Source organism: Sorex araneus, chromosome 4 (genome assembly GCF_027595985.1).
Source record: "Sorex araneus isolate mSorAra2 chromosome 4, mSorAra2.pri, whole genome shotgun sequence".
NCBI classification, from domain to species: Eukaryota; Metazoa; Chordata; class Mammalia; order Eulipotyphla; family Soricidae; genus Sorex; species Sorex araneus.
The window spans coordinates 86,075,969-87,212,789 of record NC_073305.1 but is presented as its reverse complement, the minus strand read 5'-3'; the positions used below and the strand labels follow the sequence as shown (position 1 = coordinate 87,212,789).

Here is a 1,136,821-nt window from a genome sequence, read left to right as displayed (position 1 = left end):
TGTTTGTCACAGCAAATGCCCCGCTGGGTTTCACTAAAGGCTGTGAAATTCAGGGTCCCAGGACATGAATCTACTAGCACTCAGGGTAGATTCTACTAGGGGTGCCTAAAGCAGTGATTGGTTGCTATCTTTAAAACAAAATAATGCATAGACAATCTTGATGATGAAATCTTTAAAAGTTATCTCTCATTGAATTGTATCTTAGCAACTAGAATGAGCCACTGGCAGAATATGTCAAAATGGTAAATTCAACCTTAGAAAGGAAGTTTATTCCACCTTGTGAATACTGTGTACCCAGAATCACTTGTTTACTCTTCCTAATGACATCACACTCACCCAGGACCCCGCCTTTCCCTCTTTCTTAAGATAAATTCCATAAACATTAGGACACACTTCCAAGATCCCTTCTTTACTAAACTTGGGGCAATATTTTCTATGTTGGGGAAGAAAGGAGCCTTGGGGACTGGAAAGGGTGAGTCATACCTAAGCCTATTGTCAGTTGTGACATCTGTTTCTATTTGAGGAGTGCTCTCTGCTCAAATGCCTTTCTGAGAAGACCATGGTAGTTTAAAGCCTAGCATAGTGTATTTTAACTACTCTCAGTCCTTAGAAACACACGGTGAAATTTTCTTCACTTCTGAGGAGGTGAAGTTGGTATGAAGTTTTGTAAAAATGTCATCAACATCTACACAATGAAATACTATGCAGCTGTTAGGAAAGATGAAGTTATAAATGGATGGTCATGGGAGAGTATCATGCTAAGTGAAATGAGTCAGAAAGAGAGGGACAGACATAGAATGACTCCACTCACTTGTGGAATATAAAATCATATAATAGAAGACTGACACCCGAGGATAGTAGAGACAAGGGCCAGGAATATTGCCCCATAGTCGGAAGCCTGCCTCATGAGCTGGGGGAGAAGGCAGCTGGGATAGAGAAGGGATCACTAAGTCAATGATGGTCGGAGGAATCGTTTGGGATGTGAAATGCATGTTGAAAGTAGATAAAGAACCAAACGTGATAGCCTCTCAGTATCTAGATTGCAAACCATAATGCCCAAAAGAGAGAGAATGGAGGAAATTGTCTGCCATGGAGGCAGGGGGAGAGCTTAAGAGGGGGGTATGCTGGGAACATTGGTGATGGAGAATGTGCACTCGTGGAGGGATGGGTGTTCAATCATTGTATGACTGAAACTCAAACATGAAAGCTTTGTAACTGTATCTCACAGTGATTCGATTAAAAACAAAAATGCCGTCAGCTCTGAGAAGGGAGAGCCAGAGTGGGTGTACGTGCGTTGGGGGGAGGGGTGTAGGTCGTTGGCAAAACTACTAGATCCAGAGAATCTTGAGTACAACTAAGAATTGGGGACAAAGGAGATGATGGCTTGAAGAACTGGAGCACGTGCTTTGTGCACAGGAGCCCTGGGTTCAATCCTAATACAACGTGGTCCTTCAAGCAGTGCCTGCTACAAACTAAGCGCTAAGCTGGGGCATAGCCCCTGTGCACCACCAGGTGTGGCTCACGTGGCAGAAAGAGGAAGAGAGTTCATGTCCCATTTTCCCAAACACTACGGCTCAGCATGGATTACACTTCTGTCTGCACTTTACAGGGCAGTTCCCTGACAATTCCTGACCACCAAAACAGAAAGATTCTGTAATAGTCTACAGAGACATTGTATGACTTTATCAGGCACTTCAGTGGTCGTGGGATGTTTGTGGTGGTGGTGGGGAAGTTGGGCCCCACATTGGGCCCTTAGGTTGGATGTTGTCTCTCAAGGACTCCAGATAGGAGAAGTCAGACTGGCACTGACCCTAAGTAGTGACCTAAAGCAAAATGAAACAATTTTTTCTTTTTAGGGTCTGGAGCGGCGGATAAGGCATATGCCTTGCACATGGCCGACCCAGATTCAATTCCTCCATCCCTCTCAGAGAACCCGGCAAGCTACCGAGAGTATCCTGCCTGCACGTCAAAGTCTGGCAAGCTACCCGTGGTGTATTCGATATGGCAAAAACAGTAACAAGTCTCACAACGGAGATGTTACCGGTGCCCGCTTGAGCAACTCAATGAGCAACGGGATGAAAGTAACAGTGACAGTGATGATGTTATCTAGTACAAATAAAATGCTGGCAGATGGGGGGGTGGGAGGGGGCAAAGAAAAGAGAGAGAGAGACAGAGACAGAGACAGAGAGGGACAGAGAGACAGAGAGAGGAGAGACAAACAAAGAGACAGAGACAGAGACAGAGAAGGAAAGAGAGAGAGATGCAAAGCCTGAAAATTTCAGTGATGTTCTGCTTCCCTCTAGTGGTGATACCCGGGGATAACATGGCTTCTGAAAAAATTAAGTCTGTCCTTTTCGCAAAGTGTGTGGCTTTGTGGTTTGTGTGTGAAGACCAGGATTAGACTCTATCAGAAGTATTTCTCAGTTAGAGCGCTCTCTAGCATTCATTTTCAACGCTCCTTGGTCTCTGGAGTTGTTAGGAGCAACTAGCCAATCACTTTGATTTTTGCAAAGTGAAGGGAAAGGAAAGAGAAGCACCATGATGATTTCCAGGCAGGTACTAGACAGATTTAGGACCCACAGAAAATTTCAATTGGATACAATTTCATCCAAATTGGTTTTTAGATTACTTAAAGGGGTGATAATGAAAAAAAATAATTGTTTCTGCTTTTTCCTTCAGGCCAACCCAATATAACTTTATCTGATTGTAATTTGCTTCCTTCTTTTAAAAAATAGCCTGTAAAAGATAGGCAGAGAGTTTTCAGAGGACACAAACTGCACACTGGTCACTTAGTTGTTTTGTTTAATGTCTTGTCTTTGTTCCCATTTCATTTGTTGGCACTTTATAAATGTTCAACACATGGTTGTGATAAGACTGACCAAGTCAGTGAGTAAATGATGAGTCGAAAACAATCAGTATTTTTCCAAACTCACGATGGATCCTGTTCACAGGTCTTAAAATCAGTTTAATGGATTGTGACAACTCGATTTGGGGAGGGGAGGTGGCACACCTGGCAGTGCACAGGGCTTAGTCCTGGCTCTGTGCTCAGGTGTTACTCCTGGCAGGGCCAGGGACTGAACCTGGATCAGCCTCATGCAAGGCAATTTTTCTTTTTTCTTTTTAATAATTTATTTATTTTTAATTAGTGTCTCAATGTGAGGGTACAGTTACAGATTTATACATTTTTGTGCTCATGTTTCCCCCATACAAAGTTCGAGAACCCATCCCTTCACCAGTGCCCATTCTCTACCACCAGTAAACCCAGCATCCCTCCCACCCTCCCCAGTCCTGTCTCCCCCCCACCCCACACTGCCACTATGGCAGGGTATTCCCTTTTCTCTCTCTCTGATTAGGTGTTGTGGTTTGCAATAAAGGTGTTGCGTGGCCATTGTGTTCAGTCTCTAGTCTACATTCGGCACACATCACCCTTCCTCCGCATGACCTCCAACCACATTTTACTTGGTGTTCCCTTCTCTGAGTTGCCCAGAATGAGAGACCAGCCTCCAAGCCATGGAGACAACCTCCTGGTACTTATTTCTACTATTCTTGGGCGTTAGTCTTATAGTCTATTATTCTAAATTCCACAGATGAGTGCAATCTTTCTATGTCTGTCTCTCTCTTTCTGACTCATTTCACTTAGCATGATACTTTCCATGTTGATCCACTTATATGCAAACTTCATGACCTCATTTTTTCTAACAGCTGCATAGTATTCCATTGTATACATGTACCAGAGTTTCTTCAACCAGTCATCTGTTCTAGGGCACTCGGGTTTTTTCCAGATTCTGGCTATTGTAAACAGTGCTGCGGTGAACATATAAGTGCATATGTCACTTCGACTATACTTTTTGGCTTTTCTGGGATATATTCCCAGCAGTGGTATTGCTGGGTCAAATGGGAGCTCAACCTCTAGTTTTTTGAGAATCGTCCATACTGTTTTCCAAAAGGGCTGAACTAGCCGGCATTCCCACCAGCAGTGTAGAAGGGTCCCTTTCTCCCCACATCCTCTCCAACAGCGGTTGCTTTTGTTCTTTTGGATGTGTGCTAGTCTCTGTGGTGTGAGGTGGTATCTCATGGTTGTTTTGATCTGCATCTCTCTGACGATTAGTGATGTAGAGCATTTTTTCATGTGCCTTTTGGCCATTTGTATCTCTTCCTTGGTAAAGTTTCTGTTCATTTCTTCGCCCCATTTTTTGATGGGGTTGGATGTTTTCTTCTTGTAGAGTTCAACCAGTGCTTTATATACCTTTGATATCAACCCCTTATCTGATGGGTATTGTGTAAATATCCTTTCCCATTCTGTAGATAGTCTTTGTATTTTTGGTCGCTGTATCTTTTGCGGTGCAGAAGCTTTTTAGTTTAATGTAGTCCCATTTGTTGATCTCTGTTTCCACTTGGTTAGCCAGTTGCGTGTCATTTTTGAAGATACCTTTATCTTCAATATCGTGGAGGGTTTTGCTGACCTTGTCTTCAATGTATCTTATGGTTTGTGGTCTGATGTTGAGGTCTTTAATCCATTCTGATCTGACTTTTGTACATGGTGTCAGGTCGAGGTCTAAGCCCATTTTTTTTGCATGTGGTTGTCTAGTTGTGGCAAGGCAATTTTTCAGTTGAATATTTTGCTTAGAATTGGATCCATGTCAACCCATTGTACATCACTCTGGCCCAACAAGCAGATTTTTATTTTTTTACTTTTTGGGTCACACCCATCGATGCCAGGGGTTACTCCTGGCTCTGCACTCAGGAAATACCCCTGGCACTGCTCAAGGGACCATAGAGGATGCTGGGAATTGAACCTGGGTCAGATGCATGCATGGCAAACGCCCTACTGGCTGTGCTATTGCTCCAGCCCCAACCAGATTTTTTTTTTTTTTGCTTTTTGGGTCACACCCGGCAATGCACAGGGGTTACTCCTGGCTCTGCACTCAGGAATTACCCCTGGCAGTGCTCAGGGGACCATATGGGATGATGGGGATCGAACCCGGGTCGGCCGCATGCAAGGCAAACGCCCTCCCCACTGTGCTATCGCTCTAGCCCAATCAGATTTTTTTTTAATTAAGTGAAGTAAAAATGATTAGGATAGAACCCATGGTGTGTAGGAAAAGATAATTTAGTGTGGGGAAGCAAGACATATACATACACACTAAGATTGTGGACATTTCTTATGTAGTCTTGGCGGGGGGAAAGACTCAGAAAGTGATTAACACCACACATTTTGCCGACAAGAAATCCCCAGACCAAAAATGAGACTGATGGTTCCCAATTGAGTATTTATTATACTCCACCTCAGTCTTCTCACAGCTGGGAAAAATACTCCTCATTCAGCATATGAGGGTCATTGATTTTCCGGCATCCTGCTTGTGAGACGTGCCTGGCTGATAAAGCTCTGAGGAGCTGAAGCTTTCACTGTTCTGTACAAAAAGAAACAGTATTACTGCCAGGGTAATGACAATATTGATTACAAATGTGGACAGGAAGTGAATTCATTAATTAAGGTCAGTGGAAATCCTGATCCATGGGGAATTACTTTCTATATTTCCTCTCCTACCACACATCCCATCTGACTCTCCCTTTGACAGATGCAGCACGGAACAGAAAGTGGAACTTCCTTTTGGGGGCCTTAAGAGCCAATTTGTGCCTTTACTGTGTTGTGAATATTTGTGTGAGCTTGATAACTTACCTATCTTTATCTCTTTTTTTTAATTCCCCCCCTCTAAAAATGGATAACTCACTATTTGGCAATTTGAGATCATTCTGAAAACTTAGTAAAAACCATACATTCTGTCTCTCCAGAATAAACATGTTCATATCTAGAGATTTTACTTACACTTTTATAGAGATAATAAATGAGCTACAATGGGTCTAGGGGTTAGTAGCCCAATGGTTTCTGTTCCTTGAATCCTTAAGTAATGAGAAGCTCATATCATAGTTTTCCAGAGGCAGCATAGAGATGGTTGGGGGGGATGGCCTGTAGAAAGCTCTTGGGGACAAATGGTCCTTTTGGGTGATGTGAATTTCAAGGGAGGATAGAATAACATGGACAGGAGAACCTCAACAGAAAGAAACAAGTCAATCAAATCCAATGTGTGGGCCTAACTGGGATCTTTTGGTGTTGATACATGGCAATGCTCAGGGGCTACAACTGCCTTTGTACTCAAGAATTAATCCCGGGGGCTGGAGTGATAGCACAGCGGGTAGGGTGTTTGCCTTGCACATGGCCGACCTGGGTTCAATTCCCAGCATCCCATATGGTCCCCCGAGCACCGCCAGGAGTAATTCCTGAGTGTAGAGCCAGCAGTAACCCCTGAGCATTACTGGGTGTGGCCCAAAAAGCAAAAAAAAAAAAAAAAAAAAAAGAATCAATCCTAGTGGTGCTTAGGTGACTATATGGAATGCAGGGGATCAAGGTTGATTGCGTGCAAGAAAGTGCCCTACCCACTGGACTATCTCTCCAGTCCCCTAACTGAGATCTTGATTCAAACAAGATAACATCACTTAAAAAGTGATGGGGGAATGGTGAGAGGGAAAACAAAAAGTGATGGCATTGATGAAATCCATAGGAATTTTTAATATTTGATAATGAATACTTGACATTTGATATCACTGAATATTTGATAATGTTAAGGAATCATTCTTCAGGTTTTTAGCATATTAGTAGTCTTTTGTGAAAAAAGTATTCATGTTTTAAAGAGATATACTAATGTATTTATTAAAGAAAAAATGAGAAAAACACCTGGGATCTGCTTCAAAGTAACCTGTGCAGGAGCCAGTGAATGGAGGGAGGAAACTAGTGGCCCTGAGTTAATCCTCGTTGGAGCCACGACGTGGGAGTTCACTATGTGACACTATTTTTCGTATACGCAAAGTTTTTTCATGATCAAGTTAAAAGAACGGATTCTGGAACCAGATGGCCTAGGTACAAATCCTGATTCCTGATGGCGAGCTCTGTGAATCTGGTGGGAGAAATGGCAGCTACTCTGAGCTCTATAAAAGGACACAAATGACTTCAGCAGATGACATTGCTGGGAGCACTCCATGTGTTCCTAGAGTTTGCCGTGGTATCTGGCACCAGCAAACACTCGGTGGCTGCTGGCTCTGATGTTCCTATGATGGTCTGTGGTGGGTAGACGAATGTCAAAGGAAAGCAGGAAATTCCCCCTCCCCCCCCCACTGCTTCCCTGGGAGAATGGAACCAATTTTAACCTATGAAGGGGAAAGAGAAATCTCTGTCCTGGACAGAGAGCTGACAGACTGATGACAAACTTCTGGGAGATTCATAGACTGGGGCTGACATGTTTGTGAGTGAAGTGAACAAAAACCTGTGAAGAGGTTTGTCTTCTTTTTGGTTTTTGGGTTTGTAGGCCACAGTTGTGCTCAGGGATCACTCCTGGCGATGCTCAAGGAAGATCATATGTGGTGCAAGGGATAGAACCCAGGATTGCCACAAGCAAGGCAAGCGCCTTCCTCACTGCACTACCTCCAGACCCTTCTTTTCTAAAAATGTTTGATTGTGGATCTCCGAGATGCTTGATGAAGTTCTGTGGCCACTCCCCGTGGTGCCCAGTGACCAGGGGTGCTGGGGATCAAACTCAGGGCTTTACACATACAAAGCTCTATCTCCCGGGATCGGAGTTAGTACTTTGACACATCAACATAACTATCTGTTGAGAAATTATTGAACCTGTTGCGTACAGTGCAAATAATTAGATAAAAAAAGAATAGTACCTGAATTCACTTTCATGAGTAGTAGGATCAGTTTAATAGATGCTGAAAAATTGAAGAAAATTTGAAGTAAAAAAAGATTGAAGAAAAAAATTGTTTCACTGCATTTCTTCCCAAAGGATTAGTCAATTATTAACTGATGTTATTAGAACAAAGAAACCAAAGTTTTTGGAGAAGCAGAGGCAGACACTTAAACAAAGTTCCCCAAAAATAATTCTGTGAGCAAGTGCCTGTGTTACACACAGAAAAAGAAGTTGAAAAAAATAAAGAATAAAAATTCACTAGAAACATCTAGGAAGGCCCAGAGAGATAGTACAGTGGGTAAGGCACTTGCCTTGTATGTGGCCAATCAGGATTTGATTGATGGCTGGCATATGGTCCCCTGAGCACAGAATCAGGGTTTCATAAAGCCAGATAGCCTCTGAGGCAAACCTCTCTTAAGTTCCTCCTGAATTTCAGCCCAGAGTGTGTTTATTAGTCACATCACTGGTACAGCAACAGCATAAAGACTAAAGTGCACCTTTAGATTTATGCATTCAGCTGGAAGAAATCCTTTAATACTCTGTGGGCTCCTGGGAATATATCCCTGAGAGGCAAAAAGGTATAGTAGAAATGACATCTGCATTTGTATGTCCATTGCAGCACTGTTTACAATAGCCAGAATCTGGAAAAAACCGGAGTGCCCCCAGATGACTGGTTAAAGAAACTTTGGTACATCTACACAATGGAATACTATGCAGCTGTCAGAAAAGATGAAGTCATGAAAGTTGCATATAAGTGGATCAACATGGAAAGTATAATGAGTATACAAGTATAACAAGTTAAGTGAAATGAGTCAGAAAGAGAGAGACAGACATAGAAAGATTACACTCATTTGTGGAATATAAAATAATAGAGTGGGAGACTGACAGCCAAGAGTAGTAGAGATAAGGACCAGGAGGTCTGCCCCACAGCTTGGAAACTGGCCTCACATGCTGGGGGAAAAGGCAGCAGAGACAGAGAAGGGAACACCAAGAAGAGGATGTTGGGAGGAGCCATTGGGTTGGAAGATGCGAACTGAAAGTAGACTATAGACCGAACATGGGTGGGGGGGCACTCAATACCTCTATTGCAAACTACAACACCCAAAAGGAGAGAGAACAAAAGGGAATGCCCTGCCACAGAGGCAGGGTGGGGTGGTGGGGGATGGGGTGGGGGTGGTCAGAGGGATACTGGGATCATTGGTGGAGGTGAATGGGCACTGGTGGAGGGATGGGTAAATGATCACTGTATGAGTGAAATGCAAACACAAAAGTTCATAAGTTTGTAACTGTACATCACAATGATTCTCTAATAAAAAATTAAAATTAAAAAAATACTCTGTGGGAATTGGTTGTGATTTGGGCCATTAGCTCGGGGACTAATTCAGACTCTCAGCTCAGGAATGACCCCAGCCAGTGCTCAGGGGATGGTGCGCAGCACTTTCTGTATTATCTCTCTGTGCCTTCCCACGTCCTTTAGTGCTGTCTCCTTTCTAGTTCACACCGTTGGCAGTGAGGAACTTAAAAGACCGGTCTACTTAAAAGAATCACTTCACTTTGCTGGTTGAGGATATGAACTCTGGATTCAAAGGCCTGAGTTTCTGTGAGATTCCATTGCTTACTGAATATGCAGGTAGTCTTGGGCAAATATATCTAATCTGTTTGTTTGGTTTTGGTTTTGAGCCAAACCCATCGATGCTCGGGGGTTACTCCTGATTCTGCACTCAGAAATTACTCTTGGCAGTGCTCCGAGGATCATATGGGATGCCAGGGATTGAACCCAAGGCGGACACATACAAAGAAACGCACTACCAGCTGTACTATACTGTCTCTCTGGCCCAAATCTATCTAACCTATCTGTCCATTTCTGTCCTTGTAAAATTGGAGCAATAACATAGCCTACCCCACATACAGTTGTGTAAGGGTTAAATGAAATCATCTTAGGCAATGCTTTGGCTAAGGACTAAGCCTCTGGTGGGCACTAGGGAATGTAAACTTAGTGTTACTCCTAGTTTACAAACTGCTCTCCAGGCTTCACTGCATTTCTTCCCAGAGGATTAGTTAGATTATTAACCAGTGTTATTAGAACAAAGAAACCAAAGTTTGTCTGAGAAGCAGAGGCAGACACTTCCATAAAGGTCCCAAAAAAGAATTGTGTTAGCAAGTGCCTGTGTCCACAAAACAGACTCCTCAGGCCAAGCCCACACATAGAATAGCTGAATGATGGTCTGGCTTTGTGGTCCTTGCAGGGAGTAGAATTTTCTCAGTTTTCTGTCAGCATGGTTGTATGCAGCTGGTGAGTCATCCCTCTAAACCACTACCCTGGACATCCTAGGAATTCCCCAGAATGCCTCTTTCTGAAGCGAATACATCCCCATCCTTATAAGGCTCCGCGCTCTGAATCATCTCTTCCTCCTCTGCCCCTCTGTTCACATGGGCCTCCTGCTAGCTCTGCCGTTCATGCTCCCAGCACTCCTTTCTTTTTTTCTCTTTTCCTTTTCCTTTTTTTTTTTTTTTTTTTTTTGCTTTTTTGGTCATACCTGGTGATGCTCAGGGGTTACTCCTGGCTCTGCATTCAGGAATTACTCCTGGCGGTGCTCAGGGAGACCATATGGGATGCTGGGAATCGAACCTGGGTGGGCCGCATGCAAGGCAAATGCCCTACCCGCTGTGCTATCACTCCAGCCCCTCCCTGCACTCCTTTCTTTCCTTGCGCAGCAGCAGGTGCTGGCTTACCTCATTCTCCAGTTTCCCCTGATGTGTTCGAAGCAGTGCTCTCCTCAGCCCTCGGGCTCCCCCTTTGCATGCTACACTCTGTAGATATTTGTCTTGCTCTCCCTTCATGTTGTACAAACTCACTAAGATCTGTGCACACTGTTCACTTTCTATCCCTGGGTCTGGAAACTGGAGTTTTGTTTTTTTTTAAATAATGTAGGAGTACTGCTATTTGTTCAGCCATTGATTTAGCTGATTGAATTGGTCATGAACTCCACGTTACTTTTGTTTTTAATTGTATCACCGTGAGATAGAGTTACAAAGCTTTCATGTTTGAGATTCAGCCATACAATGATGGAACACCCATCCCTCCACCAGTGCAAATTTTCCACCACCCACATCCCAGTCCTCACCCTGCCTCTATGGAGGACAATTTCCCCAATACTCTCTTTCTAATTTTGGGCATTATGTTTTGCTCAGGGCTGGAGCGATAGCACAGCGGTTGGGCGTTTGCCTTTCACATGGCCAACCTGTGTTCGTTTCCTCCGTCCCTCTCGGAGAGCCCGGCAAGCTACTGAGAGTATGAAGCCCACACGGCAGAGCCTGGCAAGCTACCCATGCGTATTGGATATGCCAAAAACAGTAACAATAAGTCTCTCAATGAGAGACGTTACTGGTGCCTGCTCAAACAAATCGATGAGCAATGGGATGACAGTGACAGTGAGTTTTGCTCAAAATTTCCCACCACCATTCAAGCCTACCTGCCAGGGGCAGATGCTAAGTAATTTATTTTCCATTGTTCATTTTGAGTATCATGAGAGCTTGCGCGGCCGCAATTGTAAATGTAAATTTCTAGGTTGTAAATTGTTGGGTTTCAGAGACATCTCTGTATGGCACTAATCCATTTTGGGATTCAATTGGGAGTCTCTGGGCCAGGCTTTTGGTTCACTAAAATGGAGTCCAGAGGCAAATTGTGGGCATGGCAGTCAGTCTGCTGGATGGGAGGGGGGCCAGGGAGGGGCAGCCCAGGTCCTCTGCCACCCTGTGGCCTAGAGATTCAGTCCTGGAACCCACATAACTGAGCCTTGCTTGTGGAAGCTCCTGGGCACCGGGATTCCATCTGGAGTAGGTGGGGAGATTGCACCTGTTCCATCTGGGGTGCCCGGTGAAATTGGCCAGTTATGGGGCCCGGAGAGATCTCCAGCGCTGTAGAAACTGGAGGATTTAGTGTTAACCAATACTCACCTGTTCCACAGGCTCGGCCATGCTTGCCACAAGGGTCTTTTTAGTAGGATGTTCTCTGAGAGCTTGCTTGAGGAGAGGCTTTTCACAGACTTCTTTCAACTCAAGATAATGTATCAACGGCTTTGTTCATGCGTCAGTATCTCTGCGCCTAGTCTCATCCAATTACCGACATCATGTAATGCCAAAAGGGAGTGTAATGGAACCTTCCAACTTGGCATCCCTGGAAACTGAGCCAGAGTGCTGATTTTGTACTCTGGAGAAAGTAGTAAGTTGCCAAAAATTTCTAGTTCCCAATTTCTGTATTTTTTTTCCAGGAAACTTTATATGATGCTATCTTTCCTATCATTGATAACATGTTGACATAGCCTTTCTCCCCTTAAACTTATTTTAGTAATGAGCCCATGGATTATCTCTCCCCCCGCTTTTTTGCATTGCCTTGAATAAGCACAATAGATCTTGAATGTGAGTAGTGATCAGTAACTTTTCATGGCGTTCTATTGAGATCAGAGTAACTACGATGGCAGAGAAACACCTTTTAAAAAACAATCCCATATTTATATCTTATCGCTCATCAAAAATCCCTGGTTGTCAATAGAAGAGATGGTGAATAGGAAGAAATGACAGTTCCCATGCAAGATGGGGGCAGAACTTGTAACAGCTTGTCAAGATGATCAATATGAGGTGAGTGTCTTATCCCAGGTTTTCAAAGGCATTGCAACGGCCTTGACTGGAGAAGGGTTTGGCCTTCTGATCTCAATCACTGAGGAACGGCCTGGGACTATGCCTCCTGAGATTCTGAGGAAACTGAGGCAGAAAAAAATGTCTTTTTTTTTGTTTGTTTTTGCTTATCAGTAGGGCATTCGCCTTTCACGCGGCCGACCTGTGTTTGATTCCTCTGCCCCTCTCGGAGAGCCCCGCAAGTTACCGAGAGTATTGCGCCCGCACGGCAGAGCCTGGCAAGCTACCCGTGGTGTATTTGATATGCCCAAAACAGTAACAATAAGTCTCTCAATGAGAGACGTTACTGGTGCCCGCTCGAACAAATTGATGAGCAACGGGATGATAGTGACAGTGACAGTGCTTTATGGGTCACACCCACCATTGCACAGTGGTTATTCCTGGCTCATGCACTCAGGAATTACTCCTGGTGGTGCTCAGGGGACCATATGGGATGCTGGGAATCAAACCCGGGTCAGCTGCGTGCAAGGCAAATGCCCTACCTGCTGTGCTATCACTCCAGCCCCCCCAAATGCCTTTTTTTGAGATCCAAGGACAGGATGTAAAGTTTTGTTCACCCAAAAGTGTTTTGTTTTGTTGGGAGGAGTGACAAATCCAATGGTCCTCAGGGCTCACTGCTGGCTTTGTGCTCAGTGGGGTTTGGGGGGACATAGATGGTGCCGGAGATGGAAGCCAGGTCAGTCGCATGCAAGGCAAGTGCCCTACCCACTGTGCTATCTCTCCCACCCATTGTACTATCTGTCCTACCCACTGCACTATCTCTCCAGCTCATGTTGACCCAAACAATGATGCAACCAGGCTATTAGTGAGAAGTTTAGGATCAAAAGTAAAAATGAGATTAACCTGAATTATGCACACTGTGTAAAGGCACTTTGCATATTATAAAGAGTTCTCCAAATATTTGGCGTTGATGTTTTTGATTTGTCGACCCAGAATTTATCTGAAAGGAAAAATAAGTTCAAATTTGAACATTAGAGCTAAGTGTGTGACTTTGAACCAGCCGCTTCATTTCCTTATTGTGTTTTCCAGTTTAATGGACACCTTTTGGGCCTTGCCCCCATGACTTCAAAACTCAGATGGATGCAGAAATGTTTCCGAAAGCATGTAGCATGATAAAAATCTCCAGGTACTATTCTGTAGCCTTGGAGTTGGTTAAGCCTTCCTGACATCTAAAATACAATGTATGGGGGCTGGAGCGATAGCACAGCAGGTAGGACATTTGCCTTGCACACGACTGACCCGGGTTCGATTCCCAGTATCCCATATGGTGCCCTGAGCACCGCCAGGAGTAATTCCTGAGTGCATGAGCCATGAGTAACCCCTGTGCATCACCGGGTATGACCCAAAAAGCAATAAATAAATAAATTAAAATAAAACAAAATAAAATACAGTGTATGGCTCTTTCTGGGAGACTCCTATGAGGCAAGAAATGCTTCTCTTTTGTTCCCCATTTTTATCTATTTTATTTTTTATTTTTCCTTTTAAGAAATGCTTCTGAAGTTAGTATTTAAATGAATTTGGAGGTGGGGGTGGGGGTGGGGCCACACCAGGTGGTCCTCAGGCCTTATTCCTGGCTGGTATCAAGGGACCATATAGGGAATGAACCCAGGTCAGCCTTGTGTAAGGCAAGCACCACACTGTACTGTTTCTGGCCCCAAATTAATGATTTTAATGCAGTAATTATTTTAATTTCTTCTATATTATTTTCATAAAAAATTTCATGGGCTAAGTTGGTTATTATTATTACTGTTTTTCAAGGAGGTAACCAGCCGGCAACCTACCGTTTCCAATTTAATAAATCTGAGCTTAGCTTGGGACACTAAATCTTTTTTCCTGACTACAGATGCCTGGGAAGTCTAACCTCCCTGTGGACTAGAGGCTTCATCTCTGTGTCTTGATGTGTCTTGATACTCAAGACTGGGGCCTGAGCGACAGTACAGTGGGGAGGGTGTTTGCCTTGCAGATGGCCCACTCCCGTTCAATCCCCAGCATCCCATATGTCTCCCACCCCCACCCCTGAGCACCGCCAGGAGTGATTCCTGAATGCAGAGCCAGGAGCAACCCCATAGCATCGCTGGGTGAAACCGCAAAAAACAAAAAACAACAAAAAATATACTCAAGAATGAATAAAAACCACAAGAGAGTAGTGAGGACTTCGTGCCAGGCTATTTTCACTCAGGGCGTCCCAGAGGGGGACGGGTGAGAACCCTCCCTGTCCCCAAGGGACTCAGCTCTGGCAGCCGACCTCCACTCCCCAATCACTGCCACGCTCCAGGCCACTTTCTGGACCGCGCTTCTGCTTCATGGCCGCTTGACACATTATAAGACACTTCCTACCCATTTTCCATAATTATCACACCGTATTTGATGGAGTTCAGACATACCTTTCAGAGAGCCCAGCAAGCTACCGAGAGTATCCCACCTGCACAGGCAGAACTGGCAAGCTATTCGTGGCGTATTCGATATGCCAAAATCAGTAATGATAGGTCTCATTCCCCTCACCCTGAAAGAGCCTCCAATGGTTGGGAAAGATGAGTAAGGAGAGTCTGCTAAAATCTCAGGGCTGGGAGGACTAGAGATGTTAATGGTGCCCACTCGAGTATATCGATGAACAACGGGATGACAGTGACAGACAGTGGCAGAGTGGTGAGGAAGTCTGGAGAAGGAAGGTTGAAATGGCCACTCAGGAGAGCATTTCTGAGGGGGGAGATATTTCCATGCTCTTGGAAAAGGGAGAGCTCGGTCCTCTCTTTGCATGGAATCTAGACTCCTTAGAGTTCGGTAGTTGACCTTCAGCCTATGACTAGAGCAATCTCCGGAGTGGGGATGCTCCTTTCCTGAGGACAGGTGTTGGTCCTCACCGAGCAAACTGCCAATGCTCCACACCCATTCCCCATGTTTTTCTCACCGTGGCATCTCCAGATCCAGTGTGGTGCCTGTCACCAATATATACTTGCTAAGTCAAGAACTGAAGCCTGCTTTATGGGTTAGCAGTAACACAGAAGTACTTACAAACTGCCCAGGGTCTCTTGCAAATGTGTTTGGGCAATGGGAATATCCATAATTCTATTAGCAGAGTCCTCTATCCTACATAAATGCTGTTTATTTTACTTCTATTGTGATAGTAGTATCCAGTGATTTTCTGAGGACTAGTGAGCAGATGACTGCAGGCTCCCAAAGGTTGGTAAACTACTGCCTACGGTGTCCTAGAGAATCATCTTTATTACAGCTGTTTAAATCTAAAAAGCTGTAAAATCCTTTGGAAGATGTCATATTCTATTACAAACTTATTCTCATCCCAGTCGTAGTAAAAAGAATTCATTTTCAGATTTTAAAAAGTATTAGTTTACTGATTCAAAAGCTCAAAATCATGACCAGTATTGCCCATAGAATTAGCATATTGATTCAGCTGAATGGAAACCTCCAAAGAAATCAACTCTAAAACTTTGTGGTCGGGGTGAGGGGGCACTTGTGATCTACTCACAAGTAAGGATTTGGGGAGGTGTATTTTAAAGATTTGGGTAAAGGGTGTGTGTGTGTGTGTGTGTGTGTGTGTGTTTGGTTTTGGGGCCACACCCAGTGGTTTCAGAGTTGGGACGTGAGGGAGCTTTGCTTACCTCAGAGCTGGGAGGACAAGGCCCCTGGTGGCAGTGCTGGGGTGCTAACCCAGGGCTCTGGTCTTGATGAGTGGAGATGTGTTAACTTTCCTACTGAAAGTTGGAAAGATTCTTCCCCTCAGTAAAAAATAAACTTGGGTTTGTTTACTGAGCACTCAGTGAGCATGAAGGACACTGCTTGACCCTTCTAGCACATTCACTCTGGGAATCAGGAGGACCGAAGGCTGATGAAAAATGGGCACCGCCCGGGTCCACTTAACAGGCAGCGTCTCAGGGCAACAGGCCGCCCGTTCTGCCTCATGCCAGTGCGGGCCACTGCAAGGCCTTCCTGACTGAAGAGAAGGTACAAGGATTTGACAAGCAGCACTCACACTAGATTTGGCCCAGGAACCAAACTGGAAGGATAAAAGAACCCCCCACACAATGAAGGCTCTGTGTGTGTGGGGGGAGGGGGGGTGTCTTATCTGCCCTACAATTGGCTCTTTTACCCCAGGGTAGCCACTTCTGTCCTGTCCTCAAGAACGGCCCTGGAGTCTTCTGCTGGTTCCCACTGTCTTCCACAGGTGGTGCACAGATGTCTCCCTTTCTGAGAGGAATGCCGGAAAGAGGCTCTCACTGCTCCCTCTTCTGTCCTGACCTCCTTTTTTGGGCAATGTTCTTCATCTACCTCAAACCTTTCTTCTGAGAGGGGACTTGTCAAAGGAGCCCTGGGCAGGCTCTTTTCTGAGAAACAAGAACACTGTGGCCAGCACAACAGTCCATATACAAAATCTGTTTAATGGTCATTCATGTAAGTAGATTTATATAAACAGACAGAAAACAGTTCCATTTCTTCTTTACCAGGCAATCATATCAAGCAAAACATGAGAAACAACACAATTAGTGGGCTGATGCCTTGGGGACGATGGCCGAGATCTCTGAAAAAAATGTGAGTGCCCTTTAGGAGGGTCCATCTGGAACTACGGCAGCAATACAGAACCTAAGGTTTCTAAGCATTACGGTACCACTGGGAAACAGGGGCCCAGCAGAGGAAGGAATGAATGACTCGCACCCCAAGGCCTCAGCTATTATTCCAAGCTTTCAGTAGAAGGCTGAGAATATTGTTATAGAGTGAGCTACTTGCAGCAGAGTGAACCCATAACATCTGAGTATTATTAGCGTTAGCTCATAAGTTAACACAAGGCAGGAAGTTCTAGCTGAGTAAAACAGGCAAACACATCCCCAGTCTGAAGTCTGGCTGTCTCTCCTTACCCTGAGGATGGTCTCACATAAATCCATCAGAATTTTTATTCACAGCGCATAAATAACTGACAGTTTTGTTATTTCCAAGACATCTGCATTCTAATGGGTTGAAAGACTCCATGGAAATAAACAGTTGAGTAGAGAGAGAAAAGAGAAAGATCAGTAGGTGTTAACTCTTGACTGTGATGTGGTAAGATAACCCCTCCTATATTAAATACTTAGTTATTCCTTTTAAACCAACTGGGTCTGTCCTTATAGATAATCTCATTGTCATAAATATGCTTTTAAGAGGACTTAATGTATAAAAATGTTTGGTGGCTAAAAAATATCTGCATTTCTGATGTATACACACATATATATATTTCTACTGCCAAGTGGGTGTCTCTCCAATAAGAGAGTTTCCTATCTTGATGGGTCTCAGATATCTCTGAAAAACCTTTTTTATTTGTTTATTTTATTTGGGGGTTTTAGGCCACACCTGCTGTGCTCAGGGATCACTCCAGGCAACACCAGAAATGGAACTTGGGTATGCCGTGTGCAAGACAAGTGCCCTGGTACAATCTCTTTGGCCTGGTAAAAAAACCTTTTGAAAGAATTCCAATCACTTGAGGGACCAATACTTGCATAAACAAAAATAATATCTTCACGGCAATAGAATGTAGTTTGTCATACTTTGTCTAGACCACGTCCCCGCCTGTCTCTGGGCAGGCTAATGCACCAGTCATGGATCATTGCTCGACTTCCCGTTTTCTCTTTTAAAAACAACCCTGCATTTATCCTGAAGATCTCTGTCCACCTGGACTGCCATGCTGAGGTTCAAGAGCTAGACTTCACACCTTCCTTTCAGCTTTTAAAAGCACATCGTCTTGGAATCCATGATCTAGAACATGTCAAACACTTCCCAGTCCCTGCTTGAAACTGACTTCCCACCTTGCGATATATTTCCACAATGCCCCAACCCCTTGTTTACTTCAACCCGGTTCAGTTTTATAAATTTTATTTGGCATGAATGTGACCCAGAAGACATCAGAAGCTTGTGTAAGATGAAGTCCCGGTGCCTGAGGGTTAGAAGGAGAAATCTGTTGAAGAAATGCACACGACTTTCTCCTGCTTCCTTTTGTTATTTTCCTTGATGGGCTAGAGATGGCACCCAGAGCTTTACCCATGCAAAGTAGACACTCTCTCACTAGGCTATATCCTGGCCCTGAAAAGACTTGCTGAATACGAAGATTAAAGGAAAGTGCAGTTAAGTATGTTTGCTGTTTTTGCCAAATACCAGTTGAATTTGTTTATGCCTTTTTTTTTCTCCCACAGTCATGCTGGGGGAAACTACTCCCGGTCTTATGCTCAGGTGTCACTCCCTCCAGTTGTTTGGGGAAACACAGAGCACTGGGGGCTCAAACCTGGGCCTCCAGCACCTGTGCTGGTTGAGCCACCTCCTTAGGTGATGCGCCATAGGCTAAGTCTTTCCATTATTAGCAATTCTGGTTTTCTCAGATTTCTTTCCTGTCCTGATTAGAAAACAAGGACTGAAGATTCCACATGGCCATAGTATCAGTTTTCATACATTTTCGTTGATAAGGCACAAAACCCACACATCTCCCAGAAAAAGGAGGAAAGGGGGGGGAAATCAACTCAAAGATTTTGAAGACAATCCAGTTACCTAGAAATCCAAGAGGTTTGTGAAATTGCAGTAAACACCAACCCCTTCCCTAGTTTTGTAAATAAGACTCATACTGATAGGAAATCAGCCCCTGACCAAAAGGTTTCCGTAATCCTTGTCCCAGGCAGCACCCTGTTGCTGGATTCATGCAGAAGTTAGTCCTCAGAGAGGGTGCACAGCCAGAACACGTCCTCTGCTGCAGAAGCTAGGGGGGCAGAGACGTTCCAAGCAGAGATGTTCTGACTACAGGGAATCCAGGCCTCCTTCCTCACCCAAATGGGGCCTTCAGGGATCAACCCTCAGAGAGCATCCAAGCTCACCCGTGTTGGGAGTTGATTATTTTAATGGCTCTACTCTAAGTCGAGGCCCAGATGCCTGCTTGGGGACTGTGAAGTGGGAGGGGGAAAGACTGTGGGTCCTTCACAGGGCTGCATGGACCCTGGGTTCCTCTTGCAGTAATTGCTTCTCTAGAGATACCCTCAGAATCAATTCACTCTCCCCAGCAAGTTTTTGAACATGCTGGTCAAAGTCTGCAGGAGATACGCTGGAGTAACGCTCCAGATCTCCTGGCCAGTAAGGCAGCTCTAATATAGCTCAAGTAACCTGCACTGACAGGGGCAGAAGAGGAGGGGCCTGAATGCCAAACAGTATCCGTGCTTGGTGGCTCTTGGCACTGGTACCTCCTGGTATGATTTCACACTAATATTAGATGGGGCTAAGCTTCTGGACTATCCACACGGGATCCAAGCGTTTCCTGCTAGGAGGACTGCTTCCTAGACCTCTAGATGACCATGCAAGGCAGAGAGCGGGAGGACAAACACTTCCGACAGCCAGGCAGATGCCATCTTGAGCAAAAGGTCAGTGTTAGAATAGGCGAGAGAGAAGGATGAAGGACCCAGAGCAGCAACCGGGGGGCTCATTATGTCGAAGGGTTTCACTGAATCACCTTGAAGATTCTCACTTCTCCACCCTGGACAATCTGAAATCCAAAAGCCATTGGGTCCACTTGTCCAAGGCCCAGAAGCCAGCGCTGTATATAAGATGCTCACGCCCCTACCGTGTGGACCAGCCACCCACTGGCTTTTGAGTGCGATTTCATGATCTTATAGCTCTAGGAGTTGCGCTGCCGGCCACAGTCAGAATTCTCTGGAACTTTCAGGTATGAAGAGAGTCTCCTTAATTCGGCATGTCATGAACTGAGCCAAGGTCCTTTTCCGTCCCGTGCCTTTTAAGGCTGTGGCCCAGAGGGAATAGGAATACTCCTTCTATTAAGTCCTTTGGCTGTCTAATGCTGCAGGGTTACTGGTTCTTAAAAGCCAATTCTTCACAACAAAAAAATGCCTCCTATTCACGGGTATCATTTCCCCCACCCCCATATCAGGATCACCACCACCACCGCCACCACCCCTCGCCTCCCCCGTCAGCTTCAGGAATCTTTCTTGGTCAATCTGACCTTGACCTTGTGCCGCAGGAGGGCGGCGGTGGCCGCACTGCAGGCGGCCAAGAAGAAGAAAGAGAGGCAGGCAGTGTAGACGGACAGGGGGCCGTGGCGCTGGAGGAAGATCTCCTGGCGCCCTTGGTAGTCCAGGAGGATGGCCTCCAGCTGGGAGAGCGTGCAGATGGACAGGAACGCGTGGAAGATCTGGTGCCCGTGGCCCACAATGTCACAGGACCCTGGGAAGTACTTCTCAGGGACTGGGCAAGAGAAGAAGTAGGCGCTGACCAGAAAGAAGAGGATCTGGAGGGTATGATACCAGGCTGCCTGCTCCTGGCAGCCGGCCAGGTGGCACAGGGCCACACGGTGTGCCACGGGGCTGATGTCTAGGACGAAGGCCAGGCCTGCTGGCACCACTTGACAGATCTTCCTCATGACGGGGTAAGGCCTCCGGTAACGATACTTGGCATAGCAGCAGCCGGCGCAGGATAACCAGCCACAGAAGGCAGCGGCCGGGAGGAAGAAAAGCCAGAAGCGCTCGTACCAGGCCTGGTCGGAGCTGTAGAAGTAGTGGGCCAAGGCGCTGCCGTACTGGTACACGCTCACCCCCACGTAGTCCACGAAGTAGAACGTGTAGTGGGACAGCTCCGACTTGGACTGCAGCAGGTGGGCCAGCAGGCTGCAGGTGAGGTACGTGATGGACGAGAGGATGAAGAGCAGCAGCGGCAGGGCGTGCGTGGACGCCCAGGGCAGCGCCTCCGCCTCGGCGAAGGCCCAGAAGCGCAGGAGGACGGCCAGGGCCGCCAGCAAGTGGGTCCAGACGTTGACCACCTCGTTGTGCTTCTGGAAGAGGCTGAAGAAATAGTAGCGCCACTCGTGGCCCGTGGGGCGGTAGCCGGCATGGATGTAGGGCTCGCGGAAGAGCTGGGGCACGTCGCTCTCGGGCACGGTGCAGGGCATCTTGGGCAGCCCGTCCTCCAGGATCTTAGGCAGGCGGCGCAGCTGCTGCCCGCTCACTGAGAGCGTGCTCAGGCGCTCCAGGATGGCCGTAGTCATGGCTGCAGCAGGGTGACCTGCGCACAGAAGGGGGACATGGACGCCGTGAGCAACTGAGTCAAGACAGCGCAGGATGTGTGGAACATGTGTGGTTCCTGCAGCAGGAGTGGGGATGGGGCAAGGGAGGCTTGTGGGGAGTCTTCAACCTCCCTTGTATTTCCCGCTTTGGGTCACACCCTGCGATGCATGGGGCTTATTCCTGGCCCTGCACTCAAAAATTACTCCTGGCGGTGCTCCGGGGACCATATGGGATGCTGGGAATCGAACCCGGGTCGGCCGCGTGCAAGGCAAAAGCCCTCCCCACTGTGCTATCGCTCCAGCCCAATCAGATTTTTTTTTAATTAAGTGAAGTAAAAATGATTAGGATAGAACCCATGGTGTGTAGGAAAAGATAATTTAGTGTGGGGAAGCAAGACATATACATACACACTAAGATTTTGGACATTTCTTATGTAGTCTTAGAGGGGGGGAAAACTCAGAAAGCCCTAAGCATTGGGCTATCCCTCCAGTCCCAAACTGCCCTTGTTTACTGATACATGTGGACCAAGGGTGCTCACTTTACTTCAGATGCTTTGAGATTTGGTCTCCACTATTTGCTGCAGTGGGTGGGACCAACTCACCCTTGAAAATATCCACCTCAAAAGCCTTTCAAGTTTTTCTAGAGATTATCAGCAGGTCAAGATCACAATGGGGGGTGTAGTTCAGGGGTGAAGAGCATGCCTGGTACTGCCAAGGAGCAAAAAGGGGAAAAAAATGTCTCCCTCGGGGGCCTAGAAGTTGGCTCTGTGGGGAAGCGTTCTGGACAAGGGTGAGGTCCTGGGCTTCATCCTTGGTAGTGGATATGTCCTCGGGTGATCCTCATTGGTCCACCGTCTGGGGTCCAGGACAAGAGAAAGATAATAAATAAAGTAAAAAAAAAATTTTCAAAGTCTGAAAGGTTAGTACAGGGGTCAAGGCACTTGCCTTGCATGCAAAAAACCCTGGTTTACTATCTGCCCATGTGGCCCCCAGGGCACTGCCAGGAAGGAGCCCTAAGCACAGAGCCAGAAGCCCGCCCTAGGCACAGCTGGTGCAGCTCAACATCGCCCCGCCCCCAAAGTCAAATCAGATGGACTCTTGAGCATATGAAATATTACAGTAAACAATAACAATATCAATGCTTCTATGACTAGCGATAAGCCTACTTCTCTTAGTTTTGGGCATCTCACCTTAAATTATGTACTAATCTCACGGTCGAAAAGGCTGAGACAAGCAAAGGTAACTTGAACCTCAAAGTAAACAGAGGCAAAGAAGTTATCAATTAGGTTGGAAAAGACAGTGGCAATTCTGGGAAAATTTTTACAGTTAAGATGAACACACGCCCTAAATTTAACATGCAATCTAATTGTAGAGATTATGTTTGTTTTGTTTCAAATTATACTCTGGAAAGCAAGACATTTGGGACCCACCTCTCCTGGGTAGTAAAAATCAGTGCTCAATTAATTTCAGGCTTTAAAAAAAATGCTTAACTCCCTCTTGGAATTTCTAGCTGCTAGAAGAGCCCGGCAATTATTTCACAAAAATATTTAATAAGCCAGCTGTAAAACTTCACATGAAGTTAGTTACTAGAGAAAGAAGCAAATTTTCAGTGAACTTCCCTGCTTTTATTTCTCAAACTCAGAGAAGTTATTTATCTAAAGGGCCTCCTTTTACCAGCCAGTGGTTGGAACTAACCACAAGTGTGTGTGGGGCTGAGGGTAGGTAAGACAAAGAAGAGACCAGTATGACAATAATAGCTGGAAATGATCACGCTGGACAAGATCTGAGTGTTTGGAGTAGGTAAAGGGATATTCTTGATAACCTTTCAGTATCAATATTGCAAACCACAATGCCCAAAAGGAGAGAGAGAGAGAGAGAGAGAGAGAGAGAGAGAGAGAGAGTGTCTGAGAGAGAAGAAAAGCACCTCACACCCCTCTGCTCCCTGTCCACCTCTTCTTACTTCCCTCTTCCAGTCACTTGAGAAGAAAAAAAAATTAAATGAAAAATATTCAGGAAGAGCAAGAGTCAAGTCCTGAAGTGGGCCCCTTAACAGGGTAAATCTTGGGCATGTTATGGAACATTCCATTTCTTCCCCAAGGGATGGGAGTAACAGCCTTACATGTCACATGGGTTGCTGTGATGGTTAACTGAGATTCTTTTATCTGTATATATAGCACCGTCGTCCTGTTGTTCATCGATTTGCTCAAGAGGACACCAGTAACGTCTCCATTGTGAGACTTGTTGTTACTGTTTTTGGCATATCGATAGCTTGTTGGGATCTCCGAAATATATCACTGTCACTGTCACCTGTTGCTCATCGATTTGTTCGAGCTGGCACCAGTAACGTCTCTCATTGAGTGACTTATTGTTACTGTTTTTGGCATACCAATATGCCACAGGTAGCTTGCCAGGCTCTGCCGTGCGGGCTCGATACTCTAGGTAGCTTGCTGGGCTCTCCGAGAGGGACGGAGGAATCGAACTCGGGTCGGCCGAGTTAAAGGTGAACGGCCCAACCTCTATGCTATCGCTCCAGCCCCTCCGAAATATATACAACACCAAAAATAAATATATAACCTCTCAAATGAAGAAGCTGGGCCAGAGAGAGTACAGGAATTAAGTGGGTTAAGTGGCTTACTTTCCACCCCAGCTCAAACGCCCCCTGCACAGCTGGTCGGTCATCAAGCGGGATTGTCCTGGAAGGCCCTCCCTCCCTCCACCCCCACTCCCGCGCCCCGCCCCGCCCCAGCACATCTAGGGCGACCAGGTTATCCCCAGAACCTCAGAGACCTGAGTACCACATCCGTGGGCCCTTGCGCTGAAAATCCAGCTTGATGGATTCCCCTGGAATCCCTGGGAGGGATCCAGGCCTTGGGATCACGGCTGGGGAGATCAAGTCTTAAAAGGGAAAGAGAAGCCGCGCACTTCTGCTGTCCGCCAGCAGAGGGAGCCCGAGCGCTTGAAAAATCAAGGTCTGCGTGAAGATGCCTGCAAGTGAGCTGTTTGTGGCGAGGTGTTGCCAAGGTAGGGGAGAGGAGGGCACCTGGGAACAGGTGCGGGTACAGCTGCAAGGTTGACTCTGTGACATGGGATGGGTTTCGCCACGGTCCTGTGACTGTTGCTGAGAGGCCTATAAGCTGGGGCGCTGGAGAGAGAACACATAGGCTCCTACCGTCTCATACAAAGCAGAGAGGGAATAGGATGGGGAGGACAATACGTTTGATTTTAGAGCTGGGAGCCCCTGGCGTGAGTCCCCATGGGTATGAGCTGCAGAAGAAGGTCACTCTGAGACCCCACAGAGACTGCAACATTTCTGCTCATGCTTGCATTCTCTCACTTGCTGGATCCATACTGTTTTCCAAAGGCACTGGCCGGTCAAGGTTCCCACCCGCAGTGGCTGAGGGTTCCCTGTCCCCTATACCCATGCCAGCTCTGGTTGCTTTTGTTCTTTGTGGTCTGCCAGTCTCACCGGTGTGAGGTGGTATCTCATTGTTGTTTGGATTTGCATTTTCCAGATATGTCATTTTTTTTCCCCCACACACTGATGGTCAAAACATGTCTTCTTTAAGGAAGTGTCTGATCAGCTCTTCTCATTTTGGGGTGATGTTATTTGTTCTCTTGATCTATAGAACTGAGGCAGGGAAGGCGGGGGTGGACAGGGGGTGGTGGTTGGGAAATGTCTTGAGATATTGGTAGAGGGAATTGGGAACTCTTGTGGTGGGCGTGGTGTGGGAGTGATGTATGCATACAGTTACCATTAACAGTATCGTAGACCAGGCACCTCAATAAAAATGGTGGGGGAAGAAAACCTTAACCAATTAGGGGCCAGAGAGATAGTACAGTAAGTAGGACACTTGCCTTGCACACAACAGGGTCTCCATACCCATCGCCCCATACAGACCCCCAAGCCCCACCAGGAGTGATCCTTGAGTACAGAGCCAGGAGTAAGCCCTAAGACCACTGGGTGTGTATCCCAGACAAAACAAAACATGAACCAATTAAAATAAAAGATTTCAGGTACCAAGCACCACACAAGAAGAGCCATGCTATTACAGCTGATCAGGAGAAGAGCTGGGGGGAGCGTCCTCGTGCAAACCTAGAGTCCGTTAAAACCCAAGAAGCAGGCGAAGGACAAGCACAGGAGGAGCCAGAGAAGAGCTAAAAAACAGGCAAACTCTGTGTATGTTGCATTTCGGACACAACAAAAACACCCTGCTAGGCTAAGTTCTTTTCTATGGGGCCACTCCCAGATATAGGCCTTTGGGTCAGGTGGTTCTTAGGAAGCCCCTGGGCACCTTGGTAGTACTTGGAGGTCCCCATGGTACTAGGAATCCAACTCAGAAGCTTGCACAAGCAAGGCATCCTTCCCATCACTTGAGACACGTCGCTGGCCCTAAGGCAGGTGTTCTTCCTCTTTGGGTGGGATTATTTTTCCCAGGAATGCTTATAAAGACACCACGACTTACAAAGTTGTTCATAATAGAGTTGCTTCAGGCATAAAATGTTTGAGCATCAAGCCCACCACTAATGTCCCCAGGTTCCCTCCTACCCCCAAGCCTGGCCCCCTTGGCAAGCATAGAACAAGTTTATTTCATATTCCAGTAAAATTTAAAGGGAAAGCAAATAGAAAGATCAGAAAATAATAAAAGTCCATTTGTGATAATAGATACAGATTTGTGATTATACATACTGTCACTGTCACTGTCATCCTGTTGTTCATCGATTTGCTCGAGCGGGCACCAGTAATGTCTCCATTGTGAGACTTGTTGTGACTGTTTCAGCACATTGAATATGCCACGGGTAGCTTGCCAGGCTTTGTTGTTAATTTCCAGTGCGGGCAAGATACTCTCGGTAGCTTGCCGGGCTCCCCGAGAGGGGCGGAGGAATTGAACCCGGGTCTTCCGCGTGCAAGGCAAACAAACGCCCTGCCCGCTGGGCTATAGCTCCAGCCCGATGATAAATACAGCTATGTATTTTTTAGTTTGTCTTAATCTAGTGTAGGACAGCCATATGTACCATTAGTGAGCACCATACTCAGTGCTACGATAGGAAATTTTCTCCTGACCTTTAAAGGGGCTCTTTTAATGCTTCTTGCAAAACTAGTTTCAAGGCTATGAATTTTGGTGGGGATTTTTGGAACCTCACTGGGCAGTACTCACATACTACTCCCACTACAGTGCTCCAAGAGTCATACCGGGTGACACTCAGGGGACCAGGTGGTGCTGGAGGTCAAACTTGGGCCTCCTGCACAAGAAGTCTGGGTTCAGCCCAGGGAGTTCTCTCCACCCCCACCCCCTGCCCTCCTCCCCCTACCCCAGTGTAGGTTTTTAAGGACTAAGGACACACTGAATTTCTGGAGGGAGAAATTGTCTTTTGTTGGTGCCGGGGACCGAACCCAGGGCCCCACACATGCAAGGCAAATGCTCTACCACTGAGTTACATCCTGGGTCCCTACACTGAATTGCTAAAGGCTACAACCTTGGCATTGGCCTTGCCTCATGATGGGAACGGACCACAGTTCTGACCGAGGAGCATGCCATAATGTCGGATTCTAGAAGACCCGTTGGCACAGTTCCAGAACCAAGAGTTTCTCTTCCTTTCATAGTGCCAACCTGGGCTCATGGCTTTTTGATGAGCTTTTCCAAGAAAATTATTTCTGCTCCTCTTTTGCTTGTGGGAAATAAACTAGAAAGAGAATTCTGGTACTAAGAAGCAGAGGAGTACAAGAACAAAAACCAGGAAATTAACTTTAACTTCACAGGAAAAAGAAATAATGAGAGAAGCATTTTCCTTAAAAATGATTCCTCCTTTGTGTCTGGAGTGGGGAGGAGGACTGGGCCACAACCAGTGGACTTGGGCTTAATTCTGATCTGCTCTGGAATCAACCCAGGGTCTGGCAAGGCAAGGCAAGAACAAGGCAAGAGCCAACCCCCCTGTTCTCTCTCTCTCTCTGAGCCCTAGATGAAGGTTCCTTTCCAAGTGTCTTTTTGAAAAAATTGTTTGTTTTGTTCTGGGTGTTACTCCCAGCTCTGTGCTCAGGAATCACTCCTGGCATGCTTGGGGAATTATATGGGGTGCCGAGGGTCGACCCCAGGTCGGCTGTGTGCCAGGCAAGTGTCCTACCCACTGTATGATCTCTCCAATCTTTCTAAATGTCATTAAGTGCAGCCACACCCCCTCAGGATGCCTTTCAAACTCCACCCTTTGCAACTCACAGCAGGACCCTCCCCAGGAGGTTGGGGAGCCCCCCCCAAGGGGAAATTCTTGACAGTTCCAGGAACACAACCACCAGGCCCTCCAACTCAGCCTCTGACCTTGCAACCGGTTCAGGAGTGAGGCCAGAGCAATGATTTAGACCCTCTCTCTCAGGCTGAAGGGGGACCTACACTTCCCTTTGAAAATCTGGGTTTGGCCACAGCAACAGGGCAGCAGGCAGGGTGCTTGCTTTGCACCAGGCCAACCTGGGTTTGATCCCCCACACCCTATATGGTCCCCCCAACCCCAGCCCCACCAGGAGTGACCCTTGAGCACAGAGCCAGGAGTAAGAGCTGAGCACCCAAAACAGCAATAACAACAACAATAAAATAGAGAGTCTGAGGTTGTGTGGTCTCTTTCTCTCTGTCTCTGTCTCTGTCTTTCTCTCTCTCTCTCTCTCTCTCTCTCTCACACACACACACACATACACACACACACACACACACACACACAGAGGCATGTGCGTGTTACATTGTATATTGAGCTACTCAGGGACCCAGTCAAAATTTTATAAGGTACTCCTTGAAACTAGTTTTACCCCTGAAATTTGTTGTCTAAAAAAAAAAATAACTGCTGGGGCTGGAGCAATAGCACAGCGGGTAGGACGTTTGCCTTGCACACGGCCGACCCGGGTTCGATTCCCAGTATCCCATATGGTCCCCTGAGCACTGCCAGGAGTTAATTCCTGAATGCAAAGCCAGGAGGTAACCCCTGTGCATTGCCAGGTGTGAACCAAAAAGCAAAAAAAAAAACTAACTGCCCCCTGAGCTGGAAGGATAGTAGAGCAGGCAGGGCTTTTGCCTTGCACACGGCCAACTCGGGTTTGAACTCCGGCATCCCATATGGACCCCTGGGCACCGCCAGGAGTATTTCCTGTGTGCAGAGCCAGGAGTAATCCCTGAACATCACTGGTATTACCGCCCCCCCCCAAAAAAAAAGAATAATGCCCCATGTCTGGGAAACTGACATAGTCTGGTACTGGTGACCTTTACTTTGGAGGCTAAACAGAGCAGACTCTGAAGCTGACAAGAAGTGTCCACTAGCTGAGAACCCCTGGATCCTTGGGGAAAACTCAGACAGACCAAAACAATAGAATACAACTCACTTATTGAAACAAATCACATAGATTTATTAACATACTTTTCAAAGAGAGATGTGCATGATTGATACACCAGCTTCATCATTTTTTCACTATAATTTCCCCTGCACTTAGAACAACAACAGCACACAGTAAGGACTGACACAAATTAGTTGAATAAGTGAATGAATAAAAGGCACTGTTATAATGAGGAGGCAAACCTGTGTCCTGGAGCTGGGGCGGGGCCCTTGTACATGGGCAGGGCATCTGCCTTGCATGCGGCCAGCCTGGTTCTATCCATGGCACCCCATGTTGTCTATCGTTCCCCAAGTCCACCAGGAATGATTAATGAACACAGAACCAGGAGTAAGCCCTGAGAACTTTTGGTAGAAAAGAGGAAATATGTATATCATTTTTATCTATAATATACACATATATACATATATACATATACGTATAGGAGTGATCATGTTCTCAGACTGGAAAAGTCAGTACATGAAATTTTTTTAGAAAGTAGAAAAGTTTATTGGAGAGTAGAAGAGAGAGGAAAAGTAACTCCTATTATATATTAATATATTATTAATAGATATTAGTAATATATGTTAATATATAATTCCTGGGCTGGAGTCACAGCACAGCAGGTAGGGCATTTTCCTTGCATGCGGCTGACCTGGGTTTGATTCCTCCATTCCTCTCAGAGAGTATCCCCCAACACAGCAGAGCCTGGCAAGCTACCCATGGCGTATTCAATATGCCAAAAACAGTAGCAACAAATGTCACAATGGGGACGTTACTGATGCCTACTCGAGCAAATCGATGAACAACAGGACAACAGTGCTACAGTGCTACAACATACAATTCCTATCATATATTAATATATCAATTCCTATTATACAGAAAATACACATATACACATATTTGTATAGGAGTAATCACATTCTCAAATGGGAAAAGTCAGCATATGAATTTTTTTTTTAAAGTAGAAAAGTTTATTGGAAAGTGGAAGAAAGAGGAAAAATAATTCCCCATGTGGGGAGGAACTTAGTATTGGACTTAGTTAGCATATGAAATATTGACCAAATACTTTTGCCAACACAGGGTCAGAGAAATAACACAGGGTCCCAGACTTTTGCCTTATATGCATCAAACCTGGTTTGATCCCCAGCAGTGCATATGGTCCCCGAGCACTGCCGCAGAGTTAGTCATCCCTGAGCACTGCTGGGTGTGATCCAATATCCCGCCCACAACCCCCCCACCCACCAAGTCCTTTCCAATAGCACACAAGCCCAAAGGTCTTTAACTGACCATGTGGATACCTTGTGCAGCTGAACCCTGCCTGCAAGGAAGGTAAGACAGCCTGCATGCAGGGCCGGCCCTGTGTACCACAAATGTGCCTGTACCACCTTATGGCCTCATAACAACCACCTCTAATCCACCAGATCACTGACTGGGAGGGAGAAGACGGGAGGCATTGCTCTGTCCTGGGGAAGACCAGCAGGGCATAATCTCTCCTAATTCTCCCCGCCCTCCTTCAATGGGCATTCTTTTTTTGCTTTTTGGGTCACACCCAGCGATACACGATACACAGGGGTTACTCCTGGCTCTGCACTCAGGAATCACTCCTGGTGGTGCTCAGGGGACCATATGGGATGCTGGGAATCGAACCCGGGGTTGGCCGCGTGCAAGGCAAATGCCCTACCCGCTGGGCTATTGCTCCATCCCCTTCGGTGGGCATTATCTAGCTGGGATTCTTGAATTTCTTCTTGGCATTTCCTATCTTTCACACATCTCGGCTCATCTGCTCACTTGCAGACTCACTGTTTTTGAAATCACTGAGCCAGACCACTGCTTTCACAGGCAAGAAATAGTACCTGTGCTTAATTCCAGCAGGAGAATCGGGAGCTGCTGGGAACAGCTTAGAACCCGGTGAGCAGTCTAAGTCAATCAACAGGTGAGCTGAGGATGCTGATCTTTGCTCTTCAGAGACTTCTTGTTTGGGTACAGGGAAGCGCTGCTGTCTGAAATGTCGCTAATTAACGCCTAGGGACAAGAGTCTCCCTGGATTCCCACCTCTCTGCTCCATCAAGTGTGGTTCGCTTCAGTTCCAGTGTCTCTGCTTGATCTGATCTCTCACCTTCAGGAAGCGACATCCCCCACACACCACCCTGCTGTGACCTGGGCCAGCCCCGGGGGAACCCTGAAGAGAGCTTCTGGTTTCCACTGACAGGAAATCAATCTTGAAAATGTACTTTCCATAGCGGAGGAAATCTGATAACAAATGAAGCCCGGGCTATGTAAGGAATGCACGGTTTCCCCCAGAGGAACAAAACCAGGGAATAGGCAGTATTGAACAATGACAGACCCTTGGCCTTGGATTACTAAACTGATTAATGTGTGGCTGGAGGGATAGTCCAGCGGGGAAGGTGTATGCCTTGGATGTGGCTGCATCCCATATGGTCCCCCAAGCACTGCCAGAAGTAATTTCTGAGTTCAAAGTGAGGAGTAATCACGGAGCATTGCTGGGTGTGGCCCCCAAATAGAAACAAAAAACCAAGAATGTGCACGTCACATTAACAAACTGTGAGGGGAGAAGGGCAGGGGGCAATGGGAAAAGAAAAATCAGACAAGAGGGGACACAGGGTCGGGGTGGAGGGCCATGAGCACTTCATTGGTGATGGTGAACAGTAACTCTGTACATTGATACTATAATTTTAACACCATTATAATCGTATTACCTAGACTATAATACATTTTGGGCTGGAGCGATAGCACAGCAGGAAGGGTGTTTGCCTTGCACGCGGCCGACCCTGTTGGTTTCTTCCGCCCCTCATGGCAGAGCCTGGCAAGCTACCCGTGGAGTATTCAATATGTCAAAAACAGTAACAACAAGTCTCACAATGGAGATGTTACTGGTGCCCACTCGAGCAAGGGGATGACAGTGATACAGTGAAGATACATTTTGAAATTAAAAATAAATCTTAATCCTTTGCAGCCAATGTAATACTCTGCTCAAGTTCCTGAAACCTGGCCTTTATAATATAACAGTAAGTCAGTTCTCTCATTTTTCAGTTTCTCTTGAGATATCCTCAAGGCCTTAACTCAGTTCCACATTGCTCATAACTTCTCTAAGTCATCTTGATATCTTTTCTCCCTCAACACTTCTTTTAGCAACAGAATAGCAACAGAGTCACATGCTCCCTCCATGCTGGGTGTGTGGGGAAGGCCCTTTCTCCTGCTCAGGAGACTCCAAACTACTTGAGGCAAGAGCACTGACTTAGCCGATCAGCAACCATCTGTATAAAGGTGGCCCAGAAAGCGGAAGAGGTGATTTTCCAAAGACAAAGCACACAGGACTGTCTTTGCCCCACAATGCTTCTCGAGGTGAAAGCGGTGACATCTCCGATAACTGCAGTGTGGGATCTTCTCCAAAAGGCAACAGCGGTGACCTCGAGCGGCCACATCTGAACTGCCCCTCAGTTGCTGAACGCCCATGATCCCGGAGGCCCACTAACTACTTTCGGCACCCAGCGGCTTCTTGTAGAGATGCCTCCAGACTGTGAATTAAGCTACGGCCCTATGCCGCCCTGGGAGGGAAAAGGGTTTTCTCTCTCGGCCTTTGAATGTAATCAAAGTAAAGAGAAAGTAAAGTGAAAATCACCAGCCACACAGGCGGGGGTGGGGGGGTGGGGTGGGGATGGGAGGTATACTGGAGTTTTTGGTGGTGGAAGATGTGCACTGGTGAAGGGATGAGTGTTTGATCATTGTATGACTGAGACTTAAACCTGAAAGCTTTGTAACTTTTCACATGATGATTCAATAAAAAAATTTTAAAAAAAGGCAGCAGCATCATAATGGCACATCCTTTACCCTGCCTGACAACTCTACCCAGTCGGACCCTTGAATGTTAACTGGTTCCCAAATACAAGCTCACTTTTGGGCTGTGGTGGAGGGTACTCTTCCACCACGAATTGGTATTTCTGTGCCCAAGCATGCCTAAACAAAGTTGCAGGAAATAAAGAAGCCAGACAGAGAAAGGGGGATAGAGAGGGAAGTAAAATGGCATTGGAGAGAAGTTAGGAGGCCAGTTTTAAAATTCTTGTTGCATAGAGAAAGACAGAATAGATTGTCCCAGTTCCCTAAACACGCCAAACTCTTCCTCTTTCCAGTGTGCTCTTCTACCTTTCTAGGCCCAGCAAATCTTGCTTGTCTCTCAGATTCAGGCCCTGATAGAATCTCCTTTGTGAGGTTTAGTAATGGCCTCAAGCAAAATTAATCCTATCCTGTTAGTTGCCCTCAGCATTATGTTGTAGTTGGTTGTGCAGTGTCTTCCTTGACATGAAATTGTGACATTCATTGAGTTGCACAAGGAGGTTGCTCAAGATATTAAAACATTCTTTCAGCTTCCAGTATTTAACCCTGAGAATAAATAAGGGACAGAGACTTTAACTGATTCCGAGGCCGAAGTCAAAGCAGTCCTCAGGTTGAGGTAGACGCCTCAGCTTCTGACTCGTGATCAGTTTCTGACTAGTCTCTCTTGTTTTAGAAAAAGAAACGCCATGAAGGGGACTGGAGAGAGAGAACAGCTGACCCAGTTACCCAGTTCCACCCCGGCACCGTACACAGTACCCGAAGTCCCAGTGAAAGTCACCGCTGAGCACAGAATCAGTGGTGAGCCCCAGGCAGTGCTGAGTGTGGTCCATACCTTCCTCCCAAAAGAAAGAAGCTCCTGGGCTGGAGCGATAGCACAGCGGGCAGGGCATTTGCCTTGCACTCGGCCAACCCAGGTTCGATTCCCAGCATCCCATATGGTTCCCTGAGCACCGCCAGGAGTAATTCCTGAGTGCAGAGCCAGGAGTAACCCCTGAGCATTGCTGGGTGTGACCCAAAAAAGGAAAAAAAAAACCAAAGGAAAGAAATTCCATCAAACATGAATGGAAAAGGAAGAGCTGGATCAGGAGGTGCCTGTCTGCCTTTGAGTAGATGCTAACCAAGGAATCCTGCTGCTAGGTCACATTTTAGACTGTTATCCGAAATCTCCACGGAGCATTCTAGGAGGGCTCCCCTCAAGGGGCCTCTGAGGACTCCCTCCACTGCCTAGAGTGATTTCCCTCCCTGGAATTGGAAGCAGTGCTTCACAATCAGCAGCAGATCCGATTATAGGTCATTAGTGATTTTGCACATCACTATGTTTGCAAAGTCAATTACTCAAAGCAGAGCAGTAACTATAAACTATCATCTAATTCCAGCTTTCCTCTCCATTGCACAAACACACGTGCCAAGCCTGTGAAGGTAGGAGCTATATCAGTTAGCAGTGATTTTAGCTCCAAGATCTCAGATACTAAGTTCACTCTGTCCTAATCCCAACACCTCTGACTTCTACTGGTACTGCTCCTTCACACCTACAAACACTTGCTGGATTCCACTTCACCTCCAGCTGCAACCAGACACATCTTTTGGCCAAGTACCATCCCAAGACAAACTGGACCTGTATCAGCCATTTAATTTCTAGCCGACCAATAAATCTCATCCTCCATCCTTTCACTGGGTCACCTGCTAGCCTCACTTAATTTGTTAAACATACAATCATGAACATTTTAATTTTTAGCACAAACTGAAATGTATCAAACAAACAGAACTGTGGTAAGCATTCTGAAAGATCGCTGCCTTTGGAAGCTAGCCTCACTTTAATTATATCCAACTGTACCTCACCAGGTACTGTGTACTGCTAGAGAAAGTCATAAATCATAATAAGACCATTATAAATTCATTCTTTTTCTTTTGTTTTTGAGTCATGCTGCTGTACTTAGGGCTTCCTCCTGGCTCTGTGCTTAGGGATCACTCTAGGCAGTGCTCAAGAAATCCAAATCAGTATGAGGGGGCTGGAGTGATAGCACAGAGGGTAGGGCTTTTGCCTTGCACATAGCCGACCCCAGTTTGATTCTCAGCATCCCATATGGCCCCCCGAGCACCGCCAGGAATAATTCCTGAGTGCATGAGCCAGGAGTAACCCCAAACAATCCAAATCAGTATGAAGATAGGATTAAGGTCAGCCACGTTCAAAGCAAGTGCCTTACCCCATGAACTATCTCTCTGACCTTGAATAATGCCTTTTAACCCTCAGCCAAGACTGTCACATCAGCAAGTGTCCTGCTGCAAATAAGGTGTTCTTAAAAAGAACCGCTCCTCATTCTGTCACTGTTGTTACCAACTTGCAGTTCCATGTCTGGAAATCAAAATAAAATTTCTCCCTTTTTTTTTTTTTTGTGGGCCACACACAGTGGTGCTCAGGGTTTACTCCTGGCTCTGCACTTAGGGATCACTTCTGGTGGGCTCAGGGGGACCATATGGGATGCAGGGGCTCAAACCTGAATTGGCCATGTGTAAGACAATATCCCTACCTGCTGTATTATCACTCTGGCTCTGAAATTTCTCTTTTCCCTCCTCCTTTCCTGAAATCCCTGCCACCCATTCTCTTTTTCTTTCCAATTGCAACATGCCCAAAGCCCATTCCTTCTTCTCATTTCCCCTGTATGCTCCAATACTGTCCTAACTATAATAAAGCTGAACTTCTAACTTTACAGTCTCCATTCCCTGATACCAGCTCCATCTGATTTGGCTCGGAATCTTACTTGGTTCTGCCTTGATGATGAGATACAACAAAGGCCACCCTTAGCCCTCTCCTCTGTGCCAATGAAAGCTCACATTCCTGAGATGAAAAGTCCAAGTCTTCAATGCTCTTATCTGTGTCCTCTTAGCCCCTGGTAGGTTTGACACAGAACAAATAAAGTGACTAGAACGTGTCATAGTGCACCCCACATTGTAGAATAAGTACAATCATGAAATGCTCTGAAAATGAAACACATTTCTTACCAGGTCACATTGAAATTTGAAAAGCACTGATATATCCCATTTATCCCACTTGATCTTACCATAATGTCTTGTGAGCTTGAAGTTATGAAACACTTCAAGGACAGAGAAATGTAACAGAGGGCCCAGACAGATAGTACAGTGGGTAGGGCACTTCCCTTGCTGGTGGCTGACCCTAGTTCAATTCCCAGCAACTCACTTGGTCCCTTGAGTGTTTCCTGAGCACAGAGCGGGGAGTAGCTCTGAGCACTGCCAAGTGTTGCCAAAAAACTAAAAAGTAAAAATAACCCAAACACAGGAAAATAGAGGACTGCATAACAGTTTTCAACTCCTGACATGTCACCACTCATATTTTAAAAATATATATATGCAAACATAGTAGTGTATATATACATATGTCAGTGTATATATACATATGTACATAACTATCTTAAAATACAGGCACAATTGTTTCTACTGTTCATGTCCCTCAATCTCCAGCACTTTACTCTATGCTGTATCTGGTGCTTTCCATCCCCACTAAAGTTTTCACATGAAAATATGATACACATGCAACAGGTGTCCCACTGCAAATAAGGGGTTTGCATGTATAACTACACATGTGATATAATAGCTGTCTCTCTTCCTTCTTTTGTTTCGTGTTTTTCCCACCTTGGAGACAAGCATCCTGACTTACTTCATAATTCATTTTGTGGAATATTTTCCAAATATCACCATTTATTTATCCATCATCCAGATTTGTTTAAGCAGCTCACCATTCTAAGTCGAACCTGTGGGCTGTTGCCAGGGACCTGTGATCACAAGCAGGACCACAGGGTTGCTCCAACAGGCCTTCTTGCTGATGGCCCAGACGGTTTGCCTCTTCAGACTTCGGTGCAGACTGTGCCCTTTACCGAGAACAGTCCCCTCCCTAACTCAGCGAACCTTAACCAGCCCTCCAGTACCCTCAGGCAGGTCACCTGAAGTCACAGCAGCACCCTCCCCCATTCTTCTGCAATGAGCCATTTGTATCTGTAAATGGTGGCACTGCAGACAACTCTTCCTGACGCTGTCTGGGTACCCTTTCATCTGGGCGGGACCCTAAGCAGAGTGCTCAGGAGGGCCAGGGGCTCATCTGGACCATCCCCTGCCAGCTGGACAGGTGGTTCAAAGCAAGGGCCTGTGGAGTTGGTGCTTATTGGGCTCTGCAGTGCTAGAGATTACTTAGGTCACCCTAACAGTGCTCTGGGGGCTCCAAGACCTGCGGTACTCAGTGATGCTGGGGAACCACGCGATGCTGGGAACTGAACTGGAGTCAGTTGCATGCAAGACAAGTGCCTTAACTCTTGGATTACCTTTGCGACCCCTGTTTGGTTACTTTTATTCTATCCCTAGCAGACCAAATGCTTCTTATGTGTCACATGGCATATTTAATTTAAACCACACTGCCATCAGAGTAGACAGGATTTATAAAACACACTCCTTCTTCATCTACTTTGTCCCTGTAACCTTAGCAGATAGTGAATAACATTATTAATATTATTATTATTATTACTATTACTATTATTTGGTCTTGGGGGCACAACCAGTGGAAACCGGGGTATATTCCTGACTCTTTTTTGGCATTGATGGTGCTTAGACGCAGCCTTGGGGATTGAACCAGGATCAGCCATGTGCAAAGCAAGTGCCTTAACCACTGCACTATCTCTCCGACCCCAAGTGGACAACTTAGCTTCTGGAGAGAATTACAAACAGCATGTACATGTTGACTGACTACTAGACAGCTTCAGGGTCCTTGGCCAGAGGACAGGATTGAGGAAGGCCAAAGGTGAGCACCCAGCCACCGGGAGTTTATCTCCTCTTGAAGTTCCATGGCATAGAATGGGGAAATACTGAGGGCCTTCTTCCTAATTCCAAAGTAGACCTCCATGTTTATTTTTCTTTTCTCTTTCATTAGATATGGAAATGTCTGAAAAGTGAGATGGGTGAAAAATCAATTCAAGAATCCAGTGCTTTAAACTTCTTCCACCTTTTTTTTTTTAATGAGCATAAAGTATTGACTTAAATGTTGGCAAGTTGATACCTGTTTATACCGGTCTTATAAATTAGTAATAAAACATGTTCAGGTCACAGGATTTTTATAAGCAGCTCACTGTTCCCTGCCATATGATCTGCCAGACAAAGAATAAGTTCAATAAGTCCTCGAGCTTCTCTTTCTCATGAAGGGTTGATCCAAAGGTCAGCAAAAGTTCTGAGAAAACCAGTCTTAGAGGAGTTCAGAACGCATATTGGAAATGCACTAAGCACATCATAAAAGTCAGCTAAGGGTAGCTGAGGGGAAAAATCAAGCTGACGTATGTTTCTAGGTTACTGAGTTTGCTTTTAGAAAGGGCCCAGTGTTAAGAACCACCATCTCTTTTGACTGTTAACAGCCTCGAGTCTCAGATGACATCTGATTATAATCTGTGCAAGTGTATCTGAGTGCCTGGATTCTTTTTCCAGTTGAACTGAAATACCCAACACCCACACCTTCTGCCTCAGCGGCCCACCACCATAGAAGCGTCACAGACACACCCCCACTGCCTGAGCTCCTGTAGAGCCAAACAGAGCCAAAATAACAATGTCAGGGTGGACCCTGAATCTCTAAGATAAATACAGTCATCAAACTCCTGGTTCCTAAAATAAATGATTTGATCACTGCCTGGGCATTGCCACACACCACCTGTGGGCCCTGGGAGATTTAGACACTGATAATAACAACAGTGGAGGGAGAATTCCTCCCAGTCTGCTCAAATCTCACCTTCTCAACGAGACTCCCCGCCCCCCACCCCACCACTTGAATGCTGCACGCCCTTCTCAACACTCAAGCCCCCGTAAGCTGTTCTACTTTCCTTTCATGATTGTTTTCTATTTTTCATGTATTGAATTAAATTATTTTCTTTCTTATCCTTTTTTTTGTGCGTGTGAGGGTAGAGACAGATCTTTCATAAAGTATATCATCTTCCCCAGGTCTACATGCATAATTTATTAGTGTTAAGTACAGCCACACCGGTGTGCTACTAATCTCCAGAACACTCCTTAGCCTGCAAAACTGAAACTAGTATCCATTAAGCAATACCTCCCATTCCCCCTCTCTCTGGCCCCTGGTAATCTCCCTTTGACAGTCCATGAATATGATAACTCTAGGTGTCTCAAATAACTGGAACCATACAGCATTTGTTTTTATGGTGACTTGCTCACTATTGCTCTCACTGTCATCCAGGTTCATGCACATTACATCAAATACCAGAACTTGCTTCTTTTATTTCTAAGGCTGAGTCATATTTCACTGTATGGATATACTACTTTATTTACCTACTTACTGCCCTATGCACATTTGAGTTGCTTCCACCATTTAGTTATTATGAATCATGGTGCTATGAATATGTGTCAATTCATATGGATATAAACTCAAGTAGAATTGCTGGACTTTTTTTTTTTTTTAGCTTGTTTGCTTTTGGAGCCTCCTCCATCTGTGTGCAGGGCTTACTCCTGGCTCTAATACTCAGGAATAAACATTGGAAGAATATGAGAAGATATTTGGAAGAACATTAGAAGATTTTCTCTCTCTCCAACCCAGTTTTTCCTACTTTTCTTGAAATGTCTTCAAGGATAGAGGTTAATATAATATTTATTAATTGTGTTTACCATCTGTCCTTTCTAGTCCTGTTGCTGGCCCAGATTATAAGCCCCATTATAAGCAGAGGGGTCTTTGTTGTTCACTGACTTGCACTTAGAATGGTATGTGGTATATAATAAGTGCTCAGTGCATATTCATTATAAGACTGGAAGGATGAATGGATGGATGGATGGATGGATGGATGGATGGATGAATGGATGGATAGATGGAGAAAAAGACCGCAAAATAATACACTGACCTTACCTCACCTTTTTACCAAAAGCTCAGTTTGGTGCGCGTGTGTGCGTGCGCGCGCGTGCGCGCGCACACACACACACACACACACACACACACACTTTACTTAAACAACTTTGAAAGCAAGTATTCCTATAACACACATCATGTGAATATTGCTATGTGCTATTATTATACTATTTCTTACAGGAATTTATGAAGCAAATAGAGCTACATACATATATTTTGAACACTCACAAGACATCTATTGGAAAACCAAAGCACACAGTAAGCTTAGTTATTATCTGGAATGGCATATATCCCATGCCCATTTGATATTTCTGCTCAGACGTAACCACGGTTTTTAAAGCCAACACAGCATTCCCCACAAAAGCTGCTTTTACCCTACACGCTTCTTGCTCCTGTCTCAGTAAACGGCTATTTCCAAGTGCTTCAGCCAGAAATCAGTCAGAAACATTTTCCTTTCATCTTCATCGGGTTCTTTTTATTATTTTTAATTTTTTTTTTGTTTTTTGGGTCACACCTGGCTCTGCACAGGGGTTATTCCTGGCTCTGCATGCAAGAATTACCCCTGGTGGTGCTCAGAGGGCCATATGGGATGCTGGGAATCAAACCCGGGTTGGCCGCATGCAAGGCAAACGCCCTACCTGCTGTGCTATTGCTCCAGTCCCATCACCTGGTTCTCTTTATCTGGTCACCAATAATAATGATCAGAATGAGGCACAAATACTGGGCATTTGTTCTTTGTCAGGCAAAGAAGTTCTATGCTATTTGCATGTTATTAACTCATTTATACCTCACAACTCCCTGACCTCGGGAATGGCTGAGGAAACAGGTTAAATGCTTTGTTCACAGAATCCCAGCCAGGAACTGGAGGAGCTGGAATCCATTTCCAGGTAGTCTTCCCGAAGAGGCCATGATTTAATACTTTTCAGGATATGCTCTCTGTTTCAAGTTAATTTCTTGAACATCATTCTAAAACACTGTAATTCATGTTTCTAAACATGGAAATAAAAATAGTTTTGACTGTTCAGGACTTTCTAAACCCTTTATCTGCTTCTATGAGCCAGTGATGATTTTGCAGCTTCGATGGAGGTACCCAGAGCAAGGGAGACTGTACTGCCTGTGGTGAGCCTACAGGCCCCCTGTCCCCCAAAAGCTGTCCTTGGGAAAGTTCTAATGGGGCTGTATTTTTCTATGTTTTGATTGTTTTTTCTTCAAAGTGGGGTATGCCAATAAAATTTTACTTAACTGAACATCTTAATTAATCAAACCTACAGTGTAGTGAAGACACTGACATTAAACACCAACAGCATCCATTCATTATAAAACAACTTTCTCTTTGAAGTTCCATTGATCTTGGAAGCAAAGTGAGCTAGAACACAGAAGGCCCAGTTCCTACTCTCACCAAGTTAAATGAATCACATCCTTAAAAATAAAGCATATTCCTTCTGGAAGCAGTAGCGCCATCTGTAAAAACTGAGAATAATAAAGACCCAAACTTGAGATTTCTGAATTAAAATTGGGGGAAAAAAACCCAATGTAATTATAAGTCTAAGATAAGATGACAGACTGTCCCAATGAATGTCACTTCCAATAAACAATATTATCTAAGTTCACCATCAAGTTAGCCTTTAAATAAGATGTTTTCAAACAAGATGGTTTCAGAGCTGAAAGGGTGCGCTTTAAAAATCTCAAGGGAGCCCTTAGGAAACAAAAGCTTTGGTACCAGCCAGAAGCTACCCCAGCAAGTTTCACAGATCATATGGTCTAGAAAAGACAAGCACATACTGTTACCAGAAAACCCAAGGTCAGTACATGCAGTTTCATTTCCAACCCCTCAGAACTCTCTTTTGACTAAAGACCGTAGAATCTGCTAAACAGTTGCAATTATTCCCATCTCACTATTTTAGCTTATTTGTCCACTCATTTTCTGCGGAGAATTCAATTACTTCAGACACTCCCAAATAACAGCAAATGAAGTTTGGGGGCCTCTTTTTATTTGATATCCAAAAGTGACAGGGAAAGCAAAGAGTAATATCAAACCAGAAGCAACTTTAGCTCAAGCCTGACTTTGATATAAGCACTGCTAAATAAATTACAGAGTAGGGGGGTGGAACTCTCAATGTCAGATAATTTTTAGAAACTACTTGGCCAATCTAGGACTGGAGTGATAGCACAGGTAAGGCATTTGCCTTGCACGCAGCCGACCAGGTTTGATTCCTCTATCCCTCTCAGAGAGCCTGGCAAGCTACCCGTGGTGTATTCGATATGCCAAAAACAGTAACAAGAAGTCTCAAAATGGAGACGTTACTGGTGCCCGCTCGAGCAAATCGATGAGCAACAGGACAACAGTGCTACAGTGCAGTAGCAATTGGCCAATCTAAGCTTATTTCCCCTAACCTATAAGATGTCCTTCCAACCCCATTATCCACTGGGAACCTCTAACATGGAAAAGTATCTTTGCTGGTCCTTGCTATTAAAGCAGATCATTCCAAAATGAGCCTTGTTTCATTTGACCTTTTCTTCCAAAAGAATGGAGTATTGGGACTAGAGAGGCAGTACAAAGGATGAGATGGTTACTTTGCATGCAGCGGGCCTGATTTGGATTCAAGGCTTTGCACATGATCCCTAATGGCTGCCAGGAGTGACCCCTAAGCACAGACTAGGAGTAAGCTCAGAGCACTGCTGGTTGTGCCCTCCATGTCCCCCTTCCCACCCCTGCAAAAAGAAATAAAAAGAGGATGTAGTGCTTATTAAAATCACAAGAGAGGGGCTGGAGCAATAGCACAGCGGGTAGGGCGTTTGCCTTGCACGTAGCCGACCCGGGTTCCATTTCCAGCATCCCAGAGCATCGCCAGGGGTAATTCCTGAGTGCAGAGCCAGGTGTGACCCCCCCAAAAAAAAGCAAAAGAAAAAATCACAAGAGAAAACCGCCCTAATGCATACAAGGCAGGTTCAACAGACTGGTATCCGCTGTCAATCTTCCAGGAGATTGGAATCTGGGAGAGCCAGGCAATCCCAGAGTTTTGCTTCCACAAGCTCATCAGAAAGGTGACAATTTCTGATGACTACAGCCTGGTCCAGCTCACTGGTCCCACCCAGTACATCATCTGTAATAAGGTTATGAATAGTTAAAACATCTTCTGTCAAGCAGGTCCTCAGGGCATTATCTTAATTACCCTCCAGATTTCTCCAAAAGCAGAGAGAACTGTTAGTCAGCTGAGAGTGAGTTTTTTAAATAGGCACCGGTTTCTTGCTTTCGCATCTCATTAAACGACACAATCTAAATTCAGCTTAATACAACTGCTAGACCGGATTAGGGACTCCTTAAGGACTGGCTCTGGGCTTCCATTTCCTTTATATTTCCCTGGAGAGTTCCGCTCTTCTCCTTCTCCCATAAAAAGGATGACTTTAATTAGCCTTATCACTAGCCCACCAATTGACAAACACAATCAGCAAATCTACTAGGGCTTGCAAACGGACGTTACCTTCCCTGAGCCGTGAGGTTTGAGACATTTTCCTTTTCTGGGTCAGCGGAGATGGCTCTGAGGACCAGGGCACAAGCTGAGCAGGAACCCAGGTTTGATTCCAGCATGCTTCTCCCCACCCCCTCACCCCTGGCCCAAGACCCACAGGGGTGTCCCACCCCTCCTCCTCCCCCGCCCCAACTACGCTTCTCCAAAAAGAATAAAGCATTTTCCTTCATCATCTGATTCCAGGCAGGGTTTAATCATCTTGAAGTCTCCCCTCTTGGTGAAAAAGGTAAGTTTGGTCCCGTGATGTCTTAAAGGTGAGTGACCTGGCAGAAAGGCTTATGGGATTTTTAGTGCCTGGAGGGCTTGAGAAACCCGTGACTAGGAAGTGGCAAATAGATAGCAGCCCTGTTGGTAAGGTTTCCTAGCTTCTGTCCTGAGAAGCATTCCAGGCTTACGCCGAGTTAGAGGCAAAGTGCTAGGATAGATTTATGCTGTCTGCCTGCGGCGCCGGAGGGAGAGAGAGCAGGCTCAGGAGGGCGCCTTGGCACGGAGCCCTGTATTTGCCACCCCTGAGCAGTCTATTATGGAAAGCCAGGCAACTGGCAGCCCACTGCGTTCTCTGCTTGGCTTTTCTGCAAATTAGAATCAGCAACAACGAGAAAATGATCTCAAAATACCAGCAGCAAGTTCTTTGTTGTTGTTTTGGTTTGGAGCCACACCTGGTGGTGCTCAAGGCTGACTCCTGGCTCTGTGCTCTGGAATCACTGCCGGAGGTGCTCAGAGGACCCTATGGGGTGCTGAGGACTGAACCCAGTTCATTGGTGTGCAAGTGACTCTCGCTTCAGCCCCATCCTGCAATAGATTCTTAAAGAAATTACGTGTGGGTCAGAGAGAGAGTGCAGTGGGTGAGGTGCTTGCCTGGCATTTTGCCAACCCAGGTTTTATCCCCAGGGCCACACACAGTTCCTGGAGGACTGTTAGGAGGTAACCCCAGAGCACAGAACCAGAAGAAAGCTCTAAGCACCACCAGTCATGGCCCAAACCCTGCACCCCTCTTTCTGTTTACCCCTGCGGCAGAATTCAAGGCGGTTCCTTAGCTGTGTCTGACAAGAACCACCTTCTAGTGCTTTGGGAAGGGAGGACAGGAAAGGAGCTGGGTTAGACAGCAGTTACATAGCTTCTGTGATGGGGATTCTGCGAGGAAGGAAAAGAAACAGAGGTTTGAGAATCACACACATCAGTGGACCCAAAGAGAAGCTATAAACAGAAAATTCCATCCGAGGCCATTATGATAGAAAAAATACAGGCTCAAGTTCTTCTTGAACTTGATCTCCCAAAGCTCTCTTGTTGTATCATCAGCACTGATGGCCCAAGTGGGCATAGACAAGGCAAACGACGTGGGTCCTTTCACAGCCAGCTTATATAATCTCTCTCCCTCTCCCCCGGGAGCACCCAGGCACCAGAGGCCAGGTCAGATCTCTGGAGGGACAGAGTTGGCCTCCCAACTTATACTCTGTGTTGTCAGCCAACTGACTCCCTGGTGAGGAGAACATTTTTGGCAGTAATGGTAGTACACAGCAGGCAAGAGACCTTAAAAAAAAAAGGGGGGGGAGAGGAGGCAGGCATGTGATTCTGGAGACAAATAAACACAATTAGCTGTGCTAGAAACAAACTGAAAAGAATCAGTGGGAAAACTGCTTCCTTCTGCCAAGAGAGAGAACCAAAGGGAAATTCATCTGAAAAGAAACCTTTCACTTCCCCTTGGCACAGTTCAATGACAGACACATTTTCTGTCAAGTCCCTTTCATTGTGGATTCTGCCAACATTTCAAACACTGTCACAATAATGCTTTGACAGTTTTTATCAGTTTTGTTCCGCAAACAGAATCCACTGGTATTTCCAACTGGTTCCTTCCATTCCTAGAGAAGACAGTTTCAGCCTTTCTGTCCCTCTGGACCTAAATACACCCAATCTGTACAAGGGGCAGATGGTTAAATCCACAGAAATAGATCGTCGCATCCTTGGGAGTTTGGATCTAATTCTGAAGTGTAGAATTAGCTACAGTAGAGGTGCCTTGTGGAAACCATAGAGCTTGATTGTTAATGGGATGCATCTAAGACTGAATGCAATTTGGGTTTGAATCATAATTCTTGCACTGACAGGTTGGGTGATCTTGTCTTGTGTTGCCAAAGGTGGCCATCCAAAAAGACATAGGATCACAGATATTTAATGAATATTAACTTCGAAACCTTGGGGACATGGTTAGGGCCCCATCCAGCTGGTGCTCAGGGCTTACTCCAGGCTCTGCACTCAGGGATCACTCCTGGCAGGGCTGTGGAGATGGTAGGCAGTGCCTGGGATGGAACCGAGTCAGCCATGTGCAAGGCAAGCACTCTCTCCACTACTGTTATCACTCTGGCCCATCCTGTCTCTTCCAGTCAGATACACATAATCATCGCAAGTCAGCATTTTGGGTCAGCTCTAAAGGAGTGAGTGGGTGTCTCTGAACTCAGCACTCCAACTGAAGACAAAGCACTTCCAAGTCTGATGATCATGCAGCTGTTTGACACATATATGCAGGTTTGTAGGCAAAGAAAATAATAACAAAATGTTCAGTTCACCCCTATCCTTCTTCCCTCAACTTCTTGCCCTTAGCATCCAGACTTTCTATGCTCGCTGTGGATTCAGGAACTCACATTCATATAACTTCAGAGATAAGGTCAGGAAAACCTAGCTATGAGAATGTCTTAGAGAAGGTGAGAGAGCTGGAGTGATAGCACAGCGTTTGCCTTGCACGCAGCTGGCCCAAGTTCGATTCCCAACATCCCATATGGTCCCCTGAGCACCGCCAGGAGTAATTCCTGAGTGCATGAGCCAGGAGTAAACCCTGTGCAACACTGGGTGTGACCCAAAAAGCAAAGGAAAAAGAAAAGAGAGAGAGAGGATAAGCTGGATACACAGGAAACCCCATCAAGGCCAGTATGCAACTCTGAGGGAGCCTTTCATTAAACTCACATTCCTCTTTTATTTGTCCCATCCCCTCTCACAAATAAGCAATCTGCCATCCTACTTCTGATGCTTAACAACAGAACAGTGGCCTTAGGCTAACTATTTTATCTATCTTCTCCTTTGTCACTTGGGATAATATCTTCCACTTAAAGTTGTTTCAGGGATTAGAGACAACCTAAATAATGTGCATTGCCCAATATCTGGCACATTGTAATTGCTTAATACATAATAGCTATTTTGTACCTCTCTATACCTCTAGGTACCTGGGGTGGTGTTATTATCTTCTTGGGGATTTGGTTAGTCTTAAGACTCAAAGATTAACCAGGTCATGAGACAATCATGGGCACATTACAACAGACAGTTAAGTTTTTTCTTTGCCTTTACATGTGACAACATTTTTATGTCACTGTGTTCTTTTTCCTAGAGCTGGTGATACCAACCATTAATATCACACTATCATTAATACCACACTTTCCTCTATGAGTCCCACTTCTTTGGTAAAAGTCTTGACTCTTCAACTTGCTTCAACTTGACTCTTCAACTACACACCTGTACACATGATAAATGTAGTCAAACTCAAATCTGGCAAGGTCATTCTTTTTCTTTATTCTTTTTCGGGTCACACTGGATGATGCTCAGAAGCTACTCCTGGCTCTGCACTCAGGAATTACCCCTGGGGACCATATGGGATGCTGGGAATCGAACCTGGGTCAGCCATGTGCAAGGCAAACTCCCTACCCGCTGTGCTATTGCTCCAGCCCCCTAGCAAGGTCATTCTTAGTAACAAATGCCTGCTGAATGGTCATAGGGTCTGCCCAGAGGATCAGTGGATGAGACTTGGTCTAATAAAGCCAGAACTCCATTAGTAAAGACTTTAATAGTAATCCAGTTGAAATTCAGACTTCTCCAGAAAAATTTAGGCCTAATCTTTAGCTTATCTTTCACCATTTTTCTTTTTTCTTGGGTCTCCCAAGTAGTGCTTCGGGGACCCTGTGATCTCTCTGTGATAGTAGGCCAACCAGTTGGCAGGTTCACTATACCTTGAGATGATGGGGACCACCAGGGCCACACATTACAGGGGTGAGGGTAGTGGGTGGGAAACTGATCAGAGGGTAGTGGGTGGGAAACTTGTCATGAGATGCCAGACTCTGGCTCTTGCACCTGCCAACAATGTGCTCCTGGCCCCTGACCCACCTCCTTGGCTTCATAGCCTTAATCTTACATAAAACCTACACTCCCCCAACCCCCATCCTGATTAATTTTTCTAAGGAACTTTTTCCCTATCCAGAATTATTTCCTGGTTTACTTGTTATTGCCTGCCTCTCCGCCCCCGGCCCAGGAAAAACTGACATGAAGGGAGTGACCGTGCCCAGGTTAGCATCCACAGCACCTAGAATGTTGCCACATGTACAATTGGCCCTTGAAAAAATGATTTTTAGGGAATGACTTCATTTCCTCTTCCTTTCTCCAAACATCCAGCTACAAGAAGGAATGTGGATCTGCCTGCTTACTCCTTCTGTAGCTGACCCCAGTGGCCCAGTCAGTGCAGAAGACAAAGTAGAAATAAATAAATTTATGACATGGGAAGCAGCATCATGTGAAGCATAGAAAGAGCAAGCAGAATGGCAGATTTCCTTGGGGCCCTACACACACACACACACACACACACACACACACACACACACACACACACACACACACACACACACCATGTTGACATTTGCCTCCGTGCTGTGCTCAGGCTGTTTCTCTCAACAGAAATCCCCACTTCCTTATTTGCTATCACCCACCCCCATCCCTTTTGAGATCCCACTTGGTTTGTTTCCCTGAATCACATCCAGTGTTCCACAGCTCAGAACAGAACTGTAAATGGTCGGGAATTTTCTCTCTCCTTCATGGGAGAAACACAGGCTTCTTGGTTTTGTTGCTGCTGTTTTGTTTTGGGGCCACACCTACGATGCTCCGACGCTCCGGGTTACTCCTGGCAGTGCTCTGGGTACCATATGGGATGCCAGGGATTGAACTCAAATCAGCCTCATGCAAAGCAAGCAACTTACTTGCTGTACTATTGCTCTGGCCTCAAAGATATTATATGCTTTCAGAAGGATGCAAAGAAATGTTAAACTTTTAAAAAATAATTTGTAGGTTATACTTTAGGTAATACGCTTACAATAGTTTTGATGTTTATGGTATTGATGCTCACAGTTAGTGTACCCCGCCACCACCTAAGTGTCCAAGACAATACCCTCTGTCCCCACCCTCCCCCCCTACACACACACACACTGTCTCTATATCACCTCTGGTTCTCATCTTCTTCTCTCCACTCCACTCCCCACTGCTCAGTAATCTGAATTTGTAACCCAAGGCCAATGCTTTGTCAATACTGCCTATTCCCTTAAAGCACAAGAACGATGCTTTATGCTTCCCTTGGGTCCATCAGAGTACGGAGCACAACATTAGGCTGGTCTGGAATTCTCTACAGGACCAGAGAAAGCACAGTGGGTAAGGTACTTGCCTGGCATCCTGCTGGTCCCAATTCAAATCTCCTCACCCCATATGGTCTGTGAAACCCTGCAAAGCCAGCAGTAACCCCTGAGCCAGGAGTGGACTCAAAACAAAACAAAACAAAACAAAACAAAACAAATTCTCTACAACTTGAGTTAGAGAAATAGTACAGGGATTAAAACATTTGCCTTGCATGTAGCTGACAACGGTTCAATTTCTAGCATGGCATATAGTCCCCTGAGCACAGCCAGGAGTGATCTTGAGCACAGAGTCAGGAGTAAGCCCTGAATACAGCCAAGTATGGCCCAGAAACCCCAAAACAAAACAAAACAAAAGCCCCTGTAGATGGGCTGACAGACTTCCTGCTTGAATCCTATCTGCTGTCTGCCATCCTTCTCTTTGCTCACCACAAACGTCTACTTCCTTTTTCTTCTGCATCGTTGCAAGTACTCCTTTGTCTGACTGATTCTTCTGTCTAAATATTAGCAGCCTAGATGAGAGAGAAAGTTGCCAGGCACCCCATAAATTGACACCAGCAACTGAGAAGGTGGCAATATTTCTGGGGATGAAAGCCATAGAGAAGAAGGCATCAAACAGGACGTGTTAAAGAGAAAAAAACAAAACTATGCAGTCCAAGAAATACCAATCACACTTCATGAATTAAAAACCTGAAACTCTTCACAGAACTACTACGGCTTGATGAATTCGATTCTACCTTCCTGAAACGCTGCCCAGTTTCAATGACATGTTTGGGGCTTTACCTGAACCTGCCAGTCTGGGTGACATTCTAGTACTTCAGCCAACTCCAACCCCGGCGTTAGCCCATGCATGAAACAGATTAATTTCACTCTCAAGTTCCTGAGGTTCATAGCAACTCCACAGTAACTAATGAATATCAATGCTTTTACTTTGCTCATGTACAGAAACAGGAAAGGTAGGGTGACACTCCTGGAATGAATTCTTTATATGGAGTGAACTACACCATGAAGAATATAAACTTTCTCTTTCAAGACCTATTTCTCTCCAGACTTTATGATTTCTTCATTTTTCTTCCATATTCTATAAGAATTAACTAATTCTTTTTACAGTAAATCTAGAGAGAAAATCATGAGGAGGTAATTTTCGCCATTTTGTTTCTCACAAAAAAATGCTCTCCAGGCAATATTCAACAGAGAATGAGCATTTTATTTTATTTTATTTATTTATTTTTGCTTTTTTTGGGTCACACTTGGCGATGCACAGGGGTTACTCCTGGCTTTGCACTCAGGAATCACCCCTGGTGGTGCTCAGGGGACAATATGGGATGCTGGGAATTGAACCCGGGTCGGCTGCGTGCAAGGCAAATGCCCTACCCGCTGTGCTATTGCTCCAGCCCCTAGAATGAGCATTTTAATTACTTTGGCAGGTTGGGGTAAGTGCAACACCCACCCCCAACCCTCCACCCCACTACCACCTCCTTCAGTTCTCTGAATGTAGGCTTATCTTTTTTTAAAAAAAATAAATTAATTAGGGGCTGGAGCACAGTGGGTAGGGCATTTGCCTTGCACGCGGCCGACCCGGGTTCAATTCCCAGCATCCCATATGGTCCCCTGAGCACCGCCAGGAGTAATTCCTGAGTGCATGAGCCAGGAGTAACTCCTGTGCATTGCCAGGTGTGACCCAAAAAAGAAAAAAAAATAATTAATTAATGTTTTAATGAAATGACTGTGAGACAGACCTTTACAAAGCTTTTATGATTGGGTTTCAGTCATACAGTATTCCAACACCCATAACCTCCACCAGTGTATATTTCCCAACACCAGTGTCCCCAGTTTTCCTCCCATCAGCCCCACCCCTAACCCCACATGTAGGCTTATCTTGAATCAAACCTGTATTCTCTTAGACTCAAAAGTAAAGATTCGGGCAAATACAGAGTTTTACACTACTGATAAAAAGCAACAAATTCTCTATGTGTTGAAAACAGGTGTTGTCTTCTTTGCTTTTCTTAATCTCGGCCAACATTGCCTTAGAAGGATAAATGTCACCACTCTTAATGCTAGCTGTGTCTCAAGACCCACAAAAACTTCTTAGCTCAATAGCCCTCCCTTCAATTTCCTTCAAATGCTTGGAGCCCTAGGAACTGGAGATTGGTACAAGTCAGGAGCCCGCTGCGCCAAGAAAGGGGGCAGAGCTAACTTGGATTCCTCTCTGGGGGTTCCCTGATTGAAATCTCTAAATCTTCCTTTACCTCTGGTAGGTCTAAGTCCATCATGATCATCATCATCACAATTTACTCATTCAACTAACAAATACAGAGAACTGAATTCTTCCCCTACATAGGGAAATAGGGCTAATTTAATAACTCTCTGGACAGCTGAAAGTTTACACTCTTCCAGACACAGAGAAGTCTTCCTTAAGTGCCCCAGACTTAGTCAACCAGACCATTCAACCCAGAAACTTAGGGAAGTAACGGTTCTCCTCACACCCTGTCCCTGGGTTTGGGCAAGTGTATTTTTTTAATGTAACTCAAAATAATGTGAAGTCTTCTTGTTTTTTTTTTTTTTTTTTTTTTTTTTGCTATTTTTGGGCAACACCCCATGGCTCGGGGTTTAGTTCTGACTCTGTACTCAGGAATCACTCCTGGCAATGCCCCAGGGACCCAATGGGATGCCAGGGATCAAATCAGGTAGGCCATATGCAAAGCAAATGCCTTACCTGCTGTACTATTGTTTTGGTCCTGTAAGTCTTATTCTTCCACTCTAACTCTCTGAGTAGGTAACCAAACAGAACTCTCAGTGAGGCATGACCTGAGTTTCTGTTTGTCTGGTGATTTTAGCCCTATGCTCAAGGCAATAATGACTAACCTGATAAAGCCTGATTAATATTCCCTACCTACCTGTGGGGTGTTCCACTCTAAAACTTGTTCTAAACTATAAACCTCTTAAGGTCAGGATTCTTGGTATGATGAACACCGTTCTTTATCATTCCCTCCTCAATTTTTAACACAGAGCCTGGCCCTGAATGCATGACGCATGAACACATGCATGCGTACACAAATAAAATATCCTCTGTTCCTGGCCCACTGAAAAGAACAGCACGGCCTTTCTCCACAAGGTTTAGGACTTGGGTTCCTTCTCTGCTAAAGCGTCAGAGTCATAGGGTGAACTCGAGCAACTCACCCTGTGAAGAATCCCAAACAGCTGGCCAGTGTTCCATCAAGCAGGTCTGGGGAACCTCGAGCTTTACTGACTCAGTTGCTTGGGACTGGAGGCTTCCAGCCACATGCCAGGAAAGTGGAGCAAAAGCTACAGGAACCAGTTCCTGCCTGAATATGGGTGCCCCTCCGCAGGTGGTACACAGGAGCCCCACCGCCACAGTGTGAATTGGTGTGGAAAGGGCTTGATGGGAGTTATCAGGTTCAAAGGAGGCCATTTGGGTTTCTCATGATGGAATTTGTGCTTTTCTAGGACTTGCCCCTCCTGTGTAAAGCAGCAGCAAGGAGGTGGCCGTGGCCCTGCTGTACACCAGGAGGGCGCTCCTCGACCTTCACTCAGCGTCCTCTCCCCTGGAAGCCACATGCTATTTCCCTGCTAACTAAACTGCCCCTGGAAATAGAAGTCTAGAAGAGAGAGAAGTGCCACCAGACTAGGCTTGGGGCAGGAGAGAGCAGTACTGAGGAATCTCCGAGTACTGAGTACTGAGCTTGCTCTCTGAGTCCCGCTTGGGTACCTTTCTACACCTTAGTTTCCTCAGCTGTGAAATGCGGCTAATTAAAAGTACCTGTCTCCTAGGAGTTCTGAGAAATACATGAAGGGATGGAGACACATTTCTTGGCACCAGAAGAATGAGTGGCCAATAGCTGCAGTTTTCCAATGCTAAAATTACATCATGCTGGGAGGGAAACTGGGGTCATTGGCGCTGGAAAATGTGCACTGCGGGAGGGAGGGGTGTTGGAACACTGTATGACTGAAACCCAATCAAGGACAGCTTTGTAAGGGTCTATCCCACAGTGATCCAATAAAAAAATCTATTAATTAAAAAAAATTACATTATGCTCACCCACCTGGGTCAGTTCCTTTTTCTGGGGTCTACTAACAGGGAGAGAAAGATGGGGGAAAGTAGCATGTGAATCCTAGCCTTTGAATTCAAGCCAAGCTTGAATCTCTCTGGTTCTCATAGTGATTCTGATGAATTTCTTACCCTTTCCCTACCCTTCAAGTTTTTTACATCTGTAAAAAATATGGAAGGGTGGACAGGAATAGCTGAAAAGTAGAGAACCTGTTGATTACTTGACTATACTCAGGTCACGTGTCCCTGAGAACTCTGGTTTTACCACTCAGAAGCTTGAGCAGAACAATAAAACGCAAGGGTTCGAAGCGATAGCACAGCGGGTAAGGCATCTGCCTTACTTCACTACTTGCTCTGCCTGCCCTCCCATCACCCCAAGCCATGCATGGTCCAGGTGGCACTACCTTTGGAGATCCCTGTGTAACAACACTATGTGTATGACCTTGGGCCACCTCCACTGCACTGAGTGCAGCGGGCACAACAACATCAACTTCTACAACAGAAAAAAAGAAGGGGAAAGATGTCCAAATAAATCTCTATGATGCTATCTACTTGGCACCTATCTACTTGGAATTTATAGTAGGTTGCCATAGATGCTACGGTATTGGGGGACATAGGATATGGGTTTCTTTTGTGGGGGAAAGGAGTAAGCCACACCCAGAAGTGCTCTGGGATCACTCCTGGCAGTGCTCAGGGGACCATATGTGACGCCAGGGATTCAAATGAGATTGGCCACATAAAAGGCAAGTATCATTACCTTGGTACTAACTCTCTGGCCCAAGACACACATTTGACAGGCATATAAAGCACTCAAAATCTGCCCAGCAGATGCATACATAGAAACAGAGGTGAATTCATCAATCTGTATTAAATACCATTAAGGTTCCAAAACGATGTGTTTAAAGCCTTTCTGACTACAACCCACAAGAAAAATCATAATTTATATTGCATATTCACTAGGACACCAAAGTAATCAAAACAATAATTATGTCTTGGCCGTTTCTAATCTAGATCCTTCTACTCCCCCCAGCCACCTCTTTCTTCTTCTGTCTTCTCCCAAAACATTTCACAAGAGATGGTCCTGACCCTCCATTCTCTCTGGGCATGAGAATCTCCTGAAAAGCATTTAATATCTGCCGCCTGGTTCCGAACTACGGAGTGTCTGAATCAATAGGATGCTGGGGTGAGGAATGAGGACCAGTACTCCCGGCAGGTGAGTCTGCCCGACCGCCAGTCCTGAGGAGCCCAGAACTAATGCTTCCTAGCTTCCAGATCAGAAACCACTGTGTTTACATCCCAGTCTGGGACAGAATGTGTCCCCGGAATGCTGCTCCCCCCCCCCCCCCGCCCCAAACCCCCCCCCCCCCCGCCCCATCCTGCTGGTTACTCACTCATGTGGCTCCAGTGTGGAGGAAAATGGTGAGGAGTGAAGATCAAAGTGAAGCAGGGCCTTCAGGGAAGGCCTCTGTTCTCCTTCCAGATGGCTGGGTAGGCCCGTGCAGAGCAAAAACCAGAGTGGGCTTGGAGGATTTTGTTCAAAGTGAAAGAACCCCTATAAAACTTGGGGCTCAAGTCGGCGGGTGGGAAAGGAAAGGGCCGGAGCTCCCTGCCGCCTCACACAGCAGAGGCGGCCCCGAGCACACAGGCCAGGGGCTGAGCGGCGGAGCCTGGAGATAAGCTTGAGGCTTGCCCCTGCCTCACGCAGTTCGGGCACAGCTGACCCAGACTAAACAGCACCTTCTCCTGTGCCGTTCCTCTCTCCTCTATGCCCCAGGCCTCGGGAGTGACCTGCCCATGTGTTGAAGTGACCTGCGGCCTAGAGACAGAAGGAGCCACACACCCTGCGCTGCTTAAATCCAGGACTTGGGGATGGGGCAGAGAGGAGCTCACTGTGCACTGGACTGTTTCAGTCCACAATGGGGTTTAAAAAAAAAGCTATTTTTCTGCAGCAGAGTCCCTGGATAGACTAAGGAGACAGAATACTCTGACAGCTTCCCTATGCCATGCACTTTTTTTTTCTTTTCTTTTGCTTTTTGTGTCGCACTCAGCAAAGCACAGGGATTACTTCTGGCTCATGCACTCAGGAATTACTCCTGGCGGTGCTCAGGGGACCATATGGGATGCTGAGAATTGAACCCGGGTTGGCTGCGTGCAAGGCAAACGCCCAACCTGCTGTACTATTGCTCCAGCCCCTGTCATGCACTTTAAATTCCCACTAATTCCACAGTATGGCTGCAGGCAGGCCTGTTATAGGAGTTCACCCAGGGTGGTGTGATTGGTACCTGGGGGTGTGATGTTTCAAGGTGGATTGATTCTCACTCCCACATCCCACATTCTAGTCCAGGGAACTAGAAAAAACATTTTTTTGTTTGTTTGTTTTTGGCTGTAAAAGGAGGTTCCTAGGAATCTCAGCAGCCACTAGGTGCCAGGAACAGCTCTTCCCTCTAACAAAACTCTAGGTCTGATAATAAAATATATCCCCAGGTAGGGAGGAAGCTCAGCACTGGAGCGTTCGCCCTGTATGTGTGAGGCCCTGGGTTCTAGTACCCAAGTTTGTAAAAAAGGTCCCCAGACATAGACTAATGTTGGGAAGGGGAAGGGGAATATCATTCTCTGATTTAAGACCCTCTCAGGCAAGGAATATGACTCAAGGGGACACATGAGAAGACTTGGGTCCCAATCTAGGCCACCGCCTTCCTCTACCACCCTGAGTAAGTCAGAAAGTGGCCCTCTGACACCACTCCCTAAAATAATTTTTAAAAAGAACCAGTGCTCTTATGGTTTCCTGGAACTCTAAGTACATAAACCATGGCTCAGACGAAAGAGCAAGAACCAAACACTACTAAGGTGATGATAATCAGATGTTCCAGAAAAGTACAGCCCAATGACGATAGCCCCCTATCTTAAACTTAAATATTGCTTCACAATTCACAGTAAGTACTTTTAGAGCCATCATCTTTTTTTCACAGGACTTAAGGGCACAGTGAATTCTGATTCAAACTCTCAAAACTATAAACACATATATTTATACTTCTTTAAGAGTTGAGGGAAAACAACATGCAGTGAAATCCATGTTAATCCTTAGCCCCATACACCATGAGGAGAAACCATTTTTGCTAAGACATACTTCTAACAGAACACAGGATCTGAATTTCATGAGGACACAGTCTGTCTTTTCTCACGAAAGACTGCGCGTTTCACAGAACATTGATTTCATGAAAATAAAACTATTTTCCTTGTATTTGCAACTTCCTAACTGATACATAGATTTTGATTAAATTTGTAATGAAAAAAATGTTAACAATTATAGAAGAGCTGAGAGATAGTGCCAGGTTATTAGTCTCCCATACAAAACAAAGAAGACCAAACTCAAATTTCACTGAAAGAATGTTCACCAGAGTCATCTCTTTCAATGGATGCCAAAGGAACTGCAAAACTATTTCCTTGGAATAATATTTTACTAACTCAAGGAGGGAATTATAATAAAAGCTTTTAACTTTTCCTTGAAATTTTTTCACCAAGCTATGCCTAACACACAATCAAAACAGGAAGGCTTTTTAAAATATCTGAATTCAAATAAAGTAGCTAGCTCTTAACTCACTTTTAAGGTTGCTCTTAAGACTTTCAGAAGACCAGGAGAATAAAAACAAAATGTTCTTGTTCATACATTCATTTGCAAAGTGCAGCCAACGGTAATATTATTATCTGGGAAATGATAAATTTGTATATGGTCTCAGAGGAATCTTAATATATGAAACTATCTATAAACAATACAAATAACAAAAATAATGAGTCTATTGTGTTTACGTGTCAGACACTGTGTTCTATAAGCAAAAAACTTATTTAATCTTCCTCATAGCCCTATGAGATACACACTTATTAGCAACTTCATTTTAAGGTAACTGAGGCTGAAGAAGATGAAATAACTTGCCTAAAACCACAAGTAGCTCAAGATCAAACCATAACTACACGTTATATAATCAGAAATAATATTTTAAGAATTTAGAACAATGGAAGAAATATGGATATGTTCATTTTTTAATGCTATGAGCCACAGACTCCCAAAAACCAAAACAGATTTTTAGAAACATTCTCTCTCCTGTGCTTCTGTATAGTTCCTTTCATATAATAATCCAAGGGCCAGGCATTAACTATGCATGAGTAACAGGCTCTCTGGATACTATGTTTTTGTGGGAAATAAGGTTTTTGTTTGTTTTCCATAAACACGCAGTGAGGGAAATATCCAGGAAAGAGTATTTAGAAGTAGACAAGAAAGGCTGACCTTTTCCTGCTACTACACGCATAAGGTTATGACATGGGTAGTGCCTAAAATTTAAATGTTTGCTTGTTTGTTTGCTTGCTTTTTGAGGGGTGTCATACCTGACAGGGCTCAGGGCTTACTCCTGTGTCTGTGCTCAGGGATCACTCCTGGTGGGTCTCAGGCGACCATATGTGGTGCCAGGGATCAAACCCCGGCCAGCTGTGTGCAAGGCAAACAAACAAAACAAACAAAAAACCAAACTAACAAAAAAACCCAGAAGAAACAGAGCTCTCATAAAAGCCAAAATAATAAAGACTGAAAAAGTTGATGGGAGTTACTAGAACACACACACACACACACACACACACCTAAATGAAAGTTCTACTTCAAAGCTCATTTTTCCAACACTAACCATGTACACCATATCTTTTACTAAATTCCCCCTCTGGGAATTGCCAGTCCTTGAAGAGGACTCTCTTCACTTCACTGGGCACATTTCCCGTCACAGCCTCTGTTTCCCACCTCAGAAGCCAAAGCTGGCCCCACACAGTGACTGGCTCTCTCCCAACCATGAAAGCTCGCCATCTCCGAGGCAATTCCATCAACGTGTTGCAAACTCCAGAGGCGACTCCAAAGCAGGAGTTCCGAAGTTATTCTCAGCCACAAGAGCATCACTAGAGCTAGTCTCCAGCTTGCAAAGACAAGGCGGTCTGAAGGGGAAAAATATTCCTTTGAATGTATAAAAACTGGCAAATTAATTTTTACATTTGGATAAAGAACTGGGAGGGTCAGCAAGCTGTGTGGGCCAGCAAATCAATATGCTGCTGCAATAATGAGAATGCAGATTTTGGTGCAGCGTTCACAGGGAGGTTACATATATCCCCTCCCCCTTAATGGGGAGGGGGAAAGCTTGTGCTGAAATGATAATTGTAAGATTACTAAATTACCTTCTGGTTAATGCAATAATTACTTAAAAAGATTCTCTTTCATGAGAAAAAAAATGAACATGACCTAGGCCAATTGCCATCTAGGCTTTGGCCATCCCAGGAAGCTCGAGTCTCCACGTATGTTAGAAGATGGATTTACAGCCACAGTCACAGAAAGAAAGGGGAGGAATCTACTCCCCTACTCCCCCAAGCCTAGGAAACTTCCAATTAAGAAATCTGCTATGGGATTCCTGGTCTATGAGTTCCTGAACTAGCGGTTAACCAAATGATCAAATTATCCACCGCATATAATTAATGGACTGGAGCGATAGCACAGCAGGTAGGGTGTTTCTTTTGCCTTGCATGTGGCCGAGCTGGGTTCGATTCCTCCGTCCCTCTCGGAGAGCCTGGCAAGCTACTGATAGTATCCCGCCCACACGGCAGAGCCTGGCAAACTACCCCTGCATATTTGATGTGCCAAAAACTGTAACAAGTCTCACAATGGAGACTTTACTGGTGTCCACTTGAGCAAATCGATGAACAACGGGACAACAGTGCTACAGTGCTATGTAATTAATCATATAGGATAACTGAGTATAAGAGTATTAACATTTCACTAAAAGGAGCGAGCATCCATGAAAAAGTGAAGGAAACAGAAAGCACAGGGTCACTTGTTCATATTCAGCTGAGCTTGGCTGCCCAGCCACCAGTGCTCTAAGGCGCCCAGTTGTCTACCAGGTGACCTGGTCTATGTGCAGCCTCTTTGGTGGATACAGCCAATGGAACCCTAAAAGAACAGTCAAGGGCAACCTACTAGTTAAGCAGGGGCCTTCCCATGCACTTCAGAGGGAACCCGTGCTATACAAACTGTACATTATTTCCTTCTGTTTCCCTCTGGAATGCAGTACATCTGGTGTGTGTGTGTGTGTGTGTGTGTGTGTGTGTGTGTGTGTGTGTGTTGCTCATTTTCCTCCAGTTTTTGTTCAAAACCAGCCTCTCACAGAATACAGGCGCGTGGCAAGCCAGAAGCACATAGAGACGCAAAAAAGCACACACCTGCGTTTTGCTTTACACCTAAAACACACATATACATACACCCGTAGATACCACCTGTACGTTTGAAACAACTTCGTAAGTCTCCTGCTAAACCCAAACCCTTAGCCCCCCATCGACCCTCCCACGCAAAATTACTTCTAACCCAGTTCAGTCATAGGGGAGGGAGGGCTCGAGAATCTTGCCCTAGTGGGTCTCTGCCTGGAGACCCACAGCTACATCGGATCCTGGGGGACCCCTACCCCATCCCCACCCCGCGCCCAGGGACCTGTAGGTCAGGAGGTGCACCCCTCCCAGTCCACAGCCCCCACACTCTCTGAGCTCGCCGGGTTGGGGTCGGCGGAGGAGGTCCCCCCGCTCCTGTGCGTGGTTTCCGGGGCTGGCTCTCCGTAGGGCAATCCCGTGAGGGGTGTCCAGGACCCCATTCCACCCAGAAAGCTGTTCCCTTGGAGGAGACGTCCCCAGAGTGCGTGTCCCCCATCTCGCGCACCCCCGCTGCCGCGCGCGCGCTCCGCCCAGGTTCAGCGGTGCGTCCCTCAAGCTCTTGTCTCTCTCTTCCCCCTCTACCATACCAAAAACAAAAAGCAAAACAGAAAAAAAAAACAACAACAGTTTTCCGCGCAGCCCGGGTCCCTGCTTGCCCTCCACCCCGCCCCCCTGCCTGCGTCTCTCTCCCTCCGCCCGGCGGAGGGCGCCCCAAGAATGCCGAGGGCGCGCTCGGGGCTGCGGCGCGGGGCTCCCCAAGTCGCAGCCCGGCTCTCCCCCGCCGTCTTGGGGCTCCCCAAGTCGCGACTCGGCTCTCCGCGCCGCCCCGGGGCTCCCTAGATCGCAGTCTGGCCCTCCTCCCTGCCTCCCCGGGGCTCCCCAGGTCGCAGTCCGGCTCTCCAACCCCCCCCCCCCCACCAGTGCGGACACTGCGCCCCCAGCGCCAACCAGCTCGGGCTCCGGGCGCCCCAACCCCGCCAACCAGACCGGCCTCGGAGCTCGGGGTTTGTTGTTGTTTTTTGTTTTTTTTGTTGTTGTTGTTTTTCCCGGAGTCCCCAACATCGGGATATAGACACCCCCGACACACACACACACACACACACACACACACACACACACACACACACACACACACACCCGGATCGCACGCTCCCCAACAATGCGAGCTGAGCACCCCCAGGCGCTCGGGCTCTGGGGTTCCCCAACCACAGGCTAATACATCCCCCCCACCCCAGCCCGTGCTCCAACGCGCCGGGGGTCCTGAGCCACCCCCCCACCCCCCCACCCCCCGCTGCACGGCTCCCGGGCTGGACTCACCGCGAGGGCAGTGGCTGAGCCTGTGCTCGCCGCCAGCCGGCCCGACCGCACTGCCCGCTGCCCGCGAACGCCGGTGACCGAGCCGGGCGCAGCCGGGGGGAGCGGCCGGGAGGAGGCGCGCCGGCGCCCGCGCCCCGCAGCTCCGCCCCTTCCCGGCCCGGCGAGGGGGGGAGGCGCCGACCCGCCGGGCCTGGGAAGGGGACTGTCGCCTCTTCCCCTCGCCCTGCAGCTGCAGATGCAGGCAGGGGTGCAACGGAAGGAGAACGGGGAAACCGCCGTCCTTTGCTTTCCGGGCACCCCCCCCCGCCCCCGACACACGCACACGCACATGCACACACACCCCACCCCGCAGCAAGGTCGCTTCCCAAGCCAGAAACAAACTTCATGTCACATCCCAAGGTTGCAGATTCTGGCCTACTCGCACCACCCGCATCTCTCTGGTCATTGTGGTCCTGAAATCAGGTCAGACACTGACCATCCAGGGTCCTTGCTGACACATGTTTAACACCCTCGACTTGGAGCCTGGACGGACCCTTCTGTTTTTGGATTCACCGCTCGCTGTACACGCCTTTCACAATGCTAGGGACCCTCCGTCATACTCCCGAACCCGCAGCAGTGCACGGCGCTCCAGCCGCTCCCCAAAGCCAGAACCACACATACAAGCGACTGGGGGACAGAGAAAATGCCAAGTTCTGCCCCACGATTGCTCTCTCTATTTTACCACAGGGGAAATAAAATTTCCGTGTAGGCTAGGGCGCTTGTCTCGCACGCGGCCGTCCCGGCTTCCATCCATGTCATCCCATATGGTCCCCTAAACTCTGCCAGGAGTGATCTCTGAACGCACAGCCAGGAGTAAACCCGGAGCGTCGCTGGGTGTGACCTCCAAACAAACAAATAAAAAAGGTATTGGTCTTTTAAGCAGCCGTTTAGGAACTAGAGAGATAGGACGGCATAGTAAACACCTCCTTAGTAGGTATTAACTGGGCTTCATCCCTGGCAGCCCATAATTCACTATCCCCAATCTGGCAGGGGTGATCCTTAAGTGCCCAAAGTGTGTCCTGAATACCACCAATTGTGCCACCCACAGACACAGAAAGGGCTGAAAGAGGTTGTTGAGTGGTGTTTTTTTGTTTTTTTCCTGAGGGGTGTTCTGCAGAGACCCTCAGGAGGTAGGATGAATCCATCACTCTACATCGCTCTAGATGGATCAGGGGGTCCCGCCACCCACTCTGGGCTGTTCAGTGCCATTCTGTTTAGGCCCTGCCATGCATGGCCACCTAGACCACCCTAGCCTTCCTGGGGCTGCCAGGGCTTACCCAGAAAGTGCTCAGGGGGCCAAGGTAGTGCCAGAAATCCAACCTCAGTGAGGCACGCCCTCAGCAGACCCTCAATAGCTGGTACTCTGTCCAGCCCCGAAATCCCAGTTATATTCTCTGGAAAAAGAGGAGCCCCAAATTTCCCTTTTATGTTCTTCAAAGGATTGATTGTGGATTAAGTCACTTTTAAGTCACTTGCTTTGTGGTGGCTGACCATGACTTGATCCACAGTACCACAGTCCCCCCAGGGATACTGGGAAGAGGCCCCAGCAGTTCTCAGGGAGGGTTAAACACTCCACCCCCATGATTTCCTGGTGGTAAAATATGCATGATATAAAATTTAATACCTGAACCAGTTTTTAAATGTACAGCTCAGTAAGTACATTCATATCTTTCATGTCTGGCAGAAGGCGTGCTTAACCCAGGGTTCCATTCCTTACTACACACACACACACACACACACACACACACACACACACACACACATACACACACACACACACACATGAGCATCTTTCTTGCCTTTTAAAATTCACTTAGATCTTACACTAGCTTCTTCCACTTTCCATTCTGAAATGTTGACCCACTTAAGTTTAAAGAATACAGTGATATTTTGGTAACTTTGGGGGGGAAAATGAGTCTGAAATTGACATTACTATTTTTCCCTTTCCTTTCCCTTTGTTGTTGTTGCAATAGCCAGGGCCGGCACCTGTTAGTTGTGCTAATCACTCACTGGCCCTGGTGCTCTACGGGAGTTGGACTCCTGGCTGCTGTGCTCACACACTTCAGTCGTGTGCTGTGTGCCAGAGAACACACATTCTATCATGGCAGAGTTGCAGGGACCATACCTGGGCTCAAACTCATGGTCTCCTACTTACAAGCAACAAGTTCTTGCCACTGAGACATCACCCCTAGGCCCAATCATGACTATTTTTGAATAAAAATTAAAGGATCTTGGATTTCTCATTAAGGACAATCAGGCTGGCCTTTAGTATAGAGAAATCCACAGTCCCCCTCCCTCCTTTGAACACTCTCATTTGGCAGTAAAATGTGACTTGTGGCTTTTTCTAAATTCTAGAGACAGACAAGATCTTGGCGAGTGCGGTATTTCCTCTAAGAAGAGAATGCTAAACAGTTCATCTAACCAACATCCTATCAAACACATTTCCCTTTCCGATTGCCCTTGAAGGTCACAGACACAGACAATACACAGTGTGATTCAGAAATAGATATGCAAGACGAAGGAGCTATTTTTGTTCGAATCTCTAACAAAATAATTTGGCCCATATTATGTTGTATACATACCACACTGACACTGTTTTACTAGCACGACTAACTATGTGTTTAGATTGCACTGCTTTTCCAAGGCGCACACATTGCATGTGATAACACCATATCACTGAACGTCATACATTTCATGAGAAATACAAAAGGGCTAAAGACTGGTAACCTGGGGCTGGAGAGATAGTACTGAGGGTAGAGCACTTACCTTGCTTCAACCCCCACCAGCCTGAGTACCACCCAGAATGATCCCTGAGCACAGAGCCAGGAGTAAGCTTAGCTGAGTGTGAATCACCTCAGGCCATCCCAAAGAAAGACCAGTAACCTTACTATATCACTGTATCACTGTCATCACTGTCATCCCGTTGCTCATCGTGTAGTTGCTCGAGCGGGCACCAGTAACGTCTCCGTTGTGAGATTTGTTGTTACTGTTTTTGGCATATAGAATATGCCACGGGTAGCTTGCCAGGCTTTCCCATTCGGGTGAGATACTCTCAGTAGCTTGCCGGGCTCTCCAAGAGGGGTGAAAGAATTGAGCCCTGGTCGGCCCCGTGCAAGTACTATCTGTACTATCGCTCCAGCCCAACCTTACTGTAATGGGTAAAAACAAAAGTGTGAGGAAGTAAAGCCTGGAACATCAAGGGGGCCAGAGAGATGAGGAAAGGTACTTGCCTCCACCTTTGGGTGGAGGTGACCCAAAGTAAAAAACTAAAAAGTGGAATATCTATATTTGTTGATGTACTGCTCAAGTCTGAACATAGACCTGCTACAAGATATATCCGGGAAAAAATGATGCAAATTAATATTGTACTATTATACATGCATTATATTAAAATATAGGAGATGTTTTTATACGAGATGTTTAAGACACTTTTTAAAATTTTATTTTTGGGACTGGAGCAATAGCACAGAGGGTAGGGCATTTGCCTTGCACTCAGCCGACCCGGGTTTGATTCACAGCATCCCATATGGTCCCCTGAACACTGCCAGGGGTGATTCCTGAGTGCAGAGCCAGGAGTGACCCCTGTGCATTGCTGGGTGTGACCCAAAAAGCAAAAAAAAAAAAAAAAAAAAAAAAAAGAAAGAAAAAAATGTTTATTTTTGCTTTTTTTTTTTTTTTGCTTTTTGGGTCACACCCAACGATGCTCAGGGGTTACTCCTAGCTCATGCACTCAGGAATTACTCCTGGCGGTGCTCGGGGCACCATATACAATGATATACAATGCTGGGAATCGAGCCTGGGTTGGCCGCTGGCAAGGCAAATGCCTTACCCGCTGTGCTATCACTCCAGCCCCTGCTCTGCTTTATTTATTACATCTTACACAAAGACTGAGGGCTATTAATTTAGTCTCTTCACCATCTTGGCAGAGAAAAGGAGAGGCACTTTGTCATGTGGTTAGAAGTGTGGGTTTGGAAGTCAGACCATTCAGATTCTGGGGCCCAATATCACCGCTTGGAGCCTTTGGTAAATTGCTACACACTTTTACACTTCAGGATCCTTCAAGAAAAATGCAGCAATGGTTGTACCCAATTTATGTGCTTCTGCTTGGATTTAATGAAACATCACATATTAAGCTCACAGCAACATGCTTCTCACAAAATATGTATGAACACAGTAAGAGATATATCAAACTTAAAGTTTGGTTCTTCCTGAGGACATTCACTATATATTCCAGACCACAGTCTTCAGGCCAGGTTAGTCTTCCTAACCCCAGCAAGGTCCTAGTTTTTGCCCACATGTAGCAAGTGAGGACTTGCCGAGAAGGAAAATAAAAAATAAAGAAACTTGAATGTTAAGTTACACACACACACACACACACACACACACACACACACATACACACACATACTTTCTTTATTTGGGAAGTTCCCAGGCAGTGCTCAGTGCTCAGGAAGCCTGGGGACCTCTTTCAGTGATGCTTGGCCAATTGGTCGAATTCAAGGGCCTGAAGATGTGGTACTGCTGGAGGTCCAACAGTGAAGGATTATCCAGGACCCCCTCATGATGCTCAGGACCCTCCAGGTCTGTACCTGCTGATTTTCAGGGGGTCAGGGGTGGGGATGCATTGCTGGGAAGAAACTGGGGTCTGCTGCATGTGAGACAGCTTAACCTTTGTACTGTCCTCCCAGCCTCCCAACTTAAATGCCTATATTTTTTACCCCTAAAGTCCATTCTGTCCATTCTTTGACATTCATATTTGTAGAATAACATGGGGTTTGTCTTTTCAGCCTTGCCTCAGGGAACTTAGTTTACCTTAAAGCAATGTCCTTTCTGCATGGACACAGGAAGACAGTTAATATTATGCTTGTAGCTTGGGAGTTGATTGACTCCAATAATCTTTACTCCTGGGCATCTGCTTTCTCAACTCAGTTGTCCTTAGTTCCTAGCACCCCAAAAGCAGGGTCCTGACGAGAGACAGAATGGACCCAGGGAAGCTACGCTGGCATCAAAATGGGCCAGGCCAAAGTGCCACAATACTGAACTATAAATTGAGAGCATGGTCAGAGACGAATACTGTCATAAACCCAAAAGTAACAAGGAGATTAGGACCCTGCTGGAGTTAGGAAGACTAACCTGGTCTGAGGACTGTGGTCTGGAATATATAGTGAATGTCCTCAGGAAGAATCAAACTTTAAGTTTGATATATCTCTTACTGTGCTCATACAGAATGACATTGCTAGAAATATTAGAAGTAGATTTACTATAACTATTTAAGTGGATTACTAGCTGTGGAAAGAAGAGTGACACACCCTGGATGGGATCCCATCCTTAAGTGGATCTCCTAGTAATCTGGAGTAAACTCCTTAGATGAGACTTTGTTAATCTCCTGAAGGAGTGGTCTTACCCCTCTTTGTTGATTTGTTAATGTTCAACCCACCTTTGTGTCTCTACCCTATGTGATTGCTATATAAACTAAGACTGTGAGAGAAGTAGGGGAGAAGACACAGAGGAGAAAAGACACAGAAGCATGGAGAAGACACAGAAGCAGAGCACAGAGCAAAAGAGAATGATCGGAGCCAGAAGTAGGGGAAAGAAAGAGCACAAAGCGAGTGAGAGTCAGAGTCAGAAGTGAGAGTGAGTGAGAATCCAGAGATTGAAGCAGAAGGGCTCCAGAGAGAGATCGGAAGACAAGATATTGGAAGAAACCAGAGGAGAGATTACAGAGACAGAGACAGAGATAGAGAGATAGACAGAAGAGAGCATAGTGGCACGCACAGAAGTGGAGCACAAGGAGGAGCCATCTGGATCCGGTCCATACACAGCGGCTCAAGAGCACCGAACGCGAGCGGCGAGAGAGAGAGAGAGAGAGAGAGAGAGAGAGAGAGAGAGAGAGAGAGAGAGAGAGAGAGAGAGAGAGAGAGAGAGAGAGAGAAAGAGAGAGAAAGAGAGAGAGACGCCCCGAGAGCCTGCGAACAGCGCACGCATCATATGACTCCTTCCGAGTGCGCACACATTTGTAAATTTTTACACATCATTACATAGCCATCTATGTACTTCATTTTTCTATTTTAGACCATTTGCTGGGTGGCCACCTGGAAGGGAAATGATGACATCAACTTCATTGATTTAATATCGAGAATTCTAATGAGTGGAGGTTGAATCAGAGAACCAAAACCAAAACCAAGCTAGAGAGGCAGTTAAGCCAGTGTGTGCTAACTTTGTACATGACTAACCCTGGTCCAATCCCTAGCACTGTAATTATGGTCAATACCAGGAGTGATCCCTGAGCACAGAATCAGGAGCAATCCCCAAGTACTGCAAGGTAGGGACAAAAAGAGAAAGAAATAATGGTTTTATATGACAAAATAATGGTTTTGTATGACAATAGTTGCTGGGAATGATCATGCGAGACAAGACCTGAGGGTTAAAAGTAAGTAATGGGGAGCTGGAGCTATAGCACAGCGGGTAGGGCATTTGCCTTGCATGTGACTGACCTGGGTTCGATTCCCAGCATCCCATATGGTTCCCTGAGCACCACCAGGAGTAATTCCTGAGTGTAGAGCCAGGAGTAACCCCTGTGTATCGCCGGGTGTGATCCAAAAAGCTAATAAAATAAAATAAAAGTAGGTAAAGGATATTCTTGATAACCTTTCAGGTCAATATTGCAAACCACAATGCCCAAAAGACGAGGGGGGGAGAGAGAGAGAGAGAGAGAGAGAGAGAGAGAGAGAGAGAGAGAGAGAGAGAGAGAGAGAGAGAGAGAGAGAGAGAGAGAGAGAGAGGAAAAGCTCCTGCCATAGAGGCGTGCGGGGGTGATGGAAGGGAACCTGCACTGGTGCTGGGACATGTACACTTGTGGAGGGATGAGTGTTGGACCACCATGTGACTGAAATCCAATCGTGAACAGCTTTGTAATGGTCTATCTCACAGTGATTCAATAAAAAAATTTAAAAAAAGAATAATGGTTTTCTTGTTTGTCTATGTTATCTCATTTAATGATAGAAAGATGAAGATCTATTAAAAGTTAATTTTATTTCATTTGTAGTGATTCATTCCTTTTAATTTAATTTTTTTACAGCAATTAGGCACACACTTAAGAAGTAAACCTGTTTGCATATGTTGACTAGGGAGAAGATACAGAAATTGCTCCAGACCTCAGCAAACCTGAACATGATTAAGGTAGTGCAATTTGAATATGACCTTCCCCTCCCAGAGGTAACTCACTCCTGGTGAAGAGTTTTCAGAGGTCAAACTGGAAGAACAAATAATAAGCCAACCTACCAGGAAGCCTTTATATTATTAGTAAAGTAACACAAATCCCGAAATTCCAAGGACAGATGATTGTATAAGTGATCATTTTAATAAGGCCAATAATAAGGCAACATAGAAAGTATATACTGACATCATAGTAATCTAATGGCAAATATATATATATATATTATTGAATTACCATGAGACAGTTACAAGCTTTCATGTTTGGGTTACAATCTCAAAATGATCAAACATCCATCCCTCCACCAGTGCACATTCACCACCACCAATATCCCGGGTATACCCCCCCCCCCCATTTCCCACCCTCCCCCTGCCTCTAAGACAGACAATATTCCCCATACTCTCTCTCTACTTTTGGGCATTATAGCATGCAACACAGACACTGAGAGGTCATCATGTTTGGTCTATTATCTACTTTTGCCATGCATCTCCCATCCCGACTGATTCCTCCAGCCATTATTTTCTTAGTGATCCCTTCTCTATTCCGTCTGCCTTCTCCCCTCCACTCATGAAGCAGTCTTCCAGCTATGGGGCAATCCCCCTGGCCCTTGTATCTATGGTCTTTGGGTGTCAGCCTCATGTGATGCTACCCTACACTCCACAAATGAGTGCAGTCCCTCTATGTCTGTCCCTCTCTTTCTGACTCATTTCACTTAGCATGATACTCTCCATGTTTATCCATTTATAAGCAAATTTCATGACTTCATCTCTCCTAACAGCTGCATAGTATTCCATTGTGTAGATGTACCAAAGTTTCTTTAACCAGTCATCTGTTTTAGGGCATTGGGTTGTTTCCATATTTTGGCTATTGTGAACAATGCTGCAATGAATATATAGGTACATATGTCATTTCTACTGTGCTCTTTTGCATCCTCAGGATATATTCCCAGAAGTGGTATTGCGGGGTCATATGGAAGCTCAATTTCTAGTTTTTGAAGGTCTGTCCAGAAAGGCTGGACCAGCTGGCATTCCCACCAACAGTGAAGGAGTATCCCTTTTTCTCTACATCCACTGGCTGCTTTCGTTCTTTTGAATGTGTGCCAGTCTCTGTGGTGTGAGATGATATCTCATTGTTGTTTTGATTTGCATCTCCCTGATGACAAGCAGTGTGGAGCATTTTTCAATGTGCCTTTTGCCCGTTTGTATTTCTTTTTTGAGGAAACTTCTGTTCATTTCTTCTCCCCATTTTTTGATGGGGTTGGAGGTTTTTTTCTTATACAATTGTACTAGTGTCTTGTATATCCTGGATATTAATCTCTTATCAGATGGATATTGGATAAATATTCTTTCCCATTCTGTGGGCTCTTTCTGTATTTTGGTCATTGTTTCTTTTGAAGTGCAGAAGCTTCTTAGTTTGATGTAGTCCCATTTGTTTATCTTTGCTTCCACTTGCATGGTCAGTGCTGTTTCGAAGGCAAATAAATGTTTTAAAATATAAGGTCTTATTCTGCAGAAGACATTTGCAAATGAAAAGCCTCACTGCAAACAGCCGTCTTGAAGGGTCTTAACAGTTTTATTCCTCCCATTCACTCTGCCCCTTATTCTTGTATGTGTCCAGAGAGAGGAGTTGGAATAGTCTCTGAGCATTTGGAAAGTCAGAAGAATTAAACTTTCAAGACACAGCCAAAATTTTCAGAAGCAAACTTTCTTCAGGTTGCACAACTCTGATTGGGTTACATTCTAAAGGGAGATTTGTGGGGTTGGGCGGTGACTAAAATTTGGATCAGGGAAAACTTTGGCGGGGAAGCTCCTAAGCTTGGGACTAGATAAGGAGAAGCATGTTGGAATCACCCAGGGTGGGAAGCTGAAAATCGGGTCTCTGGACTTTGTCCCTGTTTCCACTTCTGTGTGTGTTGTTAGGGAAAGTACCCACGAACCCTCTAATAGTACACTTCAGTTTATCAGCTGGGTAAGGCTAACAGATGAAGGCATACAGCATCCTCTGTAGAACAGCCAAGGCAGGGTCAGAATTCCCTCAGAGGCAGAGTCTTCTATGTCTAGCTTTTTGGTTGAAGTTTATCTAGGGGGCTCTGTTGACTCTCAGTTCCATTAGATAGGATGAGAAGATGAAAATGGCAATCTTGGACAAGATGAGGAACAGTTGCATTATTCATGCTTGAGTCTGGCTTGGTTTCAGGGCTTTAATGGTTTAAAAAGGAAAACAAAATCAATGTAGCAATTGACCGGTTTAATTCAACTGATGTTTACTCATCTGTTTTTCACAGCATAGGGATTACCTAGGCAGTCAGAACTAGCCTGTTCATAGCCGTTTGGAAGGATTCTCGGAAGAGATGAGCCCTGAACGGGGCAAACCACAGCCTGGGGGCAGATGGAGTCTTTGCCAGTACAGAGTCATACCTCTTCAAATGAGTTCTAGGATCTGCGTTTCAGGTCAGATTTAAAGGTGCCAAGTTTGGGGGTTGTAAAAATAGTCTAGGGGATAAGGTGTTGACTTTCATTCCACAGACTCAGGTTTAAATTATGGGCCAGGCATCATTACTGATCACAGAACTAGGAATACCTTCGTACAACTGTTGGATGTGCTCCAATTCCCCACTCCCTCAGAGAATATCTAAAGTATTAAGTGTGGTCAAGGGGACCTTTGGTGGCCTAACATCTTCAGCTTACCCTTCTTTAAGTGTACCCTTTGACAATTTCCTTCTGGTTCCCCAGTCAACCCATCAGCTCTTGGATAGGAAGGTTTGTAAACTTGCTCTTCATTTCTATAAGCATCGTACCTAGCACCTAATATGTGCTTAAAAAAATTCCTGTTGAATGAATAAGCCAACTAAAGTGATGCTTGGCATATTTAGAATTCAGTTATCTCAGGTCTCAAGGGTCAACTGTTATATGTCCAGTTACTTCAGAACCACAAAAGGATGTTATAATTATCTAAAAATGGACTAGAAGATAACATGTCCCAATGGGTGGGAAAGGACAAGAAAGGGCAGTTATGAAAGAGCATGTTTTAGCATTTGGGAGAAAGGAGAGAAAATGAAAATGAGCGAAGGTAATTCTGAGTCTCTAGCAGGAGACATTATAGAAATCAACTCTCCAAAAAAAATTTTTTTAATGGCAATTAAACACAAGTAGACTTGGTCAGAGAAATAGTATATGGGACAAGGCACTTGTCTTGCATGCAGCTCACCTGGATTCAATCTCACACCACATATCCTGAACCCTGCCAGGAGTGACTCCTGAGCACGAAGCCAGGAGTAGATCCTGAGCACCACTGGATATGGCCTAAATGCCACGGCTTAACAACCCCCAAGACCCCCTGACAAAATTCTAAATAGACTGAGTTGCAATAATGAAACGTACTAGGGGGGCACCCTAGATATAGTTCAAACTGAAAGATAAAATTCTTTTCATTCATTCCCCCCACTCTGCCCAATTAAATGGTCTTTTCCTTCTTCTTTTTAAATTTGGTTCTTGGGCTGTGTCTGGCTGTACTCCCGAGCTACCCCTGGCTTGTTGCTGAGAGTTTGCTGCCAGTGGCATTTGGGGGCCCATGTGGGGCTGGTTTCTAGCCATGCCTCCTGCATGCAAAGCACGTGTTCTGTCCATTGAGCTATCTCCCCAATCTACGTTGCCTTGATTATCCTTCCCCCGACCTGGAGTCCTCCAGCTTTGAGGACATCCAGGAAGGAACTTTGTGGTCACTTTGGAAAACCAGAGATCTGACTGTACTGGTCCTTCTTCCCCAATGTTTCTGAGATTCTCCAGGAATTACCTAATAGTCTGAGGATTCTAATCAATCAATGCTTTAGAATTCCGAGAAGGTTGATCAGAAGTTCCCACAGAAAGTTAATGAGGGAAATAGTCTCTAGGGGCTCTGAGCAAATCTGTTAATGTCCATGCATGAGAGGGAATAGTCTTCAGTCTTCAAAAATGGCAGGGATACTTCAAAGGACCGAGTACACCCTCCACCTGCAGGAGACTGAGGTTTGAACCCTACTCACATCATGGAGCACCACTGGGAGTGACCCTAGCGGAGAGCCAGGTGAAACCCCTGAGCACCACCAGGAGTGGCCCCCAAACCAAAAGCAAATAAAAGTCTCGAACATATGCAGATAAGAATATGCATTCTTCAGTATTGAGCCTTAGCAAAACAGTGAGATGGTGCATAGTATGATCCAACCAGGAGAAAGAAAGAGAGAGAGAGAGAGAGAGAGAGAGAGAGAGAGGGAGGGAGGGAGGGAGGGAGGAAGGGAGGGAGGAAGGAAGGAAGGGAGGGAGGGAGGAAGGAAGGAAGGGAGGGAGGGAGGAAGGAAGGAAGGGAGGGAGGGAGGAAAGGAGAGAGGAAGGGATGGAGGATAGGAGGGAGGAAGGGAGGGAAGAAGGGAGGAAGGGAGGGAAGAAGGGAGGAAGGAAGGAAGGAAGGAAGGAATGAAGGAAGGAAGGAAGGAAGGAAGGAAGGAAAAAAGGAAGGAAGGAAGGAAAAAAGGAAGGAAGGGAGGGAGGGAGGGAGGGAGGGAGGAAGGAAGGAAGGAAGGAAGGAAGGAAGGAAGGAAGGAAGGAAGGAAGGAAGGAAGGAAGGAAGGAAGGAAGGAAGGAAACAAAAAACTACCCAGTCATAATGGCAATTTCTAGATGGCAGTATTCCCAGAGAACTCAGCTTTCTTTTTTGTAATTTTCAATAAGCTTCAAAATGGGTTCCTAAAATAAATAAATGTATGAGCTCATGGATCCTGCTTACTGTCCTGTACCTATGTGTAATTCTAATAGGCCAGATTTTTTTTATACATTATAATAGGACAAAATATAATGAAGTTGATTATAGCATTGTGCTAGTGGGGTGCTTTGAGAGCACCCTGTACTTCTGCATTTATGACAACAAATAAGAATCTTGACTCTTTTTTCAATTGAGTCATTGAGATACACAGATTCAAAGCTGTTCAATACTCTTTTCTTCTCTTTTAAAAGAAATTTAAAATATTTTTTAAAAAAGGGAGGCAGAAGAGAAAAACTAGGGCTGGAGAGATAGTACCACAGGTAAGGAAGTTACCTTGCATGTATACCTGACCTGGGTTTAATTCCTTCAACCCAGAGTGCCCTCGAGGCTGCCAGGAGTAATCCCTGAGCACAGCCAGGCTTGGCCTCCAAATGAACAGAAAAGAAAGAAACTGTCAAGGCAACTGCAAATTACATCAGAGTCAATACATTATTGGTTCTGTGGGGGCAGGGGCTCAGGTTAGGACCCTGTGTGCTTGGATTCCATTTTGGGGGTGGGGTGGGGGCAGGCATGAGAATGGCAACAAGTGGTTCTCTTAGTATTCATTGATGGGCATGGCTGGCTCCTTCAGCCAGTTCCTTCTGGTCTGTGCAGACGTCCTCCTTCCCACACCCTGCTTTCATAGTACAATCAACGTCTCTTGTCCCCTCTATTAAATCATGGCTGGAAGAGAACTGTGTCTGCTGAGCTACTTTTATTGAGATTGAGTCCCATAACCTTTGCAATAAAACGAGAGTTGGCTACTTTAAGTCTTTCTCTCTCTTGCTCTTTAAACAAATCCAATTAGTCCCAATCCTTCTACATTTCTGGCAAGGTGGGGGTGGGGGTGGGGGACAGTACATTGTTTAGGTCGAAAGGGAAGCACTTATTAGGATGCTGTGAGGACATAAATCAGATTTAGTCTGGGGACAAAAAGGCATGTGGCTAGCATGCAATCTGCTGAATTCGGTGATTAATTCTTTCATCTCTCCAGAAAATATTTCTAGAAAAGTGATCTGGGATACGCCATTAGCTGAACCCTGAGGATAAAGAGACACTTGGCGCAATCTCCATCCTTGCATCTAGTGGAAAAAAACATATTTATGCTCATAATTTTAATACAGTATTATAGGGGGTACTGGGTGTTATGGCAGAACAGAAGAAGGGGTACTGCCTCACTCCCTACTCACACAGTGGGTGTTTTTTGCTTTTTGGGTCACACCTGGTGATGCACAGGGGTTACCCCTGGCTTTGCACTCAGAAATTACTCCTGGCGGTGCTCAGGGGACCATATAGGCTGCTGGAAATCGAACCCAGGTTGGCCACGTGGCAAGGCAAATGCCCTACCCTCTGTGCTATCACTCCAGCCCCTCACACAGTGCTTGAACATTAGTTGTGAAGAATAAGTTCTCCCAAAGCCACAGCATGGGAACCTGGGGAGCAAACTTCCAGGCTGAGAGCATGGCAGGGACAGAAGCAGAGCACCTGTGCCCTTCACACTAGGATGGCTAGGTGGGTGGGCAATTCCTTTGTACAGCTGTCACCACAGAAGGGTGAGGAGGCACATGCCAGAGTCAAACATTTGCCTAATGGTCATTATTAACATATAGAACAAAAACGGAAGTAAAGATCGACCTTCACTCAGGACATACTCTAACACACAAATCCTCAGGGGAGGAGCTATTCATGGAAAACATCTTTTTGTCTACCAGGTCCTCAGACTAATACCATGGTTTCTTATCGACATTCCTGATAGCCCCTTTGCTGCACTCATGAGTCACCTTTTCACCATGGGTTCTCTCTCTCTCTCTCTCTGTCTCTCTCTCTCTCTCTCTCTCCTTCTGTGTTTGTGTGTGTGTGTCTGTACTCCTCTCTCACCACCTCTTTGTCCATTTAAACACTTTCTTTTTTTAAAAATTAATTTATTTTTTAATTAGTGAGTCACTGTGAGGATACAGTTACAGATTATTTAAACACTTTCTTTTCTTTCTAGTTATTTTTTTCTTTTGAAGGGGGTGGTTTGGTCTACTCCTGGCTCTGTGCTCAGGAGTGACCCTTGGTGGTGCTCAGGAGATGGACCACATACGGTGCTTTGGTTTTGAACCTTGGTCATGGCCACCATAGGCCACATGCAAGGCAAGGGCCCTTACCTCCTGTTCTATCTCTTTGACCCTAAACTCCTGGGTCTCATATGCCTGGAATTATGCAAATATGAAAGGAGCTTGTATTGTCCAATGGCAGAAGAAATATTAATCAGTGCTTATACTCTTCATTCTATTTTTTGTCACTGAAAAGGAGAGCAGACCTCTATTTTAAGGAGAATGTGAGACTATATGGATCTGTTCTTTTTTTTTTTTTTTTTTTTTTGCGTTTTGGGTCACACCTGGCGATGCACAGGGGTTACTCCTGGCTCTGAACTCAGGAATTACTCCCAGCAGTGCTCAGGGGACCATATGGGATGCTGGGAATCAAACCTGGGTCGGGTCTCGTGCAAGGCAAACGCCCTACCCACTGTGCTATCACTCCAGCCCCTGGATCTGTTCTTATTGAATTGTTAGACTGACTGACAAGTAGGAATTTTTGTATGTTGTGGTATTGTGCTTTAACTTAGTAATTATCTAATAAAATGCAACAGTTGAAAAACTAGCTGAGGATTTTCAGTATTTTATTTATTCCTGACCATCCTCACATTATAATTTCACACTTTTACAACACATTCACCAAACCGTTCTCTTTCTGTTTTCCACATTTTGCATCCTGTGTCCTTATCTTCACTTGCTGAAGGAAAAATGAGGAAAATCTACAATATGAGTCATCATGGATTGTTGGGAATGAGAATCCAGAATGCTGGAATCCAGATATGGAATACTACTCTGGAATGCCAACTCCAGCAGGAGTCCTGTTTGCTGTATCGCTCCCCCTCCCGGAAGACTTCCCCTTAAGAAAGCCCTCTACGTTGATGTTTATCCTGATAAACTAACACCCTTGGATATGTAGTAGTCTGACCCAGATAGATCAAGATTTTTAGGTGCCTCACCAAAGAATGTTGTTCTCCTTTTTATGATTATTTGTTCTAAGCAATAGATACTATCCATGAGGCTTTTAGCCTCCAATCCCATGCTTTTTCTCTCTTATTTCTGTCTCTTTTCTTAATCTTTGCAGTGCCCCTGCTTCAGGTCTGTTCACCCCAGGGCTGGTCCTCTGCAAAGGATGTTCTATATCATTGCTTGTGAAATGGCCTCTGATTGGCTAAATCCCAGCCAGGCTGCAGGTGGGGCGTGCGTTACTAGGCACAGTGAAATGCCTCTTGTCTTGCCAGAAGCTTGGAGCATGCCAAGGTCAAAGACGAACCCAGTCTGCAGACAATCCCACATGTCTGCCGGGATGGGGCAGCTACCATCCACAGGCTTATTCTAAACCTCCAGCCTGCATGGAATCCTCCCTCCCACGCTAATCCTGTGGGGGTTTTATTTGCTTGCTTTTAACGAAGTAAGATTGTTTTATTTAGGAAAATTAGAGAAGGAACAGGGAGAGACAGTGACAGAGAACATCCCTGTGCTTTGTCTCCACTTCGGTCACTACTTAAAAGTGCAGCTGCAAATCCATCATTTAAAGGTCTCCATTTCACATTGTTGATACAGAAGAGACTTTTTGAGTCTCTGTTATTCAGAACCTTATGGTTTTGCATATGCCAGTGGTTTTCAACCTTCTTATAACCATGGACCTCTAGTTTGAGCCCTATATACTGTTCTCCCACACGCATGTGTTATCAAAATAATTTTACCAAATAACCATTGTACATAGCCAAGCAACTATTACCTCAAGTTGTAAATTTCCTAAAGGCAAATACTATCAAGCCTATTAGCTGCTTTGTGTACTTCCCAGAATGCCATGGGGATAGCAGCATTTAAAAGTCCATTAAAATCTTGAGTGGAACTACTGCATAATGACACTACAATTCAATTTTACAGCAATGTACTGGCTGCCCTCCCCACTGGATATCTGCTTCTGCTGGAACCTTTTCCTTTAGGAACTGACCCTTCCTCATATGTACTGACAACTCCATTGCCCTACTTTCCCTGACTGTGGGTCATTTGCTGAGTATGTGAGTCCACTTTTGTAACTGCTATATTCATCACTGTTATGAAGACTGCTGAGTATGAAACTACAGATTTTGTTCTGGTCTACACAACTTAAAGAAATTCTGCTGCAAGTGGTTTTGGAAACATTTCTGCTAGTTGGGAGAGTCACAATCCCTTCTATTCTCCTCTCTCCTGAATTGAACGTATGTGCTATAGATGGAGCTAATGCAGCCATCTTGAAATGGAAAAGACAAAGAAGGGAAAGAGAGGGGCTGGAGTGATAGCACAGTGGATAGGGCGTTTGCCTTGCACGCAGCCAACCCAGGTTCGATTCCCAGCATCCCATATGGTCCCCTGAGCACCTCCAGGAGTAATTCCTGAGTGCAGAGCCAGGAGTAACCCCTGTACATCGCCAGGTGTGACTCAAAAAGTAAAAAAAAGAAGACAAAGAGAATCACAAAGATATCAATTATGACATCTTTACGTCACCTAAACAATAACATGAACTTATTTTTCACTGCCAAACTACAGTTCCCAAGTCAAACTTGTGTTTATATGCCTCAGGAGACCTGCCTGAGAAGCTTATTACAGTCAGGGGTAGCCTCCTCTGCCCCTACCTCCCTCGCCATGCCCAGGAGTTGACTTCTAGGCTTTGCCAATGTCAAAGGCTCAGCTGGCCACTGCCAACATGTTGGAAAGTCTACTGTTTGCCACCAGTGGCATTGCGTGATGATCCCTCAGTCTGGAGGTTCATGACCACAGAAGTTGTCATGTCTCTAGATTTTTGTCCAAGCTGAAATGTTGGACTTGCCAAGAATATGGTCTGCCTGGGATTCTGGCTGATACTTCGACATAAAGAGTGACTCTGGATGTTGATATCTCCATTATCCATCTGGCTAGTAGATGGCTCACTTGGGCCTAGAAGCTTCCCCCCGCTCCCCTAGAATCCCTGCAGCAGAAGGTAATGGAACCAAAGATGGCCCAGCCCAAGCAAAGAGGACGGGGAAGGAGTTTACTATTCAGTTATATATTATATAATCTTTGATTTTGCCCTTGGTCCACAAAGTTAGTGTCTGCTATCTGATCATTTCATTTATAGGAAAAATATTAATCAATTCTTGCTGCAGGAAGTACTTATTAAGTCAGATAGATAAATAAATAACCCTTCTCCTCCTTTTGTTTTTTAAGATGATGGAGTCAAGTTCCTGTGATTTGTCGCTGAACACAATCCAAATCTATACTGGTGAGAAAAATGTGTATACTTCAGTAAACAGATTTTTTCAGAGAGAGCAAGCAGTTTTTTGGCCTGAAGGAGATCTTCAGCAAGAGTGTAGAAATAGTTGTAAGGCATAAGTAAAGCAAAACCTCTGGTATGATTTGAAGGCAAGGTTATTTGGGCTAAGTAGTTGAAGAACATGTCATGAGGTAGTTCTTGGGTTATTATATCAATTTAGTAGGCTACAAACAGCATTTGTTTAGTTGGATTTTATTTTACCATGAATGTTCATAATAGCTTTATTCCTAAGACTAGATTATGAATCCTACTAGACTGACGAATTCTGGTCTAAAGCATAAAGCTGCTTCCATAAGGTACCCTGGGTGGGTGGCTTCAGGAGGGAAATGACATCATCAGCTATAGAGAAAAGAAGATTGAAAGGCAAGGAAACCAACAGCAAATTAGGCAAGGTTCCTGCAGGTATGAGAAAGGCATAAGAGAGAGGGTCTAGGAGTTGGATTCATTCAATATAACTGATAGCATTTAACTCACACCCGGATCATCAGAGTTTCTGTATTGGTTGATGAACGCAGATAGGAAGACTGGGGAGGCTTATTGGGGAAAATCAAAGGATATGAGCTTTGATGACAATGTAGGGACTTGTGACTTCTACTTCTCCTTTGCTCCATGGGTTTGGTTTCACTCCATCCGGCACAAAGGCCCTCTGAATGGGGTGGTAAACACAGTGACAAGAAGTGAGTCTGGAGCTCACTTCTTCCTCCTCCTCCTCCTCCATATTTGCCAGCCTACTGGACTTTGCTCAGAATTAGAATCTCAGTCACAGCGAAGGACTGTCATAGGCCGTGCTCTTGTGCTGTGCCCAACCTTTTTCCTGAACCTTTTACAAGGCCTTGGTTAGATGACTTTTGACCACAAGCTCTAACACTTTTATTTTATTTTTTATTTTTTTTGCTTTTTGGGTCACAACCCAGCGATGCTCAGGGTTTACTCCTGGCTTTACACTCAGGAATTACTCCTGGCGGTGCTTGGGGGACCATATGGGATGCCGGGGATCGAACCCGGGTCAGCCGCGTGCAAGGCAAACGCCCTACCCGCTGTGCTATCGCTCCGGCCCCTAACACTTTGATTTTAAAATGCTTTATACTGTGAGGAGCATGGGAAAGTTTGCTCACCAGAAATTCTGAGTCTTATTTTTGATGGTTAAGTCAGTGAGTTAATGATGACAGAGTGCCAGGGAGATTCTTTTGCTATTCTTTTAGCTTTCCCTTGAAGGGCAAGAAACCGCAGCATTTGCTGTTGTCTCTCTGCATAACAAAGTCTAGAATTGTATCAGATGGCCATACCCAGCTTGCCATTAGTGGGCAAATGAGACTAACACTGGCTTAGACAGGCCCATCAACCTACACTTCCTCTGTTGACTCCTGACTCTGCTCTCAGGAATCACTCCTAGCAGTGCTTGGGGGACCATATGGGATGCTGGGAATAGAACCTGGGTCAGCCACGTGCAAGTCAAACGCCCTACTTACTGTACTATCACTCCAGCCCCAATAATTAGTGTTTTGATAGAAGAGAACATTAGTGTTTTGATAGAAGGAAATAGCAAAAAAGCAACTGTTACATGCCATGCAAAAAGAATAAGTTGAACATAGTTCAATAGTTTATAGAACTAGACTTCTATAACATGAAAATTTATGCCAATATAATGACTCAGAATTGGACATTTTTTTACTTAAAATTTTTTTTTATTATAACACTGTGACTTTCAGAGTTGTTCATAAGACAGACAGGCGATTCAGGCTTTCAATGTTCCAACACCAAGCCCATTCCCAGTGTGACTTCACTGAGTAACAAAAACATACCATGGGAGGCTGGAGAGATAGTGCATTTCATAAGGCACCAGCTTATTTGCACATGATCAACTTGGGTTCAATCCCTGGCACCACCTATGGTCCCTTGAGCACTGTTGGATTGATTCCTGAGCACAGAGACAAAGCTAATCCCTGAGCACCAGTAGGTGTGGCTCCCAGACCACCAAACCTCCACTTTCCCCTAAAAAATCGTAGGTCCCACTTATGGCACTCAAGGATGGAGATCGCACAGAGACTTGGGCATCAGGAGGTAAGGACCGTGACAGTCTGTCTGCCACCGTCACTGTGAGCAGCCAGGGCTGCATCACATATCAGCTCAGTTACCAGAAAAGGGTGGGAAAAGTTTCTGGGAAATGAATTCTATTGCTCCTTCAGTTCACATAAAAATGAAAATGACATTATGACAATGAGAATTTCTGAGATTTGGCAACGACTGAAGATGGCACAGGAAATGAAAGAGAGGAAGATGATTCAGGGCTTTCGAGCCAGTGACTGGAAAAGGGCAATCCTGTCACTGAATTTGGGGGCTCAGGCAGAAGGAAATAAAATGGAGATTCCAGTGCTGTTCTGTGGAGGGAGGGACAGGCCTGAATGTATTTGGAAAGTGTCAGCAGAGAAGCAGATGCCGTTTACTCTACTTGTGGCTTTGGATGGAACAGGTTTGAGTGGGGCAGTAGGAGACCATGCCCACGTACTCTTCTATTCAAAGTCTTTCTCATTTCGGATGAGATCCAGAGCAGCCACGCACAACACGGCCGGCCTCTCTACTCCTTAAAGACTATGATCCAGGAGGTCTACTGACCAATTTTGGCACCCATAGACTTATAGAAATGCATCTAGACTGTGAGCTGAGCTAAAACAACAGAAATCCAAAACTGCACGGCCACTATTGCGGCCACACGAGCTCCTATAATCTTCATTCTCAGCAATAGAAAACAGACTGTCAAATGAAGCCTTTTTAGCAGGTTTGATTGTTGGGGGAAAATTCCAAATAATAATAATCAGTTCTCTGTTGAAATATTAAATGTATCCAAAGTATAGAGAGAATAAAGTGAAGATTATTGGCCGCTCAGGTGTGAGGGGGGATCTGGGAGGGGGTATATTGGGGTTCTTGGTGGGGGAACAGGTGCACTGGTGAAGGGATGGGGGTTTGATCATTATATGACTAAGACTTAAACCTGAAAGCTTTGTAACTTTTGTCACGGTGATTCAATAAAATAAAAATTTTTTAAAAAGCACAAAGTCTTTCTCATTTCTGCCCAACTCCTTTAAGGTTTAATCCTCAGAGCTTCAAGGTTTATCCCAAGCTTCTCTCACTCAATGCTAAATAAGCCCTCTCCGTAGGTGCCATTAGAAGGGTCCAGAGAAACAGTACAGGGGTTAAGGCATTGCCTTGCATGCAGCTGATCAAGGTTCAATCACCAGCATCACTCATAGTCTCTCTAGCCTTGCTGGAAGTGACCTCTGAGTACAGAGCTAGAAGTATCCCCTGAGCACTGTTGGGCATGGCCCAAAATAAAATGAGAAAGCTAACAACAACAAAAGAGAAGAACATTATACTCCTTAGAGATCTCCCAAATATCCCAAGCTCCCTGTCTTCTCTGAGTCTTCGTTATTGTTTTCTAACTGCACGAAGCACTCTTCACCCCTACTTTCATCATTGCCTGGCTTTGTCTTGGGTCTCTGTGTAGATTATACCCCTGAGAGACTTCCAGGGTTTCCTGAGACACTTGTGTGTCTCTGGTGTGTTTGCAGAACATGCTGTACAACCCACCTTTGTTGTTCTAATGGCTTCATATTGTCACGATCTATTTACCTATCTCTAACTAGCCTATCACTTTCTTACAGGCAGAGGCAGGTCAAGTCCGCAACACAGCTCCAGTTCTAAGAAGAGTCATGACACCTAGAAGACGCTCCATCAGCACTTTCTGAGTCAGTGAGGGGTGAATGTGAACATATTTCTCTCTCAATTAAAACCCACATTCTGATATGTCTCCAGAAAGTTGACTGAGGAGCAGGAGAAATAGTACATCATGTCTTGCATGTGGCTGACCCTGGTATGATTCCCAACACCATCCAGTCCCCTGAGCATTATAGTGTCTCCTCCCAGGAGACCTTTGAGCCAGATAATCTCTGGCACATCATAGCCTACACAGCAACACATCCTTGTGTGCTTGCATTGAACTGAAGACTCACATTGACTGGGAATCAACATGAGGACCTCCTGAGTGCTTCTTGGGAATAGAGCCCGCCCTAAAAGAAGTAAATTCAAAAGGACATTAATGCCTAGGATGGAGGTCACTATGTGAGGCCCTCAATTCCATACCAGGCACCAAACACCTAGAAGTGGGGTAGGAATTGGGTGTTTAATGCTTAGGCAAAAAGAAAATGCCTTACAAATGGATCAACATGGAAAGTATCATGCTAAGTGAAATGAGTCAGAAAGAGAGAGACAGACATAGAAAGATTGCACTCATCTGTGGATTGTAAAATAACGGAATAGGAGACTGACACCCAAGAATAGTAGAAATAAGGACAGGAGGTTTGCTCCATGATTTAGAAGCCGGCCTCACATGCTGGGGGAAAAGGCAGCTCAGATAGAGAAGGGAACACCAAGTAAAGTGTGACTGGAGAAGCCACTTGGGATGGAAGATGTGTGCTGAAAGTAGACTATAGAGTGAACAGGATGGCCACTCAATACCACTATTGCAAACCACAACACCCAAAATGAGAGAGAGAACAAAAGAGAATGCCCTGCCACAGAGGCAGGGTGGGGTGGGGGGGATGGGATTTGTGGGTGGGAGGGATACTGGGATCATTGGTGGTGGAGAATGGGCACTGATGGAGGGATGGGTTCTCGAGCATTGTATGACTGAAACACAAGCACGAAAATATGTAAATCTGTAACTGTACCCTCACGGTGATTCACTAATAAAAAATAAATGAATAAAAATAATGCTTAAGACATAATAACTCATGTCAGCAGAGAGATCCCAGAGTTCTGTGACATTCAGGAATGAATTGATGCCTAAATGATGGATGTCACTGGGATACTGGTTTTCTTTCCCTATGCTCTGGCTCTGCTTTCTCTGGCTTAGCTCCACTCAGGAGTTCGGCCTCTCTCAGAGTAGGAGGATGGGCCTGTCTGCAGCTAGTGTGAGATTCCCCCATGTTTAAGTTGGGCAGGATAAAAATGCCTCACTCTAGAAGCCTTAGCAGAAGTCTGTGGAGTCTCCAGTTCTCCAAGGAGTCTCCTGCACTTGCCAAAATCAATGACTCATTATCCAGGAGGCGTATGACTAGTATTAGATAAGCCTAAATCATGAGTTATACCCAGACCTGATCCCTCCCCCCCCCCCCCCCCCCGCCACCACCACACAAAAACCATAAAACCAAGGGTGGGGAATAGAGCTGGAGGGAGGAAGGGAGGGAGGGTCACTCCAGACATAAATCTTGGCTTTTTCCTGGCATATCAGTGGGGTACCTTAAAGGTGAATGTTCACTGAACTATGCCTGCAATTCAGAAGGGACAAGGAGATCAAGATCCAGCAAGGAAGGAAGTTTTAAGTAATAGAGATAGGCAAAGAACTAAAAGTCATATTTAGTGTCCTCAAAGGAAAAACTTCTATTTATCTATGTCTTCTATGTAACAGAAGCTTGTTTATCATATTTCATTTCATTCTAACAAAGACCTGAACTCTCTTAAAAGTCAACATCTTAGGGTAAATTAAGTCTTTAAAAAAATATGTAACTAATCTGGCCACACAAAAATAACATATAATATAGCTGCAATAAGAGCCCTGAAAGTCCAGAGAATCATGTTGTGAAGACTTCAAGAAGATATCAAATCTAGCAAGAGGGCTGGAATGAGTGAATGTTAACACGAGCACTAAGTATTTGGAAATAGGAACTTGTAGCTGATTTTATGTTTATTTTATAAAACCTTTGAGGACTCCAGGGACTGAGTAACAAATAGGTGGTTACTCTTCTGAGATGGTTGCAATGAGAAAGAGAAGGTGATATCACTATAGACCTGTTTAAATGTGTCTCCCCAACCCCCAAATCGGCCCCGGGCCCTAGTTAAATTAATAAGAAAGTGATTAATTACATGAATGGAAGGAACCAGTGTCCCAAGAAGAAACAAAGCAGATAAAAAACTGGCTGGATTGAAGATGTTTCTAGGGCAAGTTCAGTAGGTTGATAGTGAAAGAAAAAGTTGATGGATAGATCCAAGTCCCATGTGAGAGTAAAATCTCATGAAGAAATAAGCCTTCCTTTTTTAAAAAAGTTTTTAAATTTTATTGAATCACCGTGAGAGTTACAAGCTTTCATGTTTGGTTACAATCTCACAATGACCAAACACCCATCTCTCCACTAGTGCATATTCCCCACCACCAATATCCCGGGTATGCCCCCCCTTTCCCACCCTCCCCACTGCCTCTATGGCAGACAATATTCCCCATACTCTCTCTCTACTTGTGAGCATTATGGCTTGCAATACAGACACTGAGAGGTCATCATGTTTGGTCCATTATCTACTTTCGGCATGCATCTCCCATCCCAACTGGTTCCTCCAGCCACTGTTTTCTTAGTGACCCCTTCTCTATTCCATCTGCCTTCTCTCCTCTGCTCATGAAGCAGTCCTTTAGATATGGGGAAATCCCCTGACCCTTGTATCTACTGTCCTTGGGTGTCAGCCTCATGTGATGAGAAATAAGCCCTTTTGGGGCTGGGAGCAATAGCATAGTGGATAGGCTTGCAACACAGACAACGCCTTGCATGCGGCCGACCAGGGTTCAGTTCCCAGCATCCCATATGGTCCCCTGAGCACCACTAGGAGTAGTTCCTGAGTGCAGAGCCAGGAGTAACCCCTGTGCATTGCCAGGTGTGACCCAAAAAGAAAAAAGAAAAGAAGCCCTCTCTCTTTCTCACTCTCTATATAGACACACATAAGCACACGATACACACATATGTGTATATATACCCATATACACACATACAAGTATATATACAGACATATTTATACACACAACTATATATATATATATTTATATATGGCTTGAGGGCCATACTGAACTGTGCTCAGGGCTTGTTTCTGACTCTGTGCTCAGGGATCACTCCTAGTGGTGCTTGGGGGGGGGTCATATGTGGTACCAGGGATTGAACCCTGGTCAGTCATATGCAAGACAAGTGTCTTAACCCCTGTACTATCTCTCTGGCCCTGCAATTCCCATATTTTAATTGATGCCTCCTCCATAGGCACAATCAGATACTATGCTAAAATAAAAGTATGAACCCAGGAATTTGAATAAAATTAGATACTTTTTCAGAAGAATTCGAGTCAGCCTGCAGGAAGGATGGCCACTGTGGAATCTCAATTGGGTGACTTGTCCGGCCTCTGGGGTGTGGGTGTGTGCACATGTTATCTGCCTTAGAGAATGTCAGTTGCTGAGCAAATAGCTCCTGATTGTTTCCTTTTGAAATACATACGCACACGCCCATTACTTTAGAGCACCTGGGCCTGGCCAGTGATTATTAAACTGAGCCTTCGTAATAACAGGTCTGCATCAGGAAATGATAGGCTACAAGGTCTCAGCATGAGCAGGAGGGATTTTCTACACCGCCCCTGGGCTAGAGCCAGGGCTTCCCTCTCAGCAGATTGCTTGCGCCAATATTGTCACTATTTCTGCAGGTGGCTGAGCTGGTCACACTGCCTCTGCCCACATGCCCACTCTGCTGACCCAAACCCCCAAGAGATCCCAGCAACAGCCTCGTGAGTAAAGCAGAAGGCAGCCAACCAGCCTGTGATCGCTGACTCAGCCTGAGGTAGCAGGGGAGAGGGATGAATGTTGATTAGAACCACAGGGAACTGAAACAACAAAATAATCCATAATAAAAAATCCACTTCTTTTTTAAAATTTATTTTTTAAATTTTTATTATTTTTAAAAAATTGAATCATCATGGGCTACAGTTACAAGACTTTGGTGTTTGAGTTTCAGTCATACAATGATCAAACATCCATCCCTCCACCTGTACATTTTCCACCAACAATGTCCCCAGTATCCCTCCTGCCCCCCACCCCTACCTCTATGGTAGACAATTTCCCTCTTATTTTCTCTCTACTTATGGGTAATATAGTTTACAATACAGATAATGAGAGCCATCATTTTTGATCCTTTATCTACTCTCAGCACACATATCCCATCCTGAGCAATCCCTCCAACCATCATTGTCTTAGTGATCCCTTCTATATCCCAGCTGCCTTCTCCTCCAAGTCATGAAGCAGGCTTCCAATTGTGGAGCAATCTTCCTCGTCCTTGTCTCTACTGTGCTTGGGTGTTAATCTCATATTATGTTACTTTATATTCCACAAATGAGTGCAATCATTCTATGTCTGTCCCTCTCTTTCTAACTGATTTCACTAAGCATGGTACTCTCCATGACCATCCACTTATAAGCAAATTTCATGACTTCTATTTTTCTTTCTGTTTTTAATTTTTTAAATTTATGTTAGTTCACAACGTTTGATTACATTCAATATTCAAACACCAATCCCACAACCATTACACCTTCCCACCACCACATTCAGGATGTTTCCATCCCAGACCCCAATCTCTGTCCCAAAACACACCGAAACAATGTATTTTGTATTGTCTGTTATGAAGAACTGCTGAACATGCTTACAAAAAAGTGTTCATATAGGAAACAGTGTGAAGATTCTCCTATTTTGGCTGGAGCCATTAAGACATTCTATAGGATATCACTAACATGTTGTTAAAGTTTGGGTGATATGAGCTTTGGTATATATATCTGAAAATATGTATATATGCATTTATATATTTCCCTCTATGATTTGTTGCCTCTATGATCTGAACCCCATCAGATGTGGTGTGGTAATTATGGAGAATGGGTAGGAAGTGTTTCATGACGTGTTGCAGCTGCATGGTCCAGGAATATATTTACTCACGTGAGGAACAGCCTTGAGTGTGGTGGCGGTTGGGTGTGGAGGTATTTGGCTGCCGGAGCTGGGTCCCTTGGGGCAGGGAGGGCTCTCACCTGGCCCCCTCTGGGGTACCCTGTGTGAAACAGTCTGGCACAGAGTCCAGTGGCATGGTTATGAGGGCCTCATGTTATGGTCCCTTTTGGGAGAAGCAGCCGTGTGATCTGGACGGTGGCCAATGACGAGAATATCTGGTGCCGGCAGGAGATGGCTTATGAACGTGACCCCTGGGTCACCAGACGCTGAGGAAAGTGGGCAGAGGATCTCTGCTCCTGGTCCCGTTGATCCCAGAGTCCAAGGTCACAAAGTTCCGCTTTACCTGGGTTCTGTAGGACTTCACTCATGCGTGAAGCTCGGCCTGAGTGTGTGGGAAGCGGCCTTGAGTGTGGTGGCTGTTGGGTTATGGAGGTTTTTGGCTGCCTTGGGGCAGGGAGGGCTCTAACCCACACCCCCCTGGGGCACCCCAGTGAAGACAGCCTGGCGTGGGGTCAGGACATTCTGCGGCACTCTCTTTCTAGTTTATAGTCCCTGGGTCTTGGCCGTTGATGAGATTACATGGTGCTGGGGGCAGTTTGTGGGTGTGACTGCCAAGCTACTGGAAAACTGGGGACCTGGGGGAGGAGGCCCAATCTCGATTCAAGCAGGCCTGGAGCTCTCAGTCACGGGTTCCTGCCTACCTCTGTGCTACAGGTCCTAACTGCATCTTCTAAAATTTATGGGTCTCTGCAATAAGGCCAATATATGAGCTTAGATAGCAGAGCTGGAGGTGGTTTGTGGGTGTGTCTCCCACATGCCTAACTTTTAACCATTTACTTTCTTGGTAAACTTGGCCCAAGTTTTTTGGGGCTGTCCAAAGGCACAGCAGCAACTTTGGGGTATCTGGAAGTCTGAAGGCACCATCAGGCTGCTGATGCATTCACCACGCAGGTACAGATTGACTTGCTGGCAGCACCATACCCCCAGACTTCATCTTTCCTAACAGCTGCATAATATTCCATTGTGTAGGTATACCAGTTTCTTTAATCAGTTGTCTGTTCTCGGGAACTCAGGAAAAACCCACTTCTGGGTTTTGAGGGAGTGGGGGGGTGGGCGCACATCCAAGCTTTTTGAGTGCCTAAAGTCATTACTGTCTTCAGAGCACCTGAAGACAGCATCAGACTTCAAAGTATCAGCAGAATCCCTTTAGCTCCTAGTAGGTGCCTTTATGGATGTGTTGCTACAAGGAAGAACAAAGGAAGGGTTTGAAGAAAATGCGTTGAATCTCACCTCTTTCTGGGACTACAGGGCTAAAACGAGTGTGGGCTAAGCTGGGTGGCAGAAGGAAGCCACTTGCCTACCTCTGGGATTTCTGGGCTTCCAACTTGTAGGTAGGTAAGTGGTTTTATGCCATGCAAGTGATATGGGAGTCTTGGTCTGCACAGAGTTTCTGTGTATTTCCTGTAGAATCCCAGCCAAACTGAGAAAGGGAGGTGAATTTGGCATTAAATCCAGCTGGGATGAGGTTCCTTTTATTTTATTTTTTTAATTTTTCAATTGAAAAAAATTAAATTAACTATTCTCACCATGAGAACAGTTACAAAACTGTCAGGTTTAAGTCTCAGTCATACATTGAGTCATACTCATCCCTTCACCAGTGTACATGTTCCACCACCAAGAACCCCAATACATCCCCCATCCCACCCTCCACTCTGCCTATGTGGCAGATGATTTTCACTTTACTCTCTCTCTACTTTGATTACATTCAATGTTTTTTAAAAAACCCCACTATTATTATTTGGGATTTTCCCCCAACAATCAGAAATGTCAAAAAGGCATCATTTGATAATTTGTTTTCCATTGTGGAGAATGAAGAGCATATGATTTTGGATTTCTGGTATTTTAGTAATTAAGTCCAGAATGATTTCTGCCAGAAGCCAATGGGTTCTGAAATTGGTTTGTGTGCCTCTGGGATCATGGTCGTTCAGGAGCGGAGGAGCCGTTTGTGGGTGGCCGCTCGGGGTCTCATCTGGGTGGGGAGCAGCACTGGTACCGACCCCCCATCCCGAGATTTCCCGTGCACCTTGTCACTGCAAACTCGTACCTCCGTCCAAGGGCTCTGAAAGATGGCGGTCGGTCGTCATGCCACCACCACCAAAAGGAAAGACCAAGGGACAAAAACCTTTCCCCTCCCAGGGCAGCAAGGGGTCATAGCTTAGTTCACAGTCTAGAGGCATTTCTTCAAGAAGCCTCTTGGCTGGGATGAGGTTCTTAATACAACTATATATATATATATATATATATATATATATATATATATATATATAAAGCCAAAAAAGATTGGGGAACTATATATATAGTATATATGTATATACTATATATAGTATACATATATGTAATATATATGTGTATATATATATATAGTTCCCCAATCTTTTTTGGCTTTTTTTTTTTTGGTCACATCTAGTGATGCTCAGGAGTTACTCCTGGCTTTGAACTCAGGACTTACTACTGGCGGTGCTCAGGGGACCATATGAGATGCTGGGAATTGAACCTGGGTCAGCCGCATTCAAGGCAAATGCCTTACCCTCTGTACTATTGCTCCAGTTTCTGTTCCCCCAATCTTTGAGTTAATTTCAAGCAAGGAAATACATTCGCTTTCTTTACCTCTTTCACTTGCTCAGCTCAAGCATACATAGAATTTTCCATTTCTACAGTTTTCCATTTTCTATTAATCAACTGTCCCCTGTATGGCAGAGTCTATTAAAGCAGCAAGGGCTAGAGCTGGGCAGATTGTCAATTCCTGAAACTTGTCTTTAGCTTTTTTTCCTGCTTTTCCCACCCACTCCTAGGCAACAATCTAGTTGTCAAGAAACTTAAGTCAATCCCTAGTTTAAAGGTAGACTTTCTCTGGGTCTGTTTCTTTTAGAGTCATGCTTGACTGTATTTGATTTCATTTGGCCAGTAACGCTGTGAAAAAGGCAGTAAGAGTCATTATTTCTCCCAAGATTCTTGTTTGTCAGTTGTTTTTGTTTTATTTTGCTTTGTTTTTGAACCACATCCTGTGGTGCTCAGGGGCTACTCCTGGCAGTGCTCCAGGGACCATATGGGATGCTGGGGTTTGAACCCAGGTTGACCAAGTGCAAAGCAAGGACCCTATCCAATGTACTACCACTCCAGCCCTGGGTCATTTATTTATTTATTTATTTATTTTGGCCACACCTGGCACTGCTCAGGGTTTACTTCTGGCTCTCTACTCAATGATCACACCTGGCATAGCTCAGGAAGTCATATGTATGTAGTGTCAGAGATTGAAACCAGGTTGGCTAAAGGCAAAGGCTAAACTATTTCTCCATTCCCTGAGCTATTTTTGACCACTTCTGAAATGAACTATTATTTACTGAATTCTTTGTACTTGCCAATTCCCGTGCCAAATGCCTTACATTCTTCAAAATTAATCATCACAACCACCCTCTGAGGAGGGCCACATTATATTTGTTTTACAGAGGAGAAATGGAGGTGCAAATAATCTGCCAAAGGTCGTACTGTAGCAAAACCAGGATTACAGTCTATGCCAAATCCCAATCTTAAACTTGTTATCATTTAGGCCATTCTGTTCTGTATGAAAGGAATCTAGGGATTAGTAAGTCTATTTTCTTACAGAAGTTACAGCAGAGACAGTACAGAGGACAAAACGTGTGATTCACATGTTGCTAACTCTGGTTTGGTCCTCAATACCAAGTATGTGCTCTAAGCACCACTGGGTATGGCCCAGGGCCCTCTCCACTCAAATGGAAGTTCCAAAGATTATTTTATGGAACTAATTCATTTTATAGAACTAACTAATTTGATAGAATTATTTTACACAACTGGAACTTGGACCTCCTTGAATACAAGGAGACACATTGCTGTTTCTTGAGGGATTTTCAGGAACAGTGATAATCAGTGAGTAAACTTCCTCATTCCTTTCGAACCAGGGAGTAAAATCTGCTCACAACACTTCACTTTCCCATCATAAATGGAGCCCAAATAGAATTTAGGAATCTCCTCAACCTTCTGCAATCGCTTTCTTTCCCCCAATACTGGTAAACAGTGGGAAGACCACCTACGCTTCTCACTGGGTTGTTTGACTTTCACACTTCTATCTGCTTTGGCCTGTTTCTCTGCTCTCTGCAGCATTTAATTCATGAAAGTTCTTCCCTCTCTGGATTTTAGGGCGCAATTCCTCCTGGTGTTAGTGAGCCTCTTCTCAGTCCCTTTCAAAGGCTGAGTTTCTCTAATTCTACGGTGTATGTACTCAGAGCAGAACTCGTACTAGTTTGTTGAAATAGAAAGGGATACTGAAAAGGTATTGATTCACTTGTAGAAAGGATGGGAGGGAGCTGGAGTTCCATGGACTGCGCATATGCGTTGAATTCAGGAGGGCCAGGTTCCATTCCTGGGCTCTTGGTACCACTTGGAAGCTATCTCAGCACAGAGCCAGAAATTATCTGCAAGTGCCATTTGCGTCTGCTTGCCCCTCCCCCCAAACAAACAGAAACAATGGAGCTTTGAAGAAGTAGATTCTGGGCTCTGTTACAAAGAACAAGGCCACATTTGGGACTGAATTGCAAAGGGAACTGCCGGTCCAGCCACAAGTAGGAAGTACCCGCTGAATCAGGAAGCCCCAGCTTCAGCTGCCAGCCTGAGAACCTTCTCAACTCCCCTGCACCCCAGCCAAACAGACAAGTCCTGCCCACTTGGCCCCCCTCCCCCCTTAGTCAGCTCTGAAGCTGGCGTCAGATGGGAATATGCCTAATTGAAGAAAGAAGCTCAGCAACATCCTCAGAAACCCCAGCTGCATGGAGCCTAGCAAGTGTCCTTCTAGCTTTATGATGCTACAGTACAGGAAGGTATGCTAATAAGGGATGGAAACAGACAGTCGCAGAGTTTCTTGAATTTTGCTATTCTTGTAAATTATGTTATTTATCCTTTCCAGGCGCTAAGATAATCTTTGGGCAACTCATGGCTTTAGCCACCATGTGGGTTATTTCTGGTTTTTTTTTTTTTTTTTTGCTTTTTGGATCACCACCCGGTGAAGCACAGGGGTTACTCCTGGCTCATGCACTCAGGAGTTAGCCCTGGCGGTGCTCAGGGAACCATATGAGATGCTGGGAATTGAACCAGGGTTGGCCACGTGCAAGGCAAATGCCCTACCCGCTGTGCTATCGCTCCAGCCCAATGTGGGTTATTTTTGATCCTAAGCTCCTGACTTAAGAGCCCAGCTCTATCTTTTCTTAAAAAAAACACAGTCAACAGCTATGAATAGTGAATGGAGTCACCATCTACCCAGTAATTCAATCCAGAAAGTGGGAACATCATGTTGCCTTCTCATTTGCTTCATCTGAACAGTTTTCGAGATGGGTCGTGTTGCTCTGTATCTTCCAGATTTCCTGCAGCTCTGGGTGCAGTTATGTATCTCCATCCACACCAGCATAATCTGAACAGAGGTAATGGGAGTCAAGTTCAGGTAACACCCCTGGAAATCTTTCATCTGTTACCTGCATTTTCTTGCCCAACCCACCAACAGAATGGAGGGAACTTCCTGAACCTAGAAGATGATAGAGCTGTAGCTATAAGAAGTCTGGGTCCTTAAATGACTCAGTGGAACGCTAGAACTCTCAGAACTGATCTGCAGGGAATGATGCTGTGGGGGTGGGGAGTCAGGAGAGAGGCCTGCTCAATTCCCCTGGGGAAACAAAACTTCCTCTGCATCCAGCTGCCACTCCACTCACCACTTTTGTGATCAGGCTCCACTTCCCGAAGGCTGGTCCCTGCTCATGCCAAGTGTGGAGGGGCCTCATGCAGTCTTCACTGCCCCCATTGTACTTCACTGAAGTTCTAGACTCTTCTTACCCTATCCTTGCGTGTCACATTACCACCTTGTGGTCCGAATGCTCTCTTTGCTTCCCTTAGCTTCCCTTATTTATTGTTCGCAGGTGCTCCCCCCCCCCCCAAATCTTTGCATGTTTCATCTCTTCCCAGTCTCTGTCTCTCAGAAGATCTGAATTAGCATGTCTCAATTTGGGGGTTGCCTTGTTAACAGAATTTGAATGTGACAAGTAAGCGTTAAATTGCAGGTTTTTTGCTCCTCTTTTCATATGCTCTTTGGATTAAGAAATGCCTTATCTTATTGTTTTAGTAGTGGGAAAGTTAGAAACATAAGCAGGTGTTGCTAAGCAGTTAACGAAGTTGCTAGGCAGTTAACTAAGAGGCAGGACCTCGGAGTCACCCATTCTGGGAACTCAGTGAGGATGAATGAACCGTAAATCGTTCAAGTTGTGATTCAGAACAGGGGAAAAGGGCCTGGGTCAACCTGTTACCTAGGAAGGAAGGGAGACGGGGTCACTGAAACAATTGGTAAACTAATAAGTGTTTCTTGGGAATCTATTAAACACAGAGATTCCTAGTAACTGGGGCTTGTTTCTGGCCCCCTCTCTGGACCCCTCACACAGGATAAATTGTGGTAATTGAAAAAAAATCCATTTTTTCTCTTCTCTTTGTTAGACAAGTGCAATATGTTGTCAAGAATTGTCCTACACTGAAACCCAATCATGAGTAAGTTTGTAGTTCCACAGTGACTAATTAAAAAAAATATATATATATATACATATGTATATCTTACAAAGGGGCTAGAAAGATAGTATAGTAGATAAGGCATTTCCTTGCACATAGCCAACTCAGGTTCAATCCCCAGCATCCCAGATGGTCCCTCAGCACTGCCAGGAGTAATCCCTGAGTGTGGAGCCAGGAGTAACCCCTGAGCATTGCCAAGGGTAGCCCCAAAACAAAACAAGCAAAAAGAATTATCCTACATAAAGTACTCTCTCTCCCTGCTCTGGGCAGTAATTTCAGGTGATTGCTTAGTCTCGCTCTGTCTAGACAATGATAATAAAACATTTTTGGTTTTTCTCCTAAGATCGCAGTGTGATTGAGCAAATTCCATTTAAAATAGTCTATTAGCCAACTTAATAGAACCATCAAGTTTGGAATATTTCTAAAAGTTACTCTCTCTCTCCTCTGCAACAGCCTTATTAGGGGCTCCTGAGCAACTTGCCTGTCCTGAGGCCTCTGCATCTCATTGAGCCTCAGATTCCACCTTGGCAGTGATCTTACTACTGTGTACCACTTTATAGATACTTATTCAAGGCACTGCATGTGTGTTCTTTTATTTATCATAGCAATTTTTCTTTTTTCTTTTTTAAATTTTTGAAAAAAAATTTATTGTATCAGCGTGAGATAGTTACAAGCTTTCATGTTTGGGTTACAAGCACACAATGATCAAACACCCATCCCTCCACCAGTGCACATTCCCCACCACCAATATCCTGGGTATACCCCCCCTTTCCCACCCTGCCCCGCCTCCATGGCAGATAATAATACCCATACTCTCTCTCTATTTTGGGGCATCATAGCTTGCAACATAGACACTGAGAGGTCATCATGTTTGGTCCATTATCTACTTTCGGCACACATCTCCCATCCCAACTGGTTCCTCCAGCCATCATTTTCTTAGTGATCCCTTCTCTATTTCATCTTCCTTCTCTCCTCTGCTCATGAAGCAATCTTCCAGCTACAGGGCAACCCCCTGGCCCTTGTATCTACTGTCCTTGGGTGTCAGCCTCATGTGATGTTATTCTATACTCCACAAGTGAGAGCAGTCCTTCTGTGTCTGTCCCTCTCTTTCTGACTCATTTCACTTAGCATGATACTCTCCATGTTTATCCATTTATAAGCAAATTTCATGGCTTCATCTCTCCTAACAGCTGCATAGTATTACATTGTATAGATGTGCCAAAATTTCTTTAACCAGTCATCTGTTCTAGGGCACTCGGGTTGTTTCCAGATTTTGGCTATTGTGAACAGTGCTGCAATGACTATATAGGTACAGATGTCATTTCTACTGTGCCTTTTTGCATCTTCGGGATATATTCCCAGAAGTGGTATTGTGGGGCCATATGGAAGCTCAATTTCTAGTTTTTGAAGGACTGTCAATATTGTTTTCCAGAAAGGCTGGACCAGTCGGCATTCCCACCAACAGTGAAGGAGCATCCCTTTTTCCCCACATCCATGCCAGCACTGGTTGCTTTTGTTCTTTTGAATGTGTGCCAGTCTCTGCGGTGAGATTATATCTCATTGTCGTTTTGATTTGAATCTCCCTCATGACTAGCGATGTGAAGCACTTTTTCATGTGCCTTTTGGCCATATTATAGCAATTTCTCAAGGAAACTATTAGCATTATTTTACATAAGGAACTAAAATTTAAAATGTTAAATGTACTGAATGTTACTTATCTGATAACTAACATATTGGTATCTTAATCCAGATATGTTACCAAATTATCAACATCTTGGAGCGATAGCACAGCGGATAGGGCATTTGCCTTGCATGCTGCCAACCCGGGTTCAATTCCTCCATCCCTCTTGGCAAGCTACCAAGAGTATCCCGTCCGCATGGCAGAGGCTGGCAAGCTACCCGTGGCGTATTCGATATGCCAAAAAACAGTAACAAGTCTCACAATGGAGACACTACTGGTGCCTGCTGGAGCAAATCAATGAACAATGGGATGACAACGTGATAGGCTACAGTGTTATTACCCCAGACTTGCTGGATTACAAACTTTTTTCTTGAATTCAGAGAGTTAGTGCAGTGAGGGTGGCGCACTTGCCATGCATGCAGTGGGCCAGCCCCAGCCTACATATGGTTCTCTGGGCACTATCAGCTGTGATCCCTGAGCACAGACCTAGGAATAAGCCCTGAGCACTGCCTGATATGGCCTCCCACTCAAAAATTATTTTTCCTCTACAGTAGTATACCATAACAAATGATATTCACATGCCTTTTCTATTCTATTGAGTTAATCTAAATCTGCACAAATTTAGCTGGAAAAATAAATAGACCACAGACTAATAGAGAAATATTACACTCATTAAAAGGGGCATTATAATATGTAAGTAAAATATTCATTTAGTAGTACTGATACTCTGTGCCTATAAATTTTAAAATTTGTTTTTTTTTCTAAGGTTGTTCACAGTAAAATCTTTTCCCCTTTCGGGGTTTGTTTGTGAGTCTCTGCATCATGGCCCTTAATGAGTTTATATGGCACCGGAAGCAGTTCCTGCCACTTCCAGTGACTGCCAGGCTACTGGAAGCACAGGGGTATGCATACATTTTTTTTACTCATTGCATTCAATATTGATTGCATTCAATATTACAACACCAATCCCACCACCACTACACTTTCCCACCACCATATTTTTAATTATTCCATCCTAATCCCCAAGCCTGCCCCCAAAGCAGGACCTAAATAATTTATTTTGTATTGCTTTTTATGAATAATCCACTAAAGATTATGGAAAAAGTTTCCTTAGAGGGAAATGTGTGAAGATTGTTGTATCACCCTGGAGCCATTAAGCCCTTGTATAGAGTATGAGATGTCACAGCTGCGTGCTCCATGAACTCTTATGATTTTGTTTATTTATTTATTTTATTAGTGAATCACTGTGAGGTACAGTTACAGACTTACAAACTTTCGTGCTTGCATTTCAGTCATGCAATGATCGAGTACCCATCCCTCCACCAATGCCCATTTTCCACCACCAATGATCCCAGTATCCCTCCCGCCACCCCACCCCACCCCACCCCACCCTGCCTCTGTGGCAGAGCATTCCCTTTTGTTCTCTCTTTCCTTTTGGGTTGAACTCTAAGATTTTAAATAGGATGATACAGCTAGAATTAAATTTTTACCTGCATGGTGATTTTGGGGTCCAGAGGCATGTCTGCAGCATGTCACCTCTTTCCCTTTCGGGGTTTGTTTGTTGAGTCTCTGGGTCATGGCCATTAATGAGTTTATATGGCACTAGAGGCAGTTCCTGGGTGTGACTGACAGGCTACTGGAAGCACAGGGGTACGCACACATTTTTCATTTGTTTGTTTTTGGGCTACACCTAAAAATGCTCAAGGGTTACTCATGGCTCTGTGCTCAGGAATCACTCCTGGTGGTACTCAGGGAACTAAGTGGGATGCTGGGGATTGAATCCAGGTTGGTTGCATGCAATGAAAGCACCCTACCTGTGTACAATCCCTATGCATACATTCCTTGTTTTTATTTTCTCTTTTTAAAGCTAAGAAGCATTGGAAAAACAGAACACTGGGAAAAGGTGAAAGAAAATAGAAATAAGTATAAAATTATCAGATACAATGTTTTATTCTCCACTAGTAGTCAAAATTGTATTAGATGTGTCTCTAAAAGCTGAGTTGTGCATTTAATTCCCACAACACTGGTGGTAATTCTATTCAAAATAACACTTAAAATCAAGTGGCTCAAGGTGCTGTTATAAGAAGGTATACTCAAATACATAGTTTACTTAAAGCAAATATAATTTCAGGTTCATCATTACTGATTTTCAATAATGTCACTGAGAGAATCACTGTCCGTGCATGGGTGTGAGTGTCTCACACAATTTCTGTGCTCCATACAATTTGATTATGTCTTACACCATAAATTCTTTCCTCAGAGAAGGATAAATACCTTCCTTCAAGAATGATTAAATACACCATTAAATACCTTCCAGAGAGGCTGGAGTGATAGTACAGCGGGTAGAGAGTTTGCCTTGCATGTGGCTGACCCGGGTTCGATTCCCAGCATCCCCTGAGCACTGCCAGGAGTGATTCCTGAGTCCAGAGCCAGGAGTCAGCCCTGAGCATAGCTGGGTGTGACCCAAAAAGCCAAAAAAAGAAACCTCCTAGAGAGGGACAAATTCCTCAGACCAACATGTTCAGCCCGTTTGAACTGGACCCGTGTTTTCACCACGGCAAGGCTCTGGCCTCCATCCCCACCCCCGCCTTAGCAAACTGTGGCAGGATATCCATAGCATTATGCTTCGTCCTGCCTCAGATTCTTTGTAAATGCTTTCCCTTCAGGAAGGAACGTCTTGATTCAATTCTTGTCTTTTGGAAATGCCGAGAATTTCCCCGAATGCAATGCAGTTAAGGAGCCACTTGTCAAGCGAATGGGCTTGAAGTGGCTCTTCGCCACACTCATCTCTCAGGCTGGATTAGGTGACTCCTCGCTCGAACCCTTCCTTCACCCCTTCCCTCCTGTGGTTCCTCTGTCTGCACTCACTACTGCAATTGCCTAATTATGCATCACTTTTCCCCCCTAATTGACTTGATTCTCAAACTTGGAGACTGATTTGATACAGATGAATAACTCCAAGACAGGAAGTGCTTAGCAAACAAATATTTGTTAAATGAATGAATGACAGTGAAAGAAATGAATAAATAAAAATGTTGGCGTCTCTCCTACACAATTTATGTGTGCTTTAGAATTAGATGTCAGTGTGAGGGACTGAGAGTTAGGAAAGGAAACTAATTAAATAGTCATTAACTTGGACTTACTCAGGGAGCCATGAACTCAGAGAACTGATATGCAAATTTGTGCCTCGGCTCACAAACACAACTTTTTAAAACATAGCACTGTAGCACTGTCATCTTGTTCATCGATTTTGCTCGGGCGGGCACCAGTAACGTCTCCATTGTGAGACTTGTTGTTACTATTTTTGGCATATCGAATACGCCAGGGTAGCTTGCCAATCTCTGCCGAGCGGGTGGGATACTCTCCGTAGCTTGCCGGGCTCTCTGAGAGGGACGGAGGAATTGAACCTGGGTTGGCCGAGTGCAAGGCAAACGCCCTACCCGCTGTACTATCAAAAAAAAAAAGTTGTTAAACTTTTTAAAACATAATATGCAAAATTGCATTTGTGTGCCTCTGCACAAATTTGCATCTCACATTCATGTGGTCTTTCCCATTAGGCAGGTCCACAGTGTTCTTTGAAAGGACAAGGGAGGGGAAGGCAGTGAGATCTGTTCTAGACAAAGCACAGTTGTCAACACTTTGATGGCCAATAAAAGGACTAAGGAGAGCCAACGTGGGCAGTCAGAAGAAAAATGAAAAGTCAGCTCAAAGAAAGGCTGATTCATTTATAATTGCGTCTTCTCATCTGGTGAAGCATGTCTTTAATAAATATATTATTTTTAAAAAAGAGTTTATTTACTATAAAAGTGTAACTGGGATCAAACTTTACATCTACACAACCCAGCTTCTCTTCCCTCCACACAGACACACAATGAATCTGTGTTTGTTCTTTGCATGCTGTTGAGGGGAATACAGTTTGGGAGGCCAAAGAGTGCCGAGAAAGGCTAAATATATTTACATAGAAAAAATGGGTCTGCAAGCATACTTGTAAAAAAAGAGTGGGGGGAGAAAGAAACTAAATGGAGAGGAGGTGGCAGAAAGGTCTTTTGGAGTTCTGGTGATAGTAGCAGGCATGTGGGAAAAGCAATGGCTTGGAGGAATGGAATCTAAGAATAAGCTGTCCCACCGGAGGGCTGTAGGGTTCCCAGGATGTGTCTTTTTAATTTTTTTCCTCTCCTGTTTTAGGAAATGTGATGAAATGTCCTTGTCATATTTTCATGAGACTCCAGTAAGGACACATGGTTTTTCAAGGGCTCTGGCCTCCATGTTGTGCTTGCTTTCATTGATGGTGTCACAAGGCCGCCGACCTCCACGCAGAAGGATGTGGGGCTGTGGGATCGAGATTTACTGGTCAGGTTACACAGGTTTGCCAGCTCGGTCAGCTAAAGAACAGCCTGAGACTACACCCAACATGCCTGTTTGGGGCTCTGGATTGGGTAGCCTGGGGGCAGGTGAGTCATAGAAGCAAACTAAACCACCCCCCCCCCCAGAAGTTTCACTGACCAAGTCACTCCCCAGTTTCTATTTGTTTTGTGGGTGGTCTGGTCAGTTACTAGGTGAAGGGAATTCCCCATGACAAACCACTGGGTCTTTAGAAAGAGGAGCACTAAGAACTGTAGCTCTTTAGTTCTGAGCATTAAAAAAATATAGAAGGTGATTTGTTTAACTATTAAAGGCACAACTATAACCACTTAAGCTTTTATTTGGGGCGGGCTGGTTATTCACACTCAGCAGTGCTCATGGCTTATTCCTGATGTCAGTGGGTCCCACGGGTAACTTATGTAAAGTGGGGAGGAGAAAGACAGTTACTTTTTCCCTATACATCTCTGCCACCCGGAATCTAGGGTTATGGTGTTCCTGTCTCACCTCACAAAAAAGAATTTCAGGAGTAGACAAGCAGTGATGTAAAATAGATTTTTATTTGGAGGTTTTTGAAGGTATGGAAGATTATATATAAATAGATACATATCTATATATATCCTTCATCTGTCTCTCTATATATAATATATATACATACATACAGAGAGAGACAGAGAGAGACACAGAGACAGGGGCAGAGAGAGACAAAGAGACAGAGACACAGAGAGAGAGAGACAGAGTCAGAGAGGGAGAGACAGAGATGAAGATGACATGCTCAATAAAGAACCTGGGCTTCTCCAAGGGTGGAGAGAGCCCTTACACACATCCCAGCATTAGACATGAAAGCATGGAAGCATGAAAGCACACATCTCAAGAGTGGAGATACGGGTGACACACCACCACATGTTTTGGCCACGTGGGCACAAGTAGCACATGGGCTTGGGCAGTATATGTGTGCCCTTCCTTTGTTCAAGGTGACTTTTATAGGTTTTTTTTTCCCCCAGCCTGCCCCCATGTGGGGCTTCTACTTAGGTAAAGTCCATTGCTAAGGAGGTTGCCAAGGGGGGTAGGGTTGGGAGTGGTGATGATCTTTGAAATTCCTTTCCTGCTGGAGCTTCTCTGAGTCTGTTGCTGGTGCCAGGTGAGGGTCTTATCAGGCCTCAGTTCCTGTTTTCTGCAAGGTTGGCTTTAGCCACTTCAGGGCTATTACTTCCCGAAAAATTTACTGCCATTGCCTTGGGAGGGGCCTTCCCTATCTGCCTGCCTGCCTACATCCCTTCTGGCTGTGGGTTCACTCTTGATGGGGCTCCGGGGACCATCCACAGTGCCAAGGGTAGAACCTGAGTGTGCTGCATGCAAGGCCAGTACCAATCTGCCGTACCATCCCTCTGGCCAAACAACTTCAACTTTTAGTAACTGTGCAGATACACACAATTTGTATTACCCAAATCTGGCTTCCCCTGTCAGGCCTGAGAGGGTGTGTTAGGGTTTAGCTAAATTAAATCTCACTCCCCGCAATGATTCTCTGCCCAAGCGAGTAGTGTCACACCCACTCCGCTCCTTCCCACTGATGGAAGCACATACCCACGGACTGGTCAGTGGTCCCCAGTGGATGACAATTTGTCAGGGATTTGTTCCCTGAATTTGTCAGGGAAATTCAAGTTCCAGACATCCTCCCACGATCTGCTTAAGTGCATTGTTGTAATTCTGTTTTGGGAAAACTTTTTTAATCCTGCTTCTTCACATCCCTACAAAACCTCAATTCAGTAGCTCCCTGTAGTAGATATGGAAGAAGAGTTGGCCTCTATGAAACCCTATTTCTGAGAGTGATGGTCAAGGAGGTGCATAAACTTAAGTTGGTTGTCCCACCTGAAGACTGGATGTCAAGTCCTCCTATTGCTGGTAGAAGGTAGAGCATGGACAAAATTCAGTGAGCACATAATGGCTGAGAACAGAGATGGAAGGAATGGTCATGGGCCCCACAAGTGGCTCCTGTGAATTGGGGAGGAGAAAGATGGTCACTTTCTTCCGATCCACCTCTGCCACTCGGGAGCAAGGCTTACTGGGTTCTTGTCTCACTTCACAGGGAGAAATTTCAGGAGTAGATGAGCAGTGCAATTAGTTTTTATTTGGAGGTTTTGAAGGGAAGGAGGGAGAGAAAGTGGGAGAGAGTGGAGAGTAATGTGCTCAAGAGGGAACCCGGGCATCTCCACAGGCAGAGATAACCCCTACACACATTCCAGCATTCAGACATGAAATCATGAAAGTACGCATCTCAAGAAGGAGATGTGGGTGACACAATTGCTCAGGCAGCACATGTGCTCGGGTGTCACATGAGCTCAGTCACGTGGGTGCAAGCAGCACCTCGGCTCAGGAGCGTTTCCCCGTGCTTCCTTTGTTCAAGGTGGCCTTTATAGGGTTTCTCCAACCTGCCCTGACATGGGACTTCTACCTAGGTCAAAGTTTGTTGCTAAGGAGTTTGCCTAGGAGGGTAGCAGGGTTGGGAGTCATGATGGTCTTCTTCAAAATTTCTTTCCTGGTCTTTGGTTCCTGCTAGAGCTTCTGTTGGAGGGCGGTCCAGCCTCCTCAGGATCTGTTGCAGGCATCAGGTGATTGTCTCCCATTGCCGTGGGAGAGGGCCTTCCCTATCTGCCTGCCTGCCTACATCAGTCATTCCATAGAACCAAAAATTTATTTATTTATTTATTATTTATTGAATCACTGTGAGAATAGTTACAAAGCTTTCAAGTTTAAGTCTCAGTCATACAGGGTGGCACAGTACCATAGTTTAGTGCACAGTCTAGGTGCATTTCTGCCAAAAGCCTCTGGGTTTCGAGATTGGTTTGTGTGCCTCTGGGATCATGGCCATTCAGGAGTCAGAGGAGCCATCTGTGGGCAGCAACTGAGGGTCTTGTCGGGGCGGGTGGAACCACAAAATTTAATCATGAACAGCTTTGTAAGGGTCTATCTCACAGTGATTCAATAAAAAAATTAAAAACAAACAAACAAACAAACACCCAGTTCATCATGGCCAGTTAGCTCATCATAGCATAACTTAAGAAGTCACAACAAATCTTAACAGAGATCCATTATGTTTGCAAATGGAGAAAAGTTTCTTTCTTTTTTCAGATTTTTTATTGAATCACTGTGAGATAGACCCTCACAAAGCTTTTCATGATTAGGTTTCAATCATACGGTGTTCCAACAGGAGAAAAGTTTCTTAAGGATCAAAGACCTGGCCAACACGTGCCTGCAGAACTGAGAGAGCAAGTGTGAGATTGGATCGTGAGTATCAAGGGGAAGGGGAATTTAAAGTGACCTAAGGGAGTGTGACTTGAGATGAGAGTGTTCTGACATCTAGGATTATTAGACCCTGGCAAGGACCTCAGCACACATGGGTTTTAGGTACTTGGGCAAAGGAATGCCTACACTCACTGAGGACTGAGTAAATACCAGCATTTCCCCACGGCCCAGAGACTCACTGGGAGAATTTCCTTCTTTTTCCTAGGAATGAAGGCTCTACAAATTTATAGCTCTTGGCTCTTAAGTAGAGGCTATTCCTCCTCAAGCTAAACTGCAAAAACATTATTCAAATGCAAGGTTTGTCTGCCTCCTCACTTAAGGGTTCCTCGTACCAAAAAATCTGCAGGTCAGAAGCAAGTCACTTGCCTGAAGGAGTAATCCATTGAATCATCTGGAAGAAGTAAAACTCTTGTGACATAATGATAGCAGGGAGGACTATATTTGACCTCAGGCCATGGATCCATTAGGCACTCCCTGGTGGCACCCTTTGCCTGAGAAGGGTATGGTGATCAATCAACAGCTCAGGTGTCTTGGCAGTGAATTTCCCACCTGGACCTGCAAAAGTGCCTTCTGAGAGCAAGGAGCCCCTGGCAGGAACTGCAGAGGATGGAGTGAGGGAGAATGAGACACGGCTTAGAGATTAGTTGCTGTGGTGGAGACTTTTTCATCTTTCCAGGGAAGCTGCCTCTCACAGGGGAAGATACCTACAAGGCTGAAGGGAACTCCTTCAGCCAAAGTCAACCCCACTCCCCAGGGTGACCCCACCCTCCAGAGCTTCTCCTGAGATTGCATAGCAGTTCACCTTCCTCCATCCATTCATCCTGCCATCAGTCACCCAGAGGTGCTGATCCTAAGGGTGCCTCCTATCTATACCTATATCTATCTATCTGGGCCACACTTGGAGATGCTCAGGGCATGGTCAACCCTGTGAGCTCTGTGCTCAAGGATCACTCCTGGTGGGTGCCAGAAATCATATGAAATGCTGGGAATTGAATCGGGATCAGTCAAGAGCCAGGCAAGTGCCTTTACCTCTGTACTACCTTTCTATCCCCTTTGACACATATTATTACTATGAACTATACGGTATTTTATATTTTATAGATTAAATTAATTTATTATCAATTTATAAAGTATTATAAATTAATACTTTCCTTCTGTTAAGCCCGGGATTCTGGGTTCGCAATGGCGAGATGGACAGAAACAAGAACTCGATAATGCAAAAGCAGTAGGAGTTTTATTCCAGTATACTGGGGCCAACTATCTCACCCACAGAGTGGTCTCTTGATAGCGACCCCGACTTCAGGCAGCAAGTAGTTTATACAGTGTTTGATTACATAAGCAGTACATGCCTTATTGTTACTTAGCTACCAAACAAAGGTGTTTTGGCGAGTATCTAGGGTAACAGTAGTCAGGCAATAGTTAAACAATAGTTTGCACTAGCAGTTTGAGGTTCTATATGCTACTCATTCTTTTTAGGGTTAACAAAAGCAACTTCTGGGGCATTGTGAGAATTGATTAATTGAGCCCACTTGCTGAGCCCAGGAACTTTCCCAGGTGGGTTCAGGTTGGCTAGTTACGCATTGTTTTGTCGCTAGGAAACTGAATCAGTTTCAGTTCCAGTAACTGAACCTGAGGCCTACTTGTTTTTTCTTATTTCTGCTTCCTGTCATGGCGTCAGCTTCACCCTTATACTTTCAATGGAGATCTTCATCAACTGAATTAGCTCCTTACATGAGTCTTGAGTAGCAGAACAATGAGTGAACAGTTTTAGTGTCCATCTCCAAGTTTTGCTATCTGTAGAAAATTGCTTTTCAAAAATAAAATGATAGCAACTTCTATTGCTGTATCAAGGAACATTTCGGCAAATCTTACCATCATTTGAAATTCTAACTAGAGCTTGAGAGATATTCAATGAACCTGAGAGCGTGGCTGGTGTGCACAGGGCCCTGGGTTCAATCCCTAACACTGTATGGTTTCCCAGTACTACCTACATAGTCTTGTGGTCCCCATCACTCTGGGGGGCCCCAAAACCAAAAAGAAAGATATAATAAATATAAAATTTGTTTATGGACAATAGGAATCTATTAATGTTACTTTTAGTACTGTATATTTTTATTAAAGTGAGGGTTTGGGGCCACACCCAACTGTGCTCAGGGCTTACTCTTGACTCTGTGCTCAGGGATCTCTCCTGGCTCTAGGACCATATGAAGTGCTGGAGATTGAACCTGCTGTATTGTTTCTCTATATTGTATACTTTATACATGTATGCTTTTTTTTTTCTTTTTGGGTCACACCCGGCAATGCACAGGGGTTACTCCTGGCTCATGAACTCAAGAATTACTCCTGATGGTACTCAGGGGATCACATGGGATGCTGGTAATCGAACCCGGATAGGCCACGTGCAAGGCAAATGACCTACCCACTGTGCTATTGCTCCAGCCCCATATACATGTATGCTTTTTAGAAAAAATTCTTGTTGAAATTTTATTTTACTTAATAGTGAGTTTTTTTGTTGAAATATTGAATGTAATCAAAGTAAAGTGAGAGTAAAGTGAAATTTATCAGTTACACAGGTGGGGTGGGGGGCTGGGGACGTGGGGAGGTAGGGGGAGGTGTGATTCTTGGTGGTGGAATATGTGCACTGGTGAAGGGATGGGTGTTCGAGCATTGTATAACTGGGACTTAAACCTGAAAGCTTTGTTACTTTCCACATGGTGATTCAATAAAAGAATAAATTAAAAAAAAAAGAAATTTTATTTTACTGATTCCTATTGTTTGCATTTTGTCTTATGTGCCAGTGTTGCTAACAGCATTATGACAACATTTTTTTTATATATTGAAGTCACTTTCTCACCACCATCACCAAATTAAAGAGAGCTGAAAGAGTTTCTGGTACGGAACATTCAAACTGAAGCAATTCAGTAATCAACTGGCAAGAGCACTGCAGTGGGGGTGGGGTGGGGGGCCTCAAGTTCTATCCCTACCTGTGTCACTTGAGAATATTTTAGGTCACCCTCAAAATTCAGAGACCTCAGAGTAGGCCACACGTTATATTGATTGAAAGTTGAAAATGTTAGAAATCAAGTATAAGACGCTGTATCAAGCCTTGCCCACAAGCACCTGTGTTACTTCTCTCTTCATCTGTTTGGAGTTTGTAGCTTACATGGTCTAGGGCTGGCCAGATCAAGGCACTCAGTCCCAGGAAGCGTGTGTTCATTGACATGTTATTGGGCATCTGAAACAGACCTGGTTGACACAACCGAGAACTATGCCAAGGAGACTAGATATTCTGACCTGAGAGGGAAAAAATGAAAGGCCAACACTTACTTACTCTACTATCTCTCTAACCCCGATGTAGGTGATTTTCAAGACAAACTTAAGAGGATGGATCAGCTGTATAGACGACTCTGACCAGTGTACAGTTCAACCATGCTTTATTCGATGACTGCTCTATTCTATGGCCAATTCTGTGAGGTTCCATCCAGTACACACAGAGAGATTCACCAGCAAACCCTAGTGAATCATCCACTCCTGAGGCATCACCTGGGGATGAACAGGTGTACAGAGAGAAGGTTGTGAGGAGGGCTAGAGACTATTGAAGGACTGCAGTCCTGATGGGGGAAGAGGCTAACAAATGTGTGTGTGTTAGGAGGAGGGCAGGGAATGCCAGAATTTCCCAGGAAAAGCTCAAAGCATGGCATAGTGGCTCTGATCACTGGCGTTTTGCTGTCATACTGACTGGATTCTAGTCTGTGGCCGCTTCTCCCCACGTTTGTCCTTGAAGGAGCTGCACGGTCTGTCAGGCTTTCAGTTTCCTCATTTGTAAAACCGAGACGTTGCCTTGGGCTCAAACTCTCACAGGGATGAAAGGATAGAAAGCACTAAGTGCTTGGCAGAACCCCAGGCACACCAGGCTGGCTCCAAAGTGCTAGAAAGCTTTATTAGGGCCTCTCTCTCTTCTTTTCTTGTCTTATAAGTAGTGAGAGTGCACTGGGGGAACATGGGAAGAGCTTTCTTAAGTAGCAAATAACAGTCAGGCGAAGCTTCCAGTTGGTGGTAACATGCTTCACTGATATCCTAAAAAAAAAAAAAAAACTGACAGAGTCAAGACTGGGTTCACTGTATGATCTTCACAGATTTTATGGCAATTTTTTTCCTGCAAAAAAGTGGGGTGTATAAGAACTCGTCTACAGAACTAGTCTTACTATATTGCTGGGGGGCTGTCACAGGGTGGGGAATATGATGGTGGAGGACGTGATATTGAAACACTGTGTACCTGAAACTGTAGTATTAATAGTATTGTACATCATAATGCCTAAATTTTTCAAAGCTGTTTTCTTTTTCTCTTTGGGCCACACTTAGTGATACTCAGGGGTTATCACTGGTGCTCTATTCAGGAATCACTTCTGGCGGTGCTCAGGGCACCATATGGGGTGCTGAGGATCAAACTTGGGTCAGCCACAAGCAAGACAATTATCTTACCCGCTGTATTATCTCTCCATCCTCTAAAGCTTTTTTTTTTTTAAAGTGGAGATGTAACCATTATGGCAATTAAAAAAATGATGTGGTATTACTTAAAAACATTTATTACTTAACTGTCTATTGCAACAGTAGGATGTACGGGATATTTGTGAATATCCATTTAAAACTATTATCGTGGGTATCCTTTATATCTGTGATGAGGGACCAGGAGATAATACAGTGGTTAGGGTACCTGCCTGCTATGTACTCCACTAGGGATGGGTCCCTGGCAGCACTTGGTGGTGGTGCAGTTCCAGATATGTCTGAGCTCCTTTAAGTAAACCCAACCTGAGTGGCACCACATTCTTGGTCTTGTCAAATGGCTAAGAATTGCTGGTGAGACACAAAGGTCTCTTGATCACCATTTGGGAGGGTGATCCTTTCCAACTCATATAAATAAATATGAATAAAAATAGCATGGTGATAATTATGTGGTGAAATTCGAGTATTCCTAATCCTGTCTCTCGATCCCTGAGACCAGCCACAGGGAAGGCATCTTGGTGGCTTACATCAACCATCTGCAGAGGCGACAAGATGCTTTCTGTACTGGCCAGGGGGAGACTTAATGAGGTGTTTGATACTGCAAATTCCTCAGCGAAAATGCCAGGACTGGCTCTTTGCCCTGATTGCCTGAACCATGGCCAATAACCATTCTATCCCCTCTTAAATTCCTCAGAGTGGTTTTAATAACTGTGAGAATTTGTAGCGCGACTTTCTGAACTTCAAATATGCGCAGATCAGTTGACTATTATGGGGCAAGCTAATCTATATTTGTAACACAACAGATAAGACATGCATTATTTAAAATGTCACATGGGTTCCATTTTATAAGATTTGTGAGATAGTGAATGTACATGTATTTGAATCAAATTAGAAATTGTGGACATCGTCTGCCATGTAAATTTAATTTGAGCCATAAAGCCAGAAGGATTCCAGTTTTCATTGTCTGTTTTGAGGTTATCTGTTGTGGTGCTCAGGGTTTGCTCCTGATTCTGTCCTCAGGAATCACTACTGGTGGGCTCAAGGGAACCATATATGAAATTGTCAGGTATTGAACCCGGGTCTACCATATACAAGACAAGCACCCGATCTGCTGTGCTATGGCTCCCACCCCAGTCTCTCATTTTTATAGCCAAATACTCCTTTATCCAAGATCTCTTCAAATTTGTACCAAGGTCACCTACCTGTGTGCCTCTGTGACACTTTTATCTCACTAGGTGGTTCAACCTGAAATGCGTCTGAATCTGAGCTTCGTCAGAAATCAGTTTATCAGTCTAATCTCTAAACTTAAGTTTTACATCCTGAAAATTTCTACGGCCCTCTTACCATTTAAACAATAAATGTCTTGTAGTTAAATTAACCAGAGTTGCCTTATGTAATCTACTTCAGAAGACCCTGGCTGATACAATCTTATCAAGCAGAAACTTTTCTCATGTAAAAATGTGAATAGTGCTAACTATACATTATTAAACCTAAATTATTAAAATGTGTTAAATGTTTATGTTGTAAAGAATGTATTAAGATGCTTTATGGTCTAAATATCTTTCTTATAAATCACAAATAAAATTGTATCACATTTTAAAATGAAATTAGGCCCCATTTCTCTTCATTATTCTATTTTATTTCAAGAACATTTTCAGGAAATAATGCCCTTGGGTAAATAAAAAGTCATTTGTTTTTAAAATTGCTATAAAGTACTTTGGTATTAAAAATATTATAGTAGCTTGGACATTATTAATATTTAAATTTTATTTATAAAATAGATGCTATTTTTGAAATATTTAAAAGCTTTGGGCCTCTGGGAAAATGATAAAATAGAAATCATTTTTACTTAAAGATGTTATCAGAGAAAGGCCAAAGGTATACTATGGGAGTTAAGACACTTGCCTTGCATACAGCGAACACTGATTTGACCCACAGCACCAAATATGGTGCCCTAAGCACCACCAGGAGTGATCCCTGAACACAGCCACGTGTGGTTCCAAACAAAAACAAAACAAAACAAAAGGCTGTTATCATAGACATATAAGGAACCTATTATCGTACACATATAGAGGACTTAGCTGTATGTCTACACCTAGTTGGAAGCAAAAGCAGGAAGTGTAGTCTTTGTTCTGGGGCTTTGGGATGAGCTAATCACTTTACCACTTGGAGCAAGAGAAGTATGAACTTGTCGGTTTCTGCTACATGGGTTTCTTCCATGTTAAAAGATACAAATAGCATTGTCATTTTATTTTATTTTATCTTTTTTTTTTTTGCTTTTTGGGTCACACCTGGCAATGCACAGGGGTTACTCCTGGCTCTGCACTCAGGAATTACTCCCGGCAGTGCTGCTCAGGGGACCATATGGGATGCTGGGAATCGAACATGGGTCAGTCGAGTGCAAGGCAAACGCCCTACTTGCTGTGCTATCACTCCAGCCCAGCATTGTCATTTTAAAAGATACATATGGGCCAGAAAGATAATAAAGGGGTTAGGGCACTTGCTTTGCTTGTGGCTGACCCTAGTTTGAATCCCCAATACCACATATGATTTTTTTTTAATTTAATTTTATTTTTTTTATAATTTATTTATTTTTAATTAGAGAATCACCATGAGGGTACAGTTACAGATTTATACACTTTTGTGCTTATACTTCCCTCATACAAAGTTCGGGAACCCATCCCTTCACCAGTGCCCATTCTCTACCACCCGTAAACCCGGCGTCCCTCCCACCCTCCCCAATCCCATCTCCCCCCCACCCCAGCCTGCCACTGTGGCAGGGCATTCCCTTCTGTTCTCTCTCTCTAATTAGCTGTTGTGGTTTGCAATAAAGGTGTTGAGTGGCCGCTGTGCTCAGTCTCTAGCCCTCATTCAGCCCGCAACTCCCTTCCCCCACATGGCCTTCAACTACAATGTAGTTGGTGATCGCTTCTCTGAGTTGCCCTTTCCCCAGAACGTGAGGCCAGCCGCGAAGCCATGGGGTCAACCTCCTGGTACTTATTTCTACGGTTCTTGGGTATTAGTCTCCCACTCTGATATTCTATATACCATAGATGAGTGCAGTCTTTCTATGTCTGTCTCTCTCTTTCTGACTCATTTCACTCAGCATGAAACTTTTCATGCCCATCCACTTAACTACAAAATTCTTGACTTCCTTTTTTCTAACAGCTGCATAGTATTCCATTGTATAGATGTACCAAAGTTTCCTCAACCAGTCATCCGTTTTGGGGCATTCGGGTTTTTTCCAGATTCTGGCTATTGTAAACAGTGCTGCGATGAACATACATGTAGAGATGTTGTTTCGATTGTACTTTTTTGCCTCTCTGGGATATATTCCCAGCAGTGGTATTGCTGGGTCAAATGGGAGCTCAACCTCTAGTTTTCTGAGAATCGTCCATACTGTTTTCCAAAAGGGCTGAACTAGCCGGCATTCCCACCAGCAGTGTAGAAGGGTCCCTTTCTCCCCACATCCTCTCCAACAGCGGATGCTTTTGTTCTTTTGGATGTGTGCCAGTCTCTACCACATATGATTTGCTGAGTACCACCAGGGGTCACTCCTGAACACAGAGCCATGGTCTGTCCCTGACTACTTCTGAGTATGACCCAAAACTAATGAAAAGAAAAATATAAATACATAGATGTTTATAGTTCACATTCTCTCTTCTTTGTCTGTCTCCCTCCTCCCTCCCTCCCTCCCTCTCTCCCTCCCTCCCTCCCTCCCTCCCTCCCTCCCTCCCTTCCTCCCTCTCTTCCCCCACCTCTCTGTTTTTGGACCACACTCAACAATGCCCAGGATTATTCTCAGCTCAGTGCTCAAGGAACATAAGGATGTCGCAGGGAAATAAACCCAGGCCACTTGCATTCAAAGCATGTGCTCCATCCCTTCATACCATCTCATCGCCCTTCCACATTCTCTTTTCATTCAAAGTCATTTCAGTATAACTTGACATAGAGTAAACATTCTTCTCACCTCATCAGATCTTTACTTCAGAGAAACTTTTAGGAAATTAAATATAAGATGAAAGAATATATGGAGATGCCCAGTCACAGATGCCAGTGCTAAATCCAGCAGCAGTCATAACCGCCTTAGTGATGAGACTCACTATAATATGTATCAAGCAGCACGTGGCAAGTGATACCTATATTTGGGCAAGAAATGCCAAACAGAGTCATGATTCTAGCCCCACCCCCCGCCTTGTAGATCCCTGTTTCTCATTTATGCAACAAAGATGGAAGAGTTGTTCCTTAATTAGAGATTATTATTATTGTCATTATTTATTGATTTTTGGGTCACACCTGGTGATGCTCAGGGGTTACTCCTGGTCTGCATTCAGGAATCACTCCTGGCGGTGCTCGGAGAACCATATGGGATGCTGGGAATCGAACCCGGGTTGGTTGCATCCAAGGCAAATGCCCTAACCACTGTGCTATTGCTCCAGCTTTGATTAGAGATTTTTTAAAAAGTAAACATATGTTCTCATTATCTCAAAAATAAAAGAAACAAAAAGAAAAGAAAGGAAGCCCATGGGGGAGTGGGGGCTGGAGGATAGCACAGCGGGTAGGGCTTTTGCCTTGCACGCAGCAGACCCGGGTTCGATTTCCAGCATCCCATATGGTCCCCCGAGCACCGCCGGGGTAATTCCTGAGTGCAGAGCCAGGAGTCACCCCTCTGCATTATCGGTGTGACACAAAAAAGGGGGAAAAAAAAGAAGCCCATGGGGGCAGGGCAATAGTATAATGTGTAGGGTGTTTGCCTGGCCTGTGGCCAATCCAGGTTCGATCCCCAGCATCCTATATGGTCCCCTGAGCAATGTCAGGAGAGATTCCTGAGTGCAGAGCCAGGAGTAAGCCCTGAGCATTACCAGGTGTGACCCCAAAGCTTAAAATAAAATAAAGTAAAATAATTTTTTTCAAAAAAGAAAACAAACCCATGGGTGAAATTTCACCTACGCTTCAAAAGAAGAGGTCAGGAATGTCAATTAAGAGAATGCATGACTTGCATATATGAGACCCTGAATTTGACCCACAATTAGCACCACAAAATAAAAAGACAAAGTGTAAAAGAAATCAAATTCTGGTATCTTCAAGTTATTTCCATTTAAAGATTACCTCATTGGCCTTGGCTATGGTTCAAGAAAATCATAATGCACATGCCTAACCTGAGGTTGGCGCTGGTTCCGTCCCCTTTGCAGGTGGCTGCTTCCTCCCCAACACAGATGAGTGGACCCTCACCCCTGCCACCAACAGGAAGATTATGCCATGTATACGCATCGTGTTATCTCTATTTTCTTATTTTATGTCAGCTATGTTTCAAATCTTTGAATATAATGTGGATTGAGTCATGTACTCTAAAGAATAGAAAAAAAGCATCACTGCTTTTAAAGAGGCCTGCGAATCTCGATCTGGATGACGGCAGGGACCTGTTCATCCCCCTGATCGCCATCTCTGTTCTCTGTCCAGTGCATTATCCGCCGTGCATCTGTCTCTCGCTGCTTTCATGATGCATGGCTCACCGCCACTGCTAATGGTTCCTCATTATTCACAGAGCAGCTTGGAAGGCTCTCCCCAGTGGGATCTGAACCTCTCTTTCAATTTGATCATCCATCATTTCTAAGAAAGAATCAGGGCAACTTGCTGGTGCTGCAACCATCAGAGATCAGCAAACCTACCATCACCTCATGCTGTTCCCCCGAACCCCTGACCGCTTCAGAGTTCTTAGTTCCCTTTCCCCTGTCTAATCAAGCCCTGGTTCTCTCTCCTCTTCTCCGAAACCCTCTCGACATCTCTTTTATGTACTTGCCCCCTTTTTCTGCTTGTCTTTTGCTTAAAACTTTACTTTTGGGAACAGTTTTGCATACACCGCAAAGTTGACAGCAAAGCACAGTGATTTCTGTCTCATCACTTTCGATACCCCTCTGCCACTGGTGAGTTATCCCCACTGTCGATGTTGCCTCTGCAGTGGTGCATTTGTTACCACTTGTTGATCTATCATGGATCAACACATCATAATCACACAAAATTCATAATTTACTCTTGATATTTTCTATGGGGTAAGACAAATGTATGATGATATTTATCTACCATCATAGTGCCATACAACCTATGCTATTTTTTCTTTAAAAATTCTAGATTTTTCTGCATTTCTGTATTATTGTTTTAGGAGTATACTCCTCCCTCTGTTTTTACAGCACTGGGGATTGAACCAGGGCCTCATGCAGACAAGGCATAAACTCTACTACTGAGCCACACCTGGGTCCTCCTTTCTCATTTCTAAGCAAATGTGTACTGAAGACTTATCAGGAGTCAGATAATGGGATCAGCAATCAGTATATAGCTGTGAACAAAACCAGATCTCATTTCTTTCCTCTTAGGTTGATAATTGAAGGAGGCAAGATAGACTGAAAGTAAACAAGTAAACCATATAAAGCAATGTTAAAGGATGAGGGCTATAAAAAGCAAAATAAAACAAAGATACCGACCTTCCAAACATTAGGAAATTTTGAAAGAATAAAAGAGGGCACCTAGATTAAATGGGAAAGAAAAGAAGGGCAAGGTGTATTCAAGGATGATCTCTGTGGAAGTGATGTTTAAATAGATAAATATCCATTAAATAAGTGGATAGGAGTTAGTCAACTGAGAGAAAAGTGGCTGGAAGAATATTCTTAGTGATATCTTCAAAAGCTCAGAGGTCAGAAGAAATAAGCTCAGTGAATTTGAAAAACAGGAAGATGCAGTTGAGAAGAGAGGGGCAGGAAATTTGAGAAAGATTAGTCCCTCCTAACCAACTAGACTGGGAATCCCTTAAGCCCAGGGACCCTAATTTTGTCTTTTGTAGATGACCTTCCATAACAAATCCTTAGAATTGAGGAATTTTTGCCTCATGGGAAAAAAAACTTAACACGTTGAAGGATTTGACTGCCTATTAATCACAATTTTACTAATTCATTAAGAGTGACATAGGAGATTAGAATAAAGTATGAAATAACAAAGAACCAAGCAGAGCCATTCTATGATTCTGGTGGGGCCCAAGTATGTCTACTCTCTGAGTATTTATTATAGTTTTGCCATTCAAAACATGTTAATGTTGTGAAACTAAGAGGCAGATGGAGTGAAATGAGTCAAAGAAATCTATAACCAGCTATGAAGGAACTGTAGTTTATGCAGGATTCTGCCTACATATATTCTAGCAGAAACTATGACAATAACCATCCTGGGAATGAGGCACACAACTAGGTTTCAATAATAGCTGAGAGACTGTCAAGCCTTGCACCAATTGCACAGGGAGAGTTATTTCTTCCTGATTTGTCATCAGCCATAGTTTCTCAAAGCACTGAGGCCACCTGTTAGACTAAATTCTATAAGCTCCCAAGATGTTTTGTGGCATGCAATGCAATTTTTAAAATATTTCTTTATTTTATTAAAGATTAGGAATAAGGTTATAATAGTGTTAAAGTTTATATTATTTATGTATAAGGTTGCTATATACCTTTGCCACTGAGGTGCCCATGACCCTTTACCCCTGTCCTTTTGTTATCACTGTTCCAGTCTTCATTCCCTCCTTCCTAACCTCCCTCCGGTGTCTGTGGATTGAAAGTTATGGTTTTGGTGCATAGAGTGATCTCACTTGACCCCCACCAATGTGACCTAGACCCTTCAGCTCTGCCTTTGTGTTAACTCTGGTCTACCTCATCATTCCCTCCACTTCCTTCCCCTACCTGGTATTCTCAGGATTGTAATTCAGTGTCCAGGACTAATTATAAGTTGATAGTGATTACCTTGGTTAGTTTCTTTATATACCACAGATGAATCAGTTCATCTAGTATTTGTCCTTCTACCTCTGGCTTATTCCACTCAAAGCATCTTTCAGTCCTATCCAATTTTCTGCACTGCATGCTTTTATTTTTTTTATGGCACCATAGTATTTCATTGTGTATGTATACTACAACATTTTGGTCCAGTCATCTGTTGTCAGACATTTGGGTTGTTTCCATATCCTGACTATTGTCCTAAGTATAAAAGCAATGTTTATATTGACTTTTTGATTCCCCCAAGCAAGATCCCAAATAAATGTCAGCTTTCCTTCACAGTTTTGCCTTTATTTACTGACAACATAGATGCAGAATTTTACACCAGAAGTTATTTCTATATGATCACCTTAAAGTAGAACTGGTGGTTGTAGTTTATTGGTTTTTAGAATATAAAAATTAGTGGGCATTTAAAGATAAATTTATTGGGTCTGGAGCAATAGCACAGCAGGTAAGGCATTTGCCTTGCACGTGGCCGATCCGATTTCGATTCCCAGCATCCCATATGGTCCCCTGAGCACCGCCAGGAGTAATTCCTGAGTGCAGAGCCAGGAGTAACCCCTGTGCATTGCCGGGTGTGACCCGAAAAGCAACAAATAAATAAATAAATAAATAAATAAATGATAAATTTATTTTCATTTTACAAATTTGTTGTATGTGTGTGTGTGTGTTGGGGGATGGACAATGAGACACCAACTGTACTCAAGGCTTACTCCTGGCATTCAGGAATCACTCCTGGCAGGGCTTGGAGGACTGTGTGAGGTGCAGGGTATAGAGCCCGGGTTGGCTGTATACAAGGCAAGCACCTAACCTGCTGTACTCTACCTCTCACCAGCCCAAGGTTTGGTTTTTTATTTGTTTTATTTTTAAGTCTCTTTTTTCCAAGTCCACCTCTCCTGACCACCCCCCCCCTTTTTTTCCCCCAAAGACAGAGCTGTAGATCCTGGGCACTTTAGCTTAATAGGCACAAAGTCTATGATCCTGGACTAAACCAGTGCTACAGGGACTTGGGGAAAGGAGCCATCGGCAGGGGATCTCATAAGTTATATTTGGTGACCTTTTGATTTGCTTAGCCAACAACCGCAGGCCCTAGGAAACAGAAGAAGAAGAGGGCATTGCTGGCCTGGGCTTCACTTGGACCCTGAAACTTGAAATTAGCAGCTCACTCTGATGCATGATGAGTCTTGGTAAGAAATAACCTCTTTTCAAAGCTTGGATACCTAAGAACAGACACAGTCAGATTTATCTGATCTGATCAAACACCTAACTATTCTGGAACAGAACACTGGCCTAGTGACCCGGCCTGCACCCCCCGAGGAGAATATCTCCGGAGCGTAAAAAGAGCCCTCAAAAACGGAGAACCAAGGATACAATGAACAAGCGGGAAGGCAGGAAGCTGAGCACTGGAGAGGCTGAGTAGGCTGAAAGGCAAGCTCGTTAATGAGTTCAGCTTTGAAAAAGGCCACGCTGGGAAAAAGAGGGCACAGATTCAACGAAAGTGTCATAGTCTGTTCGAGCTGCAAGAATGAAATATCACAGACCAGTTGGTTGAAACAACAGAAATTTGTTCCTCACAGTTCTGGAGGCGGGGAACTCTGAGGTAAAGGCACTAGTATGAGGAAAGAGAGAGGAGGATGGGAGAATGTGTGTGTGTGTGTGTGTGTGAGAGAGAGAGAGAGAGAGAGAGGAAAGGAGGAAGAGGGAGAGGGAGAGGGAAGGGGAAGAGAAGAGAGGGAGAGGAAGAGAACGTAGGAACAGAGACACAGAGAGAGACAGAGAGACAGAGAGGGAGATGACTTCCTCGTCCCTAACAACTCTGCAGTCTCATAATTCACCTATCTGAGAGGAACAGATTATGCTTTCCCTCTGTTTGTTGTCCCTATTGATTTGTGCTAGACACGCCAAAGAATATCTTTTTCAGTCTTCACCACAGTCTGGCACACTAGCCACCATAATCCTAACTGCTCTGTGTAAATGAATGGGTAGCTTAGTTTCAGCTCATACTTCCAGTGAAATACACAATCTGGATTTGCACTAGGCCTTCTTAACCCCCATCTCAGAATGCTGCTTTCTCTGTCCCAGCCTCGGTGAAGTTGAATACTCATGAAATAAGTATCAGTAGGAAGCACTGGAGCCCAAAATGAGTGTGGGCATTGTAAGAGAACACGGCTTTGAATGAGTTGTGTCTCAGAGTTTGGACATATTCCGGTTGGCCTACCAATAGAATTTATCTCTGAGCAGACTGCTGGCAGTTTTTCAGGGACTTCGGAGCCAGGGAGAGATGCCAGAAGACTGTGACTGGGTACACACTGTTCCAATTTGTGAAAAGGGTAAGGAAGTAGATTCTCCAGGCCATATATGCCAGTCCTGCAAAAAGTTTTTGAAGGGCAATTTGTGAACATAATTTAAAAAAGGAAAAGAAGCAATTAGTAGGCACTAGTAAATTTTCACTAAGAATAGATTGCTGCAGATGGAACTCACTTCCCATTTTGATAAGGTGATAAATAAGGCCTTCATTTAGACAGTGCATTTTTTTTTCTCAAGATGATAGAAATGTGTAAAGTGTCAATTAGATGTATTTACAACAAGTTGAAGGGACTGGAGCAATAGCACAGCAGGTAAGGCATTTGCCTGCATGTGGCCGATCTGGGTTTGATTCCCGGCATCCCATATGGTCCCCTGAGCACTGCCAGGAGTAATTCCTGAGTGCAGAGCCAGGAGTAACCCCTGAGCATTGCCAGGTGTGACCCAAAAAATAAAAAAATAGCTTACAACAAGTTGAAAATCTTCCCTCCTCTCAACTAATAAAAACTTTACATTTCATTGTTTCTATGAAAAATGCAATTTCCCCCCCTTATTGACTAGGATTTGAATGGCTGTAGATTTACCTCCAGATATAAAAGACTAAAACAGGGGCCAGATAAATAGTATAGTGGGGCTTGCTTTGCATGAAACTGAATAGAGAATAGGACTTGCTTGCATGCAGCTGATCTGGGTTTGATACCTGGCTCCCTATATGGTTCTCTGAGCACCACCAGGAGTCATCCCTGAGCATAGAGCCAGGGGTAAGCCCTGAGCACCATCAGGTGTGGCCCAACACCCCTCCTCCCAAAAGGAAATAAAAGCTACAAAGATCCTCAGAACACCTTGTCAAGTATTTCTCTGTAGTTATATTTTGCAAAACTACAGTCTGATATTTGAGAGTCAGCATATTGACCTTGATGAATCTGCTGGTATCACTCAGATTCTCTGTTTTACTTCATTCATTTGAATATGTGTCTATGAGTTCCATGCAATTTTATCACCTTACAATAATGCAGGTACTGAACAACTCTAATGGAAGAATCATTTTCAGTGGAGGATATGTAATTATTGGGGGAGTTTTGAGGCCATACCTGACAGTGCTGAGGGGTTACTCCTGGCTCTGTGTTCAGTGCTCACTTCTGGAAGTGCTCAGGATCCTATATGCCCTGCCAGAAATGGAACCAAGGTCGACCACATGCAAGGCAAGAACTTTCTATACTAAATTTCCAGCCCAACGATATATAATTTTAACTTTGCTTTGAAAGGCAAAGTTGGGGGAGGTATTATAGGAGAAAGAAGAGTAAAAGAGAAAATTAGAGGTATATATGAATATTGAATGTACAGCGTGGACATCTGTTCTATTAAAAGAAGGATTGCTAAATTATAGAAGCAGTGATTGGGTTAGTTAGATAAGTGCAGAGTCACTTTATAAATGGCTTTGTGCATCAGGAACCTTATCACTTGTATTAAAAATAGCTGACTGAATGAAGAGGTAGCTCAAAGGGTTGAGCTATTTTTTGGGGGGAGGGGGCATACCTGGTAGTGTTCAGGGTTTAGTTGTGGCTCTGTGCTCAGGGATCACTCCTGGTAGCTCTAAGGACCATATGAGGTCCTGGGGATTGAAGGCAGGTTGACTGTATAATCACAAAATAAGCAAGAGGCACAGTACTCTCTCTTGCCGTGTATGTTCAGTGGCCATGAGCCACTTCCCCACCCCAGCCTGCCACAGCCACCAACAGATACATGAGGGAGGGAACAGGGCTGCCAGGCTGGTTGGTGATCAGTCGCAGTTTATTCCAATCTTGTCTCCCTCTGCCTTTTTCTAGTCTCACCCACTTCCGTATTCCCCATCTCACTGCCTCTCATTCTCATCTCCCTCATGCTACTCTCTCCACACTCCATCTAGCAGCCTTGGTCTAGAGCCCAACATCCAAGCATTGTGGGTAGCAACTACACCAGGGTCAGAGAGCATAATCAACATATGTAAAGCCCTTATTTCCAGGGAAACTCTTCTAAGACTAAGCTCTCCTCCTGCTCGGAGAGCTGCTCAAGGGCCTGTTTTTATCTAAAGACATACTTCTCCTTTCCTTAGTCCACAAACAATTATTTTAGATTTCTTCTTAATTTTTCTGGTCATTTTGTATGGATGCAATAAAAGATATATTAATTTTATAGGGTGGCTCTCCTGGGGACATTTCACTATAGATTCCAGACTAGAGTTCTCAGGCCAGATTAGTCCTTTCTGACCCAAGCAGGGTCCTTGTCTAGTCACGTCTCTTTGGGTCATGACAGAATTTGTTCATGACCATGCTCTTTAACTTATTATAAGTTTTATGGCACTTGGCCTGTCCCATTACAATGCCAGGGCAGCTTACAACTTGCCCTGGGTCCATTAGTCCCTTTGTTGGGACCCTGCTTTGGGGTGCTAGGAACTAAGGGCACCTGAGGCTTAAGTCGAATAAATATGACAGATGCCCAGGAGTAAATGTTATTCGGAGTCAATTAATTCCCAGGTTACAAAACCTGGGAATTATCTGTATTCCTGTGTCTATACAAATAGGAAGGACATTGCACTAAAGTAAACTATGCAAAGGACATGAGAGAAAGAGCAAAACAATATTTCACTTACAAATACAAAATTCAGAGTCCTTAGAAGAATTTGACCTTACAAGTCACAGAGTCTGATTTGGGGATATAGGTGATTAACCAATAGGGGAAGCAGAGCACAGAGAAGAGGTTAAAGGTAAACACAGAGAAATGGGAGTGCCTCTGGAGCACTGTGATAGGTGTAACCCAATAAACCTAAGCTCCCTTCGGCAAGGGAGAAAGGATAAACCAAGGTCATACACTTTTTTGGGGAGGGAGCACACTTGGTGATTCTCAGAGTTTACTTGTGGTTCTATGCTAAAGAATCACTCCTGGTAGTTCTAATCCACAGGGTCCTGAGGATTGAAGGCAGGTTGGCTGAATTCAAGGCAAGTGCCCTACCTATGGAGCATATACTTTGCATGTAGAAGACCCTGGTTGATCCCTGGCACTGCATGGTCCGTAGAGCACTGCTAGGAAGTGATACCTGAGCACTGAGCTGTGGAGCATCCCCTGAGCACCTGCAAGTGTGATCCCAGAGTACAAATAAATAAATAAAATAAAAATTGTATAATGCTTAACTCATAGATGGCATTCAGAGATTCAGCCTATGACCGTGGTGCTGTCTCATCGGTGCTTCTGTATTTGTTGATCTCTATGGTCAGAACACTTTTTTTTTTCTTTTTGGGTCACACCTGGCGATGCACAGGGGTCACTCCTGGCTCTGCACTCAGGAATTACTCCTGGCGGTACTCAGGGGACCATATGGGATGCTGGGAATCGAACCCGGGTCGGCCGCGTGCAAGGCAAGCGCCCTACCCGCTGTACTATCACTCCAGCCCCGGTCAGAACACTTTTCTGGTATATAGAATTGGCTCCCTTATCATCACTCAGGCATCTGCTGAGAGCGGCCCTCTTCAGGGAAACCTTTACTTATTCAAGAATACATATCCTCGAGTTTCCAATCTCTCCACTCTTCACCCTAGTTTCCTGCTTTGTTTCTTCCATAGCGTTTATTTTTAAATTGTTTATATTTATTTCCCTCCTCCAACTTGCAAATAAGTTTTATGAGGAACGTAATCTTGCCAGTTTTGCTTGCTGCTGTACCTTATTATTGAGCATAGCAGTGACACGTAGTAGGTGCTTAATCATTGTTGAGTAAGTAAACAGGCTTCCTGTAGAAGTTGTAGCATAAGTTACTCTAATGCTCCATGGGTCTTGCTTCTCTCTTCCTCTTCCTTTTTTGACTTGAAGGGTTGAACAAGCCCATACAAAGCATGTGTGATCCATCACTGTTTCTATGTATGCTTCCCAAATTTCACTTAAACTATACAAAAAAGCATTGCCCCGCAGACAGTAGTGTTGAATTAATATAGCTGCTATGATTTTCAATGATACATTAAGAATTATAGGGCTAGAAAAAAGAGGGGGTAAAGTATAGAATCCCACCATTAGTCACAGCCATATCCTTTTCATAGATCATTTGGTATTTGTTTAATTTTCTATGGCCAAATTCACTTTCTTTTCTGTCAATCAGCTTTCACAGGATTTATATCAATTGAGGGCTTTGACAAGTATTTTCACTTGTTTGGGAAAGATTGATCAAAGTCCCAGAAAGGACTCTATGGGGTATAAAAGTTAACTAAGTGGAGAAAATGAGGGTCAGCCTTCAGGGAAGAACATTTCCAGAGTTTTAAGGCAGACCATATATGGTGCTGTTGATTGAACCCTGGTCTATCAGATGTAAGGCAAGTGCCCAACTGCTGTGCTCTTGCTCTGCCCAGGAAACAATTCCTGAAGTCATATCTCTTGTTGTAAAAGCCATAGGATGGATCATAATTGAACTAACCTAGCTAGAGTTGTCTTGCTGTTGGAGTTGAATTTAAACACTTTTTTGTGTATCCACTCAGTGTCCTCTACTGGCTAATTTCTTGAACCAAGGACTATCTCTTCTATGAGTTTTTTTCTGCTGTGAACATGGAAATTTTTACTGCAAAACAAGGGAGAAGGAAACCAGATGCATAGGTTTAATTTTTTTGTGCTTTTTCTTTTTTTTGACATTGTTTGAGTGCTTCCCTTCTTTTGGATTATGGGGCAACGCCCAGAAGTGTGCAGGGTTTACTCCTGCCTCTGTGCTCAAGTATCACTCTCAGCAGGGCTTGGGGGACCATGTGGGGTGCCAGGGATCAAACTCAGCCTTATGCAAGGCAAGCATCCTACCCTTGAGAGTATTTATTATTATTATTTTCTTTTTGGGTCACATCCAGCTATGCACAGGGATTACTCCTGGCTCTGCACTCAGGAATTACTCCTGGCGGTGCTCAGGGGACCATATGGTACTTGGGGAATCGAACCTCGGTAGGCTGCATGCAAGACAAATGCCCTACCCATTGTGCTATTGCTCCAGCCACTCCCTCCCCACCTTGAGAGCTTTTTAAATTTTTCTGTTGTCTTGCTTTTCTCTTTTATTAATTCTAACTTCCCCACAGTGAGAGCAGACTACCTTAGGTGCAGACTCAGGCTCTGCATGGGCTCTGAGACCAATGGCCAGTCCTGGAGAACTACCTTTCTACCAGGCAAGGAGCTGTCTGTGTTGGCCCAAGAGTCTGAATTCTTGATCAACTTCCCCTCCTTCCAATGTGAAGGACAGCCGAGGCAGTCACTAGGGTATCTACGGTCTTAGACTCATGTATTAACCTCTAAAAGCTAACTCACCTCCAGGAGTGCACTGCTACCAACAGTTTTTAACTTCCAAGTCAACTTTCTATGCCTTGACGTGCAGGAGAACATGGAAACAGTTGGTGAATTTTCCTAAAGGGCAGAGTGCAGGGCTCACTCTGGATTCTTGCCTTTAAGTAGAAAAAGAAAAATGTTGAAGCTTATAGAAAAAGTAGCTGAGGTAAGAGAGGAGGAGGAGGAAGAAGAAGAGGAGGAGGAGGAGGAAGAAGAGAGAGACAGACACAGAGACAGAGACAGACGGACAGAGACATAGAGATAGACAGACACAGAGAAAGACAGAGAGACATACACAGAGAGATGGAGAGAGAGGAGAACAGTATCTGGAGGCAGGAGAGGAGAAGGTGTGTGTGTGTGTGTGTGTGTGTGTGTGGTGTGTGTGTGGTGTGTGTGTGGTGTGTGTGTGAGAGAGAGAGAGTGAGAGAGAGAGAGAAAGGGAGAGAGAGAGAGGGAGGGAGGGAGAGAGAAAGGAAGCAGGGTGGGTACTGGCTGGGCTCCTGACAGCAGAGCTTGTACCTTCAGGATTCCCAAGGTATGAACCCCCATGGGTTTAGTGTGCCCTGGGGAGGTCTGACTGGGAGCAGGAGAGATGGAAGGTGGTATTCACGTGCCTCTGCCTTGAACCTGCAGATCGGGTTCAAAGAAGTCGGGAGTCAGGCTAGGGAGGCATTTCAGCCAGTTCCCTGTCAGCTGGATGCTGAGTGCTGCAGGGCTGTTTGCTTTCAAGTTTCACCATACACACGCCTGCCTTGAGGGAGGGCAGAGAGTGGGGGATAGGAACCATCTAGGCCCCCAAGTCGAGGTGATTACCAGGTGTGTGAGAGAATTTTAAAAAGACTTAAGGGGCTGGTGAGACAGGACAGAGGGTAGCATGCTAGCCTTGCATGCTTCTTTCTGTCCCTGCCACCAGGAGCACGACCAGGACTGATCCCTGAACTCCGCTTTTATTTGGTGTGGCTCCCAAGTAAAAACAAACAAAACGGGGGCTGGAACGATAGCACAGTGGGTAGGGCATTTGCCTTGCACGCGACTGACCTGGGTTCAATTCCCAGCATCCCATATGGTGCCCTGAGCACTGCCAGGAGTGATTCTTGAGTGCAGACAGGAATAACCCCTGAGCATCACCGGGTGTGACCCAAAAGGCAAAAACAAAACAAAACAAAACCCAAAGAAACCCCCCAAAAAACCCAACAAACAAAAAAAACATGACTTACATTGTTGTTGGAGGTGGAGAGATGTGTGTGTCTGTGTGTGTGTGTGTGTGTGTGTGTGTGTGTATGTGTGCAGGAACCCTCACTTTTTTTCCTTCCTCTTCTCACCAATTGTTAGAAAGTGGTTGTTTAGTAATAGCAGGAGGCGCTGGCCAGCAGGCACTTGGAAATGGGGAGGAAGTCAGCTGAAAACTTCCCTTCATCTCCATTGCTCTTGGTGGTCCCCAGTGAGATCAATATAGGCCTGCTTAGGGAACTTTAGTTTTCATTCAATTTCTTAAGTTTTTGTTCGTGATTGGGTTTCAGTCATATAATGTTCCAACACCTGTCCTTTCACCAGTGTACATTTCCCACCAGCATTGTCCCCAGTTTCCCTCTTGTCTCCACCAACTTTATTTTTTATTTATTAATTTTTTTAAGCCACAACCAGTGGTGCTAGGAGCTTGGTCGGTGGTGTTTGGGGACCTTGTGGGGCCAGGGATGATCATACCCAACCCCCATCCCACTCACACCATTTCCACCCCACCCAAAGCTTTCTGCATGCAAAGCATGAGCTTAGAGGGTCAACTAGTTGTGTTGTCTGATTAGAGGAACTTCAAAAGTTTTGTGTAAAGATCTGGTTTCTAAGACAATAACTTGAAGTGATCATAACTGAGGAGGAAACTCACTAGGCTGGAATTTTCAGGAGGAGGTGTTTGGAGGCGTTATAGGAGACTCCATGAGATGGTCTGATTTCACAGGAAAGCATAGGATAAGGAAAGCACTGTAGCACTGTCCTATGCTACACCATGGGTAGCTTGCCAGACTCCGCTGTGTGGGCAGGATACTCTTGGTAGCTTGCCGGGCTCTCTAAGAGGGACGGAGGAATTGAACCTTGGTTGGCCCGTGCAAGGCAAATATCCTACCCACTGTGCTATTGCTCCAGCCCTAAGGAAAGCAGAGACTCACAATTCATGGGCTCAACTTAGTTGTCATGTCCCACAAAATGCTAAAAGTTAGAGCAATTTTCTAGACAGGCAGGAATTTCCAGGGAGGAATAGGCTATTACAGCACAGAAATTTCTATATATGTGGGGGTGATGGTGAATGGTAAAACTTTCCCACAGTTTTTGCAAATGTATTTAATTAGTGACACAAGGTATTCATCTAACTCACCAACGCCATCTACTCAAGTCCTACCCAAGTCAGGAATCAGCTAAGAGCAAGCACAGACTTTACATACAGCTACCTAGAAAGCAATGACTAAATACTACACATTCCTCCTCCAAGCTGCTGGTCTAATAACCAGTATAAAATTTAGTACCAATGATGGTTCTCTTACCTTATACTTGATATCATAATTCCTAGCATATTAATTCAATTATTATAGTATGCATTGTGGCATTTATAATGGTTGCAACCCGATATATCAGACAACCATAGAAACAAGATCTGAGGTGTAGGTTCAGTGAGACTTGGCCTTTGACATTAGCCTGGGGAAGTTGGGGCATCAGGGGATCTTAGGGCTAGTGACGGCTATCGCTAACAGAGAAGGGTATCTTTCGTCAGATCACAAAGCCTCTGAAGTTAATAGTGAATATTCCTAGTCCTGCCTAGGATGGATACCAACTCTTAGAGAAAAGCCCAGCAGACATAGAAGTAGATTTTCATGAGGACAAAATCTCCAGGAAAAGCCTTGCAGTGATGTGTGAAAAAATCCTTTGTAACCTCTTGATTCGATCATTAGGCAAATCATAAGGCATTTTTAAAATACTTGGCAATGTTGAAACTTGCCAGTAAAGAACTATCCATTATTAATATTAAAGTCTATTTCTTCCTGAGGTTGCTCTTTGTGAAAACTCTAAGAAATAATTGGTCTTATTTTTTCTTTTCTATTTTTTTTGCAATATTGAAAAACAGAAATTTTCTCTATAAAGAAATTGAAATCCACAGTGACATTTTATATTAATAATCAGGAACATGAGATAGAAAAAAAATCTTCCTTTTGATCAAACAAAACACTGAACTAACTATCTTTTCATGTTGTCCTGGCAGTGGTGATGGTGGCTGGGGTAGGGAAGGAGGAGGAGAGCACCAGATGATCACGGCAAGTAAAACTAGTGAAATAACTTGGTTTTCAGGGAACTCCTTGAATTTTATTTGTGGGAGGTAACTTTTCCTAGACTATCACCAAGATGTTTGCTTGATAAAGAAAATATAAGGCTAGGAGAGATGAAAAGTCCTTCAGCAATCATTAAGGAGAGAAAGTCCATGGAGAAACAAACTGATATTCACTCTAAGAACCACGAACCTAATGATATTAGTTCTAAACTATTTTTTGTTGGTATCCTATATTATTGACCAAATTTATTTAAAAACATACAGAAAGTACTGATGTATTGTGAGATGTAATTATATTCATACCCTCAGTCAGTTCATAATGGAAAGTCTGATATTCACCAACCTACTCAACCCTGAGCTTTCTTCCTGGTTCCCATGCCTAACTGAAGGATAAGAATTGCATTGACCAATCAGAAAGAGAGGGACAGACATAAAATGACTGCATTGATTTGTGGAATATAAAATAACATAATATGAGACTAAAACTCAAGGACAGTAGAAACAAAGTTCAGAAATATTACTCCATGGTTGATAGCCTGCCTCATGAGCTGGAGGAGAAGGCAGCTGGGGCAGAGAAGGGATCACTAAGACAATGATGGTTGGAGGGATGCTCAAAATGGGAGATGTGTGCTGAAAATGATAAAGAACCAAACATTATGGCCTCTTAGTATCTATATTTCAAACCATAATGCCCCAAAGTAGAGAGAGAGTAAGAAAGAAATTGTCTGCCACAGTGGCAGGGGGTGAGGTTGGGTGGGGGTGGTGGGAGGGATACTGGGGACACTGGTTGTGGAAAATGTACACTGGTGGAGGGATGGGAGTTCAATCACTTTATGACTAAAACTCAATCATGAAAGCTTTGTAACTGCATCTCATGGTGATTCAATAAAAAAAATTGGGGGAAAAAAAAGAATTGCATTGGCCATCATTTGCAAAGACAGGTAGACATGCCCACATTTCGCCCTATTCAACTCAGCTCAATGTCACCCAAAAGATCCAAAGCATGTTTTGTGGATGCAGCTCAGAAGAGACTGACTTATTGCAATTCCACAGCTTGGGAGTTATGCTGCTAGCCTTGCTGCTGAGAATGAGGGGCAGAGAAGGTGGCTGCCCCTCCCCAGGCCATGCAGAGCCATCTTCCATAGCTAGAGGACCCACCTGATCCTTCACTCTCTTTCTTAGAGCTGGAGGTGCCTGCCATGTCCCCAGATAATACACAGTGCATCTGTGTAGTAGTTGCTGGCCACTGCTTGCTCTGCAATTAGCGTCTGCAATTGACTAAAAGGGGCCGGAATCTCCAACCTTCCAGCAGTATCAGACTGAAAGAACAGCATGCAAAGGACAGCAACCAAGATGTGTGCAGTCATCTTCCTTGGCCCAGCCACCACAGTAGAGACTATCCATCTTGCTTTTCTCTTAAATTTCACCTCAGGCCCTCTATCTTCTTTCCATGTTAACTCTCCCCTCTCATTGGCTAAGAATAAAGCACTGCTGTCAATGTTTGTAGCACTCTGTCTTAGGTGCCTAGGAAGGACATGCACACTTGTCTTCTCCAACAAGGGGCGGGGGAGTTGTCTGCAATGTCAAAGGGGCAGTCACAGTCACAGTCACAGTCTTCCATTGCTCATTGATTTGCTCAAGCGGGCAACAGTAACGTTTCATTGTGAGTCTTATTGTTACTGTTTTTGGCATGTTGAATACACCACAGGTAGCTTGCCAGGCTCTGCTGTGTGGGCGAGATACTCTCGGTAGTTTGTGGGCTCTCCGAGAGGGGCAAAGTAATCGAACATGGGTCGGCTGTGTGCAAGGCCAACACCCTACCGCTGTGCTACCGCTCCAGCCCGTCAAAGGGGCATCAGAGAATTATTACAGGTATGTGGCTGCTTTAGAGCCCGATTGAGTAATTCACAGTGAAGATCTCCTTTCTCCTTTTCTGAGGGTTCTACTCAAAATTACCTGAACATTTATCATCCAGAAGGGAAATTAATTTTCATATGTATATATGATATACTATCTACATTCAAACCTACATGTCTGCCATTCTCTATTCTGTTTAAATAATAATAATAATAATAATAATAATAACAATAATCATCTATCTTTTCTATTGCTGCTATAACAAATTACCACAAACTTTTTGACTTAAAGCAATACAAATGTATCTTCTACTAGTTTTGGTGGTGAGATGTCCAGAATTCATCTTAGAGTGCTAATTCAAGGTGTAGGCCAGGTTTCTAAAGACTTCAGGGGTGCAGTTCCTTGCCTTTTCCAGCTCCGGACACCACCTACATTCTTTGGCTTATACTCCCTTTCCACCTTCAAAACCAGCTACCTAAGGCCAGGGATATAGCTCGCTTTCCTTGCACATCTGAAATTGTAGGTTCTATTCCTGGCACTGAAAAAAAGAAAAGAAAAGAAAGGTTATAGGAATGTAAAAATGAGCTTGTTCTAAGGACTAGTGCATATTGTTTGCATGCAGGAATCCTGGGTTCTATCACTGGCATCAAAAGGTTCCTTGAGCACCCCTTAGAGAAACCTTCTAACAACTTGTCAGGAGTAACCCCTGACCACAGCCAGATGTGACACCTCCCCCTCCTGCCTACCCCTCAAAAAAAAAAGCACCCTAAACCAAGCAAACAAAAAGCCTCAGCATCCTCCCTTCTTTCTGACCATTGTTTGTATTACCAACTCCCCTTTCCATCCTGATTCCCCAGTTCCTACCCCATCCTAAATCTCTGGAATTTAGAAGTGCTTTCATCTCGGAGAGTTAATGATTTTGTGTTCCCAAGTTCAGATCCATCAAGCGTTTAACTGGGATCGTCGTAAATGTGCTGATGTTAACCAGGATTCCTTCTGTTTAAAGTCATTTCTGAATCTCTTTTTCCTGGAAAATGCAATGTCGACTAGAGATTATTTATTATCTAAACATTTTATTAGACTGTTTTGCCAGGTTCTAGACTGGTGAAATAGATACAATCCTGGCCTTCAAGAATCCCTTGCTAGGTGGCATGAGGGAGGCAAGGAGCCAAGAAAACTGAGTTAAAAGACATCAAAGAAGTCCCAAATATAGCATGAGACTACCTCGAAGGGGCTCCAGACTGAGTATACTCCAAAGGTATACTTGGATTATACCTTTGAACTAAGTTACCCTTGAACTAAATAGGAAGTAGAGCTCTGAGCAGCACAGGGGCGGATAATGCATTGTGGTACTTCAGAACTGCAGATAATGATCTAAACTGGAGACTCAGGTGAAGGGACCCCAGAGTGGGGCTGCAGAGGTAAACAGGGGCCTTCAAGCTGAACCAAGAGGTTTGTACTCAACTTCTTTAATATGAACCAAAGGAATAGTTGATGGGATTTAGCAAGGTTTGACAAGATCCATTTGACCTTTCAAAAAATTAATCTCTAATAGATGAATGAATGAGATGAATGTAGATAATTCTACAGAAGGATGAATGATGAATGAAAGGAGAAGAAGGGATGAAGCTGGAGCAGCTGGATCAAGGAGGGAAATACCGAAAAATCTGAGGATCAACTAAAGGAGGCTGAATGGGTAAGGGGGTGATGGCTATTGAAACAGAACACCCAGAGAGTTCCAGCTTGTTAAACATCCAATCTATTCTGCTTGTGATGGTTACTATGAGGTAGCCCTATTGGACAGTGGAACTGTCCTTTAAGCTTATCCCAACTTGTCCGCGTTGGGGTAAACTGAAGAACTCTCCAATTTCCGTGACTGCCTGCCCTTTCTTGTAGTTTTCTGGAGGTTAAGACCTGTATCTCTCCTGTACCTCCTACAACTGTCCTCCCAGGCCCACCTGACTCACTTGAGACCCCATTTGCCAAGAGAGTGAAATCTGTGTCCCTCTCCTCTAGTTTCATCTCCTTCCTTCAAACAATGTCCAAGAGGTGAAGAAGTAACTGGTGGTGGTGGTGGTGGTGGTGTGTGTGTGTAGTGAAAAGTTGGATAGAGAGGGATATTAGGGTGAATATTCTACAATGAGAAAGCTTACCAAATTAAAGAGTGTCATTTAAAAAAGTTTTGGCTAATCTTTCTATCTCCTTGAAGATGTATGAGTCACCAGGTTCGGGGGAGGGGTAGGGAATGCCTTACCCTAAAATGCTTTTTAATGTTAATAATGATCATAAGGCAAATAAAGAGGCTCTTATTTTGGTGAGGGAACAAAGCTGTGCCAAGGATAGGTTTTAATCGCCAATTTGGGGATGAGAAGGAGGAGGAATAAACTGTTTTTTTGACCTGTCTCAGACTTGAGGTTAGAAGTCTGCCTGATTTTAGAGACCCAAGACTCCTAAGCAGCTGGACTCAGGGATCAGTGAATGGTGGAGAGGTTCTGATGCTTGAGCTAGGTTAGTAGTGGTTGAGGTCTGCTGGGAGTAAAATGAGCCTCAAGGGTCGGAATGATAGTGCAGTGGGTAGGGCTCTTGCCTTGCGCAGTCAACCCGGGTTCAATTTCTCATAAGAAATCGAGCCCCCACAGGAATAATCCCTGAGCACAGCTAGGTGTAGCCCCAAAATCAAGAAAGGAAAAGAAAAGACAAAGTGAGTTTCAGTCGAGCCCTTCCCTGGAACAAGTTCTGGAGTGTCCATCTTTATGTGTAAACTATGAGAGCCCAACTACAATCACTGAGCCTGCATCTAGCTCCATCACTGCAGCAATCCTAGTGGGAAAATGTCCTCATTGGGCTTCACGTCATTACCTGGTCACATTCCCCAGGTTCCATCTAAGGCTTAGAAATCCCAGTTCCCCAATGAAGACTTACCAGCTAGATGGAAAGGAAGAAGAAAGGGAATCTGTTTCTCCTGTCTTCCTCTATGCTTAGCTTTTGAGAACCCTACAAGGCAGATGCATACAGGGAGACCTGGCCATAGCAAGGTCCTGCACTGGTGGTGGGTGCAGAGGTGGGGGTAGGGGGAGTTGAGCAGTAGAATAGAGGTTGAGGTTGAAACAAGGCTCATTGGCAAGATGCTTCTCTTGTGGCTGTGGCCTCCTTTTTGGTGAGGTAAGGTAAAACAGATCATTAGTGAGGGATGGAGTGATAGTGCAGTGGGTAGGGCTCTTGCCTTGCTTGTAGCTGACCCAGGTTTAATCTCTGGCATCCCATATGGTCCCCTGAATCCCACCAGGAATGATCCCTGAGCACAGAGTCAGGAGAAAGCCCTGAACACAGCCAGGTATGCCCTCCAAACCAAACATAAATAAATAAAATAAAAGACAAATAATGAGAACACAGTGCACCTCAGATGGGATCACTGTGCTAAGGTCCATGTCACTAGACTGAGACTTAATACCTAAGCTAATTGCCTCTCCAGCCTCTCCCAGAAATGCAATCTTTAAGCAGGCAATCTGGAATTTCCTGGTCAACTCAAGAGAGGTAATCTTCTGTAGACATCATCCTTCCATGAAAGGAAAATGGCTGGTCTACAATGACCCTCTCTCTTTCTCTTCATGTCAATTTCTTTTTCTTATCACCCCTTTCTATTGATTCACCGTGAAGTACAGTAACAGAGCTTTCATGTTTGAGTTCCGATCATATAATCATCAAACACCCATCCCTTCACCAATGCATGTTTTCTACCATCAAAGTCCCTAGTATCCATCCCCCCACTCCACACCTACCCCTGCCTGTGTGGCAGACAATTTGCACAATACTCTCTTTCTTTACTTTGGTTATCTTCGATATTTAAGCCTAGTCCCACCACTACTCATACCTACCAAAAATGCAATGCTAGACAATGTGTTTTGTATTGCTTGTTATGTATGCTATATAATGTTGCTCTAGGAATTCTAAAATTTTAATAATTAGGGTCTGGAGAGATCACTGATGCAAGTTGCTCGGATCCAAGATTCGTTTGTATGTCTCTGGATCATGGCCATGTGGGAGCTTAAGTAGACGGTGGCCGTGTGTGGGTGTCATCTCAGAGTCCCATCGGGGCCGGGGAGGGGAAAGGAGAAGGACCGACTTCCCCGGTCCCGTGAAGCCTGGCATTTCCCACCACTGCCACTGCCACCCATACTTGGAGCATTTCGCTGAGTTTTAGAAAATGGTGGCTGCTGGGATTCCTAGAGGGCAGGCGGAGGGACGGCACGTGCCCCCAACTGGACTGGTCCGGCGAAAATGGCCTATTGTAAAGTCCAGAGCCATCTCTGCAACAAGTTGCTTGGGTCCAAGATTCGTTTGTGTGTCTCTCAGGCCAGTTTCTCTAAAATAAGTCTTCCACACCATGCAGTTTTGTGAGCACTTTGCTTTCTATTAGATGAGATGCTCTCTGAGTCATTGATCATTCAATAAAGCCAATCAGATCGTCACACTTGCTTGGTTGAATGTGTTAACAAAGATAAATGAAGAGGGACACATTATTTTATGAAATTTGTAAATACCCATTAGGATGTATACCCCCTCCCCCCAATGATGTATGTTTTGAGGTATATTTTGAGCTCTAGTTCTCTTCATAGTATGACTTATATGACTTTAAATGTCATCAAGGATGCTTTGAGACCCCAGGTCCTATAAAAAGGCAATATCCGTGCTAATAAAGGCTCAATGATATTATAGTCAGGATTTGAGAGATGGTACTGAGGTTAAGGTATTTTCTTTACAGGTAGCCAGCCCTGGTTGGAATTCTCAGCATAGCATATCATCCTCTGAGCAAGGATTAATCCTGAACACTGAGCCAAGAATAGCTCCTGAGCACTGCTGGCTATAACGTAATTCAAGAAAGAAAAATTAAAAAAGGTTTTAAAGAACAATAACAAAATGCTTACCATTAGATGAAAAACAGACCACCAAAGAAATAAGTACAGCCAACATGAAACTTGGGCTGCACGTTCAATCCCTGGCATTGCACATGGTCCTCCATGTATCACCAGGAGTGATCCCTGATCACAGAGCCAGGAGTAACCCTGAACATCACTGAAATTGGTCTAAGCCGAACCAAACAAAAAAGGGTGATACACATAAAAATGTTTCAGCATAGACTCCAACGGTTGTTATCCTCAGCTCACTTTGTGTGTTGGGAGGTCGGGGAAGAAGGAGCAGAGCGGATGGATCTATTGTTGTAAGGAGACTTGGTGACATCACCATTGCCTCCGTGAATGCTGCACAACCAGAGCATGGGCTTGAAATTGGGTTAATAGAAACTTATTTCTGGGACCAGTCTACATTTGCACAAAGAACTGGGAAGTTGGTATATATCTCAGGAGAAGTCAATAAATATCTAAGTCGTGCTAAGTTAAAGTGGACTTCCTGAAGACCACCTTAGGCTGGTCTGATTTCTAGCCTCACCTGCCTGATTATTCTTTGTTTTCTTTGTAGTCCTGACTAATCTCTCATTCTAAGGTTTATTTCATGACTGTCTTCCTCTTTAAATAATAGAGTCCATGAGGGTAAAGGCAACATATATTCTCGTGATCACTGTCACTGTCATCCCGTTGCTCATTGATTTGCTTGAGCAGGCACCAGTAATGTCTCTCATTGTGAGATTTATTGTTACTGTTTTTGGCATATCGAGTACACCACGGGTAGCTTGCCAGGCTCTGCTGTGCGGGGGAAATACTCTCGGTAGCTTGCCGGGCTCTCCAAGAGGTGTGGAGGAATTGAACACAGGTTGGCCGTGTGCAAGGCGAACACCCTACCGCTGTGCTAATGCTCCAGTCCATTCTCATGGTAGTTGTAAAATACTGTTAAATTTCCCACTGTGTCATTTTTATTGAGGTAACATTGATTTATTATAGTGTAGATATTTACATGATGTAGTGGTTTTATATATATATATTCTTATGTAGTCTATAACTAGTATTAGTTTTACTTCTTTCTTTTCTAATTTGGGCATTTTGTTTAGTTGCTTTTTGTTTTATTAACTATACCCAGAAGTGGTCAAGGGCTACACCCAGCTCTGTGCCTGGGAAGGATATGCACTACTGGTAATTGAACCTGACCTCCTGCATGCAAAGCATGTGCTGCATCCCAAACTATTCTTTTCCAGGTTGGCTATCTTTTCTTTTTGTCTTTTCCCCTCCTAATTGTTGTGGCTAGTTGAATACTCTGCGCAGTGGTGAGAGTGGGCATCCTTGTCTTCTGCCTAATTTAATTTTACTAAGAATTTTTTAAAAATTGTTTGTATTGCAGGTCAAACCTGGTGGTGTTCAGGGATCACTCCTATCTGGTGGTACTCAGGGGACCATATGGGGTGCCAGGCATTGATCCCAGGCCAATGACATACAAGGGAAGTTCTTTACCACTGTGTTATCTCTCTGGATCCCTTCTTCCTGAATTGAGGAGAAAAAACTAGATTTTTTTGTTTTGTTTTTGGGCTTTAATTTTTTACTATTTATAATGATGTTAGCTATTTTATATATGACCTTTATTTTCCTTTTTTGGGGGGGCCATACCCTGCAATGCACAGGGGTCTCTCCTGGCTCTGCACTCAGGAATTATCCCTGGTGGTGCTCAGGGGACCATATGGGATGCTGGGAATGGAACCTGGGTCAGCCACGTCAAGGCAAACGCCCTACTTGCTGTGCTATCGCTTCAGCCCCTATATATAACTTTTATTAAATTGAAGTATGATTGAAGTATAATCCTTTTGTTGATTGTTTATCATAAATGGATGATGAATCTTGTTAGAACTTTCTCTGCGCCATTGATATAATCATATCCATCTTAATCACTTTTAATTTGCACATTTCTAAGGGTGCAGTTAAGTAGTGTTAATTACATTTGTATTGTTATGAAACAGATTTCTAGCACTGTCATAGAAGTTATGCTCTAGTCTCAGTAAACAATAATGCCTCTTTTTATACTCTGTTTTCTGTATCAATAAATTTGACTGCTTTATGTGCCTCATACAAAAGGAATCATACAGTGTTTGTCCTTTTATGACTGGTTTATTTCACTTAGCACAATTTCTTCAAAGTTCATCCATGTTGCAGTATATGCAAATTTTCCTGGCATTTTAAGGCTGAATAAATTCATTGTGTATGCATGTGATGTTTTACATGTCACTTATCTGATGATGAGCAACTATGTTGTCTCTGCTTCTTGGCTATTGTGAATAATACTGCCATAAATATGGGTGTGCCTGTGTCTTTTTGAAATTTTACTTTAAATTCTTCTATATATTTACTGACCTCCACTGCCCAGATGCTGCCACGCTCCAGACTGTTTTCCACACACTCGGGCCGAGTCTCATGCATAAGTGAACATATTCCTGGACTGACAACACAACACAACACACTCCCTACCCATTTTCCATAAAATCATAGAGGGAAATATATATATACATATGTGTATATATATATATTTATGCCTCTTGGAGAACTCAGCAAGCTACCAAGAGTATCCCTCCCGCATAGCAGAGCCTGGCAAGCTCCCCATGGCGTATTCAATATGCCAAAAACCATAACAATAACAGGTCTTATTTCCCTGACCCTGAAAGAGCCTCCAATCGTTAGGAAAGACGAGTAAGGAAAGGTGGCTAAAATCTCAGGGCTGGAAAGAATAGTAGAAATAAGTACCAGGAGGTTGTCTCCATGGCTTGGAGGCTGGTCTCTCATTCTGGGTAACTCAGGGAAGGGACCACCAAGTAAAATGTGGTTGGAGGTCATGTGGGGGAAGGGTGATGTGGGCCGAATACAGACTAGAGACTGAACACAATGGCCACTCAACACCTTTATTGCAAACCACAACACCTAATCAGAGAGAGAGAACAAAAGGGAATACCCTGCCATAGTGGCAGGGTGGGATGGGGGGAGACGGGACTGGGGAGGGGAGGAGGGATGTTGGGTTTACTGGTGGTGGAGGGATGGGTTATCTAACTTTGTATGGGGGAAACATGAGCACAAAGATGTATGGATCTGTAACTGTACCCTCACGATGACACTCTAATTAAAAATAAACTAAAAAAAAAAAGAACCAAAAAAAAATCTCAGGGCTGGGATGAATGAGACGTTACTGGCGCCCGCTCAAGTAAATCAATGAACAACGGGATACAGTGATACAGCGATATATATATATATATATATATATATATATATATATATATATATATATAACTGCAGGATAAATATTTACCCAGAAACTGCAGGATTAATTAGTAGTTCTATTATTTCCTATAGGGGTCACCTCCAGTGCAGTTAGAAAGAGGGTGGGGGACTTGTATACGTGATGATCAGCTGTGACGGTCTGATGGCTTGATGCTCATGCCTGGGATGCCGCCAGGAACACACCTGGTGATGCTTAGGGGCCAGGAAGTATCAAGGATCAAACTCAGGGCCTCATACATGCCAGGCATGTGCTCTACCGATTGAGTGATTTCTCTCACCTAGTAATTACTTTTTGTGTGTATGAGTTTGGGTGCTCAGGGCTTACTGCTGGCTCTATATTCAGGGGCCTTGGCAGTGCTCAGGGAAACATATGTAGTTTGGGGGATCCAGCCAGGGTAGACCATGTGAAAGGCAAGTGACCGGATCCCTTTGCTATCTTTCCACCTCTTTCCCATAGCAGCTTTAATTTTTACAACTATTATACTGCTTTCTAAATATAATTTTTTGGAGAAGGGCACTGGATTGGACCACACCTGGCAATGTCCAGGACTCACTATTGACTCCGGGCTTACGGATCACTCCTGCAGATGCTAAGGAGAAAATATGTGGTACCAGGGATCAGTTGAATGAAAGGCAAGCGCCTTATCCCTTCTTCTCTCTTTCTGGCCCCAAACAAGATTCTAGTTGGGAGTGGGGAATTGGACCACATCCGCCAGTGCTCTGGGCTCACTCCTAGCTCTGCATGCAGGGATCATTTCTGGTGGTCCCTGGGGATATCAGATGTGGTTCCAGGGATATACAAGGGTTGGTCGCATGCAAGAAAGTGACTTAACCACTTTACTATCTCTAGCACAATGTCCATTTTTATTACTAATAAATACCCTGTAGTATTTATTGGTAATAAAACATAGTGCTTGTACATAAAGTCGACTTTCAAATATATTTTATTTTTTATTTGTTTGGGGGCCACACCTGGTGGTACTCAGGGGTTATCCTGACTCTGCACTCAGGGATCACTCCTGGTGAGCGTAGCTGACCATATGGGAGGTCAGGGATCGAACCTGGGATGTCTGTGTGCAAGGCAAACACCCTACTTGCCATAGTATCACTCCAGTCTCAGACCTAAGTTTGTTTCTTTTTGTTTTTTGGGGTTTTTTTGGGTTTTTTTTAATGCTTTTTGGGTCACACCTAGTGATGCACAGGGATTACTCCTGGCTCATGCACTCAGGAATCACTCCTGGCGGTGCTCAGGGATGCTGGGAATCGAACCCGGGTCGACTGCGTACAAGGCAAACGCCCTACCGGCTGTGCTATCGCTCCAGCCCCCCAAACCTAAGTTTTTAAAGGGAAAATAGAAGTAACTAAATGGGACTATCCAGAAGTGAAAGTGGGAAGCTGTAACCCAGGCCACAGCTGACTAGAGATAGAAGGCAGGAGCGAGGTTAATGTTTGGTAGAATCAATCTCTGGCATAGTTTGCAAGTGAAGTCATCTGTGTTGGGATATTCCTGACATGGCCTCTCCAGTAAGTCCTAGTTATGGTTATTGGAACTGCTATTGGAGCAGTCTGGAGGCTTTGGGCCAAGAAGGCTGGGATTTCTCTTTTCTCTTTACAACCACCGGGGGGTGATGAGAGGGTAAGAGTGGACTCCACAGTAGCCAGTATAGCATGAAGGGTCCCTGGACTCTGTTTCCATCTATATTTCACAAGTGCTTCAGGAAAGAATGTTATTGGGGAAAGAACTTGAGAAGTCCCTGTCACAGAATTTGTGTGGAAGCTTTTCATGTTCCTTTAGCTGTTGGAGACAATAAGGAATGTGCCTGGCACAAAAGATGATGCTGTGGAGCTTGCCAGTATCAGAGACTTCTGGGATCTCCATGCTTTGCTCAAGTGGTAGTCTCTGCAGGAAGGAGCAGAAGCAGAGAGTTGTTCTCCTGCTTCCATGGACTCAGGCTGACCCACTTAGAAACCCTAGCCCTTTACAAGGCCCAGAGAGACTCACAGGGGGGTGAGGATGTCTTTAAGCCACATCTACATCCATGGACAAGAGAGAGAAAAATATGCTCTTATTTTGTCCTCTCTTGGAGGAAACAGCAAACTTCCTCATTATAAGACAAGGCAGTACTGTCCATGTGCTTGCCTCAAGGCATTGTGAATGTAGCTGAGCAGCATTCTGCCTCTTGCTTGGCAGTCTCCACTTCAGCACAGCTACTGAGTGGCCAGCGGTTCTTCCACCGTGGCTAGTCCATGCAGAATTAGGCCCAAGGTGGAGCCAGTCATCCTCCAAGGTACCCTCTGCACAAACATCTATGTTGGAAAATCCCCTCAGTGTCAACAAAACACAACAGAACAGTTCACACAGCACAGCTGACAGAAATATCTTGCTAGGCCAGACTGCTGTTTCTGTTAAGACAGTACCACCCACAACTGTAAGCACCAGCTTATTTCTCTTAAAAAGAGAGGGTTGTTATCATGAACACCAGGGCTAATTAGGATGGCCAAAGCCTGCAGTCAGGGAGTGCCTGGAGGTTCCACACCTCAGCCTATTAAAATAGGAGAGTGCTAGGATTTGGGAATAACCTTTCTTTCCTCTGTCCTCAAGGCTAAGGCTCCTTGACTCAGCTCCCACAAAGGAAAAATAAGCCAGGCCCGGGATCCTGTGAAACCCAGAGAGTTCTCATTTCCAGATCCTGCCCCCATCTGTCTCCCTGTCTTTCTAACAAAGCGTTTTGTGGACCTTTAGAAGCTGATTTAAATGTCTCAGCTTCACACTGGAGATAGGCTTAAAGTTTCCAATTTTAAAAAGTTGAAAGAGAAACCAAGAAATCAGTAAAGCAAAGAAGCTTAAACAAGAGGTCAGAAAAGGATTTAAGATCTGAAATTGCATTCAAATTTAATTCCACTTTCATTAAGAGCTATGTCAGGCAATTCAGAACACTCAGGATAAGAAGTGGAGTTAAATATGATCTGCGTGGCAATAGATAAGAATATAGTACACTAAAAGGATATCAGTAAAAATTGTCAAATGATGAACTAAGGTCATTCCTTCATGCTAAGAAAGAAGAAACATCCAATATGTATTGGGAGGGGCTGGCTGCTAGGCGAGAAAAATCCATTTTCTCAAAGGACTCAAAATTTTTTTTTAATTTATTTTATTGAATCACCATGTGGAAAGTTACAAAGTCCTCAGGCTTATGTTTCAATTATACAATGCTCAAACACCCGTCCTTTCACCAGTGCCCATATTCCACCACCAAAAAACCCCAGTATACTTTCCACCCCCCAACCCCGCACCCCCACCTGCATAACTGATAAATTTCACTTCATTTTCTCTTTACCTTGATTACATTCCATATTTCAACACAAAATTCACTATTGTTGTTGGAGTTTCAACACACAACTCACTATTGTTGTTGGAGTTTACCCCCAAAAATACGGCCATACTGACAAGGAAACATTTGATAATTAGTTTTCCATTGATGATAATGAAGAGATATGAAGTCAGTTTAGGATTTCTGTATTTTAGTAATTAAGTCCAGGGAGATTTATGTTGGAAATTTCATCATTTCCCTTCCTGGGGCAGCATGGGGCTGAGGCTTAGTTCACAGTCAAAGGACTCAATTTTTTTCATAACCTTTTCCTCTCCCTTTTCTCTATTGCCTACTATCTTCCTTTTCTTTCTTCTTGGAGGGTCATACAATTGCATCCCTAGTATCACTGATGGAGATGGAGCACAGGGTTAAAAGGGTTGCTGACTTGTGTCCTAAGGAAAGAGAACTTCCTTGCACTATTCAGCTGACTTGCTCCCCCGTCTTCTACTGTCTTTGTCCCCAAGAGGACAAAATAACTGTAATCATTGTCAGATTACTATAGAAATAAAGCTAAATCCCTGTCAGAAATAGTCCAACTATTGGAAGAATATTTAGACGATTTGGGTCTAATGATTTGTTTTTTTTCTAATGATTTGGTTTTTATTTTCTCCACTCTGTGGGTGAATATGGCCAATTGCCTGCATCTGTCTGGTCTGTTAGCTTATTATCTTCTCAAATATCTGTATTATTTTTATATTAATCTATTCTTTCAAATGTTGCATTTTCAATTCTAAAGATTTGATTTGCCCAAATGTACCTTTATCTCGGTGTCTTGTACCCTGAATATCTTTTAGCCTTAGAAATATCTTTTTATTTGCAATCTAATCAAATTTTTCTGAACTTCAGTTGTCTAGATTATAAAACGGGGTTTGATACTAAATGACTTCTAAGGTGACTTCCAGTTCTGACATTCTATTAATATCCTGAGATTAACTTTCTTCTTATAGACATTGTTGGCAAGTTTTCTATTTCTCATTAATAAAAGTGGCCCTGAAGCATTACAGTGAATAAAGAGTGAATTGTAAAGTCCACCTTCCTTATGTCTGAAAGGTTTTAAAAGGTAACACCTTTTTCCCCCCATATGTTTCTTTCCTATATTAACATAGAGAGTGAATTGACTAACTGTATGAACACAGATCAAGAAAAATATCCATCTGAGGTTGGTTTCAGAATTAAAATATTTTATGGCGATTCACTGAAGAATTCTGTAAAAGGCTGGGGAGAAGAAGTAAACAAAAAACCTCTCATTGTCTCAAATAATTTTTTATTTGATTCTTGTAGTACTTAAAATAGAGAGAATAATAGTTTTTCTATACTATTTACCACTAGAGTATCAAAGAGGGCTGGAAGAAAGGTATAAAGGTTTGTACAGCGGGTAGGGTGTTTGGCTTGCACGTGGCCAACTGGGTTTGATTCCTCCGTTCCCTCTCAGAGAGCCTGACAAGTCACCGAGAGTATCCCGCCCACATGGAAGAGCCTGGCAAGCTACCCGGGGTGTACTCGATATGCAAAAAACAGTAACAATGAGTCTCACAATGGATATGTTACTGGTGCCCGCTCTAACAAATCGATGAGCAACGGAATGACAGTGCTACATTGCTACAGTATTTCTTTTTATCTAAAATTGCCCATAACGTGGAGAGTATCACATCAAGTGAAATGAGTCAGAAAGAGAGGGAAGGACACAGGATGAATGCACTCATTTGTGGAATATAAAATAACATAATATAAGACTGACACCCAAGGACAGTAGAGACAAGGGCCATGAAGATTGGAAGGAAGGAAGCCTGTCTTATGAGCTGAGAGAGAACGCAGCTGGGATAGAGAAGGGATCACTAAGTCAGTGATTGGAGGGATGGCTTGGGATGGGAAATGTGTGCTGAAAGTAGGTAAAGGACCAAATGTTATGAACTCTCAGTAACTGTTTTGCAAACCATAATGCCCCAAAGTAGAGAGAGAGTAAGAAGGAAATTGTCTGCCATAGAGGCAGGGCGTGGGGTTGGATGGGGGTGGCATGAGGGATACTGGGAACACTGGTGGTGGAAAATGTGCACTGGTGGAGAGATGAGTGTTCAATCATTTTATGACTAAAACTCAATCATGAAAGCTTTGTAACTGTATCTCACAGTGATTCAATTAAAAAAAAAATAAAATTGCCCGTAAATGTCAGAAGAATGTAAAAAGGGTGCTGGACATGAACTGGAAGAGGTAGAAAATGGAAGAAGCACTCAGAATTTTTTTTTAGAAAGGGCAAAAAAGTAATCAACCAGTTTGTATTTCAAGGTGCTTCACAAGCATCTTTCAAATTCTGCTCCTATATTGTCATATATTCAAGTAGAGGGCACCTTGAGAGTCAATCTTCCCAGATCCCGGTTTCTGTCTGCTAAATTGATAGAGAATACTATGGGGAGAAGCAGTAGCTTCTCAGGCCAGTGGCAAGGAGTCAATTAAAATTAATATTTAGTTTACTTTAAAGTGTAGTGACTCTCCTCTCCCTACCTTCCCCATCTGATTAATTGAAGTCATGAAACTTTTATGTTTGTTTAGACTTTTAGGAATAATAAACTTGAATGAGTATAATTTATATATACTTAACTCGTATCAATATAATTTGGTATATATTTCTTGTCTTTTGTTTTTATTGGGGGTGTGGGCATTTGGATAATTCCTAGCTATAGTCAAAGGCTTATTCCTTGCTCAGGGATCATTCCTGGCAGTACTTATATGGAGTTCTGGGAATTAAATCAGGGTGGGCCTTGTGCAAGGCAAGTGACTTAATCCCTATATTATCTCTCCAACCACTGATATATTTTTGTTTCAAAGGTCAATAGATATGGGGCTGGAATGATAGTACAGCGGTAGGGTATTTGCCTTGCATGTGGCCGTGCCCATCAGGAGTGATCCCTGAGCATAGAACCAGGAGTAAGGTCTGAGCACGAGGGATGTGGTCCAACTGTCCCCCCCCCAAATAAGTTGATAAATGTAATATTTTATCTTTTCCCATAATATTCTAGAAAAATATGGAAAGTAATGTCAAGTTCTTTTTTTAATTGTTGGTTTTTAGGGGGAGACTTGGTTAATTTTCAATTTCTTCTGTCCTTACTGCAAAAAACCTTCTTGCTCTAAAAAGCACTATTGCCACATAGACTCTGTGAAACTTGGAAGTTCTGTATGTGAGCCACATACATGTATTCCACATTATTTTATTCCTCTTGTTTTTTTTTTTTTTTTACCCGCAAAGCTTTTAGATCTGTTATTTTCCTTGGAAAGTCCCTCATCAAGAAAATGATGGTTGGAGGAATTGGTTGGGATGGGAGATGTGTGCTGAAAACAGATAAAGGACCAAACATGATGGCCTCTCAGTATCTGTATTGCAAACTATAACGCCCCAAAGTAGAGAGAAGGTATGGGGAATATTGTCTGCCATGGAGGTAGGGGGAGGGTGGGAAAGAGGGTGCGTATACTGGGGATACTGGTGGTGGGGAATGTGCTCTGGTGGAGGGATGGGTGTTTGATCATTGTGTGATTGTAATTCAAACATGAAAGCTTGCAACTATATGTCATGGTAACTCAATAAAATTAAAAAAATTAAAAACAAAACAAAAATTAAAAATCTCTCATCTTCTTTTTTCTTTATTGTTTTGTTTTTTCTTTGAACACTCATTTCGGCCTCACTTTTTCATATCATCTAGAAAATCCATTCTACATTTCCTTTAGATAGTGTAATCATGCTAAAAGCACAACTTTGATACTGTCTCTCTTTTGTGCAGGAGCCTTCAATGATTCCTCATTGCCTACTACATTGAGCACAGTCTTCATGGCTCTCCTAGGAGCATCCAAGATATTCCAAGCTGGCTGCACAGATAAACCACATACATGGGGGACAATGGCATGAGACCCAAAAGTTACCTGATAGGATAGGGTGGAGAAGAAAGCAGGTTGGAAGGAGGGGCCATGATTGGAGAAAAGCTGGGGAACACTGGTCTGTTGGATGTGCAATCAGGCCTGAAGGCCCTGGTGCTTCCAGTTATACCCTGCACTCTGCTGCTGACCTTCATCCCAGTCACCCAGGTCTTGCTCGAGGACTTGGGCAGTGCTGTGTTTACATATTCTTTAGTGTGTCATTGCTGCCATCGCTCTCTGAAGGAAAGACTGCTCACTGTTTGATCCTTAAGTCAAACACTACCTACATTATCTTTACCTCATTGCTACTGTGCAAATTGATATGTGCCATTTTTAATCCCTATGATTCTTTGTACCATGTCTAGAACACAGATGATTACCTTTTCTCTTGGTGAGTCATGTTTGTGCCTGATTTTCTATGCTACATTGTAAGCTTTTTATCTTTATTTTTTATTGAGTCACTGTGAGATACACAGCTCCAGTTTTATTTTTGTATCCCCCTAAGTACCTTGACTATAATTTAATGATACACAGGAAGTACTATGTGTAGAGAGGATAAATAGCACCTCAAGACCCACCTGTAGGCAAGCAGAAGGCATCTGCCTTGTCAAGAGAAAGGTTTGTTTTCTATAGCTTAAGTAGTAAAATGAGTAAGAAAAGTGACAATGCAATAACATGGAACCCATTGATCTGTTGTCTTCTAAAATCATTGAAAGGAGTCAGGGATGCAGGTCAAGTGATAGACTTGAAATGTGAGTGCAAATGTGAGTTCCTGGGGTCAATGCCTGGTACCTGGTTGCTCCTAGCTCTGCCAAGGGTGGCCAGCACTGCAGGGTGTAGCAACCAAACTACCTGGAGTGCCTCCCCCCCCCAAAATCAATAAGATAAGAAAATATTGATTCATTGAATATTTAAGTAAAATTCACCAACTCAACTGGGTAATAATCTGTATTTGAATATTAGCATATCATTTGTAATTAAGTGCCTTTTGATAGAGTCATATACACATGTGCAAATCCTGTTCCTGTTTCTTACTGGTATGGAAATCTAAGAATTTTTTTCTTTTTGGGTCACACCTGGCGGTGAACATGGCTTACTCCTGGCTTATGCACTCAGGAATTACTCCTGGTGGTGCTCAGGGGACCATATGGGATGCTGAGAATCCAACCCGGGTTGGCCGCATGCAAGGCTAACGCCCTACCCACTGTGGTATTACTCTGTCCCCTGAAATCTAAGAACTTCTTAAAGATCCTCCTGTAAAATGAAGATGAAAAGTAGTCATGACTGAAGGTATTATAAAGATCAAGTAAGATTATGTGTTAAAATGATTAGCATACAGTGCTCGCTTCGGCAGCACATATACTAAAATTGGAACGATACAGAGAAGATTAGCATGGCCCCTGCGCAAGGATGACACGCAAATTCGTGAAGCGTTCCATATTTTTACAACATCTGCACATGTATGTTCATCGCAGCACTGTTTACAATAGCCAGAATCTGGAAAAAACCCGAATGCCCCAGAACGGATGACTGGTTGAGGAAACTTTGGTACATCTATACAATGGAATACTATGCAGCTGTTAGAAAAAAGGAGGTCAAGAATTTTGTAGTCAAGTGGATGGGCATGAAAAGTTTCATGCTGAGTGAAATGAGTCAGAAAGAGAGAGACAGACATAGAAAGATTGCACTCATCTATGGTATATAGAATAACAGAGTGGGAGACTAACACCCAAGAACTGTAGAAATAAGTACCAGGAGGTTGACTCCATGGCTTCGAGGCTGGCCTCACGTTCCAGGGAAAGGTCAACTCAGAGAAGCGATCACCAACTACATTGTAGTCGAAGGCCATGTGGGGGAAGGGAGTTGCGGGCTGAATGAGGGCTAGAGACTGAGCACAGCGGCCACTCAACACCTTTATTGCAAACCACAACAGCTAATTAGAGAGAGAGAACAGAAGGGAATGCCTTGCCACAGTGGCAGGGTGGGGTGGGGGGGAGATGGGATTGGGGAGGGTGGGAGGGACACTGGGTTTACGGGTGGTGGAGAATGGGCACTGGTGAAGGGATGGGTTCCAAACTTTGTATGAGGGAAGTATAAGCACAAAAGTGTATAAATCTGTAACTGTACCCTCACGGTGATTCTCTAATTAAGAATAAATAAATTAAAAAAAATGATTAGCATACAGAGTCTGGTATACAGTTCGTGTTCAGGAAATAGTTGTGATTACTAAGCTAAATCATAAGTTATTTCTACTGTGCTGCTTAGCCACTATGATGCTTAGAACTTGAAATCATCACAAGTTCTGAACTGCAAGTAGTTAAGCACAACCTAAGAGGGTTCTGAGACTCAGTGTAGAACGAAAAGCAAAAAATCTCATTATTGATTCTTTCCTGTTGTTGAAATTATATTTTATATATGTTGGGTTAAATAAACAAGAGCAAATTAACTTCACCTATTTATTTTCATGTTTTGAAATATAGATGCCAGAAAATTTCAAGTTACATTTATGTCTCAAGATCATGTAAATATGTATCATTGCTCATTTGAAGTCTCTTGTCCAGGATGCACATTAATATTTCATTGATAAAGTCAAGCCTCATCATCTTTTTACTGCTGGGGATTGAGCCAGGATTGGTTGCATGCAAGATAGGCACTTTAATCCCTTCACAATATCTTCTCCTTTTAAAAATTTTATTCATTTTATTTATTTATTTTATTTTAATCCTAATTTTGTTTCATTTCAACCTTCAGGACACTTAAAACCAACTTTTATCAATAGGTTAGAATCACAGTGGGCAACAAAAATAAGACAATTCCAAGACAATAAGAGTATAAAATTGCAGTAAACTGATTAATACTCTTCACTCAAATCTCTGACATAACCATTTTCTCCAACTGCTTCATAATCCTTCTCAAGAACATGTCCTCACTGTTCTCACAGGCTTCAAAGGTCTCTCCTTTACAGGCCCTCACACACATACCAGTGAATAAAGACATGCTTGAATGCATCAGATCAAACTTGTGGTCTAGTGAGCCAAGACCTCATCAAATGCTATACTTTGGCCTGGTCACCACCAGGAACAACAGTGGGAGGCTGGTAATTAATACCAACTTCGAAGCCAGTGGGGCATCAATCCACACACTGGTTGATACGCTTGGTCTTGATGCTGGTTAATGGCAGATTAACATCTTTGAGAATCACATTACCAAGATAAAATAAACAGTATCACGAGGGTCACACTTCACCATCCAGTTGGATGGCTTAAAGCACACATTGGGGATCTCTGCAACACTGAACAGTTAATGGTAGGCTTTCTCAGCCGAGATGGCAGGGGCACAAGTGGCCAGGGTGACATGGATTTGGGGATAGGATACCAGGTTGGTCTGAAATTCTGTCAGATCATTATTCGGGGACCCATTAAATCAGAGGGAGGCAGAGGTGGAGGACACACTCTGGCTAACAAGGTGGTTCAGGTTAGTGTAGCTGGACACTCAATATCAAGGTTTCTCCAACAGATGGCAAAGATGGTCTCACTGTCCACGATGAAGGCACAATGAAGAATGTTTCAGGGTGGTGTGGGTGGCCAGGATGGAGTTGCAGGCTCAACACCATAGTAGTGGAAACCTGGGGTGCCGGGTAAAGGGGAAACGAGCTTGGACTTCTTGATATAATTGAATACAGAACCAGATACCCCAACAAAGCTTTGGAACACCAAGGAACCCTGAAGACTTGTGCACTGGTCAGCTAGCTGGTGGATTTGGTCCACGTTGAGGCCAATGATCTATCTCCTTGCATAGTTACTGGCAGCATCTTCCTTGCCTGTGATGAGCAACTAAAGGTGGAAGAGGTGGTGGTAGGTGCAAGTGTGAATTTCATCAATGACAGTGGATTTCAGGTCTACCAACACGTCACTGGGCACATGCTTGTCCATACTCATTTCACTGAAGAAGGTGCTGAATGGAGCATTTCCTCTGTCAATGCTCTTGTCACTGGGCATCTGGCCAATTGGCAGGATGCCATGTTCCAGGCAGTAAGCTTCCAGCAGCCACTGCCAACCTGGCCAACATGCATGAAGATGCATTCACACGTGATTAGGATTTGTTTGGCTCCATGGGACTGAAGGAGGTAAGGGGTTGGCATTAAGGGTTTCTTTCTAACAGCCTACCAAAGAGTCTGGAGGAGAAGCAATCCTATCCTAATTTTAAAGGCAGGAAAATGAGGTACAGAGTGATTAAATAACTTGCCCATAGTCAAAAGTTGAGACTTAATTTCTTCAATGAATAATGAAATAAGCTTTGGTTGATGCAATTGACTCTAGAGCACATCATTTGGAAAAGATTCTGATTAGTCCACAGTTAGAAGAAAACCAATCTGCTTGACCAGGTCATGTCTAGATTGATAGTGTATTCCTTAAGCTAGGATTCTAGAGGTACATGATTTTTGGTCTCCAAGATTTGATTTGATTTGAGAAAGTGTCAAGCAATGAAATGGATCATGGCACTTAAAGGTCTAAAGCTAATTATCTATTGTAGGGCACTGATACTTTGGAGGTTCTAGCAGGGGAGTGCAGCTACTCGTATACCCTCCACCGAAGACCAGTCAGTCTCTATTTGGGGAAGGCCGTCCTCTTTGACTTGAGTGCTTCGGGAGGGACGCACATGGAGCAGTGAGGGAGGAAGGGGACACCCACCTAGCCAACGAGATCAGTCGAATCAACCCTGGCGATCAATGGGATGACAGACATCACAGCCAGATTGCCCTCACATCCTGGAGTGGTAGTACAGCGGATAGGGCTGGGTATGCGGTACACCTTGCACACGGCTGGCCCGGGTTCGATTCCTCTGCTTCTCTTGGACAGCTGGGCAAGCTACCGAGAGTACCCTGTCTGCACAGCAGAGCCTGGCAAGCTACCCATGGTGTATTCAATATGCCAAAAACAGTAACAACAAGTCTCACAATGGAGATGTTACTGGTGCCTGCTTGAGCAAATTGATGAGTAATGGGACAACAGTGCTACAGTGCTACAGTACTACTGATTCTTTAAGCCCATGATCTCGCTTGAAGACCAATGTTGCTTCCTTGTCTCTATGTACTTTTGCTTGCTTTTTCCATTCTGGAGAAGCCCATGTTCTCTCTTGAGCATTTATTTTCCCTCTCTCTCCTCTCACCTCTTTCTAAGTAACTTTTTCAGTAATTATCTTGCTTCACATACACATACAAATATTAATTGTATTAATTTGAAAGATTTTCAAGTTAATTAATACAATAAATATTATTTAATTATTTAATTATATTTAAAATTTAAATTATAATTAAATTATTATTTAATTATACACATTAATTAATTTGAAAGGTTTTCACAACACTGTATTGTTCATTGGATTGAATATCTGTGTCATTTAGTACTTATAAATAATGAGTTTCTATTGTGTTTCTGGGTACATTTTGGCCCCTGAAGATATGAAAGTATTCTATGTATTTCGCAATTTATTTTCTTCTGTCTTCCTGCATTACTTCTGATCTCCAGGGAGCCCTCTAGTGTTTATTTCGTCTTACAGACAGGCTTAGGGTTCATCAAGGTCTAAGGGCACAAAGAAAGGAACAGAGGGAAAGAATGTAAGTGAAAATGAGAACACAGATATACTACTTTGTCAGGTTACCTGTGCTCCTTCATTTTGAATATATATAGGAATGCCAGTGGAGAAACTCATTTGGATTCTGCATGAGATATGTGCAATTTCAAACTTTATATGCAAATATCTATTACTGTTCACTGACAGTTTACAAGCAGGGGATAACAAAAGAATTGTACTTTCTCCACTCTCAGATTTTATTCCTTCATAAAAGAAGGGAGACACACCAATGAAATATCTTAATGTCTTCCATGACATAAAGCAAGTCAAGTTTTTTACAAGGACCATGGGTATGATTAATTTTATTCATTTATTTTAAAATTGAATCACCATGAGATACAGTTACAAAGCTTTCATGATTGTCAGTCATACAATGAACACCCATCCCTCCACCAGTGTACATTTTCCACCACCAATGTCTCCAGTATCCCTCCTGCCAGCCTTATCCCATCCCACCCCCTGCTTCTGTGGCAGACAATTTTCTTCTTGTTCTCTCTCTCCTTTGCAACACTGATACTGAGAGGCCATCATGTTTGGTCCTTTATCTACTTTTAGTTTTTTCAGCACACAGGTGTGGGTAATTTTAAATAGAATTGTCTTTACAGTTTCCAAATTCATCATCGAGTCAACTAATATTTGAGTAGGATAGACTATGAATTATGTTCTCTTTTTCTTATCCTTTATATGAGGAAACTGAAGTCTACAGAAAAGCATATAGGGTGAAATCTGTGGTTTTCATATTTCCACTTTTTAAAAATTTTCTATTGCAAAATTCTTGAATTCTTTGCTTGTTTAAATTAAGTTTACTTATCTTAGTATTAATTAAAATTACTTTTTAGAGCAGACTTGTCAGTTTTGCCTTCAGTATCTTCATAAAATGACATCAAATAAGATTTTTAAAGAAATAAGTTAATAACCTCTTATTATATAATTGCAACCAGGGATCTTTACTCTAGAGTCCAAAAGACTTCTCTTGGCCTACTACTATAAACACTATAGAAGCAGTGTGACCAATCACATAGTCCTTTGCCTAGAGAGAATCAATTTATCTGTCCACTAGGATGTTACAAAATGTACAGAAACTATAACTTGTAAATAATAATTAAAATTCACACACATACAGTTTATGTGTAGTATAACTACTTTGTTTGGGGAGATTATACTGAGAATATCAGGACAGTGCATCTGGAGACATTTAGGAATAAACTAATACTTAGCTGGGCAAGATAGCAAGTTAATAAGTCTAGTATTGGGCACGCTGGTATTTTGGCTTACTTCTGAGTAAAAATGAAAGTAATACGGAGGAGGGTGAAGGGGTGGCAAGTAGTACACTCTTGTGCACTGAATCAAATTAGATAAAAATTTATTTATCTATAGTTAAGATTGTGCATTTTACTGTATGTGTTATACCTCAAAAAGTTAAACTAAAGATTTAAACGCTAACTGTGAAAGACCAAAATGTAAATATGTAATGGATCTTAATTACTGTTTAACGACATTTTTTGGTGATTTCTTCTTTTGTTACCTTTTAATTACTTTGGAAAAGATAATACAGTCGTCTCAGAAGGTAAGAAGAGTCTTACCCGTCGAGTAATGTGGTTTAGCACTTAAGTGCAGAATTTTGTATAACACACGGGGTTATCTCTGAAGCACGGAGGAGGAATATATAGAGAAAATATGTAATTTCACTCTCCTAAGCTGAATATTTTAATGAGGCAATGCAAACGGCATTCTGGGGGTTACAAATGGGAATTCGCAGCACTAAATAACTTTTCCGAAAGATGCTATAACGATCCCATTCCAACATATTCTCAAAAGTTACCTTTTTTCTTTGGATTCCACTTGAAAGATACGAGAGAAACATTTGATTTGAACGTTTTCTTTTTAACTCTCCTGCACTTATGTTTTTAATCTCCCTGTCTTCTAAGCCCCCAGTCTCGCATATTTAGGTATTCCAGTCCAACAGCCTCTTCCGTGTTGACGATGCAGCGAGTCTGACAACTGCTATTCAAAGAACAGAACAAAACATCCGGGGAAAAGAAGGAAGACTACGACTCCCAGGATGCAGCGCTTCCAGCCTGGGCCCGAGCTGTCCAATGACCAGGCGCGATGATCTTTCTCTCAATACTATTGGTCAGATTTCCCGTCAGCTAGGGCGCAGAAGGGCGGGGAGAAATAGTCGGCCCCGGAAAGCCTAGTTCCCGCCACAGCGAGGAGCCGCACGGAAAGCGCCGAAGAAGAAACAGCTCCCGATTGGACATCGTCATTAAGGCGTCAGAATAATCAACCAATAAGAATGCGTATACTCTCCAGAGCCCCCGCCCCTTCCTGACTGGTGGCGGGAAAACTCGGGAAGTGTGTTTCGCGCCGGGCTGTGCAGTGCTAGGACGTGGCGCGCCGCTCCGGAGTGGGCAGTTCCGAGGCCGCGGGCATGGCGGGGACCGTGGTGCTGGACGACGTGGAGATGCGGGAGGCGCAGAGAGATTACCTGGATTTCCTGGATGATGAGGTGAGGGAGCGGCCGGTGGCGCCGTGGGGGGCGGGGGCACACGGAGCGGCGCGCGCGCTGCCCGCTGCCTGGAGCCCGGGAGCCAAGGCTCGCCTAGCTTCCTCGCCTTCCCACCGCGTCCTTGCTCTTTTCTGGCGCCCGAGGCAGCCGTCGTTGTTCTCGGAAGATGCCACCTTCCCGCGTGGCCCGCTAACATTCCCCAGCAAGCCGAAAGCCGGGGCCACCGCTTCCTTCCAAATGCAAATCCAAAGACAACGCATCAGGGTCCCCAGCGGTCAGCGACAAGCTTCTACCCCGGAATACTTAGGAATCGCCCCCCACACCCCACCCCGACCTCCCCACACCTCCTTTTTTCTTTCTGTTTTTTTTCTTTTTGGCAACCTCATGTGACGCAGAGGAAAAGCGGAACACTTAACTCTGCAGGGATAAAGAGCGTTTCTGAATGCAGCTCAATGGTATCCCAGGGGCTGCATTAAAAGTAGGATATTGGCGAACGCTTCTCCATGGGTTGTTATTCTGTGTTTGCAATGAAAAAATTTAGGCTTCCTAATCCTTTAGATCCAAACATGATGCTTGGGAGGTAAAATATTTCCACGACGCACACAGTTCTTAAGTAAAGAGTTATTTTAATGTGATAGTAAAAGGCCACTTAGTTAATTTTAAATAACAAGGTTTTAACTAATGTTTCTTATGTATTTTTATGAGTTTCTCCTCATCCTTTAGATCTAAACGACAATGTTGGGAGGTAAATATTTCTATTAGGCACGTAGTTCTTATGTAAAGAGTTATTTTAATATGATAGTAAAAAAACATTCAGTTACTTTTGAAAAACAAGGTTTTAACTAATTTTTTCATACACTTGTATGCGTTTCTTTCAATTTCCTAGTAGAAGGTGAGAATTACTTGCATTCAAAAAGCTGTTGATAAGAAAAGTAGCACTATGTTGAAATCTTAATTCTTAAAGTGCCCCCATAGGGTGAGTGTGAATCTAAGGCTAGTGAGTGAAAATATGGGGGGGTGGAGCGGATGGGGGTTTGTGTTTGAATTCAGCTCTGCCACAGAAATATTGCTATGTGAACTCCTTCTGTTTAAGAACATGGTGCTCTGAATCAGTGTCTGTTGTAATATGTAGTGGCAATTTTGCAGGAAGACCAGGGAATTTATCAGAGCAAAGTTCGGGAGCTGATAAGTGACAACCTGTACCGGCTGATTGTCAATGTGAATGACCTGCGAAGGAAGAACGAGAAGAGAGCTAACCGGTGAGTGGCAAGGGCTTTCAGGGGGTGCCTTATCTCTGAGTGAGAATGCCTCTTCTCTCTCCCCCCAAGCCTGGAACTGGCTTTCCAGGCTCTAGAGGAACCTGGATGCACCATTACTGACCTAGAAGGTCTCATTGCCTTACCTTTCTTGTGTTCTTTCTTCTTCCACTAGTATGTGGGGGCTGGAGCGATAGCACAGCAGGTAGGGTGTTTGCCTTGCACACTGGCCGACCCGTGTTTGATTCCTCTGCCCCTCTTGGACAGCTCAGCAAGCTACTGAGCGTATCCTGCTTGCACGGCAGAGCCTGGCAAGCTCCCCATGGCATATTCGATATGCCAAAAACAGTAACAAGTCTCACAATGGAGATATTACTGGTATCCACTTGAGCAAATCGATGAGCAACGGGATGACTGTGATAGTGGCAAGACAGTAGTACAGCACGTAAGGCACTTGCTTTGATCTCTTACTCAAATTCCGGCACTACATATGGTCCCCCGAGTACCAACAGGAGTGACCCCTGAGCTCACAGCCAGTAGTAAAACCTGAGCACTGCTGGCTGTGGCCTAAGAGGCAAACATATGAGGTAGTCGTTTAGCCCTTTTCCTTCCAAGAGTGCCTCCTTCCATATTCAGATGTATAAGTATCACTTAATACATCCTTAGTAAGATGAGTTAAGGTTGGCCCTTGGTTGTACTGATGGCTTTAGGAAGTAGGACCTGGGTTTTCGTTTCTTGACCCTAATTGTTTAAGACACTGTTCAGTACTTTTTGGGGGTTCCAATTATCCTTTCTTCTGTCCATATCTTTGTAGCCTCCTGAACAATGCTTTTGAGGAGCTGGTTGCCTTCCAGAAGGCCTTAAAGGATTTTGTGGCCTCCATCGATGCTACTTACGCCAAGCAGTATGAGGAATTCTACATAGGACTGGAGGGCAGCTTTGGCTCCAAACATGTCTCTCCCCGGACCCTAACCTCTTGCTACTTGAGCTGTGTGGTCTGTGTGGAGGGCATCGTCACTAAGTGTGAGTACATTTCCATGGAGAGCTATCTAAGGGAATGGACTGAGGACAGATTTAGGATTTCGTGGTGGGAAAGCTGAGGTAGAGTCGAACTGCATAGCTTGTAGCTTCAGAAAGGTGCTACATTGGAACTGGGGGGTGGTGAGATTCGGAGGAGAGCTCTGGTTCAGGGGACTTTAAATTTCCACTCGTGTTCATTGAGTGGTGAGTTCTGGCCCAGATGGCAAGAGTCCTGGCTTGTGGCAGTCTCATTCTGATCCGGAAGCACAGCGGGTCATTTGTAAGGTTCTTGATGAATAAGGTGGCACTCTGTCTCTCTCTCTCTCTCAATACAGAGGAGAATAAATGACAGTGTTGGAATAACTTGAAATAGTTAGAAATACATGGTGTTTGGAGTCACATGGATTTGCTATGGTCAGGTCCCACCTCTATTACTCTCGAGTTAAAGGGCGTTGTATGCACATTTTCATTTCTAGGTTCTCTGGTTCGTCCCAAAGTGGTTCGCAGTGTCCACTACTGTCCTGCTACCAAGAAGACCATAGAGCGACGTTACTCCGATCTCACCACTTTGGTGGCTTTTCCGTCTAGCTCTGTGTATCCTACCAAGGTGAGGAAATTAGTTGATGGGGCTTCTTTGGAGATTGGAGTTAGAGTTGCCTGTTCTAGTGCAAGAATTTGGTTAATACTTGAAGTCTTCCTCTTAAAAATAAATCAAGGTGGAAGGTAAGGATCAGTTGCCTAGCTGTGGGGTTCAGGGGTTATGCAGTGCCAAATATTTGAACCAGTTAGTAGGATGCAAGGCAAGCCCCTTAACCTCTGTACTATCTCTAGGTCCTGCTTTTGTATTTCTTCCAAATATTCTTTAAAATTTGTTTATGTTATGGGTAGGTGTTATTTTACCCACTGTCTTTATTATATTCACTTGTGTGAATATATACCATATTCTGTTGATGATTGTTTTTGTTTTTTGTTTTTTTTTTTTTGCTTTTTGGGTCACATCCAGCAATGCTCAGGGGTTATTCCTGGCTCTGCACTCAGGAATTATCCTGGTGGTGCTGGGGAACCATATGGGATGCCGGGGATCAAACCTGTACTTTGCTACAGCAGAAGTAAGACTCTTAATGTAGATACATGGTTACAGGTCCACCAGATAAAGATTCTCCTTCCCGTTGGAATGCCTGTGACTAGAATAGATACGAATAGAAAAGGGTATTGGGACAGAGAAGATACTTACTAGATGTTTCTTTTGTGGTTGCTGGACCTGAAAAATGGCACAGAGTCATTTCTGAGCTGTCTTTGTTTCCCACAATAAGTGTGCATTAGGACATTTCTTAAGACAGAGCTAACTCTGCTTTACGGTGTGCTCTGTCTAGGATGAGGAAAACAACCCCCTGGAGACAGAATATGGCCTCTCTGTCTACAAGGACCACCAGACCATCACCATCCAGGAGATGCCCGAGAAGGCCCCGGCCGGCCAGCTTCCCCGGTCTGTGGATGTCATTCTGGACGATGACCTGGTGGATAAAGTGAAGCCTGGTGACCGAGTCCAGGTGGTGGGGACCTACCGCTGTCTTCCTGGGAAGAAAGGTGGCTACACCTCAGGGACTTTCAGGTAAAGGGTCAGTCAGGAAGTGTTGGGAACACCCTCTCCATTTCTGGTATTGTCTTTCGTTAAGTTACTGCAGCCCTTTGAGTTACAACACAGGGTGGAGTTCTCTACTTGGCAGGTGACCTCTTCTGTCAGACAAGACTTGGAATACTCATGGAGCTCAGGCCTGGTGTATTTGAGGCCTCAAGTTTGATCCATGGAACTGCACGCCATTGCCCATCCTCTTGCTGGGATGGCCCTGGGGTCTGCCAGCACTGCTGGCCTAAACATTGAGTTGTCCAGCCTGCACATCTGGGCTGAGTGTCATCAGGTGTTGCCCCCAGGCCTCCTGAAGACTGCTGTGGAGACACCCCACCCCAAAAGAACCGAAACCTTGTAATCCTACCTTAGACTAAAAGTGGGAGTTAGTGGTGATGTGTAGCACACCTGGGAGTTTATTCCTATGTTACCCTACACACTCCTTTCTGAAACCTTGCTCAGCAAGAGAAGATCCATTTCTTAGGTGAGGTCGAGTTAGTCTATTTAGGTCATAGCCCAAGAGAGACTTCGTTTGTCTTGATTTCTCGTATATTTTTTTTTTCCAGTTTGCTCTTAACTGATCACTAGCCTAAACTGCCTATGATGTTAGGAACTGACAGCGATCCATTTGTCTTTCCTCTCCTTTTTGTCCCAGGACGGTCCTGATTGCCTGTAATGTGAAGCAAATGAGCAAGGACCTTCAGCCTTCCTTCTCCGCTGAGGACATAGCCAAGATCAAGAAGTTCAGCAAGACCCGTTCTAAGGTCTGCGTGCCCTGTAGGGGATTGGGGTGAATGTGGGTTTGTCTGCATGCCCTGTAGGGGTGTGGGAAGAGCGTGGATTTGTCAGGGACATTGTTTGGGTGCCTTGCCCTCTTTCTTCATTAAAGTGGAAGGTCAGGGTTTTTTCCTCCTCTGAAGTTATCTTGTGTTATCTTCAAGTTTTGACCAGTCAGCAAGTAAGAAGGTATTTTTGCTTTGGGTTCTTGAATGTTTCTTTTATGTTATCTTCAGGTCTCAGTGAATCTAATGCAAATATTAGAAAAGGCTTTGTATTATCAATGTGCCATTGATGTAAGTGATTATACCTGCGGCATTAGTGATGGAGTAGTTCTTAAATTTAAAATGCCATATTATTTTTACTTTAGTTGTCCACTTTTTTCTTTTTATAGACAATGTCCACATTTAGAATTGGATAAAATTATGTACGTGTGATTACATTTTTTTTTGCTGCAGCACAAAATACATTTTTATTACGCTTAAAATGTTTTGAATTTGGAAACCCTTTCTTGTAGATTAAATTTCTCGGTAAGTTTTGGGATCCAGGTGTCCACTGTTTCTGTTTTGATAATGTTCTGGCCTTTTCATGTCTCATGAAAGCAGATTTTACAGTTAGAAATGGTCTTTCTTTGAGCATTTTCTATAGGCTGAAGGCTAAAGTGGACTTAAATGATTAAATGATTCCCTCTTGAATCTCACTAGACTCTCACAGGCTTGGTGCTCTCTCCCATAGGATATCTTTGACCAGCTGGCCCGGTCATTGGCCCCTAGCATCCATGGGCATGAATATGTCAAGAAGGCGATTCTCTGCTTGCTCTTGGGAGGGGTGGAACGGGACCTCGAAAACGGCAGCCACATCCGTGGGGACATCAACATTCTCCTGATAGGTAAGGTCTGCGGAGAGTCGCTTTCGTCTCTCACAGTCCACAGTTGTGGTGACCTGTAATCTGTGAGATTGTGATTCCCATTACACGTCTTAGTTGTGGTGACCTATGAGTCTGCGAGATTATGACTTCTCGCTTTCGACTCCCCTGGTGTTTGGTTGTGGTGACCTGTAAACCTGTGAGATCGTGATTCTCCTTATACATTTTAGTCCTACGAAAGGGTGAGCAGCTTAAAAATGAACCCTCAAGGCTTGTTTCTTTGGATTTCCTGATTGATAACATAAAAAAGAAAAACTTCCTCAAATGATAAAGGGAAAGCAACAGCAAAAAAAAAAAAATAATAACATTAGTGGCTAATTAACTGGTATGTCTCCTGGTGCCAAGAGCTCTGTCTGTAAAAGAGCTTGCCCAGGGCTGGGCGAATTTCCTAGAGTCCCCACCACCCCCTCCCGTTACAGGAGACCCATCTGTCGCCAAGTCTCAGCTGCTGCGGTATGTGCTGTGCACGGCACCCCGGGCCATCCCCACCACTGGCCGGGGCTCCTCTGGCGTGGGCCTGACGGCAGCGGTCACCACCGACCAGGAGACAGGTGAGGGCGCAAGGATCCTGGGGACGTACAGCCACCAGGGCGTGCATCAGTCTGTGGGCTTACTCTGAGCACTGCCTCGGGCTGGCTGGGGCACTTGGGGGAGGTGTGTGGGCCAGATAACTGGGCAATAGGGTGAACTGATTCAATGAGATCTTGGGTTGGCCCTCTGTTTTTTTTTTTTTTATAAATTTATTTATCGAATCACCGTGAGAACAGTTAAAAAGCTTTCTTGTTTAAGTCTCAGTCATATAATGATCAAACACCCATCTCTTCACTAGTGCACATTTTCCACCACCCAAAACCCCAGTATATCCCCCATCCTACCTCTACCCCTGCCTGTGTGGCAGATAATTTCCACATTACCTCTCTCTATTTTGATTCCATTCAGTATTTCGACACCAGTGCCACCAATATTTGGAAATTTCCCCCAACACTCAGACCTGCCGCAAAGGCAACATTAGACAATTTGTTTTCTGTTGTTGATTATGAATAGCATATGATGTCCAGAGTGGCCATGCGACCTTGGAATTTAAAAATTTTAATAATTAGGTCTGGAGAGATTTCTGCCAAGAGCCACTCAGTTCCGAGATTCCGAGATTCGTTTGTGTGTCTCTAGGATCATGACCGTTAAGGAGCTCAATAAGTAGCCAGAGGGGCCGTTTGTGGGTAGCATGTTGGGGCGGGGGAGGAGGAAGACCGGCTCCCCCCATCCCTTGAGGCCCTTCGTATCTCGCCACTGCTGGCGTATACCCAGATTGTCAATGAGCTCTGGAAGATGGCGGCCTCGGAATTTCCTGGGGAATAGGCAGAGGGACGACACCTTTTCCTGTCTGGGGTGGCCTGGCGCAGGTGGACTGGCCCTCTGTTGAAAAGAGCAGAAGGTAATCTGGAAGGATTCAGAGGAAGAAAGTGTAGCAACTTGCAAGGGAAGTAAAAATGAACCTGTGCCATTTCATAAATTAGCGGAAGAGATGTGGTGACTCGAATAAAAAGCACAGAGCTGTTGGGGAAGTTGCTGGAGGATGAGGAAGGAGAGAAAAATCCTGAAAGGAAGTTTGTTAGAGTCTTGTTGCTGAGGGGTTGTGGTGGGACATGGACATTTCTGTTCAGGTGGCCCCCAGGGCTTCCTCTAAGGTGCCCATTTCTGACTTCTCTGCATTTTCACCCGTGGCGGGGCAGCTGCCAGGGAGAGAGAAATCCCTTCTCTGCCCCCCTAAACTGCACTGTGGCGTGTCGTCGTCCCTTCCACAGGGGAGCGCCGCCTGGAAGCAGGGGCCATGGTCCTGGCTGACCGAGGGGTGGTCTGCATCGATGAATTCGACAAGATGTCCGACATGGACCGCACGGCCATCCACGAGGTGATGGAGCAAGGTCGAGTCACCATCGCCAAGGCTGGCATCCATGCCCGGCTGAATGCCCGCTGCAGTGTCTTGGCTGCTGCCAACCCCGTCTACGGCAGGGTGAGTGGAATCAGCCGCCGAACCATTGTCTTCACTGTCTGGGCTGGGTGAACACTTGGGCCCAGGAACCAGATCTAGGTCACGACCCCCGGGACAAAAAGGCCAGGGAGTGAAGTGGGCGCTGCGTCTTGTTGCTGTTCTCGGCTCTGGGCACTGCTCTCTGCCAACACGAGCACAAAGCCAAACAGAAAGATCTGCAGTCTCCCAAACCAGGTGACCCAGATGGTATGGGAGGGACATTCAGACACAGAACAGAGATTTAATAGGGAAATTGTCTTCCTTCTGTTCCTTTCCTGAGAGATGGCTGTTAGCAGCTTTGGAGGGTTGTCTTTGGGGGGATGTGGGGGAACAGAGGGACAGCACACCCTGCAGTGCTCAGGGGTTATTTCTGGCCTTGTTAAAGGAATGACCCCTGGCAGTGCTTGGGCGGGGGGGTTTGAGGGGAACCGTATATGGTGCTGGCGATTTGAACCAGGGTCCGCACCATGCAAGGCAAGGCCCTTAACCTCTGTTGGATCTTTTTGGCTCCTTTTCGAGTATTTAGGGAAGTAAAATCCAGATGCAGAGTGGCATGTACTATCTTTATTTGGTCAGTATGATGCTGGGGATTAAACTGGTGGGTTGTGTAGGCAAATGCCATACCCTGTACTATCGCTCTGTCTCCGCCCCCCTGTCATGTCTTTATTAAGGAAGAACCTGTTAATCTTTGTCTTTTAGTGTGACAGTAATGTGCTATGGTAGTCTTTTATCCAGCTCGAAGAATTTGAGGTTTGACTTTTTTTTTTTCCCTCGCCACAGTCTATTCTATGGATTTGTAGATATTTGTGTAATAAATTTAGTGAGACCGCCAAAGTCCCTGGCATTCTCCTATTTCCTCCCTGCTACTGTTAACACGGCTGCAGTGACTATGACCAAATTACTCTCACTGATGATTCTGTGCGGGGAGACTTCACTCATCCTTACAGTGCTTTATGCCCAACTGCCCCTTTTTATTCTCCAAATTGCCCCCTGAAGTAGGTAGTTAATGGTCTTCCTTTTATTGACGTGAAAATGTAGGCTTGAAAGGTTCAGTAACTTTACTCACGAGTCACAAGCCGGAAAGTGGAAGTCAAGGCTCGTGCTGTTTCTGTTTTCTGGCGCTCTCCAGAGTGTGGGGATGCGTATTTTGATTACTCTTTCCAAAAATGAAGTAGCATGGTTTAAAACAAGTTTCAGGTGTAATTTTAGTGTTTGAGCGTACTGTGTCACACACATCTCATTACCGAAGTCTGATTTTCATCCATCACCTCGGAATTGATTCAGAGTGTGCGGGAGCGCCCATTTCAGGGGCGTTGGAACTCTCAGGTGCCTGGTCTTCAGTCCCGAGTTCTGAATCCAAGATCTCTAGGTTGGGCACTTGGTGTCGTTATGACTTGGAAAGGCTCCGTGTGTAGGTTATCTAGTGCAGAGTGTGGATTGAGAGCTGTAGAGTTTTCAGATTAATGTTAACATTGATCTTTCTCAGCGGACACACAGAGAAAATGGGAATATGATCACACAGAGAAAATTCCTAGAAAAATGGGAATATGATCAGAATAGTTCATGGTAGCTGCTGACTGAAGTGTGTGTAGGTGGGCAGGCCTCTGCATGAGGTCCGAAATTAAAAGCAAAGAGAGTCAGGTTCTTGAGTCCCGGGAAGATCCCCCTTCATCTTAAGATGTTAACAGTTAGAGATGGTGACCATTTTCATTGCAGCTTTACTCCTTATCTTTTGAGTAAGGGACTCTAATTTTTTTTTTTTAAGTGCTCGTGGCTTAGCCCTCTTGTCTTTGTGACAGGTGAGAAAGGGAGGGGAGTCATCATTCAGGTTTGACTCTGCCCTAGGAAAAAGAGAAACATATTAGGATTGAGGGGGCCTATTTTGAGACCCTCTTAGGTCTCTCAGGTCCCTAAGCTAAGAGGTGGGATTCTGTTTCCTTAAAAGGAAGGATAGCGTCTTGGGGGGTTTAAAAAGATTATCCGAGCTTCATTTAGGGTAGGGCTGGGGGCAGGTCAGAGATTCATTAAGTCTTTCATTTGCTTTGAAATGTTTCATTGCTTGTTTTGTTTTTTTAAGACCAATTTATTTAAATTCTCGCTCCCATAGTTCAGCTTTCTTTTCTCCTACTAATGCCATCTCCACCTTCCTTTTCTGCCCCTGCTCCACAGTATGACCAGTACAAAACCCCCATGGAGAACATTGCACTCCAGGACTCCCTCTTGTCCCGGTTCGACTTGCTGTTCATCATGCTGGACCAGATGGATCCGGAGCAGGACCGGGAGATCTCGGACCATGTCCTCAGGATGCACCGATACAGAGCCCCTGGGGAGCAGGACGGCGATGGTGAGGCCTAGGGGAGGGCACCCTGGCTAATGTCATCCCGGGGCCCACTAGCTGTGCCCCCACCCAATGGCCCTGATGTTGTGGGCGCTGGGGGTGATTGTCCATTTGGGGGTGATTTTTATCCATGTTTGGGTCCGAGAACACCTTTGAATGTGGGTCAGGGGTTGGTTCTCTTGGTAGGCTCCACGAGTCTGTTTCATTCTGGATTGTTCCTTTGTGAGTCTTAACCTCTCTTTTCCCTTCTGGTGCTGTAAAAGAAGCAGTTTCACCGGGCTAACCTCTTCTTTTCTGTCCTTTCTCTGTCTCTCTGTCTCTGTCTCTCTTTTAATTGAATCATAGTGATACACCATTTCCCACCACTGTTGTCCCCAGTTTCCCTCCCATCATCACCCACTTCCCCAGCCTGCCTCTCCCTCTCTCTCTCACCCTTTCTTGCACCCTTTCCTTCTCCCCCTCTCCTTTTCCCCTCTCCCGCCACCCCTCTCCTGTTCCCTTTTCCCCCATGCTCCCCGTTGGCACTGTGGTTTGCAGTATAGGTATTGAAAGGTCATCATCACGTACATCCCTTTTCCTACTTTCACCCTCAGTTCTTGTCCAAAGTTGATCATTTCCAGCCATCATTATCGTAGTGGTCCCTTCTTTATCCTAACTACCCCCGTCCCACTTATGGCAAGTGTCCAACCATGTTCTGTCCTTTTTCTTGTGTTTCTAGCTATGCCTTTGGGGAGTGCTGTGGATATCCTGGCCACAGACGATCCCAACTTTGACCCAGAAGACCAGCAGGACACACAGATCTATGAGAAGCACGACAACCTTCTGCATGGGACCAAGAAGAAAAAGTGAGCTTTCCTCATGCCCCTCGCCGCTAGGGACCTGAGAGTTCTGTGCCACAGGGCCATGTAGAAAGGCTAGGCAGAGTTCTGACTGTGTGTTCGGCACTCGTGTCTGGATCCCTGGACCAGATAACTTGATGCCCGCTGTGTGATATTCTCCTGAAATAGAGGCTGTAGTGATAATCCTAGCTGGTGGTAGGTATGTGGTGTCACTCACATATATGAAGTGTCACACAAGTGACGTGAGCGTTGGTGAGATGCTGAGGAAGATCCAGAGATAGCAAACACTGGCGGCTTTGGCTCCAGGAGACCTGAGATCAGTTACCCCAGTGGGAAGCAGGGCTTCCTCCATCTCTGTTTGTGGTCCCGGTGCCGTAGGAAGTCTAGCAGAACCCTCGGTCTTGTTGGTTTAAGGACACAGAATGTGGAGTCAGAAGATGGGATTCCACTTGAGCTTCTCTGAGCTCTGGAGCTGGGCAAATAGTTCCCAAACTTCCTACCTGACTGATGATACGTGCAGAATGAAACAAGTGTCTGTGGAAGGGCCTTGGGCCTGTTCCGTGCAAGTGGGAGTTAGGAGCATGGGTTCTGGGTGACTGGGACCCTGACGGGCAGGACTGACGGGCTGCCCATCAGGGAGAAGATGGTGAGCGCGGCCTTCATGAGGAAGTACATCCACGTGGCCAAGATCATCAAACCCATCCTGACGCAGGAGTCTGCTTCCTACATCGCCGAGGAGTACTCGCGCCTGCGCAGCCAGGACAGCATGAGCTCTGACACCGCCAGGGTGAGTCCTCGGCAGCTCGGCAGCCCCGGTGCTCTGAGAGCTTGGAGATCCAAGCTTCATGATGCCCCCACCCCCACCACCCACCTACCCACACAGCCACACACACACACACACACACACACACACACACACACACACACACACACACGTGTACACACACACACACCCCTCAGAGATCCAACTTTCATGATCACCCCCACCACACACACATACACTCTCTCTCTCTCTCTCTCTCTCTCTCTCTCTCTCTCTCTCTCTCTCTCTATCTATCTTTCTCTCTCCTTTTTTTCCCTTCGTGATTCCTTCCTCTTTTTCCTTTCTGGGCTCAAAGGCTGCCAATGCCACAGTCCTTCCTTGGGTTTTCTTTGACCAAAGGAAAATGAAATCAGAACCGTGGAGATCACATGACTGGTTGGCCCAAAAGGCCTTGACCTCCAGAAGCTGTGATCCACTCAACTTGAGGCGCCCCAGACTGCGGGGTTTGAAGTGGACACTAATGAATCATAACAGGGGGGCTCGTTAAGCAGCTCGGCTGGTTAGCAAAGCTGTTTCCAGAATGCACTGCCGTCCGTGAGTGATGGGAGTCTTTGGGAGAGCCTAGATCATAAATGGCCTCACAGCACAGAGACCTAAATTCAGAACCCTCAGTCTATGAACTAACCATGATCTTGGATTTCGACATGATCCTGGGTTATCTAAGTTAGCCTCAGGCACAAGACAGAAATTCTAACCGTTTTGGGGCTGGAGTGGTTGTTGGCAGGTAGGGTGTTTGCCTGGTCTGCAGCCAACCCCCTGTGGTCCCCTGAGCACTGCCCGGAGTGATCTCTGAGCACTGCTGGGTGTCCCAAAAAAACAAAAGAAGGCATTTCCCTTCTTGTAAGGACTGTTTTCATATCTCTAGTGACGACATGCCTGTCACATCACTGGTGTGAAATGTTGGACTCTTTGAGGCATTGAACTAGCACAAAATAAGAGTGGTAAGCAGCTACCTGTGACTTCTGCCTAAGCATTTTCATTGTATTCTTTTTTAATAGGTTGTATTTTGGATGAACAATCTTAAATTTTAATTTGGGGCCGGAGGCTATTGCAGGGGACACATCTGGCAGTGCTCAGGGCTTACTCCTGGTTCTGCGCCCTTGCTTTGAAAACTCTCTGACGTGCACATGTTCCAGTGTGGCAGAGCCTTCTCGCTAAATACACTAATGCGTTACTTTAGGTGTGGTTTCTGTGGGGTTGGTAAAATCCCTCAGTCTGGACTGCAAGTGCTATTGCTGCGGGCTGGACTTCACCAGCTTTTTAAGTGATTCAGGAATTGGAGCTTATAATGGTTTGTGTAAACATCTAGCCTGGTATCTTTCTAAACCATTCACTGGCCTGGTGGGTTTCCTTTGAAGTTTGGGCTGTGCTTTTATTTATTTATTGTTTTGAACATCCAATTGTGTCTGAATCATGAATTGGGAAACTTGAAAATAGAAGTGGTAAGCAGCTACTTATAGAAGGTAGGTGTGGCAGAGAGAACTGGTCCTCCGTTTTGATCCCACATCACACCATGCTCTCTCTCTCTCTCTCTCTCTCTCTCTCTCTCTCTCACACACACACACACACACACACACACACACTTCCCAGATCATACTTATTTTGGTCCATTTTGTACGGGTAGCTCAAGAGATTGGTGCTCTGAGCCCTTTGGTCGGGCTTTTCTAGAGCTTTCCCAGTACTGCCTTTCATTTCCTTCTCCATGTAGTGGGGATCTGGGCGCGCCTAAGGAGTGCTGGCTAAGCCAAGTGCCCTGGTTTCTCCCCCAGACCTCTCCAGTCACCGCCAGGACGCTGGAAACTCTGATTCGGTTGTCCACTGCCCATGCCAAGGCCCGCATGAGCAAGACTGTGGATCTGCAGGACGCAGAGGAAGCGGTGGAGCTGGTCCAGTATGCGTACTTCAAGAAGGTGAGGCCGTGGGCGCCCCCGGGAACTGGGGCTCCAGCCTGACATCTGTACGGGCTGTATGAACGCGCAGCATCACCCCTTTCTCCAGAGCTGGGGATACCAGGGCTCTCCACCCTGATGTTCGTTGGAACCAGCCGGAATGCTTTCACATCCTGTTTCCAAGCCTCACAGAGCCCCCAGGGATTTTGGTTGAGTTGATGCTATACATACGTAGTCACCTGTTTTTTTTTTTTTTTTAATCCCCATTTTATTTAAACACTGTGGTTTTTTGTGATGATTTTATTTTATTTAAACACTGGGTTGTTTGTGATGATTTGTCAGGCATTCACCAGTCCTGCCACTTTTGTCACCTTCCCTCCACCGTTGTCTCCATTTCCCCCTCAAGTGTGCCCCCCCCAGCAGGGCCACAATAATTTATATTGCTTATTACTGCTAAATAGCTAATGAACGGAATGATCAAAAAATATTTCCATAGGGGCTGGAGTGATAGCAGAGCGGGTAGGGCGTTTGCCTTGCACATGACCAACATGGGTTTGATTCCCAGCATCCTGTATGTCCCTCTGAGCACTGCCAGGAGTGATTCCTGAGTGCAGAGCCAGGAGTAACCCCTGAGCATCGCCAGGTGTGACTCAAAAAGCAAAAAAAAAAAAAAAAAAAAAAATTTCGTAGAAGAAAATGTGTGGAAAGGGTTGTATCTCTCCCTGGGGACATTAAGTCCTTGTCAGAGGGATTACTAAGAAGCTGTCACGGCAAGTTAAGCCTTCAGTGTCGTGTTTTTGTTAGCTGAGATTGGCTAGCTTCTACGATACAGCCCATCCAATCTGGTGACAGCCCATCCACTGGGATGTCAGTGTTGTAGAGTTTGGAAAAATCCAGAGTATTTATGTGGGCCAGCCGGCTGGAGGCATGACGACAGCTCTGGAGCGACCATCCCCCACTGCCAGATGGCCCCCAATGTCCCAGCCGGGAACGGGTGTCTGAAAAATTGTTGTGGCTAGTTGATGTCTCTCGAGATTGATTATTGAGTGTCTGGAACTGGCCGGGTAGATGAGCTCACGTGGCATGGCGGCGGGCCGTGGGCCAACCACCTGTTTCTGTCTGCCCTTTCCCTCTGACAAAAGTAGGTGTTCCCCTAGCACCCGCCCTGACCCTCTGCTGAGACCTTCCTCCTCTGCAGCCTTCAGCACTCATGTCAGATGCTTAGCTCTCATACGTGTCTCTCCCTTTCTCTGTTTCTGCTTGTGACCCAGTGTCCGTCATCTTAGATACCAAACCTCGAGGTCCCGACTCTGTCTTTTTGGCCCACCCCTTCCCTGATCTGGCGAATCAGTGCTTTGCGGTTTAATTAGGGGTCTGAGAAACTTTTTCTGGTGTTTTCTTTTTGCCAGCAAAGGAATTAACTTAAATGCCTGATTTATAAATAAGTAAATGTTTTTGTGTTTTTTTTTAAATTTTTTATTAGTGAATCATCATGAGGTACAGTTACAGATTTACAAACTTTCATGCTTGCGTTTCAGTCATAGAATGAGTACCCATGCCTCCACCAGTGCTCATTCTCCACCACTAGTGATCCCACTATCCCTCCCAGCACCTCTACCCCTCCCCCCCACTTTTTTGTTTTAACTTAACCAGTATGGGCTGCATATTTTCCCCCCATCGATTACTTAATTTGTTATACTCTCAAGTATTAAACTCATTGAGTATCTACTTACGTGAAATGGACGGAATGTATTTCCCTGCATTTCCCAAGACAGGTAGACTTGTCTCTATGCTCAAGTGTCGGGACTTAGAAGCAGGGTGACTCAAGGGACAGAATTCTGTGTTTTGTTCCCCGACATCAGTGACCTCCTCCCTGCAACAACACTTGTCTCGGTCCTAGGTTCTAGAGAAGGAGAAGAAACGTAAGAAGCGAGATGAGGATGAATCAGAGGCAGAAGATGAAGAAGAGAGTAGCCAGGAGGCCGAGCAGCAGAAGACAAAGAGGTAAGGCTTTGGAAAGGAAAGCAGCAGAAAGACGCCGGTTCTGGCTGAGGAGAGGGGTGGGTGGCGAGAGAGTGGGGTTGGGGAGCCGAGTGGGGTAGGGGAGCCATCTCTTATAGGATGTGGAGCTTCCGGCCTTTCCTGCCAAGGAAGTGCAAATCCCCAGAAGCTCATGCAGGGGGCTTGGAATCTACGTTCCACAATTCTTTCCTAAGGATTGTTTTTCCATCCCGTGCCTGTGGCTGAGTTTATCGGGGTGTGTGTTAAAGCAAAAAGCTTTAGGAGCCAGGGCCTATTTGAGTTCTGCTCTGTAGGCATTTGGTCCTCTCATAGAAAGTAATAGTTCGTGGAGGCCTGGTATTTCCCTTGGTTCTAGTTCCTTTTTTCTGTCAATGACGGGGCTCTCCAGAACTCTGAAACCATGGTGGGTGTTTTTAGGAGGAGGACTCGTCGCTCAGATGCCAAGGATGGGGAGTCCTATGACCCTTATGACTTCAGCGACACAGAAAAAGAAATGCCTCAAGGTAAGAGAGCACCACTCCTGATGAAGGGTTGCTACTCGGATGCCCAACTCTGTCACTTCCCTTTCTGGTGGCTTCTCAGTTGACTTCTCTGAAGAGGGTCCCCTTTGGGATACCCACAGCAAACACTTGGTAAAAAGCTTTGCTTCTGTGTTTGCTGTCTTCTTGATGAACTGCTTCTTTCTAAGCCTCGTACGAGAATCACCAGCATCCTAATTGGAGAGTCTCATATGCCTGACTTAAATTTTACATCACATACTGGATAGTTCCCCTTTTTTCTATAATGACCCCATAAGAACCCTGGGAAGTAAGTGTTGAGTAAGCTCACGGAGAGGCAGAGAATAGAGAAGATCATTTCTCTGGTGTTTGTGGAAAGGCTTCACCTTGTCATTTAATCCTCTGCAACCCTTTATTGTCTCAAGTGCACACTCCAAAGACTGCCGATTCGCAGGAGACCAAGGACTCGCAGGGGACTGAGGACTCGCAGGAGACCAAGGAGGCAGAGTCCCAGAGAGTGGAGCTGAGTGAACCCAGGTGAGGGGGAGAGTGAGTTCTGGTGCTGCTGTGCACCTCTCCTCTGGAAGAGGGACGACGCTGTTTCTCCACAGAGCTCAATCCAGAGCCCCAAGGGTTTAACAATATTTAGTTTTAGTGTTTTTTCTTTTTCTTTTTGGACTTTGGGCTAGACCCGGTGGTGCTCAGGGCTTACTCCTGGTTCTGCACTCAGGGATCACTCCAGCCGGTCTCGAGGGGCCATATGGTGTGCTGGGGATCCATCCCAGGTTGGAGTGTGCAAGGTAAACTTGCCCGCTGTCCTTGCAGGCCCCTCTGCCTATTGGATTTTAGAACAGTTTGCTAAATTGCATCCCATAGATGACAGCTTGCATTTTTGCCAGCATCGAATCTGCCAATTTCCTGTACACTCCCAAGTTTCTCTGATTTGTCAATGCTGTTATTTCCCAGTGTGCACAAAGCTCTGTAATACAGTAAGTTTAACCTAAAAGGGGATACTCGGATGTAGAGTAATGCAATGAAGGCAGGGGTGTGTGTGATAACATGGGGGGCACCTCCATTACATTAACACCCAACGAAGGCAGTGGTGTATGTGATAGCACGGGGACACCTACATTATATCAACACTGGGTTTTTCCATTGAAGACATTGCCTGAGAGCATTTGGGTTTGTTCACACCTCCTCACCCTCACTCTCCCTTTCTACCGCGGGCAGGTTGAAGGCCTTCAAGGCGGCCCTCTTAGAGGTGTTCCGGGAAGCACATGCGCAGTCGGTGGGTATGACCCGCCTCACAGAGTCCGTCAACCGGGACAAAGAAGAGCCCTTCTCTGCCGAGGAGATCCAGGCTGCCCTCAGCAAGATGCAGGATGACAACCAGGTCATGGTGTCTGAGGGCATCGTCTTCCTCATCTGATGATGTCTCATCGCTGAACTTTGAGGGTTCCGCCAAGAAAACATCTCCTGCGTTTCCTGTCCCTGCTTGCACCCGCCCAACCCATTCCACCATCTTTGCTTAAATAACCGTGTTGGATTGAACTGAAGTTGTAGGCTCCACAGGAAGTGGAGTCGGGACCTTGGGAATGGGTGATGAGCACCGAATGGGTACAAAGGAGAAAGTGGCTACAGACCAAGACTGGAGCATCTTCCTCGCCAGAGACTGGGTTGGGTGCCCTGGTTCTCATCGCAGAACAAACCAAATCATCATTTTGCTAAAAATAACATGAATCCTGTGTTGTTTTTTTTTTGGTTTTTTTTTTTGAGGGGGGCAAAGGGGAGGCGAAAGGTTGGGGAGCACAGTTGTTCTCTTTCTCCTTTCTGTTTGCTGGCAGATTTTTTCTCTCCCGAGCACTTGATTGAAGAGCAAGTTTTGGGGGCTTCTGTGCTGGAGGAGAAACTCAGGCAGGTTCTGAATAAAACTTTCTCTGTATTTGTACTGTTATAATTAGTATGTACCTTTGATCCATTTATCCGAGGCTTGGAATAAACGTAACCTATTTTTGTGTTGTACACATAGCTTTACTACTGTGTGCTTGACACTGAGAGAGCATGGGGGGAGTTTTCTTGGCAGAATCCCCGAGTTCAATATCGTTTTTCTTGAAAGCAGTTTTTCTTGAAAGTCGCCCTGCACTGTTTGCTGCTGGTTTTTGTTCCAAGTTGCCACAAGGTGGCAGCAAAGTGTCACGCTTTCTGGGATTAGGCCTTCAGGCAGTTGTGAATGCCCCAGTGACACCAGCGGTTAACCCAAATCCTGCTGAATTGAAACAGCGAAATGGCTGTAGGAGGCTAGTGATTCAGGTCAAGAGAAGAATCAATCTTCTTGGGTCCAGAGAGATAGTACGGTGCTTGCCTTGCTTCTGGCTGGCCCTGATTCAGTTCCCAATATCCCATATAGTCCTTCGAGCACTGCCAGGAGTGATCCCTGAGTACAGAACCAGGAGTAACTCTTGAGTGTCAGGCGTTACCCCCTGAGCATCACTAGGTATGACCCCAAAACAACAAAACATTCATCTGCCTGGATTTTTCTGAGTGAATAATCCTTCATGGAGAAATAATACTTGGTATATCAGACACCTCAACATTAGGTGTTTTGCCCATACAAAGACCCTCGAGAGGACTCTTGTGAAACAAATTATTCTTGAGTGTTAACCCTTGGGGTTTGTCAGTTTGTTTGTCCAGGCATGTGTAGATGACCTGGGAACACTTACACTGTTGTATGGTCTGAATAACTTCGGAAGGATGTGGAAAGTTGTTTAAATAAAAGGAAGAACAGAAGGTGTGTGACTTTTGGGGGGTCCTGCATCACAGATTGGATGTTACTCTCAAAAGAAGGGGTGTCCTATCCTCCAGTATACTGGGTCAATGAGTACTTCTCTGTTATTTGGCTTAATTAGGGGGGCACAGAGCTTCCTCCTACCTCTGCACTTGGGGATCACTGCTCGCAGGATTTAGGGGACCCTATGAGGTGATTGGAATCTAGCCTGGGTCAGCCTCATGCAAAGCAAACACCTTACCTTCATGCTATCTCTGACTCCCAGTGAGGTGCTTAAAGAAATTATTTTAGTCACTATGATTTAACAATTTTACAATACTGTCAGCAGTAGGATTTTGTATATACAATATTTCAACAACACACAACAACCCCTACCAGAGTGTTCCTTTCCCTAAACTCAGGGTCTCAGAGTTCTCACCTCTCACTTTTGGGAAGAAACCTTTCACCCTAAAGCATAAGGCAGAAGATTTTCTTTGAATTTTCATGGCATGGGGTTTATATTTTGTTCTTCCCCCCAACATACACACCTGAATTCAGTGTTAAATTGCTGGGGAGTTCAGTTTCAATTAGTGATGCTCTTCATAGATGAGAAACTTAAGACCTTTCCAAAGTGCCAGAGCAGTGGTTTGTAACATCTGCTCCATAGCCCAGGTCTGTGGGTTGCAAACCGCGAATAACAGATCCAGAGGGGATGCTTTTGGTGTTGAGCACTGGCAAGGAACTGATCGTGCTGTGGTAGTTCAAAAATAGGACTTTGTGGGGCCTGAGCGATAGTATAGCAGGTAGGGTGTTTGCATGCGACTGACCCGGGTTTGATCCCCAAGCACCGCCAGGAGTAATTCCTGAGTGTAGATCCAGGGCTACCCCTGATCATTGCTGGGTATGACCCCCACTCCAAAAAGAAAAAGCAAAAATAGGACTTTGTGCTGTTAAGTCCTATAGAGTAAAGATCTGTACGTCTTATGAGTCAGTGAAAATTATAAATATAACAAATGAGTACAGGAGTGGGGAAACTGCTGGTATAAAGAAAAGCTAGGTTTTTTTGGGGGTCACTGCAAGTCTCTTCCATACAGGCCAAATAATTTGTCAATAGGACTCTTGTTCTCTGTCCTTGCTTTAGTTTTGGGGTTTTGAGGTTACACTTGGGGCTCAGGATTTAACCTTGTCTTTGTACTCAGGGATCACTCCTGGCACATCAGCCTTGAGCAGTGTTGGGGATCAAACGGGTCAGTAGCGTGCAAGACAAGTATCTCACCATGCACAGACTCTGGCCCATTCTCGCCTTCATTCTTGAGGAAACCAGAGCACAGAGTGGGGGCTGAAGGAGATGTGCCCAGCATCTTGGTGATACCCGAATCTCACAGTTCTCTGGCCGGCAGTAGTGTGCAAATGAGTAAATCGAAGGTAGAAGACAGTGTTTGGCAGCCACAGTAAACATTACTATAATAAAACAGCTTAGAAATGAGAGTTTTTAAAACTGGTAGGTATTGTTTCCCACTTGGAAACAATGGTTTCTGGGTGGTGCGAGCGCTCTGGAACTATGTAGCACAGTGGGTAGGGTGTTTGCCTTGCACATGGCCGACCCAGGTTCGATTCTTACGTCCCTCTCAGAGAGCCCAGCAAGCTACCAAGAGTATCCTGCCCGCACAACAGAGCCTGGCAAGCTCTCCGTGGCGTATTTGATATACCAAAAACAGTAACAAATGTCACAATGGAGACGTCATTGGTGCCCCCTCGAGCAAATTGATGAACAACTGGATGACCGTGACAGTGACAGTGACATACCTCTGGGTGCTCAGGGCTTGCTCCTGGCTCTGCTCATGGAAGTGACATTAGGTGTGAAAGCAAATAGCCACATGCAGAGAGTGCACTCCACCTGCAGTACTCTCTCATTTTCTATCTTACAGCAGCATGAAAAGGGCTGGGAAGAATTTAAAATGCAGATTCCTGCACATGGCTGCTGGATCCATGATTTCTACTGTGGGAACCAAGAGCCAGGTCATTCAAGGAGGGGTCTGAGCCCCTCCTGCAGGTCAATCGTAGAGGTCATAGTTGTCGCCACACTGGACCAAGACTGCACTTGACTCATTCTCATACAACCCTCCTACATTCAAGGTTTTCACCTGAAATTGTAGAAACCAATTGTGGAGCTAGGAGAAAATAAATCAGACTACTGGTTTCCCTAGCTCTTCTGGATAAATCGATTATTAATATGAAGGTATAGTTGAAAGGTAGTGTGTTTGGCATGGGTTGCCAAGTCTGTCAAGTTGGCGATTCTCTGCAGTGCACCTTGCTATTTCATCTGTTGAATGGGGGTGATTACTGTTTTCTTCGGTGCGTGTGGATCTCACATAATACGGTCTTTGCTGACATCAAACAGTTCCATAGTCTTTCCATTGGTATGGCAAACTCCTTGTTTGACTAAAATAAAACGATCCATTTGATAAGTTAAAAAAAAGGATCCTTTGGGGCCAGAGTGATAGTACTGCGGGTAGGGCATTTGCCTGGCATGCGGCTGACCTGGGTTCGATGCCCAGCATGCCATATGGTCCCCTGAGCACAACCAGGAGTAATTGCTGAGTGCAAAGTCAGGAGTAATCTTTTGTGTCGCTGGGTGTAGAGTCAGGAGTGACCTTTTGCACTGCACGGCAGAGCCTGGCAAGCTACCTGTGGTGTATTTGATATGCCAAAAACAGTAACAAGTCTCACAATGGAGACGTTACTGGTGCCTGCTGGAGCAAATCGATGAACAGTAGGACAACGGCACTGCTACAGTGCTACAGTGCTTTTTTTTTTTTTTTTAAATGGAAGCTACCAGGCTTAAACACCAGGGAGGTGTTCCAGGCTTAGGGAGTCTGGGGTGCTGGGCATACAACTTGGGGCCTTGCATGTGGGAGGCATATGCCTTTTGGAACTATTTCTCTGACCCCAACAGTGGTCTGTTAGGCCTCTTCTCAAGGCTGAGTCCATCCAGAGTGGTAGTGTTAAAAACCTCACCACATCCGTGGAATGTTTCCCTCACAGGAAAACGTGGGGGAGGAAGAGAAAGTCTCTGAGAAATTCAAGAATTGATAAGTTTTCCCAGCTTGTCTTTCCTGAGCTTACACATGACTCCCGTTGTCCTAATGATCCTAGACTCTGGGACGGGGCATCCACCCCAAAGGGTTTGCTGAGTGGAATAGAGCAGGTATGAGAGTTACGTCTGCACTGATCAGCTCAACTCAGTCCCAAGCACTGCTACTGCTCTGTCTAAACTCTCCCTGTCCCCCAGGGCCCAGCCACACCAGCATTTCTGCTGCCCACTAGAGAAACAAGAGTCCTGTGTGTCTTTCCTATCTGTATGGCCTTTAGTTGAGGTCATGAAAAAAGTTTTTTTTGTTTGTTTGTTTTTGGTTTTTGGGTCACACCCGGCGATGCACAGGAGTTACTCCTGGCTCATGCACTCAGGAATTATTCCTGGCGGTGCTCGGGGGACCATATGGGATGTTGGGATTCGAACCAGTGTCGGCCTCGTGCAAGGCAAGCGCCTACCTGCTGTGCTATTGCTCCAGCCCCGAAAAAAGTTTTTAAAATCAGTTTATCTTGGAAGCTGGAGCCATAGTACAGCAAGGAGGGCATTTGCCTTGCATGTGGCCCACTTGAGTTTGACCCCCTGGCATCTCATATAGTCCCCTGAGCACTGCCAAAAGTAATTTCTGAGTGCAGAACTAGGAGTGATCCCTGAGCATCATCAGGTGTTGCCCCAAAACCAGGGGAAAAATTTATTTTTCCTTACCAGTCAATGTTTGATTTGTAAACCTGTTTTTTTTTTTATTACCTACATATCCAGAGTCATGTGAAAATTTCTGGGGTAAAAGAGGGATAGTGAGTGGAAAATGTTGAAGCAGCCCTGGTCTAGTTACTGCCAGAATGGGCCAACCACTTCCTTAGGGGAAGCACCCTTTTTTTTTTTTTAATTCTTGGGTTTTTTATTTTTGGAAAAAGGAAGTAGTTAAATGGGGTGATCACTGAGGTTCCTTCCAGTAATGCCTGACTCTGACACCCAGTATCTGTTTTACCCATAATACTCCTTAGCCCTGATACCATTTGGGGGCATGTCAGATAACGCCTGCTAGCATCCTGTCCGGTACACCTTTGAGGGAGATGATGCCTGCAATTTTTCTATTTTGTGGGTAGAACTCTGCAGAGCTTCCAATCCTCTCAAGGAATATCATTGAATTCCTAGAAAAATGTGGGTACAGCGGGCATTTTTCTTTAATTCTACTTTAACATGCTAAACTATAAACCTAGTTAACTGGTTTTTGGGTCTGATGGGTCCACGGTAAGGGCTGGTTTCTGCCTAGCCTATTATTAACCAGCATGTAATCTCAGTTCATTCTCTTCAGTCTTTCCCCAAGGGAGAGAATGAACATTCTAAATTCTTTTGCTAAATATTTTTACTATTAAATCCTGAGTATTTTCCCAGAGCCTGTAGGAGGATATTAGCCTCTGCTGAGATTTACCATTCTGATAATAGTACTCTCAGCAGGTTCTTTTTGTAGCTAGCTAAGCCTTACTACCTTTAAGCACCAACTTTTAACCTTGCAAAGCAAAGGTCAGGTTATGTCTTTGTGTATTGTTTGTCTGTTTAATTGGATGAAATTCTGAGTGGCACTCTGATGAAGTGGGATAAATGTTTCTGAAAGTCTAACCTAACGGTTGGGATAAAGTGCAGAGTTCTATATTTTAAAAGAATCATGATTAATAATCCTTTTAAACATGGACTGTTAAAGAAAATTGAGACCAAAAATGATCTTACCACCCTAAAGTAACTACAGTAATTTATTTTTGATACTCTTTAAGACTGTTATTAAAAGTGATCTCGGTACAAGCTAGTTTCAGGTTGGGCATTTGCACCTGAGAAGAACAATAGTCTGTAAGAATTTAAGGATTCAGACTATTTCCAAATTGGAATTTAAAGGCAGATTTCAAAAAATCCTGTTGCAGAGGAAATAGTAGGTATGGAGTTTTTAAAAACTAAGCCTATAGAGTATCACTGTATCAATGTCATACTGTTGTTCATTGATTTATTCGAGCGGGCACCAGTAACGTCTCTATTACACTCAGCCCTGAGATTTTAGCAGCCTCTCCTTACTCGTCTTTCCCAAAGATTGGAGGCTCTGTCAGGGTCAGGGGAATGAGACCTGTTTTTGGCATATTGAATACGCCACAGGTAGCTTGCCAGGCTCTGGAAAGATAGGCTCATATCCCAAGCCTATAGAGTTAAACTAGAAATATTATCTATAGATGGGGCTGGAGAAATAGAGTGGTGGGTTCAATTTCTGGCACCAGTATGGTTTTCTGAACCTTACCAGGAGTGATCCCTGAGCACAGAGCTAGGAGTAAGCCTGAGCACTGCCAGATGGCCCCAACACACACACACAAACACTCACACTTGTGTGTGCACATGTACACTCACACAAAACCCATAAGGAAAAACAAAATAAATATTGTCTACTGGTTTCAAACTCCCAAGCAAACTTTGACTTCCATAAAGAATCCTCCTCATCTCACTAGTGATTGGACCATATGGAAAGGGCTGACCCTAAGAGCTCTTATTTCTTAAGCCATTACTGCATATTGTGCACCACAATAATGATCTCATTAAATCTTCCCTACTTACAGTCTTAGCATCCGAATTCAATTTTATGTTCATTTATTTTATCTGGGTCAAGGGGAATGTTTGAGTGGCACTGGTGGTGGCTCAGAGACTCTTCCTGGCTCTGAGTATGCCTGGCTATGTGCTCAGGAATGTTCTGTGATGGTGCTTGGGGAACAGTATGCAGTGCTGGGGATTAACCCAGGGTCAGCTACATGCAAGGCTAGCGCCTTTAGCCCTATACTGTCTCTCTAGCCTTTCTATCACTATCACTGTCATCCCATTGCTTATCAGTTTGCTCGAGCAGGCACTAGTAACATCTCCATTGTGAGACTTGTTACTGTTTTTGGCATATCGAATACGCCATTCGATATGCCAAATGGGTAGCTTGCCAGGCTCCACCATGTGGGCGGGATACTCTCGGTAGCTTGCTGGGCTTTCCGAGAGGGGCGGAGGAATTGAACCCGGGTTAGCCGAGTGTAAGGCAAATGACCTACCCGCTGTGCTATCACTCCAGCCCCTCTAGCCCTTACGTATTTTTATTTTATTTTTTTAATGTATTTTTATTTTTAGAAGTAAGTTTTAAGGGCTGAAGTAATGTTAGATCCCTGGTACCACATATGGTCCCCACTAGGAATAAGTCCTTAGCACCTCAAAACAAACCACCACCACCACCACCACCACCAACAACAACAACAACAAAACAACATAAAAAATAGGTTGCACAGTGGTTTGTTAAAATAATTTGTTCCCTTCCCATTTGTTGCTATGAGGTTTGGCCTCTGGGCTCCACACTGGGGTGTAGTGCTTGCACACTTCGGTTTTGGGCCTGGCACTCACTTGATTGAGGTGTGTCAGAGGTCATATAACACTGTTTCAGTTCGAGGATCAGGCTCTCTGTGTGCATGGGGTGGTTCTGGGGGTCAAACTCCTGGCCTTATGCGTGCAAAATAGACACTTTGACATTGAGGTATTCCAGAGCCTCCTGTGTGGATTTGATTATCCCAATTTTATAGATGAGGAAATATGCTTAGAGAGGTTAATTCATGTTTGGAGTCCCCTACCTGTATATTTTAAATGATTGAAGAGGATGATCTATATCATGCAAAAATAAAAAGCTGACTCTTCAAGAGAGGTACAGTTTCCATTTCGAGAACTGTAAAATAGGCAAGAGACAATCTTTTATAGGCTAAATGAACAAAGAAGAGAAAAATAGAAAAGATTTGGCTGGGGTCACATAGCCTTGTTTGGGTCTGAAAAGGTCTGGGGTTGGCTTGGCTCTGGGGTTGACTGAATCTAGTGCAATATCATCAAGCAGGGGTGTTACAAAGGATAAGGAAGTTCTCTCAGGGTGCTCAAGAGATACAGAGTTATCCTGCCTTGCATGCAACTGTCCCTGCTTCCACCTCAGCCTTGCATATGACCCCTGAGAACTGCCAGCAGTGTCCCTGAGAACAAAGTTAGGAGTAAGACCTGAGGACCACAGGGAGTGGTCCCCAAACCCACACACATGCACGCACGCGCGCTCACTCACTCACACACACACACACACACACACACACACACACACACACACACACACATGATCCAAGTTTTGGTCTGCTGACCTGCGCTCCTAACAGAAGTGGCTCCATTTTGTCCTAGAAATTGAGAAATTTGGTCCTAGAAATTGAACTCTGGGTTCAAACTCAGGGCTATCTGGATTTGTTTTCATTTTATTCCATTTTTTTTTTGAGGGGGGCACAGAGCCGGTGGTGCTCAGCGCTTACTTCTTGCTCTGAACTCAGGGATTACTCCTGCTGGGCTCAGAGAACCATATGGGGTGCTGGGGATCAAATCCCGGTCCACATGCAAGGCAAATGCCATACTCTCCGTGTTTTTATTTATTTATTTATTTTTGATTTTTGCTTTTTGGGTCACACCCGGCGATGCACAGGGGTTACTCCTGCTCTGCACTCAGGAATTACTCCTGGAGGTGCTCAGAGGATCATATGGGATGCTGGGAATTGAACCCGGGTCTCCCGAGTGCAAGGCAAATGCCCTCCCTGCTATGCTATCACTCCAACCCCAAACGCCATACCCTCTGTACTATTGCTCTGGACCCTTGTTTTAATTTTTTTTTTTTTCATTTGGATTTGAAATCACATGGTGACAGTAGTGTTTACTAGTATGCTTGTGGCATACAGAGTCATTCCTGGGATTCTTACTGTCTGCAGCCTAACCACCACACCGAGCTTCCCTCCCTAAAAGGGCTTCCCTTAGCTGCGGTGCTCTGGAGGGGGTCAGAGCTACGTCTCTGAACGATCCTGATGTGTCTACATCTGTGGGTGCCAGTGTAGAGAGGAAACCCCAGGCGTCTCGGGTGGGTAACCGAGAAATCTCAGCGGTTTGTGTCAAGGGCAGAGGTTACTGTTTCCTGTGCAGGATGGGCACTGAGTTACCAGGAACTCTACCCTCTGGAACCTACTGAACTTTTCAAAATGAAAAACGAATGAGACCTAGCTAACTTTGTTATTACTAAAGCAGACATTCCTCAGAGAAACACTAGAGGGAATCATCAGGAATTTAAAAAAAAGAAAGAAAGAGGGGCCGGAGCGATAGCACAGCGGGTAGGGCGTTTGCCTTGCACGCGGCCGACCCGGGTTCGATCTCCGGCATCCCATATGGTCCTCCAAGCACCGCCAGGAGTAATTCCTGAGTGCAAAGCCAGGAGTAACCCCTGAGCATCGCTGGGTGTGACCCAAAAAGCAAAAAACCAAAAAACCAAAAAAAAAAAAAAAAAAGAAGAAAGAAAGAAAAAGAAACCCAGATAAAATCTAGTTTCTTAAAGAAAGCAAACTCTACCCTTCTGCTCATCTGAATATATGACAATAGAGTTGAGATTTGCTGCTATCAGTTTACCACACTTACGTGTAAGGCTGTGTTGAACAGTGTTATTGCTTTTTTTTTATGTTTTTAAAAGCAGGGGTGGGTGAGCTTGGGTCACACCCAGCAGTGCTCAGGGGCTACTCCTCAGTGTGTGCTCAGGGGACCATGTGCTATGGAAGATTTGAACTGGCTTGGCCACACGTGTGCAAGGCAATTATCTGCCTGCACTATTTCTCTGTTGTTAAGTTTCTCTGCACCTAACATGGTTTAAATTTCTTCTAAATTTAAATTTTGTTTAAATGTTTGTGCATCTAACTTTTATTTACTTTCTTTAGATGATTTCCTAGAAGTATAAATTTTTGGATCAAAAATGTGAACATTAGGACTGGAGAGAAAGCTCAGAAATTTAGATTGCTTGCTTTGCATGTAGGAGCCCAAGGCTTGATGTCTGACACTGCTTCCTTGAGCATTACCAGAAATGACCTTTGAGTAACAACCCAGGAGTAATGCCTTAAGCACCAGTGGGCATGGCCCATCAGGCCAAACACCATGTCTCTACAGGAAAACATTATGTAAGTTTCAGATACAGTTTTACTAAATGACCAGCTTATATTGCAACGTTGTGTGGATATGGTCTATCGTGCTGAATCCCCCTCAGAACCTGGCTTGCTCGCATGGTTGTCCTTCGTCTAGTGTTCTGCCTATTCTATTCAGGATGACACGAGTGAACAACTTGCAGATGACAGACAGCAGGCAGATTGGGCGATAGTTGTCGATGTCGTGGATGTCTCCCTTCTTGTACAACAGAACGGTCCTACTGGTTTTCCACTGGGATGGAACCTTGCATTCAGACAGGTAGCGTGTGAAGAGTCGGGCCAGTGTATTGATGAGTACTGGCGGCAGATTCTTCAGGTGTTTGGGTCTGACCTTGTCCGGACCAGGTGCTGTTCGCGTCTTTACTAACGAAATGGCGTGTCGGATTTCAGAAGGGAGAACATTGAGAGCAACATATCCATCCTGTGGAATTTGGTATGTGGGCAGGTGGACATGGCTCTCAAAGAGATCCGAGTAGAAGTCATGAATAATTCTCTCCATTGCCTTTCTGGAAGATGTGATAGATCCGTCGGGCCATCGGAGGGCAGTCATCTTGGTCTTATAGTTGGCGAAGGACAGGCAAGCATTGCGAATACTTTTCCCGGCTTCTGCTGCACTGGATAACACTGCTGCTCTTCTCTCTTTGAGGTCTTCCTTTATCGCATCTCTGACCAAACTCATTGAAGTTTCGAGAGAGTTCAAGATGCCGCTCTGTCTAACGTTCATCGACTTAAAGAAGGCCTTTGATTCTGTTGAGACTGAGGCAGTCATCGAAGCCCTGGCCAAACAGGGCATTCAAACTCAGTTTATCAAAATCCTCCTCGAGCTGTATTGTGGATTCACCACGAGGACTTCACCATTCTACAAGGAAGTGATCATTGATGTAAAGAGAGGGGTGCGGCAGGTGAAATGATACCATTTCACTGAAACTCTCAGTGCCACCCTCGAGGACATCATGCAATGACTGGAATGGGAAGGAATGGGAGTGAAGATAGAGGTTGGCAATTTCACCACCTCTGCTTCGCTGATGACATCGTTCTCATAACACCAAACATTAGTCAAGCGGCACACATCCTGACTGACTTCGATCACAAGTGTGGAAAGGTTGGATTGCAGCTGAATCTCAACAAAACTAACTGGTCCCTGAAGCTCCATTTGCTCTCAATGGAATGAACATCTCAGAATGCAGCAGCTATGTGTACCTGGGTCGAGAAATCAACATGAGGAACGACTTGGTGCTAGAACTGCACAGGAGGAAGAGAGCAGCGTGGAATGCCTTCAAGAGTGTCGAAGAAGTGGTTAAGAGAATGAAGAACCTCCAGGCACATCTTTTTGATTCCACCATTCTTCCCACACTAATATATGCCTCAAAGATCTGGGCTCTATGCAAACAGGATGAGGACGCTATTAGGGTATCCCAAAGAGGAATTGAAAGAGCTATGCTAGGAGTATCACATCTCACTCAAATGAGAGAAGGAATCCGGAGTTCTGACCTCCGTCGATGGTCAAGAATCAGAGACACTGTCTTGTTTGCCAAGGCATAAAAAATCAGATGGGCCGGTCATGTAATGTGATTCAGAGATGACAGCTGGACTTGAGCTGTTACTGACTGTATTCCACGGGACGTCAGAAGACCTCGTGGCCGCCCACCAACTAGATGGTCAGATTTCTTCACCAAATCCCTGAATGAACGATTTGAGGCTCTTCCTGTGCCTGGAGCAAGCAGGTATCATTGGGCTGCACTAGCATGCGACAGGGACAAATGGAGACTTACTGGCGCCCGCTCGAGCAAATCAAAGATCAAAGGGATGACAAGTGATACAAGTGACAAGTGATATTGCAACATGTTTCTATGAGTGATGGTCTTTGTTCTGGGCCATGGCTGGTACTGGGTACAATTACCACGTGCTACCCACACCCTTTCAAATCCTCATATTTAATCTGATTCAGATTTGAAATAAGAATTTTAAGATCACGTGTCCTGCATGACCATTGAATTCTTTCAGTAATACTTGCAATGCAAAATTATGGGAGTAGTAAAAAGAAGTAGTTTAAAAGTTTTTCCTATTGTTTCTTATGGCAAGAATGAAAAAGTCAACTTTCTACCTGACAATATTTCTGAGAACCAGAAACAATAGAGTGAGGTGTGTTAAGAGCTGCTGCTGAAATTTCCAGGTGTCACCTTTTAGTTATTGTTGGTTTGGGGGCCACACCTGGCTGTGATCAGGGCTTACTCCTGGGTCTTTGCTCGGGAATCACAAAGGGGGCCCCTGACACATTGAAGTGCTCAGGGGACCATACAAGGTGCAGGAGATTGAACCCATGTTGGCTACTTGCAAGGCAAGCACCCTACCTGCTGTCATGTTTCTCTGGGGGCCCATCTGGATTGTGTTAACCTTGTTGACTCACAAATAAACGTTTGTAAGAAGAGCAATTCTCATGCACCCTAGAGCCCAGGCCAAATTGCTCAGGGACCCTGATGCCAGCCCAGGTATCACGTGGAAGATGCTTCTATAAATTTGAGCTTCTGACTACTTCCCACCCTCCCACCAAGCCCTTGGCACATGTGGAATATTCTCCAGCTTGCATCTGAGGAAAAGTTCTTCCTATTCTCTGGATTTAAAGCTGAGGCTCTGGGTTGTATCTTTTAACTCGCTAATTATCAGCTGTGGCTTTCCATGCATTCTTTAAGCCTTAGTTTCTTCATCTGGGAAACAAAGGGATTTCACTTTTTAAAATTTTTTTTCCTCATGGAATCATGAGCATCCAATACAGTAGCACTGTAGCACTGTTGTCCCGTTGTTCATCGATTTGCTCGAGCAGGCACCAGTAATGTCTCCATGGTGAGACTTGTTGTTACTGTTTTTGGCATATTGAATACGCCATGGGTGCAATACAGTAAGGTATACGAAAATGTTTGGGCAGTCTGGCTTTAGGACAGGCTAAGGTGGTTATTATCATCCCCTTGGTGGGACTTGGTTATCAAGAATAGTGGCCCTGGCTGAATGGGAGAGGGGAATGTTATTGGCGAAAGCAGAATGGAGGGAAGCAAGAGGCCAGGGTGTAGGCTGGGCGTCTAGGCCAGGGCTGTCTGCAGGAAAGCAACCAGCCTTCCCCGTCAGCTGAGGGGATTGGATATCTCTGGCCTGCTCGACGCCCAACTATGTGAGGAACAGACATGAGAGAGAGAGAGAGAGAGAGAGAGAGAGAGAGAGAGAGAGAGAGAGAGAGAGAGAGAGAGAGAGAGAGAGAGAGAGAGAGAGAGAGAGAGAGAGAGAGAGAGAGAGAGAGAGAGAGAGAGAGAGAGAGAGAGAGAGAGAGAGAGAGAGAGAGAGAGAGAGAGAGAGAGAGAGAGAGAGAGAGAGAGAGAGAGAGAGAGAGAGAGAGAGAAGGAGAGAGAGAGGAGAGAGAAGAGACAGCTCCCAGAGGCCTATCTAATGGGGTGCTGATGAAGGGGGCCCCTGACACATTCCCACTAGAACAGCAGCGAGGGGTCACAGCTTTGTTCTCTGAACTCTGCTTAGACTAAGGTCCATTTTTAAACTTCTCTCCAGCCTTAATAGGCGCCAGCTTCTGCCTCATAGTCTTTCATTTTTCCTTGCAGGCATCTTTGCCCTCCACCTTCCCTCAATGCTCCCCACGCACAGGCAGACAGGAAGCTGCAGAGGGGCTGATCTGGAGGCACTTGTCCTCTGCTCTCTTGGCCCCCAACTTGTCCCTTCTTTGTCGTTTTTGTGTTTGTTTTTTTTTTCTCCCCTCCCCTTCAGGCATCCTCCAGTCTGCAAAGGCGAAGAGCTGCGCTCACAGGAGCCCCTTTTCCTCCTGCCACTGGGCAGCTGTTTTCACAATTAGGAGAAGCTGAGATTCATGGTTCTGAGTCAACCTGGGCAGGAGTGAAAGTAACACATAAGTGTGGTTGCTTCAGTACCCCCCTCCCTGACACACACACACACACACACACACACACACACACACACACACACACACACGCATGCACGCACGCTTTCTCAGCCTTCTCCCAAGACTGAGACTCTGGGAATGTTTAGGCAAAAGTAGCAATGCTTTGGAGAGTTTGTTTTCATAGGTTCCCAAAGTTGAAGAGATCTTAGAGATGGTACAGTCCAAATGCCCCCACTTTGTCCATGCTTGCTTTTTCTCTGCAGTGTCACAAACCAGATGTTTGTCAGACCTGGGGGTGTGACCCAGTCTGGTACCAGGTCTGGTAACAGTTCTCTATCATTTCCCTTTTACACAGCTTCCAAGTATATGAAGATAATATTGTAAAAGCTTTATATTTTCCAAAGTATGCCCCCTATAATTAGTAATTTCAGGGGATAGGAATGGAAGGTTTATCGGGAGAAACACTTTCTCCTCTTCCTTCTTATATTCAGTTCCTGGGTTTCTGCAATTTATTTATTTTGTTATTTATTGATTGGTGTTTGGGATCCACCCGGCAATATTAAGGGGTTACTTTTGGCTCTGCACTCAGGTGTTACTCTTGGCAGTACTCTAGGCACCATGTGGGATGCTGGATATCAACCCAGGTTGACCAGGCAAGTGTCCTATCCACTGTGCTATCTCTCTGGCCCTGGTTTCTGCAATTTAAACAGAAAAGACAGTTTCATAGGTGAAAGGATTCATTACACATGAATATAGAGATCTCTTCTGGAAACAAATGATGATCTAAAGAAGTGGTTGATCAATACTTATATACATAGAATTTTTATACCACTTTAACAAAAAGTGATATGTTGTGGGGAAATGACTAGACAAAGGGGGAGAAGTTTTGGAACTACTAGAGGAAGTTAACTGGGGAAAGGTAAATATCTGGGAGAAGCTAAAATATGATAAGCCTTGTTTAGTAGGGTGTTACATGCAGACCCAAGCTGATAACTTCTCCAATGAGAAAAATTGCCTCCCATGGTTAAAGACATTCACTTCTTCCTGTTATAAGAGAGGAGGACATCTTTAAAGATAGGAATTTATGTTACCTTTACAAAGGGAAATTTGTGCCCTGATTTTAGACAGAAAGGGGGGCACAGAGCCTTTGTTTTGGAGTCTATCCTTTCTCAATTGCCTTCAGCTCAAAATAATCCTTTGGCCGAATGCTTATACTCTGGAGTGGCACATTTTGACTCGTATCATTAGCAGAAAATTAGATGGGAAAAAAATTAACTACTGCTGAGACCAACGTAAATAAAATCAATTGAATAAATATTTGTTGAGCCTCAGCTCTGCGTACAGGTGTAGAAGTGATGGGAACAGTAAAAAGCTGAAGTCACAGTTATGCCCCTTTAAAGAGTTAAGACACATAAAACAGATGAGGAATAAACACTTTAAAAGTTCAGTCACCAAAACACATAGCATTGTGAGATTTAACTCTAGAAAAGACATCGCAACATAATAGCTATAGGAAATGCCATGAAGTTAAGTAGGGTGTCCAAAAGAGGGAAAGATGTAGGAGATGGAGCTTGAGAAAGAAGCAAGGCATTTGGGGGTTGGAACAGTAGTACAGCAGATAGGGCGTTTGATTTGCACATGGATGACCCGGGTTCGATTCAGCATCCCTTATGATCCCCCAAGCATGACCAAGAATAATTCCTGAGTTCAAAGCCAGGAGAAACCCCTGTGCATCACTGGGTGTGATCCAAAAAGCAAAAAAATAAAAAATAAAAAAAGAAACAAGGCATTTGGATGATATCTATAAAAGAAAGAATGGGAATGGTGATTCCAAGAGAAAGAAAACAAGCCTGAAGATGGGGAGGACTCAAATACACCTTTTGTGAAACTGTTAAGAATTTAGCTCACTTGCAAGGTGGGAAGGAAATTTCCTTTGATATTTTGTTTAAAAATCAGCAGGATATTTATCCTGGGGATTGTCTCTGCTTTTTCTAATGAACTCGTTTGCTTATCTGTGGCCAATGTCTTGAGAATTGGTCCCCTGGAGACCAAAATGACATGACGTTATCCTCACCACCTCAGCCTGCCACCTGAATATTGTTGCTAAGATGACTGAGGCAGGGTGAAGAGTGGGGAGCCCAGGTACAGTTGTGCTGAATTCCTGCTTCCTGTACCCTGAGGAAAACTGGCTGAGGAGAAATTTTAGTGGAAGTGAGGAAAATTCAACAGTGTTTGATAGCGCTCGCTCGGACTTTCCCCAGGCCCAGGACTCCCCACAGCAGGTTGACTAATTCCATCCACACTGCCGCAGGAAGTTGGTTGATTGCTGAGTCAGTGAAAGTCTGCACGGAACCTCAACTTGTCTGCAGCTAGCCTGGGGGGAGGGGCTGGGTCAACCACCCTCAATGCAGCAGCTGTTGAATTTTGACATGGAACAACCTCCCTCTCCTGTACACTTCACCCCTGTCGGGCCCTCCTTCAGAGGAAGAATGGGTATGGTCCTTGTCTTCCAGGGTGAGCAGTGCTCCTTTCAAGCTCCTGTTTGCTTATGCCAGTCATGTCTCAAGGGTACCCGATTCTCCATTTCTCAGTTTCAGAAAACAAAATGCATCTAGTGAGCCTCCGATAATTTTATGGGAAGTCCCATGCTGTCTTCAATGTTCCATAAAGAAGTGCGTCCTAGACTTTCATCTGATACGAATCCCCGGGGGATCTTGAGAAAATGAAGGGTCTAATTCAATAGGTTTGGGGTGGAGGTTTGAGAGTCTACAATTTTAAATAAGCCCCTGGCTGGTGCCAGCAAGCTCCATGTTCCTGTAAACTTTGAGAACAAGCCCTTGTGGATGCTGCTTGCTTTCTCACTCCCAATTCTTCGTGGGCTCCCCTCTTGGGGTGACCCCCTCTCTCCACATACTTCTGCTCTTGTGTAGACATCGTAAGATTGCTTTTTTTCTCTTTTTTTCTTTTTGGGTCACACCTGGCAATGCACAGGGGTTGTTCCTGGTTCTGCATTCAGGAATTACTCCTGGTGATACTCAGGGAACCGTATGGGATGCTGGGAATTGAACCTGGGTCGTCCGTGTGCAAGGCAAACACCCCACCCGCTGTGCTATCACTCCAGCCCCAAGATTGTTTTGTACGCAGAATTTTACCTCAGATATGGAATGAAAGAGAATGAAATCACAATATAGACAGGGAAATAATTCAAATGCAAAGTTCACCAATCATAGAAGTTCCCTTGCCATGTTAGCTTTTAGAAGTTTCTTACTGGTTACTCTTCTCCACTTTTCTTTTCTCCAGTTTATTCTTATTATATGTATGCATAGTAATCTCCTTCTCTGATTCTACCATAGACTATGTTTGTACTTTGATTAAAAAATTATTATTATAATTATTTTTGTTTTGGGGCCACATCTGACAGAGTGCATGGTTTACTCCTGGCTCTGAGCTCAGGGATCACTCTTGGTGGGGCACAGGGAACTACATGGAGTACTGGAGATAGGACTTGGGTCAGCCACATGCAAGGCAAACTTGCTGTACTATCTCTTTGTAATTTTCAGAAAGACCCAAGGTAAGTTTTCTCCAAAGCACAGGTGCCTTATATTCTGACATGGAAGTCATGTCTCTCTGGGGTGAAGGATATTCGTCCTGGTGATTACCTCTGTCTTTTTGTTGATGGCACTTTTATTTTCTGTTTCTCTGACCACTACTAAGTACCCAGCACAGTGGCCTATGTAGACTGGGTGGGTGGTGAATGATATTTTTGTTAACTAGGAGACACTATTCTGATGCAAAGGCCTCCACAGAATAAACCCAGAATTAAGGTGTTTATTATTTCATCTGTAACTTTCCTTAGCAACTCCAAGTTTGTTATAGACATCAACAATGATATGTAGACATCATAAGATTGCTTTGTAAGCAGAATTTTACCTCAGATGTGGAATGAAAGAGAATGAAAGCACAATATAGACAGGAAATAATTCAAATGCTAAATTCACCGATCATAGAAGTTCCCTTGACATGTTAGCTTTTAGAAATTTCTTACTGGTTATTGTTCTCTTTTTCTTTCCCTACATAGCACTCTGGGAACCAATCTTCTTTCTTTTCCTTAATTTTTGAGGGTCCAACTCAGTTGTGTCCAAGATCTACAGTGTTCTAGGGCCATGTAATGTTGAGGATAGCACCCAGGGCACGAGCAAGGTCTATTTTCTACCCCCGGGGCCACATTTCTGACCATATATTTGGGACAGACCATATATATATACATATATACATATATATACATATATACATATATATACATATATACATATATATATACATATATACATGTACTTGGGATAGACCATATATATGTATATTTGGGACAGACCATATATATTTTTTATATACACACACACTTGGGACAGATCATATATATATTTTATCATATATATATTTGGGACAGACCATATATATATGTATATATATGGGACAGATCATATACATACATATTTGAGAGAGACCATATATATTTATATATTTGAATAGAGGCTGTGCCTGTGGTGCTGGGGATTGAATTTAGGGGCTCGCATGTGCTAAGCATGTGTTCTACCTCCTTAGTTGTTTTCCAGTTTCTTTCACTGTTTTTTAGCTTTCTTTTTCTTTTTTCCTTGAAACTCTTTACATAGATTCTTTGTTTTTCACTCTGGTAGAGAAAAAATTGAGGCCAAAAAAATTGAGTTGTATGCTTAACACAACACACACATAGAGTTATAGAAGGCTTGGAGGGCTTCTATATTTTATCTTTTGTTGAACAAAGCTTGAAGTAATTGCTATGTTCACATACTCAACACATGAAAAAAACTGACCTAGTATTTTTATTTTCAATTATTGTAATTATTTTATTAATTAAAATTTTAGATTCTTTGATTTATAATACTGTTATTTGTGGTTTCACATGCACATAATTCCAACACCACACGCATTAGTGTGTATCAATTGTATCCACTTTCCTCCACTAAGAGCCCAACACCTTTCCCTTCTACACAACTCAGTTGACACATCATTTTTTCCTACTATCATTTTATTTTTGTGGTTTACAATACTTTTAATAATAGTTTTCATGGACATAATTCCAATAGTACATCCGCCACTGATCTCCTTCTCCCAAGAATCTCAACCCTCCTCCTTCTCACCCCTGACACAATATTTTTAATATGACTAATTGTATGTTTAATGCAGTCTTTAATACATATATATATATATATATATATATATATATATATATTTGCCACACCTGGCAGTGCTCAGAGCTTACTCCTACCTCATTTCGTGCTCAGGATCACTCATGATGGTGTTCAGGGAACCACAGTGATGCTGTGTGTGGATCGAACTAGACTCACTAGCATACAAGACAAGTTCCTTGACCCTGTACTATCTCTTCAGCACATGAACTCTTTTTTGTTTGTTTGTTTGTTTTGTTTTGAGGCCATACCTGGAGATGCTTAGGGGTTAGTCCTGGTTCTGCACGCAGGAAATGCTCCTGGTGCTTCTCAGGGAAGCATATGGGATGTAGGGGATGGAACCTGGTCAGCTGCACACAGCCAAATGTTCTATCTACTATACTATTGCTCCATCCATGAATTCTCTAATTTTTTTGAATTCTCTAATTCTTAAAATGAAACTAAAATTGACTTCTTGAAAATTTCTTCATAGGGAAAATGTTGAACTATTAAAAAAAAAAAGGCGGCTTGGATTGGAGTGATAGTACAGAGGGTAGGGTGTTTGCCTTGCACACAGCTGACCCGGGTTCAATTCCCAGCATCCCACATGGTTCGCCCCCAAGCACTGCTAGGAGTAATTTCTGAGTAGAAGACCAGGAGTAACCCCTGTGCATTGCTGGATGTGACCCTAAAAAAGCAAAATAAATAAATAAGTAAATAAATAAGTAAATTAATTAATTAAAAGGTGGGGAAGGTTAGTCATTATGGAGTGTGGCTTTTGATTTACGGGGATTCTAGGAAGAAAATGATAAGCTTGAATATTTGACTCAAACAAAGAAAGAAAAACGAATCAACAGCCACAACGGGTAGGACATTTGCCTTGCACGCAGCCAACTGGGTTCGACTACTCCACCCCACTCGGAGAGACCAGCAGCTACCGAGAGTATCTCCCCCGCATGGCAGAGCCTGGCAAGCTACCCGTGGTGTATTCGATATGCCAAAAACAGTAACAATAACAGGTCTCATTCCCCTGACTCTGAAAAGAGCCTCCAATCATTGGGTAAAAGGAGTAAGGAGAGGCAGCTAAAATCTCAGGGCCGGTGGGAGGGGAAAGGTTTTTTTCTCTCGACCTTTTCTTTTGGTGGGGTTGGCGGCAGTGGCACCCATGTGGCGACCGCCATCTTCTAGAACCCACTACCCAGAGGTACAAGCTTGCAGTGATGTGGCGTGCAGGAGATCTTGGAATGGGGGGTGTTACCGGCAGTTACCGGCACGCTCTTAGCCCACATGAGATCCGGAGCAGCCACACACAAAACGGCTCCTCTGCTCCTTAAAGACTATGATCCTGGAGGCCTACTAACCACTTTTGGCACCCAGCGGCTTCTTACAGAAATGCATGTAGACTGTGAACTGAGCTAAAATATCAGAAATACAAATCCAGAGCTCATATAAGCTTCATTCTCAGCAATGGGAAACAAATTATCAAATGATGCCTTTTCAGCAGGCTTGATTGTTGGGGGAAAATTCCAAATAATAATAGTTTTCTGTTGAAATATTGAATGTATTCAAACTATAGAGAGAATAAAGTGAAGATCATTAGCCACACATACTGGGGTTCTTGGTGGTGGAACAAGTGCACTGGTGAAGGGATGGGGGTCTGATCATTGAGTGACTGAGACTTGAACCTGAAAGCTTTGTAACTTTTTTCATGGTGATTCAATAAAAAAAATCAAAATTAAAAAAAAAAAATCTTAGGGCTGGGACAAGTGGAAACATTACTGGTGGCTGCTTGAGTAAATTGATGAACAACGGGATGACAGTGATACAGTGATACAGTGATCTTAACAGGCAGTGTAGACTATGATATTTGGTGCAATCACAAGTAATCATAAAGTACCAGTGGTCTGTAGGGATGGAGGCTTAGTTCTGTGAAATGTAGGTCAGCATGGGAGCTCTGCTTACTGTACTCAGTGCCAGAACTTCTCTCTGTGCCATCATTTCCTCCCTTAGTACCAGAATCTCCAGACAGGGCAAGAAAAGTCACACTGGTTTAGAGTCTGCCTAGAAATGACACACTTACTGTCACACTCCGCTTCTACTTAGAGATGATAGGCCAAGTCATACTGTAAAGAGGCCAAGAAGTATAAGTCTCTTGGTTCCTGGAAGTAGTGAAGAACAGTATTTTGGTGACTATTACTAATGACTATCCTGTTTCACCCTTCTGTGCATCAGCATTGGGCTTCTTTCCTTGAGTCCATAGTATTTTCACTCCCTTCCAAAAGGACAATACCTGAAGGTTCCTTCCTGTCAGAGTGCCTAGCTCAAAGCCAAGGAATTCTGCACTGCACTGTAGCACTGTCTTCCTGTTGTTCATCGATTTGCTTGAGCGGGCACCAGTAACATCTCCATTGTGAGGCTTGCTGTTACTGTTTTTGGCATATAGAATACGCAAAAGAATACGCTACGGGTAGCTTGCCAGGCGGGCGAGATACTCTCGGTAGCTTGCCAGGCTCTCCGAGAGGGACAGAGGAATTGAACCTGGGTTGGCCACATGCAAGGCAAACACCCTACCTGCTGTGCTATCGCTCCAGTCCAAGGAATTCTAAATAGTATATTACAGTTCGTGTCTTCAGGGGGCAGAATAGAAATGGGAAAATAGTACTTTCATTTGGGATAAAAAAGAATGGCAGATACACAGTAATTCTAAAATCCTTCCTAGCTCACATGGTGGGAATCTTAAACTGGAACACACAAAGTATTCTTTGACAATACTCCGTTTTCCCTTTTTTGGGGAGGGGGGTTCAAGTTTTCTCCCTGGTTCTGTTCCCGGGGAGCTCAGGGAGCACTGCTGGTAGTGCTCAGATAATACGTGGCACTGGGGATTGAACCTGGGTCAACCGGCTGCAAGGATCTCTCTGGATAAGAACTGCATACTGAAGCTGGATAAAGGAACAAACATGATAATCTCTCAGTACCTGTATTGCAAACCATAATGCCCAAAAGGGGAGAGAGAGAGAGAGAGAGGGAGAGAGGGAGAGAGAGAGAGAGAGAGAGAGAGAGAGAAGAAAAGTGTCTGCCGTAGAGACAGGCTGGGTGAGGGGGATGGGCAGTGGTTACAGGTGGGGAACTGGGGACATTGGTGGTGGGAAATGTACACAGGTGAAGGGAGGAGTGTTGGGACATTGTATGACTGAAACCCACCCATGAGTAGCTTTGTAACTTTGTATCTCATGGCAATTCAATTAAAAAAAGAAAAAAAGAAGGAAGGAAGGAAGGTAGGAAGGAAGGAAGGTAGGAAGGAAGGAAGGAAGGAAGGAAGAAAGAAGGAAGGAAGAAAGAAGGAAGGAAGGAAGAAGGAATAAAGGAAAAAGAAAAAGAAAAAAATTTCCAAAAAAGGAAAAAATCCTTAACTACTATACTATTTCTTTGGCACCTGATTTAGTTTTTCTTGGTTTTTGTTTCGGGGCCACACCCTGAGGTACTCAGGACTTAGTCCTGGCTCTGTGCTCAGGGATCACTCTTGGCAGTGCTCAGGGGTACCAGAAATTGAACCCAGGTTGGCCATATGCAAGGCAAAGGCTGTACCCACTGTACTATTTCTCCTGAAACTTCTTCCTTCGTTTGATTTTTGTCTTGCTCCTGGTAGCACTGAGGGGCTGTTCCCCTGTTGCGTGAACGTTCATGTGGTCGGAGGCGCTGAGATAAGGAACGCGGAAGAAATATGTCTCATGGAGGACCAGGCTCGCTCTGGCTCTTGGCAAAGGCAGAGCGCCTCGTGGATCTCCTTTTATTGATCATGGTATCCCTAAAGGGCGCAATACAGTGATGTCACCAAAGGCATCAAAAGATGTTACAGGAAGAACATTGAAGCAACATTATTTCCTCGTATCTGTAGGCCAGTAATCTAGGCCTCTGGAAAGAAGATACAAAACCAAAACTGAAACCTTCCTTGGGCTAAAAGCACTTGGATTTACATCCCAAAGACAAGGCTGGGCTGCCACAGGAAGTCTACAGGTCAATTACAAACTGGGCAGCACCTGAAATCTACATCCCAAAGACTAGGCTGGGCCAGAGCCTGCATTTTGCGATCTCAAAGGTCAGGCCTGGCTAGCACCTGAGATCTGCATGTCAAAGACCAGCCAGGCTTCTGTGAGAGGACAAATTGCCTCTTTCAATATGCTGAAATTATTTTCTGAAGGCAGCTTGAAGGGGGAAAACAACCTTCCTGTCTGTAGTACAGTCTCTGTGGGCTCACCCTGGTAGCTCAGTCCATCCCCAACACTCCCTCCATTGTGCTTGGTGTCTCTGGCAGAGTTGCTGGAACTGCACCTGAACCCCTCACATGCAGAGCATGCACTCTGGCCTATTCAATGCTATCTCTCACCTGGGATTCTGCTTTATAAAAGAGACTCAGCTCCCTGGCTCCTTGGGGCCCGTCCCTGCACTTCCAAATGGAAGCCCCACTACTAATCTCTTTGCTTTTATCTTGAACTATCCCTTTCCTGGGGCCATTGTACTGCTTCTAGGTGGGTCAGTGTTGAGGATTGAGTTCCAGTTCATGTTGAGTTCTTGTTTGTTAAAGAAATCATTTGGAGCCTTACCTGGCAGTGCACAGGAGACCATGGTGTGCCAGGGATTGAACCTGGGTCTCCCACATACGAAGCATATGCTCCAGCTCTTTGGCTCATTTCCCCAGCCTGAGATCCATCTTATTAAGATGGAAAATATCAGCATTGCTTATACCATATTGAATAGGTTAATTAAATCTGTCCACACCTAGCAGTTCTCTTGTACTGCAAACCCTTTGTATTCTTGTGTTTCTTAGGTTGTGGTGACTGTTCCACACCCCTGAGTGCCATCTGCAGTGACAATGCCATTGTGATCCTTGGTGCCATGTATTTAATAAATGTTTTTGAGTTGGCCTGAACTGATACAAATTATCCTTTAAAATCATACATCAGGGGTGGGGACAATTGATAGTACACCGGGTAAGTAGCTGCCTTATGTGGAGCAGACCCGAATTTGGTCTCCAACAACACATATGGTCCCCCTGAGCCCCACGAGCGATATTCAGAGATCAGAGCCAAGAGTAAGCCCTAGGCACCACCGACAATACCTCTCCTCCCCCCAAAGATCTGTAGACCAATAGCTTTAAAAATAAGGGGAAAAAAAACCCACACACCAGAGCATTGAAAATCACTGTTATACCTCTTCTTTCAAGAGAGTTCTGAATGAGGAGATTCTGAATGAGGTGAAGATGACTGGGCAAAGTGAGTGATCATCCCACTTAAGTATTTAACTTTTAAGCTTTTTGGTAGCAAGAATGAGTGATAGAAGCAATCTTGAATTCATGGCTCTCTCTTCCTACTCTTCTCTTTCTTTTGCCACACCCTATGGTTCTTAGGGCTTACTCCTGACTCTGTACTCAGGGATCACTCCTGGAGATGCTCAGGGGACTATATGTGGTGGTAGGGATTAAAATCAGGTCAGCTGTGTATAAAGCAAGCATTCTACCTGCTGTATCACTATGGTATAGTGGTACCTGCTATATCACTATACCTCCAACACTATAGTTCTTATTTCATAGTGCTAGCTTTACTGAGAATATGTAAAGACATATTCATTGAGTACTTGAAAATTATCTCTAAGATGGGTTTAGGGGCTTCAATCTTGTTGGAAAGAATTGGCTAGGAACTTATGTTAAATGTTTAAATACACAGAGAGCATATTATTTTAATTCAGACTGTATATTTGCATTGCATATTTAGGGAAGAAGACGGGGAAAATTATTAGAATTGAAATTATCAGACATCTGTGAAGATCCCATTCTAAGTAGATAAACTAACATGAGATCATCTAAATATCATCAAAGAGGAGATAAGAAAGGAAATGATCCCTGAGAAGACTTAAGGCATTTAACTTTTTAGAGTTAAAACTTCTAATAGTTTCAGGGAGAGGGACAGAGAGGAACCCTTGGGCATGGAGAGGGAAAAGGTGGATGAGAGACTTGAGATCACAGAAGAATTGTGAGAAATATTGGAGAAAATTCCAATAAGTTCAAAAAATTGTTCTAGCCAAAGAAATGGGGGGGGGGCCAACTGTGTCGGTGGTAGTGTGTCTGCCTTCTAGAAACAAGGCCACGGCAACTTGGCAGTTATGCTCATAAACCACCTCTGACTAGTGCCAGATACTCTCATCAATGGCCAGGATACAGAGAGTCTTTGTTTTCTCAGAAGAGAGCATAAAATTACTTGCCATAGTCATGCCACCAGACCCCACGCCAGGCTGTGTCATTTGGGGCAACCAGGAGGTGGATGGATGAGGCCTCTCTCCACCCCAAGGAACCCACTCCTGACAGCCGAAACCCTCCAGAACTCAACTGCTGCCATGCCCATGGACACTCTCCACATGCTTGGGCAGAGCCACAACCACGAATAAACCTATTCCTGGACCGCCCGGCATCTCATACCTCACAGCATTCATATTCCAAGAGTAGCGCACCACATTTGATTGGGTATAAAGTAGAAGGCAACCAATCTTAGATGGAAATGTATTTTTACACATTTATGTATACATATGTATAAGCACACATGGCTCAACTTTTAACAACATATTAGTAAGCTCTTATAGAAGGGCTAATGGGCCCTGGGTGAAATAGAACAATATTCACACACTCCCCCCTAAAGAAAGTTTTTTTTGGAGCATTTTCAGTGGTTTATTCATAACAAACAATACAAAATAAATTATTGTCTCAGTGTCTGTCTGAACATGACAACAATTCCTGGAGACTTTAGCAAGAATGATAAAGGAAAGAAAAGGGGAGGCTTTTGCTTTGTGTCACAAGCAATAGAACCGAGGATATCACACATACAAGGCAAGCACTCTGTCACTGAGCTACATCCCTGGTGTCCAATAAAAATAAATTTATAAAAAATATTTTGAAAGTAAAATGAGAAGAAACTTTCAAACATGCAATGATAATAGAAAATTGCCTCATCCTGGTATAGTGTGCTCTACCTTTTAAAAAGCACATGTATAATTTTTCCTGATTTTATTCTTGGGGGGGGACACAACCAGTGGCTCTCAAGGCTCACTCCTGGCCACGCTTAAGAGACATATGCCTTGCCAGGGATTGAAACATGGTGAAAAAAGAACCACTTCCTGCATTGTTGTTCTTACTCTTTACCTGATTTTAATGAAAAAAATAAGTAAATGTTATTCTGGAAATCTTTCTGTATCCCTAGAGTGAAATGACTTTTTGCCTGTTCTTAATAGATGTGGGTTGATCTGAGCAGCACTGAGACAAATTGGCTTTAAAAACATATCAGAATATGGAAAGGCTCTACTGGCACATTTTATTTATTTATTTATTTTTGTGTTTTTGGTCACACTCAGCGAGGCACAGGGATTACTCCTGGCTCAGGCACTCAGGAATTACTCCTGGTGGTGCTCGGGGGGCCATCTGGGATGCACCCGGGTCGGCCGCGTGCAAAGCAAATGCCCTACCCACTCTGCTATCGCTCCAGCCCCTCTACTGGCACATTTTTTTTTTTTTTTGCTTTTTGGGTCACACCTGGCGATGCACAGGGGTTACTCCTGGCTCTGCACTCAGGAATTACCCCTGGCGGTGCTCAGGGGACCATATGGGATGCTGGGATTCGAACCCGGGTTGGCCGCGTGCAAGGCAAACGCCCTACCCGCTGTGCTATCACTCCAGCCCCTCTACTGGCACATTTTAAACAAATTTTTGTTTAAAAAAATTTACGGGGCTGGAGCGACAGTACAGTGTTTGCCTTGCATGCAGCCGACTCAGATTCGATTCCCAGCATCCCATATGGTCTTTCAAGCACCACCAGGAGTAATTCCTGAGTGCAAAGCCAGGGGTAACTGAGTAACCCCTGTGCATTGCTGGGTGTGACCCAAAAAGCAAAATAAATAAATAAATAAATAAAATAATTTCTCTTTCATCAGAGAGAGTCAACACAAAGGTAATTTATTGGTTATATATGAGTGATTATCATTAACTAAGCATCAGTAGGTGCCTAATCACTGTCACTGTCATCCCATTGCTCATCGATTTGTTTGAGCAGGCACCAGTAACATCTCTCTCACTGTGAAACTTATTGTTACTGTTTTTGGCATATCCAATACACACGGGTAGCTTGCCAGGCTCTGCCATGCGGGCTCGATACTCTCAGTAGCTTGCCGGGTTCTCTGAGAGGGGCGGAGGAATCGAACACGGGTCAGCTGCGTGAAAGGTGAATGCCCAACTGCTGTGCTATTGCTCCAGCCCAGGTGCCTAATCACAGAATTAAAATAAAATTAGGACAGAACACCTGAGTGCAGGTGGGAAGCCAGGAGAAGAGGGATTAGAAAAATAAAATAAAATAAAATGAGCAAGGAGACCATAAAATTACCCGAGGAATAAAATTTCTAAAGCTCTCACTACTGTCATTCATGTCTTTGGTTTTATTTCCCCATTAGTAAAATGGAACTAAAGACAACAGTCTCTGGTAATGTTGAAGCTCCTCTAAGAATTCTTCTTCCCCTGGAAATCACAGTCCCATGACAGGAAAGTAGGAGATGATGCGTGTGACAGGAGTTTTTAGCGATTTGTGGGAAAATATGAAAGATCACAGAAGTGATTCATGATTTGGTTTATCTCTGTAATTCGTGTGTTAAGAACGTGTCTGACTGCAGTTTGAGGACAATGGGGGTAGAAGTGGGGTAGAAGAAAAGATAATTGAACCCTTTTTCCGTCACGTCTTTTTAGGGTCCTCCTTTTCTTCCCCTTCAGGAAGTGGAATAGAAAAAAACCCCACTTTCGTCAGCCATTCTAGTTCAACCACAGATAGGCACTAAGCAGGTCATGACTGCTATAAAACCAACAGGTACTTCAGTGACACAGCATAGGGGAACCGAGAGCTCATTGCACAGAGCAGGCAACCAGAACGAAGCCCCTATGGCCTTCCTACGTGAGACAGTCTTGGTGAGTAGCAACCATTATTGCTGTTTAGCTGGAGTCATCACTAGGATTTCTGAAAAGCAAATTTCTAAGGGATCACGCTTGATGGAGTCTTTCTTTGGTGGTGGTGGTAGGGGTGTATTACTTCTTTCTTTCAAAAACAGAACTGATTTTTGTTTGGATTTCTGTACGCTAGAGAGAAAGAAAAGCTAGAAGCTATCACGGAGTCTCAATGCTGCGTTTGGCCCCAAAGGCTTTGCATAGTTGGTGTTAGTTTGCACAACTCTCACAATGGAGGTCGTCTGTCCTGAGAACAGCATTTGGGAATTAGGTTGGAATTAAGAATCAATTTCTTATCTACTGTACTCTTACCTACCAATCTTTCAAATACATACATGGGTATTTTAGCAAGGAACCTGGGATCCCAAGAGGTATAATTATTACCCGTATCTACAGGATGACAGAGCCTTGGATGAAGGAAATGAAACCTTCCTGTATTGAGCTTTGGACAGCTACTAGGAGGTAGAGGGAAAACTACATGATTGACCATTAGTTTTTCATTGTCTCCTTCCTCTTGATAGGTGAAAGAGATGTTAGTTTGATGTAAATCCTTTGGGTATAGAATCTTGCCTGACTATGGTCATGTATGGCATGGGAAGTATTTAATATAGGGCAGTGTGAAAACCAGACTTAGAAAGTCACTCACTATACTATTATTATTATTATTGTTATTATTTTACATTTTTATTTTTCAATGTAGTCAAAGTGAGATACACAGTTACAAAGCTATTGATTATCAGATTTTAGTCATACAATGATCCAGCACCCATCCTTCCACCACTCACTGTATTATTGACTGAAATAATTCCTCTTAATTTTCTCTGCTTACAGATCATGCAATTTCAAAGAGCATGGATTTCATTAAAGGTCTTGGAAAATGGTGTCAATAGTATTTTACTATATATATTATTTCAGAGGTGATAAGAAATGTATTATTTCAGATATGATTAATATAGCAAAATATATTATTTAAGAACATAGGTTTTGGTGTTAGGCAGAATTGGCTCCATCAAGTACTAAGTATGGGATTTAGGGTCAATTATTTAACTGTCCTATGTTTTATTATTCCTTTCATTTTTACATGTGAAATTTATTTACATGTTCCTTTCTATTTGCAACTGATATCTCCCTCATGGAATTTTTTTTTGGGAAATTAATTGACATCATTGAGAATGACTAAATCTACTCTCTAATATACATACACACTCATTTTTTAGTTAGCTTGGTGATTTTAATATAATAACAGACAATAAGGACAAGGTTGCTGTCACAATAAGGATAAAAAAGACATTCAATAAGTGTTAATTATTAGTAGCCTTATTGTTTTTACCTTTGACATTCTCATCAATCCAGTGAAGAAGATTTGGATACTTTCCGTCATACAGATGTTTGAAAGTCCAGTGACTTTCTAAGAGCCAGAGAGGTGACTCCCAACACCATTTAGGAATGGCTTCTGAGCACCTCTGGGTGTGCCTTCCCTTAAAAAAAGAAAAAAAAGAAAAGGAGAGGAAACATTGCATGAAAAGAATACAGGTGTCCATCTAGTTTACTGTCTACAGTAAAGAGAAGTTCTGTTTGCATGGCAAGATTCAGAGGAAAGATTTATGAATTTAGTCATTGTGTCCAAATAGATGTATTAATTTATTTTGTGCTTCAAGCTTTCTCTTCTGGTTACTTTGAAGACATCTGTTGAAGCAGCAACAAGAAACATGGTAGTGAAAGCAGCATTAGAACAGTGTTGGGAAGGACACACACAGGTTGCTGTCACTTGTATGTGGTATTTAGGGTCACTGGATGAGGAAATGCATCCAGGCTTAAAGGGAGGATGCCTGGATCACCTTTGGCCCCAGAGTATAAGGAGGAGAAGGAAAGAAAGAGAGTGAAGAGGGGGAGAAGAGATAGATGAGAAACAGTGGGGCGGTGGTCAAGGGGATTCAATTATATCAGTGGTATTAAAGAATGATAGAGCTAAATATCCAAACCAAAGAGTCAACAACTCTGAAATTACGAGACCCAAACTTTAACAACCAAACTTAAAAGATACCTGTCAAGATGGTTGGCTGGTGCTGGGTGTAGGGTTCAGGGGTAGGAGAGGGAATCTGGAAATACTCGTAGAGGGAAGTTGACACTAGTGGTGGGATCAGTGATGGAACATTGTATGGCAAAAACCCAACAATGAATAACTCGGTAACTCACAGTGCTTTATACAATGAAGTGAGGGGGAAAACCTTCAACTATAAAAAAAACAAAATCACATGATCTAAGAACTTTTAAAAAAGCATTTTAGAGGGCTGATACACTTTCTTGTACACCCAGGCATTGCCCATGTTCTGGATTACATACCTATGTAGGGGCAAGAACAGAGAGCAGATCATTCCAGAGACAAATGCTCAGGTGGTTTCTTAGGTGAGCTTGAAGTGGAGTGACGTGCAGGGTCAGAGAGAGAATGTTGATGCCCTGAACTATCGATGTTTGGCCAGTACTTGACTTGCCACTGTTTTCTACTTACAGAATGGAAGTGATTTCCATTACTTGCCTTCTTGGTGGTGTAGGAGATTTCAAGTCTCAGTCCAACTCTGAATCATTCAGAGAAGTTCTGTGTACATTACTTTTAAGAACAGGCAAGAGCAGGGCCCCTGATCTGTATTATGTAATTACCTACAGTTTCTGATCAAAATCTTTGAGAAACAAACTAGAATGATTTGCAGATCAGCTGATTCTCTGATACAGGGGCAGGAGACCCACAAGATTCATGCCGCTCTGACACAGCTGTCACACTCCTTAAAATGCTTGACCTCTCTCAGGACATGCTGTGTGTGGCTCTATGTTGCTAATAGCTATAATGACCTTCAAGAGCAATTAGTACTGACCACTGACACCTAGATTGGTGAACCCAACTAATTTACTCGTTTTCTTTCAGACATAGCATTATCGCTATCAAATTGGGATAATTAATGCTAGCTTGAACGACTCATAATCAATACCCGATAATTGGGAGAATCAGGATTTTAAAATAGATGTGAAAGCAGGAGACAGAGCATCCAGGGAGCAAGGCACTTGCCTTGCACGTGGTTGATCCAGGTTCAATCCCTAGAACCACATGTGGTCTCCAGTGCCCTTCTGGAGAGTGGTCCTGAACAACAGAAGAGAGACATGAGAAAATGTTCTAGGATGTCACAGTCCTAGAAATATAAACAAACAAAACAGTGATTTGCTTGAAATGTGGTACTTATTTCTAAATCATAGAACTCAAGGTATAATTGCCATAAAGCCTTAATAATGAAAATTAGAAGCTTCTAAGTGAATACAACACAAAAGGGGAAAGAGAAAACACAAAGTAGGAATTTATTCAAGAAAACCATGAAAGACATGGATAGTTTGGGGAAGCTGAGGACTCTTTTGTTTAAAAAAATACCCTTTTAATTTTTTTTGTGCTTCATAGTTCTTTGTCTAGACAGAAAGTACACGAGGAAAAATTTACATCTCTCTTGTCCACTGAGTATCCTAACTACAATGTTGACATTAAGGCGACCTGGGTTGAATATGCACCATGTGCTATCCATGCCCTTATCTGGGTCATATTCAATCTTCACAGTATTTTTTTTTTGGTGATGGAAACTGAATCAGAGCACATTCTGGAACTCTGGAACTGAGTGATGAAACTGGCAAATTGATTCCAGGTCCTGAATCAAATTTCTCTAGAGAAAAGAAAAAGTTATTGAATGAACATGTGATTGTGGGAGATAAAAAGCCAATGAAGTTTGATTATCTAAAGGCAGGTTAGCTTCATGTGTGCTTGTCTGGACCAATGATGCTTTCAGTTTCTATTTAGCATCAGTTGCCTTGGTCCAGCAAGTTGGCGGCATCTTCCTTTTGTTTATGCATATAATTTCTGACCTCTGGCATCTGTTAAATAGAAAAAGGTGAATTTGTAAATCATCATGGATGACACCATCCCTATCTTTTTTTTTTTTTTTTTTTTGGCTTTTTGGGTCACACCTGGCGAGGCACAGTGGTTACTCCTGGCTCATGCACTCAGGAATCACTCCTAGCGGTGCTCAGGGGATCATACTGGATGCTGGGACTCGAACCTGGGTCTGCCACGTGCAAGGGAAATGCCCTACCCGCTGTGCTATTACTCCAGCCCCATCCATCTCTATCTTAACTCGTGTAAAGTGAGAGCCTGAGCGAGCAAGCAATTTAGCTTGAGTTTGCATTGTGTTGAAAGTCCATGATGGGTTGTGTTGCTTCCTCATAAGAGTTGGTAGTGGGAGTGAAGCATCTGGTGACAAGACAAGCTGGGTTTTTTGCTCTTTCTTTGTGCATTCTTGTAATCCTAGAAAAACCAATATTTCAATGTAAGTATAAAAAAATGTATGTTCCAGGGCTTGAGAGAAATAGTTTCTGTGTTCTCGGATGCTGTGCACCATTAGTGCCCCTGCTTTTTTCAATTAGCATGGGTAATTGGAACTTTGTTAAAGTTGATTTTGCATAATGTTTTCCTTAATGCACTGAGCTAAACTATATTGTTAATTTCACTGTATTGTTTTGTTCATTCATTCATTCATTCAATATTTCATTTCTTTCATTACTTTCATTTACCCAGAAAGTATTTACAGAATATCTGTGCTGTACTATGTTCTCCTGCAGGAACTTGCATTCTAACAGATGTACATTTGACATGAACACAAACAGTATATTCCCTTCCAGACAATAAAGATGTACTTTGTAAGTCCTAGATGACAAAAAAAAGACTTATGATTTAAGGAAAATTCACTTCAAATTGCACTGCTTTAGGGGCATCTCCCGGAGCAGACCACATCAAATAAGGTCTTGATACTTAAGATACTTACTCAAGATGCGGCAGGGTTTGAACAGCCTTGACCATTGGGTCAGCCCCCGATTTACAGATATCACTGCAGGCTTGGAAACAAGAGAAACTAGAAGTCAGCGATGAAGCCAGGTTAGGATTCACTCCCAGTTCCAGACCCTTATATTTTCCTGTTTCACTGTTCAGGAGCACCTAGATATTGAGGCTCAATGTTCAGAGTTTAGTTCTCACTTTGGTTCCCATATCTGGCTGAGCGGCTGAAGCTTCGTGAAAGAGCAGGAACAATGTGTGGTGCCCCATGGTAGCAGGAGACGCCAACACCCTCCACCCACTGCAATCTCCTGGTGCTTCTTTCAGGTCAAGACCTTGATGCTGCTGATGTTCGGGCTCGCCATCCTGAGGCTGGTGGCAGCAAGGAAAAAAATCAAAGCGGGAGGAGCCGCTCTTTGCCCTCCTCTGCAGGACCACAGCGTGCGGGTCAACATTAGCATCCTCGGCCAAAGACAGGGTGTTCCTGTTCTCTCTCAGAACTTTCAGAACCGCTCTATCTCCCCCTGGGATTATAAGTAAGTGCTTCCCGGATTGATGTGCACATTCCCTTCTTTTGCTTTTGTAGGAGGGTTGGGCTATTCCAGGAGCGGCAGATCTGAATGGAGGACTGCTCAGGCAGGCCCTGCAGTGCTGGAAGATAGTGCTTGCAGGTGGGGAGTGAGGGTGACACCCAGAGAAGCTGGTGGGGGACATGCGGAGCCACGGATTGAACTCAGGGCCTCATGCATACTAGGCAAATGCTCTACCACTTGGGTGATTTATTTTTCTGAACCCTAATTTTCACAGTCTTGGGAAAAATGTGTTTATTTAGACTTATCAATACAAAACTAATCTAGGAGGCAAAAAAAAACATCAAAACCTATACCTTTGTTTTTTTTTTCTTTTTTTTTCTTTCTTAAAAATTTTTTTTGGTGGACCTGCCAAACAGTGTTTAGGGGGCAACTTGGTGCCATGCAGCCCTTTGAGTTATTTTCCCAGTTCTCTCTCTCTCTCTCTCTCTGTCTCTGTCTCTCTCTCTCTCTCTCTCTCTCTCTCTCTCTCTCTCTCTCACACCTCCTTCTGTACAAGGAATTGAATTCAGGGCCTCATACATGCAAGGCAAGAATTCTTCCCCGGCCCCACACATTCTCCCCAGCTTTTCAGGGGATCTCACATATTTCTTGCTATTTGGATCTTCCTATAAATTGTGTGTTGAAGGTCCTGCTCTTTGGCTTCTTTTGCTTATCAGTTATGCCTCTTCCTGTTACATATAGCTCAAGATTATCTATAAAGACAAGTTTTCTGTGTTGGAAGAAAGTGTTCCTTTTTGTGAGGGGCTGGAGTGGGGGCTTTCCCTAGCAACTAGAAAACCTGCTAGACAAATTCTAAAAGAACTGTAACACTCTAAAGCAGCCGCCTGACTAAGGGGCCACTGAAAATCATAAAAATGGTTTCAAATGACCCATTCGGGTTCAACCTCAGTCTCCCAGGAATGGGGAGGAGAAACAGGAGTAAGAGAAAGACTAGTTTGGGAAGTGGAGTGCTTCGTGGGATAACCAGGGTACAATCTGTGATTTTTGTTTTCTACATGGAAGTTCCTGCAATACCACACACTCATTTATATGTCTCAAATAAGATTAAGGGGATGGATTCCAGGGACAATGAGAGGAGCTTCTGGATCTGTCTGTGCAGGGGGAAGTTTGGATGGTGGCAGTTGGCTGGACTAGCCTCATTCCAGATCAGACTTTGAATCTGTAGAGCTCCAGGGGTTGGCTTTTCCCTACCAAGCAGAAGGCACTGCAGGCTTTATACTTGGAGATGTACTAGTGAGGTTCAATCTCTGAGTACTAGATAGGAAATTATAATAATGTAAAGAAAAGTGACTCAAAGGATCTGACATAATAGAACGTCTGTATTTTCCAGTGCAGCACTTGGTCTACTTTTGTATCATTGAATGTAATCAATAATCTCCTAAGAGAGGCATAGGAGAATTTTATGCTATAGTTAAGAAAACTGAGGCTTAGGGATTTACGCACCCACTGGAAAGCATGGTATGAACCCAGGCCTCTGGGTGTAATCTGAGTTGCTTGGAAATGCCTCCTGCAAATGGGTTCTCAGGGCCAGGTGCTCTCAGCCTCTGTCTCCCCTCCTCTTCCTTGTCTCACTCTCCACATTTGTTCTGCTCCTCTTGCAGTGTTACCTGGGACCCCCACCGGATTCCCTCCTCAATTGCAGAGGCCCGATGCAGATACCTGGGCTGCCTCAATGCTGAAGGGCAGGAAGACAGCTCCATGAACTCCGTTCCCATCAAGCAGGAGTTTCTGGTCCTCCGGGGGGACCCTAAAGGCTGCTCCCGCTCCTTCCAGCTGGAGAGAGTGTGGGTGACGGTGGGATGCACCTGTGTCACCCCCATCGTCCACCAAGTGCAAGGCCCCACAGCAGCACATCGACTCAGCTGAAGAAGCTGAGCAACGCTACCCTGTACCCCAGCAGTTACTGTGATAAGTGCCATTTTATGAGAGTGCTGTTGTCAAATGGTCTCTGTCCCACTCGGCTAAAAATGTAGGTTCTTAAAGCAAACACAGTAGAGTGTGTGAGATCTGCTGTATAGGGTGGGGTCGGAGGGATGGAGAATGAGGGGCAAGGGTGCAGAAATCTTAGTTATTTGAAAAATAGAGTTGAAGCTGGCTTGATATTTATATTTGTAAGAAGTCTGTTCTATATATTTATGATGCATTGGTTATATAAGATTTTGGGAGAAAAACTAATCAAGTGTTCATAATAAAGTATTTATGCTGAAAATTTCTTATGGTGTTCTTTTTTTTTCTCAGCTTATCCCCCCAGTCCTTGTAAACCCAATTCCATACCCCTGTTATTTGTTTTTCATGGTTCTCAGTGCGCTAGTTAATTGATGTGTAGTGTACGTTATACTACTGAAGGGTATGTTGATGGTGGTGATGATGAAGTGTGCATGTATGTATACATATGTGTGTGATCTTAGGAACTTAAAACTTTTTAAATTAATTAATTAATTTTTATAAAGTTGCTCACAAACATGTATTGCATTCAATATTCCAACACCAATTTCACCACTATTACGTCTTCCCAGCACCGCTGTCACTGTCAGTCACTGTCATCCAGTTGCTCATGGATTTGCTCAAGTGGGCACCAGTAACATCTCTCATTGTGAGACTTATTGTTACTGTTTTTGGCATATCCAATACACTACGGGTAGCTTGCCAGACTCTGCCATGCGGGCACAATACTATTGGTAGCTTTCCAGGCTCTCCAAGAAAGGTGGAGGAATAGAACACGGGTTGGCTGCATGAAAGGTGAGCGCCCTGCTATCACTCCAGCCCACAATTATTTTTAATTTTCCCAAGCACCACCAAAGTCTACCCCAATAGCAGGCCATAAATAATTAATTTTGCTCATTAGGAATAGCTTTCTAAAAATAATCAAAAAGGCTTCCTTAGAAAAAAGTGTGTGAAGATTGTTGCATTTTGTCCTGGATCCATTACACCCTCATATAGGAGATTACTAATATGTTACATGTTGAGCCTTGTGTGCTAATATTTTGTTAATCAGAATTGGCTGATTAACTTTTACTTTATTGTTTTTTATTTTTTTATTTTTATTTTTTGCTTTTTTGGGTCACACCTGGCTATGCACAGGGGCTACTTCTGGCTCTGCACTCAGGAATTACTCCTGGCAATGCTCAGGGGACCATAAGGGATGCTGGGAATCGAACCTGGGTCGGCCACGTGCAAGGCAAATGCCCTACCCACTGTGCCATCGCTCCAGCCCCCTACCTTCTACTTTATACCCCACCCAACATGGTGTACATCAATGCTGTTGAGTATGAGAATTCTGCAATTTTAAATAGGGTGATACAGTCAGAGTTTAATTTTTAACAGAATGGTGACTTTGGAGCCAGGAACATCTCTGCAGCTTGTTGATCTCTTCCGAGATTAATTTGTGAGTCTCTGGATCATGACCAGTTAGTGAGCTTATATGGCACCGGAGGCAGTTCGTGGGTGTGACTGCCGGGGTCCCAGAAGAACAGGGGGATGGGGGTAGGTTGCCCATCTCTTACTCTCTAAGATTTTGGTCATAAAACCCGTAAACCTGAGTTTTCCAACAGATTCATTCTCATAAGATGAGGCTCATCCTCAACCTGTGGAGATCAGCCATGAACGTGGCAGCGATTGGGTTCTGGAGGCTTTTTGGCTGCCAGGGTTCTGTTTGGGTGGGTGGTGGGCTCACCTGCCTCACTCCAGGGTGCCATGGATGAGACTCAGCCTGGAATAGGGTCTGAAGGCATCTCTCAGGAACTTTTTTGAATCTAGTTTATTCTGATGTAATTGACAAATAGCATTGTAATTTATCCAAGTATGTCTTCCTAGCTGTAGCCTTTCAGGTCCCAGAGTGGGAGTGAGGCCAAAAATCTTATTCCCATCAGCAATTTAGCTTGAGGGTAAGTGGGTCCTCACAGTATTTTTGAGTGTTAATGCAGATAATTTTTTTCTATTCTCTTGGCGGGAGTAGGAATGGAGTACCTGGGTGGATTAGAGAAAAATATCTCTTCACAACAGATTCTTTTTTTTGCACATGTGAAAAATGAGAATGCTTGCACTTTTTAGCAATCTTAAAATGCTATCTTAACTATCTGCTTCGTAAGTTTACTGTGATTCTCACAAATCCATTTTTGGTGCTCAAATCTGTGCAATCAGTCTTCTCATCTCTCTTCATTGCACACAAGCAGCCCTATCCTGTGGAATAAAATTCTTGCTACAAAACCTCTGTCTGAGTAATAGAAGAATATAGGTGAAGGACATTGCAGAGAAAAAAATTACATCTCTGGGTAAAATCAAGATGTAACTTATTTTTTCTTAAGTTGTTATCTTGCTTCATACATGCACATCTAATTTCAAAACAATGTGCCATGTACTATGGTCAAGAAATGAAATGTTAAGAAACCACATAATTTGCTTGTTCACTGGGAAATTTCAGAAGTTTTGCACTGAATAGGAGTTGGTTTGGAGGAAAATGGTGAAGGCCATTCTTAGCGAAGAAAATATGCTCAAGCATGCAGGCTCTAAAATCTCCTGAGTTGAAAAATAAGCCAACAGAAAAACCCAAAACAAAAACAAACTGAACAGATTTATTAGAACAGTGAGTAGTTCCATGTTCCCAAGATTGTGTGGCATTAAGGAGAAAATTGGGGAGTACATAGCTAATAGTTCTTGAAAAAAAATGATTGGATGAATAAATGAGCATGACAGTAGGCAAAGAAAAGTCGATAAATAAGTCATTGTGGATGGTTTTGTGTGCCCCGTTGCAGATATGATAAGAAAATAGCTCTATTCCATTCTAGTGTTGGTGTGTAAGGGAGTTTGGAAGTCTGGAGGCCCATTAGAAAATCTGAGAAAGGCCAGCATCACCTGAACAGAACAGGTGACCTCCACCTGCACACCACCTGGTTAATAGTTCTCCTTCGAAGTCAGACCCAGAGGAAGCAGGTGACTTGCTCAATAGCACTTGGGTAGTTAGCAGCAGAAACAGATTTTTTTTTTTCTTTTTGGGTCACACCTGGCAATGCACAGAGGTTACTCCTGGCTCTGCACTTAGGAATTACTCCTGGCAGTGCTTAGGGGACCCTATGGGATGTTGGGAATCGAACCCGGGTTTGTCCTACCCGCTGTGCTATTGCTCCAAGCCCCAGAAACGGATTCTTTGACTTCAAGTTCATGACTTTGCCTTTGCATTTTGAGAGGCAGCACTCTATAATAAAGACACGCCGTAGAGTTTCCACTCCACTTCTTTCTGTGGCTAAGGGTTGGTTCTGGGAGTGAATCCCTATGTCACCTCCAAGTTCAACAATAAGTGGAGGTCCCTGGAGTCTGGCGCCCACAGTTACTAAATCCTTGTCATTAGAGCAGACTGTCATTCAGGAAATTGCACATCCTCTGTTGCTCACAAGGTGGCACACTGCTCACGTTTGTTCCCAGATTCCTTAGCACAGATCTAAACGAACTTGCCAGGCTCTGCTGTGCAGACAAGATACTTTCGGTAGCTTGCTGGGCTCTCCGAGAGGAACAGACGAATCAAACTCGGGTAGGCCAGCGTGCAAGGCAAACACCCTACCCGCTGTGCTATCGCTCCAGCCCCCACAAACTAGTGAAGTGGCATATTCGATATGCCAAAAACAGTAACGACAAGTCTCATAATGGAGACGTTACTGGTGTCCGCTCCAGCAAATCAATGAGCAACAGGATGATAGTGACAGTGACAGATCTAAAAGAAAGAAGCGGCTGTATGGGGGCTGTCTTCCTTGGCGGGCTAAGAGACTGCTGCAGCAGAAAGAGCAGACTGTGATCTTTGGCTTCGCAACTAGCTTCCTGAGTATGCTGAGATCCCTGTTGGCCTGGAGGAGACTTGCTCTAATTTGGACAGTCCACGTGTTCGAAAACCCTCTTGCCGTCATACCGTGTGAAGAACTGAACTTTACTTTTCACACGAGACATGAAGAACTATTTCCTAGTTTTCATTTATGAAGGTTCAGCCGAGGCGGGGGAGTGGAAAGATCTTCTCAGTCTCTCCCTTTGGGTAAACGTCAACTTTATTTCTATAGTACCACGTAGAAAAATTTACGTGAAGTTTACAGTGAGAAAACTGGTTCAGAAAAAAAAAGTTTGGAAAATTGTAATAGAGAAAAAAATGCATTTTATCTTTAGACAGCTATTGACTTTGGAACTTGATTCTACCATTTTCTGGCTGAATGACTTTAGACACTGGAGTCCTTCTGAGAGTCAATCTCCTCATTTGTTAAATGTTTCTATTTTAAAGAGTGTGTATAAGTTAAATGAATGCTTCATACATACTGTCCTCTGGATGGTAGGCACTTAGTAAATGCTAGTCATTACCCCAGAGGGCACAGAACTTTGTTTTCCTGTTTTGCTTGTTTGGTCCCCAAAAATTTTGAGCCAACTTTTTGGATATCAATAATCTTTAAACTGATATTTAAAAGTTTTAATTTTTTTATGGCTTATCACTGATGGACAAAGTGATCAAAAGTTGGACTTTCAGGAGTCTAACTTTATTCCTCTTCATGCGTGTAACTTTCACCACTCCCTCTGCCTGAGAATTAATATTTATGCTTACCCACTTTGATGTTGGGGGCCAGTGAGGAGCACAAAGGGCTGACGTGCATCTTTGCCTGAGAAATCCTGGGTTTCTATTCTTGGGACTTCTTAGTCCCTCAGCAACCCTGAGAATTGCACCCAAATCTAACAAACCAAACAAACAAAGATCAAAATCCAAAATAACACAGTTGTATTATTCCTCAGGGATATATGAAATATAGACTCTCCAATTATTCCTTATATGTACACATATAAGTAATTGAAATGGCTTAACCAAAAACTTTTATATTTGTAACTTACAATGCTAGTATTTTATAGTGACTTTGTTCAAATCACCTTAAATTAGTTTAAATAGAAGAAACTACAGATTTAAAACATTAAAATATTCCTTTTGATATCAAACGTATATCTCATTGCTATAAATTGGAAGAAAGGCATTATTCATTCAATAAATTATAGAAGTTTACACATGCAGCTGGATTCTCCTTAGTGTACAAAGGAACATACTAAGTCTCAGTCATAGGAACGTTTTCTTTAATACTCTGGTTGGTGGCAAGGAAAGGAAGATTGACAAAGTGGTACCTTTGAAGCTGATGATTTCTAACCTTCATAGTGTCACAAAAATACTCAAAATCACTCCTTCCTTAAGGAGTATCCAGGAAAACAGTGAGAAATTAGATAGGGATACTGGCCCTACTGCATAGAGTGAAAAGAAATATTTAAGTATGCAGAATTTTATTTTTTATTTATGCTTTATATTTGTGAACATTTCTTGGATGTAGTGGGAACATAATTATTATCTAACAGCTATTAAAAAGAGAAAAGCAGCTATATTTCTTTGAATTTCAGAGCTTCAAAATGATATTCTTACCACTACTAGAAATACTCCTTAGCTGACTGTGTTCTTTATAAAATAGTGTGTTTTTAAGTGCACAAGATATCAACATAGTACAATGGTATTAACTTCACTGGAGTAAAATCTGTTAAAAAGGGAAGATTGAGAGTTTGGTACAAGGTAACTTTTCCTTTCCTTTCCTTTCCTTTCCTTTCCTTTCCTTTCCTTTTCCTTTCCTTTCCTTTCCTTTCCTTTCCTTTCCTTTCCTTTCCTTTCCTTTCCTTTCCTTTCCTTTCCTTTCCTTTCCTTTCCTTTCCTTTCCTTTCCTTTCCTTTCCTTTCCTTCCTTCCCTTCCCTTCCCTTCCCTTCCCTTCCCTTCCCTTCCCTTCCCTTTCCCTTTCCCTTTCCCTTTCCCTTTCCCTTTCCCTTTCCCTTTCCCTTTCCCTTTCCCTTTCCCTTTCCCTTTCTTTTCTTTCTTTTCTTTTCTTTTCTTTTCTTTTCTTTTCTTTTCTTTTCTTTTCTTTTCTTTTCTTTTCTTTTCTTTTCTTTTTTCTTTTCTTTTCTTTTCTTTCCTTTTCTTTCCTTTTCTATTGTTTGGCCTTTTGGGTCACACCCAGTGATGCATAGGGGTTACTCCTGGCTCTGCACTCAGGAATTACTCCTGGTGGTGCTCAGGGGACCGTATGGAATGCTGGGAATCGAACCTGTGTTGGCCGCATGCAAGGCAAATGCCCTACCCATTGTACTATCGCTCCAGCTCCCCTAGGTAAAACTTCGCACATTCATTCTTTTTAGTTAACTCATTTCCTGCTAAGCCAGTATAGACTGGCAGTCTTTCTCATAAATTCCAATAACTATCGGGGAACCAAATTATTTCCTATTTTGTGTCATTTTAATAATTCTTATTGATTACATTGAATTTCAAGAAAATAACTTGTATTTTTTGAAAAGATGCAGTACAGTTTCTAGTTATTAAAACCTGGTTATATCATCCAAGTTTAATAATCTTTATTAGTCGTTGAGTGACAGAAACACTAAAAAAGTGGAAAATGCAAATTTTACAAGATCACATTAAAAAATGGAAATTATTTTCGTTTATCTCCAAAAAACTAATTTTAAATTATTTCAATAAATTCTAGAAGGATAAAGCATAAAACTTTCTCTGTAGCCACATTAACTCTTCTAAGACTGTCATCCTGTTAATAATTTATTAAGTTATGGAGCTAGAGAGATGGTACAGTGGGTAAGATACTTGACTTGCAGGCAGCCTACCCTAGGTTCAATCCCTAGTACCCCATATGGTCCCCTAAATCCCAGCAGGAGTGATCCCTCAGCACAGAGCCAAGAGTAAGCTCTGAGCATCTCTAGGTGTGTCCCAAAAACCAAACCACTTCTTCCTTAAGGAGTATCCAGGAAGACAGTGAGAGATTTGTCCCAATTAATGGTAGGAGCAGGAGCAATAGCACAGTGGGTAGGGCGTTTGCTTCGCGCGTGGCCGACCCGGGGTTCAATTCTGCTGTCCCTCGGCAAGCTACCGAGAGTATCCCGCCCACACCGCAAAACCTGGCAAGCTACCTCTGGCGTATTCGCTATGCCAAAAACAGGAACAAGAAGTCTCACAATGGAGACTTAACCGGTGCCCCCTTGAGCAAATTGATGAGCAATGGGATGACAGTGATGACAGTGATGAACTACAGCAAAAACAAACATTATGCACAGAGAATTTTCTTCTTCACTTAAGCTTTATATTTATGAGTGTTGCAATGAGAGAGATTGTATTGATCAAATCTTAATTTTGCATCTTATGTAATTATATTTGCAACAAACCCTTTCTTCTTCCTTTTCTTTTTTCTTTTTTTCTTTTCTTATCATTCTTGTCTGCTTGTTTTGGACTACCCCTGGTAATGCTCAGGGATTACTCCTCGCTCTATGCTCAGGAATCACTTCTGGTATTGCTTGGGGTACCATATTTGGTGCTGGGAAATGGACCCCAGTCAGTCATGTGCAAGGCAAGTGCCTTAATGCCTATACTATCTCTCTGGCTCCCTAGGGCCTTACTTTTTCTGTCTGAAGTATTAATGTGACTTAAGGAGTTGAGCTCAATAATAATTCCATTGATGATTGCTAAGAATAATCAAAATGATACAAAAATAAGAGTTCATGTGTACTGAATGTTGACAATGTATCTCAGGGACTATGCTGTTTTATGTACATATTAGATCTCAGAGGTGTGAGAAGGTTCTCAGGGTTAAGCCTTGATTTACAGGGACACTGGTGATCTACTCACAGTTCTTTCAGAAGCACACCTCTGTTTACTATTCCAGATGCAGAAAATGTATCTTGCAATTGGTAAAGAGTAATGAAAAATGTGTGCCTCAAAAGCTGTGATGCGTGGGCTTAGTAGCAGCTGTGTAGTGGGCGCTGAGCTTGAGAATTTCGTTCAGTAGTGAAGAGAAAGTATTTTGAAACGAAGATTTTTAAAAAGACTGTGATTTGAGCATTAAAATCTGACTACCTGCAAAACAGTCATGTTTTCTCTCGTACTATGCAAATATACCCACCATATCAAAGATCATGGCATAACAGTGTAGCACATGCATCTTGGTGCCGGAGGTGCCGGATGTTATATTTTATCTACTTCTATGGGTCTGTCTAGTGTTCACAACAATTTTTGATAACTATATAGTATTCTTTCAAGTGAGTGAATAAAATTTTTTAGTTATATTTAATTTTTTCACACTTAAGTTTTTTCTTAGGAAAATTAGATGATTATAGCTGTTTTGATTATTTTCTAAATAATTATAAACTATATTATATATGAATAAAAGTTTTCGGTTGACTTCCAGGTTAAAATGCTCAGTGTATGTTCGTAGTTATAGCCTTCTTGGAGGAATTATTGAATTTCTTTGAGTCTCAGTTTCCTCTAAAATGAGATTGTTTTAGGATTGTGTTATGGATTGAAAGAAAAATACATTTAAAGGATTAGAGCAGTTATAAATTTGAACTAGCTGTCAGTGGTCCCACCCATCAAATTTTGAGAAAGGGGCTACACCTAACTATGCTCAGGACTGACCCCTGGCTCTGAGCTCAGGAATTACTCCTGGCAGTGCTGGAAATTGAACCAGGGTCAGCTGCATGCAAGGCAAAAGCCTTTACCTACCTTTCTATCTCTCTTCTCCTTACCCCCAAATCATGATTTGAATCTGTCTCTTTAAACAGGGATGATGAAATATGTGCCTCCCTTCGGATTCTTATTTTGAAAGCTTAGTAAATCAATGCATCAGACAAAGAAGGATTTATGAATTGTTCTGGTGTTATGGCTATCACAAAGCTCAGAGATTTTCTCCTCTACTGGTTCACCTCTGTGGTTTCCTTATAGGCAGTTTGTAGGTGACACACCACAGTTTTTCACATGCCCGAAGAAAAGGACCAACCTTGCTTTTTAGTGGTGACAATACCAGAAGCCATGTGACCATTTCCTACAACCACATTCTCTTGACTTTAACAGAAACCAACTCTGGAAGGCACAGATTTGGATGGTGACATGTGTGGGATGATAGGGTACGGTCACTGTGTGGCTGGTCTTCTTAGAAGGGATACCGTAAATAGAAAATCCTTAAAATCCAAATTCATTAATCAAGAATTTGGGGGGGGGGTCCTGGACACCTGCTGATTTGGCACTTCTGGGCCTTTCAACTTCTAAGAGAGAAAAAAAGGACCCAGTTTTCCCACAGACCACTTGTAAAATACCTGGTTACTTTCTGCGGTTGCCTCAAACCCCAACTGGACTCCATTGAGAAAGCAAGATTTGTTTCTGTCACTTGCTTTTGATGATACTTACATATGGGATTCCAAACTTCTAGTATAGTATTTACAAGCAAATGAAAAATAGAATTAATTCTAAAAGGACCCAGGCCTTTCCTTTCAGATGTGTTACTTTTTTAGTTTTAATAGGTCTACTAAGAATCATGATTTGGGTTTAAGGACTTGGAAGAAGCAAATGTCTAGTCATTTGAGGGTTGAGTTTCACTAGGTAAAAATATGGTTAAATTCTGCTGTACAGAACATGAAAAACTTGTAATTTCCTATTAATAGTACTGGAACTCTCTTATTGAAAACCATATGATTGTTGAAAGATTGTAATAGAATAAAACTAATTTATACGCATTCACTCATTCAATTGTAATGACTGTCATTAAATAAATACTTTGTGACTCAAGGACTATTTAGTGTTATTGATGAAATAAGAAAATTGAGGCATGGCTTGAGTTAATACTTTTTAATTTTTTTTTTTTTGCTTTTTGGGTCACACCCAGCGATGCTCAGGGGTTACTCCTGGCTTTGCACTCAGGAATTACTCCTGGCGGTGCTTGGGGGACCATATGGGATGCCGAGGGTCGAACCCGGGTCGGCCGCGTGCAAGGCAAACGCCCTACCCGCTGTGCTATCGCTCCGGCCCCCAATACTTTTTAATTTTTTGTTTATAATAGGCAGTGGGTGGTCAGTTCTGGATTTTTGTAATTATTGGCTTGTTGATGAAGATCTACAGGAATCACTTGCCAGTATTGTAATTGCTGAACCATGCAATCTTCTCTGAGGTTTATGCTCTTTGTGAGAAAGAAAGGTCAGAGAAAGTTTGTTAAGATTGTTGTATTTCACCCTGGAACCATTGAACTGTTGCATAAGAGATTACTAACATGCTGTTAAAAGTTGAACCTTGTGTGTGTGTGTGTGTGTGTATATATATATATGTATATATAAAGAATGTATATGTGTATATATAAAGAATGTATATATGTGTATATATGTGTATATATATGTATATATATACATATACATTCTTTCCGAGATGGGTTGCATTCTACTTTATACCCCATCAAATGTCATGTGCACTACTCTTGGTACATCAGTGGTATAGAATATGAGATATAGCATGGCCACAGATATGACTGCATGCTCCAGAAATTCTATAATTTTTAAATACTGTTATACAGCTGAGGTTAATTTATTATTATTATTTTTTAAACTGTACTGTGACTTTGGGGTCTAGAGGCATCTCTATAGCATATCATTCCATGTTGCTCTCTTCCAAGAGATTTATTTGGGAGTCTCCGGATCATGGCCGTAAATAAGTTTAAATGGTGCCAGAGGTAGTTCCTGGGAGAGACTGCTGGGCTAGCAGAAGCACAGAGATATGGGGGGAAAAGATCCATTTTCGACCCTGTATCAGCCTGGAGATTTCAGCCACAAGTCCCACATACCTGGGTTTTTCAGCAGATTCACTCATGGATGAAGCTCATCTGAGTCTGTGGAGAGCAGCCATGAGTATGGCTGAGATTGAGTTCTGGAGGCTTTTGGCTGCCAGCGCTCTGTTGGGGCTGGGAGAAGAACTCACCTGCCCTCCCCCAGGTTGCCCCGGAGGAAACAGACTGGTGTGGGGTCTGGAGGCATCTCTATGGTGTATTGTTCTCCAAAAATAATAATTTTAATTCTATGTCAAGCATAGATTTAAACCATATGACATCTTGGCAGACTATAGCACTATAGCAGTGTCATCCCGTTGTTCGTCGATTTGCTCTAGCGGCACCAGTAAGTCTTCATAGTGAGACTTGTTGTTACTCTTTTTGGCATAATGAATACACCATGGGTAGCTTGCCAGGCTTTGTCATGCAGTGGGGATACTCTTAGTAGCTTGCTGGACTCTCCGAGAGGGACAGAGGAATCAAACCTACGTCGGCTGCATGCAAAGCAAACGCCCTACCTGCTGTGCTATAGCTCCAGTCCATAATGGACTGGGCAGACTATATCCCCCTGAAGTAACAACCTGTTCATGAGTTTCCAACTGAGAACTACCCATTTAAATTATTATTTTCAAAAAGCCCTATTTTAATTATTAGTTTGATTTTTTTGTGATCAAAATAACATGTCTGCTTTGTTTTTCACTTTTACATTTTTATCTAAATGGTCTTATGTACCATTGGCAAATGTACTGACATATAACTGTAACAGAAATCTGACCAAGAATCAGACAACAGGCATGTGAGAGATTAGAGGTTTTTTATTTTCCCACCACATACTACATACTATCACATTTATTATGTGCAGTTATTAGAATTATGCACATATATGTATTGTGAAGTGACTACTTTAGTAAGTTTAGTTAAGATCCATTACCTTATGTTATTGTAATTTTTTCTTGTCATAAGAACTTTTTCAGTTTAATTTTTAATTCAAGCACCATGATTTACAAAGTTATTTATAGTTGAGTTTAGCCATGCAATATTGTAGCAGTGATCCTACTACCAGTGTTAACTTACCTCCACCTGTATTCCCAGGCTCCCCCCTCATAACACTGCCCCATCCCCAGCCTACCTTCTTTAGACCTTTCTAAGTTCAGTTATTGTGTCTCTTGATTTCAGTTTTTATGACTCTGTGGTTTGGATATTTGGCTCTGTTATTCCTTAACACCACCTTTATAACTAATTCCCTGACCTCCGACAGATAAGTGTGGTATACATGCAAATGGAATACTACACAGCTGTAAGTAATGATGAAGTCATGCAATTTGTTGCAACATAGATAGAACTCTAAGACATCATTTAAGTAAAAAAAGCCAGAAGAAAAAGAATAAACACAGGATGCTATCACTTACATGTGGTATTTAGAGTAACTGAATCAGAAAATTCAATGGTTTACAGGAAGAATGCCCAGATCAACCTTGGCCCCAACATATAGGGAGTAGAAGGAAAGAAAGAGAGTGGAGGGGAGAGGGAGAAGATGCAGATATGAGAACTTTTCAGACCTACTTGGATGGGAGAAGTACTCAGCTCAAGTGCTTTGAGATCATTCCTGGTATTGCTTGTGACACCGTGGGGTCCCAGGGATCAAAACTAGGCTCCTACATATAAAGCTCTAGTCCTTGGAGCTATTTCTTTGGTCTCCAAGACCTGTTTTTGTAGCAATTTCCAAATATACACAATATATCTTTAAAATATATTTTATGATTAGAAATTTGCATCTTTTTACTACTTTTCTTAAATCTTCTCACCCTCCCTCCCAACACATATCTCTGGAAATAATAATTTTTTCTCTGTTTTTATGAATTAAAATTTATTTTTTTTGCTTTTGGGTGGGTCACACACATTGGTGCTCAGGGGCTCTTCCTGACTCTGTTCAGAGTGATGGCTTGGGGGACCATATGTGGACCTGGAAATTTGAACAAAGCCAGTCACATGCAAGGAAAGTACATTAAATCTTGTATTATCTCTGTGGCCTAGTGTTTTTTTTTTTTAAAGATTCCATATATGGGTGAAGTCATACAGTATTTGTCTTTTTCTGACTATTTACAGTCAAACCAGTGTTCTCAGATGTCATCCATGTTGTCAAAAGTGGCAGGATTTTCTTTTTTTATGGCGGAATGATATTCTACTATATATATGTATATATATGTAGTATGGGCTGGAGCAATAGCACATTGGTAGGGTGTTCACCTTTCATGAGGCCGACCCATGTTCGATTCCTCTGCCTCTCTCGGAGAGCCCGGCAAGCTACCGAGAGTATCACACCCGCATGGCAGAGCCTGGCAAGCTACCTGTGGTGTATTGGATATGCCAAAAACAGTAACAATAAGATTCACAATGAGAGATGTTACTGGTGCCCGCTCGAACAAATCGATGAGCAGCGGGATGACAATGACAGTGATATATGTAGTATATATATGTATATATACATATATACACACATATATGTATATATACATATATCAGCCCAAGGTGTGTGGGACCTTGGGCTGAGATTTCCAAGACTGTTCGGATTGGGTCAGGGCCTCTTCTGCCCAGATCCCCCATTTTCCAGTAGCTAGGCAGTCACACCCACAAACTGTCCCTGGTGCCATGTAATCCCACCAACAGCCAACATCCAGAGATTGCAAAATAAAGTTCCTGGAAGCAACATCTTATAGCCTAGTTCTTCCTCTGGGAGAACCTGGCAAGCTACCGAGAGTTTCCTGTCCACATGGGAGAGCCTTGCAAACTCCCTATGGTGTATTCAATATGCCAAAACCAATAACAATGATGGATCTCATTCCCCTGACCCTGAAAGAGCCTCCAATGTGGCACCATTGGGAAGGATGAGTAAAGAAAGGCTTCTAAAATCTCAGGGCTAGGACGAATGGAGACGTTACTGAGACTGCTCAAAAAATTTGATGATCAACAGGATGATGATGATGATGATGATGATGATGTTGATGATGATATAGTTATGTATCACTTAATGATTGGGATTATTCTGAGAAAAGCATTGTTGGGTAATTTGGTCACAGACTGAATATTATCTACTGTTCCAATACAGTGCTGTTTTTCTTACTATAGCTTTTAGTACATTTGATGTTGGGGAAGGTGATGCCTCCCATCTTCTTTTTCCCAAAGGATTGCTTTAGCTATTCATGGGAGTTTATTGTTCCATATGAATTTCAAGAATGTTTGTTCTATTTTTTTTAAAAAAAATATCATGGGTATCCTTACAGGGACTTCACATTGAATCTATATAATGCTATGGGGAGTATTGCCATTTTGACAATGTTAAGTCTCCCAATTCATGATCAGGGGGTTTTCATTTTCATTTATTTGTATTCTCTTTTATTTCTTGAATTAGTGTTTTGTAGTTTTCTTTGTATAAGTCTTTCACTTCTTTAGTTAAGTTGATACTGAGGTATGCTTGATTTTCTTAGATACAACTATGAACAGGATTGTTTTTCTAATATCTCTTTCTTCTCTTTCATTATTTGTATATAAGAAAGTCATGGACTCTTGGGTATTGATTGGAACCTGCCACGTTACTATACAAATCTACTGTTTTCAGGAGCTTTTTTTGTAGATTCTTTAGGATTTTTTAAATACAGTATCATCACTTCACTTGCATCACTTCTTGTCTCATTGATCTTTGATATGCTTGAGCAGGCGCCAGTAATGTTGCCATTTGTCCCTGTCACGTGCTAGTGCAGCCCTATGATATCTGCTTGCTCCAGGCACAGGAACAGCCTCAAATTGTTCATCCAGGGATTTGACAAAGAAATCTGACCATCTAGTTGGTGGGTGGCCACGCGGTCTTTTGACATCCAGTGGAATCCAGTCGGTAACAGCTCTAGTCCAGTGGTCATCTCTGAATCACATTACATGACCAGCCCATCTGATTTTTGATGCCTTGGGAAACGAGACAACGTCCCAGATTCTTGACCGTTGATGGAGGTCAGAACTCCGGATTCCTTCTCTCATTTGAGTGAGATGTGATACTCCTAGTATAGCTCTTTTGATTCTTCTTTGGGATACCCGAATAGTGTTCTCATCCTGTTTGCATAAGGCCCAGGTCTCTGAGGTATATGTTAGTGCAGGAAGAATGGTGGAATCGAAAAGATGTGCCCAGAGTTGGAGGTTCTTTATCCTCTTAACCACTTCTTCAACGCTCTTGAAGGCATTCCACTACCCAACCACTGCCACGCTCCAGGCCACTCTCCAGACACTTGGGCTGAACCTCACGCACGAGTGAAGCCCCACAAAACCACAAAAGCAGAACTTTGCGACCTTGAACTATAGGTTCAATGAGACCCGGAAACAAAATCACCTGTCTGCCTCCTCCAATCTCCGGCATCTGAGGGAAAAGGTCAAACCCAAACGCCCCACCCCACCCTATTGAAGCCAGATAAATACCTCACTGGCCGATCCCCACTGCATCCATTACCCAGACACTGCCACAGTGTCATGTCATCTGCAAATAGTGAAAGCTTGACTTATTTTTTTCCTATTTGGATGCCCTTGATATCTTTTTCTTGCCTAACTGCTATGGCTAGTACTTCCAGTACTATAATGAATAGCAAAGGTGAAAGTGGGCGACCTTGTCTTGTGCCTGATCTCAGGGACCTTTCTTTCTTCCTTCCTTCCTTCCTTTCTTCCTTTTTCCTTCTTTCTTTATCTCTCTCTTCCTCTTCCTTCCTTCCTTCCTTCCTTTCTTTCTTCCTTCCTTTCTTCCTTCCTTTCTTTCTTTCTTTCTTTCTTTCTTTCTTTCTTTCTTTCTTTCTTTCTTTCTTTCTTTCTTTCTTTCTTTCTTTCTTTCTTTCTTTCTTTCTTTCTTTCTTTCTTTCTTTCTTTCCCTTTCCTTTCTCTTTTGTTGCTTCCTTCTTTCTTTCTATTATTATTTTTGATTTTACTTAATTTTTATAAAGTCATTCACAATAATTCATTACATTTAATATTCGGCCACCAATCCCACCACCATTGAATCTTCCTATAACCATATTTCAAATGTTTTTTCACCAAGTCCCAAACCAAGTGTTTTCAAAGCAGAACTGAAATAATTAATTTTGTGTAGAGGAAAGTGTTGAAGATTGTTGCATTGCCTTCTACTTTAAAACCCATCAAATGTGGTGTAAAGTATGAGGTGTTGTACTGCATGCTACAGGAATTCTATAGTATATTCACTCAGGGATGAGGCTCATCCAACCCTGTGGAGAATGGCTGTGAGCATGGTGGTGATTGAGTTCTGGAGGATTTTGGCTTCTGGGACTCAGTTGGGGTGGGACAGAGAACTCACCCACCCCGCCTCCAAATTGCTCTGGATGAGACAGTCTGGCATGATAGAAAGTAGCATATCTTTCTATGCTACTCTCTTCGCTTTTATTGTTCTTGTGATCAAACCCAGGATCTCACAGATTCACAACAAGCTACATTATTGGCATCCCTATAGCTAAGAAGTATTCCTGATCTATAAAAATATTAAAAAATAGAATATAAACAAAGATATAGTAGGCTAAGGGATGACTAAAAGGACTGGAGTATGTGCTTTACATGCAGGATCTTTGGGCTAGGTCCTCATTCCCTCAGGGTCCCTCATCATTCCTGGGAATGATCTCTGAGCACCAAGCTGAGAGCAGGCTCTAAGCACCAACTGGTTATTCCCTTTCTTCTTTATACAACCCCCCAGCATAAAAAAAATTGTCAAAAATAAATAAAGAGGGAGTTGGGAGATTTTCCTGATTGATTCCAGTGAGCCCTAAATGCAGGAGAAAAATGAACTCTTTTTTCTTTTTGGGCCAACACCTGGTATATTCAGGATTACTCCTGGCTCTGTGATTCAGAGATAACTCTTGGAGGTGCATGGGGGACCATATGGCATGCTGGGGATTGAACCCGGGTTTGCTGCGTGCAAGGAAAATGCCCTACTGGCTGTACTATTGCTCTGGTTCCAAAAAAATAACCTTTAAAGAGGGAGACAGAAGGGAATTTAATGACAAAAGAAGATAATATGACATGGTGACTGAAAACAGAGGAGTGATGTGCTTTGAAGTTGAAGGAAGGGGTTACAGATCAAAGAATAAAGTTCTAGAAGCTTGAAGTCACCAAAAATGACCTTTTGCAGAGCCTTAGGACAGAACATAGTCTTGCTGACACCGTGATGGTGACTTGGGTTTCTAAGAGAATAAATGGCTGCCCTTTAAAAAATTTTTTTATTTTATAAAGTAATGCACAATATTTGATTACATTTAATATTCAAACACCAATCCCACCACCATTACACCTTCCCACCACCATATTTCGGGTGTTTCCATCCCAAACCCCAATTCCTGACCCAAAGCAGAATCAAAATAATATAATATTTCATGCTAAGGTTGATTGCCTCCTACTTTGAATCCCAACAAATGTGGTGCAGAACTCTTGGACTATCGGTAGGGTATGTCCTATGGAGTGTCACGTGGCCACAAATGCAACCACATAGTCCAGGAAAAGGTTTACTTGTGGGTGAGGCTCTGCCTGAGCAGAGTAGGGAGTGGCCATGAACATGGTGGAGGTTGAGTTCTGGAGGTTTTCGGCTGCTGGGACAGGGTCCCTTGGGGCAGGGAGGGCTCTCACTGGCCCCCTCTGGGGCGCTCTGAGTGAAACAGTGTGGCATGGGGTCTGGCAGCATGGTTATGGTGAGTGTCATGTTGCTCCCTCTGGGCAAGAAGGAGTGTGATCTGAGTAACGGCTCATGATGAGATTATCTGGCACCAGCTAGAGGTGGCTTATGGGTGTGATTGTTGAGTTGCTGGAGATGGGTTGTGGAGTGGGGTGTGGAGCATATGGGCAGAGGATCTCTGTTCCTGGTCCTGTTGAAATGGGTGCTCTTTTAAGCCACCTAAATTATGGTAGCTTGTTAAAAGAGTGCTAGGAAACTAATATGATGCTGTTAGTATCTGGTTGCTTTCTTCCGTGCAAATGCCTTTTTTTTTTCTTTTGCAGTACCTGGGTTTGAATGCAAGTCTCCTACATGCAAGGCCTCTTAGTCATCTCCCAAGACTCTGAAATGCTTTCTTGCATTGAAAGCCCTTCACCAGCTCAGATTCTTGATGAACTTCTGTAGTACATGCCCCATCTGGAGGAACATTTAGTCTAGGAATGATTAGACATGGCCTACTCAATGGTCATGTCTGGGTCATTGTCTCTACCTCAGAACAGCAATTGAGTTTCATTGTATGCATTATCTTCTATTGAACACGTTTCTGTAATAAATAGCTACCTTTGATGAGCAAGGTCTTAGGTCACAGGAGGGAGGGAGAACTAGTAAATACCTCTGACTCACCTGTGGGACATGTCTGAGAGAACGTAGCAGCCAGGTCCTTTCAGTTTGACTGCTGTATGCACAGTGTGGGAGCCTTCTGCAGCATATTCTGAGACTAGAAGTTGGCTTCGAAAAACAGGCAGCTTGTTACAGTAACCTCAAGGGAAGGAAGTCAGTGTTGGCGGAATGCTCCTTCCACGAACTTCAGCCCAGATGGCTGACCTACATTTTCAGTTCTGAAATGATTAGTTGGGGTTCAAGATGAATGCATAAAAGTAAACAATGCATGACAGTTATATTTGAATTCAAAGTATTGGCAATTATTTGTCCTTTACCAATATCCTTGAGTTTTATATTTTAAAGGCCACCAGGCACAATCGGTGGAGCCTCTTGTTCTTTGCTGGTATCTTCGTGTGGGAATCCTGAGGGAATGTAGTGATGGCCTGGCCTCACATTGAGTAAGAGGATTTTCTCTATGTGCTATGGTGGACCAGGGCACTAGCAAGAGACTCTGTTTTTAAAAAGTACTTTTGTGCTCTCCTGGAATCCCCTTGGACATCACTTCTGAGTGCTCTTTGGAAAAACAAGTACTACCAGAAGGCTGACATATTGGGTTGGTGGTGTCGTCCAGTGTAAGATCCTATTGTTTGCTGCTCCAAGGGACAATCTTCCAGATAAGAGTTGGTGTGATGCAAACAGAGGACTAGAAGCCCAAGAAGATGGTAAACTTGTCCCTAAATCACTTTTATTCTCAAGTGAAGGTCTGGGTTATAAATGGGTTGATGGAAGAAGTAGCAGAAGCAGACAAAGGTGGTCACTGGTGGGGAGATAGGTCCTACCATGATATATTCTACTTACAGGAGTGGTTTGATGAAGTCACTGGGGGCATTTTGACCTGACCTTTGTGAACTTAAGGTAATGTTACTGGGCAATGTTGACCTTCAGTGGTCTAGATATGTGGACAGCATCAGGGATCAAATATCTGTTGTTCGTTCTTTTCATCTCCTCTGTGGTAGGTTCTAGTTTAACACTCAACATGTTTTTGGTTGTTTTTTTTTGCATTAGTGGGTAGACAAAAGCATGAGAGACAGAAATGAAGATTCTGGGGAGAGCAAGACGGCATTTTTAGTGCTTGTTCATTTGCAGTGAGGGGGATTCTACTGTCTAGAGATCCCTTTGAAAGCCTCTTTTCTAAGGGTCAAGAAACTAAGGAAAACAGATGAATAAAGTAGCCCTTATTTCCATTGTGATAGCCTTACAGGTTTAGAAGGAGAGACAGAAAAAATAATGTGAGTAAATACAATTTATGTCAATAAGGTCAGCATGTCTATTGAAATTTATACACAAATGATTTAGACAGCTCTGTGTGCTTCTCTTTATCCTCTTAGGGATTCCTCCCAGGGAAGTGGGTTTACTCTAGTCCCCTGTATTCTTCTGGGGATGGTGGGTGAGCAGATAAGAATGGGGGTTGGGTCACACCTGGTGATGCTCAGTGCTTACTTCTGACTCTGTATTCAGGGATCACTACTGGCAGTGCTCAGGGGACCATGTGGGGTGCTGGGGATGAAACTCAGGTCAGCTGCATTCAGAACAAGTGCTCTACTCACTGTACTATCTCTCCAGCCCCTCCCTGGGGGGATATGTATGTTTCCTGACAAAGTGAAGTGATGACAAGAGGTACCCAGAAGCACCATAGTGCAATACATTCAGTTACCAATAGCATATATCTATGTTATTAAAAGTTCTTCAGGTCGAGAGACATAGTATAGCAGGTTGGGTGCTTGCCTTTTATGTGGCTGGCTTGGGTTCAATCCCTGGCACCCCATTTGCTCCCTGGACTGCATAAGAGGCATAAGAGATATAAGAGAAGTAATCCCTGAGCACCGCCAGGAATGCTACCTCACAAAAAATTCTTCAGTAGCTGCTGGTACTGAAAGTTTCTCAGAGGTAAATATTTTTCCAAGGGCTTCTTGCTTCCCACCAAGTAATTCTGCCTTAACTCCACCGACCTCTATCTTCCTCTCTAATATCTTCTCCCATTGTTCCTTCCTACCTTCTAGTGTCTTCTCTTTGTGACACAATAGCTATTTCATCCTTTATCTCTTTGTTGTAGAGATGTTGCATGTTGTAGCCCTTCCTTGAATTCAGGAAGGTCTTCTGGGGAACGGAGGTGAGATGGGAGACTTGAGAAGAATGAAAACTGGTGCAGTAGGTAGGCATGGCTGGGACAGAAGTTGGCCAACTTGTTCAAGTGGCAGAATATTCAGGAATCATGACATCTCTGTGGGTCACTGAGTAAATTTAATGTGTATCTTATTAATGGTTCTTACCTCAAATTCATCTATTCACAAGTTAACATTTTATTTTCATATATGTTGTGTTTGGTTACATGTACACACTATAAAAACAATATAGTTAATCATATGCACTTGTTCATTAAAATACCTCTAAGATGAGACATGATAAGCCTCAGATTTCCCTTTGATTTTTGATTGCTGCAGTTCTGAATATGGAAGAGATTGCATTTGAGCTTGCTAATGCTTATTATAGATGCACCCCGATTTCTTTCATGTGCTGCTGACAAACATGAGTGATGAAGCTTAGATTCCTTTAGTCACACTTAAATTTTTGTCATATGTTTACACTCCAGTATTACCTTAGTTCCCACAAGCATAAAATGCTGAAAGTCCTTTTCAGGGTGTTTAAGGAGTAACTAAAAGTGAACATTTGAAATATCATATATATTGAGCAGTAGGTTCCCTTCCTTTTCTCTCTCATTCTTTTTTCCTCCCTTACATCATTCTCTCTCCTCCTTCTTTCTTCTTCTTATTATTATTCTATTATGAGCTATTTTTATTTGCATCAGCATTTGATCAGTCAGCACTTGAGAAATTTAGAAAAACTATGACTATAGTAATAATTCAGGAGTGTTTCAGATGTGCCATAAATGATTGTGTAACATTTTACTTTCTCTTTTCTAGAAGAGAAAAAATGAGTTCTGTTCAATTCTTTTAACAGAACAATTTTTTGCTGGAGTGATAGCACAGCAGTTGGGCTTTCGCCTTTCACGCAGCAGAACCGAGTTCGATTCCTCTGCCCCTCTCAGAGAACCCGGCAAGCTACTGAGAGTATCGATAATCGAGCCCACACTGCAGAACCTGGCAAGCTACCCATGTGTATTGGATATGCCAAAAACAGTAACAATAAGTCTCTCAATAAGTCTCTCTGAGAGATGTTACTGGTGCCCACTCGAACAAATCGATGAGCAATGGGATGACAGTGACGGTTCAATTTTTAAAAAAATGTCTTTTGTTTGCTTTTTTTGTTTTGGTTTTGGGCCATATCCATAGTTTCTCAGGGATGCATATAGTATGGCAAATGCAAAAGGGTTTTATACCAGGGGAGGGATTAAAACACCTAGCAGTGCTTTCGAAGGAAAATGTGGTGTAGGGAGGGTACCTGGGCTTCCTGCAACGAAGCATACTCAGGCCCGTGGAGCTAGTTCTCTGGCTCCTGTTTAATTTTTCTTTTGCCATGACCTTGAAGGTTGATGCCCAAAGCAGGGTAAGTGTCTTTCAAAGAAGCCGCAACTTCCCAAAAGAATGACATAGGAATAGTAGGCTTACTGAATATGCCAAATTCTCTCACACTATTATTCAAGGAGAAAATTTCTCCTATATTGTAATGAAGAGAGCACATGCATCTCCATCCCTACTTATCTCTCTTGATCAATCAGTAGGTAAGCATCTTGTGGTAAGTATCACTCTGATGAGCCCTCAGCTAGTCCAAAGGGTGTAGACACTTTGGTTAACCACACCCTTGCTGAGATACAAAAAAGACAAGCTGAGAGACCAGAGGCTTGTGAGAATTGACTTGGATATAACACAGAGATAAACCTAGGCTGCCTGGGACAGGAAAGAGATTTATTGAACTGTGTATTCAATATTAAATTAGAAGCATAGTGCTCTCTCTCGCCAAGTGCATTTGGTGGCCATGAGCCACTTCCCCACTCCAGCCTGCCACAGCCACCAACACACACATGAGGGAGGGAACAGGGCCACCAAACTGGTCAGTGATAAGTTGCAGTTTATTCCAATCTAGTCTCCCTCTGCCTCCTTTCAGTCTCACCCACTCCTGTATTTCTATTCCTTGTGCCCACTCTTACAGCCTTAGTCGTAGAGCAAAATCGTGAAGTCTTGGGGGCAGCAATTACTCATAGGTGTAGTTATACAATCAACAGATGTAAAGTCCTTCCCACAGGAGAAGCTTCTTCTAGAACAAATTCTCATTTACCAAGGTGACCTGCCTAAGGGCAAAATACCATCTAGGGGTGCATTTCTCCTTTCCTTAGTCCAATTTAAACATTCATCCTAATTCTACTTATTAATAATATTAGTCATTTTGTATGGACACAGTAAGAGATATATTAAGCTTATAGGGTGACTCTCCTGGGGATATCTCTATACAGATCTCAGACTACAGTGCTCAGGTCAGATTAGTCCTTCCTAACCCTAGTAGGGTCCCTATCTAGTTGTTTCTCTCTAGATCATGACAGAATTTGTCCGTGGCCATGCTCTTAACTTATAATTAATTATTATGGTGCTTGGCATGTCTTGTTTCAATGCTAGGGTGGCTTACAACTCGCCCTGGGTCTATCCAGTCCCTTCATTGGGACCCTGCTTTTGAGGTGCTAGGAACTAATAGCAACTGAAGCTTAATTTGAGTAAATATGACAGATGCCCAGGATTAAATATTATTCGAAGTTAGTTAACTCCCAAGTTACAAAAACTTAGCATTAACTGTCTTCCTGTGTCTATACAAAAAGGACATTGCTCTCAAGTAAACTATAAACTTATAGGACATAAGGGAAGGAGAAAAGCAATATTTTACTTACAAATACAAAATAAATTCAGAGTCCTTAGAAGGATCTGACCTTACAAGGCATGGTCTGATTTGGGGATATAAGTGATTAACAGATAGGGGAAGCAGACCACAGAGGAGAGGTTAAAGATAAACACAGAGGAATGGGAGTGCCTCAGAAGCACTGCGATGGGTGTAACTCAATAAGCCTAAGCTCCCTGCAGCAAGGGAGAAAGGACAAACCAATTTTATCCTACATTCAACGACAATATTTACCATATTAGAGAGCAAAAATTAAAACCAGGCTACTGCAGTATGAGTGTGTTCCTCTATTTTTTTTTCAGAAACTTTGACAAGTAATCTGAAATTCTTGGCTAAAGAAAAATATGAGTCCAGTTGTATATACTGTATACCTCTTAACAGAAAGAAAATAATAATAAAATAAACTTTAGGCTATAAATATTTTTGTTTTTCTTTCCTGAAACTTGCCTTTAGGCAAATTTGTTTACTCATCACGTGTATACTGAAATGGTATATGAAGTATGATTTACAAATATATTGTCTTGAAACAGAGCTTTTGAAAAAAAATTCTTGAGCAATTTGTTTCTTCTACAGTTAAAGAAACAAATTGCTCAAGAAAGTTTTTTCAAAAGCTCTGTTTCAAGACAATATATTTGTAAATCATACTTTATGATTGGACTGGAGCAATAGCACAGTGGGTAGGCTGCTGCCTTGCATGCAGCCTACCTGGGTTTGATTCCTTTGTCCCTCTCAGAGAGCCAGGCAAGCTACCGAGAGTATCCCATCCGCATGGCAGAGCTTGGCAAGCTACCCGTGGCATATTCAATATGCCAAAAACAACAAGTCTCACAATAGAGACTTTACTGGTGCCTGCTTGAGAAAATTGATGAACAACTGGACGACAGTGCTACAGTTCTACAACTATAGCATAATGTTTAAAAGATTCACACTAAATTTGCCATTGAAGATGGAGGGAGGTTGTAGGGTGGGGGAAGGATGAAGAATGGACTAGAGATTACGTTGGGACAGTGGTGGAGGTTCATGCTTACTTTGTGGGGGTGTCCAGTAATGTTGTACATCAATTCCATAGACTTGGGCTGAAGAAATAGTACAGTGGGTAAGGTACTTGCCTTGCATATAGGCAATCTACATTTCATCCCTGGCTCATATGGTCTCCTGACCCCTACCAGGAGTGATTCCTGAGTGCAGATCAAGGAGCAGTAAGTTCTGAGCACCACTGGGTGTAACACCCAAACCAAAGCAGACCAAAACAAAAGACTTATGCAACAATCCACATAAACTATAATTAAAATAAAGAGAAAATTTGAGTGACCGTCTGGGTCTTTTCTGTCATAGAAGGGAAGAAAGTGATACTATGTATGACCAAAAATATTGTAAACATTATTTTAAAGAAACTTTAATATGATTACCCCCCAAAACCAAAAAGTCCTGCTTATGTTCAGCTGAACAATCTCATAGTGAATTTAATCATGTACCATTGCATAAACATTCATTGCAATTATTGTCACATTATTGGAGAGATGTTATGGAATACCAAAGAGATTATTATAACCTTGCTTTCTAATTAACATACAGAAAGAATTCAGTAGTAGAGCAGTACCAGTTATAAAAATATAAAGTATAATTATAAATCTGCTATAAACTTATTATTAACTTGTCCTAAGTTGTATTCAATAAATTTCATATCATAAAGTAGCAGTTCTTGTTTAGAAAATTTTGTGGTAAGTTAAATGAAGCAACAGCAGTAAAGATACCTTTTTGTGTGTTGTGTTTTGTATTTTGGGGCAACACCCAGCAGGCTCAGCCCTTGCTCCTCTTGGCCCTGTGCTCAGGGGACTCTATGCAGAGCTAGGAATCAAACCAGGGTCACTCACATGCCAGTCAAATGCCTTGTACTATCTCTCTGGTCTCTTATAAAGACACCCTTCTAGGGAACAATTCTGAAATAAAAAAGTTAAGGTGAAGAAGGGATGGGAACTCATAAACAGATACAAGAGTTTGCTTAGGTAGGAAGAGAGTTAGGTCATCTAGAATATGAGAGTAGGGATATACCAGTAAGTAAATATATACAGAGAACTCAATCTTCTGTAAGTTTGTAGAGTCTTCTGTTTGCTTTTCTTTTCTGAATAAAATAAGAGGTTACCAAAAGTGAAGAATTTGGACAGGGTATTGGAGATCTGAGAAGTGCACCAAACGGTAGATTTGGGTATGCAGTAAATTGCTATTTGGAACTAGAAGATGAAAAGACTTTAACTTCTATAACTATGCAGAAGAATGAGATGCATGTCACTGTTTTGGGTAGTAGAACAGTCCCGTTGTGGGTTGTGCTCACACATGATCATTAAAGTGAGACCAATCAACAGAGCTGCAGGTTTGAATTCGTCCTTCATTTAGTAGTATTCAATTTTGTTTTGTTTTGGAAATTTTTTTTTATTTTGGGCCACATCAGGGCTTATTCCTGGCTCTGTCCTCAGGGATTACTCTTGGTGGGATTCTGGAGATAGTATGTGGTACCAGTTATCAAACCTAGGTGAGCTGCATGCATGAGAGGTGCCTTACCCTTTCTACTATCTCTCCAGCTTTCAATAGTATAGGTTTAAAAACAGAATAAGGTAAAGAATTAAATTTAGCTGGTACTGAGAGTATCTTGCCCACATGGCATAGCCTGGCAAGCTATCTGTGGCGTACTCAATATGCCAAAAACAGTAACAACAAGTCTCACGATGGAGTCGTTACTGGTGAGCAAATCAATGAGCAATGGGATGACAGTGATACAGTGACATAGGGATTGTGGTTTTATCCAATGAATATGACCAAGTGATATATGCAAGGGACTGAGGTTATCTCCAAAGAGACTGATTATAATAAGTGGTTATGGAATTTAAGCTGGATAAGAGGGTACCTAAGGAGGAAAGATGGTAAATTGATGATAAAGTTTAATGTGGTTAGGAGAGAAAGTGTTAAAGAATGTTAGAGCACTCAGAGTTCACATGAGCAATGTCTACTAATTTCTCTGTTCCACTCGTACTTCACTGAGGTACAATTTAAATTCCTCCCAATTGGTATGTTTTTTTTTTTGGTCACACCTGGCGATGCACAGGGGTTACTCCTGGCTCTGCACTCAGGAATTACCCCTGGCTGTGCTCAGGGGACCATATGGGATGCTGGGATTTGAACCCGGGTCGGCCGAGTGCAAGGCAAACACCCTACCCGCTGTGCTATCTCTCCAGCCCCCCAATTGGTATGTTTAACTCCAACTCAATATGGAGGAAAATGGATTTTATAAGATCCTAAGTAGTCAGTCTGAGAAGTAGGGTGGGGAGTGAAAAAAAGATCACTGTCACTGTCACTGTCCTCCCGTTGTTCATCGATTTGCTCGAGCAGGCACCAGTAACGTCTCCATTGTGAGACTTGTTACTGTTTTTGGCATATCAAATACACCATGGGTAGCTTGCCAGGCTCTGCTGTGCAGGCGGGATACTCTCGGTAGCCAGGCTCTCTGAGAGGGATGGAGGAATCAAACCTGGGTCTGCTGTGTGCAAGGCAAACACCCTATCCTCTATGCTATGGAGAAAAGATCAGTTAAGGTTTATATTAATGTAATTTAGGGAAGAAACAGTAAGAGGAAGTTTTAAGGATAGAATATAACACCTGTCTAGAAGTTGATCCTGCTCCCTACTTTTACTCCTGCTAAATAAATATGTTTGAAGAACAAAGGTGAATATTCAGCATCTCAACACAGAGGAAGCAATTAAAAACAGAACAGAACAGAAAATAAGTAACTACAGTGCAAATGCCAAGAGGTCTACCTGAGAAATATTAAAAATGAAATCAACAGTTGGGGAAGTTGAAGAAAAAGCAGTCAATGTAGAAAAAGGCAAGAATGGCTCTCAGATTACAGACTTGTTTACAATGGTGAATGGTAATGGTCTGTCAGACAAAAAATGGAAGAAAGAATATTAGCTAGGAGTCAATGGGTGCAGTGCATTTACATTAAGCATATTGAGTTTGGGATATTTATGGAACATCCACTTAGAATATTCAGTGGGAAATTGAAGAAAGCCAAGCAATGATTTGGGCTTGAGGAATTTAGGAGAGTAAAGGCTTTCAGGCAAAAGCAGGGGTTTTCTCAGCAGTCCGTGTGTCAATGAGTGATTAGAAACCACATCATTTGAATCTCCCTGAGAAAGGTGATGGATTATCATATATAGCCACTGAACATTGAACCCTGCAATAACTAGATGTCAAAAAGGAAATAGAGGAGACCATGAAAGATACTAGGTAAAGCAACCCACATAATATAAGCAAAGATCAGAAAAATTAGCATAAAGGAGAACTCAAAATATAAAAAATTAGTCAGTAGATCCAAATACCCCAAACGCCCCACAGCTTGGTTACAGGTTTTGTGATGGTAGATGTTTGCCATTGTTCCATACTGCCTACTTGCTTGTTTTGTATCTTTATATTCCACAAATAAGTGAGATCAACCTGTATTTATTCATCTCCTTCTGACTTATGTCATTTAACTTATCTCCCAGTTGCCGCAAACTGTGATTTCCTATTTTCTTGTAACTTGTATTCCATTGTGTACATATGTACTGTAACTTATTTAAATATATAACATAAATTTCATGTTATTGTACATTATGTTATATATGTATGCCAGATATTGTACTAAATGTTTCAATGTATAGAAGTGTGAATATATCTTTTAAAATAAATGTTTTTGTATTTTGTGGGTACATGCTGAGAAATAGAATTACTGGGTTATATGGAAGTCTTATTATTTATGAAAGAATCTTTATACTAAATGATTTAACTATTCAAAATTTCTTACAGTATAAATTATTTCACAACTATCCTTGTAATCATCCAATAAAATTCAGCTAAGATCCCACTCTAGGTTCTAGGCAGATAAATTGAAAGAACTAACCTTCCCACTTTTGTCTTTCTTGTAATAGGATTGATAACAGAGTTATCTCCAGGAAATGTTAGTTCAGGACAAAATTCTCAGTTTAGCATCATCATCACCATCAGCATTATCTACATTTAGCACATATCCTGGCATTTGAAAAACACAGTTCCTTGTTACTCCTTCCAGGAACTCATTAGGGTAACCTAGAGTGGCATTCCGGCATGAGGCATGTGAAATGCAGGTCACTTTTGATCTGAGCCTTTTAAGACTGTTTGATTTTAACCACATCAATGGACTTCCCCACATCACCATGAATGGGCTTCATGGTTAGAGAATCAACCTTGCCATTTCTGCCCTAAACTGTCACCTTGTAACAGATGGGTATATGTGAATTTGTGAAAATACCGGGAACACAGCACCATTCTTGACATCTCTAGGATACTCTGTTAGTATCAGCAATGTTTTTCATAATTGCTGTCTTTGTGATAGTATCTAAAATTCTGAAATGATTTTATGTGTGCTTTTGTCATCAAAATAAGAGAACAAAAACCCTGATGTCATTCTCCTGCTCCCTGCTTTTCAGAAGTTCAATTCTCTTTTTCTAGCTACTTGGAAACTTTCCCCAGACAGCTCAAATTCCTTTTTCTGGATCAGTTTCTTTCAACCATCACATCCAAAAATGAAGTCACTTTATTTTAAAAGCTCTTGATACTTTTATTATTTTAATAATTTAGTTCCTATTTTGCTATGAGCCTCCTATGGTTCCTTTATAAGTATCCTCCATCATTATGTCCCTGATCCTATTAGCTGTGATTTCTTTGAGAACTGGAACCTTATTCGTTACCACTGTCTATTTCCTCAGCTCCTACCAGAGTGACTTGCCTAAAACAAGAGCTTACTATAATTAGGAAAGATAAAATAGTTGCTCCATATTGCATTTGATCCATGGCTCAGTGGACCTGGGCTCAGTTGTTACATCTGAAAGGGGAAATGTAAAATTTATCTGGTTATTAGGTATGCCTTCATGGGAAAATAACAAAAAGGAGATTAATTGATCAAGTCCATTGGCTGCTCTTTCTTTGCCTCTTTTCACAGTCTTCTTCACCACCAGTGAGTGAGTTGCCTCTACTTGATTGCGGTTCTCAATTGCCTGAGTCCTCCACTAGGCTTCTTTTATTTATTTTTTTCCTCCCATCTCCTTACAGTAAGCCTGCCAAGACACAAAACACAGAGGTCTGGAATTTAGATTCCAAGAACGTATGCTCCCTATCAATCCGTGGGAGAAAATTTGTTCTTGTGGAATATAAAGCATGAGTCTTCAATTGTGAGATTAGAAGTGAAAAAAAAAATAAACAGGAGGGGCTTCGAGCAATACTACAGCAGGTAGGGCATTTGACTTGGATGCAGCTTGTCTAGTTTCAATCCCCAGCACCCTGTATGGTTCCCCAAGACCTGCCTGGGATGATCCCTGAGCACAGAGCCAGAAGTAAGCCCTGAGTAGCACTTGGTGTGGTCAAACACCAAAACAAAACCCAAAGCAAAACCAAACAGTGATACTTCTCAGAAAATATGAGAATCACAATTCCCATGAAATTTTCCTTTGGCACAGTCCATTGCAAATACTTATTTGCTTTGGAACTTAAAGGAAGGAAATGTAATATTCATGTAAATCCTTTAAACCTTAATCTATATCACATTTTTTCCCTGTAATTCTGGGTAAAGTTTCTCTTTAGCACTGTAGGACTTGGAGTGAGAAAATAACAAGTAGCTGCTGAGCTGCTTTTCTGTGAAAGTACGAGATTTGGATTTTACTAAACATTTCTGAATGATTCATTTGACCTGTAAGGTGATTGGTGCTGAATATAAATAATTTACAGAACTCTACAAACACATGCTAAATAAAGTTGGTATTTAAACTTAATTCAGTAGGGCTATCTATCCTTTAAGTTCTATTGCATAGTGCTCAGGGATTATAAACTTTCCTAGAGCTAAAGAACTTGTAGTTAAGAAGAGAGGGGAATTAATTGGTACTAAAATGCTCAAGGAAATGGACAAAATAGAAGCAAATTAAATCACGAGCTTTCACAAAATCAAGTATGGCAATTCGTCAGCTGGATTTTTTTTTTTTTTTGGCTTTTTGGTTCACACCCAGCGATGCTCAGGGCTGACTCCTGGCTCTGCACTCAGGAATCACTCCTGGCGGTGCTCGGGGGACCATATGGAATGCTGGGAACTGAACTAGGGTCTGCCACGTGCAAGGCAAACGCCCTACCCGCTGTGCTATCGCTCCAGCCCCAGTCAGTTTCGATTTATTCTCTTTTAGTTACATGTAATTGTGCTAATGGTTGGGTGTGGATGACTATGATTGGGGCTAAGTGCTGTGATTCTTAAAAGAAACTGTTGTATGGTGGAGGGAATGGGTGTCAGAACATTGAGTGAAACTTGATCACATAACTGTATACCTCTTGGTGATTCAGTTAAAAAAGAAAGAAAGAAAAGAACAAAACAAATAAACAACAAGAGAAACTGTGGAATGCTTAGGAAAGTAAAAATGGAATGATTTAAGCACTAACCTGAAGGAGCTGTGCCTTTGCTCTTCTAGGAGAATTTCTATGAGAAACAAGCAAGCTGAAGGAAGGAGGAAGAAAAAGGAGAAGGATAAAGAGGAAGCCATAGAGAGGAGAAGGAAGTGGAAGGAAGGAAGAGAAGGAGCAGGAGAAGGAAGAAGGCACTATCTCCCTCCTTATGTTAGGGTCGGCAGATCTCTGCCCAGGGGAGGCTCGGAGAGATAAAAGAACAAAACCAAGACAACTCTTTCTGCAAATGCATGGGGTTTATTTAAGCCAATATAGCTATATTGGGACCTTCAATTGTGCCTCAATAGCGTGGCATAACCGAAGGCCCTGACCTCCAAAAAGCAGGCTGTATTTATACCCTTTTGGGGGAGAAATGAAAATCTCACATATCAAAGGGAATCACATAGGTCACTTAATTTGCATATCTAAACATTTGTTGACAAATGAAAATCTCACATATCAAAGGGAATCACATCTATATATCAAAGGGGATCACACATATTGGGGGAAAATTACATGTATTGAATCAAAGGAGAATCATACATATCAAAGAAAATCACAGGTATTGGATCAATAGGAAAACCATACAAAAGGGAAAACCACACCTATTTCACTTAATATGCTAATTTCAACATTTGTTGACCATTCCGAGCAGATGTTTGTTTACAGTTCCTAGGGGCAGTTTGTTGGTCCATTTGGTGACAGAGTCCTGCCCAGCAGAAGGTCCTGAAGACATCTTTCAAAGCAGTCAAGTAGTTACAAAGGGCAACTTCAGCGGTTAACCCTTAACCTGCCCTTCAGTTCTTGACTCTTAACTTGCCCTCCTCTTCACTTAAATCAGCTCATTTGTTTCATTTACTACCAGAAAGGTCTAGTCCAAAAACATGCAAAGATTAAACATCCAGGGAATACTCCACACAATGGAAAAACATATCAAACTGGTATCACTGTATCACTGTACCACTGTCATCCCTTTGCTCATCAATTTGCTCGAGCGGGCACCAGTAACGTCTCCATTGTGAGACTTGTTGTTACTGTTTTTGGCATTTCGAATATGGTATGGGAAGCTTGCCAGGCTCTGCCGTGTGGGCGAGATACTCTTGGTAGCTTGCTCGGCTCTCCCTCCGAGAGGGATGGAGGAACGGAAACCAGGTTGGTTGCATGCAAGGCAAATGCCCTACCCGCTGTGCTATGGCTCCAGGGAACTGGTACCGTAATATTATTACACCAAATTGTGGTTTCTCTCACCATGGTTTCTCCAGTGCAGACTGACCTCCCAATGCAGCTCAAATGCAAGCAGAAGAGAGCACAGGAACCTCTGCAACAGAAACAAGACCAAACATTTGACAGCTATATCGATGCACCTTTTTCTTAGTTGAGTCATTTCCTCCCAATCCATACTGCACCATTCTGGTAATTCAGGATTTCCTATTGGATATTTGTATAATATAGCCAGTTGTCTCATAAAAGCATCTCTAAAGTTTTTTTTTCTTCTTCTTTTTTTTTTACAATCCAGACACTTTCCTTGCTACAAAGTATCATGAGCATTATCTCAATTGTCAAAGCAAGGGTTGTTTCTATAGTTATCTTTATTTTTCAGATGTGACATATATTTCGAGCTGCCCAGTAGGTTGTCTATGGTCACAAAATCAGTAAGGCTGAGGCCAGTGTGGTTCAGGACTGCCAAAAACAAGTCCGTGCTCCTAAACATTTTCTGGGTTGCTTCTGGTTTTACTGAGTGAGAAAGGCTTATTTGTTCCACTTCCTAATGGTTGGGATTTTTACCATTCATTTGAGTAGTTCTTTGGGGTTAATAGAGAAAAAAATGAATATGTGCAGATCAATGGCAAACTGATATATGTCATTTATCTTAATATGGATGAGAAATTCTCTTCAATGGCAGCTGAAGAAAGAAGAAAAAGAGAGAGAGAGAAAGAGAGAGAGAGAGAGAGAGAGAGAGAGAGAGAGAGAGAGAGAGAGAGAGAGAGATTTGTTTAGGAAAGGAGAACAAAGAGATAATTTTGTTTGTTTAGTTTGGTTTCTGGTTTTTGGGCCACACCTGGCAGTACTTAGAGTGTATTCCTGGCTGTGCACTCAGGGATCACTCTTGGTAAGACTTGGGGTGCTAGAATTAGAACTAGGTAGGGTACTTGCCTTGCTATACTATCTTGCCAACCCTCTACCTTCACTCTTAAGAGATTTTGAGCATAGGAAGAGCCTTCACTGGTCATACATTGCATAGTAAGGTTAAGTTGAATTTAAAATTTCTCATCATTCTCCAAATCATTGACTAACTGGAAAATTTTAACACTTTGAAGTCTATGTGTCTTGATGCCAAGTTTTCTCTCACCCAGAAGTGCCACACAGATCTTGTTGAGACCTTATCTCTTGAAGTATGTTTTGCTTTTGAAATATGGTCACACCCAGCACAGGTAACTGCAGCTGATGCCTGTTGATAAAGCTTGTGTTTAATGGAGAAATGGCTCATTAAATGCACCAGGATGGTGGCTGAAATATTGGAACACAAAGAAAAAAAAGAAGCAAAGCAATGCAAAGAAAAAGAACACGCATCTATCTTTATGTTAGTGCTACTTTGTCATGAGGAACTCCTTCCTGGGATTTTGAACTTTGACAGAGCTTTGTTTTCAGGACATATTGTTTGCTAGTGGTTTCATTTTTCACTTGAGTGGGAAGTTCAATCAACTGCCCTATTGCTTTTCTCTTGGGCTAAGCTGCCACAAGAGGGCATGAAGGGCCTTCAGGATGCTGGCTGCATTTTTACCCTTTTAATTGATGGGGCAACCCAGGTGTGGTGCAAGGGAGTGGGGGTGGGGGGTGTCTGAAATTCCAGGTTTCTAGTGCTGAACTATTTTCACACCGTACTCATAGTTTCCATTCAGTGAACTATTACTCTACGAATGAAAATGACTTCCGGTTCCCGAACAGCTTTTTCAATGTTTGGTTTTTGGGTCAAACCCTATGGTGTGCGGGGCCTATCCTGAGCTAGTTAGGAGAGTGAGAGGGACATGCTTGGGGGACGGTGAGATGTGGGCATGGATTGACCTGTGGCTTCCCATAAACAAGTCATGTGCTCTACCGATGAAGCGATTTTCAGACCCCCAAACAGTCATTCTTTAAATTACTGGTTTATAAAATTTAAATTAAGTTATCATAGCGTACAATAATATTGAAGCTGTTATTTATATTATTTTTCCCTTATTTAAAAAAAATTGAATCCCTCTGAGACCCTTATAAAGCTGTTCATGATCAGGTTTCAGTCATGCAGTGTTTCAATAACCATCCCTCCACCAGTGTACACTTTCCAGCGCCAGTGTTCCCAGTATCCCATCACCCCCCACCCCAATACACACACATCCAGCCTGCCACTATGGTAGCCTCTCTCGCTCTCAGAGGCTGATATTTTATAGTTGCAGAATCTCTCCAGACGTGTTTCAAGACCCCTCCACCTTCACAGCCTTCTTTTAGAGCTGCCATTTTAGTTCTTAAAGGCAATCCACTCAAAATGTTCGTGTAAAAACCAGAAAATAAATACATAAAAGTAGGTTAAAAAAAGTAAGTAAAAATATGAAAGTAAATAAATAAAATGCAAATTACTAAATAAATAAATACAATAAATAAATTCGGAAGGTAGATCACTCTCTTATACCACACGCAAATCATAAATCCAACAAGGGGTGACTTTAAAATATGTAAGCAATCCATGCAAATTAACTATAAAAGTTTAAATAACTAGATTAAATGAGGAATAGAGAGACTGGAAGAGTGATAGTACAGCAGGTAGGGTGCTTGCCTTGCATGTGGCCACCTGGGTTCAATTTCCAGCAACCCATATACTCCTCGAGCACTGCCAGGAGTGATCTCTGAGTGCAGAGCCATGAGTGAGACCTCAGTACCAGCGGGTGTGGCCACAAATCAAAACAAACAAACAAGAAAACAATAAGTGGGGAGCAGAGAACTTGAATCAATAATTTTCCAAACACACACAGATAGCCAACAAACACAAGAAAAATTGTTCAGCTTCTCATGATATCGAAGAAATGCAAATCAAAATAGCCTGAGAGTGGTTAGAATTGAAAAGATAAGAAACAGCAGTTGGTGGAGAGAGGCAGACACTGGGGAACATAAACCGATGTGACCATGACAGAACATTGCATGGAGATCCACCCATTTCCTCCCAAATTAAACATAGATATTTTATATGATCCAGTGACTCAACTGTTGGAGAGTGATCTAAAGAATAGCAGAATACTTATTCAAATAGATATATGCACCCTCCTGGTTTTCATAGGCTTATTTATAGTAACTAAGAATTTGAAAAAACTCATGGTGTTTAAGTGCGCTTGGAAAAGTGATTGGATAAAGATGTGGAATCCTGTGGGGCTACAGGAAACATGAAATGCAATCACTTGCAACAACATGGATGGAACTAGAAGGTCTTAGGTATGCCAAGTGAACTAAATCAAATGAAGAATGATGGACACTGTGTAATAGCAATTTTTATCAGGGAGATAAAGAAACAAAACTAATGACACAAATCAAGAACAAATGATTCGACTAAAAGGATGAAGTAAGTTTCCAGAAGATTTTGCTTTTGCTCCATAGGATGACTAGGACATTAGAATCACATCAGTCTAATGACCCCTTTGCCAATTTCTTTAACTCCAGTCTGTGTTTTCTTTTTTAAATCACCCCTCTTTATTCAAGTTGTAGTGTAGTTTCATTAGAAGGGGACTTTAAATGGTTTATTTTATTTTATTTTTTATTTTAATTTTTATAAAATTAAAAATTTTATAATTTCACAATAACTCATTACAAATAATGTTCAAACAGCAATTCCACCATCATGTACTTTCCCACCACCATAAGAGGAATGTGTATTAAGATTGTTGTATTTTAGCCTGGAGCCTTCTAAGCCCTTATATAAGAGATTACAAACATGTATATTAAAATCAAACAAATGTGTGCTACTTTTGGTACATCAGTGGGCTAGAGTATAAGAAGATGCACGGCCGCTAATGCGGCTACACACTCCAGGTTGTTCTGTGTTTGCTCTCTTCTGGGACCTTTATTTCATAGTCTCTGGATCTTGGCCATTGATTAGATTATATGGGGGGGGGGCAGTTTCTGGGTGTGACTGCCAAGCTACTAGAAAACCGGGGAGTTAGGGGTGGAGGCCCAGTCCCATTCTGAGCGAGTTTGGAGATCTCAGTCATGGGTCCTGGATATCTGGGTTTTTCTTCAGGTTCCCCTGTAGGTGAGGCTCGTCCGAGCTGGTGGAGAGTGGACTTGAGTATGGCTGCGGTTCGGTTCTAGAGGGTTTCAGCTGTCAGGGTGCTTCTTTGGGTGAGGAGGGAAACTCAACTCGCCCCCCCCCCCCCGACGTTCTTTTGTGAAGACAGCCTGGCTCGAGGTCAGAACGTTCTGTGTTGCTCTCTTCTGGAAGCTCTATTTCATAGGGACTTTAAATGTTCAACCTTCCCTGTTTGTTTAGAAATCTCTATTTCTGTGAAGTTTATAGGCTTTTGTTATTTAGTATTTGATGCACATTAATATTTGATTATATTTAATTTTTTTTAGTAAATGTAGTAAATTTTTTAGAAAATGTATTAACATGTAATCACTATAAAAGTTTGAATATATCAGGACTGGAGTGATAGTACAGCAAGTAGGGCATTTGTATTGCACGTGACTGACTCAAGCTCAATCCCCAGTGCCCACATGATCACAAAAACCTGCAAGGTGTTATTCCTTGGGCATAGTCAGAAGTAAGTTCTGAGCACTGCCAAGTGATGCCCAATTTTTTAAAATGTATTATAAAGTATAAAGGAGGTTAAAATTATAATCTCATGATCAAGTATTTTTTTATTTTCAGTTTTACTAATTTGTGGTTGCTGTGTTCTATAGTTTACTCTATAAGCCATTGGTATTTTGGTGTATAGGGGAAGCTATATCTTAACATTTTTCTCTTTCAAATAATAAAAATCCTAAGCCTATTGATAAATGATTTCCTACTTTACTGATTGGTGGCAGCAGATTCTGACCATATTTTTTATTCTTTATAGATATGATTATATTTCGAGTTGTTAAATAAATGATTGTTGAATTTTCTGTTCTCATACTACAATGTTAAACAAATTGCTAACTTTATGTTTTGCTTTTATAGGATTTCAGCAATTTGTATTTTCTCAGAAGAGTTTTAGACATTTTTATGCTACCTTTTTCAGGATTTCATTGGCTTTGCATTAGTCATAGAGATAAATTAGACACAGTATGGCGCCAGAGCAATGGCACAGTGGGTAGGCTGTTTGCCTTGTATGCGGCTGACCCATGGTTGATCCCTGGCACCCCATATGGTCCCTTGAACCTGCCAAGAGTGATCCCCAAGCATAGAGCCTGAGTAGACTCAGTGCTCAGACTTTACTCAGGAGTAAAGACTTTACTCCTGTTGGGTGTGACCCCAAATTCTTCCATGCCCCCCACAAAAAATTAGGCAGAGCATGGGTTATATTTAACTTAAAAGTTATTAAAAGATAACTTTTCAAAATTTGTCAAAACTTTTCAAAATTTTCATAACTTCAATTTTCAAAAATTTTTTATTTTTAGGCCAGACCTGGTGCTTGGAGATACTCCATCAGGGGACTACCTGAGGTCTTGGAGATAGAGTCCAGGTTGGCCCTGTGCAAGGCAGGCACCCTATTTGTTTATTCTGTTACTTTCACCCAGAGAATGGATTTTATCTTATTGCACACCAAGAAAAGTAACCATATGAGATGAGGAGTTAAACCTTATTGTAGTAATCATTTTGTGATATATAAAACCACCTATAATCACTTTGTATTTATTATCCATTTGTTATTCTGTTGATTTTCGTCTGCATTCCGAGATAGCGCCTCAAGTTGAACTTCTCCAACGGAGGTTCCCAAAGACTGTTTAGTAGACTATCCCCAGGCAGAATACATCAAAGTCACCTGGGGAACTTAAGTCTAGTTTTTTCTACCCCATCTCCAGAGATATTTTAGAACTATGTAGTTTGAGGGGAAATGAGGAGACCAAGAAGGAAATCTCTAGCAAAAAGCAGTAGAGGCAAAGCCCCGTATAAGAGAACCCACTGGATACACCATTGTGTGTAAGTGTATTTACAGATTTTAAAAAACATGGTTTTTAAAATTATGCAGTTAAAGAGAGAGTTGCTGCAAGAAGATAGAATCTCTTAGTCTGGGTCCCTGAGTGTTTAAATGGAGCAAAGCTCCCTGAGGATCCTTGTTGGATAGTCACACCAGCTAGAAATAAATCTTTGTTTATTTGGACTTTGTTGCAATAGCTCTTAGTAATCTGTCTTGATTCGATTTGAGAGACATGGAATTGTAAACTGCCAAGAGAAGTTGGCAGAGAGACCAATTCAGTTCATACTAACAATGCAACTTGAACAAGAACCTTGGAGTTAAAGAGGAGAGAGAGCATACAAGGAACTCGTGAGAAGGTTGTGGCTGACTAGGTGAGAGGAAAAGGGAATGGAGAGAAATCTGTTTCTTCAAGACAAAAAAAAACTGCAATAGGAAGAGCTAGTCTGGGGTAAAGCTAATGAGTTTAGTTTTGTCCTGTTGCCTTTGAAATGTCTGTGGAGACTATTGATTCAAAGTTTGCTTTGATGCTGACTGTTGCTGCATGTCAGGTCAGGTGTCATGAATCTGCTCTCTAAGGACCAGACATGGATTAGATCAAATACAAATGATTTAGGAAATAGTGGGGAACAAAAAAATTAAGAAAAGAAATTTCCCTGAGAATAATGCCACTGGATAAGACCTGACACATGACCAAAATGGAAATTATCTTTTTTTTTTCTTTTTGGGTCACACCTGACGATGCACAGGGGTTACTCATGGCTCTGCACTCAGGAATTGCTCCTGGCGGTGCTCAGGGGATTATATGGGATGCTGGGAATCGAACCCGAGTCGGCTGCTTGCAAGGCAAGTGCCCTACCCACTGTGCTATTGCTCCAGCCCCTGAAAATTATCTTTAACATTCTCCACTAACGAACTGATAAAGGGAACATATGATATTTGCCTGTCTTTTCAGCATTTAATCTGCCTGAAATTAACAAAAAGGTAAAAAAATGAACTGAGTCCTTCGTCTCTGTAATGTCTCTGTATAAAAGATGTCCACTTACCTCTCTGGTTACGAAGGCAAAAAAGGTGAAAATAGCCTTCTCCATTGGTTACCAATGGGACCATTCCCCACCCTAAGCCCCCCAACCCTCCTAGAGCCCCCTTGGAAGATTTTCTACCTGTTTACTCTTTTTCCTTCTCTCTATAGATAAAATTGTTTAGGTCTGTTTTCTGAAACTCCATTTCATCTTTTGCTTTAATCTCTGGTCATTGTAGTCAAAGAACCTGTCAGCCACTATACATAGAGTATGTAAGCGTAGTGAGAAGTTATATCTTTAGTGCTCTTAGATCTGAGGGAGCTGGGAAGGCTCTTTAGTGGGTATGCGACCTAGTCATAGTCTTAGAGCATCAGTGCAGATGTAGAAGAAGGTAGTGTGGTTATAACAGAACAGCACAGACTGGGAGATTGTCCAAGATATAAACTAACTTCCTTCCTTCCTTCCTCCCTTTTTTTCTACGTTCCTCCCTTCTTTTCTATCTTCCTTCCTCCCTCCCTCCCTCCCTTCCTTCCTTCCTTCCTTCCTTCCTTCCTTCCTTCCTTCCTTCCTTCCTTCCTTCCTTCCTTCCTTCCTTCCTTCCTTCCTTCCTTCCTTCCTTCCTTCCTTCCTTCCTTCCTTCCTTCCTTCCTTCTTCTCTCCCTCCCTCCCTCCCTCCCTCCCTCCCTCCCTCCCTCCCTCCCTCCCTCCCTTCCTTCCTTCCTTCCTTCCTTCCTTCCTTCCTTCCTTCCTTCCTTCCTTCCTTCCTTCCTTCCTTCCTTCCTTCTTTCTTTTTTTCTTGTAACTCAGATTTTAAAAAAATATTACTGTAGTTAAGGTAACATTTTTACGGAAGATTTGATTTTTTTTAATAGTTGTTTTTGGTCCTATTGTATAGTTATTGTACTGCACCACCTCCAAATTTCCAAGATCTTCTCCCAATGTCCTTATTGTTATTTCTAGTTTGCCTCTTCATTTCTCCTCCCTTCCTTCCTTCTGCTTGGTATTCCCAATTTTGTATTCTAAGACTAAATGAGGATTTGCCATTTTTGATACTGTCTATTCCCCTTTATTTTTTGCTATGTGAGTGAGATCACCCTAATTTGATCTTCTCCCCCTTATTTCACTCAACACGATAGCTTCCAGTTCTATCAATGTAGCAGCAAATAAATATAAAAAAATATTTGCAAAATTTCATCTTTTCTCACAATTTCATGATATTGCACTGTGTATATATGCCAAAATTTCTTTTTCCATTCATCTGTTGCTGGATATTTGAGTTGTTTTCATACCCTAGCAATTGTACTAATGCTTTAAAGAACAACAATATGTGTATTTATTTTTTATTTACTAATTTATTTATTTATTTTTTGCTTTTTTGGGTCACATTCGGCGGTGCACAGGGGTTATTCCTGGCTCTGCACTCAGGAATTACTCCTGGTGGTGCTCAGGGGACCATATGGGATGCTGGCAATCAAACGCGGGTCGGCTGCATGCAAGGCAAACGCCCTACCCGCTGTGCTGTTGCTCCAGCCCCTGTATTTATTTTTTATTTTTTATTTTAATTTTATTTTTTTTGTATTTTTAAAAAAATTATTGAATCACCGTGAGATAGTTACAAGCTTTCATGTTTGGGTTACAATCACACAATGATCAAACACCCATCCCTCCACCAGTGCACATTCCCCACCACCAATATGCTTGGTATACCCACCCCGGTATACCTTCTTGCCCTGCTTCTATGGCAGACAATATTCCCCATACTCTCTCTCTACTTTTGGGTATTATGGCTTGCAACACAGACACTGAGAGGTCATCATGTTTGGTCCATTATCTACTTTTGGCACACATCTTCCATCTCGACTGATTCCTTCAGCCATCATTTTCTTAGTGATCCCTTCTCTATTGCAGCTGCCTTCTTCCATCCACTCATGAGGCAGACTTCCTGCTATGGAGAAGTCTTTCTGGCCCTTGAATCTACTATCTTTGGGTGTCTGCCTTATGTTATGTTATTTTATACTCCACAAATGAGTGCAGTCCTTCTATGTCTGTCCCTCTCTTTCTGACTCATTTCACTTAGCATGATACCTTCCATGTGCATCTTTTGCATTCTCGGGATATATTCCCAGAAGTGTTATTGCAGGGTCATATGGAAGCTCAATTTCTAGTTTTTGAAGGACTGTCCATATTGTTTTCCAGAAAGGCTGGACCAGTTGGCATTCCCACCAACAGTGAAAGAGCATCCCTTTTTGCCCCACATCCACGCCAGCGCTGGTTGCTTTTGTTCTTTTGAATGTGTGCCAGTCTTTGTGGTGTGAGATGATATCTCATTGTTGGTTTGATTTGCAACTTCCTGATGACTAGCAATGTGGAGCATATTTTCATGTGCTTTTTAGCCATTTGTATTTCTTTTTTTCAGGAAATTTCTGTTCACTTATTCTCCCCATTTTTTGATGGGGTTGGAGGTTTTATTCTTGTACAACTCTACTAGTGTCTTGTATATCCTGGATATTAATCTTTTATCAGATGGGTATTGGTAAATATTCTTTCCCATTCTGGGGGTTCTTTCTGTATTTTTGTCACTGTTTCTTTTGAAATGCAGAAGCTTCTTAGTTCGATCTAGTCCCATTTGTTTACTTTGCTTCCACTTGCATGGTCAGTGCTGTTTCATCCTTAACGATGCTCTTAGTTTCAATGTCATGGAGAGTTCTGCCTACGTTTTCCTCTATGTACCTTATGGATTCAGGTCTGATTTTTTTTAATCTATGATTTATTTATTAATTTATTTTTAATTTTTTTTTATTGAGTCACCATGTGGAAAGTTACAAAGTTTTCAGGTTTAAGTCTCAGTTATACAATGCTCGAACACCTATCCCTTCACAAGTGCACATATTCCACCACCAAGAATCACAGTATAGCTCCACCCCATCCCCCCATACCTCTACCCCCCACACCCCTAGCCCTCCCCACCACCTCTAGCCCCCCCTTGACTGTGTAACTGATAAATTTCACTTTACTTTCACTTTGATTGCATTCAATATTTCAACAAAACTCACAATTATTGTTTGGAGAGTCTCCCCCCTAAAGTCAGACCTGCTGAAAAGGAAACATTTGACAATTTGTTTTCCATTGCTGAGAATGAAGAGGTATGAGGTTGAGTGACCGCACCTAGTGGCCTCACGGTTTTGGGTTTCTTATTTTAGCATTTTAGTAACTAAGTCCAGAGAAATATCTGCCAGGAATTGCATCACTGCAAACTTGCACTTCTCAATTATATTATATTCCACATATGAGTGCAATCTTTCTATGTCTGTCTCTTTCTTTCTGACTCATTTCACTCAACATGATACTTTCCATGTTGATCCATTTATATGCAAATTTCATGACTTCGTGTTTTCTGACTGCTACATAGTATTCCATTGTGTATATGTACCAGAGTTTCTTTAACCAGTCATCTGTTTTGGGGCACTCTGTTTTTTTCCAGATTCTGGCTATTGTAAACAGTGCTGCAATGAACATAGAAATGCAGATGCCATATCTACTATACCTTTTTGCCTCTTCGGGATATATTCCCAAGAGTGGTATTGCTGGGTCAAATGGAAGCTCAATTTCTAATTTTTTGAGAATTGTCCATATTGTTTTCCAAAAGGGCTGAACGAGTCGGCATTCCCACCAGCAGTGAAGAAGAGTCCCTTTCTCCTCACATCCATGTCAACACCGGTTCTTTTTGTTTTTTGGGATGTGGGCCAGTCTCTGTGGTGTGAGATGATATCTCATGGTTGTTTTGATCTGCATCTCCCTGATGATTAGTGGTGTTGAACATTTTCTCATGTGCCTCTGAGCCATTCAGATTTCTTCTTTGGGAAAATTTCTGTTCATTTCATCACCCCATTTTTTGATTGGGTTGGCAGTTTTCTTCTTGTGGAGTTCAACCAGTGCATTGTATATCCTTGATATTCATTCTTTATCGGATGGGTACTGCATAAATATCCTTTCCTATTCTGTAGATTGTACTTTGTACTTTGGTCACTGTTTCTCTTGAGGTGCAGAAGCTTCTTAGTTTGAGATAGTCCCATTTATTTATCTCTGTTTTCACCTGCTTTGCCAGTGGCGTGTCAGCTTTGAAGATACCAATATCTTCAATGTTGTGGAGGGTTTTTCCGACCTTGTCTTCAATGTACCTTATGGTTTGTGGTCTGATGTTGAGGTCTTTAATCCATTTTGATCTGACTTTTGTACATGGTGATAGGTGGAGGTCTAAGCCCATTTTTTTGCATGTAGCTGTCCAGTTTTGCCAGCACAATTTGTTAAACATGCTTTCCTTGCTCCACTTCACATTTGTTGCTCCCTTATCAAAGATTAGGTGGTCATATATTTGGGGGGATGTGTCAGAGTATTCAACCCTGTTCCATTGGTCTGCCGCTCTGCCTTTTTTCCAGTACCAAGCTGTTTTAATGACTACCGCTTTGTAGTAGAGTTGGAAGTTGGGGAGGTTTATTCCTCCCATTTTCTTTTTCCCAAGAATTGCTTTAGCTGTTCGTGGGGGCTTATTGTTCCATATGAATTTCAGGAGCACCTGCTCCATTTCTTTGAAGAATGACAAGGGTATCCCTATAGGGATCGCATTGAATTTGTACAATGCTTTGGAGAGAATTGCCATTTTGACAATATTAATTCTTCCAATCCATGAGCAGGGTATATATTTCCATTTCCTCATGTCTTCTTTTATTTACTGAAGTAGCGTTTTGTAGTTTTCATTATACAAGTCCTTTACCTCCTTAGTTAAGCTGATTCCGACGTATTTGATTTTTTGAGGCACAATTGTGAACGGGATTGCTTTTATCATGTTGCTTTCTTCTCTCTTACTATTTGCATATAAGAGAGCCGTGGACTTTTGGGTATTGTTTTATACCTGCAACTTTACTATATGAGTCTATTGTTTCTAGGAGTTTCTTGGTAGAGGTTTTAGGGTTTTCTAAGTATAATATATCGTCAGCAAATAGTGAGAGCTTGATTTCTTCCTTTCCTACCTGAATGTCCTCAATATCTTTTTCTTGCCTAATCGCTATTGCAAGAACTTCCAGTACTATATTGAACAGAAGAGGAGAGAGTGGGCATCCTTGTCTTGTCCCTGTTCTCAGTGGGAAGGGTCTTAGTTTTTCCCCATTGAGGATGATGCTTGCCGTAGGCTTGTGGTAGATGGCTTTAACTATATTGAGGAAGGTCCCTTCTATACCCATTTTGGCGAGAATTTTCATCATAAACGGATGCTGGATCTTGTCAAATGATTTTTCTGCATCTATTGATATGATTATATGATTTTTATCTTTTATTGATATGATGGATTATGTTGATTGATTTCTGAATGTTAAACCATCCTTGCATTCCCGAGATGAATCCCACTTGGTCGTGGTGTATAATCTTTTTGATGAGTTGTTAGATTCTATTTGCTAATATTTTGTTGAGAATCTTCGCATCTGAGTTTATCAGGGATATTGGCCTGTAGTTTTCTTTTTTGTGGTGTCTTTGTTTGCTTTTGGTATTAGGGAGCTGTGAGTCTCATAGACACTGTTTGGGAGGGTTTCTGTTTCTTCAATTTCCTGGAAAAGCTTGCGAAGAATTGGCAATAGGTCCTCTTTAAATGTTTGGAAGAATTCGCTAGTGAATCCGTCTGGGCCTGGGCTTTTGTTTTTGGGAAGACTTTTGATTACCGTTTCAATTTCCTTGATGTTAATAGGACTATTCAGGAACTCCAGGTCTTCCTGGTTCAGCCTACGGAGATTATAGGAATCCAGGAATTTATCCATTTCTTCTAGGTTCTCTTGTTTCGTGGCATACAGATTTTCAAAGTAGTCTCTGATAATCTTTTGAATTTCTTTGGTTTCTGTTGCGATGTCCCCCTTTTCATTTCTGATTCGACTTATAAATGTTCTCTCTCTCTCTTTCTTTCTGAGTCTTGCTAATGGTTTATCAATCTTATTTATTTTCTCAAAGAACCAGTTCTTGGTTTCATTGATCTTTCGAATTGTCTTTTGGGTTTCCATGTCGTTAATTTCTGCTCTAAGTTTTATTATCTCTTTCCTTCTGCCTGATTTGGGCTCCTTTTGTTGGTCCTTTTCTATGGTCTTGAGCTGTGAAGTCAAGTTATTTATGCGGGCCCTTTCTTCCTTCCTGAGATATGCTTGCAGAGCTACAAATTTTTCCCTTAAAACGGCTTTAGCTGCATCCCACAGGTTCTGGTAGCTCGCGTCTTCATTCTCATTTGTTTCCAGGTACCTTTTGATTTCCTCCTTGATTTCCTTCCTGACCCACTCATTGTTCAACATCGAGCTATTTAATTTCCAGGTGTTTGATTTGGTTTTCTGCATCTGTCCATGATTAAATTTTATCTTCAGTGCATCATGGTCTGAAAAGATAGCTGGTACAATGTCTATCTTGTTGATTCTGTTGAGGTATGCTGCGTGGCCCAGCGCATGGTCTATTCTGGAAAATGTTCCATGTGCACTGGAAAAGAATGTGTATTCCTTTTTGGGGGGATATAAAGCCCTGTATAGATCTATTAGCCCTCTCTCTTCTATTTCTTCCTTCAAAGCCAGTATTTCCTTGGTGAGTTTTAATCTTCTTGATATGTCCAGAGGAGACAGGGTGGTGTTGAAGTCTCCAACTATTATTGTGTTGCTCCAGATGTCCTTCTTAAGGTCTCTTAGCAGCTGTTGGAGGAATTTAGCTGGTCCCTCATTGGGTGCATAGACATTTAGGAGAGTGTTTTCTTCCTGATGTACATATCCCGTGATTAATAAAAAGTGGCCTTCACTATCCCTTCTAATCTTTTTCAACCTGAAGTCTATGTTGTCCGATTCTAGTAAAGCCACCCCAGCTTTCTTGAGGGAGTTGTTTGCTTGCAGGATTGTTTTCCATCCTTTGACTTTGAGTCTGTGTTTGTTCTGGCTATTCAGATGTGTTTCTTGCAGGCAGCAGAATGTTGGGTTGAGTCTCTGAATCCATTTTGCCAGTCTGTGTCTCTTAATTGGTGAATTTAGACCATTGACATTAAGGGAGATTATTGGTATGGGATTTTGCGCCATCTTTGTGTAAGGGTTTGTTGTGCTTGTAGGGGTTCTTCTTGTCTTACAACAGCCCCTTTAGTGCTTCTTTTAGGTTTGGTTTTGAGTCTATGAAGTTCCTGAGCTGTTGTTTCTCTGTGAAATAGTGTATGGTTCCTTCAAGTTTAACTGAGAGTTTAGCCGGGTAAAGTATTCTTGGAGAGGCATTGATTTCATTAAGTTTTTTCACTATATCCCACCATTGTCTTCGGGCTTGGAAGGTTTCTTCTGATAGGTCTGCTGTGAATCTAGGGGGTGCTCCTTGGTATATGATTTCTTTCTTTGATCTTGCTGCTTGCAGTATTGTGTCTCTATCCACGGCATCCATCATTCTGACTATGATATGCCTTGGGGATTTTTTATTTGGGTTTTAGCTGGCACCCTTTGGACTCCTTGGATCTGGATGCCCGCATTCTCTAGCTCTGGGAATTTCTTAGCTATGATGTCTTTGACTGTGTTTTTTTTCACTGGGATTGGTTTCCTGTGGTTCTGGCACTCCAATGATTCTTATGTTGCTTCTCTTGTGGTCATCCCCTGGGACTCTAATTCGCTCTAGAGCCATTTTGAGATCTTTTGTCATTATTTGTTGTTGCCTATATGCTTTCTGCAAGTCATCTTCAAGCTCACTGATTCTGTCTTTGGCTGTAGCCATTCTATTATTGAGGGCTCCTACTGAGTTTTTAATTTCATCTACCGATTCTTTTAATTGTGTAACTTCTGTTCTTAGCTTTGAGATTTCTGCTCTCATTTCTTCCAGGATTATCTTAGTGGACCGTTCCAACGCTGCATCCATACCCTCCCTTAATTTATTGGATGTTCGTTCCATAGTTGCTTTGAGTTCGTGAACCATCTTGACGATTTCTTCTCTGAATTCTTTATCTGAGAGGAGATTGTATTTCTGGGAAGTCCCTGTTGGGTTTTCTGAGATCCTCTCTTCCATTTCTCCTGGTGGTGGGGATTTTCTTTGTTTCTTAATGTTGTTATGGGCTTTACTGTCAGGTGCACTACCTAAGCATATGAGGGGCCTCAGTTGAAAATGTGGGGCTATGATGTCTTTAAAATGGACTTTTTGTTGCGCTTGATGTGTTCACTGATAGAGTTTTTGAAATTAGGATGGGATAGGCTAATTAACTATTAGCATATAGTGACTAAGCTGACCAGATATCTTAAAAGGAATAGGTTATACTGATTGTGACCCAGGCACCATGCATGGAATGAAAAAAACAACTGTGACCGCATTAGCTGCCGCAGCTCCAGAAATAGGCCACGCCCACTTTTGAGACCATGCCCCCTGATGAGAGGACACACCCCTAACCTGGAGAAGAGGGAGGGGTCAGGCACAGTGCGGGAGATGGCTGAGAGCTGCCAGCCGGGGCTGGGGGCTTCCGAGCAGGCTCCCAACCGTGGGCAGGGGACGAGAAGAGCTGTATTTATTTTTCAAACTAGGGTTTTGTGTTTTGAGGATAGATCCAATGAATAAAATCATTTGTTCATATGAATGTTCTACTATTTTTGTGAGAAATCTCCATACTGTTTTCCATAATGCTGAACCAGACCACATGCACACAAACTATGAGAGTTCCTTTTGTTCTTCACACCCCCTTCAACACTATTAGTTTCTGGTCGTTCTGCTATATGCCACTCTCACTGGTGTGAGATAAAATCTCATTGTCATTTTGATTTGTATCTCCAAAAAAAATTGAAGATAAACACTTTTTCATATGCTTACTGGTGATTGATCTGTGTGTCCTCTTCAGGAAAGTGTTCTCTCCCCATTGTTTGGTGGGTTTTTTATTTTTTGTTGTTGTGGAGCTTTGTGAATGCTTTAAGTGTCTTAGATATTTATCTGAGGTATATTTATCTGAGGTCCTTTATCTAAGGTACAGTGTGTGAATATTTTCTCCCATTCATTCGGGTGTCTTTTTTTTTTCAGCTCAAGTTTCTTTCGCTATGATAAACTTTTCAGCTTTATGTGGTCCCATGTGTTTATTGTTGTTGTGTTTCTATGCCAATGGAGTCAAATCCTTCAAGAACATCTGTGATGTACTTATTCTGCTGAGTTCTAACTACATTTTCCTCAATGTATTTTATGGATTCTGGTCTAATCCTGAGATCTTTATTCTTTTTTGAATTAACTGTTGTGAATGATGTGAGATATGGATCCAATCTCCCCCTTTATTTCAATTTGAATGTGACTATCCACTTTTCTCAGCACAATTTGTTGGAGACCTTTCTTGCTGTATTTTATGCACCCAACTCCATTGTAATAGACTAACTGTTCGTAGATCTAAGGATTTATCTCTGGGCTCTCAATACTATTTCATTGGCCTGAGAGTCTATATTTCAGAGCCAGACAGTCTTGATTATTATAGTTTTACAGCATTATTTATAGCAAGGAAATATAACTCCTCCCATTATCTTATTTTTTTTCTCAGACTATCTTCGGCTATTTGAAGAGTTTTATGGTTCCCCAAGTTTTAGTAGAGTTTCCCCCTTGGTCTATGAAGAATATCATCAGAATTTTTATGGGAATTGTACTTTTTATTTTTCATTTTGGATCACACCCAGCGATGCACAGGGGTTGCTCCTGGCTCTGCACTCAGGAATTACTCCTGGTGGTGCTCAGGAGACCATATGGGATGCTGGGAATCGAACCCGGGTCGGCCTCATGCAAGGCAAATGCCCTATCCGTTGTGCTATTGCTCAAGCCCTGGGAATTGTACTGAATTTGTATAATGTCTTCAGTAAGATTGTTATTTTGACAATGATTCTTCTTCAGACTCATGAACATTGAATATTTCTTCCATTTCCTGGTAGAAATTTACTTCTTATAGCTCTGGAGGGTAAATGTTTGAGATCAAGGTGACAGCCCAGTTGGATGAGTCTCTTTTTAGAGTTGTGTGCTTTGCACGTCCTTTTACAGCATTGGTGACAAGAGAGTTATCTGGAGTCCCATTCATCAGGGCACTAACTCTAAATCCAGTGACTCCATCCCCCTTGGGGGGTAAGTTTCAACAAATGAACTTGGAAGGTAGCATAAACATTCAAACTGTAAGCAGTATAATATAAATTCAGGAATAGGAGGGATGAGGGATAAAGTCATTTAAGGTAAAGGGGCCATATGACATGGACATTGAGGGGTTCACAAAATATTTTTTCTTTTTCTTTTTCTTCTCTGTCCTTTGTCTTTCCTTTTCTTTTCTTTTTTCTTTCCTTTCCTTTTCTTTTCCTTCCTTTCCTTTCTTTTCCTTTTCTTTCCTTTTCTTTTCCTTTCTTTCCTTTCCTTTCCTTCCCTTTCCTTTCCTTCCCTTCCCTTCCCTTCCCTTCCCTTCCCTTCCCTTCCCTTCCCTTCCCTTCCCTTCCCTTCCCTTCCCTTCCCTTCCCTTCCCTTCCCTTCCCTTCCCTTCCCTTCCCTTCCCTTCCCTTTCTTTTCTTTTCTTTTCTTTTCTTTTCTTTTCTTTTCTTTTCTTTTCTTTTCTTTTCTTTTCTTTTCTTTTCTTTTCTTTTCTTTTCTTTTCTTTTCCCCACTTGAGCAAATCGATGAGCAAAAGGATGACAGTGACAGTGACAGTGATTCTTTTTAAATTTTTAAATTTAAATTTAATTTAATTTTAATTTTAATTGCCAGGAAAGTATTCACAACACTTGTCTGTCCTTCGCCAACTAAAAGACCAAGATAACTGCCCTCCGACGTCCCGATGGATCTATCACATCTTCCAGAAGGGCAATGGAGAGGATTGTTCACAACTTCTACTCAGATCTCTTTGACAGCCACGTCCATCTGCCCACATACAAAATTCCACAGATGGATATGTCATTCCCAACATCCTCCCTTCCAAAATCCGACACGCCATTTCATTGGTAAAGACGCATACAGCGCCAGTCCAGACAAGGTCAGACCTGAACACCTGAAGAATCTGTCGACAGTACTCATCAATACACTGGCTCGGTTCTTCACATGCTACCTGTCTGAATGCAAGGTTCCATCCCAATGGAAAACCAGCAAGACCATTCTGTTGTACAAGAAGGGAGACATCCACGACATCAGCAACTATCGCCCAGTCTGCCTGTTATCCGTCGTCTACAAGTTCTTCACTTGAGTCATCCTGAATAGAATAGGCAGAATACTAGACGAAGGACAACCATGCGAGCAAGTCAGGTTCTGAAAAGTATTCAGCATGATCGACCATATCTACACGGTGACCAAGCTCATTGAAGTTTAGCGAGAGTTCAAGATGCCACTCTGCACTCTGTCTAACGTTCATCAATTTAAAGAAGGCCTTTGATTCTGTTGAGACTGAGGCAGTCATTGAAGCCCTAGACAAACAGGGCATTCAAACTCAGTACATCAAGATCCTCTGAGAGCTGTATTGCAGATTCACCACCAGGATCTCACCATTCTACAAGGAAGTGATCACTGACGTAAAGAGAGGGGTTCGGCAGGGTGACACCACTTCACTGAAACTCTTTAATGCCACCCTCGAGAACATCATGTGACGACTGGAATGGGAAGGAATGGGAGTGAAGATAGATGACTGGCAAATATACTACCTCTGCTTCGCTGATGACATCATTCTCATAATGACAAACAGTAGCCAAGCAGCCCAAATACTGGCCGACTTTGACGTTGTAGGGAGCCATTTTACCTTACTGATCTTATCCTGTCACTATTTGTTTATCACTACCTAACTCCATGCCACACCTAGCAAAGGTTGCCACTCCTAATCTTACTGATCTTTTCCTATTAGCATTTGTTTATTACTAGCTAAAGCCCGTGCCACACCCTGCATTTCTATTGGGGGTCCCGGCTGCATACTATACCACCTCCTCCCAGCAGGGAGGTATAAATACTGTAACTGCCATAGAATAAACGCCTTTTCTCCCTCCTCTGGGCTCTGCATCTGTTCATTCAGCTGCATCCCCTTCTCAGCCCCATGAAGGGTTCTCCCTGCTGAACAGAACAAGACCTCCACATCGACCTCCACAGACCTCGAGTGTGGAAAGGTCGTACCGCAGTTGAATCTCAGCAAAACGATGTTCATGAAAAACAAACTAGTCCCCGACGTTCCACTTTCTCTCAATGGAATGAATATCTCCGAATGCAGCAGCTATGTGTATCTGGGTCAAGAACTCAACATGAGGAATGACTTGGTGCCAGAACTGTGCAGGAGGAAGAGAGCAGCATGGAACGCCTTCAAGAGTATCGGAGAAGTGGTTAAGAGGATGAAGAATCTCTGGCTCTGGGCACATCTTTTTGACTCCACCATTCTTCCTGCACTAACATATGCCTCAGAGACCTGGGCCCTACACAAACAGGATGAGAACGCTATTCGGGTTTCCCAAGGAGGAATGGAAAGAGCTATGCTAGGAGTATCAAGTTTCACTCAAGTGTGAGAAGGAATCTGGAGTTCCAACCTCCGTTCAACGGTCAGGAATCAGGGATGCTGTCTCATTTGCCAAGGTGTCAAAAATCAGATGGGCCGGACACATAATGCCATTCAGAGACGACTGCTGGACTAGAGCTGTTACTGACTGGATTCCATGGGATATCAAAAGACCGTCTGGCTGCCCACCATTAAGATGGTCAGACTTCTTCATCAACCCCCTGAATGAATGATTTGAGGCTCTTTCTGTTCCTGGAGTGAGCAGATATCATTGGGCTACACTAGCATGTGACAGGGACAAATGGAGATGTTACTGGTGTCCCCACTCGAGCAAATCGAAGATCAATGGGATGAAAAGTGAAAAAAAATTTTTACATGAATCACTGTGAGGTACAGTTACAGACTTACAAACTTTCATTCTTGCATTTCAGTCATACACTGATCGAGTACACATTCCTCCAACAGTGCCCATTCTCCACCACCCATGACCCAATATCCCTCCCACCACCCCCGACCTTCTCCCCACCCCACCCCGCCTCTGTGGCAGGGCATTTCCTTTTGCTCTCTCTCTCTCTCTCTCTCTCTCTCTCCTTTTGGGTGTTGTGGTTTGCAATATAGGTATTGAGTGGCCATCGTGTTTTGTCTATAGACAAAGACTTTTTCTGAGGCAATAGTAAAGTGTTGAGAAAGAAGAGCCAGAACAGGGCCTGATTTTACAGGATGTTTTTGGTCAAGGTTGTTTTTGTGCCTTAAACTGATATTGAAGAATGGAGTAAGGAGGTGAGCAACAGTGATAGGGACTGCCACAAACTCTCACACATGGAGTCCTGAACAAGGGCACAGAGAATTTTTTGGGTTTTGATTTGTAATGTTTTATTTACTTATTTGCCATAAAAAAGCCAAAGGACAGGAGAGGTAGTTGACTTCCTGTCATTTTTTCTGTTTTTTTTTCCACTGTTTTGGGTCATACCCAGCAATGCTCAGGGATTACTCCTGGCTCTGCACTCAGGAATAATTTTTGGTGGTGCTGAGCGACCAAATGGGATGCCGGGGATTGAACCCAGTTGACTGCAAGCAAGGCAAATGCCAAACCTACCTTACTATTGCTTTGGCTCCTCCTAATTTTTTTGACTTTTGAAATATTGATTGAGGTACAGCGATTTACAATATTTCCAATCATGGTTTCTTGCAGGACTCCACTCCAGGCTGTTTTCTTTTGGGGCTCCACAGAGGGGGGCGGGTGAGGACCCTTCCGGCACAAGGGACCCAGCCCCAACAGCTGACCTCCACTATCCAACCGCCACCACGCTCCAGGCCACTTTTGGACACATTATAAGACACTTCTGACCCATTTTCCATAATTACACCATATTTGATGGAGTTAAGACAGTAGCCAACAAATCATAGAGAGTAATATATATGGTATATATACACACACACACACACATACCTCTCGAAGAGGTATATAAATACATACCTCTCGGAGAGTCTGGCAAGCTACCCATGGCATATTTGGTATGCCAAAAATAGTAATGATAGGTCTCATTCCCCTGACCCTGAAAGAGCCTCCAATCATTGGAACAGACGAGTAAGGAGAGGCTGCTAAAATCTCAGGTCAGGGAGGAATAGAGACGTTATTGGTGCCCACTCAAGTAAATCAATGTACAATGGATGACAGTGATACAGTGATACAGTAATGGTTTCTTGCATACCTAATTCCAAAGCCAAACCCATCACCAGTGTGCCTGCCTCCCTTCCCCAAGGTTTCCAATGCCCTTCAGTGAAACAGTTAATGTGAAAACTTCCAGGAAATGAACAGTGAGTCTGGGGACAGATGGGAGTTGGGAGTGGGGCACAGAGAAGAGGTTGGGGATGCTTTGTAGATTTCTAGGGTTGATGACTTGTGTAGATCATGGCCTTTCCTGAAGGAAATGAAGTATGATATAGAGTGAAAACAGTGCTTATGGGGAGGGAAGAATCTAGGAAAGCAACTGTATTTTACCACCTGTAGGATAACCTCAGGTAGTTTACCCTCAGATAGTTTAGGTTTATTGGGTTACCCCCATCACAGTGTTCCCATTCCTCTGTGTTTATTTGTAACTTCTTTCTTTGTGTTCTGTTGACTTATAAATACTGTTTTTCTCTTCTCCTTGAGTCCTTTGCATAGTTTATTCAGAGCCATGTCCTTTTGTATGGGCACAGGAAGATTGTTGCAAATGCTATGCTTTGTAACCTGGGAGTCATTTGACTCTTCATGGTATTTTCCTCCTGAGCATCTGTTCTCTAGACCTAAGCCTCAGCTGCCCTTTCTTCCTAGCACCCCCAAAATTAGTGTCCCGAAGAGAGACAGGATGGACCCAGGGCAAGTAGTGAGTTATGTGCTACCCTGGCATTGAGATGGGCCTGGCCAAAGTGCCTAATGCTTAACTATAAGTTAAGAGCTTGGTCATGGACAACCACCCAGAAAATTTCCTGCAAAATAATGTAGTACAAAATCATGGTGTAGGACTGTGGCCTAAATGGGCAATTCATTTTCTTGCCAAGCCCTCTGAAACAAGATAATCCCTCTCACTCACCCCCTACTCCACATCCATGCAGAGAAAACAAAAAGCTGGTCTTAAAGCAAAAAGCCTGTGAGAAGCTCAAGTGGCTTCTGCCTTCTAACTTCCTGTAAGCATCATCAGAAGGCCACAACTCGACCTTGAGAGCAAGGGACTGGGGTGTCACTCCCTGGATGAGGAACTGGAGAAGAGGCAGAGAAAGTTCAGGCCTCTGGCTGGGAGTGATCCTACCAGAGGATGAAGGCGTGACAAAGGTGCTGTGAAGCCAGGCTGAGAATTTCCAAGAATGCCCCAAAGTAAAGCTGGACAGTGTGCTGGGCCACAGTGAGCCGAAGGTGCTGACTCATGCAGGCCACTACCTTGGAGTTGAATGTGATCGGTTTTTATTTTAATTGCCTGAATTTTCTTCATATTTGCAGGATTGTTCTTCCCCAAAGGCTTATTCCTGTGTCCTCGGGTGCATTCTATCAGAAAATAACAAAAATGTTTAGGCATTAACCTAAAGCATCCTCATTTCAGGGAGAGAAACTTTTTTATTTATGTGTCTTCACCCAGTATTTTTCTACCTTCTGTCAAGTTTCAGGGCAATTTGCTTGAGAGAGTTTTTTCCCCCCTCCGTATGTAACATTTTGGGGAGGGGTGACAGGAGCATATCTGGCTGAGCTCAGGGCTTACATCTGACCTGGCTCTATGCTGAGGAATCATTCCTGGTGGTAGTCAGGGGACCAAATGTAGTGCCAGCATCAAACCTGGGTCAGCCATGTTGCAAGGCAAGGACCCTATCCTCTGTGCAGTCTCTCGAACATTCCTAAATTATTTTCAATAATGCTATACCATTCCCTCCAAACCATGAATTTTATTTGCTTAATTCATTTCAGGCTGGAGGGATAGCACAGCAGAAAGGCATTTGTGTTGCACGTGGTTGGATTCCTCCGTCCCTCTCGGAGAGCCTGGCAAGCTACAGAGAGTATCCCACCCACATGGCAGAGCTTGGCAAGCTACCCGTGGTGTATTTGATATGCCAAAACCAGTAACAACAAGTCTTACAATGGAGATGTTACTGGTGCCCGCTTGAGCAAATTGATAAACAATGGGACGACGGTGCAACAATGCTACAGTGCTAATTCATTTTAGAATCTTGTGTCCAGACCATTGGCCTATGGTATGATCACCTCGATCCTTGATTGTTTGAAGGTAAAATAACATTGAGAATTTGAATGAGGAATCAGCTGAGGGTTGTTCTGCATTGTTTTGCTTGCTGGGATAATTTATAAATATTCTTTCAAAAGTGAGAGGGGCTGAATTCACTGAAATATTTCTATTTATTTATTTGCAGTGCCGGGGATTGGACACAGGGTGTCATATATCCAAAGCATGTGCTCTACCACTGAATTGCACGCCCAGGTCTCATAGTCCCCGGTGAAATTAAACACTGCTTTAAAAACCTTTGAATTCATGTAATATGGTTACAATAGTGTTAACATTCATGATGTTAACATAAACCTTAACCATCTTCACTTACTTGATGCAATTTCACTACACCAAAGTGTTCAAGACCTTCCTTCTTTGTTTCTTTTTTTTTTTTAATTGTTTTATACTTGCAGAGTTGCTGCATGCTATGCTCTACCACCAAAGTAACTTCCACTTTTATCCCAAGGTCCTAGGCCCCCAGATCACAGTCCAGTTGACATTCTGTGATGGTTGTTTTCAACTAAGTGTTGTCCATTCTCCTGCTCTGCTTCTTTATACTCTGCAACTGAACAAGAGCATCAATTGTTTTTTGAACAAGAGCATCAGAGTTTCTTTCTGACTCACTTCACTTTGCATTACACTCTCCAGTTCTATTGAAGTTTCACCGAACTGTAAGTTTTCATCTTTTCTCATAGCTGAGTAGTATTTCACTGTGCAGACATACCACCACTGTGTTAATGTTTTGTTTGTTTGAGGCATGGTGATTTGTTAATAAAAAGGTTCCAATAACCTTTTACTAACATACTTCCTCATATCCCCCACCTCCCACCTACCCCCACCCCACCATTCATCAAGGTAAGGTCAGGTCAGTTCTGTTGACTTCTCAGGTTCTGTTGCCTTTGATTATTTTTATATTAAAATTTCCTTATCCATTCATCTATTACTGGAGACTTGGGTTCTTTCTATATCTTGGCTAGAATTAATACCACAAGGATGAAGACATGTGTGTACATATCCTTTCAAATGAAAGGTTTTGCGTTTTCGAGGAAGATGCTCAGGAATGGAGTCACAGGGTTTTGTGCAAAATCTACTATAATTTTTCAATAAAAATATTTTTTATTTTGTTTTCAGACCACTGTCCTCAGGGATCACTCCTGGTGTGGATCAAAGGACCATATCGGGTGCCAAGGACTGAACCCAGATTGGCTACATGCAAGGCAAGCTCCTTCTCCACTATCCCCCCAGTCCCTTCAATAAAATATTTTTAATAAGAAAATTAATTTTACTCCAAATTTCCTTTTCACAATGTGTGTTTATTACACAGGTTTAACAGAGGTGAGAGTTAGACTCTATAAGCTGTACAAAAACTATAGCTTACAAAGTTAAGTGAATAAATAGGAAAGTGAGTTTAGTCTTTCTTTTCATCTATGCAACAGAGGAGAAAATCATATTTAAAGCAGTACAAGCTCAGAAGTTTTCTAACACCATTTCCTCTTATCTAGAATTTCCCATGGCAGAACAGACTATACCACATAGCCTCTTTTGAAAGACTTGAGAACCCATAAATAGATCCATAATAACATATAAATATAGATCCATAAATAACATAAATAATTTGCCCAAATATAGGTTACAACTTTTAAATAACAAAATTTCCAAGTCGTAAACACGACAAAATAAAGATTCAGTAAAATAAAACGATGTGCCTCAAAGTTATCTTAGGACATATTGAGTATAAATACATAAATAACTTAAAACCCATAGGGATTCAAACAAAGGGTCAGAGAGAGAGAGAGAGAGAGAGAGAGAGAGAGAGAGAGAGAGAGAGAGAGAGAGAGAGGAGGTGGAGTGGGGCACGTAGGCGGCTGGAGAACATTCTTTGCATGCAAGAGGCCTGCCTAGGTTTGGTGCCCCAGCGATGCACGGTCTCTTGAGCACAGCCAGGAAGAGTTAAACGCTGAGCAGAGCCTAGGCCCTTAAGCCACATGACTGACAATGGGCGTGACACAGGTACAGCCCACAGCTACCAGCATCTTCTCCAATCGGAAAGAGTGGACACAGTGGCCAGGCTCCTTTCGCAGGACCAGGATCTCTTGCTGGATGGGGACGGAGTTCATGTGGTGGTCCACCTTCCCCTCGGCATCCACACAGCCCAAGTGGCGGCACTTGGCCTCCCAGATGATAGGAGGGAATCTCTCAGAGTCCTCGTTGCGGCTGCAGGGGAGACAAAAGGCAAGACAAAATGAATTCCTGGGAAAGCTGGGGGGAAATAAAATGGGAATGAAGACAGGCAAATCCGTTGGTGACACATTACAGACACTGCAAATTCTCTAAGTGCTGTGAGGCTGAACAAAACGTATTTTGGGGAAATTGGATTTTTAAGCACATGAACCGTTGTAGAGCAAACTGATCACTTTCCCCTAATTTCCTTGCAAGAATGAATAAAGACTGACTTCAGAAGGGATTTAAGTTGGAAACAAACAGGAAATTTTTTTTTTTAAAGAAATCTTACCTTTATTTAGCAAAGGCTAATTTTTTAGGATACTTTCGATAGATAAAACAAAGCAAAACAAACACAAAATACCCCAGAAGAATCATTCAGAAACAAGAGAGCTGCTTATCTGACTAAATGAAATCTGTTTTTGAAGCAGGGATGGATACACTTTTTCTTGTTTTTAGGCCACACCCAGTAGTGCCAAGGGGCTACTCCTAGCTCTGTGCTCAGGGTACATTTCTGGCAGTTGCTTGGGTGTGGGGGGGATTGTATGCAGAGTCAGGGATTGAACCCAGGTTACCCATGTGCAAGCCAAGCACTTTACAGCGATGCTATCTCTCTGGCCTCTCTATATAATTTTAACTCTGACACCGATTTCATGGAACAGAGGCTCAGACTGATAGAAAGAACCAGGAGCAAAAGCTTACTCTGCTCATTAGCCTTCTCTTCCTTCTCCAGCTGAGTGAACAATTTACTTTTACTTTTAAATGGATTCATTTGAGCCATTCTTAGTAATGGGAAATGGTGAGGAAGCCTTACAGTCAGATAAATGTATAGGCTTCACATCACAGGTCTCTGTGCAAAATAAAATTGCCAAAACCCATTTTGTGTTCACTCCTCCATGGTTCTAATCACTAGCGGTGCGAGGGACACAGTGGTGTGCTAGAGACACATAAATATGAATTTAAGCACTGGTGGAAATACTTAATATGATTGAAGATGGGATTGAAGCTAAAAGGCACAATAAAAACAAATTGATTGCTAGCTATTTTTTTAACAACTATTCCCAATAGTAGGTCTGGTAAAGAGAATTTAAATATTAGTCTTTCAGGAGAAATGTGTAACTTTTAAATAGATAATAGACCATCAATATTAGAAAGATGACCTTCGTGGATTTGGTTGGTCTTTGGAGTCAGTGAGATCAAAGATAGGTGTTATCGCATTTGTGTGTGTGTGTGTGTGTGTGAGATCCTGTGTTTCATCAAAGTCTGTAGAATCAAAGTTTTAGAATTTTTTTTCTTTTAGATACAGGATTTTAATATGATATTCAAGTCTGGCATTTGCTATTTACAACAAATAAATATTGCCCATCCTCAGCTATTGAGCATTTTTCTTTTTTGCCTTCTATACAAATATTCAGCACCTGTCTTTCCCCATGAGTCCTCCTGCCCCAACGGCCATCAAGCATGGACTCAGTGTGAGAATTCTTATTCTGCACAATGGCCCGCCCAGGTTTGACTGACAACTCTGAGTCAGTAAAATCATCTTTTAGGTCAGAGGTTCTCCAACTTCTTTGGCCTACTGCCCCCCTTTTCACTAAAGAAATCACTCAGCGCTGCCCTGGAACGCTATCATCTTTAAGAGAACAGACAGAAAGCACTCTACCCACAACTGCATCTGCAGGTGATGACTGCATCCTCGATCGTTATTTCTGGGCTCCCAGTGAGCAGTATCCCCCACTCTGGGAAAATACTGCCGGAAGCGATTTAGACTGAGCGATCTGATGCATGCAAAGATAGAAGTATAGAGAGAATTCATCTGGGGAATCTTACTGGAAATTCCAAGGTGAGGTGGATCGGTTGTGGTAATCTAAGGGTCTTTTGGCATTCGTTTTTCGATTGAGGACATTTAGGTTGACCTTCACGTACGGAGGTAAACTCCTATCCTCAGTACTTGGGCATCTTGGATGTTGAGGGGCCGCAATTCCTGCCTTCATAATAGCCACCAGACACAGTAGCAGCAGCAGCGACTGAAAGAGAACAGAAAAGGAGAAAGATGGGAATTGGATTAGTGCATGGTGGTGCTTAACAAATTGTGATGATTATTGCTTCACTAAAATGCTATGAGTCGGTACAGCCTACATGTTCAGATCAGTCAAATGAGAACAGTGGAAAGAAAAGTTCCTGACACGATTGATGAAATCCTCCAGGTTGGTGATCCATCTTAATTTGGATTAAACAAACCTTTGGGAGAATTACATTAGAACCTAGTACTCAAAAAAATGCATTTTCAATTAGCATTCCTACTGCACAGCATTATGTGACACTTTTTGTGTGGTTCAGCCTTCACTGAACTATACTTCCGTTTTAATCTCTTTCAAACTGAAATGTATCAGTTCTTGAAAATACTATGCAATGACTTAAGTATCTACTGAAATGCATTCCTGTGCTACACACACAATATTCTTTGATCTATGTAGTCAGAGTCTCTATAAAATAGATCTAGAGTTGCTCTCTGGAAGTCCAGAAAGCTTGTCTGGTCCAAATTAATATTGCACAGATGTGCGGGACTCACCATGGTTGAAGTTCTCATAAGAGACGCCATAGCTTCTCCCGATTCACTGGAGGTGGGTGAGCTTGAGTCTGCTCCGAGATGGACACAGTGTGACATGCTATCTTGTCTCTTTTTATAGGACTTTGCTCCTACTGTGGTTGCTTGCGTAGGTGCACTAGAGTGGGTTCACTGTGACACCATTTTGTTAAAAAAAATTCCATTCAATGTAGGTCAACTGGCCGCACCCCCTAAAGTAAAGCTATACTTTATTTTAATAGATTCTGGTTAAACAAAAGTTTGACATAATATTTATATCTTTTGGTATCATATATCTTGGTTTCCCACTAGATCATTCCTTCCTCATCAAATTCCCAAGCCAGATGTTCTGAAGACCATTCCAGAAATGTCTCAAAATCTCTGTCCATAAGCAAGCAAATGGATAAATAATTTAATGGTGATAGGAGATGTTATATTTTACTGAATTTAATTCCTGATTTTATTGTGTGTGAACTCTGCTCAAGGAGTAAATTTCTGGATTTAAAAGACATGAGATTTACTGTTAAAGGCATGCCCACTGCACAACCTGTCAACTCATGCAGTTTTATAGGAGGTGTGAGACGAGGAAGGAGGAACAATGGTTGAACACAGAGAACCAAAACATAGAGATTAAAGACTGAAGAAAAGTGATGGAAGCAGAGAAGAGGAGAGCAGTGGAGAACAGAGCATGACAGAAACAGGCAGGGAGAGGAAGAGTGAAGGGAAATCAGAGAAAACAAGAAAATGATTAGGAAATGGCTCTCTCCTTTTTTCCTCACAGCGAGACGAACTTTCATTCAGATCCCTTAGAATTGTTCCTCCTCAGGAACATAGGGAAACTGGCTCAAGGATGATAAAGATGAGGGGTGAGAGGATATAGCTGTGACTGGCTACATAGCCTCTTTCTGTACCTACACCCCAGATTAGGGTGAACAATGATCTTCTCATGTGAAACAAGTTAATGATGGGAGACAGACCACCACCTCCACAGTTGGGGTGTCTAGGAAGTTTTCTCTGTGTCCTGTGATCCATTCCTTCTGCTGGCTCTGCTCTGTATCTCAGGGAAAGAACATGCATGTAGCTGTCTCATACTTCCAGGTCAACTTAAAAAAGAATTTGGAAGACAGACCAATGGGGAATTAGGGAAGGCAGAAGAGAGAGAACCACTTCCCGCTTTGTCCTTTGGAACCCTGCTTGTTCTCTCTGTCCTTCTAGGCTTGGGATGGTTGTAATCTCTTGCTGGCTGGCTCCAATCTCAATCAGCAGTGTAATTGTATCCTGGAGTTTCCTACATTGTGAATGTCTGTGGTGAATTCTGTTTGTCTGTCTAGATAGCCCCTGACTGACTAGTATGGGAGGCCATGAGTGGCTGCATGATGAAAAGGAACTTGACAGATATTAGACACAGATAGAAGAGGGAGTAGGATACCACTACTGACTTCCCTGCTTCTCAGGTGAGGCTCATCATCTCTTCTTGAGTAGCCTTGAAACAGAGGCCCAGAGAACTCCCCTACCCTTCTCTACATGAGCCAGGGAGCGATCTCAGGAGCTGTGAGCTTCACATCTATTTCCTATCCCTGAACTCATGCCACTTCTCTAACCCAGACTTTCATGCTCTTGGGCTAATTTTTAGCAATGCATGGTAGTAAGTACAATATCATGCACTTAGGCTATGCCTCAGGGAGCTTTGCCTCATTCTGTATTGTTTAAGACGGGAAGAGTATGTTTAAGATATTTGTCTATTTTTATACTTTCAGGGCTGGTGTGTTGTCAGTCACGGTCACTCTTAGTGCCTGATGTCTTGCATTATAGAATATTGATTTTTAGGGATTGATTTTGTGCTGCTGGTTTCTTCTTGGCTCACAGCCATTCATGCCTTTTGTAATGTACTGCATAGTCTTTGATTTTTTATCTGATTTTCCTTAGAGATTGTGAGCTACCTAAAGACATAACCATCTGACTAGTGTTTTAGGGGTAATAATAAGTGTCGGATAAACAAATATTTGATATTTTGATTGGTTGCCAGTATGAATAATATTATTTGTTTTTGTTTGGGGGCCATATGCAGCAGTACTTAGGGCTTACTCCTGGCTCTGTGTTCATTGGACCTGGCAGTGCTCAGGGATCATATGTGGTGCTTGGAATAAAACTGGGGTCTGCAGCATGTAAGGCAAGTGCCTAACCTTCCTGTACTAACTCTCTGGTCCATGAATTACATTTTTTGGAAAGCTCAACATTTTGAATGTTATTTTCTGGATTCAGATGCTTTTCCATGATCATATTGAATTATTTCATGTCTGGACCCTCCAGACCAATCTATTGAAAGTAGTGGAAAAGGTTGTAACCTATTCCTGAGCACCTGGAGTAGAGAATTTCTTCTGGCAGGTACTTTCTGGCAGGAGAGAACGGAATAGTGGAGATGGTGTTGGCTACCAATTGTTTTGACTTATGGCTAAAGGGAAAAACTGACTCTAATGTAATTCACATCTGCTGCAGTTACCAGTGAAATCCATTCTAGGCACTGTCCTATGAAATGCCAACACCAGCTTTAAACACCACAGCAGGGGTACAAGGTGAATTTTCATAAAAAAAGCATAATTTTTTGGGGGGGTCACACCCGGTAATGCACAGGGCTTACTCCTGGCTTTGCTGTCAGGAATCACCCTGGCGATGCTCGGGGGACCATATGGGATGCTGGGAATCGAACCCAGGTCAGCCGTGTGCAAGGCAAATGCCCTACCCACTGTGCTGTTGCTCCAGCCCCGATAAAGCATAATTTTTGAGTGATCATCTTGGAATGGAGGTCAGACTGGGTTTGGCTAACCTTGAGTAGGAACTGGTTTTCCAGATACACAATTGAGTTGGAAGCTTGTACTCATGAAGAAACAGTCAGCTCTTAAAGAGGGCATTCAGAGAGTGACTGGCCTATTCCTGTTTTCATCTTTAGAGGCAACTGAATTGAATTTGTTGAGATGAATTGCTAGACTAAAGAATTAGGGTGCCTGGAACACATGAATAACTCATGTGTTTGGGGAACTCTCTGCCAATAACAAACCATGTCTTTGTTTTTTATTTTATTTTATTTTATTTATGTTTTTGAGGCTCATTTCCCCACTTGTTCAAATAAGTTCTTGCACTAAATAATATTGGATCATGAATTTTTAGAAAAAGAAAATAATGAAAGAACAAATGAAAACAGCAAATGAGTGGCAATCATTTTGCTCAGTGATTTGCCTTAGATCTGTCAAGTTTGCTTATTTTAGAGCTTGGGATACAAATGCCCCCAAGCGAAGAGGTACTGCAAACTGGGAGTAAGAAGCTAAATATGATGGGAGAAACTGACATAGGAAATAGGCCTCAGAACCAAATGTGAACTTGAAGGCATGATACTGGGGAAATGTTTGTGGACATTTTGACTTAGAGATATGATTTTCAAGGCTTCTTACCATTATTATGTATTTTAAATTAATATTTAAATGTTTTTGCAAATATTTACAAATATTTGCAAGTCTCTATTTGCTGTAGATAATACTGTGAGAGAAGAAAATTATTTCCTTTCCTACCCATGGTAGAGAATTGTGGAGTCTTTTATGTTGATGGGATAGAAAAATAAAACTGTAATCAAAGATAAAATGAATCAACTTAAAATTCTAATCATGTGACAGGATTGCATCATTAAGGTGTACTGTGATTTAATGACATTGTCTTCAAGGAATTCAAGGATTTAATGACAATGTTTAAGCTGCGCATGCCATAGGGCAAAGACTCTTTCTCTTGCTTTTAATTTAATATAGATTGGGTAGTATATGCAGAGAACATTCTTGGGTTTTAAATCTGGGACTTAGATTTAAAAAGTGGTCCATGGGCCAGAGAAATAATACAGTTGTCAGGGAACTCAGTTTATTTATTTATTCCCTGGCACCTCATATGGTCTCCTGCATCCCACCAAAAATAATCCTTGAGCACAAAGCCAGGAGTAAGCCCTGAGCATAGGTATATGTAGCCCTAAAACAAAATAAAACCCCAAGGAACAAACAGACAAACAAGGTCAAGAAAGACACGATTATTAAGGGAGAATATTTGTAATAGAGAGTCATCTGGACGGCCTTGGGGAATTTATAAATTCAAGACTTAACTGACATTTAGATCCAAGTTATCAAGATCTAGACCATATATGTCAACTTCAAGATATTAATGTCATGTACAAGTGGTTCCATTTTTAAGGCAACAAGGATGGTTCATGCAAGAAACAGGACTTAGTATATATAAAATCAACATGATATACCAGGCAAGTTATCTCTAAACACGTATTGATCTGAGATTGCCTTTTCTCACTAGTTGACCTTTCTTAGATGTTTGCTCTGCCTGTGTTCCTGAAGACCATTATGAGCGATCAGTGTTTGAACAGATTACTCCAGGGTATTCTACAATTTATGCCCAGATGGGAGTGATAGCACAGCAGGTAGGGCATTTGCCTTGCACATGGCCAACCCGGGTTTGATTCTTCCATCCCTCTCGGAGAGCCTGGCAAGCTACCGAGAATATCCCGCCCGCACAGCAGAGCCTGGCAAGCTCCCCATGGTGTATTTGATATGTCAAAAACAGTAACAACAAGTCTCACAATGGAGACGTTACTGGTGCCCGCTCGAGCAAGTGGATGAACTTGCTACAGTGATGACAGTGCTACAGTGCAGTGCTACTCCAGGGTATAGGATTCCTCTGGAACTGCTGTGGAATAATTTTCCCTTCTTTATGTGATGTGTTGAATTGAAGGAGTGATGAGAAATGGGAACATTTTAATAGTTAACTGTTGATGGGCTGATGAGGACTCAGAGGTCAGAAACAAATCTTTTCTCAGCATTTGGAGATATTTTTTTCTTTTCTTTTCTTTTTTTTTTAACCATTGGTTGTTTTCATTCATACTGGATTTTTAAAAAAAAATATTTTATTGAATCACCATGTGGAAAATTACAATGCTTTCAGGCTTAAGTCTCAGTTATACAATGCTAAAACAACCAAACAACCATCCCTTCACCAGTGCCCATATCCCACCACCAAAAAAAAAAAAAAAACCCCAGCAAGCCTCCCATCCCGCCGCCCCTGCGCACCCCCCCTATGTAACTGAAAAATTTCACTTTACTTTCTATTTACTATGGCTATATTCAATATTTCAACACAAACCTCACTATTATTGTTAGGAGTACCCCAGTAGTCAGACCTGTTGTGAAGAGATATGAGGTCGCTACCGTGGCTGTGCGCTTTTGGATTTCTGTACTTTAGCAACTAAGTCCAGGGATATTTCTTCCAGATATTGGATCATTGCAAGCTTGTAAACCCCATCTGTGGTCGTCATAATATGGAGGTCACCACGCCCTTAACTCCCGGCAAGGAAGAGGCGAGAGAGAGAAATACCTTTCCCCTCCTGGGCGGGCATGAGGCCGCGGCTTAGTTCTCAGTTTGGAGACATTCTGCGAGGAGCTGCCCATGCCGAAAAATTTAGCTGGCGTCTGGAGTCAAGCTCATGCAGCTGCGGAGAGGCCGCACACATGTGCAGCCCCCGGGATCACATCTTGGCGGCAGGAGGCATTCATACTAGATTTAATAGTTACTGGATTTCTCTTCTGATGAAGATGATCTCTCAATAGTCCTTCCTTCCTTCCTTCCTTCCTTCCTTCCTTCCTTCCTTCCTTCCTTCCTTCCTTCCTTCCTTCCTTCCTTCCTTCCTTCCTTCCTTCCTTCCTTTTCATTTTCTTTTGCTTATTATACCCAGTTTTTATCAGGCTACTTTTATCTCATAGAATAATATCACAAAGCTTTTTGAGTATTTTTTTTAAGTAATCTGCTTGATTAAAAGAACATCAAATAATCATTATTGTATTTGGGTGAAGCATTTGATTGGAAGGCATGTTATCCTTGATGACTTCCATTAGTTCAAAATGCCTTTGGAAAATGCATCTAGAAAAATTCTTTCACATCTTTTCCAGTGACAAAGCCTTGAGCCGATGCCTGGAAGCAGTCAGAGACCGAGCCCTGAAAGGAGGAAGACACATGACATAACATTGCATCCATCACGTCATCTAACACAACCGCAGTTTTTCAGTGTTTCCCTGATCCTCACATGAAAATCCACACTCTCCACAATCAAGCACAGCTCAGAGTTTGTCAATGTCTTCTTTGAGTAATATCTGCTGGCCTCATGGAAATGGAACTTTTTTAAAGGTAAGTTTCTCACTAGCTTTTTACTGAAACACTGATTTAAAGTGGGTCAGAAAACTTTCCATTTTGTTTCAAAAAAATTAATTTTGAACTTGATCCTGGTAGTTAGCAGGCAAAATGCAAATTTGTTTTACCCATGACCTTCCCTTGGTAATGCTGACTTCATCTGGGACCTTGAGAAATCAGGGTCAAAAAAAAAAACTGGAGTGGTTTCAAGTAGCAGCGGATGTCACTGAAAAGTTAGGTTCTAAAATTAAACAAGCAAACCAAACCACACTAAACGGGGCTACTACTACGTTAGGGACAATAACTTATTTTCAGCTATTTTGAAGTGAATATCTTGAGACAACCAGAGAGCATATTTAAAAGGGAATAATATAGCTTAATATCTTGGAATAAGCTGCTAATTGGTTTTTCACCTTTAGACAATAAAGAAGGTATTAGGTGAGGGCTGTGCTGTGAACCAGAAATAGGGTAAATTCAATACACAGCAGCGCCATTTTCTTTGATTCCAAAATATCCTGAAGGATTAGAAATGATGATAAACATTATTATCCATACTGCAATTATCTTTACATTTGAGAGAATAATTACAGCATAAAAAATAATGGCCTATGATATAGTAGGTGCTGATAAATTTCAATAATATAATAAGATCACCAAACTAGAGTCCTCATATTTATCCATGCATTTGTTTTTATTTCATTTCAACAGTAATCTTATAGCATACTATTATTCAAATATCAGAAGGAAAAAAAAACCAAGATTTTGTAGGTTTCAGTAACTGGTCCAAAGTTATTCAGTTGACCAGTAGAAATACTGAGATGGGTTTCATATATGATTGATTCTCAATCTCATAGTCTTCATGTAACATAAGGAAAACAGTTACCTTAAGAGTGTTTTGTAATTTTCCTTGTATAGGTCCTTCACCTCTTTGGTTAAGCTGATTCCAAGCCCCATAGCTGGAAGCCTGCTTCATGAGCAGAGGGGAGAAGGCAGATGGAATAGATAAGGAATCACTAAGAATATGATGGCTGCAGGAACCAGTTGGGATGGGAGATGTGTGCCAAAAGTAGATAATGGAACAAACATGATGACCTCTCAGTGTCTGTGTTGCAAGCCATAATGCCCAAAAATAGAGAGAGAGATGGGGAATATTGTCTGCCATGGAGGCAGGGGGAGGGTGGGAAAGGGAGGGGATATACCGAGGATATTGGTGGCGGGGAATGTGCACTGGTGGAGGGATGAGTGTTTGATCATTGTGAGATTATAACCCAAACATGAAAGCTTGTAACTATCTCACGGTGATTCAATAAAATAAAAATTTTTTTAAAAAGTGTTTAAAAATTATTTATTTATCTATAAGCTATTAGGGCACTATGACGTACATAGTTATTCTTAGCTGGGTTTCAGGTATGCACTTCCCCGGCACCAATCCCACCACTAGTGTTGCCTTCTCTCAACCAACGTCCTCAGCTTCTCTCCCACCCTCCATCTGCTTCTTTGCAAAGCACATTTTTACACTTGATTTTCATAGTTAAATTTTATTATAACAGTATTGTTGTCTCTGTAGTTTAGATATATACGTATACCTCATCTCTACATTACTGATGTGGTTGAGGCCCCTGAACGTTAACTCTGATTACCTTGCACCTATCTTCGTATTAGTCTCTTGGTTTCTTTCATTTCCTGTTCTCAAGTTCTATGTTCAAGGGGCAAGTTAATCTGGACATCCCCTCTTTGAGATAATATATTTCCATTTCTGGTTGTTCTCCTATATCTGAGTTCTATATTCTGTCACTGTATCACTATCATCCCATTGTTCATTGATTTGCTCGAGCAGGCACCAGTAACATCTCCATTCGTCCCAGCCCTGAGATTTTAGCAGCCTCTCCTTACTCATATTTCCCAACAATTGGAGGCTTCTTTCAGGGTCAGGGGAATGAGACCTGTTATTGTTACTCTATTTGGCATATTGAATATGTCACGGGGAGCTTGCCAGGCTCTTCCGTGATGTAGACCTTTAATGGGACCATATGTCAGAATGTACAAACACACACTGGAACCCTCTCTCCTATGACTTCAATAAAATGAAAGTTAGGGCCAGGGAGCTAAGTTGCTAAGTCAAAGGGCAAGAGCCCAATCTTTGTATGCAGGAGAACAGGGTCCAATCCCCAGAACCATAGAGTCCCCTGAGCAACAAGCCCCAGAAGAAGCTCCCTGAGCACTGCTGGGGGGGCTCAGAAAACAAAAACAGCAAGTCAAATATTCCTTCTGAACGTTTAGTTCAAAGATACATGTCAGGAACTGAAGAAACAAGAGGCAGAGCATGGCTACTGGGTCCCTTATAGTCACAAAGGAATGATTGATTTTGATCCAGACACTTTGTTTCTTCAGGACAGGATTAAATGACTCTTATCATTGGTGACTCTCATCACCCCTGGACAGTGCAGGGCAATTGGACGCTTTACTACAAGCACTGCTCTGGGCCCAGGGTTGGACTGAAACCTTATTACAACTAATAAGACTGTATTGTGATTTGGAATTGTGTTGTGATTTGGAATTGTTCCTTATTTTCAAATTTTGTGTTTTTGTAAAAAGAAAAAGGGGGAGATGTAGGATAACATAACCTCAGGTAGTTTAGGTTAAAATTGGGTTACTCCCATCACAGTGCTCCTATTCCTCTGTGTTTATTTGTAACTTCTTTCTTTGTGTTCTGTTAACTTGTAAATATTGTTTTTTCTCTTCTCCTTGAGTCCTTTGCATAGTTTATTCAGAGCAATGTCCTTTTTGTATGGGCACAGGAAGACTGTAGCAAATGCTATGGTTTTGTAACCTGGGAGTCATTTGACTCTACATGATATTTTCCTCCTGGGCATCTGTTCTCTTGACCTAAGCTTCAGGTGCCCTTACTTCCTAGCACCCCCAAAAGCAGGGTCCTGATGAGGGACGGGTCGGACCCAGGACAAGCTGTGAGTTGTGTGCTACCCTGGCAGCGAGATGGGCCTGGCCAAAGCGCCTAATGCTTAAGTATAGGTTAAGAGTTTTGTCATGGACAAATGCTGTCATGATCCAAAAAGAAATAACTAGATTTGGACCCTGATAGGGTTAGGAATGATTAATCTGGCCTGAGCACTGTAGTCTGAGTCTGTGGCAAGATGTTGCCAGGAGAGCTGCCCTACAAGCCTCAAATTATCTCTTACTGTGTCCATACAAAAATAGCTAGTATGAAGATGTTGATGGAGTTTTTGGACTGAGGAAAGGAGAAAAACACCTTAAGAGGTATTTTGCCTGTGGGCCCTCAGGAAGGGCTTTGGAATGCCCCTAGGTGGTGTTTCCTTTGAACCTGGTGGGCCCTCAGGAAGGGCTTTCTTATGTTGATTTTGCTACCAGACTGTGTGTAGCCAAGAGGGTAAGGTGGAGAGAGACAAGTAGGGAGAGACTAGTGAAGAGGAGAATCCTGAGAGCGGGAATGAGGAATGAGGAGCTAGGGAGGAAGAGTGCTGGGTGAGAGAGAGGAGAGAGGAGAAATGGGGAGCTCAAAAAAACTGGAACAGGCGCGTGGAGAGAATGGAATAAATGGAAACTGATCAATCAACCGGCTTGGCCCTTGTTTCCTCCTCCATCTGCCCCACGGCCTGGGCCGCTCCATCTGGGCGAGTGGCCCAGGACCGACCCCTCGAACCTGGGGGCGGCAGACAAGGAGAGCCACCAGGGCTCTCCCCCAGTCGCTCCCCTGGCAGATGTTTCTTATAGCCGCCTGCCTATGAGAATTCTATATTGTATTATAGTGTATATATATATACATATATATATATATATATATAGACACAGTGTGGGACAGGAGTGACTCCATCATGCCTGGTTCCTGCTCCACGTCCTGTTTCACTTAAACCTTTTTGTTTTCTTAAAGCCCAGCTTCTCCCCCGGGCCATCTTTGAGGGAAGGTCGTTTGGACTGAAAACGGCCTTGGCAAATACTTTCATAACCGCTATGCGCTGTCTATAAAAGCCACCCAGACACAAGCAGGGTGGGTAGCTGCCAGAATGTTCTGAAAACATGTCTAGATTACCTATCTGTAACTGCTTGTTTGTACTATTTGAAAGTATGTTTTCTTCTGAATCATGAAACTTACATTTTTACCCATGCTTTTGTTAAAATTCATACTTGTGGGTTGGGATGTGAGCAGATGTAAGCACTGACTATAAAATTTGCGGCTTTTCCCTAGTTCAGGGTCTTGCTTGGGCCTTTGTGCCTAGAAGCTTGACCCCAGCTGGCTCGTAATAAACCCGCTTGTTTATTGCATTACAGGCTGAGCGCTTTGTGCGGATTCGGAGGGGGAAATTATCAACACCGAACCCTAACTGTATGTGTGTGTGTGTGTATATATATATATATATATATATATATATATACATATATATACATATAGCACTATAGCACTGTTGTCCCTTTGTTCATCAATTTGCTCTAGCAGGCACCAGTAACGTCTCCATTGTGAGACTTGTTGTTACTGTTTTTGGCATATCCAATATGCCACGGGTAGCTTGCCAGGCTCTGCTGTGTGGGTGAGATACTCTCGTTAGCTTGCCGGGCTTTCCGAGAGGGACGGAGGAATCGAACCCGGGTCGGCTGTGTGCAAGGCAAATACCGCTGTGCTATAGCTCTAGCCCATATAATATATATAATATATAAAGATATATATTTATATATAAATATATAAAAGTTATATATAAGTCATATATAATTAAAAGTCACTGTCACTGTCATCCCATTGCTCATCGATTTGTTCGAGCGGGCAAGAGACGTTACTGGTGCCCGCTTAAATAATTAAAAGTCATATATATAAATTCTATATCTACATCTGAGTGTAATAGTCTGGTATTTGTCATTTCTCTCTCTCTCTCTCTCTCTCTCACTTTCTCCTTGCTTGAATGAAGTCTTTCTTCATTCTGTGAGTTCCTTTTCTGTTTCTCTGTCTTTCCGGTTCTTCCAAATCCATAAATTCTTAGATCCTCTCAGCAGGCATAAGTTTCCAGACAAGTTCCAGGAGAGTCTAATTATTTCAGCTTGTGTCAAATTAGCCACAGGTGGAGGAGAATCAGATGGCACCAACAAGACTTTAGGGGATTTTTTTTCTGCTTTTTGGGTCACACCCAGCGATGCACAGGGGTTACTCCTGACTCTGCACTTAGGAATTACCGCTGGTGGTGCTGGGGCACCAGATAGGATGCTGGGAATCGAACCCGGGTCAGCCTCATGCAAGGCAAATGCCCTACCTGCTGTGCTATCACTCCAGCCCCGGGATTGGGTTTTATGGCTAAGTTACCCCAGATAAGTTAACCCTGATTTTGAGGGGTGTGTGCTGGTAATGTATTCTATGCTGTGTATGACCTCTAGGTGAATCGCTTCTTATAAAAGATCTAAAATATATGTGGATACAAAAGTACTTTCTTCAATGCCATCAAATTTTAGTAAGGATGATCCCAATTTTTTAAAAAGATTTTGCTTCTTTAAAAGTGTTATGGAATTCATATTGCATTATAATACTAGATAATGAGTGTGTTTATTGGGTGTGTAACACTATCAATAAACTTCTGTGTATACTATAGTTAAGTTCAGCCCAATCTTATTCTTCATTGTACTATCTAGCTTCTTGAATTTTCTTCTTTTTGTTCAACCTGAGTGGTATGATTATTTATAAGCATGTACTTAATATATGTGTTGTTTGTATATACTTATATGTATCTATATACATGAATTAATTTTAATCTATCTTGATTAGATTTAACCTTATTCAGTCATAGTTCTTAGCATTATAAAAAGTATATATGGTTTGTTATCTGATCTTTTATTTATTTGGTTTTGGGGTCTCATCTGGTGGTGCTCACGGATTACTTCTGGCTCTGTGCCAGATCAGGGATCACTCATGGCAGAGCTGGGAAAAAATATAGGATTCTGGGGATCAAACCTAGGTCAACCATGGTCAAGGCAAGTCTGCCTGATGTACTATCTCTCTGGCCCCTTGTTTTATTTTTTGTCATTTTAAGATATTCTTCCTGTGTGAAAAGGCTGAATATGAACCATTATCGCTTCAAAAATAACTATATGTTTTATATGTCTCTGTGGGTCCTGCTGAAGCCACGTGGTTTTAGCTTTCCTTCGGTATATGATCAGTTACATAAAGCAGGGGAATCAAACGTGGTGAGGTTAACTTGAAAGCGAGAGATAGGGAGGTAGGGTCCGATGTGGGCTAAACACAACATTTACTAAACATGATGAATAGACAGTCATCAAGGAAATGGTTGAGAACCATTTGACCAAATGTGAAATTCACTCATCTGACTTTATACTGATTGCCAGAAGAGATACTTCAGCAGGAAACCTAGTGTATATATAGAAAAGGAACTAGAGATGTGGTCAGAGAGATAGTACAGCGGACAGGGTGATTGCCTTGCACACAGCCAACCTGGGTTCCATCCTTGCCGTCCCATACGGTCCTCTGCCTGGAGTAATTCCTAAATGCAGAGTCAGGAATAACCTCCGAGTACCCCTTGGTGTGGCCCCAAAATGCACAAACAAATGAAAACAAAGAAAAGGGTTTAAAGTTGTTTTGTTCGGAGTTTAGATATCAGCAGAAACATATTGCCCACTGACATTCCATAATTCATTTCTTTCGTTCCTCCTCTTTTTGTTCACCAATTTATCATCTAACCATCCATTTCATCCATCTATCTGTCCAGTAAACTCCTTTCTATATATTCTTTACTGAAATAATTGAAAGAAGCACATATTAGTTTTAGAGGAACCATTGTTGGAATCACAGTTAAGGACTTCCCACATTAATAGGAGAGCATTGCAATAAGTGCAATGGGATTAATTCCATTGTCTGATGCCTATGCGACCTTGGTCAAGTTACTTAATACTAAGTTTTAATTTTATTGCCTTTAAGACAGCAAGAACAATAATGGTTATACCTAAAATTATTTTAAATATTGAAAGAGATGGTGCAAATATTATTTTTGACAGTCACAAATATATTGTATTCTTATTTTTAATCAACATAATTGTAGTAGCATTTAACCAGAATAAGGAGTTCAAATTCCTAAAGGAGTTCAAAATTTATGCATTACAGAATATATAGGAAGGAGCTAGCTTAGCTGGTCATGAGCTGTCAGTCTAAACAGATTGCTTCGTATTGTATGTGTCCATAAAAAAATAGCACATTTAAAGCAAGTAAGAAAATTCAAATTATTAGAATATTTCACCTTCTTGTTGTCAAACCGACTGCACTTCTTATTCAAATCCTCTTAGGACTAGATAGGCTGATATTTTAATTTTTCATTTGTAGGTTTGAATAGCATGTAGACATGACATTAAGACTCATAGACATAGAAAATGAAAAATGAAAATAAATCAAGTTGTTAATTCAATCAGTCTTCTTAAAACTTCCTGGAATATCTGTTTTAACAAAACATATGCAGATGAAATGTTGCAACTGCTTTGAACATTTATCCTTATTGTAAACTAAACTTCCCTGTGCTGTTAATTCAATTGATTCCATTTTTTCCTTGAACAATTGTTTCTAGATCAGTGAGATCCAAAATCTCTTCATTGTCTTTTATCATTTGCTTCTTTCTCTTATTCAATTATTCATTGAGTCCTGTGATGTTCTTCTGTTATGTACAGTGAGTTCAATCTATGCTTGTCCAGATCCCCTTTCTCTCATTCTTTTCCAGTAGTCATGGCCCCTTTCTCAGGACTTTTATATTGACAGATCCTTCTCCTCACAGTTTATTTCATCTTTGGACTCTCACATTGAACCCCCACCTGAGAACTGATGAAGGGTGCCCCAGAGCCTCTGAGAACTGCTTTAGAGATTCCCCCTTTCCCTGCCAATACACAAAAAAGAAATTTTGTTCAGAGGTTAGTTATCTAAGTTTCACATCTATTTTCTTGCATGTCCAATTTTTTTTGTTTTCATATTTGTCATCATTTTTCTCTCAGATTTTTGTAAAGGTCTCTAAAGATATTTACATTTTCTTAATAGTTTTCTTAAATTTTTCTTGTTGAAATAATGATGGTTTATACTATAAAATGGGTTACAGTTGCAAACATCGGAAACTATCCATTTTTGGTACTTTGATGTTTGTCATGGGGTTCCTTCCCTATAGAGCTTCCACCTCCACACCTCCACACATCCACACATCTACACATCTACACAGCTGTTCTTTCATCAGATCAAAAACTGGAGGCTAAAACTAAACAGAATCTCTGACTACACACTCTTGTTCTTTAGCCTTGGTTGTTGTCCTTCTTTGGGATTTTGGGTTGTTGTTTGCACCAGACCTGTCTCCGTGCTCAGAGATGGCTCCTTGGGATCCCCAGTGGAACTTATGACATACTAGGGATCAAATGGGCTGTGTGTCAGGCAAGTGCTATACTATCTTTGGTCCCTGAGATCCTTGTTCTTAACCAGGAAAAATCTTGGAAAGATTTAAAAATTATCTCCTACCTCATAGTTCAACCAAAGACACATATTGTGCATAAACTTAAAAAAATTTTTTTGGTGTTATCTCTCTTTCTAATTTTTTTTTAAAATTATGTCCTCAGTTTCCCTCCTAGTCCCCCAACCTCAGCCTGCCTCTATGGTGGGCACGATTCTTCTCTCTCTCTCTCTCTCTTTCTCTCTCTCTCTCTCTCTGTATATCTTTTTTTGCATTATGGTTTGCACTATAGGTACTGCAAGGTTATCATGTTTGTCCATTTACCTTCTTTCAGCACTTAGTTCTTATCTAGAGTGATCATTTCCAACTACCATTATTTTAGTGGTCCCTTTTCTATCCTAACTGCTCTCCCCCACCTCACTTGTGGCAAGCTTTCAACTGTGGACCAGTCTTCCTGGGCCTTGTTTCTGCTGTCCTTGAGTATTAGTCTCATACTGTTTTTTTTTTATTATTAGTGGATCACTGTGAGTTACAGTTAAACTTATGAGCTTTCATGTTTGCATTTCAGTCATACAATGATCATTTACCCATCCCTCCACCAGTGCCCATTCTCCTCCACCAATACTCCCAGTATCCCTCCCACCATGCCCACCCATCCCCCACCACCCCACCCTGCCTCTAAGGCAGGGCATTCCCTTTTGTTCTCTCTCATTTTGGGTGTTGTAGTTTGCAGTACAGTTATGGAGTGGCCATCATGTTCGGTCTATAGTCTACTTTCGGCACGCATCTTTCAACCTGAATGGGTCCTCCCAACATACTGTTTTTTTTGTATCCAACAAATGAGTGCAGTCATTCTATGACTGTCCCTCTTCCTTTGGTTCATTTCACTCAACATAATACTCTCTGTATCCATTAATATAAGCATTTTTCATAACTTCATTTTTTTTCTGGTGGCTGTGTAGTATTCCATTGTGTAGATGTACCATAGATTCTTTATCCAATCATCTGTTCTTGGACACTTGGTTTGTTTCCAGATTCTGGCTATTGTGAATAGTGCTGCAATGAACATAGAAATGAAGATGGCATTTCTGCATTGTGTTTTGGGGTTCTTAGGATATATCCCAGAAGTGGTATTGCTGGGTCATATGGAAGCTCTATTTCTAGGTTTTTGAGGAATTCCCATATTGTTTTCCAAAAAAGGCTGGACCAGTCAGCATTCCCACCAACTATGGAGAGTCCCTTTCTCTCAGTATCCTCACCAGCACTGGTGGTTCTTGTTCTTTTTGATGTGTGCCAGTCTCTGTGGTGTAAAATGACATTTCATTGTTGTTTTGGCCTATCTTTGTACCTTGGTTACTATTTCTTTTGAGGTTCAAAATCTTCTGAGTTTAGTTTAGTCCCATTTGTTTATCTTTGCTTCAACTTGCCTGGTCAGTGGTGTTTTTTCTGAAGATGCCTTTAGCTTCATTGTCATGGAAGGTTTTGCTTACATTTTCCCTCATGTACCTCATGGATTCAGATCTGATATTGAGGTCTTTAATCCATTTAAATCTGACTTTTGTGCCTGGTGTTAGAGAGAGGTCTGAGTTCATTTTTTTTTTTTTTGTTATTTGCATGTAGCTGCACAGATTTCCCAGCACCACTTGTTGAAGAGGTTTTCCTTGCTCTACTTCATAGTTCTTTCTCCTTTATTAAAGATTAAGTGATCATATATTTGAGGGTCAGTGTCAGGGTACCTAAATCTATTCAGTTGATATGTGGGTCTGTCTTCACTGCAATACCCATGCTGTTTTAAACCACTTTGTAGTATAGTTTGAAGTTGGGGAACTGATGCCTCCGTCTTCATTTTCCCAAGGATTGCTTTAGCTATTCTTGGGAGTTCATTGTTCCATATGAATTTCAGGAGTGTTGATCTATTTCTTTGAAAAATGTCATTGTAGGAACTGCATTGAATCTGTATGATGATATGGGGAATATAGCAATTTTGACAATGTTAATCCTCCTAATCCATAAGCACGGGATGTGTCTCCATTTTCTGGTGTCCTCTTTTATTTCTTGGAGTAGTCTTTTGTAGTTTTCTTTGTATAGGTTCTTCACCTCTTTAGTTAAGCTGGAAAAAAAAAACCAGAAAAAATGTTGGAGACATTTACAAATTAGCTCCTACCTGATAGTCCAGCCAAGGACACATGTTGTATGTAAACTTATTATTATTATTTTTTTGCTTTTTGAGTCACACCCGGTGATGCACAGGAGTTACTCCTGGATCACACACTCAGGAATTACTCCTGGTGGTGCACAGGGGACCATATGGGATGCTTGGAATCGAACCCGGGTGGGCCGTGTGCAAGGCAAATGCCTTACCCGCTGTGCTATCACTTCAGCCCCTGTAAACTTATTTTTTAAAAACAATTTTGACATTTATGTACATGTGTATGCCTTCCCCTAGAGCATTCTGTCATTCTTTTCCCCAAGATTTTTCTTACTAAATCACTGTGAGACAGAAACTTACAAGATGCTCATGTTTAGGTTTCAGTCATAAGTGTTCCAACACCCATCCTTCCACCAGTGTACATTTCCAAGCACCAGTGTCCCCAGTTACCCTCTCAGCACCCGCTACTCCTAGCCTGCCTTTATGGCAGGCACTTCTCTCTCTCTCTCTCTCTCCTTTTGTTGTGGTTTGCAATACAGAGGCTGAGAGGTTATTGTGTATATCCCTTTACCTACTTTTAACACTCAGTTCTTGTCCAGCGTGATCATTTCCAAATATTATTGTCATACTGGTCCCTTTTTTATCTTACTTAACTTCTGTTATGTAGATACACGTGGTAGATTCCAACCATTAACCAGTTCTCCTAGCCCTTATTTTCCCTGGCCTTTGATATTAGCCTTCTATTATATATTTTTTATATACCACAAATGTATCCTGTTATTCTCTATCTGTTCCTCTCCTTTTGGCTCATTTCAGTCAACACGATATGATACTATCCATGTTTATGCTTTATAACCAAATTCTAAGTCCTTCAGGGCTATTGGAGTCAGACATATGGGTCGAAATCCTGGCCCTTCCACAATCTATTCTACTTAATATGAACTACACAAGCTTGCAGTTCTGCTAATCCATGATTTCTCATTTTCAATTTATTATTTTCTAATGTATAATACTGTGAGAAAGTCACTGCAAGGCATTAAAATAAGAGGAATTAAGATTGATATATTTAAGAGGAATTAAGATTGATATATTTAAGGGTATAAAATAGGCCTTAAGTAAGAGTATATGAAACAATGTTTCATAAAATTTTCTGTCACTGTCACTGTCATCTCATTGCTCATCAATTTGCTCAAGCGGACACCAGTAACATCTCCATTGTGAGATTTGTTGTTACTGTTTTTGGCATATCAAATACGTCACGGGTAGCTTGCCAGGCTCTGCCAATACTCTCTGTAGCTTGCCGGGCTCTACGAGAGAGACAGAGGAATCAAACCCAGATCAGCAGCATGCAAGGCGAATGCCCTACCACTGTGCTATTGCTCCAGCCCAGAATTTTCTTTTTTTTTCTTTCTTTTTTTTAATAAATTATTTATTTTTAATTAGTGAATCAACGTGAGGGTATAGTTACAGATTTCTACATTTTTGTGCTCATGTTTCCCCCATACAAAGTTCAAGAACACATCCCTTCACCAGTGCCCATTCTCTACCACCAGTAAACCCAGCATCTCTCCCACCCTCCCCAGTCCTGTCTCCCCCCACCCCACACTGCCACTATGGCAGGGTATTCCCTTTTGATCTCTCTCTCTGATTAGGTGTTGTGGTTTGCAATAAAGGTGTTGAGTGGCCATTGTGTTCAGTCTCTAGTCTATATTAGGCAGGCATCGGCCTTCCCCCGCATGACCTCCGACCACATTTTACTTGGTGTTCCCTTCTCTGAGTTGCCCAGAATGAGAGACCAGCCTCCAAGCCATGGAGACAACCTCCTGGTACTTATTTCTACTAATCTTGGGTGTTAGTCTTATAGTCTATTATTCTGTGCTCCACAGATGAGTGCAATCTTTCTATGTCTGTCTCTCTCTTTCTGACTCATTTCACTTAGCATGAAACTTTCCATGCTGATCCACTTATATGCAAACGTCATGACCTCATTTTTTCTAACAGCTGCGTAGTATTCCATTGTATAGATGTACCAGAGTTTCTTCAACCAGTCATCTGTTCTAGGGCACTCGGGTTTTTTCCAGATTCTGGCTATTGTAAACAGTGCTGCGATGAACATATAAGTGCAGATGTCATTTCGACTATACTTTTTGACTTTTCTGGGATATAGTCCCAGCAGTGGTATTGCTGGGTCAAATGGGAGCTCAACCTCTAATTTTTTGAGAATCGTCCATATTGTTTTCCAAAAGGCCAGCCCAGAATTTTCTATCTACTAAATATAATCTAAGAAGACTCTTTGATAACTCTTTGTTATCAAAGGATGTCTAATTAATTTCAGGCAATCAAGTCCTGAATCAAGAGGAAAGATATCTAATCATATTAATCAATAAAGTATCTATGAAATTATTAAAATATTTATAAAGCTACCTATAAAATTAATAATTATTAGTTATTAAGGGAAGAGGTGGTTTAGTTTTTATTCACCAGCAGGAAGATCAAATGTTGCTAACGTAGCACAGTATGATAGGACTATAATATAAAATGCCAATTATAGCTTATTAATAACCTTTGAATGTTAGTATATAGATTCAGTGTAGGCTTTCATAGGATCCTTTTTCTAAGGAAATGGAATTTCAAGAAAAATGGTCAAAACAAAACACAGTTTTTTTTTGAAGTTTAAGGACATCTTGTGAAAGTTGATATAACTTTAGCTTTGTTCTTCGAGGTCTTTGATGGCGGATTCTGCAGAGGATCCATGATAGCTGTGCCCAGGAGGAAATCATTCTTCTTTTCACATCTGATGCACTAAATTACTTTTTTGTATGCCCTCTAGATTTGCTCAAAGGCTGCCAGGATGCAGAGGCTGTGGTTTTTCTGTAGCATTTCTGGTCACCAGAAAACGCACTTTCATAATAAAAACTAGTTTTTGAGATGCTGAGAGCCCTCTTGGAAAGCCACATTCCATCTTTCTTATTCTTGTGTCATTGCAAATCAGTGAAACTTTGGGGACCTTAGGACTGATGCTATAACAGGGACTGAGAGTGGCACAGAAATTAATAGTTAACAAAGTTCATTTTTCTTTAATGAGATTCACTCCATATTTGAAGAGTCTTTTCAGGATCAAGACCTGGAGACTGACAGAATATGTCAGGAGTGAACTCTTCTGGCATCCCCAAGGGAAAGGAGAGGGAATGATTAAAGATCCCAGATGCCAAAGCCTAGGCTGTGTTTGCATTCAGGGAGGCTGAATCCAAAAGTCTGCAAGGCATGGCTGTTGCTGCATGAAATAACCAAATATCAGTGATAACATTTCTTTGCCCAGCATTGCTTATCCCTGGAGCCCTCTCTCTCTGTCTCTCTCTCTTTTTTTTTTTTGCTTTTTGGGTCACACCTGGCAATGCATAGGGGTTACTCCTGGCTCTGCACTCAGGAATCATCCCGGTGGTGCTCAGGGAACCATATGGGATGCTGGAAATCGAACCTGGGTCGGCCTCGTGCAAGGCAAAAACCCTACCCGCTGTGCTATCACTCCAGACCCTGGAGCTCTCAATGTGATGCTTAATGAAACAACATGGTGCTGGCTAACCTTTCAAAGAGCTTGATATGCCAAGGACACTTAAAGAGTGAAGAGATGAACATGGGAGGTGGGTGGGAAAGAGTACAGAGAAGAGGGTCTGCAAGGGCAAAAGAGAGAAATGCTCCCACGTCATTGTGTTCTCAGAAGCCAACTTTTAAATTCCCAGACCTTGGGATTGGACAACTCCTCAGAGGCTCATTGACTTTCAGATGCTCTTCTGCGTACTCTTCTCACTCTGGGCCAGTGAGATAGCCCAAATGGTAGAACACGTGCCTAGGATGTGCAAGTCTCTGAGTTCCGTTCTTGGTACCACATGAGCCCCGGGAATTGCTGAGGTGGTAACCCTCATGACCCCAAACAAGTAGAACTTTCATGCATACTGAAGATAAACTGGAATCTGTGGAAAAAATATTAAATGCTATCAGCTCACTCATTACCCCAATAACTCTTAAAGATATAATAATTCTGTTAATATTTTTGTATATTTTCCCTTTTAGTGTTTATTATCATCAGATGTGGTTGAAATTAGATTTTGGTATTAGATTAAGTATATGTAATTTTATACTTGATGTTTGAAAAGTTTAAAGTAGTATTGAAGCCAGGATCTGGAAAAAAACCGAATGCCCGAGAACAGATGACTGACTAAAAAAACTTTGGCACATCTATACAATGGAATACTATGCAGCTGTTAGAAAGCATGGAGTCATGAAATTTGCATATAAGTGGATCAACATGGAAAGTATCATGTTGAGTGAAATGAGTCAGAAAGAAAGAGACAGACACAGAAAGATTGCACTCATATGTGGAATATAAAGTAGCAGAGAGGTACGAGCTAGCAATGATGCAACCTCTGGCAGAAAGCCCTCTGGACTTAGTCATTAAAATACTAAAATACAGAAATTTAGAACCTCGAGGCCGCTACTGTGGCAACACGACTTCATATCTCTTCATTCTCAGCAATGGAAAACAAATTATCAAATGCTTCCTTTCCAGCAGGTCTGACTCTGTGGGGGGAAACTCCAAACAACAATAGTGAGTTTTTTGTTTGTATGTAATCAAAGTAAAGAGAAAGTAAAGTGAAATTGATCAGCTACACAGGCTGGGTGGGGGGCTGGGGGGCGGGGGGGTGGGTTTTTTTTTTTTGGTATGTGTGTGTGTGTGTGTATGTGACCCCAAGCTTAAACTAGACAATAATTCAAATAATGAATACTCTATTATTGATTGTTTTTCCAGATAGTTATTTTTCCTTTTAAGTATAAATTAATTCTTAATTGAAGTAATATTGTTAACAACATTATATAGGTATCAGGCATACACAATTATAAACATCTGGTAAAACATTTACCACCAAAGTCTAGTTTACATTCTTTACCCTACATTGATTCATTTTACCTGATTTAGTGCCTTTCTCTGGTCCCTACTAGTAATCACTATTTTGTTCTTAGTCAAAGCTTTTGCTTTGTTTCATTTTGTTTCTGTTTTATGGTACAGAAAGAAAATGTATAGTGACTTATTCACTAAGTAAAATATGCTGTACATGCATTCATGTTTTTGTAAATAGTAGAATTTCATCTTTTTTAAAGATATTTGATCAGTATTCTTTGAATACTTAATTGTATACACTAGGTTTTCTTTTTTCAGTCATCTGTCATGAGCATTTAGTTTGTTTACAAGTCTTGGCTATTATGAATTATTATGAAATAAATATAGAGATGTGAATATCTCTTTATATTAGTGCTACTTTGCTCCTGAATTTCATCATATGATATTTCTACTTTCAATTTTCTAACAAATCTCCATACTGTTTTCCATAATGGTAGAGACTAGTAATTTTTAAAAACTCAAGTTTCAGTGGCTGGAGAGATAGTACAGAGGGTAGGGCACTTGCTTTGTATGCAGCCAACCAAGGTTCTATCCCAAGCATCCCTTATGGTACCCCCAGCCTTCCAGGAGTGATACCTGATTACAGATCAAGGAGTAATCCCTGAGAATGCCAGGTGTGGCCCCAAAAACAAAAACAAAAAATCCCCTCAAGTTTAGGGTGAAGTATTAACTATGCCATTGATTGGCTAGGGGACTAAATTTCCTCATATTTTTTCTCATCTATAAGATGAGGTTGGCAATAGAATTTTATACTGGTTATGTGAGGAGTAAATGCATATGCATATGAAGTTCTTATGAATTGCTTGAACATACAAAGATCTTGCAAAGTTTTCATTATTATTTTGATTATGAACTATGGGATAAATATAATCTAACATGCTCAAGGATTTTGAACATGCCCTGGGATTTTGATTGTAAGCTGATAATAGAAAATCATCATTACCAGGTGGGCAAACCCTGAAAAATTAAAAAAAAAATTTTTTAAATGTTATAGTTACTTTTAATTATACCACTGTAAAATAAAATCTTCCTCTTGTGGCATGCAGAAGTGATTCCAGGCTTTACAGTGACTGATTGTTCAAGAGACACCTACCCAAGGAAGACAGTCTTTTATTTATTAGTATTATTTTGGTTGTTTTGGGTGCTCTTGGCCCCAACTCTGCTCAGGGCTTGCTCCTAGCCCTGTCTCTCCCTGTGTTTTGGGCAGGATCATATGCTGTGTTCAGGATAGAACCACGGCCCACCACTGGCACATCACTTGCTTTAATTGCTGTGTGAACTGTCCCGCCCGGCGAGGGCGGGGGGAGTAGGTGTTCGTGTGAGCCCTGAGGTACAAAGGAGGACACCGTGTACAGAGACACCAGGGACAGATCACATAGCCGAGGAGACTCGGTCTTCCATGTTCCCTATGGTTCATTTGCTGGGAGCGCTCTTGTCCATAAAAGTACTTGTTTGGTTCCTGCTAAGTTGGGTCTTCTGTTGACTTCCGACCCATGTCATGCAGTAGCTGCTTCTGTTTTGGAAATAGATGAGGGCCTGAGGGGCTCCTTGATCTAGTGCTAGGGTGGAGCTAGAGTTCACTGGGGTCACTGTTCCCTCCAACCCTGAGGGCCCTCAGTGTTCCCATTCCCACCTCTGACCCCGGTCCCTCGATTGCTCTGAGCTCTCAGGGCCCGGAGCCAACAGATCCAAAGAAAATCAAACCTCCAGACCCGCTGATCTGGAACCCTGGGAGACCTGTGCAAAGCCATGACCTGCATCAAGCAGCTCTGAGTGTGTTTCATCGAGAACGTGCACTCTGAGTGTTTGAGAATCAAGTTGGCCTTTTTCTTACATTCTATCCATCCGGGACTTTGAACGGAGATGCTGAATCATGCCAGGTGGACGTGATTGAGGGGGGTGTCCACCAGTCTGAGTTGCTGGTTTGAAGATGAGTGATGAAATCATCAAGGAAATGCCTCCCCTGCAATCTGCCCATCTCTGGCACACCATTGGGACAGGCGGAGGTGAGCAAAGGGCCGGCAGGAGCTGTGTTCTGCTACCACTCCCCAGAGCCAAAAGGCAGGCTTGAGGAAGAACGGGACAGCAGCTTCTGGCAGCTGGAGGGAATTTTTCATGATGACTCATTTCATGCAAATACAAACCAGGAGAGGGAGAAGTTCACTTGCGGTGCTCACATCTGCAGTGAACAGGAGCAAGGCTGGGCCTGGAGCTTTATGACGAGACAGAAGACTTAGGACTTTTCCCTAGACATTCACGTGCCTGGCCTCCCCTCCAGCACACCCTCTTCTTAGCACTCCCCTCCCTCCAAAGGGGGCATTGTACAATCCACAGATGGTGCTCCATTGAACATTATCCACGTGCACCATCTGGCCCTGTGTTGACCAAGCCTAGGCCTTTGGAGAGGGTGGGATTGTGGGCCACAGGGGGTCACCTGACAATCCTGAGAACCAACTCTGCGCTGATGGTGGGCCCTGGAAGAGATGTTCTCTACCAAAAGGATAAGAAGTAGCAAATAGAGCCACACCTTACCCCCAAATCTCCCCCAAATCTCCAACATGTGCTTGTTGTTTTGAGTGAAAGGGGAAGAAAGACTTCCGGCTACATGCAAACTAGTAAACACGGACTTGGAGATTGAGCAGTGGGGTCCTGCCTGTGACCTGTATTTTGTGATTTTACTTGAACATTGGAGGGGGCACACCTGCTGGTGCTCAGGACTCACTCCTGGCTCTGTGCTCAGGGATCATTTCTGGCAGTGCTCAGGGGACCATAAGGGGTGCTAGGGATCAATCCGCTGGTGCCCTGCCTGTGGTACTCTCTCTGGTCACTTAACTTGAACTTGTTTAACATGGCCCAGGAGTGGAGATGGTGCTAGCTTTGGGCCAGTACATGTCTCTTAGATACAGGTGTATGATGTATTTGCAGTTTGGAGAGCATGACGCAGGGACTTCATTGTTTTCCTTTTTAAATTAAATTAATTTAAAAACCTAGGCTATTTTTAGTTTTGGGGCTACACCTGGAAAAGTTCAGTGCTACTTCTAGCTCTGAACGCAGGAGTCACTCCTGGCAGTGCTCTGGGGACCATGTGGGCTGCTGGAATCAGTCACAAGCAAGGCAAGTGCCTTAACTTCTGTATTATTGCTCTGGCCTTGGGGATTTTTATCCTTATCTATTCATTCTTCCAATTTACATTACACACTTTCCACCCAAGGTCTTTTTTGCTCCTTTCTGCCTCTAGATATCTGAACTCTTACATGGTGACTGCAGACAATTGCCCCATCTTCTCTGTTATCTGTCATCACCTTCTTAAAGGCATGAGGATTTGTCATCATTTCGTTGATAGTCAAACTTCTCGAGTGGTGTCAGTAGCGTCTTTATTTGTCCTGGCCCTGAGATTTTAGAAGCCTCTCTCTACTCGTCCTTCCCAATGATACTGCATTGGAGATTCTTTCAGGGTCAGGGGAATGAGACCCAGCTTGTTACTGGTTTTGGCATATGAATGGGAGTTTTCGAGACTCTCCCATGTGGGCAGGAAACTCTCGGTAGATTGTCAGTTTCTCCCAGAGGGAGAAGTAGTGCTTTGTGGCTGTGCACTTCTGGGAGCTTGCTTTTAAGTCTCTGAATGTTGGCCGTTGACAGGATTACACAGCGGCCGGGGGCAGTCCCTGGGTGTGTCCACCTAGCTACTGGAAAGCGGGAAATCTGGGCGGAAGAGGCCCAGTCCCGATCCGAGCAGGCTTGGAGGTCTCAGTCCTGGGTCCCACACACTTGGGTTTCTCTGCCAATACCTTCATGCGTGAGGCTCGTCCGAACATGTGAAGAGGGGCCTTGAGCATGGATGTGGCTAGGCTCCTGAGGTCTTCAGCCGCCAGGGTTCTGCTCAGGGTGGGAAGGGAAGCTGGAGTCCATCCCATCCGAGGGGCCCTGGGGAAGACAGCCAGGCATGTGGGCAAGAGACTCTCTGCCATGAGGATTTTTAAATGTTCTTATTTGGATTAAAGTATTGGACAGATGGGTGAAATGCCAGGGCCAGTCCTTAAGCCAGCTTTTGTTTTTCATTTTTCACATGGACTCCTAGGCAGTGCTCAGGGAACCTGGAGGCCATTCTTGTTCATTTTTGACCAACCTGGGCTATTTGGTTAATGTGAGGGCCTGGGCTCTGGGGTTGCTATGGCAACTGCAGATGGTGCTCCGAGGTTCAGCCTGCCTCTGCCACACTCGTTAGTTTGCTACATCTTTCCTTTTAAGACATTGGGCAGGAATGATGCTCATGAATCTGCATCATTCTCCAGCCTTTCATATGTCCCAGGTTTAACTTTAGAGAACCAGTCGACAAAGTGTTACGAGAATCGGGAGATCAATGTACTGCACAGGATTTGGAAAATGCTGGGCATTTTTGGGGTGTCTTTAGTAGCGACTTCCCATTTTCTGGAACAAGGCATTAGTGATCAGAGAAATGGTGACTTTGTGGTCTGGACTACTGGGGAACTCTGGCCAATAGTGTCGGGGTCATGGGGCGCCCTCACTCTGGTTCTCAGTTGCTTACGATTATTGCAGTTCAAACATTTAAATAATACCAGCCTGGGGAGAACGGACAGATGGCTTTATGTTATTCAATATTCTAGCAAATATTTTTTAGATGGTCATCTGTTGTCACATGCACAGAATTCTCATTTCAGCTCTCAATGCAGCCATCCCGGTACACCCTGGAGTTGAACCACAGTTTGTCAACTGTTGCAGCTGTATCCCATGTATCCCATGTCCAACTGTATGTCATGCCTGTTATTTAAGCATGTGGCCATAAATTTGTATTTTAGAGCAGTTCATATTGTGACCTTACTTATCTGACTTGATGTGAAAACAATGCTATCCTTTAAAAGATTTTTTTTCCTTTGTGATACACTTTTGCTGTGTAGACCAGATAAATGTAGGTGATCATGAGCTGCATAATTCTATAGTTTACTATACTGTCGATGGGGGTGGGGTGGGGGTGGAGATTGTTTCAGCAGAACCATTCAACACAGCTGCTTTAATTTGAGTTGGACATTAAGTTTGCCATGGGGATGGTCCATGCTTATTCTGGGCTAAGGCATTCTCATTGATTGCAAAAAGTTGAGGATTGGTAAAACCATGATAAGACAGAAACGTGGGGCCAGAGAAAATACAAAAGATCAAGGCTCTTGTCTTGCATGCATCCACCCCGGGTTCGGTCCCCGACACTCCATATGGTTCTCTGAGTCCTGTAGGAGTGAACACAGAGCGAGGAACATGCCCTGAACACTGCTGGGTGTGCCCCCCAAAACCACCCCAACAAAAACACAACAAAAACAGAAGACATGTTCTTTCCGACTCAGAGAGTAGCAGTCTGTGTTCCACTGTGGTCTGGGAGTGACATCGGCCTGAACACAGGTCTTGCTTCAAGCAGGATGTGGGCGTCCACTCTCAGCAAGACGGCGTGGAGAATTCCGCCCTGAGTCCCAGAGCTGAGTCCACGCCACACCTTGGAAAGCCCTGCTTCCTCCTGTTGCTCCTGTCTCAGGACTCCTGGGCTTCCTTTTCCTCCTCACTTCCGACCACCTTATAAACTCAAGCAGCTCTTCGTTACAGAGGTCCGACTCCCACTTCCTGCTAAACATGAACACCCACATCACAAATGAAATGTGATTTTTGGAGCTCTAACGCTGCCTGTGTTAAGGACACGATCGTGTCACTCTTCTTGTGGCTGCTCGACTTTGCCCCTTCAGGCTTCTCCAGCAAAATACCATCCCCGGGTGGGTGAAGCCGTCAGCCTTCACTTCTCTTAACGATGGAGGCCATGGTTTGGGATTGAGGTGTCCACAGGTCCAGAGTTGCGGAGTGTGACCTTCTGGGTGACCATCTTGCTGTAATGTCACAGGGTAGATCATGAGGAGCTCTTCGGGTCCTGTTCATTAAAGTCACTCTTCAAGGCTCTGTGCTAAAGACCCAGCACCTTGCAAAGACCGTCCCTGCAGAAGCCGTTGTGCTGGGGATTTGGTTTTAACATAGGAATCTTGGAGACTTCAAAAAGAATCCCCTTCAACACATGGGCCTTCCATGTGAATTTTTGAGGCACTTATTTTTGCAGATCTCAAAGGTTTAGATTTCCTAGGGTCCTAGTGAATACCCTTGTACCATTGCCTGGGGTGGAGGGGGGGCAGATACAGGGACTGTCCTTTTCACTGGCCTTGGATTGCTTCACCTCATGATGGGTGGCTAATCTGTCGGGATGCAGCAAATGTCAGTCTTCCTGAAGCCTTGCTCGTCACTCAAGAGAACATAGGGTCAGAGATGAGAGGTGAGAAGTCATCTGCTTCTCTTTCATGCTTGAGATTGCCTCCTGTTAAAGCAGAAGGGGATTTTGGATGGTCATCCCTGCCGGAGCCCTGACACCTAGATGGGTGTTAGTCACCATTGGAATTTGAAGAGCCAAGTTCAGTGACTGCATCCAAAAGACTTACCCAAACCTACTGAACAATCCTAAGGCAGATCCCCCAAATAAATTTTTAATCTGCATTTAAAATCACTTGTTACTCATAGCCTTACTACCTCATCAATATTTCCATTTAGACATTACTATATATTGATTATATGGTTTCCCCCAGATACTGACATATTCTGATTTCTTTGCTTTGTACCTTCTTAATTAATTTTTCTTAACTAAATGTAATCCCATCAACTACAAAACCAAATTCCTGGAAGTGACATCTTATAGCCTAGTTCTTTCTCAGAGAACCCGGCAAGCTACCAAGAGTTTTCCTCCCCACACGGGGGAGCCTGGCAAGCTCTCCGTGGCATATTCATATGCCAAATACAGTAACAATGATGGGTCTCAGTCTCCTGACCCTGAAAGAGCCTCTAATATGGTACCATTGGGAAGGATGAGTAAAAAAGAGTCTGCTAAAATCTCAGGGCTAGGATGAATGGAGACATTACTGGGCCCGCTCGAGCAAATCGAGGATCAACGGGATGATAGTGATAGTGAACATGTCCAAGGTATAGAAATGTCTTTCTCTCTGTTAGATACTCTGTGTGTATCATACTTACCATCCTTTAGTTTCCCAGTCGAAGTTCTTACTTCTCAGACTGGCTTATGTACCTCCTATGAGCTTCTATGCCCCCATTCCTCCCTTTCACTCCCCTACCATCAGTACATGATTATTTGCCTGTCTCTATCTCCATGCAAGATTATATTTCTCTCCTTTAACCCTGAGAATCTGGCAAGGAATGTGTGCAATGATCAAAAACAGTAATGGCAATAGTGGCTACCTATTTCCTCAGTACTAGCCAATTAAAATTTGCAAAATCCCAGTCATAAATATTTAAGAAAGGAACTGCTATTTTCATTTCACAAATCAATAGATTAAGCCTTGTAGAGTGAAATAAATTCTATAAAGACAATAGACAGCAGGTGGCAGAACTAGAATTTGCACCTAGCTTGTCTGTTGCTGAGTTCAAACTTTCAATGGGTTGTTTGGTACCTCATAAATGGGGTCCTCCAGAGTATACTGCATGTCTTAGACTGGAATCCATTATTTCTGGCTCAAGGACTTAGGAAACTAATTTTTACTTCTTTATATGATATCTTTCTAGCAATCTCTCTGTTCCTTCTCTCTTGCTTTCTTGTGGTCTGCAAATAGCAATGGACATCCTGATTTGGACTGGAAGGACTGAGAAGGATCCTTATTAACTCAGTGTTTGGGGGTTAGTCAGACTCAGGCAACCCTTTGTTGGATAGAAACCTGTGGACAGTTTGCTTGCCTTGAATGCGGCCAGCCTGAGTTCAGTCCCCGAAGCCCCATCTGGTCCCGTGAGCCTGCCAGGAGTGATTTCTGTGTGTGGAGCCAGAAAGAAGCCTGGAGCACAGCTGGGTGTGCCAAAAACTAACACACACAAACACACACACACACACACACCATGTATACACACACACACACACACACACACACATGCATTCTACCTTGACTCTGTAATGTTTCCACTGAAAGTCAGTGGAGCTGGAGTCTGTGATTTTTATCCTCCCATCTTACCCCCCAGAAGCTTGGGATCTTATTATATGAATAATTATTGCAATTAGATGGACATAACTTCATTACTGTGAAAATTTGGTTGAAAATTTCTATAGGGCCAGAATGATAATACAGTAGGTAAGGCAGACAACCAGGCTTCCATCCCTGGCACTACATGGTCCCCTGAATCCCACCAGGAGTGATCCCTGTGTGCAGAGCTGGAAATAAGCCTTGTACCACCTACTGTGGCCCAAAAAGCAAAAATTAAGAAAGAAAAATAGTTTCTATAATACACACACATATATATGTATATACATATACATACATATGTGTATATATATATATATATATATATATATATATATATATATATATTGCTTTTGGGTCACACCCAGTGATGCTCAGGGGTTACTCCTGGCTTTGCGCTCAGGAATTACTCCTGGCGGTGCTTGGGGGACCATATGGGATGCCGGGGATCGAACCCACGTCATCTGTGTGGAAGGCAAATGCCATACCCACTGTACTATCTCTCTGGCCCTATAATTCCTATTTTAACTGGCATTATTCCCTTAAGACAGACCAAACACATGTGTGTTATAGAGTATGTTCTTATATGCTTAAATCTGTTGTTGACATATGTTTCAGAGTAGGTGTTCTAGAAAAGAAAGGAAATTGTCTTCTTTAACAGTGATTTACAAAAGTTTTTTTTCTTTAATATTTTATTAGTGAGTCACCGTGAGGTAGTTTCAAACTTATGAACTTTCGTGTTTGCATTTCAGTCATATAGTCATCATTTACCCATCCCTCTCCCAGTGCCCATTCTCCTCCACCAGTGTTCCAGAATGCCTCGAATCACCCCCACCCCATCCCCCACCACCCCACCCTGCCTCTGTGGCAGGGTGTCCCCTTACAAAAGTTTTTTTAAAGTAGTTGAAGTTTTTCTTATTGATGCTTGAAATGGAAGAAGCATTAATCAAAGTGGTGCCTGAGCAATCTTTCCTTTTATCAACTGCTGTCATCTGGTGGCAGATTTGAGGAATAACAGATGCCTTCTCTAGCCACTGTAGTTTTCTTCTTTGTAAAGTGAAACAACATTTTTTTTTTTTTTACGTTGGTCTCTGTCAAATGATCAAATTAAGTATTTCTTGGCAAAGCAAGAAATAATTATAAATGAAGACCTCAGGTCACCTTTCTTAAAATTATAGTAAGGATAACCAGCATTTACTGGAAGTGCATTCAATACCAGAATGTCATTCTGTCTCTTAGTTCATCAGAATGCTGGTCTAAGGATATCCTGGGGCCAGATCCTTCTGATTGCTCCTTCTCACACTGTGATGAGAAGTGTTAATAATTCACCCTGTCCTCTGCCAGGAACAGGGGTCTGCACCACCCAAAAGAAGTAATTTATCACAAAGGATTCTGGTATAAGCTCTTTTACAGACTCTGTGGGAACTCCTTTACGTCACATACTTAGAAATGTTTCAGGGATATTCTGAACCAACAGATGAAATTCTGTTTATGGTACTGAGATGAACCAGAATGTTTCTTAGACTCCCCCTCGCTCCAGAAGCATACCAGGGCTCCTCTGAATAGTCTGCAGATCTAATAGGTGTCAAGTCATATCTCACTCTTGTGTCCATTGGCATTTCTCTGATTAACACTGAGCATCTTTTCTAAGCTTGTAAAAGTTTTGATGTCTTCATTCTATTAAAAATTTTTTTTAATTGAATCACTGTGAGATAGACCCTTGCAAAGCTGTTTATAATTAGGTTTTGGCCATACAGTGTTCTAACACCCATCTCCCACCAGTGTACATTTCCTAGAACAGGTGTCCTCAGATTCCTTCCCATCACCCCTGCCCAACCCCCCCCATTCTGCCTCTCTAGCAGAGGGATGCATTCTAAACCTACCACTGTTTAGAATGCAAGACTTACTAGACGCTTTGAAAGGGCTTTCCTGAATCTATTGTCTTTGCTAATAGTTTCACCGTGTCCCTTGGAACTATTATTATTTATCATTTATCAGAATTATTATAAATCTATAGTTCTAGTGTAATTAAATTAACATTGTTTGAGACTTTATTGAAGAAGGGGTCTTCTCATACCTGGAAATCATGAAAGCTGGAACTGCTGAGACAAGTTCGGGTTCTGGTGACGCACTTTCAAGTTCGGTTTTCTAAGTGTTCCATGGTATTTGAGACCCACGTAAATCCCGAGGGCCCAATGATCATATTAGCCTTTGTATCTCAAACCACCTTTAAACCAGATATGAAGACTGATCATCTACACTCGAATGCTAGGTGGTTGTGAGGATTTCATGAGACTGCGGACTAGACTGAGAACCCACGCAGAAAGCTGCCCCGCTTTCGTTCACTTCCTCCTGATTCATTCCCACACACCAGCTCCAAGGGAGCACGGTTTTGTATCTCTCGTAAATGACTATGTCATGGGCTTTAAGAGTCATCTACGAAGAGATGGTTTGCGTTTGCTGAGGGTGGGTGGGGGGAGAGCAGCGACTGTTGATAGTCCCTGCGGTAGTGACGCCTCCATAGAGGGTCCAACTCATGTTCACCTCATCCCTCAGCCCAGGGCAGTCATGGACTTCTCTCTCCAGTCTATTCGTCCCCCTTCCCATTCAAATGGATGCAGAGTGGAGACTGTTGGCTTGTTCTGTGACTTCAGCCTTTTTGAAGTCTGTCGAGTCTACTGGTGAAGACTTAGAGACAGTCCTACCAACCCTCACAGCACGGAGGCACAGATGGGACCCTCAATGGTGATTTCATAAACGCAACCCTGTCAGGTCATGCTCTGTGGCTTATTAGCATGAGCTACCTGGGGAGCAGGGAAAAAGCAAGGAAACAGGAGAGGACAGAGAGGAGACATGCAATGAAAATTTATGAAATTATGAGTGAAACTTTTTTCATTTTTATTCTTTTTTTGTTGTTGTTGTTGGGCTTTTCTTTTCTAATTCCAGCCTCTCCCTGTATGATTTGCCTGGAAGTCGTCTTCTTTACCTAGAGCAATTCTGTGGAGTGAATAAAAGCGTGCTATGTTGTCAGAGATTGAGAAGGGGTCTTCTGGGTGGAAAGATCCCAACATGCAACGGTGTATTTGAAAAGATGCAATCTGGAAATACAGCATTTGATTTCAGTACTAAAAAAATTCTTGTTTCTCAGGGCTAGAGAGATAGGACAGGATTTAAATCACTTGCCTCAAATTCGACTCACCCTAGTTCAAGCTCCATCATTCCATATGGTTCCCTATGCATAACCAGGAGCAATTCCTGAGCGCAGAACTGGGAGTAAGCCTTGAGCACTGATGGTGTAGTCCAATCCTCACATCCCCAATCAATTCTCTTTCTTACACCTCCATACCCTTCTTTTTCTTGCTTGTTCTTTCTCACTCTCTACTCCTCACACACATGTGTAGTGAAAAATAAGGCATACCAAGCAGCTTCCCAGAGAGTGACTAAACATGTATCTTTTTTTTTCTTTTAAAAATATTTTATTTATTTATTTATTTATTTTTTAATTTTATTGAATCACCGTGAGATAGTTACAAATGTTCTTGTTTGGGTTACAATCTTACAATGATCAAACACCCATCCCTCCACCAGCAAACACGCATCTTTTTGTTACTTAGAAAGGTAGGAACCAAAGGATTGGCTGTGATGTAAGAAACTTACTATATTTATTTTTGAAAGAATGCTTTCTCTTTCTTCCCCTGGAGTTATTTCTCTGTTGTATACATGTGTGTGTGTGCATATGAGTGTGTGTGTGTGTGTGTGTGTGTATCCACTAGTATATAAAGGAGGCAGAGATTTTCTTTTATTTTATTTTTATTATTTAAATTTTTATTTCATATTTTACTCTTTGGGTCACACCCAGCAATGCACAGGGGTTACTCCTGGCTCATGCACTCAAGAATTACTCCTGGTGGTGCTTGGGGGACCATACGGGATGCTGGGAATCAAACCCGGGACGGCCTCGTGCAAGGCAAATACCCTACCCACTATGCTATCGCTCCAGCCCCTAATTTTTATTTTTTCAATTGAGTCAACCGTGAGATAGTTACATGATACATAGCTGCAAAGTTGTTTATGATCAGATTTTAGTTATACAATGGTCCAATACCCACCCCTCCACCAGTGTCCATTTCCCACCATCAATCATTAGTGACCCCAGTTTCTCTCCCTCCAGCCCCCCAAACCCCCAGCCTGCCTCTATGACAGGCACTTTCTTTCTCTTCCTTTTATATCTCTGTCTCTATCTCTGTGAATCTCTCTCTCCCTCTTAGCAGAGGTTTTTTGGCTACAAAATGTCAGTGTTTTAATTTCCATCTGCATCCCCTGGCCACTGTGGAATATTCCAGTTGGACCAGTCAAGCAGAACAGTGGGTTCACAGGAAAGCCAGGACACAGGTGTTAGTTTCTCTGGGAGTATTTTTTTCACCTGTAAGTTTCCTGCAGTTGCTGCCTGGAGAAGAGAGTATGGAAGGTAGTGGGATGGGAAGAAGGAAGGAGGTCATGAGGCATGTCACATATGTCAAACAGTAACATTGATAGTGCTCTGGGCTCAGCTTCTCTGGCCAGTAGCATTTTCTGCAAAACTAAGAAAGAAACGTGCAAGATAAATGTGCAATTTCACTTGGTATCCATCATTCCATTCAATGGCTCTCCCAGGGCTGCCTAACACCAGAGTGGATGCTCTTCTGTGCTCCTCTAAAACCCATTCAGGTGCTTCCTAGGGTTCTGGCCTCAGTCCAAACTTTTGGCTTGTGTTAATTGAAGACTTCTTTTAACAAGCCTTGGTCATGTTTCTACTGTTTTATTTTTAATGAGAATAAGAAAAATACACATCAAACTTGAACTCTTTGGGGGGTGAGACACTCTTGGCAATGCTCAGGGGTTACTTCTGGCTCTGCACTCAGAAATTATTCCTGGTGGTGCTCAGGGGGCCATATGGGATGCCAGGGATTGAGCTGGGTCAACTGCAAGCAAGGCAAGTGCCTTACCCATGTACCGTCTTTCTGACCCCCCAAAAAATTGCCAAATCACATTGCTAAATTGCAATTTACTCTTTTTCCCCAGGAACCACTTTTCCCCTGAGGTAGGTATAAGTGGAGAATGGGAGCGACTTCAATTAGAGACTGCAGTGGGATAAGCAGTGGGTTAAGGCTCAGGGAGGGGTGAGTACAGGGACTCATGTAACTTGGTAATAAAGAAAGGCGAAAATTTAATGATTCAGGATTTTGTTATTACTATCTGTTTGTTTTGGGGCCACACTTAGCTGTACTCAGGATTTGCTCTTGGCTCTGTGCTCATGGATCACACCGGGCAGTACTCGGGGACTACAGAGGGTGCCAGGGATTAAACCCGAGACACCAGTGTGCAAGGCAAATGCCTCACCTCCTCTCCGACCCCAACACATTTGAATGCTAGCTTTTTAAGAAAATATTTCTCTTTTTTGTAGAGGTCACAAGTCCAAACTCTCACAGAAGACCTCACTTGGTTTGTTTAGGTCAGGTAGACATATTTGATATTAGAGATTCTTATAGAAACCTGGTGAGTGGTACAGAGAGTTTTAAAGGGATTGAAAATTTTTCAGTGGAGGAAGAATAACAATTAAAAATTCTAATATTAAGGGAAATGAACTTTATTTTTGATTTTTGGACTAAACTTAGTGGGGCTACCCATGGCTCTGTGCCTGGTGTCACTCACAGCGGTATTTGGGGGTGAAGAACATACAGTGCCAGGGATCACACTTGAGCCACCCACATACAAAGCATGTACTCAGCCGACTGAGCTAACAGCCGACTGAGCTATCTTTCTGGCTCCTGGGAGAAGAACTGTAGGATGATCGAGGAAAACAGGGGCTAAATTGTTAAAACCGTAAAAGAGAGATTTTAGGGCAAAGAAAATACCAGCATTCTTTGTTTTGTTCTGGGGCCACACCCAGCTGTGATTAGGGCTTACTCCAGGCTCTGCATTCAGGGATCACTCCTGGCAGGGCTTAGAAGATCATATCAAGTGCTGGAGAAAAAAATCCAGGTCAGTTACATGCAAGACAAACTCCTTAACCGTTGTGCTATCTCTCTGGCCCTAGTAACACCCTTAATGGCTAGCTGCTAATAAATTATACTCTAGTGAGAATATACCACCATTTGCTCCCAGTAGCAAAATACAAGCTGCCTATTGGCTATCAGCTGCCAACACTTGGTATCACCAAGAAGATAAAAACTTTGATGGCCTGGGTCTGATGAGGTTTTCTGGTTTCTTCTGAACTCTTGAAAGATATTTGGTGCAGCTTTATTTTCCATCAACTCCTTCCATAGACAAGCCCCCAGGCACGCTCCTTTTCTCTAAGTGCTGTCATTTTCTCCCTCTTAGCAATGACACTTGCGGATGTGGGGGTGGGGGGATGGGATTGAGTCTAAAAGTAACCCAGAGCTGTCATGTTCGACCACCATGATGTCATGTGCTGCCTCTTCCTGGCACAGGAATGATGAGTGTACAGGAATATACATGAAGAGACACAGCAGCACTAGAGAAACCACAGCCCCACCGGGTGGCCTAACCTAGATTTGTGCCCTGAAAAGGGCTGTGACTGGGTGAGCAAGAGCAGCTCGGGGCAGAAGTCCCATTCTCTCCCGGTGCCGGCCTGACTCAAATGCTGAGTCTGGTTTGGACAAAGAAACCAAGAGTAGACAAACGTATCCTGGGTAATAAGGGAAGGCGAATATTTCCTTATTATGCATACTAAGAGGTTCTGCTTTTAATAGAGATGAGGGTGTTTGGGCCATATCCACTGGCGCTCAGTGATCACTCCTGGAAGTGCTCATGGGACTATATGTGGTGCCAGAAAGGTAATGAATGAAGTAGATCTCATGTAAGGGCCCCCACCTTTTTAAGTGACTAAGTTTTTTTTTTTTTTGCTTCTCTTCTGGTTTTATAAAAGGCAGAAACTTGAATTGCAGTTGTTGTAATGCCAAAGAACCGAATATTAGGGAAAGTAAGTAATATTAGGGAAAGTAAGATGGATGCAAGCTTCCCTCTTGTAGTCCTCACAGAGTGGTCAAAGGCAAGGGCAGTGGATTTTGAGGGTTCTGTTTATCCTATGTTCTCTGGTGCTGGTTGGGGATGGATGTGCCACCGGTACAGAATTGCTTCACAAAGCACCCCGTAAGCCAGGGGCAAAGGTGGAGGGGGACGTCGTGTGCCCTTTAGGTGAAGCAGAATGTGTGTTGTCTTCTTCCTGTCCCAGGTGAAGGTGTTATTTAGCCCTACTTGGTGTTGTCCAGTTTCATCAGGCACTTTCTCCATTTAATGCAACATTTAAAGGGACCCTTATGTAGTGTTTCACTGCTTGTTCTCAAGGCTCTAGCTCAGCTAATAATTACTTACACAACCTCTTTACTACTGGACAGAGAAGGTCCCTTCTTCTTTGGGGCTCAGGGATCACTCCTGACTATGCCCAAGGATCACTTTTGGAGGTGTCCAGCTGTGTCACTTCTGTTGGTGCTTGTGGGACCATAAGTGGTATCAGGTAGTTAAACTGGGGTTGACTGTTGCAAGACAAGTTTCTTAACTGCTCCACTGTCTCTGCCTATTCCCCCTTCTTACACCCATCAATCTTTGACGATTCATATTTGTAGTGCCGTATGTAATTATTTTGGTCTCTCAGGCATCCAAGAGCTTGTGACTATGCTGAGGCTTCCACTACCTTGCTTCCAGAGCCATCCAACTAGTTCTTGGGTCATCCAACAATGGCTGGTATCCCACCCTTGTTACTGGTTGCACCAGGGAACTGTACACAATGAGAACAAAGTAGTAGAATCAGAGTAAACTGGAGAGATAGCTTTGTATGTGGTTGATCCAGGCTCCATCCTTGGAACCACATATGGTCCCCTGATCACTACCAGGAACGATTCCTGAGTGCAGAGCCAAGAGTAAACCCTGAGTTCAGCTGGGTATGGCCCCAAATCAAGCAAAAAAGTTGAACTGATCTTGCATAATCTCATAGTTGTATTTAAGGATTAAAAAATAAAGAGAATGATGCTTTATTAAAAAATTTATTGAACACCAATTCAACTTCAGTTACATTTCAAGTACATTGTTAAACACAAAAGCTTTTGGGCCAGAGGACTAGTACAGGGGTTAAGGGCTTGCAATGTGGCTGACCCTGATTTCACCCCCTGCACCAAATATGGTCCCCCTGAATACTGCCAGGGTTCCCTATTGACCACAGAGCCAGTAAAAACCCTTGAGCATCATCTGATGTCCCCCCACAAATAAATAAATAAATAAATTAAAACTTTTGAAAGCTTGTATTAAGCTCCTAGCAGTAGTTTTATACCCTTTCAACCTTTATGATTTCATTCTCAGGAAAACCCTCTGAGGACAAAATATTCCCATTCTTCATATGAAGAAATCCAAGCCCAGAGAGGTCAAACAACTTCAAAGTAGCACAGTTGCTAGAGGGAAGGGGTCAGGATCTGAAAGTTTGCCTCCAGCACCTCCATGTCAGCTTCCCTTTAAGAGCATCTGAGCAGTGCTCATCAAGGAAGTTCCAGAGAAGAGGGTTCTTTAACATGATGCCATCAATTTTTAAAATTTTTTTGATACCATCAATCTTAAGTCTGAGGCATTAAAAATGTTTTTAAGCAAAACTAATATGCTTTATTGTAGTATACAATATACAATATATGCTATGAGAAGCACATGCTACATGATTATAGAATTAATAGTTGATAAATTAAAATGCCCTGCAATGTTTTAGTTTTTGGTAATTTTCTTTATGTTTTAAATAATTGGAACTTCTGCTTTCAGTTCTAGATAGGTGCACAATGCACTGTTTTGATGCTGTTGCCATTTATACCAGCAAAGCAATCCAACTAGCAAAGCAATTCAACCAGCATGATTTCTTGAGGACCTATAGTTTTCTGGGTTTTGTTGTTGTTGTTGTTTGGGTTTTGTTGTTGTTGTTGTTTGTGTTTGGGCCACATCCTGTGGTGCTCAGGGTCTACTTCTGACTCAGTGTTTGGGAGTCACTCCCAGAGTTTCTTGGGGCCTATGCAATGCTGAAGATTAAACCCAGGGCTCTTACATGTTTTGGACTGTTGCCCTGGCACCTCTATTTGGGTGTTTATCAATAGATACCTTTTAAATCCTTAAACCAACTCTCAGTCTCATTGCCCCTGTTTTATAGATGAGGAATGAAGGTTTATACAACGTCCACTGGGACTCAGAGATGATACAGCATAGCCAATAAGTGAGAGGAACTTGGATTCTAACCTAGATATCCCAGGAACCAAGGCCATACAAGGAGCTCTGAGCTTGCTTGGGTAGAGATGGAGAGGGCCTGAAACACTTACCAGACGGGTGTTGTCGGAGAGTAGCACAAAGCTATGATGACAAATGTTCATGAGCTAAGCTCCAGGCACACTGTTAAAAATATACAATTACTCAGTGTTTTCAACTCCTTTACCTGTGTTTTTCTTTCACTCCAGATACACCATAGAGGTAGATATTATGATAATATCCCTGTTCTTCAGATTAGAAAACTGAGTCACATGCAGTTCGCTTAGAAAATAGATATCTTGGACTGAGGATCAATAAATACTTAATTATACAGAATGCACTCAGCACATTTAGTGGGAAATCTGAGAGTTTTATGCCTCGGTGTGAGACAGACTCTGATGTGGAATTCTAAGGAATTCTGCCATTGTCACATAGGTATAAGTTCTTAGCTTAACGGTCCCTCTTTGTGAACAGGAGCCCTGTCTTCTATGTCACATGCTCTGTTCCTAGACTGGCTGTGTGTGTCAAAAGATTGTGAGTGGACATTTATGGAATATAAAGTAATAGAATGGGAGATGAACACCCAAGAATAGTAGAGATAAGTATCAGGAGGATTACTCCACAGCTTAGAAGTTTGTCTTGCATGCTGGGGGAAAACACAGCTCAGCTAGAGAAGGGACCACCCAGTAAAGGGTGCTAGGAGGGCCCGCTCGGAATGGAAGATGCGGGCTGAAAGTAGACAATAGACAAAACACGATGGCCACTTAATACCTCTGTTGCAAACTACAACACCCAAAAGGAGAGAGAGAGCAAAAGGGAATGCCCTGCCACAGAGAAATGGTGAGGTAGAGGGGGACGAGTGGGGGTGGTGGGAGGGATGCTGGGGCCATTGGTGGTGAAAAATGGGCACTGGTGAAGGAATGGGTACTCGATCATTGTATGACTGAAATACAAGCCAAAAAGTTTGTAAGTCTGTAACTGTACCTCATGGTGATTCACTAATAAAATTTTTTTTTAAAAAAAGACTGTGAGTAAGTGTGGTCATGGCTGAAAAGGCAACTGAGCAATGTAGCACTGTAGTTCTATTGTTCATTGATTTGCTCTAGCGGGCACCAGTAATGTCTCCATTGTGAGACTTGTTGTTACTGTTTTTGGCATATCAAATATGCCACGAGTAGCTTGCCAGGCTCTGCCATGTGGGCAGGATACTCTTGATAGCTTGCCAGGCTCTCTGAGAGGGATGGAGGAACCTAACCCGGGTCGGATGCGTGCAAGGCAAAAGCCCTACCCACTATGCTATTGCTCTAGTCCTGTATACAGAGGATAAAAATCTTGCTCATTTTTGAACCCAGGTCTTCTCTTTTTTCCATTCTGGGGAGGCTGAAAGAATTTATTAAAAGCAGAGTCACGGTCTTAAGCAAAAAAACATGAGGAGGGTATTTTCAATGCATTTCTTCTATTTCTCCAGGGACTGTGCATGGCCAGCCCTGCTGTAGCTGGTTGAAGGGGACCAAACCTCTGAGGAAGACGGACTTGGTTCCGTTTGACCAGCCAGAGCAAGGGGCAACTCCCTAGGGAGGGAAGAGAAGCTTCTAGTGTGATCACTGTGGCACTTCTTGAGCATCACTGGAACCAGCCTGCAACAGAGAGAATAAGCATAAGTTCGATCCCAGAGCCTACCCTGTGAGGTGTTTACGCACATGACTTATATGAACCATATGTAATTTTCATATTAGTATCTCATGGCTTTGTTTTTCTTTTTTTGCTTTTTATTTTTTTGTCCCTGAATAACACTGTGGAGAACTAAAATGATATAGAATTATAGAAGAATTTTAAAAATCTCATCATTATCTCATCTCTCACCTTCCAAAATGAATTTTACCTTTTGCTGGGTATGTTTAGAATACCTTACATCTTAATTTTTAAAATATCTTCTAAGTTTTATTCATGCATAATTTATTTAGAAATTAATACCAATATGCATATAAATGACAATACACAATGATAGAGCCAATACCTACAAACAGCCATCTAACTTAAAGAATTTTACTACATTTTTGTTGAGATTTCCTGAATGCTTTATCTAATTTAATGCTCTAGTTCCCTCTAAGAGGTAACTATGATTATGATTTTCCTTGTTATTTAAATACTTTAGTTATAGTTCTTACCACATATGCACATATTCATAAGTGGAATATAGCTTGATTATTGAATCCTACACTATCCATATTCTTTGTTGACTTGATATTTCACTTAATGTGATGTTTGTTAGATTCATTTATATAGAGGTGGCTGAGCTGTCATTTTTAATTAATTTTCATTGCTTTTAAAAAGTATTATAGAATATGCATATACAGCAATGAATTCAATCATTCTCCCAGAGATAGACATTGAGACTATTGGGTTTGACCAATGGGTAGAATTGAGTAGTTTTTCAAGGGATGTAAGAAAATCTTAGTTTCGTGTGGATTTAAAGGATAGCTCTGCATTCCTGTGTGTGAAAACCTGTAGATTGACTTACACAGGGAAACTAGCATTTACCAACCAGAATCTTTTGGGAGTAGGGGCAGACATTTGCCTTGTAACCTGCCTTTTGGTGGCTCCTGCTGCAATTACAGGTAAGAACTGGTGGACCGCTGGTTTCTGACTGTTTGTGAGATTAAGCCCGGTTAGGAGGGACGCTTCTCAGAAGAGTGGCCCTGGGTAAGATGGGAATATATTTGAGCAGATGGAGGATGGAGTAGGCAGAGAAGGCACCAGAAAGCTTCCCATCTGCTTTGGGGTGGGAGGCCCACCTTTTATTTCTTTTTCCTGGTAAAGAGAAATGTAATCAAGTGGAAATCTCAGGGCCTTGAAGCTCAGACCCATATAGATGCAAATACCACAAATGCTTCCCAGCAATTTTGCTTTTAGGATGTGACATCACCACCTTCTGCCTCAGTTTTCCTGCATGGTGGCAGTTGGAGAACGGCCTGCTTGTCACACAGTACAGTGCTCGCAGAGAAAAGCTGCATGATGCATAGTTGCCAAGGGACAATTGGAGGTGTGGGGAAGTCTGAGAGATGTGTGTGATTGCTCTTGAGGCCCAGAGTGGTCCTTGGCAACCCTTGTCAGCTACATGTGTTTTTACTGCATGTCTGAAGTTGTAGAATGCACTGAACAGGAGGAGCAGATCTGATTCACCAGGCTGACTGCTGCCAGATGGCTCCTGGCTCAAGAGCTCGCTCTGCAATAAATAAGATATTCTGGAAATTGTAGTTCTCCGTAAGGCACAGGGATGATCACAAGTAGGGAAAGCCCCTCAAGGTGGTGATGGGGAGATAGTGGGGTACCCAATCACTGTGGCTGTTCTCGGGGGAGGATGAACTTTCTGCAACTGAGTTCCCTCCTTGGTGTAGTTCCTGCTGTCTTGGCACAGGGCGGGTGGCATCTTACCTGCCCCCCTGCCCCCACTCCTACCAATGAAATTGGGGTCCAGGGGCTCAAGGCTTGCCAGTTCTTCTCCAGATCCTGTGGGGGTTAGCGAGGGAGCAAGAAGCTGGGGAGGGGCAGAGTTCAAGCAGGTAGCATGACACCAGGACCCCCAAAGCCGGTGTCTTCAGCAACTCCATCGGAGCAATAAGCCCTTTGAGGGGAAATGTCTTCAGTTTAACCTCTAGGACCTCTCTAAAGCATTTTCTGACTTAGCCACGGAGACACTGGGCACCAGGTCACTGTTGGCAGTGGGGCTCTGTCTTGCACACTTCAGGGTGTTTAGCAGCATCTCTGAACCCACCAGATGCCAGCTGTGATGACCAGGCTTGTTCTCAGGCATTGCCAAGTGCACCCAAGTGGGCAAAGTCCTCTCTGGGGGAGAACTGTTGATGCTGAAATCAAATCATGTTTGATCCTGTAGCACTCCATCTGGAAGAATCCTTCCCTACCCAACACACACACACACACACACACACACACACACACACACACACACACACACACACACACACACACACTTCTAAATCTCTCCACATCTCCCCACGTAGTTTAGCGGGCCAGTTCTTGAAGACCATTAGGTGACTTCCTGTTGTCTGCAAGGTGAAGTGGGGTTGTTGCCATCCCTCCTCCTCTCTGCGGCCAGACCCTCCTCTCCTCCTCTCTGCACTCACTGCCAGCTGCTGTGCAATCACTGAGCAGCCTCCTTTCTCCTCCCTCTCCCTCTTCATCCCTGTTCTGGTCCTGCTTCTACTCAGGAAGTTTACTCAGGGCGAGAGAGAGAGAGAGAGAGAGAGAGAGAGAGAGAGAGAGAGAGAGAGAGAGAGAGAGAGAGAGAGAGAGAGAGAGTAAAGCAGGTAGGGCACTTCTCTACTTTGCAGGAGACCAACCCAAGGTTTGACCTCTGGCACCCTCCATGAGTGATTTGAGTACAGAGCCAGGAGTAATCCTGAGCACAGCCAGGTGTGGCCCCAAAGCCAACGGAGGTGTGGGGGAGGGGGCAGGAATAATTTACTCCTCTCTCCTGTGTGTTTGAGCACACAACACTCAAATTTGGGGTATGCCCTTTTGTAGTTCCCTAAAATCACTCAGCATAAATTTAGAGTGGTCCCTCCCCTCCCACTCACACCCTGACCAGGAGGAGCTGGAGTATAGCTGGAGAAGGGGCACAGCCTCCCCCCACTGAAAGACCAGGCTAGCTGAGCTGTGCTAGGGTGGAGATGCTCAGGACTTCAGACTGATGGAGAAGGAATAAGAAAACCAACTTCTTGAGGCAGCTCAAGCAGGCCTTTGAGTTGGGCATGGACTCGGGCACGAGGATTAGGGGCAGAGGGGAGAAAGGAAGTTCACACAATTGGGTGAGTAAATGACCCTTGACCCCTCAATCCTTTTCTGTCAACAGTCTTACCCAGAAGCACTGCTGCTTGTCACAGGGTGGTGATGAGAGAGGAAGACAGCAGAGCAGGCTCCCGTGGGGAGTGGGTGATCTGTTGTCTGTGGAGCCCCCTAGCTTCCACCCTCCTGTCTGTCGGCAAAGCCCTTTCAGGGACTGGGGGTGGGAACCCAAGGGCTGGAGTTAGGCCATGCTTGGTCAAGACCTCAGCTTAATCTGCAGCACTGCATCCTCCTCTGTCCCCCCGTCACTAGTGTAGCCCTAGTGTTCCCCCAGCACTGCCGGACCTGAGCATAGAATTATCAGGCTAGCATGGCTGGGCCAACTGTGATTAGGAGTAGTCCTGGGGACCCTGACTATTTCTGGGGAAACCCCCAGCACCCAAAGAAAACCCTTGAAAGTTTCCCGTCTCTTTGAACACAATTCTAAAGAGCTGCAGCCAGATAGAAAGAAGTAGAATTCAGTCTGGGTAACAGAAATGTGTCACTTTAGGGGCAAAATGCTTCGAGACGGCTTGTAGGCAAGGACTGTCGGTGAACAGGTTTAGGTGATGTGGTTTCTGGGGTGTGGGAGGCTGGCTGCAAAGGACTGTGGGGCTGAGCTCAGTGGAGAGAGCATCTCTGTGGCTGAGAGAGGATCAGCATGATTCTTTGGTGGGGTCTGGGGTGGGTGGGGGGAGGCCTTCGGAAGAAGAGGGTCAGCCCTGCATCCTGGGTGGCCCCAGGCACCAATGAAGAGTCACTTGCCGAAACCACACACTTCCTTACATTCCATAGCCAAGAGATCCGTATGGGGATATAAAGAAGCATGTCATCTTGGCAAGCAGTCTTGGCCTTGGGCTGGCTTCTTCTGTCGATGAGGTATAGCCTCGCCTCACAGCGCAGAGGGGGCCACTCCTGTCTTGTCCCCCTCTAGGTGGAAAGCACTTAGAGAGCGGTTCCCTTGGGGCCCCCAGTCTTCCCTCCCATTGTTATCCACCCTATCTGGGATTACAGCTTTGATGAAGGATGGCGGTACTGTGGAGGGCCCAGTTTCTTCCCTTATTTGTTGCTCAGAAATCATACCCACATTTCATTTGGAAACTGTTAGAGTAGATGAAATGCTTTGTTAGTCCTCTTAATCACTGTCACTGTCATCCCGTTGCTCATTGATTTGCTCGAGTGGGCACCAGTAACGTCTCCATTGTGAAACTTGTTACTGTTTTTGGCATATAGAATATGCTACAGGTAGCTTGCCAGGCTCTGCTGTGTGGGCGGGATACTTTTGGTAGCTTGCCAGGCTCTCTGAAAGGGACGGAGGAATTGAACCCGGGTTGGCCATGTGCAAGGCAAACGCCCTACCCACTGTGCTATCGCTTCAGCCCAGTCCTCTTAATACATTTCATAACTGTGGCTTTATATAGTTCACTAGGATTCTGCTTAATGTTTGGAATCCTGTAAAGCATTGTTACTTAGGGGATAAGAGGAGAGACTAATAGTAATAGTTATAGTAATAGAGGATAGTAATAGTAATAGAGGATAGAGAAATAATATGTCCTGCCCGTGCCTGAACAATTCTCACTTAGCAACAGACCCAGGCACTCCTGTGCATCCTCTGGTGCATTTGCCAGTTGCAGCTGCCCGAGTGGCATCCCAAGCACAATTGTTCATTGTGGGAGGATCTTTCTGTTTGGTTCCTGCTCTTCCCAAGCTGATCACCTGTCTCACAATCTGTGAGACCCCGGCCAAGGAAGAGTGAGAAATGCTGGCAGCTGTCGAGCCACTTGGGATCTGGACAGGCCACCCAGCCTAGAGGGAGTTGGAGTTTTCAGCTACTATGGCAGTTGAGTGCAGGAAACGGGAGTATGGCAAAAGAAGATTGACATGCCAGAGAAGGTTCGAAGTTCACGAGTCTGACAATGGCAGTTAATAGAATTGGATAAAAGTAGTAGAAATGAGAATACATTTTTTTTTTCGTGCATGAACTCTAGGACAGGGAACATATGCAAGCTCCTGGAATCCTTTATAAAGCAGTAGCTGTTATTTTATCTGGCTTTTAAATGAAGGTAACAAAAACAGGGTAATTTACATGTGTATAAATGGTGATCCCTTAAAAAACTGAAATGTAGGGACAATCTTGGATTATTGCTATATGGAGACATGGTATGTGGGGCTGAGAAGGAAGGTAAGAAAGAAAATACTCTGGGGTTTTGCTTCTCTGTATTATATACTGATGCAGACTTGTATGCTGCTGCTGCTGCTGGCTTAGAGACCCTCGCTAAATTTAGTAAAAAAATAAAATGTTCTAAGTGTCCCAGTTATAATTTTTTCTGCCTGATCTTGGGAATCACTTAATAACTCATTTAATTCAATCCAATGATTAGACAAACTTCCATGAAACTGTTTGACAAGTGCAACTTTCCTGCAAAAGGGCATTTTCCTGTAAAAGTGAGAACGTAGGGCTATTCTCCCTCTCCCAAGTTTGGGGTGTCAGTCAATTTCAAAGGGGGCTGAAGGAAAGGAGGGAGGCTGTGGAACTGAGGGAGAAGATGTACCTGTGCCTTTGAGAAGATAAGGAAACTGTATGTGTGTGTGTGTGGTGTGTACATGCACTCTAAAATGCAACTTGGCTATAAGAAAAAAATTAAAGCACTGTTATGTGGATGGTTGTGGAGAGTAGCAAGCTGAGTGAAGTGAGTCAGGAGAAGGACAGATACAGAACAATTTCTCTCATATGTATGTGGAATATAAAAATTCACATAATAAAGGAATAACAAATGGTCAAAGAGAACAAAATTTAATAACTGGTTTACAGAACTAAGATTACTAACAACAGGGAAGCTGGGGGTGGTTGGCAAGGGACCCAGAAACAGTAATAGTAATTAAAAAAAAACCAGAAAAAAGCAAAAAGAATAAAGAGGTATAAACTTGAAATAGCGGGACTCGTGGGCAGTCTCAGGTTGGGGGCGATACTGGCCTGCGCTCCACCGAGATGCGACCCGGGTGGCCACACCTTTGTGCGGCCGCTCTGCTGCTGATCGACCAAGATCCAGAGGCCAGCTAAACTACTTTTGGTACCAGCAACTGCTTGTAGCCATGTCTCAAGACTGTGAACTAAGCCATAGCCCCAGGAAGGAAAATGATGCAATTTCTAACATAATTCTCCCTGGGCTTAGTTACTAAAATACTAAAATACAGAAATCCCAAACTTTATATCTCGTCATTCTCAGCAATGGAAAACTAATTATCAAATGCTTCTTTGTCAGCAGGTCTGTTTTTCGGGGGGGAAACTCCAACAACAATAGTGAGTTCTGTGTTGAAATATGGAATGTAATCAAAGTAAAGAGAAAATGAAGTGAAATTTATCAGCTACGCAGGCGGGGTGGGGGTGGGGTTAAGGGGTGGGAGGTATACTGGGGTTTTTGTGGTGGAATACGGGCACTGGTGAAGGGACAGGTGTTTGAGCATTGTATAACTGAGACATAAGCCTGAAAACTTTGTAACTTTCCACATGGTGATTCAACAAGATAAATAAATTTAAAAATAAACAGAAAAAAGGTCTTATTTCTCTTAGTTACAGAAAACTTTACAGCTGTGTATGGCTGCATTTTAGACAGTTAAATCTGTCAGGTCAAGGTTTTCTAAGTGGCATGTAAGAGGTGAGGGTTTGCATGGAGTTGTTTACTAATTTTTATGGCCAAGAGAACTAGAAAGACTCAACTTATAAAAGATTCTTTTTGAATACATAATCCAGACTGAGACCAACTAGGTGATTAATTCATGTAAGAATACAAAATAAATACATTTCTAAAGATATGCAGTGAAACATCCAAGACAATGCTAATACTCCCCACCAAATAACCCCCAACATTTGAGTGTCAATTGATTTATCTTTATCAAACCCAACCTCATGGGTTAAAATTTACTTCAAAATATTTTAACAAAAATTTTTAATGACCAATTATAGGACTTATCTAAATTAAAACCATTTTTTTCAATTACTGTGATTTACAATGCTATTAAGGACAGGGTTTCATTCATACAACATCGCATCACACACTCCACCAGTATTGGCTTCCGTCCACCTTTGTCTCAGAGTCCCTATCTCACCATCTCCCCGCCATGGTAACCTCAGTTCTGTAGTTCAGTTACCAGGTTCTATTGACTTGGACTATTCATTATTCCCTTACAATGTTTCTTTATATCCCACCTAAAAGAGATCATTCTGCTTTTATCCATGTCCTGGCTGACTTCACTCAGCAACTTACTCTCTAGTTCTATTCATGTAGCAACTGTCACTCTCACTGTCATCCCTTTGCTCATCTATTTGCTTGAGCAGGCACCAGCAACGTCTCCATTATGAGACTTGTTGTTACTGTTTTTGGCATATCGAATACGCCATGGGTAGCTTGCTAGGCTCTGCCATGCAGGCAGGATACTCTTGGTAGCTTGCTGGGCTCTCCGAGAGGGACGGAGGAATTGAACCCGGGTCAGCCAGCATGCAAGGCAAACGCCCTACCCACTGTGCTATCGCTCCAGCCCCATGTAGCAACAAATCACACAATTTCATCTTTTTAAATAGTCGAGGAGTATTCCACTGTATATTCCACTATAGTTCTTTATCCAGTCATCAGTTCTTGGTCACTTGGATTGTTTGAAGACTTTGGCTATCACAACTAGTGCTGCAAGAAACACAGGAGTACGAATGTCTTTTCAGGATAGAACATTTGAAGCCCTGGGGTAGATGGCCAGAAGTGGAATTGCTGGAATCATACTGAAGCTCAATTCTTTGTTCATTGAGAAGTGCCCATATTGTTAGAAAACTATTCTTGCCAATTTAGAATAGACAGAGAATACTGAACCAAAGGGAAAGTTTAAAATGAATATATGTCTGACAAACTCAACTCATTTCCCTTGATATTTAACTTCAGCTTCAAGGAGGAAGATTATTGGAACAGATTTTAAAAGGGAATGAAAGACAGGCTGTGAATACAAAATAAGACACACCTTTACCACAAAACAAACAAACAAATAAATCAGATCAGGCAAAACTGGGAGGAAAAAATATCCAAGTCAGTATTTTAGTTACTAAAATTAGTTAATATTTTAGTTACTAAAATACAGAAATCCAAAACTATGCTGCTGCTAGTGCGGCCACTCAACCTCATATCTCTTCATTCTCAGCAATGGAAAACAAATTACCAAATGCTTTCTTTTCAGCAGATCGACTTTAGGAGGGGAGAAACTCCAAATCAATAATAGTGAATTTTTTGTTGAAATATTGAATGTAATCAAAGTAAAGTGAAAGTAAAGTGAAATTTACCAGTTACACATGTGGGGTGGGGGGCTGGGGAGGTGGGGGGAAGGGGGGAGGTATACTGTGATTCTTGGTGGTGGAATATGCGCACTGGTAAAGGGATGGGTGTTCGAGAATTGTATAACTGAGACTTAAACCTGAAAGCTTTGTAACTTTCCACATGGTTATTCAATAAAAGAATAAATTAAAAAAAAATCCAAGTCAGGATTTTAAGACATGTTCTCCGAGGCTTATAGAGGATAAGGAACATTGCTATCTTAATCAGATGTAAGTTATTCTCAGGTTATTTGTCTTTCTATCTACCCAAATAGAAAAGTGGTAGTGTCAGCTGGCAAAATGTGGAGGTACAGTACGTCAACTGGCCACAATGTGTTGAGTGATCTTGAGAAACACCTCCTTTTCTGCCTTTCACCCCCTACCTAGACCCTGTACACAGTGATCTTATCATCAATCCCACCTGACTGCCACAAGTTTGGTAGAAGATTAATGAGATGACACATAGGAGGGGCTTGAGGTTTTTAGGTGAATAGGTGATGGCAATGTAAAACCTAACTCAAATTGTTACCAAAAACAAGGTTTATTTCTCCCAACCTCTGTCCCTGCCCCAGGATCAGACAGTTGTTCAAAAGCCTTAAATGAATAAACTGTTCTTTTCTTTGTTCCTGAGAAGCCCACTTAAAGCATTCAGAATTTAAGTGCCAACAAAGGTAATAGTCTCTAAAGCATAAACAGCATGCATGGTTTCTTGCCTTACTGCTTTCACTTGGAGCAGGGCAGTGTTAAAGGAGAAGTGACTCAGGCACAATGTCACATAAGTTGTGCATTTTCTATTTATGGACCTCAGAGGTGCTTCGACTTGGGAAAAATCAAGGAAATGGTGAGACAAGAAGTCTGTATTATAGATTTACATAATATTAATCCTCAAAATTACTGATAGCAGAGGGGTGTCAAGAAAAAAAAAGCACCAATCACAAGAGACAGTATTTGGGCAGATAGGAAACTGACCAATAATCTGAGTATTCAAGCTTTTGTGACCTTAAAAACTATAAATATAGTTGAGTTTCAATTTCCTTATCTGTAAAGAGGTAATAGTAATTAATAGGAGGACCCTTGAGAGGAATTTACATAAAATCCCGATAACCCCATCTAACAAATGGTCTCTGTCGCATTATTTAATATTTACTAAAAATATTAGCAGTAATTAAACATTTAGAAAATTCCTATATTTAATTTTCTTTAAAGACTTTCATTGATACACAGATCTTAGGAAAGAGGTGGTTCTGAGAAACTTGAGAAAACTTAAATTTTACCAAAACTATTTCTTCCACAAGTTAAAAAATATAATACTTTCATAGGTTTGGAGAGGATTTATTATTATTTAAGATAAGGTTTATGATAGTTTCTGAATGTCTAGGGTTCAGGTTTATTTTTAAGATCTTTATGAAAAGATATATATGTGTATATACACATATGTAGATATTTATATGTCTTTTGATGTTACTATTTGGGCCTTAAGGAGTTATACATTGCAAAGAATAATGATTCCTTTGTCTTATAATTCTTAACAACCAACCTTAATAGGGGTTTGATGGAAAATAGATATAAAAATTACACAGGCTTTTTTGAGAAAATACACATCTGCCATGCATATAACACACATATGAACATACACATGCACAATGAGATATTCAGACTGTCCCCTTTGCGGCCACAAAAGCTTTGCTTTATTTATTTTGGGGTCACGCCCTAGAATGATCAGGGGTTATTCCTGTTTCTACTCTCAGGAATTACTCCTGGCAGTGCTCCATAGACCATACGAGATGCCAGGGTTTAATCCATGTCAGTTACATGCAAGGCAAATGCCCTACTTTTTGTACTATTTGGCTTTAAACCTTGCTTTTTGATGAGACATTTGTCCTCAGTTAACTGGTCTCTTGCTGAATACAGGTAGGAGATACGAGCATCTGCAAGAAAATCCTTTGCAGAGTTTACTCTGAATTGCTGATGCTTAGCTCTTCTCCTTATTCCCTCTCTGCCCCACAGTCAAGGCTGGAAGTTTGAAATGTCCAATAAGAGTTTATTAACATGCAATCAAATTGCGTGTTTCTATCAGGAAGTCTAAGTCATTGTGAGCTCATGCACTGATGTCATGGCTGGTGCTCACAGACACTGTCTATGGGACAGAAACTATTCTAGAGCTCACCAAGGTGCAGACCAATGACTGTCTGACTGAGGAGGTAGGAAATAAAGTAGAGGCAAGCATGGGATAGTATGTCAGGGTAGGACTTTACTTTTCCTAAACCTCTGCTAGAATGTCTTGCTATTTTTGGAGGACTTCCCAGTTGTGTGTGTTGCTTCAGACATGGGCCTGTATCCTATATTAAGATCCTAAGGGTGACAAAGAGTAAGCCAGCTCCAAGAGTTTCCCCCTTCTTTCCTCACAGATATCCTGAGGGTCCCTCAGAAGTGGCATGGTGGCAGCAATTTACCATCATGATTATTCTTGCTTTGCTTCTCCTATAAACTTGGGAGCAGCCCCTGGGATTTCATGGGAGGGTGTAGAGTAGGGCAGGGAAAGGAGAGAAAGCCAAGGCATTTATTTGATTACGAGAGATACAACTGCATTAGCTAGTTGGATAATCTGGAGCTATAATGTGGCTGAGGAAATCCTCCCAAATCATACAGCTAGTTAAAAGCTGACCCAGAATTCAGAGTACCTCTCTACCCTAAAACACACACATTTATCCTAATACTGTCTATTCCCCAACATTGCCTGGTTCTTAGTGTCATCCCACTCCAGGGCCTCCATGGAATTAGACAACCCCTCTCCCGCCCTCGCTAATAACCAGGCATCTGTACTTTTAAAACAAGAACTTATAAACTATTGCTAAGCTAAGCAAATCTGGAAAGCACACTTTACGAGGAGAGTTGCTTTCATCCTTGAGTGAACACCAATCATTGCAAGGAAGCTTGTTGATGTGCAGATTCCTCTCACTTGCACTCAGAAATGTGCAAGGCCCAGGAATCTGCATTTTTGGTGCACTGCTCACATTTTGTTCTATGGCAACTGGTGAGAAGACCCTGTAAGACACTGCTCTAATGGTAAATAAGAAAGCGAGATGGATGGTAATGAATGAAGTCGGCAAGACTTGGAAAGGGCTCGTTTGACACTGTGTATAGACAGTTTGGATTAAAGGAAGAATTTCTGCAAAATGATAAAAATGATGCAATCTAGAAAGAGAGGGACCCCTCTGTACAACATGGGAAGATTTGCTAGTAACAGAAATGGGGGCAGGTGCAAAGGCTCACACCTAATCTCTCTTCCCAGAGTTCCTGATGATCAGTCTCCCCTGGGAAGGCTGGATTTCCCTGTTGCCCTTTTGCACTAGTTAAGACAAGTTTGAGTTCTTTTTATTTCTATTTGCTTGCAAGTGTGGGCTAACAAATCCAGGACTTGTCATGTGCAGGGAAAGATCTCTACCACTGAGTGCTCTCCCTAAAATGCCTTCCTCTTTAAGGCTGAGGTGACGGAACGATCTCTAACATTTTCTCCCAGTTCCCCCTCTTTCTCTGAGCTTCTGTTGTTTGTGGCTGCTCGTGGGCATGTCCCAGGCTTACCTGGTGGCTTCTGTGTGGATCTGCGGTGCATGCTGGGAAATCTGAACGCTTCCTTCCGTGTCTCCCTCACCACTTGGGCTTCCTGTCTACTGTCTGCACAGTCAGGACCAACTGCCAAACCCAGCCCACCAAACACCCGGAGAGCACAACCTGTGTGCTGTCACTGTTCTCCCTGCTGTAACAAGAGCTATGTAAACATTCCCACTTCTCAGAGGGAGAGCACACAACATGGACTGTGCAGTAGCTGCTTGTGGAAGGGTCTCTGTTAGAAACAAGAGCCCAGCCACACAGGCAAGGAGCGTCTCTCTAAAGTGCTAGAGAAAGCAACATTTGACACATTTAACCCCTGAAATCTGTGCACTCATAGACAGCTTGAGAATTTGCTAAAATTGATTCCCAGGCCCTATGCGCAGGGGTGCCATTCAGTTGGTCCAGAATGGGCCCTTCCAAGAAGACTCCTAGTGATTCATTGCTGCTTATCTGGGAATCCCTTTGAGCATCTGCTCCTGATGCTCGCTTAGGGCCTTGCCCTTTGTTCTGAGATCCCTAAGTACAAGTAGGCAAGGCAGAGGGGTAAAGCCACAGAGAAGCACAAAGATAGAAACTTCTGGCTTTCCCAAAAATATTTGGCAAACGTCCCTATTTCAGAAAAAAAAACCAACAACATTCAGTCTCTCCCTGGAAAATCTACCTTCTTTAAGTGAACAAGTAGGTGCCCAACAATTGAATCAACAGCCACTCCCATCCCCAACCATGGTTGCAGTGTCCCTAAGAGGTATCGCCCACTTTGTGAAAGACTTAGGTGTCTAGCTTTCACTAATCAGGGTGCAGTGACAGCCTACACAGAGGAGAATCCTATCTGCATGTGCTCCTGTAATCACCACTTGAGTTCCTCTTGCAATCAACCTTAAGTGAGGCGAGATTTGCTGGAGAATGAATAGAGGATGAATATTTTTCCTGAGGAGAAAGCCCAGCAAAGGGCCACTGACTTACGCTCTCACGACGATATCTTACTGTAATGTACTGTGTTATTGGGTTAATTAGAGAGACTCATGACAAAGCTTTTGCGCTCTGAAATTTCTCCCCATTTTTTAAAATTAAAAATCTTCTGAAGTGTTCCCATTAAATTGCATGAGGATTAAGAATTGTTTAAGGTCTAGGGAACAAGTCAGAAAATCTCGGCCTAGTTTCCCAAAGAAATGCATTGCTCGGGGACTCCAGCTTTACTTTTTTTTTCTGTTTAAAGTAATACTTAGGTGGAAATATCTCGGATTTTTTCTTTATAATGTAACATTTTAGGTGGGAATATTTGTGTGTGTGTGTGTGTGTGAGGGATGTCAGCTCCAAATCACTGCCATTCAGTAATTCATTGTTTAGTTGCATATTAAAAATAAATTCCTGGGCTAGAGAGATAGTTCAGAGGTGCTTGACTTGCATGTAGCGGACCTTGGTTAGAAACCTAGCAGCACCTGGGGTCCCCCAGCATTGCAAGGTGCAGCCTGGAGGTTTGGAAGCACCTTTGTGGAGATGGGTAATCCTCTGCATACTAGGACCCCAGCAGCACAGTTGCATGGAATCTCCAGGACCCTGTGGTGGAGGGTTGCAGGGTCTCCTGAGCACTCTTATGGAAACAACTCTACCCATCCCTCTCCACCTGCTCCCAAGGAGGAAGGAAGGAAGGGAGGGAGGAAGGAAGGAAGGAAAAAAGGAAGGAAGGAATGAAGGAAGTAAGGAAGAAAGGAAGGAAGGAGGAAGGAGGAAGAATGGAAGGAAAGAGGAAGAAAGGAGGAAGGAAGAAAGAAGGAAGGAAGAACAGAGGAAGATGGAAAGAAGAAAGATGGGGAAAGGAAAGAATAAAAAAGGAAGAAAGAAAGAAAGAGAGAGGAAGGAAGGGAGAAAGAAGGAAAGGAAGGAAGGAAGAAGGGAGGAAGGAGGAAGAATGGAAGGAAAAAAGAAGGAAAGAAGAACAGAGGAAGGATGGAAGGAAGAAAGATGGGAAAAGGAAAGAAAAAGAAAGAATAAGAAAGAAAGAAAAAAAATTAGAAAGAAAGAAAGAAAAAGAAAGAAAGAAAGAAAGAAAGAAAGAAAGAAAGAAAGAAAGAAAGAAAGAAAGAAAGAAAGGAAGGAAGGAAGGAAGGAAGAAAGAAAGAGAAGGAAAGAGAAAGAAAAAGAGAGAGAGGAAGGAAGGAAGGAAGGAAGGAAGGAAGGAAGGAAGGAAGGAAGGAAGGAAGGAAGGAAAGAAGGAAGGGAGGGAGGGAGGGAGGAAGGGAGGGAGGGAGGAACGGAGGAAGATTTCTTTGTATTCCTTTGGAGGAAATTTCAACACACATTCAAAATAAAATGTCAAGGGCAAGTTGCAAGTTCAAGGTCACATGCTGTCAAATTCTCATCCTTTATCCTTAAATCCACGTCTCTTTGGTATTGAGCAGCTCCTACCATGACTACTAAGGCCACTCCCCTCTAGTAGCCTCTCCTCATCTTTCACAGGCACCCTCCATCCTGTTCCTTCCGTCTTTACACAAGCCCCCAACAAATAAACCACTGTCAGAACGAGTCCACAAGCCATTGCCATGAATGTGCAGGCAGCACCACTGTTCTCCCTCAAGTCCGCTCCCAGGACTGCCTGCCTGCTGGAGCCTCATTCCAGCACTCTCCTTCCCCTCCCTGCACCCTGTGAGACAGACAGTGGGGGCTTCACCTGCCCGCACCAACACTGCTGTGCTGGCTTCAGATGACAAAGGCAGATCGCCTGTAGGGCTTCCCAAAAATTCACAAAGAAAGGAAGACAGATGTGCAAGGCAGGAAGGGCCAGAGGACACTCAGAGGAGAAAGCAGGGGCGGAATAGCCCAGTACCTACCTGGGGAAAAGTTGCAGGCGGGTCCTCCTCCCTGTGCCTCCTTTCCCTGGCAGGCTTGGGCCCCATTGAGGTGTTGAGAGCCCGGACTGCTATTTTTTTCCCCAGAGCTGGCAGTGTTGACTTGCATTTCTATGCCTTCCTGTCAGAATTCTCTCAAGGAAACAGCAGCTGGTAAGCTCAGAAATGTCAGTCAGAATCTTGGCCTAGTTTGGGGCCTTGAAGATTCTTACAGAAAGTTAAAAGGTTTCTGGGCCAGTGTCTCCTTTGGGTTTTCCCTCTCCTGCTTCTCACCTTCTCTAGCTTGTAATTTTTTTTTTTTCAGTTTTACCTCAGTAGATAGTTAAATTGTCTGTCATTCTCTTTCTCATCGTCCTCACTAGGTACCACTGCGGCTCTTCTCCCCTTCAGCCTCCGAGTCGGTGATTTTCTTAATGTTTTTGCAGTGCAAGTAAATCTTCTCTGTCTCCTTACTTATTTCCTTCTCTCATTCCTCCCCTTTCCTTTCACTCTTACTTTTAAACCTTCTGCACAAGCAAATCACCTTGCTTTTTGCTTTGGAACTCCTCCCCTCCCCTCTCCTCCTCTCCTCTCCTCTCCTCTCCTCTCCTCTCCTCTCCTCTCCTCCTCCTCTCCTCTCCTCTCCTCTCCTCTCCTCTCCTCTCCTCTCCTCTCCTCTCCTCTCCTCTCCTCTCCTCTCCTCTCCTCTCCTCTCCTCTCCTCTCCTCTCCTCTCCTCTCCTCTCCTCTCCTCTCCTCTCCTCTCCTCCCCTCTCCCTCTCCTCTCCTCTCCTCTCCTCTCCTCTCCTCTCCTCTCCTCTCCTCTCCTCTCCTCTCCTCTCCTCCCCTCTCCTCTCCTCCCCTCCCCTGTCCTCCTCTCCTCCCCTCCCCTGTCCTCCTCTCCTCTCTCTCCTCTCCTCTCCTCTCCTCTCCTCTCCTCTCCTCTCCTCTCCTCTCCTCTCCTCTCCTCTCCTCTCCTCTCCTCTCCTCTCCTCTCCTCTCCTCCTCTCCTCTCCTCTCCTCTCCTCTCCTCTCCTCTCCTCTCCTCTCCTCTCCTCTCCTCTCCTCTCCTCTCCTCTCCTCTCCTCTCCTCTCCCTCTCCTCTCCTCTCCTCTCCTCTCCTCTCCTCTCCTCTCCTCTTCTCTTCCTTTGCTCTCTGAAGGCACAGCCTTTTTGTACTCTCCTGCCCTCTGCCCACCCCAGCGCAGGCTCCCACCTGTTTATGTCTTTTACGGGCTGTGGTCATGTCCCTGCCTTCTGTCCACCTCAATCACCACAGTGACGGGCCTCTGAAAGCTGTTAAATTATATCTCTTCAGCTGTCCCATTGCAAGGAGACATGTCCTTTGCTAAATCTTTGTCAAGATTTATATTAATAACAGGCAAATCTATATTAATGCTTCTGTTTGTGGAACGTACTGAAATAATTTGTGGATTCTTTTAAAGAAATTAAAATTTTTTTCAATGAAATGAACATGTATCTCTTGAAACAGACTTTTAAATTTAAGGTTATATCAGTATATCCCATCTCAAATTCAGCCCACTGGGTTGTCTCCTTGCATTTTCCAGTTTTCCAATGAGAGGGCAGAGTTAGGGAAAACATGGTTACTTGGGGACTTGACTAACTGATTAATGATAAAGTGACGTAGTGCCTGTCAAATTGTGGTGTACCATAGTAAGCACTGGAAATATGAAGAAGTATCTTTTTTTGGAGAGAACAAAATTAGTTATTTTAAGAAAAGGACCTCAGATACAGCCTGTGGGCTTGTTTTCAGAAAAGTGTAAATACAAATAATTTTTATAATTATAAATTGATGGTACTAAGAATGAGTTCTATAACACAGATGGAGTTAGAGGATATTGTGCTGAATGAAGTCAGTCAGAAGAAAGGGATCGAGAGAGAAAGAGAGTAAAAGAGAGAGAAGAAAAATACCTGCCATAGAGGCTGGCAGGGAGTGGGGAGGGGATGGGAAGGAATCTGGGAACACTGGTGCTGGGAATGTACACTGGTGGAGGGATGGGTGTTGGAACACTGTATGAATGAAACCAAATTATGAACGGCTTTTTAAAGATCTATCTCACAGTGATTCAATAATAAAATATTTAAAAAACACCCAAATCATTAAAAAATAATAATAAATTAAAAACAGAAGAAAGAAAGAGATCTCACTCATGTGGTACCTAAAGTTATACTGCAAGAGAACAATAAAAGCAAATAAAAGCAAAACTGATCCACATCATTGAGTTGGGGTGGAGAGGTTGAAAGACAGGGGCTTAGAATCCTTGGGGAGGGAGGGAGGTACACTGGTGAGGGGGGGAGTTTTCGAAATATGGGTGTGGGAAATCACCAATAACAGTACTATAAACCACAGAAACTCAATTTTAAAATATTTTCAAAGAATAATAAAATAATTAGTGTGATAGGAATTCAGAAGCAGATATTGCTAAGTGGTCAGGCAGGGAGTGGAATCTTCATAGAGAAGGTTTGGTTTCAAGAGCTAGGAGGAATGATCCATGGTTGGACGCTCGCCACAGGTGGTGGTGGGGGAGAGCAGCTATGACAGAGAAGGGACCATTATGCCAAAGACAGTTGGAAATGATCACGCTGGACGGGAACTGAGTGCTGAAAATAAATAAAGACCAACATGATAACCTTTTGGTACCTGTGTAGCAAACTGTAATGCCCAAAAGGGGAGACAGAGGGTGTGGGGGAGAGTCCCTGTCATAGAGGCAGGCTGGGCTGGGGTGTGGGGGTTGGCAGGAGGGACACTGGGGACACTGGTGGTGGGAAATGTACACTGGTGAAGAAATGGGTATTGGAACATTGTATGAGTGAAAACAGATCATCACCAATTTTGTAACTGTGTATGTCACAATCAAACTGTGTATGATTCAATTAAAAAAAAAAGTTTGGTTTCAGCTGGCTTGGAAGGATGGGGAGGGCTTGTAACCAGAACATTGAAGCATAGGCTTTCTCAGGTGGGGAAAAAGCTTGACAAAGATGTCGACATTGGAGTGTGTCGTATGTGTTCAGGAAATAAGCAATCTATGGCTGGGTCCAGTGTTTTGTGACTGCAGACATTTTTGGGCACAAGCAAATATTTTGAGAAAGTATACTTAGGAGGTATAAAATTTCTGAAAAGAGTTCTTGTATATTGGTGTTTCTCAACCAGGAGCCATATGGGTGCCCTGTGGGCGTCCAGGTAAAAAATTAAAAAATTATTATTGAACGGCTGTTATTACAAATGTGAGAAATGGGTAGATCCATGCATTACCATAGACCATATGAGGTTCTTTTAATTGTTTTATTTTATTTTTTATATTTTTGCTTTTTTGGGTTACACCTAGAAATGCTCAGGGGTCATTCTTGGCTCTGCACTCAGGAATTACTCTTGGAGGTGCTTGGAGGACCAGGCTGGGATTGAAACTGGGTGGGCCAGGTGCAAGGCAAATGTGCTCCCAGCTCAACTATCACTCTGGCTCCGATCTGGGGTTCTGGCTTTAGGTAACCTTTTCCAGCCTCTCATCAATCCAAAGCCCCAGTTCATTCCAATCTTCTTGCTAGCGTCTCAGCGTGTCAGGGATTGATTGAACCTGGGGCTTCTTCATGCAAGGCCCAGAGCTATCTCCCTACCCCTTAATGTGTTATTTTTAAGCTTTACTTTTTATAATAGCACAGAGGGTAGGGCGTTTGCCTTACACGCGGCCGACCCAAGTTCAATTCCTCTGTCCTTCTTGGAGAACCTGGCAGGCTACCGAGAGTATTCCACCCACATGGCAGAGCCTGGCAAGATACCCGTGGCATATTTGATATGCCAAAAACAGTAACAACAGGTCTCACAATGGAGACGTTACTGGTGCTCGCTCAAGCAAATCAATGAACAACGGGAAGACAGTGCTACAGTACTACTTTTTATAATACTTTATGGCTAAATTCCTAAATCTTTGAGCTTCTAGAGGTCAGATCTATATTTTTCTTGATTTCTCCTTTTGTCTTAAACATACTTTAAGGCATACGTGGGAGCCCAATAAATGTTTGTTAAACCAGTGTTTTTATAGGTTTGTAAAAACACTTCAGCAAAATATTAACCTACTTGCTTCTCTACTGACAAAAATTGGACATTTAAAAGATATGTGTTACTCTTTTAGCTCTGAGATTTTTTGACCAATGAAAGACAATGGTTAGGGACAAAGATTCATCTTGACTCAAAGGATTTAATAGCTTATTTATATTTGGGTTATACTTTACATTTTCAAGTCACTTTTTTGGTGAATTTCAAAGCACAATTTGGGTATGTAGAGAAGACAGGTATTGATATTTAAAATTGAAAAATAGTGATACAGAAGAATGGAGAGGTTGGATTTAAGAGGACTAGTTGGCTAATAGTTGAAAAAATTAGGGATGAAACCTCAGTCTTAATACCCTTGATACGTATATTTTAATCTAAGTCCATTTCAGATGAGAGACTATCTTCTTTAATTAAAAAAATGTTTAGAAAGCTTCTCTTGGGACTGGAGAGGTAGTACAATGGGTAGGGTGTTTGTCTTGCATATAGTAGATCTGGGTTTGATCCCCAGCATCCCATATGGACCTCCCAGCACTGTCAGGAGTAATTCCTGAGCAGAGAGCCAGGAGTTACGACTGAACATCACTGGATATGCCCCCTACATGGCAAAGAAAATATTCTTATTTTCCCTAAAATCTTGGGCAAGCCAGGTTGTTTTGTAATGATTTAAGTTGGATAGGGAGGGGAAGTGGAGGTGAGGAAGGGTCGGGAATTTTTCTGAGATATTCCCTAACAAGGTGTGCTTTCTTCCAGAAGTCTCCAGAAGCCAATAAAAAAATAATTGGTCTGAGCCATTTTACCTCCAAGATGATCTCACTTAGTTACCTCATGTGACATATGGATAAAAGCAGGCCCAAATTGACAAGCAGACTTGTCTTTGATTGCAAAATGGATTTTTTGATCTATACTCTTTGTATTTCATTCTAAATGCTTTCTGCTAAGTGAAAACCTGCTGAAAGCCCCCTTTTCCAGAAGATCCCCTTCCACATAGCTGTGGGTGGAGGGAATACGCAGGCTGACTTACTCATGGCTGGACACAAAACCCTCCAATGATGGGCAGAAACTGGGGGAGAACCCCACAACTAAAGGAGATGTGAAAAAAAGGCAGACTGTTCCAAGTGAACTTCATACTTAACTACTGAGTTTCATCAGGGTGATAATAATAATAATGAAATCATAGATGATAAGAATAAAGCCTCTGAGACACTGCCAAAACTGCACATCACAGGCTTTAGACTCAAATGGGCAGCTGCTTGGCTAAATGTGGCCCCCAGTTGTCAAGGAGAGACCCACCCTAGAAACAAATCAACAGAGGGATACAGGATACACATGGTGGAGAGTCACTTGGAGGTGAAGACTTCAAATTAGACACCATCTCTGCTTTTAAGGCATTAGCAACTTGAAAATGTATTTGTTCAAAATGTCATTTGACATAATGGCATTTAGGGCCTCCTGCACTGACTTGCATGGATCCAAGATCAAATAAAGTATCATGTGCTCTTGCTTTCAAGTAATGCTTGACAGTTGTCAGCCTCGAGATGCTAGATGGCCTTGAATGTAATGTTAGCCCAACTGGTGTCAACTTCTCCATTTCCAAATAATTTGGTTTTCACAGAGTTAGAAGGGTAGAGCTTTGCTTTCTGTTGTATGATTGTCCGAACGCCTCCGATTCTCATCTCAATGATCTCAATGTCCTTATTTAAAAGTTAAAAGTCATAAGAACTGAAGTAGCTCCCTTATTAGATTTTTAGGGGATGGTTAAATGAAGCGGCTGATTTGCTCTGAGGTATTCCAGGCTGGTCTTGGTTGGTTTGTTCATTTGAATCATAATTTTTAAAATTAAATTTAGTTATTATAGTTTAGGTATCTTGTTTACAGTGGTATCAATGTTTATGGATTTGATGTACGCAGTTACCATACCTTCCCATCAAGTAAGTACCCAAGATCCTCCATCACTGTTCTTGCGTGACTTCCAGCCTACTTCTTTATTCCTTTCTTCTGCTTGCTGTATTCTTAGTTTTATAAGCCAGGACCAAGGGTTAGTTATTATTTTATTTGCTGTCCATTTCCTTTTATTTTTGCTTCTCTGCATTCCACAGATGAGGGAAATCATCTGATATATTTCCTCCTTCTGACTGATTTTACTTAACATTATATCCTTCCATTTCATCTGTTGCAGAAAACGAAAAGATTTAACTTTTTTCTTGTGGCTGCTTAGCATTCCATCATGTATATGAATAATAACTTCATGAATCTGTCAATGAACATTTGGGTTGCTTCCTTATGCTAATTATTGTACCAAGTGCTACAATGAACATAGGTGTGGACATACTTTTCTGAATTAATGTTTTTGTGTTCTTGGGGTTAGAAGCCAAGAAGTGGAATCACTGGGTCATATGGAAGCTCTAGTCTTACTTTTTTAAGGAATTGTCATACTGTTTTCCAGAAAACATTAAACCAAGTGAGTGAGGGTTCCTTTTTCACTACATCTCTATCAGAACTAGTGTTTTCAATCTTTTTTGATATATCTCTTTCTTTGGATGTGAAAGATTTTGGTTTGCATCTTCCTAATAATACTTGAGTGAGCACTACTATCCTACCCTTACTTATCAAGTGCATTCCTGTTTCATGGAAATTCATTTTACCTTTCAATTTTTTGATGAAATAATTGTTTTCTTGTTGTTGAGATTTATGAATACCTTGTGAATCTTCTATGTTAACCCTTTATCTAATGCATTGTATGAAAATATTTTCTTTCATTCAGTAAAGTTCTCACTATTCATTTTACATTGAGTTTCTTTTGCCATGCATAACCTTTTTAGTTTGATGTAGAACCATTTGTTCATTTTGTTTTTATTGACTTTGTATTGTTTTTAATTTTGTTCTCTTTCTGGAGTCTTAATGATTGAAAATCTATATGACGTTCATATCCTGCAGAATTCTGTTTATGTTTTCTTCAATATATCTTATAGATTATGGTATAGTCTTGGGCTGAAGTGATAGCACAGCAGGTAGGGCGCTTGCCTTGCACGCAGCCATCCCGGATTTGATTCCACTGCCCCTCTCAGAGAGCTCAGCAAGCTACCAAGAGTATCTCGCCCACACAGCAGAGCCTGGTAAGCTCCCTGTGGTGTATTGGATATGCCAAAAACAGTAACAACAAGTCTCACAATGGAGATGTTACTGGTGACCGCTCAAACAAATCGATGAGCAGTGATACAGTGATTATCCAGATTATCCAGTGATTATCCAGTGATACAGTGATTATCCAGATCTATCCTAGTTGCAGCAAAATGGTATAGTCTTGAGGTCTCTAAATCACTCCAAATTGACTTTCGTGAGTGATGTGAGATATAGTTTCAATTTTAATTTTTGTATAATGATATCCAGTTTCCCCAATACCATTTGTTTAACTTATAGATTTTTTACTACACTTCATGGGCCCAACTTCTTTGTCATAAATTTATGCCCCTAGATCTGAGGGTTATTTTTGAACTAGCAATTATTCATTGGTCTGAGATTCTATCTTTATTCCAGTATCACACTGTTTTAATTGTGCTTTAAGTGGGTAAGCAGGAAGTTTACCCAAGTGTGATAAATGGACAGAACCAAACTGAGTGATATTCAGCGTTAGATGAAGTTGACTTAAAGGGAAGTCGCTTTGAGGCATTTGTTCATCACTTCATTTTGAGAGGAAATAATCTAGTTCAGTCTTCTTATTTCTGCAGTAAGAAAATACAGTCCTGAGAATTAAAATAATGTCCCATCCCAATGCCATTTATAGCACAAGATCAGAATTCAGAACTCATAAGTCATAAACTTTGCCAGATATATTCTAATGACCAAGTGAGATTAAATGTGATATGATTCTGAAAGTTATCCATTAATGGAATAAAACTATATTACTGTGAAGTGTCATTTAATGAAACGCATCCCCCAAATACCATTATTGCATAAAGCATTTAAACCAGGGGTGGGGTGGGGACTGAAATGCGGGGCCTTGAACACCAGCTGTTCTTCAGGAGGTTTTTCCAGCTGTTGCTACGGCCATCTCTGTGGTGGATAGCCCAGAAGTGGAGCATTCCAAGAGCATAAATTTCATGTAAGAATGAGTAAAATTAGGTCAAAGGCAGAACAGTTGAGGCTATTTAGAGAACAGGTGGGAACAATGAAAAATTCATTTGGTTAAATGTCTGCTTAAATCAATAACAAATCTACTTTGGTTGCCTGAGTTGGAAAGAGAGTACCTGCAGCGGTTTCTCTTCCTCCCTCCCTCCCTCCCTCCCTCTCTCCCTCCCTTCCTCCTTTCCTCCCTCCCTTTCTCCTTCCCTTCTCTTCTCCCTCCCTCCCTCCCTTCCTCCCCCCTCCCTTTCCCTTCCTTCCCTCCCTCCCTCCCTCCCTTCCTTCCTTCCTTCCTTCCTTCCTTCCTTCCTTCCTTCCTTCCTTCCTTCCTTCCTTCCTTCCTTCCTTCCTTCCTTCCTTCCTTCCTTCCTCCCTTCTTGCCTACATTACCTTCCTTCCTTCTTTCCTGCATTACCTTCCTTCCTTCCATCTTTCCTGCGTTACTTTCCTTCCTTCCTGAATTATCTTCCTTTCTTCTTTCCTGCATTACCTTCCTCCCTTACCTTCTTCCCTCCTTCCTGCATTACTTTTCTCTTCCCTTCCTTCTTCTCTTCTCCCTCCTCCTTTTCTTGTTCCTTTTAAAATTAATGTTTGAGGCTTGTTCAGAATTTAAGACAACTGAGCGGTCTTTGATTAATGAAGAAAAGTTAATTAAAATTGATTACCCATCTTATAGCTCTGTTCTATAACAAGAGGTCAAGTGATATAATTGCAACAAAAATGCAAAAAGGAGAAAAGAATTGAAAAAGAAAGAAACAGAAAAATGCTATGAAAACTTTATCAGGCCCCTTGCTTAGGATAACTCTGTGCTTTCACATCTTTTCATTTTGTCTCACAAAACTGCTGTTCTCATACAAATAGAAGCTGCACTTCTTGATGGCTGGAGGTAACTTCCTTATCTTTCATTTCTGCTACAGCTTTCAGCATTCTTATTATTATTTTTAAAATGTGTCTTATTTCTGTACTACTTAATTTTTTTTTTGGCTTTTTGGGTCACACCCAGCAATGCTCAGGGCTGACTCCTGGCTCTGCACTCAGGAATCACTCCTGGTGGTGCTCAGGGGACCATATGGGATGCTGGGAATCGATTCCAGGTCGATTGCGTGCAAGGCAAATGCCCTACCCGCTGTACTATCGCTCCAGCCCCTGTACTACTTAATTTTTAAAGCTCATATTTTTAACACATTAAAATACTTATATCTGTGTTCTTAAGTTATCATTATTTGAAAGAATATTATAAACACTGATTTTTTTTTTCTCACAGCAGCACTGAGGACTTACTCCTGATTCTGTGCTCAATCCTCACTCCTGACTGGGCTCAAGGGACCATATGCCATGCCAGATATTACAAGACAAATACCTTAGCTTCTGTATTATATCTATGGCCCCTAAACATTGACATTTTTAAAGTTCAAATATTGTATCATTCTTTTAAAAGTATCCAATGGAACTTAATCTTATAATTCGGTATATTCCATCTTTCATGGAATACATTCTATATTTCAAAGAATATAGGACCAAATTCTTCTAAATAGTTGAAATTTTGTAATGCTCTTTTCACCCCATGAAATTGTTACTCTATTTTATTCCCCACAATATATTTTATCTTAATGTTAAGTAAACAATGTGTGAAAGCATTGTATTAATTACTTTATCAGATTTTGCTACAAATGTACAATAAGATTAAAATAAAATTTAATATGAAAACCTTGTAGTTAAAAAGTGTTTTTCTATTTCCTGTGACATACAGAGAAGAATGTTAAAATACGTTTTTGGAAAAATTGTAGAAAATAAAAATTTGAATATAAATGATCATTGTAATTATTACTAAACAAGTTCCCTAGCCTATAGTGAGTATATTGCAAATTATAATTACTAAAAATAAAAATTGACATTGGAAATACATTTCTTTAAAAAAATTTTTAATTTTTATTTTTTAAATTTTTTAATGGAAAACTGAGATACAATTACAGGCTTACGCACTTTCGTAATTACATTTCAGTCATACAATGGTTGAATACCCATCCCTCCACCAGTGCCCATTCTCCACCACCAATGTTCCCAGTATCTCTCCCAGAAATACATTTCTCATAAAAGTGATACTGCTTTAAAAATTTTCCAAGAGCTTACACATTTATGGATGCATGTTACTAATTGTTAGAGTGGGGCTTCAGGTTTCTGGGTTTTCATTTTTAGATATAAACATACAGAGCACTTGTTCACATAAATAAGAAGATGGAAATGGGGGCACGAGAAGCAAACCCTCCGCGCCTATTGACTGTGATTCTGAGGTCTCCTAACCCACTTTGGCACCAGAGCGGATGCTTGAGCCATTCATTTTGACTGTGAACTGAGCTACAACCTCGTGCAGCCCAGGGAGGGATTTTTTTTTCCCTCTCCACCCCATTTTTCTGAGCGAAAATGGCGGCAGTGGCAGCAGCCACGCAGTGAGAGCCACCCTCTAAGACCCCTCCACCAGGAGGTAGGACTTTCTTTAGTGACGTAGCCTGTAGGTGGTCCTGGGAGGGGGGGTGTTCCCGGCGCGCCTTCCGCCCAGAGATGAACCGGGAGCCGTGGCACTAGAAGCAGAGCCTCCCGCCTACTGACTGTGATCCTGAGGTCTCCTAACCCATTTTGGCACCAGAGCGGATTCTTGCAGCCATCCATTTTGACTGTGAACTGAGCTAAAATATTAGAAACCCAAAACAGTATTTTTATTTTAACTCAAAGTCTTCACTGTTAGCAATGAAGAGAAATTATTAGATGATGCCTATTCAGCAGGCCTGACTGTTGGGGAAAATTTCCAATCAATAATAGTGAGTTCTGTATGGAAATATGGAATGTACTCAATATATATAGAGAATAATGGGAATATCATTAGCTACTTAGATGGGGGGTGGGGTGGGAGGGGGGTGTATTTGGGTTCTTGGTGGTGGAACGGGTGCACTGGTGAAGGGATGGTGGTTTAATTAGTGTTTGACTGTGACTTAAACCTGAAAGCTTTGTATTTTTTTTTCTTGTTTTCACGGTGGTTCAATAAAATATTTCTTTAAAGAAAAAAAAAAGAAGATGGAAATGGAAGGAATCGTACAGTTCCTTCACAGAATTCCTGGACCCATATCTGATTTTATGTCAAAAATTGTATTCTATTATTAAAATTGTTAATAATGGTTCATCACTCAGAACTTGTGCATTTTTCCATTAATTTTGCTGAAAGCTAAGAAATAGGAACTTTTGGCCTTGCAGAAGTCTTGAGAGAGCGTTTTGTGGAGAGAGGCTATCTGCTATGGGCTCTGAGAATACCTACACTGTCTTGCGAGCTATGTCGAGAATGCAAGACTCGGGGGGCTGGAGAGTTATTGCAGAAAAAAGGGCACTTGGTTTGCATGTGGCTGACCTGGGTCTGATTGCTGGCACTCTGTACGATTCCCTGAGCCCCTCCAGGAGTGATCCCTGAGCACAGAGCCAATAGTAAGCCCTGAGCAATGCCTGATGTGGCTCCCAAACAAACAAGACAACAAATACAAGGGTCCAGCTGCTTTTTATGTCCAGTATGTATATATATATGTATATATATATATATACATTCATTTCTCAGGACAGTGAGTAACCTTGAGATGAGGTAACATCTCTCCTTAGACAAAGAGCGCCTTGCTTTTGCTTGCTAGGAAAGCACTGAATACCCACGAGTCCAGTGTGACACGAAACCAGAGTATTCATCTAGATCTACCTACTGTGCTGTCCCCACGGGACATGGAGGACTGAATGCAGTGCAAAATGATATTGTGCTTATGCCTCTTTTTGTGGAGAAAAAGAAGTTTCTCTGAGACCTTGACCCAGTGATTTCATGTCTTTTACTAGCTACTGTGATATAGGAATAGACTAATCTATTAACTTTAAGTTGGAGAAAATCACTTATTGCAGACCTTGACCTATTTATGATTTTTAATTTATGGAAGGAAGCTGAGAATGCATTACCACGACTTACTGAATGATTGTTAACTATAGCAACTACGTTATTCTTATGAAAGCACTTTCCATAAAAAGTTATCAAAGTATGGGGACATCTAACATACATGTAGCTATGTCAATATAGTTCTGAAAAACATCTTGAAAGAATTATCATGTACTTTAAATATAATAAGAACAAATTTGAAACCAAAGACTTAGTTTATTTGATTTAACGGCATGCCTACTATTATAACAATTAGCAAAGTCAGTCCTGATAATTCAACTGATCATTAAATAAATATATTCAATGTTACTTACCTGATTTATCATCTTCAATGCCATATAAACATGTTAATATGCTATCCTCAGGCACATGTTTTATTTATGAATATAACAATTAATGGGCATTATCTCAAATACCTAAATGGGAATTATATAAAACACCTCTAAAAGATGGAATTCAGTGGCACCAACTTCAAAAATTTTCTGTCTTAAGGCTATGTTCAAATTCACAGAATTCAAGCTAGCATGTGAATAAAGTAGGATTTTACTAAGGACTAAAACATGGATTCAAGAAACTAGCCCATCCTGTTCTTTGGCATTGTAGCAGCAACATGGTTATTTCTATAAATTTGTATTGGAGATAGCCCACATTAACACACATTAAAGTAATAAAGTAGGGACACTTGAAAGTTACTTACTTTTTATAAATCTAATAGTCTTTTGCAATCTATAATTTTAAGCAACATTGCTGTTTTCTTTGCTTTAATGATAAACAAAACTCAGTTGGAAATGGTTGGAGAAATATCTGGATTCATCAATTTTAAGGCAAATAGTTTGTCTATGCTGATATTTGTCACAATCTCCTGAATAACTGTTTTAGTGAAGTAGTAGGCTCTCTGAATAGAGAATCAATTTTTTTAAATAAATTTATTTGTTTTTAATTAATGAATCACCATGAGGGTACAGTTACGGATTTATACACATCTGTGCTTATGCTTCCCCCATACAAAGTTCGGGATCCCATCCCTTCACCAGTGCCCATACTCCACCACCAGTAAACCCAGCATCCCTCCCATCCTCCCCAATCCCATCTCCCCCCACCCCACCCTGTCACTGTGGCAGGGCATTCCCTTCTGTTCTCTCCCTCTAATTAGCTATTGTGGTTTGCAATAAAGGTGTTGAGTGGCCACTGTGCTCAGTCTCTAGCCCTCATTCAGCCCGCAACTCCCTTCTCCCACATGGCCTTCGACTACATTATAGTTGGTGATCCCTTCTCTGAGTTGCCCTTTCCCCAGAATGTGAGGCCAGCTTCCTAGCCATGGAGTCAACCTCCTGGTAGTTGTTTCTACAATTCTTGGGTGTTAGTCTCCCACTCTGTTATTCTATATGTCATAGATGAGTGCAATCTTTCTTTTTTTTTTTTTTTTGCTTTTTTTTTTTGGGTCACACCTGGCGATGCACAGGGGTTACTCCTGGCTCTGCACTCAGGAATTACCCCTGGCGGTGCTCAGGGGACCATATGGGATGCTGGGATTTGAACCCGGGTCGGCCGCGTGCAAGGCAAACGCCCTACCCGCTGTGCTATCTCTCCAGCCTAATCTTTCTATGTCTGTCTCTCTCTTTCTGACTCATTTCACTTAGCATGAAACTTTTCATGCCGATCCACTTAAATAAAAAATTTGTGACCTCCTTTTTTCTAACAGCTGCATAGTATTCCATTGTATAGATGTACCAAAGTTTCCTCAACCAGTCATCCGTTCTAGGGCATTTGGGTTTTTTCCAGATTCTGGCTATTGTAAACAGTGCTGCGATGAACATACATGTGCATATGCCATTTCGATTATACTTTTTTGCCTCTCTGGGATATATTCCCAGCAGTGGTATTGCTGGGTCAAATGGGAGCTCAATTTCTAATTTTTTGAGAATCGTCCATATTGTTTTCCAGAAGGGCTGAACCAGTCGGCATTCCCACCAGCAGTGTAGAAGGGTCCCTTAGAGAATCAATTTTATTGCAAGAATGCTGGTCCTTAATCTCTGAGTCCTATGATCACCTGTTCACTGGATTTCTCTCTACTTATTTCCAATATACACCTCAAATTCAAAGTCTCTAGAACTGAATTCCCATTCTTCAATTCTAAAAGCTATTTAGTCTTGTTAATACGTTATTTATCATCTCTTCCACCTCTCTATTCTGAGTCACTGTCTTATTATTTATTTATTTATGTTTTTGTTTTTTAGGTCACACCTGGTGAAGCTCAGGAGTTACTCCTGGCTCTGCACTCAGGAATTATTCCTGGCGGTACTCGGGACCATATGGGATACCAGGAATTGAACCTGGGTCAGCTCCATGCAGGGCAAATACCCTACTCACTGTACTATCTCTCCACCCTTGTCCCACTGTCTTATTTTATCTTAATTATAGCAATAATCTTCTAACTGCTCTCTTCTCATCTGCTGTGCCCTCCTATAGTTTGTCCTTAATGCAAAGCCAAGTGGAACATTTCAAGGATCAGATTGTGTTCATCTTCTGCATAGCATCTAGAAATAATGCTTCTTTCACCCAGAATATGTGTCATTATCTTTATAATGGCTTATAAGCTTCTGTTTAATCATTAAAGTACTCCCTACCTCCATTAACCTGACCTCAATCCCTATTGATTTTATATTTGTCTACTTCCCACACCTCTCTGATTAGTCTCCTTGATATTTATTTTGTATACCCACTGCTTATTCTTCATATCCTACTTTGGTATTTTTATACCCACTATTTCCTCTGCATGAAATGTATTTCACAAATAATCAGGTGGATGACTCCTTCATTTCTTTCAGGCCTTTGTTCAATTGTAAATTCAATGGATTATACTTTGAGGATGCTTTAAAACATTTCCACCACATTTCTTTGCTTATTATTGATTCAGGTAGCCACAAAAATGAACCCTAAGATCTTCACTACCAGATATTCGTAGTCTAAGTAATCCTTTTTTTTTAGTGACTTATTTGTAGAAGAACATAGCATAGTCGAGATGACATCTCTGTGATTAGATTATATAAATTATTGACTCCCATCATGCTAGAAGATATTTCTACCTACATACTTCAACAAAAAAAACTGTCATATAGATAAGTAACAGGTGGCAAGGAATTGAGGGGTCATTGGTCAGTAGAGATAATCAACAATTAAGGCCTCCACCCAACAACCTATAGAGAAATGAATGCTGCTAATGGCATAGCAAGCTCAGAATTAAGTGCTTCTTTAGCTAAGCTTTCTGTTCAGATTACAGACCCTGTGTAAACACTTTGATTCTAATCTAACGAAAGACAGTGAAGCACGGACTCAACTAAGTTATACTGAGATTCCTGACTCCTAGAAACTGTGAAATTTAAAAATATGTGTTATTTTGAACCACAAAATTTTAGAGGTAATTTATCACATAGTCTTAGATATCCTCTATAATGTCCCTTGCGAGAAAAGCTCAGTGAAGGCAAATATTTTTATTTTTAATTTACCATGAATTCCAAAAATTCATAGTAATCATAAATAGTGTTTAGAATATAGTAATTACTTTCTGTTTAGTGAAAGAATAAATTAAAAATCATTGAATTGGTGAACTATAATCTTGATATCTAGCTACTCTGCAGTGCCACAGACTTTGTAGCTATCAACAACACACAAAGAACTTATAACTCCTACCACCAAATAACATATTCCATATTTTGAAATTAATAGTGCTAATTGGTTCTCCAAAATCAATTTTGATGAATCATAAAAATAACATTTTTACTTTTCTAGGCTCTCAGTTTCACTAAGAAAAAATTAAGTAGTATTTTCCAAATATGGATACTTAAAACAGTTACAAAATAGTTTCATGTTTTTATTAGTGTCCAGCCAGAGCAGTTATTCTTTGATAATAGTTCGGAAGGAGATCAACCACTACTACTACCAAACTGCTCCCACGCTCTAGGCTGATTTCCACACCTTCAGGCTGAGACTCAGGCATGAGCAAAGTCCCACGGAACCCAGGTAATGCGGAACTTTGTGATCTTGGACTCTGGGCTCAACGGGACCCAGGAGCAGAGATCCTCTGCCTGCTTCCCCTAGTCTCCGATGACCCAGGGGTCATACCCAAAAGCCACTTCCTGCGGGCCCCAGATAATCTCCTCATCGGCCACCCTCCAGAACTCAGGCTGCTTCTCTTGGAAGGGAGTATAAAATGAGGCCGCCATAACCAAACCACCCGACTACATGCCAGGTCGTTTTCACTTGGGGAGCACCAGATGGGGGTGTGTGAGAACCCTCCCTATCCCAAGGGACCAGCCCTGGCAGCTGACCTCCACTACCTAACCACTGCCATGCTCCAGGCCACTTTCTACATGCTTGGGCCAACCCTCACATATGAGTGAACATATTCCTGAATGCGCGGCTGCTTTTGCCTTCTATGACACATCGTCATAGAGGGAAATAAATATATATGCCTCTAGGAGAGCCTGGCAAGCTACCAAGAGTATCTCGCCTGCACAGCAGAGCCTGGCAAGCTCCCCATGGCGTATTCATATGCCAAAAACAGTAACAATAAATAGGTCTCATTCCTCTGACTCTGAAAGAAGCCTCCAATTGTTGGGAAATCATTGGGAAAGTAAGGAGAGGTGCTAAAATTTCAGGTCTGGGACAAATGAAGATGTTACTAGCGCCCACTCAAGTAAATCGATGAACAATGAGATGACAGTGACAGTGACAGGAGGTTAAAGAAGTGAGATTGCAAATGCATATTTACCTTCAAAACTTCCCAATAGAGACATAAGCACACATTTCTCCTGCCACACTTTCCAATAACCAAATGTCAAAGAGCAAGACTGGTAGCTCTACTGAAGTATTCAAGGGGTCTCAATTAAATCAGGTTTGACAGACTCTAACTTTCAAACTCTCCCTTTGTCTTTTTACCCCATGTATATTTTTTACACCCCAGGAAAATGCACCATGGGAAGAATCAGAAGGAAATAAAGACATACATTCTTTTCATAAAGTGCAAAACATAGAATTGTAAAATTGGAAGTATACTGTGAATTATATGGCAGTAATACAAAAAAGGTGGTTTTTTTTTTTTTTTTTTTTTTTTTTTTTTAGCAGAAAGTGTATGTGGAAGCCAAGAATCTGGGAAGTGATTCCCCAATAACTTTCTATTTGTTTCAGACTTTGGGGAAGTTTATTTATTTATGTTTGTAGGTAATGTTGCATTTTAGGTACATGATTACAATAATGTTAGCTTTTATGATTTTGATGAATAAAGTTACTGCACCTTCACCACCACCAATGTGCTCTAGGCTCTCTACGACTATCCCTTATCACCTCTTGTCCATCTTTCTCCGTTCCCACTTGGTAATCTCTCAGCTTTGCAATCAAAGGCCAAGCATTTCTCTTATTTCCATTTTGTTATTTACATGTTTTGTTTTTCTATACACCACTTGGGCTGGAGCGATAGCACAGTGGGTAGGGCATTACCTTGCACGCAGCTGACCAGGATTTGACTCCTCTCTCTCTGTCTCTCTCTGTCTCTCTCTGTCTCTCTCTCTCTCTGAGAATCCGGGAAGCTATTGAGAGTATCCCGCTCACAGGACAGAGTCTGGCAAGCTACCCATGGCGTATTCGATATGCCAAAACCAGTAACAAGTCTCACAATGGAGACTTTACTGGTGCCCACTCGAGCAAATCGATGAACAATGGGAAGACAGTGTTACAGTGCATACACCACTTAGAATGAGATCACCTGGAATTTATTCTTCCCTTTGACTAAATTCACTTAATGAGATCCCCTCCAGTTCTGTAGTTGTGGTGTATTGCAAGATTTTATTTTTTTCTCTAGAACTCTTGCAGCATAAAGGTTTTTCTGCTTTAAGAACTCTGACTTAACCAACTAAAAAGCATTTGCTTGGCTGGGGTGGGGATTAGGAAGGAGTCGGGAACCAATCTGGACTTTCTCCTGTAAGCTAAAACCTTACAAAGGAACAGCTCAAAGCTAAGTGACAAAAGTACTTTTTGTCCTTGGAGCCCATAAAATATGAGGGTCACAGAGTCTATGTAATAAGATATATTTGCATGTAAAATTGTGAAATTTTTGTGCCTTTTGGTACAAAAAGTGTAAAAGTACATAAAAGCTTGCAAACAGGGATTTAAATGGAGAAGCGTGTAGGGTCTTTCACATTTTTAAGAATCACAATTAAAAATCAGTGTCAGATTAACCTACACCATTTTGAAATGTACTTTACCTTTTCGTAATGGAGTGACATTTGGACAACTTCATTAATAATATCACAAATTCCACCTGGGAGACTAAATACAAATAAACCACATTTTATCTTATGTATGGAAGTATTTGTAATTATGTAAATATAGAAATATTAAATGCCTGAAAAATAGATAGGAATGAAATGTGCAGAATAGTTCAATCAGAGTGGATATTCACGTGATAGCATTCACTTTGACTCTGCAGTACTCCTTGAAGTGCCAAGTACTATCTAGCAGAGGTTTTTAGAAGCTTGTGTACATATTTATAGATAATTAAAACCTCCCTGAGGAGTCTCATGAACTTTTTGCCACTGGGAACAATGGAGGACGCTTAAGTTCTGCTGAGTATGTTGAGTATGTTGGTAAAAGCAAGTGCCTTGACATTTGGGTTAATGACATCCCATTTGCCTCTACATTCCAATGTACACGCGTGTCCAAAAGATCCTCAGGTTACCTATAAAATCCGTAGCTCTTTTTTGAGCAGCAACTGGTGTGGAAACCCCTTCCTTCTTCCCAATCAGCTGTCTCTAAACCACCACCACCACCTGTGCCTTTCCTATGGGACTGGCAGGAACAAGCCTTACAATAATTCTGTTGAAACAAGTTCTTCTTTTGCATTCCCTTCTTCACCCCCCTCCTTTCCCAAGCCCTTACTTGAATCTCTAAGTTCTCAGATGGACTAATGAGAACTGAGACAGGCCCTCCGGGAAATGAGGTGGTGGGCCTTACCATGGTGACAGGAGAAATGGGGAGCGCCCACTCCCCCTCTCCCCTCATCATCCACAGAAATGCGCGCAGCCACCTGTTCCCTCAGCTTAGCCCCATTCTCCAAGTACAAGGCTGGCAAACTGCCTCGTTAATATTTAAAGCAAAACCTGTTGGGTAGAAAATAAATTTATTCAAAGCATAAAAGGTTTTGACATTGAATCCCACCTTTGTCATCTCTCTTGGGCAGAGAACACCAGATGGTTACCTCAAGCTATGCTACTGTCACTTTAGCTTCCCTGGGAAGAATCTTTTGTTGTTGCCTTTTGTTTGGGGCTACATCTGATAGTGCTCAGGGCATACTCCTGACTCTGTGCTCTGGGATCATGCCTGGCAGGGCTTGTGGGATTGTTATGTGGGCTCGTGGGATATGCTAGTTGCTGTGTGCAAGACAAGTGCCTTACTTAAGGAATTTTCTCTCCAGTCTCTCAGGGAAGAACATTATTAGCATTTAGGTCAGGAAAGATAAAATTCTGAGGGACTATATTCTAGAATTTTAGGGCAAGGGAAAGGAGCACTAAGAAGATTAGTGGCTCCCAGCACCAAAGCGTTCATAAGAGGATTTAGGGCTCTTTCAGCACAAAACAGAATCAAGATTTCCCCTGAGGATGGTTCAGAGGACATTTGGATATTCAAAAGAACAGTCAGTCAGGGTGATTTCTGAGAAGGGACTTCCTGTCAGCAATTTTGTGAAAAGGCAATCATTAACCTGCCCTAACTATCCTGGGAGAATGTTTTGGAATCTTGATTAAGTGTGGTTAATATGGCAATGAGAGCAAGGAACTAAGTAAATGTTTGACATTCAGCCTGTGATCTGGAGGAGAAGAGGCAATAGAAGACTTTACTGAAAGCAGCCATGTTTTATTGAGAACTATTTGATAAGAATAAATGACCTGTAATAAATGTGTCTATATTCTGTTGCTCTTGAAACTTGGAACAGCTTAGCAGACTGTCAGGGGCATCCTTCTTTCCTCACATTGCTGGGAATTTGGAGGTGGACCCCATAGGGTCTATCAGTGTCCAGGGAACATAGGCGATTGATCCTATGATGGACAAATGAATGACCTGTAAGATCAAGTTCCCACACAGGCAGTATCTTCAGGATGGGTAGGTGAGGTTTCTGGAAGCCAAAAAACCTCCAAAAAACTAAAATATAAATTCAGTGATCTGTTCATAGAGGTAACTTACATAATTAGAAGAGCATTTGTTAAATGTTTTTGGGTGGGGGAGGTCGGTGGATGTCTCTAAAGAAGTGCTCAGGAGGCCTGAGCATCCTTCCCAGATAACCAGGCTGACAGTTCAATACTAGAGCACTAGGATGTGATGCTGCTTGAGCCCTGCAGTGCCGGCGTATTACCCAGTGGTGCCCAGGAGGGCTCCAGGGTTGTATCACATGAGACTCAGACTATGGGGTGCCACAGATGAATGTGTAGGCTACATGGAAGACAAATGTCTTATCCCTATATTATCTTCCGGTCCCAGTACTACTAACGCCAGCACATCTTTAGAGACTCGGAGAAGCTGAACAGGAGTTGCTTTTCTGGTGTGTTGTTCCCACATCTTTTAAGTCATGGCTCAACTTTATCATGATTCAAGATGCGGCCCAGGTCTCCAAACACTTGCCTGGTTTCTGTGCCCCGTCCTTATGCACTGCAACACACCCAACTCCTCTATCTTTCTCGCTCTCATCCTAGCTTTCCCACACATAAAAAATTAAAAGTTTATTCCATCTATTTTTCCAATTGATGGTGTTCCTGATTTCTGTACTGGGGAGTTGTTCTGATTTCTACCTATGTCTTCTCTATCCTTTCCAAAAGGAAGCATTTAAATTTCACAATGAAGAAAAAGAGAGAGAACCACACTTTTATAGTTTGGGAGATGTTTTCTATGATTTTTTAAAAAATCACCATGAGATACACAATTACAAAGTTGTTCATGACTGTGTTTCAGTCATACTATGTTCCAACACCAGTCCCTCTACCAGTGTACACTATGACCACCAATGACTCCAGTTTCCCTCCTGCCACCCCCCCAGTCTGCTTCTACGGAGGACACTTTTCTTCTCTCTCTCTCTCTTCTCTCTCTCTCTCTCTCTCTCTCTCTGGCATTATGGTTTGCAATACAGGTATGAAAAGTTTATCATATATATCCCTTTACCTCCTTTTAGAACTCAGTTCTTGTCCAGATCCTTTCCAGCTATCATTGCCATAGTGGTATCTTCTCTGCCCTAACTGTGCTTCCCCCAACCCACCACCACTTGTGGCAAGTTGTCAATCTGGACTGGTCCTCCTGGCCCTTGTTTATACTTTGAGTATTAGTCTTATAGCATTTTTAAAAAATATATCCCACAAATGAATGCATTCTATGTACCTCTCCCTCTGGTTCATTTCACTCAGCTTAATACTCTCTATGTCCATTCATTTATAAGCAAATTTCATGACTTTATTTTTCCTGGTGGCTGCATAGTATTCCATTGTGTAGATGTACATGGTTTCTTTATTGGGTGGTCTGTTTGGGGGCACTCCGGTTGTTTCTAGATTCTGCCTACTATGAATAGTGCTGCAATGGAAATGTAAGTGAAGATGGCTTTTCTGCTATGTATTGTGGGCCTTTGGGGTTTATTTCCAGGAATGATATTGCTGAGTTGTTTATTCCAACAATGAACAACAAAATGGAAGTTCAATTTCTAGTATTTTATGGAGAGCTCATGTTGTTTTTCAAAAAGGCTGGACCAGTTGACATTGCGGGTGATGTTTTCTAAAAGGATGAATTAATCATTTTCATGGGAAGCCTGAGGGTCTACCTGTGGGCTCTCGTCTCACACTGCATTTCTAAACGTCCTTAGGAAGCACAGATGCTTTGTATGGGATGGAAGAAATTGCTAAGACTTGTTACATAAGGAATATTACTTGGTCTAGGATCAGTCAAGTTGATAAAACTGAGGAGTAGAAAAGAGAGAAGAGAGAGGAAATATTATTTTTTCTTTCTAATTGATTTATTAATTCAACACACATTCCTTGTGCATTGATCCCATACTAGGCTTTGTTTCTGGAAGCTGAAGGAAGGCATGGTAAAATAGAGTTAAGATTTCTATCTTTCTGAAGCTTATAATCTTTCAGGAAAATTCCATCATCTCTACCTAGGCCAGTGAACAACTACAGAAAAAGGAGTTACATATAGCTAGAAGGCCTGTGGAAATATGTGATTCTTCTAAAGAATCTATGAATAGGGAGGGAGGCTAGTCGTGCTAAATTAGCCTGCTGTAATCAAGGTTGTATTTATTCAAGGAGAACTCTAGTTTTATCTCAGAAAAAAAAATTGTCTTGATACATAAGGAAGTTTTCTAATAAAATCTGGAGGAAATCAGAATCTGTTTTTCTTTATTTTTTCTTAAAATGTGGATTTTCTGAGGAAAACACTAAATTAAAGCTAGAAAAAAAGAAAAAAAATCTTATGTATGAGACAAAATTATAGAAATCTTCAAAAGACAAATTACTGTTTGGAAAAAAATTTGGAACATATATACACATACATAGATTCATATATATAGATACATAAACACATATGTACATATATGCACATATCACGATCACGAAATCCCGTTAATCACCGATTTCTCAGGTGGGCTCAGTAACCTCTTATTTCGTCCTTAGAAGTCTATCTTAACTCAGCCCTCCCAACGATGTTGATGTCGCACTGGAGGCTCTTTCAGGGTCAGGGGAATGAGATCCATCTTGTTACTGGATTTAGCATATGAATACACCAGGGGAAGCTTGCAAGGCTGTCCCATGTGGGCAGGAAATTCTCAGAAGCTTGCCAGTTTCTCCCAGAGGGAGAAGTAGGCTACATAATATCACATTTCTGAGAGCTTGCTTTTAAGTCTCTCTCTGGATGTTGGCCATTGATGGGATTACACACACCTGGGTTCCTCTGCCGGTACCTTCATGCATGAGGTCTGTCCGAATGTGTGGAGAGGGCCCTCCAGCATGGCTGTAGCTAGGTTCTGGTGGTCTTTGACTCTCTGCACATATATATCAGCAAAATATTAAATATTTTAAGTATATAAAATGTTTTTGCAAATCAATAAGATAGTAAAGACAGCAATGAAAAAATAAGCAAAAGTTGCTGTATCAGTCAGTTTTTAACAGTTGACTTATTTAGTCTTCCTTCAAGATTTCCCTTGAAGAGGGGTTTAATGAAGTGACTATTTGCAGGGGCCAGGTCTACAGACAATAAAGGTACTAGCAAAATCTGAAGGCTGTCTTCTGCCTAGGTGTGCAGGCCTAAGGGCAATGAAAGACTTCACAGAGACTGGAGAGAGCTGCTGTTCGGAGTGAGGGGCCTTCCCTCCTGTGTCTGAGCCTTAGCCACACAGACATTGTAGAGTAGAACTCAACAGGAAAGTGGGTCTGTGCTGGGTGGGAGGCTAACAGGAAAACCAGGCCAGTCATAAAGAAGAATTTACAGCTTAAAAATAAAAATCTAGCTGACTATTTAAAATTCAATCTTTACTCATGGGTACTGAAATATAATTTTAACAGTTGCTATTTTCTCACATTGGTCTGGCAACTGAAAGAGGGGAAGGTATTTGGAGACAGTGAGAATGGGGAGAATTGAGAACCATATCATCATCATTATCATCATCAGCAGCATCATCAGCATCATCATCCCGTTGATCGTCGAATTTCTCGAGGGGTCTCAGTAACGTCTCCATTCGTCCTAGCCCTGAGATTTTAGAAACCTCTCTCTACTTGTCCTTCCCAATGATGCTGCATTGGAGGCTCTTTCAGGGTCAGGGGAATGAGACCCAGCTTGTTACTGGTTTTGGCATATGAATACACCACAGGGAGTTTGCAAGGCTCTCTCATGTGGGCAGGAAACTTTCGGTAGCTTGCCAGGTTCTCTGAGAGGGAGAAGTAGGTTATAAAATATCATGCTCAAGGCCATGCTCAAGGCCCCTCTCCACATGTTCAGACAAGCCTCACACATGAAAATACTGGCAGAGGAACCCAGGTGTGTGGGACCTGGGGCTGAGACCTCCAAGACTGCTCGGATCAGGACTGGGCCTCTTCCGCCCAGATTTCCCATTTTCCAGTAGCTAGGCGGTCACACCCAGGGACTGCCCCCTGTGTAATCCCATCAACGGCCAACATCCAGAGGCTTAAAAGCAAGCTTCCGGAAGAGAGAACCATATATATTATATTATTAATACTATGAATTTCATTTTTTTCTAGAGTATTTTGTCAACAATGAAAAACTGCTGCTATTTAAAAATTATTCTTTGAGTCAGAAGTTTACGTTTTAGAAGCAGCTTGCACTTCTGAACAAGCTGGTTATTTACCAAACTGATTATTTAGTAGTGAATTAAATTGACAGTTCTTTCCAGGAGACACCCAACCCTGTCTCATTGATTAATAAATCAACTAGAAAGAGAAAACAACATTTCCTCTCTCTTCTCTGCCTTTCTACTCCTCAGTTTTGCCAACTTGGCTGATGCTAGGCTAAGTAATATTTCTATTGGTAGTTCAAATTTAAGGTGTAGTTCAATAAATATTTGTAGAATACTTTCTATGTGCCAAGGTCCTACTCATATTGTAGATAGAAAATGAATAAACCTGGCTCCTGTCTTTATGGTGAGCTAGTTATATAAACCAACAATTTGAATGCTGTAATAATAGGGCAGTAGCATTTTCATTCCCAGAATCACGTGGGAGCAAAGAGGAGGGAGGTGTCCCTCAGATTTAGGATATATGGGAGATGGGCTGGAGTGGTAGCACAGCAGGTAGGGCATTTGCTTTGCATGCGGCCGACCTGGGTTCGATTTCTCCTTCCCTCTTGGAGAGCCCAGAAGCTACCTGTGGTGTATTAGATATGCCAAACACAGTAACAACAAATCTCACAATGGATGTTACTGGTGCCTGCTCGAGCTAATCAATGAGCAACAAGCCGACAGATATTAACATTTAAGTTGAAATTTAGGTGATGAGTTATCAAGGTGAATAAGAAGGGAGGGGAACTCAGTGAGAGGGAATAGTGTGAGCAAAGCATAAAAACAGAAACAATAGTATGATAGATATTTTTTCCTTCTGCTAAGATGGGTACAGACTTTTCCTCTCATGCAAAACAATCAAAACACCCAGATAAATTACACAAAGCAAAGCTTGTTTTGTGTTTAGTTTTGGGGCCGCACCAGTGGTGCTTAGGATTTACTTCTTGGTTGTCTGCTTGAAGATCATTCTAGTGACACTTAAGGAAAGCACCTGACTCATTGGACTCTCTCTCCACCCCCTACAAAGCAAGTTTTTTTTTTTTTATGGTGAACTGGACAGTGATCTTTGAAAACTGCTAACAGCTGAGGCTAATTTTAATATTTCTACAGCTTAGTGCTTTAAGACAGCCAGCCGCCCATCTTATAAAGAAATGTAGCCCACCTGGAGCCAGAATATGCTCTGAAACAAGAAGTCAGAGCTAAGGTTTCCAGGAAGATCTAGAATCTAAAATCTCTAGGTTTCACAGAGAATTACAAAGCATTGCTGAGAGAAATTAGTGTTAATAGACTAGCACATAGACTTTGTTCATGGAATGAAAGAATCAGGATTATTAAGATATCAAATTTCGGGGCTGGAGTGATAGCACAGTGGGTAGGGTGTTTGCCTTGCACGCGGCTGTCCCAGGTTCGAATCCCAGGATCCTATATGGTCCCCTGAGCACCGCCAGGAGTAATTCCTGAGTGCAGAGCCAGGAGTTACCCCTGTGCATCGCTGGGTGTGACCCAAAAAGCAAAAAAAAAAAAAAAAAGATATCAAATTTCCCCTTATTGATACATAGATTCAATATAACCCCAAACAAACTATCAGCAAATAAGAATCCCATTATCAATCCCAGTATCAAAGGGAGACTAATTTCAAAATTCAAGAGGACCAAGTGACAGGAACTTTGAAAAATAAGAACAAACTTGATAGTATCTATTATATTATATATTCATAACATTGACTATAATAAAGGCTTATAAAGTAACAGTAATCAAGACATGGTATTTTAGCACAAAAATAGACACAAACTAGTCCAAGGCACGTCTGTACTTCTATGGACAATTAATTTTGACAAAGGTGCAAAAGAAATTTAGTGGGAAAAATTTTAGTGAGTAAATTTTCAAAAAGCTGTGCTGGGCCACCTCTGCACACAAAAGAAAATCTCTCTGCTGTGTGAGATATAGCACTGTGGCCCTGTCGTCCCATTGTTCATTGATTTGCTCGAGTGGACACCGGTGATATCTCCATTGTGAGACTTGTCGTTATTGTTTTTGGCATATCGAATGCGCCATGGGTAGCTTGCCAGGCTCTGCTGTGCGGGCAGGATATTCCTGGTAGTTTGCCGGGCTCTCCAAGAGGGACAGAGGAATCAAACCCAGGTCAGCCATGTGCCAGGCAAATGCCCCACCCGCTGTGCTGTCGCTTCAGTCCATATGGGATATAAAGAAACATAAACATAGTAAGGGAACAACAAATAGCCAAAGTTACCAGAACTGGAGCTTTTGTCTATAGAACTGAGCTTGCCTGGGGGGAAGGGGTTGCTAGAGGGGTCCTTGAGACATTAGAGGATGAAAACTATAGTAAACTGTATTGTAAATTCTGGTCATTCAATAAAAATGGTAAAAAATGTGGTGCTACAAAAATTTGGTATGTGTGTGTGTGTGTGTATGTGTGTGTGTGTGTAGGGGGGGACTTTAATTTGTAATATCACAACATAAAGTTAACTTGAAATGAACCATGGTTCTTAATCCAGTAGCTAAGACTCTAAAGCTTTTAGAAGAAAATTTCTGTGACCTCAGGTTATATACAGATTTCTTTTGTACGCCAAGAGCACATGATTCGGAAGAGAAAAAGTGATAAACCAGGTTTAACCAAAAAGAGAAAAAAGACATTTCAATATCAACGGCTGAGAAGGTAAAAATTGTTGGAGATAGGGAACTATGTACAGGATTTTAAGTCTCATAAAAAAAACAAACTTGTGTCCAGACTTTATAAAAAATTCTCAGAATTCAACAATAAGAAAAAAAAATATCTCCTACCCTGAAAAAGAAGTGGAAAAAGATTTTTATACGACACGCTATGACTATGGGAGCCTGAGGAAGTAAGGGCACAGATGGAAGGCATGATGGTATTTGGGAGCTTATGGAAGTGTTTTCAGGTGTTTTGGTATTCTCATTTTTTTAAACAATATTTTTTATAAAGAATCGTGATTTATGAAGTCTTCATAATCCACTGATATTTGACACCATAATACAGTTGTTTCTGACAACATAATATAGTTGTTTCAGGCAATGTCTGACAACTACAATGTTCTGACACTATCCTACCACCAGTGTCATCTTGCTCAACCAACGTCCCCAGTTTCCCATCCCAGCCCCTGGCTTGCCCCTTTAGTAGGCACATAACAAATTTACTTCTTATTTCTTGCTCCAGGAATTATCAAGTGAAATTATCAAAAATCAAATCAATAAAAGCCAATTTGTGATGATTGTTATATGTTTTTAACCTATGTAAATAAAGAAATCCAAATCTTCGAATATAATATAATATGCCTATTTTAATTTGCATGAATTTTTAACATCTAAAATATATTGCATAAAGTTTTATTTGGTACTTGGGCGTCATCATCATTGTGGTAATAATCATGTCTCCTCTGTAATTAATATAATTTTAAAAAGTTTTTTGCTGATATATTTTGGAGCTTACATGAAATAGGTAAATTCCACAAATTTAAAATTTAGTAAGAGTGAAGCACATAAAAAATAAGCACCTGAGAAAACCTAAAAAAGCACCAAGTGTTTTGCTTAAATAAACGGATATTTTTAATTCTTTCTCTTTTTATGTGCCTGTCAGTTTTGACCAGAAAAGTGGTGGACAAATGGGATATGCATAATGTTTAACTGTTTCACTGTTTTGGGGGAAAATATAGAAACTAGTAAGCTAGTTCTTCCTTCCTTCCTTCCTTCCTTCCTTCCTTCCTTCCTTCCTTCCTTCCTTCCTTCCTTCCTTCCTTCCTTCCTTCCTTCCTTCCTTCCTTCCTTCCTTCCTTCTTTCCTTCCTTCCTTCCTTCCTTCCTTCCTTCCTTCCTTCCTTCCTTCCTTCCTTCCTTCCTTCCTTCCTTCCTTCCTTCCTTCCTTCCTCCCTTCCTCTGTCTCTCTTTCTTTCTTTCTTTCTTTCTTTCTTTCTTTCTTTCTTTCTTTCTTTCTTTCTTTCTTTCTTTCTTTCTTTCTTTCTTTCTTTCTTTCTTTCTTTCTTTCTTTCTTTCTTTCTTTCTTTCTTTCTTTCTTTCTTTCTTTCTTTCTTTCTTTCTTTCTTTCTCTCTTTCTCTCTTTCTTTCTTTCCTTTCTTTTTGCTTTTTAAGTCACATCTAGCGCTGCTCAGGGGTTACTCCTGGCTTTGCACTCAGGAATTACTCCTGGTATTTCTCAGGGGACCGTATGGGATGCTGGGGATTGAACCCTGATTGGCCAAGTGCAAGGCAAATGCCCTCCCCACTGTACTCTGGCCCTCTTTCTTTCTTTCCTTCATTAATTTAAAATGTACGAGTCCATTTTACTCTTCCCTGGTTGCCAAGGCTATTGACAGGTAATTAGGCAATTTTAATAGTGTTGGATAGGTGGATAGTGGCCACAGAGAGCTTTAAGGACACACTTAGGGAAATTGTTAAACTTCAGAGACACAATGTGATCTCTAAGCAGAGAATTAAAACATTAAGTAGGAATTAGGCAAAGAGGACTTCATAAATTTGCATACTGCAGGGGGCTGCAGAGTTGGGGCAGTTTAGGAAGATGAACATTTGTGTGGTTGGGATTATGAGAATAGATGATGAGTAGCTTTAGTGTGTTGTGATATCTAGTAGGTGACAGACAGGATAACCAGTTTGAATACAGAGAGAGCAAGTAAGCTTGAAAATGAGCCCTAAGAACCAATACCTTTGCTCTATCCTAAGGATGAAGTAGGCAGGTCCTCTTCTTCCATATCTGGTTTACAGATGTGAAAGGAGTAAGGAGTGTTATATATGGTCCCGAGAGGTGTCCATTCATGTTTCCACTTATTTCTGATTAAATATGCAGTGAAGCATAGTTGGTGAACTATATTCTTTGGATGACAAGGATGAAGAGGCAAAAATTCATTCATCTCCCTCCTCCCTGCACTCAGAACATCTGCTGCCCCTATGACAGGCGAGGCTGGTAGCACACCTCCTAAACCCCCACAGATACAGCAGGGCTGCTCAGGGCTTAGCTGAGGACTGAAACCAAAGAAGTCCCCAACCTGTTGTCAAAGCAGCTGCAAGCTCCATAAATTGCTGATGGAAGCAGACCCAGTGACTGTCTCAGGGGAGGGAGTGAAACAGGAGCAGCAATAGTAGGAATATATTTTTCCCCTTTGGTTATTTAATCCGGTTTAGGGTTGTGGAGTTCCAAGTTCATTCTTGGAGACAAGCTCCAAGGGCTGCATTTTCTTTTGTTTTCCCTCACTCAGAGAGGAGCATACAAGCCTCCTGGTCAGTGGTTTTGCCACTGGGACCATCACATTCCCAAGAGGGTAAAAAGCGTGTCTGGGTAAGGTTGCTAAGAGAGCATCCCTTTTCTAGGCCTAAAGGAGATTTCTTGTCCTTTTGATCATCATGAATTCCCTGGTTTCTTCATACACATGAAGGAAATAAGTTTTATGCATTTGTCTCTACTTCGTTTCCACCCCTTGAGGATGACAAGTTAAAACTGTGCCCATTGATTAAGTGGGATACTTTGTTTCTTTAAAATAAAAAAAGAAAAGAAAAATGTTCCAACACCTATCCCTCCACCAGTGTACACTTCCCACCACCAATATCCCTAGTATCCCTCCCACCACCCCCACCCCACACCAAACCCCAAACCCCATCTCTATGGCAGGCACATTCCTTCTTGCTCTCCTTTCTACTTTGGGGCATAATGGTTTGCTGTATAGATACTGAGAAGCCATCATGTTTGGTTCTTTGTCTACTTTCAGCACACATCTCCCATTCTGAGTGATTCTTCCATCATTGTCTTAGTGGTCCGTTCTGTGTCCCAACTGCCTTCACCCCCAGCTCTTGAGGCAAGCTTCTAACCCTTGACCAATCCTCCTGACCCTTGTCTCTACTGTCCTTGGGTGTTAGTCTCAAGGTGGGATACTTTGATGCCTTTCTCCTTCCTTCCTTCCTTCCTTCCTTCCTTCCTTCCTTCCTTCCTTCCTTCCTTCCTTCCTTCCTTCCTTCCTTCCTTCCTTCCTTCCTTCCTTCCTTCCTTCCTTCCTTCCTCCCTCCCTCCCTCCCTCCCTCCCTCCCTCCCTCCCTCCCTCCCTCCCTCCCTCCCTCCCTCCCTTCCTTCCTTCCTTCCTTCTTTCCTTCCTTCCTTCCTTCCTTCCTTCCTTCCTTCCTTCCTTCCTTCCTTCCTTCCTTCCTTCCTTCCTTCCTTCCTTCCTTCCTTCCTTCCTTCCATTTTTTTTCTTTCTCTTCCTTCCACCTTTTCTCTTCCTCTTCTCTTATAGGGTCTAACCCTATGAAAATTGGGAAAGGCCGAGAGATAGTTGCTTGTATTACATATAGTCAATTTTTGGATTTCTGACACCACATAATCTTCTGATCTCAGAGTTGAGAATGACTTTCAAATACCTTCAAGTACATTTGGGTATGACCCACCCCGAGAAACAAACTCTCATTCTGGCATTTCTCCTCTTTCCTTTATTTTACTGTTTGAACTACTAAACAAAATATACCCTACCATTAATTTTGTTCATTGTTATTTTCGTTTTCTCCCACTAGACTGAAGATTTTATGAGAGCTGGCTCTTAAGCCTAATAGTGAATATCACTATTCTATTTTAGTTCTGAAGTGCAGACTGGCACAATGTATACCTTTAAATTTACTCATATCTAATGAGAAAATAAAAAAAATTGAGGGGGCCTGGTAAGCCTTATAACAACTTTTGAACTTCATCAGGAAACCACTGAATAATTCTAAGGAGAAACATTCATTGTTGAGATCCAAGAAGATGGATGAAGAGCTAGAGCACACGTGTAACATGTTCTAGGCTATGGTTGAATTCCTAACACCTCATGTCTCTCTGACCCCCCCAGAACTGTGGGGATATAGCCCTGGTGGCTTAGTGAGTACCACAGACCTGACCACTCACAGCTCTGTCTGCAGTGACCCTGAGCTCCAGCCACTTGAAGTGTGTGGCCTTTATTAACAACAACAACAACAACAACAACCAAAACAAAAACAAAAAAACCCCACAAACAAAGCAAGGGGGGGGAGAATTAGAAAAATGATAAGTGGCAAATTAGAAAGATCTTGCAATAATTTGGGAGAGAGATAGCGCTAAGCTACATAAGAGTCCTGGCAACGGGGATGGATGAAGGAAGTGCCTTTGAGACAGTTGAGCAGTTGAATCTCTAAGACTTGGTGATTGATTGATTAGAAAGGGGAAGCTGAGCTGCAGCAGGAACACATCTAAGGTTTCTAGCGTGAATGCTTCTGTGAATAGCTGTTCTATTCCTGGAGACAGAAAATACTGGAGGAGGAAGAGATTTCAGGCAGAAGATCAAGGGCTCAAAGTATTAGGACTCGCAGGGTTTCAAGTGTCTGAGAGCGCCCCGTGGAAACATTGTGCTGGCAGTTAGACATCCAGGTCAGGAGCTCAGCATATTCAAGTCATCAGCACATAGATAGTACATGAAGCCATGGAAATTGGTTATAAACAAAATCCAGGATCAAGTTTCTCAGTGGGAACCCTTTTGGGGTTCCAGCATGGCTGGTTCTCAGGGAAGACTCCTTTTCGAGGTCACTTCTATATTGAGCATCTTGGTCTCCAACTGGAAACCTAAATTTGTTGAGTCCTAGCTGTGACCCTCCTGTGAGTGCTATTCTGGGCATTATCATCACGCTCTCTTTAGACACAATTCTCTTTTTTGGGTTTCCCTTCTACATCATCTCTCTTCAACAATTGATCTCTCTGGGGATAAGGGGTCAGTGGTTGGGGATCAACAACTAACCAGCTGCAATGGGAGCATTTTGTTTTTTTCCGGAGTCAGTTAGACCTACGCTTAGATCACTGTCATTCAGTATTATATGGAACTAGGGGGACAGATGGCTCAGCATTAAAAATGATAGGACTGATGGATGTACGTCCAGTGGAAGAAATCTTTGGTCTACTTCTGTGAACATTTTGATATCTTTTTGTTTATTTGTTTTTACCACATCTGGTGGTGCTCAGGGCTTCCTCCTGGCTCTGAGCTCAGAGATCACTCAGGGGCTCAGAGGATTGTATTGGGTGCTGGGGATCGAACGTAGGTTGACTGCTTGCACAGCAAACTCACTACCCTCTGTATTATCACTCAGTGCTGACATTTTGATATCTTATTATCATTGTTTTGCAATTAATAGTTGTGAGGGAAATGTGTGTGTTTTTTTAAAATTTGCTTTCTTTTCTTTTTATTTTAGCTTAAAAAAATAATGGCCTACTTTAGCTGGGGCTGCCACTCAGTGGAACTCTTACCTTGCCTATGTAAGATTCTGCGGTTCAATGACATCATCAAACACATGCACACAAAAAGAAATAAATAGTTTATTACAAAAATATGTTATTACAAATAACATATTTTTCTCCACTTTTTAAAAATAGTCCATTCCATCGATTATCCTGTTAAGTGGTATTTTAAAATTCAAATTTGGTTGGGTTTGACAATTTGGCATGATTCACTGTGCTTCCACTGAGCTACTTTGTGGCAGCTGTTGGGGAGAATGAATGTCCTGCTTGTGTGGGGGTCTTCCATGTGGCCTTCCCAGGCAGTTTTGACAGTGGGACACCTGGCAGGAGAGTCAGAGCTTTTCATTCCTGGGTAAGAGATGTTCCTCTGAGGATAGGCAGCTGCCTCCCATTGGGAGGGGAGAGAACAGGTGGGGTGAGAGGACCACTTGCCACTAAATCCCTTGCAAATGTTCCCCCCTTCCTCAGCACAGGCTGCCAATCGGGCTGAATACCTCAGGGAGATTTTTTCCACAGTGAACAACTGTCTCCAAGAGTGCTGGGATCCCATTTCAGGAATCTCATGTTGCCCTTGAGAAGCCGCTTGGGGAACTGTTGTGTGTGCAGGAGATAAGAAGGCTCCAAAGGGCGTGAGGAGTCAGGGGTATCGGGGGTGATAGGGATCTTTCGGGTGGGGATGGAGTAGGCAGAGACCTTTTTTTTCACTTCAACTTTTTACGAACATGAATCACCAAAATTGTAGCTCACACTTGAATAACATGTTTTTGTTTTATTTAATCCTATTTTTCCTTTCCATTAAAATGCTTTCATTCCAGTTGAGTTTCTAACCCAATTTAAAATACAATATTTTGATATATCAACTTAATGTAATCATTTAAAAAAGTTGAATGCCTAATAACATAATTATAAATATAGTATATAATTACAGCATTCATTTTAAATCATTTGGCACAGAAACATCCTTAGTAATTTTATTCTCAGACCATCCATAAAATCATATTTTCATAATCCACATTTAAATCACATGTTATCTACAAATATACTTTTAATAAATATTCAAATATTTATATTTAGCTGAGGACATTTTGTAGTCTGTAAAGGATATTTATGACTATTTTCTCATCTGATATTCAAAATAAACAGATGAATTTCCTTCTTCATATGGCATAAGTCAACTGTCTGAAAGACAGAGAAGGACTTGCTCATATTCAGGCTGAAGCAGGAGTCAAACTAGAATTTTTTGTCTTCTCTATCGCTATGTGTATAAAATAGAGCACAAGATCTTAATGACCCAGAGATTGAGTGAAAAGAATCCATTTGCCCTCCTCAGCAGAGGGTGTATGTTTGCAGATCTTTGGAAAGACACTTGAACAATAGCTCTTGACAATAGGGTTTTCTAGAGCAAGTAAGGAGCAAGGGCTGAGGATGGGGAGAGGGATGATGACAGTCTGGAGGTGGTTGTCAGAAGATACATTTGATTTGGTTCCTTTACTTCACTGACTTGAAGTCACTGTCAGGTGGGTAGGCTCCATGTGGTTCCAGGTCTTATTTCAATGCCTTTGCTCAACCCTCCTCAATTCAGGTAACTTTCCTAGAACCTATACCTGTGAAGGGAGTAGGGGGAGGTACACTAATTTGGTGATTCAGTGGACACATATGGAGTCAAGGAGGAAGTTAAATATTTAAACAACAAATCCTGGGGAATGATGTAATCCCATGCCTGTCTTCCTTTTTCCATCACCAACTTCATCAAGGCTAACCTACCCAACTAGAGGCTCCTCTCCATTTCCACCTATTCCCCTTCCATATCCCCAGGGCTAGTTTGTTTTTGAACTATTTATGTCCATATTCAGAACACATTTTATTCATATTTCACCTGCATTAGCATGTGATAAGGAAGATTCTGGAGCAATAGGGCAAAACTAAGAGACTGATTTGTCTTAAGCCTTGTACTCTACTAACATACCAACCATATCTGAGTGCTTCCTTTGTAGTTTCTCTGAATGCAAGGTAAAAAGGGTTTGGATTTCATGAAAATCTGTTCCCTTTCCTGATATCTAAATTATTAAAATGAACTCTCACTGTTCAAGATAGAGAATGAGTCAGAGACTAATTGCATTCATTATGTCTCACTGCCCATCTGATAGGGAAGAGTTAGTTTAAGACTATTGAAGCTGTGAGGCTGGGTTTGAGTTATTACTGTGCTTCCCCCACCCAGTCGGCTGAGGAATAGCACTGTAGCACTGTCATCCCGTTGTTCATCGATTTGCTCAAGTGGGCACCAGTAACGTCTCCATTGTGAGACTCATTGTTACTGTTTTTGGCATATTGAATGTGCCATGGGTAGCTTGCCAGGCTTTGCTGTGTGGGTGGGATACTCTTGGTAGCTTGACAGACTGTCCGAGAGGGACAGAAGGATTGAACCCAGGTCTGCCGCATGCAAGGCAAACGCCTTACCCATTGTGCTATTGAGCATATTATTTCCTGTTTTTTTGCAACATTGAAATGAAGAGATTAGACTAGGTGATTGATTATCTTTACATTAATTAACGATTTAATATGCTCTAGTGCAAAATGATAAGACCACCCAGTGGAAGAGATCACCGAGGAGTTAGAACAATGAGACTGCTTCTTTGAGTTTAAAACCCTCTGACTTCACTTTTTTTTACTCCCACCACGTTTATCCCTCTCCTCTCATCTTGACTCCATTTTGCTTTAAAATGTCCAAGCTTATTATCATTCCTTAATAAAAATGGGGGGGGGGGGAAAGCAGCCCAAAACTTTTCTAGTCCTTTCCCCCTCCCACCCTAATGAAGATACAAGTTAGTCCTTTGTGGACCCTTCATTTGAAGGCCTCTTATCTTCAGAAAATGTATTCTGCTAATGAACTTAATGGTTATGAGTTTGCTGAGCTGCCTTAGTTTCCCCCACGTAACTTAAAAGGACCAGTAAGGGGAAAGGTGGGGCCAGCATACTGCTACGGAGTCACCTCCTTAGACAAGCTTGCTTAAACATGTTGCACCCGGCCAGAGCAGAGTTTCAGGAGGAGAGTCCCATTGCAAGTTTGTCGCCTACTTCTAAGCTCTTTCCCTAGTCCTACATGTCAGAACTTCTAGTACTAAATATCTCTCCTCTTCACTAGTGCTTTGTCCTATGATGAATAAAGTCTACTTTAGCAGGCCAAAGGGTAAATAGTACAGACCAGGTACTTTGCCAAATGAAGATGCTTAAACACTATTAAAGGATTGAAAAATCAGTTACAACTGTCTTATCAGATAATATAATTAAAAAAAAAACAACTTTTTCTGTGTTTCTTCTATTTTCTACACAACTTTACTTTTGACACCCGAGTGCTGGGTTTTTCAAATATTATGCAATTATCAAATATCAAGACAGAGTTCTATGTCTATCCCCTTGGAGACAGTGTGAGATGAAGAGGGATGTCCTCTGGTGCCCCACTTGCCCCCACCCTCCCCCTGTCTTCAGCTTCCAGCTTCTTACCTATAACTTCTAACAAAACCTGCTGTGAATGGGGGATTCCTACAACCTTGATTAATTGATTAATTTTTTATTTTCTTTGGAAGACTTAAATATTTTTTCTCATTATATTACTGGTTTATCAGAGAATGATAAAATTCAGAAATAGTCATATAGAAGAGATAGAACAGGGTGTGTGGGGGTTCCATGCGCTTTGAGAACACAAAACCTTTGAGACCATCCTGCAATCTCTCTGAGCATTTTCCCTTTGGGATGGTAAAGAGGCCTCGTTACATTATGTAGGCATATTTAAAGTAAATCACAGGTTGCAGGTGATTGGACCCAATCTCTATTCTCTCTCCTTTCTGGTAGTATCAGGATCATGAGGAAGACATCAACTTTATTGCTCTTATCATTAAGGACAGACCAAAGATTTTAGTCTGCACACAAGAAGTAGGAAGAAGATTGAATATATTTCATTCTTTTAAAAACCTACATATCGTACCATAAATTTACAAAAAAATGTTCAGAAACACTAGTTCTAAGTAAAAGAGTGGCTCTGTCATAAAGTATTTGGGAAATACTGAAACAAATAAGTTTTCTTCCTGCAGGAATTCTCAGAGTGTTTAATAACTAATGCACTTGTTAGCATTTTCAAACTTATTTGACCACGTAATTTGTTTTTTCATGGATTATATATTTCTATGAATAGATACTGCCTTTCATAAAATATACATTGATAATTTCCTATGGATAGATTATAAATTATCTTTGATTAATTTGATCGAGGCACACAAACTCAAATAGAAGAAGTTCAAGTTTCTCGTATATTGTTTTCCAAAATAGATTGGCAGGAAAATTTTTGGGATCAGATTGGGCACTGAGGTGAAATTTAACGAGGGGCAGGAAGTGCTAGTTTTTCCTAATTAGCCTTTGATTGCAGTTGTACAGTTCTATGTTTATCCTTAAGGATTCAACATTGTTCCCCACTGGGTCCTGTCAGCTACAACATTGGGGTGCAATTATCCTACATTTGGGAAATGAACTTAGCAGTTTCTACAGAATAAAATCCTTCAAAATAAAGTTCTACAAAATAAAATCACATACAAAGTTAATGCTGCTAGGGACTGGAATGATGGTACAGAGGGTAGGGAGTTTGCCTTGCACATGGCCAAAACAGGTTCAAATCCTGGCATCCCATATGGTTCTCTGAGATCACCAGGAGTGATTCATGAGTGCTGAACCAGGAGTAACCCCCCGAGCACCGCAGAATGTGGTTGCAACTATTCCCCACCCTTTAACAACATGATGTTATTTAAAAACCTTTATGTCACAAAAACATAGACTTATTTTAGAATAAAGGAAAAAAAGGTGAAAAAAATGAAAATTAAATGACCCTATAATGGTATTGCCCAATGGCTAACCATGATCATTCCAACTTGTTATGTCCTTTCAGCCTTTTATCTATACCCATGCACATAAAAAAAAAATCTCCTTTGATTCTTAAGCAACAAATATTTCTTCATCCTTCCGTTAGGGCACATTTTATCTAGAACCTCAATCAAGAAACTACTCCTTGGACATCTTTGGTTCTTTTTTAAGGAGGCAGGAGGAGAGGGTGAAGTATTAAAGGGTAGCTCAGAAGCAAATTTTCACTGTTGCAAGAATAATTGCATCAATGTACTCTAAGAGGAACACTCTAGTGACACCAAACCAAGTTTTAGCTGTTTATTTTTTTTAACATCTGCTTATATTTCTTTTCTTTTTTTTTGTCATTGAATCACCGTGAGACACACAGTTACAGAGCTGTTCATGGAATTTCAAACAATGTTCCAACACCCATCAATGTTTCAACACCATCCGTCTAACCAGTGTACATTTCCCACCACCAATGCCCCCATTTTCACTCTGACCATGCACCCCCTTCTCCCAGCCTATGTATCTATGTTATTTTGGCAGGCACTTTCCTTCTCTCTGTCTCTGTTTATGTCTCTGTTTCTGTCTCTGTCTCTGTCTCTCAAGTTCTAGGTTTTGTAAAGTTCAAAATCAGTCTCAAATTGGGCTCTAATCAAGTTCTTAACCAAGTTCTTTGCTTTGTGGTAGGATTCTTGCCTTTTTTGGCTTCCTAAAGCTACCAGAATTCCTGGCTCCAAGTGCTCTTTTCATACCTTAACAACCTGTGTTTCCCATTATCACAACTTTTGCCACTGACAGATTCTCCTGATTTACTCTTATTGTGATTACATTGAACCCCATTGGATAATCCAGGATAATCTCCTATTTCAAGGTCTTTATCTCAATCACTTCTGCAAAGTCCCTTTAACCAAATAAGGAGACAAATTCATAGGTTCTGGGAATTAGGATCTGGTGGTTGGGAGGGCAGGAGCCTTAATCAGTCCACTAGAGTCTTTTTTCTTGTAAAGAATTTAAGGCAAGAATAGGATATTCACGTTGGTAATTATGGTCTTTAAAAAGGCCTTGGATTAATCTGGTACATACGAACATTTGTCAGATGGTGTCATAAAGTCATATTAAACCCACTTGGGTTGCCTGTTCTGGCTGAAAACTGCACACTGAGACTGACATAAAAGGCTTTAGCTATCTCCTGCACGGGGGAGCTGGGCATTCTTGGCATGGTTCAAGGCTAGATTCCAGAAGGGGTTGTGCATCATGCTTTCCATTCTGCTTTTGAGAACTTAGCATTTGAGAGTGTTCCCTCTGTTTCTCTGGCTTGGCTTCAGGCTTCCTTTGAAGTTCCATAGCAGTTGTTGTCTATAAATAAGTCATGCCCGGTGCCATCAAAGTCCTAAGATAAAGGGCATGGCTCACTTACAAGATGGCGGAAAGTGCAGGATAAAGTTAGGAAGACACCCTTAACTCTCCTTTCTCCCATCTTTCCTCAACTCCCTACCTCCAACTTTGTATAAAATCCTGGGGTGTTGATGGGGTGAAGATCACCCTGGTGATGGGTTGGTGTTGGAACACTATGTGCCTGAAACAATATTATAAACAAATACAAATCACAGAGCCTTAATTTAAAACATTTTATATAAAAATATAATAAAATTACTTTGGAGATTAAAAAAAGATATGAAGATATCAAAGGGAATAATCAAACTTTTCCTTTAGTGAGAAAAGATGGGAAAATATCACGTTTGGCTTTGAGTCTGGCAGTCCACGTGGGTTTGGTACTTCCTTGTAGACCAGTGTCCCCTGAGCCTCCCCCAGGGAAGGAATATTGATAACAACTACTTTGATGGGAGCCTGCACTTAAATTCAGTGGTCAAGATATTCTAGCTCATTCTCAGGACAATAACCCCTGGATTCTGAATAGGGCTGTTCTCCCACTGAAGATGGTTTGACTCAATAAATCTTATTCCCTCAAGCTTAATTATGATACAGTTAATATATAACATTTATAAATGTAGAGTATACAGCCTGATGTTTCATTATACATTTATCATTAAATGACTCCATGATAACTGTCACTGTCAATGTCATCCCGTTGCTCATCGATTTGCTCGAGCGGGAACCAGTAACATCTCCATTGTGAGACTTGTTGTTACTGTTTTTGGCATATCGAATACTCCACAGGTAGCTTGTCAGGCTCTACTGTGGGGGCGAGATACTCTCAATAGCTTGCCTGGCTCTCCGAGAGGGGCGGAGGAATCAAACCCCAGTCGGCCGTGTGCAAGGCAAATGCCCTACCTGCTGTGCTATCGCTCCAGCCCTCCACGATAACATTAAGTAATATATCTTTCAATTTGCATAATTATCTTTACATGTATGTGGCAAGAAGTCTTAAGGTTGACTCTTCCAAAATGAACTTAATGAGTTTTTTTAAGTTTATGTTGGTGTGAAACTGAGGTGTTTTCGGTAGAAATCATACTTTGAATTATGAAGTTTCCTCAGGCTAGTGACAGTTTCAGTACTCTCTGATGACTCTGAGTAGTGGCACACATGAGCGTCAGCCCCCAGTCAGCCACATGGTCACAAGGGTAAAGAACTGATACTCTCCAGTGTATTGTGTATTGTCAGGATTTTTATATACTGCGTTTTTTTTTGTTTTTGCATTTCATTATGCCTCCAAAATATCTTTCTATATCTGAGCTAGTCACTGCTTTGCTATAAAACAAATTTCATGTTAGATGGTTTTGGTCTACTGCTAGGCTAAGTGTTCTGAGCAAGATTAATGCAGGCTAAGATAGCTGTGTAGTAAATCTGGCAGGAGAGGTATATTAAATCCATTTTGACTAAATTTTCAATGGTTGATCTAGTATTCACTGTTTTAGTTGTACAAATTAATGAAGACATAGTGATAACTTTGTCCAGAGTTTTGCATTGATTCACTGTCACTGTCACTGTTATCCTGTTGTTCATGGATTTGCTCGAGCGAGCGCCAGTAACATCTCCATTTGTCCCAATGGCGTCTGCTCGCTCCAGAAACACGAAGAGCATGTTGATGTTACTGTTTTTTGCATATCAAATATGTCGGGGATAGGTTTCTAGGCTTTGCCATGTGGGTGGGGGCAGGAAAGAGGTCCCTCCTCTCTTCTGGGAGCTTTGTTTTATAGTCTCTGGATCTTGGCTGTTGATGAGATCACATTGCACCTGGGGGAAGTTTGTGGGTGTGACTGTCAAGCTACTGGAAAACTGGGGATCTGGGTGGAGGAGGACCAGTCCCAATCTGAGCAGACTAGGAGATCTCAGTCACGGGTTCCACATACCTGGGTATGAACTTCTGTCGGTTCCTTCATGGGTGAGGCTCGTCCAAGCTCGTCCAAGTGGCCTTGAACATGTCTGTGGCTAGGTTCTGGAGGTTTTTGGCTGCTGGGGCTCTGCTTGGGGCAGAGAGGGAAACTCAACCCACCCCCCTCTAAGGGGGTCCCCTGTGAAGACAGCCAGGCATGGGGGCAGATGATTCTGCCCCCACAGAACTAGATTTTAGATTCCTAAAATCCCTATTTTAGAAAAGCATAAAAGTACACATCTCAAAAGGGGAGAAGCAGGCGACACATGTGCTCAGGCACTGCATGTTCTCGGCCACACGGGCACAAGCAGCCACATGGGCTCAGGCAGCATATGCACATTATAGATTAATATACAGAATTTTGCTATTTCTGGAAGACTACCTGAAATCCTGGGTCTGCTATCTCTTTATTTATTTTTAAAAATATCTATCACATACAGTATTGCTGAGGAAGAGGGATGGAATCATTTTTGAGAATGCTTGTCCTGACTGTGCAGTGTTCGTGGTGCTCGGTGGACCACGGAGTGTTGGCGGATCAAACTCAAAGCCTTGAACTTGCATCCAAATGACCTTAATGCAAACTATTATCCAAGCCATCACTACCCTGAAGTAGGTCAGAGGATAAAAAACAGGCTGCATTAGTGAACCTGCAGCAGGAGACAGGTATAAAGAGAACAGGTTTGGGAGGGTCAGAGTGTTAGTGCAGAGGGTTAGTTGTTTGTCTTGCATACGGCCAACCTGGATTCAATCCTCACCATCCCGTATGATTCCCTAGCACGGCCAGGAATTATTCCTGGCCGTGCTAGGCAAGAACAAAAAAGAGAAAGAAAAAGGTTTCGTGGAAACTTAAGAATGCAGAGGCGAGAAAGATTTAGCTTAGGTGACCAACAGTCACTGCTTTAGCTTCACCGGGATCCTAAATCAAACCTGACACGTCAAATTGAAACTCAAAAAACAAACAAACAAACAAATAAACGAACAAAAACACATCAAAACTCGCACATATACACACACACTCACACACACATTCCCCTTCCCCCCATATTTAGAATATTTTGAAAGTTAATTTTGTTTTTGTGCCATATTCAGGGCTTCTCAGGGCTTATTTGCTGCACTACACTTCGGGATTACCCCTGCCGGTGCTCAGGGTACCATACGTAGTATCGAGAATGTAACCTGAGTTGTTCTCATGCATCCTAAATGTTCTATCTTTAATCTCTGTAGGGTAGAGGAGACACTGGGGTCTTCATACCATAATATGGCATCACAAGTGTACAACCATTATTTGCTTTTTTTTTTTTGGCTTAATTGCATCAAATTACAAGAGAAATTTGGCTTTTCTGTCTCTTGATTAAGTTTATTCATTAAATGATAAATTAATGAATGAAATTAATGACAGCACATTTTAGCTTTACACCCTGCTCTTTAAGATGCTTGCTGAGTGTTCATTTGCACAGGAGATATTCATAAGGGCCAAGTCAGAGGTTTCTTTCTAAGTGCATCTCACTTCTCTATGTCAGCCCTGAGGCTCCCTCTGACATCTGTGCCTATTCAGTCAGACAGGAGAATACATATACCTATTATATCTGTGCAAGCACATGTGAGTCCATCTCTAGGAATCTGGCTTCTAATCCTGGTTCCACTTGATTAGCTGTGACTTTAAAAGTGATATGTGATATTTCTGGGTGTTACAATAAATGCATGCAATAAATACATTGGACTATAGTAATGATTCCAAGGTTGATGTGTAGAAAAAAATCTTAAAGAAATGAAACAAATTCTAATATAGATATTGTTTTAAGATATTAATGTTATCTGCATGTTGTCTCATACACAGCCAACATATCATATGCAATGTAATAGATCATTATAATTTTTTTGTTGTTGGTTTTAGGACACAGCATGCAATGCTCTGGACTTACTCCTGGCTTTGTGCTCAGGGATCACTCCTGGCAGTATCCAGGGAATTATATATAGTGTTGTAGATGGTCTTCTAAATATACAGAAAGACTGTGCTTTAAGCCCTACTAAGCAATTTGATCCATCACTTGTTGTTTCTCCTGTTTAACTCTGAAGATAACCAGTTTTAGATATTTTGAAGCAAGTCCTTTCATTTTCATTGACAATATTTCCTTCATTAAAGATATCAGACTCTTTGCTGTTTTGTCAGCTGTGCAACATTTCTCACAGAAGGGTCAACAATTTATTCCAGTTTTAAAACAATTTTCTCCAAGATATAGATTTGGCAGTGTTATAACACTATGCTGTTAAAGCAAGCATTCTACTGGGCTACAGAAGCGGATGACTTCAATGTCACTTATAATTTCCAAACTTAAGTGGGAGATACATTTGTGAAATCTCTGTTGGGCTCCCATACTCAGGGAGTGACATGGTATCAAAGGAGAAAAAAATTAATTGCTTTGGTGTTGTTGCTCCCTGCTGCTCTGATTTATTTTAAATTCTGCTAAGCCCAGTGAGATGCGGCTATAGTGCAGTTCAGAAACTGACACATGAGCTCCTCCGTCGCTCCCCCCACCCCCGCGACACACACACTCATCTCACAGAGATGTTTTACATTCAAAGAAAAGGATGTTTTGTACATGGTGTCAGGTCGAGGTCTAAGCCCATTCTTTTGCATGTGGTTGTCCAGTTATACCAGCACCATCTGTTAAAGAGGCTTTCCTTGCTCCACTTCACATTTCTTGCCCCCTTATCAAAGATTAGATGATCATACATTTGAGGTTGTGTGTAGGGATATTCCACCCTGTTCCACTGGTCTGCGTCTCTGCCTTTGTTCCAGTACCATGCTGTTTTAATTGTTACCGCTTTGTAGTAAAGTTTAAGGTTGGGGAGGGTGATGCCTCCCATCATCTTTTTCCCAAGAATTGTTTTATTTTATTTTTTTAATTTAATTTTTTTATTATTGAATCACCATGTGGAAAATTACAATGCTTTCAGGCTTAAATCTCAGTTATACAATGCTGAAACACATATTCCACTAATAAAAAAAAACCCAGTATGCCTCCCATCCCTCCTCCCACTTTTGTAACTGATAAATTTCACTTTACTTTCTCTTTACTTTGGTTACATTAAATATTTTAACAAAAAACTCACTATTATTATTAGCAGTTCCCCATTAGAGACAGACCTGCCGTGGAGAGATATGAGGTTTTAGATTTCTGTATTTTAGCAACTAAGTCCAGGGAAATTTCTTCCAGAAATTGGATCATTGCAAGCTTGTATCTCTCATTAGTGGTCCTCATAATATGGGGGTCACCACGTCCTTCTCCGCCCCAGCAAGGAAAAGGCGAGAAAAACCTTTCCCCTCCAGGGCAGGCATGGGGCCGCGGCTTAGTTCTCTGTCTGGAGACATTCTGCAAGGAGCTGCCGGTACCAAAAGGATTAAAATTGCCAGCAGCCACTGCGTTCTGAGATTGGTTTCTGTGCCTCTGGGATAATGGACGCTCAGGGGTGGTGGAGCCATTCCTGAGCATATATTTTGTATATCAGGAAAGGTCTTATGTGGCCGCGCGGTTTGGAGGTGTCCTAGCCCCATATACTGGAGCCTAGTTAGTAGCTGTTCAGTGTCGCCAGGTCTCCATCAGGAGAAGGCGTGCCAGCTGTACCTTCTCTGTCTGGCCCCCCAGTGTTGTTGGCCCGGTCTGGGGTCCGGGGCAATCTCCAGCCAGTGGTGCCCGCTGGAGTGGCCCAAATTCTTCACTACTGGTTACGGCAAGATGGTGCAGAGGGCTGGTCGAGGGCGTGACCTCCGGAGGCTGGGGCAAATTGGGAACTGGGCTGGTGCCGCCCCACTCCCGTGTCCCCACAGTTTGGAGGTGACCATGCCAAGAATTGTCTTAGCTATCTGTGGGTGATTGTTGTTCCATATGAATTTCAGGATTGCTTGATCCATTTCTTTGAAGAATGTCATGGGTATCCTTATAGGGATCGCATTGAATCTGTATAATGCTTTAGGGAGTATTGCCATTTTGACAATGTTGATTCTCCCTATCCATGAGCAGGAGATATGTTTCCATTTCCTTATGTCCTCTTTGATTTCATGGAGTAGCGTTTTATAGTTTTCTTTGTAGAGGTCCTTTACTTCTCTAGTTAAGCTGATTCCAAGGTACTTGATTTTCTGGGGCACGATTGTGAATGGGATTGCTTTTTTCATGTCCCTTTCCTCTGTCTCATTGTTTGCATATAGGAAGGCCATGCATTTTTGGGTATTGATTTTATAGCCTGCGATTTTACTGTACAAGTCTATTGTTTCTAAGAGTTTCTTAGTAGAGGTTTTAGGCTTCTCTAGATATAGTATCATATCGTCTGCATATAGTGAGAGTTTGATTTCTTCTTTTCCTACCTGGATGCCCTTAATATATTTTACTTGCCTAACAGCTATTGCAAGTACTTCCAGTACTATATTGAACAGCAGTGGTAAGAGGGGTCATCCTTGTCTTGTCCCTGATCTTAGAGGAAAGGCCCTTAGCTTTTCCCCATTGAGGATAATACTTGCCATACGTTTATGGTAGATGGCTTTGACTATCTTGAGGAAAGTTTCTCCAAAACCCATTTTGGTGAGAGTTTTCATCTTGAATGGATGTTGGATTTTGTCAAATCCTTTCTCTGCGTCTATTGATATGATCATATGGTTTTTATCTTTACTTTTGTTGTTATGATGAACTATGTTGATTGATTTCCAAATGTTAAACCATCCTCGCACCCCTGGGATGAATCCCACTTTGTCATGGTGTATGATTTTTTTGATAAATTGTTGGATTCTATTTGCTAATATTTTGTTGAGGATCTTCGCATTGGTATTCATCAAGGATATTGGTCTATAGTTTTCTTTTTTTTGTGGTGTCTTTGTTTGCTTTTGGTATTAGGGAGATATGTGCTTCATAGAAACTGTTTGGAAGAGTTCCTATTTTCAGATCAAAATGGATTAAAGACCTTAACATCAGGCCACAATCCATAAGGTACATCGAAGACAAGGTCGGCAAAACCCTCCACTATATTGAAGCTAAAGGTATCTTCAAAGATGACACACAACTGACCAACCAAGTGGAAACAGAGATAAACAAATGGAAGTATATTAAACTAAGAAGCTTATGCATCACAAAAGATACAGTGACCAAAATACAAATCTGCAGAATGGGAAAGGATATTCACCCAATATCCATCCTATAAGGGGTTGATATCAAGGGTATATAAAGCATTGGTTGAACTTTATAAGAAGAAAACATCCAACCCCATCAGAAAATGGGCCAAAGAAATGAACAGAAACTTTTCTAAGGAAGAGATATGAATGGCAAAAGGCACATAAAAAAATGCTCTGTATTACTAATCATCAGGGAGATGCAGATCAAAACAACTATGAGATACCATCTCACACCACAGAGAATGGCACACATCCAAAAGAACAAAAGCAACCGCTGTTAGAGAGGATGTGGGGAGAAAGGGACCCTTCTACACTGTTGGTGTGAATCCCGACTGGTTCAGCCCTTTTGGAAAACAATGTGGACGCTTCTCAAAAGATTAGAAATTGAGCTTCCATTTGATCCAGCAAATACCACTTCTGGGAATATATCCCAGAGAAACAAAAAAGTATAGTCAAAATGACATCTGCACTTGTGTGTTCATCACGGCACTGTTTACAATAGCCAGAATCTGGAAAAAACCCGAATGCCTGAGAACAGATGACTGGTTAAAGGAACTTTGGTACATCTATACAATGGAATACTATGCAGCTGTTAGAAAAGATGAAGTCATGAACTTTGCATATAAGTGGATCAACATGGAAAGTATCATGCTAAGTGAAATGAGCCAGAAAGAAAGAGACAGACATAGAAAGATTGCACTCATCTGTGGAATATACAATAACAGAGTAGGAGAGTTACACCAAAGAATAGCAGTATATAATACCAGGAGGTTGGCTCCATACCTTGGAAGCTGGCCTCACATGCTTGGGGAAAGTCATCCCAAATATAGAAGGGAACACCAAGTAAAATGTGGTTGGAGATTCTGCACGGGAAGGGAGATGCGTGTTGAAAGTAGACTAGAGACTGAACACAATGGCCACTCAATACTCCTATTGCAAACCACAACACCCAAAAGGAGAGAGAGAGGACAAAATGGAATACCCTGACACAGAGGTGGGGTGTGGGAGGACGGGATTGAAGGGTGGGAGGGATACTGGGTTCATTGGCGGTGGAGAATGGACACTGGTGGAGGAATGGGTTCTCAAACATTGTATGAGGGAAACACAAGCATGAAAATGGGTAAATTTGTAACTGTACCCTCATGGTGACTCACTAATTTAAAAAATTAAATTAATTAAAAATAATAATGTTAAAAAAAGAAAAAAAAAAGAAAAGGATGTTTCTGCAGTTTGGAAATCAGTGGTCATTATAACACCAGTTTATTTTTACCTGGCAAGAATTGAGTTTCTCCACATAAATGAATTTTGGGAGTAAGTCAAGTCTGCAATCCTTTGATCACAGAAGTGCTTTTTGAAATGTTTAAATATGTTTGGAATCAGATCTGTCATTTTCCCTGTTTTCAAGATGTAGCACTACTGTAGCCCTGTTGTCCCGTTGTTCAACTATTTGTTCTACCAGGCACCATTAACGTCTCCATTATGAGACTTGTTGTTACTGTTTTTGGCATATTGAATACGCCACGGGTAGCTTGCCAGGCTCTGGCGTGCAGGCGGGATACTCTTGGTAGCTTGTTGGGCTACCAAGAGGGTTGTAGGAACCGATCCCGGGTCGGCTGCATGCAAGGCAGACGCCCTACCCACTGTACTATCACTCCAGCCCAAAGATGTAGCATCAAGAAATAATTCTGGTTCCCTTGAGACTTTGGAATTTAAGCTGTGATATTCTCATGTCTTGGGAATGTTGCTATCCCCAGCAAACTGGAAAGTTGATCACTCTACTGGTACTTGACTTCAAGGATAATTTCGTGTTATCTACTTTTGATAATCTGTGTCATCTATGGAGCTAGTAAGCTATGGTGTTAGCTATGCTGAGTTTTGGAATCCAGCCTTAGGGTGTTTGAGGTATAACTTATCATATACTCTAAGACTATATGGTGTTGCAGCAGCTAATCAGCTCTGCTCATCAGAGTGAAGAACTATATGGATTTCACCTCTAAGTGAATGGGATTATTTTGTTGTTGTTAATAGTTTTTTTTGGAATATACCCATCAGTTCACAGGGATCACTCCTGGAGGGCTATGAAAACTATATAATGTTTGGGGGGGATAAAATCCAGGTTGACCATCAATACATACTAGCTGATGTATGTATTATTGCTCTGACCCTTGAATGGGATTTTTTAAAAGTAATTTTCACCAGTGTCACCCAAGGTGCTTTGTAGGTTTTTTGTTTCTTATTGAAGCGATGTGGAAGTCAAGGATTTATGTTAAGACTAGTAGGGTGATTGTTAACAAAATAAGTTAGAAAGAAAAATTGACCTAGAACAGAGTCAATAATGACAACATTTTTAGAAAAATGAAAGTTAAAATAAAATACTACACCCCGGTAGACTCTCTAGTAGAAGAGACTCATTTACTCCAAATTTGTTTGTCCACAAGAGGCAAGAGATGTAGACACATCATAAAATTGCATATGTGTTTGGAAAATATCATGTTGGGTGAAATGAGTCAGAAAGAAAGAGACAGACATAGAAAGATTGCACTCATATGTGGAATATAAAGTAGCAGAGAGGTACGAGCTTGCAATGATGCAACTTTTGTCAGAAATTTCTCTGGACTTAGTTACTAAAGTACCGAAATACAGAAATCCAAAACCAATAGTGGCCGTGCAACCTCATATCTCTTCATTCTCAGCAAAGGAAAACAAATTATCAAGTGCCTCATTTTCAGCAGGTCCGACTTTAAGGGGAGAAACTCCAAACAACAATAGTGTTTTTTGTTGAAATATTGAATGTAATCAAAGTAAAGAGAAACTAAAGGAAATTTATCAGCTACACAGGTAGGGTGGGGTTTGGGGGGTGGAGAGTTGAGGGGGAGGTATGTGATTCTTGGTGGTGGAATATATGCACTGGTGAAGGGATGGGTGTTCGAGCATTGTATATCTGAGACTTAAACCTGAAAGCTTTGTAACTTTCCACATGCTGATTCAATTAAATAAATAAATAAGTAAATAAACAAACAAACAAACAAATAAATAAATAAATTGCATATATGATTGGTCTAAGGAAGGTTCTAGAATGGTGTCCAGGAGTCTTCAAGCCAAAGTCACTATCAAAGGAGACTCTGAATTCATTGCTTCACCCCACTGCTACAGATAATTCTTGGTGGGTAGCAGCCTGTAGTAGAGTAAGCTTGCACCAAATATGGCAGTAATTTTCAGAACCTATCTAGGGCCTTGATAAATCATGTTTTCTCTACCTGGAGATCTGTGAGTTATGTTTTCATGCTTGCCAACTCTTCTCTCAAAGCTGCTAGTGCCCAGGAATTTAGAGTGATGTTGGAATCCATGAGACTGGGTCTGATAATGACCTTCTTTCTTAACATCCCTGAGTCTGTGTCATAGGCTTCATAACCAACACTTTTTGTGCCTATAATTTCATAAACTCTCAGAAAAAATATCGTTCTATGGAGTAGGGTCAGTGTTAGGAGCGTAAGAAATGCTATAACAGGGGAATTGTGCTTAGGTTTCTTTCTGAGGAACATTTGTCTTTATCATTGGGCCAGAGACTGAGGCTTAAGGCTTTATTTTAGTGTTGTTATTATTATTATTATTATTTTGTTTTTGGTGAGGAGAGGTTTTGGCTATTCTGATGGTACTCAGCATTTAATCTTGGCTCTAAACTCAGGGTAGTGCTCAGGGGCCCATATGGGATGGCTGGGATCAAACCCGGGTCAGCTGTATGTAAGCAAGCACCGTACCCACTGTCCTATTGCTCCAGCCCACAGGTTCAAGATTTTATTTAGAATATTTGTATGAGGGAGAATTTTTAATTCTGATTGATGTAAAAGAGAGCAGTCTTTCCTGGAGGGCTTGTATCTGAAAATTAAACATAAGTATGTTTATATTTGAGAGTCTTGAGGTTGATGCAGGGACTCACAGAAGGGAGTATTTGAGGGTCCCTAAATTTCCATGTGGTAGAGGCACTATCCATAGAGTTTTTCAACTTCTCATTTTAGGACTTGGGGCATGAAATGGATTATTTTATTTTAAAGATCATTGTAGGATAACAGCCTCAGGTAGTTTAGGGTTACTCCCGTTATTTGTAGATTCTTTCTTAGTGTTCTGTTGACTTGTAAATATTGTTTTTCTCTTCTCCTTGAGTCCTTTGCATAGTTTATTCAGAGCTATGTCCTTTTGTATGGACACAGGAAGACTTAGCAAATGCTATGCTTTTGTAACCTGGGAGTCATTTGACTCTACATGATATTTTCCTCCTGAGCATCTGTTCTCTGGACCTAAGCCTTGGCTGCCCTTATTTCCTAGCACCCCCAAAAACAGGGACCTGACAAGGGACGAGACAGACCCAGGGCAAGCGGTGAGTTTTGTGCTACCCTGGCATCCAGATGGGCCTGGCCAAAGTGCCTAATGCTTAACTATAAGTTAAGAGCTTGGTCATGGACAAATTCTGTCATGATCCAAATAGTGATAACTAGATTTGGACCCTGCTAGGGTGAGGAATGATTATCTGGCCTGAGTGCTGTAGTCTGAGTCTGTGGCAAGATGTTGCCAGGAGAGCTGCCTTGCAAGCCTCAAAGTATCTCTTGCTATGTCCATACAAAAATAACTAGTATTAAGATGTTAATAAGTGTTTGGACTAAGGAAAGGAGAAAAACACCTTAAGAGTCAAGAAGGGCTTTGGAATTCCCTTAGGTAGTGTTCCCTTTGAACCTGGCTGCTCTCAGGAAGGGCTTTCTTATGTTGATTTTGCTGCCTGGCTGTGTGTAGCCTAGAGGGCAAGGTGGGAGAGACAAGTAGGGGGAGAGATTAGTGAAGGAGAATCCAGAGGGCTGCAATAGATCCAGAGAGAGGATGGAACTGGGAGTGTGGGAAATGAGAAAGATGGAAGATTGAATAAACGGTAACTAATCAGCAACCAGCTTGGTTCTTCCTTCACCTGTCCTTGGCCAACGGCCGTCCCAATCCATCCCATACACAGTGGTTCCAGAACACCAAACTCGGGCGGTGAGACAGAGCCACCTGGAGAGCCCGTGAGTGCACACGCCCTTTGGTGTGCTTTAGTTTTTTACAGATCATTCCATTTTATTTATTTATTTTCACTATATCACTGTCATCCCGTTGCTCATCAATTTGCTCGAGCGGGCACCAATAATGTCTCCATTGTGAGACTTGTTACTATTTTTGGCATATTGAATATGCCACAGGTAGCTTGCCAGGCTGTGCTGTGTGGGCAAGATACTCTCGGTAGCTTGCTGGGCTATACAAGAGAAATGGAGAAATTGCTGGGCTATACAAGAGAAATGGAGAAATTGAATCCGGGTCGGCAGTGTGGAAGACAAATGCCCTACCCACTGTGCTATTGCTCCAGCCACGTGGCCGACCCCGGTTCAATTCCTCTGTCCCTCTCTCAGAAATAGTACAGTGGATAGAGTATTTGTCTTGCACACGGCTGACCTGGGTTCAATAACTGGTACCCCATATGGTACCCCAAGTCCTCCAGGAGTGATCTCTGAGTGTAGAACCAAGTATAAGTCCTAAGCACATCCTAGTGTGGTCAAAAACCAAATAAACAACAACAAAAATTTGTATCCTCAAAGTGATTCATGAGTATAATTTTCTTTACAAAAATAAACATTTATTAATAATTCTGATATACTTTTGATTGTTTTTTCTAAACTTAGTCTTTGTTTATCTCCATATCTCTGTGCCAGGCAGATGAAGCTAAAATGCTACTTTCTGACCTGCATTGGAGGAATCCAGAGTGGAATAGTTTCAGTAATCTAGGGTGGAACCGGCTTAGTGAGCATGAAGGATGGCCTTGTGATGGAATGCTACCTGCCCAACCTGTCCAGAGCCCTTCTCTACATTACTGTTGCAGCATGTCTTTGCTGTCACTCGCTGCCAATCTGTCACACTCAGCAGATTTGGGGTAAACTCTCATGCTTTCAAGAGGATAGTTTCACTATACTTATCTGAGTTGTGCTATATATCCATTAGGGATAAATAAATCTTGTTTTGATGAGAATGCCCATAAATATCTACTGATAGACTTTACAGAAGAGATTCCAGGAGATCTACTTTAAAGACTTCTTACCTGAAAGAAAGGGTAAGAACGGAAGTTCAGTATATCTTCTGATTGAGAATTTTTGGTATGGATCCACTTTATAAGGAAGCTGTGATATAAACTGGAATTGATGGTTGGGCAAGAGCAGAGACAAAGTTAGATGTGGACCATGCAGAAGGTGGTGTTAGTTCCTTGCCACTGGTTTCTGATTATTTTTTTAAGGGAGTGACAGACCCATGACTGAGGGCATTGTTCTGGATCCATTAGAAGGTGATTGGGACAAGTGAGTGAAAGAAAGTAAAGAAAGTGGGGCTGGAGCAATAGCACAGCGGGTAAGGCATTTGCCTTGCACGCAGCCGACCCGGGTTCAATTCCCAGCACCCCATATGGTCCCCTGAGCACTGCCAGGAGTGATTCCTGACTGCAGAACCAGGAGTAACCCCTGTGAATCGCCAGGTGTGACCCAAAAAGAAAAAAAAAAGAAAGTAAGTTCAGAGCTAGAGCCAAGAGTAAGCCCTAACAACTATCTGACCAAAACCCAAACAAACAAACAAAAATTCAAAGGGGTGAATGTATGTTTTGCATGCAGGGGCCCAAGTTTGATCCCTAGCATGATGTATTTTCCCCTGACCACTGCCCAGGAGTGATCCCTGGGCACCAAGCTGGAAAAACCCCCTGAGCTTGGTTGGGTGTGACCCAAAAATGAAAGAAAGAAAGAAAGAAAGAAAGAAAGAAAGAAAGAAAGAAAGAAAGAAAGAAAGAAAGAAAGAAAGAAAGAAAGAAAGAAAGAAAGAAAGAAAGAAAGAAAGAAAGAAAGAAAGAAAGAAAGAAAGAAAGAAAGAAAGGAAAGTCATGATGGAGGGGAAAAAGGGGAAAAAACAAAAAGACTAGTTGATCTTTTCTTAATAAAACATAAAACTTTGGAAAAATCTGTCCGTTTCTTTGCTTTAGACTATACTTACAGGGTGAATGTCAGCTACAATAGGACACATTCCTCTTAGTGAAAGTCAGAGAAGCTTGTGAATGAGAATCAACTGTCTAGTAACCCTTTGCCCTGCTCCCTGTGTTTGGTCACTAAATTACTGGCAAACTCTTTTGAATATTGAGAGTCTGTTTATCTCGCTGGGCGAACTTAGAATTCTTGTCTGGTTCACATAGTCAATAGAGAAAAATGTAAGACCCTGAGGAACTAGCCGACATAGTTGGTGTTAATCATTAAACCTGCCCTGTGGTCAGCTCTGAACTTTTCCTTGGCACATCTTTGGGCAGTGTGCAAACAAGTTAGGTGAGTTAGAGTCTCGCATGAGTGAGGTACCTACCCTGTTGCTTCGGGCTGGGCTCTCACACAGCCATCGCTTCTCAGCAGTGAGGAATAAGGTAATTGAGAAAAGAGAGAGAATTTCTCTCCTGAGTCACAACGAGAACAGAACAGAAAAAGGTATTACTTGATTCAAATATGTCTCTGATTTCTATTTTCTAGGCATTGTACCTCATGCCCAGGTCCTGGTAAGTCAAAGGAAATGGGTGAGTCTTGCAATTCTGTCTTTGTATTTCTGTTTTGTTTTGGGGCCACAGCCGGTGCTGCTCAGGGGTTACGGTTACTCCTGGCTCTGTACTCAGGAATTACTCCTGGCTGCGCTTGGGGGACCACATGGGATATCAGTGATTGAACTCAGGTTGGCCACAAGCAGACAAGTGCCCTACTCACTTTACTATCACTGTGGCCCCTTGCAACTCTGTCTTTAAAGACCTTCAGGAGGGCAGACAAAAGTGGAGGATGGTAACAAGGAGAAAAGAGAAGAGAGGAGTAAAAAGAGAAACAACAGAGATGACCAAATGTACACTTATCTCCTGTTAAAAATTCTTTAGCAAGCATAATTAATTTAAAGATGGGTTTATCCTTAGGAAGAACAGGTGAATTCATCATATTTAGAAAAAAATTCACATTTATTGTTGCATTGATTCCTCTGATTCCTCTGTTTTTAAGAAAAGAAAATGCAGTTCTGAACATGGATTAAAAAAAAAACAACAAACAACAGTGTGTGAATAATTGCTTCCATTGGGCTGAACTTGAATGTAAGGACAGAAAGGAAATGGTGAAATTATTCAGCTGGACTGAAAAATTGCCTCTCTGTGCGGAAGATAGTCTCTGGGTTGTAACAAGCAAATCAGATCCTGTGCTTTTAAACTAAGGAGAGAATACCCCTGGGTCCCTTTCTCTTTGCAGGAGATGTAGTTCTAAACATTGAATGCCTTAACATCCAATTTTATTGCAGACAGATGTGAAAAAAAAATGCAGGGGATTTTGTAACTTAATGGGACACTTGCTAAAATCACTTGGAAATTTTAGCTCTTCTTTCATAAATTCAAGTAGCCTCAAACCCCTTCTCCTCTGCTGGGGCCCGAGGGCAGATAAACAGATGATTTGCTTCCTGACTTTGAGACTAGTGTCAGTATCTACAAGGCAGGTGGCAGTGTTTGTGGTGTAGAATTAAATATAGATAACTTTATATCCTAAAGTATGTTAATCTAGACCTTCTTGGGACTTTATTCAAAGTCTTTTTCAGATATTCTTTTTTGGGGGGTGGGAACATACCCAGCAGTGCTTAGGGACTATTTTCCCTCAGGTTGTTCCTGGTGGTGCTAGGGGAAGCATTTGATGAGGGGTGGGCTGGGATAGAGGTTGGGGGATGATCTAACCTAGATCTTCTGTAAGTACGACCTGCGCTCCAGCCCAAGGAGCTATCTCCCTAGCTCCAGAGTCTTTGATTCCCCATCCTTGAGTTTGTTTTTGTGCCTTTTATATTTTCTGCAAATATTATATAACAAAAATTATTTCCTTAAAATAGAAATTAGATGTGTAATTTTTTACATACATGGTTATACATTTAATTCTTTAACTTTTTGTTTGTTTGTTTGTTTTCTGGGTCACACCTGGTGATGCTCAGGGTTTATTCATGGTTCTGCACTCAGGAATTACTCCTGGCACAATGCTCAGGGGGAATATATGGGGTGCGGGGGGATCAAACCCAGGTTGGCTGTGTGCAAGGCAAACGTCCTATCCACTGTACTATTGCTCCAGCCCTTTAACACGTTTTTTCACTCAGAAAATTTCAGAGCTGGTATTTTTCTGGTTAAATTTTTTTAAAAATAAAGTAACAGTAACTTTTGTGGGCTGGAGCGATAGCACAGCGGGTAGGGCGTTTGCCTTGCACGCTGCTGACTTGGGTTCTATTCCTCCATCCCTCTTGGAGAGCCTGGAAAGCTACTGAGAGTATCCCGCCTGCATGGCAGAGCCTGGCAAGCTACTCATAGCATATTCGATATGCCAATAACAGTAACAACAAGCCTCACAATGGAGACATTACTGGTGTCGGCTTGAACAAATAGATGAGCAACAGGATGACAGTGATACAGTGAACTTTTGTGGAGTGCCACTGTTGTGTTAGCCCTAGGTCAATTTCTCTCTATATGTATCCCTGTCTCTCTCTTTCATCCCATGTCTGTATCTATCTTTGCACACTGTGATTTGCAAAGCTGTTACTAACAGAGCCTTGGAAATTCAGTGTGCCAACTTCACACTCAACAGCAGTGTCAGCGTCCTTCCACCCATGACCCAAGGGTCCCTTCCTCTCCTCACAGCATCCCTCTACCAATGACCCTAGAGTCCCTCCTCCCTCTCCCCACAGCATCCTCACCAATGACCCAAGGGTCTCCCAGTCTTCCCTCCTTGCCTCCTTAGCAAAATCACTAAAAAAAAAAAAAACAACGAACTATTAATGTTTGGGTCACATGTGTGCAATAATAGTGATTCAGAGTCAGCATTTGTTTTTGAAGATTTTATTCTGTGTCATCTGACTTGGGGGGTGTTTGATTGCAGCTCAGAAGCAGTTCTGATGGGGCTGGAGTGATAGTCCAGTGAGTAGTGCAAACAACTCACCTGGGTTCAATTCCTGGCACTCTTTATGGTCCCCCCAAGTCCCTCCAGCAGTGATTCCCTGAACACAGAGCCAGAAGTAAGCCCTGAGCACTACAGGGTGTGGCTCAAAACCAACCAACAAACAGATGAACTAACAAAAGTAGAGCAGGTATCATGGGTCTGTATAGGCATAGATAGAACTTTTTACCAAGTTTCTCTAGAATCTGCTCATCTCGGCCATATGACAGTCATTATTTCAGGTTAGGTAAATGCAAACAGACTATGTCTGTATGTGGCCAGTAATGAGAACTTCCTAAACTCTAATTGTGGGACTTTTGCTGTAAGAGGATTTTAAGAATAGAATACTGGTCCCTGGACCTCTTGTGGGAGTGGGAAAAATGAAATCTAAGTGAAATCTAAACGAAATCAAAAGTGGTGTAGCACAACTGGGTGCAGACTGCGCAAGATTTAAGTTATTATTATTATTTTTTAATTTTAATTTTAATTTTTTTATTAATGCATCACCGTGGGGGTACAGATACATATTTACATATCCTCGTGCTTGTACCCATTCTCCACTGATGACCCCATCATCCCTCCCACCCCCTCCCACCCCATTCCCTTCCCCACCCCTCCTCTTTGGCAGAGCATTCCCCTCTGTTCCCTCTCTCCCTCTGGGCGTTGTGGTTAGTAATGGAGGTCTTGGGTGGCCAATGTGTTCGGTCTATAGTCTACTCCGTGCACGCCTCTCCCATTCCGAACGGGTCCTCCCACCACATTTTTGCTTGGTATTCCCTTCTCTATCTGAGCTGCCCTATCCCCCAGCATGTGAGACTGGTCTCCAAGCCATGGAGCAAATCTGGTACTTATTTCTGTTATTCTTGGGTGTTAGGCCTCCATTCTGTTGTTTTATATTCCACAGATGAGTGCAATTCTTCTATGTCTGTCTCTCTCTTTCTGACTCATTTCACTTAGCATGATACTTTCCATGTTGATCCACTTGTATGCGAAGTTCATGACTTCAGGTTAGAGGTGGTGAGTAGAAAGGTCTGGCGAGCTGGAGGGGTCAAGGAGCCGGTGTGACCTGCTGACCCAAGCCAGAGGCAACAGAAACTCCTCCCTCCCTCCCTTGCCTTTGAGATGTATATTCTGCCCAGCTTCCCACTTACTTCCTTAAAATGGCCCATGTCTCAGCACCCAGGTTGAACTTCATAAGAAACCAGCTTCTAGCCCACAGGCACCAGTGTCTCTGCCTGTCCGGTGGTCACAGGGAGACAAGCCTTCCCTGTAAGTAGTTCCCCTGGCAGGGTGGGGATGAATGGCTATGCTGGGGACTGAACCCAGGTTTGCTGCATGCAAGGCAAGTCCCCTCCTCTCTGTGCCATCACTCTGGCAGCCCCCATCTACTTATTTGGAGCCGTGGTCTCTGCACTTTTTTGTGGATGGTGGGGTTGTATCTAAACTAGTACTGGGGATGGATTCCGTGAAGGGGAGTCAGCCCATGTGAGAAAGCCAGGATTTTAATAGAATAATAGGATAAGGAAGGGTTTTTGGTTTCTTTTCTCCCTCCCTCCCTCCCTCCCTCCCTCCCTCCCTCCCTCCCTCCCTCCCTCCCTCCCTCCCTCCCTCCCTCCCTCCCTCTCCCTCCCTTCCTCCCTCCCTTCCTCCTTCCTTCCTTCCTTCCTTCCTTCCTTCCTTCCTTCCTTCCTTCCTTCCTTCCTTCCTTCCTTCCTTCCTTCCCTCCCTCCCTCCCTCCCTCCCTCCCTCCCTCCCTCCCTCCCTCCCTCCCTCCCTCCCCTCCCCTTCCTCCCTTCCTCCTTCCTTCCTTCCTTCCTTCCTTCCTTCCTTCCTTCCTTCCTTCCTTCCTTCCTTCCTTCCTTTCTCCCTCCCTCCCTCCCTCCCTCCCTCCCTCCCTCCCTCCCTCCCTCCCTCCCTCTTTCTTTCTTCCTTTCTTTCTTTCTTTCTTTCTTTCTTTCTTTCTTTCTTTCTTTCTTTCTTTCTTTCTTTCTTTCTTTCTTTCTTTCTTTCTTTCTTTCTTTCTTTCTTTCTTTCTTTCTTTCTTTCTTTCTTCTTTCTTTCTTTGCTTTGTGATGGCAGGGCTTATTCCTGGCTCTGCACTCAGGAGTCACTCGTAGTGGTGCTCGGGGACCATATGGATGCAGTGCCATTGATCGAGACCCAGTGGCCTCCTGAGAGGCAAGCACCAAGGCTGAGGAAGGTTGAGGGCTTGGGATCAGCAGCAGGGGCCAGGGCAGACACTTCAGGGGGAAGAAGATGGTGGTTGCAGCACAGGAAGCTTGCAGGGAAGCCTTGAGGGTGGAGAGGAAGAGAGGAAAAACTGGGAGGTGATCTAAGAAAGGGGAGCGGAGGAGTGGATAGTGGCAAGTGTGAAAAGTCAGAGAGAAGGTTTTCTGTTTTGAAATAACTAGGGAAAGGAAGGGTAACTTTTGTGAGTTGCCACCACTGGGTTAGTTTCTCTCCCTCTCTCCCTCTCTTTCTCTATCTCTCTCTCTCTGTTTCTCTCTCTCATTCCATGTCTGTCTACCTCTGCACCTACAACCTACAACCCTATCTGTATACCTATCATATCTCAGAATACAACTCTATATAGAGCTCTCTCCATAACTAACTGTATATCTACATCTTCTATCTCTATGCATCTGTATCTGTCACCCCAGTGAAAGTTGGTAAAATCATTTAAAACTATTCATTCCATATGAAAATTTGACAATTATAGTTGGAAATGATCACTTTGGACAGAAACTGAATGTTGAAAGTGGGTAAAGGGATAATATACCTGATAATGCTTTAGAATTTATATTGCAAAGCATAATTCTCAAAAGGAGAGAGAGAAAGAGACAGAGAGAGACAGAGAGAGAGAGGGAGAGAGGGAGAGAAGAGGGAGAGTGGAAGAGACAGAGGAGAGAGGAGAGAAAGAGAAGAAAAGAAAAGAAAAGGAAAGAAAAGAAAAGAAAAGAAAAGAAAAGAAAAGAAAAGAAAAGAAAAGAAAAGAAAAGAAAAGAAAAGAAAAGAAAAGAAAAGTGCCAGCCATAGAGGCAGGCAGGCTGGGAGGCTGGGAGAGTGGGAGGGTGGGATGGTGGCAGATGGTGGGAGGGAAACTGGGGACATTGATGGTGGGGAATGTACACTGGTGAAGGGATGGGTGTTGGAACATTATATGACTGAAACCCAATCATGAGCTACTGTAACTGTATCATACAGTAATTCAATTAAAAACTAAATACATTAAAACCATTATTTATTCATTGATTTTTACCAGCACACCAACACTATTGTTTTGCATTTGCAGCTTGAGTACATCACACCCACCTCAAGAGAGCCAGGAATCTTCCCCACCTGCCTTCCAGGGTCCTCCCACCCTAGTAGGTAACAATCTTAACAAGTACATTATTATCATTTAACAATTGGCAAAGGATCTGCCTTCAATGACAAACACGATACAGAAGACCACAGAGTGAAATGTTGAAGGGAGTTTGGTCAGGTTGATGGAACTTTGGGGGTTGGGGTTGGGGTTGAACAGTTACAAAGGTGTTCATGATTGGGTTTCAGTCATAAAATGTTCCAACACCCATCCCTTCACCAGTGAAGGGTTAGAGAAGCCATTTGGAAGGTTCAGATTTCTTTTCTTTGTTACTTTTCTCCTGTTCCCCTTTGCTCTGAGGACAAAAACTTTCTCCCTGAATTCTCTTTAGTATTCTTTATTAACCCAATGACATATGATATCTATCTATCTATCTATCTATCTATCTATCTATCTATCTATCTATCTATCTATCTATCTATCATCTTTTATTTCAGTTGATTGTACTTGGATAACTGACATCGTCCAGAATAAAGCAGAAGACAGCAATCTCTAACTACTTATTTTCCATTTTCTGCCTTCCCAATTGAAAATGACTAGCATTTTGGTGTCTTAAATTATAAAATAAAATTCAGCTTTTGTTAAACAACAATTTAATAAAAAAGATTACTATGATTTATACAGCTTAAAGACAGATAAAATAAGTCTGTGAGACAAGGTTGATTCAGTAGTGATGATTTTATGTACATGTTTTAGATTATTCTTTTCTCACCAGCTTAGAAAGATGACAAGTCCTTTGGAAACTCGAGGGTTGTATCAGTATTGCTTCCTCAGCATTACACGTTTAAACATTAAAAATAACTAGAAGGTGAGCCAAAATATAATAATACATTGTACGTTTTTATTTTTTAAATTAAGCACCAGTGATATGCTGCTCTAATTAAAACTGAAGATGCCAAAGCAATGTTGGGACAATTGACTTAAGTGGATATGATGTCTGTTTGTCTGATCTTGATGATAAGTGTTGAAATACTGCTTATGACTGGTAAGTGGGGTGTGTTTTTAAGGAATCAAAGAGAGAATACAATAGATTCCCTTAAGAACAAGCTTATTGATGCTTAAATTATTGTTTGGGGAGGAAGTGGTGAAGTTTATTCTCTGAGATATATTGTTCTTAGCTTTTTTCTCTTGCTCAGCTGTTACTTCTAAACTTCATAAAAAAAATTCTTTTCTGAGCCATATAATTCTTTTTAAACTTTGTCTTCCCCAAGGAGTAGCTTATTTAAGCAATCAATGGCAGACAAAGCCTTCTTTAACTGTCTATTCTTTGGCCAAAGCACGAATGGAGGCCTCTGCAAGACTGGAGACTAAGTAAAGTCACACTGGACTGTTGGCGTCTATTTGGGAACCCAGTCTAACATATCTTATGAAATCTATACTATTCTTTTTTTAAAAGAAATTATTTATTTATTTATTTATTTATTTTTTGCTTTTTGGTTACTCCTGGCTCTGCACTCAGGAATTACTCCTGGTGGTGCTCAGGGGACCATATGGACTGCTGGGAATTGAAGCCAGGTTGGCTGCATGCAAGGCAAATGCCTTACCTGCTGTACTTTCATTCCAACTCTATACTATTTGTTTTTAAATTTTAACACTTCCTTCTTCCCATGTTTCAGTTCTTCTCTAATAAGGTAAGTTAAAAAATATTGATAATTTTATATTGATTTGGGAAGTCTTTCTAATTATGTCTTCGAAAGAGGGAAATTTAAAGAAGGTATACTGAACAGGACTGAAACAAAGTTCTAGAAGTTTCTTTCTTTGGGAGGAGTGGAAATACAAAAAATAAGTGGTGATTTTACAATTAAATATAACCACCTGATTGAAGAGTGGTAAAAAAAAGATATTAGGGATTCAAATAGCGGCTAAATGTATCTGTAGGGCCCTTCCAAAAGGAAGTAGACTGACATCCAGAATTGTCTTGATGAACATTGGGATTTGGATGCCTAAGAGGAAGATTCAGTTAGAACTTTCCTTAAAATAGGAGTACTGAGGTTGTAGGTTTTCTGTTCAGTAGCCCCTCATAAGAAATGGAAATTCTGGAGCCACCCCCCAGGCCTACGGGATCAGAAACTCTGATAATGGTACCCAGAAATTGGTGCTTTGCTAAGCTTTTTGAAGATTCTAATTAATGCAAACTTTTGTTTCAGTAGTATTGGAGAAACTGTAGATTTCAATTTCCCTTTGAAACCAATCTTTCCTTATTTGTAGTGTCCTGCACGTGTTTCCGAATCGTACCTGAAGAGGGCAGCCTTGCAGGAGGAACTTGGATCACAGTAATTTTTGATGGTGGGTTTGGGGTCTGACAAATCCAAGTTACTTGTTTGTTGATAAAAAGAATTCTAAGGAGTGTGAATCTTTGGCTATTCTCTATCTTAAGGAAACACCCACATCACAACCTGAGATACTGTATTCTGTTCTCTCCATTCTGGAGAAGTTCTCCTTCTCTCTTAAATGGGTAACTCTTTCCCTCTTTCCTTTCCCCTATTTCTCTAAAAGTGTTTTACAACCAAAAAATATGCAACATTGGCTTTCTGCCTTCTCTAAGCACTAGTGTAAAATAGAGGCTGAGAGGAGATATAACAAAAATACAGATCAGTCTGTCTACATATGGGACCTTTGAGACGATGGTTTATGCTCCTAGATCTGCTTACCTGGTACAATTGAGAACTGATCTCCCTCATCCCAGATTTACATAAATGGGCCTTGATTAGAAAAATATTTTTAATAAACTCATAAATGAGAGGGCTTATATATATGGTTAAAAAGTGAGATACCATAAAAGAAATAAATGGCTTTGGAAGTGAGAAATATTAATTGAATTCTCAAGCAGATTCAGTGTCTCACATTGCCCCCATGTGGCCATGTTCTTTATGATGTCTTTGTGGATTACAACTCTTGTAAGCCTGAGATTTCCTGTTCTCTGTGTTTAGGTCTGGAATCTGATCTCCTTTATCCTGCCAATGGCTCTCAGCTGGAGATAAACCTGGTCAGTGTGTTTAAGCCTGCATCACAGCGCATTCCCTGTGATATCACTCCTGTCTTCTTGGATTTGCCAGTCGTGATGTGTAGGACCAGGTATACTGATGGGGAATGAGAACAGACAGGATGAGGGTTTTATTTTTCTCAGGATTTTTGCAAGACAAGTGAGAGCAAGTACTGCTGTGCCTGCCATTCATTATCTGCAGTTTAAAAAATGTAGCATTAGAATATGCTTCTTAAAAGTTTCTTATCGGGGTTCAAGGGCTTTAGTACAGATATGAATTTTGAGATGTTTGTAAGGAGGGACTAGCATGTGTTGCTTTTATTTTTAACAAGGAGTTCTATGGCTATTAAGATTTCAGTAAGTGATGACATTTTGTCATTAAGAATACTTATCTTTTGAAATAGATGTAATTGCCTTAATTGTGCAAAAACCTAAAAGCAATTTGAAATGTGTTTGTTTTAGTTCTCAGTTCGTTTGCTGAGAATCATTTGCTATGATTTGTACAGGATTATAAGACTCAAAAATTTGTACAGGATTATAAGACTTCATAAATTGTTGATTTATGAAGTTTATGTTTTGTGGTTTGTGTTTTATTCATTTCTTGGGTTTTTGGGCCACGCCTGGTAGTGCACATGGGTTATTCCTGACTCTGTGCTCAGAATTACCCCCTAGATGGGGGACCATATGGTGCCAAGATTAAGCTTGGGGTTGGCTGCAAGCGAAGCAAACAAACACCTTAACTCCTGTACTATCTATCTGTCCACTTCCAACTTGCATTTTAGAGTTGCTACTTAATAGTAAGTCTTCAGCTAAAAAAAAAAAGATATTTCCTTTATTTTTGGGTTTCTCTTTGAGGAAGACATTCCCCTCTTTGATCTCTGTAGATTGAAATCCTAACTAAACATATCTATTGCTAATACCATCTTTCCCTCAAATATCCAAATAAGTGTAATTGTTTTTTTCTTTAAACGGGTGAAGTACAAAATGAAATTTGGGTTGTAACACCTCTTTGAGAACCTCCTTTTAGCAATTCATCTAGAAAGAGTATTTATGTATGTGTGTGGACAAATACACAGCACACACCCATCCATTGAATTATCCTTTCTCCTCAGTTTTTTTATGCAGTTCATCCTTCTAAAGGAGGGTTTTTTGTAACTTATACTGACATAGTTTACAATAACACAAGTAGCTTTAGTAGCCCTATTTTCAATCTTGTGCTTTCTCTTATTAATCTCCATCAGTTGCCCATTTGTCAGAATCTTCTTTATAAATTAAGTGCTTTGAAGGTGAAAGATATACTTAATCTACCCTTGCTGTCCTTATTGTGTAAAAATAAAAATAAAAAGAAAGGTGCGCGGGCGGCGAGGCAGGTGAAGGAACGAACGGAGCCAAGATGGTTGGTCTCACTTGCAGTTTATTCCAATCTTCCCTCTATACACTCTCCTCTGGTACTCTCCTCCCACTTCTTTCTCCCCCATCCTACTTCATTCTCTCTCTCTCTCGATCTGTGGATCTGGCCCCCGTGGATCTGGCCCCCAACCCACTCTTACAGCCTAGTTAAATCTCCACAGCATGAGGGGGCTGGGGCATACACGTAGGTGTGGTCACCATCAATAGGGTAAGGTTCTTTTCCCTCAGGGGATGCTTCCCCTAGGACTTAATTCTCTTTCAGCAGGAGGATCCACCCAAGGACAGAGTCCCATGAATGTGTTTCTCTTCTCCTCAGCCAGCAAACATATAAGAATTCATAATATTAATCATTTTGTATGGACACAATAAGAGATGCATTAAAGCTTATAGAATTGCTCTCCTGGGGCCATCTCAATCTCAGACTACAGTGCTCAGGCCAGATCAGTCTTTCCTATCCCTGGCAGGGTCCCAGTCTCATAATTACTATTGGATCATGACAGCATTTGTCTATGATCAAGCTCTTAACTTATAGTTAAGAATTAGGCACTTTGGCCAGGCCCATCTCGATGCCAGGGTAGCACATAACTCACTGCTTGCTCTGGATCCTTCCCGTCCCACGTCAGGGACCCTACTTTGGGGTGCTAGGAACTGAGGGCAACTGAGGCTTAAGTGGAGAAAGCAGATGCCTGGGAGGGAATAACATTCGAGGCCAATTAATTCCCAAGTTATAAAAACATAATATTGTCTTCTTGTGTCTATACAAAAAAGACATAGCTTTAAAGTAAATTATTCAAAAGGCATAAAGAGGAGAGAAAGGCAATGTTATAATGTTCAGTGTCCTAGGAAATTCTGACCTTACCAATTAACAGAGTTTGATTAGAGGAAGAGCAGAAAAACTGGTAGAAGTGGTTACAGATAAACAAAGGAATGGGAGTGACTCGGGAGCACTTTGATGGGTGTGACTGATAAACCTAAGCTCCTAGTGGCAAGGGGGAAAGGACAAACCAATGATATCCAACACTTATCATACTTAGCACAGACTCAATAGGCATCTGTTGAAACTGAACCTCCTTATAGTTCTGTTCTTGGGTTAAAAACTTGACTCTGTATTTTCCCTTAAGTTTTATGGTTTATGTAGGCATCATCCTATAAAAATTTGCTATGGAATAACTCAAAATGCCGAAAATTTAATATTCCGTTATCTCAGTGCCAACATACGAATGCTTCTTAGATGTGCCTTTGATTTTTCTATCAAACCTTTTATTTTTTTAATTAAAACAAGAATATTTTGCTACTGAAGATCAAACTCAGGGTTCATGTAAGGTATACATTTTGCCATTGAGTCACATCACTGATCCTCTGTCATCTTTTTTATTTTTTTGCTTTTGGGGTCACACCTGGCGATGCACAGGGGTTACTCCTGGCTTTGCACTCAGAAATTACTCCTGGCGGTGTTCAGGGGGCCATATGGGGTGCTGGGAATTGAACCCGGGTTGGCCTCGTACAAGACAAACGCCCTACCCGCTGTGCTATCACTCCAGCCCCTATCACCTTTTTAAAGAAAAAGAAATACTACCTACATAAATGTAATTATTGGCTGGAATATGAATATTAAATTCAATTAACATTCAAATGTGGAAAAAGTACATGTTTCTAACAATGCATGGCAGATTTACCACATAAAGACATGTGATCTTTTGCCAAAACAGGCACTGTAGCATACAAGTTAGCACTGCTCAATAAAAATATAAATAAAAATATAAATATAGTTTAAATTCTTCTAAAAATCACATTAAAAATAGATAGAAGCAAGTGAGATTAATTTTAACAAGTTTTACACAATGTATTTAACATATTGTTTTAATATGTAATTTATGCATTCAGTTTACAAATTATTAATGAAATAGTTTATATCTATCTTTGCATAGCAAACCTTCAAAATCTACTAAGCATACTAGCAGGCTTATATCTTACATGTGATTAACCAAATTTTAGTTGCCAATAACTGCATAGAGTTAGTGTTTAGCATAGAAGATGTTGCAGTGCAAAATTAAATCTACTGTCATGGACAATATTTTAAGTGAGAAAGTTTGAGGTGAGGTAATTTCAAATCTAGTGTTTCTTATTCATCATATTCCTGTACTTACAAAAAATCACCACGAATAGCAAACTTAAAGAAACAAGTTGCTGAGCTTTTTAACAAAATGTGGGAAAGTATAAGATTCTCTTGAAAGATATGTGAAGTGTTTGTGCACTGCTTGGATGATTGCAAAGTAAAATACTTTTCTATTTTTGGCAATAGGAGAATGTCATACAATTCCTGAGATTAAAAGTGGGATTCAAGTCTTAGCGTGTCCTCATCTTGTGGTGTTGTCATATACTATGTCTCAATCTGTCTGGAACTGTCATTTCATTTCAAAGGAAACTAGGATTAGATTATCTATCAAAGTGCTTTCCTACTCTTTCTTTTTTAAAGATTTATCATATTTTATTTATTTTAAATTATTTATTTTTGTTGAATCACCATGAGATACACAGTTGCAAAACTTTTCCTGGGTTGGGTTTCAGTCATACAATGTCCCATCACCTGTCCCTCCACCAGTGTTTTATTTCCCACTACCAAACACTATCAATGTCCCCAGTTTCCCTCTCAACACCCACTCTCCCCCCACCAGCCTGCTTCTATGGTAGGCACCTCTCTCTCTCTCTCTCCCTCTCTCTCTCTCTCTCCCTCTCTCTCTCCCTCTCTCTCTCTCTCTCTCTCTCTCTCTCTCTCTCTCTCTCTCTCTCTCTCTCCCCCCTTTTGGGCATTATGGTTTGCAATAGAGGTACTGAAAGTTTATCATGTTTGTTTCTTTACCTATTTAAACCAGTAGGTTTAAGATTTAAGATTTCAGTTTAAGATTAATTTTTATAGTTATTATTTTTTTAGATAGATTAGCAATTTTTCTTTCTTTCTTTTTCTTTTTCTTTTATTTTCTGAATCACCGTGAGATGCAGTGATAAAGCTTTCATTGAGTTTCAGTCATACAATGATCAAACATCCATCCCTCCACCAGTGCACATTTTCCAGTATCCTTCCCCCCACTTCCCAACCCTCCCCTACCTCTGCGGAAGACAATTTCCTCCATACTCTCTCTACTTTGGGGCATTATGGTTTGCAATACAGATGCTGAGAGGCTTTCATGTTTGGTCCTTTATCTACTTTTGGCACACATCTCCAACCGGAACGATCCTTCCAACCATCATTGACTTAGTGATCCCTTCTCTATGCCAGCTGCTAAAAGTTATTATTGGAATTACATGGTCATTATTATTGAAATAAAATACTAAATAAAGCAATGTTGGTAACAACAGTAATTATTGAAATAATAACTATCAATCATAATTATTAAAATCATAATTATTGAAATAACTTGGCATTTTTTATATTTATGTTTTAGATTTACAGTATTACCATACTCCACTTAACACTAAAGTCCCAGTAACCTTCTACCACTCTCTCTGGGTTCCTTCTGCTCAAACTCTTTGCCTCCCTAACACCTCTCTCTGGCCTTGGGAGCCTCAGGTCTGTAACCAGAGTCTGTAACTAGTTCTGTAACCAGAAGTGTTTGTTTTCATTGTCTGCTGTCCATCCCCTTGTGTGTTTTTTTCTTTTTTGGGTCACACCCAGCGTTGCACAGGGGTCACTCCTGACTCTGCACTCAGGAATCATCCCTGGTGGTGCTCAGCAGACTATGTGGGATGCTGGGAATCGCATGCAAGGCAAAAGCCCTACCCGCTGTGCTATCGCTTGTTTTTTGTCCTTAATAAACACTGAGTGAGATCATCTGGTACTTGTATTTCTCTTATAGTCTTCATGTCCTACACATATAGGATTATGAGAAACAGAATAAGAGATTTTAAACTTTAGTGATTTTCAGTGAAAAACACCATCACTTCTTTTGCTGAAGATCCAATGTAAAAGTTTTGTGGATGAGTGAATCTAGGAGGTAAATACTGAAATATAGAAATCCTTGGCATATTCTGTTTTCTAAGTACAGGGAAGGAATTGGAAATGGCCAAATAGGATTGCTAGTTTGGGCAGTCCATGGCTTATGACTCATAGAAATTTTTCCTTTCTGTCCTCAGATCTCTGCCCTCTGGTGCACCCGAGGGTCTGTACCACCTGGAAGTGAACTCTGGGGGACAGGTGGTAGGCAGTGCAGGCTCAGGACCACAAGACAGCTGTTATTTCCAGGTGAGTGCTGAGGCGGCCAAAGCTGTGCTTGTCTGGTCCATTGACAAGGAAGCAACATACCATTACAATTGCTAAGTGAGGCAACTTCATCTAGCAATACCGCCAGAATCTTGGTTTGAGAGGGTAAAAAAATCCTTGGGTGGGAAGGGTCTCAACTAATGGACAATAAGAAAATCTATGTTAGTCTCTAGCTAAGGGCTTTATGAACATTAATTATTTATGGGGTTAGTTTATGGGGTTGGTTATCATAATTCTGGGTGTTTTTTAAAATTTTTTTCTTTTTGGGTCATACCCAGCAATGCACAGGGGCTACATATGTCTCTTGCACTCAGGAATTACTCCTAGCAGTGCTCAGGGGACCATATAGGATGCTGGGAATCAAACCTGGGTCAGCCGCGGCAAGGCAAATTCCCTACCCGCTGTGCTATTGCTCCAGCCCCATAATTATGTTTTTATAGATTAGGAAGCTGAGACTGATGGAGATAAAATAATTTTCCTAGGGCTTTCATCTGACTCAAGTTCTTACCTAAACCCGAAGCTGAAGCCCCCAGATAGCTCCTGGGTAACAGTTTTGCATTTTTTTTTTTTTGCTTTTCATGTCACACCTGGCGATGCACAGGAGTTACTCCTGGATTTGCACTCAGGAATTACTCCTGGCGGTGCACAGGGGACCATATGAGATGCTGGGAATCAACCCGGTTGGCCACATGCAAGGCAAACTCACTGTGCTATTGTTCCAACCCTCAGTATTGTATTTTATAGCTGCGATGATCCTTACTCTCAGCTGGTGAAGCACTCAGGCACCTATTTTTCACTTGGCCCTCTGTTTCATGGATGATTTCCCATCTCAGATTGAAAGGGAATTGATGAATTCTTCTTCAAATTCAAATAGGGCAAAAAAAGGGGGGGAAGGAAGGAGAAGAAGGTGGAAAGAGTGGAGAGAGAGAATGTGTATGTGTGACCATAAGCCAATGTCTGACTTATTTTTAAAAATCAACATGCATGTGATAGTTTGATTTTATGTTTGCTTCAGTCCACTGCTTATTTCAGATTTTTTGCTTTTGGAGTCACACCCAGCGATGCGCAGGGGTTACTCCTGGCTCTGCACTCAGGAATTTCTCCTGGCAGTGCTTGGGGGACCGTATGGGATGCAGGTAATTGAACCCGGGTTGGTCGCGTGCAAGGCAAATGCCCTACCCTCTGTGCTATTACTCCAGCCTCTCAGATTTATTTTACAAGGAAATGTTCTCTAAAACTGTAAATCCTAGACTTCCTAGAAGGCAGATTTGGCTGTGGCCCCTGCCATGGTGGTATTTCCCACTGGATTCCCATCAGAGCTTCTCATCAGAGTCCAATTAGTGCTTCTAGAGAGGAAATCTTCATTCTCACTCTTCTCTGACATGATCCACCATTTACATAGGCAATACCCTTTTCAAGTTTGGAATTTGCTGTCCATTTACACTTAGCAAACTTGCTTCCCAGTCTGAATCCCACTTCCTGGAATTTTGCTTCTGCACATATGTAGCAAACAGGGGAAATAAAAAGCATTCCTTCTTGTTAGCACCCGCACCTCCAACCTCTACACTGTCTCACTGAATGTAACAGAAGAGAGAGAAGGCTGAGGAGGCTCCTAAATCACCATATAGCTTTTTGGTTTTGATGTCCCCCTCACCTCAGAGAGTAGTTTTCCTGCTTATTAAAGATGGGAAAGTAAAGGAAGGGGCACGAAGAGGAAAAAAAAAAAAACATGTCCCCAAATTGCACATTAAAGAAAAACAAGTCCTTCAGTGGTTCAACTGGCTTGGTGAGTTGATGAAAAATCACCAGGGGTTGCAGTTAATGAGACATTCCAAGTTAAATAAAACTCTTGTGTGTCTTTGTTTGGGGACAGGGAACCATGGGTATTAAAATTTAATTCCATCCCGCCAGTCCACTCCAAAGCGTCTGCTGCAGGCATTGACAAGTTTGAGCAACCCACAGGTTTATCAAACAGCTGGTGGCGGTGGCTTTCTCACTCAAATCCGAAGTTTCTCCTCGCCCTCATCTTGCTGCCAGTGACCCCGCTGGGGCTCAGTGATCAGCAGGTGGGAAGCTTGATTTGGAAGCTCATTAATTTTTCACTTTGTCACATCTCAGCCTTAGTGGGTGACCACCTTCCTTCCTGTTTCTCTTAGAAAGTTACAATTTTCTTTTTTTAATGCTGTGTGAGCTCAGAGAGAATAACAAGTGAAGTCTTTTTTTGAGGTTGAACTCTAAGCCCAGTCACTGAGTATCTAGGAGGGAGTGATGAAGGAGTCACCCTATTCACCCCACAGCTTTGATAGAATGATCGCACACTGAGTGGTAGATCTGATAGTTCATATTGGAAATTGAGAGACTCTTTTGATGTGGACTTTATGGCATCTGTTACTGTTTCTAAACATCTGGGAAAAGGGATGCTAATCAGAGTTCTCTCTGCTTCATTTGGCTCTGAAGATGAAGTGTTAATGGGAATGACTATGGTATAAATGAGGACCCAGGGGAGTAGCAAAGGTCTAGGGCCCTGGGAGATGGGAGGCTGGTATACTTGGCAAGTGACAAGTGTTTGTGGAATGTATTGATCTGTATCTTTTGGTGAGATCACACCTTACTGAGCTGGTGAAGTCACAGCATTCTTACTGTGAGCCCCCTGACTGTGTTTTTTTTTTTTATGTGAACTATTTTCTAACTCTTTCCTTTGTAGAGGAAGAAAACCAGCCTTATTGGCAGACTACACTGCCCTGTAGATCAATACTTCAAAGCCTCCACTTGCCAAGCTGCCATTAACTTTGTTGAAATGTCAATTGATTGTACAGGTCTGATAAAGGCTGTTGATTTACGAGGGCTTTGATGGTATGCCCCCTGGGAAGGTTGTGTCCTAGGGTGCTGGAAGCAGACCAAGTTAAGATAATAATAAATAACAGTGCCCCTGGCCCCCACCACTGCACCACACACACTCCCTCAAACCAAAAGAACCCTGAACTCAAACAAACAAAAACCAGAAAACAAAATCCAGCTCACCATCTTTAGTTTTGCAAATGGGAAGCAGGGTTAAGTGGTGAGGATAAAATGTTCAGGCATCAAAAGGAGACTGGGGGAAGGAGAAGCAGGAGGAAAGACTAGTAGGTCTTTTACTGGGTGAGTCTTTAGTTCCTGGGTCACACCATAATCTTCTCGGCCCTGACTTTAAAATGCATTGATCTCTGACTAACCCAGATATCTACAGGGGTGACAGAGTTTCCAGACTGTCTTAGCTTCCCCTCTGCTGTTAGGTAGTATATCAGTCTTTGTAGATGGGATATTATTCACAAAAACTGTGAATATCTTTGTATCAGGTTATGCACAAGGACCCAATAATGATCAAGTTATGCAATGTCCCTGCTTTTCTGGAGCAGATAGATAGCAGATGATGTAAATGGAGAGCAGGCATTGCAAGATGATTTTGGAGTGCTGTTATCAGACTTATCTATCTATTTATTTATTTATTTTTAATTAGGGGGTCATACCCGGAGGTGCTCAGGTTTACTCCTGATTCTGCACTTGGGCATAATTTCTGGCACGCTCAGGGGAATTCATAGAGTGCTGGGGATCTAACCCATGTTGGACACGTACCAGGCAAGCGCTGTACCCACAGTACCGTTATCAGACTTCTGTAGGTTCTCACCACACCTGAAAACATCAATGACATTTCCTTCTTGAAAATTGGACAAGAGAATGTTTTTCATTCCTGGAATCATCGGAATCTTTTTCTCCCAATAGACACCCTCCATATTTCTGAGAAACATCCAACTTCTAACTTTTTTGTTGCTTGCTAATCCAAACCAAAGTGTGGGCTGATAGTAATTTAAATTACAACCTCTTACATAAAAACAAGCAAATTATTGCCTACGAGAAGATAAAATCCTCATGATATAATATCATGATACAAGATATAATAATGGAATAATGAAGTTGGCATCCTAAAATGAAACTTGCCTTTTTGCATTAGGAATGGCAGGTGGACAGACTGAAACAGGTGTGGACTATGTGGTTGTACAGGATAAAGTGATTTGTATGGTCTTCGTCAAGTTCCCTTTACATCCTTTTACATGCTCTATAGAAGAACTTAATGATATCCATCATCCAAGCGTCATAGAAATATTATGAAAATAAAAACCAGTTGATGCAAGGGAGATTTGAGGAAATATGAGTTATACACTTCTGGCCGGTTCAGATGACCATATAGGATACTGGGGACCAGGGATCAAACCTGGGTCTCCATAAGCATGGCAAATGCCCAACTCCCCTGGCTTGTACTTCTCATATTTGTGTGAAATTCTCACAATGAAATGCTCACTTGTGATCATATTTTTAAAGTTTTCCAGGGCACAAACTCCCATTGTTCACCAAGTGAACCCATCAAGTGGAATTCCAGGTAAGGAATCTAACAACACAGGAATAATTCGGCCTCCCTCTGTCAAAGTATTGAAAACCCTTCTATACAGGTGGGTGGTCTTTATACTACACTAGCACGTGACAGGGACAAACGGAGACATTACTGGGGCCCGCTTGAGCAAATCAAAGATCAACAGGATGAAAAGTGACAAGTGACAAGATCTTTATAAATGGGAAATTTAGCTTCTTATTTTTTTTTTTATGAATTTTTACCTGATTGCTATGTTGGAAGCAAGTGTCCACCTCTGGCTCCTTTCTGACCTGGTTTGCTTTCACCTCTGGATACTTTTGTTCTATTACTTTGCTGATAACAAATGGAATTTAAACATGAAAATAAAAAGAGGCCAGATGCTGCCAGAAAACCAAAGAAAAAGAAATCCTCTTGGCTCTTAGCTTTATACTCAACTACATAGAAACAAACCTTCACTGAATTTCACTGTCATTCAGATTCTGTTCTCAGTTTTTGACATACATTATCTTGTTGTAATCCTCAAACACACACACACACACACACACACACACACACAAATGAGAACCAGTGTTATTTTCATTTTGTAGACAAGGAAAGAAAATATCAAAAGTTTAATAATGCATTTACTTGCCTCATCATATTACTAACAAGGAGAAAGCTGAGATTTAAACCCGGCAGTTAGATGGGTCCACTTTTCTGACATTTTGTTCTGTCTTGAGCAGCACTGGACACATTTGGAAGGCCCATCCTCCTGATCTTTATCCTAGGAGGTTGTTTATGAGTTAGAGTGCACACAGATTTGAAAAGGCTAGGAGTCTAGCAGAGAAAGCCCTGAGATTTACATGAAAGGAGAAGAGATTAGATTTAAGAAATAGATTCAGGAACTGCTAAATCTATGTTAAAACTAAGCAGTAAACACAGTGAGGATTAAGGCTGTCGGGTTCTTGGCAAATGCCTTTATCTCTTTTGTGTTTTCCATTTGTTCGGGATTTCCAGAATAGTGTATGTATGGGAACATATGTTGCTAAATTTTTATGTGTGTCAGTTGTGTCTAAATGCATAAACTGTGACCTAGTTGTTGGGAATGACATGACTGCTCACAAATGTCAAAACAAATATCTACATTATTGAAAATTGTCCATTTGGGTGTGAGGGGAGGTTATACAGATACAGATTTTATGTGTATGTGAATCAATTATATCCAAAGGAATATAACATGACATAATCTTATTAGTGTGGGTTACTCATAGACCTGGTCTCAATTTCTTGTGCTCTGAATAATCAAGACAGGAGCATTTTTTTATTAAAAAGAGATGTGGCCTGTGAAAAATTGCATGCAGAAATCAGAGTCCCTGGTGCTCTGATATTTTTAATTTAATTTTTAAAATGCTTATTAAAGAGCAATAATTTATAAAGTTACTAATTGTTGGTTCCTCCGTCCCTCTCAGAAAGCCCGACAAGCTAATGAGAGTATCCGTCCCGCATGGCAGAGCCTGGCAAGCTACTCGTGGCATATTTGATATGCCAAAAACAGTAACAAGTCTCACAATGGAGACGTTACTGGTACCCGCTCGAGCAAATTAATGAACAACTGGACGACGGTGCTACAGTGCTACTGATTACTGAGTTTTAGGCAGATACTAGTTTCTATTTACTTATTTATTTCATTAGTGTATCACCGTCAGGTACAGTTACAAACTTAAGAACTTTTGTGTTTGCATTTCAGTCATACAGTGATCATTTACATCCCTCCACCAGTGCCCATTCTCCTCCATTAGTGTTCCCAGTATCGCTCCCACCACTCCCACCCCATTTCCCACCACCCCACCTCACCACTGCGGCAGGGCATTCCCTTTTGTTTTCTCTCCTTTTGGGTGTTGTGGTTTGCAATAGAGGTATTGAGTAGCCATTGTGTTCTGTCTGTAGTCTACTTTCGGCACGCTGGTCTTTCAACCCGACTGGGTTCTCCCAACATCCTTCACTTGGTGCTCCCTTCTCTATCAGGCAGATAATAGTTTAACATCAATCCCTCCACCAGTATCAAGTTCCCTCTATCACTGTTCCCTCTCTGCCCCAACTCTCACCCCACCCCTGCTTGTCAACTTGACAGGCACATTACAAACTTTCACTGGTTGCAGCTTAAATCAAGTGTTTTCAGTTCTGTTGAATCTGTGTGTTGGATCTATGGAGATACCCCTGACTCATATCACTAGGGTAGCTGATGTGAGATGGTATTTCCTTGTTATCTTGATTTGGGTTTCTCTGATAAGTGATGCTGAGCATTCTTCCATGTACCTACTGGCTACCTAGCTGCTTTCTTTGTTAAGTCTCTATTCATTTCCTCTTCCCATTTGTTGATAGGGTTTTTGAATTTATTTATTTATTTATTTTGGTTTATCTTTGTTTGTACTACATATATCCTGGACTGGACATCAAACCTTTATCTGATGTGTTGAATACAAATATATTTTTTTTCCCATTCAATTAGTCTTTTTAAGTTTTAGCTCATGGGTTTTTTTTTTATTTCTTTTTTCTTTTTGCCATGCAGGAGCTCTTTAACTCTATGTAGTCCCATTCATTTATTTTTGATTTTGTTGCCTTTGCCTGTGGTATCAGATCATTGAAGGCAACTTTGAGGTCCAAATCTTCAAATCTTCAAGTGTTCTGCCTCTGTTTTCCTCAATATGCTTTATAGTTTCTAGTCAGATTTCAAAGGCCTTGATCCACTTTGAGTTGACTTTTATGTGAGGTGTAAGGTATGGATCCAGCTTGAGTTTCTAACACATGGTTATCCAACTTTCCCTGGTGCTCAGGTATTAAGAAGTTTCTTTTAGATGGCAGAGTCCTGGTAGGGCAAAAGGTAAGGAAGGTGACAGCAGTTGAGATGTGGAATAGGATGTCTGCTGGCACCCAGATCTATCAAGTCTGTTTCTCCCACCAAGACTGAGTTCTCCACCTTCTGGGGGGAATGATTGGTGTCCGGTCTGGTAGGAGTGGTTCTTCTGGGCAGGGACCATACAGCTGTATCTTCGAAATCACTTTCCAGATCATTACACTGAGTTTATTGGAGAAGCCTGCCTAAGGCAGCAGACTGTGATATGGGAGGAGGTGGGGGGGGGGAGGAGAGAGGATGTTTAAGAGCAGTTGAATGTTGATAGGTGATTTCCAATCCTTTATTGTGATACAGGATTCCTTCTCCGCCCCACCCCCACCCCAATCCCTCTGTCCACCCCTATAGCCCCCTGTTCTGTTATAGAAGTTTCTAAGCCTCTTTGTTGAGAAACTCAACAATTCCCCATTTCTATATCTTAGCACCAGTCTTAAAAACTTATGCCCATTGGTGCTAGATGTCATCTTACTCAAGTCAGTAGGTTGATAATTCAGCCTTCTAGAAATAAAAGGAAATTAGTTTTTCAGAGTTCAGCAGTAGTAGAGGGCTTTAGACTCATGATTCTCTCAAATCTGATGACCTTTATTATCAAATAAGGCTTGAAAAAGCATTCTTGTTGGCTGCTTGCATTGTACGGCCCAGGAACGATGCTATAACTACTTAAATGGCCCTTGGTGGCTGGGAACTTTCCCCAGTCCTGTAGGTTTTCTTTCTTTTTACCCACTGGTCTGAAAATGGCTGTTATAATTCCTGAAAGTTTCAGTTGTATGGTACAGAGGAGTCACTTTATACTGCTCAAACACAGGCATAGATTGAAGGGAAACCTTTCTGGGTAATGTGCATTCATGGTCTCACATATAGCCATAGAGAGATTCCCTGTCACCTGAACACAGTGACCTCATGAACCCCAGAGGTGCCCATTTCCCAAGTGCAGCTTTTGCCTCATTAGCTAAGACCTCTCTCATTGTTCAGCAGAAATGGTAAGGCTGGAAGATTTGAGCACTGACGGTTAAATCTTCTGATTTTTTGGAAGACATGTTTCCAGGTTGGGAGATTGTGTGCTGAACTTTAACTACATCACCTTGCTGTGCTGTGCTTGCTTAATATTTCATCCCATGCAGTTACATAGACTGAATTTAGATCTTTTTCAACTCTGAGGAAAAGCAGCTCAGGTAGAATCTAATAAGGTCCCCAAACTCTTTCAGAGAAATCTAGTTGGATTTCTTTTCTAACTAGAGCAGAGAGGATTGGGGATAGACTTGAGACCTTATCTTGCTGGAAGGGAATTTCTGATGAATGCATCCTCATTCTACTCAAGCTAAAGGCAATTAAAAAAAAAAACTTGCTACTCATTGGAAATCCCTGCAAGTCATACGGAAGAGACTTAGTCAAGAATTCAGCCATTTATCAGGGGAGTCAGCAAATACCAACTATTCGATGATAACTAATTTTTTCTTTTTTGCTGAACATGAGCATTTTGTTGAGTGAGTGAAATATAAGTTGTCTATCTTTTAAACCATTAACTATGTTACTATTGTTTGCTTCCCCCCTCACATCCTGTCCATTTTGATGACCCACGACATTTACCTTTTTTGTGTGCTGCTATAAGGAAAATTTTTAGTATCACTGAATAATCATAGAAATCACACAATCTGATCCTCCTCATATGTGCATATTAGGAAGTATCCTGAGGAAAGTTTCCTGAAATACAGAGCACCTCAAGGCACATTCAATTCCACACTTAATGGACTGAACACAGTTGAGAGTAGAACAGGCTTTGTGGAAATCAATTTCTCCCCCTTGAAATCCTCTTTTTTTCTGGAATGTGAGGAAGACCCATTAATTCCTCTTTGTTGTGTACATAGCTGATTTCATTTATGATGCACTAATTGATTATTTAATTTTTGGTATGTGTTATACTGATTCCTGGATGGATCGTACTGTTATTCTTCCTTTATGAGCAGTTAATAAAAAGCAGCCAATAGTCTGAATAATGACAGATTTGGCTACCTTGAAGAGATGCAACCAAAAATACAGTTATGTTTTACATTTAAAGTTTGAGCCAATAGGAAGCCAGAAAGATAGTATAGTAGGCAGGGCTTCCATGTGGCCAACCTGGGTTCTATCCCTGGCACCCCTTATGGTCCCCTGAGCCCACCAGGACTGATCCTTGAGCAACATGGAGTATGTCCCAAATCTCAAAACTAAATAAAAATAATACGGTTTGAGCTGGGCTGGAGTGATAGCACAGTGGATAGGGCGTTTGCCTTGCACGCAACTGACCGACCTGGGTTCGATTCCTCCACCCCTCTCAAAGAGCCTGGCAAGCTACTGAGAGTATCTCTCCCGCATGGCAGAGCCTGGCAAGCTACCTGTGGCATATTTGATATACCAAAAACAGTAACAACAAGTCTCACAATGGAGACATTACTGGTGCCTGCTTGAGCAAATCGTTGAACAACGGGACGACAGTGCTACAGTGCTACAAGGTTTGAGCTAACTACATGATTCTCATGCAGAGGTTTAAATATGGGGTAAGTCAAAGAAGCAATTATGAATTTATGTTGAAAAAATTTTGAGCATTCCCATAAATATAAATATGTCCTAGATCATACCAAATGACACACAGGGCCTAAAATAGCATTGATTTGCAGACATATGATAAATACCCAAGTCATATGAATTTGGGGTAAATTTTTGGGGAACAAACTTAGGGGTACCATTCTTCCTCTTTGTAGTGCATGTTACCTCTAAAATAACTATTGTTGCCAGATTCTGGAAACAATCCGAACGCCCAAGAACAGATGACTGGTTAAAAAACACTTTGGTATATCCACACAATGGAATACTATTTAGCTGTTAGGAAAGATGAAGTTATGAAATTTGTTTATACTTAGATGGTTTTGGAGAGTATCATGATGAGTGAAGTGAGTTAGAAAGAGAGGGATAGACAGAATGACTGCACTCATTTGTGGAATATAAAATAACATAATATGAGACTGACACCCAAGGATAGTAGAGACAGGGCCAGGAATATTGCTTTGTAGTTGGAAGCCTGTCTCATGAGCTGGGGTAGAAGGCAGCTGGAATAGAGAAGGGATCACTAAGTCAATGATGGTAGGAGGAATTGTTTGAAATAGAGATGCGTGCTGAAAGTAGATAAAAGATTAAACATGATAGCCTCTCAGTATCTGTATTGCAAATCATAACACCCAAAAGTAGAGAGAAAATATGGGGGGAATTGTTTGCTATAGAGGCAGGGGGAATACTGGGACATGAGTGGTAGAAAATGTACACTGGTGGAGAAATGGGTGTTTGATCATTGTATGACTGAAATTCAAACATGAAAGCTTTGTAACTGTATCTCATGGTGATTTGATAAAAAATAATAATAAAAAATGTCTGTCTGTTGTCCCATTGTTCATCAATTTGCTTGATCGGGCACCAGTAATGTCTCCATTGTGAGACTTGTTGTTACTGTTTTTGGCGTATTGAATATGCCACGGGTAGCTTGCCAGGCTCTGCCATGTAGGCGGGATACTCTCGGTAGCTTGCCGGGTTCTCTGAGAGGGACTGAGGAATTGAATCCAGGTCGGCCATGTGCAAGGCAAACACTCTACTCTCTGTGCTATCGCTCCAATCCAAAATAACTATTGTGAAACATGCTGAGTGCTGGTTTTGTGTTTTGAATTTTATTGTTATAGTGATAATCCTGTCTATATTTCTTTGGGTTAATGAAAACAGGTACTTAATATAGGTCCTTTGTAAAAGTGAAAAGATGTAAAAAAATTTGAAAATCAGGGATACATCTGTATATTCAAACTTTTTGGTTTTTTTGGGGGGGGAACACCTTGCAGCATTCAAGTGTTACTCCTGGTCTCCTGATTCTATGCTCCTGGTGGGGCTCTGGGGACCATAAGGAATGCAGTTGATTGTGTGCAAAGCAAGTGCCCTACTCACTGTACTATCACCTGACACGTGTATGTTAAACACTATTTAAACCTTCCAAAACAGGAAAAATAATCCATGTGTATGGTCGGATTATGACAGGAAGATTGGAAACTTTTGATTTGGATGCTGAGTACATTGATAGGTAAGCATGGGTTTCTTGCTGTGTGGAATTAGTTACAAACACTCTGGATTGCTTCCTGGGACTGGCTTCCCAATAGCAATAAATTGCAAGCAGTTGGCACAGAATCTCTCTTTTCCTCTTTGCAGTTTATAGTCCCTGGTGAGCTGGGCTTCAGCAAACTTTGTTAATGTAATTGCAACTGGTCGATTAAGTCGGTCCATTTATTTACTGACAACTCAGTCACTCTGGGCTCCGTGTGAATTGTACTGTAATTGCATCTGTGGTTTTTCCTTTTTGATTCTTCCTCTTCTCCCCCTTGTTTTGCAGGCTGAAATAAATTATTTATAAAATAGGCCCCAAAGAGAGACCTTTATAACTTCCTGGTTTAGTTGCTATCCATTTGTACACTTATAAGTTCTGTTGGTATGACTGGAGAAAAATGTGGGGAAAGGTACTGAAAGCCATTAAGTTTTTAATGTTCACTGGAATGATTCAGATGGTCAACATAACTTTTTTCACTGGAGACTTTTTCCATGGAGAGTAGTTCTCAGTCAATCATCAATGCCAGGGAGAGAGAACACTAAGGAAAATATTGGTATTGTGATGTTTATGGGAAATTGAGCAACTCTGAGTGTCAAACACAGGAAGAAATTATAGGGAGGATTTATAAGGTTGTAGGAACATAGTCTCACTATTTTTCTCAACTGCTTAATTTCCCTCTCACCCCTGGACAGGATGGAGATGCGTCTCCTGTTCCATGGTATTGGTTTGATGTTAGTTAGTAAAAATATGATTACTATTCTCAGGACCACTTCTCAACAATCGATAGTCAACCTGAAATTAAGATCCTTTCTGTGGAGGAGAGAAATCCCAAGCACATTCTTGACAATATTCCATGTCATGATGTGGTCCTGTATCAGCCTTGGGCCTAGGTATAAGGGGGCAACAAAGACACAGTGACCAGCAGTAATGGGGATCTGAGACAACCGATGTGGTGTTGAAGACTTTCTGGGAAAGGGGAAATGCCTCCTCTCTAGTGTGAAGTGTGACTTTGAACCACCAGCTTGAGAATTTGTTTCACCATCTTTTCAGGGAACAGCCTTCTGCAATCACCGGACCTGGTAAATTCTAACAATGTTTTCTTTGTGTTTTGCCAGAAATATTTGCTGAGAATAGTGCAGAATTGTCTTGTGTCTTTGTTTCTTCTTTTTATTTATTTATTTATTTATTTATTTATTTATTTATTTATTTATTTATTTATTTATTTAAATCCAGCCCATTGATTCTGGAAGCCCAAGGAGATGGATGGGTCACTCCATGCTCTTATATAAACAGGCAGACAGGAAGTAGGTGAGTGTTATTCTTGCCAACATGTATGTTTTTAGATTCTGCTACTGAAATGTAATGTAGTGGATACGTGCTCTCACATGCCTGCTTTGAAAATATGATTCACCTGTAACTGTTGACTTCTTTATATTTATCTTTCTGGAAAAGACCTAACTTCTGATTCAAGTGTTCAGGGCTTACTTCTGGCTCTGTGCTCAGAGGTCACCCCTGGGCATCCCCTTGTATGCTCTGGGTACTGTTTATAGCCTTGATCTCATGATTACACTCCTATTTGGTATTATTGTCAGTTCTGTTACCATACTAAATGGGTTTGTTATCATTTTATAACATCTATCTCCTTGCTTGGTTTTTGTTTTTAAAATTAATTATGATTTATGCAATTAGGCATTGTGTCTGAGTATCTACATGCTCACAGTTCAGATAACCGACATTGTTGAGTTTCATATGACTCAGCACTGGTAACCTTACTGTGAGGCTATCTTAAGAATTTTATATGACTTTGAATTTTGGGGTAAGTATGCGTCAAGCCAAGTTTTATAATATGGTTCCTTCCTAGTGGCTTCAATTTACTTGCTGGGATTGCCCTTTATGGGGAGTTTACATGTGCTAATAAATTTTCAGTTTTTGGATAAGCATGTTTTTATCCTTCTCATAAAACAGATATTGGAAAGAAAGGAGCGAATGGGGGTTAGGACCAGTTAAATCTTGTATATCACACCATGGGTTAGACTGGCGGTACATGTTTTGATGGTAACTCTAGTCACTACTATCCTGATTATTTGTACCATGATTTTATTACATGTTTATTTTCTACTTATTTTCTCTTGAGAGTTTGCATTTTATTGCATTTTTTGCTAGAGTTTTTATTCTCCTGTCTAAAGACATGAAACTGCTGACCTCCATTGTCTTGGGATTTTCACTTTTAATTTTTGTTTTTTTCCCTAGTTACCCTATTCAGGAATACCATGGTCTTGGGATTCTGCAGTGCCGCGTGGAAGGCAACTATATAGGTCTGCTTGAGAAGTAACAAGGGTTTTGGGAGGGGTGGAACATTCTCTAAAAATAATGTGCAGGAGGCTCAGAGAGCATTTCAACTGGGCCAACATGGGCTGAGCTGTGCTGAAAGTTTCAACATGAGAACTTGAGGATATGACATTGCTCTACTTCTCTAGTGATAGGGACCACTAGCATCACCCTGGCACTCTTCAGGGGGTCTTCAGGGCCGTACCCTGTAGCCCTGTGGTTCGTGCAGTGCTGGGAATTGAACCCAGGACTTTACACATGCCAGACATGTGCTCTACCACTTTGAAATCAAGGATTAGCAAAATCTTGAGACTTATCCATTTACTTTTCTCTGATTGAAAAAAATAAATAGCAATGTTAAGTGTAAGAGTTGCTTCTCAAGAGGATGATAATGCTAACAAGCATTTGTCGAGAATGTCCTAAAAAATATGATCTGAAGCTCCCAAAGTATAAACTAATTTTATTCATACAGTAAATCTGTAAGTTTGGTAACCTTATTTTGCTCTACAGGTGACAGCATTGAATTCAGTCACCTATGGAGTAGGATTTATTATGTGCAGTCTAACTCCAATCTTCATTTTGTGAAAGAGCATTTGCTCTCTCACTATTGGGAAGCTGTGTTGCTGATGGCGCAAATCTGGGTGATGTCTGTTTTGAACACCATTAAGAAAATCACAGGTGTGGGTGGTGATGGCGATGTCTGCAACCCTTTGGTATACGGTCTCATGCTTGCCAAAGTTATACATACAGGTTCCTCTAGTATTGTCTTTCTTTTTGTTACAGGCTCCCAGAATGTAAGCTTCTCAGTATTTAACAAAGGAAAGTAAGTAGTAGAGAGGAAGCAAATTTATCTTCGCCTTAGATTGTCTTTTCTCTCATCTTACTTTCTCTATACTTTGATAATGAGAAATTTCAAATGGAAAATTTCAGGATAATGATGCATAAGGAGGGTGAATACAATTTTGTCCTTCCCTCACACCTTTTTTTTTTTTTTTTTTGCTTTTTGGGTCACACCCAGCGATGCTCAGGGGTCACTCCTGGCTCTGCACTCAGGAATTACTCCTGGTGGTGCTCGGGGGACCATATGGGATGCTGGGAATCAAATCCGGATTGGCTGCGTGCAAGGCAAATGCCCTACCCGCTGTGCTAATCCTCCAGCCCCTCCCTCACATCTTGAAGCGGTATAAATGCTTCAATGTGGTGATTCTGAAGCAATTTTTTTTCTTTTTATTTTGCTTTTTGGGTCACACCCAGTGAAGCACAGGGTTTAGTCCTGGCTCTGCACTCAGGAATTACTCCTGGCGATGCTTGGGGGATCATGTGGGATGCTGGGAATCGAATGGTCAGCTGTATGCAAGGCAAATGCCCTACCCGCTGTGCTATCGCTCCAGCCCTGAAGCAATCTTATAATATGACTGTAAACTTAAAATAATATATAGTGTGATTACATTGTACAATTCCAGGAAATGCCTTCTTCAGGACAGAAAGGGCTCAAACACTGTTGATCTGTGGAGACATAAATTCATCTTCTGGGTTTCTGTATGCCTTTCCTCATTCTGAAAAGTCCGTTTCCCCAGCTGGTTTCCTTAAAAGTGCATTGTCGGGCTGATATTTATTTCATTATGATGATGAGGACACACCACTGACAATTATACTGCCACAAAGCCATCAACTTCATTAGTACATGGAGGTGATCGCTTTCTCTCCTTTTCTATTTGGGGAAGAAATAAGAGTCTTATCTATTGAGCATCTATCATAGTCCAGCTCAATAGCAGCCGTATTCACATTTTTCATTTTAGTTCATGCTGTGACATTCTTTCAAGTAGGTGTTATTTCCAGAGAATACTTTTCTAGATTGAAATACAAACAGCCCCATTGCCAGCCTTCTCTTGCACCTTCTCAGGGGGACTGATATCTAAACTGTTGTGAAAAATCACAACAGACTGTTTCATGAGTTTCCTTGCAGGAAGGAAACAAAAACAATCCTGCCTTTCTTGGAAGAGATGCAAGCCCAGATGTTATTTTCATCCAAAACAAACTCTGACTTTTATTTTTTTGAAGGTCAATGGTTGATAAGACTGCATGGCTGATCAGTGCTAAACAGGATCTCTTCCTGTACCAGACACATTCAGGTATTACAGCTCTTCACCTTGCGTTCCCATCTCTCCCTTCATATCAAACTCTGGGTCTCCCTTCCTTTCCCTCCAGGTAATTCCCTCTAGCCATTGATATGTGAAGCTATCTGCAGGAATCGATACTCCTTTGATTTTAGATAGAATAAGCTGCTTGTTTGAATGTCAACTATATTATAGTAGCACTGTTGTTCTGTTGTTCATCGATTTGCTCGAGCGGGCAACAGTAACCTCTCCATTGTGAGACTTGTTGTTACTGTTTTTTGGCTTATCGAATATGCCACAGGTAGCTTGCCAGGTTCTGCCGTGCAGGCGGGATACTCTCAGTAGCTTGCTGGGCTCTCCGAGAGGGACAAAGGAATCGAACCCAGGTCAGCCGCGTGCAAGGCAAACACCCAATATTATAGTAGTTACATTTATTTTAAATTTATTGCCATCTAGGTAACATGGTTACAATAGTGTTAACTTTTATGGTTTTGATATACAAAGTTACTGCTTCTTCACCGCCATCAAGTGACCAAGACCCTCCACAATTGTCCTTTGGCCACTTCTTTTTTTTTTATTTTTTTTTAAAGAAATATTTTATTGAACCACCGTGAAAACAAGAAAAAAATACAAAGCTTTCAGGTTTAAGTCACAGTCAAATACTGATTAAACCACCATCCCTTCACCAGTGCACCCGTTCCACCACCAAGAACCCCAATACACCCCCCTCCCACCCCACCCCCATCTAAGTAGCTAATGATATTCCCATTATTCTCTATATATATTGAGTACATTTCATATTTCCATACAGAACTCACTATTATTGATTGGAAATTTTCCCCAACAATGAGGCCTGCCGAATAGGCATCATCTAATAATTTCTCTTCATTGGTAAGAGTGAAGACTTTGAGTTAAAATAAAAATACTGTTTTGGGTTTCTAATATTTTAGCTCAGTTCACAGTCAAAATGGATGGCTGCAAGAATCCGCTCTGGTGCCAAAATGGGTTTGGAGACCTCAGGATCACAGTCAATAGGCGCGGAGGCTCTGCTTCTCGTGCCGCGGCTCTCGGTTCATCTCTGGGCGGAAGGCGCGCCGGGAACACCCCCCCTCCCAGGACCACCTACAGGCTACGTCACTAAAGAAAGTCCTACCTCCTGGTGGAGGAGTCTTAGAGGGTGGCTCTCACTGCGTGGCTGCTGCCGCTGCCGCCATTTTCGCTCAGAAAAATGGGGTGGAGAGGGAAAAAAAACCCCTCCCCGGGCTGCACAAGGTTGTAGCTCAGTTCACAGTCAAAATGCATGGCTCAAGCATCCGCTCTGGTGCCAAAATGGGTTAGGAGACCTCAGGATCACAGTCAATAGGCGCGGAGGCTCTGCTTCTCGTGCCGCGGCTCTCGGTTCATCTCTGGGCGGAAGGCGCGCCGGGAACACCCCCCCCTCCCAGGACCACCTACAGGCTACGTCACTAAAGAAAGTCCTACCTCCTGGTGGAGGAGTCTTAGAGGGTGGCTCTCACCGCGTGGCTGCTGCCGCTGCCGCCATTTTCGCTCAGAAAAATGGGGTGGAGAGGGAAAAAATACCCCTCCTCGGGCTGCACAAGGTTGTAGCTCAGTTCACAGTCAAAATGCATGGCTCAAGCATCCACTCTGGTGCTTTGGCCACTTCTAACCCCCTTTTTCCTCCCCTCACTCACTTGGTAGCCTCAGTGTTCCTAGGCAAAGGGTTTGTCATCATTACATATTGTCTGTCCCCTGTTTCATTTCTCTGTACCACAGATGGTTGAGATAATCTGGCATTTGTCCTCCCTCTAACTTATTTCACTTAACCTTCAGTCCCATCCAACTTGCAGCTGTCAGAGTTCATCTTTCCTTATAGCTGCATAGTATTCCATTTTGGTACAGATGCCACAACATAAGTTTAAACTTCTATCACAAGGCCGTAGAGACTGAACACATACAAAGGGGGCAGTCATCTTTCTGTGTTCTGAGAAATAGCAGAAAGGAAGTGACCACGGATGGACCAACACTTGACTTAGTGGATAGAGGTATCTGCCTTGTAAGAGTGAGGCCCTGAATCCAATCCCAGTGCTGTTCACATTTGCCAAGGGATTCTGGTGGTTCTGCTGCTGGAGACCCCTGGTGTCCTAACAGAGTGTGTGTTCTCTGGCGTTCCTCAGCCAGTAAAGTCTATGACTTCTGGTGAGCAACACTGAGGATGTGTGAGGGCTGTGGGCAGGAATGGACGTGTTCACTATGACAGATGTGTGATCACTTCATCAATCCTTAGTGGTACAGTTTCCTTTTTGGATTGGGGAGGGGGGAGCGGATATCATTTATTAACTTGCAAGTCCTTTTTTTTTTTTTATGTGAACCAGCATAGATTCAAAAACTGACACGAAACTATTCCTTTGTCCTCCAAATTTAGTTTTTGATAATCATTCAAATACTACCAGTGAATACCAGCGTGCATATATAAACAAATAAGCCTAAAACAGAAAGGGATTTAGTTCTATTTTTAGTTTGTAAAGATGTGTAGTTTCTACTACAGTGTGACCCCTGGTAAGCTGTACAACCAACTGTTCATGAACCATAACCAATATGCTCATGACCCCTGGTCATCACAACTATACCAACAGCTATGAAGGGAAGGATTGAAGAAATAAAAGAGGTGATGATGAAAAAATTTAAACGCTCACTTTCCAGGCACTTTAATCCTTCATATCTGACCATTTACTCAGTGATGAATGGCTCGTGGATCCCTATGATAAACTCTTGTGTTGCTATCTGGAGAATTCTTCATTGTGAGAAACAGTGGTTGAAAATAAACAACTTGCATGTAACAGTGAACTCAATTCAATTGTAGTAAACTATTAGCTACTAAATAAAAAGATGTATTAATCTCTGTGATTACTCTGATTACAGGAAGAAATGCCTGTGTGGGCAGGTTCAGATTTCAGATACAGGATAATTTACCTTTGCCAAAAGTGCAAGAGATATCTCAGGTCATGCTCTCCACTCATAAGATAGTTGAACTGTGTCAAAACATAACTTTTCTGGACTCTAGATTTTTTTTGTTGTTGATTTTTTTTTTTTTGCTTTTTGGGTCACACCCAGCGATGCTCAGGGGTTACTCCTAGCTCATACACTCAGGAATTACTCCTGGTGGTGCTCAGGGGACCATATGGGGTGCTGAGAATCGAACCTGGGTTGGCCGCATGCAAGGCAAACGCTCTACCCACTGTACTATCACTCCAGCCCCAATGTTGTTGTTGTTGTTGTGAAGCAAGGTATTTTTTATTAAATGAAACTTTCTTGGAAAGATGTGAGAGGAAAGAAAGAGGGGAATTCATGTGTTCAAGAGAAAACAAAGGATTCTCCAGAGTGGAATAAGTAAGCAAAGAAGCATAATTACATGTTAAACCATGCATCTACTCTCCTGTGAATGAGTGTGAGGAGGAGAGCGGCATCAGCAATGACAAGCGTGCACCCTGTTGAACTTTGTGGATTACAGTTTCACAGTTTATCTCTCTTAACCCCGGAAAATTAATGCTTGCCTTATTTTACAGGATGAAAACAGACTCACAGAGGCAAAGTAACTTGTCCAAGAAAGTCTACCTTTTCTGAAAAATCACTATTGTGTACATAATCAATGAAAAGTCACCTCCATGCTGACTCATTCACTACATTCTACCTCCCATCTATTTTTACCTCCCGTTTATTTCTTAGACTTGGCACATTTACTCCAACTCTACAACTGCTGCCTTACTTTTGGATGTGGTGCCACTTACACACCAGGCTTATGTTGTAGTGGTGTTTAAGGGACCTTGGCTACCGGTTCTCTGCTGTTGATTCATCCTTTTCATAGCCACCACCCATATTTCCACTAGCTCACTTCTGCTGCATCTCTCCTGCTCAGCCATCCCTGAAAACTTCCTACCCCCTTCAGGAAAGGGTATCAGCATCTAAGCTTCTCCTTGCCTGCTCCTTCAGCTTCACCCCTTGCTCTTTAATTTGGACAACAGATTTATACCATGCAATTTCCTTCCGCTCTCTGGACGCAGGCTGCCACTTAATTTCAGTGTTCATTTTCATATTTCTTGCCTCTATCATCCAGTTCTAGCTCACCCTTTAAGATTTTGTTTTGATGCCAATTCAAAAAAAAAAAAAAACCTGATTTTTATTCCACCATACTCTCAACCTCCTTCACAATCAAATCCTATTTTTTCAGGTAGCAGACAGCTGGAAGAGAGGAAAATGAAACTATATTGAACTGTGTCCCCTCGCACTCCATCTTTTGCCTTCTTATGGGCATAGAAAACTATGCTCCAATGATCCCATTTGCTTAGACTATGGTCATTGACTGACCCGGAGTGAGGAGGGAGGCTCTGAAGGGGGTAGTTTCTCCAGTTATCATTCATTGTCTTCAGTGCACTGTACTTCCTAGATCACAGTCTATATTATGTGTGTGAATGCATTTCCTTTCCCTTTTCAATAAGTATCCTGTACTCTCTATATTATACATATAATTATATGGGGGTTCTCTTATATAAATTTTAAAGTGATTTGCATTTACACTGTTATTACAGAAAAAACTTTTTCCCACATTACTTTTTTAAAATTCAGAATGTTAATTTTATTTTATTTTCCCCCCTTTTTATTGACTTGCCGTGAGATACAGTTGTAAAGCTTTCATGTTTGAGCTTCAGTCATACAATCATCAAACATCCATCCCTTCACCAGTGCATATTTTCCATCACCAAAATACCCAGTATATCCTCCCCCTTCCCCCCGCCCCACCATTCAAACCCTTCCCCTGCCTATGTGGCAGATAATTTCCCCCATATTCTCTCTCTACTTTGCTTACATTCGATATTTTGACACCAGTCCCACTACCACTCAAACCTGCCAACAAGGCAATGCTAGATGATTTGTTTTGTATTGCTTGTTATGAATAGAATATAATGTCCAGGAAATTCTGTGTGGTTCTTTTCCAGGAGCTTTAGTTTTTACTCTCTGGGTCTTGGCCATTGTTGAGATTACATGGTGCCAGACATGTTTGTACAGTTTGTGAGTGTGACTCCAAGCTACTGGAAAACTTGGGACCTGGGGGGAAGAGGCCCAGTCCTTATCTAAGTGGTCTTGAAGATCTCAGTCTTGGGTTTCCACTTACCTCCGAGCTATCAGCCTTAACTGTGTCTTTTGATAAGGCAAAGAAATGAGCTCATATAGCTGAGCCGGAGGTGGTTTGTGGGTGTGGCTCGCACATACCTAACTTTTGGCCGTTTAATTTTTGGTAAACTTGGCTCCTAGTTGTTGGGGTCTGGCCAAAGGCACAATAGCAATTTTGGGGTATCTGGAAGTCTGAAGGCACCATCAGGCTGCTGATGCACTCGCCTTGCAGGTACAGGTTTACCTGCTGGCGGCACCATATCCCCCAGAAAAAAGTTTTTGTGTTGTTGTTTGAGCTACATCTAGCAGGTCTTATGTTTTTCTCCCGGCTCTGTGCTCAGGGATCACTTCTGGTGTAGTTTGGGGGACCATAGGCAGTGCCAGGGATCTCAAACCTGGGATGGTCACATGTTAAGGCAAGAAACTTATCTGCTATACTATCTTTCTGGCCCCCGGGGTGGGGCGGGGTGGGGGGGGGAGGAGGCTTTACTCTTCATGGTCTTAGAAAGCTAAAGGAGAAAAAGAAATTATCAATGTCTTCTATTGTATATTATTTTCTGAGTCCTATTCTATTCTGTGTGTTTTGCTTCTCTTATAGAACTGCTCTCTGTGTTTCCAGAAAGTGGGAGCCTTGGGGGAAGCACAGACATCACAATTACAGGGAATTTCTTTGACAGTCCTGCCCAGGTCACCATTGCAGGTAACTAAGCTGAAGTGGCTGAAGAAATAGTTCATGTCTGTAAATGCTGTGGGAGGTTGTACGTCTCCTATGGCATGGACAGTGGGTGAAAGACAATCTTTGCCTCTCACTACTCATCACAGATGCTGGCCTGTGTCTGGTCAAAACTGATGATGGCTTCACAACTCAGCAAATGTGTGGCAGAAATTGGATGCCCTGTAGAGAAACTCATTGCTTTTTTGGAAGTTCTCCCAGAGTCCCCCACCTTGATGTGAAGTGAAAAGAACAGTGGAGTTTTCTTTTCATAAAAGTTCATTCTCTCAAAAGGTAGCTTTCCCCCAGTGCTTCCCCAGGATCTTCTCTCTGGATAAGCTACAGAGGGCAGACTCTGGTTGCTGAGCTGCTCCTAACATGCCCACCTGGCATACACTTTGGTGATAGCTTTTTGCATTGTGCCACCATGCCAAGAGGGATGCTTTCTCAGTTGCTGGACTGCCCACAGCCAGTCCTTTGCAAACTCACTTATGTTTGCATGGTCCTGTGATTTGCCATCTCAGCTCTAAGTCCAGGACAGGATCTCTGTACTCAATATCTATATCATTGGCATCTATCTAATGAAACATTTCTCCTTAGGTCTTCCATGTGCTATCAGACACGTGTCCTCCAGAAAGATTGTATGTACCACCAGGGCTCCAGGAAGTGGGGCGAGGCTAGAGGCTCCTCAGCCAGGTGAGATTTTCATCAGCACTGTCCAAGGACCTCTGGTTGTATTTTTTGGACCACTGCGAGCTGGCAAGCAGACATGGAGGTGTTTGTATTCTGTCTCAAGGTTTGGATGGTTCACTCAGTGAGCCAGCGTCAGTGATGCCACATTTGGTGCTTTCATTCAGAGAGGTTCTTTTAAAGAACCTCTTAAAATTTAATTATTTTTTAATTGAATCACAGTGAGATACAACAACTACAAAGTTTGGGTTTCAGTCATATAATGTACCAACACCCGTCCCCTTACCAGTGTACATTTTCCACCACCAATGTCCCCAGTTTCACTCCTGCCCTCAGTTTCTGCCTCCCACCCACTCATCTTTATGGCAGACAATTTTCTTCTCTCTTAGAGAGGTTCTTCACTCTAGTCTCAGCTAGAAGAATGAATGATCTTGGCTCAGCTTAGACTGTATCCAGGAAGCACCAATGCACCAAAGATAATAAAATGGCAACTGGAGGAAACCAACCCCTCCATGACCTCCCTCCACACTCAGGGGCAGTTGTCTGCTCATATTCTAAGAAAATAGGATTATGAGAACAGAGTTTTCTGTGCTCTTAAGACAAGGCCAAAAGGAAGTGTGCAAAATACACACTTCCATATAGTATTTTTATTTTTTGGTCCTTGCAGGCAGCTTTCTGCTATGGGAAAAGTAAAATTAATTGTGAGATGGCCACAGATTCTTTGCCTAAAACATAGGGTTCTACTTGCCCTCTGTTTAAAGCTTCACTTGTCTTGTATAACTGAAACTCAATCATGAACAACTTTATTACTGTGTATCAGACAGTGATTCAATAAAAACTTTTTAAAAAATTAGATTATATTGTTAGTACTGGGCTGGATTAATAACACAGCAATAGGGCGTTTCTTTTGCATGTGGCTGACCTGGGTTCGATTCTTTCACCCCTCTCGGAGAGCCCAGCAAGCTACCGAGAGTATCCCGCCCTTACGGCAGAGACTGGCAAGCTCCCTATGGCATATTCAATATGCCAAAAACAGTAACAACAAGTCTCACAATGGAGACATTACTGGTCTCTGCTCGAGCAAATTGATGAGCAACCGGACGACAGTGGTACAGTTAAAGCAACTTAAACTCTCACATGCATTGCTGTGGGAACTTAAAATAATCAATAACTTTGAAAATAAAAAAAAAAACTTTGCTTCCACTTGGGCTGGAGAATTAGTATGAGATCCTACAGGGTTTAGGGCGCATGTTTAGCATGGGGCGGATTCCAAGGTTCCATCTCCAGCACTGCATGGTTTCCCAAGGGTTCCCGAATGCCTCAAGCTCAGCTGGGTGGCCTGGTATTCATGGCCACTGAGGTGCCTGGCAGTCCTGCATCCTTGGGCCATTGGGACTCTTGTGGTGAGCGTTCGAACTGAAAACTGAAGTGTAGTTAGGAGTGAAGGGCAGTCAGAGTGTTAAGTAGCCTGCAACCACAGACTAGATCTTTACCTGCCCCACAAGGGGCTGGCTTTATGATTCTTATCAACAGTGGGTTTCTCTTGAGAGACATATAAACTTTCATGGAAAGTTGCCCAGTAGGGGAGAAACCTTTCTAAAGAAAAGCCATTCAGGTATGAAAATGCATGCAAATCTTTGACTTGGGCATTCTCTAGGTCCCAGGTCTGCCATTTTTGCTCAGAGAAAACTGCCATCCAAGGAAACAAAACGACTGGAGCAAGTGATGGGAGAGAATTTGTATTTCCTGTGTCAGCAAGGAAGCAGCCATCCCCTCTTGGAGAGGCTCCTCTTTTAGCTTCTTGGGTAGTTGTGGGATAATTTCATGACAGCAGCTGTTCCTGGGAGTTAACAGTGTTTCTTACGAAGAGCTTCTGAAAGTAGTTTGGAAGTAGGGCAAATTATTATGTAAAGTTCTCAATGGTCTCTGAGGACATTTAGCAATGTCTGGTTACAGTGAGTGTGGGGGTGGGGTTCTTGGCCTCTAAAACTTAGAGGTTAGGGATATCGCTACAAGTTAGTTCATGTACAGAGTGGGCAGAGTTATTTAGTCCTAAATATTAGTGGTGCTGAGGCTGAGAAACTGGTTTATTTTATTTCACTTTATTTATTTCTCTGGTTTGGGGGCTCAGAATTACTCCTTGTGGTTGTTCAGGATTTATTCCTGACTCTGAATTCAGGGATCACTGTTGGTGGGATTTGAGGGACCAAATTCGGTGAAAGTGATGGAGGCAAGCGCCTTACCTGCTGTACTAAGAAACAGGTTTAAAATCACTGTATCACTGTATCACTGTCGTCCCATTGTTCATCAATTTGCTTGAGTGGGCACCAGTAATGTCTCCATTCGTCCCAGCCCTGAGATTTTTAGCAGCCTCTCCTTACTCGTCTTTCCCAATGATTGGAGGCTCTTTCAGCGTCAAGGGAATGAAACCTGTTATTGTTACTGTATTTGGCATATCAAATACACCACAGGGAGCTTGCCAGTCTCTTCCATGTGGTTTAAAATAATATTTTTAAAAATAAACTATTTCCCCCACTTTTTTTCTAGCTGGTTCTCCCTTTTAAAATTTGTTAAGAAGCAAAAGTAATAGTAATAGTAATGCAATAACTAGTACCAAAAATATCCCTTATTAAGTCATTACGATATTTCAGGATCTTTGTAAATATCTCAAGCTTCCCTAGCTACTTTCCCTGAATTATTAAATTGTCTATTTTACTCAGTATTATTGAGATGTAATTGACATGCAACTCAAATGTTATTAATTTGTGGTATCTCATTTTAGATCCCACTTTGATGCATGAGGAAATGAAGTCACTAAGCAATTTGATTAAAGCAATACATGGAGGAAATGGTGGAGTTGAAATCTGAACCCAGAGCTTTGTTTTCTCAAATTTTATTTTATTTTAGGCACTTTGATTTATAATACTGTTAATGGTGGAGTTTCATGAATAAAACATTCCAGCATCACACCCTTATCAGCATCTCCACTTGCCTCCATCATTATCCTAGTATCCTTCCAGCATCACAACCCTATCAGCATGTCCACTTCCCTCCATCATTATCCCAGCGTCCTTTCAGCATCACACCTCCACCAGTGGTCCAGTTTCCTCCATGATTACCCCAGTGTCTTTCCCACCATCCTATTCCCACCACCCCCCCTCAATGGCCCATCATGGTACGTTTCCTACTAAAAACCAGTTCTCAGTTTCTGTTGCTTTGAGCATTTATTATTCCTTTACTGCGTTTCTTTATATTTCACATATGAGAGAGAATTCTGTGTCTGTCCCTCTTTTTTGAATCCAGAAATTTGAACTTAGGTTAGTATCCTCTGCCAATGGCCCCTGTCTCATAATTTTTTAAAAAATAAAGTATGATGCAATAAAGACATGGGAGACAATGTCACATGCTGAGCAGTATGCCATGAAATTTGTTTTGTGTGTGGAACTCCAAATTGACTCCAGAGAAGATGAAAAAAATTAAGAACTGCCAATATTTTTTAGGAAAAGAGGCTTTTAAATAATAAAATTTACAGGCTGAACTGGACCTTAAAGGATAGCAAAATCTAGTTCTGGTTTCAGGGATCATTAAATGACTCATTCACACGTTCCTCCTTTTACTCAACTGTAGTATTTTTAAAAAAATTTTATTTTATTGAATCACCGTGAAAAACATACAAAGCTTTCAGGTTTAAGACTCAGTCATATACTGATTAAACCCCCATCCCTTCACCAGTGCACATGTTCCACCAACAATAACCCCAATATACCCCCCTCCCACCCGTCCCCCCCACCTAAGTAGCTAATGATCTTCACTTTATTCTCTCTATACTTTGAATACATTCAATATTTCAATAGAGAACTCACTATTATTGTTTGGAATTTTCCCCCAACAATCAGGCCTGCTGAAAAGGCATCATTTAATAATTTCTTTTTATTGCTGAGAATAAAGACTCTATGAGCTTTTGAATTTGGATTTCTGATATTTTAGCTCAGTTCACAGTCTAGATGCATTTCTGTAAGAAGCCGCTCTGGGTGCCAAAATGGGTCAGAAGACCTCTCGCACCATAGTCTTTAGGAGCAGAGGGTCTGTTTGGAGCATGGCAGCTCTGGATCTTATCTAGGCAGAGGGTGTGCCGGTAATGCTGCCTCCCCGCCATGATCACCTACGAGCCACTGCAAATTCATTCACTGCAAATTCATACCTCTGGGTAGGGAGTCTTAGGAGGTGGCTCTCGCCACGTGGGTGTTGCCGCTGCCACCATTTTCCTTGCAGAAAAAACAGCTTAGAGAGAGAAAATCCCTCCCTGGGCAGCACGGGGTTGTAGCACAGCTCACAACAACTGTAGTATTTTTTCTCTTGAATATTTTTTTCTCCAGGAATTTGTTCTCTTCTTCAGAATTTGCATTAGAAAGGCCTTCCTAGTCGTCTCTGGTTCTCTGAACATATTACTTTTACAGTTTCTTTTTAGTTCTCTTTCCAAGGGGCCATGTCCTATACATGTTTTCTGCCTTCCTGAACACCTGTCCAGTTATAGATGTCTGGATATGGCTAATCCTTCCAGGTCTCAGCTGATTCATGTTTTCAGAGAAAGCCTAGATGATCTTTGACTCTGTATCCTAAGGTAAAGTGGTTTCCCAATTAGGAGAAAATTCTTTCTGTTGTTGACCAAATTTGCATGTCTTTTAGGCAATCGTGGGCTCCTTTTTGAAGTCAGAGATGCTGAAGAGGACGCAGACCTGACTGAGACCACTTCTGGGTACAGGTGGCAAATTGTACCTAATGCCAGTTCTCCATTCAGATTTTGGTCAAACGAAGGACAACCTTTCAGGTGCATTTTTGAAAACAAAGTGGAAATTCATACCTAAATCATCTTAAATATATATATTTTAATTGAATCATTGTGAGATAGACCATTACAAAGTTATTCATGATTGGGTTTCACTCATACAGTGTTCCATCCTTCCACCAGTGTACATTTCCCTGCATCAAAACCATCTTTATTATTATACATGAAGTGAGGAAATGGATAAATGGGGCAATGAGATTTTCAGAGGAGACTTCATAACACCCTCGAATTAGATTGCAACAGGTTTGATCTTTGTTCTCAGCCAAGACTTGTTAGGGCCACTTAGCACAGACCCTTCCCTTTTTAGGTGTGTGCTAAATTTTAAGCAACATATAAGATTGATAGTTTCTACCTTATAGTACATACTTTCTATCACATAATCTTTATTAATTGCAACATTGAGCTGAGCAGGCCTGAGAATTTGGTAGATACTAGCATATCAGGCACATGGTTAAGAGAGTGAATGCACATATGCCTTATGTTAAAGAAAGTTGCAAACATTTTCCTTCAGATTTTGAGGGAGCGGAGGCTAAGAAACAATTTTGGAAACAGCCATTCTGTGTGGAAGATCGACACAATGGCTGATGGTAGCAGGGGGAGCTCCGAGTTTCAATGGGTTAATGAAAAGAGGCAATAACACAGATTTCTCCTAAAAGTGGAGTGGCATAGAAGGAACTTTTGAAATGGGGGGGGGAAGGGTGTAACTGGAGAACTCAGATCATCTGCTTGGTACAGATTCATGTAACTCTTCCTTCTTATCATGCAAGCAAATAAAGCAGGCAGCCATGTGCTAGCTGGGCGAGGCAGAACTCTGTTGCTCTCATAAAGCTGTGCTCCTCTGCCTTCCAGAGCACTGCTCAGTGGGTTCTTCGTGGCCCCAGAGACAAACAATTACACGTTCTGGATTCAGGCAGACAGCCCAGCTTCTCTCTACTTCAGTCAATCAGAGGATCCAAAGGCCAAGGTATTAAACTTCCTTTCTTTTATCTTTCCTTTGTCGCCAGTCCTTCTGAAAACAAAACTTAGAAAAGAATCAAAACTAAACACTGAAAAAAAAGCTCGTGTGTTCTACAGATAAGTAACCAAGAAATTTTACTAAGCTATTAAGTTACCAAGAATTTTTTGTTTGTTTTGGCAAGGGTGGTGGTTTTTCATTTACACTATTTTAATCAAGACTTTTGAATTGTTGAAAAGAATTTGCTTTCCATTCAGTGAGTAGTCAGACATGATACCTCTAAGATAAATCTTTAAATTTTCTATTTTTTTTTGGCCATATCTGGCCAAGCTCAGGGCTTACCCCTGTCCCTATACTTGGGGATAACTCCTGGTGGACTCAGGTCACCCATATGCAAGGCAAATGCCTTACTCACTCTACTATTGCTCCAACTCTTAGATATTTAATTTTTATAGTATTCATGTGGGCTATAGATCTTTATCACTATATTTCCAGATAAGGAAGTGAAGACTTAAGCAAAACTGCATGACTGATCCAAGACTGCTGGGCCACTGTATAAGACTTAAACATAGATTTGTCCTACTACAAAATCTTATACTTTTACCCCACTAATTTTGAGTAGCCCTCTAGCCAGTCTTCTGTAGGAATATTATATTTGCTTTGAAGATAAGAATGGGAAATTTTCAACTAATACCAAACCTCACCAGTACCATTGGCAAAGAATGACATATTCTCCCCCAACCCCCACAAATTATTCTTATGACTTTCTGAAATCGCTTTGCCAATAGACTAAAGATATGTGGATGGGGTCAAGTCATACTAGGTGCCTCAGATGGCTTAATACTGCTATGAGCACAGTCACGTATAAATAGAGGGTTTAAATTGGTTTAAATATGTCTCCGTAGTCTCATCTGAGTACTGCTCAGAGGAAGGACACAGATATAGGGAATCAGAGAAGATAGGGTAGTGAAGGAAGAGAGGGAGAGCAGTGTAAGAGGGAGAGATGACAGAGGGCGAATAAACAACTAGTGTGATTGGATTAACTTGTTGGAAAAAGCAGAGCAGTCCTAAAATTCCTTGTTGGTCGCTGTTCAGCCCTGACTGAGAGAGAAATGCGCAGAAGTGTCCACACATGTCGTTGATGACAATATGTTTATTTGGACACAGGTGAAAGTGGCATCTATCAGGGAGGGCATTGCTGACTGGTTTGACTCTTGGGAGCAGAATGGGAATGAAAAGATTTGGCAACAGAAGACTCCCAAGATGGAACTGTCCCGGGGAGCCAGGTACTACTTAGAAGCAGAGCAGAATGGGAGCACCCCCAGCAGGGGAATGAGAATTGGTGTGCAGATCCACAACACCTGGCTGAACCCCGAGGTGATCAACACTTACCTTCGGGAGAAGCATCAGATCAGAACCCATGCCGAGAGGCTTCCAGAAATCCAGGTCTGTGATTCCTATCCTACTACCATGGGGCTTGATTCAGGGACTAAGTTCTGAAAGAAATATTATCTTGCCTATGTGGAAGGACCATTGGCTGAAGCCAGGAGATCTAGGTTATGATGCCAACTCTGCTGCCAGAGAAATAGGCTTTCTCTCCAAAGCACTGTGACGTCATTGAAAAGTACAAAGTCTTATTGTGGATATGATCTTACTTGTCTCATGGAAAGAGTTTTACTCATTGAAGTAATGTCGTAAAGTTAAGTTCTGATAAATCTTTTGAAAACCTAGCCCCCATGGTAGAGATAAGGTCGTACACACACACACACACACACACACACACACGCACACACGCATGCACCCACGATGCACACATGCACCTGTGTGTTTATATAAAAGAATTCACAGCTTCTTGGATCCGGGTCTGGTCAGGTCCTGTTTCATCCCAGGTTGTTATATTTTCTAAGTCAACTTCTTAATACTAAGCCTGAATTTTTCTTTTTTGCCCCATGTTTTTGTTGAACAATTTTGATAGAGATAACTTTTAGTTGTTTATTGAAGGTAAACAAAGATAAATCAACATGGACTCTGCTTTCAACGTTTTGCAGTTTAATATAAACAGGTATAAAGATACCATAGAACAAAGTAGAAAACAATAAAAAGGAATTCAGTTACCTAAATTTTCTTGCAGAGCAATAGTATAATTAGTGAAGCAGCCTGTTGGAAATGAAGAAGAGATTACATATCTTTTTCTTGCTCCTTCTCCTCTCCTTCCTTCCTCTCCTCCTTTCTTTTCTCTTCCTTTAGTATTTTGGTTTTGGGGCCACACCTAGCAATGCTCAGGAGGTTACTTATGACTCTGTACTCAGGAATCATTCATGGTGGTATGCCAGGGACCATATGGGGTGTCTGGGATTGGACCCGAGTCAGCTGTGTGCAAGGCAGTTGCCCTGCCCTCTGTACTACCTCTCTGGTCCCTCATCTTTATTTATTTATTTATTTTTTGGTGGGGGGGAATCACATCCTTGTTTCTTGGGATCTATTCCTGGCTCTCTTCTTAGAAGTCACCTCTGGTAGTTCTGGGGAGACAAAACATGGTGCCCAGGATAGAACCTGTATCATTATAATGCAAGAGAGGCACCTTGCTTTCTGTACTATCTCTCAGCCCTGGCTAAGCCTTTGAGAGCCTGATGCCATGGGGTTGCTAGCTCACCCCAGGAGAAAGTCCCTGAAAGTGAGTCATCAGTGGGATAATGTAAGTCTTACACCAAAAATAAAAAAAAAACATGGATCAAAAGGCGATAGTTGTGTGTGTATTTCAAGGAAAATTTTTATGTGGCAATGACAATTGTGTTCTCCAGGAATATTTAAATGATCATGAGGCAAACAATAATAAAATGTTTGATTTTTTTTTTACAGTATGAAAAATAGCATTAAGCTAATGGATTGCTTAGACTGACTCTCTGGCTTAATTAGCATGTCATTTATTCCTGCCGCCCTTGACTTTATAGATGCTGACAGTGACTGGAAATGGGCATTTTCTCCTGATATGGGACAATGTCTCTAGTCAACCAATGGCTGCCAATGCCACAGCCCACCAGGTGGGAAGCTTCTTAAAACAAAGAGTGGTGGGAAAAAAAAGGGTGGGCGACGTGCCCATCATACCTACCTCTGTTGGTTTTCTTAATAGATTCAAACAGCCATTGAGGAGTTACTTGCAGTCAAATGTCAACTGGAACCCCTTTCGGCGAACATCCTCCTTCGACTTGGATTCGAACAAGGTACTGCACTTGAATTGACAACAAATCAGACCCCTTGTCATTGCTTCTTTTTGTTTTCTTTGTAAAATGGGAATTGTCTTTATTTTTTTTATTTTTGGGTCACACCCGGTGATGCACAGGAATTACTCCTGGCTTTGAACACAGGAATTCCTCCTGGCAGTGCTCAGGGGACCATATGGGATGCTGGGAATTGAACCCAGTTGGCTGTGTGCAAGGCAAATGTCCTACCCGCTGTGGTATCACTCCAGCCCGGGAATTGTTTTTAATTTCCTCTCCAAGGTGCTCCCCAAGTCAGATAAAGCAATGGAAATAGAGTTTGAACGCCGAATGGCTATGACTTCATCTCCAGGCCAGGAGGGAGTAGTTTGATGTGGGTATCAGCAAGAGAAAAAGGGTGGGGAGGTGCCCTGGGTCATTAGTTGTAGCAAAGTATTACTCATCTCCTGAGTGGGAGGTGGGGCAAATAATATGGGGATGTTGGGAGAGAAATAGAACTTGAATGAATTCTAAGTATGAATCTTGTTTAAGTCAAATTGCATTTCAAATAAAGGATTCAATACAAAAAAGGGTCATCTTACCCAGTGCTTAAAATACAAGGGTGTATTTTAATTTTTTTAACCCCTTGCCCCACATGGGTAGATTTTTTTTCTTTTTGGGGTCACACCCAGCTATGCTCAGAGGTTATTCCTGGCTCTGCACTCAGGAATTACTCCTGGTGGTGCTAGGGGGACCATATGGGATGCTGGAAATCGAACCCGGGTCAGCCACCTGCAAGGCAAACGCCCTACCTGCTGTGCTATCACTCCAGCCCTAAGGGTAGATTTTTTTTTAAAATTTATTTATTTTTAATTAGAGAATCACCGTGAGGGTACAGTTACAGATTTATACACTTTTGTGCTTATACTTCCCTCATACAAAGTTTGGGAACCCATCCCTTCACCAGTGCCCATTCTCCACCACCCGTAAACCCAGTGTCCCTCCCACCCTCCCCAATCCCATCTCCCCCCCGCCCCACCCTGCCACTGTGGCAAGGCATTCCCTTCTGTTCTCTCTCTCTAATTAGCTGTTGTGGTTTGCAATAAAGGTGTTGAGTGGCCGCTGTGCTCAGTCTCTAGCCCTCATTCAGCCCGCAACTCCCTTCCCCCACATGGCCTTCGACTACAATGTAGTTGGTGATCGCTTCTCTGAGTTGACCTTTCCCCGGAACGTGAGGCCAGCCTCGAAGCCATGGAGTCAACCTCCTGGTACTTATTTCTACAGTTCTTGGGTGTTAGTCTCCCACTCTGTTATTCTATATACCATAGATGAGTGCAATCTTTCTATGTCTGTCTCTCTCTTTCTGACTCATTTCACTCAGCATGAAACTTTTCATGCCCATCCACTTAACTACAAAATTCTTGACCTCCTTTTTTCTAACAGCTGCATAGTATTCCATTGTATAGATGTACCAAAGTTTCCTCAACCAGTCATCCGTTCTGGGGCATTCGGGTTTTTTCCAGATTCTGGCTATTGTAAACAGTGCTGCGATGAACATACATGTGCAGATGTTGTTTCGATTGTACTTTTTTGCCTCTCTGGGATATATTCCCAGCAGTGGTATTGCTGGGTCAAATGGGAATTCAATATCTAATTTTTTGAGAGTCGTCCAAATTGTTTTCCAGAAGGGCTGAACCAGTCGGCATTCCCACCAGCAGTGAAGAAGGGTCCCTTTCTCCCCACATCCTCTCCAACAGCGGTTGCTTTTGTTCTTTTGGATGTGTGCTAGTCTCTGTGGTGTGAGGTGGTATCTCATGGTTGTTTTGATCTGCATCTCTCTGATGATTAGTGATGCAGAGCACTTTTTCATGTGCCTTTTGGCCATTCATATTTCTTCCTTGGTAAAGTTTCTGTTCATTTCTTTGCCCCATTTTTTGATGGGGTTGGATGTTTTCTTCTTGTAGAGCTCAACCAGTGCTTTATATACCATTGATATCAACCCCCTAAGGGTAGATTTTTAATATTCAGCTCAGGTTTACTAAATTACTCTTGGCATGCCATGCCATTTTGCTTGTCAACAATTTTTTTTTTTTGGTCATGATCCACAAAGAGAAGGGTCATTAGTGTTTGTTGCTCTGTAGCACGCAGGAGTTTCTCTTGCTAGACATTTCACAGTTGGGAGGGATGTGCCAATCCAGCCCCTTATATACCTTACACCCCTCCATTACCCCTCCACCTCCTATCCCTACCTTTATTGCTCAAGAACTGCAGGGGCTATGACGGCTATGACACAGGTCCCCAAACCACTCCCTGCACAGAGATGGGGAAGTTTGGTTTTGTTTAACATCAATGCCCATCTTCCTATTTTATCCAAACTACATCTAGGCCTAGAAGCTTCCAGCTCTGATGGGCAACTCACCAGTAGGACAGAGCCCTTCTGCGGAAGGTTTAGCCTCTCCCAGCCTCGATATCTTGTCTTGAGTCCCTTGGATGCCCACCAGGGATACTGGCTCCACCACTATTCACAGGTGAGTAGGAGAGGCCACCTGCTTCTAAACGGGATGGGAGGGAGGCACCCCTGTTGTCTGGGTGTGAGATTGAAGAAAAAGGAGCATCATTTCTGTGAGGAGCTCAAGGTGTTAGGGGCTCCGTTGCTGTTTCAAATGTGGACTTAGAGCACTTGCTATGAGGAAATGCCTTTGTATTCCAGTTGAGATCTATGGAACATTCTCGATGCTCTTACATTGTCTTTGCTCTTTGGGTCTGAGTGCAGACACTGTAGAGTGATTCTGCTTTTGAATTGTGACACAACACACTGTGGCCCTTGGGGTTTCCTAGTTTTACTCATTGGTGAAGTGGGTGGAATGTGATGTCTCTCTGGGATTGTGGTGACGATGTGAGCTTCCGGTAATGGCTTTCAAACCTTTCTCAGTTGGGCTCTGGAGGAGATGGGACCAAATGATTCAGACAGAGACCCTTACTTTGCCTTTAGCCTTTCCTCCATAGCAGGGCTTCATAAACTTTCCTTACTTGTTTATGTGACCCCAGAATATAGGTATATAACATAGGTCTCTAAAGGCACATTAACTGACAGCAAATAATCAGCTTATTTTAAAAATAATTCACTGTATCACTGTCATCCCATTGTTTGTTGATTTACTTGAGCGGGCACCAGTAATGTCTCTATTCCTCCCAGCCCTGAGATTTTAGCAGACTCTCCTTACTCATCTTTCCCAATGATTGGAGGCTCTTTCAGGGTCAGGGGAATGAGACCTATCATTACTGTTTTTGGCATATTGAATACGCCACGGGTAGCTTGCCAGGCTCTGCCCATGTGGGGATGTAGGATGACATTACTTTGTCCTTTCCCTCCTTGCCACAAGTAGCTTGTCCCGGTTTTTCCTGGAGTTTAGGCTTACCCCAGTCATACCCATCAAGGTGTTCCCGAATCTCTCCCATCCCTTTGTTTAGCTATAATCACTTCTCCATGCTCTCTTCCCCAAAAGAGTTAATCCGCGGCTTTTCCTTAATCTGACTCTGCTAATTTGCAAGGTCAGAACTTCCTTGGATACTGAATTTATATTATATAAGTTAATATTGCCTTTCTCCTCTTCTCGTGCCTTTTGAATAATTTACTTTAAAGCTATGTCTGTTTTGTATAGACACAAGAAGACAATATTATGTTTTTATAACTTGGGAATTAATTGGCCTCGAATATTATTCCCTCCCAGGCATCTGCTTTCTCCACTTAAGCCTCAGTTGCCCTCAGTTCCTAGCACCCCAAAGTAGGGTCCACGACGTGGGACGGGAAGGATCCAGGGCAAGCGGTGAATTATGTGCTACCCTGGCATCGAGATGGGCCTGGCCAAAGTGCCTAATTCTTAACTATAAGTTAAGAGCTTGATCATAGACAAATACTGTCATGATCCAATAGTAATTATGAGACTGGGACCCTGCCAGGGATAGGAAAGACTGATCTGGCCTGAGCACTGTAGTCTGAGATTGAGATGGCCCCAGGAGAGCAATTCTATAAGCTTTAATGCATCTCTTATTGTGTCCATACAAAATAATTAATATTATGAATTCTTATGTTTGTTTGTTGAGAAGAAGAGAAACACATTCATGGGACTCCGCCCTTGGGTGGATCCTCCTGCTGAAAGAGAATTAAGTCCTAGGAGAAGCATCCCTTAAGGAAAAGGAACCTTACCCTATTGATGGGGACCACACCTATGTGTATGCCCCAACCCCCTCATGCTGTAGAGATTTAACTAGGCGGTAAGAGTGGGTTGGGGGGCCAGATCCACGGGGCCAGATCCACAGATCCTGAGAGAGACCGAGAGCGGGAGAGAAGCAGAGAGAGAGAATGAAATAAACTGATCGAGCAACCAGTCTGGCCTTCTTCCTTCCGTTGCCTGCCCTTGACCGACAGCACACACAGCGGTTCCGGGGCACTGAACGTGGGCGGTGAGACAGAGCCGCCCAGAGAGCCCGCGAGTGCGCTGGCCCCATGGCGAGCCTTAGTTTTTTACAGCCTAAACTCCAGGAAAAACCGGGACAAGCTACTTGTGGCAAGGAGGGAAAGGACAAAGTAATGTCATCCTACATGGGCGGAATACTCTTGGTAGCTTGCCGGGCTCTCCGAGAGGTATATATTACTCTCTCTAATTTGTTGCCTACTGTCTGAACTCCATCAAGCATGGTGTGGTAATTATGGGAAATAGGTAGGAAGTGTCTTATAATGTGTATGGGTGTAATCCCTGGCTCACCAAAAATGGGGGGATAGCAGGCAGAGAATCTCTGCTTCCGGGTCCATTGAGTCCATAGTCCAGAGTTCAAGGTCACAAAGTTCTGCATTATTTGGGTTCCATGGGACTTCATTCATACGTGAAGCTCCGCTGGAGGTCTGGAAAGTGGCCTGGAGTGTGGCGGTGATTGGGTAGTGGAGGGCTAGATCCCTTGGGGCAGGGAGGGTTCTCACCCATTCCCCTCTGGGGCGCCCTGAGTGAAAATAGCCTGGCACGGAGTGCGGTGGCATGGCTATGGGGGCCTCATTTTATACTCCCCTCTTTGAGGGGCAGCTGTTGAGATCTGGAAAATAATGCACTATCTGTAGCACTGTTGTAGTGCTGTCATCCTGTTGTTCACTGATTTGCTCGAGCGGGCACCAGTAACATCTCCATTGTGAGACTTGTTACTGTTTTTGGCATATTGAATACAACACGGGTAGCTTTCCAGGCTCTGCTGTGCAGGCGAGATACTCTTGGTAGCTTGCCGGGCTCTCTGAGAGGGGCGGAGGAATTGAATCGGGGTCGGCTCGCATGCAAGGCAAACGCCTTACTTGCTGTACTGTCTTTGCTATCTCCAAACACAGTTCTGTGAAGTCATCTGGGTTGGGTCCCACAGGTTAGTAAGCTATAGTAGAGCTTCCAACAGAGGTGCGTTTCACCCCTCTGAAGATTTACAGTAAAGAGACAGTTTGGGGTGGAACAACTGTGGAAGTGCTCCTGGCACTCAGTGGGGGGAACTTTCCGGAGTGTCTCTTAACATCTTACAAGGCAGCGAACACCCCCTTAGCAAAGACTGACCCAATTCAAAGCCAGCAGGGCTGAGGCTGCTTCTCAAAAGAGTTCTCGTGCCAAACAATGCAGAAATAGAAACCTGGTGTGCCGGGGAGTTGAGTTTCAGAACTGAGCCAGAGAGCTTGAAGAGGTTTAATTCAAGACTGCGCAATCTCTGGGTCAGAAAGGGGCTTTCTTCATCAGATACTTAGAACTCACTTCTAAGCGCAGTGCCAGGCAGTTAGTAACTCTCTGATCTATTTATGAGTTCCTACACTGTAGCTCTATCCCATTTTTTGTTGAATAAATAACAACACAAACTATTTGTCTATACAGCTAGACTGAGAATCCCGGGGAGGTCAGGAACCAGGCGATTCCCTCCCTCACAGCCTCAGGCGGGGACCCTGAACTCCCCTCACTACTCATGGGTCTAGGGGTCGTGATCCGAGAGCTGAAGCTCTTCTTTGCTGTCAACAGCTGTGCATGGCATTCAAGGGCCACATGAAGGATCTCCTGAAGGTGACCCTGTACTTTACAACTGACTTCCAAAGTGGCATTAGGAAGAATATCACCTGTGATTGGCGTCTCCCCCGCCCTGATCCCGGCAGGTACGAAGTTGCAGTGTGCATTCTGTGCTCTGGGCCCACAGGCTCTCTGCAGGACAGTAGCTCATCTGAGGGATTACTGGCCTTTCATGTCTAGACCTGGGATACTAATTTGGGGCCTTGTGCATGTGGGATTTGAGAAAGAAGTTTTGATTTAAGAGCAGTTGGCTGTCAAGTACCTAATGCTTCTCAGGAATCTTACATTTCTCCTAGGGGTCAGTCATAGACTATATTTGAAATTGACCTTTTTTAACCCCCTTTTGGGACTTGCTTGTCAGTGCTCAGAGCTTACTTCCTGGCTCTGTGATCAGGGATTACTCCTGGTAGGGTTTGGGTTATAGGGGGTGGGGGACGGACCATATTGGGCACCAAATATTGATCCTGAGTTAGCTGTGAGTGAGGCATGTGATTGACCTGAAGACACTTTTGTGAACATTCCAACATGATCCAGAGAATTTATGATTCATTAAAATGTGATCAAAAAGTGAACAGAGACTCTGGAATCAAAGCTTTGATTCTTTGGTCCACCTCTTGTGCTTTTCACTAGGGGTTTTACACACGATTTTAACCCTAAAGGAGCCTGGGAAAGCCCAGCAGTATGAATCTTCTCTGAAGTTAGCTTCCAGCATAGAAATCTGCTCAAAACACATAGTCATATCATGTTTTCAAGCTGCTGCTGCTGCTGAGTGCAGGCATGAATGGTTGACTTCAACTGTGACTTATGTGTGTTCTATCAGAAGCTCATCTGAGTGGGTGGGATGGGATGTTTGCCCCTCCAGTTCAGATGACAGTTTCGATGAGGGGGATAGGTGGTTCTGGGGGCTTCCTCTGAGAGGGAGACCTCTCAGGAGCCCAGCACCAGAGACCCATTTGTGCTCTGCCGTTGGTTTTCAGGTGGCGGTTTGCTTGCACTGACCTCTGGAAGACTTGTGTACTCGGCTCCACCTCTCTCCAGATACCGCAGGCAAACTCTGGGTATCTGGTTCATCGGATTGACCTCCTCCCTGTGGCTCGGGCACCGGGCACATTCTATGTGGATGAAATTATCATTGCAGACAGAAACCTAACAGGTGATCACCGAATTCACTCTCCTTCAAGGACCTGTTGGTCACAAAGCCAACCTCAAACTTGCCTGCCAACCTGCTGCTGCTCTTTTATGAGAGAGAAGAGGTGATCATAGACCTGTGGCCTTGGTTCTAGAAGGAAGATGGGGTTGGAATTGTGCGTCCCTGGCCACTGCATCTTTCCTGCTAGTTCTGCTTTTTCCCTTGTTTTCCCCAATGCTCACTTTTACTTCTGATGCCCGTGTTGTTACCCCAGTTTTTCCATGTGCTCAGGGAGAAACAACCTTGGTTTCCTCTGTAAAAATGGGCATGAGGATAGTCAAATGAGGAATGAGAGGTCGCATGAAGATCAATTATTGTATACTATAATGCACTTCTCATAGGTCCTGATCTTAGTAAGAAAACCAGAGGAAGTACTAATAATTATTGCTGTCATCACTGTGATCACTGTCATCCTGTTGCTCTTTGATTTGCTCGAGTGGGCACCAGTAATGTCTCCATCGATTTGCTCGAGTGGGCACTAGTAACGTCTCCATTGTGAGACTTGTTGTTACTAGTTTTGGCATATCGAATATGTCACTGGTAGTTTGCCAGGCTCTGCCGTGAAGGCAAGATACTCTTGGTAGCTTGTCAGGCTCTCCGAGAGGGACGGAGGAATCAAGCCCAGGTTGGTTGCATGCAAGGCAAACGCCTTACCCACTGTGCTATTGCTCCAGCCCCAATTATTGCTATGCTATTACCATCATTTTTGTTATTATTCAACCCACTGGATTTCTCCATCTTTGTCACACAAAGGCTGGAAAGGAACACAGCACTTTCTTTTATTAGTGAATCACTGTGAGTTACAGTTACATACTTACAAACTTTCATGCTTGCATTTCAGTCATACTATGACCGAGTACCCATCCTTCCACCAGTGCCCATTTTTCACCACCGATGATCCCAGTATCCCTCCCACCATCCCCACCTTATCCTCCAACCCATCCTGCCTCTGTGACAGGGCATTCCCTTTTGCTATCTCTCTCCTTTTTGGTGTTGTGGTTTGCAATAGTTGTGTTCAGTGACATCAGAACACAACAATTTCTGACCTTGTAAATGGGCTGAAAATCTGATATATAATCCTTAGAGACATCTAGAGGCTAGGAGCACAAACATGTCCTCTAAGAAGCACCTCCTCCTGCTTTGTGTCCTTCCACAATCCTCCCACCCAGCCCTCAGAGTTCCAGTGAGGCCACTTTCTCTGTAAAGTCCGTTGACCTTGCCTTGATACAGTGATCTCACCTGACTTTGTCTATATATCTTCAGCACTTAGTGCTCATTTTGGATCCCTTTAAAGGGGAAGAGCAACCCCTGGTGAGAGCAGGTGACCGAATTTGCTCTCAAAGCCCCAGGATGCCAACTTTTTCTTACTTTTCTTCTTTCATCATTTAGACACAGTTCCCCCATCTTTAACCTTTTCTTTCTTGCTCCTTCCAAGGAGAAAGAAATAAGATAAGACATTTATATTTGAAAAATGTGCAATTTTGAGTCTTATGCCTGAAAACAGTAGAGTTAAAGGTGGGAGAATTTGGGGGCAGGAATGTTTGGGGTGGGTGGCAAGGATGCCCATCTCTGAAATGGTATCATCTTGGACACTCATCAGATTTCCATCTTTTGTCTGTTTTGGTGGTTTAGGAGCTAGGGGAGTAGCTGGGTCAGGCTGGGTTATTGATGATGTGAATTATGCTCCAGGTATGAGACACTTAGATAATGAGGATGCATGCAGGCTACTGGGTCACTGTCTCAATTTTTTGGTGCCTCAGGCTACAGTCTGGGACCTTTGGAGGTCTCCACGTGCTATCTGGATTCCTGTCGGGTGGAGGGACCAAAGATTTCATGTGTTGGGAAGCTCAGACCCACATAATAGGTAGCACTGTAGCACTGTCATACCGTTGTTCATCAATTTGCTCCAGTGGGCACCAGTAACGTCTCCATTGTAAGACTTGTTGTTACTGTTTTTGGCATATTGAATACGCCATGGGGAGCTTGCCAGGCTCTGTTGTGTGGGTGGGGTACTCTTGGTAGCTTGCTGGGCTCTCTGAGAGGGACAGAGGAATTGAACCCAGGTCAGCCGTGTGCAAGGCAAAAGCCCTACCCGCTGTGCTATCACTGCAGCCACATGATAGGTATGGTTTCCTATTCTTCTCTCCCTTAAATGCCATCCATGCCTCCATATCTCAACACCAAGGATATGGAGTCCTTCCATACTGCCTTCACCTCTGTCACCAAAATGCACGATCTTGAACCATGTAAGGATGTGTATTTGTAGTAGGAAAGGAGATGGCAAAGAAAGAAGACTGTAGGTGCCTTGGGTAAAGCCATCTATCTCCTACATTCTCTTTTCATCTGCTGGCTGTAACTTTCCTCTGAGGATCATTTAGTGGCAACACATAATGCACAACTGGGCTTGGTATTCATACTTAATTGACATTTTTTCTGATCAGTTTGATACTTCACTGTATTTGTTCACCCAACATCCTCTCTGAAAGCTGTTATCTACCTGAAGATATTGATGGTTCCTAATTGAGGTCTCAGAACCCCCACAGGTGGTCCTACCAACACCACTTTATAGACAGGGAGACCTAGGCTGAGAGGTACTGGACAGCTAGCCCCTGTCACACAGCTGGGACATAGGGACATTTGAGTCCCAGAGAGCACTGGCACCAGAGCCAATCCTTTCTTGACTTGGGACCCACAGAATGAATAAACATTTATTGAACACCTGCTCTGTTTAAAGTTCTGGGCTAAGAGTAGGAGATGGAAAGCTGCTGCCTATAACCTGTTCATTGTCTGTCTCAATGATATAGTTGAGAAAGATGCCGCCTTTACCCAGTACTTAGTAGGAGGGAAGAAGACATCAAAATATTTTTATGTGGGGCAGGAACAGTAGTACAGCTGGTAGGGCATTTGTTTTGCACACCAGATGAATTGAATTCAATTCCAGCAACTCACACAGTCCCCTTAGTTTAGAGTCAGGAGTGATTCCTGAGAGCAGGGCCAGGAGTAACATTGCTGGTCCCCAAACCAAAAAAATAAATTAAAAACAAATGAAAACCTTTTTTTAAAAAAGTCCATTGTGCTGGTTTTTTGTAAATATGCCTTTTCACTAAACTCTCCTTGCCATGCACATTGACTGGTCATGATTCCCACTTTACAAATGAAAGAGTGACTTGGGTTGGGTTGATTAGCCAAGTGGTTACCCAACAGAAGTGGAAAATCAGGGCTTGAACAATGGGCTGGGCTCCAGCTGGCACTGTTTCCACACATGTGCAGATGCCACACCGTGAATAAGCCCTCAGTGCACAGTGTTCCTAAGGGGACTCAGCTGTACGTTCCAAGAGTTTCCAGGGCCCCCTGGAATAAAAGGGAAAAGGGTTGACATTCCCATGGTAAAAGCTGATCTCTGTGAGTCTCCCAGGACCTCAGGAGTGACCTTTCTCTGCCTTGGGGCTCACTGAACTTTGCTCTGGAGTGAACCTCTGTAAACTGTAACCTTGCATATTCTATTAGATCTTTTCTCTTTCTTTGAATTTTGTTGGGGTGGGTGGGGGTGGGGATTCCTGGGCAGTGCTCAGGAGGTCCTAGAGCTCTCCTGGGAATTTCCAGTCATATAGACTAAACAGTTCAATGCACAGGCCTAAGGATGAGGTACTTGTAGGGCCCTGCTGTGATGTGGATTGATTAAATGGACATCTGCGAGTGGTTCAAGAGCTTCCAGGGCTTCATGTGGGAATGCTCTCAATGATGGAACTGGGCTGGCTGCATGCAGGGCAAATGCCTTAACCCTTATGTTCTCTCTCACTCTCTCTCTTTTCTGGTTTCTATTTGTGGGTCACACCTGACGGTGCCCAGGGGGGGTCTCTCCCAGTTCAGTACTTGGTGAATGCTCCTGGTAGTGTTTGGGGGATAATACAGTGCCAGTGCTAACATGGGCTGCTGCTTGCAAAGCATGTGCCCCAGTCCTTTGTGTTCTTTCTCCAGTCAGCAATGTCCATTTGTTGTAAAACTTAACAGGGGTCTCTTTGCCACCTCATTACTTTGCTCTCCATGAAGAGGAGCTGTAGGAATCTGATTTGAGTGTGTGCTGAAAGCTAAGTCACTTGGCATGTCCAATGGGGATATTCAATATGGCAGGACGTTCGTCATGAGCTATTTGATAGTCATTGGGTCATTGATGTCTAGTTTTTCAGGCTGATTCAGGAACAGCACGTCCAGGGGGGAATCTGGTGGAATCACTCTCTGTGGATGGATCTCCTCCAGTCTACAATGTGACATCCTGGTCTTTGGGATGTGGCGGGGAACTTCCGCTTATCACTGCAAGGTAAAACGCGCTCTCTGCTCACCTGCCTCTCTTGGGGATTGCTAGTTGGCCTCAGAAGACACAGATGTGGTGTTTGTTTAAGTTAGAAAGCTTGTGTTTTTGCTTAAACTAGCTGTTTCCAGTCCTAAGAATACAGCATTAGACTTTACAGCATTTGACTTCACCTGGGTCAGCCGCGTGCAAGCCTACACGTTGTGCTATTGCTCCAGCCCTCTCGGAGAGTCCGGCAAGCAACCGAGAGTATCTCACCTGCACGGCAGAACCTGGCAAGCTACTCATGGTGTATTCGGTGTGCCAAAAACAGTAACAAGTCTCACAATGGAGACGTTACTGATGCCCGCTCAAGCAAATCGATGCACAACAGGATGACAGTGACAGTAACAGACTAAATTCACAGCCTGCAGCTCAGTAGGTTTGGGGTGTAGAGAATTTGTATTTGTAAGGCTTTCTGGGCAATTTTAATTCAACGAATTCTGCTTGCCTGGAGACTAAAGTAGTTTTAGAGCACTTTTTTTTTTAGTGAATTTGTTTGAAAGAAACTATCTTTTTTTAATGTTTTTCAGAGACTCACATTGCCATTGTTTTCTGTTTGTCCTTCTCATTGCATGCCCCATATATTACTATTATTGCAGTCCTTCCAGGTGAGATGGAATAGTCTAAATCCCAAAGAACAGAATCTGTATTCCTAGGAATTTACCAGCAGATGGCATCCGAGTGCCGTGGCTTCACTTCTAGCAAACCTTGCTACTGCAGTTGACAAAATTGTCAGCTAAGGATTAGGCTCCTCCAAGCACCTGGAACACAAGAATGCTCTCATTTGTTCTCTGAATTTGTCACAAAAACCCTAGAAGGATAGGAAGTATAAAGATCTTTACAATTTTTTTCTTTATTCTTTCCTTTTTTTTTTATTCTGTCTACACCCAGCTGTGCTCAGGGCTTACTCCTGACTGTGCTCAGGAATGACTTCTGGTGGGTTTCAGGGGATCATTTTGGATCATATTGAGTGCTGGGGATTGAACACAGGTTAGTTGCATGCAAGACAAGCACCCTACCCACTGTATTATTTCTCTTTCTCTTTTTTTTTAACTTTTGTTTTTTCATTTTGGGTCACACCTGGCTCTGCACAGGGGTTACTCCTGGCTCTTCACTCAGGAATTACCCCTGGCTGTGCTCAGGGGACCATATGGGATCCTGGAAATCGAACCCAGGTCAGCCGCGTGCAAGGCAAATGCCCTACCCGCTGTGCTATTGACCCAGCCCCTATTGCTCTTTCTTTAGCCTCTACATTTTCTTTTCTAGCCCCAATTTTTTTCTTAGATGTTCCAAAATGACATTGAACAAGGGAATTGCAAAACAGATAACACACAATCGGGAAAGTTGGGAAGGGGAAAGAAGATTAGACTAGAAATGACATAGGGACACACGTGGAGGGCACACTGGTGGCAGAGGAGTGCAGTAATTTTATACATCAACCTCACAATTTTTAACCTTGTTCTAATAACCTAAAATACAAAACTGAAAGAAATGAAAACAAAACAAAGGTGATAAAACAACAGAATGAGTCCTATAGTTCCATCATCCTTGGGACTGTATGTTAAAGGAGGACACCGATGAATCCAGGCTCCACTTTCCTCAATGTCATATTCCCTTGTCCTGTGGGCAGGCGTGATACAAATGCCAAGAGTGAAAGTGAGAGGTTTTTAAAAATTTTTTTTACTAGAGAATCACTGTGATGTACAGTTACAAACTTATGAACTTTTGTGTTTGCATTTCACTCATACAGTGATCGTTTACCCATTCCTCCACCAGTGCCCATTCTCCTCCACCAATGATCCCAGTATCCCTCTCACCACCCCCACACCATCCCCCACCACCCCACCCTGCCTCTGTGGCAGGGCATTCCCCTTTGTTCTCTCTCATTTTGGGTGTTGTAGTTTGCAATAGAGGTATTGAGTGGCCTTCATGTTCGGTCTATAGTCTACTTTCAGCTCGCATCTTCCAACCCGAACATGTCCTCCCTACACCATCTACTTGGTTTTCCCTTCTCTATCTGAGCTGCCTTTTCTCCTAGCATGTGAGGCCTGTTTCCAAGCTGTGGGGCAGACATCCTAATCCTTATCTCTACAACTCTTGGGTGTTAGTCTCCCACTATGTTATTTTATATTCCACAGATGAGTGCAATCTTTCTATGTCTGCCCCTCTCTTTCTGACTCATTTTACTTAACATGATATGAAAGTGAGAGTTTTCATAGCTTGTTAGCCACCCTGCCATCCTGGGCTTCAAATGCTGAAGTTTGAAACACAGAAACACAATAGAAGCAAATTGAGGTCTACACTTAAGAGTATTCCTCACAATATTTCTTCCTGAGCTTCCTCAAGTCCCTTAACTGCTTCTGGAACCATCTAAGAACAGACTGCCTTCAGACTGACTTTTCACAGGTTCACCACCCATTCCCATCCCCTGCCACACCCACAACATAGAGAAAGTCATTCTGTCTGAATGTGAATGTAGGGTTGTTTGTATCATTGTATCACTGTCATCCCATTGCTCATCGATTTGCTTGAGTGGGCACCTGTAACATCTCCATTGTGAGACTTGTTACTGTTTTTGGCATATCAAATATGCCATGGGTAGCTTGCCAGGCTCTGCCGTGCAGGCGGGGTACTCTCAGAAGCTTGCTGGGCTCTCCGAGAGGGACGGAGAAATTGAACCTGGGTTTGGCTGTGTGCAAGGCAAATACCCTACCCACTGTGCTATCACTCCAGTCCTGGGGTGGGGGGTTATGCACATCAATATGTAGTACTAGTAATAATGGATTAAACCATACCATGGGCATTCCTTGTTGAAAACTTGGAAAATACAGAAAAACCCATGGAATATAAAAATCTTTCATAATCAGAGCAATGGTACAGCAGGTAAGGCACTTGCCTTGCACATAGCCCACCTGAGTTTGATCCTCAGCACCTCATATGGTCCCCTGAGCCCACCAAGAATGATCCTCAAGTCCTGGAGTGCAGAGTCAAGAGTAAACTCTGAGCACCACCAGGTGTGGACTCCCCATTAAAAAAATCGTTCATAACTCCTTTGCTCAGAGATAATTTCTATGAACAAGTTGGGCGTGTATTTTAATAGTACTTTTCACCAAGCATTTTACTATTTATATATAATAATTTAAAAACTAAAACTGGAGTAATATTTACTTGCTGTAGTTGTACAATACCACTTCTCACCAACGAATCTTATTACCAATGAACTATTTCCTCCCATTTCATGAAACATTTTTCTAAAGTACTATTTTTTTAATGGTTGGACAGCAATCTACCTCATGATTTGTCACCATTTATTGGCTGCACTTGTTAGAATAAAGCAAGATTAATCTGGCAGTGTGCTAGTACACAGGAAAGAATTCAGCTGGAGGAAGGGACCTGCTCTTAAGCTGGAGATGCTGGGAGGGGAAGAATCCCTGGAGTAGAAAGACTCGCTCTCAACTCTGCAGATGGATTAGAGAATTCTGCATGGTCCTTCCACTTGCTAATTCAGGAGACACTCTGAGCCATGAAGCTGTAGTTCTCTGTCCCTTTGCTCTGAGCTACGGAGCTTCCAGGACTGGTCCAGGGAGGGAGGGAGGGAGGGAGACACTCTTCCCAGGTCCTGATACTCATCCAGAGAGCTCTCTGCCCTTGCAGGAGAGAGACATCCAACATTCCCACGTTCTCGCACATGACTGGGAAACCTGGGGTACCTGGTCTTGGAAACGAAGCTCTGTTCTGTCGGAAGTTGCTCTTCTGGATGGTGTCTGTGCATTGTAACTCTTTGTTTTGACAAAACATAGCCCTGTGCCCAGTGAAGGAGCCGAGGGCGGTGCTGAGCCGATCCAGGTGAGAACCCAGAGACTGCAGAGGAGAAGCCCACCCTTAGGAGGGGACTTTCGCATCCAGCTCTCCAACACAGTGATTCCAGGTACAACAGGGTGGCGTGCAACACTTCACAGTTATGTTTTGCTGAGGGGAGACTGAGGAGGGGGTCACTGTCACTGTCATCCCATTGCTCATTGATTTGTTCAAGCGGGCACCAGTAACGTCTCCATTGTGAGACTTGTTGTTACTGTTTTTGGCATATCCAATCCACCACACGTAGCTTGCCAGGCTCTGCTGTGCAGGTTGGATACTCTTGGTAGCTTGCCGGGCTCTCAGAGAGGGGCGGAGGAATCAAACCCAGGTTGGCCGTGTACAAGGCGAACACCCTACCCACTGCACTATCTCTCCATCCTGGGGAGGGGGTATTCCCAAGAAAATGATGTCCTGTGAGACTAGTAAACTGGATGACTGACTTAGGCTATTTTGTTTCTTTTTCAGTGTTAGAAAATAACTTTCCTCAGATGAAAGATCTGGACAATAGCAATAATGTATTGTTGTGATCCTACTTCTTTCTTACTTTTGCCCAGATGGAAAGTGTGTGGATTAGATTCAGGGCATTTTCATAACAAATTACCACAGTGAAGGCTGATGCCAGTAGTTCTGGAAGCCAGAAGCCCAAGTTCAAATGTCTGTATGATCTTAAACTCTCCTCCTCCAAGGCTCTGGGGGAGAAACTTTTTCCTTTTCCTCCTGTATTGGTGGTTGCCACATTGCTCCCTCCATGTCTGTTTCAAGACTTCCCTAAGATCTCATTAAAATACACTGGATTGCATGTAGGGACCACCTGCACAGTCCAGGATAAACTTCTCACAATATGTGGAGTATCAGCACCCCTTTTGGCCTCATGAGTTGAGGCTTCTAGGGTTTGGACATTGACTTGTCTTTTTGAGGGCTTCATTCAGCTTCTTCTATTGTGGCCAGAGCCACTACAGAGAGTTAATGGTTGTGTCAGGATGTGAAATCAGGTTTTGATTCTCTGGTCAGCTCTCTTTTCTTTAGAGTTTCCAAGCCTGGGATCAGCGTGTCTTCTGAATCAAAAATCAAATTCCCTAAACTACTGAGGATATTAGTGATTGAAACAGAAATTTCAGATGCAATCATCATAAAAAAAAAAGCAGTTTCTAAATCATTAAGAACACCCCTAATTCACAAAGCACAATGCTCAAATGATTCAATCACGTTGAAAACAAGAAAAGTGGTATGAAAAAGAACTCAAGAGTGACTGGATAAAAAAATGATCCAAAAGTCTTGTGACTTTCCTAAGAGAAGGAAGCCAGGCTTGTAACTAAGTCTCCTCAGGTGGTTTTGACTCTCACAGAGCAGCTTAGGAGATGCTAAAAGCCCATAGGCTGGTGGACTCTAATAAATAGGAGAGCACAGGGTGACAGTGACTGTCTGTAGGAAATCCCTCTGTGAGCTCTATTCCTCTACTCATGACCTAGAGTCCTGGTGGCCTGTGAGTGACTTCCTGCCACCATGCTCCAATGTCGTTCTTCCCAACAGAATCTGCTCAACACTCAGGGAAAGTCAGCCCTAGTTTTAAGAAATGGTGGTGGCCCCAAATTAGGTATTCATTAGACTAATCTCTTTTTAAAAAAGGAGGAACAGTTTCTAGAAATATCAGCTAGAGTGATAGCACAGAGGGTAGGGTGTTTGCCTTGCATGCAGCCAACCTGGGTTCGATTTTTCTGTCCCTCTCAGAGAGCCCGGCAAGTTACTGAGAGTATCTTGCCTGCACGGCAGAGCCTGGCAAGCTCCCAGTGGTGTATTCGATATGCAAGAAACAGTAACAACAAGTCTTACAATGGAGATGGATGTTACTGGTGCCCACTTGAGCAAATCGATGAGATCTGGATGACAGTGACAGTGGTATAGTGATAAGGTGTTTCATGAAGATTCTATCTGGGTCAGCGGAATTCAAAAGGGGTCTGTGAAGTAGGCAGAAGAAGTTAGCCTGGGTTCTACTCTGAGTCTTTCTCACCTGACAGGCAGGTCTTTGAATCTTGCTGGGTCTCCTTTCCTTCGTTTCTTAAGCAAGCATCAAGGTTCTCAAGAGACCCACCTCACAGCACGGTTGGGAGTGGTTAATGAAATGGAAACTTTTGGTAAAGTCTGACAAAGGTTCCAACACAAGGTGAGCTCAAGGGGAGTGCTATTATTTCTCTTTGGGGCCATGGAATAGGGAAGCAGGTGGTTGGGCTTAGAGGAAATTCGAATAGAGAAACCAAAGTATAATGGCAGCATTCCTCAGCTGGCCTGGCTACATTTTATGGGTGTCAGCTGCCCTGTGCCTCCCCCACTCCCTGTGAAAGAGGGCCAAATTTTCTCTGTTCATAGGGCCAGCTAAATTTTTCCAGGGAAAACTCCACATTTAATTAGACATTCAGGCATAGCCAGAGTGTCTGGAGTTTACATTTTGAGTTGACAGATGAGAGTTCTGATGTGTTGGGGCTCTCTGCTTGCTGGAGAGGGTGCAACTGGACGAAGAATATCCTGGTACAGAAAAGGGGACATTGACTTGTACTGGTCTTAGAAAACCAGTTTAATAGGGCAAGGGGTTTTCTTAAAGCCATGGTTTGAATTGGTGTGGGGGGTGTCTCCTGTGTATTTAAGAAGCACTCTGATATTAATTTTCTGGAGGATTCACCTTTTGTATTTTTTATGCCTGAACTTTCTCCCACAGGTGTCCCTGCACACATTTCAGCGCATCACCTTCAAATGATCTTACAGAACAATGCTGATGACTTCACATCCAGGTACCTCAATGCCAGTGACTTCATGGTGATTGAGGATCAAAAATCTTGCTATGAACATGTGTGGACCCTCTCCTGGACCACCCAGATTGGAGACTTGCCCAATTTCATCAGGGTATGTATGCTATCTCATTTAGTGGTGTGAACTAAGAGAGATAGAGCAGTTTTGAAACTCAGAATGATATGAATGAAAATTGCTATGAATTCCTAAGTTGTTGGCCTTCAGGTCAAGCGATTTTATGACATTTCTTTCTGGAAGTTTCCAAGATAGATTTTGTACCTTGTATTCCTGATAAAATAATTTAAGCCCAACATCTACTTTTCTTACTTAATGTTGGGGGAGAAGTTATTGGTCAGTGTCCACCATACAACAATTCTACATCTGTTATCGGATAATTTAAGCAGATGTGATTGACTTAGATTATCATGGTGGCAGATGGTACAGCAGAAGGAACTTTTGAAAAGGATTTGCTGTCTTTGGATAATGACAAAACCAGATGCTCTTGCATATTTAGGGTCTTAAAAATAATCTAATGATCATCTAGCATTTGGTTATTATAAAATGAAACCCAACATGAAATTTTATCTCCATTAGATGGTAGTGTGGTCATCTGGGTTTCAAACAGTGTGCTTGGGTAGAGAAGAGAGAAGGATGAAAGTTCTTTTATAGTTGTTTCCTTACACTTTATTTAAATATACTTGATTGCAAACATGTAATATATAAAAGCACATAGAGAGAAATACCTCAAGACTAAGGGAGAGTATTGATTTGTTAGGATTTTTAGACAACTCTACCTTGAACTAAATATTTCTCTATTATCTAGGGTTCTCAGGTCCTGATGTCCCTATTGCTCCATTTTTAATTTCTAAATTATGTTTGTCTTAAATAGATTATGAAAATATCTATTTCTATTAATTTTATTATTTTTAAATTATTTTTTAAATTATTTGCTTTTTGGGTCACACCTGGCAATGCACAGAGGTTACTCCTGACTCTGCACTCAAGAATTACCTCTAGCAGTGCTCAGGGGACCATATGGGATACTGGGAATCAAACCTGGATCGGCCATGTGCACGGCAAATGCCCTACCCGCTGTGCTATAGCTCCAGCCCCTCTCCATTAATTTTATTTCAGTTTAGATTTATGTTATATGAGGCAATTCACCAAAAATGTCACTGTCTTAGGTCTCTGATGAAAATCTAACTGGGGTGAATGCTGCTGTTGCCATTCGTGTGGTCTACGATGGCGGCGTTTTCCTGGGACCTATATTTGGAGACATGCTGCTAACTGCCCACCAGCACACTCAGGTGAGAGTGATGGCTCATTCCCAGAGCGAGGGCTGGTTTTGGGTCTGTCTCAGCTCTCCCCTGGTTTATAATGTGGACAGATTCCCAGGGGTCCCAATCTGGACAAGAGAAACAAACTTTGTTGTTCTCTACTTCCACAGCATATGGAAAGTACTCTGAAAAAAATGTTTGCAATGTAGCAACTTCTTATTATACTTATTGTTGTTATTATTGCAGAACCTTTATAGATATATAGAGATTTATATCTCTGCACAGTGGCATTAGGAAGTAAATTACTTATGTCTACCCCTTTTCCTTTAAAACTTTTTTCTTTCCCATAGGCCATTATTTCTATTACAAATTGTTGACTTCAAATTGGATAAAAATGTACAATACAAAACTATGAAGAATAATATATTCAATACCTAGGTATACCCATATGGAGGATTAATAATTCGTGATTTTTATCATTGTATCACTGTATCACTGTCATCCCATTGTTCATTGATTTACTCGAGTGGGCACCACCAGTAACATCTCCATTTGTTCTAGCCCTGAGATTTTAGCAGCCTCTCCTTACTCGTTTTTCCCAATGATTGGAAGCTCTTTTCAGGGTCAGGGGAATGAGACCTGTTATTGTTGCTGTATTTGGCATTTCAAATATGCCTCAGGGAGCTTTCCAGGCTCTTCCATGTGGACAGGATATTCTTGGTAGCTTGCTGGGGTCTCTGAGAGGATGATTTTTATATATGTACTATTTTGGTCCTTATGAATAGTATAACATAAGATGGACATATTCTTTATTCTTTATGTATTCATAACATCTCAGTACCTCTCCTCTCTGTAAGCAAGTATGATCTCTTAGTATGTGTGCTTTAAACCTATATGTAAAGATTCAAGTGATTCAGATCTTTTCCCCCTTTCTTATATTCAACTATTATAAGGTTCTGTTCTATTAACAGTCTCTGGTGGAGGTGAAGTCCCAGTTTCTTTCTTCCCTCATGCCTTTCTTCCCTCACAATCAATACCAGTCTTGATTATAGAGTTCTGTGGTCCTGGCACACTTGGCTGCAGTAATTGCTGAGGGTCACATAACTTTACTTGAGAATTTCTATGGTCATGCTAGGGTTCCCAGATAGCACAGCCTCTGGTGTGTGGTGCTCAGGGCATATGGGTGCTCAGGGCATATGGGTGACATGAAAGGTTGATATCATAGCTTAAGACTTATGAGACAGGTACTTCTTTTGCAATTTTTCTATATTTTGTTTTCATAAAGTAGTTCACAATAGTTCATTAAAGATAATATTCAAACACCAATCCCACCACCGAGCACCTTCCCACCACAATAAGAGGGAAGAGTGTGAAGGTTGTTGTATTTAATTCTGGAGCCATTTAAGCCCATATATAAGAGAATGCAAGCAAGTATGTTAAAACCAAACAACTGTGTGCTACTTTTGGTGCATAAGTGAGCTAGAGTATAAGGGGTCACATGGCCGCAAATGCAGCCGTGAGCTCCGGGAAATTCTGTGTCGCTCTCTTGCAGCCCAGTTCCCATCCGAGCAGGCTTGGAGATCTCAGTCACAGGTTCCTGCGTACCTGGGTTTTTCTGCCGGTTCTCTCTTGGGTGAGGCTTGTCTGAGCATGTGGAGAGTGGTCTTAAGCATGGCAGTGGTTGGGTTCTGGAGTTTATTGGCTGCCACGATGCTGCTTGGGGTGGGGAGGGAAACTCAATCTGGCCCCCTCCAACGTGTCCCGGTAAAGACAGCCTGGTATGGGGTCAGGAAATTCTGAGTCACTCTCTTCTGGGAACTTTAGTTTATAGACTCTGGATCTTGGCCATTGATAAGATTACATAGCACTGGGGGCAGTTTGTGATGAGACAGGTACTTTTGGATACTGAATCATTCCTTGGGTCTGCAAATGTGTACTTCTTGCAGTTCTACCATTCAAAGACAAAGAAGATTCAAATCAAGTCTCCAATATACTTTAACCAGTTGTATATACATTTAGAAATAGTAGAAGCAAGGGGCCAACTTTATTTGCATAGGAAAAGCTTTTGAGGAATGGGCAGGTGGGAAGGGCGTCATACACAAATGGACTCAGTGTGTATTCATGGCTTTACTCTCAAAAATGACCTTTGAAAGACTGTACCTAATGTTGGCAATTCAAACTGTGCATGTAAGTGAAGTTTTACCTGCTAGGCCCCAAAGAAGGGGCATTTCAAAGGAAGCTGCTACCCAGTTGAAAATATAGTGATAAAAAGTTCTCATTCAGGTAGGATTTTATTTAATTTACTTCTATGAGAGGGGAAATTTAAGAGTTAGCAAGAATTGCAAAAACATTTGATTTCAGCCTATTTACCTTCATTATAAAAACATGTGTTCAGTGGTTCATTATGATTTAGGTTTTTGTTTTTATTGGAAAACAGAAGAAGGAAAAAGAATAAGTGAATCATTAACACATTTTAATTTGGGTTAGCTTGCCAAGTGCTCAAGCTAACAGCACACACGTATTTGCTTCTAATTTTTTTCTTTCTTTTTTTTTTCTCCAGGTGGCTGTCAAAGTGAATGACATACCAGCTCATTGCTCAGGTTCTTGTACTTTTCAATACCTTGAGGGGTCAACGCCCCTAGTCCATTCAGTATGGTATTCATTAGGTAAGACACTCACTGGGCATAAAAATGAATTCGAACTTGAGACTCAGGGTAGTTAGTTAGAGGCCGAGTACTTGGTGATAGGTGGATGGAAGGTACATGAGTTCATGGGGCGAGGAGTAAATAATGTGCCAGAAAGTATATTGTTTTAAAAAACAATAATAATTAGCTGATTTGAAATGAAGACAAATAGTTTTTTAATACATTGCATAGATTTATCATTTATTTTAAAATGTGATTTATTTTGAAACCCTTTTTAATATTTCTTCTTCTTGCTCGTATTGGGCCACACGTGATGGTGCTCCTGGAGCAGTGCTCTGATATTGCTTGCTCATGGTGATTCTTGGGGAACTATGAGATTCTGGGGATTGAACTCAGGATCTTGCATACACATGTACACTAGCTCTTTGATACCTCACCATGTCTCTATTTTAAAAACTTTTACCTTTTATTTGAGGGCTGGAGAGATGATATGTGTGGATAGGGCATGCAGCCAACTGGGATTTGATCCTCAGTGCTCCAAATGGTCTCCTGAGTCTATCAGAGTGATCGCTGAGCTCAGAGCCAGGATTAAGCTCTGATCATTGCGGGTATGGCCCAAAAACTGAAAAAAAGTTACTTCTTATTTAATTTGCAAAAACTTTAAGATGGTAGTCGTATGTCATCACAATAGGAGCGGATACCTCAGATTTGAGTCAGTGTTCAACACTGAGTTTTGGGTGAGTGAGGTGAAAGGAAATGAACTTTTGAGGTCAAAAAGACTCAAATGTTCATTTCCTTTCTTAGACTGAGTGCCCTGGCTGAGAGATGATTTCATTCTTATTCCATTCCTCCTTTCAGACGGGGACGTTGACTTACTGGTGTCTATTACTGGGACACATTTCTCTGGGGACTCAGAGTCCTTGCAAGTTACAGTGAACAAAACAAGCTGCAAAGTCATTTTATCAAACCTAACACATGTGGTCTGTCGGATGAGCCTGCTTCCTGTTGGACTGCATCGGGTCCTGATGATAGTGAGACCCTTTGGCCTCGCCATCAGTGCCGATGGAGGAGGCCTCTTTCTGCATGTGGAACCCAAACTGGCTGCTGTGGAGCCTTCCAGAGCTTCAGAGATTGGTAACCTGGGACAACCTTATGTAGTTTCTGGCCCTCAGGAGCTTTTGCATTCTTACAGGGGTACAGGGATCTAGTCCTGTCATATGAGGAACTCAGCATTGCTGGGATTCATTGATTTTTGTTTTCTACCTTCAGCATCTCCTCTAATAAACAACAGATTTTTGGACCCTCTGTGAGCTTGTTGGCCACAGGAAGGATCATAGCTAGCTGACGGTTTCAAGCATCACTGGGTCAGACATTGAGTCACTGGGGTAATTTTGTCTAGAGGAAGCAGAACTAGATTGGGGATTAGGGCAGGAGTCTGGGTTTTGTTTCACATGCGTGACCTTAGAAGTTTCAGTTAGTTTTATGTAGTTTCCAAAGAATGATGATTAAGGCACTGTACTATTTACTTAGTACTGCTTTAGGTAGTCACAGACACTAACAACTTCTTGTCCACATTTCTTAGCTGAGATGATGGTGGTTCCTAGAGTGGAGTGGTTTGTCTGAGACTTCCCAATGGGAGGTGGAAGGCTAGAATGCAAATTGGGATGGTCAGATGCTTCAGCTCCTGCTTCTTCTGCTGGCCCATGGTTTCCCCTCTACAAGGGTCTAATGACTCATGATTTAGGGTGTTATATGAAACTTAAATGAGCTAACAGGTATTTTAAGTTTCTTGAAAATAAATATGTGCAAACTTTCCCCTATTCTCCCCCCACTGCCCAACACACACACACACACACACACACACACACACACACACACACATACACACGGATTATGACACATCCTGGATATTTGCAAGTATTTGTAAATTGACTTGAGTAGCTGCCTAGCATTCAAAGCCAATCATTATTGGAATGATGGTGTGTACAAAGGACAGTGAGCTTTGTCAGGATCTGCTTCATAAGCTGGGTCTTTTGTGTCATGGAAACTAAAGATCATTCCAGACTTTTTAGCGATAGGATCACTTAATAACAATCCAGCTAGAATGTAAGAATATCTGGAAAACTCATGATCACGTGTGTTAATGTATAATTTTTTAGAAGACTAAACTCCTTTACTTATTGTCTTAGACTTTAATCTTTATTTATTCTGTTGACCAAAGACCTGTGGGCTTAGAACATTTATATTTGAAGCAACAATTGCAGACCACAATTTATTGTGTAAAGGAGCATCTTATTTTCGACTACATTTTTGCGTAGGTGAATGGATTATGGAGGGCTACAGTTCTTGCATGTAAAACTGAACAAGTTTGCTTTTATTTCTCAGTGGGTTAAGGAAGGATCCAGATGACATGTAATAGTTTTTCAAAATCTACTGATATGACTGTGAGTTTTTAATTTTTATTGATGTGGTGTGATATAATTGATTTTTATAAGCTGAACAGTCCTTGCATCCTTGAATGATTCCTGTTAATTTATGATATATTGTTCCTTTGAGAGCTATCTTTAGGTAGATTCTGTTAGCAAAGATTTTGTTGAGGATTTTTGCATTTATATTTATCAGTAATATTGGTCTATCATTTTATTGCTTTTGTTTTCTGTGTTATCCTTAGTTGCATTGGGGAGTTTTGGTCTTGTGAAATGTATTCCAGAGCACCCTTCTCTCTTGGATATTATTAAAGAGTTTGAAGAGAAGTTTAATTTCTTTGAAAGTTTGCTAGAATTCATAAGTGCACACATCTGATCTTTCTTGGGTTTAATATCTTATGTGCTTTTGTGATATCTTTTTAAATTTTGTCTCTTTCATTTTGAATTTCCCAAGCTGGGAATTTCTTTTGGTTGTCCCCTTCCCCCTTTTTAGTTAGCCTAGCTACAGTTCTCTGAATTTTATTCTTTCCTAAGAGCAAACTTTTAGCTTTGTTACTTCTTTGAATTGTCTTTTTGGTTTCTATTTTACCCCACTCAAAATTTTATTAATTTCTCTCTTCTATTGACTTTTGATTTCATTTGTTCTTATTTTTCTAGTTCCTTAAGCTTCAGGTTTAGATTATTTGTTTGAGTCTTTTTTCTTTTTTGATGTGGGCTAGTACTATTATGAACTTCCCTCTAAGTGTCATTTTAGCTTCATTCCACAAGCTCAGATAGCTCATCTTTAAATTTCTGTTGGTCTTCAATATTATTTTATTTTTATTTCTCACTTGATTTCTTAATTTACCCAGAAATTTCTCTGAAGCATGTTGTTCAGTATACACGTTCTCCTGTCCTCCAGTTTTATTTTTTGTGGTTTATTTCTGGCTTCATTTTGTGGTCAGAAAAGATGATTGACAGTGATTTTAATCATCTGCACACCTTAGTTGTGGCTAATTATTTTATGTTCTTTCACAAAACCCATACTTCATAATGTTTTGTGTGTATTCAGAATAATGCATATTCTTTGAGCATGGGAATTTCTATACCTGCTGAGAAGTCCAGATTTTATTCAAGTTTATTTGTTACCTTTATTTTAAGTCATTTGTTCGTTGACATGTGTTTTGAGATCCTAGTTATATTGTGCAACTGTCTATGTCTTGCTTTAAGTGAATCAATAAGTCTTATATATTTAGGTGCATCTAAATATGCACCTGTGTTGGGTACATAAATATTAATGATAGTAATGTCTTTTTGAAACATTGTTACCTTTATTATTCTATAATGTCCCTGTTTGTTTATTATTATCTCTTTTTAGTTGAAACTCTAGTTTATTTAAATAAGAGTAAATTAGTAGATGAGATCTGACTAAAATTTGTTATTGGCTTGAAGTATTTTGTTCTAACCTTTTACTAGAGGTCTAAGTTTCTTTGATGAGCCTTTTTTTTAATGCATAAATAAATGGAACCTTCTTTAAAAAAATTCAAATAAACACTCACTGTCTTTTGATTAGTGCATTCAGACCATTCACATTTAGGGTGATTCTATGGACTTGTTGCTGCCATTCTATTTCCTGACGCTTTGTATTTTTCTGCATTTTACATAAATGTCTATCTGACTTATATGGATTTACCCTACTAATGGTGGTTACCCTACTAATGCTGAATTTTTCGTATTTTATTATTTTGTGAGGTGGGAGAGCACAACAGCGCAGCTGATGATATTTAGGGTTTACTCCTGCCTTTGTACTCAGGATCACTCCTGACAGGGCTCAGAGGACCATATGTAGACGTAGACAGGAACCTAAGTTGACTGTGCCAGGCTAGTACCCTAACCCTGTAATAAGCTCTTAATTTCTTATTTCAGAAGACAGTATTTATTTTCTTTTTATTGAATCACCATGAAAGTTATAAAGCTTCCATGATTGAGTTTTAGTCATACCATAATCGAGTGCCCATCCCTCCACCAGTGTACATTTCCCACCACCAATGTCCCCAGTATCCCTCCCACAACCCCAACCCCATTTCACCCCCTATCTCTATGGCAGGCTCTTTCCTTTTTACTCTTTCTCTACTTCTGGGCATTCACTTGTATCACTTGTCACCCTGTTGCTCATCAATTTGCTTGAGCTACCTCCAGTAACATCTCCATTTGTCCCTGTTGCTAGTATAGCCGGTGGTGTCTGCTCTCTCCAGGAACACGAAGAACCTCAAACTGTTCATTCAGGGTCTTGATGAAGAAATCTGACCATCTCATAGGTGGGCGGCAGGGCGTTCTTTTGACGTCCCGTGGAATCCAGTCGGTAACAGCTCTAGTCCAGCGGTCATCTTTAAATTGCATTATGTGTCCGGTCCATCTGATTTTTGACGTCCTGGCAAACAAGGCAGCATCCCGGATCCTTGATCATTGATGGAGGTCAGAACTCCGGATTCCTTCTCTCACTTGAGTGAAGTGTGATTTTCCAAGCATGGTTCTTTCAATTCCTCTTTAGGATACCCGAATAGCGTTCTTATCCTGTTTTCATAGGGCCCAGGTCTCTGGGGCATAAGTTAGTGCAGGAACAATGGTGCAGTTGAAAAGATGTGCACAGAGCCGGAGGTTCTTTGTCCTCTTAACAATTTCTTTAACACTCTTGAAAGCGTTCCACGCTGCTCTCTTCCTCCTGCGCAGTTCAGATGCCAGGTGGTTCATCATGTTGAGTTCTAGACTTAGGTACACATAACTGTTGGATTCAGAGATGTTTGTTCTGTTGAGAGCAAGTGGAATGTCAGGAACTAGTCTGTTTCTCATGAATATTGTGTTTGTGAGATTCAACTGCAGTCTGACATTTTCACACACATGGTTGAAATCGGCCAGCATTCATCCCGCTTGGCTAATATTTGGTGTTATGAGAACAACATCATCAGCAAAGCTGAGATGGTGTAGTTGCCGACCATCTATCTTCATTCCTTTTCCTTCCCATTCCAGTCATCATATGGATGTTCTCGAGGATGGCACTGAAGAGTTTTGGTGAAATGGTACCACCCTGCTGAACCCCTCTCTTTATGTTGACGATCACTTCCTTGTAGAATGGTGAGATTCTGGTGGTGAATCTGTAATACAGCTCACGGAGGATCCTGATGTACTGAGTTCGAATGCCCTGTTTGGCTAGAGCTTTGATGACTGCTTCAGTCTCAACAGAATCAAAGACCTTCTTTATATCAATGAACGTTAGACAGAGCAGCATCTTGAACTCTTGATGAACTTAAAACCTCAATGAACTTGGTCACTATGTAGATATGGTCACTATGTAGATATGCTGAACCCTTTTTGGAACACAGCTTGCTCACATGGTTGTCCTTCATCTAGTGTTCTGCCAATGCTATTCAGAATGACTCAAGTGAACAACTTGTAGACTGTGTAAACACACAAAAAAAAGGAAAGAGAGGAGAGGGGCACCACACCGGGCTCAGGGCAGCGGCGCTCTATCTCTCCCACTGCCTGCATTCGGTAGACTCCAGCCACTTCCCCCATCCCGGGGAGGTTGATGGCGATGACGAGGCAGGCGAAGGTGTAGCATTTGTCTGCTTTCATACATACATCTCCCACCTGAGTGATCCCTTCAACAATCATTGACTTGATGATCCCTTCTTTTTCCGAACTGCCTTCTCCCTCAGCACATGATACAGGCATAAAAACCATGGAGAAATCGTCCTAACTCTTGTCTCTACTAAGAAGTACTTTAGAAGACACTTCCTTCTTTGCTCCATTTTTTAATTATAAAATTCACTGAGGATTGTAGCAGATTTTGTTTTGCTTTTTTTTTTTTGTATTTGAGATAGTCTCTTTTGGTTTGCCAGTGTTGGCTTATCTTTAGAGATCAGAATCTGCCTATTCAGTATTTGTTTTTGGTCTTATTTATGGCTGTAATTTGTATCATTTATTACGATGCCCGAGATGATTTTGTGATCTATTTTGATTGTTTGTTTTTGTTTTTTTTTAATAAAAGAAGTCTTCCTAATATTTCTTGCAGTGCAGGTTTGGTGGTGGTAATTTCAATAAATAGTTTAAATGAGAAAATGTTTATTTCACCATCATATTGAAAATTTCTCAGGGTAGAGTATTCTTAGGTGTAAGTTTTGTTTTTTCATATTGTGAATATGTTATTTAACTCTCAAGGAGTCTGTAGAGTTTCTCCAGAGAAACCTAGTAACAGCTTGGTTGAGATGCCTCTGTATGTTATCTACTTTTTCCTTTACCAATTTTCCTTTATCGTTGACCTTTGACAATTTAACAAAGATATATCTTGGTGTAAATCTTTCTGCACTTAGAAATTTAGGTCTTCAAAAAGCTTCCTGGACTTCTATTTTGAAGGGGAAAGTAATTTTAAATCAAACTCATCTGTGCTTGAGGCATACACTCTACTGTGCACGAGGATTTTGCTGGTGTCACGAGTTGAACCAGTGTCAGTGACATGTAGATTAAATGCTGTCACCCCAGGACTGTCCCTCTGGTCTGCCCCCAGCTTCATGAGTCTATGGCTTGTTCTTTCAGACACCATCTACTTTGCTTCTCTGACTTGTGGCAGTAATGTGTATTATACTCTTCAGTATTTCCAGGATACATTGGATTGGTACTTCTTTTTGCTTTCTACTCCACATTTCTCCCTCTTCATAGTATATCTATCTTTAACTTCAGTTTTCCCCCTGAACTTCAGGCATGTCTTGTAGTATTTAGATTAGGAACCTCATGATTTAATTTTATTTTTTCTGTGAGTAACTGTTGTTCCCTTCCCTGCCTAACTGGTCACGAATCCCAACTGAAATGGCTACTTTTGCTATAGGAGGGACCTGGACTACCATCCAAGGCTCTAATTTGGAAGATGTTAGTCTAGTGTTATTTGGATCTCAGTCATGTACCATCAACAGCACTGTAAGCAATTCACGAAGAATTAAATGCAAAGTGCCACCCAGGGTAAGTGGAATCAGTTGGCATCTACTTCTCTTTGGATGAGTGACTGTTGTTGCTATGTAATGTGACCTTTTAGTGAATCATTTCTTAGAGCTAAATGAACTGATATGAACTTAACATTCTAAGAGAATGTTTAATGTTGTTTATAATGTCTGTTCTACTGGAAAGAGGGAAACTCACTCCACAAAATAGGGCTTATAGTTAACCGCAGTTTATTTCTTTAAACAAACACAAAGACAAACAGGCTCCACTCTCTCAATGAGTATCCTTGCTAGAGCACAAATGAATTCATGTAGTGCACACGGGATGTTGGCTTGGAAGAACTGTCTAATTTGTAGCTCTCAACAAATAATTTGTTTTTCACCAACAATTCTGTTTTGGGGGCATGAAGGGTGACGTTTAGAATTCTAGAATTTCTGGTTCCCATAAATTATCTTTTCAGTTATTCCCTCTACTTTCTTTCCTTCATTGAAATCTAGCCTCTGAGCCTTCTCTTTCTCCTTCAGTTCTGTCTTATAACCCGTTAAGAATCCAGACCCTGCCCTGGTGCTGTTGGTGAGAATCAAGTTCACAGCCAAAGTTAGACTTTCTATTCAAAGTAGACATAGAGTTATTGACTTTCCTAGATATCCTTGAACTCAAAGATGACTATCTAACTGAATAAGTAATGAATTCTGCAAGAGAGGGCTCAGAAAGACCTGCGATCATTTTTTATCTTATCTAGTTACTCTAGCCAGAGCAATAGCACAGAGGGTAGGGCGTTTGCCTTGCATGTAGCTGACCTGGGTTTGATTCCTCTGCCCCTCTGGGAGAGCCTGGCAAGCTACAGAGAGTATCTCACCCACATGGCAGAGCCTGGCAAACTACCCGTGGCATATTTGATATGCTAAAAACAGTAACAACAAGTCTCACAATGGAGACGTTACTGATGCCCGCTCAAGCAAATCAGTGAGCAACGAGGATTGACAGTGATACAGTGATAGTGATCTAGTTTCTCAAATATTATGAAATGTAAACTTTTATATACAAACTTCATATAATTTGAATAATAACTATATTGAAATTTGTTTAACTTAACCCTATTATTAGGCATCTAGATTAATTATAATAATATTTTCCATTTTAGATAAAAAACTTTGATCAACTCAATAACTATATTTTTGAACAAATTAATTTTTCTGGAGTTAATCCAATTCTGAATCTTTTGGTATGAAGTTTTCAAATGTCCAAAATTTCCTCTTTATTGGTGGAGCAAGATAGTTTTTATTGAATAAAACTTATTTTGAAAGATAGATGTGAAGGGGCATAAAGAGAAAAAAAAATACATGTTCAAGAGAGGACACAGGCTTCTCCAGAGTGGGATAAAGCAAACAAAGAGACAAGCAAGCAAGATCCGTGCTCAAGGGAGAACATGGCTTAAAGACCAAGCCCCAAATTTCCTTTTAATTAATTAATGATTTTCCCACTATCACTGTGTTTGATTTTTGGAACTTTGGCCCAAAACTGGGCATTATCACACATACATATTTTTCACTTTCTTTATTTTTTTAGGTAAAATAGATTTATTTATTTGTGTGTGTGTGTGTGTGTGTGTGTGTGTGTGTGTGTGTTTTGTCACACCTGGTGATGCTCAGATTTCCCATGGCTCTGTACTCAGGAATTACTCCTGAGGGTATTTGGGGACTATATGGGATCATACCTGGGTTGGCCATGTGCAAGACAAGCACCCTACCTGCTGTGCTATTTCTCTGGCTCCTAAAATAGTTTTATTTAAATAAATTTACTTAGAAAAATGCGAAAGGTGAAAAAGAGAGAACATGGGCTTTTCCACAGTGGAAAAGCAGAGAATGGCTTTTGAGAGAAGATTTTATACAATTTCTTCAAATTTTCTTTGAACACAATTGTCTGCATACATAAAAATTAATCTGGGCTATCATCATAGGCAAAGCCCTGGGTTCTTGATGGTCTTTTATATTCTTATTATGACTTTTAGATGATATAATTTTGTATATGAACTAATTTATTAGATATATTTAAAATAAATTTTATTTTCTATAGAGAACACATATTTAAAAACCAAGCTTTTAATTTTGCCCAAAGTGACACATGCAGATACTAAGAGGGAAATAGTAAAATAATTATGCTTTTTAAACCTTTTTTCTCCCTTCTTTACTTTATGTTTACTTTTAACTTTTTTTAATTTTGGGATCCCACCCAGCAATGGACAGGGGTTACTATTGGCTCTGCACTCAGGAATTACTCCTCGGGGACCATATGGGATACAGGGAATCGAACCCGGGTTGGCTGTGTGCAAGGCAAATGCCCTACCTGCTGTGCTGTCGCTCCAGCCCCTGTTTATTTTTTTTAAACTTCTACTTCCCTTTAACATATGTATATCATTTTTAAATTATCGTTTTAGGTTCATAGTTAACTAAAATTTTCAGTATTGATAATGTTATGCATGGTGTTAAAGTTTATGGTATCAATGTGGAAAATTACAGTATTAAAGTTAACAAGTATAATTTGTGCAAAATACCGAACACTGCCTCTACCAAAGTGTCCATGTCCTTCCACTACTATTCTTATATTACTGCTGTTAGTTCTTTTGAATATAATTATAATAGCATTGTTTTGTTACACTAATAGGACTTGTTTACATTATTATTACTATTTAAATGATACTTACAGAATCAGTTAATATGGTTTTTCTTTATAACTTTTTAACTTGTAGGCATCTAATTTTAATAAGTCCTCTATATAATCAAAATCTTGTATATTAAAACAATTCCATTATATCAGTTACTTTTTTCCTTGGTGTTCTCTCTTCTGTTACTTCAATCTATCTTAGTATTTTCTATACCTTTTATTCTAGCAATTCCCTTATTAATAATCTCGAGTAGCGCTCGAGCACTGTCATAGTCTATATATTTATCTTTTTAACTTTTTTATTGTTTATTTTATGAGATATATTATAGCCTTTAAAAACTCTAAGAAGTAATATGTGAGAGGGAAGTTTTCTGAATGTCTATATCTCAAAATATTGTTATACTTAACAGACAGTTTAGTAAGGTATAGATATTTATTTGAAACTACAGTTATTTTGTAGTTCAAACTGTTGTGTCAATTATCAATGATACTTTTTTTGACTCTGTAGAGCATTTATTCTGTATTACCTGGATAACCTTTGTTAGATCTAAGAACTTTCTTTCTGTGTGTGTGTGTGCTTGGGTGTAAAGGAAAGATAGAGGGACCTAAAAGAATCATACATGCCTTCCAAAGTATATGTATTTTTGAAATTCCAACTAACTAAAGTCAGTATTATAGAGAGGTTTAATTTTAAGAATTATTTTTTGTAGGAGAAAGATGGTGCCACTGTGAATGTGACAGTGATGATCGGGGACCATTCTGCAGTTCTTCCCATGGCATTTACCTATGTCTCCTCTTTAAATCCAGTGATTACATCTTTAAGCAGAAATAGAAGCAGCATAGCAGGTAAAATATATTAATTTGGAGGATCTTTTAAATTTTACATCTTTGATATTAATTATAAGAGGCAAGCAAGGTACTTCATTTTATTGAAGATAGCACATTTGAATACAAATTATTTTATGAAAACTAGTATTATTATTTTTGCAAACATTGAATAATTTACCTACTATATGATTTTTCCCTCTGTAAAATTGTACCATTTTCATCATGAAACTCATGTGCCAGGATGGAATCTAGAATGGCTTCGTGAAAGGCAAGCACCCTACCCGCTGTACCACTCTGCTCCTTAAATTTTATCATCTCATAGTTGTTTCTGAAAGATATGCCTTTTTATTCTGCTTAAAACCATTTCATTAAAGCATTGTATGAATTAGAAGGTAGTTCAAATTAAAATTTTTGAAATTTAATGTGTATGAAGGTTTTGTGAGGTTTTACCAACAAATCTATTTGAGTTTTAACTTAATAAAACATCAGATTCCATTCATAGATATAAAATGCACTGTTTTGGAATAAGGATGTGACATAATTGGGTATGTTATGAACCAATTGGAAGCGAAGTATTGTGTTGGTATAGTTGATATTCAGGAACATAAATAAAATGTCGGTACAAAAAGAACTTTGCAAATAAATAGAATACACAAATATGTATTTCTTTAATGAACAATCAGTAATGTCAGAATATCTTCAAAAATGATATCCATAATAAGTAAATAAATAATAGTTTAAAATGTTTTAGAAAGAAAGTGATGTGGGGATTATTGAATAACTACTATATATTAATAATATTGCAGACACAAATTAAACATGATCTCTCTAACTAATTTGCAGGATTATTAGCTTTTGTGTATGGATAAGGAAACTAAGGAATAGGATAAGTATCCTATCTAGAATATTAATTTTGGTTAGTAACAGAGCCAGGGTTTTGGTTCAAGTTTCTGGTTGCATATTCCAAACTCAGTCATTTGGGTCATATGGTTTTATTATAGCATCATTTTATATGGTTAGTGATATGGTCTCAAGAAACAAACAGTCACATTCTTGGTTAAGATATAGTTTTTGGCTCCTTCAGGATGGGAGGTGTGTGCTGAAAATAGACTATGGACCAAACATGATGATCATTTAGTACCCGTATTGCGAACCATAACACCCAAAAGAAGAGAAAGAGTAAAAGGAAATGTGTCTGCCACAGAGGCGGTGGGGGGGTGGCGGGAGTGATACAGGAAACATTGGTGGTGGAGAATGGGCACTGGTGGAGGGATGGGTACTCGATCCCATCTTGTATGACTTATAGACTGAAATGTAATCATGAAAGTTTGTAAATCTATAACTATCTCATGGTGATTCATTAAAAATTTTTTTTTAAAAGTTATTTTTTGTAAAAATAATGGATTCTGTAGCAATTTAGTCTTTGGTTATTCAAATGTTATGACAGTGGAAATATTATTAGTCCATATCAATGTAGATTAGGAAATATACTACATAATACATCTTTCTGGTTAATTGAATGCCCAATAACAGCTTACGGCAGCCATATCTAACCTTTTATTATAAGAGGACATCAAATTTTCCAAAGAAAAGTCCGGATAATTTTTCTGGTATTATTTTCATTTATTATTGCTCAAGAGCACATAAATAAATGAAAGTGTCCTTTAGCTTCTCAATATTATTCAGCTCAGATAGTGCAGAAGAAGAATTTGCTGCCTCAGGCAACCGAAGTGTGTAAAATTCCTTAGTGGTATAGATTCTTCCCAACGAAGTAGGAAAGGGAGGAGGGAGCAACATGTTCTATTCAGATTTCAGTGATTTTGGCTTTTAATAAAATTTCCTACCTATAATGAAAAGAATAAATACATTGCATCAGTGCCTTAGAGGCATCTCGGATTAGCTTGACAATTGACCAAGAGCCCGAGGAGTTCATGTTATCGATATATACAACATGATGCATTATTTGCAGAATTTGCACTTGCATTTAAATCTTTCTACAGGCAGAATAAAGCGGAACATGTTATAAAATCCACAAAGGGTGTTAACCTATTGGGAAGGACTCTTTTAAAAGTCAGTTTCCTACATTTCTCCATATTGGAAATAATAAAGTTGATGGTGATTGAAACAGCAAGACAAAGTGGAAGAGGAGTACAGGAGAAGGGGAAATAGTATTTGGCATAGGAAACTATTGATACTTTTTTCCCATTTAAAATCACATCCAAATAAATACCAATGAAACCAATACGTGGGCAAGATATTTAACTTTCTTTATTTTCAGTTGCTTTCATTGTTAGTTGGGAATAATTCTTTCAAGGATATTATGAAAATTTGAGATTAAGTAGGTAAAGGCTAACTCAGGAATTAACATGGATTAAGCAATCAATAATGGTTTAGTTGGAGTGAATGATATCATTCTATCAGGTACTGAATAATATAAAATTGAGCCAAGTTAGCTTCTTTATATTGGATTTTTGGTTAGCTCAAAGCTGCCAATAGCAAACTTGAAAAACTTACCCACCCAGTTATTTTGAATATGACCCAAATTAAGCATAATTTTAGCTTTGGGGAGACCCTTTTCACATTTACACGAAAAACTACACCCACACTCTGCAGGTGAAAGATAAAATAAACACTGGGCTATAAGAGGCTATATAGTTATTTGCTTGGATTCATGAGCAACACCATCTGACACAGAAGCCTCCTCTTCTGACTCTACTATCCTCTAGGGATTTCCTTGTCTTCTTTTTCTGAGTGATGGGTTCCCATGGTTTCCTCTGGAAGTTCTGTTGTGAGACCTTTGCCTGTGAAACTTGTTAAAGCATCACCTCTATAAAGCTTGTGTTGTACTCATTGTCACTTCATCAGCCTTTCTTTTCTTTTTCTTTTTTTGGGGAAATAATGTGGTTTTATTTATCTTATTTTTAAAATTAAATCACTGTGAGATACAGTTGCATAGTTGTTCATGATTGGGTTTCAGTCATGCAATGTTTCAACACCTGTGCCTTCACCAACGTACATTTGCCACCACCAGTGTCTCCAGTTTCCCTCCCTCCAATCCCTACCCCCACAACTTACCTCTATAACAGGCACTTTCTCTCTCTCTCTCTCTCTCTCTCTCTCTCTCTCTCTGTCTCATGCATGCTTCCTCTCTTTCCTTTTGGATGTTCTTTACTGAAAAGCTATCATGTATATCATTTTACCTACTTTCATCACTCAATTCTTGTCCAGAGTGGTCATTTCCAACTATCATGACCATAGTGGTCCCTACCCTAATAGCGCCCTGAACATGACAGATCATCAGACTTTCTTTTCCCCTACTCAGTTCTGAAATATCTTGGGCTCACCTCACCTAAGCATCAGAATTCTCAGGTAGAGAACTGAGGAAGACATGGAGAATGACAGAGGTAATGAAATAAGAGAGTGAAGTTAATTAAACCCAGTTCTGAGGGTTGTCTTGGGAATTTCACTAATGCTTAATAGCAAACCACATAGGGTGGGTACTGTTTCTTCTAAATTATGAAATGCCAAGCTTTTCAGGCATTGCCATGTCCACTTGTTAATTACAATACCTTTGTTTAAAAATCAATATGCCAGTCCTACTAACTGCCCTGGATATGTCATTAAGATAATGTGGAGATCAAATGGGAGCACATGTGAAATATTATACTCATAGATAAAATTATTGTAGAGGTCACTGGGCATTGAGATATAGCTTTTGACTGCTCTCAGTAGAAAAGTAAAAATTACCGAAAAAAGCAGTGGGGACTGGAGAGTTAGTACAATGGTTAAGGTGCTTGCCTTAAACATGGACGACCAGGGTTTGATCCTTGCATAGCACATGGTCCCCTGAACCCTGTCAAGAGTGATCCCAGAGCATAGAGCTGAGAGTAAACCCTGAGCTCAGCTGGGTGTGACCCCAAATTAAAACCAAAATAGACAAAAACCAGAAAACACTGCCAAAACACAAAAAATACAAAAAATAAATAAATGGATGTGGGTGGCATGCTGTTTGCTAGTTGTAAAGACTGTCAGCTCTCCAAACTAGTCCTTGATTTGTTCTAGCATTTGTAACTCTTGAGTACAGTTTTTATTTTTATGCCCTGGAGATGATACACTGTGACTTCATTTAAAAACTTGCAGGAAACTCATGGGGACAAAGTTCACTTGGCATTAAAACTCTTAATTTAAGTGTAATGCCCAAGGCTGACTGTATTTAATCTTAAAGACATTTTTAGAATTAAATAGGTGGTTGAGCCACAAAGTTACATTACAGGGACTAACAGAATCTTCAATACAGGAGGTGAGACCCTTCTCATTGGAATGATGCTTCTGCCGAACTGCACAAACTTGGACGTGGAGGTCCATATTAAGGATACCCCAGCTCGGGTTGGTGCACTGACATCCCAGGGCCTGGAGGTGGCGCTGCCTGCACTGCCAGCTGGTCTTCACAAAATCTCTGTCTTCATTAATGGCATCAGCATTCGCTCACAAGGGTGAGTGGACTCTTCTAATGAATTTTAGTTCTGTCTGATAGTCCATGATTTGGTTGAAGATTTCCAGTTTAGAGTTAGAGTTTTCTTTTTCATTCTCCTCCCTCTTTATCTTCTTCAGAAACTAGGGGACAAATATATAAGTATCACACAATTTGAAATCATCTTAGAGAACCTACTGAAGAGTTTACTTTTAAAACCAATTCTAGGAAATTTTTGACTTATTAATGGGAAAAGTAGAACTTTCTGGAATGAAAATGTCATAGTTCTTGGTTTGGTTGGGGATTCAAATACTGTATTGAGATTTGAATAGGTGGCTTAAATTACCAAAAATGTACCAAAAATTCTCATATTCTCATTGCCTTGAATTGTTCTGTCAGAGGTTACCTCTATTCATTTAGGAAGTAGCTAAACTGTATGGAACTGATATTCCCACATGATACCCATATAGGAAAGGGTATGACATCTCTCAACCATTTCCTTTCTTCTCTGTTAGTCTGAATTTGTTTACCATTCACTCTTCTTTTCTTTTTGTTTCTCCCGAAATACATTTCGCCTTTGGACATAGGGTCCCTAACTCTTCTGTGCAGTCAAAAATTCATCTATAACTTTGGACATCCCACACACAACTTAATTACTTAATAGTTTTTTATTGACCAGAAGTCTCACCAATATCAGTGAAATGAGCACTCTTTAAATGTTACATGGATGTTTTTGTTCTTTGGGGGCCACAGCTGGCAGTGCTCAGAGCTTACTCATGGTTCCGCACTCAGGGATCACTCCTAGCAGGGCTCAGGGACTATATTGGGTGCCAAGGATTGAACCAGGTAAGCTGAGTGCAAAGCAAGCATCCTGCTTTTCAATTCTTCTACCACTTTGGCTCCTGTTATTTGACTGCATACTGTGCTCTTAAAATAAAGCAAGAGGAAAACTTGACTTAAAAAATTACGAGGAAGATAAAATACATTAATAGGAATATGTGTGTATGTTTACATTGTTTAGAAATCTGCTTATAAGTGGGCCAGTTCAAGGATTAACACTTTGGTCTTCTTTTCTCCTTTTCTATCTCTCTCTGTATCTGTTTGACGGCACTCTCCTGTTCCTGTAGGATTGACCTTCGTATTCAGTACATCACAGAAGTTTTCAACATTGAGCCGTGCTGTGGGTCCCTTCTGGGTGAGTGTCTCCGGATGAGACAATGTCACTTACCTGGCAAATCTACTCATTGCATGTTCAGATTTTGTTTCTGAATTAAATAACTGGAAGAAGCCCAAGATTGGGCACTAGAATTGTATTTATCTTCTCTCTCTCTCTCTCTCTCTCTCTCTCTCTCTGAAGAAAACTGCATTTTTTTTGGGAACTGAGTGCTATATTTTGAAGGGTGTGAAAATCTGGGTGATCTGTTATCCTTACAATGATCTCAAAAAGATCAAAGAATTCTTATCAAAAAAGTTGTGCGTGGTTTCTTTTTTTCCAATGGAAAGAGGCTGAACTGGTTAAATGGGGATGCATCATGAGCAGATATCAGTGAATCAAGAGTTTTCCGCATTTATCCTTTCCTCTTCTTATGCTTGAGAGAAGAGAGGAGGAAGGAATCTCGGTGCCTTCTCCTTCTGCTCGTGGTCTGGATAAAAGACTCAGTGTTAGAAATACCAGTACCCACTGATATGGGCGATGCAAGGGCAAGATACAAAGAGAAATCTAGAAAATTAAAAATTGACAGTGGTGAATTTCCATCAATGTGGTAATGTAAAAATAGCTCATTATCTGTTTGAGTATGGTGAAATCCTTTGGTTATATCGCAGAGTCAGTAATGCTTACGTTGTATTAATCATCGTCTCGTAATGGTATTTTATGGTCTTCCTCTGATAATTAAAGAGAGTAAGACAAAGTCTAAGAATATAGTAGCAATCACAAATAGTTTTTAATGTTTCTATGCCTCTTACATATACATAATTTATATATGTTATATACATACACCATAAGGTATACATACACACATACACATATGACTATAACTTAAGGAATATTGGATTATTTATAGAATAGTGTAGATTATAACAGAACAGTTTAGTAAATTTATTTTTCATTTGTGAATACACTGAATATGCATTGAATGCCATATCTATACATAAAATACCTGGAATAATATGAAATGATAATGTCAGATCTGGCAGATGAAGAAGACAGAAGTGTTTATATTTCTTAACATATGTTATATATGCATACAGATGATATACATATACTCTCTTTAATAAATAAAACGGAGAGAGAAATAAAAATAACATAAGATGATATAGCAGATGGAATTTACTATTCATGTTTGAGTTGATCGATAGGATGGTTTCTAAGACATACATTTGCTTGAGAATTTCATCTTAAATGTGATAAACTCCTCCCGCTATAAATCTTCACACCGTTCCTGTTCCGTGCGTTTCAGCCCCTTGGACCCCTGTAGTGACCACACTGCGTGGGCAGGGAGAGGTGAAATCCTCGAGCTCTCAGTGCCGCGTCTCACACACCCACTCACGCTGTTCCATGCTGTGCATTTCAGCTTTCCACCTTTCCTTTTCCATGTGGCTGCTCTAGGTGGAACCATCCTCAGCATCTCAGGAGAAGGCTTCAGCCAGGACCCCGATTTGGTTCAGGTCCTGGTGGGCAATCGGTCCTGTGTCCTGGTCACCTCCACAGATAGGAGCATCTGCTGTGAGACCCCGCCGGCCCCCGCGCTGCCCGGCGCAGGCGCTGTGGCCCTCACCGTCGCTGTGATCGTCTGCACCGGCCTGGGACCGTTGGCTTGTGGACCGTCCCCAGGCCTGATGGGCAAGCGCTTCACCTTCACGTATGAAGCCGCCGCGACCCCCGTGGTCACCGCCCTGCAGGGCGCCGTCGTGGACAGCAGTCTGCGGCTCTCGGTGCACGGAAACCACGTCTCGGATGCGGTGCTGCAGCTGGGGGACCTGTCGTGCAGGCTGGGGACTGGGTTTCCCCAGAAGGACACCAACTGGTCCTCCTGCTCCGTCCCTCTTCGCAGCCTGCGGGCCGGAGCCTATCCTCTGCGGGTGCGCCAGGAGCGCTTGGGGTGGGCTGATCTGTCCACGGTGTCCCCGCGCTTCGTGGTGACCCCCCAGATAGCATCCATCTCCCCGCGACACGGGTCAGCTTGCGGCGGGACGGTCATCACAGTGCGGGGATGGGCATTGCGGCCTCTCGTGGGCTCGGTCCAGCTGCGCACCTCCGGCCCTTTCACCTGTGAGCCTTTGAGCTGGGGGAGCCAGACTGTCCTCTGCCAGATGAAGCCGGTGAGCGACCCCTGCCCCGGCAGCCCCCGCGTGCTGAACATCACAGTGCTGGCGGGCGGGCTGACCAGTGGCTGTCTGGACACTTGCGCGGTCCTTCTCTCCCAAGAGGCGACGCCCAGGGTGGAGGCTTTTGCGACCCAGGTCACTGGGGCTCTGACCACGGTGCTGATTTGGGGCCAGCGGTTAGGCAGCGCCCCTGGGGAGCTGCAGGTGGTCGTGGACACTCACCATCCGTGCACTGCAACTTTCTGGAATGGAAGCCACGTGGCGTGTGGGGTCAGTGACCTGAGCCCTGGACCCCACAGCGTTTCAGTGTTTGACACTCAGAACGGGGATGCTTGCTTCGGCAACATTTCCAGACACTTCCACATTTGGCCTCAAGTGTTTCATTACTTCCCCAAGAACGTCAGCCTGCACGGTGGGAGCTTGTTGACCGTGGAGGGCTCAGCTCTGAGAGGCCAGAACTCCACCTCAGTGTCCGTGGGCCCACGGGCCTGCCTGACCGTGAACATCAGCTCCACGCTCCTTCAGTGCGTGCTTCCTGCTGGAAACGGCACCCAGAGCTTGGTCCTACAGGCGGATGGAATCCCTTACCAGATGGGGGTCATTGACTACAGCCCTGCCTTCACCCCAGAATTGCTCTCCATTTCTCAGATGGAGGATGTCTTAATGCTGGAGATGGCCCGCATCTCTGGCGCTGAGAATATGGACATTTTTATAGGGCCATCACCTTGTCTGGGCATCTCTGGGAACCGTTCTGTTCTGCAGTGCCTGCTTCCAGCCCTGCCTGCCAGGGAGTACCCAGTCAGGAGTTTTGACCGCAGCAGGGGGTGGGCATCCTCTGCCCTGGTGTTCACATCCAGAGCTGCTGTTACAGCTGTGACCGAGAATTTTGGTAAGTCGAGCAAGACACACAGGCTGTTATGTGATTGGGTGTATATCAGCTCTTCTATCGACTGAGTCAAGTGACAAAAATGAACCTCAGCGCCCAAAGGGGATGGAAGGGTCACTGGCCTCTTAGTGTCCGTTTCCTCCTCAAACTGATCTTCGTCATGCTCTGTTATTTTATTAAAGAATTGGTGGATGTTTGTTCCCCATGCTCTAGGCTATATTTTAATTTGATGCATTAACCTCATTTACTTTTTTACCTTTTATTCATTTGGGGGGAGGGATTGGAGCCACACCTGACAGTGCTCAGGGATAGCTCTTGACTTTGTACTCAAGAATTGCTCTCTGTGGTACTCCGGGGCCATATGGTGCCAGGGATCAAACCAGGGTTTGCCTCATGCAAGGCAAACACATCACTGCAAGTGCTATTTCTTCAGTCTCTAATTTGTTTGAAATTAATATCATTTCTCAGGGATCCTCATTGGATCATTTGAATAGAAAGAAAATGACTTTATCCAACATTAGACCTCTGTACCAATTTAATTTGCTTTCAATTTATTAAATATAGTTAATTTTATTTTGTTATAATAATCCAGAATGTTATACTCCACCAATAATAATTAAGTTGCATAGAACAACACACTGGATGAACCCCTTTCCTTTTTATAGACAGATGGAACTTTGGCCCAACTTTCCTTCCAATGATTGTGTCAATTTCATTTAAGGCTTTGCTGCACTTAAGATGGCTCAGATCTGATTGTGATGCTACAAGTAGGAAAGTCTTAGATGGATGAAATATGAGCAAGTCATTTTTACTAGAACAAATTTGTCCTGTGTCACTTGGGTAAAATGCTATGGGAATTCTGGCTCTAAGTGATGTCATGGGTAACTTCTATTCCCTTCCCTCCCCTCCACATTCTGTCCTGTCCATCCTGTTTTGATAAGAGGGATTAGATTGTATGCATCCTAGATCCACAAGGTTCCATGATTTTTTTGTGGTCAGAGGTATGAAGTGCATTCTGTTCCCGAGTTTGTCAGATCTTGTCTTGAAAGAAAGGTGATAGTCAGCCTCACTGAGAAGGAATCACTAAGAAAATGATGGCTGGAGAGGAACCAGTTGGGATGGGAGATGCATGCTGAAAGTAGATAAAAGAATAAACATGATCACTTCTCAGTGTCTGTATTGCAAGCCATAATGCCCAAAAACAAAGAGAGAGAGAGAGAGAGTATGGGGAATATTGTCTGCCATGAAGGCAAGGAGAGGGTGGGAAAGGGGGGTTGTATACCCGGGATATCGGTGGTGGGGAATGTGCACTGGTGGAGGGATGGGTGTTTGATCATTGTGAGATTGTAACCCAAACATGAAAGCTTGTAACTATCTCACGGTGATTCAATAAAAAAAAGCAATAGTCTTAGAAACTAAGAGGTTTCGCCTACGAGGACATGTCTAAAAGTCTTGGGAATCACACCCTTGATTGTTTCTGAGGCTGCAGTCAAATTTCTTGTGTCTTAGGAACCATCACATTTTCATCTAGACAGGGGGTCTCATTCAGTGCTGGTAGAATGTAAACTTGTATGCTATTTTGTTTATTAATGGGACAGTTGTGTATCCAAATGAACAAGTCACCTTTTCTTGGTGCTTGTCTTTTCACTTCTAAGAGTTCATAATCATTTTACTCATAAAAATGTGCTCATTGTAAGTCCATTGATCACAGGAGAAAGAATGTATCCATTTTCTGGAAAATGGATAAATAAATGGGAGCCATTTAATGGAATTTGCATTTACTATAAATGGCAAAAAATACCATCCATGTTAATTTGCTGTAGCTAGTCTAGAGGTAGCGCTCAGGAATGACACCACCTAGCTCCTTCCTCAGGAAATGATTTTATACAACTCGAGTGTTTGTCATCTCACTCCTATTTTTAATCTATGTGAGTGGGTTATTTTAGATCTATGTTTTTCTGTATGATTTGGTAGTTTACTTTTTGGTAATTTACCAACACATTTTTACCATTGTGTTTTTACTGTGCATTCTGACAGAGCAAACATTTCACAGCAATGCACTAGTTTCTTTTTTTTAATTTTTAAAATTTTACTGAATCACAGTGAGATAGTTACAAGCTTTCATGTTTGGGTTACAATCTCACAATGATCAAACACCCATCCCTCCACCTGCAATGCACTAGTTTCAGGGAACATGGAAACCCTATTGCCGTTGGAATGACTTAGGAATTTGGAAAAGTTAATTTAATTTTTTAAAAATTAAATAAAAGTTAATTTAATTACAGAATTAAAAAATAAACTTGTAGAAAAATAAAAATGAGTTCCTCCTGTATAAGCAGTGCCTTGCTTAGAAAATTCTAGAAAGATTCAGTGGGCAGTGAAACAAGTGACTAGGAGAAAATTTATGTTATACTCGTTTGCATACAATGTTTCATAACTATAGTTATATGAGTTTCTATAGAAGAGAATTGCACTTAAAAAATAGATTGGGGAATGTGAATGCCATTGGACAATTTAGGGATTCTGGTTTGGAGACCAGAGTTTTGTGAGAAGAGACTGTGAAATTAAGCTGCTGTGTGCATTCTGCAGGGCTGGGAAAAAGGCTGAGCAGAAAGCAAGTGTGAGGTCTTCAGTTTTGAGTCAAGGGCGTCTGTGATGGATTCTTGCACCTTTGTGTTACAGGCGGCCTCGGAGGAAAGCTGGTGCATGTGTTTGGAGCAGGATTTTCTCCAGGGAACATTTCCGTTACCATTTGTGGCACTCCCTGCCAGATCCTGGCTAACGCGACAGTGTCAGCTTTCAGCTGCTTGGTTCTGCCCCTAGATGGTATGTAAAAGTGTCAGAGTTCACGAGCACCAAAATGATATTCTTTGGCTCAATGTGCGTTTGTAATGAATGCTGAATGACCCCCTACGCTTTCCAGGCAATTGTGGGAAAAGAACATTGTTTCTCATAAGAAATGATACTTCGGGTCAGGGACTGAATGTTCAAGCAGTTCATTATAACTTTGTCACAGGAACAGGTCTCTGCTAAATGAAGAAGGAAGAAGCATCACAATTCAATTTCTTTGGAAGCTATCAAAACTGATTTTGATTGCAGTCATAGGATGATGTAAAAGGTAGCAGGTGTTTGGTTTTTGCGTTTTGGATGGCATCTGTCAGTACTCAGGGGTCAGACCTGGCTCAGTGCTGTGAGAGTGCTCCAGATGGTGCTCAGGGAAAGGAACATGGGGTGCTAGGCATCGAACATGGACTTCCTATATGTAAAACATGTACTTGGACTATTGAATTATCTGTGTAGCCTGAGAAAATAGTTCTGAACATTCATTTCAATGACAATCTATACATCCTGGTGTGATCTGAGACAATGCTGTGGAGAATGGCTGCTTACTGAAGGAACTTGTGTAGTGTTTATTTGGCCACCAAGCTGGACATCTCTTGCAGATTGACTGTTTTTAATTCTTGAATTATTAAGCACACATTATCCTCTTATTCTGTAACATTCATCTAGTTTCTTGACCCCAGTAACTCAATAAAGCATTGTGATCTCTCATTACTTTAAGCTCTTTTTGGAAGTGAAAAATATTTTTTAGAGGAAATACATAGAGACAGAGAGATAGAGACAGAGAGATAGATAGAAGAGACAGAGAGAGAGGCAGAAAGAGATTTAATAGAGAAGGAAGAACATGTAGTTCTCTGAGGGGAAATGGCCCACTTAAAACTCTTAAGTCATTAAGTAGGTATTGATGTAGGAAGTTATGTTTTCCTGGGATGGAGAGGTTCGAAAGAAAGTGCAAAGCTTTGTATTCCCATGATGCACTTTATAACATTTTATAATTACCAATTAAACTTCAGGGGAAAAGGTACAAGGAAGAAATGACCATAATTATCAGAGAACCAGCTTAGCTAGGCAATTACCTTGTTTGCAATAATCTCCTAGATCATGTACTCTTGCATACGTTTTCTGTATAATGCCTTAAAGATATATTCCTATTTTATGTGTGCTTCTTGAAGGTGGGAAAAATATTTATAAGGTAATAAAAATCCCACTTTCCCTTAGCTTGGACCGAAATTCATAAAGGACAATGTTATGGAATGGAGCTGGCACTTTACATGGAATGTCTTAGAGAAAAAAAAGGATAAGGGGAAAAAGGAGTGAAAGGGGCATCAGAGCCTGGGGGGAAGAAGGAGAAAAAGGAAGAGGAGGAGGAGGAGGAGGAGGAGGAGGAGGAGGAGGAGATAGAAGAGGAAGAGGAGAAAGAAGAGGAAGAAGAGGACGATGAGGAGGAATAATAGGAGTACTCATAGACTAGACCTTGAGTCTCCTATTAACACCATTACAGAATATTCCTATACATTCCAATGTTTGTTTCACCCTCTACCTCCTGTATAAAATTCTGTACTGGCATTGGGTGTATGTAATCTCTTTTTCCCCTCATTTTGACAATGGTGATTTTAATCCTTCTCTCCACCCTTCATTAGGTATAGTTTGTACATTAATTTTTGGATTAATAATACTATTAATGGGCTGGAGCGACAGCACAGCAGGTATGGCGTTTGCCTTGCATGCTGGCTGACCCAGATTTGATTCCTTTGCCCCTCTTGGAGAGCCTGGCAAGCTATCAAGACTATCTCGCCCCCACAGAAGAGCCTGGCAAGCTACCTGTGGCGTATTCGATATGCCAAAAACAGTTACAACAAGTCTCACAATGGAGATGTTACTGGTGCCCGCTCAAGCAAATTGATGAGCAACAGGATGACAGTGATACAATACTATTAATAATGGCTTCTTATGGGCATAACTCCAACAGCACACCCTTCACCAGTATATGCATGTCCCTGCTCTAAGGACCTAAGCCCCCCGGAAATAGCCAGTATTGGCAGGGGTGTAGCAAGAAACTTTTACCCACTGTTGGTGGGAATATTGTCTGATTCATTCTCCATAGGAAGCAACATGGAGCTTTCTCCAAAAGATAGGATAGGACTCCCATCTCTATCACTTTTTGGAATTAATCCCCCAAACATAAAAATATTCTGAAAGGATATAGGCATACCTATGTTCATCACTGCAGTTAGCCAAGATACGGCTAATTGCCCAATTACAGACAAAATAGATCAAGAAGTTATGGTATATAGAGACAACGGAATACTGTGCTGCTTCCAGAAAAAAATAAACTTTTGTATATGGATAGAAGTAGAGGATCATGCTGAATGATAGAAGTAGAGGAGCATGCTGAACGAAGTTGGTCAGAAGGAAGATGTTCTCTTTCCAGAGAGAATGATCTTTTTGATATGTGGGACTTAAAGATACACAATGAGGAGGCAACAAAGTTGCAGCATCAGCTTTCTGGAGAACTGAGTCACAAAATTGAGTTGGGAGTGGGGCTGAGAGGTGTGTGTGTGTGTGTATGTATGTGTCTGTTGTGTACATGGTGGGCGATGTACACAAACAATACTGAGGAAAAAATAAACAGAATAACTGGGCAACAAGAGATGAAGACCCAAGACTACATGTATATATTTCTACTATTAAAAATACTGCTACATTTCATCAAGACTTTCACACATATGTAAATGCTTGATATGACTAAATGTCTTTAATACAGTTAAAAGTATAATTTCAGAATAATTTTCATTAGGATTTCAAAATGAAAATTGGTGAGGGTTGAGCATCAAGTAAATTGTTATATTGGAAGTTTTATAATGCATAAAAGAGAAATTGTAGGAAAATTTTACAATTTTTTGTTTGATCTTTTGTTTTCAATTTTATTGAATTGCTGTGAGATGGTTACAAGCTTTCATGTTTGGGTTACAATCACACTTCTCTCTAACAGTGCACAATCCCCATCACCAATATCCCCGGTAAATCCCCCCTTTCGAACCCTCCCCCTGCCTCCATGGCAGACAATATTCCCCATACTCTCTCTCTACTGTTGGGAATTATGACTTGCAACACAGACACCGAGAGGTCATCATGTTTGGTCCATTGTTTGCTCTTTTGGCCATACCAGGCTGTGCTCAGGGCTTACACCTGGTTCTGTGCTCAGGGATCACTCCTGGAGAACTCGGAGAATCACATGGGGTGTTGAGGATCTAACCAAAGTTGGCTGCATGCAATGCAAGTATCCTACCCACTGTACTATCATTTCAGCTCCTAAAATTTACAAAATTTGATTAAGATGTGGACAAGGACTAATTTAAGAGAAACCATGAATTGAAAACTGTAATTCTTATTACTGCCGCTAGGTGTCACCAAACACTCATTGATTTTTTTTGCTTGAGTCTTTCATTTACTCTAGGCATATGGATAATTTGACTTTCCTCTTTCATAATAGAGTGCTTCAAAATACTTTTAATTACAGTGTATAAATATGGAGAGGAACTTGTGAGATCTAACTGCACTGGTTATTTTTTATAGATTCAGTACGAGATTTAAGGATTCTATCAAAACCTGGAACTGGCAATCAATTTTGAGTATATGATTGTGTATTTCCCCCATCCCAACACACACACACACACACACACACACACACACACACACACACACACACAACTCAGAGACATGCGCGCGTGCGAATGTATATCTATAATGAACATCATATGGTTGAATGGAGTGTGTCTTACAAATACTTAGGGATTAAAAGTTTTTAAATTAAAATGGGAAATTTGTTAAATTGAGAATTTACTAATAGTAGTTCCCACTTTCACATAGGATTTCATATAACTAATTTAATTAACCATTGAAAATTATATTAAGAGAAAAATTTCATATCAGCAACCCTTACCAGTGCTTCATAGTTACCATTCTTAGATGAATTTGCTTTTTTTTTTTTTTTTGCCTAACTTAGATGCCACTTCACTCCTTCAAAAAGAATTCTGTTTTCTATGTCAGGGTTAAGCTCAGACAGGATATAACCCATGCCGTGCTGAACCACATCCCCATTGTCCTTTTCAATCCTTTGGGCAGTCCTTTGGAGAAGATGAACAATCCCGTTCCTTCTCACCTAGTGGTTTTTCATGCTATTATAAGTAATAATTATTGAGAATATAATTTGATTGCTATTGCTGTTAGGGCAGGAACAACATTTGTTAAAAATGTAAATTTTGGGGGGCTACTGATTACTGTCCAACAAGTAAATGTTTGGACATTTTTCTTCTAGCCCCCAGATTTCTTACATTCACAACCTCAAGTCCAATCAATATATATAGCTTTTCAGGTAAACATGTTTAGACCCTATTGGATAGCATTGCGAGGTGCCCGCCTCTTAGCTGATCTCAGGTTTTAAAAATGACTACTATGACTTGCTGGTTTATAATTTTTTGATTGCCTACTCTTATACCATGGAGTATGTGTGTGTGTGTGTATGTGTGTGTGTGTGTTAGTTGTATGCAGCTAGATGTTTATATATATAAATTGATATATATTTATATAAACAAATATAATGTTCACATATATTATATTTATATATAAACATATAATTTATATATAAATATAATAATATATTATATTTATATACAGTCATATAGTTTCATTTTCTGTGGTTTACTGCTTTACTCTTTTCATTCAGTCTTTTGCTTATTTCTGTTAAAATTTTCTTATTTTTCAAGGTCCCTTCAAATTCTGGGTTTGCTTTGGGTTTTGTTTCTTAGTTTGACCTTGTACAAAAGCAAGAGTGATGGTTCCCATTCCAGAGTACAAGTGATGGCAGAGAACTCTCCACCTTCCTATTATTTTGTTTGTTGTAAAGTCTCAGTGCTAACATGTTTTCTCTTTGTCAGTGGGGGAATCAGTTAAGTCAGCTTTACAAAAGTTCTTTTTGCCCCATTTGGAGTCATTTATCTTTACCACTCCCTAGGTTTGGATTTCTCCCAAAAAAGCATTTTATTTTTTTCATAGGATGGGTGGCTAAAACATCATTTTAGGTGAAACAAACACTCTATGTTTATAAAATCAGTAAGAAAGTTGATCTTCAGATTTCTTGCATTTATACCTTAATTATACACCACATGACATTTTTTGTGAACTTTTCTATACGTTCCCCAAAGCCAAAATGCTTAAAGACACAGGGTTTTTTTTTTGTGGCAGAATCTTGAATCAAGACCATGGATTCTGATTTCCAGCCCTGGGTACTTTTCATAATCCATTCGTCAATTTGCATTCACCTAATCGCCCATAACAGGTTCATTATTTTATAGGTGTTGGACCTGTTTTTATTTGCCTTAGGGCTTGCTAACTCGAAAATTCTCCTGTTTTGTCTATCTGTATCAGAGTTCTATTGCCAGACATCTTAATTGTCACAATTCATCTGAACACTCTACAGATTACCATGCTGTTGAGTATTTTGGAATGTAACGGAAATAGTAATATTTGTGTGTGATTAAAAACACTAACCAAGGGCTGTATGTAGGGCCACTTAGAGTTCAGTCTACAGTTCTCCGTGACTTTTGCTGTAGGGCAGCTAACAGAAGGCCAGAGAAATTGTTCTTTTTCCTTCCTTATTTTGTTGAAGGGCTGGAGTGATAGCACAGCGGGTAGGGCATTTGCTTTGCATGTGGTCGACCCGGGTTCGATTCCTCCATCCCACTCAGAGAACCTGGCAAGCTACCTAGAGTATTTCGCCCACACGGCAGAGCCTGGCAAGCTACCTGTGGTGCATTTTATATGCCAAAATCAGTAACAACAAGTCTCACAATAGAGACGTTACTGGTGCCTGCTCGAGCAAATCCATGAGCAATGGGGACAACAGTGTTACAGTGTATTTTATTGAAGTTTTCAAGCAGCCACTCCAAAGGCATCCCTTGTGCAGGTTTGATCGTTTTTTCCTGTTAAAGGTTATATTTTATCCACTTTTTTGATGCTCTTTTACATTGTATTTCATGACCCAAAAAGAAATGAAATGGCCTAAGGGTCAAAGAGCTTCAAATAATTGCTTTTATTCTTTAAGAAATGCTAATAGTTACAATTGCATGATAAAAGGAATTTATGCTAATTAAGAGGTTTTATAAAAAAGATTAAAAATAGGGGACTGGAGAGATAGAACAGGGGACAAGGCACTAGCCTTCTTCCTGGCTAACCCAGGTTCACTCTCCAGGACCACATACAATCCCCTGAGTCATGCCAGGAGTGATCCCTGAGCACAGAGCCAGGACTAAGCCCTGAGCCCTGCTGAGCGTGGCCCCAAAGCAACAACAACAGAAGAGAATCAGAATGCCAGTCATAAATATGGAATGGCATCTGGTAGCCATCCAAGCTCTTGGGATTGTATTCAGAACAGATAAAGAGCAGAAATCAATAAGAAAACGTCAGACACTCCAATAGAAAAGAGAGCAAGAGGCAGAAACAATTTAATTGAAGAGGAAAATAAAGATATTAGTGAACGTATAAAAATGATTGCACCTAATAAAAGGATGACAGTGCAGATTATGGCTAACTGAAATTTTATTGTATATGCAATGTTCTGGCCCAAATTAAGAATTTGATAATATCAAGTGTTGTTGAGTTTGTAGAGTAACAAGGATCCATAAATGTAGCAGATGGGAAAGTGAAATGCCATAGTCAGTATGAAATCGAGATGGTGCTATGCAGTAAATTGGAAAAGGCAATTTTCTTTAAAGCACATTCCCTAGAACGGTGGATTTCAACGGTGTGGATCAGCACCACTCTGCAGGTGTAAAAAAGATAGAAAACCACTTAGCCAGAGAAAATTCTGTGCATTTTTATAGTAGCAAAAACTGGAAAATACTCAACATTCATAGAAAAGAGAATAGATACATCCTTTATGCTTAGTTTACATCATGTAATATTGAGCAGCAGTGAAAAAGTGGAAATAGCTACTATATGCAGAGCATAGACTGGAGTGGTAGCACAGCTAGTAGGGCGTTTGCCTTGCACGCTGCCAACCTGGGTTCGATTCCTCCGTCCCTCTCAGAGAGCCCAGCAAGCTACCGAGAGTATCCTGCCCGCACAGCAGAGCCTGGCAAACCACCCGTGGCATATTCGCTATGCCAAAAACAGTAACAACAAGTCTCACAGTGGAGATGTTACTGGTGCCTGCTAGAGCAAATTGATGAACAACGGGATAACAATGCTACAGTGCAGTGCCATGTGTAGAGAATCAGATTCATCTGAGAACAGAAGAACTAATTAAAAAATGCAGGTCCAAGAACATGATGTCTTGTGAGAAATTTCAACACTGGTACGTTTTCAACAATCTTTTGTTTAGGAATACAAACCCATGTGGAAAAACCAATGGAAAAACAGGTATGTAGTTATTTCAGAGAATGAGGAGCCAGGGGTGGCCATGGTGAGGACGATGTGGATTTGGGCAGAATTTCTGCCCCTCTCAGAGAGCCCGGCAAACTACCAAGAGTATCTCGCCCACACGGCAGAGCCTGGCAAGCTACCTGTGTTGTATTCTATATGCCAAAAACAGTAACAACAAGTCTCACAATGGAGACGTTACTGGTGCCTGCTCGAGCAAATCGATGAGCAACAGGATGACAGTGCTACAGTGATACAGTGATTGCTTTTAGACTGTCTCCTTAGCTGCTAGATTCCCAATCTGTTTCTCCCATTTCAATGACACAGATTTTACCATAATGTTATTTGCCTGCGTTTCGCATACATGGTTCCATGACCTTTTCTCTTCTGGGAGAGTGAAGAGGTAACTTCATTTTCTTTTTGGTTAAGAGGCAATAATGAACCACACTTATGTAAGCCTTCGAGGACTTTAGGTGGCTCCTATGTTGTTATGTAACCTCACAGGCACTTTCCCTGCAGCGTCCTTGGCTTTCCTGTGTGGCCTGAAGCAGGGGGAGGAAGACTGTGAAAACCCCACCCCAACCTTTGTGCAATGTGATTTAACCATCGCCTTGGGGACCAGCAGGCTGTCAGAATCTTGGTCCTACCTCTACCTCTGTGAAGGAAGTACCCAAAGCTTCTTTGCCACAGCTCGCTGGACTGAGTCGGTCTCGCCAACGTTCTCAGGACTCTTCATCAGGTAATTCTGGCCCCTCCCGCCCCAGACTCCGCACAAATGCAAGAGCAGGAGACTTAGGGAGCCATCAGGAGCTGTGGGCTCTGCCTGGGGCCCCGGGGCCCCAGAGCACTCACTGAAGGGACCATTTCATTGTGGATTCCAGCCAGGCTGCATATCAAAGCATCTCCTGTCTTTTCAAGTGTTCTAGAGAACATCTGAAAAATCTGCCCAGTAAACAGCTCACTTTGTTCTTGCTTAGATTTTAATATTTATCTTCCGATCCAAAGCAACATCTGGTGAATGCCAATGGGGAAAAAGATTAGACATTATGAAAAACAGAAGGCTCTTTTCCCCTTTCCTTTTTCTTTTCTTTCCAAACAGATTCACAAGTATGAAAAAAAGTCACAGAGAAATCCAGCAGATTGTACAATGTTTATTCAAAAGGAGGAGTGCGGTGGAGGCAGGGTGGGATGGGACGGCACAGCGGAATTACTGTAGATCTAGGATTTGGAAGCCACAAGCTTATGTGGATTTTTTTTTTTTTTTGGCTTAAAAAGCAAACAGATAGCACAACCTCCCAGGTTAAAAAAAAATCCCTTAAAATAAAACAAGCGAACAAATAAAAACAAAACAAACAAACAAACAAAAAGCATTGGGACCCTGTTGTTAACTCTTCTGGGCCTTGATTTCCACATTTAGTTCTTGTCCGCTGCCCTGTGATATTGTGATATTGTAGGGTGCCGCATTTTTTTATTGCTTATCTCGATAGAGTGGTTGCATCTGATTATTTAATGAAGGCCTATTTTCCCATTAAAAATAAACTCAACAAGACTAATTACCCAGAATGAAAGAGATAAGCAGCTTTCTTCATGTCAGCCTGCCTGTTTGATGTCTGGAGACACTGTGCTTTAGGATGCATTTGCCCCCAGGGGTTTGCCTCCAGTTTAAGGGGGAAGAGGAGCATCCTCCGAGTAGCATCCTCACTCTAGCTCTCCTCGCTCCCTGCTTTGCTGAAGGGCATGGCGATTCCTGTAGCGGGCACAAAGGAAATGAGCTTCCGCAGGTTCTCCTCAGGTAAATATCAAGTGGGACTGAACAGATACCCAGAAGTTGGACCGGACACCCAGAAGTCCATGTTTGCTGTTCCTGGCTCCACGGGAAAGGCAGGCCTTGAGCTTCATTTCCAGAATGACTTTTTGGAAATCCAAGGGATTTGCTTCTTAGAAGAAAGTGGGGGGGTGGGGGCTACCAAGCCTCAAACCTCACTATCTACTGATAGAGTGTTTGAAGTGCACTCAACTGCCTGGATACCAGAGTTCGCAAAAGTAGAGGCGATCCTGGAGAAGGGATTGATGGCACAGTGGTCGGGGATTGTAAAAGAGCCACTTCAATACTATTGAAAACTATGAGATCACACACACAACACACGTGGTGATTTCTTGAGGAGGAGTAAAAGTGAGCAACCTCTGATTTCAACAAAGTTTTATTTACTCTTGGTTGTGTGAGGGACCCAAGGCTGACAAGAGGAGTTAGTCCTGTCTTTGAAGACAGTTGGCCTTGTTTGTTAAGAAACTTCTAATTCTGCATACTCTTTTTTTTTTTTCTTTCTGAGTCACACTCAGCAATGCACAGGGCCTACTCCTGGTACTCCCGGCTTTGCACTCAGGAATTACTCCTGGTGGTGGTTGGGGGACCCTATGGGACCCTGGAGATTGAACCTGGGTCGGCCGCATGCCCTCTCCACTGTACTATTGCTCTGGCCCTCTCCATACTCTTTGACCCAGTAATTTCACTTCCTGGATTTTATTTTAGAAGCTTGTCAGAAGCATGTACCATTTGTTAAAAAGAAGAGTGTTCTTTGAAGTTTTGAGTATGAAACCAAAAAAATTTGGCTTAGCAAAAATTAAATTTTTTAGTAATATTATACATTCAAATGACAAAGAAACTTTTTAAAACAATGATGGTTTAAAAATAGAATATTTAACCCAAAAGGAGGATGCTTACACTAAATTGGGAAGTGAATGTATAGCCACAAAACTACCAGTTTAATTACAATGTTGTATATAATGCAAATGTTTGTATACTTTTATAATATGTAATTAGTAAAGCAGGACCAGATTATATATTCAAAACATCAATAGTTATATTTATAGGTGGCTGGGATACTGATAATATAGTTTTTAGTCATCTTACAGATATACTTTTTTCTTGTAAGCATGTGATAACATATAGATTAAACTAGGGCCATTAATAAGATCTTGTGCCTAATGATTTACCTTGGTTCTTTCAATACTAGCTATTAAAAATATCATGAACCTAGGGAACTACTTTTCAGTGTCTTTGCAATGAAATAATTTTCACTAAATGCCTTATTCTCCTCCCTCCCCCCTCCCCCGCCCCTGCTCACCACTGCTCTATGGATCTGATGTTCATTTGGCAAGGTAGATATGCACATCTGTGGCAAAAACATGCTCAGTGTTTCCATCTATCCACTTATCCATCTCACCATATCCTATTAATCCACTCACCCACTTATCCATCCATCCTCCCACTTTTTATGGTGCCAGACAGTCTATAGTTTGAGGGTTGGGGTTTGGTAATGCCCTGCAGAGTTGAGGGCTACGCCTGCTTCGGTGCTCAGAAGTTCCTCCCAGTGGTGCTCAGGGGACCATGCAGTGACAGGGATCACAACCAGGCCTCCTGTATAGGATGCATGCACTCATCCTATCTCTCTGGCCCCAAGTGCCTATAGGATTCTAGGTCCTGGTGAAGTCAAGGTGAATCGAGAGCAGACTCACTGCACTTCTGTGCAGATAAGGAAGCAGAGAAGAAACAGAAAGATCACATGTTGTGAAGAGAGCCATAAAATGATAGAAAAAAGTGGGAACTCTGGCCAGAGGAGCAGAGGAGGCTTCCATGAGGAAGCACTTTTGATGCTGAGTTAAAGAAAAGAGCTGTCTTTTTTTTGGGGGGGTGGGGGAGGGAGCAGGGGTGCCAGACAGTGAATGTAAAATGTAAAGGACCCATGACGTTTTTTTGAAGAGCCAGAAGCCAGAAGGCAGGAGCGGAGGAAAATAGAAGAAAGTGGCTTTGGACAAGCCTGGAGCAGTGAGATAGGCCTGGAAGGCCATACAAGAGAGTTTGGATTTTGCTCTAAGAGCATATTAAGTAACTTTCCAAAGTCAATATTGAGCGTTGGTAGTGTCCATACTAGAACTGCAGGTTTCTGATTTGTTGTGCACTTACCACTAATCTAGGAGTCTGGGCACAGCTGTGTAGTTCAGTAAGATTTCAGCAAGCTACGGAGAGTGTCCCGCCCACGACAGAGCCTGGCAAGCTACCTGTGGTGTATTCATTCAATATGCCAAAAGCAGTCACAACAAGTTTCACAATGGAGACGTTACTGGTTCCTGCTTGAGCAAATCAATGAACAACGGGATGACAGCGACAGTGACAGCGATAGGAAAGATTTCAGTCTAAGTGAGAGAGGTGAAATGACTGCAAGTATTTTTATTCCTTACCCCAGAGAAGGCAAGGTATTGGGAGTCTGTCTAGGAATCTTAAGTTCTAGAACTCTCTATGATACCCTTTGAACCCTAATATTTTTAACCATGTTCCCTGAAAATAATATTCGTGTGTGCTATGTGTGAAGTTGTGCATTGTTTTATATTTATGTGCATTTATATTTAAGGTGGAGTGATAGCACAGCGGGTAGGGCGTTTGCCTTGCACGCAGCCGACCCGGTTTTGATTCTTCTGTCCCTCTTGGAGAGCCGTGACATATTTAACATGCCAAAAACAGTAACAACACGTCTCACAATGGAGACGTTACTGGTGCCTGATCAAGCAAATCGATGAGCAACAGGATTACAGTGCTACAGTGCTATACTTAAATCTGACCAACTGTACTGTCAAATTCAAAGGATTCTTGTGGAAGGAAATGTGGGATAGTAGCTATTACAAATTTGGCAATTTTGTCAGTGTTGGCCTATTTTGGATATCCTGATGTCTCTGCTAATTCTGATGGTTTTTTTTTTTCTTTTTGGCTCTTTGGGTCACACCAGCAATGCTCAGGGGTTCCTTCTAGTTCTGCACTCAGGAATTACTCCTGGTGGTGCTCAGGGGACCATATGGGATTTGGGAGATTGAACCTCAGTCTTCCCTGTGCAAGGTGAACGCCCTACCCACTGCACTATCACTCTGGCCCCTAATGATGGGTTTTTAATGGGGAAAAAATCTCTAGTGAGATAATAGGGAGAAATCCCAAAAGAAATAGGAATCAAAACTTGTAGAGGAAAGTCTAAACTAACAGAAAGGGGCTCTGACCCTGTGCAAGCAAGACTAGGAGGGCAGAGACAGTGGCATGCGGGGGACAAAGGAAAGGATATTGAGCAAATCCTGCCAGTTCATCTTGACCTTTGTTGGTGAGGACAGGGCAGAAGGGTGCTTAGGAGGGTGGGAGCCCAATGCCGAGAAAGACTGAAGGAATTCAGCTCTTTTGTCCTTTTTCAAGTCTCCCAGACCACAGGGGCCGAGGGCAGAAAACCTGCTCATGCATCAGCTTAGAGAGCCACTGCAGAGGCCGCAGAGCAGAGTTGGCCTGGGCAAACCTGCCGTCATTCATCTTAGAAGAGAAATAGGGGAGGCTCCACCCTGAGACCAGGCATCTCAGCGAGACACTGAAACTTGGCATTGTTCCTGCCAACCCTCTAGAATGGCCAGCTTCCCCATCAGGGGGTTGGCAGCTTTCAGGAATGGAGGTAAATGTGATCCCCAAAGGTTAAACCCATCTTGTTTCCTTGCTAATGAATAATTAGTAAGTGGTGATAATAATGCAGGGTTTTCTTTTTTTTTTTTTAAATTTTTAAATTTATTTATTTTTAATTAGAGAATCACCGTGAGGGTACAGTTACAGATTTATAAACTTTTGTGCTTATACTTCCCTCATACAAAGTTCGGGAACCCATCCCTTCACCAGTGCCCATTCTCCACCACCCGTAAACCCAGTGTCCCTCCCACCCTCCCCAATCCCATCTCCCCCCCCGCCCCACCCTGCCACTGTGGCAAGGCATTCCCTTCTGTTCTCTCTCTCTAATTAGCTGTTGTGGTTTGCAATAAACGTGTTGAGTGGCCGCTGTGCTCAGTCTCTAGCCCTCATTCAGCCCGCAACTCCCTTCCCCCACATGGCCTTCGACTACAATGTAGTTGGTGATCACTTCTCTGAGTTGACCTTTCCCCGGAACGTGAGGCCAGCCTCGAAGCCATGGAGTCAACCTCCTGGTACTTATTTCTACAGCTCTTGGGTGTTAGTCTCCCACTCTGTTATTCTATATACCATAGATGAGTGCAATCTTTCTATGTCTGTCTCTCTCTTTCTGACTCATTTCACTCAGCATGAAACTTTTCATGCCCATCCACTTAACTACAAAATTCTTGACCTCCTTTTTTCTAACAGCTGCATAGTATTCCATTGTATAGATGTACCAAAGTTTCCTCAACCAGTCATCCGTTCTGGGGCATTCGGGTTTTTTCCAGATTCTGGCTATTGTAAACAGTGCTGCGATGAACATACATGTGCAGATGTTGTTTCGATTGTACTTTTTTGCCTCTCTGGGATATATTCCCAGCAGTGGTATTGCTGGGTCAAATGGGAATTCAATATCTAATTTTTTGAGAGTCGTCCATATTGTTTTCCAAAAGGGCTGAACTAGCCGGCATTCCCACCAGCAGTGTAGAAGGGTCCCTTTCTCCCCACATCCTCTCCAACAGCGGTTGCTTTTGTTCTTTTGGATGTGTGCTAGTCTCTGTGGTGTGAGGTGGTATCTCATGGTTGTTTTGATCTAATGCAGGGTTTTCTTTGACTACTCTGTCCCCTGATCACCTCCCCCCAACTGAAAGATCCACCTCCTACTTAAAGCAATAATGACAAAGAATGTTTCTTCTAGCTGCAAATATCCTCGTGGCTTGCCACAAGTGGCTTTGAAGTCAGATGTTTTATTTGAAAAGTCCATGTGCATTTTGCATTCTATTCCACTGCATTTTCATATTTATCTATTACATTATGGTTTCATTTAAAAGTTAAATTGCATTGCCGTTTCTTTCTGAAACTTCAAGTACAACTGACATTCCAGGAGCAAATGCTGTATTTTTCCTCTGGCTCCGTTGCCCCTCTGGTTGATGGCTCTGCTAAATGGATTTGTAACTCTCTTACAGGATCTTGCTTCAGAATGCAGTTAAGCCCAGCAATGCGTCCACGTCAGAAGACATGGAGCTATAAGGAATGTAAATTCTCACATTTACATTTCAACAATAATTCCATGGACACCATAGTGCCAAATACTTGAATGAGCGCTGCCTTTATTGGCCACTTACTGTGTACCAGATTCGGCACCGTTGTTTTTTGTAGGCTCCATTTTCCTGGATTCCCTAAGTAGCTCTATAAAATGAGGATTCCCTAAAGAGGAATCTATAAAATAATGACTGCAACTTCACTTGATGAATGCAGAAGTCAAAACTCAGAGGGTCGTGTCTTTACAATGCCAGAAAGATGGGAACTGTCTGCTTAGGGATTCAACTCTAATTGTCCTGCTTCCAGATCTCACTCTGCTTCCTCAGGCGTCTCAGAAAATCGGTTGAGCATGGCGAAATCCTCAAGAAACTGTAGCTGTGAGATCCTGAGCTCACCAGTACCTTCATTAAGTACATGGGATACAAGCCCAACACCATGTTCTGTGCCAACATGGGAGGGAAGACTCAGGTCAAAGAGGATTGAAGCTCAGTGCTTGGTCCAAACTCTGTGTAATCAGCTCTGGGGAGCACCGGTGAAATATTGGTGATCTCAAGACAGAGGCTCAGAGCAGCGATTCTCAACCTTTCCCAACTGTGCCATCTCTTTTCTGCCTTTATTTCCTCCCATGGTCCTCCTGTTCTACCAGTTAGGTGCCTCCATCCCATTTATGTGATTTCCCCCCCACCTGTGGCCTCCTTGAAATATTCTGGGAGACCATATGGGTCCACATGAGCCCTGGTTAAGAAATGCTGGTCTAGAAGACAGTGAGTATAGGGTGGGGCTGGAATTGAGAAAACACGATTATGAAGAGAAGAATAAAATGTGAGATGTAGTAGTACCATGATTTTTAGCCAATCATGAGTGACACAATTTGACAGTGATTTGTTCTAGTTCATTCTGATTTATATTTTCAGAAGCAGTGACCTTTCTCCCTTTCTCCCACCTTTCCAGATCTCTTCCCATGGGGCATCTATCTCTTTGTGGTTGAAGTTTGATTAGCATCTCAAAAGTGAGGGCACTGTTGTAGGATTTCATCTTTGTATTTGACTTCATGTAAATTCCCTGACCTCTGGCTTATACAGTTTAGTCCTCTATCAATTAAAAAATGTTTAAAAAAGTTTTATAAGTTAAACACCTTTTCTGAGTTATTTTGATCTTCTTGCACATTCTATACAATTTACCCACTTAGTTAGTACTTGTTGTATACTGTTGGGGGCCGGAGCTATAGCACAGTGGGTAGGGCATTTGCCTTGCATGCAGCCAACCCAGGTTCTATTCTTCCATCCCTCTCTGAGAGCCCAGCAAGCTACCGAGAGTATCTTGTCTGCATGGCAGAGCCTGGCAGGCTACCCGTGGTGTATTTGATATGCCAAAAACAGTAACAACAAGTGTCACAATGGAGATGTTACTGGTGCTCGCTTGAGCAAATTGATAGCAATGGGACAACAGTGACAGTTCACAATATTTAATTACAGTTAATAATCAAACACCAATCCCACCACCATTACACCTTCCCACCACCAAATTCGTGATGTCACTGTCACTGTCATCCTGTTGCTCATTGATTTGCTCGAGCAGGGATCAGTAACGTCTCCATTGTGAGACTTATTACTGTTTTTGGTATATCGAATACGACAACGGGTAGTTTGCCAGGCTCTGCCATGTGGGTAAGATACTCTGGTAACTTGCCGGGCTCTCTGAGAGGGGTGGAAGAATATGCACACATATTCTCGAGTGTGTAGGGAGCATCCTTGAGCATGGTTGTGGTTGGGTTGTGGAGGTTTTCGGCTGCTGAAGCTGGGTCTCTTGGGACGGGGGAAGGGCTCTCTCCCACCCCCCTCTTGGGTGTCCCGAGTGGAACAGCCGGGCGTGGAGTCCGGTGGCATGGTTATGGGGGCCTCATGTTATTCACCCTTCCAGGAGAAGTAGCCTTGTGATTTGAACAGTGGCCGATAACGAGGCTATCTGGCCCCCTCTACCAAATTCACCAGTTGAAATGAGATCACAGCTATGAAACTGTTGAAAAGTGTAAAATGCCATGCATTATTATTACTAATAATCTTTGAGTTAGTTGAAACAATGCCTAAAGCCAGAATTATTCTTGAATAAATCTCATACCTGTTGGGGGCAATGCCCTGCATATCTGTGCCCTCAACTCCTCCACACTGCATATTTTTAGACTTTCTGTAATGCTACACTGCTGTTTTTCATTTTAAATCCAGTCTGGCTTCTCCCCTTAAAGCAAGAGGACTTTTAAAGTGACTGGCTGGTAGTATAACTGGCACATATATCGAATCTCCTTAGTCTGGGCTGTTAAGTAAGTTTAATTAATTTACTAAGTTAATGTTCCACTGCTAGCAACAGAGCCTCATTGCCATCAGCTGGGGAGAGGGAATTGAAAGCCTAAATGAGCTCATTTTTTCACAGTTGGAATTAGGGACCAGTTAGCCAGTTGTGTGGGTTTTCCAATTTCTCCATCTGCCCTGGGGGGATTCAGGCAATTCACTCCCCCCCCACCCCAACACTAAGTGTGAGTAAGAACAGGAAGAAGGAAAAGGAAAAAGGGGGAAAAACCCTCTCCCCAACATTTGCTTCCATTTTTGGAACTAGAAGTTTTGGCTGTGCATTACTTGTTAAGTTGGGACCACAGAACCATTTGCTAATGTTCCTCATAGATTTGGAAAAGAGAAAGGCCTCAGTGAAAGATATTTACCATGTGCATTTTCATTGCAGAGTGCGCAGATAAAGGGAAAACAAATAAACAATAAAAGAATGGAAACAAAATTACAGAAATTTGCAAAATTTGACAAATGGTGGCCTGTAGTTGCCACAAGCTAATGGCTTGCAATGATTAATAAGAGTAAAAATAATTGCATTTCATTAAGATTGATGACACCCCATTTAACCTCCCTTCTCGTTTCAGCCCTAAAGTGGAAAGAGATGAAGTTCTCATCTATAATAGCTCCTGTAACATTACCATGGAAACTGAGGCAAAGATAGAGTGTGAGACGCCTAATCAGCCAATTACCGCCAAGATTACTGAGATACACAGAAGCGGCAGCCAGAACACTCAGGTATAATCAAATCTTTTTTACAGACTGATTCAAACAGCTCAAATTAAATTTGTAATATTGTGTACATTAAAAAAACAATTTAGTCCAAATGGCAGCGATATATAATATTAAATGCTCTCAAACTTTGAGGAGCTGGTCTAATGCACAACATCTGAATTCATCGTTAACTATGGTTAATCATATATTTTCTCAAAAATAAATGAGCGCTGCCCGGACTCCTTTAAAGCAAATTCTGAACAGATAATCTCCTCAGCTTCTTGTTTTGCTTTCTGCATGCGTGTTGGAGAGCAGGTTCTCTGTGGGTTATTTCTCCATGACATACATGCTGTACAGTTTAACCAGGCCTGCCCGAAAGCCCTCTCAGTCCTGGGCCATCCCTGCTTGGCAGTCGGCAACGTTGCTGATGGTCCAGGGGTTCCTGTCAGTTTTGTGAGGAGTGCGGGAGGGTCAGTTTCTGAGAGAACCCCTTGGAAATTACAACTGAAAAGATGGCAGGTTCACTTGGTCTAGCCTCTCCACCTCGAATTTGTCTATTTAAAAATGGTCTACACTACTTGTCCCTTGTGGTGCATTGAAGAACATGTTCATAAGAGTGTCCCCTGAGGGGACTCCATGGCTTCCCCAAGGGGTTTTGAGTACTGAAATCAGAGGCTGGGGCTCTTTTGGAAATACAGGAGGTAATCTTTTACAACTCCTCAGGAATCTCATGACACAAATATATATATGTATATATATATATATATATACCTGTGCATATAAATATAAATAATTATAGGTATATAGGTATATACACATATTTATTTATAACAATTATAAATAAATGAAAAAGTATATAGTATATGTATATATTTATCTGTATATATGCCAAATACAGTAACAATGATGGGTCTCATTCCCCTGACCCTGAAAGAGCCTCCAATGCAGCACCACTGGGAAGAACAAGTAAAGAGAGGCTTCTAAAATCTCAGGGCTAGGACGAATGGAGATGTTACTGATGTCCTCTCAAGCAAATCAATGAAAAATGGGATGACAGTAATACAGTGTCAATAATAAGTATACTACATATATATGTATGTATGTATATATACATATATATGTATATTGAACACCTACTCCCCTAGGTGCCTTTCTCCTTGTGGAAGCACTTCTCAGATTTTCCTTTGTATTTTCTTGGGTTGCTTTTCTTTGGTCTCCTTTATTTGAACCATTTATTGAGTGCCTATTAAGTGCCACACACAATAGCAGATTCTCTTGTGACTGCTGCTGACTTCAGCTAAATGTTCCCAAGCCCAAGCTGGGTTTTCCAGCCTCTAGCATTCACTTTGTGGTAACTTCTGAGTGAGTGCAGGACATGGATGTGGTTCCAAGCAGCTTGGCCTCTCTGCGCTTTCCCCTCTTCCTGCCTGCAACCAGCGGGGCTCTCACTGTGCGTCTGTCTGTCACTACTGCAGGTTGCTCTTGTTCATTGTCCCTGCAGTGGCCACTCAGGGCTGTCAACTCCTCCTTCATTGCACGCACCAAAGCTGTCTCTCAGCTTATGGCCCATTTGAACTCTTCTCAAAAGCCCACTATTCCGTTTTCAGTACTCTTCACTTTTTTTTTTTTGGCTTTTGGGGGCACACCCAGCAATGTTTAGGGTTTCCTCTTGACTCAGGAATCACTTATGGCAGTGCTTGGGGAGGAACATATGGGATGCCGGAATCAAAGCGAGGTCAGCCGCATGCAAGGAATGCCCCCTATCTGATGTACTACCCCTAAGGCCCCATCAGTTTCTAGTTCTCTTCTTGCCTTGCCCTCCTCTGATTTCCTGTTTTAGAGCCACACCCAACTGTGTTCAGGTTTATTCCCGCGCTGAGTATGGGCAGGATCACTCCTGCCCATACTCAGGAAATGACCTGATGTGATGCAGGGATTGATCTGGAATCTGCCTCATGCATAGCTGGCACCTTATCCATTGTCACTGTCACTGTCATCCCGTTTCTCATTGATTTGCTTGAGTGAGCACTAGTAACGTTTCCATTGTAAGACTTGCTACTGTTTTTGGCATATTTAATATGTCACTGGTAGCTTGCCAGGCTCTGCTGTGGGGACAAGATATTCTCAGTAGCTTGCTGGGCTCTCCGAGAGGGGCGAAGGAATAGAATCCAGGTCGGCTGCGTGCAAGGCAAATGCCCTACCCACTGTGCTATTGTTCCAGCCCTTATCCATTGTATTCTCATTTTATTTTTTCTTGCTAAAAGAATTTTGAGAGCAGTTGCCATATGAATATGTAATGTGCTTGTCTGCGAGGACCATGTGTGGATATATCCAAACTTGTTTGTCCACGGAACCCTTTGCTCCCAACATTTCTCCCAACATTGCTCCTGAGGCAGCAATCTGTCTTGCTGCCTTCACGCTGGGAGACACTCCCCAGGCGACATGCTTTCCCGTGTCATTCAGGCGTGGGGATCTGAGGTAGAAGAGGTTGTCTTAAGATAGGGTGATCTGTGTGATCACAAAATATATGGGTCGCTCTCTTGCCACGTGTGGCCATTGGTCAGGCCACTTTCCCACCCTGTATGGCCAATGGTGATGGATGGAAGAAGGAGAAAATGGGGGCCAGGCTGGTTGATGATCAATTGCTATTTATTCCAATCTGGTCTTCCTCTGCTCCCTCCCAGTCTCACTCACTGCCCAAATTCTCCTTCCCCAGCCCACTTTCACTGCCTAGTTATATAGAACAATCACCAAGTGTTGTAGGTAGCAATTACGCATAAGTGAGGTAGCATATATAAAGCCCTTTCTTCTGGGAAGCTCTTCTAAGAATAAAATCTCATCCTGCTTGGAGATCTGCTAAAGGGTGGAATTTCACCTAAGGACATACTTCTCCTTTCCTTAGTCCACAAACAATCATCTTAAATTTATTTACTTCTTAATCTTTCTGGTCATTTTATATGGACACAGTAAGAGATATATTAAGCTTAAAGGGTGGCTCTCCTGGTAACATCTTGCTAGAGATCCCAGACTATAGTTCTCAGGCCAGATTAATCCTTCCTAACCCCAGCAGGGTCGTTGTCCAGTCACTTCTCTTTGGGTCATGACAGAGTTTGTCCATGACTGTGCTCTTAGCTTATTGTAAGTTCTATGGAAATTAGCCTTTCCCATTTCTATGCCAGGTAGTTTACCACTTTTTCTAGGTCTATCCAGTCCCTCCATCAAGACTCTTGCTTCTGGGGTGCTAGGAACTAAGGGAAACTGGGGCTTAAGTTGAGTAAATATGACAGATGCCTGGGAGTAAATATTATTCAGAGTCAATTAATTCCCAAGTTTTAAAAGCATAGCATTAACCATCTTCTTGTGTCTATACAAAAAGGACATTGCTCTAAAGTAAACTATGCAAAGGACATACGGGAAAGAGAAAAGCAATATTTCACTTACAAATACAAATCCAGACATCTCTGAAAAATTTGATATTATTAGTCACAGGTGAACAGATAGGGGAAGCAGACATAAAGGAGGAGTTCAAGATAAATATGGAAGAAATGGGAATGCTTCAGGAACATTGTGATGGGTATTACTCAATAAACCTAAGCTCCTTGCAGTGGAGGAGAAAGGTAGGGGGAGAAATGGCTAACCAATATTAAACCTAAAAGGCTTAGAACTAAAAGTGGTCCACTGAGGTAAGTAGGGTTTTGATTCTTTTTTTTTATTATTGAATCACTGTGAGATATTTACAAAGATTTCATGATTGTGTTTCAGTCATACTATGATCGAACACTCATCCTTCCACCAGTGTACATATCCTACCACCAATGTCCCCAGTATCTCTCCTGCCACCTCCACCCCCACCCCACCCAACCCCATCCCCTACTTCTACAGCAAGCAATTTCCTTTTTACTCTCTCTCCATGGATTTTGATTCTTATCAAGAAAATGGACAGTGAAAGGAGAGGGGAGGGGATAGACGGGGGGGGGGCGGGGGGAGAGAGAGAGAGAGAGAGAGAGAGAGAGAGAGAGAGAGAGAGAGAGAGAGGAAAAGAGAGAGAGAAAGAGAGAGATGCCTGCCATAGAGGCAGGATGCGAGTTAGGTGGGGGGTGATGGGAGGAAAACTGGGGACACTGGTGCTGGGAAATGCACAGTGGTGGAGAGATGGGTGTTGGAACATTGTATGACTGAAACCTAATCCTGAACAGCTTTACAAGGTCTATCCCGCAGTGATTCAATTAAAAATTTTTAAAAAATAAAAAAATAAAATATAGATATAAAAAATAGAAAAAGAAAAACAGGCAAAGTTGGGCATTTGGAGATGCAGAGAAAAGTTACTTGTGTTGGAGAAGCTAATTTGCACAATGCACTGGTTAAGAATCACCCACAGGAATGGTAAGATAGTAGAGTGAGTAGGGTACTTCCCTTGCATGGGGCTGATTCAAGTTTGATCCTTGGAACCCCACATGGTCCTCTGAGCCTTCCAGAGCCAACTGTAAGCCTTGAGCATCACAGGTATTCCCTCCCCCAAACAAATCCCCCCAAACCCACAGCATGTGTATTAGTGTAGGAGGGAAGCAATATTCTGGTTTTGGAATGGTTGCATTGGATCAGGTTGGAATGGCAGAGGAAGAATTTAGCCCTTTATCCAGGAACAAGTATTCTGCGAGGAGGTGCTGCACTAGCACAGGAGCCTGCTAACCTCATTGATCTGGCAGCTGGCCAGGGAGGCCTATGGAAATCCATAAGATGTGGGAGCTTCTCAGTCAGGTGAGAGATGATTGAACTCTCAACCACAAGTGATGGGGGAGCACACAACTAGGATTTCCAAGGTCCTCAATCCTTGGCAGTTGTGTTAGACAAAATGTTCAAAGAGATGAAAAATTACACATGGCGGGAAAAACATTATGTATCAACATTTCAGGATATTTTAATTATATTTTTCATTTTTAAAAAATAATTGCTTTTTTGGGTCACATCTGGTGATGCTCAGGGACTATTCCTGGCTTTGCACTCAGTAATTACTCCTAACAGTGCTTTGGGCACCATATGGAATGTTGGGGATAGAACCTGGGTCAGCTGAGTGCAAGGCAAACACCCTACCTGGTATAGTATTGCTTGGGCCCCTCTTTTTCAGTTTTGGGAGCTCTTTCCACTTCTTGCTGATCTTCATGCTGATGACCCCAAAGTAGTAACATCCCGCTTAGAACTCTCTTGTGAATGTAGCTTCCTGAAATTCACAGCACTGATATCTTCCACTGGATATTGAAGTGATACCTCAATCCCATATCAGAGTCATCAGGTCATCAGGGAATTCTGTTGGATAGCACAGCGGGTAGGGCATTTGCCTTACATGCAGCTGAACCCGGGTTTGATTCGTCTGTCCCTCTCAGAGAGCCCGGTAAGCTACCAAGAGTATTCTGCCTGCACGGCAGAGCCTGGCAAGCTACCCGTGGTGTATTTGATATGCCAAAAAAAACAGTAATAAGTCTCACAATGGAGACATTACTGGTGCCCGCTCGAGCAAATTGATGAACAACGGATGACAGTGCTACAGTGCTACAGTGACTCTTCAATCTGACCACTGGTAGAAACTGCTTCTGCCACCAACATCCTTTACTTATTATTGTGAGTCTTGCCCTATTGGTCTCCCTGTTTCTACTCTTGTTTCCCTTCTATTTATTGTGCTAGAGTACTAGTGACACTTTCAGAGTTTTTCAGGTAATTTAACTTTTCTCCCTGAAAAATCTTCCAATGTATTCCAGATTAGGTATTAAAAAAAAGTGCCACATCTATATGCTGACCTAAAGGACTGTTTTTGTAATAGCCCCTTCGGAAGCCTCTCAAACTTCATGTCTTAATTCGCTCTGTTACAGGGTCTGGTGTTTACTGGCCCCTTGCTATTCCTAGAACATACCAAGTTTGTTTCTACTCTGAAAACTAAGTATTTTCTTTTGCTTCTATTGAGAATACTCTTGCTCATTTGTTGCTGTTATTTTGCGGAGATACCCAGCACAGTGGGTAGGGTGTTTGACTTGCATGTGGCCGACCTGGGTTCTATTCCTCTATCCCTCTCGGAGAGCCCGGCAAGCTACCGAGAGTATCCCACCTGCATGGCAGAGCCTGGCAAGCTACCCGTGGCATATTCTATATGCCAAAAACAGTAACAACAATGGAGTTGTTACTGATGCCTGCTCAAGCAAATCGATGAATAATGGGACAACAGTGCTACAGTGCTACCCAGTGGTGCTTAGGGTTTGCTCTGACTCTGTGCTCAGGGATCACTCCTGTCCATGGTCTGGGAAACACATGTAGGGGAACGTATCCATTGATAAAGTGCCAGGGATTGAGCTGGGGTGGACTGTACTCAAGCAACCCCCTTAGCTCTATCCTATCTGTCCATCCCCTGCCCTTACATTTTCAATACAACTCTCAAGTTAAAATTTCTGCTGAAATGTTACAGCTCAATGAAGTCTCCCATTACCACTCTATAACTGTAACCCAGTGCTTCCCCACTCTAAATGCCAGACTTGTCATTTTCCTTCCTCCATCTCTGCAGCCACTAGTGATATATGACTTTTCTTGCTAGAATATGACCTCTAAGGAGGTAGAAATGTTTGCTTGCTTTGTCCACTGGTGTGTTCCAGGAACTGAGCCTGGAAAAAGTGCACTGTGAGAAGTTTGGAGGAACAGGACAGGCAGGTCAAAGTTTTCTCAGGAACTGTTCAAGTCCTGTACTGGAAGTTTATATATACAATGCAGGCGTACCCACACCAATTCACATGTAAAGATTGGTTACTGTTATATTTTTAGTGTTCTTCTGATAGTATTTAAAGAACCCCACTAATATTCTAGGGTAAAAAACATCTTGTTTACTAATCACTATACATCCCAGGACATTGAAATTCATTTAATGTGGGACCCGAGAGTCAGTTCTAGGTTAGGAGTTCATGCCTTGCACAAAGGTACAGAGTTTGTACCTTGTGTCCCTAGTGTCACGCAGACCCTGAGCACTGCCAGGAAGTTTTGTTTCTTGCAAGACTGGTCCCCAGCACCAGCATCATTTCATCTGCTCAAACATTGAACTGGGTTGCCCCGTGAGGCTGTTTAGAGGAGCCCCACCTCCACCATTACTGACTAGCTCCAGTGCATTGAGAAATGACTGGATACATTACAGCCTTTTCCTTTTGGCATGTCTACACTGATCTTTCCCTTCTCAAAATTTTGATTGTATGGTCTATGGGGCACAGTGACAGGTTGAAAGGAGAGAAAGGATATTAAAGAAAGAAACTGTAATTTCAGAATAGAGTAGAAAAGGCAATAATGTGTCATGGATAGTTGGAGGCTTGGAGGGATTTCTGAAAGACAAATAGCAGTTTGGATGGAATGGATAGCAAAACCACAGCAGAACACAACAGAAAGTCAGTCGAGAGAAAACTGATACAAACGGTGCACTTGACTTTGCAGTAGAGCTCTGGAAAAATTTCCAAACTTAGGAATCCACTGTCACTGGTTGTTCGGGGGACCTGGCTGCAACATCTGTCACCCATTGGCTGTCAGAGATTCAACTGATGCGATTGGCTGGACAGATGCCCCCTTCCTCCCTCTTCATTCCATGTGATCCCCTCCTGAAGCTGTTAAGCTGTGAGCGTGGTTGAAGAGGAGAAGATGATGACCCTCCCAGAACAGAGAAAGACCATTTTATTTTTCTTTTTATTGGTGGGGGATATATGAGTAGCTGTTTTCCTCCGCTGAAACCTCCCAACAAGCTCTGGAGTCAAACATCAGGATAGGGCTGGAGAAATAGCACAGCGGATAGGGCATTTGCCTTGCATGTGGCCGACCCAGGTTCGATTCCCAGCATCCCATATGGTCCCCCGAGCACCACCAGGAGTGATTCCTGAGTGCAGAGCCAGGAGTAACCCCTGAGCATCACCAGGTGTGACCCCCCCAAAAAATCAAATCTCCCCCCACAAAAAACACATCAGGATAAGGAACACAGTGATGGCTTGGGAAAAGCATAGTGGACATTTCCTCTCTCTTCCCTTCCCTTCCCCTTCCCTTCCCTTCCCTTCCCTTCCCTTCCCTTCCCTTCCCTTCCCTTCCCTTCCCTTCCCTTCCCTTCCCTTCCCTTCCCTTCCCTTCCCTTCCCTTCCCTTCCCTTCCCTTCCCTTCCCTTCCCTCCCCTCCCCTCCCCTTCCCTTCCTTCCCTCCCCTCCCCTCCCCTCCCCTCCCCTCCCCTCCCCTCCCCTTCCCCTCCCCTCCCCTCCCTCCCCTCCCCTTCCCCTCCCCTCCCCTCCCCTCCCCTCCCCTTCCCTCCCCTCCCCTCCCCTTCCCTTCCCTCCCCTCCCCTCCCCTTTCCTTCCTTTCCTTTCCTTTCCTTTCCTTTCCTTTCCTTTCCTTTCCTTTCCTTTCCTTTCCTTTCCTTTCCTTTCCTTTCCTTTCCTTTCCTTTCCTTTCCTTTCCTTTCCTTTCCTTTCCTTTCCTTTCCTTTCCTTTCCTTTCCTTTCCTTTCCTTTCCTTTCCTTTCCCTTTCCTTCTTTTTGGGTCATGCCTGCCGATGCACAGGTGTTACTCCTGGCTCTGCACTCAGGAATTACCCCAGCGGTGTTCAGGGGACCATATGGGATGCTGGGAATCGAACCTTGGTCAGCTGTGTGCAAGGCAAACACCCTACCCGCTGTGCTATTGCTCCAGCACCCCACCTCTTCTTTTCTTGTTTTAACTGGTCTTATATTCTTGGAGTAGCTGAATCCATGAGTTTCAAGATGAAGACTTAACGGGAAGCTCATCAAATAGAAAGATGATTTTCTCTAAGGACAGAATATGGGTTTGGATCGCTGTGGATGTTAGGACCAATGCTAAACTTCACTTGATCTTAGCCAAAAGGCCGAGAAGCGATGACCAATGATAAACTTGATAAAGCCCTGGGTGACTGGAATTCCAGGGTGAACTCAGTTAAGGAAGGAAAACAGGACAGAGCACATTCTCCTCATCCTGCCTCCAAGGACTTCTTTCATGTTCATTCCACACATCCAAATGTTTACCTGGAAGTTTTGGTTATGGTAACTTAAAACGATTTCTCAGCACGTAAGATCTGGGCCAGAATGATCATACAGGAAGCATTGTGTTTACCTTGTATGCAGATAATTTGAGTTTGATCTCCAGTACCCCATGTGGTCCCCTGAGCTTTCCAGGAGTAACCCCTGAGCTCAGAGCCAGGAGTGTATCCCAAAACCCCAAATCACCCCCCCCCCCAAATCAGGTCTATCAGTTGGAAAAAAGATTTTTGAAACAATGCTATGGAAGTTTTCTGGGAAATGATTTTAAGCTTAGAATCCTATGCCTAGTCAAAAACTTTTTAGAGCCAGAACAAATGAGCAATATAGAACATTGTTCTATGAAATTCAGAAAGCCTGTCACCCTCTCTGCATGCTAAAGAACAATGAACCTTGGCAAACTGTTAGATGAATCCAAGAAGGAAGATGATATAGCACACAAAAAAGAGTAGTAAACAAAGACCTTCCCAAAGAGGAAAAAGCAGAGTAATAACTGTTGAAAATGTGGTTATTAATCCACATTTTAGGTAACAATTTATTAACTTATTAATTACCTAAACCATGGTTTAATGAAGAGTGGATTCCTACTCAAATAATCAGGAAATTCCTATTTTAAGTAGAAATCATAAAAATGGAATAAGCTACAGGGAATTGAACCCCTCAAAATAAAATGCAATATCAACTGCACTCGGTAACAATGAGCAGTAAATTGGAGAATGGCATTGTAGCACTGTCGTCCCATTGTTCATCGATTTGCTCGAGCGGGCACCAGTAATGTTTCCATTGTGAGACTTGTTGTTACTGTTTTTTGGCATACCGAATATACCACAGGGAGCTTGCCAGACTCTGCTGTGTGGGTGGGATACTCTAGATAGCTTGCAGGGCTCTCTGAGAGGGGCAGAGGAATCAAACCCGGGTTGGCTGTGTGCAAGGCAAACGCCCTACCCACTGTGCTATCACTCCAGTTTGGAGAATGGCAAATGACTTAAAATGAATTGGGGCAAATAAAACTTAAGTTCCTACAAGGGATATTTAAGTCAAAAAGCAATGTGTCCTAGATGAGCATTGGATTTCAATAAATGTAGGTACCAGAAAACGAGTAGAGTGCAAAAGGAGGGCTAGTTTGAAATTCACCGTTAAGGAGCTTGATCCCTAGGCAACTACTTCTCAGTGACCCCACCAGAAAACTGGATAACTGGATCCCTCGCTCACCCCTTCACCCCAAACTTTTAAGGACTAAGAGGCATGATTTCTGGACAAATTAAACTTAGAAGGTATTAGTGCATTATTCCTAGCATGGGGAATGTCAGGATGACGAATTCAGTTGAAATCTTGGAGATGAAATTTGACTTAGGAAGAGAAATCCACCTCCCCTTTGCTCCCTGCATACCTTCTTTTCTCTGTCAGCTCCAGAATCCTGGTAACTGAGTTCAATTCTTTCCCCCAAGTAGACTGGAAGGAGTCTTTTTCTGCAGAGATTAAGCTGAATTAGAGACACATTGAACTTGGCAGTTGGGAGCTTCATGAAATCCCACCCACATAGATTGTCCTCTGAGGTTTTGCTTTATTGCTCTTAACATGTGAATAGAGAGATGTGTGGCTTTGGTGCAAGAGGACAAGGAGATTTATCCTCTCAAACCCCAAGTTTCAGGTTTACCTTCTTCATTGTACCAAAACAGAACACAGGTCAAAAATGATTGAGAGCATTAGATAGCAGGCAGGGCAAAGTTGGGATCCTTGGGAGAAGGCAAGCATCCAAAGAAAATCTATCTGCCTGGGAGACCCTATTTCAAACTCAGTGTGGGGGGAGCAAATACCAAAGACTGAGCCTCTTTGGATGATGAATCAGAAAGTGGGGTTCTGGGCTGCTGTGAAGGATGCAGGTGTGGAACAGAGATAGAAATAGGTGCACAGGAACATGTTTAGTGCTAGGATGACTAAGATTTTTCTAACAATTTGGAAAAAATGCAGACTCACAGCTGCTCACCAAATTTTAATCAGGAAAAATAAAGATTCTTTCATTACTGTACTTTTCAATCATGTTAACGCGTTGACATTATAATGTTATGATGATAATTATTGGGTCTTGTTCTAGGTCAATGTTTAGAGTTAGTGGAATTAAAACAAAATACTCCAGTATGCTTTTTATTTATTTATTTTTTGTTTAGTGAAAGTTTGTGGACTGATGCAAAAAAAAAGTTGCAGTAATGCAGTATATAAGCAAAATGACCTTGTTGAAGAGCAAACCTTGATGACTTACATGGCTTAATTTAGAATTCTCCTATGGAAGAACTAGTTCTAGGCAACTCCCTGTTGGAAGAAGGGTTTCATGGCTCCAACATGTTTGAAAAACTCCTGTTTCAGTGACAGGGAATCCAGACGAGGGGAAGAGATGGAAGGAAGCTATGATGAGGTGTAACAATTGATGCTGGGCTTAGGAGGTTCTGCAAGACATTCCGAGGTAGAGGACATGTGGTGGGGAGGAAATCCAGGCTTTCTGAGGTTGAGGGGTTAGATGATAAGTAGCAAGAGGGAGGAGGGAGGCTAATTGCATTGTGATGGGGCAGCAGCTTCTCAAGCTCAAGCCCACTGAGATTCTCAGGTGGCTCCATTTGTGCTTGAATGGATTTGATTCATTCTTCGGTGGTTACATAAAAGCTTGTAGGTGACATAAAATAAAAAAAATAAAAACTTTGGGTTTTCAAGCCTGTATTCTCCATGGAACAAGTATCTTATTTGCTTGTTTCTATGCTTCTTTTACTTATTTTGCTTTTTGGGTCACACCCGGTGATGCACAGGGGTTACTCCTGGCTTTGCACTCAGGAATTACTCCTGGCGGTGCTCAGAGGACCATATGGGATGTTGGGAATCGAACCCAGGTCAGCCGTGTGCAAAGCAAACACCCTACCCGCTGTGCTATTGCTCCAACCCCTGTTTCTATGCTTCTTTGCTTACTTTTTGTATCCAAATCTGAGAAGACCGTGTTCTCTCTTAAATATGTACTTCCTCTCTCTCTGTCTTTCAAAGTAAATTTCATTCAATAAAACTATCTTGCATCACAAAAGCAAAACAAAAACGAAAATAAACCTTCCTGCTTAATTTAATCTTCACTTGTTGTTTAAGAACAATCTCCTGAAAATTGGTGTGACAGATTTTACCTTTTCTTTCTAGTAGGTATAGCCAGTTACAAGATAATTGAAAATTGCATTCCACTCCCTAATTGATTTTTTTCTCCATTTACTGAAATACTTGCTTCCTTCTTTTCTATCTTCTTTCCTTTTTCATCATTTGTATTTGTTTCTCCTCCTCTGTTTCTCTCCCATCCTTTCCCTCTGACCTTCCACTCCTTCCTTCCTTCCTTCCTTCCTTCCTTCCTTCCTTCCTTCCTTCCTTCCTTCCTTCCTTCCTTCCTTCCTTCCTTCCTTCCTTCCTTCCTTCCTTCCTTCCTTCCTTCCTTCCTTCCTTCTTTCCTTCCATCTTTCTCACTCTTCCTCCCTTTTACCTTTAAAACCACCTCTTTTATTCCATGCATATCTTCAGGGTTTTGTGACAGCAGAGCCACGTCCTGCAGGAAGCAGGGTTGAACTGGTTGTCATGTGAGGCACCAGAGATGTAGAGATGCATTTCCCATGACTTAGGAAAAATCCAGCCTGTATTTCTCTATGAAATGAGGTTCTTCTTATATACTAGTTGCCTACTGAGAGACAGGCAAGGTGTTAGGGAACCACAGTGTTTCACATCTGAAAAGGTCAAGTAGAAGGGCCAAATATGACTCATGGCAAACAAGGCAGTATTAGTTAGGACAATACTCCAATCTGACTTTGAGTGGAAAGTCATTTACCCTTTCAGTTGATTAAGGCCAGCTTTGTTTGATGTTCAGCTTTTGGAGAGTGGAAGACAGTAAGTATAGTGTGAGAAGGGACCCTAAGTTTCCACAGAAACATTATGATATAGTAGTTATGTGCTTGGGCACTGGAATCAAACTGTGTTTCAGACTCATTCTTCTTCTACTTGTTATATAATTGAGGGTAAAATTCCTTAAGTTCTCTGAATTTCTTAACCTCACTGCTCATTCCTGCCTTATATGGTGGTGAGAATTAAATATACGTGTCATTCACCTATCATGCCAACTCACTCATGGGAACTCCTCCTCATGAGCCAAGTATCACTGCTTTAGGTTAAATACATAAAGGACTTGCGCAGTTAACAATGATAAGTGTGTGAGCGCTGTCAAACTGTTGTGAAAAGTTAGGTGTTACATTTAATGACAGTGTTTATGGAGGAATTACCATAATCAGAACCTGCCAAGTTCTTAAACCCAAGATTTATCATTATCACTTTCCTTTTTGTTATTTATTTAAAAATAGGAAAGCCATCAAATGTTCAGTCTGAATTCAGGCTACATTAATTTATCTTAATAAATTAGTTGTTCTTGTTTCTCAGTAACTTCATATTAGCAAGTTCATGACATCAACCTTTTCTCTCACAATTAGGCATGTTAATAGTTAATGAATGAGACTGACTTTGAAGCTTTTTCACTCTTTTTTTTTTCTTTTTATTTTTGGGTCACACCCGACGATGCACAAGGGTTACTCCTGGCTCTGCATTCAGGAATTACTCTTGGCGGTGCTCAGGGACCATATGGGATGCTGGGATTCTAACCTGCGTTGGCCAGGCAAACGCCCTATCCACTGTGCTATTACTTTTTTTTTGCTATTTATTTTTTTTTGTCTCAGTTTGCTCTAAAAAAAAGTCTTATCACTTGCAGTTATCATAATATCACTGAGTAATTATTGTCATACAAAGTATTAATCATACTTTGGTAAACTGTGCTTGCTTCTTTGTATTTTAAAAATTAAATTTGTATTGATACAACCTTAGTTTATAGTTTTAAATGTACATCACTGTAACTTGTGCTAGATATATTCAGCATGAAGTCTAGTTTCCTATCAAATATCATACAATTCACCCCTTTTATTCATTTTACCCACTCCCTAACCCACTTCCCCTCTGGTAACGATCAATCTGTTTTCTCTATCTGAGGGCTTGTTTTTATTTTGGCATTGTTTGCTTCATTTATTTTCCACTTGAATGAAACCACACAGTGTTTATCTTTATCTGACTGATTACATTGAATTATACATCTTCCGACTTCATCCATGTAGCACAGTGGTTATAGTTTATCGTTTTGAATAGCTGAGTAGTATTCCATTGTCTCTATCTTTCTCTCTACATCCAATTTTTGTTGTTGTTGTTCATTCATCTGTAGATGGGCACTTACAAAGCTGCTCATAATTTTTATCTTAAAATAATAGTCTGTTCTCAGTGGAAAACAGTGATCTTTATTAGCATGTGAAAAGGTCTGTATTAATGGCAAGAGAAAGCAGTCCCATTGGGACATGATATGATTATTTTCTTCTAAAGTACAGCTTCATAAATTGAAACCAGCCTGGTCTAAACAAATACTGTGCAGAATTTTCTCAGCGAAACTTAATACCGTGCAGAAATATGTGGGTTCCTTTTCTGTCTGACTGTGGGAATGTAATGATCAGATTTCTGAGTCTTCCCAAGTATGAGACTTTTTGTAGCCGTCAGATAGGCATGAGTGCTATGAGGTTGTTATGGGTGGTACGGGGGTCTCATCTTAGGTTTCTTTGAATTAAACAGGGCCCATTAGGCTTGGTGAGCAAAGAACAGAAATGTTTGTATTTGTTTGCTCACTCATGAATAACCATGGATGAGTCATTTGTGTGACCTCATGCCTCTGTTTCCCTATATGACACAGGATTATATGGAATTACTTAACAATAAAGTATGAAAACTATGATTATGAGTATGTTACATTACCAATATATTTAATTCTTTATGTGAGCTTACTTTTTTTAGATGCCCATTAGTTTAATTCCTGGAGACATAGTAAATCATCATCATGTCCCTGAAGCCTTATGGAGAATTGCAAGAATTCAACCATAAGTAGGTTCTCAGGTATGAAGGGTTTCATATAGTAGTTGAATAAGTTTCAGAAATTTGATGTAATACTTATGTTTTACATGTATATGTTTGCGTGTTATTGGTTTTGGTGATGACAACAAACAGGGTGGTTGTATTTGTGTTGGGGAAATAAAGAATGAGAGTTTCATAAGTGTTCAGATATGTGTTTTCTTTTCAGTCATGCTAAATATTTTGCACTGTAGCGCTGTAGCACTGTCATCTGCGGGCGCCAGTAACATCTCCACTGTGATATTTGTTACTGTTTTTGGCATATCAAATATGCCATGGGTAGCTTGCCAGGCTCTGTCATGTGGGCTGGGTACTCTCAGTAGCTTGCCAGGCACTCTGAGAGGGATGAAGGAATTGAACTCAGGTCGGCCATGTACAAGGGAAATGCCCTACCCACTGTGCTATCGCTCCAGTTCAAATATTTTGCATTTTGCTAAAATTTAAAATGGCAGCTATTTTGAATTTAATGTATATAGCATTTATACTTGAGCAATGTCTACTGTCTTGCTCTTGAAGTACAATAGGTAGTTCAGTTAATTCTGAAAACTTGGATTTCTCTTAAGTGATATCCTTTCAATAATTCTATTTCCTTAGCCATTTAGCTTTCTATTCAAAATTCTTATTATTAGCACCACTGGAATGAGGTATGTTCTTTATTTGCAGGGCACAGTAACTATTCCTTAAATGCATGTTTTGGTCTGTCAGACAATCTTGGAGTCCTGTTGCAGATGGCTGCAGTAGCAACCAGAGTCGAGAGAACGAGGAGATTTAGGTACAGCCAAATAGGAACCATGTCTTCTTTCGAATGAGGGAAAATGTGATTGTTTAAACACTAAAATACTGAAAATGTTATGGAAAGTGACTTCATCAAATCTAGCATTTACCTCAAGGGACAGATTTTCTTTTTTCAGGGCACTGTTTTATTTATTTTGTTAGTCAATTGGTTTTTGGTTTGGGGGCCACACCCTATGGTGCTCAGGGGCTATTCCTGACTCTGCATTTGGAGTCCCTCCTGACGGTCCTCAGGGGACTGTTATGTGGTGCCAAGGTTTGAACTCAAGTCGGCCTTATGCAAGGTAAACGCACTATCTACTGTTCTATCACTCCAGCAGTTGGGGTGTTGTTTTATTTATTTTTACATGCATTATTTAATTCACTGTAACTTGTATCACTGTCATCTCATTGTTCATCGATTTACTCGAGCGAAACCAGTAATGTCTCTATTCTTCCCAGCCCTGAGATTTTAGCAGCCTCTCCTTACTCGTTTTTCCCAATGATTGGAGGCTCTTTCAGGGTCAGGGGAATGAGACCTATCATTACTGTTTTTGGCATATCGAATATGCCACGAGTAGATTTCCAGGCTCTGCCTGTGTGGGTGGGATACTCTTGGTAGCTTGCTGGGTTCTCCAAGAGGTATATGTTTATATATATATATATATATATATATATATATATATACCACACACACATATATATAACATATTATATATACACCATATTTGATGCAGTCAATACAGTAGGCAACAAATCATAGAGAGTAATATATATGATTTGTTGCCCATCATCTTAACTGCATCAAATATGGTGTGGTAATTATGGAAATTGGGTAGGAAGTGACTTATGAAGTATCACGCAACCACAGTTGGGTAGTGGAGGTTGCCGGGGCTGGGTTCCTTGGCACGGGGAGGGTTCTCACCTGCCCCCCTCTCCCTTCTGGGTGCCCTGAGTGAATGCAGCCTGGCGTGGAGTCCGGTGGCATGGCGATGAGGGCCTCATTTTATACTCCTGTCTGGGAGGAGCAACCGTTGAGATCTGGAGAGTGGCCAATGAGGAGATTATCTGGTGCCGGCAGGGTGTGGCTTATGGGTGTGATCCCTGGATCACTGGAGATTGGGGGATAGCAGGATTCCGGGTCCTGTTGAGTCCAGAGTCCAAGGCCACAAAGTTCCACATTGATTTATTAATTATTATGGAGTTTCAGTTATGTAGTGTTCCAGCACCCAACCCTTCACCAGTATACATTGTCCACCACCATTGTCCCCATTCCCTGCTGTCTCCTCAGCCTACCACAATGGCAGGCACTTTTCTTCTCTGTCTCTTCCCTCCCTCTCCTCTTTTGGGGATTTTGGTTTGCAATTAGGTACTGAAAGGTTACCATATATATCCACTTACCTATTTTCAACACTCAGTGGTCATTTCCAACTATTATTGTCATTCTTGTCCCTTCTCTGTCATAACTGCCTTTGCCCCCATATGCTTGTGGCAAACTTACAACCAATATATATATATTTTATATCCCACAAATGAGTGTAGTCATTCTACATCTGTCCCTCTCCTGATTTATTTCACTCAGCATGGTATTCTCCATGTCCATCCATTTATAAGCAAATTTTATGACTTCATTTTTCCTACCAGCTGTGTAGTATACCATTGTGTAGATGTACCATAGTTTTTTTTTTTATGCAGTCAAACAGGATAGAAACAAGGGCTGGGTAGAACTAACCTGTGCTTCAGTTTAGATGCTATGATATAAGTCAAAGAAAAGAAATATGGTGATGCTGGAATGATAGTAATGCAAGAGTTTTGCCTTGCATGCAGCCAACCTGTGTTTGATCTTAGCTATTCCAAATGGACCGCAGAACACCGCCAGAAGTAATTCCTGAATGCAGATCCAGGAATAGATCCTGAGTAGTGCTAGGTGTAACCCAAAAAATAAAAATAAAAATAAAAATGTTAAACTTATCTTTGACTGAAATTATTCATGAGATATGGAGATTACTTTTACAGGATCATCATTTGTATGGGAAAATTGATGTTAACTTCTTATTGAGACTTTTAAATTGTTGTTTCAGATGCTGAGTTTTCTGCACAATTAAGTATTTTTTTCTTTTTTTGAATCACTGTGAGATAGACCTTTACAAAGCTGTTGATGATTAGGTTTAAGTCAAACGGTGTTCCGACACACATCCCTCCACCTGTGTACATATCCAGCACCACAGTTTCTTTATCCAGTCTTCTGTTCTCAGGCACTCAGGTTGTTTTCAGATTCTGGCTATTATGAGTAGTGCTACAATGAACATAGGAGTGCAGATGGTGTTTCTTCTGCGTGTTTTTGGGCCCACGGATATATTTCCAGGAGTGTTATTGCTGGGTCAAATGGGAGCTCAATTTCTTACTTTTTGAGGAATGTCCATATTGTTTTTCAAAAAGACTGGACCAGTTGGAATTCCCACCTACAATGAAGGAGAGTTCCTTTCTCCTCACATCCATGTCAGCACTGGTTGCTCTTGTTCTTTTGGATGTGTGCCAGTCTCTGTGGTGTGAGGTGATATCTCATTGTTGTTTTGATCCGCATCTCCCTGATGATTAGTGATGAAGAGCATGCTTTTTATGTGCTTTTTGACCATTCAGATTTCTTCCTTGAGAAAGTTTCTGTTCATTCCATCACCCCATTTTCTGATGGGGTTGGATGTTTTTTTCTTGAAGACTTCAACTAGTGCCTTGAATATCTTTGATAATAGCCTCTTATCAGAAGAGTATGGGTGAATATCCTTTCCCATTTCGTAGGCAGTCTTTGTATCCTGGTAACTGTTTCTTCTGAGATGCAAAAAGTTCTTAGTTTAAGATAGTCCCATTTGTTTATCTTTGCTTCCACTTACTTGGTCAGTGGCGTTTCATCTTTGAAGATACCTTTACCTTCAATGTCGTGGAGGGGTTTGCTTACCTTTTCTTCCATGTTCCTTATGGACTCTGGTCTGATGTAGAGTTCTTTAATCCATTTTTGACTTTTGACTGCACACTGTTTGTCCTTTGTGATTCTTTCAGTTCTTGGTGTTTTGTTCTGTGTGTGTGTGTGTGTGTGTGTGTGTGTGTGTGTGTGTGTTGTGGGGAGGGGGTGGCACTAAACTAATCTCATTGACCATCAATGGAGTATTTATCTACCCTATTCAATTCTATGATGCATTTAGTTACTGCCTTTTAGGGTTGCTTTGTGCAGTGTATGAATAATTAGGCAACCTCTTCTGGCTTTTTGTTTGTTCTTTGCTAATGGTAGCGGATAATGGGCTATTGGCAAAAGTATTGATGAAAGTCTATCTTTAACCCAAGCATGGTTCAGACAGTTCTCTGACTGTTCTTCTCTATGGAAACTAAATAGATGAAAGTCAAGGAGAAAATGTATGGGTGAGGGAGGCTTCTCTATAAAACACCCATTATGGGGATTCATCTCAGCAACCCCCTAATGAAGGAAATGTATCCTTTTTTAAGGAAGAAGGAAAGAAATGTGAAGTCTCTCACTTAGTGTGATAATAAATTATTTGTAAGAACTTGCTTTACATTTAAAAACTAAACAAATAACAGGAAAGCATGTCCTGATTTTGTTGATTTTTTGAATGAAGCCTGGTCTCTCTAAGGTATAATAATCAGTTTGTTAGTATCTTCAGATTCTCTTCTTAGAATCATTGTGAATAATTTCTTTACTTTTGATTAAGTATTTGCAACCTCAAATTTGAATGTATGTTTAACTGATTTTTGAGAATTGGTTCTGATTTCTAAGAGAATCTTATACTCTGCCATACAGAGTACTGCTTACATTGAGTACTCTATCAGATAATCATCTTCAATTTCCAGTTTTCATCTATCTTGAGCATAGAAAGTTTTTGCAGTGCACCATACAACTTGCTTAGAAAATGGGTAGAAACATTTAATATCAGGAATTAAACTTTCTAGTTCTTTCCTTTCCTTTTCTATGATGACTAGATGACCTAGACCGTGGGGTCAACTTATAGCTGTGCCAGTTTCCAGAGCTGCCACCATTTAGCTTACACTTTGTATGAGCAAAAATGAACACATATTTGGCATTTTACCTGAAATACTTTTATTACTGCATCTAATCAAACCAGAGACTAACAGCACTGTATATCACCTTGTGGCTTGATTCACTGTAGTCTACCTGGATCTTTAATTCTTCTTTAGGAGTCCATATGAAAACATAACTTGGTTTATGTTTTTGGTGGCAGTTATAGTTAGTTGCATCTTGAGATAGACTCATGAATAAGAAATTATGGATTAATGACAGAGTCAGGATAAAATTAGCCTCTTTCTATACTCTGAATTCTCACTCGTCTCCTCTTTTACTGATACCATGCTTTCACTAACTATCATAATCCCTATGCTTTAAACACCCTCCATGAAATTATCTGGATCTGAGAAAACAATCACTGTTTTTCAGTGAATTACTTAAACTTTGCTCATGATCACAGGCATGGTTTATTATTTTGGGGCAATTAATGTCTAATTAGTAGACCTTAGAATAGAACTAATTCCCCTCTAAATGTCTGGGTAAGAAAACTATAACAGTTAGATTTGGAAGTGAAATTGGGGGCTATTGATGAAGAGAAGATAAAAAATAGACATTAATGGTGAACAAAAACAGCCACAATGACCTCACTTTCTTTTTTAAATTATAAATTAAAACTTTTTATCTGATTCTCCTCACTTTTTCTGATAACTAAAGGCATCATTGCATGCAATTTTGACTGTGGTGTGAAAAAATTCTGTATAAGTTGCTAATAAGTGAAATCATCAGTGAAAATAAGTGAAAAAGAAACAAAGTGTTTTGAGTAAACCTACCTTACAGTTCAGTAGAGTGTTTGCTTTTGAAGGGGGTTGACGTCCAGTAGTGCTCATGGACCACTCCTGGCTCTGTGTTTAGGACCCTTATCTGAAGGGTGGAATTCAAACTAGGAATTAGCTAGTCTAGGTCTCAGCTTCAGTTTCATGAAAGTCAAGTGCCATAGTCTCCATCTCTGGTGCTAGTGTGTTTGTTTTTTTTCTTTTTTTTTTCTTTTTGGGTCACACTCGGAGATGCACAGGGGTTACTCCTGGCTCTGCACTCAGGAATTACCCCTGGCAGTGCCCAGGGGACCATATGGGATGCTGGGAATTGAACCTGGGTCTGCCGCGTGCAGGTAGACCCTACCTACCCACTGTGCTACTGCTCTAGCCCCTAGTGTGTTTGGTTTTAACAAATCAGCTAAGCAAATGAAAAAGCAGAGTGGCCACATAAAACAAGCATAAACCTCCAGTAAGTAGTCTGCAGGACCTCAGTTAAAGTGTGTGTGTGTGTGTGTGTGTGTGTGTGTGTGTGCACGCGTGCACGTGCATTTGTGTGCATGTGTGTGTGTGTTTGTGTTTGTTTATCTTCCTGACTCAAACGGACAGGCTTATCTTGTTTGTTATTTTTGTTCTTACAATGTACCAAGTCCCACTGCAGTTTTATGAGAGACAGATTTCCTTTAATAATAAAGAGAACAACTCTAGAGAAATGGTGTGTTGTAATATTTGTTTGTCATAATGGATCTTCCCACTACATTAAAAACAGTAATGAGGGGCTGAAATGATAACACAGTGGGTAGGGCATTTGCCTTGCACACAGCCAACCCAGGTTCAATTCCCAGCATCTCATATGATCCCCTGAGCACCGCCAGGGGTAATTCCTGAGTGCAGAGCCAGAAGTGACCCCTGTGCATCTCTGGATGTGACCCCAAAAGAAAAAAAAGTAATGAAATATCCCAGTGTCCCTAGTAGTAAATACTTAGAGGGAGTGGACAGAAGCACTAGACGAGGTTCCTCCGTGAATTCATGTCAAAAGCAAGAACTTCAACAGTTGGGACTTTCATCTCCACTATCAGCCACCCAAGAGCAGCTGCATTTAACCAAGTAGATTTTATTCTGGCTTTGCCTGGCACCGATTGATATGAGTTTGAAGGATACTACCTGATATCTCGACTAAGGCATTAAATGGATAGAACAATATGGCCAGCACAGACGGGGTCCGGGACTCCTGTGCCAGGAAATAAAATGATTGTTCTTTCCAAATAGTATTTATAGATCACACAGATAGTGCCTTTATTGTACTCGATATTGTGAGGGATTTTCATATAGTTGTTTTGAGAGATGGTAGAAGACGATGAAACTATGAAAGACTTGGTTAAAAGCATACATGTGATCTTGAGAGAGTTAAAATAACTCTACAGTTGGAAAAGACAGCCTCTACCAATTACTGTGTGATAGAGGATATAAAAGCCTGATAATTGTACTCAAAGGAAAATGTAATACATATGATACCAACAGCACTTTTACTTTAATGTGAAAGATCAATGAAGGCAAAGAACTCTTAAAGATGGAAAAATTATCACCTGGGAATTCCTTGCAGGAGGTGGCGTTGTACCTGGGCCAAACTTTATCAGCATTGGGGCTGGAGCAATATCACAGCAGGTAGGGCATTGCCTTGCACGCCGACCCGGTTTCAATTCCCAGCATCCCATATCGTCCCCTGAGCACTGCCAGGAGTAATTCCTGAGTGCAGAGCCAGGAGTAGCCCCTGTGCATTGCCAGATGTGACCCAAAAACCAAAAAAATTTTTTAATCAGGATTCTAAGGATAAGGGGAGGTGGGAACAGAGGTATGGTCATGGAGAGGCTAGTGTTACAGTCCCAGAGATGGGGAAATTGCGTTGGTGGTATATTGGTCAGCATAGCTGCCTTCCAGAGATGGGTAAATGTGGTTTATCTTTAAGTAATTTTATTTAGCCAGAGTTGAAGGTTAGAAAAGAAGCGATCAGGAAGGGAGGGACTCGAAATGGGCTGGAAAACATGAGCAATCTTGAGTGTCAAGTCAAGGAATGTGGATTTAATCCAAGAGAAATTTAATCTAGCACGATTAGAGTCTTGATCCATTTCATACTTACCACTTTGTCTCATGAAATACCCCTTGGGGCTCATATCAGAGTCTGAATGCCAGTCTGGCTAGAGTGGCCAGATGTCAGGTGAGTCCTAACATATGTACCTGTTGTTCTCTGGGATCTCAGGATCAAGATAATGAGCCTTGCTGCTCGCAGAGGCAAGCACCAAAGGAATTCAGGCATCTTGTAGCTGCAGCTACAAGAGCAATGCTGGGGTTGGAAATTTGAAAGGGACTATGACTTCTCAAGGTGGGGAACATATTCTTCTCTGTGTTTTGCGTTACTGGCAAACTACAGAGACAATGTATGAGAGTGTTCTGAAGGTTTGGAAAGTGACTGATCTGGAGGGAATGTAGATGACCTGCCTGTGTGCCTGTAAGCCAGCTTCAGCAGGGAAGGGCAGGTGTCCACACACACACACACACACACACACACACACACACACACACACTCACTCACTCCCATACACATTTCATCATTTAAGGAGGATTCAGACTAAATTAGCACTTTTCAATGTGAGTTCTGTGGACAATTAAAAACAAGTGAAAACAATGTCCCATTTAGGGGGAACAAATAAACTCTGTGGTCAAAGATGTTTGGGAAAATACATGTTAGTTTTTTTTCTGTCCACTCATGATTTCCTGTAATACAGTAAAGGTTTGGAGAATTCCATTTACTTGGTTGCCACAGTGGTCATAAAAATTTCACTTATTTTTTATGTATTTAATTATGTAATTGTTTGACTTTTTAGGGCTTTTGGTCCACACCCAGCAGTGCTCAGAGCTTATTCCTGGTGGTGCTCAGGACTGTGATGCCAGGGATGGAACCAGGGTTAGTTGCTTGCGAACAATTGCCCTAATCCTATTATCTCTCCTGTCAGAGAATCTCAAGTCTCACTTACTTTTTGCTTCCAGGTGACATCTATTGTGGAAGACTTTGGAAAATATCGAAACACTGTTTGTTCAAGGAAATGTCCCATTTCTATCATCTCTGATTATGAGTTATTTTTTGGATGTCTCTTTACAGTCTGGGATTTTTATCTATCCATAAGAAATTTGCTCCCTTAGTTTTATTGAGTAGAGTTTCCTCTCTAGTTATTGAATTGACAATCCAACCAATTTTCCATGTTGAAATAAGAAACTCTCTCTCTCTCCCTCTCTCTCATTCTTTTTAATTTGCCTTTGGGGCCACACCCAGGGATGCTCAAGGCTTACTTCTGGCTCGGCTTTCAGAGATCACTCCTGGCGATGCACGAAGGACCACACGGTATGCCGGGGGTTCGGGGATTGAACGTGGGTTGGCTGCATGCAAGGCAAGCATGCTACTTGCTATACTATCACTCTGGCCCTGGAATTCTTTAAAAGTTCTTTGTGATCCCTTGAAGGAAAGTGTTCCCAAGTGGACAGATGACATATGACTTTTCTAGAAACTTCTGCTGAGGTCCCTTTCACCTTAGCTCCCAGTTTGAAATTATCTTAGGTTAGATGACACTATTAGCCAGGAAAAGATCCGAGGGATCATTTTTTTACTTCCCATCTTTTTGGCATCTGTATATATAATGTAATTTAATTTAGCAAAAAAGATACTGATTGTCTGTCCCACAGGACTTAATTAACTCCCAGCTTCCTGGCACATTGCTGAAATAATAAGAAAAAGAAAAGTTCTGTGTCTGTACCTGTCCACTTGCACCTCTGGTGCATAATGAGGTGTCAGGAGGGGTGACACTGATGAGCTATGTGGGACAGGCTGAAAGCAGGAGCCTTCCATTTGCCTGCCTGACTCCAGGAAACTGTGTCCATTCTCGCAGAAGAAACATCGAGCCGGCAAGCTACCCTTCAGATGGCAATTTCTTTCATGCTCTTGCTTTCTTCCCCTGCCACCTGACCAGTGGTTTTCTTAACCTTTAGCTCTGCTTTCTGCACCCTGCTCAGATGTTACTGCAACTGTCACTGGGCGATGCATGTTTATTAAGGTGCAGGCAGGGATCAAATCCAGAGGAGGAGCACGGCATTCTACCAGCCAGCCCTCAGGGGAGCCTATTAAGAAATTGCAGGCCTAATAAAAATCACTCTGGATGAAATTGCAATCCTCTGGTGCCACCCTGTGATGGGTCAAATCTGGTTTTAAATTTTAATGGAGGCATACACTGAAGATTTCAACTAGGATCCTTGTTCCAGCTGGTCTGACACTTGTACTTCTTAACCCAGACCTGGAAGAAGGCAGCAAGAGGACAAACTGGTCTCTCTGTGTCAGGTGCCAGCAGCTCTAAAAGAGGAATTTATTAACATTTCATAAGTGCACCACTCTCAAAAAGGAGAAAAACACACACACACACACACACACACACACAGCCTTACACTCTGCCATGTGGCATGAAATTCAGTCCTCTGGCTTCCCACCCATCTGACGAGTCTTCGGTGCCTTGCCCTAAGGAGAGCTCTGAAAATGCCCGAGGAAGCATTTCCCATGCCTTGTTTCTGCAAAATGATCTAAAATTTTGCTGTGCTGGTAGTTTCTCGAAAAGGAAATTGTTGAGATCTCTTAGAGAACCATGCTGGCATTTAAGTGTTTTTTTTTTTTTTTCCATAAGGGACCTTGTCTTCTCAAGGAATATCAGCACCAGAAGGAAATTCTTCACTTTGTTGCATAATCATATTCACTTTGTGAATATAATTATGGATAAATGGATAAATGGCAAGGTGTCAACCATTAAAATGACACAAGCAAGCATGTCACTGCTGTTTGGGAACATGGAGGAAAGCAGAAGGTTAGACATAATAAGGTATGTTAGTACTAGTTATGACAGCAGGGGCGCCTGTGGTTTTCAACCACCGGCGCATGGATCAGATGCAGGTCTGTAGGTGTCAAAGGGTTGGAGAAGGCTTATTTAAAGAGGTAGAGTCTGTATTTATGGCAGAGAAGCACTATTGCCACTACTCCCAAAAAATTAACCTCAACTAAGAGTTTGCACCTTGTCATGAACTGAGGGTAGTCCTTCACTGGGGCAACCCACTTACTCCTCAAACTAAAATCTTAGGGGGATGACATTATTACCTCCAAGTTGCAAATTGAATTGCTCAGACATGTTTAGTAGTTTAATTCAGAACCTGTCACTGGGAAGTGACAGAACAAGGTGTCAGAAATAGATGAATTACTGTACCTGTTTGATTACCTTTTAAGCACTTCTTTCTTAAAGAGAAAGCAAGTCCATTCTCTTCTGTGCACTGTCACTGTATCACTGTCATCCCGTTGTTCATCGATTTGCTAAGCGGGAACCAGTAACATTTCCACTGTGAGACTCATTGTTACTGTTTTTGGCATATCGAATACGCCACGGGTAGCTTGCCAGGCTCTGCCATGTGGGCGAGAAAGTCTCAGTAGCTTGCCAGGCTCTCTGAAATGGACAGAGGAATTAAACCCGGGTGGGCTGCATGCAAGGCAAACACCCTACCCACTGTGCTATTGCTCCGACCACACAGTTTCCAAAATATTAGGAATTCTGGTGTAAGTTTTTGGAGTCAAATGTCTGGAAGTGGACATTTCTTGTGGCTGGAGTGGTATTACAGCAGGTAGGGCATTTGCCTTGCATGTGGCCAAGCTGACTTCAATCCCTGGGACCCGATACATTCTCCTGAGCCCTGCAATATTAATACCTGGGTGAAGAGGCAGGATTAGGCCCTGATCACTGCCCAGTGTGGTCCCCAAATTCAAAGTAAATAAATAAAAGAACCAGATATTGAGCTTCGCTCTCATCCTGCACATGCGTCAAGTTCTGCTCGATGCATCATGTGTCAAGTGTCAGCTGCCTGCTGAGAATCCTGCCAGGTCCTGTCCTCTTGTGACCTTTGTCCTATTTGTATTTTTAGATCCTCTTAGTGATATTTTTCTGCTTCTTCTCATTTTCCATTCTGACAATGATGAGTCGAAGCTCATAAGCTTGTGTATGTCAGTGTGTTCATGTGCATGCAATTTTATCTTGGGTAAGTAATGTGGGCTAGGGTGAGAGTAAGTGGGTAGGGCATTTGTCTTCCATGCAGCTGACACGGTTTGATTCCTCTGCCCCTCTTGGAGAGCCCAACAAGCTACAGAGAGTATCCCACCTGATAGGCAGAGCCTGGAAAGGTCCCAGTGGTGTATTCAATATGCCAAAACAGTAACAAGTCTCACAATGGAGTCGTTATTAGTGTCCACTCGAGCAAACCAATGAGCAATGAACGACAGTGCAACAGTGCTATAGTGCTAAGTAATGTGTCACAGGGGGCTTGATGATTATATCTTCTGTGCACCTACACAAAAGTTTCCTTGAGTTACCAAATAAATAAACATAACTAAAATGGATGGTCACTAGATTAAAGTCAGGACTCAAAATCCAATGTTGGTGACATCTTACAAGATGGGAACCATAGATGTTGGTGTAGAAGGACCATATTTTTCAGGTACTTGCCCATATGATGTTTTCCCATAATAGTAGTTCTCTCCTCTTATTGCATTGATATGACCATATCACTTTAGAATACAGAAAAGCAAACTTGTTTTGTTATAAAAATGATGCATACTAGAGAACATAAGATCTTCTAAAGAAGAGAAGAAGGATCTTGTTAGTATCTAATTGCTTTGATCTTGACTGAGGAAATGCTAACCAGTGATGCCACGAGTCATTTAGTTTCCTTGACCTCTGTATCCCACATATTTAATGGAAAGAGTTTAGAGATGACAAATGCTGATATTTGGATATTTGGCATAGAATTCTTGTAGTTTGGTGATGTCTGTACTCATCTAACTCATGAGTACGTTAGACGAGTACAATTGAAAGAGTTATGCATCTAATGTTAACAATGGGCACGATGGTACACCTGCATGGATGACTGTATCTATGAGTAAAACTAATCTATGCAGGCAATATTTTAAGCTTCTATCTTTTTTTTTTTGACAAGCCAATTCTTTCAGTGTCTCAAGACTGACACTGTTATAAACTGAGATATCTTATAATTCTGTAGTACAATTAAAAAAATAGCACAGTTGACTGCCTGGCTGTTACAGGTGAATATACTTCACATTTATTTGAATTTATAAGAACAGGATACTCTGGGGTATAGATTAAAATATTAAAAGGTGGGATAGGTGAGATGATATGGAGATAAGGTCTTTGCCTTGTTCCACTCTGCATCAAATCCCCCGAACCACCAGGAGTGACTCCTACATACAGAGCCAGGCATATACCCTGCATACTGACAGGTGTGGCTCAAAACACAACAGCCCCTGATGAGATGTGTATATCCAGAATTTTACTTTAAGGCTCTTTCACTTTTTGATTTCTGATTTCTCTTTTCATGAAACTGTAACTTCTATTTAACATTTAAGTTCAGAAAGGCTAATTTTTTTCAGGTGTATTTTCATCTTATAACAGAATTCTTACAGATTCAAATAAATGAAGCTATTCTATTTTTTAATTAATATTTATTTATTTATTTTCAATAAATTTCTTCTGTTTATTTTATTTTTTAAATTTTTAATGAATCACCGTGAGATACAGTTACAGACTTACAAACTTTTGTGCTTATGTTTCAGTCATACAATGATCAAGTACCCATTCCCCCCACCCCACCCCCCTCCTTGTAGCGGGTAGATTCCCATTTACTCTTTCTTTCCTTTAGGGTATTGTGGTCTGCAATGCAGGCATTCAGTGGCTATCATATTAGGTCGTCTACTTTCAGTACACATCTCCCATTTCAAGAGAGTTCTCCAAGTATCCTTTGCTTGATGGTCCCTTCTCTATCTGAGCTGCCTTTACCCCCAGTAGGTGAGGCCGGCTAATGAAGCTATTCTAATAGAAAAGCAGGCAATGCAGCTGAATTTTTGATATGGGGCAGCCTATGTTTAATACCTCATTTGCACAGGTAAATTGTTTTCTGAGAAACTGACCATTAATTTTAAGGCAGTAAAGAGTAGATCAAGTACATTGACCTTTTTATATGACATATAACAATGTGGTACACATTATTTTCACAGCTCCATAGAGCAGATGTTATTTGTTTCATTTACAGACAAGGAGATGAACACTTCTAATGTTTGAGAGGCTTGCCCACAGCCTCATACCTAACAGTGTTAGAGGTAGAATTTTGAAATGCAGTCTGTTTAATGTCAAAATTTTTCTTTGTCATGTGCATCCTGGCTGAGTCCATTACTCAAAAGGATAGCACATGCTATCTGAGAAAGGGAAAAGAAAAAAAGGAAAAAGTGGGGAATTACATAAAAAACAATTTTGAATTAGTTCAAAATACACACAAAAATAAACTTCCAGCAAAATTTCCTGTGAAGAGAAATTAGAGTAATACTCCAGGAGTTTCAAGTAACTTTGAGCCTGTGGCTGTATTTACTAAGGAGCAAAAGTATTTCCATTTTATTTAGAATAGATTGGCCCCCAAAGTGAGATTATTTTCTTAGCTCACAACAGTTTTCTTGGCCATGGACTATGGAAGGGCTTAGAAGAAGGGATAGACTTGACTTCTCTTGTCTTGATTTGATATGAAAAGGAATCCTTTAAAATACACCAAAGATGTGTCCCCAACAAGGAACGGACAGAACGCAGTATCAGAGAGGGTCTCAGTGCCGGGAGAGGCAATGTCTAAACAAGGCTGCTAAGCTGGAGCAAGTCAAGATGGCTGCTGCCATAACCACAGGCTATGAGAAGAGATAAATGGTTGACCCCAGCCAGTGTCACGCTACGATTGATGCCACTATCAACCCTAGTGCCTTCCCAATGATTTTTTTTTTTAAATCTTTGATAGAGTGTGTTATCTAGTTACTGGCATGGGGGCAATAGCCTGGAGGGGTGAAGGAAAAAGAAAGAATAAAAGGTCACTTCAGGAGGACAATCTCTGTCGGACTAAATGAGAAAAAAAAGACCAAGCTCAAAAGGGGAGGAAATAAATAAATAACAATAAAAGCAGCTGCTAGGTGTATGGGTGGGATAAGGGAAATCAGAATTTCCATTTTCTATTTCAGCCTGTCCTTTCTCCCCTTTATTTCCTTCCTTCCTTTGTCCCTCCCTCCCTTCCTTATTCTCTCTTGCTCCTAATATTTCCCCCCATCTCACTTCCTCCTTCTTTCCCTCTCTTCCTTATGTTTTTTTTCCTTTAAATTAAGTGAATCATAAAGTATGTTAGGGGTTTTAAATGTAACTATAGAGTCTTTGCTTTTTCCCTTATACTTTTAAATAGTCTGATTTTGATTATTTAAAAATTAAAAAAAATCTCTGCAAGAGATCAAAGGCCTTAATTTATTCCCCATTCTGTTTGTAAAATAATGGCAGCTCAACAGTAAGAGATGTATGACAAAAGAAGACTCTTCTAGGTAAAGAAAAGAACCCCACATACTTTCAGCCTATCCTAGTATTAATTAATTGGTGGGGAATATTTAAAATCAGTTCTGTACTAAATCTCCTGTCATCCTGCCCATGTGTGCAAAGATGCATGTGCCCGCATATATGCATGCACACACATGTCATACATATACTGTTAGACTTTGTTTCATAAGCATCTATGTATCTTTTGTAGAAGCAGGAATAATACTCCTTATGTTTTGTGTTGCTGCACCAACATAATTCTATTTTATATTTTATGATAGCAGAAATTTTAATCGGCTTTTTTCATCTTAAAAAGCATTTTTTGGAGGAAAAAGAAAAGGAAAACTGGGATAGTTTTTTTTTCACTTTTGGCCTCAGAGTATGGCTTTAATTAGTATGAATTGTTTCTTTTTTATCTGACCTAGAAATATCCACTTCTTTTCCCCCTCATAGAGTGTTTGTAGAAGGTAAAATGTTGGTTTTCAGGCAGAGGACCAAAGACTGGAATGGATCTGTGGGATTAATGCCCTCCTTTGACAAAAGTCTATACACATATTGGTCGGATATAAAAATGCTAGTCCTCAAAGGCAACACTGGGGAGAATAGAAGAAATATTTGAATCAGACGACATGTTTTTCCTACTCCAGAAACACTGAACAATGTCATGGCCAGACTGGGTCTGGGCCTCCATCAGTGGCTCTCCGCACTGCAAGGTGCAGGGTCTCTTAGCTTGTATCCATTGGAGGACTTGCTTTGCTGCTGACAGACTTTGCCTCCACCATTTCCAGAGTAATGGAAAGATCTCAGGCTTTGATGGAGGGAGACATGGTCCAGCTTCTGGTTCCTGCTCACACACTTGTATTAGGCGCTGGGTTCAAGACTACTTTTCTCAGACTATGATTTCCCTCAGAAATATGTTGGCAATAGTGCTTCAGTCATGATAATTTTCTGTACAGTTCTTGATATTTAAGTGACTCTATAGATAGCCCTCAGATTTATTGAAATGAGTTTTTTTAATACCTCTGAAAGTATTATAGCACTATTAAACTCTTATAGTTCTTATATCACCGCGGACTCCAGTGCCTTGGGTAGAGGCGATGGTCGACTATGTAGCCAGATTCCTACATGCAAATTGTAATGTGGTACTTGTAGAATCAAACAGTTGAAATGGTGGTTTATAAAAAATCCCACTGCATTTTTTAAAAGTGCGTCAAGGGGTAAAAAATGAAACTATAGAACTCAATAAAAATATATAGTGTAGTGCACATAGTTTTGTGTTTTAACAATATTTACCTTGCAGCACAAAATATATATAATATAATCTTGCTCACTCATGGTATTAATATTTTTGATAGAGTGAATTTAAAATTGAACTTAATTTTGTCACTAACTTGTCTCTTTTATTGTGGTCAAAATTACTTATAACAAAATGCACCACCATCTTAAATGAAGTTTATGGATATTTGTACATACTGTGAAGCTCATATCCCAAATCAAGATATAGAAAATTTTATTACTCAAGAAACTGACTTTTCTTGAAAAGTTAATTTCATTTTGCCACGTATACTACATTGCAACTGAATCCTCAGAATTTTTTCATTGGTCTTGTTTAATGAAAAAATGAGAAAGGCAAGGAATGAGTCATGGTTCTTACCAAACACATGTGATTTGTCAGACGTGGAGTTAGACTTCACATATGAGAGTTCTCTGTTATGGCCTTGGCTGGCTGAACAAGGGACTGAATTTCAAGGAATTCAGGTGACTTACAAAATGGTCAAGTGATGAAGTTGGACTTAAAAGTAGGTACTGCCCTCATTCAATTGAGGAAAATTTTTATGGTCTCCCTGTGCCCCTCCTCCCCCACCAAATCAGAATTACTAATCAGGAAAACAAAAGGTTGATGAGAAGTGGCTTCATCCCTCTGAGAGGAGAAAATGGATTGCCTGCTCTGGCAATTCAGTTTTAATTTGAGTATCTACTTCCTGTGTCTATTGTTTACTCAGAATTTTAGATGTTTGAAACCTTGGCATTCAGTTTTTGGGGGAGGTCCTTCCCCCAAAGTGCCCAGGGGATCCCAGTTGTTTACCAAATACCAATGCTTGGATGACCAGGCACTACTCAGACCCAGTAGTTCTCGGGGGTCTTCAGCGCTTATTCAGTATTGCTGGGACAGAGGCAGTACTGGGAATTGAACTTAAGGCCTTCTGAATAAGTCCCTGAGCCCTGAGCTAACTCTCTGGCTCCCAGATTTTACCATCTGATGCATGTTGTTCTGATCCTCTGGAGGGCAGAGGCTAAGAAAGTCTGAATCCAGAGCTCAAAGGCTCTACTTCCGTCCCACTCCCGAAAGCTGGCATGAACCCTTGTCTCTGCAGTAAGGTATAAAATCCTTTGCAAGGTTGGTGTGAGGAGAGAATCAGACTATAGAAATAAAACTTATAGTGCAGTGCCTATTGTTACGATTACTCCTGTATCTTCACACCAGAGTTTGATAATTTTAATTACTTATGAACTTGACATCATATAAAAAAGGTTGCAATTTAGTCCTTTGAACTACCTCCTGGACCTTCATTCCTGGGTGGGAAGATAGTTCAAAGGACTCGAATCAAAACATTGTTTGCTTTTTTCTTTTTGGGTCGCACCCCAGTGATGCTCAGGGGTTACTCCTCGCTCTGCACTCAGGAATTACTCCTGGCACTGCTTGGGGGACCATGTGGGATGCTGGGGATTGAACCTGGGTCAACTGAGTATAAGGCAAATGCCCTACCCATTGGACTATTGCTCTGTCCCCCAAATATTGTTATTTTTAATAATATAATAATACATTTTATTGTTTTAATACTCATTTTGATATTTAACTTTTAAAAATTAATTTTATCAAAACAGAACTGAGTGGGCAAACAGCTGAGCTCAAGACTGGACTGTCATGTGCCTTTCCTCACCATGGAGGGCTTTCTAGGTCTTACAAGTGGTCACTCTTTGGGATGCTCCCATATGCCTTGTCCCTCTGCTCTCCCTAGCACCTGAACGATATTTGCTTTCCCTACACTTTGTGCCTCTGGGGGATAGTTTAGCACCCAGAACTGTCCTTGTACTTAGTTGGTCCTGCGGTACTAATTATTGACTGACCGTCCTTACTAATTATTGACTAAATGACAGACTTTCCTTTTCAGTTTTCCTTCTGACTTCTTATTCTTCACTTGTCCTCAGAATCTGAGGAGTAACAAAGGAGTTAATTTTCCAAACAACCCAAATGTTTCCCTGAAAATACCAAATCATGTCTAGTTTGGATATTATCTTCTAAAACAGAGCAAAGACTTCCCTGCAATTTTTTTTTTTGGTGTAGTAGAATCAAATGTTTTTTTTTTTTTTGATGCTTCTGGGCATCAGCATCAAATTCAGTTATTTTTATGTTAAAAATAGTGCTTCCACCTTTGGTAGCACCAGACAGCTGGAAGGTGTGTACCCCTTTGCCCCCAGGGGCTGGTGACAAGATCAATCTGTTTGATCCCAATCCTAATCACTTCCTTTGCTGTTGGTCTTCAGGTCTCACATGACTCCGCAGCCTCCATTCCCCCGAATCCTCTGTTCTCTTCTTCACCAACTTATAGCCCAATTTTAACCTGAGTCTGCAAAACCATTGTAAGATGATTTGGAGAGAAATCTTGAAGAGCAGTTTTAGAAGACCACGGGAGGCTGATGTGACGATTCCTCTCCCCTCTATTTTTTTTTAAATTGAATCACCATGAGATACAGTTACAAAGCTTTCATGATTGAGTTTCGGTCATGCAATGATCGAACAACCATCCCTCCATCAATGCACATTTTCCACCACCTGTATACCTCCTGCCACCCTGTATCACTCCCACCACCTCACCCCATCCCACCCCTTGCCTCAGTGGCAGGCACCTTCCTTCTTACACTATCTCTCCTTTTGGGAATCATGGTCTTTAATATAGATACTGAGAGGCCATCGTGTTTAGTTCTTTATCGACTTTCAGCACACATATCTCATCCTGAGCCATTGCTTCAACCATTATTGATTTAATGATCCCTTCTCTATCCCAACTGCCTTCTCCCCCAGCACATGAGACAGGCTTCTAACCACAGGGCAATCCTCCTGGCCCTTGTCTCTACTGTCCTTGGGTGCATTTAACAAATGAGTGCCGTCATTCTATGTCTGTCCTCTCTCTGACTCACTTCACTTAGCATGATACTCTCCATGTCCATCCACTTAAAAGCAAATTTCATGACTTGATTTTTTCCAACAGCTACATAGTATTCCATTGTGTAGATGTACCATAGTTTTGTTTTTTAACCCATTGTCTGTTCTCATCCTCTTCCTTCTATTGCCTTTTCCTTAGTCATCATCAACTTGACTGGTTGTAAGAAAATAGTTTGATACTTCTCTAGTGCCAGGGCTGAATAGACTGTTTCTGGGGTGCTAGAACCAACTGCTTCACAGCCATGAACCACTTAATGACGGAGATATATTCTGAGAGGTGTATTGTTACATGACCTCATTGTGCAAACATCATGGTAAATAATTCTACATACCTAGAGAGTGTAACTCATTGTGCAATTTGACCGTATGCAGAGTAGCTATTGGGATCACTGTCATATTTGCTCTTCATTGTGTGACTCTTCATTGACCAAATATTATTAGATGATACACAACTTTGTTGTTTTATTATTTATATATTCATGTGTGTATCCCAGTGATACTTGGCCCAGTTGTGTATGCCTAACAGTTTGGTGCTTGAGTTGGCAGTAGTAGGGACCAGTAAGGCCATATATAGAGGTATTGAGGATCATGTGATGTCAGGGATCAACCGGGGACCTCTGCATTTAGGGCATCTGCTTCAGCCCTTTGAGTCATATCCCTGGCCCACATTTCTGCTTTTTTAAAGAAGATAGTTATAGATACACAGGTTTTCAGAATAGAATTATTCCTGTTTATCATTAAGTTTTTATGTTACTCACTTTTATCATTAGAAATATGCAGAGAAGAGGAATAAATTGGTAAGATGACCTATGTTATTTTTCAGTATTAACTATCAAAAGCATATCCTGATTCATTGATGATTACGGTAAATGTTAAGACCTTTTCATATATAACTTCTAGAACTAATTTAGAACTCATGCAATATGGAGGGATATAGTATTTATTTGGTGTTTTAAAGGAAACTATAATGCAGTAATATTTGAATTTTCTGTGAAAATAATCTAAGAACAGCAAAAATATGTTTGGACAAATAGTCTACCTTTCCCTCTTTCTCCTTATCCTGCCATTTGTAACCTCTGAATTATCTCCATTGATTTGATATCATCCTCCTTTCTGTTCTGGTAATAACTGGGCTTTGGTTTGATAAATGAAAATCTTGAGAGTGTATGTGGCTTCTAGTCCACATATTTCCTAAATTTCCATTTCTTGGTAACTGAGATTTCATCCGTGTTCTGTACGGTCATTCCAAATTAAGTTAGAGTTTCTGCTTTTACTTTTACTTCATCCAAGAATTTCTCAGACACGGGATCTTCCTGAAGTTGCCACCACAGCCCCGGCTTTAGGAAAAGGGTGCTAGTTCTGAATTCCATGCGAATTATTATATACTCAGTCCTGTTGCAGGTCAATAATCTATACAGGGTTACAGAACATGAACATTGTTCATAGGAGTGTGGCAGGAGTTTTGGAATACCGCTGTCATTTTTTCTCAATACCACCTGGAGATGGAGACCGGTGACATGGTGACATTTGAGCTTTGTGCCAGGGTAGTGCCTGGGCCAGTACATTCGGTTCAAGCTCATCCCTTCTGTTTTACTGTCCTACCTTTGGAAACAAGTCAGCCTGGCTAATGCCTTTGGTGAGGAGTAACAAAATAGCTACTTTCTTTCCGTTCTTGCTCCATGGGTTTGGTTAGTGCTGGATTCCCTTTCATTCCTGACCCAGGGTTTTATCTAAGAAGTATCCTTACCGTGTTCTGAACCTCTTTGAGTCACTGTGTTCTCTTACAGAACCAGATCTTTTTACAGGCAGAACCTTGCAGTTACAGTAATTTCTTCTTGACTTTCTAATTAATAGTCTTATTTACATTTCTTCATGGCTCATTCTACTGTTCATAACTCCATTTTCAAATCTGTCCTTGTAATCCATTTAGCTGTAGTGTGAAAACAAAATAAAACAACCCCTCCCCCCAAAACTTCATTAGCTTTTTCCTGCTAGAATCAAAAACAATGAGAACAGAGACTAGAAGAAGTTAAAGGGGACCCCCCAAACCCTGAAACCAAACAGACATCACAGGGCGAGGATAGCAGGTAAAGTGGTTGCTATAAACACTTTCTCTTGAAAGCTGTGTCTTTTCAATAAACACACCGTTAGGTCCTAGCAAAATATTTCCAGTCGCCTTCATGGGTGGTGCAGTGCTGGAAGCTGTTAGCTCATGCTCAGTTAAATTTCAAATGTCAAAGCTCATTAATAGTGATTTTAGCCAAAGACAGCTTGTAAGGAGCTGTGCAAACTTAACTTCCTCAAATAAAACAAGAAGAAAGATGACCATTTAACATTGCTTTTCCTCCCCCTGCTTTCTTCGCCTCCGCCTCGAGTTTGCTTTTGGTTTTTATTGACAGTGGGTTTCAAGTTTATATTCTACATTTCCCTTAATTTGCCATGTCCTTTTATCCCCCCCTTGGGAAATAGGCCTATTACAACGGTGTTGCGATTTCTTTGAGTTTTAGGAGGATTGCTTTGTTTGAAGCGGGCCTGGAGGAGTCTGTGAAAGTGTTAAGCAGAAGGTTCAGCTTTTGAGTGAGAGAAACACACTGTGATATGATTATGTGTTCAGATGCTGTCTCCAGCCTGGTCTGAATACAAATGTAAAAGACGGTTCCATTTACTCCATAGTGATGGTTTAATTTAAAAGATTAATACAAGCAAGCACCTCCATTATTTGTAATCTGGACAGTTCTCACCTTTCTGGTGATCTGGACAATTAAATTGAAAAAAAAAACCAACATAGTTGTTTTTTTTAAAACCTGGTCTGAATTAACCTGGGCATTTAGGACTGTGGGTTGGCCCACTGTGTTAAAAGTCTATGACTTACTAATGGGAAATTGAGCTGCCAATTATGGATTTGACATAAACTTGGCTTCCCGTTTGACTTGGGGTTTTGCTAGCACCACACGTTACAGTGTCCCCTTCTTGAATCTTGCAGGTTTCCTGGGCTCTGTAAGCCCTGCCTGTGTTTTAGAGGGTGGTAGAAGAGACGGGGGAGCCAAGAAAAATGCCTCAAAGGTGGACCAGTGTGGAGACATTGGAGACGCTCTTACTTGGTGGTGGACACAAGTCTGTCTTCTGGAGGAAGTGGAGCAAGGGTGGCCCTGAGATTTTTATGTGACTTTAGTAGAGTTAAAGTGAGGGAAGTGTAAGTGAGAGCACTCTATCAGGAGATCCAACATTTCTCTCAGGATTTTGGCCATTTCCTCTTATGGAAAGGGCATGGGGTCCATATAGGTACTGGAACAACCTATTGACTTTTGCATTTCCCACTAAAGAATACTTACTGGTCCTTTCAACCATTAGTTTAGGGATTATTTTGTTTGTTTTTGGGCCACACCCACTGATGCTCAGGGGTTAATTCCTGACTCTGTGCTTGGGGATTACTCCTGGTGAGCTTGGGGGATCATATGGGATGCTGAGGAGCAAACCCAGGCTGGCTGTGTGCAAGACCAGTGCCTTACCCACAGTGTGATCTCTCTGGCCTCCTCCTATTTTGTTTTGTTTTGGGGTCTTATTCAGCTTTGCTCAGGGTTTACTTCTGGCTCTACACTCAAGGATTATTCCTGGCAGCCTTAGGAGACCATACAGGGTACCAGGGATTGAACTCAGGTTAGATGCATTCAAGGCAAGCACTTTACCTGATGCTGTACTATCTCTCCAGGCCCTATTTAGATTTTTTTTTAAAGTTTCACTTTAAAAAAAATAAATCACTGTAAGATAGATTTCTTCTTCTTCTTCTTCTTCTTCTTCTTCTTCTTCTTCTTCTTCTTCTTCTTCTTCTTCTTCTTCTTCTTCTTCTTCTTCTTCTTCTTCTTCTTCTTCTTCTTCTTCTTCTTCTTCTTCTTCTTCTTCTTCTTCTTCTCTCTTTCTTTCTCTTTCTGTCTCTCCTTTTGGGCATTGCCCTATTTAGATTTTTAATTTAATTTTATTTTTTTCCTTTTTGGATCATACCTGGCAATGCACAGTTACTCCTGGCTTTGCACTCAATAATTACTCCTTGCAGTACTCATGGGACCATTTGAGATGCTGGGAATTGAACCTGGGTTGGCCACATGCAAGGCAAACACCCTATCCACTGTACTATTGCTCCAGCTCACCCATTTAGATGATTAAAGATTTTTAAACAAATATTGCTGTGCTACCCAAGATCATTTTATTGTGAATAGTCCACCATTTTGAAATGGAAAGGATCTCACTTACACTCTTTATGTGAATCTCTGTTCAGTGGTTGTATATATATTTGAATATCTGGCTCACAGATAAAAGTTTAAATAATGTGGGACCATATTGACTCGGCTGTATTGTTCAGATAATTAAAAGTGAGCATGGTTTCTTTGTAAAAGCCAGGTGGTTATATGTTTCTTTAAGTAGGATTGTAATCTGGGAAGCATTCCTAAGAATATTGTCTTTCTGTGTTTATCTTTTCCTGTAAACATCCGATTTTGTTCTTCTAAGAAAAGAAACGTGTGTGTGTGTGTGTGTGTGTGTGTGTGTGTGTTGGCATGGGATTGGCTTGCATCAGTTTCTTGTAGACAGAGAGCTTCCTGAGAGCAGGGGATTATGTTATTTATCATTTTCTCCTCAGGCCCTAGCATAGTACCTGGCTCAATAAATGTTTATTGGTTGAATATAGTAAAACTTCATTAATTGATACACTAACAAGATTGTAGGTGAAATATTTAACTTAAGAGAAAAATCAATTTTATGGACTCTAGCACATTAATTATTTGCATGCAAATGGGGGCTACAAATTACAAATAAGTGCTATCAATTTATTGAAGTAGGGCTGGAGGCACTCTGCTGGCAACCTCAGTGTGCCAGCTTGAGTTATGCCATGATGAATATATTCTACAGTCTTTTGTTAGCAAAAAGACTAAACAATTCAACAGAGGACAAAGACAATGTAAAATTGCAAGAGAAAGCTTCTAGGCACTGTTGTAATCCAACATTTGTTGGCTGCTCATTTCACAAAGCAGGTCAAATTTATTAATTTGTTCTAAGTGCCAATTGTGGGCCTAGTATTGTAAGAATGAGTTGTAATACACAGGTGGTTGTGACATGGTCCTTGACCTTACAGAATTCACAGTCCAGCAAGGTAAAAGAGGTGTCAATCAAGTACAGTGTAGGACAGGCTCTGGAGAAAGAATAGATCCTCAATGGTCAGAGAACGTCATCCCAGAGAGACTCCAAATGGAGAAAACTGTAATGGTGGTTAGGTGGTTAGTGTGTGTGCAATAGAATAGTTGAGGCATAGAAGAGTGAAATGAAAGTGGGGAGCCCTGTCAGGGATTGGACAGTTGTGACCCTATTGCAATTTTAACTTTATTCTCTATCACTGGAAATCAGCTTTCTTCTAAAGTGTGAAGAGGGCAGGAGGACAGACCGGGGGTGGGTTGCAGGACAGAAAGAGAGAGAGAGAGAGAGAGAGAGAGAGAGAGAGAGAGAGAGAGAGAGAGAGAGAGAGGGAGGGAGAGAGAGGGAGAGTGAGGAGAAAAGAGAGAGAAGAAAAGAGATAGTGTGTGGTGGGTATGCGAGTATGTGTGTTAGAGACAGAGGAGAGACATAGAAAAATATGAAGAATGAGGTTGAATTTTCAAAGAAGAGAAGAGCAGTAGAATATGTACAAAATACAGGCAGAGAAACGAGATTTGCTACTATATGCAGTGGCATTCATTCAATCAAAATATTCATTAAAATATTGTTGCAGGTCAAATGTACTAAACCCTATCTATGCCAATCAATCTGCTCTCTGACCTTGCAGATGCTAGAATAAAGGACATATATGAGAAATTTGTACCTCCTCTAGCTCCATATATGGCAAAGAAAAGAAGAATTGATGAGGTACCTATGAGGGAAATGAACGTGAGATGGTGACCTAGGATGTGGTGAAAGGAAGGAATAGTTACAGGTGAATATGTTTGTGAACTTCGGGAGCTTTGTAAATAGGGTCATTTAGCAACTCATCAAGGTATTGATGAGGGAGTGACTGAATCTGTGGAAAAGGAAACAGATGTAAGGCAATTTTATACCTGCTGTGTCTGGATGCTCCAAGTCACACATAAGTGGAGATATCTGGCTTTTTTAGAGTTTAGAAAGGAGTTCTGGGCTTGAGACACAGATTTGAGAATTGTCAGATAGGTGACGATGATAGAGTGGTGATAACATTCAAGAATAGGCCAGCAGGGGAGAAGAGGATATTTTCAGACCAACTATATTTGTGGGAGAAGCAGAAAAGGAGGTGACCACTGCCCGAATCTTCTAGGTTCTTCATTCACCCCCCACATAGGCAGCATTTGATTTTATCAAAACACCCTCCTTTTCATGAACTTTCTCTATTTCTCAGATTCAGCCATCATATATATATATATGTATATATATATGCATATATATATCTGAATTTGATTCCTGACACCTCATGTGGCCCCCTGAGTAACTTCAGGATTGATCTCTGAGCACAATGCCAGAAGTAAAGCCCGTAAAGCCCTGAGTGTAGCTAGGTATAGCCCAGTACCCCTCCCCCACAACCACAGTGAGATACAACCTGTTACCTGTGGGAAATGGTACATTGTAAGAAGTGATAACAACTGGCAACTGTGTTGGAGATGACATTCAAGAAAAGGCCTCATGCACTATTAATGGAATGAAAATTAGGGTAACCATTTTGGAAACTGCTATGGGATGTCCTTGTTGATGGAATGAAAATTGGAGAAGCCATTTTGGAAAGTGTTATGAGACATCATTTTGTTGATGGAATGAAAATTGGAGAAACCGTTTTGGAAAGTGTTATGGAATTCCCTTAAGACACTATTATATGATTCAGCAATCCTACTTTTGACTTTCTACATGAGAATATGAAAACATTAACCGTGAAATTATACTCAAACCCAGTCTGTTGCAGTGTTATTTACAAGAGCTGAAGTATGGAAGTAACCAAAATGCCCATCATAGTCAATGACTAGATAAAGACATGGCTCATACACAGGTGTATTAACACCTGTATTGCAAGCAGGAGTTATAGACAACAAAATGATGTCCAGGTATACAAAGGTGAAATTTTGTCATTCCCAACAAAACAGGAGGAGCTTGAAGGAATTGCTGAATGAAATAAATCAGGGAGAAATAGGAACAATATGGAATGATTTCACTTATTGTGCCAAGTAAAGATGTAAAAGTATTGAATAGAATAAAACAAAAGTGGAAACTGTAACTATAACTATGGTTACCTGAGAAGGAGAGGTTTAAGAGAGTGATATACAGAAAAAAAAGACTCCTTCACTGTCAGAGAACTCAGAAGAATGCCATTAGCATTGTTATTCCTCTCTTTTCTCTACTCCCCTTTTCACCCCTTTTTTCAAAATGTGGAAATGCTGCTATTTATTCAGCCATTAATTAAGCTGGTTGAATTGGACATGAACTCCACATTACTTTTTAAAAATTAATTTAAAATATTTTTAATTGAATATCCGTGAATAGGTCACTACAAAGCTCTTCATAACTGGGTTTCAGCCATACAATGATCCAGGACCCATCCCTCCACCAGTGTACATTTCCCACAACCAGTGTCCCCCATTTCCCCACCACCATCCTTCAACACCCTAATCCCCAACCCCCAGGATTTTTCTATGGGAGGCACTTTCCTTTTTCTTCTCCTTCTCCTTTTCCTTTTGTGCATTATGGTTTGCAATAAAGGTGCTTAGAGTTCATGGTGTTTGTTCAGGGCGTTCAGTATTTTTATCTGGATGGTAAGGCTGGAGTAGCTTTTCAACTGGGTGGCTGCTTTGGGGTGTAGATGTGATTGTTGAGGCTTCCATAAGCACAGGGAGATGAGGGGGAGGTAGCCTATCCCAACTCCCAGAAAGCCTGAAAATTTCAGTTTTCACCTGCATACCAGAATTTTCAACAGATTATATCTTGGTGAGGTCTGTCCTGAAGTGGTAAAGTCAGGCTGGGGGTATGGCGATGATTTTGGATTGTGGAAGCAAATAGCTGCTGGGATCACTGCTTGGGCAGCCCCCGGGCTAACCTGCCCCACCACGATTTACCCTGGTTTGCTCAGCAATGTGCAGGTCAAAAGTTAATTGCAGCTTTTGATCTCTTTTGAGATTTGTGGGTCTCTGAAATAAGGCCAATAAAGAGCTTGTATAGGTGAGCCTATACAAGATGGTTTATATATACAAGGTGGTTTATTCTATACAAGCCTATAGGATATGATTTGTGGGTATGGTTCCCGAATACCTAACTTTTGGCCATTTAATTTCTTGGCAAACTTGGCCCCAAGTTGTTGGGTTTGGCCAAAGGCACAGAAGCAATTTTGGGGTATCAAGAAGCCTGAAGTCACTATCAGGCTGCTGGTGCTTTCGTCCCGCAGGTACAGGTTGACCTGTTCTCTTCTTTTAAGAGTTGGCCCAAGGAGAGGGAGAATTAGTGTACAGAAACAATGCCCCATGTAATCTCATGTTGGATATATAAAATCGCTAGCTGTTGGGCTATTTGGTGTGTTCCCATGGAATTCTCCTACTCAGGTCTTTGGCTTCCAACTCAAACTAGTTGGCCCATTGCTTTTCTACAGGAAGGGAGGCAGGATTTTGCTCTCTCTCCATAGCCCAGTATGCCTTTTGGGAAAACACTTTCAATATTACCCAGAACTGTTCCCCTCTAAAATATCCACAGTCACCTCTGTTTCCCCCCAAATGGCAGGGAGCACACTCCAAATCAGTGCTGTCTTTTCCCTCCTCTGTTGGACGTGGCCCTCGCTGTGTCTCTGACTTTGCAGAGGTGAAGGAAATACAATTTCTTTATAACTGAGCTTTCCTAGTGCCTTCTTGGAAGTCTCTCTCTGCTGACTTCAATGTGGTAGGAGCCAACATAGAAAAGAATACAAGATGCTAAACGTTGTGGAGCAGTGTGGGCTAAATATTGCTGTACATGTGCCAAGCCCTATGGAACCTGAAAGGGAGCCAGGGGACACTAGCAAAAGTCTCCCAGAGGAAGGGACCTGACTTGGCTTTGGAAGATGGAGCAAACACTTGCCTGGTTGAATGGCATTTGGGGCATGGAGGTCTGAACTAACAGAGTATGTCAAAGACAGGCAGGAGACTTTTGTGTACTGTCACCCCGTGGAAGAGGGAGAGTAGAGAAACAACTGGTGTTCACAGATCTAAAGCCTCCAACCCTCACTCCACAGAGCAACATGGCCATGAGGTTTCTCTTTATTATTTTGCTTATTCATCCTTCCATATAACTTTGGTATACTGAAAAAAATCTTTTTTATTTTCACCCTGGGCTTCAGTGTCTTCCGTCTTCTGGAAATGAGGAGATGGAGTGCTGGAATGCTCCTCCATTCTGAGTTTCTATAGAAGCCCTGACCAATGGAGCAGGTTTTATTTTTAATCTGTTGGTTTGACCTAAAGTGCTAGAGAACACAAGAAAGTTGGTTATTGAATTAAAATAAACACTTTGTTCCCCATTTTTTTTCTTTTTGGGTCACACCCGGCAATGCACAGGGGTTACTCTTGGCTCTGCACTCAGGAATTATCCCCCTGGTGGTGCTCAGGAGGCCATAAGGGATGCTGGGAATCAAACCCGGGTCAGCCTCATACAAGGCAAATGCCCTACCTGCTGTAGGTCCTGTTCTCCAGTGCCTGTTCTCCATTTAAAAAGAACAAATAAAATTTAACATTTTTTTGTTCTCTATACTCAAGTTGTTTGGTGGTGTTATACGTATCTGCATTGCTGAATGTCAGTCTTCTCAATATTCTATTTTCCCAAACTGAAACTGGACACCCATAAAACAGCTCCCCCCCATTTCCTCTGCTCCCAGCCCTTGGCAGTCATCATTCTATTTTTTTGTTTGTTTCTAAATCTGGCAACCTTTGTGCTACATCTAAAAAGATTTCTATAATATTTATATTTTTTTGTTACTGATTCTTTTTTTTTAACATAAGGTATTCAGGGTCCATCCATGTTGTAGCATGTGTCAGAATTTCCTTTCTTTTAAAATCTAAGTAAGATTCTGCTGCATATACACCAACGTTTTGTTTGTCCACGCATGTCTCGTGAGAGCATAATGGCTTCTTTTGGTGTTTAGAACAGGGGTGTAAAAATGCCAGCTTTCAATTTTGAGAATGGTCAGATCATATTAATCCTACGTGAAATTTTGTGAAGAGCCACTAAACCATTTCCAAAGGATTTCTTAAGTTTCTGTTGTTCCAACTTTCCCAAGTTTGTATCAATACATGTAGTTAAAAATTACTTTTTAATAACTCTTCTTAGTAGATATGTAGTAGCACTGTGGCACTGTTGCCTCATTGTTCATAGATTTGCTCAAGCAGGCCCCAGTAACGTCTCCATTGTGAGACTTGTTGTTACTGTTTTTGGCATTATTGGATATGCCACGGGGAGCTTGCCAGGCTCTGCCGTGCAGGTGGGATACTCTCGGTAGCTTGCCGGGTTCTCTGAGAGGGACGGAGGAATCAAATGATATTTTATTTTGGTCTTGATTTGTGTTTTTCAAATAACTAATATTTAAACAACTTTTCCTCCTGTCTGTAAGTATTTTGTATACCTTAGGCTAAATGTCAAGTTCTCTGCCATGTAAGCTTTTGAAATTTTTTATTTTTTAATTTTTTATTTATTCTGAAAGTCCTCTCCAGCTGTGCCTAGGGACCTAGGTACCACTCCTAGTGTTATTTGGACTGGTATTCAGGTCCTGCAGTGCTGGGGCTCAGGGACACAGGTGGCACTGCTGAGGAAGCCTGCAGTACCAGAGATGAAATTTGGAGCTATGTTCATTCATGGTATGTGCTCTATCCCTTTAAATGATATACCTGATCCTGTGCCCATTAAAATATTTTGTTGTTGTTAAATTATAGGAATTCTTTGTATATTCTAGATATTACCCCTTAACAGATATAGATTTGAACTTTTTTTAATCCCCTAGGTTACCTTTTCGCTCTATTGATAGTGTTCTCTGATTAAAAAAAAAAAGGCTTTAAATTTGATGAAGTCTAAATTATAAAGTTTTTCTTTCATTGCTATGATTTGGTGTGATGTGCAAGAAGTCACTGACAAATGACCTTGATGTCATGAAGATTTCTCCCATGAAAAATAAAGAAACATCTCTCATATAAATTATGTTGGTCAAAATTCTCTTTAAAATCCAAATCTTTTGTTTAGTCGTCAGAGCATAATTTAATTTCATTCATTTTCTATGATTGCCTCTCACCCTCTAAACATGCTTTGGGTAGTTTCTTATCTTGAGTGGGTGCTAGAAAATCAGATAAGGTGTCACTTCTTCTATTCCTATTTTATCATCTTTGCATGTTCTCAATATGTTCGTAAGGTTTTAAAAATGCTTTAAGCTAAAAGCATAAAGTTTAGGCTTGCTTTGGTCTGCTCAGATGAAAAAACTCAAAGATCTGCAGACTTAAAGCCACTTTCCCACCTCAATTAGTTCAATATAATGGGGCAGCTGAGGGAGTCAAAAAGAAAAGCTAATTCTTTCTGTTTCATCTGATAAAGAAATGAAGCAGTTTTTCCCCTTCATTTCTAAAGTCAAACAAAAACTACTTTAGTTTGATCCCAGGCAAGGGAGACTTCATTGCAAAATGGTGGTGTCAGAAATGTGTCAAGTAGGAAATGGGGAATGACTGAGAACCATGACACTTGCTTGCCAGGTTCTTCATGCCAGGTTCTTCACTGATGTGCGTTGCCCCTATTAGAATACATACTATCACTCCATTAAGTTGCTTACACTGTGTTATTTTTTTTAAAAAAAGACCATGTATTCCTGAGGGGGGTAAAATTGGCTTTTGTCCTGATTCTACCATGATTAATAACCTTGTAACAGTCACCTAATTTCACATTTTGAAATGAGATTTTGGAACACATAGGAACCTAGGCTTACATGAACCCTGAAATCATGGAGGGCTTTTGGGGGAGATTATGTACCTTCACCTGGGAAAAAATGGAGAAGGACGTTCCCATTTCTTACAGAAAAAAAGTCTCATGAACATCAGTCTTCTTCAGCAAGTAGAGGAACTGATTTCTAGCAAGGGATTAATTCTCTGAAATTGGGAGAATCCTGCAGAAAGGCATTCGGTTTGCATCCTGAGAGGTGGCGTGACTTTTTATAAATCTCCAGTATTGCTTACTGGTTAGTCTGGTCTTGGATCCCTTAGAGAGTTGTTTGCTGTGGCAGCAGCTGCTGATTTAAGGGGGTCTGTGGCTTTTAAACTTCCCAAGTTTGAAGAACTTCTTGGGTGATGACTCTGCCTGTGGATTGTTTAGCATTTGCCACGGGTTCTCAGTTTTCTGTCTTTAAAGACCCATGATAAGGGAAGTTTTTCAAGTGTTTGTATAAACTTCTGTGTATATATACCATGCTCATGTTTATACATTTTATATATATATATATATATATATATATAGTGTGCAATGAATTTCAGTTGACCAATCATAAAGCCAATGATGAAAGTGCATTTTGCTATCCGGAAGTTAGACTGAGCTTTACGAGTTTTTTTTTTCAAAAGCTCCAGAATATGTTTGCTTTATGAAGTTTTCTCTAAAGAAGAGTTTTCTAGAAAACAAAACATGTAATTCTATTAATTTCATCCTCAGGCTTAGCCATAAGTGAAATAACTGTTAAAAAAAACTCCAGCTTAATATAGAATAATAGACTATAAGACGAACACCCAAGAATAGTAGAAATAAGTACCAGGAGGTTGTCACCATGGCTTGGAGGCTGTTCTCTCATCCTGGGCAACTCAGAGAAGGGAACAGCAAGTAAAATGTGGTTGTTGGTCATGTGGGGGAAAGATGATGCGGGCCAAATATAGACTAGAGACTGAACGCAATGGCCACTCAACACCTTTATTGCAAACCACAACACCTAATCAGAGAGAGAGAACAAAAAGGAATACCCTGCCATAGTGGCAGTGTGGGGTGGGGGGAGACGGGACTGGGAAGGGGGGGTGGGATGTTGGGTTTACTGGTGGTGGAGAATGGGCACTGGTGAAGGGATGGGTTATCAAACTTTGTAAGGGAGAAACATGAGCACAAAAATGTATAAATCTGTAACTGTACCCTCATGTTGACTCACTAATTAAAAATAAACTATAAAAAAAAAAAAAAAAAAAAAGAGAGATACCAACATATTGTTACAAAAAAAAAAAAAAAAAAAAAAAACTCCAGCTTAAAGCACACTGCTTTGACACACTAAATAGATGGCAGTTGACTTCTGAATATTTTCTTTCTAATCATGGGAACATTTAATAATTGCACTGCCTGCTCACCACACCTGCTTACCCATAATAGGAATACAAAAACTGGGCAAAATAACATACAGATATTTTTCCATCATGTCAAAATGGCATGTGGTTTTGATTCTGAGAATGGAGGGTTTCCATCAGACTGCCCTATCTGAAATCTCTGGGTCTATTTCCTCTGTTGCTCAGACTGCTGTTACTGGTAGTTGGTGTTATTTAATTATCTCTACATTTTACCCTTGGTGTTTACCTCTAATGTCGCTAAAGTCAGTAGATGATTCATTGCATCTGGAACCAATAAATAGAGTTTGGCAGAAAAGGGACAATATGTGGCAGATGCATTTCAGTAAAGGGAACAATGCATTTGAAACTGGGCCTAAGAGCTTAGAAATTCAATTTTGTATTCATGGGGACAAGGGAAGCAACCACAATACTGAGCCCGTAATGATTACCCAGTGACTTCTGCAAAGTTGTTGATGATTATTTTAACTAACTCAACTTGCAAAATTTAGAAAAGCTGCTGCAATGCATAGGCATATGATCCTGCATTCTTGAGATTTCATCCCGGCTCTGATACACATGCTTAATCTTTTGGGTTTTCTCATTCCTGAAGTAGGACTGATAATTTGTGATAATAGCCTTAAAATGAATAACCTTTGCATCATCAAAAACCGGCAATACATGCATGAATGCTTAATAATAAAACATGATGCTACTTTGATATTAGATCTAAAAACCCAAATTAACATTAATTTCCTTTGTCCTCCCCAAAAGAGTATAATAATTTCTACTCTGAAGTTTGATGGACAAAGAATGAGGGACATGTTTTTAGTCAAAGTTAGTGAAGATAGAGTGTATTTGTCTAGTTTCAGAGCCTGGTTTGTTCTGTACATTTTCTTCCCTTCCCTTCCTTCCTTCCTTTCTTCCTTCCTTCCTTCCTTCCTTCCTTCCTTCCTTCCTTCCTTCCTTCCTTCCTTCCTTCCTTCCTTCCTTCCTTCCTTCCTTCCTTCCTTCCTTCCTTCCTTCCTTCCCTCCTTCCTTTTTTCCTTTCTTCTCTTCCCCATTCTCCTCTTCCTTCTCTATTATCTTTCTCCTCCTCCTCCAAAAAATCATAGCCTCCTATACTCAGGAAGTAATGCAAGGAAAAAAACAGTGATGAATATCAATTATGTTCATTGCCATTATCTTAAGTTTCATAAATTTTTAAAATGCATATGATCTCAGGAGCTGGAGTGATAGTTACAGGAGGTAGGGCACTTGCCTTGCAACTTGCTGACCAAAGTTCAATCCCTGTCACCTTGCCAACCAGGAATGATCCCTAAGTGAGGAGCTAGGAATAATCCCTGAGACCTACCATATATGGCCCCCAAACTAAATGAAATCTGAAAGAAAATACATGGTGTATCCCAAAGGACATATATGTTGTATTCAAGACCAGCAAGGTTTTGCATGTCTTCACTATAAATAGAGTTTATATGATGGAGCAGTTTTGTGGAACAATTATTATTTCTTATGATAGTCTCAGCTCTTCCTGTTCAAATGGAAGGTTGGTATCATGTTTTCATCAAAAACTCTTGGCATTATAAATCAGAATGTTCTACATCAAATGTTCTAGTTGTGGGGAGTCATTGATGCAGTGAGAACTTTCTGGTGTCATGCAAAGCTTGGTCTTGGTATTTATCCTTGGATTAGGAATTTCTAAGATAGGAGGAAACCAAACTGCAAACTTGCTCTCTGAAAATTACAAAGAAAGCTATGATGGTGATGTAGTCACCTTTTCCTCCATTGCTGCTGAACCCTGTTGTTTGGTGATAGATGAAAACAAGCTTTTGGGTGGTCATCATAAGGGACAGGGTTGGGGCAAATTTACTGAAAGGGGTCAGTGATGGTAGTGGATGAAGACTGGACTTTTGGGTGGAAATCACACTGTAGAAAGAAGATACAGATGTTAAACTATAAATGCTGTCCACCTGAAATCTATCTACAGCTGCAACCCAACGTTAATCCAAAGTATTTTTTTTTAAGAATCAACAGAATCTCAGTGTCACTAAACAATGCCTCTTGTTATTTCACGGTTACTGAACATCATCAGTCTGGGCAGAGAAGATGGTTCTCAGCTCCAGTTTCCCAAACTCACATCTTGTGAGACCCCGGCTCTCTTCTGGAGATAGAGATATTCTCTGAGCCCATTTAGTGGTGAACTGAAGTCATTCTTCAACTGTACAACTGCCTTCCTCCTTTTCTTCTTTTTTTAAGTTTCATTTTTTAAATTGAATCACGGTGATATAGACCCTTACAAAGCTATTCATGATTAAGTTTCAGTCTTACAGTGTTCCAACACCCACCCTTCTAATCAGTGTATATTTCCCATCACCGTGTCCTCAGTTTCCCTTCCAGCACCCCCCTCTCCACCTGCCTCTATGGCAGGGACTTTTCTTCTCTCTCTCTCTCTCTCTCTCTCTCTCTCTCTCTCTCTTTCTCCTTGTGTAAAGGGATGTATCTGATAACCTTTTAGTATCATATTGCAAACATCTTTTTCTTCTTGACTATAGACTTGGAACTATTTATTTCCACCTCTCACAAACTACTCAAAGGGTTTTAGCCACATGGTCTTCTTTTCGAATGACAGTTTGCTCCTTCAAGGCCAATCTTCAAGTTCTCTTCTAAGGCGTTATTTGAAGAGGTAGAGTCCCCCCACCTCTTTGATGAATCCAAAGTTAATTGATTTCTGAACTTATTTACACCTGAAATTTTTTTTCATTATTGCAGTCTAACATAATTAAACCACGGAATTGATAGTTCCATTGCGTTCATTTACTGTGCCCTTACTAAAAGGAAAGGAATAGGAAAAGGACATTAGATAAGGGGTTATAAATACTGAGGAATAGCTCATAATTATGCTTAATGCAGGTAAATACTGGCAGTCAATTTGGGGATTGGAGAGGTTTCCACTTGTAGCTGTTGTGAAGTTTGGTTTCTACTGGTATTGCAGGGATCTGGTTGGTGCTGTTATGAACTCCACTGACCTATATAACTTAGTTGCAGACTTTCCTGGAATTCCAAGGAATGGGTCCAATTTGGTGCATTTTGGTTCCTGGAAGCTTTAGTGAGGCTGTATGTTCTAGGTCCTGAGAGGTTTGGGCCTGGAGCACCTCCCAAATATACAACTCTTGGCGTAGGTGGAGGGTGGCGTCTGGTTGGAATACTCAGCTCTATAGTCATTATTTCTCAAAGCTTGGCATGGTTGATGTCACCCTCCCCATAAGACTGGGGAGGATTTGACTTTGTATGGCTCTTATCCCAATATAATGAGTCTGTGTGGATGGATAGGCCCAGAAATGTGCCGATATGTCTCTTTGTCTTGTGTGAGTGGTGAGCAGAACTCCTCCAAATAGGTGGGGACAAGCTAGAGTGGGAGGGAACCACAAAGGATGCCAATTTGCGTTAATCAGAGACCTACCCAATTTCCTAATTGATTGTGTACTACAAAGTAGCTTGATGCTTCTTTAGCCTGGGAGCTAAATGTAATCAACTTTTGTTTGTTTCTGTAAAACAACAATTTTTTTCTTTTTGCCCTTGGGGAGATCATTATTTCTATTGTATGAAGATGGTAGCCCAAACATTAAAAGTAATTAGAGCAGATGGCAATGAATACTTCTATTGTAAAATATACTGATGCTTATAAACTGGCTTGTATTCTCTGGGCTTCCTCCTTTCCCTCTGCCAGTACATACTCATTTTGCTTCCCTTCAGGTATAAAGGGGAGGGGGAAAGAAAGGAGGCAAAAAAAGGGTCCCCTGGTGTATGAAACTGAGAAGCTGTCAAAGGTTCATAGCAGGAAAAGTGAGCTCCCGTGTATTCAATCACTGAAATTAAGTGTTTTCGAAAGCGCTGCAGTCACGGGTCCATTGCATGGGGAAATACCATGCTGTAGCCCATCACTTAAAATGTTAACCTTGTCTCTTACTGGTGACTGCAAACAGAAACACATGCTCTGTGCTCGCTGGTTAAATGGCAGGGTGTCAGCCTTGTGGAAAAGGCTAGCATGTATCTGTCAATCTTCAGATTTGGCTCTGTGTGCAGGTATGCGGGCACTTGTGTGTGACATGCACACACACATTCGCTCACACAATCGCTGCACTTTCACTTGCTCTATGTAGTGTTTCGATACCTGCTTATTGGAAAATGAGGAGGCTGAATCAATTGCCATGATTTTGATTATATTTGTTACTAAGACTGTTTCACTTGCCAGTTGCTGGCACCCCATACGGTCCCCTGAGCCAGCCAGAAAAGATCAGATATCTCTTCTTATTCTAATTACTTCATTTTGTCATTGGGATACATTCTTTTTATATTATAGAGATTTGCTTTTTATTTTTTAAATGTCTTTAATATTACTTGTCTATATATTGCTGATTTTTAATTATGGGAGGTTTTATTTTGAGTATATTTTGATATTGGTGGAGTAGAGGTGTGCAGAACTGAACACAGTAACAGGTACTTGGAGGGTATAGTCCTTACTAATATACTGATAGCATGATTAGAATATACCAGCTAGTCAGCAATATTTTTTTCTATAGCAATCCAAATGGCTCACATTTTAGGTTTTATGGGCTCATAGAGTCTTTAAAACAAACTGAAAGCAGCCATAAACATGATATGAATGAGTGGCTAGAGCCAAGCTCCAATAACTTTATCACATCAGTGGGTGGGAAAAGTTTGGGCTGTAATTTGCTGACCTTCTTGTCGATTAGTGATGATTTTTATCTGACTCTTTTCCTTCTGGCTTATGCAGAACTTGAGGTCATCCTGCCAAGGGAAGGACTGTCATGCCATACTGCCTGAGCAGAAGGCCATGATGCTTCTTTTAGGCCCAGGCTGCAGCCTGTTATCCAATCCAGTTCTGTCCTCCAGCACCTTCCCCAGACAGCTCCTAGCTCCCACACCATTCCTCTGCTATCCTCCTTTATTACAGGTGCTGAACCCCCATCCCTCAAAACCCCACCCTTTCAGGCACTTCTAATTCACTTTATCCCCCTTAATCCCCGTTGACAGAGGTCCAGTGTTAGGAAGCCACACTTACTACTACAGCGCCAATGACCCTCCAGCACTGTCCATAGGACCTTTTTCTTCCCATCCTCCTGCCATCTTGGCAACCTGTTTGGTGATCAGAATCTTTGTTTTCAGTGGAAATGGTATAATCCTTGGATTTTAGTTCTTTGTTTTGGTTTTGGTTACATCTGGCCATTGCCATTGCTCAGGGGTTAGTTCCAGATGTGGGTGTCTGGATTGAACCAGGGCCATCCATGCAAGGCCAGTTGGCCTTGGATCTCTCCAGCCCTGTTTCTTTATAGACCACCTGTGAGAGAGATCTCTGCTATTTGTCTTTCGCCAGATTTATTTCATTTACTATGCCTCTCTAGTTCCATCCGAATGTGATAACTGTGAGATTTCATATTTTCTTTATTTATCTGAATTGTTTTCTACTGTGTGAGTTTTCCAGTAGCTAGGCGGTCACACCCAGAAACTACCTCAGTGCCGTGTAATCCCATCAATGGCCAATGTCCAGAGACTAGAAAACTAAGCTCCCAGAATCGCGTGGCCCCAACATCTTGTAGCTTAGTTCACTCTCTTGGAGAACCTGGCAAGCTACCAAGAGTTTCCTGCCCACATGGGAGAGGCTGGCAAACTCCCTGTGGCGTATTCATATGCCAAAATCAGTAACAATGATGGGTCTCATTCTCCTGACCCTGAAAGAGCCTCCAATGCTGCACCATTGGGAAGGACGAGTAAAGAGAGGCTTCTAAAATCTCAGGGCTAGGACGATTGAAGACATTACTGAGACCATTTGAGAAAATTGATGATCAATGGGATGATGATGATGATGATGATGATATTGATGATGTTTTCCACTGTGTATATCTACCACAATGTCCCTATCCACTCATGTGATGTTGGGCATTGAGCTTAGCTATTATAAAGACTGCCACGCTGAACATAGGTATGCATTTACCTTTTTAGAATTAGTATTTTGACACTGTGGATGGGAATAAAGACAGGTTCAGTTTCCAGAAAAATTAAAAATATGGCGGGCTGGAGTGATAGCACAGCAGGTAAGGTGTTTGCCTTGCACGTGGCCGACCTGGGTTTGATTCCTCCGTCCCTCTCAGAGAGCCTAGCAAGCTACCAAGAGTATCTCACCCGCATGGCAGAGCCTGGAAAGCTACCTGTGGCGTATTTGATATGCCAAAAACAGTAACAACAAGTCTCACAATGGAGACGTTACTGGTGCTCACTCGAGCAAATCGATGAGTAATGGGATGACAGCGATACAGTGATATGTCATGGTAGCTGGAAAAATAGTTTAGGGATCAATGCACTTGCCTTGCATGTAGTCACCCTCATTCCTGGCACTGCAATATTGATTCCCAGGGCACACCAATAGTGACTTCTGAATACAGTGCTCTGATAACTGCTGGCTATTGCCTTAAAAATAAACAAAATACAGCAGCTATATGATTTTATTTTTGTCATGGGGCTTTATCTGCTTATATATGCCTGTCAGTTTTTACCTAAATTATAAATTCCATGAGGCTTGTTTTGTTTTGCACTTGTACTAGTGCCTAATGGGTGGCCAATAAATAGTTCCTCATTGAGATCAATTTCCTTTGTTATTCCTGAAAAGAGTGCTAAAAAAATGCAATTACTGAATGAAACATTGAGCACACAATCATCAATATTTGCCATCATTGTTAGTTAAAAAATGAAAAACATTTAAATTTAAAGCAAAGGAAGCAATCCATACATGTTTTCAGTGGTGGGGGTTAATGAGACTGTCAGTCTGGAACTGTGCCAGGATTAGAGGTGTTTGATGTTTTGTAATTATCATTTTCTCTGGCGATGGTAGTCACAAGAATGGTCTTCACTGGGAAGTGCTAGAGTTAGTAGAGATTTGAAGATTCAAATAGAGGGAAATATGAAGACTCTGGACATGTTTTAGGAGACTATTGAGTTCTCTGAATCCAAAGGTGACTCAAGAACTTGCAGGTCTGGGGCTGGAGCCATAGCACAGTGAGTAGGGCATTTGCCTTGCACATGGCTGACCTGTGTTCGATTCCTAGCATCCCATATGGTCCCCCAAGCAGCACCAGGAGTGATTTCTGAGTGCATGAGCCAGGAGTAACCCCCGTGCATCGCTGGGTGTGACCCAAAGAGAGGGAGAGAGGCGGGAGGGGAGAGAAAGAGAGAGAGAGAGAGAGAGAGAGAGAGAGAGAGAGAGAGAGAGAGAGAGAGAGAGAGAAAGAGGGAGAGAAAAGAGCTTGCAGGTATTAAACGCTCGTCTCAACATTTTTGAAGAATTCAGAGAGTGGGATGCATACAAAAACGAGAGGTAGGCTCATGAATTGTTTGTTTGGCTTCCTAACAGGGACAGTGTCCACAGTGGTCTCTGTGCTGCCAGTATGAAAGACTTTCTTATGTTATCTCATAATTGTGCAGGGTTTACAAGCACCAGGAAAAGAAAGTGATCACTTAGAGCTGGCATGAGCTCAGTAAGAACAAATTATGCCAAACTAATTTAATTTCCTTTTTGTTCTCAAAAGAGTTATTAGATTATAGGTCAGGGGCTTAATTCGCAATCCTGGATTTGCAAATGGTTGACTTTTCTACAGTAAGAATTCTTTAATTTTTTTGTTTAATCATCAGATGAAATAATCTATGTTAATTTATTTCTAGTGTTCAGATTAAGACAAGAAAGGTGATTGAATGCATTGGATTTAACCTGTAAGGCAGTCACCATCACAGTCAACTCTCTAAAGCTCTGAACTCCCATAGCAATTTTGTGATGCCTTTAATTATTGAATTAATCATGCTCTATATTAATTATCTGGATATTTGTATTTCTCTGATAACATGAGCACCTCAAGAACAAGGGTGATGTTACTTGTATTGGGAGAGAGAGGTCTTTATCTTTGCTCATATTTAAAAGGGTCAGACTTTTAATTGTCAGCAAGTTATGCAATTATTAATTGCCAACATTGCTATATAATTATTAAAATAGCAAAATCTATTCATTTGAACAGCAGATGTTATTTAGTACATAGTATGATAACAGTCATTTGGAAAAAATAAAAGCAAAGATTAAAAACCAGAAAACTTCCCACCAGCACACACTCAAACTTAGTTATGTGTTGACATGCAAATATAAAGCCTCACAAATCAAGAATATACAAGTGGTACTTAGAATGGAAGAATTCTTTTCTTTTGGTTTTGATATTTTTCTATTTAAAAATTATTTTATATGTTTATTCACAATATTGGCTTACATTTAATATTCAGACACCAATCCCACCACCATTACACCTTCCCACCACCAAATTCGGGATGTTTTCATCCAAAGCCCCAATCCCTGTTCCAAAACACAACTGAAATAATATATTTTGTATTGACTGTTATGAAGAATTGCTGAATGTTCTTACAAAAAAGTGTTCATATAGGAAATAGTGTGAAGATTGTTCTATCTTAGCAGGAGTCATTAAGACATTCTATAGGATATCACTAACATGTTGTGAAAGTTTGGCTGATGTGAGCTTTGGTATATATATCTGAAAATATGTATATATGCATATATACATTTGCCTCTATGATTTGTTGCCTACTATCTGAACCCATCAAATATGGTATGGTAATTATGGAGAATAGGTAGAGAGTTTTTTATGATGTGTCATGCAGCTGCTTTTGCGGCCGTGTGGTTCAGGAATATGTTTACTCATATTGAGGCTTGGCCCAAGCTGGTGGGGAGTGGCCTAGAGCATGGCGACAGTTGGGTCCTGGAAGTTTTCAGCTGCTGGATCTGGGTCCCTTGTGGTGGAGAGGGCTCTCACTCACCCCCATCTGGGGTGCCCTGGGTGAAACATTTGTCTTGGAGTCCGGTGGCATGGCTATGGGGGCCTCATGTTATACTCCCTTCCAGGACAGGTGTGATCTAAATGATTCTTAAAGTAATTAATAAAGAAGGTAATAAAGTAACAAAGGAAGCCACAAAATAAGAGATAAATTTATTTTGAAATAAAAATTTAAAACTGTATGTAAAATAGTACTGAAAAAGAAAATTATTTTCAGCTTCATATTATTGTAACTATTAAAATATTAAGTGGTGACAGTAATTATGAGCTCAAGTAAGAGGTAACCATTCACTTATTCACTCAAACGCATTTTGGAGTATCTACTAAATGGCAGCACTGGTATGGGTACTTTGGATATGGTAGAGAACTGAGAAACGCTCATGACGAGTCCATCCTACTAGGGCTTGACTGACCATAAATAAATACAGTGATTCAGGGATGACTAAGTTCATCAAGAAAATAAAGCAGTTCCAGAGGTCAGCAGAATGTCCTTTACAGGGCTCTGTCTTTCTCATTTCTAAGACTTGCGTACCGCAGAAGGTGTTCTGGTGAGGTGTCAAAATAACTGTCTTTGTCATCCAGGAAACAGTATGAGCAGAGATTCCCATACCCTACCTCTCCACCACTGTAGCTTAACACACACACACTCACAAATAGATCTTTGCTTTGCCTGGTGTTCCAACTTGCTGATCAATGACTTCTTTCAAGATAACTCAAGTGGTGTTGCAAGTGCATTTCAGGTGACATGTACAATTTGCAGACGCTGCACATTCCCTGAAGTTCAGAGAAGTGCTGACATGCTCTAAGAAGGAAACAAATTATATAAGCTCCCTAACAGGGAGGAGATTTTTGCTTTTTCTTTTTCACCTTTGTTAATGGTGGGGCTTGAGTTGAGATTACTTATACTTAGGTAAAGATGAGGGTATGTTGTGGATATTCCCTAAATCTCTATTTCCTATTTCCATATACCCTATGTCCATGGGTAAATAATTTTTTCTTCATCTGCGTAATGGGAATGGGTGACTGATTTAGCTTAAAGAAGAAAACTAGGAAGCTGAAGAGGAAAGTCCCGGGTACCATAGTGGAAAGAGCTTATATTTAATGAAGAAACCTCGACAACAATTGACAAGTTTGAATAGGTGACATAGAGCATGGCTTTTGCTGAAAACATTACCAACGGAGATGCTTTCATACGAATTGGCTAGAGGTTTTTTTTTTATCTGTGCTGTCAGCTTTCTCTTTTGCTTGATTAAGTCAAGGGACAAGGTGGAGGCTGAAGATACTGAAAAATGAACCATTTCAACTGTTTGGGAAGAGGCTTGGTCGTGGGGAGATGGTGGATGGAAAGATATTGCCAAAGTGCCAGCTATGAAAATATGGAAGAGCAAAAGTTGGCATGACAAATGTTTGTAAATTCTGTGACAGATGCTATCATGAGGATTTTTTTTATTTTCCTTTTTGGGTCACCCTCAGCAATGCTTAGGGGTTAAGTCCTGGCTCTGCACTCAGGAATTACTGGCGGTGCTTGGGGGACCTTATGGGATGCTGAGGATCGAAACTGGGTCGGTTACGTGCAAGGCAAATGTCCTACCTGCTGTGCTATCACTCCAGCTCCCTGTCATGAGGCTCTTATACTTAGGTAGCTATTAGATAGTTTCTTAGAGACAGATGCCAACTACTCTGCTCACTTGAAATTTAAAAGTATTCTCAAATTAATGAATGAATGGAGGGCATGGAGTCAGAAGTAAGCCCTGAGGATGGCTGGGGGTGACCCCCGCAAAACAAACTAACATCCTCCCTTCTAGTAGTCCTTGCCTTGAATTTTTCTTCATACCTGGATGCAGAAGAATCATTTGAGGAGGTCATCTGGTTTCAACATCCTTAGCATTTCATTCCATCATGGTGCTACTGAGGGACATTGTCTTTTAAACAACTCTAAGCTTGACAGAAACACTATCTGAAATATTATCTTTAAAACAAAGGGCTGACAAAAGGCACATGAAAAAATGCTCTACATTGCTAATCATCAGGGAGATGCAAATCAAAACAATGAGCCATCATCTCACACAACAGAGACTAGAATACATCAAAAGGAATAAGAATAATCAGTGCTGGTGGGGATGTGGGGAGAAAGGGACTCTTATTGTTGGTAGGAATGCTGACTGGCCCAGCCTTTTTGGAAAACAATATGGGCAGGTCTTAAAAATCTAGAAATTGAGGGGGCTGGAGCAATAGCATAGCGGGTAGGGTGTTTGCCTTGCATGTGGCCAACCCGGGTTCGAATCCCAGCATCCCATATGGTCCCCTGAGCACCACTAGGAGTAATTCCTGAGTGCAAAGCCAGGAGTACCCCTGTGCATTGCCGGCTGTGACCCAAAAAGCAAAAAAAAAAAAATCTAGAAATTGAGCTTCCATATGACCCAGCAATACCATTCCTGGTAATATATCCCAAGGGTGCAAAAAAAGCACAGTAGAAATGACAACTGCACCCGCATGTTCATTGTAGCACTGTTCACAATAGCCAGAATCTGGCAAAAACCTGAGTACCCAAGTACAGAAGACTGATTAAAGAAACCTTGATACATCTAAACAATGGAATACTATGCAGCTGTTAAGAAAGAGGAAGTCATGAAATTTGCTTATAAGTGGATGGTCATGGAGACTATCAGGCTAAGCAAAATGAGTCAGAAAGAGAGGGACAGACATAGAATTACTGCTCTCATTTGTGGAATATAAAATAGTATAAAATGAAACTGACACCCAAGAACAGTAGACACAAGGGTCATGAATATTACTCCATAATTAGAAGTTTGCCTCGTGGGCTGGGGGAGAAGGCAGCTGAAATAGAGAAGGGATCACTAAGTCAATGATGATTGGAGGGATCGTTCGGGATGGGCGATGTGTGCTGAAAGTAGACAAAGGATTAAATGTGATAGCCTCTTAGTATCTATATTGCATACCATAATGCCTAAAAGTAGAGAGTGAGTATGGGGGAAATTGTCTGTCATAGAGGCAAGTGGAGGGTTGGGATAGTGGGGTATACTGGGGACATTGGTGATGGAAAATTTTCACTGATGGACGGATGGGTGTTTGATCACTGAATGACTGAAACTCAAACTTAAAAATTTTGTAATTATGTCTCAGGGTGATTCAGTAAAAAAAAAGAAATTAAATTGTATTTCCCCAAAATTAAAATTTCTGAAAAATGCATAGTCCAAAATGAGAAAGAAAGGGTTGAGGGGCCCTTGGGGATGTGGTTCAGTTGTATAGTATTTGATTTGCATGTGTCAATCCCTGGGGTTAGTCCTTGATGCCCCCAAATCAAATAACCTAATAAAATATCAAATAAATGAGGAGATACGGTTTGTTAAGAGATTTTTTTCTACCTATGACCATTTAGAACCCCAATTTAAAAATTAGTTTTAAATAATATTCCTTTATGATGATTTTGGCGATACCAGATACATGGTTCCCCATTCTCCTCAGTTGACTGCACTGTAGAGTGAAATCCGTTTTGGGTTTTCTCACCACTTTGTTCCATTTCAGTCTCCTATTCTCTTACCTCTTCTCTTTCATGGGAGCGAATTAATTATTGATTAAAAAATGTAATTTTACCTCCTTCTACTCAGCTTCAGTGGGGAATGAGAGTTCTTTTCTAGAGCTAGAGAGATGGTACAGGAGGAAAGGTACTGGCCTTAAAAGCTGCCAATCCCGGTTTGGCCCCTACAACCATGTAAGTTCCCCTGAGCACCCTCAGGAGTGATCCCTAAACATGGAACCAGGAGTGACCACTGAGCGCAGAGTCAGAAGTGATTCTCTGAGCACAGACCTAGAAGTAGCCCCTGAGTTACTGACAGGGTGGCCCCAAACTTCTCTCCAGCTCTCTTCCTCAAAATTCTCTTCTACTGTCCATGTCCACAGATGGACATTGAGGGGACATGTTTGATCAGACTCCTAATTGTGCTCCTGTGTCACTAGTTCTTTCTGTGGTTCCATGAGCATGTTACTCTGTCTGCCAGAATTTACACCGGGAAGACTTGATGAGTGCTGTAAATCTGTTGGACATCTAGAAAAATGAAAAGCTTTTCCTTATCCCAAAGTGATTGAGCTGGGTACATAACCCAGGACCCTGAAGCAAGGTCTTTTGGTGGCAGCCACACCCACCAGTGCTCAGTGGCTGTTCCTGGCTCTGTATTCGGGAGTGACTCCTGGCCGTGTTCCATAGTCAGTGCTGGGGATTTGAACCAGGGTTGCGGCCATTGCAGACTCATGAAGACAAGTGCCTTACTACTTGCTCTTTCTCCCCAGCCCTGAGTTCTTATTTTGAAAAACTCGTGGATTTGTATGACCACGAATCCCTCGGAAAATGGAACATTCTGGACTCCTCTCAGTTTTGTCTCCTCTCCACCCTCAATCCAAGGTTCTGGGCTGTCACCTGAAGTCAGGGGCATTTTGCCTCCTGACTTGTCCTGGCACAGAGGTACTAAAGGCCAAAGGGAGAGGCATCACTCTCAAAAAGAGAGGGGGAGAATGAGGCTGAACACTTGAAAAGAGAAATGTTCCTATAAAACAGGATTACTTGGCCGTGGAGCTAGTGAAAAATGATACCAATTACATACAGCAAAATGCCACCCATCAAGTTGAACATTTTAATTCTTTTTATTCCAGGCCATTTATGACTTTTGTCCAAGACTTAGTACATGTCTGTGAAAAATAAAAAGCCAGAACTGACACTCTCTGTTAGGGAGAAGAGGGCCTGCGATGGAAAAAAATGTAAGGCAACATTTCTGGCATATTGTCGGAGAGTTTCAGAGGCTGAGCACAGAGACACTTTACCTACAACTCGCCCTTCTCTGTTTTCTCCCTTTTGTATTCTGAGAGGAAAAGCGGGTGACTCGTATTGAGGTTCAAATTAAAGGTAGACTAAAGGAAGTTTACAGAAGTTTCTATTCTGATGGATCACTCCGACGGTCTTGTTTTAAAGAATCCAAACAAAACCCACAACAAAACTTCTCTTTTCCAGGGCAAGTTCCTTTTGCAGTTCTGTCGGAGATGGTCCTGGGCTCACAGCTGGTTTCCCGGGAGACAGCCACTAGATGGCGACAACGTCACGGTGGAGGAGGGCCACTCGCTCCTGCTGGACACCAATACCAGCGTCCTTGGCTTCGTGCACGTTAAAGGTTTGAGGAGTGTGGAAGTCGGTGGCGGCATTTCTATCCGTTGTAAGGGGCCAGGGGGAAGAGGAATTTTTAGGCAAGTTCCAGCACTTGGCCGATGAGCTTCTTTTGGATCGCGATGAGACTTAACTGTGAAAGAGAACATTTGGTTACGGGGTTTCAAGCGGGGAGCCCTTCCTTTGGACACTTAGAAACACAGAGCTGGATTATTTTAATTTTTCAAGTGCAAGAAGGTTAACAGTGTTCTCTCAAAGAATATGCTTCTTTATTCAAGCACTTTGTAGTCATGCTTGTCCAGGGCAGCCCCCACAATATAGTGAAATGCTCTGAAATCGGTTAATGCTGCTGCCTTTGAAATTCCCTGCCAAGAAAGCAACGCCTTCCTGCTTTCACCCTGTTGTGGTTTTGACTTCCTGGTCCCATGGAAAGTCATATAAATAGGTTTCCTTATTGCAAAACTGGCCACATTGCTCTAGGGTCTGGGAAGTTGGAAGAGACTGAGAATTCAAATTTTAACTCCTTGACCATATCACCAACTGACTAAGTCAGTTATTCTAGCTCTCCGTGGGTTTGCTTCCTTATCTGCTGAATGAGAATAAAAATCCTTGCCTCCTTCAGTGTATGAAAATGAGAACTGGTTAGCAAAGTGACTCTGTTCCTTGGCAAATGAAAATTGCTTGGGAAATAGGATTAGTTATAGATTTCTATAAAACTCGACACTAAAACACTATTCTTTAATAAATATGTTTAACACAGGAACAGTTGTTCTTGTTAAAGTAAGAACATGGCTACAAGATGGAAAATAAAATATTTCGAAGAGGTTAACTGATACCTACATCTTGGACAGAATCGAGTTTTCTAAATAGGTATTTTATCATCCTATATTCTAGAAAAACATCTTTTTCTAGTAGCAAAGAGAAATGTCCAGGTTCATGAATTAATTAGTGCCCTTAGGGAAATCAGCTGGTTAGCTTGAACTCTTGTCTATGCAGTGTGTGTGTGTGTGTGTGTGTGTGTGTGTGAGTGAGTGTGTGTGTGTTTGTGTACACGTAAGCATGCCCAAGTATGTGAATGTGTATGCAAGAGTATGTGACTAATGTGTTAACACTATCAACTCCCTAAACACTATCAGTCTTAGAGTTTCATCTCAGCAAATTGATGCTCTTTGAAGGCATTTCTGTGGTGAAATTTTTAGGAAGATGCTAAATCCTTCTGAGCTGAAAGGTCTTTGTTTTTTATTGCTAACATTTGGGAGTTGTTTGATGGCACAAAGTCCTAACTGAGTCTATGGATGCCCTCTTTGTCTGAGGTGAAAGTTCAGTTGAAGAACCAGGTAGCTAAAACCAGAGACTGCAGAAGCAAAAGAGGCATCAGAGAAATACCGCAGGATAAGAAAAATATAGGAACCTATGAAATAAGTATGCATTTGACTTCATACTCTTAGAGAGTGGAAGACCTGAGCAATGCAAATACTTTGCCCAATCTGTTTCCTTTCAAAAGTGCCTTCCTCAATAGTCTTGTTTCACATACTAATTTTCCTGCATATTAGAATAAGTGAGACCAATTAGGACCACTGGCAGGGCTGTAAGAGTAAGTTGCAGTTACCAGTTTCTGTACAAAATAGGATGCAGAAATTATTGCCTGGGAGTTGTCAGAGTTGCCTAGAGGAAAATTCTGAGTTTTTTAAAAAATTTTTTTAATCATAAAGATGAGTCACAGCTTCTAGAAAGATTAAGAATAGAAAAGTGATACAGATCAAGCTAGGTTCAACAGGTCACTTATAAATGCTTAATAAGCAGTCTAAGTGCTCTAAATGGGAAACAAGAAAAAGTAAGAGTAGTACTTCATATGAGCAATGTGTATTAACACTGAAGGAAAAAAATCATTTGTAAGCAAATATAAATGAGTAAAATTTTTAGTTCTAAAATAAATGCAGACACTAAGGAAGAATATAGACAAAAGTAAGAGTGTGAGGATGTAAGGTTAGAATTCAATAGTAGAGAAGAAGTAAAAAATATGTCATTTATGTGTGAGACAGTTTGGGTTATATAGATAGCAATATATACATGGAATTCAGTACAAGTGACTTCCTTATTTAATAGATCCAGTGGCTTAGGTTAAACACATCTTGGAGTTATTTTAGCTTCTACCTTTTGTCACATTCTATAAGTAAATATAATCTTCGACATATATCAACATTTTCATTGGGATCAGTTTAGTTCTAAGTAACATAACATTTTGAGGGAGTGGGTGGTATTTAAAAATGGACATTTGGGGTCAGTAGAGTGGTCAGGCTCAGGCCTAAGATGTATCTGACCCAGTTTAGATTCCTGGCACCCTTACTCTCTAAGTGTCACTGGATACAACCTTGGAAGCCCCAGGATATAACAAGGTATCACCCTGGAAAGTCGGTAGCACTACTGAAGTAACCCAGATATCCCCAGTATCACAGGCCCTGAATAGCATCATAGCCTCGTGCTCTTACATTTAACTACTAACCCAGTTGACAGAGAATCGCCAAGGGTCTCCTGAGCACCATTTGGGAGCACCTCCTCTTGACCTCCTATATGGTGTCTGTGTTTCTAATACTTGATCTTCCTTAGTAGGAGAACATTGATTTTTCTCAGGGACAGCATTATACCCAAATGAATTGTTTTACTTGGTTTCATTTGTAACTTGACATATCTTGTTACTAATAGCTGGCCACTGAGATGTAAGGGAAAGTGTATGGCAGGAAATCTGAAAAAAAAATTTTAAAGCAGAACTGATCAATAGTCTTCATCCTCTATTTATTATTATTCTTTTCCTCCTCTCTGGTTCTGGAATGTAAATGCGATAAATACATCTTCAGTTGCCATCACAGGCCACAAACTGACTCCCAAAACTGGACAAGAAGAAAAAAAGAAATCCAAATTTGACTTTGGAGTTGGTAGAGGAACGGGTAATTCCTATCATTGGAGTTAATTTTGTTTTTCTTTTTGGGTCACACCAAGTGATGCTCAGATATTACTCCTGGCTCTGCACTCAGAAATTAGTCCTGGCAGTGCTTGGGTGACCAAATGGGATGCTGGGAATCGAACCCGGGTTGGCCACGGGCAAGGCAAACACCCTAACCATTGTGCTATTGTTTCAGCCTCGAAGTCAATTTTTATGAGAGAAAAATAAGCCTTTATTTTTAGTTTTATGATGTTTACTAAAATAACCCCCAATCATTTGTTTAAAAATAGGTCAGCATGTTAAGTGATAGGAGTCAGAAAGAGAAGGACAGACATAGAATGATTGCACTTATTGTGGAATATAGAGTAACATAATATGAGACTAACACCCAAGGACAGGAGGACAGTAGGTATAAGGGTCAGGAGGCTCTCCTATGGCTTGGAAGCCCATCTTATGTGCTGGGGGAGAAGGTAGCTGGGAGAAAGTAGATGGAGAAGGGAGAACTAAGTAAATGATGGTTGAAAGGATTGCTCGGGATGTTAGATGCGTGCTAAAAGTAGACTATGGACCAAACATGATGGCCGCTTGGTACCTGTATTGCAAACCATAACACTCCAAAGACAGAGAGAGTAGGAGGAAATGTACCTGCCACAGAGGTGCGGGGGATGGGAAGGGGTGGGGGTAGGGGGAGGGATACTGGAAACATTGGTGGTAGAGAATGGGCACTGGTGGAGGGGATGGGTACTCCAACATTGTTTGACTGAAACGCAAATAATAATAATAATGAAAATGATAATAATAATAATCACTGTATCACTGCCATCCCATTGCTCATCAGTTTTTGCTTGAGCAGGCACCAGTAACGTCTCCATTGTGAGACTTGTTATTACTGTTTTTGGCATTTCAAATTCACCACGGTTAGCTTGCCAGGCTGTGCCGTGTGGGTGAGATACTCTCACTAGCTTGCCGGGCTCTCCAAGAGGGCGGAGGAATCAAACTGAGGTGGGCAGTATGAAAGCAAATGCCTTACCAGCCGTACTATCGCTCCAGCCCAATAATAATAACAATAATCATAATCATCATTATCATAATCATAATAATAATAAAATAAAAGTATGTCAGCTATAGTAACTTCTTTCCCATGCTCTCCTAATAACTTCTAATGTCACTCTTTGGGAATAGAATTTTAAGTCTATTATAAGTAATTTAATTTAAGTAATAATTAATAATATTTAAGTAATAATTAAGTAATAATTTAAAAATAATTTAAGTAATATTATCAAAGTTATATTTCTCCTTATTACTTGTATATTTCTTATTCATTCTATTCAAACTCTTCTATAAATATTAGAGATATACACTTCCCTCAGGGACTTTGGACACAATGTACTTTGCCTAGAATGTTTTTCCTCTAGATAAATATGCCTGAGTCCAGAGTACTTATTTCATTCATTCTTTGAGAAAACGCCAGAGAGGTCTTGTTGTTTATTATTTTTTATAAATATAACTAAATCCTATTTATATTTATATATAAATACAAATATATTTATATTTGGAGCTGGAGCGATAGCACAGCAGGTAGGGCATTTGCCTTGCATGTGGCCGACCCGGGTTTGATTCCTTCATCCCTCTTGGAGAGCCCAGCAAGCTATCGAGAGTATCTCACCCACACGGCAGAGGCTGGCAAGCTACCCATGGCATATTCGATATGCCAAAAACAGTAACAACAAGTCTTACAATGGAGACGTTACTGGTGCCTGCTCAAGCAAGTCGATGAGCAACAGGATGACAGTGATACAGTGATATTTATATTTATTTTGCTACTCTTCTTCATGGCACTTATCCACACATGACATAGTTACTGGTTTTCCTTCCTTCCTTCCTTCCTTCCTTCCTTCCTTCCTTCCTTCCTTCCTTCCTTCCTTCCTTCCTTCCTTCCTTCCTTCCTTCCTTCTTTTTTCTTCCTTCCTTCCTTCCTTCCTTCCTTCCTTCCTTCCTTCCTTCCTTCCTTCCTTCCTTCCTTCTTTCTTTCTTCCTTTCTTCCTTTCTTTCTTTCTTTCTTTCTTTCTTTCTTTCTTTCTTTCTTTCTTTCTTTCTTTCTTTCTTTCTTTCTTTCTTTCTTTCTTTCTTTCTTTCTTTCTTTCTTTCTTTCTTTCTTTCTTTCTTTCTTTCTCTCTTCTTATGAATCTCTGTGAACTACAGTTACAAAGCTTTCATGTTTGAGTTTCAATCATACAATGATTGAACACCCATCTCTCCATCAGTGCACATTCACCATCACAATGTCCCCAGTGTCCTTCCCCCTCCCCCATCTTTATGGTTTGCAATATAGATACTGAGAGGCTATCATTTTTGGTACTTTATATACTTTCTTACTAGTTTACTTGCCAGGTTTTTTTGCTATAATAAGCTCAAAAAAATAAAGAAACTTTCAGCAATTAATGATCATGGTCTCTGTTCAATCTAGGGCAATGGCTACTGACACATGAGGAAGGTTCAAGGAATATGTGTTGCTTTCTACTTGTTTTTTGGTTCCATTTTTATTTATTTTTAATTTCAGCCGGGGAGGTTAAGTATATATGGTGAGGTTCAGGAGCTATTCTTGGCTCAGTGCTTAGGGAATCAAAGCAATGCCAAGGATTTAAATCAGGGTTGACTAGAAGGAAGGGAAGTGCTCACCTTGAGTGTTGGTTTTTAAATGAATGGATAAGTAAAATGGCCTAGAGTTCAGGCTCTGGATAAGAATTAAAAGGATTTTAAATAAGTGTTTTATTAAATATCACTTTTCCCCAATCATTTATTTTCATGGACCTTATTTTGGTGTTCATTGATGCACATGTTTGCACATGTATACATACACATGCATAAACAGCACACATATTAATATATATTCTACTCTTGACTATACATCTGTGTATAAGTAACCATCTTTATAACTTCCCAGGAATCCAAAAATATAGACCCGTATATAGCCGTACATCTTATTGGCCTTTTAGGAATATAAAATTATTAGTAAGTAACTTTTCTATTTCTAAATGCATTTGAAGACTTTCATTACTGGTGAAGAAAACAAGCTCTCAGCGTATCTCTAAGTTTCTAATTCTTTACTTGCCTTATACTATGTGTGAAAGCACTAGGAGGAAAATCAAAACCTATTCAAATATAAGACAATCATCATCATCTACATCCACAGCAATTCATCTCTGAGTCTCTGTCATATTTACTGTTTGTTATTATGTGGCAGTACTATAAAGGACCATCCAACTCATGTGTATGCTTTTATTATGGTGTCTGTCATGGTGTATCTTTATTCTGCTCATTCCTGGCATCTGAAAAAGTAGCTGTATGGATTTTCTTTCATTTTTGATACTGTCACTGAAAGTGATACAACTTGAGAAAATTCAAGCCCAAATTAATTTCTTCAAAATATTTTAATGAACAAATATTTTCAGAATGTCATGAAGAATACATTTTACATGAATTGTGCACACACTTTGCAAAAATTAGTGCTAAATAAAAGAGAAACTAATATCACCTAAGAGCGACATTTGGAACTACTTTATGAAAATATTGCATCCTCTATATTATTTTTCCATGGATAGAAGCCAACATCCTAACATAGAGTGGACCAGGCTCTTATACTGGCAAAACCAACACTTCTACAGATGGTCCCCGAGAGCCTTGAATTTCTGATCCCATACTTATATTTCCATCTATAAAATAGAATTGACATTTTTTTTCTTACAAGTACAACTTATATAGTGGAAAGAAGGATTATAAATTTTTAAGACTTCTTGGAAATAGTACCAGAGGGAAAAAATTGCCATTATTTATGATGTTATTTACACCCCTCCCTAATTTTTTTAAAATATAGCAGATTCTTTGGTGACCATTTACTATTACTTTTTTCTACTTTTCAGATAATCCAGAACTTCTATTTATTATTTTTACGATTTCACTTCATTTTTTTCCTCCTTGCTTAAAAATATTATTTTTAGGAGCTACTGTTAAACACAAAAGAGAATTAACCCAATCAACTAATACTAATGATCTGGGATGGAAATAGGCATATTGCCTGGATTTAGTTAATTATATTTTTTGTTCTTTTATGTTAAGATGCCCATAGGCATTGCTGAATTAAAATTTATTATTTTATTCCAAGTAATTATGATGAGCCATAATAATAAAGGAGGCACGTTCCCCTCTTGCTAGAGCCTGCTTACATCTCGGGAAAGGAAGTGTTCAGAGTTACCGAACAAAGCAATATGCTTTTCTCTGTTTTGGTGGTCAAGAAACTTGACATGAATTGGCCTGAAGATAATGCTTAATAAAGGGCCAATTAGGAGGGAGTGAACTATAAAAACGCCCATCATCTTGTTGTTGGACATTCAGAAAGGACATTTTTTTTTAGCACTTCTTCTGATTTACACTATCATCACTTTAAAATGCTTGAGCAGAAACTTGTTTCCAGTCTCTATTGCTGCTTAATAGTGCACTGGTTTCCTTTAATGGGATTTTCTATTTCTTGGTCTACTGGTGTATACCAATGCAGTTAAATGCTTGGCAGGCTCTCGAGTCAGAAAGAACTGAGTCTTTATCTGGGTTCGGCTTTTCCCAGTTTTGTGACCTTGAAAAGTTTCAGAGTGTCCACAAGTCTCAGGTTTCTCCCCACGGAGGAAATGTCTCTTGTGAAAGCAACGGTGATAATGATGGAGAATAGTGATGATATTTATTGTTTGTTATTATGTGGCACTACTACAATGGACCACCCAACTCATGTGGATGCTTTTATTATAAAAGGAAAGCATATTTATAGAGTTCTTAGATCAGGACCTGGTCCAGAGTAAGCTCTCAATTTATGCTAGCAGTTTCTTTTTGTTATTGATGGGGATAACAGAAATGACTGAACATCAGGGCTAAGATTCAATTTTATGAGCAGATAGTGGGTTGTGTCTATAAACAAAGCAAACTGGATTACTGAATTTGTTATATAAAAAGACCTTAGATTGCTTTGCCTCTGTTATCTTCAGAATGCATATTGAAGTATTTTTCTTTCTATGCCAGAGAGGGAAGGACAGCCCATGGAAGTATAAGTTGATCCACTTGACTCTCTCCATTCTCCTAGTTATTTTACCTTTATGAATGAGTGATTTTCTGGTGCCATTTGGAATGTGTTCTCATTTTCTCCAAATATTTATTTTGTCTATTAGTTTGAAGACACTTGAGTCTTTCTGGACAGACCACTTGGGTGTTCTAGAGCATAGAGATTCATATTCTTGTTTTATTTATTTGACACATTATAGAGTTTCTACAATCTTGGTAAGAATCTGAGGCACACATAGTACATGTTAAGTATTTCTGTATAATATTTATACCATAGTCCTTTATTTAAACCCAGTTTATTTTCATTTTCATTATTCTATGGATCTGACAGCATACACTGCTTAACATACTTTAGTTGTGTATCTACCCACACTTTTGTGACAGTGATTGCATGTACTTTGTTGTGGTGTGCTAGCTAGGGATCACAAATAGCAGTGTCATTACCACGGTGCCAAGCACATGGAGTGGTACCAGGGATCAAGTTCTTATCCTGGGATCTACAAAGCACATGCTCTACCACTCGGCCATATCCAGGAATCCCAACAGAGCTTTTTTTTTTTAAAAAAAATCCTATAGATTGTCTAATTGGCTCACTAGAAAAGATTACCTTTAGTTTAAGATATTAAGACTTCAAGTATACCACTTTGAATTTAAAAAAAAAAACAATGTTTGTTCTTTGAGCCACACCCAGTTGATGATGCTTGGTACTTATACCTGACTCTGCTCAGTGATCACTCCTGCCAAGCTTGGGTACCATATGGAAGGCAAGTGATCAAACCTGGGTAGGTCACATACATACAAGGCAAACACCATACTCACTATGCTATCATTTCGGCTCCTAAAGAAAATATATTTTAATTTAGAGTAGAGTTTTGATAAAGAAGATATTCTATACTGAAAATCCGTTCTTACATAACTTTAGAACTCGAGGGGGTTTGGTTGGTTGGTAACATCACAGATTGATAAGCTTTAAATAGCATATCTGAAAAAAAGTTTATCAGCAGCTCAACTAGAAAAGGAGATGTACCAAATTGCCTTCTCTCGATTGAAGCAGCTATCCTCCAAGGCATTATTAGATAGGATGAATAAGTATAAAGAAAGTGAAAGGTTTGAGTTTCTGCATTTAATTCATCAGACTCGGGGCCTAAGTTCAAATTTGAAGCAGGCAGAGATTTTCCTGTAGCTCTGTGTAAAGTTCTTGTCTGAGAATAAATGTGCAAATGAGAACAATATTGTCCCACAAAGAAAATGTTTCTTTGTGGGACAAAACAGCTTGTAGATATAAATGTTTGCTAAACGTTAGTGTTGGTGTGTGTGACCCTAAGGAAGAAGCATAGTAAGGACTTTGTACAGTTATTTTAACAGCAGGCTTGGGAAGCCATTGGCATCTGAATTGCACTGAGTTTTTGAGATCCACACTTAAGTCCCTTTATCTTGTGCATCTTTGTCAGTTTTGATGACAAGCTGGTGTTTCTCATATTATGACAGGGGCCTTTAAAAGCTCCATCCAAAATTACGGTGAATAACTGGTAAAATTTTTAACTGTCTAAGAATTTGAATTGATTTTATATCAATTCTTTACAAATACATTTAGTTCTCTACTCCTTTTGGGAAAGGCATAGTCTAGGCTCTAAACTGAAGAAAGCAGAAAATCAGGTCTATTTCTGCTCACCTTTTTACTCCCAGGACTGTTCCACCTCTAGGCTCATGGTAGGCATTCAAACCTTTGAATGAGTTCTGATTTAGAGAGTAGAATGAAGTGAGTTGTGAATTTCTCTATAATCAGAGTCCTTCCTGGTAGTCTCACATGTTAGAGCATTAGTCCAGACGGTGACCAATTTCATTTACTATTTGTGTATCAGAAGATCGGAGACAAAGGCTTTTAAATGTGGGGGACACTTGGCTCTGAAACCCCTTATTTTTTCCAATCAGACATTGACTTACATTATTTACCTCCAGAGAACCGTCCCAGACATACTTGATTAGCCTTAAATGAAAGATAAGGCATTGCAGTGAGAAAGGACATGCTTTCCATAGATGGGCAGACAGACAGATAGATAGATATTAAACAATTTACAGTTTCAGGTTTTGACAACTTGGATATTGTAACATGAAAAATGCTCTGAGGGACCTGAGTCTTGTAGCACAGAAGCCACGATATTTTCAGTAACGTCAGATAAATGTTCCAAACTTCCTTACTTAAAAACCTTTACTTGCTTTCCATTAGCCTTTGAGATCAGGACTAAAGTCCTTAATTTGACTTGCAGGGCCTTTCAGAATTATGTTTTTCCTTTCCTCTCTACCTTTGTTGATTAATGATTGCTACATCCTGTTTACTGACATAGGGAGTGGAGCTAGAATCTGGGATTCTTGTATAGCTTAAAGGATATTGGCAGCTGACTCTTTCATTACTATTTGTTTGAATATACTATAGTATTTCTGGGGATGTCAGGCCATGGAAGGAGGTATTCTCATTAAACATACTCTGAGGTGATGAAGAAGCAGCTATTATCTTTCACTTCTAAAATCATTCTGGTCCAGCCAAATCATCTTTACCGTATTCAGAGAATAATTCTTTTTGATACTTTTTAAATAAATAGATTGTTCAGAAAAACGTATCAAATTGCAAAATGGTCAAAAACGGGATTGAGTCCATGCTTTTTGAACTTTGCTAAAGAGAAGGAAGGCGATTGTTTGAATGAATGAATAATTTGATAGCTAGGGAGAGTTTTCACTTGCTCAATACTGACTCTGAGGACAAGATAGGCTGTTTCCTCTTATTATTTCTAGCAATTTCTGCTCCCGATCCCCATCATCCCACAACCCCAACCTTCCCTAAGTGGTTTCAAGTGGTTTATTTGGAAATCCAGTAACAACTGAAGGCTGGAGCATTTAAATGCCATAATCTTTTTTTTTAATTTATTTTTTTATTAGTGAATCACTCTGAGGGTACAGTTACAGATTTATACATTTTTGTGCTCATGTTTCCCCCATACAAAGTTCGAGGACCCATCCCTTCACCAGTGCCCATTCTCCACCACCAGTAAACCCAGCATCCCTCCCACCCTCCCCAGTCCCCTCTCCCCCCACCCCACACTGCCACACTTTTGTTCTCTCTCTCTGATTAGGTGTTGTGGTTTGCAATAAAGGTGTTGAGTGGCCATTGTGTTCAGTCTCTAGTCTATATTCCGCATGCATCACCCTTCCCCCGCATGACCTCCGACCACATTTTACTTGGTGTTCCCTTCTCTGAGTTGCCCAGAATGAGAGACCAGCCTCCAAGCCATGGAGACATCCTCCTGGTACTTATTTCTACTATTCTTGCCCAGAATGAGAAACCAGCCTCCAAGCCATGGAGACAGCCTCCTGGTACTTATTTCTATTATTCTTGGGTGTTAGACTCCTATTCTATTATTCTATATGGGGTATGGCCTCAGTGGCCCTCATTGCTGGATAAATAAACAATAGTGCATCTATCCACAGATGAGCACAATCTTTTTATGTCTGTCTCTCTCTTTCTGACTCATTTCACTTAGCATGATACTTTCCATGCTGATCCACTTATATGCAAACTTCATGACCTCATTTTTTCTAACAGCTGCATAGTATTCCATTGTACAGATGTACCAAAGTTTCCTCAGCCAGTCATCTGTTCTAGGGCACTCAGGTTTCTTCCAGATTCTGGCTATTGTAAACAGTGCTGCTATGAACATATAAGTGCAGATGTCATTTTGACTATACTTTTTTGCTCCTCTGGGATATATTCCCAGCAGTGGTATTGCTGGGTCAAATGGAAGCTCAACCTCTAGTTTTTTTGAGAATCGTCTATATTGTTTTCCAAAAGGGCTGAACTAGTCGGCATTCCCACTAGCAGTGTAGAAGGGTCCCTTTCTCCCCACATCCTCTCCAACAGTGGTTGCTTTTGTTCTTTTGGATGTGTGCTACTCTCTGTGGTATGAGGTGGTATCTCATGGTTGTTTTGATCTGCATCTCTCTGATGATTAGTGATGTAGAGCACTTTTTCATGTGCCTTTTGGCCATTCATATCTCTTCCTTGGGAAAGTTTCTGTTCATTTCTTCGCTCCATTTTCTGATGGGGTTGGATGTTTTCTTCTTGTAGAGTTCAACCCGTGCTTTATACACCATTGATATCAACCCCTTATCTGATGGGTATTGTGTAAATATCCTTTCCCATTCTGTAGATAGTCTTTGTATTCTGGTCACTGTATCTTTTGCGGTGCAGAAGCTTTTTAGTTTAATGTAGTCCCTTTTGTTGATCTCTGTTTCTACTAGATTGCTTAGTTCCATGTCATCTTTGAAGATACCTTTATCTTCAATATCGTGGAGGGTTTTGCCGACCTTGTCTTCAATGTACCTTATGGTTTGTGGTCTGATGTTGAGGTCTTTGATCCATTTTGATCTGACTTTTGTTTATGGTGTCAGGTCGAGGTCTATTAAATGCCATAATCTTAATAGTAAATAATCTAATGGTTTTCTTCAGATAGACAAGAACCAAGGACTTTATTTAGTAGTGATTGATATCACCAGTTATAATAGCAAAAACCAATTTTTGGTATCTCTGTGTTTAAACTCCTTCAAACTGGTTTCTTTCCAGAAATCAGTTTACACTTTGTAATTAGTATAGAAAGAATTCATATGTATAGTTAATTAATGAGCTTTATGTTTTGTAGAAAAAAAAATCCGAGGGACTTGTAAAGTACTTTTAAGGGCTGGAGTAGACCAGTGTTGCCCTGAGAACTGCCAAGGGTAGCCCTGGTGATACCTGGGCAACATGGGGTATGGCCTCAGTGGCCCTCATTGCTGGATAAATAAACAATAGTGTATCTATCCAATGGAATATTACTCAGCTATTAGGAAAAATGAAGTCATGAAATTTGCCTATAAATGAATAGAGTATCATGCTGAGTAAAATGAGTCAGAAGGAGAGAGACAGATATAGAATGACTACATTCTTTTGTGGTATATAAGAAAAATAGGATAAGACTAGTATCCAAGACCAGGGAAAACAAGGGCCAGGAGGACTGGTCAGTGGTTGGAATCGACCACAAGTGTGTTGGGGCGGAAGGTAGGTAAGATAGAGAAGGAACCAGCATGACAATAATAGTTGGAAATGATCACACTGGAAAAGAACTGAGTGTTGAAAGTAGATAAAGGGATATCGATGATATACAAGATACCATTCAGTATCTGACAATGCCCAAAAGGAGGGAGGGAGGGAAGGAGGGAGACAGAGACAGAGACAGAGAAACTGAGACATAGAGACAGAGATACAGAGAGAAGAAAAGTGCCTGCCATAGAGGCAGGCTATAGGAGGGGGCATGAGGGTGATAAGAGGGAAACTGGGGACACTGGTGGAGGGAGGAGTTTGTATAACTGAACTCTAATGATGAACAGCTTGGTTTATCTCATGGTGATTCAATAAAAACATTTTTTCCTTAAAAAAGGAACCACAAAAAAAATTTGGGAGCTGGAGTGATAGCACAGCAGGTAGGGCGTGTTTGTCTTGCATGCATCTATCTATGGGTTCGATTCCCAGTATCCCATATGGTCCCCTGAGCACTGCCAGGAGTAATTACTGAGTGCAAAGCCAGAAGTAACCCCTGTGCATTGCTGGGTGTGACCCAAAAAGAAAAAAAAGTGGGGGAAAGGAACCACCAGGCTTGAGAAGATCCACGAAGCTGAGCCAGAGCATTGAATGAATCGCCAAACCCATGCTCTTGGGCTGAGCACTGCCAGGAGTGGCCCCAGATCCCCAAGCACACCGGGGAGGGTTGTCCTTGACAAAAGTAAATGACAAGAGTCACAGACTTAATCTTCTTTTGTTGTTATTTGTTGGCCAGGCCCTCAAGGAGGGGGTATTGGATGTAGTTTACCCAGAACAATTCACCATGACCTTCTGGACGCTGAGATGGTATTTTTTTTTTTGTATTTTTATTTCAATAGTTAATAGAAAGACTGGGAAAAGATAACTGTAAATGTTGGTTAAATAATGAAGCAGGAGTATCAGCAGTCCCGGCCTTCTCTTGCTCCTCCTACTAGAAGTGAGCCAGCTTCAGAGTCTATAGTCACCTCGAGCAATAGCTTAACTCCACCTGTAGCAGTGGTGCTCAAAGTGTTCCAGATCATCAGCGTCCGCCTTAGCCTCACCTGGGAACTTACCAGAGATAGAAATTGGGGGGCCTAGCAGCAGAATAGCCCTCCTGGTGATTCAGATGCATATTTAAGTTTGAGAACTACTAGCCAGAAACAATAAAGGGAACGATAGAGAATTGTCAGGATTGGAAGCTAATTAACTTGACTAAGTTACTCTTGACCCACAGGCTATGAGACCCTTTGCAAAGAAAAGTGAAAACTAGGCTGTTCCCATTGAAAGGGCTCACCCTGAATGGCAATTTTTGCAAGATGCTCTTTCCAGTCAGGGCAGTCTGAACTGATGAAAACTGTTTCATCTGATTGCAACTAGTTGCTTATCTGAGTCAATAACTTTTTAAAAGTATGTTTCCCTCCCTCCCTCCCTCCCTCCCTCCCTCCCTCCCTCCCTCCCTCCCTCCCTCCCTCCCTTTTTTCCCTTCCTTCCTTCCTTCCTTCCTTCCTTCCTTCCTTCCTTCCTTCCTTCCTTCCTTCCTTCCTTCCTTCCTTCCTTCCTTCCTTCCTTCCTTCCTTCCTTCCTTCCTTCTCTTCCTTTTTCCCCCCTCTAACCCCCCTCATTTTTTTGTGAGACAGGGGGTGTTCACATCAATGGCACCCAGGTGTTCCTCCTAGCATAGTGCTTAAATCAGAGTATTAAACTTGAGGCATCATGTGGTCCAGGGGATTGAACCCAAGCCTTCACCATGAAAAGTACATACTCAGCCTTTTCAATGATCTTCCCTACCCTGTTTGCCTTTCTACGTTGCCCAGAACCTACAACACAGGGCTAATTTAGGAGTTAGACTGTGGCATCCTTTCTGGGAAGGTGCTTGATTCTTTTCTTGCACTCAGCAAACATTTTTGCAAACACTTTACAGTTTGTATTTTCCTTTTTTTAATCAGGCAGAGACATTACAATTAAAATACCGTTAGAGTGATTCTGGCAAGCATTGCAATAGCATGTTTTTTAATTAAAGAAAGAACAGGGAGATGCATAAGCGGCATCAGCTAAAGGGGGAATTTTCATCCGATATGTATTTTAATTGAAATTTTAAAAAATCACTGCAGTTGCTCTGTGTGTGTGTGAGAAAGAGAAAGAGAGAGAGAGAGAAAGAGAGAGAGAGACAGAGAGAGAGAGAGAGAGAGAGAGAGAGAGAGAGAGAGAGAGTCCTAGGTCTCTAGGTTTAAGGTGTTCTGTGCTTGATTAATTAGTAGCCAGCCAGAGAGTCCATTCCCTTTGCCCCCAATCCTTAAAGCCTGATTTATGCCTCACATCCCCCATGAATATGTGAGAGCTCAGGCATCTATTTCCTGAGCTGCTAGTGGATAGGATTATGGAGCGTGCACTGAGCTCTTGGGGGCTCTCGTTCGCCAGCCAAATTGATTTTCCGCCTCTCTGGCCGGGGACAAGCCCACCTCGAAGGCTTCCAGGCTTTGCTCCAGTGGATCAGGCACAAGTCTAATCCAGATCTTGCCAACAAAGGAAGTTGTGTGCATCCCTATCACAACGCGGCTTTCAACTGGAACTGCCTTCCCTAAAGGCTACTCCCCCCCACCCCCAGCATACTGTCTCACCTTCTCTTGACACCCACCTTTTCTGCAGCAAGACAGGATGCCAGGGCAGCTCAGTGCCCCTCAATTGTATCCAACTAGCTCAGCTAGTTATTCTCACCCAAAGCAGGACAGATTTTGTCCTTCTGAATGATTGATTATCTGTAATTTTTCAGAGAAAGTGAGTTCCACCGACTCATTTGACTCTTGGACTATGTCACTCTTAGAGGTAGAAAAACTTAAAACAAAATTATTAAGGAACCATGATTTACAAAGTTATTGATAGAGTTTTAGGCATAAAATGTTCTCTCCCATCACCAGTGTCAATCAACTTTCCTTTGTCGATGTTCCTAAGTTTCCTCCTGCCTCCTCCCCACCTCACCAGACTGCCATCTTGACAGATGCATTTTAAGGTTTGATGGTTGTAGTCTGGATCTCATGTTTTCAGTGTTCTTCACTCTGTGAGCATAGATATATAGCTATATCACTCCCCCATTTTACCAATGTACCTGAGGCTTTGACCACTGCTCCCCCATTACTTTCTTCCTCGTTTTACTTCTCCTTCTAGATGTATTTCCTTCTCTGTCTTTCTCAGTATACTTTGGGGTCAAGGCTGATCTAGAATGCCCCCCCCCGTTTATTACACGACATTCCCTTGTCCAGTTCTTCTATACCACAGTTCATTGAGATCATCCTATGTTTTCCTTCTTCTGGCTTAATTTAATTCACTTAACATATCATCCAGTTCCATCCTAGTTGCAGCAAAATGAATGATTTTATTTTTCCTGGTTGCTGCATCCTATTCCATTACTTATAAAGAAATGCCCTGAACTTTCAAGGCTGGTGCAAAAACATGAGTGGTCACTGAGGAAAGTAGATGAATAATTTAGATGGTTTGCATCTAAAATTTAGAGAGTCCAAACTTTAAAAAATTAATTACTTTTGAATTCTTCTTGAGGGAACATGGTTACAATAGTGTCAGTGTTTATGCTTTTGATGTCCAGAAATAAGAAGTCAAAGCTCTGAGTGCCTAGTTTGGTAACAGAGATTGATTTGAAAATTAGGGTTCTCAGATTTGCTCCCAATATTCATCTCTGGCCTTGTCTTTGCATATGAATGAATTTACTCTCTTGGGTTCTTCCTATCATCCAACATTTGCTTCGTATCCTAAGTATATTCTTACTCTAACTTTTCTTCCCTAATCCTTGATCTTTTATATGTTTGATATCAAAGCTTGTCAAGGCTTAATATCAGGGCTTGACATCTTCATTTGATTACCTTCAGAGTTCTTACAGTTCTTTGTAGAAAGTACCACAGGCTTCTGTTTCTTCTCCTAATACACATTTTTCTTTGATCTAATCTCAGGAATCTAGTTGTTATCTCTTCTATTCTAATCTGTGGATATTAATCTTTGAATTTGTTCCCCTTCTTGCTCTGCTGTTTTCACCTAACAGCTTCTTCTTGGGATATTTCATTCTCTTCCAGAATTGCAAGCTTCTCAATATTTAATAACTATTCAGTGAGAAGATACCACGTTCTACAGGTGTTTGGCACCATTTGAAGCATGGGGGTTATGGTCAAGAAAGGCAAAAAGTTTCGACCAAATTTCTGGCACTTGTGGTATTAGATTCTGTAAGGAAAATAGTCAAGAAGCAAAATAAGCAATTTTTTAGAAAGTGTATTTGCTTTCTAAAAAATTAAAATTAAATTTTTTTCTAAAAAAAATAAGCATCCCTTGGAGGAACATATAACAGAAAAGGTAGCCTCAGAGTTTAGTGGCTATTGGTAGACTATGCACTTTGAGTTGGAAAAAGCTATGAGGCACGGAAAACATGAAGTTTAGTGAGACAAGAAGTATGGGAAAGTATGTGAGTATGGGGAAAGCAGTAAGAGAGAAGAGCCTTAAGGTTGTTGGCCACCTTGACTTCATGTGTGGTTTGAATCACTGGAGAACTTGGCAGTGAGATAACAATCTAAGACTTACATTAAATGTATACCTCCAGGGGCCAGAGACAGCGCTCAAGTGGTAGAGAACAAGCCTAGTGTGTATAAGGTCTTGAATTTGATCACCTGCACTGTATAAGTCCCTGGAGCACCATAAAGTGTGACTCTGAACCGAGTATGCACTGCTAGCTTGAGTGTCATTGGAAGTAGACCCTGGGCCCATGAGCATGGTTGAGTGTAACATTCACACATGAAAAAATGAGAGGTGTACATTAGATATTATTTTGAGATTAGACTCTAGGACAGAGGCAAGGGTAGGATGAGGATGCTGAGTTAAAAGTCTAGTACGATGCACCAGGGATGAAATCAGTGAATTAGATTCCAGTGATAGTCATGGAAGTAGTGAGTAGTAGTTGGATCATGGTAGCACATTAAGAGAAAAAATGTGTTCAATTTCCAGAAGAGTATATTGATTGTGGTGTGCGAGTGTATGAAACTTGACTCTAGGATATTCCCGCTGAGCAGCTGGGAGGATGGAGTTGCCCCTTGTGAGATGGAAAGGAATGGGGACGATCTGTGGGGCAAGAGTAGGGATTCATGTATTGGATGTTCTACGCAAGGATTGCTAGTAAATCTGCAGGTAGACATGTTGAGTAGGGAATTGGGTATACGACTCGAGCTGAGGGCTGAGGTCAATGCAGGAAATAGAAATATGAGAAACATACATCATTAGTTTCAAACATCATTAGTTTAGAAGGTAAGTCATGACTCTGTTAATAGAATGATAAGGTAAGAAGCTGAAGAACTGAGTCCTGGGACACTCGCAGTGTCAGCGATTGCACTAAATCAGGATGAATCAGGCTGAGGAAAGAGGGTAGGGTGACTTAGGAGGCTGGGAAACAAAAAAGGCGCACAGTGCTGTGTGAGTGAGGCAAAGGACTTTCAAGAGAGGTATAACCAGGCATGTTAGACGATGGCGGTCACTTAGGAAAGGTGAGGAACATTCAACCTTGGGATCAGCGATGTGGTTCCTTTCCTGGTCTGGAAAGGACCACTGGTAACATAGACAGTGGCCCCACTAAAAAAGGCTCAAGAGGCCCTAGAGGCAAACAATTCAAAATTGTATAACCAGCTCTTTTGAAGAGTCCTATTGTATGATAAAATATTTATACTTAATTTTTTAGAAGAAATAAAATAGATAGAACTATGTACTTGTTTTCTTAACACAAATGCAATGCACATAATAAATCATTTTGTGGTTATTACGGAGGATGGCTAATTGTAGAGTTTGCCAAAAGCAGGTTTTGATGTCCTTTGCAAACATTAGCTAGCTGCTAAAAGTCTGTTTTACTTCCTTTTAAAAGAAATAAAAGAGATGTTTAGTGGAAAGAAGTGATTACATGTAAAAAGTTGTGTTCATTTATTTACTTTAGAGGGGAAGTAACAATAATGATGGTTGATTGATTTTTATAAAATTACCCAAGGTCACTTGTGGGACACACTCAGCTTTCATGAACAATCATAACAAGCAATTTAAGGGTCACAGCCAAAGGCTGATTTTGACCCTGCTCTTTATTTCAGCTTTCAGAAATGGGGTCAAGCACTATAAAGTGGAGAAATAAAGTCCTGCCATGTCTCTCCCCTCCTAAACTATTCTTTAAAGCAATACACTGTATATTCATTTTAAGCTAATAAAGTGTGAGGATTAACAACTTGTGGTCATTCACAAAGCTAGATTAAATGTAAAGTATATATTTCATACTTGGAATATTTTACTTTAGTAATCACTTAGAATTATTTCAATCAAAAATAGCAACATCCTTCTAAAATTCTCAATATAGACTTATTTCTACTTGCCACTGACAAAAATGAGAAGAGAAGCTTTTTAGCAGGGAATAGTAATTGTATTAATTAATTATTTCTGTACTCTTGCCAACACAAATCCTTCACTTTCTTTGGGCTGAGATTTTCCCTCTTTATTAGCTGACATTTAAAAATATTTATGGATTTTCTTCTGTATGTTTAATATTGTCCTTACTGGTACAAGGGTCAAAGCTCAGGTTTATAAATTTACTCACTAATCCTTGTAATCTGTCTCAATCCTTTTTGGAATGAGGCGAGGTGTATCTACATTAACAAAAGTAAAATAAATCATACATAAACAAGCCATAGGCAAAGTTACTTAGGTGAACACATGTTTTCACTTAAATGTAACTATGATAACAATCCTAATTAATGAAAAGGCTACCTGAGGGTTTGCAGAAGTGAATAAAATATAATCTTCTTTGTTGGGTGGTCTTGGATTCTAGTGCTCTCTCTGTCTGTTCTGGGCAGAAGGCACTAACTTTTTGTTCTCTGATCTGTAAAATATGGTACATGCAATTAACAGAACACTAGTTTTGAAGGGCATTTCCGACAATGTACTGAAAGACTAGGGTAGGTGCCTGGTGACTATCCCTGAATTCCTGACAAAGCATGTGTTGTTTGCTCAAGTGAAATTCTAAGTTTACTGTAGCACAGAAGGCTATTAGGAAGATCCAAGTTCTTTATCAATGCATAAGTAAAGAATTCTTTCATTGTTTTGTTTTGGGACCACACCTGCTTGTGCTTGGGGCTTATTCCTCAATCTGTGCTCAGTGATCATCCCTCAAGTACTTACAGGATGCAATGTGATACTGGGGCTAGAAGTCAGGTTGGGTGGACCCAAGGCAAGCACCTTATCTTTGGTACTATTTCTCCAGCCTCATGTTGTTTTCAGACCTACTCTGGCCGTAATTAATCCTATCTCTGAGCTCAGGAATCATTTCTGGTGGACCTCAGGGGTCCATATGCAGAAACAGAGATTGAACCCAGGTCTTTGTTGTGTAAGTCAAGCCTATCTACTGTAGTCTCTTTCTAGTTGCAATCATAGAGCACTCTTTATAATATGGATTTCAGATACAGCGGGAGGAACTTTAATGAAAGTGTTATTTTTATCATAATTTCACCAGTGAGCAAACAGACTAACCCATGACTCATGACACTGAGCTAGACCAATTTGGGTGAAACAAGTAGACCAGAAATTTTATGGGACATACAAAGTCAGGACAGAACAATTAGTGAGTTAGGACAGGAGGCTTAATCTGTGCTCCGACTTCTATCGGCTCATCGAGGTTGATTCAGGCTTCCTGGCTGTTTATAATGGGAGGTGTCCTGTCTTGCAAATTCATGATCTACCCATTGAAGATAATTAATCAGGGCAGTAATGACATGTGACTCTGAGTGGAAAATGTTTAGCACATAGAAGAATATGACCTGTAACCTGAGTCACATTTGTTCCTTCCACTTCACAGAAGGACGCATGAGGATTATTGCATTTCTAATGATGAGCCTTATCATTGTAATGACAATGGAAGGGGAAATTGAAGTCAGAATTCTAGTAGGTTATTTAAAAGTCTGATAAACAGTGTAGTGCCACTTTAGCATGAAGTTTATTATCACCAAAGGAGAGTTTCTTGCTTCTTGATAGTTTACCCTGAAGTAGACCTATGTGTTAAAAGGAAGTCATCTGGGTTGGAGCCATAGTTTACAGCAGGTAAAGTGTTTGCCTTGCTTTGTACACAGCTGACCTGAGTTTGATTCCTGGCACCTCATGTGGTTCTCAGAAACTCCCCAGAAGTGAATGCTGAGTGCATAGCCAGGAGTAAGCCTTGAGCACTGACTTCCTCATGTGGCCTCAAAACAAATTAATAAATATGAAAAATAAAAGATAAGTCATGACTAGCTCACAGAGAGATGTTGGAAGTAAATGCGAGTGCAGGGGACCCTGCTGTGAATTTTGAGTAGACACAGCAGTGAGGTGGAAAAAGTGTAAGAAGAGTTATGGCAGCTGTTGACACCATCTCAATGAATCACAAAGAGGTATCAGACTCTACACAAGAAATCTCACCCCAATTTGCAGATGGAAGGACTCAGTTCATGCACAAGTTTTATAAAGGGAAAGAAACTAGATAGCAATGGTAGAAGGTACTGTTCTAGATGTGACTGAGAGGAAGAACATTTTGGGGGTCCAATTCTGAGTAAACATCACATGACAATTACTGATGGATCCATGACTTGTACTTTAACTTTGAAGAAGTAGTCAGGAAGAGAGCTGAGGAGAGCCTCGAGATATTTTAAAACAGAAAGAATGTCCAGGAATAAATGACCTTCGCATTTGACTCTGGGTCAAATATTTATTGATGGCAATCTCTGTACTAAGATGGAGGCAAACAAAAATGACTAAGGGCATCCTAAGTCTATTTCTTCTCTCCCTTTTTCATTCCTTCAAAACTATTTAAATGCTTCCAGTTGTGATTTCTGGAAAACAACAGTTTAATTCAATAATTTGGCACATAGAGTTTCAAACAAATTTTAGAAGTCTAAAGAGTTCGGGCTCTTTGCTTCTCACCAAACCCTCCTCATTACAGCAGAATCTGCCCTTTGAGCAATTCCTGATACATTGTCCTCTTTACTTACTTCATCTGTCTTTAGCTTACTGAGACAGTGTCTAGATGTCTAAGTAATAACACAGCCTTTTCAAGAAAATGTGAGTAAATGTGAAAATGTGAGTATTTGTGTATGTTTGTAAGAAACATACAGGTAGTCAAGTAATATTCTTCAAAATGATATAACTATAAATTATTTATGGTTATGATATAACTATTGAGCAAGTGCTCAATAGTTACATACTGAATACCAACTACTTATTCTTATTGTAGACTTGGGTATATGAAAACAAATACATGATAATGGAATATGAATAGGTAAAGATCTTGGCTTTTGCTACATAGGATAGGGCTAGAGAATGTCTATGTGAGCAAATTCAATCAGAGGGAAAAGGACAAATATTGGGTGATTTCACTGATACGCCATATATCAATAAACAAGGCAGGGGAACAAACAGTATCTATTATAACCAAACCCTTGATTTTGACTGCAGTACTACTTTACCAAGCGGAAGGAGGAGGGTCCTAGGGTGTGAAACAATTAAGAGGTGAACTAAAAAAGTGATCTGCAGGCAAAGGGCAGTGGTGAAGGGTCTTTGATATTGTGTTGGTGAAGGAGATACCTTAACTTTATACACCGAAAGCATGAAAGTTAAGTCTATTATAATCATGTTACTTCAACAACCACAAAAATTAATCTTTTTAATTAATTGGAAAACTGAAAAATATAAGTGTCCTATGAAGTATACATTCTAGTGGGTAAGTGGGAAGGAAAAATAAATACGTAACTAGATGTCTGATGTTAAATAGTATGAAGTAAAGAATATTTGCGTGAAGGACCAAGGCATACTACTTCATGTAGGTTGTTGAGGGAAAACTTCAGTAAAAAGTGGATATTTGAATAGGCACATAGAAAACTTAGCCAGATGGGTATCTGGCAGGAGCATACTATTGGTTAAGGAAGAATAGCACTATCACCTCCCCATTATTCATTGATTTGCTGGAGCAGGCACCAGTAATGTTTCCATTGTGAGACTTGTTATTACTGTTTTGGGCATATCAAATACACCACAGGGAGCTTGCAAGGCTCTGCTGTGAGGGCAGGATACTCTTGATAGCTTGCCGGGCTCACCGAGAGGGACGGAGGAATTGAACCCGGGTTGGCAGCATGCAAGGCAAATGCCTTACCCACTGTGCTATGCATATATTCTTGTAACATATTCTGGAGCCCTGTTTGAGAACTCTCAAAGAGATCACTGTGTTTGGAATACATACTTGAAGCAGAGCCTTTTAGAAGATCTTAAAGGGGGATATTTGAAATGATGTAGTGAATACTGAGGAGTCTTTCGTAGCCCAAAATAAGGGCTTTGAGTTTTGTTCTAAGTGAGTTGGGAGTATATTACTGGGATTAGAAAAAACTTCTGTATCTAATGTCTCAGCTCTGATGATTACTTTATTACAGGATAGAGGAAGCTAGTTCAGTGCCTTCCAAAGGGAGAGAGATCGAATAGATCATTTATTAAAGATGTATGTATCTTGGGATTGGAGAGATGGTCCAGTGGGTAGGACCTTTGCCTTGCATGGGGCCAACCTGGGTTCTATCCCTGGCATTCCTTATGGTCCCCTGACCATCGCTAGGAGTAATTCCTGAGTCCAGAGCTAGGAGTAACCCCTAAGCATCACCAAGTATGACCCCCAAACAAAGCAAAGCAGAAAAGGAAAGATGTAGTTATCTTTTGATAGCTTAAGTATTTCCCATTATCATATTAAATCGTTTATTTTTTAAAAGGTAGTATTCCTATGCAACAGAAAATGTGTACATTAAAGCAAAATAGTATCTAGGTTATTTGGCTACAAATAGCAGAAACCAACTTTGCTTTAAAAGAAGGAATCTATTGGGAAAGTATTGACAGCTTGCAGAATTGATGGAAAACATGAGAAGCAGGTAGAGAAGCAAATAACAATCAGAAAAGTCACTGGCAGGTGGTATTTCAGATACAAAAGTTCTTCTCAGGTTCATTAAGCTACCATCTCTGACATAAAATTATTTCCAGTTATTCTAATAACTTCCCCTTTGGTCCATGCTTCCTTCGAAGCCTAGACAGCATCCCTTGAAAGGCAGTTAGTTCCATTCAACTCTACTCAGTGGAGCAGAACAATTTCATGAAAAAATTTGGATCCATTATCAAGAGAATGGATTCATTATCAAGAGAAGGTAGAATGGATGTAGATTAGCCAAAGAGCTGCACATGTCATTTTGATAATTCTCAGTATTCTTTCTTTATTTTTTTACCATAATTTATATCATTGTAATTTTGGCTAATTTTCTATTCATATTTCTGTTTACACTCTAAACAAAAACTTAATTTTGTAAGTTGCAGTGTTTTAAACAGTAAAAACAATGACCCTGTCATCTCTTATTTAGCTAGCCCTAACTTTCTGGAAATTTAGGTTATTTTTGTTAAAGATAATATAAATAAATCTTCCATCAATAGAAATAGTTTAACCTAGTCTATCTTAGTAAACTAGAGTTTCTACTACCCTTGAGTGGATTTTTCCTTTTTATTGTCTTCTAGAGGAGTGGTCAAGATCAATAGAATCCCAAGAGAGTATAAACAAAGAGAATTTTATTTTATTTTATTTTTTAAAATTTATTTTTTAATGAATCACTGTGAGGTACAGTTACAGACTTACAAACTTCTGTGCTTATGTTTCAGTCATACAATGATCGAGTACCCATCCCTCCACCAGTGCCCATTCTCCACCACCAATGGTCCTAGTCTTCCTCCCACCACCCTCACCCTATTCCCGCGCCCCCCCCCCGCCTCCCACCTCCGACTCTGTGGCAGGTGCATTCCTATTTACTCTCTCTCTCCTTTAGGTTGTTGTGGTTTGCAATACAGGTATTAAGTGGCCATCTTGTTCAGCCTATAGTTTACTTTCGGCACACATTGCCCATCTTGAGTGGGCCCTTCAAGCACCGTTTACGAGGTGGCTCCTTTTCTATCTGAGCTGCCTTTACCCCCAGCAAGTGAGGCCAGCTTCCAAGCCATGGAGCAATTCTCCTGGTCCTTAACCCTACTATCCTTGGGTGTTAGTCTCCCATTCTGTTGCTTTATATCTCAGAAATGTGTTCAGTCCTTCTATGTCTGTCCCTCTAAGCAAAGGGAATTTTAGATATTGGGAGTATTAAGGAAAAGTGAACTTCATATTCCAGGGACTGACAACCTTCTATTTTGCAGGGGGCAAGCTCATCTTCATGGACCCAGGACCCACTGAACTCAAGGCACACGCCATTCTGGTTTCTGATGGTGGTGAGCTTCGGATTGGATCTGAGGACAAGCCCTTTCAAGGCCGAGCTCAGATCACACTACACGGAAGCTCCCACTCTACCCCCTTCTTTCCGTATGGGGTCAAATTCTTGACTGTGAGGAATGGAACTCTCTCCTTGCATGGTGAGTGGGGCAACTCACCAGAGTGTGACATAGAGTTGTGTCTAGACAAGTGGTAGGCAAGGGGGGCAAGTGATAAAGTACTTTATATGACTCTGATGCTGAAGCAACAGTGTCATTTAGAGTAGGGGCAAAAGTGAAATAAGAAATGTTATTTATTGATGAGCATATTATAATTATTTTGACAGAGTATACTATAGTTCCCAATTATTTGTTTATATTCCTCTAAGAGAATTAAATATCTCCCCCATCCCCATTATTAGGTGAGTTTAGTGTCTATTGTCTCTCTGTTCCTGGACACTGCTTTCTTTTTCTTTTCTCCTTTGTGCTTATTTTATTTCATTTTAACTTTTATTATTTAAATTTTTTTAATTGTATCTCCATAAATCTTTTTTTTTTCTTTTTGGGTCACACCCAGCGATGCTCAAGAGTTACTCCTGGCTTTGCACTCAGGAATCACTCCTGGCAGTGCTTTGGGGGCCATATGGGATGCTGGGAATCGAATCCGGATTGGCCGTGTGCAAGGTGAATGCCCTACCCATTGTGTTATCTCTCCAGCCCCATAGCACAGTGGGTAGGGCAGTTGCCTTGCATGCGGCCAACCCTGGTTTGATTCTTCCATCCCTCTTGGAGAGCCCCGCAAGCTACCGAGAGTATCCCGCCCGCACAGTAGAGCCTGGCAAGCTACCTGTGGCATATTTGATATTCCAAAAGCAGTAACAACGAGTCTCACAGTGGAGATGTTACTGGTGCCCGCTCGAGCAAATCAATGAAAAATGGGAGGACACGACGAAGGACACGAATCTCCATGAGATACAGTTACAAAGCTTTCATGATTGAGTTTTAGTCATCGAACACCCATCCCTCCACCAGTGTAGCTCTTCCACTACTAATGTCCCCAGTATCCCTCCTGCCACCCCCACTCCAACCAACCTTTTGTCTCTATGGCAGGCACTTTTCTCCTTACTCTCTACTTTGGGCCTTATGGTTTACAATGCAGTTACTGGGAGGTCATCATGTTTGGTCCTTTGTTTACTTTCAGCACACATCTACCATTTCAAGTGATCCCTTAAACCATAATTGTCAGTGGTCCCTTCTTTATCCCAACTGCCTTCTTTCCCAGCACCTGAGGCAGGTTTCCAGCCATAGACCAATCTTCCTGGCCCTTGTCTCTACTGTCCTTCGGTGTTTGTCTCATACTATGTTCTTTTATATTCCACAAATGTGGACACTGCTTTCCTAAATGTTCACTAGACTTGCTTTAGTCCTGCCTTTTTTTTTTTTTTTTTTTTTTAATTTTATTGAATCACCATGTGGAGGGTTACATAGTTCTCAGGATTATGTCGGTTATACAGTTCTCAAACACCCTTCACTTCACCAGTGCCCATCTTCCATCACCAACCCCCCCAGTATACCTGCCGCCCCCTCCCACCTCCCCAGTCCCAACCCTTGCACATGATATGTTTCACTTCGTTTACGCCTTATTTCGATTACATTCCATGTTTCAACACACAACTCACTACCGTTGTTGGGGTTTCCCCCAAAAAAGAAAAGCAGTCCTATTGCCAAGGAGGCATTTGATAGTTCTCCATTGCTAAGAATATAGAGATATTAAGTCCCGCTGTTTGTTACATAGTTTTTCTTTTTCCCCCTTGCCCCGCGCCACCGAGTTCACGCCTGTTTTAGTAATCGCCACGCTGCCTGACAAGGGAAAAAAAAACCGAAAAGGATGGTTATTTCCCGTCATCAGCAGGCGTGGGGCTCTGGCTTAGTTGATAGACTTGTAGAGTATCTGCAAGCAGTCTCTGGAACCGACGGTCTTGCGCTGGTGTCGGCTCCGGCTCGAGATTCCACCAGCGTCCCGCTGTTCCTTGTACATAATTTTTCCCCTTATATCCCATTCCCACGCCACCAGGTCTGTTTGCTTAATGGACATCACACTGTAGTTGATGACACACCGCGTTTCTTCCCGGGAAAGAAGAAAATTTCTTCTCAGCCGGCGTGGGGATATAGCTTAGTTCAGTCTAGTGAGATGGCTACCACTTTGATTGCCTTCAATATTTCAGCAACAGACTTACTATTAGGATCTCCCACAAAAGTCCGCCCCATTAGAAAGGAACCATTACATATTGCTCATACTAAGATGACATTAAGCCGCGGCCGCGCGGTTTTGGGTTTCTGTATAAAGTCCAGGGAAAGTACAACCAGAAATAACATCACTACAAACTTTTACCCTTTTATGGTGCTCATAAGATGGAGAAACCTAGAGAGAGGCTCGGCGTCTCCGTTTTGCGCTCAGGAAAACCGCGGCCCCTGCGCTGTGCTCAGGAGGGAGGAGTTGAGAGAGAGACAGGTTAAAAGAATTGGGGGATGCCCGGGTCCCACAGCTTCAGCACGCCGTGGGGTCTCTGGTCCCATGCCGGAATTAGTTCAGTGGGCTGCTTGGGGTCCGAGGGCGCTCCCTCGGGCCCCTCCATCATGCTCCTTCCACAGCCGGGTCCAAAAGGAAGCACACGTGGGGGAGGTGGGTTTAAGTATCTAACTGCGGTGGGCGGGGGTCGCCGCCCCCGCCCCCTGGGGACTCCCGCAAGCGCGCTCACGTCCTGTTTTGGCTGAATCGGCGTCTCCGTTTTGCGCTCAGGAAAACCGCGGCCCCTGCGCTGTGCTCAGGAGGGAGGAGTTGAGAGAGAGACAGGTTAAAAGAATTGGGGGATGCCCGGGTCCCACAGCTTCAGCACGCCGTGGGGTCTCTGGTCCCATGCCGGAATTAGTTCAGTGGGCTGCTTGGGGTCCGAGGGCGCTCCCTCGGGCCCCTCCATCATGCTCCTTCCACAGCCGGGTCCAAAAGCTAGTCCTGCCTTTTTTAACCTCATGTCACCTGCAAATGGGCATCTGTGCTGTATACATGGACTGGCAATTATCAGCAAGGTGGTAGAGACCTTTCTACACCTGCAGAACAGCACTGGTCTGTAGACAGGTAGTTGAAGCGTGCTGCTTTAGGCCACACGTTGCAGGTAGAAACGACACACTTCATGGCCCGGTAATTATTATTCTAATGGCTCTTGTTCATTTCCCTCTGCTTGAAAACAGTCAGTCAAGGTCAGGGCAGCTACCGTAATTTGGGAACTTGAGTGGACCAACATGGGGTGTACCTGAAGCCCATCCAGTGCTTCTCTGTGTGAAGAGTAATGTGCCTTTGTTTTCACAGACCACTGAGGTTTGTGTTTATAACAGCAGCACAATGCAATGAAACTAACTGGTAGCATTGCTTCATATCTATAACTGTTTAACATCTATGACTGTATGCACTGATGACATCACACACCAATCATAGACTTTGGTTGGTTGTTGTGGTTGTCTTTCTCTTCTGTAAATAGAGTTCATGTAGAGTTCTACTGAGAGTTCTATAGCAAATTGGTTTGTTGTCCATGAATTCTGGGGAGAAAATCCACAGGAATTAGACTAGATAGTATGTTTCTGATATAATTTTATTTGTCGTCTTATCGCCTAATTCCACTTTGTAGAAACAGATATTTTAATTTAACTTGGGATTTGAGAAATTTCTAAGTGTGCCAGTATAATCTTTAGAATCTCAACTGGAAGGTATACATTCAAAATAATGAGTTTTAAGACCCTTTTAGAGGATATTTTATATATTTTTGCTTATGTAGTATGAGCCAAAAGGGGATAAAAAACATGGTCAAAGGTATTAAGTTCCAGGTATTATATAAATGACACGGAAATAGAATTTATAGTATGGCATTTATATTATTTAACTGTAGTACAAAATGGTACTGCATATTTGAAAGTTGCTAAAGGATAGTTCTTAAATTCTTACCACAAGAACAAAAAATCTGTCAGAATGTGCGTGATGGTGAATGTTAACTTAACCAGTAGTTTTCAACTATTGGTCCAAGGACTAGTATTTCTCCCCAGAATATTCCCTTCAGTCTGTGAAAAAGTTATTGCCTATTAGCATATGGCGCACCTAGATCATATAGCAGTACTATTATATTTCTCTATTAATATGCTTATAATAAAAATTGGTTTTTATGCCATAGTAGGCTGTAAAATATTTCTCCTTTTCTCACCAGTACTTAGATGTAAATGTGTTAACAATTTTAACCAGTCATTGATAATTATTTTGAATTAAAATCCTTCATCAAATCATTAAAGGAAGTGATCAACTGTGTCAAAAGCTGCAGAGAGATGGGAGGAAGGTTGACACTGGTCTGAGCAAGGTGCAGTCACCACTATCTTGACAACAGCAGTTCCCGCAGAGGGTGACATAGAAAGCCTGCTTTGTAGAGAACCTTAGGAAAAAATGGAGAGATTATGAGTACAGACAACACTCCTGAGGGATTTTCTGCTAAAATAAATGGGGAAGACACCTTGAACATTAGTTAGGCCAAGTGATTTTTGAAGAACGATCATCAGAGGGACCAGGAGATAGCTGAAGTGGTTGAACACATGTCTAGCATGACTTAAGTCTTTACTTCCATCCACAGTACATGCCCTCCGGCAGTATTACTGAGTATGGCCCTAATTGCCAGAGCACAACCTGGTGTTGTACATAAAGATTAATAAAGATTGATAATATGGAGAAGCAAAGGTAAGGAAGACCAGAATACAAAGTCCACAGATTAAGAGAATTTCTTTTTGCCAACCACTCATGCTAAAGGGTTAATATATATATATATACTTAGATGTAAATGTGTTAACAATTTTAACCAGTCATGTATATATATGTATTATATATGTATATATAATACATAATGGTCTGGAGTGATAGCACAGCAGTTGGGCTTTTGCCTTTCACGAGGCCGACCCAAGTTCAATTCCTCCGCCCCTCTTGGAGAGCCCGGCAAGCTACCGAAAGTATGGAGCCTGCCCAGCAGAGCTTGGCTAGCTACCTGTGGCGAATTTGATATGCCAAAAACAGTAAAAATAAGTCTCTCAATGAGAGGTGTTACTGGTGCCCGCTTGAACAAATCGATGAGCAACGGGATGACATAATGGTAGAACTTTACAAAAAAAATCCAAGCCCTTCAAAAATGGAGATAAGAGATAAAGAGAAACTTCCTCAAAATGGCCAAAAGGCACATAAAAAATGCTCTATCACTAATCATCAGGGAAATGCAAATCAAAACAACAATGAAATACCACCTAACATGAAAGAGACTGGCGCTGATCACAAAGAACAAAGCAACCAGCGTTGAAGTGGATGATGGGAAAAAAAGGTCCATCATTCACTGCTCGTGGTTCCTAGCAATCAATGGTCAAGCCTTTTTGGAAAACAATGTGGACATTCCTCAAAAAACTAGAAATTGAGCTTTCCATACGAACCAGCAATTCCGCTCCCCAACAGTCTCCAAAGGCAATGCAGAAAGGCATCTGTACTCCTATGTTCATTGCAGTTCTATTCACAACACCCCAAATCTTGAAACAACCTAAGCGTCCAAGAACAGACAAGTGGGTAAAAAAGGTATGGTACGATGGAATTCTAATGGAATTCTATTAGAAAAAATGAAGTCATAAAATTTGCTGATACATGGGTGTACCCAGAGAATGTTATACTAAGTGATATGAGTCAGAGAGAACAGACAAAATGATCATGCTCATTTGTGATATATAAAGAAACACAGTAGGAGAATAATACCCAAAGATAATAAGAAACAAAGACCAGGACTGGTTCTTAGACGAAAGCTTGCACAACATGGGGAGGGCAATTAGGTCAGAGAAAGGACCACTATGATATTGATATTAATTGTGGGAAGCGATTACTCTGGACAAGAACTGGTGCTGAAAGAGGTAAAGTGATATGCGTGATACCCTGCCACAAAGGCAGACTGGGGGACAGGAGGGAAACTGGGACATTGGTGGAGGGAAGTAAACACTGTTGAAAGAGTGGGTGCTCAACCATTGTATAACTGAAACTCAATCGCGAACAACTTTGTAACTATATCATACAGTAACTTTTCCATAGATTTTAAAAAAGAGAACTAAGGAATGAGTTGTGCAGGAGAATCTTTATGACAGCAGACAGCTTATTTGTATTATGAGAGGAAGGGTAGTAGGGCACAGGTTGCTCTGCTCCACATGACAATGCCGTGCATGCACTAAAACAATACTGAACCATCTGAAATATGAAAAAAATCTGAAAAAAAATTTCAGGGGTTGAATTGTGTTGTTCCAAAAGCATAAGTTGAAGTCTTACCATCTGTGCATGTGACCTTACTTGGAAACTGTCATTGGCTGATGTAATTTAAGATGAGGTCAGAGGGACATGGAAGAGATTCTCTAATTCACTGTTACTGATGTCCTGTAGAAGGGGGACACATAGACACAGCCACACACCCAGATTAAAGGCCATCTTTAGTGTCAGGCAATGCTGACACAGCCAAAGAATCATCAGAAGAGGGTCTGGGATCACGTCCCTCTCTAGCTAGCACCTTTAATGCAAGCACATCACTATGAGCACCGGTTTCAGGTTTCTGCACATTTCTGTTGTAAAATGCACTGAGTGGTATGGTACTCTGTAGCAACAAGGTCGAAGGGGAAAACTGGAGGGCTGGCACTGGTGACTGGAAGATAACAGAGGCCAGATCACAACTCAGCTGACTGAAGGCTGCCCTGAAATGTTCAAAACACAACATACCATCCAGAAAATGCTTCTAACATTTGGGGCAGCTGGAGCTGATATAAGGAGGATGGAACCCAGACTGGGGCGTCGGGGGAGTGCTTCAGAGGTACATGTAGTTAGGATGACCTGCCAGTAGAGAATGTCATAGCTGGGGAGTGCACTCAGAACAGGGCTTCATAGAAATGCTTCTTTTATTCTATATGGTGGGCTTTTGTTACGTTCAGGTGCTGTTGTCTGGTGCCCCTCTGCCTGCCCAATGAGGCTGTGCAGTCTGCAGTGCCTGAGAAAGTCTGCATGCTTTCAGCTGTGGTGTTGGCAGATGTGTTCCCCAGGCATTGCACTGAGCTGAGGTTCACAATCATGATTGCAGTGCTCACTGCGCATGTATGGTCACCAGAGGCAATACTAATGGCATGCGGCACGCAAGCCTCTTTCTGGTTGTGCTCACTGGAGATAATATTTAAAAACTTTAAAAACTCCTAGTTCCTGGAATGCTTGCCTGATAGTCCTCTTACCTGCTGGCCTGCTTCTCCATTTCACATGTTGGCTCTTCTTCCCTTGATCTGTAAACACTCATGTTGTTTTAGTCTCACTCCTTAGAGCACATATTCTACATATTTGAGGAGCTCATCCACTCTTCATGCTGAAAAATGTCACCATGGAACTGATGATATCCACCTTTAATTTCCAACTTATGTCTTTAGATCCCAGAATTTGAGACTAATCCAACCGCTTACTGGAAATTTTCATCTTCAAGACAATAGCATTTCAAATTTAACATGTCAAAAACTTAACTCCTCCTTCCCATCCTCTCCATGCCCACATCCACCTACACTCTTATGCAACATGTTCTGATTTCATATTCATGTTTGTTCCTCAGCCAATCCTGACTTTGATTTTATAGTATATCTGATAGCTGACAGCCTCCTTCCACCTCTCCAACTACCACCCTGGCCCAGGTTACCACATTTTCTTGTGTAACCTGGTTCCTGGCATTTGACTTTGCCCTCCTTCAGTCCCTGCTCTAGAGGGAGAGGTATTGTGGGACAGTGTAAGTCAGATCAAGCATGTCTCATGCTTAGAATTTTTCCAGTGCTTCCCATCTCACTCAAAGAAAGCTAGAGTCCTTTTGATGAGCTGTGAAAGCCCTCTCAACCTGAGTCTCACTTTATACATTCATCCGGACCACATGTCTTTCATGCTCTTCTCTGTCTCCCTGCATGTCCCCTTCTCTAGCATTTCTGGTTGTTTTTCTCTGTTCTTGGAACATGTTTGTTTTGCTTTCTATTTGCTGTTGCCTCATCCCAAAAAGTGCTCTGTCTGGAATCTATAGATAGCTTCATGGCCTTCAGGTCTCTACTCAAATATAACTTTACCTACACACCTCCTGACACAGATGCATTTCCATGCCCCTCTTCCCTTATTTCCCGCATAGTGCTTAACTCAGAACTATATGTTTATTATTGTTGGCTGGAGCACAGCAGGTAGGGCATTTGCCTTGCACATGGCCAACCTGGGTTCGATTCCTCCGCCCCTCTCAGAGAGCCTGGTAAGCTACCGAGAGTATCTCGCCTGCATGGCGGTGCCTGGCAAGCTCCCCGTGGCATATTTGATATGCCAAAAACAGTAACAAGTCTCACAATGGTGCCTACTCGAGCAAATCAATGAGCAAAGGGATGACAGTGATATCAAATCATTATGTTGTGTACCTAAAACTAATACAATGTATGACTATTAGTTTTCATTCACTTTTTTAAAAGTGTAAGCGCCAGGAAGTAAATAAATTTCCAGTAAAAAAGTTTTCCAAAATGCCCTCTATTTGAAATTTTTATATTTTTTTCAAGAAAGTACCCTTTTATTGATCATAAAATTATTATTCTACACCTGGGTAATAGCTGTGCTGAGAAGTCTGTCATTTTGTTTTATTTTACCCTGTTGATTATAAACTAAGATCTTGAAATCATTGTCAACTGAAAATGTACTCTTTTAGGGCTACCTAGAGAGGAATTCCTTCTGTCAAGGAATTATTATGAGTTGTTTATGGGATAGCCAAAGTGCTAGACACTTAGGACTCAATTTTATACAGCTTAAAAATCAATAAGAATTATCTAGACAGTAATTCAAAATGCCAGCAATACTTTTGTATTATTCTATGGAGGAGTATTTTTTCTCTATCATCATCAAAATACTTCCATTGATTCTGTAACTCAGGATCCATGAAGGTTTTCTTTCTATTCACGCATCAGTCACGGTCTTCAAATGTTAGTTCTAGTCCAACAACTATTTGGGCCCCTAATCTGCTTTGTTGCGCTTTACCACCAAAATAAATACAGTTGGAGAACAAGAAGGAACATATTTATGTTTCAACCAGCCCCTAGGTCAGGTGAAGGACCTTAAGAAGGACCCTTTGAGAACAATGGTTTGAGTCATTGTTCCCTTCAGATGTAGAAGCTGTAGGTAGGGGGGGGGGAAACTCAAATGAACACTAGTGAAAATCTCCTGATTCTTTCATTCTGTACTCTCATCCCCTAACCTTTCTCTTCCTCACTTTTTATTCCAAAGGATCAATCAGCTAAAGAGCCAATAACTAGAGCTATTGAAAGGTGCCCTATGCTCCTAAGCCTTTATGGTTTCAACAAATGTCAAGTTAGAACAATCCATCATAGATTAGCTTATATTCAGTCACTGTCACTGTCATCCCGTTGCTCATCAATTTGCTCAAGCAGGCACCAGTAGTAATGTCTCCATGTCTCCACTGTGAGATTTGTTACTGTTTTTGGCATATCAAATACGCCACGGGTAGCTTGCCAGGCTCTGCCACACAGGTGGGATACTCTTGGTAGATTGCCATGCTCTCTGAGAGGGATGGAAGAATCGAACCCGGGTTGGCTGTGTGCAAGGTAAAAACCCTACCTGCTGTGCTATCACTCCAGCCCAGCTTATATTCAGTATGCGGAGCTATTAAAACAAAATAGATTCCTCCAATATTTTGAGAATGGCGTCAGAAAAACGTTGCTCCTTTAGTCTGTGAACATCCTCTCCTGTGCTCTCATTTCCACTTTCTCCCTTCCCCCGACCTTGTATTTCCCGGCGTGAGTCTTTGTCAGCCACGGTTTCCCCCTTTCCCTGGAAGCCCTGCCAGTATAGGAATGACTAGGACCTTTCTTAAATCTCAGAGCTCGTGCCGTGAATATAAGAGAAATGAAGCTGTTTTTCTCTCTGATGTGGGGCTGTGCCATCTCATCCATTTGAAAGAAATACTATGTAGAAGAGGTTTAGTTATTGGCTGAGAGGGAAAGCCGAGCTGCAGGTCTCTGAGAGAATCCCCGCCACAGCCTGGGGCTCATCAATCCTCCCCTTCACCTCTCTCCTTCACCACCTGAGGTCTCAAACAGATTTCCCCTCCAGCACAGCGGTACATCATGCTTAAAATCGTTACGTAATTTCACTGGCCTTTTCCCAGGGCCAGAGGTGGGTCTGGTGACACTGGAGCTTGAGGGGGGAAACTAATTTTCTTTTGCTGTCAAGTATGCAAAACAATGAGCAACTTGATTCACTGCTTAGTGCCCCCCAAGTCCCTCATGGCCCCAGGTTTGCTCAGCTTCCTGGATAATATGGGCAGGAGATTCACCAATTTCAGTGGCCACAAGACACTTCCCCAGCACATTTTTAAAAATTCAGGGTTCTCTGCCACATCCCAAGCCTGACTTGGTGGGTCTGGGGAAAGGGCTGAGAAATGTGTGTTTTAAGTACAACCCTCCAGGGGTTTAAAACACATGAACACTGAGGACATCTGAAGAAATCCTATTTTTAGAGGTTAAGAGTTTGGGCTGGGGCAATAGTCCAGTGGGTAGGGTGCTTGCCTTGCACGCAGCCGACCCGGGTTCGATTCCTCCCTCCCTCTCAGAGAGCTCGGCAAACTACTGAGAGTATCCCGCCCGCATGGCAGAGCCTGGCAAGCTACCCATGACATTCAATATGCCCAAAATAATAACAACAAGTCTCACAATGGGACATTACTGGTGCCTGCTCGAGCAAATCGATGAACAACAGGACGACAGTGCTACAATGCTAAGAATTTGGGAATCAGAGATCTCTTCAGTTCTGCATCCCCTCAGCTATGATCTTCGGCTAATGGATCTCCCTATAATGGGGAAAGCTGTCTCTTCCTTCTAGATGTCCTTCCTGGGAGCTCCTCCCGAGTAGTTGGTACACAGTAATACTCAGCAGTGTTGGTTGATGGCTGTTCTTTTTTTTTGTTTGTTTGATTCTTCTGGGGTCACACCCAGCAATGCACAGGGGTTACTCCTGGATCATGCACTCAGGAATTACTCCTGACGGTGCTCAGGGGGCCATACGGGGGTTGCTGACTGTTTTGATGATATATTTTGTTTTGCCCTCAGAACACTATGAGGTGAGTATCTCTGACCTTTTACTTGGAAAGAACTGCTAGCTTAAAGTTTGGTAGGGTCAGGTCTGTCTCGAGACTGTTATTACTATTATTAGTCCACCTCTTCATCAGAGCAAGTATGAGAGGGCTTTCATCGAACTTTGGAGATGATGAGCGAGTGCCATACCCAGGGTCCCTTTGCAGCACCCAGTGATCACCATTGGATTCTGATGGTGAGACAGATGCTTCCCAGCCATAGGCTTCTCCCATTCCGAGGAGTGGATGCTATACAGACTTCTTGGAAAACACTTGTCCAGACACCAGGATAGCCAGGATTAGAGTACTGCCCGGTAAATACAGACATTGTATTCCTTATATCCCCTATAATGACTTCTGACTCATGCATCCTCGTTGGACTCTAATTCAGGTCTGAGAGAATCATACAAACGGGTCTGGATGTCAGTAATAGAGCTGGTTCCCTCTCTCCCCTCCCCCCTGCCCTGCCACCACTAGTCCCTTCTCCCATCTCATTCCTCATTGCTGCCCCTTGTAACCCTTCTGCTCCAACTGATTTTTATCATAGATTAAAATCGCTAAGCAAACAGGCTTTGCTGTTCAGCTGTCATGAAGAAAGATGGAGTTGAATGCACATTTCATGTTTTTCTTTTAATGTAGAAAATTCATATTTTCTCTTTTTCTCTCTCTGTCTCTCTCCCTCTCTCTCTCTCCCTCTCTCTCTCTCTCTCTCTCTCTCTCTCTCTCTCTCTCTCTCTCACACACACACACACACACACACACACACACAGCAGTGCACTTGCACACATTGTTTCTCTTTCTCCAGGCTTGGGCAGGGCATGTTCTGACTGCTCAGTGGTTCTGTCAGCCATTAGTAGCTCTGTCAACCCCTCACTTTGCACTAAAGTGACTCAAGGGGTGCCGTTTTCCTCCAGAGTGGCTGTATAGGTTCCGAGAGGCGGTGGTCAATAAGAGAATTTTCACTTTTGTCTTTGGCCTTCCCCACTCTGCGGCTGGTCTGGTTTCACCACCCCAAACCGGCTGCCAATCACATGTCACTTTTCAAGGGGCCCGCTGTCAGCCCAAGCCGCTTGAATTTTTGACAATGTAATTACGGCCCTTGCTTCCACAGTAGGAGTCTGAACAGGATGGTGGGGCTTTTATTGATTGTTCAGCAGAGAAATTTATCAATGTCTCTCACTTCATTTCCAGTTCCTCCCTGAGAAATTTGGCTGACAGTTTCTCAGGAGAAAAAGCAGTCTTGCGGCCTTCAATGGACTTCTGTTTTTGTCCTTTGCGGGAAATTACGAGATGCAGGCATTAAATATAAATGGAAATTTCTGAGAAAAGCTAGCATGCGAAGGCACGATGAGGGGAACACTAGCGTAATTGTTTGCAGCATAAGAAGTTAGTGGGAATAAATAAGAAAACAGAAGTCTAACCGAACAAGTTAAAAAATTTTTTTTTTCCTTCTAAAAGCACCAAGATATCTGATTTTTCTATGCTTTTTCTAAGCAGACATGCTTATGGTAGTTGCTAACGGGTATCAGGCTTTCTTAGAGCTTGGGACAATTGCTTGGCATGAGCAGCAAACAGGAAGGTAGTGGTTGTTGGGTTTCAGCTTGTACTCCACGAAATTCAAACTTTCTTTCGAGGAGCTTCAGGTTCCACAAATGGTAAAATTGTAAAGTGTTGGGGGTGGATGTGTGTCAAACCGAAAGACTTAAATTGCTCAAGTAATGATTTCATTGCTTTTATCTCCAGTTTACATTTTTTGTTCAAGGAAATAGCTCATTTAAAAATAGAGTCCTGTTGCTAAAACAGTGATTAAAAATCATTTGACTCTGCCATCCTTTTAACTATGGTTTGTGGATCTTTCTGAGTTGTTCAGGACCTTTATTTGTATGATTCCACATTTCCCCCAAAACTGTCAAGCTCAGGGGCATTTTCTATGGTTTGTTCATTGCTCCATGGGAGTATGAAACATTCCAGAACCTAGTTTTTGTTTTGCGGTAGTTCCTCTGTTTCCAGCCACCCATTTTCAGAGCTTCGCTCTTCCACCACTTGCCAGTTCTAGTCTTGTCTCTTGCCAGGATCACTCTTATTTCCTCTGCTCCTTCTAGAACATGATTTTTTCTTCCGTTCTGGTCTTATCCTCTGGTCTGAAATATATGGCGAAATGACACCATATGACTTTTTTTTTGGAGGGGGGGTGTTGCTCAGGGGACCATATGAGATGCTGGGAATCAAATTCAGGTCGACCACGTGCAAGGCAAATGCCCTACCTGCTGTGCTATTGCTCTAGTCCCCACCTTGACCCACATTATGTTTTTGTAAGGGACTTATTCTTAAATAATTTTCTCTTAAGTGACAGAAAAAAAAGTACAGACACAAAGAAGGATTGGTAAGCACTTGATAAGGCTGTAATATAGATAATAAGAAAAGTGGCGTCTGGCCCTGACCATCTTAAGTTTCCCTGCCCTCAAGACTCAATCTATCTCTCACCTGTAGGCTTTCTGCTTGAACTGGCTCCACTTTTTTAAAAAAATTATTTATTTTTTAATTAGTGAATCACTGTGAGGGTACAGTTACAGATTTATACATTTTTGCGCTCATGTTTCCCTCATACAAAGTTTGAGAACCCATCCCTTAACCAGTGCCCATTCTCCACCACAAATAAACCCAGCATCCCTCCCCCCCCCCATCCCATCTCCCCCTATCCCACCCTGCCATTGTGGCAGGGTATTCCCTTTTGTTCTCTCTCTCTAATTAGGTGCTGTGGTTTGCAATAAAGGTGCTGAGTGGCCATTGTGTTCAGTCTCTAGTCTACATTCAGCACATATCACCCTTCCTCCCCCCCCACCCCTTCCCGTGGCCTCCAACAACATTTTACTTGGTTTTCCCTTCTCTATCTGAGTTGCCCTCTCCCCAGCATGTGAGGCCAGCTTCCAAGCCATCAACCTCCTGGTACTTATTTCTACTATTCTTAGGTGTTATTCTCCTACTCTGTTATTCTATATTCCACAGATGAGTGCAATATTTCTATGTCTGTCTCTCTCTTTCTGACTCATTTCACTTAGCATGATACTTTCCATGTTGATCCACTTATATGCAAAGTTCACTACCTCATTTTTTCTAACAGCTGCATAGTATTCCATTGTATAGATGTACCAAAGTCTCTTCAATAAACAAATGGGACCACATTAAACTAAAAAGCTTCTGCACCGCAAAAGATACAGTGACCAGAATACAAAGACAATCTACAGAATGGGAAAGGATATGTACCCAATACCCATCCGATAAGGGGTTGATATCAAGGGTATATAAAACACTGGTTGAACTCTACAAGAAGAAAACATCCAACCTCATCAGAAAATGGGGCAAAGAAATGAACAGAAGCTTTTTCAAGGAAGAGATATGAATGGCCAAAAGGCACATGAAAAAATGCTCTACATCACTAATCATCAGGGAGATGCAGATCAAAACAACCATGAGATACCACCTCACACCACAGAGAATGGCATACATCCAAAAGAACAAAAGCAACCACTGTTGGAGGGGATGTGGGGAGAAAGGGACCCTTCTACACTGCTGGTGGGAATGCCGGCTAGTTCAGCCCTTATGGAAAACAGTATGGACGATTCTCAAAAAATTAGAAATTGAGCTTCCATTTGACCCAGCAATCCCACTGCTGGGAATATATCCCAGAGAAGTATAGTCGAAATGACATCTGCACTTATATGTTCATCGCTCCACTTTTTCATATATATATGGGCTTAGACTCTGCATTTCCTGGTAGGCCAATGCATCTTTCTTCCACCTAAAAAAAATTCCTCCCCATCCTGTCTGCTCAAAAGTAACCAGGGAAGAGCTCATAAAGTCCACCTAGACTTTCCTACCAGATTTAGGATTCTACACAGTGCTGGGGAAGTAAGTTATGTGATTGTCCCAGTTTAAGCCGTGTTTTCATTCTTTAAATAACCATAGGTAGGGAGGAACCATAATATGTATATTATAGATGCATATGTATAAAATGTCTATGCATTATTTGTGTACATGTGTGAGTATATGTTTTGGGAAATGTCTTTAAAATAAAAGTAGTAGGCCAGGTGCAGCAGGTAAGGCACTGACATCACTTGAGGCAGATCTAGGATTTGATCCACAGCATCCAATATGGATCTCTGAGCACTGCAAGTGGTGAGTCCTGAGTGCAAAGCCTGGAGTAACACCGAGCATCACTGAGTATGCCCCCAAAACCAACCCCCCAAAACAAATAAAAAGGGATGGGCATAATGGTATATGGATGAGCAGTCCAATACCCAGAGTTCTTCTAAGTGAGTTAAACTAAAATCATAGGCTTTGGACTAAGTATCTGGGAACTCAAGGTAATTGAAACATATAGGGAGAGATATTCAAATTTTGCACAATTTTTATTGTTGCATAGATTCGGCATGTAAGGGGGAAATCACTTGTGAAATAGGGATGTGAGAACAGGTAAAGAAGAATGTCCATTCAGATTTTACCATAGAGGGACCGGCAGGTTGGGGCATTTACTTTGTACATGGCTCACCTGATTCATTCCTTCTGCACTACATATGGTCCCCTGAGCATCTCCAGGGATGATCCCTGAGCACAAAAGGTAGGAGTAAGCTTTGAACACTGCTAAGTGTGGGCCAAAATATAAAGCAAAAATTTAGCACAGATATTATTAAAATGTTAGCATTGATGTTCCATCAAGTAGCAGAAGAAGCAAGAAAAATGTACATAATTAAAAACAGTTCTTCACTGATGAGAGGACTGCCAAGCCGGGGTCAGGGGTGGGAGGCTGCGTGCTCAGCTATTCTCAGCCAGGAGCACCAGTGGTTGAATGTGAGGTTCTTTTCAGACTTGTGCCTGTGACCTCAAATCCTACCCTGGTAGTTCCAGGGGCCTCTAGAGCTACGTTCCAGCAATGTTTGCATAGCATATGATGCTGAAGCTGAAACAAGAGGTCATGTGCATAAAAATATGCCCCAACCCAGGTACCATCTCTTCAATTCAACCCTTTGTTCTGATTGGACGTCTCCTTCCCACATTATCCCACACTTGAGAACTCTCTTTATGCCAAGATCCTATGCAATCTATGTATAGAGAACACATACATAGAACATATATATAATCCTGTATATATATAGCATATACATCTCAAGATATATTAGAACATATATCTCCTTTCTTGGATCTTAGTTTTCCTCAGCATTGAAGACATTCTTTACTTTTCATCAGCACTTTTTAGCACACAATACCCACTGATATTTTACAGAAACCCTAAGCTTGGTGTGATATATAAATTGAGCCTAAAGAACTTCTGTGTACATTTAAGTGCTTCGTGGGGTATATTTGAGAGATTTGTGAACTCTAGATAGAAATTTGTTCTAGAAGAGACTCCCCGCCCCCCCCCCACAATCTTCATTCATATTTAAATGAATTTTTTTCTTTTTTGTTTTATTTTGGGGCCACTCATGGTGGTTCTCAGGGGTTATTCCTTGCTCTGCAGTTAGGAATACTTCTGGTGGTGTTGGGGAACCCCATATAAGACACCGGAAATCCAGTCCAGATCAGTCACGTGCAAGGCTAACACCCTCCTCTCCATACTAGAGCTCTGGTCCTGGAACTCTTTTTCTTATTGGTTTGTTTTTCTTTTCTGTTCTTTTTTCTTTTCTGTTTTTGCTTTTGGGTCATCTGGTGAAGTTCTAGGTGCCATATGCAGTGCCAAATACAAAACAGGGGTTGGCTGTATGCATGGCAAACACCTTAATCTCCTTACTTTCAGGTTCCTTTCTATCCTATTTCTTAACAACCTTGGGTGACATAACCTTACAGTCCTATCTCATGCAGTTAAAACTTGGGGTCACTAATTCAGAAATGTAATGTTCCCTTCCTTTTCCTGAAGGCTCCAACAAGACGCCCTAGGAGTGACAAACTCATGGCTACCCCTTTCTCTCTTGCTCCCATCCTTTCACATAATTTATTTATTTAAATTGAATCACTATGAGATAGAGAATTATGGAATTTTTCATGATTGAATTTCAGTCATACAATGTTCCAACATCCATCCTCCATCAGTGTAATTTCCCACCACGAGTGTCCTGTCCCCAGTTTCCCTCCCACCTCATTCATGCTACCCTCCACCCTAGTCTACCTCTATGGCAGGGACCTCTGTTCTCTCACTCTCTTTCTCTCTCTCTCATTTTAGGCATTAGAGTTTGTGATACGATGCTGACAGGTTATCATGTATGTCCCTTTACCTCCTTTCAAGACTTAGTTCCTGTCCAGAGTGATCATTCCAACTAGAGTTGTCAGAATGGATTCTCCTCTATCTTAACTACTCTCCATATCCCACAACATTGACCAATTTTTGACCAGTCCTCCCAGCCCTTAATCCCTGGCATTAGGTATTTGTGTCACATTATATTTTTTACTATCCCACAAATAAATGCAGTAATTCTATATTTGTCCCTCTCCTTCTGAATCCTTTCATTCAGCATTATGCTCTCCAAGTCTATCCATTTATAGGCAGATTTCATGACCTCATTTTCCCAAATAGTGTATAGTATTTCATTGTATAGATGTACCATAGTTATTTTTATCCATATGTCTATTTTCGGGCATTCAGGTCGTTTCTAGCTTCTGCCTATTGTGGATAGTGCTGCAGTGAACATAGAAATGCGATGGTGTTTCTGTTGTTCTTTCACATTCTTTTGCTTCTAGAACACACAGAAACAATGACATGAGAACAATACCATTTTCTTCAAATTTATTTTTTCTTTTCTTGCAGTGAATGGTATTATTTACTTACATTTTCAAAAACAGAAGCTCCTAAGAGTGCTCTCAAGCAGTGCTCAAAGGACTGGGAGTTCTCCTGTCCTGGGGAGACTCAGCCAGCTGGGCTGCCGACTGCTGGGTGGTTTGGCATGCATTTCAACTTATTTTTCTCCACATGCAAGAAACAGGAGACTGATTGTAAAATACTCTGTAGCACTGAAGACCAATAAGCCTTTAACCCCATTCTGCAGTCATAGCCTCTGGCTGATAGTAGTCTGTCTAGAGAGCACTGACTATTGATTCCATGAGAACCCAGTAGGTATGGAGACCTTCCATAGCAGTTTCTCATTGTGGATGTGCCATCCAGATTTACTCTACCCCTAGCTTTCACCTTGGGGATCATTTTGGGTGGCTCAAGCTAAACTACCTCTCTTAGAACCCTCTTGGTTCTGAGGAAATGTTCAAGTTTTTCCATACCAAAGATATTAAAGGTATCTACACTATTGCTCCCTCTTTTCTTTTCTTTTTCTTTTTCTTTTTTTTTGCTCTGCCTTTTCTCTCTTAATTATTTCCTCTGCAGCAAATATGCTGCATCTGTAGACAACATCCAAACAAAGAAGAGATGACCGTCTTTCCTTTCAGATAACTCAAGTGACTGTCCAAGTGGAGAGAAGTGCTTCATTCCTCCCAGATGGGAAGGAGAGGAAAAGGCCAAGACCAGTATACCTAAACTGATGACTCACCCACATCTGAGAATTCCTTTGAATCTTTTCTCTTTGTTACTCACATTGCCTGGGGCGGGGTCTGTCCAGGGATGGATCAGATGGAAGAGTGAGATTAGCTTCCTCTTAATCAGCCCCAAGGAAATCTCCCACCCTAACTGGTCATGGCTCACTTACAATATGAGTTCTTATCATCTGTTTGTTCCTAATGTGGGTCCTCTCATGAGTTTGTGGGTGCTGGAGTCCTGTTCAAGAAATTGCTACATATGTAAAAGGGTGCTCCAAAGCATCTTTAGTAGAAAAGGAGAGCAACTGTTTATTGGTTTGATTTGTCTATTTTGTTTTTTATTATATCATTATCATTATTATTATTATTATTATTATTACTTTGTGTGTGTTTTGATTTCAGGGTGGGAAGGAAGTAAGAATAAATTGAGGGATGGCTGAAGGAAGAATGATAAGGAAAATTAAGACCTATTCAGGTTTTTTTGTAATCTTGGTCAAACAAGATTCTATATAGCATTGGAATTCTAGTCAGTTGCTTTGTTGTCAGGTTATACTCATGAAGTCAAACTAGGGAGATGGCTGAGTGTATCTGAAACTCAGAAGGGCAGTTACTAAATATCAGTGCTGAGTTTGGTCATGCCAGACTAATGACCAGTGACTGAATAATGGGTTTTCTCTTGTATTTGTTTACAAATACAAGAGGTTGCCACTTGATTTCTATCAGTCAGTAGATTGACCCACATAGTTGAAAGCTAGGATTTATTACTTGTAGCAAGTGTGGAAGGATGGAGATAATTCTCAAAGAACTACCTCCTTGGAAAGCGAATTTAGGGAGGTTTTAATATTTTATAGAAATGGGATCTAGGGCTTTGGTTATAGCATCAGCTGGGAGTGAGGTTTTATCATCCCCTCATTGATCTTATTTCTTCATATATCACCCATTCAGAAAATGGCATTCTGAGCATGTTTGCAGGGGAGTTTTCCAAGTGAACACATCACTAGTTCAATGCAGGACAAATCAGAGTCTCTATTGTGGTGTGAAGTAAATAGTTCTGACTGGAACCTGTTGTGTTTTGAGTGATTTGGGGCATCTTTGGGAATATATAGCCTTGCTCAGGAGGAGCTACTTGAGGAGCTAAAAGAAAACAGCATTTTGAAAATATAGTATGGCAGGTACAGTGCTTACCTTGCATGGGGATGACCTGGGTTTAATCCCCAGCATTCCATATGGTCCCTCAACCTCCACCAGGAGTCACCCTTGAGTACAGAGCCAATAAGTCAGTAAGTACTGAGCACTGATGGATGTGCTCGAAAACAGAACAAGACACTCACAAGAATTTTGGAACTGAGCAGCTCACTGCAGAGATGCCTCTGGACTTTAAGCTAGGCTGATTTCACCAAGGTGCCACAGATGGGAGTAGGCGTTGTTCCCTCCACCTGTCCCCTAAGAATCCCCACCAGAACTCAATGAGAAGTGCAGGTACTCGGGTTCAGTGACAGCAAACTCCAGGCCTCAAGGGATAAGGGATGGGCCCACCCTTCTCATCTCCTCATCCCTGTAGGACCCTGGAAGTCATGTCTACCAACTGCCTCCCACTGCTGTTTAAGCTCCTTAGTGGCCATGATCCAGAGACACACAAAAGAATCTCATAACCGAGCAGCTCACTGCAGAGATTTCTCCAGACCCTAGTTATCTAAAATTTTAGAACTCCAGGACATCTCAGGCTATTCGTAACAAGCAAAACAAAATAAATTATCTAACATCCACCTTTTTGGCAGGATTGAGTGGTGGTGGTGATGAGAAAATTCAAAATAGTGGTGTTGGGAAGGTAGAATGGTGGTGGGACTGCTGTCAAATATTGAGTGTAATCCATTATTGTGAACAACTTTATGAAAATAAATTTTTAAAAGTTTAAGATAAGAACAAAAAAGCATATCGGCATAGGTTTGGCCATTCAGCTGGGATGATCCACTTTCTCTAGTTCACACCTTCAAAAAAAATGGGAATCAGTATGCTTCTCAATATAACCATCAGCCACCAACAAAAAGTAAGGAGAAAAATGTCTTGGTTCTAAATACGTATCTATTTTATAACCAATGGCATATTCATTTTGTTAAAAATCTCATTGATATTTGAAATAACTTATAATCTGTAACTTTTTGATCTGGGCCAGTGAAACTTTGGTACAATCAGTAAGGAAGAGTTCCTTAATTGTGTAAACCCCTTTAAATAACTTGTTTCAACACATTTAAAGTAGACAGGCTGTTTTCAAAAGTCTTTAGGATTTGGGGTATTTACATGTAAATGCATACTAGTAATTAGAAATGAGTTTTAATTATTCAATAAAGTAGTACAGCAGGAACCCCACTTAGAAACCCATTGTAAGATACTTTCGTTGCTATATATACCTAAAAGTGTTGGCATTAGTCAGATCTGTTTTGGTTGCAAATGATGGAAAACCCAATTCAAACCCCAAATAAGGGCAATTATTGCTTCATCTAGCGTAGCAAAGTTGAGGCACAGCCGAGTCCAGGTGCTCCAAGAAGTGGTTTAGGACTTTGTTGCTCTGAAACTCTTGGTTCAAATTTCCCTTGAGTTGACTTCAGTTTTAATCAAGGCACACCTCCTGGATGTAGAAGAGGGTCCCTGGGATTCCAGATCAAAGAGCTGCTTTGTTTTGATTGTCTCCCGAACTTCTGCAAAGCTTCCAAGCTCTCCTTCCGCCCCAGCATCACTTCACATCTGGATTTCTTTTTTGTTTCTTTAGCTTTTACCGCTAGTTAACATATAGTTTATTAATTATAGTTTTGTAGGATTAGTACTTGTTTTCTACTATTTTCTCAGTAACATGTGAATTTTATGAAGATAGAGATTTCCCTATATTTGTTATTTACAAGCCTATTATCTCCAGGGTAGTCAAGTTGTCTACCTGGGCACATAGCCAACTTTCAAGAAGTGTATTTTGTGTGAATAACTGAATGAACATTTTGAGTAAAACCCTCAGTATTATCTCTATTTGGTTGGGTCCTAAAGCTACCACTGGATGTGCTATGAGCAGGGAAGTTCCGCTTCTATTTCTTGGCCAGAATAGGCCAGAGGACTAGGTGTGGCCTGTTAGCCAGAACTACATGGTCTGAGAGTGGGTCTGAGAGTGAGGGAGGATGTGCCACTATTGTCACTGTCACTGTCACTGTCATCCCATTGCTCATCGATTTGCTCAAGCAAGCACCAGTAACATCTCCATTGTGAGACTTGTTGTTACTGTTTTTGGCAAATTGAATACGCCATGGTGAGCTTGCCAGGTCCTGCCATGAGTGCAAGATACTCTCCATGGCTTGCTGGGCTCTCCAAGAGGGACAGAGGAATCGAACCTGGGTCGCCCGCATGCAAGGCAAATGCCTTACCCACTGGGCTATCGCTCCATCCTGGTGCCACTATTACTAAGGACAAACAATTTAATGTTGATTATAAAGGTGGAGAGAAAATCATGCTTTATGTCAGGGACATCTCCCTTTGTGTGAAGAAACCAAATTCAAGTTCCAGGGAGGAATCATAAAACTCCTAGTTAAAATCCAAAATAAAATCAGCCACACCCTTTAAAATCATGTGATGACTGTGGCTCCTGGTATGTCGTCGTCATCATCATCATCATCATCATCATCATCATCATCATCATCATCTCATTGATCATTGAATTTCTCGAGCTGTCTCACTAATGTCTCCATTTGTCCTAGCTCTGAGATTTTAGAAGGCTCTCTTTACTCGTCCTTCCTCTTCTGGTACTTAGGTTCAGGTTTTTTTAAGGGAGGGGTGGGGAGGAGGAGGGGGGGTTGCCTTACTAATCTGTTTAGCTTACTAGAAAGGAACCCTCTAAATAACAGGAAAGATCTTTAGTAGGCCCCAGTGTCTTGTGGGTCTCTCACTTTTTTTAGGCCCTCTAAGTGAGGTTTCCACACCCTTGTCTTTTGCTCTGAGCCCCCAGAACCAGGGCAGGGAAGGAATATCAAGTACTATGTCTGATCCTGCCAGTGGAAGGATCAAATGAAGAACTACTACAAGGATGGGGGAGATACTTTTAATAAGATTTAAGTTCAAATATTTGGCCTATAAATATCTTAGTAGACCTTGTTTCTGTTCAAAATCCTATACGTTACAGATGCAAATGTAGCCTGGATTAGAGATTCATTGTGACTTCCACAAAGGGCCCAGGACAGACACCCTGCCCAGAGTTTTGATTGTCTATTTGTTTTCTGTTTTTGGGCCACTGATGCTCAGGGGATGCTCCTGACTAGGAAGTCAGGAATTATTTCTGGTGCTGCATAGGTAACTGTATGGAATGCTGGGAATTGAAATCAGGTGTGCCACATGTAAGGCAAGTAACCTTTTCCCTATACTATGGCTCTGGCTCCCCAGACCCCCACTTTGTTTTTGGGAGTTTCATCTGTGGCCTTAAACTTCAACAACTTTTAGCAAGAAGCAGCCAAATGATGTTTCTTTTCCCCTATTTCCTGCCACAGTTGGAGCCCCTTGCTGAAGAGGGATTTGGTAGGAACAAAAGAACTGGAAGGGCCAGATTAGGGACAAGGACCTTACAAAAAGGAATCACCTGGTGTGGAGGTCATAAGGGAGGCCTAGGGAGTGCCTGATAACCTAGATGACATAATGTCCCCCATTTTAATGACCCACGCTTTTGGGGAATTATTGAAGACATGCTCATCCACCCACCTTCACTGAAAAGGTATAAAAGGGGAAGGTTTCAGTCTTCCTTCAGAATCCTGCCCGAGGAGACACTCCCATAATCTGAAAGCTTCCCTGGCTCCTGGCTTTTCTATTTTCTATACTTTTCCTTCTTTTCTATTATCCTAAATAAAGTACTTTACTGAAGAGAGAGAGGGGAGAGAGAGAGAGAGAGAGAGAGAGAGAGAGAGAGAGAGAAAGGGAAGGAGAGGAGAAAGAGGGAGAGAGAGAAAGAGAGAGGTGTCTCATAATAACAAGAGAATGGGCAGGGAGAAAAAAAACTTTCCTACTTTTTGGGTGTGGAATGGGATGGGGGATGGTTTTTGGGCCACATCTTTCAGGTCTGAGGGGCCAAACCTGGTGGTGATGGGATTTAAACTAATATCACCAGTGCACCAGTGCAGTCACATGCAAGACAAGTGCCTTAACCTCTATGCTATCTCCCTGGCCCACTTTTCTACTATTAAGTGATTAACAATATTATAACATTTTTAATCCTCTTATTAATTTGGGATTGCTGGTTAGTAAGATTTTATTGATTAGCTTCATGATTTCAAACTCATTTAGTTGGTCTAGGAAAAAAAATTATGACTTCACCAGGAAAATCCAAGTTAAAATTGATAGAAACGTGTGTGTGTGTTGCCACTGTAGCATTGTAATATTTCAATATTTAATGATGTTTTGTTCTCCACATTGTGTCCATTACAAAGTATTAATTGTAATTCTTGGATAACTCATGAGCTCATTAATTCTTTTCCAGCTCTATCACTGACACGTTAATTCATGATGCCACTGACTTGTACCTAAATTATTGGCTAAGCATTTTGTTTATCTTATACTTGCCACTTTTGTCCTTCTCCAATCTACTCTTTATTTTGGAGCCAAGATAATCTTCAAAACTACAGATTTGTTCATTTGATGCCACTGTTCAAAACTCTTTAGTAGCTTCCTATGGTTCCTAGGATAGAGTCCAAATTTTCTAACATGATTTGAGTGTCTTTTCGATGTGGTTCCTACCTACATCTCTGGCTTTAATTTCCAAACCCTCTTTTATCTCCTGACTGCATAGTGATCCAGCTTCTGCCAACTTCCAGTCTCTGAAACCTTCAGTGATTAATCTGGTCTAGTTTGTATTTTTGAAATATTTTCAATGCTAAAAGGTGCTCAACATTGTAAAGTAAATGGAAAATTCTGCGTAGGCAAGAGTTTTTGATTTTTCTTCCATATTTGTCATCAAAGCTCTACTATTATTGCTTTCAGCCTGGTCATGGAGAGAGTATTAGAATTGGGTACTCTATTCAGTATTAGTAAAAACTGGATTTTACATAGACTTTGGCACTTTATAATCTGTAAAGCTGCTTCCCATTCTATCTTTTCTTACTCCAAGCAATATATGAAGTAGGAAAGACTGTGGTTATTTCACTTTAGCAATAAAACTGGGGTCGGGAAGGGAAGGTAACTAAAACTGAATGGTCCTCCTACTCAAGATGCACACAGCCTTTTTCCTAGTTAATACATAGATTTCTGGTGTTTGCATGACAGAAAGGCAAACAGAAAATACTCCATCCACGTCTGAAACAATTTTCAGTTTCAATTTTTCATGTTACTTGGAGATTCCAAGTGGGGTTTTATTCCATCTGGTTCCTTTCATAGCATTCTAATAGAGCTACAAAAATTATATTTCTTTCCCAGATTTTCTTTATATTTCATATTTTGACAGCATTTAAAAATTTCTATGATGAAAAACCTGAAGATATTTTTATTTATGGTTCTTTGAATTGGAATTTATGCTCATATAACTCTTCTTTGTATACAATGGCTATATACAAGTTATGTATTTGTTTCTGGTGCTCTTTCATTTTCTCCTTTTTTCACATTAGTGTCTTTCAACTATGAATCCTGGGTCAAATCTGTTCCACTGCCTTTTTTGTTAATGAGCAGAATTTCATTGAAGCAGAGCCATGTTCATTTATTATGGAATTGTGTGTTCTTCATGCAGCAGTGGCAAAGGGGAGTAGTCACATCAGAGATTTGCCTGGCCTGCAAACCCACAACTATTTACTATTTGGCTCTTTGCAGAAAACCATTGGCAGCTTGGGATGTGTCTCAGTGGTATAGCTCCCGCTTTGCATGTGTGAAAACTTGCCATTTCACAAAGAAAAGCAAATCTTTGCCAACCCCTGCTTTCTGTATTTATCTGAATGTAGTGTATGTGTAAGTCAGCCATCTATTTTTTTTTCCATATGGCCAGTCAATTTTCTCAGTGTTTTGGATCAATCATGCAGTTGTGGTACAATTTGAAAAATAAATGTTCCCCAAATATAACCCAACTCCTGAAATCTATGAAGTTTACTGTTTTTGGCAAAAGAAATTTTGCAGAGGTGGTTAAGTTAAAGATGTTGAAATGTGGCAGATTGTTCTGGGTTACCCATATGGGTCCTTATCAAAGGCACTGGGAGAACTTGGGTAAGGAAACAGAGTAAAAGTGAAAGAGAGATAGAAGGGAAGGGGTTTGAGAAGGGATGAGGGGGAGCACAAATGCATGTGAGGGAATGCAGTTACCTGAGGCTGAGAAAGGCAAGGCAAGGAATTCTCGGGTCAGTCTCCAGAGGAGAAGCTCTGCCCAACACTCTGATTTTAGTTCCGGGAGACCAATCTCAGATTACTAACCCCCAGAACTGTAATAAGATGATACATCTATGGTATTTTCAGACACTAATTTTGTGGTAATTTCCTACCATGGTTATAGGAAATAAAACATTTCTCTGACAATTAAATGGTTGCTCTTTGATATACAAAATTTTTATTTGATACAGACACATGGTTATGTCTTTTATAAATAACAAACTTGGAATCTGGCAAAGGATGTGAAAAGGCAAAGAAGTGTATTTATTGCAAACCACCCCCCCAAAAAAATTTAAAAAAACAACAACTCAGCCATTGTGAATGCGTGAGGAGTGGGCAAAGGCTTAGCCTGTTTGTTTGCTCAGTAAGGGAGAAATTCTTTTTGGCTTTTATGAGTTTTCTCCTACACTTTCCTTATTATTAATCAAATAAATGCAAATTATAAACAAAATTAACATTGTCTTCACAATTAATTGGACAACTATAAGAAAAAGGAGTAGAAAATCTAAGGAACAGATTTTCTGAGCCACTCAATTGGAATATGCTGCTAGCTGGTGTGGATGTACATGGAATCTTCCTAAAGGACAGTTTCATAATTACACCCAAAGTCATCACCCTGGGTCTAGAGTGGTAGGGGACTTGCTTTGCATGAGGCTGACCTGGGTTCAACCCCGACACCCTATATGGTTCCCTCAGCCCACCAGAAATGTCTCCTGAATGCAGAGCCAAGACTAAGCCCTGAGCACTGCCATGTGTGGCCCCAAAGCAAAACAAAGCAAAAATAAAGCAAAACAAAGGCATTAACTTGACTATGTGCCCTGATTTAGTAATAGTGCTCTAAAGAATTTGTTGTGATGAGATGATCATCAGTGTATGCACGAAAATCATGCTCAAGAGCCTTTTCATCTCTATTTTTTATAAAAGCAAAACAGGATAAAATTAAACATGAAAAAATAAGGGATGAGTGTAGAAATCATTTAAGATGGGATATTATGACAGTATCATGATGTTAAATAATAAACATTTGAGTATGTTTGAACCACATTGAGAGAATTTTAAAAACAATGGTACATAAGAATGATTTAACTTTTGTATGCAAATGAACGATCAACATAGGAAAGGAATAATAAAACACATGTTAGTCTATTACATTAAGAATATAGTTTCTTTCATGTCTTTCTTTTTTTGTGGAGCCAGGGATCTAACCCAGGGCCGCACAATGAATGACAAGTCATTTCTCTATATCTGAGTCATATCCCTAGCTCTAAATCCCTTTCGCTTCTCTATATTTTAATTTTAAACATTATTTGAAGGAAATTATTTTCAAATCTGTATTGTTTTTCAAAAAAAATGTTTTTTTTTAATGAGCACTTCAGGGGTTAGACAGATAGTACAGCAGAAGATAGTATATTTGCCTTGAACATGTCCAACCTGGGTTTGATCCCTGGTACCCCATATGGTCCCCTAAGTCCCACAGGAGTAATTCTGGAATGTAGAACCAGAAGTAATATCTGAGCACTGCTAGGTGTGCCATAAAATCAAAAACAAATAAAAATAAGCATTTTCTTCACAGTCAACTCTAATCCAATCTATTATTAGGGATGATTATAAAAACACTTTATAATCTGGTCATTTTTTCTGGTCATATTTATCTGGTCAGAAATATTTGAATATTTATATGCATATGTATATATGCATACAATGAGTCACTGTCATCCCATTGTTCATCTATTTGTTCATCGAGCGGGCACCAGTAACGTCTCCATTGTGAGACTTGTTACTGTTTTTGGCATATCGAATACACCACAAGTAGCTTTCCAGGCTCTGCCATGTGGGCGGGTTACTCTCGGTAGCTTGCCAGGCTGTCCGAGAGGGACAGAAGAATTGAACCTGGGTTGGCCGCATGTAAGGCAAATGCCCTACCCACTGTGCTATTGCTCCAGTCCACACACAATGAGTAAAATGTATATATTTGTAAATATGTATATATGTATATATATATACACACATTGAATATATATACATGAGTCTATATATATTTGACAATGAGTAGAATGCAGGAGGAAATTTTTATTATGACCTAATGAATTTAGTACATTTAACTGAAGGCTATAGCACTATAATTCTTTAAAGTCTAAGAATTACATTTATTGAATTGGCATAAAATCCTCATAGGAAGAAGGAATACTCTTGTAAGCGTTTCCATTTATTTTATAACATAGTATTTCCTAAGCACTTTGAGTTTTGCCTCTTGGTTTTTATCAGTCACATATTTTTATTCATAGTATCTATGGTAAAACTCAAATTGGATAGCTGCAAAGGCTATCTTCTCTTTCACATCTCTCGAAAAGAGAAAATCAAAAATCCCTATTTTGATTAATCAAAATATGGCTTATTGCACTGTCCAAATCATATTGTGAATTTTGATCTAAACTCTAGTTTCTTGAACTATGGATCATATAATTGAATGGTTCACAAAATGTGGGGTTCACAAACATTTGTTTTTTATTTTAATTTTTAAATTTTTATTTACTTATTTATATATATGAGTTTATTTTTTGCTTTTTAGATCATACCCGATGATGCACAGGGGTCACTCCTGGCTTTGCACTTAGGAATTACCCCTGGTAGTGCTCAGGGGACCATTTGGGATGCTGGGAATCGAACTCGGGTCGGCCGTGTGCAAGGCAAACGCCCTACCCACTGTGCTATCGCTCCAGCTCCACATATTTGTTTTTTAAACACACTTGTTACTTCTTATCAGTAAATGGTTGGTGTGTATATCTATTTCACATACTTATTCGATATACTTAAAAATATCTGGGGCAAAAATGCTCACGTGTGGAAAAAGTTTAAGGATTCCTTGTCTAAATCTTTTTGCCAAAAAGAATGGTAGACTTAGCACTGGGAACAATTCTGTGCACCGTCTGTTCATCACAGTTAGAACTGTTTGCTGCTCTGTTGTGGATCCAGCCAGCTGATCTGCACATTTAGAGTTTGCTCTGACTCCTTCTCCTTCCTTCGGGCACACATTCAGCCAAGACCACCAGAGATTAACCGGTAATGATGCAGAAGGCTCACAGTGCTCACACAGAGCTGAGCGCAGGCAGCATTGCCCTGTCAGATTTTGTCTTCATCCAGGGGAGATAGCACAGCAAGTGTTCTCAAGGGCAGAGGGAAATGGTACGTGAAAAACGCCCCCATTCCATCTCTTTGGTCTGCTAGAGAGTTTTATATTAATGCTAATGTCACTGTCTTCCCTTTGGAAGAAGAGTACACTGGATTTTCTCTAACTCACAAACGGTGTGGGTTCAAAGAGTTCCTTTGTAAGTTGGTTATCTGGAACTTGGAAATATTTATTTTTCCTCCAAGAAAGGCTAACTAACCTTGTGTTAAGGATCCAAGGTAAGCCCTCAAAGAAGTGGGCTTCATCTTAGTCTTCTTGATGTCTGATTCCAACAGGAGAGTGTCAGCGACTAAGGAGCGACTAGGGAGAAGAGGAGTGAGTGGGAGGGAAAAGTTATATTTCCAAAGTGGACTGCTGGGATGTGGCTCTTCATTTTGACCTTCCTAACGCAATTCATTTTTTTTCTTTTTATGTCACACCCGGCAATGCACAAGGGGTTACTCCTGGCTCTATGCTCAGAAATTACTCCTGGAGGTACTCAAGGAACCATACGGGATGCTGGGAATCAAACCTGGGTCTGCTGCGTGCAAGGCAAATGCCCTATCCACTGTGCTTTCATTCCAGCCCCAATGCAATTCAGTTTTGACTGCGGAACTAAAATAGAATATGTTCTTTGTCCCGTTGACCTAAGGGAGACTTCCAGACTAGCTCTGGAATACCGAGCATTCTGGCAATGAAGAATGCAAAGCCAAGGAGTCAGCAATAGTCAACCATTCTTTTATTGTTCTGCTAGTTACCACCTACTGGGATTTGGGAGACTATGACATAGTCACAGCACTTGGACCAAGTACTGGTGAAAGAAAGGGGAAGATGAGAGGTAATAAAAAATCAGGCTTTTCTGTCCATTTCCATGTCTGAAAACTTGTATCTTTTTGCTCTGTTCCTTATATTCCACAGGCAAAGGGAACTCAGATTTAACACTCCCCAAACCCCAGTTTTTCAATAGCCAGAAAACATTTTTTTCACTAATTATGCTCTGTCTTGAGTTTGAGAATATATACTCCTAGAATTAAAATAAATAGTGCCAGACACATGGCAGGAGGATTTTTTAAAAATAAATTTAGTAGAGAATCATGTGATGTACAGTTACAAACTTATGAACTTTTGTGTTTGCATTTCACTCATACAGGGATCATTTACCCATCCCTCCACCAGTGCCCATTCACCTCCACCAATGATCCCAGTATCCCTCTCATCACCCCCACCCCATCCCCCACCACCCCACCCTGCCTCTGCGGCAGGGCATTCCCTTTTCTTCTCTCTCCTTTTGGGTGTTGTAGTTTGCAATAGGTTTTTAACATTATCTCAAATATTCCTTTGGAGATTCCAAATCCAAAGGAATTCTTGGTGAGATCCTGGGACCTCTTTACTGTAAGGGTTCTGTTCTCCTACTCAGCCCTTCTTGGGGATTCTTATCAGCTCCCCACCACTTCTGTGTATTTCTATTCTGAGCCTGTCACATATACCACATTTATTTAACTACATTTGTTTATAAAGTATTTATAGTACATTATAGTATGCTGTAAATATCAAGGTATCAAGGTATCTGTCTTGAGTGTTTTCTGCCTTGAGTGTTTTGGCTTGTCCACGAAGACTTATTTAGCTGTCACTACTTGTGGAAAGAATTCCTGGGAACAATCAGCCCCTTTGTGTGATTTAGGTGATCCAGGTTTGTTTTCCTCTAGAACTTGAGTATCTCAACAGAGGGTATTTGTAATTTTTGTCTTTTCCTGCACTGGGGATAAACCCTGAAAGACAGAATCTGTACTTTCTTTCTAACCCCATTTCAGTGCTTGACAAATGTTTATCTGCACAGAATAAAACACACAATTCTTTGTGTAGCTCTGGATAATGGTGAAGCTGCATGCAGAAATGGGGGAGATAATGTGCATGTATTTGAGAAATAGACTTCTATTTTTCAATATAAAGGAATTCATCTGTGAGTTTTCTTATATTTTTAACATGATGTGAATTCTATTCTAATGGAATAATTTTTACTTCTTCCCTCTTTCCTAAATGATTTAGAAAAACACTGGCAATTATTCACTTGGAATAAAGATTGAAGTCATACAAAATCAACATGATTTTAAAGTGCATTTACCCACAAAGATTATTTTCTTTCTCTCCTGACCATTTGGTAAGATGTTCTCTGGGACTGTGTAATTATGGATGAATGGCACTGAAATGCTTGAACAATAATTTGTAGGAAATACAATTATGACTAGAAGTCATTAGTGGGAGTAAATGAGTAGTTTGTTGGTTGACAGGTCAACGTTGAAAGCCCCAAGTGGTTAAACATTGTATTAAATTACAAGTTAAGAACTTAACCTTTTGTCATTTAGACATATTAACAAATTATTGAGCTTTTTAAACAGTATTTTTATGTTTTTGGATTTGTGGGAGGGAAAGGAAGGGAGCTACCTCATCTGGGTTTCTTAGAAGTTCTGTGAAGCAAGATGACTCACATTTGAAATGCATATAGTATTTTCTTGATCTGAAAAGCCAGGCAGTTCACCTTGTGTGTCTCTTAAATAGCATTTAGGAAGCAAGGGATATGATTTTTGAATATCAAAGCTAATTGGCTACAATTAATTTACAATTATTTCCAGAGATTAGGGATCTGACTCTGTGTCCTGTTCTTTGATTGTGGATTAGAAAACCCATTTTTTTTTTTTTTTGCTTTTTGGGTCATACCCGGAGATGCTCAGGGGTTACTCCTGGATCCACACTCAGGAATTCCTCCTGGAAGTGCTCGGGGGACCATATGGGATGCTGGGAATCGAACCTGGGCTGGCTGCTTGCAAGGCAAATGCCCTACCTGCTGTGCTCCAGCCCCAGAAAACCCACTTTCAAAAGAGTCTGGTTCTGATATTTTGTCTTCAAAACAGCTTTCTAATCTGTACTATCTATTAAAAGAAAAAAATCAGTAACAAAAACAGTTCAAATTCAAAGTAAAAATTCTTAGCTATGATTGGTTTACTCTAGATTTTTAATAAATATTTATGCTGGTTTTCTTCTTTTACACATGTTGGTATGATATACCTATGGAGGATTGCGATTGAATGTCCAGAAACAAAATTTAAAAGAGTTCATGCAAATCCATATGAATTGAATGCCAGTCATGTGCTTAGACTATGGTTGGAATTGTGACATATAGAAAGAAAATATTAGTTCATAGCCTTGAATTCAAGGTGCTAACTGTTGAGGCCGGGAGATAAGACACAGCAAACTGTGTTAATTATGGAATAATTTAGTACTGAAATATATATATTTCATGTCTCCCCAGGCTTCTTTGAGTCTGTTCAGCCTGTGGATGTTTCATCAGTGATAACAAAAATTGCATTTCTTTTCTATCCTTCTGTCCCCTCAACTCATAGAGAAACTCCAGCTCTTTTCAATATTCTTGCCTGCTTCTTACAGGGCTTCCTATGACAGTCTTCAGGTAAATTCATCACATTAACTTTTTGCCACAGTAAAGTGAGGCACAGTTTGTGGACATTTTCCTCCTATTTTTGACTTTCAAGATCACTTTTCTATGTTCAGGAAGGAGCTGATCCTTGCACTGAAACCTGAGTATCTCGGTGCCTAGGACTCAGGGTTCCATGTGGTAAGAGTGTGCTATGTTCTGTGAAGTACAGTGACAGCCTTTGTGTGCCACTGAGCATCTAGACACCAAAACTTTGCTTCTCTATGTCTTATTCAGGACTTTAAAAAGTCTGTACACATTTATTGCACAACTATGATCTAGTAGCCTGTTGTTACTGAAATTAATTAATTAGAACTTTGTGCAGTTTTGTACCTGTTTTTCCTTCTCATCAAAACTAAATTGGAGGATAGAGCTAGGGAGATGGTACAGCAGGTGGGGCACTTGCCTAGCACATGTCTGATCTGGGTTTATTCCAATGCCACATATGATACCTAGAGCCCACAAGGAGGAATCTTTGAACTCAGAACCAGGACTGAGCCCCCGGGCCCAGTCAGGCGTGCACAAAAACCAAACCAACCAAAAAAACTAGAAAACTAAAATATCCTAAATTGGAGGGTGGGGCTGAGCTCAGTGGTAGGACAGATGCATCACATGTATCGCACTCTGGATTGTAGCGTCAGCACCATCAAGAAAAAAAAATTTCTCAAAATGGAAATGGATTTTCTACGATCAAATAAGTGAAACAATATCACATGGGTAGGAGGCCTGTTGTTTGGATAATGTGAGAATCCCTTTCAAAAAACCAAGTACATTACCAATTTTTTTTCTCTGATTAAATCAAGATAGAGCCTTACAAATATCTGTACTGAAAAGGACTCAAGCCTTCTGGCATTGACTGGTCAATGAATGCCACACCAGAAAGACTTCTGTGACTCAGTCTCCTATTTTTCTCAATAGCAAACTAAATATCGTATCCTCATTGATATTTTGCTACAATTTATATTCATTTGGTTATGTACATTTTTCTCTTTTTGGGTCACACCCAGTGATTCACAGGGGTCACTCCTGGCTCTGCACTCAGGAATTACTCCTGGCAGTGCTCAGGGGACCATATGGGATGCTGGGAATGGAACCTGGGTCGACCTCGTACAAGGCAAATGCCCGGCTCGCTGTGCTAGCAACAAAAATTCCGAATAGAACTAGAGTGTGAGGTCCTTGTCGTTCTGTTAGAGGTAGGAGGAGTTGGTTGGGGGGGATGGTTGGCTGTGAACCTTGATTACTCTGCTTATGTGTGCAAGTGTGGAATGATGGTTATAGGTAATACCAGGCTCTTTAGATTTCTAGGTGTTAATTCTTTAAGTGGTTTGATGAATCTTTCACATGCCAGGTGTGTCTTGTTAAATATTGCCGTGCAGGTTTACGTGCTTTTTTACCATCCTTAAGCACTGAGCGGCATCAATGTGTGACGTGGCTCTATGGATTTATTGGATAATATGAGCTTAGGCTGTATTTTTGTTCTAGGAGGTCTGAGGGACATTTGTGCCCTCATTTCCACTGTGGCTCTCTTCTCTTTAGCCAGCTGGGACAGCCCCATACTGACATACCAGGGTCTTGGCTGAAGAAATACCTAACCAGTATTCCTCTGGGACTTTTGATATGGTCCTGGATAGGGTCTTTTGACTTTTCCTTTGGACTGTACCCAGAGGCCACATTGGTCCTGTGATTTCTCTTTCTTTCTTGTATCAGCTGGATTAAGGCATGTTTTGCATACTTTCATGAGTTGTCATAATTGTCTGTATCAATGACTTGCCACCAGTCAATATAAAATATTTCTACATGTACCTTTAACTTTTTAATGGCTACTAGTAGCACGGCAGTTGGCAATTGTTTGTAACCATATATTTATTGTTTATGAGAAAGAATTCTTTGGTAAATCTTTGAGAATACTCTTTCTTTTCTTGTATTTAGGATTCTTAGGGATAATCTCAAAAGTGTAATGAAGACAAAGGATATAAATGTGTTTATGACTAGATGCAAATTATTGTTGATTTCCAATAGCTTATATTATTTAACACCAGTTACATCAAGAATTTGTTAGAGCTGGTTCATATCTCCAGGAGCATAGGATATTAGTATTATAGAATTATCTTGGCTGACTGGTTTAAAGGACTAGAGCAATAGCACAGCGGGTAGGGCGTTTGCCTAGCTTGAGGCCGACCCAGGTTCGATTCCTCCACCCCTCTCAGAGAGCCCAGAAAGCTACCGAGAGTATTTCTCCCTCACATCAGAGCCTGGTAAGCTCCCCATGACGTATTCAATATGCCAAAAACAGTAACAACAAGTCTCACAATGGAGACGTTACTGGTGCCCGCTTGAGCAAATAGATGAGCAATGGGATGACAGTAGCTTTAAAAAACTGTGTGATAGGTGTTCTGTCCCACTTTTCTGGCAGACAACTCCCAGAGCAAGGATGTCCAGTAGAACTCAGTCTAGGAGATAATTTTCTGTGTCTGTACTCTATAATAGAGAACGACTGTCTTGGGTACAAGTAACTTTTGAGCAGCTGAAATGTGACTGGCCTGACTTAAGAACTGGATTTTTGTTTTACTTAATTCTACTTAAACTCAAATGGCTGAGTGACAAATGTAGCTACGAAAGCCATATTGGACATATCTAGACTTGGATAATCCAAAAGTTTAATTTTTTTTTCAGGAATGTTTATTGAGACATCTTGATTTACAAAGTTGTTCATCATAGACTTGTTTCGGGTATACAACATTCCAACACCAATCCCACCACCACTGCCCCTCCTTCTCCCTACGCCCCAGGTCTCCACACACCTCCAGCCCGCACCCTTCAAAGGCATATAAGAAATTTATTCCACATTACTTGGTCTGATAAAACTTAAAGAAATGGCATGTAGAATTATCAGAAAGTAAATCAATAAAAATCAGTGATAATTAACTGTTATATGTTTTTAACGTTTCTTAATCTGGTAGAGGACAACCATATGCACCATTAGTGAGTGCCATACTCAGTGCCAGGTAACGGGAAATTTCTCCTGTCATTTAAAGGAGCTCTTATAACACTTCTTGCAAAACTAGTTTCAAAGCTACGAATTCACTAAGTTGTTGCCAGTCTGGACTGCAGTGATAGCACAGCGGGTAGGGCGTTTGCCCTGCACGTGGCTGACCCAGATTCGATTCCTCTGTCCCTCTTGGAAAGCCTGGCAAGCTACCAAGAGTATCCCCACCGCCTTCATGGCAGATCCTGGCAAGCTCCCCGTGGTGTATTGGATATGCCAAAAACAGTAACAACAACAAGTCTCGCAATGGAGACATTACTGGTGCCTGCTTGAGCAAATCGATGAACACAGTGCTACAGTGGTTATGTACATTATTTCAAGTCTCACAACTATGAATGCTTATCAGCATACTTTTCCCTGACAACCCCTTAAATATCTCTTGACTCTTCCATTACCTTTACTCTCCGGGGCATAAAGTCAGATTCTCATAATCTCTCTCTTTTTGGTGGAGGGGTTTGGACCACACTTGGTGATGCTTAAGTGTCACTTCCGGCTCTAAGTTCACTCCTGACAGTGTTCAGAGGATCAGATATAGTGCCCGAGAAAGACTGCAAGCCAAACACCTTATCCCCTATCCTATCCAAGCCTCCCTGTTCCTTCTCTGAAGCCTGCTCTTCAGCTTAGACTGGTCAGCATTGCTTTTCAACTTATAAATTGCTTCCTTGTCACTAGAACCCTTCTTTGTTCAGCAGTTCCTGTGATTGTGCAGGACAGTTCTGTGATAGTGAACAAAAATGGGTATAGCTCCTTCTGTCATGTTTAATGGCAAGAATTGAGAATTTCCAGAGGCCAAATTGAAATGGGTTAAGTTTTGAAGAGCAGAGAAACATGCTGATAAAATAAATTATAACATAGAGCTGAACTAGTTAGGAGGTCTCTGAGGTTGCTCCAAAAGAACTAAATTCAATGTTATCCTGAAGAGTAAGAAAGAGTGAGTTAGTAAGAATTTCAGTTAAGGAGCCTCAGGGAAAAGTCTTCTGGAATGTTCCTTCCGCTCTTTCCTTGGGCTCCTCATGGATTAATACAATCATGAAAAAGGCAGGATTAATAGTACAGTGGGTACAATGGGTAAGTAGGGTGCTTGCCTCCACAGGGCCTACCCAGGTTTGATCTCTGGCACCCCATAAGGTCCCCTGAGCCCACCAGAAGTGGCCTATGCTCAGAACCAGGAGTAAACTCTGAGGATTGTCAGGTGTAGCCCCCACACAGAACAAACAATTTAAAAAAATATGGTCTGCAGGGAGTTCTGAGACCTCTCATCAGTCCCAGGCCCTCTTGTCAACTATTTTGTCCCTGTCTTCTTTTTATGCAAGCATTCCCCCCACACACAAAGCAATTCAAACAACAGGCCCACAAATGAGCTGCCCATTTGGTTGTGTGTAAAATCTCAGATGCAAGTAGAGCTTTGGCTCAAGTCAAAACTCCAGGTCTGATATCTCATGGGATGAACTGCTCCATGAGATCTGTTGGAAGTGGTGGAACTTTAAGTGTTTTGGTCACACATTTTGTTCTGCAGTGCTAGGCTTTTCTAATTTATTGAATCTCTGTGAGATATACAGTTGCAAAGTTGTTCATGATTGAGTTTCAGTAAACATGTTCCAACACCCATCCCTTCACAGCAGTGATGCATCAGTAGTGATGGCTATTTATTTAAACCCAGGACATCATGCATATAAAGTAACTGTCCTATTACTGAGTCACCCCTCTGGCTCTATAACTGTGTTTGGGAAAAGAAGATAGGGGGAAAAGAGAGCTGGCACACAGATGGAAGAGAAAGAATGGGAGGGTAATAGAGGTAGGAATTATTCTGCTCTAGTTTGCAAAAGGAAGGGGATTGGGCTTCCTGAAAAAAATTTATAAAGAATTTTTGGTTTTTTAGAAAATTTTGATTTTTTATTTGAAGCAGTGCTTTACAATACCATTAATGACAGGGTTTCATGCATACAAAGTCACAGCACCACACCCACCAGAGTGCCATTTCCTTCCACCATGTCTTAGAGCCGTCTCCCTGTCACCCCACCCCTACTTTGCTCCTTGTCCCTGGTAAAGCCCAGATCTGTAGAGAGGTTCCGGTTCTCAGGCACACTTAGCTCTTTAACTACTGAAGAAAATAAGCACTCAAATGTGATTGAAACCCAAATAAACCCCCAACGATTCTCAGGTAGATTCAAAGCAGGCATTTCCTCCCAATGGAGGAACTTTCTGCTGCCCCAAATCTTAGGAAGAAATAGAAGGCAGATTGCTAAGCCCAGAGACATCTCCAGAACAGACATTTGTGTTCTCTACTTTCAGAGTATAAAGGATTTATTTATTTATTTATTTATTTATTTATTTAATTTATTTTATTGAACCACCAAGTGGAAAGTTACAAAGTTCTCAGGCTTATATCTCAGTTATACAATGCTCAAACACCCATCTCTTCACCAGTATCCATATTCCACCACCAATGAAAACAAAAAAACAAAAAAAAAACAGTATACATCCCACCCCTCACCCCCCAACCCCCCCCCCCCCCCGTGCGTGACTGATAATTTCACTTCCTTTTCTCTTTACCTTGATTACATTCCAGATTTCATCACACAACTCACTATTGTTGTTGGAGTTTCAAAACAGACTCACTATTTTTGTTGGAATTTATCCCCCAAGAATACACCTCTATTAACAAGGAAATATTTGATAATAAGTTTTCCACTGATGAGAATGAAGAGATAAAATGTCGCGCGGCTGCGGTAGCGGCCACGCGGTTTACAATTTCTGTGTTCTAGTAATTAAGTCCGCGGAGATTTAAGTTGGAAAATGAATCATTTCCCTTCCTGGAACAGCATGTAGCAAAAGCTTAGTTCACAGTCTCCATACATAGTCGCAAGCACTTGTTGGAACCCCAAATCCTAAAGCTGTCTCTGGTTCCCACTCGTTCCATATCCACCGGCTGTGCAGAGGCATGGGCATCCGGGTCGAAACTCGGCCAGAGCTCGGGCTCCAGTCCGGGCTCTAAAGGATTTTTTTTAAGGAATTAGGTATCATAAAGTAAGATCAGATCATTGGAGGGTCCTGGAAATCAGGAAGGAAATTTGGGGCTTTGTTAGAGTAGTGTAGGGTAACACTGCATCTCGATGAACAAAGAAGGATGTGATAAGGATAACTTTGTAAAGGTTTGAAAATGCAGAATGGTCAGAAGGATAGAAGTATTTGCAGAGAATTTAACTCAGATTGTTACTATCACTATTTTAGTATTCTTGTGTTAGAGAGGATGATAACTTACTTGCATGTCAATTCCCAATACAGGGGTAGAAATATGAGGCTGACTCACATGAAGCTGATTCACATGAAACATGAGGCTGACTCACATGTTGAGTTAGTCATACATGACTAACAAAATGCATGCCTTCATGTTGACATAGTCATACATGAAGGCATGCATTTTTGCAATGATAACTATTGTGTTATTCAGTTATAAAATGGTATTGCTTTCTAGATTCTTCATCAACACCTTTTTGTTTGTTCGTTATGGGGCTACACTTGGCAGTGTGCCAGACTTACACTCAGGGATCACTTCTAATGAGGCTTGAAGGACCATATTTGGTCCTGAGGATCAAACCCAGCTCAGATGCATGAAGGCAACTGCTACCCTATTGCTTTGGCCCCAACATCTGAAAATATATATGTGCTTATGTTAATATTAACATTAACTTCAAATATCTCCTATGATTAAAAAATTTTATACCAGCTTGGGGCTGAAGTGATAGCACAGCAGGTAGGGCATTTGCCTTGCATGTGGCCAACCCGGGTTGATTCCCAGCATCCCATGTGGTCCCCTGAGCACTTCCAGGAGTGATTCCTGAGTGCAGGGCCAGGAGTAACCCCTGAGCATCGCTGGGTGTGACCCAACAAGAAAAAAAAATTATACTAGCTTAACTATTATATATAAGAATGATTAGGTGAAAAATAACTTTGTTTTCTCTATTTAGGTTCTGCCAAAAATTAGGTTGCATATCACATAGTAGGCACTAACTGCATGTTGATAATTATAACAACTGACCACAGAATTTAATAGTGTTTTATCTTTGAGAAACATTTTTCTATGCTTTGGAGAGGGTATATATACATGTGAAAATATGCAAGAATGAATCATAGAAATTCACATATATATGCACACGCATATAAATGAACTTTATTTTATTGATCCCAAAGGTTAGAATGTACAAGTAAAGAATAAAATTTAAATTATTTTCTTTGGGGATGATTTATGTCTCAATTTTCACCTGCCCTACAATTAGACATTTTGAACTCTAAATTTTTTTTCAGACAAAATTATTGCCCAAGTAAACTTAAGAAATTATGTCATTAACCCAGAGACCTTTGGAAAGCTTAGAACAACATTATTGGTAGAAGCGCCTGCATGCTCACAGACAAATAAAGAGGAAAGTTTAAAATAATTTGAAAATGATTTATTGTCGGCCACCTCTGTAGTTAGAGATTCAAGTGTTATTACTTTACTTTAGTGCAACAAGGGAGGACAGCGAGTTGCTGTGGGCTGAAGGTATATTATGATCTATTGGGAAGGAGGAAGGCAATGTGCTGACGACAGAGGCTTTTGGAGTGAGCCTGTTCAGAACCATTAGCTGAACCTTGCTTCAGATAATGCCATGAATTAAAACAAAAATTGGCTTTGGATTTTTCCTTTGACCCTTACTGAAAAAGGCCAGAGTAAACTTGTGAGACAGATGGATTTTTTGAATCCTTTGTAGTTAAAGAATCATGGACCATGGAGTGGAAATCAGATGGCTATGTGGGACCTAATGCAGACTCAAGTACCTAGAGTTGCAAGATAGCCCTTCATTATTATTATTATTATTATTATTATTATTATTATTTTTATGAACAATCCTATCCTGCTAACCCTGAGTTTTAATATTGTAAGACATCACTTGAATACATTAGGGTTTAGGACAACCATTCTGAGACAATTTTGATTAAAAAAAATAATATACTGCTTATAATTGAATTGAAGTATTCAGTGTAGAAATTGTGAACTTCTCTATTGGAGAGTGTAAGAGCTATTTGATTTTGTTCAGAATGAGAACGGGGTGGTAAAAATATATCCTCTAAACACAGCACAATGCAGAGAAAGACTTAGACTTATTGAGGCTCTATTATACGACAAGATCAAAAGTCTAATAGACATTTTTCTCCTGTATAATCCTTCTAAAACTCTATGGAAAAGACCTTTTTACTGTGGCATATAATTTAGGAAACTGAGGGACTGGAGCAATAACCCAGCAGGTAGAGCGTTTGCCTTGCATGTGACTGACCTGGGTTTGATCCCTGGCATCCCATATGGTCCCCCAAGCACCACCAGGAGTTACTCCTGACTGCAGAGCCAGGACTTAACCCCTGAGCATGGCTGGGCATGACCCAAAAAGCAAAAAAAAAGAAAAGGAAATTTAGAAACTTGAAACACATCCTTTTGTGTTTTGCACAAAGGAACATAGTGAAGGAACAGCAAAACTGTGAGTTTGTGATTTTACATGTTACCTATAGATTAATTTTTATAATTATAATACTTTCCTGGATTGTTGTCATTCTTATTTGCTTGTTGTTCTCCTCACCTCATTGTGCTCAGGGCTTACATCTGACACTGTGGGCAGATATTATTCTTGGCAGTGCTCAGAGGATGCAGTTCAGGACAAACAGCTTACGCCCTGCACACTCTCTCTGGCCCCTACTATTATGTTTTCAGAGCTGGGAATTGAAGGCAGGGTCTTTAGCATATGAGACAGTCTACACACTCATTTTACCTATGAGCTACATCCCTGGTCTTAATCTGAATTACTTTTTATTGCCACATTGTGACAGTCCAGAAAATTAATATCTCAAGAATGCAGACTTCAGTGCTCTGAGAGAAAAAGCCCCTGGCTTTCCGTGGCTCTTCTTTTTCAGGATGCCTTGGCAGAACAATGTGAGTATCAGATACTAAAGGCAAGTTTTCCTTGGACTACTTTAGGGTTGCTCCCTGAAATATTGGTCACCCATCTCCGAGCAGCTGCTTATGCCCATGATACAGTGTTGGCCCTGGAAGACCCTGTGGACTGGCACCAGGGTGATGAAGTTGTCATCATCAGTGGAGAGGGTGTGGACAGTGCCAAACCCATGGAAGAGGTTGTCATAGTGGAAACTGTGCATGATTCAGACCTGCATCTGAGGGATCCCTTGAGGTAATAAGTATCAGAGTGGTTCTATTAGATACACAAAGATAAGTGTGTGTGTGTGTGTGTGTGTGTGTTGGCTCTGCCCAGTGGTTCTGAATGGTGCTATTTCCTGGTTTGGTGCTCAGGAGTGACTCCCTGGCAGTGCTTAGAGAGCCACATATAGTCCCAGGGATCAAATAAGGGTGGGTGGCAACCCAGGGAATATGAGCCTTAAAAGAAGATGAGGTCTAATCGTACACTGATGTCTGGACATTTTGATTGTTTTTCAGTGATGTGTTTTAAAGTAAATAATACTAGAAGTTTGCACTGCATTGTCGTCCCATTGTTCATTGATTTGCTCAAGCAGGCACCAGTAACGTCTCCATTATGAGACTTGTTGTTACCATTTTGACATATTGAATATGCCATGGGTAGCTTGCCAGGCTCTGCCATGCAGGCAGGATACTCTTGGTAGTTTGTCAGGTTCTCCGAGAGGGACAGAAATCAAACCCAGGTCGGCCGCATGCAAGGCAAACGTCATACCCGCCGTGCTATCACTCTAGTCAAAAACTAGAAGTTTAGACAAGATAATTACAATGTATAAACCCTCGAAAGATTTAAACTTTTACAATAAACTTCTGTAAGGCCCTAGAACTTGTCTATTTTATAGGTGGTCACCTCCAAAATTTGTATAGTTCCTAATTTTCATATACTCAGGCCCATAGATCTTGCTTCTGGATTTAATGGCTAAGTAAATTTACCACTCAGAGCTAGAGCAATAGTACAGTGCGTAGGGCATTTGCCTTGCTCGGTTTAATCCCTGACATCCTTTATGGTCCCTGGAACCCACCATGAGTAATTACTAAGTTCAGAGCCAGGTGTAACCCATGAGCATTGCCAGGTGTGGTCCACTAAAAATAAAAATTAAAAAAAAAACACTACTCAGTAGAAATGTTTATCTAGTGGCTTCCTGTTCCAAATAAGATTCTGAGTGATACCTTCATATGGATTCTTTCATTTTTTTTCTTTCAGATATTCTCACAACTTCTCAGAGCACTGGGCAGCCGGAGAGCACCATATCCTAAAGGTCACAGTGGCCCTACTCAGTAGGAATGTGACCATAAGAGGCAATCTTACTAATGAGAGGGCTGAAGTCCTTGCGGCATGCCAAGAGACCAATGCTTTAGAAGGTAGAATAGCACTTTACTGGGAAAACTTTTGAATGAAAAATAATGTTCATACTATCAAGTGATAGGTGTCCTTGTATACATTTTCAAAATAGAATAAACCCTTAATATCTGCATGCTTGTAATATTCTTGTTTTCAAAATGCTTGTGATAAATGGTCATTTCCTCTCCAGCCTTCAACAATCTTGTGAAAGAGATAAACAGTATCCACTGGAGGAAATAATTACTTCTGGGGGCGGGGGGAAGTTTCTGTTCAATAATTAAATCCAGAGAGTTGAATTACATTTCCAGGTTAGAAATGATAATGAAATTTTCTCCCTGATTCCTGCTCCCTTCTAGAATTTTCAGGAGTTGGAGGCATTGGTGTAATACTCTGTGACAATGACTAACGTAATGACTGCATTACTATTTTTAAACTCTCATATCACATTAAACAATTAAAATGCAAAAATGAGAAATTGTTAGGAAAACTGTTTAATGTTGCAGTAATGGAAACGGCAGCACATTGTCACTGAAGAAGTTCTTAGGGGTGGCCCCTCCACACATTTTTGGAATTTATCTTTTGAGTGAACTACCACATACTTGAGGTAAGAGGTTGAAAAAGTCCATTTATCTTCGAGTAGAATAACAGGCACTGAATCACACTGATGTGCCTATTAGACATCTATTTCAGGGATGGTTAGTTTAGTAGGTTATGTTTTGGTTTCCCAGGCTGTAGATTATGAAGTTTTCACATGTTGTGAAGATATCATTTGTCAACTTTGGTCCAGGATGGTGTGGGTGTCAAGAATGACTTCCAGGCATGAACTCTGAATGGATGATGAGGCTCTTTATTGAGATGGGAAGTACAAGAAGTTTGGGGGGGAGGGTAGAGATCATGAGTCTAATTTTGTATGTTGGGACTGAGAGACTGGAACAGCCGAGGTGTCCAGTAGTAGCATTGGAAGCTGGGAAGAAATATCAGGGTTGGAGTGAAAGATTTGAGTCACATCTGCTGAGAGACATCTGTGGGTTTAATGTTGGCCTGTGGTTATCTGAGAGGGACCATGTCTCAAGACATCAAGAGGATCACCTTTCTAGCTCACAAGTGTCGTTCTACAAAACCTTAGAATAATCCAGTGCCCGCCAACTTTAAAAATTCTGCTAAATTGAGACCTCCATTCTATTCAGATTCTCTTTCTAATTCATATGCTGGTATTTATAGAGGATGTTGCCAAGAACATGGTATTTGATCATTCAGATTATTGTATATGTTATCTCCTAATGGTAAAGAATCACTGATTTCCTCACAACTCTTAAATATCATTAGAAAATTTTCAAGGAAAAACTTCATAGATCCTTATTAAAAAATAAATGTGTCACTCACCCCTGTATTGTACTGAATTGAACTGTGAGAAGTGAGGATAAAGTCACTGATTAAACAATTTGAGGTCTGAAAACACTATACTCAAAGCAGTATGGATCACTGGCATAATAATCAAAATAGTGCTAAAACTAAATGTGAAGTACCTCTTCATTTACCTCTTATTTGTTCACCTCTGGGTGTAGTAACTTCATTCTGAAATGTATTGTGGGTCCTTTGCCTTACACAATTTTGTACCCTTGGCCCGTATTTGATTTATTAACATAAATGATAAAGTGTTAATTCAGGACATGATTCCTTCTCCATTCTGAGGTTAGCTCACATCACTAACTGCTATGTGCTAACAGAATTTTCTTGAATCCTGAAATCACAGCGCTCGGAGTCACTGGCATTTATGTTCCTTATGTATAGTAATTGTGTCAGTGCACCTTTCTGTTGGGGTATCACAGGATAGGAAGCTTTGGTGTGGGGTGTGGGGATTATGCAGTTACTCCTGCCCTTTGCCATGTCTGCTATGGCATTTCTCAGTTCCCAAACCAGAAACACATCAAAGCAAATGGGAAGCCCCATCGGACAGCTTAGTCCTAAAAAGAACTGTGATTACACTCAGTGCTCACATCTCTTCCCTACAATTATCAGCCATGAGAAGGTTATTTTATTGCACAGTCCCTCCAGGGGATCTTCTGGGTTGAAATAAGCATATATTTAGGTTGGGTTTGTGGGTTACCATCAGCCTCTTTGTGACAGTAATTAAGGTGATTGATTTGGGGGCTTCTGGAAGTAATAGAGTAAAGGCCACATCATGTCCTACTTAGAGGATGTTTTAATTAATAATCCAAAGGAGAGAATCAAAGTCAACGGGAAGTAAGATTATTAAAAGAAATCAACAAGCATGTTTTGTTCTTTTTTGCTGTCAGTGCCTTTCAATCTGAGAGATCCTTTGGAAGCATCTTATGTGCTTCGGATGCCCCTGACCCTCACTCTGTCTTCCAGGTAACTTGCATAACTGCTTTTATTCCAAGAGTGAGAAGACACTAGGATCCAGGGATCTGGGAGCAAAGGTCATCATTCAGTCCTTCCCAGAGGAGCCCAGCCGAGTCCAGTTGAAGGGAGTGCAATTCCGGGATGTGGGGCAAGCATTCCACAAGCATCTGAGCGCTCTCACTCTGGTGGGATCTCTGAGAGGTAAGGGGTCCAGGACCTGATTTGCTTCCTGTTTCTATTTCCATGTGTAAGGCACTCTGAGCAGCCAGTCCTGAGAGGAGTGGCAAGGTGGCATGGTTTAGAGATAGATGGTCTAGATCTGTGGTCTAACATCCAAATACTATAATGCCAAACAATAACTTAGGAACTTATTGAAACTCAGAATTCTGGACTTTGCCTCAATGAATTCTGATCTAAATTGAGCATAGGGACTTGGAATTTTAGCAAGTGAGCCTTGTAAATTGCGATTAGGATTAGAACTCGGAGAAACATCACTTTTGGTGCGATAGATATAGAGCAAACCACACAAATCCATTTAGAATAACATTATTTTTCTATTTTAGCATTTATTAACATTGTGACTACAGGAAAATTAATATTGAATAGGATGAATAATGCATGCTATTGGAGTCCATTTCTCTGCCAACCTGTAGCAGAGAAATTTTCTGTCTGGGAAGATAGGAGAAAATGGTTAAAACCAAGTGCTTTTCTTAGAGCATGACACAGGCAGTGTGCAGATTTTGACCAGAGCTGAAGATGGGATGAGAAATGGAGACATGGAATGCTGGTGAGAAAACTGTGTGAAATATAACATCCAAGCTAGAGAAGACTATTATGATTCAGTGTACTGATCAATGTTCAATGATCAACTGATCAACTTATCAATGGTCAATGAAGCAAAAGTTCAAGGAATATTGGAACGTCCATGGCAAAAGTACAAATACCAAGGACTTGAGACATAGTACATGGGGGTAAGGGATTGCCTTGCATGTAGCAGACCCTGTTTGGATCTCTGGCACTGCATCTAATCCTGTGAGTCCTGCCAGGGGTCATTTCTGAGTTAAACACCAGATATAACTCCTGAGTGCTAGCTAGATGTAACCCCAAACCCCCCAAAAACCCCTCCAATAAAGGTCACAGCAACAAAACCCGTCAAATATCAGAACCTCATATACAGAGAATAGAATTGGGGTTCAAATGCTAGAGGACAGTAGCTTCATTTCTTGTTATCTACTTATCCCTCAGTACTTCCCAAATCAACACATTTATTTTTACCTTCTTGAAAAAAATGATGCTCTGGGGAATAATAATGGTAAAGGGTACCAGGGCATACTGGATGGTTCCACTGGATCTTGAGAGATGCTACGTATCAACAAGCAATAAATAAAATAATATTTGAGGTCATTGGGGCAATAATAATAATCTTTGGGGGCAGGGTTCTGGCTCTGAAGTGGCAGCACTTTATCTTTCATCATATTATCTGCATGACAAGGATTTCCATTTATTGTAATTTTCCAGATATTTTAAATTTATTTATTTTGACATTCATTTTGGGTGATGATTTCTAACATAGACCCTATGTTAGCACATTGTGACAGTGCCATTGTGCCCTTTCACTGATGTTTTGGTCCTATAGTGCATAAGATGCAACAGAATATTTGACTTGAGGACAGCTCCAATTGAAGTGAGGGTAGGAGTCAATTATGCATTAGCACTTGAACATAACATGAGTTATCAATTGACCATAACTTAACCTCTCCCTTTCTCAAAATTTGCTTCAGAATAGATTTCTTTACTTTTATCTGTTTTTATATATTATGCTTAGTGGGGAAAAAAAGTTTAGGTGCTTAAAAAAAAGTTTTAAAACTGTGTTAATACATTATCCCCTGTTGGTCTCTGTTAAAATGCAAATGTGTTTCCTGGGAAGGAGTAACACATTAACCCAGAGGTTAGAAACTTCTGGCATGCTTGCCAAAGAATCTTTTATTTTTTTATGCCCCCAAGTCCCCTGTTCCTTGTGTGGCTGATTGCCCCAGTCACTGGAGTAGGGGGTGGTGGAATCTTTGTACCCTGCTACTAAAGATTTTCAGTCCCTGAATTCTACCCATAAGAGGTCTATAAACACGTTGGGTCTTACTGATTGTCAGATGGGCAGGCGCATTCTGATGGAGAGATGGGGTGGTAGGGATCTGCAGTCAGTGAGAGCAGGCTGCAGGCAGTGTTTGCTCTAGATGGGCTAAGTTAGTGTGGTGACTTCTCAGTGAGAAATGTGAGGGTGCCTGGGAGTCAGGGCAACCGAATCTAAGAGCTGGTTGAGCATTTTCTGAACAGTATTAATTTAAAAGTTCAATTTTTCCATAAGTCATTATTTTTAGCATTGCAAAGATATGGCATCCACTTAACCATCACTCATGATCTGAAAACAATGCAAAACTCCATTTCCCAAGATTAATAATTTAAATAGCCAAATGATGTATTCTGCTTTAATGTGACTCTCCTTTGCCAGATGACACACAAAAGAAGAATTTTCTCAGTTTTGTTTGTTTTTATATCTCCAGCACAATGCACATTTTTCGGACTATGTTGGGTCACACCCAGTGATGCTCAGAAGCTACTCCTGGCTCTGCACTCAAGAGTTACTCCTGGTGGAGCTTGGGGAACCATATGGAATGCGGGCGGGGGGGGGGTAATTGAAACCAGGTCAGTGCAGGGGAAGTGCCCTCCCACTATACTCTTGCTCCAGCCCCAATTCTTGACCTATCTACACCCTATCTACACTCGATATTCTGGATCATCTAATATTCCAGATAACAACGTTGATATAAAGTCTGTGTGTGTGTGGTGTGTGTGGAGTGGGGGAGGTGGCATAAAACATGTCTACGAGGTGAAATTATTTCCTAGGGGCTGGAGCAATAGCACAGTGGGTAGGGTGTTTGCCTTGCATGTGGCCGCATCCCATGCAATTCCCAGCATCCTATATGGTCCCCTGAGTACTGCCAGGAGTAACCTATATGCATTGCGAGGTGTGACCCAAAAATATCACATAATAATAATAATAATAATAATAATAATTTTTTAGATGTCAAATTTTTCTTTTTTTTCATCATAGCCCAGGGTTCTTCCTCTTCAGCTTCAGAAATCCACCACATGCAAATATGAGATTTGAGATTCTCAGTTCAACCTCAGCTTTACTTATAAGAATCAGTGGAGAGAAGTTGACAATGGTCATATGATTGGTGTTGAAATTTTATATGCCTAAAACTCAAACTACCAATAACTGTAAATCATAATTCTTTAATAAAAAAATTAATACAATTTTTCTGGCTGCCTTGTTCCAAGAATATTACTTCCTGGCAAATTAAAAATATCACTACACAGATCAAGAAATAATGCCTACATGTTCTTATGCAGGATACATTATTTTTAAGATCAGGGTCCATATGCAGCACACTTCATATTATTCTACATTTTTTTCTCTAACCACTGTCTGTCACATTGAGGTGTAATTTGATACTGAGGATTATAGCCAACTGGGGTGAGACACATGGCACAGGGGTTAAGGCACTTGCCTGGCTTATGGCTGATCCAGATTTGATGCTCACTATCCCACATGGTCCCCAAAACCACCAGGAATGATTGAGTGCAGAGCTAAGGGTAAATCCTGAACACAGCTAGTTATAGCCACAAAACAAAAATATTGTAGCCAATTGGGCATCTTGGAAATCTTACATTCTTGGACTGTATTATAATTCATCAGGCTATGCTACTATTTTTTTTAATATTGAATATTATGTATAAAAGTTAGAGTTATTTGGAGAAAACAAAAATATCCCAAGATTATATTATTTCTATGTCAAGTCACTTTCTTTACTGACACTTGACCCTTGGATTACATCCTACATACTGAGAAATATTGGTCTGAGCTACACATGTTCTAGATTTGGTTCTCATATCCTTTTACACCATTTAAAGTAGAATGTTTTAGTTCTATTCTAGCTAATTTCAGAGATGATTGACAGACTCTGAGGCAATTTTGATATTCCTTTCAATAATCAACTTACCGTTTCCTATGCAGAATCTTACATTCAGGGCTGCACTGTGTGGGGATCTTTCAGCAGAGGTCTCAGTTTGCCCAGGACCTGGGGTCTGAAGGTCGATAGTAACATCTTCTACAACATTTTAGGACATGCACTGCTACTGGGTAAGTGGTCAGTTTGTTTCATTCATGTGGAATTCTTGAATAGGGCACATCTTTTTCTAAAGTAATTGCTTCCCAATTTGAACTGCCAGCTTAACAAACATCAGTGTCTAGTCATTAGCATGGGTTGTACTTAAAAAATATGTCTAATTGCCATCACTATTGATAAACTTGCTAACTTGTGCCAAAGAGGAAACTGATGTTTTGCATTTCAAATTTAGATGTTGGTGAAGGAGTCAAAAACAATAAATTTGGTTCTTCACTGCTCCTGGAAATTATTGAGCTCATATTTCAGAAACTTCCAATTAGTTCTCTGTTTCCATTTCTCTCTCCTGAAGTTTATTCTCCTTGAAAATCCCAGGCATTTCTTAAAAAATCTCAAATTGGATTATGTCACTGCCCCATTGAAAGTATTTTCATAATTTCTGATTACTCTTTGAGTGCAATCCAAAACCTGTTTCCTAGCTTAAAAGACCTCAGTATTTATACCTTTACTTATCTTTGTAAACTTGTCTTGCTATTTCTCTCTTTTTACACCTTTTTGCATTCTTTATTTCTCCCTTCCTCTGTGTTAATTGCCTTGTTTGGGAATTCTTTCAAAAGACTGTGCTTTTTCCGGTACAAGAAGATTTGCACAAGAACTTTTCTCTCTGTATATACTACTCAGTCTGTTCCTGAAATAATCTCTTCTTCCAACACCCAAGCACGTGCTCTACTTAAACTCTTTAGCTGGGTAAGTGGTCAGCTTGCTTATTCATTTAAATTATATATCATGTTTCTGATAATCTTCTTAATGTTTGCTTTTTTACTGCCCATTTTATGTGAGCATTGTTTCCTTAGCCCTTAGTCCTCAGCCCTTTAATCAATGCTTTCAGTCATATAAGCAAATGAATGAAAGAACTAAAGACCTCTATTTATGTTAGAGTTCAAAAGAAAACCAGAGGTTTTTACTTAAAATATGCCTATAATTATATTTATTTAATTATGTTTTGTACTTGAATTAATTCTGTGATATGTCAGTGTGGAGTCATATCAATAAGATTGTTTTGAGATAAGTCTATAAAAGTTTGAGTTCAAATGTTGAGAGGGAAATATTTTAGTGAGAAAATAGGGGTCATATTAAATTGCTTTAAAACAAAATAAATCTCTAAAAGGTAATGAACTGAGCACAATAGGGACAATCAAATAAGGAAAACCATTTGATTGGAAAGTACTACTATAGGGAAGTCTAACTAGCAAAGTAAGAAAAATTTGTTCTTACTTTGTTGTTGTAGCACTGTAGCACTGTCATCCCGTTGTTCATTGATTTGCTCGAGCGGGCACCAGTAATGTCTCCATCATGAGACTAGTTGTTACTGTTTTTTGCATATTGAATATGCCACGGGGAGCTTGCCAGGCTCTGCCATGCAGGTGGGATACTCTCAGTAGCTTGCCAGGCTCTCCAAGAGGGACAGAGGAATCAATCACGGGTCAGTTGCGTGCAAGGCAAAGCCCCTACCTGCTATGCTATCACTCCAGTCCACTTTTTTGTGTAACGGGGGGAAATTGCCTTATTCTGGAGCAGACATTTAGAAAGGTGCCTAAAAATTTAGAAAGTCATCTAACAATATGGCTTCAGTTGAAAACAAATTATGTGGAATAGACATTAAGACATTAACTAGACAAGGAAGAAAACATGCAGGATAAATTAAACATTTTGTGCTTGGAAATTGTGAATCTTCTGTCTATATAAGGTCATTTACTTCTACATTTATGGTTTACAGATAAAAGTATATAAACAAAATGAAAATAACTTTTATCTTTACTCAAAATAAAAACAAACAGGATAGCAGTATCCCTTGTTTTGCTGGATATCGTGTGACTAGCTGATCAATTGGGTTCTTTAATTTTAGGTACATACTTGGAGATTAGATCCATTCCTTGGGAGGCTATTCCTGGAAATAAAAATGGTAAGAGTGTCAGTTGGTTTAAAATTTATTACAGAGTCAGAGAGATGGAATAGTGGGTAAGGCGGGTAAGGCACTGGTCTTGCATATGTTCAACCTTGGCTGATTCCTGGCACCATATATGGTTCCATTAGCCCTCTCAGATGTGATCCCTGAGCACAGAGCCAGGGATAAACCCAGAGCACAGAGATATGTGGTGTAAAAGCCCAAATAATAAAAAAAGACAGAATATAAATCAAACTATTAATATTGTACATATTTTTGAGCTGTTCTGCAGACAACTCTTAGACATTTTTGTTAAGCATACTAAATGTTTATATACAGATGTATATATTTGTACATAGATCACATCACAGATGATACATGTGGATATATATGCATACATACATATGCATAAATATATATGTGTGTATATATACACGTGTGTGTTGTATTATATATAGTGTCCCTTGGCATTTGTGACGGATTGGTTTTTGGACCTTCCTCCTACACAAATACACCCAAACCCATACATCCTCATACCATATATAAAATGTAGTATTTTTAGATAGCTTTTCCCTATTTTCCTCTAAATTATCTCAGTCACTTATAATACCTAATTGTATATAAATGCTATATAAATAGTTTTCATATTGTATTATTTAGAGAAAGTATAGTTATTCAGAGAACAATTGAGAGAATAGCAAGAAGAAAAAGCATAAACTTATGACACATATAATAAATTTAACTGCAGACTATATGATCTGTGGTGCAGAACCCACAGACCCCTTATGGAGGGCCTACTCTACCTATTTGTGCTCGGTATGACCTGTAATTTGAATTGGCAGAGCCAAAATATAGAATTGTGTAAAACTTTAATTATGCTTGTGAATATTTGGTGTTTGATTGAATTTTTAATTCAACTTACTAGACGAGGGAAGTATAATAAGAAACAATGTGATCATCAGCATTTGGGGCACCGAGGGACTTTCCAGTCTTGAAATGCTGACATCATCTGGAATCTATATCCAAAACCCCACCAATGTTGTAGAGGTAAGATCTTCAACTTTGCCAGGCTTATTGGAGCTCAGAAGATATAATATCCTCTGCACAAGTTATTTGGAGTGGCAGTATCAGCGGTATGGGATAAAAAATATGTTTGCTTGCTGCATACTGGTATTGAGAAACTACTTTATGAGTTTGTATTAAACAAGTGCTTCAGGACAAATGCAATCATCTAAGAATTCCTGTGAACACTCATTGAACAATATCTATATGGAGCAAAGCAAAGTAGATATGGATCATTTTATGGTCATTTAGATTTAATGTGAACTAAAATATCCTCCTGAGCTATCCACTTATTATGGTTGCTGATTTTTGTATTTTTATAATGATTATTAAATATTGCTATTTTAACATAATTCTATATTTCTGTTTCATTTTATTGTATTGAATTTCTTAATTTTGGGGTGAGGTGAGAAAAAGGGTTAAAAAGGTACTGAGAGTGAGAGAGAAGACAGATAAGAGAGCTCATTTATTTTTTTTTTCTTTTTGGGTCATATCTGATGATACCCAGGGGTTACTCCTGGCTCTGCACTCAGGAATTACTCCTGACAGTGCTGAGGGGACCATATGGGATGCTGGGAATTGAACCTGATTGGCCACATGCAAGGCAAACGCCTTACCTGCTGTGCTATAGCTCCAGCCCCAGAGAGCTTATTTTTAATGTTTTTATGGGTCACACCTGCTGATGCTAAGTGCTTACTCCTGGCTTTGTACTCAGAAATCACTCCTGGAGTTGTTGGGGGGACATAGGTGGTCCTGAATCAAACTTACTATTTTATACTTAAAGATTTAGGGTCAAAAAAATCCTGAAGCATATGAGATCGTGTCAGATTCTAGAATGAATGAAGTACATTCTGATGACCATGGCTCTTTTATCTCATTATTTAGCACAGCTTAGCATTAGTTTTCATGGTGAACTTCTAAGTACTTTCAAAAGCTAATTCTTCTGGATAAGTTTAGCCATAAGTCCTTGGATGAGCACTGACTCGAAGTTGTGGGAGAGCCATTTTACTTCCTTTTTCTTAGTGATTTTTCTCCTGTAGATCAGCTATGAAAAGGTTAAGGGTCTCACTCTTACAGAATTTTCCTCTGGAGCCTCTATTGTGCTATAGCAATTAGACCAAGTTCCAAAGGAACTGAGTGAATGAACTCTCTAGCTGATCATCTGCCTTTAATTACCTTCAGCTGAGTAACCCTTAATAAAAGTCATGGTTATCTCCTCTAACCCTGCTCTAGACTCTTAATTATGTTTATTTCAAGCAGATACTTACACACCATTTTAGGTGCCTAATGGGGGCAACTAATATGCCAGGGAGGAAAGGAGGCAGAACTGCATGGATTGAAGAAAGCCAAACTCTAGACCCCAGATAAGGGAGAGCTCTTTTAACTGGTTGGTCATTACAGGGCTTGTTACACAGCTGTGCCAGCAAGCTTTGGGCTTTAAAGAATTATGTGTCTGTCCTCTCTGTCCACTTTTTGAGGGCAGAGCAAGTTTTCGATCTTTCTACATCCAAGAGCCAACTTTGATCTGTGGACCGGAAGTTGAAAACCACTGATGAAGAGGGAGACAGACTTTCTGTCTTCCTGCTCATCATCCTGCTTGAGCCTGAAGTGACTACAAAGTCAGTGTCAGGGGTGTTAGCATTATGTTGCATCTCTGAGAAGGTGCCTTGGCCTCTAATTAACCACAAATAATTGAACTGGCTCTATATAGGTGTTGAGAAGTCAGAGGGATAATCTGAATAGGTTACTGAGACCTTCCCAGACTGAGCTGAAAAATAATACCCAGTCAGCATGAAAAATAGGAGTGGAAAAGAAGCTGTGTAGTTCCTCATTAAATTCTTTTCATTTCCATTCAATTCACTTTCTTTCTATTTGATCCATTTCACAAACTTGAAAACAAAAAGTGAAATATATGTCTCGAGAATGAGATTTTAGGCTGGTAAAGTAGATTCTTTGAGCATATGCATTAGGTATGTTCTTGATATTTTAGTCTTCCATTACCTTAACATTTCAGTTTTTCTATTAGCTTATTATTATCATCTAGACCAGCATGCAAGGTCGGAAACAAAGTAGTCATTGAATATCAGGGTTGGGGTAGTAGCTCTGCAAAATTAAAACGGCATCTTCATTAGTACTGTAGACTATGATACCTCAATAGAAATTAATAAAAGGGTATAATGAATGAATCTAGATATAGTTGTATAATAAAACATGTGGACTTGGAAGAAAGAGGAAACAAAGACTAGGTTTCAAGATTCCACAATAATTTGATGACTGACAAACAAGATATTTAATCTGTGACAACAAATGAGTCCTGTGAGATTCCTCTGTCAGTATTCATCTTTGTCCATTCCAATTTCTCTGCAGTGCCACTAGTGTTCTCCTGTGCTGTTCATTTTTGTATTTTATTATCTGAGATGTTCTACAACTAAGAACTTAGGCGGTAGCTGATCAGAGGTAGGAAAACCTAAAAATTAGGAGCCCCATTCTAGACCCTTAGAGTCAATTAAGATCATTTTAGTTATCAAGCAAATAGTGAGTTAGTTGTTTATTAAGTGTGCTCTATGCGACTAGCATACAGAAAGCTTTAAAGAATGTGTGTTATAAATCTACCTATATTTTAAAGGGATAAGGAGTCTCAACAACAGTGACATGGATAGGATGTGTGTGTGTGCGTGTGTGTGTGTGTGTGTGTGTGTGTGTGTTTCTGTGTTTCTGTGTTATAGGTGGCACACAAAGAGATGTTAGGGAAGCCTTCCATTTCCGGTTTTGTCTGAAGGGCATTTATGTGTTTGGAGGCACTGTTTGCAGATGATGACTTCAGGTTCTGCTCTGCGAGGAGCTCTGAGTCTTTTCAGGGACTATAGCAACCTTTGTGTTCTCAGTATTGGACTTACTCCCGCCTTGATTCTCCATACCTGCAGTTGGTTAGAGCTCTTTTTAAAAGCTACTGTATGTCATTTTTTTTTCTTTTGATGGGGTTTGCGTGCCTGGAAGTGCTCAGTTATTCCTGATTCTGTGCTTAGGGATCACTCCTGGCTGTGCTTGGGGGACCATTTGTGGTGTTGGGGATTAAACCTGGGTCAATCAAATGCACAAAAAGTGCTTTGTCTGATTTCTCTCTCTCTCTGGCCTCTTTATCTTTTCTTACCATTGTGCATCATACAATTTACCACTATATGACCTACCCAAAGTAAATTCCCTGTAATTCAGATGATTCCCGGAGACCTGCTAGGCATAATCCTTGAGTATAGACTCAGGAGTAACCCGTGAGAACCACTGGATGTGACCCCCAAACCCAAAACACGTTTTATAACTTTTAAAATAATATGACATGAGAAGAAATGTGCAATTATAACAAAATAGTTTTTGTGCTCTCCTCCCGACTTCTCTCCAGTGGTTTTAAGCATAACCAGCCCTGCAGTGCAGGAAACCCACACTGAGACAACACTATCAGCTCAACTCAAGCCCTAAGTTAGATTTGAATAAGGTGATCTAACACTTGTGACCGGAAAATCCACCCCAGAAGTCTAAAGCTTCTTTCCATATTTATGTTTGGCTTGAGCTCTATGGTCTGGCAGACAAGATGGAGAGGAAGACAAGAAATTGAACCCTCCATAACTCATATAATTTGTGGTTTTTTTCATTCCTGAATGACATTGACCCAGGGCTTAAGTTCCAAGACAGTGTCACAGTGTGTGAATTCACCTTAGATTCCGGTCAGCCATCTTTAGAGTTTACTCACCTTCTCCTTTGCGTGGTTCAAGAGAGTTTTAACTATGAATTCTACTATTATTCTTCACAGGCACAAGTCGTTCACCAACCACTCTGCTCAGGTTTATCTGAGTCAAGTCTAGAGCAGTTTTTTCTGATTATCAAAACTGATGTTGGTGTCTTCTTGCTACCAAGGACTCAAGTCTGATAGGTCTGTTGATCTCTCCAGGGAATTCATAGTCTTCCTTTGTATACTTCTTAGGATGATTCTGCCATACTTTTAAGAAATACATTGCTAGAATTTTTCCTCAAACACCATCAACAACTAATTCCATTTATGGCTATTTTCTCTTGACATATGTAGCATCTGAGTATCTGATTACTTTTATGGGGATTTCTTGCTCTCTATCTGGAGGCTCCATCTTTCTATTAGATTTAATCTGCATCAACCTCAGACAGGAAAGTCTTTGCTCTGAAATAGTGAAAACTACTAATATCCAGAGCTCTAGAGTAGCCATGTTTACAAAGGTACAAGAAATTCCCTGTGACCAGTCTTCTGTTTAGGGTAGTCTGCAGAATAACGCTGATGACAAGCCTTTTAGAAGCATGCATTTAATTTGAGGGGAATTTGTTCTGGTTTTGAATCGATTTTGTAAGGAATTCTGTATTTAAAAGCTCAATTTCAGTTCCCTAGCTCTTCTTACTCAATAGCTAATGTATATTTAAGAGCTGCCTGAAGGGTTAACTTACTTTTTGCTAGTGACTACAGATGCACACCTGAAGGGGCTGGCTTACGTGGGCAGTTAATTTCTCTCTGGAATTTCTCTTGCTTGGATGTCCATAATACATTGACTTCCGCAAAGAATTGATTTCCACACAAAATTCCCTGCTTGCCTAAACCCTTCCCCACAAGCCTCTGGCTGCTTGCATAAATATGTGGTTTTTCCTCATGAATCATTTGGAGCATACCCAATTAGAATGGAGAGTAAAAAGGACTGGAAAATAATGTGATCTGACTGTGCAAGTACTTCTTGCATAGTAAAAGTGAACCTTATCATCTAACAGAAGGCCAAAGTTGCAATATCCTGCCAAGCAAATGTACTTGGAAAGGGCTTATATATGATCACCCAGATGCTGCATAAAAACAAATGGCACTAGTGCAGATGATTCTATCCATCTATTCAACAAATCTATTTGGTTGCTCAAAATGCATGCTCTTTCTGCACCTGTCTGGCAAATTGGTGAATAAGGATATAGCCCTTGAAATATGTTCGTGAAATGTTTGAATTTTTCCCTCCCTGGTGGAGTCTTGCTAGAAAACTAGCATTTTATTGATAATGAAGTGGAGATATATGTCCAAGGGATCACTTTTAGCCTCCGGCATATCTTGATCATTATGTGTACACTTGCAGAAAATGAGAATGCTTAAGAAGTCTTCATTCTCAAACTCTTGGTTCTTATATACGCATGGCCTTTCCTGTGGCTCATAGAAGTGGTAGAGACACAGCTACTCAACACAGGCTATATGGAAGATGGAGTTTCACATGTATTTCCCCGAGGAAGTTTTCAGTTGTGTAATTGTAACTGAGAATCAATAGTTATGTTACTTCCTTGTGTATCTATGAGAGCTGAAGAGCTATATTGGACACTTGTACTGCCAAGGCAGTGACAGCAATTCTTCCTGAAGCCAAGAATCATGTTTGAATGTCATGTTTTCTAGCAAGAGGGATGAATTGAGATAAGTGACTCGATGCGAAGACCTCTTCTATTTTAGGGAAGACCAGATCATATGTGTATACATATTAACATTTATATACGTATGTATCTACATACATCATTCATATATATACACATATATATGTGTGTGTATATATATATATATCAAACACCCTTTATCCTAGTAAAGGCTGTCGAAGTATTCTTATTGTAATTAACTATGTTTTTGTATTTAGGTTTGTAGTTGAGGTTCTGGAAATTATATATGGATAATTTTAGCAACACATGGATTATGTTTAGATTAGAGTTTCTTAATCATGTTGATATTAATCTTTTGGACAGAACAGCTCTTTGCTGTGGGCTCTTGCCCTCTGTATTTACAATTTTGCCTACTAACTTCTAGTAGCATCCCTTTCTAGCAAGTGGTAGCATTGTAGCACTGTCATCCCATTGTTCATTTGCTCTAGTGGACACCAGTGACGTCTTCATTGTGAGACTTGTTACTGTTTTTGGCATATCAAATATGCCATGGGTAGCTTGCCAAATTCTGCCGTGTGGGTGGGATACTCTCAGTAGCTTGCCGGGGCTCTCGGAGAGGGACGGAGGAATCAAACTCTGATCGGCCATGTGCAAGGCAAGTGCCGTACCCATTGTGCTATCGTTCCAAGTGGTAACATAAAAAATGTCTCTGGACATTCTAATATTAATCCTTTGAACAAAACCATCTTTGATTGACATCCACTGCTCTAGAATATGCCACCCAAAATTAATTGGGGTCTTAGAGATGGTTCTGGCTGCCTGAAGCTATGTTAGGATCTTGAATAACCATTTGTCTCATTATTAATGACATTCTAAAGTCACCTTTGTAGAGTGTCATGTGATAGGAGAGTGGTGTGATTAGAAATGTAAATGGCCCTAGGAAATTAGAGGTGCTCAAAATTTAAAAGAAAAAGACAATGTGGCAATAGATCACAAAGGAAGCAAACATGCACCTGAATGAAAAAAGGAGGAATTGGTGGCTAATTATAAATTCCCATAGTAAAATTTCAAGGTCTTTAGTGAATAATAGGCAAAAGTTAAAGAACCAGAGTCTGTGATTGTATGTGCCAACAGAGCTGGTTACTTTTTTTTCTTTTTTGCTTTTGGGTCACACCCAGCGATGTACAGGGGTTACTCCTGGCTCATGCACTCTAGAATTACCCCTCGCGGTGCTCAGGGGACCATATGGGATGCTGGAAATCTAACCTGGATTGGCTGTGTGCAAGGCAAACACCCTACCCAGTGTACTATTGCCCCAGCTTCCAGAGCTGGTTACTTGACCAAAGCTAGTGGTAATCTCAAGGTCCACTGTTATCCACACGTGCAGTGAGACTGAAGGCATCTGGAGATTAGGGCATTATTTTTCCTCTCACACAGGCAGGAGTTAGGGCTGGAGCGATAGCATAGGGGATGGGGCATTTGCCTTGCACACAGCTGACCCGGGTTCAATTCCTTCACCCTTCTCAGAGAGCCCGGCAACCTACCGAGAGTATCTCACCCACACAGCAGAGCCTGGCAAGCTACCCATGGTGTATTTGATATGCCAAAAACAGTAACAACGATGAGTCTCACAATGGAGATGTTACTGGTGCTCGCACGAGCAAATCGATGAGCAAAGGGGTGACAGTGACAGTGACAGGCAGGAGTTGGGTCTTGTTGGTTTTAAACAAGCGTGATTCAGGGTTTTCCCCCATTTTTTCTTTGGTTCTGTGTATATGTTTGTATGCATATGTGTGTATTCATGTATGGGCACACACATGTGATAATCTTTAATTGCTCCCCAGAGAATCAGGTTCTTTACAAACCCCTTCTCTAGGGAGTTCTGGTATATATGGGCGCTAGTGGGTCACCCACAGAACAGCTACCCCAAATTATAACATGATTGGAATCTTCTGAGTATTCCCATACTCAGATTGCAATGATGTAATGTAATGTAATGTAACTTCAGTAAGTTTCTCCCAAATACTATTAAAAATAAACTAACAATGAACTGATAAAAGAAAATAGATTCATTTTATATTATTTGTTTATGCATATAATAACATTAGATATAGATTAATATAAATAATATAGAAACTAGTTTAAAAGTATTGATGTAAACATATCTTTTTCAATATATATTTGGGACATGCTTATAGTTAAAAATGCATTTTTTTAAAATTTAAAGCTTAAATTTATTTGAAATTTCTGGTGGTGTCCCTCTCCTGTGTGCACAAAAGTGTGAGAAGCTGTTTGAGCAGGACTCTTCTGACAGAGTCCCAGGGAGCTGTATGCAGAGGTCGCTCAGAAGTGTTCTCTCAGAAAGATCTGGAGTGTGTTGGTGGATGGCCCAGAGTCACAAACTCGCTGCTCTGCAATCTTTTCTCTGCTGGGATGCCAGGATGACCTGTGCTCACCTCATAATCCTGTGCTCCTGGGATGCTGAGCTGCTGATAGAGAGGACATTCCTGAGGCACTTTGTTCATCACAGCAAACAGACGGGTCTAACCCCCAGTGATTGGGGATGAACCAGCTGGACGCCTTTTAGATTCCCAAGATCCTTGTGGTGCAAGAGCCAGGCCTGAGGCTGGCTGAGTAGCCTCTTTGCTGACTCCTGTTCTCTAGGTAGACTGGGCATCTTGCCCTTAGATGAGCCTGCAGGTGGGGAAGATGCACTCGCACACAATCATCAGGAAGTAGCCCAGCAATGCGATGTAATGACCCTTGACTTTCTCCACTAAAACATAGAACAGCCAATATATCTTTTACTTTACCATCTGGTGTTCAGAAGTTAAAAAATTCAAATGTCTTTGGAAACCCTGATATGACTGAGTGAACATGGGAGATTGGCAAAAATAACTCATCAGTCATGCAGACAGTAGCTCCAGCTGAGATACGTCTACCCTGAAGGAACTCAGACTCAATAATCACAATTATTATTATTTTGGGGGGCCATACCTGGATGTGCTTAGGCTGTACTCCTGGTTCTGCACTCAGGGATCACTCCTAGAGGCCTCAGCAGACTATATGGGGTGCCAGGGATGGAGCCTGTGGTAGCTGCCTACAAGACAAGCACCCCTACCTATCACTCTGGTACCCCTCAATAATATTTAGATCAAATTTTATTGACATGCTGTTAATTTACAATAATATATAATATGAAACAGAATTCTGAAAATAAAGTTTTACACCTCAATAGTGCAAGGGCTCACTGTTATTTTAAAAAACGGAAAGCCTGAACCTAAATTTCTTACATTTTCAGGTTTAAAAGTGTCAGAAACAAAACAAAAAACTTTATAAAAATTCTGTAGCCTAAACAAAATACCTCTGTGTACAATATTAGCTATTTGGGGAAGTCAGCATTCTATTCTGTCTTGGGATATATTACTGTCACTGTCATCACCATTGCTCATGGATTTGCTCGAATGGGCAGCAGTAACGTCTCCATGTGAGACTTGTTGTTACTGTTTTTGGCATATCAAATACGCCACGGGGAGCTTGCCAGGCTCTGCCATGCGGGCGAGATACTCTCAGTAGTTTGCCGGGCTCTCCGAGAGGGGTGGAGGAATTGAACTCGGGTCAGCAGCATGCAAGACAAATGCCCTACCTGCTGCGCTATCGCTCCAGCCCTGATATATTACTATGATAACTAATTGTAAGCACTTTATTGAATGTGTAAAGATAATTTAATTGTGTATATTTTGATCAGAATTACAAATCAAAATGCATGTGATCCAATGGAGAATTTAAGCTTTGATACATATAAAATGCATCAAGTTTTTGGTAAATGTTACAAAGAAATAGTAAAATCATTTAAATTATTTTACTAGGGTAAGAGTACATTGAGAAAATTAAAGTTGCACTTTACTCTCTTTGTTCCAAAATTAAGACATGATTAGTGCAATCATGGCCTTCAGCCTTCAGTTAAATTTGCACAAAGCCCGAGGTAACAATTCTCTTTTTTTCTTTTTGGGCCACACCTGGTTATGGCCCAAACTGGGTTTATTCCTGCTCTGCACTCAGTGATCAATTCTAGCAGGTTTTGGGGAACCATATAGGGTGCTGGTGATCCAACCTGGGTAGGTCACATGCAAGGCATGTGCCCTGTCTGCTGTACTATTGCTCTGACCCCCATAGAGAACAATTTGATGTATCTTGTCTTTAAGGTGAGAGTCATTTCATGTACTTGGATATGCTAGAGAAGACGCTGGGATTGCTCTCTACAATGGGTCCCTAGCATTGTATATTGTTCTCTCTCTCTCTCTCTCACACACACACACACACACACACACACAAACCTCAATCTAAAAGTTAGCAAGCACATTTTAGAATAAAATCACACTTAATAAGGTGAGAAAACTGTAATCGATTTGAGCTCTCTACTTGAAGAGAGCAGAGAGTCTCTTGACAGTGCAAGGGTTAATCTGTCTCTATAATCAAAAATCCTTGTCAAATGTACATTGGGCCTGAGTATAACCTATTCCCCACAGAACTATTCAGTCAACCATCTTTAGCAGTTGTTAGAATTTATGAATACTGAAACTTAGGGAGAAAAAAATGTGATCCCTGTTATTTGAACCCTCAGATTATTTTGAAGGATCAACTGCATATTTGATCCCCAGGAGAAGAAGCAAAAAGGTTGAGTATCAATATACCTTGACAGGAAGAATGAAATAACAGAATACATGATAATAGGACTCTTTTCTCCCTCTAGCAATTTTACTGTATGTGACCTAATATTTAATTATCCTTAATTTCTGTAGGGAAACAAGGTGTGTATTGCTGGTTTTGGCTTCTTTTTCCATCTTGTGACCCATCAAGCATCTCAAAAACCACTTATATCCTTCACTCAAAATAGTGCACATTCCTGTATAAGGTAACTTTGGGGAAAATCTTCTGCTTTTGGGGTAAGACTTATGATTTAATATGATGTATGTATGTGTGTAGAATACTAACATGGAGGATATAACTTTTGTCCTTTTTGTGAGATTGACAATGCATTTGTGGAACATATTGGATTGTAGTAGTTTGGTAGTGAATAGAGGAAAAAGGAAGAGGTGAGTCACTTGTAAGGGAAGGTGTGCCTTTTGTGGCCAAAGAAAATTTAAAAGAGATGGTTGGAGAGAGTCTAGGGATTAAGGCACTTGCTTTACATGCTGCTGACCCCAGTTGGGTCCCTAGCATTGTATATTGTTCCGATAATACACACCGAGAGCCATTCATCTCTTAGAACAGGAGTAGGAGTAAGCCCTGAGCACTTCTGGATTTGACTAGGGGAATATAAGAGGCAGATTAGGGATGGGGGGAGGGGGCCACAGGAGAGATACTAGGAATACTTCTGGTAGAAAATTGATGCTGATGAAGGGACTGGTGTTGAAACATTGTGTGACTGAAGCCCGATCATAAGCTACTTTGTAACTGTGTATTTCAGGGTGACTTAATGAAAAATAAATAGAAAAGAGGTAGGGAAAAAAACAAATAACATTCAATAGCAAAAGCAATCTCGGTTTAGAGATTGGAATCAACTGGCAATGCAGAATCCCTGAGAGGCGGGAGGGCCGGGGCTGACTGGGAAGATGCGGCTTGGCGAAGCAGCTCTTTGCCTGTGATTCAAGCCAGACACGTGGCCAGGTCATGGACAAAGGGGGCACAGGGGGAGGAGCATAGAAAAATGGGAACTGTAGAGTGAAGCAGACCCCATTTCATTCCTGACTTTATTATATTACTGTGTAGCTTTTATTTATTTTATAAATTTGAGTCAGAGCCCTTATTTGTAAAATGGAAAACATAACTGCATTGAAATTTTATGTGAAATTTAGAGAGGGTTGATCTGATGAACTTCAGAGTACACTTGGAATATGGTAGAAACTTAGTAACTGATGGCTATATCCAGAATCCTATTAAGAGAGTGAATATATAGGGGCTATGGATAAAAAAAAGAGAAGATGGGGTGATGGCAGGCTGCATCCTGTTGATTGCTGAGAACTGTGTGTACAGATAGTTCCAGAGAGGAAAATCTGAGGGCTGTGTTAGAAAAGTCAGGGAGCAGGGTTCTGGAATCATCTCCCTTCCCCTTAATCCTTTTTATACCTCACTCTTATTTTTTCCCTTTTTAAAACTTTGTTTATTAAAGCATTATGATTTAATAAACAAAGTCATTAATCCAATTGTCTCAGTCATACATTGTCCAAACACCAATCCCTCCATCTGTGTGGCCTTTCCCCCCATGAATGACCCCAATTACCCTCCCAACCCCCTAGCCCGCCCCTTTATCAGACACATAATAAATTTATATCATATAGCTTGCTCCAAGAAAATGAACAAAATGGAAAATGCAATTATAAGAAATTTAATAAGATTCAATTTATGATGATTGCTATGATTTTAACCTATGTAAATAAGGGAATTAAAATCATTTAATGCAAATAATATAATGCCTACTTTCATTTACATAAATAAAATTTAAGCTCTGATCCCTAAAACATTGCATTAACTTTTTTTTTGTTCTTTGATTTTATCCAACTTGGAAAAAAATGATTCTTCTGAAACAGAAATGAGCTAAATGTCCCTCTTTCTCATGCCTTCTAGGTACGGGCTATTTGTGTATCCTCAGTTTCAGCCCCCATGGGATAATGGCACTGGCCCCACTGTGTTCCAAAACTTTAAGGTTTGGGGAAGTGCAGGTGGTGTCCAGGTAAGATTTTATTATTATTATTAAAATAAATTATTGTTATTTGTTTTCCTTTGGTGGGGGAAGATGGGGACTTCCAAGTGACACTCAGCAGGCCCTGAGGGTCCTCTGGAGAGTCTTGGCCAACCACACCAGTGCCAGGCCCTGATGATGTAATACCGTCCTGGCCCTTCAGTTCTGGAGATGCTCTAGCTTGTCCCAGCACTGCTTTGAGGTCTCAGGGCCACACTCAGCACTGCCTTGGGACCTCTAGGATTACACCTGATAGTGCTTTTGTGTCAGGGATTGAACCCGGCTCAAATGCAGGCCGTGCATGTCCCCCTAAATGCTGTACTTCTGGACCCCATTTATTTGCTTATGGTGAACAATTTATTTTGTGTCTCTACCTGCCACTGGGACTCTGAGCTAGGTTGTTTTCACTCTAGGTGAGAACCCTCCCTGCCCCAAGGGACCCAGCCCCGACAGCCGACCTCCACTACCCATCTGCTGCCAACTCCAGGCCTCTTTCTGGACACTTCCTACCCATTTTCCATAATTACCACACCATATTTGATGGAGTTCAGACAGTAGGCAACAAATCATAGAGTGTTATATAGGAGAGCCCGGCAAGCTACCAAGAGTATCCCACCCACACGAGCAGAGCCTGGCAAGCTATTCATGGCCTATTCGATATGCCAAAAACAGTAACGATATGTCTCATTCCTCTCACCCTGAAAGAGCTTCCAATCGTTGGGAAAGATGAGTAAGGAGAGGCTGCTAAAATTTCAGGGCTGGGAGGAATAGAGACATTACTGGTGCCTGCTCAAGTAAATCAATGAACAGAAGGTTGACAGTGATTTGGTGATACCTGCCACTAAAGGAACATTGCTATGTTATCACAGTTTCAATGTCAATGGCACCACAAATCTGTGTGGAGTAGGTGCTAAATGAACAAGTTCTTAGTAATCTAGTGTTAGATAATTTCCCCTCTAGTTAATTTTTAGCATTTCTAGTAGTGAACAACAAAAATTCCAGAGATTTACAACCAGGAAAGCTCCTGTAGTTCACCCATTCCCCTCCTCCCCTGCCTATTTAGAGATAAATTATGGAGGTTTATAAAGCACATACTCAATATAATTGAGATGATTTCTGTTAATTACCCTACTTGTATATTTTAATCTTTCCCCATCCACAATAGTCTTTCTGCTGTAAGTTATACAAAATAAATGCCTTTTAATTGCAACTTTATATTTTTATTTTGTTTCTTGCAATTTCTGTACCATATTCTTTATCTATGTAGCTTAGGCTCCCAATTCCTAAGATACAGAGACCAAGCATTTGTAATATTCTCTGTGTAGCAGCAAGAGGTCACATAGCTAATTATAAGCATAACCAGTTTAAGTATGTAAACTCCAAGGGTTATATACATTAATACCTTCATATCCTCAATAATGCATGTCTCAGTCTTAAGTGCTGTTTATGACTGGAAAACAAAATTTCTGCTTAAGGTTCTAGTCTTTTATCATGAGCTGAATTTTCCTTTTTCCTTTAAGAGGAAAACAAGCTCATGTTCAGTCATTTACTTTTCATTATCACAATGGTTTTCTAATAAGGAATCTGAGCATTTTCCCTGTTAATAGCAACATAAAACTATTACACAGTGTAACTGCTTGCTGTTGCACAGAAAAAAAATATGTATATGTGGTCTCTGACTCTTATGAATCTGGGGCCTGAGGTCTGAAGATGAAGAGATATGTTTACAGGACATTCAGGAAATAAATTAAAACCACATAACAAGTTACAATTAGAAAAACATTTATTTTGTGTACTTTACAAGAGGAAGACCCTTGTAGATAGAGAACAATTAAAATATATAATTAGGGTAGTTAACAGGAGTGATCTCAATTATGTTTAGTATTTTCTTTATAATGTATTTTGTTTCCCACAAACATTATGAATATAAGTATAAAAATCCCAGTGGAAATAATTGAGTGCTCTCGAATGCAGAAAATCAATTCATGCCTTACAAGATCATGCTTCTTTCCTTGCCCTTTGTGTGAATATTTATAGGATGCAGGAATAAGCCACTTAAATCATCCAAGGTCAAAGGCCATTTACTTTTTTTTTTTATAAGAGAGTGCTCTGATTTTGAAGAAGGAATTTGGGTTACCAAGCTGATTTTATGTTTCGGTATTCAAATGGAAATTGGGGACTTAGTCCTGGTTTTAGACTTTAGATTCTTTCCCAATCACCAATGGTTTCTTCTCTATCTTCTTCCCCTCAGTTCTTACGAATGGTCTTCCTTTCATCCTGTAAGCTTAGAAGAATACAGTTTGGTTATGGGTCCTCCCAACCAAACTCAGATTTCCAGGTCCAGTTTAACAACGGACCCTGCCTGGCACTGGCTGGTTGATAAAAAATGTAATGGCTGTTTAAGCACCCTATGAAGTCAAGGGTGCTTGTCTGGCAAAACCACTTGTTTGGCAAAACCTACAACAATGACCCTCTCTCCCATTCTACGCTATAAAATGGCCAGGAATTGCAATGCATTTGACTCCTGAGCATAGTCCTCTCCAATGACCATTTTTGACTAAATTTTATTGTGAATGATATATAAGAAAAGAAATGCCCCTAAAGAAGGACCATTTAGCATCTTTTGGAAGCAGCTAACATATCAGTAGCAGAAAATACAGAGTATGTTAACTGTTACAGGTAAAAAACACAATTATTAATCATGTATGATAAACAATAGAAAGCATTTAATAGCAGTTGTCATTGGTGACAAGTTTCTTACTTGATTTTACTTTTGTGTTTCTATTTTCCAAAAATAGAGATACATATTTACACAACTGTATGTGTTTTAGGAGCATATTTTCATTGTCCACCAAAGCATATTTTACCATAGCGCAATCACCATCAACACATAGATATATTTCTACCTCAGTCCATTGGATCTCATCATCATCATCATCATCATCATCATCATCATCATCATCATCACATTGATTGTCAAATTTCTCGAGCGGTCTCAGTAACATCTCCTTTTGTCCTAGCCCTAAAATTTTAGAAGCCTCTCTCTACTCATCCTTCCCAACGATGCTCCATTGGAGGCTCTTTCAGGCTCAAGAGAATGAGACCCAGCTTGTTACTGGTTTTGGCATATAATACACCATGTAGATCTTGCGAGGCTCTCCCATGTGGACAGGAAACTCCCGGTAGTTTGCCAGGTTCTCTCAGAGGAGAAGTAAGCTTCCAGGAGCTTGCTTTTAAGTCTCTGGATGCCGGCCATGAATGAGATTACAGTGGCACTGAGGGCAGTCCCTGAGTGTGACCACGTAGCTACTGGGAAATGGGAAATCTGGGTGGAGGAGGCCCAGTCTTAATCTGAGCAGGCTTGGAGGTCTCAGGCCGGGGTCCCACACACCTGGGTTCCTCTCCTGGTACCTTCATGTGTGAGGCTCGTCCGAACGTGCGGAGAGGGACCTTGAGCATTGCTGTGGCTAGGTTCTGGAGGACTTTGGCCACCGGGAGCTCTGCTCGGGGCAGGGAGGGAAGCTGGAGCACAACCCCTCTGAGGGACCCTGGGGAAGATAGCCAGGCACGCAGGCAAGAGACTCTCTGGATCTATTTCCCACTGGATCTACTTCCCACTGGATCTACTTCCCACTTTAACTCCTCTAATGTTTACCTCAAGAAGTGACAGCACTGTGGTCTGCTCTGAGGATTTGTTTGTGTTAGTTTTGTTTCTATGCTTGGATTCTCTATATCTAGCATATGAGCAAGACCATCTAATATTTTTCACTTTCTAAGTTCTTTCTTATTTTTATTTATTTATTTATTTTATTTTTATAGAGATTTTTTATTTCATACATATAAGAAAATATGTGTATATATTTTGTTTGTAACAGCATACTTATCTCTACTTATAATAGCATTATCTGTTTCATATGCTAAGTTGTCATTTTTTAAAATTTATTTATTTCATTGAATCACCATGTGGAAAGTTACAAAGTTCTCAGGCTTATGTCTTAGTTATACAATGCTCGAACACCCGTCCCTTCACCAGTGTCCATATTCCACCACCAAAAACCCCAGTATACCTCCCACCCATGCCTGCATAACTGATAAATTTCACTTCATTTTCACTTTACCTTGATTACATTCCATATTTCAACACAAAACTCACTATTGTTGTTGGAGTTTCCCCCAAAAAACAACAGCCCTACTGACAAGGAAGCATTTGATAATTAGCTTTCCATTGCTGAGAATGAAGAGATATGAAGTTTAGGATTCCTGTATTTTAGTAATTAAGTCCAGGGAGATTTATGTTAGAAATTGCATCATTTTCCTTCCTGGGGCAGCATGGGGCAATGGCTTAGTTCACAGTCTAAAGACATGGCTGAAAGCAGTTGCTGGGACCAAAAGTAGTCTAGCTGGCCTCCAGATTGTGGTCGATGAGCAGCAGAACGGCCGCACAAACGTGTGGCCACCCGGGTCGAATCTCGGCGGAGCACGCGCCAGTATCGCCCCCGGCCCAAGACTGCCAACGCGTCCCGCTATTTCAAGTTCATAACTTTTTTTTTTCCTTCCCACACCACCAAGTTCGTACCTGCTTAATGGTCCTCATAATATGGCGTATGCCACGCTGCTTTTCCTTAAAAAGGGACAAAAAAACGAGAAAGAAGGATCTTTCCCCTCCTCGGCCTGCGTGGGGCTATGGCTTAGTGCAAAGTCTAGAGACATGGCTACAAGCAGTTGCTGGGACCAAAAGTAGCCTAGCTGGCCTCCGGATCGTGGTTGATCAGCAGCAGAGCGGGCGCACAAATGTGTCTCTTTCTTATCTTTATTCTTTTTGTTTTTGTGTCATGCCCAGGGGGTACTCAGGGTTAATCCTGGTTCTGCACTCAGGTATATCTCCGGGCAGGCTCAGGGGACTATACGAATGCTGGGGGTCAAATCCAGGTTGGCCATGTGCAGGACAAATGCCTCATTTGCTGGATAATTGCCTCAAACCTCTCTGGCTTATTACTTTTTGCAAAACTTCTTCCAGTTCCATGCATGTTAAAGAAGGCAAGACTTCATTTTTCCCTTATGACTGAGTACTTATTCTTTGTGTATATGTAGCATCTTCTCTATCCATTCATTAGTCTTTGGGTACTTGGTTTGTTTTTAAATTTGGCTATTTTAAGAGTACAATTAATATAGATGCAAATATATCTTGCCAAATATGTTTTTTTAATTTGGAGCCTCACCTAGCATTGTTTAATATTTACTTCTGGTCCTGTGATCAGGAATAACTCCTGGTGGTGCTCAGGGTTTGCACTCTACTCACTGTGCCACTCTCCTGTCCCTTGATTTTGTGGCTTTTGAGTATAATTGCTAGATTATCCAGTAAATCAGTTTTTAATATTTTAAGAAGTTGATTCCTGGCAATCTATGATTCCCTGAGTACCACCTAGGAGTGATCCCTAAATGGAGATCCAGGAGTAAGCCCTGAGCATAGCTGTGTATGACTCCCCTCAAAATAAACAAACAAAAAGCACATAGCATTTAGTGAAGACTATCTGTCCATACACCTGAGGATCTCCAATGGAGCAAGGAACACCTCTGCAGAAAATGATGCTGGGAAAACTGATCAGTCACATGCATGAAAAAAAATAAATTCCTTTCTAACATGCACATAAGTCAAATAAAAATGAATTAAAGACCTAGACATCAGACCTGCATCTACAGGTTATATTGGGGGGAATATAGTTGGTAGAGCACTTTATGAAACTGAATCTATAGCATCTTCACTGATTCAGTATAGATGATCAAGAAAAAAAAAGCAAAAATAAGAAATTGAGACTACATAAAAGGAATATTTCTGTACCTCAGAGAAATGACAGAGAATGACAGAAAAAAAAGATACCCTTCAGATTGGGAGACAATATTTGTCTACCACTCATCTAATAAAGGATTGATATTCAAGATGTACAAAGCTCTGCTAGAACTTTACAGGATTAAAAACAACTAACCTCATTAAAAAATGGAGGGAGAGGAGGAAGAAATGAACAGAAACTTCCATAAAGCAAATATATGGATAGCATGTGAAAAAATTTGCTTTGTGTTACTTATCATCATAGAAGTGCAAATCAAAGCAGGAAAGAGACATAACCTCATGCCAGTGAGACTGGCGCACATAACAGTAAAAAAATACCTAGCGTAAAAAAGAAAAAAAAGAAAAACAAAAAGAAGGAAAGAAATCACAAGGACAAAAAATAGCCAGTGTGGAATAGATGAGGGGAAAGAGACCTTCTTTCACCTCTGGTGGGAATGGGCTATCCTTTCTGGAAAACAATATCAGCACTTATCAGAAGACTAGGAATTGAGCTTTGATATAACCCAGTAATTCCACTTCTTGAAATCTACATTCAAGGTTCCAAAAATTTAGTTGTGAAGTTGAGTAGGAGAAGGGGAGAGAACAATGGGACAATGGTGAAGAGAAGCTGACAATCTGCAGGAGGGTTTGGTGCTGCAGTGTCTTATTGCAATCATAGCATTATTAGTTTTGTTATGTATGCAATATCTGTACTTTTTTACAAAAAAAGTACATATCCTGGGGTATTGTACAGCCAGCAGGTCAACCTGTACCTGCAGAGCAGGTGCATCAGCAGCCTGATGGTGTCTTCAGGCTTCCCGATATTCCCTGTGCCTTTAGCCAGACAAACAATTTGGGGCCAAGTTTACTAAGAAATTGTAGCACTGTAGCACTGTCATCCTGTTGTTCATCGATTTGCTTGAGTGGGCACCAGTAATGTCTCCATATTGAGACTTGTTGTTACTGTTTTTGGCATATTGAATATGCCACAGGGAGCTTGCCAGGCCCTGCTGTGCGGGCGGGATACTCTAGTTAGCTTGCCGGGCTCTCTGAGAGGGATAGAGGAATCGATCCCGGGTCAGCCACATGCAAGGCAAATGCCCTACCGACTATGCTATCACTCTTGTCCAATGCTGGTAAATCATGAATATTCTATCAGCGGAAGTTAGAACCAGAGTGGACTTCTAAATATTCTGCATTCTGACTTCTAAATACAACTGAGAATGTTTTGAGCCAAGAGTCCCAGGACTCTGGGACCCTTAATCCGAAACATTTCTGCTGTGGTTACGGGTGACCATGACACAACCACCCTCACAGAGGACAACCAGCAGCCACATTACTCCAACTAATGGGGGGCATCAGTCATGAGAACTGCCCACCCACCCAGGGTGGAAATCCACTCCATCCACTCCAGAACAATCTTGGCTGACCAGAGAAGTAGTAACCATCATTATCACAAAGGAAAAAGAGCCCCAAGAAATTAGATGGCCAAAAGTTAGGTACGTGGGAGCCATACCCTCAAACCACCTCCGGCTCAGCTATACAAGCTCATTTATTGGCCTTATTTCAGAGATCCATAAATCTCAAAAGAGATCAAAAGACACAGTTAGGGCCTGCAGTGTGGCATGCTATGGGGCAAGTGGTCGTACCCTGCAGGGCATATACCAATAGTTTCTTTCTCTAGAAAAGATGGAAACAAGGTCCATGATCCAGAGACACACAAAAGAATCTCTGAACTGAGCAGCTTTCTGCAGAGATGCCTCCAGATTTTAAGCCAGGCCAACTTCACCAGGGTGCCTCATGGCAGGAGGCATCATCCCTCTTCCTGCCCCCTAAAAACCCCTGTGGCCGCAAACTTCCAGAACCCCAGTGAGAAGTGCAGGCACACAGGTTCAGTGACATAAGCTCCAGGCCTCAAGGGATGGGGGATGGGTTGGTCCCTCTCATCCTCTGACCCATGGAACCCTGGAGGTCACACCCACATACGGCCTCAGGCTGCTACTTAAGCTCCTTAATGGCCGTGATCCAGAGACACACAAAAGAGCACCTCAGAGCTGAGTAGCTCGCTCAGATTTCTCCAGATCCTAATTATCTAAAATTTTAGAATTCCAGGAGCATGAGGCCACTCTCATCTTATGCTATTCATAACAAGCAATGTAAAAGAGAATATGGGGGAGATTCTCTCCCATTGAGGCAGGGGTTGGAGTGGGATGGGGGATACTGGGGACCTTGGTGGTAGAAGTGTGCACTGGTGGAGGGTTGGGTGTTTGATCATTGTATGACTGAAACTCAAACAGGAAAGCTTTGTAACTGTATCTCACAGTGATTCAATACAAAGTAAAATAAAATAAAATAAGATGGACATTCTGAATAAAAAAAAAGTAATGTGGAGTTCCTACCCAATTCAATCAGCTTAATCAATTGATGAATAAACAGCAGTACTCTTACATTAAAAAAAAAGAAGTAAATGACATGTAAATTCTCAAATATTCCACTTATTTGTGTCTCTTTGGGAGAAAATCCCCTTATCTACTTTATAAGGTGGCACTGGTAATAGTACATAAACCAAAATATCCTTAGAGAGTTAAATAAATACCTCCATATGAAGTGCCTAGAAGAGTACTGGATATTAGTGGCTATGCATAGTTATTATTACCACAATTGTTAAAAAACAGAATTGAAGGGTAAAGAATTAAAGTTGGTAGTATTGTTTCTGGAAATGCAACAGTGAGAAATGACATGTGTGTCTTCAAATTATATATTGTATTCATATTGATAAACTTTCATTATTGCATATATCCTACTATATTTTGGTGATTAAGGCAGTACGTGTTATATGTACTTAGTTAAACAGATTATTTCAGGTGGTATAATACCTACTGTGTATCCTCAAAAGTTCATATTTCTTTATAATATTTTAGCTAATATTTCTGGATATTTTCTCACTTAAGGATCTTACTAACTTTTGGGGAAGTATATCATTATGTTTAATTTATAGAAATAAAACTGTCTGGATCAAGATTGTAAAAATTTGAGTAAAGTCAATCATATATAACCCAGAGTTGTTGGACTCCAACTCAGGTGATTTGAATCCTTTATATCTATGTTAAGATAAAAATAGTCTACCTTTCCTCACAATGCCTTACTAATGAAGAACAATTTTTTGACAAGATAGAGAATTGAGAACATATTGTGAAACCATATTCATATCACAATCAGGGACATTTTATTATTGTGTGTGATAAATTAGTAGGTTCTCTAGCTAACGCTAGATGTTAGTTATTTTTGTATAAAAGTTTATTTGCTAAAATTTGAACAGATCCCTGTCATTAAGTAACAGCTCTTGTCAAGTTATCAATTCAGATCATTATCTATTTTGTTTAAATAAACTTCTGTGCTTTTAAAGTGCCATAAATTTTTTCAAATGATATTGATGCTTATATATGGAAGATATTAATTTTTTAAAATTTATGTCTACAGATTTACTGACAGATATGAGCATAATACTAAAATAAGGCAAGGCTCCTTGATTTAACTCATGGAAGACACTTTAAGAATGCAGATCTGGTGAGGATGGAGAGAAAGCACAGCAGATAGGATACTTGTCTTGCACATGGTCGACCTGGGTGTGATTTCTGGCATCCCATATCATCCCTGAGCATCGCCAGGAGTAATTCCTGAGTGCAGATCCATGAATGACCCCTGGGCATTGCTGGATGTGGCCACAAAAACAGAACAAAAGAAAGAATGTAGATCTGATCCAGTTTAATGGATCAAAAGAGTCTACATGGGGCTAAATTCTAGTCTTAATCTCTGCCCTGATTAAATTTTTAATCATTTTTGTTTTTTTATTTTTGTTTTGAGTCATGGCTAGCTTTGTTCAAGGTTTGCCCATGGCTCTTTGTATAGGAATAATTCCTGGCAGGGCTCGGGGGACCATATGGGATCAAACTCAGATCTATCACATGCAGAGCAAGCATGGTAGTATCTCTTCGATCCCTCTGCAATTAAGGTCATTAAGGGTGGTTGAATTAAAGCCTAGGAGAGGTTTAACATCTTGCCCAAGATCACATGTTTAATATCAGAGCTAGGAAAAAAACCAGTATCTGCTTCTGATCCCTATGGGATTATTTAAATTTTAATAGGCAATATTTTTCACATCTGATCTCTAGTTAGGCCCATTCATACAATTTATTATGAATATATGTGCATATAATATAATATAAGCCCACCCAAAATGAACCTGTGGACAAATAGAATTACTGATTTTATATTTGCAATTTTCTGACATTGAAACCTATAGTCTTTAACTTCTTAAACTTATGTCACAATTCCATATAGTGTTATGTAATTTTTTTGTTTTAAAATAAATTTCATCATGACATTTTACCAGTAGAAAATATTTGATTTGTATAAATACTTTATATAGTATATATCTGGTACCATATAAAAAGTTTCTTGGGTAAATGTGGTTTCTAGTAGAAAAGCTTTTAGAAGACCTCACTACACCAAGAAATCTAAACACTAAAGTTTTTAGATGGCCAGTTTTGTAACGTGAATTTTGTGTTATTTGTCAACCTAAGTTTGTTTTTCAAACATGTAAAGATTGACCTTTTAAAAGTATGTTATGATGAAAATGAACAGTGCATAGGAATGCAATAAAAGGTGACTAGTTTGCTGTCCTTATGTCAACATTGGAAATATGTACTAGTCACTGTCATACGTTGCTCATCGATTTGCTCGAGCATGCACCAGTAACGTCTCCATTTTGAGACTTATTGTTCATGCTTTTGGCATATTGAATACGCCACAGGGAGCTTGCAATGCTCTGCCATGCGGGCGAGATACTCTTGGTAGCTTGCCGAGCTGCAAAATGGACGTACTAATAAAGACAGAAAAAGTTTCCTTCATTATAGTAAGGGAATTCATTTACACTAAACCAATAATTAAAGAAATTAAAGGAAGTTGTAAGAAAACTTGGGTCTTAGACCTTTTGCTTTAACATGCTTTGTTATTTTATAGGTTTTTAGAAGTAGAAATCTGCACCTGAAAAACTTCCAAATTTATGCATGTAGAGATTTTGGAATTGACATCGTAGAAAGTGAAGCAAATACTTTCATCACTGATAGCTTATTAATTGGTCATTTTGCACAAAAGGTAAGTGCTTTGCTGTTTTTTTTTTCAATTCTTTAGCACATAAAACAGAGTTCTATGTGCTAGGCTTCCTGGTGATACAGGTATGTTTAATAACTATTTATTCTTTAGTGAATATTATATTTAATAATCGCAAGTTGGAGGAGTTTTTATTTCTAACCATGGTTTCAGTTATAATAAAATTCAAATATATAGAAGGGTATCATTGTTATGAAGCACATGAATCATAAAGCCATGACTAGCCTGTAAAAGTCTTATCTGGTTACCTTTGAAATGATTAGCCATCCCATTCAAGAACAAACTTAATAATTTTAGGTTTTCTCTAACCTATGAGGATTATGGAATTGTGCAAGTCTATTTTATCTTTCTGTGTTTTGTTTCTTTGGGTGCTTTTTTTAAAATTTTAATTGAGTCACTGAGATACACAGTTACAAAGCTATTCATGATCAGGTTTCTGTCATACACTGTTCCAACACCCATCCTTCCACCAGTGGACATTTACCACCACCAGTGACCCCAGTTTACCTCTCACTACCCCCACTCCACTTTTCTTCTTCTTCTTCTTCTCTCTCTCTGTCTCTCTCTCCTTTTATGTCTCTGTCTCTCTGTCTCTGTCTCTCTGTGTCTCTCTGTGTCTCTGTGTCTCTCTCTGTGCCTCTGTGTCTCTGTCTCTCTCTGTGTCTCTCTGTGTCTCTGTGTCTCTGTGACTCTGTGTCTCTCTGTCTCTCTGTATCTGTCTGTCTGTCTCTCCCCTTTTTGGCATTATGGTTTGTAATACAGATACTGAGAGATTATTATGTTTGTTTCTTTACCACTTTAAGCACTCAGTTCTCTTTTTTTAAAAATTTATTTATTTATTTATTTATTATTTTTTTAATTTATTTTATTGAAGCACCATGTGGAAAATTACATTGCTTTCAGGCTTAAGTCTTAGTCATACAATGCTGAAACAACCATCCCTTCACCAGTGACCATATCCCACCACCGAAAAAAAAAAAAACCACAGTACGCCTCCCATCCCGCCCACCCCCACACCCCCCCTTATAACTGATAAATTTCACTTTACTTTCTATTTAATTTGGTTACATTCAATTTTTCAACACAATCCTCACAATTATTGTTAGGAGAACCCCACTAGAGTCAGACCTGTTGTGAAGGGAAATGAGGGTGCGCGGCCACAGTAGAGGCCTCGCGGTTTTGGATTTCTGTACGTTAACAACTAAGTCCAGGGAGATTTATTCCGGATATTGGATCATTGCAAGCTTGTAAATCCTGTCTGTGGTCGTCATAATATGGCGTCCCCACGCCCTTCATCCCCGGGAAGGGACAGACTAGAGAGAGAAATACCTTTCCCCTCCTGGGCGGGCATGGGGTCGAGGCTTGGTTCTCAGGCTAGAGACATTCTGCAAGTAGCTGCCCACGTAGAGTTTGGTTCAGCTGGGTCTGGATTCACGCTCGTGCAGCTGCAGAGGGGCCACACATGCGACAGCACTCAGTTCGTATCCAGTGATTGTTTCCTACTATAATTGCTATAGTGGTTCCTTCTCTACCCCAACTGTATTTTCCCCTAGCACTTGAGGCAGGCTTTCAACTGTGGACAAATCCTCCTGGCCAGTGTTTCTGCTGTCCTTGGATATCAGTCTCATACTCTGTTATTTTGTACCCCACACATGAGTGCAGTCATTCTTTTTGTCCCTCTCCTGACTAATTTCACTCAGCATGTTTCTTTTCAGGTTCATCTATTTATAAGAAAAATTTATTTTTGACAGTTGTATAGTATTCTATTGTGTAGATGGAGCATAGTTTCTTTACCCAGTCATCTGTTTTTTGGCACTCGGGTCGTTTCCAGATTCTGGCTATGGTGAATAGTGCTGCAATGAATATAGGAGTGAGATGGTGTTTCTGCTGTGTGTTTTTTCACCCCCAGGGTGTTTTCCAGAAGTGGTATTGCTGGGTCAGATGGAAACTCAATTCCTAGTTTTTTGAGGAATGCCCATATCGTTTTCCAAAACGGCTGAACAAGTCGATATTCCCGCCAACAATGAAGGAGAGTCCCTTTCTTCCCACATTTGTGCCAACACTGGTTGTTCTTGTTTTTTTGGAGGTGTTCCAGTCTCTGTGGTATGAGATGGTATCTCATTGTTGTTTTGATTTGCATCTCCCTAATATTTAGCGTTATAGAGCATTTTTCCATGTACCTTTTGGCTACTTGTATGTATTCTTTGAAGAAGTTTCTGTTCATTTCGTCTTCCCATTTTTTTGATGGGCTTGGATGTTTTTTTCTTGTAAGGTTTTACCAGTGCCTGGTATAGTCTTGATATTAACTCGTTATCTAATATCAGCATAGTTTATAAGGCCCTAAATCTATTAGGATATGCTTATAAGAGGTAGAATCATGTTAATATAAATTTACAATTTTTATATTTACACGAGTTTTTTATGCATTTCTGTAATACTTGCCTAAATAGATGGCTTCTCTGTCGCTGTATGATCAAGGTACAAGAATTTATAAAATGCCAAGAGACAATCTCAGGTGAATAGTGCTTATTTTACTTAAAAGGAGATTCTGGATGCCTCAGGACCTTGTTTGTAGTCTTTAGATCTGTAATGGTCCTCCAAAGTCATGTATTTTTAAAGAGGTGTTTCACGATGATTAGCATCAAGAATTACGGGCAAGGAGGTAGTACCACAGTTAGACTGTACTCTCTCATGCAAGGCATGTGACCAATTCCTTGGGTTCAATTCCTGATGCCATATGGCCCCAGTCATTGGTGGGGATAGCCCTGGAGACCCAGGTACCACTGGGTGCCCAGGTAATCTCTGCTGTTGCAGGGCTGAGCATCGTTAATTAAGCCCTTGCATTGAATTATTGGTTTAGTCAGCTGAGAATCTGCTCAGGCCCCTGGGTCTTTAAGTTTGGGAGATTCCCCCTGAAGCCCCCTCCCCCTAAAAAATAGAGAAATGAAAACAAAGGAAAATAAAAAATAGCAAAGAACTCTCTCTCTCTCTCTCTCTCTCTCTCTCTCTCTCTTCTTTACCTGGATGCTTTTGAAGCAGCTCAAGGAAATGAGCTGAATTTAACGTTAGAATATTTGTGTGGTGAGGGGAAGCTGAGAATGTGGATTATTATGTCCCCTTAGCTTGTCCTAAAGGACAAATGCAGAAATATTAACCAGAAATCTTGATTTCACAGTCAGGTCCAGAGTGTGCCTCAGAGGATCAGCTCCTGAGAGAATTCACTGATCACTAGGTGCCCACCCACCTGTCATTCACCTTTCCTAAAATGGTGCTTTCCTTATTCTTTTCCCTTGTAAAGCCTCTTATGACTATGCAGAAAATAGGGTTTTGTTTTGTTTTGTTTTGTTTATTTGATTTTGGACCACAGTTAGTGATACTCAAGGCTTTCTCCTAGCTCTGTACTCAGGGATCACTCCTGACAGGGATCAGGATCCTTATAAGATGATGGGATGGAACCCAGTCAGCTATATGCAAGGCAAGCACTGTCCCCACTGTGCTATTGCTCCAGAATGAACATGCTTGTTTGAGGACATGAAACCTTCATCTTTCAACCTCGTGCTCGCTTCAGTGAAGCTCTCTCCTCATTGGACATGGTGTCTCACCTTGGATTGACCTCAAGCAGGAATGGAATCAGTTTCTCGGTTATACTTTGACCAATTGAATTAAAATTATAATGAAATATTTTTATTCTTCCCTTGGAGATTATAATAAATATACAAATATTGATGCTTAAAATGATTTCATTACCAAGTTATTTTTTTCTGATTTTTTTTTTGTGTGTGTGTGTCACACTGGCGATACACAGGGGTTACTCCTGGCTCATACACTCAGAATTACTCCCGGTGGTGCTTGGGGGATGATACTAGTTGCTGAGAATCGAACCAAGGTTCGCCACGTGCAAGGCAAATGCTTTACCCATTGTGCTATCACTCCAGCCCCCTTTTTCTGGTGTTTAATTCTCAACCTTTCTTGGTTATAGCTTTATTGAGTCATCCTTTTCTGGAGGGAAATACCTACCAAATTTTTCTCTCTCTGAAAGGATTGCAAGCTTGAGAGAAAATTTTCTTTGGACTAATTTTAGTTTCACAGAGAGGAATTGGCCAGTTTTTAAATAGACTCTGACTCTATTTAAATATAGTGGTTCAGGGGCTGGAGAGATAGCACAGCGGGTAGGGCGTTTGCCTTGCACGCGGCCGACCCGGGTTCAAATCCCAGCATCCCATATGGTCCCCTGAGCACGGCCAGGGGTAATTCCTGGGTGCAAAGCCAGGAGTAACCCCTGTGCATCGCCAGGTGTGACCCAAAAAGCAAAAAAAAAAAAAAAATAAAAAATAAAAAATATAGTGGTTCAAAGGCCCTTATATTTCCAGAAATGGCCTTAGAGAAGACAGTAAAACCCACATGGCCATCCAGCTGAGTAACTGTCCTAGGAAATTAATGTCACTGTGCCATAATTGAAGCTAAGTAGACATCAAAGTTAATGTGAGAGTAACCTAAATTAAGATATAATTTAAGCAAAAGGGTGTTTATTATGAGATCAAAGAAAATATCACACCCCTTACTCACCACGATTGCATCCAAGTCATCACACCATATAACTTTCAAGCCAATTTGTATCTAAGTGTTGATTTAGTTACAACTGCTAAACTTATAAGCAGAACAATGGATACTTTGGGAAGTGAAATAATAGTTTGGTATTGTAGACTGAGGGTCACCTTAATATTTTCCCACTTCCTGTCCAAGACTCAGTCACTCATGGAGAATGGCTTTATTAATGACCAACTATTTGTACCTAGTCCTAATTTTCCTGAAGTGTTTTCACAGGAAATTATCTTGAAAAAATGTAGCAAAGGAAGACTCTTAGGTTATCTAAGTTTTGGGTATTGCTGTTGACCATATTTCCAACCTTCTGAAATTTGCATTGCATATTAAAACCTGCAAAAATCCTTGGGTTAAAATAAAAAATGGGGGAAAAAATCCTTGTGAATTTTCATTTGTTTGTGTTTTGTTTTGTTTTGGGCTGGAGCTATAGCACAGTGGTAGGGCGTTCGCATTACACGCAGCCGACCCGTGTTCGATCCCTCTGTCCCTCTCGGAGAGCCTGGCAAGCTACCAAGAGTATTCCACCTGCAAGGCAGAGCCTGGCAAGCTACCCATGGTGTATTTGATATGCCATAAAACAGTAACAATAAGTCTCACAATCAGACATTACTGGTGCCCGCTCGAGCAAATCGACGAGCAAAGGGATGACAGTGACAGTGTTGTTTTTGTTTGGGGGCTTAGGGGTTACTCCCAGCTCAGAGGTTACTCCCAGCTTAGAGGTTACTGCTTAGGCTCTGGCTCTGGTGGGCAATGGGGAACCATAGAGGTACCAGGATTAAACCCAGATCCAACACTTGCAATATAAGCACCCTACCTGCTGCATTATCACTTTGGCCCAAAACATGTGTATCTTAAGCAGAGTGTTTCTCACATTTATTTGGGAAACTCTATTTGCCATATGAAATTGTGTTGTTTGTTTATTTGTAAAAAATACAGAATTCTTGATTGAGAAGTGCAGATTTTAACTTCTACCTTTTATGTCTGCCACTGCTTTGGAAGTAAAGATTTTTCAGAAAATCTGACTTGTCCATTCTGACTTCCTGTCTATCTACTGATATGTAATCTTATATTAAATATTTCTATAATTGGTGGCAGACAATTATCAGTGAGGCATATCCTAAAACAAACAGTAGTTTCTGGAAAAATTTTTTGTTAGAAATAATTTTTTTCTTTAACACTATGGATGTTCTATTGGTACCCACACACCTAACATCACCTTATGTTGAGTTGGGTAGAATAATTTTCAGTGAGGCATCTGTAATAATAATAAATGAAATGTACAATACCCACTACCACAAATTCTAGTTTGGTTTATAGTTTGTAATAGCTATTGTCCTAGAAGACTATTATATTAAAATCTCTCCTTATACTCTCAGTAATGTCCTGATTGGGATGTAAATTATCACTCTGTTTTGAGGAGTAACGTAGAATGGTCACATTTGTTTTGCCTTATAAATAATCAGAGCAGATGATACCACTTTAAAAATGATCCTATTTAAACAGATGTTGATGGGGTTACTCCATTCTTCCATTCTTTCTTTTTTTCTAGTTCTAACTTCCCATTTTTATTTGTGGATTTGTCTTACTCAATTTAGACCTTTCATTTTTTTTGTTCCCTAAATTCTATTGTAAGTCCCCTTCTCTACTCAATATACTTGTTCTCCCTGGGAGAAATCTCATTTTCTCTAGTGGTTTCAATTACCATCTACATGCTGATGTCTCACATATATTTGCATTTATTTCTACCATCTTATTTGGTGCTTTCAGTTTGCAACCAGTTTCTTTCGACGCTTTTCTATTTTCTAAACTTGATTTGTGTTGCATTAAATAGTGTCTTTATGTTACATATATATTTATTCACTTGAAATTTATGTTTTCTTATAATTATTTTTTATTGAATCTAAAATTTTTACATGCCTGGTTGTCTGAATGAAGCCTAAATGATATCACCTGGTTTAACTTTACTGGGTCGATGCAAGGAGTTTTTACTTCTTCCTTTACTCTTCTGTTTTTTACATTTCCTATCTCTAGTTTTTGTTCTATTTTTAATTTTTTTAAATAAATATTTCATAAAAATTTAAAATGTATTGAAAAAAACACACAAATCACAAGAGAAGATCTGAGCTGATTTTCCAAAGCCAACAAATCAGATCAGGAAAAGGACATGCATGTTTATTTTGAAGCGCCCACTCCCCTTAGCCCCTCCTATTCAATCCTTCTAGTCTCCAGCCAGGGGGAACTATTATTCAGGCTTCATCAACAGAGATTAATTTCAAAGCTGTTCTTGAACCTATACACATATAATCTTAATACCACATAACTCTTTAGTGACTGGTTTCTTTGGCACTGTATCATATCTGTAATATTCACCGATTTATTTATTTATTTATTTATTTATTATTTATTTATAGTAACTTATTCTCCCAATTGTGGAGAGAATACATTTCATTTCATGAACCAAATTTTACAAAGCAACTTAAGTACTTTAGAACGTTTCTTGTTTGGATGTTACTGCCAACAATGATATGATAAACTTTCTTCCATGTCTTGGTGTTCATGTGCTTGCATTACTGTTGGATAATGCCAGGACAGGGGCTATTCACTCATCTTTGGTTATAATAACAACAATGCTAGTGCTTGGGCTTGCACCAGCTTTGTGAGAGAAGGATTTCCCGGTCAATGGTGTGTTCCTCTTGTAAATTTTCTCATGTCTTCCTAGTAATCTTCCTGACTCTCATAATTTCCTCCTTTCCATGTTAATTCCTCATTTCATCAGAATATAGTCTATAGTATCCTTCTTTAAAAATGTGAAGGTGGGGTAAGAGAGATAGTATAACAAATAGGGCATCCTACCTATCTGGTCGCCCAAGCACCTCCAGGAGTGATCCCTGAGCACAGAGCTTGGAGTAAGCTCTGAGCACTGCTGGGTATGGCTCAAAAACCATTTTTAAAAAAATTTATTGAATCACCATGAGATAGTTACAAGTTTTCATGTTTGGGTTGCAATCTCACAATGGTCAAACATCCATCCCTCCACCAGTGCACATTCCCCACCACTAATATCCTGGATATGCCCCCCCTTTTCTACCCTCCCCCTGCCTCCATGGCAGACTATTTTCCTCATACTCTCTCTCTACTTTTGGGCATTATGGCTTGCTACACAGACACTGAGAGGTCATCATGTTTGGTTCATTATTACTTTCGGCACTCATCTCTCATCCTGACTCATTCCTCCAGCCATCATTTTCTTAGTGATCCCTTCTCTATTCCATCTGCCTTCTCCCCTCCACTCATGAAGCAGTCTTCCAGCTATGGGACAGCCCTCCTGGCCCTTGTATCTACTGTCCTTGGGTGTCAGCCTCATGTGATGTTATTCTATACTCCACAAATGAGTGCAGTTCTCCTATGTCTGTCTCAAACTCCAAATTAAAAACAAGAAAGTGAAGGCTTGGCGCCAGAAAGATATTATTGAAGGAAAGTTGTTTTCTGTGCATGTGGCTGACTCAGGGGGTATCCCCTCCACCACCTATGGTCTCCTGAGCACCAACTGGAGTGATTCTTAAGCACAGTCAGATTTGGCTCCAACCTCCATTGCCTCAGAGTGAAGGTTTTATGTAAGAAAAATATTCTGAATTACAAATGGAGGTTCCCTTATGATAGATTATCATATCTATCATATCATATCATGGTCCCTTATTATAGATTATCAAGTTGACTTCATTTGAACTTGGAATTTTGAAACTAATTTTTCATTGCCTTTTGATTTACAATGGTGACGGTGAATTTTATTGAGATAATATGAACCTAAATCTTTTGTATGTAGCCTTTATATCTTCCCTCTTTGAAATTTCTTAGGATTATATTTTTCTTTGGGTGTTTTCTAAGTTCAATATTTTAATACCATGATGTGGTACTTGATATCTCATATGGACCTTTCTGAACTGAAAAATCAATCTTTCCTTTTAAGTGGTATCTTTTATGATTCTTTATGATCTACATTTTGAGATGTCTGTGTGTGTATGGTGGAGTTCTGTTATTGCTTAAGTGCTACGCCTCCTGCATTGTTTCTTTGCTAATCTTGTTAACTTTCCTTCTGATTTTCTAACTTTATTTTTCATTTTTTTCTAAATTGGAGCACTATAGCACTGTCATCCCATTGTTCATCGATTTGCTCGAGCAGGCACCAATAACATCTCCATTGTGAGACTTGTTACTGTTTTTGGCATATCAAATACACCATGGGTAGCTTGCCAGGCTCTGCCGTGTAGGCGGGATATTCTCGTAGCTTACCGGACTCTCCGAGAGGGATGGAGGAGTGAACCCGGGTTGGCAGCATGCAAGGCAAACACCCTACCCATTGTGCTATCGCTACAAACATTTTTCTAAATATTTAATCAAATTTTCATTTAAATTTCATATTCCTGTTCTCCTTTTTTTCTCATTGGGAAATCCCTTTTAGACTTTTATTTTATGAGTATGTTTATTTCTCTGAGGTCATTAATGGTAGTGTTTAATTAATTAATCAGTATGATTAATAAATAATAATATATGAACTAAACAGCAATCTTTTATTTTCTACATTGGCTATGTTTCCACTGCATTTCTTGTCTTCTGTTTATTTTTTATCAATATTTTTGATGTTGGGGCACTGTAGCACTGTGGTCCCATTGTTCATCGATTTGCTCGAGCAGGCACCAGTAACTTCTCCATTGTGAGACTTGTTGTTACCGTTTTTGGCATATTGAATACGCCACGGGGAGCTTTCCAGGCTCTACTGTGTGGGCGGGATACTCTTGGTAGCTTGCAGGACTCTCCGAGAGGGATGGAGTAATCAAACCCAGGTTGGCCACGTATTAGGCAAACACCCTACTCGTTGTGCTATCGAATCATGTATGTCACTGTCACTGTCATCCTGTTGCTCATCGACTTGCTCGAGCGAGCACCAGTAATGTATCTCATTGAGAGACTTTATTGTTACTGTTTTTGGCATATTGAATACACCACGGGTAGCTTGCCAGGCTCTGCCGTGCGTGCTCCATACTCTCAGTAGCTTGCTGGGCTCTCTGAGAGGGGTGGAGGAATTGAACATGGGTTGGCCACGTGAAAGTCGAACGCCCAACCGCTGTGCTATTGCTCCAGCCCATCATGTATATAATTTGAAAATATCTTTTCCTACTCTTTAGCTTGCCTTCTTATTCTGTTGTTTTCATTTGTGCATTATAAATTATGTCTCATGTCACTGGCTATCTTACTTTTATTTTTTTCCTTCTAAATCACAGAGAAGTTGGTGTATGGCAGCTGGGATCAAAACTCCCAAGAGACAAGAACTGATAATATCTAACACTACCTTTGTTAATTTTGATTTCACTGACTGTGTGGCAATCAGAACATGTTCTGGCTGTTTCCGGGGACAGGGTAAGTGATTTAAAGAGATAAAAATAATAGTAAATAAGGGATAATACTCACAAATATAGTAATGACAGTTGACCCTTGAACAATACAGGTTTGAACTTAAGGTTTTATTTCTTCACAACTTTTCACAGTATGTGTTGGTAATGTATAAATTATTATATCGGTAAATAAGTATGAATTACTTTTTCACAATGTCTTTCAATTTCTCATGTTTAGTAATTTATATAAAAACTATAAGCCTAATATTCATTTAGATACTGACAAATAATTCATCTTGTGAACAGATGATTTAAACTTATGTTATCAACAAGTGCTACAGAACTATAAATGTGTTTCATTACTCATGATTTTTTAATAGCATTTTATTTTCTGTTCCTCACTTTGTTGTAAGAATATAGTATATGAAACATAAAATGCAAACTATGTGCTCATAAATTATTTATGTTAGCAGTAAGGCTTTTGACAGACAGCAGGCTATTAATAATTAAATTTGGGACGACTAACTTATTTCCACTATCCAGGTATCATAACACCTAACAATTTTAGGGTTAAGTGTAGTGGTATATTGCATTGTTTCTTTCAGTTATAGGATTGCATTAGTAATTTTGCTTGATATTCAAAGCATATAAAATTAATCCTCGTGGAGACCAGGTTTTAAGGTTGTGACTCTTGGGCCTCCACTATTTTTTGTTTCTGTGTTGGTGCTTGTCACACCCTGTCATCATGATACTCTGTCTCTGATGTCCTCTGAGCTTCATAAAGGTTTGAGTATGCCTCACTTGCCCAGACCTTTTCATTAGCACCTAAACAGCCCTGCTGCTAGTATGTTCACTGCTTAAATGAATGAAGTTCCACAACACATACACAGTCTCTCCTGAAAGAGCAGAATTCAAGTATTTCATGTTTCAACAGCCCAAGGCTTGTTGAATGTACCAAGAGAACCATAGCAATTCTTGTTCACTTGTTAACCACATCTCAGAGGAGATGAGAATTACCTTGGAGAACTCATAGGCCAAGGTGAAAAGAAGTAGAGAGCAATCTAGTTGATTTGATCATTGTAAACAGCCAAACCAAGTAATTCTAGTAAACATGCTCTTGTGGTTTGAAGCACCAATTTAGATAATTGTCTGTTTTTTTAATTAAATGAATAATCAGCAAGTCTCTACTTTTTTTTTCTTTTCTGTATAGGCAGAGCCAATATATATTTTTTTAAAAATTTGGGTGGCATCTGAGTTGAAGATTGTAGAAATAATTATAGGAAGGAAAACAGCTTTTGGTAATTACTTCAAATCACAGTTCATCTGTTCTTTAATAGCATCTCTATTTCATATCATTCATAAGACGTGGATAAAACTCATGGTATTTCTTAACCCCTTCACTGGATGATCTTGGCTAAGCCATTTATTTTGTTGTTAAAAAAATGGTCTATCCCAGATTCTGTTTAAAGGATCTGGGGCCTGTAACCTAGTTCTTATTCTCTGGGAGTTCTTGATCTAGTACAAACCTAAATATCTGTGCTGTGGCAGAGTGGAATGAGTGAAGTACTGGAGGACTGAATAATGATAGTGACAGAGTAGGGGTTCGTGCATGGTTCAGAATGATGCTCAGGATGATGCAAGTTTTGAAACATGAATTGAAGTTTGCAAATAGGTATAGGCAGGGAAATCTTTCTAGGTTTCAAAAACAATGTACACACATGGAAAAGTATGTCAACGCAAGAATATTTGTAGAATAGCAAAGAAGTCTAATATGACTGGGTTATAGGTACTTGTAGTGTTAGATGAACTATAGAAGTGTCAAGAGATACATCTATAGTATCTCTACAGGTGTCAAGTGATACATTGGAGGAAACTTACATATGTAATTTAATTTCCTATTTGTCCTGAAATGCAGAATGAAAAGAGTATTAGCTCCATTGATGTGCATTTTATTCTTTTGTATCTTGCTTTTCCATATATTTTATCATGTTGACAGTAAGGCAGTTTTTAGTATATGTAGTTATGTAGCAGTATTGCAGCAGATGCCTAAAGATTGGTGCTTGTTTAAAAAATTCAATGACAAGGATGTGTGAATCAGAAGACAATTGTCACAATTGCTTTCTGGGTAGCTGGGTTAGCAGCAGTATTGGTGGAACGTTAGTGGTGGTCTGAGAGAATGACTATACGGACTGTAGGTCTTTAATATAAAAGTGGAGCTTTCGTATTAAAGTAATACTAAAATTGTGTTCTGATAATTATTTGCCCACATAATTGAGTGCTAATTTTTGGTGGTGTGTGTTGGGGAGAACATACCTGGTGGTGCTCAAGAGCTAACTCCTGTTCTGCACTCAAGATTACTCTAGAATGCTCAGGGGACCATACAGGATGCCAGGGATCAAACCCTGGTCAGCCATGTGCAAGACAAATGCGCTACCACTGTGCCACAAAAAATAGTGCTCCAACCTCTGAAAACTATTTTTTGAGGTTCAGTGTTCAAAGTATAAACCTCAGAAAAGGTTATATAAGATTTACCATGGAGGATTTGGGCCACAAAGACTGAAAATCTAAATTATAGAATTTCCAGATTTTAGTATTTAGAGTCTGTTTTCCACTAGTCTCTCAACTTTGATACTACAAGCATGGGGACTGGGTGATTTTTTATTTTTTGTTCTAGGACTGTCCTGGGCATTGAACATATTTAGAAGTATCCCTGCCTCAATCTATCAGGTGCCAGTAGCACCACCATCAACTAGAATGGTTCCAAATGGTGGAGATCGCTTTTGTAGGAAATATTTACCCATGGTTGAGAATCACTGCTCTAAAATAGTGACTGCATGACTTCTGGAACAAGTTTTTCTCTTGCTTCCTCCCTATGAATTTCTGACACAAATACAGAGCCTGGAATAGAATACACAAAGTTTTAAATTTTCCTTGGGTGAATAAGTGAGCAAATTGAAAAGCCACATACATTTGTCATTTAAAGCACTGAAAACACTCCCATGAGTAATTTTTTTCTCATCTTTAATTTTTTATTACAAATTCACTTAAAATATTTTATTTGGGGGGTCAGAGAGATAACACAGTAGGTAAGGTGCTTGCCTTGCATGTAGCCGGTCTGGGTTCAATCTCCAACACCCCATATGGTCCCCTGAGCCTGTCAGAAGTTACGCTGAGTCAGGAGTAAGCCCTGAGCATAGCCATGTATGGACCTAAGAACAAGAAAGGGGAAATTGCATATATATATATGTATGTATATATATATATATATATATATAAATCTCACAATCCCAATCATGGAGCCACCTAACAATTTAAATATCTTGCCAATATTGAGTATAATAATTGTCTTTACATCTCCCTCATAATTGAATTTAATGGTAATTTGCAATAAATATTTTCTACTATTTTGTAACAGTCTTTTCTCTGGTCTGTAGGTGGCTTTACTGTGATAACCCGCCAGTTGAAGATCATAAACTCTTCAAATTTAGTAGCATTTCCATTTCCTCATGCAGCAATTTTGGAGGACCTAGATGGGTCTTTATCTGGGATAAATAGAAGTCATATCCTTGCTTCTATGGAAACCCTTTCGACTTCTTGTTTGTTTGATGCAAGTTTCAGTCAGATTGTCCGAGGAAGTGTCTGCGGGGAAGAAGTGCTCTTTCATCGCATGTCGATTGGTTTGTATGTTGAATTAATTATACTTTTTAGATTGCCAGTGGGAATGCGGTTATCATCTGGGCCGTTGATGTTTATAGAAGGGAACTTGTTTTCTAGATCCTATCTGAAGTCTCTCATTCTACTAGAGTGATGTGACAACACTTTTGACAGCTGTCAACTCATAGATTATGCTAGTTTTCGTTTGCTTCAGATGGCAGCTCACTTTCAGTATCACCACTAGATCTGGAAGGGTATGGTCACTTATTGACATTTTGAGCTAATTGCTTTCTCCGCAAAAAGACTTACAGCCAACCGAGTATTTGAAATGTATTTAAATTAAAAGTATTATTAAAAAATTCCAATAATGTCCATACTCATTTATATACATGTACTCTCCCCAAGCTCTTTTTAAGTGTTCAATATGCTCCAGGGAAGCAATTGCTGATGCCTTTCTATTACTTGCAAAGTTGCTTCACTCCAGTTCATTTTCCTTGTTAATTTCATGAACTATTGGATCCGTACAATACGTTTCCTATTAATATTGGAGCAAGGACTCCTTGGTTCTGCTACTCAGACTGCCATTAAGTCAGCAGCTGGGCTGTTTATAATGCATAATAGGATTGCTTCTGCCCTCTTTAATTTCCAGGTAATGATTGCTGAGTGTCTGGAGTTCAGTCTTTTACCTATTTCCAATGCATTGTATATATTTAGCTTCACTTCTTTTCTTCCTTTGTTTCAAGTGCTCTCACTGCATGAAAATGAAGTAAAGTGATACAGCCAGGTCACTTGGGCGTCTTATTTAAACAGGTAGACTAGAGAGTGAGTCAATGTGTCCTGGGTTGCACTAAGTCTGCATTTGGAATGAGTGTGGAATCAGTGTCTTGACATTCTATTTTAGAAATCTTAGCAATAGACACGTTGCTAGCTTTGGATAGTCCAGAAATTTTTCACTTTAGTTTCCCGAAGTGTTTATTACTATATCTAATATTGATGGGCTTAAATCTAGTGAGTAAAATAGCAACATGAAGAAATATATTTTCATTTCTAATATTTTTATTGTGTGGAGCATGACTTCCTTTTTTATTCTCAGGGAGGCATTCTTATTTTTATTATTGTTTTAGTGACTTTACCAAAGGTATTTGAAATAAGTATTTTGGGTTTTATATAATGGAGTCATTATCTTCTATGCATTTTATCAAATAAAAAACATATTTGTGTAGCTATAAAGAACATTTATATGCTCATATGGTAGCTATTTCTCTATGTTGTTTATTATCCTTCATTTATACCTTAACTTAAGATCTCCTAGTATTTGTTATCTGTGGGAGAAACATTTAGTAATATTGTTATAAAGATCTGAAAATGTAATCTTGGGTGATCATCTGTTCTTGGGGAATCTTTGGGATAGGACACTATCAAGGTATCTACCTTGGTAGCAGGACATGATCGTGGCACTCAGGGACAGAAAAGGTAACATGTGTGTGTGTGTGTGTGTGTGTGTGTGTGTGTGTGTGTGTAATTATTTATATTTTTTGGTCATACCCAACAGTGCTCTGGGCTTACTTTACTACTGGATTTCTGTCCTCAAAGATCACTGCTGTGTCCTTAAAGATCACACCAGGAACCACTTGTGGTGCCAGGATAGAATTTGGGTTAACCCCTTGCAAGGCAGGTGTCATATCCACTGTAATATCTTACCAGTCATGGTAATAATCTTGGTACCATGCACTAAGTAGATTAAAAAAAAAACATATTTGTTGGGTGAAAAAATTCTGATTTTTCTAGAATTGTCCTGATTTTAAATAAATGTCCCTTAGTTCTGAGAAAACTAATATGATTGGCTAGCCAACTTCCTTTGCTTCTATTTAAACATTTAGGTTGACCCACAGGTCTATAGGTACATACCAAAATAAGGGAAGTCTTATATTCTACTCCCTACTCTAAGTCTCATAGCCCATATCCTACAGTCTCCAACTCTAGGGTAAGGCGATTGTACTGGATTCTCTCTAAAGGCCTTGCTACTCAAAATACATGCCAATCGCCTGGGACTTTGGTGGACATGGGGAAGGCGAGGCTCCATCCCAGGTGATTTCCATTAAAGTTTGGGAAGTATTTCTCTAAGGTCCTTCTGACTTTATCTTTCTATGATTCTATTCCTAGCTATTCGTGCTCAGTGACTTGATCTTTGTCCCAGAGCATTATAACCTCATTAGGAACATGTCAGAGCTAATGAGCAATTTGAATTCAGCGTAGATACAAAGTTTGCTGCATTTCATGGAGAAAGGATTAATTTGTTGTGCTATTTGCCCTGAAGCGAGCACCCTAAGAGTTGATTTACAAAGCTCTCACAGTCATGATCTTTTGGGGTTGCATGTTGATGGAGATCTGATATGGCACAAGCACCCTGCTGTCTTCACTTTCAGCTCTCCTCTCCCCACCTCCCTTGGCATGAGGCCCCCAGAGGGCAGGGTGTGGGGTTCGATATAGCAACATAAACATAAACTATCTCCCCTTTGCAACACATTGCTTGGGGTGTGATTTCTCCCTTGTAAGACCCATCTCTTTTGTTGACATTGTTTAGTTCCTCTCCCTGTCTCTCACTGCCTTACTGAAGTCAGGTATACTCTCATTAGTGCCCTTCTTGTTTTATAGCTTTCTCTGACTTAGTGCTAGCAATTGGACTGCCAGAGAAATATACATAGTTGTTGTTGGTAGTAACTTATCTACTAAGATGAAGGAAAAATCTCCACCCTCTGCAGGATGCTTTGTTAAAGCAACAGTACACTTATTTTGCATGAACTCTCACTCGTATTCCTATCTAATGTTCTGACTTGAGGAATCATAGGTATTCAGGCTATTGTTCCACCCACCTCCATTTCTAGCAAATTCCTTCCATTAACCTCATCCATTCTAATAAGATCTGTGATGTTCTGTCAATGTCAGTCTCATTTCTCATACAGATATCAGCAACTGAACTGGAGTGATAGCCCAGTGGGTAGGGCGTTTGCCTTGCACACGGCCGACCTGGGTTTGATTCCTCTGTCCCTCTCGGAGAGCCTGGAAAGCTACCAAGAGTATTCCACCCTCATGGCAGAGCGTGGCAAGCTACTTGTGGCATATTTGATATGCCAAAAACAGTAACAACAAATCTCACAATGGAGACGTTACTGGTGCCTGCTTGAGCACAGTGCTACAGTACTATCCATACCAGCAACCAGTCTCCTTTCATGAGCTCATAATGCTATAGTTCTTAAAATTATCAATCCCAATTTATAGAAATGTCCTATTCTGTTGAGAGAGAATCACACGGACTCATGATAATCACATGGACTCATGACAATATTCTGATAGATTTTTGTGTGCTCCTTCTTGATGCCCTTTATAAGTTTTTTGGAGCGATACCACAGCAGTTGGGCTTTCGCCTTTCATGCGACCGACCCGAGTTCGATTCCTCCGCCCCTCTTGGAGAGCCCAGCAAGCTACCGAGAGTATCAAGCCCGCGCGGCAGAGCCTGGCAAGCTACCCATGGTGTATTCAATATGCCAAAAACAGTAACAATAAGTCTCACAATGAGAGACGTTACTGGTGCCCGCTCGAACAAATCGATGAGCAATGGGATGACAGTGACAGTGACCGTGTTCCCTGAGATTCTGTGAAGAACTTTCCTTTACTCTCAAGACATATAAATTCCCAGGTGATCTATTCTATCTCATCGCTTTACATAATATGCACTGGTAATTACACTTTCCCCACCTAAAATTTATACTGCTACACTAATCTCCAGTTCTACGTATCCAATTACCTTAAAGGATTTTACTGTTTAACATGGTAACTAACTTGACCACATAAAACTACTGAGCACTGAGATGTAGCTAGTTCAAATTAGTGCGTGTTGTGAATGTAAATTATACTCCATATTGATAATATTTTCTCTGTAAAAAATACCCTGTGAAGCATCAATAATCTGTCTCCATTGATATATGAGAGTATTTTAGATTTATTTAGTTAAATAATTACTAAATGTGGCTACCAAAAATAATATAAGATTATATCTGGTGCTTGCATTATAATTCTACCAATAAGCAATGCTTTTACCATTTATAAACTCATTTTTTAGAACCAAATTTTATATATATATTCATATATAAATACTTTATATATACATATGTGTATATGTATACATATATATACATATATATATATATATATATATATAGCACAGTGGGTAGGGTGTTTACCTTGCATGCGGCCAACCTGGATTTGATTCCTTTGCCCCTCTCGGAGAACCCTGAAAGCTACCAAGAGTATCTCGCCCACATGGTAGAGACTGGCAAGCTCCCCATGGCTTATTGGATATGCCAAAAACAGTAACAACAAGTCTTACTGGTGCCCACTCAAGCAAATTGATGAACAACGGGATGACAGTAATACAGTTTTATAAATACATATATATATATATACATATACATATGTATATATATATATATGTGTGTGTGTGTGTGTGTGTGTGTGTGTTGGAGGGGACACACCTGGTTGTGCTCAGGACTTACTCCTGGCTCTACACTCAGGGATCACTCTTGGTGGGCTTGGGTACCACATGGGGTGATGGGGATCGAATCTGGATCAGCCATGTGCAAGGTGAGTACCTTACCTAATGTACTATTACTTCAGGCTTCTGAATTTATGTTTTTTATTTATATAAATGTGTGTTCAGAGTAAATCATATTCAGAGTCAAGCAAATACTTCACTACCTAAACTAGAAACTTGGAGTCATCATTGATTCATCTTACTTTATTTATTGATTCATCTTACTTTATTTTTATTTTTATTTTTATCTTCTAGCAAATTCCTCTTGGGGTTTTTCTTTCTCTTTCCACACTCTCTCTGTCATGTGGTCATTACCTTTCACCAGAATAACTAAAACAGCCATTTTAGTTTACTGTGCTTCCATCCTTGAACTTTTTAACTGAGACCTGGTCTTGTCCAATCATTTCCTTGATTGAAACTTTTTAATGGCTCCCCAGTACCATCTGAAGAAAGGGTATCATTTGAATGTTTTCTGGACCCTTTTCATCACCTGCTCCTTATTTGTAGTTCTAGTATTGTCTCTCAGTGCCCTGCTCTTACTCCCTTGCATTTAATGTCTCAGCCACACAACCTCTTTGTGCTTTTCAATTCATAAGGTTCAGCTTCCATGAACCCAGCATGCAGGTCATTTTCTCTAGTAAGCTTCCCTGAACTTCCTGTACAGGTTTTGGTGTTCCTGCTGTGTGCAGACTGGATTTGCTCTAAATAATACTCATAGCTCTTACAGCTTTTATAAATTGCCCATCTCTAAGTGTAGGTAGTAAGTAGGAAAATAATAAGGTTTTATTTATACTATAGTGCCTAATATCAAGTTAAATGCACAGTTACTCACTAAAATTCACGTAAACAAATAGATGTAATTTAAAAAAAAATTACAGGTTGGCACAATCTTTCTCTCATGTCCTTATTGTCTATTTCTGTCTGAGGACATGTTTATGAGAAGTCGATAACATTCAGTGCTTCTTTAGAAGACCTGGTATTAAAATGCCAGCTCCAATCTTTATTTCTAAAATTCCCAGGAAGGTAATACTTACAGATGCCCTTCCATGATGTCTTCAGGGCTTTTTCTTTCCTGGGACTATCAATTGATCAGATGATCTATGTTAATAGCCACTTTCTTTTCCGCTGCGCCACCCCACCCTTACTGAATTAGCATTTTACCTAGGTATAAAATGTTTTTCTTAGTGATACAGACACATAGAATTGTGATAGGGAGAATTAGAATTAAGCACTCACAATTACCATCAGCAGATTATTTTCAGCCCAGAGAGTACACCATTTCTTTTTTTAGTTATCATAGGACTATTCAGAGACCAATAAATCAAACTCTGATCTGTCCTCCGAATATTGATTGGATGGGGTGTAGAAAGGATTAAAAATTTACAAGATGCCTAGTGACCAAGTAGTTCTTATTAGCTACTGTAGATTTAAATAAAATAAATGCAGGACCCATTGTTTATTTGATGGTATTTTTTAATGAATTTTGTAGAGAGATATTAATTGAAATCATTTGTGGGCACATGTCATGCCCTCACTCCCTCACTGAATAAATATTGGTTTTAAAATCTATTTCACACTTGTGATTTAGAAGCTGATATATAAATATACTATTCACTGAATAAATTACAATTGAATTTTATGTTTTGGAAAAACGCATGCCTGGCAAAGGGATCTAATTCTTGAAAAAATAGGAAAGAATTTCAAATGGCCACATGAATTTTTAAAAAATTAATTGTTTTTAAAAATTGATTCATCATAAATACAGTTACAAAGCTTCTGTGATCTGGTTTCAGTCATACAAGGTTCCAACAACCATCCCTTCAACAGTGTATATTTCCTGACACCAGTATTCCCGTGTCCATCCTGCCATCTGCACTCTATGTGTCTATAGCAGGCACTTTTCTTCTTCTTTCCCTCTCCTTCTTTATCTCTCTCTCTCTCTCTCCCTGTGTGTGTCTCTGCCTCTGTCTCTCTTTCTCTCTCTTCTTTTGGGCATTATGGTTTGCAAAACAGATACTTAGAGGCCATCATATTTGGTCCTTATAAAAATGGGACTACGTTAAACGAAGGAGCTTTTGCACCTTAAAAAAAAAGGTGACCAAAATACAGAGACAGTCCATGGAACAGAAAAAATTATTTAACCAATACCTATCAGATAAAGGGTAATATTCAAGATGCATAAAGCACTGGTAGAACTTTATGAGAAAAAACATCCAACCCCATCAAGAAATGCGAAGAAGAAATAAACAGAAACTTCCTCAAAGAACAAATATAAAAGGCACATGAAAAATGCTCTACACCACTAATCATCAGGAAGATGCAAATCATAACAACAATGAGATATTGCCTTATACCCAAGAGACTGGGCACATATCAAAAAGAACAACAACCAATGCTGGTGGGTGCAGGGAGAAAGGGACGCTCTTTCATTATTGGTGAGAATGCTGACTGGTTCAGCATTTTTGGAAAGCAACATGGGTATTCCTCAAAGAAACTAGAAATTAAACTTCCATATGACCCAGCAATACTGTTTCTGGGACTATAGGCCAGGGTGCAAAAACACACAGCAGAAATGGCATCTGCACTTGCATGTGACATTGTTTTTATCTGGCAAGCCTCTCGATATTATAGACTATGGAGTCCTTCAGGACATAGTTTTGGATTAAATGTGCCTGTGCCCCAGTACATACTGTGTCATTCTACTCCTGGAAAAGAAGAGGTTAATGTTCTTGATGATCACCTTGATTCTTAGATCTTGCTTAATATCCTCTCCTGTAGTGCTTGCGTTCAGTTTTTACCTACGTAACTGCTCTTAATGTGTCAGTGTTCAAAGTCTGGGGTACCCCCTGCCTCCGTGAGAGCAAAAGTAAAAAAGAGTTCAAATGGAAATTTTGGCCTAGCTTTTCCTTTAATAATTGCATGCCTCTCCTTCCTAGGGATAAATAGGTATGGCATCACTAATGGTATCCTCTTAGTCCTCAAAAACAAGCAAGAAGGCAACAACCATGTGAAACAGAACATTTCAAAGAAGTATTTCCATTCTTGACAGCAGAGATTACAGGAGCCAGTGAGAAAAATATCTTAAAATCATAATGGACCCCAAGCTGAGGAATATCAACCCTAATACATGGTTATTCAGTTTTATTTATAATAGAGTGATCCAGTGGGGTGCTGTAAATGTGCAACAACTTTCTCTATTGAATAAGCAGCCTTTGCATGATTCCCCGGTGCAAACACCCTCCCATGATCTCTTTCTGCATATGGTTGTGGTATCTTTGAACTCAGTACTGGGTAGATAGTCTGACCATGAACTCCTGATTCCGTGTTAGGCAGCTGCTCCAGGCATGTATGTACAGAAGAGATGACAAGATTCGTTGGCTAGCTCCCGACCCCAAACAGAAAATTGCTGTTCAATACCCCTGAAGGTGACTGTGGACCTTCTAGCTGCCTGGTTCCAAAAGAGGCATCCTCATATTTTAAGGCAATTCAACAGATGAGAAGAGCTGCAATTATGTCAGAAGGATAATCTTTTTGTAACTTATTTTTTAATAAGTGAATCACCGTGAGGGTACAGTTACAGATTTATACATTTTTGTGCTCATGTTTCCCTCATACAAAGTTTGAGAACCCATCCCTTCACCAGTGCCCATTCTCCACCACAAATAAACCCAGCATCGCTCCCACCCTCCGCAATCCCATCTCCCCCCACCCCACCCTGCCACTGTGGCAGGGTATTCCATTTTGTTCTCTCTCTCTAATTAGGTGTTGTGGTTTGCAATAAAGATGTCGAGTGGCCATTGTGTTCAGTCTCTAGTCGACATTCAGCACGCATCACCCCAGAAGGATAATCTTAAGCAGAACAGCTCTCTTCATGGATTAAAACAGGATAGTTTTTTCCAGTTGTTTATTTTTTACTTGAAATAACATTGCATTATAACATTTTATAAATATCAGATGTGTATCATTAAAAATCAACATATATACTTAGTATATTAATTTTGCCACTGACATGTCCATAGAAATAGAAAGGATAGAAATATCCTTTATTACACAGTTGTCCCCTTTTACCTAATTACCACATCTCTCTACTCCATTTCTTTTTTGGTAAACTGATTTGACAATATGGAAGCTTCTTTTTTGCTTTATATTTTATTTATTTAGCTCATCTCTTTGTTTTCTCCGTATTTTACATACAGGTGAATTCAGTTTATCTTTCTCTAACTTTGTCAAAAACTTAGACAATATCTTTGAGGAAGTTCTGGGCTGACTTTTTGCCATTTCTATGGTAAATTCTTATTGTTTGATCAACTCAACATGCAGAGAAACATGCTCAGCAGGTGATATTGGGGTGGGGACTCCAGAGATATGTGAATGATTGAATATTTTGGCTTCCCTCTCCGCTTTCCAGCTCTGCTTTGTATCTATACTTGAGGATTGGTAAATTCACATTCTAGGCTTCATCCCTTGTTTTGGATTTCTTATTTAGAAGGAAAAATATGTATGTGCTTCTGAATCAATAAGAATATGTGTACAACAAACTTTCTAAAATAAAATATTGCTGCATGATAGAAGGCCAGTTAGTTGTACCATAGTTTTCTTATGAGGACTAACTATGAGTTCAGTGTATTTATTTATTTGGTTTTGGGGTCACACCCAGAAGGTCACATACATCAGGGCTTACTCCTGGCTCTGCTCTCAGGAATCAATTCTGGTGGATCTTGAGGGGGACCCATTGATTGTTGAGGATTAAATCAGTATCTTTTCCATGCAAGGCAAATGCTCTGCCCACTGCACTATCTCTCTGGCCCCAAGTCCAGTTTATTTTTAAAGGATGCTTCAGTGAAGGGAGTGCAAGTTTGTTTTATGTGCTCAAAATTTCAATTGTGCCCTCTCAGTGCAGTGAAAGATGAGCATGACAGCAGCAAGCAGTAATATCCAGGGGGTACTTACGGCACCATTTGGGGATGGTTATTATGATGTGTCTGACTTAGGAGATGTGTAATTATAAAGGGTTTATTTCACGATTGTTCTGAATTGAGAGCATTTAGAGCTCAATGCAGTGTTTGTCTTAATACACAGAGATATGGACCCTCAGGAAAAGTAAGCTAATGGTAAACACAAACTAGGGAGTTAATATTTGTTCTCATTGGTATTGTTGATTGCCTAACAAATCCTTTGTGGGCAGTATACATTCAACAGTCCCGCACAGTCTATGGGCACTAAATTACATAACTGTTTATGCAACTAGTATCGTAAATTGGCACTTAGGCTGGGAAGTTTTACCAAGTGATAGCGCTATATTTCTCCAGGAAAATATCCTTTCATTCGAAATAGGCTTGCAATTTTAACAAACAAATAAACAAAGAAAGAGAACAAAAATAAAGACACCCTACTGAACTGGAAAGGAAAAGAACAAACTGGTAGTCCTTTTGTGTTTTTGATTGTGATTGCATAGAGAGCTGTTGCCAATGCAGAGATAAGGGTTAATCTTTCAAAGGGACTGGTTGCCTCCTGATTTCTTGCACATAAAGCCAGGAGAAGTTCAGGGAGAGACTTCATCCCCTAGTAATGAAGCTCTCTGCTGCTAATGGCCCATGCAGACTCCCTCGGCTCCTCCAAATTAGAAATACTTTTGTGCTCCTTTGCTTCATTAACAGTAAAGAGAGGGAGATTGGTGGCTATTTAGGGCATGGGGAAATTGGTGGCTATTTAGGGCAAGTGAAAATTGTAGTAATTATGGCTGGTAAATTCTCTTCATGGTGTTCTTCAATCCCTGTTGTTCTTCTGGTGCTTTTCAGAACCCCACCACTGCCACTGCTGGCATTTGCCTAGAAGGATGAGAGCTGGTTTGTCTTTGAATTTTTGACCCCCTGTGATGGTCAACACAAGGCACCGTGCCTATTGGGAGATGGTTTTTTTCACATTTTGGTTTGGTTTTCAAGATGTACCGCTTGGTCCTCTTCGCAACCAGCTGTGATAAAGCAGAGAGGGTTGATAGTCTTCCTGTCATCCTGCACTGCGCTAGAGCAAGCTAGTATTGTGCGTGAGTGCCTGTAAATTGTATCTCACCTGGTTGAAACGCATGTGGTGGTTTGACGGGGGCAGGGTAATACGTGAGGAAGGAAGAGGAATGGCTAGTTTAGGATCACAAGGTGGGTGGTTGATTGATCAGGTTCACCTCAGATACTAGATATGAATTAGAGTTAGGAGACAACAAAAGGAGAGCACAAAAGTCCCAAAGACAAATAGAATAGAATTTTAACAGTTAGAGGCTTTAAAATAGTTAAAAGGGGCCCATGTTTATAAGGACCTTTAGAAATGGGGAAAGATCATCTAAAAAATAACTCCTTTGATACTTTAAATCATAATCTATAGAAAATGAATTGGAAAAAATATACCTAAATATTTATTTATACATGTGACTGATATAAGTTGAAGAACTATTAAGTCTAGTCGGTGTAATCAGGGGCTTTCTTGAGGTCACATTGCTGGAATTAAAAAAATGAAAAAGTATAGGGCTGGGGCAATAGCACAGTGGGTAGGGCATTTGCCTTGCATGCAGCTGATCCAGGTTCGATTCCCAGCATCCCATATGGTTCCCTGAGCACCACCAGGGGTAATTCCTGAATGCAGAGCCAGGAGCAACCCCTGTGCATTACCGGGTGACCCAAAAAAGCAAAAAAGAAAAAGAAAAGAAAAGAAAAAATCAGTCACACACAGACACACACACAAATACTTCTGAAAATATTTACTTGATTGATTGTATTTGAATATACTGAGGTAGTATTTAGAAATTTTTCAAGATCGAATGGATGGTATCTTTAGATAAGAGTAAATAACAGACTCTTGGTTACTGAAATATTATAGGTTCAAAGGAATTCAACATAAATAAATAAATAGATTTATAAAAGTACTATTAACATGGTCTTTTTCTTATTATTTTTTTCCATTTTAGGACCACACCTGACAATGGTCAAGGGTTATTCCTCTTTTTCATTTATTTTTTTGGGGCCGCACCTGTATTTGCTCAGGGTTTACTATTGAATCTGTGATCAGGGATCATGCCTGACTGGCTCAGGGGACATGGGGTACCAGGGATAGAACCTGATTGGCTGCATGAAGGCAAATCCTATACCACAGTAATATCAGTCCAGTTCTTAAGGCTCATTCCTGGTTCTGTGATGAGGGATAACTCCTGGTGGGCTCAGGAGACCATATGCGGTGTTAGGGAGCAAGCAATGTGCAAGGCGACCATCCTACCCACTGTACTATCTCTCTGGCTCCACTATAATCATTTCAGCCTTAACTTAAAAAGCTATTTGTATTTAACTGAAAACATTTAACTAGAGTAGAATAAACATACGTTTGTATAAGGAAAGCTTAAAATTTTCCTAAACAAGGGGCTAGTGTTATTATAGATGGTGCCCAAGAACAGTTTTCTGGCCACTAAGGGACATTATTTCTTTTTTGTTGTTGGGATGGGGCCTAGGTCAGCTGTATACAATAGTACAGCCCTGCCTGCTGTACTATTACTCTGGCCCTAATTGAGAGTATTTATTAAGTCTTTTTGGTAAATATCTTATTAATATGGATACAACTATTGAGCTTTGGTAACGCATGATCTACCACTTTTCTCCTTGGAATACAGGCTATCTCGACAGCCATATGGTTTACTGAGCAGATTACCCTGTCGGTGAGATGCTTGGGTTCCTTTAACCCTCATTTATTCATTCATCAAATATTTATTGAATGCCTACAATGAGAAATAGTTATTTATTACTGTGTTATTAAATAAAAGTTATGACCTATCAACTAATTTCTCTTGGATGGAGGGCTTGTAATTCAGAGCACATATGTCTCTGTGAAAGCTGAGGAGATATACTTTCAGAGCTTGAAACACTCAGAATCATTCTCTGAACTGTCAAGAATTTTACTTTTATAAGGTGTATCTTCTGAAGCTATCTTCTGTTATCTTCTGAAGCTTTGGAGTTTCTTGGTTCTAATTTATTTTTTTTATCATATTCATTTCACATTTATCTCCCCAGAAGCCCATATTTTTAGCTAACTGTATTCACTGGGCAAAACTCTACAAAAGGACTTGGTTGGACTAGAACTATAGTTTTAGTCAGGGGAAGAGAGTTATAGACATTTGAGGATAAATCACTAGAAGAATATCTTGTCTAAAATTTAAAAATTGACATAAAATCAGCATTTCAAAACAAATGTTAAGTAATGCATTTATTTTAAATAATTATAAAATTTAAGTATTATGGATTTAACATGTTAATCTCATTTATATAACTAACATGTTAACTTCATCTGAAAAGAATCCTTTCAAAATATGCCCCCAAATGCAGTGATTTTCTATTTGATTATGTCAGTGCCTTATAACTAGGAAAGGGGATAGGGAGAAATATGATGTGGCTAATTCCTGTGGAAGATTGAACATTCAAACAGATAAACGTAATGTCCATTTAAACAGTGATTTAAGATTTTTCTTTATCCCAAGTTGAATTTTGTTAGGAATGTGTGAAAAAAACAGTATCTCCTGTAGTATCTCCAATGGGGAGAGAGGAAGCAGTTTTTCCTGCCGTCATATTTCTAAATACCCCCTCAGCTAAGCTAATGCTGAATAGGGTAATCTGGACATAAGTCACTGTTTTGTTTCTGGATACTCGAAGAATTTTAATGCTTTCATCTTATTAATACATGAAACAACCACATTTAATCTTACAAGAAATAAACATCAGGTCTTATTTTGCCAGCTCTACAGCATCTCTCTGCCTCTGTCTGTCTCTCTGTCTATCTCTCTGTCTCTGTTCTCTGTCTCTGTCTCTGTTTCTCTCTCTCTCTCTCTCTCTCTCTTGGCCATGAAAGATTTTTTTTTTAAATTGAGTATTAGTTTATTCTTTTTTTTAAATTTATTTATTTTTAATTAGAGAATCACCGTGAGGGTACAGTTACAGATTTATACACTTTTGTGCTTATACTTCCCTCATACAAAGTTCGGGAACCCATCCCTTCACCAGTGCCCATTCTCCACCACCCGTAAACCCAGTGTCCCTCCCACCCTCCCCAATCCCATCTCCCCCCCACCCCACCCTGCCACTGTGGCAGGGCATTCCCTTATTGGCCATGAAAGATTTTGAGTAAGTTTTAAAATGACAAAATATTCTGGAATGAGCTTTAGACACCAAAGTCAGCCTTGAGCTGGAGAAAATACTCAAGAGCTGAGTACACAGGGGGCCAAGTTCAGTCCTTGGCATCTCATGGTCACTTGAGCACCACCAAAATGACTTTTGAACACTGAGCCTGGAATAGTCCTGAATACCATGGGTGTGAATAAAAACAAAATAAAGCAAAACAAAAACCAAGCCAACACAAAGTAAGATAGTTAGGATAGAAAGGATATCTGTGACAAAATACTAAGCTGTAGCTAGATGTTGAAATTCTGGCTTTGGAACCCTCACCTGGTTATTAAGTTTCACATGAGATGCATTCTGTTGTTCCATTTAAAGGAAGGAAGTGAAAGCTAAAAGGGGGTCAGTGATTTGTCCAAGTCCATATGCCTCGTGAGTGCTGATAGAGGTCTCTAATGTATGTCCATTTGACCACAGTGCCTGAGCATTTAACACGAAAACCAGTTTGCTTTTTATAAGATGCCACTGGATGCTTTGGCTTTGGATATCCTCATACCACACCTCCTTCTTCATCTCATTTCCCTCTTTGAGAATTTAATTATCTGCCTGCAGCAAAATGCCACACTTAAAGATTCTCATGAAAATGAAACCAAAGGGGAAGGACACTTTTAATGCGTATTGACTGGTTTTTTTTTTTTTTTAATGATTTTTTTTTTCTGTTCACTTTGACTTCCTTTTAGTCTATGGTTCAATCTCTGTTCTAGTGAAGTCTTTAAAACCCCCTTTTGGGATGTGTTGAGTCGAAACATTTGTAGAAATTGATTCCTTGTTTTAGCTTCTGACATCCACTTAATTCTTGACAATACTCTGCCACAGTTTTCTCATTTGGTAAAATGTAGTTTTTCTGGAAACGCTTTATAAAAATCAGGAAAGTGATACCAGTTGCTTTGGGGAGTACTCACTCATGCATTTTGCATTCAAATGACAAACATGATTGGAGTGTCCTTGTGTGCAGGGCCCTGGGCTATGTAGGATACCACCAAGAAGGAGAAAACGGCTCGAACATAAGAATCTCACTATCCATGGGATGAAATAAAAAAAGCAAACCCAACCGTTCTGATGGTAGACTAAGATTGAACACTAGGCAGTGCTTGAGATCACAGGACACAAGCCAGGGACCTTCTTTGTTCGAGGGAAGATCTCCATGGCCGAATCCCTTAGCAGTTGGAGATGGGGTTTCTGAGAGTTCAGACACATTCTTTTCTAAGCGTTAGGCATTATTTCCCATTGGATAGCTAATAGGTATGTGTTTTATGCTGCTGATGAACCTGGTCTATAACAAAACTCTGGTCTGGGACTATGTGTGTTTTTCTTTAAAATGGTAATATGCAGTCCTGGACTATCCCAGCTGATTGGGATGGCTTTAACTAGTGGCCAAAGATGTGAATGTTGCTACCTTCAATACACCAGACCATTGTAATGCACAGATGAGACAATAAAACCTTCCCATCAGGTTGTTTTAACCCTTCAAGGTGCTGAAATCTTCATGACACACAAAGCAAGAAGGTCCAAGGCATAGATATAGAGAATAGAATTCCACCTGCTGGAGAGAAGTGTATTGGATTCACAATGGACAAAAAAATTTACACCCTGTGTATGTGTGTGTGTGTGTGTGTTTATGTGTGTGTTTGTCTTTGACCTTCTAGAGTGAATGCTCTCAGCGTTTCCTATGATTTAACCATAACTGACAGCAGAAATAAGACGACCACTGTCAATTACGTGAACAATACATTGTCTAACCACTATGGCTGGATGGCTCTGCTCTTGGATCAAGAAACTTACTTACTGCAGTTCAAGATTCCTTCTGTCAATGGATGTCTACAGGTAACATCAGGAATTAGTTAATTATTATGTTCTATTTTTTTCTATTCCCAGTGTAATTTTTTTTCTATTCCAAAGATTCTTATATTTACTTCTTTCAAATAGTAGTTTTCAGAAATGGCATCTTCTGGTATCTTTAACAGCGGTGTTTTGGCCAAAAAACAAACAAAAATTTAATAGATTTAACTTAAAATCTTCGCAGTCTCTCTTTAAATGTAGAATAGCTAGGCTAAAATTTTAACTTCATTAGTAGCATTAAGTCACTTTCTAAGCAATCTATAGAACTGCATTCTTATATTATGGGATAAGACCCCCCCTTAACCCCCCCCCAGAGGTTTGTGGCCAGAGAAAAATACCTTCAGTGAACATTTTTACGTTGCACACTGCCACCTTGTGGTCAAAGCTTAATTTGCAAATGAAGGTCCGCTTGGATTCGGTGGGAAGAGCAAAAAAGGTTAGGGGAGCAAAGGCAGGACTGTCCTCAAGAAAGGTGGTATGCTCTCTGTGAGAGAAAACCTAACCTGTGGGTTTCATTAAACCTATTTTTTCCCATCCACCACCTTTATTTCTGTCTCATCACACCCAGTCTGTCTTGCCTTCATAGGTACATGTCTTAGGAGCTGAATGTTGATTTTGCTTTTTGGGTCACATTCGGCGATGCACAGGGGTTACTCCTGGCTCTGCAATCAGGAATTACCCCTGGCGGTGCTCAGAGGACCATATGGGATGCTGGGAATCGAACCTGGGTTGGCCACGTGCAAGGCAAATGCCCTACCCCCTGTGCTATCACTCCAGCCTCTGAAAGTTGATTTTGGAAGGTTTCTTGGGCCAAGGAATTCAAAGCAAACTCTCTGCTTTCTTGCCCAGGTTCTCAAAAGAATGTACAGCTCTTCTGTCTTCCCTGGAGACCTCGTGGTAAAATTCTAGGGAATATTTGTAATATGAAAATGGTAGAATGGTGATTTTGGAGATGGGCAACCTCAGTTTGTATCCTGGGAGAAGCTACAGAACCACTGCCTACTTCATTCAGCTCACACATCTATAAAACACAGCAGTTCAAAGGAAAGGGAGGGCAGGGGCCAAGGGGACTCTCAAAGGTTGAATGTCCTGATATGAATAGAACCGGGCCATGGAGCACATGTCCCAGAGGTGGAAGCCTTTACTGTTAAAATTTGATACTGGAGCGATGGTACCACACATAGGGTGCTTGCCTTGTAGGTAGCAGAACTGGGTCCAATCCCTGGAAACATATATGGTCCTCCCAAACACTTCCAGGTGTGGTCTCTGAGAAAAGAACCAGGAGTTAAGTCCTAAGTATAGTCAGATATGGTTCAAAAAGGCAAACAGCAAAGTATGAATAATTTCATATTTTTTTCATCTATTAAAATTAGGGGGGATGAAAAAAAGAGTTTTAGACCTGCCTTTGTCTCTTCTAGCTCTATGGCCAGTCAAATTACTTTCTTGGGCCTTTGTTTCCTCTATTGCTAAACAGGAAGCAGTTTGGCTTTCCGCCCCCCATCTTAACATCCTATGATTCTGAATGTCTACTTATGAATTTATTCTACTTATACATTTATTACTCAGTGGATTTAAGTAAGTGTATTTCCTACAGCGAAAGTAGCCTGGGGTCTGAACTGTTGTGTTTATGAACTCCTCCATCTCTATTGTTTATAGCTTTGGGGGAGTGGGGAGTTTGTTCTGAAATGAATACTGTTGTATATTCTTTTACTCCAAGTACTCAGCAACGTTTGACAACTTCGATCCTGGGAGTTTCCTACTGCTGTCTCACCCCATCCCGTGGTCAGATGCTGACATCCTCATAAAGTGTGGCAGTCGAGTAGGGCGGTGTCTTCCATCCCTCCCATCTCCTGGTCAGGACCAAGGCTGTGACTGGTTCTTCAACCGTCAGTTGAGGCAACTTACCTACTTGGGTAAGTAAAAATAACTGAGCATTTTCAGGGCACATAACCAGAAATCATGTAGTCAGAAAGGTTCACTCTGTATTTTTGGAGTGCGTGCTATGGTGTGATTGGACACTTAAGAAGATGACTGAGCATTATGGTTAAGGGTATGCAATCAGACCACCAGGTTTAAATTCCAGCTTAACTGGAATTAAGTGGGACACTAAATACAGTTTCTCTTTCTTCCTAAGCCTCTGACTCCTCATCCATCAAATGTAATCATGTTATATTCTACCTCCAAGAAAAAAAATAAAATACAAAATATCATGTGCAACTTTTAGCAGAGTATCGAATCCACAATAAGTGCTTAATAGACATTGTTATTTTATAACATTTAAATAGTATTGTGTTTATAGAAAAATCAACAATCTGTGTGAACACAGAATAGGTGGTTATAATAATAGATATAAGGAATATCAGAACGAGAGACTGAAAATCCTGGAGTTTTTGTGCACTGGGAGAAGAAAAGTCTTGGCAGGGAACATGAGATGGCAGGAAGGCTCTGGGGGATGCACAATACCTATCTTGTCAGATTGGAAAATCCAGAAGTCTCATGTCATAGAACCAAATGTTCTACTGCCATGATAGACTAACAGAGCACAGAAGGACTTCCAGACCCTGTTTTTGTATATGTACCACTGGATTCATATGTCCTCTTGTGAGTGGATTTGATTTGTAGGTTTCTTTTGATTTCCTGACACTACTTCCTATTTCCTTTCCATACTGTGCAGCATCTGTTGTTCTTCATGCTCTGGTGTCCACGTCTACAAACCCCAGCTTAGTGGGGACTAAGAAGCCAATCTGGTCAATGGATCAGTGGTTTTTTTTATTTTTTTTTTCCCATAAATTGGTCTTCAGTGGTTCTGGTCAAATACAGGCGACTTTATCAAAGAGCAAGTCCGAGTCTCCCCTAGAAGTCAAGCGTGGCCCTAAGGAGGCTGAAGGGTGGGGTATTAGCCCTCTTCCCACTCACATTCGTTTATTCAAACAGCTCATCACTCTGGTCGACACTTTTGCCCAGGGCAGTATTAAACTTTAGTAGCAACAATGAGAGAAGCATGGAGCTTTCCTGGTATTTTTTATAAAACCTATTCCAAATGGATTGCTGTATGTTTTATTTTCATTGAATTATACTATTCAAATTTTATTTCCAATTTGTTCCATCCATAAATGTACCTTAAAAACTCAGGATAGACAGGGATTGCTGAGACTGCCTTACTACTAGAGTCAAATATGGCCATTATGGAAGAGCAAATAGTTGCCATTAGCTTTAGCTATGACAATTCACTTGATATATATCCTGGAACAAAATTTTTATTTCAAATATCTCTCTTATCCATTGATAACAGTTGTTCCTAGCTCTACACTAATTTAAATACTCATATTAACCAACATAATAAACATATTACAACTAAGAGCCAAAGACAAAAAATAAATCACATAGTTACAGATTTTCTTCCCCTTTGATGGTATTCTGTACTGAATTAGCAGCAAATTATACTATATTTGCACATCTATTGTATAAATGCACATTTATGTAAGTGAATTTCCATAGTTTACATATACATATATGAATGTATATATATATATATATATTTTATATCATGTTGAATATTCCACAGGAGAGACATTATTTATGTATTTATTTATTTATTTATTCATTTATTTTGGAGTCACACCCAGCAATGCACAGGGGTTACTCCTGGCTCACAGACTCAGGAATTACTCCTGGCGGTGCTCAGTGGACCATAAGGGATGCTGGAAATCGAACCTGGGTCAGCCAAGTGCAAGGCAAATGCCCTACCCACTATGCTATACCACCAGCCCCGTGAAAGACATTATTTTTTAAATTAAGAACCTGTATCAGTTTTTACAACACTCCTTCTATCACAATACCTTTGTATCTTCTCCTTCAAATAAAATTATTTTTAAGAGGAGCAGGAAGTCACAGAGGGTCAGGTTGAGTGTTTAAAATAAACCCAGAAAACGTTATTTCTCTAAGAAGTTTCCCTGTTCTCCAGTAGTGACATCCCCAGACACGTGTGCCTCCTCTTCGCTCCAAAGAGTGAGATATGTGAGTGGCTAGAACTGTCTTTTTGTTCTTGCTTCTGGGCTGGCATACTAGGAAGAGAATACAGGAGAATTCAGGCTGTTTCTGCTTTTCATGACAGTACCTCTAGCAGCGAGAATTTGGTTATGCATTTGGTTTTCACTACATAAACTTTCAAACTGTTCTAGAGACATATCATGTGGCATTGCCATATTAAAATACCCTAATGCCATAATACATTGATGTCGTTGTACTTGATACACCGCTAGGACTCTGGAACCTAAGATCCAGTTCTCACTGTTACAGTTGATCAATTTTGATTCATCAGTTACTTTTTGCATTTTCTAAATGGATATTTTATATTCCTTAAATAACTTCCCCCACCCCCATATGATTTTACAGGATAATTTACCCAAAATTTATTTAATCAGAAAGGAAAGCCTAAACCAAGCCCTTACATTCTTTGTGGACCTAATATATGTAGCCCTGGGATGGAAATACATGAGGAGAGCTGGGTGTGCAGACGCATCATTTCCTTGTCAGGGAACTGCTTGTGTTCCCTCCCATCCACAGAATTTCCTGTCAGATTTTTAAGATGGGATACATGTGTATGCAGAGAATCCTACTTCTTCACTGACAATTAACTGTACTTTACTTGTTTGTTGACCACTTCTAAGTAAACCATGTTTTTGTATGATCTGCTTTTGCAACACTACCACATCCCTCAGGATAGGAAGTTCTAAAACAATCACAATTATCTTCATTTCCTCCATTTGGCCCTGTCTTGTATGATATAAGATACCTGATCAATCTGAGACCCAACTGAGGAAGGAAAAGATCAGAACCCAGGCATTCTAGCTCCTGGGGATGGATGTCTCCACTAGGGTGTGCTACCCACTCAATAATCATTGATCACTGACCAGAAAAATAAAATGGGGGGTCGTGGGCTGAGTTGTGGGAAAGAAATGCCTCTGTTCCTTGGGACAACAACAAAAATATATCCTACAGATCTCATTGTTTTGACTCATGTTTCTCTTCTTCATCAAGGAAAGTTTTGTCTTTGTTCAGCAAACATCTCTATGAAATGCAGGTTCTTTGGAAAAGTCGGGGCTGGCTGGAGCTTAGGGCTTAGGGTTTTAATCAGTGGCTGGCTGGCTCTTTTACCTGGGGCATGGAATTATAAATGCTGCATGCCTCAATGACTTCACTTATCTAATGAGGTTAAGAATATCTACTTATCTCTTGGAATTATGGAACAAACACCCAAACATCCTCCAGTGTGATTAGAATGCCACGCTACTTTACTCCAAATTCTCTCCATTGATGATTTCTCTCAGGTCTTTCCTTTCCCCCAAAGATGAACAATCTGTTGTGCCTTGAACTCAGTTATCATGCCAAGGCATTGCTGAATCTCCTATTTCTTTGGACTAGATTTTTGTAAGATAGCTGGCATTCATGATCATCTGACATGTATGATCCATGGGTCCCGTGATTGAAATGTAATGGTACTTAAGCAATTGTGACCCATAGATCAAGACAGCCTCATTTATTTTACAATGCCTTTGAAGAGACTGGTTCAGGTGGCCTTTCTGAAGCTCCTGAGAGTTGCCACCTACAAAGGCTACAGCCATCAAGAGAATCCTGATCTCGTGTCATTTCTGTAAGGAGACAGGAAGGTCAGTTTGATGGATGAATCATCAAGGGTGGCAGTTTTAAACTACAACTTCTCTGCAGTGGGTTGGTTGGGTTTGACTAGCGCTCAGGTTCTTTGGGAGCAAACTTCCATCCTTGTGTTTGAGATGGAATCCGTCAGCCAGTTTCCCACTGTCTCTTTCCTGGGTTTTTTTTTTTTTTCTCTTATTTTCTCAGAGATGTTTCCATTCATGGCGAACTATTTTTATGTTTTAGTTACATTAACGCTATGAAATAATTAGTCAGCTAATTAATCAGGTTTACAAGCTTTGTCGGATTCTTCAGCTGTCAGTCAGGCCCAGGCCTGAGGCCGGCGTCTCATCTCAGCTCCCTTGCCCATGTGATTCCCGTTGCCATGACTACTGGCTACATCTGCTGACACCCCACTCTCTATTTATTGCTTAATTAAGAATTTCACGCTCAGCCCTTATCTGCCTCTAAGAACAAGCGCACACTGTTAAGAAATTCCAAATTTAGGCCCCGGCACAACGAGACCCTTTCTCGAGGGCTTGGCTGGATGGAGCCTCTCTAACGATCTTCTCGGCATCCCAGCCGCCACCCTTCAATCAAAAATCATTAAATGGGGCAGAGATAATGAGCATGCAGCGTATCAAAAGAAGGATGTTAGCTTGGTCCAAAGGAGGAAAAGCTGCTGGGCCCATGCTCCGCGCCACTTCAAAGGGGGATGAGACCCCTCATCAATGGGGCCCGATAAAGCCTCATTTGTTCTGGGCTTGACTTATGCAAAAGGTCTGGTATGTAGGAGTCCTATCTCACAGACGGGGCTTCTCCCCCACGCCCCCCACCTCTTGCCTCCATGCCCACGGGCCCCCTCCCTGGCCTTGCACACGCTCATGTGTCAGCACTTAGGCAGCTGGGTCCCCCAAAGCATCAGGCTAAGCGTATAATCACCGACTCTCCACTCACAATGGCCACTTGTAGGGGGGTGGCCAGGAGGAGGTCTTCATCACAATAGAAACACAATTATGGCAGCTGCTCGGGAGGCCGACGCTTCTTCCTGTAGGACGATAATAGGACTTGCCCAGAACAGGAGGAGAAGGTTGGGGGTGGGGGGGCACAGAGGGGGCCATTGGGGAGGGGAGGGTGGGAGTGGAACAGGGTGGAGAAAACAATCTTGAGTTGATTATTCATATTCTGACTCTTGGAAGCCTGATGCAGAGCCAGTGGGGTTCCAGCAGCTGCTCATGCACCGCGCTCTGCTAATAATTGTACATTCTGTCAGGGGTCAACTTACTTTTGACCCCGTCCTTTTCTATGGGGAAAAGGCAAACTGTTGGGCTGTGGCCGAGTGCATTAAACACTCCCAGCCCTTTCCCACTGCTTTATCCCCCATCCAACCAGCAGCCGGTGATAAATTCATATCAGATGCTGAGCCATTCATAGTCACCCTCCTGAGTTCACACAGCACCCCCGCCCCAAAACCCCCAGCCCACAGCAGAGATGAGGCTGAGCCAGGATATTGTGTGAGACGCCAGCTGATAGAGTCCACCTGCTCGGCTCCGAGGCTCCCAAGAACCACCTTCTTCTGTTCAGCCTTGAAAAAAAAAAAAAGGACATGTCTCACCAGGCTGGCCAATGCTTGTATGAAATGTCACCCTCCCCAAGAGAAAGGCAGGCTGTTTGGCAAGAAGCCGGGGCTTGTGGTCCACGAGGGCAAGAGGGCTATAGATAGAAAGACAGATGGACGTCATTGTCTGCTCCACTTGCCCTGAAGAACTCACGTCAGATCATGCAGATGGCGCGGGAAAGATGTTGCTAACTTGGGAGATACTGCAAATAAGGAACATTTCCCCACATTTGTGACTAGGAGATGGTGGAGATGACTTCTCTGCTTTTCCGCAAGTGCTAAGGACACTGGGAGAAAGTTGGCTGCTGCCTAGACCCCTCTACTCTTGCCCTGGGCCTGGAAGACCCCGTGAGCATCCTTGAGAAGGAATCCTGTTCATTCCTTCTCAAGGAATCAAGAAGGAGAGGGGAACCAGAGAGTGCCCCAGAGCTCTTGGGGAGGGATTGTAAGCAGAGCAGAATCATAATCCTTAGGAACTCTGACGTCCTCTGTTCCCTTGTCGAGGCCCTCTAAGGCAATCTATAGCCTTCTAGTTAATAAATTAATTTACATTCTTATAGAAAACTCATTTCCCAAACATCCCCGAGGATTTCTGTCAGTAATGCCTGGGCTTGAGTTCAGAGAAATGCACTAACCCTTATGTCAAAAATATAGATATGAAATGGGAACTGGGAGTGTGGAAGCATTTTATCTCTTGATCATAGGTAGTTTCACCAAAAGGAGGGAAAAAAGGGGAGAAGGGAGAGATAGAAAGAAGAAAGCGATAAAGTAAGGAGAGAGGGAAATTTATACGTCAGAATAAGATGCTATTCTTGGAATCAGGGTAGGACGTTCATTTTTAAGGAAGGTGAGAAACTAGTTTTCCTAATTCATACAACACACAAACACACTCTGACCAGCACTGGAACTCTGCTTTTCAGCCTCTAGGTTCAGCACTTTTCCTAGGATATGGGTGCTCTTGTTGTTTCAATCTAGGGGTATAGGGCTATAAATGCATATCCTTGTAATGCACTTATTGTGGGGGAATACCTCCTATACTTCATTAATCAAAATTTTATTTTAGGCACTTGGTTTACAAAAAATAGAGTTCATGCATTAAAAATTCCAACACGTGAAAATGCTGGGGCACCCTTGGGAGGGGAACAGGCCGAGTCTCCACCCTGCTGAAGCCCTGGAAGAGTTTCTCCACCTCCCTGTCTCCTTTCATCTTCCAAGATAACTGAGCATATTTAAAAGGCCCGGGGTCCATTAATTTTAAGTGTTCAGTAAGTTAGTGGAAATAATCAATAGTAGAGGGAAAATCCCACTGGTTGTGCAACTGGTGTTGTAATATTGTACAACTGTAACAATTGTGTTCTGAACAACTTTCTAAACCATGGTGTTTAAATAAAAGAATATATATGTATTTTTAAGAACAAGAGTTCTGGTCCAAAAATAAGTAAATAAAATTTGAGCACCACACCCTCCACCAGAGTGTTGACTTTCTCCTGCCACAGTGTCTGCCCCTGCCATCATTGTCCCAGTGTCCCTACCCACCCCCATCCTCCTTGTGGCAAACTTCTTACTGAAGACCAGTTCTAAGTTTCCATTGCCTTTGGGTGTTTGCTATTTCCTTCCTGTGTTTCTTTATATCCTGCATATACGAGAAATCATTTTTTTAAATTTTATTTTATTGAATCACCATGTGGAAAATTACAATGCTTTCAGGCTTAAGTCTTAGTCATACAATGCTGAAACAACCATCCCTTCACCAGTGCCCATATCTCACCACCAAAGACAAAAAAAAAAAACCCACAGTACACCTCCTATCCCGCCCACCCCCGCATCCCCCCCACCTTGTAACTGATAAATTTCACTTTACTTTCTATTTACTTTGGTTACATTCAATATTTCAACACAAACCTCACCATTATTATTAGGAGCACCCCACTAGAGTCAGACCTGTTGTGAAGAGAAATGAGGTCGCTTTGTATTTCTGTACTTTAACAGTTAAGTCCAGGGAGAATTCTTCCGGATATTGGATCATTGCAAGCTTGTAAACCCCATCTGTGGTCGTCATAATATGGCGGTCCCCACGCCCTTCATCCCCGGGAAGGGACAGGCGAGAGAGAGAGAAATACCTTTCCCCTCCTGGGCGGGCATGGGGTCGCGGCTTAGTTCTCTGGCTGGAGACAATCTGCAAGGAGCTGCCCATGTTGAAGTTGGTTCAGCTGGGTCTGGATTCACACTCGTGCAGCTGTGGAGGAGCCGCACATGCGTGCGGCCCCTGGGGTCACATCTTGGCAGCGGTCACGAGAAATCATTTTGATTCTCTGTCTTTCTTACTAACTTTTCTCAGCATGAGATCTCCAGATTTCATCTATGTAGCAGCAAATTGCATGATTTCATCTTTTCTAAAAGCTGAGTAGTATTCCATTATATATTTGTGCTATAGATTCTTTACTCAGTCATCTCTTCTTGGACACTTGTATTTTTTTTCAGATTTTGGCTATTATGAATAGTGCCATGGCATTTGGTTCACACTGTATCATACTGCCATCCCATTGCTCATTGATTTGCTCGAGCGGGTAACATCTCGAGCAACCAGCGGGTAACCAGTAACGTCTCCATTGTAAGACTTGATGTTGCTATTTTTGGCATATCGAATATGCTTGCCAGGCTCTGCTATGTGGGCTAGATACTCTCCTTAACTTGCCGGGATCTCCAAGAGGGACGGAGGAATCGAACCCGGGTTGGCTGTGTGCAAGGCAAATGCCCTACCTGCTGTGCTAATCGCTCCAGCCCCGAGATTTGGTTAGTGTGAATGAATGTAGGGATGCAAATATCTTTTCTGAATAGAGTTTTTGGGTACATAGGATAGATGCCTCGAAGTGGAATTGCTGAGTCATATGGGAACTCAATTCTTAGTTTTTTGGGAAATGCCCATATTGTTTTTCATATATCCAGAGTAGTCAATATTCCCACCAACCATAAATGAGGATCCCTTTCTCCTCACATCCATGATAACAAAGGTTACTCTGTGCTCGCTGAACTTTTGATACTTCAGCACAACTTTTACGATTTGTCACATCCTTGTCTTCAGTAATGTTATTTAGTTTAGGTTTTTCTTAAATCAGTTCCCACACTGCCTCATTTTTAAAACTTGACCTTCTTTAAAAATAATGAAAGCCATAAAATTGTGAGCTGTATGGCCTTCTTCATTTTTTCCCCTCTAAAGTACACTAAATTCATTGCTATTAAAATGAAACTTTCATGCCACTTAAATGGACATTTTACATTTTGGACTTTAGGAATGTGATGTGGTCTGCAAATCTGGGGTATAGTTGATCCAAAGCAAAAAATTGTGAACACAAGAATATTTTGTTACATAGATTATATATAGTTTACTATATATCTATATTGCTTATATATTATCTGATTTTCTCTCCTCACTTATTAAGCATACCTGCTCCTGAGGGAAGAATATCCATATCACTGAGCATAGAGTCTGGGAGAAGTTACAAAATTCCTAAAAGATATGCTTTCTAAATACACCTCATGGACAGACAGCAAGAATGCTTGTTGCTAGGCTCCTTCCTGAAAGTTCTGGATCTGTAATGGTTCAGGACCCAGAAGTTCACCAAAAACCCATCTTTACATTGTGGGCACCACAGACTTACCCTTGTTACTATTCCCCGAGTTAATGAAGATGGTGTAATTGAGCTAACTCTTAGACTGTGATTTATGCAGGTGCATCTATCTATTGTCAAGTTCTTTGAGTAACTTATTTATTTTGGTTTTGGGGATACACCTAGGGATGCTCAGGGCTTACTCCTGGGTCTGTAATCTCTCCTGGAAAACTAGAAGGGACCATATAGGGTGCTGGAGATTGAACCCCATCGGCCATGTGCAAGGCAAATGCCTTATCTGCTATACTATTATAATAGAAGACTGGTAACATAGCATGGGATTTTCATATAATATTTATGTGAAGTATCTGAAAGACCATTGTTTAAAAATCCAAGATAACTTTTTGACTCTCTGGGAGACTGGAATCTTGATTTTTAAATCAAGCTTTAGGGACAAGGCAATAGTACAGTGAGTAGGGCATTTTCCTTGGACATGACCAACTTGGGTTAGATATGTGGCAGCCCATATGATCCCCTGAGCTCATCAGAGGTGATTCCTGAGTGCAGAGCTAGGTGTTAACAGGTCTGGACCCCAAAGCAATCATCATCATCATCATCATCATCATCATCATCATCATTGTCACCATCATAATAATGATGGTGATGATGAATTAAGCTTCAGTTTCCCAAGGAACACTGGAAAGAAAGCTATCTGGATAGCTAAGTGAAAGAGACTAATTTCCAGAAAGTGAATCCAGCTTATTGACAAGGTAGTGTGTGAGGGTAGCTGAGGTAAATGTGAAGAGGACAAATGTAATAGCTGGTTCATGAAGCCAGATCGGGAGTCTAGGTTCAGGGTAGAGAGAGAAAAGTCATGAGTCAAAGTAAGACTGCATCCAGTTACACCCAGCTGCACAGGTAAGCGGAATTTGCAGTTGCTTTTCCATGCATCATCAGTGTCTCTCTAGGCCAGCATAAATGTGGATTGGATGAAAAGTCTTAACATGTACGCAGGAAGATTGGAAATATGGATGGAGAATCAAGAGGGAAAGGAATTCATATTCTGTTTAAAGTGATGCATTTTTTTGACCGGATCTATAGTCTAGTGAATAGAGTGCATGTCTTGCATTTGTCAATTCCGGATTCTGGACAGTCCATATGGTCCTCGGAGTCTACCAGGAGTGATCCCTGGGCACAGAGCCAGGTGTAACTCCTGAACATTACCAGGTGTGGCTCCAAAATTAAAAAAAAACCCTTAAATTAATTAAAATCATGTCGTTTTTAACCTAAAGTGGTACTTATTTCTCCTTCCAGTATTTCAAGAGAGAAATATATTTTCTCATCCCTAGTGTCTTAGTGAGAACAAATAAGTGGTATGTATAGTAATATATATCTTTATTGTGAGTATATAAATCTCTTTCCTTTCACCAGGAGACATCTTCTTTGTGAGTTTCTCTCTTCATCTTAGATGACTGTGTTTATAACAATCTTAGATCATAAAGCACTCGTCAGAATAATTTGACAATAATTGACCCAAAGACTTCTCTTGTTTTTGAGGACCAGCCAGATAGTCTTACAATCTGGGAAGGATCAACTGCAATGAGGTTCCATTTATAAACAGAGTAGATTAACCACTCTCATATTACAAATACAAAATCAGAAATCATAAGCACTGAGAAAGCATATGCACAATATCACAGCTTATGTAAGGCTTTTAAACTCTTCCTGAGTCAATATCATTATTCTCAAATGATTTTCATCCCTCTTTGTTTTTATATAAATTGGAAATGACACTTAACACTTGCACTGTCTTTTGTAGAGTCAAAATGCTGTACAAATTTTAGTGAGTCTGGTCAAATTGCCTTCAATTCAATACCTTGGATTGTCATGATCATGTGGCTATAGAAAGAGTAAAGCTATATAGAAAATATTTCTTGGATTTGTTATCAGACTCCAAGAATAATGAGCATACTATAAAGATGGTGTGGGTAACGCCTACTATTCCCTATTCATTATACCAGGAGCTGCAGTAAGCATGTTACGTTCATCATTTCTTCTCAATAACCCTAGGAAGGAGATGACAATTGCTCCCATTTTCTGGTTAAATAAGCAAGACTCAGATACTGTAATATAGAAAACACAAGACCTAGGATTTAAATCTAGGCTATTGGACTCTAATATCCAGTTCTTTACTGCCTCCCCTCCTCCCACACTCTGTCTTTAAAGACTCATGGCTGAGAAATGGCATTTGGGAAGAAATAGCTCTCTCTCATACCCATATTAGAAAGCTCATAAACAGCCTATAAGTGTTGGTATGGGAAAACATTTCTAATCTTTGCTAAATTTGGATATATATTTTTTAAATGTTCTCTGATTCTGAATTTGCTCCTATTCTTAGATCACATAGTATTTACATATTCACATTGTGACCAATAATGACCAATAGCATTTCATTGCATGTTTTGGTTTTCATGGCTGTCTGGGGAAAGAGGTTTTGGAACAAAACTAAGGAACCTTTTCAAAGATTGAGCAAAATCAGTGGCCACAAGTGAATAACTATTGGTTTCAATCTGGGTTTGGATAACATACTGATATTGTAAACCTGGGGATTACCAAGAATAATCACTTAGTGGATGGTAGGGCAGATGGAATAGACTGTAATGGGAATTAGATATGTCAGGGCCCTGCACTCTGTTCTCAGAATTCATCATTTCAGTGATAACTGCAATGCATGAGATATGTGGGAGATTTTGTATATATTCACTATCTCTCCTTACTTCTAACTTGCTTATTTATCTAATGGAGGGAAAGATGATGTTTCTAATCTTGCCACCCTTCAGCTATTTCCTTTAAAAGTATAATTAGACTAATTTTTGGTGGAAGCAGTGATCATAAAATGAGTAGTGTGGCCTTGAAAGACTCTACATGTAAGTTTTTTCACATTCCTTAGCTCCATGTGTCTTAAGGAAGGAAGATGAGTGTAGGATAACATTGGTTTGTCCTTTCCGCCTTGCCACAGGGAGCTTAAGTTTATTGAGTTACTCTCTTCACAGTGCTCCCACCCCTCTGTGTTTATTTGTAACCTCTTTCTTTGTGCTCTGTTGGCTTGTAAATACTGCATTTCTCTTCTCCTTAAGTCCTTTGCATAGTTAATTCAGAGCAATGTTCTTTTTGTATGGACACAAGAAGACAGCTAATGCTATGGTTTTGTAACTTGGGCGTTAATTGATTTTGAATGATATTTACCTCATGGACATCTGTTCCCTCAACTTAAGTTGGTCTTACTTCCTAGCACCCCAAAAGCAGGGTCCTGACAAGGGACTAGATATAAGACCCAGGGCACGTTGTGACCTATGTGGTCCCTGGCATTGAAATAGGCCTGGCCAAAGGGCCATAATACTTAACTGTAAGTTAAGAGCATGATCATGGACAAATTCTGTCATGATTCAAAAAGTAATAACTAGATTAAGACCCATGTCCTAGAAATGCCCCTCCCTCAAAGATTTAAAAACAAAGTTAACTGCTGATGCAATCCTAAATTCACCATCGTTGATATTATATAAATATTTGCTAAATTAAAATTTGGCATCAAATAAACATTAGTGTCTTTTAATTTACGAGAATGCATAGATTTAGATAGGAAGAATTGGATAAACTATACATCCTCAGGAAAATCCTGTAAGATGCTTGATTTGTGTTTAAAAATAAAAATAACAATTATTATAGTTATTGCCAGTTGACTTTAGATTGACCTTGTGACCAATCACTACTTTCGGACTAGCCGGAGCGATATCTCAGTGGGTTGGTCACTTGCCTTGCACGTGGCTGATCCGGGTTTGATTCCTCCGCCTCTCTCAGAGAGACTGGCAAGCTACTGAGAGTATCTCGCCCACATGGCAGAGCCTGGCAAGCTACCCATGGCATATTCGATATACCAAAAACAGTAACAAGTCTCACAATGGAGATGTTACTGGTGCCTGCTCAAGCAAATTGATGAGCAATGGGATGACAGTGATACAGTGTTTGTTTTTGCCATTATTGAAGTTAGAATGTAGGGTGATATATGTAATAGGATAAAGAAACAAGATAAGCAAAGGAGTGATAAAAGTATACTGTATCATCCTAGACCCTAGATTACAGAAATAAGGAAAAACAAAGAAAGAAATTGAGATGGGAACTAGCAAGAGGCAGACAGAAGGCAATAGGGGCAGAATGCAGGGGCCCCTCACATACTGTGGTGTAGAGATGATGTGAATGTATAGGTATGTCTAAACCACAGAGCCAAAGCACTGGTTGCAGGAGATCAACATGACAGTGGCTAAACCAAAAAATGCACCTGCCTAGGAGGCTAGCTGGGGAATGGGAGGGAACCTGGGGATTTGGTGGAGGCAAGTCCACGCTGGTGGTGGGATTGGTTTTAGGACACTGTATGACTGAAACTTTATTATGAACAACTTTGCAAGCCACAATATCTTAAATCAAACAAGCAAACAAATATTATTTTGAAGTAAAAACAGATTTTATTTGGAAATTCTTAGAGAGGGGGGAGAGAGAGGGGGGGAAGAGAGAGAGGGAGAGAGAGAGGGAAAGACAGAGGGGGGGAGAGAGAGGCAGACAGACAAACAGGCAGATAGTCAGACAGACAGAAAAACAGAGAAAGACAGAGACAGAGAACATGGGCTCCTCCAGAGTGGAGATAGGGTGTAGACTCTTTTTGTCAGAATGAAGAAGCTACAAAGATAGCTTTTTATCACTTTCCTCTTCAAGATTTAAGGTAGTAAAATCTCGAAGGGGCCAATATGAAGCAACAGGCAGGTAGATAGGGAAGCCCCCATCCCCACCCCCATGGCAATGAGTTCTTGGGAAGTAATGAATATTTTATTCAAGAAAAGAAAGTATTAAGAAAGAATGATCCTGAATTTTCTTCATCCTCTAGTGAAGGAAGGAAGGGTTCAAGGTTTAATGGAAAATCAATAGAGACTGTGGATTTGACCAGGACCCCCAAGACCATAGAATGGTGGGAGGTCCTGACTCCATGACATCTGATAAAGGCGGAAAAGTAATTAACCAATAAGAGACAAGGTGTTACTGAAAAGTGGAGTTCACGCACCTGATTACTAATTAATCAGGCGTGAGAGCACCTTGTAGATGCATTCACTATTTAATTATAGCAGCCTCTCTTGGCAAAGGAGCATATGTTCCCAGCTTAATCTACTAGTTTATACTGACATCAAATTGTCATTATCAGAAAGAATCAGGCCTTTTGATTATTTCCACTAATTTATTGAACACTTAAAATTAATGAACCCCAGGCCTTTTAAATGTGCTCAGTTGGCTTGGAAGATGGAAGGAGACAGGGGGGTGGAGAAACGCCTTCATTAAAAGAACAATTTGTTTGGATAAAGGTAAAGCAAATACATTTCATGGGTGATCTGAACTCTATTGGTGAAAAACACATGAATTCTAAATGCTGAGCCTTCAAAATGATGAAGGGAAATAGTCTATGAGGTATGCCTTGCTGGCCAATATGGCCCTCAGAAGAACATATAGCTAAATTATTTTTTATTATTATTATTATTTTATGTATGCCCATTCTCTGAGAAACCTTAATACAATCTGGTTAAATCAAATAAAAGCAATAAAAACCCAATGTTGGAGATCAATTGTTAGACTAACAAGCACTTCTATTTTTTTCTATTTTGAATTTTTTTCTGGGATGGCAAGGACTTCAAACTAAGACACCTTTTTTATTTGTAAATATATTTTGCATTAAGACTATCTTTGCATCATGTTCAAGTTGTGGATTTTTGTATTCAGTTTCAGGTGAAGGACAAGTTCAAGTACTCCTCCAGGTGAAAGAAGGTGTCTCCCCAACTATTTCTGGTGAGTGTTAATCCATCACATACAAATGCTTGGCAGAGAAAAGTGCTCCCCAGAATCTTTATAAATTCCTCCCATCCTATTGTTTAATAACAGGCTGGTTTCAGACCCCATATTTTTGTGAATATTTTCTCTAGTAATTCTATATTATGCTATCTTGTAGCTAAAATATGTCTGCATGTCAAAAAAGAGATATAAGAAGGGTACATTGATTTTAATCAAACATTCAAAATTAAAAATTAAAACATGTAAATAAGCACATTTCATAAATCATGGACATATGTGCACACACAAGTCCAGATCTTCAGATGGGCCCTTAGGCCCCTACCATATGGAATAAAAAATTCAGAATATCTCAAAACTTAAACTGTTCTCAGTAATTTCAGGAAATTAGGGTAAACAAACCCTTTCCAAAAGTCAGATGGTTCTGTGAAGCCTTTCTAACTCATAAAAGCCAAATTCTCAAGGACTAAATTACTCATAAGCACTTTCTAATGTATTTCATTGCTTGTTATTTTTTTTTATCCTGAGTCAATTTAACTATACATTTGCAGTAGGAATAAATCTCTAAAAAGACCAATTTTCGCCAAGTTTCCAGTAAAATTTTATGTCCGGTCACAGCAAAACTCGTGTTAATGAGAAAATGACCTAATTTCTCTACTTAAATTAATAAATAAATGAGATTAAGGTACTAGACTAAAACTGTAAATTAAAGGTATTGATGTAAATTAAAGGTATTACCACTCCATACATACTGAAAAAATGATAATTCTGATTTTGTAAAAGTTCCCAACTTGGTATAAATAACATTTTAATATTTTTGTCTGCTATGCTTTAGGCCTCTTATGTTATTTTTTTTAAATTTTGTGTGATTTTCTTTTATTTTTGTTTGCTTTTTGATTTGGGGTCATATCCAGCTGTGCTCAGGACACTTAAGACTGTGCTAGGACACCATACAGGATGTCAGGGATCAAACTTGGGTAGATCACATGCAAGGCAAATGTCTTACCTGCCATACGATACTTTCTCTAGCCCCTTTAATTTTTGTGTAAGTGTCTCAAAATGCCTTATTTATTGAGTCCCTTTCACGTAAGGTGTGGGAAGATGACACCATGAGCATGTTGGAACTGTCTTTGACTATGTGGAGTCTTATGATCACACAGGAAAGTTATTCAAATGACTGACTAAATAGCTAAATGGCTACATATCCTTCAAAGAACTCTTACTGGGGACATCAAGAAAGTACAGGGGTTAAGGCACTGGCCTTGTATGTGGCTGACTCAGGCTTGATCCCCCGTATCACTGTGGTCCTAGAGCACTTCCAAGAGTGGTCCTTGAGAACTGCCAGGTGAGAGCCAAAAATCAAAAAACCAAATAATAAAATCTGTCGCTAAGTCAGGAAGTCACTTAAATGATAGTGCTCATGGTCTGAATGTAGAAGACCCAGATTTTTTTTTTCTTTTTCAGTCACATCCGACAATGCACAGGGGTCACTTCTGGCTCTGCACTCAGGAACTACCCCTGGCGGTGCTCAGGGGACCATATGGGATGCAGGGAATTGAACCCCGGTCAGCCGCGTGCAAGGCAAACACCCTACCCACTGTGCTATCGCACTAGCCCCAGAAGACCCAGATTTGATTCCTGGCACCAGTCATTGAGCACTACCAGGAGTAGCACCAAAAATCATGTGAGGAGTAGCACCCTAGCATGGCTGGGTATAATTCAAAACCCAGACTTACCACAACAAGTGAAATAACTAGAAGCAAGGAAATGGATGTCACAAGTTTCTCCTATCTCAAGTTTTTGTGTCCAAATTCTTCAATAAAAAACATTGATTGGTTTGGTTAGTTCTCATTTTGAAACATGCCTCTTGGTGGCGCTTTCACACCAAGTCCCCATAGAGAATACTGACTCATCGAGGAGGGATACATTTCCCATCCAAACAGCCCGAACACTGTGACAGACTGCTTGATACTTAATCTGAAGATTTCTGTATTGAAGACTTTGTGACTGCTCAGTATCTGGGGCTTTTCAGCAGAGGTCACTCTTACTTAGAGACACTGCATGGGGTCAATCATTCGCCATATACTGAAACAATAGAAAATTGATATTCTATAGAGTTGTAGGATTTTACTAAGGGGAGGAAAATTTACAGGCTATTCTAATTCTATAAACAAACACATCAAAGCCCAGATACTATGCAGTATTCTTTGTCACATCAGTAGAAAATGATTTAACCTGGATAAGAACTTAGGTCTTCCCATCTGCCCAGTGTTCTTTCTTTGGTAATCATATAATTCTATGGCAATTAAATGACCTTTTGGCATATATTAATTTCCAAGTTGGATTAAAATACAATCATATATAGTCAATCTTTCTAGCCAATGTAATTTAGGACAGAAAACGATCATCAACACAGGGAGCTAGAGAATTATTACATTACAACTGATTACAAAAATTCCAAACATTAACATGTTTTCATAACATTGACTCCCATATTGTGAGATCTGTGCACAGATATCAAAGTTTAAAGATCAGTATGCATTTTATTAAATAAAGCTTCCCATGAAAAACAGTACTATTATTGCAATTTCGAAAATGCTTTCACAAAGAGAATGCAGTGATAGAATTCTATCTGTATGTTAGTCTACTAGAGTATCAGTATTCTCTAAAAGAGAATAGAGGTGAAATATTTGAGTTAAGGTGTTCTGCAGAGAACCTCAATTAACTGTCAGAAGATTGTGCTGGGCATTATGGGGATGGTGTGTCAGGAAATAGTAGAGGCAGCAGAAAATGGGCCAGGATAGAGAGAAGTGGTTGGCAGTAATGGAAGTTGTACGAGGAAGAGGGATATGGGGAAAATATATATGCTAAGTTGGATCAAGATAGGACCCACCTTCCTAAAGATCTCAGCGCAGGTCTTCCATGGTCTTCCATTATCATGGCTTTAGAGGATTCCTCTCTGGCTCAGGCAGGATGCTTCACAAATGATGGAAAAAGGGAGAATAGATAAGACAATCCATTTGGGTGGAAGATGAAAATATTTCCAAAGCACTTTGACCTCAATCCTGTTGTCTTTTTAGTGCTGGCTGATTACAAATATAGCCATAGCACAGCAGGTAGGGTGTTTCCCTTGCACATGGCCAACCCAGGTTTGATTCCTCCATCCCTCTCGGAGAGCCCAGCAAGCAGAGCCTGGCAAGCTATGAATGACATATTTGATATGCCATAAATAGGAACAAAAAGTCTAACAATGGAGATGTTATTGGTGCCCGCTTGAGCAAATCGATGAACAATGGGGCTACAGTGCTTCAGTACCTAACTCGGAAAGTATTCAGATGATCTTTCCATATTTGCTGGACTGACCAGTCAAAACTTATCACCTTCTGGAGCAGGTACTCCAGTTGTCTGCTATCTATTCTCTTATTTATGATCTACTCATCCTTTTTAGTATCCTTTGAATTTTGTCCCATTAGGAGGGACTCTTTGTCTTATGTCTTAACTCCCCCTCCTTTACTGCAATCAATTCAGTGTCTCCAGAGGTAAAGAGAACAAAATTTATGGAATTCTTCTCTAACCAATATTGCTCTTGCAAATGTCTCAGAAAAGCAGCTCCCTCTTCTTGCAGATCCATAAAAAGGTCAATTAATGTAGCAGCAGCATTATTTGGCTCAGATGGCAAGTCTGAGACCACCTCAAACTTGGGCTGTTGTTGAGTGACACATTTGTAAAGGAAAGCAAGATGAAGCTTCATCACAAATTATTTTTCCCCCTAAAGAGAGATGAGACCTTTACCACAAAATCATTAAAAATGCCAACATTCCTTCACTATACTGCAAATCACTTCTTAGGACCAGGGTCCTTCACTAGAAACCATTTATTGCTTAAAATGACATTTTTAAATTAGTATAGGTACTACCGAGGGTCACATCAGCTTTCTAACGGCAGTAAGGGGGTAAAAGTAAATTTCTATGAAAGCTTTGGCAGTTCTCATCTATGGAGGGAAGGGCCTGAATTTGAAGGATAATCCTCCCTGGAGGCCAGAGTTGGAGTGAAATAGGTCCTCCCCTCCTCTTGAGCCCTGGAGGATGGCCTCATCCCTGCTGACAGCTTGTGGACACTCTGGAAATAAAACACACTCACAAGCCTAAGCAAACACATCCAGGTTCAGGCAGGACCACTAACTCAGGCCCGCTAAGTGAGATGGGACTAGCAGGAGTAGAGGGATCAAGACCTGGGAATCCTGACCAAAATTCATGAGTTTCAGTGTAAATCTACTTTTTCCAGTGTCTACGAATATACAACAAAGAGTAAGGCTCTCAGATATGAAAGGCTGTTAATGTCTCAGTGAGATTTGGCAGATATGATTCTATCTAAACCTTCCCTTTCTCCATCCCCTGTTATCCACCAACAAGTTTTACGTCAGTCTCATCATGGAAAGCATTCACCTTGACCACACAAACCCTGAAGGCCAGTTCAGTAGCTGCTTCTTCCCTTCCTTAGCAAAACCCTGTTATTAAAAATCTTACTGCTGCAGTCTAGCCATGCTCTGTTTCTTAAGTTTCCACCACTGTGCTCTCTCCTGGTCTCCCTCTTCGTCTCTGCCTACTACACTTTGGCAGAGAATGATCAAATCCATTCACAGCATCCCTAAGAATGGCTACTATAAGATATAGCTTGTTCAGTTAAAGACGGTTCATTTCCTCATTGAAGCAAAAGTAGAGATAACAAAAGTTAAGATTGTTTCTAATACCTATGATATATGATTGGGGAAAGTTTGAGGCTTGTGTGATATTTTAAGGAATCTGACCAATGTCCACTTGAAATTGTGCTGAATGGAATTAAAAAATTGGGGTAGCTTTTTTTTTCTGGCATTAATGATGCTTCATCAAATATCCCCAATCTGACCTTTCTGTATTAGGCATGGCATTAGAAAGGAGGAAAAATTGGGAATAAAATTAGAACAGTATAATATTGGTGTTAATAACTTATTTATAAAGCCTCTTTCTGAGGGTTACTTGTTCTGTTTCCTAAGGTATATTTTGTGCTAAGTAAATTGCCTAGGATTTCTACTCGATATACTTGTAACTTATCATGGGACCTAATTATATCATAACTTTTAGGGAAGAGGATTAGGTGTTTCTCAGAATTATCATCTCAAATAGTTTTTCTTTTTGTATACCATTATTCTCTGGAATGATGGTACCATTTTTACAATTTTTTGAAGAGAATCTCTGGGTAGATACCAGAGTCTATTTATTCAGACTCTGAGCTCTCTTACATCCTTTATATCCATATTTTTCTGCTTATCTTCTGCTTGCCACATAACATCACATGGAGTCCTTATAGGTACCCCAATTTTTTAATGACTGTATGTCCAAATAGATATCATTGGTATTTGTCTTAATGGGAATCTATGCACATGACCCACCCCCATCGTGTGCCCTACATGATTAGGAGGTAGGAGTTATCCTTGACTTATTTTTGTGTACTCTATGTTCTTAACACCTTGGCTTCTTCCAAACACAATTATTTCCCTGGTGGCAAGCATAGAACTTCATAATTCTATGATTTGAACAAATCTGAAAAAGAAGGCTCCCATTATTGACTTGTGAAACTGGCAAGACCTATGTGACATTTCTTCACATTTTTATCATGTGAGCTTTTCACTCATGTGAGTTCTTGAAACTCCCGGTAGCCTGAGAAGAAACCCTTTTTTCCACAGAGCCAGTACACTTCCCCTAAAAGACTTAACTCCATGTATGGGTTTAGTCTGAACTTCTAAAAGCAATAACAAATAAAAGAAGGCCTGTATTAGAAGAAGAACAGTTTATCAGCTGGGATTCTTTTCATCCTATCCTCCTTTCAGATGCTCTGCCCTTCTGACTTCACACTGGGAATCACATTCCAGAAAAGATAATCCGGGTATAGCTCATTATGTGTTGTGCATGATGCAATCCTAGACTCTCCAAATCTGAAATTAATATATTTGTGTTTTATTTCTCTGGGGTGAGGTCAGTAGTATGGTTGAAAATAATTGCACTTTGAACATTATTATCATGATTATACTGTCATATTTTTATAATTATTATCAGGGGAATTATTAATAAAAAACTGACAATAAGGTTTATATCAATTATTTAAATGAGAGATGTTCATATTGTTACCTCACCCTTAGTAAGCATTAAGAACTCTGAGAACTAAGTGTTTTGATAACTGAAGATTCTGTTTAAAAAGAAATCAGGATTACTGGCAGATTCACTCAGTGGCATTTAACATGGTATTATTTAAAATTTGAAACTAAAATTTCAAGGATCTAAATGCCAAATAGAAGAGATGTAGTAAATCGAAGATTTCTCATGATTGAGCTGATGCATAGCAATCAATATTATGATTAAGAATTTTAATGATATTAGGAAATGTAAAAATGTAAGCTAAGTAAAATAAGAACTGGGTATATAATTAATATAATGAAATTTCACTTACATAAAATAATTGAGAAAACCCTGAAAATGCAAAATCAAGGTTAATGACAATTGCCAATAGGTGGTGATACTAGAGGCAAGGATTCTATTTTCTTTTTTACTTTCCAAGTGTTCCCAAGTGCTTCCAAGTGTCCCCAAGCATCTATAATGTTTACAATGAAGCAAAACACATATATCTATCGACAAAAGTAACACACATTTTTTTTTCTGTGTGTAATTGAAGGATTTACAGCTGGCAACCTCCCCGTGGCATATTCTATATGCCAAAAACAGTAACAATAACAGGTCTCATTCTCCTGACCCTGAAAGAGCCTCTAATCGTTGGGAAAGATGAGTAAGGAGAGGCTGCTAAAATCTCATGGCTGAGATGAATGGAGATGTTACTGGTGCCCGCTCAAGTAAATCAATGAACAAGGGGATAACAGTGATGATAATAATTGAAGGATTAATGACTTGTTTTATGCTTGAGAAATATCTGAAGGTTGTAGAATATCAAAAGGCTCTGGAAAGTATCAACCTTTGCAGAGGAGGGAGGCTTGAGTCATACGCTGCAGTGTTCAGGACTTGCTCCTGACTCTGTGCTCAAGGATCACACCTGATGGAACATGGAGAAACATACATGGTGCTGGGATCGAATCCAGGTTGATCCCATGCAAAGAAAGTGCCTTACCTGCTGTACTCTCTCTCTAGCCCAGCACCAGAATTTTAAAATGAGAATCAAAATAACAAATTATCAAATACATTAGATGTCCATAGTTATTCCTGCCATTTGTCTTTTGTTTTCTAGCTTCTACTTCTGTAGCTGAGTCAACTTTCAAGTGGTCTCTTCCTGAAACATGGGCTGGCGTTGAAGAGGGCTGGGGAGGATATAACCAAACAGTTCCAGGCCCTGGGGATGATGTCCTAATTTTACCCAGTAAGTAAAACAAGCCATGAATAAAATAATCAGAGAGACTGAACCAGGCCAACCTCATTATGGATTACTTGTTATTTATATCCGTTGTACAAAACAGTAGTAGGCACTTGTGTCTACATTCATTTTTTAAGGCTTAATAGAGGAAAAGTTCACAACCTATTGGAATCCATAAAATATAGTCCAGTGTTCTTCTGTTATAGGTGGAAGACATTGCTACCATACTAAAAACACTTAAAACAGACTATTAACTGAGTAGTTTTTCTTATATGTCAGAGAAAATGGCTGTGGCTAATTCTAGTATCCTAATCTATGTAGATAGGGCATATGGAAATAGGGATGTTGAGAATGTTGATCTTTCATCTTTCTAAAATTTTATGTATATGGTTGAGGAAAAAGGACAAGTAAGCTCCAATATTGCTTGATTTTTCAAAGCTGCTGGAAAAGGAGAAGATAATGTGTTTTTTAAAATATATTGATCTGTTTGTATATGTATATATTTATATATATATATATATCTGTTCTCCTACCATCTGTGTTTAACTTTCTGTCTTTTCATATATCTAGACCTTTTGTCATATAAGTACATGCTTCAAAATATGATTGTTCAGATATAAAAAACATAGACTCATAAATTTCTTTGAAAGAGAGCTCTCAGAATCTTAGATAAATATTTTTAAGACAAATGTATTTTCCCTAGAAGATTCCAGTTATTGTTTAAGTAGAATTTCTTAAGATAGCACTAAGTAAAATAGAATCAGTACAGGGAAAACGTTTGTTCACCTAATTTAACAATAATCAGACACTTACTGATACTTGACACCATGGTATTATGGTATTGACTTATATATTAAATCACTTAATCACTATTACAATAGCTCTGATATAAGTAACAGTGCTATCCATTTTTTTACTGGTGAAGAAATAGATGTCCAGGAAGGTCAAGAACTTGTCCAGGGTAATTCAGTTAGCAGTCACTATTTTAATCTAAATAATATGAGTATGAATCTGTATTCTTAGTCAATACAGTGTACTCTCTCTAAAAGGACAAAGACTAAACTAACAAAGGATGTTGTGCAGTTTGTTGTACATTTGATGAAAATGAAGGCAGCATTAAAGCATAGAGACCTTTTATATTTTTAATATACCAGTACTTTTGGATATTGGCGGTGTGATAGTATAACTTAGCATAGAACAAGGAGGAAGGTCAAAGCAATATAAAGTTGAACTATTAACATCCAACTTCTGTATCAACCACCTTTCCCAATAGAAGATGTAACTTTGCGTAAACAAGCTCATAAGTCATTAATATACAGAAAGGATAAAACCTGTTCTTTCTCAGCCGCCTCTTTGATGCATTTAGCCAGCAGATTGGCCCTCAGCAAGAGTTTTTCTTCCCCTCCCCACTCTGAGTAAGCTGTTTCCCTCACTGCACACAGGAAGCAAGAGAATCTTTTGAAGGTTGCCAAGCTTTTGGTATCCTTTGGGATATTTATGACAGGCGAGGGTAATCTTAGCTTGGCACTACAGTTGACCACATTCATTGTGTGTCCTGGCTGTTGGGAGCTCCTGGCATCTTCAATTCTTTTTCATTCCTTTGTTGATGATTAGATTATAAAATGGGACTAGCTTCTCTATGAAGCTACCAAAGTGGCACAAATTAGTGCTCTGGGGAAAAAAATCAGAGGGCATAGCTATAGGATATATGAAATATTTCCTATTCTTCTTTGATATGATTATGAGCACAAGAGAAATGAATATTTTTTAAAAAATGCAGATTTTATCCTATTTTTAATTTTCCATTAGATGGATGCATGAAAACAGATATATAACTTCTAATAAATGATATCTTCACTCCCCCTAAACCTCTTTCATCTTTTTCTGTATCCCTCCTTAATTCCAGCAAATTAACTTATAGCAGTTAGCATATCTATCATTTCACCCAATGTTAGTCTCACATAGAAGGGTTTTTAACCCTTTTCTTTTCTTTAAATTTTTACTTATTTATTTATTTATTTAATGAATCACCAAGAGGTGCAGTTACAGATTTGCAAGCTTTCATGCTTACGTTTCAGTCATACAATGTTCGAGTTCCCATCCCTCCACCGGTGCCCATTCTCCGCCACCAGTGATCCTAGTATCCATCCCACCACCCCGCCCCATCCCCCCCATCCCATCCCACCTCTGTGGCAGGGCATTCCCTTTTGCTCTCTCACTCCTTTTGGGTGTTGTGGCTTGCAATAGGTATTGAGGCCATCATTTGGTTCATAGTCTACTTTCAGCACGCATCTCACATTCTGAGCGGGCCATCTAAGCACCGTTTACTTCGTGGTCCCTTCTCTATCTCAGCTGCCTTTTCCTCCAGCATATATGAAGCCAGCTTCCAAGCTGTGGAGCAATCCTCCTGGTACTCATCTCTACTATTTTTGGGTGTAAGGCTTCCATTCTGTTTGTTTATATTCCACAAATGAGTGCAATTTTTCTATGTCTGTCCCTCTCTTTCTGACTCATTTCACTTAACACGATACTCTCCATGTTGATCAACTAATATGCAAATTTCATGACTTCATCCTTTCTAACAGCTGCATAATATTCCATTGTGTAGATGTACCAACGTTTCTTTAACCAGTCACCTATTCTCAGGCACTCGGGTTTTTCCTAGATTATGGCTATTATAAACAGTGCTGCAATGAACATGCAAGTGCAGATATCATTTCTACTATACTTTTTTTGCATCTCCGGGATATATTCTGAGAAGTGGTGTTGCAGGATCAAATGGAAGCTCAATTTCTAATATTTTGAGAAGCAAAAAATAAAGTTTTCTAAAAGGGTTGGACCAGTCAGCCTTCCCACCAGCAGTGAAGGAGGGTCCCTTTTTCCCCACATCCTTGCCAACACCAGTTGCTTTTATTCTTTTGGATGTGGGCCAGTCTCTCTGGTATGAGATGATATCTCATAGTTGTTTTGATCTGCATCTCCCTGATGATTAGTGATGAAGAGCATTTTTTCATGTGCCTTTTGCCCATTCGGATTTTTTCTTTGAGAAAGTTTTTGTTCATTTCATCACCACATTTTCTGATGGGGTTAGATGTTTTCTTCTTGTAGAGTCCAACCAGTGCCTTGTATATACTTAATATCAGCCCCTTATCAGATGGGTTTTGGGTGAATATCCTTTCCCATTCTGTAGACTATCTTTGTATTCTGGTCACTCTATCTTTTGAGGTGCAGAAGCTTCTTAGTTTAAGATAGTCCTATTTGTTTATCTCTGTTTCCACTTGCCTGGTCAGAGGTGTGTCATCTTTGAAGATATCTTTAGCTTCAAGAAGTGTTTTTTTATTATTTTTAGCAAATGCTGATGAGCTTGACTTCTGGTGGATGTTTGAGTTATGTTGAGTTCACCTCCTCTCTATACCTTGAATTCTTGAATTCTTGAAATCTTGAATTCTCAAAATCTTGAAGTCTTGATCTTTTCAACTTCTCCTGGTTTCTTTCATTCTCAGCCTTCTATGAATCAAGCATGTTTGCTCACTCAAGTCTTACACAAAAGAGATAAAAATAAATATTGCTTGAGTGAACATGCAACCTCAATGCTGCCATATGTAATTTGATGCCATAAATAAATCTTTAAATTTGACAGGTTTTACAGAATGCAATGATTAAATTTAAAGATCTGTGAAAAATGTTGTCTTCTCCTTAATTTGCCTAAGAATTAATTTTTGTGATTATGATGATAGCACAAACCATAATTTGAGTGCTTAACATGTGTGATGTATCATAGTAAGTGTTCTACATGGGTTTTCTTAACTATCACAACCTCCTTATGAGTAGATACTTTTGTTGTCTTAACTTTTGTATGTAAGGACTTTGATGCACAGAGATGTTAAATGACTTGTCCACACACTGTGGCAAGAAAGCACACCATTTGCTGTCAGTGCTGTAACACTTAAAATCTTACTCTTGTCTGGTCTGATTCGTCCGAATGAGAAGAATGCCTGCTCTATTAAATCTCTACTTTCTGATCAGAGTTCATTTTGTTTTCTTCACTTGAAATTAAAGAGAAAAAAGAGCTCTTCTATTTATTGAGTACCTACCATATGTCAGAGACTCTACTTGAAGAATTTAATCCTATCACATTTCCATTACACACAAATACATGGAAAAACTAGAGAAACTTTCCAAAGAGGTATCTGATGAAATAAACCTTTGGTAGAAGTACTTGTGTTGCATCTGGTTTCTAATGTAGTTATAATTCAAGTTAATACTCTTTTCTAATTTGTTTAACTACCATTTACTGAACAGTTACTGTGTTTAAGGCACTGTACCAGGTGCTTGTGATCTGACTCTCCAAAAGCAAGTCATGTAAATCTGTGACCTCACACAACTAGTGATGTAAAAGGGTTAATAAAGCACACAATACATAGTAATGTAAGAAATCACTGTAAGAAACAGCAAAAGTGCAGAATTGCAGTGTTTCAAGTGAATAGAAGAAATGGATTCATGGAGAAAGGGCATTTGAAGTAAATATTGAATGATGAACTAGGAATATAAGGGATAATAATGAGATACTAAGCATTACTTGAGACACTTCAGGAATAAAAGGGTAGGCTGTTGGCCAGGTAAGTCTGGTTTTCTCTTGGATTCTGACATTTTCCAACTAACACTTGGACAGGTTTTAAATCATCCTAATTGTCACCTATAACAAGAGGCCATAATTAATGTATCATGATGTTGAAATGATTAAATGAGATAATATCAGTGAATATGACCACTGCAAAGAGTATTGGCAGTAATGGGATTACAGATGAAAGCTATGATTTTTAATGAATCGGGTGCTCTTTTCCTTCATTTTTCCATCTGGCTGCCCCTGTTGGCCCCTGGTATTAGAAACACTTTGTATTTGCTTTCCAATGGCTTATTATTTAATTTTCACAACATCCTTGGGAGCTAAATAGGTAATAACTATTATTACAGTAAAAACCCATTTTTACATAATACGATTTTAATGGAACTGCTGATTTTACAAAATGAAAGTGACTGATAAAGAAGATTTAAGTGATACTTTTGAACCTCTAATATAATTTTATGGTGTTTTGTGTATTTTAATTCATTAATAAAGGAAACGTGTAGAACATTCCCATCATTATTCAAATAGAATAGCATAATTTTTCAATAAAATTCTTAGGGTAAATTGCCTATTTCCATTTTCTGGGAAATCAATTTTATGGAATGACCTCAGACCCATCCTATTCCATAAAAATGGGACTTTACTGTACTAATAAAAGATATCACTATCTTAAGTATGGTACCATTTTCCTTCGAGGCTTTTCCTTGTCTTTATAGACATTGGATTTTGAAAGAGCTGTAAATTCTTTTAGGTGTTATATGAGGTAAGCTGTGATGATCATGAAGAATTTTCCTTTGTAGTTCATTTTATGATAACTTTGCTTCACATAAACAAGTACAAGTATTTGTCTTGGCATTTGGAGCATTGGTTGAAGTGTATTCGTGACATCTTACAGAATTTGAATCAACATATAATGAGGATATCAAGTCTTCTCAAACAAAGCTGGTTAGCAAGTCACATGAACCTGCTAAGTTATATGCCATATTTTCTCCTCAACTGAGCTGAGAAGATTTGTGTAAGATGGTTCCAGTGTGCTTTCTCTAAGGGAACTATGGCCATAACAAGATGGCACTCTTCCGCTCAGGACAGGCTTAATGAAAGGAAAATGTGTTATAATTTCAAATGATAGGATTCTGTTTTCAAGGATACAGATATGATATCATACAGCCTCCAGCATAATTTGATGTGTGTGATATTATTCACTGTTTCATTTCCTTCGTTACTTTGAACCCTTCTTATTTGAAGAGCTGAATGGAAGAGTATTGTTTTGCTTTTATAATGGCTCTTCTGTATATTCTGATCTTCAGTACTTTGGTACTTTAAATGAGAGAGAATCTCATCAGAGTCATGAGACATTCAAAGCTGGCAATATTTAACACATTCCCCTGTGAACTTGTAAGACACGACAGATTAGTGATAGGATGATATAATAAATCAGAAAAATATTTTTGGGTAAATTTATACCAAAATTTTTGATGATAGCATTATTAAGTTGATTAACCTATTTCTTACCTGCCTTTTTAAAAAAACTAAGTTAGGACAAGAAAATAATCACATAACTTAAAGATTTAAGAAACCAGGATCATCTAGGGATTCCTAGTACAAATATCAGTGTGGTGTCTGTAGCTTAATAGTATTTGTTCATTTGGAGGCTACACATGGCTGTGCTCAGGGCTTACTCCTAGCTCTGCACTCAGGGATCACTCCTGGTGGGGCTCCAGGGACCATATGGGATGCCGGGGATGGAGCATAGTTCAGCCTTGTGCAAAGCAAACACCATGCTCTTTTCTCTCCAGCCCCTGTGACATGAATACTATAATAAATTGGGGTCTTATAACATTTAGACAGAAGAGGAAGTGTCTATGGACAAACCACTATCTCATTCATCTGGATTGATAGTTGATAGTCTGGGAAGTAAATGCCAGGTTGAGTTCCTGGGCTTTTCTCACAGGGCATGGGATCAGAATGGTGACTGCTTGGATAGATTTGAAAAATCTATCACTTCACAAGTCACCTAGAAACAGTAGCTTAAAAGACACATTTTGCTTTGCTAAGAAAGAGTCTTGTCGAGAAGGAATACACTGGAATGTTCTTGTTCAGGCTTTTCTTAGTTTTTAGATTCAGATTGTGGTCCGGCTGCAGTCATCTGAAAACTCAGCATGGCAGAAGCTTGGGATGTGACATGTCACAGAGCTGTGAGCTGTGAGTTGATTCTCATATATGGATGGGAGCTCATCAGGACCACTCTGCTAAGTGGCCTTGGATTTACCCTAGGTTTCCGTTTGGAGATTACTGACCTTTTTCCCACGGTGGCAGATAAATTTCAAAAAGATCTGCCCCGAGAGGCAGTACCCCAAGAGTGGACGGTTTAAGAGACATGGCAGAGACGATGCGTCTTCTGAGCCAGCCTTAGCAGGCTTGGAAAACCATCACTGCCATGTCAGTTTGGTCAAGCAGGGCTAAAAAAGCAGCCCCTATTCACGGGAGGAGAATTAGTCTCCTCTCAATGGGAGGAATCACAAAGAACTTGCAGCTGTCTTTAATCTACCACTGTGCATGTGTTTATGTGTGTGCATGTATATAATTAAGAGCAGATGTACCTTACTTAATTTGAAAAGGTTTAAGTATTTCAGGATCTGCGAAATTTGTACTGTCTTCCCTCTCAGTAGATTTTATTTAGATTCTGTTGGCTTAGATGAGTTAGAAATTGAAGATTACCAGGAGACAGACTGGTCAAAGGATTTTCTTTATTTCTTACTACCTGTAAGATTTGTGTTGTGTTGTTTCTTTATAGCCTGAAATAGAATTGTTTAACCCTCTATAAATAATTGAATCACTGGTCTGGGATTTCTCAGTTGGAAATGCGGCCAGGCAACAAGGTTGGGGCTGCAATCTGTAGTCAAATTTTTACCTTTGTAATGAGAAGCTTCTTCTTTTTGTAGAAAAGGGTGAGGACAAATATTTTAAGTATTTGTTTTGTTCATGCAGAAGCTAAAGATCCACAGGGATAGCCTTCAAACCATTTTTTTTTACCTTATCTATAACCCACATAAGAAAAAAATTGGTCAAGATTTTACTGAGATTTCAAGTGATTTTTTTGTTTGTTTTTTTTTGTTTGGAGCCAACCTGTTTATGCACAGGGCTTGCTCCTGGCCAGCTCTGTGCTCAGGGAACCATGTTTGCTGCTGGGAGTTGAACCAGGGATGTCAGGAACATGCAAGGCAAACATCCTACCCAGTGGACTATCTTTCTGGCCCCACATGTTTAATGGGTGTTTTGACACAGAAGCCAGCATTACTATTAAGTGAGGGGGTAAAAAAGAAAAGTAAAGAAAAATCTGAGCCCAGTGATCAAAGGATCTTAAAACACTTTATAATTCTCCTTCCTTTTAAAAGTTTCTTAGAGGGAAGTGTAGGTCTCATTGAATCTTCCCTAAAGGTAAGACATGTTAAGAACTTGTTTCTCTATGAGAAGGAAAAAATTAGGATCTCAGACCCCATGGAACATGTCTCGACCACTTCCTTAGATAGTTTTAAAATATTGAATGTTAATTGACTTTATATATATACAGTTTACTTAACAACATACCATAGAAGTTTACTATTTAATCTTAGTGAGAAATTCTTTGAAATATGAATCCTGTGATGAATTGAAGGATTAGTAATTTATGTGCTTTTTTATGTGGATTTACTTCTAGTATATAAATAATACGTAAAAAGACAGATGTATAGACTTGTAAGTCGATGAAGACCCTGGTGACTTTTTCTCAACTATAATAAACTAAAATAAATAGAATCTTATTTGTTTTAAAATGCTATAAGATGTATCAATGCCATTGCCTGATATAAAATGCAGTACTATGGGAAGTATTATTTTGTATCTAGGGAAAAAAAGTACAATTTTGCTCTACTTGTTTTCAACCCCTTACTACAAATTTCTTCAAAAATTTGTTAAGATGGAGGTATCATCCATTCTTAGTTTTGTTTCTAAAATAGAATTATAGTTGAGGCACACTGGAGATGGGGGAGGCTTGTTCCTGGCAATGACTGTGACATACATGGCTTCTTTACATTTTTTTTTTTTATTTTTGGGTCACACCAGGTGATGCTCAGGGGTTACTCCTGCTTTTGCATTCAGGAATTACTCCTGGCAGTGCTCAGGCAGGGTGGATGGGGTCATATGGGATGCTGGCAATTGAACCCGGGTCGACCGCATGCAAGGCAACTGCCCTATCCACTGTGCTATTGCTCCAGCCCCATACATGGCTTCCTTTAGGTGAACATAGCTGGCCGCTAATGACATCTGGTCCATGACACAGAAGGCCCTGATAAGGGAGAATAGCCTGGGATTTTAATGAAGTTTTACAACTACAAATATTTCATCCATGCAAATAAACTTCAGTTAAAGTGATTGTGGAAACACTGGGTGGTGTCTGCAACCAGGAGCACATCCTGCTGGGTGTTCAAGGACAGTGCCAGAGAAAGTCAACGTCTGCAACCGCTGCTTTTCTTGGCATCTTGCTGTTCAACCTGGTTTACATAACAGGAAAATCAACTTTAAAAAGGATAGTGGGAATTCTATTTCCCACAAGTAACAGAAGAGAACATAGTTAAAATGAAATAGAATAGGTTGCCTCTCCTTTTCTAGTCTAAGTTTGTCAATCTCTCCTTGAATGTTTGTATCTGGGCTAATTAGAACTCCCTTAGAATTTTCTCTTGGGACCCGAAGTCATATAGGGCCCGATACTCTGACTTGCTAACTTGCTGGAACTAATTAGGGTTTTACTCGGAGTGTTTTTTCAAAGCGTTCTCTGTCCTTACTCACCTGTGAAACACATTCATGACCATATTGCCATAACTCATTAATATTTAGTACCATAACTGATTATAGGAGGTGACATAATTCCTCAAGACTCACAGATAAGAATCTGGGTGAGGGGATATTGATAGCATGAAGGATGTAAAAGAACAAAGATTTGTTTTGTCATTTAGCTCTACCTATAAAATTACCACTTTTAGGACACTATAAACCTCCTATCCCCAGTTTCCATAAATGTGATATTCTGGGCATTTTTTGTTCTAGTCTGAGAGAAATCTAACCGTTGTACCAATAAAACATCTATGGTGCTTTTCTTATAATGCAGTAGATGTGATTTACTTGCTACTACAAGTTCTTCTATATAATGTTTGCATACTTCCATGAGCAGTTTATAGCTATGCATTATTATTTTTCCCCAGGAATTTTAAGTGACCATTTACTATAATGACTCATTAGAGGCCCTTATAGTAGCAACAAATACATTGGTGGTTTCTATAGGGAAAATGTGTAACAAACTTGATAATAAATAGAAATAACAGATTTTAATATTTCATTCACTGTGAAGAATTAAAAAAAATAAGACTAGATGATGATTCAGAACTTTTATACATGGGTGAATGGCTAGAGTGCTTTTGATAGAATCAGAGGTTGCAGGGAGAAGGAATATATTTAGCAGAAGGATAAGGAATTCCAGCAAAGACATCTATTAAGTGCCATGTGCATATGTCTAGATGGAAAGAGAAGAGATGGAGCAAGGGCTTGGGGTGGAAACAAATGGGAATCTGGATTTAAATTCAATGCTGTTCAGAAGCACTGACTAAGGAATCCTTGGGGTCTGAACTAAGGTTAGAATGGCCCTGTGAACTATGGAGGAGGAGCTACAGGAAAGAGAAAGGAGATACATTTTTGTAGAGAACTCTAATTTAAGTGGCAGGAAGGAACAGCAGAGATGCAGTGGTCATGAAACAAGAAGGAGAATGAAAACCAAAAGAAGGCAAGTACGAAGGCAGAAAAACCATACCACCATAATGTAGGTTGTTAATAGTAAGTGTTATAAGGATGACTAAGAGGAGGGTAATGTAGAAATTATCTGAGAATAAAATATCTAACCTCTGAGGTTCCCACAAATCTGAAACAATGCTGTGTTAGTTTAGTTTTATATATTGTGTTGGATCTTGATGAAAACATCAGCAAGCAATTAATGTCTTCTGGGCTCCTTTTTTTAATACTTTTTTTTAATTAGAAGCAATAACTCGCTGATGCAAAGAAACACATCTATAATGGCAGCTAGTTTGTCACTGGGACTCTGGACAGAATATTTGTAACTGTTCTTCATGGACTCATATGATAGAATCAGCTTATTTTGTTGAACTAAATCCATTTGGAAAAATGGAATTGACCATATGCAGTAATACACACACTGTAATGTTTCAGTATTGGGTTTCTGTTTTGGAGGTAAGACTTGAAGGTCATAATGAAAAGAGCCAAGAGTCCTCTTGGATAATTCTTTTCGACTTCAGAATAGTGGAAGCATCATTGATTGGAGATTTTTAATATTCATTCTGGGATGCTAATAGTAGGAACGAAAGACTTTAGTCAACAGAATTATAAACTGGGACCGGAGCAATAGCACAGTGGGTAAGGTGGTTGTCTTGCATGCAACCAACACAGGTTCAATTCCCAGCATCTCATATGGTCCCCTGAGCACTGCCAGGAGTAATTCCTGAGTACAGAGCCAGGAGTAATGCCTGAGCATTGCTGGGTATGATCCAAAAAGCGCCCCCCTCCCGCAAAATAGAATTTCAAACTTCCTCTGGTTTTCTCAAAACTATAGTGGGGGATGTTTTGAGACACTTGACTTTAAGAGATCAAAACTGAGAAGTCTGTTGCAACAGGGTATAAGATTGAGAAATCCCCCTTCAATTTCTTACCATCCTATTTTCTATGATCAGTACTGTAACGAGGTTGCTGAAAATTAATAAAAATTTTCCTTGACTTAAATGCATAAACTTATATTATACTTTCATTCCCCCAAGAAATTTGTCTCATGGAATTAATATTCTTTGAGGAGACAGGATTTCTTACAAGAGCAGGAGACCTGAGTGATTGCATATGTATTTCACCCTCCTGCCTGGCTGGGGAAGTATGAACCAAGTGAAGAATGGCTGCCCATAGGGACCTTAATGGAGTGCAGGGCTTTTTTTTTTCACTTGATCTAATTGAATTACTTCTTTTTTCTCTTTGCATTATGGCCTGTTTTCCATGCAGATATTCTTGGAATGTAGAATTAAATAATTCATGATTTCCCAATTATTGGTTTAGGTGCAGTTACCATTTCTTGAGTTGATTAAACTCAAATCAACTTTCTGGAGGGGGCTCTTGGAGTCTCCTTATATTCAGAGCTGTAAAGATAAGAAGTTCTGCCCAGTGATGAAGTCCCTGGGGGTGCACACAGGCCAGCAGGGCTGGGATGGCATGGGTGGCTCACTGCTGGCCCTCGGGTCATCACACTTTTATGTAACTGAGTGAATTGCCACTTTCTGTGTGCTATAATTCCCTCTGGCAGTCTGGTGGTCCATTCACACCTTAATTATTTTTAGTACGTAAAGTAAAATAGGATTGTACAAGAAAACAGATTGCTACAACTGTCAAAATACTTTATGTCACATATGTGATAGAATTCTAGATAATAGATATGCTTTTTTGCTAGAACACGAAAGGGAGAGATCTAACGTCAGTTCTAATTGCTGCCAGCATGTCAGTTTTTTGCTGATCTTCTTCAAAAAGTGCTGCCATGGATTATGTGCTTCCCTGAAAATTGATACTGTCCCTTTCATGGAGAAGTGGAAGCTCACTCTGTCTGCCATCCCCATGAGTTAGGGTTAGGAACAGTGATTTTCTTTTCTTTTGTTTATATATTTTTTTTTGCTTTGGCGGTCACACCTGGTGGTGATGCTCAGAGGTTACTCCTGGCTCTGCACTCAGGAATTACTCCTGATCATGCTCTGGGGACCATATGGATGCTGGGAATTGAACCCGGGTCGGCCGTGTGCAAGGCAAATGCCCTACAAGCTGTGCTATGGCTCCAGTCCCAAGAGTAATTTTCTTGATTGAAGGAATGTGGGAACAGTGATGTTCTTTCTGGATTCCATGTAGAGATTACAGAGATTCCTATACGAGACCTATTTACCTATAGATCTCACTTGCTTCTGAGAGTCCCTTTTGGAGCATAACCCCTCAGGCTGTATGATTTCAAAAGAGGGTGAACGCCTCGTTGGTTCACACTACCTAGGTTCACACTGGCTAGTATGAACCAATGAGGTTCACACTGAACCTCATTCACACAGAGCTAGAGAAGCTCCAGTTATTAGCCAACATCATGTGACTAATACATTTTGAACACACAGGATAGTTTAACTCTGTAATGGGAAATTGCTAACAACTCAGAAACTTCAACCTGTTAATTAATTTATCAGGTTTATAAATGCCTGAAAACCTCCTATTTTATTTCTAGATCAATGTTACTCAAGACCTCTAAAGTATATTAAATAATTTTCCTTTCTTTGTTATTTAATAAACAATAAGGGATATTGCAACATTAGGATTCCACTTAGGTCATAGAGAAGTTCGGGTCATATAATCTTAAAGGGAACTAAAATAGATTAAAACACTTCTTTAAAGTATCTCTTATTCCACAAAATAGATAAATTAGTTCATCAATATGGTTTGTCTGATGTGCCTGATCATAAAGCAGAGTTGCAAATAATGCTTTTATTGAACAACTATTTACCATGCATATAACTTACAACTTGTCAGTAAGTGTCTGTTCTAGAGAGCCGGGACTTGGCCTTGTATTCTTATTCCACTATACGAGTTTTCCAGTGGTTTCCATGAACACCTTTGTCTGTGGTCCAGCATGTCTGCTGGAAATCCAGACAGTGAGACCATACTCTAGGGAACATTTTGCCTCATGCTGAGAATAAAATGGTGAGCCATTTACAATACCTATCTTGAACATGCTGCCTAGTGACAGGGAGACAGAAATATACTTACACATATAATTATAAACTAAAATATAAATAAGTATATTGGGGCTGGAGCAATAGCACAGCGGGTAGGGCGTTTGCCTTGCATGCGGCCAACCCAGGTTCGATTCCCAGCATCTCATATGGTCCCCTGAGCACCGCCATGAGTGATTCCTGAGATCCAGAGCCAGGAGTAACCCCTGAGCATCGCCAGGTGTGACCCAAAAAGCAAATAAATAAATAAATAAATAAATAAATATATAGTAGGAAACATTCATAGTTATATATCATAAATGCCCTGAGCCTAATGGAAATGAATTCAAAGAGGTAAAGTCTACTGTAGGGCTCAAACCATTCTGGCACTATTAGTAGTAGTAAATTTACCCAGAGCTTCTAAAATTGTTTACTATGAAACTAGTTGATCATTTAAACACCACACGGGGAAAAGGTATCAGAGTCAATAAACTTGGAATTTTGGACTCAACAGAGATAAATTCCTTTGCATTTGGTTGTTTAAGATCGTTTGGGTGGATGACAGTGATTGTCTATTTTCGAGAGGAGGCTGTATCATGTGCATTTTCTCAATGATGTTCGCCCCCTATAAGTGCTTACTGAGCTGTTTATTTGGCTTGAGATAGAACAAAGTACTCAAGCTCATGAATGTGATAAAGGAGGTAAGAGGAAGTGCTGAAACCAGGAGTGTCAACCAACAAATGATGGGGCTTGGGGGAGAGGCAGGAAGGAATGTTGATCCAGCGGTGACCTAGGCATGGAGATGTTTACTAACGTTGTACAATAATACCAGAACCCCTAATCCTACTACAAACCTGTAGCACTGTCTGTAGCACTGTCGTCCCATTGTTCATCGATTTGCCTGAGCGGGCACCAGTAATGTCTCCATTGTGAGACTTGTTCTCACTGTTTTTTTTTTTTTGCATTTCGAATACCCATGGATAGCTTGCCAGACTCTGCCGTGTGGGTGGGATACTCTCGGTAGCTTGCTGGGCTCTCTGAGAGGGGCAGAGGAATCGAACCCGGGTCGGCCGCGTGCAAGGCAAAAGCCCTACCCATTGTGCTACTGCTCCAGTCCACTACAAACCTAATAAACTATAAATTTTTTTAAAATGTAGTGGATTTTCACATCATCAGGCACCAATAATCACTCCATGAGATGAAGTGTTCAGTCATTAGTAGGCAGAATTAAGTCTTAAGTGAATTTCAAACAAAAAGTGGAAGAATAAATTTTCTCTCTCTGTTACATAATGCAAAATCTATTATAGAGGGCAGGGACCTGGCCTTCTATTCTTCCTCCACCGTATGAGGTTTACGGAGGTTTCCATGTACACATTTGTCTGTGGTCCAGCATGCCTGCTGGAAAACCAGCCAGTGAGAGCATACTCTAGGCTGCATGTGGCATGTGGTACTTTTCCTTACATTTTATCCTCAAATACTGTTGGAATATTTCCCCTTTTTCCAGCTGCCTTCTGGAGTTTTGTCACAGAAACCTTTTGGCACAGAAACCTAGCTGATCTTTGACCCGCAGATCTAAGGTGCTAGCCAGGCTTGACTTGACATTGTAGATTCCAGGCTCTGGCCCAGCCTAGTCTTTGGGATGTAAATTTCAGGTGCTGGCTAGTTTGTAATTGACATGTAGATTTCTTGCTGCAGCCCAGCCAGGTCTTTGGGATGTAAATCCGAGTGCTTTCAGCCCAAAGAGGGCTTCAGTTTTGGTTTTGTATCTTCTTTCCGGGGGGGGGGGGGGGGGGGGGGCGGCTCCACGGGGCAGATCCACCGGGAGAGACAAGTAGGAGGAGAGAGAGAAGCCAGGGAGAGGCAGAGTTGAGCGGTAGATCCAGAGAGAGGCCGGAGCTGGGAGTGCGGGAGATGAGAAAGTTTGAAGATTGAATAAACAGTAACTAATCAGCAACTAGCTTGGTCCTCGTTCTTCTTTCGCCTGTCCTTGACCACCGGCCGTCCCGATCCAGCCCATACACCGTGGTTCCAGAGCACCGAACTCGGGCGGTGAGGCACAGCTGCCCGGAGAGCCCGCGAGTGCACTCGCCCTTCGGCGAGCTTTAGTTTTTTACAAAATACACTTGCCCAAAAAATCTCAACTGAATGGAGGCTGAGAAATGTTGACTTTTAGACTTTTCAAAACATATTTAGTGTAAAAAATGAATAAATTAGAGAGAGTACAGAAGGCGAGGGGTTTGTTTCACATGCACCTAACTCTAACTCTTTGATCCCTGACAGCACCTATGGGCACCTGAGCACTACAAAAAGTGACTGATAAGCACAGGACTAGGCATAGCCCTTGGACACTATGGAAATGACCCAAGTATACCCCCAAACCCTCTAATATTAGAACTCACCTGGCTAAAGAAGACAAAGTGACAGCAAGTAGTGGTCACTGCCACAGTTATCTGTCATTTAATGGGGCAAGAAAATGGATCTGGAAAGGGAGGCCTAGGAAAGAGATGAAGAGAGAGAGACAGACAGACAGAGAGAGAGAGACAGACAGACAGACAGACAGACAGAGACAGACAGGCAGAGACAGAGAGACAGAGCAGGTTCAAATCTATACATCCAAATCTCTCTGGTTCATTGCTCCATCACTAAAGACATAGACGGACTAAGATAGAGCTTTTCCAGGCTTTTCTTTTAAAATGGAAAGAATCTTGATGATAGTTGTACACCACATGCCACTATAAAAGTTTCTTTAAGAGAAAGGTATAAATATATGTCTGCTAGACTGGAGCAATAGCACAGAGGTTAGAGAGCTTGCCTTGCACGCGACCGACCTGGGTTCGATTCCTCCATCCCTTTTGGAGAGCCTGGCAAGCTATGGAGAGTATCCCGCCCACGCAGCAGAGCCTGGCAAACTATCCGTGAAGTATTCAATATGCCAAAAACAGTAACAAGTCTCACAATGGAGACGTTATTGGTGCCCGTTCAAGCAAATCGATGAACAATGGGACGACAGTGCTACAGTGTGGTGCTACAATGCTACAGCAAAAAAAAAAAATGGAATTGGATAGCACTCAATTAACCAAAAACTCTTAAGTGTCATATGACTTCCTGTAAATTTGGATTTCACATGGCCAGCCCAGGATTCTGTAAGGCTGCTGGGCCGCCCAGAGCTGCTCTGTGTCTAATATGTTGTTCTCACTTTTCTTCACCTCAAACACTCTGTGAACCCTGGATCCCATTTGAAACCATCTGTTTGCCTCTCTTTACTTACATGATAACATCACCTGATGGCAGTTTAGTGTCTGAATAAAAAAAAAATTGCTTTTCTTCTGATTCAGCTGGGTTAACGACAGTGGCCTCAGCTCTCTGACTGCATTTCTCAAACAGTGGTAGTGAGCAGAAAAATTATGTTTATAACACCCCCGTGAAGGGTTTGCACCAAGTAGGAAGCTTAAGATGTAATGCCAAGCTAGGCCATGCCAGGCTGTGTTCAGCTGTGCAAATGACAGGCATCACTGAGCTTTTTTCCAGCCTGTTACTGGCACCAGGCAAAATACACTTTTTATCAGCGTGACTCCAGACTAGAGTTGATATTCTTTGCTTCTGTGGCTGAATAAATGAAGGAATGACTGGTGGATTTGATGAAAGGTTAATTAAACCCCAGCCCATCTTTCCCATGCCTATTTGTGGCATCATTACTGGATCTACAACACACTGTAGCACCGTCGTTCATGAATTTGCTCGAGCTGGCACCAGTAACGTCTCCATTATGAAACTTATTGTTACTGTTTTTGGCATACTGGATATGCCACGGGTAGCTTGCCAGGCTCTGCCGTGCAGGTAGGATACTCTCGGTAGCTTGCTGGGCTCTCTGAGAGGGGCAGAGGAATTCAACCCAGGTCGGCCACGTGCAAGGAAAACACCCTACCCGCTGTGCTATCGCTCCAGTCCTACAATGAGTCCACAGATATGGCTGTTGGCAGTGAGGCCAAGACATCGTGGTGGCTGCTAGTGGGACGTGGGTTCGGTCCAGAATCAGAACTTTGACACTGACAAGCAAGGCAAGCCACTCACTTATCCATTAGTCATTGGGCAGGACAGAAAATGTAGATACACTTTCTTCCTCTTTTTTATATGTAACTTTTCAAAATTAAGACGCCATAATTTACAAAGTTATTCATAGTTATCTTTTATGCATACTGTGTTCCAGCACCAATCCCACCACCAGTTTCAACTTAGTCTATACCAGTGTCTTCAGGCTCCCTACAATCTCCCTCTCATCCCCCCAGCCTGCTTCCTTAACAGGCACATTTTTACGTTTTATTGTCATGGTTTTGATCTTCTGATTTTTAGTGTCATTGCCTCTGCCATTTAAATATGTAGCTCTACTAGTCCTCTACACCACCATGTACTCAGGGCCATTGATTCCTGCTCCTTGTTCCTTCTTACCCACTTCTTGCTACGACCCTCAACTTCTCTCCCTCTCTGTCCTTCTCTTTACTATACTCTGGGGCCAAGGGTGGTTGACCTTCCCAGCCTCTTGTTTGTTTGTTTATTTATGGGTCCCACCTGGTGGTGTCAAGACTTATTCCTGACTCTGTGCTCAGAGAGCACTCCTGGAAGCCTTGGAGAATCATATGGGGTAGCACTGTAGCACTGTTGTCCCATTGTTCATCTATTTGCTTGAGCGGGCGCCAGTAACTTCTCCATTGTGAGACTTGTTGTTACTGTTTTTGGCGTATAGGACACACCATGGGTAGCTTGCCAGGCTCTGCCATGTGGGCAGGATACTCTTGGTAGCTTGCTGGGCTCTCCAGGAGGGACGAAGGAATCAAACCCAGGTTGGCTGTGTTCGGGGTGGAGGATTTATGCCAGGTTGGCTACATGTAAGGCAAATGCTCTACCTGCTGTGGAGCCCCTGCTGTCCTACTGCTCCAACCCCAAGTTATCCCCTTTAATACTTTCCAGTCCTGCCTCTAGTTATTCGATTTACTCCAGAAAAATAAGATCATCCTGCATTTTCTTCTTGACAGACTCATTTCGGCGCAAGTCTACAGCAGAGTTTTTCTCCAGAGATTCAAATATTTATTATTTCACTTTTTCTGTTAATAGCAGTTTTTCCTATTAAAACCCAGTGTGAAGAGGAAAAGGACAGGATGCTACACTAGTGCAAATCCACTGGCTCTAAGCTTAGCAGTGCTCTCTCAGGCACAGAAATTCAGACAACTGCTGCTAATGTAATTTGGTCCCAAATTACAAACTCCTAAATGAGCTTAGGAGACACTGGAAAATTAGCTCCTGGAAATTCAAATCCAGGTCTGAGATCCCATTCATCTGGCAATATGAAAGATAGGAGGTCCCTCACCTGAGACCCCAATCCCCCAAGTCTGCTCCTGTAGGGGCAGCCTTCCCCTCTATTCTTCACCCTGGTTACTTTTCTCATACCAGAAAAAGGACACAGATCTTGGTTCATGGTCTGTGTTATCCTACACTTTTATATTTGTTTCTGCGAGCTAAGAGCATGTCTATTAATAGGATAGTATGTCATTTGTCATCAAATTCTAGTCTGTCATCTCAATGGCTTATCACTGGACAGTGATTACAAGGACTTGAGCATATTTTGTGATCACCATCCTGGATGACTGTCTTTCTTTTTTCTTAAGGTAGTTGTTCTGCTTTAATAGGTTATTTAAACATATATTTAAAGTTGGGCTGGAGCGATAGCACAATGGATAGAGCAAAGTTTGGCTTGCACACGGCCAACCTGGGTTCGATTTCTCCGCCCCTCTCAGAGAGCCTGGCAAGATACCCGGGGCATATTTGATATGCCAAAAAACAGTAACAAGTCTTACAATGGAGATGTTACTGGTTCCTGCTCGAGCAACAAGCTCGATGAACCTGTTTTGATGAACGAGAACAGTGATACAGTGCTTTTTGTTATATAAATGATATTTGTTGTGTTAGGTTTATAGTACTTGTGTGTACTATTATTTATCAATATACCCAATTTAGCAAAAACAATTATAGATATATAAAGGATATTGAGAAAATGTTTCAAATTTTATTTTACTCATCTATAAAAGCCTTATCTGGCATTTATTTGATTTTAATACTGCATTTATGTCATCAATTATAATAAAAGTCTCCTTTAAAGAGACCTGGTAGTAAAATATTTATTATATATGCTAGGTATGCGGACTGGAACAATAGCACAGTGGGTAGGGTCTTTGCCTTGCACTCAGCCGACCCGGGTTTGATTCTTCCATCCCTCTCAGAGAGGCCAGCAAGCTACTGAGACTATCCTGCCCTCATGGCAGAGCCTGACAAGCTACCTGTGGCACATTCGATATGCCAAAAACGGCAACCACAAGTCTCACAATGGACATGTTACTGGTGCTCGCTCAAGCAAATCGATGAACAAAGGAATGACAGTGCTACTGACAGACAGTGCTATGTATGTATGCTCTTTAGGGACTATTCCCAGCATTTCTTCATCTAAGGTGGGCCTGAAAGTTCATTGCTCAGGCCAGGCCAGAGGTGCTTGTGCCTGAATAATGAACCAGGACCCATGCCAGTGGTGCTGACAGGCCACACAGAGCAGAGTCAGGGTCAAGCACATATTAGCAATGTATTCAGCCACTTTAGCTACCAATCTGCATTTACATGACTTCACATGCATAAGGTTTTGTATACATGCTTCAAATTAAGTGACAAAAATAAAATTAGAATTTTGGTTGCAGTAAACTATCTTAGAGTTAAAATAGATTAACCTTTCTGTTACCTAAAATATACTGATTGCCAAAAGTAGGGCATCTTAGTTTTTTTTACAGCTCTGGGCTTGTGTATTGATATTTGGTGTTTCAGGGGCTCCTCAAAGTTGTCAGGATAAGCATTTGTGATCTGACTTCATTTTCTGTCCACCACTTTTCTGAGCACCTTACTGCTCAATCTAACATCTGCACTCCTGTTCTTCAGTGGAATCAATCATTTATCTCATAATGTTTTGTACCTGCTAATCTTTCTGCCATAACTTCTGCTGCCTACCTTTCCTATTTTAACTTTATTTCGAGCTGCTACTCTTGGTGTTTTTTGGGGGGAAGGGCTCCCAAATAGTGTTAAGGGGACTAAGGCACCATTTCTGGGGCTGCATGACAGTGGGTTTTAACACTGTAGCCCAGCCATCAACTGCTTAAGCCAAAGGGTACGGTAGATGGGTGGTTGGCTTGGTGGGTGGGTGGGTAGGTGGGTGGGGGACACCAGGGCCATACCCAGGGTATTGGAGCTCAAAGAAAAGCTTCTGTCTCTGAATGCTCAGTACCTCCCATGCCTTACTTTGTATTCTTTAACAACTTGGTATCTCACTTTCTTATGATAACCAACAAAAGTCTTTATTTTACAATTAAAAGACTGTTTCTGCTTTATAGAGCACTAACGTCTAGTATGTATAAACTTAAGGTGTACAAGCTGATGGCTTGACTTGCACAAGTTATAAAATGATAAGTCAGTTTATAGCAGTGGTCTTGAATGACTGATGAACTAGAAAGTCTTAAAACCAAGTTTATCCTATCCCTCTCCTTAATTATTTCTCTCTTATATATTCTCTTTAAGTGCAGGAATATTTGAAATCTATTTGCCTCCAAATATTTGTCTCTGAAGATATTTAGAATTATATATGCAGTCCATGACACTCTGCAGCCTGTTTTTCCAACTCAAAAACATCTCTTGTAACACAATTTTTTTAGAATTTTTTTTTAATTGAATCGCCAGGAGAAAAAAATTCAGTATGAAACTAATACCTAAGGCCAAGGAAAATGGGCAAGAAGGACTGGTCAATAGTTGGAAATTACCACAAGGATGTGGGTGATGGAGGGCAGTTAAGATAAAGGGGGTTCATTCTGACAATACTAGTTGAAATTGATAACTCTAAACAAGAACTTAGTGTTGAAAGTAGGTAAAGAGGATATACATGACAATCTTTCAGCATCTGTACCAAAACCATAATGCCTAAAGTGAGAGAGAGAAAGAAAAAAAGAGAGAAAAGAGAGTACCTGCCACAAAGGCAGGCAGGGTGGGGATGACTTGAAGGGTTGGGAGGGAAACTGGGGACACCATGCTGGGAAACTGCACTGGTGGAGGGATGGGTGTTAGAACATTGTGTGATAGTATTTCTTTCTTAAAGTGTTTCTGATTCCCATTTAACACCCCTTCACCCTGATTCCTATAATTCCTTCAGCATATTTTTACTATATATCTGTATTCTGTGTTTTTTTTTTTTTTTTTTTACTTTTATGTTTCAGTTCCAACTGAGCAATAGCACAGCGGTAGGGCGTTTGCCTTGCAAGTGGCTGACCTGGGTTGGATTTCTCTGCCCCTCTCGGAGAGCCTGGCAAGCTACCCATGGCATATTCAGTGTGCCATAAACAGTAACAACAAGTCTCAAGAAAGAAAAATGTAGACATTACTGGTGCCTGCTCGAGCAAATTGATGAGCAATGAGATGACAGTGATGGTGACTTATATGTTGTTTTGGGGGTAGTGGTTATACTTGACTTCATCATGTACTCTGTAAAACACAGGAGTTGAATGAGTGGCATTCAGCCATGTTAGAAGCAGAAAATGAAAGTGTAATATGAAGGGGCTGCCCAATCAGTCCCTGCTTAGTTAATTTTAGGGATTTGGGGAGCAAAAGGGGAAGACATCTTGGTCCTGTTGGGAAACTTGGCCAAACAACCAAGGTTGGATGGAGGCCACTGAGTTCCTAAGAACCTTATCAGTTGGTTAGGAGATGCTGGTCTTGGCTGGGGACTCCTTGTTGGCTGCTGCTGAAACAGATCTGGGAATTGTTCGATAGCACCATTAGAATCTCAGCACTGGAAACACACAGTGGGCTGTTTCCTCCTTCTAGGTAAGATAGCTCTGAGCAAGAGAGCCAGAGTTCTTAGTGGAGGTTTCTGAACTCTGGGAGTCCCAGCAGGCCCCCTCACCTCCTTCTCCCCTAGTGAGCTTCTGACCTTTCATTCAAGTCATTTCTCTAAGCAGTCTGCCACCTCCCTTCTCTCTGTACCTTCCACCTGAGCAGTTGATGGGCCTCCTGTGGCTCTGCACCTGAACCATCCAAGGCCCTGGTGTGAGGTGCCAATCAGGAGTTTACAGCTCTCTGGGGTCTTAGTACCTTCCCAGCCTGCAGGCCTCCTGCAGCTCAGCATCTAGGCAGTTGACACGCCTCCTGTGGTGTTAGCTATTGAGCAGCTTGAGGATCTTCTGTTTGTTGTGAAATGGTTTCAGAGGTTACCTTTTCTCATTTGCATAGTGTAGATGCACCTGTTTCTGTTTGTTTCCTTTTGGGGCAAAACCATAAAAGGAAGATGTAAATGAGAAGGCATTAGGGCCTGCTTGGAGTGATGATATTGTTGACTGCAGAGGGGCTCATATTTTACTGTTTAGAAGATAATGAAGGCCTATGTCATCCTACTGGCAAAGAAACTGATTATAATGAAGGAAATCAGAGAAGTGCTGAATGCCTTTTTGGCTCTTCTTACATGTCCTTCCTGTGTATTCATTGATAGCTCAGGAGTTGGCATGGAAAAGGTCTCTGGTACTTCTTAAGTCATCTTATTCACCTGATAATGCTACAATGAAGGCTGTAGGAAAAGCCAGCCAGCCTGGAAGTTTGAGAAACAGGAAGGAAATAGTTAAAAGATTTTTAACTGCATAGAAGACCGGTTCATTTTTCTGGGAAAGCAGCCGTTTGCATGGAAATCACAGCTTGTATACATTAAGTATGGTTATGAGTCTCTTCCCCAGAGCTGTGTGAGAAATTATCCTCCCCACCCCCTACCCCTGGAAATAAGGGAAACTAGAACCAAAGGAGCTCGAAGCTTTGTGCCAGGATTTTCAGGTAACAAAGAGAAGGTAAAGGCCCGTTAGTGCTTATAACAGTGTTTATCATAGCTCACTTACTGGAAGCCTATCCTAGGGAGGACAATTTTTCACCACTTTTATGAACCCTAGTATCTTTTCTTCCTAATTTTATTGGTATAGGCAAATGTAAATCATACTACATTAATAAAGACCATACCAGAATTCATTGCCAAATGCTCTCTTTGTTTTTCTCCACATCCCAGGTTAACTATGAGTAGTCAGAGAGGCTAGGTTAAAATCAGAAGACCATACCATGTTATTGCCAAGAATGATGAAAATAATAGAACAGATATGAAAATAATTAAATGTTTTGTGACCCAAATGGGCCAAAGTAATATAAATATATCAAAAGATTGCACATAAGGAGATTAGATAATTCACTTAATAGTAATGCTTACAATTATAGTGTTAATAAGATATATCTTAAGTTTATAGCTATGTTATCATATTTAATAACATACATATAATACTAAAAATGATAATATATATGTATTATTTGGGTTGGTGTGATAGTACAGTAAGTAGGGCATTTGCTTTGCCGACAGGCAACCCAGCGTTGATCTCTTGCACTCTATGTAGTCCCCTGAGCACTGCCAGGACGAATCCCTGAGCACAGATCCAGGAGCAAGCCCTGAGCACAGCCTCCCCCTACAAAACAAAACAAGCAGATATATGTATATATATACATATATATTATCTTAATCTACATATGTATAGAGTTTAATGGCTAAAGAGATAGTACAGAATATCACTGTCACTGTCATCCCGTTGCTCATTGATTTGCTCAAGCGGGCATCAGTAACGTCTCCATTGTGAGACTTGTTGTTACTGTTTTTGGCATATCAAATACACCACGGGTAGCTTGCCAGGCTCTGCCGTGCGGGCAAGATACTCTTGGTAACTTGCCAGGCTCTCCAAGAGGGGTGGAGGAATCTAACCCAGGTTGGCTGCGTGCAAGGCAAACACCCTACCCGCTGTGCTATTGCTCCAGCCCAGTACAGAATATAATGCAATTAATTAACTTGTATGCAGTCAACCCTAGTTTGATCCTTGGCATAACATATTGTTTCCTAAGTACCACCAGTAACAATCCCCAAATATAGAGATGGGGTAAGAATTAAGAACAGCTGGGTATTAATCCCCTTCCTTCCCCCAAATAATAGTATATAAATTCAGTTTTTATGTGCCAAGAATTGCCTGGCTTTTAAAAATAATTTTATTCTTTTTTGTTTTAATCTCACTGGAGCTTTTTAAAAATATGACATTGATATCACATGTTTTTTACATGTGGAAAGCAAGACCAGAAAGTTCTTAAACTTGTTCATGCATCAAAATAAACTGAGATGATTTTAGAATGCTAGTGATCAGTATTTTTGTTTGTTTGTTTGAGGACCATACCTGACAATGCTCAAGGCTTATTCCGGCTCTTCCCTCAGGAGTTACCCCTGGCAGTGTTTGGGAGACCATATGGGATGTCCAATATCAGATTTGGATTGGTCACGTGTAAGGCAAATGCCCTATCTACTGTGTTATTTCTCCAGACCACTAGTGATCAGTATTTTAAATTAACTCTTCAGTTAAGACTTAAGGAGGCTTTTATAGACCACACCTACCTTGGCTTCCCATACTGACTGGATCCCAGTCAGTAATGATTGACCCAGGATTTTAATACAGATCTTTGTAAAGTGTTTAAGACTCTCGATGATGTTTAAAGAATAAAGTTATACACTCAATTACAGTTATTATTGGAGATCTTTACAATTAACATTTTATTTCTGTAACTTTATTCTTTATAAATCATGGGGTATCTTGATCACTGGTAGTGTTGGGTGCAATAACTTTGTACATCAATACCATAACTGTAATATTATTATAACCATGTTCCCTAAGCTCCAACATTTTTTTTGAACTTTAACGGAATGTTATTGAGAACAACAGCAAAATATTTAAATAAAACATAAATTTTTGTTTGTCCAGCATAATGAAAAAATGCAAGGAAAAATATCAAAAATCCTTTGACCGTTTCCTCTTGCCCTTCCCTAGATAATCGATATTCTCACTTGTGGTTACATTGTTATGTTTAAGATATGTATTTACTTACACTATAGATATCTTTTCAGAATACTAATTAATCATATTATTATATATCAGAATTTATTATAAGAATTTTAGATGCATTCGCCTTGTTATTCTTATAATCACCTTTGAGGCACTGTTACTATTCCTCTTTCTCAATCAAGAAAGCTGAATATGGAGCTGGAGTGATAGCACATCAGGTAGGGCATTTGCCTTGCATGTGGCCGACCCAGGTTCAATTTCCAGCATCCCAAATGGTCCTCTGAGTACCGCCAGGAGTAATTCCTCAGTGCAGGAGTAACCCCTGTGCATCACCAGGTGTGATTCACCCCCCCCCCCAAAAAAAGAAAGCTAAATATTGGGAAATATTGGGATAATAAAGGGGAAAATTTGTTTTGAAAGTCTCACTCCATAGCTAAGTTATGTTGCACTAAGTTATCTTTCAGTTTAGCATGGCAATATTCTCAAAGTGCTCATATGTAACCTTTAAAAAAGTGAACAATGATCTTAGAAACATAATCATATCAGTGAGAAATGCATTTATCTTTGTAAATGACTTATGATATGTTAGAATTTTAGAATTTTAATCATAGGTCCATGAAACATCTAACTAATAATAAGTTTTATTTTCCTCCCCCACTGTCACTTTTGCAAACAATGACACAATTATTTATGTCTATTTTATAAATAGAAGATTTCTCTGGGTTGCCTGATTCCCCCACTGGAACCCATAACCTATCTCCTTCTGAAATCATCTGAGTTGCTTCCTAAAAAAAATGCAAAATGTACCTTTAAACTCATCATCCCATATTATAAACTTCTTGAACCAGAAAAGAAACAAAACTTCCCAATTCATACCCAAGTCTATGTCTTTTATTTTAACTAGAAAAAGAGAGCTACAAGGAAAATTAGAAGAAGAAGTTGAGGGCAGAAAGATAGTACTGTGGAGAGGGTACTTGTGTTTTATTATTTGATCCCTGAATAGGTTTCCTGAGCACTACCAGTACTGATCACTTAAGTACAGAGGCAGGACTAAGCCCTCAGCACAGCCAGCTGTGTTCCTCACCACCAAAACCAAAGTTGACACTGATCAGACAGAAATCTCAGAAAATAAAATGCATTTATGTGTTAGAAAAATCATGATTAATTGAGTAGGGTAATTTAGAAATTCAAGATAGCTCTGATTCAGGAAAGGGAATACATTAATGTGACCCATTATGGCAAAATTAGAACTAACTCTTCCTTCTCTAAGACCATACTTTGATTTTTTTCTTATGACGAGACACCAGAGAAAGAGCCCCAAAGTTTAACTCTCCTGCTTGCAATCCCTTATCTAATACAGTGATATCCTCTACGTATACCTCTATCTATCTCTTTCTCTTTCTGTCTCCCCTGCTTCATCCACAGTACCTACCCACCTCATCCCTTCCCCCTCCACACACACACACACACACACACACACACACACACACACACACACACACACCAAAAACAGGTTTTCTGAATGCTCAGACTATACAAAATTGCTGTGCACTTAGGGTCACATGAGTAAATGATAGAAGTGCTGTCTACTTTGGAGAGCTGAGTGTGAATGAGAAGAGGCTAATTCTCTCCTATGTCAATGGGACAGAATGAAGATGGAGAAAGTCTGAAGAAGAAGCAGATGAATTAAAAACAGAAATTATGATAAATAATGTTATCAAATCACAAGTTTCAAAATATTTCAGACTCAGTGAAAATTTCTAAAAAGTATTTTATAGAGGCATATAAATCAAATAAATATAAAATCTAAAAAAATACTTACAAGCAATATTTGTGAAGGTGTTCTTCATTGTTCACCCCACCCCCTTTTTTGATGTGAAAAAATTCAGTCTTCCTCTTCAATGGGGCACAGAGCTATTTCTATGCCTTGCTTAAGGGCAAAGCTAATAGTCATAGTGTGTCAAATTCATTTGCTTTCCACTGGAAGAGAAAAATTTTACATGGTAGTATCAAGAAAATTATGTGGGAATATCAAGAGAATTTTTTCCCAAAGGCTCCTCAAAATATTTTTTAAAAGAAAACATTTGATTAATTTCAGTGCACTAAAAACAAAAACACAAAAATTTAAACTAGAAGTAGAAGGAATATTCCTTAACTTGGTATAAAGAATTTATAAGAAACCTGTAGTAAATGCTATAAAAATATATAAAGATTATTTGCATTTTGTAAGTCAAGAATAAACATGAATGCCTACTATCATTTCTATTCCTGGAAGTAACAGACAATGCAATAGAACAAGAAAAAATATGACAAAGAGCACAACCCTAACAATGAAGGAAAAAAATTGTTAAAGCTATATTTTTTCCCTAAAAAAAAATGAGGAAATATAAATACTATATAAAGTAAGATGTCAGTAATCAAAGCAACATGACATTGCCACCAGAATAGACATGGATATGTAAATGATGAAACAAAATAGTCCAGAATAGGACTACATATATATACATACATATATATATACACACACACACATATATACATATATGTAGCATATATAAATTTTTATGGTGGTTCAGATAGTATTTTAAAACAGTAGGAAAAGACTTAGTTCAGTTAATAGAAGTGGGAATATTTTTCTATATATGTTAAAAAATTATATTACTTTAACCAAACCAGACAAAATGAAAAATCCCTACTATGAATGTAAAGAATTGAAAGTTTATATGAAGATCAATTTTAGAAATTATTTTAAATTCATTTTTAATTTTTTGTGCAATATGTTCCCATCAAGACAGAAAATCAAATATATAAATTATAAAAGATGGAAATATTTATCAATAAAAGAGCCTCTTATTTATATTATCTGACTCTATTATCAATGTTTTGCAAGAAAAAAAAAACAAGGCTCACAATGGAGACGTTATTGGTGCCTGCTCAAGCAAATAGATTAAAAATGGGAGAATGGTGCTACATTGCTATTAGATATGAACAAATATTATCCATACTTTAAAGATGCAGTAAATTGTTAAACTTTTAATATGGTTCATTGATGGTGGTTTGGGCTTATCTGTAAATTTTACCTAATTCATTTATTTATGTGTGTATATGTGTATGTGTATTCATTAATTTTCATTTTCATCTCTTTTTCCTTGGTATATATAAATATTAATCTAGTCAAGCAATAATATTTGCTAAGTAAATGAATACATGCTTGGATAAATTTGTTGGTTAGATATAATGCTTTTCTTTATATAAATTTTTCTCATGGTTACTTCTAGATACCCTGAATTAAAAAGAAAGATTAACTTTAAGGAGAGACCACTTCTAGTGGTGCTTGACAGACATTATGTGGTATCAGAGATCTAACTGGGGTTGCAGTGTGCAAAGCAAAAGCCTTAATCTCTATGCTATCTCTCTGACCTAGGTCAAGGAAATAATCGCAGTATGTAGAACCCACACAAGAAAGTAGGTCTAGGTTCAGAAGGGTTTCAATACTGTGTGAATCATACTAAACATTCAGCAATTGGCTCACACAATAGTTATGAGTATATGCCTTTCCATGTATGTTGGGATTATTCACCAATGTGGTCGAAGAGGTGTCCTCAGACTCCTTTCTAAGTGGACATTCATGAACAACGAACTCAATGATATGAACTATAGTTTAACATATGGCTTCAAATTTCTCAAATTGCCTACTTTTCATTTTTCACTCTTCTGGGGTTTGCAATGTCCAGATTCTCAGTTGAATGTGGAACCAACTGGCAGCAGAGTTCTGAGGACTTTGTTTTACCAACGCATCTAGTGACCACGTGGGTGCAGGGGTCTTGCAAATGTCCTCTTTAGGTTTCCTCTGGGCATCAAACCAGAAGTAAAATTACTGGATAATTTTCACATCTACTTTTAATCTTTTGAGAAATTTTGATAATTAATGCATAAATCTACATACCCACAACAGAATGTAAAAGGAAGTTCCCCCCCTTTTTTTTGCCAAAAGTCATCCTAAATGGCGTGAGATGATAATATCACTGTGGTTCTGATTTGATTTTTTTTACTCTCATGATTACTAATATAATAAATAATGCTATTATTTATAAAACTATGGCTAGAGCAGTAGCACAGCGGGTAGGACATTTGCCTTGCACGCGGCTGTCCAGGGTTCAATTCCTCCATCTTTTTTGGATTGCCTGGCAAGCTACCGAGAGTATCCTGCCCGCACAGCAGAGACTGGCAAGCTACCTGTGGCGTATTCTATATATCAAAAATAGTAACAAGTCTCACAATGGAGATATTACTGGTGCCCACTTGAGCAAATCAGTGAGCAACAGGATGACAGTGATACAGTGATATGGTGATTGCATAAATATGTTGGCCAATTATAAGTCTTCTTTGGAGAAATGTCTATTTGGTTTCTTTTTCAATGTGTTAATGCTTGGGATGGGAAGAAGGAAAAATAGGTTGAAAGTTGTTAAAGGGGTCAAAGTATCAGTTATACAAGATGAGTAAGTTCTACATGGCTGCTTCATGGTAAAGTGTTTGTATACTCAATATTTTGCTAGAGGATAAGGCTTAGAGTATATCTTTTCAGAAAATAATAAATAAGTAGATACATCAAGTTTGGAAAAACTTTGGAGAGGAGGTATATTTGTACGGTTTAGGTTAGGTGAAAGTTTTTTGTTTTTTATGCTGGTTATATGATTATTCTGAAACTCATCGAGTGTTACATATTAAATATGTATCATTTTTATGTTGTTATTTCAATGCCATTTTAACATTAAAGTTATTTTAAAAGAAAAGAATTACAGCATACACCAACCACTAAATTCTTTGAGATATTGTGGAGAGAACAATATAACACCACCTCAAGATTAACAAAAACAAAAATTCAAAGAGATCCTGTAATGGAGAAGGCATGGATTTGTTTTCATTTTTATGAAAACAGCAGCTCCTTCTGGTATTTTTCTTTTCGAATTTGGGATTCAGAGGATTGATCTGATACAGTTGGTAATTTTACTTAAAGACCTTCCTATTAAATTGATTCAAAATATTTTGAAGAACAGATGGTATAGACTAGAGGAAGAGATAAACATGGTATGTTAAACATTTTATTGATCAATTAAAATATCATAATTTAAAATGTTGATTCTACCATGGGAATTATGCATGTCATATGTGGTAGAGAAAGACAAAGAGAGTGTGTGGAAAGTGGAATAAGAATCTATTTAAATGGGATTCTTACAAGACTTGGGAACCAGAGGAGCAGTTTTCTTTTCTTCCTATATCCCTCTTAGTGCCAACCACTATGCCCCACCCCCTTCCACAGGCAGTTATTTTTATTTTAAGGTATAAGAAAACTGGCTTTCAGTCTTGAATCTTGTACCTCTAGGCACTTTGAAAATTGCCTCTCATGTCTATTTTTAAGATCAGCTGGGAAATGATAGAGCCAAGTAAAGAAACCACCTGTGTGCATTTGGTGAAAAGGTAGGCAAAAAAGTTAGCAGCACTAAGAAAAGAATTTAGTCATTTATGGAATATGTTCTCATCTTACAGAACTTTGTTCTGCTTTTCCTAAAAGATAAGACATTCTTTATAATCAAATACCTTCATCAGCATTTGTCTGACACTAATTCTTCATCACATTAACCTTTCATCCCTAGAAATGATTTATGTATAAAAACTCCATCCTATTTTAAGAATATTTTTCTGGTATGCACCATTTATTCTCATTAATTGTGATAAAATAATAAATTGGTAGATTCTTGCAAAGTTCTACAACACTACAAGTGATAGAAATGCCTACCAGTCATTGTGTAAGTACATGTAAAGTAGACATATTAGAGCTAATAAAAAAAAATGAAAACAAGTCATTTAGTAGTCATTCAAAATGGCTTAAAACACACTTTTCCATTGGTTCATATATTTATGAGAAAGTTTTGGGGACAAAATTGAATGTAGAAACAATTTCATTATTTATGGAAAAGTGCAAGGAATTAACAACTTACAAATATTTCTTTCTTATATGGTTCTGCCTTCCATGCCAACACTTTTCCTGAGATCTGAGTTTTATTGAAAATTAGTAAAGGCTATAGCTTTTGGCAATAGTTTTGTAGTGAAATCTGTCTTCAGCATCTAAGTTATTGGATCTAATAGAGTGAATACCATACAAACAGTGACTCTGCCCTCCACTAAATTATGATTGTTCATGTGACCTTTCATCATTATTCCCAGGATCTGTGTCCTTTGTCCTCGATCTCATTTCTATAGGATTATTTAGACAAGTGTCAGGTCCTTGGAATGCCATACAATAGTGACCTTGATTCTCCTCAATAGCTGGGGAAAAATGAGTTTAAATCTAGTGTTGAAATTATATGGAATGCTTTGTGACTGTGGTAGTCAGATTATTACTAGTACAAAAGAAGCTCTAACCCCCTGTCAGAGCCATCTGCCTTTTGATTTGGCTCGGGCTTTCTGATCTTGAGGGTGGCTAATGCATTTGGAGAAGACTAGTGCATCTTTGTTATTGCTGTTTTTTTCTTCACATTTGGTGTATGGGAAAATTCAGGTGATTCCTCCTTCGTGTTACTCTCCAGATACTATTTCTAAGATGCCCTCCTAATTGTAAAATACAACCCTTTCACACACAAAGAAAAAAACAAGAACCACTGTTTGGCACATAAAACAAAGATGGTGAGATGTTTAATGCTTGATGAATGAACAAGTGGAGAGAGGCTGTAATTCGGAACCAAGAGGCACCACCCCATGGCTGGTCTTCAGCTCCTTTGGGGCAAAATGCAGTCTTTAATTACATCTGGTACTCATTAATTCTTTTTGGAGTCTCTTTCCAGATCTGTTCTCCCATCAGCCTCCCATTGAGCAACAGAAATTCCAGATGGTTCCCTCCATATGCCAGTGCTCATTCTCTCAAGTAGGATAGATTGGTCACTGACAAAAGGAGTATGGGATTGCCTTGGCCAAGTCAATGCACAGTGCAAAGCATGGGAGTACAGTTAAATCTGAGGTGCTCTACCATACATATTTTAGTCAGTTGTATAAATAACTATTTCTGACTATTCATAAACTTATGAAAATTTCTAGGGTAAGGATCATACCAATTCTAACTTTCCATACCTGGAACATAGAGAAAGCTTTTATGTCATTATAGCTGCAGTTCCAGAGTTGTCCAAGGTGGGCCGGAGGCTACATCAGGGGCTGATTCTTTCCCTTGTTTCAGTTTCAGCAATGACTGTAATCTTTACTAGGACAAAGCAAGAAAAATCATTTTATTAGCCCTTTTCTTTTAGCAGAAATTTATTCTAATAAACACACTAATAAACTTTCCATTTTGAAGTAAATATGAATAAAGGTAAGTTCACCTCCATACAAAGAAAAGAGTATATTATTATTTCAAGTACATTGCATTGTATTTGTTTGTACTTATCTATCTTTAGCATGTCACAGGAAACATATTCTTCTCATCTTTGAATTCCCACCTCTCAACAAAATTTTGAAATATTACAGGGAAATAAAGGAAGGTATAAGAGAAGGTGGATAGATGGATTCTGAATTCCCACCTCTCAACACAATTTTGAAATATTACAGGGAAAGAAAGGAAGGTATAAGAGAAGGTGGATAGATGGATTCAGGAAATTTAAAAGTAAAAGATGGCACTAAGATAAGAACTTTCAAAAATATTTGGTGGGGAGGGGGACACTTGGCAGTGCTCAGGACTTATTTCTGGCTCTGTACTCAGGCATCACTGGTGGAAGGGCTCTGGAGGCATGTGGAGAGACAGGATCAAACTCAGGCCAGCTGTGTGCAAGTCCCTGCTGTAATTTATCTCCATCCCAATAAGAACAGTTTTACTTTTGTCTATCCTCTATATATTTCTCTTGTTGCTATTGTATTTTACATGCAGTGTATGTGTGTATATATGTGTGTTCACATGTAGGCATACATGTGTGAATATGTGAATATACATTGGTGTTATTTTTGAGCATAGACATGTCCCAGAGAATTGAAAACATAAAAAGTAAAATTAAAGCTATGACTTCCATTATTTTGGAGATTATAGTAGTCTATGCATTATTTGAATATCCATTATTTGAAAATAGCCTAGAAAAAGTACTGATAGAGTGAGCTGGTCAATTCATCAAAAAATATCTTATAAAAATATCTTATAGTATATTTAATAAAGACCAAAGTGACATTTTAAATTCTGTGTGATTGTCACATTTTAACTAAGAAGTATATTTAAAAGAGATTTAACATCACATTTTGTGCATATGTTTGTGAGCTTTCTTTGTATGAGAAAAAAGATATTAATGCAATGTTATCATATTTAACATCTAAATTCAGCAGTTAAACAATCTATAAGGTGTGGAAAGACTCAAAGGCTAGATAGATAAGGTCATTCATAGCAAAATTCTGTCTGGTTTCAAAGGGGAGGCTGTGGAGCACGCAGAGAGGAGCTCAGAGTCTGATCTCAAAATTTGCTATTTGGGGTTCATTCCTAATCGGTGCTCGGAGAGCATCTGGTGCCTGTGAGTAAACCAAGATTGGTCTCCTGCAAGGAATCCCTGTACTATCTAACCCTAAAACCTTTTTTGATTGCATTTTTATTTTAAACACTGTGAGTTTTTAAATTTAGGGCCACACCCAATCTGTGCATAGGGCATACTCCTGACTGCACTCAGTGTTCATTCCTCGCAGTGCTTGGGAAACCAGGTGGAGTGCCAGAGATTGAACCCGGGTTCGCTGCAAATGCTCTATCTGTTTTACTGTCGCTTAGCTCCAGACAAATACCATGATTTCCAGTACTATTAATGATAGGGTTTCATGCATACAATGTTCCAATACTACACCCTCCACCAGGGTGCCCCTCCACTGATCCCCAAGCTCAGTTAAGTGAAACAGTAGAATTCTTTTGTTTTAAGTATTTGGTTGAATTAATGTCTACATTGCCTTGGGGCTGGAGTAATAGCACAGCGGGTAGGGGTTTGCCTTGCACACGGTCGACCCGGGTTCAATTCCCAGTATCCCATATGGTCCCCTGAGTACCGCCAAGGGTAATTCCTGAGTGTAGAGCCAGGAATAAACCCATGTGCATCGCCGGGTGTGACCCAAAAAGCCAAAAAAAGAAAAAAAAGAATTTCTACATTGCTTTTTCTTTGTTTTTTTGGTTTTTTTTTTTTTCTTTTGTGTGACACCCACATTGCTCTGAGTCTACTCCTGGCTCTACACTCAAGAATCACTTCTGGAAATGCTCAGAGGACAATATGGGGTGCCAGGGATGAAATTTGTGTCAGTCACAGTAAGGCAAGCACCCTACTCACTGTATTATAACTCTGTCCCCTCTATAAGGCATATTAAAGATATGAACCCACAGAATGTATTTTAAACCTAGGCGGTTCTCTTTTCTGCTTGAATATTTTAAAAGTGCTAGAGATAAAATTGGAATATTTTTCACATAAATATATGAAATATATGTAACCATTCATTTTGTATCCGTTTCAATTAACTCTTGAATTTAAGGTATATGGGTGGTTAAACTCAGCAGACCTGGACAAATTTTGCATGGCATAGCCATTTTCAAAATCACAGTAAGTCTTCTGGATTTTAAAATTGAATTATCCCTTGATCTAGTAGTGGAGAGAAAGACATAATTACAACTATGGACCAGCACAGTGATGTTTACCTCCTTACATAATTATGCCCATAATTTCAATAATTGTTTTAGTTTTCTTATATATGTATGTACAATATGTTTTAGGAGGGTGTCTGTCATGTGGTAGAGTCAATAGAAATACTTGGAATGGTTTCCAGTATAGGAGGTAGGGGCTGTAGCAATAGCACAGTTGGTAGGTCATTTGCCTTGCATGTGGCTAACCTGGATTAGATTCCTCTGCCCCTCTCAGAGAGCCCGGCAGGCTAACAAGAGTATCTCGCCTGGATGGTAGAGCCTGGCAAGCTACCCATGGCTATTCGATACGCCAAAAATAGTAGCAAAAAGTCTCACAATGGAGACGTTACTGGTACCTGTTTGAGCAAATAAATGAGCAATGGGATGACAGTGATAGAGTGGTACAGTGATGTATAATATTTGTTATTTTAAATAATATTGTTAGTTTATCATGCTATTGTTACTTTCAGACAAAAATCCATGATTCTCCTGTACAGAAACTACTTTGATAAAGGTGGAATTGAAAAGTGGTGGTTTTCAGCTTTCATTGTTTTAAAATATATTTTACATTATAAATATAATAAGCAAATGGGCAACAGGAAAAAATGATGAAGATGTCCATTATTTATCCAGCATGTATTTATCACTTAGCTTTCCATGGTAATTGGAATGCCTTACCCATATTGTATGAGCACTTGAAACCCATTATTAACTCATCTAACTCTCACTTCAATCCTAGTGTGAAACAAATACTGATTATTATTATTATTATTATTATTATCCAGTTTTCGCATAAGAAATGCCAAGCACAGATGTTGCAGTGTTGCTCAGTCATGACTGCGGTTCACTATAAAATGGTTTGATTCCAGAGACCAAGGTTATATTGCATCAAAGATTTTCTACCTCTCTGACACTGCAGCCATAGTAAAGAGACACAGATAAGGGATATAAAACTCATCTATATGTTGGCACTGCATTAGGATTAGACCTTCTGTGTTGGAAAAGAAAACTTGCCTTTTAGCCCTTGCACTTGGTGTGTCTACAATGGAAGGATTGATGAATCATCCTTTTGTCTCGTTAGGTCTAATCTTTGCCAAACTATTGTTCCCTTGGTGGTACATGCCCGGAATAGTTAGTTAATTGCTGAGTAAGTCCCAGAGTAAATCGTCAGGAGAGAGAAGGTGATTCTTTCTTGGTTGCATGCCTCAGTAACCTCATTTTCTTCTGCAGACAGGACCGTCCTTGTGAATACAGAGCCTCCCTTCCTCAGAGGTCTCTATGTGATGGGGACCTTGGAATTCCCTGTGGACAGAAGCAACACGCTGAGTGTGGCCTGCTTGGTCATAGCAGGTGGGGAGTTGAAAGTAGGTGAGTAAGGCACACAAGGATTGGGAACTTAATGGAGAACTTAGCTCCCTGAGAAAGGTTTGGAAGGGCAATTTTATCATCTGGTATTTTGTTTAATGGAGTTTGGCGAGGGCAAAGAAAAGGAGCTGATACACTAATACAGCTTTTCCTTGGCAAACCTTATATGCAGGCTGAGGTAGCTTTTGCAGATTCTTTTTCATACCCCTCTCCAGTCATATTTCTGACCCCAGGCCCACTGTTGCTCATGCCAGTACTCTCTGTTCTTCTTCTAGGCCACAGATGAATTACCTTTTCAGTTTTTTATGGGACTCAATATACCTGTGACTCAATCTTTCAGATCTCATAGAACAAATTTTTATCAGCTGACTCAATAAAATATCAGTCACCATTTTAATGCAGTTCCTTGGGCAAACAGATCTGAGAACTGAGCTTCTGTGCCCATTCTTTTCTGTGTTAAACAATGGCAGAGAAATGAGAGTGAAGGGCCAGAGAAGGGCTGGAAAAAGATGAAGCATGAACACCAAGTGGTCAGAGGTTTTCCAGGAAGTTTGGCAGCTAGCTTGGTTATGTGGGACACTGTAAGGGTGTAAAAAACTAAAGCTCGCCGAGGGGCGAGTGTACTCGCGGGCTCTCCGGGCGGCTCTGTCTCACCGCCCATGTTCGTGCCCCGGAACCTCTGTGTGTGCTGTTGGTCAAGGGCAGGCGACGGGAAGGAAGAAGGCCAGACTGGTTGCTCGATCAGTTTATTTCATTCTCTCTCTCCGCTTCTCTCCCGCTCTCAGTCTCTCTCAGGATCTGTGGATCTGGCCCCCGTAGATCTGGCTCCCGTGGATCTGGCCCCCCAACCCACTCTTACAGCCTAGTTAAATCTCCACAGCATGAGGGGGTTGGGGCGTACACATAGGTGTGGTCCCCATCAATAGAGTAAGGTCCTTTCCCTTAGGGGATGCTTCTCCTAGGATTTAATTCTCTTTCAGCAGGAGGATCCACCCGAGGGTGGAGTCCCATGAATGTGTTTCTCTTCTCAGCCAGCAAACATATAAGAATTCATAATATTAATTATTTTGTATGGACACAATAAGAGATGCATTAAAGCTTACAGAATTGCTCTCCTGGGGCCATCTCAATCTCAGACTACAGTGCTCAGGCCAGATCAGTCTTTCCTATCCCTGGCAGGGTCCCAGTCTCATAATTACTATTGGATCATGACAGCATTTGTCTATGATCAAGCTCTTAACTTATAGTTAAGAATTAGGCACTTTGGCCAGGCCCATCTCGATGCCAGGGTAGCACATAACTCACCGCTTGCCCTGGATCCTTCCCGTCCCACGTCGAGGACCCTACTTTGGGGTGCTAGGAACTGAGGGCAACTGAGGCTTAAGTGGAGAAAGCAGATGCCCGGGAGGGAATATTCGAGGCCAATTAATTCCCAAGTTATAAAAACATAATATTGTCTTCTTGTGTCTATACAAAACAAAGTAAATTATTCAAAAGGCACAAGAAGAGGAGAAAGGCAATATTAACTTATATAATATAAATTCAGTATCCTAGGAAGGTCTGACCTTGCAAATTAGCAGAGTCAGATTAAGGGAAAGCCGCGGATTAACTCTTTTGGGGAAGAGAGCATGGAGAAGTGATTATAGCTAAACAAAGGGATGGGAGAGATTCGGGAACACCTTGATGGGTATGACTGGGGTAAGCCTAAACTCCAGGAAAAACCGGGACAAGCTACTTGTGGCAACGAGGGAAAGGACAAAGTAATGTCATCCTATAGTAAGGGGACATTCAAACCATTAGTAGGGAAAAGACAAGTAATTCACTGGGTCTGCCCCAAGCCCATGACCTTCTGTTTTCTATTACCTGGCTCTCTGGGCAACTAGTGAAGGAGATAGAGACTAAAAGGAGGCGAGGAGATAAGGCGGCTCCACTAAGTGGGATCTATTACCAAGACCAGGGACTGTCCAGGATTCAGTGAATCTGAAGTGATGGATTAACCAGGTATGGTACATTGATTTACTTCCACCAAGATGAATTGCCATTGGTAGACTAAACACTTGGAACTATTGTGAGAATATGAATCCAGGAAAGTCAACACATTTTCCCGCCTGGTCTTTTCAGGCTGTGCAGCTCGTAGTATATTTGTAAGAACTAAACCATAGTTCTTTACATCTTCATTATTATAATGATAGTGTATAATTAGTTGGCTCTATTTGATTATTGCACATCCAGATTAGTTTATGTTAATTGTACTTATAGCTTAGTCTGCTGTGAAGACTTTAGCACCTAAATTGTTGTTTATATTATTCAATTTTCCTGATTCTTTTCTTAAGAATCGGCTTTCATGTGCAGAATTAACGCGGTTATGAATAAAGGTGGACTTTAAACTTCTTGGTATATATTATGAAATTCTTGCTCAGAAAGATTTCATCTTACAATTTTGGAGGCATATGGGTACCTACACAGTACTCAGGGGACTCAGGAGCTATTCCCAGAATTTCTAAGGCAACTAGACAGGACAATAAATTTTAGGGGTCAAGGCTGTTGTGCTGCTCAAGCTCTGTGGTACCAAGAACCACCACAAACATCCAGGCTTACACCAGCTGGGGATAGAAGCCAGATCGGACACGTGCAAGGCATGTCCCTTAACTCCTATACTAAGTTCCTGCCTCAGAAAGATTATATACATTTTCACTCCTTCTATCTTTGTGAGAAGCCACATATTTCCTGACATTATCTTTCAGTACACTTATGATCTATCTAGTTCCTCTGAGATTATGAAGGGAGAAAATGACTATTTCTAGAACCCAACTTATTCTACACAGAGTTGAATGGACATAGTAGTTAACAACACAGACTCTCATTTTATTGGGTTGGTATCATATCCAATTTGGTACCTACTTGCTGTTTAACCTTAAATATTAACCCTCTAGACAGACACTTCAAGCTTGGAAGCTGATCTCATGTGCTGGGGGAAAAGGCAGGTGGGATGGAAAAGAGACTACTAAGCAAATGATGGTTGGAGGGATCACTCAGGATGGTAGATGTATGCTGAAAGTAGGCTATAGACCAAACATGATGGCTTCTTAGTGCTATGTTGCAAAGCATAATGCCCAAAAGGAGAGAGAGTAAGAGGGGATGTGTCTGTCACAGAAGCAGGGGATGGGAGGGAGCAGTGGTGTCGGGAGGGACACTGGGAACATTGGTGGTAGGATGGGTACTCGAACACTGTTTGATTGAAACATAGTCATGAAAATTTCTAAATCTGAAACTTTATCTCATGATGATTCATTAAAATAAAAAAAATTTAAAAAGAATATGAAAACATGGTTTGATCCCTGGTACCACATATGATCCCCAAAACACCATCGAGGGTGTTTTGTGAAGACTAAAACTGAGTACAGCCAGTTTTAGGATACAGTATATCCTAAACCAAAACCTTACCTCCAAAAAAAAAAAAAAAGGAAAAGAAAAGTAAAAACTGAGCATATCCTTGTTATCAGAAACTTATTTAGTTTTATATATTCCAGTACCTATAGCACGGTAGCACTGTCATCCCATTATTCATTGATTTGCTTGAGCGGGCACCAGTAATGTCTCCATTGTGAGAATTGTTGTTACTGTTTTTTGGCATATCAAATACGTCACAGGTAGCTTGCCAGGCTCTGCCATGCAAGAGAGATACTCTCGGTAGCTTCCCAGGTTCTCCTAGAGGGCCAGAAGAATCGAACCCGGATAGACCGTATGCAAGGCAAACACTCTACCTGCTGTGCTATTGCTCCAGTTCTAATTTTTTTTTTATTTTTTGGTAAGTATTTTTAGGTTTCTGAGGTCACTCATTTTTATAATAAAATTGTTTTATCTAAAATATATTCCTTTGAAGGGAAATAAATTTATGCCATTTTCTCTCTTTGATTTAAACATTTCCAGTCACTTTTAAATGTGTCCATTCCAACCTGCGTTTTTACCTATCACTATACAATGGCATATTCTTTGTCTCCCTGCCTTGTCCATGTGTTTCAGGCCAAAAGGTTGATTATCGGAACCCATCTGCCTAGGCTTGTTTGTGATATGCCTGAAGGAAGACTTTCAACCCATCTGTCCAATTCTACCACACCCTAAAGAAATCCCAACATGAAATAGATAATAAGACCCGTTAGTAAACAAACTTAATAGATGTAGATATTGGCACAGAGCACTGCTAGAGTGTATCTGCTATCTGATGCCATTTGATCCAAGTCACAACATTGTGGAATTATATTTCTTGGTGGTCCTGCTTTTAAAACAACTGTTGCTGGCAAGAGATATCAATTGACTTTCAGTAGAGTAGACTCATAATGCTAGAATCAGAAGGGAAGTTCAAGATCAAAGCTTTGCTCAAAGGCCTACAGCTGCAGTACAAACGCCAAGCTCATTTTCACTTTGTTCAGTTTGTCTCATGAGTCTGATAAAACACTGGAGATAAGCAAAGATTTTTACTTGTACATCCAGACTTTCATTCACCATGTATTTATTCAGTGCCAAGTACCACAGGAGAAGTCGAATATAAAGAAATAGAAGTCACGGATCCCAACTTCCAAGTCTTGTATTAATCTAATAGTGGTGACAGAAAAGTGAAAACATAATTGGAATAGTCACCTCTTCCAGAATGGGAGAACTTAACTATCAAGGAAGAATTCTAAAAATGCACATATTTGTGGATAAAATACTTTTGGAAGCATTATTCTTTCAGGAAATTGTGGGGAGTTTGTATGTCCAGATTATAGGATTTATATGGAATGGTGGTAGCAGTTGAAGCTTCTTGACTTCATGCAGTTTGCTGAGAAAGTTGAATTTTTTAAGTAAAAGTATGAGAAGTCACTGGTAGTTTGAAGAAGGGATATGATATGATCATATTTGGTCTGGGAAAGATCATGTCTAGCAATGTATGGAATATATAGAAAAAAACATAGTGAAAAGCAAGTTGTGGAGATGTTTCAGGAGAAAAATTATAAAGGATTGAACTTAGGGCAACTGTCACTGGTCACTGTCATCCCATAGCTCATAGATTTGTGTGGGCACCAGTAACGTCTCCATTGTGAGTTTTGTCATTACTATGTACTGGAGTTAAAGAGTGTCGACTAAAAACATTTAGATTTTACGTGATTCTTTTACAAAAGAATCAAAAAACTTAAGCCTAGGAAGGGATAGAGACTATCCCTTCAGATAGTCTGAAGACTATCTGAACAGAGACTAAAAGCCTCTCAGGAATTGCTGAGAATTGCCCAAATGATGGGGTCTGGTGTGCACGTTAAATTCATTGTTTCTATGTGAGGGGGGGGGGGGTTAAAACAAATAATTAAAGAATTAAACAACAAATAACTAAGGAATTAAACAACTTGGTCAACCAAACAGAATCTGTTTCGTGACTCATGATTTCTGTTAATTCAGACTAATCACTGTATTACTGTCATCCCGTTGCACCAGTAAGGTCTCCATTGTGAGACTTGTTGTTACTGTTTTTGGCATACCGAATACACTACGGGTAGCTTGCCAGGCTCTGCCATGCGGGCAAGATACTTTCGGTAGCTTGCCAGGCTCTCTGAGAGAGGCAGAGGAATCGAACCTGGATCGGCTGAGTGCAAGACAAACGGCCTACAGGCTGTGCTATCAATCCAGCCCATAATGAGACTAATAATTTTCTAGAAATTTAGGTGGTTTTGTTGTTGTTGTTGTTGTTGTTTTTTGCGGTGGTTTGGGGACCACACCCAACAGTGCTCAGGGCTTACTCCTGGCTTTGTACTCAGGGATCAGCCCTAGTGGGGCTCCGGGGACATAATGGGGTAGTGGGATCTAACCTGGGTCAGGCATGTGAAAAACAATTGCTTTATCCACTGTACTCAGGTACCTTGGAAAATGCATTTGGATGTCAGGGGATGGTTGTTTTCCTGCACCTTTTGATGTTGGATGGAAGTGTCTCAGATTCCTGTGTCCCTGTTCTTCAGCAAAGAGCCAGGAAACAGATCTTGCCTCTACAGAACTAGACCAGCTCTGCTCTTCCTCCAGGCTAACACATCTACAATGAAGATGGTGGGCTTTTATTTGCTCATTGGTGCAATTCTTCAAAGTCTTTTTTTTCCCCCAACAAAATTAAAAATGAATTTTAAAAAATATTAAGAGTGTTAAAAACTCACCAGTGATTTTGATGTGAAGTGACATGTTGTTGCTTAAAATTCATCTCAAATTGCAGATCAGGAACACTAGGTCAGTGATGTTGCCAAGGAGGCCCCTCCTTTCTGGTGCTTGTTAGTGGAGTGACTGTAAATCCCATGAGTTATCTCTAAGTTTGCTAAGTTTGCAGGGTGGAAGGGGATCTTGAGAAACATTGGTAGAGGGAAAAAGCACTGGGGATAGGTTTGAAAGTAGAACATTATATGCCTGAAAGTATTATTAACAGTATTAGAAATCAAAAAAGCTCTGCTTGGACCATCACATTTCACTCTAGTGAGAGAAGGAATCTGGAAGTCTGACCTCTGTTGACAATCAAGAATCAGGGACGCTGTCTGGTTTGCCAAGGCATTGAAAATCATATGGGCTGAACACGTAATGTGATTCAGAGATGACTGCTGGACTAGAGCTGTTACCAACTGGATTCCATGGGACGTCAAAAGATCGCATGGCAACCTGCCTACAAGATTGTCAGACTTCTTTGTCAAAACCCTGAATGAACGGTTTTAGACTCTTCCTGTCCCTGGAGTGAGCAGATACCATTGGGCTACACTAGCACCCTACAGGGACAATGGAGATGTTACTGGCACCCACTCGAGCAAATCAAAGATCAGTGGGATGACAAGTGATATAAGTGAAGTAATTAGAAATCATGCCCAAATAAAAATTATTCAAAAATTTTAAAAAATAGAGCCAGAGTTATGTAGTTTGTAAAAGGCTTGCTATAAATATGATAACTTAGATAACCTAAACATGGCACCACATGTGGTATCCCAAATCCTCCCAGGAGTGATCCTGTGCACAGAGCCAGAAATAAGCCCAAAGCAGTGCTGGATGTGGTACCCAAACCAAAAATTAAATCAAAATGTTAACATCCTTCCGGCCGAGTTTGGGCCCAGGTGCCCTTGCCTCTGCACAGCCGGTGGATGTGGAACGAGCGGGAACCAGAGACAGCTTTAGCATTTGGGGTTCCAGCAAGTGCTTGCACCCATGTATGGAGACTGTGAACTAAGCTTTTGCTACATGCTGTTCCAGGAAGGGAAATGATTCATTTTCCAACTTAAATCTCCGCGGACTTAATTACTATAATACAGAAATTGTAAACCGCGTGGCCGCTACCGCAGCTGTGCGACATTTTATCTCTTCATTCTCATCAGTGAAAACTTATTATCAAATATTTCCTTGTTAATAGAGCTGTATTCTTGGGGGATAAATTCCAACAAAAATAGTGAGTCTGTTTTGAAACTCTAACAATAGTGAGTTGTGTGTTGAAATCTGGAATGTAATCAAGGTAAAGAGAAAAGGAAGTGAAATTATCACTCACGTACGGGGTGGGGGGTTGGGGGGTGAGGTGTGGGATGTATACTGTTTTTTGTTTGTTTGTTTTTGTTTTTGTTTTTGTTTTGTTTTTATTGGTGGTGGAATATGGGCACTGGTGAAAGGATGGGTGTTTGAGCATTGTATAACTGAGATATAAGCCTGAGAACATTGTAACTTTCCACTTGGTGACTCAATAAAATAAATTAAAAAAATGTTGACATCTTACAATAATGTAAAATGCAATTTTGAAAAATATTATTTTGCTTTTAGCACAAAGAAAATTCTGTCACCACCATTTTTCCTGAATAACAGTAACTTGTAATAACTTCAATAACACTTATTTTATAATTGGAGAGGCTTTAATATAGTTAAATACAATTTAATCTGTTGGGAAGAACAGTTACATATTTTAAGAGTGATGTAATCAAGTGTTTTATGTTTTCATGATATTGTAGGTGTCATAAAACAATAAAATAAATATTAAGGCAAGAGAATTCTATGATATGGTGGTTTCCCAAATTTTCATTTGTAGATTTGTCTCTGTCCCTTTGTCTCTTTTTCCCCCTCTGTTTCTCTTTCATTGAATGTCAGCTCAGTGCCAAATAGTCTTCTTGAGACTGAAGCATTCAAGCATTCAGCAATGAACAGCAAGGTTAGATTCTTGTTTGTACTGCTTTTGAGGTGGAACCACAGAATGAAAGAAAAATAGGAATATGGAATAAAATTTTTGTCAACAACACATACTTTTAAAAAAGATAATTGAGAATCATATGAAGAGGGATCCAGTTCAGATTATGGCAGGATAAATTAGGTAGTGCAAACATTTGGGAATGTGTAAATGGATCAAAGAGACAAGAGAAAGAACTGCATAGATTTGGAGAAGAGAGTTTTATTTATTTTATTTTATTTTTTATTTTTTTTGCTTTTTGGGTCACACCCAGCGATGCTCAGGGGTTACTCCTGGCTTTGCACTCAGGAATTACTCCTGGCGGTGCTTGGGGGACCATATGGGATGCCGAGGATCGAACCCGGGTTGGCCGCGTGCAAGGCAAACGCCCTACCCGCTGTGCTATCGTTCCGGCCCGAGAAGAGAGTTTTTGACAAAAGACAAAATCATGCAAAGGCCTAGAGACAGAGAAAAAATGTCCTTTACATATTTGTGAAGAGGTAGTTGTGGTAGTTGGAAAACAGCTGGTAGTAGACCTGAATTTTATGAAGCAGGGTGGATTTATGTTATCAATCTTACCTTGTAACAAGCTCATTATAATCATCATCATCCTGTTGATGGTTGAATTTCTCGAGCGGTCTCAGTAACGTCTCCATTCGTCCTAGCCCTGAGATTTTAGATGCTTCTCTTTACTCCTCCTTTCCAACAATGCTGCATTGGAGGCTCTTTCAGGGTCAGGGGAATGAGACCCATCATTATTACTGGTTTTGGTATATGAATATGCCATGGGGACTTTTCAAGGCTCTCCCATGTGGGCAGGAAACTCAGAGTAGCTTGCCAGCTTCTTCCAGAGGGAGAATTAGGATATAAGCTTCTGGATGTTTGGTTTTATAGTCTCTGGATGTTGGCCGTTGGTGGGATTAAATGGTGCTGGGGGCAGTCCCTGGGTGTGACCACCTAGCTACTGGAATATGGGGAATCTGGGCAGAAGAGGCCCAGCCTCGATCTGAGAAGGCTTGGAGGTCTCAGCCCTTGGGTCCCTCACACCTGCTGGTTCCTTCATTCATGGGGCTCTCTGAATGTGTGCAGAGGGGCCTTGAGCATGGCTGTGGCTAGGCTCCAGAGGTCTTCGGCCTCGGAAGCTCTGCTCAGGGAAGGGAGGGAAACTGAAGCCCACCCTCTCCGAGGGGCCCCAGGGAAGACAGCCAGGCACTTGGGCAAGAGACTCTCTGTGTTGCTCTCTTCCAGGAGCATGGTTTTATAGTCTCTGGATGTAAGAAACTAAAGAAGACAAATGAGTTCACACTGTGTTGAAAATTCTTAATTATTGAGAATCTCATGAAAATAACTAGATTATTAGACTGATATTTTATTAAAAATGTTGAGTTCCCATATCCCCATGTCTATTCTGACCCAACATAGTGGCTGCATACTATTCCATTGCATTTACATACCAAAACTTCTTTATTCATACATCTGTTATTTGACATCAGGATTATTTCCACACTCTGCCTATTGTGCTAAGAGCTACACTGAACATATGTATGTATATATCTCTTTGAATCAAGGTTTTTGTGTTTGGCGGATACCAAATGTTGGGATAACTATGTCAAGTAGGAGATCTATTTAAACATTTTTGAGAAATTTCCAGATTGTCTTTCATAGAGACAGGGCATTGGCAATGAATAAAGATTTTTTTAACTATATGTATGTAGCACTGTAGCACTGTCATCCTGTTGTTTATTGATTTTTCGATTTTCTCGAGCGGGCACCAGTAACGTCTCCATTGTGAGACTTATTGTTACTGTTTTTGGCATATTGAATATGCCATGGGGAGCTTGCCAGGCTCTGCCGTGCAGGCGGGATACTCTCAGTAGCTTGCCGGGCTCTCCGAGAGGGACACAGGAATCAAATCCGGGTTGGCCGCATGCAAGGCAAACACGCTACCCACTGTGCTATTGCTCAGCCAACTGGAGCGATATGTATATGTAAATATACATATACAACTATATGTATATATTTTTTCTATTTGGGGGCCACAACCAACACTACTCAGGGCTAATTCCTGGCTTTGCACTGAGATAGCATGCCTAGTTGGACTTGGGGGACCATATGGGGAACAGGGCACTGAAACCAGTTTTGTGCAAGTTAAAGGCCGTACCTGCTGTACCATTTATTTAGTCCTTCTAGAGGCTTTTTTCCAGTTTGAAAGTTTTTGTCTAAGTACTGCTTTGAATCTTTCTCAATGGCCCAAATTCAATAGATTTCAATGTACTTTTGCTCTTGTTTAGTCAACTTAGTTCACTTCCTACTAGTGAGTAATTTTGCTGTTATTATGTGATATGCTTTCAAAATGGTGTTTTTTTCAACGAAAGGCAATGGTCTGGATCCAATGTAAATAAACCTTTGGAGTCTAATGGCAGAAATGAGCTTATCAAGCTGAAGGTTGTTTTGGGAAGGTTACGTCAGTGTAGAAGTGGCATAAGACAGTGATGTGAGACTTGAGGTAATGGTAGGTGGTAATTTGCATAAATGCATAACCATTAACACTATTGTAAGCATGTTGCCTCAATACTAATAAAATAAGTTTTCCTCTGTAATAGATGTTATTTATTTGGAACTTTTCGTGACCTTGATATTTTGTGCATAGTATGCTTCTGATAATATGCTGGAGTGACTAATGTATATACAAATAAATGAAATTGTCTGAATTTATCTTTCAGCTCAATGTCTGTTTCTTGTAACCATATTGATCTCCCTATGCTTAGAATGTCAACATCTTTGGGAGAGAAATTATAGTGTCAATACATAGGTGACTATGAGGGTTTTCCACCTTATTGAAAAGAACAAAACAGGGATAAAAGCATTGAAAAAGTGGTTGCAGTTTCCAAATTTAATACACTTTTAGTATTTATTCTGTTTAGAACAGGAAAACAGATTTAAAAAAACCTAACCAAAAGCCTGTCCAATGATAATTTTAAATGTTTTTACTTCTTTGCCCAGGTATAGCTGCCTGAACTTATCTTTCAGCTTGCCTCTTCTCAAGTGAGACATTATACCTCTACTTTAACATGTGTTCGTTGTCACTTTAGAGACTAATGTAGCACTATAGCACTGTCATCCTGTTGCTCATCAATTTGCTCAAGCGAGCACCAGTAACGTCTCCATCGTGAGACTTCTTGTTACTGTTTTTGGCGTATCAAGTACACCATGAGTAGCTTGCCAGGCTCTGCCGTGTGGGCGAGATACACTCGTAGCTTGCCAGGCTCTCCAACAGGGGTGGAGGAGTCAAACCAGCGTTGGGTGCGTGCAAGGCAAATGCCCTAGCCGCTGTGATGTTAACATATTATTGATACATATGTCCATTTCATCAAGAGCATCTTTTAATTGTAAACTTTTGAAAATAGCAAATTTTTAAATGATTAATTCTAATGCAATAATTTGTAGAAGGATTTCAGAAAGGGAAGATCAGTAATTTGCTGTTCAAACTTCACAGCCCATTGTTTGATCCGTATGGCAAGCAGCAGCATGCCAGCCCCATCACTGCCCCGGAGGACACAGCAGTTCATTGTGCGTTTGGCTGACACAGCCTGGTCACATGATACACTGTCTAGTTACTCAGTAATTATGCTAGGAACTGGATTTTTATCCTAAAACTTGTCACTACTGTTTTGCTGAACCCAGTGATGGGTATTTGTCAGTCCTGTCTCACATTTGTAGTCAGAAGCCTAAGGTCATCATTAGCACATGACTGATTGTCAGGAAATGAAGTACTAGGTATATGGAAGTTTCTTTCATTGCTTCCATGATTGGGACTTTCTCAATCCTAAAGAAGAAGAAAAATCCATACTCAGTTTATTGCCTTCCAAACTGGCAGTTCTGTAAGACTCATTGGATGATTAAGTAATAAGAAGGAGACAAACCAAAAGAAAGTGTAGATTAAAATGTATCCTCGAGCCTAGCGCCACAAAACTCGGCAGTTGAATGCATTGAGTAACCAGAGAAAATCTTATGGAGATGTTTGTTAAAGAATAATATATTTAGTACATTTTATATTGATTTACATATAAGAAATATTTCTCTATATAGGTATTTTTAAAAAATACTTTAAGTGCAACTATGATTAGAAAATAAAGGATAATCACTCACTTATTGTCTAAATATTAATGTACATAGATATCTGCAAAACAGTTTACAGGTTAGCTAATATGGATCTTTTCTCAACAAATAAGTTTCCATTAATATTGAAAGTTCTATAATAAAACTACTAGCTAGCTGATAAAATAAGAGGTGATACTAAGAAGGTGTGATTTTTAAATATTATACTTACATCCTACAAGGGCAAAAGCATAGATTTGTTCTTTATAGATTCAGAAAATGAACACAGTATCTAAAAGGATTGTCAGACAAATGCCAAATAATACAAGTTGAATGACATATATTTAAAATAAGATTAAGTACTGCAATAACCATTTATTATATTTCTAAAAAACACTGAATCAAACATACATATATACACACATATTCTTTAAGTAAACACACAAGAAATGACTCTTGTCTACCTTGCACTTCCAGATTTTTCTTAGTGTTTCCCAAATTATATTATGGGTTCTTATACTTCTATCACTTCTATATATTTTCTTATCAGTGTATTATTTTAAGTTCTGAAGTAATTAAATAGTAAGTGAATTACTAGATATTTACTTTTCAATGGAAAAATTAAGAAAATAGATGGACAAGCGAATAATTTGCTTGTTTAGAACAATTCACATGAGAGTATTTAAGAGAGATTATATTCTCTGCTTTTTCTTGGACTCAGCATTTTAATTAATGATATATGCTTTTATTTTTTGGAATGTTTAGTTTCCAGCATTTTAAGAATAAGATGCTATTCACTAGGATGAATATTATTTTATTTTTAATTTTAATTTAATTTTTAATTTAATATTATTTTTAATTTTAATTTCCAAGTTTAAGCATTTGTTTTTAAACTTTTTTTATTTCTCTATATCCATGCCACCCTGTTTGTGCCTTATCTTCTTGGAAATGTTTTATTTCTCCATTGTTGTTACTATTTTGAGAATTATTATGAAGAGCAAATGTTTCTAAGAGTATGCATCTTATTTAGAGTATGCCAGTCGGCTATCATTAACTTGATCTAAATCATTGAACCTTTAAAAAAAATCAATTCAATCATTATGCCATATTATAGCTGTAAGGATTACAGAAATAAATTCACTCAACCATATTTATTAAATTTTAAGGATTTTTGTACATGTTGCATTTGTATAAATAAGTGGATAGTATATCAATTTTCATTTTAATGTTCTATCAAGTGCTGATAATTTTGATATCATTGTGAATATGATAGTAATAACGTCATATTCAAAACTGCCATACTTTTAGTATTTTTATTTGTTTTGCTATTATTATTTTATCTTATGATGCTGTCTATTTTTGCTTTAGTTATTCTGAATTTTTGATACTGGGAACATATGTGCTTCAAACATTTACATACTACTGGTAAATAAGCTGTTTTACCATAAAAAATTTTCTTTATTTCTAATTGTTTTCTGTAAAAATTTTTATAAAAGTTATCTACTTCACCATTTCTTGAGTGAAACATAAATAAGCTTTGTTAGCAATGCATTTCCATTTCTCAACTAATTTGCTATTGAAAGAAGGAGGCAGTCCAAAATACTTACAGTGTGATTCTAGAAGTACCGAGGTAAGTCATGATACACTATAATAGCCACTCATGGAGACAGAAATGACAAGGAAAGTTCCTGAAAAACATGGTTTCTCAGCTTTATCTGGTCTTACTTAGTGACCTGCACTGCTCAGTTTGTATGCAGACCAAAAATAAATACTGGAGAAATGACTTATAATTAATTTTTTAGACATATTTCTTAAAGAATTATTATAGTAAAGGGAACAGGCATTTTTTTTTAATATGCAAAGCACTCATTTAATTCAAGACCAAGAGGTTTTTAGAAATCAATTACAGTGGAGTAAAGGTTTTATGGGATGTCTAGGAATTACACAAGATAAAGGTGAGGGACATAAAATTCTGAGAGGGCTTGATAGGGGCTTGGAAGCAATGGGTAAGTAATTCAGTGCGGGTTGGCTTAGGAACAAGGTGTGAGAGTCAGGTTGAGAGAGTGGGTGTAAGTGTAAACTACATATACACTTGAATCCATCAATGAGGTTTACTTAAAAAAAATGATTTGAGGTCCTTTCCCCTTTTTCTTACCTTTGAAGTTCATGGAATTCATTTGTACCATATTCCTCAAATCACTATATCAGTTATCTTTTGTATACCAGAACTTATTTTCTTCCATCTCCCCAGGTGATTTTAGCATCTGGAACATATTCTGTTTTCCCTCCATTGCCCACCGCCATACAAAGTAATATTGACTTCCCTTTCCTACTTTTCTATTGCTCTATGTCGATGTGTTCTAGGATGGTACTTATTAAGTTGAAGTTCAGCGTCACCACTTATTAGCTGGGTAATTTCCAACAAGTTAGCCAAACTTTCTTTGTCTTGGTTTCCTCTTGAGAATGCAACAGTATCCATCATAGGGTCTGAGAATTAAATGAAGTCATGTAGGCAAAAACACCTGGCCCGGGTCTTTCCAGCACCATAATTATGATTTCTCCAATCACTATAAGCATTTAAATCCACCCAGGTTGAAAATGCCTTTTGCTATAGTTTAGAATAGCTTGAGAAATCTTTAAAAAGGAAAACGTGAGAGGAACTGCTCTATCCCAAGAGCTTCCTCTGAGGTAGCGACTCTGTTTTTAAGAAAGAGCTTAAGTCGAAGCAAAACCTTTCTCTGACAGCTAGATTTGGGAATAAAATTAGGACTCCAGCCTTTAGGGCTGCCCATTATCCCAACTAAAAATTCAAGAGGCACTGCATTTTAATGTTAAAATTGTCTATACTTTCTTTTCTTAGGTAGTTTGTCTTCCTCTGTTTAATTTCTCAGCCTCCATCTTTCCCTTCCCCCACATCTCAAAAAAAGAAATTAAAAAAAAAATCTAAACTTTGGTCATTTTAGATACCAAAAGATCACGGCAGGCTGACTAATTTTGCCCAGATTTTCTGCAAAAGCCCACATGTGCTGCCGTTTTGGGTTGCATAATTGATTTGATCTCTGATTTTAGAGGAACGCCGAACTCTTTCTGTGGGACTCTGAATACATTTCTCTAGGGCAAAAACTGTCCTACTTTTCCTTCTCTGGTATCTGTTTTGTGCTAGGCCTTCCACCCCAAGAATCTAAAAATCTAAACTACCCTCCGTGAAATAAATGAAATCACAGTTGGAAAACGACTTAGTGGACAGACTTAGAACCACAAGATAAGAACAACACCACGCACATTTTCTTAACATTCTCTTCTTCATCCCTTCTCCCCCCACCACCCCTGCTTATTTCCCTTCTTGCTGCACCAGTCTCTCTTTGTTTGAGATAAGAGGATACTTTGGTGAACCCACGAAGATTGACATAACGCACAGGAAGTGGCAGCACCCCTTAGCATCTCACTGAAAAGGCACAGCCTAGGAATTCTAATACTTGCTTGTCTATCGACTTGCTCTAGGAACAAGGAAGATTTCCTTACCTCATGGAGTCTTTCAACAATCACTTCTAGATTAATGGTTGTAAAGTTCAAACTCTAAAGACAGATACACAGCTAGTCCCAAACTCACATTAAAACTTGTTCCCTGAAAGAACACTTAATTCAACTGACAACTGGATAATTTTAAGCTTACCGTTTATTGGTTTTGATTATGCTCTCAAGAATGTCTGAGTTGTGAGGTTCTATTTTATGTGTGTGTGTGTGTGTGTGTCTGTGAATGTATGTGTGTGAGAGAGAATCAGTTCGATCCAGTATATGGTTTGGATTACCCTACTTTTTTGTTGAAAAATAATTCTTTGTAATATTTTCTTTTTTTCTTTTTTTAATTTTTATTTTATCACCATGTGGAAAGTTACAAAGTTCTCAGGTTTATGTCTCAGTTATACAATATTCAAACACCATCCCTTCACCAGTGCCCATATTCCACCACCAAAATTCCCAGTATAGCCCCCGCCCATGCCACCCACCCCCAACTGTATAACTGATGAATTTCACTTCATTTTCTCTTTACCTTGATTACGTTCCATATTTCAACACAAAACTCACTATTGTTGTTGGAGTTTCCCCCCAAGAAAGACAGCCCTACTAAGGAAGCATTTGATAATTAGTTTTGCATTAAAAGATTGTATTTTTTTAGTTTTTAGAAAAGGTCCCGGTCCCGCATCCCGGAGCCGTGTTAGTTGCTGCTCAGTGCCGCCAGGGCTTCATCTGGAGAAGGTGTGGTGGCTGCACCTCTTCCGTCTGGATCCCCGGTGTTGCTGGCCCGGTTTCGGGTCTGGAGCATTGTTCGGCCACGTTGCTCACCAAAACGCCTGGCTTCTTCTCTCAATATTTTCTTTTTCCTAAGAAAATTTTCGGAAATTTTTTTTTCACTAGGTCCATATGTATGATACTATTTCGACATAGTCACCAAACAATTCTCATATTATGAAAGGATCAAACTCTTGTTTGGTCAGAGTGATATGGATGACCCTCATTTGATCCTGGTACTACGTATGATCCTTTGAACACAGCCAGGAGTAATTTCTGAGCACAGAGTCAAGAGTAAGCCCCGAACAATGCCAGGTGTTATGTCCATATATCCCTGCTTGCCTTTAGAAAAGAGGATCAAACTGTTTACACTAATGGAATGAGAGCAGGAATTATTCTTAATTATTGACTGAGTATTAATCAGAATGAAATGTGTCCTTATTCCAATAAAATAATTTAGAGTTAGAAAATAGGGTCTGATTAGATACTATGGCAGGTAGGTATCTTACCTTGTACATGTTCAACTGGGGTTCTATCTCTGACACTCTGTATGGTTCACTGAGCACAGAATTAAAGTAAGCCCTTAGCACTGCTGATATACCCCCAAAACAAAACAAAAAAAAAAGAAAAAGAAAGAAAGGAAAGAAAGAAAAAAAAAAGTGCTACTTGTTTAATAAAACACATAGTATAACAGTATAGACATTCAAATCCAGAATCTCATATTCAATATTTACTACATTTAGATGAGTTCTTTAGCTGCTAAATTTTGTTACATATGAATATTTGGAATTAAAATATAAATTATACTTATTATGTAGGTTTATTGTGAGAATTAATATGCTAATGCCACCCCACCACCCCCACCCCATTCATTGCCAGGAATAATCCAGATCCCTGAGATTAGAGCCACAAATAAGCCATAAGCACATTTGGGTGTGCCCTCAAAACCAAAATAAATAAATAATCACTAAAATGCATGTAAAGCTATTTGGAAATATAATTATAAGTGCTCTATAATGCAAATTTTTCTCTAACAATATAATATGTAATAAATTATCCCCAGATTTCAGCAAATATTTATGCTGGTTCTAGTTTACATATTCTAGGTATGCATTTTCATTCAGGCTCTAGAAGGATTTTAAGGAATGTTATCTTCATGGCCAAGAACCCTGCAAGTAGTATGGGCAAAGCTGCCAAGCTTTAAAGCATCAATTCATAACTGGCATTAGCATCATTAATGTCCATATTTTATTGTCTCAAACAAGGCACATGCCCAGGGAAAATATTAACAAGCCAGAAAGTGTCGTCTGCTTTGATGGAGAAAATGAAGTGAATATTTTCTGAATGGACTGGAGCCATAGCACAGCGGGTAGGGCATTTGCCTTGAATGTGGCCGACCCAGGTTCGATTCCTCCGCCCCTCTCAGAGAGCCCGACAAGCTACCGAGAGTATCCTGCCTACATGGCAGAGCCTGGCAAGCTACCCGTGGCGTATTGGATATGCCAAAAACAGTAAAAGTCTCGCAATAGAGACGTTACTGGTGCCCGCTCGAGCAAATCGATGAACAATGGGATGACAGTGCTGCAGTGCTATTTTCTGAATAGGAATAGAGTAATATCTCTTTCAGAAGTTTACTGATTATCAGTCCCCTATGTGATATCATGTGACAAATGACTCTTCTCCTTATGGTCTACTTCATAGAATTGGCTTTGTCCTTCTCATGTAACAAGTTCTCCTCTTCTGATTTCAGGTTAATTTAAATCATACATTTTTCTTTGTAAACAGGCACTTCAGAAAATCCCTTAGAAAAAGAGCAAAAGCTTCTGATCCACCTCAGAGCCTCAGAGGGAATTGTTTGTGATCGTTTCAGTGGAATTCATATTGAAGCAGGAACAATTGGTAAGGATATAATATGGATCTATTAGTAATTAGATATGTTTAATATAAAAATAATGTTCATAGAACATCTAATAAATTCTAGGTACTCTTCTAAATAATTTATATTTTTCATTTTACTTATCATGTCTTCTGTAATCATTATACACTTTACGGATGTAAAAACTAAGACTCAGAAAATGAACTTCATGCAGATTGTCACACAACTTGTACAGAATCAGAATTTAGATATATACTCAAACTAAGAAGAAAACCTCTGGACTAGGAATATATGTTAGAAACTATAAATGCTATGTGATTATTGATATGTTTTTAGTTATTTTTGGCCATGGCCTATGTTGCTAAAAGGAGCTATGACCATTTCATGACTGAGTGGTTGTTCTCAGCAATGCTGGTGCAGAGATTAAGAGCATGAGGGGATAAAACCTGGGTTTTCAGAAGACAAATGATGTGTTTCAGTCATTTGATCTATCTCCCCAGTCCTACTAACATACACTTAGGTATATATGTCTATCTGTATATGTATGTACATATATTTGTACATATGTTGTCTATATTTATCCATATTATAGATCTATTAAACTGCTACAAAGCATTTGCTGTTGGTAGTTTCTTCATTTTTCTACTGACACAATAACATGCCTTATTTTAAAATTGGTTTGAATAAGAGCACAGTAATTGAAACCAGCCTATCATAACCGTGATGTACAAAACGTGCACTACCTTACTCTTCAAGGACAGATAAAAGAGACTATTTTTTACATTTCTTGTTATTTTCTCACTTTTTTCTGGATGGTGTAAGATCTCATCAACTCCATCAAACATCAAGTGAGGACAGTATGAAATATGGTAATCTAGCTCAAAAACATAGAACCATTGTTATACAACATGTCCATAGTGCTGTACCATTTCCAAAGGAGTTTTCATCTATGGTTTCTATTTTTTGTTTCTAAGAATATGAGACTCATTGTAGTCACTTTTTTTTTCAAGTTAACAAATGACACTAATCCTAATAGAAACTTTTACAGGCTCTTCTGTCTGTGTTATCCACTCTGTTTTCTAGAGTGTTACATTGTATTAAGTATTTTGTTAGGGGTATCCAAAGATTCCTCTGCTTATCTCTGACCCTAGCAAGATGGTCAAGAAAAAACTTTTGAAGTCTTCTCTGACGTTAAGTTGCATTGGGGTGAAATACTTATTTTATTGAATGAGTACAATTTAGGAAGTCATGATAAGTATTAGACTTTAATAGTTAGAAGTCATAATCTCCTTGAAGTAACTAAGAAAAGGTATCATTTTATAGTGAAACTTTGGTGATTGGGAATGATTGAGTCATCAGCTTTTCTGGTCAGTTGGATTTTCTGCATAATTCCAACTTCAGAAATAAACTTTTTGGTTAAAATGTTTGTTGGTAATTTCTTCAAATTGCTTCTACCTATATTACTTAGTCAAGAGTAAAAAGTAAAAAGTAATTTTTTGATGATTATATCATGTTACACTTATCTATATAATTACAAAGAATTGATTCCTGAGGGAAGAGTAATTCTTACTCTTTGATCTAGGCTTTAATATCAGTAATACAACATTTTCATTAATCCTTATTTTAGCTTTTATTATCTTCTAACATGTTTTAGTTAGATATGAAAAAATATATAGATGTTCAATTAGGAAATATGTAGGTTCTAAATAATTAAGGGTCTTTTGTTTTTATTTATTTGTTTTTTGGGTCACACTCATCGATACACAAAGGTTACTCCTGGTTCATATACTTAGAAATTACTCCTGGCGGTGCTCAGGGGACCATATGGGATGCTGGGAAAAAAACCCAGGTCAGCCGAGTGCAAGGCAAAGCAAGGGAAATGCCCTACCCACTGTGCTATTGCTCCAGCCCCAGGATTTTTGTTTTTTGTTTTTTCAATTTGAAGTAAAATTCAAGGTATTTTATTAAAACCTTAATGGTATTTGGTTTCTTTACTCGTATTTTTTTCATTTTTAAAATTGTGAAGCTTTCATATTTCAAAAATAGTTACTTGTAATAAAATGATGTATCAACCCAAAGATATGGAAATAACTGATTTGAATTCTGGAATAAAAGTTAGACCTACTTAAACTTCACTAGTATATTAATGTATACACACATATTATATATATACTACGTGTGATATGTATATGATGTATATATCTCAAATAGACATTAATGATCCTATGAGTCCATAATTCTGACTCTTTGAGTGTATTCATGGTAAAAACAATCTTATACCTCTATAGTATAAGGAATTGTGTTTTATGTGATTTTAAACAGTGGTATAAAACCTGTAAAAAAAAGAGACCTGAAAAAATAAAACTGAACTGCATCAAGCATGTCCCCAGTAAGACTTTAATTTATGAGTCTGAAATAAATTATATTTTGAAACAAAGGAGCTAGAGATCTAGCCTTTGATATCAGTAATACAACAAAATAGGACGTCCAACCCCTGAAAACAAAGCTAATAGTACTGAATCTCTTCCCTTAGGAAATAAAATTATCCTTTGTCATTTGGAAAATCTAGAGTATAGCATAAAATGTTAAACAAATTAACTTCCAATGTAAGTGAAATGGTTTAGAATCTCCTAGAGATGAACATTAGGAATGTAACTCAATGATAGAGCATTAAACCTGCTTTGCATGTGTGAGGCCCTGGATTTAGTTCTTGGCACCACAAAACAAAAACAAAACAAGATGAAACAGAATCACCTAAACATGGAATTTTAGTTAGTCATTGGAGAGGTTCATTTGCCAGCTTTTGGATTACTAGATGTGATGTAACATTTATTTCTCTATTGCTTTTTTGAAAACAAGTTTCATAGTCATGAGATATTTATTTGGCCTGCTGAAAACACATAACCTAAATTTTCCTTTTTCTCTAAATTGGGGATCTTGATAGTTTCTTCATTATTTATCATGTATACCAACCTATCTAATGAATTTTATGCGTGTGGCTTTAATTACTCTGAAGGATTTCCTATCCAGGTGTTCTGTTTTATTTACAGGGGTTTATGGAAAACTTCAGCTCTGTAGTGATTATACTATGAAACCCTGGACTCAACTTGGAACTGATATTGCCTCAGGCAATGAGAGGTAGGGAATGAGAAAAAGTAAAGTATGGAGGATTTTGGTGTCTTTGATTCAGTTTGAGGCTTTGTTATGATAGAGATGAAATTTTACTCATTTTCTAAAAAAAATTATCAAACACTTTTATTTACAAAATTGTTCTTAAATACAGCTGCTTCAAGCCATCAATGTTGCAAATATAATCCCCTGACCAGTATCACCTTCCCTTTATCAGTGTCCCCAGTTTCCACTCACCCTTCAAATTTGCCCCCTTAGCAAGGACAAATAAATTTACTTCATATTTTTTGTTACCACACCAAGGCAAATGGAATTAGAAAAAAATTGATCAAGAAAAGTTGATTTGTAATTATTGCTGTTACATCTCACCATGGCATTACTAAAGTTATTGTCTGAGGAATTACTGGGCTGGTTGGTGCTAGTTGAGCTTTCTGTGTTATTGTTTGGCTCAATGAATTTGGTGGTCTTCTGTGCCACTATTCCATCGCATTTACTGTGATCCTACTGAGCTGACAATACTATGAAACTGAGAGGTGTCACAAAGCAGCAATGCATCTAAGGCCATGAGCTCCATGTTCTAGAAAGACTTGGTGGCTTGTCAGCTTTATGAAGTTGTGGAGCTGAGTTGTAGAGATGGTCCATTTCTATGTGGGAGAGTGTAGGGTGTGGCTGGGCGTGAGTGTGCCTTCAGGTGTAAAGGGGAATCTCTCTTCCCCATTCTGAGAAGGGTCCCAATGTTTCAGCCCGTACCAGTATACCTGGAGAGATTTGGGGACATCATGGTCTTGGAGATTAGTTGTGGAACGGAGCCATTTCTCTGCCAGAAGATCTGAGATGAAATTTTAGATCAAGAATCTTAATTTATTTTACTGTATCACTGTCATCCCATTGTTTGTCGATTTACTCAAGCGGGCAGCAGAAATATCTCTATTACACTCAGCCCTGAGATTTTAGCAGCCTCTCCTTACTCATCTTTCCCAACAATTGGAGGCTCTTTCAGGGTCAGGGAAATGAGACTTATCATTACTGTTTTTGGCATATTGAATAAGCCATGGGTAGCTTGCCAGACTGCTCATGTGGGCAGGGTACTCTTGGTAGCTTGCTGGACTCTCTGAGAGGTATGTGTGTGTGTGTGTGTGTGTGTGTGTGTGTGTGTGTGTGTGTGTATGTAAAATATATGCACTGTCTAGTTATATATATATATATACAGATATATATTACTCTCTATGATTTGTTGCCTAGTGTCTAAACTCCATCAAATATGGTGTGGTAATTATGAAAAGTGGGTAGGAAAATAGTCTTATAATGTGTCCAGGAAGTGGCCTGGAGCGTGGTGGTGGTTGGGGAGTGGAGGTAGGCTTCCTAGGCTGGGTCCCTTGGATGAATAAATAGAAAATGTAGGACAATGGAATATTGTTTTAAATGTCTGCAATATAACAAAAGGAGAATGAAAGCAAGCTGTAGAGTAGGAGGATACAGCTTTTTAAAGGAGTATTTATTAGATAACTTATGTTTTCTGCTATCTAAAAGAGTTAACTCAATAAGATAATTTTTTGTTTGTTTGTTTTTGGGTCACACACACTTGGCGATGGACTGGAGTTACTCCTGGCTCATGCACTCATGAATTACTCCTGATGGTGCTTGGGGGACCAAATAGGATGCTGGGAATTGAACCCGGGTCCGCTGCATGCAACAAATACAACCCAAATAACTTGAGTTGACTACTGTGACTGATAGTTGGTTAAGAAATAGGGATAAAATAGGAAAAAAGGTAACTCAAAAGTAATCTAAAAAGATTTAAACCACAATAGAAAATTTAATAACGAATTAGAGTAAATAACGAATCACTGAAATAAAATGAATGCAATATAAAGAACACTCTGATGCAATCTACCTGTATTCAGAAGGTAGAGTCAGGAAAATAAAATTAATGACAGACATGGTGATGGGAATAGAGAACAGAACATTTGTAGATATGGATATTCTTTTGAATGACAGGCCAGAATAATGATAACGTAAATAGAGAAAATTATAACTGAAATACATCTGAGAGTATTAGCTGAAATAGAAAACTGAGAGTAGTCAAGTTTTTTTGTTTTTTATTGAATCACCATGAGATATACAGTTATAAGGCTGTTTATGATCGAATTTCAATCATACAATGTCCCAACATCTGTAACTCTACCAGTGTACATTTTCCACCACCAGTGTCCCCTCTTTCCCTTGTACTCACCCCTCATCCAGTGTGTCTCTATGACAGGCACTTTTCTCCCCCTCCCCCTCAGCCTGTCTCCTTTTGGGCATTGTGGTTTGGAATACAGATACTGAGAAATTATTATCATGTTCATTCCTTTACCTACTTTCCGCATGCAATTCTTATCCAGAGTGGTCATTACCGACTACTTTTGTCATGGTAGAACTTTCTCTATCCCAAGTGCAGGAGTTCTGTTAACATTTAATTGAACAGAACATTGAGAGAGTGTCCTGTATTGCTAAGCAAAATAAGTCAGTTATGTTCGTTTTATAGCAAGAGATAAGATATTATTTAGTTTTATAACTGAGTGGGACATTTTATGTCTATATATAAACTTTATTTTATCCATCGTTGGGCAATTGGGTTGTTTCAATTTCTTGGATATTGTAAATAAGCTGTAATAAACATTGGCATATATATATGAATTTTCAAAATTATTTTTGTGTCTTTGACTTTGTTGTTGGAATAAATGCCAATGAGTGGGATTACTATAATATGGTAGTTCTATTTTTAATTTTTTGAGATATATCCATACAGTTTTCCATAGAAGCGGAGCCACTTTACATTCCAAAGAGTAGATGAGAGTTGGGTTTTTGTGGTTTTTCTTTTCTCCACATCTCCTGCAGCAAGTGTTATTTCTGACCTTTTTGATAATAATTGCTAATAATCATTTTCGTAATCACAAAGTAAATAAGAGAGCAGCTGAGGCAGCAGCAGTCTCTCTCACTGCCATGTGTAACTTCCCCACCCTGGCCCTGCAGCCTCAGCCAACAGTCAGGAAGGAGGAAGCAGGGCTGCTAGGCTGATTAGTGCTAAGTTGCCGTTTATTCCACTCTCCCCATGTGCCTGTTCCAATCTCACTAAGCTCCCCATTCCAGTCTCACACTGCCCCTCACTCCAATTTCCTCCTGTCTCCCATGCTCATCTCTCTGCACTCTGTCTCACAGCCTTGGTCTTGTACCCAACCTCCCAACATTGGGGGTAGCAACTACACCCTGGTCAGGTAGCACAATCAACATATGAAAGCCCTTCCTTCTGAGGGAAGTCTTCTAAGATCAGACAAAAATCTCCCGAAGCTAGGAGACCAACTCAAGGGGAATACCATCTAGGAGTGTGTTTCTCCTTTCCTTAGTCCAACAACCATTTAAACATTCATCTTCTACTTCTTAATAAAATTAGTCAGTTTGTATGGACACAGTAAGAGATACATTAAGCTTGTAGGGTGGCTCCCCTGGGGACATCTCATGAGATCTCAGACTACAGTGCTCAGGCCAGATTAGTCTTTCTTAACCCTAGCAGGGTCCTAATCCAGTTGTTACTCTTTAGATCATGACAGAATTTGTCCATGACTGTGCTCTTGACTTATAGTTAAGCATTATGGCGCTTGGCTTGGCCCATTTCAATGCCAAGCCAACTGTGGGTAGCTCACAGTTTTCCCTGGGTCCATCCAGTCCCTCAACGGGACCCTGCTTTTGGGGTGCTACTGAAGCTTATGTCAAGAAAACAGATGCCCGGGAGTGAATATTATTCAAAGTCAATTAACTTCCAACTTATAAAAAAGCACAGCATTAGCTGTCTTCTTGTATCTATACAAAATGGACATTGCTCTGAAAAAGGACATAAGAGAAGGAGAAAAGCAACATTTCACTTACAAATACAAAACTCAGAGTCCTTAGAAGGAACCTTACCTTACAAGTCAACAGAATCTGATGTGAGGATAAAGGTGATTGACTGGTTGGGGAAGCAGAGTACAGAGAATAGGTTAAAGATAAACACAGAGGACCGGGAGTGCCGTGGGAGCACTGTGATGGGTGTAACCCAATAAACCTAAGCTCCTTGCTGACAGGGATAAAAGGCAAACCAATGTTATCCTACAATTGCTGTGATTTTGATTTGAATATTCCTGTTAATCAGTGATGATAAACATCTTTTGTGTTCCCGGTTTTTACTTATATGTCTTTTTAATACAAATATCTCGAGCTTTTTTCCCTATTTTTGATGGTGGAATTTTTCCTTTTGCTATTGAGTTTTGTGAATATGTTTAAATATCTGGGATGTCAGTTCTTTCACAGATGTATGATGTGTGAATATTTTCTCCCATTCAGTGAGATGAGTTATTTTTGTGTGATAGTTTCTTCCATAGTGTATTATTTTTAGCTTCCTTTTATATAATTTCATTTCTGTATTTTGCTTTTATTTTATTATGGTTGGTGTCAAGTCACTAAGGAAATCTCTAAAACCAGAATCATGCATATCTTTTCCATTGCATTTTATGGATTTAGGACTAACATGATTAAGCAATAGCTAGCCTGGCAAGCTACTCAATATGCCAAAAACAGTAACAATAATGAGCCTCATTCCCCTGACCCTGAAAGAGCCTCCAATATGGCAGCATTGGGAAGGGAGAGTAAGGAGAAGCTGCTAATGCTCTTCGTGTTCCTGGAGCAAGCAGACGCCATTGTGCTACACTAGCACACTACAGGGACAAATGGAAATGATACTGGCACCCGCTTGAGCAAATCCATGAGCAACAGGACGACAGTGATACAGGAATAACATAGGTCTTCAACCCATTTTCATTTTACTTCTGTTAGAAGTGGCCCAATTCTATAATTTTAAATGCCTCTTTTATTTTTCAGCACCATTTTGAAAGAAGTTTTTATGTCTCAATGTTATGCTTTTGCTCTTTCATTGTAAATTGATTGTTTACGTGAAGATTTAAAAAAAGTAAATTCTTTTTCAATTGATTAAAGAGTCCGCTTTTATTTCAGTTTTGATTATTTCAGTTTTACAATGTAGTTTAAATTTAGGGAATCATCATTTTTTTTACTTTTTTTTCTTTTTGGTGTCACACCAGGCGATGCACAGGTATTACTCCTGGTTTTGCACTCAGGAATTACCCCTGGCAGTGCTCAGAAGACCATATGGGATGTTGAGGTTTATCATATTTTTGTTTATGTATTGTCTTCGGTGTGTTTTAGTTAGAACAGTAAGCATCTCCTTTTCCCCATTGATCTAGAACTCCATTAATCAGACGAATAAAATACAGTTAATATTCACAGTGATCTTAAGCTGAGATATCTTGAAACATTTGAAGGGTAGGTAGCAATAAAGGTAGAAACCACATGTGAAAAATGAATATTGGAGTTTAAGGAAGACATCCCTGACTAGTTTCTGCCATCTAATCTAATTCATTGATATTCTATTAGCATTGTAGCTACACAGACAAATGGAAGAGGTTTTGCTCTGGATGCTTCTTAGAGTGTAATTGGAAGCCCAAATCTTTCGGAGCATGAAGAAAAATATATTTGAAAAAAATAAGCTTTATATTTATTTATGTTTGTAAAGTTTGGACAAGTAGTTGTTAGAGGTAACTTTTAGAACATTTCCAGGTTATATGGGGTTTAGTCATCTTTTCATTAAACATGAACAATATCAAAGTTGATCATCACAAAAGATACAAAATCAGTAGAACTATGTATTAAGTAGAATTTATAATGAACAGATTCAAAACTCTCATGAGAAGACTTTGAAGCAACAGAGCTATCATTAGTTCTTAAGAATTAATGTACTGAAGGGACTGGAGTGATTGCACAGTGGGTAAGGTGTTTGCTTTGCCCATGGTCAACCCAGGTTCAATTCCCAGCATCCCATATGTTCCCCAGAGCACTGTCACGAGTAATTTCTGAGTGCAGAGCTAGGAGTAACTCCTGCGCATTGCCAGGTGTGACCCAAAAAGCAATAAATAAATAAAAAATAAATAAATATATAAATAAAGTACTGAAAAACAAAGGGCAGTATTATTTAGATGATAAGTAAAAAATGAGTAGCCAGTTATTAAGATTTATTTGACTTGAGCAAAGATTTACAAATGAGAGGGGATAAATTTACACTTAGGTCTCACTCTGTTGTATATTCCATAGGTCTTGACAAATGTAAAATGACATTTTACATAGCTATTCTTATGATATCCTACAGGTAGTTTCACAAGCTTTTTACATAGCTATTCTTATGATATCCTACAGGTAGTTTCACAAGCTTTAAAAAAGAAAAATCTGTGTTTCATTAAGAACTGAGTCTAAATTTCATTTTCACAAAGAACTTTTCAGAATAGCAAGATGGCCAATTGAAGAAATTTATTCAATATTATGAACAATAATATAATATTATTGAGGTAATAGAGACTATGAAGAAAGACTAATTTTAAATTATAGTGGAATTGAATTTAGTGTGACTTTATACCCAGGCCATTTATTTTTAAAAAAATATTCTTTACTTCTTGCCACAATATGCTGTCTGTTAAAAATTAGATTCAGGTGAAAATAAGTAAGAAATTCATCCTTCTTAGTTGGGCTAATCTTAGAACATGCATATTTTCTGTTTATTTTCTTTTTCTGGATATTTTTATTAAAAATTAAATCCACATATTGTTTTTTCAACCAGAACACCATGAACAGAATTCCCTGAGTCAAATATCTCTGACAATGTACTTAAAATGATCACATAGTATTCTGTTGCAAGAAATCAGATACTTTTTATAATTCCTTGAATTATCATGATATCATTATGATGGTAGGAACATTGCTCTTTGTCACTGTTTAGTAGGTAAATAACTGAGAGTAAGACAAATGATGTAATGGTATTTAATGGAAAAATACTGGTCTTACTTAGGAGTCTTATTTTTTCTTTTTCTTTCTTTTGCTTTTTTGGGGTCACACCTGGCGATGCACAGGGGTTACTCCTGGCTCATACATTCAGGAATTACTCCTGGCGGTGCTTGAGAGACCATATGGGATGCTGGGAATCGAACGCGGGTTGGCCACATGCAAGGCAAACGCCCTGCCCGCTGTGCTATCACTCCAGCCCCAGGAGTCTTCTTTTTTCTTAAAACAATACCTAGCTCTTTTTCAATTACCGAATCTTGAGCTTTGCTATTTAATCTCGCTGCATCCCAGTTTTTTTGCTCTTAAAAGTTGCAGGTTTTTGGGACCAGAGTCATCGTACAGCAGATAGGGCATTTGCTTGGCTTGCAGCTGAACCATGTTCAGTCCTCAGCACTCTATATTATCCCCTGAGCGTCCCTGTGTTTGGACCAAAAGCAAAGAAACAAACCAACCAAAAGAGCTACTGATGTTCAATAGGAAGCTTACCACTCGGGGAGAGGGGTTTGGTAAGGAGGAGGAAGTGTTGAAAGGCAGTCACGTGTTAGGCATGATACCCTATTAGTAACTTTACTGTAAACCCCAAGGTCTAGAATTTATATATTTTTTAGAAGTGCCTGTCATAAGATGCAGGCTATCATAAGAGATGGGAGGGAAGCTCAAAGCATTGGTGGAGGGAAATGGGCACAAGTGAAAGATTGGGGATTGGAACAGTATATGCCTATAACTCAATCATGTATAACTTTGTAATTTATGGTGACCTAAACAAAAGGTTAAAAAATTAATGGTTTCTGTAATATTCTTTAATATAACTTTTCTCCGGTCGGCTGCGTGAAGGGCAAATGCCCAACCACTGTGCTATCGCTCCAGCCCTCGACCCGAGTTCGATTCCTCCGCCCCTCTTGGAGAGCCCCGCAAGATACCGAGAGTATGGAGCCCGCACTCCAGAGCCTGGCAAGCTACCCATGCGTATTGGATATGCCAAAAATAGTAACAATAAGTCTCTCAATGAGAGAGGTTACTGGTGCCCACTCGAACAAATAACTTTTCTATCTTGTAACACCAAATCGACAGCAGAAGGAAGACTATCTCCTTTCATTAAAATTGCATTAATGTACAGTTGTATTTATCCTTCTAAGTCTTATTTTTAAACAAAGATGAACAATTTTGGATCATATTTTTTCATAACAGAATCATATATTGGTCCAGCAATGATTTCCTTTATGTCTTTTTCTTTTTATTTGGTGTTATTTTTATATATTAAGGATCTTTAAATCCCCCTCCACATAGTAGACTCTCTAAGGATGCCTATGGTTAAGATCTAAATTGTCTCTCTTCGATATATAATGTCATATTTTTATGCCCCTAGCATCTACTCTAGTCTTTGGTGCATACCATTTGTTCAACCAGTATATGCTACATTGTTGAAAGGGCCTTCATATGAACTTGTCTTCAAAAATATTTCTTGGTGCAGGAAAATCGAATGATAAAACTTGTTAAAATGTGTGCATATGCAAAAGATACTGGTAAATAAAATAAGCTTATGCCACTGAAGTTGGGAGTGACCGAGTAGAGAATTTATTAGTTACCATCTTCAGTAGTTAAGCCATAGCAGTAAGACTTAGTAGATATTTTTGTTAAATGTGATTAAAATATAACAATCCAGTTAAGACAACTACGATTATTATTCCCATAATCACAAAGCTGGTTAGTAGCATGTCTAGAATTCATCCTGTTTGCCCATAAATGTATATTTCTCATTACATAATGGTAGATTTCTTTTTTTTTTTTTGCTTTTTTGGTTCTCACCCAGCGATGCTCAGGGGTTACTCCTGGCTTTGCACTCAGGAATTACTCCTGGCGATGCTTGGGGGACCATATGGGATGCCGGGGATCGAACCCGCGTCGGCCGCGTGCAAGGCAAACGCCCTACCCGCTGTGCTATCGCTCTGGCCCCAAATGTTTTGTTTTTTTTTTTGCTTTTTTAATGGTAGATTTCTTAAAAGTGGCATTGTCTGTTTCAGAAAATTTGAGAGAAGTTCCTTCTGAATTTGCCTTTATTAACCTAATGGCTTCCTAAGCAAGACTGAATGGTCCTTTATTTGTTGTTTTCTTTCGAGGCCACACCTAATTGTGTCAAGGACTCCTCTTGGCTCTGTACTCAGCAGTCCTCTGGGACTATATGAGGTGCTGAGGATTGAACCCAAGTCAGCTGCAAACAGGACAAGGGCCCTATAATTGTACTAAGTCTTTGGTCCCACGGAGATTTCTGATTTTGAGAATCCTATTTAGACAGCATATTCTAAATCTGTAAATTAATACTTTCTTGTGTCTTTGTCTTATATCCATAGGATCTCTCTATTATCTAAATAATCCAATATATGTAAGACAGACAATTTGACTTCACTAGTGCTAAACTTTTTGTAAAACCCTCTCTTCTCAATTGCACTCATCTGCGCGATATAAAACAACAGAATGAGAGACTAACACCTAAGAATAGCAGAAATAATCACCAAATTTGCTCCATGGCTTGGAAGCTGCCCTCCCATGCTGGGGGAAAAGGCAGTTCAGATAGAGAAGGGAACACCAAGTAAAATGTGGTGGGATGACCCGCTCGGGATGGGAGAGGGGTGCTCAAAGCAGAGTATAGACCGGACACCCAATAACTCCATTATTTACCACAACACCCAAAAGGAGAGAGAGAACAAAACGGAATGCCCTGCCACAGAGACAGGGGTGGGGGTGGGTGGGAGGGATGATGGGGTCATCAGTGGAGAATGGGTACTGGTGGAAGGATTGGTACTCAAGCTGTGAATGACTGAAACACAAGCACAAGAATATATAAATCTGTATCTGTACTCTCACGGTAATTCATTAATTAAAAAAAATAAATTAAAAAAAAAAGAAAAACCCCTCTCCTCTCTGATTTGACATGTTAATCCTAATTTAACCTTGCTAGTGGGATTGCTGGGTGTCTCCGGAATCTGTAGGTGATCTATGTTGTATTTTGTCAGTATGGGTGATACCTTTGTTCTCCTTTACAGAATCATATTAGAGGACACAGTGGATTGGCAACCCCAGGACAAAATTGTTCTTAGCTCCTCTTCTTATGAGCCTCAGGAAGCAGAGGTCCTTACTGTGAAACAAGTTAAGGGCCACCATATTTGGATTCATGAAAGACTCAAATACAGACACATTGGTAAGACAAGAGAAGCTATTGAGATAAGAAGAATGTGTTTTGCAGTTTACCTGGGGTCTTTGGATCTGATTGCCTTTTGTGTGACCAATAATTACTATGGGACTAAACTCATTCTAAAAGATATCCTGTGTATAATTTTATTTATTTTACTGCATGGTTTTAAAACAAAGTTAATTTTGTTTTTTACTGTGAGCTTATTTTTCCTTTTCTATTCTGATGGTATGCTGAGAGATAGAATGGCTAAAAATCCTGTTCAAGGTCATTAGATAATTTCATGGCCAAGCCAGAATAAACCTCAATGGAATCTGAGTTTTCAGTTCACTTTCTGGCATACTAGATCACACAATACTTTGAATGAGGTAGTTATTATAATTACCAACTTTTTCTGTACTTAAGGAATCTTGACATAAAATTCATTTTATGTATTGACTAGGCCTGTGACTACAAAATCAAAGTTAAAGAAAAATTAAAGAGCCATATAAATAAAATATAAAATTAAGAAATAAAAAACTAAAACAAAATAAAAAAGCCATATACCCCTTCTTAAGGAAAAACATTAAATGTTTTTATTTATTACACTCAAAACTTATATATTAATAATAAATAGCCTTAGGTTTTCCAGTTTATTCTAATAAGTATGACAAACCCAGGAAATATAAGTAAGTAGTACTATATGTATAGTAATAAAGCACAGAAGTATTGAAATTTCCTATTTGGGGGATATAGTCTCATCTCTAGTACTTTAAAAAATGCCTGTTTTTTAAATACTAAATAATAATTTTATTTTTGAAGATCCCCATGCAGAGTTTTGCTACCCCATCTCAGGTCATATTTAAAAAGCCAGCACAGGAATTAGACCAAATCACAATGAGGAAAAGAGATATAGGACATTAGACCAAAGTTAGTTTAATGAAACAAAACACAACCAGTTTGGGTTAACTAGAAACGACAAAGGTGCCGGGGGATGTGAGGGTGAGGGGCATATATTGTACATTTAAACTACAGTTGATAAGGGCTAGCTGAGGAAAGACTTGAGAGAGATTAGTAACTGTCTGGGGAAACATTTTTTAATCTGGATAAAAATGAGCATAGTCTGTGTAAAACAGATTGAGCAATAGGGGCTCTGATGGTGATCAGATCAGAGTATCGAAAGAATGTCCTGTCATCTATGTCAAGATCCAAACTGGAAGTCAAGACATTAGTAGAAGAATTCTGAACAGATATGTGACATGATCTGAATAGATAAGTAGGTTGATTATTGAGAAGAGAGTGTAAAGGGGCAAAGATAGAAGCAGGGTTATCTTTCATAAACTCCTGCAAGAATTCAGGCAAGGAAAACAGTGATTTGAACCAGGATCAAAGAAAAAGGCCTGTTTTAAACAAGACAGTAGAGTATTTTTAAAAAGCAGCTAGGAGGAGTCTTTCTTTTTCAGAACGCTGCAAAGAAAAATGAAGACATAAACACAAGATGAAATGAGGGTGGAGGGTCCTGAACCCCTCCCGCTGCTTCTTTTCCTTGGATCTAGGAGGCTGTTCCGGTACCCACCGTGAGAGGGCGCTGCTGCAGACTCTCAGTCCCCTTCCCCTCCACATCCCTGCTCTCCTTCAGTTACTGGCCCAGCTGATCTGGGATTCCCGTCGTCTGGGAAAGGGATGCAGGACAAAGCACAAGCCACAGGTCTAGTGCTGATGCATTTAAGGCAGGAGGTGCGGGGTCCCCCCTGCGAATGGGGGGTGAACCCTGCTGTCTGCCCCTGGCCCAGCAGCCCGCCCAGTGCCCAGTTAGTGAGAAGAAATGAATCCTTGCCCAGACTCTCCCGCTGGTCCCAGAGAGAGACGAGGGAAGGAAGGGGCTTTTCATTTCTCAGAGATGTTGCAGAGAACGCCCCAGGACAAGCAGGCCTTAATGTTGCAAGGACTTCCGAGGGGAGAGCAAGTGTTTTCATTTGTCAGGCTCGCTGGGTCCCCAGCTGGCCATTTCGGAAATAGGGTTTTCAAGTTGGTTTTTCTTTCTCTCTCTTGCTTTTCCCCAACTCCTGGTGCCAGGAAGTGTCCATGTCACTGAGGACGGCCGAACTCTTCGCCTCGCTGCCCAGGTGGGACTTTTGACCCGAAATATCCAAATCCAGTCTGATCTGCCGTGTAAGGGGAGGCTTCTTGTGGGGTCCGTTAGGATGTCCAGCGGTGAACAATTTTCAGGTAAATGAAATTTGAAGTTACTAAGCATTACCAATTGGAGCTTATTCATCTGGGACTCTCAAAACTTCCAACTGTGAGAATTTTCATTTATAAAACAAAATGTTCAAATTAGCTGGCTCCTTTGTGCTCGGAGGAGCGATGAATTTTCTGTCCTAATCTGTGCTTAATTATCAGTGTGATGTTAAAATAATATACGAGCTCGGCACATATGCACATTTTTACCTCAAAGAAAAACATCTTTTGCAGATGTGAAATTTCCTCTGCTTTGAAATTATAGATGATTTAATGAACACTTGAATTTTATCTCTTTCCTGAATTTCTATTACTTTTTCCCAGTAGCGTGCTATATCTGATGGTAGGCCTCAGCTCATGCTATAAATTAATAGCGTAAATTTAAATTAAAGATGATTTCCATATTCTAGACTTTGAAGGATCAGTTCTATCTCTCTTTTCTCTCAAGCTACACCTCTTTTGGTATGTTGCAAAATTACTTTATTATTACTTTATTTCCTTAACTTAAGTGTTTCTTAAATATTATTTCGGGACTGTTTCCTGGTCACATTATTTCTGGGAGGGCTGTCACTGTAGGTAGCTTTAATTTAGAAAGTCACTAAAAGTAAATTGAAACAAAAATCAAAGCTCTAAAAAGACTTGGTATACAGGATATAGCCATTAGTATCTTAGAGCATGAAATGCTTTTTTGTTGCCTTGTTTGTTTTGCCCATAGAGTGAAGACCTTTATATGTGGCTAGGGGAAATAACACAAAGGGCTCTACTGAGTGCTTTGCCTATAGGCATCCTGGGTGTGATCCCTGCCACTGCATTGCCCCCCAAGCCCAAGCACTGAGCCAGGATTTGCCCCTGAGCACAGCTAGATTCAGTCCCTAAAGCAAGGTGACGCACAGGAGTTACTCCTGGTTCTGTGCTCAGGAGTTACTCCTGGTGGTGCTCAGGGGACCAAATGAGATGCTGGGAATTGAACTCGGGTCAGCCACGTGCAAGGCAAATGCCCTACCCGCTGTGCTATCACTCCAGCCTCCTCTAGCTGATAGACAAAGTTTTTTCTTCATACTTCCTCCACAAAAGTCATTTTGCTCCCCCTTTCCAAATATTTGTAGTATCTGGAGATAACTTTGCTTATTGTCCCTGGAGGGAGCTTCTGGGCTCAAGAGGTGATTAGATGCTAATCACCCTACAGTGCAGAGAACATCCTCCCTGAGAAATGATTGCTTGATTCAAAATGCCAGTGGCAGTGAGACTGAGAAGCCCTTGTCCAGAAGACAGGGCCTGAGTCGTGTAGAAGTGAGACGTCCTGAAGTACATGAAGATGGGCCATATGGGATACACAACTAAACAGAACTTGTTTTTGGTTGAAACACTGGGTCGTGCTGAAATGAAGTTTGTTGCCAGAAATAGGAGAGAAGGCACTTGTCAAAGATGAGCCCCAGCTCAGAGCTGATTAAACAGCAAGAGTGCCTTGTTTTCTAAGTTCCTGACATTATTGCTTCTAGACTTACGGATTTATCACCAGTGGAAGGGAATGAGAATGGTTTGGGTAGAACAGGAACTACTTGGCTTTCCTACCCATTTTAGCTTATTTAACCCTACCATTGATATCTCTAGGAGAGAAGGACCTTTACCTTTAGTGAGAAGAAATGAGGGGCTGTCACAAAAATTGCCTGTTTATTTGTAAATCTCCATCACACTATAATGAACACCTTAGATTTACAACTCAAGTCCTTTTATCCGTCTTCCACATATGGTACCTGCTATATATTAAGTACTCAATAAATGCGAGCAAATAAAAATATGAAGAGCAAAAAAATTCAACCAATTATAAAAGTGGCCATGTTAGCATTCAAGTAGAAGCTTGATTCTCAGGTGCCTTCTAGGCTGTGAGCCTTGTGGTATGAAGGATCGTCTCTAGGACTTGGCACATCCTTGCAGGGTGTGTGCTCTGCCACTTAAGTCATATTCTGGTTTTTACAACTCTTAACTTTATTTTTTTTGGACTTTTAAAAAAATTTTATTAGAGAATCACGGTGATGTACAGTTACAAACTTATGAACTTTTGTGTTTGCATTTTACTTATACAGTGATCGTTTACCCATCCCTTCACCAGTGCCCATTCACCTCCACTAATGATCCCAGTATCCCTCTCACCACCCCCACCTCATCCCCCACCACCCCACTCTGCCTCTGCAACAGGGCATTCCCCTTTGTTCTCGCACTTTTGAGGTATTACTCGACTTTTAAATTAAGAGTCCTCTGTCATTCTCCTCCATTCAGCAAATTGTACTGAAAATTATGATTCTCAAAACAAAAAAAAAAAGGAAAGTGGTTGTGAACAGAATTATTGCTCGATTCTTTGTTTAAATGCTCAAGACATTTTAAGTATTTACTATTGATTACTTTCCAGTCATGGATTAGTGTGCACACAAGTATAAAGATCTTGTCCAGTTGAAAATGATGGATTCTAACCAGACAAATATTTCATAAAAGCATCACTAAGGAAAATAATGCAGGTGCATTATCTTGGCTGGGATTCTAGAATCAATTTCTGTTTTTTCAGAATGAACTATTAGCTGTGTTTGTGCAGGTTCACACTGGCATTTGTTGTCCTTTGTGCCAAAGTTCTATAGAGAGAAGGTACTGACGACATTTTTATGTTATTGGGTAAGAATCCTTTTCTGTTTGTTTTTTTTTGTTCTTGGGTTATACCCGGTGGTGCTCTCAGAGTACTCCTAACTCTGTGCTCAGAGTCACTTCCTGTGCTACTCAGGGAATAGATTCATATGAAAGACAAGAGTCTACACCCTTGTACTATCTTTCCAAGACCAGCAAAGGTCACTAAATGATGTCTCAAAAGTGATTTCAGTGGACCAATAATTTGTGGTAATTTAATCAGTCTGTGACTTTTTCTACATCATCAACCAACTCAACTTTAATCGGAGTCATTTGGAAAATTCAGACATACTTGAATCTATTTTCCAGCCATTAAGAAAGATAATTTTACTCCTTTCTTAGTAGCACTTGTTTCTTCATGGAGGATGATATGCAAAGATTCTAGTTTTTCATCTGTGAAACATGATTGGGATATGTATGACGAAGACACCATAGTTCTGTCCATTTTAAATGAGAACAATAACTAAAGTTTACTTTTAGAAGTACCTAAAAGGAAGCACAGAAAGGAGAAGAATTGACTCAATAGTTCAATTGGCTGAACTCATTTTCTGCATGCAATAGACCTAGGTTCTATCCCTGGTACCACCTGGTCCTCAGAGCACCCCCCCATAAGAACCCCAGAACAAAGAGCTAGGAGTAGCTGCTAAACCCTACTAAGTGTGGCTCCCACACCAAACAAGAGAAATGAGGGACAAATTGTGACCAATGTAGGTTAGAGCAACTGACTAGTAATTGGCATAGAGCTAAATGTCTCGGTTACCTGAAACATGCCTGAATGCTTTCATTCTGCCACATCTCCCAGTCTCTGCATGTGCCTGTCTTATGGTAATCGTACAAAATATATATTTATATCTTAGGTCCAAGTCCTAGAATGTTCCTTAGTCATTCTCCACCTCAGTTTAGTTATTTGTAAAACAGGGCCATTTGACAATGATTGTGCCTGACTCAGAATTTTTGTAAAAATACAATACATAATATATATAGTATCTAATATATATGTAAGAGAAGTTTTAGATAATTATATGTTACATAGTGAGTGCTAAGTGACTTAATAGTTATAGTTAGTTCATATAATTTTCCCCATATAATCATGTTCTTATCTTTGTGGTGTCATGTTTCTCTCTGTTTTATCAAGAGTAGAAATACTGACATATCAGTGCTCATTACATGTTTGTTATATTCATCATGGACATATACATATTTATTTGTATAGTTTATATAAAATTTTATATTTATATATAAATACAATGGGCAATGTCGATAGCGCAGTGGGTAGGGTGTTCACCTTGCACGCAGCTGACCCAGGTTTGATTCCTCCACCCCTCTCTTAGAGCCCTACAAGCTACCGAGAGTATCTTGCCCCCACAGCAGAGCCTGGCAAGCTACCCGTGGCATATTCGATATGACAAAAACAATAACAACAAGTCTCACAATGGAGACATACTGGTGCCAGCTTGAGCAAATCTATGAGCAACAGGATGGCAGTGATATTGATACAAATACAATATGAATACTATATATGTACACATCATGTACATATATACATTTATAAGTTATTTAAACAATTTCTGGGCCCAATCTAATGGTGTCCAGGACTAATTCCAGACCAATTGTACTCAAGGATCAATCCTGGGGATGATTGTAGGGCCTTATGTGATGGGAGAGATGGAAGGGGTTGACTATGAATAAGGCAAGTGCCTTACATTTGTACAAGCTCTCCAGTCAAAATATTTAAATCAGTCCAGTGGTTATATTTTGTATTATATTTTACAATATAGCACTGTAGCCACAGTGTTGGATATGACAGAAACAGTAACAATAAGTCTCTCAATGAGAGACGTTACTGGTGCCCGCTCAAACACATCGATGAGCAACGGGATATACATACTTATGTATATACATACATAAGCACTGTAGCACTGTTGTCCTGTTGTTCATTGATTTGCTTGAACGGGCACCAGTAATATCTCCATTGTGAGACTTGTTGTTACCTTTTTTGGCATAACAAATAAGCCACAGGTAGCTTGCCAGGCTCTGCCATGCAGGCAAGATACTCTCAGTAGCTTGCCAGGCTCTCCGAGAGAAACATAGGAATCGAACCAGGGTCAGCCGCGTGCAAGGCAAATACCCTACCCGCTGTGCTATTGCTCCAGTCCTATTTTACAATAATTGATTAAACTAGTAAAAAAAAATGTAATAAGACTAAGGAATCCACTAATCCACTTTTATCTCCTACACAAAGAAGATATAAAAATATCGTGTGGTCAAGATAAAAAATATAGAAAAAATTAACAAGATCCTTAGAACAATTTTAATTATTTTTAAAAGTTTGTTTGTTTGTTTGTTTGGGGGCCAAACCTGGCAGTGATCAGGGCTTATTCCTGGCTCTGTGCTTAGGCAACATTTCTATCAAGTCTCAGGGGACTGTATTTAGTGCATGGGATCGAACCCAAAGCAGACACGTGCAAACAAGTTCATTACTGGCTATTTCTCAGAACTCAGAACTACCGGCTAGTTTTTAGCCCCACAAATGATTTTTGAATGTTATTGTTTCTATTCTTTTTTTAAGTAAGAACTTGTTGAATATTATGTATTTGGACATAAAATGAAAGAAGTAAAATTTGCTTTAATACTAAAGAAATGCTTAAATATTTCATAGAATTGACTGTGTTCCTTAATAGAATATCTTGGTGGGAATAGCTGTCATCTTTTTGCAGGGAGAGGGGCACACATGGTGGTGCTCAGGGGCTATTCACAGCTCTTTGCTCAGGACTAAGCCCTGTTGGTGCTCAGAGAACTACATGTGGTACCAAGTATTAAAACAGAGTCAGGCGAAGCCTTACCTCCTCTATTAGATCTCCACCTTCATTTATGGTCTTTTACTTGAGTCACTGAGAATACATAGAACCGAGTTCGTGATTTTGAGGGGTGTGGCCAGGAACCCACTATCTTTTCGTATCTCTCCAGTTCCATGACCCAGGTTTGCAGATAAATACACAGAAATTTTCATGCCTGGCTCCACAGTCTCTTTATACTGTCTCTTCTTTCTTCTCATCTAATTACAACACTTTTCACCTCAAAACAGAACTCAAAAAAGGCATTCATGTAGTATTTGAAAGGTTCAAACGGGATCATTGGCATGAATCACGAAATCAGGGCTGCTGCTGACATTTTAGTGAAAAGTGTATTCTGATATCTTAAATGGATCTTCCATCTGCCTTTCATGAGGAATGAAGAAAGAACATGATGCTATGCGTTCTTCTTTCCAGGTGTCCTTCAACTTTTGAATGTAGAGATCAAGAACTTGGGCTCCCCTTCGTATTCTTCCATTGAACTCAGTAATGTGTCAGCAGGATCCTGGATATTATCTTCTACCATCCACCAAAGCTGTGGTGGGGGCATTTATGCAGCTGCCAGTGATGGGATAATTTTGAGTGACAACATAGTGTTTGGCACAGTTGGTCATGGCATAGATTTAGAGGGCCAGACTTATTTTCTCTTGAATAACCTTATGATTCTGATAAGACAGTCAACCTGGTCCACCACTTGGGTGGCTGGAATCAAAGTGAACTTAGCCCAGAACATCACCCTCCGTGGCAATGTTGTGGCAGGATCCGAGAGACTTGGCTTTCATATCCAGGGCCACAGGTGTTTTCCTCCTGAAAATATTTGGTCTGACAATGTGGCTCACTCAAATCTTCATGGCCTTCATCTTTATAAGGATGGTGGAGTTGACAACTGTACTAGAATTTCTGGCTTTTTGGCATTCAAAAACTTTGACTATGGTGCCATGCTGTATGTGAAGAATAGCATGGAGATAGAGAACATCACTCTGGTAGACAATGTGATTGGTTTATGGGCAGCAGTCTATGGGTTATCTGTTCCACAAAGCTCCACAGAAAAGATTCAGATTGTGCTCAGAAATTCCGTCATTGTGGCCACCAGCTCCTCTTTCGACTGCATTCAGGACAGAATTAAGCCTTGCTCTGCCAATTTGACATCTGCTGATCGTGCTCCATCTAATCCAAGAGGGGGTCGAGTTGGTATTCTGTGGCCTGCGTTCACCTCCAAACCAAATCAGTGGCCTCAGGATCCCTGGCACAAAGTGAGGAATAGCCATCCTATTTCAGGCATCATGAAACTTCAAGGTAGGATGTTTGGATTTGTGTAAGTAATACAGGTTCCTGTATCTGTTCAGAGAGCCTTTAATGATATTCTGAAATTATAGTAGCAACGGAGTGCCGTATAGTCTAGGAAAAATGGTCCTGTTCTATAGGAAACATCCTGGACATTGATGGCCATAAATATAAACAGTCATTTATAATGACAATGGATGAATTTTTTAAAAAGTCACTGCTGTAGATTATAGAGAAGTAGTACAGTGGGTAGTGCCCTCACTTTGCATGAGCTTACCTGGGTAAGCCCAGCATCCCATGTAGTCCCCGGAGCTATATCAGGAGTAATTCCTAAGCACAGAACCTGGAGTAATCCCTGAGCACTGCCAGGTTGGCCCAAAACCTAAAAATGAAAAGAAATGATTCTGTTTATTCATGTTGAAGGACTTTTATGGCAATTATTTATTTTAAATACCCGACAAGTCTGCAGTAGGTGTTACATTTTCCTTTTATTCAAAGGACAAAATTGACATGCAGAGATTGTGCCTCATCTCTAGTTGTTTAGTAGTTGCTGGGTGTGGGGTAGTGGGGGTTGAAATGATAGCATAGTCAACCGATCAGATTTCTTTGGTACTGTTGTACTCACTGTCTACTCACCTAGTTTCTCTAGAAATTGGTTGGTCATCCTATAAAATAAATGGATCTTGACAAAGTCTTTTAGGAAAATTATTGCTTTTAAAGACTTTCTTGTGCTGATAAGAATTAGAAAGTCAAAGTTCGTGTTAACTCCTATAACTATCCTAGAGAACTTAGACTATCTCCTCAACATATATTAAGACTATTTAATTGCATCATCTGTACTGTTGATTGTAACATGGTCTAATGTTACATGTTTTTCAATGTTCTAGATGTCACCTTTTCTAATTTTGTGAAAAGTTGCTCTAGCGATGACTTGGACGTGTGCATTCTGCCCAATGCAGAGAATACCGGAATCATTCACCCAATAACAGCAGAGAGGACCAGGATGCTAAAGATCACAGATAAGAACAAGTTTTACTTTCCTGCATCACAATCCAGGTACCAGTTTTAATATTCACAAAGGTCACATTGGAAAGTACTTGGGAATTGTTCATCTCACGAAGGATGTTTTAAACAAATAAATGTACAGATAGGAATATAAATATATTCTTTGGGAAAGACAGTCCGTTGAATGAATGGCTCCAGTTCTTCCCATCTCCCATTTTCGTGCCTTTTGATATACAGTTCCGCATTCTCTTTCACGAAAGAGGCTATTTATCTCCCCTTTGAATCTGGGCACAGCATGTCACTTTTCCTGGCTAAGAAAAGGGCAGAAGTGATGGAGTGCACATTTTATTGATATTTTTTTATTGTTTTAGTCTTTATTAGAGCTGCTTGGGATACTTTCAAAACTACTGGCAAAAAGTGATTGTAATTCTTCCATGGGGTGTAGTGTCACTCATCTTTAGGAGATGTGGACAGTTGTTCTTGGATAGGGAGTAGTAGACAGGAGATGCTGTTTGCTGTTGGGAGCCCTTGAATAAACATTGTATCTTAGAGACTGGCATTCAGGCTAGATGCAGCTAGACTCCTTAACCTATATTCTGAAATTTTTCTTCAAGACTACAAGCTAAATGAGGAATTTTTTGTGCTGTGAAAAAGAGTGGGAAAGCTGGGACCAAGGAGATTGGTACCATTTATTTTCACACAACATTGGGAGAAGCTCCTTTAATTGGAAGAAAAGAAAGAAAATTGCACTGACGAGAAAGTTTGTTTAGACCAACACTTGATCTTTTGAAAAATCCTATTGAAGAATGGTTTTTATCTACATACAATTTAATGTGTATAGCACCGTACTGTACTGTCATCCCATTGTTCATCGATTTGCTCCAGTGGGCACCAGTAATCCATTGTGAGACTTGTTGTTACTGCTTTTGGAATATCGAATACACCATGGGAAGCTTGCCAGCCTCTGCTGTGAGGGCGGAATAATGTGTATAACATTATAATTTTATTACTACATGCATTCTATGTTTGGGCATCTAGTATTATTAGATATGCAGTCCATCTTATACTATCCAATATTCTTTCTACCAATTTCTTATTTATTGAATGAAGTGGTTATAAAGTTAAATGATGTTAGCATCTGATTTTTTTGTATTATAAAAACCTGACACTTGGTAGACATGCAATAAATATTTAATATTATTAGGAGTGATACCTACACATATTATACCAGGGAAAATAAAATAAATTCTTAATAATTTAATGTTCAAGTCTCTATAATTTGTTTATATATCCTGCTTGACTCTAAATTCTGAAAATATAGAAAAAAATCTACTTATTTTTATTATCGTTGTATGATTTCACCTGCAGGTAGTTAATTTTTAATATGTATTTGTGGAATTAAAGTAACTATGTTTACCTGATTTGAATGTAGATCACATACAAATTGATAGCTACAATGATAATCTTAAAATACAGTAAAGTTCTAAAGTTTTACAAAGAGATGATTATATTATGCTTGGTTGGAAGATTCGGGTGCATTTCATTTTATTTTGCTTCTTATACAATAGAAAACCAATGTAAAATTACATATTCACCTAACCAGAATATTTAATAAGAATTTCTTTGTTTTTTACCCTATAACTGGGAAATAGTGCTTACTCTAAAATTTTGTTTTCTATCTATGATATTCATTTTTAATAATAAATTCCTATTGGATAGATTTTTTCAAGAAAATATGACCTATAAATATTTGTTTCTGCCTCTGTGATATGAGAAATTTTCTTTCTTCCTATGCATACAGGAAAGATTTAGAAATGCTAGTCTGTCCTGAATCAGATTGTGAAAATCTGGGAAAGTATCTCTTTAAAGACCTGGATGGGAACACCTTGGGTTTGTCTCCACCGGTTTCTGTATTTCCTAAAACAGACGCAGAATGGACTGAATCCTTCTTTAAGACAGGTCAGTGATGTCTGAATTCCATGTCTCCAGTGAGAGAGCATGTGTGTGAAAGAGTTGTTTGGTTGTGTTGTCCAGTGGCGAAAAGAGAAAAAAGATCCCAGGAAAGAACCAAGTTCTAGAGTTGGAGTGTGTGTTACTGTGCTGCTTAACTCATAATCAAAGCAATATTGGGTGTCTAAGAGGTGTGCTGACATCACTGCTGTACCCTTCATGGAAACAGCCAGTTTCTATATTAGTAGGACAGATTGTAACACCCGCCTCTCTGCACTGGCTAGGTGTACAATTCTTTCTCTAGCTTCATCACTTGGTCACTGTGCTCAGAGTTCACAATGGCCTGGAAGAAGGTCCCCTGGATTCAAAGTTTGTCCTTCCGTTCAGTTTGCCTTTATTTTCTCTGCCTCCTAAATTGTCCTTTGGGGACTGCAACCTAACAACTTTCCTCTTGCTTATGCAGCCAATGCTCAGTTAGCGATCCATTTATTTATTTATTTATTTATTTATTAGCTGCCCTCCTGGAGACACTGTTACATTTCTACCTCCATAACCAATGAGACTCCTACTAAATTTTCTTCTGCTTTCTTGCTGCCTGTGAACCTAAAGAATTTCCCTGATTTTATCTCTACTTATTTGGTTAATTCTTTTATGAAACATTTTAGTCTCCCTTTTCTGAATATATAATGTTCCAGGCCTTTGTCTTCAGACCTTTTTTTTCTACTACTCAAACTTGCTTTCAGATCTAAAATTTAAATAATGTTGACAACTTTCAGTTTTTATATCTAGCTCATATTCTTCTCTGAACTTTGTTCTGGAATATCCACTTGAGTCTCTGAGAAAGTTGATTGATCCACCAGGTTCAGCACGGCCTCAATGGGATTCTTGCTTTTCTGTTTCATCTACAACCTTCTTCTTGCTGAATTTCCCTTCTAGAATAATTGACATAATTATTTGTGGGCATATGTTAAAAAATCTTTATTCTTTGTCCATTCAAACTCTTTCACTTCTGCCCATCATTATCTTTCACCTGACAAAGAAATAGCTCTCTGTCTGTTTTTCTTCCTACTGCTTCTGAATTTTGTAGTCTATTTTTCCCCACACACAATTATCAGAGTGCTCTTTTCAACTTCTTATTGGTTTTTCTTCTCTTTTAGAACAGAATACAAATTCGAAGACTCTTGTAGTAACTTGTTCCCTCCTCCCTCCCCCACTTCATTTCCTGTAACATATTTTGTTGTTGTTTTGGGGATAAACCTTGAGTTGCTCAAGGCCTTCTCCTGGCTCTGCTTGCAAGGTGCTCACTCCTGGCACCTTGGGGCTGGAGACGGAAACCAGGTCAGTTGTGTGCCTGGCAAGTGCCCTACTTGCTTCATTATCATCCCAGCCCCCACCTCCCACAGTCATATCTTTTTAGTCAAGCACTAAAGTTTTCATTTTCCTTTAATATGATAAACATATCACTACCTCAGAATCTTTGCATTAGCTATTTCTTTTTCTCTACCTCGGATATCCCAATAGCATTACTTTTATAATTGGCTCCTGATTAAATGATAATTCCTAAAAGATGTGACCACTTTGTGATTTATCTAAAATAATTACTTCGTATTTCTCTAGTCCAATTTAATTTTTAATCAGTTCTCTTGCTTAAAATTAACAGATGCACTTGTTTACATTTTTTTCTTTTTTTACTGTTTGCTCTTTAAGAACACAAACTTTATAAGGACAGTTATTTTACCCTGTTTACTGCTCATATATTTACCCTGCTCTTATATCTGGGGATGGGGGTGGTATTTAACTAATGTTGTTTGACAGATTAATCAGATGATTTAATTCTTAGTAACCAATAGATTTCTTATGATGTTGTTAAGGCATTGTGGGCTTCAGATATTGGTTTAAGTATTTATTTGTAACGTGAAACCTAGAGAAAAAGGCAATTGGTTGTATATATTTTTTAGTCGCTTCCATCAATCTTCCATTTGAACTATTGTTACTCTATAGAATTTGGAAATTAGTGAAACATCTTCATGATAAATTTTAATTATCACATATTTTCATGCTTCAACACTTTTTCATATTTCCCTTAAAAGTTTTCATATGGTAGAAAACTTTTGCCTTTTCATATTGCCTTTGCAAAAGAGTGAAGGCTTTGACTATAATATTGGTTTTTTAAAAATCAGTACTAAGTTCATGGAAATGCTAAGCAAATATTATTTTGATATGTTGATCCTATCTATTAAATATAACCAGCTAATAAAGATTTTCACAGAAATATTTAAAATTTTCAAGCTCACATATAATAGGAAATATGCTTTGAGTATAGAGAAAAAAAGATAGGAAGCTACATTTTCACTTGCCACTTGATCAATTCAAATAGCTTTTTGTAGTAAGTTATTCTACAACAATTAATAATTCATAAAACAATTCTTAACTTATTGCCTTAAGAAATGCCCACTGTTGAATTTGTCTATGCTATGGGGAAAACATCACTATATTTCAAAAACAGGACATGAATAATTGGTGGCTTTTCTAAATGTGTGGATTTTTGGTGGGGATCACATTTCTGTGAAGTTGGTAATAAAGATATGTGTTCCAGAGTTCTAAATGCTAATTATATTTCAGAAAAAAATAAAGATCATATTTTATTTGCAGGCTATATCGGAAGCAGACAGTGATACAAAGCCTAGAAATTGAGTAGTCTATTGGGGGTGGAGGGTGGAGTAGATACTGGAAAGTAGAAAAAAAAAAGGAATGTGGCAGAGAAATGAAGGAAGCCAACATCAGGTGTGTTATCTAACTGAATTCCGTTGTGGCAGCCAGAGTTTAAGTCTGGCTGTGACCATGAAAACTTAATTCACCTTATTCCCACACAGCAGTAAGTCAAGATCTCAACATCTCAAATCTTAAATCATCATGGCTTGAGGTATACTTCTGAGTCCAGTAGTTTTGGAGAACTTTGGCTTTCCCAAAGTTCTGTATCATCTCTGTACTTTCTCCGGTGACTAGGAGAACCTCTCTCAGCAGGGAGTCGGGAGTTTTTGCAGCAACAGTCTTTGGTGTGTGAAAAGGAGAATGGGTAGCATAGGGATGGAGACGCTAAACATCTGCCACAAGCAGTGCTCTCTACTGTTGATCAAATACTCCATTTAACCAAGAGTGTTCTTTTTGGCTTCTTTTTGCTTGTAAACAACTCTTAGGTGGTTGTTTCCTTTTGTTGTAAACATACTAGTTATGCAACAAGCTCATTTGCTGGTGGTTTTGTACTATAATTTTTCCCCCTCTCTTTATTGGTCACAAAACATGATTCAATGTAAAACTTTGGCTGGTTTTATAATAGACCATACACTGTTTGTGAGACAAGCACGAGGATGCATGAGGGGCTGAAAGTATATATTACTAACTACCCTAGCCTCCCATTATTTTAAAGCTTTATAACATTTTAAATGAGATCGTTTTAGGTACCAACTGCAATAGAATCTATTGTTTACTGTCCTAATGATAAAAATCTGTGTGCTTTTGTGCTTTTACAATGGTGAAAAGGCATCCAGAGTGCCTTCTGGTGAAAAAAGAATTGTACTATTTTCTTTTGACTTCCAAATTGTGAACAAATCCTTCTTCCCTAATAAACTCAGGTATCTTTTTATTCTTCTTTTTTTAAACCATTCTCTTCAATGCTACTTTTCAAAAACTGTCCACAATTGAAAGTTTTAAATCCTTTTGTGAAAATCTATATTAGCTGGTTATATTTAACAGATAGTATCACTGCATTACTGTCATCCCATTGCTCATCGGTTTGCTCGAGTGGGCACCAGTAATGTCTCCATTGTGAGATTGTTGTTACTGCTTTTGGCATATTGAAATAGTAAAACGAATTTCATCTTAACGAAATTAATTCCTGTTTTGTTTTCTCCCTGTCCAAGAGTCTGTGATCTTTTGTAAAACAAGGAGGGCAATGCCACAAAGATGAAAATGGAGAACAGTGGAACCAACTTTCATATATATTCCATCCAAATGGCATTAAGCTGGACATATTCTTATGCCCTTTCTCAATTTTCTTAACAACCAGTTTGAAGTCCATTGCCTTGAAGGTTTGTTTTTAATTTGGAAAAAAATATGTGCACATTTAAGTTTACTTGCAAAATTACTGATATCCAAAGGCCCCGACATATTGTCATATACTCATTTCAGGAACAAAAATTTCCATGTGTATCAACTAAGAAGAATCCTGTGCCAGTGGGTTTTACTATCTGTGAAATGCAGGGAGTGTAGCCAGGGGAAAAGAGAGCTGTTAATTTTGTTTTGTACTTATCTGCAAGTTTGCATTTGCAGCCAAGTTTGAAACATGCATGGCAATAGAGTGAAAGGCAGCTAATTCCAAGTAGATGATCCTCTAAGAACCATTTGCATTTTATACTGGACAGGATTTGTTTTGCTAGTGGGGGCATCTGATAATGTGAAAATTCAAAATCATTAAAAATAAAGTCTCAGGGCCAGAATGATAGTATAGGGGACAGGGCACTTGTATTGGATGCAGCTGACCTGGGGTTAGATCCCTGACACCCCATGTGGTTCCTTGAATCCTACTCTGAGTACAAAGTCAGAAATAAACTGTGAGTATTGCCAGGTTTAGCCTTTAAAAACAAAACCAGGGTCTTGAAATTAACCTCCCATACAGGTAGGGCTAGATGGGGAGCAGAACTCTCCAGGCTGACTTCTTCCTCATTTCCTTCCTGCTTCAGACTACATAGCCTCTTGGAGTAGTTCCTATAAGAGCGATATGCCAGGCTTCTTGGGAAAGGTCTGGAAGAAATCAGAGATCTAACCTCAACAGTATTTTGCAATTTCTTAGCCCCAATAACAAAAGTTGAAAGGGAGGTAAGTGGAAGCTGTCATGGCTTGAACATTTTCAGGCATGCTAAGTTGCTGATGTTGATATCTTTTTTGGTCTAGGTGTGTAGGAGAGGAGAGGGGCCCAGTGTGAATAGAGTGTGGTTAATGAGGAGGTTGGGATAGTGGAGGCAGAAGGGAGTCAGCGCCTTTATAAGACAAAGCAAGAGATTCGGGTTTTATTTATACCAAATAAGATGACTCTGAAGGATTCCAAAGAAGGTGATGAGAGGGTTGTTATATACCACGCCCAAAAGATCAAGGAGCCACTGTAGAGTGGATTGGTCATGGGTGGGAACAAGCCTGCAAATAGGCTGGGAAAGCAGAAAGTGGAAGAGGAGGCAGCTTCAAGGCGTACTGCTGGAGCCACACAGCTTGTACTGTGGATAGGGCACTCACCGTGCATGTGACCCACCCAGCTTGGGTCCCCGGTGCCACTTATGGTCCCCTGAGTACCTCTAAGAGTGATCCCTTAGCCAGGAGTAAGTTCTTAGCACCACTGTGTATGGCCCCAAGCAAAAATAAACACTGTTCCCTGAGTGTCCCACTAACCTGCAACGCCATGTAAACCTGCACTCTGCACCATGAGATAGAAAATGACTGGAGTTTCCACTCAGAAACAGAAACAGAGCAGTTACACATTTACAGAATAGTACAAATAAATAATAGTATAATAGTGTGTGCACCATATCCAAAGTCAGTGGAAACAAAGGCCAGGAAAACTGGTCCATGATAGGAAGCTTGCCACCTAAGGCAGTTGGGACAGAGAAGGAACCGCTGTAACAATGATTGTTGTAAATGACCACTCTGGGCAGGAACTGGGTGGCAAAAGGGGGTAAAGTGATATGTATGATACCCTCCTAGTAACAGTATTGCAAACCACAGAGCCTACAAGTAAATAAGAGAAAAAGAGCAGAAAAGCATCTACCAGAGGCAGGATGCAGGGGTGAGGTGGGGGCAGAGAAAGTGGGAGGGAAAAATGGGGACATTGATGGCAGGAAATGTGCACTGGTGAAAGGATTGGTGTTGGAACATTGTATGACTGAAGCTCAATCATGGACAACTTTGTAACTGCATTTATATTAATTAAATCACTATATATATTCACATATACATATGTATATATATGTTTTATATATGTGAAACAGCAGTTGGATAGAGTAATCTGTCTATCAGATCTACTGAATCAAATCAATAAAACTTGGAGCTATATGTGTTTATTTTATTTGATAATACCTTTGTGTTTAAAATTATTGGTTCTCAAAGAACAGAAAATTTTAAAATAAACAAGCAAACCCAGGCCAACCCTCATTTTCCTGTTGATAGTTTTCTAGCTTATGAGGTAAATTTAATGTGCTGAATCTGATTATCTTCTATTATTACCCAAATCATCTAGAACATTAAATTCTATTTGCACATGAGGGGATTTGGGGATCAATAGATGTCTGAGAGCCATATATTGAGAGCCAGTACTTTGAGTCTATATCTATAGCCTAAGATTTTGTATCTAAAAATACACACATCCAAATAAACCTCCTAAATAAATCTGCTGTATTAAGTCTTAACAATATATACTATAGAGTTCTATATTTCTTTGAAAGAAAAGAGCATGTGAAGAATATTTTAAAATTAATATAAAGTGGACATTTTCAACTACTCATGAATATAGTTTGTTTATATAGTATGAATATATATAGTATGAATATAGTAATATAGTTCTAGTTACCAGAATCCAACAGACATAAATATACATGATTGCATACAGACTGCATATGTTTTCAAAAGTGCAAAGAACATTAACTAACATAATGTGGGGATATTTAGAAATTAAATTAAGCTTAAATTATACAATATGCTTAGTCTCTTTTTAGGAACAAGATTAATTTTCCTTGTATCAAAGTGAATTGAATGACCTAAAAATGTCACTTTTATAAACATCACTTGATCAAACTGGTTGCGATGCTGAGTTTATTTTTGATCTCTACATGGAATTGTTATATTAAACAACTAGAGTCACGATAAGCTTTTCCCACACTTTTCTTGGTATTATTCTCAGCGAAATATTGAGTTCTTACCAGGACTTCTGACCAAATTTACCTTCAGGGCAGGTGAGGTATTCTCATTCTTTACTGCAAAAGGGCATGGAACATTTTTCAAATTGTGTGGCTCCTTGAGAAAGTTGTAAACCATGGTGGCAACCTTACAAGGAACCAGCTTCAAACCACAAACAAAGATTAAGTTTATTTAAAAAGAAAAAAAAAGTCAAAGAAGCTGGCATTTGCCTATCAGTCTGTATCGTGGTGACGTTGTTCCTGTCTTCTTAATAGAAACATGCAAATAAAGCAGAGATTTCTCTGCTGCTTCACAGAGAGCTCCCAGCATTCTCACAACTCTTTGTTGCTCCATCTTGACACACGTATTTTCTTTAAGCCTTTTTGGCTTTTCATTCTTCCCATTTGTCCTGAGGATGACAGCAAGATGGTATTATAAAATGGGAGAAGGGAGAGAGCGGGAGAAAATGATAGGACTGAACAGAGAGAGGAAGCGGTTGTTAGAAATTTTGTCTGCTATATCTACGCGTGCAGAGTTTTTTTCCTTCTAGCTAGAGGGGGAAATGCCATTCTCCTTTCCCAAGCAATTACGGGTCCCAAAGATTGAAACTTGGTATATAGCTCTTTAATCTCAGCAGATATTTATGGTTAAACATTAGACTTTTAGGATTCCAGATGTCAGAGTATTAAAATAAAAAGACATAGTGAAGTCTCAGAAAATATTAGAATCTTTGGGATATGTGGCTGCAGGGATTTTTATCCTTTAGCACAGGGGGATAAAGCTCCAAGTGCTATTTTCCAGTGAGACCCTAAGAGCCCATTTGCCTTCACCTTATCCTCTTGACTAACCTGGTCTCTTGGCAGTGAAGGGCATAACAATACTGAATTGCATTTTGAAATGGCCCATACCGAGATGGAATGAATCTCATGTGTCATTTGTAAAAAATGAGGGGAAAAGGCCTGTGGTACACAGGAGCCATTTCCTTTTCCTTTCTTTAACCTAGACTTTTTATTCCTGTAACTGTCTTGCTCCTTAACTTTTCCATTAACAATAAATAATTATTAGTACTCACTCTGTGTCTGATTCCATGTCTGATCTTCAGAATAATTATCACACTGAATGCCATCAGCAGTATCTCTCCTAAGAAACAGATGCTCTTATTCCTTCCATATTGGCAATGTGGAGACAGAGAGCAGGATGGTAACTTGCCCAAGTCAAACATCTTGGTAAGGATAACTAGACCCAGGGCTAGAGCAATAGCACAGCGAATAGGGCATTTGGTTTGCACATGGCCAACCCAGGTTCAATTCCCAGCATCCCGTATGGTCCCCCAAGCTCCAACATGAGTAATTCCTGAGTGCAAAGCCGGGAGTAACCCTTGAGCATTGCCGGGTGTGACCTAAAAAGAAAAAACAAAAAGAATAACAAGACTGAATCAATTCTTTAGCACTTGGTTCTGCCTTCCACGGTGGCCTTTTTCTAGGATTTCCTCTTTCTCCATATTCTCCTGCATTGGCTCTCTTAAATTGATTAGCTCGTCTTCGCACACCCAACACTGTCTATACAGAACAAAACAAATGGAGATTGTGTAATTATTCCAGCAATTATCTACCTAGATTAGCAATAACAATGATTACCATTTACCTAGTGTATTTCATGTGCCAAGCACTTAGTTAAGTGACTTATAAACATTCCTATTTATCCTTACAACAATCTGAACATGTAGGGATTGTTATCCTTTTTCTGAATTTTGAAGAAATAGAGGGTTTAGAGACGTTAACTAATTTTCCATGGTCCTACAGCTAGAATGTGCAGAACCAAGATTTAAATCTGTATTTGTCTGACTCCAAAGACTCGGCTCATAACCACTTCTAGATAATTATCACCGTGTGGTTTTAATCATCTGGTAGAGAGCTGTTCAGCGATACATCTAACTGAATAATTCACATATTTCCACTTTACGTGGTAGCAAATAGATTTTTAGATGTTGAAAAACAACTGACAATTGCTGTATCCTTTATGAAAAGTAAATTAGTAATAACCACGCATACACATTTTCCATCCACAAACTAAATGGACATTGTCACATGCAAGAAACGCATTTTGCCAATGACAACCATGTGTAGTTGCACAGTAACAATACAATAGTATGGGAGAAAAGTTTTGGTTATGAGATCAAAACCTTATTATGATCATTTTCTGTAACTCCCTCTATTTTTTTCCCCAATGAAAGTTTTCAATTTTGATGAGTCTTTATCAAATGCCCAGTGAGAGCAGAGCACCATATACTGTTGGCATCTTAGAGAATCGACTTCAAGAAGATTAATTTAAAAAGTCATCATTCAGGGGCTAGAGCGATAGCACAGTGGATAGGGAGTTTGCCTTGCACGCGGCCGACCGAGGTTCGATTCCCAGCATCCCTTATGGTCCCCTGAGCACCACCAGGAGTGATTCCTGAGTGCAGAACCAAGAGTAACCCCTGAGCATCGCTGGGTGTGACCTGAAAAGAAAAAAAAAAGTAGTCAAGGTTTAAAAAAAAGTCATCATTCCTATCCTCATTCATGGAGATAGAAAAAATGAGGCTGTGAGGTGCAAGGCAGGTGGCACAAAGTTGGCACAGAGGAGAGGGCATTGGTAAGATAGTGTGCATCTGAAGACCAAGACAAAGGTTCCAGGAAGGACATGGGATTTGTAATAAACCTAGACACTTGGGTGAAGTTGAAAGATGCAAGAGAAGGGGTTGTGTGTAGAAACATCAAAACCAGAATTGTCCTCTGTGTGACATGGTCACAGTTGCCCCATGGTATGCCTCTGGGTACCACATGCAGTTGGGACTCTTCCTCTTTGTGCCTGGGCTCCAGCCATCACTCAGTTCCTTTGTCTCACACCTGGTGCTCTTCCAACATCAGCTGACAAACTCACCTTTGCATCAGTCTGTGAAGTACCTTGAAGGCAACAAACTACCTTTGGATTTTCACTATGTTTCCTATAGCACATATATGAATTCAATGTTTTCTCAATGCATAAAGGGTGAATAAAGAAGCTCCTTGCTTTTCAAAGGTGGTGCCCCAAATAAAATAAAACCAAAAATGCTAAAATAAATTCGATATTAAATAAGTACATGAAACAAACTTTGTATAATAGACCATAGCAAACTCAGGGGCCACTCCGGGTAAAACATGGCCCACTCGGCAAGACTGTTCAATGCTAGAGTGCAGGGGGTCTGTACTTGTTGTACGTGGGTCTGGTAATGCTTCTGTATTTAGGGTATAATACCGGTATTCTGGGTATCATGTGATGTGATTATAATACTCAAACCCTTTCTCATGAAATGATTTCACCCCTGATCCCTGAACTACTTCTCTTATCCCTATTTTAGCACTTTAATAAATTGTGCTTATAAAATTATTTATTTTGGTGCAGGAATCAAGCCCAGAGTCTCACTAAACACTGGGTTTGCCACTGAACTATAACCCCCAACCCCAGAACCTGGCTTCCTGAATTTTCAGAGTATTCCTCATGCACTAATTTTGTAAGATTTTTTAAAGTATGGCCTATGGCAAACTAGGCTTGAGAAAATCTGACTATTCTCATTTTATGATAATTTTTCATGATGTTTATTAAAATAGGCTCTGATAAAGTCCAGCAGTTAAATAAAAATATGGTTTAACGTTAGTGCTTATCAAACATTTTGACTAGACTATAATTGTTCATACTATATATTATTATCCTCTGGAATTAATGAACTGCAGAATGCATTTGGGGGATATTGCTGCTGCATCCATTAGTTGCAGGATTGCATACCAGTAGGAAGAAAATGATAACATTATGGCAGTTTTTATTTGGATGGTTCTTTAAGGGTCATCAATTCAAGTTTATAATTTAATGCCTAGAGACCTTTTGCCTTTAACCCCCTTACTAGGGTTCTGAATATGTTTTACATTATTTTAATTGTTGGGATCTTTCCTGCTTTTTTTCCCTTCTGCTGTGATTATATAAATCTAATTATTTACTGTAATCTTTTACATATTTAAGGACAATGAACAAGACTCTAATAACCTAATATTATTCTCTCTAGTATCAATAGTTTAAATTCTTTTTTTTTGTCTAAATAAGACAGGATTGTTTATCAAGTTTATCAAGTTCTCGGGCACTCAGGTTGTTTCCAAATTCTGGCTATAGTGCATAGTGCTGCAATGAACATAGAAGTGCAGATGGCATTTCTGCTATGTGTGTTTTCACCCCTAGGGTATATTCCCAGAAATGGTATTGCTGGGTAATATGGAAGCTCAATTTCTAGTTTTTTTGGAAATACCCATATTGTTTTCCAAAATGGGCTGGACCAGTTGGCATTACCACCAGTAATAAATGAAATTTGCCTTCTCCCTGAATCCACACCAGTACTGGTTGTTCTTGTGTTTTGGATATGTATCACTCTCTGTGGTGTGAGATGATATCTCATTGTTGTTTAGATTTGCATCTCCCTGATGATTAGGGGTGTAGAGCATTTTTTTCGTGTCCCTTTTGACCATTTGTATTTATTCTTTGAGGAACTTTCTGTTAATCTCTTCTCTCTATTTCTTGATGAAGTTGGATATTTTTCTTGTAAAGTTATATCAGTGCTTTATACATATACATATATATGTATATATAATATTAACCCCTTATTCGATAGGTACTGGGTAAATACATTTTCCCTATCTGTTGGCTGTCTCTATATCTTGGTCACCATTTCTTTTGAGGTGCAGAAGCTTCTTAGAAACTATGGTCCATCCACACATGGAATAGTACACAGCTGTTAGGAAAAATGGAATCCTAACAGTTGCTTATAAATGAATGAACATGGATAGTATCATGCTGAACAAAACAAGTCAGAAGGAAAGGAATATACGTAGAATGACTGCAGTCATTTGTGGAACATCACGATCACGAAGTCCTGTTGATCGTCGAGTTGCTCGAGCGGTCTCAGTAACCTCTCCATTTGTTCTATCCCTGAGATTTTAGAAGCCTCTCTCTTCTTGACCTTCTCAACGATGCCACATTGGAGTCTCTTTCAGGGTCAGGGGAATGAGTTTCAGCTGGTTACTGGCTTTGGCATATAGATACACCATGGGAAGCTTGTGAAGCTGTCCCATGTGGGCAGGAAGCTCTCAGTAGCTTGTGAGTTTCTCCCAGAAGGAAAAGTAGGTTATAAGATATCTGGGAGCTTCTGGGAGCTTGCTTTTAAGTCTCTGGATGTTGGCCATTGATGGGATTACACACACCTGGGTTCCTCTGCCGATACCTTCATGCGTGAGGCTTGTCTGAACGTGTGGAGAGGAATCTTGAGCATGGCTGTGGCTAGGTTCTGGTGGTCTTCGGCCACCAGGAGCTCTGCTTGGGGTGGGGAGGGAAACTGGAGCCCATCCCCTCTGAGGGGCCCCGGGGAAGACAACCAGGCGTGTGGGCAAGAGACTCTTGTGGGACCAAAAAAAAAAACATAGTATGAGTCCAATATCCAAAGGTAGTAGAAACTCGAGCCAGGAGGACTGTTTCATGGTTGGAAGTCTGCCTCGGGTGCTGGGGGAGAAGGCAGTTGGGTTAGAGAAGGAACCACTGTGGCAATAATAGTTTAAAATAATCACTCTGGATAAGAACTTTGTGTTGAAAAAGATGGAGGAACAAACATGATAACCTCTCAGTATCTATATTGCAAATCATAATGCCCAAAAGGAGGGGGTTGCAGGAGAGAGGGAGAGAAGTGGGGGATGGATGGGGGGGGGAGAGAGAGAGAGAGAGAGAGAGAGAGAGAGAGAGAGAGAGAGAGAGAGAGAGAGAGAAAGAGAGAGAGAAAGAGAGAGAGAGAGAAAGAGAAGGAAAGTACCTGTCATAGAGCCAGACTGCAGGAGGTGTCAGGAGGAAAACTGGAAATATTGTTGGTGGGAAACGTACACTTATGGAAGGATGGGATGCTGGAACACTGTATGAAACCCAGCCATGAACAGCTTTGTAACTGTGTATCTCATGGTGATTCATTCCCAAAAACAAGAAGAAAAGGGGATTGTAAGGTCTTAACTTTCTAGATTGGATTTTTGTTTTGTTTTATTTTTGTTCGGGGGCCACACCCAGCTCTGCTCAGGTTTTACTACTGTCTCTGCACTCAGGAATTACTCCTGGTGGTGCTCCAGGGACCATATGGGATGCTGAGAATCAATCCCAGGTCACCCTCATGCAAGACAAGTTCCCTACCTGCTCTACTATCTCTCCAGACCTGGATTTTTTTTTTTTTTTTAATGTGTAGTAAGCACAGCAGGCCTGGGACCGATAGGCAGGGGAGCTGAAGCCACCTGTCAGTGTAGGGCCTGAACCTTCTGTACTTAGGTCTCAAGATGCAGAGCTGCTGAGACCTGTCTGTGTGGGAGGGGCCCCAAGACCAAACCTGGCAGCTTAAGATCAGTCATGTGCTCAGGAGTGTACTCGGGGCCTTGCACATGCTAAAAATGTTCTCTACCTCTAGAACTGTAGCCTCAGAGTCAAGGCTTACTCCTAACTTATCAACATCTTCTTACTCTCAAATATAGAAACTGAAAGGGCCAGAGATGTGACTTGGTGCTACGACATGTGTGAGACTCAGGTTTGATCCCAAAACTGTATGATTCGCAAGGACCATATGACTTTATATAGCAGTGGCTAGCATTTGAGTATATTTCACCTATCTGGAGGGATACATATTACATACAATTAGTTTTTAAGCTATGTATTTGATATTCATTACACCTGTTAAATTTTATTTTTATTTGTAAGCTTAACAATCATCAGATATACCTTGGGAATTTAGGATTTTAGATTAAAAACTAATTCCAGGGCTGGAGTACAGAGTGTAGGTTTGAGTTCAGTAGGACCTGGTATAGTCCCCTAAGACAATCTAAAGTAATCCCTGAGTCAAGAACCAGCAGTAATCTCTGAGTATCCCCAGGTATGGCCTGAGAAGGAAAAAAGAAAGGAAGGAAAGGAGGGAGGGAGGGAGGAAAGGAGGGAGAAGAGGAAGGAATTATCAGAATTATCAGAAAAAATGGTGAAATTGTATATTCAGTATTATGAATCAACAACCATGAATAAAAACTTAGAAAATATTTTTAAATTTTGGCTATAATAATTAAAAACTTTGGCAAAATTTTTTGTTTTGTTTTAAACTAAACCAAAAAACCAATGGTAAAATATTGCAACTCATAGAAAAAAGAACTAATTTCCCTTGTATTTAAAAAATCTTATTATATTTCTCTTGTTTCAGAATAAGGAAGCACTGCAGCACTGTCTTCCCATGGTTCATCGAGTTGCTGTAGTGGGCACCAGTAACGTCTCCATTGCGAGACTTGTTACTGTTTTTGGCATATCCAATATGTCCCGGGTAGCTTGCCAGGCTCTGCTATGTGCGCGTGATACTCTTGACTCTCGGTAGAATAAGGAAATAACAGTTAAAATTTTTAAACAAAATTTGGGGTCACACCAAGCTGTCATTAGGGCTCATTACTACTTACTATGCACTCAGGAATCATACTCCTGGTCATGTTCGGGGACATATGGACTGTCAGGGATCGAACTTGGGTTGGCTGCGTGCAAGGTATGCACCTTACCAACTGCATTTTCTCTCAGAGTAAAAGAAGTATAAATGCCAATAAACATTAAAAAAATCCCCATTTCTATTAAAATCATAGCTAAAAGGGTCTTATACTGAGGTTTGTTCAGTCTTGTTTTCCTCATCTAGGATGCTTTGATATTAATATTATACAATGTAATACTAGACTATAACACAATTGCATTATTTTTTACATGATTATTAAGAACTAAAAGCCGTAAGTTCAATAAACTTGCCACCCTACTAAGACTACTGTCACAGTCATTATTAATTTTATCATTTAACTAATTATATTTCAAAGAATTAAAAAACAATTTCAGTGTTTGGGAAAGGGTGAGTATCCAGACCTGGTCTGTAAGTCTCATTGGATGCACCCTTTTGGCTTCTGGCCATCATTTAAAGACCTATGCCTCTGAATTCCACTTTTAAGAGTTATCCAGGATGGGGCTGGAGCAATAGCACAGCGGGTAGGGTGTTTGCCTTGCACACTGCCAACCCAGGTTGGATTCCCAGCATCCCATATGGTCCCCTGAGCACCGCCAGTGGTAATTCCTGAGTGCAGAGCCAGGAGCGACCCCTGTGCATCGCCGGGTGTGACCCAAAAAGCAAAAAAAAAAAAAAAAAAAAGTTATCCAAGACATTTTTGTTGAATGACTAGATAAAACACTACATGTTATACTAGGAGTAGGAAAAAAAAAACAAAGCGGCTCTTACCCTGTTGCTATGTTGATCATCAATGCCAAGTGCAGAAGGAACTGATAAGTTGCCATTTTTTAAATCATGTACATACGACTTTAGTATTTAATAAGAATAATGATATTAACTCATTTATATAACAAATGGGGATCCTGATAAATGAGTCATGTTTACATAAAGATTGTTAAGAAAAGGGACACAGGAAAATGCTTTCTAGAGCCAGTTTTTCTCCTGGGAGCTAATCTTTCTACTGAGGAATGAGGAACTCCCTGTAGGACCCAATTCCACTGTGCTTACTTTTCAGAGTAGAAATATTAATAAAAATTGAACAGAAGTCCCTGAAAGTAATTGCCATGGAGACAGGGAGTGGAACCTGCCTTTTCTGATGTGACTGAGGTTGTAATAGTGGGGTGTAGCTTTTCTTGAGCATAGTCCACGGGAAACTGTTGAATAGTCAAAACTGTACTAGCTCCTCATAGAACTTTAAGATATGATCTGCAAAATGAACGTGCAGAACTCCAGAAACGTATAAAGTGATTACTATTTATTAAAATTCTTAAGAAGCTACTTTTGGTCCGCATTGTCTTTCTTTTGTTTCAACCTCACTTTGGTCACCTGCTGGTTCCTTTGTATGTCATTCTTAATCTTTGCTGGTCTCCAGCTGGTTCTTTCCCCATCTCAATGACTCTGTCTGGTGGTCCCTGCAGGTCTGTCACTGATACTCTAATTTGGCCTGTGCTGCTGCTGCTTGCTGCCCTATGTCTCTGGTTTTTCTTGCATATCCAACCATGGCCTACTTTCACTGCTGAGTTCTGGAGCACTGTTGTCTATCTGGGCACAAGTGTAAGATCCCCCCAAAGAGATGATTGTCCAGGTCAAAGTGAGAGTTCAAGGGGAAGCTACCAACTCTGTATTCCCCTTTTTATGTGTTTTTATCCCCACTGCTTAGCCATTTCCATGATCTGTCTGATTAGTTGCTGCATATTGGAGAGATTGAAATGACCTGTTGAAAGTGACTAACTAACTAGATTTCCTGGCAACCTTCACTTCTGCTCCAGCTCTACTTGAAAAAAATCACCTCGTTTTATATCTAGGCTATTTCTCCACTTCTGCTTCACCAGTACTTTATTGGTAAAGAGCAGATCCTAGGGCTATCAAGGTATAATGTATGTACGTATAAAAATGTATATGCATATATGTATATAAAATACATGCATATGCATATATGAATATATAAAATATACATATATATAATAAAACAATAGGAAGTCCCTCTTGAGTTGATACTACTGCCACTATTTTTCAGGCTCTGGGTAGAAGATGACTTGCACATATGAAGATTCCGTCTTTGCTTTTTAAATTTTTTTTATTAGTGAATAACCGTGAGGTACAGTTATAGACTTAAAAACTTTTGTGGTCACATTTCAGTCATACAGTGGTTGAGTAACCATCCCTCCAGTGCCCATTTTCCACCACCAATGGATCCAGCTTCCCTCCCACTACCCCCACCCCATCCTCCCCCCACCCCACCTTGCCTCTGTGGCAGGGCATTCCCTTTTGCTCTCTCTCAACTTTTGTGGTTTGCATAGAGGTATTAAGTGGCCATCATGTTCAGTCTATAGTCTAATTCCAGTCCACATCTCCCATCCCAAGCGGGCCCTCCTGGCACCTTTTACTTGGTGCTCCCTTCTCTATCTCAGCTGCATTATCCCCCAGCATGCAAGGCATGTTTCTAAGCTGTTCAGTAATCCTCTTGGTACGTATGTATACTGTTCTTGGGTCTCCCATTCTGTTACTTTATATTCCACAAATGAGTGAAATCTTTCTAAGTATATCCCTCTCTTTCTGATTTATTTCATTTAACATGATAATTTCCATCTTGATCCATCTCTATGCAAATTTCATGACTTCATCTTTTCTAACAGCTGCATAGTATTCCATTGTGTAGATGTACCAAAGTTTCTTTAAGCAGTCATCTGTTCTCAGGCACTCGAGGGTTTTTTTTCCAGTTTCTGGCTATTGTAAACAGTGCTGCAATGAACAAATAAGTGCAGATGTACGTTATGGATTCTGGTTTGATGTTGAGGTCTTTAATCCATTTTGATCTGACTTTTGTGCATGGTGTTAGGTAGAGGTCTGAGCCCATATTATTTTGCATGTAGCTGTCCAGTTTTGCCTGCACCATTTGTTAAAGAGACTTTTCTTGCTTCACTGCACATTACTTGCCCTCTTATCAAAGATTTGATGATTTGAGGATGTGTGTCAGGATATTCAACCCTGTTCCATCGGTCTGCAGCTCTGCTTTTGTTCCAGCACCATGCTGTTTTAATTATTATTGCTTTGTACTAGAATTTGAGATTGGAGAAGGTGATGCCTCCATCTTCTTTTTCCTAAGAATTGCTTTGGCCATTCGTGCGTGCTTATTGTTCCATATGAAATTCAGGAGTGTTTGCTCCATTTCTTTGAAGAATGTCATGGGTATTCTTATGGGGATTGCATTGAATTTGTATAATGCTTTGAGGAGTATTGTCATTTTGACAATGTTAATTCTCCCAATCCATGAGCAGGGTGTATGTTTCCATTTCCTCGTGTCCTCTTTCTTTTTCTTAAAGTAGCATTTTTTAGTTTTCTTTGTATAGATCCTTTACCTCTTTAGTTAAGCTGATTCCAAGGTACTTGATTTCCAAGGCACGATTGTGAAGAGGATAGCTTTTTTCATGTCGCTTTCTTCTCTCTTATTATTTGCGTATAAGAAGGCCATGGACTTTTAGGTATTGATCTTACAGCCTGCAAATTTGCTATACAAGTCTATTGTTTCTAGGAGTTTCTTGGTAGAGGCTTTAGGGTTCTCTAAATGAAGTATCATATCATCTGCGAATAGTGAGAGCTTGAATTCTTCCTTTTCTACCTGAATGACCTTAATATCTTTTTCTTGCCTAATCGCTATTGCAAGTACTTCTAGTACTATATTGAACAGAAGTGGTGAGAGTGGGCATCCTTGTCTCATCCCTGATCTTAGAGGGAAGGCTCTTAGTTTGTCCACATTAAGGATAGTACTTGCCATAGGCTTGTGGTAGATGGCTTTGACCTTCAAAACGCATTTTAGCGAGAGTTTTCATCATAAACGGGTGCTGGATCTTGTCAAATGCTTTTTCTGCTTCCAGTGATATGATTATATGGTTTTTATCTTTTCTTTTGTTGATATGATGGATTATACTGATTGATTTCCGAATGTGAAACCATCCTTGCATCCCTGGCATGAATCCACTTGTTCGTGGTGTATGATCTTTTTGGTGAGTTGTTGGATTCTGTTTGTGAATATTTTGTTGAGGATCGTTGCATCTGTGTTCATCAGGAATATCGGGCTGTAGTTTTATTTTTTAGTGGTGTTTTTGTTTGCTTTTGGTATTAGAGAGATATGTGCCTCAGAGAAACTGTTTGAGAGAGTTTCTGTTTCTTCAATTTCCTGGAAAAGCTTGAGAAGGACTGGCAATAGGTCCTCTCTAAATGTTTGGGAGAATTCGCTAGTGAACCCCTCTGGACCCGGCTTTTCTTTTTTGGAAGACTTTTGATTACAGTTTCAATTTGTTTGATATAAATACGTTTATTCAGGTATTCCAGATACTCTTGGTTCAAGTTTGGGAGATGATAGGAATCCAGGAATTCATCTATTTCTTCTAGGTTCTCTTGTTTCGTGGCATACAGCTTTTCAAAATAGTCTCGGATGATCTTTTGAATTTTTTTGGTTTTTGTTGTGATGTCCTGCTTTTCATTTCTGATTCGGTTTATTAGAGTTTGCTCTCTCTTTGTGAGCCTTGCTAGTGGTTTATCAATCTTGTTTATTTTATCAAAGAACCAGTTCTTGGTTTCATTGATCTTTTGGATTGCTTTCTGGGTTTCCATGTCATTAACTTCTGCTCTAAGTCTTGTTATTTCTTTCCTTCTGCCTGGTTTGGTCTCCTTTTGTTGGTCCTTTTCTAAGATCTTGAGCTGTGAAGTCAAGTTATCTATGTAGGCCCTTTCTTCCTTCCCGAGGAATGCTTGCAGAGCTATACATTTTTCCTTTAACATGTCTTTAGCTGCGTCCCATAGATTCTGGTAACTAGTGTCTTCATTCTCGTTTGTTTCCAGGTATCTTTTTATTTCTTCCTTGATTTCCTTTCTTGATCCACTTGTTGTTCAACATTGAATTGTTTAATTTCCAGTGATTTGATTTGGTTTTCCGTGTCTGTGCATGATTAACGTCTATCTTCAGTGCATCGGGGTCTGAAAAGATAGTTGATTCAATTTCTGTCTTGTGGTTTCTGTTGAGGTATGTTTTGTGACCCAGCATGTGGTCTATTTTGGAAAATGTTCTGTGTTCACTGGGAAAAAAAGTGTATTATTTCTTTTGGGGATGCAAAGCCCTGTATAGATCTATTTGCCCTCTCTCTTCTATCTCTTCCTTCAAAGCCAGTGTTTCCTTGATGAATTTTAATCTTGTTGATCTATCTATAGGTGATAGGGCAGTATTGAAGTCTCCGACTGCTATTGTGTTTCTAGTAATGTCCTTGTTAAAATCTGCTAGCAGTTGTGTTAAGTATTTAGCTGGTCCCTCATTAGGTGCATACACCTTTAGGAGTGTGATTTCTTCCTGCTGTACATATCCCTTGATTAGTAAAAAATGGCCTTTGATGTCCCTTCTAATCTTTTTCAACCTGAAATTCCTGTTGTTGTAAATTAGTATGGCCACTCTGGCTTTTTTGAGGGAATTTTTTGCTTGCAGGATTGTTTTCCATCCTTTGACTTTGAGTCTGTGTTTGCTCTGGCTGTTCAGATGTGTAGGCAGCAGAATGTTGGGTTTAGTTTCCAAATCCATTTTGCCATTCTGTGCCTCTTAATTGGTGCATTTAGACCATTGACATTGAGGGAGATTCTTGTCATGGGGTTTTGTGCCATCTTTTTGTAAGGTTTTTTTGTGCTTGTAGGGTTTTTTCTTGTCTTACGGTAGCCCCTCTACTCCTTCTTTTAAGTTTGGTTTTGAGTCTATGAAGTTTCTGAGCTGTTGTTTATCCATGAAATATTGTATTGTTCCTTTGAGTTGAGTGAGAGTTTAACTGGATAAAGTGTTCTTGGTGAGGCATTTATTCCATTGAGTTTTTTCACCATATCCCACCATTGACTTCGGGCTTGGAAGGTTTCCTCTGATAGGTCTGCTGTAAATCTAAGGGGTGTTCCTTTGTATGTGATTTCCTTCTTTGTCATTGCTGTTTGCTATATTGTGTCTCTATCTTTGGCATCCATCATTCTGACTATGATATGTCTTTGAGTCTTTTTACTAAGGTCTCTTTTAGCTGGCATTCTTTTGGACTCCTTGGATCTGGATGACTGCATTCTCCAGCTATGGGAACTTTTCAGCAATGATATTTTTAACTGTGGCCTTTTCATTTGGGTTGTCTCCTTGTCCTCTGGTACTCTGATGATTCTAATGCTGTTCCTCTTGAAATCATCCCTTAGGTCTTTGATTCGCCTAAGAACTATTTTGAGGTCTTTTCCCGTTACTTGTTGCTTGTAAGCTTCCTGCATTTCATCTTCAGGCTCACTGATTCTGTCTTTGGCTACTATGAATAGTAAACATTCTACTATTGAGGGCACCCATATATCCCTTGATTATTAAAAAATGGCCTTCTCTGTCCCTTTTAATCTTTTTCAACCTGAAATCTATGTTGTTGGAAATTAGTAATTCTGTAATTTCATCTACAGAATCCTTTATTCATGATGCTTTTTTTTGTAACTTTTTGTATTTCTGCTCTCATTTCTTCCTTTATTTTCTCAGCTCTCCATTCCATTGTTTGTTTCATGTGCTCCTTTAATTTACTGGGTATCTATTGAAACATTTCTTTGAGTTCATTGAACATTTTCAACAGTTCATCTCTGAATTCTTTATAGGAGAGATCATATTTGTGGGTAATGCTTGTTGAGGCATCTGGGCCCTTTCATCATCTCCTTGTGGTGGGGATTTTCGCTGTTTCATGTTTTTGTAGTAGTATAGTGGTGGGACCTTTCAGTTCACTATCACTATTCCCCTCTAGTTGCAAGAAAGGGTTCTGGATGAGCTTGGTCGATCGTGGTCATCTTTTCCCCCTTCTTGAATTTCACCTTCCTCTAAGGTGCTTCTCAGCGGCTTATGTGAGGTCTCTAGTGAAGCTTCGGAGGATGTGTTCTTTTATATTAGACTTGTAGAGCCTCTTGTGATGCCAATATTATGGTGCAATAGGAATAGGCTACTGGATTATTGGCCTAATGTGTTTGAGATGGTCAGGATATTCTCCCGAGAATTAGGTGATTGAGATGAAGATGTGAGTCCAGAGTGCCAGGAAAGGGGAAAATAACTGCACCTGCCTCAAAATAGGTCACACCCACTTCTGCAGAGGCCATGCTCCCTACCACACTGTAGGTGGGGTGCCTACTGGGGGGTCACACACTTTGCATGGGGAGTAAAGACTTGGCCCTTGAGAATGGTGCACATCAGTGCGTGGAGCGATGGCCCGGGAAGGCCAAGGATTCTATCATCTTAACTGATTCCTATACTGTTTTCTACTGCTGTCACACAGGAAGAAAAATGCTGTAAACTTAGTGACTTAATATGACAACTGGTTTTGTCTCACAGTTTTTCAGATTGAAATCCTGGCTGACTAGGCTGATGTCTTTATTTTCAGTATTCTGCTGCTGAAATGAAGGTTTTGGCTTGAATGTTCATTGCTGGGGTCTCTGGGGATGAATCCACTTTCAGATCCATACAGGCTCCTGGCTGAAATCAGTTTCATGGAATTATAGAACTGAGTTTCCCATTCCTTTGCTTTTCATAGGCTGCAGATTTGACAATTTCATCTTCAAAGCCAGTTATAGTGAGTTGCATCCCTCTCATGCCTTAAGTCATCACATCTCTGAGTCCAGCCAGAAAAAGTTCATTGCATTTGAAGGTTGGCAGGATTCGATTGGGGTCACTCAGATAGCCCCCACACTTGAAGGCTATAGCACGGTCCTCTGCAAAGTTTGCCATATTCTTATTTTCTAGACTAAGATAGAAGTAATTTTAGGAGGTTGCTTAGTTAAACTACTATCATTCTTGAGCAGGTCTTCTAGTTGTAGAAGGAAAGATGAAAAAAATCTCAAATGGTAATAAAGCTATTTCTGCTATTTCTGAAAGAGTTATTTATCAGAAAAGAAGTTTAACTAGATTATTTTGTTTCCACAATATTGAAGAAATGAGGAAAATTTCACATTTTCTCTGCAGCACAGGCTTCAGTTTTGATGGAAAAAACTATCTGTCTGATCTGGTCTGTTTGAAATAATGATATAACATGGTTCTTAGCCTGATTTTTATCTCATTTTTGTTACAAGTTGAAGCAAAAATGCATCATTTTGAGATGCATTTAAATATATATTTTCTACTTGAAAAATAATAATTTACTACAAACTATTGTTGATATTGTTATTTTTATTATTAATTTTAACTAGACTATTACTTCTAAGGGCAGCCAGTGTTGGCCTCATTCACCAATTGCCCCTAAGTTAACATAACCAGAATCAAGACATTAGAAACTCATGAATGTCCAGTGCCTGATGATGCTCAGTGACACAAGTGTGAACTTCAATAATAAAGCAAAGTAGCTCATTTTCTCTGCCTCTCTCAGACACATCTATGGCCCACCCAAATAGCTGAGTATGAGCTTGCAAAAGCTTAGATGAGGGAGCAATGCATTTTGCAGCAATTAATTTTGCAGAGGAAGCAGTCTGTTCTGCCGATGCCTGCAGCACTCACTAAAATGGGGGTTGTTTTTCAAGGCCACCAGAAGTGCAGTGTGCTGGGGCTGGCTCATCAACAAAACAACAATGCTAAAATATGGCCTCCTGGGTTTTGCAAAAGGAGGGACTAGAGGGGTTATGAATTATGCTCACCTGCTAGAGCTGGTTGAAGACTATAATTGTTTAGCCCCCCAGCACAACACTGTAAGGGTTAAAATGACAGAGATATTAGTTGGTGATGGCTAAAATTGTTGGTTTGGAGCTCTCGGCAATACGCAGACTGTTATTTACCGGACTTGGTCGATTTACTTCTTAATGCAATAATGACCTGTGAAATGAAACGTGAGCTAGACAATTGTTCCTCATTGTTTCCAGTAAAACATCCTTTCATACCCCATTAAACCACCATTAATTCCATATGAAGGAGAGTCACGCACAAACCCCCATGGTCTTTCTTTCCTTCTTGGACTTTCTTGTCCCCATGCTCCCGTTTTATGTTTCTTTCTATCCTTTGCATTTCTTTCTCTTGCCCTCCATTTCTCTGAATGAACGATGGCTCTGAGGAGTCCATGGTGAGGGGTTTCTTTGAAATATCTGTTGAGTTACATTCCCTTCCAAAGCAAGGCAGAGTTACAATGATTCAAAGGCTCAGGATTCATGTGGCTCTTCCTTTGCCTAGCCAAGGAAATCACAACAGAAATTAAAAAAAATATATATTTGTTTGTTTCTTTGTTTGTTTGGGGGCCACACCTGGAAGTGCTCAGGACTTACTCCTAGCTCTGAGTTCTGGGGTAACACAGGGTGGTGCTCAGAGGACCATATGTGGCAGTGGCATCAGACTAAAATGGGCTCAGCTGCGTTCAAAGCAAATACCTTAACCCCTAGGCTATCTCTCTGGCCCCAGAAAAGTTTCTGAAGATAATAAATTATTGTTTAGTTTTGTTTACAAAGGAGGCGAGATACCTATTTATTCCAGGTGGATTGGCCCAAATCCTCCCATTCAACTGAGCCTGGAGAGGCCTCTCTCTGTCAACATACACTGGCCACGGGAAGTCCCTCTCTTTACTAGGAACCTGACACGTTTTGAACTTTCCTATGACCTACTCTTTTAGGTAGTCTTTTAGTAAAACTTTAGCCTTTTCTTCATAGCTAAAGTTTTCAAACAAGCAGGCCCGAGACTTATGGCATGAGCACTGCCTCTGTTTCTACTCTAGAGCACCATAGCAGGAACTGTCTTATTTGTCTTCATTCCCTTTATTGTGTAATTGAAACGTGTTGTTTCCTAGTTTGCTTTTTGCTATTTGTGTGGTCACTGTGTCATTTCAATATCTAGCTTTCCCATCACATCGGTGCTGCCTTCTCAATATTAACTCTATCTCAGTCTCTTATAAGAATCACTTGTATCACTTGTCATCCCTTTATTCATTGATTTGCTTGAATGGGTGCCAGTAGCGTATCCATTCATCCTTGTCGAGTGCTAGTGTAGCCCAATGGCTTCTGCTTGCTTCAGGAACACGAAGAGCCTCAAACCATTTATTCATGGTCTTGGTAAAGAAGTCTGACCATCTTGTAGGTGGGCGGCCACGCGGTCTTTTGATGTCCTGTGGAATACAGTCGGTAAAAGCTCTAGTCCAGTGGTCGTCTCTGAATCACATTTCCTTTCCGGCCTATTTGATTTTCAACACCTTGTCAAATAAGACAGCGTCCCTAATTCTTGACCATCGAGGGACTCTGGATTCCTTCTCTCAGTTGAGTGAGACATGATACTCAAAGCACAGCTCTTTCAGTTCCTCTTTGGCATTCCCAAATAGCGTTCTCATTCTGTTTGGGTAGGGCCCAGGTCTCTGAGGCATATGTTAGTGCAGGCAGAATGGTGGAGTCGAAAAGATGTGCCCAGAGCCAGAGGTTCTTCATCCTCTTAACCACTTCTTTGACACCCTTGAAGGTATTCCACGCTGCTCTCTTCCTCCTGCACAGTTCTGGCTCCAAGTCATTCCTCATGTTGAGTTCTTGACCCAGGTATACAAAGCTGCTACATTCAGAGATGTTTGTTCCATTGAGAGCAAATGGAGCATCAGAGACTAGTTAGTTTTTTTTTTATTTTTATTAAATCACCATGTAGAAAGTTACAAAGTTCTCAGGTTTATATGTCAGTTATACAATATTCAAACACCCATCCCTTCACCAGTGCCCATATTCCACCACCAGAAACCCCAGTATACCCCCCGCCACCACCCCCTACCCCCTACTGTATAACTAATGAATTTCACTTCAGTTTTTCTTTACCTTGATTACATTCCATAATTCAACACAAAACTCACTATAGTTGTTGGAGTTTCCAACCAAGAGAGACAGACCTACTACATTTGATAATTAGTTTTTCATTGCTGGAAATGAAGAGATATGTAGCCCCACTGCTACAAGTACATAACTCTTTCTCTCTCTTTTTTTTTTCCTTTTTCCTTTTCCCTTTTTTTTTTCTTTTTCCCCCTCATGCCCCTTCCTGCGCCTCATAGTATGGTGTACGCCACGCCGCGTCGGCCAGCGTGGGGCTTTTGCTTAGTTCACAGTCCAGAGGTGGCTGCTACATTAAAAACCTTCAATATTTCAACAAAAACTTACTGTTATTATTTGGAGTTTCCCCCCCAAGTCAGACCTGTTCAAATGGAACCGTTTCACATTGCTGACAATTATAAATGTTAAGTCGGTTTTGGATTTCTGTATAAAGTCCAAGGAAAATTCTGCCAGAAATTACATAGCCCAGTTCACAGTCCCAGTGCATTGCTGTAAGAAGTCTCTGAATTCAAAGTCTTTAGGCGCAGAGTGTCTGATTCGTGCTCAGCAGCTCCGGATTTATCTGGGCCAAGGGCGTGCCGGTTACGCCCCCTTCCCATGAGTTCCTGGGAGCCCCAAAAGTAAAAACCGAATACCTGTGGGTTTGGAGTCACAGAAGATGGCGCCTGCCACATGGGTGCCGCCAGCCCGCCGCTTTCCGTGCAGGAAGACCGGGTGGGGAGGAAAAGAAATCCACCCCCGGCAGCACAGAGTTGTAGCCCAGTTCGGTGTCCCAGTGCATCGCTATCGGATGCTGCGCTGGATGCCCGAATGTGTTACATCTTTGGAATCAAAGTCTTTAGGCGCAGAGGGTCCCTAGTTAGTTTTTCATGAGCATCATCTTGTTGAGGTTGAGCTGCAGTCTGACCTTCCCACACTCGCGATCGAAGTTGGCCAGCATTTGTGCCACTTGGCTAATGTTTGGCGTTATGAGAACGATGTCTTCAGTGAAGCGGAAGTGGTATAGTTGCCGACCATCTATCTTCACTCCCATTCCTTCCCATTCTAGTCATCACATGATGTTCTCGAGGGTGGCACTTAAGAGTTTCGGTGAAATGGTGTTGCCCAGCTGAACCCCTTTCTTTACATCAATGATCACTTCTCTGTAGAATGGTGAGATCCTGGTAGTGAATCCATAATACAGCTCGCGGAGGATCTTGTTGTACTGAGTTTGAATTCTCTGCTTGGTTAGGGCTTCTTATAAGGATGTCGATTCTATTTAGTGCTTACTAGATAATCCATAATATATCCCCATTCCACGATCTTTAATGACATCTGAAAAATCCCTGTTGCCAGGCAGTAATCATGTTTTCTCTGAGCTAGTATACAGGAACATTCTACCATATTGGTTCTCTTGGCTTTTTTCTCCACTGGAGAGGAATAATGGAACAAAAGAGAAAGAAAATAGTCTGGAGAACCAAAATTCCATTTGACCAAATACACCAAACAGATCCAAAAGAGCCGCTCTCCTTCTATATTTTTAATATCCTGACTTATTTCTACTTCTAATATTGGACACAATTTTATCATTACCATTTGAAGTTCTCAGCAATGGACTTTCTCCTATGTCCTAAACTTGTTTCTTAAATTGTCTTTAATGGGTAGCCCTGTCCTTGTCCTATCTCCCTGAATCCTGCTTATGTTTTGTTTTAGAGCCATAACTAGCAGGGCTCAGGGCTAATCCAGCGACAATTCAGGGCTCAGAGCTAATTCAGGGATAATTCTGGGGCTAGCTTCTGGAAGTGCTCAGGAGCAGGAATGAAGCAGACCTATATGCAAAGCCAGCACTCCGGCGCTTCTGAGCATCTCCCTGGAAGTTGATTGCTTTTAAAGGTATAAATTTGGGCACTAGACTATGTGCCAGTGTAACAGTATGTGGTAATCAGGAATGCTATTCAGCCCCCATGATTCCTCTCCAAGTGGGGTCATGCATGCAGGGTGAGAATGATTTAGAGACTGAGCACTAACAACAGTTTTATCTGTCTATGCTAAAAAGAAATGCCTTAGCTCTGCTCTTTAAGTTCAATGTTGTGCATGTTACAAAATGGGATTTACCACTTCAATCTATTTTGGGGGGAACTCTCCCAAACATGAATAGGAGGTATGAGGGTGGACTCCCAGAGATAATTGCCATGAAAGTCTAAGTGTTCAGTTAGGTAATCATGTAGGGAGTCCTTGGCAACAAGTTTTGGGAAGTAAAAAACTTAAGATATGATCTAAATAATGATGTCTCTTTGTTACCAATTCTTTTGTCAATGCAAAAATACAAAGACTGAACCTTCCTTGGATATGCAGGAACTGAGGCCTAATGAGAATTTGAATGATTTCAGAATGAGGTTGAAGAACACTGGATCCCTCAGAAGAGAAACTTCAACAGGAATATAAAAACATAATAGGAATTAAAAAAAATCACTGAAGTTTCATAGTCCTTTCCCTTGATATTGCCCCAGCATATGACATTTATATCCACAGAAAGCCACAATCCTGGGCAGTTTGAAAATCCCAGTAAACCAGCTTAATAATAGCAATTGGTATGCATTTCATTATAAATTGTCGTGGGTCCCAACTTGGAATGATTATTAATTTCATTATTATTTTTCTTTCTGGGCTACACCCAGTAGTTTTCAGGGTTACTCTTGGATCTATACTCAGAAATTAGTTCATGGGACAATCTGGGATTCTGGGGATTGAACCTGGGTCGGCTGTGTGCAAACAAGCACCCTACCCGCTGTATTGTTGCTCCAGGCCTGAAATAGTCATTAATTTCTTTTACATCATAGGATTACGTTTTCTCTCTCATATTTCCTAAATAATAGTAATGAAGGAAACTTCATTATCTGCTGATTTTCCTTTTTGAAGCTCAGATTAGACAACAAACCTGAGAAGCCGGTTGGAGATCAGCCGACTTTCCTTATTTTGTAAAGAACAACAATCCTGCCTGTCCTAAGAGCACAGCTTCTGCCTTCTCCTCGTCCTTCTCTCCTAGCCTGGTGCCAGGGACTAGTTCTCCTGCTGCAGAGATGAAGAAGATCTCAGGTCTTGGGTGAAGCTTGAGGGCTTCCTTCCAGGGAAGACAGCTCTAGTGTCTATATTGTACAGTTCTCCTGTAGACTTCACTAGTCTTATTTCTCTCTATCCCTCACCACCAATAACCTGGTATTGCACCAATGGGATCCAAGTGGTCAGGTGGGAGAGACAAGCACTCCCTCTCTCATGGGCGCTAGCAACACCATTCTCCTGCTCCCGCACTTCCCACAGGCAATAGTAGGACCTGAGGACGGATGTGGTATTATTTATGCTCTGCAGTACCGTGGACCCTCAAGGCCACTTAGCACATCTATAGAGATGCATCCCATAGTGCTTGTAGGCCTGCATGCAAAGCCTGCACCCTGATCCCGGTGCTCTCTCCAGGCACCTTCCCTTCACTCTTTCCTACATACACGTTTCTATTGCAAACATATCTCATATTTGTCACCTGTAGCTGGTATCATGGTAGTTCAGAAGCATTGTCACTCCATTATGATGATATATCATCATCTGTCACCTCGATTTTGAGTCCCCTTTTATAAGTCAGTATTTTCCCCTGCATTAAAATGCCTTTTAATAAAAAGTTAATTAAAAAAAGAAATCAGTAATTAGTGAAGTAAAAAAATGATTAATGTCTCATTGAAAACAAGCTTCATTTAAAAAATGACAGTAACCCTTTACTGTTTGAAAAAGAAAGATTCTTATGACTGCTCCAGATGGCAGGAGTTGATACAGAACCTTGTGTACTGCAAGGCAGGGTCCTCTCCACTCTGCCAGGGTATGAGCTCTTTCTCCTAGACATACAGCAGTGCCCTGGCACTGCCATCATTCGTGCTGTGGTTTGATGAAAATGGTTCATTATATTAGCATGTGTTGGTGATTTATTCCCCCATTTTGACTATAACCTCTTAGGCAGGATGGATTTATTGTTTCATTTGATTACCCAATCTATACTGATTCTCTCTTACAATGTAATAACAGTTATGGATATTATAATGTGTCACATGACATCAGAGTGGGTGCCCTATGTAATATAGCCTTAAAATAATTCAGAGAAAAAGCCTAATTTTCATCATGGATAATGCTTATAATGATATAGAATTGCATCAATATAGTGTGTTAAGCTTTATGTAAATGTAACATGATTTAAATGTAAATTTTTTACTTTTGTATAATTGGCTTATAATGGTATGACTAGACAGTTTAGAGATTTTTGTTTTATATGTATAGCAAACAGTAAGGTCAGGAGTTATTTCCAAGTCCATCTAAATTCATTGCTCATGCTTTTGTTTTCATCTTAATGTTCCTGAGACTCAGAGCTATTGAATATAGGTGGGATTCATCTTTAACCCTTCAGGATAGCAGTATATTAAGGAAATTCAAGTCCTTCCCTGATTAATATGGATCAACATAAAATAAACACTTGCTAATACATAAATAGAACTCAGGGTGGACTGGGTGGATGCAATTTTGACAGAGAAGAAAACAGTTTTCCATAATGAAGAATGAAAAACAAAAGACCAATTGTGGAGTGCTTTCACAAGGCCACAGTGTGGAAATATGTGGAGAGAAAGAGTAGAACCATAGTATTGAGAATCTGGAGTGCCCGTGTCCTTGGAGATATTAGCTATTAACGGATCTTTGAAAATTCTTTGAATTTTCAAAATCTTTGAAAATTTTGAATAAAGAACCTATTGCAAGATTAGTCAGGCAGCACAATCACTGTGTATAAAAGGATGGTGTGTAGAACAAACAAAAAGACTGACAAGGACATTGCTTAGATGGTTTCAATTTAGAAAAAAAAAATGCAGGAGGATCTGGAGACTGATGGAAATTTGAAAGGCGAGGATAATAAATTAAAAGCACCCACAAAACTCAACAGCAAACACATAAAATAATGGAGGAGGGTGAGCATTTGCTTCCTCAAAGACAAAGGAATGCGAAGAGACATATGAAAAGTGTCCATTATTAGTAGTTACCAAAGAAATGCTAATTAAAAGGAGAGTGAGATTATCACTTCACTCCAGTGAGAATGACAGCTGTTTAAAAAAAACAAAAAAGCCAGAGTTGGTGGAAATTTACTGGAAAAGGAAACCTCCATCACTGTTGATGGAAATGTCATCTAGTTCAGCCTCAGTGAAAAACAATCTGGAGATGTCCCCCCAGCTTGTGAATTGAGCTTCCATATGACCTACCAATTCCAAATCATTTATGTCATTTTTAATTTACCATTTTGATTTTCAAGTTTTTTAATGTATTGTTATCTGTAGATATCATGATTTGTAATAATGTTTAAGCTTCAGGAATACAATGTTGTACAGCATCGCCATTTAGCATCTACCCCAAGAGCACAACACATTCGTACAAAGTGGTATTTGGCTTCCATGTTCGTTGCCGTGCTGTTCACAGTTGCCAAAAATTGGGAAAAACCCTCAAGTGCCTAAGAACACGAGTGAATAAAGAAACTGGCATATATATACATTGTGTGATACTATTCAGCTATGAAAAATGATGAATCCCTGTTGTTTTCTACAACTTGAATAGAACCAGAGGCTGAGCATCTTGCTTAGCAGAGGGAATCAAAGGAAGGAAGCCATGAATCATCTCTCTCAGATTGAAGTATAAAGAAACATAGAGAAGAAATCATAAATAGTCAATAATACATCCCGAAAGTTGGTTCATAGAGCTGAATTTGCTTAATGAAGTGGTGGCAAAGAGAGGAGACCTAGAGACATTGAGGCAGGGATGCAGATACCACTTTTCAGTTGATGGTATAGAAATATAATATGCCTAAAACAACATTAACAGTATTGTAAATTGTGGTGTTCAGATAAAAAAAATTAGTTTTTGGGTAAATGTGTGCATGCTCTTCACTCATAGGGGTTGATGAGAAAAAAAATCAGCAGCAGCTCCATTATCCATAGACAAGATATAGAGGTAGTAATAGCACATGACATAAGCAAAGCAAAGATGGCTGCCTCGGCTTTGTTTGAGGAGTTTAGGGTACCTAATATATGGGTGAGGAGCTGATCAGTTATTTCATTAGTGGTTAGAACCTCTGGGATTATCTGCGGGATAAAGGTTTGGAGACAAATAGAAATTATCTGGAACTTGGTAATAAGTGAAAAAATATAGGGTGCATGGTAGAGTAAAAGAAGAGATAAACTAGAGAGAAAGTATGGTGAATATTTTCTGCCATGGAGGCAGGGGGAGGGTGGGGAAAAGGGGGTATACCGGGGATATTGGTGATGGGGAATGTGCACTAGTGAAGGAATGGGTATTTCATCATTGTGTGATTGTAACACAAACATGAAAGCTTGTAACTATCTCACGGTGATTCAATAAAATTAAAAAGAAGAAGAAGAAGAGATAAACTGAGTCAAAACACTGAGGAGAGCGTTTGTTTGAAAACTCAGGCAAAGGAGTGGTGTATGCCATTTAACCATTTGTCCTAGAAGCCAAGGCACAATGGATAGAGTTTCCAAAGTAGGAAGAGAAACTCACTGTGAGTTACTTGCTGGGTTCTGAAGTTCACTAAAGAAAACAGGAATATGTGGCAAAGATGGGAGGGAATGTTATCAAGTAAGAGGAGAAGCATGTTGAGTCTAGCCTGTGGAATCAACGTGCACCTAAGGGATTGCCTCACCTGGGCCTTGCTGTCTCCAATACTTTCTCTATTTATGAAATTCTCTTGTCTAGGCTCCAACTACCACCTTTGAAGCCAGAGATTTTCTTTCAGAAAGTCAGTGTTATTTCATTTCACATATAGCTAAGTATTGTGACCAAAGCTGTATGTACAAAATAGTGTAATCCGTGCCCTCATATCTAGTTAGTAAAGATAAACTTATGGGACACATATACACATAAAATTCTGGTATATATATATCAAATATGATAAATTTTAACAAGAAGGAAAATAATATGTGATAAGCTATAAAGAGGAGAAGTAGTTTTGCCATGAACACACCATAGTTTAGAGTGGCACATGAGTGGTGGGAATTTGGTTGGGGTGCTTGAGGATTCCATAGAGACTTTTCTGTAGGTTATAATTACTTAAATGGCTATGTAAATTGAGAAGGAGTTGGCTGATAGTTAAATGGCAGTGGAAGTGGAGTAGGAGTTGGCCAGGTGATATGTAGAATGGAACGTTTCCTAAGCAAAATGAGTAGTGTACGTGGAAACCCTAAATAGAATATTGAAGTGAATAAGACCACAGGAACTGGATAATAGTGGACTTGCAAACAAGAATTATGTAATGAGTAAGATAAGTTAAAAAAAACGATTCAGGCTCTTAAGAGCTATTATAAAGCATGTTAAGATAATGGACTGGAGTGATAGGACAGCAGGTAGGACACATGGTCGACCCAGGTTTGATTCCTCTATCCCTCACGGAGAGCCTGGCTAGCTACCGAGAGGATCCTTCCCACACGGAAGAGCCTGACAAGCTACCCGTGGCATATTAGATATGCCAAAAACAATAACAAGTCTCACAATGGAGACGTTACTGGTGCCTGCTCGAGCAAATCAATGAACAATAGGACAAGAATGCAGTGCAGTGCTACAGTTAAGACAATGAGATGCTATTCTGTTTATAGTAGAAACCGATGGAATAGACTTAGCCCCTTTTTAACAAATTTCTTTTGACCTGAAATTATTTTATTGACAGCCAGGGATATAGTAATAAGAAAAAGGGTGAAGACTGCAAACCAAAATATGGAAGCCTGAGGGAACTTTACACCATTTGGACATTGCATTTAAAAAAAATTATTAGTGAATCACATGAGGTACAGTTACAAACTTATGAACTTTCATGTTTGCATTTCTTTTACATCCCTCCACCAGTGCCAATTGTCCTCCACCAATGTTCCCAGTATCCCTTCCACTACCCCCACCCCAACACCCAACACCCCACCACCCTACCTCTTTTGTTCTCTCTCCTGTTGGATGTTGAAGTTTGCAATATAGGTATTGAGTGGCCATCATATTTCATGTTCAATCTATAGTCTACTTTTGGCATGCAGCTTTCAATCCAAATGGGTCCTCCCAACATTCTCTATTAGGTGTTCCCTTCTCTATATCAGCTGCCTTTTCCCCCAGCATGTGAAGCCAGTTTCTTAGCTGTGTGCCAGTTTCCTGTTTCTTATCTCTACTACTCTTGGGTGTTCGTGTCCAATTCTGCTACTTTATATTCCACAGATGAGTATGATCTTTCTATGTCTGTCTCTTTCTTTCTGACTCATTTCACTTAACATGATACTTTCCATGTTGATCCATTTACATGCAAATTTCATGACTTCATCTTTTCTAACAGCTGCACAGTATTCCATTGTGTAGATGTACCAAAGTTTCTTTAACCAGTCATCTTGGTCATTCCATTTTTTTTCCAGAATTTGGCTATTGTAAACAGTGCTGCAATGAACATTGCATTTTGAGTTACCAGTAAACAAGCAGAGTGGATATCTCAGGAAAGGGCTGCAGCTCTATACCTGAGTGAGAAATTATATGATGCTCATTATGAGCAAAAGAGAAAGGAGGCAGAAATGCTGGGAGGGTTCATCCTTGCCTAAGACCATCCTCTCCAGAGCCAACTCCAGGTAGTAGAATAAACCACTATGGATCTTTCAATAATCATCTTGTCATTTGTCTATTTGCCAATTTAAAAACTATGGAAGAAGAAATGGAGGTTTACAAGAATGCTAAGAAAGTGAAATTGGCAGTTTCTATTGAAGTTATCTAGTTACAAACGACAGGGACTTACATGAACTCTATAGCAGTGAAGGTCTCACTATTTTTCATAGTTTTTAATTATTTAATAAATCACTCAAAATATGGCCTGGAATTAGGCCCATTATGTTGGGATTTGGCAGAGAAGGTCAAAACAAATAAAGGTGCTCTGAATTCGGGCAACTCTACCCACACTTCCTGACTATGCATATCAAGCTGAAAATGCTCCTGATGTTTCAAATGTCAAATCCATGCAATTCATAGAGAATTACTAAAAGGCTTTTTGAAACTATGTGTTGCAAAATATATATAATATCTTTTGAATTTTCTTTTTCACAAAAAAAATTGATGGGGACAAGATAGGAGTCATCTTATGTTTTGCAAATGCATTGTGAAAAAATACATTCTCTTTCTGAAAAGAACTATTTTGCCTTGTTTTTACTTTTTTCAAACCCCATGTTGTTTCATAAATTGTACTGAAAGTATAACTAAATTCTTGTTATGAGAGCAATTGCATTTATTGAACAGTAAATCTTATTGTCCAATTAAAGCATTAGAAAACTAGTTCTACTATTATAGAGATATTACATCATAATTTATACTTTTATAAGATAATAGCAGATATTATCTTGAGTCTCACCACAGTTCTCTAACTCTGGTTTTTAATGGGGTGATTAAAATTTTGCTCCCAAGGGCCATTTAGTTATATTTGAAGACATTTTTAGCATCACAACTGGAAGGGGTACTACTAACATCAAATGTGAGAAAGCTGAGAAGCTGTATGCCCAACAATACACAGAAGAGACTCTAGGATAATGAATTATACAGCTCCAAGCGTTGAAAATGATGAGGGTAAGAAGCTTTGTTTTAAGTTATTTCCTTATTTATAAGGTAAGAAAAAATTGTTTTATACATGCTCTGCGTCCAACTTTGGTATTCTGAGGCAAGAATCACTTGCCTCAGAAGTTTTAGTGTCTTACTGATATCCAAGTTAAATCTGCACTCATAGATGCAATGGAAATTGGATATTCCTTGCATATTTCCATGAAGTTATTCTATCAGTATATTAGGGTCTGGTCATTCTAGCCAGTTAAGAGTTTTCCAATGATCCTGTGTAGACTCTTGACTGAATTAAACAACAGATGGAATGTCTTAACTGTTTGAGCACATACAAAAAGAAGATTCCCCATGCCATATATTATACAATAATCATTTTCCACAACATAAACAAGAAATGAACTCCAAAGTCCTGAGTATTTCCTTTAGTTTTCCTCTGTCTGGATGCAGTGTGCTTGCATGCATAATCCTGTCGAACAGCATTATCAACTCCAAATGCAGTTTCCATGTTTTTATTTGATTATATCTCCATTTATATGTTGCTCCCATTTTATGTGAAAGAAACTGGGAATACCATAAATCACTTTCATTGAGACCATCTCTATCTGCAGATAATAAATGCTATTTAATGCTTCTGACAGACTATAATCGTCTCTCTGTGCTCAATTTAAAATTCAAGACCCTACTGTTTGAACTTGAAGTAGCTAATCTGAAAAAACGTTTTTATTATTCATCTGCATCCTTTAGAAAGTTTACAACAACAACTAGACCCACGTTTGTAAGCTCTGGATATTAGTGACTCCTTTGTGGTCATTCCACTTCGAAAAGATAGCTCCCTCATCTTTCTTTTTCAGAGGAAATATGCATCATAGAATCAGTGTGCTTATGGTGCAAGAGCACTGGATAATGCACTATATCACTGGATAAGTGAAGTAATATGTACAGAGTGGAAGAGCACTGTGACAGAGAGGAGTAAGGATTGCTTACAGATATGTAGAGAGCTGTCCATGTGGCATGAGTTGAAGGAAACTGAGAGGTTCTGCATTCTTCTTCTACCATGTCTACTTGACCCAGAGAGTCTCAAGCTTAAAGTTCCAAAAGTAAAGATGAACTTTTATTTTAGGGATGAAGGCCTCCCAAGCAGTTCTTAGCAGCCCAGTTGGAGATTTCTCCTGGTTAGCCAACTGAATGAGTTGGAACATTGCTAGGACCTGAAGGTGTTGTGATTTGGGCCCCGTGGTACCAGGAATCCTCATGGCTACCCTGGTAGTTCTTAGAGACCCCCAGATCTATACTCAGTTGTACTTGGGAGAGGGGAGAAATGTGGTGCCTGGGATTTGGCTGTTCTGGTGCATGCAAGGCATAAACTCCTAAACTTTGTATAATCTCCAAGATTCCATGACTGATCTTTGACTATGATGAAGAATGTTTTGTACTCAGCAAGCCTCTTTAATGCTCGAGAAGGTACAGAATTATTAAGTAATTAGCAACAATATTTGATGTAAACCAAAGTTTTCTATACTGTGATACCTTGCTGAGCTATCAGAAATGTTGAGAATTAGACACATGTGGTGAAACTTTGAGGGTCTAAGAAAATCTAGAACTATTATCCTCATTTTGCCTCGAACATTTGCTTTATTTCTCAACAGACACTATTAAGAATGTGATGGATGCCTCATACAACTAGATCTGTGTCCCTTCTTTTTGTTTTCCTCAGAATTCCCATTTTTCCTTGTCTGTCAGGTGGGTTTTACTTGGAATATTAACCAATATCGGTCACAACCTTAAAATGCTTAAGCAACACTTAAGTAAATTTTTTAAAAATATTTTTTATTAGTGAATCACCATGAGGTACAGTTACACACTTATGAACTTTTGTGTTTGCATTTCAGTCATACAGTGATCGTTTACCCATCCCTCTACCAGTGCCCATTCTCCTCCACCAATATTCCCAGTATCCCTTCCACCACCTCCACCCCATCCCCCACCACCCCACTCTGCCTTTGTGCAGGACATTCCCTTTTGTTCTCTCTCCTTTTGCGCGTTGTAGTTTGCCAATTAGAGGTATTGAGTGGCCGTCATGTTGGGTCTATAATCTACTTTCGGCACATATCTTTCAACCCAAATGGGTCCTCTCAACATCCTCCACTTGGTATTCCCTTCTCTATCCCAGCTTCCTTTTCCCCCAGCATCTGAGGCCAGTTTCCAAGCTATGGGGCAGACCTCCTGGTCCTTATCTCTACTACTGTTGGGTGTTAGTCTCCCACTCTGTTATTAAGTAAATATTTGAATATTTGACTTTTGTCTCTAAGGAGCACATGTGATGGTGCTTAGAACGTCCTAATTCTGCACTCAAGGATCACTCCTGGCTGTGCTTGAAGTGATCATATGTGGCCAGGACCAAATTTGGGTCAGCTACATGCCAGGCAAGCACTTTAACACCTGAACTATCTCTTCTGCTTACCTGTTTGGGGTTTATTCAGAAAATATACCAGCTTTTAGCCTTCTGTTGACTTTATTATATAAAAATACCTCAAACAATGAGTAAATATTTCATTTCAATTTGGATCCTAGTATAATTAAATAGTTACAAGGACCATGAGGAGTATTAAGTATAGGAACCTATTACAGTGCCCATTTTCTTTTGCCCCTTTTGCATGTCTGCACCTCCTGACAAAATCTCAGACTGAGACCCTGCTATCTTGAGGGAACTGTTGTTTCACTGACTCCTGTTGAGTAATCTCAGCCAAAAAATCATTGTTTTCTCCCAATGCCAGGATAATATTATTTTTAATATAGTAATTGTTAATTATTTGATAATTAACTGTTAATTCCTATTTAAACATCAATTACCCGACACCAAAGGAATAAGGCAGATATGACTAGTCAGACCTCAATTTGGGTTGTAACTTTGTAACTTGAGACTAAGACCCAAAAGGCAAAGGGAAGGAGCTAGGTCATGATTGGCAGGCAAACAGCAGCTCTGTGGAGGATACGGTTTAGCTAAATGAAAAAAATGTCATCAAGTTCCCAAACTATATAAGACTTGTCAGCTTGTTGACACCCAAGAATAGTAGATACAAGGGCCAGGACAATTTCCCCATCCCTGGAAGCCTGATTCATGATTGGAGGGGAGAAGGCAGATGGAATAGAGAAGGAATCACTAAGAAAATGATGGCTGGCGGAATCAGTCGGGATGGGAGATGTGTGCCGAAAGTAGATAATGGACCAAACATGATGACCTCTCAGTGTCTGTGTTGCAAGCCATAATGCCCCAAAGTAGAGAGAGAATGGGGAATATTGTCTGCCATGGAGGCAGGGGGAGGGTGGGAAGGGGGATATGCGGAATATTGGTGGTGGGGAATGTGCACTGGTGGAGGGATGGGTGTTTGATCATTGTGTGATCGTAACCCAAACATGAAAGCTTGTAACTATCTCACAGTGATTCAATAAAATTAAAAAAAAAGACTTGTCAGCTTGTTTGAACATTTTTTGGTGGTTTCAGTTTTGGTTTGGGGGCCATCTATAGTGGTGCTCAGAGCCCAGAGCCAGCTCTGTACTCAGGGATCACTACTGGCTGTGCTTGAAGTGACCGTATGGAGTGCTGGGACCAAACGAGGGTTGACTGTGTGCAAGGCAAGTGCCTTAACATCTGAACCATATCTCTGGCTCACCCATTTGTGCATTGTTCCAAAAATATTCTAGCTTTTAGCCTTCTGTTGACCTTATTATACAAGAATACTTTAATGAGTAAAATTGTTTTTCAATGAATAATTTAAAAACAAGTAGCATATAAAAAATCTGTATTTCAAATATTAGTAACATCCTTTATTATTATTACATTTTGATTTTAAATAGTTTTGCCTGCCAGGCATAAAGTAGAGCATAATAAACACCCAAGTGCATCCCCCCTTTTTTCTGGGTTTTGGGCCACACCAGCTGTACTCAGGAATTATTCCTGGCTCTGCACTCAGAGTTTACTTCTGGAGAGCTCAGGGACTTTATGGGGTTCCAGGAATCAACCCCAGGTAAGCCGTATGCAAAGCAGGCATCTTACCCACTGTCCTATCTCTTTTACCCCCGTGCATCTCCAAAAGCAAAAACATTTCAAACAGTGGAAACCTTCTCAGGGACTGTCCTTCATTCCAACTGCATTTCCTTGTTTCCTCGGAGAGATAGCTATCTTGTACTTGGTGTTTCTGATTCCTTTGCTTTTCTTTATTCTTTTTCTTTTATTACTTCTAGTTGAGGGGGGAAAAATAAAAGAACAACCCTCTGCCATGCATAGGCAAGTATTACCAGGATTAGTGACATTTATCACCCTGAATATCTCATCCCCCTGACCCTGAAAAGAGCCTCGGAAAAACGAGTAAGGAGAGGCTGCTAAAATCTCAGGGCTGGGACAAATGGAGATGTTACAGGTGCCCGCTCAAATAAATCGATGAACAATGGGATGGCAGTGATACAGTGATCACCCTGAACTGTGTTCAAATGCCTGTTCATGTTCTGCATGCTTCCCATTCTCTCCATGTCCTTTCAAGGGGCTGGCTTGAATATTATTCAATTCCATGAATATTGTTGAGAATGGCAAGAAGGTACAAAAGGGCAACGTGAGCGTGTGCTCAATAAACATGAAATACAGCTTCCAGAGTTGCGGAGGGAAACAGGATGCCTCCACTGTCTTTCTTTCATTTTCCCTTTCAGATAAAATGTTTCCTCACATCCTGATAATAGAATACATTAAAAAAATAATTCTATGAATTACTAGGTTTTCTGGGAGATTTTTATGACCAAAAGTTTGAAATTAGGAGAACTCTAAAAGTCATGCCTTTTGAATTCTTGCTGGTTTTATTTTCAGAACTTACCTGCATTTAGGAGAAAGCAGTGAGGTAGAGAGAGTTTGGGTACCTGTAATTCTCCTAGAAACATTTAGCTCTGTGACTTTCAGCAAGTCATATAATCTCCTTGAGCCTATTTTCTTAATCTGTACAATGGAATAGTAATACTTCTCTGTCTACTTTTCAGAGTGACTTTTAGAAGAAAATAAAGTAATTTTGTGGCCCTAAGATCATCAATGTGATAAAGAAGTAACAGTTGATGCTTCTGTGTGTCTCACATACATAAAAGTAATGAAGATGCTTCTTCTGTCCAAGTGGATATTTTTTAGACTTTGAACTCAATCATAGGAATATTAATTATTTGTAATTTTATCTACTGTTTTAACATTGTGAAAACTGCTCTTGTATTCATTGGCTTCATAGATCCCTAGTCCAGAATTTCTATGTCAAATTCCACTTAATAATTGTGTAACAACTGGAAATTATGATTTCCACACTCCAACTCCCCTTGATGATTCAAGTGAGCTTATAAGACTTGAGAACAAAATAGTATATGACAGAGGCATTGGCATCCAAAGTGTAGAAGCCAAGTTCGGAATCCTCGCTCATTCTATGAAAACCCTTTCCACAAATCTGAAAATTTTCTGTATCTGTATCTCTAGTCAGATGTCAGTATCTAGCACTGGAAATGTGACTAGTGAGATCGAGGAAGTGAATTTTTAATTTTCTTTAATTTGGAAGGTTTGCATTGAAATGTACACAATGAGCATTTGCTGGCTTAGCCAGCAGAGACTCAGGTGATACTGTGTTGAGCTTTTAAAGGAAGTGGTTAAATCTAGTTTGTCCTTTACCTCTCTCAGTTATTTCCAAGATGTATAAGACAAGATAAGAATTAATTGGGAGGTGGAAGAGAACTTTATGAGGACCATTTGTAGATAATTAGCAATGTGCTATAAATTTTCCATTTCTTCTCACAGGGGAAGGTTGTACTTCTGCTTTTACTGTGCTCTCCAAAATAATCAGTCTTTCAAGCTCCCCCAGGAGAGAATAAGAAGAGAGAATCTTGTTTAACTTAAAGATGCATCCATGGATAAGAGACTAACTAGTGACTAGTGTTGAAGGAAATTCTATTTCTCAGTTTGCTGAGAAATGATGCCTGACTAACTAGGTAGATACAGGTCTATGACTGTAGCTTACTATGGCCAATTTAATAGATACTCAAGAGGTGTGAGGTGACCTCAAGTGAAGTGTACATGCTGGATACCAAAGGTCCCCAGAGAACTCTTCAACAGACTCTAGAAGCAGAAATCACCTTAGCCAGGAAGATCACTAATAACTATCTCTCTGAAACTCTAAGGAAGGTCAGTTTAGATATCAGCAGTGCTCAGAGAACATGAATACTAGATTACAAATGTTCATAGTCAAGAACATCTTCTCTTATTTTTCCTATTTGTCATTGCATCTCAACACCAGACTCCAAACTCCGCCAGCGATGGCATAATGTAAGTGGAGTAAGAGGAACTGGGCAGGGAGCTGTTACAAAGCAACAATGGATTTTTTTCCGGTCACATATTTCTCATCCTGAGGCAGATTCAGCTAAGGGAAGGAAGACATTTTCAAGAGGATTTGAGATTTCATTGGATTAGATTGGAATTCTTCGTATCAACAATCAAAAAAGCTTTGTCATCTACCCAGGGTTTTGTCCAGAGTCTGTGACAAATCATTTAGTGGTACAAATGTAAATGAGAATTGGTTAGAATGACTAAATTTCCTCTCTTCCACCTGCTGAGTTTAGCTTATTCAATAAACTGGTTATAATAATAAGGATAATTTTACATTATTAATGACACATTAATCATGATGGTGATGAATAGCTAACATTTATCAAGTGTTTACAAACTGCGAGGCGAGGCGAGGCAAGGAGCTCTTTTAAGGATTTTATCTGTTTTAACCTCTCAGCTGGAGATACATATGGAAATGATCCCCCTCTCTCTGAGGCAGTTTAGATAAATGGGCTGTGAGGCTTTCTGAGCCACACCTGAAGGTAAAATTGTACCTACTAGGAAATCATAATCATCTAGTATTTATTAAACACACAGAAAATAATTCACATTTTGTATGCATTATTGCATTTACCACTTTGAGTTGTATGCAATAATTACTCATTTCATCCATTATAAGGATAAGTGCTCTGTGACTCAAATTAATGGAGTCAGTTTACCTATGGTCTGGTCTAGACTCACAATCAAGAATTCCAGGCTTCAATAGTTTGATTCTTATCAATAAATATTCCACATTAAGGAACAGACAAGAACATCTTCTTTTCAGAATCCATATGTCTTCTTTCCATGAAACGAGCATGTAGGAGCACAAAGTGTTTGCTCTTAAAAAATTTAAAAATTATGTGCATTAGAATATTTTTAAAATTTTGAGTTTTAGAATAAAAATATAATTCATACAGAAGTTGTTTTATTCTCTAGCCCCAAGTCAACTTTTGTATGGCCTCAATTCTGTAGTCAACGTGCATCAATTCCGTAGTAAACTGCAATGACAGGAAGACAAAAGCAAGGAATGACTCTACATTTTTGCTTCTCTGGAGTACTCCTGAACCTCCCAAATCTTTCTCTTCATTTTATTTCATTGTTGTTCTAAAAATGAATTCCAAAACCCAAGAGAGGGATAAGGCTCTTACCAAGAAGAAAAGGAAGAAGCAATGCTGTCACGGTTCAGTGTGTTCTGAACTCTTGAAATTTGGGGCCTATTTATACTTCAAGACAAACAGAGATCAGGTTAACAATAGCAGATGTTGCAAGGGAAGGGTAGAGTTTATTATAGGCAATCTATGAGGGTCAGAAGCAATGGGCTCTTCCTGTGGAGGAAGCCGATGGGCAGCTGCAACTTGGCCAGAAAGGGCTTGTTATTATAGCACAGTCCAGGCTGAGAACACGGCATGGTGCTCGGTTTTGTTGGTTGGATGCACGTGCAACTTTGCTACTCCTAACACAATTTTCTAGTTGGTCCCAGGCATTACTTCCCAAAGTGAGTAGGTGTCACAAATTAAAGGAAAACATCTAATCATTTTGTAGGGTCTAGGAGATGCTTCGTATTTGCAAATGTGATTGGAAGCATTTATCTTTCTACCCCCCAACATCTTCTAAATATTAACATTTAATAAAATACACATTTCTTTCATTTATTTTGAACTCCCTCCAAAGCCAGCAAATACCAGAACCTCAAATGTTATGATAGGATAGGGTCTTTATTGGTTTGTTTTCTTTTCATTCTTTCTGTTTTTACTGTGATTCTTTTTCATTATAAATCCTTATGTTTCCAACTCAAGGAGCCTGACTAATCAGAAGGGCTTCCAGCAGAGGTAGACAAATATTCTCAGTACAGTCCTCAGACCCTACAGATGCAGATAGCTTTGCTATTCACAGGAAATGAAGAAGTCAGGTCCATCAGAGACAAGGGATTTCCTCCTCAGATAAAGTATAGCTGTTGCACATTAGTGATATAAAGCTCAGGAACAGAAACAAGATGGTTTCAGATGACGAGGGAAATAGCCTCTTCTTATCGTGTGGGTCCTCTGATGGCGGAGTCTGAGACAAAGACGAACACAGAGCTTATTTATTTGGGAGCTCATCCCAGGGTGCATGAGTAGGGAAATCAGTAGTGAAAAAAAAAAGAGAAAAGGCAGCTCAGGATACCTGTAAGAGATGTTTGATCCCCTGAGACCTTCTGAGGATCACTGAAGTGTATCTTGATGGGCAGAAAGAGAATGCACATGTTCATGTTTCTTATTGGACTAAAGTAGCCCAATTCAAACATTTCCTGGTTGACATACATTAATGCTAGGTAGCTTGTGGTAGAAACAGACAGGCCCAAGAGAAGACAAGGTGTAGCATTCTCCTGCAAGAAACAATCACATCAGTATTGGTGCTAGTGTAAAAGATGTAACCAAGAGGACCTGAAGCAGTGTATAGAAGTATTCAAGTGAACCTGCAAATGTGCTTGTCATGAAGTAGTGGTTCTGAGTCAACTAGTAAAGGCATGTGTTGAAACCACATTTGTGGTACTATCTGCATATCCTATAAAAATTGCTCTCAATAATATAGCATATGCACATATTTATTTTTATGGCACTCATCTGATTGAACCTTAAATAATGCTCTTATGCAGTTATTTTAATTAAATGAAGTTAATTAATAGATTTTTTTTTTTTGGAGGGGGAGCTACATCGGGCAGAGCTCAGGATTTAGTCCTACCTCTGTACTCAGGATTCACTAATGGCAAGCTCAGAGCACCAAATAGGTGCTGGGGATCAAACCTGGGCTGGCTGCATGCAAAGCAGGGCCTCCAGCCTCTCTGCTATTGCTCCAGCTCCTCATCTGGTTCTTGTGATGAATTAGTAACAAATTATGTAAATTCAGTGCCTAACATACTTACAATGCATATTCACTGAGCAATGGGTTAAGGAATGAGCAGGAGATGGTGAAAGTAAAACCTTTTATAAATCTGGGGCTGGAGCGATAGCACAGTGGGTAGGGTGTTTGCTTTGCACACGGCTGACTCGGGTTTGATTCCCAGCATCCCATATGGTCCCCTGAGCACCACCAGGAGTAATTTCTGAGTGCAGAGCCAGGAATAACTCCTGTGCATCGCCGGGTGTGACCCAAAAAGGAAAAAAAAAAAACCTTTTATAAATCTTGCAACTCTGAACGGGTTGAGGAAAAGGGAAACAGAGTGGCAGCTAGATATGCATGTGGGAATGTGGAAGGGACTTAGGAGGTCTTGAAAATATTTCAATGCTCATGAGAAAAAAAATCAGGAGTAGAAAAAGCACAGAAGCAAGATTACTTGAGAACACAGGAGCTATTGGACTCTGAGTACAGGTGAAGGAATTCCAGGTGACTGCTATCAACCTCTACTCTTCTCATTAGCACATGCACCCTGTGAAGGGGTTACATCAAATGGGGGATTCTTATTATTCTGTTATTATAAGAGACCCCTAAGGTTATAAGGGACTTAAGCAAAAATTAGAACATATGAAATGAGGGAAAAGAAATCTGAAGGAATGAAGATACCAGTAACTTTTTTTTCCCCACTAATTATTTTCAGTTCAGCATTTTTTCTTTAGGGTAATTATCAATCTTTTGAATCCCTCACCCTTTGTTGTGAAAAAACCTGCCACGGTCTTGAGAGGTAGTGGAGGGACTAAGTGACCTACCTTGCACATAGCTGGCCCTAGTTCAATCATTGGCAGCACATAAAATGCCCTGAGTACAACCAAGAACTGGGAGTGAGTTCTGAGAAAAGTCAGGTGTAGATCTCAAACAAAATAACAACAAAAACATACACACAGAACAAAACTATGAAACTTTGCAGCTTATCACTATAATCACTTCTAAATTATTGTCAATATTGACAAAATATATGTTAACATAAAATTACTATGTTTGACAGTTGTTTAAGATGAATATAGCTTAGTAACCATGCAGCTTTATAAATGTAATAAAAAGATACTGTTTGAAATATGACTTCTTCTAGTTTTACAATTATTAGCATAAAATCATTAAATTATTTGCAGTAATTTTGAGGATTCAATTTACAACAACTCAGCCTAAACTCAGAGCCAGGAGGGCCAGGACTCACTATAACTTTGGGTAAAACAATTTTACTTATAAAAGCTAGTCTTACTTCATTTGCTTTCAAGGAAGTGAAGGAAATTTCATTTTTATTTAAGAGAAGAATGCTCTTTTATGCATTCCATTATAGGAGATTTTCTTGGGATGGGACTTTAAGAAAATGATGAGATTGAAATGGAACAGATTGGGCTGACTAGATAAAGCTCCAGTGGTAGAGCATATGCCTAGTGTGAGGACCCAAATTCTGTCCACAACACTACAGAACTCCTCAGATGTAGATAGCTTTATTAGGTTGACAATAGTATCCCTCTAGAACCACTAAACTTGAGTACTTAAAGATCAGGCCTGCACTACTGGGGGCTGAATACTGCAGGGTTCTGGGTGGTTCCCTGCACTAAAAATTGAAAAAAAGAAATAAAGAAAAAAAAAGGAACGAAGGGAGGGATGGAGAGAGGGAGGGAGGGAGAGAAGGAAAGAAAGAAAGACGGATGGAAAGATGGACAGAAGAAGGAAGGAAGGAAGGAAGGAAGGAAGGAAGGAAGGAAGGAAGGAAGGAAGGAAGGAAGGAAGGGAGGGAGGGAGGGAGGGAGGGAAGGAGGGAGAAAGAAAGAAAGAAAGAAAGAAAGAAAGAAAGAAAGAAAGAAAGAAAGAAAGAAAGAAAGAAAGAAAGAAAGAAAGAAAGAAAGAGAGAGGGAGAGAGAGAGAGGGAGGGAGGGAGGGAGGGAGGAAGGAAGGGAGGGAGAGAGAGAGGGAGGGAGGGAGGGAGGGAGGGAGGGAGGGAGGAAGGGAGGGAGGGAGGGAGGGAGGGAGGGAGGAAGGAAGAAAGAAAGAAAGAAAGAAAGAAAGAAAGAAAGAAAGAAAGAAAGAAAGAAAGAAAGAAAGAAAGAAAGAAAGAAAGAAAGAAAGAAAGAAAGAAGAAAGGAAGGAAGGAAGAAAGGAAGGAAGGAAGAAAGGAAGGAAGGAAGAAGGAAGGAAGAAAGAAACCATCAGTGATAGAATGAGAAGCTAATTTCTGGTGTCATTTCATTTACTTTTTCTATGCATAATGCCTCTTTCAATGTAGTGCATGAAGGGTAACTATAGCTGCCCAGCACCACTGATAATCAGAATGGCCCTTCTCTGCCCATTACAGGATGCTGTTATTAGTGACCCAGTTCAGGGCCAGCCCGGGTACAACTGTGAGGCAGCTAGCGATTTTCTTTGACATTTGCCTTCTCACTTCCCCCTTCCTACTTCAAGCAGTCATCCTGGCTTCATTTCTATTTGTTACTTGAGTATTACTTGAGTATTTGCACTTTAATAGAAAATTGCTGCCAGTAAAAAGCCTTTAAGGCCCAACTAAATGAATCTTTCATAGTGGACTTTTAGATGGAAATGGAGTCCTATGGGAGAGACATTTTCTGGAGAGGGCAGCCATCAATTTTCACAGCTGGCATTGCAGGTCTGCAGCGCAGGGGACTGCAGTGTAGTTCTGAGACTGGGTCTCTGCTTGTTACTTCAAACTCTTCTTCAGGCCCTTTGACCCTGCACCCCCCTTATGGCTACTGCTCTATCCTTCTTCATCTCTTCTTTGTTATGTTTCTTAGAAAATTCTGCCCTCATTGACATCTTCTCCCTTCTCATCAGTCTCTCCACTCCACCGAGGCTTCTTGCCCCAGACTTCATTGAAATTTCACTGGCAAACCGCAGCCATTGCAAACTGACTTGCTATATTTTCTTCTTAAACCATCTCTAGAGAATTTGACTTTGGTTCTGCCCGGGATTCTTAAAAATTTGCTCCTAATCTGGCTTCTAATGCAGTGTATTATCCTTGTTTTCCCACCTCTAGGTACCAAACTAGCAACACAGGGAAGGTGCTGGCGTAGGAACCTCACCGCCAGCCAGTGACACCACTCTAACCCCACTCTAGCTGATAGGGACAGTTACATCTTCTCAATTAGCAGTGAGTATTTTGAAAATGACCTGTCAGGTCCCCTCAGGGAGGATTGCTGATGGAAGTTGTCTTTGTTTTGGTTATTTTGGAACTACCATTGCTTTTGTCATTACCCTTGCCTCTTGTATTCCACACAAGTCCTTGCTACTCAGACACCCAATCTCCAAAGTAATATATAAAGCTTTGAGAGGAGTCACCTTTTCCTTTTTGTCCTCTTCTCCTCCACTCCAGATGTTATTGGTGTCCTGACTTTTGACTCTTTGGTCCCACCTTTTGACTCTAGCTTTTTTCATTTTTGTTTTTGTTTTTTTCTTTGTTTTCAGGCTATACCCAGTTGTGCAGTTAGAGCATTTGCCTTGTGCAAGGCCGACCTAGGTTTGAAATCTCTGTCCCTCTCAGAGAGCCTGGCAAGCTACCCGCATGGCAGAGCTTGGCAAGTTACCGGTGGCATATTCAATATGCTAAAATTAGTAACAAGTCTCACAGTGGAGACATTACTGGTGCCCACTTGAGCAAATTGATGAACAATGGGAAGACAGTGCCACAGTGCTACCCAGATGTGCTCATGTCTTATTCCTGACTGTACTCTCAGGGATGACTCCTGGAATTGCGTAGGTACCATATGTGGTGCAAGGGACTGAATCCAGGTCAGCTTCTGGCAAGACAACTGCATTACCTGCAGTGTTTCCTCTTTGTCACTGTGTCACTGTCATCCCGTTATTCGTAGATTTAATCGAGTGGGCACCAGTAACATCTCTATTACACTCAACCCTGAGATTTTAGCAGCCTCTCCTTACTTGTCTTTCTTAACAATTGGAGGCTTTCAGGGTTAGGGGAATGAGACCTATCGTTACTGTTTTTGGCATATTGAATACACCACGGGTAGCCTGCCAGGCTCTGCCCTTCGGGCGGGATACTCTCAGTAGCTTGCTGGGCTCTTCGAGAGGTATGCATATATCTTTTACTGTCTTTGGGATGTGAATATGCCATGGGGAGCTTGCAAGGCTCTTCCCTGCGGGTAATAGACTCTTGGTAGCTTGTCAGGTTCTCCAAGAGGGAGAACAAAGTTATTAGATGTCTCACAGATGGTTTGGGGCAGCGCACTTCTGGGAGCTTGGTTTTATAGTGTCTGGATGTTGGTCATTGGTGAGATTACACGGCGCCAGGGGCAGTTTGTGGGTGTGGCTGCCAAGCTACTGGAAAATGGGGGTCTTGCCTCTCCAGCTAACTTTATTCTACTTCGATTGGCTCCACCTTCCCAAAGCAATATATAACTACTAGATATCTCTGTCTTCCCTGTTTTAAATGTTTTCTTTTCAGAGTGAAGCTGTAGCCAGTAAATTGCTTGTTTTGTGTGCAGCCAGCCCAAGTTCAATCCCTGCACTGTATATGGCCCCCAGCACTGCCTAGACTTCCTTGAGTACGAATCAGGAGTAAGTTCTGATGACAGCCAGGATTGCCCCCAACAACAACAACAACACATTTAAAAAAAAAACAACCTTAAAACCTATATTATAAAAAAAAAACCTTAAAACCTTATTATCAGCTCCCACACCTCTCTTCTACCTCTCAAATCAATTTTGATGGCTTTGCGTTCTTCCTTTATAGGACCCCAGAGGCTTTTCGGGTCTCACTAATTAATACTTACAAAATCCACCCAGACCTAGGATCTTGTTCCTGCCTTGTGACTTTTTACCCCGCTATGGAGGTAAAGATTGTTCTCACTTTTATTAGTATAAACCTCTATAGTTCTACAGTCTAACTCAAGAAGTAATACTCTGTCTAAAATACAAATTGTTAAAGTGTCAGCATTAAACTATCAACTGACTTCTCTTTAATTGATACAATAAAATCACAGTATATTAGAATAAATTCTGATATACTTTGCCATCCAACCTCCCTCCCAAGATTTCCTTCCATACAACAGCAATTTGCAGTGAAACTAAAACACTTCATCTTGCTTTATTTTCTGTACCTTCAGGAGATTTAAGTCTTCTGGAGCATTCTCTGTGTTTCATGAATGCGCATGTTTTATCTAGTAGGTTAAATGGGTTCCTGCTTGAAGGAATTGTGGGCTGAATTTTCTTTGAAAAGTTTTGACTGAATGAGGTGGATGACAGGAAGGATAAAGAAATACAAAGGTTGTATCATTTCTTATTTACTCACTGCTGTGTCCAGTGAGCTTCCAGTTAGCTGACACCACTCTAAAACAGAAATGACTCTGGGGAAAATGTACTGCTTCATTAGACTAGTGAAGAAAATATGATGTGTTCCTCAGAAACAATAGACAATTTTGACTTGTAGACTTTTGTCTTTGCATTTATTCCCAAAGAAGCATTCTAAAAAGTAGAACCAAAGGTGAATCATCTGTCTCCTTCTGGTGTGATGAAGTCAGAGGCTGGAACCATTGTCTGTTTGAGAGCTATAGAAGAATTGGTTGTGAGGTTCTTCAGCGACTCACCGCGGAGCAAGGCATATTGCTGACTGTATGGTACAATAGGTGGGAAGATTAAAAATTATAGTTCTTAAGTTTCCACCTTTTTTGCTTTTTTTTTTTTTGCTTTGTACTGAGTAATCTGGAGCTTTTCTCATTTGGTTAGTTTTTGTAAATCTCTATTCTAATTCTAAGATGGCTGGAGGAAAATCTCCATAATCTAGAGCCCTCAAATAATTAGAATCTTAATTGCTAGGAGAAAGTTAAAAAATAAATTCTGTGATAGAAGTAGTAAAACATATAAATAAGCTACTTGACTAAATTCTCATTGTCCCCCACAGTTCAGGCAAATTATCTGGCATACCCGCGTCTATAAAGCTTTAAGTGAAAATGGGTCAGAATGATCTCTCAGAAACAACAAAGTGATTTTCAGTTGATCAAATGTCCTAGAGGTCCAATCCTTGTATTAGTAAAACAACAAAAAGAGACATAATTATTTTTAGAAATAAATTTTAGCAATATTTTTAGAAATCTTCCATCAGTATTTAAGTAGCACTTTATACAAAGGTTCATGTCATTATTATAACTAATTTGAAATAACCTCTAGAATTTCAGCACTTTGAGGGCAGGAGACATTTCATTATGTGTCCATCCCACCCACTGACAACTGCAGGAGAATTATAATAGATAATTAATAGCTTTTTAATTGAAGAAAATGTCAAAAAGTCACAAATTTCTGATAATTCTGAGTACCATTTTTTTAATTTCTTTTAACTTGGGGTGTCCTACAAGATAAAATATATAGTAAAATACTGTGCAGGAGTGATAGTATAGCAGGTAGGGTGTTTGCCTTGTATGCAGTCGACCCAGGTTCAATTTCTCTGCCCCTCTCGGAGAGCTAGGTAAGCTACGGAGAGTATCTTGCCCGCACGGCAGAGCCTGACAAGCTAGCCATGGCATATTCAACATGCCAAAAACAGTAACAACAAGTCTCACAATGGAGACGTTACTGGTGCCCACTCAAGCAAATCAATGAGCAATGGGATGACAGTGATACAGTGAGAGTGATACTGGGGTAGAGACAGTACAGTGGGTAGGGTACTTGCCTTGCATGGTGCCTCCCTGGGTTTAATATCCAGAACTACATATGGTCTCCTGAGCCTCACCAGGAGTGACGGAAAAGCACAGAGCCAGGAGAACACCCTGAGTAGAGCCAGGTGTAGCCACCAAAGCAAACAAAATCCCAAGAAATTACTCCTGCTTATTACAATGCATGCAACATGGTAAATATGTTATGTTTTTAGTTTAATTAGTGACAATTTTTAGAAATTCATTTTTGCTCTTGTACAGGTATGCATAGATAATTTCAGTTTTGTGTCTTGCCCTGAAATGCCTAAAATACTATTTGGTTTCTTAGAGAAAAATTTTGCTGACCTTTGCTCTTAAAAAATATGCTATGTAAATTGAAGAAAAATAACTTCATAAAAATTTCCCTAATGCAACATTATGACATAAGCCTCGACATGCAAATAGTAAATTCTTTATCTCCTCTATACTATGTCTAACTCTGCTTCTACGCACCACTTGACTTGGCACAGAGCTGAGTGAGGGCTTGGTAAATGTGCTTAATTGATTTATTTTTCTAGGTTCTCAATTTAAAGAAAAGCCTTACTTATTCCATTAGAATTTTAATTAGACAATATGTTTGAAATGCAATGTAAAATATTTATGAGGATTTTCTTAAATGAGTTGACTGATTTATGAGAGATACGTTTAGGAGTAAATGCTGGGTAGAGTCTGGAGAGATAGTATAGTGGGTAGGGTTTCTAACACAGCCAACCAGGTTCAATCTTCAGGACCTTGAGTGCAGAACCAGGAGTAAGCACTGATTACAGCTGGATGTGGCACATAAAAACAAACAAAAAATATACTAGAAACTTCAGGAAAAAAAACTTTTAATGCTATTTATTAGAAAATGGGCACATTTTTAAATAGATGTTCATAACTTAGCTTAAAGGAGACCTCTGAATAAATACATTGACCAAACTCTGTTTAAATGATTGCTAACTTAATAATTTCAAATCCAGGAATACTATTGATACCAACAATAAAATCTTTTTAAAAGAATCTCAGAATTACATAGAAGTTGCATTTTGTAAACTCAATGTGCTGGGTAGTTATGACTGAAATTTTACTAAAATTTTTTTTTTGTCCTTAGTTACAGAAATGTTCTTACTAATTTCACTTGTTTAAGAGTGTGTCTTTTAGATTGCCTAGTTAAGGCAGGGTATATTGTAAATCCTGCCTAAATTTAGCTTAAATAAACCAGTCAAGAATTAACCTCTGTTTAACAAACTAATTGGCTGGAGCTTTAAAACCATCCATTAATGTAATAAAAGTGTATGCAATCAATTACAATGAACTGATTATGTTTAGTCGGCTTCATTTCTGAAGAATCTTGTTAGCAGTTGAACTCTCTAAGTTACTTGACTAAGTCTTATCATATAAAATGACTCAGTCATTTGTTTAAGCATGAGTTTTTCTATTCTCCACAAATTTCACAGGGTTTTTATGTAATGTGTTGCCTTTTACCAAAGGGAGCAATACTAAGGCTATATTGAGAGAGTCATTTGGGCCTATTATCCTTTCTTTAGTGATGCACAAATGGGTTATTAATGTCTGCTTCTCTCCCTGGATGACCTAGTGTAGGAGCAGGAATTTAGTGAAGGATCCATGAGTCTGAAGAGTGAATAAATCAGTCCCTGATGGACGATTATTTTGCACTGGGAAGCTTTGGGTATGAATCAGAGAGAATAAGAATCCTGATATTCTTAGTCTAAAACTATATATATATATTTAAAATTTTATTGGTGAATCACCGTGAGCTACAGTTACAGACTTACAAACTTTCATGCTTGCATTTCAGTCATACAATAGTAGAGTGTCCATCCCTCCACCAATGCCCATTTTCCACCACCAATGGTTCCAGCATCCCTCCCACCACCCCAACACAGTTTCCCCCTCCCACCCCACTCAGCCCCTGTGGCAGTGCATACTCTTTTGTTCTCTCTCTCCTTTTGGGTGTTATGGTTTGCAGTAGAGGTATTAAGTGGCCATCATACGTTCTTTTAAACATTTAAACATTAAATGTTATTTAAACATTTTATTTATTTGGGGGTGATGGGGGTTGGATCACACCTAATGGTGCTCAGGAGCCACTCAGGAATGGGAGTAAAACTGGAAACCTGGATGAGAGAGAGAGAAGAATCAGAGAATACTGGAGAAGATGGATCTGGCAGTTAAAACCCTCAGCTAGAGAGCAGAACTAAGTTTAGCTATCTATAACTTCAGATGTTGTCACCATTGATCAAGAGATTTGATAGTTGAACGTAGCATTCATAGTTTTCTTTCCAACTCTAATTTTAGATCTGCTTTCCCATAATCTTGAAATGTAATGTTTTTCTAATGAGTTTTCAAATGAATTTTTAATTGAGGTACCATTATTCATAAAAATTCATAGTTGAGTTCCAGGCATACACTATTCCTACATTAATCTAATCACGTGTCAACTTCTATCGATATCTCAAGTTACTCTCCAATTCGATAGCCTTTCTCTTTCACAGGCACATTTTTAAGTGTGGTTGTTGTAGTCTGATCTCATTTTTTCAGTTTTATTGGTCCTGTGATTCATCTATATAGTTACACAGCACCTCCACACTGCCAATATCCCCAAGGATCCTGCTCTGTACCCCATGTAATGATCACAATTTGTATTCTATATTTTAACTAGTTTCTAATTCATACCAATTCTTAAATACTTGATAATTTAATTAATTTTTATGAAATGAGAGTAGATAGCAATTGTTATCTATTAATGACTCTATGAGCAATTAGTCCCTGGCATTGATAAAATTTATGCCAAGTTGCCCCAAATCCCTAGTTAATTAATATACCTTTGTATAATTTTAAATTGAATAATTATTTACAAATTGAAAAAAGTTAATGGGTTTGGAGACCACAACCAGCGGTACTTAGGGCTTACTCTGACATTGTGCCCAGGGATCACTCCTGATAATGAGAAGTGGACCATATGCAGAAGTACCAGGAATTGAACTGGAGTCTGCCATGTTCAAAGCAAATACCTTACCTCTCATACTAGCTCTCTGACCCCATGCAATTTTTTTTTCATATGTATGTCTCAGGAGGACAGAAACCATATTTGTTTCTGGCTACTTTCATCATGAGCATCCCCACCAAGTATTTGTTGAATTAACGAATGTAGTTCAGGTCATTGTAGTAGCCAACAAGTAAAAAATTCTAGACAACTTTTATATAGTTACAGTCATCATGGGCTGCGGCGATAGCACAGCGGGTAGGGCATTTGCCTTGCATGCGGCCAACCCGGGTTCAATTCCTCTGCCCCTCTCGGAGAGCCTGGTAAGCTACCGAGAGTATCTCGCCCCCACGTCAGAGCCTGGCAAGCTACCCGTGGCGTATTCAATATGCCAAAAACAGTAACAACAAGTCTCAAAATGGAGACGTTACTGGTGCCCACTCGAGCAAATCGATAAGCAATGGGATGACAGTGACAGTGACATTCATTATAAAAGTAAATAATTAATTATTTATTATCACACTATCGCCCTGTTGTTCATTGATTTGCTCTTTGAGAGGGATAGAGGAATCGAATCAGGTTCGCTGCATGCAAGGCAAACACTCTACCCACTGTGCTATCGCTCCAGTATTATATAAAATATTTATTTATAATTATAAATAATTATAGCTTAGACCTCAAACAATTGGTAAAGATATTTTTAAATAAAGTAATTCTAGCATTCTTCCATTAAAACTGTCATTAGGAGATTGATGAAATTGTACAGTGGGTAAGGTGCTTGTCTTGCATGCAGCCAACCTAGGTTAAGTCCCCAGCACCTCATATATTTCCCCCACAAGCCCTGCCAGGAGTGATTCCTGAGTACAGAGTAATGGATAAGTCCTGAGCATTTCTGGGTGTAGCCCTCAAGCTAAACAATAAATAAAAAATGAAACTGTTAGTATATTAAAACTGCTGGTGAGGATATAGAACTAAAACCACCTGCACATAATAATTGTTTTGAGTTAAAAATTAGACAGATACCCTTGAGAACGGTTGCTTAGTTTCCTATAAATTAGCACATATTTAGCATTATGCCCTAGCATTCTAACTTCTGGCCATTCATCATAGAGAAATGGAAACTTACATTCACTGTAAACCACATTTAAAGCCAGATTTATTTGATAGTTCCAAGTCCAAATGTCTCTTTCCGAGGGTGTGTATAAACAAATTGGTTTGTCCTTATGGTGAAATATTTCTCAAATGTCAAAAGGAACAGGTTATTAATGAATATTATTATATATGCAAGTTTAGTGATTAAGATATACAGGCGTGAAAGACAAGAGTATGAAAAGCTGAATACTATAGTCTTTTCTATGAGATATTCTAAAAATGTAAGATATAAAGACAGTGAAGAGGGTGGTTGCTACAATATGGGCAATGTGGGAGAATATTACTATAAACACGTGTTACAAAAGTGGGGACATCAGGAATTAATTATAGTATTAAATTTGGTGATAGCAATACACATTCTTGCACAGCTGAGCTCCATGGCAATGTTCAACAAAAGAATAAATTGCTATATGTATGAGAATAAAAAAAGATCTGTCTGCAAGATTTAGGTCATTGTTCAAATACTGTGTCTTACACGCAGGTGATCTCTTCCCAGACATGTCAGAGCTGAGAATTTAGCTTTCAGAGTCATGGGATAGTTATCTGCAAAGTGAAATGTAGATGACCTATAGCGTATGTGTGTATATAAATATAAATAGCATAATTATGACCAATAGGGAGCTTGCCTATAATAATTCAAAAAGAAGAGTGGTAGTTCTTAATTTAATCTGGCACTTTATTATTTAGATATATAAATTTGCCCCTCTGTTGCTTACTCTGGCATTAATTAATAGAACAGCATTAGAAAGAATTTAAAATGTGTTATGTAGAAATAGCCTTGCTTTAAGGGACATGCATATTGATATGTCGGGAAAACTTGGGCAATTTTCTACCTGCTGAGATATTTTTTTCCCACCAGTTTGGAGTATAATGGAAACCACATATTTATTAAATGATTGATGTTTGTGCTTCTTAGGAATCATGGGAATTACCATCCTGGATCAGATCATTAGTCTGCCTAGTCTTGCTTCTGGCTTAAGTGATTATCTAAAGCTTTTGAGGGACGTTTAAATATTCCTTATAAAGCACTGCCCATTATTACAGATAGTACTAATTTTCAGTGTTGAGAGGTGAATAGGACTGGAGCGATAGCACAGTGGGTAGGGCGTTTGCCTTGCACGCGGTTGACCTGGGTTTGATCCCTCCGTCCCTCTCGGAGAGCCCGGCAAGCTACTGAGAGTATCCCGCCCACACAGCAGAGCCTGGCAAGCTACCCGTGGCATATTCCATATGCCAAAAACAGTAAGAACAAGTCTCATAATGGAGACGTTACTGGTGCCCGCTCGAGAAAATTGATGAACAACAGAACAACAGTTCAGCGGTGCTCCAGAGAGGTGAATAAAAAACAGGGATAAAGATAAACAGTACAGTGTAATTAAGTTTGTTTATATTTCAAAAATTTAAAATTTGTTTTGACCATGTTGATGATGCTGGTTAGATCCTATAAATTAGGGAAATCTGTGAATTTCTTGATCTAGTTCTAAAGACTTGGTTTGAGACTGCAAGAAAAACTAGATTGCAATCCCATCTAACTTAATGGGTTTTATCATTCTAGAAGTCCTATATTTATAATATTAAAGACAAAAGAAACTTTTTGTATTTACGATATGGGGCTAGAGTGATAGCACAGCGGGTAGGGCATTTGCCTTGCATGCGGCTAACCTGGATTCAATTCCTCCACCCCTCTCAGAAAGCTCGGCAAGCTACTGAGAGTATCTCGCCCATACAGTAGAGCCTGGCAAGCTACCCATGGTATATTCGATATGCCCAAAACAGTAACAAGTGTCACAATGGAGACATTACTGGTGCCTGCTCAAGCAAATAGATGAGCAACGGGATGACAGTGATACAGTGGGTTATGATATGACTGGCCAGTGTACTTTGCTCTCATATATAATAATTTCCAAATGGCACTCTAGCTCTTTAGCACTGTCATCCCATTGTTCATCCATTTGCTTGAGCGGGCACCAGTAACGTGAGACTTGTTGTTACTATTTTTGGCATATGGAATATGCCACGGATAGCTTGCCAGGCTCTGCCATGCAGGCAGGATACTGTCGGTAGCTTGCATTGCTCTCTGAGAGGAAGGGAGGAATTGAACCCGGGTTGGCCACATGCAAGGCAAGTGCCCTACCCCCTGTGCTATCACTCCAAAAATTATTTATTATTTACAAATAATGAATACGTTTTCAGTTATTTCTATTTATTTATTTATTTGTTTGTTTGTTTGCTTGTCAGATGGGTATACCTGGAGGTGCTCAGGTACTGTATTCCTGGGTTTGTAGCTCAGCAGTGACATCTTGCTACATAGGGACATATCTAATTCTGGGAATTCAAACAGGTTCAACAAGATTCAATTTCAATGCCTCAACCCATGTACTATGTCATTGAACTATTTCCATGGCCCCATGAAAATTGTTTTCTTTACTGTTTTCTCCCTAACAAATAGAATAATTTAATTGACTAATATAATGTGCTCCTCTCTACCTTCCTATCATCTTAATAAATGTTAAAGGTGTAGGTATTGCTTTCAATAAGTTGCTTTGTATTTATGATATATTAAAAATAAAATAAGTTAGTGTTTATGACATATTAAAAATGTTTTTATTATTATCAATGTTTTGTTTTTAAGGAATACTAGGGGAGAGACAAACCCTTTGTAAACTCTCAGGAGTTTGAATTTAGATGTCATATTCAATGAGAATACTTCTTACTGTTGTTACTGTTTATCTAGAGAAATATAACTGAAGCTTTTGATTGATAGAAGGCCACTATACCACAGTAACCCAAGGAGAGAGTTTGTACAGAATCCTTCTATAGCCGTGATCACTGAATATGGATAATTTTGGCCCCCTCAGGAGACATTTGAAGTATGTGGAGACACCTTTGGCTATCAAAAGTAGGGGCTTGTGGGTGTTGTGTACTTGTTGGCATTTCGCAGGTAGAGATTAAGGATGCTGCCAAATATCCTACAACATATAGAACAACCCCACAGGTATACTTATCCACTCTACCACATCAAGAGTAATGAGAAAATAAACATTTCTCTCTAACATAAAGAACATGTGCATTACCAATGCTCACTCTTCCTTTGACGTGATACATAGATTATGAATTGATGCGATTTTCACAAGAGGCCTCCTTAGATCTGACTTGGGGTCTAGATAGCATTTATTTTTTTCTACAAGCCAATTGCAAAGCAATGTTAATCCAACACGATTTTGTGATACCAATCACAGTTACTGTGAGGTAAGTTTTATTAGGTACACATGCAAAGCTGCTCACTAAGAGAACTTTTCTTATATCATGCATATCACCTGAAAGACTAAACAGTATTTTCCTCTCTTCTCTCTTTCAACTTGCTTTCAAGAATTAGCCATCAGGTGTTTGTTTTGTTTTGTTTGGGGGCCAGACCTGGCAGTGCTTTAGGTTTACTCTGGCTTTCTTCTCAGGGGTCACCCGTGATGGTGCTGGGGATTGAACCCAAGGTGGCCACATGGAAGCCAAACGCCTTACCTGCTGTGCCTTCTCTCTGGATCATTTATCACTTCTTTAAAAATAATTTTTCGTTGATGTGCCGCTTGTTTATAAGACTATATATAATACCTATGCATATGCTGTTGTCATTATCTATAAGCTCAATATTATGAAAGCAAAAATGTGATATATATTATATATAATATATATTATATATAGTCATCTGTTTTTCCTCACTCAGTGGCACAGTTCCTGGAGCTTCTGTCTCATTAGGTGCAATTTTCTGCTTCCTCTCTCATCATCTAGTTTGTTGAAGTTCTAAATTATAAGATATGGGGTGGGCGCCCAGGTGGAGTGCACCGGAAATGATATGTGCAGCTCAGTCATTGGTTTGGACCTAAAGAGAGCTCCAGAAACATTTTCACTTAGCAGGGTCATCCCTGCTAATCATCGTATTTATCAAGCTTGTTGGAAACCACTAGAGAATATTCAACCTCATCTTCCCCTTCCCAGGGGCTGGAAAGATAGGAGGCTTTGAGGTACTTGCCCTTCATGTGGCCTACCCTGCTTTGATCCCCAGCACCACAGTGGGTCCCTGTGAACCCTCAGGTATCACTCACAAGCAGTCATCAGTTGTAGCTCTTGAGCACTTCAGAATGTGACTTACTCTTTAAAAAACAAACAAAACCAAAATATTTTACTCTGCTCAGCGTAGTGATGATGTAGGAATGGGCTGCAGATCAGATAATATTCTCCCTAATTTTGTTACTGATCATACTCGACACATTCTTCAAGCAGAACTGCTTCCAAACTAGACCTCTGGAATAGGCAGATGAGGGCTGCAGACACGGGAAGAAGCTTTTTGACAAGTCACAGCTTTGATTAGAACCTTTTCCTTATGGTTACTTTGCATGGATGGACACACACACATACACATATATCATTTGATTTTATTTGTTTGGGGGACATATACATGTATATGAATATATATGTCCCCCCCAACAAAGATGGTTCATTGCATCTCAAGGAAAATGCCTCTGCCATCAGAAATTCTTTTTGGGGGGTGGGGAAGGAGGAGACCACACTTGCCAATGCTCAGCTGTTACTCCTGTCCTGTTACTCCTGTCTCTGCACTCAGGAAGCACTCCTGATAAGGCTAAAAGGACCATATATGATGCCTGGGATTGACCCCAGTCAGCTGTATGCAAGACAAGCACCTTACTTCTCTGTACTATTTCTTTTCTTTTTAGGTTTTTTTTTTTTTTGAGTCACTGTGAGATACAGAGTTACAAAGTTGTTTATGGTCAGGTTTCAGTCATACAGTGTTCTAACACCCATCCCTCCATCTGTGTACATTTTCCACCACCAGTACCCCCAGTCTCCCTCCCACTACCCTCCCCCCAGCCTGTCTCTATGGCAGGTATGTTCCTTCTCTCTCTCTCTCAATCTCTCTCTCTCCCTCTCCCTCCCAATCTCTCTCTCTCTCTCTCTCTCTCTCTCTGTGCATCTCTGTCTCTGTCTCTGTTTCTGTCTCTCTCAAACATTCAAGTTGAGAATTTAAAAGTTCACCCTCGTAAAAGGTTAAGGATGTAACTTGGTGGTAGAGCAGTTTCCTTGCTTGTGTGAGATCCTGGGTTTGATTTTCATCACCACCACCCAAACCAAAAATGACAAATAGAATATGGTCTTTTCTAATTATAAAGTTCACAGTTGTGAATGCACACTGCATTCAGATAAAGTATGAACTTTATGATTAAGCCAAGATTTATTAGAACATGATTTTATACAATACAATTAAGAATAGCAGATTATGTTCTTATTTTGTAGGAATAGAGATTAGTTTATGGAGCTTAAAAAATTAATATTGTTTTTTCGAAGAACCAAATATACCATAAAAGGCAGACTTTCCTGGCTTCAAAGTTTCACTCTGGGTTTGTGCCATTTTTCTTATGCTCTCTCATTTTTTTTTTTAAACAGAATTTATTTATTTTTTTTTTAATTTTTTATTGTGGAAAGTTACAAAGTTACAAAGTTTTCAGGTTTAAATCTCAGTTATACAATGCTCGAATACCCATCCCTTCACCAGTGCTCATATTCCACCACCAAGAATCCCAGTATAGCTCCACCCCGCCCCCTCACACCCCAAATGCTCTCTCATTTTGATGTTAACAGATATAGATAATAGCACAGGGATTAAGATTTCAATTAAATAATTAACTATCATATATTATTACATATGTTGTATAAAATATTGCTATACATCTTATTTTCTATTCAAAAAATTATCTAAGTCCTTCACCATGAGAGAATTAGATATAACCATATTGGCTGTCAAGGAGAAAAAGCCAGCTCTATCAGTTATTGGTTTAACATACTATGAAAAATATTTTCAAGTAATCTTTTCTGAGACTTAAAAAAGTGAAATACTATTTCCAGCTGAAGGAGTACATAAATGAATTCCAATATAGATTGAATATGTAAAAATTATGTAATTACTAACAATTAAATGTGTTATATTCTACAGAATTTAATTTTATAGTTTTTTTTTTATTTTTGCAAGGAAGCATTCATGCTTTAGAGACGAGACAGTATCAAATGCTACGGGTAAAGACTAAACATTTGATATTAAAATTACATTATAAGGACCAGTTAAAAGTTTTAATTTTTTACAGATAATAACATGATTTGAAAGGATTTTGTGAAAATCCTTTATTCATTAAATAATGTTTATTTAGCAAGGAATGAGTGTTTTCAATGAGATTAAACTAAATATTTCATTGAGACGACTTCAAGAAGGAAGGTCTCTGTTCTTTAAACCTTCCTAATTTAAAGAAATATTACTGAATGCTTTTAAGTCCATTTTTATTTAGTTTTGTCTATTTGCCATCAGTTATCATAGGCTTAGAACCTCAAATCTTACTCTTTGATTTTTCATTTTTTGTTTAAAATTCTGGCATAATTGTTTTCCTTGTATTCATTGCTGCTTGGATATCCCGGAATTCCAAATCTTCTGTACTCTGTGCTATTTATTGGAGGCCCCTATGCCATTGCCAAAAGGAAAGATGTGCACTGACAATTCTCTTTCATCAACAATCTGGTCACCTAACCACTCCTTCTTCTGTGGGTCAGAGAGGATGTGATTGCAATATCTAGCCTGCCCAGAACAAGCCAAGTTTACACCTGTTGTACCATCACAACTGCAATACACACTCTCAAAAGTGTCTTGGCTGAACCAGGGAATGATTAACCCTCAACTTAGAGAGAGTGATTATGGTTTCAATTCTTTTTTAAACATTATTCCAGTGGAAAATATCTAGACAATGAGGGGGAAACCAGTACATTCAATTACTTAGTATGAAAGAGAAAAGCTGGCTTTTTCTCCTTGACAGCCAATTCTATGGTAGAATTTGGGAATAACTAAGGAAGATGCATTTGCAGACATTGTTATATACTAAAGAAACCTAAAGGGATAGAAGAAGATAAAATTACACATTCTAACAGTAGAGCTATTCATTATCAGGATAAATCCAGGTGTGACTGGAGTAGGAATTGAGCTGCGGGGGCTGCCTAGGAATGAGTGTTAATTTCAGAAAAAAATAGCAAAGTGCCTACAAGTTGAGACAGTATAGTACAAAGGGTCAGGGACCTGTGTTTTGGAATCAGACTCTCTAGTGTTCATTTTCCTCAAGCAATTTTAAAATGGAAAAGATACTTAAACTCTATATTCATAGTATCCTTGCCCTTATCTGCAAAAGAGGAGTAATAGTAGTACATATAAAAATAACAACAACAAACACAAACAATCCCCCCAGAAAAAAAAAAAAACACAAAAAATAGTAGTACTTGTGCCATAAAGTTATTGTGAAGATTAAATAAATTGTTGCCTATAAAAGACTTCAAACAAATTATCACTTTGTCAGCATTCAATAGACATAGTCTGCTTTTGCAGTTGTAGTTGTGATTGTTTTCAGTGAATAAAGGAGTTGATGGTTATGCTACTATCATCCAGTTAGTGCTTTACATGAAGTTGCACATCTATGTGCTGGAGTATCACACACTGAGCAACTCTGTAACCAAAGGGGCTATGTTGATATCCCTGTGTCCATTGATTACTTGTTCAGCAAATTTCACAACTTACATTCTTTATATCCTCAGGCAGAGGGAAAACTACTACAGATAGTTTAGCTTCATTATGATCGTTAGGCTTGCTAAAATCCACGAGAAACCACTCTGCACAGTGCAAGCATATGACCAGTATAGGTAAACGTTAGAAGTCTTTCCAGAGGAAATAGACCTTGCACCTGCAGTACAATAAGGGATAAGTAATATATTGACATTTCAATACAGGTCGTAAGTCCATGGCTTATGTAAAAGCATGCAGGAGAGAGGGTGTGTTTAAAACGTGTGTAAAATGTCTGAGAGAGTTGTTGACAATATAGTTTTGTCACTCAGGAGAGATGATTACTGTGGAATCTGCTAGCACATGCACTGTAGCACTGTCTTCTCATTGTTCATCCATTGGCTCAAGCGGGCACCAGTAATGTCTCCATTGTCAGACTTATTGTTACTGTTTTTGGCATATAGAATATGCCACGGGTAGCTTGCCAGGCTCTGCCATTCAGGTGGGACACTTTTGGTAGCTTGCCGCGCTCTCTGAGAGGAATGGAGGAATTAAACCCAGGTTGGCCTTGTGCAAGGCAAACACCCTACCCACTGTGCTATAGCTCCAGTCCACATGAATATCTTATTTTCTTTCTTCCTTTTCCTCTTCACTATATTCTTTTTTTTCCTTCATCCCTATATCTCTCTTCCACAGTTTTTGTGTGTGTGAGAGACAGAGCCAGAGAGAAGAGAGAGAGATAGAGAAAGAGAGAGAGAGAGAGATAAGATGGGAGAAAAGTAAAGAATTAGGAGGAAGCTACATTTTAATTTGCATTCTAGGTTCTAATTTAAGATGTGTTTATTATTAATCCAATGCTAATGCATTAACTCAAACTTATTTGTCTTATCACTCATTTTTTTTAAATTTAGTAAAAACCTTATCCAGTACCCCACTGAAAATCTGTGTTCTTCAACTGAACAGACAGAATGCATGTCCCAATTCTCTCACTGTCACTCTCTTTATCACTTTTGTTGTTGTTATTGTTTTGTTTTTCAACCACATCTGACAGTGCTCAGAATTTATTCCTGGCTTTGTACTCAGGGGTCAGTCCTGGTGGGAACTGAAGGACTTTAGTGCTTCTGGGGATCAAACCTAGGTTAACCACATGCGAGAAAAGCGTCTTAACCTCTGTCCTATCGCCTGGGTTTCAGAAACTCCCAATTAACCCTAAAACTCTAACTACCTCACCCCTGGATCATTTCAGTGACCTCTCCAGGGCAGAAGGATGAACTAATGTAGGAGAGACAAATTTAATGGCTTGGAAATGTAAAAATAACTTTAAGGTCACTTTGGAGTTTAAAGTCAAGTCTTTAGTCATATATTCATTAGTGGCAACATCCACACTTTGAGAAATACTAGTGTGTGGTCAAAAAAAGAGAATCATGTTATGGAAAGGATAAGATAATAGGAGAACAGTATATTTTATCAATCAGTTCACTCTATCTTTGGGATAATGCTATACTCTCTGATACTAATTTTTCCTCATCAAAAAATTGGAAGTACTGCCTCCCTTATCTGATCTTTATGGTTGCTGTCAAGTGCAAATTATGATGGCAAGTAAAATGGTAGCAAAGTGTCTGCTGTGGCTTGAGATGCTGACTGCCACCACGGAGGTGTATGTCTGTGATTATTTAAACTCTCTGACCTTTAGTCTTGATGTCCGTAAAGTACTAGAAAAGATATTATCTTTCGTGATGTGGTTAACATTTCCTTATAATACATGCAATAAAAGTTATACTATTAATATCAAATTATAGTGGTAATAACTATTTGAACATTAAAATGTATCATAACTTTGGGATGGTATTATATGTTCCAATATTAGATATTATTTGATACTAAATATAATCCATTATTAAGATACACCTATATAAGTTCTAAATTTTCACCTTAAATTATAAATTTTCCCTTTACCTTCCTTTTTTTTAATTAAATCTCATTGCAATCCAGATAGTCTGGTAAAATTCATACCCCTAACTTAGTGAACTCTCTTGTGTCCAATGTTTAATTCCTTAATCTCAGTGGAAGAAGTACTGCAAATGCTATCATCCTCCTTTTCCTGTCTGCTCCTATTTGCCTCTCTCCTCCTCACTCACTTTTTAAAATGAAGCAGGCGGTGTCTTTGTTTATGGTATTAGGATTTCAAGGGACCAAGAACATTTTCTTTGTTGAGATCAAGGAAAATAGAATCATAAACAATACAATTTCTTACCTGACCCCAGAAAAACGTTATTGCCTAGTCCTGGGAAAATAATTTTAGAAAGATTCTCTTATAGATGTCACTCCTGGCTGTCTTCCCCGGGGGGCCCCTCGGAGGGGATGGACTCCAGCTTCCCTCCCCACCCTGAGCAGAGCTTCCGGCAGCCAGGTGTGTGTAATCCCATCAACGGCCAACATCCAGAGAGACTTAAAAGCAAGCTCTCAGAAGAGAGTGATGCAGAGTCTCTTGCCCACACGCCTGGCTGGAAAAGCGGCCGCTCAATATCAAGTAGCCTGCTTCTCCCTCTGGGAGAAACTGGCAAGCTTCTGAGAGTTTCCTGCCTACAAGGGACAGCCTTGCAAGCTTCCCATGGTGTATTCATATGCTAAATCCAGTAACAAGCTGGATCTCATTCCCCTGACCCTGAAAGAGCCCCCAGTGTGACATCACTGGGAGGGCCAAGTGGAGAGAGACTTCTAAGATTTCAGGGAAAGGATGAAATGAGAGGTTACTGAGCCCACCTGAGAAATCGGTGATTAACGGGATTTTTGTGATTTTCGTGATTTCATGATATTTTCCCTGTGTATATATAAATATATGTATGTGTATATCAATACACTTGTGTATGTATATATATATATACTAATACATAAAGAATATATATTATCTATGTATATATGTGTATACATATATGTGGGCTGGAGCAATAGCCCAGGAGGTAGGGTGTTTGCCTTGCATGCAGCTAACCTGGGTTCGGCTCCTCCACCCCTCTCAGAGAGCTCGCCAAGTTTCCAAAAGTATCTCACTCACATAGCAGAGCCTGGCAAGCTACCCGTGGTGTATTTGATATGCCAAAAACAGCAACAAGACTCACAATGGAGACATTACTGGTGCCTGCTCGAACAAATCGATGAGCAATGGGATGACAGTGACAGTGACAGATATGTATGTGTCTATATAGGAAATGTATCCATGAATGAGCAGAACATAAACATTTAGTTTGAATATAAGTGAACCTGAAAAGTTTTAGTTAATCGGGTCAGCAGTTTTCTTCTTGTGGATTTCTACCAGTGCCTTGTATATCCTTGATATCAACCCCTTATTGGATGGGTATTGGGTAAATATCCTTTCCCATTCTGTAGGCTGTCTTTATACTTTGGTCACAGTATCTTTTGAGGTGTAGAAGCTTCTTAGTTTAAGGTAGTCCCATTTATTTATCTCTGTTTTCACTTGCTTGGACAGTGGCATGTCAGCTTTGAAGGTACCGTTGGCTACAATGTTGTGGAGGGTTTTGCTGACCTTGTCTTCAATGTATCTTAGGGATTCTGATTTGATGTTGAGGTCTTTAATCCATTTTGATCTGACTTTTGTACATGGTGATAGGTGGAGATCTGAGCCCATTTTTTTGCTTATAGTTGTCCAGTTTTGCAGCACAATTTGTTAAACATGCTTTCTTTGCTCCACTTCACATTTCTTGCTCCATTATCAAAGATTAGATGATCATATGAACAGAAACTTCCCCAAAGAAGAAATCCGAATGGCTGAGAGGCACATGAGTAAATGCTCAACATCACTAATCATCAGGGAGATGCAGATCAAAACAACAATGAGATATCATCTCACACCACAGAGACTGGCCCACATCCAAAAAAACAAAAGCAACCGGTGTTGGCGCGGATGTGGGGAGAAAGGGACTCTTCTTCACTGCTGGTGGGAATGCCGACTTGTTCAGCCCTTTTGGAGAACGATATGGATGATTTTAAAAAAACTAGAAATTGAGCTCCCATTTGACCCAGCAATACCACTCCTGGAAATATATCCCAGAGAGGCAAAAAGGTATAGTAGAAATGACATTTGCATTTCTATGTTCATTGCCGCACTGTTTACAATAGCCACAATATGGAAAAAACCAGAGTGCCCAAAAACAGATGACTGGTTAAAGAAACTTGGTACATCTACATAATGAAATACTATGCAGCTGTTAGAAAGCATGAAGTCATGAAATTTGCATATAAGTGATCAACATGGAAAGTATCATGTTGAGTTAAATGAGTCAGAAAGAAAGAGACAGACATAGAAATATTGAACTCATATGTGTAATATAAAGTAGCAGAGAGGTACGAGCTAGCAATGATGCAACTTCTGGCAGAAATTTCTCTGGTCTCAGTTACTAAAATACTAAAATACAGAAATTCAAAACCTTGTGGCTGCTATTGTAGCCACACGACCTCATATCTCTTCATTCTCAGCAATGGAAAACAAATTATCAAATGCTTCCTTTCCAGCAGGTCTGACTTTGGGGGGGGGAAACTCCAAACAATAATAGTGAGTTTTTTGTTGAAATATTGAATGTAATCAAAGTAAAGAGAAAGTAAAGTTAAACTTATCAGCTACACAGGTGGGGTGGGGGGCTGGAGGGTGGGGGTAGAGGGGAGCTTTACTGTGGTTCTTGGTGGTGGAATATGTGCACTGGTCAAAGGATGGGGGTTTGAGCATTGTGTAACTGAGACTTGAGCCTGAAAGCTTTGTAACTTTTCACATGGTGATTCAATTAAAAATTTTTTTTTTAAAAGTGTAGTTAAGAATGAAAAGAGGCGGGTGCAGTTCAGGGTGCGGTGTGAGCAGCCCGGCTTTCCTGACTCAAAATCTAAGGGAGCTGCCTGTGCACCCAGCAGCTGCCTCGTGAGTCCCTGAACCACAAGACTGCATCTGGCTGCCACCACACCCCTAGATTTTTAGACTGTAGTGACGCAGAATGAAAGAGTTTTTTAATTTCTTTGTTTTTTAAATAAACTTGAGTGAATAGAGCTAAATAATATAAATAAGTTAATTATATAAATAATATACTAATACACTAAATAATATAAATAAGTTAATTATATAGAGATTAAAAGACACTTTGGTGGAGATAGATAGTAAGCAACATAAATCATTACAAAAATAATATAATTGGGACTGGAGCAATAGCACAACGGATAGGACACTTGACTTGCATGAGGCCGACCCAGGTTCTACTCCCAACATCCCATATGGTCCTCTGAGCACTGCCAGTGGTAATTCCTGAGTGCAGAGCCAGGAGTAACCCCTGCACATCACCGGGTGTGACACAAAAGACAAAATAATAATAACAATAATAATAATAAAAAATAATAACAATAATAATAATAATAATCACGAAATCACACGAATCACAGAATCCTGTTAATCATCGATTTCTTGAGTGGGATCAGTAACCTCTCATTTGTCCTATCCCTGAGATCTTAGAAGTCTCTCTCAACTCTGCCCTCCCAGTGATGCTGCACTGGAGGCTCTTTCAGGGTCAGGGGAATGAGATCCAGCTTATTACTGGATTTAGCATATGAATACACCATAGGAAGCTTGCAAGGCTGTCCCATGTGAGCAGGAAACTCTCAGAAGCTTGCCAGTTTCTCCCAGAGGGAGAAGTAGGCTACAAGATATCTTCTGGGAGCTGGCTTTTAAGTCTCTGGATGTTGACCGTTGATGGGGTTACACACACCTGGGTTCCTCTGCCGGTACCTTCTTGCGTAGGGCCTGTCTGAATGTGTGGAGAGGGGTCTCGAGCATGGCTGTAGCTGGGTTCCGGTGGTCTTCCACTGCCGGGAGCTCTGCTTGGGGTGGGGAGGGAAGCTGGAGCCCATTCCCTCCGAGGGGTCCCAAGGAAGACAGCCAGGCATGTGGGCAAGAGACTCTCTGCATCACTCTCTTCTGGGAGCTTGCTTTTAAGTCTCTGGATGTTGACCTTTGATGGGATTACACATACCTGGGTTCCTCTACTGGTTCCTTCATGCGTGAGGCCTGTTCGAACCACCAAACATTGGAATGTGCTTGTCAAGGTGGTGGTCTGAGAGTAGAAGTGGGAGTGGGGGGAATCTAGGAACACTAATGAATGTCAGTTGACACTGGTGGCAGGATTGGTGTTGGAATATTGTATGCCTAAGATTTATCTATCCGGGCTGGATCCATGTGTACAGCGAGTAGTGCTTTTGCTTTGCATGTGGCCAACCCGGGTTCAATCCTTGGTATCCCATATGGTACCCTAAGAATTGCCAGGAGTAATTCCTTAGTGCAGAGCCAGGAAGGACTCCTGAGCATCACTGGATGTGACCCAAAAAGCAAAAAAATAAAAAATTAAAAATCATCTATTAATAATTTTGTAAATTATGGCTTCTCAATTAATTATTTTTTAAAAAATTCTGAAACAAAAAAGAAATATATACATATATATGTATAAGACTGGAGTGATATCACAGTGGGTAGGGTGTTTGCCTTGCACTTGGCCAACCTGGGTTTGATTCCTCTGTCCCTTTTGGAAAGTATCCCTCCCACATGGCAGAGCCTGTCAAGCTACTTGTGGTGTATTCGATATGCCAAAAGCAGTAACAACAAGTCTCACAATGGAGATGTTACTGGTGCCCACTCGAACAAATAGATGAACAATGGGATGACAATGCTATGCTATGTGTGTATATGTGTATGTATACATATACATGCATAGCATATACATATACATACATAGCAAGAGAATCTCTTGCCCCCATGCCTGGATGTCTTCCCCAGGGCCCTCGAGGGGGTGCGGGTGGGCTTCAGTTTCCCTCCCCACCCCGAGCAGAACTCCCGAGGCCAAAGACCTCCGGAACCTAGCCAAAGCCATGCTCAAGGCCCCTCTCCATACGTTTGGACAAGCATCGCCCATGAAGGAACCGGCAGAGAAACCCAGGTGTGTGGGACCCAGGGTTGAGACCTCCAAACCTGCTTAGATCGGGACTGGGCCTCTTCCGTCCAGATTTCCCATTTTCCAGTAGCTAGGCGGTCACACACAGGGACTTCCCCCAGTGCCATGTAATCCAACCAACCGCCAACATCCAGAGACTATAAAACCGAGCTCCCAGAAGCCCTCTGGGAGAACCTGGCAACCTACCGAGATTTTCCTGCCCACATGGGAGAGCCTGGCAAACTCCCCGTTGAGTATTCATATGCCAAAACCAGTAACAATGCTGGGTCTCATTCCCCTGACCCTGAAAGAGCCTCCAATGCGGCATCGTTGGGAAGGACGAGTAAAGAGAGGCTTCTAAAATCTTAGGGTTAGGATGAATGGAGACGTTACTGAGACCGCTGGAGAAATTCAACCATCAACGGGATGATGATGATGATAATGATCATATATATTTTTGTGTATATATAAATATATGTATATATGTATGTATTTGTGTCTACCAACGTTCCATTTATCTAGAAAAAACACTTTCAGTTTTAGAGTGAATTCTATAATGACTTCAGTTAATCGGTTATTCTAATTTTCATGGGGGTGGGGGTGAGGTGCCTTCTCACTTGACAGTGCTCAAGGCTTAGTCCTGAGATCTCTACTGGTGGAATCATATGGGCTTCTGGGATTGAATCTGAGTCAGCCATGTGAAAGGCAAGCACCTCATATGCTGACTTTCTCTCCAACCCCATCTAATTTTCAATTTTAAGAGTAAATTGTGGAATGCATTTTGTTAGTCAATAATTAGTACATGAAGTATTATAAAATAATTTTTATAATCTTAGAAAGTGTTGGATGTGTCTTGGTAGAATATAAGTTGTATCAAATTCTAGATAACAAAATATGAATAGAATTCTGATTGTTTTTAATTAAAGAACCTGGTTTTGAAGGGCTCACAAGCAGTGCTCATAGAACCTGGCCGATACTTTTGGCTATTGTAGATGATATATTATTTAGGACTCAGGCCAGTAAATGCTAGGACTATACTTGGCAGAGCTAAGGAGCTATGCTGTGGCAGAGATCAAACCAGGGTCTTAGCAATGCAAGGCATGTGTCACTAACCCCTGAGCTAGCTCCTTGTCCCCACAGAATTATTTCTCAGTGAGAAGACTACATGATTGAAAAAGTGATATTTGTCCTGCAGTAAGTACTGTTGAGTCTCCACCATACACCCTACACTTCCCCATAGTAGAAAACTCATTTTGCATAGTAGTTTTCCCTCCGAGTCCTGTCATCATTTCCTGAATTTTGGCAGCCACTGCCACAGATGGGTACTGGTGCTTACCATTAATCATTTTGACCAATTTTGGCTAAGGTGAAATTAAATAAGTCACTTTGGGAAATAGTGAGGTCAGTTTTTGAGCCAAGTATAGAGAGAGTGATTGACATTTGGGGATATAAGTTTAGCAGAGTACCTACAATTTTATGTAACTGCAAGGTTGGACCTCTAACTAGTAAGCTAACAAGTGAACAATTTTAAAAACATTGAGAGACAAGAGTATAACTTTTACCCTTCATAGGACTAATAAAAAATCTTTTAGTTTTTTCTCTCATAATAAGAGAAAAAATATACTCTCAATGAAATTAACATTGGGAAAATTTAAAACAAATAAAAGGAAATACTTCTACATTTAGCGTATAATCAGTCCATAGACTTTTCTGTTGAGGAAGGTCAGGGAGTCAAATGCTGAAGAGGGAAAGAAAAGAGAGGAAAATCTGGTTAATTTTATGACCAATAATAACATTGTAATTATGCCCTAAGATAAGAATAATGAGGTTGTAGCTTTGGAACATAAAATGATATTCTCAGAGGACAGGAAGGAATTCTCCCACTCTTACCCCTAGCAACATGAATGGCACCAAAGAATTGGCCAGATGCATTATGGTGTGTAATATTTTCCCAGAAGGCAGTTCCTATAAACCTGAAAAGCCAGTCTCAAAAGACCAGTGGCTGGTTTTATCTGGAAAATCCTGTATTTCAAGGGAAATCAGCCTTGAATCCAAGCTAAAAGTGTTTTATAGTTGGTGGAATGATAAACTCCCCAATAATGGTTACGGTCTAATTTTGCTTTTGACCCAGTGTGTGAATTTCTCTAAACATAATATTCATATAACTAACAATGTATCATAAACAGTGAAAATTGACCTTTGACCAGACCAAGTACAATGGAAAGCACATGAGTTATCTCTTAGGAATTATAAATATGCTCTTGCCTTATTCCAGACTTGTTTCAAAGTTCAAACCAGATGTGTGTAGCTGCTGACTTCCTTGGCATGATTGAAAGTGTGGGATTCTTGGGTTCTTAAGCTGTGGACCTTCGTGAGATTCCAAATTCTCTGTCGTCCTTTATTTTATTTTGGTTTGGGCCATGCCCAGATGGGCTCGCTTTGCACTAAAGGATCATCCTGGCAGACTTGGGGGACCAGATGGGCTGCCAGGGATTGAACCTGGATCAGCATCCCTGGCTCCCCATCTGGTATGGTGAAGGGTGGAGGGTGTATGGTGGAGACTCAACAGTACTTAGTGCACGGCAAGGCGAGTGCCCTACCAGCTATACTATCTCTCTGGTCCAAGAATGCTGCGTTGTCATTGAGGGATTCCAAATGACCTTTAAGGTGACTTCCAAGTGGTGATCACATAAAAGGGCAGAGTCTGTGGTTTGTTCTCAGTGAACTTTGAAGAAGAGCAGCAACAGCAATGTTCCGCAAATCCCATCAGAACCTACTTCAATGGTGGAGGTAGTGTAGGCCAAACAGACCAGGTATTTGACCATTCTTTCTAATATTGTCTCTATATCAACCTGGATATGAGGCGAACAGTATACTGCAGTTAGATGTGAATGCAGAGCAGAGCCTCTGTAGGTTCACGAATCACGAAATCCCCATTAATCATCGATTTCTCCAGCAGGCTCAATAACCTCTCCATTCGTCCTTTCTCTGAGATCTTAGAAGTCTCTCTCGACTCTGCCCTCCCAATGATGTCTCACTGGAGGCTCTTTCAGGGTCAGGGGAATGAGATCCAGCTTATTACTGGATTTAGCATATGAATACACCATGGGAATCTTGTAAGGCTGTTCCATGTGGGCAGGAAACTCTCAGAAACATGCCAGTTTCTCCCAGAGGGAGAAGTAGGCTACAAGATATCGCTTCTGAGAGCTTGCTTTTAAGTCTCTGGATATTGGCTGTTGATGGGATTACACACACCTGGGTTCCTCTGCTGGTACCTTCATGCGTGATACCTGTCTGAATGTGTGGAGAGGGGCCTCGAGCTTGGCTGTAGCTAGGTTCCAGTAGTCTTCGGCCACCAGGAGCTCTGCTTGGGGTGGGGAGGGAAGCTGGAGCCCATCCCCTCTGAGGGGCCCGGGGGAAGATAGCCAGGCATGTGGGCAAGAGACGGTAGGTTACAAAAGTAAATATTTAGAAGGTGATTAAAAGTTTTCACGTTTTAAGACCTTAGTCTTGTTCTTTCCATTAAGTACTGGACCAGTGTTTTAACTTTTAAAATTTATTTCCATAAAAACATATATGTTGTATGAGGCAGTGTAGTTAACTCTAGGAAACAAATAATCCACCAATTTAGCTGTTTAATGATGAGACTTTAGAAAATGTTTTCACACATATCTAAACTTGAATAAGATTGGGTACCTTTCTGCTATCTGCCCTGCTAGCAATAAGGCAGGGATCTAGTCTGAAGTCTGATTTTACTAGCTTGAAATCCTTTAAGTCTAATTTCAGGTCCATTTTCTTTATTTGAAAAGTGGAAGTAGGGAAACACACCTCTCTATATGTGACATGACTCTTACAAAATCGAGTGTCCCTTTGTACAGCTTGGGGAGATTTTCATGCTTTTTTCCTCTGATTGTGTATGTCAGCCACTGGTATATGGGAATGGAGAAAGACATGTTAGTACTGTTATCTGTATAAAATTCCTGATGAACTCACTAACTTTTAAAGAAAAGGAAAGATTTTAATTGTTATTAAAAATGTGATTTCAATTAGTTGCATGCAAACAAGCTTGGTGTCTCTCATTTTATTGCTAGTAATTGTGTTCCCAAAGTCCATTTCACTAGAAAGAAAATGGTAAATACTTGATAAGCAGCATTAAACTAATGCTAATGTTTAATAGTAGACTAAACACAAAGACTTAATAAATGAGATCCTTTTCCTATTTTGACTCCCCATCATTCACCCAGATCCTGGGACTTAAAATTTGAGGTCATAAGACAGTAACTATGATAATCATTAATTTCCTGATTCTACCCCAACTTGGATTTCTCCAATATTTTTGAATTATTCCTACAATCAAACCATAGTTCACAACTACTTATAAAATTTAAATATCATGTATGGTAAATGATTTATATTTAATTGTTCTTTTCAATCTTTTGCTTGTATATAGTCTGTTAACATATGAGGAACACTGTAGCACTGTAGCACTGTCATCCCATTTTTCATCTATTTGCTCAAGTGGGCACCAGTAACGTCTCCATTGTGAGACTTGTTGTTACTATTTTTGGCATATTGAATATGCCATGGGGAGCTTGCCAGGCTCTGCTATGCAGGCATAACACTCTCGGTAGCTTGCCGTGCTCTCTGAGACGGATGGAGGAATCGAAACTGGGTTGGCCACATGCAAGGCAAACGCCCTACTGCTGTGCTATCGCTCCAAGGAGACATTTCACAATATATATTATTATAGCTCCAATTCCTAATTTGCCTGTCTGTTTGTAAGACTTTGTTTTAATTAAGCTATTTTATCTTTATGTTCGATGTCAGTAGAGTGTTTCAGTATTACAGCTACATTTTTTTAATTCAAAATTGAATTCTAAAATGTCTTTAAAACACTTTTACCCCCCTCAGTTGAATTGTTGTTCCTGTCTTGAAAAGGAGCCATTGAATTTAGAAGTAGCCTACCTGAAATTCCGTAGCCTAGTACCATATTTGTAAGGGGACTAACAAGTGATTTGTTCAAGTGACTGAACAGCGTATGGTTAATCTGATAATGTTTCCCATCTGCTATCGCTACTGCTCCTATTTATTGTATTCAGTTAGTAGATCACCTGAGTGACCACTTTTTTTTTTAAATTCAACCTTGTGCCATGGTTTCCAGGCAATGAACTATTATATAATTATCCTGTAGACTACAATGTATACTACATTTTTGGTATGACAAAAAAAAAATGAGGTCAGTGATCATTTATTGTCAGAGGTCATCAGGAGAAGAAAGACAATAAATTGGAGTCTATGTGTAAAAACTTGTGTGTCTATATCTTTAAGTACTTCCTCTTGGCTAGGCTAGGATGCCTGAGCAACATACATATAAGAATAACTTAAAATAACAATGAAATGATATTGGGCCATTGGTGTAGGATTTGGAACACTTTGTGGCAGTAAAGTGTGATAAATATGTACATCAAGATAATAAAAATTGATGGGGCTGGATCGATAGCAGTGGGCAGCTGACCCGGGTTCAATCCCTGGCATCCCATATGGTCCCCCAAGCACCGCCAGGAGTAATTCCTGAGTGCAAAGCCAGAAAAAACCCCTGAGTATCCAGATTATGCATATCTGGGCTGTGAGATTTTTCTGCTGATAACTCTCAATTTTGATACTTTCAACCAGTAATGTTTCTGTTGAATGTGAGAAAATTGTAGATGCAGTTATTAGCTATGCCAAAGACTGAAAATAATCTACATCTAAAAGTATATTTTCAAGGCCAAAATTATGTTTTTTATTTTAAATGCTGTTGTGCTTTGTATTGAAATAATTTGTAATTGGTATAACATGGATGGAGAGTATGGAGAATGTGTGAAGTCAATTTGAAGGATGGCCAAAAGCAACAGAACTTGAAAACTGGTCTATGGTACTGAGCTTACCATGGCAGGAGGAATGGCAGTGTGGGGAGGGAGTAGAATGGAGTGAGTTGGGGTGGTGGGGGGTGTCCTGGAGACAGTGATGCTGGGAAATGTATAGTCCAATGGAGAGTGTTAGAACATTGTATGCATGAGACCCTACATTAAATATATTGTAAGTAAAAATGCCAAAATTAAAATGTTCATGATTACGATCACGAAATCCCATTAATCATCGATTTCTCGAGTGGGCTCAGTAACCTCTCCATTCATCCTTTCCCTGAGATCTTAGAAGTCTCTCTCAACTCTGCCCTCCCAACGATGTCTCACTGGAGGCTCTTTCAGGGTCAGGGGAAAGGGATCCAGCTTATTACTGGATTTAGCATATGAATACAACATAGGAAGCTTGCTAGGCTGTCTTATGTGGGCAGGAAACTCTCAGAAGCTTGCCAGTTTCTCCCAGAGGGAGAAGTAGACTACAAGATATCTCTTCTGGGAGCTGGCTTTTAAGTCTCTGGATGTTGGCCATTGATGAGATTACACACACCTGGGTTCCTCTGCTGGTACGTTCATGCGTGAGGCTTGTCTGAACGTGTGGAGAGGGGCCTCGGGCATGGCTGTAGCTAGGTTCCAGTGGTCTTTGGCCGCCAGGAGCTCTGCTTGAGGTGGGGAGGGAAGCTGGAGCTCATACCCTCTGAGGGGCCCCATGAAGACAGCCAGGCGCGCGGGCAAGAGACTCTCTGCTACATATATATATATATATATATATATATATATATGTACATATCTTTTATATATATATCTTTTCAAATATATCTATATCTTTTTGAAGATATAATATATCTTTTTGAAGATATATATATCTTTTCAAAGACTGGAAAGTTACTGAGAGTATCCCATCCACAATGGAAGAGCATGGCAAGCTCCCTGTGGCATATTCAATATGCCAAATATAGTAACAATAACAGGTTTCATTCCCTTGACCCTGTAAGAGCCTCCAATTGTTGGGAAAGATGAGTAAGGAGACGCTGCTAAGATCTCAGAGCTGGAACAAATGGAGACGTTACTGGTGCCTGCTCAAACAAATTGATGAAGTGATGAAGGATGGCAGTGATACAGTGATATATAAAGTGGCACAAATGTAGGTATTAGTGTGATTTCTTTTAAATGTAGGTACTAGTATTATTTATCATTTTCACACTAATGTCAAGCTATAGTAGAGATGAACATTGCTGTTACTTAAGTTTCTGATATTGTATCATCATAATGATTACTGTAAAATACAATAACATTAGTGTTATTAATAACACTTCTCTCACACAGAACACTGCTCTCAGGTGTTTTTATATAGGGACCTTGCCAACATACTTCAAAATCAAGGGGTCATACTTTGCACGCTGGGTTGCATTCAGTACCTGGGATCAAACTTGAGGCCTCTAACTTGAAAAACTCTGCCCTTTTGAGCTATCTTCTCAGTACGTATTATGAAATGTTACAGATACATTTGATTGTCACAAATAACTTGATATAATGATTGTTTTATGCTTTGTGAAAGAGTAAACTGAGACATAAGATTTAGTTACTTGCCTATTACTACATTTTGTTTACAAAGATCCAAGGTTTGAACCAAGACAGTTTATTCATATAATATAGAAATATATAGATTTCATAAGTAATTAGAATTTAGAGTTTCTTTAATGATTTGAACCACAGGGAAAAAATAAGCAAATAAGAGTATGTCCATCTATAATGCTCTTTTTTGCAGGGCCAAAGAAGCTGACTAAAATGAAAAAGATGTCCTAATAAATAGAAGAAAATATTCGCACACTTACCTATGCATGATATATAAAACACTCAAAGCTTAATAAGAAATGCTAGTAATCTCATCCAAAATTGGGAAGAGGTGATTAACAGAGTTTTCTAAAGAGTTCTAAGGAGTGTATATGGATGACAATAGTCATATGAAAATAAATTACCATCATTAGTTATCAGGGGAAAATGGCAGTGACATATCATCTGACACCAGTGAGAATGGCATATATCAAAGCGAATAGAAATAGTGTTGGTGGGGATTTAGTGAAAAAGAAATCCACCTTTAGTGTTGGTGAGAATGCTATTGGGTTCAACTTCTATAGAGAGCAGATAAAAATTTCTCCACAAAAGTAAGAATAACAGAGAGATAGTACAAAGGATAGGGTGCTTGCCTGTCATGCAGTTGACCTGGATTTGATCCCCCACTTTCCACATGGTTCTCTGAGTCCACCAGGAGTAATCTGTGAGCACAGAGACAAGATTAACCCTGAATACCACTAGTTGTAGTCCTCATTCCCGCAATAAAAATAGGGTTTCACTAAGGAACCAGCAAGTCCACCTCTTTACATCTATCCCAAGAATACAACAACATTAATTCAAAAATATGTATGCACATTTATGTCCATCACAGTGCTTTGAATAGCTGCGATATGGAAACAATCCAGATGTCCAAAAATAGTGAATAGATGAAGAAGATGAAGTATACATATACAATTATACATACACAATGGAATATCACACAGCTAAAAGAAAAGATGTAATCTTTTTTAAATTTTTTTAAATTTTATTGAATCACCGTGAGATAGTTACAAGCTTTCATGTTTGGGTTACAATCTTACAATGATCAAACACCCATCCCTCCACCAGTGCACATTCCCCACCCCATATCCCGGATATACTCCCCCTTTCCCACCATCCCCCTGCCTCTAAGGTAGACAATATTCCCCATACTCTCTCTCTACTTTTGGGCATTATAGCTTGCAACACAGACACTGAGAGGTCATCATGTTTGGTCCATTATATGCTTTTGGCATGCCTCTCCCATCCCAATTGGTTCCTCCAGCCATCATTTTCTTAGTGATCCCTTCTCTATTCCATCTGCCTTCTCCCATTCACTCATGAAGTCGTCTTCCTGCTATGGGGCAATCCCCCTGGCCCTTGTTTTTTTTTCTTAATTTTTAAAATTTTATTGGAAAAGATATAATCTTTTGGCTGCAACTTTGATGAAACTGGAAGATATCATATTAAATGAAATAAGTCAGATGGAAGAAAACAAATACTGGATAAATCACTCATTCGTGATATATAAAAAAAAAGAACAAATGTGTAAAATATATCAACTGTTAGAAAATCCTTGGCTCTTGATTGCGAACTGAGATTACTGAACAGTGGGGCTGGAGAAGGGTGGTAAGGAAGAGGTTTATTGGAAATTACAAAGGAACAATGGTGGAGGATATTGGGCACTTTGGTGGTGGTAAGGATGTAGTAGCTTTGTTCTTTCAAACTGCAAAGATGGGGGGACAGGTGTTAGACCATTATATGACTGAATTTCAGTCACGAATGAATTTGTAACTGTGCATCTCACTGTGGTTCAATAAAAAATTTTAAAAGACATCATAAGGGTGAGCACTATTATAACCAGGTTGTCTAAACTGTAATTAAAAAGTATAGTCACTAGGACCTATTGTCTTTCACTATTGAGACAGTTTAGTCCATGAAGGGAAACAATTAATGATAAGACCTTCAAATAATTAATCTATGACATCAAGAAAAATCTTCTTGGGGCTGGAGCGATAGTATATTGGGTAGGGTGTTTGCCTTGCGGCTGACCGGGTTTGATCTCCGGCATAACATATGGTTCCTCCAGCACCGCCAGGAGTAGTAATTCCTGAGTGCAGAGCCAATAGTAACCCCTCAGCATTACTGGGTATGATCCAAAAAGCAAAAAAAAAAGAGAAAGAAAGAAAAGAAGAAAGGAAGGAAGGAAGAAAGAAAGAAAGAAAGAAAGAAAGAAAGAAAGAAAGAAAGAAAGAAAGAAAGAAAGAAAGAAAGAAAGAAAGAAAGAAAGAAAGAAAGAAAGAAAGAAAGAAAGAAAGAGAAAAGAAGGAAGGAAGAAAGAAAGGAGGAAAGAAGGAAAGAAAGAAGGAAAGAAAGTAAGAAGGAATGAAGGAAGGAAGGAAGGAAGGAAGGAAGGAAGGAAGGAAGGAAGGAAGGAAGGAAGGAAGGAAGGAAGAAGGAAAGAAATCTTCATTTTACCTAAATGGATCATCAGTTCCCTGCATGTAGACAACTTTACCTTATAGAAAGTGTTAGGAGGGGAGAGCTCACTTGGGAAGGTAACACACTGGTGTAGATATTTTTCTTTTTTGAAAAAAAGGAAATATGAAAGGCCGGGAAGCATTCAGAAATGTAATTTTCTCCCAACAGGTAATAAGTGAGTTGAGTCTTTATTTTCACTTTTCTTCCTTTTTGTTTGACCTGTTGTGCTGCACTTGATTGTCACAAGCTTCCTTAGAAACTCCTTGAACACCTGAGTCTCCATACATGATAGTCTTGCCTTGCAAAGAACTTTAATATAAAATATAATCAGTGAAAGCTCCGATCTTTATCCCAGAATTAAAGGGGGCAATTTATATCCTGTGAGTCTTGGGCACTGAGTGGCTGGGAACATTTCACTGGCAGGGAGAGTTGGCAAAAATAGTCCTAGTGGATTTCAAGTTTATTTGACTAATTCTTTCACCACTTGTCAAATGAAACTACTTTTGTTTAGGTAACAAAACAAGCTGTTTCCTCTGCCATTTCTCCAGTGAGTAGTATAGGCACTTGTGGCGAACACACATTACTGCTAACTGTTATGATGTTTGCTGTCAAATTCATTTATTTATACAACTGCTGTAAAAACCCCGAGGCCCATAAGCAGCCATGAAAGATTTCAGAGTCATGGTGTGGGGTCATGAGAGGAAAAAAAAAAGTCTCTACTGGTTATGAGAAAGGAACTGACACAGGAAATGGTCACATATGGCGCAGATTTATTGTGTCCTGGGCTTCCCATTCAAATCTCATTACAGCCACAGCTCAGAGCTGGCATGGCACAGTGACATTCATTTTAGTTTTGGCATCCAACAGAATTACAGCTGCAGCTTCAAACTGGGGGTTAGAGAGGTGATAAGTTTATCATTCTGGGGAAAGAATGTACCCGAATGATATTCGTAAAGAATGCTGTTGGCTGCCTCTGCCTTGACGCTAACCCATGAACATCACTCTGTTTAAAGCTTTCAGGCAATGTTTTCTAGCAAGAAAACAAATAGGAGAGAGGAGTGAAAAAGTGCATTGGGAGTAGACAGCTTTTTAAAAGAAATAAAGATGCAAGATTAGATAAAAGTAAAACCATCTTGAATTTTTCATCATTATATTAAATTTTTTATTAGTGGCAAAAATCGGTGCCTTGCTTTCAGATATACCATGGGCACACACACTTAAGTGGACATATTTTTATTTGCTCATGTTTTCTAAAAATACAGATTTTTATACTGACATTTTAGCATTTTTTTCACATTAACTTGTCTCTTTCAATAGAAATGATTATATGAATCCTACAGTTTTTTTACAGGTGTTCTTTCAGACCACAAAGTAAGTATTAGTTTGAAAACAAAGATAAGGACTCCCACTCAAAAATAAATACAATATCTGGAATATATCAGATAATAATCTTTTTTTAGGTATTAACTTGTGTATATGAATCATGTGTCATATCTTATGTATCATCTTGCATTTTTTTGGTGTATAGTTGTTCCCAACCCTGTACATGATTCATGTTTTATTCTGCTCATCAGCCTATGATTTAGGTATTGTTTTCACTCCCCTTTATGAAGGAGTTACCTGAATCAAAGAAAGTGCAGAGACAGGACACAGCACAAAAATACTGGTTTCTAACATGTGATCTCTCACCTGCTAAGCTTGCTTCCTGAACTTGTATTTCCTTTTGACTTTTTTTTCATGTTGGATTCAGAAAGTAGAATATATAACTGAGACCATACCCATTGTTGTTTTCAGGTCAAATTATTGCACAACAAAATAACTAATACAGAAACACTTTTTTAGCCACAGATTTCAAACAAAATAGAGATGATGATATTTTGACTCCTAGTTTGAATGAATTTTTAATGATAAAAGTAAGTTGTTTTTTAACTTATGAAGGAAAAAAGTTGATATATGTGTACTTTATCTCCTGAACATTTTCCCAATAAGAGTAGCAATTCTATAAAGTAATATGAAATGCTTATCAAGTTGAGAAAGTATGAAAAGTTCTTTTACAGAAGGCCTTATCAGAAGTTTTGCTGCATGTCATAGTTGGTTTATTATTATCAATTTTTCTACATTACTTTTGAAATAGATCCTCTTGGAAAATAGACTTAAGTACAAGAACTCTGTGATTTTCTCACGTAACTGTTAGGGTCTATAAAGCTGGGGCTTTGGAAACCCATCAGTTCATTTTACCTGCAACTATTTTTATTTCTCATCTCAAAATTTCCTCATCCTGTGTGGGATCCTTAGTCCTTTAGAACAGGTTCATATTCCCACCTCTTCCTGCCCTTTCATGATCCCAAATTCTGAAAACTGCTTCAAAAGAGTGTTACCAGCAGATACGCTGTCCTCCTCATAGAGAATGATGGCAGAGTGGCTATATGACAAAGTGCCACTTTCTTACAAATTATGAAAACCAACCTGGAAATGCATTTTTTGGAAGCTCCAGGACCTTAGCTTTAAATACATGGACCTTTACAATGTAATGGATCTTTACAATGTAATGAACTTAAAAAGTTCTTACTTGACATTTTTATTATGAAGTCTATGTGTGTGAGGGGGGAATAATGTGTTTGCATCTGTGTCTCATGCCTTCAATAAATAACTAGAACTCTCATATAATGGTTATTCAATCAACATGAAAGACTGCTAACCTAGACTCCCAATTAGCAAGGATTTTTTAAAATTTATATTGAATCTAATATTCATCAGAACGTCACTCTCAATTTTTCTTCACCTTAAAATTATAACACATACCTATTAGTTGTTAAGTTTGAAAGTGAATTTAACCTCCAATTGCCCATTGTAAAAATCAATGTTTTCTGGTACTATTTTTAATATAAACAAAATCTATTTACTCTAATATTTTTTGCCAAGAATTCAGTTACTACCTTTGTGTATGTAGAAATAGAGCTTTGAGATTTTGGAGTTTCACTCTACATGGCCTGAAGGCCTATGGAAACATACATAATGGGAATAAATTTAACCTGTCTTCACTTTATTTGATCTGTGGTCATTTATATTTGTTAAATTAGAAATAATGAGGTGGAAATGTTTTTTGACAGCAAAGAATTGTAAGTGATTTCTTTTCATTTCTTGAAAAAAGAGAGAATGATTATACATTTTGTTTTTGTCAAAATATCCTATAGTTTACAGTACCAAAAATTGTGAAACATATCACAAAATAGCTAAAAAAATAATTGAGGTAAATGATGGTGTTAACCTTGAGGAAAAAATCATTAATGCTGATGTATTTCATTCAATTTTTAACATATAAAATTTTTTCTTTTGTTGAAATAAAGAAAGATGGAGGGATTCCAAGTGCCTTTGAGTCAAAACATTTATGTTAAAAAAATATTTTCTCTTTTCTTCTGATCCATTTTTCTAAATAATGGATAGAACTTGTTTCTTCTTTTTTTCTTTTCTCTTAATTTTTTTCCTTACCAAAGACAACCCCTTTGGCATATTTTCTTTTCAAACGTGAAATGAGGTGGAAAATCCTCATTTCACGACAGGAAGGACAAATATTGACACAAAGTTAATATTTGTTAGAACCCTGGAAGCAACCTGAGTGCACACCACACACACACTCACACACACTCACACACACTCACACACAAACACACACACTCACACACACATACACACACATCCCCTCTTCCTCCCTTTTTGGACGTATCTAACTTCTTTCCCTTTAGTTTGGTCTTAGGTCAATGAATTCTCTTCTAGGGTACATTATATAGAGCACATTAAGTATATTGGACAGTATAGGAAGTTGAAGTATACACAGCCCAAACACTCGTGTGGACAAATGCACACATAAGTACAACCTGCTTAACCTAATTTCCCCCACTTAGAGAAGAGCTTCTGGACTCTATCACTGTTTTGTCCATCTTGAATGCAATAGCATATGCCAAACCAATACTCACTGGTCACTCAACATTTATTAAGTCCTGTCCACCCTGCTTTTTTGAGAAGATTGCCCTGCGGTGACTGGGCGGCTGCCCCTGACAGGCTGTGTCACTTATCTATTCACATTGATTATGAAAGTCAGCTGTGGCCAGACCTTGCTTTTTTTCCTCTTCTCTCAGCCCCCTCTTACAAGCACCCCTGCCTGGATTTTCATGAGGAAATAATCAGATTAGGCCTTTCACGGTGAGTTCATATGGAGTTCTCTTTCTCCAGTGTGCTACTAACTGAATAAACGTGTTTAGTGGTAAATTGTAAATGACATTATGATTACCAAAGCCAGCATGGGTTTCATTTAAAAGTGATCAGAATTGCAGACCACAAAAATTGTGACTGGCAGATAAGGCTATTTGGAGAAGTGGGAAAAGAAAAGACAAAAACAACCGAGAAAGATAATCATTACTCAAAAACTAAACCTTCCCCAACTGAGAGAAGCAGGAGGGAAAGAAATCTGGAGGAAGAAAAGATGGAAGCTATTCAGAAAGGAAGCTAGACTCACTGTCACTGTGGGTTCCTGCCAGCTGTGGAGAAGAAACATGAGATCAGGTGACATGGCTGTCTGGCTGTAATGGGTATAAATATTCTCTCCATATGAAGGGATATACCTATTTAGAAGCTCTGAAATGTGTTTTATTTTCAACTTGCACCAAAATCAAGATATTAGAATTAATGAACTATGAGGCTGTAGCAGAAAATGGAGGATTAAATATAGATATATCACCTTGCCTCTTCATTTGTAAAGAATAGTTTCTTATTTATTAGCACCAGGATTTCATTCAACTATAAAATGTAATAATTAAAATTATTTTCTATTTGAGCTATTGACTAGGCCATTTTTCTTGTTAAATTTGTGATGTCCACTTCTGAGATGGTATGATAAAACATTAAAAAGACAAGTGAGAATACTAAAAAGCAAATGGATACGTTGCATATAAATAATTTGAAAATTTTTTTAAAATCCCATGAGATTCTGCTGATTCTGTAGAGAGAACAACTGATTTTTACACCTCTTAGAGAATCGGTCTACACTACTAATTCTGTATCCAAGTATAAATCAAAAGTGAAATAAAAATATTAAAATTAAATTTTAACAGAGACATGTAGAATTCTAGGAGTATATTTCATTTTCTTGGTCTTCCTCATTATAATTCATAAGTAATTATGTAAATAAAATTCACTGAAATCCTTCTACGAACTAGTGATAAACTTGCCATTTTGTTTGTTTACTTGTTTTTGGCCACACTTGGCCATGTTCAGGAGTTACTTCTGGCTCTGTATTCAGAAAAACTCCTGGTGGTACTCAGGGAACCATATGGGGAAATGGGGATTAAACCTGGGTCAGTTGCCTCCAAGGCAAACGCCTTGCCTGCTGTACTATAGTTTCTGCCCCTCGTTATCAAGAAATTTTAGGTATCAGGAATAGGAAGAAAGGAAAGAAGGAGGGACAGAGGAAAGGAAGGAAATAAAATGAAGGGAAGGAAGGGAGTGAGGGAGAAAGGAAGGAAGGTAAGGAGGGAGGAAGGAAGGAAGGAAGGAAGGAAGGAAGGAAGGAAGGAAGGAAGGAAGGAAGGAAGGAAGGAAGGAAGGAAGGAAGGAAGGGAGGGAGGGAGGGAGGGAGGAGGAGGGAAGGAAGGAAGGAAGGAAGGAAGGAAGGAAGGAAGGAAGGAAGGAAGGAAGGAAGGAAGGAAGGAAGGAAGGGAGGGAGGGAGGGAGGGAGGGAGGGAGGGATAGAGGAAGGGAGGGAGGGAGGGAGGGAGAGAGGAAGGGAGGGAGGGAGGGAGGGAGGGAGGAAGGAAGAGAGGAAGGGAGAGAGGAAGGAAGAGAGGAAGGAAGAGAGGGGAGGAAGGAAGGGAGGGATGAAGGAAGGAAGGAAGGAAGGAAGGAAGGAAGGAAGGAAGGAAGGAAGGAAGGGAGGGAGGGAGGGAGGGAGGGAGGGAAGGGAGGGAGGGAAGGAAGAGAGGAAGGTAGAGAGGAAGGGGAGAGAGGGGAGGAAGGAAGGGAGGAAGAAAGGAAGGAAGGAAGGAAGGAAGGAAGGAAGGAAGGGAAGGGAAGGAAGGAAGGAAGGAAGGAAGGAAGGGAGGGAGAGGAAGGGAGCGGAGGGGAGGGAGGGAGGGAGGGAGGGGAGGAAGGGAGGGAGGTGAGGGAGGGAGGGAGGGAGGGAGGAAGGAGGGAGGGAGGAGGAGGGGAGGAGGGGGGAGGAGAGAGGGGAGGAAGGAAGGAAGGGAGGGAGAGAGAGAGGAAGGAAGGAAGGAAGGAAGGAAGGAAGGAAGGAAGGAAGGAAGGAAGGAAGGAAGGAAGGAAGGAAGGAAGGAAGGAAGGAAGGAAGGAAGGAAGGAAGGAAAAAGGACCAGTAATAGTCTTGAAGACATTTCTGTTTCTGTGATGAATTCAAGTCTTCTTCTTTTGCTGTTCCAATCTCTCTCCCATTGTGTTCCCCTTCTGGCATTAGTCTATGGACTTCAACCATATATCTATACCTGAAGATCTCCTAAGAAATAACTATATTTTTATTTATCATTTTTAATTTTTTAAATTTTATTGAATCCACTGTGAGTGGGCGGCTGGAACAATAGGACAACGGGTAGGGCGTTCTGCTATTGCACGCGGCTGACTCGGGTTCAATTTCCAGCATCCCTTATGGTCCCCTGAAGCATCTGCCTTGAGTAAATCCTGAGTGCAAAGCCAGGAGTAACCCCTGAGCATAGCCGGTGTGACTTCCCCCTCAAAAAAATTTGAATCACTGTGAGATAGTTACAGACTTTCATGTTCGGGTTACAATCTTACAATGATCAAACACCCATCCCTCCACCAGTGCACATTCTCCACCACCAATGTCCCCGGTATACCCCCCCTTTTCCCACCCAATCCTTGCCTCTAAGACAGACAATATTCCCCATACTCTCTCTCTCTACTTTTGGGCATTATAGTTTGCAGCACAGACACTGAGAGGTCATCATGTTTGGTCCATTGTCTACTTTCATCATGCATCTCCCATCCCAACTGGTTCCTCCAGCCATCATTTTCTTAGTGATCCCTTCTCTATTTCATCTGCCTTCTCCCCTCCGCTCATGAAGCAGTCTTCCAGCTATGAGGCAACCCCCTGGCCCTTGTATCTACCGTCCTTGGGTGTCAGCCTCATGTGATGCTACCCTACACTCCACAAATGAGTGCGGTCCCTCTTTGTCCCTCTCTTTCTGACTTATTTCACTTAGCATTATGCTCTCCATGTTTATCCATTTATAAGCAAATTTCATGACTTCATCTCTCCTAACAGCTGCATAGTATTCCGTCGTGTAGATGTACCAAATTTTCTTTAACCAGTCATCTGTTTTAGGGCACTCGTGTTGTTTCCATATTTTTGCTATTGTGAACAGTGCTGCAATGAATATATAGGTACAGATGTCATTTCTACTGTGCTCTTTTGCATCCTCAGGATATATTCCCAGAAGTGGTATTGCGGGGTCATATGGAAGCTCAATTTCTAGTTATGGAAGGACTGTCCATATTGTTTCCAGAAAGGCTGGACCAGTTGGCATTCCCACCAACAGTGAAGGAGTGTCCCTTTTTTCCCATATTCACACAAGCTCTGGTTGCTTTTGTTCTTTTGAATGTCACAGTGCCAGTCTCTGTGGTGTGAGATGATATCTCATGCTCCACATCACTAGTCTTCAGGGAGATGCAAATCAAAATAACTATATATTTAGTGTAAACAAATATTGGCAAATACCAGGAGTTTTAATTATTAATAAAACGTCTACATTGATAAAAGCTGTGAAATCCTTAAGATCCCCATCTGGTAGTTCTCAAATTTCCTGCTACTTTCAGAATATAAAGAAATATCCCTGGTTGACTTAGTCACTACTATATATCCACTAACTAGCACAGCAGGTAGGGCATTTGCCTTGCACGCAGCTGACCCGGGTTCGATTCCTCTGCCCCTCTCAGAGAGCCCAGAAAGCTGCGGAGAGTATCTTGCCCACACGGCAGAGCCTGGCAAACTACCCGTGGCATACTTAATATGCCAAAAACAGTAAGAACAAGTCTCATAATGGAGATGTTACTGGTGCCCGCTCGAGCAAATCAGTGAGCAATGGGATGACAGTGATAGTGACAGTAACAGTGACAATCTTCAAAAAACACATATTTTTACTTAATCCTTCAGGTACTTATCTCATCTCTCACTAGCTAGAGAACATGAGCTATCTAGAAATAGGGCATCCCTGTTAGAGGTTCATATTTCCTTTCTCTGGTTGTTAAAGATAAGGAAAAAGTGAAAGAACTTAGTCACTTATTGATCAAGTACTGGCTGTTTTGAAATCATTATTTCAGAAGTTATTGTTTGGTCATCCTGGATTTATTTCTTAGGATATAAATTTGTCTTTCTGAAGTAATTGCTGCTAATAATGAGCTGCCTTTCTTGATTTTTCATTCAGATTATCAACCATAATTTATATATTTAAATAACTTGACCACCATCTGTATATTTTATCTATGTCTGTTCAACTTATTCATTCTTGGGACTTCCATTGAAATTACCTGATACAAAGAAGTCACTCCATATATGTTAGTCATTATTGCTACTCTCAAGTATTTTTTTCCAATAAACATTACTACTTATTTATTTCAGTAACAGATGGATATCATTTCACACCACCCTACACAATCATTAAATCATGCATCCTACCTGCACACTGCAACTTGCATCTTTTCAACTGAGTTCTGATTCCTTGTTTTGTGACAGTATGGCTCAGTGCTACAGACGTCAAGTGAACATACATAAACTCCCCTCCTCATATAAATTTCCTCCTTATATACTATATTTTAGTATAGTTAGTTATTTGTTAATACTTTTCTTACCTGTGAGTGGTTCTTTGTTCTTTTCTCAATCATAAAACAGAAACCCAGGCGATGTGTCATTCTATTTGCCTGCCAATTTACAAGGCACCTGCTTATCCATTATACACTACCTTGACATACTGTGAAGTTGATATACGTTGGATTTCGGGATTCTCATATGGTTCACTGCAGGATTAAAAAAAATAATTAAAAATGTATCAATGAAATTTTATTTTGCTATGTTTCTTATTAAATTTTGCAGAATTGAAAGTCAACTAAAATGTAAGATGGGATTGCATGTCTACTCTAAATTCTCATTCATCATAACTGCTGTGGGAGTGGCAAAGGAATAGCTAGTTTTAGCGTCTAGCTAAGAAATTAAGATCAAAATACATTTTAAATGGATTAAATAGTCTATGATTAAATTTTATTGGAGGTAAGGTATACTTTATTGATTCTATATTATAATATATGGATGGCTCCCTTTTGAAGGAGCCCATCTCCTTTTTAGTGCATATGGAATGAAAACTATCATGTAAGGAGATTATACCTGTTTTGGATAAACTGAGAAAGGACTCATAAGACACTCCTTCCTCTTTATTCTTCTTTTTTGCTCCCTGGGAGCTAGTGATCCAGGGCACACTTCATCCTTGGAGACCTTTTGGATCTTTTCTTTCTTTCTTTCTTTCTTTCTTTCTTTCTTCTTTCTTTCTTTCTTTCTTCTTTCTTTCTTTCTTTCTTTCTTTCTTTCTTTCTTTCTTTCTTTCTTTCTTTCTTCTTCTTTCTTTCTCTCTCTCTTTCTTTCTTTCTTTCTCTCCTCTCTCTCTCTCTCTTTCTTTCTTTCTTTCTTTCTCTCCCTCTCTCTCTTTCTTTCTTTCTTTCTTTCTTTCTTTCTTTCTTTCTTTCTTTCTTTCTTTCTTCTTTCTTTCTTTCTTTCTTTCTTTCTTTCTTTCTTTCTTTCTTTCTCTCTCTTCTTCTTTCTTTCTCTCTCTCTTTCTTTCTTTCTTTCTTTCTTTCTTTCTCTCCCTCTCTCTTTCTTTCTTTCTTTCTTTCTTTCTTTCTTTCTTTCTTTCTTTCTTTCTTTCTTTCTTTCTTTCTTTCTTTCTTTCTTTCTTTCTTTCTTTCTTTCTTTCTTTCTTTCTTTCTTTCTTTATGCACAGATGTTACTCCTGGCCTCCTGGCAGTGCTTAGGGGACCATATGGGATCCTGAGAATCGAACCTCGGTTGGCCTCATGCAAGGCCAATGCCCTACCAGCTGTACTATCTCCCCAGCCCCAACCTTGTGGATCTTAAGGTGCACCATCCATACTCTTGCTATATCCAAACTCATCAGCATATTAGAAAGTGAGTTTGACAGAATGATTCTTGAGGACAGCTATGCACTAGATTGAAGGTGAAATGGGTGTCACTGATAGAGTTTCAGAAAACAGATGGTCCTTAGTGAATTCCAGGATGTTCTTGCAGGGACATTGTGATACTGGCTTCACCACTTTCTTGATGCCTTTGTAATTGACAGTTTTCATCATGAAACATGTCAGATCCGGGAACAACACAGAAGGTCATTGAGCTTATTGTTCAGCATAGCAAAAAGTCATTTCTGTGCTGAACAATAAGCTCAATGATCCAGTTAATGCAAGGATGATATTGTTGGCATCTCCTCAGTCATCATACCGCAACTTCTCAGAGAGCTTTCCATAACATTCTAGTCTACAATAATGACATTCAGTATGGTCCTGAGTTTCTCCATGATACCAAAGTTATCATTTGTTACATTAGCCCTAGCAATTGGTATTGGTGGAGGTATTTGTAGCACTGCAGCACTGTTGTCCCGTTGTTCATTGATTTGCTTGAGTGGGAACCAGTAAAGTCTCCATTGGGAAGTATTGGTATTACTGATAATCTGAATTAGTTGCCATACATCTCAATAGCTATGGGGACACCAGAAAATGGGGAATGAAGGGCAATTCATTTGGTTCCACACTTTAAGTGAGCCCTAGATGTCTCTAAGATAGTGAAGATGAAAAAGGACTCTACAATGCTTTCTTTGCCATTTCATCATTTTCTATTGGCATAATCTCATCTCTGAAAGTTGGAGATGGATTCCTCATTGATAATGACCTTCCCATTCTTAGTTTTCATTGCAATATTGAACTTAACATTGGTGTATTTTTACTAGAATAGATGGACAAAGCAGTTGAGAAAATGAGATCACACACAAAAAAAAAAAAAGAAAAAAAAACTATGCTAACTTTTCCAGAGTTAAAAGCAAACCCTGGTGACCCATGATGGGGCCAAATCCTTGCACTCTAATCTTCACCTTTTTATCTCAAGGATTCAGCTGGTACTGCAAAGAGGTGACTATATCAGATGGGGTTGAGTAAAGTCAAAGGCATTGTTTCTGTAGTCCATAATCACATCTATGTAAAATTCTTACTAGGCTTCTGGGTCAACTTAGCCTTGCTATTATACATATAGTCAGACTCTTGGTCACACTGGTATGAATGTGCTTTATGGTAGAAGATGAAAGGGAGTGGTGAAGTATGGTATCAAGTGAAAGTACCATAAAAGTTATCATTAATATTTATTAAGATAGCGTAACTCATATATGATGAGGGGTTTTCTAGGAAATGTCCCTTATTTTACAATTATAACATTTATCTATTACCAACCATGAGTTGTGAAGCTAAATGGAACTCTTCTAGACTTATAGTGATGAAAATCACGTTATTCATACTAAAAGAAAGACAGAATCATCTATCTCCTCTAATAATAACATTATTGATCAATCTATTGTTGTTTTAACCTCTACTTTTCACAATCTATTATATAAAGAAGCAATGTAGGAACAAAATATTAAGCAATAGTAGAAATAAGCAAAACAGAGGGGTCTTGGGTAATTACTAATAAGATAAATTTTCTTTATGTTTTATCATGTTTCTAGTATTTATGAGGCCTAATTTTATCATTATAATTCAATGTTTTATTATTTTAACTAATATTCATTTTACTCTTAATTTTTAATCAATAATTTTGCAGCAATTTCCATATAGCACCCAAACAAATGTTCCCCATACTGCATAAATGCTAGAATCCCAAAAGTTTGCATTTATCCTCTTCTACCTTGCTGATTTCATGTCATGTTGCCAACCAAAAAGAAATCGTCCAATTTTTCTAATAGGCACTTGCACACTTGACTTATAGTTAGTTAATGCTTCCTTTAGGGATGCCTACCCAGCTGATGAGGATGCCTTCAAACTCCTGCCCAATCCACTCTCAGCCCTATGGGAGTGGCATCATTCAAAGGTCCTTTATTCTCTCAAGGAATCTACCTTGCCATCTATCTACTTCCTTTGATAATTAGTTTCTCTTTTTCATAGGTTCTGTTTTCTCTTTTAAATTTCAGCTTGTACTTAAATGTAGCAATGTTACTTTTTTTTTTCTTTTTGGATCACACTGGGCGATGCACAGGGGTCACTCTTGGCTGTACACTCAGGAATTACTCCTGGTGGTGCTTAGGAGACCATATGGGATGCTGGGAATCGATCCCGGGTTGGCCGCGTGCAAGGCAAATACCCTACCCACTGTGCTATTGCTCCAGCCCCAGCAATGTTACTTTCTGAAAGTCCATTTTACAAAGCTCTGAATGGTCAACGGTATGCATTCACTAGTCTTCACTTATTTTACCCTGTAGTGTTTAGGACTTATTCCTGATTCAGAGCTCAGGGGTCACTCTTGGGAGGCTCAGGGGCCATATGTGGTGGTGTTGGAAATCAACACGGGTTGGCCACATGCAACACAATACCCTACTTGTGGTGTTATTGCTCTGACCTCTACTTTTCACAATATGCTCTCAGTGGAAAAGCAATAGTACAGTAATTAGGGTATTTCCCTTATACATGGCCAGCCAGGGTTTAATATCTGCCACTCTATATATTCGCCCAAGTCTCACTTAGCTCAGGTGATCCCTGAGTCCTGAGCACATCCGGGTGTGGCTCCAAACCAAGTGGAAAAAAACAAAATCAAAAACAAATAATCTTACGCTGTCAGGATGATTCCTTTTGAACTAGACTAAATATTAATTATTTTAAAAACAAACACTTTCTGGGTCAAGGTAGGAAATTTCTTTTGTGTAGAATTCTTATTTTCAAAACTCTAAGGTAAAAATTCCTGCAATTCTGTACAAGCAGAATTGACTATACAATTATTTAGTGAAGTCATTTTAATTGTATTTTTTCTTAGCTTTCTTCATGAAACAAGGATTTTTAAAAAATCAATTCTATCATCCCTCCAATCACCACTTACCTGTTAGTAAATAATATTTGTGGATAGCTTTATTTCTGAGGTTTTAGGCTATCACATCCTAAGAATCATTCCTATATACTCTCAACATTCAATTTTGACTTCTGAGGTAATAGAAAAAGAAATTTTTTTCTTTCATGAACTTGGGTTGCTTTAAAATACAATTAATGCTTAGGTGAAAAAATGTGCACCCTCGGAGTGAAGGTGCCTTTGCAGTTGGAAGCCTGCCTCAAGTGCTGGGGGAGAAAGCAGCTGGGATAGAGAAGCAACCACCATGACTATGGAAGTTGGAAATTATCTCTGTGGATAAGAACTGTGGGCTAGAGCGATTGCACAGCAGGTAGGACATTTGCCTGGCACACGGCCAACCCGGGTTCGATTCCGTCACCCCTCTAGGAGAGCCGGCATTATGCCCAAAAGGAGACAGACAGACAGACAGACAGACAGAGACAGAGACAGAGAGACAGAGTCAGAGACAAAGTGTGATAGAGAGAGACAGAGAAGGAAGGCTGGTGGCAGAGGGTGGTAGGAGGGAAGGAGGGAACTGGGGACATTGGTGGAGGGAAATGTACACTGGTGAAGGGCTAGATATAGGAAATCCGACTATGAACAGCTTTGTAATGGTGGATCTCACAGTGGTTCAATTAAAAATAATTAATGTTATATATTGTAGTTTTGTCTTATAGATAAAAAAATGTAAGATTAGATGATTTTAAAAAATGTGTCCTGTTTGTTTTATATTTGGGTAACTCAAATGGATGATTCCTTCATTTGGGGAAAGTATAGAAAGGAAGGCATAAATGAGAAAAATATGTACACACACACACACACACACACATATATATATATATATATATCATGTTCATATATTTATTTGGAGGGCACATTTAATGGTGATAAATGCCTCACTCTTAACTCTGTGTTCCAAGATTACCCCTGGCAGTACTCGGGGGACCACATACAGAGCTGGGGATTAAACCAGGTTAGACTGCAAAACAAGAGCCTTAACCCTTATACTCTGTCTCTGGATCTGAATAAATACTTTCGGATAGCAAGACTTCAACAAATTTTATGGATTCAAATTTTATATTTCAATATTCAAACTATGACAGATTCAGTTTCATGATATTTTAACTTATACAAATTCTTGATTATGAAGGTCATAGTGGTAGGACACCAACCAAATGTCTCAGACATTAGAGTGTATGTGATCTTTTTTATAAGAATATGTTCATACAAAGTGTTTCAAAAAATTAAAACATAATGAATTGAGAATAGAAACATACAGGAGCTGGAGTGATAGAAGTGGGCAAGGCGCTCGTCTTGCATGGGGCTAACCTGGGTTCGATCCCTGGTATTGCATTTGGTCCATCAAGAATCGTCAAGAGTTATTCTTTAGTGCAAAGCCAAAAGTAACCCCTGAGCAGTGCAAAAACAAGACAAATAAAAAGAGTAGAAACATATGTATATATGATTTGCATTGGACTATATCTTATAAAATTTTGAAGGTAACATTTTTAATTTAAACTGACAAGCAACTAACATACATCTGATGATTCTCATGTAGTTGGCATCCTTTGTCCCAGAAAAGTGCTTAATAATTGCAAAAATATAACTGATTTATTAAATAAACTGATATAGTTATAACTAAAATATTCTTATTGATAGTAGATTAAGCTTATAGGAAAAATACAAGCAAATGCTTATTGAATTATCATCTAAAATTCTATATGCATAAAATTAGCATGGGTTATGAATTTTTGGCTTGATACTTCATATTTTATCGTGATTGTTCTGAACTTGCTTCTGGATATTGGATTGGAGTATTTGAACCTCATGGTGATATATATTTTCTGCAACACACAGGTTCAACAGGGATTTGTGATTTTCAAAGTTTCACACTTAAACATTCTCTAAAACTTCATATTTCCACATTTTACTTTTCCCTTCTTTTGTCCTCTGTCACTTTTTAAAAATTATTTTTGTTTAGACAGCATGATGTACATTGACATTTACAATAGCATCTTTTTAAACATTGAATCATAGTAAGATACAGTTACAAATTTATTCATAACAGGCATTTTCATCTCTCTCTCTCTCCCTCTCTGTCTCTCTCTTTGTCTCTCTCTCCGCCCCCCTCCCTCTGTCTTTCTCTCCCTCTCCTTTTAGGAATTATGCTTCATAATACAACTGAGAGGTTACCATATTTATTCCTTTATCTATTTTATTAATCACTTTCTTAGGCTTACAGTGTGACCACCACCAATCACACAAACCTGTATTTCATTCCCTCCACCACTGACCTCAGATTTCCTGCAATAACCTACCAACCATCCTGATTCCTTGAAAGAAACTTTTTAAAGTTCAACGTGTTCCATATAATCTCATCAAACAGCCAAGATCCAAAGACTATAAAACAAAGCTCCTGGAAGAGAGTGATACAGTTTCACCTGGAGCAAGAGAAAAACTCTTATACTCTACCCACTGATGTATGTAAAGCAGCACACATGTGCTTGGTATTAACATACTTGCTTGTATTCTCTTATATATGGGCTTAAATGGCTGCAGAATGAAATCAACAACCTTTACACACTTTTCTTTTATTGTGGTGGGAAGATGCTTGCTGGTAGGGTGGGTGTTTAAATTATTATATGTAATGAACTTTTGTGAACTACTTTATGAAAATAAAATGTATAAAATCACAAAAAATAAAGTTCCACTCTTGTAGTAGTTGGAGCCCCATGGTTATGGTACTGTTGAGTCTACTTTTTTTAATATACAGATACATTGTCTCTACACCTCAGAAGGGCTCAAGGCCTCTTACTTTGCCCTGATACTGCTTCTAGACTTCCTCTTCTTGCATCCCCGTCCCCATTTACCTTCTTTTTTTGGCATTTTCCTTTCTGATATAGAGCCAGTGTTTTGCCCACTTTTACCTTTGCTACTGACCATTCCCTAGATGTTTTTCTACATACTATGATTAGTAAGACATCCGACATTTTTCCCTTGCCCTTCTGACTTCACTTAATATAATATCCTTTAGTTACATACAAGTTGCAGTCAATTACAAGATTTTATCATTCCTTTTGGCCGTATAGCATTTCATTGTGTATTTTGTATGACAGCTTGATTATCCACTCAGTTTTTTGGACACCTGAATTGTTAACATAACTATTTTGTACTAATATTATGCTTCAATGACTTAGATGTAGATATGTCTCTCTTAAGATACTGTTTTTCAAGTGTCATTTATTTTCTTTTATTTTTAGGTACTTTTAGAGAAGAACAGAAGTGCACATATCGATATGAGATGCCTGGCTACATTTGCAAGCAGACTGACCAAGTGGTCTTAATTCTTGACAATACCAATGTTATTTGGCAAGTGCAGAGGTTTTATCCAGTTGTGTCTGTGACTGATGGTTTTGTTGACACCTTTAGTAGTGTAAATTCCAATGCACCCTGCTTTTCTTCATCTGCATCTACTTTCTATTCCATTTTGCCAACTGGGAAAATAACCAAGGTCTGTTTTGCAGAACAGACACCTCAAGTTTTGCGTTTTTTTCTCTTGGGAAACAAAAACAATACAAAACTTCTCTTGGCTATATTCTACCATGAACTACAGAGTCCCTATGTTTTCCTAGGTGAACACTTTATTTCACCTACTCCGATGCAACCGATTTCCTCATTGCTCAATGAATCTGTTGGTGCCAACTATTTTGACATTATGGATAACCTCTTGTATGTTGTCCTACAAGGAGAGGAGCCCATCGAAATACGTTCTGCTATTTCCATTCATTTGGCTCTCACTGTGTTGTTTTCAGCTCTAGAAAAAGGTTGGGAACTTCTGATCCTTGAAAGACTAACTGACTTCTTGCAGGTTAGCCAGTACCAAATCAGATTCATTCAAGAGCTGCCTGGCAATAAAGCAACTTTACAGGCCATTGCTGACAGTAAAGCAAAGAGAAAGCGCAATTGCCCAACTGTGACTTGTTCCGGTTATCATGGACTTGGTCAGCGTAGACATCTAATGATGGATATGAGCTCCTATAGGGTGTCACCACCAAACACTACGGAAAGTATCTCAAAAGTGATCATCATTGAAATTGGTGACTTACCAGCAGGAAGGAAGACTGGATTGATTTCATCGTTATCAATGGACAAACTCCAGATTTTTGCTCAACAGATTATCACTGCTCAACAGACAGGAATGTTGGACAATGTTCTGAATATGACTATTGGGGCCTTACTGGTCACCCAATCAAAAGGAGTCACTAGCAATGGGTAAGTGCTAATTATAATTATAATAATCACATCAAAATTATGGGTACATATTGAAAATGTCAATTCAGATACATTAAACCACATATCCTTTATGCTTAAAATAAAAAGAAAACTTATAGGATGGGGAAAAGTAATTCAACAGTCAAGAGGAACATGCTTGGCCATGCACCGGAAGCTGAGTTTGAACCCAGTACCACATTGTTTTGTGAGCATTGCCCAGGTGTAGCACTTGAGGGAGACCCCTGAGTACCTTGGGTGTGATCCTAATGACTGCTAAGCACCCACAACCCTAGCAACATCACATTACTGGCCTGAGCATTGAACTAAAACTTTCAATACTGTTGATAGAAAATCATGGGGAGTGGCTTATCACCCATTCCCCAAGCACAATTTGCAAGTCTCAGGATAAAATAAAAACTTCATATCCAAGGAGATGATTACTCAAAGGTCTGACATACCTTGCGCATGGGGGCCCCAAGTTCAATCCTCCCAGTGCTGCAAACAAAAGATTATTTAGGCACCAGAGATATAATAAAGCAAATAAGGTACTGGCCTCAAATGTGGCAGACCGGGACTCTGGTCATACGAACCCATATGATCCCACAAGTACTTCCAGGAGTGATGTTTGAGTGTAGAGTCAGGAATAATCCCTAACCATCATTGTGTATGTCCCTGCCACCCAAAAGTAATTTTGTTTTCCTTGAATGTTTTATTAGTCTTTACAATAGAGTCTGGAGCGATAGCACAGCGAATAGGGCGTTTGCCTTGCACGCGGCTGACCCAGGTTCAATTCCTCTGACCCTCTCAGAGAGCCCCACAAGCTACCAGGAGTATCCCGTCCTTAAGGCAGATCCTTTGGGGCATATTAAATATGCCCCAAACAGTAACAACAATTCTCACAATGGAGACATTACTGGTGCCCGCTGGAGCAAATCGATGAACAACGGGATGACAGTGCTACAGTGCTACAATAGAGTCAACTGTTTCTTTTCTTCAAAGAGAATAAATATGTATAAAATACTCAAGCTGGGGCTGGAGCGATAGCACAACGAATAGGGCGTTTGCCTTGCACGCGGGCGACCCGGGTTCAATTCCCAGCATCCCATATGGTCCCCTAAGCACCACCAGAGGTAAGTTTGGAGTGCAGAGCCAGGAGTGACCCCTGTGCATCATCAGGTGTGACACAAAAAGAAAAAAAATACTCAAGCAAAAACTTTTGTGCATTGTGGTGGAATTGAAGTACTTTGGATAGTCTTAGCTTATAACTTAAAATACTCCTAGTTACATTATTAAAGTCTATTAAATCTTATATATTTGAAAACACAAATCTTAAGCATGAATGAACAAGTTGAGGCTCTTCCTATTCCTGGAGCAAGCGGATATCACTGGGCTGCACTAGCACACAACAGGGACAAATGGAGACGTTACCGCGCCTACTCGAGCAAATCGAAGATCAACGGGAGGACAAGTGATACAAGTGATTCTTTTCTTGAGCTTTGATGACCACCTCTGCCATTGTTTATTTGAGTCCATGAAACATAGTCATCATGGTTCATTGAAGTTACCTTCTGACGATTTTCAGAATTTGTTAGTGCTGGCTGAAATTTTCCTATTACTGTTTTTGCTCATTGAACTTGATGGTTTTCTTCCCCATTGGATTGGCAGTGTTCCTGCTATACTGAGGGTTCAACATTTTATTTAGCCCCCAAAACACCCCCATCCCCCACCACCCCAAAAGACTCAGTTAGTGATATTAGAATGAGGGTTTCTCTTTTCATTTCTTGATCATCTTCACTCAGTGACTAGAAGCATAATTATTATGAGCAGTGGGAAATTTGATGAGCAGAACTATTGCATCATCTCCATTTTGAAAAGGGTGTGATGATGTCATCTGGGTGACTAATCTCACCTGGAAGCAGGTAGAGGCTCAGGACATGTGGCAGTGGGCCTGATCCTATGATGAAGGTTGAGTGAGAGGCTGCAGAGACCTAGCTGAAAGTAGGGTGCTTACTTCTTATAATAGTAGGAGATTGATTACAGTGATACATATTTAAGAGTTTAAATGTTTATATATTTTAATTTTGTAATTTATATAACATCATGGGCTAGAGCCATAGCTCAGCGGGTAGGACATTCGCCTTGCACGCGGCCAACCCGGGTTTGATTCCTCCGCCCCTCTCAGAGAGCCTGGCAAGCTACCGAGAGTATCTTGCCCACATGGCAGAGCCTGGCAAGCTACCCGTGGTGTATTTGATATGCCAAAAACAGTAACAAGTCTCACAATGGAGATGTTACTGGTGCCTGCTCAAGCAAATCGATGAACAATAGGATGACAGTGATAGTGACAGTGATGCAACATGATCATAATAGTGGACTGGAGCAATAGCACAGCGGGTAGGGCATTTGCCTTGCATGCGGCCGAGCTGGGTTCTCTTCCTCCATCCCTCATATAGAGCCCAGCTAGCTACCAAGAGTATCCCACCAGCATGGCAGAGCCTGGCAAGCTCCCTGTGGCGTATCCAATACGCCAAAAACAGTAACAACAAGTCTCACAATGGAGACGTTATTGGTGCCTGCTGGAGCAAATCAATGAACAACCAGAGGACAGTGTAGTACAGATCATAATAGTGTTGATTTTTAAGGTTTTGATGCACCTTAATCTCCAACAAGTTTCCCAAGTCCTACCACAGTCTTTGTATCATTTCAAATATTCCTTTTCCTTCTCACCTCCTCTTCACTGCTGGGTCATCTGTTTTGTAACAAAACACTAAGGGTTCATACATTATTCAATACTGTCTGTTCCCTTATTTTATTTTTATAATATACCATAGATGAATGAGCTCATCTGCTATTTGTCCTTTTCTTTCTCTCTCGGACTCATTTCACTTAACATGCTGCCTTCTCCTTCTACCCAACCTGCAGAAATGGCAAATTTTCAAGTTTTTCTTTTCGCTTTGTAATCTTTCACTATGTAGATATACCGCCACTTTTTTATTGATTAGTCTGTCATTAAGATTTTGCAGCATAGGAGTAAAGATAGATTCTCAGACCAATGAAACAGAATCAAGAGGCCAGATATAAACCTTCAGATCTTTATATGGTTGATTTGTAACAAAGAAACTTGGTGCAGAAGTGGAACAAGAGTCTCTTCAACAAGTGGTGCTGGGAAAATTGGATAGCTATAGGCAAAAATTAAATTGGAGCCATATCTCACATCATAGGTAAAAGTCAATACAAACTGGATTAAAGACATCAATATTAGACCAGTACCTATAATATACATTTAAGAAAGCATAGGCAGAGGTTCTTAAGTGATGCAAGCACATTGACAAAAATATATGAGAATAAACAGTTGGGGCTGAATCAAGCTAAAATGCCATTTCATGGCAAGAGAAATGTTGGCTAAAATTTAAAAAAATATAATCAGTCACACTCAGATATGTTGAGGGTGCTACATATTTTCAGGGGTCAAGGTGAGTTCCTGCTTGTGAGATATATGTTCAAACATTTAAGGTACCTCCTCATCAGTTATCATGTCTTTACTATTGCAAAACGTGCCACAATGACTCCAGCCTTGTAGGCATCTTTTCAAAGGAGTGGTTTTGTGTTCTTTGAATATATATATTTTGCTTTTTGGGTCACACCCAGCAATGCACAGGGGTCACTCCTGGCTCATGCACTCAGGAATCCCCCCTGGTGGTGGTCAGGAGACCATATGGGATTCTGGGATTTGAACCCAGGTCGGCCGCGTGCAAGGCAAATGCCCTACCTGCTGTGCTATCACTCCAGCCCCATTCTTTGAATATTTTAGAGTATAGTTGTAGTATCATATAATAGTTCTATTTTTAAACTTTGATACTATTTTTCAAAACACTGAACCAGTTTACATTTCCACTGACAGTCAATAAAGGTTCTCTGTTTCTTTCATATCCCAGCTAATATTTGTTCTTCCAGGTCCTTTTGATGTAGTCTATTCTCGCTGGTATGAGATGACAAGATTGTTATTTTGATCTGAGTTTCCCTAGTATTCAGTGTGATAAACTTTTTTTTAATGTGATTGTTGTAGATCTATGTCTTCACTGAACATGTCATTTAGGTATCCTCATTGTTTTTCTATATTTAAATTTTTTGTTGTTGGGTTTTATGAGTTACTTATATATGTTTGACATTATCTCTTTGATTATACAGTGTCTGTAAACATTTTTCTCCCATTCATTTGTAAGTATTTTGTTGTGTGATCACTTATTTTGCTATGTGGAAGCTTTATAGTCTAATATGATATTATTTGCTTATACTTGCTTTTATTTCTCTTGATAATTCAGCCAAATAACTGAAGACAAAATTGAAACCACTATCATGGATGGGAGGGTTGATAGAGCTGAGCTTTCTATGTATTTTGCAGATTCTGCTCTAATATCTAAGTTTTTAATCTATTTGGCGTTAACATTTAGGCATGTTGTTATAGAGGTTCATTTTCTTCCTTTCTTTCTCTCTCTCTTTTTTCTTCTTTCTCTTTCTCTCTCTCTCTTTGTCTCTCCTTCCTTCCTTCCTTCCTTCCTTCCTTCCTTCCTTCCTTCCTTCCTTCCTTCCTTCCTTCCTTCCTTCCTTCCTTCCTTCCTTCCTTCCTTCTTTTGTTCTTTCTTATTTCACTATACATTTTCCGAGTGCTCTTTGCTGAAGAGATTTCCTTCTGTTTTATGCTCTTAGATACTTTGCCATTGACTGTGTATGTGAGGGGGTGTTTGGGACTCTCTCATTCCATTGCACTGATTTGAGTGATGGCTGAGTAAGCAGTTCAGGTGTAGACCAGAAACCTAGTGTGTGAGCTTCTGAGTTCAAAATCAGCATGATATGCCACTCTAGCACTACCAACAATGACCATAAAACACTGAGTACTGGTAAGTCTGGCTCCTACTAAACATATTAAGTATAAATAAATCTATAATAACCTACTCATTTTTCCTTTTTTTCCTCTTCCCAGTTTCACTTAAATCCCACTGTATTGTTACAAGTAGATTATATATATATATATATATACATATATATATATGTGACTAGATAGAAAAAATTAAATCATTGCTAAATTTCATGATATTTTTTTCAGAACTGATCTTAATATGTCTTCATTCTAAAACAATTGACATATATAATATGTTAAGAAGTGTCTCCATGAAAATGCAAATTTTGAGCCAGGACAGTCAAGTCGAGTAGTAGAAAAAATATCTTTACAACAGAGGAAAGTCAACAAAGAAAGTAGATCTAGCACAAGTCAGATATACTTGTCATATGTGTGTGTGGGGAAATATCATTCAGTGGTAAGACAGCTTCCAGAGTAGATCACCTTTATCCTCACCAGGTGATATCACCCACAATCCGCCAGTGTCACCATGATTTCACATTTGACTCAGTTATTTGTTATATATTAAAAAATTCTCCAAGTGTATATTACATCAATTTTATGTTGGTATGTGTTATATTCCCAATATATCTCCATTCCTCTAAAATAAATAATTCCTCAGTTTTATTTATTTATTTATTGATTGATTGATTGATTTTTGAGTCACACCCTGCAATGCACAGGTGTTACTCCTGGCTCTGCACTCAAGACTTACACCTTGCACTGCTCAGGGGACAATATGGGATGATGGGAATCGAACCCGGGTCAGCCGCATGCAAGGCAAATGACCTACCTGCTGTGCCACATCCTCTAATATTTTAAAAGAGATTTTCTAGATGTCAAAAAGCAATCACAGATATTAGGAAATGCTTTTCTCACATATATATGAATAAATCTCTGCCAAGTTAGAAACACCATTCTCTGAGGGGGTTAAAGGGGAGTTGCAAGGTTTCCCATTGTTCTAAGAATTGCACAGATTGATAAACAACCTCCAGCCCTGTGCATACACCAAGGCCAGCCCTGTTTCTTTCAACTTTCATCAGTATCAGTTGGGACATCCAATGACTCTCTGGAGAGCCATTGACAAGCTAATGATTTGATCTTGAGGAACCAGAATTGAATCTAGGTACAGAATATTCTGTAAAGAGCACAAGGATGTTTATTAGAGGTTCACTCATATTAATACAATGGGCTGTATGCATTAAGAGCTTTGAGACGACATTAGACACTTACTTTTTCAAGGACAATGCTACCCTCTTTCACAAAGCTACCAGCTTCTGCATGGAAGAAAAGCAGAGTGCCACTCACTTTTTAGTAAATTGTGCACATTGACAATTTTTTAGTAACTTGTCCTCTCTTCTCATCTTATCCTTCTCTATCATCTGCCTTTAAGCTTCCTCTACTTGCACTATGCTAATTCCAGAAATCGACTTGTCATCCTCCAAAACATTGTTGACCTCTTTTGTCAGTTTATTTTTTCTTTCATTTGTGTTCCTATCCTCATTGATTTACAGCATTTTCATTTTTTAAGTCATTTTAGTAGAGTAGAGGGAACCAAAACAAATAAATGTTATATTTTCCATTTTTAAACTGGGGATTCATTTCAGGGATCTTTTTTTCTATGCTCAGACTTTAATCTAGGATTCCAATGCGATATACTTTGTTTTTGCTTTCATTCCGCTCAATAAAAACTTGATTTTTGATAAATTTATTTTCCTCTCTTCTCTACCTTCAGTTTATTTTACAGAACCTTTAAAAATACTCCATTTAAAAAGTACTGTCTGTAGCTGGAGTGATAGCACAGCAGGTAGGGCATTTGCCTTGCATACCGTTTGATTCCCAGAATCTCATATGGTTCCCTGAGCATCGCCAGGAGTAGTTCCTGAGTGCATGCGCCAGGAGTAGCCCCTGTGCATCACTAGGTGTGACTCAAAACCAAACAAATAAATAAATAAATAAATGTACTTTCTTTAAAGTCTTTAAAAAGTTCTATTCTTCATCATATAGTAAAATTTAATGTATCCGGATCTTTTGTAGAACTTCAGCTATTGAAATGTTGAAACTATTTGTAGTTGGCTAGATTTCTGAAATGGTCTTCCAATGAGGTGCTGCCCTAAATTTAGGAACTAAAGAATTAGAACTCTTGACAAGATAGGACTTCTAGTTGTGCTATGTGGCACAGTAGATGTTCAGATACAAGCGAATACTCCAGAGTTTAAGGGTGGGCCTACATGAGTCCTCTAGGAGGACCACATTTTCCTGATCCAGGAAAAGAAGAAAACATGAGAGGTGAGGGATATTGTGTGAGGAGGGCTTGATCTATCACTTCTTTTAAAATGGGAGAAAGTAAAAGAGAAGCCTATGCCAGTGACTCCAAGAGTACAGGGTAAACCTTGGCAGGTGGCCACGATGAAAGCAGAAACCTCAATTCCACAGTCACTAGGAAATTAAATTGATCGCCATGAGGATGAGTTTGGAAATGGATTCGCCCACAAAAGGAAGAACCTAGTCAAACTATTTTCACTTTGGACCCACAACCTATAATTTTGTGTGGTATAAGCCGCTAACTGTGCCAACTTTTTCATGCAGTAATAGAAAACTAGTATGTGATAGCACAGAGCTCTTTGTTCATGGCATTTTCATGAACTTTAAACCCTGACAATTTTAAGAGTGGGGTTAAGTATGATATCATGGAATGTAGAACTGTTTATGTGAGTGGAGTATCTACTCATAACATTAGTAGCTTTTTCTTTCTTTTCTTGTAATTTGGGACCCATCTGAAGGTTCTCGGGGATGGGGATTATACTCTGTCCTTAAGAATCACTCCTGGCAGTTTTGGAGGAGACCATATGTGGTTCCAGGGGATCAAATTGGGGTCAGTGGTGTGAGTGCTTCAAATATCATAAAATTTCTCTGGCACCAGTAATGTTTAAATTTTAAAGTTTTTTCCAGTATTAAAAGCACTCCAACAAGTGGACTTGGAGAAGAAAGAAAATTAAGAGATTTTATGGATGAGACCAATCTATTGGCATTTAGTATCTTGTGAAAAATCCTGTTCCTTTTTCTATAAAAGAGCTCTTTGGAATATACAAGGGGAAATTCTTTCTGTCAACACAGTATTATGTGCTTCCCAAGACAAGCAGAATGTTCATCTTGGAAGATATTTCTGTGTTGATTCCTATACTTGCTCTTTTCACTCTCATGGCAAGGGCTTTGCCATTAATGAATGTATCTAAAACATTTCTTTTAGGCAATTAAAAATTGCCTAAATACATTAATCCATTCATTAATGGCAAACGAGGGCATTTCTTCTTACAAATTCACTATTTTGTTGGGCTAGGTAAAAGCAGAGTTGTCACAATAGTATTTTTGTGGGGAAATGAGATTTCTTTCACAAAAAATCTTTATTTGAACCCAAAGTTATCCCTTTAATACTAGTTTGTTTATCATTCAATGCTCAACCTTTTGTTTAAAAAAGCACATAATAGTCTTATTAAGGACTACATAAAGTAGACCACTAGCATTTTTAAAAATTCATGCTTATTGTTAAAACTCTGCCTTCATCTAGCTCAACAAAGCAGTAAATTTGTATCGTAATGTAAAGAAGAAATGTTGTAGATACATTTTTTAATAGCAAAGCCCTTGTTGTGTCATTTATTTCTTATGTCCCTTTTTTTAAATGATTCAGTGATCATTATTCTTTATACACATGACCCTGACCACAACATATTTGATTTTTTATGAATATTTCATATCTTCTGATATTTTCTTTATAAACAGGACACTAATTATAATCTATGTTTCTCATTTACAGTTCCTTACCCATAGGTGTGTGTATTTCTAAAATGGAATGACATAACCCAAAGTCAAATAAAAAGATTTATTTATATAGATGGTGAAGTTGTAGGTAAATATAATTAAGACTTATGAAAGCTTACATTTAATGTTTTCCCCAAACACTAACTGAACACCTATTATGTACTAATTTTGCAGGTCAGATAAAATTTTAGAGCTTTAAAAATGATCGGACAAAACTTCATTCAACTATTTAATTATAATACAATACATCTCAGTATTTATTCTTTATATACTAAGTATTCTATATACTTATATGGAAAATAAATATATTGAATAATTCTGTTTAATTTATCTTAAATCTTCATAGCCAGAATTCTCACTTTAAATTACTCAAGTGTCTTTTGACCTTTATAATACTTATTAGATACCTATAATTTCAACTTCCTGTTATATTTCCCAAGTGTACTGAAACACAGTGTCATATAGAATAACACGGTTACATAGTTGTTGCAAATAGTGAAATCTATTCTGTTCATATCTCTTTTGGTCTACTATTTCCCTGTAACCAAAATCTAGTATTAAATATCTTTGGTCACAAAGACCTTGAGTGATTACTATTTATATAGTAATAAAAATGACTGCTGCAGTACCACAAAACAAATTATAAATTAAAATATTTCATGTATTTTTGCTCTCCAGGCCCTTGTTTTCTCTTGAATGCTTATCTTGTGTGCTTGTCTCTGTCTCTTAATTTGCTTGCTCTTTCAAGTTCATGTTCTCTCTTGAAACATATACCTTTCCTTTCCCATCATATATTTCTATGTAAATTTCATTCAGTAAAACTATTAGATATATTTAATATCTAATACATATATATAATTATGTATTCAACATTTCAGTTGGCCCAGATTGAGATATACATGCCAAATTTATTACCAAAGACAATGTTTCATGATTTGCCAACTAAAAATATTTGAGATTATAGGATTGAGTGGCATATAGATGGGAGGGCATTTGACTTGCACACTACCAACCCATGTTCCCTTATGGTCTTCTATACCCCATATGTTCTTCTGAGAATTACCAGGCGGATATCTGAGTAAAAAAACCAGGAATAATCCCTGAGCCTAGCCAGGTATAGCCCAAAAACAGAAAGAAAAAAATAAAAAATAAAAACTGTTGGGATTTTGTTACTGAACTGTCATAGTTTGAAGTTGTGCTTTGTTTATTCTGTGCCTTCATGGACTCCTGAATCACTACATCCTATCTGTATTATAATGAGTAATCCCAAAGAATCACAAAATTTTTATAACCTTCAAAGCATAGCAGTAAACACACAGATTAAGTATGTACTAGAGCTTGAATTTGGCTTAGGCCAAAAGTGGTTCTGGCTTTTCAGAGGCATTTAGTGATCTAAAAGCAAATGTGTATGGTAGGTACTGATTAATAACAGTGGTAGTGATTGCAGTGTTTAGAATCATATAATCTGTGCTGGAAGAGAGCTATCAAATCATAAGATATTCCTTCCTTCTTAGAAAGTGGCGGTTACTTAGGTTACCTAGTTAGGTTTAGTAGGGAGCATAAGAACCATGAAATATACGTAAAGTGATATGTGTCTACTGGAAAGCTAAGCAGAAAAGTAATTCTTTCCTAGAAAAACCACACAGAAGTTTATTCCTGAGGGACAGAGATCATGTTTTATTTATTTTGCTTATCTCACTGTACCTTGAATAATGTTTTTACATAGTAGGAGTGGTAACATGTTTGATAAACTGGATTGTCTGGGGAACTGACTTTCTTCTTCCAGGGCATAAAATCTCGTAAACTCCATGGCATTCATTTGCCTTTATGGCATATAGATTCTTCCTTATCTAGACTCTTTAAAATAGGTGATTGGAAATACACTGGATACCCTGAAACATTTAATCAAAATGTGCAACAGGAACTTGATTTAGTAGCTCTGAGGAGATGAATGTTTAAGAGGGAGTAAGAAAGTACCTCTAATCCCCCGACACTCACCTCCCACCCCAGGTCCTGCCCAGAGCCAGCTTTTACCAATAGACTTTATTTTCCGTATTTGCCAAGAAAATAGAAATAATTCCTTTCTCGATAGGGGAAGTATTTTTAATGTGGCATATTGAAAAACAAGAGTTGGAATGAATAGTAGTGGCCACTAAATAGGAAATTTTCTGTATTTTCACGCTCTTGTTCTTTTAACTCTCATTTGAGTGTTTAGGGTGGGGGTACAAGAGGAATTCTTTCACAGACCTGACTGGTTATTGGAAACTATAAAATAGTGGTTAAAACTGGGAAGATTAGAGGGAACTTTCCTCCCCCATTTTTTAAAGTTTGGCTGTAGGTCCTTCTGCCTGCAGGCTACAGTCACATTAGCAGTTGAAAATTGGATAACGACAGCACAATGACAAATCCAGGTTGCTTGCAATAAGTTGCTAATCCCTTTGCTTTAATATCGGAGCAGCGTATAATGATGTTTGGACATCACTCCAGTTTACTGACGACCCCACTGGGGCCAACAATAGAACCTTACAACTGTCTAACAAGGCGTCAGGTGACTCCCGTCGTCACAGCAACGGACACTGGAATCTAATCTTCCCTCCATCCCTTCTAGCACCCAATAATGCCTAGATTATATAAGTGGCCCATCATTGCTGGTAACTTGAATCAATTAACGTTAATTCGCACAATGCTATGATGTATTGTGATCACTTTCATTTCAGGGAAGGGGGAGAAATTGCTATAAGTCACCTAAAATGAGGTTGTCTGTGGTGCTGAGGTATTAATTGGGTGTCCATATTAAATGCAAAAGGAGCCCCATCGTGAAAGGAAAGTGGATGAGTGACTCTCTTGGCTGCTATTGACCTATCAGAAGAAGACAGTGCCCTTTTCCTTTGCTTTTATCTATTACAGTTTTCCCTATTGCGTGTCAAGTTGATGTATTATAAAAAATTCATTTGGTGACCTTTCACCCCCTTAGCAGATTAAACAATTTCACTTCGATGGCATCATTAACAGGACCCTGCATTTAATGATGATTTCTCTAAAAGGCCACGGAGATTCGATTTTAAGCTAACAGATTTATTGCACTATTATAACATATCGTAAAAAACTGTACCACCTACGGTCAGGTTTTAGGATAGAAACTGCTTAAGAGTTTATGTGGAGCTTAAAGTGGTATTACCTTGGGATATGCTGTAGCAGCAAGTCTCTGACCTCCAGTGAGATGCTGTTTACATTTAATAAGAGATGTTTGCTCACAATAAACTTTAAAGTGTGTCAGGGAAGGGCTTTTGAGTGGGTGTTTAAGCGGGTGGCTCTCGTCCCTTCATCACTAGATAGCTATGTGCTTATGTCAGTAGCTTTGATGGAGTCTGGATTTTTCAGACCAGCGCTGCTGCATCTGGTTCTGCATCAGAAAGCACTCCAGTGCTTTTCCTAAGGTGAAAAAAACTAGGAACTGGTACCAACGCTACACTTTTCTAACAAATGGGAACCTGGAAAGGATAGAATTCATAGCATGAATTTTAAAAATCTTGTTTTAACTCTTTGCTTTTTTTAAAAAAGGGTTTTAACCACTAGACTGAGCAAATGAATGAATGATGATAATGCTCATGTCTCCTGAATTCCTCATGAAGGATTTTAGAGAGAGCCCCGAGTCTTAGTCGGTAATGATGAGAAGAGGTTCTAGGATTACCTATCCCACTCTGTCCCTATTTCCTAGGATTCTCAGGGGACAGGGATATGGCCTTCTGCAGAAACCTTCTGGTTTGTGATCCAATGTAATTGCTCTCCCACTATTTCCATTATTTAGGACTATGACCTTACTTGACATATATGTTCCATATTAATAAATATTTTATTCTCTCCTCTCACAAAACTGTTTAAGGTAATTTTAGAGATTAATTTATAAGCATTAATTTATAAGCATTTGATAGAGGACAGGGCAAGCTACTTCTTACTGTTTTTCAATCAAAGCCTCGCTTGAGATGACCTAGGCTGCTTTTAGGTAGAAACTGTCAAAGAATGCTCTCTATTGGATAATACATTACATGTAATGTTGAGATAGATGTATATATGTATTTATTTTGGTTTGGGGACCATACCTGGATATGTTTAGGAATTACTCCTGTATCTATACTAAGGTTTAACTTCAGGGGAATATATGGTGTTCTTGGGATTGAACCTGGGTTGGCCTCATACAAGACAATTGCCCTGACCACCTGCACTTTCTCTCTGGTCCCTATATATATTTTTAATTGTTAAAATGTGTTGAAAGCCTATGATATAATAGGCTTAATAGGGAAATATAGATGTAATACATAATGTTTAATAATAAGACTTCTTTGGCCACCAAAAAGTTCCCAAACTCTGGATAAATGACATTTGTGAGCTATATCACTTACCAAATCATATAACTGTATACTTACTTTGTTTTCAGTGACATCAGCAATTAACATGATTATGCACTGTAGCACTGATGTAGCACTATCATCCTGTTGTCATCAATTTGCTCGAGTGGGCACCAGTAATGTCTCCATTGTGACACTTGTTGTTATTGTTTTTGGCATATCAAATACGCCACGGTTAGCTTGTCAGACTCTGCCGTATGGATGGGATACTCTCGGTAATTTGCCAGGCTTTCCAAGAGGGATGGAGGAATCGAACCCAGGCAAGACAAATGCCCTACCCACTGTGCTATCGCTCCAGTCCAACATGATTGTGAGACCTGAAAATAAAATATAGCTCATTGGTATCACTGTATCACTGTCATTCCATTGATAAACGATTTGTTCAAGTGGGCCCAATTACATCTTCATTTGTCCTAGCCCTGAGATTTTAGCAGCCTCTCTTTACTCATTCTTCCCAATGGTGCCACATTAGAGACTCTTCAGGGTCAGGGTAATGAGACCCATCATTGTTACTGTATTTGGTATATGAATACACCACAGGGAGCTTGCCAGGCTCTCCCATGTGGGCGGTAAACAGCTTGCCAGGCTCTTCCATGTGGGCAGTAAACAGCTTGCCAGGTTCCCCAAGAGGGAGAACTAGGATATCAGATGTCCTGTGTCCACAATTGCAGCCCTGTGCTTCCTGGAGCTTCCAGTCCCCATCCGAGCATCCTTGAAGATCTTGGCCCTGGGTCCTACACACCTGGGTTCCTCTGCCGGTTCCTTCATGCGTGAGGCTTGTCCAAACATGTGGAGAGTGGCCTCGAGTATGGCTGTGGCTGGGTTCTGGAGGTCTTCAGTTGCTGTGGCTCTGCTCGGGGTGGGGAGAGAAACTCAACCCGGCCCCTCCAAGGGGCCCTGGTAAAGACAGCCAGATGGCGCGGGGGCAAGAGACTCTGTGTCGCTCTCTTTCAGGAGCTTGGTTTTATAGTCTCTGGATGTTGGCCATTGATGGGATTACATAGTGCCGGGGGGGGGGGTAGTTTTTGGGTGTGACTGCCAAGCTACTGGAAAATGGGGAGTCTGGGTGGAAGAGGCCCAGTCTCCGTCTGAGCAGCCTTGGAGATATCGACCCCGGGTGCACCCTTTTTTTTTCTTTTTGGGTCACTTCTGGCTCTGCACTCCTGGCAGTGCTCAGGGGACCATATGGGATGCTGGGAATTGAACCCAGGTCAGCACATGCAAGACAAATGCCCTACCTACTGTGCTATTGCTCCAGCCCCCATGCACTCTTTTAGACCTTGGCCACACACTTGTTATTTGTACAAGCTTTGTCATGAAACTGAAAATTTTCTAGACTTTAATGTTATTTATATGTCGGTAAGAGTTCCTTTAATTTTTTTAAAATTCATTTTTATCATGACACCATGATTTACAAAGTTATTCATAGTTCAGCTTCAGACTTACAATGTTCCAACACCAATCACATCATTAGTGCAAATTTCACTCCACCAATGTCCCCAGGTTCTCACTCACCCTACCCTCATCCCTGCCCCCATAGCCTGCCATAACAAGCATATTATTTTTAAGTTTGGTTGCGTTCGTTTGTTTGGATTTCCTGCTTTTGGTGTTGTTTAGTTTGGGTTTAGATACATATATCTCTATATCACCAATGTACCCAAGGTCCCTGACCTTTGCCCCTGTTCTGCTTCTTCTTACTCCCCCCACTGATTTACTTCCTTTCCTTGTTCTCATCTTCAAGATATAGTGGGCTCATAAGTAGAAATCTTAGAATATTACATGGTGCACAATAAATGTTCGTTATTATTAATTTTAAATATTTCTAACCCTAAGGAGTTTATTAAGTTAAAGTGAATTTGTTCATCATACCTATTTTGAACCTAGTGCAAGCACACAAAGTATATCAGTATGGAATTGTATGATCTAGTTGTAAGATTTAATGAGCTAGTTTTTTTAATTCACAGTAATTTTGCCAGTCTTTTTCAGAGATGTTATCTATGAATAGCCATTGTTGGGGTTGTTACACAGTAAAAATTGGAAAACGCTAAATACAGGGAATTTCTTGAGAAATCTGTTTTACTTGACTACCTATAGCCTAGCATCTATCTTACATATCTAAATCTGTATCACTGTATCACTGTCATCCCGTTGCTCGAGCGGGCACCAGTAACATTTCATTGTGAGACTTGTTGTTACTGTTTTTGGCATATCAAATACGCCATGGGGAGCTTGCTAGGCTCTGCCATGGGGGCAAGATACTCTTGGTAGCTTGCCCGGCTCTCCAAGAAGGACAGGGGAATCGAACCCGGGTTGGCCGCATGCAAGGCAAATGCCCTACCTGCTTTTCTTTCGCTCCAGCCAAGCAATATGAAATAAAATACCGTGGGCCTTCTACGGGGGCTGGCGTGACAGGTGGTTTGGAAAATGAGGACAATACACAGGTTCAATCCCCGGCATCCCATACAGTTCCTCAGGTACCTCCAGGAACAATTTCTCCGTAGAGTCGGGAGGAAACCCTGAACATTGCCAGGGGTGGCAAAAAATATCTCTATCTATCTATCTATCTATCTATCTATCTATCTATCTATCTATCTATCTATCTATCTATCTATCTATCTATCTATCCACCTATCTGTCTATCTATATTAGATGTAGTAGTTGGAAGAAGTTTAAAGAATCGAGCTTCGGGGGCCGCAGAGAGGGCTCACAGTGCTAGAACACAGGCTCTGCATCTCTGCATGCGGGAGTCCCAGATTCAGTCTCCTACATCACATGTTCTCCGCCTCTACTCCAGGCACTGCTGGAAGTGGCTCCAGAAAGCACTGCCCTCAACCCACTTCCCTCCCAAAAAAAAATGACCCAGCTTTCTAAAATTAATCATATGTAGGTTGCTTCAAAAGTAAATATTTCAAAGTATGCAGCATTAATTGTTTTTCATGCCACAAATCTTGAAACCACTTAAAATTTGATAAGAATTGGAGAAAATTGTGTTTTCTCTGTGTTGTGGACAAGCACAGACATGCAAACACTGTCCGACAACATGCCATTATGAAAAATGTGCCTACTGTCATTAACAGCAGAACGAAAGATTACCAAACTATAAAATACACATGCTAATAGCCCTGCATACATGAGCACTATTATGTTTATCTTTAATGCCCAAATAAATCCTTATTTACCCTGTTAAAGTATAAAGGAAGTGAGAAAACTACCAGAGCAATAATTCATTTTGATTGTTTGTGTCTATACCATTAGAAATGGACTATATTAAATTCTTTCCACATTATCTAAATCTAAGAAAACTAAATATTTTGGTCACATAAGTTCCCTTTCTGACTCTTTTTAGGCTGCTCTTAACAAACCACAATAAAAATCTTAGTTCAGAGACTGGAGAATCAAAGTTGTTAAAGGAGCTTTCCTTGCACACGACTGACCCAAGTTCAGTTCATGGCACTGCATATTGATCCCTTGATCCCAACCAGGAATGATCGCTGAGCACAGAGCAAGGAGTAATTCCTGAGCACCACTGGGTGTAATACCAAAACATAAAACAAACAAGAATTTTATTTTATAATCTGTGCTTCTCTCATATACATATCCAGTCCATTCTTTACTATGATAGCCATAATAAATTAATGTAAATATATAAGGCAAATAATTATTCTTTGGTCATATTAGTAGTATAAAGTATTACTATTTCTGAAACTAATAACAAAAGAAGGTAATTTCACTGGTAAGTTATTAATGCATAAAGGAGCTACTGAAGTGATATTTGTAATCTTACATGTGTATTCTATTTTCTTTCACATATTCCAGAAATGTAAGCAGCTTTCAAACTGGGAACTTGATATATGTTCGGCCTTATACTCTTTTAATCCTAACCCAACCTTCAGATGGAGAAGTTGAAAAAGAACTCTCAGTTCAACCACAGCTTATTTTTCTGGACAAGGAGGTAACTTATTCATAGATAACAGTCTCTTTTTCGTGCAAGGTAGCATGTAGTATGCATGCCCAACTTATATGTCATCACCACAATACCCATGCAGAGTGCCCTCTGTATGATAATTGCTTTGCATGGAACTTGTTTCTACCCATTCCTTTCACTTTACAATCTGATATCCTTCCGCTTTCTATAACTGTCAAGGATATGATAAAGGATAAAGATATAATTCTGATAATTTTTCTCCCCAAGAAAATTCTTGAAATAGTGTCTCATATCTTCTATAAAATCCCACATCTCCAAAGAAATATAATTTTGTTGTTGTTGTTGTTTTGTGGGTGACACCCAGCGGTGCACAGGGGTTACTCCTGGCTCTGCACTCAGGAATTACTCCTGGTAGTGCTGGCAGACCATATGGGATGCTGGGAATCGTGCCTGGGTTGGCCGCTTGCAAGGCAAATGCCCTACCCACTGTACTATGGCTCCAGCCCCAAGAGAAAAACTTTTTATTGAATGACTGTGAAATACAGTTACAAAGCTTTCATGTTTGAGTTTCAGTTATAGAACGATAGAACACCCATCGTCTACCAGAGTACATTTCCATACCAATGTCCCCAGTATCCCCCCCCCCCATTCCATCTCTCCCCCTGCCTCTTTGGCAGACAATTTCCCTCTTACTGTCTCTCTACTTTTGGGAATTATAGTTTTCAATACAGATACTGAGAGGCCATCATAAGAGAAAATTTTGACACCTTTGCCTTTTTCTTTTATGTTGAGTTTTTTTTGTTTGTTTTTCTGGGGTCACACCCAATGGTGCTTTGCGCTCCTTCTAGCTTCATATTTGAGAATCTCTCCTGTTGGTGCTGAGGAGATCAGGCAGTGTTGGGGATCAGGTCAGGAGACTAGGTGAGGGTCAAGACAAGCACCTTAACATTTGTACTATCTCTCCGACCCCGTTTAATTTTACTTCGTGTGTGTATTAAGTAAATCAACAAAAGGCTTATGTGCTTAATTCTAATTTCTATCTCCTTGTCCTCTATTCTATTTTATCTTTTCTGTATTTACTAAACTCACATGGAAAATGTATAATTGATTATTAAATTAGTTTTCCGTTCTTTATAAACATGTCCCATAATATGCCTTCAGATTTAAAAAGAGAGAGAGAGAGACCATGAGACCAAGTTCTACATTTGGCAAGCTTATTTTGATCCAGTCTGAAATTTACCTAACTCATTTCTGCTTTCTTCCAGTAGACCTTCCTTCCTCATTCATTTTCATCATGTAACACCAGTGTCCTACTCTACAAGTTAAACTTTCCTTCCTCTTGATTACCTTGCCCTAAAATCCTTCCGTAATTTCCATTATTTTTAATAATTTCATTTTGTATATTATTAATATGAGAAAGAATACATACTCTAATTAGTTTTCTTCTTTCATTCACATACTTGATATGTGCATGATAAAACCTCTTGTCTGATTATCTTAGTAAGCTGGTGTCTAAAACTTCTCTTCTGAGTCAACCTTTTTCCTTTTTTCTTAAATTTCCAGAATCATATAGTGGAGTCCTTAGGAACCCCTTCAGAACCTTGGGTCGTTTCTGTTTCTCTGGAAGGGACACCAGATTCAGTCCTGAGAGGTAGGTGACATTCTAGAGACCATTTATTGTTGCATCTGAACAACATCAAAAAGTTACTATTAACAAATTGTAACAAGGCCAATGATACTAAATATTTCTATTGATAAAGATGAAATCTTTAGGTCACACTCCATCTACAATGCCAGCATCTGTGATAAGGACAGAAATAACTTCCTTTTCTCTTCACTTGCATGATGAAGGAGTGTAATGTCATACCATATATACAAGATAATATAAAGAAAGTAGGATTGAATCAATTATTTGCTCTCCATCTGTTTTTCTAAAAACTACTCAGTATCAGAGACATGGGCCCTACTCAAACTGGATGAGAATGCTATCTGGGTATCCAAAAGAGGAATCGAAAGAGCTATGCTAGGAGTATCATGTTTCACTCAAGTAAGAGAAGGAATCCAAGTTCTGACCTCTGTCGACGATCAAGAATCAGGAGGTTGTCTCTTTTGCCAAGGCTCCAAAAATCAGATGGGCCTTACACGCAATTTGATTCAGAGACAAGCACTGGATTAGAGCTGTTACCAACTGGATTCCACAGGACGTCAAGAGACCACGTGGCTGCTCACCAATGAGATGGTCAGACTTCTTAGTCAAAACCCTGAATTAATGATTTGAGGCTCTTCCTGTTCCTGGAGCAAGCAGATATCATTGAGCTACATTTGCACATGACAGGGATAAATGGAGACGTTCCTGGCACCCGCTCGAGCAAATTGAAGAGCAGCAGGATGACAAGTAATACAAGTGATCTCTGAGACAAAGTATTCTAGGTACTGGATCAAAGAGCATTTCACAGATGTAACATCACTTCTATGGGGAAACAGAAACATACCCTCTCTTGATATTAAAAACAATCTATGTGAAGAGCTGGCAGATGACTCCATGGCTAAGTGGAAATCACCTTGCTAATATGAGGCCCTAAGTTTGATCTCTGATGCTACCATATATGCAAATCACTCTTGGCAGTTCTGCTCTCTCAGCTCCCCAAACTTCAAGTGAACCTGACTTAACTACAGCCAGGATTGTGTGAACCCCACGACTACAATGTGTGAGTGTGGCTCCTGCTGATCACCACAACATAAAACATGTGTGAGCACTGTGCCAGGAGTGCAAATCATAGTGAGCATGTGTGCAAACATCACAATGACTCCTAGGAAGCACAGCAGAAATATGGCTGAGCAACATGTATGCACTAAGGGAATGGCACTCTGGCAAGCCTCACATCCAGTTGTGTGAGCACACAGCTAAGCATGTGTGTAAATCCTGGTCATTCAAAACAACACCAACAGAGGAAAAGGAGAAAATAGAAATGAAAAGGACCCAGTCCCTACCTGGTCTTCAGAACTCATTTTCTCCTCTCCTTATACTTTGTCCATATTTTTGGTCCTCCCTTATCTTAGTGATCATTCCAAGTACACCTCTTAACTTCATTTTCCTTCCCTGGGACTTGTAAGAAATTAAAAATTGATGTTATTGTAAATGCAGATTCTAAGACCTGTACCTAAGAAAGTTTGCTCACATATTTTTCAGAGGACCAACGATGTCTGGCCCAGAAAGAAACCAGCAGACACAACATGATTTTTGTGGGAAGCATAATTTTGCAATTCTAAAAGTCTCGATTATCTTATTAAACAATGAAAATCCCTTGAGATAAAACTTAATACCATGCTGAGTGAAATGAGTTAGAAGGAGAGGGACAGATACAGAATGACTGTATTCATCTGTGGTATGTAAAATATATATATATAATAGAAGACTAATATCCATGGCCAGAGAAAACAGGGGTTAGGAAGACTGGTCAATGGTTGTAACTAACCACAAGTGTGTGGGGGAGCTGATGGTAGGTAAGATAGAGAAGAGACCAGTATGACAGTAATAGCTGGGAATGATCACACTGGACAGAATCTGAGGGTTAAAAGTAGGTAAAGGAATATTCTTGATAACCTTTCAGTATTGATATTGCAAACCACAATGCCCAAGATGAGAGGGAGAGAGAAAGGGGGAGAGAGAGGGAGAGAGAGAGAAAAGAAAAGCATCTGCCATAGAGGCAGGCAAAGGTTGAGGGGTGGGAATGATGGGAGGGAACATGGGAACACTGGTGCTGGGAAATGTACACTGGTGGAGGGATGGGTTGGAATGCTGTATGACTGTAATTCAGTCATGAACAGCTTTTTAAGGGCATATCTCACAGTGATTCAATAAAAAGTTATTAAAAAAAAACTTAACTCAAAGACATAAGATGAAGGTCCTCTAGTATACTAGTGTGGCAGCTTATAATTTAGAAACTGATGGATACTTCTGACATTGTATTCTTTTTACTTGTCTTTGGGAACATAAAAAGTTTTCAGAAAGCTAGATCATTAAAAAATTTGGAAGCAACTTTACCTTTCTGTAATTTAGTTACTGAGATAGGAATTAAGTCTAAAACTCCCTAGGTTAAAATCATAAGGAAAGAGGACATCCCCAAATGTTTCTAGTATAAATTTGAAGGAAAAAAGGTAAGGTAAAGTTAGATCAGAAAGAAAGGTAATTAAGCAAACTTATTAAGGGTTAGACAATGTGGAAATTAAACACCAAACTGGCACTGGATGTTGGTGGTACAATGTCATTTTACATAGTCTGTTCGAATGCTGTTATTTTGTTCATTCCTCAAAAACATTAAGTTGTGGCTGGCATTATAACATGGAAGATGTATTAGATTTCATCTATGATCATAAAACAACATAACAATATCAAAAATATATGGCATCCACTCGTCCATGTTCTCGTCGTCCTCTGATTTCTAGATCCCACCTGCCTTTGTCCCTGCTCCAGATTTTACCAATATCTTTTACCTTCTCTATATTTTAAACTTTACATACATCCCCAATCTTATCCTCAGTCCATACCTGTAAATTTTCCATCAAGTTGAGCAACAGAATACCATAAATTTGGTGGCTTTTAATAATAGAGATTATCTAGGAAGCAAGAAATGTGAAGTGGAGCAAGGAAAGCCTCTCTAAGAAATGTTTCTCGCAAAACTGAAAAACTACATGCAAAAAATGAGCTCAGACCTCTACCTAACACCATGCACAAAAGTCAGATCAAAATAGATTAAAGACCTCAACATCAGAGCAGAATCCATAAGGTACATTGAAGACAAGGTCGGCAAAACCCTCCAGAATATTGGAGCTAAAGATATCTTCAAAGACGACACACCACAGACCAAGCAAGTGGAAACAGAGATAAACAAATGGGGCCATCTTAAACTAAGAAGCTTCTGCACCTCAAAAGAAACAGTGACCAGAATACAAAGACAGTCTACAGAATGAGAAAGGATATTCACTCAATAACAATCTGATAAAGGGTTGATATTAAGGATATAAATGGCACTGGTTAAACTCTACAAGAAGAAAACATTCAATCCCATCAGTAAATGGGGCGATTAAATGAACAGAAACTTTCTCAATGAAAAAATCCAAATGGCCAAAAGGCACATGAAAAAATGTTCTTCATCACTAATCATTAATCATGAGGGAGATGCAGATAAAAACATCAACATGCATCTTCCCCACTCAATACCACTATTGCAAACCACAACACCCAAAAGGAGAGAGGGAGCAAAAGGGAATGCCCCACCACAGAGGCGGAGCAGGGTGGTGGGGGTGTGGTGGGGGTAGTGGGAGAGATGCTGGGGCCATTGGTGGTAGAGAATGGGCTCTGGTGGAGGGATGGGTACTCGATCATTGTATGACTGAAACACAAGCAGAAAAGTTTGTAAGCCTGTGAATGTACCCCATGGTGATTCACTAATAATAATAATAATAAACATTGAGATATCATGTCACACCACAGAGACTGGAACACATCCAAAAGAACAAAGGCAACCGGTATTGGCATGGATGTGGGAAGAAAGACTCTCCTTTACAGCTGGCAGGAATGCCAACTGATTCAGCCCTTTTGGAAAACCATATCGATGATTCTCAAAAAAATTAGAAATTGAACTCCCATTTGACCAATCAATACCACTTCTGGGAATATATCCTGGAGATTCAAAACAGTACAGTATAAATAATATTTGCACTTGTATGTTCATTGTGGCACTCTCTACGATAGCCAGAATCTGGAAAAAAAACCAAGTGCCCGAGAACAGATGACTGGTTAAAGAAACTTTGGTACATCTCAATGAAATACTATGCATCTCTTAGAAAAGACAAAGTCATGAAATTTGCATATAAGTGTATAAACATAGAGAGTATCATGCTAAATGAAATGAGTCAGAAAGAGAGAAACAGACATAGAAGGACTGCACTCATCTGTGGAATTTAAAGTAACAGAATGGGAGACTAACACCCAAAGATAGTAGAGATAAGAACCAGGAGGGGGGCTGGAGCAATAGCACAGTGGGTAGGGCATTTCCTTGCATGTGGCTGACCCAGGTTCGATTCCCAGCATCCCATATGGTACCCTGAGCACCGCCAGGAGTAATTCCTGAGTGCAGAGCCAGGAGTAACCCCTGTGCATTGCCAGGTGTGACCCAAAAAAAAAGAACCAGGAGGATTGCTCCACAGCTTGGAAGCCAGCCAGCCTCACAGGCTGGTGGAAAAAGCAGCTGAGATAGAGAAGGGACCACCAAGTAAAGGATGCTTGGAGGGCCTGCTTGGGAATGGAGATGTGTGCTGAAAGTAGACTATAGACCGAACATGATGACCACTTAATACCTGTATTACGAACCATAACACCCAAAAGGAGAGAGAGAGAGAGAGAGAGAGAGAGAGAGAGAGAGAGAGAGAGAGAGAATGAAGGGAATGCCCTGCCACAGAGGCTAGGGGTGGGGGCTAGGGGGAGGGATACTGGGAACATTGGTGGTGGAGTATGGGCACCGGTGGAGAGATGGTTACTTGATCATTTTATGATTGAAATGTAGGCATAAAAGTTTACAAGTTTGTAACTGTACCTCACGTTGATTCCTTTAAAAAAAAATAGAGTTTATCTTACAGTTCTAGAGACTCAGAAGTACAAGGTTCCGGCAAATTCAGTGCCTGCTGAGAGCTGGCTAATTGGTTCATTGACATCCTTCTTTCACTGTATTTTCACATGGCAGAAGTGGGAAGGCAACTCTTTGTGATCTCCTTCAGTGGGGCACTGATCCATTGCAAAGGCTCTGCCCATAACCCTGCAAAGGCAGCACCTGAAAATACCATGATATTGGATATTGCGCTGCAGCATATGAATTTTGGAGGAGGAGAAACATGCAGTCTATAGTAATAGCTTATCCCTGCTCAGTACCTGATTCATGCTCCATGCCTTACATATTAAGTTTTTGTAAAAGTCAAATGATTATGGTAAAATACACATCACAAAACTTATTCTTTGAATTATTTTTGTGTAAAGCTTTAAGGTAAGAAATATGTACAGTTGTTCAGATTTCTTACCTTGTTTATATTCCACAACTTAGTTGTGTCCCACTTCTAATAGTTGTCACTCTACTCGAAACCTTCATTATTTTTCATTTGGTCATCCTAAGGATATCATCACTAACATATTGTGATCATACAACGTAAATGAGACATGAAACATTTTGATATATATATATATGCAATTTTTATATAATATCCTGCCAGTAGGTCTGGAGTGATAGCACAGCAGGTAGGGCATTTGCCTTGCACGCAGCCGACCCAGGTTCGATTCCTCTGCCCCTCTCAGAGAGCCCCACAAGCTACCAAGAGTATCTCACCCACACAGCAGAGCCTGACAAGCTACCTGTGGTGTATTCAATATGCCAAAAACAGTAACAACAAGTCTCTCACAATGGAGACGTGACTGGTGCCTGCTCGAGCAAATCAATGACAACTAGATGACAGTGACAGTGACAATCCTGCCAATAGCAAGCAAAGTGATTGACTTGGACTAGTATGGTCACCAATATCCTTCCTTGAAATTAAGTTAGAAATGCTGGAGAACTGACTGAAGATTTTTCCATTCACACATTTTTCTTTAATTGCTGTTATTGTGATGCTGCTGCTATAGATTTCCACACCTAGAGTTTCTGGCATGTGGTCCAGGGATTCACATCAAGCATGTGCTTTGTCCCTTGTACCGTGACTTTAGCGCTAATTACATATATCATGTACTGGGTAAGAAATTTGTATAGTTTCCTGTTTTCAGATTTCCCATCATACCCAATCAACATACTTCTCATTATTAAAAGTATTTCTTAGAGTCATCATGAAATACTTCTTCTTAACTTCAGAAAGAATGTAGAAGTAGACAAAATAGTTTGGTATGAACTACTTAACTTGCCCTAAGTATTTCCTAGAGAAATACAAAACAGCAGCATTAAATTCATATCTATATGTCTATTCTAAGTCTCCCCTCTTGAAATTTCATTCCATATGTTTTTTTGTTTTGTTTTGTTTTTCTTTTTGGGTCGCACCCAGCGATGCTCAGGAGTTACTCCTGGCTTTGCACTCAGGAATTACTCCTGGCAGTGCTTGGGGGACCATATGGGATGCCGAGGATCGAACCCAGGTCGGCCACGTGCAAGGCAAATGCCCTACCCACTGTGCTATCGCTCCGGCCCCTCCATATGTTTTTGCTTTAGTTGATCCACCTCAGTCTGGAAGATGTTACATTTGACTAGCTAAAATGTTGATCTATATACTTTAAGACAAATAAAATCATTCAATTCTTTATTATAGATATAAAATATTTTCAAATATATATATATATATTCAATGAACAACATGACGACAGTGCTACAGTGCTACAGTGTGTATATATACATATATATGTGTATTTATATATATACATACATATATATGTATGCATATATCAAATAGCAAATATATCAAATAGCAAATATACAAAAAAGCAAGCATATATATATATACTGTATATATATGTGTGTATACACACACGCATATATATATATATATATATATATATGTTCGCTTTTTGGGTCACACAAGACAATGCACAGGGGTTACTCCTGGCTCTGAAGTCAGGAATTACCCCTGAAAGTGCTCAGGGAACCATATAGGATGCTGGGAATCAAACCTGGGTTGGCCGTGTGCAAGGCAAAAGGCCTACCCGCTGTGCTATCACTCCAGCCTCCACTTTCAAATATTTTTAATTAAAAATTCTCAATAGCAATATCAGTTTGCTAACATGATGAAAGGAGTACGTGCAGAGGTATTTTGGGATAGAAAGGTATTTTAGAAACCAGACACCCCGGGACTACATCAGGTAACATCCCTAGTAGTTGCATACTCAATTGCAATCTTCCTTCAAGCCAAGCACTCCTTAGCAGCCCAGGTTCCATTGCATTGTTTCTATCAGCTTGATCAGGGAGCCTGTCAATAGCATTTGTGTATTTTACAATTGCCATTCCAAGGATATGCTGAACCCTGGAGTAATGTACTGTATTTGACAGCAACTGCTTTGGGGCACATATGCTTCAAATCTGAGAATTTCATATATATATATATATATTGTATATATATGGGAATCTTTGTAGAGATCTCTGAGGCAAGCTGGTATTTAACGCAAAAGCAAACCCATTTGGAACTAAAGCACTTTACATTAGGCAGTTTGGCGGCTGTTCTACGAGGCAGACTCACTGTGCTCGACGGACACATTTCGATTAAATGCTGCTTTGTATTCCTCCAAAGATGGGAACAATAAGGACGTTTGTCAAAGGAAAAACTGCAGCAAACGATTTCATGTTGAACATCTGTACTCTGCGGTTCATTGTTTGCAAGAGTTTATTGACCATAATTTTGATGCATATAGGTTTTAAAGAGTATAAACTGCATTTATCTTGGGCGCCTATCATTTATTTGAGTCTTGGCTTATTTATTTCCTTTTTTCTGGGCATTTTATTTATTTTGAAACTTTGAAGAGATGAAGAAAAAGATGTTTCCCAAAAAAGAAGTTTTAGTGAGCTCTGCAAAATTGATGAGGACTCTCTTTCCATAAAAGGGATTAGGCAATTGAATTGAAAAATGTTTCACATTAAGTATATTATATCTCTTTACAATACCTATAAGCTCTAAACATCTCAAAAACAACTTATAAACTAAGATTCCTCTTTTAACCCATTCTCCTTCATACCAATCATAGTGATATTTCCAGAATAAAATATAGCAGCTGTTAATTGGAAAGGATTTTGAGGTTAGCAAAGTCAGGAAGTTAATAATGTCCTTGTGCACATTATCTAGAATTAATGGATGGTCTACTAATAAATATATAAACTTTGTTTTTCTTGCATATTACAAAAGAAAAACATAACCTAAGTGTGCCATGCTTCAAGTTCAAATTGGTCATAATTTGATTTATCGATGTAGTCTATATCGACTGATATAACTCTGTTAGCATATGAACTATGGAGTTGTGGACAAGAGGAAAGGCAAAGACTAGAAACTGACCATCTGAAAAGATGAAACATATGAGATATTTGGGAATAAAATGTCCATGTAGAGTCTGGGTGAAGAATTCAAATTGGGAAGATTTGGTCTCTATCCCCATTACCAAGTAAGTTAAGTTTCCATTAACTTATTTCTTAATCTCTAATACACATGTCATAATATATATTATAGATTGTTTTATATCTATATATGAAATAGTGTCAGCACTGTAAGTTTTCTATATATGTCAGATGTTATTATTATCCTATTATTCTGTATTAGATTCTTTGTGTCTAAGACTTGTCTAAGTAAAGCTTGATGGATTTGATTTAGTAAAATCTATTTTTTTTCTTCTGATGTAGAGTTGTCTCTCATCAGAGAAGAAGAAAGAAGGAGCTCTTGAGTAGGTAACTAACATCTACTTTTTGTTTTGTGTTTATTTGTAGGGTGTACTCAGGCAGAAACTCAAGATGGTTATGTGAGCTTCTCTGACTTGGCAGTTTTGATCTCTGGGTCAAATTGGCACTTTATTTTTACTGTCACTTCCCCTCCAGGTATTTTCAGCAGAGTGTGTTTTTATGACCTGTTTCTGTCTTTCTTTTTCCAAATCCTTTCTCCCTTATAATTGGAATAGCGACTATCATGAATAAAAAGTTATTCTACTTTAGCAAAAAATATTCACTTGGTTATGCCATTAAGATGGGAAAAGCAGGAATGAACTCATGTAGAAGATGAGTCTGGAGGTGGAATGCAGTAATGCGGACCAAAAATTTCACCATGACATTGTTGTAGAGTATATTAGATAAATATTAATAAGTTTTTTTTCTAATAAAAGAACATCCTGAAAGGTAAAAATGCAAACGCATATTTGCTTTAGTTGTTAAAATTTTGTTTCAGTGTTCTTATGATTTTTATTTTGATTGTGGAGCCAAAGAGATAGTATAGTGGATAGGGTGCTTGCCTTTCACATTTCTCACCCAGGCACCCTATATGGCCCCTCTAAGTTTACAGGAGTGATCCCTGAGCATAGAGCAAGGATATATGTTTGAGTATTAGTGAGAAAAAAGTAAATTTTTAAGAGTTTTGGAATATTACAAATTATAGAATTTTTTTGTGTTTTGTTCTCTCTTCTTTGACTCATCTCTGGCAGTACGAAGGGCTGAGTACCGGCTGTACTTCAGGGCTGGCATGGGGGCCATATGGGTCTGTGGATCTAAGCAGGGTTGTTTACATGCAAGGCAAGTGCCCTAACTGCTGTACTATTGTTCCAGCTCTTAGATTATTGTAGCACTGTAACATTGTCATGCAGTTGTTAATTTATTCGCTCAAGCGGGCAACAGCAACGTCTCCATTGTGAGACTTCTTGTTACTGTTTTTGGCATATCGAATGTGCCATGGGTAGCTTGACAGGCTCTGCCAAGCTTAGGTTATTAAAAATTATAAATATTTACTTCGGAGGGCACATCCAGAAATGTTAAGGTTACTCCTACTTAGCATGAGCAAAGTCCCACGGAACCCAGGTAATGTAGAACTTTGTGATCTTGGATTCTGGGCCCAAAGGGACATGGAAGCAGAGATCCTCTGCCTGCTTTCCCCAATCTCTGGCGACCCAGGGGTCACACACCCACAAGCCACTTCCTGCCGGCAACAGGTAATCTCTTCATTGGCCACCCTGCAGAATGCACAGCTGCTTCTCCCAGAAGGAAGCATAAAATGATTGCCCCATAACCATGCTACAGGACTCCACACCAGAGGTTCCCCAAAGGGTATATATATATATTATATTATATATTTATATATATACCTCTCAGAAAGCCTGGCAAGCTACTGAAAGTATCCCACCCACACGGAAGAGCCTGGCAAGCTCCTCATGGCATATTGGATATGTCAAATACAGTAACAATAACAAGTCTCATTCTCCTGACCCTGAAAAGAACCTCCAATTGTTGGGAAAGACAAGTAAGGAGAGGCTGCTAAAATCTCAGGGCTGGGATGAATGGAGACATTACTGGCACCTGCTCAAGTAAATCGATGAACAATGGGATGACAGTGACAGTGACTCCTAGTATGGTGCTCAGGAGACCTTGTAATGCCAAGAATAGAATCTAGGACTCCCACTTGCAATCACATGCTCCAGGCATTGAGTTATCTCCCGCCCCAAATAACATCTTATCTTTGTGTCTTTTCCTCGTCTATTGTTTCCCACAGAAAGTTAACTATCTTCATCCAAAATCCTGTTATTTTAACAGCACAGGCATAATATATTGTTTAAATGATCTATGAGTAAATTGTCTATATGTTCTAGTTCTTAACTGGACTAAAATCACCAAAACAAAGCACTGAAGCAAAATATTTTCCCTTCTAAGTATTCTTGAAATGTTTGCTTTATTGGTGTATGTTATTCAATAAGTTTGTAGTTGGCAATATGTTAAACTCCTAAGCGTATAAACCATTCGAAACACAAATCTCCCATTTCCAGGTAGGGTAGAACCTTTATACAAAACCCATTTTCATGAGGGGTAGAACATGAAGATATTGAAATTTAAATGTAAGTTATCTTCCATACAGGAGTACAGAAAATACAATATTGCTCTTCCACATTTTATTTAAGGATGGAATTCTGATATACAAGTATCCACTTTGAAAAGATGATTTTAATACTGAATTCACAATTGTGATTTATCATAACCAAAGTCTAACTTCATAAAAGAGCATCTGAAATAATACTAAAAGTACTAAAATCACATATGAACTGAAAGATAGTTATTTATAGTAAATTATTAATTTTGGTAGGAAAAATTGTCTGGTGTTTAAAACATGCAACTCTGAAAACAAGTTGAAGCCCAATAGTATACTTCTCAAAAGTAAAAATAGAAGACTTCTGAAACTACCTAATAAATATTTGTCAACTAATTATTTAGCTCCTTAAAAGAGACCCATGAGGATTCCAAAGATAGTTTCAAGAGAAAGATATATACTACATAACTAGGAAAAAACAGGCAAGTTTGTTAAATTGAACACAGAAATAAAATCATAATCACTGAGGTTTTATCTTAATCAGACAAAATTCATTTGCAGCTTAATTATCTTCTACAAATTAATAAAAATTTGATGCTAATTAATATAAATAAAACAATATATTACAAATATTATTTTAAGGAATATATTATAAAACTAAATGTAAGATGTGATGTAGACATAAACATCTCAATGACATTTACAACTTGAGGCAAGTTTTAGAGTTTATATTTAGTAGTCTACAAGTTTAACTTAGGTTCCAATAATAGCACAGATGAGAAATCATCCTGGAAAATTTTGAGAATCTTTTCTTAAATTATACATAATAATTTTAAGTTCCAGTCTATGTGCAAAATCTAAGTTAAAAGACAGTGTTTGAAGAACAAAACAGAAACATTGATGGAGACGGAGCCTGAAAGATAGTGTAGAGATTGGGCGCCTGCTTTGTCTTCAGCTCACATGATATGATCGCATTAGGAAACCCCATATGGTCTCCTGAACCTTTCGAAAAGTGATCCCTGAGTCAGAACCAGAAGCAAACCCTAAGCATTGCCAGATACAGTGCAAACACTCCCCCTCCAAAGAACATAGAAAGGCCTTCACTTCTGTGACTCATTGAAATTATACTGATGATCAATATGGGGACTGGAGCGATAGCACAGTGTTTGTCTTGCATGAAGCTGACCCGGGTTTGATTCCTCACTCCTTCTCAGAGAGCCCAGCAAGCTGCCGACAGTATTCTGCCTGCAGAGCAGAGCCTGGCAAGCTACCCGTGGCGTAATCGATATGCCAAAAACAGTAAACAGTAGCAACACGTCTCACAATGGAGACATTACTGGTGCCACTCGAGCAAATCGAAAAATAACAGAATGACAGTGCTACAGTGCTAACAATATGGAGCTTCAGAGTGATTTCTTTTATCCAGATATATTAATCTTGAGTCCTAGAATTATTTTGAAAAGCTGCTTTCATTCATTCACACAATGATCCAAGATATGATCACTGCTCATTGCATTGTGCATCAAGCTGAGCATCTTCTTTAGAGAGATAAACAAGTATTTAGAAAAGGAACACCATTTCCCTTCTATTTTAGTAACACAGATATTGAGGAACTGCAAAGCTAAGTAGGTTTAACCAAATAGGTATGGGGTCCTTTTAAGTCTGGTGTATTGACTTATGCCATTTATTTCTCTACTTCTGAACTTCTGGATACACTCTCAAGGGGAACATGTAGCATTGATTGACCACATGTCTTTCTATATACATCATCACATCCGTGCTCTATGCTGTGGTTCTCTGACCATTTCTTAGAATCATTCTTACTTCAAGGGGTCTACTGAGCTACTGCACTAAGAAAGAGTCATATAAGATGTCCCCAAAACTTAACCCAGAGAAATGCTTATAGATGCCATGACTTTGCTAAAAATCACTTTTTATCTTCCAGAAATTCATATGGCTCACTCCTCAGTTCACTGAGATCTCTTCCCAAATATCACCTCCACATGGATTTTTCTCTTGTTTTTTTGTTTGCCATTCAGTGTACAACACCATCCCCAAACCTGTCCCCAGTCCAGTCATTCCCAGTCTTCCGATCTCACACTAGTCTTCACAGTACTTGTGTGTCTACTTATTTGTCTACTGCTTGTTTGCTTTGCCCCCTTCAGAACCTTAGTTCTGAAAAGGGACATAAATTCTGCTGCCTTATGTCCTCGGGGCATAGGAAAAAAACCTGGCACAGCACATCATTGGCACAAATAAATGTGTTTATGAATAAGTATTGAAATTATGTCTGATTGCATTTAAAATGTTCTGCTGCTAAAAATATTTGAAGGCTGGTGGTTTCCACCCTTGGGCCCAGGTCGGTGCTTCAGGCTCATAAACTGATCCTCCTGATTTCACCTTCTGTTATGATTTGGATTCTAAATACCTCTATGACCTGACATTCTACATCTACTGTAGCCTGTGTCACTTCTCAGCTCAGAATTTCCCCTCTGTAAAACCTCACTGCTTTTCGTAGTTAAGGACCTTTGGGACGATGTGGCATCCCTACCAAAATTGTCTAAGATACTTGTGGGCATCAGTCCCCAGATCGTTCAGTCAATCAGTCTCTGCATTAATTCTTGAAACATCAATTGCCCCTTCTTTTTATCTATTTTCTAAACCTTCAAATTCCCCCTAAGATACTCCCTTCCTCTGGAATGCCCTTTCTCTGTCATATCAAGGAAAAATAAACTTCCAAAGCAATTCATTTGCCTATGCTGATGGTTTGTGGCATGTTCTAATTTATATTACACACATTTGCTTGTAAGTCTTATTTAATTTAATAGCTTGTAGATATCTTAAGAATGATAGCAGTTTCTTACCTACTTAACAAAGTAAGCAATCACTGTGAAGTCATTGGAGAATGGATAAGAGAATGAAGAATTTCAGTTTCACATTTGTGAATTACAAATAAAGTCTATTTTCCTATTTCTGGGTTGAGTTTAGCTAATTAAGAAACCCATAAAATGCAACTAATTGACAACAAACAAGCCAAAGGTGGCTCAAGCACAAGATGGACACACAGGAGAACCGTTTCTAGCTAATTTGGGTTATAGTAGCTTTGGGAACAAACCCACCTGAAGTGAACAGACTAAAGATCTAACTAGGACTTCCAATCTAATTGTAAGGGTCATCCAAGGAAAAACACAGCAATGAAAAACATGCTATTTCTTTGAGCTGAGAAAGTAAAAACTCTGTTTTTCCCTGACCTGTTCAGATGAAAGCAGAGGTAGGAGGGTTGCTTATTTTTAAATGAACAATTTAAAAAATGCTGGTTATAATATATATTCATGAAACATTTAAAAATTATTTTTTCATAAGGCTTAATTGACATATTATAAAATATATGCATTTAAAATATAACAGTTGATATTTTAAATAATATATATTTCTGTAAAATAATCGCAATTAAGCTAATGAACATACCTATTACCGCCCAAATTATATACTGATTTAATCTTTAATTTTAAAAATAAATATACAATGAATTTTATTATTTTGGGTATGTTTTCTAATGAATTTAAATACATATATAAATTCATGTGAATGAGACCATAATCAGGACACTAATCATTTCACAAAAAATATCCTTCTTGATTTTCTTCTGTCCTTACATAATCTTCTACAACTACTACTCAACTCTCTAACCACTGACTTATTCCCCATCATTGCGGTCATCTTTTCTGCAATATGTATGTGGAATAAGTGGCAATATACATATTCCTTTAGGATGGGTTCCTGTAACTTGGGTAATGCTTTTAGTATTTATTTATTTATTTATCTATTTATTTATTTATTTATTATTGAGTCACCCTGAGATACAGTTACAAAGGTTTCATGTTTGGTTTGAGCTTCAGCCATACAATGGTTGAACACCCATCCCTCCACCAATTCTCACCTTCTACCACCAATGTCCCCATTATCCACCCCCTTCCCCATACCAGTTCTCACCCTGCCTCTATGGCAGACACTTTCCCCAGTACACTCTCTCAACTTTTGGACTTTATAGTTTGCTTGAATTTTCCCACCACCATTCAAGCCTGCCTGTCAGGGGCAGATGCTAGATAATTTATTTTCTATTGCTCACTTTGAATATGATATGAAGTTGTGCGGCTGCAAAAGAGGCTGCGTGCTTCTGGAATTCTAAGATTGTAAATGGTTTGGGTCCAGAGAAATCTTTGTAGGGTGATAGTCCATTTGGGAATTCAATTGGGAATCCTTGGACCAGGGCCATTGGTGCCCTGAGATTGCGCCCAGAGGCAGATTGTGGGTGTGATAGCCAAGATCAAGAGCAGGATGGGTGCCAGGGAGGGACTCCTCTACAGCTGCCACCATGTGGCCTGGAGCCTTAGTCCTGGAACCCACATACCTGGGCCTTGCTTATGGAAGCTGGTGGTTGACAGGGCTTCCTCTGGAACCGGTAGGGAGAGCGCACCTGCTCCATCTGATGTGCCCTGGTGAAATTGGCTCAGTATGGGCCCGGAGAGATCTGCGATGTGGTGTCTTCCGGGACTCGCTGCTGTGTCTCTGGATAACAGGTGTTGATGCACTAAGATGGCCCCCCGGGACAGATTGTGAGTGTGACAGAATGCTTTTAGTATTTGTCCTATTATTGTAAGTTAATGCTCTGCCTCTCTCTCTCTCTCTCTCTCTCTCTCTCTCTCTCTCTATCGCACACACACACACACACACACAAGCATGCACGCATGCACACACACACACCCTTTCTCTATCTCCAACAGTGGCTAGGGCATTTGCCTTGCATGTGGCCGGCCCGGGTTCGATTGCTCTGTCCCTCTCCAAGAGGCTGGCAAGCTACAGAGGGTATCACACCCGCACAGCAAAGCTTAGCAAGCTACCTGTGGCATATTCAATATGCCAAAAACAGTAACAGTAACTCTTTTTGAGGAGCTTTATAGTCTCTAGGTCTTGGCCATTGATGAGATTACATGGTTCCAGGGGCAGTTTGTGGGTGTGACTGTGAAGATACTGGAAAACTGGGGACCTGGGGGATGGAGGTTCAGTCCTGATCCAAGCAATCCTGGAGCTCTCAGTCATGGGTTCCCACCTACCTCTGTGCTACCGGTCCTAACTGCATCTTTTGATCTCTCTCAAGATTTGTGGGCTTCTGAAATAAGGCCAATAAATGAGCTTATGCAGCTGAGCCAGAGGTGGTTTGTGGGTGTGTCTCACATATACCTAACTTTAGGCTGTTTAATTTCTTGGTAAGGTTGGTCCCAAGTTGTTGGGATCTGGCCAAAGGTACAACGGCAATTTTGGGGTATCTGGAAGTCTGAAGTCATCATCAGGCTGCAGATGTAATCACCCCACAGATACAGGTTTACCTGCTGGTGGCACCATACCCCCTGTTCTTAAGTTTTTAACCTTTCACTTTATTTCTCATTTTCTTGACTGTGTAGTATTTCATTGTCTGTATAGATAAAGCACTTTTTTTGTTCGTTATCCTACTGAAGACTGTTTGCTTACACATTTGGATGATTATAGCGACTCTAGCTATCACTGTATCAGTGATATAGCTGTAATCATCCAAATTGCCGCAATGGTATAAATATCCAATCATGGAACTATTATTCTGAAGTTTCCAGAGTGTATAGGCATTCAATTTGTTAGTCTTTCTTTCCTTGCTCTAAAAATAACAAAGGGGTAAGAACCAAAATTTCATCCATTAACACAAGTACTGGTTTGAGATAAATTCTTGAAATAAAGCACTATCCAAACAAAAAGTCACTAATTTACCCCATAACTCATGGTTGATGTGACTCTATCTACTTACCACTCCTACTCCCAGTTTTTCAGATAACAAAGTTCTCTAATGAACATAGAAGTTCTTCTGACTGTGAGGTCAAAATAATCAATTCTATATGTTATATATCATATTTAATAAGATACCTATTTCAGAGAAAGCTGTTTCCATACATTCTGTAGCCAAGACTTTTTCTATTCTACTGAGCTGAAGAAAAAGTGCTGCTGCAAACATATCAATGCAGATGCTGGGGCTGAGAACATAAGGAGATAATCAGACTAACCTACCAGCAGTCGTGCAGAGAATCAGAAAGAATGAGTCTTTGTTATTGTCCTAATCTTGTCATTGTTCAGAAATATAAATCTAGAATTTGTTACTGACTTATTAATTTTAGTGTTTTATGCAACCGACACTCATTCAATCTACTGCATGCCTTTGTCATATGTCTCTTTTCCACTCTATTTTTTATTATAGTATCGTATTATTAACTGCTATTGGTATTTTGTTTTTGTTTTACAGAGGCCAATTTTACAGTTCGATCTAAGCCTTTTGCTGTGTCCCCTGTGATGAAGACAGAGAAGACAACAGTCGTCCTGGCTGTTTCCCTGTGCTCGGGAGTGTCCTGGCTGGCACTCTGCTGCCTGGTGTGCTGCTGGCTAAAGAGAAACAGAAGCAGAAGTATGTTGTGGTCTTGGCAGGGTGGGATGAAAATATCTGAAAAATGCTACCATGGATAACACATGAATGATACTTTCTTCTTATCCCACAGAAATAATTATCCTTTTTCTTCCTTGCTGCTTTTGTTGCCATAATGTCTCAGAGTCACACACTTGGTTGTCTTGCACAAGAGGTCACATTTGCTATGGGGCCAGCTATGAGAATAGCGCCAGAGCTCACAGCTGACAATGGTACCAGGGATCAAACTCATGACATCACACATGAAAGGCAGGCACTCTTCCCTGATCCATATTACTAGGTCCCTAAGATGAAATTTTATGAAACTTTATAGGAGCATAAACTACATTGAGCCAAAAGATTCAATTTGTATGGAAACAAGGACTGTCTAATCTTAATTGATTTTATCCAAGAGGTAGTTTGTATTTATTGATCACTTCTCATGAACCAGGTTTTAGATACATGAAATTGTGCAATCCTTACTACCATCCTCTGAAGTTGGGAAGAAATATGATGTCTATGATAGGGTAGTAGCACGAAACACAGAGAAGCTAAGTAATTTTCCCAAGGTCACATGATAGTTTGAACTTCCTTTACCGCCTTCTCTCTGAAGCACTATACTCCACTCCCTGAGTGACCCCCAAATAATGAGGCATAGAGCAGGGTGAGGATGCCCTCTTCTTTTGAAGAAGGAAGAGAGAGCTTGGTGGTTTTAACTATGTTCTTGAACATTTTCTCTCATGCAGGTCAGTTTTGTTATGCCAGAAACATGGAGAACTACTGAGAACAAGATGTGCTATGAATAGAATCTCTTTCTTTAGTCTGTTCTTTGATTGGAGAGGAAGGAAACAAGTCAGCACCAGCAAAATACTTTCTCCCCCACACCCTGTTTCAGAATATCTTTGATACTTAGAGATATTAGGAGACAAACATTATAGGCAAATTAGTGTTTATTACTTCACAATAAGGAAAAAAAAACTTTATCATTGATCATCCTTAAAGCACGATTCTTTAATTCAGTTGCAAGATCTTGTCAGTTCTTAGAATCTTGTTACAGTTTCAATAATTAGTGAAAACCTCAAAGAACTTTTGTGAATATGTGTTTAAGACAAAATATAAACTTTATCAATCATCATCATTATCATCATCATCCAGTTGATCATTGAATTTCTCGAGCAGTCTCAGTAACGTCTCCATTAGTCCTAGTCCTGAGATTTTAGAAGCCTCTCTCTACTCGTCCTTCCCAACAATGTCTCATTGAAGGTTCTTTCAGAGTCAGGGGAATGAGTCCCAGCATTGTTACTGGTTTTGGCATATGAGCTTGCCAGGCTCTCCCATGCGGGCAGGAAACTCTCAGTAGCTTGCCAGTTTCTCCCAGAGGGAGCGCTTCCAGAAGCTTGCTTTTATCAATATATTTTAATAAACTTTATCAATATATTTTAAAATAATGGTAATTATAAGGCCATGCAAACATAATACATTTTCCTGTTATTTTGAGGTTACCTCTCCGGTAGTGCTCAGAGCTCTGAATTTAGGCCTGGGAATGAGGGTCGGATATTTCATTGCCTGGACCCAAAGATGCAGTGTCATTTGGTTCCAGAGGAGTTCAGGACCAGCAGGATGACCCTGGCAATCAAATTCAGAGCTCACTTATGCATTCCATTCCATGGGCTCCACTTTTTTGAGCTCTCTCTCTCTCTATTTCTGTGCATTTTATTCATTTTTATAAATTTATGTGAAATATTATCTTTTATTAGTTGGCGCAGACTGCAAATAGCAATTGCAATGTCCTTCTCTCCCACACACTCAAAAGGAGGAAACCTGAGGATCAACCTGAAAGTAATAGGGCCATAAAGCAAAAACAAGTAAACAAACAAGCAAAAAAAAGCAAACAAAACCTAAAACAAGGTATGAGTGGAATATTCAAGGTATGACTAAGGCTTTTTCTAGGCCTTCAGGGCAAAGGTTCTGTTTCCTGTTTCCTGCACTCTGCTGGGCTCCTTTAGGATTCCCTGCTCTCCATACGGGCAAGTTAAAGTCACGTCCATCTCCTGTGCCTGATTAGACCTACACCTGGGGATGGGCACAGTTCCTCCTCTTTTTGTTTTTTTTTTTTAATTTTATTGAATCACCGTGAGATAGTTAGACGCTTTCATGTTTGGGTTATAATCTCACAAGGATCAAACACCCATCCCTCCACCAGTGCACATTCCCCACCACCAATATCCTGGGTATACCTCCCCTTTCCCACCCTCCCCCTGCCTCCATGGCAGACAATATTCCCCATACTCTCTCTCTGCTTTTGGGCACTATAGCTTGCAACACAGACACTGTGAGGTCATCATGTTTGGTCCATTGTCTACTTTCAGCATGCATCTCCCATCCCGACTGGTTCCTCCAGCCATCATTTTCTTAGTGACCCCTTCTAATTCTTCCTCCTTCCCAACACAAAGCCCGCAGAGCCCACAGGATCGAGCAAGCTGAGAAAACCCTCCTTGAGAAACGAGCAACAGAAAACCTCAGTTTCCCCATGTCTCCTCAGCACAAGTTGCACTTCCTTCAGAGACTGGGCAGAGACCAGGCCTGAGCAGGCAGCCGCCAAAGGAAGACACTGTCTTCTTTGCATTTTTTGTTTCTAAAATCATCGTTTTACTTCCATACCGAATTTTCAAAGTAGAGTAAAAGGAATGACGCTTTGAGCAGGGGTGTGGTTTGAGGGCCACGCCCAGGGGTGTTCAGGGTTTAAGCCTGGCTCTGTCTTCAGTGATCACTCCTGTCACCAAATGTGGTGCTGGGAATCCAACCTTGGTCAGACATGTGCAAGGCAAGAGTCTTACTCACTGTACTACCTCTCCAGCCAGAGAATGACATTTTTACAAACCTCTTTAATGTGCATTAAATGAAGTCAACTAAATTTAAGTTATCACTGTATCACTGTCATCCTGTTGTTCATTGATTTACCAAAGCAGGAACCAGTAATGTCTCCTTCATCCCAGACCTGAGATTTTAGCAGCCTCTCCTTATTCATCTTTCCCAATGATTGGAGGTTCTTTCAGAGTCAGGGGAATGAGGCCTGTTATTGTTACTGATTTTGGCATATTAAATATGCCATGGGGAGCTTGCCAGGCTTTGCCATATAGGCAGGATACTCTCAGTAGCTTGGTGGCTCTCCAAGATGTGTGTGTGTGTGTGTGTGTGTGTCCCTCTATAATTTTATGGAAAATGGGTAGGGAGTGTCTTATGATGTGTTGCACAGTCGCAAAGTTTCCAAATGGTCCAGGAATATGTTCATTCATGCATGAGCCTTGGCTCAAGCATGTGGAAAGCGGCCTGGAGTATGGTGGTGGTTGGATAGTGGAGGTCTGCTGTAGGGGATTGGGTATAAATTTAAGTTATATTTACTTTAATAAAAAACTGCTGGATACTGAAGTATGTATAGTCACAATTTGTGTTTTAGTCATTCCTTCAAACAATGTCTGGCATACAGAACACACACACATTTTTAATAATATGCATATATTTAAATAAATAAATTATTGGGAAAAATTATGTCTTAGGAGGAAACTGAAGATATAAAGACATTGATCAAATGTGCATATCTGCATGAACCTTACAGAATATACTAATATTTAATCTCTGGCTTTGATATTATACTATAGTATGCTATATAGTTGAACAATGAGACAACAGTGCTACAACAGTGCTACAGTGCCATGTTATATAGTATACTTATAATTAATATAAGTATAGTATCACTGTATCACTGTCATCCAGTTGTTTATCGATTTACTTGAGCGGGCACCAGTAACATCTTCATTGTGAGATTTGTTTTTACTGTTTTGGGCATATCGAATATGCCACAGGTAGCTTGCCAGGCTCTGCCGTGCAGGTGAGATACTCTCGGTAGCTTGCTGGGCTCTCCAAGAGGGATGGAGGAATCAAATCCAGGTCAGTTGCATGCAAGGCAAACACCCTACCCTCTGCGCTATCGTTCTAGCCCTCAGCCTTTCAGCTAAGTATAATACAATATACTTAATATAATACACTGATAAACTTGATATACTTAATGTAGGAGTTATGTAGTATATTATGAAAGTAGTTAATAATGGAGGAAGTGGGAATAGATATATAGGATATCCATGTATATTTCTTTGCCACTTCTTATTGAGTCTATACTTATTCTAAAATAAAACATTAAAAATTACTACTTTTCCCATTACTACAGAAATAAAAAATGAAGAGGTTTCTGAATTCCTGACTAATGATCAAAAGAATCACACCTCATCCAAACAAGAATCACAAGTAGATACTGAGAAGGAAGACACCAAGATGACAGAAGGTAAGTTGAACAACGGGAATGATTTCCCACCAGAGACACTCACAGTAGATCAATTGCACCCCTCCTTGCTAATGGGTGATCAGCTTGTGAATCAGGTTACTTTATTGCCCCCTCCTTTTTCTGTGGAACCTCAAGGATATTTCACCCCAACTTAGGAAAACAAGGCCAACTGATTCAGGTACTAGGCAGGTTTTTTAATTATATATTAATATATATGTATGCATAAAATATGTATATACATATATAAGATTATTGTTTGATATTTGACTTGATTACACAGAGGAAAGTAAAAAGCAGAGTATAGATTTATAGTCTATCTCTTAGCTATTGCAAAGCTGCCAATTTTGCAAACATTCTTGAATGTGGAAATGAAGAGAATATAGTTTTCAAATGCCAGCTCTGTCAACTATATTGAATATAGAATCCTCAAGAAATGAGTCCACTTTGCTATGCTTTGTTTTGTTGTCTAGTTGTGCTTTTACCAAAACGTAATATTTGCTTGTGCTGTACATGATGCCAGAGGATTTTGCTTGTTATGCTGTTAAAGTGTCACTCAAATTGGTGCCAAACAGAGAAAAAAATGGCATTAATCTCAGACCAATATTTGCCCCTGTCCTTTTAAGGACACAGAAGTAGGAAGCAGGGCCAGAAGACAAGATGGATTTGCCAAGTCTGAATATGGTGTACGAAGAATCTTTGTATAAATTTCAGGGACCTAAGGCATTTTAAAACTAAAGGCCACAAAGAATATATATATATATATATATATATATATATACATATATATTTATGTATACCTATGTAATAACCAATTGTCATACTGTTTTCTGCTTAAAATACGAATTATATATATTCTGAGTATGTGTTTAAGGAAAAAAAATTAGCAGTTCACTGTTGTTTGGCTTCTAACCAATTGAATGAAGTGTGTGTGTGTGTGTTTGCATGCATGATTCAGTTTATTTTCCTATTTATGTTGTTCTCCCATGAAGAAAATTGTTATTATTAATGTTTAAAACATTCCCAGCCAATCAATCAGTCATACTACAGTTCCTGGACCCTTATCGAATGGTTGAAGGGGGATGTGAAGGGCAAAGTTGAGAATAGATATAGAGTAAGGGACAGGATTTCATTTCATTTTTTTTCGCTTTTGCTGCAGAGTTGGATATGGGTAGAAGTTCACAAGTACATTCAGAAGGTGGTGCTTGCGGTTTCTCTATGGGTGTGCCCTGCAATGCTCAGTTCATGGAGTTCTGGGAGTGCCATTGATGGAACCAGAATTAGCTCTGTGCAAAGCATGTGCCCTAAACCTTAGCCATGTCATTCTGGATCCTATGCAAGATCACTTTGCTTTAGTTTTCCCAAAGCTTTTATCTGTATTATTGCATGCAAATTTAGGACAAGTGCTTAAAATAGTCAACTGAACCCGGGTCTGAAGAGCAGCGTATTGAGCTGCATTCTTTGATGAAGGACCAGGAGTGATGCTCATCTCTCCCCTAATCTAATATGGCCATCTCCATGCATCTCAGTTGCCCTGTTTAAATTACGCATTCCACAATGCCCAGGTGTTTTATTAAGGAACATTTTTTATGTGGTAGCTTACTAATAAATTATCAGGAACAAGGCAAGTGGTAGGGCTCTTATGGTAGGGCTTAGATTGAAGAGATGGGAGTATCAAAGAGGCCATTTTATTAGGACATCCAAGTTAAAAATAGAAAGATGTGTTATCTGAATCCTCCCTTGAGGATCAGACCAGATTTGTTTCCTTTTCTCCTAAGCTTTGTCCAAATCGTAAGTGCATTGTTTCCAAGGCAAGTAATGAGGCATCTCCTGCTTTCTTCGGAAATTATTACCAGCTACAAAACACCTAATTATTGCTAGCCTTAAATAAATTTGGTTTTATTTCATTATTTTCATGGCATTTAGTTTCCCTTTCCCTCAGTGTTTGTAAACTTTTAGCATTTGCTGAGAAAGTCATTTTCTATCTTTCTCCTAAGCACCGTGAATTCACTAAACTATGATAGCATTACCATTATTTAGTTAATGGAATTTTGCATTTCTGTGATTGAGTAGGTACAGATTATATTATAGCTTATACTGGAAATTGTAGGGATTCAATATGGATGGGAGAATGCTGTGATGGGCAAAGAAGGAACTGAAATACAAATCCTTCGTATTTCACTTTTACTAGAATTTTTGACAGAGCTGTCTGAGCCAATTTTTAGAATTTATAGCAGCTATGTTACTCAGAAGATTTAAGGATTTCCTTTGTCAGTCAGGGAGGCTGGGTGTGTCTGCACAAAACATGGAATCCAAGAGACAGAGAGACTGGATTTAATATTGAATCTTCTATTAGTTTCCTCCATTGAATCAAGCAAGTTAAGTATCTTCACTGGATTCAAGAGTTTCCTTCTCAGAAAAGTTCCAAAAAAATTATTATGACCTATAATTTTGTTGTGTAAATTAAGTGAGTAAGAATCACCAAAGTGCAGAATGAATTTTTACCCTGTTATATGTTACACCTCTATTCTATATTGCTTTGCTATTGTTATTTGAGACTCAGAGGCCTCCAAGAACTGTTTATATCTCTAGTTTGTTGTTTTTTAATTTTATTGAATCACCCTGAGATAGTCTATCACTAGTCTTACTTTGGATTTTTCTAATACTTTCCTATCCATTTGGCTTACACCAGTGAAAACTGGTCATTTTTAGAGAAGTCTTTAACAGTTCTTCCCACTCAGTGAAAGTGAGTGCTCTCTTTGGTTCTAAGAGTACTGAAGGTGATCATCCATGGAACTCACATACGTTTTTTCAAAATGTATTGTCTGTAGACACCTCTCTTTTCCTCTTGCCAATGCTCCTCAGTTGGAACAATTTTGTTCTTTGGGTATCACTTGTCTTCCTGTTTATCTTCAATTTGCTTGAGCAGGTGCCAGTAATGTCTCCATTTGTCCCTGTCATGTGCTAGTGTAGCCCAATGATATCGGCTCACACCAGGAACAGGAAGAGCCTCAAATCGTTCATTCAGGGTTTTGATGAAGAAGTCTGACGATCTTGTTGGTGGGCGGCCACGTAGTCTTTGACGTCCTGTGAAATTCATTCGGTAACAGCTCTAGTCCAGCAGACATCTCTGAATCGCATCACATGTCTGGCCCATCTGATTTTTGATATCTTAGCAAACAAGACAGCATCCCTGATTCTTGACCGTCGATGGAAGTTGGAACTCTGGATTCCTTCTCTCACTTGAGTGAGACGTGATACTCCTAGCATAGCTCTTTTGATTCTTTGGGTAAGGTAAAAAAAAAAAATCTTTGTGGTTTTCCCTAAACTTTCTTATTTAAACAAAAACAAAATTCTTGTATTTCAACACTCCATCAGCCCCAGATGAAATGAGCCTGTTGATCACTCTCTTTAGAGGACATTTGCAGTGACTGGAGACATTTTTGTTGTCACAACTTTGAGGAGTCAAACAGTACTGATACCTCATGGGAGGGAATCATGTATGTCATAAAAATTTTACAATGCACAGGATCACCCTCAAAATAAAAATGATCTGGATCATTAATACCAGGTTGAAAAACTGACAGAAACTGTCACTTATCTTTGTAATATTTAATAAACAGGGGTGTAGTGACTTAATGAATGCAATTGGAAGTTATTTCCTAATAAATATTAAATTTGTGTTTATCTTCTAAAATATATTTAGCACTGTTCAAGGTTATCACCCTATCGTTACAAAATGATGGTATGAGTACTCTATCCTTTATGGATTTCCAATCTCCTTTGGACACAAGAATAAATATTTGGGAAGAAACAAAAGAATGATGCTAGCCAGTAAGCAAGTATAAGAAAATTGCAACAAATACGATATATTCATAGCATTTGAAGATAGGAGAGAATACTAAGGGAAAGAAAGAATATCATTATCCTCAGTTATATGTTTGGTCCCTTTAGCTCCTATCACACTGTTTCAAATCATATCATACTGTTTCAAATCCCATTTGCTAAGGACTTAGCTGTCCAGTTTACACAAACACAGGTTCACACAAATTCCAGGAAAGGAGTGTCCCTATACTCTGTCAGAGTTCAATGTTGTGTCAATTGTTCAAAAGAAAGAAAGACATCCTTAGTTTTTTCTAAAATAGTTGCATAGATGTATTTAGTTTCATAAATTTAACAACAAGGTAATAATTACGCATCTTTTGGGTCCCGATAGGGAGCAAAATGTGACACTGTAATCTTAGGCAATGGTTTCATTTTCCTCACCCACTTTCATTACTATGGCTGTCATCTTTGAGGACAAGCACTGCTGCTGAACCCAGTGTTGCATTTCTCAAATCGTACCTTACTGGTCTTTGCCCACTAATGCCTTCTATATTTATTGGTGAAATTCATGAGCACAATGTTGGAAGTGGAAAATTGACATGTGAATAATACAAGATAAAAGTATTTGTGTGCATCAATTTTAGGGATATATATCTACCATTTTAAAGTCCTACTGACTCAATACCAGGTACTTCGCAAAATTAAGGTATATTTACCATTTTCAAATATAAACCTTTAAAAATAGAAGGGAGGGAAGGTAAAATAGATGACTTTTAGCTATCTGGAGGGAGAAAAGAACAAAGAAGATCAAAACTAGAAACTGTTCTGTTTAGTTCTATATAAATTAAAACCATACTTAGAAAATATGCCCATATCCGATAATAAAAAATTATGGATGTATTTCTATTTAAAAAAATTACTAAAACCCAACACTTATCCCTTAAGAAGATTTCTTAGGGACCTGAGAGACAGCACATGGATTAAGGCATGTATACTGTATACAGCTGACCCCTATCACCAGATGGTTCCCTCTGGGGTTCTAACAGTGACCCAGCAGCTCCGTTATAGAGAATTGCTGAGAATGCATATTAGATCATCTGAGCTTAGCTTGAACAGGACCCCCTATATACACTGCCAGAGGTAGAGTTCTTAAAAATTAACTACGAATTTGAGTATTCTTACTAAATAAGATGGAAATTTTTGAATCCACTGGCAATCAAGGTGCTATATCAAAATTAGAAGAATTCTTCTTGACTCGATAAACAAAGTACACTCTTGCCTTTCCATGATTTTATAACCTGTTTTTGGGAATGTTAAGACAAAAATTTCATATAACAGTACATTAGAAGAAATGTGTCATACTTTGAGATGATAGTTTTTTAATAGTAAAGTACAAGAGTCAGCCTTTACTTAATTTTATCAATAATTTGAGTAATTCACTCCAGTGGATATTAATCCATGCACAAATAATATTGTAAAAGCTTTAATAATCATAAGAATTGTAATTGTGTTTATAGACATTTAGGGGACATGATTAAAATCAAAACAGTGACCAAAGAATATATTGTCTTTTTAAAAAAAAAACTTCAGAGAGATTTTTTTTAAATTTTTGGGTCACGGGTCACTTCTGGCTCTGCACTCAGGAATTGCTCAGGTGGTGCTCAGGGGACCGTATGGGATGCTGGGAATAGAACCTGGGTTGGCCCTGTGCAAGGCAAACGCCCTACCTGCTGTGCTATCATGCCAGCCCCAGAGAGATATTTTTCCTTAAAGGTGTATTTTTATTGAATAGTTTAAAGAAAGGATTGGAAAGATAGCACAGCAAGTAGGGCATTTGCCTTGCACAAGGCCAACCCGGGTTTGATTTCTCCGTCCCTCTCGGAGAACCCGGCAAGCTACTGAGAGTATCCCTCCCACACGGCAGAGCTTGGCAAGCTACCCGGGGCATATTGGATATGCCAAATACAGTAAGAACAAGTCTCACAATGGAGATGTTACTGGTGCCCGCTCAAGCAAATCGATGAACAATGGGACAACAGTGCTATAATTTAAAGAAAAGATTTGAAGGGCAGGAGAGAGAGTACTGCAAATAGAACACTTGCATTGTCTGCTGCTATCCTGTCAATCCGGGGCATCCCGTATGACCCCTGGTATTTTCCAGGAGTGATCCCTGGACAGAGTCAGGAGTAGATCCTGAGCACCACCAGGTGTGGCTGAACCCAAAGCAAAATAAAGCAAAAGATAATAAAGAGAAGCCTTCACAAAAGGAATATAACCCATTTTTAATTAGACTATTATAGCAAAACCTCATTTATTCCTAAACTAACTTTGGTTAACTGCTATTCAAATCACTTTATACAGAGAAGGACAGCATAAGTGACCTAAAATTCTTTATAAAATATAACTCAATCACAAGTCATTTTAAAATGATACATTGATTTTATAGCAATAGGAGTGGGTTGAATGTGAATGTTTCTGTTTTACAGACATGTTTCAGAATATATCATAACCTTAGTAAGACTAATCGTAATTATATATAGAAAAGAATTATATATTGAAATGAAACCTATATTAAAGAAAAAATGAAAGAAAATGAAGATAGAAGTTTTAGTCTATATATGAGCCTAGTAAATTGTCTGATATGCCAATAATAAACAATTACACTTAAATATTACACCTAAGTTAAACTCCAGATGGATTTATGTGCTATATTGTTTACTAAAATATGGCTATTGCTAGAGTAGAACAAAAGCAGTAAAATGAGATCAGTTATATTATAATGTGGAATTAAAGACACTTTTCTCTTCTATATCTTTTTATAATTGTCATACCTTCTAGCTGATCATGCTCATTAGAACGAAATGATAATATTTACCTAATCTAAGAAGAACACGCTAGTTATCACATATTCCTTTTTTTTTTCCTTTTTGGGTCATACCCAGCGATGCGCAGGGGTTACTCCTGGCTCATGCACTCAGAAATTACTCCCGGTGATGCTCAGGGGACCATATGGGATGCTGGGAATCAAACCTGGGTCGGCCGTGTGCAAGGCAAATATTCTGCCCTCTGTGCTATCACTCCAGCCCCACATATTCCATTTTTAGCATGTAGGGAAGACTATTACCCTTATTGACAAATAAGAAAGCAAAATGGAGTACATTCTTTCTGCTTTGGAACCTTTTTTAGGTTTGAAGGTCCAGGAGATTATATTGGCCCTTCTGTCACAAATCCAACTAGTCTAACACTGAGAAAGATGCATGGAGATGCCTGGGACAATAGGAACAGCAACCTTAGGGTAATAAGGGAAGACAGATTCATTGTTATTGTTGCCAATTGCAAGAGCTCATGTAGTGAAGAACCCATCAATCAGAAAGGTCACAGGCACAGCATATATTGACATTCTAAGAAGGTTTTTGGAAGTGAAAAGATGGTGTGGATAGCTAAACACTGTTATCACTGACTGGGACTCAATCTGAACCCTAAACCACCAAGTCCTCCTTTTCATCTGGAAGGGATATAACTCTTTTACATATTTTATCTCTTCTCTCTAAAAATGGATCAAATTACCAGTGGAACTCTAGGAGGCTTGGAGGGGCAGTTTGAAAGCTGATGTTTTTATTTCTTAGTGGAGGGTCCCATGTGGTGCTCAGGGACCGAGAGATTCATTCCAGTGATACTAGACCCCCCAGTTCAACGGGAGGGTCAAACATGTTTGTTTGTGCAATTAGGGGTGCACCCAAAATTGCTATGGGGATCACATGGTGCTAGGGGGTTAACTGAATCTGGCACCTGCAAGGCGTGTGTTCTCACCCCTGTGCTTATCTCTCGGTCCCCTTCCTCTGCCACCTTTCCATTTTAATGGGGACATACCAACAAGGTGTGTGGGGGGAGCAGCATGCGATTGATAAAGCTTTGATACTGTTCTTCCTCCCCTACAACCCAAACATTCCATGGAATGCCTTAGGATACGTATCTGCTATAAATTCATTTTTTATCTAATTTGTCTGAGATCTAAGCTTCCTGTGGAGGTCCTAGATCAAAGACTCTGATTCCTTCTGATGTCTGCGCTGACATATAATGTGTGCTGACTTAGTTCTGTCTATAACCTCACAGTGGGAGGCGGCCTCCTCCCTGGGCACCTTTACACAGTGTGCTTTCATTTTGACTGGGAGTCTGTCAGGTATGTTGCTGATTGGAGCTTCCATGTAAATAATTCATAGGAGATTTTTTTTAAATGTTTTGGTGCCTGCGAAGGAAAGCTACAGTGTGTTAGCCTTTCATGAAGAGATGCAAACCTGAAGAACAAGGGGGAACAGATTTGAAGTGACAATCTCTCAAAAATAGGATAACAATGTCTTCAACGGATTGGAAATAGGTGATGTGCCGCATTTGCTTCCTCTCATAGGAAGTGGTATTGGTTTTATCACAGGATGTAAACTCAAAGTTTTTTATTTTAAAAATTTGTTTCTAATTGACAGCTTCTTGTTCTTGTTGTTTGGTTATTTGCTGAGCCTAACAAAATATGCCCTGTCCTCTTGGTGTGATAATTATGGAAATCATATGAACCTCAAATCTGGCACATGGCCAACCATAATAAAAAGAAAGGTTTAAGGCATAAAATTAAAAGTGCTCCTTCCAATCCCAGAAGAATTCAAATTCCTAAGAGGCAACTGGGATTGTCACACAAGGAGAGGTGACCAATAATAGAAGTAGTTGCATAAGTCAAATGGGAAAGTCCAGTGTAAGTTTTGAGGCCTATAATCATGTGGTTTGAGTTGACAGAGAATAGCTCTAGAAAGATTTTAAAATGCCCATTGGGAAAGCAGTATACCATGAAAGTTCTTTTAGCTCTAAGCAATACAATTGTCATAGATATAATGACTGCCACAGAGAAACTAGGTAAAAAGGTCTTGGAAAAGGAGAGAAAAACATGAACAACAAGAATTAGATAAATATTTGCTGCTGAATCATGGCTGAAATACAAGTGAAATGGTTTGCTTCACTTTCATGCTCCAAGTCAAAAATGAATTATATATATTTACCTCATTTTGTCTCTTTCTACTATAACTTGTCATTTGCTATTGAAATTAGGTATGAAATTGGTATTCCTTACCCAAACTTATGCTTTCTCATGTTGTGTGATATTGACCTGAACACTATCTCCTATCACCAAAACAACTCACAACAAGCAAAATTATAAATGTAATGCAATGCTGAAAAATTAGCATTGGCATCATATTAATGAATTGTATAGTGACAAGTGTGCAAATGAGGGATGTGCAATGTAGATGATAGTATTGCCACCTACCTGCCCTGAGCTTAGGATAGTTAGCAACCTTTCTTTCAATGTAAGACACATGAAAAGTGACATCTACACTTGTTATTTCTATCTATTCAAACTACATTCTTCTTATTCTTCTTTCTCATTCTTCTTTACCTTGTCCACCTCGTCCTTACTTTTCTCCTCCTCCATGTCCCCTCCTTCCCCTCCCCTTTTAATCCTTTTCACCCTCGTCCTTCCACCTTTTCTCCTTCCCTCCTCCTTTTCTTCTATCTTATTTTTTTGTCTTCATACTCCTTTTCTTCCTATTTCTCTTACTTCTCCTTTTTTATCCTCCTCATCCACCACATCTGACTGTCACTAGGCCAAACTTATGACTATGTGCTCAAGGATCATTTCTGGGAGGCCTTGGTGGACCCAGGTGAATTGTATGGAAGGGAAACAACCTACCTGCTATACTCTGTGACCCCAAACATCATTCTTCTTCACTGTTTTTTTTAATTAAATCGCCTTGAGGTACAGTTAAAAAGCTTTTATGATTGAGTTTCAGTCATACAATGATCAAACACCCATCCCTCCACCAGTGCACATTCTCTACCACCAATACCCCCAATGTCCCCAGTATTCCTCCCACCACCCCACCACATCCCACCCCACACTTTGCCTCTATGGCAGGTACTTTCCTTCCTACTGTCTCTCTATTTTTTATGGTTTGTGACACAGATACTGAGAAGTCATCATATTTGGTCTTTTGTCTACTTTCAGCACACATCTCCCATCCCGAGCGATCACTCCAACTATCATTCACTTAGTGGTCTCTTCTCTATCACAACTGAATTCTCCCCCCAGCACTTAACATGACCCAAAGTTATGTGAGAGAGCACAGGCTCTGCAGCTTGAATTATGTATATTAGTAAAAGTTGCCACTATCTTGTATGTGGTCTTAAGAAGTTACTCAAAACCTGTGCAGCTCAATGTTCTCCCTTTTAGCAATGAGATTTTAACAACACTTAGCTCAGAGGGTGTTTTAAGAATGTCTATCTACATACAAGAAATTGGTATAATTTATATAAAAATAATACCTTAAGGTAAGTTATAATAATGTAATATATCTAGTATTAAAGCATGAGTCTACATACCTAAAATGTATGCAATATTATCACTGTATCACTGTCATCCCATTTCTCATCATTTTGCTCAAGCAGACACCAGTAACGTCTCCATTGTGAGACTTGTTGTTACTGTTTTTGGCATACCAGATACGCCACGGGTAGCTTGCCAGGCTCTGCCGTGCAGGTGAGATACTCTCGTTAGCTTGCCAGGCTCTCTGAGAGGGGCGGAGGAATCAAACTTAGGTTGGCCGCATGCAAGGTAAATGCCCTACGTGCTGTGCTATCACTCCAGTCTATATCCATAATTTATGGAATTATATTAAAGCTCAGATAGTAATGCCTTATATTTATAAAAAGAAGTCAATGCCTCTCACAATTTTAATGTATTTTTAAAAAATAAAAAACAAGAAATACTGAGGATAGTTCCTGAAAAGTCAGTTATTTGGGAAGATGAATGAAAGGAGAGAGAGTTTTCAAAAAGAAAATGTGAAACAAATTCATGCATAGGGTATTTTTTCTTTTCATGTTGTCATGAACTTTAAAGAAAGGCATGAATATATTTGCTATAAATGTGTCTCACCAGATCTGTTGACAAGTTGAATGCTTATTTATTTATTTATTTATAATTGTACTTGGTTATATATTTTTTTCTTTTATTGAATCACCATGTGAAAAGTTACAAAGGCTTCAGGTTTAAGTCTCAGTTATACAATGCTCAAACACCCATCCCTTCACCAGTGCACATATTCCAATTCCCCAAAGAAGAAATCCGAATGGCTGAGAGGCACATGAGAAAACGTTCAACATCACTAATTATCAGGGAGATGCAGATCAAAACAACAATGAGATATCATCTCACACCACAGAGACTGGCTTACATCCCAAAAAACAAAAGCAACCGGTGTTGGCGTGGATGTGGGGAGAAAGGGACTCTCCTTCACTGCTGGTGGGAATGCCAACTGGTTCAGCCCTTTTGGAAAACAATATGGACGATTCTCAAAAAATTAGAAATTGAGCTTCCATTTGACCAAGCAATACCACTCTTGGGAATATATCCTGGAGAGGCAAAAAGGTATAATAGAAATGACATTTGCATTTCTATGTTCATTGCAACACTGTTTACAATAGACACAATATGGAAAAAACCAGAGTGCCCAAAAACAGATGACTGGCTCAAGAAACTCCTCTGGTACATCTACACAGTGGAATACTATGTAGCTGTCAGAAAACATGAAGTTACGAAATTTGCATATAAGTGGATCAACATGGAAAGTATGTTTCCATGTTGGAAATGAGTCAGAAAGTGAGTGAAATGAGTCAGAAAGAATGAGACAGACATAGAAAGATTGCACTCATATTTGGAATATAATATAGCTGAGAAGTACAAGTTTGCAATGATGCAATTTCTGGCAGATATTTCTCTGGACTTAGTTACTAAAATACTAAAATACAGAATTCCAAAACCGTGCGGCCACTAGTGTGGCCACTCAACCTCATATAGCTTCATTCTCAGCAATGGGAAACAAATTATCAAATGCTTCCTTTGCAGCAGGTCTGACTTTAAGGGGGAGAAACTCCAAACAATAATAGTGAGTTTTGTGTTGAAGTATTGAATGTAATCAAAGTAAAGAGAAAGTAAAGTGAAATTTATCAGTTACACAGGTGGGGTGGGGGGCTGAGGATGTGGGGGGGGTGGAGCTATACTGTGATTCTTGGTAGTGGACAAGTGGAATATTTAAACCATAGTTGTCAGTTGAGTAGGGGTGGGGGACGTTTACCACTCTTTAAAAAGATATAAGTTCCAGAAGCTAAATAAATTCCCAGAAGGATGTTTTGTGAAAATTATCTATTTAATATATATTCAAGATTATATATTAAGAATATATATTTTATGTATAAAATTCTATATTCTATCTAACATTAATCTATATGTCAAATTGGTTATAATATGAAATTGAATAAAATATTTAGCTGTCCTATTGGAGGCCATATCTATTAGAACTTGGGGCACTATGGCCACCCCCATCCTTTTAAGCCCTCTGTTGCTTATGCTCAGGTGTCATAAGAGCTGTCTTGACAATGCTGAGGATGGGTGTGGGCATTACGACACCAGGGATCACACTCAATTCCTCATAATTGCAAGGCATGAACCCTAGACCTTAAGCCATATATCTGGCCTTGATTTTTGCATTTCCAAATTATTTTAAATTTTTACAATTATTTAATAATAGTGAATAATGTAAAACACTTCTTGACAAAGGGAAAGGTGGTAATTATGGAGATTTTTAATCATTTGAGAATAGAATGTAGAAACAAAATCTCTATACATTAGCAGTGAGAGATTTGCCACGAAAGATATAAGGGCAAAATCAAGTCAATTTTTTAAGAAAGCCATAATTAATGTATAGAAAACATAAAATACCTTCAGATTCTCACACCTATTTATAATATTCACAGCATAAATTTATTTTTATCCTCCACTATCCTGAAATTCTTAAGTCACTGGAAATAGAGCTTTAAAAGGAGCATTTTAATTTTCCATTTGTTTATCTTTGTGGGCATCTGAAAAAGTGTCGCTTTTTTTTTTCTGTTGTGCTAAAAAAATGTTCTTTTCCTTTCCCTAGAGTACAAGACCTCTTGTATCATGTCTTTCATCATCTGTGGGCTTAGTGCTAAAGTTCATGGCCCATACACACATCCCAAATAAATATTAACCTGCTTCTCCTCTGAACCCTTGTTCTGCTTGTCTTTAGAATACTTCTGTTCAGCTCTTAAATATGTTCGACCCTAGCTACTGCTCTTTTTTATGTCTCTCTTAGACTATGGCAATAGCCTTCTAACTGACCTCCCTAACTCCCTCATTTTCTGCCCGTCAGAAAGGCTATTCTTCCCAAGATGAAAATGACAAGTCACTTAAGTCACTGCCTTGCTTCCAAACTTTTAATGACTCCCCATCCTTTAGGAGATAAATTACAAACTGCTTGGTAGGATTTTTCAAGTATTTGTATTTTGGATCTCAATCCAATATTATTGCATCCTTTTTTACAAGCTCCCACTTACCATATATCCCACACTTCAAAGTGTCTCTATCTGCTGCAACTGTTTTCAGGGTCCCCACTATACACAGTGCTTTTATGTCACCTTGCCTTAATATATGCTATGTCCTATATAGAAATTCCTACCCACCATTTTGTCCTTCAAAACTGAAAGTTCATCCCGTGATGAACATTTCCTAAATATTCAGGTTGGACTAAACACTACTTCTGATATCCCTGGCATGTGGCTCTTAGATAATTACACAATTATAAGGTTCTAACCTTAATCAATTTAAAGGTCTGTTTCCTGAAGCCCCTGGAGGGCAAGAGACATGTCCTCAGGAACTTTGTTATTCCAGAGTCAATATACAGGGGCAAGTAAATTCTGCATGCTTTCACTGAGTATCTGTCTCCATCATTAGAGCATAAGGTTCATGGTGTTAGGAAGCTTCTTGTTCACTGCTGTTTCCCAGCCCTTCCACCTGCATATGTTTAGTAAATACTGAGTGGATGAGTGAAGTAGGAATCCTACATGGAAGTAGATCTCTGGAGGCTCAGAATGAGTCCTTCTGAAATCAGTTTGAGCATCTGAAAATAGATAGCAGGAAAAGGCTAATGAGAGAAGAGTACAATTTGAGAACAATTGGGGGGAAATTGGACTACTTCTTTGGAGACACTGAATTAGAGGGCAGTGTTTCCAACTTGGACCAACCAAGACCTTTGACAATTAAAAAAAATCCAGGGGCTGGAGTGATAGCACAGCAGGTAGGGCATTTGCCTTGCATGCAGCCAATTTGAGTTCGATTCCCAGCATCCCATATGGTACCCAGAGTACCACCAGGAGTAGTTCCTGAGTGAACAGCCAGGAGTAACCCCTTTGCATTGCTGGGTGTGACCCAAAAAGAAAAAAAATCCAACTAAATCTGGCATTTAAGACAGTTAATAAAAATAGAAAATTCATACAAAATGTAGCCAGGTTTGGTAGAGGTGAGAAGAAAATTATGAAAAGCTCGACACCTTGGGTGTTTCTTATTGCTATTTCTTTTTTTTTTAAGTGTAAATTTGCACAGTGCAATATCTATCTGTGTTAGACACAGATAGGGCTTCAAAACTGCTTACTTAGAGTATATTTTGTTCTGTAGACATAATGAAAAGTAGCAGTTGTAGAATCATTTAATCATTGTGTTAGGTGTAGGGTAGGTAGAGTCAGAGTCAGGTGAGTTCAGGTTGAATCTCATAGCTACACTTAAAAAAAAGTTTTATAAACAAGAACAAGAAACAGGTTTTTGGAGGGTGGTTGGGGACCTCACCCAGTGATACTCAGGGATTACTCCTAGCTCTGTTCTCAGGAATTTCTCCTGGCAGTGACTGGGGAACCATATGGAATGTCGGGGATCAAACCTGGGTCAGCCACATACAAGACAATTGCCGTATCCACTGTACTATCTTTCCAGCCCCAGAAACATAACCTTTTTGTGTCCTTGTTTCCCTATTCTATGAAATGAGTATAATGATAAGATTAGTTTCAAGGTATAGCTATGAGAATTAGATGAGTGAAGGATGTAAAACTTTAACAACAGTTCCTGAGCATCATTTATTTCACTGTTGACAGTTTTTATCTACAAAAGGCTACCATATCACATACCCTGGACGGTGCTTTGTATGATTCATAATACTTAGTTTTCAAATAAACCTATGAGGCAAATGTAAGGGACTTAGCAGGAAATCTACCCACAACTGTTTGATTCCATGCCTCTGCCCTTAGATTCTGTTTGGTAAAACTTCTCAGAATCATTTTTTACATATTTATCAGGAAAAAAAATAATGGTTTCAACAGTCTTGATTTAATTGTATCGGTAAATCTCTGGACAGTACAAGTTCATTTTCGCATACTGCTGAAGTTATATGATAAATCATGCAGATGTGGCATGATCACTTTTTAAAAACTAGAGAGTCTTATGATAATGAATCCTTCAAAGAATTAGAAAATATCATGCATGATCAAAATGACCAGAACAAAAATGCCCAGATCATAGCTGGTCATTGGTCATTTCTAATGCTGAAGATTATTTCTGTGGAACAGAAAAGTAAAAATAAAAGTGAAATGTTAACACCAAAATGCAATGCATTTTAGTAAATTGTTAAAGTTGTACCTGTACCTGTGAGTAATATAAAATTATCCAGCTAAAGTCCAGAGAGACTAAGTAACAGGATAAAAAAGTTCAAGGCGCAGAAGGCAAGCTTGAAGTCTAATTGATTCCAGCCTGGTGCTTCTGACAATTCTCAACTAGCTGGCTGGTCATTCAATGCAAGAACAAAATGGTGCAGCCCAGTATAAGCTCTGTAGCGCCAGAGATTTCCCAGACCACCCTTACAGTGCTTAGGGGGCCTCCAGGGTCGCACCTAGAAATATTTGGTGGACCATGTATTGCTGGAAATCTAATCAGGATTTTGTATATACAAGACATATACTTAACCCCTGTACTACTTCTCTGTCCCTGGAACAAACTTTTACTAGGTAACAAATGTTCATTACAGAGTAGGAATATAAAATTGTAGTTCTTTGTAGAAAAACATCTAAAAATATCTATTTCTGAAGATATTTGGAAATGGGAAAGCTGATATAGCTCAATCCATAGTCATTTGGCACTATCTTCCCAGGAAGGCTAGCTGTGTAGAATATGTGACCAACTGATTGAGAACTGAGTCTATCCATACTCCTTTTTAGGAAGAAACACATAAACTTTTTGTTAGTTTGTTTTCTTTTTTACTTTAATTTTATTTACTTTTTTACATTTATTTTTCATAGGTTTTTAACAGGATGGACTTTATAAGAAATAGTTTAAGTCCTTCATGCTGAAGACCCTAATACCCATCACCAAAACTACCCCTCTCATCCTTCCTCCTTCCAACTACGCCTCTCATCTTTCCTCCTTCCCTGCTGACGTTGAGAACCACCATTGTTTGCATCAAGTCTAAGAGCTTCACCAACATGAATAAAAACTCATTTCTGTATGTTTTGCTAATCAGTTCTTTATATTGTGCATGTGAGCGAAAATATTTAGTAATTGTATTTCACAGTATTGCTTATTTCTTTTTTTAAAGCCTGTTAAGTTAATGTGACAAGTTTTACAATAATATTGAATTTATTTTCTTCTACCTGCAGTGTTGCTGCACCAACCTCTCCTCCACTTTCACCAAACTCCTCCACCATTTTCTCTCAGATATTTTTCCCCAGTATTAGCATCCTCAGTCCTCAGTTCTATTGATCATGTCTCAGGATCTGCTTCCATTGGGATTATCTCATTTTTTTTGTATACGCATATGAATAAGACCATCTAAGAACATCTAGTATTTGTTTGTTTCTTTCTGACTCACTTCCTGCAGATTGGCATCCTCCACTTCCATCCAAGTTGAAAGCAAACTGCAAAATTCTATCTTTTCCTGTAGCTGAGTAGTATTCCATGTTGTCACATTTTTTTTATCCTGTCATCTGTTGTTGACTGCTTGCGTGGTTTCCAGATTGTAAATAATGCTGCAATAAATATAGGTATATGTTCTTTTGCATTAACGTGTGTCTGTGTGTGTCTGTGTGTGTGTTCTTGGCATCTGTGTATCTTTTCTCCCACAGACATGAAGATGGCGGTCATGCTGGGCCGGCTTCACCAGGCCCCGCACCAGACACTGAATGGAGTGTCCAGGAGGAAGGTGAGCCGTCGTGCAGTCCAAGAGGAGGGCCACAACCCGGCAGAGGCTGCCGTGTCTGCTCCCAGAATTCCCAGCGTCCCATCTCACGCACACACCCATGCTCCAAACTCCGCTGAGCAGCGAGTGCACCTGCAGGAATCAGGGGATTGGAAAAAGGCCCAAGAGCAGTTGCTCCGATACCAGCTGGCAGGCCAAGATCAAAGGCTGCCGCTCCGCCCAGACTTCAGACAAGAGGTGAAGCAAGTGCAGGAGTTGAGACAGCCGGGAGAGAAAAATGGGAACTTGGGAATTTCCCAGGAAACGAAACCCTCCAATGGTGCCACTAAACACCCAGAAACTCTTCAGAACAACTGTAATAAAGGAGCAGTTTAGACCTTTGGATTAAAAAGCAGTGTTCAATATGCTTCCTAATATTGAGCAGGCTTGACTGATCTTTGGGGACAATATATGGGAAAATATGGACTCTGTTATCTTCAATTATAAAGTCAGAGGCAGTCGTAAAAATGCTTAGAGAATGAAGCAGTTTCTGATATTTCTTTTCTATTTATCACAGACACTATTCCACATTGTCAGTCAATTTATAGCTTCCCATTAAATTTTTGCTCGATTTTATTAAAGATAAGGATTAGACATCTAAATCTCTCTCTAATTTTAGGAGGAAATGTAATGCCTCTTCAAAATATGTCATCACATCACAACCACCATTACTACCACAGTAACAATATCCCTTCACAGTCGTCCCTTGTATACACTCCCTGCCCTGTAATTCAGGTCAGTCAGAGTCCAATAATTTTATTTCATTAGACACTGACTCTTCCCTTCTTGCTTTGTTTTTATATATCACATATAAGTGAGATAATACAATATTAATCTTATCCCTTTCGATTTATTTCACCAGGTATGTCTTCTACCAAGTCTATCCAAGTTATAGCAAAAAGCAAGATTTTATCTTTTCTGAAGTTTGGATATTTCCTTTGTGTTATATACAATAACTACTTTTTTGTTGTTGTTTTTGATCACAACTAGAGATTCTAAGGGCTTACTCCTGACTTTGTGCACAGGGATCACACCTGTGGAGTTTGGGGGACAGTCTGGGTGGCTGGAGATAGAATCTGAATTGGCCAAGTGCAGAAAGAAGCCTAATCCTCAATACTATCTCTACAGGTCAATTTTTTTTAAATTTTATTGAATCACTGTGAGATAGTTACACACTTTCACATTTGGGTTACAATCACACAATGATCAGACACCCATCCCTCCACCAGTGCACATTCCCCACCACCAATATTTCCGGTATACCCCCCCCTTTCCTACCCTCCCCCTGCCTTCATGGCAGACAATATTCCCCATACTCTCTACTTTTGGACCTTATGGCTTATAACACAGACACTGAGAGGTCATCACTTTTGGTCCATTGTCTACTTTTGGCATGCATCTCCCATCCCAACTGGTTCCTCCAGCCATCATTTTCTTAGTGATCCCTTCTCTATTCCTTCTGTCTTCTCCCCTCCACTCATGAAGCAGTCTTCCAGCTATGGGGCAATCCTCCCGGCCCTTATATCTACTGTCCTTGGGTGTCAGCCTCATGTTATGTTATTTTATACTCCACAAAGGAGTGCAGTCCTTCTATGTCTGTCCCTCTCTTTCTGACTCATTTCACTTAGCATGATACTCTCTATGTCTATCCATTAATAATCAAATTTCATGACTTCATCTCTCCTAACAACTGCATAGTATTCAATTGTGTAGATGTACCAAAGTTTCTTTAACCAGTCATCTGCTCTAGAGCACTTGTTTCCAGATTTTTTCTATTGTGAACAGTGCTGCAATAATGAACATCCAGGTCAATGTTTCTTTTTTAACTATTACCTTTTGTTTTTCTATTACCATTTTTTAATCTATTACTAATTTTGGCTATTGTTAAAAGTGCTGCAAAGAATATTGGTGCACATATATTTTGAGATGATATTTCGTGTTTAGATAGACCCATGGGAGTGGAACTGCTATATAAAATACAATATTTGGGAAATAGCTAGATAATTGTTTAATAGAAGCTAAATTTGTTCCCACCAGCAGCACATTAGCATTCATTTTTTTTCTCCACACCACACAGTCACTTTTTGTGGCCTTTTTGATGTAGGACATTCTCACAGATATGAGTTTATATCCCATTATTATTTTGATATAATTTTCCTGATAATAAATTATAATATTTTTCATGGTCCTAGTACAATCTGGCTTTCCATGATGTGAAACTTCCCCCCACCCTTATTCATGGAGTTATTTTATTTACTCTTATTGAGCTTTGTGCATTACTTATATATCTTGGATATCAGCCCCTTATTAGATTATGATGTACAGATAGTTCTTCTATATAAAGTCTTCTTGTTTTAGTATTAGTCTGTTTTATCATGTGAAACTTTATGGTTTGATGCAATCTGTTGGTTTAGTTTTGGTTTTATTTCCCTTATGATTGAAATAAATTCCCAAACATATAACAGAAATCAGTAACATGCCGTTTTGTCTATGCTTTTTTAATGAATTTTATGACTTAGAGTCTGATACACACGTTTTTTTATCAGTTTTAATTTAAATTTCATGTATATTATAATATGGTGATTTGTATTTCCCAACACCATTTAGCAAGACAATTTTCTTCATGTTTTACTTATTTTTAATTTATACCAGTATTCTTCCTCACTTTAGTCTTGATAATGATGTAATACTGATTCATACCAGTAGAGGTTGTCCTTAAGCTTCCTCTGGAATTATTACCCATAATGCTGTGGGTTTGTTTCACAGTAGGGGTAATGGAAAAAAAACGAATCCTCTGCTTATTTTTGCTGTATTCGAGCAAAATATTTCTTTATCTTAGAAAAATTGTTTCAAGGACAGAAGTCCTTATTCCTCCCTGATATGTCAGGGATTTTTTTTTTTTTTTAACTACAAGGCAATTTTCTGCTTTTTTTTTTTTTAAGAATCTGATTTTATTTTACGGTTTAAATTTTATCTTTAATTGGAACGTATAGTATATAAAAATAAATTTTATCATTCATGAGTATATTATATGAAGATTTATAGTCTTGTGGGCTTTTCTTAGATTGTAGCTCAGAAAAAAAATATAAAAGTAGTAAGTTTGGGGAAGAAAATTGTTCATGAACCAAAGTGTTATTTTCTAACAGTTTTTTCTTAATAACTGGCTGAAATTTAAACTGGAAAAAAGTGTATTGAGAAAGGAGAGAGCAGGTGGCAAACTGTATTATAAGATAACTCATTTATGATAGAACTCTATCTTTGGAGAAGATATTGCACAGGACTGCTCAGTTAAAGGCAGAAGAGAGAATATTTCATATCTAACCTCTCAAAACTGCCTGCTGAGAATTCTAATAGACACCATAGTAGAGAGTCTACTGGTATTGATAAATTGGTGAAAGTGTTTAAGATGATTTCACTGAATTCCACATTTGCAGACAACCATCTGAATTGAAACTAAAGGATCCTTTAAGCATCCTTGTTCTTAGTTTTAGACACAGTTTTTGGTACCCCAAGAGATTAAAGCTTATCTGAGAGAGGAAAGCCAATTTCCAGAATAAGTTGCTCTTCAATTTTCCTTAATATAAAGCAGAATTTTTTAGTCTGAAATAATAAAGGAATGTCCTGTACTTGAATTGAAGTAGAGAAATATAACACAAACTTCCATTACAAAATTTTAAATAATGGTACCCTGTAATTAGCCCCACTGGAGGTCTAGCAGAAAGTAATTATCTACAGGTGATCAATTAAAAAGTTGGCTCAGCTTACCTCTCCTTGACAGGAATGTTCTTTCCATTCTTTAGATATTTAGTTGACATCTTACTTCTTAATGTTAGCTCCCAAATAGGTAAACAGTCTCCCATGAAACAGTTTGAATCCTTAAGGAGAAACAAGTAGATATTGAAGCTGATGTTCTCCAAGAGATGTCAATGCAGGCACTCTATGTTCAAGGAGTGCCTTGCTGGACATCTGCCCTGTAGAAATTGACTCTGAGCTAATTCAGGGTTTGCCTGAATGATTAGTCCTTCAAAGCAAAATAAACTTTTTTTGTTGTTACCAACAGTATTTGAAAACATAACAAAATAAAAATGATTTAGATAGTTTTGACAGTATTTTTTAAGTTTAATTCATCTCTGCTATAACCTTTTCATATTTTAGATTATTGGTTTACAAAGTCATTTGTATTTGCATGACTAAATTTCTTACAACCATTTATTTCTCATGAGCTAGTACTTTTAATATATGAATGTATCAGAAGTTGAGGCATCTGAGGATTATAAAATTAGCATTGTCTGATGAGATTTTTCCACATATATCTTTCACTACAGTTTTTTGCTCTTGGCCTCAAATTTCATCCCAGGTTATTCCTTAATTCTGCAGCATTTTTTTTTCAGTTGACTACTGAGAATTACCACAATGTGGTTAGCATAATGCAAATCACCTCATTAAGAGCACAAATTCAGAGGTCAACCATGACTCCTCTTTATATCTCACCCTCACATTTTGTTCTTTCTAAATTCCATCTTTATCCATCTTCTACATTCTTATCCGTCCTCCATGTGCCAAAAACACACACAAAAAAACCTGTGTTTTCTGGAAGAGAACTTTGGCAGATTTTAACTCTGCTTGGAAACAAACATAATCCTTGTAATAATTCTACCAAAAGTCTTCATATTGACGGCCAGAATAGATATTTGTACCTGGATAAAAATTATAAGTGAGTTCATCCTGTGTTTGTCTTCTTTTGGTTAACTTTATATAATATGATATTTCTAGTTTCATCCATGTTTAGCAAATCATATGTTCTTATCTTTCCTTGTAACTATGTAGTATTTCATTGTGTACATATACCATATCTTTGTGATCCACATGGTATAGCTAAATATACACAACACTATGAATAACTTTAAAAATTATGTTTCTTTAATACATGTTTTAAAGTTAGAACTATACAGAACAACTTTAGAGAGGTCCAGTGGTATTTAATTTTAGTCAATTTAGAGTCTCCAAGTCCATATGTAGTTAAGCTAGTGTTATATTTTTCTTAAAAGTAAAAGATGGTAGGGAAAATTAGATGGATGTTAGAAGCAAAGAAATGATATCTTTTGGCCATTCATGTCTGGAGATGAGTTGATTAAATAATACGTCACCACAGACCAAGATATTCTAACCATCTTCAGAATATCACATGGTTAGTTAAATAACTCAATAGAAACAAGCTTTTTCTTTATAATTAATAAATAATAATAAGTGTCTTGTTCTGTTATTATTTCAACGTCACTACTTGCGGGGCTGCAGCTATATCACAGGTGGTAGGGTGTTTGCCTTGCACGTGGCCAACCCGGCTTCGATTTCCAGCATCCCATATGGTCCCCGGAATACCACCAGGAGTAATTCTTGAGTGTATGAGCCAGGAGTAACCCCTGTGCAATGCCAGGTGTGACCCAGAAACAAAAACAAAAAAAAAGTATCTATTTGCTTCCCATTTATGTTTTTTTCCCATGTGACAGAATCCTTTGACATAAGGTGTTGAAGATGCTAAAATACTAAAAGTTTTTTTAAAATGTTGCTAAAATTTTATAAATGTTCAATTGTGGAAGAAAAGATGAAGGGAATCAGGCAGTTTCAAGCATGTCTCAAGTTTCAGGGATTTTGCATAGGGAGAGCATGGGACTGGAGTTCATGTCTCTCCAACTGAGCCAATCTGACCATAGTTGTTTCCTATGGCTTACTGATCCTTATTAACACCCAGTGAGATTGCAGTAGTACCAAGAGGCCCCTTAGTTTCCTCAAAGCCCAGCACTTCCACGAATTGTTTTTTGTTGTTCAATTGAAGGACTTCTTTTCATCTAGCATTCTAACTCCAAATACGTGGAATGACTATACATTGAAATATATACTGTCTCCCTGCAAAGTGAGTGTGGGGAAATTGAATGTAAATCACATGCAAATATTATTCAATCAAGCTTCTATAAAATTTTATGTGTAGATAACAGTAAAGGATTTTAATTACTTCGGTCATTTAAAATTCATGCATTTATTCTACATTTTGATTCCAGAGCTTATAATATATTCAATATCAATTTTGAAAAGACTATGAGCAGAATTATTCCACTGTGAACTGTTTGTTTCAGCTTACACAGGAGTACTTTGACTAATTGCAGGTATTTAAGAAAAACATTCCCAAAATATAACTTAAAAAAATTATTGCCTTTCTTTCCATTGTTGCTCTCGGTGTTGTTACTGTACTCACTTGATTGTGGTGCTAACCACGGTTACGCATTTAATTGTGATGTTTGCACACATGCTCAACAGGGCTTGCATTCATTAGTTTTGACGCTCAGGCATATTTTCATTATGATTAATGTGGGTTGCACACTTTAGTTACAATGTTAGCACACACTATGCAATAGTGGTCAGAAATCACACTTTTTGTTACGGTGCTGGGAATCCCAGGTGGTATTGTTGCTAGGATTATAATGTGAAGGACCAAACTTGCTAACTCACAAATGCATGGCAGGAGCCTTTCAACTGAACTATCCCTTAGTACCCCAAAATACTACTTTTAAACAGGGCAATATTTTCCCCCATAATGTTAAGTAGGGCTTAATTGGTAGAATACAAAAGAAAGACTTAAGTTTTGACAAATAATCTTTTCACAGTTGATATATTTATACCTAAGAACTGACCAGAGATCTCTCTTTGCTTAGATCAACTTAAGAAAAGAGATCTTTTGCCCAACAACCTTATCTGATTTGAAATACAAGAATTACTTAATGAACTTTTTAGATATTATAGAATTTACCAGAATTGTGAAAATTAACTTATTTTATCATATTATTTCAGTGTTGCAATAATGACTCATTCATTATTATACCATGTTTTAAAATATGAAATTAATAGCTCTACCAAGAGTCAATTTTCTTATGAAAAATATAAGGAAAACTTCTCTCCACCTAAGGGTGAATTAACAACCAGCTGTCAAACTCTTAGACTTTTGTGCATGGCAAAAATTAAAAATATGCCTAGACTATATATGTTTATTTCTAAAAATTTCCTCTATCTAATGCTACTCAAGTTGCTTTATTAAGTTGCAAAATTAGGGCCAGAGGAATAAGATATCAATGGGCTTTGTCTACTGGAGGCTTGAGTTTAAGTCACTTCCTGTTCCTCTGAATACTGCCAGGACAGACCCTTGAGCACAAAACTGAGAGTTTTCCTTGAAAATTGCCATATGTGTGGCCCTCAAATCAAGATAAACAGATTCATCCATCTAAAATATTATTTATGGTATGATTTTACCTACACATTTAAATATAAAGTACTGTAGCACTGTCATCCCATTGTTCATCGATTTGCTTGAATGGGCATCAGTAACATCTCCATTGTGAGACCTGTTGTTACTGTTTTTGGCATATCAAATACACCATGGGTAGCTTGCCAGGCTCTGCCGAGCAAGCAGGATACTTTCGGTAGCTATCTAGGCTCTCCAAGAGGGATGGAGGAATTAAACCAGGGTTGGCCGCATGCAAGGCAAACCCCTACCTGCTGTGCTATCACTCCAGCCCCAGTGAAGAAATAAAATTAGCTTATGACAGGAATCAGTCCTGGCAGTGCTCAGAAACCATATGTAGTACTGGGGATCAAAACCAGGTAGGTCATGTGCAATGCAAAAACTTCACCCATCATATGATCTCCTGTGGAATTTGTTTTAAGCCACCAAGTTGGTAGTAATTTATTATGCAGCAGTAGAAAATTGCAGCCGTGCTTTGCTTCACTATGGGAATAAATTCTGAGAAGTATGTCAGAGTGTGTCATTGAGTGAGTCTAATCAGTGCACTTCAACAAATCTGGATGTGTAGTCTACAGGGATCCACCAGAGTACACATGATCTGTTATTGATAAAATGCTGCGAAGTGACATATGTCTTAGCTACAGCTACCACGGCCTCGCTGAAGAAAAGAGGAGCCTGGTTCTTCTTGTCTTTGTTCCTGTCTCTTAATCCTTTTGCAACAGACATGGATCACTTCCCATCTTCAGAAGCTTATACTCCACATTCAAGCCTCAGACACCTCCATCCCCGCAGTGCAACAGACTTCTGACAGCAGCTGCTGCATCACTTAGCTTCCCAGACGCTCTCCAAGTCCCATCTTCAGTTGCCATACTTGCTCCTTCTGTGGACAACAGCCAGCTCTCCTGTCTTCCTGCCACAGTAGACTTGTTTCTATCTTGCTTCTATCACTGGAACCAGAAGAAGGAACCAAGTCCAAGTTTGTCTCTCGTGTACGTGCCTGCTCTCTTCCTCCCTCCTCCCACTCTCTTTCTTTTTGTTCTTCTCATTTTCCAGTCTGTTTCCCCAACTAGATTCTGACAAAAGTTATTTGCAGCATTCCTATCAGTTCTCTGAGTGACAGGAGACTGGTGTCAAGTGAGAAAATGAAATGTAAATTTTATTAAACACCCCCTCTCATCTCTGCGTATCAATCCAGATTCCAGCTGAACATAGCAAATCAAATCCTGCCTATGCCAAGCCTCGGGGCACACAAAAAAATCATTTCTCCTTAATACCATTCCCTTCTAGCAAAATATTTTTCTGTTTGGTAAATGAAAATTTAAAATGCAAACCCTATTTTAATCCCAGGGAAAAGTATATCTTCAAAATGAACATTCAAGAGAGAGAAGGGGAAAATTTCAGGGGCAAAGGGGAATGAGAGGAGATTGAGAAATCAGAAGCCGGTTTAGCTATGTCCTATGCATTGGTGTTTGGTGCCTGTGCAAGATTCATAGCGATGCAATAATTGACCACATTCTTTGGGAACTTGGAACATCAGCACATTTATCTACATGCTGCTCTGTCTCAGAGATAATAAAGATCTTAAATCTGATACAATGCCTTGAAATAGCATTAGAAATATAGTTGCTTCATTCTTGGTGTGAAAATGTGTACAATTACCAACTTGACTGGATTTTTGACAAGTGGTATCTACGTTGAAAAATATCTTAACTTGGACTTTTAAAGCATGATTACCTTAAAAATAGAACAAATTCACATTGTTTCCATACCAAACTGAAAAAAAAGATAAAATTTGAGCCAATAATGAATTTTCCAATACTCAAGTAAATCCATAGCTATCACATAAAATACATTTTATTCATATTCCCATTAATAAATTTAATTTGAGTTTAGGAAGTGGGAGTTGGGTCTCACCCAGCAGTGCTAATTTTCCAAAGTGCTGGACTAGTCAATATGTTTAGGGCTATCCCTGGCTCTGTGCTCAGGGGTTGCTCCTGGTCATATTCAGGGAAGTAGGTGGTACAGGGGATAGATAGATCCAGGGCTGGCACCTTCCTCCCCTATACTATCTCCCTAACCTCCAAGTTAATAAATTTATTCTCTTAACTGAGGTTGGGCCACACCTGAGAGCACTTGGGCCCTACTCACAAAATTGTGCTCTGAGGTTGCTCCAGGTAGAGCTGAGGGACGATGTGGTGCCAGGGATCAAACCCTGGAGATTCTGTGTATGTCATCTCGTTGCTCATCAATTTGCTCAAGCGGGCACCAGTAAAGTCTCCATCATGAGATTTTTTGCTGTTTTTGGCCTATCGAATACGCCACGGGTAGCTTGCCAGGCTCTGCCGTGCGGGCGAGATACCCTCAGTAGCTTGCAGGGCTCTCCGAGAGGGGCGGAGGAATTTAACACAGGTCTGCTGCGTGCAAGGCGAATGCCCTACCGCTGTGCTATCGCTCTAGCCCATCAGCCCACTAGGCTTTTGAAATTAGGGTCTTAACTGGCCACTCTTTCAGGGGGCTTTTGCTAGACTACTTCAAAACCCGTTATTTTTGTTGCTCCTAACTTATGAATTTATTTATAAAAGTTTATTTATGTTTTAAGTTGTAACAGAGTTTAGGTTATAGGGTTTCAAGTTCCTGGTATTGAGGTACAATGTTCCTGCATGATCCCCATAGAATAACCTTTAACCCTTGCCCACCATTATTTATTGATGGACTCTTATTGTTTGGGTGCATACTGTTATCTCCCTTAGCATCACGTGTTTGAGACCTTCCAATATCCCCATGTTATTTCTCAGCAACCTATTCAACCTCACCCCCCCCCCCACACACACCAAATCTGGCACTTTCAAATTAGTATTCAAGTATCTAAGGTTTATCATTGATGATATGGTCCATATTTCTGAACTGTTTCTCTCTATCCACAGATGAGTGAGATCATTCTGCATTTGTTCTTTTGCCTCTGACTAATTTCGCTCAGCAGGATACTTTCCAGTTTCTCCTAGTTTGCCCCAAACTGTGTGATTCTAATGATTTAAAATAGCAAGTTGTAGGGCAGAGAGACAGTATCAGGATTAAGGCACTTGTGATGCACATGGAGAATCCGGGTTCAGACCCAACACCACGTGGTCCCTGAACACTACCAGTAGTGATTCCTGGCATAGAACAGAGAGGAAAGCTTGAGTATAATAGGATATGGCCCCTGAAACAACTGGCTTGATTAATTTCATTTAAAATAATCTCTCAACTTATTTATATGATTTAACTCACATGTCTATAATTTGCACTGTGCTTCTACCATGTTATGAAGTGAGAGATTCCTCTAACCAATGTGTCTCAAAGCAGGTGATAATGTACCCCAGGGAGGGTGGTTGTACAGGAACCGTTCAAGGGAGCATTAGTAGCTTCCAGTGAAGTTTGGGAGGTGCTCTCTGTTTGTTTGATTAAAGAAGGTAGAATTCCAGGATGCATTGAGTAATTTTTTTTCTATGAAACCCTCTGCAATGATAAAACAGAATCAAGTTTTATCGCATTTTCTCTTTTATAGCAGATTATGTCTATCCCGTATCCTAATTACGTATGTTAAAATAATATTTGTTATAACATATAAGGGGTTGATCCAGAAATAGTGTAGGGAATAGGTACTTGCTTTGCATGTGGCTGCCAAGCACAGTGTGATTCATGGCACCACACGTGGTCCCAAGCACCACCATGAGTGATACTGAGCACAGAGCCAGGAATATGCCCTGAGCATAGCTACGTGTGCTCCACCACTTGGGTAATAAAATTTTAGTTCAGAATGAGCAAACTTACATTAAATGTTCTGTGCATTACTAAGAGTGATGTTACACTCTTTTAATTTTTAAATTTAATTTTTTTTTACCGAATCCCTGTGAGATACAGTTACAATGATTGAATTTTCAGTCATACAAGGATCAAACACCCATACCTCCAACAGTGAGCATTTTCTACTACCAATGTTCCCACCTATCCCTCCACCAGTGTATATTTCCCAGCACCAGTGTCCCCAGGTTCCCTCTCATCACCCGTCCCACTCAGTGCCTGGTTCTATGGCAAGTGCTTTTCTCTCTCTTGTCTCCCTTTCTATCTCTCCCTCTCCCTCTCCCTCTCCCTCTCTCTCTCCCTCTCCGTCTCCCTCTCTCTCCCTCTCTCTCTCTCTCCCTCTCTCTCTACTTTCTCTCTCTCTCACCTTTTGGGCATTGTGGTTTGCAGTAGCAACACTTAAAGGTTATCACAAATATCCTTTACCTACTTTTAACCCTCAGATCTTGTCCAATAGGTTACACTCTTCTAAAATAACTTTTAAAACAGTGAGAAGGGTGAGTCAAAAAATTAGAAAGTGAGATGTAAGTAAATCTATCAAAGATGCAATTATAAGACATCCTTACTAAGACTTCTATCGATTGGTTTCTTATACATAATGAAAACACATGAACAAATCTTAAGAATCCTTGTTTTCTTTTGTTTAGTTAAAACCATCATCATCATCATCATCATCATCATCATCATCATCCAGTATTGTTATTATTTTCTGGCAGACATTGCATGGGAATATTGGGTAGAATTTGGGAATTGATATGCTTCATTTTTGGTCCTCTATATCTTCACTAAGAGTGACGATGAAAGTGCCTGATATGGTGACTGGTATTCCCTCTACCCTTCCCTGAAATAAATTTGATTGCCTTTTCTAACCATCGTGAAGCAGAAAGGCATGTATTATTGAATATGTTTTTTTAAAAAAGACTTCCCAAATATTGTGTGTTCAAACATTTCTCCCCTCACAGAGAGGCTTGGGAAAAATTTAGTACTAAATAAATGCTGCCTCAAACCAAGCAAGATAAAACATAAATCACTGCATTAAAACCTCTAACAAGTCTATCTGCTTTTTGAAATGACTGGGAGATGAAAGTGAAAAGTCTCATTTAAGAAGGCCCAGTGGATCAGTTCTGCATTTATATAGCTGTTATCAAAAGCAATTCATTTGGAGATCAAATAGACTGACAGATAGGACAAGCAGGGGATCACCACTGCCTTCAGGCAGCCCAAGCCAGGATGACTCCCCAGCACTATCACTAATATTGAGTCTAGTCAATGCTCCCGTTTCTTACCACATCCTCCTCTGCCAACTTCATGATAGTACATCGTTCTTCCCATCTGTCCTAGTCAGCTCACAATAGGAAGAAGAAGGATAATAATGTTTCTTCAAATGGGTCTTACTGGGAAAAATCCTAATGATGGACAACCTAGGTTTGGATAAGGGTGATGTACCTAAACATAATAAAAGCAGGAAAAGAGGCACCCTTGCTGGGGGATCTTGAGTTCCAAGGCTTTTTCTTGGTTGGCATGTCCTTCTCGAAATCTCCAGTTTGAGGATTAGGATCTAATACCCAGTTAATTCTAACACAGTGAGACAAGAGACAACTCTCAGTTTAAAGGATACTTTTTAGAAGATAATAATTTCTGAGGCTAATTTGCAGGGAAACTTGCTTTTGGTGCAGTTTCTGGGATCGCTATTTCCATTTTAGATTGAGAACTTTGTGGCTGTCTAGGTCAAAAGGTAAGACAATAAGGGTTAAAATTTTGTCTAAAAGTGAAAAAGATAAAATAATTTGTTTCTGAAATAATTCCTGTTTAACAGGTACACACATAAAAATATGGACAAAATTATAGACACAAATTTATGTGACATAATATTCTACTTTATTATTATGTTTGACAGTATTTAAACATAAAAATTATATACAACTTTTGCTTGTAAATTTAGTGTTATTTTGTTCGGGGGGTCACCAGTTGTGCTCAGAGGATACTCCTAGTTTGGTCTCAGAATAACTCCTAGTGTCACTCAGGAGACCATGAGATACTAGGGATTGAAACTGAGTCTCCTTTGAATACATGAACTCCAGTCCTTTGATCAATTTCCTGGCATAAAAGCATAATTTTTTATAAGTCAAGATGCTTAATTATAAAGCTATATACACCTTGATTGTTTTATCGATACTTCAGGGATCTGTTTTGATTACATGAGTACATAGATTAAAAAATTATTTAGGTAAAAATTTTATTTAGATGGATAGTTCTAGGCCCAACTTGACTGTGTTCAGGGTTTACTCCCAGTTCTGTGCTCAGAAATCACGCCTGATGTGTCTCAGAGGACTCAATTATATGTGGTGCCATTGATCAAAACAGAAGCAGCATGTGACAGCCAAATGCCTTAATCACCATACTATCTTTATGGCTCCAACTTTGAATTTTAAATATTTTAAATGCATATGTGTCCATTTAAAAATCTTTGGTTACTGATCAAAATGCTCTCTACAAAACTTTTTGTAACTGATAATCACATCATTAATGCATAATATTACCTTTGAGTTTTAGTTTTGTAAGCACTGGGAGTATCCCCTTATGCTGAATGGTATGCAGTCCTTAAACAGTTTTTATTTTGTTAAGTGGAACATGCATTGACTTGTTTTAATTTGCATTATTTGGTCACATTGAAAAGAATTTGTTTAATAATTTTCTGCTTGCATCCTTTTCCACCGCTGGTAGTAAGCTTGTCAGAATTAGTGGGATAAGGGGATTGGGTAATAGCAATTTTTTCCAAAAAAATTCAAAAATATTTCATTATATTAATGAAATATTTAAATATTCTAGCCAGATATTTGGAGTGACATGAAATTAAAAGGTGCGTGATAGTAGTTTGACTTTTAGTCATTATATTTCTACTAGTAGTTTATCTGAAGCTTTTTGATTACATTACCTATAGGTTTTGAAGTAGAACCCAGAACTCATACATGGTGTATGCCTAAAGTACTTGTTTTAATCTTTCAATACTGAAGAGCAGATTAAAGGAGAAAAAGTTATTGGAAGTCAAATGTGCTTTATAATTAAAATAATCTATACAACTTTCACATAACTTATCCTGGAAAATAAATAGAAAAATATATGATATCATTAAAATCATCAGAATTATTCTTACTACATATAGCAGAGATGTTCAGACGAGCCTCACATCACACATGAAGGAACTGGCAGAGGAACTCAGGTATGCGGGACCTGGGGCCAAGATCTCCAAGGCTACTCAGATGGGGACTGGGCCTCTTCCACCCAGATTCCTCATTTTCCAGCAGCTAGGCAGTCACACCCACAACTGCCATCCCCCACTCCACCCCTGCCACCCTCCCCCTAATTGCCATATAATCCCATCAACGCCAACATTCAGAGGCTATAAAACCAAGCTCCCAGACATCTGACAGCCTAGTTCTCGCTCTTAGAGAACCTGGCAAGCTACAGAAGTGAGAGTTTACCAGTTTACCGCCCGCACTGGGAGAGAGCCTGGCAAGCTCCCTGTGGCCTATTCATATTCCAAATACAGTAACAATGATAGGTCTCATTCCCCTGACCCTGAAGAGCCTCTAATGCAGCACTATTGGGAACGATGAATAAAGAGAGGCTGCTAAAATCTCAGGGCTAGGATGAATGGAGACGTTACTGGGTCTGCTTGAGCAAATAGATGATCAACAGGATGACAGTGATACAGTGATAGTTTTACATACAGCAGGCCTCCTTATGAGGGCCATAGAGCATCACTGGCAAGGGCCAGCTCAGCATTGCATGGAATACCAGAGATACCTGCTCTACCCAAAGAAAATAGAAATAGAATTGTGAAAGGGAAGAAAGAGAATTTTAACTTCTAAAGAAAAAGTCTCTTGTATTTGCTTATTTAAGAGGATTTTTAAAATTTAGTTTTTTTTAATTTTTTTTAAAAATTGTTATTGGATCACCATGAGATACAGATACAAAGCTTTCATGTTTGAATTTCAGTCCTACAATGTTTGAACACCCATCTCTCCACCAGTGCACATTTTCCATCACCAATGACCACAGTATCCCCCACCCCCATCACACTTCTTCCCCCTGCCTCTATGGAAGACAGTTTACCCCATACGCTCTCTCTCTACTTTTGGGAATTATGGTTTGTTATATAGGTACTGAGTGTCTATCATGTTTGGTCCTTTATCTACTTTCAGCACACATCCCCCATCCTGAACGATTCCTCCAACCATTATTGACTTAGTGATCCCTTCTTTAGGGGGATTTTCTTAAGGTATATATCAGTGCTTGATATTTTCTATTAGTGGGGGGAATTGGGGCAACAGCATGCAATGGTTGGGGCCTACTCCTGGTTCTGTGCACAGGCATCAGTGCTGGCAGTGTTCGGGACTGTGATACTGTGGATGAAGCAGCGTTCACAGGGCCACATGTGAGAAAAGTGCCTTCTCTCCTGTACTATCTCTTTGGCCCTTTGAGTCATTTATTTCTTTACTTTATTAGTGCAGGGATTAGATCACCTCTGCTGGTATACAGGGGCTATTCCTAGCTCTGTGTTCAGGAGGTCACAGGTGGTGCTAGGAGTTGAGCCAGAGTTGCTACTGATGTGACAAAATGCAAGCAAGTGCCTTAACTTCTATTCTATTTCTCTGGCCCTTTCTTTTGTTAATTGAACTTCAAAATATCACACATTTATTTTGTGATTTAATAGGCCCAGTGACTTATTTTTGTGTTCATGGTGGCTCAGTAATCTCTCAATGACTATTAATGACCTCCCCCCTGAGATTTTCACAAAATTTTTTTTTATTGAGAAATTTTTCAATAATTTCCTTAGCAGCCATGTTTTTGTAATGAGCAATATAAAATAAGGTATTTTGTGCTTACAAAGGGGAAAGTCTTGAGGGGTGGGTGGGAAACAGGATAATGGTGGAGAAGGTGACACTGGTGATGGGATTGGTGTAACAATGAATGCCTAGAAAAACTATATTATAAACAACTCTCTTGCCCCCGAGCCTGGTTGTCTTCACTGGGACCCCTAGGAGCAGGGCAGGTTGAGTTTCTGCCCCGAGCAGAGACCCAGCAGCTGGAGCCCTTCAGAACCCAGCCACAGCCATGCTCAAGGTCCCTCTCCACACATTTGGAGGATCCTCACGCATGAAGGAACCGGCAGAGGAACTCAGGTTCCTTGGATCTCCAAGCCTGCTCGATCAGGACTGGGTTTCCTCCACCCCAGACTCCATTTTCCAGTAGTTTCATTTTCCAGTACCTTGGCAGCCACACCCACAAACTGCCTCTGGCGCCCTGTAATCCAATCAATGGCCAGCTCCAGAGATTTTAAAACCATGCTCCCACATTCACACCCGTGGGACATTTTATAGCCTAGTTTTTATAGGAAAACCTAACAAGCTATCAAGAGTTTCCTGCCCGCACGGGAGAGCCTGACAAGCTCTTCATAGCGTATTCATATGCCAAAAATAGTAACAGTGATGGGTCTCATCCCCCTAACCCTGAAAGAGCCTCTAATGCGGCATGGTTGGGAAGAAGAAGTAAAAAGAGGCTGCTAAAATCTCAGGTCTAGGACTATTCTAGTTACTGGGTCTGCTTGAACAAATCAATGGTCAACGGGATGAATGGTGCTACAGTGATGAACAACTCTGTAAAATATGGTGTTTAAATAAAGTTAAAATTATTTTAATGCTGGATGACAGTGACAGTGACAGTGACAGTGGGCTGATACCCTCCTTGCCTAGGAGATTCTAGAGGCCCCGCCTTTGCTCCACTCTGCCCCACAGTCCTGAACTTGTCTTGGAACCCTGCCTTCTCAATTTGTTGACATATATTCTGTTCCTTTGCCGCTCAATTCCTAAGAATGGGCCACATTACTCCCTTTCCAGAAGAGATTTAATTTATTTATGTACCTTTTATTATCTCTATAAGATTGGCTTAGAATATTTTATAGCTGGTCCAAATCATTATTTGGAAATTGCTTTCTCCTTAAAATTGGGTCCATGTCTCTTGCTTGCCCTTTCCCAGGACTAATTTATAGATAGTAGAAGTTTCCCACTGGAAGCAGCCCAGATGCAAAGTATCCCCTAAGAACACCAGAACACTAGACAGGTCTTTCTCTTTGAAGGACCTTGCAGTATTGGTCTGACCAGTGTACTTTCTTTCAATAAAATGACTGCACTGTCTAAATTCGTTCCTCATAATTTCTTTTACAGTCTCTGGGCTTAAACCTAGAAGGGTCTGAGTTCAAGCACTTCTTCCTAACCCTTCAGTTTGTCCATAAAATAAATTCTAAATTTCAAATAAAACATGACCTGTGTCAATCTGGATTTTTCACTAAGTTTTGTTAAATGACATTATTCATTCATGAAGCATCAGAGCCAGTTGTTCTAGTCATTGTAAAGTAAGACAATATGCAAAGATGAATATTGAAAATAATACATACAAGGGTAGAGAAAGGTAAACTGCATGGTATAAATGATTTTTCAACTTTAACTCCAGGAAATGAAATTTATATTTTGAGAAATGAGATGGGTCTGTCCTATCTCCTTATTCAAGTGTATCCAGGTGAGCTTGAGGTTTGAATGTGATAGAAATGACATTAATATTATACATAGGGGTTTTATTCTAAATTATCCTTTTTAAATATTAGGACAAAATTAAGGAAGCTTTTAAATGTTTGACATTCTATATTTTCATTCTACATTAATTCCATATATAACATTCTATATTGTAACTTATAGTTGAATGTAACAGGTGATAGCTGCTGGTGACAATTAAATTATCCCTACATTTTATTTTGTTTTGTTTTTTTCCTTGTTATCCTTTTTAAATGTTTTTGAGAATGCTAAATCTTACTAATTTCCTTAAAACAAAAAATTTTATTATTAAAACTTGAAACATGTAAGTTAAAGGGAAATTGTCAAGTATATACTTGAGAATATATGTTGCTAATTGAAAATATTATAAAAGCAATTGTGGTTTTTATTGATAAAAAGGATTCTCCAGTGAGGAAAAATAAAATAATACATTACTCTGTGTACCATTTATCATTTGAGAAGGATAATATATGGGACATCTTAGAAACAAAAGTATAACGATTGTATCATCTATAAATCACCTTGCTGCCTCACCAAGAGGACCCCAGATAGTTTATACTTTGTCTTGAAGGCATTCCAATGAGTGCTTTGCAAAGTTCCACATTACCATTCTTAGATAAGGATATTCTTAAATGATTTTGTATCATTTTCACATTTTATAAAGAGAAATTGTGGCAATTTACCACATTAGAGTCAGATTGACAACTTCAACCTCCACCATCCAGCAGGGTCAGTCTCAGAGAATGAGAAAAACAAACACACAAGGACACGACAAACACACAAAGACTGTCCAAGTTTTGGGGTTGCCTGAGCAATCATGAGTGAGATTACAGGCTGGTCATTTAGTCAATACAGTATTACTCCCCCACCCTGGATTCCATCATTTGAATAATTGTTTCATTTGATAGAGACAGTGAGGACACTTCTTAAGCACATCAAAATTTAACAGGTACAATAAGAGCAGAGACATAGATACTTTACATAGCCATACAGCAGGCACCTTTGAAGTATAAAGTCTTGACAATTTCTTGTTCTAGTCCACCTATTTTATGCTGCCCATATCTAAAAGATCTAAACTGTTTGCCCATAGGACTACCATGACCTTGTGGTGTTTTGTTAAAGGGATGATTCACCACAAGAAATAATTATAGTAATATCTTTCAAGGACTGGAGTCATAACACAGGGGGTAGGATGTCTGCCTTGCACGTGGCTGACCCGAGTTCAATTCCTCCGTCCCTCCCAGAGAAACTGGCAAGCTACCGAGAGTATCCCACCTGCATGGCAGAGCCTGGCAAACTACCTGTGGTATATTCGATATGCCAAAAACAGTAACAACAAGTCTCACAATGGAGATATTATTGGTGCCTGCTCAAGCAAATCAATGAACAAAGGGAAGACAGTGCTACAGACAGTGCTAATATCTTTCAAAGCACTGAAACAGCAATATAAGTCAGGCATATTTAATGGTGGAGTACATATTATTAATCTTACATTATAGTGCATGAGGCATTTTATTACTATTGCAATTAAAAACAATGCTATTGGCTTTGCTCTAATCTATCAAAGCACAGAAATAATAAATGGTTTACTTAAAAAGACAAATTAGAGGAAATTCTGAGTTTTTTAAGATATGTAGACTCCAGATTTTAAGACCAAAAACCTTTAAAGATAATGATAATTTAGTAAAACAAGAAATTAAGTCACTCGCAAATCTAAATCCTTTACTGTGATTGGCAAGAGATGGTGCTACTTTGTCCCACTCTAAAAGTAAATACATGTGGTCACTCGACCTCACACTTCTTCATCCTCAGCAATGGAAAACAAATTACCTAATGCTTCCTTTTCAGCAGGTCTGACTTTAGGGGAGAGACTCTCCAAACAATAATAGTGAGTTTTGTTGAAATATTGTATGCAATCAAAGTGAAAGTAAAGTGAAATTTATTAGTTACACAGGCGGGGGGGGGCTTAGGGTGGGGGGGCTAGGGGCGTGGGGGTGTTTGGGGTGTGAGGGGGCGGGGTGGAGCTATACTGGGATTCTTGGTGGTGGAATATGAGCACTGGTGAAGGGATGGGTATTCGAGCATTGTATAACTGAGATTTAAACCTGAAAACTTTGTAACTTTGTAACTTTCCACAATAAAAAATTTAAAAAAAAATAAAAAAAAATAAATAAAAGTAAATACATCTGTTCAGTTACTTCCTCAAGGTTGAGAAAACTTGAAAGTTAAATAAGTGACTTCTTCAACTCCTTCTCTTCCTTCTGATTGATGGTTTTAAGGTCTGATGATTCACAATTTATTTCTGGATGAAAATTTCATGAGCATTATTATCCAAATATATTTTCAAACTGTTAACCTTTTAGAACAAGAGCATATCTCAATCAAAGTTTTGTTTCTTTCTTAAAGTTGTGGCAATTTTCTCATTCATAGCTTTATCCATATACACACACAATGTATTTCCTTAGCTGTATGATGTCTGTTTCCATTTATGTGAGTCCATTTATTCATTTTTTTTGTCTTTAAAATTTTGAGGATATAAAGGTGCAGCATGACTTAACTTCCTAGAATCACAATGCATGACTAAAGCACTTTGAGAATTGAAAGGAAATTTAAAACTCTCCTTTTCTGAATATCGTTATAATAGGGATAAAGTTGATTAAAATAATAAAAATTTCACAGAAAGAAATGGGACAGTTTTCAAATGGATTAGCAAGCCTCTTACTCTGCATTCATGTAGTGTTAGTGTTGGATTTCAAAACTATTAAATTGGTCCCAACTTTTCATATGAATTTCAACCATAAAACAATGTCTATCCCTTCCCATCTTCATTGCTCCTTTGCATATGTGTTTAACTTAACATTGGCAGCTCTGTTAACTTAATGATTAGTAAGAGCTCTGGCATCAACTTTCAGAGTTTGAATTCACTTTAGTTACTGGTTCTGAGAATTAGCAAATTGCTTTATTCTCTATGCCTTATTTTTATGTTACATGGACTTAAAAATGGCATCTATCTATCAATGACTGTCTTGAGGTGAGACTGGCAAATGAATAAGAAACTGGCTGAAGGATAGTAGAATTTAATAAAAAAAAAAAAGTAGTCATTACACTCTGTTTATTAAGTTTTACTACCCTTAAGTTTTACTACATTCTTAATCTTTTGCTAATTTTTCCATATGGCATAAAGAAGTGATAATAATCAAACTATGTCCCATTCCTCTTTCACCGCCTTTTATATTTTATGTCATTTTTTTCTATGTATATTTAGACACCATGGTTTACAATAATGTTGCGCTGCAGCACTGTAGCACTGTTGTCCCGTTTATTGATTTGCTCGAGTGGGCACCAGTAACGTCTCCATTGTGAGACTTGTTGTTACTGTTTTTCACATATTGAATGCGTCACGGATAGCTTGCCAGGCTCTGCCATTCAGGCAGGTTACTCTTGGTAGCTTGCCAGTAGCTTGACGGGCTCTCTGAGAGGGATGGAGGAATCAAACCTCGGTCAGCCACATGCAAGGCAAACCCCCTACCCTCTGTGCTATCGCTCCACCTGGGAAGACTAGGACCGGTAAAGTCTGTGGTGAGCCCCTGCTCGGCATGGGCCTGAGCCCCGCCTGCCTCACAAGGTAGCCGTCAGGCCATACCCGAAGTCTCCTTGGTCTTCATGCCACAGGAGTTGATCCCTGCTACTGGTTTCTTGGGGAGCCATGGAATCAGGCTGAAACAAGGATTTGCTCTGTCCAGGAAAGGAGAAACCAGTCCCAGGCCTTACCCAGGGTTTCCAGGGTTCTTGTCTCACTTGCAGAGAAGAATTTCAGGAGTAGACAAGCAGTGAAGTAAACAGATTTTATTTGGAGGTTTTTTGGAGGGAAGGAGGTAGAGATAAGTGGGAGAGTGGAGAGTAAGAGAGACAGAGTAGCAGGCTCAAGAGAAAACGCAGGCTTCTCCAAGGGTGGAGAGAACCCCCGCGCACATTCCAGCATTGAGAGAGGAAAGCATAAAAGTACACATCTCAAGAGGGAAGATGCGGGCAACACATGTGCTCAGGCACCACACGTGCTTGGCCACATGGGTGCAAGCAGCACATGGATTCAGGCAGCATATGCACCTACAATAATGATAATAATAGAAATTCAGGTAGACAATATTCTATACCACACCCATAACCAGTGTCTCAAAGTCGCCTCTTTTTGTTTACCAATACCCCTTGGCGATCTAAGTTCCTACCACTTGATAAAAATTCAGCAGGGACGGAGGGAGATGGCTTAAAGGGCTGGAGCATATGCTTTGCTTTAAGGAGCCCCAAGTACCACTAGGAGTTATTCCTGAGTTTTGAGTGCTCAGAAACATCTAAACACCTAAGTGATACTATGTTCCAAAGGGGCGGGATGGTGGGGGGGTGAGGGGTTAAAAAAAAAAGTCAGCCAAAGAAACACATTCTTCTTTTTTTTTTTTTCCCTTTTTCCTGTCTTTTCATAAGTCTTTGCTACGCTGCTCACTATATGATGCAAAATGTAGATGTTGGGGACTAGAAAGATAATTTAGCCAGTAGGGTGCTTGCCTTCTGTGAAGCTGACCCAGGTTCAATTCCCCACACCACATCTGGTTCTCATAACCACCAGGAGTGACACTGGAGCTCAGAGCCAGGAGTATGCCCTGAGCACTGATGGGTGTGATATAAACAAAAACTAACAAGACAACCGTAGATTTTATTCTCAAAGTGAACTGTCCCATTCAAGGTCACCTCCCTGCTAGGGGGAGCTGAGGACCTGCATTCCTGGTAAAGTCTTCTGCTTTGGAAGCATGAGGTCATGAGTCAGCACCTCCTTGACTCATAAGACAGTGTGATCACGGCACACAGCTAAAGTGTGCAAGCTCTGGTGAGCAGCAGAGCTAAGGGTGCGACCTCAAGTCATTGCAGCAACAAATGGAAGGCCAGGGGAGGAAGACCCCTGGGACCCAAAGGACTGCTTTCAGAAAAAGAACAGAAAATGCAATCACTTTGTTTGTTTGTTTGGGGGGCACACCTAGCAATGCCCAGGGGTTATTCCTGACTCTGCACTCAGGAATTACCACTGGCAGTGCTCAAGGGGACCATATGGGACATGGGGGATGGGACTCAGGTCCACTTTGTGCAAAGTAAATGTCCTCCCTGCTGAGCTATTGCTTTGCCCCAACAACCCCAGCCATCTGCACTCCTATGTTCACTGCAGCAACATTCACCATAGCCAGAATCTGGAAACAACTCAGGTTGTTTCCAAAACAGACAAATGAATAAAGAAACTATGGTACATCTACACAATGGAATTCTATTCAGCTGTTAGGAAAAATAAAGTCATGAAACTTGCATATAAATGGATGGACGTGGAGAGTATCATGTTGAGTGAAATGAGCCAGAAGGAGAGAGACAGATATAGAATGACTGCACTCATTTCTGGTATGTGTGTGTGTATATATATATATATATATATATATATATACTAGACTAATATCCATGGCTAGAGAAAACAGGGGTTAGGAGGACTGGTCAATGGTTGGAACTAACCACAAGTGTTTGTGGGGCGGAGGGTAAGTAAGCTAGAGAAGAGACCACCGTGACAATATCTGATATCTGGGAATGATCATTCTGGACAAGATCTGAGGGTTAAAAGTAGGTAAGGGATACTTTTAAGGGATACTTTCCTTTTAGTATCAATATTGCAAACCACAATGCCCAAAAGGAGTGAGTGTGTGTGTGTGTATGTGTGTGTGTGTGTGTGTGTGTGTGTGTGATAGAGAGAGAGAGAGAGAGAGAGAGAGAGAGAGAGAGAGAGAGAGGCAGAGATAGAGAAAGAGAGAGAAGAAACCAGGGGTGGGGGCTGATGGGAGGGAACCTGGAGAACTGGGAAATGTACACTGGAGGATGACAGATGAGTGTTGGAATACTGTATGACTGAAATCTAATCATAAACAGTTTTGTAAGGTTTTATCACACAGTGACTCAACAAAAAAGTAAAAAATAAATATTTTTTAAAAATTAAAAAAAATATTAAAAAAAAACATTTAAAAAATAAAGCAGTGTAGCACTTGGCACCACATATACTAAAATTGGAACGATACAGAGAAGATTAACATGGCTCCTGCACACACACAAAAAAATAATTAAAAATGAAAAAAAAAAGAAAGAACAGAAAAAAGTCTATTAGCCAGGTAGCAATTCTATTGGGAATTTACTTTTACTCTCCTTGGGCCATTCTGGGAATTTATTTTGTGGATTTGAAAGATAATTTTCAGTAGGTCTCTTGTTAAATATCTTATAAATAGAGGCATTAATTGCCATTTTTTTCAGGCTATCCATACAAGGGGGTGTTGTGTGTTGGACAGTCTTGAAATCCGAGAGTAATTTCTAAGAAAGTACTACTGCTATGTTTACTGACCAATTTTTTAATAAAAGTATTTGCTGAACTCAGGGCTCTTCTGATCCACAGTTGTAGTTGTCATCTGACTCTGGAGTTCTTTATGAAAAGTGGTTCCTTGGAAACTAGTGCAAGAAAATCCTGATATTCTGGACATTACTACTGCTTTTCGAAATCAAGCTTGGTTTATAACCTAGAAATCGTGTCTCTCCTCCCATTCATGAAACTAGTGCAGAAACTCTTTAACTCCAAAAAGGATAAATTCTCAAATCTTTCACAATTCTTTATACCATGAGATTTTTGGATCTCCCTAGTCAAGCATTTCTGGAAACTTTCTTTAATCCACATTTTTATTTTTCTAGGAAATGCATTTTTTTGTCTAATTCCTTGCCTTCCTTCCCCTTCCCTCCCCTCCCCTCTCCTCCCTTTCTTGTCCTTCATGCCCCTCCTTTCTCCACCGCTCCTTGCCAGACTTTTCCCTTCCTCTCTCCTTTCCTCCTCCTCCCCTCCTTTATCTTACTTTCTTTCCTTTGGAAAATGCATGCTTTATGGACACTTTCTGCTAAAATATGCTCACTCTTGGAAGAATGGAACTAGAAGCCTCGCTCCTATTGCCCCTGGCTTTTGCATGTGGTCAGCATCTGGGACTCAGGGCTACTAGTACAGACATCGTCAAACTTTGCAAATGTGTGCTATTGTTGACATGTGCTCCTTTAGTTCCCCTACACAAGAATCAGGCACAAGTCACCATGCAAGCCTGAGGACTTATATTTAAACCTATCTAAGTGATGCCACAAAAGACACTTTCATAGTTAAGCAGCTACATTTATCTCTAAAATTGGCCTTAAAAATTACAATGATTTTTTTCTGAAGAAGATGACTAAAATATCTCTCCTTTCCTATGTGTATTTTTTTAATGAGTGAAAGGTTTCTGTCAAAGAATAGAAATGAAACTGAGTGCAATACATTTATTTTTTAATTAAAAGAATTTTTGTTGTTATTCTTGCCATACCTGTTGGGACTCAGGGCTCACAGCTCATGGGAGTCAGCCAGGGCTTTCTCCTGGCTCTGCACACTTGAGTCACTCCTGATCAGGCGCTAGAGATCAAACACTGGTTTGTCCTGTGCAATGCAAATGCCCTACCTCTTTTATCTCTCCAGCCCCACAATTGTGACACATATGTAAAAATTCTGTTGTTTTGTTTTCTTTGGGGGGGAGGGGGCGCACACCTGAAATTACTAAGGAGCTACTCACAATGCTGTGGCTCGGGGCTACTCCAGATCCTGATTATGTTTAAGCCAATGTGGTGCCAGGAATTGAACTGACTTGTAAAGTGTGCACTCAGTTTTTCGGTTTTGTTTTGTTTTAGAATTTTCCCAGTTGATTTAGGAATCCTACATGTGGGCAAGTGTTTTACATTCCATTTAAGATACCATTAATGATGTAGGCAGGATAAGGAAGGCCCCCTCCCAAGGCAATGGCAAAAGTCAACCTTGCAGAAAACAGAAAAATAGGAAAAAAAAAACAGGAATTAATGCCTGATAAGACCCTCACCTGGCACCAGCAACAGAAGCAGAAACAAAAGGCCAGAAAAGGAATTTCAAAGACTCAAAGACCATCACCACTCCCAGTCTCCCTGGTAACCTCCTTAGCGAAGGACTTTGACCTACAAGGACTTTGTTTGACCTTGTGGGGGCAGGTGAACATATGTGGTGCCTGAGCACTTGTATCCCCCCATCTCCCCTATTGAGATGTGTACTTTCCTGTGTAGTGCTAGGGTGTGTGTAGAGGCTCTCTCTGCCCGTGGTGAAGCTCTTGTTCTCTTTTCAGCGCATCTCTCTCTCTCTCTCTCTCTCTCTCTCTCTCTCTCTCTCTCTCTCTCTCTCTCACACATACACACACACACACACACACACACACACACACTCTCACTCTCTCCCCCTCCAGACCTTCAAAAAAAAAAAAAAACCTCCAAATAAAATATCTTCACTTCACTGCTTGTCTACTCCTGAAATTCCTTTTTGCAAGGCAAGACGAGTCCCTAGTAACTATGGATCCCGGATGGCAGAGGCGGATTGGGAGAAAGTGACCATCTTTTTCCTCTCAGCTTCACATGAGGCACCCATGGGGCCCACTGACATCAATTAATGCATCGGGAGTAGCTGAGGCAAGAGAATTTCATATAGCCTGTCTCATGATATTATTGTTATTGCTATAATCATTCAATCACTCAATAGATGTGTTATCTTACATAGTTTGTCTCTCTGTGTTTTTTTAACAGATTGGCATCAATCATTGTGCAATCATGGTAGAAAGCAGATTAAAAAAAAATAAAGCACCGTAGCAGTTCAGCAGCGCATATACTAAAACTGGAACAATACAGAGAAGATTAGCATGGCCCCTATGCAAAAAATAAAATGAAAAAATGAAAAAAACAGAAAGAACAGAAAAAAACCCTATTGGCCAGGTAGCAATTCTATTATTTATAAATAATAATTTATAATATTTAGAATTTATAAATAATAATTCTATTATTTCAGAGATCAAAGAAATGAAAATAAAAGGCGACTGGGAAGTAGAAAGTGCTGAAGCTGAAAAATAGGAAAGAGTTTAGAAAAGTAATCTTATAAAATTGTTCATGAGCTCAAGGGCTCCATCTGCACATGCTTTGATCCTAATCAGCAAAACAAAAAGTGAGAATTTAAAACATTGCCTAGTTAAAGATTAGTACCAGTCTTGGACTATCTCTGGATAAAACAGCAAAAGATTTATAATTGAATTAACATTATAACTATAATTCACAAGAGGTACTTTGGAACTTGTGGTCTAAACCTAATCAAGAAGATTGCTAATAAAACTAAACATAAGCATTGTCTTTAAGACACTTAGAGTTTTTTAATATAATATTTAAAATGTATAAGTTATTGTAGAGCAAGTTTCTTGGCCCTGCCTACAAAGAATCAATCACAATAAATGTAGGAAAATATAATCAATGGATCCCAACAATGAGATGTTGGAATTATTTAACAGACATTTTAAAATTCACTTATAGAAATATAAAAAAACCATTGCAAATAATAGATTTCACAATTACAAGTATTAGCAATGAATTACAACTAAAAATAGTCAAATTGAAGTTACAAAGCTGAGGTACTTTAAGCAATAAAAATATCACTTATGGACCTCAAAAACAGAATGAGATGACAGAGAATTCAATTCAGTGAACTTATAATAAAAATTACATATGTAAAGTAGAGGAAAAATTGAGTAAATTAAACAGAGTAATACAAAACCTTTTTTCTTCTCTTTATAATTATTAATATATTTTACTATCAGAGGAAGCTTACTTAAGATATAAATATGTAAGAACAATAAAGTAAAATGTTTCAAAATCTATATAATGCAAACATTTACCAAAAGAAAAATGGAAAAGGGGCCAGAGTGATAGTACAGTGATGGGTAATTTGCCTTACATGTAGCCAATCCAGGTTTGATCTCGGCATCCATGTGGTTCCCTGAGCCTTCAGGAGTGATATCTAAGATCCAAGAGAAAGCCCTGAAAACAGCTAGGTGTGCCCTTCCATAAAGACAAAACAAAGCAGAAAACGAGGAGGAGGAGGAGGAGGAGGAGGAGGAGGAGGAGGAAGAAGAAGAAGAAGAAGAAGAAGAAGAAGAAGAAGAAGAAGAAGAAGAAGAAGAAGAAGAAGAAGAAGAAGAAGAAGAAGAAGAAGAGGAAGAAGAAGAAGAAGAAGATGATGATGATGATGAAAAAGAAGAGGAAGAAGAAGAAGAAAAAGAAGAAAAGAAAGAAAAAAGAAAGAAAACTATATTGACTATCTTAATATTAAACAAAATCAACGTAGACAAAACCAGCTAGGAGAAATGATGTATTACATATTACTAAAGGGTTAATTCAACAATAAAACTCAATAATTCTAATATTTTATGTGCTCACTAATAAACCTTAACATAGACAAAGCATATGCTAATGAGATAGTTCAAAATGTTGAATTACCTCCTCAATATAAGATAAAATAGACAAAGGGGTATTTGACTAAATATTTGAACATTTGACATATTTGACCAAACTAACCAAGGAAGACTGATGCGATAAAACAGAAAGTAGACTTCCAACTGTGGCAGCTAGTTAGAGAAGAGACCACTACGACAAAGCCAGTTTAAAATGATCCCTCTGGACAAGAACTGAGTGCTGAAGGAATGTAAAGAGAAAAACATAATTACCTGTTTTGCAAACCATACTACTCAAAAGGAAAGAGCATGGGGGAGAGAAAGAAAGAGAGAGAGGGAGAGAGAGAGAGACAGAGAGACAGAGAGATAGAGAGACACAGACAAAGAGATAGAGAGAGGCAGACAGAGAGGAGAGAAGAGGAGTGGAGGGGAGTGGAAGGGAGGGGAGGGGAGGGGGGAGAGGAGGGGAGGGGAGGGGAGGGGAAGGGAGTGGAGAGAAGAAAGAAGTGTCTGCCATAAAGGCAGGGCAGGGGGGTGGGCAGGAGGGAAACTAGGGACACTGGAGGTGGGAAATGTACACTGCTGAAAGGATGGGTGATGGAATATTGTATAACTGAAATCCAATCATGAACAACTTTGTAACTGTATCTCACAGTGATTCAATATTTTTTAAAAGTGGGGCAGGGTCCAGTGCCCATGTGTTCTATGTGAATCCCAGAAGAAATGACACGCTGATAAAAGTCACAGGTATACTGTTCTTCAGGCTGAAAACTGAGGCCTCTTAGAATGTCGGTTGCATTATACAGATTCCAGAGCTCTACAGATTCCAGTTCTATAGATCCCAGAGCTCCTGCAGTGTATGGATGTGTGACACCTCCAAATTCCACAATACTGTCATCCCAGTAGGACCCCAACAAATTAGATGGAGGAAATAGCAGAGATGCCAACAAGGCTCAGTAACAAACGGCTCAGTAGTAAATCCTCAGACAATGACATTAGTAACACAATTGTGAGATGCAACAATTTAAACAAATATTTTAAATTGGACTATATTTTGATAATTCCACTTTCATTTTGTTGCAATTAAAAAACGTATTTGTACCCACTAAGGGGGTGGGCTTGAAGTGGGTGAGAAACTGGGGATGGGACAATGGATGGCGTGAAGGTCACATAGATTGTGGGATTGGTGCTGGGACATTCAATGACCAAAACATCTGTATTGTGAACAACTTTGTAAATCACAGCCTTTAAGTAAAGTTAGAAAAAAGAAGTAAAACTGAAAAAAATATAGAGAAGCTAGGGAACTTTCCTTGCACAAGACTGAATTGGGTTTGATTCCTGGCATCCCATATAGTATCCGAAGCAGTGCCGGGAGTGATCTTTGAGTGCAAAACCATGAAAAAGCCCTGAACACTTTTGGGTGTGGACTCGTGTGTGTGTGTGTGTGTGTGTGTGTGTGTGTATACAGGAATTTTATTAATGCAGTATTTTATCTGGGACTATCAATAATAAAATTTGCAAATAAGAAAGTGAGCAAAAAATATAAATGAGAGCATTAACTATTAGATCTGATTTATATGTTACAATGATCCTGACAATAGAAGAATACACACTTTTTAATACAGATACAATAATTCATAAAATATATAATAAAATTTGAAAATATATAAGGGTGGGGGCTGGAGCTATAGCACAAGAGGTAGGGTGTTTGCCTTGCACGTGACCGACCCAGGTTCGATTCCCAGTATCCCATATGTTCCCCCAGCAAGTCGGGAGTAATTCCTGAGTGCAGAGCCAGGAGTAACCCCTGAGTATCGCTGGTATGACCCAAAAAGCAAATATGTATATATATATATATGTAATATAATTATGGGTTAAAATTAAAGCATGGTCTCTAAGTATAATAGAATTAATTTCATACTGTCATTGTCACTGTCATCCCGTTGCTCATCTATTTGCTCAAGCAGTCACTGGTAACGTCTCCATTATGAGACTTGTTGTTACTGTTTTTGGCATATCAAATATGCCATGGGTAGCTTGCCAGGCTCTCGAGGAGAGGGGTGGAGGAATCAACTCAGGTTGGCCACATGCAAGGCAAATGCCCTGACGCTGTGCTAGTGCTCCAGCCCATTAATTTCATGGCAGAAAATAAATAGAAAACAGAAAATAAGAAATAAAAAAATCCACAAACTCCTCTGTATTAAGCAGCATACTTCAACATAACTCATGTTTCAAGAGGGAAACCTAAAAGAAAATTATAAAATATTTTGAAGTGAATATAATTGAACATAAAGCATTGCTCTGTAGTAATACTTACAGAGCCATTTATAAAGTTATATGCTGTATATGCTTACAGTAGGATAGGAAAATAATCTCAATTTAATAAAGTAAAATTTAACCTTAAGATATTACAATATACATAAATAGTAAAATTATAGTAACTAGAAGAAATAATAAAGATTTATTGATAGTATATAAGTAGAATATAAATAGTATAGTGAATAGAATAAATAATAAAGATGGCTGAAGGCAATAAAGTTACAAAGATACAAAATAAGTCTCAGGTTCAGAATGATAGTACTGTGGGTAGGGCATCTGTCTTGCTCGTGGCCAAACTAGGTTAAATCCATGGTACCACATATGGTTCCCTGAGTCTCTCAGCAACAGTCCTTGAGTGAAGAGTCATGAATAAGCTCACTCTAATGCCAGGTGAGACCCCAACCACCATGCCCTGGAAAAATGGAATTTTTTTTAGTTTTAGAAACTTAAACTAGCAGAACTATCTCACTAAAAGTTTCAATAAAGTTGGTAAAAACAGGCCAGAGTGATTGCACAGTTAGTAGGGCTTGCATGTGTCCAATCCAGGTTCGATCCCTGGCATCCTATATAGTTCCCTGAGCACTGCCAGGAGTAATTCCTGAGCACAGAGTCAAGAGTAACCCCTAAGTATATCCAGGTATGGCCCAATAAAAACCAAAATAAAAAATAAATAAATAAATGTTAAAATCCTGACAAGACTGTCAAAGATAAAAGCAAACATACAAGATGATTTTTAAAAGCCCTACAAAAAAAAAACATTCAAAAATTATGAAATGAAAGATCACATTTTTAATCAGTCATATTTCTACACTAGAAATGTACAACTTGAAATACAAATTGAACATAACAACATTTATAAGAACTCCACATTTACTTAAATATTTAGATAATTTTAATAAATATACAGAGTTATATGGTTAAAAACTGTAACTTTCTGCATAAAACTTATGCTGAAAGAAGTTTATTAAAATGATGGACACAGACATTCTTGACTTGGAGAACTAAGCAAATTAACGGGTAAGTTCTGAGGCCATACAGATGCTTAACTTGCTGCCAACCCCAGTCTTACTCCCATCACCCCATTTGGTCTCCCCAGCACTTCCAGAAGTGACCCTTGAGGACAGAGCCAGATACAGTCTCTGATAACACTACCAGAGGTGGCCTACCCTCTCCCTAAAATGATCATACAGTGTAAGCATTTTGTGATAGACGTTGTAAAGATATAGACTATGTGTGACAGGTCTGTGACCTCAGCCAACAAAGACAAGATAGAGACAAGTAACGTGAAGGAAGTAGGAAAAGTTTATTGGGATTTTCTCTCTCCACGGTCAGACTCTAGGAAACTCAGGTGAGGCTGGATTAGAGCCGTGCCCTGGGAGAGACTAGTAAGACTTTTTTTTTCTTTTTTATTAAATCATTGTGAGATACAGTTACAAAGCTTTCATGTTTGAATTTCAGCCATACAATGATAGAACACCCATCCCTCCACCGCTGCACATTTTCCACAACCGACATCGTAGAATCCCCCACCCCCACATCCTGCCCCTCCCCTTGTCTCTAGGGCAGACATTTCCCTCCTGTATCTCTCTTTGGGGTGTTATGGTTTGCAATACAGATACTGAGAGCCCATCCAGTTTGATCTTTAAGTTGTCTATGGTGGGAGAAGGGAACCAAGACTAGTGAAGTGGTGTGCTTGGTCTGACTTGACTATAGAGAGGCCGATGGTGCGGAAGTATTGGAATGCAGTCTGGTGACCTTCTGACTCCAGATGGGCCATAAGTCCTGTCTTCCATGCTGGGGTCACTAGTTCTACTCTGGTTCCAGGAATGTTAATGTTTCATCAGCTGGTCATTTTGTCCTGGTGACCACTTTGTCAAAGCAAACCTCACAACATGATTGTAAAATTTACAGAAAAGTCAGAAGGAAATAGAACAGCTTAAAAAATTTTAAGCAAAATAAAGTTGAGAAAAAAAAAATCACATTCATCTTATAAAGGTACCTTATAAAGGTAGGGTAGTTAAGAAAGCATGTGTTCTCAGAAGTATGGAAACATGTCGGGCCAGAAAGATAGTATAACTCTAGCTGCTCTATCCCTGGCACCCTAGTTGGTCCCCCAAATCCCATCAGGAGTAAGCACTGAGCACTACTGCATGCATCCGCTAACCATCAAAACAAACCAAGTAAGCATGGAAATAAAACAATGGAACAAATTAGAGGGTGCAGAGTTTACGCTACAAAAGTATATTCATTTGCTTTTGTGAAATAGCAAAAGCAGGTAAGTTAAGAAAGAAAAGTATGTTCAACAAAATTTGTTATCATTGTCAAACATAGAATTTAAAAAGGTATTTTTTTTTTTTTTTGCTTTTTGGGTCACACCCAGCGATGCACAGGGTTCACTCCTCCTGGCTCTGCACTCAGGAATTACTCCTACCGGTGCTCAGGGGACCATATGGGATGCTGGGAATCGAACCTGGGTTGGCCTTGTGCAAGGCAAACACCCTACCAGCTGTGCTGTCACTCCAGCCCCTTAAAAAGGTAAATTTTGGCTTAAAATTTGGGCATTTACAAAATTTAACAAATTGAATCATAGACCTAAAAATTGAATATAAAGTTCTAGCTTTATTTCATTTTATTTTAATTTTTTGCTTTCTAGGTCACACGAGATGCACAGGGATTATTCCTGGATAACACTCAGGAATTCCTCCTGGCAGTGCTTGGGGGACCATGCACCCAAGGGATGCTGGGAATTGAACCTGGGTATGCCGAGTTCAAGGCAAATGCCCTACACACTGTGCTATCGCTCCAGCCCCCAAAGTTCTAACTTTAGAGTAACTTAAAGTGAGTAATTACTGAACCCCAATTAGATTGACATGTCTCAGGCATCAACTTAAAATTATGCTTTTTAGAGCAAAATATTTATAAATTGGACTTAATCAAAATTTTTCTCTGTGTTGGGGCTGGAGTGATAGCACAGCGGGTAGGGCGTTTGCCTTGCACGCGTCCGACTCGGGTTCAAATCCCAGCATCCCATATGGTCCCCTGAGCACCGCCAGGGGTGATTCCTGAGTGCATGAGCCAGGAGTGACCCCTGTGCATTGCTGGGTGTGACCCAAAAAGCAAAAAAAAAAAAAAAATTCTCTGTGAAATGCTCTATTAACAAAACTAAAATAAGCACAGATTGGGGAAAATATTTTCAAGTCACAAGTTTAACAAAGGATTTATAGTAAGAACACACACAAAATGTATTACCAAACACTAAAAAGTACACTATAGTAAAACCATAGATTTGACTCTTATAAATAACTACATTTAAAAAACAGGCAGGGGCTGGAGCGATAGCACAGTGGGTAGGGCATTTGCCTTGCACGCGGCCGACCTGGGTTCGATTCCCAGCATCCCATAGGGTCCCCTGAGCACCGCCAGGAGTAATTCCTGAGTGCAGAGCCAGGAGTAACACCTGTGCATCGCCAGGTGTGAGCCAAAAAGCCAAAAAAATAAAAAAATAAAAAATAAAAAATAGGCAAAGTCTTGTTTAGATATTTGATAATACATATGTGAATAGCAAATAAGCCCATAAAAAGATGTTCAGGATTAATAAGCATTGCTGAAATACTACTAAAATTATAGCATATGCATTGAGATGGTTAATATTAAAAATATTAGCTCAATATCAACTGCTGGCAAAGACGTAGGTGAAAATTTAATTCTCATATATTGCTGGAGTCAATAAAAATTGGTTCATCTACTGTGGAATTGGTTTGACAACTTCTTATAAATATAGAATTCCATTTATATAAGGTCCACAGGTGTTCTCCTGAAAATATTCAGGAGAAATATTCAAAATATTCAGGAGAACCCTGAGGAAATGAAAAAGTTTATTTATGTGAAAATAAGTACAGGGATATTTATCATAGCACTATTCATAATTGCCCCAAATTGAGGAAAAAAAAGGTCTTAAAATGTCCTTCAATCACTAAATAACCAAGTCATGATATAACTGTACAATAAAAATCTTGCCTAGAAATAATATGAACCAACTATTCCTGAAATATTGAAGAAAATTATGCTGAAAAAACACTAAAAAATTCTCACACTATCTGAATTTTATCCTAGTATATGACACTCAAGAAAAGATAACGCAACAGTAATGGAGAGCATTATATCTATCATTAACTCTTAATAAGTTTTATTTCCATGTTTTCATTTTTAAGTAATATTCTTCATAGATATTCCTTATATTATCTTATTATCAATTATTGAGGGGATGAAGATAATCTTTATCCCATAAATCTTAGGAGAATCTAAGTATATAGAAAGATGCAGATAGTTATGTCCATAAACTCACATGCATGTTTTTCTTCTATCCCATTCTCTTCACATTATAGTTTTATACTTTTAGTTTGTTTGAATGCTCTGAGGTCTCCCTAAAAATCTTTATCTGTACTTAAAGCAGAGACTGAATTCAACCTAGTGAATTCAATGCACTTTGCTTTTGGGTTAGTGTATAGAATTTAAATTTTCCATTTGAATAGGGTCAATGTGTCTAAAAAAGAAGTGCTACTGGCCTTTACCTGATATGCACATGCAGAGATACTATTGCTCTGAGAGCTGAACAAGGAAGAGAATGAAAATACTTCTTTTTTATGCTCAAAGGAATCTTTCTCTGATTCAAATTATCTGTAAAGTAAGGTTGTATCCTGTTGGAAGTGGGAAAAATATCAAAGATGTTAACTAATTTTTTTAATACTATCAACCAGTTTTCTTTCATTTCAACCACTTGCCATCTCTCAGTGTTATAGATTTTCTAGTCACTTCGACTTCTAGATATTTCTTGCTTTCTGCCTCAAGTCAGTTGGCTTTTCCATAGAAGTGGGTTTTCTAAGATTTCTTATCTACTAGTTTATGTAAGTAAGTAGGTTCTATTTCTAACATTTTTTTGACATTTAATTTGTTGTTGCCTCATTTTCTGATACCTTTGTATACAGAGAATTAAAATAATTTGTTCTTTATTGTCATTTTAACATTACTTCTGGATGAAGGCCAACGAAAGTGCTAATCATGACACACTAAACTAATTATTTTCATCATAAATATCTGATTAATCTATCCGTTCCTTTAATTTTCCTCTAATTCCAATATGAGTTTTATTCATTTTTATCAGTTTCCTTGTTTTTATCTAAAACCTCTTTTCTACCTTAGAAAGTCTACCTCAATAAAATTCGCTTTTGAGTTTCACTACTCGGTTTAAGACCTGTAAAAACTGGCAACGAGGACTTTATAACTGACATTTTAGTTTGTTAATTCATTTAGTAATCTAGACTTTCTCTTCATCTTTTTCTTAAAGCATCATTGTCTGTATCACTGTCATCCCATTGCTCATCAATTTGCTAGAGCGCTCACCAGTAATATCTCCATTATGAGACCTGTTTTTACTGTTTTTGGCATATTGAATACGCCAAGGGTAGCTTGCCAGGCTCTGCCCTGCGGGCAAGATACTCTCTGTAGCTTGCCAGGCTCTCCAAGAGGGGCAGAGGAATAGAACCTGGGTCGGGCACGTGCAAGGCAAATGCCCTACGCACTGTGCTCCAGCCCTAAATAATCTTCTGTTTAAATAAAGTAAAAAAGCAAAATAAAAATAAAACAAGTAAACAATTATAAACAAGAATTTTTTTATCACTGTCACTGTCATCCTGTTGTTCATTGATTTGTTCGAGTGGGCACCAGTAACGTCTCTCATTGAGAGACTTATTGTTACTGTTTTTGGCATATCCAATATGCCAGGGGTAGCTTGCCAGGCTCTGCCGTGTGGGCCCAATACTCTCGGTAGCTTGCTGGGCTGTCCGAGAGGGGTGGAGGAATTGAACACAGCTTGGCTGCATGAAAGGTGAATGCCCTACCGCTGTGCTATTCCTCCTTAAACAAGTAAATTACTCACACCTTAAAATATTCTCTAGATGAACTCACCTATCAAATAAATACTCTCTTCTTTATTACTTCAATTGCAAATTTCCAACAAAATTGAAGGAAAAAGTCATCATCTCAAAGAGTGCATCACTACCAGTGATTCTGGGTCCCTAAAAGTCTATTATATACTCAAATGAACACAGATATAATGCTGAGATGATTAGGATATGCGTTCTTATTATTTTTGGGGGTCCCTGAGTCTGGCAACAGTTGGCAGATAGTAAATGTTTCCCTAATGAATGAATGGACTATTGGGGAGGGCTGGGCAAGATTAAAGATGGTTACAGATTAAAGAAAAATAAGACAAATGTAAATGATTCAACATAGTACTGCATTGAACTTTAAATTAAAGATGTTCACAATTGATTTCTAGAAGAATTCTAACACAAAACCCAGTAAAATTTAGGGAGTCTTTATTAATTCATTGTTGGTCAGCCATCTTAATGGTTTACAGAAAATGAACAGTTAACAATGGAGTGGGGTGGAATGGAAGAATAGCTAAAAAGGAAAGAATTGAAAACGAAGAGCATTCTGGAAAAAACGAAGTTGCCAAAAATGAATGAGCTGGTGATCCTTTGATGTGGCAAAGTAACTTCGCTCACAGCTCTGACTGCATCAAAGCCCCATATTACTGGAGGACAAATGTCCTTCATCTGGAAACTGCACTGGCTAACTTTGTTTCCATTTTGTTGAGATTTCTAAAGGCTGTTAGTTTTTATGGGTGAGAAGAATGGACAAGCCCATTGGTCTTTGTGAATCTTTTGTTTATAAATATGTCCCTCGCCGCTCTTCAATAGCAAATGACACAGTTTTCAGTATTATTGCTTGATTTCAGATGAAAGAAAGTCAACACTGACTTCAATGCTTGTTTTATTTGACTTTCCTCCCTTTTTATTGCTGGTGGGTCCAAACAACTTCTGTTTCAGTGTTAGGGAGGTTCGGGGGTTGCCTTAAAATGAACAGGGTAGAGAAATCGGCCGTAGTTCTTTTGTATTTCCCCCTATGTATCACTTATTAAACTCCTGTTGCCCTGACCATTGTTGCTTCCCACTGAAGTCTGGTTTATTTACTTGAAAATCTGATTTGTTTCATTTTATTACTGTGTTTGCGAAGTAACTGATATCAGATTCGGAGGGAAAGAACTGCCATTTACCAGCAGGCTGTGATGGCTTTGCCTCGGTCTGCAGGCCTGATTTTGAGGCCTCGTCTGCCCTGGGGCTTCCACAGAAATAAGATTACTGGCAATAACTGCTTCAACTGCTTTGAATAACAGACACAACTCAGAGAGCATAAAATTAGCATAAACACAGCACTAGTGTGTTCCCTCAGCGGATATGAGACAGGCAGGCTATGGAAAATTGACTGAAATGGGGTCAGACAACGCAGAAATCTGAAACATAGGAAATACCGCCTAAGAGATATGAGGTATTACCACCTCTCTTGCTTTCTTTTATCTCTCCCTCTATATATATATTCATGCAGTTTTAATGATAAAATGTTAGAACTGGTGAAAATTAAAGATGCAAAATCACTACCTCCCTAAAATGCCTGCATTATCTTTCCAGACAAATTATTATTAATCATTTCACTGCTTTTTAATCCTTAGGGTAGAAAAATAAACACATTTTCACAGTCATTTTAAATTGATTTTTCTTTTGGGGGGGGATATTAGTTTGAGGATAGAGATTTTGCTTCCAAAAGGAGGTGAACAGCTGAGGCAGTACAGGATTGTAGCTTCAAACAATTTCTCCTATATCTATTTATCAAATATTAAAATGGAATATGCTGCCGACAAATGCAATAAAGTCTAACATTACAGGGAAAAGAGTGACGCTGTGCATCTCAACAGGCAGATGGGAGCTATGATTTTGCTGTTTTAATAATATGTTGTCACATATGGAATACAATTTTCAATACAGCTGAATATAGATGGACTCTATTGCTTATTTATTCTTCTTAGATTTTGGCAGAGGTCCAAGTTACTATTCTAAATAAAATGGAAATGATCTTGAAGCTTAACATTTTAGGATTTTATTCTGGCCAGAGACAGATTCAAGGGTTGATCATCTAGCACTTCAAAACTGGTTTAAAAAGACAGGCTGAAAAGTTTTAATACCATTTTTCTCCCAAAAGACTGCATTTGACCATTGTACTAATGGCTACATACATTCTGTCTCAGAAATTTTTTATATCTGGAATTATTTCATATGCATCATTCTTCCCCATAAATCTGTACAATCAACACAGTAAAAAAAATTTTAATTACTTTTAAAAAATTCTAAATGCACATCTTGAATGCCTATCAATCTTGTATTTATTAAGGGATGGATAAATATTAACTGACTGCATGAGTTAAATATGGAGTGACCAGTATACAGGATCTGAAAGAGATAACAATATTTTTATAGTTCTTACAGAATATATGCTAAAAGGTCAATTTAAATAAGGTCACAAAGGCCAATGAGGTGATAAGGCTGATGAGTTTGATCCCTGCAATATATTTGGTCCATTGAGCTCTCAGGGAGTTATCCCTGAGCACAGACCTAGGAGTCAGCCCTAAGCATAGCCAGTGTGGCCCCAAAATGAAACAAAAACAATAGAAAAATAAAAATAATAAGAGTGAGATCACTGGGGAATTCTATAAAAATAAGAATGTGTTTTAAAAATACTTATAAATGAGGTGATAGCCACCATTCTTCACCATTGGAGTTTATAAACACCAATGATAGAAAATGCACATCACAGAATAAATCCAAGAACCCTGCTCTTGTGAAGTACCTCTGACTTGTGATGTTATTTCATTAAACACATTCATAGATAGCAAGATCACATTGTCAGGTATGTCTGTGTCCAATAAATGCAGAGTGCCAGGTACCATTTCACTCTATTACAAAACATATGGGTAAGTTATTCCATTTTGTATCTGTAAATGTCTATATTTATTCTATAAGACACATTACACCTGAATGAAAATCACAATATTGTTTTGTTTTTCAGTCTGCCTTTGTTAACTTATAATACAAGTTACACCTCAAACATAGTTTGTGATTTTTTCAATATTAATTAAAAAAGTCACATGTTATTAGGCCTCTGATCTCTTATAACAGCCATAATCTAAATCACACGTTGGGTACTGAGAAACTAGAACTTTATTACTTTCTATCTGCCATTTACTTAGGTAAATTCTAAGTGCCTAAGGATAGATTTCATGTCTCAAGTTACCAGAATCCTCAAGTTCTTGTTTGCTGTAGACACTTTACACCTGAAGGAAAAGCCATATAAACAGTATCCTGACTGATTTCAGCTGTAGTGTTTTATTTAGTATGAACATATGCATTCATACATACATACACACAGAAATGATAAGAAATGTATGTAAAATCAAGACCCTCCTATACATTCATTTCAACTCCTTTCAATTTCCAGAACCGCTTATGTTACCCACAAATGTTCCCTGGAAGGAAAAAAATTAAATCATCAGGCACAGTAATATCTGTTCATGTGTAATAGGAAAGATAAGGGTTGATTATAGTCAGTGCTGTGGTTAAATTTACTTGGGTGTGAGAGTTTCTAATTCAATATTGACAGCTAGCATAAGCTGAGGTAATAGGAAGAGAAAAATAAATGGGAAGTCCTCTTTCTCCAGAACTAAAGTAATAGAAAATGTATATCTCCCAGGAAAGATACACTATCTGTTGTATTGATTACGGAGTGTGTGTTGGTAGCAAGAAAGAGAACCCCAACTCTTGTGGTTTATTTATTTTTTCACATAGTGGAAAATATGAAGGCAGGCAGATATGAAGATTAAAATATCTATCCTCATATTTTCTCTTTTGCCATCTTCAGCAAGAGGTTCTCATACTCTTGGCCAGATAATAATCTGTCTCCACGAATGATGCCAATATTAGTCAGAAAGGGAAAGGATTCTAGTCATCAGAGTTGCTTTCATTGATAGCTTTTCATGATTTCTGCTCACATCTTATTAGCTTGAATGATGTCACACAGTTACCTAGTTGTACAGATATCTGGAAAATGTAAAAATTTCTTCTGTTAAGCCAACTTTAATTGTATCCATCATGATAAAGAAAATATAAGATAACAACTATTGAAATAGCATATCACCAGAGTTGGATATAGATATTAGTTAAAACAAGAAAAAGACTAGTTATTGGGTAGTCTAAGAGAAAGAGATAGAGATTGCTTTTTTACTTCATCCCAGATATGTATATATTTTTTGCTTTAAGTTTAGAATTATAATTTAGACTCAGGCTGATAAGCCCTAAGTGTCACTAAAGTAAGTAAATATTTTTCTCTTCTTTCTTTATAAAAATGAATAGATGGTATATTTTAGAATGACTTTAGGTCTACAAGAAAACTGAGATGAAAGTGCAGAGTATTCCCATAAAATCCCTCTCTCCAAACAAACTGCATCACTGTATTACTGTCATCCCGTTGCTCATCGATTTGCTAGAGGGGGCACCATTAATGTCTCCATTGTGAGACTTGTTGTTACTGTTTTTGGCATATTGAAAATGCCATGGGTAGCTTGTAAGGCTCTGCCGTGTGGGTGAGATACTCTTGGTAGCTTGCCGTACTGTCCAAGAGGGGAGGAGCAATCAAACCTGGGTCTGTTGTGTGCAAGGCAAGCGCCCTACCTGCTGTGCTATTGCTCTGAACAAACAGAACTTTCTTTTACGACTATGAGAATTCTGCAATAAAATTATGCATCTGTTAAAACTGATGGACTTAACATTATCACATCATTGTTTCTCCAAGTCCATGGTTTACAGTGCTAACTCTTTGCATTATAAGTTGCATGAGATTTAATAAATATATGATGACACTTGTCATTATAGTTTCTAACACAATTGTTTTACTGACCTAAATAACTCTTGTTTCCAGAGTATTTGTTTCTTTTGGCCCCTTAAGAATGGACTACCCACTGATCCTGTTACAGTTTCTATAGTTTTGCTTTTCTTGAGAATGTGATAGATTTGAAACCAGACAGTATATTATCTTTTGAGATTGTTTTCTTTTACTCAGAAATGTTCATTCCTTCACTTCATGATCTGATAGCTCATTAGTTTTTATATTGAATAATTTTCCATTTCATTGTCTGGATATACTACAGTTTATTCATCCATTCACTTACTGCAGCACATCTGGTTTGTTTCTAATTTTTGCCAATTATGAGTAAAGCTATAAACATCTGGATACACGGATACACGGTTTATGTGGACATAGGTTTTCAACTGACTTTAGTAAATACCTGCCAACATGATTGAATACTTCCAGTCTCCTGACTATTACCTGATTTCAGCTATATATTTCATTGCTTTGTTTAATTATTGAGCTAAATTAAATTTAATAAAATATACAAATACTTATTATATAAAAAAGTAAGAAATTGTGCGATTATAGTTATTAGGAAATGATTTTTTCTTGCAGAAGAATTTTTATGAGAGCAGCATATATACATATATCACTTGTCATTTCATTAATCTTCGATTTGCTCAAGCAGGTGCCAGTATCGTCTCCATTCATTCCTGTTGTATGCAACTGTAGCCCAATGGTATATGCTTGCTCCAGGAACACGAAGAGCCTCAAACTGTTCATTCAGGGTTTTGACGAAGAAGTCTAACCGTCTTGTAGGTGGGCAGCCACGTGGCCTTTTGACATCCCGTGGAATCCAGATACACACATATGTATATAAATATAGTCCAAAAATAAATAAAAGAAATTTTTAATCTAAAAATGATGGTGATATGGCTGAGAATGATGTCAGCTAATGTCCACTAATCTTCCCCATGTTTCTGAATCTAAATACCTAATATTGGAATTTCCAGAACTTGAGTCTACATCATCAAATCACCGAATAGGGTTTTTTTTTTTTGTCAAAATATGTGCTCAATATATATCACCATGTTTATTGAAATGTATTTATTTAGTACCCATTTTTTTCTGTGAGTAAACATCTACACACTTGGAACACAGGATTCAAGGAGCAGATAAGTCTTAAACTACCTTAAGGTACACAAATTAATGAAGAGCCAGGTGGAATTTTTATTAGGAGGGTATTCTGCCTCCCTCCTTTATAGAGGGCAAGCCTGAAGTTTCCCTATAGGGAAGTTCTATCCCTGTCCAAGCCAACTCTTCCAAAGACAACTCACAGATGTCTCTCCTCTTTCATATTGTTGCTATATTTTATGATGCTACTAGTATGAACCTAGGGAGAGAAAATACAGTGACCAAACATAGGCAGGTCTGAGCTGAACACTAGTACAATTAATTTATACCCTTCACTTCTGTTGTCTTATTCTGGATATGCCAGTGACATTACTATGCACTGCCATTGAGCTTAGCCGACAACATGAACATTTTTATCAGTGGCTCTGCTTCTTTGTGTCATGTGGTATATGTTCCACTTTGCTCTGATGATGGGGAACTCAAACACAAGGAGTGACTGTTGAGTCAGTGCTAGAATAAATGCCTTATCATTTTCTATTTTCTCAGATTCTTGGTGTTAACCATTAGTCTGCAAGTTTCTCAAGGAGTGAAATCAGAATCTGCAATAGAGATTGGCCTATAGCAGGAGGCGGGGGTTTCAGGCAGGGCTCATTGGATGAACACCTATGAGAGAAGAAAAGGAAAGGGATGCATGGGTGTGGTGCAGACATACTTCAAACTATACAAATCCATTTCACAAATTCACAAGACCCTCAGCAGATGAGATGACCCTGAGGAGTTGACCCCATTGAGATGAGGTGTCTGGTTCTTCATTCTCCTGCAGTTTCCCATTCTTTGTTAGATTCAGATGGACCCCTGACAGGTGTATTACTTTGGGAAAAGCAGTTCTCTCCAGCTCCAGTTCCATTCCCATGTCTGAAAAATTCCTGAAGAGAACGGAAAGCGGAAAACGGAGGTCTACATATTCCTGCAGCCAATAAATTCTTCAATCCAAAAGGAAAAGAGATATCTGGTCAGCAAGACACAATTTCCATCTTAATGGGCAACTCTCTCTAGCAGCATCACTAGGGTTGTTGTATATTTACTCATTTTTGCCGAAAAAAAAAAAAGTGAGGTGCTTTAAGATATCCCTATTAGCAGTTGGGAATAGAGGATCTCATATAAGGCCTCTTCCCTCAGATACTAAGTTATTTTGGCAAGCTGGACTTGGTTGGAGTAGCAGTGATTTCCTCTGGTACAGAAATTTAAGAATTGGTTCATCTGTGGTAGAGTTGAGAATAAATCATAGCTAATAGATGCAGTATGAAGAAATAGTAATTTTCTTGATGATTGTTCCCAGAATTAGTTTTAGAACAGGAGCTATCTTTATTTCAAAAACTATCTTGATAATCCACTTAGGCTAACACATGAGACTATAACTTATAAAAATTTACAGGGGACTTAACAAAAGATGATCATTAAAATGTTTTAGATTAATTAATTTTTTTGTTGTTTGGTTCCTAAGAGAATGGGAAATTGCAAGGGAAATTGCAATTATAACAACTTTTAGTAAAAACAAAAAAGCAACAAAAACCCTGAACTCTTAGTACAAAGAACCTGGTTCAAATAAGTTTAAACAAGTATCTTATATTTGATAAGCTGGAAAGATAGCACAATGGTAGGGCATTTACCTTGCACGCAGCCGACCCTGGTTCGATTCCTCTGCCCTTCTTGTAGAGCCCGGCAAGCTACCAAGAGTATCTCGCCCACACAGCAGAGTCTGGCAAGCTACCCGTGGTGTATTCAATATGCCAAAAATAGTAATAATAAGTCTCAAAATGGAGATGTTACTGATGCCTGCTTGAGCAAATCGATGAGCAACGGGATGACAGTGACAGTGACAGTGACTTATATTTGATGGGGCCAGAATACAGTGAATAGGGAATTTGCCTTGCATGTTGTCAACCCAGATTCTATCCCTGGAACCACACATTGTCCTCCAAGCCCCACCAGGAGTAATTTCTGAGCGCAGATCCAAAAAACAAATGAACAAACAAAAAACCCTCAAAGTCAGCAATATCTTATATTTGAGAAATTCAGGGTTGGTGCAGTTTTTAGGGATGACTAAGTCAGGTTCTCTGTCTCTTTACTCTGCCACTCACAAATTCCTTCTGTGCCTAGCAAGCTTCCATTAAGGATCAGAACTTATTTCTGCAAAGCAAGAGAAAGAACAGTTCTTCAAATATATTCCAAGCTGATTAGGTTTCCTGAGGCCACCTGATCTGCAGAGTTACACAGTCTTATCATTGGAATGTCTGCATAGAATCACGGTCTGCTTTCCAAACAACCTAAGTATGCTAAGGGAGATGTAGAGAATGAAATAAAATAGCATTCTCTTTGTAGGAAAGTGAGGTAGTGAATGGTGGACATGCAGTCAATAGGGTCGTCAGTAAGAAGAGAGAAAAGGAAGGAAAAAAAGAGATTTGTTCCCACGCCACACACAAAAAAAAAGAACTTGGAAGATGAAAAAAAAAACAGTAAAAATTTCCTAATGATTCAATAAGAACAATGATTCCTAATATTCCACTTATACTTCCATATGATTACAATATGATCTACTCTATTCTGTCTCCACATCAACACTTGTTATACTCATGAGTCTTATATCAGAGTGAACTATTTTGTAAAAATCAGAGCAGAAATGCAAGTTAAGGGTAGCAATCCTGGGGCTGGAGCAATAGCATAGTGAGTAGGGCATTTGCCTTGCACGAGGCCGACCTGAGTTCGATTCCCAACATCCCATATGGTCCGCTGAGAACTGCCAGGGGTGATTCCTGAGTGCAGATCCAGGAGTAAGCCCTGTGCATTGCCAGGTGTGACCAAAAAGCAAAAGCAAGCAAACAAACAAAAACAACAAAAAAAGAGTAGCAATCCTGTGTGTACACATGAACACCCAAGATAAAGTTGGGAAAAATTAAATTCCCAATGACGTGAAACCCAGGTTCAATCCCCAGCACCACATAGTTTCTGGAGCATTCTGTTCGCTTTTTAGAAATGAGTTCTGATCTTGAATGGCAGCTTGCGAGCCACTGAAGGAATCTGAGTGGCTGAGCAACAACCAGACTTAATCCCTTCTAGGATTAAACCCTTGGATGAGCTGGGGTGGCCCAGGTAATCCTGCACTGCCAGGCCTGACATTTCACATTGAACTTCCAGCCCAGCTGGCTGAGAGTCTCCTATAGAACATTTAGGTATCCTGAGCAAATTCCTCAGTACCACCTGGGAACTCCCCACAAACTCCTCACCCACATAAACTTAAATACCTGTATAAGTTACAGAACTCTTTTAGAGGGTTTTTTTTAGGGGGTGGGGAATTTCCACAGGACAAAGAAATAAGCTCTCAGCCAAATTTGCCTCCATCTTAAAAGGCAAGATGGTTAACTGGTGTCACTTTTGGATTAAAATAGTATGTGCTCAGAGGTTCTGAACATAGTGGGGGTAATGAATGGACTTTCGAAATAAGTCACACACTCCTGGAAAAGAACAGTACTCTTTGTGGATTTCTGTCAAAGCACCAAAGTGACATAGATTTAAATAATAGAGAAGAGATATTATTTTTTCACTTAAAAAAAAACTGTACTCTTTTTGGGTGCTGGAGCAATAGCACTGCGGGTATGGCGTTTGCCTTGCATGGGACGGACCCGGGTTCGAATTGCAGCATCTCATATGGTTCCCTGAGCACCTCCGGGAGTAATTCCTGAGTGCAGAGCCAGGAGTAACCCTTGTGCAATGCTAGATATGACACAACAGCAAAAAAAAAAAAATTAAAAAAATAAGTAAATAATAAAAATATTGTACTCTTTTATATCTACTACTAAAAATTTCTTCAGAAAAACGTAATCCTGGGTTATGGACAAAGAAACTGACAGATTTAAATGCCCCTAACGACATCATTTGCTCTAAATGGCTTTCTCTTTTCTAGGACTTGGGAGAAGTATTTCTTGCATGTTCTTTATTTCTGTCAGCAACTCCCATTTTATAGTTACTGATACCTGAGCAATTGTAAATTGATCAGATATTTGAAAGCTCCTTTTCCAAGCTATTTTTTTTTTTTTTTTTGCTTTTTGGATCACACCTGGCGATGTACAGGGGTTATTCCTGGATTTGCACTCAGGAATTACTCCTGATGGTGCTCAGGGAACCATATGGGATGCTGGGAATCGAACCTGGGTCAGCCGTAGGCAAGGCAAACACCCTACCCACTGTGCTATCACTCCAGTCTCAGCAAGCTACATATTTTCTAGGAAATAAATAATATGACTTGCTTATAGTTTTTCAAATATATGCAGATGATGTGGTAAATAAAATATAAATTTATTTAAATAATTATTTTGCTTGTATAACTTGAAGTATTTTAAATCATATTTTCTGATATATGTCTCAAATATAATTATTTATTATTTTTGCTTTTGGGTCACACCGGTGATGCACAGGGGTTACTCCTGGCTCATGTACTTGGGATTTACTCCTGGCAGTGCTCGGGGGACCAAATGGGATGCTGGGAATCGAACCCGGGTCAGCCGTGTGCTAGGCAAATGCCCTACCCACTGTGCTGTTCCTCTAGCCCCTCAAATATAATTATTGCTCGCTTAATATCTCCAAGATTTTTATTAAAAAGCTAGAAATTAGAGATTAGAACATTGAGGAATCTATATTATTTTCTGACATAGACAATTTTGGGAACTAGAGTGCATTTGTTAGTAATGTGTTTGCTTAAAATGCGATGTAAATGTATTTGCAATAATAATAATACATAACAAATCACTTATTTTTCAAGAAGGATAATAGATCTTCACAAATGCACAGTCACAAATTGACAATTTAATAGTATAAATAGATTTATAGCTAAGATTTTGCTAGAAACAACTGTAATTATTATTTTTAGACCTCAGTTAAGAGAAACTTTCCTTACATTTCTACTCTTCCAAAGCACTCTGTATATATGTATGTACACTAATAAAGTAGAAATAGAGATAAGGTATATTAAAGATATGTCAGATAAAGACTAATCAGTACATAAAGCTTTTGTCGGTAGGCTTGATATCTTTGTTTTCTTTTTTGTGGGATGAAAATTGGTCTGGTGTGGAGAATAGATGAAAGAGTAAGATTTTCTGTTTTTAATGATCATACTGAAGTCTTAATTAAGCTCAGTGTATAGGAGATCATGAACAGTTTTCAAAATCTCTCTTCCTCTAGGCTTTAAACACGAGCAAATGATTGCAATTCCCCAAGAAACCAGTTTTTTGCTCCATTACAAGACCAACTGAATTATTTCTCTATTTTTCCTACCAAAGATTAACCACTGTTTCCCTAGTAGCCCAGAATTAATCTTGAAATATCTTCATTGCATTTCTTCTATCTGCAGTACAGTTCCTGGTGCTAATTAAATAGGTGCTGGGTTTTAAAAAATAAACAAGACTATGTTAGCAATTTATAGACAAATTACCTGATTATCTCGCCTGTGACTGTGATAGAAGCACAATTTTTTAATTTGCAATTTAACAAGTTATAAGACATCTTGAATTAATTATTGAGGTGTCATAGATATGAGACCACCTCCTGTAGATTGGTATGCCAATTATTGCTGCCATAATAAAACAAATCTAAAACTTATATTTAGTGATTTATTAAATGCATTCATTACCTACCACTTGTTTGCTTAGTTTTCCTTTCATATTTTGTAAGTTATGCAACTGATTTGCATATTTATCTCAAATTGTGAGACAAAAATGAAAATGAAAAATGAGTCATCAACTAAAACAGTATTTTTATATCTATAATTATACATATGTGTGTCTAGAGGTGCTACTGTGCACATTTATTTTCAATATTAATAAGTATATGGTGCAACAATTTTGGTGTGAACTCTGGAGGTGTAGAGATGAATAAGAAAAATATGCTTTCACGGGGCTGGAGCGATAGCACAGCGGGTAGGGCGTTTGCCTTGCACGCGGCCGACCCGGGTTCGAATCCCAGCATCCCATATGGTCCCCTGAGCACCGCCAGGAGTGATTCCTGAGTGCATGAGCCAGGAGTGACCCCTGTGCATCGCCGGGTGTGACCCAAAAAGCAAAAAAAAAAATAAAAATAAAATAAAAAAAGAAAAATATGCTTTCATAAACTCACTATTATGAGAATGTATAGAGATGCAACAAAATGTACAGCATGAAAGTCATGGTCTCACTTGAAATATAGTATAGGCCAGTGACTATTGGGAAGGTAAGGATGAGAAAGTTTTAGTTACTCAAATGATATTTGGCAATGCTTAAAGATATTCTTGGCTGGTGAAGATCAAAAATGAAACAGTGTCACTGGAATTTAGAAATCAAGGCAAGTGAGAAAGCGGAATATCCTACAGTGCTCACAAAAAAAGTTCTTATTTAGGCAATATACTCAAAGTACAGAAATTGAGAATTCTAGAATACGGGGAAGAGCATTGGTCACTCTGGATTAGAAATCAGTTCTCTTGACTCAAATGTGACCATGGACCTTAAGGTTTCCATGTCCTGCTGGAATCCATAACCCATAACAAGCCCCTCTTTCCAAAATGGAGATTATACCTGCCCAAAGGAATCCCATTAGGGAGTAGATGATATTGGTATGGTGGTCCAAAAATTTCCTGCTGTTCTCCTACTAAAATAGGAGCTCTAATCCTCTGAAAAATTAAAGACCCACTTGCTGTCTTTTCTGACGTTTTCCACTAATAACGATGATGTGTTGTGAAAAATACAAACATATGCACGGAAGGGGTGATGTGATGTGTGTTGTTCATAGGCTCTCGGGCTGGTTTTCTCTCTGCTCCTCCTTTGTGTTCCACTTCTGTGTATGCCGCTGTGCTTTCTTCTGTCTCTCTATCTCTGACTCTGTCTCTGTAGTCTCTCTTCTGATCTCTTCCAGCCTCTTGATGTCTGTCTTCTCTCCTTTGGTCTCTTCCAATCTCTCTTCTTCCAATCTCTCTCTCTGGAGCCCTTTTGCTTCTGTGTCTGGAGCCCCACTCTCTCTCACTTATGACTCTGACTCTGACTCTGATTCGCTTTGTGCTCTTTTATTCCCACCCTTCTGGCTCCAATGACTCCCTGATTCTCTTTCGCTCTGTGCTCTGCTTTTGTGTCTTCTCCCTTCTGTGTCTTCTCCCTCTACTTCTCTTACAGTCTTAGTTTACATAGCAATCACATAGGGTGGTGACACAAAGGTGGGTTGAACATTAACAAATCAACAAAGAGGGGTAAGACCACTCCTCCAGGAGATTAACAAAAATCTCATCTAAGGAGATTACTCCAGATTACTAGGAGATCCGCTCAAGAGTGGTATCCAAAAAGGGTGTGTTGGTTTCTTCCTTCCTCAGCTAGTAATCCACTTAAATAGTTGTAGTAAATCTACTTCAAATATTTCTAGCAATGTCATTCTGTATGAACACAATAAGTGATATATCAAACTTAAAGTTTGGTTCTTTCTGAGGACATTCACTATATATTCCAGACCATAGTCCTCAGGTCAGGTTAGTCTTCCTAACCACACCAGGGTCCTAGTCTTGTCATGACTTTTGGAACATGACAGCATTTGTTTATGACCATGCTCTCAACTTATAGTTGAGTATTGTAGCGTTTCAGCCTGGCCCATTTTTTTAATGATAAATAAATTTTTATTTCCCAGAGGAATACATATTTGGGAATCTTATTATTATTATTTTTTTTGGCAAAGAGTCTCTTGCCCGCGTGCCTGGCTGTCTTCCCCAGGGCCCCTCGGAGGGGATAAACTCCAGCTTCCCTCCTTGCTCCAAGCAGAGCTCCCACTGGCCAAAGACCTCCGGAGCCTAGCCACAGCCATGCTCAAGACCCCTCTCCACACGTTCAGTTGAGCCTCATGCATGAAGGAACCGGCAGAGGAACACAAGTGTGTGGGACCCGGAGCTGAGACTTTCAAGTCTGCTCGGATCAGGACTGGGCCTCCTCCATCCAGCTTTCCCATTTTCCGGTAGCTAGGTGGTCACACCCAGGGACTGCCCCCGGTGCCATGTAATCCTGTCAAGCCAGCATCCAGAGACTTAAAAGCCAGCTCCTGGAAGCTCTCTTTGAGGCCGCACCATATCTTATAGCCTATTTCTCTCTCTGGAAGAACCTGTCAAACTCCTGGGAGTTTCCTGCCATGTGGATGGGAGAGCCTCGCAAGGTCCCCATGGTGTATTAATATGCCAAAACCAGTAACAAGCTGGGTCTCATTCCCCTGACCCCGAAAGAGCCTCCAGTACGGCATTGTTGGAAAGACAAGTAGAGAGAGGCTTCTAAATCTCAGGACTTGGACAAATGGAGATGTTACTGAGACCGCTCAAGAAATTCTGTGATCATGCAAAAAAATGGGTTTAGACCTTGACCTGACACCATGCACAAAAGTCAGATCAAAATGGATTAAAGACCTCAACATTAGACCACAAACCATAAGGTACATTGAAGACAAGGTCGGCGAAACCCTCCACGATATTGAAGATAAAGGTATCTTCAAAGGTGACACGGAACTAAGCAATCTAGTAAAAACAGAGATCAACAAATGGGACTACATTAAACTAAAAAGCTTCTGCACCGCAAGAGATACAGTGACCAGAATACAAAGACTATCCACAGAATGGGAAAGGATATTTACACAATACCCATCAGATAAGGGGTTGATATCAATGGTATATAAAGCACTGGTTGAACTCTACAAGAAGAAAACATCCAACCCCATCAAAAAATGGGGCGAAGAAATGAACAGAAACTTTACCAAGGAAGAAATACGAATGGCCAAAAGGCACATGAAAAAGTGCTCTGCATCACTAATCATCAGAGAGATGCAGATCAAAACAACCATGAGATACCACATCACACCACAGAGACTAGCACACATCCAAAAGAACAAAAGCAACCGCTGTTGGAGAGGATGTGGGGAGAAAGGGACCCTTCTTCACTGCTGGTGGGAATGCCGACTGGTTCAGCCCTTCTGGAAAACAATTTGGACGACTCTCAAAAAATTAGATATTGAATTCCCATTTGACCCAGCAATACCACTGCTGGGAATATATCCCAGAGAGGCAAAAAAGTACAATCGAAACAACATCTGCACATGTATGTTCATCGCAGCACTGTTTACAATAGCCAGAATCTGGAAAAAACCCGAATGCCCCAGAACGGATGACTGGTTGAGGAAACTTTGGTACATCTATACAATGGAATACTATGCAGCTGTTAGAAAATAGGAGGTCAAGAATTTTGTAGTCAAGTGGATGGGCATGAAAAGTTTCATGCTGAGTGAAATGTGTCAGAAAGAGAGAGACAGACATAGAAAGATTGCACTCATCTATGGTATATAGAATAACAGAGTGGGAGACTAACACCCAAGAACTGTAGAAATAAGTACCAGGAGGTTGACTCCATGGCTTCGAGACTGGCCTCACGTTCCTGGGAAAGGTCAACTCAGAGAAGCGATCACCAACTACATTGTAGTCGAAGGCCATGTAGGGGAAGGGAGTTGCGGGCTGAATGAGGGCTAGAGACTGAGCACAGCGGCTACTCAACACCTTTATTGCAAACCACAACAGCTAATTAGAGAGAGAGAACAGAAGGGAATGCCCTGCCACAGTGGCAGGGTGGGTTGGGGGGGAGATGGGATTGGGGAGGGTGGGAGGGACGCTGGGTTTACGGGTGGTGGAGAATGGGCACTGGTGAAGGAATGGGTTCCCGAACTTTGTATGAGGGAAGTATAAGCACAAAAGTGTATAAATCTGTAACTGTACCCTCACGGTGATTCTCTAATTAAAAATAAATAAATTATTAAAAAAAAAGAAATTCTGTGATCAACGGGATGATGATGATGACAATTATTCATTTAAAAAATATATTTTTATTAGTGAATCACAGTGAGATACTGTTACAAAGTTATAAACTTTCGTGTTTGCATTCCAGTCACAGTGATCGTTTACCCATCCCTACACTAGTGCCCATTCTCCTCCACCAATGTTCCCAGTATCTCTCCCACCACCCTCACCCTATCCCCCACCACCCCACCCTACCTCTGTGGCAGGGCATTCCCTTTTTTTCTCTCTCCTTCTGGGTGTTGTAGTTTGTAATAGAGGTATTGAGTGGTCTTCATGTTCGATCTATGGTCTACTTTCAGCACACGTCTTTCAACCTGAATGGGTCCTCCCAACATCCTCTACTTTGGCCTTGCCCATTTTGATGCTTGCCCGGCGTCCATTCTGTCCCTAGTTGGGACCCTGCTTTTAGGGTGCTAGGAAGTAAGGGCAACAGAGTTGAGAAAGCAGATGGCCAGGAGTAAATATCATTGTAGTCAATCAACTCCTAAGTTACAAAGCATAATATTAATTGTCTTCCTGTGTCCATACAGAAAGGACATCGCTTTAAGGTAAACTAAGTTCCCTGTGACAAGGCTAAAAGGACAAACCCAATATTATCCTACAATGTGTCTGGTCCTTTTTCTCTTAAGCTTTCACAATTCATCAATTTTCTCTTCAACCTATAAGCAGAGATTCCTAAATACCTTAGTCTCAAAGGCAGTTTTTTGTTTGCTGTTTGTTTGAAGGTAAAACACCGGTGTTTCTCAGGGGTACTCTTTGCTCAGTGCTTGGAGAATACTCCTGGTGGGCTCGGAGGACCATGTGGTGTCAGCATCAAGTTTGCGTCTCCTGAATATAAAACATGTGCTTTAGTCTTTTACATCTCTCTGATGACAGAAGTTGTTTTATTGCAGACTAATTTTGAAATTCCCCTAAATATAAATGCAAATCCTTTAGAAAATGCTTATATATATTCATTATTTTTAATTCAAAAATATATATCTTAAAAAGTAAAACATACAATTGATGATTATTCCTCCTCTCAAAAAGCATTCCTTGGAAAGCTGAACAAAATGAGTGAGAACTCAATACCACCATTCTCCTTTAAGGAAGTAAAGGACCTCTACAAAGAAAACTATAAAACGCTACTCCATGAAATAAAAGAGGACATGAGGAAATGGAAACATATCTCCTGCCCATGGATAGGGAGAATCAACATTGTCAAAACGACAATAATCCCTAAAGCATTATACAGATTCAACGGGATGCCTATAAGGATATCCATGACATTCTTCAAAGAAATGGATCAAGCAATCCTAAAATTCATATGGAACAACAAACGCCTATGGATAGCTAAAAGAATTCTTAGGGAAAAGACGATGGGAGGCATCACCCTCCCCAACCTTAAACTTTACTACAAAGCGGTAACAATTAAAACAGCATGGTACTGGAACAAAGACAGAACCTCAGACCACTGCAACAGGGTGGGTATCCCTACACACAACCCCAAATATATGATCATCTAATATTTGATAAGGTAGCAAGAAATGTGAAGTGGAGCAAGGAAATCCTCTTTAACAAATGGTGCTGGCACAACTGGACAATCACATGCAAAAGAATGGACTTAGACTTCAACCTGACACCTTGCACAAAAGTCAGATCAAAATGGATTAAAGACCTCAACATCAGACCACAAACCATAAGGTACATTGAAGACAAGGTCAGCAAAACCCTCCACAATATTGAAGCTAAAGGTATCTTCAAAAATGTCATGCAACTGACCAACCAAGTGGAAACAGAGATAAACAAATGGGACTACATTAAACTAAAAAGCTTCTGCACCACAAAAGATACAGTGACCAGAATACAAAGACAATCTACAGAATGGGAAAGGATATTCACCTAATACCCATCAGATAAGGGGTTGATATCAATGGTATATAAAGCACTGGTTGAACTCTACAAGAAGAAAACATCCAACTCCATCAGAAAATGGGGCGAAGAAGTGAACAGAAACTTTCCCAAGGAAGAGATACAAATGGCCAAAAGACACATGGAAAAATGCTCATCATCACTAATCATCAGGAAGATGCAGATCAAAACAACCATGAGATACCACCTCACACCACAGAGACTGGCACACATCCAAAAGAACAAAAGCAACCGCTGTTGGAGAGGATATGGGGAGAAAGGGACCGTTCTACACTGCTGGTGGGAATGCCGACTGGTTCAGCCCTTTTGGAAAACTATATGGAAGCTTCTCAAAAAATTAGAAATTGAACTTCCATTTGACCCAGCAATACCACTGCTGGGAATACACCCAGGAGAAGCAAAAAAGTGTGCCTGAAAGGACATCTGCACTTATATGTTCATCACAGCACTGTTCACAATAGCCAGAATCTGGAAAAAAACCGAGTGCCCTAGAACAGATCACTGGTTAAAGAAACTTGGGTACATCTATACAATGGAATACTATGCAGCTGTTAGAAAAAATGAAGTAATGAACTTTGCATATAAGTGGATCAACATGGAAAGTATCACGCTAAGTGAAATGAGTAAGCAAGAGAGAGACATACATAGAAAGATTGCACTCATCTGTGGAATATAGAATAACAGAGTAGGAGACTAGCACCCAAGAATAGTAGAAATAAGTACCAGGAGGTTGGCTACATGGCTTGGAAGCTGGCCTCACATTCCGGGGAAAAGGCAGCTCAGATAGAGAAGGGAACACCAAGTAAAATGTGGTTGGAGGCCACGCGCGGGAAGGGTGATGTGTAGACAAGAGACTGAACACAATGGCCACTCAACACCTGTATTGCAAACCACAACACCCAATTGGAGAGAGAGAGAACAAAAGGGAATACCCTGCCACAGAGGCAAGGTGAGGTGGGGGGGAGATGGGATTGGGGGTGGTGGGAGGGATACTGGGTTTATTAGCGATGGAGAATGGGCACTGTTGAAGGATGGGTTCTCGAACATTGTATGAGGGAAACACGAGCACGAAAATGTGTAAATCTGTAACTGTACCCTCATGGTGATTCACTATTTAAAAAATAAATTAATTAAAAAAACAAAACAAAACAAAACAAAAAAATAAAGTAAAACATACAACTCCATGTCCCCCCTTTCTTCTGCTTAATAATCTCAATAATCTTCAACCTTCCCAGTTAACAACAATTCTAACTTAAGGTTTTTAGTATTTGTATTTATTTCTTTTAAATCTATATTTTCCAATATTTACATGTATTCTTTGAAAATACATTGTTTTATTCTGCCATATAAACATTAACTGGTACATATTTCTGTGACTTACTTTTATTTGCAACATTTTTTTGTGACTTTTCATGCTGAAACTTGTAGTGGACACTTTTTTATCAATATTCTATTTTATTAATCGATATATCTGAACTTATATACCCTTATGTTCACTCAGCATTAAAAATAATTCTGGTTGGTTCAAATTTTTATCACAAATAATGCTAATAATGCTAACACAAATGTTAATTCATTACTCTTCTAAATATGTACATAGAAGTTGTACCACGAGTTGCTAGATATTAGAGTGAGAGAACAGATATACATATATGCATATATATCTATACAGATATATATCATTGATAATATATTAATACATACTTTTATATAAGTTGATTAATTAATGACAATTGCAGATGAGAGTTTATATTACAGGAATTTTGCAAACCTTCCCTCTCAGAGAGCCCGACAAGTTATCAAGAGTATTCCGCCTGCATGACAGAGCCTGGCAAGCTACCCGTGGCATATTCAATATGCAAGAACAGTAACAACAAGTCTCACAATGAAGACATTACTGGTGCCCGCTGGAGCAAATCGATGAACACCAGGACAACAGTGCTACAGTGCAGTTTAATATAAAGGACATAATACATGAGGGACTTTTGTTTCAAATTTGTGCTTCATTCATAATTAATAAGGTTGGCCTGACTTTATATGCTTATTGTCCATTTTAATTTTATTATATATGAAATACATGCTCCTGGCTATTACCAATTATTTTCTTGCTAAATATAGATAAAATAATTTTCAATAATTTTAAAGATACTTATTACAGACGTTTTGTTTACTTTTTGGCAGGTATATTTTATTAGCCAGTAAAGCTTAAATTTAATAAGAACATTTTAATCTTTCTGGAAATTATTTTGTGAAACGTATTAACCAGTATTTAATTTTATTACCACTTCAAGTGAATGATTATTATTTTTTCTCATCTTGTTTTAAATGTTTATTTGGGAGCCAGAGAGGTAAGGCAACTGCCTTGCATGAGTCCAACCTGGATTTGGTCCATGTCACTACATGTGGTCCGTGAAGCCCACCAAGAAAGACTCCTGAGTCCAGAGTCAGGAGTAAGCCCTGAGAAGTGTTCAGTGTGGCCAACATTTTTTTTTCTTTAAAAAAGCCTTACCTTTTAATCAGTATGTATGAGCTCTGAATCAAATGTCAAGATCCCACATAATCACAAGCCTTTCTGTGACTCATTTTCTATTTTCTGGACCCTTTAATAAAACCACCTATCTTGAAACCAATTCCATAAAAGATCTGATATTATTTGTTTGTCATTGTTAATGTATGTTGTAAAATACTGTCACACATTTGTTTACTTTTGTCATCAATAGTCTGTGGCTCTTAATGATAGATTTATTCTTTAAATTTTAGAAGAAGCAGTCAATTTTTTTAAAAAATAGCATTTTGGCTAAAGTTTTATTGAATTTTTATATCAACTTGAATACTTTAATTCCATAGTCTTGGGCACTGTAGTACTGTTGTACCATTGCTCATCGATTTGCTCGAGTGGGCACTAGTAACATCTCCATTGTGAGACTTGCTGTTACTGTTTTTGACATATCAAATATGCCATGGGTAGCTTGCCAGGCTCTGCCGTGCAGGTGGGATGCTCTTGGTAGCTTGCTGGACTCTTAGAGAGTGATGGAGGAATCAAACCCAGGTCAGCTGCATGCAAGGCAAACACCCTACCGGCTGTGCTATTGTTCCTGTCCATAATTGTGATGATTTATATTCATGAACATAGTATGTCTCCACTTATTTATATTTAAAAAATGTTTTTCAATAAACATTATAACCTCTCCATAAAATCATATATGTAAAATTGTTTATTTCCAGATGTGTTAATTCTGGAATACCTCTAAATAGTCTGTGACTGAAATATATTTTTAACTGTTACTAGAAAAATGTACTTACTCAATAAAAAAAAATCTGTGAATTTAAAAAGAATATTTTTGAATGGATGAATGTGCATCAATGCTATCCTTCACACAGTATTTCCTTCTCAGTTGTGGTAACAAAATCCTTGCTTATAAAAAATGTGTTTGTGTGTTATTAGACACAAATACTGTTACTGAAATATCTAAACAGATACTGTGAATTATCATGCTGCGGTCATGTTTTTATTTTTATTGCATCTTATGGGACCATTTAAATGAATATTTAATACATTTAAATTTATTATAGCTTCTCCTTAAGAAGGAATATACTTGTATTTCATATGCGTGTTATTTTTCTGGTTTCACATTTTTACTGTAGGGAATAAATGCATACTTAGATGCGTACAGTCAATTCTTTAAAATGTCAAGCACTTTAACCTAACATTTTATTTTCCTCATATGTGGACTTTTGAAAGGATTGAGTAAGTAAACTTTCTAGTGCCAGATGTTTTAAGTTAGTACTTCTGTTCTTAATTTCTTTCAAGCAGAAAAGTAGTGGCTAGAACAAAATAATCCAGAATTCTTGTGTTATCTCAATGAATAAAACTTGAGCAACTATATATTAGGGAAATTGTACTAGAATAAAGAAAAATTGTGTTCACAAGCTATCATCATTATTGATGGACAACATAAAAGTCAAACAACTAATAATACTTTCGCTTCCTGGAGCTATAAGCAATTGGCATGCTTTTGAGTTCTGAAAGTTTTCTTTTACTAACTGTTGTAATTGGAAATTCTTTTATTATTTTTGTATAAACTAATGGATGTCAGCACTAGTCTATGAGCAAATTTAGCTAGCATCCTTTCTATGTGCCTTCGTCTTATATTCATGGGGCTACAATGATGTATCTCTAAAATTACAAATTAAAAATTTACATTACATTTATTAGAAACAGGAATAATAAATATTATACTATGTCTGCCTTTTGATGCATGTTATTACTCCTACTTACTATCCCTATTTCTTATTTAAAGCCTCCTACATGTGACCTTTGTGGTAGTAGTTACCTAGTATTTAAGTAGTTCAACTTTGTTTTTACCTAGGGTGTTATTATCTAGCACTGTAGCACTGCCATCCCGTTGTTCGTTGATTTATTTGAGCAGGCACCAGTAATGTCTCCATTGTGAGACTTGTTGTTACTATTTTTGGCATATAGAATACCTCACAGGTAGCTTGCCGGGCTTTGCCATGTGGGCAGAATACTCTCAGTAGCTTGCTGAGCTATCTTATAGGGGCAGAGGAATAGAACCCAGGTTCGCTGTATGCAAGGCAAACGCTCTATCCACTATGCTATCTCTCCAGCCCGCTTTTACCTAGTGTGTTAATAATTGTTCCATAATAAAACATAACCAATGTTTTCTAATCTATGAGAAAAAATGTGTATATCTGATATCCTTTCTCTACCTCCAAAATAAGCCCTTGTTAATATGCTCTTTGATCGCAAAGTCCTATTTCAGGAGAGGTAAGAGAACTCCAGTGTCTTCCTCTTTGCCTCCAACCTGTGTTTTATATCCCATTTCATCTGGAAGAGTAGGCGAGAGGGGAAGTGTTGCTTTCATTATTTCTCCCAGGCCACATGAAATAAACCTGGCAGGAACAGATGTTAAATTGAAGCCTATGAAAAGTTAACACTATCTTCTGTAAATGAAACCTTAGGGAGGAAGGTTTGAGACAATTGCCACTGGACATAAAATAACAATGCAAGGTTTTATTCTCAGGGTCATGTCTTGCACATTCTCATACATGAAAGTCAAATAATCAATAGTTGAGTAGTAGGGATGTGCAGAAAGTAATCTGTCCCAAAACAGAAGATCTAGACAATAACCCAGCCTCAGAGTCCGTTCTCTAGAAGCCCACAGTCAGGGCTCTGCAATGGACATTTTCTAGCCACTTCAGGCACTAGAAACCCTGTCAATTTGCATTTGCTTTGTCAAGTGGAATCACTTTTGATTTTCCAAGTTACAAATTTTTCTAAATGTGTCCTTCATTTCAGTATGTGCCTACTTACTTAAAGAATATCTAGAGATTCCTTGAAAACAAAACTTATTTTTTACAATAAGTTCTTTAACCTGTTTTTGGAGATTCTTTTTACACCCATTTGTCAGTCATTAAAACTAAGTTTCTCATAACTATATATGTTGGGCTTGTTTTCTTTTTTTGCTTATCTTTCTTTTAAAATTAAAATATATTTTTTGTATTTTGGTCATAGTGTATCCTGCCCACACAACAGAGCCTGGCAAGCTACCTGTGATGGATTCTATATTGCCAAAAACAGTAACAACAAGTCTCACAATGGAGACATTACTGGTGCCTGCTCGAGCAAATCGATGAACAATGGGATGACAGTGCTACAGTATTTTGGTAGTACCCAGTGATGCTCAGGGGCTTACTTCTGGCTCTACACTTAGGGATCACTCCTGCAGTTGCTCTTGGGACCACATGGGAATCCAGGGATCAGCAGTGAGCAATGCAAGCTCTTTACCCACTGCATGCTCTCTCTGGTCCCGGGCTTATTTTCTTTAACTCTTTCAATTGGTCACACAGAGTGTTTATTGTGCATGAATAAACGCTCTACATATTTGTAACTTTAGTTCATATTGTGGCTCAAGGCCAGTCTCCACACATTCGGATGAGCCTCATGCATGAAGGGAACAGCAGTGGAACCCAGGTGTGCGGGACCCGGGGCTGAGATATCCAAGCCTGCTTGGATTGGGACTGGGTCTTCTCCAGCCAGAGCCCCCATTTTCCAGTAGTTTGGCAGCAACACCCGCAAACTGCCCCTGGCGCTGTGCAATCCACCAACAGCCAACAGCCAGAGACTATAAAACCAAGCTCCCAGAAGCGCCTCGTTCTAATAGCCTTGTTCTCCCTCTTGGAGAACCTGACAAGCTACCAAGACTCTATTGCCCACACGAGAGAACCTTGCAAGCTCCCCATGGCGCATTCATATTCCAAATACAGTAAAAGATATATACATACCTGTCAGAGAGCCCAGCAAGCTACCGAGAGCAGAGCCTGGCAAGCTACCCGTGGCATATTCGATATGCCAAAAACAGTAACAATAGGTCTCATTCCCTGTGAAAGAACCTTCAATCATTGGGAAAGACGAGTAAGGAGAGGCTAAAATCTCAGGGCTGAGTTTAATAGAGACATTACTGGTGCCCGCTCAAGTAAATAGATGAAGAACGGGATGACAGCTATACAGTGATATTTGTAACTTGTGCTTCTGGAGCTGAAAGGCTCACTTCTGAGGCTGTCTCACTAGTGATGTCTTAATGTTAAAAATAGTTATCCGATGGGCAGATAATACAGCAAGTAGGGTGCTTGTTGACTCGGGTCTGATTCTGGCACCCTCTGTGACTCACCAAAGTTCACCTGTTGTAATCCCTGAGCACACAGTCAGGAGTAATCCATGAACACTTCTGAGTGTGGCCCCTAAACCAAAAAAGATAAAATAAAGAAGACATTACTAGGAATTAATAACCATTAACTCATAGTTTAGAATTATCGTTCACCATTTTCTTGTGTGATCTTGTGCAAACTACTTCATTTAGTTTGATTCAGTATTGACATCTATAAAATGAGGATAATTATCACATCTATCTCATAGTTTTAATTGGATGTTAAAAGTGTTAACACATAGAAAGCATCTAGAACAATACCTGACTCATAGTAAAATCTACAGACAATTGCCTATTGTATTTATAATCATTTCTCTTGACTTGTATAGTATCTACATACTATAATAATGATGCTAGTGTTTTTAAGTTTCAGGATGCTATGAATCATTGATACAAATCTTCACTCTGTGTCACATAAAGAAAGTAAAAGGCGACTTCAAGATTATATATTTAGAAAAGAAGAACGAAGTTCACTAAACGCAAGTAGCACAAAGAGGAACAGGACAGAATTCAAAGGAATATTGTCAAGATTTCCCATATTTTGGAGTGCATATTTCACTAAAAACTAGATGAATTACTGTAAAAAACTATGCACACCGAAGGGTGTGTGCTCCCAGACTCTCCGGGCGGCTCTGTCTCACCGACTGCGTTCAGTGCTCTGGAGCTGCTATATATGGGCTGAATCAGGATGGCTGTTGGCCAAGGACCAGTGAGGGAAGAACGAGGACCAAACTGGTTGTTGATGATTAGTTATTCAATCTTCTGTCTTTCATCTCATGCACTCTTCCTTCCTAGCTCCTTCCTTCTCCTCCTCTGGGTTCTGCCCTTACCAGTCTCTCCCCCTACTTGTGTCTCTCCACCTTGCCCTCTAGGCTATACACACACAGGTAGCAAAATCATCATAAGAAAGCCCTTCCTGAGGGCCCACCAGGTTCAAAGACAATACTACCTAGGGGCATTCCAAAGCCCTTCCTGACTACCAGCAGGCAAAATACCTCTTAAGGTGTTTTTCTCCTTTCCTCATTCTGAAAACTCCATCAACATCTCAAAACTAGTTATTTTTGTATGGACACAGTAAGAGATACATTGAGGCTTACAGGGCAGCTCTCCTGGGAACATCTTGCAGACTCAGACTACAATGTTTAGGTCAGATTAATCATTCCTAACTCTCTAGCAGGGTCCCAATCTAGTTATTACTTTTTTGATCATGACAGCATTTGTCCATGACCAAGCTCTTAACTTATAGTTAAGCATTAGGTACTTTGGCTAGGCCCATAGCACATAACTGACCACTTGTCCTGGGTCCGTCTGGTCCCTGGTTGGGACCCTGTTTCTGTGGGTGCTAGGAAGTAAGGGCAGCTGAGGCTTAGTTGATGAGAACAGGTGCCCAAGAGGAAAATAACATGTAGAGTCAAATGACTCCCAGGTTACAAAGCATAGCATTTGCTACAGTTTTCCTGTGTCCATACAAAAGGACATAGCTCTGAATAAACTATGCAAAGGACTTAAGAAGAAGAGAAAACCAATATTTACAGGTCAAGAGCATGCAAAGAAAGAAGTTACAAATAAACACAGGAATGGGAGCACTGTGATGGTAGTAACCCAATAAACCTAAACCACCGGAGGCTATGTTATCCTACAAGGTACCAGGGAGCCATCTTAAAAGGCTGGATTGTATGCTTTCCATGTGGGAACCCAGAGTACAGCCCTCAAATCACCAGCTTCTGCAAGCACTATCCCCACAAAAAGCTATGAGGTACCCAAATATTTCTAATAAATTATAACCCATAAGGTGTTATAGATGCTATCACTACAATGACATTCATATTACACCATATAAATATGAAATTAACATGTGCACTTCGGAGTTATCTATAGAAGTGTGCTTATGTGAGGCTATGCAAGGACTGTGAAGGTCCCTGGGACTTTGGAGGAGGGAAGTGAGCACTCCAGAGATGGATTTGACAGTCCAAGAATGAGTAAGTGAAACTATCAATAACAGCATTAAAAATCACAGTCTTTCAATAAAAATAGAGAAATAAAAACTCTAAATATGACTAGGAGCACTCTCTTGAGCATGCGTATCTGTAAAACGAGAGTCCAGAGAGTAATTATTCTATACATTCCTGGAACTATGGGTAAGAATTTCACTCAAAGGTTTGTAGATATATACCAAGTTCAAAGAGAAAGTAGAGGAAGAAAAAAAGCAGTGATGATGTAGCTGGGCATACAGTTGTAGCTGGCAATACAGAGTGTTGGAATGAAATTAGTGTATGAAAAGAAATGCTCGTGATTTGGGGTTCCAAGAAATAGTTAACAGTATAGTGGTAGATAGAGAAAGGAAAGTTCAGAAGGCTGTTTTTGTTTGTCTCAAGTGTGTTTCAACAGTTACCAGTTCTTATCACTCTACTTTCTTCCAACTCAGCTTCAGTCTTAGCAAACCCATCTAATTGGGTACTTTTGCTCCTCCCTTTCTATTATCTACTTAATTTACCTTTTTTCAACTTCAAATTTGGGCTCTTGATTTTCTATTGAACCCCTATAAATTTTTGTACTGTACCAATATGACTTCACATGTGTAAATAAAATAATTCCCCTCATACATATTTTATCCTGTTGGATCATAGATCATAACTGTTTCCTGAATCTAACTATGCATTGGTTCTTTTAATTATAGTCCTACTATGTTATGTATAAGAGCATTTATCCTGATTTTAAAATTGCATTCTGCTCTGTTTTTGCTATCTTGAATTCAGTTTTGTTTTCCTTTCCTCCTTCACTTATTCAGACATGGCTTTGCACCTGAGGTGACAATCTTCACAGCACAGTATCAGTGAAGGATCCCTGGTCAGTGACCAGTATGGCATCTTTTTACCAGAGTTCCCCTGCTTAATATTTGTCACTGCCATTGTCACTGTCATCCCATTGCTCATCAATTTGCTCAAGCAGGCACCAGTAATGTCTCCATTGTGAGACTTGTTGTTAATGTTTTTAGCATATCAAATAACGCCATGGGTAGCTTGCTAGGCTCTGCCATGCAGGCATGACACTCCCGGTAGCTTGCTGGGCTGTCCAAGAGGGGTGGAGGAATCCACACCAAGTCAGCCACATGCAAGGCAAACGCCACTAAATACCTGACTGAGAGATGAGTTTAGCACAACTCCTCTACAACCAATAGTGGGGCACTAGAAGGCAAAGAGCCTTGTCTGGCTCAGGTTTCACTTTCACAAATGAAAGCAGAGTAGGAAGTAATACCCACTGCTGTCTACCAACGACAATTTTCAGCTTATTTCCCTTTTTCAAGAAGATTTGGGCTTCAGGAGCAAAGTACATAATTTTTCACAGCGTTCTCTTTCTTCCCGTTTCCCAAATAGATGAAATGCTTTTGAGCAAGGAGGACTCAGAACACACTTTAACTTCTTTGATTTACAAATAAAAAACAAGGCATAGGTAGGCTACTGCAGTAGTTATGAGATATGAGAAATAATTTTGCAATTATCACAAAACCTTTTTTTCTGGATATGACACTAGTTAGAAAATAGATAATTTTGATGGATTTTTTACTTTTATATTTGTATTTAAGATAGAGGCTACTCATTTAAGACTATCATTAGTCCAGCTCAAAACTTCTGTCACTGTCACTGTCATCCCGTTGCTCATGAATTTACTCGAGCAGGCAACAGTAACATCTCCATTGTGAGACTTGCTGTTACTGTTTTTGGCATATCAAATATGCCATGGGTAGCTTGCCAGGCTCTGCCATGCGGGCAAGATACTCTCGGTAGCTGGCCGGGCTCCCCGTGAGGTGCGGAGGAATTGAACTCGGGTCAGCCGAGTGCAAGGCGAAAGCCCTACCTGCTGTGCTATCGCTCCAGCCCTCAAAATTTCTATAATATTAAAACTAAAGAATACATTGTTGGGGTAATTTTAATATTTGTATTTAGGAATTTAGATCACTTTTTAAATGGAGAAAGCCTAGAATTCTTGATAAGACATTCAAGACCCTTTAAACTTTTAGCTTATTTTCCAAATTCCCCTTAATATCAACCAGACCAGTCGATTTTGTTCTCTTATCAGTACTTATTTTATGTTGCATAATTATCTTTTGCACTGTTTCCCTATCAATAACAAAAATACTCATAATCCAAAAGTTCAAAACTCCTGTATTGTCTCAACTTTTCCAAATCACTACAATGAGCTATATTATCTCTTTTCATTGTTTCCTAAGATAACTTCTATCCCTAAATAATTTCTGGTATTCATATGATGCAAAAAACAGTAAACTTTGGAGTGCAAGTGAAAAAAGATGCCTCAGGCCAATTCCATCAATTATTTGTTTAATAAATATATGATGGTACCCAGTCATATGCCTTTGTTATTGCTGTTGTTTTGGGGTCACACCCAGCAATTCTCAGGCTGACACCTGGCTCTGTGTTCAGAGATCACACCTGGTAGAGCTCAGAGGACCACATATTGTGCTGAGAATAAAACCTAGGTTAAATGCATGCAAATCAAGCACATTACCCACTGTATTAGTTCTTCCACCCCAGGCACAAACTTTGTAAAAGCATAATAAATGTGTGATATATATCATGTATCCATAAATATTTTTAAAAACTATAAATATAGATATGTTACCCTTATAACTATATTACTTTTTGCCCTTTGTTTAAATACATACTATTAAATGCAGATATATTATTACTGTTAATTATTTCAGAAATTTGATACCTTAAATTTATAATCTCCTTGACCACACAAAAATCATTTTTTAAATTAAGTGTAGTATTAAGACAGCTGATCTATAAAGTTTACAAAAAAATAGTAATTAAACAATTTAATAGTAGAAAGAGGCCAAGAAAAGGTTCAAACCGATGTCTACAATTAAATATTGATTTGTTTGAGGTTGTAGATTCTCCTAATATTTTGGTTCACTTCTCATTAAAGGGGCATCTAGGATCCTTTATTTTCTAAATGTCAACCCTGGGTGGTAAAAGTGAGTACTGAAAACTGAAACCTAAAAATTATAAGGATGCCGTAGGACATCTTGTTGGACTGAAACCAATTTTCCTGGTGAGAAACTTGGTTTCATTTTTTATTTTATAAATGTTGGCTTAATACTGATTATGTGTCAGGGAAAAGCCCCATAACATTCACTACATCAAATGCTGTGAAAATTATCCAACTCATATTATACCTCTAAGCACTCCACCTAAATGTAATAATTCCCTGGGACATAAAAGAAACTTTTCCCCATATTTATTTATTTATTTATTTGTCAAGCAAGAGTACTGTGCTTGTACATTTGTTATCATCAGGCAGTGAATCCTCGCGATTTTCTTTCAGTGGCAGTGATGTTGTGTGGGTGGTGACCCCTCTCCCAGCAAAAGCGCGGGAATTCCTGCCCAAGTGTCTGGTTTAGCTTAGACCTCAAAGAGGCAAATCACCTCACTGATGCTCAGGCAAGTTGAGAATCCCAGCTCTTGTCAGAAAGGAATAGAACATTCTAACTGTGGAGGATTCAATGAATTGATTTCCTAGACACTGAAATCACTGTACTGGTGGTCTCTAAAAATAGCAGTAACAAACTAGAGCCATAGTACAGAGGATAGAACACTTGTCTTGCTCAAGGTTGACCTGGGTTAAATAATGGGTATCACAGTCCCATGAGACCTACTTGGAATGATCCCTGAGTTCAGAGCCAGGAGTAAGCCCTGAGCACCATCACCACCACAACAAAATAGTTGAATGCTTTCTTCCAGAAAAAACAGCTTCACCACATCCCTGAAGTTAACCAAGAAGCTTTTATAAAAAAGTCTGTTCTTGGACGCACAAGCATTGTTCCAGTGATTATAACATGTCTGGTGCTGTCCTTCCTAAACTCATCACAACACCTTCCAGAGATGTAGGTGAGTGGTAGGATTTTAAAATTGGAACTTCACACTGGGTGGTGGTGGTGGGGGGGTGTGGAACTGGTATTGGAACTGTTTACTGAAAACAACAGTAATATGAACAACTGTAAATCACAGTGTTTTTCTAAAATAAATGTTAAACTATTTAAATGCAATTAATCATCATTCTTTTACCAGCAAGTTATGTTTCACAAATAACTTGTCTGCCCAGGGTTCTAGGGTATAACAGATTCAGCTTAATATTCCTTCATAGTTTAACTCCTTTGCAGGCTTCTTTTCAGACTGACCCTCTTGAGAGAAGGTGTTCTTAGTTAAGAGTCCTGGCAGACTGCTGTAGCTCCCTAATTTCCTTTTTTTTAATCATAACTTAATTACTGCACTGCATCATTTAAAAAATAAATTAAATTTTTCATTAAGGCACCATGATTTACAAAGTTATTTGTAGTTAGGTTTTAGACAAACAATGTCCCAGCACAATACCACCATGAGGGTCGACTTTCCTCCACCCATGTTCCCAGGTTCTCTCCCACACCCTTCACCATCCCAGCCCGCCCTCTTGACTGGCACTTTTTAAAATTTTGGTTGCTAATGTTTGGGTCTCATGATTTCACAGTGAGAAAGTATAAACTCAGGATGATATCAGGAAAGGTGGTAGTTAGAATTACTAGATGAAGGATTGCAATGATTCAAAGGGGGGATTCCTAGATCACTCTTAGCTTTTGAGTATAGGGAGAAGGGAGAAAAAAATAGAGTGGATGGGAGAGGGAGAAGCGACAGGTGAGAAGCAATGGATGGGAGTGGGGGAAGGAGTCAGGGGATTCAGGTGGCATTAAGGAATGACAGAGCATCTTAAAGGAGTGAAGGTCTACTCCTGTACAGAATCAGATTAGTCCTTGTATTGCCTTCCTTAGAGAAGACCTCACTTTGGTTTTGTTATGCTTTTTTTGACTTCACAAGAAAGTTATAAGCCTTTGAGCTACCTTCCTTGCAGATTGCCTGAGGCTTTATATTCCTGATACCATCTGCAGGTTGACAGTATAATGATAAAAGTCTCTCAACATAGAAAGGGCTAGCTAGCATGATTTCTTTACTGAGGGTATCTGCAAAAGTGATATTCTCTATTCTCACTTGTTCCTTTATATTTTCTTTTTTCTTCTTCCCTTCTTCGCCTTCCTTCCTTCTTCCTCCTTTCCTTCCTTTCCTTCTTTTATTCCTTCCCTCCCTCCCTCCTTCCATCCCTCCTTTCCTTCCTTCTTTCATTCTTTTTCTCCCTCCCTCCATCCCTCCCTCCCTCCTCTCCTTTCCCTCCTTCTTCCTTCCTTCCTTCCTCCCTCCCTCCCTTCTTCCCTCCCTCCCTTCCTCCCTCCCTCCCTCTCTCCCTACCTCCAACCCTCCCTTCCTTCCTTCCTTCCTTCCTTCCTTCCTTCCTTCCTTCCTTCCTTCCTTCCTTCCTTCCTTCCTTCCTTCCTTCCTTCCTTCCTTCCTTCCTTCCTTCCTTCCTTCATCCTTCCTTCCTTTCTCTTTCCTCCCTACTTTCTTCTTCTCTCTTCCTTCTTCCCTTCTTTCCTTTTGTTCTTTCTTAGATTTAATGAAATGATTATTTTATATATCTCAATTTTAAAGATTCCTTTGAATGATCCCATTTTCAAAATACTTGTAACTTTTTGTTTACTTTCTTATATGCCATATCCCCACCCCCTTCATACCATTTTTGCCTATCCCGAGACTATCATTTGTTAGTCCTCTTTTATTTATTCCCTATAGTATGCTCTCATATCCATTCACCAGGTTACTTGCTTTAAGTCAATAATGATTTTCTTTTTCTTTTTTTCTCTTGTCAATGCTGCTTTAGAAACTGCCATTAGGCCAAATACTAAGCTGAGATTTGAGTTATCCAATGGGCATTGATGGGAAAATACAGGTTTGAAATGTTTTTTTTCCTCTCACTTTTCTATCAAGTTATTTCACATTTAAAAAATCAGTTTTTTTTTAAAAAACAGAATTATTTCACAAACACCATTTTAAAACATAATGAGGACTTAATGTGTTTATTTAAATTTTGAGAAATAAGTGTGGATATTTTATCATTTCTGAATTTTTAGTTATGTGTCTTTTTAGAGCTGCAATTATTTCTTTCTTTTAAAATATGATTTCAATTTTATTTCCAGAAGTGTAATTAATGGGTTAAATATGATGATAACTTTAATGCCTTTTAATTTCCAAAAAGTATATACTAATTTCAACTTCTGTTCTCAATTTAGATCTTTTCTATTTGTCCATATATTTGAAAATAACAAATATTAGCCATTTTTTGTTATTTATTTGAATTCTCATTTTTCATTGTTTCTTGGCAGGTTAAAACATTTTTTCTCATACATTTATTAATTGTATTTCTCTTTGGTAACTATATTTTCTAAGTATACAAAAAACAAATTTTTCAATTTGGAATATTCCTTTCAATTTGGAATAGGATTTAACTTTAAAAAATGAGTGAGATTTTTTATATAATTTGGATATCATTTCTTGCCTTATTTGTTGATTTTTTTTTTCATTTGGGCTACTGTAAGTGCAGAGTTTATAACTTTAATATCATGAAATTTATTTATTCTGCCTTCATGATTTCTTGATCATCTTTCAATGCAGTGTTTCTTCTCTCAAATCCCTGCAATCTAGTGAATATTAAATTACTCATATGGTTTTCCTAACATTTAATTTCATATGTAATTATTTTATGCATCTGAAATTACTTTCAACCACTACTTGGAGTCACGACTTACAATTTATTTTTCTTTCCAAAATGCTACCCCTTTACTGAATAATCCTTTGTTTCCCTGCTGCTTTGATAAAATAAATCTTATATATAATAAAGTCTATTTCTGAGGTTTTTCTTCTGCTCCATTTAGCTTTGCTTTGTAGTCTGTAAGGCACTTTAACATACATTATCTCATTTCATCCTTCTTACCCCACACTGATTGCTGGCTCACCCCCTGCTGCTCCCCCTGCGCTGAACGTCAAATAATCGGAACTGTCCCATCTCAATCTTTCAGATAGAAAACAAAACTCTGAAAGGTGAAGCCACGTATTAACCAGCACCTCCCAGCCACTTAATATGGGGAAGAAATTAAAAATTTCCCTCTCTACTTGCTTTGTGTCCCGGGACACCTCATCTCCAGGATGGGGAAAACATCGGTTTTCCATTTGTTTGGGCTTTGAGGTCATCTGTTTGCTTTCTTTGGGATTCCCTTAAACTGAGAACTGCTTCATCCAGGTACCTTCACCTTTCTGAACATTTTGGTAGTTACTGCACGGCCAACCCCAGGAAACGAGAAGTGGGTGCAGAAGCAGCCAGCGCCTCCGTGTTTCCCGGTCTGTCTACTTGGCACTGACAGAGAAGTCTGCTTTCCATCAGTGCATTTGCGCGGTGACACATATTCTCCGGTGATTAGATTAACGCTAGCAAAGCCAATATGAAAAACCCACACAGATTACCACTGTCACCCGCAGTAATTACATTTATTCATTTCCATTTAGCCAAGTTTTTACAAGCTGAGCAAGGGGCCAAATAAGCAATAAACACAGAGGCAAAAAATTAAAATGCTGATCTGTTTGCTGTGAAAACAATCAAACCATCATCTTTCTTTAGGCACCTCATTCATCATCGGATAGGGCCACACTGGTGAAATAGAGGTGGGGATCCTAATGTTATTACATGTAAATTCACTAACATGAAATTACTGCCCCTGATGTGATTTTACTAATAAATTAGTTCATTTCTACCTTTTCGCTAGAGACTTTAGGGAGCGTGGAGAATTGTACATGTGTCTCCTAATCTCGCCTGCTTTATTTCAGGCTGGCTAGCTGTTAAATTTCGATTTCTTTTCACTCCCTCCCATCTGATTCTTTAGTTTCCTTGCTATGCCTTATTGGATAAACATGCCATACAATTTGTTGTCTTCACATGTAGTTTGAAAATAAGCAGCTTAAGGACAAATTCTCTTTCGCAGGCAATGTGCGAACAGCATTAGAAGGCATTATGAATATAATGGCTCCAGCAGCTAGTTGGCAGCTATTATTAATTCATTGTTGGGTGTGGTGGTTTTTCTCATTTCTGGATAAATTTTCAATTTGAAAACAGAATGAAGCCAAACTTTGCCGTGTCAAGTAGCTATTGAAGCAAGGAAATCAATCTGCAAGCAGCTCCTGCCACTTTGCTATGTCTTCAAAATAGCAAAGAGAACACAGTGGAAGGGCAGCCAATGGCTCACAGAAGACAGATGCCCTTTCTCCTGGGATTTGCTCCCTCCCTGGGACCGTGATGGTGCTTCCCTTGCTTATTGTTAATGACCCATGTCTGGGCATGGAATATTTCATTTATTTTTTAATATTTATCTGCTCTGCTGTTTATCCCCAACCCAATATCACAACCCATTTCAGCGAGATACAAATGGTTTTATGAAAATGACTAATGCCACCAGTAAAGATGTGGATATGTAGCTGTAGAGAACTGGAGAGGGTGGAGACCCCACTCTTTGATGAGAACCATCTCTTTCTTCCCAACGCTCCTGCCCCCAAACCTAGATCCTTGAGTGCTGGTACAAGTTTCAGCCTAAGGGAAAAATAAAATATGCAGAATATTATAGTCATGCTTGGGACAGCAAAAATGTCTTAAAAAGTGTTTCTTTGATTCAGTGGCTCTGTTAATATCTAAGGCATAGAAATGGTAGCACTGCACTATAGCACTGTCATCCCATTGTTCATCCATTTGCTCTAGTGGGCACCAGTAACGTGTTTCTTGTGAGACTTGTTGTTACAGTTTTTGGCATTTTGAATATGCCATGGGTAGTCTGCCAGGCTCTGCCTTGTGGGCGGGATACTCTCCATAGCTTGCCGGGCTCTCTGAGAGGGACGAAGGAATCAAACCTGGGTCGGCCACGTGCAAGGCAAATGCCCTACCCGCTGTGCTATGACGCCAGCCCATAAAAATGGTACACAATGCAATTTATACTCTCTTTATACATGATTATTTAATAAAGTTCCCTTGGCATCTCCATTGAAACAGCATTCAATAAATTGGTGTATTAAAGGATAAACTAACATGAACAGGAAAATCCTAAATTTCATGCTACTTGATGTAAGTCTAACTTTGTGCCTTTAAAAGTTAGTCGATGTTGGAAAATTATGCAATCTAAGCTCTTTTTATTTTTAATAAAAATGATGCAAGTAAATAGTTTTTGTTTAAACTTTATTAGGTTATAAGTAAGAAATTTCCATTAAGAATTAACATTTACATTAATGAGTGAAATATCAAAACTTCAAATAGGCAATAATACTATTCAGTCACTATCTATTACTCAATGATTATAGGAAAGTCTGTAAACTAAATGATGTACTGAAATTTTAAAATGTGCATTTTTTAACATTTAAAGTAATTCTAATTTTTATTTTTTACTTCTAGGTCCCCATAGTGACCCCACATTTCTCTGTGTTTATTAAAGATTTTTGTACTTTTCTTTCAGCATTCTGTCATGATTTTTATATCATTCTATCATGGGTTGCCTTATTCACTTAATATTCTTTATTATTTTTAATTAAGGCATTATGATTTCCAAAGTTGTTCATAACAGTTTCAGGCATACAATGTTTTAGCATCAATCCCCAAGTGTGACCTTCTCTCTACCAAAGTTCCCAGGTTCCCTCACACCCCACAGTCTGTCACCATGACAGACATTTTTTTCTTTAAAGTTTTGCTTTTGTAGTTTTGGTGTCATGTTTACAGTGTTGTGGACTCTTTAGTTACTTATGTAGATATGCCACCAATGCACCAAGTCCCCTGGCTACTTCCCATATTACCTCCATCCACCTCTTCTTAATTCTTCCCTCATGTCTTTCTTTCCCTCTCCTGTTCATATCTAGAATCTAGAATTGAGTCTTATAAAAGCCTGCCCCCTTTGATACCACACATTCCCTGCCCTGTTGTTCTATATACAATGGATCAGTGCAATTCTTCTGCTGACATACTTCACTTAACATGATAGCCTCCTGCTCCAAGTTGCAGTGAATTGCATGATTTCATCTTTTTTTTGAGCTGCATAGTATTCACTGTGTATATGTATAGTGGGCTGGAGCGATAGTACAATGGTAGGACATTTGTTCACCTTGCACGAGGCAGGCCTGGGGTCAATTCCTCTGCCCCTCTCAGAGAGCCCAGCAAGCTACTGAGAGTATCTCTCTCGCATAGCAGAGTCTGACAAGCTATCTGTGGTGTTTTCGATATGCTAAAAACAGTAACAACAAGTCTCACGATGGAGACATTACTGGTGCCCACTCAAGCAAATCGATGAGCAACGGGATGAAAGTGATACAGTGATATATATATATTATCTCTATTATCCACTCATCTGTCCTTGGATGTCTGGATTAATTTCATATCTTAGTTATTCTACTAAGTACCGCAATGAGTAATGGTGTTCATAAGTCCTTTTGAATAAATGTGTTTGTGTCTTGGGAGTAGATGCCAAGAAATGGAATTGCTAGATCACATGGTGGTTCTATTCTTTGCTTTGTTATACTGTTATTTTTAATGCAATAAAATTTAAATTAAAATTATTTTGGGCATAGTGATTTACAAAATAATCTATGTAAGGTTTCATGCATAATACATTCTAGCAATATAGTGGTCACCACAGTGTCCATTTCCCTCCACCATTGACCCAGCATCCCCTATCCTGTCCCCTTAATCCTCCCAACCATTGGCTTTATTCTTATTTTCTTTTTTTTAAATAAAAATTTTATTTTATTAAATCACCATGTGGAAGATTGCAATGCTTTCAGGCTTAGGTCTCAGTTATACAATGCTGAAACAACCATCCCTTCACCAGCACCCATATACCACCACCAAAAATATAAATAAATAATAAAAACCACACAGTACACCTCCCATCCCGCCCCCCTAACCCCCTGCCTTGTAACTGATCAGTTTCATTTTACTTTCTGTTTACTTTGGTTAAATTCAATATTTCAACACAAACCTCACTATTGTTGTTAGGAGTATCCCACTAGACTCAGACCTACTGTGATGACAAATGAGGTCCCGCGGCCGCACTAGCGGCCGCGCGGTTTTGAATTTCCATACTTTAACAACTAAGTCCAGGGAGATTTCTACCAGATATTAGATCATTGCAGGCTTGAAAATCCAATGTGTGGTCGTCATAATATGGCGGACACCGTGCCCTTCATCCCTGGAGAGGAAGAGGCGAGAGGCGAGAGAGAGAGAGAGAGAGAGAGAGAGAGAGAGAGAGAGAGAGAGAGAGAGAGAGAGAGAGAGAGATACCTTTCCCCTCCTGGGCGGGCACGGGGCCGAGGCTTAGTTCTCAGGCTGGAGACATTCTGCGAGGAGTTGCCCATGCTGAAAGAGGTTTTGCTGGGTCTGGATTCGCACTCGTGCAGCTGCGGAGAGGCCACACGCCCAGGATCACATCTTGGCGGTCTAATCTTATTTTCTGAGATATCTCCAAACTGTATTCTATAGGAGTTGAACAGAACAACATTCTACCAGGGTGTCTGACAACTCCTTTCCCCAGATACTCCAGTCAACACAAATTTTTTCCAGTGTTTTTGATACACACTACTCCCACTGGTGCAACATGGTATGTCATCATCAACTTTATTTGCATTTACTTGATAAGAAATGATGTGCCTATTCATGTGCCTGATGGCCATTTTTCTGACTTCTTCAGAAAAGAGTCTGTCTATCTAAGTTCCCCATTTTTTTTTTTTATGCATCGCACCTGGCTATGCTCAGGAGTTACTCCTGACCCTACACTCAAGAATTACTCCTGGTTGTGCTTGGGGAGACCACATGGGATTCTGGGGATCAAACCCAGGTCGGTCCTGTGTAAGGCAAATGCTCTACCAACTGTACTATCATTCTGACCCTTCTCCCCAGTTTTTGATAGAGCTGGGGTTTTTTTCCTTTTTGGGTCACACCCAGAGATGCTCAGGGGTTACTCCTGGCTTTGCACTCAGGAATTACTCCTGGCAGTGCTTGGGGGACCATATGGGATGCCCGGGATCAAACCCGGGGAGCCCGCGTGTAAGGCAAATGCCCTACCCACTGGACTATCACTCCGGCCCCTTTGATAGAGTTTTTGAATACTTTTGTTGTTGATCTTTGTGCTTTATGTACCTTGAATAATAAATAAGTTACACCATATTGTCCATTTTCTTCTCATCAATATCGCATCATTGGCATACTTACCAAGTAAACAAATATTGAATTAATGTAAAATCAAACTATAAAGTTTTATAGGATCATATAGGTATTACATAATATTTAAACCAGTACTTTTCAAGGCAAATTTTAATAGATTTTTTTATTGATTCAAGAATTATTTATTGACCCTATAGAAATGGGAAAATATTTGTATACCATACATCCAATTAGTGGCTAATACACAGGTTACAAAAATCATGAATAAAAATCAATGACAGAAAATCAAATAACCTTTATTAAATGCAGGGGAGAAGAGCTGAATAGAAACTTCTTCAAAGCAGATATATGTCAACAGGCATATGAGAAATTATTCATCAATGCTGATTATTAGAATGAGGTGAACCGAAGTGGCAGCAAGATTGTCACCCAATAGCTGTAAGAATGTTCTATATGTTCTATATCAAAAAGTCCAGAAAAAAGTAGTGCTGGTGGGAAATAGACTTAAAAAGGAAACTTCATTTGAAGTTTGGAATTTGATGAAATGAATGGCAAACTAGTTTAGCCTATATGGAAAACAATCTAGAGACTTCTCAAAAATAGAACCAACATAATATCCAGTAATTTACAACATTAGTACCTATCTTCAGAACACAAACACAAATTCAAAGGAACATACATGAATATCTAAGTTTGTGCAGCAATATTTATAATAATCTAGGTCTAAAAAGAAACCAAGATCCTCAAAACAGAGCAACACAGGAGGAAAATGAAATTATACATTTACATATATGAGTGTGTATACATAAATGTCATACTCCTCAGTTATAAGAAAATATGAAGACTTGTTATTTTTTTTAACAGGAACAGAAGTAAGGGAAGTGATGTTAAGAAAATTTAGTCAGGAGAAAGATAAACCTCATTCCTATGTGGTATAGAAACAGAGCAAGGGAATACATAATGTCCAATTAAAACAAATTCTTGAACTCTGATAATAGGACCAAGGTTACAAAGACAAAGGAGAAAAGGAAGCATGAGGAGTCAAATAATCAAAAAAGCATAGCTACTTTGGTAAAAAAAAATATTGGCACTTAGGCAATAAGACTGATGCAGTAACTTTGTATTCCTAAAGCATAAGCATTAACAAAATTGCAAACCATGTTATATCAATGATAGCATGTTTTAAAAGATGTATTTATTATGTATTTGATACTTTTAACTTATTATGTGTTAGCAATTGAAATGAGACAAAAATTTCTTACCCATATAGAACTTAGATATTTTGTGAGTAGACAAAAGGAAGATATTTTAAATCTTTAGCTATATTTTTCTTTAAATTCCTATATTAGATGATCATTTTTCCTTAAGGACCAACATATTTTTTTCCATTTGTCTTCTTTGTGTTTCACCTGGTATAAAAATCATAAATAAATTCATATATGAAATATATCCTAATATATGAATATATATGAAAATGTTTATTATAAAATACATTATATTATATTTTAATTTCATACTTAACCTAAGCTCTTGACTATCACAATAGCATTAAAGACTTCCCTTGTAGGGGCTGGAGTGATAGCACAGTGGGTAGGGCGTTTGCCTTGCAGCAGCTAACCCGGGTTCGATTCCCAGCATCTCATCAGCATCCCATATGGTTCCCTGAGCACCACCAGGAGTAATTCCTGAGTGAAGAGCCAGGAGTAACTCCTGTGCATTGCCCGGTGTGAGGCAAAAAGCAAAATAATAAAAATAATAATAAAGACTTCCCTTATTTATTTTATTTATTCCACTTCTTATTCTGATTGGTATTTTTTTATTCCATACTAAGTGGTGCTGAGAGTCCATTTCTTTGCATTTTAGTGGATGGACATTGGTAAGCTACCCGTGGCATGTTCGATATGCCAAAAACAGTAACAACAAGTCTCACAACAAAGATATTACTGGTGCCTGCTCGAGCAAATCAATGAATAATGGGCCATCAGTGCTACAGTGCTACAGTGCTTAGTGGAAACTATTAATTTCGTGACTTGCCACCTGAGATCTGGACATCCTGATATCACATGAGTGTCTCTGCTTCCATTTTGGCTGAAGAAGTGAACTAAATATTGTTGAAAGACATGTTATATTTGGGAAAAAAACCCACAAAAACATTGAATTCTGTTTTAAACATTTTTCAAATATTTTTCTTGCATTTTGTGTTTTCTTTCTCCAATCAGAGTCTGATTTCCTAGGGTACAATATATTTTACTGTACACTCTAGTGCTATTTCAACACTTAACGAACTTTGTTCAGGGAGGATGAATGGATGAGTGATTACAGTTCTAAAATTTGTTTTTCAAAAAATTTCTAGTGTGACGACAGAACCCAGGTAATGCAGAACTTTGTGGCATCGGACTCTGGGCTCAACGGAACTGGGAGGGGAGATCCTCTAGCCCTTTTCCCCCCACTCTCTAGCAACCCAGGGGTCACGATCACAAGCCACCTCCTCCCAGCTCCAGATACTCTTGTCATCAGCTGCCATCCAGATCAGGCGGTATTTTCCCCCAGATGGGAGCAACATGATGCCCCCCCCATAGCCATGCCACCGGACTCAGTGCCAGGCTGTTTCACTCAGGGTACCCCAGAGGGGGGCGGGTGAGAGGTCTCCCCGCCCCAAGGAACTCAGCCCAGCAGCTGAAAACCTCCAGAACCCAACAGGTGCCATGCACAAGGCCACTCCCCACATGCTCGGCCGAGCCTCATGCATGAGTGAATGTATCCCTGGACAACATGGCCAAAAATGCACATCATAAGACACTTCCTATCAATATTTGTAAGTATTACACCACATGTGATGGGGTGCAAATAGTAGGCAACAAATCATAGAGGGATATATGTATATAAATATATATATACATATTTTTAGATAAATATATATATATACTAAAGCTCACATCACTCAACCTTTAACAACATGTTATTGATATCCTAAAGAAGTTTTAATGGCTTCTGCCAAAATAGAACAATCTTCATACTGTTTTCTCTATGAATACTTTTGAAGCATTTTCAGTGGTTTTTCATAACAAAGCATACAAAATATCTTATTTTGGTTGTGCTTTGGGACAGGGAATAGGGCTTGGGATGGAAACATCCCAAATTTGGTGGTGGGAAGGTGTGATGATGGTGGGCTTGGTGATTGAATATTAAATGTAATCAAGTATTGTGAAATACTTTATAAAATAAAAATAATTTAAAAAATTTCTAGTGAAACTACTGATTAATCTGGCATTATTCTAACTACCGCAAGAATATCTTTATGGTGCTTTGCTATGCTGCTCTTCAAAACTCAAAAATGGAATCACCATGTCATTTGCTAAGTTCTCTGAAATATCCAGGATGGATGTCATAGATGAGTAAGTACTGGCATAATTCATGTTACACTTTAAGCCTCCTCCAAACACAAGGTATGGTTTCCTCATAAGTTTTCTGTCCAAGTTAAATTTATGATCATTGGTTATTAACATATTAAATCTATGACCTTATTGTAAAATAGAAAATATTGCTTTAAGAAGTATTACTATTGCATTGCAGTAAAATTGATATAATTTAAAAGATTATTTAAGCCATTTTAAGTATCCTATTTATTGGTATTCAGTTTTTATGTATATTATTGTGCCACTATTATCACTATCTCCAGAACATTTTTATCATACCAGTTTGAAACTCTCTACTTATTAACCAAAAATTGTCATTACCCTACCTCCTTCAAAAGTTCACTTTTCGTTATTAAAACATTGATAAATAGTCCAGAGCAATAATATAGTGGGTGGGGAGCTTGCCTTGAATGTGGCTAACTCAGGTTACATCCCTGGCACAACATATGGCCCTCCAAGGACTTTCAGGAGTGATACCTGAGCACAAGTAGTTGTAGTCCTAAAACCAAAAGAAAAAAATAAAAAAAATGTAGCAATAATTATGTATATATATATATATACTTTACCGAAATCTGAAAAGCAACTCAATAAAAATAATTTTAATTTATTGGAATATTTTACCCATTCTCACCAACAAAATTTTCAAAGTTTAAAATAATAAGAATATGGGTATTCTATCATTGTATAACTGAAGCTCAATTAGGAAACCTTTGTAACTGTATCTTGTGGTGATTCAAAATAAAATAAAATAATAAGAATGATTATATTGAGCTTAGAAACAACTCATGCTGATGTAAGTTGTTTCTTATATTCAATTTACACTACCACCATCGACCTCAATGAGTTCTAAGAATGATTATTCAAAGGACAGGAAACAGCAGTTTCAGTAAATCTATACTGGAATCCAAACTTATGAACTAACCTCAAACTTCAAATTCTTGGAAAATAAAAGTTTACTAAGTATGCTATACCCCTAGCTTTGTTATATGGCTACATCAACAATTTTCTCTATTTAGGAAAGATGTTACATTGTTTTCTCTTACATGATTACTGAGTCATTTTTCTCAGAACCTGTATTTTAATTTTCTATGATGTTCACTTTCTTTTTGAATGTAGTCATAACCAGGACTATAAGCTCTTATGTTTTCCAAAACATGTGGGACAAATGCAAAGATAAAGCTAATTTATTTTTATCCCAAAGATAAATTCAGTTCATTCAATCCTTATCTTTGGATCACTATGCCCATTACCTCATTAGTTAAGATAAAGGGAAGTTATAAGAAATATTTTTTCTCAAAAAAATTGACTAAAAGTCTGTAATTTATAGAGAGAATGCATAATTGGATGAACCACTGTTTATTCCTCTGTTTATTTTCCCACTGTTTATCCATTTTTATCTACAGATGCACAGTTGAGGGAGATTAGTAACTTCCTAGAACATATAAGATCTACAGAGTAAAATAAAGTATCTGCCAATGATAAGGACCTATAGCAATAAGACATAGATGACCACTCTTAACTATTGAAACTTAATTAGAAAGACCTGAACAGCACACCAGTAAAGATAAAGAGGCACACGATGTCCCGAATCAATTCTGGCTCCACTAACAAAGAGAGCTTTGTTTGCAACTCAGGATTCTAGAAGATTGGTTGATGGTGCTATTCAGGGAAGAAATTAAATGTTTGTGTTTTGTGCAACCTAAATGACTTTATCTGGAAACTCCAAATGCTAGTATATTGTTATGTGACAATAAATTAAAGCTGTGACCTTTGCTAAGTTATAATATGTGAGAAAATGCAATCAGACCAGATTAAACACATGAAAAGATGAAGTAGCATGTGCATGTCCCTGCTGGTGTATAGGACCCTGGATTCTCTCCATTAATGAGGAACATAGGCTCCGTATTTCTGAAATGTGCTTTCAACTATGAGTGCCACCATTCCACAATTTCCCTCATGATTCAAGTCTTTCTGGGTTAATTACAAAGATTATTAAATGAATTCATGAAACCTCCACACATATAGCAAGCAAAGGTGCAGTTTAGTATTGGTTTAATAATACAGTGTTATCTTGCTCAACGGCTGTAATTTCCATGTTCTTATTGATTGTAATTTATAACATCATTAGCTTTCTAAACTGCCATTAACTAATGATGGACTCGGTGGGCTAAACAGCTCTTTGAAATCAGTTACTGACAAGTTGGCCCCAGAAGCATTTATCAAAACGGTAATGGATCCCTATTGGAGTGACAATAAATTAGGTTATGTTCTTATTGAATTAAACAATGGATGAAGGAAAATTAGCTATCAATAAACATCTATAAAGCCTTCTTGATTATTCCCAGTCAATTATATCAATTAGAGATCAAACAGGGAACCCCTGCAGTATGTTTAATAGGACTAACCAGAGTCCAAAAAGGCCAAATTGTGCTACAAAATGCAACACCAGGAGCAGCTGCAAAAGAGGTAATCATTACTGCCATTGACAAAAGCACCGCTTTATTAGGACTTGGGGAATGGCCTAGAGGCTTGCTTCTGGCTAAAGGACAAAGACTCCCTGCTAGAGGCAAAAAGAGGGAATGGAGATGCAGAATAAGAGAAGACAAGGGAGAATTGTGTGAGACAAGAGCACACAGTGGGATCAAAAGGACTGCAGAATTATTTATATAGCACAACCTATCTTTTCTGTGATACGATTAAATTAAACCTTTCAGCCTATTGTTCTAGTTCTCTGCACAGCCATGATGTTGTCAGAAGCTATTACTTTAATAAGACTATTCTATAGGCATATATGCATTTAGATATGACCTACATATGCAGATAGTTAAAAGAGAAAAATAAAACAGAAGCATAACATGTAGCATTTTATGCACGCCAAACTCCACCAAGATTAAATTACTAAACTAACTATATGTTAGATCCCCACCCTCCCCAAAGTACAAATTTAGGGTCAAAATTAATGGACTGGAGCTCAAGTTTTGCATGCAGGAGGCCTGGGTTTGATTCCCTGTACCATGGTCCACTGAGCACTGCAATCCAGGAGTAGCATCAATGGATGTGGTCCAACAATAGTGAGAACAAAAAAGTATAAAGGTAACCATCCAATGACAACATTCCTCATTAGAACTAGTGAGGTAATCTGCATAAGAAGACTTCTCATACTTTCCATTTACTGAAGATTGTAAACAGGTATTATTACTTTTGCTACTAACATTGTGTTAGTAACGTTGTGTTACCCTTTTCTGATTGGACAAATCTTTCATATTGTGTATCTTTTGGCATTGTCTTTTACTTGCTAGATGGGACTCTGCTGGAATTATAAATAATTTATCACAACAAATTAGATCTGTAAATCTGTTGGACTTTTGTTCTTTAACAATACATAGATTGATAACAGAGGTAAAGCAGATAGCCATAGTCCACTCAGTTTCCTGGGAGAAGAAAGAATCTTAGAAGCTTCTGCAGATGTTCATAAAATTTCTTCACTAAGAGAAGAAAGCTTACCACTGCAGTAATTTTCTTTGGGGATGTTTTGAATGAATCATTAGGAAAATAGTGCTCTGATTAAAATGCTTTAAAGATGCCTAGCAAAAACTGACTCAACTTCTCTGGGATTTGGGTTTACAACATTTTATTCTCAGGTTTTAGTCTTATAATATTTTATTCAAGGTCTCCTGGTCTGATGAAAAGGAAGAAAACGTGATCAGAGAGAGTAACATAAGTCACATCTCGTTGCTTATGTAGCTTTCGAGTTAATAGCTAACTGTTATCTTTTCTTAAACCTTAGAAAATAAAGCATTATTATGTGTAGTGAAAAAAATAAAATAGGGTTTAACTGAAATTGGTAAAATATTCATTCAAGTCATTTGAGATCCTTAATGAAATTTTGGGGGACCTGAAAACCAAGTGGTTTTAAGCTAATGATTATACCATAAGTCACACACCTCTTATACAGATGGGAAATTCTCAACAAGTACCTCTTAATAAACACCTGTAGTGCAGATTTGACAAAAGGCCAGAGTTTTAGGTGTGCATAACAGGAAATCAAAATGCTCTGAGTAGTCTCATGGTCATCCGTACCCAGAGTTTTAAGCTTTGTTGTGCCTTTTTTTTTTCCTTGCTGACTTTTTTTTTTTCACAAGGGATGTATTTCTTTTTGCTCTATGCCTTTAAATTTTATGGACATTTATCATGTGTTTCAGACAGACTCTACTATATTGTTCTCATGAAAAATTGCTCACCAGAAGCTACTGCTGGTTCTTTGCCTTTGCACAATTTTTACTCTTCAATGAATCCGACTTGATATCCACTAAGTATCTTAAATTACAGATTTTCATTTATGATCTTTCCAGAGATTTTTTGGGATTGGTTTGGGGGTGACCAGAGATAAACAGTGGGCGTGGGGGGAGAAAAGTCCCAGGGAAGGTAGCAACTCACTACACAATAGCCTGGGAACTAGGCAAGCAGAGAGTTTTCTGCCACTTATAAGCTCCAGTTCCTTGGTACACTTAACTTCTTTTCTCTCTTCAGCAGAATGTAAATGATAAATCTATCTTCACAAAATTGTCATGATGGTGATGTTTGTATAATGCTGTGAGCATCACCAAGCTTCTCACAGATTCCCAAAACTGAGTTTGCAACCTACTTGTCTGTGAAATGGACAATGGACGAACAACCCTGATATCTCATTGGCCTCTGGGGTGACTCAGAAGTGACAATTAGTTGAAAAACTTTTTAAAAGTCAACTATAAAGTAATAAACTACTGTGAGGTGCTATAAACATTAATGTCTAATATTGGCATTTCCCTTTTGTTCTGAGATGCCTTTTAGAACCATTGTCACTTTACATGAAACTGATAAAACTTAACTCTCGGGGCTGGAGTAATAGTACAGCAGGTAGGGTGTTTGCCTTGCACGCAGCCAATCCGGGTTCAATTCCCAGCATCCCCTATGTCCTGAGTGCAGATCTAGGAATGACCCCTGTGCATCAGTGGCTGTGACCCAAAAAGCAAAAAACAAACAAACAAACAAACAAACAAACAACAACAACAAAAAAAACCCTTAAGTCTCTCCCCTCCCATGCTAACCACCATTTTACTTGTTCCCATTTCTTCAATCTACTGGAAAATAAGCATGCTATAACTTTGACTCTTCTCATTTCTGGGACTTTTAGAGTATTTTTATTCTAAAAAGACTGGATGTTTCTGATGCCTCATTCTTCATGATCTTCTAATGTCTAATTCTCAACTATCCAGCCTATCCAGTAAAAGATTCTGAGCACCACCAGAGTATCAGAGTAGACCTAGTGGCCTCTGGCAGTCCAAACCACTACTGGACCCAAACAGCACTACATTCTTGGATCCTAGCATTGAGCCACTAACTGACTTCTTTGTCAAGCATCACAGGAAGTGGCTCCTAAATCTGTGCAGTATTTGGTCGGACATTCCTCATCAACAATGCCATTAAGCTGTCCCGACCCGCAGAACCAGATAACGGAGTTCATGAGGAGAGGGTGTGAGAGTGATAGGGAGAGGGGAGACAAACACACACGTACAGAGAGAGGTGAGCAAAAGCAAAAGCTACTTTATTGTAACTCCACAGTGCTTATGTATGCTTAGGCTTCAATCTACTTGTGTCATGGCCTTAAGGTAAAACTAGATGGAACTATTGACACCCGGGGCAACTAGGGGAGATGACAGTAGATATCCAGAAGGCTGATCTATCTGTTCCTGTTGGCTAACCGTCCTGCTCTTGTAAAAATGTCCCATTCTTCTGGTTCTTGTAAAATGGCTTTCTCAACCTGTTTATGTGAATGTTTGACCGCAAGCTATATGTTGAAGGCCCACTCACCACATTAAGCCTCCAAAATCCCTAAACACTTCATATAATACTAGGAAGCCTTCATAAATGTAGGTATATTTTATTATGATTCATAGGAAATCAACATCTATCGAATTTCTATTGAGTTAAGCATTGAACATATGTAGATATATAAACATATGTGTGTATATATATTTATATATTTGTAAATCCTCTAAGACTTTATTTTCTCAGCTAAAATAGTATGATACCACTCAATTAAAAGTGGTAACAGGGCCAGGGAGAGTATACAGATGACAATACACTCACCTTGTGACAGCTGACCCTAGTTTGATCCCTGACACCATATATGGTTTCCTCGGCACTGCCAACAATAATTCCTGAGGAAAAACCCAGGAGTACAGCCTTAAGCATCACTGTGTGTGACTCAAAAATAATAATAAAAGCAATTATACCTTACTAAATATAACACACGATTTGTAAGTGGTAGTCCTACAATGAAATCAATGCTTGCCATACTGGAGAGGTAGTTCAATTGGCTAGATTATGTGCTTTGCATGTAGGCTGCCTAAGTTTTGTCCCGAGCACTACACTTTCCCCTGAGAACCTTCAAGAATAAACCCTGAGCAGAGAAACAGTATCACAAACATTACCTTCTATGACCCAAAGTACACCCCCAAAAATAAATTAATTAAAAAAAATGCTCATCTTACTGCCATGCTCTTCCTACTAAACTTTGCTGTCTTCTAGATATTCCTATTTAGACCCTATTATTATTTTTTCTTTAATACATCAAAAACTTTTACTAAAACTTCAACCATTTAAATTATTTTGCAAATTTCAAAGCCAAAGAAATGATAATAAATTTCAGAGACAAAGGAAGGAGAATGCCTCTCTTCATTCTTGTGTCTGAAAAAAGGAGAAACTATGCATCCGAGAAAATAACAAAGCCACTTCCCTACACCAATGTTTTTTCCAAGGTGAGTAGCAAAATAAGTTACTTACAGTTCATGAACATTAAATGCATACAAGAAATCTCACAATTTGAGAAGCAAATTGTGAAACATACAGTCTTTCCCTGAATAAATTGATAATTAAATAGTTGTAGAAACAGTCTAAAAAATAAGTCAAACTTCTTTCCAGGAATATGGTAATCTTATAGTACTATGAGTTTTCCTGGTGTATTTATATCTTTCCTCACAGACCAGTAGTATGAATAAATACACGGATATACAAGTTCTTTTTTTTTAAAGCAATGATTGTTGAGATTTTTATTACATACATTGATACCATTTAAACAGCAGAATGTGAAAAATTTGGAATAGAAAATGCTCTGGAAAGTGGTGGGAAAGAAAAAAAATCATAGATAATGCTTAACCTAAATTTGAGAAAGTTGCAAGGGAAAAATATGATTATGCCTTGAAGACGGATGGATAATCAAAAGTATTTTTATCAACCTAGATAGGACTATAGGACAGTAATGGTATTTAAATAGGAGGAGATAAAGTAGTTTAGATACATATTACCTCTAAAACATTGATTTAAGGCCCTTTGTCAATAAAAACTTTTCATTAATTTATTTGGTGACACTGTTCCTTCAATGATCTCAACTCACTAGTCACATGCAGATACCAATGGCAATATTTCAGCATTCTTTCTTAAACCACATTCATCTTTCTACTTCAATAGGGAAAAGGCATTAGAAGAAGTCTTTCCTGAATTCTTAGCTTTATATTCCTAGGAGATTTTCTTACTTGATCCATTTAGGATTTAAATATGTAAAACTTTGCCTGATGTACACCCAATCAGACAAATAGGTTCTGTAATGAACCAAAAGAAAAAAAAGTCTACTTAACACAATTGCTTCTTAGAACATAAATATGTATTTAAAACATTTGTAGTTCTATGTTACAAAATGCATATTAATGTTAGCAGTAGACAAAACAATCCACAATAAAATGCAGATTTTAATTCAACACTATGTCTAAAATTAGCGAGTTAAATTAGCTACAGTAGTTAAGGTTTATAAATTAGCTTCACTGAAGCTACACAAGATTTCTTAAAGAAACATTAGCGGTTGAACATGCATTTATCACTCGGAAATAGACAGACTCTGCCACATTGCTTTTGAAATCATCTGGGCGGCCTTGAATGAACTTGTGGCAGTTTTCATTAAAGGCTTGATGGCATAATTTGGTCTGTGATTTTAATTTGTTCAACTGGCCACTTTAAAGAAAGTTAATCTCTCTGCATACTTCAACTTACTCCCTGGTGCTCCCACATTTACACAATCAGATTTCTATGAATAGTTTCTATCTTTGATTCTCAAGACTGTGCCAAGATTTATTTAACACATTCATATCAAGCGCCTATTGTTATTCTAGGCCCCAAGGCTATAGTCAAGAATAAAGCACTAATCCTGATCATATCTGCCTTCTTTCTTCTTTAGGGATACCAACAATAAACAAGGCAGAGAAATAAACTAGAAAGCATATCAGATTTTATTTATTTGTTTTATAGTATGGGAACCTCTCATGGTGGGGGTAGTTCTAGAGGAGGGGGGTGGGACTAGGTGCTGAAGATGAAACCAGGACTTGGAACATATATGGTATATGCTCTATCACTTGAGTCACTTACCTGGCACACCATCCTAGTATTATAATTGTGCCAGGAAGATGGTGAGAATATCTGGAAAGGCTGGAACATTTGTAAAGACCTGAGTTAAGTTCCACAAGCATCAAGAATGGATGTGGCCCTTGTAATCGTCAATAGCATTGGGCACTAGCACCAAACAATCTGCTCTGGTTGCCCAACTACCCCCAGGCTTTTTAGATCCCTGAGATTTGATAGAGATTTTCCTAAAAAATAAAAAGAAAAGAAAAGAAAGAAAAGAAAGAAAGAAAGAAAGAAAGAAAGGAAAAGAAAGAAAGAAAGAAAAGAAAGAAAGAAAGAAAGAAAAGAAACAAAGAAAAGAAAGGATAAGAAAGAGATTGATTGAAAAGAAAAGGAGGATGAAAGAAAGTAAGCGAAGAAAGAGAAGAAAGAGGAAAGGAGAAGAAGAGGAAAGGAGAAAGAAAGAAAAAAGAAAGAAAGAAAGAAAGAAAGAAAGAAAGAAAAGAAAGAAGAGAAAGAAGAGAAAGAAAGAAAGAAGAAGAAGGAGGAGGAAGGGAGGGAGTGGAGGGAGGCGAGGGAGAACGGAAGGAAAGAGGGAAGGAAGGAAGGAAGGAAGGAAGGAAGGAAGGAAGGAGGAAGGAAAAGAAGAAAGAAGAAAGAAGAAAGAAAGAAAGAAAGAAAGAAAGAAAGAAAGAAAGAAAGAAAAGAAAGAAAGAAAGAAGAAAGAAAGAAGAAGAAGAAAGAGAGAGAGAGAGAGAGAGGAGGCGGAGGGAGGGGAGGGAGGAGTGAGGGAGGAGGAGGAAGGAAGGAAAGAAAGAAAGAAGAGAGAGAGAGAGAGAGAGAAAAAGAAAGAAAGAAAGAAAGAAAGAAAGAAAGAAAGAAAGAAAGAAGAAAGAAAGAAAGAAAGAAAGAAAGAAAGAAAGAAAGAAAGAAAGAAAGAAAGAAAGAAGAAAGAAAGAAAGAAAGAAAGAAGAAAGAAAGAAAGAAAGAAAGCAGAATGTGTGACTGTAAGTATACAAGGTTTGGGAAGGGGAAAAGAGTGTTGCAAAAGTAGGTGAAGGGAGGGCAAGAATATCCTGAAAAGGTGAGAGAGAAATCAAGATATAAAACAAGGAAAGAGGGCTACAGATGTCCATGAGATTAAGGCACACTGGCAGGTGTTAAGGCCCTGAGGCAGGAGTATTCAAGAACAGCAAGGAAGGCTGATTGGAGTGAGTGGCTAGGAGACCTTAGGGGCTGAGATCAGAGGGATGAGGAGGACAGTGGAAATGGGGCTTCCGGTACAAGAATTTGACTTTGACTCTCCTTTGCCTAGGAAGTTCATGGAGGGTTTTGGATGAAGAGCAACTTATATTAAGAATGTTCCTCAGATCTTCTGAGACCACTCAGCACCAGATATTACAGCTGTGATTATGACATCCAAGTTCAAAGTGTGGTATGAAACAGTGACAAGGAGGGGGAATTTTAGATTCCTGCCTTCAACACTGATGCACAGGTGTTGTCAGCAATTCACCCCTACTCTGTCTTGTCCAACTCTTTTCCTAAATATCCCATCCCAGAATCAGATGAGTCCAAGCAACAAAATAGTTTTTTAAACTGAGGTTCACTAATTATCAAACATTTTATTGAAGTAAAGTTTGTTTCAAGAATGCAAGAGTGAGGGATTGGAGATATAGCACAGGGGTTGGGACTCATATCTTGCTTGTGACCAGCCCCAATTTGATCCCTGGCACCACATGGCTCTCAAAGCATCACTGGGCATCCCCAACACCTCCAGGTGTCCCAGGTAATCCTTGAAATCTGAGGCCCAAACAGCATCTCATCCTTGGGCCTTCCTGTTAAATCTCCTACTAGTTGGCTGATAATCATTGAGTGGCCCTGAATCTCCTGAATACCACTTGAAATTTCCCCATGCCTACACAAGTGAAAAATACCCTCTAAGTCTGAAATTGATAAAAGTAAAATCTATTTCAAATCTAATATCATGATGTGTTGAATATTTTTTTTTAAAAAACATTTTTTTAAAAGTTCTAGCTCCTTGGAACTAGAGAGATAGTACAGTGGGAAGGGCACTTGCCTTGCACACAGCCAACCACTCCTCGATACCACGGATGGTCCCCTGAGCACATGCAGGAAAGATCCTTGTGTGCAAAGCCAGAAATAAACCCTGAGCACCACCAGCTGTGGCACACAACCACACACACACACACACACACACACAATTACCTAGTCTTTTACAAATGAGACATATTACCAGTATATGGTAATCTTTAAAGTATCCAGTTTGAGCAATAGCACAGAAGGTAGGGCATTTGCCTTCCAGGCGGCTGACCCAGGTTTGATTCCCAGCATCCCATATGGTCCCCCGAGCACCGCCAGGGGTAATTCCTGAGTGCATGAGCCAGGAGTAACCCCTGTGCATCGCTGAGTGTGATCCAAAAAGAAAAAAAAAAGTATCTAGTTTGTTCTATTCCCAGGAGACCTATCACCATTAAAGAGTGAAATGTGCATTTGTTTATATTCACCAGATATAAATTATCATTATTGTATACAAGGGCTGTAAATTTGCAGAAAAAAAATAGCTCACAGGAAATTTAAATTGTGAAATGCATAAACTTCAATACCTGTGAACTTAACCAAGTAATGGCAGTAAAAGAACCGTAATATCATATATATGGAGTCCTTATCATCCTTATCTTTCTCGGAACTATTGATGACAAAGGTATTTCTGAGTTTTGAAGGAGGTAGTTTTCTTTCTCATAATTTGAGACCTAAATACATTAATTCTAAGAAATGGGAGTATGTGGCAGAGATTTCTAGATGCATCTGGAAGTCTCCTTAACCAAAACAAAGGGCAGATTCCATAAAAGAAGTTGTCATGTGTGGAAACAGCAGGCCAAGCCAGAACAAGAGGGAAGAGGAGAAGGGGAGGAGGGAGAAATTTCTGCTTTGCTCAGTCATTAAAATAGAGTCAGGTGATGTGGTCAGAGCAACAGGCTAGTAGCTATGCACCTTCTGTCTTCTAGTAGGTTTATGTTTGCCTCTAGCCAGTAGCTCTCTTCCTCAGTTTCCCTGGGTCTTTATTCAGGATAATTTATACTACAGTCTGTATTTCTCTAATATTAGCTATAGTTCATAATGACTCGTTATTTCTATCTCAAAGTAAATTTCACTTTTACCAGATATCGGTTGTAAGCCACAAGTTGAGGAGAAAAAACAAACCAAACTACTTCATTTCATTGAACAAACAACTGATACAATAGTCATAAGTGAATTGTTTTTTGAAAAAAGGATATTTTATCCTAATAAATTTAGAACTGGTAGAATTTCTATCACATAACGACATGAGGAAATAGACTTCTGTGAGTGAAGGAAGGAGCAGAAGGAGAGGTACTGGAGTAGTCTCCTTTCTCAGTATTTTCTCTCTTTCTTTCGAGCTTAAGTCTACAATTAAATTGTTTGTAGTGAAGCAATGGAGTTGGCAGTATCCATGGTGGCAAATGTACAGTCTAGGACATTTAGGAGTACAGGGAAAGAGGAACAGAGAAGATGGTGGGAAAGATCATAATTTTTTTCGTTTGGCATCAACTCCATAACATAAGCATCTCCTCATTCTGAAAGCTACTTATGCACATTTATATTTACTTTTTTCCTGGTGGATTAGAGCGATTGCACAGTGGTTAGGGCGTTGGCCTTACACACAGCCGAGCCGGGATTGATTCTTCTGTCCCTCCGGAGAGCCCAGCAAGGTACAAAGAGTATCCTGCCCGCACAGCAGAACCTGGCAAGCTACCCATGGCGTATTCGATATGCCAAAAACAGTAATAACAAGTCTCACAATGGAGACATTACTGGTGCCCGCTTGAACAAAGATGAAAAACGGACGACAGTGCTTATTTGCTGGTACATTTTTAAAGCTCAAAAAAGTGTAACTGTTTTAAGCAAAGTAAGTTATTTTAAAGATAACTTCTTATCATCCTCATAAAAACAAAGCATGAAAATAACTTATAAGAAGAATATAAGGCATTTCTCAACTCTTCATCATTCATGCCTTGGTGTCTGCAAGCTAGTGATTTTATGACACTTTTCTTTTCAAATAGAGTATTACCTTTCAGCTTCTAAATGAATAGTAAGCCCCAGAAGTTTTAGCTCCATGAAAATAAATAAGAATCATGCCTAAAATAAGAACCTAGAAGAGTTACCAAGGGGGAAGGGAGATAAAGGGAAAAAAAAGGCAGCTGAGACAAGAGCATAAAGCAAGACTAGAATTCCAGAAGATAGTCAATTTATATAGCTGTACTCAGTGACATAGTTTAAATTCCACAACCTACCTCCAAGCATTTTTTTATGTAGAAAAGTGACTTGTTTTCTGTAGTTTCTCCTCCCCTCCTTTCTTTTGCACACCCCACTTTCCCACCTCCATCATAAAGGATAAAAATGGCCCCACCATAAATCGAAGGGCTGCCCAAGGCTGCCCAGATGACTACCAAAAGCATGTCTGGGAGGAAGAGCACTAAATGCAGGGAGAATTAAAACAGATCTGAAAAGGAAGACTTGGGAATTTTATTGATGATTTCCTCCTTTCAGTTTCCTAGGTGTCTTTCTATAAGTTGCTCACAACTTAGTTAATAAAATTAATGTTCAGCCCTTGTAACTTGGGAAGTAATTATTCCTTTCTAAAGAGCACAGTGCGGGTAATCTTTGTTTTATTTGTTTTCTTTTACATTCACTGTATCTCTCTCTTTTTTTCCCCGTCCTTAATTCATGCTCCTATGGTTTTCCCCTCTGTGCCTCAGCTATATATTGCTTTGAAAAATCAATAAATCCTTTGCACATAATAATGCTTACCTACTCTACCTCACAGGAGTGCCGTGATGCGTAATTAATTAATGTGTGTAAAGAGCTAGGGGATCATGCAAGGCAAGACACCTTCTAAGTGTGAAGAATCATTATTAATAAGTGGTATTACCCAAATGCCTCTAGATGTCAGCAAAACATCTTTTTAAAAATGTAATTAGGCAGTCACTTTGGAAAAGCCCAAGTTCGTTCTTTCTCCTGAAAGAGGGTAGACACAAGGAGGATGGCATTAGCATCCACGTTCATGGAATCTTTTCTTCTGGCTAAGAGAGGATAATTTCATCTTTAAGTATGCACTTTGAATAAAAGTAAGCATTGGAACCAAGCAGAGCTAGAACAAGCCTGGAAATCTAAATGGGTGGCACACCGGGTCATTTTTTTGGATAATTCATATTAAGTATCAGTCTTTTCTCCAAAAATAGCATAATAGCACATTGTTTTCTCATCTCTGAGGCAATTGGTGTAGCAGTATAAATATGTAGACAGAAATAAAAATAGAGATAGAGGTAATACAGGTATAAATAAAGGTAGATAAACGTGCTTAGATATCATATACCTAAATCTATAAGTGTGCACATTTTCTCTCTTCACATTCGAATATATGTATGTGACATTCATAACAGAAATAGATGTGAACAATGTTAAATATATAGTGATGTCTACTGTACTAGTTTCATTTCCAGTATAAAGTGGAAAGGTTAAAATATCCTGGCATTTTTTTGACAGTGTGTAAATGAGGGTAGCCCAGACTGATTTTCCACAGAGAGTGCAGAGTAAGCTAAATGACATTTGCTTCAACTCTTTGCTTTCTTTTCATTTATCATTTGGTCAAAGGAAAGAGAACTGTTGTAAGGTACAGTTGGGAAAAGCTTTTCAGCAAGGAAACATGTTAAGACACATAAGTAGGGGAGAGTTGGTGGTAAAGTGTGGATCAACTCACCCTGGGAAATTCAACAGGGAAAGAATATTCTCCTAAACTTGTTTTAGTTCAACCTAGCACAGTTTGTATGCTGGGACACTGGAGGATGGAAATTTAGCCAATTAAATACTTCTCAGTGAGATGAGTTTTATTTTTAAAATACCTATTATTGAAAAAGGCTGCTGTATGCTATGTTTTAGTTAACTATAGTAAAATTTAAATTATTGTTTTTTTCCATTGTTTAATAACATTTCAATTTTATTTCTTAAGAGAATTTCACAAATAAGAGGATGAATTGTTGAGGAAGATTTTGCCTTTGGCGATTAGGGACATTCCCTTTAAAATAGTTGGACTTCCCAATGTGGAGTCAAGCTTCACACCTATCCATGCGCGCGCGCGCACACACACACACACACACACACACACACACACACACACACACACACACACACACACACACACACACCCCTTTTGTGCCAGGCCACAATAACCCTGGTCATCCTTGAACTACAGAGGACCATGACTTTTCCAGGACCACCACGTCACTTGCAGCTGCAGGGACATGAGGTAGAATGGGGTCTGAGATCAAAACTGACAATGAAGATGGTTATGTATCAACATTTTTCTTTGGCATATTTAAAATCCCATCCAGAGCACTGAATCTTATGGAACATTGCTAAGGTTTTGGTATGACAAATAAAATTCCACAGCAACATTTCAGGATGCAAATGGGAACATTGCTCCAGATGTAGCTGCTGGCTGGTTAGAAAGGTTTCAGCGCACACCTGCCGCCAATCCCAAATCTCTGCTTCACCTTCCAGCTTGTCTCCTCCTGCACGCACACTGCACTGCTCTTCTGCTCGGTCTCCTTACCTATAGGAAAATTAAGCCAATTTCGCAGCTTCTCAGTTCTCCTCATGGGGTTGAGCTAAGACTTAATTAAATAAGACTCATTTGGCTGGTTCAGAGTCCCTGGATAAAATGCAAAGCACAAAACTATTGTGATGATTATTAACTATGATAAAACTAAGGCAAAAGTTGATTTCTATCAGTGTTTACAAGGTTTACCCTGGTCTGTAGCTCTGCAGGGAGCATTGACAGTTTTTAGATGACTACTCTGTAATCCCTGATTTTAAGGGAATTTTAAGAGAGTGAAAAAGATGCAACAAGACTAATCGCTTTGAAAAGCTAAGGTGATTTTTTTCAGTGTCATATGGAAAGGTTTTGCAGAAAACCTATTAAAGCACTTGATTTTGGTATATCCCTACACCACAAAACCATGAGGACTTTTTAATTAAAGAGCTACTTTAGGAATCCCTGAAGAATATCTCTATGATCATTAAGAACCAACATGGGTTCAACAAAATATTAAGTTTCTTCAATCTCTAGTTCTTTCTTAATAGTCTCCTTAGATCAAGTATTAGAGAAATGTTATTGACATAGAAGTGAGACTTCGGGAGTATGTCTGAAAAAGTCTCAAATAAGAACCTTGTAAACAGTGTGAGGACCAGGGATTAAACACGAGACATAGTCAGCATGCAAATAGAAGTACAGTAGAATAGTGCTACAGGGCATGACTTCGTTCTGGACTATTCTGTCCAACATTGATGATCTAAGTTACTGAATTATTGTAATAACCAAACTATTTTAAATATTTTCAAAATGTTGGTAATTAGGGATTAATAGATTAAATTTTAGTAGGTAAAATTAGAAAATAAAGAAAAATTTTATTGGAAACAACTGTAAAGTGTTTAAAAAACAAAATGCTAAAGCACAGATGAGAGAGATATGGCTAAGCACAGAATATGTAAGTTTTGGTATTTATCAGGGCTGGAGCAATATCACAGTGGGTAGAGCATTTGCCTTGCCTGTGGCTGACCCGGGTTCGATTCGCAGCATCCCATATGGTCCCCTGAGCACTGCCAGGAGTTAATTCCTTAGAGAAGAACCAGGAGTAGCCCCTGTGCATCGCTGGGTGTGACCCAAAAAGCCAAAAAAATAAAAAGAAAAAGAAAGTTTGGATATTTATCAAGCTTCATGGTGGTAAGCTCTGGTCCTCACAAAAGCTAGACACAATTCAGACATCACCACTCAAGTATGTTTCTGAGTTCGAGGCAGAAAATAAGGGGAATGTGAATAAATTTGGTCATGAAATATATTTTCTTTGAGAACAGACATTGCATTTGTTTAGCATAATATCACCAAAGCATGCAATCTACTACGAACTGAGACTTAAAAATCACACATGAACTAATTTAGGATTTGGAAAACTCCTGTGCAAAGCAAGATTGATAATAGTTATGATGTTTACCAAGGAAAAGGGAAATTTTGGAATAATATGATTACCACCAAGTATTTAAATATTGTCTTACGGAAGAAGAATGAGATGGGTTCCAATAGTCCATAGATAACACAGCTCCACAGAGTGGTGCTAAAAGTAAGTAGAACAGAATGGAAATTTCTACCTACATAGAGCCAAAATCAAACCATGCTTTCCTAAGATTCTGTAAGCTGCATTCAAATCTACAGATACTGTTGGCCTGCATTTCCAAATCATGGGGTCTATAAAAGTGTTCCAGGAAACTCCTATTTTAAAAGGTGGCAATGATGTCAGTTTCTACTGTATTTAAAAGTAATTATCTAAATCCTTAAAGAAGGTGGAGCTTGGACATATGCAAATAAGAACAACATTTGCATTTTGGCTCTTAGATTCTATAAACACACATGTGATTTAGCCACTGGCAGTTGATCATCCAAGAGGAAAAAAAACTGAAATTTTAACCACTATATGCTTAGGAATCATTTTTACTCTTGGATGTCAGGATGCATACATTTATATGAGATCTAAGGAAAAAAAATGGTGTTTTCACTTAAATGGAAATTATTAAGGAGAATATAACTAATGATTATTAAATGTAAATCTGGTAAGCACTATTCTAATCCCTTTAAAATACCAATTAATTCATCTTTCAAATATTCTTGTGGGTGGAAACTATCATTTTCCCAATTTTACAGATGAGAAAAGTGAGGCCCGGTGAATTTAGGTCAGTTTCAAAAGGTCACACAACCTGAAAGTGAGAAGATGCTTTTCAGTTCAGGTGCCTGCCGCTCTGTGTGCCCTTTAGAACACCATATCACCACCTCTCCGCAACGATTTCCCAGAATCCTCAGGGAGCATTTTTCTGATCACCTGATCAGAATTCTATGAACAGATCTTAGTCCTTAAGAACAAACACTGGAGACATTTATTATCTCCCGTTTGACTTTTTATTTGTTGAGAATAAACAATCTACATCAAGAATGTATCTCTGCAAACAAAAATGTTTTAAAACATAATTATTGCTTAGGTGTATAGTACAAAGATTCCAAACAAGAAGCTATGTTATTAAAATATTTTAAAAGATTTAATACTATAAAACGTATTTTCAGTCCGTATTTTAATAGTTTTCCACCAAACAAAATTTGTGTTTTTAAACAGCTAATTTGTTTCGTAACTCTATGAAACAAAAGACAACCTTTTTTACATAATATGTAGAGAGAAAAAGTAAGAATTTACTTTTATTTTACAAATATCAATAAATATTATTTTGGAAAGTACTTCATCAGAACTTTTGAATTGTATGTCCAAAAAATGAAATATACTTCTTAAAAAAAATGTCTCTCTCCTGTCTCATGCAATGCTGCTGAAGTTATTTATACGGTACTCAGCAAGTTCTCAAGAATTTGTCTTTGGGACAGGGATTGGCAATTTGAACATTTTACCTAATCCCATTATGGCCTAGTCATGAACAGAACTGAGACTGGAAACAGACTATTGCGGGGCCTTTTCTTATTGGTGTTCTAGGCTGTGAGGTTTTCATTCTCTTTGCGCTGAGACTATTGGAACCCAGTAGGTTTCTTCAAATGAGGAAATAGGATTGCAAGTATTATCTGAAAAACGGAGAGAGAGGTTTGGAGTTTTCAAAGAAGGGCGAAACTTTAAAATTCCTACTTTTGTCTCTAACACTTACTAAATCTTACTCATTTTTTAATTCCCAGGGATAATACCACCACACCCAGGTTAGTTCTCCCTACCTCAGACTCCTTGATCTTCAGAAATTACTGCTGGCTCTTAGTCACCTGGAGACTTGCATTGTTATTACAAGGGAAAGTTTCATGCCCTCCTTTCATAATCCTCTGGACAGTTGCCATCATTTTTTTGTTGTTGCCGTTGTTATGATTTTAAATTCTGGATCCTGGCTACTAAGGGTACTTCCCTCCTATAAAAACTCAATTGAATAAGGTTAAAATTTTAAAATATATACGCACGCTGGCTTATGGTCATACATTTCTGTTCTATACACATAGTAGATATTTTAGTTGGTCTTGGTCACAGACTACTTTGAAGACTAAGTCTTCTTTGCCTTATGTGTTCTCACCTTACATATAGATCCCTTAACAAAAATAAACTAAACAATGTAACTGAACATCTGGAAGCTTTGTACATTGGCTTTCTGCTTTGTGGACTTAATTGAAAATGAAAGGCAGCTATGATGCTGAAAGGAAACAAAATTGAAAGGTAGAAACTCTCTTGTAATGGCCAAGATTCTTTGGGGTTTCCTCTCAAACAGCAGGGCTAAATCGTTTGCTGCAGTGCAAGACAAGAATCATCAAATCTGTTTAATTTTACCAAGTTTCACTTCCCATTTCCTTCATAAATCTCCTCATGTCCAATTTTATGCTAAGGATGACGTTCTGTGAATGCATTAACTAAAAGAGTAATGGAAAATTAGAAAGTAGCTAATGGCCCAAAGTTTCCTGGGAGAACTTTCAAAAATAGCCTCAAGGATTGAATTTCTGAGCCTCTTACCCTCTACTAAAAAAAAAAAAAAAGGAAAAAAAGGGGAAAAAAACCCAAATCTCCCCCATTCAAGTGTCTCCACTTTAATACATTTCTATTGCAATTTGATGGAAAATATTTCTGATGTTGGAGAAATGACAGGAAAAATCGGAATACCTTTAAAGGAGATAATGAAGTCAATGGTAAGAAGACAAGAACAAAGGAAAAACGCCCTCAAGTATCTGCAGAAATGGTGCCTAAAGAATCTAGAAGATGCAACTTGGCCAATGATCTCTCTCAGCCATTTTTTAATCAGTTCCTCTCCTCTCTCTCCTATGTCTCTCTCTAAACAGTTAAAAATGGAGACACTCTCTGCCACTTAATAGCTTTTCTGTTGCTCTTTCTCCAGTAGGTGTAAGTATTGAGAGAGACAGCACCTCTTGTCACCAGCTGTGGGTAGGGAGTGGCTGCCTTAGGGGGATCTGAGCCTAAAAAATCCACCACCGAGAAAAGGCAATAACAGAAGTCTGTTGCTGTCTAACCTGCCATATAAATGAAACAATCAAACAAGACAACAAAGGAAACTCCATAACCACCAGAGGCAAAAGCAGTTGGTGTAATATATCCTGGCTGTGGCGACTATTTTTAGTTTTCTACCATCCCCCTTAAAAAAAATAAAACACGCCACAACAACTTTAATTTAGATTAACCGGGGAAAAACATTGAATAATTCAGGAGAGTCAGGGATAGAGAGGTGAGGAGCAAAGAGACAGGGAGGACACACTTCTTGAATGAAAGAAAAAAAAAAAACACAAGGATATCTTGAAATGTATGTGAATGACTTGTAATCGTGTATATTGAAGATTACTTAAGAAACAAAGGCGAGGTCTCTCATTAGTTTCATCCTCCGTTCCTTTTTATCTTGTTCTTAGTTTAATAGCAAAATATTCTGGGTGTAATCAGAGAAAGAATTTTCATGAATGAGAAGAGAAGTAATTATTTATCCCATCATTTGCATCACTTGACTACTTCCGGCTCCCTCTGGGCACAGGAATCTATGTGTTGGACAAGCACTTTCAAAACTGCCTCCTAGAACTTTTGTGGATAAAGTGTCAGCACATGTTACTAAGTTATTCCTTACCCAAGCACCCAAGCACACGGTTTAGAAATCATCATTTTCCGTGTCCCTATCAACTGATTTCTCCATGGTGCTGTGGATTTGTTTGGACTCATTTGTGAAATATTTAAATATTTCAAACACAGATTCCATTAAGTTTCATATGCATAATTATTTTTAGAGTATTCCTGAAATGGTGTTGCTAATCTAATTAACATCTAAGAATGACAAACTGGGTGGTACTTCCTCAGCCTTCCGTATAATTTTGCTCCATGTATTGTAAAATGTGATTTCTAAAGAATTGAGTCTCGATTTATCCCTCTCACTCACTCTCATGATAATAGGATATCTGTTCCTGTAAGAACTTCCTTGTAAAATTTTGTTCCAGGTAACCAAGTCTTAAACACCTTAATATGTTAGCTTTCCTTTTACTACTGATCTCATTAATTGTAAAACTACCAATTCACCTCTAAGAAAAATTAAGAAACAGAATTTCAGACACCTAGCCAAATCTAAGATGAGGAGAACATACCATGGTAGCATTATTTGCTCATCATAGAACTATTTTTGCAAAATAAAATTCCTCTACATTTGGGGCAGTGAAAAAACCTCAGAAGTGAAGAGAGGTGCTGGGACAACAGTACACCGGATAGGGTATTTGCCTTATGCAGCCCATTTGGATGTGATTCCCAGTATCCCATATGGTCCCCTGAACACTACCAGGAGTACCTCCTGTTTGCAGAGCCAGGAGTAACCCCTGAGCATCACTGGCTGTGGCCCCCAAACCAAAACAACACACAAAATACAAACTAACAGAACAGTAAACATAAAGGTTTTTAGTACAAAGGGAAAAATGACATTTATAATTCACTGAATGATAACTCTTCTAGAACTAGTTTTGTTTTTCCTCTTTTTAAAACCATGACATTGTCACTTTTCTACCAGACTTCTTTAGTCTTGGCACATGCATGACACGGGAGAATTCTATTTGTATCCTTATGAAAGATCATCTTTTAAATCAGTTTGCAACCTGTGACATGGAACAAACACACAAGGAACTTGGAGGAGGCTGTTTAAATCCCAGAAAGCAGAAGCTCCATGTCTCCATGAGGCTAGGACAGAAGAGTGAGCAAACAGGTCATCAACTGTCTAGAAAATCACAAGCTAGTGTTACCCAGAGAGGGTTGGTTGTCTAGAGTATATGGAAACTAATGACATGTTTTGAAAAAAAAAAAAAACACTTTTGTTTCTTTAAGCTTCTATTCATTGACGCTTTGAACAAGGTAGCCCACACATACATCCAAGACAGGAAACTGTACCGTCAGTTCATAGCTTTACAATTACGCAGTAAGAATTCTGAGTAATACTAAAATGAGTTTGTGACATGTATGTCTTAAAAACTCTCTTCGGAGCATGGTGAAACACAATTTTCTAAACATGCAGTGTATGAAGAAGCATGTTTAAATACTCTGTGCGCGCACACACAAAATTCCTCCCTATTCCCCATTAATGCGATCATCTATGTCATAGCTTTTGCATCTCTATAGAATATAAAAATCTTTCTGCACTGGCTATTTAAATAGTAATGCTAAGAGATGATCTCCCTGCCTCCTTTACTTGTTTTAAGTCATAAACTCTACCTGTAGCCACTCCTTGGCACTCTCTACCTGACATACCCCATGTAGTAAGTCATTTGTGTTCACTGGCAAAACTCAAACACCCCCTCAAATGAGACTAGACAGAGGAAGATCCCAGGAAAGAGGAATGAGGTCAAGCAGACCACAGGCAGATTTATCTGGGATCAAGGGTTGAATTAGACAATCTCAGGGTTCTAGGAAAAGGGCCAAGACTGAATTTAACAGACTTCTAAATGGAATTGTTATGGTAGGCTTGGGATTTGTGACTGGAAGCAAAAAAAAAAATCAGTACAATGAAAAAGAATGATTGAATTAATTTGAATTAAATGCCAACGAACAGAGATCTTTCTGGACATGTAAGATAGATGTCCTCATGTATTTCCATAATTGTCTTGTATAGAGTGAAATCATGTTATTATCAACATGAATTTAAGAATGTGGTTTGATGATTGGATTATTTAATGTGTAAAATTTACCTTCATGCACAATAGTGCCAATTTTGTACTTGTAGGTTATCAAGCACTGATGGGGCTATATAGATACCCAGCATGGATAGGGATCTGAACTGTGGCGATGGTACCTACCCCACCGCTTAATTTTGTGGAATAACATACAAATAATATACAGTCTACTTCATTTGTCTTTCAAAAACTGCTTTTCACTGAGACTGCCTCTTATTTTATATGACTTTTTTTGACAATTTCTCTCTCTTTCTCTTTCTCCCTCTTCTATTCTCTTTCCTCTCTTTTTCTTTCTTCTACACAATTTAAATGCCTCTTTTTGCACCTTGTTCATTCATTTTTCCCATGGCTCTGTGTTTCCTTTGCAACACACACGAAGCTCCCAGACACAACTTTACCTGCTCTGTAGTAATGATCATAGCTGATATTTGCTATGTGGACATTTATAGACAAGTAGTAATTGTAACTGACATTTACAAGGTCTATTTAGCCTTGTTATGCATGCTAATTACTTCAGTCCTCCTGAGAGCCCTATAAAGGCAGCAAATTGGTAGCCTTACAAGTAAGGAAACTGAGGCAAATATGGTCAACTTTAGAGGTGGCAACACTAAGATTTGAACCTGAGCAAAGTGGTCTGAGTCCAAGTGCTTAACTTTTACACAGTACTGCCCCTTTTATGAGTAGCATGTACTCAAAAATAGACCCTAGGGGAATAAAACCTTAGGCATATCTTTAATACTTTATAGCTCATAAAGTCATTTTATATACACTACTTAATTTAATCTCTGTACCCAGGAAAATGGGTGTTATTAGAAAAATGAAAAGACTTCTTCAGGATTCTGCAAAACCAAGGTTTAGATTTAGTTCATATGATCAAAGTTGAGTACTTTTCCAATTTAATTCTTAATGAATTATTGGGCATTTTTCTTGGCATGACCCAGATAAATGTGACAGTGAGATGTATGAGCTGGGTGTATAAAGGAGATAGGGGGAGATAATAATGACAGGAGAGATAAGGAAAAATAAGAAAAGATTTCTTAGGGAGCTGTCCCTGAGAAAGCTTACACTATTATATGTTCAGAACTTAAACATAGAAGTTGATTTTAAAAGAATACCATACAAAAAAATCACAAAACAAAATATGTTTTCAAACGATGACAAGAACTTAACTCTGGGTGATAGAATTTGGGTTGGCATGTATGGGTGAGAGTTCGAGGAAAACTTGGACAGCTAATGTAGATAACATTAGGACTTTAGCGGAGGTCTTGGATACTGTGGCGATGGTACAATAAGAGTGTTCATCAAAACCATAAAACTGAGAGGCTGGAGCAATAGCACAGCAGGTAGGGCATTTGCCTTGCACATGGCCGACCCGGGGTCGATTCCCAGCATCCCATGTGTCTCCTGAGCATTGTCAGGAGGAGTAATTCCTGAGTGCAGAGCCAGGAGTAACCCCCCTGCATCGCCAGGTGTGACCCAAAAAGAAAAAAAAACATAAAGCCGAACACTTATTGTAAACATTATTGTAAACACGTGATCCAAATTGTCATAATAAGACTTACAAAGCCCCTTGCTGTCAGTAGTATAGAAAAGACAATACTAATGTTTTCAACAGTAGCCTGCACAGAAATCACCTGGAAAATTTAATAAAGAGTAGATTCTGAGCTAAAGAACTTGGAATTAGATCTAGGTTTCTGAACGTCTAGCAGCCTCTTTAGGATGTCCAGACTGCTCTCCTATGGACTGACTTTGTATTCCTTTGTGTTTGTGTTTGGTTATTCAGAGTTGGTTTTAAGACCTCACCTGGCTATGCTCAGGTCTTACTCCTGGTTCTGTGCACAGGGATCACTCCTAGGCAGTAATCATGTGGCTGTATATGATTCTGTAGATCAAACCAGGGTCAACTACATGCAAGGCAAGTGTCTTGTCTTCCGGCTTCTAAAATTACATTGAATAGCAGATTTTCCTGCTGCCTTAATTCTTTGAATCCCAGTTTTTTTCTTCAATTTTCCACTTCCTTTAGTTCACAGAAACAAAGTACTCACCTCCTTCTTTTTGAAACCTTAAATATAGGTGGAGGAGTCTAAGTCTGAAAGTCAAATAGCAAAATAATCGAGAATTTTCCCCAGGAAACCTCTATATTACATGGCCTCTAACTTAGTACAAAGAATTGTGATCCACCTATACATTAATAAACTCTTCCTAAGACTCTTCTTCCCATAACCCACCAAAGAAAGTTTTAGGAGCTTTTTGCAAGCCTTAGGACACAATCTGCCCCGAATGGCCTGCACTGAAGGAATGAGGAAAGTTTGGAAGATACCTCCAACCTTAGTGTCAGCCTTGTTCTTTACTGGGACCCCAGAATTTTTGTTCACAGATCACATGGGGCTGAGTCGCACCCCTAGGGGGCTTCCCCACTTTGACACAAGCCCTTTGAAATGATATTAGCTCTGGCTAATGGCCTGTAAATGTGTCAGAATGATGCCACCTAGTGCCACTGATGTCATTTTCCCCTATGAAGTCACACTGGCTGAGCCACAGCAAGCAAGAATATAATTAGTGCTAATTTGGTTTTTCACTGAATGACTACTGCACAGCATTCATGGTTTCTGCTCTGTGCTTATTTGAATGATCTTTTAAAACACATTGAGGGGAAAGGATGTTAGGGTGAGACCAATGCAAAATTGGCTCCTATTTTGGTTTATGTCTTTCTTGGATGCACTAAGCCAAAATGTGTTCATGGAATATGTTGTATAAGATGGTCTTTTTAATTTGACTTTAGGTCTGAAAAGAATCCTATGAGGATGTATCGACTAAGTTATTCATTATGTGTCCTTCAGCAAGATCACACCCCAAACCTTCCAATTAAACCAGTACCATCACCTTTATATGATAGTTTAGAAGAATTTCATGATAGTAAATGTGCTTATTCACAAATTGTTTCATTATTTGAAGTACAATTCTAGTTTACAAAGTCACATGGGATCTATTACAAATTAAGTCTCTAAGACCATCCAAATATAGTATTAGAAGTATACCCTAAATACAATCCTCAATAGTCACTGACAGATACTTTGAAATGTTCATCGATTTCATCGATTTGCTCGAGTGGGCACCAGTAACGTCTCCATTGTGAGACTTGTTACAATTTTTGGCATATTGAATATGCCACGAGCAGCTTGCCAGTCTCTGCTGTCGAGCGGGATACTCTTGGTAACTTGCCAGGCTCTCAGAGAGGAATGGAAGAATTGAAACTTTGAAATATATCATTACAAATTCTGTTTTGCCTAAGAAACTCTCATTCACTGTTGGTGAAAATGCGGTCTATCTCAACCCATATGAAAAACAGAATGTAGAGTTTTTAGTAAGCTTAGAATTGAACTGCCATATGATCCAGCAATTTCAATTTGGGGGCAGCTACCATTCTTCACTACTGCACTTAATTCAACAGCTAAGATATGGAATCAACCTCGGTGTCTAATGATATATGAATGAATTATAAAGATACAGTATACATATACAATGGAATATTTTGCAACTGCAAGAAATAATGAAACTATGCTATTTGCCACAACTTGGTTAGAACTGGAAGATACTGGAGATACATTGAGTGAAATAAAGCAGAGAAAAGACAAGCACGGAATGATTTCATTTATCCATGGTATCAGTTCACTTGTATCACTTGTCATCTCATTGTTCGTAGATTTGAAAGGGTACCAGTAACGTCTCCATTCATCCCTGTCACATGCTAGTGTAGGCCAATGGCGTCTGCTCACTCCAGGAACACAAAGAGCCTTGAATCATTCATTCAGGGTCTTGACTACTAAGTCTGACCATCTCGCAGTTGGGCGGCCACGTGGTCTTTTGACGTTCACTGGAATCCAGTTCGTAACAGCTCTACTCCAGCGGCCATCTCTAAATCATATTTCGTGTCCAGCTCATCTGATTTTTGACGCCATGGCAAAGGAGAGAGCGTCCCTGATTCTTAATCGTCAACGAAGGTCAGAACTCTGGATTCCTTCTTTCACTTGAGTGAAACGTGATACTCCAAGCATAGCTCCTTTGATTCCTCTTTGGGAGACCTGAATAGCATTCTCATCCTGTTTGCGTAGGGCCAGGTCTCTGAGGCATATGTTAGTGCAGGAAGAACAGTAGAGTTGAAAAGATGTGCCGGGAGCTAGAGATTCCTCATCCTCCTAACCACTTTTTCGACACTCTTGCAGATGTTTCATGCCACTCTCTTACTCCTGCACAGTTCAGTAACAACAATGGACCTCATTCATTATCCATGGTATATAGAATAAATGAATGAGGAAATATATTATAGTAAAAGAGGGATGCCTAGATCACCCTTGACCCCAGAGTTTATAGATGTGAAGGACAGAGTAGAAAAGAAATCAATCGAGTCAGGAAGAAGACAAAGGGAAGTCATTGGTGGACAGAGGTCAGGGCTTTAGTTATACTGGTGATATAGGAGAATGGTATCACTATATATCAAAAACACAGACTCAGCAACACTGAAAACATGAGATCTGCAACGACCAGAACTCTGTAATATGTCTGTCAAGGTGACAAGAGAAGGGTGTTGTCAGTGAGGGGTTGGTGACTGGGCCTGGGGGAGAATGTGGGAACAATGGTAGAGGGAAATTGACATTGTTGATGATTGGTATTGAAATATGTATGATATGCCTAAAACTCAACTATCAATAACTTTGTAAATCACAGACTTTAATTAAATTCAAATAATTTTAAAAGTTAAAAAGCAAAAGAATTCTATATTTTTCCTGTGACATATAGCAGAGGTAAAGGGGAACAGTAGAACAGTTCCTGAGAAAAAATATTTTGACTTCATTTACATGAGTTTGGTAGCATTGTATGGTGAGGAAGAAAGTATTCTGTTTCATTATGATGATCTTTGACTTATTTTAGGACAGATCATGCTTTACCCATGCTTTATCCATCTGAGAAATGTCAATGACATTTTTTCTTTTTCTAATTTATTTGCCTTTTGGGCCACATTCAGCAATGCTCAGGGGTAATTCCTGGCTCTAAACTCAGGAAATTACTCCTGGTGGTGCTTTCGGGACCATATGGGATGCTGGGCATCAAACCCTGTCAGCCGTGTGCAAGGCAAATTCCCTACTGCTGTACTATTGCTCCGACCCAATGTCAATGGCATTTTAATTTGAGGTTGAACTTTAGTATGAGAGTAATCCATGTGAAGCTATAATTCCTTTCTGCTGGTGTCCATCCCCCCACACTACAAGAATATAGAATTGTGGTCACAATAAGGTAATTGGAAAATACTAGAGTCTATTGATTCCATAGATTTAATTAATAGACATGCATGTCTGTCATTATTTTTCTTTTCAATTTTTTTATTTTATAAGGTAATTCACAATATTTGATTACATTTAATATTCAAACACCAAGCTCACCACCATTACACCTTGCCACCACCATATTTGGGATATTTCCATCCCATGCCCCAAGTTCTGTTCCAAAGCACAACTGAAATAATATATTTAGTATTGATTATTATGAAAAACTTCTGAAAATGCTATTAAAAAGTATCAGAGTGGAAACAGTGTGAAGATTGTTCTATCTTGTCAGAGGCCATTAAGACTTTTTTTAGGATATCACTAACATGTTGTTAAAAGTTGAGTGATGTGAGCTTTTGTATGCATATCTGAAAAAAATATATTTATATATCACTGTCACTGTATCACTGTCATCCCGTTGTTCAACGATTTGCTTGAGCAGATGCCAGTAATGTCTTCATTCATCCCTGTCACATGCTAGTGTAATCCAATGGTATACTGGGGGCTCTTTCAGGGTCAGGGGAATGAGGACTGTCTGTTGTTATGTATATATATATATATATATATATATATATATATATATATACATATATACAAAATCATATACAACCCTCTATGATTGGTTGTCTACTATTTGAACCCCATCAGATGTGATGTGGTACTCTTGGAGAATGGGTATTCATGGCTGCGAGGTCCAGAAATAAGTTCACTTGTGAGGTTCAGCCTGAGCATGTGGGGAACAGCCTTGAGCATGGCAGTGATTGGGTTGGGGAGGATTTTGGCTGCTGGGGCTGGGTCCCTTGGGGCAGGGAATTTTTCACCCCCCTCTAGAGCGCCCCAAGTGAAACAATCTGGCTCAGGGCCCAGTGGCATGGCTATGTTGGGGCATCATGTTGCTTTCTCCAGGAGAGAAAGTCGTGAAATCTGGATGGCAGCCAATGACCACATTTCTGTCTTAAGATTGTCCTTTTCTTCCTTATATCCTAGTGCCATTGAGAATCAAGAATTATTCAATTATTGTCATAGCAATAATCAGATCTATAATGTTGGGAAAAGCAGTGCTCTACAAACCAATATCTTTTTAATCAAACTGAAGACATAGGAATTTATTTCTTATAAGATGTAAGCACAGAGACACATATTTACTCAGTGTGGAAGAAAGAACAGGAAACCAATATAGGAGTTAAATGGGAAGGCATCCAAGAAAATCACTTGGCATCCCAGACTCAACTGCTCATGCTTCATTAAGTATTTGTGTTCATTCTAATGGAGCCCAGTATGATGACATGTAATTTCTGTCTTTGTGTCTACCTCCGCTAATGCCACTTACTGTTTCACTCAGTGTCTGCATTTCCACAATAAGACGGACTATGAGTCAAAAAGGTCCAACCCCTCAGACCTTTGTCTAATGACAATAATCTTTTCAGGGAGACCCTCACAACCAATAAAAAGTCTTGGTTCATGGACTCACAGAAATGACCTACCTATGCTGATTCGATTCTTGCTATGTTTCTTATTCTAGGACTCAGAAATAAGCCTAAGTCCCTGATCTCCTCTCAAAGGGAGAGAGGGATGTTTTTGAGTCAGTAAACAAGCCAGTAATATTCATAAAGGGAAAATAAGTAGGAGTCATGGATGGAGAGGATTGTGGGTGGTGGAGACTGCTGGTCTTCAGGTAGTTGTAGAAGGCCCCTCTGTGGAGGAAGCAGTGCAGTAGAAACCGGAAAGAGGAGGAGGAAGTATTCCAGGGTCTTAGAAAGGGCATTTCAGGCAGATGAAAAAATAGGTATGCAGGCTCTGAAACCGAAAAGACCTGAGAGTGTCTTAAATAATTTGACAAGACTATAAATACAATTCCATACATAGATAGCATAGTCTACACCAAGCTGTTCTCAGCATGCTAGCCTTCCCTCCTGCTGTATCTGCCTGAGATTTGCACCTCGATCTTTCTTTTTGCTTATTTAAATCTCAGCCCAGGAAATCATCCCTGAGTCCCCACCCTACCAACCCATAACCACCAACTGTATTTAATGAATTTCCAAAGCAATTCCTATATCTATCATCTCAAAACAACACTAAACACACGCCATCATAGTATGTATTTTTTATTATCCCACTAAATCACAGCTTCTGCATAATGAAGTGTCTATTTTTTTTTTTAGGTCACATCCAGCAATGCCCAGGGGTTATATCTGGCTTTGCACTCAGAAATTACTCCTGGCGAACCATATGGAATGCCAGGGATCAAACCTAGGTCTGCCTGTGCAAGGCAAACGCCCTACCCGCTGTACTATCACTCCAGCCCCTGAAGTATCCTTTTTATCCCCTAATTTCTAGAGTCTCAAGTAGGTCGAGAAATTTTCATTGAGTTCAGGTGGCTCCAGGGATGCCATTATTAGGACACTTTTCTTGGGGCTGGGGGTGGACAGAGAGATATCACAATAGGTAACGTGCATGCCTTGCACATTGCCAACCAGGCATACACCACACACAGCCCTGTGACATTGCCAACTGTGATCACTGAGCACAAAGAGAGGAGTAAGCTCTGAAAACTAGCAGGTATGATCCAAAAATCAAAAAGAAAGCAAATACCACATTTCTCTTATGTCTAAGTATATCAGATAATAGTTCCAGTCTCTCCTTCCTGGGAAAGAGGTGAATCAGAAGATTGTGAGAGCTCAGATGTGACTGTGTTTTATTCACACATGAGAATCTTTCTGTTTAACGTTGTTCTTGAGTGGTATACATGGGATCTTTCACCCAAAGCGACTTGTCATCCAGCAGCCAGGGAGTCCAGGGCCAATTAGAACCCTGGAAGGTGTTTATCAGTCAGTGAACGACTCTTAGTAGAACCCACTGGGTCGCAAAACACTCTGCGCAGCATGGAGCAGCAGTTATATTGGAGTTAGGCTGAATTAGTTCCATTTTCAGAACCAAATAAAGTCCCTAAGAATCCTCACAAGCAGTTCATTTGACTCTTGTTTTACGGGAAAACGCATGGGGCATACAGATGCATGCTACACTGGACTCTAAAGAAAAATAAAATAAAGTGATTGCAAATTTAGCACAAATACTCCTGCCAAGGGTTCCTGGGGTGCTCTTGAAAACTCACTTTCAGAAACAATTTTCCAACACTGCCACATGTCAAGTGTTAACCAGGCTAGTTTTTAAACAAGGACTAAGTATATATACTAACATAACATAACATAACATAACATAACATAACATAACATATCATAACATAACATAAGTGATATTCCCACTTGCCTTGTGCTGGGTAAATCTTGAACCCCCAAGAGAACCATAGTAGTAGCAAACATTGGAATAAAATTGCTTCCTGCAGTTGATCAGGGCACAACTTCTGGGAATCCTTGCACTCATCTATATTCTAATAATTGTATCTGATTTGCCCTAGTGAATCAGCTTTCTCACCATATGTAGTTGAAAAGTTGAAAAAACCCAGTCCTTGTGTTAGATAACAACACTCAGATTTTACCTCTGATTTATAATTAGTTATTGCCCACAGAAAAGAGGTTCATTAAATACCACTCTGTTGAAGGTATTGTACCTTGACCCTATTAAGTCAAATTATTTCTTCAAACTTTCTGGCTTTCATTTTCTTCTTAAATTTTATGGAGAAGAGTGGGCACAGCTGGCAATTTTCAGGGGTTACTCCTTACTCTACACTCAGAAATGACTCTTGGCATTCCACAGGGGCCCATACATAATGATGGGAATGGAACCCAGGTCGACTATGTGCAAGGCAAGCACCATATACATTATACTACTGCTTTGGGTCCCTTGGTTTCTTTAGATAATCTTTTCTCTTAGAGTTTTGTAAAAATTATTATGCATGATACATGATGTGTCTCCCCATTCTGTTTGGGGGTACCTCCTGATTAGTGCTCAGGAATCACTCCCAAAGATACTCAGTCAACTGGGCAGCAAGTTTAATATTTTTTCTAAGTAATATCATGCTACTAAGACCCAGGAGTGCTAGGGACCAGTAGGATCAAACTGGCAGTTCTTAGGTCCCCAGATCTATAGTTGGTGTTGCCAGGAATTGAACAAACATTCCTAAACCACTTGAACTTTCTGTCTGACTCCCATATTGTTTATCTGCTCTTGACTTGACAGACCTTTGCATGAAGAATTTGAAGGGTCGTGAATTCACACCTGCATGAAACACTCTTATTATGACATAAAATGCATTACAATACTAAAGGCTACAAGATAGAGACAGTAAAACCTTCATGTTATAATATAGACTTGCTTACTGTTAGGCTAGTTATAAGTTATGAGAAGTTATCAGGCAAAACAAGCAACCTATAGTCATATGAAGAGTAAGCATACAAATGAACAACCTATAGTCATATAAAGAGTAAGTTCTGCTTTAAAACTGTTATCTTTCAACAATACAGAGATTAGGAGGGAGCAACACACTGAGAGATGCCTAGAACACCCGCACTAGACTATCACATTGAGGGGCACCCCGGAGGGGTTGAGTCCTCCCACCTGCTCCAACACAGCCCTGGCAGTTGAAAACCTCCAGAACTCAATCAGCACTGTGCTCATGGCTGATCTCCACAGGCTCAGACAAGCCTCATCCACAAGGGGATCTGCTAAAAAAAAAAAAAAAAAAAAAAAAAAAAAAAAAAACAAACAAAAAAAAACAGGTATGCAGAACTTGTGACCAGAATATCCAGGCTCTTCCAGAGTCAGGAATGAGTGACCTCCCCCTATCTCACTGTGATTCCAGTAGCTTGCCTGTAATGCCCATGAACTGCCTCTGGTGCCATATGAGCTCATAAATAGCCATGATCCAGAAACTTACTAATAAATCTCTCGGAAGAGAGAAACTTGAGAGAAACACACTGCAGAGATGCCTCTGAACCCCAAGTCACCATCCAGTTTAAAAAAAAATTAAATTAACCTCAGATATATTACCATATTTAGAATGTTACATATATACATACATACGCTATGTATGTTTTATATATATATATATCACACAAGGCTCAACTTTTAACGAAATGTTAGTAATCTTTCATAAAGGTCGTAATAGCTCTTAATCTTCACACACTTTCCTCTAAGGAGACTTTTTTTGGATATTTTTAGCAGATTGTTTATAACAACCAATGCAAAATAAATTATTTAGGTCCTGCTTTGGGGACAGGCCTTAGGAGTTGGGTGGAAACATTTGAAATATGGTGGTGGGTACGTGTACTGTTAGTGGGATTGGTGCTGGAATATTAAATGTAGTAAATTATTATTTAATATAAAATTAAATAATAAACGAAGAGGTTAGGAGGGTGTGGAGCTTTGAATATTACTTGCAATGAGCAAGTATTAAAGTTTTTTTATGACTTGGCACTGAGTATTTAGAGCATAGTAGAGATAATATATATCTACATTGTACTACTCAACTAAAAGAACTGTTCAGTTTCTACAATTGCCTTGCTTAGTCCCAGAGAAGAGCTTAAGAGCTGACTTGAGATGATTTAGATATGTCTTTATTCTCCCTGTGAAGGACGGTTCTCTTTCTGTAACTCTTCTGCAGTGAAAGAAACAGAGTACTTGGATAACCTAATAATTTCTGGAGTCACAGCATCAGTTAGTGATAATCTAACCAACAATCTCTCACAAAAAGGTATCAAGTATTAGCGATCTACAAATTTCTAGAACCACAGAACAATTGCTATCCATATGCTTACATACCGTTCATCACAGTGAGCATTCAATACACAATCTGCAATCATAAAATATTAAATAGAAGCTAAAAACATGGTAATTAAGGATATGATCTATAGAGTCAGATTTCCTGGATCTATAGCTAAGCATGCCAATACATGTATGAAAATAGTTTCTTGAAACTTAGTTTCTTCAGTAGGGAAATTAGTGTGATAAAAGCACCAATTTCAAGTGATTGCTATAAAAAAACAGAATAAAGCATCATAGGGGGTGTAAAATCATCAATTACCACATAGACTTAGTGCATTATTTCTCACTTACTTTTCACTAGTTCCATAAACCAGTAATCTGTTACTAAAGTGCATTTTAGGACTTAAAGTAAATTTGATTACCAGGTCACTCCAGATGGGAGCAGGTGCTGTCCCTCTGCCTGCCCCCTAGGAGTCCTGGTGGCTGCCATCTTCTAGAACTCAATGAAAAGCCCAGGTGTGCAGGAGAAGTAAAGGCAGGCCTCCCACAGGATAGAGGAGCAGCTGATGCCTCTCATTCCCCAATGGGACCCTGATATGATGCCTATGAACTGCCCCCAGCTACTTATTAAGCCCCTTAACAGCCATGATCCAGAGACACACAAATGAATCTCGGAATCAAGCAGCTTGCTGCAGAGATTTCTCAAGATCTTATAACACTGCACTGTAGCACTATTGTCCCATTGTTCATCGATTTGCTTGAGCGGGCACCAGTAGTGTCTCCATTGTGAGACTTGTTAGTGTTTTTGGCATATCAAATATGCCACAGGTAGCTTGCCAGGCTCTGCCAAGCGGGCGGGATACTTTTGGTAGCTTGCCAGTCTCTCTGAGAGGGACGGAGGAATTGAACCCAGATCAGCCATATGCAAGGCAAATGCCCTATCTGCTGTGCTATCTCTCAGGACTCAAGAGCCTAATTATTAAAATTTTAGAATTCCAGTAGAGACATTGTATGCTATTCATAACAGCAATACAAAACAAATTGTCTTGCATTGCCATTTTGGCAGGTTTGAGTGGTGATGGGAAAATTCCAAAAAATAATGGTGGGACTGATGTCAAAGTATTGAATGTAATCAAAGTAGAGAGAGAGTATTGTGGAATTGTCTGCCCCACAGTCAGAGATTAAGGTGGGTGGGGGTTTTGGTGTTGAAAAATGTGCATGGGTTAAGAAATGGGTATTTAATTACTGTATGACCAAAACGCAAACATGAAAGCTTGTAACTGCATCTCATGGTGACTCAATAAAAAAATAATTAAATGTGATATATTATATATTTGGTAAATTAAGCATAGGTCAAATGCAATTTAGTAGTGCTACATCACAAATTTCAGGTGCAGTTTACTGTTTTTCTGATAATTGCACTCCTCAGAAGTTCCCATGTCAGTGTTGTACAAATGTAGTAACCATATTAGTAAACCAAAACTTCATCAAGAAATACCCTTGGTTGGACTTGGGGTAAAAGGTTATTCATAAGAAGGGAGTCCAAAAGTTCTTGTGCCTGATATAAATTGTTTCTAATCAGGAACCCAGAGAAAGTTAGACCCAAAAAACTCTTGAGTGTCATGTCTCTGATAAAATTCAGCCTTTATTTTAAAGCTCAAATTGATACCCTGGCAGGAATTCCTGGAACGTCCTTATATTCCTCTCATTAGCAACTGTCATTTCACTATTTAGTAAGAAAAATATGCAGCCCCGCTGCCTCATAGATAGTACTATCAATTATATCAATAGCATTTGCATGATACTTTCAAGCATTTTTATAGCATATGCCATAATATAATTTGAATAAAACTATTGCTTTACTTAAAATCACACTCCTAGAGAGATGAAATGGTCAAATATGTGCTCAAATATGTTATAAGAAATATTAAATTGACATTGAAAATTATATTTAAAAGCTACCAAATTTTGTTAAATGAAGAACTTAAATCTGCAAATAATATTTTATTCTAAAGAAATCTAGTTATTATTTGGCAGATCACAATATCCATATAATCTTACGTACTTGCGGTTTAGCCCATGTTAATACACAGTATTCCTGTGACTCAAAGAAATTAAAGCCAACTTTATCTCTGACTAATGAAGACCTGACCATGTACTTTGACAGAAGTCCTAATTTTAAGTAATAAATCATTTTTGTGTTGTTTTTTAAAAACTATATCTCATGACACTTTTATGTGTATATCAAAATTTGGCAGAGTCTCTGGCCCCCTCGCTGTCTTCCCCGGGGCCCCTCAGAGGGGGTGGGTTGAGATTCTCTCTCCTCCCCTAGATGAGCCCTGGCAGCCACAGCCATGCTCAAGACCACTCTCCACACGTTCGGACAAGCCTCACACGTGAAGGAACTAGCAGAGGAACCCAGGTATGCTGGACCCGGGGCTGAGATCTCTAAGCCTGCTTGGATCGGGACTGGGTCTCTTCTGCCCAGATCCCCTATTTTCCAGTAGCTAGGTGGCCACTCCCATAAACTGCCCCCGGGGCCTATAATCCCACCAATGGCCAACATCCAGAGACTATAAAAACAAGCTCCGGGAAGCGCATGCTTTGAGGCCTCAAGACATCTTATAGCCTAGTTCTCCCTTTCAGAGAACCTGGCAAGCTACTGAGAGTTTCCTGCCTGCATGGGAGAACCTGGCAAACTCCCTGTGACGTATTCATATGCCAAAACTAGTAATGATGATGGGTCTCATTCCCCTGACCCTGAAAAAGCTTCCAGTGCGGCACCATTGGGAAGGACGAGTAAAGAGAGGCTTCTAAAGTCTCAGGGCTAGAATGAATGGAGACGTTACTGAGACTGCTGGAGAAAATTGACGATCAACAGGATGATGATGATGATGATGATGATGATGATGATGATGATGATGATGATGATCCAATAATTTATATATATATTTCAAAAATAAAGTTTTTTTTTTCTTTTTCTTCTGTGGTTTTGTGGCACATTCAGCAGTTCTCAGGATTTACTCCTGGCTCTGCAGGTCAGGGATTCCTCCTGGCAGGGTTCAGGAGAGCACCCTCTCAGGGTGACAGGGACCTTTATCACTGAAACTAATCCTCCTAATCCAAAAGACTAAGTAAACCCATACTCCTTTCTGTTTTAAAGCTAGTTTGGTTAGTGAAGACATGTGTTTGCCTGCATTAGTTGAAAATAGATGACAGGTCTTAGAATACTTAAGATATTTAATATTTGCTATGAACTGAGAGAAAGCTATATGGTGATGGTAAGTAGGTTGTGGGAGTGGGGGAGAGTATTAAGGAAGCATTAATAACTGAACATATAATATTCATTAGAAAAGCATTAATCAGGATGAATTGTTCTCAAGTTACAGAAATTCACGGCATAGTCCCTAAAACAAAACTTAAAAGGAGTTTATGAGTTGTAACTAGGAAGTTCAAAGGCTGACCTCATCAGAGCTTTAGCTCTCGTGTCATCTTTGGGATTGTGTTCTTACTTTGTGTTGGCTTTATTGTCAGGAAAACTCTTTAAATTGGCAGAATAACAGTTCTTGCAACATCAGGTGCTCAATACCCAGAGGAACAGCTAACTACACTCCCCAATACAAATTCCAAAAAACTCTAGACAATCATGACCTTTTTACAAAGATTGGATCCCATTCTCATCTGAGTTACTACAATCTAGAAAAGTATGAATTCTAATAAATTTAACATTTTACAGTTAATTGCTAGAGAGGAGATCAGAGAGAGGAATCATGTATGGTAACTGAAAAATTTACTAAGCCCAATTTGAGGATAACATAGGTGTCCCCTAGTGGGAAATGTGCTAAATTCAGCTCCTCATCTACACGTATGTGTCATTTTTAAGGCCAGACCAAAAACACTCACAAAGGCTTTATCTGGCAGAATTAGAGAAGAAAATTGTTCTTCAAAGATGTTACACAGCCAGTTCATACAAATCTGGTCAAAATTGTACTCAAGCACTCAGGGTTCCCTGATTGTCATGATCTTAGTCACATGCAGATGATTAGAACCATTGGCAATTCCTTCTGGGTGTTCAAAAAATACATGAACATTTTGGGGGTGATTCCTCTGCCTATGAGATTCTCTCAAGACTAAGCCAATCTACTAGTTGTCCAACTGGCACCATTCAATAAGGGAAAATTGAATAAGAAGATGTCAGCACTTTTTCTGGTTAAACTTTTGCTTATACTAATACAGTAAACGATGAAAGAATTCACTGATTCTTTCATTTTGGCTTTTTTATTTAATCATCTACTTTGACTCCTGGCAGCTGAGCTCTCTACAGTTCAACTGGTCTCCTGACAAATTGACACAATAAACAGGATATCAGATTAAGTACATTGTCTTTCTGAAGAAAACAAAAAGACTGCAGAGCCCACAGGGCACCTTTGGGAGATTATATTGGGGTCTGTGAGGCGGGGGTGGAGGGTGAGTGTTTCTAGAGGGATATATGGATCTTTTCCATGAATCAAAGTATCCTGTGAAGGCAATTACCAACATTCTTAGAAAGTGTTAGCCACGCTACAGAACATTCCTCCCATTTCATCAGCCCAATGATGAGTCTCTCTCTCTTTTTCTCTCCCTCCCTTTCCCTCTCTCTCATTTTCTCTCCTGTCTCTCTCCCCCGCTCATTCTCTCTTCATCCAAACATTGCAATAAAATTTTTTGTTTTCTCATTTTTGCTATACATTTTTGTCTCTACATTTTTGCTCCCTAAAAATTTCACAAACATAAAAGCAATCATTTTTCTATTTCATGATTATATTCAGCACTATATCCTCACCAATTTCTCTGCTTAGTTTTGTCTTCTGTTGGTGCAATGTTCAGTAGTTAGGCTTGTGTCTCTAGAGTCAGCCAACTGAGGTTCAAACACCGTTTGCATTCTAGTTTGGGAATATGTGAATCTTTCTTATGAATCTATTTTCTGTTATAAAATGAGGATATCTGCAGTACTGTATTACAGATTCACCACCAGGATCTCACCATTCTACAAGGAAGTGATCGTTGACGTAAAAAGAGGGGTTCGGCAGGGTGATACCATTTCACCGAAACTCTTCAGTGCCACCCTCATGTGATAATTGGAATGGGAAGGAATGGGAGTGAAGAGAGATGGCCTGCAACTACACCACCTCCTATTCTCTGATGACATAGTTCTCATAATGACAAACATTAACCAAGTGGCACAAATGCTGGCCGACTTCAACTGTGAGTGTGGAAAGGTCAGACTGCAGCAGAATCTCAGCAAAACAATGTTCATGAAAAACGAACCAGTCCCTGATGTTCCATTTGCTCTCAATGAAACAAACATCTCTGAATGCAGCAGCTATGTGTACCTGGGTCGAGAACTCAACATGAGGAATGAATTGGCACCAGAACTGCGCAGGAGGAAGAGAGCAACTGGAACACCCTCAAGAGAATAGAAGAAGTGGTTAAGAGGACGAAGAACCTCTGGCTCTGGGCACATCTCTTGGACTCCACTGTTCTTCCTGCACGAACATACGCCTCAGAGATCTGGGCCCTATGAAATCAGGATGAGAACGTTACTTGTGTCTCCCAAAGAGGAATCCAAAGAGTTATGCTAGGAGTATCATGTTTCACTCAAGTGAGAGAAGGAATGCGGAATTCATACCTTTGTCAACGGTCAAGAATCAGGGAAGCTGTCTCTTTGCCAAGGTGTCAAAAATCAGATGGGCCGGACACGTATTGTGATTCAGAGATGACCGCTGGACTAGAGCTGTTGCCGACTGGATTCCACAGGCAGTCAAAAGACCTCATGGTCGCCCACCAACAAGATGGTCAGACTTCTTTGTCAAAATCCTGAATGAACAATTGAGGCTCTTCCTGTTCCTGGAGAGAGCAGATATCTTTGGGCTACACTAGCACACGGCAGGGACAAATGGAGACATTACTGATGCCTGCTCTAGCAAATTGAAGATCAATGGGATGACAAATAATACAAGTGATTCTGCAGGCCGTTTTCTTCTTTCTTAATAATGTGATAGTGGATTTAATTACTTTTGAATAGACATGTTCAGTTTAACATGTTCTATGTCTACATTAGCTTAAATGAAAATATACCTGAATATAAAATAGTAGGTTGGTCAAGGTTTTTATGGCATCATTGAATTGAATATATTATTTCACTGGCTATGGCATTTATTGTAACTTACAAGATGACTTTATATAAAATTTTTAACTTATTTTAAATTACTGTCTTTTATTTTTTCTCTTTATGGTGTTTTGTGAGATGTCTTTTTGATTGTTATAGATGACAATTTCAGTAAGAATATGTTTAAATGTAACCTTGTTACTATTTCTCTAAATAATCATTGAAACAAACTTTATCTTTATTTTGGACAATCTTGTGGCATTTATTACTTTATTTTTATTTCTTTTAGTAAGCAGTAACTGATATTTAATATTTTATTTTCTTATTCTTTGTATTGTGTTCTGTGTTATTGTAGTTAATCTTCATGTAACTATCTTAATTCAGAGTTTAATTTTTTGAAGCTCATTTTTTATTTATATTATTATTTTTCATTTGTGACATTTTAGATTGGTTTGTTTTTATACTTATTTTCAATTCAAGGAAAGTGTTTTTTTTTTATAAATTTACATTTACTTAACTCTTCAAATACACAAGATATGTATCTCTAGAAGTCTTCTATTCAGAATTTGGTATCAAATGCATCTATTGTAGTTTAATATTTTTTTGTTTTTTTTATTCCTGATTTTTAATGTTTTGTTACTCTGGTCTGTAGTTTTGTTTTGAGTGGCAAGTTTATTGTTCTTCACTTCTCCTAAATTTATTTGGTTAACATATTTTTTAGGAACTTCCTCTATATACCCTATATCACTGTATCACTGTCATCCCATTGCTCATAGATATGCTTGAGCAGGCACCAGTAATGTCTCCATTGTGAGACTTGTTACTGTTTTTGGCATGTCAAATATGCCATGGGTAGCTTGTCAGGCTCTGATGTACGGGCAAGATAGTCTCGGTATCTTGTTGGCTCTCAGAGAGGGGCAGAGGAATCAAACCCAGGTTGGCTGAGTGCAAGGCAAACGCCTTACCCTCTATGCTTTTGCTCCAGTTCTATATAATGTTAGAAATCTTGTATACATTTTAGAATTATTTTTTTCTTCATTAGCTATTACCTAGATTGCTGTCCAAATTGGTGAAACATTTCAATTGTTTCTTCACCTCTGGCTGTATTCTTTGCACATGTCTCATCCTCCAGATCTGTTCCTTCTGGCATTTCCATATTTATATAAAAACGAATTTTCTAATAAAAATAAAAGTGGCCACAATCCTCACTTACTTCACACCCTGTAGTGACTCTTCACTGATTTAATATTACTGAATACTATTTGTTGTCTGATTCACAGAACACTTCTTGGTTGGTTTTCTGTCACTTTCATCAGCCTCATCAGTTACCATCTTTCTCATTAGTACCACAACTGTTGTATTTTTTTATAGATACATAGATTATCACATGTATTTTCCTTCTCTAATCCATCTGAACTGTTTGCACACTTTTTCTTGCTTGACTACTACCTTTGTTCAACTGACACTTGGTTATATGTCAAAATAATATTCAGATGACACAACTTTCAGAAAATAATTTTTAATTGATTTTTCCACACACCTATTTTCTATCCCTCAGAATCGCCTTAATATAAAATCCTGAAAAGTCATTGTGTTCAACATACCTACATTATCATTTTTTGTTTGTTTGGGGATCACTCCCAAAGATGCTCAGGGCTGCTCTGAGCTTAATGTTCAGAGCTCTAAGTTCACCGTTACCATGGTACCTAGGGAGACATGTAGTTTTGAAGTTGGAATCCAGGCATCCCTTTTCCATAGATTGTGCTTAGTCTATTAAGCTATATTTTGGTCCCTGCATTACTATTTTTTAACTTTCTTGCTGTCTTTGACATAACTTCTCAGTTTCTTCAGGTTAAAGCTGTCACGTTGGGAGAGATAGTACAAAAGTTAATGCAAAAGTTACACCTATAAGTTACCTTATAGGTTTTTGACCTTGATTCAATCCCTTGGACAACAAGTAGTCATCCAGCACCAACAAAGTGATTCTCAGCACAGAGCCAGGAGAAAACTCTAAGAACAGATGGGTGTGTCCCCCACAAACAACAATAACAACAACAACAACAACAATTTCTTTCCTTTAGCTTTTAACCTCTGCATCCCAGCACTTAGAGCAACATCAGCCCTGAAATTAGTACTTAGGATCTGCTGAACTAAGATATGAATAGATAGAAGCTAGAGAGACCTTATGTTAGCTACTATCTGCTATATAAAGAATAGAAAAGCAAGGGGGAGTCAGATGAGATCTGAGAAAAATATCTGGAACTTATTAGCAAAGAAAATCTTCTAGACTTTCCAGAAACCAACATTCTAACATGGCTATCAAGGGTTTTGTCAGTCAGGGTGATATCATACACATGGAGTCTCAAGCATCTGACATATAGTACATGCCACTTCCATGGTAAATGCTCAGGCACAAGCATGGATAAAAAGGGAGCTCTCTCTGTTGTGACCCCAAGAGTAGAGTAGAATATAGATGAGAAAAATGATGATGACAATATTAATGGTGTTTGTGAACTAATGAAATATAAGTATGGCTAAAATTCATGGAGCCTACGCAGGAAAATGAATCACTGTTATGAGAGTCAGCAAAAGTAAATGTTCATGGGAGTGATAATATTTCATCAGAGATTTCAAGGATGAGCTAAACTTTGGGCAGAGAAATTGATAAAGATGGTACGAATACCACTGATTTGTTCTCAGTGTGCTGTTCTTTAGGTTATAAATGAATTCATAAAATTAAATTTAGATGCAGAAATAAAAATATGAAGCCCAGGGTGGCATATGAAAGTTTCCTTCTTAATTTTTAAAAACCTGCATTTAAATCATAGCTGTGTTTTTGACCAGGTGTGCTACTGAGGATAATTCTGCAAGGCACGATGACAGTTTAATAAAGGTTCTTAATATATCTGGGCTCTAATCTTCTCGTCTGTAAAATGAAGAGATCCATAATCCCCCTGCCCTGCCCCTTGAACCAAGTTAGTCAGTGGTTGTAAGAGCTCTCTATAAACTAAGGAGTTTTTAGTTCTACTATAATAACAAATACTTAAGATTAAGTAAACAATATATAAGACTTTAATATTTTGCCAGCATATTGTCGATTCAATAGGTTATATACATTTTAATGTGTTGTAACCTAGAACCAAAATAAAAACCACAATAACCCAAAAACCAAATCCCACAGAGCTTTGCTCTCTCCCCGAGAACTGAGCAGTCATCTATCTTTTTTAACATGTTCTGATCCTCAACAGAACTGGCAGTGCTTCAAGGTCTAATTCAGGTGCTTCGCAGTTCAAAAGTCTCAACAGTTCTTGAAAAAAAAAAAAAGTGAAATTTCCATTTTACAAGTGATATTGTGCCACAAGGGGGTAGGGCTGTTCTGTATAAGTTCTTTCTATGTGCTCTTCCTAACCAAACATTTTGGATAAATAATTTTTTTTAAATTGAATTTAGTAGCTATCATCTATGCCATATACGTTTCTACTATCATTTTTCTTATAATTAACATCTGCACTGAGACTTCAGCAGAGATGTCAAAGTGTAACATAGTTAAGGTTTGTCTTTCTGTGTAATGTTCACCAGGACAGTTCTAGAAGGCCAGAGATGGTGACCTTAGGGTTGGAAGATTTGGTTACAAAGGCCACCTTTCATTAATCTAAACAGATAGCCACAGGGCAACGAAAATCCTCTACAACTGGATTTTATCACAGTAAGTTCCCGTTGTTGTCCACACACTAAAAAGAATGTCATTTTGTCATTTTTCAAAAAAACTAAAGCAATTGTTTTTCCCTAGTCATTAGGCATTTCCTGAATAAAGAAGAAAACAAAATGACTAGATGAAAGAAGAACCAACTAATTCCTTAAGTTGACTATTTAAAAAAATAACTCACAGTGCACGTGTCACTTAGGTGAGATGCCTCTGAAAAAAATGACAAGTTGAAACATGTAGTCATAAGGAAAGCAATGACATCATATCTGGATAAGCTATCCTTCCTCAGTGCTGAGGTTGTCCAAGGCACAAATCCACAGAGATGCTCTGTGTGGAACAAAAAAAAAAAAACAGCTGGGACATTGGGAATTCTTCCCTAGATCCGCAGAGCTAGTCCGATTATTTACCTACAGTGCCTCGGAGCTAATAGATCCCACCTGCAGCGTGCTGACTTCCACACCCCTTTTCTTCCAAGCTGCTAAAATACTGAACTAGCTGCCATCCTTTCTTTGTGTTTGCTTAGCTTGGAATATTAACCCCTCTGTACCCAGGGTTCATATGGTCTCATTTGTTCAGTGATCTTCCACAAGCGGTCATTAGGATTCTACATCCTTCTTTGTCAAGTGCTCAGGGAGGAAGGAAAAAAAAAATCTCTGCATATTAGAGCTTGGGCTGATATTCAGGTGGCCCGCATGTTCCCCCATCCCCTCAGTGGCACACAGCCGTTCTGGGTCCATGAGCAATCTGTCGGTAATAAGTGACAGATTCCACCTCACTGAAAGGAAAGGGCTGGGGCAGAGCAGCCCAGACCCAGTACAATAGCGAGGCAGGTGCTCCGGTCAGCCTCCGCTCTACCAGGAAACGCTTCTGGAATGCATGACCAATTTGGTTTCAGAACAGAATACTCCCTTTAATGGACAGAAAACACTAACCTTTTATTTTTCCCTTTCCCTTCCTTCATACTCCCGCCCCACCAACTCCCCAGTTTCAACAAGCCCCCTTTTCACTTTAACCCTTTCAAAGGATAAAGGGCCAGGCGCCAATCCGCACACGCCCATCCATCTCCAAGCTGCCCTGCTAACATCCCAGTAAGAGTAAGAAAAAGTCATTAGCCTATAGGAGAACAAATATGTTCTCATTTGAGGAGAGCTGTGGAGCGACTGGGGGTAGGGTGCAGATTATTTATTAACTGGATAAAGCCAAATTCTAAAAACTATTAGTGAAACTATCAGTTTCACTTTTTCTTTTGATTCTCATTTGCAAATAACTTTAGGAAGCATGCTTTAAGAGAAAGGGCTAAAGTATACACTTTCTGTAAATAATACAGGTTCTGAAAGTAAGAAATATACTTAAATTTGAAATGTTAAAATTACATTATAATTGCATATTCTTTTTGGAACTATGTAACATTTGAGTGAAAAGTAAGTCAATGTAAGGAGTCTCTGAACTGAGTCCAATATGCATAACACTGCTCTGACCCAATAGTAAATAATACAGTGTTTATCATGACTTTGGGTTTTTCTTACAAGTATAGTTTGTAACACTGGGTTGTATATTATTGAATATGACTGCTCCCCACCTCCCCTCCAAAAAACAAAAACCCACAAACAACACACACACAAGAGATACTAGCCATCACTTCGAGGGGGATAATTACTCAATGTTTCAATTAAATTCTACATCTGCAATCTGCATCTCCTGACTCTGTTGACAAAGGAGGATGCAAACACTCTAACAGGGCTTCTTTACCATGCAACAGTAGTTGAAATGCAGTGATAGGGAGTAACGTATATTAACAGTAATGAGGGTTTCCCCTCTGAGAGTAGTTGTAACTTATCTTTGAAGTTAAGCTCATTTATCATGGGGAGAATAGACCCCAAAAAGTACAGCAGCCGTGGCATCCTGCCTGAGGCAGAGTTAGAGATTTCCAATAGCTGCTGTAAAGAAACATTTTGAAAATGCGTTCACTACTGCACCAATAAATCTTAAGACAGAAGAGTTTTAATTACAGAGGATAGAAAAGCCAAGATTTTTCAAATGAACCCAAAAATATCATTTTAGAAAGCATTCCCTGTGCTGCCCAACCTTTGATAAATTTGTGTTTTCTTCATCTGGGAACAATAACCTGCTTTTTAAGGAGGGCTCCTTGAGGATATCTTTATTTGTAATACAGAAGCATGAGAAACAATGGAAGTGAAATATAGTAAACCAATCTATATGCATGTATGAGGAGCAAAGAATATGATAGGGGCACCGTAAATTCTTTGGGGGCATATTTCAGATTGTATAGATGTAAGGACGTGTCATGCATGTGTATGCAAGTTCCTTGTATGTGTATATGCACATGTGTTCCTATAGGACTTGCTCTTCAATAGCCTGCTTCTTTAAGGAAGGAGAAAATGTAAGTGTCATTTGTATCCTGGATCAAAAATGAACTATTTTATTTCTTGAGGAAAAAAATAAGCCTAATGAAATTAAAGGGTGTTTAAATCAGAGGCAATTAAAATGCACACATTTCTTTTCCTGGAGTCTGCAATTGTATTCAACGTTTGCAGTACAACGCCTGCCTGTAGGATAAATAATTTAATGGGTTTTGTGATTTGGTACTAAAAGCATAACAAAATCCTACAGCTGTAGCCTCATTTTTCTCCACATTCAAACTGTTCCCTCCTTAAACTGCATATTTTTGTATAGTTTTTTTAAACCAAAGTAGCTTCTACATCTTTGAGAACCAATTTCCAACATAATAGGTAATTGCATATAATTACAAGAGTTTCAGAAACTGAAACAAGAAAAAAAAATCTGTGCTTATTCCAAATCCTTCTTTCTCCTTAAAGATCAGACCTAAATCACCATCCGATTCTGTTCAACTTTGTCCGCACCAGATCACAATAAATAATGCATGCTGAGAATGACAAAAGTGAAAAACCACAATAAATGTATTTGTTTTCTAGCCATTCTGCATTAATTTAGCAATTTGATTATGCAAACAGTACAATTTTTTTCTGTTTTGCATTTTATCACACGTGCCGACATAATCATGGAAGGTTCAGTAGAGGGCTTTGAAATAATGAGGGCTGCATTTTAAAATACCTTGCTATTCTTTGCATCCATACTTTTTGAAGTGTTCCAGATATTCATTAACCATTGCACATAGAGAATGAGAGTTTGTACCAAAAGAACATCCCTATCACCCAGAAAAAAGAGGAGCTACAACTTGCAAAAGAGGAACTGAGGGAAAGAATCCTAGTGAGTGATGGAACATTGTCTTCTCTCATGTTATATTTGCAGGGCAGGATAGGGAGTTATGTCTCAGGCAGACGTAAGGTCTCACTCCAAGGCCCTGTTGGCGTGAGTTTCCCAAGTGGAAAACAGAGGTTCTGAGAGTTCTACCTTTTTCTGTTCATGATCCTTTCTCTCTCCTCTCCCACCCTGACAGGAACTTATACATCAGACTGTAGAAGAGGATTATAGAACTTTCTACCTCTCTCTCTATTTTCCAAAACAAAACCAAAACAAAACTCTATTTCTTTCAGTGAATAGGTGAAATCTTTTAGTATCTGCAGTGGCTGTGAGGGCTGTGCAGAGGCTGACAAACTGGACATGCTCAGACATCAGGAAAAAGAAGTAGGGATGAGTTTAGTCTTAAAAACCTGAAAACAGGTTAATTCTTATTTACAGGGTACAAGTTTTATGCTTAATCCCAACGTATTTGTTTATTCTGCTATAATGTTAACATGCTCCCATGCTCTTTAATGGTACTTAAAAGAAATAATGTGTAAATCAAAATTGTTCAGATACAATGTACATGTATGTGTATGTGTGTGTGTGTGTTTGTGTGTGTGTGTGAGCGGGGCGGGGGGGGGAGAGAAAGAGAAACCACCGGCTTAAAAATCAAAGTAAATATATTAGGCAAATGTATAAGAAGGACTATTTATTAGCCATCCAGAGGTGCATTATGGATACTAGCAGTTCAATATTGATCTCTTTATGTGGGGTTAGAATCTAAGAAACGAGTCTGTGGTTTTGATAGTAGGGACAAAGTTTGGAGATTCTGATCCTCATCAATTAGTCAATAGTTTTAAATTAAAAGAATTGAACTAGTAAAGCAAACAATGCATAAAAATAAAGGTGTCAAAATTTATGGAACAGATTCCAGTTTTCAAAGGTAAGTGAGAAAAAATTAGGTGTCATTACTATTTGCAGATCTGAATGATAACGGTATTGATGAGACCAGGTTAGAGCTGGGCTAAGGGATAATTCCAGACAGAGCATTGTGGAGCTGGGGTTAAATGATCTTACTCCTGAGAAATCTACACCAACATTGCTTAATGTGCTTAATGTCTGACTTTGCAAAAGTCTCTGGCTCATTTCCCTAAAATGTTAAATAGGAACAGTGCTGTTACAACATTAGTTTTTTGGAAGGCAATAGTTGTACTAATAATATCTTTAATATTCATTGTGATTGTATTCTATTTGTATTCTCATTGTCTGTGAGGGTTTTCCTACAGGACTTCCTAGCACTTCTAAAGTAATTGATATGCAAACATCCCATTACATTTGTATGACAAAAAAAGCAGACAAATGACTATAGTTTTTTGTTTCAAAACAAACAAAAACAAAATCACAAAAACTATAGTCTATAGCAGTCTATTTAAACAAGCATAAATAAGGCAAACTCTCTTTTGTTTTATATTTCAGAGAGTGCCACACACATTTTAGAAACATATTAAATAAATGTTAAAATAAATTTAGTAGTGTAGCTATAACTTAAGGTAAGATAGGTCAACTAGACTTAGATGGTCTACTGTCTATTTTCTTTAAATAAGTTTTGTTAGAACACAGCTACACCCATTCATTTATGCTTTATCTATGGCTCTTTTAACACTATAGAGACAGAGTTGGCTAGAGACCATATGGGTTGCAAATACTAAAATATTTATCACATATCGTTTACAAAAAAAAATTTTTTTTGTTGACTTTTGACTTAGAGGATTAACTCTTCTCATCACTCAGACATGAACTTATCAAGACTATGAATTCTAACCTTCCATTCGAGCAGAGAACTATAGCTAGGAGTCCTTCTAAACTTAAATTAAAGTAGTGTTATTTTCCTCTACCTCTTTCCCCCACATTAATTAGTGTTCAGAAAAAAAAAACTAATTCTCTTATTACATGCAATTATGTGACATAGCTTTGTATTGCAAGATACTTGGATGTAGTTACTCTGCACGCATGGGTTTCACATCCATGGATTCAACCAACTACACTTCAGATATATATATATATATACTTGGTTCTAAGGACTACAATAGTTGAGTCAGTCCTGAACACACATAGACCTTTATCCTAAACAATGCAGTCTAATAATTAGTAGCATTGCATTTACATTGTAATAGGTAATGTAATCTAGTTAATAAGTTTCACCAAAGATGAACACATGTGTAGGTCATATGTAAACACAATGCTACTCTATATAGGGGCTTGAACATTCTCAGATTTTAATTTCTTTAGAGGTCCCGGAAATAATTCCCAATGGGTAAGAGGAATGACATAAAGTTTTTAAGATCTAATAACAAATATTGGTCTTTATCTTATTCTAGATATGGATGAGTGGAAAAATGTTTAGCTTGAAGAACACGAATAAAGGAATGAATAATAATATGTATATATTATAAGCTGGACCAATAGCACAGTAGATAGGGCTTTTGCCTTGCATGCGGCCGACCCAAGTTTGATTCCTCCATCCGTCCTGGAGAGACTGGCAAGCTATCCAGAATATTCCGCCTGCAGGGCAGAGCCTGGCAAGCTACCCATGGCGTATTCAAAATGCCAAAAAAATGCCAATAGTAACAAGTCTCAAAATGGAACGTTACTGGTGCCTGCTTGAGCAAATTGATGAGCAAACTGACGACAGTGCTATGTATATATTATATACATATACAATATGTATATATGTTTATGGATTGGAGCGACAGTACAGCAGGTAGGGTGTTTGCCTTGCATGTGACTGACTCAGGTTCGAGTCTTCTGTCCCTCTCGGAGAGCTCAGCAAGTTACCTAGAGTATCCCGACCGCAAGTTAGAACCTGGCAAGCTACCCGTGGTATTTTTGATATGCCAAAAACAGTAACAACAAGTAACAAGTCTCATGATGGAGACGTCACCAGTGCCCGCTCAAGCAAATGGATGAACAACGGGACCACAATGCTATATATGTGTATGTATATGTATATTATATATAGCATGTTAATAGTATTAACCTATCTTTTATCATGCTAAAATATTTTTTTCTCCAAGTGATGTTTATTTTTCTCTGACTTTTGAAACCTGATATATGGAAATCACTTGGCTCTTCAAAATGGGGAGTTGTACCACAAGTGATTGTATTTGTTACTCTACAAAGGCATTGATTGCATAATTTTAGGCTTTGTGGATTGTGGTTTGTGTATCACAGGAAAAGCTTGTATATATCTCTGGTAAAATATATAAGCTGTGTTTATGCTATATGGATTTAGGTTAACTGTCATGATTGACATTTTAGTTAGTATTATATAAAAGCTCATATGTCTACTATATGCCAGTTGAAGTCATAAAATCCAGCTACTCACCAGTTTAGAAAGTAAGTAAATGGCAATATTTTAGAATTCTCAGCATGAAAAAATCAATACTTAGAGACAGTCAGATTTTTCTATTTTTATATTTTATAAGATATTAGCTCTTCTGCTCCTCAACTACCAAATGAGGATCTAAATAATGTTTCTTAATAATATAGTCTTAAGAAACCCTTAAGGTATTACTAGTAGAATAGTGTATAGCCTAATAAACTTCAATTATTACTCCCTGACTCCCAACCTAGCCCTAGTTTATTTTGCTGAGGTTCTTTTAATTTTTTTGTAAGATGGAGTTGGTAGAAGAATATTTTATATTGCTTAAAGTTTTAATTTCTTTATAGTTTTGTAGGGAGTAAGGGAAGGATTATAAATAAGGAAAAGTGATAAGGAAACTGATTTGTCAGGAGAGACCACAAATATAATACTACACATAAGTATAAATAGACAACTGAGTATTAGTACACAAAAATATACACACAGGGAGATATACTTACTACACTCATATACACACATGTTATATATGGGCTCCATGCTAAGCATCAATATTTAGCATCAAACTGAAAAAACTTTATCATTGTTTTCATGAGATACCAGCATCTAAGGCATTCCTGCTTATAGTAAATTGAGGTTTGTTTTAGTGACTTAAATCCAGTAAAATGCAAATAAGTCTTAAGTAGTTTGGAAATTTAACTACCACAATTTTCTGAACAAGTATCTTGTAGAAACGATAACTTTTAAGGAAAAATATTAGGGCAGAGATATGAACGAGGGGAAAAAGAGAATTTGCATAGTTAACCTAATCTAAACACAAGAATTCAAATATCCTTTTGGTGGATATATGTCAAATTAAACCAGGAAAGAATCTCAACTTACCAGGAAAACTAATATTTTGGGTAATGTTTTAAGGTTAAAATGATTAAACATGGGCTTAAACTTTATCAAACATTCTGCTGTGAATAGCATTTACCGTCAATTAGATGCATCCACCAGAGGTCATTGGATGATAGGGTGACATATTTCCCACCACCTTTTGAAATAAAAGGTTACCACACCCTCTGGGCTTTTTAAAGAAATTGCAGTTGAGTTTCAAAAATGGGTTTAATGGAGATGAAGACTTTTGGGGACCATAAAATTTCACACTATGACAGTTTATCTTAAGATGAATTACTTTAGTCCTGTTGGGCACTGGAGTCATGATTGGTCTCACAATAACATAAAATCAGAAAAAAGAATTGTAACAAATGTTTTATAACCACATAACACACTCCTCGTTATGTTACAGGTAGCTTGTGTGAGAGAATAAAATACTTTTTTTTTTGCTAATATTTGAGCTTCATACCTTGTATCATTTCTGACAACCATCATTTATGTCTCAGCTTTCTCACCTCTAAAGTAAGCATCATGACACAACATGGTGTGTCTGTGAAGATTAGTGGAACAACCCCATGTTTATTAGTTATCTTGCTAGGTAACAAATTATCTTCATACATAAAAGCTAGTGACTGGAAATATATACTTCATCATGATTGTTATGCTCCAACAGTGGCTTAGATGTAGTTTTCAGATTCAGAATATTACAAAAAATTATAAACAATATGTTGGCAGGGCCAGTAGTAGTCTCAAGATTCAAGTGATGTCTCTGTCACTGTCACTGTCACTGCCATCCCATTGCTCATCGATTTACTCGAGCGGGCACCAGTAACATTTCCATGTGAGACTTGTTACTGTTTTTGGCAAATTGAGTATGCCACAGGTAGCTTGCCAGGCTCTGCAATTTGTTTGAAATTTGTTAGAATAGTAGATCCAAATCTGGGTTTAGGGTAAAGGTTTAAAGGTTTAAATTTCTTTGGGATTGAATTTATCTATTTATATCCGAATTTTTACATATGTTCATGAAAAGTAATCACTTGAGTTAAATGGTGGAATGCCCATGATGGATTTCATTTTCCCATGTCAGTTATAAGGCAGAAAGCTGAAACTAGAAAAATTAGAGCTTTATATATTGTATCTGTTTCTCAAATATGATACATGCCTAAATTTATATCTACTCCAAGCAAAAACAGAAAACTTCCTGCCTTGTTGCATGTAAGAATAATATTAAACTTATTAAAATAGACAAATGACTTGTGTCTATTTTCATTGTATCATTTCTACTACTATATCTTCAGTTGTTCAAACTTGGTTGCTTTATTAGCTTTATTTTGGTTCAACATCTACCTGCCTGCCTTTTTATGTAGCCAATATCATCACTTACAAATAACTTCACTGTGATTTTTAACTCAAAGATATTCTCATTGACCATGCCTGACTTCTTGTTTTACTTCTATTAAATTTATTTTTTGAACTCATGGAATGGTTCAACTATAACATACACTGACCAAAACATACACTATTTTTCACCTCAACTTTTCTTGCTTCTCACCCAGTTTAAAATCTAGGCTTAGTCATTTTTAAAAGTTTCTGAAATTATACTATTTTACAATTCTTGGTAAATACTACAATTGCTTCTTTTGTTCAAGAATCCAGGCTACAGAAAAGTTAAAAATATACAAATTTCATTCTCTTGGGGCTGGAACGATAGCACAGCAGGTAGGGCATTTGCCTTGCACACAACCAACCCAGGTTCGATTGCCAGCATCTCATATAGTTTCCCAAGCACTGCCAGGAGTAATTCCTGAGTGCATGAGCCAGGAGTAACCCCTGTGCATCGCAGGGTGTGACCCAAAAAGAAAATTTCATTCTCTCTCTTTTTTCTGCTCAACATCAGTGTAATTCTCAATGCTTCTTAAGGTTCATTATATTTTAGTAGCACTGTAGCACTGTAGTACTGTTGTGACATTGTTCATTGATTTGCTTGAGTGAGCATCAGTAACCAGTGAACATCAACAAGTTACTAAACTCTTACTGTCCCAGTTTCCTTCATTTTAAAAGTTTAAAATCGTATGAATTCCCACTTTTCCCCTCCACCAACTCAGCAGGCCCATTTTTATATCTAAGACCCTTTGCTTGTTCCTCCACCCTTCCACCCTTCCAACCTATTTGGAACGTAAAATGGATTCCCTTCTCTTTCAGTCCAATAGAGCAGCTCTATGCTCAACTTTCAGCATCTCAGTAGACCCAACTCCACATCTCCTGATCTACAGTCACATTCATGGCCACAATGACACCTCACCTCTAACTCATCACATGTCACACTGCTCACACTTAGATGTTCTTGCCACTGAACAAAGATGGGCAAGGAAAGAAAACAGTAACACTCAGCCTAGTCCCTCGGAGAATGGATCGGAGGGATGCAAATTACAAAGATTTGCCTTGAACAAAGCAGAACACAGCAAGCATTTTGAAGAAGACTATTAAAAGCCCACCAAGACTGATGAGTAAAATAGTTCATGAAAGACTCTACTCCTATCAACCAGTTCTGTGAACTCTCTGAGAATGACTTTAATGATGCCATCTTGAGAACGCATAATGAGTCAATAAAGCAATGACACAGGTAATCAGAAAAGCAGTAGAAAGTATGAGGGCAGACAAGAATAGTAGAAATAAGTACCAGGAGAATATTTCCATGGCTTGGAGGCTGGTCTCTCATTCTGGGTAACTCAGGGAAGGGACCACCAAGTAAAATGTGGTTGGAGGACATGTGGGGGAAGGGTGAGGCGGGTGGAATACAGACTAGAGACTGAACACAATGGCCACTCAACACCTCTATTGCAAACCACAACACCTAATCAGAGAGAGAGAACAAGAGGGAATTCCCTGCCACAGTGGCAAGGTGGGGTGGGGGGAGACGGGTCTGGGGAGGGGGGGAGGGATGTTGGGTTTACGGGTGGTGGAGAATGGGCACTGGTGAAGGGATGGGTTATTGAACTTTGTATGGGGGAAGCATGAGCACAAAGATGTATGGATCTGTAACTGTACCCTCACGATGACTCTCTAATTAAAAATAAACTAATAATAATAATAAAAAAGAAAGTATGAGGGCAGAAATGAGAAAACTGCAATCAGAAGTGACCAGAAATGAAGAGTATGGAGGGTGATATATGAAACCCATTAGATGAATAATAGCAGCCAAAGAAGATCTCAAAAAGCTAAAGATCAAAGTACTTACTCCAAGATGAGATATAGAAACTTTCTTTCTCCTAAGTAAAAGAACTTTCAGAACAAAAAACAGCAAAGATGGAAAAAAAAGTCTGAAAATAAATAAACAACACAGCAGAGAATGATAGGATGAGTTTATGAGAAACAATATAAAAAGCATAGGATTCCCTGAAGAATATAAATGCAAATTTGACGAAGAACCACTAGTTTAAATCCTTCGCGGGGAGGAAGAGATGCGTGCTGAAAGTAGACTAGAGACTGAACACGATGGTCACTCAATGCCCCTGTTGCAAACCACAACATCCAAAAGGAGAGAGAGAGAGAACAAATTGGAATGCCCTGGGTGTGGTGGAGGGGATGGGATGGGGGGGGCGTGGGAGGGAGGGATACTGGGTTCATTGGTGATGGAGAATGGACACTGGTGGAGGGATGGGCTCTCGAACATTGCATGAGGGAAAAACAAGCACGAAAAGGTGTGAATCTGTAACTGTACCCTCACTGTGACTCACTAAAAAAAAAAAAAAAGAAAAAGAAAAAAAAGAAAAAATCTAGACATGAATTTACCAGAATTGGTGATTAAAGATACTGAGATCCAGGAAGCCCAAAAGATCCCAGAAAAATTAACACAAATAGAAAAACTGCAAGGGCTGGAGCGATAGCACAGTGGGTAGGGAATTTGCCTTGTACATGGCCAACCTGGGTTCAATTCCCAGCATCCCATATGGTCCCCCAAGCACCACCAGAGGTAATTCCTGAGTGTAGGGCCAGGAGTAACCCCTGAGCATCACTGAGTGTGACCCTAAAAGCAAGAAAACAAATAACTAACCAAACAACAACAACAAAAAACACTCCAAGACATTTTAATCATAATGACAAAAGTCAAATATAGAGACAAAATATTGAGAGCAGCAAGATCAAAACTGGAATTTACATGCAAAGAAAAGTTCATGAGATTCACAGCAGATCTATCAAGTGAGACTCTACACAGATGAGAATAGTGGAATATAGATTTAAAAAAAGAAAAAAAAAGAAAGAGAAAGAGAAATGAACCCCTCACCAAAAGTACTCAATCCAGCTAGATCATCATTCAGATCTGAAGGAATGATACAGAGCTCCTCAGACAGGCAATAGCACAGGAAATTTATAACCTTGAAACCAGTTCTGTAATAAGCATTGAAGGATCTGCTTTAAAAAAAATTAAAGACATATTCCTCACCAATTTGCCATTCAGTATGGCATTCATTCATGCTACATAGCCGTCCTCTACTAGATTAGGGAATGTCTGTTTACCCCTAGATTGCCACTTGTTCATTAGAGTCAATGTTTCATTTACATTGCATATTCTATATTCATTTATGTGATTTTTTACATAGATGGAGATATTTTTGAGTAAATGAAGCAAATCAGTTTTTATTGAAAGAACTTTAAAGAGATGGGAAAGGACATAGAAGAAATGTGCTCAAGAGAGAACATGGGTTTCACTAGAGGGGTGGTTAAAAAAAGCCACATCTATAGAAACTTTTATATTATAATATTTTATTAATGAAGATATTAAAGTGCAATCTTTAATAGTTTATAAACAAAAGCAAATATTACCATTTTTAGATAAAATGTATTTTACTCATTTATTAACTTATTAAGATTTTCCCTTAATTTTTTCTCAATTCTCACTTTTACTAAAGTATATATTTGTAATAATTTTCTATTTGTAATAATCTTTTATTTTGTGTAAATTTTTAAGTGCATTAGTATAGAATTTTTATATTGTTAATTTTTAAAATTTATATGCCTATAAAATGGATAGGAGATTTTGAAAAACTTTTTTGATAAACTTATCATTAATTTACCATCGTGTGGAGTTTCATTTTAGCTCTATTTGGCCATATATGTGTAGGAGTCACCACCTCCACAATAACCTTTTTAAAAAAGAAAACATAAAGATTAAAAATATATATTGTCTTATTTTCCACAACTTAATCTTTTCTGGAATATTTATTTTTGTAACAGGGTTCTCTATGGAACTCTGTCCTTTTTGTAATTTTATCTTATGTTGGGTCTTCTGTTGCCTTTGCTAAGAGCCACTTGCAGTTGATTCCTCTTCCTTTCCTCAACTCCAAAATTATTAACATTTGCCAACATGTTCTCTTATGCTCTTCTTTCATCTTGAACTGGACTATATGTTATCATGATCTTACATAAATTTGTCAATTTAATTAACTGAAACATACTCGAAGGTTGGCATGATATTCATGACAATGATATAAAAAGACAACTAACTGTAGATACTTAAACAGATTTCAGTGTAAAAGATATACTACTATATGGTACATAAAAATATACCTTAAAATATATAAAAAGCATAAAAATATAATAGATAGTGGAACTGGTAGTGTGTGTATGTGAGTGTGTATGTGCATGTGTGAGAGAGAGACAAAGAGACAGAGATAGAGACAGAGGGAGACAGAGAGAGAGAATTGGAAGGAAGATAAATGAAGAAGAACAACAACAAAATTCCAAACTAACCCGAACACTTCCGTAGGCTAATTGAACGAGATGATATAAAATCAAGTGACAAGTAATCTCTTAGAATCTAGGTCACCAATAGCACAAGCATCTGAGTTATTTTGAGGGATTTTAATTCTATTAATAAAAAGGACATAAGGTGGATTACTTATATAAAACTGGAATAGAAGAGTCCTTTAGGATGTAAGGGTTAGGAACAAGATATATAGAATTTAACAAAGGTCTTTTTACAAGAACTAAGTTTCTAAGAACTAAGATTTGTATTTAAAATTTAAGCTAAAATTACTTGATAAAGAGGCTCAGATGAATTTCAGGAGTGCTTGCTCCATTTCTTTGAAGACTGTCAAGGGTATCCCTATAGGGATCGCATTGAATTTGTACAATGCTTTGGGGAGTATTGCCATTTTGACAATATTAATTTTTCCAATCCATGAGCAGGGGATGTCTTTCCATTTCCTTGTGTCCTCTTTTATTTCCTGAAGTAGCATTTTGTAGTTTTCATTACACAAATCCTTTACCTCCTTAGTTAAGCTGATTCCGAGGTACTTGATTTTTTTGAGGCAGTTTTGAACGGGATTGTTTTTATCATGTTGCTTTCTTCTTTCTCATTATTTGCATATAGGAAAGCCATGGACTTTTGGGTATTGATTTTATAGCCTGCAACTTTACTATATGAGTCTATTGTTTCTAGGAGTTTCTTGGTAGAGGTTTTAGGGTTCTCTAAATATAGTCTCCTATCATCTGCGAATAGTGAGAGCTTGATTTCTTCCTTTCCTACCTGACTGCCCTTAATATCTTTTTCTTGCCTAATTGCTATTGCAAGTACTTCTAGTACTTGAACAGAAGTGGAAAGGGTGAGCATCCTTGTCTCATCCCTGTTCTTAGAGGGAAGGCTCTTAGTTTTTCCCCATTGAGGATGATGCTTGCCGTAGGCTTGTATAAACAGCTTTGGCTATATTGAGGAAGGTCCTTTCTATACCCATTTTGGCGAGAGTTTTCATCATAAACAGGTGCTGGATCTTGTCAAATGCTTTCTCTGTGTCTATTGCTAAAGAATTGCTAAAATTCAGAAATCCAAAACTGTGCGGCTGCTCGACCTCATATCTCTTCATTCTCAGCAATGGAAAATGAATTATCAAATGCTTCCTTTTCAGCAGGTCCAATTTTAGGGGGGAGAAACTCCAAACAATAATAGTGAGTTTTTTGTTGAAATATTAAATATAGTAAAAGTAAAGTGTAAATAAAGTGAAATTTATCAGTTACACAGACGGGGTGGGGGGCTGGGGAGGTGGGGGGTGGGGGTGGGGGAGAAGTATACTGTGATTCTTGGTGGTGGAATATGTGCACTGGTGAAGGGATGGGTGTTCCAGCATTGTATAACTGAGACTTAAACCTGAAAGCTTTGTAACTTTTCACATGGTGATTCAATAAAAGAATAAATTAAAAATAAATAAATAAAGAGGCTCAGAATTTGTAACTTTGTCACAGCAATAAAATAATGCTTGTCTATTTTACTTATCTTACCTTACCTATCCTTAGCCCCACATAGAGGCAGATAGGGGTATGGGGTGAGGGTTTATGGGAGGGAACGTCGGGACACTGGTGCTGGGAAACGTACACTGGTGGAGGGACATGTGTTGAAATACAGTATGACTGATATTCAGTCATGAACATCTTTGTCATGATCTCACGGTGATTCAATAAAAAAGTTATTTGGTGGCTGGCAAGATAGCACAGGCTTAGGACACTTGGTTTAGATGAAGCTAATCCTGGTTTAATCCCTAACACTGGGAATATGGTCCCCCAAACCCTCCAGGAGTTACTGCTGAGGGCTAAAAGGATAATCCTGTGGGTAAGGCTCTTGCCTTGTATGCAGCCAATCAAAGTGTGATCCTTTGCATACCATAGAGTCCCCTGAGCCCACCAGCAGAGATTCCTGAGTGGAGAGCCAGGAACAATACCTCAGCACCACTGGGTGTGGCACAAAAAACAAACAAATAAAAGAAAAGCTTTACTCTTGAGTACAGAGCCAGGAGTAAGCCTGAGCACTACTGGGTGTGGTTCTAAAACAAAACAACTAATCCTTTATAATCAAGGCAGGAGATATAGCAAGCACAGCAGGTAGGGCTTTTGCCTTGCATGCTGCAGACCCAGTTTCGATTCCTCTGTCTCTCTTGGAGAGCCTGGCAAGCTACCAAGAGTATCCCGCCCACACGGCAGAGCCTGGCAAGCTCCCCATGGCGTATTCGATATGCCAAAAACAGTAACAACAAGTCTCACGATGGAGACGTTACTAGTGCCCGCTCAAGCAAATCGATGAGCAATGGGATGACAGTGACAGTGACAATCAAGGAAGGGGTTACACGTTTCCCTGAGTTTTTCTCTAAAATGTTTCAATTTAACTACTGAATATCAACATGTAAATGTTAAATATCTAAATATTCTCCAATTATACATGTCCAAAATAGACTAATTCATGGTTCACACCATAAGTTGGTCTCTTTTGATATTCATGTATCTAGAAACATAACATCAATCTACCTTGACACCAATCACTTTTCTTTTATACATATACATAAAATTAGACCTCCTTTAATTTAATTCATTCACTTTTTCATTGACACACTTTTAGTTGAAATTTTTGCATGAACCTCTACAATATCACTCCAAACACTATGGCTCCCTTTTCAGTTTACAGTAAAATTTTCCAACAAATCCATACCTAAAACATGTTTGCAGGGCTGGAGCAATAGCACAGCAGGTAGGGCGTTTGCCTTGCATGCAGCCAACTTGGGTTCGATTCCCAGCATCCTATATGGTCCCCTGAGCACTGCCAGGGTGATTCCTGAGTGCAGAGCCAGGAGTAACCCCTGTAATGCTGGGTGTGACCCAAAAAAAGCAAAAAAAAAAACACATGCTTGCTTTTAAACTCATGCATGTCCTTCTTATACTAGTTTGGCCCATTCCAATATAATTTCAAGCCATAGTGACTACCTCTTGTGTCTCAACTAATCCTAGATCCACCTGCAATACCCACTGTTTTGCTCTGTTCTTCTAATTTTTCACTGATTTTTTTCCATTCAGAAGCATATACATTTATGATATCAACCCTTCTCCATTATCATGCCCTATTTCACTATGTTCTTGATTCCATGATTTCTTCTGTCAGTGTATATATTAAAGTCTTACAAAGTTTTTCATTATCTTTCAAAAATTTGCCCTATAATAAATATTGGTATGTTTACTTGATCGTTAATGATCACAAGTTCACCTAGAACAAACTAATGAGAGAGCCTGTTTATATTAAAGACAGTATAGAATCTTATTTCCTTACATATAGTAGGCACTTAATAAAAATAGTATTTGAGATACTTTGCTAATTTTGGCAGCATTAATTGTGTATGTAACCAGGATAATTCTCTTAATTTATTAACTGCCAATATACAACCTGAAAATATCTAAAGACAATGCTAAGTTCTATATACATCTCTATTTGACAGCTCTACATGTTAAAAAGTATCAAAGGATCAGAGGGATAGCACAGGTATTTAGTTGTTCTTCTTTCACATGGTCAACTCTGGTTTTACCTCCCATACTATATTTGGTCCCCAGAGCATCACCAAGAGTGATCCTTGAGCACAAAGGCAGGAGTGAGCCCCAACCCACTCCAGGTCTACCCCAAAAACAATATATTAAAATCTGAAGTGGAATAAAAGATTTAAACTTCAATACCCAGATGCCATTTGTCCTAACTACCTAATTATCTAACATATTGTGACAATCTCAGATCATAAGATCATGAAATAATAGGGTGGAAATATAAAAATAATAATAAAAAATCTCTGTCTCCATGAGATTAAGTCACTTCCACTTGGAATCTAGAAGTGACAGAAAAGAAAAATTTTAAAAAATGATAAATATTGCATTATCTTATGTCAAGATGCTGTCTTATTTATAGATAAAATATGCTCCTAAAAGGCAGTCAGATTACTCTTATGTCTTATATTACTAAAAACTAACCAGAGATTAAAAACTAGGATTTGATCGTTTTAATTTCCGAACGCTCTGACACTTCTCTACATCTTCGAAGTCAACTGCAAACTAATGAATCTGGAAATGATCAATTCACATTTCTTTCCTCAGTAACTTCTTATTGGAGCTTGCCTGAAGCGATGCATCTTCCTTAGTGCATGTCCAGGAAGTCGGAAGCAACTCTCCTTCGTGACCCAGATTCTCTGATCTTTGTGTCAGTATATAGCTTCCAATTATGTAGAGCACCTCCTTGCACATGCTGTGTAGTAATTATTAGTAACTTAGAAAAATGAGCCAAAGTCAGATAGGTTGTATTCTCCTGAGGACATTTGAGGCCACAACTTGAGTTGGAATCATGATGTTTTGTTTTTTGTCAATTAATACTTATATATTTTGTGCGAGGACATAGAAATTATATAAATATATATAGGTGTTTTAACATTTATATAATTATATATAGGTGTTTATATATTCCTATTATAGGTGATTTATATATCAATAGGTGATATATATCAATAGGTGATATATATCACCTTTTCACCTCTCTCTCTATTTCTCTATATATCCTATATATGTGTGTATATATGTGTATATATATGTATGTGTGTATATATATATATATCACTGTATCACTGTATCACTGTCATCCCAGTGTTCATCAATTTGCTTGAGTGTGCACCAGTAACATTTTCATTCATCCCTGTCTAGTGCTAATGTAGCCCGATGGCTTATTGGTGGCTCTTTCAGAATCAAGGAATGAGGACCGTCGTTGTTACTGTTTTGGGCATATCAAGTACTCCACGGGTAGCTTTCCAGGCTCTTTCGTGCGGACGGGATATTCTTGGTAGCTTGCTTGGCTCTCCAAGAGGGACAGAGGCTTTTGAGGCGGCCTCTAATCACCTTTACAGGAGTTCCCAGTCTACGGAATGTAAGCTTTTGGTCGACTGGCATGTTGTAACGATCTGTACACTGACAAACATACACCTACCTGCATCTCTTGGCAGTACCTGGGACATCTATGGCCTCAGGTTGATCTCTTTGAGGTTGATGGAGTGTGTCTGGAGGTTGTTGAGCAGAGCAGCTGGCCAGAGCAGGACCTTATTGCGGAGGGTCTGTGCCAGGTCGAACACCTGCACTGAGTCCCAGGTCACCCAGTGGTTACCCCACAGTGGATGAACCACTGCAGGCATAGCTGACATGGCTCTATGTCTGATGGCACTGCAATATGGCCCTACAGGGGCAGGCAGCGACACTGTGGTTACTGCCACAGCTGTGATTTCTCCATGTCCTGCCCATGCCATTCTCTCTGAATCTTGCAAAGTAGCTGGCGATGTCCAACAGGAATCACGTGTGGAGTTCCAGCAGGGATCACATGTAGAGCTCCACGCCTGGAGTGCTGAGCACATTGTCTAAGGCGAGATGGTGAGCCGGGTTCAGGAGAGGGTGAGGGGTTCGGGTGGCGTCGGTGTCATCTTGCCTCCAATCAAATATGGTGTGGCAATTATGGAAAATGAGTAGGCAGTGTCTTATGATGTGTCCCTCAGCTGTGAAAGTGGCTGCCCAGTTTAGGAATATGTCACTCATACGTGAAGCTCGGCCTGAGAATGTGGAAAGTGGCCTGGAGCGTGGTGATGGTTGGGTTGTGGAGGTTGGCTGCTGGGGCTGGGTCCCTTGGGGCAGAGAGGTCTCTCATCTGCCCCCTCTCTGGAGCGCCCCAAGTGAAAACAACCTCGTGTGGAGTCCGGTGGCATAGTTATGGAGGCCTCATTTTATGTTCCCTTCCGGGAGAAGCAGCTGTGAGGTCTGGATGGTGGCCAATGAGGAGATTACCTGGCACCAGCAGGAACTGGCTTATGGATGTGACCGCTGGGCTGCTGGAGACTGGGGGAAGCAGGCAGAGGATCTCTGCTCCCGTGTCCCGTTGAGCCCAGAGTCCAAGATCACAAAGGAGCAGTCAGGCTGAACTCAGTGCCTCAGACACTGCCCGCAGCCTTCCCTTGGCCTTTGGGTGAACCTGGCTTAGACGATTCTATCCTGACGCCAGGTGGCCTAGACCTCTCAGACTTGGGGGAGAACACCTGGGGGCCCAGCTGGACGCGGGACGTCCACCAGGTCCTGGGAGGTTCCTCATGACATTAAGAACTCATGGCTGCTTCTCCCAGAATGGAGCATAAAATGAGGTCCCCATAACCATGCCACTGTACTCCGCACCAGGCTGTTTTCACTCAGGGCAACCCAGAGGGGGGCAGATGAGAGCCCTCCCAGCCCCTGGGGACCCAGCCCCAGCAGCTGACCTCCACAACCTAACTGCTTCCATGCTCCAGGCCACTTTCTACATGCTTGGGTAGAGCCTCACGCATTAGTGAAGTCCCACAGAACCCAAGTAATGCATATATATATATGTATATATATACATATATATGTGTGTGTATGATATATCACATATCATATATATACATACATATATATGCATATATATGATATATAATACATATATTGCTTGTATCACTTGTCATCCCATTGATCTCCGATTTGCTCGAGTGGGTGCCAGTAACGACTCCATTCATCCCTGCCGCATGCTGTATAGCCCAATGGCATCTGCTCACTCCAGGAACACAAAGAACCTCAAACTGTTTGTTCAGGGTTTTGACGAATAAGTCTGACCATCTTGTAGGTGGGCAGCCACGCTGTCTTTTGACGTCCCGTGGAATTCACTCGGTAACAGCTCTCTCTCTATATATATATCTTTCCAAACACTAAAAGAAAACTATTTATAAGTCTCAGTTTTAAATTTGGACCGTTTATATGGTGTTTTGCTGGATTCTTGACCATTTATAAGTAATCACCCACTACTCCTACTGGCACTTTCACTTCTGGTACAATTTTATCCACTGGAAGCCATAGATTTCTCCCCAATACTGCTGCCTAAACATAGAGATACTAGTGGGGTCAAAGCTCTGTAAGCAGCTGAGAGAAAAAGCAGGGAATTGCCTCATTTACTATACCATTCCTTTTGGAAGAACGCAAGACCAGGTTACTGATGCTTGTCTAGACTCTTGTTAAATAGCTCTTTTTAGTTGCAGCTGATTTTTCCTGCTTCTTCCCACACTGCTTTGGCTTAGGAATCAAACACAATATTTACCAGTTATTTGGGTAAAAAGTAAGTTGAAAGACAATAATGTCTTACTCAGGCATTAAAGTTGTATACTTTGATCAATTTAGACTTAAGAAATTCCCTCTTTGGGGGCTGGAATGATAGCACAGCGGATAGGGTGGCGTTTGCCTTGCACGCAGCCGACCCGGGTTCAATTCCCAGCATCCATATGGTCCCCTAGCACCGCCAGGAGTAATTCCTGAGTGCAGAACCAGGAGTAACCCGTGTAATGCCGGGTGTGACCCAAAAAGCAAAAAAATAAATAAATAAAATAAATTCCCTCTTTGTTGGGACTCTATTATGGCTCAGATGTAATCAATCCCTGTGTAATCAGGCCTGGTGAGTTAGACTTGTGACCACATAAATATCAACATACCCCAGCACATCCTAACTTTGCACACAGCTAACAAGGTGGTTCCTTCCATCAAGAGAACTAAAGTGATGTGGCTGGCACCTATGAAAATATTTAGCTACAACAAGAGCTCAGGAAGTGTCATAGTCTTCTGTAAATGTTCTAATCACAAGGAATATTAAGCTCTTTAAAGAACAGCACTTTTAAATATGGATTACCTTTGTTTCCCTTTATGGAATCTTGGCAGAACTCAGAACACTTGATTTTGACATGAGTTAGCATAGATATAGTACATATGATTAAATAGTTGTCATTAAGTTTAGGGGGCTCTGGCATGACATTTGTTGAAAAAACTCAAAGAGAGTATAAACGTGTACCCTGAGGCCCAATAAAGTATGTTGCTGAGTGAGGGCACTGTTTGCATGTCATGATTCCCTGGGAACAATTTATTTTCATGAGAGCTATGTCTTTCAAAAAAATATTAAGTCACATTTTTAGTAATGATTTTTACAATAATGACCCAGTACCTATATACCCACATACGGCTTTACATATGTGTGTTTGTACATATATAAAACTAAAATGAAATTTATTAAATACTTCCTCTGTTCAAATAATTTATTCTGATTCCTGGAAAATTATATTTTCCATCCTCTGCCCCATTGTTATTCACTCAGGATTTTCATGTGTTTCTAAAGCACTGCCCAGGGTGGGATGAGTTTCCCTTCCTGCCCAGCAGAACCCTGGCAGCTGAAAACCTCCAGAACCCAACCACAGCTATGCTAAAGTATACGCTCACAAGCTCGTTCGAACCTCACCCACAAGAGAATCTGCAGAAAAACCCAGGCATACAGGGCGCATGACTAAAATCTCCAAACTTGCTTGGACCGAGACTGGGCCTCCTCCTCTAGCTCCTAATTTTCCAGTAGCTTGGCAGTCACACCCACAATCTGCCCCCAGCACCATATAATCTCATCCCTGGCCAAGACCCACAGAGACTCAGAAAAAAATCTCCCAGAAGAGAGTGACATAGGCCTTACCCTTGAGTGAATCTGCTCTATAATCACATGTTTGTAATCTCTTTTATAAGGGCTTAAGTGGCTTCAGGATAAAATATTACAATCTTCACACACTTTCCTCTTATGGTGGTGGGAAGGTGCGATGGGGTGGGATTGCTGTTTGATTATTAAATGTAATGAATTATTGTGAACCACTTTATAAAAATAAAATAAAATTTTAAAAAGAAAGAATTGCCCAGGAAGAAGTTGAGATTTCAAAATACATTAGCCTATTTGGGAATTCTGGAGAATTAAATACTGCACTCCATGTATTTTTATTCAAGATCCCAGACAAAATTACCTATGGAAGATATGTCTTCAATGTTCCCCTGCCCAATTTCAGCACTGTGGCATCCAGCCAGGTAGAACTGCTGCCGTATAAAAAATTCTTCTCCTTTGTCAAAATATCGTTGAGGGAAAATACAGAGACTGGACAGTGAAAACTGAGAGTCATGATAAATGCAACCTGACCTCTCAACCTTATTTGACATTTGTGCTAGTCCTCACCTCTGAAAGCATTGATGGTGTCAACAATGAGCCCTTCTTTCTGCCTGAAACATGAACAAAGAGGCTTATTCGTCGAGTATTTCTCTCTTTCGTATTGTGGGTTGAAGGCAAAAAGGAATGGGAGAGCAGAGAAGGCCTACAGAGAAGAGCTCTAAATAACTGTTCCGTTCATAAATTTCTGGGACCCTAGAGTTCTCTTTGTTAGAGAAAGGAGGCAATTAAGGGAGGCTCACATGCTATAAATCTTTCCATCCTTCACCCTTATCTTCTTCCCAACAACCTGAACCAAGTTTCAGACATTCCATGACCCATGCATACTGAGGGGCCAGGATATTCACTGTTCGCCTGCTAATTCTCTGGGGCATCCCTGGATGAGCCCTGCTGCCTTTTAGAATTCGGGAGACAGAGAACAGGGAGGCTAAAAGCTTCTGCGCTTGCCCTGCCTGGACCACTGGTGGGAGAAATTGGGTTCAATTACCTTGCTGTTGCCGTTAATGAAGAGTTCTTCCACTGCTTAGCACAGATACTTTTTACCACTCCAATTGTTCCTACAGAGAATTCTCTCTGCAAACTCACACTACCCACAACTAATAGTAAAATAAGAGCGACTGATATGCCATTTGCATGCATAGATTCCTAGGCTTAGGGGAACGCTGATGAAACAGTAAATATCAGTTGATGGAAAAGGAATGAAATAGCCCACGTCTATTAAAATGAAGCTTTTTATCTCTTTTTGCCTTCTATACTATGACTCTTCTTAGAATAACTTGGGAGACTAAGGAAATAACCCCATAAAGCACATTTGAGGTTGTGTTTAAGGCAAATTAGCATGGTTGTTTAGCTTTGATTTCAATGCCCAATTAGTCTTCGGTCATACAATTAGCATACAGCAAGGGGACTAGGGGACATCTAGGCAGCCACCTCAGAAATAACTTATGCACCTTCTCCCATCTGAACTATGAGGTTTCACATAGGCAATATCTCACTAGGAGAAGTCAAAGTTCTATATGCACATTTGACCACGAGGTAGTATGTGACACATGGACTCTACCTTCAGAGATTTTCCTCTACCAGAAGAACCCTCTGTCCTTGTCTTGACATCTCTGGTTTCCCTGCCATGCAATGTGCTCCTTTTCACATGCTCACTCTGGTTTGCCATATAGAAAAGGGCTATGTCAAACATTGTGCTCTCTTCGGCAATTCACGTCCTGTGCAGGCCTGATTATAACTGTTGATGCAGCCCTTTCTCTGGAAGTCAAATGGACATCTCAGGGAGAACCGGACCCTCCAAGGCCACTGGGGAACCATTTTAGAAGTTGCTGCTTCAGTGTGCTCAATGGTAGCCTAGGGCCCAGCTGCTATTTCATACTTTCTCCTTTGCTAGGAACTCCCAGGGAACAGCTTAGGTGAGAAAAGCTTCATTAAACACAGAAGCACCATTTGAAATAGTCAGAATATATATACATATATATATAAATATATATATATGTATATAAAACCTGAACAGACTGCCTATTTCTACATGCTTCCATACAGTTCTGTTACCCATTGTGGGAGACCAGAGGCAAGTAGTTCCTAGCTCAGAATAGTGGACAGTTGGCAAATGACTATATGATAGTTGTCACGGCCCCCTTGGCTCAGTTTCCCAGAGGAACCACCATCCAAGACTCAGGGCAGTTGTCTGCTCCTGTCACATCAGGGTTAATACTCTCCAGCATGCCACACCCTGAGTTCTCCCTGTCTCGTTTCAGGCTGTTGTCCTTCTCTCCGCTCTTTGTGTGCAAAACTTGCCATAAGGCTAATTCCCACCCCACATCCTTATTGAAGATTTTCATGTGCCTTCCAGCTGGGCTCCTCTCTACTCTGAAGCTGTTACATTCAGTTGAAGCTCACTGTTTTCTTCCTTTTCCAGTGGTCACATTTTATCTTCCCAGCTAGGAGGGCAGCTTCTTATATCAGGATGAACGGAAAAGCACACACTCTCTTTATCATCACCAAGCATATTTTTTGTTCAGGGCAACCTCTCAATGGCCTACGTGCCTAATACTTCCAAAGTTACAACTTCTTGGAAATCTGAATACTCCAGATCAAATAGGAGCTATGTCTGAGGAGCTCAGAGACACCTACCACTCAGAAACCATTAGATGGCTCTGCTTTCCTAAGTTGTACTGACTGCTTGCAAAAAGTGGTGCCACTCTCAATAGTATTCTCCTGGGTAGGGGTATGGGCACGGGCCAAGCCAGCTAAAAGACAGAGGAATGTCTGAATGAACAGATGAATGAGCAATCAGAAGAGAGTTTGTGAACCCCCATTCAAATTCTCGGAAAGTGTTTGTGTTGTCATGAAAGGACCTGGATTGGATTTGCGGCCAGAGGGTGAGAGTAGCCCCACATGTCCCCTACCTCCTGCTGATGGAGGTCTGACAAACAATGAGGAGGTAGCCAAGCCAGCCGTGGCACGTGGGCAGCAGCTGACTCCAGCTAGCTGAAAATAGGCCATTTGTCCTGTTCTGTGCTAATGTATAGGGGGCCGCACAATGGGGAATGCAAAATGGGGGAGAGAGGCGGGTGCATTTATGTGTGTATGGGTGTATGTGGTGAAGCCTTTCTTTGCTTTTTAATCAGCTTTTTCTACTCAATAAATTACCAATAAGAATAGTCGATGATCTCACCAGGTTTTGTTTTGTTTTGTTTCCAGCTGATATAAATGTAACTGAGTTCTAGGGGAAAAATATAAACAATTTGTGTGCAAATACTACAGATAGGTAAATAATTGTACAAGGTATTTCCATTGGGTGAAATGAAAAAAAAAGTCTTGATCAGAAGTAGTTAACAAATCAAATGCTGCTAAAGGCACAACTGAATGTTGCAATTAACTGGATGCTTGTTCAAAAAATAGAACTGCTTTATTAAGTAGGTATTTATAGGTCTTAGGATTCTCTGGACTACATATATTGAAGCTGATATTTGAAGCTCTTCAAAGTAGTAGTTTGATCAATATCAATATATAGGTATCACTTATAAAATATTCACTGGAGAACCAGATAATGGGAGATATAAGTAGATTACTAAAGGATGCCTCGGCAAATTGGCTTCTTTGAGTTTGCTCTCTGAGGTTCCTTGTAGGAATAATGGCAGGATGTGTGTGCATGCACACATGTGTACTTGTACCTATGCTCAGATCTTGTGCATACTAGAGAGTGAGGGACATATATGCTTACCTCTCATCTTTCTCATAGCTATCATGAAGAGATCTAACACTTTATTCTGGTACCAGCAAAAGCCATTCAGCTAAAAAGCAGTGTGGCCCGATGCCCTCAGGTCTCATCTAAAGAGAACTGAGGCCAGAGAAGTCAAGTGATTTGTCCCAACACAGTTAGTGGTATCCGTCCCTTCTGTCTATTCTAGTCCCTTTTCTAGATCACGGACAGAGCTCAGGAGTCCTGATCCCCAGACAGGAATTTGGTTCCACAATGCCCTTTTAGTGTTGATATAGCCCACCCTAGAGATACAGCTGAGAATGTGCCAAGAGTATGAGACTCACCCTCCAAAGGCAGGTGTCATTACCTAAAAGAGCACTGGTGAATCTGACCCAAATAGCCAATTATATGCTGGGCATTAATATACGAATCCTTGATTCCTGTCATTGGTCTGAAAATTGAGAGTTGGCTTATGTGTACTGGACTGTAAAATCCCAGCTGCCGTGGAATTGTGCTGCAGAGTTAGAAAAGGATGGCTTTAAATTGCTTTCCAGGGCATTGAGACAGCCAATGTTACTCCCAGAGTCCCAACACTGGTGCTCTTTGGCTTTTTTTTTCTGTTTTATCTTATTCAAAAACCTCAAGAGGTTATTTGGAAAATATTGTGTTGTTACACTTTAAGAACCCTCCTAAGTATTTCCTTAAAAAAACAATAGAGGATCAGAAGGAATACTTTTTTCCAAAGAATACATATAGATGGCCAACAGGTACAATACAAGATGCTCAACACCACCAATCATGAGGTAGCTACAAAAAAGTCAAAACCATAGAAAGGACCCTGTTGAAATGGCTATCAGCAAAAAGACAATAAATTAAAAAAATATGGCAGGGACATGCAAAGAGCAAAGCCTTGGATATGCCACATAGGGGTGTACATTAGTACAGCCACTAGGGAAAACATTAGAAAAGATCGTAAAACGATTAAAAAATTGATCTGGACCAGAGAGATAGTTCAAGTGGTAGACAGTATGCCTGACAGTTGCAAAGCCCTAGGGTGTATTCCCAGCACAGTCTTCTTCTGGCCCCAGAAATACCTCTGTTGTAGTACTTGTTATTCCCGCCTCCTCCAAATACCACCATCTCAGAACCATGGAACACTCTGCTGCATAAGTCCTTATGACCCTGGGAAATTCCAGGTCTGGGCACAATAAAAAAAAATAGAACTACTATATGATCTAATTATTTCTCATTTAAATAATTATCTTATGTAAACAAAAATACAAACGCAAAAAATTAAATTCAGATCCATGTTTATTGCCATTTTCAAAATAACCAAGACATATAAGAAACTTAAATGTTCACTAATGGATAAAGAATATGTAACATGGCCCAGAAAATCAAGTACCTCAGAATCAGCCTAACTAAAGAGGTTAAGGATCTCTATAAAGAAAACTACAAAAACTACAAAAGCCTACTCCATGAAATAAAAGAAGACACAAGGAAATGGAAACATATTCCCTGCTCATGGATAGGAAGACTTAACACTGTCAAAATGGCAATACTCCCTAAAGCACTATACAGATTCATTGCGATCCCTATAATGATACCCATGAAATTCTTTTTTTTTTTAATTCTTTTATTGATTCACCATGTGGAAAGTTACAAAGCTTTCAGGTTAAAGTCTCCATTATACAATGCTCAAACACCCATCCCTTCACCAGTGCACATATTCCACCACCAAGAATCACGATATACCTCCCCCCTTCCCCCCACCTCCCCAGTCCCCCACCCCGCATGTGTAACTGGTAAATTTCACTTTACTTTCACTTTACTTTGATTACATTCAATATTTAAACAAAAAATTCACTATTATTGATTTGGAGTTTCTCCCCCCTAAAGTAGATCTGCTGAAAAGAAAGCATTTGGCAATTTGTTTTCCATTGCTGAGAATGAAGAGATATGAGGTCAGGAGGCTGCACCAGCAGCAGCATAGTTTTGGATTTCTGTATTTTAGTATTTTAGTAACTAAGTCCAGAGAAATGTCTGCTAGGAATCGCAACATTGTAAGCTTGTACCTCTCAGCTGCTTTATATTCCACATATGACTGCGATCTTTCTATGTCTGTCTCTTTCTTTCTGACTCATTTCACTCAGCATGATACTTTCCATGTTGATCCACTTATATGCAAATTTCATGACTTCATGTTTTCTGACAGCTACGTAGTATTCCATTGTGTAAATATACCAGAGTTTCTTTAGCCAATCATCTGTTTTTGGGCACTCTGGCTTTTTCCATATTGTGGCTATAGTAAACAGAGCAGCAATGAACATGGAAATGCAGATGTCATCTCTACTATACCTTTTTGCCTCACTGGGATATATTCCCAGGAGTGGTATTGCTGAATACCCATGAAATTCTTCAAAGAAATTGATCAAGCAATCCTGAAATTCATATGGAACAACAAACGCCCACAAATAGCTAAAGCAATTCTTGGGAAAAAGATGATGGGAGGCATCACCCTCCCCAACCTCAAACTCTACTACAAAGCGGTAACAATTAAAACAGCATGGTACTGGAACAAAGACAGAGCCACAGACTAACAGAATAGGGTGGAATATTCCTACACACCACTGCAATTGTTTTAACATCTAATCATTAATAAGGGGCAAGAAATGTGAAGTGGAGCAAGAAAAGCCTCTCTAAGAAATGGTGCTGGCAAAACTGGACATACACATGCAAAAAAACGGGCTCAGATCTCCACCTTTCACTATGTACAAAAGTCAGAACAAAATGGATTAAAGATCTCAACATAAGACCACAGTCCACAAGGTACTTTGAAGTCAAGGTCAGTAAAACCCTCCACGACATTGAAGCCAACGGTATCTTCAAAGATGACATGCCACTGGCAAAGCAAGTGAAAACAGAGATAAATAAATGGGACTATCTTAAACAAAGAAGCTTCTGCACCTCAAGAGAAACAGTGACCAAAATACAAAGACAGGCTACAGAATGGGAAAGGATACTTACCCAATACCCATCTGATAAGGGGTTGATATCAAGGATATACAGGGCACATGTTGAACTCCACAAGAAGAAAACTGCCGACCTGATCAAAAAATGGGGTGATGAAATGAACAGAAACTTTCCCAAAGAAGAAATCCAAATGGCTGAGAGGCACATGAGAAAATGCTCTACATAACTAATCATTAGGGAGATGCATATCAAAACAACAATGAGATATCATCTCACACCACAGAGACTGGCCCACATCTAAAAAAACAAAAATAGCCGGTGTTGGCATGGATGTGGGGAGAAAGGGACTCTCCTTCACTGCTGGTGGGAATGCCGACTGGTTCAGCCCTTTTGGAAAACAATAGGGACAATTCTCAAAAAACTAGAAATTGATCTCCCATTTGACCCAGCAATACCACTCCTGGAAATATACCCTGGAGAGGCAAAATGGTATAGCAGAAATGACATCTGCATTTCCATGTTCATTGCAGCACTATTTATGATAGCCAAAATCTGGAAAAAAACAGAGTGCCCAAAACCAGATGAATGGTTAAAGAAACTTTGGTACATCTACACAATGGAATACTATGCAGCTGTTAGAAAAGATGAAGTCATGAAATTTCCCATAAGTGGATCAACACGAAGAGTGTCATGTTGAGTGAAATGAGTCAGACATAGAAAGATCACACTCATATGTGGAATATAAAGTAGCAGAATGAGACACTAACACCCAAGAGTAGTAGAGATTAGAACCAGGAGGTCTGCCTCACAGCTTGGAAACTGGCCTCACATGCTGGGGGAAAAGGCAGCAGAGACAGAGAAGGAAACACCTGGGAGGACCCACTCTGGTTGAAAGCCGCATACCAAAAGTGGACTATAGACTGAACATGATGGCCACTCAATACCTCTATGGTAAACTACAACATCCTACAGGAGAGAGAACAAAAGGGAATGCTCTGCCACAGAGGCAGGGCGGGGTGGTGGGGGTTGGGGTGGGGGTGGTGGGAGGGATACTGGGAACATTGGTGGAGGGGAATGGGCACTGGTGGAGGGATATAAACCAAATACAAACATGAAAGTTCATAAGTTTGTAACTGTACCTCACTGTAATTTACTAATAAAATTTTTAAAAAGATTATATAACATAAATATATACATATATATGTGTATGTGTTAGGAATGTTATACAGTTATAATAAAGAACATTTTACATTTACTGCAACATGGATGGGTCTGAAGAATATAATAGTAAGTGAAACATCATAAAAAAGATAAATTCTGTATTATTTCACTTATATGTATAACTTAGAACACAAATAGAAGCAAGGAAGCAAACAAGCATACCTCTTGGATAAAATGAACAGGTTGGTTGTTAATAAGATTTGGGATCGCACGGCTACTTCTCCTGGAAGGGAGCATAACATGAGGCCCCAGTAGCCATGCCACCGGACTCCGTGCCAGGCTGCTTCACATTGGGCATCCCATAGGGGAACAGGTGAGAGCCCTCCTCTCCCCAATGGACTCAGCTCTGGCAGCCCAAAACCTCCACAACCCAACCACCGCCATGCTCAAGGCTGCTCCCCACACGCTTGGGCTGAGTCTCACATATGAGTAAACATATTCCTGGATTGTGCGACCTCATACATCATAAGACACTCCCTACGCATTCTCCATAATTACCACACCACATTTGATGGGGTTCAGATAGTAGGCAACAAATCTTAGGGGAATATATGTATATATAGACATATATACATATATACATATTTTCAGATATATATATACCAATGCTCACATCACCCAAATTTTAACAACATGTTAGTGATATCCTATAGAATGTCTTAATGACTCCTGCCAAAATAGAACAATCTTCACACTGTTTCCTGTATAAATACTTTTTTGTAAGCATTTTCAGCAGTTCTTCATAACAGACAATATGAAATATATTATTTTGGTTGTGTTTTGCAATAGGGATTGGAGCTTGTGATGGAAACATCCCGAATTTGGTGGTGGGAAGGCCTAATGGTGGTGGGATTGGTGTTTGAATATTAACTAATCAAATATTGTGAACTAATTTATAAAGTATCACTGTATCACTGTCATCCCATTGATCATCAAATTGCTCAAGTGGGCCCAGTAACATCTCCATTCATCCCAGCCCTGAGATTTTGGCAGCCTCTCTTTACTCATCCTTCCTTCATGGAAGGCAAGCTCCCTGTGGCATATTCATACGCCAAAAACAGTAACAATGATGGATATCATTTCCCTGACCCTGAAGAGCCTCTAATGCAGCACAGTTGGGAAAGACAATTAACCTATAAAATAAAAAAAAATTTAAAAAAGATTTGGGATGTCATTAAAGGGATTTAAATGGCACAAACTCTCAGCTATAAATTAATGAGTCCTGGGAATGTACTGTCCATCAAGATCCTATAGTCAATAACATGGTTGCTATATACCTAATATCAATATTTGAGAAAGATTGCATATAAATTAATGTTGATATTTATGATAATCTCTAAATTTGTAATCATCAAAAGCACAAAACTGTACAGCTAGGCAATAAATATTGATAATGCAGATTCATCTGCTAATAAAGCAACCACAGCAACTTCCTATTTCAGGAGCTGTTTTATCACAAACAGTTCTCAGTAATTTTTTTTAACATATATTGAGTCCTTATCAGTCTGTATTATAAAGACAAAAGGCAAGGCCTCACCTTCAAACAGATTCATTCTACAAAAGCAAACTTAATTGCTTCTCCCAATTATACATCTATTACCATCTTATTGTGTTATATTAATTTCATGTGTCTTTGTAGCTATATTATTAGCTATAGTCCCAGAATGGATGCTACAATCTCAGGACTCGTTAATTTATAGCTGAGAGTTTGTGCTATTTTCATTGACTATATCTCTCATTTTTAAATTCATGTATTTCTTCTTTTGCCAGAATCATTCCATCATGTCATCTAATTCCTAATGAATTGGTGTTCAGAAAATTCCTTCTACATAAAGTTAGTAAATTGATGGTTGTACTTGAGTAGAAAATCATCGGCAAGGTATTAGGGTACGAATTATTATGTGAAGGCAAACAACTTAGAGAAATTCAATAATAAGTTCCATGGTGGAAAGTATAGTTAGGGTTAACTCATTACCACAAAACAGGGGTTAAGAATAGTTAGAGGCCAGAAAAATATACAATAGGCAAGGTAATTGCCATGCACATGCCATATCTAGGTTGAATACTGGCACTGTACATTGTTCCTCAGTTCTCACTGGACTGCTCATTGAGCATAGAGCCAGGAGCTAGCTTTAAATATGGCTATGCATGGCCCCAAAACCAATTCCCCAACCAACTCACCCCCAAGAAAAAAGAAAACCTAAAAATTGTCTTGTCAGAGAGGTCTAATACAGAAGTGTTTGCCTGTCATACCACAGACCCAGCTCAATATGGCCCCCTGAGTATTGCCAGGGGTCACTCCTGAGCATAGATCCAGAAATAGCCCTTGAGTATCACAAATTATACAGAGTCTAAGATAACTGCCTTGTATTTAGTTCTATTCTAGTCACATTGTGATTCCCCTGCATTGGCAGGTGTATCCAATGGGTAGTAGAAGTAATCTCTGGCATGGCAATGTCCTAGTAGCATGGCATTTTTGGTCTCTTGCATGAACTCTAGGACAATGGAAAGGGCCTGGCCTCCTGACCACTAGTTGGGAGATCATATCCCATCAAAAAAACAAATAAGTAAAGTGAATTGTTGGCTGACTTTCAAAAGGTGTAATACTGAAGAAGGAAGATTTTTATGGTTTTTGACTCTTCGAAGGCCACTGCCTGTATTGCTGAGGATAATGGTCACTTAAAAATAGGAAATTTTTCATTTATCTAACTTCTCATGTTTTTGATTATCTAATCAATGACAACTTTAGTTATGCTTAGAAAACTTGGTTAAGGGTTGGCAGAAGGTTTTAGTCTGTGGGCTTACTATGAAGGTGAATTTAAAATTTTAAATACTTCCAGTAAAGAGTTCCAGTGAACTAGCTATTTGAAAGTAGATTAGGATTTGTCATAAGGTAAATATTCATGACCAATAATAAATGTATGATTGTTTAGCTCTTCATTATTGGCATTGCCTGGAGCTCTGTTGGGTAAACACTTGAGAAATATATTTTGAGAGTATTTCCTGTTCAGATGTAAATCAGACCTTATGTATAATGGAAATGAGGGAAGGAGCAGGAGAAAAGTCATATTAATAATGGTAGGTTAGAAGAATAAGTACCAGACTTGAATTTGAGAATTAAGGAAGTCAGATTATCTTCACAGTCCCAGGAAAACACCCAATATTTTTCTCTTACTAGATCTTCTAATACTTCACCTGTTAGATAAAACCAGGAAAGTACCTTTTACTTAGAATTAGAAGACTTTGTTCTAGATTTGTTCTCTCTCACTAGCTTGATGGGAAATCTTTTCAAACATATATAACCATTTTGAGATTTTTCCTTCATTTGTGACATGATTATTTGAAATTTAACTACTTCACAGAATCTAAGAAAATCTCAGCTCAGCTGAGTTATGTAGGTCTCAAGCATGCAACAAGTTCCATTTCACTTTGACTTAAATATTTCCTTAGAATAGTAGAATATTATATGTACATGCTTTTACGGTAGAGTTATACAACATTAGACCCCTAGAAGTAGACCATGGCAGAAAGATTAATCCTAGAATCATTAATTTAGAGTTCATAGTATTAAAAATTCAGTACTATCTTGAATAAGTCCACAGAGATTGTCTTAGATATCCTACACTTTAAAATCTAGATAAAAACATTAATTGGAAGATGAAATTGTGGGTTAGGTATAGTCAATAGAGATAGATGAGGTTGTCATATAATATTCTCTCTATTAGATTTTTATAATCACAGTAAAAAATTAAGTGGTTTAACAGTGTAAATTCATTATCTTATAGTTCTGTAGGTCAGGTTTCAAAAATAGTTTTCATGGGGCTGAAACTGTTAAGGGATTAAGGCAGTTATCGAGAAAATGGGACTGTGTATAAAGTCCAGTAGAAGTGGAGTTGTAGCTGCAAAATAATTGAAAGGAAATAACAAAGAAAATTAGGATCTTTCTGGCCCTAAGTACTGTAGCATTGTAGCACTGTCATTCCGTTGTTTGTCAATTTGCTCGAGCAGGTACCAGTAAAGTCTCCACTGTGAGACTTGTTGTTACTGTTTTGGGCATACCGAATACATCACGGATAATTTGCCAGGCTCTGCCATGCGGGCCCTAAGCATGTGCAGATAACCCAACTCTTGCTTGCAGTTACCACAAATTATTTAAACATCATATAATGTAATTAACATTTTAGTTTTGCTCCCCTTACTTGGGCTTAAATTTATGAATTATGGATAGTCACATGTGCAGAAGCTGTACAGTTATACAAATCTACAGTTGACAAATATCCACCGAAGTCCCACTTTAATCCCACTCTACTAAGTTAGCCACCTATGCTGCTCTAAATATGGATTATAAAGACATCACTGTTTACTCATTTTTAAAAGTTGAGAATGTTGGAGTTTGAGTCACATACCTGGCTGTATGTAGACATAGGGCCAGATGTGGTGTCAAGTACTGAACTGAGGTCAGCTCCTTGCAAGGAAGGTACCTTACCTCCCTGACACCCAAGATATAACTGGTTACAGCACATACACATTGCCATGCAAATTATGTTAATTAAGTCATATCCATGGGTGAGCCACCAGTGGTACATATAGGTATCAATGCATTAATCACAGTGAGGTCAACCACGATCTATGGTGTTGTCCTAACTGCTATTTTCTCCTGAATATTTTTTGCTTGAATAAATGTGCTTTCCTTGTTGCTTTGGAAATTGTATATGTGTACAATCTTCAATTATTTGCTGGTCAAAGTCCAGAAATGAGAAGTCCTCATCTGTTATTCCTCACTGCCCCACTTTCACTCCCCAGAATCTACTCTGTGACATTCTGGTGCTATCTCCGATAAAACCAAAATCCTGTTGGTGTGTGTGTGGTATGTGTGTGTGTGTGTATGTGGTATGTGTGTGTGTGTGTGTGGTGTGGTGTGTGTATGTGTGTGTTGTGAGGGCTCTAAAAGAAAATGTTATTCCCTTTCCATTTCCCGTTCCTAAGAGCTAATCCCATTTCTTGGTTCATTACTACCTTTCTCTTTTTCTTCCAAGCTAGCCATAAGGCACCTCTCTGACTAGTCTTCTAAAACCACAGTTTATTCTCACACTTTCAATGATACTTCTGGTTTCATTGAACACATTTAGAAAGTCTAGAAAAAAAACTATTTTAAGGTTATATATTATAACCTTAATATATATTATATATAATTATATATAGGTTGTATATATAATTATATATTAGCAAGAATAATTTAAGCTGTAATCTTAATTCCCATAGTCCTTGTAGTCTAGCAGTCATAGGCTCATGGGGCTAGCATACCGGCATATTCAGAGAGGGGAGTATTGTCTTCTTTATTAATATTTTTAGTAATAAAGGTGAAGAGAGATAGTACAAGGATGGAGTGCTTACCTTGCATGTGGATAACCCTGATTTGATCCCCAGAACTTTATATGCTGCCCTGACCAAGAGGAGTGATCCCTGAGCACAGAGCAAAGAGTAAACCCTAGGCACAGAGTCCCTAACCCAAATATCTGTACATATTTGGGTTATTAGTTATTCTAATATATAAATAGTGCTAACTGATTTTATTTTGTATTTTACATTTATGTTATTTTGTTTTAGTTGTTTAAATTGTATTTATGCTTCATGTCTGATCATTTATATCTTGATTCTTAGGAAGTCACATCTAGGTGTTTTTTTTTTATGCACTTGGGAAAAGAAAAAGCTTTTAATTATCCTTCTGAGGAAAAGCACACTCTCTAGGCATATAATCCATCACAGTTTTTCAAAGAATATAAAGGTTTATTGGTTCAAGCAAGACCTAAACGTTTATATATGAGGCTTGACTAAGACTAAAATAAATCATGCTCTTGGCAAGAGACAATTGTGTTATACTAAAAATGAAACTTTCAACCTGAGATCTAAGCTGACTTCCTTGACTGGCACTTATTCTAGGCCTGGAAAAGAGAAGGTGAGCATCTCAGCAGCATTCAGCTGTTGAGCATGCCCATCTAGGAGATCTAAGGACTTCTGTAATTCTATTCATCTCTTTGCAATGAAGAGAATTATTATTTTGAGAATTTAACACTATGGGCAAACATGAGAACTTTGTAAGCTCTTGCTCTGGGCTTTCTTGGCACCACTGAAATATTAACTGCTCTTGTTTGGTCAGCCAGCCAATTATTTTTGTCTTTGTAATTTGAAATAAAAAAGAGGAAACTTTCCTTATGTTTGAACTTTTAACAACCACATGATTATTATTACTGCATTAACTAGAACAGGTCTCTTGGGGTGACAGTGCAATACCCTCCTGGGACTGTCAAGTCACCAGGACCAAATGCAAAGCAACTGTGGCAGTGTGAGGACTAGCTCTAGAGCAGGTAAGATCCTGGGTTAAAATAAAGGCCAAGTTGCACATATCTGGAGGATTGTGGCTTTGGCAGTCTATGTTGAATCTATTCTATTTAACTCCTTCACCTGCATTGAAGCTGCCTTCCTGCCAAGTTACTCTCAGTTATAAAATTATGTTGACACATCTTTTCACACCTTCAAAAAGAAATCAAAGTCCATTATTTATTTTTCCTGCTAATATTGACTTAGCTCCCTTCTCTGTTTTATTGGATGGCTTTAAACCGAATTAAAGCAGGATTCCTTTAACCGAAAATGTAAACAATTTTTGCCTTAATGCTGTGTCATTATTATACTATCACCTACTGGTACTAAATCCTATCAAACATATGAATTGTTTACTATTGGCAATCATAGTATAGAGAAAGCTAAAAGAGATATCTACTTCTCAAGAAATAATAAAATCTTTATTAATAAGAATATCATTTTTAGCAATTTATGATGAACTCTATAGAGGTAAATAATCAGGGACTTCAGATTAAGAATAAAATAAAGCTGAGCCAAAGTCTATTATTCTAGTTTGAAGAGATGTTTCCTTTTGAGAACTGTTACTCTAAATGCCAACGATGTTCCTAATTTCTGGGAATTATATCACATCTTTATATGCCTAAAGAATATTTGGATAGAACTCTATCAACATGATAAGAGAGCTATGTCCTAAAGAACATTGCTTAGGGCACTTATTTTTTATTTATATTTAAGGAGACTTTAATAGCATCTCATAAGTAAAGGTTGAGACATCTTGTCCGTGGGACACGCAAGCCTTACAAAGTCATCTGACCTGGCCTTGGTACATGACTAGACAGACACATATGCTTCCTGTTGGCTGCCATCATTTTATGTCCTGTATTTTATGGTTCTTAAATGATGTTATATGGCCCTCAAATGATGTTATAAATATTCAAATGGGCCGCAACAGAAATAAAGTTTCCCACTCTGTCTTAAAGGAAGGATACAGGTGACTTCGGTCTGTCTGTCAGATTTATCTTTAAAGTTGAAGAGTCATAACCCAAGAACCCTTACATTCAATACTCAACAACAATGTGTTAAAAAGATAAAAAATATTTCAGGGAAATGCAATTTCAAGAAAGTCTTTTCAGGGAAGATTATTTTCAAATTCCTGTTGAAAACTAAAGGACCTAGCAGAACATCTACAGTAAAATAAGGAAGTAGAGAACACTTTGTACTCAACGGTATGACCCTCACTAGTCCTTAATCCTCTCATTAATCTAGTGACCCTTAACAATTTTCTAACTATCTCTACAAGACCAGTGATGATTGTCTACTATTGTCTAATTTGAATATAAAAGATCTCTTCATAAAGTCCCCAGGAAAGGGAGTTAACAATATTATTTTTAAAAGATTGTATCTTAGAGAATTTTTCCAAGTGAAGGGCATAGAGTAGACTCTGGAAGATGGTTTCATCCTCCATCAAGCATTACTGTGTGTGGCCTAACACCCCTCCAAATATTAATCAAAATATTAATCAAATCAGAGCACCCCTTCCTAATGGACTTTTAGCTATTTACCAAAAACTATAAGGAATTGTTCTCTTTAGCTCAGTCTTCAGTTTTAAGCAAATTTTTCAATCTCCAAAGTAAATTAGACTCAGCATCAATTCGTTTTGAAGTGTCTATCAATAATTTTACTTCAGTTATAATTTAGAATATCTTCAGCTGAGGATTTTTTCAGTCATTTTAGATTTCGGTGCTGCATTATTTTAAAAGTATTTTCTTCCTAGATGTTCAATTTCCTTTGAAATTTTATTGCAACTACTGAATATCACATTCTTCTATTGTCTCAAAGATTAAAAAAAAATTAAGGGAGCAACAACTTAACCCATCAAAAATGGGGAGAAGACATGAACAGAAAGTTCTTCTAAAAAGACATATAAATGGTCAAAGGGTATATAAAAAATGTTTGGCATCACATATCATCAGGAAAATTCAAATCAAATCAGCAATGACATCACCTCATACCAATGAGACTGGCAGATATCATAAAGAACAAAAACAACCAGTGTTGGTGTGAATGTGGGATGAAATGAAACTTGTTATACCATGCTGGTGGGAATATTTACTGGAAAAAATATATAAATATATGTGTATGTGTACAGCAGAGCCTGTAAAGGTACCTGTGGCATATTTGATATGCTAAAAACAGTAACAAGTCTCACAATGGACACATTACTGGTGCCCGCTAGAGCAAATTGATGAACAATGGGCCGACAGTGCTACAGTGCTACAGTACATGTGTATGTGTATATATATATGTATATACAAATATACATATTTGTATATATATTTGACACTTTTTAAAAAACTAGGAATCAAGATCTTACCAAGTCTGGCATCTACTTAAAGAACCCAAAAACTTGTTATAAAAATAACCCGCACCCCTATTTCAATGCAGCATTATTCACAATAGCCAAAATCTGCAAACAACTCAAGAATCCAAGAACAGATGACTGGATAAAGAAACTATGGTGCATTTACACACAATGGAATGCTACTCTGCCATTTAGAAAAGACAAAATCATGCAATTTGCTGTACATATATCATGCTGAATGAAGTCAGTCAGAAAGAGATGACTATAGAATTAGTTCCCTCATTTGTAGAATATAAAGAAAGTAGTAGAAAGCTAGTAAAAAAAAAATGCACAAAGGCAACAGAATTGGAGAACTGTTTTTCAGTAAGAAGCTTACTTTGGCAGGGAGATGGGGTGAAGAGAAGAATGGGAGTGGAGGGTGTGTGTGGGGGCGGTAGGAATTGGACAATGGTTGAGGAAAACTGACACTCTGGTGATCAGGGTGAGGGTATAGTGCTGAAATGTTTTGTGAATGAAACCCTACCATTAGCAATATTATAATCCATCCAGAACCCCCATTTTCCAGTAGCTTGTCAGCCACATCCACAATCTGCCCCTAGCGCCCGTGTAATCCCATCAATGGCCAAGATCCAGAGACTATAAAACAATGCTCCTGGAAGAGAGCACGCAGAGTCTCTTGCCCTCATGCTTAGCTGTCTTCACTGGGGTTCCTCGAAGTGGGGCAGATTGAGTTTCCCTCCCTGCCCTGAGCAGAGCCCCAGCAGCTGAAGACCTCTGGAACCCAGCCACAGCCATGCTCAAGGCCCCCTCTCCACACATTCGGATTAGCCTCACGGCAAGGAACCCAGGGCTGACATCTCCAAGCCTACTCGGATCCGTACTGGGCCCTCTCCACCCAGACCCACCATTTTCCAGTAGCTTGGCAACCACACCCACAAATAGCCCAAGGTGCCATGTAATCCCATCAATGGCCACATAACCTCTTATAGCATAATTCTCCCTCTCAGAGAACCTGGCAATGTACCAAGAGCAGCCAGCCCACACAGCAGAGCCTGGCAAGCTCTCCATGGCATAGTCAATATACCAAATGCAGTAGCAATGATGGGTCTCATTCCCCTCACCCTGAAAGAGCCTCCAATGCAGCACTGTTGGGAAGAATGAGTAAAGAGAGGCTGCTAAAATCTCAGGGCTAGGATGAATGGAGATGTTACTGGCGCCTGTTCGAGCAACTCAATGACAGTGATAAACCATGCTACCAAAGAATAAACATTTTTTTTAATAAAAGGAAAGGAGCAAAGCAAAGCAAAACTGTGTCATATATATTGTTTCATAGATATTAGAAACTACCTCATACTTTTAACAGCTTAGGTGTTATTCACAGGTGTACAGGTTTAGCTATTCTTCTCTCATTGGATCTTGTGCCACTTTGACAAATTATGCCACTTTAATTTGCTTGGCGTTGATTCATATATCTCCCTTCCTGGATTGTGGTGTATAAGGATGTATCCTAATGCATATAACTCCAAATATATTCTAACAGAAGAGGAAAAATAGACATTCTAGTCAAACTGTGTTTTTCAGTCTATATCCTTTATACCCTAAAGCTTCAGGGTCAGACTTATATGAATAAGTGATCCACTCACTACCACTCCGGGTTTTAAAAAATGAAAAAAAAACCAAGCAAACAAACAAACAAACAAAAAGCCAAACAAAAACAAACCGACCAGGCAAAAAAAACAGCATACTTCCATTCAGCTTCTATATTTTCCCCAACTTTGGGAAATCAAGGACCTGATTATTTAGCTTGTTCTCTGATAGCTTACCAGGTGGTAGAAACGGCAGTGCAAACTAGCAAGAACTGACAGAAACACTGTTTGCCCCAAATAAGATGAAATACTGATCATTTTGTTTATACTAACTAGCCTATATAATTCACTTGTCCATCCACTACTCCCATTTCATAATAAATATTTTCACTTTGATTGGCTACCAGGAGTGTGAAAGAAAATGGTAGTTAAAGTGTTTATCTGTGTCTTCCCCAAAAAATTTAATGATGAAATTTCCAATCTTCCTAGTAAATATAATTTTATAATAAATACCTGGATTAATCCAATCCCATCCATGTTTTAAACTTTATTTTGTGCATATGTATGGCATTAGCCATACCAGACTCACTGAAGTAAACCTCAGTACTCACTTTATTTCCATTTCATTACTGAAATCTGGTATTTTCTTCTGCCTGGTATTATTCCATATTTCTTCACAAGACACAAATTCCATGCAAGATGGATATTTGCTCTAAGGACTCATGAAATGATTCCAAACCAAACTTTTCCCTCTTACAAGGCTTTAGTAGATTTCAGTTTTTAAGTGTGAAGTCAGTGCTTTGTGAATTGCTAATACCAATTTGTCTCTTTCTTTCTCTCATTTTTTGGGTCTTTACTGAACAATAAAGAAAATGGTGAGAGCTTTAACAACCAAGACATAAATAAGAAAAACAGCTCGAAAGCAGAACACTGTGTGGCTGTTAAACGATCAGCTCCTTTCAGATCCTCCAGAAGGATTAAGGACTAAATGAATCTTTTCACATATTGTTACTCAGACACAAGGCACAGAATCAACTTCATTCTTCTCCTTTGAAGCAAAACGACAATCATACTGGGAAGCCTCCCACCATCCCCTGAGTCCATTAAAGATCCTGTTACTGGAGTTATTTTAAATGGTTGTGTATAAAGCGCTAGGGGACAGATTGTAGGATATAATCCTCAACTGACAGAGGGAAATGCACTAAACGTCCCCCAGGAGATCACCCATCTTGATGTTTGTGAGACACATGGTAGCAGAGATGGACAAACCAATTTGAATGAGATAAGAAAGGCCAAGCTTTTTCTACCCTTCCCCCAAATCCTCAGCCACCTCACAAACTGAACCTTTCAAATACACTTAGTGCTGAGACCATTTGACATGGGAGGTAGATTAACACACCCATACAATACAAACAGGGAAGGCACCTCCCTTATTGACGCCAACTTTGAAGAATCAGCTGCTGCACAATAAGCCAAAAGCCAGATTGGATAGCCCAGAATTGCATCCTTAGCTCTATCTTTATTCCAGGGTTCAAATGGGACTCAAGAAAAAGAAAGGTCTATAGGCCCTTATAGAGTTTGTTTTAAGGGGGATCAGGGAGGTGAATTATGTTCAAAATATGCTCCTGGTTTTTCGGTTTGTTTTTGAATTGTGGTAGCACTCAGAAGCGATTGGTGGGGAGAAGTATTAAGTGAAGAGATGAGACCAGTATTCATCCAAATGTAGCTATACTAGCATAGTAAATTATCTTTCTAATTTCTGTGTATTTTTCTTTATGCTACTATGCCCTACCTTTATTGTTCTGCTACATTTACTCTACTAGATGCAACATAAGAATCACAGAAAAAAGCACAGAAGCAACAACAACATGTTTTTTAGTTTATGTTTGTGTAAACTTTTATTTGCTGGAGGAAAGAAAGATTACCTATTTCTGCTGGAAAAGAGACTACATGGAAAACCAAGCTTGGCATATATACTTGAACTAACAAGGCTTCATGATTTTAACACCCCTTAAAACCAATGGAATTAGAAAATTATTTGAAAATTAGTCTAAAGACCAATTTCTCTTAGGTTGATATATGAACATGTGTAATTGTTTCCAAAGTTTTTTTGTATTCCAAGTAAGAACACACAAGTAAACCATGTTGAGACTATCATCTCTTACATCTTGCTTATCCCCTACCCAATTTCCCACCAAAATGAATCATTAGGCAAAATCTCAGTAGCATCCATTAAGTCCTATAAAATGTGGAACTTTGTAAAAAAATAAACAAATAAGTATTTAATCCCTTAAATTTTATTACTTTGATTAACATTACTCTTCTTCAGTTTTGAAAATGATGGTATTATATTTTGATATTTAATTCACTCAAATTGTTACAGAATTGATTTTATATTATCAAACTTTCCATTTAGAGAATACTGACTGGTTGTATGAAACAACCACATGATGCAGTTGAGATACATAATGACATGCTGTTGAAAACAGAATAGTTGCGGGGCTGGAGCAATAGTACAGTGGGTGGGGCATTTGCCTTGTACGTGGCCGACCCGTGTTCCATTCCCAGCATCCCATATGGTCCCCTGAACACTGCCAGGAGTAACCCCTGTGCATCGCCGGGTGTGACCCAAAAAGAAAAAAAAAAGAGTAGTTGATAAAAATAAATATTCACAGTATCGTTTCAAGTTCATTTAGAAATGCAAGTTAAGAATTTCCTTTATTGAGAACCTAAAAGAAATGGATGGATTCCTTGATTCCTACAATCTCCCAACACTGAAGAAAGAAGATCTGGAATACCTGAATAGACCCATCAATGTTAAGGAAATTGAAACTGTAATCAAAAACCTCCCCAAAAACAAAAGCCCAGGCCCAGATGGTTTCACTGGCGAATTCTTCCAAACATTTAAAGAAGACCTATTCCCTGTTTTCCTCAAACTTTTCCAGGAAATTGAAAAAACAGGAACTCTCCCAAACAGTTTCTATGAAGCACATATCTCCCTAATACCAAAAGCAAACAAAGACACCACTAAGAAAGAAAATTACAGACCAATTTCCCTGATGAACACCGATGCGAAGATCCTCAACAAAATACTAGCAAATAGGATCCAACAACTCATCAAAAAGATCATACATCACGACCAAGTGGGATTCATCCCAGGGATGCAAGGATGGTTTAACATTCGGAAATCAATCAACATAATCCAGCATATCAACAAAAGTAAAGACAAAAACCATATGATCATATCAATAGATGCAGAGAAAGCATTTGACAAGATCCAACATCCTTTCATGATGAAAACCCTCGCCAAAATGGGGTTTGGAGGAACTTTCCTCAAGATAGTCGAAGCCATCTATCACAAGCCTACGGCAAGCATTATCCTCAACGGGGAAAAACTAAGGGCCTTTCCTCTGAGATCGGGCACAAGACAAGGATGCCCACTCTCACCACTCCTCTTCAATATAGTACTGGAAGTACTTGCGATAGCTATTAGACAAGAAAAAGAGATTAAGGGCATCCAGATAGGAAAGGAAGAAATCAAACTCTCACTATTTGCAGACGACATGATACTATATCTAGAGAAGCCTAAAACCTCTACTAAGAAACTCTTAGAAACAATAGATTTATACAGTAAAGTTGCAGGCTACAAAATCAATACCCAAAAATCCATGGCCTTCATATATGCAAACAATGAGGCAGAGGAAAGGGACATGAAAAAAGCAATCCCATTCACAATCGTGCCCCAGAAAATCAAGTACCTCGGAATCAGCTTAACCAAGGAAGTAAAAGATCTTTACAAAGAAAACTACAAAACGCTACTCCATGAAATCAAAGAGGACATGAGGAAATGGAAACATATACCCTGCTCGTGGATAGGGAGAATCAATGTTGTCAAAATGGCAATACTCCCTAAAGCATTATACAGATTCAATGCGATCCCTATAAGTATACCCATGACATAATTCAAAGAAATGGATCAAGCAATCCTAAAATTCATATGGAATAACAAACGTCCAAGGATAGCTAAAACAATTCTTGGGAAAAAGATGATGGGAGGCATCAGCCTCCCCAACCTCAATCTTTACTACAAAGCAGTAACAATTAAAACAGCATGGTACTGGAACAAAGGCAGAGCCGTAGACCAATGGAATAGGGTGGAATTTCCCTACACACAACCCCAAATGTATGATCATCTAATATTTGATAAGGGAGCAAGAGATGTGAAGTGGAGCAAGGAAAGCCTCTTTAACAAATGGTGCTGGCACAACTGGACAACCACATGCAAAAAATGGGTTTAGACCTTGACCTGACACCATGCACAAAAGTCAGATCAAAATGGATTAAAGACCTCAACATTAGACCACAAACCATAAGGTACATTGAAGACAAGGTCGGCAAAACCCTCCACGATATTGAAGATAAAGGTATCTTCAAAGGTGACACGGAACTAAGCAATCTAGTAAAAACAGAGATCAACAAATGGGACTACATTAAACTAAAAAGCTTCTGCACCGCAAAAGATACAGTGACCAGAATCCAAAGACTATCCACAGAATCGGAAAGGATATTTACACAATACCCATCATATAAGGGGTTGATATCAATGGTATATAAAGCACTGGTTGAACTCTACAAAAAGAAAACATCCAACCCCATCAAAAAATGGGGCGAAGAAATGAACAGAAACTTTACCAAGGAAGAAATACGAATGGCCAAAAGGCACATGAGAAAGTGCTCTGCATCACTAATCATCAGAGAGATGCAGATCAAAACAACCATGAGATACCACCTCACACCACAGAGACTGGCACACATCCAAAAGAACAAAAGCAACCGCTGTTGGAGAGGATGTGGGGAGAAAGGGACCCTTCTACACTGCTGGTGGGAATGCCGGCTAGTTCAGCCCTTTTGGAAAACAGTATGGACGATTCTCAGAAAACTAGAGGTTGAGCTCCCATTTGACCCAGCAATACCACTGCTGGGAATATATCCCAGAGAGGCAAAAAAGTACAATCGAAACAACATCTGCACATGTATGTTCATCGCAGCACTGTTTACAATAGCCAGAATCTGGAAAAAACCCGAATGCCCCAAAACGGATGACTGGTTGAGGAAACTTTGGTACATCTATACAATGGAATACTATGCAGCTGTTAGAAAAAAGGAAGTCAAGAATTTTGTAGTTAAGTGGATGGGCATGAAAAGTTTCATGCTGAGTGAAATGAGTCAGAAAGAGAGAGACAGACATAGAAAGACTGCACTCATCTATGGTATATAGAATATCAGAGTGGGGAGACTAATACCCAAGAACTGTAGAAATAAGTACCAGGAGGTTGACCCCATGGCTTCGCGGCTGGCCTCACATTCCGGGGAAAGGGCAACTCAGAGAAGCGATCACCAACTACATTGTAGTCGAAGGCCATGTGGGGGAAGGGAGTTGCGGGCTGAATGAGGGCTAGAGACTGAGCACAGCGGCCATTCAACACCTTTATTGCAAACCACAAGAGCTAATTAGAGAGAGAGAACAGAAGGGAATGCCCTGCCACAGTGGCAGGGTGGGGTGGGGGGGAGATGGGATTGGGGAGGGTGGGCGGGACGCCGGGTTGGGTGGTGGAGAATGCGCATTGGTGAAGGGATAGGTTCCGGAACTTTGTATGAGGGAAGTATAAGCACAAAAGTGTATAAATCTGTAACTGTACCCTCACGGTGATTCTCTAATTAAAAATAAATAAATTATTAAAAAAAAAAAGAAAACTGAAAAAAAAAAGAATTTCCTTTATTTAGGAAGTATGCTGAATAAATAGAAAAAATAGTATCAGGGTTTTGTTTTAGTCACTTATGGGAAACCTTGATTTCATGAGAGTAAGGACTGGAGCAATAGAACAGCGGGTAGGACGTTTGCCTTGCACATGGCTGACCTGGGTTCGATTCCTCAATCCCTCTCGAAGAGCCTGGCAAGCTACCAAGAGTATCTCGCCCACACGGCAGAGCCTGGCAAGCTAGCCATGGCGTATTCAATATGCCAAAAATGATAACAAGTCTCACAATGGAGACGTTACTGGTGCCTGCTTGAACAAATCGATGAGCAATGGGATGACAGTGCTACAGTGCTACAAGGATTTCCATGAGAATTTATGAACATTTTTCAGAGATGACAAAACTCAAACACAGAAACAGAGCTGATAATAAGGAACCAATATACATATGAAAATCATGTAAGTCTTTTCAAAACATAGAGCAAATCCACCACATAAACTTTTTCAACCTTTCATCAGGTGATGGATGGAGGATGGCTCATACAACTCGCTTATGGAACAATTTTGCTCTGTTATTCTGCATTAACTCATACTATTATAGCAAAATTTCCAAAATACTTTCTGGTATCTCTCTGACCATTTATTCATTTCTTTGAAAAGATTTATCTTGAGCACAATGCATATTCTCTATCTACCTTATACATTTCCCCACTTTTATTATATGTCCAACAGAGTATCTTGCAAATAGTCATGTATTTTCTTATGATTCCCAGATAACTATAATTAACTTTTGAAGTGTGGAGAAGGATGGGGAGAATATTTTTCAAACTATTAATAAAAATCTATAAACTTGAAAATTCTCTAATAACAATATTAGAATTGTAATACAAAGTATTATGAGATATTTCTGACTATCAATTTGTCTCTTTAATCGCATTCATATAGAACTTTTAAGTTACACAGACATATGCCATAGTTACATGAAGCTCAAAATCTATATTCATATATAGTGAAGAACAAAACTTTTCTGCTTTATTTTCTGGAGTAAAAGATTTTATTTAAAGAAATATACTTAGAGAAATGTGAGAAGAGATAGAGAGATAGAAAGATATGTTCAAGACAGAACACAAACTTTTTCAGAATGGAAAAGTGAACTTACCTTTCGGTCATTCCTTCTTCATCCTCTTTATGGTTTTAATATGATGGGCTAAAAAATAAATAAGATTTTCTGTAAAACATTTGAACATTTTCTTGTAATTTAAATTTAAATTAATTTAAAATTAATTACTAATTTTCTTCTTTCCTAAAATATGTCTAGCATACTGGACTATTTTACATCTTAGTTCATTAAGTTACCTAGTTTATAAAATCTGCCCCAGTGCTCAGTGACTTGAGCAGAAATGAGATGAACCAGGTTTGCTTAATTCTGTCTTATTTTCTCTCCTTTTATGACTTCTATTTAAATCTGATCAAAATTTAGAATAGATGAAAGCTCTATCAACTGACTATATTCAGAGGCTGCCCTTTCTGATTTAAAACAACCTAAAGAAATGGGAGCCAGAGTGACAGTGCAGCAAGTAGGACACTTGCCTTGCACATGGCCCACCTGGATTTAATTCCCAGCACCCCATAAATTCCCCTTAGCCCTACCAGGAGTGATCCCTGAATTCATAGAAGGAATAATTCCTGCACACTACCAGATGTAGCCCCCAAACATTTTTAAAATTCTAAAGAAATAAATCTCTAATATTTACAGCATAGTGTAAGCTACTGCTGCTACATCTTCCCACTTGTGACTCTGATCTTATTTCAAATATCCTATGAGATAGCAAGAATCATCATTCCTAAAATAGCAGTCGAGTTTTTGATATGTGTTCAAAATAGACAAAGTTTTTTTTTAACTACACAAAATATAAAAATAATCTTTCCCCATTAAAAATAAAAGCCACCCTAAAGTTCTCCTTGTGCTATATTTTCCTCCATTTCTGATTTCATGGACTTAACTTCAGAGCAGAGAACTTCCCTCACACCTAGGGTAGTCAATCATGCCACATGGAGCAGGCGCCCTCGAGCTGGGGATATTGGATACAGCGAAGAAAATACTATAAACTGTAAATCAAAGACAATGTCTGAGTTTATGAGAATTTTGCCTGAAGACACATTTTTATTCCCCAAAGCCTCTTTGCAACGCATTTATTACAGATCCTAATTCCTCTTGCAAACTTAGTTAATACTCATAGATACCTTTTGCAAGCAGAGCGGGGCACATGCGATCAGAAAGGATGTGTCTGTTTGGCACGTGCACAGTCACGCAGAGCTGATATCAGAGAGGGAGGCAGACTCTCCTACTGCTAAAACAAAATCCACCAGAGCCTTCCCTTTGATGGTCTCCGTTGACTTGCTGTGCATTATGACTATTTCCTTAGGATGACCAATCTGGAAGTTGTCCTCTGTGTTCTCCAAATGCAACTAAAAGATCAGTTTTGAAATAAATATAAAATATTACTGTCTTCAGTCAGTTTCCTTTCATTATATGCCTCAAACTCAACTATGAGTAACATTGTAAATCACAGACTTAATAAAAATATTAATTCATTTAAAAAAATCAGCTCCCTCAAATCAGTTTATTTATCTCAGATTTCTAAAGTTTTTCTGGCTTCATTTCACTCTATAGTCAACATTCTTGGCCTCCTACTCATGTTTCAGCATGTTGAAGTTGTGATAGTGTTCTTCCTTGGTTCCATAAAAACTCTTGCCAAGTCACTGAGTATGTGTTTTTGCCTTATTTCCTGGGAGTTCCCAATGAGTTCCATATCATGATTCGTTCAATAAATTGAAAATATGGAGGCTGGAGCGATAGCACAGTGGGTAGGTCATTTGCCTTGCATGCGGCTGACCAGGGTTCGATTCCCAGCATCTCATACAGTTCCCTGCATACCGCCAAGAGTAATTCCTGAGTGCAGAGACAGGAGTAACCCTTGTGCATTGCATGGTGTAACCCAAAAATAAAAAAAAAGAAAAAGAAAAAAAGAAAATACAGAGCCTTTTCCACAGAGGAACTGAATTTTTTCATTCACAAAAGAATCTTATATTAGTGTTTTCCAAATCAGTAGTTCCAGGCTCCATAGATACTTAAAAAAATGTCTTCCTTCTGCCTTCCTCCTGGCTCCACATGAATCCATGGCTGCCTAAATCCGCTGGTCAGGTTCTTCCACCCCTGTGTGATATGCCTCGTCACAGCCTGTTGCAACAGAACTTTGTACACAGAGATCTCCACATCCTAGTCCTAGTTTCGACTCACAGCTTTTTTATTTCCTTTCTAATTTTTTGGGGGAGCCACACATGTGGCAATGCTCAGGACTTACACTTTACTCTGTACTCGGGGATCATTTATGGCAGTGCTGAGGAGATCGTATGAAACATCACTGATTGAACTGGGTCAGCCATGTGCCAGGAAAGCACCCAAACCACTGTATTATTGCTCCATCCCCGAACTCACTGCTTTTAAACACAATCTTATCGAAAGTAATTTTGAACTGACTGAGGTATTTGAGTAGCTCATGGAGAACTGTGTCAAAATAAATTTTGAAGTATGTATAAAAGCAATGTGATTGCCTTTGAAGTATTGAACACTTTAACAAAATTTAGAAAGGTGCATTTTTCAGTGAATCTGCTTCAGAGTGCCATAGGAAAGTGGTTTTGGAATCCAAATTGTCAAGTCTCACTTTCTCTCACTCCTCTTTCTTCACTTAATGTCTGCCTTTTTCATTTTTATTTTCACCATTTTAATGTTACTTTATTTCTTCTGGATAATATTGCCTGTTAAATGCAAGACCTAAAGGTTGCAGGAGTTCTCTTATATTCGATGCCTGGACTCCCAGCTCACAGTTGATCACGAAAAGCCTGTTTTAAACTAGATAGTGCCTCATTTTTATGGATAAAGTTTTGGACTAAGATGCTGGAAATCAGAAGAAGAAATTCCCACTGACTTATATCACACTTTTTTGGATCCTGGGGTCCTCCAATGTAGTGCTTTGGGGGGGGTGGGGGTTCTGAAACTATTTCCAAAACTTGGCCAACAAGAATAAAGGCACAATTCAGGATCCTGAGATGCCAGGATTACTGCTCAGGCATTACCAGAACCACACCTAGCAGTGATTGGGAGCCTCTGGGATCACACCCTGGAATGTTCTGGTGACTATGTGGTATTAGGGATCAAAGTCAGGTCTTTGCAGATAGGTGTCCCCATTTCCAGAGATATCTCCCTGCCTCTCACACTGACTTGTATTAAATAGTCCCTTATTAACTCTGTCTGATGATGACTTTCTAGGCAGGTGAACAACTCCCCGCTGCAGCCTTAACTTCTTTCTACCCCACCCTACATCCTGGCCTTCTTGAGCTAAGATTTCATAAATACCCAGTATTCGGTGTCCAAATAAAATCTTTAAAATGTAGAGCACAAAATAGAGAGTATAAAATATAGAGCACAAAATATACAGCACAGAGACTGGAAAAATAGTACAGAAAGTAAGGGGCTTTGGTCGAATCAGTCCATCCAGGTTCAATCCCTGGTGCGGCATACAGTGGCTTAAGCACTGCAGCAGTGAGCCTGCACAAAGAGCCAAGAACAGCCCTTCTATGGTTCGGTATGACCCCTAACACCAACCAGCCAACAAGCCAACTACACAAGCCACCGAAGAAGTAGGAAAATACTTTTAATTTACTAAATATTTGCTTAATTAAATTAATTAAAATATTTATTAATGGCAGAATCTCTAGCCCCCGCATCAGGCTTTCTTCATTAGGGTCCTCCCAGAGAGGGGAGGGTTGAGTTTGCTTCCCTGCCCCAAGCTGAAAACCTCCAGAACCCAGCCACAGCCATGCTCAAGGCCACTCTCCACACGCTCAGACAAGCCTCACCCATGAAGGAACATACAGAGGAACCCAGGTATGTAGAACCCATGGCTGAGATTTCCAAGCCTGCTTGGATCAAGAGTAGGCCTCCTCCACCCAGATCCCCAGTTTTCCAGTAGCTTGGCAGTCACACCCACAAACTGCCCCCAGCGCCATGTAATCTCATCAACAGCCAAGATCCAAAGACTATAAAACAATGCTCCCAGAAGAGAGCTATGCAGAATCTCACAGGGCAGAGCCTGGCAAGCTACTTGTGTCATATTTGATATGCAAAAAACAGTAACAATAATGGGCCTCATTTCCCTGACCCTGAACATGACATGGAGAATGGAGACGTTACTGGCGCCTGCTTGAGCAAATCGACGAGTAATGGGACGACAGTGATACAGTGATACAGAGATTTATTAATGTAGAGTACTAAAATGAAAAACTCAAGTCATAGGAAGAAAGGTACTTAGAGTTAGAAGAGTCAATTTCTTTGCTCTCCTAAAGTATCTTTTGCTTTCTTCCTACTACTGAAGTGGAATGTTAGGTTTCAGAGTTCTGGCTTTTCATTTCTCCATTCTGCACATTTTCTCTCATTTCAATTTCAGTGGTTTTCCTCTCAGCCTCCCTGTAGCTTTATGCTTTGTCTACCCTTCTAATATATTTTTCCTTCTTAAAATTAAAAAAAAATTCACTTTATCATTACAGAGAGTACAGGGGTTAAGGCGCTTGCCTGATCATGGTTGTCTCCTGTTCTATCCCGCTTTCAACATATTTCCCGAGCACCTCCAGCACCTCCAGTCAGAAGCCTGAGCAGTGCAGGGTGTGGCCCCCCAAATGAAGTATGATAAATATCAATTGTATGTTAAAATGCAAATTGTGTGCACAATATTTAAGAATGTGTAAAATATTTGAAAACTTACTATGAATTCCAGACATTAGGATAGAGGAAGTTAATCGGCATATTATTGAGTAAGAGAAGCAATATTCTATCCCAGACAGTCTCAGCTTGTGAAATTATAATGTTATGGTGCTTTCCCTATGAGGATAGCCTCCTCTTCCCTTCCAGTCAGGTCTTACCTTGAAGGTGATGACAAACAGAAAAATATATATGATTAACTGTCTGAGAATTAGAGGCAGTTTAATTGAATGATGTAATCCAAGAGTCACTTTATACTCCAATAATTCTACATTCCATCTTAGACTGATGGTTTCATCACCCAAACTTTCTTTTATTTTAATGTAAAATTCAGGTTTGGTCATTTATAAACTTCATTAGATCCCATGTCTTGTCTGTGACAAGAACTCATTTAGCCATTTTATCAAGAAAAAGGAGCCTTGACTAGTCATAGTTTATCAACCATCTTGCCATATTATACTACAATGTGTTATTCAAATATGTGGTAAGTATCCATCAGTCAGTCATTTAATATCAGGCGTTATTCTAAAGACTGGATACAATGGTTAGCATGGCAAACTTCCTGTTAACATAGAGCTGATTTTCATGTCAATAAAGCCTGTCAACACTTCTCAATTGTTACCAACGCACTTCAAAAATGCACCCTTCTTAATGGTATCCCAATATGCTTTGCGAAGAAGAAACTATTTTTCTAGTTTCCCATAGTAGTATGTCACACACATCAACAGCCTCTACCTTGTCAAGCTTTATGGATTCACGACTAAATCTCCGAGGGGTTGCAAGCCAAGCCACTAAAATTCATGGGTATACTGATCTTCTTTCTGGCTGAAAACTCTGGGGTGCCCTCAGGAGGTGGATGGGCCAAGTTTCCGCCCTGCCGATGCCCCAGGAGTGTCACTCACACCCCCCACAGCTGCTGTCATGCTGATGCCCCAATTGCTTCGTGATTATTCTCTGCAGAGATACCAAATGCAGAGACAAAAATTCCAGGTACAGGGCCTGGAGCGATAGCACAGCGGGTAGGGCGTTTGCCTTGCACGCGGCCGACCTGGGTTCCATTCCCAGCATCCTATATGGTCCTTTGAGCACCGCCAGCCAGGAGTTATTCCTGAGTTCAGAGCCAGGAATAACCCATGTGCATTGCCAGGCGTGACACAAAAAGAAAAAAAAATCCAGGTACAATGATTTTTTAGACTGAGAGTTATGGGGGTCTCTTGAGTGGGACAAGGCAGCGGCCACCCCTTCATTTAGGACTTCAGGAAGCCCCGGAGGCCACATCACATCCCACAGCTGCTGCTGCCCCAGGAACTCATTGGCCCAGTTTGACAGATTCTAAAATATGTGGCATGTGACACCTCCAAATTCTGCAGTACTGACAGCCCAGTAGGAGCAAAGCAAATTAGATGGAAAAGTAACATAGAAGCCAACTAAGGGCAATAAACAAAAACAATAACACAGAAGGCTCAACTAGCAACAAACAGCTTAGTAAAGCCTCAGGCAATAATTTTAATGACTCCGTTGTGAGATATAACAATTTTTACAAAATTTCTTTCACTGATTTCTTTTTTATAATTCCATTAGCCGTTTAGTTGTAATAAGCAATATAAAAAAATTGTGCCTGCTAAAGGGACAGGCTTGAGGGGTGATTGGGAAAATTGTGGAGGGGTGACTCGTGACAGCATTGATGTTGTAACATAAAGAGCCCATAACAACTGTATTATGAACAACTTTATAAACCACAGTGTTTCAATAAGGTTAAAAAAATCCACAGGGAAGAACATCTGGGTGTGGTGATAGAACACAGGCTCTAATCCATATAACAGAGACACTAACTAATATTAAGGATATGAGGCTTTGCCATCTTTAAGGACTCACTCTTAACTAGTGCAAGCATTCAACAAACAAGTTTAAGTGTAGCCTGTGAGCTATAGATAGAGATATGGTCAAGTTATAAAACAAAATAGTCAACCGACTATTTCAAACATAGCTATCAGAAGTAGAGGTGTTCATATTAACACAGAAGTAAAACTATCAGCTGAAAATTTAATACCAGGGCTGGTGTGATAACACAGCAGGTAAGGCATTTGCCTTGCACATGGCAGATCCAGGTTTGATTCCCAGCATCCTATAGGATCTCTGGAGTCTTATAGAAATAATTCCTGAATGCAGAGCCAGAAGGAAGTCCTAAGTACCACTTGGTGAGACTAAGGACCAAGTAAGTAAATAAAATAATAGTAAAAACTTAATGCCAGAATACTGCAGAAATCACATTGCTAGTTTGGGTTATATTCATTAGCAACACAGGTGGCATTCACCAAAATAACGACTCCTTTTTATCAGTAACTTTCTCCTGTGAGATATAATTTGGTTAACACAAATACTAGACAGATGACTTTGAAGACCTCTGCAAGTACCAAGAGGTAATTAAGAAGAGAAAGGTGAATGAAATATGAAATGGTGCCAGAATTTTAATGTACATCTGGGGGTAACCTTGTGAATTCCACATAGAAGTACATTTCTCCATGATCCCAGGAATTAAATATCATTTTCATTAAAAATTTAGAAACTAAAAAAAAAGTTGTAGGAACTTAGTACTATAGCAACAGAAAAGGATTGAATCCATTTTTGAAGATTAAAAAACAAAATTCTTATACAAAAATAGTGAAGTTTTAAAAGTGAGGGATTGGAGATCTCTAGCAGAATTGTTTTTCTTAAGAAACCTACCCTGGCTTAAACTCTTCCTATCACTTTTATTTATGTCCCCCTCAGCCTCATTTTTATTATATAAATAGACAATTGAATAAAATATGCATTTTATAATTCGTTAGGCAGTATTTCCAAATATTAACATGCCCATGTGTCAAATAGGAGATTTCAATATCATCTAGGCTCTGATATGGGTTTTGGTATATTCCAAGAAGTGTAATTTCTGGGTCTAATGGAAGGTCAATTCCTAGGAATGACCAAACTGTTTTCCAAAAAGGCTGGTACAGGCAACACTCCCACCAACAGTGAATGAGGGTCCCTTTTTCTTTTTTTTTCTTTTCTTCTTTTTAACTTTCCATTTCCCTGACTGTAATGAATAGAATGTCATATGTTTCTGCCCTGGTTTGCAACTTGTGTGTCCATTGTGGGTTGTGTTTATGTCTCATTTCCTTTGTCATGTTATGAAGCAGGCAACAGCATGCTTCTTCCTTGCGCTGTACCTCTGCTCACACCCAGGGCTGCGCTGGGCTGTGCGTGGTGTGCAGTTCAGAAATGCCTATTGAATGAACTTCTTGTCTATGTTGATCCTATTAACCAGATAATTGCCTAATCTCCACTTGGCTTTGTGCTCTATAGGCACAACATAACAGGTGAAGTGAATAAAAGCTCTCTTCAAGCAAATACACTCATGAATGGGGTCTTTTTCTGAGAGGGCATGATTGTCTGTACCTCTGGAAGACAATATTCATCTCACACCAATGAGCAGATTAGACCCAGAGCAAAGTTGACCCAAAAGATCAGATTTAGTATCAACACAAACAAATCTTTGTAGAGGAGAAGTCAGGGGCAAAGCTGCAGATCCAGCAGGACTTTCTATTTTCCATCTCCACTTTTCTCTGAGCAAACATCCGGACCACAGACATTCCAACCACCGTCCACACTGTTTACTTGGGCTGAGGCAAAACTCAATAAGATTGATTCCAAGTCACAGAGCCAGCTACATGGAGGAAGAGAGCTGTGGTATGAATGCAGTTAGAGAGAGAGAGAGAGAGAGAGAGAGAGAGAGAGAGAGTGAGAGAGAGAGAAAGAGAGAGAATCAGAGACATGAAACAGACACAGTCACAGACGCACACAGAGACAGTAAGAAGACAATAAAAAAAATAACAGGATCTATGCTAACACAGGCAACAGTCAGGTTGCTAAATATGTAATGAATTTATGGGGAATTATCCACCTTCCTACAGATCCCTTTAATTTAACTCTCTGAGTTAATCAAATTCAACAGATACAGTTAACCAGTATTTCAGCAGACAGTGGACTATTCCTGAAGGTCAGGGATATCCACTTGAAGAAAGTTATTTCTTACAACTACCTATATTTCTTATATTTCAACCCCTGATACAAACAAATAAAAGTATGTGACCCATCATAATATTTTCATATTGAGTAACTACAGAGAATATTTTGGCAAGGGTGCTTAATCTAAAATGTTCAATTTTAATCAGTTTGAACTATGGTCTGTCTTTCTGTGAACTGAAAGCCACCAATCAATTTTCCTTTATCTTTTTTTTCTGTTTTTCTTACCCAAGGCAATGCCTTTTGTAAAAGGGTATTTATTTTTAATGGATTTTTTAATGAATTTTTCAGTCAAGCTATTAATAATGCCATTAATTATAGGCAGCTTGTATTAAAGTGCACGCTGGCCTCTTAATCCTGACCCCCAGCTATTGGCTTGCAGCTAATCCAGCCTGGTGCTTGGCAGAGAAGGGCAGGACTCAGCCAGCGGCTGCTAGGAAACCGGATAGGAAAGGCAGAACCATGGGATAAGAGGGAGGAGGGCTCAAATAGAATGTTTCGTCTCTTCTTTGCCAGAGGGTCTGAAGTTTAAAGCCAGATGATGTGTGAGTGGGGTGGGATAATCCTGCGGATGCCATGCAAGCACTTAGGAAGAACTTCCCAGTGGAAGGGCTTTGCTCTGCCTTCAAGGCCTGGCCTGTTTGATAACCCCACAGGAACACTGCTCTCCCTTACCTGAGGCGGTTATGTGTGACTGCTTCAGCCTCAATCTGCTTAAATCGACCAGACGGAGCCTCCGTAACATAATGGATTTCAATCCCTAGTTTTCTCCCCTTCTCCACCCCTGCGTCCCTGTGTTAGGAAAAGTATTTCATTATCATTTGCTTTCACGAAAATTCAATGTTTCCAAGATTCCACCCGTTAGTAGAGAACTGTTGTGTGTGTAGGGGGCAGGGACGTGTTGGCGATGGGTGTATTGTGTGTTTTTTAAGAATGCAAGCAATTGGCAGAGAGCATAAACAAACTATTAGGTTTAGGTGAATAATAGCAAGCTTTGGACATTTTATGTTGATTATTATGGTTGACATGAGCATTGCATTTGAGAGAAGGAAGTCAGGTTAGCCTCAGATTGTGGTAGGAAATGCTACAAGAGCCCCCAAAGGCAACATCATGGATACCAGGAAGAAATTAGTGAAAGTAGACATACAATAGTGAAAGTGGGCTATTAAATAAGATTTTTGACTCTGATAGTGAGATGGAAAGACAAGAAAATAGAATCACCTTGGCCTTCCAGATAGCAACTTACTTGGTCTCTCAGAGGGAGAGGTTGTGTGCAATTGTATTAAAAAAGAAAAAAAACATTTTAACAATAAATCCATTCTAATAAAAATAACAATTTTTCCTGTGGCTTTGCTCAGTGAAGACCAATGTAATGAGTATTATCTGTGCAATAATTTTGACATACAACAAGGTCAAACCTCAACTGAAATAATTAACACTCAAAATAAGTATGAGTTTAATTCTTCAAACAAATGAGAAAAGTTTAAGATGTTTGTTTCACATTGGATTATGACAAATATTTATATTATGCATCCAAGTAAAAGAGTATGATGGGAGTTGATCAGAACCAACAGATTTATTAATGCCATTATACTAATTTTCCAACTATCAACATCAGTATTTTATCATCTGAAAAATCATAAAGGTTTTTGACCATTAAAAATAAAACAATATATAAATGGGTGGTGTTTATTTGTCCTAATTATTACATTAGATTAAATTTATTTTTTGTGTGTAATGGTATTATTATACTTGCACAGAGTTGGAAATGCAACATTTTGACAATGGAATGATGAACAAAAGCCACATAGTTCTATGCTCACAGGGCTGAGAGTTAGCCTGAAAGTTTTAGAAATGGCAACATTTACCCTCCTCCCCAAATATTTCTCCACTCCTTTATTCCCAACCCTTGGCCATCACCTGGGCTCTATGATAAATGAAAATTGCTTTAGGATTTGATAATATGCAACCAGAGATCACCAACAAAACAATTCCTTAAGAATAGTAGTGATGGTGCTGGGGACTTCACCCAAGCAGTAAAGCATATAACATATAGGTTTAAGAATGAGAGTTTGGGGGCTGGAGAGATAGCACAGCGGGTAGGGCGTTTGCCTTGCACGCGGCCGACCCGGGTTCAAATCCCAGCATCCCATATGGTCCCCTGAGCACGGCCAGGGGTGATTCCTGAGTGCATAGCCAGGAGTAACCCCTGTGCATCGCCAGGTGTGACCCAAAAAGCAAAAAAAAAAAAAAAAAAAAAAAGAATGAGAGTTTGATACGATGGCCACGCAGTATCTTTGTTTCAAACCACAGCACCCAAAAGGAGAGAGAGATCAAAAAGAAATGCTCTGCCACAAAGGTGGGGTAGAGTGGGGGGAATGGGGTAGGAGGGTGGGAGGGATACTGGGAACACTGGTGGAGGGGACTGGGCACCAGTGGAGAGATGTAAACAAAATGCAGTCATGAAAGCTCATAAGTTTATAACTGTAACTCATGGTGATTCACTAATTAAAAAAAATAATAAAAATAAATAAATAAATAGAAATAAAAAAGAAGAATGAGAGTTTGATGCACAGAGCAGCATGATCCCATGTGCATCACTGGGTATATTGCTTGTGCTCCCTAGCACTGCCAGGCTGAGCACCAAGACATCAGCAGAGTGAGCAACCCAGGAAATGGTCCTAAGTCTCCTCCCATGCCTCACCCCAGCATAGCTGAGTGTGACTCCCATAAAAAGAAAGAAAATGCTGTGATGTTCAACATGAAAGACAAGCAAGAGAACTTGTTTCTTGCATCGATATACCTTCGGATGTACAAATATTTCGTTATTGAAATCGATGCATTTTGAGTCTTCCGACTATTGACTCTTATTATATCTATATTTCTTCACTGGGACCCCTTGGAGGGAGTTAGGTTGAGTTTCCCTCCCTGCCCCAAGTCGAGCCTGGACAGCCAAAAAACCTCCAGAACCCAGCCATAACCATGCTCAAGGCTACTCTCCACATGCTCGGACGAGCCTCACGCATGAAGGAACTGGCAGAGGAACCCAGGCATGCAGGACCCGGGGCTGAGATTTCCAAGCCTGTTCAGATCGGGACAGGGCCTCCTCCACCCAGACCCCCCATTTTCCAATAGCTTGGCAGCCACACCCACAAACTGCTCCCTGGCCCCATGTAATCCCATTGATGGTCAAGATTCAGAGACTATATAAAACAAAGCCACCACATGACCTCTTATAGCCCACTTGTGTGCCTAAAGCATCACACATGTGTTTGGTTTTAACATACTTGCCTGTATTCTCTGATATACACTCTCTGTCCCCGTCTCTGGGAGCCCGACAAGCTACCAAGAGTATCCCGCCCACACAGAAGAGCCTTTCAAGCTCTCTGTGGTGTATTCAATATGCTAAATATAGTAACAATAACAGGTCTCATTCCCTTGACCCTGAAAGAACCTCCAATCATTGGGAAAGACGAGTAAGGAGAGGCTGCTGAAATCTCAGGGCTGGGACAAATGAAAACATTACTGGTGCTCAATCGAGCAAATCGATGAATGATGAGATTACAGTGATACAGTGACAGTGATATCTATGTTGTGTTTATCATATGGAAGAGATTTGTGGGGACATTAACTCATTATCTCTGAGGACTGGACTTGAATAACTGTCTGCTGCATCAGTTTAGAGGTCAGCTGTACCAGGAAACATGAAGAAATTTTCTCTATGTTCATCACTATCTGGATTATGTCCATGTTTCTTCAAGCTTTCTATACTTTATACAAGTCATACCTGAACTTTGAGCAGAATTTGGATAAATTCTCTTCCTCTGCCCTGAATAGATTCAATTGACATTGTTTTATGGAACAGTGTGTGCGTGGTGTGATGAGGGGGTGAGGGGAGGTTTTGGCTTATGACTTTATTTAGAGGATAAATAAAGTTCCTCATATTGTCAACAGTTCATGTTTGACTTTTCACTAAGCTAAATTCTTGGGGAGAAAAAACTATTTTGTTTTATTTTCCATTTAATCTAGCACAGTGAAAGGCAGGGTTAGCACTCAGAACTTGAGTGACTAAAAATGAAAGTGAAAAATGGAAATGAAATCCTTATAAAGTAAAACATGAAGAAATTTGTGTTTTTTTTTTCCCCTAGGAGACCTGGTTCCTATTAGGCTGTCACCGGACTCTTAATTGTTATTCTTTATTTTTGACTCCACAATCAACCATCCATGAACTGGATAACCTTGAACAAGTTACAACCTCTATAGCCAGTTGTCTACTGATCTTTAAAATGGGAATAAAAAAATCCCTTAATTGTAGAGTAGGGATAATGCAACACAGAGAATGTTGAAAGAAAGAAAGAAAGAAAGAAAGAAAGAAAGAAAGAAAGAAAGAAAGAAAGAAAGAAAGAAAGAAAGAAAGAAAGAAAGAAAGAAAGAAAGAAAGAAAGAAAGAAAGAAAGGAAGGAAGGAAGGAAGGAAGGAAGGAAGGAAGGAAGGAAGGAAGAAAGAAAGAAAGAAAGAAAGAAAGAAAGAAAGAAAGAAAGAAAGAAAGAAAGAAAGAAAGAAAGAAAGAAAGTGATGGGAGCTCAATCTATGATAAAAACATAATTGCATTTGTTGCTTTCTGCCAGACACAGCATGAATTAAAACCATACCACAGGCATTCTATAGGGAGTGTGTTATTTGAGGGAAATAACACTGTCCTTCCTTGATTTAGCTTCAATGACAGTGCATGGGCTTGATTTCTGAAAGATTTGAAATTAGACCTCATTTGGCAGTGGAGAACTCAGTGGAGACCTCAATGGTCATTGGACAACTAAATTATCAAACTTGAAGCCAACTATATGCAATAAAGAAATTCAAGGGTAAATAGAATTCTTACCACAACAAAGCCACTGTGTGTCTTTGTGAATTTACCAAACCTTAAAAAACATTTTTTTAACTTAAAGTGTATTTTAACTCCGGGCTGGAATAGGAGCACAGGGTGAGGCCTGGATTCTTGCCTTGCATGCAGCAAACTCAGGTACAAACCCTGGCACCAGCAACCCATTGATCTTTCAAGCCCCAGCAGGAGTGATTGATGGAAAAGAGCCAGCAGTAATATCCTGAGAACTGCCAGGTTGCCCTCCCAAAAACAAAAGTAACAAACAAAAGTATTTCAACATTTTTTTAATTTAAGTTACTTAATGTTACAGAGTCTCTTGCCTCTATGCCTGGCTGTCTTCAATGGGGTCCCTTGGAGAGGGTGGATTGAGTTTCCCTCCCCACACCGAGCAGAGCCCTGCCAGCCGAAGACCTCCAGAACTCAGCCACAGCCATGCTGAAGGCCCCTTTCCACACGTTCAGATGAGCCTCATGCATGAAGGAACCAGCAGAGGAACCCAGGTATGCAGGACCTGGGGTTGAGATCTCCAAGCCTGCTCAGATAGGCCTAGGCCTCTTCCGCCCAAATCCCCCAGTTTGCAGTGGCTAGGCGCTCACACCCAAAAACTGCCCCTGGCAGCTGTGTTATACCATCAAAGACCAACATCCGGAGACTATAAAACCAAGCTCCTGGCCTGCAAAATCTTATAGCCTAGTTCTCCCTCTCGGAGAACCTGGCAAGCTACCGAGAGTTTCTTGCCCACATGGGAGAGTCTGGCAAACTCCCCGTGGTGTATTCATATGCCAAAACCAGTAACAATGATGGGTCTCATTCCCCTGACCTTGAAAGAGCCTCCAATGTGGCACCATTGGAAAGGACGAGTAAAGAGAGGCTTCTAAAATTTCAGGGCGAGGACAAATGGAGACATAACTGAGACCACTCAAGAAAATCGATGATCAACGGTTTGATGATGATGATGATGATGATGATGATGATGATGATGATGTTGCTTTAGGCTTATCAGAGTTAAAATTTAAAGTTACTGTCAATAGGTAAGAGTCATTATAATCAAGTTGTTGTTTTTCTGCTCCTTGACTGGAGATAAGGAAGCCTCTGCATAACTTTAATTTAATGAGCACCTACCTGACCTGAAACCAAATAAATTTATACTCTGTACTCACATTTGTGAACTAAGTTTTCTTCTCATTAAATTTCTGTGTTTCTATGTTCTATCATCAAATAAGTAGTTGAATTAAATTAGAACGTGGTAACACATTCCATTGTTATTGAGACCCTGACAATACAGATGTGACAATTTCTCTCCTCAGAAGAAGATGTAGTTGAAATTTCATTTTTGTTGTTCCCAAAGTGTTTATGGTTTTCTTTCTTCTAATGTTTGATCTTAACAATTTCAAAATTTTTCTTAACCAATGAAACCACAAATTTACCTAACTGATTTTATCATTGGTGTTGTGTTGGAGGTTTGGTCACATGTACAAAATTCAAACTACTTTTCATGGATTGTTTTCTCACAGTGGATTTTCCTGAGCTATGGTGGGAGCAACTTCACAGTTGCCACCAAGTCAGACATAATAGCTTTATTAACTCAGATCAGTTAAAGGCTTAGAATCAAAAGTAAAAGAAAGAAGGCGTTCTGATTCCAGTATTTATTTGGAGATAAATACAGGAGTCAGAGGGCCTATGTTTCTGATCAAAAAAGCCCACTCTCACCCCCATACTTCTGGAAGCTCTGACAGCCACACCCATCTCTCACAGTCACCATGTTGAGTTACCCACTGGCCCTGCTCTTATGATTCATAACTAATTTCTCCAAGGAGATGCAAGCCAAGCAGCTAAAATTCATGAACATATGGATCTTCCAGCTGAAAACTCTGGAGCACCCTTGGGAGGGGGTGTGGACTGAATCCCCACCCTGCAAAAGCCCTGCCAACTGCACCCACACCCCACTACTGCCACCATACCAATCACACAACTCTACACTACACTAATAATCTCTGCAAAGACACAGAACTGAGAAAATTTCAGGTATATGGAGTTCAGACTGAGAACTATGGAGTCTTCTTGGAATGGAGATGAACAGTCTCCCACATATCCTTCTACTACCCAAAGCTCTGGCAAAAATTCCCATTCCCTGTACAACTGCTGCCTTGTCAACTCATCAGCCCAGTTCCACATAAATATCTGGATCATACAGCCTTATATGTTGCGGCACAACACCTCCAAGTTCCACAATACTGAAATTATAGTAGGGGCACACCAATTAGATGGTAAATTAACATAGAAACCAACTAAAGTCAACCAACAAAAACAATAACACAGAAAGCTCAGTTAGCAACAAACAGCTTAGTAGATCCTCAGACAAGGACTTAACAACCCCATGGTGAGATATAACAATTTTTGCAAGTCTTCTTTTACTAAACTATTTTTGATAATATCATTAGCCATTTAATTGTAACAAGCAATATAAAGTAAATTAGTGTGGGCCTGCTAAGAGAGCAAGCTTGAAAGGTGTTTGGGAAAATAGAAACAATGATGGAGAGAAGGTCACTCTGGTGGTTGCATCGGTGTTAGAACATCGAAAGCCCATTGCAAACCATGGTGTTGAAATAAAGTACTTTATTTAAAAATTATATTCAGTTAGTTATATTCAGTTATATTCAATGCATATTTTTTTACATTTCTTTCTTTTATAGTTTCTTTCAAGAGTCTATTAGTGAATCTTAGGTCTGGTTGCTAGCTGCTTGAAATCCATATCAAGAGACTATTGGTATAACACAAAGAGGTTCATTCAGGTGATAGAAAACTGAGGAAATGGTGGACCAGTTGCTATCCAAATCTTCTTATTCTTAGTCTGAGGTCTGGGATTAATATTATAATGACTTGATTCCAAATCTTTTCACCTTGATTCTCGTTCAAACACAATAAAAAAATGTGATTTTTTTCTTCTGGAGAAATCCTCTACCTTCCGCCTTTCAATGACTATGTTGATGACGTACACTAGTTTGTTGGCAAACTCTGTTCTTCAGACATGGTCAATGAACTCTCTCTCTCTCTTTCTCTCTCTTTCTTTCTGTATCTTTCTCTCTCCCCTTTTGCTCTTTCTTCCACTCCCCCTACACCCTCTTCATTTTTTAGTAAACTTCAAAAGAAATATTCTCAACAGTTGAGCAGTGTTGCCAAAATCAGTATTCAATTTATAAAACTATAATTATTTTAAATTTTTTCTCCATTTATTTTTTCTGTTCATTTGTCCCCTTTCCTTCCCTCCTCTGTATTCTTGGTAGATTGTCTTTAGAAATTATCTTTAGGCTCTTCAGAAAATAATGTTATATTATCCCCCAATTCCACCACTTTCTTTATCCTGCAAAAGTTTCAAATGGCTGATGCTTTATTGATTCATGTCACTTCCTAGTTATTTTGCTTTGACAGAGCTGGGCTATGGATTTGAGGGAAGGAAAGAGTAAAAGAACAAAAGGGTTCCAATTCATGCTTGAGATTTTCTGTCTTCCCAGTGGGACTGTGTTTTTGTTTGTTCTTCTGAGGAATGATGAATACTGATCAGACTAAATTGAAGACCCACAGGGAAGTTGTATGCACTATAAAATTCTTTGGGTCCCAAACAGGGTAACACACTTTATGATTTCAAAAAGTACTGATGAATCTCAGTGAAAAACAGGGTAAAACATTTAAAGCAAAGTAAATAGAATGCCCAAGGGATTGGAGATTGCTCTCATTTCTCACTTTCTCTGTTTTCTCTTAACTCTTTAAGAGCTCCCACTCTTCCAACATTTCTGCAGGAAGCTATATAATTCCCAAGGTTATAAAAACAACAGAAATGATACTCTATGAGCTTTCAGAACAAATAAAGTATGTTTTTGTGTACAGAGTTTGTTTTACTTTGTCAGATCTAACAAACTCCTTCTACATATTCCCACGAGTAGCAGAAATAGGAATAGGGACCCAGGGATCCACTCCAGGATCATCTTATAGATTACAGAATGTAAAAGCAACTAAGACTTTTAGTTTCATAAAGACATGGTAACATGCTATAATTATGGGGTAGTTGGTAAAGAAGGATTTGATATAAAGATACAATGTTATTGCAAATTCTACAGAATGATGATATGTATTTTTCTTTTTTTTTCTTTTTGGATCACACCCAGCTATGCACAGGCGTCACTCCTGGCTCTGCACTCAGTAATTACTCCAGGCAGTGCTCAGGGGACCATATGGGATGCTGGGAATGGAACCCTGGTCGGCTTCGTGCAAGGCAAACAGCTGTGCTGTTGCTCCAGTCCCAATTTCTTTTGACTTATAACTTTAAAGGTTATAAAGAAAAACTGGAGTGTCTAAAAAATTAAATATATGTATTTCTAGAGAGATTTATTTTCTATTTACCATTAAAGAACAAATTAATTAACATTAATCTTAACTTACTTTAATGATCTACTCAAGTGGGCCCCAGTAACGTCTCCATTTGTCCCAGCCCTGAGATTATAGCATCCTCTCCTTACTCGTTTTTTCCAATGATTGGAGGCTCTTTTCAGGGTCAGGGGAATGATACCTGTTATCGTTACTGAATTTAGCATATTGGATACAAGCCACGTGGAGCTTGTCAGGCTCTGCTGTGCCTGTGGTATACTGTCAGTAGCTTGCCGGGCTCTTCAAGAGGCATATATATTTCCCTTTATGATGATGTGTCCAGGAATACATTCACTCATGCATGAGGGTCAGCCCGAGTGTGTGGAAAGTGAATCATAAGAAAATAAAAAAAAACCTAAAGTATTAGTTCTTCATTCTCTTAAGTTCTTTATTTTATCAGTGGCAAGAAGCAGGTATATATTAGCATATCTATCTACTCTAGCTTACACTAGGTGTTGGAAGAAATGTTTATATAAAGAAAGAAAGAAACAGTAAATATTTTATTTTATTTTTTGCAGGTCATGTACTGTCTGCTTGAATGACTGCTACAGTGTAGAGAAAGTCATAGGCAATACATAAGCAAATAAATGTGTCTGTGTTCCAATAATTTTATTTATAGAAATTGTAGTCTGCCCACATATCATAATTTATCAACTATTTTTCTACCCATGGCCTATTTTTATGGCATAGAAGACAGTTCATCAGTTTTGATAGTAAAAATCAACATAATGTAATAGTTAATATAATCTCATGTAGAGCATTCAGTTAATCCTTCATCTGTACTATTTCCTACTTAAAGTACTACTGTTATTGATTAACCTTGAATCTATCTTTCTCTTTCATTAAAAAGTAAAGATATATTTACCAAGCATGTATTTCAATAAGACATCATAATAGTTACTCTCAGGAAACAAATGTATTTGGGATTCTGGATTGCCTGGAAATTTATAATCTGATTAGAATGTTAAAGGATTTACCACTAACTAAAATACCAGATAGACTATGAAAAATTTAACATATAAAGATTGTGCTAATGAAATAGATTGAAATCTATAAAAATTGACAGGTGATTTCTATGTTAGGAAATGTACTAATGTATTTCTAGATATGTGTCCTGTCAAGTTGCTTTTGCTTCATATACTTCTCATCTAATCATGGAAATTATTAGAAAATTTTGTCCTTTTTCAGATTATGAAATTGAGGCACAGATGGGATAAAAAGATCTAAAATATTGTTTTTTAATCCATGTTTGCACTTTCTTTAAAATCACTGTGGAAAGAGGATTTACTCACTTCTGCTCAGCACATCTAAAAGAAGATAAGAAATTCTTCATTTAGAAGAAGCAGAAGCTGAAGCAGATGGAGTAAGTTACCTATGTTCTCACAGCAACTCTCCAAAAACAAAACAAGACAATCATATATGATAACTTGCAGCCACACTTTAACAACCATGTCTGACAATCTACTATGTAAAAAAAAAAATCAAGATCTTTTACATGTTACCCTGGTTTATAAAAAGTACTGAATGGAACATGAGTTTAACCACTGTTTTGAAAATGACATAGAGCAATTTTAAGGAGATGTCATAATTCACAGTGAGCACAGAAGAAGATTGTAAATGCAGGAACAGTATGAGATGATACTTCTGAAAACCTTCTGCAATGCTGAACTAAGAATCATTTCAAATGCAGTGGGGATAATTACAATCGTTACTCACCAGTCTTTAAGTATTAAATTTTCTCATTATATCCTTAAGTAATTTCAATTCTTGGACTCCATTTTTCTCTCATTTGGAACAATGAAAAATCACAATAATATTTTAATCATCAATTTTACTCCCAGGTTGAAAAATAAATATACCTGATGGTCTCTAATTTGCTAATTATTAAACACAGGAGTCACGACTAGGAATAACTCTACTCATCAAAGTTTACTATTGAACACTGAACAAGAAATAAAGAATCTAGATCTAACACAATGCAAAAACAAAGCACAGACAAAAAATATGTTGGCTGTTGAACCATATGTTTAGCTCTTTCCTTGCATGTGAAATTAATTGTTAGTATATTCTAAGTTTGGGATTTGCATGAATACTCTAAATTTCAAATTATCAAGGTCTCAGATCTTTTGGAAAGAGCTGAAAAGAGAAAGCTCAGGTCAGCATCTTGCTTCTGAATAATACTGAGGAATAAATGGCCAATAATCAGATATTAGGTTATTCGGGGTTGATTCATTTTTCAATTTTTCCTTTTAGGATAATGAGGGGTTCCATGTATTCCCTACCCCTTTCTCTGGAATTACAGACATTTCACATCACAGGAAAACCCACACCTCCACCGTCCAGACACATTGCTGGGCATCGCTATACTTAGCACAGGAGGCTGATCAATTAGTCCATTTAACTGGAGCTCCCCAGCCAGCCTCCCTCTGGAAAATAGGTGAGAAATTCTCATATTCCTCTCAATATGTTAATCAGACAACTGGTATCACAGTTCTCTAACTGTGTAATACCAGTCCCCCTTGGCAGATCTATTTTATTTGGATAATGATGTGAAATTTAAGATCTACGTTTCAATTGTGCAGAGCCATAGGCAGTTGTCAATTTTAGTGACAGACATAGACCTCGAGCTAAATTCCTGTGCACAAGCAAAAATTCCAACAAGCGTAGCACAATTCTGGTCCCTTAATAGAAATACATTTTCTCCCATGGAGGGGCAGTATTTTTAAACCGTTCATCGCATCTCTGGGTACTGGCAAATCATTAATGCTCTCGAATATTTCCTTTAACATGGGCAGAGGTGACTTGAGCCATCAACCAGTCTGACAGGAAAACAGATGGTTATAACCTGATATCCCACTTCTTCTCTAGGAGAACAGTGCTGAATGTATACCATCCTTTATCCCTCTGCCGTTTCTCCAGCAATATTGCTAGTTAATAGGTCCAAACTCGAAGGCAAAAAGAAGAGCTCTCAAAGGCTGAATTTCTGAGACCTTCCGATCTCCATACAGGGGAGAATTCCCACTGCTGATCTTGCTGTTGGCAATTACATTAAAGAAACAGCCAGCAAGTGAACGCAGTGGCCTGGGGCATCGGTAATGTGATGAGCGGCCTCTCACCTCGAGGTCACTGGTTCAAATCCAACCGTGCCTAATGGGGGTTGAACAGTGTCTGGTATTCTAGGTAAAATTATTTGTTAGATTTGTGAAAACACACATCAGATCCTGAGGCAAATGTACCAAAATAAACATCACAATTGATTCTAACCCATCGGTATTATCATTTCTCACTTAGTGAGTCTTAACCAACTAAGTTGAGAGAAGAGGAGGAAAAATAAAGTCTGCAAAGTATGTGCTCCTCACACAAAACTGACAGCTTTGTCTCCTGGCCTAAAGGTAAATAAACTAAACTTTGTCTAAGGAGAGCAAGGGGATTCCAGCAAAAAACTGCACTGCTCTGAAAAGCAAATCAGTGACAGAGATAAAAAGTACAGAAAGAGTTTGCCTGCCCCAGCGTAGAGCAGGAGAGAGAGATGGTTTCCCACTGACTTATCTACTTTCTTCCAGGCACTCTCTGGGGATACAAAGAGAAAGTCGAAAGATTGGGGACGAGGTGTAATACCCATTAGGTCTCCTTTCTGGACCTCATTTCCTTATGCATATTATAAGTGGTATGGGATGAAAAGTATAATATGCATAAGGAAATAAGGTCCACAAAGGAGACTTAATGGGTATTATACCTCACCCCCAATCTTTCAACTTCCTCTTTGTACCCCTAGAGAGTACCTAGAAGAAAGTAAGTAGGCAAGTTGGACTGGAGTGATAGCACAGCGGGTAGAGTGTTTGCCTTGCACACAGATGAGCCAGGTTCAATTTCTCTGTCCCTTTCGGAGAGCCTGGCAAGCTACCAAGAGTATTCCGCCTGCACGGCAGAGCCTGGCAAGCTACCCGTGGTGTATTCGATATGACAAAAACAGTAACAACAATGGAGACGTTACTGGTGCCAGCTCAAGCAAATCAATGAACAAATCAGTGCTACAGTGCTATGGGGTGAAAAATTCTGAAAATTTTGCTGGCATATGACTTCCGTTTGGGGCCAGGAGCTCACCACTCCATGCCTTAGCAAAGGTACATTGGAGACCTCCAACCTGAGCCCCATACACAAGCTCAGGGGAGGATTGCACCGATGTAGGAATCTGCTGCTTCCTGAGACTCAGGCCCCTTTCCCACAACAAAGAGAGATAATTCCACCTTAAAGTGTAGCTTGGATCAAAGTAGCTAATGACACCCACCATTTTTGTTTGTTGTTTGGTTTTTGGTCTTTTTCTTCTTCCTTTTCTTTTCTTTTCTTTTCTTTTCTTTTCTTTTCTTTTCTTTTCTTTTCTTTTCTTTTCTTTTCTTTTCTTTTCTTTTCTTTTCTTTTTTTGACCAAACTCTGAGGGCTTACTCCTGAGTCTGCACTCAGTGATCATCCCTGTTTGTGCTCAGGGGACCCTTCCTGATGCCAGAGATTGGACCCAGGTCAGGTCTGCGAGGTAAGTGAGCTACCTACTGTACTAACTCTCTGGCCCCTGTACAACCCACAATGGTCTTAACTGACACATAGTGCATACTCAATCAAAGGGGAATGTTACTAATGTGAAGTAGGTAATACTTCATTCCTAGCCCAGAAATCTTAGAGGATTAAGATTACTTCATTTTCCCTCTCATTTCAGGGTTTCTAAAATTGGGACCAAAACCTTCCTATCTTCACAGATTTATGTATTCATGTCTTTGAATTAAGTGAAGATACCCATACTACTGAATTTGCAGGACCACAAAGACAGAACAAAACCAAGTCTTTTGAATATTTTCAAAATATTCAAGACGAAGAAATTAAAGGCATTTCTCTAAGTGGATCTTTCTTGGTTGGGGGAAAGGGATACTCCCAGCCATGCTAGTGTCAGTGGGTCACAGAGGCCTCCAGGGGAAACTGGGCAGCTATTGGATGTGTTCAGGTGCCTGGGATTGAAGGAACTTATTACTAATATGTACATACTCTCTACCCCTTGAGACCTACCCCTGGTTCCCCAGTCTGGATCACATTTTTAAAATAAGAAGTTGGGGTTTCAAAAGGGTAGCTCATGATAGAGTACCTAAAATGCAGGAGAGAGGCCACAATTTCAAACCCCATCACAGCTCCACATGTATGTGATCCCTGCAGCACCACCTTTGTGGTCTCCTGAACAATCTCTGGTACATGGAAACCAAATGTGTGCAACACTAGAGTGGAACTGTGTAAGACCTGTCCTGTTGCAGCAACTTCAAAGGGAAAGGAAGGCAAAATATTTTCAAATTTTAAAAAAGAGATTTTCAAAAACATTTTCAAAAATTTTAAAAAGACAGATTGCAGCAGGAGAGATGGTATTACTGTATCACTGTCACTGTCGTCCCGTTGCTCATTGATTTGCTCAAGCGGGCACCAGTAACGTTTCCATTGTGAGACTTGTTGTTACTGTTTTTGGCATATCAAATACGCTACGAGTAGCTTGCCAAGCTCTGATGTGCAGGCAAGATACTCTTAGTAGCTTCCCGGGCTCTCCAAGAGGGGCAGAGAAATCCTGGTCGGCTGAGTGCAAGGCAAACGCCCTACCCGCTGTGCTGTTGCTCCAGCCCAGGAGAGATGGCATAGGAGGTAAGCCACTTGCCTTTTGTGTGTTAGGTCCCAGTTTAATCCCTATCACCTCTGAGCACTGCAAGGAGTAACTCCTGAGCACAAATAGAAATCAGGACTTATCCCTGGACATTGCAGCGTTTGGCCTGTGAACCCCAAAATGAAACAAAAATAATGAATAAGAGACTAGTGTCAACTTTGAAAGTGCGAGCATTGAGTGGATGATCAATTTGGCCTTAAAACTAATGCTCACTTCCTTCTAGATTCAGCTTCTTCACTTTCATCCCAAATTTTCAGCTCTTTCCATTTTTCTCCCACAGTAAATGCATCTAAATTGAGACTACAATGATTCATAAGCTGACATTTCACAGATGAAAGGGAAAAAATCTTGTTAAAGATAAACAGGTTTTTGTTTTGTTTTGTTTTGATTAGTTAGGTTCTTCATTTCAAACCTACATATAACAAGCAGGGTTTCTTGTTTCAGCAATGTGGACATCTTGAAAAATCTAATTCTCTATTTTAAGGAATATTCTGTGCATCTTTGAATGCTAAATATCATTCCTGGCCTCTATGAAGAGATGGCAATAGTATGTCCTATTTGTGACAACAGAAACATTTCTGGACATCAATAGGTGTTTCCCAAAGGTGATATAACCAGTCCAATTCCAAACCATTGATCTGATTTCAACTCTTTGCATCTGGGAAGTAACACCACTGTCACTGTCACTGTCACTGTCATCCCATTGCTTATCAATTTGCTCTAGCGCGCACCAAGTAACGTCTCCATTTTTTAGACGTGTTGTTACTGTTTTTGGCATATAGCACAGCGGTAGGGCATTTACCTGGCACATGGCTGACCCGGCTACGATTCCTCCGCACCTCTTGGAGAGCCCGGCAAGCTACCGAGAGTATCTCACCCACACGGCAGAGCCTGGCAAGCTATCCGTGGTGTATTCAATTTGTCAATATGGAAGTAACACCAATGGAAGTTAAACAGTTGGTCTTCCTCAGAGAGCAAAGGAACTGCAATTCAACTTGAGTTTACACAACTTTCAAGTTATCTGTAATTACTGCCTGTCTCTCTGGCCTCTTTAAATCCTTTAAAGAACTGTAGTTATATCCTTATATCTAAAAACTATATATCTAAAACTTGTATGTATAAACTCCATATATATATAAACTATACACACACATGCACAAACATATATGGATTTAACATTACCTTGGAATTTGGAAGCAGGAACTGGAAGTCTAGTGTTTGTTTTTACTTGACAGTTTTTGATATTCTGTGTTTATTGATTATTGCTATCTTCTAGATGGTACACAATAACATACAACTTGTTTGTTGAGCTAAAAACATTTTTAAATATCCTATACCAATTCCTAAGAAAAATGCAGCCTCCAAAGGGGTGTAACAGATCCAGCCACAAAGGAATACTACTGCATTAGGAAACAGCCATGCAGAGACATAGTAGAACTGAGCTGGAAGAAGGAGAAAATCAGAGACCTAACAAACTCCCAGACTAGCCCCTGTATCTTTCAGAGCTCTCAAACAACAATCAATAGGGATCTCCTAAGACTAACTGGCATTTAAACTTTATTAAGAATGAATATGTCAAGATCCTAAGAGAGAAGTGCTAAAAAATCTGCATAGAAAAGGATTACACAGCAGTCTATAATTCAGAGAGAAGAAAAAGTGAAGTGGTCCAATCAGACCACGGGATCTTGTAGCTCTCAAAAAGCTACACTTTTGAAACCCCAAAAAGAAACTTGTTAAACTGGACTCAGAACTGCCTAATCCACTCCGCACCTTCCTAATGCAGGCACTGTTCTGGACCATACAAAGCTAGAGAAATGGAACTGATGCCTTGCCAAGATCCTCATGCCAGGTTATGTTGTCAGACATTTTGGCAGCTTTCCAAAGCCTCTTCAGGTGTGTGTTGTTACATGTCAACTTCAAAGTATGGTACTGACATTTTTCCCCACATGTGCATTCTTCTCTTAAAACGTTGAGATAGTTGTTCTTATCTCACATTTTTTTAAAAAGAATCAGGCACATCTTTGGCCCCAGAATGTAGAGAGGAGAAGGGCAGAAAAGGAAAGAAACTGACGGGGGCTGGGGGGTGGTAAGGGAGGAAGGACAAAAACAAATAACTGGCAGGAAGCATTGGGGAGCAGGATTCAAGGGGCTCTGAGTAAATCTGAGGTGTAAAGGAGTGGAATAGTTAACAACGGTGTAAAGAAGAGATCCAAACTTCAACAACCGAACTTTAAAAACATAAAAAAATGCTTGTCAAGGAGGCAGGGTGGGGGTGCGGGGAGGGAGGTGGAGGCAACCTGGGAATCCTAATGTGGAGTGGTATTGGTGCTGGAACGGAGCATGTCTAAACCCCAACTTGAATAGCTTTGTAAATCATGCAGCTTCATAAAAGAGCTAAAAAAGGAATCAGACTAACATTTAGTACATGCATCATGTACTAAAAATTCATCTTTTATAGTCTATCACTTTGGCCTATCCAGTTCTCCGGGGAAAGGAATGGAAATACATTAGTGGAATAAGAAACAGAGGAGAGAAGGAAAGAAGGGCTATACTCAAATACACTCTGTACTAAAGAAATCCCTGTCTTCTCTTTGTGTGGGAGTAATTTACTCTTTGGGAAAAAAGGATTATCATTTCAGCATAAACTAAAGAGCAAACGGGTGCATACAGTTAGACGTTTCTTGCATGGAATTTTTTTTTCTTGAATTTGAAACTAATTGATTGGCCATTCCTCCCAATGCCTTTTATTGATCTCTAAAAATTATCTAGAAATAATCATTTTCTAATCTCCCTTTTCCAAACATCAGCAGTGTTTGTGCATGCATTTTCTCTTCTTATTAGTAAAGAATAGCACGAGTTTCTTCTCAGAAGCAGAAGCAGCCAATATGCACCTGCAAAAGAATCCTGAAAGATAGTTGGAGATTTTTTTTCTGTGCAAAGAGGAGAGGATTCTATTTGTATTTTCAGCCACATAAAGGTTGTGGTTACAAACGCACACTGCACACTGTCGCACTGTCCTCCCGTTGTTCATCGATTTGCTTGAGCTGGCACCAGTAATGTCTCCACTGTGAGACTTGTTGTTACTGTTTTTGGCATATCAAATACGCCTCGGGTAGCTTGCCAGACTCTGCCATTTGGGAGGGATACTCTTGGTTGCTAGCCAGGCTTTCCGAGAGGGATGGAGGAATTGAACCCAGGTGAACTGTGTGCAAGGCAAACGCCCTTCCCGCTGTGCTATCGCTCCAGTCCAAACACACACATTTCCTTTAAAAATAAAAAGAGCATCAAAACACACAGTGCACAACCCTCAAGAAATCACAAAATACCTTTTGCCTGTAAAAAAAAAGGAAATAACCACTATAAAAGGAAGCTGTTCTTGAGATTTCAATGAGGCAAGATGTTTCACCCCAAACTTTCTTTCAATAAAAATAGGTAAGTGAGTAATTGTACATCACTGGAGAAACTGCATAGACTGCTTTTGAGTGACCTACAAAGAGGACTAATACCTGTTATCTTAATGTTATTTAGGGATCAAATATAGGAGGCTATGAAGGGACTTTGAACCAAAAATATAAACCATGGAGAGGCATTTAAGTGACAACAATGGTTATTTGGTTAAATAAACACTTGTTGCCCGTGCATTATTTTGGCAGATCTTAGATGGGAAATGAAGACAGGTCAGACAAAATTCTCTTCTACATGTTCTCTCCACAACCACCTGCCAGCTTTAGTGAAGATTGTGGATATACACTAATTGCATTATACATTAAAGGAAACTTTACCACCATGATCACCATGAAATGCTTGAGGTTACTTGTGGCCCTGGGCTTGGTTTTCATCACATGAGCTAAGCAAACCACTCAAGAGAGTACATGATATGTAGAGTGAGCCCCAAACACTGCCCTGCATTCATATCAGAGTTATAAATTCTCCTTGTTTTCTGACATTTTCCAGTTTGACATTTTTAATGAATACCATCTCAGTCCTTAGGGGACTTAATATTGAAGATAGATAATGATTATATGGATACAAACAGTCAAACTGAAAATATTAAAGAGACAGCAAGTAAGTGATTTCTGTGACAAGCAGATCACATGCTTAAATTATTGGAGACTGGGGCAAGGCTAAGGGGTGGGGAAGAGGAATATAGAAATCAAAAGACTGGCCTTTATTCCCCAGAAATCTCGCTCTGTAAACATTCTCTATTAGAAACATTTCTTTCTTTGGCAATGAAGATAGGATCTCGACATTTCTTTTGAAATGTTTCTTCTCCAGGAGAGAATTTTCAGCTTTGATATATAAAATTCATAACTTCCATATTTTACTTGGTAAGAGAGGAGAAAAAAGAAGGGATGGTTTTCTGATTATACCACTTTATGTTGTAACTCTAGGCAAGACAATATTTGTAGAGAATAAATATCCAAGCTACTTAAATAACTAATTAATATATTTGAACTAATATTTGTCTCAGGCATAATTATCAACTTAGTGTAATTTATTCCTTTTAATAGTGATTTATATTTAAAAACTTATTAAAAGAACTATTTTAATATAGATCATTAATAAGAGAAGGGGCACTATTTTTACATGGAATATATTTTAGCTGACACTTGAGACAATTTCCTTTCTAAGGAGTTTTCTGCATGTATTAATAATTTGGCACACAGAAAAGCAAAAAAAGAGGAGCTTTATCAAACATTGATCCTCTTCTCAATTTTTTTTTAATTTTTAAGCAATTCAGGTTTTTCATATGTCTTTTGACATATGAAAAGCATTTGAGTAATAATTTAAATAAAGAAAGCATTTTTATAAATCAAAACTGACAAGGGATGCCAAATTAATAGCCAATAAGCATAAAGTCTACATTATAGTTGAAAGAAAATCTGCTAATTTATCGTCAATTCATTAAAATGCTAAATATTAATATATTTCAGTTTTGGCTTCACTTAGACCTGGTTGAATCATGAGCCTCATCAAGGAACCATTAAGGGCTCAAGTTAGGCCCCTTGCAAAGGGAACAAAACAGACCTGTTTCCTGCTCCCTTGGGCTCAGAAACCAATTTGTAAAATAATAATGTGGGGAAGACATTTACAAACAACAGGGGGAAAATAAAAGCATGTTTTTGGGCAATATTTTGTAGTATGTGCTTGTCCAATATGTGTTTTTAAGAATAAGAAAACAGTGCTTTCTACAAACATTCAGTTAATATTTCCTGATTATAATTGTGCGGTATTTATTCGAGCTACATTCTTGAATCTCTAACATGGACCTACTATTTGGTAGAAAATAATGCAAAGAATCTGCAAGGGGTCGAAAGCCATAGACCTCCACAGTCAATCTTTTAGTTTTCCTTATAAGGGCTTCACAGTCTGCAGGGAGGGTTATGCGCCCATAATTGCTCCCCTCATAGAAATGCAGAGAACAACACCACTGTTCTATAAGGAAAAAGGAAATGACAATAAGATTAAGAGCAGGGAGTGTTGATCATTACAGCCTGACAAAAACTTCAGCTCTGCCCCCCCAACAAGTACACCCTCCAAACCTAACAAATATCAGAAACCGATGGTATCTCCTTTGCTATTTGTTCTTGGATGCAGAATTCTTCATTAAAGTTGAAGGATTAAATATAGCACTTTAGCTAATTAATTATGGTTTGATCATTTTGACACCTCCAAATGACTCAGCCACATACCTTGAAGCTTTGTCAACTCAATTGCATCTTTATTTTTGTTGCCTTTAACCAACAATGAAGACTAATGCCACTCTTTCTAGTTTTCAATCACCTCTACAGAAGTGCTCCCCTGGCAATGTGCAAGGACAGACCTAATTAATCCCTCATCTGCCCTCCGTGGTGTCTATACATCACAGTGGCAGTTGGAACTGCTGCTTGTTCTAAGGCTATTGCTGGAATGAAAAGCTCATCTGTTTTTCAATAATTTTACCACAGGTGGTGATTTGTAATTAGAAAGGGCAGAATCCAAATTTTGGTGTGTGTGTTTGTGTGTGTGTGCATGCACGCATGTGTGCACACATGTATGCACACACACACACACACACACACACACATGCCCGTGCATGTGCATGTAAATGCTCGCATGTGCTCTGTGACTTAAAACAGCCATTAAGAAGAGTGGAAAGGAATCAAAAGAAGCAGCAAGGAAGGAATAAGGCATTAATTTTTGCTTCAAAATACACAATGGGGTTTATTTTTAAGAAACTAGAATTTTGGGGTTTGGAATTTTGTTTTCTCACTTATTGGCCAATTCATAACAAAGGTTTTTTGTTTGTTTGTTTGTTTGGGATTTTTTTTTCTTTTTGCATAGGTTAGAGACCATTCACCAGAAGAAAATGGAAAGAGAGTAAGAGCCAGGGAAACTTAGGCATCACTGGTGCTCCCCAGAAAATGTGTAAGGCTGTAGTGAGTGCATAGAGGTAGAGCAAGCAAGATCAAGGACTAATCTCTCCTTTATTTTGGTCTCTCTGAGCCTCTGATCTCACACTGTGGGAAGGCACTTGTACCTGTCTATCCCAGGTGGAACGCACTTGCAACTCCTTATCCCAGGTGGAACGTACTGTAACTGGAAAGCTAGTTTACCTAGGAGCAGTGTAGCTGGAGTGAAAACCCAGCTGGGAAAGGTAATTTGCTTTCAGGTGGGTGGAAATGCTCTAATTGAAACAACTTACTTTCAGGATTTTATCTATCAGCAGTCACTTTATCTGTCACTGTCTTCCCTTGTGCTCACCCTGATCACTTTCTTTGCTCTTCATGACCTAGTCAGACCCTACTGTTTTTTTTTTTCATAATACTCTTTTTCCAAAAAGACTTTCTCAGCCATTCTCAGGTTATCGTTCATCTTCTGTAGAGTAGGTGGCATAAGGTTTTGTCTCTGATCTGAGAGTCAGATAGCCTGGAATTTTCAATGATCAAAAGACTATACAAATATCTGGCCTCTCCAAGATTGTAAATTCACGAAGGGCAAGGGTACTCTTCCAGGATAGGATTCCTCAGCCTTAGAAATATATTCAACACTAATATGTGTGTTATTATATATATACATATATGTGTGTATGTATACTTTATATATATAATTGCATTGATCATAAGTATTCCAGTATGACATAAAATGGAGGCTAAAAGAATGTATTTAAGTAACATAATAAAGAGAAAAGATAATAATGCTTATGGAAGAAATGTCAAAAGTGAAAAAATTACCATGGAAGAATTTTAGTGTAAGCACATATTCATCTAATCCCTATGCATTATACATCAAAGGAAATATATTTCCATATAGCCATCTTCAGACAGTGTTTGTTTGCTTCTAGGAAAAGTCAGTTAATTTCCTGTATAGAGTTTGCTTTAGGGATGGTAAATAAAGAGAAAATTTGATATATTCTAGGCATTATTCTTCTCATAATAGACTTTTATTATTATGGGATATGTGGGAGAAGAGAATGTTGGGCTAGACATAGAGACACAGACCACTGTCATACCAATGTTTTCGATTAACATGTCCATTAGAAGATAAAGGCTACTTTATATTTCTTAGGAGAGTAGCAGAAGGAAAATGGCCACTCATATTATAGCAGTATGAGATCTATATGAGGCATCAGTAAATTTGCAACACAAGTGATGATGCATATGTGAAGGAAACCCCTATTTAGTTCTCTAGAGTCTTCCATTAAAAGAAACTTACAAAGGCACATTGGTCCAATACAATGGTCTTATTATATCTGGTCACTGTCACTGTCACTGCCATCCCATTGCTCATCGATTTGCTCGAGCAGGCACCAGTAACGTCTCCATTGTGAGACTTGTTGTAACTGTTTTTGGCATATTGAATGAGCCACAGGTAGCTTGCCAGGCTCTGCCATGTGGGTGAGATACTCTCAGTAGCTTGCTGGGCTCTCCAAGAGGGACAGAGGAATCCAACCCAGGTCAGCCTCGTGTAAGGCAAACACCCTACCACTGTGCTATCGCTCCAGCCCATTAAACTTGGTAAGTATGGGAAACAATAAAAAAAAAACAAACCTGGAAGACATACTGGATCCTATGATAAGATCTCTTCCTATTTAGTCATCTGTACTCTGGGTATTTCAGAAAATCCCCATAGTTTTAATTTAATGTGTATGGAAAAGATCATCATTATGATCCATTTTAAAAGAAGATTGAATACTGTGTATGTAAAACCAGCTTGATAACATTTTTTTAAATTATTTTTTATCTTTTTTAAATGTAAGAGTACTGCTATTTGTTCAGCCATTGATTAAACTGACTGAATTGGGCATGAACACCACATTGCTTTTTTAAAAAAAATATATCACCATGAGATATTTATAAAGCTTTCATGTTTGAGATTGAGCCATATAATGATGGAACATCCATCCCTCCACCAGTGCACATTTTCCACAACCAATGACCCCAATAACCCCCCCCACACACACACACACACATCCCAGTCCTCACCTCACTTTATGGCATACAATTTCCCAAAAACTCTCTCTCTAATTTTGGGCATTATGTTTTGCTTGAATTTTCCCACCACCATTCAAGCCTACCTGCCAGGGGCAGATGCTAGATAATTTATTTTCCATTGCTCATTTTGAATACCATGAGAGCTTGCACAGCTGTGATTGTAAATGTAAATTTCTAGATTGTAAATGGTTGGGTTCCAGAGATATCTCTGTATGGCAATAGTCCATTTTGGGATTCAGTTGGGAGTCTCTGGTCCAGGGCTGTTGGTGCAGTAAGATGGTCCTCCGAGGCGAGTTGTGGGCATGACAGCTGGTCTGCTGGGCAGGCAGGGAGAATATGATTTCATTTTAGCTTTGTGAGTTTATGGGATTTTTTTTGTTTGGTTGGTTGGTTTGGTTTCAAGGGTCACATACAGCTAAGCTCAAGATTCATTCCTGGTTCTGCGCTCAGAGATCATTCTTGGTGGGGCTTGAATGATCTTATGGGATGCCAGAGATTAAATACAGGTGAGCTGCATGCAAGGCAAGCATCCTACAACCTTACTATTACTCCAGTTCCCAAAATTAATTCATGGTTCATATATAAATTTTTCCTTCCCCAATACAAGAGATTAATATATGTATGTATACATATGTATATATATATATATATCTTAGTTCAACCTGCTTTTTTCTTAGTATTAATGCTTCCCCTGTTTTATAATTATGAAATATTTATTTTTTAAAAATTGTTGATTTTTTAAAAAATTTTATTTATTTTTTATTGAATCACCATGTGGAAAGTTACAAAGTTCTCAGGTTTATGTCTCAGTTATACAATGCTCAAACACTCATCTCTTCACCTGTGCCCATATTCCACCACCAAAGACCCCAGTATACCTCCCACCCCCCGCCCCCCACCCCCATCCCTGCCTGCTTAGTTGATAAATTTCACTTCATTTTCACTTTACCTTGATTACATTCCATCTTTCAATGCAACATTCACTATTGTTGGAGTTTTCCCCCAAGAAAGACAGCCCTACTGCCCATGCAGCATTTGATCATTAGTTTTCCATTGCTGAAACTGGAGAGATATGAAGTCCCGTTGTTTCAAGTACATAGAGTTTTCCCCCCCTCCTTCCCGCGCCACCAAGTTCGTGCATGCTTAATGAATAGTCCTCATATTATGGTTGACACCACGCCGCCCTACGAGAAAAAAGGGTATTTCCAGTCCTCTGCCGGCGTGGGGCTATGGCTTAGTTCAGTCTAGAGACATGGTTACAAGTAGTTTCTGGAACCGGAAGTAGTCTAGTTAGGCTCCGCGTTCTGGTTGATCAGCAACATCGCGGCCACTCAAAAGTGTGGCCACCCGGGTCGAGTCTCGGCGGAGCTTGCGCTGGTATCGGCCTGAGACTTCACAAGCATCCCACTGTTCCAAGTATATAGTTTTTTTTTGTTTTTTTTTTTTCCCCTCCCATTCCCGTGCCTCTAAGTTCGTGCCTGCTTAATAGACTTCATAATATATTGGACACCACACTGCATTTCTCCCAGAAAAGGGAAAAGAACCGAGAAAGAAGGATATTTCCTCACCTCAGCCGGTGTGGGGCTTTGGCTTAGTTCACAGTCTAAAGAAATAGCTGCTACTTTGATTACCTTCAATATTTCAACAAAAAAACTCGGTACTATTATTTGGAGTTTCCCCCCACAGTAAGATCTGCTAAAAAGGAATCTTTTCACATTGTTGACAATCAGGAGCAGCCGCACAGTTTGGGATTTCCATATGAAGTCCAGGGAAAATTCTTTTGGTAATTGCATCACTGCAATCTTTTACTTCCCTTTCGTGGTGCTCATATGATGGAGAAGCCTGGAGAGAAGAACCGTGCCCCGCTGGAGGCCCATGGGCCAGTAGCTCCAATCACACAGTTTGGAGGCATTTTTGGGGCGCTGCTCGTGTCCAAAGGAGTTCAGTTGCCTCCGGGGTCGAGCTCACGAGGCAGCAGAAAAGAACGTACCCACATGGTGTTGTGCTTAAATCGGCGCAGCGCGGATCCGGAAATCCCGCTCCCTCGGCTTTCCCGGACTTCGGCGGGTATCTGCATACTCTAAAAACCGGCAATCAACTCACTGCAGTCAATAAGAGAGAGTTGAGAGAGAAAAGACCGTGCCCTGCTGGAGGCCCAGGGGCCAGTAGCTCCGATCACACAGTTTGGAGGCATTTTTGGGGTGCTGCTCGTGTCCAAAGGAGTTCAGTTGCCTCTGGGGTCGAGCTCGCGCGGCGGCAGAAAAGCGAAATATTTATTCTTAACTTTTGTTAAGAATATCACTGTATCACTTGTCATCCTGTTGTTCGTCGATTTACTCAGGTGGGCACCAGTAGCATCTCTATTACACTCAGCCCTGAGATTTTAGCAGCCTCTCCTTACTCATCTTTCCCAGTGATTGGAGGCTTTTTCAGAGTCAGGGGAATGTGACCTATCATTACTGTTTTGGGCATATTGAATATGCCATAGATAGCTTGCCAGGCTCTGCCATGCGGGTGGGATACTCTCTATATCTCGGGATACTCCTGGGCTCTCTGAGAGGTATGTATGTATCTGTTACTGTATTTGGGATATGAATACACCTTAGGGAGCTTGTCAGGCTTCCCAAGCGGGTAATAAACTGTAGCTCGTCAGGTTCTCCAAAAGGGAGAACTAGGCTATTAGATTGGAGACCTCCAATTGATGAGCAATCTCCAAGGCTGCTCGGATTGGGACTGGGCCTCTTCCACCCAGATCCCCCATTTTCCAGTAGCTAGGCAGTCACACCAGAAACTGCTCCTGGTGCTATGTAATCCCATCAATGGCCAACATCCAGAGACTGTAAAACCAAGCTCCTGGAAGCATTCTGTGATAGTTGCTATCACAGAACTAATAGCCTAGTTCTCTTGTTAAGAATAAATATCATAAAATAAGTAATCCTTTTATTTCCTCCAAATCAATTTAATAAAATAGGTGAAAAAGTATAAATCGTTATTTTAATAAGACTAGTAAAGAAGATTCAAGAAATTGGAAATATATACTCCATTCATAAATTGGAAGAACAAGGTGAAAATCATACACTCAGCACCACACAGATCCAATGTTGTTGCTAGAAAAACACCCACAAACAAAATGATATTGAAATGTATATGGTGCAATAAAACCCTTTGAAAAGCCAAAGGAAAGCCAACATCCAAGTTGAAGTCTTCTCTTTTGCCTACTTTAAATTATATCACAGTGCTATAGAAATTAAGACACTGTGGCACTAGAATAAAGACAGATAATCAAACTAATGGAATAGAATTGAGAGCTCTGGGACAGATCCTTGGTATATGGACAACTAATCTTTGACCAAGTAACAAAGAGTATAATATGGAGCATTAAAAGCCTCTTCAACAAATAGTATTAGAAGACCTGATCTAAAATACTAGATTTTAGCAAGTATTGATCACTTGCTAAAATGGTAACTCAAATCCTTTTCTCACTCCATACACAAATTCAAAATGAGTTAGAAATCTTGATATTATATGTGAATCCATAAATTATTTTAAGGAAAACATAGGTAAAACACTTCAGAGCATTAAATTAATTTCCTTATATGACTTTTCCTCTGTAATTAG

At 40.4% G+C, this 1,136,821-nt stretch overlaps 5 protein-coding genes, 4 non-coding genes and 3 pseudogenes across 9 annotated transcripts; 8 read left to right on the top strand and 4 right to left on the bottom strand.

Moving 5' to 3' along the window:
- Window positions 1-16,814: 16,814 nt before the first annotated feature.
- PAQR8 (progestin and adipoQ receptor family member 8) lies at window positions 16,815-60,299 on the bottom strand. Its single transcript, XM_055134679.1, has 2 exons — window positions 60,143-60,299; window positions 16,815-21,470 (listed from the first exon to the last, which is right to left on the bottom strand). The coding sequence occupies exon 2, from the start codon at window positions 21,451-21,453 to the stop codon at window positions 20,389-20,391; it is 1,065 nt and encodes a 354-aa protein (XP_054990654.1). The 5' UTR covers window positions 21,454-21,470; window positions 60,143-60,299; the 3' UTR covers window positions 16,815-20,388.
- Window positions 60,300-144,206: 83,907 nt separating this feature from the next.
- Window positions 144,207-144,313, top strand: LOC129404502 (U6 spliceosomal RNA). The gene has a single exon (XR_008629900.1). It is a non-coding gene; the product is annotated as a U6 spliceosomal RNA (small nuclear RNA).
- Window positions 144,314-145,827: 1,514 nt separating this feature from the next.
- Window positions 145,828-146,946, bottom strand: LOC101546005 (tubulin alpha-1B chain-like; annotated as a pseudogene).
- A 3,912-nt stretch (window positions 146,947-150,858) lies between these two features.
- MCM3 (minichromosome maintenance complex component 3) lies at window positions 150,859-169,100 on the top strand. Its single transcript, XM_004605853.2, has 17 exons — window positions 150,859-151,011; window positions 152,158-152,270; window positions 153,082-153,290; window positions 153,764-153,894; window positions 154,661-154,899; window positions 155,570-155,678; window positions 156,427-156,580; window positions 157,036-157,167; window positions 158,419-158,627; window positions 160,815-160,989; window positions 161,702-161,828; window positions 162,459-162,609; window positions 164,415-164,555; window positions 166,435-166,538; window positions 166,974-167,059; window positions 167,479-167,590; window positions 168,284-169,100. The coding sequence occupies exons 1-17, from the start codon at window positions 150,934-150,936 to the stop codon at window positions 168,480-168,482; spliced, it is 2,469 nt and encodes an 822-aa protein (XP_004605910.1). The 5' UTR covers window positions 150,859-150,933; the 3' UTR covers window positions 168,483-169,100.
- A 27,904-nt stretch (window positions 169,101-197,004) lies between these two features.
- Window positions 197,005-204,387, top strand: IL17F (interleukin 17F). Its single transcript, XM_012932130.2, has 3 exons — window positions 197,005-197,031; window positions 202,256-202,464; window positions 204,123-204,387. The coding sequence occupies exons 1-3, from the start codon at window positions 197,005-197,007 to the stop codon at window positions 204,385-204,387; spliced, it is 501 nt and encodes a 166-aa protein (XP_012787584.2).
- Window positions 203,273-203,333, bottom strand: LOC129404616 (U7 small nuclear RNA). Its single transcript, XR_008629997.1, has one exon. It is a non-coding gene; the product is annotated as a U7 small nuclear RNA (small nuclear RNA).
- A 56,878-nt stretch (window positions 204,388-261,265) lies between the features above and the next one.
- On the bottom strand, window positions 261,266-264,108 carry IL17A (interleukin 17A). The gene is made up of 3 exons (XM_012932129.1): window positions 264,079-264,108; window positions 263,337-263,533; window positions 261,266-261,503 (listed from the first exon to the last, which is right to left on the bottom strand). The coding sequence occupies exons 1-3, from the start codon at window positions 264,106-264,108 to the stop codon at window positions 261,266-261,268; spliced, it is 465 nt and encodes a 154-aa protein (XP_012787583.1).
- Window positions 264,109-380,248: 116,140 nt separating this feature from the next.
- PKHD1 (PKHD1 ciliary IPT domain containing fibrocystin/polyductin) lies at window positions 380,249-932,901 on the top strand. The gene is made up of 66 exons (XM_055136692.1): window positions 380,249-380,300; window positions 381,524-381,601; window positions 382,246-382,390; window positions 387,840-387,948; window positions 392,323-392,380; window positions 399,276-399,354; window positions 400,609-400,683; window positions 401,626-401,690; window positions 402,487-402,526; window positions 403,765-403,835; window positions 409,588-409,689; window positions 410,302-410,397; window positions 415,078-415,219; window positions 416,087-416,201; window positions 417,360-417,638; window positions 419,144-419,233; window positions 419,323-419,413; window positions 421,775-421,917; window positions 425,425-425,555; window positions 426,447-426,622; window positions 430,838-430,976; window positions 434,810-434,937; window positions 437,578-437,762; window positions 438,833-438,955; window positions 441,486-441,591; window positions 442,429-442,704; window positions 448,858-448,988; window positions 452,342-452,477; window positions 456,757-456,952; window positions 458,058-458,125; window positions 459,539-461,146; window positions 463,826-463,969; window positions 471,923-472,142; window positions 481,333-481,483; window positions 543,060-543,216; window positions 568,607-568,819; window positions 610,463-610,673; window positions 611,679-611,836; window positions 614,190-614,381; window positions 618,256-618,381; window positions 620,271-620,327; window positions 621,235-621,356; window positions 631,583-631,695; window positions 633,408-633,513; window positions 644,372-644,506; window positions 654,403-654,538; window positions 657,948-658,194; window positions 673,605-673,782; window positions 675,515-675,710; window positions 690,496-690,561; window positions 697,831-697,959; window positions 734,278-734,415; window positions 752,780-752,893; window positions 755,921-756,008; window positions 765,959-766,113; window positions 768,160-768,312; window positions 774,267-775,145; window positions 776,021-776,189; window positions 777,940-778,097; window positions 874,129-875,140; window positions 892,079-892,214; window positions 893,751-893,838; window positions 902,681-902,788; window positions 911,077-911,235; window positions 915,458-915,571; window positions 932,453-932,901. Exons 1-66 carry the CDS (start codon window positions 380,249-380,251, stop codon window positions 932,899-932,901), a joined length of 12,210 nt encoding a protein of 4,069 aa, XP_054992667.1.
- Window positions 706,998-707,127, top strand: LOC129404672 (small nucleolar RNA SNORA8). Its single transcript, XR_008630041.1, has one exon. It is a non-coding gene; the product is annotated as a small nucleolar RNA SNORA8 (small nucleolar RNA).
- A 23,464-nt stretch (window positions 932,902-956,365) lies between the features above and the next one.
- LOC129404601 (U6 spliceosomal RNA) lies at window positions 956,366-956,459 on the top strand (annotated as a pseudogene).
- Window positions 956,460-959,045: 2,586 nt separating this feature from the next.
- On the top strand, window positions 959,046-959,135 carry LOC129404600 (U6 spliceosomal RNA; annotated as a pseudogene).
- A 26,671-nt stretch (window positions 959,136-985,806) lies between these two features.
- Window positions 985,807-985,902, top strand: LOC129404632 (small nucleolar RNA SNORD116). Its single transcript, XR_008630010.1, has one exon. It is a non-coding gene; the product is annotated as a small nucleolar RNA SNORD116 (small nucleolar RNA).
- Window positions 985,903-1,136,821: the final 150,919 nt, after the last annotated feature.

Excerpts from the sequence above, each read along its gene's own strand:
- PAQR8 (XM_055134679.1), bottom strand. The coding sequence starts at position 21,453 with ATGACTACGGCCATCCTGGAGCGCCTGAGCACGCTCTCAGTGAGCGGG.
- MCM3 (XM_004605853.2), top strand. The coding sequence starts at position 150,934 with ATGGCGGGGACCGTGGTGCTGGACGACGTGGAGATGCGGGAGGCGCAG. Across the intron at positions 151,012-152,157 it reads TGGATTTCCTGGATGATGAG|GAAGACCAGGGAATTTATCA; the intron begins GTGAGGGAGCGG and ends GCAATTTTGCAG. Across the intron at positions 154,900-155,569 it reads TACACCTCAGGGACTTTCAG|GACGGTCCTGATTGCCTGTA; the intron begins GTAAAGGGTCAG and ends TTTTTGTCCCAG.
- IL17F (XM_012932130.2), top strand. The coding sequence starts at position 197,005 with ATGGCCTTCCTACGTGAGACAGTCTTG. Across the intron at positions 197,032-202,255 it reads TCCTACGTGAGACAGTCTTG|GTCAAGACCTTGATGCTGCT; the intron begins GTGAGTAGCAAC and ends TGCTTCTTTCAG. Across the intron at positions 202,465-204,122 it reads ATCTCCCCCTGGGATTATAA|TGTTACCTGGGACCCCCACC; the intron begins GTAAGTGCTTCC and ends CTCCTCTTGCAG.
- IL17A (XM_012932129.1), bottom strand. The coding sequence starts at position 264,108 with ATGGCGTCTCTTATGAGAACTTCAACCATG. Across the intron at positions 263,534-264,078 it reads TTATGAGAACTTCAACCATG|TCGCTGCTGCTGCTACTGTG; the intron begins GTGAGTCCCGCA and ends GTTCTCTTTCAG. Across the intron at positions 261,504-263,336 it reads ACCTCACCTTGGAATTTCCA|CCGCAACGAGGACTCTGAGA; the intron begins GTAAGATTCCCC and ends TCTCCCCTGCAG.
- PKHD1 (XM_055136692.1), top strand. The coding sequence starts at position 380,249 with ATGTCTGTTTGTCTGATCTTGATGATAAGTGTTGAAATACTGCTTATG. Across the intron at positions 426,623-430,837 it reads TGCAGACAGAAACCTAACAG|TTTTTCAGGCTGATTCAGGA; the intron begins GTGATCACCGAA and ends ATTGATGTCTAG. Across the intron at positions 768,313-774,266 it reads CAGCGGTGAACAATTTTCAG|GTGTCCTTCAACTTTTGAAT; the intron begins GTAAATGAAATT and ends TCTTCTTTCCAG.